Source organism: Anabrus simplex, chromosome 2 (genome assembly GCF_040414725.1).
Source record: "Anabrus simplex isolate iqAnaSimp1 chromosome 2, ASM4041472v1, whole genome shotgun sequence".
NCBI lineage: Eukaryota > Metazoa > Arthropoda > Insecta > Orthoptera > Tettigoniidae > Anabrus > Anabrus simplex.
The window spans coordinates 1,191,720,442-1,192,846,045 of NC_090266.1; the positions used below are offsets into that span (position 1 = coordinate 1,191,720,442).

General features: G+C 40.3%; 1 protein-coding gene across 1 annotated transcript; it reads left to right on the forward strand.

Annotated features, from left to right (window-relative positions):
• Nucleotides 1-91,846: 91,846 nt before the first annotated feature.
• Nucleotides 91,847-859,404, forward strand: LOC136863829 (beta-alanine transporter-like). Its single transcript, XM_068226105.1, has 12 exons — nucleotides 91,847-91,910; nucleotides 92,098-92,235; nucleotides 130,316-130,407; nucleotides 146,837-146,940; nucleotides 211,072-211,226; nucleotides 726,403-726,571; nucleotides 762,589-762,715; nucleotides 817,451-817,569; nucleotides 829,902-830,116; nucleotides 844,894-845,072; nucleotides 858,930-859,108; nucleotides 859,338-859,404. Exons 1-12 carry the CDS (start codon nucleotides 91,847-91,849, stop codon nucleotides 859,402-859,404), a joined length of 1,608 nt encoding a protein of 535 aa, XP_068082206.1.
• The last annotated feature ends 266,200 nt before the right edge of the window (nucleotides 859,405-1,125,604 follow it).

The window sequence follows — 1,125,604 nt, forward strand, 5'->3', positions numbered from 1 at the left end:
AGCTTGGCTGTTTGCAACACCACCATGATGATTTCCTTTTACATTGAGCAGATGTTCAAAATATTTCCTCCACCTCTCCAGTGATTCCCTGGGATCTATTATGAGTTCACCTGAATTACTCAAAACACTGTTCATTTCCTTTTTCCCCTCCCTCCCTAAGATTCTTTATTACTGTCCAGAAAGGTTTCCCTGCTGCTTGACCTAGCCTTTCCAGGTTATTACCAAAATCTTCCCATGACTTCTTTTTGGATTCAACAACTATTTGTTTCGCTCTGTTTCTTTCGTCTACGTACAAAGCCCTGCCTGCCTCAGCCCTTGTTTGGAGCCATTTCTGATAAGCCTTCTTTTTACGTTTACAGGCTGCTCTCACTTCATCATTCCACCAAGATGTTCGCCTTATCCCATCTTTACACACAGCTGTTCCTAGGCATTCCCTTGCTGCTTCTACTACAGCATCCCTGTATGCCACCCATTCACTTTCTATATCCTGAACCTGCTTACTGTCTACTGTTCGAAACTTCTCACTAATCATGTCCATGTACTTCTGTCTAATTTCCTCGTCCTGGAGATTTTCTACCCTTATTCGTTTGCAGATAGATTTCACTTTCTCTACCATAGGCCTAGAGATACTTAGTTCACTACAGATCAGATAGTGGTCTGTATCGTCGAAAAATCCGCGAAAAACTCGTACATTCCTAACAGATTTCCTGAATTCAAAGTCTGTTAAGATATAGTCTATTATGGATCTGGTACCCCTAGCCTCCCATGTGTAGCGGTGAATAGTCTTATGCTTGAAGAATGTATTTGTAACAGCTAAACCCATACTAGCACAGAAGTCCAGCAAACGCTTCCCATTCCCATTAGCTTCCGTATCTTCCCCTCGTTTACTAATCACCCTTTCGTATCCTTCAATTCTATTCCCAACTCTCGCATTGAAATCGCCCATTAGCACTATTCTATCCTTGCTGTTGACCCTGACCTCGTTGTCACTCAATGCTTCATAAAACTTGTCAACTTCATCATCATCTGCACCCTCACATGGTGAATACACGGACACAATTCTTGTCCTAATTCCTCCCACTGACAAATCTACCCACATCATTCGCTCATTTACGTGCCTAACAGAAACTATGTTGCGTGCAATGGTATTCCTGATAAAGAGCCCTACCCCAGACTCTGCCCTTCCCTTTTTAACACCCGTCAAGTACAGTTTATAATCTCCTATCTCTTCCTCATTATCTCCCCTTACGCGAATCACTTACTCCTAGCACATCCAGATGCATCCTCTTTGCTGACTCAGCCAGTTCTACTTTCTTTCTTACATAAGCCCCATTAATATTGAGAGCTCCCCATCGAATTCCATTTCGTTCGCCAAGTTGTTTCCAAGGAGTCCCTCGCCTGTCAAATGGGAGTGGGACTCAATTACTCCCATAGGTCCGAGGCTTGCTTAAAGTGTTCTGAGCTCGGTAAATTCATGAAGCAGGATGCTGCCCTACTTGCACATAGTCCAAGTGAGGATCTCTCCTCTAACGGGTTATGGACCACCGGTGAATTGTATAGTCCTAGCCGCCTGAGCACAAGGAGGGCCACGACTCAGAATATGTCCGAGATGCCCACTCCCATTCCATAGCAACTGGTATCCCGACTCTCAGGACCACTTACTAGGCCACTCAGCCGTTGCCCATGGTTCACGAACTAGAGCGTGACTACAGTAACCCGCAAACATGAACCAAAATATTATTATTATTTTTCGATTTCACTTCACTATCTTCTTCTCCTTCTACTTCCTCCTCATCTTTCTCCATTTATTTGAGCTCGGTACAACTTGTCAATTAAGCCCATTTTTACGGCGGGATGCTTTTCCTCACGCCAACCCTATGTGGAGGTTTGTCCACCACTGCATGATTTTGTGGCGGTGGGTAGTGTGATCGTCGTACGCATGTAAATATGTGTATTAATTCTTGAATTCTCAATTCCTTCTACGATTCACCCTGGAAAACATTACATTTTAATAGTGCCAGGAAATCAGTTATCATTTATGTACCGGCGGTACACCTGCCTCGCGCATTTAAATTAAGCCCCTTGGAGAATGCCATCTGAAATATACAGATTGCAACAACTAGTACAGTAGGTATGAACATTTCTCAACGGATGTCGCTACAATAAACTTATGCTATGCCCTCTGGTGTGAAGATGAACGATTACAATTCTACAGTTATATTTTATGTTAAGGTTTCCTAAAATGAATTGTTTATACTTTGTTTTCTGTGTGCTAAAGTTGCAAAACTTCAAACTCTTCCCGCCAACTTAAGATGTTGGCCAATGAAATACAGTGGACGCCTTTCATTATAATCACGGATAATATTATCAACCGTATTATATAATCACTTTTATGAAGTCCCGTACGGAAAAGTATTAAAACATTGAAAATCTTCCGTTTATTGTGATCGTGAATTCGGTTTATGTTATATTATTTTGTTTTCAAGGATTTCGTTCTCAAGTACTCGACTATTATCGCGCCTTATCTGAACACACTTACTTCTTCAAATATGGAAATGTTAAAGGCTGTAAAACCTCCAAGGAACGAATAGGAGTTTTATGTTGTGCGAGTATGTCTGGTGAAAAGAAAGAACTTTTAGTGATTGGTAAAATTAAGAACCCACGTTGCTTTAAAGGCATCAGTAAGTTTCCAGTGAACTATCATTACAACTCTAATGCATGGATGACTGCCCTGATTTTCAAAGAATGGCTTCTGAAGTGGGATAATAGGCTGGGCTGTAAAATTGTTTTGCTGGTTGACAACTGTGCAGCACACATTGTGAATTGTGAGCTCAAGAACATCAATGTGGTTTCCTTACCGGCGAATACGACTTCATTAATTCAACCGTGCGATCAAGGAATCATTCGCACCATGAAACCGTATTATCGCCATGGAATGCGCACAAGAATTTTAGAAAACATAGAGGACTCACATAAAACTAGTGCCAATGCCCTTGTCAAAACAACCAGCCTTCTCGTTGCCCTGCATCTTCTAGCCTTGCCATGGGATAATGTACAATAAGGAACTGTTTCCGGTCTGGGGGATTTTAAGGAGAGTTACCGGAAGTAGACGAGGATGTCGAACTTTGTCCAACAGGAAGATGAATTTCAGGAATGGATGAACATTGATGAGGGCATCATTACGGATGCGAAACAAACAAAGACGACAAAGGTGAGGCAGTTACTTCCGCAGAATTAGATATGAGATAGCGATGCTGATGATTACGATGTTGCCGAAACTTCCCGAACACCAACGAATTCTGAAATGAGACAGACGCTAGATATTAATGGACTTTTGAGAGACAACCAGAAGCAAACAACGATTAGAGACTATTTTACATAGTTGAAAACAGTTAACGGTATTGAAGTGCTGTGTACCGGTATCTGTTTCATTGTAGTGCATGTGTAGGCTACCCATCATTTTTTTATTTTTCGGTTACTGTTATCAGCCGGTTAATGTTATCAAATTATCTGCGTCCCAGAGTGATCATAATAAGCGGCGTCCACTGTAATTTGTACATTTCTTTTTCGGACAATCAAAACTTTCTTGTATTTATTTGATTATCCAATGTAAATTGGGGGTGTGACAGGGCCTTACCCCAGAGTTTTCTGGAACCTTCCCCTCTACTACAAAAGCTGGCACTTTTCGGGCCAGGTTGTCTTTGTAATCGCTCCAGTACAGCCTAGTGTGTGTTCGTAACGGAGGCGAGGGCGCGGTCCAGAATACTTCCGTTAACTGACTGCCTCCTACACAAAACAATCCCTTTTGAAATGAGCCCACAGTGGTACGCAAAATTGCACATTCATATCCATGGGGCATATATGATATGTCACAGCACGGTTGCGGCAGATATTGCCAAACTTAAAGAAAAATTAGGATTTCCCTTTTGTATACCGGTATTTCGGGAGAAAGATATTGAAGAGGCTCTGTCCACAATCACTGAAAGTACCACCGAGCTAGAGTCTTTTGTTATAGGTCCCGCAACAAGAGCTTGCCGAAACTCAAACGTGCGCAGAGACCAATATCTGTTGGCGAAGTTTAAGCTCATTGCGGGGCTCCTGTGTGTCGCCCGAATGCTGATTACCGGGCTCATTGTTACTCAACCGCTCACTGAGAAGCACAGTGTACAGCTCTCTATCAAGCATGTATTGAAAAGAAGCAAGAAGCGTGTGCTTGAATTATTAATATTTTATTTATGTTTCGTAGCTGAAAGTGAATTTGTTGTAGTATAATATTCAGTGTACGTAGCGATGCCCCCGTTTCGTTCTAAATTAGGGAGTGCTAAAACTTTACACAGTCGAACTAGAGAAGTTATTTATAATGTGTATAAATTCATGAAAAACGAAACCTACCCCACTGGAAACTTATGTGCTATTCAAAAGAAAGTGGCCGAAGCAACGGGTGTGTCGGAAAGGTCCGTACGGAATGTAATACGAGACGCAAAGAAGATCGAAAGGGGTGAAGGGGATTCATGTTCAACGCCTGGAAAGTGAAGACCGAAGTCTGTCAAGAAGTGTGAATTAGACGATTTTGAGAAATGCGCGGTCAGGCGCACGATTCACAATTTTCACAATACCGAAGGCGAGAGACCAACGCTTGAAAAGATCCGTAAGAAACTGGTTGAGGATATACAGTTTAAAGGTTGCGTAAGAACACTAATCAAGATAGTTTGAGGCCTAGGTTTTCGATGGAGGCAGACAGAAAACATGCGTGGAATACTTATGGAGAAGCCTGACATAAGGCTCTTACGTGTGCAGTACATACAAAGCATAAAGTGGTACCGACAAGAGGGTGGTCTGACATGCCACAGAAATCGTGTTCGCGTGTCATAGGTTCGCCAACTCAGCTATAGGGTAATGTGTCCTGGCTCAGGTTATAACTACAATAAGGCATTACATACACGCTGAGATTTCACTCGAACGCTGGTCACAGTTCAGCTAGCCAGACCGCCAGGGCAGACGGTTCATTAACAACTGCTGGCAGTAAGGTGATTTAGCGAAGTGAGGGGGGCGTGCAGTGCTACTACCGAGCCCACCCGAACACTGCCGATGTTCTGCGCAGCTTTCTTTGGCAAGCTCTTCTTGCGGGACCTATAGCTTTCTTGAAGTAAGTGACCCGTATACTAACCAACTTAAGTGTGTTCAAAGCAAGATTACTCAATTTCTACAATAGTGCTAGGGACCTATTGTCTCTGAAAGTAAAGGATGAGCATTCTAAGGAAGCTATAATTTATTGGAAAATCTTTCTGACATGTCTAATAGGGTTAGTCAATTGTTGTCAGGGGCTGCTACTTCTAAAAGTGACAGTATTTCAACTGTAAACTTGACTGTGGAAGAGGACGCTAGTAGATCTTCTGAGAAGAGGAAGTCTGCAGTCGCTCAGCATACGTCTGCCCCATCGGAACCTGTGTCTGAGCATTTCAAACAACTTCTAAACTGCTTTATCAGTAATGCAGTGTTTGAACCCTCTCAGTCTCCATTGCAGTCCGTTGTTATTTCGCCAGGTTTTAGAAGCTTGCCCCTCCCCTTAGCCAGGTTGCTAAGGGAATATCCAAATTTTCGATTAATTCAACTAATGAGGTAATTTCATTTCTAGGTTTCCTAGTTGAATTTCAAGATCATGCCTTAGTATTTGCTCTCTCTCACTCGCAAATTCTCCAAATAATTTAACCCTATTAAGTTGGCTTCCCCTCGGACAAAATCGTAAAAGCCATAGGTGATAGATCTTCGATAGAAGACTTCCATGCACACCTCTTGGCTAACTTTATCCCGGCTAGAGCTATGTCATATTTAATACAGAAGTACTATTTCCGAGTACAGATGTTGGACGAGAATTTGGCCGATTTTTCAAGGCATACAATTCTATTCTACGGTATTCGCTTTCCATTTTTCCGGAGACAAAATTGTGCAACCAAGGAATTTCTGGATCATATAGGTCGTATTTATGTTTTGCTTCTCGACTTCAAACCTTCTCTGAACTTGAGGCAAGGGCAGTGTCAGCCGAGGGAGTGAAGTACCTTACGAGTCGCCAGGGAGCCCCTTCTGTCATCTAACAGTTCTCGGCCACCACCTCGCCGAAACTTCCCTCCGAGCAAGTGTTATGCGTGCAGATCGACAGAACACCTTCGTAATAAGTGTCCCTTGGTAAAACTTAGCGGAACTAGGAACGGAACATGCCCACCTGAAGGTTGTCTTAAATGCGGGTTTTTCCCCATCTAGCCAAAAACTGCACTTCACTTAACAGCACACCTTCCTGTTCAACTTCTTGTGCTGCCTTAACTAACTTAGGCGATTGGAAGTGACTAGCGTCATCGGCTGAGACACCATCATTTCCGAGGCTCAGCTCACGTTAAATCAGGCACCAAACTCTTCGAGGAAGATACCCTCTCTTATTAATCATTTGCACGCCATAGCGAAAGCCTTAGAATCGCTTCTGAGACCCCAGGTTTTGTGCCATATCTTAAAATGTAGGTAAATAACGAACCTGTCACAGCTCTATTAGCTCCAGGAAGCGTTCGTTCCATTATTGAGAGGAATGGTACTCTAAATTGAAAGCCTGCTGTAAATTTCCAGAAATTACTTTGTCTCCTATGAAATGCGTTTCGGCAAATTCTTCACCGCTAGTGTAAATCGTCCACATTCAAATTTGATAGTAACGTTAATATTCTTCTTTTGAAATGTAATTCTATGTCGTTAGATCTTAGGCATCTTCCTGGGGCCAGGCTAAAAATATTCGAAGGTTGTGTCAGTTTGTTCCGGATGTATTTTTGGAAAACTTTGGTGCCACTGATCTGATTGATGAATAAGATTGAAGTAACGGATCAATTCGTGTAATATTTCCTCCATATAGGCTATCTCCATCTAAAATGGAGCAGTAGTGTTCAAGAGAGCTTCAAGCTCAACCTAGAAAATTGTTATCTGATTATTTTAGACCTCTCTAAAAGTGTTTTTTAAGTTTACGAGCTAACTTTCGTAACCAATGTTAATCACTTGTAAAAGTATTAAGGTTTGAAAAGAAGAAAAGGGGAAAGGTTAAGAAAAGAAATAAAACTGCTAATTTTAAAGTTTTAATTCAATAATTCGATCTTTGTATATTCACCCATTCATGCCCGCCATGCCATGGCACCATTCTCCTTTCGGATCTTCAGGCTGCTCAATTTGAAACTTACAGGAATGTCATTGTATGATGTAAGTAGAGGGTGCATGCCTGTTTTTTGAACTGTAAAATGTTAGTGTATTCTTGAAATAACAGAGTTATGATGCATTCATTTACATCCACGGATTGAAATGGCGTATGGCTTTCAGTGCCCGGAATGTCCAAGGACATGTTCGGTTCGTCAGGTGCAGGTCTTTCTATTTGACGCCCTTAGGCGACTGCGCGTCATGGTGAGGATAAAATGGTGGTTAAAATGCCCCACCCTGCCAGTAATTGAACCCGGGATCCCTGTGACCAAAGGCCAGCACGTTAACCATTTAGCCATGGAGCGGGACATTCACGCATTTATTTACATTCGCAAAAATTACGACTCGTCTTGTGTCAAAGGTTTTCGTAGAAGGCAATATCAACAAAGATGATCTGTCCATAAACCAATCTGCCTTTACTGATATTAAGTCGTGAAAAAGAACTTGTGTCAGAGAATAATTTCCTTGAAAGCAGTAACATTTAAGCAGGAATGAGTTGGAACTCACTGCGTAATACCTGCTATTTTCTAGATAGGTGTTATGTCACTTCGCCATTATGCGGTAAATTCACCTTTTTAAAACTCCTGATGCACATAGCTCTCTCTTGCTCTTTCTCTCTCTCTCATTCTGTGTGTGCGCGCGCGCACGTGTGTGTGTTTGTGTGTGTGTGTGCGTGCGTGACGTTATTGGAAATTAATTGGAAATTCATTAGCATTTCCATGCTTATAGTTGTTGCAGTCAACGTCATCATTGCAGCTGTATTTAGTCACTTGTTTGGAATAGTTGTGAGCCAATTGGTTCCTGCTATGTTGAACATGCAAAATTCTGTTACTATGAGGAAATAAAACTCCTGTGGCTCAATATCAGAAATTAAATATTTTTCGTTTGTAATTGTGGAGTGGGGGCGGGGGGATACCCGAGTGGCATATTCATTGTCTTCTCGACCCCGGCCAATGTATGTGGGATTCTGAAGTAATATTCACGTCTCTGTGGATTAGTTACCACGTGAAATTGGAAGTCCCGAAACTACGCTCACACGATATCAATAATCAGGTAAAACTACAAGATTGTTTGCTTGCATCGATTATTAATGTATGTATTCCATGGTTTTTCTCCAGAAAAATGCTACCTCCAATTTATTGGAGTTACGCACATCACTAATGGTATCATATAAACCATATTACAAGACATAACACTCATAGTCTTTTCTTAATACACTGCAAAAAGGTAAATCGTCAAAGTGGAACATACTTAGTTCATGAAAGTGGAAGGATTATAAATTTAACTACTGCAATCATTTTATAGCAACACGGGTGCCATTTACTTGAATAGAAAACAAATACAGTACTTGGATTAGTTGCAGCTTCCTGTCTTCATAGTCCAAGGATGAATGAGGCTGACATTCTATATGACCTGATAAGTAGTGGAGCAGTGACAGTTCAACGGCGGGCCAATCAGAGGCTGCGGAGCACGTCACGTGAAACTGACGTCATATCGCGGGAAATTTGAATTTTGGCCTGAAATTAGAATTTTAGCGGGAGATTTGAATTTCGGCGGGAGATTTTAATTTGGCGCGAAATTTGAATTTGTAAACGAAGCCACTTGCTGTTTTGACAGCCACGTGCTTTTTGACAGCTGACAACCGGCCATGCTTAAACAGCAACGCATCGCTAAATTCAGTGCTGCCATGTTTACGGCACTAAATCTCATAGTTGCCACCTTAGCCACGTGGTGGCTGGCAATTTGAAAAATTCCAAGTGCACTTGTTTGTAAACAAAGCCACGTGCTTTTTCACAGCTGTCATCCGCCATCTTTAAATAACAACGCATCGCTTACCTTAGTGCTGCCATCTTTACGGCACTAAACCTCACGGCTACCAACTTTGGCATGTGGTGGCGGGCAATTTGAAATTTCACGTGCTTTTTGACAGCGGCTATCTTTAAACAAAGACACGTGCTCTTGTTTGTAAACAACGCCGCATGCTTTTTTGACACCTGCCATCTTTAAACAACAGACGATCGCTAACCTCAGTGCTGCTACCTTGACGGCACTAAACGTCATCCTTAGGCATGTGCTAGTGCGCAATTTGAAATTCCACGTGCTCTTCAAAGCCACGTGCTTTTAGACAGCGGCCATCCTTAAAAAACAGACGATCGCAAACTTCAGTCCTGGCAGGGCAAAATCTACATAGCTACTACCTTAGGCACGTGGTAGCGGGCAATTTGAAAAATTCCGTCGGCTGTCGGCGGCTATCTGTAAACAACAATACTTCAGTGCATTCGAACGCCTAAGAGAGAGAACCTAACTTCAGATCTACTATCTTGAAGGGAATATCCTTAGTTTTACGACAAGATGCCCTTCCCGACGTTAATTACACAAGATGGCAGCTGCTAGCTTAGAGGCTACTACACAAGATGGCGGCTATACATAGGCTGTTATAACTTCCTCCTCCTCCTTCGCCTCCTCCGACGCCTCCTCTGCCTCTGTCAGGGCGTAGCTCTATCGAACAAGTTTAAACATGCATCGCGAAGGCAAGAGTGTGCACGTGCTTTTAACCTGCAGCGATGGCGTCATCATAGTTGTGCATATTTAGACTTGATCATATTCTTACGAAGCTGCTGTTACGCCACACTCTTGGCTGTAAACAATGCCACGTGCTCTTGTTTGTAAACAAACCCACGTGCTTTATGACAGCTGCCATCTTTGCGGCACTAAACCTCATAGTTGCCACCTTAGGCATGTTGTGGCGGGCAATTTGAAAATTTCCACCTGCGTTTTTGACAGCGGCCATCTTTAAATCAAGCCACGTGATCTTGTATGTAAACAAGACTACGTGCTCTTTAAAGCCACGTGCTTTTTTGACAGCTCTCAGCGGTCATCATTAAACAACAAAACTTAAGTGCATTCCCGACGTCTAAGAGAGCGAGCCTAACCTCAGATCTACTATCCTTAAAGGAGGCTATCTTTAGTTTTACGACATGATGTCTTTCATAACGCTAATTACACAAGATGGCAGCTGCTAGCTTAGAGGCTACTACATAAAATGACGGCTATACATAGGCTGTTATGAAAAATGCTAGCTTAGAGGCTACTGCACAAGATGGTTGCTATATATATGCTGTTATGACCTCCTTCTCCTCCTCCTCCTCCTCCTCGTCCTCCTCCTCTGCCTCCTCTGTCAAAGCATTTCTCTATCGAACAAGTTTAAACATGCATTACTGTAACGACGCAAAGGCAAGAGTGGGCACGTGCTGTTATTCTGTTTTAACCCGCAGCGATGACGTCATCATAGTTGTACATGTTTAGACTTGCTGCTGTTAAGAACATCTATATGTTCTATCTCACAAAGTTCTTGTCCGCGTGTGTTTGGAGAAAAGGAGTGATGTATATGTGTATATCAGTGTTCTGCTCGATAACTCGTGTTGTGATGTATTTGCAATTACTAAGCGTGTTAGCTGTGCGGTATGTCCGTTTCCGTAGATTCATTTTTTTGCCAGTTGTTTTACGTCGCACCGACATAGATAGGTCTTACGGTGACGATGGGACAGGAAAGGGCTAAGAGTGGGAAGGAAGCGGCCGTGGACTTAATTAAGGTACAGCCCCAGCCCGTAGATTCTGATTTTATACTTTGTAAATTATCGTTTACCGAGCGAGTTAGCTACACAGTATGTGTTTCTACGGTTTTTGATATATTCGTAAGCAAATGATAGAAGATGTCGCACTAGGCAAATCATTTTAAGTTGTACGTTTGGTATATTCATATTATAGTTTACCGAGCGAGTTGGCTACGCAGTATGGCTTTTCTGTAGTTTTTTTATTTTCACACAAGACAAATGATAGAAGGCAAATCATTTGATGTTGTACGTTTGATATATTCATAATATCGTTTACCGAGCGAGTTGGCTACGCAGTATGGTTTTTGTTCCATGCTTTTTGATTTTAGCACAAGACTAATGATAGAAGGTAAATAATTGAAGTTGTACGTTTGATATATTCCTATTATCGCTTACCGAGCTAGTTGGCTACGCAGTATGGTTTTTCTGTACTTTTTTATTTTCGCACAAGACAAATTATAGAACAATACGTTTGATATTAATTGTTCAAGTATGTGACCTAAGATTTAAACCTATTTACAAAATGTATCTCCCTGAACAGTGTTCTGTTGTTCGATTCTAGTTTTTTCCACCTACACAAGTAACTCTCGCAATGTAGTAAACATGTTCTCAACACTTGTTGTAGGTAACGACACGGATTATAGTATACGATTCTAGTCTTAAACACTTATTTTGTGTTCTCAACACTTGTTGTAGGTAACGACATGCGATTCTAGTCATAATATGTTCTGAACACAGCAATAGATGCTCTTAACAGCAGCTTCGTAAGTATGTGATCAAGTCTAAACATGTACAACTATGATGACGTCATCGCTGCAGGTTAGAAAGGGAATAATATCACGTGCACACCCTTGCCTTCGCGTCGTTACAGTAAGAGGAGGCGGTGGAGGAGGAGGCTGAGGTGGAGGAGGACGTCGTAACAGCCTACGTATAGCCACCATCTTGTGTAGTAGCCTCTAAGCTAGCAGCTGCCACCTTGTGTAATTAGCGTCGGGAAGGGCATCTTGTCGTAAAACTAAGGTCAGTCCCTTCAAGATAGTAGATCTGAGGTTAGGTTCGCTCTCTTAGGCGTCGCGAATGCACTGAAGTTACGTTGTTTAAAGATAGCTGCTGACAGCTGACGGAATTTTTCAAATTGCCCGCTACCACGTGCCTAAGGTAGTAGACATGTATATTTTGCCCTGAAAGCACTCAAGTTTGCGCTCGTCTGTTTTTAAAGATGGCCGCTGTCGAAAAAGGACGTGGCTTTGAAGAGCACGTGAAATTTCAAATTCGCCCACCACCAAATGGCAAAGGTATGAAGTTTAGTGCCGTAAAGATAACAGCAATAACAGCACGATGCTCAGTTATTTACGGATGGCAGCTGTCAAAAAAGCACGTGGTATTTTTCACATTGACCGCTACTACGTGCACATAAGTTTTAGTGCCGTAAAGATAGCAGCACGATGCTTTGTTGATTAAATATGACAGCATGACAGCTGTCAAAAACGCACGTGGAATTTCAAGTTGCCCGCCACCACGTGCCTAAGGTAGCATTCGTGATAATTTAGCCACTGGCAGCATGATGTGCTATTTTTAAAGATGGCCGCTGTCAAAAAAGCACGTGGCTTTGAAGAGCACGTGGAATTTCAAACTGACCGCTACCACATGCCTAAGGATGAGGTTTAGTGCCGTCAGGATAGCAGCATTGAGGTTAGCGATCATCTGTTGTTTAAAGATACCAGCTGTCAAAAAAGCGTGTGGCTTTGTTTACAAACAAGTGCACGTGGCTTTGCTTAAAGATAGCCGCTGTCCAAACGCACGTGAAATTTCAAATTGCCTGCCACCACATGCCAAAGGTAGTAGTCGTGAGGTTTAGTGCCGTAAAGTTGGCGGCACTGAGGTTAGCGATGCGTTGTTGTTTGAAGATGGCGGATGACAGCTGTCAAAAAGCACGTGGCTTTGTTTACAAACAAAGAGCACGTGGAATATTTCAAATTGTCCGCCACCACGTGGCCAAGCAGGCATCAAAGATTTGGTAATGAGGCAAAGTCTCTCACAGTGCATTGGCCTGCCGGTGGCTACGATTAGCCTACGCGGTGGCCTCTACGGTATGCACTAGCCATGCGTCTTGGTAGGTGTGTTAGGTACCAACTGATGAGCCCAGCCTAGCACACGAGGGCGAAACGCTGGCAACCAGGAATGAATTAGCTGGAAAATTTTTAATGTCCGATAAAGGACCATTTATATTGATATTAAGGAAAAGTGTAAAAAAGTATAAATTACAAGAAATGTCGTATTGCCGCTTTATACCTGGCATGCTAAGCTGGAGTGCGAGAGTCTCAAGGGTGGACCGATCGCTGTCTGGCTTCACTTAATTTGAAGGCAGGGAAGAGACAAAGACTAGCGACAATAATACAAAAAGATTTAAACAACAGGTTTTTGACATTTATTAACAACTAGCACTTAATAGCAATTAACAAAATTAACATTAAATAAATCATGATGGCAAATCAAAATTAATTCTTCTCAGTCAGTTCCTTCAGATACAGCATTTAATTCCTCCGATCCCTTTGGAAGTCAAAATATGCTGCAAATATACAAATTTATTAGCCTACTTATGGCTCAACGAAACAAAAATATTATATGGGGATGACTTCCTCTTAGTAATGCCATAACTATTTACAAGTTGAAAAGAAAACAAATCTCAATAAGCTGTCTGACCCATAACTGTTCTTAAGCAGTTAAATTATCAGATCCATTCCTGTCAACATTCATTACTTTAAATGAAAATTTAACTTCTTGAGTAACTAAAATAAATTATGGCGTCAAGATTTTACATCAAAAAATATTAATCATGTTGTTCTAATTGTGGATAATCTTATATTACAACGTCTCATTTCTCAAACGTGAGATCCATTTAACTGGACTATAAAAAATTAATCGGAAAACATTACTTAAATATGTCTCTAGCAGACTTATTTCCATCAAATTGTACTCATACAATAATTATTTCTACGAAACTCCCTTTAATATTTGATTGAACAACACGTGAAATTAATCTTTAACATCTGACGCCTTGAGAAAATTAACATTATAAGCCTTAAAATAACAGTGAACCTTGTCCAGACACACGAAATAATCCTTTCTTATTAATTGGTGTCTGATACTTTGATCTTATCTCTACTTTATTTTAAAATAAATTTACTAAAGATTTAACTTTCAATAAGTCAGATCAACTCAATATACGGTGCTGATAACCTGGGTCCAACATGATGAACACGTGGCCGGGTCAAAACCACATTTGAAAAAATATCACAAGTCACTGAAATTGCTACAACTCACACACGCAGCATTCATACAAAGACACACGAGAATTATTTACATTATTTACAACGATTTATAGGCTTTGAATTTTATATTTTGATTTTTACAACTGGCACATGAAATATCACGATGACGATATCTGTTATAAAATCCATTTACGACTCTCAGAAATGTGATGAAATCTCAGTGATCACTTAGTCAAAGATGATAAAAATTTCATAACGTTGGTCGTAATAGCATCAGCGGTTGATATCTGGAAGAATTGTCGTCTACAGAAACGCACATAGTACAGGTCAAACATTAGCATTCGCATTCATGGTTCATGAATCACGACATTATTACTTAACTCTATATTTATGAATTAACACGTGCTCCACACTTGAAGAAATTACGTTTTACCACACACGTACTCTTCAAATAAAATTCAATAAATGAATTCAATAATTCAATAAACACAGTAAACGATCCGTCGGAATTCTGCCATATTCCAGGCTCATATTCACCCTAATTGAGCATACATTAACATCTTACAACAAGATCAAGCAATATTTAAACTCATGACCCTTATTCATTCATTTACCCAAGGTGAAATTATTATATTATTATTATTATTATTATTATTATTATTATTATTATTATTATTATTATTATTATTATTATTATTATTATTATTATTATTATTATTAGATGTGCTAGATATTAAATTTACGTAAGCCAGAACTCGACAATAAGCCAAATTACACTAACACGCCTTAAATCCAACTAGAAGGAAATTTACATTGAAATCCGGCGTAACAAACATGCTGTAAATCTACCCCACATGGCTTCCACATTGAAAATATTTTCAAAATCAAATTATTAGTTCTCGATGAGGAGAATGATTTTTAAATAACACTGGACTACTAAATGGGACATTTAGAGTAATCGTAGAAGACACACGCAGATCCTAGCTACTCTAATATAATCCAATAATCACTCACACGCAACGTGACATCACTACTATTTCCCATGCGAAAGAAGGATGAAAATATTCACTACTACTACAAATCTAGAAAAAATACTACCACTAATGAATAAGTAAGCATTATTTATACAAAGACGAACAGATAAACATTAGAAAAGGGTACTTAAATGTATGATGAAACTGGATCTCTGCCGATGATCTGGAATTACTGGATCACATGCTGTTGGTTATCTGCTTCTGTCGTTATCTCCCCATGTTAGATGTCGCCTACATTTTAATACACCATCGCAGCAGTGAAGTCCAATGCAGAAATATTGTAGGTCTCCTCTTCAGAACGTTGAAACATCTTGACGAACTCCATTAACCACGTGGTGATCCTCTTCTTTCTTCTAGTTCAGTGGAGGCTGAAACTGACAAAAATTTTAGAAGATATTCCGCACACAATTACGTCGAGTTTTAGAGATGAATAACACGTAACGTAGCCTGCGAAAATCTGCCAGACTCGTTGACTAATATACTATAAGAAGATAGTTGATTTGTACTGCCGCCGAGTAGAAATATTGTCGAGTCCAGTGACAGAGCAAGTACGTAAAGTGCGAATAATTCAGAGTAAAGGCGAGAATAATAATAATAATAATAATAATCGTGTGGCCTCAGCTACCGTGTGCAGACACTTCAAGTTGACGCCATCTGGCTGTCTGCTCGTCAATTTCGACGTTCTGTTTTTACTCTAGGCCCGCTAGATGGCAGACCGAGTAAACCGAAACTCTCTTGGTCGTCTATGGCTTAGATTTAACCCTTAGCCCTCCTTTTTTTCGGAGATTCCTGCCTCTCCAGCTCCATTTAAGAATCTGCTTGCAGAGGGATAAGAGAGAGCACAAACAAATTGACAGCATATTTATAAAAATCAACTAAAACAAACACAAAATAAATATTATGCATGTACAATGCAGTATTCAGGTGCAATGTTCAGCATTTTCAAACCTGAAATCACCTCAGACAGTCACTTTTTGTCTCTAATAGTGCATTGTGTGTAACATCATCCCAAAACACACGCCGGGATGTAATCCAGGGTTTTTTCCACAAGTATTGTTGAAAAACACAGTCTCACGTGGTAATTCAGGCTTGCTGTTCATTGCCATATTTAGGATTACGTCTAAAAATTCTTTGATTTCAGGAAGAATAACATCCATCCACGAACTCCTAACAGACTGACGTGTGAGGGGCGTAACCTTTTGAATGTTTGCCCTAGCATACCGGTTAGTCTCGCGCAAAATGTCCGGCAATAACTCGACAGTCATGAATAATTGGAAAAAGTCAAGTTCACTCAACCTTGCGGTGTTTTATAACCCGACGTACCTGTGAATGGGCTTTTGAAGTCCAAGTCAGTGTCACGGTATTTTCTCCAGCCATCAGTAGATGTACCAGCACTGTCATTTAGCATAATTTTCTCATTATCGGTATATTCATCACTCAACTTACCAAATCAACCTCGTTCTGCAATATATTCCTCACCACTTAACTGAAAATCAATCTCGCTATCACTGAAATTAACGTCACTTTAACCTAAAACTACGGCTATATCTTTCTCATGCTGCTCGAACGACGTCATGTTGCTAAGCAACTTCTGTTTACAAACTCATATGGTCTTCAAAGAATGTGCACAAAGCCTGATTTTAAAGAGATTATAGCTATGCATGGCTTCAAAATGTCGTTGAAGTATAGCAGTAGCTTAGTGTACCTGTAATTCATGCACGCATAACCCGACAAAGAATTATATAGGAAAAAAAACCATGTCGGGCAATGCCCGACATAGGACCTATGCGGGATATTATCGTTGTCGGGCATGGCCCGCCGCGTGAGTGCTAAGGGTTAATGAATTTTGTCGGGTAAACACCAAATGTGTCACCAGAGATCCTTTACATGCCGACATCGTACGACATGGAGTGTCGAATGGACTTTTTTCCGCCCTTCAAAAATCCGACTACCTCTGCAGGGTTTGAACCCGCTATCTTGGGATCCGGAGGCCGACACTCTACCACTAATCCACAGAGGCAGGTGTAAAAGCAAGAGTAAAAATAATAGAGCGTTTCTTCTAATAATAATAATTTTCGTGTGGCTATTTTTAGCCGAGCGCAGCTCTTGTAAGGCAGACCCTCCGATGAGGGTGGGCGCCATCTGCCATGTATAGGTAACTGCGTGTTATTGTGGTGGAGGATTGTGTTATGTGTGGTGTGTGAGTTGCAAGGATGTTGGGGACAGCACAAACACCAGCCCCCGGGCCACTGGAATTAACCAATGAAGATTAAAATCCCGACCCGGCCGGGAATCGAACCCTGGACCCTCTGAACCGAAGGCCAGCACGCTGACTATTCAGCCAGCGAGTCGGACAGCGTTTCTTCTGAAAACTTGGGTATTTAAGCATTTCTCAAGGAGGGTGTGTCACCACATTGGCTCGTAATTGGCCGTCGTCTTACACCTGACAGGCTATTACAATTCTCGAAGGTACTCTCATTTGAAGACCTTGGCATGCTCAATTTGCATCGGGATGACCTTGGACGTTCCCAGTGGGTCATGTGACACAGCTGACCGGTCGATATAAAATCAATACTTTGCTCCCGGCCGGTGAGAATTGCTTCCGTACATGCGAGCACGTCTCTATAATCCAGGACTGTAAATTTATCACCCGTGCTAATGAAATACTAGCCTCTTATTTGAGTACACAATAAATGTTTATTGTAGGCCAAATTTGAAGGGGACAGTATATAAGGAAATCCTTCAATAAATATTTACCCCAGTGACCGTCATATCTAGACGGGTTTCAGCTAGTTACCTTCCATTTCTTTTAAGGAATTAGAAACCTATCTCTCCCGTCTGTAGTTCGCTTGTCATAAACGTTTCGTAAAAGCCAAAAGGAACATCACGTTGTATTTACGAGAAATGCGGTCCGACTTCATGGCTAAATGGTTAGCGTGCTAGCCTTTGGTCACAAGGATCCCGGTTTCGATTCCCGGAGGGTCGGGATGTTTAACCATCATTAGTTAATTTCGCTGGCACGGGGGCTGGGTGTATGTAACGTCTTCATCATCGTTTCATACTCATCACGACGCGCAGGTCGCCTACGGGTGTCAAATCAAAAGACCTGTATCTGGTAAGCCGAAATGTCCTCGGACACTTCCGGCACTAACAGCCATACGCCATTATACGAGAAATGCTTGTATCGTACAGTACCAGGTGATCACAAGGAAACAGTTTGCGCCAGGAAACATCCTCTGATACGGCAAGCAAAGTGTTCGATCTCAGTTCCTAGAAATCCAAGTTGAAGTACACTGACTGACAGAGCAAATGCAACACCAAGAAGGAGTGTTCAGAACTTTATGCCAATTGCAGGGTAGACTGACGTCACTGAGGTATGCTCATGATGTGAAATGCGCCGCTGTGTTGCGCACGTAGCGAACGATAAATGGGACACGGCGTTGGCGAATGGCCCACTTCTTACCGTGATTTCTCAGCCGACAGTCATTGTAGAACGTGTTGTCGTGTGCCACAGGACACGTGGATAGCTAAGAATGCCAGGCCGCCATCAACGGAGGCATTTCCAGCAGACAGGCGACTTTACGAGGGGTATGGTGATCGGCCTGAGAAGGGCAGGTTGGTCGCTTCGTCAAATCGCAGCCGATACCCATAGGGATGTGTCCACGGTGCAGCGCCTGTGGCGAAGATGGTTGGCGCAGGGACATGTGGCACGTGCGAGGGGTCCAGGCGCAGCCCGAGTGACGTCAGCACGCGAGGATCGGCGCATCCGCCGCCAAGCGGTGGCAGCCCCGCACGCCACGTCAACCGCCATTCTTCAGCATGTGCAAGACACCCTGGCTGTTCCAATATCGACCAGAACAATTTCCCGTCGATTGGTTGAAGGAGGCCTGCACTCCCGGCGTCCGCTCAGAAGACTACCATTGACTCCACAGCAGAGACGTGCACGCCTGGCATGGTGCCGGGCTAGAGCGACTTGGATGAGGGAATGGCGGAACGTCGTGTTCTCCGATGAGTCACGCTTCTGTTCTGTCAGTGATAGTCACCGCAGACGAGTGTGGCGTCGGCGTGGAGAAAGGTCAAATCCGGCAGTAACTGTGGAGCGCCCTACCGCTAGACAACGCGGCATCATGGTTTGGGGCGCTATTGCGTATGATTCCACGTCACCTCTAGTGCGTATTCAAGGCACGTTAAATGCCCACCGCTACGTGCAGCATGTGCTGCGACCGGTGGCACTCCCGTACCTTCAGGGGCTGCCCAATGCTCTGTTTCAGCAGGATAATGCCCGCCCACACACTGCTCGCATCTCCCAACAGGCTCTACGAGGTGTACAGATGCTTCCGTGGCCAGCGTACTCTCCGGATCTCTCACCAATCGAACACGTGTGGGATCTCATTGGACGCCGTTTGCAAACTCTGCCCCAGCCTCGTACGGACGACCAACTGTGGCAAATGGTTGACAGAGAATGGAGAACCATCCCTCAGGACACCATCCGCACTCTTATTGACTCTGTACCTCGACGTGTTTCTGCGTGCATCGCCGCTCGCGGTGGTCCTACATCCTACTGAGTCGATGCCGTGCGCATTGTGTAACCTGCATATCGGTTTGAAATAAACATCAATTATTCTTCCGTGCCGACTCTGTTTTTTCCCCAACTTTCATCCCTTTCGAACCACTCCTCCTTTGTGTTGCATTTGCTCTGTCAGTCAGTGTATTATTGATATCTCAAAAATAATTGTCTGATGTATGAATTAATTACATATCTGATGCAATATTACGAACTTCTGCGAAGTGTCAGGAATTATATTTCCATTTACGAAAACGAAGTTGGTGTCCATTATTAATAATCCCACGGTAAAATGTAGCAATATGTATTAAGATCCCATTTATACGATGAAAAGCAGGGGGGCTCGACTTAACTTGCAGGTGGGCCGAAGGTTAGATTTCTAAACGAACCTCGGGTCACATTATTCTCTACCCCCTCCCTTTTTCTTCTGGTTCTTCCCTGTTTTGCTATTTGCTTTACGTCGCACCGACACAGGTAGGTCTTAATGCGACGATGGGTTAGGAAAGTTCTAGGAGTGGGAAGGAAGCAGGCATGGCCTTCATTAAGGTACAGCCAAGGCATTTGCCTGATGTGAAAATAGGAAACCACGGAAAATCATCTTTAGGGCTGCCAACAGTGAGATTCGAACCCACTATCTCCCGGATGCAAGCTCACAACCACGTGCACCTAACCGCAAGGCCAACTCGCCCGGTCGTTCTTCCCTGACACACAAATATATCCACACACCCAGGTACCCCTTCTTCAGTCACCAACCAATTAACCTCCCACATGGCGGTTCGACAATAATAACCTGACATGCAATACAAAAGAAATTTAGAAAAGTATACAATACTCTGTAACTTGGAATAAATAAACTTACCAATTAATGAGAGGTCTGCGCCTCACGGCACTGCACGGCACACTGTTCACTTTTCTATGTTTGGAAAGTGACATTTTCGTTCAGAAATAAATTAAGACGACTTTAAATATCAATAGATCGTAAGAACGTTACTTCACACTAAAGCAGTAAACCACAATGAACCTCCCAAAGCACTTTGCGGGTGTAAACTGGCCATTTCCTGTGGATGTCCCAAGATAACTGTACCAAGAAAATCCCTCGTGGAATGCAGCAGGTCTTTCACTTTTCGGGGAAGTCTGTAGCTGTAATTCCAAGAATCGAATGGATAAAATCTAATCCTTACCTAATTTTAAGGTGGGAGTAATTTATGCTGCAACTTAGAAATTTCCTACAGCCCAGTGAAAGAAACATCACGTCAAGAAGAAAACAATGAAAAATTCAGATAGTTTTCTTATGTTCTATCTCCTTTCTCCGTGAAGTAGAACAAAATTCTTACAACGTGTTTCGATATGTACAAAAATAAACTTTAACTTGAGCACATTATAAAAACTTGGTCAGGGAGGGTATAAAATGCCTTCACGGGCCTCATCTTGGGCACCCCTGCGTTAAGGAATATGAAAACAGAATGTATATATAAGCAATGGATTAGAAGTTATTTCGGTGTAGTATCTTGGGTGTATAACCCAGCATATTATCTAAGTAAGCACTTCCCCACCAGCCCTAAAGAATATCAGTTTCCTGGAGGGACACGTCTTATCTCCCACATATTTCGGAAAATTTAATATTATATTGCTGCTGATGGGAAATTACGAGTGCCTGTGTGTGCTCTCTCGCTGCCTGACACGTTCACACTGGCCGGCATGTTCATCACCCATCAGCATATATAATGCAGTGCATTGAACAGCTGTAGCCTCCACGAAGTAATCACCTCCACAATGCATTGCGGCCGATAATGCATCGTTTAGTGATGTGTGTCACGCGCATGAATGCTTTCAGCAATATCTGATATGGTCAGCACAGTATTTTATTCTGTTACAGCTATACAGAACCTGGTTTATGGGTTCAGATTCACATATGCTTATTGAGCTCATATTTATGATTTCATTAAACCCAGTAGTGCTCGCCTTCGAACACAGCTTTGAATGAGCGTGAGCCGTGCGGTTAGGAGCGCGCAGCTGTGAGCTTGCATCCGGGAGATAGTGGGTTCCAACCCCACTCTCGGCAGCCATGAAGATGGATTTCCATGGTTTCCCATTTTCACACACGGCAAATGCTGGGCTCTACCTTAATTAAGGCAACGGCCGCTTCCTTCCCACTCCTAGGCCTTTCCTATCCCATCGTCGCCATTAGACCTATCTGTGTTGGTGCGACGCAAAGCATATTGTAAGAAGAAACATGAGAGTGAAGTTTCAGGAATCACAGCTGGCAATTTTCAGATGTGTTCGTATTTATGACAAATTTAGTTGCAGATTTACCTAATCATAGCGTTCAACTTCTCTAATATTGTGACGTACGTCAAAGGCATCAAGTCAGTTAACAAGGAATCAACCCTTAACACAATGTCGGTAAATTTACTGCCATGTAAGAGAACCCTTGCGGGAAAAAATATCGGCACATTGGCAACTATGAAGACAATAAAAGTAGGTTTCTTGTTAGCGGTTTAACGTCGCACTAACACTTCGAAGGTTTACGGCGACGCAAGGTTGGGAAACAGCTAGGATAGGGAAAATAGCGTCCTTGGCCTTAATTAAGGTCCAGCCCCAGCATTTGCCGGGTGTAAAAATGGGAAACGATGGAAAACCACCTTCAGGACTGCCGATGGTGGGATTCGAACCTCCCCAATGCAAGCTCACAGCTCCGTGCTCAAAACATTTTGGTAGAGCTGTTTGAAGGTATCAAAGCCATGAAAAAGCGTGTAAGAAAGAAAGAAAGAAAGAATGAAAGAAGGAAAGAAGAGTGATGGGAAGGAAGGAAGGAAGGAAGGAAGGAAGGAAGGAAGGAAGGAAGGAAGTGGTTCATACAAAACTAGAATGTAAAAAGTCACAAAAGATAAGTGTAATTTTGCACCGCATACTACGAATATCTCAACCACTATTCATCAAATTATAGGAAGAAATTTTCAGAAAAAAGTGAAGTGGTATTCAAGTCACAAAAATACACAGCGGATTGGTTTTCTCGTCAAAACGTAGAACATTTAGAAACATGACCGCTATTTCTAATGAGGCATATGGTGAAAGGATACACTCAGCCTTCTAGAGAAATGAGTTCTAGCTTTATTCCTGAGGGGAAAAGGGGTCTTTCACTTAGATGATCATTCTATTCTCACGCTTTGCCTTGTGTCAACATGGAAGTGACTTCCTTTGGTTTCATATAATTGTTAATGGAACTGTTTAAATGTACAAAGACACACACACACAAACGGATGGCGTGAAGGCGAGGGAGAGAGAGGTAGTGAACGTAAACTTTGCTCTTCAGTGAATCAATTTCTAATCATATTTGTTGTTGATCTTAATTTGTGTCGAGATGACGGTGACAAACGTCGTCATTGTTGTTGTTTTGTTGTTGACGATAACGGTGATGATTATGACAATCACCACTGCTTCCCGGGTTCAAATACGAATCAAACCTTATTATTGCCAATAGGTTTTTGAAATGGAAAGTTGCGTCTGTGTAGTTGAACTCCCGCCGTTCAGTCGGCACGTCCACTTGAAGGAATTGAATTTGTTCACATGCCTCTTTTATCTATATCCACTGCGTCATAACTAGGTCTCGGAATTTTAGAAGACCTTTTTTTTCGAGTGTCCGGAAACGAGACCCAGCATAATATATGTTAATTCTGGGTCATTGTTGGCCAGAAAAGGGTGGGTTTTACTTGTCCTTTTTTGCCTTTTTCTACGCTTTTGTATTATTGTTCCTTTTTGAGCCCTTTTTGAGTTTTAATGCCTTTTTTGCAACTTCGCTTTCTTCGACTACTTTTTACTGCACATTTCCCATTCGAATCATCATTAATTCATCCGTTACCTCTTAAACATCTTTTTTCTAGTGAATCCATATATTTGAACCATATCTGACAAATGATAAGGTGAAATGAAAATTAAATTAAATGAAATGAATAAATGAAACTAGTGCTTGAAAATAAGAGGGGTACCTATCAGATTATGTGCAAGATAAAGACATGGACCAAAGTATTCATACCCCTAGCCATCCAATACAAAATGCTTTATTGCTGGATCAGTACGGAGTACAGGTCAAAATTACACACCCAAAAGTATACCTTGTACAACAGTGGTCATTGCAAAGCACAAAATAAACTGGAAATAAATAACAGTACATAACAATGCAAGAAATGCGTACTCCATGACACTATTTGTCTGGACATAAGTATTCATACCTTACGTGTAAAAATGGAGTTTGAACGAGTAAACAGAAACCTGTGTTGTTCCGCGGCATTAGTTGTGTAGTAGATGCAGAAAGAGACGGACTGATCAGCTGGTCATAGACGGTACTAGCCCAATGGTAGGAAAACTAGGTAAACGTCTGTTGAAGAGAGATAATTTATTCTACGCCTTCACCACCAAGGAAAATCGTATTCCGAGATCGGAAACATCATTGGAAGAAGTAAACCAACTGTGCAAAGCATCATATAAAGATTAAAAGAACAGGATGTTCTTACAAGCAAGAAAAGAAGTGGACGTCCGAAGAAACTGACCACACAAGAAGAAAGGTTCATAGTAACCACAATTAAAAACCAACCACACACTACATCTTCGGCAAGAGCATCGCAGCTGGCAGAATATTTCTATCATGCAGTGTCACACAAAACAGTAAGGATGGTCCTTCATCGTGCTGGGTATCGATCTAGGGTCCCAAGAAAGAAACCGCACATAACGAAAGTGAATCGACGGAGGAGACTACAATTTGCAAAAGAATATGTGACGAAAGATAATACGTTTTGTTCGACAATGATGTTTACAGATGAGAGTAAATTCAATATTTTCCGAAGTGATGGACGCATTTTAGTGTGTAGACGCCCTAACACAGAGCTCGATGAGCAGCACCTCGGTTACCACTACGAAGCACGGCGGGGTTGGGGTTATGGTATGGGGCTAAACGGCCGCTTCAGATGTCGGGGAGTTGGTATTTGTGGACAGATTTCAATATTTGAACATCCTGAAAGAAAACGTTCGCAAAAGCGCCGAAGAGCTTAGGATTGCTAATGAGTTTTACTTCCAACACGACAATGATCCCAAACATACGGCGGAAATTGTTCGTTTGTGGGTACTCTACAACACGCCGCACATACTAAAAACCTCCCCAATCGCCGGATACCAACTCCATCGAACATCTATGGAGTGAATTGGAGTCCAGACTAAGAAAACAGGTAAACCACACTTGGAACAGTTACTACAACAAGAATGGGAGAACATTTCATCTGAACTAACACGGAAACTGGTGTTCTCAATGCCCAGCAGATTTAAAGAATAGTTGGTAATATCTGTTTCTTCATTGAATTGTGAACTCTTACGGAATACGGTATGAATACTTATGTCCAGATAAGTAGTGTCATTGAGTACGAATTTGTTGCTTTGTTATGTACTGTTATTACCGGGCGAGTTGGCCGTGCGCGTAGAGGCGTGCGGCTGTGAGCTTGCATCCGGGAGATAGTAGGTTCGAATCCCACTATCGGCAGCCCTGAAGATGGTTTTCCGTGGTTTCCCATTTTCATACCAGGCAAATGCTTGGGCTGTACCTCACTTAACGCCACGGCCGCTTCCTTCCCACTCCTAACCCTTTCCTGCTCCATAGTCGCCATAAGACCAATCTGTGTCGGTGCGACGTAAAGCAACTAGCAAAAAAAAAAGGACTGTTATTTACTTCCAGTTTATTTTGTGCGTTTTAATGTACACTGCTGTACAAGGTAAAAGTTTGGGTTTGTAATTTTGACCTGTACTCCGTATTGGTCCAGAAATAAAGCATTTTGTTTTGGATGGGTTGGGGTATGAATACTTTTGTCCATGTCTGTAAGTGAAATATTTAAAGGAAAAAAAAAAATTGATGCGAGTATTTTTGAAAAGGAAGATGTCAATTGCTTCAAATATGAACCCTTAATACCAGTTCATGTGGAGAGAATTTTCTCAGTGTTTCGTAACGTGCTGTCTGAAAGCCGACGATCCTTCATACTTAAGAATCTGGAGATGATTATTGTGATGTATTGCAAAGCCACGTGAGGTAAGGTTTCCGAATTCCAATTTCTGTAACCCTACTCTGGTTAAGCCAAATATGATTTCATTTATACTAATTTAAAGTTCTTTCTCCTGGATTCATTCTAGGTGGGAAAAAATCATAAATTTTTAAAGTGCTTTTTTAACAAATATGCAATTCCTTTTTGAATTGTTAATCTAAAAATTGATGTCTGAAAGAAGAACTATTGCATTTCACTCATACATTTTTGCACTGTATGTTGTATACCACCTGAAGTTTGTCCGGCTCATTGGCTGAATAGTCAGCGTTGAGGCCTTCGGTTCAGAGGGTCCCGGGTTCGATTCTCGGGCGGGTCGGGGATTTTAATCGTGTTTGATTAATTCTTCTGGGTTGGGAACTGAGTGTTTGTGTTTGTTCCAACACTTTCCTCTTCATATTCAGACAAAACACTACACTACCAACCACCAAATAAACACGCAATGGTGTTTACATCCTTCCATATAAGGTTGGCGTCAGGAAAGGCATCCGGCCGTAAAACAGGGCCAAATCCACATGTGCGACACAGTTTGCACCTGTGACTCCACAGGTGTAAGAAAAACGGTAAAAGAAGAAAAATAAGAAGAAAAGAAGAAGAAGAAGAAGATTTCTTCTTTAAATGTATCATTAAAGCTAAACTTACGAATGAATTTCGATCACCCTTTACGTCCTTTTTAGCAGTTTGAGGTCCTATTTTTTTATATTTTTAGGTCATTCGTAGGTCTTTTTTAGCCTATTTATACGTCTTCCACTTCCGAGCCCTAGTCACAACCAACATCGTTTCCCTAAGCAAGCAAGCTTGAAATTTTATGTGAATGCTCATATCAAGGCTATAACCGCGTACGTACCGATTTACGAAGCACAAGAACCACACAGACGCCACTGTTCATTTCAAAAACCCATTGGCAATAATAGGTTTGATTGGTATTTGAATCCGGGAAGCCAGAGACGTTCGGATGTTAAGGAAACGTTATTGTTTTCTTCCTGTCTGGTGTTTTCGCTGAGCATAAGTATTATTATTAGTAGTAGTATTAACAAATACATCGCAATTGGCAATGATCTCTTACAGTAGTTAAATCATAATTACCCAACAACAACAACAATCACAACAAAAGTACAGCAAGCAATTCCATGGAAAGAAAATATTGCAAGAAACACTACTAGTTTAACATTCTAAATCCAACATCATTATATACAAATTAAGTATTTCCGGAGTTTAACACTACGGTTTACGACACTATAGGTTGAGCTTAACGCTCGCAGGTAGCAGAAGGAAGTGACGATCAAGTAAGTATAGTTGCCATCTCATAAGCATTGAAACGAGGAGGTTGATTATTACTGCTCCTATGTTGGAAGAATTTTCTTCTTTCCTTCTTTTTCGTACAAAACTATATTTTTCGTGATAATATCGCTTTTCCGTAATAATTTACCCTTTGACCGTAATGCCGTCAATAATTACGGACAATCCGTAATACAGTAGTCTTTAAGACAGTGATACAGCTGACATAAGGATACCTAAAGAAACTGTAGTACAAGTACATCTTTCTTTATTTATTTATTGGTTTTACAGATTTCTCCTTCCAGCTTACAATGGAAGAAATATATAACAAAGAAAGCATAAAAAGGTATATAAATGTCAAGCCCGGATTGAATCAGCGTGTCTGGTCATCCAACTCTAGTCACGACCTAGAACAACGCATCACCCCGTCCTTAAATAATATTTCACTGATTGTCGACAAGGCTGAATGCTCCCAGTCTTGACCCACCTCACTGTCATGCGCAGGTCTCTCTCCTTAATTAAGACCGTCCGCTGATTGAACCCACCTCTCTTCCGTATGCTTGCTGAGCCTCAGTGCCCTATATACCTCGCTTAATCTTACCTTATTTACCCGGAACCCAAAATACCAAACAACACAGAACAAAACATGACAAATACCCTGCACTCACTCCCCAATTTGCCAGGAACCCAACGCCCTCACACACCCCTTATACACTGTATTGACCACGAACACAAAATAGCTAACAACAACACAAAACAAAACATGTCAAACCCCTACACACACTAGTATTAAACACAATTTAATCATTGCACTAATACAACTGCTGTACTCACACACGATAACTCTTCTCGGTGTCCAAGTGTCTCTTTACACATTAATCACTTCAGTATCCACTTCTTTTTCTATATACATAATTTCATCACTGCACTTGGATACCAACTTAAATTACCTACCTTTTTCCAATCCTCTACCACCCATCCAATAATTTTCTGTTAATTACCATTCCCACTGTCTCTCACTCAATATTTTCCTACTCACACTTTGCGTCTCCTTACGTCGTGATAATAAATTCTAATCTTCCCTCACTTCACCACACAGTATACATTGCGTAGTGTCCTTTTTCCTTATCCAACCCATGTTCTTGTATAAACTCAATATCCACCATAATAAACCTCTTCTCGCAGATCTGTCTACATTACTAATACTTACCCTCGTCACTTGGCTTATCATATTAACTATACTTAGGGTCGCACTCCTCCCACGTTCCTCCATCTGATTTTGCATTTGAATATCCTTTACCTTCTTTATAATACTCCAAAACTCTCTTCCCCTTTTATCCCAATCCTCCTACCATATGTACCCTAGTCCAGCCTTTCAACATTCATTTTAACCTGCACCAACCAGCTCTCCCTATACATACTTTTAAGCTGTTGGTGATAAGCAGCTTGTAGCAATAGGCCCCCTTCTCCTCTCTTTAATCTCATCCAGTAACTCAGTACTCTCTTCACAATTTCCACTTCCATATACTCCCCACAAATTACTGTTGCCCCAGCGTTAGCTGTGCACTGGGGAAGCCGCATCAACGTCTTACTAAATTTTCTAGTTATCTGATTTAGAGTATCCCTTTCTTTCTCCAAATTCCACAATTCAGCCCCGTTGAGTACTCTGCTTAGCACCAATGTGCTGTACACAATCCGTTGTATGTTATAATTTATTCCCGGGAATTTGTTCTCTAAAATCTTGACAACTGAAAGTGTTAAATTAAGAAATTGCGTTAAAGAGTTCGGGGAGAAATGCTTCCCTAAGGAAGGAAAAATTATCTTCTGCAAAGTGTGGAGAGTTAAAGTGATATTAAGCGTCATAATGTCCAGCAATATTGTAACGGATCAAACACTCGATATAGATAATTATAAACAATTGCACGCTGGACGCCAGGCTTCGAAATTAAATGTAATTTGAAACAGAATTTAGATCTAAAAAAAATACTAAACTTAATTTAATGATACTATCCCGGTCGTGAGGTATAAGGATACTGGGCATTAAATACCATGTGGAAAAACATAGGGAACCTACTAAAAAGTCAATTATTTAACGATGTAAAAAGAAAAAAGTTTTATTTAAAAAAGATGAAATTACGTAAAAACCGAGTTTTATATCAAAATTAAAAATTACTGACTGTGTTTACAATTCAATACTACATTCGTGGAAGTTCTCTAAAAGCCCGTGGACTACCTGAGAATGGAGACTCAAGAAAGCAGGATGCAGAATGCAGAATACAGAATGAAGAAGAATCTCGAATCAGAATCAGAATGATCTCTACCACGCTGTGTAGATCTATATAAATCCTCTTCATATTCCCACTTCCTCCCTTGGTGTCACATGACATCTCGTTCCAATGAGAGCCGATAGACGTCACTACCCTGTCGATATATAGATGAAGTGTCTGTCCTTGACAGAAAAAGCCCTCCTGATAGGAGCACGTGATATGGGGTAATTTTGCGTCCCAACAACGAAATTATGTATCTTCCTCTTGCTGTTGCGTACGTTTCCAAGTACTGTACCTTCCAAAATTAACCTTCCTGGACTATTGCGAGACACCAAGTAGCCTGTTAGCGCAAGACCTGTCTTGACATTACCACGGAATATTCTAATATATTACAATTAAAAATTATATCTCGTTCTTAAGTACAATTACATAAATGATGATGATGGACGTTAATAATGAATAAAATTACATATGATACATATATATACACAATTAATTCGGGTGGGCAATCAAATTATGTAAATGTCGTGGCGACCACGATTATTACAGTATAGTGACACTGCTGGATATAAAAATGCTGAGATGAATGGGGAATATGAGGTATGACTTTTTCCTTATATTTTATTTCAATTACATATTTTGTGCGACTGTCGGCGCATTCTTAATTCCTATAACTAATACGAATTTCATTGATTTGCAGGAGCAGCGGTGTGGTCTCTCTCACCATTGTGAAAGACTGCAGAATTAATTAAAATATATTCGGTACTGATCCGGTCTTAGTGACTGATCATGAAACTTCATTGTGATGATGATGATGATGATGATGATGATGATAGAGGCTAGTGGAATTAACTTACAAGAACTAGCAAGGAAATTGATTGTAACAGTGCAGTGAAATGAAATGGCGTATGGCTTTTAGTGCCGGGAGTGTCCAAGGACAAGTTTGGCTCGCTAGATGCAGACCTTTTGATTTGACGAACTTAAGCGACCTGCGCGTCGTGATGAGGATGCAATTATGATGAAGACGACGCATACACCCAGCCCCCGTGCCAGCGAAATTAGCCAATTATGGTTAAAATTACAGACCCTGCCGGGAATCGAACCCAGGACCACTGCAACCAAAGGCCAGCACACTAACCATTTAACCATGGAGCTGGACAATAGTGCAGTAAAATTGTATAATGAATATATCTTTAATATAACCGAACAAGTGGAAAAATCATTCTTTGGAAGTACATAACATTTTCTGTCATATTTTCCATTTTGGGGGCATATTTAGCTATCCTAGGAGCATATTTGCCTGCACATTTGGGCGATTGTTTGGTTGTAAACATCCTGACCCTAGTTATTACGATATTCTCTATATAAGTTATCAAAATATACCGCACTCCTTTGTGACTGTTCAGCTTCTAGTTTTGTACCAACTCTTTCCTAATTTAATTTCCTTCTTTACTTCTTTCACTCGCCAACTTCACAGTCCGGTGCATTCACACGCATTGTAATTAATCTTGTAATATTTTGTTTCTCTTGATCATAAACTGTTTGACCTCCTACCCTCCTCTCTCCTTCTCCATTCACATGTTGTATGGTCTCAATATCGGTTCCAGACTTTTAACTACCGGGCCAATAATCTTCCAGTTAAGTGCCGTACATCAGTACGTACGCCTTCACCAAAGCAACTGTGCGCCGAAGTTCCCGAGAACGCGAGAACCTAGACTTATTCCATGAAAAGAAGCCTCGACTTGAAGTAGGCTTTAATTTAGCGGCTGTCAAATTATTACTACTTACCCGATGACAGCGAGGAAAAGGCATATTAATCCTAAAAGTGAACTTAAAAGTGAACTTAATGTCTCGAGAAAAATGTTGACTCGTATGTTTCAAAACATATGAAATGCATTTTACAAGAGAGATCTTACCTGGCAACGAGTAAACTTATTCCCCTGAGCTCGTAAAGCTCTTCTTACAAGAAAATACATCTTCAAGACATTAAACAGTAAATTTACTGCTCACATTAAAGTGACAGAATATGGGGTTCGAAATGCTGAATAAATAGCTTGAGCTTATAAATTGAAAAGGGCGTGAAGATTTAAGATGTGCTTTAATAAAACGTTATAACATTCATATATACTGTTGAAACGTCTGCCCACCGACAGTTACGAAATGGATTTAAAATATGGCGTAATAAGGAAAATCTTGATCTTAAAGTAAATTACTTTCTGCTACTCACCAGTTAGACTTCTTACGGACGCAAGACCTTTCAGTAAAAATGAATAATAATAATAATAATAATAATAATAATAATAATAATAATAATAATAATAATGTTTCTTAAGTGCTGGTGTATAGTGGAGGAAATAAACACTTGAAAATTCTCTTGGCTTGAGGTTCCAAGAAATGACAGTTCTAGGAATATAGATAGTTCAAGAAGTTGTTACTGCAATAACTTCTTACTTTGGTCGATATACTACAGGCGGTGCCATTGATCATGTTTCGGCATGAACACTTGTATGGTTAAAGGTAATAATAATTTTATTGGTTTTACATCCCACTGACAACTTTAACGTTCTTCGGAGACGCCGAGGTGCCGGAATACTTCCCGCAGAAGTTTTTTCGTGCTCTTAAATCTACCGACACGAGACTGGCGTATTTGAACACCTTCAAGTCCCACCGGACTGTGCCAGAATCGAACCTGCGAACTTGGAGCCAGGAGGCCAGCGCTCTACCGTCTGAGATAGTCAGCCCGATGTTTAGTAAAAATATGTGGCAATTTCAAGTATCTGTACAGTCCTGAAGATTAATTCGTCGCTGTTTTGGCGGAAGGTCATATCTCCCAATGCTCTCCCTATCCATTATTTTCCTTAAGACTGGTCACGCCTGCCAGCCTCATATAGATATTTAGTCGATCAGAACAATATTTGTTCTGCTCATTTTCCTGTGGTTGCGTGTAAAGGAAAATGAACCTTAATTTACTTAAGGTTCATTATCCTTTACACATTAGCATACGAAAATAAACACAACGAAAATTGTTCTGCTGGACTGCACATCCACATGTGGCTGGGAGGCATGACCAGTCTTCAGGAAAATAATGGATAGGAAGAGCATTGTTGGATATGACATTTTGCCCGAACAACGACGAATTTATCTTTCCCGCATAATCATCGAGTTTCAGCCACATCGTTTTTTTTAAACCACACTGGAAATAGATATTATATATTTCATTTTAAAATGAATGCTACAAGATACTCAAATATTTTTCGTATCGAATCAACACATAGGGGCAAACATTTAGTCTCAGACATCTGTGGATTAATTTTCTAAAAACTGAAGTCTTGTTTCTTAACATCCTTCTTGAAGTTTCTGCCGTGTTTTACATAAGGAAAGATTACTAAGATGTATGGAAGTTTGGAACTCAATTTTAATTAAATGTTACTTGGTTTCGTGTGGTGTTTTAAAATATTCTTGTAATACAGCTCTGTACTTTACTTTTAAAACTATGGTCACAATTCGTTCAGACGTTCTGAAGTTTCTTAACTGATACTACTCGAGAAGAAGAGTTAGTGAAGCTAAATGAGCGGTAACTGATGATATCTGGTGTAAATCTAAGAGGCACTGAGGAGAACCACTAACTGTACAAACTGTTCACGTACAAAGTTTCACGTGTTTATCTCGATGTGAGTTTAAGGTACAAAATATGACGAAATGGAGGCAAGAATCATATTCATGGAAGTCATGGAGATTAAAGTGCTGATCTTGTGGTGTGTGGATTATTAAAGTAATGTTAGAACATAATTACCCAACAACAACAACAAGTAAGAGTGACATACAGACACGTAATTAGGGAATTTTAATCGTATATCCTGAAAACTATGTTACAGAGAAGAATATACAGTTGTGTGTGACTGGGGTGAGATATTATTTATCCACGTTAGTCGATAAGCTTGTTAAATTGTTTACCGATTTAGGAATAGAAATGTACATCATTTGGAGTTTTGAAGTTGAAATCCGGCACTAAAAGGGTAATATCCTGAGTGTAATTACTCGAGTGGTTTTCTAAACACTCTGTGCAAATGCTGTGACAGAACATTATTTCAAGTTCTGGAACATCCATCCCAAACCAAAGCCCAACACAAGTATATCAAACTGATGACCACTTGTGTTTGAAGGCCGAACGTTAATCAAAGAGTAAATAAATTGATGGTCTCTGTAAAGGGAGTATAATTTTTTTATAGTCATGGTATGTTAAAAGGCCTTTACCGTAGTTTTGCCTAGTTAGTTAATATATGTAATATGTTTGGCTTTTCAGTCTATCCGCCCGTGGTAAATTTTCAAACTAATTTGAAAATTTAAAATCACTTGATTAGTAAAAGTAAAATATAAAATTAATCACATCACATCACCACTCACACAATTGTTTGGAACTGTGTCTCATAATGAAGAATGAATAACTCAACTTTGTATATAAGCTTTTACTCCTACAGCCGTCATGAAAACTAGCATTCGAGAAAAATATATTCTAACTTGAAGGCTATATTCTCATGTGAGACGACTCCTTTTTAGTAGCTGGAATATCTAGAGGTATATTACGTAGTAAATTCCTGGTTAGATGGAAGAGAAGGCCTGAAGGCCTTAATCTTGCCAGGTAAAATAAAACATTACTAAACTACTAAACTAAACTAATCAGTAATTTCCTTTCTAGACATGCAAGTCAATATTAAAACATACATTACAATATAGATATGACAAAACATAATTTTCGTTACTAATCTTTCCCAGGCAGTTTCCCAGGTTAACGTAAAAATGTAATGATCCCTGGTCGGAATACTATATTTTGTCCAAGAATTTTTCTAAACATGAAATTGTGATCAACAGTAGTATAATACAGGGATTCGGGCGCCACCTCCACCTCCGGGCTCCCAGGGGCCTCCTCCACCTCCTCCTCCCGGGGGGGCCTTCCCAGGGGCCTCCTTCACCTCAGCCAGGGGCCTCTTCCAGTGCTGCCAATTTAATCTTACTGGCGCGAAATTTGAATTGGTAAACAAAGCCACGTGCGTTTTGACAGACAAGAACGCATAGCTAACCCCACCGCTGCCATCTTGACGGGCCTAAACCTCAGTACTACGAACTTAACCTCACTAGCGCGAGATTTGAATCGGTAAACAAATCCACGTGCTTTTTTGACAGCCACGTGCTTTTTGACAGACAACAACGTATCGCAAACCTCAGTACTGCCCGAATCCCTGTATTATACTACTATCAACATTTCCCACTATATTTAAAGGAAATGATTGAGAGAAGAATGTAAGCTCATCTCTTAAATTAACGTAAATGAAAAATGTGGCCTGGAAGATAGTTATTACACTTTTCCAACTTAAACCTCACCCTGTGCCTTAGTTACTTTACATGCTATACGTTCCTTCTTAACATTATCTGTCATTGTTTCAGATTGTAGGGCCTACGCGTGACATCTGTGCATTAGGGCGGGAAGTAAGAGATGTGCAAAGGGAGCATGGTATTTCTGCGCCTGTCGTTCCTCAGAGGCAGACTGTTTTGTTAATAATCAAATCATTCGTGCTTTTCCATGGTCAGTGCAGGTAGCAGAAATGATGAAAGCAGCGTTTCGTGAAGTATCTTTAATTCCACTACTGAGAGTAACTTAATTCGAAGGCAGTTGTACCTTGAACGGCGGAATTTAAGCATACAAAGTTAGATGTTTCAAAGATGGCGGGTTCATTCCTGGTTGAGACCGATGGCATTTAAAGGTGTTTAAATGCGACGTTGGTGGACCTCCTGTGAAACAATGTTCGACAACCTGCCCTCTTTAAAAACTAGAGCAATTGAATTCAATAAATTATTATTATTAAAAATGCTAATGTACATACCATTTTAATGATTGCTTCTGGGCACTTATTTTGCTTTGGAAATGAGGCCACTACAGCGAGCAACATTACGATGCTCGAATGATTGAACTGCCTACCTTAATATGCTGGCGAGCCAACGTTTATATTATATTCATATATATAGCATGATTTCATTTGTTCATCTAACGAGCTAATTTGACCTTTGCATAAAAGCTTTAAAATACCATTCATAACAAATATGTTTTGGATAATGACATTAAAATTTTGCCAGAAATTACAGTGGCATAGTTGTGGGGAGAGGAATGAGACCTGAAATTCCTAAGAAGCAACCTCGGGCTACGGAATATTCATTTTTATATTCCTTCTCTTGATGTCGATATAGCACCCTAACTGCTTTATCATTGAACACTGTTGTTCCAAGATATTCCCTTTCCCTCTCTTGTTATTTCTGTTATCCTGGGGCTGATAACTGTCTATTATTTGGAACTTTTCACTGATCTCGTCCCTTTCCTCATCCTGAAACTTCTCCAAATTCTTGCATCTGCATTCACTCACTCACTCACTCACTCATTCACTTTGAGGCTTATTCATGCTTATATTTAATAATCATTACTATTAATACTTGCATTTCATACTCCAAAATATATTTGTGATGAATGCTATTTTAAAAATTTGTAACTTATGCAAAGGTCAAAGTAGGCTAGTTACATGATCATGATCGGAGGGTAAAGTTAGCATTCAAAGGGACAACTTGGGACAAATATTCGTGTATAAGAAGAAGAAGAATGTGGGTTGATATAAGTTATCAAGGGAAATGTTCAATACATTTCCAGGTTTTTTGAAACCACTTAAGATTTTCTTAGGTAGACAATTGATAGGGAATCTGCCACTTGCGTGACAGCCCTAAAAAGCAGATCAGTGATTGATTGATTGATTGATTTATTGATTGATTGATTGATTGATTGATTGATTGATTGATTGATTGATTGATTGATTGATTGATTGATTGATTGATTGATTGATTGATTGATTGATTGATTGATTGATTGATTGATTGATTGATTGATTGATTGATTGATTGATTGATTGATTGATCCCTCTGGGGGTTTATTAGCCTAGTGGCTTAGCGCTTAGCTGTTGACTTTCTACCCGGATGGCTGAACTTCGAATCACGGTCAATATGCCGGATTGTAATTTTCACCTGAAAACTCACGTGGCATCAGGAAGCACGTCCAGCCTTAAACTGTTGCCCAAAACCACACTCAGTCTTTTGCTATTTGCTATTTGCTTTACGTTGCACCGACACTGGTAGGTCTAATGGCGTCGATAGGAGAGGAAAGGTTTAGGAATGAGAGGAAAGAGGCCGTAGCCTTAATTACGGTACAGCACCAGCATTAGTCTGGTGTGAAAATAGGAGACCACGGAAGACCATCTTCAGGGCTGCCGACAGTGGGGTTCGAACCCACTATTTCCCGGATGCAAGCTCACAGCTGCGCGTCCCTAACCGCACGGCCAACTCACTCATTCTAGTTAGCTCCAGTGACCCCAGAATTACCTGGTATAAACAGAAGAAAGTTTTGTCCGGTCCCTTCGATGAATGGTCAGTGATCTGGCCTTCGGTTCAGAGGGCCCCAGTTTCGGTTCCCGGCTGAGCTAGGAATTTTAACCGTGTCAGGTTAATTCCTATAGCTCGGGCGCAGGTTGTTTGTCTTAAAATGCACCTTCATTCACATAGAGCACACCACACACAAAACACCACAGAAACACGAAATAGTGAATACATCCCCCCACTTAAGTTTAGCGTCAGGAAAGGCATCCGGCCGCAAAAGTAGGCTAAATCCACATAAAGTACAGACCTTAGAAATTGGGAAAAGCCAATGCTCAGTACCCTGTATACTGGATTGTGCTCGTAATCGTCGAAATACCATGAATAACTACTTACACATTATTTACAAATTTTCTGAATTGAACAAAATCCTCCCAAGTGTTGAATAGTCTTATGCTAGGATGATTAATGTATACCTGCTATTTTTTTTATTTTCAGAGAATTATGGTTAGCTTCTCCAATTTTTGAGAATTTCTACTGTTTTTCTTCCCACATTCACCAATTACTATAACATATTATTCCTTACTACTTTTATTTCTTGAACTGAAATCATTTATTTACACTATATTGTCCCTGCTGTTAACCCTCACGTATAAATCATTCATTGCTTCATAAAACTCGTCTACGTAACCTAATTTCCTGCAGATAGGGAATACAATGAGATTGCCTTAGTCCTAATCTCTACAACTACTGAATATAGCCATATCACACGTTCATTTCTTGTCTAAATGTAACTGTTGCATACTACAGGTTCCCGATGAGCAATCCCTCCTAACACACTTCAACTAAAACTGTTAACAAACTTTTTTCCAACACTGCCCTCTTCCCACTGTTCTCCCATTAAATAAATATTGCAAATTCTAACACAACTAGTCGCAGCTTCTCTTCCACAATTCCACATAACCCCTAGTGACATTCATTACCAGTTCGTTTGCTCATATGAAGTCATTGGTATGCCAAATGGAAGTAGAACTCCGGCCATTGTTTGCCAAAATGCATTCCGAGTCAGCATAGTACGTAGGTCGAGTCATAAGTCATGGCAACTTTTCTTTTTCTCGCGAACAGGAGACAACACGGAAAATCTAAGATATGCATTTGGAAACGTACGGTATGTACTGGCGTATGATGCCACTAGATGGTGTATGTAAACAACAGAGTGGGTCTAAGCATGCCCCCAAGTTCAGTGTGTGAGTGAGAGCGTCACAAAATGGAAGTCAGCAAGCAGGAGCAACGATCGCATATTAAAATAGCAGTTCTCCGCGGTAGAAATGCACGCCAATGCCATGCAGAGCTGCGGGAAGCATTAGGTGAGCATGCCATGCCTTATGGAACAGTGGAGAGGTGGGTGGAGACGTTCAAACTGGGTAGAGTGTTAACTGCTGAGTTGCCTCGCCCAGGCCGTCCAGTGTCCATGGACAAAGATGTACGGAAAATGGTGATCGATAAGTGTTTACATGAGGACAGGCGCTGTACTATAGCGAAATTGCAAGAACGTACAGCAATACCAGCGGCGGGGATAGGAGGTTCTTCCACGCCCGCCTTATTCGCCTGATCTGAGCCCATGAAACTATGACCTAATCCCAAAAGTCAAGAAGCCATTACGTAGACAACGGTTTGCTAACAAAGAGGACACAGTAACAGCATTTCGGAGAGAGGTGTCACACGTTAGCGATATACATGCAGCGAATGGAATTCGGCGCCTGCCCCACCACTGGCAACGCACAGTGGAAACCTTGGGTGATTATTTTGAAGGTCTGTAACCAGTGGGGACCTGTCCTAGGTACGTAGTCTTGTGTATTTGCTGTCTATACCGTAATAAAACAATATTTACCAATGGCCTGTGTTCTGTCACTTTCCTACGAGAATCTTCTGAAGTCAGAATTTGTCTTTAGGCACTATGCGTACGTACATGCCCTGTATTTCCAAATGCATATCTTAGATTTTCAGTGTTTTCTCCTGTTCGCGAGAAAAAATAGTTGCCATGACTTATGACTTGACCCTCGTATATGTTAGTGAGGCAGGGTGATAGAATCACTTGAATCACAGATACCTCCTTGGATTTCACTTCAACCCTCAACACGTGGAGATCATAGATTGAAAGGGAAAAAACGAGACTGCAGGAACCCGCGATAATAATAATAATAATAATAATAATAATAATAATAATAATAATAATAATAATAATAATAATAATAATAATAATAATAATAATAATAATTCGCTTTACGTTGCACCGACACAGATAGGCCTTATGGCGATGATGGGATATGAACGTGTTAGGATCGGGAAAGATGCGAACCAGAGCCTTAACTAACGTAAAGGCTCAGCATTTGCCTGGTGGGAAAATGGGAAACTACGGAAAACCTTCTTCAGGGTTGACGATAGTGGGGCTCCCACCCACTATTTCCTGAATGCAAACTGACAGCTACGTGACCCAAACCACGTAACCACTCGTTTGATAATAATAATAATCTATATACAAAATGATTTGTTTTGACTGACTGACTGACTGACTGACTGACTGACTGACTGACTGACTGACTGACCGATTCATCATCGCCGAGCCAAAACTACTGGACATAAAGAAATGAAATTTTGGGGATATATTCATATTAAGATGTAGGTGCTCGCTAAGAGAGGATCCTTGGATATTCCGTCGCTAAGGGGGTGAAAGGGGGGTGAAATTTTAAAATGAGTGTATCTATATCTCAAAACTGTAAAAGTTCACAGATGTAAAAATTGGCATTTAGAATCTTCTTTAAAAATAGGGGAACATGTATTTTTTTTGTTTTCAGAAAATCCCAATAGGAGGGGTGAAAAAGGTTGAAAAAGGGGTTGAATGCCTTTACTCAGGATACAGGTACTTATATCCCAGAAACTGAAGATATTACAGGCCTGAAAATTGGTACTTTTGATCTCTTTTTAAAATAAAGAAACATGTATTTTTTTGTTTTAGGAAAATCCAATTAATCGGAGGGTGAAGAGGGGGTGAATTTTTAAAATGAGTGCATCTATACCTCAAAACTTTTGAAGTTTACAAACGTAAAATTTGGTATTTACAATCTTCATTAAAAATAGAGAAACACGTATTTTTTTTTGTTTTCGGAAAATCCCAATCGGAGGGGTGAAAAGGGATGAAAAATGGGTTGAATGCCTTTAATGAGGATACTTATATCTCAGAAACTGAAGATATTACAGACCTGAAAATTGGTGTTTGGGATCTCCTTTAAAAATAAAGAAACAAGTATTGTTTTGTTTTGTTTTTGGAAAATTCAATGAATAGGGGGGGGGGGGTGAATTTTTAAAATGAGTGTATCTATATCTCAAAAATTTTAAAGTTTATACATGTAAAAATTGGTATTTAGAGTCTCCCTTAAAAATAAAGAAACACTAATTTCTTCGGAAAATCCCAATAGGAAGGGTGAAATAAGGTGACAAAGGGGTTGAATATCTTTAATGAGGCTCCTTATATTTCAGAACCTGAAGATAATACAGACCTGAAAATTGGTGTTTGGGATCTCCTTTAAAAATAAAGACATATGTATTTTAGGTTTTTGGAAAATCCAATTAATGGGGGGGTGAAAAGCGGATGAATTTTTAAAATGAGTATCCATATCTCAAAACTTTTCAAGTTTATACATGTAAAAATTGGTATTTAGAATTTTCTTTGAAAATAAAGAAACATGTGTTTTTTGTTTTCGGAAAAACCCAATAGGAAGGGTAGAAAAGTGTGAAAAAGGGGTTGAATGCCTTTAATGAGCCTACTTATATTTCAGAACCTGAATATATTACAGACCTGAAAATTGGTATTTGGGATCTACTTTAAAAATAAAGAAACAGGTATTTCTTCGTTTTTGGAAAATCCAAATAATGGGGGAGGGGAGTGAAAAGGGGGGTAAATTTTAAAAATGAGTGTGTCTACATCTTAAAACTTTAAAAGTCTGCAGATGTAAAAATGGTATTTAGAATCTCCTTTAAAAATAAAGGAACGTGTATTTTTTTGTTTTCAGTAAATCCCAATAGGAGGGGTATAAAGGGGTGAATAAAAGGTTGAATGCCTTTAATGAGGATACCTACATCTCAGAAAATTAAAATATTACATAACTGAAAATTTGTATATGGGATCTCCTTTAAGAAATAAAGAAAGACGTAATTTTTTTGTTTTTGGAAAATCCAATTAATGGTAGTTAAACAGGAGTGACAAATTGGGGTGAATTTTTTGAAATACTATATCTACAGAATATCTGAGAAACGTTAAATGTTACAGACGTAAAAAGTGGGTATTTTGAATCTCCTGTAAATGTAAAGAAACATAGGGGATTTGTTTTTGGAAACTCCACTTAAGGGGAACTAAAAGGGGGTGAAATTTTAAAATGAGAATTTCTACAGAATATATTAAAAAATTAACATGTTACAGAAGTGAAAAATGGTATTTTTTATCTCTATTAAAAATAAAGAAACGTGTATTTTTAGTTTTCGGAAATACCACTTGGGTGGAGGAGGAGGGGGTAAACGTGACTGAAAATGGTGTTGAATTCTTTCAATTAGGCTATTGATATCTCAAAAATGAAGATGGTTCAGACGTGAAATTGGATATTTGGAATCTGCTTTAAAAATAAAGAAACACAATTCTCGGAAAATCCATTAAAGTGGTGGAGGGGGGAGAATTGAAAAATTTATTGACTTAATTGTATGAGAATACATACATCTAATAAAAACTAAAGTTGTTACAGACGTGAAAATTGGTATTTGGATCTCCTTTAAAAACAAAAAAAGACGCGTTTTGGGGGAAAACCATGTTGGGGAGCGGGAGTGAAAAGGAATTGAATTCCTTTCATTAGGACACATAAATCAAAAACTGAAGAAGTTAGAGTCGTGATAATTGGTATTTAAAAGATCCTTTACTATTAAAGAAACAAGTATTCTTTGCCGGAAAATTCACTTAGGGGGAAGGGAGGATTAGTGTGAAAGGAAGTGAAAAAAGTGCATTATTTTTATGGGGATACTTATATCTCAAAGCTGAAGGTAATAGACGTGAACATTGGTGTTTGGAATCTCCTTTAAACATAAAGAAACACGCTTGCTTTTAATTTTTTTTGGGGGGGGGAGGTAAATAAACTTAACGGCGGTGGGGTTTAAAACGAGGTGAGACCAATTGATTTTTCTGTTCATAATGTACTTATAAGGATCCTCCGTTGCTCAGGCGGCAGCGCGCCAGCCTCTCACAGCTGGGTTCCGTGGATCAAATCCCGGTCACTCCATGTGACATTCGTGTTGGACAAAACGGAGGCGGGACAGGTTTTTCTCCGGATACTCCAGTTTTCCCTGTCATCATTCATTCCAGCAACACTGTCCGATATTTCATTTCATATGTCATTCATCGATCATTGCCTCAGAGGAGTGCGACAGGCTTCGGCAGCCGGCACAATTCCTATTGTCGCCGCTAGATGAGGCTTTATTCATTCCATTCCTGACCCTGTCGAATGACTGGAAACAGGCTGTAGATTGTCCATGTACTTATTCTGATCATGAACCGATCATTTTTAATCTTTCCTGGGTTCGTTTTCAACAGCCATCTTTTCCTTCCGAGAAACGTTCTTAGACTACAGTAGATTCTCCTGGCATATAAATAAAAATGTAAACACATTTGAAATAAACGATAGGAATGAGATTGACCGTCCAATTCTTCACCTCTATAATAAGGTCAATAATGCACGGAAGTATGTCATTCGTATCGCCAGAAATCCCGCACACTTGCCTACGCGCGACAATGGTGCTGGTCACTTTGTCAGCAAATGTAATTTACCGCCAAGTAGCGGTCTTGCATCTTGCTGTGGGGTCCATATTAACAATAATAATAATAATAATAATAATAATAATAATAATAATAATAATAATAATAATAATAATAATAATAATAATAATAATAATAATAATAATAATAACACTGTTCTGGACCGTCGTCAAATGTGCGGACCGCGCTGAAAACAGGTCCTGGACGGGTAATTACTAAAAATGCCGTCTGGCGGCGGGTTCAGTACCGCCAAGGCACCCAAGAAGACACCACGCCGGATCACTTGAAGGATTTCATCCATATTAAAAATGCTTACAGGAAAAGATGGCAAAGATTTAGGGACCCAACTGACCGGGTGGAATACCTGGACCTAATCTGGGAAGTACGAAATCGATTGCTGGAAAGAAAGATTGAAAATGGGAGGAAACTTGCCGTAATCTATTAGAAAACGAGTCAAATAGCGAATTTTGGCGGATTCTCGCAGGAAACGAGTCGTATCGCGAATTTCGGCTGATTATATATCTAAAACAATAAGCATTCAATTATATTCAGTATAATACCGTAGCGAAGCACGGGTATCTTGCTAGTTATTTATTTAGCGTATGATGAATACAATATTATTTACAATATATACAACTACCATCTCAAGTTCATAACTAAAGTTCCATGTCAAAATTTAATAGCCAGAGAAGAGCTTCGTTTGAGACACAGTTTAAGTCCTCTATAGAGCCTCTGTAACTACGGAAAGGACACTCAAATGCAAGGTGTTCCACTGTCTGTTCCCCTTGTCCGCAGTCACATTGTGGTGATGTCTTCCATCCCCATTTGAAGAGAGTGGCTCCACATCTACCTTGGCCGGTCCTAATTCGATTTAGCATCCTCCACTGCCGTCTGGGAAGAGAAAAACCATCTGGGCACTTGCATGGGTTCTCAATGATGTGGTGATGTGGTAATGAGGATTGCTGTTGCCATTGTTCTTTCCAGGCGTCCGATACATTAAAGGAGGTGTCCTGTAATTTCATTGCAGTACGCCAAGAAGGGTGTCTGGATTTCAGTCGTTTAGCTGGGGAAGCTGCTATGTCAGAATGAACAGGGAGGTGAGGATTGTTTTCAATTTTCTTCCACAAGTTAAGCAGTGACTGTGATCTTCTTAGGGATGGAGGTGGTATGTGGCTTAGGGTGGGAAGCCAGTGTGTGTTAGTTGGTCGGATGCATCCTGTAATGATACGCATTGCTTGGTTCAGCTGGGTGTCTAGTAATCCAGTGTGAGCACTGTTAAGCCAGGTAGAGCAGCAATATTCAGCGATGGAATAAGAGAGTGCAAGAGCAGTGGATCTCAGGACTTGAGCATTAGCACCCCAGGATCTTGCTAGTAATCTACATATATAAAATAACTTGTCCTGACTGACGGATTCATCATCGCCAAACCAAAACTACCGGAAATAAAGAAATGGAACTTTGTGGATACATTCATATTAACATGTAGGTGCTCGCTAAGGGAGGATTTTTGGATATTCCGTCGCCAAGGGGGTAAAAAGGGGGGTGAATTTTTAAAATGAGGATAACTATATCTCAAAAACTCAAAAGTTTACAGACGTAAAAATTGGCACTTTGAATCCCTTTTAAAAAAAGAAACAAGTATTTTTTTTCGGAAAATCTTATTAGGGGGGATGAAAAAGGGGGAAAAGCGGTTGAACACCTATTATGAGGAGACTGATATCTCAAAAACTGAAGGTGTTACAGACATGAAAATCGGTATTTGGCATCTCCTTTGAAAATTAAGAAACACGTATTTTTGTGTTTTAGGATAATCCGATGAAAAAGGGGTGAACAGGAGTGACAAACGGGGTGAAATTATAAAAAACTATAGGCCTATCTGCAAGTTTTTTCAGACACGTAATATATTACAGATTTGAAAAGTAGTATTTGGAATTTCCTGAAAAATTAAAGAAATATAAATATAATTTTGGGAAAATTCACTTAAGGGGAACTGAAGAAGGGAGTGAATTTTGAAAATAAGCGTATCTATAGTACATCTCAAAAACTTAACATGTTGCGGACGTGAAAATTGGTATTTGGAATCTCCGTTAAAAATAAGGAAACACGCATTCTTTGGTTTTAGGGAAAACTCTTAAGCGGGGGTGGGGGGGGGTTGAAAGAATCGAAAAATTAGTTGAATTATTTGTATGAGAATGTATCTACATACACCAAAAATCTAAGGATGTTACAAACGTGAAAACTGGTATTTGGAATCTCCTTTAAAAATGAAGAAACACGCATTGGGAGGGGAATCAACTTGGTAGGGGGGGGGGGATGAAAACGGTGATGAATTACTTTTACGAGCATACATACATCTCAAAAACGGAAGATGTTACAGTCATGATAATTGATATTTGGAATCTCTTTTAAAGAAACTCGTACTGTTTGTTTTTGGAAAATTCACTGGAGTGGGGAGTGTGAAAGGAAGTAAAAATTGAATTCTTTTTCTGGAGAAAGTTATACCTCAAATCTGAAGGTTACAGACGTGGAAATTGGTATTTGTAATCACCTTTAAAAATAAAGAAACATGCATTTTTGGGTGGGGAGAAACCAACTTAATGGAAGAGGTGGAGTGAAAAAGGAGTTGAATTCTTTTCATGAGGATACTTATATCTCAAAAACTTAAGATGTTACAGACATGAAAAGTTTGTGTTTGGAATCTTCTTTCAAAATAAAGAAACACGTAATCATTCGTCTTTGGAAAATCCACTTAAGGGGGATGAATTAATTGAAAAATTGGTTAATACTGTGTATGAGGATACTTATATCTCAATAATTAAAGATGTTATCGACGTGAAAATTAATATTTGGAATCTCCTTTAAAAATAAAGAAACACGCATTTGGGGGGGGGGGGGTATCAACTCAGGGCTGGCGGTGAAAAAGGAGTTTAATCCTTTTTATAAGGATACCTATATCTCAAAACTGAAGATGTTACAGTCGTAATAATGGGCATTTGGAAGCTCCTATATAAATAAAGAAACAAGTCTTTTTGCTTTTCGTAAAATTCACTTAAGGGGGGAGGGTGAAAGGAAGTGAAAATTTTAATTCTTTTTATGGAGAAACTTATATCTCCAAAACTTACGTTTACACACGTGAAAATTTGTATTTGGAATCACCTTAAAAATAAATAAACACGCAATTTTTGGAGGTGGGGAATCAGCTTAACGGGCTGGGGTGAAAAAGTAGTTGAATTATTTTTATGATGGTACTTATATCTCAGAAACTGAAGATGTTAGAGGCATGAACATTTCTATTTGGAATCTTCTTTCAAAGAAAAGAAACACGTGTTCTTTTGTCTTCGAAAACTTCACTTAAGGGGGATGAATTAATTGAAAAATTAGTTGAATCTTTGTGTGAGGATACTTATATCTCAAAAAATAAAGATGTTAAAGACGTGAAAATTGGTATTTGGAATCCCCTTTAAAAATAAACACGCACTTTTGGGGAGGTGTGAATCAACTTAACGGGTAGGAAGGGAGGTTGAAAAGAAGTTGACTTACTTTTATGAGGATATTTATATCTCAAAAACTGAAGATGTTACAGTCGTGAAAATTAGTATTTGGAATCTCCTTTAAAAATAAATAAACACAAATTTGTTTTTCTGAAAAACTGACGAAGGGGTGTGGGGTTGAAAATAAGTAAGTAATGAGTTTAAATATGTTTATGAGGATACTTTAGCTTAAAAACTGAAGCTGTTAAAGACGTGAAAGTTGGTATTTTGAATTTCCTTTCAAAATACAGAAACACGTATTCATGTTTTTCGGAACGTCCACGTAAGGCGGTAGATGGGTGGAAAGAAGTCAAGAAGAAGAAGAAGAACAAGAAGTTGAATTATTCCTATGAGTATACATTTATCTCAAGAACTGACGGTGTTACAGACGTACAGACATGAGAAATAGTATTTGGAATCTCCTTTAAAAATAATGCAACAGGTACTTTTTTGATTTTCGGAAAATCCAGTTACGGGGCTGAAAAGAATTGGAAATGCGGGTGTTTTTCTAATGAGTACCGGTATATCTACATTACATGTCAAAAACTTATCATATTAGAGACAAGAAACTTGGAATTTGGGAAGTCCTTTAAAAACACAGGAACATGTACCATTTTGTTTTCGGAGAAGGCACTTAACGGGGGGTGAAAAGTATTTGAATATTTTTTATGAGGATACTTATATCTTAAAAACTGAAGATGTAACAGACATGAAAACTGGTACTTGGAAACTCCTTTAAAAATAAAGGAACGTGTAATTTTGTTTTCGGAAAATACACTTAGATGAGGGTGGGGTTGCAGGAAGCACTGATCAAGGGGTTGAATTCCTTTTATTGGGATACTTATGTATATCTCAAAAAGTGAAGATGTAACAGATGTGGGAATAGGTATTTAGAATCTCCTTTAAAAGTAAAGAAACATGTATTAATTTTTCGACTTGAGAGAAGACTGTTGTATACAAAGAATTTCTGCGGTAAATGAAACTCAATTTTCGGTGAGTTTTTTTTATACTTTAGGAATTTTCAGATAAAGTCTTAGTACAATGCCGAGGAACTATTACTTTGATCAAATTACGAAATCGAGGCGAGCGAAGCCGCGGGTAATTGCTAGTATATATATTACAATTTGCTTTACGACGCACCAACATAGATAGGTGGTCTGACGACGATGGAAGAGGAAAGGTCCAGGAGTGGAAAGGAAGCGGCTGTGGTCTTAATTAAGGTACGGCTCGAAACCATCTTCCGAGCTGCCGACTGTGGGGTTCGAACGCAGTATCTCACGAATGCACGCAGCCACTCGCTCGGGGTTGAAGTATCTGCCGCCAGGTGGGTACCGTACTACTGCTTCACATAGTTCACATTTATCGATTCTCCTCGTAATATTCTGGCTGGTGTTCAAGGGACTTAACTTCATGATTTTAAGCCCCAGTCGAGCGTTTAATGGCAGCTGCTCACCTTAACTCCCTTTAAATTGACATAGAAGCCATCTGTATATACCTGTGTGTGTGTGTGTGTGTGTGTGTGTGTGTGTGTGTGTGTGTGTGTGTGTGTGTGTGTGTGTTATTTTGATCTATAATTACGTTGGGATTCACCATAAACAGCAGAATATATGTTGGTGTCTGAGAGTAATGGGTTGTGTTCTTAAAACTTCGTTCTAGTTTTTACCAGTAACTGATTTCTGTATTATTCTTTCCTTCTTTCATTCCTTCTTTCTTTCTTTCTTTTCCCTTTTTACCTTAAAACGTTTACCCTCCATGGATCCCACCTTTACCGTGTCAAGGGCAGTTTCCTAGAGGGTGAGACTTTGGGTCGGTGGGATACAACTGGGTAGGCGGCCTCACCTGCTATGTTGAACAGGAGCCTTGTGTGGGGGATGGGAAGATAGGAAGGGGTAGACAAGGAAGAGGAAAGGAAGCGGCAATTGTCGCGAGGAGAAAGAGGAAACCACGGAAAACCACTTCGAGGATGGCTGAGGTGGAAATCGATCACCTCTCTATTAAGTTGATCTCCCGAGGCTGAGTGGACCCTGTTCCACCCCTCGTATCACTTTTGAAATTTCGTGGCCGAGTCGGGAATCGAACACGGGCCTCTTGGAGGTGGCAGCTAATCACACCAACCACTACACCACAGAGGTGGACGGATATCTATTTATTATATGGAAAATCACTTACAACCATACTTTAAGTGTTTCTCGGTTCGACAGTACGATGATTGGCATCTTCCGCTAAAATTTTCTAATTATTGAATATTTATTGTGTGTTATCTTCATTATACGCACATCAAAGAGATTGGATCACCTCGGACCAAAGAGTTCCTGGCTCTTTAGTAAGAAAACGAAAGAGAGACATACTCAAGTACCATATCAGCGTTACTTATTACCCAACAAAACAACAAATGAGAGTCGCTACAACAATACAGCTTTGCTTTTTCAATTTGAGTTACTGAGAACAGCACACACCAGTACTTTTGCTACAGAGTAACATTTCACCATGCATGCCTGAATTCGTCTTAGCATTCCGCCCACTAGTTCGTCAAGGTAATGTTAATCGAAATTGCCCCAGTCCTCAATGGTGAAGATTTGGCGTAGATATCGCAGAGTGGTTGCTGTGTCGTGACATCTATAAACAGCCTTCTTTAATTCATCCCAGGCATGTTCGGTAGGGTTCATGTCCGGGTGACATGGCAGCCGCGTTTGTCCAGCGATATTGTAATCAGTAATTACGAATGAAGTCATTGATGAGAATCTCACGTTGGATGCGCGCATTATCGTCCATTAAAACAAATTGTCTTCCTAAATGCTGGCCATACGGTGTCAGTATGTCTCGGAGTATGCCATTCCTGTATCGTGCAGTCGTGGTATAGCCCTCGATGACTAGGAGTGGTGTACGGTGGCTCCACATAATGCCGCCCCAAAACATGAGGAAATCACCATCTTGCTGAACGTGCTGGACATTGTGTCTAAGACGTGGGACATGACCACATTGACTGCAAACACGTTGCCGACAATCGTCAGGAACAAGGATTTTGCGACACTCATTGATGTAAAGGACCTTTCACCAGTTCTGAGTAGGTTATTCAGCATAATTTTGTGCCTACATCTTCCGCGCCCCTTGATGTCTAGGATTGAGAACTAGGCCTCGCCATGAGAATCGAAAGTGAACTTGTGCCACGTGCAACCTGTTTCTCATAGTTTGAGTTGAAACGCGATGACCTGTGGCTGCCCGAAGATCATCATTCATCATGGTTGAATTAGGTTCAATGTTCCCCAAAGCTGAAAGTCGAATGTAACGGTCATCGACTGCAGTCGAAGCCCTTGGACGACCTGCCCTCCGGTACCGTTCCAATGTTCGAACCACATCATTTTGATTACGGTTCAGACGTTGAGCAAAAGCCCCTATTGCCCTTCCTTCTTGGCGTAATGTGATTATACCTACACGTTCACATGTCGTGCCGTCCTATATGCTCATTATACCACCACACCAGTATTCTTACCGACCCGCACAGGGCAGGCCAAGATAGCAACACAGTTAAATGCCACACAGGGATGATGCAAAATATTTTAGATGTGTATGAAAAGTTTTAGGAAAATCACAAAATCTACAGGAGATTTAAGGTATTATGATCTTCACTATACGATAACCTTGTTCATTATGGAAGAAAGAAGGTTGCTTCGAAAATATGATTTATCTAATTTAGCACTTGTGCGGTAACTGAAAATAAATTACTGTATCTTATGTAAATTATAGGCATTGCATAAAGAAGGATAAATAATTTGAAATGAATAAAATGCAAGAAGAATTAAGGCCTCAAAATGCTTAGATTCGACCAGTGATTGAAACGAAGAACACTTGCTGAAGGACACTAATTCAATTGGGCAGTTTCAAGTTACGAGGGTAGTAATAACTATAACCTTGTGATAAGTTCGGTTTAAGATGATCTGGAGTTACTAACACACATAATCGAAAATAAAATTTAAGAATTGACTGGAATTTAAGAGGTGTATTATGATTAGGAGTCGAATTCACTTGTTAAAAAGTATAGTGGAAGATTTCCTACCTCTAAAGGCAATCAAACCGAGCGAGTTGGCCGTACGGTTAGCGGCGCGCAGCTGTGAGCTTGCGTTCGGGAGATAGTGGGTTCGAATCCCACCACCGGCAGCCCTGAATGTGGTTTTCCACGGTTTCCAATTTTCACCTTAATTAAGGCCATGGCCACTACTTTCCCAATCATAGCCCTTTCTCATCCTACCGTCACCGAAAACCTTCGGTGTGTTAGGGTGACATTAAACAAGTAGCAAAGAAAAGTAATCACCAAAATGTTAAGACATTTATCCCATTTTTGGAAAATCTCGCGGGCTGTCCACGGAACCAGATCTCTACGCTGTCACACACGTCGTCGTTCGATGCAGAGCCATGCCCACGAATATCTTTCGTCAGCTCCCCAAAGATGTAAAAATCGCATGGTGAGAGGTCTGGGCTCTAGGGAGGTTGTTGAAGAGTTTCTCACTCAAATCTATTCAGCTTTCCCCTCACAGAGATGGCAGTGTGGGGGCGGGCGGTACAGGTCCCTGGCGTTTTACGTCGGAAGGTGTATAAAAGTTATATAAAACTGTAAAAATGCTTCAGAAGTCGTGGGAATCGGTCTATTATATTGAAATAGCTTAAGTAATTTGTAAGTAACAGAAAAATACCGCCTGCTTGAATAGCTCAGATGGTAGAACAGGGGCCTTTTGAGCTCAAATTGGCAGGTTCGATCCTGGCTCAGTCTACTGGTATTCGAAGGTGCTCAAATACGTCCGCCTCGTGTTGGTATATCTGCTGGCACGTAAAAGAGATTCTGCGGGATAACATTCCGGCACCTCGGCATCTCCAAAAATCGTAAATTTTTTAGAAAGACGTAAAACCTATAGCATTATTATTAAGACAAAACACAATTTCTTCGCGTATTTGTCCATATTAGTTTCGCGATAAGATAATTAGACTCAAACATTTGTTTTTAACAGCAAAGTGCTCCAGAAGTCTGTTACGTATAACAGGTAAGTAAGTCCTTCTAAAACTGGAGCTATGCATTGTGTTTGTACAGCAAGTAAATAAGTTTCAGGAATATACCACAAATTTTTCAATTTTCTCAAAATCATACTGAACCCATGACCTATGGGTCATATGAAATCAGAGTCCTAAAATTACCACATGAGGCCCCATATGAACCGCAATGAGGAGCTTCAAATACATTTTTTTATCTCGCAGAAACGGCATGAGGCAAGTGAGTAGTAGCTCTCTTTCTTACGCTAAGAAAAATGACGTCACCCATACATGTCAATGGTGTATGGATACAACAAATTATTGGTTTAATAAATATATTCATTAAAAGGAATTAGCAGCGAAACTAACATAATAATTGTCCTGTAATTGGTTTTAGTCCTTAGTAATACAGACTTTAGATTGCTAAACGGTTTCCGAGGGAAAATTGGCAAAAGACGCGCTGGTCTGTTCAACCTAGTCACGTCAGCAAAATTAGTGCCTATGAAAGGAAGTCACTTAACCAGTCAATTTTTACGAGAAAATGTTAAATGTTCATAAACAATATCACTACTAATTTAGCAAGTACTGGATTACCATAAAACCTGCCTTAAATACATTTCCACAAGGTGGAAAAATATATGTAAATATTCTTGGCGGCGAAAAGAATATGCCTAAGACTATAAAGACTATAAAAATGGCTAAGCTATCTTGAAATCCCCTGCATTATGTCAATTGACCTCGAGGAGGAACCTCGTACCGTTGTATAATTTTATCGGCGATTGTTAGTCTAAGTCCAACAGAGAACATAGATTTTCGCTGATGTGGCTGGAGTATCATCTCCAAGTGGAGATAGTTTTCTTTTATGTAGCGTGCATTTAATAAACAGACGATAATTCGTATGCCGCAGTCTTAGAGGTGAACGTTTTTATATACCGTAAATAATATCGTGTTGAAAAATATTGCCTGTTCGGACGGTATAAAAACAGTCGTGTTCAATCCGTGAAAATACCATGTGAAGGGTATTTTTTATGTGCCATTAATTCCAGGTGAAGTAAAGTATAAATAAAATGACCCGTAAAGCTAAATGTGTAGAAATGGCTAAGTAAAATTCGTAGAGTTGCTGGTGAATTAACGCGATGGCAGCTGACCTACGTCCCAGGGTATGTGGTTTATCACCATTAAAACATGTTTTATTTGTTTCATGATGTCACTGTTTTATTTGTACGTGTATTTGTGACGCAGTTTGGTCACCCATTTATTTTCGTGTCAGAAAATATGACGACAGGTCCTTTGTTTTAAATGCTTGATTAAAGTTAGGAAATTTTCGAAAAAACCGTGTGAAGTGTTCTAAAAATAAACATTTGATTGTGGTGAAACGATATAATATCTAATGTAGGTTGTCGTTTCCGTGCGTTTATTTCCTGTATGTTGTGGTGTCAAGTTAGGATATTTAATCTGTCGTAATTTTTTTCTATTCGAAAATTATGACGAAAGTTGTGTAAAAATACGTGGTTACCATTTTCAGTCGAGTGAAGGCACGCTGTCATGTTGAGCCATGTAAAATTTTTATTAAGGAAGGTTACGGAGCGAGATCGATAAATATCTGTTACAGGGATTGCTACTTGTATGCCCGTTTAAACTGTGTATAACTGGCGATAATAAACAGTAAAATTTAGTCACTCATTTTTGTAAGTCCAGTTCAGAAATACGAGGTCACGTTATGCGAAGATGATTCATTGTCCGAGTGTTCTATGTGTACAACGTAGTGGATACTGAGAGTTATATACCATTTTAATGTCGTCGAGATTTTTGTTGTGTTTGAGAGTTGTGAGTTGAGGTAAGATTTGTGAATCAGGTTGTTGGAAGCCTGTAAATGATCTCGAGACATTCTCTTGAAATCCGTGGAATTTATTTGTGTAATGTTTTGAGATGGGAAGAGGATCGGATTCCACGTAAAATTGTAGGTTCGCGATATACACTGACTGACAGAGCAAATGCAACACCAAGAAGGAGTGGTCAGAACTTTATGCCAATTGCAGGGTAGATTGACGTCACTGAGGTATGCTCATGATGTGAAATGCGCCGCTGTGCTGTGCACGTAGCGAACGATAAATGGGACACGGCGTTGGCGAATGGCCCACTTGTACCGTGATTTCTAAGCCGACAGTCATTGTAGAACGTGTTGTCGTGTGCCACAGGACACGTGTATAGCTAAGAATGCCAGGCCGCCGTCAACGGAGGCATTTCCAGCAGAGAGACGACTTTACGAGGGGTATGGTGATCGGGCTGAGAAGGGCAGGTTGGTCGCTTCGTCAAATCGCAGCCGATACCCATAGGGATGTGTCCACGGTGCAGCGCCTGTGGCGAAGATGGTTAGCGCAGGGACATGTGGCACGTGCGAGGGGTCCAGGCGCAGCCCGAGTGACGTCAGCACGCGAGGATCGGCGCATCCGCCGCCAAGCGGTGGCAGCCCCGCACGCCACGTCAACCGCCATTCTTCAGCATGTGCAAGACACCCTGGCTGTTCCAATATCGACCAGAACAATTTCCCGTCGATTGGTTGAAGGAGGCCTGCACTCCCGGCGTCCGCTCAGAAGACTACAATTGACTCCACAGCATAGACGTGCACGCCTGGCATGGTGCCGGGCTAGAGAGACTTGGATGAGGGAATGGCGGAACGTCGTGTTCTCCGATGAGTCACGCTTCTATTCTGTCAGTGATAGTCACCGCAGCCGAGTGTGGCGTCGGCGTGGAGAAAGGTCAAATCCGGCAGTAACTGTGGAGCGCCCTACCGCTAGACAACGCGGCATCATGGTTTGGGGCGCTATTGCGTATGATTCCACGTCACCTCTAGTGCGTATTCAAGGCACGTTAAATGCCCACCGCTACGTGCAGCATGTGCTGCGGCCGGTGGCACTCCCGTACCTTCAGGGGCTGCCCAATGCTAAGTTTCAGCAGGACAATGCCCGCCCACACACTGCTCGCATCTCCCAACAGGCTCTACGAGGTGTACAGATGCTTCCGTGGCCAGCGTACTCTCCGGATCTCTCACCAATCGAACACGTGTGGGATCTCATTGGACGCCGTTTGCAAACTCTGCCCCAGCCTCGTACGGACGACCAACTGTGGCAAATGGTTGACAGAGAATGGAGAACCATCCCTCAGGACACCATCCGCACTCTTATTGACTCTGTACCTCGACGTGTTTCTGCGTGCATCGCCGCTCGCGGTGGTCCTACATCCTACTGAGTCGATGCCGTGCGCATTGTGTAACCTGCATATCGGTTTGAAATAAACATCAATTATTCTTCCGTGCCGACTCTGTTTTTTCCCCAACTTTCATCCCTTTCGAACCACTCCTCCTTGGTGTTGCATTTGCTCTGTCAGTCAGTGTATATGAATATTGAGTGACATCTTAAAGTAAATCCCTGCGCATACTCTGTTTGGATCAGGAATGTCGCATCTTGTAATTTGTCAGCGACACTGCAAATTTCATGTCTTTAAAGACCAGTTAAAACGTGAGTAGCCATATGGTTCCTATCAAGCGAAGTCGAGGGGAACTCGTTCCGCTAGAAACAGCTGTAGTCAGGGTAGATCGCCACTTGGAAGATAACGGTAACTTGCATGTCTTTGATTGAGATGAATGTGATTAAAATCAGATTGTATTCATTAGAATGGAGCTCGTAACTTTGAAAAAAACTAATTGGAAATGTTATCATTGAGTAATATGATTGGAATTAGATTGCATTCTTGAATATTATCTTGTTTAACCGAGATCTGAACGCATATTTGAAGTGACGGAAGTGAGAGAACAATGAGCGAATTTAACCACTTCCAGGGATGTCCAAAATAGAGAACTGGTGGTTGTTATTGATTTTATTTTTGAGGGTTGTACAAAGCTTTATTTTAAATGTCATGATGTGATGCGACATGTTGTTGGCTTATTTTGCGTTAAGTTGTATTTGTGCAGATTTGAGTACTTAATAAGTAGAGTTGTCCAAGCAACTGTTAATAATTGCTAATGTTAAATTAAATTTATGGTGTGACGTCATGAAATAAATAAATAATACTGGAAAATAAAAGTCTTACTTTTTCCAACATCCACGAACCGAGTGACGATGAACGATGTAATCAAATTACGTCAGTAAATTTAAGTAGGGACTTGTTATAGAAACTATTCGTCCGGGTGGATAGAATTTGTTGTTAATTAGGATTTATAAAAACCATTTCAATTTATTAAATTATTAAATTCTGTGAAACCGTATTTGAGAAATAACTTAAAACCAAGTGATTAACTTGAAAATGTATTCTGGAAATCTTAGTTTATTTTGCTGGGAAAATTCTTTTGTTAACGTAACGATTAAGGGGACATGTCCGAATGTAAAGGATTTTACTGCCACTAGTGGTGAGCGTTGTTGTTGTTGTTGTATCGTTTGACTTTGATTGATTGAGCATTAAATGTGCTGGGATTATTAAAGTGGAAACCTTGGTCATCAACAACTGTAACTTAATTGTGTTTAGCCTTCAGCTTAGAAATTTGGTTGGTCTTGGGATCATCAACCTCAGTGACTTAGATTAAGGCCATCTGCCATTATAGCATCATTTTCCTTGAGGTCATCATCCACAATGACTTTAACGTAAATTGCAACGTTAGATGTCGGACCATGACATTGTCGCAGGTCACACCGATTCAATTTAAAAGTGCATGCTGTTCAACCACTGTGTGGTACATACTTATTGGACTGCCTTAATTATACCAGGAATCCAGAGTTCGTGTTACGAGGGCTGGATCATCACGAATCATTATGATGGTACACAGAGTCTCGCAGGGAAGCCGATTTTAGAATTTCCAGACTTTCTTTACTTCATTCTTAACTTAAGACAGTGGTTTCTAGTAAGAATGCTCATCAGGCAGTTGAGTTAAAGTCTCTCAAACCATTATATCTCTCCTCTGTGTTGTAATTATCATTGTTGATTGTGTTTATCGAACAAGCTGGAGTTCGAGTTATAATGGTTTTCTTTATCTTAAATTACGCATTAAAATAATTTCTTGAATAAACCTCGATTTTCATAGACTTTATTTCTCATTTCGTAGATAGATTAAAATTACTGAAAACCGCCTATTACTTTAGCAAGTGATGAAGAACCCGTAGAGGACCCAAGAGACAGATCTCATGCCGATTGCTAATAGATAAGGAAGTTAGGTATCCTTTAAAGACCTTAAATGGTTCAATATTAAAGTCACTTGGTTCTCTTTAGCGTAAGAACATCCATATATTCCCGTACGGAAAACTGGGCAATGGGAAGTAGAATTCACGTTTTAGCCGGTCCACTTACTATTGAATTATAGAAAAGCTCTTGGGTAAAATGGTCCACGGTGGATTGATTTTAATAAGACTTCTCATATCATTGAATGAGTCCGTGTTACAGAGCGCTGATGACGTCAAGTAGCTTCCTCTGTGGATTACGTGGTGGCTGGAGATTGTAACTTCAGCTGAAGCTAACCATTAGAGTCAAAAGTCACGGTCCTGCTACAAAGACATCTTGTTCGAAATTCTGAACGCGTGTTGCTTCTACTCCACTTGAGAGGGTTTTGGTATTATGATACTGTAGTTGCCACGCTCGTTTAATATTGATCATATCTCTCTTCGCTGTTTCCTGCTATAATCCTATTGCAGCTCCCTTGAGAGGCATATCAATTATTCTCATTTAGAACGTCCAACTTGCTTGCAATATGGTTCAAATTGATGTCAAGTTTACTTTAAGTAACTGCTGAAGTTTTAATAACAATAATAATAATAATAATAATAATAATAATAATAATAATAATAATAATAATAATATCCAGCTCCTTGAATGAATGACCAGTAAGCTGGCCTTCGGTTCATCTTGCTTCGGATCGATCATTTTAACTGCGTATTGTTGGTTTCTCTGCCTTAGGGACTGCGGGTTTGTGTTCCTAACACATTCCCTTTCATCTCCACACTACCAACCACAATGGAAACATGCAATAGTGAATATATCCCCTCGCATAGAGTTGGGGTCAGGAAGGGGATCTGGCCGTAAAACAGGGCCAAATATCCATCAAAGTTTCAACCTGAATAAAGGTGAAATATTTTAGGATTATTGTTGCTGCTGTAGTCCACGATGTTTTGGGGTGTTGTGCGCCGTTCTTGGTTAGTCAGGGCCCGAAATTTTACTATCATTATGGTAGGCTCTTTAAAGGCTTTGACGGCAACTCACCATCCCAGGACGTGGTACAACGACCCGAAGCACCACGACCGACAGCATCAGCCCTGGCCGTGAAACTCAAAGAAACGTGTTGATTCATTTTCTTCTACCACTTTCTCCACATTAAAAGTGCACCAAAGATCATGAAGTGGAGTGTCATGAATTTTTTTTGGAATCTCACGTGACCAATACCGGCCATTTTGCCAATTCACACGTCCATGCATATAAAAACCCTCTAATCAGGAATCAGCACTAACTCATGATTGAATTCACCACCATTGATAGACTGAAGGAAACAATTACAATAGTGTTTTATTGTTAATTGATCTCTTGGGCTTAAACCTTCCACTTTCGTAAGATTGTTAGCTTAAATTTCAGTTTTCTTGCCACCCACCATGAAGAAGAAAAAGAAGTCTCAGATTGATGAGCCATTGTTCTTAATGATTTTTCTCGAGAATCACTCAAGTCTTTCACAAAAACCCTGAAATACCTTTTCCTTTCGTCTGTTAAAACAATTTGTTGTTTACCTTTTATTTTGTTTGGCACTAAACACGCAGTTTTCAATATACACACAATTTTCTCAATTCCGTACTGCGTTAGTAATCGTGATCCAGGAAATTGTTCGCGGAATTCTCTTCTCGTTCTCCCAGCAGATTCTACAGCACACGAATATACGCTGTATAACACTAATTCATAAGCCATGAAACGCACTAAACCGATCAGTTAGAAGCAATCACGCTGTACGCTGTACGGAAGCTTATCGCAAACTAGCTGTGACCATGACATACTGGGTGAGCTATATGTGTCAGGCAGCTATTGCAACGTCCACTACCGAGCGAGTTAGCCGTGCGGTTAGAGTCGCATAGCTGTGATCTTGCATTCATAGCAAATACTGGGGATGTACCTTAGTTAAGGCCATGGGCGCTTCCTTCCCATCCCTTTCCTATTCTTGCGTCGCCTAAAACTTTCAAAGTGTTAATGTGACGTTAAACCACAAGCAAAAATATATAAGTCATCATCCACTCGCCCAGACATAGCACGGTGAATAACCAGCAACTCGACAGAGTCTCATACTATATAATTGCATGTCCTACGGGCAGTGATATTTGTCGAACTGAATTATTTAGTTTAATATCGAAATGAATCCATACTTGAGTAAAGGTTACTTACGGTACAAGAGCCGAATGGGAGGTTTTATGTATGGTTTGATATGTTACGTATGAGTATAAAGACGAATACGCGAAGCACATTCATCCTTGTAACGCACGATATTCTATATTATACTAAGTTGGAGTTGATTTATTTTTATTTACATAATAGTAATATGGACGCGTTATACTCAGTTCACGGTCCTCCATTCAAAACATTCGACACCATTCATGAAAGATTCACTTTCGATCACGAATTATTTGTTACCAAATTAGAAAATATTGATTTGTTTACGAAGAAATCTTTATCAGTGCAACACAATGAAATATGTTTTGATTTTTCCCTTACCACTGGACATTTTTACCAAATTAGAAAATGTTGCTTTGTTTAGGAAGAAATCATTGTCAGTGAAACACAATTAATACGTTTTTTAATTTTCCCCTTGGTATTGTTACCAAAGTAATGGATGTAGGCTTGTTTCAGAAGAAGACATTGTTAGCTTAACACAATTAATAAATTTCTTTATTTTTCGTTTAACACTAGATATTTCTACCAACTTAGTAAATGCTGGCTGGTTAAAAACACAATAAAGTAAGTCACCACCAATGAAATAACTGTTGTTCATTCACCTTGGACAAGCGGGAGATATCGCCACGTGATTCGAAGTCGTCGTACACCTAGCACGAAAACCGTACGTTTACGGACATCAGTTCTTGTTCAAAACTTTCTTTACGTTGTCCGCACTACGAGACCAAGGAGTTACCGAGCTCAATAGCTGCAGTCGCTTAAGTGCGGCCAGTATCCAGTATTCGGGAGATAGTGTGTTCGAACCCCTCGGTCAGCAGCCCTGAAGATGGTTGTCTGTGGTTTCCCATTTTCACGCCAGGCAAATGCTGTAGCTTAATTAAGGCCACGAATGCTTCCTTCCCATTCCTAGCCCTTTCCTATCCCATCGTCGCCATAAGACCTACCTGTGTAGGTGCGACGTAATGCAAATTGTAAAGACTTAGGAGTTTGTGATGGGAATTTCCGAATACGCTGTAGCCTATATTTTAAGCCCAAAGAGCAAAAAAAACAAGGTAATAAAGAAGCTAGTGTATCAGCCGTCCTTCACTTCTTCCTCAATCGCGGTGTTGAGGTTGGTTATTGATTCTCTTGTTAGACATTCTTATTAAATGTATAAATCATCCAAGCACTTCTCCACCCCATCCACTCCTTCCATACGATGGTGCAGCTGTGAGAGGATTTCAAATAATCTGTGGCTGTTATTTCCATATGAAACTGCAGAACGCACTAATATATTCCGAACGTCAGTGAAAAGTTGTAACATCGTCTGCCAGTTGTTGAAGTATGAGCCCTCTCTGAGAGTAGGCCTATATTCTATCATCTCCTTGCGAATATGAAAAGGCTTGTCCTACCAGAGAAAGTTTATAATTTCATGATTTCAATATTGTGGTTAGATAAGTGTGTGGTCATCAGTCCCGTGTACTCAATAAGGCTAAAAGTCGATCAGGTACCAAGCTGAATAGTTCCAACCGTGGAAGCACTGGCCATCCGAACTCAAGTTGACGGTTTCAATCCCATCCTAGTCCAGTGGTATCTCTCCCGAACCAATGGCGCTAGATCCCTGATGAGCCTTGTCCTACCGAGCGACCACTGCTTATTCCGAAGGCCTGCAGATTACGAGGTGGCTCGCGGTCAGCGCAACGAATCTTTTCGCCTGTTATTCTTGGTTTTATAGACTGGAACCGCTATCTTACCGTCCGATTGCTCCTCAGTATTTTTCTCACGCAGGTTGAGCGGACAGACCCAATTAAAGATCTTTGACCTGTCCAGAAACTGAACGTGGATCCGCCGGGTGAGAGACATGCTGGGTACTGCGGAAGCGGCTTCGATGGTATTTGAATGTACTCAAATAGCCAACCTCGTGACGTTAGATTTACCAGAAACTAAAATAAATCTTATAGGAATAAATTCCGGTACCTCTGCTTCTCCGAAAGGCAAAAACAGCAGTGGATGGAGCGTAAAACTGTTATTTTTATTAATTATTATTATTTACTACAATATTTGTTTTACGTCGCGGACCGACAGGTCTTATAATGATGATGGAATACGACAGGGCTAGGACTGAGGAGGAAGCGAACGTGGCCTCAATTATGGTACAAGCCCAGCATTTGCATTTGCCTGGTGTGAAAGTGGGCAACCAGGGAAAATCCTCTTTAGGGCTCCGGAGAGTGGGATTCAAGCCCACTATCTTCCGAATGAAAGCTCACAGCTTATTATTAGTATTATTGTTGTTATCATTATTACTAAGCATGCAAGCAAGTTTATACATTTATGATCCTGTTATATCGTGATACTAGCCACGAAGCCCGCAATTTAACGTGGAAACCCTAGGATCGTAAATTTTATCCTTGTGCTTATGCGCAAGGACCCGTCGTCAGTGGAGCAGTCGGTAAGACATTGACCGTTCAGGCTCAAACCTGACTGAAGTTGATGCCTTTTAGAGGAATTTAAATATAAAACAACACCTTCGTATCGTTGGCTACCGGCACGTCAAGGAACTGCTGTAGGAAACGTTCGACACTCGGACGTGTCAAAACCTCCAGCAACTGAAACTGGTTGTATCTGTGTGACGTAAATCAAACTGAAAAAATTAAAATACTGTCACCTAGAACTACAAGATTTTTATTGTAATTGTTTCTAACGTCATACACTGACTAGGCCTACACTCTTCAGGTATTATTCTCTTCTTTTTGGAGAATTATAAAGGTATGCTTATGTTGAATCCGCAATCCAAAAGCTGGTTGGATCCATAACAGCTCTACCATTAGGCTTCACTAAACAAAAAATATTATTTTAAAACGTAGACTTTCACGATCACTAATTTACGTTATAATAATTTGGGATATTTGGTCGCGTAATGCAATAATCTGCTGACGCATTTCGATCATGCGACCAGGATCGTCTTCAGGGCATTAACAAAGCATGTAATGGCAACTGTCACTTCCGTAGCAACCAGACTCAAGATAGAGAGACACTGTTAGAAATATTATTCTTTCCGTGGCCTGTTGATTGGAGGATCGAAACGCGTCAACAGATTATTACATTACGCGACATAATATCCCCAAAATATTATAATGTATATTTTTTTACAATTTGTTTTACGCCACACCGACATAGAGAGGCCTGTGGTGACGATGGGATGAGAAAGGCCTATGAGTGTGCAGAAAGCAGCCGTGGCCTTAATTAAGGTACAGTGCTGGAATTTCCCTGGTGTGAAAATAGGAAATCGCAGAAAACCATCTTTAGATTAGGAAATGGGGGGTGGAGTTCCTTGATTTCTTCACCCCCCTCTTAGGTGCAGTTCATATCGATCTGCCACGCAGACTGAAACCCATATACCAACCGACCTACGAGTGATACCTTTACACCGTTCATCACAGGGACTGTCGCCACAAGAAATGGTGTAGCTAGCTTTGCACATACCGCAAGCACTTGCATGATGTCAAAGCCAAGGAAGGATGAGACTGAGATAGATTAATGAAAATAACAAACTTCCTGTCACCCACACCAGAAGTATTTCGCTTTAAGTACCATACCTCAACGCGGAGTTTGGCAAATAATAATAATAATAATAATAATAATAATAATAATAATAATAATAATAATAATAATAACCGTCATACACAGGATATCTGTTTCTCAAATGGATGCATTAATTATAGTTCTCAAATATAGTGGTCACATGAAATCTAGTGCTTACTCAACTGTATCTACGGCTTTTGTTTCAGTGAGAAGTATCTTTGCTGTTATTCTCCAGAGGTAACAATCAATTACCTGCTTTGTACTTAAATTTCTTCTGGCGACGCTCCTTGTATTTCAGCGAGTTAAACATCACAGGAAAGTGATTGTGCCAAATGAAAAAAAGAAAACAGAGGAAAGATTTTCAACTTATTTAATAATGCAAACTGCATATGAGTTGATCAAACACAGTATGTTTGTCCGTTAGTCCTGTTTCGTGATACGGAGTCGGGGTTAGGTTGAGATGAATTTATATGGCTAATCATTTTTCTTTTTTTGCTATTTGTTTTACGTCGCACCGATGCAGATACGTCTTATGGCGACGATGGGATAGGAAAGGCCTAGGAAGGGGAAGGAAGCAGCCTTGACCTTAATTAAGGTACAGCCCAGCATTTGCCTGGTATGAAAATGGGAAACCTCGGAAAACCATCTTCAGGGCTGCCAACAGTGGGGCTCGAACCCACTATCTCCCGATTACTGCATACTGGCCGCACTTAAGTGACTGCAGCTATCGAGCTCGGTATGTGTCTTACTTTCATGGCCAGATGCCCATTCTGATGCCCACCTCAGTTGAGGAGCTAATGAAGACGAAATGAATTAGGCTATCGTAAATGAAACTGGGTAAGGGAGTGGAAAGAATCGGCTGTCCCCTATGGATATCGACTTTCGCAAAATTTTCCTAGAAGTGAAAATGAGAAACTACGGAAAACCATTCTCAGGATAGCCGACGATGGGGTTCGAACCGAAGTGTCTCCCGAATGCAGAGATTGGCTCCATAGTCGTAGCGCGTTTGTATGTCATGCCACTCCACTTGGTCGATCCAGCATTACTTACGTTTCTTTTATAATAATAATAATAATAATAATAATAATAATAATAATAATAATAATAATAATAATAATAATGCCTCCGTGGCACATGCGGCAACATGCCGGCCTTCCACCGCTCGATACCGTGGTTCAAATCCCGGTCACTCCATGTGAGATTTGGGGTGGAGAAAGCGGAGGCAGGACCGGTTTTTCTCCGTGTACTCCGGTTTTCCCTGCCATCTTTCATTCCAGCAACACTCTCCAATATCATATCATATCATCTGTCAGTCATTAATCGGTACACAAGTGGAGTACGACAGGCTCCGGCAGCTGGCACAATTCCTAACCTCGCCGCTAGATTGCAGCTTCATTCATTCCATTCCTCACACGGTCAAATGACTGGAAACAGTCTGTGGATTTTAATTTAATAATAATAATAATAATAATAATAATAATAATAATAATAATGAAAGTTAAAATTGGGTCTTGTTGTTGGATATTATCACGGTATTCGCTGCGAACTGAAATGGGAAATCACTTGTAATAGCTGTGATAGCCGAGTGGCTTCTCACGAAGACGTAAAACTAATTAGTAGGACACAATATTATTATTATTATTATTATTATTATTATTATTATTATTATTATTATTATTGTACCGGGTGGTACACCTCCACGCCGCTAATTCAAACATTGCGCCAGTTGAAACTCCTCTAATGGAGGAAGTCTGAACTTTATCTACAGTGTTAATTCTCAAGTTTCTCAGAAGATGTCCCTACTTGTAAATTTTGAAGTTTCTGAACTGGGTCGTTTTCGATGTATTTTTGTTTTGCCTGTAGTAAGAAGTGTGGACATTCTCTTCCAGATGGCACTACGGAAGGACTACAATTATGCACCCTAGTGCGAAGTGAAAGAACTGTGTTTTTGGATAAATTTTGAATTCATAAGTTTGTTCTTTGTTAAATTTCTTTCAGTTATTGTTTAAGTTGGCAATATTAACCCTTTCTTTCCGCCAGTTTTGAATTCGACCAATAAGGAATTTCTGTAATTAATTTTCCACCAATAATGTATTTCTTCTTCATCTAGTGTAGGGGTTTTTGTTGTTAGCCAATAAAATGATTGTGGGCGGGTGTTCTCATTCCTAAAACGCCTCGAACTTTCCGCGAGGGTATATAAACTGCTGATTTTCGGGTCTCCGGGCCACTTCAGTAACATCTATCAGTGTGTAAAGTACGTAGCATGGGGCGGGAAGCGCCTCTTTCTTCGGGCAGCAGTTCAACCACCAGGTAATGGCCGTTTAATAACTTCTTTTCTTGCTAGCTCAGCAGTTTAACTCTCGGGGCAGGTCCGAAGCCTTTTACCATGTAACTTTCCCCTAAAATGTAAAGACACTTGGTATCAATTCTATCTTTTTAAACTACATATTGGGATAGAGAGTGCTTAACCCTCTCGAGCTCCCACTCATATTGCATTGAGGTGAACTTATTTTCACAACCGTTTCTTACTTAACGTAATGTAAATTGTCTCCTTCTATAAGTCACTTCTTTATTATGGGATTAGCCCTTGCATTAGAGGCCTAGCGCCAAGTAGGTTTTAAATAAAGTGTAGCAGGAGTGCTAGTTACGCCTCTGCTCAAGTTTGTATTTCGAGGCCTGGTAATTTTCCTGTTTATTTACTAAATTGGCCTCAGTAGGTTGGGTACTTTTACCCCTGTGTATATGTCCTTGGAGGACAGCTTGAACGTGGAGTTTGGTGTGGCCTTTGATAGGCTGGAAATTTGAGAGCTGGTTGCTCTTCCAAAAATTTTTGATTTCTGTGTGCCTCGAGGAGGCTTTACTGTGTAGTTGGGAGCAAGCGCTCCTGGGCATGATTGGGGTCTTCTGCCCCTTTGTTGAATCTTGTATTTGGGTAAAGTTGGGCTAATTGCTCAAGAATTGTGAGTCCGGGGCTCGAAGCCCAAATTCTGTAAAAACTGTAATTGTACATTCTTAAATTGTTTATATTCAACTGTGTTTCTGTTATTCTTGTTATTTCTTGATCTTGATAAGAAAATATAACCTTGTTAAATTTTATCTTAACTTTAATTTCGTATTTTGAGACCTGTTCACCCCCGCACCTTCTTTCACCTCTGCACATCCACAAAACTCCGTAACAATTATTATTATTATTATTACTTTCTGTGCATGAAAATACCACTACTACTACTACTACTACTACTACTACTAAACGTTTTCATTCCTCCCCTGAAGGGGGAGGCGGGCCTCTTAGACGGTGACGCCGTCTCTCAGGCCGGGAGATTTGTTACGGTGAAGGAGATGCACGGAGAAGGTGAGGGGGTGGGCGGCCGTGGCCTATACTACGAACTGTCCCGGCTTTCACCTTAGTGCAGGAGAATAGAAAACCACGGAAAACCATTCACAGGATAGCCGACGGGTGGGACCATGCGTGAAGTCCGGCACTGTCCCCCAGGCCCGTAGAGGCGTAGAGCCACGGTAGAGCCGTGGCCAACTTGCGTCTACTCGGTTGGCCGGTCAGAGTACAGAGCATATGGGACAACAACCCACTCTGCATCTACCGACCGAAAATACCACTTTTTTAAAAATTCAAATAGTTGTTTCATTCTCCCCGTGAGGGGAGCGGGCCACCAGTCCAACTTTTTTTTTGCTAGGGGCTTTACGTCGCACCGACACAGATAGGTCTTATGGCGACGATGGGATAGGAAAGGCCTAGGAGTTGGAAGCGGCCGTGGCCTTAATTAAGGTACAGCCCCAGCATTTGTCTGGTGTGAAAATGGGAAACCACGGAAAACCATTTTCAGGGCTGCCGATAGTGGGATTCGAACCTACTATCTCCCGGATGCAAGCTCACAGCCGCGCGCCTCTATGCGCACGGCCAACTCGCCCGGTACCAGTCCAACAAAGGGACTCTTTGGCCGATTACATGTACAATAATTTGTTATGAAATGTTTTATATGGGTGTGTGCTAATAGCACACGTTTTACGAAAGTTAAAGAAAAAAGTCTTCTTTTGTAGAACACATCAGCAGAAATGAAAGTCTGTTTCTTGAAGTACGAAGCACTACAAACGTAACATAAGAACCGTGAACATTGTTTTCTTGGAGTGAAAGAATATGGAATGAAATAAAATGATAAACAAGATCGGAATTTAAATGTACAAGCAATGACAATATTATTAACCAATTCTTGTCCAAGTGAAAAAGCCAAGTCGTCATGAGTTCTGAGAGGTCACACATACACTGAACACAAATGTAATCAGAGATGGCGGTGGTATCGCCATTAATCCCACTAAATGTGTAAGGTGGCAATGGAAAAATATCCGGAATAAGAACCTCAGTCAGAATTGTGCGATCTGCAGTGGTCCATAACTTTATGTGCGTTTAGCTTTAGCTGTGAGCTGAGGTCGGTGTTGGGAAGAGGTGTTTGATAAGAGGTGTTGGTTGGTTTGTAAGGATGGCGGTGGCGAGAGGAGAAAGGCTAATTGCTTCTAAAGGTTCAGATGAGCTGCGGGAAACAGCATTCTGTAACTAGCGAAGACGAATAGAATGTAGATGGGAAAGGATTTTTGGGAATGTATAAAGGTTATTTACTACTTCGAGTCTAGTTTCTGGTCAGAGGTGATAAGCCTGTCGGAGGGCGTGACGGTCTAGTTTTAATATGTCGAGGTATTGGAGATGGGAGGCGGAGATCCAGGATAAGGAGGCGTACGTGTTAAACAGGTCGAACAAAAGCTTTGTACGTATTCATAATTTGTGTTGCTTTTGACCCCAGGTTTGACCTAACAATCAGGGGAGGAGGTGAAACCTGCGCGATGCCTTTTTGTAAATCTGGTCAAGATGTATATTCCATTTTAAATTATTTTGAAAACTGATGCCTAGGTAGGTAACAGTGGTGGTTTCGGTAAGGGGTTGATCATGTAAGTATAGGTGAATTTGGTTACTAGGACGGCATCTACGTTTATGATTGCGGAAAATTATAAATTATGTTTTGCTTACATTGATTTCGATGTGCCAAAGATTCAGCCATTGTTCGAGCTCATTTAAGTAGATTTGTAATCGGGATTGCGGGGATCGGTTATTAGTTCCTAGAGCCAGTATTGCTATGTCGTCAGCAAATTGATATAATCTGAGTGGGGGAAGGGGTTGGGGAATATCGATACAAAACAAGATATACAAAAGCGGTGGCAAAGGAATACCTTGTAGGACTCCTGATTTAATAGGAAAAGTGTAGGATAATGTATTATGGATATTGATTTGGGCTGTGTGGGATTTAAGAAAGTTGGCGAGGAAACGGATGATCGTCATAGGTAGCGGGAGGTGACGAAGTTTAAATATCAGTCCGTCTATCCATACCTTGTCAAAGGCTTTCTCAACGTCTAGACTGATAAGGGCCCCGTGGTTTTAGGGAGGTAAATATTTTGTGAGGGATGCAGAGATATGAAAGAGGTGATCATGTGTGGAGTGCTGAGGACGGAAACCGGCTTGCGATTGAGGTATTAGATGGAGGAAGTTGAGATAGGAATATATACGTCGTGCGAGGATGGTTTCTAAGATTTTAGAATACACTATTAGAAGGCTGATAGGACGATATGTATTTAGGAAGAATGGTAGTTTTTTAGGTTTTAAAAATAACAAAATATGAGCATGTCCCCAATGGGCAGGAAAGAATCCAGTATGGAGAATGATAGTATATACTGCACTTAGGAGGTGTAGGAGGGGATGTGGAGCTTCTTTGATGTGTCGGTAAGTAATCTGATCTAGACCGGGGGCAGTGTTCTTTTTGGTCCTGAGTACGTCTTTTATGTCTTGTACTGTAATAGGAGCATTTAGGGGATGTTGGGAATCAGGGGCGGAAGGAGGTTCAAAGCTAGGTCGCAGAGGAGGTTGAGTAATATCCGCATATTCGGTTATTACAGCGTGGTCAAGATGGTATAAATGGGGATCGGAAGACGGTGAGAAAATTACTCTATAATGATCTGCAAAACTGTCGGCCTTTACTTTAGGATCACTGGGTGCGGGTTTGTTATGTATTATTGAATAATGGGAGTAGGATTTCTTTATGTGTGTCAGTTGTTTTAATTTGGTCCAATATTTGCGAGTATCGGTCGTGTTGGATAATTCATTACAAGTATTTGCCCAGGCTTTTCTTTTCATAGCCTTGATGAATGTACGAGCATGTCTAAGGGTAGTTCTATGTTCGCGGAGGGTATTTGGGTCACGGGTGCGGAGGTATGCCTTGTAAAGGTCATGGGAATATTTTAATAGCTGGAGTGTTTTAGGTGGGAGGGGAGGTTTGGAGGGTTAGGAGGTGTGGCAAGGAATATGGAGTGGGTCGGCAGTAATTAGTGCGAATTCTAATGTCTTAATTACGTCATGTAATTCATGCGGTGATGTAGGTGGGTCAGTATTGCGTATTATTTCTGTTATTGTTTGCCTATATGCTACCCAATCGGTTCGATTATACTGTCTGACTGGTGGAGGACGTCGGGTTGGTATGGATTGGTTAGGACATTTGTGACGTTTAATAGGGCAGGAACATGGTCACTGCCGATTGAAGGTAGCATAGTGATGTCACAGTTCGTTGCTAGGTTAGGGGTGAGGATTAGAATGTCAGGGGTTGTTAGTGATATAGGGCGGGTGGGGGAGGGGAAGGGTAAGTCAACACCCCGGATATCATGTAATAGTTGGTCGTAGATGGTTTGTTGTTGCTGCGTATATGACGTAATGTTAAAATCTGCGATAATAATGTACGTACTGTATTTACGATCGATGTATTCCACAAATTTGGTTGGTGGGGAAGAACCTGGAGGTATATAAATTATTGCTAGAGCTATTATTTGATTTCCAATCGTGATTTCTATAATTAAGTTTTCAGATGGATATTCATTTAGATAATGATAATGTTGTTGTGAGGGAATAGATTGATGAATACTAATAGCTACCCCTCCGCGGCGTCTGGTGGAGCGGTAGAAATTATGGTTTTTAAATTTTGGACTTTGTTTCCTTGTTAAAAACATTTCATTAAAAATGATGATATCCGGTTTGTGTTGGTCTATCTGCATATCCAGCAGCGGGCGCTTGGCTCTCAATTATCGTAATAAATTTTCATTTACTACAATAGTGGAGTAGGATCAAGGGGAAAGAATGCACAGTGCATTCTTGTCCCAAAGAACGTTGCGTCCAAGTGAGTCTGGAAGATCAATCACGCCGCTAACTGGACCTGATACAGATTATTAGGACGTTGGAAGGGGAGAACATTCTGGAGCACCATAGTGATGAATCGCAGAATGTTCTCGGCGGAGGGAGGGGGAAGAGTGGAAGAGGAAGGCGGGGTATGGAGGTCAATGGGAGTGATAGGTAGCACGGTTTCTGGTTGAGTGGGGGATGGTTGAGGTTTACCCTTGCATTTAACTGGAAATGTTGCATGAGCTTCGCCGCAATTGCTGCATTTGGGTGATCCCTTATTCATGCAGGCATGTGAGGCGTGTTGACCACTACAAATCGCACATACCTGATCGAGAAAGCACGGTGCAGTAGTAGGAGGATCGTAGGATTGACAGCGATCGCAGCGCCTGCGCTGTGGTGGAGATGAGCGGGAGGCCTCCACACGATGTCGCTTCGCGTAGATCAGTACACCATCCCTCAGTAGATGGTCCAATGTTGCAGTATCCCGGGACAGGATACGCATCAGCGAGGTCGGTCCGTTGGCATTCCGGACACGAATGACCCGGAAGATTTGATGTCCCTGCTGCTGGAGTAGGGCAGCGACCTCGTCCTCAGTGTAACTGACATCGACCCCGTATGCCACCACTGACAAGGTGTGGGCTAGACGCGACGGTGGATGGTTTCGCCGTGGTTGTTGAGTCAGGTTCCGTCCTGCAGCGTGCTTTCCAAAATGCGCCAGTCCTATGGAGTTGACTAGGACTGTGTAGAATGGTCTATTAGTTTTGATATTGTAGCCGTCTTTGCTCCACTGAATTTCTAGATAGTATTCATGTATGGCGTTGGGCAGAAACTTGGTGACAATATGCTAGATTGCTTTCGGATGGTTGATGTCCGGGTTCAGGTACCTCAACTTCACTATGTAGAATGGGGCAGGTAGAACGGTATTTTTTGCTGGGCCACTGCGCTGTCGTACTTGGTAGGGCAGTGCAGGATTTTTTGCTGCCTCTGCATAGCTTCTAATATTTGATGGCATGAATCCTGGAGACTGGTTCCCAGGTGGTAAATGGAACGGTGCCATAATATCACTCTCTTTGATGTTTAGAAGTGATATGCCGCTTGGAGATGCTTCAGGATTGGCTGACAGTGTTGTATAGATACTGCCAGTCGATACACGGTACCTGTCATCCTCAGGAGCAATGGCGAGCTTCTTGCGATGAGTGGGACTCGGAGAATCGTTGGATTCCAGACTCCTTGCTTGTTTTACTGTTTCCTCGTCCATCACGGTTTGTTGTCCTGGTGGTGGTGGTGGGGTAGTACTTCCGGACGCCATGAATATTGCTTTACGCGCAGGTGGTAAATTTTCGACGGATGGTGCCCTTTGTTGATCTGCAGCTGATATACAGGTGTCGCCGTTCGTAGCTGTTGCCATACAGTACACAAGTAGCTGGAATGTGAAAATACCACTGGGACGAGCTCGTAAAATAACTATTTGTCCAGCAATAAGGAAAGCAGTGATAACAGCTTCATGTCCTATCCCTCGTTGAATTCATGGATCACGGGCTATATAAAAGCAATTATAGAGCATAAATTACTAATTCACCTATTTTGACTTCCTCATCTGCGGAATTATGTTAGTGTATAATAACAGATTTTTAACACGTAATGTATATTTTAATTCACAGGATAAAAAGACGATTCGTGTACTTACAGGCATTAAACATTTCGGGCATTTACAACAGTAAAAAGGGGCTGCCTGACCGAGGCGGTAAAGGCGTGCTCGGTTCACCCGGAAGAACGTGGGTTCGATTCCCTGTCAGCAAGTCGTAAAATTTAAGAAACGATATTTCCACATCCGGAGGTGCAAATGGCCCTGAGGTTCACTCAGTCTACACCAAAAATGAGTACCAGGTTCATTCCTGGGAGCAAAGGCGGCCGGGCGTAGAGCTAACCACTCTACCCCAACCAGAGCCGAGGTTACGGATGGTGGAAGCCTTTACCTTCCACCCCTCCAGGGGCCTTCATGGTCTGCACGGAGATGACTTTGATTTGCTTTTTACATCAGTAAAAAAAGAGCTATGAATTGTTTAATTCACATCAGTAAATTATTTCTGAGTGAAGTAAATTTTACGGAAAACTGCATTGTGTTCTAGGAGGGATGCCACCATTTAACTGTTTAACACTTTTAAAAAAAATTAATCATTCATTAAAGCTTAGCAGCTGACGATTCAGTTAAAACGCCAGTCATGCTGGTATATCATGGGATGTTTTGCCTTTCAAACGTTCCATCCCATTCTCTTTGAGTGTGTGTGGGATAACACTGTCGGAATTAGGTTTCACGCCTGACGACTCGCGACCTAAAATGAAGCTGTGAATCTTTTATCTCCGGAAATACAGTGGATAGAGGGACGGAATTCTAAAATTGAAATTACTCTCTAGACCCAGTAATTATGGCATTATTCTGACGTGTATTGCACAATTCACTTACCGCGTGTTCGTCAAGATCACTACATTAAATGCACTTTAGCTGTGGATGAGGTGTATGATAGAAAAAAGAATGCAACCGTACATCCTACTTTGGATATCGTGGCAGAAGTTAAAACATGAAGTTGATTTTTTTATGCGGAGATTAGATCGTGTTTCAATTCACCGGGCAAATATTCCAATCATAGATCTTATTCTGTCCCTCTCTTTTGTATTATTATACAATGTATTGTCCCCGACTAGGTCTGCCGGTGAACAAGAGCTCAGTTCACAGGACCGCTGACTTAAAAAAAATATGAAAGTGGCAGAATTGACATAAGGTTCGGAAAATAAGAATGTTTAAAATATAGAGAACATATCACACTTTTATTCAATGAAAATAAAATATTAGCTATCCTGACATCTATGATAATGGAAATGATCGCTACTTTACGTTAATTACTATTGCTCTTGATGTGACAAATAAAAGGTACAAACAAATGGGATGGTACACGTAACATAATTTCCCTACCATTCTAACTGAATGTTTGAATATAACATTGCTTTTCTTCGTTTCAAAACATCCATTTAGTAATTTAAAGACGAGTTATTTTTTAAAAATGATGTCTTGCGTAGTATTCCTCGAACAATCTGGAAAAATGCATTAATTTCAATAAAGTGTATAATAAAAATATCCAAGGTAAATTAATTAATTTTACTACCTAGACACAATCTGAATGAAATACTGTTCATAAAAAATCGTGTTAACATTGAAATGAAAATTTGAATTTGCCTTCGTTTTCTACAAGTTAATTCGAGACGTCGAGTATATCTGTTCACGTCTTCCCACTTATCTCCTCGTGAGAACTAATAACAAAACTTATTACCGCTTGGTCATTAAATGAACAAAAATTTAGCATTATAACCCTACGGAAAACCAATAAATAAGGAAAATATATCCTCAACGTGGAAATCCCGTCCACACAACGAATTAACATCATCAAAGTGTCACGTATCACCACAACACAAATACATAGAAAATAACTGTCTTACCACTAGAAAATCTCTAAATCTACTACTAGCTACTGAAATATATCAAAGAAAGAAATAACTACAATATTTACACATCATCATCGGGTGGTAATCAATCTCGCCACTCTTCCATTAACTTTTTCCTACATGTAAAAAAGATAAAGTCTCCACGTGAGTACGAAGTAAGACATCGAAAAGTGAGCATGCCTGATTTCGAAATGTAACAGTATTAGAATATTCAATTGAGGATCTATTCTCCCGACCTAAGGTCTTCCAGTAAACTTACACATACCGTAAACTTAGAATTTCTGACTTTCATGAGTACTATTAGGATACTATCCTGCATTATGCAGAACATTGATCAACATGGACTTGTCCTTATCATAAGAAGACATTATTATGTTAACTACACCTCGTAAAATCTCGAAGATTCCATATTTCCATTATATCATGATCAACGTCATGTATAAAATACCACTACATTAACATGTGAAAATTCCAATTTCACAAAGACTCATATCGTACGTACAAATTCCTCATAAATTACACGTACAGTACAACATCATAACCACGACCCTAACTCATCGTAACCCATTATCACTCATGTGTAGTCATGAAAATAATAAGGACCTGTCATCGTCCCAAAACAAGTCATATCATTAAATTTGCCTCGATGATTAACTAATCCATTAGTTATCAGTTATCACATACCATAGTGCATGTACTCTAAATAAATTCATACACTCGATTCGGAATTAATATCCTGATGACCTGCTATCGTAAATATAAGGTACGAGTAAAAGTCCAATTTCCATGAAAACGTTAAAAATATTGGAAAAAATATCACCTCGATAAATTCATCGGACACAGATTAACTCACTATCATAATGAAATTCGTACAATAAGAAAGGATGGTTCCGATAACACATGGATTACTTCAACTGATCCATCATCATCAAACTCGTCAACACGTGGTCATGAATCAAGCAAGAATGCTAATTAAACTACAAGTCATATCATACCTCTAGAAATAACCAGTGAAATGTCGTAAAAATAAATCAACTAGATATTATAGGACAAATCTAAGGAAAGATGAAGAGTAGAAATAAAGAGCTACGTAGAACAGATATAAATAAGACGTAGTCGACTTAACTTATTTAGTTGTCTTCACATCTCGAAGTCCGGGTCCTCAGTCACCCATTCTAAGGTGAAAGTCCCTGCATTTCGCCGCTGCCGACGCTGGTCATGGGCTTAGAACTCCATGATGAAATACGTGGAGTCCATGGTCCGAAGTTCCATCTTCTGGCGATGATAACGTAGAGGTCCTCTTCCACGTTTACACTCGTGAGGTTGCTGAAACTTGTACCAAATGTGTTAAAAGATATCCTGAGCAGACATGTAATTTAGGATGAAAAGAACACGTACTTCAAAATTTTTATCTGCTACTTCAACGTCTGTTTACTGCACTAACTAAAGTCGTAGATTTGCATAATTGTAGAAGGGCCGCACACAGAAATGAGTCCACTATCCCTGATGATAGTATTCCACTGAAGTTCTGCGTTGAAATCCGCTAGCGAAGTACACGAAGTGACTGTAAATAGTAGACCAGGAACATGTCAGCATGTGAGAGCTTGTACTCTTATGACTTGCTTTAAATATCGTGCGTGGCACTCGTGGTCGGAAGTGAAGTCAACTCAAGTACTGAATTCTTCTGGAGTTTGATTACATAATTTCACCTTCATTTCTAGCCGAAATACCGTTGAAATCGAGTGAAAATTCAGTTATTAATTTTTATAGATCGCACGTGATATTATTAACACGGTTCAGTCAAATATGATCCATGTATATCACGCCACCAAAGATATTATAAATATTTCATTTATTACAAATCGATGTAACTGCAGATGAACACACTCTGGTTATTTTTATCTCTCGTTCGCTTTTATTTTTATTACTTTTTGTCAGTCAGCCAGCTACCCCCTTCAAGTCAGAAACTGGTTCTCTATCACCTGGCCAAGGCCACACGCGCAGTTGCCGACAAAGCGAACCCCAGTAGCACACTGACCCATATTCAGTCAGCCGAGACCTGTGTACGGTCACAGTATGTTTAAATTTTATTGGATTTGATTTTGATATCTCTGCAAGCACAAACTTAATATAGTTTCTTTTGTAGAATGCTCAGCCCGGAGGCTGGTTTGGACCTCAACAGCTCAGCCAACAACCTTTATGTGGCCCAAGTGTCACTGAAGAGCCATCGTATGGAGATGAGGCGTGGAGTAGCTTCCCGTTGATTTACTCACTGAGCCAGAAGTTGCTATTACATCACAGTCTGCCAAGCCCACTTAAATGCCAGCATTAACTACCCTACGAGCTACATTTCCACACTGTTCATAACAGGGACTGGCTGCGCAAGGAATGGCATTAGTAACATCACTCATACCTCGGTCACTTTCATGTCGTCGAAGCCGAGGATTCTAGCCTAGACCAGAAGACATAGAGCACTGTAAACACTAGATCTTTCCAGCAAAGGCATAAAGCTTAATTTAAATCAATTTTATGTTTAAAGTTTAATTTAACATTATAATAATATTGTACAGCCTCCGTAGCTCAGGCGGCAGCACGCCGGCCTCTCACCGTTGGCTTCCGTGGCTGAAATCCCGGACACTCCATGTGAAATTTGTGCTGCACAAAGCGGAAGTGGGACAGGTTTTTCCTCGGGTACTCCGGTTTACCTTGTCATCTTTCATTCCAGCAACACTTTCCAGTATAATTTCATTGCATCTGTCAGTCATTCATCATTGACCCAGAGGAGTGCGACGACCAAGCTCGATAGCTGTAGTCGCTTAGGTGCGGCCAGTATCTAGTTATCGGGAGATAGGGGGTTCGAGCCCCACTGTCGGCAGCCCTGAAGATGGCTTTCCGTGGTTTCCCATTTTTACACCAGGCAAATGCCGGGGCTGTACCTTAATTAAGGCCACGGCCGATTCCTTCCAATTCCTAGGCCTTTCTTATCCCATCGTCGCCATAAGACCTATCTGTGTCGGTGCGACGTAAAGCAAATAGCAAAAATAAAATAAAAAGAGGAGTGCGACATTCTTCGGCAGCCGGCACAATTTGTATCCTCGCCGTTAGATGGGGCTTCAATCATTTCATTTCTGACCGAGTGAAATGACTGGAAACAGGTCGTGGATTTTCAACAATTTAGTCAGCGTGTTCATAAACCTGTATATTATTATATGAAGACGCTACATAAAGGGGTTTACAGCCTCAGTGGCGTGTAAATTTTCAATAAATTCAAATACAATTTAATTTAAATATTATCTCTCTCTCTCTCTCTCTCTCTATCTCTCTCTCTCTCCCTCTCTCTCTCTCCTCTTACTTACGGGCCTCACACTTGTAAGGTAAGAAGTCCGCCTCCGCAGAGTAACGCTTAGTACTATTAGTTGCCGTCCTCGGTAGTCCGATTTCGATTACCGGTACTGCCAGAGATTTAAGCATGGGAGAGGGGCTGATACGAGGTTAAAATGGTACATGCAGCTCACCTCCATTCCGGGTGGGCTTCAAAAGAGCGGCACCACCTTAGGACGAGGACACGAGTTTATCTTACTTATAAGAACATAGGTTCATTTCCTCTTCGTGCATTCGAGGAAGTTAGAAGCGGGATTTCTATTTCTTAAGAGGCACATAGCGCACTGATTCACTCACAACAGTTCTATACCAGGTTAATTCCTGAGGAGAAATATGTCTGGGCAGAGAGGTAACATCTGTACCTCATACGAACCCATGATACGGATAGTAGAAACCTGCCATCCTTCCAGAAGCATTTATGGCTTTGATTTGCTTTGTTTTTTCATACATACAGTGTGTACGTCTGTACTTCGAGTTCTCATCCCGAAGGCTGGTTGGATACCCAATCTGTCTACCATTAGCTGTCGTAGATAGCCAGTCCTATTGTAAAGACCAAGGACGAGACTTCTTCTTGCTATTTATTTTATGTCACACCGACACAGGCAGACCATTATGGCGACGACGAGATAGGTTGGTGCCACGACCGGAAAGGAAGGACCGTGGTCTTAATTATGGTAATTTGCCTTATGTGAAAGTGTAAATCCAGGAAAAAACGTTTTCAGAGCTGCCGACAGTGTGGTTTGTATTAATCACCTCCCGAATTAATAATAATAATAATAATAATAATAATAATAATAATAATAATAATAGACCAATAACCGAGCTCGATAGCTGCAGTCGCTTACGTGCGGCCAGTATCCAGTATTTGGGAAATAGTAGGTTCGAACCCCACTGTTGGCAGATATGAATAAGGTTTCTCCTTCTGTACCTTAATTAAGGGCAGGGCCGCTTCGTTCCCATTCGTAGCCTCTTCCTGTCTCATCGTCGCCTTAAGACCTATCTGTGTCGGTGCGACGTAAAGAAACTTTTAAAAAGTATATAAATATAAATAATAACAATAATACTTAGCTATTTTATATTTGCGTTACGTCCGCCTGAATACTTCTACGGTTTTCGGAGACACCGATGTGCCGGAAATTTTTCCGCACGAGTTCGTTTACGTGCCAGTAAATACAGCGACACGAAGCTGATGTATTTCAGCACGTTCGAGTGCTACTGCACTGAGCCGGAATTGAACCCGCCAACTTGAATTCTGAAGGGCAGCACTCTGCCGACTGAGCTATTCAGGCCAGTAGTCTATATTTGTATGTCTAGGGCAGTGGTTTCCGCACTGGCGGGGCGGGTGAAGGAGGTAAGCAGACAGCCGCAGACCATTTAGAAGAAAAAAGAAGCATGTAACGTGATAAAGTTATATACGAGAACTAGCAAGATACCCGTGCTTCGCTACGGTAATATACTGAAATTTATAATTGAATTCTTATCGTTTTATATACAACCCGCCGATATTCGTGATCTGACTCGTTTACTGAGAGGTTACGGCAACGTTCCTCCCATTTTTCAATCTTTCCTTCCAGCAATCGATTTCGTATTTCCCGGGCTAGGTCCAGGTATTCCACTCGGTCAGTTGGGTTCCTAAATCTTAGCCATGCTTTCCTATAAGCATTTTTAATGTGGATCAAATCCTTGAGGATATCCGGCGTGGTGTCCTCTTAGGTGCCTTGGCGGTACTAAACCGGCGGCCGGACAGCAATCGTAGTCATTACCCGTCCAGGACCCGTTTCCAGCACGGTCCGCACATGTTGACGTCGGTCCAGGATATTATTATTATTATTATTATTATTATTATTATTATTATTATTATTTTTAGGGTGGTTGAAATTAATTGAATTTAGGCATTATTATTATTATTATTATTATTATTATTATTATTATTATTATTACTATATTATTATTATTATTGATGTTCAGGACCCCACAGCAATATGCAAGACCGCTACTTGGCGGTAAAATACATCTGCTGCCATTGTCATTGCTAACAATGTGACCAGCACCATTGTTGCGCGTAGGCAAGTGTGCGGAATTTCTGGCGATACGAATGATATACCTCCGTGTATTATTGACCTTATTATGGAGGTGAACAATTTGACGGCCAATCTCATTCCTATCGTTTATTTCAAATGTGTTTACATTTTTATTTATATGCCAGGAGAATCTACTCTAATCTAAGAACGTTCTCCGAAGGAAAATATGGCTGTTGAAAAAGAACCCAGGAAAGATTAAAAATGATCGGTTTATGATCAGAATAAGTACATCGCAAGTCTACAGCCTGTTTCCTATCATTCGACAGGATCAGTGATGGAATGAATAAAGCCCCATCTAGCGGCGACAATAGGAATTGTGCCGGCTGCCGAAGCTCCCCTCTGGGGCAATGATCGATGAGTGACAAATGAAATGAAATATTGGACAGTGTTGCTGGAATGAATGATGACAGGGAAAGCCGGAGTATCCGGAGAAAAACCTGTCCCGCCTCCATTTTGTCCAGCACGAATATCACATGGAGTGACCGGGATTTGAAACACGGAACCCAGCTGTGAGAGGCCAGCGCGCTGCCGACTGAGCAACGGAGGCTCCTTATAAGTACATTACGAACAGTAAAATCAATTGGTCTCACCTCCTTTTATACCCCACCGCCGTTAAGTTTATTTACCCCCACCCTCCAAAAAATGAAAAGAAGGCGTGTTTCTTTATGTTTAAAGGAGATTCCAAATACCAATGTTCACGTTTATTACCATCAGTTTTGAGATATAAGTATCCCCTTAAAAAAATTCACGTTTTTAACTTCCTTCCACACCCCCCCTCCCTCACAAAGTGATATTAAAGCAAAAAATACTTGTTCCATTAATAGTAAAGGATCTTCTAAATACCAATTATCACCACTCTAACCTCTTCAGTTTTTGATTTATGTGTCCTCATGAAAGGAATTCAACTCCTTTTCACTCCCGCCCCCACCCCTTAAGATTGTTTCCCCCCAAAACGCGCTTTTCTTTGTTTTTAAAGGAGATCAAAATACCAATTTTCACGTCTGTAACAACTTTAGTTTTTATTAGATGTATGTATTCTCATACAATTAAGTCGATTAATTTTTTCTATCCTTTAACACTCCAAATCCCCTTCATTGGATTTTCCGAGAATACGTGTTTGTTTACTTTTAAAGCAGATTCCAAAAATAAAATTTCACGTGTGTAACATCTTCATTTTTGAGATATCAGTAGCCTAATTAAAAGAATTCAACACCATTTTCAGTCACTTTTACCCCCCACCCCCCACTACCCAAGTTGTATTTCCGAAAACTAAAAATACACTTTTCTTTATTTTTAATAGGATAAAAAATGACCATTTTTCACTTCTGTACATGTTAAGTTTTTTGAGATATACTGTAGAAATTCTCATTTTAAAATTTCACCCCATTTTCGTTCCCCTTAAGTGGAGTTTCCAAAGACAAATCACCTATGTTTCTTTACACTTACAGGAGATTCCAAATACCCACTATTTACGTCTGTAACATTTTACGCTTCTCAGATATTCTGTAGATATAGTCTTTCAAAAAATTCACCCCAATTTGCCACTCCTGTTTAACCGCCATTAATTGAATTTTCCAAAAGCAAAAATATACGTGTTTCTATATTTTTAAAGGAGATCCCATTTACAAATTTTCAGTTCTGTAATATCTTCAGTTTCTGGGATATATGTATCCTCATTAAAGGCATTCAACCCATTATTCACCCTTTTACACCCCTCCTATTGGGATTTAGAGAAAACAAAGAAATACGTGTTCGTTTATTTTTAAGGGAGATTCTAAACACCAATTTTTACATCTGTAAACGTTTAAAGTTTTAAGATGTAGACACACTCATTTTAAAAATTCGCCCCCCCCTTTTCACCCCCCATGATTTGGATTTTCCAAAAACGAAAAAATACCTGTTTCTTTATTTTTAAAGTAGATCCCAAATACAAATTTTCAGGTCTCTAATATTTTCAGGTTCTGAAATATAAGTAGCCTCATTAAAGGCATTCAACCTATTTTTCACCCTTTTTCACCCTTCCTATTAGGATTTTCCAAAAACAAAAAAGTACGTGTTTCTTTATTTTTAAAGGAGATTTCTAAATACCAAATTTTACATCCATAAACTTTAAACGTTTTGAGATATAGATAGAGTCATTTTTAAAATTTCATCCCCCTTTTCACCCCCCATTGTTTGGATTTTCCCAAAACGAAAAAATACCTGTTTTTTATTTTTAAAGTAGATCCCAAATACCAATTTTCAGGTCTGTAATATATTCAGTTTCTAAGATATAAGTATTCTCTTTAAAGGCATTCAACCCATTTTTCACCCCTTTTCACCCCTCCTATTGGGATTTTCCGAAAACAAAAAAATACGTGTTCCTTTATTTTTAATGAAGATTCTAAATACCAATTTTTACATCTCTAAACTTTAAAACTTTTGAGATATAGACGCACTCATTTTAAAAATTCACCCCCCTTTTAACCCTCGCATTAATTGGATTTTCCAAAAACAAAAAAAAAATATGTGTTTCTTTATTTTTGAAAGCGATCAAAAGTACCAATTTTGAGGTCTGTAATATCTTCAGTTTCTGAGATATATGTGTTATCTTTAAAGGCATTCAACACATTTTTCACCCCTTTTCACCCCTCCTATTGGGATTTTCCGAAAACAAAAAAAATACGTGCTCCTTTATTTTAATGAAGATTCTAAATACTAATTTTTACATCTCTAAACTTTAAAACTTTTGAGATATAGATGCACTCATTTTAAAAATTCACCCCCCTTTTCACCCTCGCATTAATTGGATTTTTCCAAAACAAAAAAATATGTGTTTCTTTATTTTTCACAGCGATCAAAAGTACCAATTTTGAGGTCTGTAATATCTTCAGTCTCTGAGATATAAGTAGCGTATCCGGATTAAAGGCATTCAACCCCTTTTTCACCCTTTTTCACCCCTCCTATTGGGATTGTCTGAAAACAAAAAAATACTTGTTTCCTTATTTTTAAAGAAGATTCTAAATACCAATTTTCACATCTGTAAACTTTTAAAGTTTTGAGATATAGACACACTCATTTTAAAATTTCACCCCCCTTTTCACCCCCTTAGCGACGGAATTTCCAAAAATCCTCTCTTAGCGAGCACCTACATCTTAATATGAATATATCCCCAAAATTTCATTTCTTTATGCCCAGTACTTTTGGCTCGGCGATGATGAATCAGTCAGTCAGTCAGTCAGTCAGTCAGTCAGTCAGGACAAGCTACTTTATATATATAGATAGATTACTGTAATATACAGGGTTATTTGAAGGGGAAAAAAAGCAGATTTCAAGTACGTATTTCAACCAAATTGTAAAAGATAGACGAAGGTTGAATGTTTTCTGGTTCTTGAGGGTGCATGCAAAAGAAACAAGACATCAGCGCAGCGTGTGGATACAGGGAACTGCGCGGCAGACAAGCCGCATAGTTTACGAGTACCTTAAGCTCATTCTTGAGCGCTGTTTAAAGTGGTAATGGACCCTTAGCTCTGGACTAAGTGGCTAATGGTGGGGCGTTTCATACTGTCCTACAGTCGTACCTTAGTTTCGACTTGCATTTTGTGCAGTGCTGATAGTAACTTTTATTTTCGAGCGAGTTCGCCGTGCGGTTAGGGGCGCGCAGCTGTGAGCTTGCATTCGGGACATTGTGGGTTCACACCCCACTGTCGGCAGACCTGAAGATGGTTTTCCGTGGTTTCTCATTTTCACACCATGCAAATACCGGGGCTGTACCTTAATTAAGGCCACGACCGCTACGTTCCCATCCCTAGCCCTCTCCTATCCCATGGCCGCCATAAAACCTATCTGTGCCCGTACTACGTAAAAGAGATTGTAAAAAATAATCTTCAGTATTTTAGTTTGTATAAAAATGTGTCCTAAAGAAAATAGTATAATGGATATTATATCAATTCACGTTTACTGAAATAGGCGTTGCCCAACTGACACAATGTGTTGTGTGAAATAACGTCCTCCGCGACCCGTACGTCTGGAACGAAATTTAACGACAGCTCACTCAGTGCTGGAGAACGAACCTAAAGAGATATTTATTCGTAATATAAACTTTTAAAGTAGTATGAAACTGGACTCTACTGAGGACTTCAAGCAGGTGAATGAAAAATTTAAGTAAAGCATCGTTTGAAATTTATCTTCTAATAGCAAAAGACAAGAAACACCACACTACTGTTGACACGCTAACCAAACCTTAAAAGCAACTAGAATTATCCTTGGATAGGAAATTCAGAGAAAAATGGTCAAATTATCTCTTTCAGATAACAGTGTGAAGATTAGAATCGACAAAACGCCTCTAAGTTTGAAGGAACTGCTACTTAAAAATGACTCATGTCTGTCTGTTTGTTTGTTTGTTTGTTTGTTTGTTTGTTTGTTTGTTTGTTTGTTTGTTTGTTTGTTTGTTTGTTTGTTTTTGTTGTTTTTTCTTCACCTTGCTGTGTGACAATTCTACAGACATAGTTCAGCAGAGTCAGTTGATAGTATAATACCAATTTTTGGACGAGAAAATGTACGGGAAGAGGTATTGTTTTTTCTAAAATCTGGGAACTACATCATAAGGTTCAGATGTGTTTTCTGCAAGTAATGACATTTTAGTCCGCCTCTGTGGTGTAGTGGTTAGCGTGATTAGCTGCCACCCCCCGGAGGCCCGGGTTCGACTCCCGGCTCTGCCATGAAATTTGGAAAATGGTACGAGGGATGGAACGGGGTCTACTCAGCCTCCGGAGGTCAACTGAGTAGATATGGATTCGTCTACCACCTCAGCCATCCTCGAAATTGTTTTCCGTTGTCTTCTATTTCTCCTCCAGGCAAATGCCGGGATGGTACCTAACTTAAGGTCACGGCCGCTTCCTTCCCTCTTCCTTGTCTATCCCTTCCAATCTTCAACCTTCCGAACCCCATCCCCCCACAAGGCCCCTGTTCAACGTAGCAGGAGAGGCTGCCTGGGCGAAGTACTGGTCCTCCTCCCCTCTTGTACCCGACCCAAAGTCTCACGCTCCGCGACACTGCCCTTGCGGCGATAAAGGGGGGATCCCTTGCTGAGTCCGAGGGGGAAAAAAACCCTGGAGTGTAAACAGATTAAGAAAGAAAGAAAGATTTTTTTAAATTTGTTTCACGTCACACCGATACGGATAGGTCTTATGACGACGATGGGATAGGAAAGGCCTGGGAGTGGGAAGGAAGCGGCCGTGGCCTTAACCAAGGTACAGCCCCAGCATTTGCCTGGTATGAAAATGGGAAATCACGGAAAACCATCTTCAAGGCTGCCGACAGTGTGGTTTGAAGCAACAATTAATCATAATAATCATGTTACTGTTTTTACGATACACTAACTACCTTTGAGGGTTTTCCGAGATGCCGAAGTGCCCGAATTTCGTCCCGCAGGAGTTCTTTCACGTGCCAGTAAATGTACCGAGACGACGATGCCGTATTTAAGCACCTTCAAAATACAAGTGGACTGAGAGAAGGTCGAACCTACCATGTTGGGGTCAGAAGGCCAGCGCCTCAACCGTCTGAGGTCCTCAGCCCGTCAGTTTGAAAAAAATGTAACTAAGTTACAATTTGCTTTACGTCGAACCGACACGGACAGGTCTTATGGCGACAACGGGAGAGGAATATGCTAGGACTGGGAAGGAAGCGAACGTGGCCTAAATAACGTACGGCCCTAGCATGTGTCTGGCCTGAAATGGGAAACCACGGAAAACCATATTCAAGGCTGCCGATAGTGGGATTCGAACCCATCATCTCCCGAATGCAAACTCAGTTACATGACCCTAACCGCACGGCTAACTTTCTCGGTTCATGTTTGTGTAAATTACTACTGCAGTACCGGTATTTTTAACTTTTAAACCCTCTCATATTTTACAATCTACAGCACTACATTATTTAAAAAATGTAAGTGTTTTCTGGAAAAAATTGTAATAGCTATACGGGTAGTCGGGGCGGGGTGGCGTGGAAGTTATAGAACTTACAAGAGGAAGGTGTGAGGTGGGAAAGTGTGATAACTACTGTTGTAGGGATACTTCAGGGAAATTTAGCTGATACTACATACTACTGAATACCTGGTTAAACCAAAATTATAACGATACTATCCTGTCGACTAGAAATTGATGGGGTTTACACTCTAAGCCCAAATCACTTGAACGTCAAAATTCCCTATGACTACATAGGCTATTGAACTATAGTCACGGAGGCAAAACCCCGGCTCCTTTACCAAGTGGTGTGTGTTTCAGTGAGTCGTCAACATGCGGCATATGGCTACGTGGCTGACTGCTCAGCTTTTTGATCTTCGTTCATACCGGTCCCGGGTTCGATTCGTTGGCGTGCCGTAGAATTTTAATCTTGAACGGTTAAATCCTTTAGTTCGGGGACTAGGTGTTTGTGATGTCTCAAACATTTCTGCATCTCACACACAACACTACCCTCCACCACATTACCATATGGTTTACTTCACCCAGCATACGCCGTCCACCCGCGTTGGAGTGTATTATTATTTTTATTTTTATTATTAACCCAGATGTGAGAGGCCGGAGCACTGCCACCTGAGTCACGGAGGCTAATTGGTATAATCATCATCATCATCATCATCATCATCATCATCTTTCTGTCTTGTATTCTTTCTTTTTTTTCTTAATCTGTTTACCATCTAGGGTTGTTTTTCCCTCGGGCATAGCGAGGGATATCATCTCTACCGACTCAACGGCAGTGTCCGGAGCGTGAGACATTGGGTCGGGGATACAGCTGGAGAGGAGGACCAGTACCTCGCCTAGGTAGCCTCACCTGTTATGTTGAACAGGGGCCTTGTGGTGGCAATGGAAGATAGAAAGCGGCCGTGGCCTTAAGTTAGGTACCATCCCGGCATTTCCCTGGAGGAGAAGTGGGAAACAACGGAAAACCACTTCCAGTGTGGCTGAGGTGAAAATCGAACCCCCTCTACTCCGTTGACCTCCCGAGGCTGAGTTGACTTCATTCCAGCCCTCGTAGCACTTTTCAGATTTCGTGACAGAGTCGGGAATCGAACCTCGTCCTCCGGGGGTTGGCAGCTAATCTCACTAACCACTACACCACAGAGGCGGATCATCATCTTCATATGGCAAAATATTAAAAATAATGACAGTCTTGTAAGATGCAAACTTACGAATTATTAAATATCCTAGCAGTACATGGCGTGTTATTCCGAAACAATGCATCACCGTAGGTAGCCGAAGAAGCTTTTGGAAAGATTTACATAGCAACCTTGTGCAATAAAGTCGCTATTAGTTGGTTTTTCACAGCTAATTTACCGCAAGAGCAGCTTTAGTTTTAAATTATAGCAGTTTTGCAGAATACCGGAAAATAGGATCATCCTAACTACATGCAAAGTCAAAATTTATAGCTGGCAGTAGTTAACTGTATGGAAACCTCCCTTGCAATTGAACAGTTCTGCACTAGAGTTGGGTATCCTGCAAGAATTATGGTATTTCACAACCGACAAGCAAACACGGTAAAGCGCGTGTCTGTGTAGACCGCGCTGGTCTGAGGGAGACACGGCGCGGGTGATTCATCACTCCGCGCTCCACTTAATGGTCAGAGCATTGGGTTTGGACTCCACAACTTGTATGGGAAGCTTTAGGTGCCACTCTTAATGTTTTCCATCGTTAGTTTGATCCGATCTCAGTTGTGATCAAAGCATGCAATTAGAGATAGGAAAAAAGGCAACACCAAGTGCTCTCGTGTATTAGTGAGCAAGTGACGAATAACACTACTGTGGACTGGAAGGGTCAATTGTCAAGTGTACAGTTTCATTAAATTAATTGAGCCGGGAATTCAATTACTCTTATTGTATATCGCGAACGAAATAATAAAATTTCCCACATTCACTTATGTTTCTAGTTCTAAAATTAACAGCAATTAAAATTGGAGGTTCTAAATAATTTTATAATGCAGCCTTCATTAAGTTCAGCGAAATGTGTTTAATTGCTTTGTATTGAGCTTCATCTATAGAGCTCGTGCATTTTGTGTATTCAGCTCTTTCTACACATTTAAATAAAGAAAAGTGTGTTAAAATTATAAAACTCGAATAAGCTGAGGCAATTTATTGTAAAGGTCTGCTGATGTGTACAGATTTACTCAAACCAGTAATGTGCTACGTAAATCCAGGAAATCCCCAAAATGCAACCAGTTCAATAAAGTATTCGATAAAAAAAGAATGGCGTATGGCTTTTAGTGCCGAGAGTGTCTGAGGACAAGTTCGGCTCGCCAGATGCAGGTCTTTTCATTTGACTCCCGTAGGCGACCTGAGCGTCGTGATGAGGATGAAATTATGATGAAGACGACACATACACCCAGTCCCCGTGCCAGTGAAATTAACCAATGATGGTTAAAATTCCCGACCCTGCCGGGAATCGAACCCGGGACCCGTGTGACCAAAGGCCAGCAACAGTTCATCACTACCAACGCACTTGTTTAGTTATTGCTGTTTTGCGGTGATATTATTAGGACTTACATTTCCCGTGATTATTATTATTATTATTATTATTATTATTATTATTATTATTATTATTATTATTATTAACAAATACATCGCAAATGGGAAATATCCCGGTGGCAATGGTCACTTACAGTAGTGTGATAATAAAGTAAACGTAAATACCCAACAACAACTAACAACAAGAGTACAACAAAGAATTCATGGAAATAAAATATTACAAGAAATACTACTAGTTTAACATTCTAAATCCAGTATCATCACAAACAAATTCACACGAAACTTAAGTATTTCCAGTGCTTAACATTACGGCTTTCAATACTGCAGGTTGAGCTTACTACTAGCTTAAAATTATAAGTGATAATAAAGTGAAGTTAAACCATAATTACCCTACAAAAACAACAACAACAGCAAGAGTAGAACAAGCAATTCCATGGAAAGAAAATATGACAAGAAACACTACTAGTTTAACCTTCTAAATCCAGTATAATCATATACAAATTCACACACAACTTAAGTATTTCCAGTGCTTAACACTGCGGCTTAGAATACTATAGGTTGATCTTACTACTAGAAATAGTCTTTAGAACTAGAGAAATTAGCTCAGTGTGCCAAAATAGCTTACTGCTACCCATGTATTTGTTCATGTTGACATTTATATGGTTACGAATATAGCACTGACAGTATTATTAGACTAATTTAGTCGAGGATGGCCTAATTAAAATACACACATGCACAATTAGACTTGAAAATGAATGATAATATTTCAATAATTAGCGGTTATTTACAGAAGTCGCTTGTCTTCACCGTGTATCTCTGGCCTGGCAGTCTTCACCTGAAATGGCTGATCCTTCCGTAATCTTGATTAACAGGTCTCACCGAGCTCGATAGTTGCAGTCGCTTAAGTGCGGCCAGTATCCAGTATTCGGGAGATAGTAGGTTCGAACCCCACTGTCGGCAGCCCTGAAAATGGTTTTCCGTGGTTTACCATTTTCACACCAGGCAAATGCTGGTTCTGTACCTTAATTAAGGCCACGGCCGCTTCCTTCCCACTCCTAGTCCTTTCCTGTCCCATCGTCGCCGTAAGACCTATCTGTGTCGGCGCGACGTAAAACAACTAGCAAAAAAAAGGAAAGGTCTCACCTTTCACTTCGTTTCGCACGCACCACCGTCACTTCATATGGCAGCACCATGCAGACAGGTTTGAAATCACGTCTGTTGATTATCACAAAGCACTTGGCTTGACTACAGACAAGAACAATAGCTCGCAGAGCCGACTCAAGTGGCTGCTCCCTCCACACACTAAACTAGTCAGCATGTGTTACATGACAAGATAACAGCACAACTCAACTACGACCACCCTGCTTTTATAAACCTAGCGATAAAGTTGATGTATCTTTGGGGTAAAGCCAAAATAAAAACTTTCCAAGTTTCTTCTTCCAGAAACTCCAAGGAGTCACTAGACGAAAAGCACAATGGAAGCAATTGCTGTCACATGCCCTCTACCCAGCTAGGAGCTTCCCAGTCTTACTCAGCATGCAATCTTTTTTTTAAATTATCATTTTGTCTATATTTTAAATTATAACTTCTCGGATTAGGCATGCGAAAGTCGAAAGTGAGTTCGGTTAAATTTTTGCCTGACAGTCTGTCTGTCTGTCTGTCTGCCTGTCTGTCTGTCTGTCTGTCTGTCTGTCTGTGTGTTGCGACATCAAGGGAAAACAGAAACAGAAGTTTCCGGAACTCGCTATTTAAGTACAGAGTTGTGCACTAAGTTACACATCATTTGATTAGTAGGCAGTGTCGTGGCGGTAGGCATATAGTCTAAAGGGGGCTAAAAGTGGGTACATAATAAAAGTTGTGTGAAATATGTTTTTTTTCTTATGTTCCATGCGTTTTACCGTATGTGAGGAATAACAAACCATTGTTATATTTTTCACAAACTTTCTGTTAACTCCGGAAATAATAGTTCTATCCAAATGGTGTACATGAGGTCCAGGATGACCTGACGCAACCGCGTGCTGCCCCTTCGCTATGTTCTCTCGCTGTGGCTGTGACGATGTAGCCTAATAACGCATGCGATATCCGGCTGCTCGGATGAATGGTCAGCGAAATCGCCTTCAGTCCAGAATGCCCAGGGTTCCATTCCCGGACGGGTCATCAATTTTAACCTTAAACGGGTAATGTCCCTGGCTCGGTGACTGGGTGTTTGTTATGTCCCTGCAACTCATACACCACACACAACAATATCCTCTACTACAACAACCTGCAGTTTCCCCATACACGGCAGATGCCGCCCACCTTGTCGGAGAGTCTGTGTTGCAAGAGCTACACCAGGCTTGACCCAAGAAATTATTATTAACGCACGCGCTGGTTTGCTGACCTTACCTTTTTAATAATTGTTCAACGGCTTTAGGTCCTGTTGGCCGAATAGCCAACTACGCACCAGGTTACACAAGCTATGTCAGAACATTGAACATAAGTTAGTTCACTTTACAAACGTAGCGAATGATTGAAATAAAATAGATTAAAGAATGGTTGATGGACCACGCGCAGTTTTATTCACTTGAAGAGCTGAAAATTTGTAATAGGAGCTATTCATTTCATTCACAGAGTATATTATTTTGAGTGGTTAGTAATTTAGTATACTTGGTATCATATTCGAAAGTTAATATATCAGATTTATATATTATTATGGCTTGGTAAACTTTTTCCTGTCTTGAAACTAATACGCACCGATTGTCTATCAGGTGTTGTAGGTGTAACTGCTGAAGTCATTACCGCAATGTAGTGTATTGGACTCGTGAATAATAATAGCAATATTGTTTTTACGTCCAACTAACTATTCTCCGACGGTTTTTGGAGACGTCGGAGTACCGGAATTTTGTCCCACAGAAGTTATTTTACCTGCCAATAAATCTACCGGCACGAGGCTGACGTATTTGAACACCTTCAAATACCACCAGACTGAGCCAGGTTCGAACCTGCCAAGTTGGGGTAAGAAAGCCAGCCAGCACCTCAACCGTCTGAGGCTTGTTGGACTCGATAGAATGAGACACCGAAAAACCGAAGAACACATGATTTAGCTCGCCCAATACTAGTGGTCGTCTCGTGACGCCAATTCTAAACAGATGACTTGTGAAATATCCGTGGTTAAATCGCATGCGTATGAGTGAGGCGGTAAATCTTCTGCTTGTGTTCCATTTAGAGAGCCATGGTGTTTCAGGCGGATGTGGTTGAATTATAGCATTCTGATGTCCTCGGTGCTGGTTTGTGTTGATGCACAAGTCTGTAGTAATCGTTGTTTAGCCTGTGGTATATACTCAGGAGACCGTATGACAATATGCAAACGTATTCCATTATGGTCAGTTTCAGTCTTTCTTTCTTCATCTGTTTACCCTCCAGGGTTGGTTTTTCACTCGGATGCGGCGAGGTATCCCACCTCCACCGCCTCAAGGGCAGTGTCCTGGAGCATGAGACTTTGAGTCGGGGGACTAAACTGGGGAGAAGGACCAGTACCTCGCTCAGGTGGCCTCACCTCCTATATTGAACAGGGGCCTTGTGGGGGGACGCGAAGATTGGAAGCGATAGAGAATGAAATAGGAAGGCCGCGGCCGTCACCTTAAGTTAGGTACAATCCCGGCATTCGCCTAGAAGAAAAGTAAGAAACCATGGAAAACCACTTGCAGGACGGCTGAGGTGGAAATCTAACCCCCTCTACTCGGTTGACCCCGAGGCTGAGTGGACCCCGTTTCTGCCCTCGTACCACTTTTCAAATTTCATGGCAGAGGCTAGAATTGAACCCGGGACTCCGGGGGGTGGGAGCTAATCAAGCTAACCACTACACCACAGAGGCGGACGCTAATTGATTTACATGTCCAATATTGTTGATTGCCATATGTGTTCGGATCCACAAAAAGTGAACACTTGTTCATATGATGTTTTGAGGTCAATAAGTTTACAGTTGATGTTGATCTGATGAATACTTTATATTGATCGGTGCTGTGTGGTAGAGAATTCATGCTTGCAAGATAGAAATTCTACTGTTCGAAAAGTAATTACAGGAGAGATACTTCGAAGAATTTCCATCTTAGAAACCTTCTGAGATGTCCGTTGTAAACCTGTTGGTAACTATCAAGCCGTTAAACAATGCAACAATGGACTGGAAAATTCGCCTGAATTAAACATTCTTATGGCGCTCTTTATTTACTTACTTTTTTTTTTATCAAGCTCCAGCCAAATTTCTAAGGGAACTGAAGGGGAGTAAAACTAAAGTAGGTCATGTTTATCCAAAGTTGCGTTACACATTGATTTTCCTCAAACAACTGTTGTTGATATCGCTAAATTTCTAGAATCAAAGAAGTGTTAGGTGTCGTACTAAATGCATATTTTTTTACAATTAGCCTTACGTCGCACCGACACAGGTAGGATGAGATAGGAAAGGGCAAGGAGTTGGAAGGAAGCAGCCGTGTTCTTAACTAAGGTACAATCCCGGCAGTTGCCTGGTGTGAAAACGGGAAACCACTGAAAACCATCTTCAGAGCTGCTGACAGTAGGGTTCGAAACCACTATCTTCCACTATTTAACCACACGGCAAAATGAAAAGAAGACAGTTTTATTTTGTTGTATTATTTTCTTGAAGGCTTTTTTTTCAATTTCTGAATATTCTTTCTATGTCTCATAAAATATGGCATCCAGACATTCCCTCCTCCTCTTTCCCACACATTCGCCCTCTCCCTCCTTCGGGGCTCGATCTCAGCCCTGCCAGCTCGGGCCTACCCTGGGCCGAGCACGGTGTTGCTCTCTTGCAATGGCCTGATGTGTGACAGAATTATAGAAAAGCTAATTTCTATTCTGTTATGTCCGATACATTTGCACCATGGGAGCTATAATTCACGAAATTGTTATTGCTGAGACCATAAACGGCTAGCATCGCGACGTGGAAATATTGTTCAGACGTAAAGGCCTGTATTAGCTATGTGAATAAACAGGCAGCTCAGCTGAGTTCGATTCCCTGTCAGGTAATCGAAAAATGCAAAAATGAGATAAAACTTCTGAATAGGCCGGTATGGCACTGGGGTCCAGACAGCCTACAACAGAAATGAGTACCAGCTTAATTCCTCGGGTGAAAGGTGAGCGGGCATAGAGCCGACCACCCTACACCGCTAAGTGATGAAGCCTTTACCTTCAATTCGTCCAAGGACCTCCATAAGCTATACGGAGAAAGATTTGGACTGTTGCCTGTGCGTAACTCTCGTACCTTGGGATTGCAGTAGGCGACATAGAACTTTGAATAAAGGATTATATTGTATTTTCCAGGCAAATACAAGGAAACATTCGGCGGAAAACTACCTCCAGTGTACTCAGCAATTAGACGAATTGATGATGATGATGATGATGATGATGATGATGATGATGATGATGATGATGATGATACTGGTGTTACATCCTATGACGGTATTTGGAGACGCTGAAGTGCCGGAAGTTTGCCCCGCAGGAGTTCTTTGACGTGCCACCAAATATACCGATACGAGGCTGGAATATTTAACCAAACCAAACCAAACCTAACCTCATGGCGCAACAGCCCCGAAGGGCCATGGCCTGCAGAGTATGAGGGGTCGTGTGGTCAGCACGATGAATCCCCTCGACCGTTATTCTTGACTTTCTAGAGCGGGGCCGGCATCTCACCGCCAGTCAAATAGCTCCTCAATTGTAAACACGCAGGCTGAGTGGGCCTCGAACCAGCCCTCAGATCCAGGTAAGAAAAGCTTACATGGCCGGGAATCGAAACCGGGGCCTCTGGGTAAGAGGCAAGCACGCTACCCCTTCACCGTGGAGCCGGCTTCTGGCGTATGTAAGTACCATCAAATATCACCGGATTGAACTGGAATGGAACCCGCCAAGTTTAGTTCAGGAGGCCAGAACTCTACCGTTTGAACCTCTCAACCCATTGATTCGAATATAAACTTCCCCCAAACTTAAAAGTATCGCTCGTTTCAAGAGGTAGACGATGAACCTTTAGCTTGGGCACGCTGACGGTTTACATTGTAATCCCTTGTGACTTGTGGCCAGAAGATAAACACTTCTCCATCACGCCACCCCTTGTGGATTTACTGCACACATATTTCAATTAGAGTGCTCTCGGTAGCTGCAGAAATACGTGCAACAATCTGACGTCTGTTGAACAAGACTAGAGTTACCGTTAACCAGACCACATTATGATAATTATGCATGGTTCGAGCCTACATAAATTAGTTTGCTGTTAGAACGCAATGTTCAGGAGTAGATTGATGAGATTTGACAATAGAACAGGAACAATCAACATGTTATTGCATAGTCCAATGAATTAGCTCCTGGATGTATATTAGGTCTGCTGAGCGATCCATGCGCTAGCAACAACTGCTTAGCTGTTGTCTGTTAAACACATTGCAATATGTGAACAGGTTACCGAGAAAATTGCCGGTAATGTAATAGGAAACAAACGAGTGAGTTAGAAATTATGTGAACTTATTAGATAAAAACGCCTCATGTCGACCCCAGTGGCACAGTCGGTGAGTAATATTGTTCTTGTGTTGAACAGGTAGGGGTTCAATTATTATTATTATTATTATTATTATTATTATTATTATTATTATTATTATTATTATTATTATTAGTAGTAGTAGTAGTAGTAGTAGTAGTAGTAGTAGTATGATTATTACGTCCCCTAAGTACATTTTGGCGGTTTTCGCAGACGCCAAGGTTCCAGAATTTCGTCCCGCAGGAGTTCTTTTACTTGCCAGTAAATCTACCGGCACTAGGTTTAGGTATTTGAACATCTTCGAATACCACTGGATTGATCCAGGATCTAACCTGCCTAATTGGGGCCACTTCAACCGTCTGAGCTACTCAGCCCAGTTATTATTATTATTATTATTATTATTATTATTATTATTATTATTATTATTATTACTATTGTATTCACGCCCACTGACTACTATTTACAGTTTTCGAAGACGCCGAAGTGGCATCAATTTTTCCCGCAGGAATCTAACGTAGTATATTTACCGACACGAGGCTGACATGCATAATTTGAATATCTTTAAGTATATACTGAGTGAAGTGAGACCCTTTAAGTGGAAAAGAGCTGTAAATCCACTACCACAGTTCTCTCTCGTTTAAGGACTCCTAAATGGCTGTCAGTTCTATCCCTACACTGTTACGATTGTCATATAACATCTTACTACAATGCCGCTGAGTGATTGAAACTCAGGGATAGACGATCATACTCAGCTTCTTGCTTACTGCTGAGAATTCTCATATCTAATGCTCCCCCATATTTGACCAAGTCCATTCTTCAGGTGAGTCAAGTGCATGATCTGGACAATAGGTTTACTGCTAACACCCTTCAGGTTCGAGAGCATCGTATGGTAAAGTCCAGTAAGTCGTTTGTTGTCACTACCTCTCTTAAACTACGTGAAATACAGCAGATTAGTGTCACGTCGGTAGATGCAGAGTGGGTCTCGGCCCTCAAGTGGCCACGGCTGGTCCGTGGTCCAACAGCTCTGCACTCTGAACGACCAACCAAGCAGAGGAGGGGTGGCCGCAGCTTTACCTTGGATATACGCCTCTGCATTCGGGAGACGGGACAGGGCTGGTCTTCATTGCTGGCCCCAACCGTCGGCTGTCCTGAGAATGGTTTTCCGTGGTCTTCCATTCTCCTGCGCTAAGGCGAATGCCAGAACAGTTACTAGTATGGCCATTGCAACCAACGCCCTCACCTTCTCCTAGCATCTCCTTCACCGTAACAAATCTCCTGGCCTGAGAGACGGCGTCACCGTCTAAGAGGCCCGCCTCTCCGTTCAGGGGAGGAAAGAAAACATTTTAGTAGGAGTAGTAGTGTCAAAACTCAGAAAAACGTTCTTAAATACCACCATGTAAGTGAATTTTCACCAAATTAATTAAATATTACGAAATATCATTATTTCCTAGACACATTTAGCTCTATTCTTAATTCATCATCGGCATTTTTTTTGCTAGCGGTTTTACGTCGCACCGATACCCATGGGTCTTACGGCGACGGTGGGATAGGGAAGATCTAGGAGTTGGAAGGAAGCTGCCGTAGCCTTAATTAAGGTACAGACCCAGCATTTGCATGGCGTGAAAATGGGGAAACCACGGAAAACCATCTTCAGGGCTTCCGACAGTGGGATTCGAACCGACTATCTCCCAGATGCCAGCTCGCAGCCGCGTTCCCCTAGCCTCACGACCAACTCGCCCGGTCATCATCGGCATTAAAATGTGCCTTGTTAGTATAGTCTATGTTTCCGAAAGGGTAAAAGTAATATTGTAATCTCCTAGACATTTAGTTTTTAATTTTTTAATTCTCAGTAGGAAAATGTATTTTATGCTCTACTTATTAGATACATTTTACATACATTGGCAATTAGTTACAGCTAAATAAATATATTTTTCTCTCTTAATGGATGCAGAATTTTTATATTTTTCTCTGTGCTAGCCAGAAAAAATGTAGCTTTCACTATGGACTTAGTCTCTTGGTATAGGTGTTAGTAATGATATTCAGAGCAAAAGTAGTGTGTTTGATTGCTGTAAAATGCGTTACCCATAGGGATAATGGTGCTACAATAGCACTTTCCACCTTATTGAGGAAAGCAATGGCGAACTCCTTCACTCGTCACTTTGACTAGTACAACTCGGTATGGTGAAACCATCCGCTTTGGCGGTTTCTAGCATACCTTTCGGTGGTGCGATCGTAAGTCTCTAACTAGTTACTGGGTGAATAGTTTAATTACAAATTACCATTGTTCACACAGCAAATTTCGTGGTATAATGACCAGAAGCCCAAAGCATAGGCCGAAAGTATTTTGGAGGGGGTTGTCGCAAAAGATAGTGTTTGCTCGCAGATATGAAAGGTAGCCGGGGGGCAAAGACACGTCTCGGTTTAGAATGCTGTGCAGGACTTGTGAACTGTGACTAGATCAATCCGCTGCAGATATCTGCAGTGTCTAGCAATGCGGAGCAGGGAGGGAGTGCAGTGATATCTTCCTGACGCAGGAGTATCATCAAGGGCATGAGATTCTTTGACAATATTGCCGAAGTCTGGGCTAGAAAGAGAGAGAATTAAGTCTCTATAACCAGAGCGTCTCTGTGAATCAAGTCACGTACAGTATTCGGACTGATGGGCGGCTACATGCAACAGAATAATTCAAGCACGGAGAACTAATTTTCTGAGAGAAGTCTTGCTATTTTCAGTTCTACACATCGTGCACAAGAATGCAATAGGTACGGTAAAGTACGAAAAGGAGATGTAATATATTTTTCTTAAGGAATAACTGAAAAGTAGGTTGATTAACATCAAATCTCAACAAGCCTTTAACCCTGTCTCAGTTGTTTTCTTTTTCTTTCCGAAGAATTCCACAATAAATCCTAATGAATACTTAGACATGCCCTAATTTGGTTTAGGAGTTGGTGGCATTGTATGAGAGTGAAACGTTCACAATAACTAACTCATAAGGAAACAGAATATAAGCTTTTGAAATGTGGTGTAACAGAAAATGTCTAGAGGGAAGTTTCAACACGAAGGAAGAGATACTGAATCGAATTAGTGAAAAGAGAACGATTCGGAGAAATTTGACCAAACGAAGAGAGAGAATAATAAGACTAGTGGTGGGCCCTCGATACTTTAGATACCTCGATACTCACGATACTTGCATCGTATCGACATTGAACGATACTTCAGAAAATTTGCTCGATACTTTTTCGATACTTCGGTGGTAAATATGCAATTTTTATTTCATTTTAAAATCTCTAAATATTATTGCGGCAAGTAGAACATTTTGAAGTGGACGCAATGACAGTAGAGACGAAGACGGAGATACGGTCAGGAAGACCCTTCCTTCAATTCCTGCTTATTCAGCGCAAACCCAAATATCTAATTACCATACCGTACCAACTGTATTCTATTCCGTTCAATATGAGTGAGGTGTGAAACTATTTTCACCCCATTGGATGATCGCGCCATTTGTCGCATTTGTAAGAAGAGTTTTTTGCGTGGTGAAAAATCTCACAACACTAGTAATCTAAAAGACATGTCACTTCAGTGCACAAAATTGCTTTTTCAGAACATCATAATAAAAAGTTCTGCGGAAGTGGAAATTTAACTTCTGATGAACTAATAGTAGATGAGCCTGTGGCTCTTCTTTCACGGTCATTAACGACATTGGCATCACCATCAACATCATTCTCTCAACAGTGTCAACCTACACTCCATTTATGGACGAGAAATCTGCATTTAAACCAGGTGATAGACGGTCGAATACAATTACCAGAAAAGTCGCTACAACGGTGTGCGAAGATGATCAACCGTTCAGCATTGTTTAGGATGAAGGATTTAAGGAGTTGATCAAGAATCCTGAACCTAGATATGCTATGCCTTCTCGTAAGCAAATATCTAATCAAATAATTCCATAACTTTACGACGAAATGGAAAGAGGAGTAAGAAAAGAGCTCCAAAATGCAAACAGCGTAGCTGTTACGACGTATATGTGGATATCAACAGCCTGCGACGATTGAGTGCGTAATTGCAACTTCTGGCTCGGTGAGGAAAGAAACGGGAAACTACCTCACTCCTCATTTCCCTAGTACGCCTCTTCAGTGATGCTTAGGCCATCTATGACAGCTGATGGCAGAGCTGTTGAAGATCCAACCAGCCTTAGGGCTGAAGACTGAACATACATACCGTTCATTTTGTGGAACTGAACTATCTTAAACATATATGCATTGAAGTGATACCATTTGAAGAAGTGAGCCACACTGGGGAAAATATAGCCAATTTTTTAAAGAAAATTTTAGAAACTTGGAGTTTAATTGACAAATTAACGATCGTGATTCATGATAACGGTCGCAATGCTGTAAATGCTATCAAGGTAGGAAACATTACCCACCTGTCGTGTTTAGCTCATACATTCGAACTTGTTTTGAAGCATGGAATTTTCACTTCAAAAAATATTGAAAGTCTCATTTCGTCATGCAGGAAACTAGTTGGGAGTTTCGAACACTCCTCAAAATCCACTAAGATTCTCAAAGCGGCACATAACCATCTTTCCTTACCACAACACCGTTTGATTCACGATGAACCTACGTGATGGAATACAACTCTACATATGCTAAGAAGACTCCTTCAGCAAAAGAGAGCCATAGTTTTTGCAACTTCTGATCTCTCCTTGCCAGTGAATCTTACAGTATCGTAGTAGGATCTTGTTAATATATTGGCTGACTAATTAAATATTTTCGATCAAGCAACACTCAACGTAAGTTCATCTACACTGTCAGTGTCCGAAGTACCGAGCTCGATAGCTGCAGTCGCTTAAGTGTGGCCAGTATCCAGTAATCGGGAGATAGTGGGTTCGAACCCCACTGTCGGCAGCCCTGAAGATGGTTTTCTGTGGTTTCCCATTTTCACACCAGGCAAATGCTGGGGCTGTACCTTAATTAAGGCTACGGCCGCTTCCTTCCCACTCCTAGACCTTCCCCGTCCCATCGTGGCCATAAGACGTATCTGTGTCGGTGTGACGTAAAGCAACTAGCAGGAAAAAGTGTTCGAAGTGATACCCAGTGTGAACAGTGTTATTTCTGAATTGGAAAAGCCGTCAGACTGTAGATCAGGAATTGCGACTGTTCGACAGTCATTGCTGGGTGAAATTAATGTGAGGTCTAAATCCATTGAAGAAAATAAAATATGTTATATTGCAACGCTGTTGGATACCTGCTTAAAAGGTCGAATTTTTCACAGCCCCAGTGCTCTCAGTTGTGCTAAAGACCGAGTGGACCTCGTTAACCAAGAAGAATATTCTGCATCCAAAAGTGATGAGGTAAACTTTATTTTTAATTTTTTTTTTCAGATTTTCGGGTACTTATGTAGGGATAGTCGTGTAATACTGACATACTCGCAAAAATAGATCAGTTCATAAAATTTTCTTTATTTTTTCTAGATGTCGCCTACTGCAAAGCCCGAGAAATTTTTAGGAATGTGGTACATTTACAGTAATATTCTATTATGCAACAAAATAATCGTGTGCCAGATATACTGCCAGTTAACAGTTTCCAAGAAGAAATCACTGCATATCTCAACGACGTTTTGTCACCTCCTCCTTCTAGTTCACTGGATTACTGGAAAACAAATTCAAAATTTTAAAAACTAAAAAAAAAATTTGCCGCTAAATATTTGTGTATTCCCCCTGCAAATTTTTTTCTGAAAGAATATTTAGCACAGCAGGACTCGTGTGACAGGAAAAAAGGAGACTTGACCCTGAAAAAATGAGGATGCTAGTATTTTTGAACAAACACTTATAGGAGTGGACTGTTTCAAAAACACATTTTGCTTTGAAATATCTAATGTACAGTTTAAACTAAGTACACTGACGGTGTTAAATTTGTCTCATTGGGCCTAAATATGTGCACCTAATTAATTTCATTGGCATTACACAGTTCTCCCAACATTCTATCTTGTATTGAAAGTAGAAGTAGAAATAACGGTATAGAGTATCGAAGTATTCGGTATCGTGGAAAATATCATGTTTTGGTATCGAATATCGAAGAAAACTGGCATTCACCCATCCGTAGATGGCAAATCTTAAAGACACCCGGAACTTTTTCAGTTAATGTGTGAGAAAAGTGTAGGTGGTAATAACTGTAGGGACAGACCAAGGCATGAATATGACAAACCGATTATAGTAGATGTAGTGCACCTTACTGCGTGTCTGTAATGCACCTTTTTTGCTAATTGTTTACGTCGCACCGACACAGATATGTCTTTTGGCGACGATGGGATAGGAAAGGCCTAGGAAGTGTAAGGAAACGGCCGTGGCCTTAATTAAGGTTCAGCCCCGGCATTTGTCTGGTGTGAAAATGGGAAACCATAGAAAACCATCTTCAGGGCTGCCGACAGTGGGGCTCGAACCCACTATCTCCCGATTACAGGATACTGGCCGTACTTAAGCGACTGCAGCTATCGAGCTCGGTGTAATGCACCTGGCGTGGACCATCCAAATAGGTCCTTGAAATCTACTCTATCGAATATCAATAATCGTGGACAGGGTCGGAAGGTACATCAATTACGAATGAGAACTATATTTTATCAGTGAAAATAAAAATTTATTTCACTAAGGCAAAATGAACAAACCCAGAAAATACTAACATGAATTTTACAAAATTTATGCAAGCAAGGAAACAACGGGGTCTCACGCCTCTGTCAAATGATTCTTACAGATGGTTGGAACTTTGAATACGTTATTTCACGGAGAGGAACATTCAGATAAGTTTCATCATTAATTTGGTCCATAGTCCATTCTACGCATCTATTTTATGTAAGATATAAAATAATTTCGCACCGAATTAACGCTATCCCGAAACTTACACAGGTTCAAAAACATTACACACATATAAACGCATGGAAATGAGACCGAACCCACGTACCCTCAAAAGCACTGAATGTTCGCCATGATCGCGGTCACAGCAATAATCTGACTGAAACCACAACCATTTGCACGTAAGGTGCACACAATTAAAAAAAAACGGAAACAAGGAAATACACTGCACCAGAAGTACACATAGAAATATAGCACATGGCATACGAGTAATATTCAGGAGCCTGGAATAAAATACAGGGAAATACAGTGGAGCTCCTTCACAAGAGCTCTCTGGGAATTGAATTCCCGTTCTGGAGTTTCGTTCTTCAGGTATGCTGGATCTTCATTATTCTGCTGACCGCTGTAGCCATGCGGCGAAAGTATTCGTATTTCGTTCACCTTCTGTTTACATCAGCTGTGGAACTATCCTACGACGTTATATTCAACAGGGCTGACCCAGTAACATATTTCTTCTTACCACTCAGCTGGGAGGGGGGAGCGCGGCTTATAATTCTCTCGTTTTCATCTGCGAGCCTTGAAATTATCTGAGCTCTCCTATCTGGCACGTGGTGAACAGTACAAAATCTTCTCACTGTTTTCTTCGCGCTGGGTCGGTTGATGCAGAATGGTTCTCGGCCCATAAGTGGCCACGTCTGGTCCATAGTCCAACAGCTCTGCATTCTGACCGGCCAACTGAGCAGAGGAGGGTTGACCGTGGCTCTACGCCTCTGCTTTCGGGAGACGGGATCGGACTGGTCCTCACGGCTGGCCCCAACCGACGGCTGTCCTGAGAAAGTTTTTCCGTGGTTTTCCACTTTCCTGCACTATGGCGAATGCCAGGACAGTTCGTAGTATAGGCCACAGCCACCAACCCCCTCACTTCTCCGAGCATCTTCATCGTAACAAATCCCTCGGCCTGAGAAACGGTGTCACCGTCTAAGAGGCCCGCCTCCCCCTTCAGGGGAGGAATGAAAACATCTCAGTAGTAGTCCTCGCGCTGCATTGATTCCCGTGGGAATTACAATAAAAAATATTCACGGGCATGGGCCTTCCGTAATTAACAGCACAGTTCACATTCATAACATTATCTCTTCCTCTGTCCATTACATATCTCTATAATTGCCTGCCTTTTCTTCGCTTATCTGTTTCACATAATTGCGCTCTGCAGGCTATAATTCACAACCTCAGCATATCCCCGCTTATTCATGGATAGTGTCTATAAATCCGCCCGGCCTTCTGCCCTGTCTTAAGAGGACTATTAGTTACACAAAAAATTGTAAAGACCCCCGTGGTTTAAGTTTAGAATTCTGCACCTAACAAAGATCAGCAAGCAGAAAGTGTACGCTTACGCCCCTAGTACCTGAAATCCTATGCAATATTAACTCTAATGGATGTCTCCTGTCTCCCCGTCTCCTGGTTCGACGCTAACGTGGTTCAGAATGATTCCGCTTGCAATGATGACCCCTCCAACGCCATGCTGCCCTTCGCCGTCGCCTTCCCGTGCGGCGTCAGGGTCCGCGCCCGTTCCTATTAGCGGGGACGGTTTCCGCTCTGATATTTTAAAGACCATATCCCCACTCGTCGCTCAGGGAAATCACCGTTTATTAAGACGCGATCCACTGTGTTCTGACCTCTTTTCTCTTAACAGTCAGTCGTAACTTCGCACTTTCTCTTAGATCGCTGAATTACACTATATTATAATCAGATATTACTCAATAATTCCATCTTAGTGAATTCTCCCCTTCATTTTGTCCAAATCTGCCTTGTGGGCTGGATATCAATCGATTTATTTCTAGCGCCATGACTTTTTCGCATTAATTTATGTTCGATTTCGCGAAAAGGAAACAATTTTGCGAGTTATTTCGCTTTAATCCTTACCTAAAGTTACACATAAAAAGTTTAATTCGTGAGATTTGTGAATTATTTCTCTGAAAGATAGATAAATAAGGAGAAGCAATATTGATAATCATTCATTATTCCTTACGTTATCTTGATTAGAACTATAATACAGACCTAATCAAGATTACATAACAAATCACCCTTTACCCTATATTGCCATGGCTTTCGCCCTATATAACCATACCATTAAGTGATTTTATAGAATATTAATGCGAGGAGATACTTCTGTCGAAATGAGAAATCCTTGTTCGGACTTATGTTTCCCTTCACACACGCGATATTGGAATACAATTTCAGTTATTTATCCATGAATTTCGCTACATGTTTGCAATTATAGCAAAATAAGGAAATTTCGCTTTAAACTGGTCTTGTCGCTTTAATTCAATGTAATTCGCGAAAGTAAAATCACTCATGTCTTATCCAGTATCATATGATTGGTTAGAAATTTCAAAATCGCTTCAACATATTTTGTAGCATTTTTCGTTAATGCAAAAAAGTCACACCTCTATATATGTCTCTTCTCGAGTGGTACGAGTACCCCCTAATAAGTCCACTAAACGTGGGTTCTTAAAATTCTTGCCCCCTTTCGTTTGCGAATGGTCTTTCTCCGTCATAATGTGCCGCGTGATGCTCCGCGCTGCACCTTCGAAACCGACTCTCTCCTCCCTGTGGGCTCTCGCTTCATGGGCGGCCTGGCGATTGTAGTCTGCACCCCAAATGTGCTGCAAATGGTTCCTGGGATTGCTGCCTGGTGGGGTAACTACATGTAGTTACGTAGAAATGAGAAGGTTAGCACAAGATTGCGTGGCGCTGAGGGATGCATCGAACCAGTCTACGGATTGATGAACCGAATAACACATCGTAAATTTAAGCATAAGTAGTATCATTATACACATTATTCCAAGTGTTATAACAATACATATTTTTACATGTCAATTTAAAGTAAATCGCACGACGAATGAAACATCAAATTATTTTAAAAATATTTCGTAGCGCCGGGCTGAGTGGCTAAGATGGTAGAGCGCTGCCTTTCGGAGCCTAAGCTGGTGGGTTCGATCCTGACTCAGTATAGAAGTATTTGAAGGTGCTCAAATACATCCTTTTCGTGCTAGAAGATTTACCGGCACGTAGAGGAACTCCTACAAGACGGTCTCTGATGACCGTAAAGATAGTGGGACCTAAAACCAACAGCATCATCAATTTCACACAGAGCGAGTTGGTTGCGCGGTACATATCATGAATATGTAAGTTTACGTTCGGGAGATGGTGAGTTCGAAATCCACTATGGAGAGCCCTGTAGATTGTTTCTCTGGTTTTCTAGTTTTCACACCAGGCTGCAACTTAATTAAGGTCATGGCCACTACCTTTCCAGTTCCACTATTTTCCTATCTCTGCGATGTTGAAAAGTGGCCTGTATTTTTCCGACGTAAAGCCAGTACCAGAAGAAGAACAATACTTCGTCTGGTTAAAATCTCAGACTTCGTGATTAAGATAGTTCCTGAAATGTATTCGCAATGCAAGAACTCCGTTATATTTATTTAAGTACCGTATTGACTTATTGGCTCAGGCTATGAAGCGTGCTGTCAGTCCTCAGCCGAGAAATCCTTGGACTGCTCAGGAATAAAACACGGGGTCTCCAGGCAGAAGGCTGCCACGCTACCCCTACTTCATACGCTACATCATTATTATTATTATTATTATTATTATTATTATGTCCTTCCAATTGTCATAGATTTTCTGAGACGGCAAAGAGTTGTATTTTTATCTCACAAGAATTATTCAGTGCACCAGGAGCCCACAACACGGAGTTGCAACATTTAAGCATCCTAAATATTGTACGGGCCTTAACTAGGCTCGAAACCGAAATCTAGTGAAGAGTAGGAAGACAACTAACCGAGTATACCTCTGTGGTCAATGTTATGTACTCATAAATACCTAAATTGTTTCGAGCGTTAACGACTAGACTCCATTCCATTAACTGAAGAATTGGCTTATCCTGAACTTCGTTGAATTCTCTTCCTTTCCTGTATCCTGTTGAAATGCGCAGTGTGAGTAGTAAACAGATATTCCATTGCAGTGTGACACTAGCCGTGTAAGAATGTAGACCTCGTCTGTTACAAAATCCTGAATTTATAAGAGAGTGACAATACTGTTCTAAGGGTTGAAAATTTAAAATAGTATTCTGAAAATTACAAATAATAGTAATAATAATGATCATAATACATATTGGAAGTTGTTTTCCGTGGTTTCCCAATTTCCCTCCAGGTAAATTTCGGGATGGTACCTAACTTAAGGCCACGGCCGCTTCCTTCCCTTCTCCTTGTCTATCCCTTCAAAACTTCCCATCCCGCCACAAGTCATAGACGGCAAGGCCGCCTGGGCGAGGTACAGGTCATCCTCCCCAGTTGTATCCCACGACCCAGAGTCTGAAGCTCCAATACACTGACCTTGAGGCGGTAGAGGCGGAATCCCTCGCTGAGTCCGAGGGAAAAACCAACCCTGGAGGGTAAACAGATGGAGAAGAAGAAGATAATACATATTGGTTAGTACAACATTATTGTGGTTTCTTTTAAGGTTTTTATTTTACACGTGCGAGGTATATCTAGAAAAAGCTGATAATATACGAGATACGAAATTAAATAATTAATAGCCGAGTGCAGCCCTTGTAAGCCACACCCTCCGATGAGGGTGGAGGGCATCTACCACGTGTAGGTAACTGCGTGTTATTGTGGTGGAGGATAGTGCTATGTGTGGTGTGTGAGTTGCAGGGATGTTGGGAACAGCTCAAACACCAGCCCCCGGGCCAATGGAATTAACCAATGAAGGTTAAATTCCCCGACCAGGCCTGGAATCGAACCCGGGACCCTCTGAACCAATATGCTGACCATTTTTTCTAGGGGCTTTACGACGCACCGACACAGATAGGTCTTATGGCGACGATTGGATAGGAATGGCCTAGGAGTTGCAAGGAAGTGGCCGCGGGCTTAATTAAGGTACAGCCCCAGTATTTGCCTGGTGTGAACATGGGAAACCACGGAAAACCATCTTCAGGGCTGCCGACAGTGGGATTCGAACCCACTATCTCCCGCATGGGAGCTCACAGCCGCGCATCTCTACGCGCACGGCCAACTCGCCCGGTACTGACCATTCAGCCAACGAGTCGGACGAGATACGAAATGGGGATGCTAGTACATTTTAAGCTGTTCCAACGGATATTTCGTTACGTGATCTTCAGAGAACTATTCGGAGGCTTTGTATAGCCACAACAAAGTAACAAAACAACAGATACGAAGTCTCCATTCATAGGCGTCAACAATCGCGAGATATCATGAAAATACGAACAATATATACTGTCGAAAGAAAGGAGAGTGCCAACAAATTCGAAGATGCTGGAACATTCGAGGCGTGAGGCAAGCTGATAGCAATGAAGTCAGTGGACACTTGACGTATGACTACGAGCTTCAGTGATAGATCAGCCGGCGAAGAAGGAAGGTGGTGAGCACCGCTGGTGTTCAACATGATGTGGTGCACAGAAAGTACGACGATAATTGGCGGACATGGTGAGTCCATTACACTGGTATTGCCCAGTTTTATATCGAGATGCCCTTCTTGACGCCAACCCATTGTGGGGAGGGATGTGTTCACTGTTGTATATTTCTGTGGTGATTGGTAGCCTGGGATGTTGTGTGCAGCCTATATTTATATAGGTGAATCAAGACAAACTCAAACACAAATACTCCTTTTCTGAGCCAGAGAAATTAGCCACATGGATTTAAAATCCGTGACCCGGTCCGAAATCGAACGCAGGGGCCTATGAACCGGAAGCCAGTACGCTGATCGAGCAGCCAGAGACGGTCGGTGTGACGTAAAGCAAATAGCAAAAAGAAATTGAAAAAATATAACATTCTGCTTTACGTCGCACCGACACAGGTAGGTCTTATGGAGACGATGGAATAAGAAAGGGGTAGGAGTGGGAAGGAAGCGGCCGTGGCCTTAATTAAAGTACAGCCCCACCATTTGCCTGGTGTGAAAATGGGAAACCAAGGAAAACCATATTTGGGGCTGCCGACACTGGGGTTCGAACCCAATATTTCCCGAATGCAAGCTAATAGCTACGTGACCGAAACAGTACAGCCACTTGCTCGGTAAAAAAAACATGTATTAAGTCAATGTACTGTAACGTTTTGGGGGAAATATAGCGGGTGGGTCACCAGCACCAGTAACCCACCTGTCTGCCTCTGTGGTGTAGTGGTTAGTGTGATTTGCTGCCACCCCCGGAGGCCCGGGGTTCGATTCCCGGCTCTGCAACGAAATTTGAAAAAAGAATGGTACGAGGGCTGGAACGGGGTTCACTCAGCCACGGGAGGTCAACTGAGTAGAGGTGGGTTAGATTGCCATCTCACACGTCCTGGAAGTGTTTTTCTGTGCTTTCCCACTTCTCCTCCAGGCAAATGCCGGGATGGTACCTAACTTAAGGCCTCGGCCGCTTCCTTCCCTCTTCCTTGTCTATCCCTACCAATCTTCCCATCCCCCCGCAAGGCCCCTTGTTCAGCATAGCAGGTGAGGCCGCCCGGGCGGGGTACTGGTCATTCTCCCAGTTGTATCCCCGACCCAATGTCTCACGCTCCAGGACACTGTTCTTGAGGTGCTAGAGGCGGGATCCCTCGCTGAGTCCGTGGGAAAAACCGACCGTGGAGGGTGATCAAGAAAGAAAGAAAGAAAAAAGAAAGTAACCCAACTAACGCGTATATCATAGTCTTTCGAAAAACATCAGTACTACTTTTTTATGGCTTTAGTACTACCATAGCGTTTGTATAATGCTTGCGAATATGGTAGAAATAACTTTCTTTCTTGTGGCTTTATGTCGCACCGACACAGATAGGTCTTATGACGTCGATGGGATAGGAAAGGTCTAGGAGTTAGAAGGAAGGGGTTGTGGCCTTACTTAAGGTACAGCCCCAGCATTTGCCTGGTGTGAAAATGGGAAACCGCGGAAAACCATCTTCAGGGCTGCCGACAGTGGGATTCAAACCCACTCTCTCCTGGATGCAAGCTCTCAGTCGCGCGCCTCTAACCGCACGGCCAACTCGTCCGGTTAGAAATCATTAGCGGCAGTGTCATTTCTATTACTTAACCTATGATGTATGTGGAAAACGATCACAGCTGCGAATAACACTATCTCACGTTTGAACAGGTAGGGTCTATAACAGGGATGGCGAACCTTTTCCGACTAGTGTGCCATTTTAAGTCTGGTTTATTATTGTCAACCATCTACTGTGCCAATCGTTATTTTCGTTTGTAATTGCTACAACCACCACCACCACCATCACCACCACCGACTTCCATCCCTAGTTCCAAATGATGTTTCATAATATGTTATTACTTATACATATATACATTGTAAAATAATACATTTGATTGCAGGTTTCATGGTCGTATTTTACCAATACCGCAAAAATAATAAGTAGCCATGTTGGGTTCATAACTTGTCTTCAATAACACACGAGAGGCACTTAGATCTGAACCAAAATGGTTTCTAACTGTTGACTTCACAAAGTTCATTGTAGAAAACAGCTGCTCGCAGGCGTATGATGCCCCAAACAAAGAAAGTAGCGCTGTAGCCAGTTTCTTCATGGCCGAAAACATTTCGGGAGGCTGTTTCACTGTTCATGTAGCCTATTAAATTCTCCGGCTTCTGGGGAGAGCATTCACCATCAACTGCATACTCGATATTCACCAATGCTTCACCAAGTTGTACGAATTTATTCACCCATGTACTGCTCTCTTGAATTTCAGTCAACTCTATTTCTAAACCGTCAATGTCTAACCACTCAAAAAATTGACCTTAATATCACTCATTTCTGCAATTTGAGGTTTTGAAACAAAGTGCGATAGTTTCCCTAACTCTCGAAATTGGGATAATCTCTTGGCAACTATTTGCTTTACAAATTTCAAAACAATAAACAGTAACACACTAAGAATAATAACGCGATGCTGGCAATAGTCTAGTTACCTTGGGCTCGTCGGCCGCATCTGACATTCCTCACTTGACTTCCGTACCTATCAGTCATGCAGTGTTGCCATAATGCACGTCCGAATGGAACTAGAATTTACATTTTCGGTATTTATTTCTTAAACCTAAAACAATACGACTATGCGATGAACGAGATATGAATAGTCTATGGTACAAGACGTACAATAAAACGCCAATGCGTGCATGTGGTGTGCCACCGAAATCGTGTTCGCGTGTCACCTAGCGACACGCGTGGCATAGGTTCGCCATCCCTGGTCTATAAGGACTACAACGTGCTAGCCATGCACGTCACTGCAGATGCATCAGCCAAGCTGTGTGGTAGTACGTTCGAAATACAGGCTGGTACACTTCTTTATTTTTTTTCAATTAACGCCATTTACAGTGACAGTAATATGGCAGCATATCATCCGGTTCCAAAGAGTGAATTTTTATTTGGTCCTGAAAAGGACCGTTTTCATCCGATGTTACGTAACCAGGTTGGACTATGACGCGATGATCTGTAGGTAGGACACAGGATACAATCCCTATTCAGAGAAACAAGTGTTCGAAATGCTGACCACTTTACAGTGTTCATTTAACTTTTTACCATTACGGTGCACGTGGCATACATTTTAGTTCGACCGTACTTTCTCCATAAATTAGCAACAATTCAACGTACTCTTCAGAGTAATACCTCGCGAGGAAATAAACAATTGCTGTGATGTGACCTGGTAGGTGTAGATTGTTGTTTGTGTGCGTTGGGTTCGATAGGTTGTGGATTCGAATCCCATGCTGACCGTCCTGAGAACGGTTTTCCTCGGTATTCCATTTTCACCACCAGACAAATGCCGGGACAGTACCGCAATAGAAGACCAAGGCTGATTTCCTTTCCAAGCCTTTCCCCACCCATCCTTGGGGAAAATATGCCAAATCAGAGCGTACCCCTTAAAACAATAGTAAAAAGTATTGATTATTATTGTATCCCCGCTAAAACGGGCCTCCTCTGTCGTGCAAAAAATTTGGCTTATGCTAGATTCGAACCAAAACGCTGCCGATACTCGCACATGTTCTGTTCTACCCCTTAACCGATTCAGCCACGAAATCAACGTACATAATGCGTCCTACAGGTTTAGTACTTAAGTACGGCCGTTACACCTCGAAAGTTAACGTACGTGTCAGTTTTCAATGAAAGTTTACAGTGTTCATTTATCTTCTTTACGACACAGAGCACGTGAGAGAACCTATTAATTATCGTATTTTGGGTGCCTGTGTTATTTCAAGGCGCAATAAACCACATGCTTGCAGAATAGTCCTTAGTATTTGGCACGGATTTGTGCATAGTAGCTTTTCCTTCGCTAGGTCCATGGATCAATTTACAGTGATGACACACAGGTAGAGGAGAGCCTTATTGACCATAAGGAAAAATTTCAAGTTATTTTGTGTTCATAAAATTAAATTATAAGGATCTTTTGGTTATACGCGTTATTTGGGTTGCCGGTAGAGGATTTGATCCCGGGATCCCGACCGCTTTTCAATCCCGTAGATTTCGGGATTACGTTTTTGGATCCCGGGATTTTCGGGATTGACATCATTTTAAAAATTAGCAAAATAGACTGCGTGAAGCGAAACTCTCAGTGCGTTACTTATGCGTCTTTTCGGTGTGTAAATGCCTGTTCTCGTTTAGCGCATGAGTTCATCCCCTTTGTGCGTGAAAGTCTGACCACAATTGCGTGCATTGGTACATTACCTCTCCCGTGTGAGTGAGAAGAGTGAGTGCCTTTTTGAAATTTAGCGTCAAAAAGGCGCTTATAGCTTTGAATAATCCAGTGCAGTTGGAAGAGTCCGATTTCGAGCTCATCGATGAACTCATTAAAGTCTTGGCTCCAGTCAAATTAAATGTAGAAGCACTATGTCGCACTGATGCGTATTTATTCACAACTTGTGCTGCCCTAAAGTTTCTTTTTAAGCAGTTAAATGACAATAGCTCCGAGTTGGCTTCTAAATTCAAGATACATTTATAAAAGCGCATGAAAGATCGCCGAAGAAATGAGTTTAGTGGCGTATTATGCTACCTCCAAAATCCTCAGGGACAATGTGGCGTTGGCGTTGGATGATGAAATAAAGCGTACATTTTCAACTCTGAGCAAAGTCCTGATAAAAAACACATTGTTTCTTTAATTGAGGGACTTAATGGTAAAAAAAGACGAAGAGGAAGAACAAAATATGCAAGTCGAGCCTACAAATACAGAAAAAAGTGATTTGACGCTCAAAGAAAATCTTCAGCTGGAAATAGAAAACAGCATGAAAATTATGTCTCCTGAAGCCTTAAATGAAAATGAATTTTCCAGAATTGTTAAGAAAGAAGTGAACCTATACGAGTCTTCAAATTCTACTCGGAGCTATAACCTAGAGCAGGCTTGTAAGTATTTACTAACGATTCCTCCAACTTCCACCGAACCTGAACGCGCTTTCTCAGCAACTGCATATATGTGCAACAAATTGAGAAGCAGGTTTGGTGATGAGACACTGGACGCGTTGTTATTTCTCAGATCATATTTTTGCATTTCAAACTAGAATGTTGCTCTTAAATTAATTTTCTTTATATTTACGAGAAATGTGAAATGTGACTGGTTAATGTTATTTTTAAATACTTCTTGCTAAGAAACTTTCTACCTACTTATTATGTTGTTACATGAAAGTCGTCTATTTAGTCTATGTTCAGAGAGATTGTTGTTGATTTCTAAACTTTATGTGCATAGTTTGTTACATAAGGGTCTTTTAACTTTATGTAAGTTTAAAGAGATCGCACTGATTCTTGGAAAAAGAATAATTTTAACATAGAGACTGAGTGATTTTAAATCTGGTTAGTCTGACTCTAAGTCTGATTAGTTAGGGTGATTAGATTAGCTAGATGTATTCCGTAAAATATGTTTATTTTGTCTAAATTTCGATTTTATGATTAAACAGCTGATTTCTGTGAGAATATCTTGTTTTTTATTTGTAACTTTCAATCCCGGGATAATCCTAGGATCCCGGGACTGACCAAGTGTAATCCCGAAATCCCGGGATTAGAAATAAGGGCCGGGATCGAATTCCCTAGTTGCCGGTCTCCGAGAAAGTAAGGGGCTGGTGAACTACTTGGCATATAGGCTATTTATTGAGAATTGCTGTTCCTCGTTTAGAACGAAACAAGTTTTGAATGAAACATTTATTCACGTAGCACATAGTTTCACAGATATAGAAAAAGTAAGAATTGAGATAGATAAAAGTAATACTCCCTGGAGAGCTATTTGAATTTGAATTTGAATTTATTGATCATGATTTACATGCCACTGAGACTGAAAAGCCCCTTTATGCAGCGTCTTCTTATAATACAATGCAGATTTATGAAAACGGTAACTACATTTTTATAATATTAAAGTATTAAACTAAACAAGAAACTTAAAAAAAAATGAAAATACAGATACCACATCCAGTAAGGTTAAGACATACATTATATAATAAGTAAGAAAGTAAATCATATATATGATATCAGTATTTCGGAAACGAAAGACATCAATAGTATGCAACAACATATTTTAACGAGCAATACCTCCCACGGGACAAAACTCCGGCACCTTGGCCTCTCCGAATAGCGCAAAAGTAGTTTATGGGATGTAAAACCAATAAAATTATTACTAAAAGTTGTTTCGTTCCTTGATTTTCTTGGAAGTGTGTCTTACGTTTACCTGAATTGTTACTTTTCCAATAATCGGAAACTACGCGCAGCGTGAAAAAAGAATAGGCCAATGCTTCATTCAAACGATATTCCGTTGTTGAAAAGAAATACATACGATTTATTTTTTAAAAGTCCATTTATTTCAATTCACCAAGCCAATGTCCTCCAAATAAAACATACATAATGTTGTTTGAAATAATATGTACAGAATTGTTTTTATGCGCCGTTCTTAAAAAATTTCGCATCATCAACTTAAATGATGCATTCAGTATTATACAATGCATTTATATGTTAAAAACGAATATTTCTGAGCGTTCACTGTTTTTGCCAGTGAGTGTATTAGTTTGATATTTGAGACTCCGTTGCCACATATCCTTTACACACTAGCCTATATCATTGTGAAAGTTAAGTCAGAATTAGAAGTGTGTACATTTCTGGATTTGCTTATGACTTTGGTTAGGTTTACGTGTTTCTCCTATGTGGATGAGTAATCGATACTCCTTGCGTTTCCCAACTCATCCATTTATTCCTGTCATTTTATTTGCTTCTTCGTATAACAAATGATCATCTTGTCGACAATTGACGCGGGATAACCATGCTCATTGACGTCATATTTGGGCGTGTGTGTATTACTTCACTGGATACTAACGTCCGCCTGCACAAAAATGTTATATAATCATGACTTCTAAATTACAGTTTCCTTAAGAAAACCGTGAATCACTTAAAAGTAATACCTCCCATTTATAACTGACATCATTGCTATCAGGTTGCCGCACGCCTCGAAAGTTCCAGCATCTTCGAATATATTTGTGTGCTTCGTGTGGCATAATCTGCAGTCGTTCATCACTCCTCTCCGACTTTGCTATATACAGGTTTTAGGGATATACGTGTAAACATTAAGCTAGTCGGCAAAGAAAAATACATCTCACAATATATGCTATGTACTTTTTACCTTGTCCTATTAGTTTGCCCATAACTGAGCCAAATATTTCAGGACCTAATGTGTTTCGAACGGCCGTAGCAGGATACGTCGGTTATGTCATTCTGTCCACGCGTAGCGGAAGTACAGTAGCAGAGTATAGGGCTTGTTGAACCTGTTTCATATCGCAGGCCAACACATGTTGTTGTGCACTTCCCCTAAAGGCTTGGCAAGTAGGTGAGGTTGATTCACGTGAGAGGCCACTTCCTCTACACGAAAACCGGTCTGGGTACTCTGTGTGAAAAGTACACAGAATCCTTATAGTGACGTCGAAGATCCGTACCAGCACATACATGCGAATCCAGTGTTGTGTAGTTGTGTGTTATTTATAAGACGTCAGTGGCATTACGCAGTGATCCAAGCTGACATAATGAAAGGAAATAGTTAATAAGTAAATGAAAAATGGGCGCAACATTTCTGTGCTGTTATTGCGACAGTCTACGATGAATTTCTGACAATAGACAATGCGAGTTGTCTATGCTTATTCATAACATTTTCAGGTCAATGAAAGGACGGTGGACACTGAAAGAAAATGCTATAAGTATTCAGTGAGATAGTTATTAATGAGACAAAGTTCAAAAACCGTAGTTGCATCCATGCGTGAACATTGCTCGAAGGAAAAAGAGAGCTATTGTGGAATTGCCGCCGGGCATTTCTAATAGAAGGCTTATTCTTCTTTTTCCTAATCTTTTTACCCTCCAGGGTTGGTTTTTCCTCGGACTCAGCGAGGGATCCCACCTCTATGACCTGTCTAAACCATTTGATAGGGTGGATCATGAGAGACTACTGGCAAAAATGAGTGCAATTGGACTAGACAAAAAAGTGACTGAATGGGTTGCTATATTTCTAGAAAATAGATCTCAGAGAATTAGAGTAGGTGAAGCTTTATCTGACCCTGTAATAATTAAGAGGGGAATTCCTCTAGGCAGTAATATCGGACTTTTATGTTTTCTTGTATATATAAATGATATGAGTAAAGGAGTGGAATCAGAGGTAAGGATTTTTGCGGATGATGTTATTCTCTATAAAGTAATAGATAAGTTACAAGATTCTGAGCAACTGCAACGTGACCTCGAAAATGTTGTGAGATGGACAGCAGGTAATGGTATGTTGATAAACGGGGTTAAAAGTCAGGTTGTGAGTTTCACAAATAGGAAAAGTCCTCTCAGTTTTAATTACTGCGTTGATGGGGGTGAAAGTTCCTTTTGGGGATCATTGTAAGTATCTAGGTGTTATTATAAGGAAAGATCTTCATTGGGGTAATGACATAAATGGGATTGTAAATAAAGGGTACAGATCTCTGCACATGGCTATGAGGGTGTTTAGTGGTTGTAGTAAAGATGCAAAGGATAGAGCATATAAGTTTCTGGTAAGACCCCAACTAGTGTATGGTTGCAGTGTATGGGACCCTCACCAGAATTACCTGATTCAGGAACTGGAAAAAATCCAAAGAAAAGCAACTCGATTTGTTCTGGGTGATTTCCGACAAAAGAGCGTAACAAAAATGTTGCAAAGTTTGGGTTGGGAAGAATTGAGAGAAAGAAGAAGAGCTGCTCGACTAAGTGCTATGTTTCCAGCTGTAAGCGGAGAGATGGCGTGGAATGACGTTTGTAGACGAATGAGTTTGAGTGGCGTTTATAAAAGTAGGAAAGATCACAATATGAAGATAAAGTTGGAATCCAAGAGGACAAACTGGGGCAAATATTCATTTATAGGAAGGAGATTTAGGGACTGGAAAAAGTTACCGAGGGAGATGTTCAATCAATTTCCAATTTCTTTGAAATCATTTAGGAAAAGGCTAGGAAAATAGCAGATAGGGAATCTGCTACCTGGGCGACTGCCTTAAATGCAGATCAGTATTGATTGATTGAAGGGCAGTGTCCTGGAACGTGAGACATTGGGGCGGAGATACAACTGGGGAGAATAACGTGTACCTCGCCCAGGTGGCCTCACCGGCTATGCTGAACAGGGGGCTTGCGGGGGATAGGGAGATTGGAAGGGATAGAAAGGGAAGAGGGAAAGAAGCGGCCGTGGCCTTAAGTTAGGTACCATCACGACATTTGCCTGGAGAAGTGGCAAACTACGGGAAACCACTTTCAGGATTGCTGAGGTGGGAATCGAACCACCTCTCCTCATTTGTCCTCCCGAGGCTTAGTGGACCCAGTTCCAGCCCTCGTACCACTTTTCAAATTTCGTGGCAGTGCTGGGAATCGAACCCGGGCCTCCGGGGATGGCAGCTAATCAGACTAACCACTATACCACAGAGGCGGACAGAAGGCTAATTACTTGACAGTAAGTGCCGATAGGTAAAATGATGACTGTAATGGACATGTTTAATTAAAACTTCCGTAATAATAATGTTACTACTACTACTACTAATAATAATAATAATAATAATGTCCTTACGTTCCACTAACTAATTTTCACGTTTTTCGGAGACGCTGAAGTGCCAGAATTTTGTACCGCAGTATTCTTTTAAATGCAAGTAAATCTACTTACACGAGACTGCCTTATTTGAGCACCTTCAAATACCACCGAACTGAGCTGCCATCGATCCTGCCAAGGTGGGATCAGAAGACCAGCGCTCTATCGTCCGAACTACTCAGACCGGCATTAGAGCTTAGAGTAAGTTGGTCGTGCGGTTAGGGGCGCGCAGCTGTGAGCTTGCATTCTGCTGATAGAGGGTTCGAAAGCCACTGTCGGCAGCCTGGAAGATGGTTTTTCCGTAGTTTACCATTTTCACATCAGGGAAATGCTGGGACTGTGCCTTTATTAAGACCTCGAACACTTGCTTCCCACTTGTATCCCTTTCTCTCCCATCGTCGCCGTAAGATCTGTTTGTTTCGGTGCGACATAAAACAATTTGCAATTACATGTTTCGGTAATTTCTGAGACATATCTGCAATTATAATATTAATAATAATTCCGACTTGTTAAAAGTTCACTATTTTCTTTAGTGTTTTCTGAGGGATTGCGAGCTACGAAGTTTGAGTGGGGCGATTATCTTTTATTTTCATAATAGTAATAATAGACTAACAGAGTTATTATAATAATATTGCTAGTAGCTTTTAGATGGATGAAAGCTGACAGCCGCACGCTCCTAGTCGCACGGCCAACTCCCACAATAATAATAATAATAATAATAATAATAATAATAATAATAATAATAATAATAATAATAATATTTACGTGCCAATGGATACGCGCGGTGTCGGAATTTTGCCTACAGGTCTTCTTTAACGTCTTTAATTTACCATGAAACATGTTCTTTTCATTTTGAAGCGCGAAAGGGAGGTACGTTTATTTTATTTATTTTTATAACAAGTCCCTTATTGGTGTGAAGCAAAACGTTCTATGTGCTTTGGCAATTCAATTACGATACTACTCACTTGGAAATCCTATCCCATGCATTCTTTCCTTGACGTAAGAAATTTTATTTACGTACACATCAACACGGCGTGTTTCTGCATACGGCGAGTTGGGCTCCCAAAAATCCATGATATTGAAATCACACTGTGGGAGATTATTCCGCGTAAGCAGTTCGACAAAAGCACTAGACCTGTCACGTGCCGGTTTGGTTGTCTGCTGTTCCTAGCGGCGGGGATGTGGTTGGACGGGTTCCCGCCTCCTACATGAAACCGGACTAGAGGTTTGAGCTGTCTGTCTGACCTTGACCTGAATAACAGCTGTCAGAGATGCGAATTATCGTCCGTACTAGTACGCGAGTTACTTCGTAGCAGCAGTATCAGTAGTAGTAGTAGCAGTAGTAGTATTTGAATAAGGCCAATGTATGAATACCACGAATACCATGATATGCTGCTAGTGTATCGTGTGGCAGAACCAGCAAAGATACTTGCTGTACCGCAGAGTATTCGCGATACAGGTTGTGTTATATCACGCTTTGAAAAGCGAGGGCTGAACGGCCACATGTAATCCTAGACGCGGAAGAAGACTTCCTGACAATAGTAAACGATGATCCCGGGCGCCGTATGTGTAGTATAACACGTGGCGTTGGTGTACCAACTTTGACCATACGTAGGACCCTGCATGAAGAGCGAGTGCATCCTAACAACATTCAACGGGTGCAGTGTCTTTCACAGCTGATTACCATTTTTTTACGAGTTGATGTACGTCGCCACGACACAGATAGATCTTACGGCGACGACGGGATAGGAAAATGCTAGGATCGTGAAGAAGCAACCGTGGACTGAATTAAGGAACAGCCCCAGCATTTGCCTGGTGTGAACATGGCAAACCACGGAAAACCATCTTTAGGGCTAACGAGAGAGGGGTTCGAACCCATTATATCCCACTCATAGGCTGTGGAACATCCCCATTCCAGCACCGGTTCTCAATACCTGAATGGGTGCTGTAGGAGGTCGGTAACGTGGACTAATCATCTTTTTATTAATGTTACCTTGCTCCTGTAGATACAGTACGTTACTGGAGCTTTCAGAGGACGTGTCGCTTCGACTACGCAGAACCACGTGGATTTTACACGATAGAAAGCAAAGCAAAGTCATCTCCATACAGGCCATGAAGGCCCGTGGAGGGGTGGAAGGTAAAGGTTTCCACCATTCGTACCCTCGGCATGTCATGGGGTAGAGTGGTTAGCTTTACGCCTGGCCGCCTTTGCCCCCAGGAATTAACTTTGTACTCATTTTTGGTGTAGGCTGAGTGAATCTCAGGGCCATATGCACCTCCGGAACTGGAAATCTGGGTTCGTAAATTTTGCAACTTCCTGACGGGGATTCGAACCCACGTCCTTCCTGGAGAAAACAGCAATCGTTATCATCATCATCATTATTATCACTTATAAAGTTTAAATAAAATGATTGTTTTATATTCATCACTACTGAAATAGGAACGATAAGTTAACATTTAACTTAAGAAGGTTGCCTAGAGTGTTTTGTTAATTTACAAAAGAAAGTTTAAAATTTCTTTTAGTGTAAGGCAATCTGTATATTTTTGTTTTCTAAACTGTTGTACCGTAATGTTTAACATAGGTACATTTTTTCGTACACGGGCGTTTTCGTGTACGTTCGTAAATCCTTGCTTTTCTATTCGAGATATTCTTATTACCGTCCACCTGGACCGTCGGCCTGGCGTTCAGGTTAATAGCTACATGTCTCTAACCTGTAGCCTTGTTTATGGTTCTTAGATTTGTTGATGTGTATGTTTATACACAATACGAGATTACAGCCGACTCATCACCAGGAGCTTGAACTGGTTCTCGTCTTAGGCATAGTAATCTGTAGTCAACTACTGCGACCGATGTTGCCTCACGTGACGTACATCTCATCTTGTTTCCTCTTAAACCACGCAGATTTTACTATGTTCATTCACGTATTTCAACTTTTAATGACCTGGTAATAATAATAATAATAATAATAATAATAATAATAATAATAATTGATTTACGTCCCACTAACTACTTTTACGGTTTTCGGAGGCGCGGAGGTGCCGGAATTTAGTTCCACAGGAGTTCTTTTGACACGAGACTGATGTATTTGAGCACCTTCAAATACCACCGGACTGGGCCAGGTTGGAACCTGCAAAGTTGGAGTCAGAAGGCCGACACCTCAACCGTCTGAGCCACTCAGCCCGGAAGGAGGCACGAAATGTAGGTACGTTTAATTTATTTAGTTGTATAACATGTCCGTTATTCTTTTGAAACTAAACGTTCGATGTGTTTCGATAATTCAATTCCGATGCTACTCATTTGGACGTCCTATCCCATGACTGCTTTCGTTGGCGTAAGGAACTGCCCTCTTTCTTCTACCTTTACGCAATGCACAACGTGGATCGTACCGTATTTCACGACCCGGCGCGCCTATCCCAACCAATAATTATATCACACGCTCGTACAAGTCCCGCACCGATACAGGTTTACAGGTCATTTCCATACTCACTAGACCACGGGGCTGATGACCACAGACATCCGAATCCCTTAAAGGACGTAACAGCAAATGAACCAGTATTAACGCTGAGAATTCGATATATCTCCAGGGTCCGAAACCGATGACCAGAGTTGTCTGAAGCCCCTAAGACGGAAACTAAATACTACCAACAGCAAAACCAGTCTAGCGAGAACGTAACGTAACATGGTATACACTACTGTGGTAGCCGCCTTCAGCTGTTATCGTAGTTCAGTTGCTCTTAAATATACTGTAAAACCAGTTTGACAAGTATGTTACTTAACATCTCGTGCATTGCATAGTAGCGTTCAGCTGTTACAGTAGTACATTTGCTCGTGAACATAAACAGAAACCAGTTTGGCATGGATGGCGCGTGACTCGCCTGTTATCAAAGATAAGCTATTCATTCAAAAGAACAAGGCATACTACCTATTCTAAAAATATCGTACCTCTTTGCTCTCGAAAACAACTTCCGAGGATTACTAAAAGTCACATCGTTCTCCATTGCTAGAAGAAATATCTGCAGGTATACCCCTAACACGCTGTATATTGCCTCATACGGCCTTCTCATCGAGACACGTTTCGACTGTTGGGGGAGAGAGACGCTGAGAGAAGATCGTCTTGATCATATTGCTCTAGATTTCTAATCTAGTCCATGACTTCTCCATGCCTGCATGCATATTGAAGTAGAGTAACTTAAACTTATATTTTTAGATTCTGATGTCTAAACTTATCGAGTGTTTGAACTCGATCTCTGAATCGATAATTTAGCCGATGGATTCTTAATTCATGTAACTTATTATGCTCTTCCAATTTTGTGGCTTTTGAGAAACTGGACATAATTTTGTTCAATGCTTCAGAAATCTTGTACCTCAAGGCTGTTTGTATAAATTTACTGTGAAGAAAGGTTGTTTCGTTAAAGATTGTAGACTGTTCATCCTTCGTATTTGTGGGCTGTTTTTTTAGTATTCTCTTAATCAGACTTCGTCCGCTCTGTGTTTTATAGTTAGACTATGCCATCGAATTGGACTCATAAATATCATTTGAGAATGTTGTGGAGTCTCTATGCCTCTATGTCATTTTAACGTAGCAGTGTCCTCTTTTATTGTCCATCTGTGTTTCCTTAAAATGTTGCATTCTCTATCTTCTTCAAACTTGGTTGGAAAAGATCATTTCTATGCATTTCAGTCTGTACTTGACGAAATCTCACTCAAATGATATGTAATCATTGGAATGCTGTCATGCTTTATCTGAAATTTTGTAAACGTTTTCCTATCGTTTGTCACGGTTAAAAAATGCAACGTCCTGTACCTTTTCTTGTGTCTCAATACATCTATTTGTTAAACTGATTTTCTTTGATATTCTGGGAAACACTCTTCTATCTGTAACATCCATGGTTTTCCTCTGTTGCCTAGCGTTTGGTTGTTGTGTTGTTATTATGCTTCTTCTTTAACTTTAAACTACAGTTAAAATAAAAAACAGTAATGAAAGCCCTCACGGAGAATAGTAGCGGAGTGGGTTATCAAGTTTACCCATTTTATTTCTGTAAATTTTATGCTGGTTATTACAGCTCTTTACGATCACAGTTGACACGCGAATTCATGATTAAGATCAAAGTTGCACCTATTATAAATTCATCAGTCGAAATTCATGTAGTTTGAACCGAATGGAGAAAATTTTGCAGGACGAAAATTTGAAGCCACACGGAAACGAAGTAAGGCGTTTCCTAGCGGGCTCAGCTTTTCTCCAATATCCTAACTGAGCACAAAACTTCAGAAACTTCTTTTGACACGCTGATAAATAATGGCATTTTGCTTCAATATGACTATAAATAGCTGGAACGAGGGGAAGCTCCCACAAGAACAGCTTGTTGAAGAAGATGAAGTAGGGTGCAGATGCGTGCAGCCTAAAGTATATTTGTCATACGATAATCCCAAGACATTTTCTGTTTCTATAAACTTGAGATGCGCCAACACGACCGTCTTCGGCCCCTACACCCACCTCCCTCCAACATCCCCACACTTCTTTACTTGTCGTTATTCTTGGTCCTCACGTCCCATCTGTTGCACAAAGAGACTCGATAAGTAGCAAGAGTTTGTGGATGTAGTTTTCTGCTGCAGTGAGTTCTCCCAGGCTATATTCTATTTGTTATATATTTTCTTTCCAATACTTCATATCTCACGGGTTGGAGAGTGTTTTTCACTGAGGGAACGTTTCCGTACGAGTATCTGGAAAGAAATGAAAAACTTTCTTCAGAAACTCGTGAGAACTTGCACGTTTTCTTTGTTAATACATTGCTGGGGCAGTCGATAACTTAGAAAGTACTCTTTCAGTATTATTGTCACATTTCTTCAGCTGATAATGCATTAAACGGGCGAGATGGCCGTGCTGAGAGGGGCGCGCAGCTGTGAGCTCGCATCCGGAAGATAGTGGGTTCGAACCCCACTTTTGGCAACCCTGAAGATGGTTTTCTGTGGTTTCCCATTTTCACACCAGGCAAATGCTGGGGATTTACCTTAATTAAGGCCACGGCCGCTTCCTTCCCATTCCTAGGCCTTTCCTGTACCATCGTCGCCATAAGACCTATCTGTGTCGGTGCGACGTAAATCAAATAGCAAGAAAAAAAGATAATACGTTAGTATCATTCAGGTACAATACAATATAATCAAGAATTGAATTGAATCAGAAAGCTCTTCCATGTGGTGATGAAGTAGGTTATATTGTTCCGTTTCGTGAAGAAATGGCCAGATCCGTTCCATTTCCCAAGAAAACGTTTGTGCAGTTCCATTTAATATTAAAAAATTTTCATCAAAATTCTTCGAATTCGCTTACATACTTAACACATTTTACTGGTGGACATGGTAAATTTACAGGTTACTGTATTTTCAACGATTTAAAAACAATCACCAGAGGGATACCTTTGTAAGTGTCAATCAAAACAAACAGTAGATCATATTTTTCATTGTCCACTACATGCTATCAAAACGAACCATGTGTTAGGACACCTGAGCTACTGCAATGTAAAATTTTCCCCGCCCGTTTCTTATATATTCAGCTTTTAAGTGTTTCATAGATAATGTTTTCGACTCATTGTAATATCCTTTGCAATTTTTTATTCTACTACGTAATGCATTAATAACATGTAATACTGTATTCTTATAAACTATATCCTAAACATACTTCAGGTAAAGTAGGGCTGCCTTCCTTGAATAATAATAATAATAATAATAATAATAATAATAATAATAATACGTGTAATAAAACACAGCTGCAAAGGCGGGCCTCCAGATCTCCTTTGAGAAGGCGAAATTCATTACAAACATCAAACTGGCGCCAGGTGAGCTAGAAGGGACACTTGGAAAAGTCAAGCGGGTTGAAAAATTTAAGTATCTTAGTGAATGGATAGAACCTAACATGTCCGAAAAGGAAGCCTTTGCATCACGCATGAATAATATTGAAATGGCTTACCATCTGACTAAAAATGTCTATAGCAAACGATCTATATCTCTGAATGTCAAAATCAAACTCTATTGCACTGTCATCCGGCCAGAGGATCTATATGCAGCGGAATGTCTCGCCATGAACAAAAAAGGCATGATGGAGAAATTGGAGGCCAAGGAAAGGAAGATTTTGAAGAAAATCCTAGGTCAAGTCAAGGACAACGGCGAGTTTAGGAGACGGCACAACCAGGAGTTGTACTCGCATGTGGAGAAAATGGGAAGTTCCCTACATGATCTGTCAGTCCATAGGCTCTAGCTGGTGGCTTATTTACAGTGGTAAAGAATCATTTTTAAAGTGGCCATTCTAGTTATATCCCTGGCCCAGTTCAAAATTAAGTTTAACCTGTTGGTTATTCAAGAAACAGTTACATTCTTCTATACACGTAGGAAATAATTCCAAAACAAGAGAGCCTATGGAGGGAATCTCAAGAAAGGAAAGAAATAATGTAAGAGTAATAATAATGTTATTTGCTTTACGTCCCACTAACTACTTTTTAAGGTCTTCGGAGACGCCGAGGTGCCGGAATTTAGTCCCGCAGGAGTTCTTTTACGTGCCAGTAAATCTACCGACACGGGGCTGTCGTATTTGAGCACCTTCAAATACCACCGGACTGAGCCAGGATCGAACCTGCCAAGTTGGGGTTAGAAGGCCAGCGCCTTAACCGTCTGAGCCACTCAGCCCGGCTAACGTAAGAGTAAAGTATGGAAAATATTTGTCTGAGAGTTAAAATAATGCGAGAATGCTGTATGTTTTGATTTCAGAAACGATGAATGAAGAGCTGTTCCGCTTTGTGAATACTTACTCTTGAACCTCTGAATACAATATTACTAGAAGCGTGATTTCTTCGCATTAACGAAAAATGTGACAAAATATAATTTGAAGCGATTCTGATATATCTTAATGAATTACCTGATTCTTTTGCAAAAATTAGCAATTCCGTTTCCGCGAATTAAAGCGACAAGGCCAGTTTAAGGCGAAATTTACTTATTTTGGGATATGTGCGAAACTGCAACGAGCTTGAAATGATATTGGAATATCAATTGTATGTGAAGAGAATGGAAACAATAAGTATTTCTCGATTCGACAGATACCTTTAAGTTTTAATAGTTTAGGAAATTCCTATGGTATGACCATATGGGATGAAAGTGTCATGTATTGCGTTATCTTGGTTAGCGCATTATTACTATAGTCCCAATAAAAATTATATAAGGAATAATGAACCGGGCGAGTTGGCCGTGCGGTTAGGAGCGCGCAGCTGTGGCCTTGCATCCGTGAGATAGTAGGTTCGAACTTCACTGTCGGCAGCCGTGAAGACGGTTTTCCGTAATTTCCCATTTTCACACCAGGCAAATGCTAGGGCTGTACCTTAATTAAGGCCACAGCCATTTACTTCCAACTCCTAGGCTTTTCCTATCCCATCGTCGTCATGAGACCTATCTGTATCGGTGCGACGAAAAGCCAATATTGTAGGAATAATGAATGAAGAAGCCTTTTTCGTGGACAATCGAGAATTTCTTCTGATGACTCAGAGCACAGTTCTCTGCGAACCGTAAAGAATTTCACCTTATTTTCTTGACACGGCATAAACCCAAAAGCCATACATTATCATGTCTATAAGTACGGACCGTGAAAGCATCAATGGCAAGATTATCTATACTGTTTCTATTTATATATCTCTTTCACACAAATAATTCAGAAATCGCATTAACGAGACTTTTTATGAATAATTGTAGAAATTGATTATAGCGAAATTCAAGCGATGGTTCAAGCCCTATTTCGCGAAATAACACTAAAAGTAATCCTCTCCACCAAATGGAACATGAATTACTGCGAAAAAGGTATGGCTCTAAATATACAGTAACTTAACACTGCGCTACAGGTGGTATTTGTCAACTAATCCCTCACCTGGCGTAAAGCAGTATAGAGTTGCAACAACAATATATGGGTTGCATTGTAGAACTAGAGTTGGATGTCCATATTTTAGATAGTTCTGTTTTCCTTTGTAAAGACTCTGTATTCACACCAATTTTACCGATTACGAATATGATTTATTATAAAGTAATGAATATACTCAGTTTTCTGTTGTAAACGTCAATGAAAACTTAACAATGGTGGTGATAAATTCTTCTATTGAAATTTATACAAACTTGTGCCAATTACAATGGTAAAACTGTAGTATCCCATTATGTATAGTGTTCCGGAATGTGAGAATTAGAATGGTTAACCATAGTATTGCATAATGTTGTAGTATATTTAGTATCTACAGAAATAAATGAGTGATGAAGTGTAGGGATGTTTAAATGTAGATGTAAAAGTGACAATAGACTTGAGTTAATTAGGCATTTCCAGGCACACTAGGAACTTGAAAAACATGTCACCAGAGAACAGCGAACCTCTTATACCCAAGAGCTCTAAAAAATTTGAAAATTCCCAACGCTCCGAGACGGGGGGATGCGCGGTTCGAAATAATTCTAAACTTAGAGTTAGGAGCAAAACAGCTCAAACTCGGAAACTTATTTTCCCAAGCGATGACATACAGTTTCTTGAAAAGAGAAGTTACTTTTTAATATCAAACCCAGAGAACAGTTTTGCAATTTTTTCAATATATTGAGATAATCTATAGCCTACTAATAAATGGCAGTCGAAAGGTGTAGTGGGTAGTGTGATTAGCTGCCACCCTCGGAGGCCCGGTTTCGATTCCCGACTCTGCCAAAACAATTTTAAAAGTGGTTCGAGGACTGGAACGGTACCCATTGAGCCTCTGGAGATCAACTGAGTAGAGGTGGGTTCGATTCCCACCGTAGCCATCCTGGAAGTGGTTTTCCGTGGTTTCCTACTTCTCCACCAGGCAAATGTCGGGATGGTACCTAACTTAAGGCCATGGTCGCTTCCTTCCCTCTTCTTTGTCTATCCCGTCCAATCTTCCCATCCCCCCGAAAGGCCCCTGTTGAGCATAGCAGGTGTGGCTGCCTAGGCGAGGTACTGGTCATCCTCTTTAGTTGTACCCCCCGATCCAGAGTCTGAAGCTCCAGGACACTGCCCTTGAGGCGGTAGAGTTGCGATCCCTCGCTGAGTCCGAGGGAAAAGCCTACCCTGGTTGTAAACAGATAAAGAAGGAGAAGAAATGAGAATATACAACGATATTTAGCCACCCCTTCCAATGTAGTGTTATGCAACCCACAATATTCCTTCCGTCCTGAAAACATCCGCCCTGCCGGTATGCTCATACAACACAACTGGATATCTTGGTATTTACCGCATCACCATGACAGGACGCCGTGTTATTATAGTCGTATTAAACGCTGGAAGACATGCGTGTGCCTTCTAGATATATTAACCTGACACGCCGGCGAAACACTAAATTGTTATTGTGACCGCAGTAAACCTAACACATACTGTAAGCTGCGCAGTGTGCCCTGCGGAACACTAGTGTTGTTGGTAAAGGCGTGGAGGAACGAGCTTGCATGTCGGGTTGGAGGTTCGAGTCCGGGCCGAGGATTACAAATTTTTGAAATATTTGTTTAATACTTACCGCATGCATTGTAAGTTCAATAACCGCTTTCATGCAAATTGCGTGTGAATGAATGTGTTTGTGGCCCTAAATAGGGACGATTGGTTAGCAGGCTGGACGCACACTGACCGAATATAATAGAAACAGAACTGCCCTGACAATGTTTTATCGCAGAAAATGTTCGATGTGATGAACGTTTTGGTTTATGCATATTCGGGTCCGGTGTCCGATAGATCGTTTTTCGCGCTGAAGCATTCCAGGTGTAATTGCTCGGCAGGCGTCCACGATGAGACGCCAGATCTGGTCGCGGTTTTCCGGCGCATGAGTGTAAACGACGTTCTTCAAATGTCCCCACAAGAAGAAGTCTAACGGCGTTAAATCCTGTGCTCTGGCGAGCCAAGGAGCAGGGCCTCCTCGTCCTTTCCACTTCCCTTGCAACTCCTCGTTCAGATGGTTACGAACGGGCAAAGTATAATCTAGTGGAGCTTCAATCTGTTGCAACCACATCGTCAAACCATCGTGTATGAGAACATCCTCCAGCAGCAGTGGGAGTTCCTGACGCAGAAAGTGCAGGTAGCGCGGACCCATCCAATGGCCCTCAAAGAAATAAGGTCCAATCAGGCGATCCTCCAAGATTCCACACCAAACATTCACTACCCATCGTACTTGATGGTCCGCCTGTCGCACTCAGTGAGGATTGTCCGGACTTCAATAGTGCATGTTGAGGCTATTGATGTTCCAATTATTGTGGAAGCGCGATTCGTCCGAGAACAAGATATGCGATACGAATGCTGCATCATTGTCCAGCCTTCGTAATAGCCACCGACAGAACTCCATCCGAGCTTCGAAGTCGCACCCATGGAGCTCTTGGTGTAGCTCAAGATGGTATGAGTGATATGTTCATGCAGTATTCGCCAGACGGACGGTTGGCTGGTGTTCACCTGTCGTGCAGTCACCCTTGTACTGATGTGTGGATTATTACGAGCTGCCTCCAGAACGACCTCTCCTGTTTCACCCTATGTAACTGGCCTATCGCTGACTGGTGGCTGGTTGGAAATCACGCCTGTTGTCCTTAGGCGTCTTTCAACACGGCGGAATGTCGCAGCAACCAGGTGTCGCCTGTTGGGATACCGTTCCTGGTACAGATGTAGTGCCTTGCACGCGTTTAGATTTTCTTCACCATAAATGAGGAGCATGTCAACGTATTCCTCTGTGGAAAACATGCCGAATGACAGCAGTGATTACAGTACATTCAGGCCGTAACCACCGGAGTATGCGCAGGGCACAAGATAAATAACAGCGTCATTCCACGGTGTGAATGTGGCAAACGTGGGCGCGTGTTTACGTATTCAAACATCGTACCGATGCAAAAATATTTTAACGAGCAGGATTCGAATCACCGCTGGCACATTCCGACGATTTGTAGGTGAATGCCTAACCACATCCGCTACGCTACACTGCTGGAAACCTGCTGCTAGTACGATGAGAGCAGAGGATATTCGCCATCCGGTTCGGTGTTTAAGGCATTAATTACTGCACTGCTCTTTCTTTCATTTTTTCTTAATCTGCTCACCCTCCAGGTTTGGTTTTTCCTTCGGACTCGGCGAGGGATCCCACCTCTACCGCCTAAAGGGCAGTGTCCTGGAGCGCGAGACATTGGGTCGGGGGATACAACTGGAGAGGATGACCAGTACTTCGCCCAGGTGGCCTCACCTGCTATGCTGAACAGGGGCCGTGGTGGGGGATGGGAAGATTGAAAGGGATAGACAAGGAAGAGGGAAGGAAGCGGCCGTCGCCTTAAGTTAGGTACAATCCCGGCATTTTCCTGGAGGAGAAGTGGAAAACAACGGAAAACCACTTCCAGGATGGCTCAGGTGGGAATGGAACCCACCTCTACTCAGCTGACCTCCCGAGGCTGAGTGGACCCCGTTCCAGCCCTTGTACCACTTTTCAAATTTCGTGGCAGAGCCGGGAATCGAACCCGGGCCTCCGAGGGTGGAAGCTAATCACTCTAACCACTACACCACAGAGGCGGACTACTGCATTGTTACCAGGTTTCATGCAGTGATTCCCCTCTTCGTTAAACCCGGTCACGAGGCATGACACATTAACGTACTCGTATTTACATGTTAAAAGGAAGTTGCTAGATGATTTCAAGGCGTCATGTTTTGCGAACGGATAATATGTCATTTCGCTAGGGTTCAGAATCGTGTTCAAAATGTGCACACTGAACATTAGTACCATGCAGTATGCCTGCAGGGGAATGGCACCCCTAAAACCACGTGCACGTTAGTTGGTCTGCAGCAAACGATATTGGAAGGGGCTGCTGAATCACACTGTATGTTCAAATGTAAATAGACATAAATTAATGAGGCACTTCCAGGGAACTGGAAACTTCAAATTGAGCTGGGAAAGGAGTGGGGGGGGGTGTCAAAATTATGGTTCAGCAGCAAAATACCACGAATACGCAAACATAAGCATTAATTCATCCGGTTGAAAACTCTTGTTTTTCGTAAGGTGTACAATACATTGAAATCGTATGCTTAGTAATAAAACCTTTGTATTCACTCGTAAAGCAAATCAAATGTTAAATATCTCTGTAGGAGTAAAATAATAATCTATATACTGTACTTAATGTACTCACCTTACTGAATGTATTCATATCATGACCCTTTAACGTGAAGTACGCGATGGACCTGGTCCGTCTGCTTTAAAAAATCACGATCTCTTCCTTCTAGAATCTTCTTTCATCGCTCAACTGTAGTCTTCAAACTTATTGCGATTTGTACGTGTAGCGAATTGCACGACCGTGGCTTGCACGATATTGTCAGTATTTTCTCCAAAGTTTGTGTGTTAATAGTCCGATCTTCTTCTTCTTTCTTAATCTGCTTACTCTTCAGGGTTGGTTTTTCCCTCGGACTAAGCGAGGGATCCCACCCCTACCACCTCAAGAGCAGTGTCCTGGAATGTGAGACATTGGGTTGGGGATACAACTGGGGAGGATGACCAGTACCTCGCTCAGGCTGCCTCACCTGCTGTGCTGAACTTGTGAGGGAAGAGAAGATTGGAGGGGATATACAAGGTAGAGGGAAGGAGGCAGCCATGGTTTTAAGTTAGGTACCATCCCGGCATTTGCCTGGAGGAGAAGTTGGAAACCACGGAAAACCACTTCCAGGATGGCTAAGGTGACAATCGAACCCACCTCTACTCAGTTGACCTCCCGAGGCTGAGTGGACACCGTTCCAGCCCTCGTACCATTTTTTAAACTTCGTGGCAGAGCCGGAATCGAACCCGGGCCTCTAGGGGTGGCAACTAATCACGATGACCACTACACCACAGACAAGAAATAATCCATACTGACTGTTGGTAGTACTCCTGTTTCCATGATAGAAGATTCGATCCTGTCTGCGGTCTGAGACATTCGAGGGCGTTTAAATGCTACAACCACGTGTCGTTGGTTTTGGACGTGCTAAAGAGCTCCTTCTGGGCAAAATTACGACAGATCCATCATCTGATAGGATCAGTAGCAATTCAAGGGATATTGAATATTATTATTGTTATTCTTATTATTTTACGTCCCACTAAATACTTTAGACACTTTTCGGGAGACGCTGGGGTGCCGAAATGTTGTCCCGCAGCAGTTCTTTTACGTGCCAGTAAATCTACCGACACGAGGCTGACATATATGTGAATCTTCAAATACCACCGGACTAAGCCAGGATCAAAACTGCCAAGTTGGGATCAGAAGGCCAGCGCCTGAACCGTCTGAGCCACTCAGCCTGACATTATTACTGCTGTTGTTGTAACACACCTTGAGGTAAAAATCAACTTCTGTTAACCTCTAAAAAGGGGTTTTAGGCATATAATCATAGACAGAGGTAAAGGGGGATCGGAGCATTAAAATGAGAATAGGCATCACAAAAGGAAACAGGTCGATAAACCATGGTCCTTTCCTTCGTGATAGGGTGTTTAGATTACGCAGCGTTCGGGGAGAGTTTGAGATTCAGCTATGTCGGAGAGGACTCAGACGAGAAAGGAGGGAGTAAAGTGGAGCGGAAGCTTAGAATGAAAGAAGAAATGTGGTAGGAGAAAAGAAGGGGGGAAGGAAAGGGGGATTAAGGGAAAGGAGGAAGGGAGGGATGAAAGGAAATATGGGTTGACGGAAGAAAGGAAGAAATAAAGGAAGGAGGAAGTGAGGGAGGAAGGGAGGAAGGACGGAACGAAATAACGAAGGAAGGAAGTAATTTGAAGAGTTTTAAAAAATACGATAAGTCTTACATAAGCATGACATTCTCGAAACTATGATTGATGGTTTATAATGGAAAGCCGCCTGTTAGAAGTAATTTGAAGCAGTTTGTAAGGCTAGTTTCTTGTTTTTCAAAGGAAATATCTCCTCGTACACACTACTGTGCAAAGAATGTAATGAATGTGTTGTTCGTCTACCAACAGAGATGTGCTCATTACTAGAGAAATTATTAGAAATTATAGTACAAGGTTAAATTCATAAGTCTTAAGAAATGATTAAACCACGAAGCCATCTGTGAATTCCCTGGAACATGAACTTTCTCCGGAAAAACTCATCTCCCCCGCAGGCTTCTTTGTGTGTACCATGAAGTTGTCGAGTTCCGTGTTGTGGTCTGACCGCGAACTCTACACCAAGTTCGTACGAGCTACCTGGCTGCTGGTAAACCTTCCTCAAGCTGACTAATATTGAAGGAGCCATTAGCGGGATGTTTCTGAAATATAATGTTAGCTAATGGAATAGACTTGCTGTTTCCTATATTGTATCATTGAATTAAGTAGAAAATATAAATTTGGTTTAAAAATAACATTGGTTTCATCAGCTGACAAATTCATCAGTACTCAAACGATATGCAAACGTGAGACAAATATCACAAAGGAAAACAGGTCAATAAGCTGGGCTGCTGGTCTTTGTGTTAGCTTGTTAGATTACCCAACTTTCGGGCTGAGTTTGATTTTCAGCTCTGCCAGAGAGGATTTAAATCGTGGTATATGAGTTTAGTAAGGGGAAGGGCGTAGGATTCATTGAATTAGATTTACGAATGGCATTGTAGTCGTAGTTAACCCAGAGAAATCAATATGAAAATTTTGCTTCACTAATTATTCAATTTCCTGACTCGATAAAGGCTAATATTAACATAAATAAGACAAAAGCACTGTTAGGTAGTAAAAATGCCGAAGCATTGAACGCAAACCTTATAATTATTGAAATTCAAGAATAAAACAAACAAAGCAGAACTCGTACCTTGGTAGCGACATTACAGAGGATAACAGAGAAACCCACTAAATAAAAGATGTTTCTTGGCAACGAAAGCGTTTACAAATAAAAGGACCTTTTTGGCCAGCAGGTTCATGAACATAGAAATGAGAAAATGGTCAAAACCTACTGTATGTGTTGAACACCTTGGTGTATGTTAGTAAAAACTGGACCGAGCTCGATAGCTGCAGTCGCTTAAGTGCCATCAGTATCCAGTAATCGGGAGATAGTGGGTTCGAACCCCACTGTCGGCAGTCCTGAAGATGGTTTCCCGTGGTTTCCCAATTTCACACCAGGCAAATGCTGGGGATGTACCTTAATTAAGGCCACGGCCGCTTCCATCCCATTCCTAGGCCTTTCCTATCCCATCGTTGCCATAAGACCTATCTATGTCGGTGCGACGTAAAGCAAATAGCAAAAAAAAAAATGTTGACGTTGGAGAAAAGGAACGATATTCAAATGGAAGCAGCAGAGTTGTGGGTATGGACAAGGATGACATGTACTAACTAAACAGAGAGAAAAAATTGGACAGAAAGATCAATGAAGACCATACTCTGCTAAGTAGAGCTGAGGGAGGTATATTCGTGATACAGGTAATTTCGTGATAAATCTTTCAATGAGTATCATGAACATCCCTACTGAAGAATAAGCATGTCTGCTTTACTAGTATTTCCCTCATTTCCCAACAGGTGTCTGCATTGGTCTTTCTTGCTTGTACTAGTCTGCATTTTATGTCCTCCCTACTTCTGCCATCATTAGTTATTTTACAACCGAAGTATCAGTATGCATCTACTTCCTTTGAAAATTCATATTCTAATGTAATATTTCCTGCATCATAAGACTTTGTTCCACTGCACTCCATTACCATTGTTTTGGACTTATTTTTTTCCTCTCGTACTCCTTCACCAAGACTCTGTCCATACCATTCAGCAATCTCTCTAGATCCTCTGCAGACTACGATAAAATAACAGTATCATCAGCGAGTCTCAGAGATTACATTTACTCTCCTTGGATTGTGATTACCTTTGCATTCTCCTCTTTGAATACCTTTCCCGCCTATATAACCGCTGAAAATGAAAGGGGATAAACTGCAGCCTTGCCACACAACTTTTTTTGATTCCTGCTTCGTTTTCAAAGCTCTCGATTGCTATCACTGCAGACTGGCTTTGTACGGATAATTCTTCTTTCTTGGTATCTGAGCCAGATGTCCTTTAATATCTCAAATAGCTTGGTCCAATCAACATGATCGAAAGCTTTTTCTAGATCTAAGAACGCTATGCACCTGACCTCTCCTTGTTAATTCGATCCCCTAAGATGAGCCGTAGAGTCAGGATTGCTTCACGTGTTCATACATTTCTTCTGAAGCCAAAATGATCTTATTCCAACTCAGTTTCAACTTGTTCTTCCATTCTTATATAAATAATGTGTTAAAGTTTCGCAAGCGTGGATTAGTATTATAATTATTCATCGTTTCACATTTTCACAGCAGGCAAATGCTGGGGCTGTAGATTCATTAAGACCATAGTCACTTCCTTCCCACTCCTAGCCCCTTCCCATTCTTGTGTCATCGAAAACCTCCAATGTGTTAGCGTGTCGTTAAACCACTAGCAAAAATGTATTATTATTATTATTATTATTATTATTATTATTATTATTATTATTATTATTATTATTATTATTATTATTATTATTATTATTACGATATCCGATGTAACATTCGAGGTACCCCCGTTTCACGTGACTGGTGAAATTTGACTTACTTGAAGGTTATGGACTTTTTTATACGGTGGTTGATTCAAAAGTCATGCCAACCATTTTCTGCTTTTTAACAAATCTGCCATTACTGAGAATATAATAGATATGTTTGGAAGTGTTTAAAACGTATTTTGTGATGTTGGCACCAGGTGATGCATGGTGGAACTAGTCTGGTGTGATCGCACATCATGGATAATTAACACATAATCCACGGGACATTTCAACTCTTCCCGGACGAAAATTCAAATCTGCCTAATTCTATGTTCTCACTAATAGTTCGTTCTGTCATCAAATTCAACTCAATTGGCTACAAGATATCTATATGATCCCAAAACAATTCACAAACGGCATTCATTACCTGTATTTATTCTAAACATTACCTTTGAATATCCTGACTTGTTTCAAAGTCTACTCTCTCTCCCATTTTAAGGAGTAAAATACAGAAGTAAATCGTAATAAGTCGGCCTCTGTGGTATAGTGGTTAGTGTGATTAGCTGCAACTCCCGGAGGCCCGGGTTTGAATCCGGGCTCTGCCACGAAATTTGAAAAATAGTACGAGGGCTGAAACGGGGTCCACTCAGCCTCGGGAGGTCAACTGAGTAGAGGTGGGTTAGACTGTCCCCTTAACCATCCTGGAAGTGGTTTTCTGTGGTTTCCAACTTCTCCTCCAGGCAAATACCGGGATGGTACCTAACTTAAAACCATGGCTGCCTCCTTCCCTCTTCCGTGTCTATCCCCTCCAATCTGCTCTTCCCTTACAAGTTCAGCACAGCAGGTGAGGCAGCCTGGGCGAGGTACTGGTCATCCTCCCCAGTTTTATCCTCCAACCCAATGTCTCACATTCCAGGACACTGCCCTTGAGGCGGTAGGGGTGGGATCCCTTGCTTAGTCCGAGGGAAAAACCAACCCTGGAGAGTAAGCAGATTAAGAAAGAAGAAGAAGATCGGACTCTTAACACACAAACTTTGGAGAAACTACTGACAATGTCGTGCAAGCCACGGTCGTGCAATTCGCTACACGTACAAATCGCAATAAGTTTGACGACAAAAGTTGAGCGATGAAAGAAGATTTTAGAAGGAATAGATCGTGATTGTGCTTGGGTGACTGCCTTAATCTTGTATTGCTGTATGGTAGTGTGCATGTGAATTCTCTATTTCTTGTAATATTGGATCATAATTTTAAAAGGGGAAAATTTTCTGTTAGGTAAAGTTCCTTCCCTTATCCTCCATTTGTTTATTCTTATGCTCTTGGGCACTTCCCTGCGTATGTCCCTTCCTCCCGGTGTAATTGATGTTCTTCGGGTGTTACGTTCTATCTTATTGATTCTGTTAAGTGTTTTCTTCGTCTTGTTTTGGACGCTTGCATCTTCTCCTCTTGGTAATTTCTTAAGCCAATGGTATACTCTAGTGCCAGCCTTATTTATGATGTGAGCAGTATAACTTAGATTTTATTATTTTAAGTAATTATCACTCACCAATATTGCATTTTTCCTCCCCCCTAAACGCGCTTGTTTTTTCTATTATATATTGAGGCCCATTTGGCTGCAATAGAAACAATCTTGATGGTGCGTTTCTTTATTACCAACCCGATGATTAGTAAAAAAAAAGTTTTAAAGTTTGGAATTGTATTGTAAGAAGTGTTAAGTGGTCAATCCTGAACTGTAGTGGACTTAAATAACTGATATTTAATGGTCCTTTGAAACTCTCTTATAATCAAGAGTGTGTTAGGTGACTGAAGTCGGCAAGCGAAAAATATTTGTTCAAGTTATGTGAAAAATTTCAAAACTTCAAACTCCAGATGAATTTGGGGCATGGTAAAGGTTATGTGTTCTACTATGAAAAGGTATGTGAAAAGTAAATCTAAAGAGAAGTTAGTGTAAAACATGTAGGAAAATTGAAGCCTGAACTCATTCTGAAATGTGGATTCCAAAAGGAAAACAGTGTTGCAGCACAGTGTAAGTTTAAAGGTAACTGTTAACTTCGGGACCTTGAACTAAGTCTTCTATTAACTTCATTGTGTGATTGGTGGTGAATTATGAACGTTGCCGATTTAGGAATGCCTTCACTTCTGCATACAATGGGTATCTGAAGTTGGACTCGGTACCAGTGATTGTTATTTATTGTGGACTGGAACACCAAAAAATTAGCTTAATTTTAAACACTGGACTACCTCAAATTTGTGACGTATGGAAATATGAAAAGCTAAGGGGGGGAGGCAGAAACCGAGGTTTTGTATTAGTCTCCTCTCCACCTACGTTTCCGCATGGGCTGTTACGGCGTAGAAATTTGTGTCAATTATTCTACAACCTAAACTGTGTTCTCACAATTACTTCTTATGCTTCGCCTAGTTATGTTTAATTCTTGTAACTCTTATAAGCCCTGGTTGTTACTGCCACCTTAGGGCAGTAGTGGCAACTATCCGCTGCTCTCCCCCTTTGTCTTGCTCTGTCCAATCAACGTTTTGAGTCGGCCATTTTGAAATACTCTCGACCCCAGAGAGGAATGAAAGCGAAGTCTCGCTCTCGCTGAGGTCCCATCATGGAGAGAAGACGCTTCTGTATTTGTCGCCGCGTTATGTACTGGAGTAGCGGCATGGACTACGGATAATAGTATATGAGGTGGAGGGTTGTGCTCCACACCCTCAGGAGGTCCTTTTTTCATCCTCTCAAAGAAGATTTGTGTCTTTCCTTAAAATTCTTGAAACCTTCGTCTGGTAAACTAGCATGGCTAGGCCATGTTTGAAACTTTTCCACTGCTGGAGCAACCAAACTGTAAGTCTACATCTTTATTTACATTGCTATTTTCATCGGCGGTGAATTACTTCAGGAATTTCTTCGAAGAAACCCTTTTATCATAAAATAAGTGGTGTGCACCGTAAAATTATGATAAACATTCTTGTGAAAATTTTATGAACACTTTGTAATACTATGATCGGGTTAAAATTGTTTTAGTTTACCTTTATTTAAACACGTACTGTTTAACGTTTACATTATGGGATTTAGTGTGTTTTGGGGCAAAATTGTAAAGAAAAAGAATATAGGACATTGTTTTGGTTATTATTATTATTATTATTATTACCAACTTTTGCTGTTCTTCTGTTTCTAAATTATGTTTGTTTTAAAAACTGGGTTATTACATGGGAGTTCCAGTAAGGATTATCATGGTGGTTTTTCTTTCGTGCCAAATTTGTATCTCGTTCCTTAAATTTATTCCTTTTGTTTATCATTTTGGTTGTGGCGTGTGTTTGGGGATGGCCTGTTGTTTATTTTGCCTCCATTTTCGTACCATTGTTGGTCCCCCTACGGGATTAGTTCTCGCCATGTATAACAATTCGTTATGGTATCCTTGGTGATGATGATTGTTTTTTGGAGAGATGATGTGCATGATTTGATATGGTGGACAGCCCCTTGTGATATTGCTCCGTGGTTTTGATGTAGCCCGTGTTGGGTGTGATTGATTACTTTTTTCTGGAGCTCATTTACGCTCATTTCCTTTATTTTCCCCTGGTTATGTTGTGGGGTTTTTCCTTTCCTTATGGGTATCCATATCTTGCCGACCAGCGGTTTTTAATTTAATTTCGTTTATTTAATTTATTCTGTTCAACTTTATATTAATTGAACTTTTACTGTGGATTTAATTATGGTTAATTTAATTTAATTTGATGTTATTGTATGATAGTCTGATTCCTACTTCATTTTCAACGGATTTTAGTTCAGTTAAACTATATTTTATCCTGTCATGCAAATCTTCGAGGATAATCTGTAATTCTTGAACTGTTAATTCACCTTTCAGTTTGTAAATTATATTTTCTTGGATAAAGCATAAGATTTGTCTTATTTCTGCTCAAAACTATTTGATACACTGACAGGTTGGTAACTTGATCCACCGGTTTGTTGTTGTTTTCTACCACCTGGAGGTAAGTTTTAATCTGTTCCTATTTTTCTTTTTTTCTGGGTGTGTAGTGGTGTGTGACTCTTGCACTGGGCCTTCACTATGGGTGGTGCAGTAGTACTGCCGATCAGCTGGGTTGGTATGAGTTACGTAGCAGTGCCATACAGCACTCAATATTTACAGAAGAACAAAGGAAAATGAGCAAGCTATCGGCCTGAATCTTGAACCGTTATTTATACAGAGCATAACGAAGCAAAATACACGTACATAATGTAATGCCACCAACCTGATTTTTATAAATGATGGCATTTCTTCAAGGCATGGTTGCCCGCCAAGCACTCAACTAGATGCTTACCACACAATTTTTACGCACAAGACACACGTCTCACATAATCTTCTTACAAACATTTCATAAATATATTTTAGCTTACATTCTACACACTGATTTTCTTACATTTATTACCTGCAACATAAATTTCTACTTGTTCTCAGATTTTACACTGATATAACAACATATAAATTAAAAACAAAATTACACAGAATTATTTACAACTTCACTCGTCTTCCGATAATATTCACACCATCCCGCTCAGATTTATCAAGCAAAAGAAATTACTTTCGTTCACGTGCTGAGATATGCCGTTTACTACCACTGCTTCGCTGCGGTCAACAATCGCTGAATTATTGTTATTATCAATTGAATACTTATTTCATTTCACATCCAACAATTTCTTACCATACTTCGTCTAGGCTGGTATTAATCCTTAATACGACCAATCTTGAGTTATTCAACACGTTACACACGTAGATAATTGGCCAAGACAAAACACAGGTTTTAACTTATAAAAAATCGATTGTAGAATGCTTGACTATCACTCCGCAACCGTAGCATATGAAATTAGTTTTGACGCGAGAAAAATGTGTAACTGTTACACCGCATTAGCTACCTCTGTTAACCCATGGATCTAATATTTATAATTGGTAAGAAGAGGCTATTGATGCCGATGAAATGGGGAACCCAATTTTGATGTCAGAATTTGACAGAGTTTTGAGAGACCTGCATAGGAAGAAGGCACCTGGAATTGATGACATTCCCCCTGAATTACTGACTGCCTTAGGAGAAACCAGCATGGTGAGGTTTTGAAGATAGTGTGTAAAATGTATGAGACAGGAGAAGTGTCATCCGATTTTCTGCAGAATGTTGTTATACCTATTCCCAAGAAGGCCGGTGCTGACAAGTGTGAAAACTACCGCACCATTAGTTTAGTATCTCACGCCTGCAAAATTTTAACACGTATTATTTAGAGAAAAATGGAGAGATAAGTTGAAACTGAGTTGGGAGAAGATCAATTTGGCTTCAGAAGTAACGAAGGAACACGTGAAGCAATCCTGACTTTTCGTCTGATCTTAGAGGATCGAATTAAGAAGGACAAGCCCACATACATGACGTTCGTAGATCTTGAAAAGGCATTCGATAATGTTGATTGGACCAAGCTGTTTGAGATTCTGAAGGGGATCGGGCTCAGATACCGAGAACGAAGTATAATCTACAATCTGTGCAAAAATCAGTCTGCAGTGACAAGAATCGGGGGCTTTGAAAATGAAGCAGCAATCCAGAATGGAGTGAGGCAAGGTTGAAGTTTGAACCCCCTACTTTTGGATGTTTATATACAACAGTCAGTAAAGGAAACCAAAGAGGAATTCGGGAAGGGAATCACAATCCAAGGAGAGGAAATCAGAACCGTGATATTTGCTAATGATATTGTTATTATATTTAAAACTGCGGAAGATCTGGAGAAACTGCTGAATGGTATGGACAGAGTATTGGGTAAGGAGTATATATTGAAAATAAACAAGTCCAAAACAAAAGTAATGAGGTGCAGTTGAACGAAGTCGCAAGACGCAGGAAATTAAATTAGGAAGTGAAGTCTTAAAGGAAGTAGATGAATATTGTTACTTGGGTAGTAAAGTAACTAACGATGGCAGAAGTAAGGAGGAAATAAAATGCAAACTAGCACAAGCAAAGAAAGCCTCTCTTAAGAAGAGAAATTTCCTCACTTCGAACATTGATATAGGAATTAGAAAGAGGTTTTTGAAGACTTTCGTCTGGAGTGTGGCATTGTATGGAAGTGAAACATGGACGATAACTACCCCAGAAAGAAACAAATGGAATAGAAGCTTTCGGAATGTGGTTTTACAGAAGAATGCTGAAGGTGAGATGGATAGATCGAATCACGAATGAAGAGACACTGAATCGAATTGGTGAGAGGAGATCGATAAGGTTAAATTTGACGGGAAGAAGAGATAGACTAGTAGGACACATTTTAAGACACACAGGACTTGTGCAGTTGGTTTTTGAAGGAAGTGTAGATGGTAAGAACGGTAGGGGTAGACCAGTATGAATATGAAAAGCAGATTAGAGCAGATGTAGGATGCAGCAGTTACGTAGAAATGAAAAGGTTAGTACAGGATAGGGTGGCATGGACAGATGCATCAAACCAGTCTATGGACTGATGACTCAAACAACACATCTATACTATTCACAATAATTGGGGCATCACGAACTTCCTGGTCCCATAATTTTAATTTACTTCTAATATGTTTTCAGTGCTAAAGCGCGGGTTGAATAAATCATTTCTCCCACTCCTGACAGACATAAACACATGGCGTTCTCTGATCAAAACTTTCCCACGGAATCACTGAATCTTACTGACTTGTGCCTGAAGGTAAAGACTAATTTCTTAATTACTTAGAAATTATTAGGTATTCCACCTTGCCAACTGAAGTTTCAATTGCGGCCTGAATCGTCATCGAAATTTGAAAATGACCACGGATGACGGGTATTCTCGAGTCCTTCCGAATATTCTCCCCTAGGATCTTGCAAATCTGGATTAATTTTCTGCCCAAGGAGACTGTAATCCTTTCTTAAAGCTCTCATCTGGTGGCCATTAATTATGAAGAAGACACGGGGTGTTCCTCAAGTGATGATACAAAAATGGATGTGGTGTTTCTAACGACTTAGCTCTCGGCTATGGTGGCTAGTAGGTTTAGGGGTCCCTTAGATGACTGTGAATGATGGGTTCAATACATAACATTACAAGTTCTGTGAATTGAAACTTACCTGGTGAGAAGTCCGTTACTATGTCACTCCACACCTGTTACAGACGAGCGTTATCGGTACTCGATTCTCACCATTCGAACCGCTGTTAATAAGAGTGCGATTCTTGAAATGGAAAATCACTTCTTTGTGATTCAGATTCTATCTGAGACTGGATGTCCCAGGGATTTTATCGCGATAGCAGCATTCGGGTAAAACTAAAATTTGTTTTGCTTTTGTTTTTGGCTTTTAGATTGGAATAGAACAGTCCATTACCCTAGTTTCTAATCTCCAGAAACTGAGGAGAGAGTATTAGTTTATTGTAACCCAAATTATTTTGGTTCATGTATCTTAAATGATCCTTATTATAGTTATTTATATCTATCAATTAATTAAATATTATAATTAGAACTAATCGTAAGAAGTGCTCCATCCTTAAGTCCAGAATTGAAATCCCTGGACTGGGCGCACATCGAACCCAGGGCCTCTGCTTCCCATGCACCATTTGGCTCTCATATTGATATTCAGCAACACAAATGAACGTTATGTGAATTAAAATTTGTGTAGTGAGAAGCGAGTGAAAATTTCGCTCAAATATCAGACCATAGCTGCTGTAACCGTGTGATATATTCACTGCCTTCTCAACAGTAAAACCACGTCCAATGCATGTGCGAATTTTGGAACGGTAGGTCACATCCTGTAGGTGTGAATTCAACGCAAAATTGGAGATACCAACACATGAAATGGTAGATTTACCTGCACAGAGTTTTTGGCATCACGACCTCTCCAAAATCTATATAGTGACCCTCTTGGTCGGTAAAGCCAATACTTTCTTCTTACTTTTTGCCTTTTCCCAAATTATTTGGGGTTTGTACATGATGTAGAATTTTTTACAATTTGTTTCACGTCGTACCGACACAGATAGGTCTTATGGCGACGATTGGACTGGAAAGGGCAAGGAGAGGAAAGGAAGCGGCCGTGGCTTTAATTAAGGTACAGCTTCAGCATTTGCCTGGTGTGAAAATGGGAAACCAAGGAAAACCATCTTCAGGGCTGCCGACAGTGGGGTTCGAACCCACTATCTCCCGAATACTGGATACTGGCCGCACTTCGGCGACTGCAGCTATCGAGCTCGGTATATGATGTATAGCCCCAGTCTTACGGCCGGCTGCCCTTCCTGACGCCAACCCTATGTAGAGGGATGCATTCAGTATTGCATGTTTCTATAGTGGTTGTTTGTTGTATGCATATGAAGAGAAGTGCATTAAGGCAAACACAAACACCCAGCCCCCGAGCCAGAGGAATTAACCATACACAGTAAAAACCCTCGGCCCGGCTGGGAATTGAACCCACGACCCTCTGAACCAAAAGAAAGTACGTTTATCAATCAGCCAAGGAACCGCACACATTAATACCAATAACATTGTCATAAATCTATATAAGGTAATTTTTTTTTAATTCGTTAGGGCCATCTATGGACCACGGTGCTTGTGTTTTAGCTGTTTCTTGAAGTCATCGTCGTTGTTTGCCACAATTGGTGTTCTTAGCGGCTGGTTTGGCAGCTGTTTTCTTGTTGGTACCTCGAGCTTTCCTGATGGCCCAGTAGTCCTTCATTTTCCGGCTAAATTCAATCTTACGTTCCTCAGACCATTTCCTGGTCTCGTCTTTTGGTCTGTGGGTAACTTCTGTGAGGGATGTTACAAAGGATTTAGTTTTAAGAGTTGTATGATAGTTACTCCGATCAGCTATGTCGTTTTGATTTATGTGGAGTTCCGAAAGGTCCTTCTCCACTTGCTTCATCCACACGAACCCAGTAGCTTTGCCCTTGTTAGCAGCCTTGAAGATCCTATGAGATAATCTATTTGAGTCCATTCTGGATAGGTGTCCGTAAAAAGCCAGTCGCCTTCTTCTGATGGCATCTATGAGATTTTCTTGGTGTTTATATAGCTCACGATTTGGTTGATACCATCGGCTTCCATCTGGTAAAATTCTTGGTCCCACTATCCGTCTCAGGAACTTTCTTTCTTGTACCTCGAGGGCTCTTAGTGGGGTCTTCTTAGTTAAATATAGACACTCTGCTGCATAGAGGACTGACGGTCTGATTACTGCATTGTAGTGTCTTAGTTTGACATTCAACGACAGATTTTTTGAAGCATACAGCTTTCTACAGGCATGGTAAGCCTTATCTAGTTTGAGTCTCCTGTGTTCAAGAGCCATTGTTTCACTGAGGTCCTCTGAGAACCATTCCCCAAGGTACTTTACACTTTTGACTCTCTTGATGTAGATATTATCACTGACTCTCATCTTTCCAGGGGCATCTTTGATGTTAGTAACAAACTCGGTCTTTCCTATGTTGATCAAAAGACCCGTTTTAGCCGCTATTGAGTGCAGTGTTTGGAGCTGAGTAGTAGCCTCCTGTATGTCATTTGCCAATAAAGTCAGATCGTCTGCAAAGGCTAGGCATGGTATCCTCAGGTTGTCTGCTTTAATACCCATCCGTAATCCAGTGTTCTCTGGAAGGAATCTCATCCACTCTCTAATTATCTTTTCCAGAACGCAGTTAAATAATATACATGAGATGCCATCTCCTTGTCTCACCCCTGTTTTAATGGCGAAACTCTCCGAGAGTTGTCCTCTAAACTTTACTCTGGCTGTGGTATTGTGCAAGGTTGCTTGCACCAGCCTGTTGATCTTGTCGTTAAGTCCTAGTTCTCTTAATGTATTGTAAAGAGTAATTCTATCTACTGAGTCGTATGCTTTCTGGAAGTCGACAAATATAGCTACCCATTGTCGAGCTCTTGATTTGCTGTATTGAAGGATGGTCTTCAGATTTTGTATCTGCTCGGTACAGGACCTCGATGCTCTGAACCCTGCTTGATATTCTCCTAACTCTTTATCCAACTGTCTTGTGACATGGCGTTCCAGAATCTTGGAAAATATCTTATAGGTAACAGCAAGGAGTGATATTCCTCTGTAGTTACTGGGATCTGTTTTGCTTCCCTTCTTGTGGATTGGATGGATAATGGCTGACGTCCAATCATCTGGGAGCCTCTCACTAGTCCATATGTCCAGAATTACTTTATGTATGCTCCTGAAGGTGTGTTCTCCGGCATGTTTTAGCATTTCTGCTACTATCCCGTCTTCTCCAGAAGCTTTATTGTTCTTGAGTAATTTAATTACATCTCTGACTTCTTCATACGTTGGAGGAGGGATAAACTCAGTATTGGGGTTAGTTGGTTCTGTAACTTGGAGACGTTCAATAGGTTCTTCTGCATTTAAGAGTATAAGGTAATTTATGTAAATAAAACCAAATATTATAGAGCGAATACTAGAGAAATATGAAGTGAATTGTAAGGTGGTTAGAATTCTTTCTCACCGGCCGAGTTGGCAGTGCGGTTAGGGGCGCGCGGCTGTGAGCGTGCATCCGGGAGATAGTGGGTTCGAATCCAACTGTCAGCAGCCCTGAAGAGGGTTTTCCCTGGTTTCCTATTTTCACACCAGGCAAATGCTGGGGCTGCACCTTAATTAAGGCCACGGCCGCTTCCTTTCAACTCATAGGCTTTTCCTATCCCATCGTCGCCATAAGACCTATCTGTGTCGGTGCGACGTAAAGTCACTAGTAAAAAAATATTCTTTCTATCATCTGCTCTACGCTCACAGATGAGGAAGAGAAAGGGCTATGTCTTATTGTGGAGACAAAAACACTTTGTTTCAACCGGCACGTCCTTAAGTCATACATTCCACTGAAAGCATAAAATTAATCACTGAGAAGAATGTCACTGTAAATCCATTGCGACAAGCTCCCGAGGGGATTAGCTGCTAGGTAACTAGAATAATACTAAAAGACCCCTCAGGCTGTATCCTCTGGGTATGTAATCTGTCATGTAAGGTATTTTTATTTCCAAAGTAAATGATACACTTTGTTACGGTGTTAAGGAGCCAACTACTTCAAATTTCTATTAATTTAATTTTTGTGTTTCTTATTAAAACCTGTTGCACACGGCGGAGAAACTGGAATCAAAGTTATACACAAGAGTTTCAGCTATTCCTAAAGCCAGTGGCGCTAATGACTTTTCGGATTGTCGGTTCATCATTTCACTCTCAAGTAGGATCTCAATCGTTCAGTCAATGCATGATTTACACACTCGTCAGTTCAGTCTGTCCAGAACCCAGTACAACATTTAAGTGAACGCTAATTTGGATAAACAGCGAAACAAGAAGCCGATTAAGACATATCTATACATATAACTTAAATACTGATGAAGTAATAAGTGATTATGATACCCAGTATGTACAGCTGCCATGTCCGTTATCATCCACTAGTAACTCATTTTCTTCCTTTCAGTGTGTTTATTAGGTTATTGAAAATGCCTTAATTTCATATTAATCAACTCCATTGAGAATAATAATAGTAATAATAATAATGGTCATCACAGAAATGACGTGTAACCAAGGGCTCATAATTGTAGCACGTACATATATTTCAATAACTTTTACGATGTCTATTTATTTTAGAAAGTTACATTATTCAAATGAAACATTTCATATTGAAATTAACAAAACAAAGCTAGAATAGAATTAGAATTAGAATTAGAATTAGAATTAGAATTAGAATATCAATGATGTCAGGATCCTAGTACAAATTGTTTGCGAATTATCGTAGTCTGAAAATTGTAAATGGCGGCAGTTGTCTGCTCAATGTGTCAGCATTCATCTAAGAAAAAAGTGAACTAACGAATTGTTTAGATTCTGAGAAAGAAAAACATTTTTGGTCTTTAGAGGTTGTGTTCAAAATGACGACTACCAGCTTCAATACAAGCTTCCAGTCTTCCATGTAAGGATTGATGCATGTATTTAATCAGAACTTTTAGCGCAGCCAACAGTAATACGTCGTTTGTTATCATGCAGTGTCCTCGGTATGTCCTTGTAAATAGTGTCTTTTAGCTTTCCCGGGAAAATGTCTAAAGGGGTAAAATCTGGTGAAGGTACTGGTCCCCTTAGTCCAATGAGCGATTTGGAAACAATCGGTGAAGACAAGCTGTAGTACGCCGTGCACTGTGCGCTGGGCATCCATCATGCTGATACCACATGTTCCTCCTAGTCTACAGTGAAACTTCTAACATCTGTGGAAGTTTATCTGTAAGGAGGCTGAGATACGTTTCAGAGTCAAGTGTTCCTTCTATGAAAAGAAGGGCCTATGAACTCATGTTTCACTATTCCACACCACACTTTTAAATTCCATGGATGCTGCCGTTCCAGCTCACGAAGCCAATAGGGATTGCTTACAGACCAATAGTGCATGTTCCGGAGGTTTACTTGGCCATGATTTAAATGTTGCTTCATCACTAAACAAGATGCATGATAATCTGGGGCATCTTGTCTTGTACAAATGTTAACACGATTTTCAGAACCGCTTCCATGCAGTTCTTGATGGTGAGAGACATGATACAGATGGAACCTACGACTGTGGAGAACGCGTAGTACACTTGCCTGACACATGCCACTTCCTCTTGCGTTTGCACAGGAGCTAAGGGGCGGTTCTACAGCAAGAGCAGCTAGAACATTAATTTCATCCTCTTCTCCAGGCATTCATTTTTTTCTGTTAATTTTTGTAGGTGTTACACTTCCAGCTTCAGGTAATTGATTGAAGAGGTTCACAAATAATAGTGGGCTGACGTTTATTGCATTCCGCGCACAGAGCACAAGAACGAACAGCATTTTTCCTAAATTCACCATACACCAGTAACTTGCGGGCTTTTTCAGCATTGGTAAACACAGCCTTCCACCACGTCCTACTTCTTGAACTATCACAAAGTAACTGACAATGAAGTTGCAATGCAATTGTGTACTGCAAAGGAAACAAACATTAGAATATCATACCCTATTGACTAAGCAGCCAGCCCCGTGGTGTAGGGGTAGCGTGACTGCCTCTTACCTGGCGGCCCCGGGTTCGATTCCCGGACAGGCATTTTTACCTGCATGTGAGGGCTGGTTCGAGGTCAATTCAGCCTACGTGAATACAATTGAGGAGCTATCTGATGGTGGGATGTCGGTCTCTGTCTAGAAAACCAAGAATAACGGCCGAGAGGATTCGTCGTTCTGACCACATGACACCTAGTAATCTGCAGGCCTTTGGTCTGAGCAGCGGTCGCTTGGTAGGCCATTACTCTTCGTAACTGTTGCGCCATGGTTTTATTTTCTTAACCAAGCAGTTGAATGTAGAATACAACTGTTTGTATTTACAAACTACGATAGATCGTGAACTACATGTATTAGAATTCTGAACAAAATAGCATCGCCATTCTAATTTACACAATTTTACACAATGCAAATAGGCGTTGTTCCACATATTCTAATAATTATTAAAATCTGTGGTTGAGCTACAATTATGAGCCCTTGGCTACGCTTCAATTCTGTGAAAACAGCACAACAATAACACATTCCATTTCAGAAAGATGTGGGACGCAATTGTTAGGTTATTAAAACGCTGTATATAGAGTGAATTTCATTAGGTGCAATACTTTTCCCCACTGCTCAACGTCCTTGGTGACCAAATCTTACTCATTAATTTGACGGTGCGCTTTTTCTCATTCATTCTGCCGAGACATATTTGTTGTCGGCTTACAGCTAGCTAAAAGTCAAAATAGTGGTATGGCCTTCCCCATAAACCTGCTCTTTCTAGCCAGCAGAAGAACTCAAAATGTATCCTACTTGTAACCTATAATTTAACTGCTAAAAATGGTTTCCGCAATCGTAACTCTTCATTATACTTTAAAGTGCACGGGAAAGATTTCATCATGCTTGTTTTAGGATGTTGATATTGAAGTGTAACAAATGGTAGAAAATTAACATAGGTCAAGTGTCTGACGTCATAGATTTGAAATGTATTTAAAATTGTATCCTCCCTCCTTTATTCCTTTTCTCTTTAAGATCAACGCTAAACACACTGACTAAACTAGTCCCCTGTTTCACACTCAGCTGTCACGTTTCTGCCACTATAGATTTTCCCCCCTATCTCTTCAACCATGAATATGTTGACATTAGCGTCGTGAACTCCAAACCTTGTAGTAAAATGTAACATTTCTTCTTTCAGTGGGACATGGTATGCGACAAGGACTTCTATGCGACGCTGGCGCTAGTCCTTCTTGGTGTTGGGGGCCTTATTGGAAATTATATTTTCGGCTACCTTCAGGATTCGTAAGTACTACATTTAAATATTCTGAAGCTTTAATACTGAAGTAATGTAAATTTCGTGGTGTACTTATCGATGTTCCATGGAGCAGCTGTGCATTTTTGTGTCTTTATGTTGATTGTGGTGCTTATGGTGAATTTACCCTTCGATAAATGCAGAAATTGTGTGAAGAAAATAGCGAGAAGTTTGGCAATAATAAGTGAAATACATGCCGAACGATACTGAACACTTTTGGTCGTCACATTCCTCCAATTAGTTCCACAGCGCATGCGGGAATGATCATCGGAGACAATCAATGTCTACGTCATAAAATCAAAATAGAATCAGCAGGAAGCTACTACCGTCAGCCATCTTGTTCAGCTATGAGTCAGTTTTCATCATCATCCCGACTCCAACGACTTAACCGGAATCATTCTACGAAGGAATGGAAGCGGAGCAGGCTAAATTGAACAGACGACGAATAGAGACGCCTACCTCAGCCCAGACAAAGGACGTAAGAAATCGTATGCCGAAGTTTCACCTCGGATCCAGATACACACTCCAGCCAGCTATGTACGTAAGAAAAAATAGGACAGTCCACCATCAGCCCTGGGAATTTCACAGCTGAGAAGTAGACTCAACGTCTTATCGTCTTGCTGGCCAATAACCAACCCCAGTGTACACGCCACAAAGCGTACGCAGTTATGCATATGCAGCACGAAACCCAGCACTTCCGGTACAGGTCCTAAATAGCAGTGTAGTCACAAGTTCCACATCATCCTCTCACCCCATTCAACCGGCATTCTATATCGTCAAACTGACACATGTCGACCTATCCAAGACAAACACAAGAGCCATTTAGCCTATTAGCTGATCACCCGTTACACGCCTAATCTTTCAGACTACAAGATGAAAATCAAAAAATCCAGAGAAGAGTTTAATATCAAAACATGTAAACCCTTCCACAACCCTTCTACAACCATTTTACTTTGAACACTGGGGCACATCAAGTGAGGTTTCACTTTCAAACAAGAAACCCAGCAGCGCCCGTCCAGGTGGCCGGAGCCTCCCTCTAGACCAGGGCCTCTCAAACGCCCAAAATCTCACGCGTGCAGAGCGAGGCGCAAGAGCTCCGTGCACTGTGCATCGGTGCCGCTCGGTGCCGCTCGGTATGGCTCGGATCAACGCCTCGTCTCTGGGCTACTCGGCTATGCTCGGCTCTACTCGGCTATACTCGGCTCAACTCAGCCCGGATTTGGAGCGCTACGGCGCAAGTGGGGGAGAGGGAGACAGGGGGAGCGAGTGAGACAGGCGTGAGGAAAGAGAGAGTTAGCGCTATTGCTCCAAATCGAGGAGTGGGGGTCTGCACTCTGATCAACCAAGCCAAGTCGTCTTTTGCACCGTGCACAGTGCATGCACCACGCGCATGCACCCTGAGAGGCCCTGCTCTAGACCAACGCTAGTTCTCGCTGCCGTCTCCTATGCTATTGACAGTGACTACACATACTACGAAGTTACCGCCGAGCTGCAGTTGACACCTGATCTACCGAGTAATCCGGATCCGTAACGCCCAAGGATCTACCAGCTTTGTCAAGGATACCGTCGCGAGACGCCGCGACGCTGGACGCTCATCTCAGGGATGGTGTCAAGGCTTATGCCCGATGGCACAGGGTGGAGTCTTCGCACTGCAAGTGGTACGACCAGCTGCCTGGTATTGCATGCGTGAAGGCAGGGGTATGTGCCATCTGTTCTAGCCAGGAGCATCCTACCAGCCCTTGTTCTAGTAAATCCAACCCCAAAGGAACTATAATCAAGCACATCCGGCTTTCAGCTACAGTTGTAAAGCCAAAACCAGCTCCCGAAATATCAAACCGGAAGCAGTCACTTCCATCAACTCTCAAGACTTCTCCACCCCAACCTCTCACCCTTCCTTACCATCACCTGGTTTTCATAATATCATTCGATTTATGATGATGGTTCTCCATATCGTCTCCCCCCCCCCCACCTCCATTCACCTTTCCCACATCCTATCCCACATTCCATTAGCGGCCCCGTCAATGCCTAACACGCACGTAGATATAGCCTATTCGGGGAACAATATGCATTTTGCATTTCCCCCTGAACACATTCCACTTCATGCGTTAGTGTAATGAAATTATACAACAAGATCAATAAATGCAAACTGGCCGCTTCTTAGAACCTCTCTCTCTCTCTTCATGCATACCGGAATGTTTTTATACTAAATGAGACTTTTCCGATACCACCCACAGTTCAGTTTTCAACTTTTTTTGAGCCATTGATGGTAGGGGCGGTGTAGCAGTTTGTGTCCGAAGGGATCTCACAGTAATTCACCATTATTTCCCTCCTTTCATTAACAGTTTTAGTGAATACCCCATATTAGAAATTCTTACCTCGCGTAAAGCAGTACGAACGCTCCTTATTTACTTTCCATAGAACCCATCCCATCAGATTTTATGAATTTCTTCGATTCCAAATTCAATTATTATATAGTTTTAGCAGACATTAATATTAACTTCCCTTTCCCGTTCCACACCCTACCATTGCATAACTCCACTCCTGGTACCTCATCCTATCTTCCTCCCTAGCCAATTCTCCAGCTATTCAAAAGCTTGCGTCTGTTGGTAGTGACCACATTCCTGAACTTGTAACTCTTTCAGGAATCCTTCCCCATAAATTTCACCCACATCATTGACCCCCGCCTACCATACGCTTTTCACATTCTACGTGGAATAATTACCGAAAAACGATGATTAACCTACTGCAAAACTCATCTTCACCTACCTCAAACCATAATCTCCTTATTTTCATTACGGAAATAGAACAAACTATTGACGAACTAAACACTATTTATACCTTCATGCTATACGGTATATTGGTTTTTACCCCGAACACTGGGGTAAAGACAACATTCTCCTCCTTCTCAAATCTAATAAATGACTATCTGAACTTCGGTCATATCGCCACATCATTTTAGCGATCTTCTCCAGAAGGAATCCTAGAAGGAATATTCAGTTAAAAATGATCCGCTTTTCTCAGCGCCCTACGATTCCTACCCCAATCCCAAATAGGCTTCATTTCCCATCATGCAACCCAAAATCACTTATTCGACATCTCAGCATCCCTTAAATCATACCCTCATCTCAGAAGAACCGCTGTCTTCGTATGCCTGGATGTCAACAAGGCGTAAGATCTTTGTTTCTATCTGGCACCCGGGACTCTTCTGCCAACTCTGGCATATCATCCGCCTTGATAGCAAGTTCCTGAGACACCGAACAGCCCGAATAACAATACATGGAACACCTTCTTAAACAATCCATATTAAATAAGGCCTGCTACAGGTCTCCCGAATTTCACCTTTCTTATATATCGTATTCATGTAAGATATTCCTCACCCTGAACCACCACTAATATTATACCAAGATGCTGATGACCTGGCCATTCTCGCCCTCACCCCCACCCCCACTGCTACCATTCTAACTAAAAAGCCCAAACCTCCTCAGAAACACTCGAAACCTGGTAACATTCTTGGTATATAAATGTCAACCCCTTTAAAACTTAATTTACCTAGTGAGGTAGCCGTTCATTTAGGGGCCCGCATCTGTGAGCTTGTATTCGGGAGAAGGTTTTCCCGTGGTTTCCAATTTTCACACCAGGAAAATGCTGGGGCTGTACCATAAGGCCACGGCCGCTTCTTTCCCACTCCTAGCCCCTTCCTGTCCCATCGTCGTCATAAGTGCTGTCTGTGTCGGTGCGACGTAAAGCAAATTGTAGAGTAATGTAACCTAATGTGGAAACACCATATTAACTCGAAACCGACTTTCAACCTATTAGGTCGTGTTACGTGTTGAAGAGATGTTAGGTACAGAACAAAAATGGCCAATCAGACACCAGTGGGATCCAAACGCACAACCTCCCGATTTCGCGTCGATTGCTCTACCAATTGAGCTATTGTGGCCTAGGCCATCTTTGTTCTGTTGGAAAGGATCTAAGCTACAGGTCTGGTACTACTACCATCACACTGTAGAGTGCGTTTAAGTTGCCCGTTTGAGGGCCAAGTCAATGAATATTGAATTTTCACGACCGCGTTGTAATCGAAACTGACTTTCAACCTGAAAGTTTAAAAGGTTTCGTCAGATAGTTTCAGTATCTCTTTGTTAATGATCCGGTCTACCCATCTCATCTTCAACATTCTTCTATAACTGCTGATTTCAAAAACGTCTAAATTTTATCCTTCTGCGCTAGCTATTATGCTTTGCTTCACTTCGGTACAATAACACACTCCACAAAGAATTCTTCAAAAAGAATTTTCTAATAATTTACGCATCTGTCCACCTCTGCAGCGTAACGGTTAGATGTAACTTCAAAGCTTTCCAGTCTGTCAAACACACAAATTCAACATAAATATTACACTACTGTATAGAGTGAACACACTATTAAACAAGGAATAACATGTTTAATTCTTAAAGAATCATCACATTCCAATAAGTCACACTCATCATTTGTAAATATTTATGTTCATTTCTGTCCAAACACCTAAGAATTTGAAATTTCGAACTTAACTTAATGAAGTCCTGCTTTGTCTCTACTCCAGCATACAATGCGAGACGTGTGAAGACCCGTTGCTCTTTCATTGGCTCGAATTCAACCGGCTGCCAGTCCACTGACCCTCTATTACGCCACGCCCCCCCACACACTAGTCAGGCTAATGACAAGCTGCACTTCCCCTTCAGGTGATTTGCTACTAGTGTTCCTTTGGTATTACCATTGTTATTGCTATCATGATTATTCTTCGTACTATGATTTTTTAAAAATATGCCGGTGTTCCTTAATAAGCATATAATTGTCTGCCTATTGTACCGATAATTTTTATTATTATTATTTATTATTATTATTATTAAATTACATAGTTCTTGTAAGATAGTATTATTTGCAGCGATAAACTTGTTTAATAGTGTGGGGTTCATTTACATTTACAGGTAGGCCTATGTTATATTGTAACATTTATACTACCGAGCTCGATAGCTGCAATCGCTTAAGTGCGGCCAGTATCCAGTATTCGGGAGATAGTGGGTTCAAACCCCACTGTCGGCAGTCCTGAAGATGGTTTTCCGTGGTTCCCCATTTTCACACCAGGCAAATGATTGGGGTGTACCTTAATTAAGGGCACGGCCTCTTTCTTCCCACTCCTAGCCGTTTCCTGTCCCACCGTCGCCATAAGACCTATCTGTGTCGGTGCGACGTAAAGCAAGTTTTAAGTATATATACTGAACTTGTGTGTTTGAGAGATGGAAAAGATTTTAAGTTACATTTAGCTCAATCGACACTGGAAAGTTTGGCTTCGTTCTTAACAAAGTAAAGGTTAGAGTTAATAGGTGGCGTCCTTGGAAGCCCGGGGTCGATTCCCGGCAACTGCCAGAGATTTAATGATGGCAAGAGAACTGGCATGTGGTTGAATAGTACACGAAGCTCATCTTCAATGGGGTGTGCCTAAAGAGAGCTGCGCCGTCTCGCCACGAGGACACGAGGTTTATAATATACATAACTATATATAGTTGCTCAAAAGAAAAAAATGAGTGCATATTTCTCGCATTCAATATTTTATAATTTTAATTACCCTCAAAATATAATTCACGTCCCATGGAGATACAAACCCTGCGGATAACTGCAATAAACTCTATATCTAAAGGTTCAGATCTTTCTGAGAAAAGTGTACCTGCGAGGAACTAATACAATACCTTCTTATAGCGACTGTACACAAAAAGAGAAATTACTGAACGAAGTAAAGAAAGAAAAACACCGATATAAGTAGCTATAAGAAGCGGTTTAATGTGGATACACACTACTTTTCGCTGATATATTTTCTTTCCTTAGCCTCTTCATATTTACTGCCATACTTCATTTCTTATCAATATCGGAGGATATAAGTCGCGTTTATTGGTTACCTTCTAACATTCCAGCCTTCCGCGTAAAGTTTTGATATTCTCGCAACATATACCTTCTTCTGCTGTAAGCTGCTGAAAAGTTCATATATCTCCTGAGCCGTCCTACCACTTCCACTTTAATCATAACCACATATCATGAAATCGCTCAATAAAGTCTCTCCTGTAATACGCAACGCTGCTCCTACGGTGGCCTAAGTTGAGAAATATTCACTATCCTCATAGCAGGAGCTCCAAACGAGTGACGGGATAGGTATCCTGGGACGTTGTGTCTACAAGCAGGGACTCGTGTGTATGTTTAACAAGTGTTGATTCCTTATGAGCGCCTTCTTACCAACTTAGCTACGTCGAGAAACTACCTGCGGCTCTATATGTTTATATTTTACGAGTGCCGTGAGGCTGAACTGCAATTGACCCCACTCGAGAGGAAGAAGATGACGTAGCCTATATTGTATTTATGAAGATGCAAGCTCACGGTTAACTGGTTAAAACTTCTGCGACACAATACTTTAATACAAAACTGGTTTCCAGCACAGTTGGTATTATCAAAAATCCAGGAATCAGCTACTCATTTTTGGAAGAATCACTGTATGCCTTTTGGGGTAGCCGTAATGGTCGTTTTTGGAGAAAATGGAAAAATATTTAGATTTTGTTTTGAAGAGAAGTCAAACATATATATTTTAAAATCATTTTTATTTGGTCTCGTTAGACAATAGCTTTGATTTTGATTTTATGGTTGTGGTTTAATTTAGTTTACTTTTCGCTTATGGTAGCGAATAGAGAATAAGCTGCAGTGAGATTTTCATATATATTCTTCTTCTTCTTCTATCGAATGTGCCTTTCTACTTTTTTCTGCTGCCCTCTTCATTTCTCGGCGATTCTGCACCTGGTGACTTACAATATATCTTCTATCATTTTTACATGGTCTCCCGTTTCCTCTCTTATCAACAACTTTCCTTTCAAACATGTTTGTTATAAAGCTATTGTGCCTGAACAAGTGACCAAGAAATTTCGTTTTCCCATACGTCTTATAAAACTTCTTCATTACTTTTTCTTTCTGTCTTAGCTAGTTTTTGTAAGTCTTCTCCACAATCACACTGCTATTGTATCTAATCAAGACAGTCTAGCTTCCACAAACATATAACAAGACATACGTCCTGTAACAGATTTTATAGTAGCGTTTTTCTCAAACGACTGAATTCCATGTGAAACATTAAAATTCACTCCTTCGCACCCCTATTTTTGAAGATTATGTTACCTCTTATAAAGTTCTTACGGAGAAAAAGTCGTATTGTTTCATGATCCACAAAACATCTCTAAAATTCGCTAACAAAGGTAGACGACACCTCAGTCCTTTACGGTACTTATTAGTGGCCCGGTCGATTAGACACTGTACTTCCATTCCAAAGCTAGTGGGCTGGGTTCGATCCTCACTGAGGTTCATGACATTTGGGGATGTTTAACTGTGTCGATGACTTCTTACGAAAATTCTGACACTCTGACGTCTCTTGAAATCGATGGCAATTGAAGCTGTGCTAAACACCTATTATTATTATTATTATTATTATTATTATTATTATTATTATTATTATTATTATTATTATTATTATTATTATTATTATTATTATTATTATTATTATTATATGCTTTATGTCCCACCAAAACCATTTACGGTTTAAGGAGACGCCGAGGTGCCAGAATTCAGTCCCGCAAGAGTTATTTTGCGGGCCAGTAAATGTACCGACACGAGGCTGACGTATTTGAGCACCTTCAAATACCACCGGACTGAGTCAGAACCGAACTTGCCAACTTGGGGTCACAAGGCCAGCGCCTCAACCGTCTGAGTCACTCATCCCGGCTTATTATTACTATTAAATATTACCTACATTTTTGGGATGATTTTACACCACTACTCCACCAAAAAGAGAATTAAATGGGTTTAGTTCACGGCAAAGAAATTTTTCCGTGTTAACTGGGATTTTTTGAGTGTATAATTTAAGTACCTATGTCTTGGATGTCTCTACGGAGAAGAATGTAGTCTACCGTTGTGGTATAGGTAAACATTATGGCTTCCCCCGTATATGGCCCGAGTTCGCTTCCTGGCTCTACCGTAAATTTAAGGCCAGTGTATGCCACGTGAACAGGGTACACTCAGCCTCAGGGAATATCACTGAGCACAAGTAAAGGAAAAACACGCCCCTGTGTTTTTTTTCGACAAAATGGTAGGTACCATGGCTAGAGTAATTCTTTCAGCAAAAAGTTTGCTTGCCTACTTTCATACTAGCTACAGTACAGAAGCTCGCCCCACTCTACACCATTCTAGTAGTGGTAGCTTAAAAATATGTTTTCGGAGATAACTCAAGAACTCATGAAGATATTTTGTATTCCCACTACCATTTTGGTACACTGTTTTTTTTAGAAATGCAAATGTAAAGTGTTACGCAGTTTTTACTCGTCATTATATACACTAGTTTCATTTCACACTTTCTCATGAATCATTTCATAATTAACCCAGTGAGTTGGCCGTGCAGTTAGGGTCGCGCAGCTGTGAGCTTGCACTCGGAAGATAGTGAGATTGAACCCCACTATCAGCAGCCCTGAAGATGGTTTTCTGTGCTTTCCTATTTTCACACAAGGCAAATGCTGGGGCTCTTACCTTAATTAAAGCCACGGCCACTTCCCATCTCACTCCTAGTCCTTTCGTATCCCATCGTCGCCATAAGACCTATTTGTTGTATAGAAGGCTGTATGTCCGATACATTGTGCAGTTTTAAAAAGCAGAAAATTCAAGAATGAAAATAAGCAGACTTCAGAAGAATGATGAATTGAATTTCGTGTGGCTATTTCTAGCCGAGCGCAGCCCTTGTACGGCACACCCTCCGATAAGGGTGGGCGGCATCTCCCATGCGTAGGTAACTGCGTGTTACTGTGGTGGATGATAGTGTTATGGGTGGTGTGTGCGTTGCAGGGATGTTGGAGACGGCATAAACACCCAGCTCTCGGACCATTGGAATTAACCAATAAAGCTTAAAATACCCGACCAGGCCGGGAATCGATCCCGGGACCCTCTGAACCGAAAGCCTGTACTGTGACCATTCAGCCAAAGAGTCGGGCAGAAGAATGATTAACTTCTATAAGGTAAAATACCCATAATCACTACGAAATATTTGACTGGTAATAAATTAGTAATTAGTAAATTCTTTCACAGCCGAATTTCTTTCCATAAGTAAAAAGTAATTGTGTATATACATGGCCTCGAAAGGACGAAAAATGAGCACTAATCTGTCAAAAACAATTTCAAAGGATATTGGCATGTATAGCTTTTCCATGTTTGTGTACAGATTACATTGAAAATCGCTGTTGCGAATTTTCACCCACTTGCGACTCGATCCATAAATAGTGCGTGGAATTTTATTTCATTTTAGGTTTTTTGTAGCCGTGGAACAATACGTATATAACTAACCCTTTGACATACGATTATTTCCCTTGAAGAGGCACTGGGAATACGATTATTTATTTCCATGATAAGATGTTATTTTAACACCCAAAATCATTTGACTTGCGTTACACATTCCTACCGTTTCACGAAAATCATTTAGTACCGTATTATGTAATATTTCAGTCCCTTGACGATACTAAGAGGGAATAATTCGTATTCGAATCCCGAGAACCAATTTTTACTCTTTCGTTTTATGTAGACATCTAAACGCCTAAATTGCTCAATGCATGATCAGTTCTTTCTTAGCCGCGATGTTCTCTACTATCAAGAAGAAATTGGAAAATTATTTCTCTCCATTGTAACACATCTCTCTTACTAAAGAATTATTATTAATTTCCGAAAATCGTTAAAAATATCACTTCTCTCACGTTATGAGACATTTTTATTAACTTATTTCACAATTTTTCCCGTAATTTAAGCATCTGAAGTAAAACTATTATTGGTCTTTTATTTGCGTTTGCGTTAAGCGTTGCACTGTATATATATATATATATATATATATGACCAGATTTCACAGCGTGAACGCTTTCTTATTACTCGCAACACGTTCGGGGTATTTCATGTGATACTGGACAGCAAAGAATGAAATTTTGAAATAATATCTTAGAAGAAAATAAAGTAGGTGGTGATACTAATTTCTACTCAATATTGACTTTTTCTGTACAACAGTCTTCATTATAATGTTTAATATAGTACATTTTTCGCATAGTCAACGTAATACAGGAATTTAATGATTCATTTTTACAGGATCTTCATTTCGGGAGATAGTGGGTTCGAACCCCACTGTCGGCAGCTCTGAAAATAGTTTTCTGTGGTTTCCCATTTTCACACCAGGCAAATGCTGGGGCTGTACCTTAATTAAGACCACTGCCGCTTCCTTCCCACTCCTAGTCCTTCCTGTCCCATCGTCGCCATAAGACCTATCTGTGTCGGTGCGACGTAAAGCAACTAGCAAGCATTTCGGGAGATAGTGGGTTCTGAAGATGTTTTCCCGTGGTTTCCCTTTTTCATACCAGGTAAATGCAGGGATTGTACCTCAATTAATGCCACGGCCACTTCCTTTCCATTCCTAGCCGTTTCCTATCCCTACGTCGCCGTAAGATCTACCAATGTTGGTGCAACGTAAAGCAGATCGTAGAAATGAACGTCTCCAATTTCTTACTGTTACAAAGATCTACAAAGGGTGTAACAGTAAAGAAGGCCAAACTTTTAGGACACATTTCTCACACGTAGAGGAAGAAAATATGTTATATGATCATGAGTCCGAAAACGTTTTATTTCCATGTTAGAACTTTCTACAGCTCCACATAGTACATTAATCATGGTGAATATATAGGAACAGAAAGTACCAGCGTTCCACCTGAAACTCTCTCGTACATAAGCTGTTAAAAATTCCCTATTCAGAGAAAGTCAAACAAATATAATTAATACCAGACTCAGCTCGAGGTATTCTAACCGCTAAACCATGCTCGGAAGTTGAGAGCCTCTGGTACCCCTTTTAGTAGTAAATTGGAAAATTAGTATTCCTTCACCCTCCGACCTATATTACATCACTCCACCGAGAGCCGAAAGTTAAAAAAGGCATCTAGTTAGGAGGATAGAACCTCGAATTAGGCCAATACGCGAAAATCCCTAGCACAGCCCACGTCGGCTTAGTTCCATAAGAGCCCACGTATACGCGAAAGCCCCCTGCAGTAGCCATTTTGCCTCGGAGGGTCTTAGCACTATGAAGTTGCACACGGCCGCCATCTTGCGCATTAGTCCCTAGGCCGTCTCCTCAAGTCCTATGTATACCGCCTATCCAACCATGGGCTAGCTTTCTCCATAAGAGCCCATGTATAGCTGCCATCTTGCACAGGAGCTTCCGCATCAGTTCCCAGGAGTTAGTCCCATAAGAGCCCGTTTGTAGCCGCCATCTTGCGCATTAGCCCCTGTGCCAGCTCCGTTCCTTTTTCCCTACTGGCATGCTTCTTATTTATCGTGAATGTAAAATAAATGAGACGTCATGGTTGAAGTTATACGCGTTACGTATCCGTTGTGAGAGCGTCCATCACAAACTACCCTTCGGAGATTGTGTAGCAAATTGTTATCTGACGGAAACTGGATGCCTCGTAAGAGAAACAGAAACAACAGTTGAATCAACGACATTATACGTTCTGGCGGTAGCTGCGCGCAATCCACCGATGAACACAAGGGACATTTCGAGAGGCACAGGAGTAATCCTGCCAAGTGTCGTTCGTATTTTGCAGCGGCGAAAGCACCATCCGTACCACATATCACTTCACCGGCAACTCCAAGACCATGATTATGAAAGCAGTGTGGTATTCTGTTGATCTTTTCTTGTGCAAGTACGAGACAATAGACACTTCCCCCAGCGAGTTCTTTTCACGGACGAAGCCACGTTCAGCAAACATGGCAACGTAAACCTGAGGAACATGCACTACTGGGCTACGGAGAACCCGCGCTGGCTGAGGCTGGTGGAACACCAGAGGCAGTGGAGTTCTAATGTGTGGTGTGAGATACTGGGGGAGTTTGTGATCGGTCCATACTACATCGAAGGTGCATTAACAGGTCACAGATACGCATATTTCTTGAGGACGTACTACCTGCTCTCCTCGAAGAAGTCGACTCGACATACGTGCATATGGTTTCTGCGCGACGAATGTCCTGCTTACTACGCACTCGTTGCTAGAAGAGCCCTTAACAAGTCTTTCCCCGACCGGTGGGTTGGGCGTGGAGGAACAATTAGGTGGCCACCACCTTCGCCCTATCTGACTCTTGTAGATTTTTGCACTGAGATACAATAAAGGACAAAGTCAATCAACAAGCCCCGACGACTCCAGATGACCTAAAGCACCACATCATTGCAGCATGCCGTATGATATCCTGGGAACACTTCAGTCCGTGCATGCATCCCTCACCAAAAGATTGCAGATGTGCTTTGCGGTTGATGGTGATGCTAAACTAGTGACTTCAACTCGAATCACCTGTAAGTAAACGGGAACGTGCAAAACAAACATCACCTTTCCATTTCCAGGAGCAATAGTACTATACGAACACATTTCTGGAGCCTTTCCTATTTATGACCACTGAAAATGTACGTGTTCACAGTACGTGTTCAAAATTCACCTGGAGCGATGGCCAAATTGGGTCGGTATTGGCATACCGAGCAAATGAGGATGTCAAAATATATCGCAATAATCATTTAAAATGAATCCTTTCACAGAAACTGTATTCCCTACTTCAGAATGAATGTATTGTCCACAGCTCACAAATTGTAAAACGTGAGTTGTATACAGTAGATTGCCCTCCGTTTTTCTGCTTTGCATGGCCCTTCTCATTCTTATCTTTGTATTTCATGCGACCCAACTCTTCTCGTTTTCCTTCTCAACATATTTTATTGTTACGAACGACTGGTAAACTCCATGTTCCACCCTCACCAGACCCTCAAAAATGATTGAGAGCATGGTATTTTATCTCTTTCAGCACACCTGAGCTTCTGTTAAACCATCTCACTCGATTTATTCGAACATGGTGTGTTTTGTTTCAGAACATGTAAACCAAGCGTGGTAGTTTAACGCAAGTGTGGATGTGCCTGGAAGAGACTACCATACACTCAACGACGTTTTGAGTGACTGCACATTTCCCTGCGTGATGCTACTGTTGAAACGAGGCAGAATGAAGCAATGTTAATAAAAATACCTAAACTTTTCGTCTGAACAGTGGTGTATGCGAGGATACCAACATTAAGTTATTCCCAACTCGACCATTGCGTGTTGCGAACGTACATCAATCTTACATGTTTTATTTAAGGAGGAACAAATAGACCAACACTAATTTTGCCCGTTAAATTTCCATCCATTCTTTCCAATGACCATGCCATTCATTGGATTTTGAAGTTGTTGATTTCGTCTCGTGTACTATGTACTCGTGAGAAGGACAATAAAACACATAAATTATTACAATTTCGCTGTGTTATCTGGTCTGTTTCTGATTCAAGGGCCATGAAAGGAAAGCTTTGTAACTCCGAAATTATATAGGCCTATATCACATTGTTTTCTCCGCCCCCCCCCCCTAGAGATAATGGCGAGTTATATTTATCAACAAGGCGTGAGTCAAGTACGAGAACTACGGGCCCGACATCAAGCCAAGTGGCGCATCTCTTTCTGTCTAATGGTTACACTTTAGAAACCCTTTAATGTCTCCAAAAGTACTCGTCGGGTTTGTAAAATAATCACATCTATGAATTTGTGGCTCGATTCGTAATTATTATGTTGGCTGAAATTAGTATAGTCCCATTTAAAGAAACAAGTTGCCACCGGTTTCTCGGTAATTACGTATGTGATAGAGAGGAATAGTAATATACATTATTATATAAGCCCCTTAATTAATTTAAGGATTTGAAATCAGAATGCCTATATCTTTAACGGATCAGACGATATTTGAGGTGAACAGCTTAGACGAATCACACTGTATAGTTCTAAAATATGGTATATTTTCCTATTTAATTATTAAATATTTGTATGTACTAAATAAATATTTACATGTACTAAATAAACTTGGGCATTCGGTGAGTGTTATGCACCTTATCAGCTTATGCAATTTTCTGCAACCTGTAATGTATTTTAGCGTATCTGACTGAACATTTATGGAAAAATGTTGTTTCTATAATTATACGTTATATTGAGAGAGAAGTAGGCTTAGAGTTTTTCTCATGCCGAGTCTTCTCTTCCAACATGAAATGAGAAGCAGTTACCAGTGACTAGCTGGTGAAGGGACCCATAATCTGAGGAAAATACTGAGAAATCTTTGACTTCAGCAATTTTACTGATTGTTCAGAATGTGGATTCAATTTGGTTTAAGGAGAAATAATCTGATTTCCCAACAAAACTCTCCTTATTAAACTACAAAGGTTGAAATATTGGTTAACTCCCTCAGACAGTAAATTTGAGAAAAATATAAAATGTATGCAGTGGTTTATTAACTTTCAGTCTTCCTTTAGTACAATATTGACAAAAAACGTCGCATTCCAATCCCCATCGTATTATTCTTTTCGTTGCTGATGCAGTCCCATACACATTACGTCGTTTCTGTATGTTTCTTCCAAAATCCACTACAACTAATGATCGAACTTTGAGGAAGTATTGAACAAAGGTTTTCTTTAAGAATACAGCGCATAGGAAAAGATCCACATTTATCATTCACCATTTCCTTCATTAGTAAGTTCATACTAACTGTATTACGCATTGCTTTTAATGCCTGCATATTACTTCAGATTTACTAATTAACTTCATAACCTCACAGTTCTGTTTACTTAGGCAGCCCAAATTTAAAAAAATTACAAATGCTTCATAGGATGAGTCAGAAGATTCTGCGTTTAAACTCTGTCAGCATGTACCACACATCTTGATTTTCAGTAATAATAATAATAATAATAATAATAATAATAATAATAATAATAATAATAATAATTATTATTATTATTATTATTATTATTAAAGCCAGGATTTTTTTATGCAGTAACGGGTTAGATTGCAAACTAATTTGGTTAGTAGGAAGTGTCGGCCACCCGCTCTTCCATAACGTAGCAAGAGTAACGTAAATTATAGGGGTTCTAATGGGCCGTACCCCTCATGGTATTGCAAACCCCAAAGCACAATCGTTGCGAAGGTAGACTATACTTGCTACTCGCTTCAGTAAGTTTGCATTCTAACCTATTAATGCATAAAAATCCGGGCTCTAATAATAATAATATTAATATATATTATAATTAATTATATTATTAATATTATTATTTTAGTGGCTTTAAGTCCCACTGACTACTTTTACGGTTTTTGGAGATGCTGAGGTGACGGAATTTAGACCCGCAGGTAATTTTTTACTTGCCAGTAAATCTGCCTACACGAGGCTGACGTATTTGATCACCTTCAAATACCACCAGGACTGAGCCAGGATCGAACCTCCCAAGTTGGGGTCAGAAGGCCAGCGCCTCAACCGTCTGAGCCATTCAGACCGCCTCTTGATTTTCATCAATGCATTTGCTGTACGACCACCTTTGTTAAACAAATTATTTCTATCATACGAAGTTAGCTGACGAATGTGGCTGAATGATTAGCGTGCAGGCCTTTGCTCATCAGGGCCCGGGTTCGATTCCCGGCAGGGTGGGGAATTTTAACCATCATTGGTTAATTTCAATGGCATGGTGGCTGGGTGTATGTGTCGTCTTCATCATCATTTCAACCTCATCACGACGCGCAGGTCTCCTACGGGAGTCAATTCAAAAGACCTGCACCTGGCGAGCCGAACATGTCCTCGGACACGCCCGGCACTAAAAGCCATACGCCATTTCATTTCAGTTGACGAATATTGTAACTGTAGTATTTGAGAATTGAAATCCTGTTTTTTTGTAACATTAATTAAACATGTCCATCCACGTGTAAATGCATGTGGTGATTAAAGTAATAAATTAATTGTGGGCAAATAAGCGCTTTTATGAGAAACTAAAATTCGATCTCATGACCCTCGCACACGTAAGAACCAAAACGATGGGTAAGCAAACCCATGTTAGGGAGCCTAAAATGAGTAATTGAATTAAGATGAATAATCACTGTCAGAATAAACTGCAAAGGAATGAAGGAGGCAGTGGGTACGAGAAAGACTAAGGGAGATGGAATATATTTACAGTAGTTGAGATCAAAAGGTGTGGAGAAAGAAAGGAAGAAAGCAATTATGAATAAAAGAAATGCTCTTCCTAAACTGTGCGTAATGTACGTTTCTCCTTTGGAGTCACCCGCACTCCTGTGAGAGTTTGCTTTGGCCTTACAAAGCAAAGTTCGACCTTATAAAGTGTGTTTACTCTTGGGTAAGCCCAGAATATTAGCAGCTGAAGACGGTCATCTTCGGTCAAATTATCTCTTGATTTAGAAATTTACTAGCGATTTTAAACCATGTTTTTTTGATATTTCTTCTCCCGAAATACACCATACAAAGTTGCACAAACATATTACAATACACAGCTAAGAATGACCACCCTTTGGATATTTGAGGTTCACCCTCGGTTCCAACTCGTAACTTTAATTACAAGTTACATTTCATCAAACAAGTTACGTATATATATTTAAAATTGTAATTCCCTTTAACATCGAAATTAATACAATGAAGGTACACTAAAATATTTTCGTAGAATTTAAGGTATCACAATTCTTTTAATGAGATGAAATTTGAGTATCCTTTACCAATTCTGTGTGTAGATACGGATCAATACCACGCAACCTGTGTAAATGTCAGCATTAGAAGTGAGGGGCTGTGCATATTCGAATAAACTGGTGGAAGCTCAGCAACAGGTTCTCTACTTGCTGACTCGCTGAAACTCAATTACTGCTGTCACGAATGTTTCTTTTCCACAAAGAGAATGTTTCTACTCTGAAAATAAAACGAATATTATAGTTTTAACTTAATTAATTTAATAGCGCTCAGAGCTACAAATAAAAATACTGAAATACATCAGACTTAGAATATTTGTACTTCTTCAGAAATGCAGTATATTATAGTAAATGAATATGAAACTTGGTAGAAGGGAATACTATTGTAAATAATTTACAATTAGAAGTTAGAGTGTATTTACTTCCACAGATTGAATATTTCAATGCGATTATCTGACTACATTTTGTAGGATGTTGAAAAAATAATTTGCTGCTTAATAATACCCATAGAGGCTCAGGGCGAAATTTGAGGCATAGATTCAATTATGCATTATCTTATTTTAAAGAAGTATACTAATGTCACATATTACACATACACAGTGTTCTAAACAGCAAGTGTTTTTATATCTAAAATGTAATCTGTGATAGTTGGGGTAAAAGAATTATTTCGGTGACAAAAGTTCAAACTTTCATTTTCCCTACAATCTTATTATTTCTAGCATGATACCCGTGCTTTGAGACGGTTTTAAATTGAAAGTTATTCTTCAAAGTTTAACAATTACAATTTGTTTTACGTCGCACCGACAGAGATTAGTGGTACGGAGACGATGGGATAGGAAAGGGCTGGGAATGGGAAGGAAGTGGCCGTGGAATTAATTAGCGTACAGCCCCAGCATTTGCCAGGTGTGAAAATGGGAAACCGCGGAAAACCATCTTCAGGGCCCCGAAAACACTATCTCCCGGATCGAAGCCCACAGGTGCGCGCCCCTAACCACACTCCAACTTGCCCGGTCAAAGTTTTACATTTTTGAGAGTCTACTGCCGGCTGAGCCTGTAAAATACACCCTCAGTTCATACGTCAAATGGTTTTGGGGGAATGATTGCTATTTTCCTACATAACACGCATTTGAACCCCGAAAAGAAGAAATGGAATCCTTCTAAACCCTATCTTTCGCTTTACGTCGCACCAGCACAGATAGGTCTTATGGCGACGTTCGGATAGGACAGGGCTAGGACTGGGAAGGAAGCGGCAATGGCCTTAATTAAGGTACAGCCGCAGCATTTGACTGGTGTGAAAATGGGAAACCACGGAAATTCAGGTCTGCCGACAGTGGGGTTCAAACCCACTATCTTCCGGATGCAGGCTCACAACTGTGCGCCCCTGAGCCACGGTCAACTCGCCCGGTATGCTTTTTAGGCGGTGAATCTTTTAAATTTATTTCTCAACATCTAGGACATAGAAGACCTCACTTCACGTAAAATTTTAAGATCATACCTGAAACGGCTTCGAAGGAATGGATAATGTGTTTCTGAGAGTCAACCACCATCTAAACCCCTTACGGGTGTGACGTACCCACTCTCGCACCACGGATGTACGACAATATGTGACGGGCCGGGTCACCTTTATTTTAATATAAATAAATACACACTGCTTTACTTTGGGCGCCAGCCTTCAAACTTATGGCTTGAAGACGATAGTTGATAATAATAATAATAATAATAATAATTCGAAGAAGAACAAGAAGAAGTAATGAGACACAGAATACTCCCAGACGTGGGGTGACAGAACACTAAAATTAAGTACACACTAACTTGGAAATGGAGGGTCATTAAAAGAAATAACCTATTAAAATAATTATTTATTACGATGAAAAACTCGAAGGCGTATTTGCGAACTCTGAACTTACGGAAACAAAATAAAAACTGAGTATTTACGAACTCCGAACTGACGGAAACAAAAGAAAAACTCAGTGAAACAAAATTTAATAAAATAAACTGTTACGCGGAGACTTGCAGTAACTTACGCCATTAGCTCACCATTTGTAGATTCTGTTATCTGGACACGTTCGATGTAGCAGCTGATGTTTGATGGACCTTTCGTACAGGCATCGTCATCTTTTGTTGTAGGTACCAGTCTTATTTACTATTCGTGCATAGCCCACTAACTGGACAATGACTTTTCTGACTTTAACACTGCCTGTAATTCTCCTTACATAATGTTGTAATGAGCCCTAATTTCAATATTAAGACCACCTAGGGTTACGTTCATAGAGAGAATACACTTGTATTCTCCCGTATTACAGAACTGTGGCGTAACTAAATGCATAACACAATTTCTCTTGTCCTATATAATTGAAAACCGGTCCATCGTTGACTTTAACTCTCGTCATAGAGATAACCAGGCCTCAGTGAGAGTAATTTTGAGTAGTGCTCTACACAGATGCGATGTGAACAAAGTTAAGATCTTCAGCAGATAAAATCTTCTGCGATGTCAAGACGTACAGCCCTCCTCCGATGTAATGATATGCTCTCCGGCTCTTGTCGTTGATGTACATAGGCTCCAAAACCTCCCACCATTTGCCATATCACATGGTCCAGTAACATATGATGTTCTATCCCTTCTCCTATCCGTCGCTGTATTCCATCCTCTTGTTCTATAACGTTCATTCGCATAGTTTGAAATTTCGCGGGCAATCAAAGCGTCATGTAGCGAACTCCGAAAAGTAGGAGTTAACAAGTTGTAACTGTCTCTTCAGAATATGGAAGGGATAAGGAATCTTGCAAGCTTGATGCCGTAGTTTTCCTGCAAATGGGCTAAAATTAGTATGGTGTGTCCGGTCGCCGGACCTCGGTCTACTGGAAATTTACTGCAAGTTATTAATACGTGTGATGTTGTATTATTTTACTCCTGAATTACATCGTTCAGAACACGTTATTGCCGTGATACAAAGAAATGAGATGACAATGTGAAATGGATGACAAAAACCTATATATAAACATAATAATTTCGCATGACCTTGTAACTGTTCTACCCCTCATCGAAACACTTGGGGAGATGAAAGTTATCACCTTGGGACCCATGAATATCAAATAAACTATTTGTGGCTTGCCCGCAAATTGCCACGCAAATAGAAACAATTATCATTCCATGGTTTCCCATTTCTCTATGTGATGTTTGGGCGCCAGGGTTACAGTTTTAAACAAAACTGTAAACCTTAATTTATTTACTAGCATAGAGACTTACACTTAAAACACAGGGGTAGGATTTTAAATAATTAACCATTAAGTATCGCTTAAGAAAGAAAATTAACGCAATATAAAATACCAATGAATTTATTATAGAAAAAAGAAGAGATGAATCGGAAAAGTTCCTTAAAGCGTGGAGGAATTTATAATTTACTTTACTGAATTTACTATTGCTTGCTTTATCTAATTGAAGCTCACCAATTGCAGCTTCCGTTGAAGTCATCTGGTTTCCGTGGTTACTCGTTCTCTTCTTCTCGATGTAGAATTTGCTGCATGGACATCCTTCCTTCCTTCTCTGATGTAGTATGGGCTATCTGGACTAACACTCCCTAATTGCCTAGTCTTTAAATTAGATATTGGCCCTATACTTGTAAAAACTGATCAGCGTTGATCGTGAGAGGAGAAAATTCAGAGATATGTATTTTTCCATATTAGTAGAAATCTCAATCCAACTGAGCTATACTATTTATACGGTACAGACTTATACCAAGTTCCATGGACTTGAACTAAACATAGTTCTTCGTCCAGAAGATTTACCGAATATAACACAAGCCGTAAGCTTGTTTCGTCTCACGCAGATCCGATAACATTACCGCAGCTGAGTACTGTATCGAAGCGACAACACATTGTACAAAAATAACTATGTCGCGGAGCGACCACGCACTGTTTCAAAAATCAAATAACGTCGTTCAAAGTAGATGTTCACAGTAGAAGTAGTAGTGATGGAGTATCCGTAAGTATCTCGCTCCGCACTTGATAATATCACCGGGCTCCCCCACTCTTGGTAGCAGCTCAATCTCAGATCTCTATATAACGAAACATCTGATTCGTAGATCGCATTATCATCTCCCCTTCTCTTCTTTCTTGTCGAGTCCAGTAGGCGTGGCAATGATGTACTCTGCTGGTATGAAAGCCTCGCGCGCGGGTCGCTGTTTACTGCCTTCGCCAAACCCATGAGTCACGCAAAATCCCCAGCTTTAAGAATAACTTTCCGTATACACAAATATGAGATGAAATGAAAACAACTATGTCTCAACATATTGACCGTATTTACAACATAATGAATTATTATCCTACATAATATAATAATTTAAATAATAAAACGATGTTATCATATATACAATATGATTTCAAAAGGCCTTGATTACAAATGATTGACGTTGAATGAATATGTTATTACGAATAATTGCCGATGGCGGATAAACTTGATATCAAATGATATCGCGTAAAATGATATTATTTTAAATTAGTAGGGCTGGAGAAGCCTGGACTGTTACATACGCCCTCCTGTTATTTACAGATATAACATATATGAAAATAACACACTACACCAAAACGGCTGATATAAACATCATTACATCTTACAAACACTTAATAAAAATCATACATAACCAAATCTTGTATCTCACTGTAGAGTGTCTGTTTCAACGATACCAGATAACATTAGTAATAATTCCTGCCAATTTTTCTTGCGAAAGTTTGGCAGCAACACTTATAATATTTACAACATAACAACAGGTAAATAACTCTATCTTTGCACTTCACCATCAAAGTGTTCGGCAGTTCCAGGTTATCATAATATATACACCACACACACACGTAATCACACGTGGCTTACCTCCCTTAGATGGCCGCAAGCAATTTCTTGTTTTCATTGCCAACAAAAAGTATATACTTAGAAAATTATTGCATTAATTTCCTTCTGCAGTTTCAAAACAAAATCCCAAGTTACTCATGGCTTCTACAATGGTGTCAGGTCTAGGTTCACAACCTATACATGAATTCACGTTTTCCAACTCAAGTACATTTAATGTTGTCAAAACAACATCTGGGAGACATTACACTTAATTCGCAGAAATATATCGTCTCAGAGAGCGAATATTATAAGTGCCCAACATGACACGATTACCATCTTTCAATCTGTATGCACAAGGACCAACCCGACAATGAATCTGGAATGGACCCTGATACAACAAAAAGAATTTCTTCGTCACTTTCTCTTCACTGGACGGGAGCATGGGAACACGTAAGAGAACAGAATCTCCCACCTGAAATTCGTCTAACACCTGACGTTTCTGCTGTCTGCTACGCTTCTCAGCCGCTTTAATCAAATTCTCTCTCGCTAATCTGACATATATCTGAGAGTCCCGCTGAGGTTCCTGTGTAATACCTAGTATTTTTGTCAGCTCATTCCTTGGATTGCTGCCAAAATGAACCTCTAATGGGGTGAATTTCGTACTATCATGCTGAACCATGTTAATCCATTTCTCAATCAACGCTAAAGAACCAACCCACGCAGTGTGCTTGTCATGAACTAAAGATCGAAACATCCTACCTAATTATTTCATCGTGCGTTCACACATCTTCCCTTGTGGGTTCCTAATTGAGGAAAAAACATGTGTGATACCTAACTCTGTCATCACAGCCTTCCACTTCTCCAAGGTAAATTGAGATCCACTATCAGATAATAACCTCCTAGGCGTACCTAATTCCTGAACACAGTTGTCACTAATAATCTTACTACAACTAAGACCTGTCGCTTTTCTCAATAAAAGATTGACACACTGACTACTCGAAACTTCAATAATACCATCCTCTAACATAGCTTCAATTTGATTGTCTACTGCTTTAGCATCTTATGTGGTATCGGATATCTCGGTCCAGCGAATATACTTTTATCCAGCACTGAAAATGAGTGTTCATACACATGTGTTTTGCCAGGTTTCGATGAAAATACTTCCTTGTGTTCTCTCAACACTTACAACAATCGGTCCCTCTGACCTTCTTCCAAATTGCTACTATCTACCGCTTCTCTCAAAGCAACATCGTGGTTCTCCTCTAACCACACTTCACATAACTTAAAATCCTCTCTCTCTTCTTCATCTTTTGAAACCTCATTAACACACCACATGTTACAAACCTCCACTTTCGTCTGAACTTCGGCATCCCACGTGACTTTAACATCCTCATTATCCCACATAAAATATACTATCGCCTCATTGTAATCTAGCCGAGCTGAGTATAAACTTAGCCAGTCAGATCCCAAGATAACATCAAATATAAGATTCGGAATAACAAGACAGATCTGAATTTTCGACTTCCCGTTAATACAAATAGGTATGGCAAATTGTTTACATATTTGCTTGGATCTTTTACCTACAGCAGTGACGATATATGTGGATTTCACAGGCATTTCTTCAATCTCCATATTCTCCTTCTTTCTGTCCTCATACCACTTCGAACTTACACATGATCTTTGACTGCCTGAATCCAATAAAGCCTGATACTGCGCCCTCCATATAACGATCGTAACAACGGGGTTCTCACTTTTACTACCAATATCGACTTGATCCATTTCCACCTCCCTTAATAACTCATCTCCAACATTGAGATCATAATCCATGTGCGTCATTACACAATTTCTCGCAACATGTACTGAAGACTGATAATCTGATCTCTCATTACCGTCTACTGTCAGTTTAAATTACTTTGTCTCCTTGTATCCTGATTTCGGCTTGTACCTTCCTCTACATTGCGTTCCCTCTGAATATTCCTATTTTGCTGGTGTGACTGATTACCTACAGGTTGTTGTCTCGGTTGAAACTGACCACGGTGATTGTGTTCTTGTCTTCTGGGTGGTGTCTGATAGTTTGTGTGCTCTCGTGTACTATTATTATTTCCTAACGCATCGAAACTTGCTAGCAATCTTTTCATTCCCTGAATAGACTCTATCTGTTGCACACAGCTAGCTTCGCGGATTTTGTTGGGAAAATGTGTGAGTAATAATTTCACAATATCTCTCTCCGCTGACATCCCATCTACGTTTTTACAAATCATAACGTGGGCTAAAAAATATTCGGTCATAGAAACTCCTTCGTGTGGCCTAAATTTCCCAAAGACAATGCGTTCTCTTTCCCTGCTTTGAATAGTTTCACTCCAAAATTTTTCCGTGAAATATTTCTGGAATTCCACCATACTGGTCATGCTGCTCTTATACACCGCAAACCATGATTTCGTTTCCCCAATAAAAGCTTTACCAATTATTTATCACGCTTCTTCCCATTCAATGATTCCTTCTTCTATTCGCTTTTCAAACCATTTCTTAACAGTGTTTAAAAAATCTAAAGGGTTTGTCTGCCTCCCATTAAATTTAGGTAGTTCAGTTTCATATATGAAATTTGTACCATGGCACTGACTTTCTATATTACCTTGCTTTTCTCTGATTTCTTTACGTATTTGTCCCCTCCGACCTAGCAATACGTTCATTTATCCTTTTCTATCTAGTTTCTACGTCACTCGAAAATTTTCATTACATATTTTGGCATTAATCTCTACCTTACCACACAGATCATTGTATTGTTGTTGTACTTGTTCTCTAACTTTACTAACTTCTCCTACTCGTTCCTGAATTTTAAATTAATTCCTGTGATCTGCTGGTCTACTTCGTTCCTCACTTTAAAATTTTATTTCTCTATCAGTTCCAAGACTTCGCTTCTATGTTCAGTTAACTTTCTTTCTACCACTTTCTCATGTTGGCTATGTCTCATCTCCTGTTCCGCTAACTGATTCTCAAAACGTTTCTGCTGCTCTAGTGATTTATCCAATCTATGATTTAAAGCATCAATCCTAGCATTAACTTCTCTGCTAATTTCGGTTTTAGTCTGTTCTATTTCTCTGCTAATATCGATTTTAGTCTGTTCTATTTGTCTGCTAATTTCGGTTTTCGTTCTCTCTACTTCCTTCTTAATTTCATCTATCCCTTTCGTTTGCTCTAATATCCCTTGCATCATCACGAACAGTTGTTGAATATTCTTATCACTATTCGTATTACTTTCTTTCTCGCCCTCCATCCTAGCTACATCAGATTCTGTGCTATTTTCCATGCTCCCACCACACTCTACCGTTTTATCTACTTCAATGCTTTCATCTACAACATTCATAGAATTCAGCGTCTCGCTTCCCTTTACTAAGTTTCCGCTACTTAATTTCATGTCCTTTTTACCTTGTGCAGCCATGATTCCCCCAAAATCACACATACAAATTATATGGACACTCACTTAACCCCCACAAACACAGATTCTACTTTTACTGCTTTCTTTCCACGAATACTTAATGGTTTTCGAGCTCCACGTTGCTGCGACAAATGTAACTGTTCTACCCCTCATCAAAACACTTGGGGAGATGAACGTTGTCACCTTGGGACACATGAATTTCAAATAAACTATTTGTGGCTTGCCCGCAAATTCCCAAGCAAATAGAAACAATTATCATTCCATGGTTTCCCATTTCTCTATGTGATGTTTGGGCGCCAGGGTTACAGTTTTAAACAAAACTGTAAACCTTAATTTATTTACTAGCATAGAGACTTACACTTAAATCACAGGGGTAGGATTTTAAATAATTAACCATTAAGTATCGCTTAAGAAAGAAAATTAACGCAATATAAAATACCAATGAATTTATTATAGAAAAAAGAAGAGATGAATCGGAAAAGTTCCTTAAAGCGTGGAGGAATTTATAATTTACTTTACTGAATTTACTATTGCTTGCTTTATCTAATTGAAGCTCACCAATTGCAGCTTCCGTTGAAGTCATCTGGTTTCCGTGGTTACTCGTTCTCTTCTTCTCGATGTAGAATTTGCTGCATGGACATCCTTCCTTCCTTCTCTGATGTAGTATGGGCTATCTGGACTAACACTCCCTAATTGCCTAGTCTTTAAATTAGACATTGGCCCTATACTTGTAAAAACTGATCAGCGTTGATCGTGAGAGGAGAAAATTCAGAGATATGAATTTTTCCATATTAGTAGAAATCTCAATCCAACTGAGCTATACTATTTATACGGTACAGACTTATACCAAATTCCGTAGACTTGAACTAAACATAGTTCTTCGTCCAGAAGATTTACCGAATATAACACAAGCCGTAAGCTTGTTTCGTCTCACGCAGATCCGATAACATTACCGCAGCTGAGTACTGTATCGAAGCGACAACACATTGTACAAAAATAACTATGTCGCGGAGCGACCACACACTGTTTCAAAAATCAAATAACGTCGTTCAAAGTAGATGTTCACAGTAGAAGTAGTAGTGATGGAGTATCCGTAAGTATCTCGCTCCGCACTTGATAATATCACCGGGCTCCCCCACTCTTGGTAGCAGCTCAATCTCAGATCTCTATATAACGAAACATCTGATTCGTAGATCGCATTATCATCTCCCCTTCTCTTCTTTCTTGTCGAGTCCAGTAGGCGTGGCGATGATGTACTCTGCTGGTATGCAAGCCTCGCACGCGGGTCGCTGTTTACTGCCTTCGCCAAATCCATGAGTCACGCAAAATCTCCAGCTTTAAGAATAACTTTCCGTATACACAAATATGAGATGAAATGAAAACAACTACGTCTCAACATATTGACCGTATTTACAACATAATGAATTCCTATCCTACATAATATAATAACTTAAATAATAAAACGATGTTATCATATATACAATATGATTCCAAAAGGCCTTGATCACAAATGATTGACGTTGAATGAATATGTTATTACGAATAATTGCCGATGGCGGATAAACTTGATATCAAATGATATCGCGTAAAATGATATTATTTTAAATTAGTAGGGCTGGAGAAGCCTGGACGGTTACAACCTATCACAAATTAAATATATACATCTTTCCAATTAATTACACAGTTAGATAATTTAACAGACGCAGTAATGTTCAAAACATCACACGGGAGAAGTATGTTTGCGTATATGATATTTCACACCTAGGACATAAACGAAGAACCTTCTCGTAAAATTACAAATGTGTCCGTCAAACTGATTTGGAAGGATGAATAATTTTGTTTGCGGATATAACCCCATTTAACACCTTAAGGGTGGAATGTTTAAAATATTTCCTATTTCACACCTAGGATTTAAAATATGTAGTGCTATTTGGAATCTTGTCTTCGTACCGGTACGTTGAAGGATTTCGGAGGTAGGAATGAATATATCTGTTTTTGGATCTCAACTCCTATTCAACTCTTTGAGGGGTTAAATTTGTTTCAAACTTGTTATATAACACATTGGATGCGATTTGAAATTTTAACTTCTTAATGCAAACGCTTTCATAGAAGTGAATATTTTGTCATCATTCCTCATCCCCCAGTCAAAACAAGTTAGGGGTGTATTGTTTGAAGACCTCTTATGATTTAAAACTAAGGCAAAGAGTTTAGTGTATAGAGACGGCAGCACTGAGCTGTGACAAACATCGTCATAATGGCTCCTTTATTATTTAGGCTTATCATGAGTTTTAAGCTCTGTAAAGTGATTATTGATTTGAGAGTTTTAAAGCTTTAAATTAGACATTCAACGTCCGCAAGAATACATAGGTACCATTGATGGTATACAGTGTGAAAAAATGTTCCTCCAGTTGTGTATCAAGTTCAGGATTATTTTAATTAAACCCCTGAGTTTTAAAAATAACATTTTTGGCAATAAAGAAACGGAGTCGGAAATTTGTTCTGGTACCTTGTCTATTGCGAAGACTTAGTTTTCCAACATCAACCACTTCTACATGATCCCAATCCCTATACGTGAAATATATTAAATTGTATCTTATTTGTTTTTTACATAAGTCGTCAGCCCCCAGCCAGTACCTCTTAGAGGTGTATTGTTTTAAGACGTTCTCCTATTTTGAAATCTAATACATATAGGAACAACCATCATTCGAAATTTTAACCGCATTGGTAAAACGGTTTCAGAGAAATGAATAGTATGTCATCAGAGTTCACCCCCAATCAAAACTCCTTAAAGGTGTGTTGGTTTATGACCATTTCTCAGTTAAAATGTAGGAGGAATCATCATGTGAAGTTTCAACCTCGCATGTCAAACGGTTTTAGAGAAATGAATAGTTATGTCATTGTTTTTGGGTTTTAACCCCCATTTAACTCTCAAGGACTGATATTTTTAAACTTGCCTTATTTAACATAAGCACATAAGGAAACAATCATTGAATGCAATTTCAGCTTTGTCTCGTCATTGGTTTCGGAGGAATGATTATTTTGGTTTTTAGGGTTTTACCCCCGTTTTATCCCCTCAGGGGTGGAAATTCTTTGAAACCCTTGCTTAGTAGGTGCCTATTGCCTTTTATATGTATAGATATATACCAAATTTCACGTCTGTAACATCTTCAGTTTTACAGATATAAGTGAAAATGAAAACCTACAACCTGTTTTCCAGTCTTTGACCAGGTCAGGGATGTAATGAATGAATCATATATAGGCTCTTATTACGATGGGGTCGCCACTCCCAAAGTGATCTATATTAATGAGTGATAGATGGTATGAAATGAGAATGGAGAGTGTTGCTGGAATGAAATATGACAGGGAAAACCGGAGTACCCAGAGAAAAACGTGTCCCGCCTCCGCTTTGTCCAGCACAAATCTCACATGGAGTGGCCGGGATTTGAACCACGGTATCCAGCGGTGAGAGGCCGACGCGCTGCCGCCTGAGCCACGGAGGCTCCCCACAGATATAAGTATCCTCATAAAAATATTGAACTCCTCCTTCACCTCCTTTCAATCCTCCACCCTACCCCACCCCCAAGTGGATTTCTAGAGAACTGAAAGATATGTGTTTATTTTTAAATGAGATTACAAATACCAGTTTTCACGTCCGTCAAATCTTCGCTTTTTGAGAGATAAGTATCCTCATAAAAATAATTCAATCTATTCCACACCTCTTCCCATTAAATCCCTTATATGGATTTTCCGAAAACAACAAATACATGTTCCTTTATTCTTAAAGGATATTCCAAATACCAATTTTTACGTATCTAAACTGTCATGTTATTGAGATATAGACATACTCATTTAAAGAATGCACCCCCCTATTCATCCCCTTAGCGAAGGAATATCCTGAAATCCTCTGTTAATGAGCACTTGCATTGTAATATAAACGAATCCACAAAATTTAATTTCTTTATGGCCAGTAGTTTTGACTCGGCGATTATGAATCAGTCAGTCAGTCAGTCAGTCAGTCAGTCAGTCAGTCAGTCAGTCAGTCAGTCAGTCAGTCAGTCAGTCAGTCAGTCAGTCAGTCAGTCAGTCAGTCAGTCAGTCAGTCAGTCAGTCAGTCAGTCAGTCAGTCAGTCAGTCAGTCAGTCAGTCAGTCAGTCAGTCAGTCAGTCAGTCAGTCAGTCAGTCAGTCAGTCAGTCAGTCAGTCAGTCAGTCAGTCAGTCAGTCAGTCAGTCAGTCAGTCAGTCAGTCAGTCAGTCAGTCAGTCAGTCAGTCAGTCAGTCAGTCAGTCAGTCAGTCAGTCAGTCAGTCAGTCAGTCAGTCAGTCAGTCAGTCAGTCAGTCAGTCAGTCAGTCAGTCAGTCAGTCAGTCAGTCAGTCAGTCAGTCAGTCAGTCAGTCAGTCAGTCAGTCAGTCAGTCAGTCAGTCAGTCAGTCAGTCAGTCAGTCAGTCAGTCAGTCAGTCAGTCAGTCAGTCAGTCAGTCAGTCAGTCAGTCAGTCAGTCAGTCAGTCAGTCAGTCAGTCAGTCAGTCAGTCAGTCAGTCAGTCAGTCAGTCAGTCAGTCAGTCAGTCAGTCAGTCAGTCAGTCAGTCAGTCAGTCAGTCAGTCAGTCAGTCAGTCAGTCAGTCAGTCAGTCAGTCAGTCAGTCAGTCAGTCAGTCAGTCAGTCAGTCAGTCAGTCAGTCAGTCAGTCAGTCAGTCAGTCAGTCAGTCAGTCAGTCAGTCAGTCAGTCAGTCAGTCAGTCAGTCAGTCAGTCAGTCAGTCAGTCAGTCAGTCAGTCAGTCAGTCAGTCAGTAGAGGATTCCAGAGACGAGCAGACCGTGCGTAAAATCCATTATATTAAATATGAGGTCGTTCTGGCGAGGTATAGGAAAAGAGTAACTCCTTAGCCTCCCTTAACACAGCGGTAATTAAGCTGCAGGCGGTGGAAGGGGGAAATGTATGTGTTGTCTGTCAGGAAGGCTACGTCTATTTGTGTACATTACGAGTTTAGTGGTGACAATGACCTCGCGACATACTGCCAAAATCTGTAAAAATTAGATGGTGAAATTTCGTCCTTATAATAAATCTGAAACTTTTATAATAGGTGCTTATTTTATTCAAAATGTACATTTGTCTTATAATTCTTCTGAAATATCGTTGCTTTCTCAACATTCAGAAAAAGGAATAACATGAAAATCTTATGCTATTGATTTATAACAAGAGAACTGCAAAATATGTCATTGTCTCCTTCTCCCCACCATCTGGTGAACATAGTCCTTTTTACTATGCGAGCTGAACATTCTTGGCGCCCTTTTTGTAAACATTCTCGGTCCTAAAAGAGGGGTTAAAATGTAATCGGTACCTTGAAAGCACGAAAAAATTACGAAACCAAAAGCGATATTAATCAAAACAATATTAACTTGGAAAAAATGCGTAACAAAATCAAAATATATATATAGGAATTAAAAATTTACTTTGAAATAGTATAATTAATTACAAACACTGCCTTGGAAATTCACGCGAAATTTACAAAATATAATTTGTTAGTTGCGAACAACATAACTGGAATTCATACGAGTTATTTGCAATGTTCTTGAAAATATCTCCTTACAATTAACCCTAAGTGACAATTACAACACAGTCAAGCGTAATTTACACAAGATATTTTAAATTGTTTGTCCAACCCATGTCCCGTTTCTCTAAGGGGTCGGGTATGAGGTGAGATGTACTTGTTCTGGCGGGTTTTCATGACCGGATGCTCTTGCCGACGTCAACCTCATCAGAGGAGTTAATGAGTTCAATTGAATGACGTGTTTTATGATAGTAGGAAGGGAGAAGGTGAAACTCGGTGCCGATACATAGCCTACTCCTATCGAATAGCACCAAGGGGTCTGCTGAAGGCTTAACGTCTCCATCCGACGGACGAATCACCATCAACAGCGTCATATGTCCTCACTCCATACGAGCACTGCGGAGAGGTTTGGAATTAAATCCAGGCTTTTTGCACGTAATCTATTGGTTAGAAATTGTATACCACCACCTCCCCAACACTGCCGGCTACCCACGGTGTCAGACCGTTTAGACTTCAACGCCTTAACGATCATGGCTACCAGGCGGACATAAGATACTCAAAATATAACTACAAATATTGAATTTAGTTTAGTTTTACTGAAGTTTAGAAATTTATACAAATCTATCACATATAACATACCAGTAAAATGTATTGATATGCTCATAGAAGTTCAAGAACAAATCAGTCAAACTCAGTGTACCACCATTGCGGGGTAATATAATGCCCCGCTACCTTTACAGTGTGTAAGCAAAATGATTTTTGTATAGGAGGAATCCTCTCTACTCAGCCCTAGCTGTGACTATGGGATGTTTTAACAAGCGAATTCTCTCGAGAGCGCCACAACTGCGTTAAACAAGTCTTTGAAGAACTCGTTTGTTTGAGAGAAATTTCCTCTTCTCTCGGCGTTAGCGGAACTTGTTCCTTAGAACACCGGAGACGTCTATTGCGTTGTGCTACGTACTTCTTAGAGTTGTGAGAAATTTTATTTCATTAAACATCTGCCGCGATCTCAGTACATAGCAGCGTGCCCATTCATTCCGCCACCGGTTAATGAACCATTATATCATGATCGAGGAATATAATGTTGTGACGAGTCTTTATATAACGTGGGAATACAGACAAGCTCAAGCAACCGCCGTGAACGATTATCGAGTGTCGGTTAAGAATTAGTGGAGTCTGTAAACTGTCATATAATTTAGAAAACGTGCTGTCATATAACCGATAATAAAATGAAATGGTTAAATTATTATGTAGCATGTAGCAAAAATTGAGGTGACGATATTTTAAGGGACTGGTTTATATAGGGACGGTTATTGATAAGTTATAAGCCCAGAACGTCCAGCGACATTTTTACTCTCCGAGACCTAAGCAGCTGTATGGGAGTCACGTGCATAGTTCCCATTGCAACACCGTATTTTCACACTAAGATCATTTTAAGTACGAGTCGGCTCGATGGGGACACGGTGCATTTGTTCAGCAATTTCCTGGTGAAGTACCACCTTCATGAGCACGGATTCACGTAATTGTAAATAAATTTGAATCTACTGGCTCAGTGCTCAATAAAAACCATGCGCACACACGAACAGTTTTAACAGACTAAAAGCTAGATGACATTGGTGCGAATTTTGAACGGTCACCGAATGAAACACTCACAAAATGAACACAAGTAGGGGTTTCGGTTTCTTCTGCACATAGAGCTACAAAAGTGTTACACATCAAACCGTATAGGTTTGCACGGACCCATTGTTCAAAATCTGCTGATCCAGCCTCAAGAGTGAGATATTTTGAGTGGTATCTTGCATCATTGAATGGTCGTTTATTCGACCACAGCTTGTGCTCTTTTCGGCTGAGGCCTGGTTTCATCTTAATGGTCGTATGAACAGTCATAACTCTCGCTACACACGTGAAGAAAATCCTAATGGTGTTTATGAAGTCCCTTATTATGAAGAATGACACTTTCGGCATCGTTTATAAGATTTCATATAAGATTGCATGCACGCTTAAAACACGGTGGCTGCGCGCGACGTAGGTTGGGCTGAGGCAGCTGCTGTAGCGCAGAGTACAAACATCATGCGCTCGGTCTGGGTTTATAAGAAAGTCCCTGTACTTGATTATGAAAATACCTCAACCAAATGTTGGGGTTTGATGGATCTCGTGGGCATACAGCAAACGTTTATAGTGCATTTTAAGCATATTTATACTTTGGCGCATATTTTTGCATATTGTGTCGTATTTACCTTCTTTTTATTCCCGACTAGTAAGCATCCTTTAACGGGAAAGGTGACAAATTCCAAGTCAACTTTGACCAGCCTTGTAAGTTTGCAAAGAAAGGCAATGTCGGATGTATGTATTTGTGGAGTTCCTAGTGCATCATTGTCGCTCGGGTTACCGTCTTGTGATACCTATGAACTTACATCGGTCAAGAAGTGAAGCGAAGATTCCGAACGGTAAACGTGTTAAGAAACACTCATGTAACAGTGGCATTCAGGATACACCCACCTTACAAACGATGGAAGTGTTGATTTTACAGACATGTAACAGCAGGTATGTAAGCCTAATTAATTCTTCATTAATGCTTTAATATTTCTTTCCTGTTGCTCGTTGCAGATTAAAATGCTGTTCATAAAACTTAACCATATCTGTAAAAATTCTAGAGAAAAGAATAGCGCCAAATACAGTAATTCAATGTTACACCTGGAAGTTTCACTTCTTCTGCTTTGCTATTTGCTATTAATTGCTTTACGTCGCTCCGACACTTACAGGTTTTTTGGCAACGATGAGATAGTACAAGGCTAGGATTGGGCAGGAAGTGACCGTGTCCTCAATTCACGTGCAGCCCCCCAGCCTTTGGTTGGAGTGAAAATAGGAAACAATGGAAAACCCTCTTCAGGGCTGCCAACATTGAGTTTCAACCCACTATGTCCCGAACGCAGAACTCACGTAGAACTCGGTTTCTAGTGCTAGTTTAAGAGCACATTTGCATGAATATCTGAAGTACTTTTAGTGCATATAATTCTCAGTACTAGTAAGCATCCTGTAACTGGAAAGGTGACAAATTTTTGCTCAGCAACAGGGCAAATGCTTAGATAGTGACATCGCCAAAGGTCAGGACCGCTTTTTCCCACCAGTAGTGACATTCAGTGACACTTGCTATGGAAGGAATTTACTCATGCCTCAAGTGGAGCTGATGGCAGTGACACCTTAAACCGATAAAGGTCTGTCATATCCCTCGCGCTGGTTGGAACATCACGTAGCTTTATCAAAGATTATACAGTTATAGGTAAACTCCACAAGCCCAAGGTGGCGCTGTAATGAGCTATATTAGGCAAAATGAGCAGTAATTTAGTTTGGCAATATTTGTCTCTCTCAGCCAGAAAGAGCTATTGCAGCAACACTTACCCTATGAGTAACATCGTCCTTAAAACTCTGTACCCATTTATGTAGAGTGGAGTCCTCTTTCCTAATCACATTTATTAAATGTTGTTATAAAGGTTGTGCGTTGATAAATTATACCGGATGAATCAGCCGCCCTTATTTCTTCGGGTTTATGCAACGCTCAGTTTACACTCGAACGTGAAAACCTTTCCCTTGTCGTCTGATAAATTATTGTGCAGATACACGGCTTGAAATACATGCACAGTATTCATTTCTGACAAACCAGGAATAACAAGTTTAAAATGAATGATCACATAGAATGAGTGTAAAATGAACTCTCCGTGCCGATCAAACATTGGGTTGACACTGAAATGTTGCAATATAAGTATTTTGTGTTATGACGTGAGTTTACTGAGATATAAAAGTGAGATGCAACAAAAAGGAAGGAATGAACTTTAGAAACAAAATATTAAATTTACGCATAAATTACAGGAAATTAAAATGACATTAGAATTATTTGCGTAAGTTTTGTACCATTGTGTTCGTTATATCCTAACGTATTATTTAAATAGAGGGTATCGTGGTTGAAGCTAGAGCAGATAACAGGTAGGCAATTTGAAAAAAGCGCTGAATTTTAAATAGTCCTGGAATCAAGGATTATATTAAGCAGGCTAAACTGTACATTTATGCATTTTGAGAAGGAACACAGTGAAAATATGATATACGTATCCACCAAAGGAGCAGGACGTTTGAGTTTTTCTAACACGTAGAGAGAGTACCATTGCAATGTGTGACTTCTTTGTCGGAGATTCATCTGAAAATTGTCCACTGAAGTATTTTTATTTACTAATCTGCAGGCCTTCGGGCTGAGCAGCGGTCGCTTGGTAGGCCAAGGCCCTTCAAGGGCTGTAGTGCCATGGGGTTTGGGTTAAAATATAAGCCGAGACTTCACCTGAATGTCACTTTAGGTGCAGTCTAATATTTATAAATATTATGTGTATCATTATTTAAAGTTGAAGTTCCAGATTGCACGAAATTTAGGTAAGTTATAACATGTTCCATTTACTGTGGATTACAAGAACGCTTGTAATTGTATGTGACTCTTGATATCGTAGCCATACACAATGGAACTCCGGTCTTACCAGGAATCCGAACCACAGGGACGTATTTCCTGATCTAAAAAATTTCGCATGCATTGGTTGGGATTCGAAACCCGGTCGCTTTACTGAGGAGCCAATGACTGTGCCATTCGGCTATCACGCCATAATTAGTTCTTTGTATTACAGCTCAGGAATGCTGGTTGCGTATCGGTTAATTTCCCAGCACCTAACAGAACTCCTCCGGGACTAAATTCCGGCATCTGGGCGTCTCCGGAAACCGTAAAAATAGTTAGTGGGACGTAAAGCAAATAACATTATTAAAAGTAGTATGTGAGATATAAAGTCAAACCCATTATAACATAGACACTGCGTTGTTTAGAAGATACTTCCCTAGTTAAAGGGCGTAATACATACATACATCATCATTAAAAACTTGTATTTCTTTCAGCGTTCAGTCTGCAAGTCTCTGTGACTTTACTGAACACCTCCACAATTCTCTATCTGTAACTATTCTGTGGCCTTCTTTAGTTCCATACTTATTATCTTTAATCATTAGAAACGGTATCTAATCATCGTCGTCTTGGTTCCCCTCCACTTCTCTTACCTTCCATGACCGAGTCCATTATTCTCCTAGGTAACCTATCCTCCTCCCTTCCTCGCATGACCCTAACACCGAATCCGGTTTATTCGTACCGCTTCATCCATCGAGTTTAGTCTAAACTTAGCCGTTATATCTTCGTTACGAGTACCCTCCTGCCACTATTCCCACCTATTTCTACCAACGATTATTCTCGCTACGTTCGTGTCTGTTGCTTCTAACTTGTGAGTGAGGTATCCTGAGTCCATCCAGCTTTCATTCCCGTACAGCAAAGAAAAGCCCGGTGTAAAGGTGGTCTTGACGGGGAGCTGAGTTCTTTCTGAGAGCTCATCGCATTAACTTTGCTGCATCTTGATTCAGCCCCACTATACCACCATCCTGGGATAACACACATCCTAATTACTTAAAAAGGTCTACCTGTTACCAGCTTGAATTCAATTCTCTAAGGTTACTTCCCTATTGAAATCTCTTTGGTCGCAGAAATGCTCATTTTCATATCATACCCGCTGAAGAATGGGTGCCAAAAGCCTGGATTCATTTCTCAACCTCTCCACAGCCTTCATATGGAGTGACGGTATAAGACGCTGTTGATGGTGATGGGTCCTGCCATGTCACCACTCCAAACATACAATATATCATCGTGAACTGTCTAGTGAAATAACTTCACACCAAACTGCTTAGGCTAAACTCACATTCTAATACGATTTATTTTTCACACCCCCAAAGTTTCCAGTCAGCGACGTTTCGTCTCGTAAATATACATAATAGAATTCAATGTACAATAATTAAGTATTATCTTGACATTGTCAAAATGTACTTTGTTCGTGAGGTCGGCTATCACAAAATGCACTTCACTGGTATCAAATAAAATTGTCACCTAGACATAACTGCCATTACCTACAAAAGAAAAAGCAAAGCAAAGCAAAGCAAAGTCACCTCCGTACAGGCCATGAAGGCCCTTGGAGGATTGGAAGGTAAAGGATTTCACCATTGTTAACCTCGGCACGTGATGGGGTAGAGTGGTTAGCTCTACGCCTGGCCGCCTTTGCCCCCAGGAATTAACCTGGTACTCATTTTGGTGTAGGCTGAGTGAACCTCAGGGCCATATGCACCTCCGGAAGTGGAAATCTCTTTTCTTAAATTTTACGACTTCCTAACGGGGATGCGAACCCACGTCCTTCCGGGCGAACCGAGCACGCCTTTACCGCCTCGGCCATACAGCCCCTGACATTACCTACGGTCTTACATAAAATAATAATCATGGGAAAATGTCAACTTGTACAACGCACCCACTTGGATTTGACAACCCTTACATTCCTCAATTGTTCTGGATTGCTACTGGACATCGTTCCTCTTCTAAAGACTGTCTCGGAAATATTATGCATCAACCTATACACCATGTCACAAGAACTCCTCTCCGTCGAACTACAAGGCCTCTTATTCTCGGCGTCCTGCTTATTCTACATCACTCATAAAATACAGGCTTACTCTGCCTTTAACATATTCCTAATTATTCTCATATTTCACTTCCATAACAATCCATTTTCTTCTTGCTTGAAACTTTTTAAGTACAAGCGATCCCATGACCAAACAACTTTATAATGATCTCACAATTAACTACTAGAAATTTTTCCGGACCTCATGAGCAAAATAAAATGCCGTGATTTTCTATATCACAAATACACTGTGTCACAAAATTTAAATTTTTCAAAATTACAAACTTTATCGTACTTCACTGGATTTCGATATAAACGGCAAATCTCGCTTACCAAACTCCTGAACACATTATTTTTATCATCTCAATTTTTATCCTGACGTGATTATTATTATTATTATTATTATTATTATTAATATTATTATTATTATTATTATTATTATTATTATTATTGGATACGTTGTTATTTGACTTTATCACACACATAACGGTTATTTTATCGTGTTCATCATTCCTGAACATTATTTCATTGATTTTCATTGCAATATTTAACTTCACTGTAAAAAAATATTTTAACACAGTTCTACATCTTGCGCTGACATAAATAACAGACAATAGGATAACAAGACACATCTTCGTCATCGTAACATACTTAATCCACACACGCCACATATACAACGCGATGTTATGATTTATTAATTAATTCATTTAAAGTTACAAGCATTTACATCTCTAACTACAAAAACATAATATTTGAATTATACAGACCTGTAATTGCGCCGCTTGGCGTGGCATTATCTTGGCTTCATCTGGCGCCAGCCATCCCTGGACTTAGCCCCTCATAATTGCAGGACACATTCTTCGCTTAAATACACTGATTCTGCACCCGTCTTTTAGCAACACACATTGATCTCCTTTATGAAATTTAAGAATAAATGTTATTCTCTACACATATATAACAATTAAAACGCCCAGCCTCGTGTCGAAAATTCAACTGATGCAGTTCGTGGAAATTTCCAACTCCTTTCCTCCAGGTGTTCCACAGATGCGAATGACAGTGAGACAAAAGCTTATCTCTGCCAGACTACAACAGTCCTCCCTTGCCGATTACCAAAATAACCTTGTCCGCAATAATTCACAAGAGCTATCTATGAATCTGCTGTCTCCCTACGCAGAAGTTCAGGAATCCTACAATTATTTAACTTATGATCCCCCCCCCCGACCGGGACGGATGTCTTAAATACAATGTCTCAATGTCTAAGTTGTCTTCGCTCACCATTACCACTTGGTAAAACATTCATCCCTCAAGCCAACTGGCTTTAGAGATTCTCGAAGTCTATTTCGCATACTTTAAGTCCTGTTCTTAATTTCACGCGATGTAGGTTCACCCTCTTGGACAATTAAATGATGGCTGACTCTCCTACTTGAGGAAGGGGTATTTATGCATTCTCTAGGGACGCTTTGCGTGGAGTTATCTGCTGCTGTGCAATCATTCCATTTGATGACTGCTGGACCGATTTCTTTGAAATTTGCACCAGAGATTCCACCTAATTTTCCAGTCACGATGGTGTTGTTCGCTGATTTTCCTGTTTCTTTAACGGGCGTAATTAATTAATTTCGTACAGGATGGTTCCCACGCATTTTGACCGTGTGTCCTTGTCAAATATTTTCCCAAACTCTTAATTACTTATTTCTTTGTTAATGACAGTGACGAAATTTCTCACAATGAGAGGTATTAGCCAGAATTTCATTATTAATTATCCAAGGTCTTCCGAAATGTTCCGACCTCGTTCGATGTTTTAGTGGGTTGCCTCACGCTCTGAGGTGGCATGCCGCGGAACGCGAGGTGAACTTGCAATAAAAATATGGATGCACTCCATGTTGTAGTTAAAATTTCAGCAAGGTAGAATTATGGGCTCAGTATACTTGTTGGAATATTTCTGAACCGCTAAGCCACAGAGATTTTAACTAATTTTTTGTTGTATGGATTGTCCTTCATGAAGATGTACTGCAGTTTTATTGCATTTAATTTATTAAACATCAAACTTATAACATAGAAATACCCTTGGAATGACAGGCTCTCATAGGAATGTAAAGTAAACTCGTGTCCTCGTCCCGAGGTGGCCTAGCTATTTCATAAACACACCCCCGATGGAGGTGAGCTGCATGTACCCAACGATTACGACCTTTCGTAGCTTTCAGACGCACAACTCTTGCTTCGGCAGTTTTAACGCATCATCTCCCATACGTCACCAGCTCCCATGCTGCCATACTAGTTAATGAGACATACTTCAAGTGGATGCTGAATATTGCTCTGGTCTGTGCAAGAGATAGTTACAAAAATGCTGTACACGTGAAGATATTGCTAGTGGCCAAAACCATAAATGTACTCATGTGAAATCAATATCCGTAACAACATAATTTTCAGTTCTTTTAAACTGAATATTAACTTGGTCTTGTTCATTACTCGACTTAAGGGGACAGTCTGGAGATGAAAATCGACATTTTGGTAATTTTGGCGAAAACAATTTTATGGCTGAAATTGAAAGAATTGAGTTTCTTCTTTCTTGTCACGAAGTCACTCCGTTGAAATCAATTTATCACTTTAATGATGCTTTGTTTGCCAGTCTGCACACAGCATAAATAGGCGTTGAGTCTGCTTTGGATCTATTTTCCCCACCAATTATCATTTTACATATTATTCCCATTTTCTCCCATAATATTCTGCATAATGTAACAAAATGTGTATGGCATATGTATCACAGCTATATTAGGAAGCCTGTGTATGGAATTTATGATTGCAGAATTTTTCAAGTAGTAGGGATCTTCAAATCCATACTTTCAGAGCATAAAAATTACATAAATTTTAGTACAATAAAAATTATGTACAGAAAAATCAATACACAGTGCTTTTTAATGAAATATTATCTACCTAACATTTTACATCTCAGTGAAATTTCATGGAAAATGAAATTAAGAATTTCAAATTATATTTTCGAATTTTTGGAAACTTAAGTGTATATGAAATAAATGTTCGTGATATCCCTACTTTTATTTAGGTGACATTCCCACAAAGCTTCATGAAAATCCTTGTATTATGTAAAAATACATGCGAATCTCCAGATTATCCTCTAAATACAGGAGTTCGCCTGTCACATCCCGATATTTTGTGTCAGAATATAATTTGTGGTTATAATCTGTTTTTGTTTTCTTCAAGTTTCTTCAGTCATCATTATTTCAAAAATAACTTTTTGAGGAATCTCAAGATATTCCACGGTATTTGTAAGTCCCTTGATTCAAGGCAATGTCTACCATCGTTCAAAATAAATAAATCCGTATTTATAAGCAAGCGTGGTGAGACTCACTAGACAATAGAAACAGAAATGCAGTGTTTGAATAGCTTGATTCAATTTCACTTTTAATTTGTTATGTTCTACCTTAGTTTACATTTCTATAATAACTTTATGTATCTCCAGGCAATCCCGTTGATATTAAGCAACCTCCGGACTATATTACATTATGTTGCATACACTTTGCTGTATTTTTGTAATTCTTACTATGGGAGTTGTGTTTTGCACAGTGGTTTTCCACTCAGACAGGCGAGGTTTGAAGTTTGGCAGATGTTCGGGTTGAATTTGTCCCAGAAATATCACGTGTCATCAGGCAGGGCATTCAGCTCTATAATTTTAGGCAAAACCCATTATGTATCGAGTGGATGGATTGTGCGGTACGGGTTGTGTAGCTGTCCATTCTTGGGGTAATGGGTTTGAGCTCCATCATCGGCATCCATGAAGAAGATTTTCCATATTTACCCGTTTTCACCCCAGATAAATGCATGGCCGGTTCCTTCCTAGTCTTAACTAGTTTCTACGCCATCATCACCGTAAACCTATGAGATGACAAACGTAAAACCACTAAAAAAAGGAAAAACGAAGTCAGCCACGGTGGCTCTAGCGACCCCGGAAATAACTGGGACAAGCTGAGAACATTTCTTATTTCTTACACTGCTTACACTTCAGTAATTAATTAATTAAATGAAACATTAACTTGTTCTTGTGAGTTACTAGACTTAATACCAGAGTGTCCCTAGTGTTTGCGATGGTTATTTTCAAATAACATTGGTGGTTAAAACTTGGTCTTTCTTCTGGTCTTGCATTTACCGTATGATCATGTCGATGAGGATGATGAAAATGAAAGCTTAGATACCATTTGAAAGTCTTTCATTGCCGCACACTCGAATTATTTAACTAATTCATTACTTGTATTTGAATTCTGTCCATCCCCGCGGTATAGGGGGCAACGAGTCCGCCTGTCACCCGGCGGCCCCGGGTTCAATTTTCGGCCGGTTCAGAGGTTTTTAATTGTAAATGATGAATATCCCTGGCCTGGAGACTGGGTGTTTGTGTCGTCCTTAAAGTTCCTTTCCTCACATTCAACACTCTACACTTCCGCAATTACAATTACACGCAGGGTTCATATCATATGGTGCAAGTAGTGGCAAATGATCTGTATAGGTCGACGCCACAAACAAATATCATTTTCGAAAGAAAAGTGCATTTAAAGATAATGCACTTGTAGGTCTATTTTGGTAATTTATAGACTACTATTAAATGGAAGTCGATATGTAGGGGTCTATAGAGGTGGATTTAAAAATGAAAATAGGTGCCAATTACTGATTCGCTTGCAGGCACGCTACAGTCTTGAAATTTAAAACATAAAATGTTCTTTATCCCGAGTGTTATAACAAACATATATCACACTATTATGTCATCTTCTTTCTGGCATCAATCCCTATTTAGTGGGTTTGGCACGAGATATGATCTGGTCAAGTCTTATGGTCAGACGCCCCTCCAGACACCAACTCTGAAGGGATGTGTTAGCTATTGCGTTCACCTGAAATAATACAAACATAAAATAAACTCATATGAGATACATAATATATGTAGATATTTCTGTGGTTTTACTTCGGCGTCCGACTGTTCGACTGAATGGTTAGCAGAGCGAACTTCGGTTCAGAGAATCCCTGGTTCAATTCCTGATTGGTCCGGAAATTTAAGTCACGTCTGTATAATTCCTCTGGCTCGGGGACTGGTTTTACGTTTCACGGCTCAGGCAGGTCTTGTGGCGACAGTGGGATAGCAGAGGGCTAGGACTGGCAAGGAAGCGACCTTAGTTACGGCACAGCCTGGTATGAAAATGGTAAGCCAGGAAAAGCCATGTTCAGGGCTGCCGACGCTGGAATTCCAAACCACTATCTCCCGAGCGCAAGCTCACAGCTACGTGACCCAAACCGCATACCCACTTGCTCGTGGTATTCGTATTAACACGCTCCACTTCAGATAAACCCAACACAACACACTACATTACCAACCGCCCCCAGAAACATACAATAGTAAATACATCATTCCACATAGGGTTGCGTCAGGAAGAGCATCCTGCCGTCAAACATTGCCGAATCTACATGTGCGGCGCAATTTTTACCCACCACCCTATCAAAGAGTGGAAAAGTGGCAGAAGAACGAGTTAATATATTTTAAATTAAAGAACGCGATGAACCTGATTCACTTGTTCACTCCTATTGTTATTTAACACGGTTCAACTTATTTAGTAATATGCATTCACGTTGAGATTCTCTCTTAAAATTCACTGTGGATAGTTTTTGTACCGAAGTGCTCAGGTTGTCCTAGTAAACCAAGCAAGTTTTAACAAGAATAAGGAGTAAAATAAAAACTATAATGGATAACTACTTATTTCTTTCAGTTTGTAGACATGATGTACGGTTTTTGGGATCATACCGTGTCATGAAACACAAGGTGAACTTCTTTACGTTTCGCGGAGAAATTTGCTCTTTTGTCTTCAGGAGGTACACGAGGAAGACGTCTCCAGCTTGTTCAGCTTGATTGCAGATTGCGAAGTTTGTAATCTGTCATACCAAAAAGTGAGTGTCTTACTGTGGATTCATATCCTTGTTTGAGCATCGTAAGTTTCACATCTATTTACGACATCAACACCGTAATGTACACTGACTGACAGAGCAAATGCAACACCAACAAGGAGTGGTTCGAAAGGGATGCAAGTTGGGGAAAAAAACAGAGACGGCACGGACGAATAATTGATGTTTATTTCAAACCGATATGCAGGTTATACAATGCGCACGGCATCGACTCAGTAGGATGTAGGACCACCGCGAGCGGCGATGCACGCAGAAACACGTCGAGGTACGGAGTCAATAAGAGTGCGGATGGTGTCCTGAGGGATGGTTCTCCATTCTCTGTCAACCATTTGCCACAGTTGGTCGTCCGTACGAGGCTGGGGCAGAGTTTGCAAACGGCGTCCAATGAGATCCCACACGTGTTCGATTGGTGAGAGATCCGGAGAGTACGCTGGCCACGGAAGCATCTGTACACCTCGTAGAGCCTGTTGGGAGATGCGAGCAGTGTGTGGGCGGGCATTGTCCTGCTGAAACAGAGCATTGGGCAGCCCCTGAAGGTACGGGAGTGCCACCGGCCGCAGCACATGCTGCACGTAGCGGTGGGCATTTAACGTGCCTTGAATACGCACTAGAGGTGACGTGGAATCATACGCAATAGCACCCCAAACCATGATGCCGCGTTGTCTAGCGGTAGGGCGCTCCACAGTTACTGCCGGATTTGACCTTTCTCCACGCCGACGCCACACTCGTCTGCGGTGACTATCACTGACAGAACAGAAGCGTGACTCATCGGAGAACGCGACGTTCCGCCATTCCCTCATCCAAGTCGCTCTAGCCCGGCACCATGCCAGGCGTGCACGTCTATGCTGTGGAGTCAATGGTAGTCTTCTGAGCGGACGCCGGGAGTGCAGGCCTCCTTCAACCAATCGACGGGAAATTGTTCTGGTCGATATTGGAACAGCCAGGGTGTCTTGCACATGCTGAAGAATGGCGGTTGACGTGGCGTGCGGGGCTGCCACCGCTTGGCGGCGGATGCGCCGATCCTCGCGTGCTGACGTCACTCGGGCTGCGCCTGGACCCCTCGCACGTGCCACATGTCCCTGCGCCAACCATCTTCGCCACAGGCGCTGCACCGTGGACACATCCCTATGGGTATCGGCTGCGATTTGACGAAGCGACCAACCTGTCCTTCTCAGCCCGATCACCATACCCCTCGTAAAGTCGTCTGTCTGCTGGAAATGCCTCCGTTGACGGCGGCCTGGCATTCTTAGCTATACACGTGTCCTGTGGCACACGACAACACGTTCTACAATGACTGTCGGCTGAGAAATCACGGTACGAAGTGGGCCATTCGCCAACGCCGTGTCCCATTTATCGTTCGCTACGTGCGCAGCACAGCGGCGCATTTCACATCATGAGCATACCTCAGTGACGTCAGTCTACCCTGCAATTGGCATAAAGTTCTGACCACTCCTTCTTGGTGTTGCATTTGCTCTGTCAGTCAGTGTATATTATTTCTGCATGTGAATGATTTGAGTACTAATGCAGTAATGAAATGGCGTAGTGCCAGGAGTGTCCGAGGACATGTTCGGCTCTCCAGGTGCAAGTCTTTTTGATTTGACACCCGCAGGCGACCTGCGCGTCGTGATGAGGATAGAATGATGATGAAGACGACAAATAAACCGAGCCCCCGTGCCAGAGAAATCTACCAATGATGCTTAAAATTAACAACCCTGTCGGGAATCGAACTCGGGACCCCTGTGAACATAGGCCATCACGTTTACCATTTAGCCATGGAGTCGGACACTAACAGAGTGAAGACCGGTTATAACGACTCCGAAGGGACCGCCAGTAAACGGACGTTAAGGGCGATAGTCGCACAAACCAGTATTTTATAATTATTGCTAAAAATGTCATATCTGGAAGTTTTAGGCAGCATACTTACATGGTTAATTATTAGAATGAAGTTAAAACGGAAAAATAAATAAGTGAAATAAGTACTGCATTTACAATACAGTATTTGTGGAGTGGGCAGCCCCGTGGTGTAGGGGTAGCGTGCCTGCCTCTTACCCGGAGGCCCCGGGTTCGATTTCCGGCCAGGTGAGGGATTTTTAGGACTGGTTCGAGGTCCACTCACCCTACGTGATCACAACTGAGGAGCTATCTGACGTGATATGGTGGCCCCGGTCTAGAAAGCCAAGAATAACGGCCGATATGATCCGTCACGCTGACCACACGACACCTCATAAAATCGCAGACCTTCGGACTGAGCAGCGATCGCATAGGGGCTATTGTGCCATGGGTTTTAGTTTGGTGTTTGTGGAGTGGGACTCAGAGGAATTTTTCTACTAATGCTATATTTATTTTTTTGGCTAAGAGCTTTACGTCGCACCGACACGCATAGGTCTTACAGCGACGATGGGATAGGAAAGGCCTAGGATTTGGAAGGAAGCGACCGTGGCCTTAATTAAGGTACAGCCCCAGCATTTGCCTGGTGTGAAAATGGGAAACCACGGAAAACCATCTTCAGGGCTGCCGATAGTAGGATTCGAACCTACTATCTCCCGGATGCAAGCTCACAGCCGCGCGCCTCTATGCGCACGGCCAACTCGCCCGGTTTTCTAGAAATGATTACACAGTACGTACAGCAATAATATGTCAGTAAAATAATAAGTGAAGCAACAAGCGGCAACAGTCTGAATGGATCAAGAAATACGTCGCACTCGATCTTCCAAATCGTAGAAATCGTTGAGTGTAGTACAACCAATTCCTTCACGACGCTGAAGTTCGTTTCTCCATTTTCTAATCGCCATATTATGTGTGACCTTTCTTCAATATTAAACACTTTCTCTTTCTTTTGTGGCATCTTCACAGCGATGCTTGCCTCGACTATTTAACAGACTGACATTTGAAATCTGCAATCTACTAAAAACAAGAGTTTGAAAATTAGCTTTATACTGTTGTAAGCAATCCCCAAACTAGTAATGAACAAAAATTAACATTGGACGTTATAGCCCATACATTTCTCCTAAAATGTGATAAAAGTACGTCGACCGGGCGAGTTGGTCGTGCGCGTAGAGGCGCGCGGCTGTGAAGCTTGCATCCGGGAGATAGTAGGTTCGAATCCCACTATCGGCAGCCCTGCAAATGGTTTTCCGTGGTTTCCCATTTTCACACCAGGCAAATGCTGGGGCTGTACCTTAATTAAGGCCACGGCCGCTTCCTTCCAACTCCTAGGCCTTTCCTATCCCATCGTCGCCATAAGACCTATCTATGTCGGTGCGACGTAAAGCCCATAGCAAAAAAAAAGTACGTCGTTTTACATTATATGTGATAATAAGTGATGCCGTACTATGCGAGTTTTAAATACGGTGTTTATATAGGATTCAGGCGGGAGCGATAGGTTTCGCCGCTATATCCAATATGACGTTAAAAGCGATTTCGCTATAGACGGTTTCGACTGAATATCCTCATAAGATTTAAAACTTCCTTGGTCATCCTGCTATTTTCTAATTACGTGCGCAGTTCCTCTAATTACGTGGGACTAATAAAATTCGATTTTTACGAGTTGAAGATTATCATTATTGTGTTATTTTTCACTGTATTTAAGTCTTGCGTTTACAGTGTAATGATAATAACAATAATAATAATGTGATGACGACGACGATGATAATGATGATGTATGAAAGTAAAACCTCACTTACCGTTAGGAAGTTTTTCAAAGAATTAAACGCTATTTTCAATCGTAGAAAGCAAGATGAAGCGAAAAATGGATGTAGGTGTATAATTATACTGCGCATGGAACCTGCGACATCTACTATACAAGAACCTTGACATAATGTAATAGTTGTAAATTCGAGTGGCTATTGTTAGCCTGGTTCCTCCCTCGTAAGGCAGACCTTCCGGCGAGGGTGAATGGCATCTGTTGTGTATGGGAAACTGTATGTAACGGTGGTGTGTGTAGTGTATGGGTTTCAGGGATGTTGAGAAAAGCACAAACATCCATTCTCCGTAAAAAGGGAATTAACGATTTATGATTAAAACCCCCAGGCTGGCCGGGAATCGAACCCAAGACCACTGCGCTGCGCATTCAGTCAAGTAGCCGGACACCTCGACATGGGAAGTGAAAATTAGAAATAATTATTCCATGATGATCACTGTGAAGAGAAGGCACCATAAAATGACGATGATGAGAAAGAAGAAGAAGAAGAAGAAGAAGAAAGTCCCTTCTGTTGCTGAAGTGTGGGAATTTTTCTCACAGCAATTCTTAACGTGCCACGAATCATCGACACCTTGTCGCCACATTCCAACACCCTGAAATTGACCAACTCAGTTGGGATTAGACCTGCTATGCTAGGAGCAGAAGGGCAATGACTGTGTTCGGCAAGATTTATGAAGTGATTCTTTATTTTCTTCATGTAGTGCTTCCATCTCTGAATAAAGAATAGTAATAGTATGAGAGTTTTAGTTGTTTAATATAACGGACTTTAGGTGTCGTCGTCAAAAGATGCTTGTAATTATGCGTATAAAGTATGTCTGATAATTGTGCGGCCTAGTTTAATTTGAAGCTCCCAATGTTTAACCAAATACTTATAGGGTGTAGAAAACCTAAGCTCTTACGTACAGTATGCTTGTTAACCAGTGTGGTTGTGATGATGTATCTCTACTTAACCTCTGGATGGTATTAGAGTAGAAGTAGTGTGGAATTCACCTGGAGTTGAAGAAGAGCACCACAGCAAACAACTTGAAGGGGTGCGAGATTCTTCCTTATGTCTTGCTTAATTATATTATTGAATTTGAGTGCAACCCTTCAAAACTCACATATAAATCTGAAATTCCAGGACACTTCGTAGAATCGAACTCCGAAAAGCCAGGAGAAAAGCTACTTCTAGTAACTCCTAGTACCATTTTAAGAGCACTGGTTATCTTAGGAAGAATTTGTTAACCCTGTTTAAATATGTGAAATGACCTAACCATCTGCTATCTAAAATCTCCGTTTTATGAGAGCGAGAAGGACGGGGATAGAGTTAATTTTCATGTTTGATGAATGTTATTGAACATGTAATTACTTATTGATGGCTCACGGATAGAGATGAATTATTCGGCGAAAGTTACTCGCATAAAGGAAAAGTCAATTTTCACTTGCATTCAAACCTATTGAATTAAGTTTAAATTATTCATTCCTTTATTGGATGTGTTGAATTATTCAGGTTTATTTATAACGCGAGAGGGTGGTTCATCCTTTCATTAGTGGTGAATGCAGTGAAATACAGTTTGACATTTTGGTATGGTACTAGCTGCTGTTTTTAACAACATTATGAGAAGTCACGTGCGACCCTGGAGGAGACAAAAGTGTTTTGTGAAAACTGGAAAAATGTTCGCACGTTTTCACAGGTGGAAACTAGAATTATAACTAAGCCCGTGATACAAAGATAGAGTTTCATAATATGTAGATTAAGGACAAAACTTAACTGTATATTTAGGTTGAGGTTAACTTCCTTAAACCTGCTTAACGTTCCATTGACAGAGGGCGGTTGGAAGTGACATTGTTAAAGGAGAGGGGCTGAGCTGAGACGGCAGAGGCCGTGGTATTCACCTGATGTCAAAACTGGAAATTACACTCTCATGGCCACTGACTGTGGGACTCGAGCTCACTATCTCCCGAATGCAAGGTTGTAGCAACAGGACCCGCACCATGTAACCAACTTAGGCTACCCGCGCCCTAAGCGACCACGACAGCAGCCAGAGTCGCCACGGCAGCAGTCGCGTGCTGAGCGACTGCTGCTGCCTGGCCGCCACGTTGGTCGCTATCATCAGTAGCACACAGGCGACCAGCTGGCTGCGACGACCGGCTGTTTGTGTTATAAATGGGGCTCTGAAGTTGAGGATCTATCATTTTCCTAAAAAAAACTAAAATATCTTTTTTTAAAGGCATTAAGACTGGCAAAATAGACGTAAAAAGGCGATCCTGAATCATTCATAGTTTTAGTATTAATTCGACATGTAATGATGAAATGTAATGTTTTAAAATGCAATGTTCTAGTGGTATGCAACATACAGTGCACAAAAATATGTGAGTGAAATACTTTATTTCGGTATTTTTTGGGTTTAACCGTGTTGTTGTTTTCTGAACATTGCGTACAGTTTGCCGAAGTTTCAAATACATTGCAGTATTCTTTGTCAAGGCGACTGAAATACCCCTACTCGTTCCGACGTAATCAGTCTCCCTGGCAACAATCACACTATGAGAGTGGTTCCTGACCTTGGTCTTATACAGGGTGTTAGGTGTATACGTGCAGATATTTATTGTAGCAATAGAGAACGATGTGACGAACCACTATATATCAAACTTTTAGTAATCCTCGGAAGTTTTTTTCGAGAGCAAAGAGGTACGATGTTTTTAGAACAGGTAGTATGTCTTGTTCTTGTGAATGAATGGCTTTCCTTTGATAACAGGCAAGTCACGCGCCATCCCTGCCAAACTGGTTTCTGTTCTGTTTATGTTTAAGAGCAAATGTGCTACTGTGACAGCTGAGCGCTCCCTATTCAATGCCACGAGATGTTACGTAATATACTTGCCAAACTGGTTTTATGTTTACGAGCAACTGACCTACGGTAACAGCTGAAGGCTACCAGTCTACAACATGTTACGTTACATTATCGCCAGACTGGTTTGTAGTTGTTAGTATTTAGTTTCCGTCTTAGGGGTTTCAGACAACACTAGTTATCGGTTTCGGACCCTGGAGATGTATTGAATTCTCAGCGTTAATACTGGTTCATTTGCTGTTACGTCCTTTAGGGGATAGGGATATCTGTGGTCGTCAGCCCTGTGGTCTAGTGAGTATGGAAATGACCTGAAAACCTGTGTCGGTGCGCGACCTGTACGAGCGTGTGATATAATTATTGGTTGGGATACGCACGCCGGAACGTGAAATGCGGTACGATCCCCGTTGTGCACTGCGTAAAGGTAGAAGAAGGAAGACAGTCCCTTGCGCCAACGAACAAATGCATGGCATAGGATATCCATATGAGTAGAATCAGAATTGAATTATCGAAGCACATCGAACGTTTTGTTTCAAATGAAAAATGGACATATTATACAACGAAGTAAATTAAACGTACCTACATTTCGTGCTTCCTGCCTGGTTGAGTGGCTAAAACGGTTGAGGTGCCAGCCTTTTGACTCCAACTTCACATGTTCGAACCTGGCCCCGTGCAGTGGTATTTGAAGGTACTCAAATACGTCAGCCTCGTGTCGGTATATTTACTGGTACGCCGAGCTCGATAGCTGTAGTCGCTTAAGTGCTACCAGTATCCAGTATTCGAGAGATACTGGGTTCGTACCCCACTGTCGGTAGCCCTGAAGATGATTTTCCGTGGTTTCCCATTTTCACACGAGGCAAATGCTGGGGCTGTACCTTAATTAAGGCCATGGTTGCTTCCTTCCCACTCCTAACCCTTACCTGCCCCGTCATCGCTATAATACCTATCTGTGTCGGTGCGACGTAAAGCAACTTGTCATTCGAGCCAAGACACCACTGTGGTTCAGAATATCCTCTGGTGCTTAAACATACGTTCACGGAGGTCATCCGAAGTGGTTACCTCAGTTCGGTATACTTTGTTTCTCATGTCCCCCCAGGCATAACAATCCACTGGAATAAGGGCTGGCCAATTGATAGTTCCACATCGTCCTGTCTACCGTTGAGGAAATGTCTGCACCATCGTGTAAAATCCACGTGGTTCGGCGTAGTCGAAGCGACACGTCCTCTGAAAGCTCCAGTAACGTACTGTATCTACTGTACAGGAGCAAGATAACATTAATAAAAATATGTAACCGACCTCCAACTACACCCATCCTGATATTAATTAGAACCGGTGCTGGAAACTGCCTTGTCCTATTGAATGGGGATATTCCACAGCTCATGAGTGGGATATAGTGGGTTCCAACCCCTCTGTCGGCAGCCCTAAAGGTGGTTTACCGTGGTTTTCCATGTTCACACCAGGCAAATGCTGGGGCTGTAACGTCATGAATGCCACGATCGCTTCCTTTCCGATACTAGCCCTTTCCCGTCCCATCGTCACCATAAGGAAAGCTACACCGATCAAATTTATGCAAGTAAGGTGATTGGTACCGGTCTGAGTGTCTGAGACCGTTGAGGTCCTTATCTTCCGACCTCCAACTTGGCAGGTTCAATCTTGGCTCAGTCTGATGATATTTGATGGGGCACACATACGTCAGTCTCGTGTCGTAGAAATACTGGCACGTAAATGAACTCCTGCGATATGAAATTTCGTCACCTCAGCGTCTCAGAAAACGGTATAAATAGTATGTGGGACGTAAAGCAAAATAACGCTAATAAAAAGACGATTGGTCAAAGAGACAGACTTCCCACTGCATCCATCCAGATATTAATTGAGAGCCGGTGCTAGAGGTTGCCTTGGCATACTAAATATTAAACACTCCTTCTATAAAAATTGCCTCATGTGTCACTAATACACTTGACAGAAATTCTGGATTGAGTGCTTGATCAATTAACCAGTGGCAGAAATCCACTCTTAAATCATCACCGAGCTTGATAGTAGCAGTCGCTAAAGTTCGAACAGTATCCAATATTCGGGATGTACTGGCTTCGAATCCCTCTGTCGGCAGCTTTAAAGATGATTTTCCGTGGTTTTTCATGTTCACACCAGGCAAATGCTAGGGCTGTACCTTAATTAAGACCACGGTTGCTTCCTTCCCGATCCTAGTCCTTAGTTATATCTGTCGCCATAAAACCTATCTGTGTCGGTGCGACGCACCGATACAGATAGGTCTTATAGGACGATGGGATAGCAAAGGCCTAGGAGTTGGAAGGAGGCGGCCGTGGCCTTAATTAAGGTACAGCCCTAGCATTTGCCTGGTGTGAAAATGGGAAACCACGGAAAACCATCTTCTGGGCTGCCGACAGTGGGATTCGAACCCATTATCTCCGGGATGCAAGCTCTCAGCCATGCGTCTCTAACCGCACGGCCAACTCGCCCGGTAATAATAATAATAATAATAATAATAATAATAATAATAATAATAATAATAATAATAATAATTTTTGCTGCCGGGCAGAGTGGCTCAGACGGTTGAGGCGCTGGCCTTCTGACCCCAACTTGGCAGGCTCGATCTTGGCTCAGTCCGATGGTATTCGAAGATGCTCAAATAAGTCAGCCTCGTGTCGGTAGAGTTACTGGCGCGTAAAAAGAACTCCTGCGGGACTAAATTACAGCACCTTAGCGCCCCCAGAAACAGTAAGAGTAGTTAGTGGGACGTAAAGAAAATAACATTATCGGTATTATTATTAACAAGTCATTAGGAGCTGAAAGGCAGGGAAGAAAATAGTAAAATATGCGTGGCGTAGGAGGAAACAAGATGAAATGTACTTCACCCGTGCCTACATCGCTCGCAGTAGTTTACTACAGGATAGTATGCGTAAGACCAGAACCAGGTCTCTTTGCGATGAGTCAGGTGTATCTTCGTATTGTGGTTAGCGCTAGAGGACAAAGTGTGACAAACAGGTTTTGTGTATAAACGTCAAACATGCACATCAACAGACACACACACGCAATGTACCCAAACCAGTACAGTGTAGAATGAAGAACTGCCATGCTGTGTTCAAGGTCAATATCTAGCGTTTTAACAAGCACGTCTTCCGTGTGTTGTGTTCAGCTTGCGCCACGTACAAAGCAATCGCGAACTGAAACTCTAGATTTATAATTTTTGTTACCGGTACTTCAATTTTTCTGGTCGGATTTATGAGAATATCGAACAATCGAGACTCAAAATACTACATCGATTGAAAACTGAACTCCCAACTCAATACGCTGCAGAAATGGTGTAACATCTGACATACCAATGTGAAACACGTAGCAATTGTTCAAGTGACCTCCCTGGACTACTCTGCAGGCTTCACTTCTCCGTACCCGGCGAGTTGGCCATGCGGTTAGGAGCGCACAGCTGTGAGCTCGCATCCGGGAGATTGGGGCTTCGAACCCCAATGTCGGCAGCCCTGAAGATGGTTTTCCGTGGTTTCCCAAGTTCACACCAGGCATTGCGGGGCTTGAACCTTAATTAAGGCCACGACCACTTTCTTACCATTCCTAGGCCTTTCTTGTCCTATTGTCGCCATAAGGCCTCTCTGTGTTGGTGCGACGTAAAGCAACTAACAAAAGAAAATCACTTCTCCGAATCCAGTCTTCCGTAATATCCATTGGAGATCTGGCGGGCCAATTGATGGGTCCATGTAGTCCTATTCGCCATAGACCAAAGGACTGATCCAAATGATCACGCAGTAAGCGGCTTATATCAGGTGGTGGACCATCGTGTAAAAACCACATGTTTCGGCGTAGTCGAAACGGAGCGTCCTCTGAAAGCTCTAATAACGTACCTACGAGGAACTCCAGGTAAGATACCCCTATGAACTGTGCAGGTAAGATGATGATAATAATGTCATTGGCTTTACGTCCCACTAACTACTTTTCACGGTTTTCGGAGACGCGGATTTGCAGGAATTTAGTACCATAGGAGTTCTTCACGTACCAGTAAATCTACTGACACAAGGCTGACGTATTTGAGCACCTTGTCAAGACTGGACTCAGAAGGCCAGTGCCTCAACCGTCAGAGCCACTCAGCCCGGCAAGATGATTGGTGCAGCACTGCGTAAAGTGCTGGCCTTCTGAACCCAACTTGGGAGGCTTGGTCTTGGCTCAGTCCGGTGGTATTTGAAGGTGCTCAAATACGTCAGTCTCGTGTCTGTAGATTTATTTGCATTAAAAAATACTGCGATAAAAAAATTCTGGCATTTCAGCGTCTCCGAAAACCGTGAAAATTAGTTAGTGGAACGTAAAGATATTATTATTATTATTAATATTATTATTATTAGTAGTAGTAGTAATATTATTTTTACGGAAGTTCTTATCAAACGGGTCCATTACAGTCATCATTTTACCTATCGGTACTTACTGTTCAGTAATAAGCCTTCCGTCCGCCTCTGTGGTGCAGTGGTTAGTGTGATTAGCTGCCACCCCCGAAGCTCGGGTTCGATTTCCAGCTCTGACAAGAAATTTGAAAAGTGGTACGAGGGCTGGAACGGGGTCCACTTAGCCTCGGGAGGTCAAATGAGTAGAGGTGGTCCGATTCCCACCTCAGCCATCCTGAAAGTTGTTTCCCGTAGTTCCCCCTTCTCCAGGCAAATGCCGGGATGGTACCTAACTTAAGGCCACGGCCGCTTCCTTCCCTCTTCCTTGTCTATCCTTTCCAATCTTCCCATACCCCCGCAAGGCCCCTGTTCAGCATAGCAGGTGAGGCCGCCTGGGTAAGGTACTGGTCATTCTCCCCAGTTGTATCCCCGATCCAATGTCTCACGCTCCAGGACACTACCCTTGAGGCGGTAGAGGTGGGATCCCTTGCTGAGTCCCATGAAAAACCAACCCTGGAGGGTAAACAGATTAGGAAAAAGAAGAATAAGCCTTCTATTAGAAATGCCCGGCGGCAATTCCACAGTAGGTCTTCTTCCTTCGAGCAATGTTCACGGTGGATGCAACTACGGTTTTTGAAATTTGTCTCATTAACAACAATTTCACTGAATACTTATAGCCTTTTCTTTCAGTGTCCACCGTCCTTTCAATGACCTAAAAACTTTATGAATAAGCATAGACAGCCCGCATTGTCTATTGTCAGAAATTCATCGTAGACTGTCGCAATAACAGCACAGAAATGTTGCGCCCATATTTCATTTACTTATTAACCATTTCCTTTCATTTTGTCAGCTTGGATCACTGAGTAATGCCATTGACGTCTTAAAAATCGCACACAAATACACAACACTTGATTCGCACGTATGTGCTTGTACGGATCTTCGACGTCACTGTAAGGATTCTGTGTACTTTTCACACAGAGTACCCTACACCGGTTTTCGAGTACAGCAAGTGACCTGGCACGTGAGTCATCCTCTTCTACTTGCCAAGCCTTTAGGGGAAGTGCACAACAACATGTGTTGGCCTGCGATAAGAAACAGGTTCAACAAGCCCTATACTCGGCTATTGTACTTCCGCTACGCGTGGACAGAATGACATCACCGGCGTATCCTGCTACGGCCGTTCAAAACACATTAGGTCCTGAAATATTTGGCTCAGTTATGGGCAAACTAATAGGACAAGGTAAAAAGTACATAGCATATATTATGAGATGTATTTTTCTTAGCCGACTAGCTTAATATCTGCACGTATACACCTAACACCCTGTATATCCTACCCTTTCTAGCTGACGTTAGCCCTCTAGATGTCTCGTGAGAATTTATTAAAAATACACACCCAAGTGTTGAAATCACAAGCAAACGGGCCTTCGCGATCTCACACACACTAAGTACAGGGGCTGTTGGCCAAGATGTTCAAACCACTTATATTGAAACAATGTCGAAAGCGATAACAACAACACTCTTCCATCTCTACCGTGTACAAGACGGCTCATGACTTCAGATACGGATACGGCTCCTATCATTTTGAGTTTAAGTGGAGTCTGTGACAGTAATTTTAATTTGAAACAAGCGCACATTCAAATTAGATTTAGACTTTACTTTGGCTCCTCGTCTCAAGAGATAATTAAAGTCTGCACGTCAGATTCAGTTTAGCGTCAAGGAATGGACCAGGGAATCAGTTCCCTTTGCTATACCCGTCATTTACTAAAAGCAGTGTCTACGTGTAACACTGTATCATAGCCTTTCAGTTTATTCCTACCGCAGGAGAAGGGATTAAATTAACTTGAGGAAATCAGCAGAGCACGTGGGGTGCTGAGACGGGAGATGGCCTAAGTAAACACTACAGATATTCGATATGGACATTTATTAACGTCCGATGGAGACCTGATGAGATGTAGGATGGAAGTTCATGTACAGTTTGAATTTTTCTCCAAAGTGGTTTTTATTTTAAGTATACCGGGCGAGTTGGCTGTGCGATTAGGGGTGCGCAGCTGTGAGCTTGCATCCGGGAGATAGTTTGAACCTCACTGTCGGAATCCCAGAAATGGTTTTTCCGTGGTTTCCCATTTTCACACCGGGAAAATACTGGGACTGTACCTTAATTATGGCCACGGCTGCTTCCTCCCACTCCTAGGCATCGCCACAATTAGACCTATCTGTATCGGTGCAACGTGAAGCAAATTGTAGATATTAAAATAAGTATTGCAGCAATTCCTTTTGGTTCGACAGTACCACTTCGTCCTCGGTTCAATTTTGCGTTGAAGACGTGCCTTTCTACCGTTTCCTTCTATACTTCTTCTGTCATGATTCAGCAATAACAAATAATACGATTTCCTTTAGATTATGTTTTTTACCTGAACGGTACGAGGATATCCTTGGTCTGCTTTCCATTTACCTTTCTTTCCTCGGCTAGCCAACGGCCGTAGCCGTGTTGAAACACCGGATCCCTTGAGATCCCCGAAGTTAAGCACCATTGGGCGTGGTCAAGATTTGGATGGGTTGCCACGCGCTGTTGGTGGGGGGTAAGGGAATGCAGGAGCGGAAAGCAACTGGCCACTCTACCGCACGTAAACTCCGGCTCAGGCACACATCAGCGGAGGTTCGGACCTGCCTTCGGGCAGAATACACCCTTACCTTACCTTTGGCTATAAGTCTTCCATCTTGTCGTTAATAAGCTATTCACAGAATATTGCGTTTAATTCTAAGAATTATGATAATTATTTACTCGATTCAAAAGCAATAACGTACAATGCTCTAAAGAAATGTTACAATACTGAAAATGAAACTACACACCCTGTTTCCAGTCATTCGACTGGGACGGAAATGGGATGAAGGAAGCCCCAATGTGGCGGCGAATATAGGAAATGTGCCGGATTCCGAAGCCTGTTGCACTCCTCTGGGGAATGATTGACAGAAGAAATGAAAAGATATTGGAGAGTGTTGCTGGAATGAAAGACGACAGAGAAAACCGGAGTATCCGGAGAAAAACCTGTCCCGCCTCCGCTGTTTACAGCACAAATCTCACATAGTGAGTGACTGGGATGTGAACCACGGAAGTCAGCGGTGAGATGCTAGAGTGCTGCCGCCTGGGCCACGGAGTATCATGTTACAATATTATAAAATGAAAATTGAAAAAGAAATTAAAATACCTCAGATTAGACTATCTGCGCCTAGAAATGGACCACTTACCTTGCACAATAACAGCCTACCATTAACTCTTGCATTGTGCAAGAGCATGGGCACAGTTCACAGGTACGCTGGTGTAACATTGTCTGTCTCTCTCCACAATCGCAGAGATCTGAACTTAAAAGAACTCTACACCTCCCGACACCACACTGAAGTCTGTTGGGAATTATGATATGAGATATTTGGATCATGTAGTTATGCATGCATTCATGAGATGAGTGGTTCAAATCCTCCTCCCTCACCACCACAATCAAAACCACCACCACCTCCACCACCAACAGCAAACTGCTGACAGCTCTATACCGGGAATGCACCTTATTTTAACGCCACGTCCAATATCCTCCTAGTCCTAGCCCTTTATTATTCAAGTGTCACCGTAAACCTATCTGTTATGCGACGTTAAATTTATAAGCATAGATTTCCAAATATATTAATTATTTTTGTGTTGGTGAATAAGCTTACTGTTCAAGGAGAACAACATGAATACGATGAGGGAGATGAAAATACAACAATAATGCAATGAGATAGGATGAATTCAATCTATTTTCTTATTTAATTAGAAACGAGTCCGCCTCTGTGGTGTAGTGGTTAGTGTAATTAGCTGCCACCCCCGGAGGCCCGGGTTCGATTTCCGGCTCTGCCACGAAATTTGAACAGTGGTACGAGGGCTGGAACGGGGTCCACTCAGCCGCGGGAGGTCAACTGAGTAGAAGTGGGTACGATTCCCACCTCAGCCATCCTGGAAGTGGTTTTCCGTGGTTTCCCACTTCTGTTCCAGGCAAATGCCGGGATGGTACCTAACTTAAGGCCACGGCCTCCTCCCCTCTTCCTTGCCTATCCTTTCCAATTTTCCCATCCCCCACCAAGGCTCCTATTCAGCGTAGCAGGTGAGGCTGCCTGGGCGAGGTATTGGTCATTCTCCCCAGTTTTATCCCACGACCCGACGTCTCACGCTCCAGGACACTGCCCCTGAGGCGGTAGAGGTGGGATCCCTCGCTGAGTCCGAAGGAAAAACCAAAACGAGGGATCAGTATTGCAATTTGACTAACGCACTACTCAAAAAGGTAACAGCTGCAGAGGTTGGTCAAGACTGACTCGTGATTACATTTTTTCTATTCGTTTGACGCCTCACCGACATGGATATTCTAGGTCGTATGGCGACGATGCTATAGCACAGGGCTATGTTTGTGAAGAAAGCGACCGTAGCCTTAATTACGGTACAACCTTATCATTTGCCTGGTATGAAAATGAGAAATCACGGGAAACCATCTTCAGAGATGTCAACATTAGGGTTCGAACCCACTATCTCCCGAATGCAGGCTCACAGCTACGTGATTCAAACTGCGTAGCAAACTCGTTCGGTAATCCACTAATCACTGACCTTTAAGAACACCCTGGCTGGAAAACTCCGCCTGTTCCCCTATAGCATTCCTTCCCACTGAACTTCTGCAAGTGTGAGGAATATGAAGAAGAATGGACACTGAATCACAAACAATACCTCTCACAAAATTTGCCGCCTCTGCAACTCTGAGACTGTCTTGCGAGTTGAGTAATAGGAGAGTTATCGTGTCTACTAGAAGTACGGGCACCACTGAGCCCCGCGTTCTAGAGGAAGCGTGCCTACCTCTCACCCGGAGACCCCGGGTTCGATTCCCGGCTAAGTCAGGGAGTTTTACTTGGACGTGAGGGCTGGTTTTGAGGCCAACTCAGCCTGAGGACCTATCTGGCGCTGAGACTGTGGCACTGGTAAAACAAGAATAACAGCCAAGGAGATTCATCGCGCTGGCCACGCTTCACCTCTTAATCTGCAGGTCTTCGGGCTGAGGAACGGTCGCTTGGTATGTCAGTGCCTATCTGGGCTGTAGTGCTATGGGGTTTGTTGTTTGTTTGGACCAGTGGCTTGATGTTATTGCTTAATTGATGAGATTTAGGACACGGAGGTGAACAGCCTCATGTAGACGTATTTTATTCTTCTGAAATTTATTTCATAACGTGCGTTTAGTTGTGGTGCCTCTGCGCTGTGTGTATCTGTAACTATTTGAAGACCTGATTGGGAAGCTAATGACTGTGACCTGTATATTATTAGTCATGCTGGTGTAATGGTTAACCACATGAAAATTGTCGAGAACTGCAATTTTCACCCTCTTTCCTTGTCGGTTGTACATCCACAATTCTATGCACTTTCCCCTAGACCCACAAATCCCGTAATACATATTGCCTATGAACAATCTTGGCCTGCTAAGACGACTGCTGCCCAGCCATATACCCTTCAATATTGCAGTTTCAGTTCGTCAGTCGTCCGACTCGTTGGCTGAACGGTCAGCGTACTGGCCTTCGGTTCAGAGGGTCCCGGGTTCGATTCCCGGCCGGGTCGGGGATTTTAATCTTAATTGGTTAATTCCAATGACACGGGGGCTGGGTGTATGTGTTGTCTTCATCATCATTTCATCCTCATCACGACGCGCAGGTCGCCTACGGGAGTCAAATAGAAGACCTACACCTGGCGAGCCGAACCCTTCCTGGGATATCCCGGCACTGAAAGTCATACGACATTTCATTTCAGTTCGTCAGTCGTATTGCTTAGCTTCCGTGCCTTTCCACGTTGCCTGTCAACTCTTCAGTCGGTTCCACGAGTTGAGTGACATTCGTTCCAGCACCCACGCACAATTAGTTCAGGATTAGCACTCTGGGATGAGCCGTGACCATGGCTACCAATAAGAGATAGACATGGCACATAGTGTTCTCACGTGGTCACCCTTCCAAGTACTGACCATGCCCTATGTAGCTTAACTGCTGAAATCCAATGACAACTCCGAGTGAATAAGCTGTCAGCTTGCTTTCACGTGCTAGTGGGTTGGAACCTCATTGTCGGCAGCCATGAAGGTGGTTTTACATGGTTTCTCATTTCCACGCCACATTTATTTCTAGCTATAACTTAATTAAAGTGGAGGCCTCTTTCATCCCACTTCTAGCCCTCTTTTTGTCCCATCGTCGCTATAAGACCTGCCTGTGTCGGTGCGACAGAAAAAAGGAAAAAGCTATCCTTAATTCGTGACACTACCAGAAATTGAACCAGAACCAACTGGGTGGCATGAAACTATGCTTATCACTAGACTACGTTGACGATTTTCTATATGTATGATTTAGTAATGTACTTTTAGAATAGTTTGTCTGCAAGATTAATTACCTTCAGTATCTCATAAAAAAAGATTTCGTGTGGGAGAAGCTTTCTTCAGCGTAACATATTAGGTTTATTTCTGGCTTCAAGTTTTAAAGCTGCATTTTTATACAGTATTAACTTTTCTAGAGAGCCTCCGTTACTCAGGCGGCAGCTCGCCGTACTCTCACCGCTGGGTTCCGTGGTTCAAATCCCAGTCACTCCATGTGAGATTTGTGCTGGACAAAGCGGAGGCGGGACAGATCTTCCTCCGGGCACTCCGGTTTTCCCTGTCATCTTACGTTCCACCGACACTCTCCAATATCATTTCATTTTATCTGTTAGTCATTAATCATTATCCCAGAGGAGTGCGACAGACTTCGGCAGCGGGCATACTTCTTATCCTCGCAGCTAAATGGGGGCTTCATTCTTTCCATTCTTGACCCGTTCGAATGACTGGAAGCAAGGCATGGATTTTCATTAACTTTTATAGTAAACTGAAAATTTGTACCCTCGTCCTGAGGTGTTGGAGCAGTTTTCAAGCACTGTCCCAATGAAGGTGATCTGCTTGTAACTTAAATTTAGCCACACACGAGCCCTCATGTCAATCTTACATTTCTGACAATACCAGGGACCGAACTGGGCCCTCCGAGTAATGCAACTAACAGCACTAACCATTAAACTACGGAGGTGGAAAAATTTCAAGTGTATAATAATAATAATAGTAATAATAATAATAATAATAATAATAATAATAATAATAATAATAATAATAATAATAATAATAATGATAATAAAACCCAAAACCACAATTCCCTGGTTTAGAAATACCAAAGAAGACCTGCAAATGCTACATATCTCAGCTGAAGACGCCCTTAACAGAGATCTCTTCCGCAAGAAAATATTGACGAACGGGCTAAACCGAGACGAGCAACCGAAGAGAAGACACGGTGCCCCTTGGACAGAGGAGCGTAAGCAGGTCCACTCACAAAGAATGAGGGAAATTTGGGCTCTAAAGAAGGCCAAGTTCAGTGTCAAATGCAACAAGACTTAACGTGGTCCTTGATGGCCCCAGCGAATTATATAATAATAATAATAATAATAATAATAATAATAATAATAATAATAATAATAATAATAATAATAATAATAATATGTTTTATTTACACTGACTGACAGAGCAAATGCAACACCAAGAAGGAGTGGTCAGAACTTTATGCCAATTGCAGGGTAGACTGACGTCACTGAGGTATGCTCATGATGTGAAATGCGCCGCTGTGCTGCGCACGTAGCGAACGATAAATGGGACACGGCGTTGGCGAATGGCCCACTTCGTACCGTGATTTCTCAGCCGACAGTCATTGTAGAACGTGTTGTCGTGTGCCACAGGACACGTGTATAGCTAAGAATGCCAGGCCGCCGTCAACGGAGGCATTTCCAGCAGACAGACAACTTTACGAGGGGTATGGTGATCGGGCTGAGAAGGGCAGGTTGGTCGCTTCGTCAAATCGCAGCCGATACCCATAGAGATGTGTCCACGGTGCAGCGCCTGTGGCGAAGATGGTTGGCGCAGGGACATGTGGCACGTGCGAGGGGTCCAGGCGCAGCCCGAGTGACGTCAGCACGCTAGGATTGGCGCATCCGCCGCCAAGCGGTGGCAGCCCCGCACGCCACGTCAACCGCCATTCTTCAGCATGTGCAAGACACCCTGGCTGTTCCAATATCGACCAGAACAATTTCCCGTCGATTGGTTGAAGGAGGCCTGCACTCCCGGCGCCCGCTCAGAAGACTACCATTGACTCCACAGCATAGACGTGCACGCCTGGCATGGTGCCGGGCTAGAGCGACTTGGATGAGGGAACGGCGGAACGTCGTGTTCTCCGATGAGTCACGCTTCTGTTCTGTCAGTGATAGTCACCGCAGACGAGTGTGGCGTCGGCGTGGAGAAAGGTCAAATCCGGCAGTAACTGTGGAGCGCCCTACCGCTAGACAACACGGCATCATGGTTTGGGGCGCTATTGCGTATGATTCCACGTCACCTCTAGTGCGTATTCAAGGCACGTTAAATGCCCACCGCTACGTGCAGCATGTGCTGCGGCCGGTGGCACTCCCGTACCTTCAGGGGCTGCCCAATGCTCTGTTTCAGCAGGATAATGCCCGCCCACACACTGCTCGCATATCCCAACAGGCTCTACGAGGTGTACAGATGCTTCCGTGGCCAGCGTACTCTCCGGATCTCTCACCAATCGAACACGTGTGGGATCTCATTGGACGCCGTTTGCAAACTCTGCCCCAGCCTCGTACGGACGACCAACTGTGGCAAATGGTTCACAGAGAATGGAGAACCATCCCTCAGGACACCATCCGCACTCTTATTGACTCTGTACCTCGACGTGTTTCTGCGTGCATCGCCGCTCGCGGTGGTCCTACATCCTACTGAGTCGATGCCGTGCGCATTGTGTAACCTGCATATCGGTTTGAAATAAACATCAATTATTCGTCCGTGCCGTCTCTGTTTTTTTCCCAACCTTCATCCCTTTCGAACCACTCCTTCTTGGTATTGTATTTGCTCTGTCAGTCAGTGTATTCCGGCAAAATTAGGGTTGTACTCACTTTCTCACAGTTAACGAGTCTTAACCTAGAACGCTGTTAATAATAACTACTGATGACAATAATATGAAAACAATATTAACAATAATAACAGCAGTAGTTTTAATAAGATGATGATACTTGTTGTTTTAAGGGGCCTAACATCGACGGTCATCGGCCGCAGTTTTAATAAAAATAATCACACTTAGTGATATTAAGGAGGAATCATATCATACATAAAAACAAATCATATCAACTATATAATACACATCGTACGTAGAGTACAATAAAAATATGTGAATAATGAGTACTAGAATACTATTTAAATGAAAGTTCCAAAAATAGAATATATACGTGTCAAGAATATACCGAGATATCGTCTTCAACTGAGAGGTGAAGAGGAGGATTAGTAAGAAGAAGAAGAAGAAGAATAAGAAGAAGCAGAAGATCTGTGAAAGGAAGGGGGAAATAATTATGAAGATGAAGTAGGAGGAGGTATTTTCAGATCAAAACATGATGATTCATGCATGTTTATCTAGTATTTCGACACAGGCATGTTTAAAAACTGAGCTGCTGGACATGTTTCTGACTTCCACTGGTAAGAGATTCCATTGTCGGGCTGCGGTATAGGTGAATGATTTTGTGCAGATTGTTGTTGTGTGTACAGGAAGGGATAAATACATGGTGCGGCAGGATAGGGTAATTTCGTAAAATAAACAAATATTCATTTTCAGTATGTCAACCAAAAGTTATCAGTAGCATACTCTCCGTCTCCATGGCTGAGTGATCAGCGCCTTGGTCTTCGATTCTCCGTGCCCCGGGTTCAATTTTCAGCAAGGTCGAGAGACTTAGGCCTGAGAGTGTTTCTGCTTTCTTCAACTAACACGCCACACTTCATTCCACCACACGAGCATGTAGTTAGCTCACGTGAGCTACACCAGGCTAGCCACACGAAATTATTATTATTATTATTATTATTATTATTATTATTATTATGATTATTATTATTATTATTGGCTCACTATTTACCACTTGTATCTGTGCAAGGGGACTAACTAGTCTGGGCGGTAAATAGCTGCTTCACTCACACAGAAGTGGATTTTTCACAAAGAAGTCACGACCGCCATTGCTGTAGAAACAGAGGTTTCGTTTCTAAATCCTTCACTTCCAGACGCCTTCACACCTCACTTTGTGCTGTGATAAAGTCTATTGACACTATTTTCTTCTCACTTCTCTATGTACTGCACACAGATTGTTTTCCTTGAAACATGTTAACAACGAGAGAATTTTTCACACATAATTTGCATTCTTTCAGTATCGGCCGTCGTCCAGCTTTCTTCATATACCTCTTCATTGAATGCTTCTTCGGCATCGCAACGGCCTTCGCTCATGACTTCGTCACATGGACTGTCTTCCGCTTTGGCGTTGGATTCACCGTTCCTGCAATTTTGGGCACTCCTTACGTCCTGGGTGAGTTCTTAAATTACTTTTTTTCGCTTATTATCGTAATACATGTATGATTGGTGAGATGTGTTGAATTGTGAGTTCATTACATTATAATGGCTGACTATTTGAATGTGAAATATCCTATGGTAAGGCCTCGTTAACGGAGTGCTAATGAACTCTCCATTTGGTACATTCATTGCACTGCAGAAGCCATAATTTACATATTTCGTTCAATACTTCGTTAAATCAGTAATTCCACACGTTCTTGATGAGTTGCTGACGACAAAGTGGTGTCATTAAAATGTGTGTAAAACATACAGAACGTGTTGGAGTTGAATTCAAAATTTGTTTAATGCTAAATTAATTGTATTTACTTAATCATCAAAACGTTGTTTGGATGGATTACATTCCACAACATTGTGGCGGAACAAGTGAAATCAAAACTCAGCATACAACGTTACAATTAAATGGATAACTGGATATGTGATTCTGATGGGAGAATTACGTGTTCTCCTTTAAAATGCATCTGTCGGTTCTTGACCAGTCATGATCAAGTTTCATAACACTCGTCATCAAGAGCAACAGCCGCTATTGTATCCTTCGTTAACGGAAAAATCACGTCACATGTATCTGATTCTAGTTTTAAAACTGGCGAAGGGTGTATGTCAATAAGCAATCCGTGTTGAGACAACAATCCAAGCATATTTTATTCATGGCCTTTCTGTAGTAACGCCAATGACAAACTCTTGGAAGAAGCAGCTGGACTGAACTTTACTTTTATATTTGACTGGGTTTTCTTTTATTTTCTTACATTTTACAACACTTAATTCCTTATAATGTATAACCATACAATTTCCTCTGATTAACACTAACGTTTAATACTTTAAAGAAAGTAAATTCGTAGACTACACTGACTTAGCAAATGTGATGGGATAGTCACCTAATAGCGTACGGGGCCTCCTCTGGTTCTGCGAGCTGCAGTGAGATGCCGTGGAAGTGAGTCGACAAGTCTCTGGTAGTCCTTTGGACGCAGCTGACACCAAATCATTTGCAGAGCGGTCGCCAATGCTGGTCTGTTCGTGGGTGCAGGATCCATGGCACGGGGCCTGCGTTCCAGGACATCCCAGATATGCTCGATAGAGTTCAAATCGGGGCTCCTGGGTGGCCATGGCAGTCGTTGGACCTCCGCTGCATGTTCCTGGAACCATTACCGGGTGACGTGGGAGTGATGTGGCGGCGCATTATCATCTTGAAACACCGCAGAACCGTCTGGGCGCTGGAAGGCCAAAAATGGGTGGAGATGGTCTCCGAGCAGCTCAACATACCGCGTACCATTCAAAGTCTCTTCCAGAACAACTAGGGGGCCCATTCCATATACCAGGAAAATGCACCCCAGACCATAACAGAGACACCAGCGCCCTGGACCACACCTCCCAGGCAGGCGGGATCCATCGCTTCATGTAGTCTGTGCCATACACGGTGCCTCCCATCGGCATGGTGCAGCTGAAATCGTTCTTCGTCCGACCATATCACGTTACGCCATTGTTCCAGTGTCCATCCCTGGTGACTGGCGACAAATGCGCGTCGTCGTGCCCGATGACGTTTGGTTAACAGTGGCACCCGTATGCGGCGCCGGCTCCCATACCCCATAGAACCCATGTTCCTGAGGATTATCCACTGGAAGACGTGTCTAGCACGGCCTGCGTTGAATTGAGCCGTGATTTGTTGCACGGTTGCCCGTCTGTCACTATTGACAATCCGTCTCAGATGTCGCCGGTCACGGTCATCGAGGGTGGCTGGACGGCCGGTCGTTCGTCTGTTGTAGATGGTGACACCCGCATTCAACCATTCACGATACACCCTGGACACGGTTGATCGTGTGAAGCCGAATTCCGCACCACTTCTGAAATCGCACTTCCCATCCGTCGGGCACCGACCATCATACCTCGTTCGAACGATGTCAGCTCACGACGACGTTCCATGTTACACCTGTCACATGCACAACCACTGCTCACAAGGTCTCCTATACAACTGCCGCTGGCACAGGGGGTATGTGGTGCGCAGACAACACACCTGCGCATCAGTGCTCCGCTATCCCATGACATTTGCTCAGTCAGTGTACATTTTAAATTTATTATGTGCCCTATTATTATTATTATTATTATTATTATTATTATTATTATTATTATTATTATTATTATTATTATTATTTTGCTAGTTGCTTTACGTCGCACCGACACAGATAGGTCTTATGGCGACGGTGGGACAGGAAAGGGCTAGGAGTGGGAAGGAAGCGGCCGTGGCTTTAATTAAGATACAGCCCCAGCATTTGCCTGGTGTGAAAATGGGAAACCACGGAAAACCATTTTCAGGGCTGCCGACAGTGGGATTCGAACATACTATCTCCCGAATACTGGATACTGGTCGCACTTAAACGACTGCAGCTATCGAGTTCGGTATTATTATTATTATTATTATTATTATTATTATTATTATTATTATTATTATTATTATTATTATTATTATTATTATTATACCTAATATAATCGCGCTAACCTTAATAGATTCGAGCCAGAATATCAGTAATACCATGAACGTGAAACCTTGTATATGGTACATTAGAATTAATAAAGAAAGAGAGGTGTTTTAAGAATAATGCCTGAAGTAAGAGAAGAACATCCAAAGGAAACTGAATATGATGACGCTAGCATTTTCATTTATTTATTTTATTCAATAACAATCTTATTTTTCATAAGAAGCGTAGCATTGTCTACATTGATCAAGAAGAATTATTGTACTGTTAATAGATTGGGCAAACTTCCAGCTCCACTCACGAAAATTACATTATAGCGGATTTGCCAAAAGAAGAAGGCCAGTAAACGCACTTTTTCAATTCAATAAGCCCTAGCACCCTGTACCATAAGCAAAAGGCCGTCAACAAGATTACTGAGCTGAATGGGACCGATCGCGACGAAATTACTGAGAGAGGAAGTCGGGTCGACAACAGGTCTACTGAACAGAAACACTAAAATAAATGTTCGAAGCAACGCGGCGGAATAGCAATCCATGTATTATGGATTAAAAGTCATGTTGTCATTTTTAATAATGAAATGGTGGATGAGTAACAAAGGAAGGGACATTGCAAGGCACGCTTCAAGGAATAAAATTACCGTACACAGACTTCCACCGAACAGTGGCAAATGAAGTATACAAAGAGTGGACAAATGTGTGGACTGTCCCCGAACGTACGAAATGAAAACATTAAGCAGGCATTCAATCTATCATCTCACATAAACAACGGTTTCGTTCTTTATCACTTAACCATAGACATATCACTTCCATCATTAGGATGACGCTCGGATATGCATGTCATCCAAGCTATTTACACAGAATTAATGTTATTGAATCGCCCATATGTCCCTCAGAACCCGATGAGTTTGCAGATCTGAATCACCCAATATTGGCTTGTCGAAAATACTCGAACAACAAGAAAATGTGTACCAAGCGCTCACTAAATTGAACCTACTCTTACCTTCTTCAGTTCCCTGCTTTTTAGGTTCTGATTCCAAATATACTGTTATATAGTTCATTTTTAATCGGGGCTAACCACAACTTGTGAACTGTTCAACTTATTAGTCTTGTCTAAATCTTCCTTAATCACTCAATCATCACCACCTCCCTTCGCTGTGGCCAGCCTTCCAGTAGAGAAACTCGCCATGACAGGTCTCATGGCGCGACGTGATGGAACCCCACCTTCTCCTTAATGTTTCAACATAGCTGGCAGCATGGTCCTTCGGACCGAATCCCAAATAAATATAAAAAATATGTAAACCCACTCCTCTTTCCCGCGCCTTAGTACATCTCGCCCGGCGATAAAACTCGCAGTTTCGTTAATTGTCACATAAAAACATTTACGGGAGGCAGATAATGAAAAGTTTCCTTTACTCTACCTTTAACATTACGCATTACATCTTTTGTCTTAATATTAACGGAGATATTCGTGAATTATTTGCTTTCTGTGTGTTCAGACCTTGCTCTTACCGCCTTGACAGCCCATTTGCTCAATGTAGAGCAAATTACCTTATAATTCAATTCATCCTTTCCTACTAAACTGAAGTTTTAAATACCGAGCTCGATAGCTGCAGCCGCTTAAATGCGGCCAGTACCCAGTATTCGGGAGATAGTAGGTTCGAACCCCACTGTCGGCAGCCCTGAAAATCGTTTTCCGTGGTTTCCCATTTTCACACCAGGCAAATGCTGGGACTGTACCTTAATTAAGGCCACGGCCGCTTCCTTCCCACTCCTAGCCCTTTCCTGTCCCATCGTCGCCGTAAGACCTATCTGTGTCGGTGCGACGTAAAACAACCAGCAAAAAGATGAAGTTTTAAGTAAAAACTTATTAATATTTGTTGGAAAAGTAAACAGGCAATATGTTGCGGCATAGAGGTTAAGGCAATTTAATTTACTAAAATCACTTTGATTGGAGATAAGATCTTTATCAGAAGCTATGAACTGTTTCTGAAATGATCGATAAAGGAAGCATGGGGAAAACATATGCTCGTCCCCTACAGGCCTTTCAGGCGCGCTTATTCTTAATTTCATTAAATGTGAGCACCTTATTGGACATATCCACTGCATCTGATAATTTTTTCCATTCACTCAGAAGTGAGTCTTAAAACTCCTGTCTGTAAATAAAGCATTGTTTGGCCAAGTTGGAATATTTCAACTGAACTCTATTTTGCAGCATCACAGTATCTCCGGACACTTTTCATACTATCTAGCAATGAAGTACTTCACTATTACTTTCTGTACGTGTATGTTCTTCTGAAAAGTAACCTCCATTTGTATAATGGCGCACAATTTACTTCCCCTGGCCGTCCGTTCTGTTTGCTCGGCACTTGGGGCTCATTTACTTCTCGTCGACTTGCCCTCATTAACCCCTGATTCTCGCCGAGGCATTTCCATCTCTTTCTGCTTAATGATTTCAGATACAACGGCAGCCAGACATATGAAAATAATGAGCGAGAATTTCTTAAATCAGGTTATGTTCAGAAATCATAACGAAATAGCGTTGCTGTGTCAGTTAGATAGGTTTGGATAAAATTCTAGAAGTACTGCTTGATTATCTGATAGATGATTGATTGATTGATTGATTGATTGATTGATTGATTGATTGATTGATTGATTGATTGATTGATTGATTGATTGATTGATTGATTGATTGATTGATTGATTGATTGATTGATTGATTGATTGATTGATTGATTGATTGATTGATTGATTGATTGATTGATTGATTGATTGATTGATTGATTGATTGATTGATTGATTGATTGATTGCATCACCCCCCAGAAAGGAGCAATGTTGTGCCCGGTTCGTTTCCTTATCTTAATAAAAATGTTCGCCTTTTTTTATTAATGGATGCAGTATTCTTTTCATCCGTCTCTCATGCCTAGTTTACACGATGCCAGGTAATAAGATAGTTTGCTAAAAGGTTTGTTTTGTCACCTATTCAATACATATAAATTTTACAATTTAGGAATTTATTATTGATTCCACTTGAGACATGTTTCGCCCTTCATTGAAGGCATCATCATTCAAATTATCTCCTCAAGGCAAAAATCAGGTACCTGGTTAGTAGTTGACATGCACAAATTAATACATATTATTAATACACATTACAAAAATTAAGTATGAGAAACAGCTGTAGAATAGAGGAGCCGTAGTGGCACGCCATTTTCGTGCCGATGTGCGCTGAGTTCTGGCGTGTTGTTGAAAGTTTTATTGTATGAAGTGGAAGTTATCTGATGTGTCGCTGAAAGGTAATTGTTGATGAATATTGGTGCACTATGAAGGAGGCTATGTATGACATATGACGAGCACTACACCCTTTCTGCCCTGATTGTTATAATGTAAATATTTTTAAAAACCTTATTCTCAACTGTTCACTTGGACAATGTAAATACTGCATAGTTACCAACCATTGACATTAATTTTTGGTTACAAACATTGACGCCGGGCACTACACCCTTTCTCCCTTGATTGTTATAATGTAAATATTTTTTTAAACTTTATATTTTCCTATGATTGCGTCAACTGTTCTCCAGAGCACCACTGCCGAACTCTACTATTTTAATTTTACGCTTGGTGCTGACTTCTTATTCTATAAACCTATATGTTCAACCATTACTATTGTACAGCTGTTTCTCATACTTAAATTTTGTAATGTGTATTAATAATATGTATTAATTTGTGCATGTCAACTACTAACCAGGTACCTGATTTTTGCCTTGAGGAGATAATTTGACTGATGATGCCCTCAATGAAGGGCGAAACATGTCTCAAGTGGAATCAATAATAAATTCCTAAATTGTAAAATTTATATGTATTGAATAGGTGACAAAACAAACCTTTTAGCATCCTACATTCAGTATCTTCAATACGGATAACAATGATTTTTATAATAAGATAGTTGTCAGAAGACAGTTGACTGGCTTGCAGTTATTGGCTACGTGTGAACACTTCGATCCAGTGGTCTAGACAATTGGTCTCACAATTGCCCAGGCAATCAATTGTCTCCAGGAGTAGACTGAGGACAATCAACTGGGCCCAACTGCAACCCCCACCACCCGGAGCTCAGTATGTCGGGACAGTTGGCACCGTGTGAACGTGACAGGTCAGTGACTATATATTTATATTGTGCCAGTTCGCTTGTGTCAACCGAGAGGTGCAGTCGTCTGCGTGGTGTTCATAAATTAAATATTTTAATTTTTTACTTATTTGTAAGCTATTCGCATAATTATGGCTCAAAAGTAGGGTGACGAAACTAACGTAAAATTCATTGAGCTGTATAGGGAACGATGATGTTCGTGGGACCAGCATGAAGACCTGTATAGAGATAAAAATGCTCGTCAAGCGGTGCTTGCTGAGATTAGCGATAAAATTAATATTCAAGGAGTCGGTGTGATTGAGGTCAAAAGCTTGCGTGACTCAGTAATGAATTCCCGGCACATATCACTGAAAAATATATTTAATTCCTCACGGGATACTACAGACGTTGCGCACTCAGCCATTCCTCGTCATCTACTGACGTGGCAATAGCTTCATCGTATGAACGGGTTCTCGTTCAACTGAACTGGCCAGCGATTGTCCCGCAACAACTAGAGGACAACTGTCGCTAACAATTGTCTCATCAACTGGCATCGTGTAAACTAGGCATACAATCAATCAATCAATCAATCAATCAATCAATCAATCAATCAATCAATCAATCAATCAATCAATCAATCAATCAATCAATCAATCAATCAATCAATCAATCAATCAATCAATCAATCAATCAATCAATCAATCAATCAATCAATCAATCAATCAATCAATCAATCAATCAATCAATCAGTACTGATCTGCATTTAGGGCAGTTGCCCAGGTGGCAGATTCCCTATCTGTTGTTTCCCTAGCTCTTTCTTAAATGATTTCAAAGAAATTGGAAATTTATTGAACATCTCCCTTGGTAAGTTATTTCAATCCCTAACTCCCCTTCCTATAAATGAATATTTGCCCCAATATTTTCCTCTTGAATTCCAACTTTATCTTCATATTGTGATCGTTCCTAATTTTAAAGACGCCATTCAAACTTACTCGTCTACAAATTTCATTCAACGCCATCGCTACGCTGACAGCTGGGAACATACCACTTAGTCAAGCAGCTCGTCTTCTTTCTCCCAATTCTTCCCAGCCCAAACTTTGCAACATTTTTGTAACGCTACTCTTTTGTCGGAAATCATCCAGTACAAATCGAGCTGCTTTTCTTTGGATTTTTTTTCCAGGTCTTGAATCAAGTAAACCTGGTGAGGGTCCCATACACTGGAACTATACTCTAGTTGTGGTCTTACAGAGACTTACATGCTCTCTTTTTTACATCCTTACTACAACCCCTGAACACCCTCATAGCCATGTGCAGAGGCCAGAGCTAAATGTAGTTTCCACTGAAGTGTCAGCTGTGACAGTATGGATACTGTTGAGGTACAAGTGATAACAGCCGAAGCACGACTTGAGCATCTCATTGTTATCGTAGGGTCAGGAGTCCTGCAACAGCTCAGTCAGGAAAGGACTGGTAAACTCTCTCACTCCTCATCTTGCCGAGTAAGCCTCTATAGCGTTGCCATTGACTTTCATGGTTTCCCTATAACCGCGTAGCATTACGCGATGCTGTTTGAGGACCCAACCATTCCCATGACTTAAGACACAATAAAATGTGACCAGAGAAGCATACAAATTGATTAAAACAAACGCTGAGAAGCTAAGTTCTGTGACTTACAAGAAATTGTGAGACAATGATACTGAGCTACGCAGTTATATCTCTATAGTTCGATACAAGATTTTGGAGCAGTCATTCTGATTATCACTGTCCTGGATAGTTTTACCAAGACGTAAATTCTGCATGTTGTGTTGTGGGGTTGTGAGATCTGGAGTGTCCGGAAGCCAGATTACAATAACCTCCAATTGCTAAAAGGGAAGTTCTGCGAAAGATTTTTGGATCGATAAATGATCCGATGGCCAAACAGAGGCAGTAACATTAAAACGGTGAGCTGGATCAAATGAATTAAGATCCAAAGTAGTAAGCCGCATAAGAAGAAAACGCCTTGTGTGGGTAGGGCATGTCACAGGAATAGATATACGTAGATGGTCTGTGAAGCTGATGGAAGCGGCCACTGGGCAGATCGAAGAAAGGTGTAGAAGCATTGGGAACGACTGGAGGTATAGAGCAAGGGACAGGGCACAGTGCAGAATATAAACCTTGTAGCTGGACATAGTGAATAGAGCATGATCGCGGTGATGATAGGAAGATGTGTTTTATGTTCACGTCTGTAGAAGGGTAGCACTATACAGCGATCATACTTTGGTGGAGGTATCCGCATTGTAAATTCCCACCCAGATTTTTCCGGTGCGATTCCCGGTTCTGCTACGAATTTTGTACCGGTTTCAGGGGCTGAAATACGTGGCAATGAGTCTCAGGTAGGACAGTATGGTTGAGAAAAAAAGTTGGTTCAAAATCCTGCTCTCCGTTGTTTCCAACTTCATCATCAAGCAAATGTCGAGAAGATATCCAACATACAAGTCATGGTTCCTTTTTCAGTTCCTAGCTCCACTTAATTCCAAGCGTATCTAGAAACACACTCTATGAGACAAACATTTCACACACTAAACACACCGGATTATTGATGAAGGTGTCACAAGTAACTTGCAAGAAACTACAAGAACAGACAGAACATCTGGACCGGGCGTAGAGGCTGTGAGCTTGCATCCGGGAGAATCCCACTGTCGGCAGCTCTGAAGATGGTTTTCCGTGTTTTCCCATTTTCACACGGCCGCTTCATTCCAACTCCTAGGCCTTTCCTATCCCATCATCGCCATAAGACCTATCTGTGTCGGTGCGACGTAAAGCTCGTAAAAAAAGAAAAAGAACACCTGGAAGGCAGCTTACTGCACTGTCTGTTAAACCAAACAAGTGATGAATTTTCATGCAATCAGATACTTTAAGTAAGTACTGGCCTCTTCAATGAAATAAGAAATACACTGACTGACAGTGACAATGCAACACCAAGGAGGAGTGGTTCGAAAGGGATGAAAGTTGGGGAAAAAACAGAGACGGCACGGACGAATAATTGATGTTTATTTCAAACCGATATGCAGGTTACACAATGCGCACGGCATCGACTCAGTAGGATGTAGGACCACCGCGAGCGGCGATGCACGCAGAAACACGTCGAGGTACAGAGTCAATAAGAGTGCGGATGGTGTCCTAAGGGATGGTTCTCCATTCTCTGTGAACCATTTGCCACAGTTGGTCGTCCGTACGAGGCTGGGGCAGAGTTTGCAAACGGCGTCCAATGAGATCCCACACGTGTTCGATTGGTGAGAGATCCGGAGAGTACGCTGGCCACGGAAGCATCTGTACACCTCGTAGAGCCTGTTGGGAGATGCGAGCAGTGTGTGGGCGGGCATTATCCTGCTGAAACAGAGCATTGGGCAGCCCCTGAAGGTACGGGAATGCCACCGGCCGCAGCACATGCTGCACGTAGCGGTGGGCATTTAACGTGCCTTGAATACGCACTAGAGGTGACGTGGAATCATACGCAATAGCGCCCCAAACCATGATGCCGCGTTGTCTAGCGGTAGGGCGCTCCACAGTTACTGCCGGATTTGACCTTTCTCCACGCCGACGCCACACTCGTCTGCGGTGACTATCACTGACAGAACAGAAGCGTGACTCATCGGAGAACACGACGTTCCGCCATTCCCTCATCCAAGTCGCTCTAGCCCGGCACCATGCCAGGCGTGCACGTCTATGCTGTGGAGTCAATGGTGGTCTTCTGAGCGGGCGCCGGGAGTGCAGGCCTCCTTCAACCAATCGACGGGAAATTGTTCTGGTCGATATTGGAACAGCCAGGGTGTCTTGCACATGCTGAAGAATGGCGGTTGACGTGGCGTGCGGGGCTGCCACCGCTTGGCGGCGGATGCGCCGATCCTCGCGTGCTGACGTCACTCGGGCTGCGCCTGGACCCCTCGCACGTGCCACATGTCCCTGCGCCAACCATCTTCGCCACAGGCGCTGCACCGTGGACACATCCCTATGGGTATCGGCTGCGATTTGACGAAGCGACCAACCTGCCCTTCTCAGCCCGATCACCATACCCCTCGTAAAGTCGTCTGTCTGCTGGAAATGCCTCCGTTGACGGCGGCCTGGCATTCTTAGCTATACACGTGCCCTGTGGCACACGACAACACGTTCTACAATGACTGTCGGCTGAGAAATCACGGTACGAAGTGGGCCATTCGTCAACGCCGTGTCCCATTTATCGTTCGCTACGTGCGCAGCACAGCGGCGCATTTCACATCATGAGCATACCTCAGTGACGTCAGTCTACCCTGCAATTGGCATAAAGTTCTGACCACTCCTTCTTGGTGTTGCATTTGCTCTGTCAGTCAGTGTATGACATTTAATCTCGTGATCATTAAACACGGTATCTTCGGTTTTGGGTTTAGCCCGAATCATCCATATAAAAATCCCATATATTCTACCCGAGATTCGAACTGCAACAGCTATGGTGACACAGAGCAAGTGGCTGTGCGGTTCAGATCACATAACTAACATTTTGAATTTGGGAGATTGTGTGTTCAAACCCCACTGTCGGCAGCCCTGGTTTTCCGTGTTTTCCAATTCTCACACAAGCGCTTTCCTGTCCCATCGTCGCCATAAGACCTATCTGTGTCGGTGCGACGTAAAGCAGGTTGTAAACTAAAAAAAAGCTGTGGTAACAAGCAAATTGCTTCACTCTGCTTCACCCTCCCTTATCTCGCAGTATGAAACATGTAATGGAATACTCCACGAGAGCTATTCCCATCTGGTCAGTGATACGGCTCTGGATTATTTTACTTATGTCTTGCCTTTATAGCCTCTGAGTGAAGAATGTGTTTTATGGTGATCGTAACTTAAATCCGAGAGGAATGATGAGCTGTGCGTTTTGAGGCGTTTCCGAAATGGCGGTTTCATCGTCCACATCATGTTTTACCCTGTAGTGTAGTAAAGTGCAAAATGGCTTCTCGTAAAGGACAGGATCTCATCGCATGATGCAATAACTTGGTCGTCATTGCACATTATATTTCTTAATAAATGGTTTTGGTTTCTCCACGGCACTCACTGGATATTCCTTGTAGCAGAGAGACGTGAAATGTATACATTTACAAGAATGGTGATATTTGAGTTTAAAATGACTAGTGTGTGGTAAAATGATGGAATCCTAAAGATTTCTCGTGTATTTGGTATGTGAAATGACAATATGGAATAGCTTCTTTTATATTGTGTAGGTTGTTCTCTGTTCAAAAAAGGTAAAAGTAATCAAACACTGCTGAACATATCGAAATTATTCTAAGACAGGAAACTTCTTGTACCAAGCCGACTGTGATTCAAGAAAGGCATGTTGAATTTCTTCAATAGAAAGTCAGTCCCATTGATTCGAATTCAGCATAAAATTGGAGGTTCCTTGGCTATGATCATCGCATTAGATGTCACGTTGAACTATTCATTTGATAGATTTACATGGTCATCCTTTCAATTTTCTATCACACAGATTTTCCGTGGACAGCCTCTTAACAGATCTATCGTCTGGCATTCTTTCTACATTCCTCAATGGCTTTCCATGGTTTCCCATTTTAACACCAGGCAAGTTCTGAGGCTGTACCTTAATTAAGGCCACGGTCGCTTCCTACCCACTCCTAGCCCTTTCCTATCTCTATCTGTGTCGGTTTGACGAAAAGCAGATTGTAAACAAATAATTTACATCTCTCGAACTCTTAACATGTTACTTTTCATTTCAGACATGATACTAGGGTACTTACAACATTTATGCAATACTGCATTCTTTAAAATTCTCCCCATGATTTATATATGAAGGGTCAGTGGGAAAAAGCTGTCCAGTCAACACCTTGTCGAGACATACTCGGGATCTGACCAAGCCTAATCCAGTTTTCTACATAAGACTTTATAACATTTTAATCGGAAGAAAATGGAAATTGCAACACCCAGCAGGAGTGGTGCTATATTGCTGCAATTGAATATGCAGGACGAGTGTTTGGTTGTGCCCATTCAACTAAGTAAGAGGCATATACCCCACTTGTTGGGAGTGGTTACAACTACCTTGATTCTTCAGCACACTGTGGTGTTTACAGCGAGGTAAACTTGTCTACACGTTCGAGTCGTTGTTCGCATATACAGTAGGCAGCCACTGCGTATTCCGGTGATGAGTTCGTGGATATGATAATACCTACGGAGAAGCATGGCGTAATGAGAGGTAAGCATGACGCTTACACCAACAATGATTTCCTGGACGAAGACTACCGCCTGCAGATAGGTTACGAAGGGTTAAAAGACGCCTGCTTGAAACGATGTCCGTTGGAAAGGAACCACCTGTTCGGAATGCTCCTCTGATGACTGGTGATAACGAGGAAGCTGTCCATAATGCAACTGAGAACAGCCCATATACCAGCCATTTTGAGCACTCACTTAATAATTAGGGGGCGGATGTTGTTGACCCAAAAATAACTGAAATACCTTGTCCTAATCATCACAGTTCCGTATTGTGTGCTTTCAATTATCTTGGAAACACAAGATTCACAGTTATAAATCTTTTCCTTACATTTTCTTAGTCTGCAAATATTGTTAGTCAGTTTGCCTGGTCGTGAAAGATATCTAAAATGTCTTCAAAATCATGCTTCTTAGAAGCTGAAATAATGACCGGTCATCCAAAGTCGGCAAAAATGAAAAAGAACGCAAAATAAAAATGTATTATCTTTTGTTATAAGCCAACGGCCGTAGCCGTATTGAAACACCGGATCCCGTGAGATCTCCGAAGTTAAGCAACATTGGGCGTGGTCAGGAGTTGAATGGGTTGTCACGCGCTGTTGGTGGGGGTAAGGGAATGGAGGAGCGGAAAGGAACTGGCCACCCTACCGCACGTAAACTCCGGCTCAGGAATACCTCTGCGGAGGTTCGGAGCTGCCTTCGGGCAGAACAACCCTTACCTTACTTTGTTCTATCGCAGAATGAATTTCTATACTACACAGATCAAGTCCTAATGCAAAGGAAAAAAATTGACATTTCAACAACATACGCCCACTATTAATAGTGACGTGTAGCCTCCGGAGAGGACTGGTGTAGGTCTTCCAAGTTGACGCCTTAAAAGTGACCTGCGAGACTGCGGAAATGAGGTCCTATCCTTGATAAATTCTAATGCTGAAGACCGCACACACACACACACACACACACAGCCCTCTAACCATCTTAATTAACCAATGAAGGTTACAATGCCCGACCCGGCCGCTAATCGAAGCCGGTACCCTTTGGACCAAAGGCCAGCATCATTCAGCCATGGAGCCGGATTCTTCGTTACTGATCTGCTTAATGTGGGTCAAGGAATCGGGGGTTGATCCACAACCCCGTCGCGCCTCCTGCTCTATGAACTTATTCCAATATGAACAGCCACTCTAAGGTCTACTTAACGTGCAAATATAGCAGAGTACGTCGGATATTAGATGTCATTATACAGTCATTACTGCTGGTTCTCATTAGTGCAGCTCACATGGGTATGATAAATGCATAAACATATTCTGCCTGCACCAGATTGGAACCTTCGAACACAAAAAACAGTGTTGACCGCAAACATTGCAGTCGCGGAGAAGTCCGTTGCAGTTGTCCAGCTAGTTTCTGACCAAGGTGGAGCGTTCCCTTTACACGCGTTGTGAGATTCTGCACGATCATTCAAGATTATCTGCTTATTGTTCGTTTGCCAGCAGGGAATGCAAGTACTACAAGCCATGCGCCTACACAAGAATGTATTACCGGACGACAGGGGAGACGTTTTCACGTGAGCTTATAACCTGTGGGTGACAATACTCCGAAGAAAGAGGAGCGGTTGATTCTTCCGAAATACACATAACTCTTTAAACTCGTTTAAGTCAACACGTTTACCTGTGTTTACACCGGTGTTTTTTATTAATTACTACCACCAGAATATCTTGATGATCACAGGGAGACAATAATAATAATAATAATAATAATAATAATAATAATAATAATAATAATAATAATAATGTTATTTGCTTTACGTCCCACTAACTACTTTTAGGGTCTTCGGAGACGCCGAGGTACCGGAATTTAGTCCCTCAGGAGTTCTTTTAGGTGCCAGTAAATCTACCGACACGAGGCTGTCGTATTTGAGCACCTTCAAATACCACCGGACTGAGCCAGGATCGAACCTGCCAAGTTGGGGTTTGAAGGTCAGCACCTTAACCGTCTGAGCCACTCAGCCCGGCCCGGGAGACATGTTGCAAATTAATGACTATTCACTTTGGTGGTCATTAACTCGTACTGACGATTTCACGTACTCTCATGCATCAGTCACATAGCTACTAGATCTGCCACGTCACTTTGGTTGAAGGGAGTCGTCATAAGAAGCGGAAACGGAAACAAGGGTGTGTTCCGAAATTCTACGGTGCAAATATGCCAACTAACTACAGTGCTTTTGCCACCGTTTTTTTTTACGTCGCACCGACACAGATAGGTCTTATGGCCTCGATGGGACAGAAAAGGGCTAAGAGTGGGAAGGAAGCGGATAGAACTTTACTAAACGATGTAGTTGTCCGACCCCGCGGTGTAGGGGTAAACGCGTCCGCCTGTCAGCCGGCGGCCCCGGGATCGATTCCCGGCTACGTCAGGGGTTTTCAATTGTAAATTATTAATATCCCTGGCCTGGGGACTGGGTTTTGCTCACAATGAACACTTTACACTTCCGCCATTTCCATATATACGCAGGTTTACAGCATATGGTGCAAGTTAGGGGCAAAAGATCTTAGGTCGACGCCCCGAATAAACAGCGTTAAAAATCATGTAGTTACTTGGCAACTTACACTTTAAAAGGACCAAAATACACTGCGATAGATCCAGATTTTTAAACATATTCAGATTGAAATCTTTCCACTTAAGTGCCTCGTTATGCAGATGACACGGGACAAAGTACACCTAGATCAGTGAAGCTCCACACAAAGGGGTTTTATGCACACTCTCACGTCTATACATACAGTGCGAACACACATCATAAAAACTGAGATTCATATTGCTACCAAATATTTATGATGTGGCTGTACATGTGGTATAATTTAAATACAGCCTTGGCGTAAGAGAGAAGGAATTAAATAAATATGTAAAACGGATTGTGATCGTAACTCAAGCGACAGCCATGTGTTCGGCTCATATGTCAAGTCTCGCACCACCGTTTATAGTAGAAAGATGTATTCATAACATGTGCGAATCTCAACTCATCGATATTCTACACGATGTTGTGATTAGGGCATTGAAAAAATAATTCACGTAGAAATACATTTTTCACCCAGTTTGAACTGTAACATGGTAGACTATGTACATTGAACTGTACATTATATACCGGTTACCAATGTTCAAATGCATTAAACCCAAACTCCATGGCACTACAGCCCTTTAAGGGCCATGGCCTACCAAGCGATCGCTGCTCAGCCCGAAGGCTTACAGATTGCGAGGTGTCGTGTGGTCAGCACGACGAATCCTGTTGGCCGTTATTCTTGGCTTTCTAGATCAGGAAATGCATATAAGATACTCATAATCAAAGTGACTGAATACCCCTGTCCAATCAGAAGGAACCACTTCCCTGTGGTAACTAAATATCGTCCGAGGCAACGGTTCCGAAAATCCTTGCACGCTATTGGCGACAACCTCTGTTTACTTTGGTGCTGAATAGAACTTTATTTTCAAGTTCTGATACGCATTTCAACAATGTGATCATTGATACAGATTTTTCAGTCACACTAGCCTTTGTTGTATTGCTGCATAATTGTACAAAATAGCCACAATTCAACAGTTCGTTTTATGTTATTATTACTTTTTCACAATTCTGCTTTACGTCGTACCGGCACAGATAGGTCTTATGGCGACGATGAGATAGGAAAGGGTTAGGAGTGGGAAGGAGGCAGCCGTGGCATTAATTAAAGTACAGCCCCTGCATTTGCCTGGTGTGAAAATGGAAAACCACGGAACACCATCTTCAGGGCTGTCGACAGTGGGGTTCGAACCCACTATCTCCCGGATGCAATCTCACAGCTGCGCGCCCCTAACCACACGGCCAACTCGCCCGGTATATTATTAATAAGAATGGACGTGAAAGTGGATATGTTCTTAAAGAAATGTACTATTTCTGCCCGCAACAGCTTCTGTTAAGATGCGACGAATTCGAAATCTGGCAAATATTTTGAAAGTGTTTTACAGTGTAGCTTCTTGGTGAGGTGATAGACCACAGTATCTGATATGCTTTGAAATACTTCCAGTAGAGGGTATGGAACCTTCAAAAATCATCGGGCATCTTACTACCCAATTGTATTCTATATCGTCGTTGCGCATAGAAAGTCCGCTATGTGGTAATATTTCAGCTTATAACTCTGACCAGAAAGGTTCTGTCATCTAAGGTCAGTATGCATGAACTATCTCAACGAATTTTCGTCCCAAGTGATACATGTGCTGCGGGACAGTATTTCATCCTTTAACATTGCCACATTACGGTATTTCTATTTTTGCTAGGGGCTCTACGTCGCACCGACATAGATACGTCTTATGGCGACGATGGGATAGGAATGGCCTAGGAGTTGGAAGGAAGCGGCCGTGGCCTTAATTAAGGTACAGCCCCAGCATTTGCCTGGTGTGAAAATGGGAAACCACGGAAAACCATCTTCAGGGCTGCCGACAGTGGGATTCGAACCCCCTACCTGCCGGATGCAAGCTCACAGCCGCGCGTCTCTACGCGCATGGCCAACTCGCCCGGTTTACGGTATTTCGAGGCGCAATGACGATATATTCATTCTTTTTGCTAGTGGTTTTAACGTCGCTGTAACGCAAGTATGGGAAACGGATAGGATGGGATCATGTGGTATAGAAGCAGATTCTTACCAGAACGGAAATTCATCTAAGTGCTTAGAATATTTCGGAACAAGCGGTTCAAGATAAGTTTCTAAACTACGGACGTATTTCCAAGGAAATCCGATGTAAGATAGAAGGAATTCCCGTTAAGTAGAAAAATGAAATGGCGTATGGCTTTTTGTGCCGGGAGTGTCCGAGGACAAGTTCGGCTCACCAGATGCAGGTCTTCTGATTTGACTCCCGTAGGTGACCTGCGCGTCGTGATGAGGATGAAATGATGATGAAGACGACACATACACCCAGCCCCCGTGCCAGCGAAATTAACCAATTAAGGTTAAAATTCCCGACCCTGCCGGGAATCAAACCCGGGACCCCTGTGACCAAAGGCCAGCACGCTAACTATTTAGCCATGGAGTCGGACCCGTCAAGTAGTATAATAGTAGAAAGAATTTTTTTGTCAGAGAGCACTGTAATTTCATTCCAGTTGCTCAGAGCGTACCAGGAAGTTTGCCACAACACCACTGCAATTCACTGAATTTAATTAAGCGCTCATATTTAATTAGTTATAATAAAATGTGTCGTTGTATTATCAGTGTATTATAATATCTACCGTGTGATATCTATCCCATCCACACGCGTGCTTTACAACATTTAATTGAAATATGCATGTAACCTCCATCATCGTAAATGGAAATTATTTTATCTAAGTTTTTCTACTCCAGCAAGTACTTATAGCACACCCTTGTCGTAATGAACAAATCAGATCTAAACTTAAGAGAAGAATACAATAAATCTGTGAAAAATATATATTTTTTGCTATTGACTTTACGTCGCACCGGCACAGATAAATTTTACGGCGACGATGGGACAGGAAAGGTGTAGGACTGGGAAGGAATCGGCCGTGGCCTTAATTAAGGTACAGAGCCAGCATTTGCCTGGTGTGAAAATGGGAAACCACAGAAAACCATCTTCAGGGCTGCCAACAGTGCGGTTCGAACCCACTATCTCCCGAATACTGGATACTGGCCGCACATAAGCGACTGCAGCTATCGAGCTCGGTGCAAAATAAATGATTTCTTCAGAATACTGTTATCAGCACTAACGACAGACCCGGTTATAGATTAATAATAATACTAATAATAATAATTCGCGAGACGTGATAGACTAGTGACCTCGTCGCTAGTTGGTCAGCAATGGGGCATGTTTCGAATTATGGATGATGCATGTGGAATTTCTTGAAATGAAAGGACATGTTCCTGTAGTTCAGAGTCACGTGAAGCTAGAATGTTTGTTGGTTTTTATCACAAAATCAATAGTCATGAAACGCTTCAAGCATATTTTGGTTCTTAAATAAGAAGAGCAGCTACCTAATTACTTAAGGTATATTACACTGGCGGCAAAGAGTATCCAAAAACCATGAAATAAGGAATGCAGAATACGGAAATTTTTGCAATATATTCTTCGAATTAACGTATTTAATTGATTAAAGGTACAAGACTACAGGTTAATATCCGCGCGAGAAAAGCCATCGCAAATGTGCCATGCTGGTCCATTAATCATCATCATCATCATCATCTGTTTACGCTCCAGGTTCGGTTTTTCCCTCGGACTTAGCGAGGGACCCCACCTCTACCGCCTCAAGGGCAGTGTCCTGGAGCTTCAGACTCTTGGTCGGGGATACAACTGGGGAGTATGACCAGTACCTCGCCCAGGCGGCCTCACCTGCTATGTTGAACAGGGGCCTTGTGGAGGGATGGGAAGATTGGAAGGGATAGGCAAGGAAGAGGGAAGGAAGCGGCCGTGGCCTTAAGTTAGGTACCATCCCGGCATTCGCCTGGATGAGAAGTGGAAAACCACGAAAAACCACTTCCAGGATGGCTGAGGTGGGAATCGAACCCACCTCTACTCAGTTGACCTCCCGAGACTGAGTGGACCCCGTTCAGCCCTCGTACCATTTTTCAAAATTTCGTGGCAGAGCCGGGAATCGAACCAGGGCCTCCGGGGGTGGCAGCTAATCTCGCTAACCACTACACCACAGAGGCGGACTGGTCCATTAATAACCAGTGTAATCGCCTGACTGTTGAATGCATGCACTGTGTCGTACAGGTGCCGGATGTCAGCTTGTGGGATGGAGTTCCATGCCTGTTGCACTTGGTCGGTCAACACAGAGACGGTTAGTGCCGGTTGTTGATAACGCTGGAGTTTTCATCCAAGTATGTACAATATGTGCTCGATTCGGGACGGGTCGGGGCACCGAGTAGGCCAAGACAACATGTCGACACTCTGTATAGCACTTTGGGTTACAATAGCGGCATGGGGGCGTGCATTATCCTGTTGAAAAACACTCCCGGGAATGCTGTTCATGAATGGCAGCACAACAGGTCGAATCACCAGACGGACGTACACATCTGCAGTTAGGGTGCGTGGGATAACCACGAGAGTGCTCCTGCTGTCATAGGAAATTGCTCCCTAGACCAGAACTCCCAGTGTAGGTCCCGTGTGTCGACGCCACAGGCAGATGGAATGCAGGCGCTCACCTGGCCTCCTTCTAACCAACTTATGGCAATCACTGGCACCATGACAGAACCGGCTTTCATCGGAAAACACAACGGATCTTCACTCCATCCTGTAATGAGCTCTCGCTTGAAACCACTGAAGTCGCAGACGGCGGTGGTTTGGGCTAAGTGGAATGCACGCGCAGGACGTCTGGCTTGGAGCTGTCCTTCACGTAACCGAGTTCGAATAGTTCGTTGCATCACTGTGGTAAACCGGAGTACCCGGAGGGAAACCTGCTCAGCCTTCGCTTTGTACAGCACAAATCCCTCATGGAATGACCGGGATTTGACCACGGAACCCAGCGGTGAGAGGCCAGTGTGCTGTCGCCTGAACATGGAGGCTCTAAAATGCAGAATATGAAATCTAAAATTAGTCCTAGTTTTGTTAACTATTTAAATTATCAGTTATATCTTGGTTGTATCTTTGTACCTTTGAACAATAATTATGTAACAATGACAGCACATTATATCGAATTTATGAAAATTAATTTTCATTGAACAACACACCTTATACCTCTATTCCATTGAAGCAAGCGTAAATAAAGCTGATACTCAAGAAATTAGTTTCTTTGATTTCGGCCATTTGTGGACCACGTAAAATAAATTCCTCATGTTTTTGTCTCAGCCCTTTATTTTCGGCCTCTCTAGTACTTCATCATTTCACTGTGTTCTTTTCTTCTTTCGTCCGTCCTGAGAGTTGCACGTTTTTTGTATTTTTCCTGAAAACCCCCTAATTTTGTAATCCTATTGATAACTATAAGCCTCTCTAGCATTTCTGCTTTCGTAATCCCCATTTCTGCAAAATCTTCTATCACTTCGATGAACCAACGTATTCTTTTTTTGTCAAAATGGTGAAATACAGTTTTGTCAGTCTTTTCCTGAGGCAATTATGATCTTCCAGTTTGGCTACAAATTTGCTTGTTACTTCTTCTCATCCACGTACCTCCAACATCCAGCCGTAAACCAGGGCCACATCTACATATGTGACACAGTTCGCACCCGCGACCCCACAGGGTTGGGAAAGAGCGGTAAAATTATTATTATTATTATTATTATTATTATTATTATTATTATTATTATTATTATTATTATTATTATTATCATCGCAAATGAAGGGAAAGATAACTCCGACATCTTCTTTAACATATTACTATTATGTTATCAGATAGACGTTTACCCGCCGTACGGTTAGGGGCCCGCAGCTGTGAGCTTGCATCCGGGAGGTAGTGGGTTCGAATCACACTTTGCGCAGCCCTGAAGATGGTTTACTGAGGTTTCCCATTTTCACACCAGGCAAATGCTTGGACTGTACCTTGATTAAGGCAACGGCCGCTTTCTTGCACCTCCTGTCCCTTTCCTATACCATCGTCACCATAGGACCCATCTGTGTCGGTGCGATGTAAAACCACTAGCAAGAAAGACTTTCACCCGGAAGTTTAACTTAACTATTAATTACTGCAATCGCCATCTTTCCTTACAAATATACTATTCAAGATGACTTGAACGAGGCTAACACAGAGGATCAAATTAATACAGTCGAAACTTAGTATAGCAAGGCAAATGCTTACGCTTACAACGCAATTCTTAAGTTCCTTCCTCTGTTAGCTCTTTTTCTTTTATATGAATCTCGTAAAAAAATTTGAAATATTTTGTATTATGGTGAAAATGCAATACTGTTTTTGAGTAACCCTTCTGCTATCAATTTATCAGTATATTATGCCAGGTTCTTATCTCGGCGAATATATGTAGGATTTTGGAAACACGAAGTCACGTTCCTGCGATTCGGATTCCATGAAAAACTTACGTTCCGTGGCGATCACAGTCACATAAAGATATATACTTGCTTTGCACAGTGTTTTGTTTTCAGGATAAGAAAGTTTACAGAAGAGGAGATAAAATGTACATAATGCTACTACCAGTTTTGAATTAGCTCTCAGGTAAGGTGTATTCTGCCCGAAGGCTGGTCTGAAACTCCGCAGAAGTGTGCCTGAGCCGGAGTTTGCGTACGGTAGGGTGGCCAGTTCCTTTCCGCTCCTCCATTCACGTACTCCCCCTCCCCGCCAACAGCGCGTGGCAATCCATCCAAATGTTGACCACGCCCAATGTTGCTTAACTTCGGAGATCTCACGGCATCCGGAGTTTCAACACGGCTACGGCCATAGGCAATTAGCTCTCAGGCAGTTACTAAATGTATTGAGTAAAAATATCGTTCGATTTTTTAAAAAGGAGGATAAATTGGAAGAGAGCAGAAGAACGAAGAGCTAAACAAATGATATGCAAGCCCACGAAGGAAGGAATCAATTCGTAAGGGTTTATAACAGTGCATTCTACAGGTAGCAGTTACTTACGTAGTACAGTCATTATATTCTGAGACTTGACGCCCGGAGGATAGGCACCCGCACGACTCTGTATGTTGCACACAATGCCGCATTACACGGCGTACACCTGCACAGAACCACATCCACCCTCAAAATAGTCTCCGTTGGCCGTTATGCACGTTTGCCAACGTTGGTATAGCTGCTGGAAGCATCACTGAAAGGAAACACCATGTAACGTCTCCAGTTATTATCCGGTTGAGAAACGTCGGATCATCGTCAGCACTACTGATGAGGTCACCAAAAATCGTCATGCAGTCATCACGTTGCTCTTGCGACAGAATTCGTGGGACACTGTGCTGGGTAACACGAGATATGTTGAGGTCATCCGTCAGAATTTTGTGGCAAGTACCATGGCTGACCCCTATTGCTGCTGCGAGACCGTCTACCGATTGGGAACGGTTAGCACGCAGCAACGTTTCAACTTCTTGGATCTTGCGTTCTGTTGGAACTGTTTGTGGCCGACCAGTGCGCACATCATCTTCCAAACTGTCCCACCCTTGCACAAAACGTCGGTGCCACCTAAACACAACACTGCAACGCAACGCGTCCTCACCGTAAACCTGCTGCATCATTTCAAACGTTTCGACAGAAGTTTTGCCTAATTTCTGGCAGAACTTGATGTTTCCCCGTAGCTCAGACTGTGACATTCAAATCACCGTCACAACAACAACTGTACGTCTGCTTCCAGTGCATGCACTCAACTGTCTCTTGCAGGGACGAGAGAGTAACTGACATGGTACCGTACCACGCCGCCACGTATACGCTATAGTGCACCACAGCGCCATCATGCGGTAAGTCTCAGAACTTAATGACTGTACTAGTATGCTATTTCTACATTTTGGCGTGAATACTGTTTACATTCTTACAAATAATGGGCCAAAGTCATTTTTAAATGGCTGCACAGTAATATTCCTACCATTAAGATAGTCGTTAGCCGTAATTTTATTAGGCCATACTCTGCAAAAATGCGGTCATTTCTTCTTCTTATTCTTCTTATTCTTCTGTTTACACTCCAGGGTCGGTTTCTCCCTCGGACTCAGCGAGGGATCCCACCTCTACCGCCTCAAGGACAGTGTCGCGGAGCTTCAGACTCTGGGTCGGGGGATACAACTGGGGAGGATGACCAGTACGTCGCTCAGGCGGCCTCACCTGCTATGCTGAACAGGGGCCTTGCGGGGGGATGGGAAGATGGGAAGGGATAGACAAGGAAGAGGGAAGGAAGCGGCCGTGGCCTTAAGTTAGTTACCAACCCGACATTTGCCTGGAGGAGAAGTGGGATACCACCGAAAACCACTTCCAGGATGGCTGAGCTGGGAATCGAACCCACCCCTACTCAGTTCACTTCCCGAGGCTGAGTGGGCCCCGTTCCACTCTTCGTACCACTTTTCAAATTTCGTGGCTGAGCCGGGAATCGAACCCGGGCCTCCGTGGCAACTCATCACACTAACCACTACACCACAGAGGCGGACAGATACGGTCTTTTAATGAGTTAAATATGACTGATAAGTCAGGCGACGAATAGGATTAGGAATAAGCGTTAGCATTAATACAAAGTAACTATTAAGATATTGTTTCCTAAACATTTAAATATTTTGCATAATTTCACATTGTCCAAAACATTCTCTGCTATTGGTGAGAAGCTGTAAATACTTGCAATTTATTATTCATGTCCATTCATTCACAGATACTTCTTCTTCTTTTCTTCTTCTTATTAATCTGTTTACCCTCCAGGGTTGGCTTTTCACTCGGACTCAGCGAGGGATCCCACCTCTACCGCCTCAAGGGCAGTGTCCTGGAGCATGAGACATTGGGTCGGAGGATACAACTGTGGAGATTGACCAGTACCTCGCCCAGGCGGCCTCACCTGCTATGCTGAACAGGAGCCTTGCTGGGGATGGGAAGATTGGAAGGGATAGACAGGGAAGAGGGAATGAAGCGGCCATGGCCTTAAGTTAGGTACCATCGCGACATTTTCCTGGAGGAGAAGTGGGAAACCACGGAAAAGCACTTCCAGGATGGCTGAGGTGGGAATCGAAATCACCTCTACTCATATGACCTCCCCTTCCAGCCCTCGTACCACTTTTCAAACTTCGTGGCAGAGCCGGGAATCGAACCCGGGCCTCCGGGGGGTGGCAGCTAATCGCACTAACGACTACATCACTGAGGCGGACCACAGATACTTCACAGGATAATATCAGCTGTCTGGGCTTAACCACAGTGACCCCATAAACAGCCTGGGAAAGCAAATTATTTAAGTTCCTTGCGATCATTTGAAAGACTAGTCCAAAAATATTAAAGCCAACACAAACTTCTTCATTCAAAATTAATTCGCAGTAGGCATCTGAGGAAGACATCCATTGTGTTCCTAGCTACTAACATAATTAGAAATACAATAACTTTACTATGTAATGGGAACATCAAGTAGTTCAAATGTACCCGTACAACCATCACAATTCTAAAGCCTCCATTGAGAACTTTCTCTGATTTTATAAGTTATAGATATCATCACAAATGTCTAACTACTGTTTCCCTTTTATTAGGGCTATAAATAATGCTGTGTCTATATTCCAAAACACAAACCATTAGAGATGTTTACTTTAATGGTCTCTAAAGTACAATTTCATGTTCCTGTTGCCAGTGTGTCCGTAATTGATTTCTGGATTATTACGTCTGTTTCCCCTGGCAAACGTTCACCGATGAGGTGGGGAAGAGTGTATCTCAATATAATAAAACATTTACAATACGAAAAGCAAAGTCATTCATTTCGTTTATTCACTTAAAAAACTTCAAAAAAGTTTTCTAAATATCCCTGTGGAGCGTAAGCCAATTCAAAAGCTCCTCTTTAAGGAAAAAATAAGTGTTGGATGTCTCTGCTCAATTTTTCTTCTTCAAACTGTAAGCATGTCCGCCTCTGTGGTGCAGTGGTTAGTGCGATTAGCTGCGACAAGCGGAAGCCCGGGTTCGATTCCCGGCTCTGCCACGAAGTTTGAAAAGTGGTACGAGGGCTGGAACGGGGTCCACTCAGCCTCGGGAGATCAACTGAGTAGAGGTGGGTTCGATTCCCACCTGATCCATCCTGGAAGTGGTTTTCCGTGGTTTCCCACTTCTCCTCCAGGCAAATGCCGGGATGGTACCTAACTTAAGGCCACGGCCGCTTCCTTCCCTCTTTCTTGTATATCCCTTCCAATCATCCCATCCCCCACCAATGCCCTTGTTCAGCATAGCAGGTGAGGCCGCCTGGACGAGGTACTGGTCATCCTCCCCTGTTGTATCCCCAGACAAAATGTCTCCCGCTCCAGGACACTGCCCTTGAGGCGGTAGAGGTGGGATCCCTCGCTGAGTACGAGGCAAAGGCAACCATGGAGGGTAACCAGATTACGAAGGAGAAGAATAAGAATAAGAAGAAAACTGTAAGCATTCAAATGGACGTTAAACAAACGCATCTCTTCCAAATTCCCGTAAATAGTACCAGTTAAGTTAAACCAGAACGTGTTCTACAGACTGCTTATACGCTCATCTGAGAATGAAAAATTATTTTAATAATATGTCGTTTACAATTTCAATGTCTTTAAATTTGGAAACTCCTAGTAAAGGTTGTGTCGTTAACATGCTACTTGGCAAGTGAATTGAAGTAAGAAATTATAATTTTTTTCAAATATAACCTTCGACTTAGAGAACTTCGTGAAATCTTTATCGGAATGTACGACTAGATTGTGAGAATCGCATTAAAATTCCTTCATCGCTGCGTGCGGCAGAACAGGTTTCATGAATAGACTGGTGCGTCAAACGTAAATCGTTACCTACATGAAGTTCTTTTCTGATACGTTCTATTCTAGTCTGAAGATTACTAGGATTATACGTAATTTCATGAACCAAGACACCTATTCATATTCAAGATCCAGATGATTTTTTATCTTCCAAGTAATACTCGCGAAGTACCTAACTGGTCATCATCATCATCATCTGTTTACCCTTCAGGTTCGGTTTTTCCCTCGGACTCAGCGAGGGATCTCACCTCTACCGCCTCAAGGGCAGTGTCCTGGAGCTTCAGACTCTTGGTCGGGGATACAACTGGGGAGAATGACCAGTACCTCGCCCAGGCGGCCTCACCTGCTATGCTGAACACGGGCCTTGTGGAGGGATGGGAAGATCGGATGGGATAGGCAAGGAAGAGGGAAGGAAGCGGCCGTGGCCTTAAGTTAGGTACCATCCCGGCATTCGCCTGGAGGAGAAGTGGGAAACCACGGAAAACCACTTCCAGGATGGCTGAGGTGGGAATCGAACCCACCTCTACTCAGTTGACCTCCCGAGGCTGAGTGGACCCCGTTCCAGCCCTCATACCACTTTTCAAATTTCGTGGCAGAGCCGGGAATCGAACCCGGACCTCCGGGGGTGGCAGCTAATCACGCTAACCACTACACCACAGAGGCGGTACCTAACTGGTAATGGTATAAAATCAAACACCATGGAACGTTCAGGTGCAAAAATGCTTATTGTAGCAATGTTTGCAGTTCATAGCGGTAATTATGCATGTTTATGAGCCTAAGTGGATATTGGTATAATAATTAGTACGGCAGAAAACTCAGCTATGAATAATGATTTTTCTACTGTAGGGACTGATGACCTAGATGTTAGGTATATTTAAACAACAATCATCATCATCATCATCATCATCATCATCATCACATTCTCCTCGCATACTTAGCCTGCCCCGTGGTGTAGGGTTAGCGTGCCTGCCTCTTACCCGGAAGTCCCGGGTTCGATTCCCGGCCATGTCAGAGATTTTTACCTGGACCCTGTAGTGCCATGGGGTTTGGTTTTTTCGCACACATACTTACACGTGTTTTTGGATCTTAATTTAGAAATCTGTTAAGAACAAATTTAAACGACAGTAAGCAGTTGGGAGTTGAGCAACTCGAATCTTCAGGATCCCAGAGTACATTGTCAGGAACATCAAAGGCACATTCAACTGGAAATATATCTTTCTTCCAGGCATGTATAATCACGTTATTGAACATGGGGACACTGAACTGATCGTGGATAAGCGTATAAAGGCTAATGACAGCGTTACGATTCTCGAGGTCACTGTCGATGTTGTCGGGCAAACCTCGCTCACAAAAAAAGTTTTAGTGAAATTCCTCCATTGACGAAAACAGTTTACATTCGAAGGTTGGACAAGGGAGGTTGCACCAGGTGAAATGGTTGCAACCTGTATGTCTTTATACGGAATGCGAACATATTTTGTTGAAGAAGTGAAAATGAACGAGCCAATACGGGCAGCTAAAACTTCATTGCTATCATCTAATGAATTATGTATCCCTACTTACAAGAGATGAGACAAATACCCGCCAAGCACTTCACGAATGTCCCTTGTTAGACACTATCCATATACATGCGCACATACTGTTGTATGTATGTTGGGTATTCAGCCCGAAGGCTGGTTTGATCCTCTGCAGCTCCGCCAACAGCTGTCATAAATAGCCTAGGCGTCACTGAAGAGGCGTACTATGGAAATGAGGAGTGAGGGAGTTTCCCGTTGCTTTCCTCACCGAGCCAGCCGCTGCTATTACATATCAGTCTGCCAAGCCCACTGAAATGCATGCACCAACCGACCCTATGAGCGATATCTTTATACCATTCATAACAGGGACTGGCTGCATAAGCAATGGTATTACTAGCATCACACATACCTCAGTCACTTTCATATTGTCAAAGCCAAGGATGAGACTGAGACAGGTCAATGAAAGTAACAAATTTGATATAGCCCATACCAGAAGACATAGTGCACTGCAAACACTACATCTCGCCAGCAAAGGCATGCGCACATACTAAGATACGGAATTTATTTTTTCTCATTCATCTTCTTCTTCTTTGGGTGCCTTCTCCATCAATAAATGCTGACTACATTCATGGCGAATGTAATTAAATCTCCTGTTGTTCTAAACAGTGTTCCTGAATCTATTCCTCAGTCTCGTACTTTTCTCCGATAAGGGTGACTTCTTCGACCCCGGCCACGTAGGCCCTCGATTTTACCTTGCAATATAAGCGTCAGGTGATGGTACATGTCGTTCCTCGTAACATGTCCTAAGTAGGCTGTCTTCCTATTCTCGATCATGCTAACTAGCTCCCTTTCCTTCCTCATACGCTTCAGTTCCACTGCAATGAAGATATGATTTGTCCACAAAATCAGCCAGAATCCCTCGGAAAATTCCACATCTCGAAGGCTTCCAATCATGGTGTTGTTCTTGTTTCAGAGATACCGAATACGTAGATATTCCTAGCCCCTAAAATGTAAACAAAATTGGCTAATTTCAAACATTCTGCGTGGTGTCAGAGTACATTTTTCAATAAGCCTCGGGAAGCTAAATTACGTTTTAGCCCAGAGGTGGTAATTTCAAGGTTGCAGCGTTCTTTTGTCAGTCCTAAACTACATGCTCTCTCACTGTTCCGATGAAAGGACTTTAGTTTTACCCTTTCATCACCGGTCCAAATCCCTCTTTGAATGCGGGCCTGAAGTAACAGCAGCTTTTGAACTTTCCCACTCCAGTAGGCTCTGGATCAAGCTTTGTCCCGCAGCACCCTTTGGTTCATTAATTATATTACTTGCAGTGTTCAGTGATCACACACAGAACACAGACTAAGCCACTGTACTTTTCCCGATAGCCTATAGAACACGTAATTCTGCTCAGCGGTTGACATTATACAAATGGATAGTGAGACATGAAATAGGGAGAGTTCCTATTACATCTCATTGGGCTGGAAGCCAATCCTTTAATCGGTAAGAAATGTTACTGTTGCTTTTCTGCTGTACAGAAACCTCAGTGTACCTTTCTAAATAATTGGCACCCATTCGTTAAATTAATTAATATAGTGAAGAGATCAATATTAAGTAAATCATATAGGAGTTCGATTTGATTACCTTGGAATATAATTATTTCTTTTTGTGTATGTTTATATGATTTACTGTTTATTTACCTGTCTTAAGCAGTGGTGAAATTGGACTCTTACACTGAACCACATTACAGTAATGTATCTTTCTTTTCCTGCCGCTTTTCCCACACCTGTGGGGTCGCGGGTGCGAACTGTGTCGCACATGTAGATTTGGCCCTGTTTTTACGGCCGGATGCCCTTCCTGACGCCGACCCTCTATGGAGGGATGTAAGCACTATTGCGTGTTTCTGTGGTGGTTGGTAGTGTAGTTTGTTGTCTGAATATGATGAGGAGAGTGTTGGGACGGACATATACACCCAGTCCCCGAGCCAGAAGAATCGAACCCGGGACCCTCTGAACCGAAGGCCAGTACGCTGACCATTCAGCCAACGAGTCGGACACATTACAATAATGTATATGAATGTTTAATACTCAGCTCAGAGATTGGTTGGATCATCTGTAACTTCACCATCGGCCGTTATAGCCAGCCTAGGCTCCACTAAGGGGGCGTACTAGGGAATTTTTTTTTGCTAGGGGCTTTACGTCGCACCGACACAGATAGGTCTTATGGCGACGATGGGATGGGAAAGGACAAGGAGTTGGAAGGAAGCGGCCGTGGCCTTAATTAAGGTACAGCCCCAGCATTTGCCTGGTGTGAAAATGGGAAACCACGGAAAACCATTTTCAGGGGTGCCGATAGTGGGATTCGAACCTACTATCTCCCGGATGCAAGCTCACAGCCGCGCACCTCTACGCGCACGGCCAACTGGCCCGGTACTAGGGAAATGAGGTGTGAAGTAGTTGCCGTTCGTTTTTCTCACTGAACCGGAAGGTGCTAACACATATAAGCCAGACAAATCCACTGTAATGCGTATACCCTATTAGTTACAGTTTCACACCATTCACAGCTAAAACTGTCTGCATAAGGGATAGTTTTACTAGTATTTCTCTTAAGTCAATCACTTTCATGTTGTCAAAAACCAAGGATGAGACTGAGACAGGTCAATGAAAGTAATAAATTTGTTGTAGCCCACACCAGAGGATATTTTTGGGCTTATAATAAATATAAAATATTCAATATTAAGAGACGTCATTTGAATGATATCACAACTCGGGAACTGTTCTGAAGACTTCAAGGAGACTAAAGAATTCATGTCACGAATGTATGGTAATAGCATTAGCTGCTTAAACATTGGCGACCAAGGTGAAATTCCATCTGTTGTCTTGGTGTTGGAACGTAATGCTGTGGTTTGAAGCAACTCTGTCGGGGATTTTTAAAATTAGAAACCTGCTCCTAGAATGAAGTATGTATATCGTAACAATTTATTAAAACAATACCATTTCATTCCCTTTGTTAAATACTTTCTGCTTGGGAGATGATAATAATAATAATAATAATAATAATAATAATAATAATAATAATAATAATAATAATAATAATAATAATAATAATAATAATAATAATATCGTTTTTCGTCCCACTAACTTCTTCTTCGGTTTTAGGAGACGTCGATGTGCTGGAATTTTATAGTACAGGAGTTCTACCGACATGTGTATTTGAGCATCACCGGACTGAGTCAGGATCAAACCGTCAACGTGAAATTAGGAAGCCAGCGCTCTACTAGCTAAGTTATTCATTCAGGCGGCTAGGAAGTTATTAGACTTGTCGAACATAGGTCTGTGTTCATTTATGAACCAAGGTGATTTGACATGCTTCATTTATAAGTTTACATTCGACCTTTATCCTCTTGAACTTCTGTTTCAGAACTCTCTTCTAGCCTTCGGTACTCTGGTGTCAGTTCTATGATAAAATACTCGTTCGGTGAAGGGTTGACGAAAATATCCTGGTATAAAAACTTAGGCACTGTTCCAGTGAGTATCAAAAATCCAACGGGAAATGGGGATGACGACAATGCTAAGAATAAGGAGATCACTATCAGATAACTTTCAAATCAAACATATTAACATCCTACTGCCATTCATTGATTAATCTTTCACCTGTGATTTCCTACATAACCAGTGTTTGTTTACGTATGCACTGACGCCCTCAGTTCCTCTGTTTAAGTAAGAGGACTAATTTGATTTGAAGATCAGGTTAGTATGCTGTCTTTAAATTGTATGTTTGGAACTGAGTTACATAATTTTGGCTCCCTCAATAAAAATGATCGATTAAAGTAAGTTGACATTATAAGAAGAATAGTATGGGTGGTAACAAATCGTGTATTATGCTAGTGAAGGGGTAAAATGTAATTATAAATTTAGATAACAGGTAATCTTAGTTGAGAATCGGAACATCATGAAGATTTCTTAGTTGTTCAAATTTTAGGAGGGAAAGTAGCATGTAGTACGATGTGAAATGTATGTGATAGCGTAAACAACTGTCCATTGTATCTTTATAATTTCCCCATTAGTTTCAACAATGGTTACAGCATGACATTTGAAGAACTAAAATATTATAAGCCTGATTTTTCATATCTAGCGGTAGTTCTTGATGCCATTTCGGCTGATGGAGTGAGGCATATACCCTTAAAAAGTGAGGTTCACATTCCAATTTAGATTCTAGTTTATAATCACACCTATATTAGTTACTGAACTTTCGAACGGTATTTAGGTAGTTTAATATAATGAGGGGGAGTTATCAGAGAACCTCAACGTAGCACACAGGCCAGCATATACAGCGCTTATTGGAGAAAGTGAAGAAAAAGCAGAAGCTCCTATGACATTGCGGCCATGTACACAAATGAATGGAAGGAATCAAGCTTCGAGTTAGGCATGTCTTCACAAGGACTACCGTTCATGGTTTCCGTTGCAGAATCTGCGATCAAAGGGGATATCATCAACAACCAGTAGTCTATTGTACGACAAGCGCTTCAAGCGGTATCTCACACTCGTCTGCCCAAAAAGGAATAAATTAATAGCTTCCTATGCAAATGATATATATTTTCTATAATGTCATTCTCGTATTTACAGAGCGTGTGTTTAATAAATCTTATTAATATAACGACTGGGTGGATATTCATATTCTTTATCATGTTTATTAATTTGGATTGTTCTACTATAACGGCTTTAATTCTGAATGAATTTATTTAAACGAATTTTTCAAGAGCAAATGATGAAATATTCTGTAAGTTTGCAATAATTCGGTCTGTTGGTAAGTAAATATATATCATTTACATATTATAGTATATTAGATAAAGTAGCAATATTGCGGATATTATTCAGGCAATCATGTCTGAACGTGATGTCAATGAGCATAGCTTTTATCCTGCCTGAGCACATGTGTTCGTATGTGATGACGTTCTCGAAGAATGCCAGAGTTAGGGCTATGACGAAACTGCCAGTAAACTGCCAATCTCTCTGAGGAAAATAATTCGACAAATATTGAACAATCATGCCGAAATAGAGTTCTTAGCTACTATCTGCGTGTGACGAGAATTCACGTCAGCTTGTGGGTACGGCACGACAAACAGATACTACACTGAAAGCTACAAACATTAGTCGTGGGGACTGTGCGAGTTCTCTGAAACATATTCATGTTTATTAAGCAGTACATACGGTAAATGTGTAACAAAAGCACAACTGAGCTGCCACTTTGAAACTTTACAACAGCACCTAAGTTCACAAGAGTCATCGCGGGCGGAACAGATGTTTATTGTCAGGCCTTGAGACTTGAGACAGGAGCATGCGCGTCAGCACTCCTCACCCCGCATCGTTGCGACTTCTCGTCAGATGAGCGTGGTAGTCAGTGTCTTGTTTGGATATCTGAAACGAAACCCACCCGCTCATTCTATCAGATGTTGTCAAATACCGAATCCGGGCCGACTTCAGGCAGTTTGATCTGGGGCCGATAACTGTCGCCAACGTGCGAATTCTCTACCTGGTTATTATTACAGCAATGGTGGATTGTTTTTGTTTCGCGATATTGGCTTTCTTGGCGGTATATCATGACATAAACTTGCCCTGCATTTTATTAAAAGTTTGATGGTGAATTCATGTGATGCGTTACGGATTAGAATTAATTATTGGACAGGTTTTTCAGCATGAGTATCATGTTGGCAAAGTGAGGAATAAGGGGTCAGAATTCGAAAATTATTGGTCTGCTTCTAGGCGTAGTTCATGTGATAAAATACCCTCGCACAACCTTCAAGCAATATATTGCTGATGTGGCCACTATCCTTTGCATGGTGAGACGATCACTGCTTGGACAGTGCAGAGAGGGAGAGAAGGGCGCTCTCACGGTAGATACCCCTTGTGAATGTTATACCAAACTGCCTTCTATAGGGCCGAAGTCAACTCACTTTCCGACTGGAGGGTACAGTTTCTGCACCCAAAATGAGATCTGTATTATTTCATGCCGGAAAATGATTACATGCATAATATTGCACCCGCCCACCTCCTGAGTCCCAGACTAGCATTTATCTCAGGGGTGATCAGTTCGAAAACGAATAAAAAAAAATTTTATATCAAAAAATATATATATCGGCGCATCAAATGAACACAGGGATGAACGGGGCATGAAAATTTAAGGTTACGGGGGACGACTCATTCATGGATACAAAATTCTGACTCCACAATAGGACTGGGAAGTGACAACTTAAATTCCATGGGCATACTGGACTAACTACAATGAAAAGATATGGAAGCTGTTTCCTATTGAAATTGCAATGAGGAGCAATTTATTCACTTATTTTGCATACTACACATGATGACAAATTTACATTGGGACACTTTTAATCCTGAAAAATAAATGACATAATATTTGGATTTTACCTCACTACTCTGGTAGTGTAAAACATCTGGTGAATTCGTCCCAATTGGTTACTGGGGATCGAATTCACATCCGTATGATTGGACGTTTCACCGCTGGAGATCTTCTTTCGGCGACGAAGGCACGACAGTAACTTTTTACTGTCGTCTCCTCGTTCCGTTTGGACATGAGACACTTCCGGTATGTACATTCTGGTGAGCCGGACACCCACCGTAGAAAATGTTATCGCCTTGAAAAAACGGGAATTTATAATACGGACAAACTCTAGCCTATTATTTCCAGATTCACAAACACACCAGGTAGAGTTCATTAACTCAAAAGCTACTTTAATATTTACACTTGTCAATACGACAAGACGTACGGAAAGGTTCATTACTCTGCTCTGACCCTGCAAACATGTGCCGTCCGTGGGTTATTTACGGATCTACCGCTATCTCCCCGTGAAAACCCAACATGTGGTTCGGAGCAGTTCGACACAGGATGACTGTCCCTAGCATATCCTCCTATTATTATTAGATAATATCATTACCATTCTTTATCTGATCATTATTATATACTTTGACTACCATCAATTAATTTTATTATTATCATTAATTTCAATTATAATCCGGTATTTGATTATTATCATTTGTCATCCGGGATGATTATATGCCAACCCTTGCCGACGTTTCAAACGAAGGTTAGTTCTTACTCCTAATTTATCCGCACAATATAATGATCAGCTTCCTCATAAATATTTTTATTATTATTATTATTATTATATTTATTATTATTATTAATAGTGGAAATCGTGATTATCGTAACCCGTAATCAACCTCGCTATAATACTTCAACTTCTCGCTCTTTTTATTTTCATAAAAAAAATAAGTTTTAAAAAAAAGTACCTTCATTGGTTATTCTTTTTCTCCTTCTTCAATATTTTATTTATTATTATTATTAGTTAAAAATCTCAAATCTTTCATTTCATCTCCCAACATCATTATTATGTCCAAAATGTAAAAAAAATTATTCTTCAAAAAAAATACTTTTCTTAATATTTATTATTATTATTATTATTAATATTATTATTATTTTAAAAAAAACTTAATTTCGCCTGTTACACGGTAGTTCACTCTTAATATGTTTAACGCATAACCCCTTTTACAATTCCGATTTATCTTGGCACTAAGCACTCGATTTAAGACAAGATTCACTTGGAGTATGATTATTGTTATTATTATTATTAAAAATGGAAAGATGATATTTTAATAACCACTCTTTAGAATTTAGTCACATATGTTAAATCCCGTTATGAACCACTAAGATCTGCTTTATATCGGTCGGGACAACATGGTATTCGGGACCGTACCTTCAACTTCGTACTGCCGTTAATTTTATATGGGGACACCTGTCCTCCCAAGACACCTCTCACAACCTATGGCACATCGCGGCTGGGCAAATACCTCCAATGCCGGCGATTGCTAAACTATTCCTTCAAATTTGAAGTCCATTTCCTTTCATCGGAACTCTTCAAACATTTAATTCATAAAATAATCCTCGGTGCGTGGATTCTACCACTAATAACACCGGCATATGCATTTATATCATCTTAGGCCTTGAGATTCATCTATTTCATCATTACAAACAATACGGCTCAATTTATTTCACGCCGGATATTCGTCCCTCATGACTTCCAACTCTAAATATGGGCTCAAATCATTCTGGGCTTTTAACGTATCGTGACCATTCTAATTCACGTGCCTATATCGCTTTTAAACAAAATTTTAATGGTTAAATTAAAGTCCAAAAACGTAAAATTAAACTGATTACGCGAATGAAAGTCTTTAACGCTACATGTCATCTCCACATTGATTATTATATTTGCACTGGCTAACTCACGAAGCACTGTCATTATTATTATTATTTTAACTTGCACACGCCCAAATATTATTATTATTATTATTTTACTTTCCTTTGTCGACTCACAAACATGATTATTATTAGTATTTTTATGACCTTCCGTACGCAACACAAATCTTCCATACTCTGGCTCTTTCATAATCTGGCTGTCTAATAGAAATTATTCCTAATTAAAATACAAATGATCACCGCAGTGAATGAAATTCAAATAAATGGGTTAGCACAAAAAAAGAATTTAACACTTGAAATGAACTTAATTCAAAGTATTATAAACAGCATGCATTAATTGAAAGAAATATATCCCATATTTACATTATATACAACAAACAAATGCTCAAATTAATTAATCTAACCCATTATTACGTTAATATAAATTAGTTCGTCCGTCTAACAAAAAAATAAAATCATGGACTCGGGAAGCGGACCATGTTAAGTAACCATAATTAATTTACACTGAACCCCGTTTAGTCGCGATAACATCCCCTAAATATCAAAATTGTGTACTCATTCCTGTGTAGAATTCCATTGTCTCTTAGCGGAGGAGATATAGGCTTTACGGCCCCATGGTGATTTACTCGTTCATCATGTCGCACAATACAAATTTTACACAATAAAACACTTCTGGGTGCCTACCCATGATTAATACCTTATTACACTATTCACACAAAACTGACACTGTATTTATTTAATATTCCAATATATCTGTATTTCTCATATCAAAATCAAATCATGAAACTAGGGGCTATCTCATCAGGGTACAATATAAAGGAAACCTTTTAAAAAATATACGACCTACACATTTGTGTGATCTTGGTCATTACTGTTTTCTTTCAATTTCTTTCCCATTATGATGGATTAATATTAACTGTAATTACACAAAATTTTAACAATTAAATTACTAGTATTCCTTACGTTCTTCAGTTCTAAGAATAACATTACATTTTACTCGATTTCATGAGATTTTATAAAAATGAAAATTTCTGAAACAGTTTGTATCTCTTGATAGGGACAGAGAGGCTACACATCAGCATTTCACAACTAAGCGCTCTACTTCCTTGGCGATTATTGTCGCATTAAGTACGCATTAAATAGTTGATATAGATAGAGAGAACCCTACACAGACGCGTGGTGCAGGTTTGAACTGTCTGGCGGGAAATATGAAGCCAGAAGTTCGTATGTATATATATGTGTGGCCAGGTCCACAAAGGCGTAAGTTGGTTGAAGGGAGGTAGATTCGTGATGCAGGTATTTTCATGATAAACTTTTAATAAGAATCATGTGTCCACTACAGTGATGAAGACCAACTCAAGTAGGTACGTCTGTTGAGAAATCAGGGACCTAGTAGTAATGTTGAAATGCTTAGTCTGCAATAGAAAAATTCCTTTACCGAGCTCGATAGCTGCTGTCGCTTAAGTACGGCCAGTATCCAGTATTCGGAAGATAGTGAGTTCGAACCCCACTGTCGGCAGCCCTGAAGATGCTTTTCGGTGGTTTCCCATTTTCACACCAGGCAAATGATGGGGATGTACCTTAATTAAAGCCACGGACGTTTCCTTCCCACTCCTAGCCCTCTCCTGTCCCATTGTCGCCATAAGACCTATCTGTGTCGGTTTGACGTAAAGCAACTAGAAAAAAAGGAATTCCTTTATACTTATTCAAAGATTTATCACGAACTTACCTGTATCACGAATACACCTTTCTTTACCGTGCTTAGGTGTTTCCGAGTCCATGTAACAAACATCGCCCTCGTAGATACAAATTGATCCACCATCTGAAAGTAGACTCCGAATTCCGGGATATATTCTCAATCAAAACGGCAAAGGCTGTAGTTTAGAATACTGTCATTCCACAGCCTGGTTATTCTGAATAAAATATTCCTTGTAGTGTATTATACATACAACTAATATTTGTCCCCGACCAATTTCTGTGACCAAAAGTAGTATTCTGCAAGTATTACACTTTCCTCTCTTCCATTTCTCCCGAGGAAAATATCTGTTAATAGTAAGAAAGCACTAAGAATATTAATGAGAAGAATTTCCCATTTAGGTTGTACTTTAGGTCACTAATTTAAGTCTCATCAGCACCCGTTTCAAATGAGTAAATCCCGATTCTGATAATTAGTTCTTTATGAGTTCCTACCCAGATACATCAGGAAAGAAACCAGGAAGAAGACGACGCATAGGGAAAATAGTATTTTAGTTAAAGCAAGTCCTCAATTAAGCTAATAAATGAGAACAACAATGTTCCAAATGTCCATAACCTAAACAATGATTACTAGAGGACTCATTTGCTACAAATGTGCCACTGTTCAGTAATCGAACGGGATTTGTAAATCTCAAAGAAAAATGCTGAAATGTCGACAAGTCGGTCTAATATCTAACTGTCTTCAGAAATGAGGAGAATTTCCCAGATGAATGCCTCCCAGTCCTTGAAATGTTGCAGGTAACTTAGAGGTTACTATTTTCAATAAAATTTTCAGTCCGGCTCTCTGGATAAATGATCAGGGTCTTGGCTTCCGGTCCTCGGGGCCCCTGGTTTGTTTCATAGGTTGGTCGAGAATTTAAATCTTATGTGGTTAATTCAGTTGGCTCAGAGAATGGGTGTTTGTGCTGTCCCCAACATTCCTGAAAATCATATACCATGCGTAACTCTATCACACAGATTCCTATACACAGCAGACGCCGCTCACCCTCGTCGCAGTGTCTGCTTTACAAAGGCTGCACTAGGCTAGCAAGTGCCATACGAAATTGTTATTATTATTATTATTATTATTATTATTATTATTATTATTATTATTATTATTATTATTATTATTATTATTATTATCGTAAATTGTCAAACAAATATAAATCTGGAATACCAAACAGGAGGTGGAAACTCATTCGTCGTTGACATAGACCACCGTTGTGGAGTGCTGATGAAGTGGTTATGTATCTACGTCTTGGTGACATGAATATTGTCTAATGGGACTGATATGCTTCCTTTAATAAGCAGTTATATCAGCTGGACCAATATCGTCACACACTTTTTTAGTTCTAAGAATAAGAAATTACCGTAGAGATGACGACGATTTTAGCCTAACACGAGCATTGGTGTATTCACACCATAATTTCTTGAATAAGGCACATTCGAATTGTGCAGTTGCATCCCTAAAGCTTCAGACGTAACCCCTATAGATCGTATACGGGTTGGGTGGACTACAGCATCTGTAAAAAGACCTGGCCTAATTCTTCAACACGTTCACAGGATGCTCTGTGCGACGTTTTATTGAACGCTTGTAAGAAGGTCGCGCGTGACTTCAGAAAGCTCATCGAAGCAAGACCCATTGGATTCCACTAGTGGTTGAAACAGACACGTTCTCTCTGCCAAGTCTGAAAACATCTTCTAGTGTTAATTCAGAAGTTTTACGGCGGACTATAAAAACCGTAATAAAAATACGTGTGATATTACAAATAAATTCCACGGGTAAATTGGTTGTCGAACCTGAAAACTTCAAAACTGTGTCTTTTCTACCGTTGACCTGTAACTTACAAGGCAAGGCGGGATAAATGCTAGTGTAGCGACAGAAACGACTTTGGGTTACCTTTAAACAGGTTTTTGACCAATCAGATATCTTTTGCATGTAGAGCGGTAGTAATCTCCTTCTCCGACACGCGTCTTCTACACATGCCAACAGTCATAGGTTCTGTTGTGACATTTAACTCTGCGCGTTTTACGTGCGTATTTGTGAACCAAAATACCCACGTCTTCGGGAAATACTACAAGTGCGGTGCAGAACGATTATTTTGAATGCAACACTGTACTGTACCAGGACCTAGAGGAAATGTTCGAAAGGAAAAACAACATACTAGTACCTTAAATAAGCACTCTCAAACGTAAGAATGTCGCTATCGGTTTGGAGCAGCAGCTTGATGCAAAGAGGCTGCGTAAGCGTTACTCATAATACAAAGTGGGCTGGTAGTTAGTGCTTTAAACATCCAGGCTTTTCTTCTAAATCATATTAAGTTCACAGTTAGTCTAGTAAAGTAATAATACTGATGACAACTGTGTCCGCCAATTTGCTTACTTCATAATCAATTTCCAGAAAGTGCTTCGAATGTAACCTTTACATTTTCTAGTCTTCAAGTTCTCTTTCATTCCTGTTTTTTTCCTCCTTGTCTGAGATCGGCACTAGTATGGCCAAAGCCTAGTTTTAACTCTATGTGGATGTATGTATTCACTATTTCGTGTTTCTGTACTGGTTGGGAATGTGATGTGTTGTGCATAAATGAAGAACTATATTAAGACGATCACGAACACCCAGCCCATGAGACAGAGGAATTAACGGGACGTTGTTAAAATGCCCGCCCCGGCCAGGAATCGAATCCGAGACCCTCAAAACCGAAGATTCACAGCTTTATCCATCGACTTTTTTCCTAAATTAGCTTTCACTTCCTCATTCCAAATAACCTTCTGCAATTGTTCCTAACTCTTGTTATCAGCAATCATGGTCTCTACTCCATGCCTGTTGCTTCAAACATACAGGATATCGTAAGTCCACCCAGATTTCACTCCCGTACAGTAACGTCGGTCTGAAAACAGACCGATGCATAGATCACTTCATCCGAAACGCACTTCGTTCTTAGAGAATACCGTTGATTGCAACTGCGAACTCACTGCATTAGCCTTTCTGCAGCTTGAATCAGTTTCACTTTATATGCTACCATCCTAGGAAAATATACATCGTAAATTCTTGACACCTTCCACCTTCTTCCAGTTTTATATTCCCGACCTGACATTCAGTCTTCTTACTGCTTTCGATGTGTCTGAGAAATAGCCCTTGCAGTACCACATACCTAGAACGGTAGTGAAGAGGGCTGCATCGTTTGCAGGTCTGAGATTATTATTATTATTATTATTATTATTATTATTATTATTATTATTATTATTATTATTATTATTTACCACAAATCATACAGAATGTGCATCCACACATTGTGAAAAAGAAGCAAACCCCATGTACATTAAATGCTTCAAGGGCTGAGAACTGAACATACATAGCCTACATACAGACCCAGTAAGGTAATATTTACTATAATTACATTATTCTCCTGTTTACACTCGTACAGTAATTCATTCGTTCGGTAACACACTCAGTTCCACTCCCCTTTATGTACACAAAAAGGTTTTTCATATTTTTTCGTGTTTCGTAAACTGCGTCAGAGGCAAAGCTTTTATTTCAGGCGATAGTCCATTGCAGAGTCGTAAGGATCGGCTGTAGTAACTAGACTGGTACGATGAGGTACGAGAAAATGGAGGGATAAGAGTAACTCATCTGCGAACAGGGCAAAATTATAAAGAAAAGCTGTGAAAGATTGGTCAAGGTATGAAAGTAAATGGAGTCGTCATAAACAGTATTAGGTATGCAGATGACATCCTAATTATATGCAACATCATTGAAGGTCTTCAAGGATTGCGGAGTAGAATTCATCGCAGTGGATTAAGATATGGTCCAAACATCAATACCCCCCCCAAATCCCATGGCACTATATCCCTTGAAGGGCCTTGGCCTACCAAGCGACCGTTGCTCAGCTCAAAGTCCTGCAGATTACGAGGTATCGTGTGGTCTGTACGACGAATCCTCTCGGCCGTTATTCTTGGCTTTCTAGACCGGAAAACATCAATACCACAAAAACCAAATTCATGGTATTTCGTAGAAACAATAACGATGGAGTCTCCATTTCATTAAAAATCAAAACATTGAACGAGTAAGTCACTTTACGTACCTTGGGAGCACCATAACAGACAATCTGGATCCTGAAAAAGAAATCGTACGCCGTATTGAAATTTCCACATCATATTTTCAAAAGATGTGATGATAATCTAAACCTCAAATTCTGGCAAAAGATTTTTGAGACGTTACGACTTGTCAACACTGCTTTATGTAGTAGATACCTGGTCTGTGAAAGCGTCCTCTATGAACATATTGGAGACCTTTGAAATGCGGTTACATAGGCGAATGCTCAAAGTACCCTAGACAGGTTATATTACCAATGTTGAAGAGTGAAGGACAGCTGGCACTGATTGTGGGCTGTGAAACATCATCAAAGACAGGAAAGCAGCTTATTGAGGCCATGTTCTACGAGGTAGAAATTACGAGCTTCTGCACCTTATATTACAAAGAAGGATATAAGGCAAGACAGGAGGTGGTAGACCATCGATGTCATGGCTCCAAAACATCGAAGACTGGACTTGCATCATCAACACCGAACAACTCCGATCAACTCTTTAAGTTAGGTAAAGAAGGGTGTGTGTTCTCCAGGGTGATCGCCAACGTCCAGTAACCGAATATGGCTCTTGAAGAAGGAAAAAAGAAGAAGAAGTGAACTTATTAAAATTGTTTGCTTTACTGTTATATGGTTAACTGATCTCGATTCGCATGCGGCAAATTGCTTGTTAGTTTGAACTTCGCACTAACACATCGATAGGAAGGATAGGAAATTGATAGTATCGGGATGGCAGCAGCCGTATGCATAATTAAGGTACAGCCCCATAGTAAAAACACGACGCGCCGGAGTAGGTCATGTCTGGTCACCGCGTAAAATCGAGTATGAAAGATCCGGCCCAGTCTATTTACGTTGAAAACTTTCTGTCTGTGGCAAATCTGTCCCTTCAGGTAATTCCTTTGTTTGCCGTAGAATCGTACCACCACTAGCATCAACGTACTCATGCGGTATGATTTTTTCCTATTTAATTCCTATTATGAGTAAAAATGGTTTTGTACCTATTATACACTAGCCATAAATTAATATAATTATTTTTAACATGGTGATAATAGTGAGGACCTTATTTAAATAATTCAGAAGAAGAATGGATCCCACCGGTTATAACATTAATTTTACAGTATGGAATTAAGATTGGCAAATCCCTATGCAAAAAATTCAGTTTGTTGATTAAGAACCAATACGACGTAATGCATCCGCTCACCTTCTGAGTCCCAGACTTCTTCACCTTCTTCCCTTTCTACCTGTGGATTCATAATGGTATCCTCAACACCTTCCTCGTGCCTAAATCTAACAGAGTTATCTCCCATGTCGATTAGAGCGTGGTAAATGAAATATCGTATGGCTTTTAGTGCCGGGATATCCCAGGACGGGTTCGGCTCGCCAGATGCAGGTCTTTCTATTTGACTGCTGTAGGCGACCTGCGCGTCGTGATGAGAATGCAGTGATGATGAAGACAACACATACACCCATCCCCTGTGCCGTAGGAATTAACCAATTAAGGTTAAAGTCCCCGACCCAGCCGGGAATCGAACCCGGACCCTCTGAACCGATGGCCAGTACGCTGACCGTTCAGCCAACGAGTACAGCGTGGTATTCAGTCATGATGTCAGCCCCTATGATCAGGTTGTAATTTATTTTATTCATGATAATGAAGGAATGTGCGTGCGAAAGTAGATTGGCCGAGTTCTATATCCAACAAGGCCTGATTTTTGCCCACGAAGGATTTATCCGGGATAGTCCCACGAATTTTGACGTTAGAAACCGGAATGATAGGAATATTTAAATTTGATTGCAGTTCGTTTATCAGGATTTGAAAAACTACTGATCCGCTCGTTCCAGTGTCAATGAGTGAGCGTATTCTTAAGTGAGTGATCCTAGTGTAAATCACCGGTAAGCGCTTCACTTCTTTACAACTCCGGGATTCAGGGTCATTGATCAATTCATCGGAAGTCACGATCAATGCATCGACTTCCGCGATGGTCCAAATATCGGTTAAAAATTGACGTTTTTAGCCCCAAGCACTCGTTCTGAATCGAACGTATGTGCATTCGGTTTCGAATTCCCACCATCATTCCTTGCCTGTTGCAGTGGCAAGCTTTCTACTCCGTCAAATTCCTCTTAACGGCTTCGATTCTGGATGGCATCCTTCCATCTCCTCTTGTTTAATTCAGCGAGGTACTGCCGGGTTTCTTGGTGCCGATCCTCCATATCTCTAAGGGATTCCTCCGTGTAAGGCCTCCGGTTATTCTGATTCCTTCCGTGGTATTGCTGAGTTTCGCTTCTTCCTCTTCGATATCCTTGGTATCCCCTTCGCCTCGGAATTTATCACGATTGGTTGGCCGGTTGCCTTCCGCAAATCCTCCTCGGTTATTCCATTGTCGAGGTCTCCATCTTTGGTCATACAATCTCTTGGGCTATGGATCGGTACTCGTTCCCTGACTTCTCGTACTTATGGTTCTGGTTTCCGTCTCCCTTTCGACGTTATTGATCTGTTGCTCTCTCTGTCTGGGTTGCCTTTGGTTAAAGTGATATATGGTCTGATCTAACTGGCGCAACAGAGCTTCCGCTTGTACTGCCGTCCGAATATTCGATGCAAACATCATGCGCTGGACCTCAAATGGCAACTGCTTCCCAATAGCGCTAATGAGTTCTGTCTCACTGACCGGATTGTCTAGTTCGTGCATCCTGTGAAACTGGACCACGAAATACTCTGAATATTTAGTTGGGGATGATGTTGAATAACGTCTGGAGTACAACTCCAACCTCAGATTCTGTTGTTCTTCGATATTCCAAAATTTCTGCTAAAACGCTTGTCGGAATCCCATGAAATCCTCGAATGTGTATAAGAAGGCGCTGAGCCACATTGCAGGTGCTCCGTCCAAAAACTTCTCTACAGTTCGTACTTGCCGCTCCGCCGGAATCTTATTCTCACTAATATAATTAGTGATCTCGCGGATGAATCCTTTCGGGGTTGTGTGTCCTCGGGCGTCGAACCCAGGTGGTTTGTCGTCTGACATTTAATGACGTGGACCACAGATGTCGGAAGGGCATTTGATAAGGATGGCGATCCGTCTCCTACCTCAAACTTAAGTCCTGTCTATCAGCTTGTGACATGCCTTCATTTTTGTGAATTCCCTGATTATCTAGGGTATCGAACTCTCGGTATTGGAGATGGAAGTCCTGAACTGACCCTGGCTGCTCTAACCTGGCCTTGACCTGTTCCAGATCTTTTCTAATTTCCTCCAGCTTTTCGGTTTGACTGTCTGACATCGGCTTGGTCACTGAATTCTGCCCCGTATGAGCCTTAAATTGTTCCACTATCCTGATCTCCGTATCAACGATCACCTGGCTTTGTTCTGTCAACCCTTCAGTTTTCCGGAACAGTGCTATGTTTGCCTCCTCACACTGTGTGATTCTCCGGCTACGGTCTTCCGAATTCGTCTTTATATCCTCAATTTCATTCCTTGAACCAGCTACCAGTACTAGGGTACGCACAGTTTCTCCCCGTAACTCGTCAATTCCCTTTTCGTGCCTATCCAGAGTACTCGCCGTCTGTGCGCCTTTGCTTTCCATGTGGCTTCGAACGATGTCGTTTTCCTTACGACATTCGCCCCTCACCTCTTCGATGTGTGCCTTCAAGTCCTCGCGGTCCACCAACGTCTGAGCTGCAAGCTCCTGTATACTGGCCGTTAGTTTCTCCTTAATTTCGTTACTTTCTGTTAACGCCTCATCCCTGAACCGATCAACCTTTTCATTGACACTAATGATACATGAGTCGATATGCCCTTTCAATTCGTCCTTAGCGAAATGACATGCCCCCTGGACTTGGGCCATTTGGTTCCATAATTCCTGTCCCAGTGAGATACTGGCGGCATGAACTTCAGCTATTTGTTCCGTGAGTTTTATTTTACGAAATTCACACGCGGCCTGTACCATATCGACTTTATTTTCTAGAGAAACACTAGCGGCCTATATTTGTTCCGTAAGTTCCTGTCTATTAGTATCAATTTTACGCTCTAGCGAAACAATAGTGGCCTGCACTATAGATGTAAGTTCCTGTTTAGTAGAAACACTAGTGACGTGCATTTGTTCCGTATTTAAAGCCAAAGCTCGCATTGTCTTACAACGTGATAGCTTTCACCTCTCACTGTCCGTCTAACTGTTCATCTTGGGGACGCTCCCTATCTTCGTTTGACATTATATCAAATGAGAAAAGAGGGCCGATCAGCCACTCCTCCTATCGCACACAATTACGACAATTGTGGGTCTAGGCCCCATCATACGGTTATATCCTCGTTAATATTTTCTAAAATTTTAGATTTCCAACCTCAAAACCAAAACAACATTTTTCACTTCCACATAGCGTATTACATGAATAATATATTTCAAATTTGCATGTTAATTGACCTCACATGCTTATTATGCCTGAAATTCATATCATCAATCACCCCAGACTATGACAACAGCAACAATCGATAATACAACGATGAGAAACTTGAAGTCTCTTGTCTTGAAATAATTTAAATTTAACTTACACAGTTCCATTATCTTTTTATTAATACTTGAATTTGGTGTTCAGTCACATTTTTACCAAATCCAGTATTCCTAATAAATTTTGCCTACATAAAGTTCGTGCCCATGGATAGTTACATTAATGTGGAGTCTCATTATATCATAATAAAGTTTAATTTCATAGAAAGGGGGAATTATTAAATTAATGAGCCTTTACAGCTATGAACTACTATTGTATAATTATCAAGTCTAGCCCCGTTCGAAACTAACCTTAATCCAACATGAATTACTACTTTACCCATATAATATAAATCCATGATTTAGCTTAACCGTGATGCGGTCAATAATTAATTTAATATCCCGATTGGGTTTACATATAAGTCAATCAACTGGGCCTACCTATGATGCAATCCGCCACTTAGTTGGGCGCTCATGATGTGTTTGCCAAAACAATAATGCCCCACGATTTGTTTTAGCTATGATGCGTCTACAATAGAGCCCCACGATTGGGTCTAGCCATGATGCACCCGCTCACCTTCTGAGTCCCAGACTAGCCTTTATCTCAGGGGTGATCAGTTCGTAAGAGATGCCAAAAATTTAATCAATAAGAATATAGGCGCACAAATAAACACAGGGATGAACGGGGCATGCAAATTAAAGTAAGGGGGACGGCTCATTCATAGATACTAATTAGAGGACTCCACAATAGGACTGGGAAGTGTCAACTTAAATTCCATGGGCATACTGGACTAACTACAATACAAAGATATGAAAACTGTTTTCCTATTGAATTTGAAATAAGGAGCAATTCATTAACTTAATTTGCAAACTGCAAGTGATGACAATTATTACACTTAGAAATTTCCATCCCGAAAAAGAATACATAAATTTGGGTTCACCTCACTACGCTGGTAGTGTGAATAATGTTTGGTGAATTCGCCCCATTGGTCACTGGGGATCGAATCCACGTCCTATGAGTGGACATTTCACAGCTGGAAATTTTCTTTCGGAGACGTGGGCATGAGAGTAAACTATTTACCGTCATCTCCACGTTCCGTTGGATATGAGTCACTACCGGGTATTTACATTCTAGTAGGCCGGATTCCCACTGTGGAAATGTTATCATATCTAAAACGGGAAATAATTGTACGGACGAACTCCAGCCTACATAACCAGATTTACAAACATGACAGAGGTAGCTCATCAACTCAAAGCTTATCTTAATATTTACATTTGTCAATACGACAACAATATACGGAAAGGATACTTATTATGCCGTGTTTCCTCGTAATTAATCCGCACAAATTAAAGATCAATTTTATAATAAATTATTATTATTATTATTATTATTATTATTATTATTATTATTATTATTATTATTACTATACCGGGAGGTACACCCAAACGCCGCGCATTCAAATTCAGCGCCTAAATGAACTCCATTGGTAAAACAGTGAAACTGAAAATACCCCAACGTAGAATTTTACTCCGATGATGTCACCGCAGAAATATGATGGAATTTTGTTACTATGAAGTTTCTAAAAAAACTCAATGAATTTCTACTAGTTTTGTTTGCTATGCATCAAGAAGTGTGGACATTCTTCTACAGATGGCACTACTAGAAACTATGGTCACGCACCGTGGTGCAAGGTGTAAGAACTTATCATTTAAAGAAGTTTTGTGTTTCTAGTTTTTTAAGAGATTGATGTTCATTTATATTTGGGTTGACAATATTTCCCTTTGACTTCCGCCAGTTTTGAATCTAGCCAATCCCTAATTTCTGTAATTAATTTTCCACCTATCACAGGTTTCTTGTTCGATTTTGAGTGTTACTTTTTGAATTGACCATTTAAATTGAGAGGGTGTGGCAGGTGTAGTCTTGAATAATCTAGAATCTTCCCTGAGGGTTTATATACTGCGGTTTTTCACGTTTCTTGGCCAATTGATCGTCATCTCACTGAGTGTGTGTGTCAAAGCGGTAGGCGGGCGGCCTCTTTCATCGATCAACAGAACATCTACAAGGTAATGGCTACATAAATTTATTTTTTCTTGATACCTCCGCAGTTTAACCCGAGGGAAATGTCCGAATCGTTTACTATGTAACCTACCTTTCTAAAATGTAACTTTGTCCGGCTAATGTAAAAGGTTTCATTAAATCTTTGACTGTAAAACGGGGATAGAGAGTGATGTACCCTCTCGAGCTCCCCTTCATCTTGATTTGAGGTGACTACGTTTTGTAACTGTGTTTCATTCTGTAATATGGTAAAGAAATTTCTATACGAGTTACCTCCGTATTTTGGGAATAGCCCCTGTTTCATCGGCTTAGAGCCCCTTAGGTTGTTTTAGTGTTCATATCCAGGAGTGCAAGTATACGCCTCAATTCAGTTTGTGTTTCGGTCAATTTACTTAACCTATTGTTTCCCGCAAAGGCCCTGTAGGTTGGGAATAAGATACCCCTGTTTCAAATGTTACGTGCTCCCTAAATCATGGTTACTATGTTCATCTTACCTTCTGCATACTTCGCCGTCGTGCTGCCGTAAACATTCCTACTGGACAAATTGTGCTCCGTCTGCTCACCTGCCTCACCAGCGACTGCGTGCTGTCTCGCCTTCCTCGCCGACTCTTGATTACGTCACCTGTTTTTCGTATATTCCAGATTACGCTTCGCTCCGCTATATAACTCGCCGCTGCCTTTCCATCGGCGGTCAGGTATTCATTGTGCATGTAAAGCAGTGGGAGCAGGAACTCTTTCGCACGGCTGGCCCGTGGCGATTTTAAACATTCTATTCTACCTCACATCATATCATCTTTGTGCAGCGTGAGCAGACTTGTAATTTATGATATCTTAATACTTTCGATTTTCTTCACTCCTTGGCCCTTTTTTGGAACTTTGGCCAATTCTGGGCACTTCATGTCGCTTGTTAAACAAATTCTTCAGGCTTGGTCAGAATCTTGTGTAAAAGGACCTGTGCTTCGACGAACTCTGCCATTGACACGGAAATTTGTGTACGCCCTGTGTGTGCGTGATTTTATTAATACGAAAATAGACACAGCAGCCTGGTTCTTTTACCCTCTCTCCCCCTCGCCATTCCCTTTAATCCTGCATTCTTTTCCCACTCCTTACGTATTTTTTCCTGTTCCGTTGACTTCCTTTCTATTTTCACAAATTTTACGTCGTTCTTAATTGTAACAGTGGCCTATACTCTTTGTTAATTTTCTCTCACATGATGTATAATTATGGTGCTTTTTCTTTTTTAATGTAAAAATATTGTTGTTAGATCCCTTTGGTATTGTCCATAAGATATGCTATTTCCAGTCATTCCATAATGTGTTTCCCCAGATGTACATATTATGTCTTTTTAATAGGGTTATAATTAGGTCTATTCATAGTCTGATCATCGTCCTTTTAAATTCCCTTTCTGTTGCAAACATAATTTAGAGAATTCTTGTTACAATCTAAAAATCTACTTTTCCTTGTGGAGTTCCATGTAAACTTTCTAATTCTTGTTTACGCACCTAAACGTTGTAATTACTGTTATATTTTGTTTCATATTTATCAAAGGTGTTCTTGATTGTAAGAGTATTTCCTCCTGGTGGTCTTGTAATACATCTTGTGATTTAAACCTTGTTGTTTGGGCTGTTTTTGCTATCCCTGCTTCCTCTCCCCTTTTTCTTTTATGCACTTACCACGGTATACCTCCTGGGTAAAGGTCCAGCAAATGATCTCTGCGCTATTCTGCTGACACCTTGGAATTTATTTTGATTGCTCTACTTGCGAGTACTGTGTATGTGCTGCGAAAGACTTGGCTGGTGTTTTCATTTGCGCGTGACCTTGGGCTTATTGCTTTGGCTTCTAGACATACACAGACTCATAACTTGGATTTTTTGCATTTTGTATTATCTCATCTATCTACAGATATTATCAATTTTCGTGAACGTATACGTTTAAAAGCATAAAATAGACCCTAACAAATGGTAGCGGAATATTTTCGTTTTTACTTGTCTTAGTATACTCATTCTGTCCCTCTTCTCTTTTGTTCATTTTTTTATTTTTCTTTATCTTCAAAGATGGCATGTTTTTCTGATAATTTTCCGTTAGGAGAAGATTCTACTCCATTATCTTCCCCATTACCCCATAATTTATCTTTGCCTAACCCTCCTGTTCGTGACTAAATTTCCTTTTCTAGTTCTTCTTCCCCTTCCGTTTACCCATCATCTACCAGTTATACACCTGACATATTAACCGAAGATGTAAAACCTTCTTTTCAACAGTATCCTATGGCTCCGTCTCCAGCTGGCTATTCTACTCCTCCCGTACCTCAACATGCTTCAGTTGACAGCTCAATCAATATATACAGATTATTAAGCAATCATTACTTCAAACTCCTCAATTACAGGCAACAGACCCTCGTAGCCTAACCATCTGGCTTTTTTCGGTTCGAAAATTTTTAAACATTAAGGTCGCTTCTTTTCCGCAATTAATTGGCTTCTTATCCGCTAAGACTACTGGTTTTTTCAACCTTCTGGTTAGATATTATGTCCAATTTTTCTAATTGGTATGAATGAAGGCATGCCATACATAATTTTTTTTTACCCCTTGAAGTTCGATATAAGCTGAGTTCCGAGTTCATTCGACGTCATCAATTGCCTACTGAACCAGCACATGATTACCTAGATTCAATCATCACCTATAGTGATATTCTGAATATTGCTTATAATACTTCGGAATTAATTTCCAATCTAAAATTCTATGCCGCTCCGTCATTCCGTCAGCTATTTAATGTACTTAATCCTCCTGTTTCCCTTTTCCTAGCTCATCAACATGCCATTAATTCTTTAGGTGATCATTCTTATTATGCTTCTGTTCCACCACCAGTAATTCATTCTACTTCGTTACCTCCATCATTGCCTCTCACTTCCGTTCCTACAGTTCATGCCCCTGTGGTTTGTTTTCGTTGGAAGGAACCTGGCCACATTGCAAAATATTGTAGCACTCAGCCTTCGGGAAACGCCTTTCACCCACGTCGTTAGGCAGTAGACGTTTACTTGGGGAAAACCTGCCTTCCGTTTGTCAGGTATCTCAACCTTACTCCTCAATACATGCTTCCGAATTTTCGACTGATTGTGCCTCATTTTTACCTCGCACCTCCCACGTTCTTGTAACTGTAAACAATGTTTTTGCTGACAGGAGGGAAATGGTATTGATCAGTCTGCTGTCAAACATTTTTTCTCTCCATTTGTGTTTCCTTGTTATAAAGTTCGCCCAGGCATGACACCCCCCCCCCTTTTTGTTATATTAGCTTATTTTTGCTCCTGTTTTTCTCTTCTCTGCTCACCCTGCCCTGCTCCCACTGCTCAATTCACTCATGCCTGATCCCCCCCCTTCTAAATTTATTTTTCTCTGCTGGCATTTGCTTTCTTTTCTTTACATGCGGAAACATTAATTGTTAATATCACTTTATTCTTCAAAATGTCTTAGTGTCTTAGTATGCACAAAAAATTGCAATAATTTTCCAGGCCACTTAAAATTTTTACTATTTTCATTGTATACGATCCGGATTGTTCCTTCTTCGCACCATTTTCCCCTCCCTTTTTCTTCTTTCCATTTATCCTCTTACCCCCCTCGTTTTTCTCTTTTATTTTCTTCATGCTGCTTATATTTTTTCCTCTGTTTCCGTATCTGGTGTTATCAACTGCATTCTTCTGCGTGTTCCTGAGATGGCGCCTCTCCGGGACATCGTGGGACCTTCGTCACATTTCTTCTCCATCTACGTCTCGCCGCAGCTCCGTCACCAATCCTTCGGATTCTTCTGTGTGGTGGGAGTATGTTACGTGCTCCCTAAACCATGGCTACTATGTTCATCTTACCTTCTGCATACTTCGCCGTCGTGCTGCCGTAAACATTCCTACTGGACAAATTATGCTCCGTCTGCTCACCCGCCTCACCAGCGACTGCGTGCTGTCTCGCCTTCCTCGCCGGCTCTTGATTACGTCACCTGTTTTTCGTATATTCCAGATTACGCTTCGCTCCGCTATATAACTCGCCGCTGCCTTTCCATCGGCGGTCAGGTATTCATTGTGCATGTAAAGCAGTGGGAGCAGGAACTCTTTCGCACGGCTGGCCCGTGGCGATTTTAACCATTCTATTCTACGTCACATCATATCATCTTTGTGCAGCGTGAGCAGACTTGTAATTTATGATATCTTAATACCTTCGATTTTCTTCACTCCTTGGCCCTTTTTTGGAACTTTGGCCAATTCTGGGCACTTCATGTCGCTTGTTAAACAAATTCTTCAGACTTGGCCGGAATCTTGTGTAAAAGGACCTGTGCTTCGACGAACTCTGCCATTGACACGGAAATTTGTGTACGCACTGTGTGTGCGTGATTTTATTAATACGGAAATAGACACAGCAGCCTGGTTCTTTTAACCTCTCTCACCCTCGCCATTACCTTTAATCCTGCAGTCTTTTCCCCTTCCTTGCGTATGTTTTTCCTGTTCCGTTGACTTCCTTTCTATTTTCACAAATTTTACGTCGTTCTTAATTGTAATAGTGGCCTATATTCTCTGTTAATTTTCTCTCACATGGTGTATAATTATGGTGCTTTTTCTCTTTTAATGTAAAAATATTGTTGTTAGATCCCTTTGGTATTGTCCATAAGATATGCTATTTCCAGTCATTCCAGAAAGTGTTTCCCCAGATGTACATATTATGTCTTGTTAATAGGGTTATAATTAGGTCTATTCATAGTCTGATCATTGTCCTTTTAAATTCTTTTTCTGTTGCCAACATAATTTAGAGAATTCTTGTTACAATCTAAAAATCTACTTTTCCTTGTGGAGTTCCATGTAAACTTTCTAATTCTTGTTTACGCACCTCAACGTTGTAATTACTGTTATATTTTGTTTCATATTTATCAAAGGTGTTCTTGATTGTAAAAATCGTTCCTTCTGGTGGTCTTGTAATACATCTTGTGATTTAAACCTTGTTGTTTGGGCTGTTTTTGCTATTCCTGCTTCCCTTCCCCTTTTTCTTTTATGCACTTACCACGGTATACCTCCTGGGTAAAGGTCCAGCAAATGATATCTGCGCTATTCTGCTGACACATTGGAATTTATTTTGATCGCTCTACTTGCGAGTACTGTGTATGTGCTGCGAAAGACTTGGCTGGTGTTTTCATTTGCGCGTGACCTTGGGCTTAGTGCTTTGGCTTCTGGACATACACAGACTCATAACTTGGATTTTTTGCATTTTGTATTATCTCATCTATCTACAGATATTACCAATTTTCGTGAACGTATACGTTTAAAAGCATAAAATAGACCCTAACACAAATTGTAAGTTGGGCCATGGAAGGCCAGAGAGTGTACGATTTTTGATATTGCCTCGAGGAGGCTGAAAGGAAATGGAGAGCCGGTTAGCTCTTTATCAAATTTTGTAACTGTAAAGTGCGCCTCTAGGAGGCTTGATATTGTGTTTTAGGGAGCAAGTTCTCTTGAATTAGGGGACTTCTGTCCCTCATTAAATAATACCTCTTCCTCTTGAAAAATTGTTGAACTAGGGGCTTAAAGCCCAAAGGGTTAAGCTTCTAAATCTTGGAATTTTCCCAATCTCGTTTAATGATTGCCATTTGTACCTATAATATTGTTATGAAAAATTGTTAAGTTTGAAGTTCTAAAAGATATATAACCTTTATTAAAGTTTTAAATCTATTCTTGACATCGTAGTTAGACCCATTCACCACAGCACCTTCTTTAACCTCTTTCTGTCCACGGGTATCCAGTAACAATTATTATTATTATTATTATTATTATTATTATTATTATTATTATTATTACATTATTATTATTATTATTAGAGATTATCATATTCGTAACACTAAATCATCATCCATTAAATATTTTAATTTCCTTTCATCATTATTATTATTATTATTATTCTCAGAAATAATATGTCAAGTTCTTCTTCTTCTTCTGTTTCATCAACTTATTAATGTTATTATGATTATTATTATTATTATTATTATTATTATTATTATTATTATTTTCATCAGTGGAGATTATCATTATCGTATCACTTTTTCATCAATGACTTAATATTTTAATTTTATTTCACCATTTTTATTATTCTCATAAATAATCTAATAAATTCTTCCTATTGTTCCTCTTCAAATTATTATTATTATGATAACTTAATTTCACATGTTACACTGCCGTTAACTATTTTTATGTTTAATGCATAAGCTTTTACGATTTCGGTCTGGTTTGGCACTAAGCAATCAATTAAAACAAGATTTACTTGGATTATTACTATTATTAATTTGAAAGTTTTATAATTTAATTTTCAATCTTTAGAATTTAGTCACATATGTTAAATCCCAATATGAACCACCAAGATCCGATTTACATCGGTCGGGACACAACGGTATTCGGAGCCGCAACCTTCATTTTCGTACTGCCATTAATTTTATGGGAACACCATGTCCTCATAAGTCAAATTTCAAATCCCGATGGCAACTCGCAACTGGGAAAAATACACCCAATACCTGCGATTGTTAAATTATTCCTTCCTTTTCATTTGAAGTCCATTTATTCCACTGGAACTCTTCCAACATTTAATTCACTAATTAATCCTCGGTGCGTGGACCGGAATCGGCATATTATATCGTCTTAGTCCTCGAGATGAATCTGTTTCTTCATCAACATCAGTAGGGCACAATTTTTATCTCATAACGGACTTTTTGTCCCACACGAATTCCAACATCAAAAATGGGCTCAAACCACTCTGGGCTTTCAACATACCGTGACCATCCTATACATGTGCCTCTATCGCTCCTAAACAAATATTTATGATTATTATAGATTCCAAAAATGTTAAAGCAACAATTTATGTTAAAATCAAATTAACTGCCCGAATTAAAGTGTTTTACGCCACATGGTATCTCCACATTGATTATTACTTTCACCAGCGAACTCACAAAGCATTATTATTATTTTCATACTTGAACTTGCGAACCTACCAGGCATTATTATTATTTCTCCTGACCTTCCGTACGCAAACACATAATTACACACCCTGGCACTTTCATATATCTGGATGTCTGGTAACAAATCTGCATAACTAAGGTGCAAATAATCACCGCAGTGATTGAGAAATCAAAATAAACTGGGTTAAGCATAAAAGAAAAACCTGACACTTGAAATGAACTTCAATCAAAGTATTTACAAACAGCATGCATTAATTGAACGATAAAACCCATATTTATATTATATACAACAAACAAATAATCAATTAATTAGTCTAACCCGTAATCATTATTACTTTAAAGTGAATTAGTTCGTTCGTCTATCTTAAATAAAATCAGGTATTCGGGAAGCGATCCATGCGTTACGTTAAGTAACCATGATTAATTTACACTTCTCCCCGTCTTATCGCGATAAAATCCCCATATATATAAATTTTGTGTACTCATTCCTGTGTAGAATTCCATTGTTTCGTGGCGGTTGAGAAGCTTCGTGGCTTCATATTTGTTTACTCGTGCATCTTGCCGCACTTTATAACATTAACATAAAAACACTCCTGGGCGATTACCCATTATTAACACCCTAATTATGAATTTACAAAGATTTATACAACAAAACACTTATAGGTGCCTAAAGACCTATTACACTTTCACAGTTCTTTTCTTCACTTGTACCCATACCACAAGCCGTGACACTTTACGACGATGTGTCGTTTTATTCGAGCCGGTGCGTACCGCGGTGGTCGACCGGCACTTCCTAGGCCGCCTAGTGCTCGCCACGCTCCTATAGTTCCCTGCTCCAGATAATCGTTTCACCTTCTATCTTGAAACTTACTAATTCATGCTCCGCACGCTGCCTTCATATAGCACTATCAGCTTTCTGTTAATCATTTATTTTCAATCACATGAAACCTTTATAAATGTATTAACTTCAGCATCCAGTCATACTGATTATTAACACTCGGTACTATGAATAATCTCACTGTTCGTCTTCGTTTTCATAACGACTCACGTACTTTCAGCTCTAACAGACTTAGAATGCGTCCCGAGGTACTGACTTGCAGTGTAAACGTGTCAGAATATCAGACTATTTCACACTGTCGCAAACAAATTGACGCAAACAACTGTTGCAAACAAACTGTCCTTGTGAGGTTCCACTCCCTAGTATTTATGGACGATGTGGTTTCCCGCGTGGGTCATTCGCGGTCACTCCCGAGGGAGGGGGTTGGATAACCTAAATCGGCACTTGCACGTTGATTTGGATCTCTTAATTTATCCCACTTAATAAACTGGCGGTAAACATTCACGTGTCATATTCTGATCTCATATCGTTCGGAGATCACGAAGATATTACTTGATTTCTGTCTTCCAATTTACGCGCGCTTAGTTGGCGTCCATGCTAGTGTGATCTTTCTGACCAATAGCATACAGCGTGGGTCTATTCCTAGAATTCAACATTTTAATTCATCAAACTTACAATTAATCAACATGGGGATGATATCTAAAAAAATCCCATCTGTTCAATTCGGTGGTTGGAATATTTTAATTATTATTGTCTGGGAAGATAACTGGAGTTCGTATTGTATTCTGTTATGTTGGTGCATCTGTGAGCCCTCTAGAAATTTTATCATTGGCTGAAACTGCAGCGGTTAGTTTAAATATCTCCCCTCGACCACTGGACAACAATATGCCAGGAGGCACGGGAACCTTTATTGCGACATTTTCTCCGTATTGGTGACGTATGTGTTGCAACCTTGTTCAGGAATAAACGCTCCATCACTTCCTTGTAGCAATCAGCACTGTTGTCATGAGTGCTCGATTTAATCCTCTTAATTTTCGACATGGAAATACATCACCCATTATTACAAGCTTAAATCTCTTGGTGCCAGCTAGTTGCAGCACGTCTGACAATGTTGAAATCTCTTTCCGTCCACACAAGACTGACAGTGTGTATATTTCAATATTCTCATATGCCTGAATTTATTTAATAATAGCAAATCATGAAGTCTCTGGTCGATCTCACCCGTTCGTCTTCCATGCATAAAAACTGCATCGCAATAATAATAATAATAATAATAATAATAATAATAATAATAATAATAATAATAATAATAATAATAATAATAATAATAATTTGTCCATGTTAGTTACTTGATGCTGAACCCCTCTATTTGGCTGTATTCTGTTAGCTACGCTGTGCTGTTTCATAAACGATGGTATACTCAGGGGCAAGAACGGCCCGCTATAAAATGTTTGACCAAGTACAGCCGTCGCATCATGTTCGCTGAACGGTCGAAGTCTAAGTTTTTGCAGGCATTTAGTTGCGAAGCAGCCATTATTCACACAGTGACAACCGCTACTCATTGTTGTCCTACAACTGACGTGAAGAGAGGACTGACTGACCTCGGAGCTCTGGGGATGAACAGCTATGGGCGCAGACGTTTGGCTAAACGAGAGCGGAAACCCCTAGCGGCCATTCCTAACAGCACTGCCTTTAGTTACCTACACTCACATTGCAGATAAAATGCTGGAAATTTAGAACTTTTCTTGTTTCTGAATTACGTCTACAGCTCATATGAGCGTGTTACGGAGTAGTTCTTGGATTCCCGTATATTATTTTTTCTCTTTCTTTCTTTCTTTCTTTCTTTCTTTCTTTCTTAATCTGTTTACCGTGCAGGGTTGGATTTTCCCTCGGACTTAGCGGAGCATCCCACCTCTACCGCCTCAAGCATGGTGTCCTGGAGCGTGATACTTTCGTTCGATGGATACAAGTGCGAAGGAGGACCAGTACCTCGCCCAGGCAGCCTCACCTGCTACGATGAAAAGGAGCCTTGTGGGGGATGGGAAGATCGGAAATGATAGACAAGGAAGATGGAAGGAAGCAGCCTTGGCCTTATGTTAGGTACCATCCCGGCATTTACCTGGAGGAAAATTGGGAAGACATGGAAAACCACTTCGAAGATGACTGAGTTGAGAATCGAAACCCTCTACTCAGTTGACCTCGCAAGGCTGAGTGAACCCTATTACAGCCCTCGCATTACTTTTCAAATTCCATGGCAGAGCCGGGAATCAAACCCGGGCCTGCAGGTGTGGCAGCTAATCACACTAACCACTTCGTCACAGAGGCGGACGTTCAGTATATAGGTATTTTTGATCAAAACTCTCCGCTAACTCTTTCTTCACCGGGCGAGTTGGCCGTGCGGTTAGAGGCGCGTGGCTGTGAGCTTGCATCCGGGACATAGTGGGTTCGAATCCCACTGTCGGCAGCCCTGAAGATGGTTTTCCGTAGTTTCTCATTTACACGCCAGGCAAATGCTGGGGCTGTACCTTAGTTAAGGCCACGGCCGCTTCCTTCCCACTCCTAGGCCTTTCCTATCCCGTCGTCGCCAGAAGACATATCTGTGTTGGTGCGACGTAAAGCCAAAGCAAAGGAAAAAACGCTTTTTGCCCTTGTTGATATGAGATTTAAACTACAACTATGACTCATTAAACAGTACATTTTCTACCGAGCTCGATAGCTGCAGTCACTTAAGTGCGACCAGTATCCAGTATTCGCGAGATAGTGGGTTCAAACCTCTCTGTCGGTAGCCCTGAAGATGGTTTTCCGTGGTTCCCCAATTTCAGAACAGGAAAATGCCGGGGCTGTACCTTAAATAAGGCCACAGCCGCTTCCTTCCAACTCCTAGCCCTTTCCTATCCCGTTGTCGCTACGAGACATATGTGTCGGTGCGACGTAAGAAAAGCTGTAAAAAATACTTTTAAGCAGAGTCCGGAATGGAGAATTTCCGCAGAGTTACAGCAAAGTGTCCATGATAAAAAGTTGAATTTCAGAAGACGAAAAATAAGGGTATGGGAAGCCAGCAGAGGCGACAGCTGAAAGACGAATGAATAAAGCATAAGAAACTCAATAGCATCGTAATTCCATCTCCCTTGCTTTGAAAGACGCGAAATAGCTCGACTTGATTGTATGCTATTTGGACTTCAAACACTGGGTTTTGAAAGGTAATGATGAGGCGCATTGTGGCCTCTTCAGAGCTTCGGTAGTGGCGCTGAGAAGTTATCTCCTAACCCATTCACAGAACGTACTTTAAAACGGCTAAAATCTGATAATATAAGCGTATATGGACATCTGAAACATTAGTCGAGTAAACCGCTTTCAAACGATGCATCGAGCGGAGTAGTAAGGAATACATTTTTGAAGTTAACTGGAACAAAACGTTTATTTGAGAAAATTCTCTTTTCTACTTTTTCCAACCCTGTTGGAGAAGCACCTGCGATTTATTTCACGAACATCTAGACCTGACCAAGTTTTACGGCCGGATGGCCTTCCTCACGCCATTCCTATGTAGCGGGACGTATTGAACTATTGTATGTTTTTGTGGTGGTTTATACAATGCAGTGTCAGTGAAGAGGTACGTAGATTGACAAAGACAAATACCCCGTTCGCGAGCCAGGAAAATTAACCAGACGCAACTAAAAATTGAACCCAGAACCCTCTGAACCAAAGGCCACTACACTGGCATTTCAGTTTGTGAGTCGGACAGATAACTCTGTCCACAATGACGAGAGTTTTTTTTTTTTTTGCTAGGGGCTTTACGTCGCACCGACACAGATAGGTCTTATGGCGACGATGGGATAGGAAAGGCCTAGGAGTTGGAAGGAAGCGGCCGTGGCCTTAATTAAGGTACAGCCCCAGCATTTGCCTGGTGTGAAAATGGGAAACCACGGAAAACCATCTTCAGGGCTGCCGATAGTGGGATTCGAACCTACTATCTCCCGGATGCAAGCTCACAGCCGCGCGCCTCTACGCGCACGGCCAACTCGCCCGGTGACAAGAGCTTCACAGATCCCGATATCTGTTACTCCTCAATAATTATAAATAAGAAGACCCTCTCTCATACATTTGTAGCGTTTTTAATGCTTTGCAGAATATTTGAAGACCTCCCCAGAACAGAGATTTAACCTGCTAATCAGTAATTATTCAGGAGAGAAGAAAATTATATTTGGGGTTTATTTCATGGTATAGTGGTTTCCCATTTTCACACCAGGCAAATGCTGGGGCTGTACCTTAATTAAGGCCACGGCCGCTTCTGTCCCACTCCTAGGCCTTTCCTGTCCCATCGTCGTCATAAGACCTATCTGTGTCGGTGCGACGTAAAGCAAGTAGCAAAAAAAAAGAATTTCATGGTATACACTACTTGAACCAATTGTAAATGCAAGTGTATAAATGAGTTAATCTATTAAAAACAATATTTTATTGTTATAACTTAAGGTTTTATTTTAAAAATAATGTATGAATTGAAAGTGATACAGTGCTAATGATCTGAAAGTATGTCTTACTTTTGTATATAACAGAAGGTAAATCCTGTACATGCACTTGGAACAAACATGATAATAAATAATGTTATTGTAATAATAAAAATAACAACAATAGTCCGACTTCTTGGCTGAATGGTCAGCGTTGAGGCCTTCGGTTCAGAGGGTCCCGGGATCGATTCCCGGCCGGGTCGGGGAATTTAATCGCGTCTGATTAATTCTTGTGGCTCGGGGACTGGGTGTTTGTGTTTGTCCCAACACTTTCCTCTTCATAGTCATACAGCATACAACACTAACAACCACCACAGAAAACATTCCTCCATATAGGGTTGGCGTCAGGGTGGGCATCCGGCCGTAAAACACGGCCAGATCCACATGTGCGACACAATTTGCATCCACGATACCACAAGTGTGGGAAAAAGTGGTAGAAAAAGAAGTAAAGAAACAAAGAATAAAAATAACAATAACAAAAACAAGTCAAGAAAATATTTCAAAGTATAGATGTGATTTCGTCTACGGCCTTCTAGAAATGATCTATTACACCTGATAATGAACCAACACAAGCACTGTCTGATGTTCCATCCTTACACCACGGAGGACAAAGATCTGCTGGCTGCAAACCAGCTTGAAGTCCAAATGTAAGACATAAGATGACACCGCAGCCTATAGGCGTGATGATACACCCTATTTTTACTGAAATCTCATTTTCAGAACTTTGTTGCTTACATCTTTATTCCGGGGAGGTATTTATTTGCAATTGAATAAAGTGGATTCAAGAAGACAGCTCTCCATTTCACATATATTGAAACACCAAATTTGACATACCATTTCTTTTCACAGCATCATGCGTCCTAATCGTATTGCATGTCCACCGATTCACACATAATGCAAACTCTACTCTTGTTTAAGGAAACATCCTTCTTCATGGAGTATTACCCAAAAGTAACGACAGTAACATAGCTGTTACTAATAGAATCTACCTCTCTTCTTCTTAACCAGAAATCTGCAGAACTATCTTCGTTGCACCTGCGTAAACCGCTATGTCAAACATTCCTACTTTGCCTCTCCGAAAATCGTAACAGTAGTTAGTGGGACGTAAAGCAAATAACATTATTAAACTTTGGCTGGTAAGGATCAATATTGTGCGACGATGCTCAAAAAATTCTTGTCCTTAGTGAGATATGCGTTGCGGGTCAGTATTTCTCCAATACATTGCGGTCACATGGCGGTTATTACAGGCGCAACGACGCTCTGTAATACCACATATTGTGTTTCTGGTTTGTTGGCTGTCACAGTGAAGTCGCAGGGAGGTTTGAGTTCAAGTTCTGATGTGGCCAATTTTCAGCTCCTTAGTCGTAGAATAAGGACCAATTTAAGACAAGGTATCCTCTAAATCCATCGAAGCACTACGTCGTTGTGGAAACAAAACCTCGTATGTCACGATGTTCTTCCTATCCAGTATTTTCCTTAAGAATGGTCACGCCTCTCACATATTAATATGCAGTCTATCAGAACAATTTCCAACGTGTTCATTTTTCTATGTATGTGTGTAAATGAAAATGAACTTCATCGTACTGTAGAAATGTATGTTTGCGTGGCGAATTAACGTACTCCTAAGGTATACTGTATTTAAGGTTCATTTTCTTTACATCTTGCCATAGGAAAATGAACGCAACCAAAATTGTTCTGATGGACAACATATTCGTATGTGGCTGGGAGGCGTGACAAGTCTTAAGAAAAATATTGGATATAGGAAAAGCATTGTGACATAGGGGGTATTGTTTGTTTCTTCACCGACGATTATACTTTTTCTGACATTAGTCTTGTGAACTCTCTGACAAGGGAATTGTCATAGCCAGAAATCGAAGCTGGAAGCATACGAGGTCCGACTCTAACGCAGTGCAACTGGACATCTCTGCCTCACTGGTGAGCTAGCTCACTGTTTCCTGCTCATTACTCCACTGGTGCCTGGCTCAGGGCATGGGCTGTACAATCCACCCTAGCAACTAGTATCAGTTTCCTAATGCTCACATACGTAATTCAGGTATTTTATTTTGGGGCCGAATAGTGTAAACAGGCAGATAATTGGTCTTCACGTAGCACATCGGCTATGTCACCAAAGTTTCGTGATATGTATCGGCGTGAAGCGTGTTTCGCTTCCCTTCTGAGTATCGTGAATTGGATTGTTGTTTAATCTAGTCCTTATCCAGCAATGCCACCAATGATTGCCAATTCTACATTAAAAGAGCCGAATATCACTCACCCATATGTTCACCATCCTAAAATAATCAGTTACCTTTTAAAGAAGCGCACAGAAGAAGACGTAGAAAAGGGAGAGTAAGCAGATGAGATTGGGAAGGCAGAAATTCGATTATACGGAGTGTTTAGAACCGCTCAGGTCACTATGAAAAATATATATTTTAAGTGTCCGTTCTTGATGTCTAAAAAGAAGATTAATTTCGATAAATGCCATTTACTGGCCTTCTGAAAACATGACAAGTCTACGTCTGTTATGGTAAACTCAAAGACCACCAGAACGTATTCAGTACAAGCGTGAACGTTCATGGCAGATGACGTAACACAATTGCAGTTACATACCGTATACCGTAGGCCTGCTTCAGCAATGTGTGCATGACGTAATTATTCACTCCTACAGTATAATGCATTTAAGGCTCATTTTTCTGTACATATCAGCATATGAAAATGAACCTCCGTACGTGGCTGAGAGGCGTGATCTGTCTTAAGGAAGAGAATGGTCAGGAAAAGCATGCTCAGAAGCTCGGATTTTCACGCCTGTTACGGAATTAAGCTAGCATTAATTAAATTGGGACTATGATTTGTATTCATTCTCATGTAGACTCTTTACAGCCAGCGAATAATGTGTCAATAAATCCAATATCTCTCTCTACCACACGCAAGTGTCGAGCCAAGCATGAGGACATTTCAATTGCTGGGGACATTTTCTAACATAAAAATACGTAAAGGACTAATTCTTTTACTTTGCTGGCAGTCCTGAAGTGTTACTTATTCATTTGCACTGAACTCATGCAATAGTTTTACAATTCAATCAAGACAAAGAATTTAACAAGTATATGGATAATTAATTATGCGGGAATACATAACAAGAACATGCTCACTTTCTTCTACTGAAGTTGTGTTACCATCATAAGCTCCCCAATCAAAATACTATCTCTGACAAAAAATACAGGAATTAGTGTTCCGGGCCACAGATTACGTCTTGATACTAACATGATATGGCAATAAGTAAAAAACCTTTACCATAAGCCTTGAGTAGTTTCCTTGAGAGTTTGTGCGCTTCAGTTAAGTTCAAATATGGCGCCAAAAGGCTCGCAAGTCAGATGTGATCGAGAGCCCGCAAATGTCCATCTTATGTCGGCATGCCCATGGACACAATGCGAATTATGTGACGCATTCTTTAGGGCAGAATATCCGCAGGGTATAAAAGGAATGGTATACTTCACCAACAGCTACACATATGCGTCGCAACAGTGCAAGTAGGTAGGTTCTCAGTGACAGAGTCGTCGCCTTGTAGTCGTAAGTGGGACTCAATCCCGATAAACCTTAGCCCGGACGGTCAATGTACGTCCATTCCTAAGAATTTCTGAAAGATTATGAAGAAGGAAACGGTATACGCTGGAGATACGGTATAGAGTCCTACAGAAGTTACATGTCAGAGCACATTTCATAAAACAGCATGTTTGAAATGGACTCGGTGGCAACAAACATTTACTATGGAGGACTGAAAACGTGTAACACGGTCCGATGAATCTTGATTTCGTTTGTACCCTATCGATGTTAGATTACCGTTGCATTGTTCAAGTTATTAAACATCTTCCATTTGTCAAATGTCCCCTGATAACAATGTACTTATTCATCATAACCGAGCGAGTTGGCTTCGTGGTACAGGTCATGTAGCTGTAAGATCGCGTTTGGAAAAAGATGGACTCGAACCACACCGTAGGCAGGCCTGAGGATGGTTCTCCATAGCTCCCATTTTCATACCAGGAAAATGCTACGTCTGTACCTTAATTAATGCCACGGTCACTTACTTTCCGGGCCTACCCTTTCCTATCTCATCGTCATGGAAACCCTTCCTGAATTAGTGTGACGTTAAACAATAACAAAAAAATTCATTGAAATCATTTCTTATTTTCCCCAGTATCTTGACATATGACTTTCAGTTTGCTCTGAAATGATGCTATTCAGTATCGACTAGTTAAAAGTCAGAGTTTGAATCCTTTCAGACAATCGAGCACTATTTATTATTTATATGGAAATTTAAGGCATAAAAGCAAAAACAAAAACTTGTTAATGACGTTTAATACTCACAATGGCACGTTTAGTTAATCAAATGGACTTTGTGATTCTTTAAATTATATGAAATAAAAATAATGCGATGCGATGCGATGCGATGCGATGCGATGCGATGCGATGCCTATTCTTGTATATTATACATTGTGCTTGACCGACGGGACACACTTTTTCACTTTGCCATTTTTGACACCAAAAATTCATATTACTCTTCATTCCGGCCTAAGGTTGCTAGTTTATTACCGAGAGCGTTCATGGTTTGCTGCAACATTTTGTTGAATCTGTTAGATACCCTGTATGTAATGTTCCTAGTCCACAAAATTTCGTTTTAAAAATTATTATCTGAAATGATTATTATCGAGAATTCATGTTCTATTTCGACATAAATTACATTAAATATTTTACCCTTAATGTAAAGCAGATGGAACTCAAAGCTTAGCGTTAGTGATACTTATTTTGCTGTAGATAAGACAATAGCGTACGATATAGTTGAATGCCCTGAGTATTCATATTTCGCGAATTCAAATTCTTCCATATCCAATGTATTGTGTTAAGTACGAAGAAATGTACTTCAGTAAGTTCTACCACACAACTACTGGAATAGTATGAAGGTATAGCATTATTGTTAATGATAATGACTACAGTAATCCACTTTCACACCTTCCCACACGTTCTCACATCTTTCTGTTCTATTTCCTTTCCTGGAAAGAAAATCACCCTTTCTACTGTACAACTTTACGGTAAATTCTGCTAAATATAAGAGTGATAACCAAAGTTCTTCTGAGCTAATAATACAAAAATCGGAAGCTACTTCTAAATCTTTGACTATATATTAAGACAAATATTTCGCTTCACCCTGCATATTGTATATACCGGGTGGTTCTCAAGCCCTTGGCGATTCCGATTCATTATGGGTACCTCGAATGAACCATTAAAACAAGAGCAGTTACGGAGGTGCACACACAGACTATGAGCAGGTATTGTACAGGCTAGAAACTGTGCGCTCCATACCATATGCCACCATACCAATGGCCCTTTTCAGCGCCAAATAATCAAATCAGTCCGTGGAAACTATTAAGTATGCCACTGTCTGTAAAAAAAAGAAACACTTGCGTGGGATTCGCACCATCGAGCACCGTCCACTATCACATCTCCCACCGTGCCCCTGCCAAGTGAGCAATTACGAGGTTTGACGTGCAGCGCGCAGTTTCTAGCCGATACAATACCTGATCTGTGCGTGCACCTCCTGTTGCAAGGTACATATTCTTCGTATCTGTGTTCGTTTTACGGGTTCATTCGGCTTATTAACAATGAATTAATAGTAGCGCTCACGATCCCTACTAGTTTTCAGCCCGCATCTCGTTATGTAATGACGGTTTAGGAGATGGATCGATGTATTTCAGAAACGTAGTAAACACGGTGGGATACATAAAACTAAAGCGCAAGGTGCTGGTGAACCGTTGGGTATACCAAACGAAACATTAATTTAGATTTTATTCATCAGCCAGCCCGCATATACCGCTCATCTACTCACCAAACACTCTGCTATAGAACTCTCCTTGAAAGCAATTAAACTTCTATTCTTTTTTTTTTCAGATTAGCTACTCGATATAATCACCTTATAATCCTCTGCGTCCGCCTCTGTGGTGTAGTGGTTAGCGTGATTAGCTGCCACCCCCGGAGGCCCGGGTTCGATTCCCGGCTCTGCCACGAAATTTGAAAAGTGGTACGAGGGCTGGAACGGGGTCCACTCAGCCTCGGGAGGTCAACTGAGTAGAGGTGGGTTCGATTCCCACCTCAGCCATCCTGGAAGTGGTTTTCCGTGGTTTCCCACTTCTCCTCCAGGCGACTGCCGGGATGGTACCTAACTTAAGGCCACGGCCGCTTCCTTCCCTCTTCCTTACCTATCCCTTCCAATCTTCCCATCCCTCCACAAGGCCCCTGTTCAGCATAGCAGGTGAGGCCGCCTGGGCGAGGTACTGGTCATACTCCCCAGTTGTATCCCCCGACCAAGAGCCTGAAGCTCCAGGACACTGCCCTTGAGGCGGTAGAGGTGGGATCCCTTGCTAAGTCCGAGGGAAAAACCGAACCTGGAGGGTAAACAAATGATGATGATGATAATCCTCTGCCCCTTTTTGTCCATATGTCCCTTTAATCGGTCATCCTTTCACTTGCATTTGCTTCATCCTTATTTCTTCGTCTCGCGTATAAAAGCAACCAAACTATTGAATGTGCAACATTCCTTGTTCGTCATGAAGTGAGCAAATTCCTGGGGTAGATAATGATGTTACTTGCTTCACGTCCAACTAACTAATTTTACTGTTTTCGGAGACACAGAGCTGCCGGAATTTAGTTTCACTGTAGTTCTTTTACGTACCAGTAAATCTAACTACTCGAGGATGAAGTATTTGAGCATTTTCAGATACCGCCGGACTGAGCCAGGTTCGAACCTGCCAATTTCGGATCAAAAGGCCAGCGCCTCAACCGTCTGAGCCACTCACCCAGGCTCCTAGAGTAGAGAAGTACTAGCTGATAAAAACCAAAACCAAATCCCATGGCGCAAGAGCCCCGAAGGGCCATGTCCTACCAAGCGACCGCTATTCATCCCGAAGGCCTGCAGATTACGAGATGTCGTGTGGTCAGCACGACGATTTCTCTCTGCCGTTATTCTTGGTTTTCTAGACCGGGGCCACTATCTCACCATGCGATAGCTCCTCAATTATAATCACATTGGATGAGTGGACCTAGAACCTGCCCTCAAGTCTAGATAAAAATTCCTGACCTGGCCGGGAATCAAACCCGGGGCTCCGGGTAAGAGGCAGGCACGCTACCCCTTCATCGCGGGGCCGGAATACTAGTTGATAACCAGTTTAAAATTATGGACAGGGATGTAATGTGTGACAGAATGATACTGTGTTATAAGTGGTGTGTATGGCTAGCCTTAAGAAGACCTACTGGAAGGATGGCAAAGTATCGATTGCAAGTACGCAATACTCTGAAGACAGTAAGCATATAGGTATTTCAATGCACTATAAAAGTTTCTTCTAGTAGAGCAGTGACAGTATTTAGTAAATAGCTACGCCTGATGTAATTGCTGTGCAGACTGTATTCACCACAGGGATGAGAGGAAATTAGTGGGCTTCTTAGGGCTACTGTGAAATAGTTACTGTACCTTTCTGAAAGTTGGATTTAAATGGGGATCGGTAGTTTTCAGGATCATTATCCGTTACAAAAACACTCATCTTCCTTATTTTAACTTCACAAACCGTGTTAATTCCGTGGACACACTAAGAAAAGAAACACATCTCAAAACTGAATGCACATACGGATCAATAATATTTAAATTCATTTTCCTTCGACAACAACTTTTAGCTTTCTAATTCAAAAATATCTTGAGCATTATTAAATTCGCAGACACTCCAAAGAGGGAACACTTTTCTGAAAACTGAATTCTAATCAATATCGGTAGCGTTCAGAATCATTATGCTTTGGTGGTGGTATTACTAGTTTTTAAGAGAAAATATAGTTAGGCATCTGTCTTCTCATTTTCCTTTGACAACAATCTGTAGCTTCCTAATTTTAATTTCATGAACATTGTTAAATACATAGACACTCCAAAGCGGGGAAACCTTCACGAAAATTGGATTCACATGGGGAAAGACATCTTTTAGAATCATTATCCATTATTGCAGCATATTAAATTTAAAACTGTAATAACACCCTAACGGGAGGACAGTAATCGATAACGTTTCACTGAAGAAATCCGTAGGAACTTGCAGTGAAGTCCTAGTTACCGACGACTAGGTTGTGTGTAATTCATGGTTTGTTAAACAGCCAATGAATTATCCGCAATACGCCAACTGCCATTACCGTTCCTATCTAAACAGTTGTTCAAGAAGCAAGAAGTTGGAAAGCTTTTCAAGAGAAGAGTTCTATGCGACTGAATATTTAGGATAAACTCAGCACGTTCTCAACTTCTGTACAGTGGCAATTTCCGCCGATGTGCTCGCACCTTGAAACCTGGAACACTCAATCGGTGTCAAATATTGATTTAGGAATCAGTTGGTGAAAGAGGGTGGAATACTCCACTAATTCTCTGTAGTAAATATACTGTTCCGTATTGTAATCGAGGTGACAAATATTCATTGCTGGCTTAGTGGTGTTCCGGATATTCCCCTTTCAGAACACTTCACAGTACAATCACCAGGCCGTTATGGAAACTTTGTAGACGAAAGCAATTTGAATGTTCCTTCCCCTGCCTCAGCAACGTTTCGCTTCTTAGGACGTAATTCCCATTATCTCCCCAGTCTCCAGTCATTACTTTACCCTTTACTTTTCTCATTCCCTAATTATTTGCTTCGTTATCGTGTATTATCTTCTTTCCCACTTTATGATTTTCTTCCTTAATATAGTATTTCCTTTTAATTTTCCCGGGATCTTAGCACTCCGTAATCTTATTCCTCTAGAGAGTCTTATCTTCTGCTAAAATTGAACTTCATACCATAACATTAACTAATTACCCTTCAAAATGTCATCTGCAATTCTGTCTTCAAACTTTCGTTCATTATCATAATTTTTTACTGAAGTAATTTCAAGTTTCTGTTCTCTGATACTGAACTTCTGCGTTAGCACTTCTACAGTATTTTGCCTTTTTCATTTAGACGTTACAGTAGTACAGACATTTTAGAGACGACTATATAATACTATAATAATACTGAGGACATGGGGCAGTTTGGTACCGTCACTTTAAGTTACCGCGGTGTGATAGTTGAGTGGTATCGACACTAGCTCCTCGCCATGGTGGATGTTGTCGAAATCTCAGCCAATTCATGTGGGATTTATCTTCACACACACACACGCACGCACACACACACACACACACACACACACAGACAGACAGACTAAACACGAAAATGTACGCATATTTTACTCTATAATTAGAGCCTGCACTGCTGCTTTAAAAACCTTGTCCTTGCTGAACGTGCTTCTATTCTGGGTACATTCTTACTAAATAGGAACATCGAGCAAGTTAGCTATGCGGTTAAGGGCGCGCAGCTGTGTGCTTGCATTCGGGAGGTAGTGGGTTGGAACCCCACTGATGTCAGCCTTAAAGATGGTTATCCGTGGTTTCCGATTTTTACGCCAAACAAATGCTGGGGCCATGGTCGCTTCCATACCACTCCTAGCCCTTCTCTATCCCATCGTTGTCATAAGACCTGTCTGTGTCGATGCAACGTAAAGCAACTCGTAAAAAAAGGAATAAAGTGATTATCATATCTTTCTGTATTTACTGTGTGTGTGTGTGTGTGTGTGTGTGTGTGTGTGTGTGTGTGTGTGTGTGTGTGTGTGTGTGTGTGTTTTACTTCACTATAACAATAATATTATAATAATATAATATAATATTTATTTCTCAAAGGACTCTCATGTCTATGTATAATTAATATAATGTCCGGCTCCATGGCTAAATGGTTAGAGTGCCGGCCTTTGACCACAGGGGTCCCGGGTTCGATTCCCGACAGGGTCGGGAATTTCATCCTTAATTGGTTAATTTCGCCGGCATATCCCCTCCGTGGTAATCCCACGAATTAGTTTCCGATCCGTGGTTGTTATATGGCAACGTAAAAACGAAGTTATTAACCTTCCGAAATCACTTATACTTACATACTAATTACTTGGTGGGATGTATTCGTAGCTGTGTCATTCTAATGTTATTAGTTTTACGTTCGACTAGCTTCTATTGTAATTTCGGGAGACAGCAAGGTACCAGATTATTGTCCCACAGGAATTCTTTAACTGTCCAGTGACCCGACCAAAGTGACGTGTTAGAGCTCTATCTGAGTGACCCAAGATCGAACCCGTCAACTTGAGCTCAGAAAAACAGCTGTTTACCGTCTGAGCTGTTCACCTCTGTGTGTTCCTGTGGTGGTTGGTAGTGTGAATGTGAATAAAGTATGTATTTGGACAAAAAACCTCCCCGAACAAGAGGAATTAACCATGCTTGGTTAAAATCCTCGAACCCCTGCACCGAAGGTGGCGACGCTGACAATTGACATCCCCATCGTGGTAATCCCACGAATTAGTTTCCGATCCGTGGTGGTCTGGCTCCTTTCCTGAACACTCAGCGTACTAGCGTTCGGTTCAGAGGTAGCATTTGATTCCCGGCCGGAAGGGTCTTAACCGCGTACGATTACAGAAGAATGCTGAAGGTGGGATGTGGAGATCTAATCACGAATGAAGAAATACTGAGTCGAATTCGATCGACTTGTCTGAATTTTACCAGAAAACGAAATAGAATGACATATCTTAAGGCACCCAGGACTTATTCAGCTGTTTTTAACGGAAGTGTAGGCGGAAAAAACTGTAGCGTAGAACAAGATACGAATATGACAAGCAGATTAGAGCAGGTGTAAGATGTAGTAGTTAAGTAGAAATGAAAAGTTTAGCACAGGATACGGTGGCATGGAGAGCTGCATCAAGCCACTCTATGAACCAACGACCCAAACAACAACAACAACAATTAAATCCTCTGGCTCGGGAACGGGGTATTTGGGTCTTTTATAATACACATCCCTCAATCTACATACAACACATCATATTACCAACTACCACACAACAGGGGCGTAGTCATGTGGGGCTCACTGGGGATTAGACCCCCCCCCCTCGCGTGGAAATCGTACAAAATGAAAATAAACTTAAACACGATAAACAATAAACTAAATAGACATTCAGCGACACAATTGTAGAACCAGCAAATCTGTTGAGTATATTTTCTAAGCACCCTGGAAAGTTGGAATTTAGATTGTATACTGAACATAGCACTCACTGCAAAAACTATTGATCTTGATCGCATTGTTATTGTTCTGTATTTTAAAGTAAGATTTTGTAATGTACTGAAGTCTAAATATCAACATAATTAACTTGTATCAGAGTCCTTATAAGGACAAGTCTTTCATGCGCGCACCATATACGCACAAGTGCCTTAATTGCGGACTATCATCAAACTTCTTTTTTGCTAGTGGGTTTACGTCGCACCGACACGGATAGGTCTTATGGCGACGATGGGATAGAAAAGGCCTAGGAGTTGGAAGGAAGAAGCCTTGGTGTTAATTAAGGTACAGCCCCAACATTTGCCTGGTGTGAAAATGAAAAACCACGGAAAACCATCTTCAGGGCTGCCGACAGTGGGATTCGAACCCACTATCTCCCGGATGTAAGCTCACAGCCGCGCGCCCCTAACCACACGGCCAACTCGCCCGGTATCATGATATTATACCGCTCTGAATACATCCCTCCGCATAATGTTGGCATCAGGAGGGGCAGTCGGCACAAATCTGGCCAAAATCCATATCCAATACTGACTCAAGCAATTGAGATGGTCAAGAAGAAGAATTTTTCGCTTCATTCATATAATTAAAAAGAGGAAGTGTCGTAGACTTCACGTACAAATATCTAACGTAATATCACTTGTATTAGTCATACTTTTCTCCGTTTAGCTCGACCAACATAATAAATCTTCCAGTGCACAATGAACAACCTACGTAATTACCGTATACCATATTGGTTGCTGCAAGCTCGTTCCACGTTTTCATTGATGCAAGCGGAACAGTTATTTACTGTAATACTCCTTTAAATCAATTACTGAACAATGTTGCTGGACAAAAATATTCATGCATGAGAATACAATCGGATATTTGTTACCATAATTAAGAGGAACGGATGAAAGTAATTTGTTAATATGCAAATGATAAAAGCGTGTTGGAAGAGGGTTTGCTACAGTAACCAGCTCAACCCATTTAGTAAGTCCTTTAAAGAGCATGAGGGGTTAACAAAGGATCGAGGAGTAGAATCTTCTACCAATAAATCGTCCACAGTATTGGTTCAGCCGCGTAAAACTTAATGGAATTTTGTTTCCATTCAATAAATGTTTGATATAGCACTGGTTGTGAGAATCCCCATTAGTGTGCTCACAACGTTGTATCACCGTAGGGCTGATAAAATGGAAATCACAAAAATGAAGTTCAGTGAAAAGCAAGGTTTTAGGAAAAGAATATTTAAAGAGATATTTAAAAAAGTAGGATGCCATCTGTAACTTGAATATGGAAAATTGAAAATGATGTTCAATGTTCACTGTAGAAATGTACCTTATCTATCCAGGAGAAAAGCGGTATTTTTCTTTCCCACTCCAGTCTCCCCCTATTAATTCATTTTACAGTTTAATGTCGGCGTCTCCCAAACCCGAAATAGTAGAATGTGGGACGTAAAATTAATAACATTCTTATTACTGTTCAACGTCACACAGGCATAGATAACTTTTCTAGAAACCATATTCAGGGTTGTCGATAGTGGATATTATACCAATCATATACTGAATTCAAGCTTACAGCTAAAGAACACGCAGGCCTACCGCACAACCAACATGTTCAGTTTTCTCACGAATAAAGGAAACTGGATTTTGTCTACTAAAGAGCCTGAGCGATGTTTTCCTGCAAAAGTATTCAAATTTCTCACAATCATTACAATTGTAATAAAGCCATCTACTCTGTAGTCATGAATATGTAAGGAGTAGCACTGATTCTTCTACAGCTACTTGCCGTCTCATAAATAAGATATCAGTTATATTATTATTATAAAGTGAGCTGGTAGTTTACGTGACTGTTGATATCGTGATCATTGCGGTGGAACCTACTGCTTTGCGTGGAATCCGAACCACAGTGATGTGAATTTTCATTTTTAAAATCCCACATTCGTTGGCCGGGATTTGAACCGTGGTCGTGACGTTTAGGGTAGAAAAGGGAGGCTTTCCTGGATGAAGTTGCAAATATGTACTCGTGGGTTCGATTCGCCGTCAGAAAGTCAGCTTATTTTAATCCGTAACTTCCATTTCTCCTGTCACATGGCCATGGCGTTCCCTTAACGTACACCAGAAATGAGTAGTATGTTCTTTCCTGCGGTGAAGGCGGCCGGGCATAGAGCGAAATGCTGTATTTCATGTAGTGCTTAAGGTTATGTAATGTGGATGCCTTTGCCTTCCCCTTCTTCAAGGTCTTCCCTGGCTTTAAGGACTTCGGCTGTTGGGATGTGAAACGTTTAGAGCTGTTGAGGTAGCGCCTGTGGCCCTATTTAAGGTACAACCCTACAATTTGGCCGTTGGGAAAATAGAAACATTGAAAAATCATCTTCAGACCACGGTGGGGTTCGAACACACTATTTATCGATTTCAGAATATCAGTTACACGACCCCTATAAACGAGTTCTTCGGTGGGTTATATTATTATTATTATTATTATTATTATTATTATTATTATTATTATTATTATTATTATTATTATTATTATTATTAATTGACAACTAATCCTGCACTAACAGGTTAGTACTGGTAGTCGTTTGCGCATACAATAACCTTGTCTCTTTCTTACGGTAAAGAACGCAATAAATCAGCAACCTTGAAACCCTGAATAGATGGAGGAAGGAGCGATTCAGGTTGATACCTCTGTTTTTAGACAAGTCGCGCTAGAACAGGGATGTCGTAATCCGTTTGGTTGAAGTGTTTTATTTCCTGAATGGCCTCGTGGTCAATGGAGCTTCACTTTTCTCGCAGTCGACTGGTCAGTACTGATAGAGACGCTAAAGTTAATCAGCTGCAAGAACGAAACCTCCACTTGAGAGAACATCTCGCAGCAACTCGGTTCCATAATCAGAAAAATGAGAATCTATTTCGAGTTAAATATTCTTAACATAATTTCGAAAATATTTTAAAACATACCTACAGTACGATGGGTATAATTCAACATATCGTCGTAGAAGAATCCAAAACTCGTATCTCACAATGCTGTTCCTAACCATTATTTTGCTTAAGACTTTTTTTGCTAGGGGCTTTACGTCGCACCGACACAGATAGGTCTTATGGCGACGATGGGATAGGAAAGGCCTAGGAGTAGGAAGGAAGCGGCCGTGGCCTTAATTAAGGTACAGCCCCAGCATTTGCCTGGTGTGAAAATGGGAAACCACGGAAAACCATCTTCAGGGCTGCCGATAGTGGGATTCGAACCTACTATCTCCCGGATGCAAGCTCACAGCCGCGCGCCTCTACGCGCACGGCCAACTCACCCGGTTTGCTTAAGACTAGTCACCTCCCGGCCACATAATGATACGCAGTCCATCAGAACAATTTTCGTTGTGTTTATCTTCGTATGCCGGCTCCGCAGTGTAGGGGTAGCGTGCCTGCCTCTTACCGGAACACCTGAGTTCGATTCCCGGCCAGGTCAGGGATTTTTACTTGAATATGAGGGCTGGTTCGAGGTCCACTCAGTCTACATGATCACAACTGAAGAGCTGCCTGACGGTGAGATAGCGGCCCCGGTCTAGAAAGCCAAGAACAACCGCCGAGAGGATTCGTCGTGCTGAGTACACGACATCTCATAATCTGCAGACCTTCGAGCTGAGCAGCGTCCGGTTGATAGAGCGTGGTTTTCGGAGCTATTGCGCCATGGAGTTTGGTTTCATTTTCGTGTGCTAATTGGTAAAGGAAAATGAACCGCACCGTACTCTAGGAATGTATGTTTGCGAGACGTATTTACTCACTCCTACAGTATACTGTTTTGTATGGCGATATTGCTCCACGTACTGTACCAATTATTAATTTTATTACTTTATAACCCTACAGATTGATCTATCTCATTATAGCTATAACTAGAAGGTACCTGTACATTCTTTTCCGTAAAATAAGTGAAAAAATTACTAACATTGTTTCCAGCACGAAATAGAAAGTAGTGCGTGAAAGCTCTAAATATTGAATCTGCTCTTGTTCAGCGAGAACAGAGCCAAGTGGAAACTCGTGATTTATGTGTTCTCATCTCCTTTCCATTTCCCAGGCCCCCACTTTTCGCTCAAATGTCCGCATGTGAATACTATAAGTGGAAGATCTCTGTCGTCTAATCGTCGAAGTGCTAGGAGCCGGCCACTCATTTGTCAATGGAATTAAAACGTACGGATAATATACATTGAACAAAAGATTGAGAAATTTTTGGGAAGGGAGCCTAAATGCAAAGTGACATCGTCACACAAGGCAGCTGTGGTTCGAATCGAGGCCAAATTATGTAGTTCGGATTACTGGTTAATCTGTGGAGGACCTGTGGCTGCGATCGCGATATCACCTATCACGTCAAACTGTAAGTTCGATTTTAATCAAATACATGGAAAATGTTATTAGTAAATAATAATGTTATTGCGTTTTACGTCCCTCCAACTACTTTTTCGGTTTTCGGTGATGCAGAGGGGCCTGCAGGAGTTCGTTTACGTGCCAGTAAATCTACAAACACGACGCTGACGTACTTGAGCACTTTCAAATACCACCGGACTGAGCCGGGATCGAACCTGCCAAGTTGGAGTCAGAAGGCCAGCGCTCTATCGTTACAGCCACTCAGCCCGGCGGAAATGTTACTGTATTTCACAGCGATTGTTTCTGCTTCATTTTGGCGTAAACAGACCCTGGTTCTTACTGCGTGTGCTAATCCTATCTGATAGGCTATTTCGTTGCATCTGCAATGGTATATCGTATGTAATTTATATAGAGGTTTGGATATTTAGCTGTTGCACCCCTATCCAGTGTTTACATGAGTTTGAAAGAAAGGACAGTTGAAAATTATCTAAAAATTAACGACATTGTGATTCTAAGCCATCTACCTCCGATTCCACCTGTTCTCTTTGTTTAAATGTATTTAACACCACTCCAGATCCCGTAGGTTTTCAACAATGTGATCAGGCTAAGACTGATAAAACTGTGTCCGTGGATTTGATTAAGATAAAACCTGGTGTGAAAATGCAAAACCACGGAAAGCAATCTTCTGGATCGCCAGCGGTGAGGTTCGATAATTAAAGGCCGACCGAGATTGCTAAGAGTCACATTGTTTTGCCCCTTTAAAACAACAGACAATAATCACCCTCAACCGAGGGCCGGACATTACTCCAGTGTAACGTGAACATTCAAGCCACATGTCTGTGTTGTACGAGCTACCAAATTTTCCGTTAAGCGGATCGACAAAATTTATCGGTTTCCTAAGTCTCTAATAGTGTGTGATTCAAAGTGTTCACGTGATATCCCGCCTATTTTTTTTTACTATTCTTAACGGGTAATACCCCAGAAGAAAAGTCGAACAAATTTTGAAAGTATTATACCGAATATATCCACTTCAAGCATATGTGTATTCTAACCTCTTCCACGAAACCACGTTATTATCACAAATTGGTGACTAAATATATCCTCCGCGCTGTGGCGCTTCCAAAAGCTTTCCTAATGATTTTAAATTTACTTAAATGGAAACAGAAAGAATGAGTTGTCCATATTTGCTCGATTTTGATTTACCGCCACTTCACTGCAGCTGTGCATAGCAGGCATGCGTTAGCGTGCCATGTGGTGCATTTTTGACATCATATTCGTATTCAGCGACCGCGTAAACATTTATATAGATACTTCACGGGTTTCTGTTCATTTTTTCAATATTTCATCCACCATTTTGAATTCACAGTCAGAGACCCAACAAACTTTCAGATACACGACTTTTAGTTTTCTATGTACTGTATACTACTACAGTCAAAACGTTCGCGGACTGGCGCGTACAGTGTAGGCAACACATTGTACACCTGAAAAGGTATAAAAATGAAGATCCACAGCCTGTTTCCAGTCATTCGACCGGGTCAGGAATGGAATGAATAAAGCCCCAATCTAGCGGTGAGGGTACGAATTGTGCCGGCTGCCGAAGCCTCTCTCACTCCTGTGGGGCAATGATAAATGACTGACAGATGAAATGAAATGTTAATGGAGAGTGTTGTTGGAATGAAATATGACAGGGAAAAACCGGAGTACCCGGAGAAAAACCTGTCCTTCCTCCGCTTTGTGCAGCACAAATCTCACATGGAGTGACCGGGATTTGAACCACGGTATCCAGCAGTGAGAGGTCGGCGCGCTGCCGCCTGCGTGACGGAGGCTTTTGTACACCTATGCTCTACAGTCAATATGTTCGCGGACTGGCGCTAACAGTTCAAAGATCTCATATTCTTTTAACCTCCCTTTTCGCGACTACTTCCCGTCGTGGTGATCCGGGCGATTTCGACTTCATCACCTCAAACGTTTCACTAATGTATTTTCCTACTTTCTGGCAGAACTTGAAATTTGACCGTTCCTCAAACTATAACATTCTCAAATTTCGCCGCTGACATTCACAACAGATACCGTATGTTCTCCTTATAATGTATGCACACAACTGCCTCCTTTTGTGAATAGGGCAGAAGTGTCACGGCAACATCCTGCGATGTAAACTCTCTGCTGTAGTGCACCTCAGCGACACTAGACGGTCAGTTCACGAACCTACTGGCTCTACTAGATACATCTTCATATCGTTACACAACAGTGAGTCACACAGGGTGAACCCGCAAACAACTGAAACTCTCGACCTTCTCAACTGTTCTATCTTACGCTGTTCTATCTCGAATCAGCCTCAGACCCGAGCATAGATCCATGATTTGGGTGGGGATCGAACCTGGCACCTCCGGGAAAAAAGGCAGGCTCGCTATCCCTGAGCCGTAGGGCCAACCTAGCCCCATAAAATTGTCTTAAGTTTCTGGCGGGATCGGGAAATGAATCGGTGAAAACCGGACAGGGACCTCTTCACCACCGTGGTGACATTGTCAGGAAGAGGAGTGGGTCAAACTAAATATTTCTTGGCCATCATAAGCTGTGGTTTCGCATTTTAACTCCGGACATGGTCCACGGTTGCTTCCCTCTCAACACTTGCCGCAAATTCTTAAAACACGTGCGTTGAACGAGATCGCAGTGTCACAGCTTATCAGATGGGCTTCTCACACGAGGCTGCTAATCACAGGATTGGAAACATTTTTCAAGTAGCAACATCAGTAATATCAGACACAGACTGTCAAAGACCTGTTCTTGTGTTGAAATGTTAGCGACATCTAACATGTAACAGCAAACTGCTCAATCTGTCGCCGAAATCAGACATCTGGAGTACAAACTCCAAATCGGCTTGCGGCTAACTCGCTCCCATGTTGAGTTAAGAAGCTAGCTGAGGATTATTCACAGAGTAATACATGTTCTATCTTTGGTTTACAAGAAGGAAACTTTTCATATTCCAGCTTGCCTACAACATGACCTTCTGACCTATGTTTAACTTCTTTAAGTGTAACAGTACCTTTGCTACTGTGAACAAAATCTTTACAGAGCTAGAGTTTTTTTTTTTTTTTTTTTTACTTTCATTGACTTGTTCCAGTCTCATCCTTGGCTTTGACGATATGAAAGTGACTGTGGTATGAGCGATGCTAGTAATACTATTCCTTATTCAGCAAGTCCCTGTTATAAATGGGGTGAAATTGTCGCTCGTAGTGTTGGTTGGCTTGGCTGGCTGTTATGTAATAAAACTTCTGGCTTGGTGATGAAAGCAACGGGAAAGTACCTTATTCCTCACTTCCCTAGTGTGCCTCTTTAATGACGCCTATACCATCTATGACTGATGATGATGATGATGATGATGATTGTTGTTTAAAGGGGACAAATATCTAAGTAATCGGCCCCTAACATCTATGACTGCTGACGGCAGAGATATTGAGGAACAAATCAGCCTTCGGACTGAAACAACAACAACAACAACAACATCAATGGCCCTCTCCATTAAAAATACTGGTCGTGGCGACTGGGTGAAGCATGTAGTGCTAGGCAACAAGCTTTGATCTCTCTTTTTTCAATTTAGTAACTCTATTAGTCATACTTCTTGTTTCTATAGACGACAGAGGATCATCCAATTATCGAATAAGGATTGTTTTTTCTACCAGGATTTCACATTTTTTAAATTTATCAAATTTTTGTTTTGGATTAGACTGATCTCAGGTAGCACTCCATGTCATTCGTCTTGTATTAATTACTTCATTCCAACATAACGGCACCGTCCTGCATCTTCTCTTATCTGTTTGATATATTCATGAATTCGACCATTCTCACCCCTACACTTCCTTTAAAAGACCAACTGGACCAACAGTTTTGAGTGCCTTATGATGTATCCAGTCAGGATAAGCAGCAATCCATTCTGGATAGTTTCTATGTCCATGTCTATCCCCTAGTCCCGTTTCCTGATTCGAGGTCGGGGGTGAGGTAAGATGAAATTATAAGAAAAGTTTTTACGGGTGGGTGCCCTTCATGCCGCCAAACTCAGTTGAGGAGCTAATGAAGAGGAAATTGGTTTTTGTTTTCGCTCTTTCTTATTAAGGAAGCCAGGTTTTCAGTCGACCTGTTGTTAACGTAACTTTGACGGCTTTCAATCTGTTTAAAACACTAATTGTAGTACATATAACACTACAACATACCTGTTAAAACTACACACTATTATAAAAAGAATTACATGTTTCGCTGTACAAGAGCATCTTTAAATTCTATCAAATCACTTAAATCATGTGCATATGTGTACAATACTATTTAGGTTGCGTAAACTTGTCAATATTTCAGATTTCGTGATATTATCAACAAGTAATAACAAATAATGATTGCAGTAGTAGTATTCAACTGTCACCTTATTACCTTGTAGAAATATTTTATATTGTTTCCTTTGTTTAATACTGTGTATTTTTAACAGGTATGTTTTAGTGTTATAATTAGTGTTTTCAACAGACTGAAAAGCCTTAATGCTACGTTCACAGTTAATAATTCTCTAAGTAGACGATATTTTCTTTGAACCGAGCTCGATAGCTGCAGTCGCTTAAGTGCGGCCAGTATCCAGTATTCGGGAAATAGTAGGTTCGAACCCTACTGTCGTCAGCCCTGAAAATGGTTTTCCGTGGTTTCCCATTTTCACACCAGGCAAATGGTGGGGCTGTACCTTAATTAAGGCCACGGCCGCTTCCTTCCCACTCCTAGCCCTTTCCTGTCCCATCGTCGCCGTAAGACCTATCTGTGTCGGTGCGACGTAAAACAACTAGCAAAAATTTTTTTTTCTTGAAGTAGATGAGTTAATGTGATATACTACCCATTTCCCGTCCTTAGCGCCCGAAAGCGCCCGACTGTTCACTTTGCCTTCCCGTCCTTAGCGCCCGAAAGCGTCCGGCTGCATTATCTGCACACTTCTGCGATATATGCGATAGTTTTTTTAAATTTTGTTCGGCAGTTAAGTGTTTATGAACATGCAGTAAGATCTACAAGGTTTAGGATATGAAAGAAGAGCGATAATCTGTCTTGACGTCGCCTAGGAAACGGTCTTGAACTTCCGCGAGCGCGGTTCAGCTGTTTCGTTCGTAAACGTGGCGGGATTGAATACTGTCGATGTTGAAACTGAGCTGAATGTAGGCGAAGAAAGAGGCATAAAATCATTGAGTAGGGGTGTAGGTGAATTTTAAAGAGAGAATAACGTATCAACGAAGAGAATTTTAGTGATAACAGTGATATAAGTGAAAACAAATATCGAGAATTCGGACCTGATGGCGATGCCGCGGTAGTTCAGGTAACACAAATATTTCGTATCGTTACTCCGAATGATTGTAAGCCTCCGTGGCTCAGACGGCAGCGCGTCGGCCTCTCACCGCTGGATACCGTGGTTCAAATCCCGGTCACTCCATGTGAGATTTGTGCTGGACAAAGCGGAGGCGGGACAGGTTTTTCTCCGGGTACTCCGGTTTTCCCTGTCATCATTCATTCCAGCAACACACTCCATTCTCATTTCATAGCATCTATCAGTCATTCATAAATCACTTTGGGAGTGGCGACCCCATCGTACTAATAGCCTAGATATGATTCATTCATTGTATCCCTGACCCGGACAATGACTGGAAAACAGGTTGTAGATTTTCATTTTTTCACTCCGAATGATTATATGGATGATGTCGAATCTGTCCATAATTTCGAAAGAGTATTACTAGAAATACAGTATTTTTACATATGTTAGGAGACAAACTATTCAGTGAGATAGCCACTTGCATATATCAAGGCAGCTTTCAAACAGGCACATCCTGGTAACATAGTTACGGAATGTGAAGACACTTGCTCAGGGGAAATAGAAGCTGATATACAGTATATGGGCATCATTCCACTTCCAGAATCACGTGGTTATCGGTTTAGATTCGCAACGAATTTATTGTCGATTACAACCATTAGGGGGATGGAGTTTTGAACTAACGACCGTATAACTCAATAAATAGAGAAATGGATGTGATGGTGTGTTTTCTAATATCATTGAAAATTTGAATACATTCGGTTTTTATTATATTTTGTGCCGGCCCCATGGTGTAGGTGTAGCGTGCCTGCCTCTTACCCGGAGGCCCCGGGTTCGATTCCCGGCCAGGTCAGGGATTTTTACCTAGACCTGAGGGCTGGTTCGAGGTCCACTCAGCCTACGTGATTAGAATTGAGGAGCTATCTGACGGTGATATGGCGGCCCCGGTCTAGAAAGCCAAGAATAACGGCCAAGAGGATTCGTCGTGCTGACCACACGACACCTCGTAATCTGCAGGCCTTCGGGCTGAGCAGCGGTCGCTTGGTAGGCCAAGGCCCTTCAAGGGCTGTATTGCGATGGGGTTTGGTTTGGTTTTATTATATTATATTTAACTTTTTCTGAAACAATGTGCTCTGCTTCAATTTTTACTAAATAATAGGTTGAAATCTGGGGATAAGCAGAATGAAAATGTCCGCAGGAAAGGGCTACTCACGTAATGAGTTAACAGATGCACACACGTTATACACAAGTCATTTTAAGGGTTGAGAGTGGTGGCGTGTTTCATTAGGTACCGTTCCACTTTTCAGTAAGCCGAACATGATATCCAGGGATACAGCCAACCAGAAACCAATGGGAGAAAAGACCAAGAAGAGAAAGTGGACTGGACTCGCCCTGTAACAAGATGATTGATAAATAGGTTCTGGATGGCTTCGACAGTGCTGGAGAAGACGTGGCAGACCTCAGATGGCATGGAGGAGATTCCTAGACCGGAATTAGCAGCCGCGAACAAGACTTAGCGAGAGGCAAAAGGGAAAGTAAAGAACTAAGTGTGATGACAGCACTTCGGGGATGTCCTATGTTCAAGTGAGTAGTAAGGGATTAATGAATGTTCTAGGATCGTGTACTGACACGGCAGTTGATAGCCTATAATACTTAAATATATCATTTGACATTCAGCGCCAACCCAGGGAATTACGTGCATTTTATTATAATAATATTATCGGTTTCTTACGCCCCACTAACTACTATTACGGAGATTCAGAGGTGCCGGATTTTTTCCCCGCAGGAGTTCTTTTACGTGCAAGTAAATCTGCCGACAAGAGGCTGACGTATTTGAGCATCTTCAAATACCATCGGACTGAGCCAAGATCGAACCTGACAAGTTAGGGTCAGAAGGCCAGTGCTCTACCGTCCGAGCTTCCCAGCCCGGCCATACACGGTAATAATAATAATAATAATAATAATAATAATAATAATAATAATAATAATAATAATAATAATTACACAGTGCAGTGATCCAGCCACTCAGCTCGCAATACGTGTGTCCCGGGTTAGAATCCCAGCGATTTTATGTGGTATTTTTGAAAGAACGTAAATGTAGTGACGAAGGGAATTGCATCTGGCCATAACCCAATATCCGCCTGATTTTTCTGGAATATAAACTGTTTCCTAGGTTTCTTAAAGTACACTAATAACACATTTTGAATAACTATCATGTCTCATGAGACCCAAATGGGATTCATACCAAGTACCCAAATGCAAGAGAAAATTATTTGTAAATTCAAAATTCTATTGGATAAACCTAGAGGTGGACTATTCTTTCTTTTCCGCAAGAGTGCATGACCTATAAAACACTTTTTGATGTGTTCTGAAGGCATGAAAAAATGCCAAATATAATCAAAATTCGAAATCTATACTTAATTGCAATATTAATGTGAAACAGTCTTTTAAAAAATTATAGTGTATTAGAGAATGGAGAACGATGCTACCACCGGGGCTGGACTGAAGCTTGGGTACAAGACAGACAACCTCATTGTCCCGTGCCTAGCCTTTGCCGATGACCTCATTCTACTGGCAAACAATATAGAGGAGGCTACCTACAACTTACAGAGTCTTTACTGTATAGCGGTTAAGACTGGTCTGAAAATCAGCATCCAGATGACTGAATTTATGACCAATATCAAGGAGGCCCCTTCTACAATTCGTCTCACAGACGCTACTATACGAAAAGTACCTGCAGTTAAGTACTTGGGAGAATGGATCTCTGCGAATCAGAGCGAGAACCCAGCCATAGATGCCAGATATACCAAGTTTGAAAGGGCTTATCACTCGTGTGGTAGTATCTATTCATCTAAGTGCCTCTCCAAGAACCTCAAACTCAGACACTACAACTCGGTAGTCAAACCATCTGTTCTGTATGCTTCCCAGTGCCTTGTAATGGCTAGGAAGGGCCCACTCAGAAAAATGGAGTTAAAAGAGAGGAAGATCCTGAGGAGGATATTAGGACCAATCAGAGAGGAAGGAGGCGCTTACAGAATCCGCCATATTGATGAACTGTATGAACACCAGGAGGACATCGTCACGTCTATAAGGAAAAGGCGCCTGACCTTTTATGGACACTTGGCCCGTCTGGATTCCAAAAGACTCACCAACAGGATATTCACAGTAACATGAAGAGGCAAGGCTTCTAAGAACAAATGGATCACGTCAGTTAAGTCAGATATGGAACAACTAGATATCCCACTGGGACAAACTCATGACCGACTACTGTTCCGTCAAGCCATCCGACACGGAGTTTTCCCAACGTCCCTTACAAGTAAGAAGACTACAGGAACTAAGTGGACAGAGGAGAGAAAGCTGGCTCATAGTCAGCAAATGAAGGAGTATTGGAAGGAGAAGAAGAAGAAAGCAACAACTTTACTCAAGAGTAGATACGAGCCCCGTGGTCCTCAGTAGGCCTAAACGACAAAGAAGAAGAAGAAGAAGAAGAAGATGATGAAGAAGAAGTGTAACGTGGAATGTATGCCCCCCTCATGGAGTGCATATTAATTTCAAACACCCAGAGTTTGCCCGAGAAACTCTGCAGTGTATTTAGGATCCTGCCAATAGTGCAGTTGTTTCAATAAATGCATTTTAATTGGAACTGATCGGAGGATATGACTGAAGGAACAAAGTGATCAAGCATGTTATTTTTAAGATGTTCTCCATCAGTGTCACTCATTCGTGAGCACGACTTGGGTTATTATAGTGTATTCTCATTTCACTATTCCGAATTTCTGTATATATAAAAATTTGTTTCACCCAGCGAGTTCGCCGTGTGATTATGGGCGCACTGCTGTGAGCTTTAATTCGGGAGATAGTGGGTTCGAACCCCACCGTCGGCAGCCCCGAAGATGGTTTTCTGTGGTTTCCCATTCCCACACCAGGCAAACGCTCGGTCTGTACCTTAATTAAGGCCACGAACGCTTCCTTCCCACTCCTCGCCTTTTCCTATTCAATCGTCGCATAAAGCAGAATATAAAGAAAATTCCTCTTTTTGGCATCTATCAATTTAAAATACCTGTACAATTTGATTACACATAATGTACTTTAATTTTTGCCTGTAGGTCTATCCAAATGCTATTTTAAGTTCACATTAATATTATCAAGAGACATTCCCCAGGCCTAACAATCACTTCATGGATAGGCTTGAAGAAGTTGTGGACACTAATAGAAATAACAAACCGACACTGCCAATCTAAGGACTGCCTCAAAATGTATGCAGAAAAAGGAAATTTCCAAATGGAGGTCATGCCAGTTAATGGACACAACCCCCGGCCAAGTCTTCAAACTGAGTCTGGATGCTCCACCGTCCTAACGTGAACGTAAGAAGGTGACCATGAGATATATTATTATTATTATTATTATAATTATTATTATTATTATTATTAATAATAATAGTAATAATAATCCTTGGCTGAATGGTCAGCGTACTTGTCTGCGATTCAGAAGACTCGGGCCGGGTTCGACTCCCGCCCGGGCTGAGGATTTTAACTGCATATAGTTTATTCCTCTTATTTGGGGATTGGGTGTTCGTGCTTGACTCAACACACTTCTCTTCGTATAAACGCAACACACCACACGACTAATTACCACAAGAGCACACAGTAAGGAATACATCCCGTCACACATACATGGCGTCAGGAAGAGCATCCGGCCATAAAAGCGTGCCAAATCCGTATGAAGTGCCGGCCTCAATACCTTGGAAAAAAGCAGGATGAAGAAGAAGATTATTATTATTATTATTATTATTATTATTATTATTATTATTATTATTATTATTATTATTATTATTATTATTATTATTATTATTATTATTATTATCATCATCATCATCGAGTTAAAGACTTTCGTCGTTTCGCCTCGAAGTACCACTATGTGACGTTGTCGGGAGAAATACTGACCCACAGTACATTTATCACTTAGAACGAAAATTCGGTGATATATCCTAGTTCCTGCAACACTGAACATTAGATAACCGAACATTTCTGGTCAGAGTTCTAGGCTGAAATATAATCACAGTGATTTTTCTAGGCGCAACGCCGCCTTACTCTTCTTAGACACTAAGAATACACAGATTTATCGATTTTACCTCCTGGATTTTCCTATCAATAGATTAAATTAGGACGAGATGAAAGATCATATCTCTCATTTTGTAATAAATTAACTGAATGGAGAATTAGCTGATGATATGCGGTAATTTCATTATACGGTAAGTGCGTCAAAGTTTTGTTGCCCTGCACCATCAGTAGCAAAGCCATGCGTCAGAACGTGACGTGGCCACCATTCAGGTCGAAATGAATGCATTAGCTGTGTCTTACTGGTCACTGTGACACATACCGTCCTCCATTCAGCTGGGTGTAACTCTCATGTCTACACAAATATACAGTAAATGCAGACCCTATTCTACGCTTTCATGATGAGAAACCCTTAATTTCCTAACACGAGTCGTTAATGAATAATATTCTCAATACCACCAACAGGATTGAATATTGAAAATACATTTTTTCAATAAAATACCAACGTCAACACCACAGTACCCGTGAGACTCTCGATGACTCGATAGCTTTCAACCTATTCCCGAAAAAATTTTAATTTTACCGTACTGGTGATAAACAATTGCGTAGCGTGTATCCCCCAAAAGCAATGTGCTTGTGCGTGAATATCTGAATGAATTTGTTATATGTTCAACGAGATGAAGTTCGTGAATAACTTTCTGCCCATCTATGCTGTACCTTTCATGTATTTTAAATATGTCCCTACAGAAATACACTTCATTTACGTTGAGTTCCTGTGTTACAGAAATTATTTTATACGCAATTAATCTTCTTCCTTTTTTCTCCGCCACTTTTCCCACACGCCAGTGGCGTCGAACTGTGTCGCACATACGACGGTGCTCCTATTTTGCGGCCAGATGCCCTTCCTGACGCCAGCCCTATATGGAGGGATGTATTCACAGTTGCGTGTTCATGTAGTGTAGTTTGTTGTGTGTACATAAAGAGGAAACAAAGACAAATACCCACTCCCCGAGTCAGAAGAATTAGCCAGACAGGTTTAAATTCCCCGACCCATACGGGATACTGAACTGTAACACCCTCTGAACTGGAGGCATCAACGCTGATCATTCAGCGAAGGAGCCAGACGTTTAAGGCAAAAGTATACATGGAAATTTGCTCTCGAAGTTTAAATCACTACGGAATATTAAGGGTTTCATTAAGAAAACCAGCGCGCTATAGCCCTGATGGTCCTTCGCCTGCGAAGTGTCCGCTGTTCAGCCTGAAGGTCTGCAGATTATACGGTGACGCGTGATTAGTGCGGCCATTATTCTTGGTTTTCTAGACCGTAATGCCAACGGCCGTAGCCGTGTTGAAACACCGGATCTCGTGAGATCTCCGAAGTTAAGCAACATTGGACGTGGTCGGGAGTTGGATGGGTTGCCACGCGCTGTTGGTGGGGGGTAAGGGAATGGAGGAGCGGAAAGGAACTGGCCACCCTACCGCACGTAAACTCCGGCTCAGGAACACCTCTGCGGAGGTTCGGACCTGCCTTCGGGCAGAATAACCCTTACCTTATTTAGACCGTAATCGCTATCTCACCGTCAGATAGTTACTCAGTTGTAATCACGTAGGCTGAGTGGACGTCAGGTCCATATAAAAGTTCCTGACCTAGGGTCTCGGGGTGAGAGGTAGGCACGCTACTCATAGACCGCGGGCCGGCTAATGGTTTTATACTATCAGAAATGTTATGGATTTTCATAAAGTCTACCTCCGTGACACAGTCGGGCAGTCGGTGTCCTACTGTTTCCAAAATAGCAGCTTCTATCCTAATTGACCACAGTGACCTCTGAGGACGTTTAAATGCGACAACACCATGCGATTTACTTCCAAATCCTACATTAGATAACTCTTGCGTCACAAAATTCTGACATTCCGGCGTCTTGTATGATCTGTAGCAAGAGTAGTTAAAGAAGTATTACAATAGTTTAGTATGTTGTAAATACTTGGAAGAAACAATTAAAATCTAAGCAACAAAGCGTGTTATGGAACGTAAAATACATCTTTAGGAAATAATGTACAATATATTTTTTATTCTTTGATGCAAAGGAAACTGAAGGGCAGTGACCTCAAACCTTCAAAATTTCATCAATAAATAAAGAGTATTTTCTCACCAAGCCCAAAAAAGCCACTAAATTTCCTTCCTGCTCAAACGTCGAATGTGAGAATAAAATAAATTTATATTGAAGTGTTGCAAACAATAAAGGCTGCGCTTGCTAACTATCCATATTTTTCTATTTGCGTTAGCAATAATAGAAACTTTAGAATTTAACCGAGATGGATCACATGTCTTTGATCATCTATATAATTTTGGAAAGGATCGACGATACATTCTAATTTCCTAATTCATCCCAAGTCTACGTGGATGACATTTGAATTATGCCAAAGAGGACTAAAGTGTAATTTTAAAAGTGAGGGTAATGTGATGAATATTTTATGGAGAGTTATAATATTACACAATTTCTACACAAGAAAGTGTTTAGAAATTTCCAGTAAATCCCATTGGTGATCTGATGTTGTTTAGATTAAAATAAAATGCTTCGATTATCTAATCTTTAGAGTTGCAAGTCGTGATATACCGTAATTAAAGCAAATCAATGTAAGAGTGACTGGTGATCGTAGCCACGGGGCCCCTGAACCACAGGGATGTCACTTTACATTTCATACACCCCGCATTGCATTGTCGTGGATGCGAACTGCAGCCACCAATGTGAGAAATCAGTGACATCATTTAAAATGAGACGCTTGCGTGTTCTTAAATAACAATGATACAGTACCAAATTGAGGTGAAGTTATACACCCCATTTCTCCGATATTTTCGAAATGCTGAAGTAAATAAAATTGTTCATAATCTGCATTAGGCAGCACTGACAGAATTGAAAAAAAAAAGGATTGACCTGGACAAAATTGAAAAGTGAAAGTACTGTATTTAAAAAAGCAATACTGGTACCTCCTCAAAACCACTCTTCATTTGGACCGTAGCAGTCTTAAGAAGCTGAAGGTAACACACCCATAAACTTGTAAGAGATGCCAAGTCATAATCTGGAAATTACTGAGCGAGCTGGCTATGTGGTTCACGTCACGTAGCTGATAGTGGTTCGAGTGGTTCGAACCACTCTGTTGGCAGCACTGAAGATGATTTCCCATGGTTTCCGAATTTCACACCAAGCAAATGCTAAGGCTGAAACTTAATTAACTCCACGACCGCTTCTTTCTCAGTCCTAGTCCTTTCCTCTCCAATCGTTGCCAAAGACCTGATTGAGTCCTTGCGACGTTAAACAAATGTAAACATAACTTGGAAATTTACTAGATTACTCGAGGGCTGACTTAAACTCTTCCAAAAAATGAATTAATAACGTTTTTTATGGTTGCTAAACATAAAGAGCGATGCGTGCACATTGCACAGGTGGTAACCAGTAACTGAATATGGAGTATTTCTAAATAACATAATACATTCCATCTATATCGTTTGTGTAGTGGAGAGAAATTATGTTTTTGGAATGACCTGGACAAATCTTCAAACAATGTAGAAAAAAGTTCTTATGAATGTACAACAGAAATGCCTAGTTTTGAATATTTATTATGTATTGCTTCTTCGAAAGGTTTTTTCTATGTACTCACAAAGGAGAACTTCTAACATATTTAAAATCAGGTCAAAGTTTCCTTTGAGGTTTCCGTGATTAGTGTTATCTGTGATTGAGGTCCGACTCGTTGGCTGAACGGTCAGCGTACTGGCCTTCGGTTCATAGGGTCCCGGGTTCGATTCCCGGACAGGTCGGGGATTTGAACCTTAATTGGTTAATTCCAATGGCACGGGGGCTGGGTGTATGTGTTGTGTTCATCATCATTTCATCCTCATCACGACGCGCAGGTTGCCTACGGGCGTCAAATAGAAAGACCTGCACCTGGCTAGCCGAACCCGTCCTGGGATATCCCGGCACTAAAAGCCATACGACTTTTTACTTCTGTGCTTGAGCGGGATAAATTGGAGTAGTGGTTATCAATTAGACCACGTAGCATTGATATGGTATTTCTTAAGAAAGCAGGAAATGAGTATTTTGAATTGTCTTTTCAAAATAATGGCAAGATATCTCAAAACAGATCTTACTCGAGAATGTAGGGTGTGTCCAAATATTCTCTCACGGAGACTGGTATGTTTTTAACCATACGCAATTATTGCTATGTTTTTCCCTGTGTTTCTCACTTAGGAGGTGAAAGACAAAGCGCAAAATTGACATGATTGACGTCAATCAATTAGGCAGAAGAATTTATGTCCGTATGATCTCGTTATTGACCTGTTTCCCGTAGTCAAACAACAAGTCTGACAGGCTAAACCTGTTGGTGAACTTCAATCATTCAAACCCTGATATATTTTCAGAAAGAACCTCGATTCTAATTATGTATCGACGCAATAATCTCTGCTGCCACTAAAAGAGTGCAAACATATTTGGAATCCGGCGAGTCCACAAAGCTACCTAATTGAACAGTGTCGAGTTGTAATCAGGAAGAGAGTACACAAACACAGTCAGTCAATTAAATCGCACATAATATGCGGTCAGCGTGTGGGTTAATGTCAAAGGATTAAATTTAGAGCAACAGCTCGCATCCATAACACCTTTCATTCTACTCGTATAGAAAATTTGAAATCTGGTCATAGGGTACAATAATTGCGAGCCTTGAAGACTTATCGACTTGTTATGGACTACGAAGCACGATAGAAAGTATCCTTTCTTAGCGAATGCTGTGAAATTTCGGCAGTTAAATGTAATGCGGACAAAATAGAATCATGGTGTTATTTATTTCACATAACAGGAAGCAAGCTTTTAATTTTACAAGACTCTTGATATCGTGATTATAGCCACGGGACGTAAAATGTTAACAGAACTCAAGGACATGATTTATCATTCCAAAATTTTCACATGTGGGTCTCGAACTGCAGCCATCTCGGTTAGAAACAAGTGATATTTTCACTCGGCTGTTATTTCACTATCCATAGTATAAGCCTGGAACTGGGTAGATAATCTTCTGTGAACTTCCATTCGGGAGACAGCAGGTTCGAACTCCAGTGTCGACAGCCCTGAAAATAGTTTTCCATGGTTTCCCATTTTCAGGCAAATACTGGAACTGTACCTTAATTAATGTCACGTCCGCTTCCTTCCCACTCCTAACCTTTTCCTATCCCATCATCGCCATAAGACCTATCTGTGTCGGTGCGACGTAAAGCCATTTGTTAAGAATCATCAATGACTCCACCAACAACTTACAGGAATAATGTTCTACTCATTAATTCTTGAGATGTTTGTAAAGCAACTGTTTCAGTAATGTTCCTGTTAAACCAATAGCTACCGGGCGAGTTGGCCGTGCGCGTAGAGGCGCGCGGCTGTGAGCTTGCATCCGGGAGATAGTAGGTTCGAATCCCACTATCGGCAGCCCTGAAGATGGTTTTCCGTGGTTTCCCATTTTCACACCAGGCAAATGCTGGGGCTGTACCTTACTTAAGGCCACGGCCGCTTCCTTCCAACTCCTAGGCCTTTCCTATCCCATCGTCGCCGTAAGACCTATCCGTGTCGGTGCGACGTAAAGCCCCTAGCAAAAAAAAAAATAGCTTTCTTTCTTAATCCGTTTACCCTACAGGATTGGATTTTCCCTCCGACTCAGCGAGGGATCCCATCTCTACCGCCTCAAGGACAGTGTCCTGGAGCGTGTGACTTTGGGTTGGGGATTACAACTGGAGAGGAAGACCAGTACCTCGTCAAGGCGGCCTCACCTGCTATGCTGAACAGGGGTCTTGGAGGGGGGGGATCCGAAATGATATACAAGGGAGAGGGTAGGACGCGGCCGTGGCCTTAAGTTAGGTACCATCCGGTCATTTTCCTGGAGGAGAAGTGGGAAACCACGAAACACCACTTCGAAGATGAGTGAGGTGGGAATTGATCCACTCCTCCCTCTACTCAATTGACCTCCCGGGGCTGATTGGACTCCGTTCCAGTCCTCATACCACTTTCTAAATTTCATGGCAGAGCTGGGAATCGAATCCAGGCCTCCGGGGCTGGCAGCTAATCACACTGACCACTACACCACAGGGGTGGACTAAACCTTTAGCTACAGTATAAAAATAAATATTGTTGTATGTCCATCTCATCTTCTGGACTAACAGAGACAAACGAAAGATCAATTTCATCAACACAACTATGGTGGCAGAAATTAAAAAGGCAACACTGCAAAGGAATGATGACAGATATAGAGAGCAGTCGTGATAATAAAGTTACACATTATATTCCAATATAGGTGTTATATATATATTTGTATTTGTATTACAAAGAGTCAGGCTTATAACCCAAGACATGGTGTTAGTATCGCGTGATGTTATACTCCGCACGGCCTTACTTCTAAATTGAAGTTTCGCAAAACAAATGAGCATCGCATTCCCTCTGTTGCCAGCGCGCTACGCCTGCGAGAACAGCTGATGCAATATGACTGCGTTAAACAGCCCTTTTAAATTGTAATACAGTACTCAGAAAAACTAATGAATATGGATTGAAAACAAATTCACAAGTACTACACTTTCTAACAATATCTGGCACTGAAAGATAATATATTATTAACAATAAAAGAGAATGAGGAAATAACACATCACTAACGGCTAATGGCTGGCACAGAAAGGAGGTTATGGCCTACAAAGACAGCACTCTACTTGTCTCAGAGTCATTGGAACCCTCCAACAATATGAAAAACACACTAAATATTGAAGGAAAATGCTAAAGATCGCGAACCGTACCGAATACCATACACGTTGAGCGAGATAGGTTAACCACGTGGCGAATGTAAATATTAGAGTTGGCAACTAGGTTTCGAGATCGTGCTCTGCCGATATAAATCGATATGAATGGCAGCTTGGGATTGGTTGGATGTCTATGCTTCAGCGCATAACCACCAGACAGAGCCAAAATCTGCTAAAACGTCAATTTAGAAGTAGAGCCGTACGGACTATATGTACAATATGTGTTAATTATGTTGTGCATAGTTTCAAAGAGGTGTCACCTCGTTGTCGACAGTACTGTAGGCATTTTATGCAGCGGACAACCGTAAGCAGAAGACCACTCATAGGTTCATATCTATTCGACGTTTTACGATGTTTCATACTGCGAATCCAGCTGCAAATAAATACGGTCCGATTTCTTGAGAGACTTTGTCTTGCTATCGTAGAAATCGCCGATCCATTTTTCCTAACGTCTAACCCCTGTATTTTAGCAGTTCACCTATACGGCCAGTCTGATACTCGCAACCCCAGCTGGAATGTAAACACGTGTTCGTAGTACTTCTATGTGATATACAACAGTGCTCCGTACGTACGCAACGATATCTCACACGACACATAATTTCACTGGTGCTGTATGGCCCCCAGAACGTTACAGCGCAAGCAAGTTTCCACCATTGTTCAGTGAAACTCAGAACAATTATGACCTTTCTGAGATGTAATAACAGTTAAACAGAGCAATCCCTACTTCCCCATTTTCCTTCATTCAAGAGCACGGCCGCTTCCAGCCCACTTGTAAGCCTTTCCTATGCTATCGTCGCCATAAGACCTGTCTGTGTTAGTGCGACGTAAAGCCAACCTTAAAAAAGATACAGTCAAAATCTAATTTGCCTATGAGATCAACACTCATCTCCACCATCATCGCCTGACCAGGGAATTTTTTTCTTTGCTATTTCTTTTACGTCGCACCGACACAGATATGTCTTATGGCGACGATGGGATAGGAAAGGCCTAGGAATGGGAAGGAAGCGGCCGTGGCCTTAATTAAGGTACAGCCCCAGCATTTGCCTGGTGTGAAAATGGGAAACCACGGAAAACCATCTTCAGGGCTGCTGACAGTGGGGCTCGAACCCACAATCTCCCGATTACTGGATACTGGCCGCACTTAAGCGACTACAGCTATCGAGCTCGGTGACCAGGGAATAAATATAATGATTGCTAATACCATGTGTAAAATAACTGTACTCCAACTAAGTTCTGTATACATTTCTTGTGACGGCTGTATAGAAGTAGATATTCAAATAAGTTTTGAAGAAATAAATGAAAACTGTTTTGAGTTACCTTACGCAGATTTTATATTTCTGTTTTCTTACGACTTGTTTTACGTCGCACGGACGCAGATAGGTCTTGTGGCGACGATGGGATAGGAAAGGCCTAGGAGTTGGAAGGAAGCGGCCGTGGCCTTAATTAATGTACAGTCCCAGCATTTTACTGGTGTGAAAATGGGAAACCACGGAAAAACATCTTCAGGGCTGCTCACAGTGGGGATCGAACCCACTATCTCTCGCATGTAAGGTATATTTCTTTACAATTTGCTTTATGTCGCACCGACACAGATAGGTATTACGGCGATGATAAGAATAGAATGGCTAGGAGTGGGAAGGAAGCAACCGTGGCCTTAACTAGGATGAAACCCCAGGAATTGCCTGGTGTGAAAGTGGGAAACCACGAAAAATCATCTTCTGCCTTGCGGACATTGAGGTTAGAACCCACTATCTCCCGAATGCAAGCTGATAGCTACGTGACCCAAATTGCACATCCATTTACTCGGTAGATTGTATATTCCTAGTATTCCTACAAATATGTGCGGAATGAACTATGAACTTTGATCTTATTTCACTTGAATGCTTGTCAACACAAATTAAGCGCTTTCTTTTTGACGCTTCATGCCGCAAGCTTTTACTCGTTATGTTCTAAAAATTAGTTTCTTATATACTATAATTTTATCAACAGTGCATAAGTGTTGTCCAAAAATTCACCAAAATCTTTTCATCATTCTTCATTTCACATTGTTAACAGAAAACTATTTTATGATACCAACCTATATGACTTGGAGGTGATTCATGACGTACTTAGACAAGCTTAGAACTATCCACCGAACAAAGCTAATCGTTACAGTGAAGGCTAGTGGGTGGCAATTGAGCTGCCTATTCTGAGCCCCCAATCAATAAAATTGTAATATTGATGACCACTAAAATAGAATACGTTGGTTGTAAGAAAGTAAAACTCTATCGGATTTCAGTAAATTGATACCTAGATCAAAATACTACCGCCTGCTGATAACAATTTCTCTAAACGAGTGGACGTTTAGGTGATTAGTGCTTATTTATTATTGGTGAGGTCACACCTGTATTGTTACATTACATCTTAGTAATAAATAATTCAGGGCCGCAAAGACGTGTATGGCTTATGTGATATGAGAGGTTCAGTGGGTCTCCTTAAATACAAGGGACGCAGCTGCGTGCAACACTAAACACACGCTTGTGGTCTAGCTACACACTGTGGTCGAATTACTGCTCCAATCTATATTTATGAACCCTGCCGTGCTCTTTACCTCTGTTTCAATTTCCACGTATCAAGCCGATTTACTCGCTGGCTTACTGCAGCCAGGAACGGGATGGCAGTGAAACGAGTTTTATTTGTCGTCTTTAATGATCATGCTTTCCCAGTGAATACTACGCATGTTGATACAGATCGAATGTTTATGTAATTTCTTAGTGAACCGTTTCCATCCCAAGGAAGAGAATGGCATACACAATTCATGGTGTTCATTCAGATACCAGAGGGAAAATTTCGAGGAGCCAAACTTGTTTCCTGAATTGAAGTTAACAATTAATTGCGTTCGGGGAGATTTAAATAAATGAATAAGCTAAAGGTATTACATGAATGGACTCAAAGTAACCTGGTCGACCTCCAATGAAAGTGGAAACTTCCTGACACCACATTCCTTACTTTGCATGGTGAGCAGGGAGAATAACTCGTCATCGAATTTAGCTTAAATTTTAACTTAGAACAAATAAATAGTTTATACAATGTTTTCTTTAAATCCTAATTTTTAATTTTAAACTTTTAATTTAATTTACAAATAAATCTGTACATGATAGTTTACAATCTTGTATTTTAAATATCGTCGCTGCCTGGACAAAACCTCCTATGTGAAATATTTTAGCTTGGAACTTTGGCGTGTAAGTTTCTGTCATCTAAGGTGCAATATTGGTGTGAATGTGGTCAAGGCATTCTCGCTCTTCATAATGTATGTGCTGCGGGTCAGGAAAAATATTATCACATAGAAGGTTTTGTCCCGGGAACGACGATATGTTGCTTTTATTACTTTATGGTGGCATTCATTTGATTAGATATCAGTTTATCAGTTCGTTGTATATTATACGTAGATTTTGATCACTAGTTTATCCTCCTTTATACCATAAGTCTTTGATTATCAGCCATGACTATTTTTCTTTCATTTCAGTTCTTAACATAGTCATTCGGTACATTTTATATCATTCATTTCATTTCCTATCATCAGAGGTCAATAGCCTCAACGTTTGGCCCCTGAAACGACAATCATCGTCATTAATTAATCTAGGTTTTAAGAAACTCATCCCGAAGTTGTACTTGAAAACATGAATTGCAGTAAAATATTTATCATGCATGCTCAGCTTAATTTCGCTCATAGTGTGAAAATTAAATTATATTCGTCACTTAAGTGCTTCATTTCAACAACAAAAACAACGTAATATGAGACGGAACCACTGAAACATTTTTGAAGTATATTGGATTCTATTTGAGAGCCTCCGTGTCTCATGCGGCAGCAGCGGGTCTCTCACCACTGAGTTCCGTGGTTCAAATCCCGGTCACTTCATGTGAGAATTGTGCTGGACAAAGCGGAGGAGGGACACGAATTTTTCCGGGTACTCCTGTTTTCCCCGTCATCTTTCATTCCAGCGACACTCTCCAATATCATTTCATCTGTACCGAGTTCGATAGCTGCAGTCGCTTAAGTGCGGCCAGTATCCAGTTTTCGGGGGATAGTGACGGCTGAATACTACTGCACTCACAATTTCACAAGAAATAAATTTCATAATTAATCGGTATTGTCAGCCTCAACAAGACAGAAGGTCTTGATGATTGAGTGACTCCACCTTTATAATACAGTATCAGATTATTCCTTTTCTAGTTTATTTAATAAAGGGACATGTTTCGTCTCTTCCTTGTGAGACATCTTCAGCCTAAAATATTATATAAATACATGATATTCCTAACACTAAAAACAATGGCACATCCTTAAAATGTTAAAGATTCAAGACCGCTCAATCTGTCACATGTAAACACAGTTCTAAAACAGTTCATGTTTTTAAAAATTGTCTTCAGACTAATTACTATATGGTGAAGGTCTCATTGAGTTTGAATACTCACAAATAAAATTAATATGATGAACACAGCGTTCTCAAATCGTTATTAAATTTTGAAATTAAGTCGATGTCGTTTCAAGTTGGAAGCTTGAATACGTACACTGACTGACAGAGCAAATGCAACACCAAGAAGGAGTGGTCAGAACTTTATGCCAATTGCAGGGTAGACTGACGTCACTGAGGTATGCTCATGATGTGAAATGCGCCGCTGTGCTGCGCACGTAGCGAACGATAAATGGGACACGGCGTTGGCGAATGGGCCACTTCGTACCGTGATTTCTCAGCCGACAGTCATTGTAGAACGTGTTGTCGTGTGCCACAGGACACGTGTATAGCTAAGAATGCCAGGCCGCCGTCAACGGAGGCATTTCCAGCAGACAGACGACTTTACGAGGGGTATGGTGATCGGGCTGAGAAGGGCAGGTTGGTCGCTTCGTCAAATCGCAGCCGATACCCATAGGGATGTGTCCACGGTGCAGCGCCTGTGGCGAAGATGGTTGGCGCAGGGACATGTGGCACGTGCGAGGGGTCCAGGCGCAGCCCGAGTGACATCAGCACGCGAGGATCGGCGCATCCACCGCCAAGCGGTGGCAGCCCCGCACGCCACGTCAACCGCCATTCTTCAGCATGTGCAAGACACCCTGGCTGTTCCAATATCGACCAGAACAATTTCCCGTCGATTGATTGAAGGAGGCCTGCACTCCCGGCGTCCGCTCAGAAGACTACCATTGACTCCACAGCATAGACGTGCACGCCTTGCATGGTGCCGGGCTAGAGCGACTTGGATGAGGGAATGGCGGAACGTCGTGTTCTCCGATGAGTCACGCTTCTGTTCTGTCAGTGATAGTCACCGCAGACGAGTGTGGCGTCGGCGTGGAGAAAGGTCAAATCCGGCAGTAACTGTGGAGCGCCCTACCGCTAGACAACGCGGCATCATGGTTTGGGGCGCTATTGCGTATGATTCCACGTCACCTCTGGTGCGTATTCAAGGCACGTTAAATGCCCACCGCTACGTGCAGCATGTGCTGCGGCCGGTGGCACTCCCGTACCTTCAGGGGCTGCCCAATGCTCTGTTTCAGCAGGATAATGCCCGCCCACACACTGCTCGCATCTCCCAACAGGCTCTACGAGGTGTACAGATGCTTCCGTGGCCAGCGTACTCTCCGGATCTCTCACCAATCGAACACGTGTGGGATCTCATTGGACGCCGTTTGCAAACTCTGCCCCAGCCTCGTACGGACGACCAACTGTGGCAAATGATTGACAGAGAATGGAGAACCATCCCTCAGGACACCATCCGCACTCTCATTGACTCTGTACCTCGTCGTGTTTCTGCGTGCATCGCCGCTCGCGGTGGTCATACATCCTACTGAGTCGATGCCGTGCGCATTGTGTAACCTGCATATCGGTTTGAAATAAACATCAATTATTCGTCCGTGCCGTCTCTGTTTTTCCCCAACTTTCATCCCTTTCGAACCACTCCTCCTTGGTGTTGCATTGTCACTGTCAGTCAGTGTATATGTCTGGTTAAACAGGGCTTCATTTTTAGGTGGAATTAATCAATATGTTGGATTATGTAGCCGGACAATTTGTGCTGTCTACATATTAAAGGTGTATGAAAGATTTACTTCGCCCTGTTTATCTCTCTCTCTTGAGCGCACGAATTGTCCGAATATGTCATTGCTTTATAGTGTTAAGAATAGCATTTATTTATAGTAATATTTAGGCTGAAGATGTCTTACAAGAAGGAGACTGAACATGTCCATTTTTAAAATAAAGTAAAAAAGGAATAACATTATACTGTATTGTAAAGGTCATTAAGACCTTCTGTCTTGTACAGTCATTATTTGTTATTACTTGTTCATAACATCATTAACTTTCAATCATAGGGACAAAAGATCCACATGGGTTGACGCCCTGAACAAATAGCTGAACAATACTTTCAATCATTGACAAGTTTACGCAACGTTAACCATATTGTATATATCTACACAAGATTTAAGATGATTTGATAGAATCTGAAGATGTTCTTGTAGAACGAAACTTGTCATTCTTTGTTTAATAACGTGTATTTTTTACAGGTGTGTTGTAGTGATATGTGCTTTATAATTAGTGTTTTCAACAGACTGAAAACCCTTAAAGACGTTAACTATGTAGGCTAGAAAACACGGCTTCCTTCTTAACAACAACAACAACAACAACAACAACAACATTCACTGTGGACTCGAGGTTGAAATTTTAGCACTATCAGCAGTCATTCTCGTCGTGATTTTCCGGAAATATTTGATAAAATTCAGTAAAGATAGCTCTTCCGAGATTCCGAAGGGCATTAGAATCACGTGAATAGAAACGCACGTACAAATATTAAAACCTGATTCATTTCATCTTCATTAGCTCCTCAAATGAGGTTGGCGACAGGAAGGGCACCCAGCCGTAAAAACTTGCCTTGTAATTTCATCTCACCTCATCCCCGACCCCGAATCAGGAAACGGGACTAAGGAAATAGACATGGACATAGACACTATCCAGAATGGACTGCTACTTATCATCCTGACTGGATACATCATAAGACACTCAAGACTATTTGTCCAGTTGGTATTTTAAGGAAGTGTAAAAGATGAGAATGGGCTGTCGACGTTGGGATTCGAATCCACTATCTCTCGAATATAAGCTCACAGTTCGGTGAATGGACAAAGTCGTACAAGGATAATTAACTGGTGAGAAAAGTTATAGGCTGATCCAATCAGTGAAAATATGAATACTTATTTAATAATTAACTGAATGGTCGAAGCTAAAGGATGTGAATTGATTTCGATTGGGATACAACCGGTAGGTATTTAAGGTTCGAGATTCAACGACAAATATCACAGATTACAGCATGACATGGTATGGAATTATTTTCTGGCCAGGTGGATAGAATTATTGACGTCACTTTGAACATAGAGGATTATGGCTGTGCTTAGTTTGCCGACATACAGTAGAATAACTCGCTGAAAGGGATGACACTCTATAAAGGTAAATCTATGTAATGTGAAATATATTGATTCTATCATGTACAATGCTGCTTTATTACGGGAGAATCAACAAGTTGTGGACTTGCTACGCTCTTTTCTGCATTTCTCACTCAATTTCGAAAACATGATTTCATAAATATGTACAGAACATCAACAACTACAGAGGAATATCTTTGCTACCCGTGACTTACAAAATTCTATCACTTGCCATCCTGGAGCGTTTGGAAGCACAAGTCGAACATCAAATAGGTGAATACCAAGGAGGGTTCAGAAAAGGTCGCTCAACAGCTGAACAGATCCAAAATCTCAAAACGATCATCAGATATTGTACACTAAGGTCCAAGCAGTATGTGTCTGTCTTTGTGGACTTTAAGAAAGCGTACGACTCCATTGACCGGGAAGTCCTGCTAAACATCTTAAATGAATTTGGAGTTGATTTGAAACTGCTGGCATTAATTAGAGCCACCCTGACCGATACAAAATCCAAGGTGAAGTTCCACGGATGTCTCTCGCATTCCTTTGATATCAAAACAGGAGTCCGACAAAGTGATGGGCTATCGCCGATACTCTTCAACTGTGTTCTTGAAAAGATCATCAGAACCTGGCGGGTGAGATTACAGGAAACCAACTACAGTCCATTGAGAATAGGAACCAAATCCAAGGGGATCGCAACAGACTGCTTAGCATTTGCCGATGATATTGCTGTTCTCTCAAACGACATAGAAACCGCTAGAGCTCAAGTTTAAATTTTAAAGGAAATTGCTGAACAAACTGGTTTGCAGATATCGTTTGAGAAAACAGAAGTAATGACTAACATCAAAGAGGCTCCATCAAAACTCCATACAAAATACGGGGACATCACCCGAGTAGTCAAATTCAAATACCTGGGTGAGATCATCATAAAAAATGGACTGGACAAAGAAGCACTTCAGGAGCGAGTACGCAAACTGGAAATAGCCTACCAAACAACCCGCACAATCTACAACAAAAAATGCCTTTCCGAAAACACCAAGATACGTCACTATGAAACAGTTCTGAAGCCAGTAGTTCTATATGCAGCCGAAACCCTGTCTCTAAATGCCAAGAAAGGACTCCTTGAAGAACTGGAGAAAAGAGAACGCCAAATTGTGAGAGGAATCTTGGGATCAAAGTACAAAAATGGAATCCATCAAAAGAGATCCAACAAGGAAGTCTACAGCAAAATAGAGAAAATTACCGACACAATCAGAAAAATACGGGCACGATTTTACGGTCATCTGAAAAGAATGGACGGAAGAAAGTTAACTAAAGAAATCTTTCACTTTTTTGATTCAAACCCCAAAACTACAATTACCTGGTTTAGAAATACCAAAGAAGACCTGCAAATGCTACATATCTCAGCTGAAGACGCCCTTAACAGAGATCTCTTCCGCAAGAAAATATTGACGAACGGGCTAAACCGAGACGAGCAACCGAAGAGAAGACACGGTGCCCCTTGGACAGAGGAGCGTAAGCAGGCCCACTCACAAAGAATGAGGGAAATTTAGGCTCTAAAGAAGGCCAAGTTCAGTGTCAAATGCAACAAGACTTAACGTGGTCCTTGATGGCCCCAGCGAATTATATATAATATGTACAGAGAAATTTGTATAAGATACTAAATTTGCAGTGCTGTTTAGTCCGACCCCTCGAGTGAATGGCCAGCGTAGAATGCTTCTGTTCGAAGAGTCCCAGGAACTATCCGCGACCAGGCTGGAGATTATAATGGCGTCTTGAACCCTTGACTTACCATTCCATCGTTGGTCGGCCACAGCTGCTGCAGTAGAGCAATATTGAACTCTTAAATCTTGGGGTCGTTGCGGGAATAATTCGGTCACGATCATAACCAAACGATGGGGTTCAGAAGAGAGCCTAACTACTTGAAATGAGGAGCAAGTATGTGCTTACTAACTTTTATTGAATCAATTAACTGCACAACAAATTATTTATATAAATCGTTGATCAAAAAATCATTAAATGTTTCAAACGCAGTCACATTGCATGGCGTTATTTTTATTGATTACAATATTGAAAAATTTGCTTCGGAGAAAAGTAGAAATATCACAGATTAGTGGATAGAGAAACTGAAAAAGTGAAAAGAAAACTTGAAAATCGGGCACCTATTGATCCAAACGATAACTGAGAATTAATCCACACGATCCGTGGAAAAGCTGACCTTCAACAAATAGAGTTCCAGATTTACTCTTAAGTTATCCACCAGTCAAATATCCTTTCGGATACGGAAACACCCGCCATATGGACCTTTAATCGAACCAAATTGACTATCAGTTGCTTTGGATAGGTTGCGAGATATTATTGGAAAACATGGTGTTCACTACAAGTTAACAGCAGCATTCACAATTGAAAACATAATTCCACCATGTATTGTTATTTCATGACACCCTTAAGTTATAAAATAATCCCGATGCTGAAACGTGCATCACCCAAACAGCTGTTCAGAAGGAACCAACAACAACACGATCCGAGAGGATCCTACGTTACGTCGTTCTGAAGGAACAAAACTGCGAAATGCAGGAAACACTTATTCATCACGCATTTAGAAGATATACCAAACACTCAAGTTAAATAAAAAGTGGTAAATCACTTGAAAAATATTATTGTAAAAACCAAATTTCAGGTTATAAGTGGTTACGTTACGCTTAATAACATTACAACTCCACATGGTAAAATAAAATAAAACACAGAATTCTTTCCTTTATAACAATGACTACGATCACAGATCCATCTACTTATTGTTTGTTCCAACACACTACCTACAAAGTTATCAATTGACCACACTCAACTACGTATGCAAATGAACGACAAAAATTGAAAACAAAATATATTACCGGCTGACGAATCGAACCCACATTCGTAACTCAAGTCTCACCTATTTTTAAGTGTCAACACGCACACTAGCAAAGCACCCGGACGCCAGAACTACAAAACAATTAAGTCCGTAAAATAAAATACTGAAGTTCATTGAACTCAAACATGCGGGGCGCTCTGCAATAATATTTCAATCACAGTTAGCTCAGAACCCAATATTGGACAACCCTCAAGTTCAGGCCATTAGTGGTTCCATAATCTCAGGTAAACACCTTCCAGCTGGTAAAGGGCTGCGCGCAAACATGGCATCAATATTACTTAGCTAACACTATTCGCATTGCATACACTACTGCAGACACTACCATCGCTCAACCCACTTCGCTAAAACATCTAATCTAAGACTTGAGTATATACAGCTGACATCCCAGACCTATCGTCGTTACCGAGCTCGATGGCTGCAGTCGCTTAAGTGCGGCCAGTATCCAGTATTCGGGAGATAGTAGGTTCGAACCCCACTGTCGGCAGCCCTGAAGATGGTTTTCCCTGGTTTCCCATTTTCACACCAGGCAAATGCTTGCGCTGTACCTTAATTAAGACAACGGCCTCTTCCTTCCCAGTCCTAGCCCTTTCCTGTCCCATCGTCGCCATAAGACATATCTGTGTCGGTGCGACGTAAAGCCAATAGCAAAAAAAAGACCTATCGTCGGGCCTACCTAATGTCTGCACGCCCTAACATTAACCTCTATGTACACGCACACCTTCCTAAACCTATCGCTGAGCGTGAACTAGGACGTCTCATCATCAGTATACTCGTAGGATAACATGTGACGTCCTTAATCTATTGTCGAGCGGAAACTGGGTCGTATAAGCTTCCTCTAGCATATCAGGCGAAATCGTAACTTCAAACACACTCTTATATATTTCAGCTGTAAACCTTGTCGAAAATAATAGCACACAATGAAACGAATCTTGCCACAGAATGAACGCAAGTCGGTAAATGCAACTAAGTCCCTTTCTTGTTAATAAAACGTGAAATTGAAAATAAATAACGCGTGGCAAGCAGTCCACAACTCAAACACGATCTCGGCATGCGCAATGAAGTTTGGAGAAATAATAATGACTTCCAACACACGTCTAACATTATGTGAATATCGCCAAAAACAGTAATCATCACCACCGCCAAAATCCACGCTGTAATTTTAGGGTGAAGCCCTCAAATCGCCTACCATCTCATTATTCCAAATATCCATATCCATGACTATCCAGTGAAGCGAAATCCACAGAATCTACACAGCCAAACTATCGCTTTAATAACGTCCAATATCTCTTCCCACAATGTTTCCGATTTAATGATAAATTATCGTCTCGTAATTTATGAAAATTTCTGAGGGGAAATTTTGTCGTTACAGTCAAATAACACCAACCGTGTATTCGGAATGCTTTTCTACCCTTGAGGTCATATTACTAATATTCATTATACTGACTTTACGTAACTTGTCACTTGGTCTTTAACTACCACAAGCTACAATCTTCACCAGAAATTGTTTTTCACGTGGGATCTTAACCTGAAATCTTACTATGCATCACACAGTACTCATCTCGAACCAACCTTCGGTTAGCCGTTCCGGATTGTTAGCGGAATATACTACAGCCTGCCACATACAGCCTGCCTCAAAAATTCTTCGCTATCAGCAAATATAGCCTGTCTCAAAAATTCATTCTCATCGCCTTTTCACGGCGGCATCGCATGAAATACAGGCTTCCTCTGCCTTCAACATCTATACAACTCTTATCTCAACATTTATAAATTCTTCGCCATCAATCCCTTTTCTTATATTTCAAGACTTTTCAAACCTGAATCCTCTCATGACAAACAACTTTTATAAAAAATCGTTTTCATTTTTATTTTTACTACAACTTTCGGACCTCAGGAATACAACAACACACCGTGATTTCCCATATCACCGACATACACGATGTCACAAAGTTTAACTTCCCAGGAATAAAACATAACTTTTTCAGATTTTCCTGGATTTCGAGACACACGCAAACCTTATTGAACATAACTGTTAAATCCACTTTAACATAGAAAACTTTTTATCCCGCGGTAAACATTACTGTTGTTATTATTATTATTATTATTATTATTATTATTATTATTATTATTATTATTATTATTATTAATATTATTATTATTATTATTATTATTATTATTATTATTATTTATGCCAAAAAATGAATTCAAACGATATATTTTAAAATTAAGACATTCATCACGACTACATGGTCGTTATCACCTTCCTAATTTTACTCAATTTGGATAATATCTCAAAGAATATTAACACAATATTAAAACTGCGCATTTTATAGTTTCTCGACGTGAATTTTACAGCCCTGAAGAGTTTTACACGACGACCATAAATGGAATACCTTCGCCTGATTATTAAATATCAAACCGACACACGCAATGAAAATTGGTTGGGACAAACAATATTCTAACTACAACATTGATACAAAGATATTTTCAGACCTGCAGTCGTAGACATCATCCTGGATTCTGGCTGCATTTCAGCCGGCAGGCTTTGTGCCTAGCCCTCCACGGTTACATTGGACATAATCTTCTTATATATATATATATAACTTAAATTACACAACAATTTACACTCGGGGTCGATTGACACCGCAAACAGCGCACTTTCAACACGTTTAACAGGCGACGAGCACTCTTCTCAAATGGCAACGGCCACTGTTTTCCCAAGATTCTGCTTTCGTTCACCCAACTAAGGGCCAGGTGTTCCAAACAGATAAGAAACCAGACCTCGCGGCCAACCTCCAGACTTCTCTTTGACAAATATTAGACGCACACCATGAATACAGAGAGAAACTCAACTACGTATTTAACCAAATCTCTAAACCTTCAAAGTTACCATCAGCGGCAGCTCAGAAAAATTTCTATCATCTTCTACTTTAATATTACATTTGAACCATAGACACGCAAATGTAACAATTTACTTGGAGAACAAATCTCCGCACTTTCCTGCTGACGAGTGACGTGAGCTTCGCCGTTCCAACAACCAGATAGTGTAAAATAGACGGAGGGGGATTTCTTTTATACCCTCTGGGAGGACGCTACCCTTTCCACGAGGCTTGGTGGTGCAATATCCTAATTCCACATCCCTTTGACCAAATTTCTTGAAATTTGTTCCATAACTTCGGACAGACTCACGATTCATTACGGTGTTTAATTCATATTTTTCCAATACTCGCAACGGGCGAAATGAATTATTTCAGCCCTGGAGTTTCGCGGCAATTTTCGTCATCCATCGGCCTTGGCACGTGTCGCTAGTTCAAGAGCCGGACGCAAACTCTTCTCTAGGCTTAACTGCATTTATATTTACCCTGGGGAATCTATCTTCACATATGGTTTAAGAATAATTTAGATTCCTTATTCCTGGATTTACCATGTCGCCAAAATCTCTCGTTATGAAGAATTTCTTGAATTTGATAAATTGTTCAATATTTGAAGTCCACCGAAGTGTCCCGGTATTTCACGAGCTCCCGGCTTGCTCGTCACGGAGAGTTCGTTCCCACGAGCGAGAGCCAGACTCTTGAAATAAAAACATGGCTGCACTCAAATAGTAGTTTGTAGCTAAAATATATATTGGGAATAAAAAATAATTTTCTCATTGTCGAATTATGGGTTGAGTCTGGTTAATTCCTATGACTCGGGGACTGGGTATTTTCGTTTAGTCCGTTTAGTCCAACACATTCCTCTTCATATTCACACAGCACATCACACATCCAACCATCACAGATATACTCTATAGCAGGGCTGGCCACAACGAGGCTCGCGAGCCGCATGCGGCTCTTGAGTCAGTCTTGAGTGGCTCTTGACACCAACCTTAGAGTTAAATTAAATGTTATAATTAATGGAATCTAACGACATCTCGCGGCTGGCGTCAGTCAGTAGCAGTGATGTGCGGCTTAACGTTATTAGCGCTGTAGGTCAGTGGTAAGACATCGGAGGTAAAGATAGTTCCGGCGCCTTCCATTTGATAGTGCTTTGAGCGGGAGAGTGTGTCAGTGAGCCAGTGTCGTGAGGTGAAGCCAGTCGCGTTCAAATATAGGCAGTCGTGTGCTGTGCTGAAGAAATCAATGGCAGATTTAATGATTTGAGATCATTCCTAGAAAATCATTTTTCTATTGATGTTGTGAGCGATGGTAGTCCTGCTTCATCACCAATAACAAAGGATTGTAGAGTTGGAGCTACAAGAACTGCAAGAGAACGAAGGATTAAAAGGACTCAAACGAAGTGGCATCTCTACCATAGAATTTTGGAAGAATGTTCCAGAAGAAAAATACACACTAACAAAACAGTGTGCCAAAAGACTAATCCCAATCTTTGGGACTAATTATGTGTGTGAATCACTGTACTCAACGATTAAATTCATTAAATCTACATATCGATCTGAACGAACTGATGAACATTTAAGTGAAATTGTGCGAACTGCGCTTACCGATTATCAGCCAGATTTCAAAAAACTAACAGCAAAAATGAACACTCAGAAAAAGCAATTCTCAAAAGTAAAATCTCATTCCTTGTTGTGTACCTGAAAAAATAATGTTCTGTGTAGTGTAAAAAATAAATGTTCCTTCATTTGTTATAAAATGAAAAACGTGTGTTCATTTTATAAACCATTTTCTAAACATGCTCCCAATTTGTTGTCTCCTAAATTTGCGGCTCCCAGAAGTAACGTTAGTGGCCACCCCTGCTCTATAGTGTGTACATCCCTGCATATAGGGATGGCGTCAGAAAGGGCATCCTCCTGTAAAACAGGTCCAAATCGAAGGAATCGGCCGTGACATTGGCCTTAAGTTAGGTACCATCCCGGCATTTGCCTGGAGGAGAATTGGATGGCTGAGGTGGGAATCGAACCCACCTCTACTCAGTTGACCTCCCGAGGCTGAGTGGACCCCGTTCCAGACCTCGTACCGATTTTCAAATTTCGTGGCAGAGCCGGGAATCGAACCCGGGCCTCTGGGGGTGGCAGCTAATTACACTAACCACTGCATCACAGAGGCGGACTCACACAGATTCAAACAACAAAATTTGGCTGAAGATATTTGGTGATGAAGCATATGGATACCCGTGGAATCCGACACATTCAATACAGTATGTTAAGCCAGCACATTAAAACATCACGTGAAATGTTTGTACTATTGGACGGCTTCTGGATAGCCTTCTGCAGTGTAAAAAGTACAGAGGAGTGCAGTGAAAACATGTTTCAAGGGATTTTAATGCACTACATTCTTGATCAGAATTAATAGATTTCTGTTAGTTAAAGACCTTACCGAGTGCGGTGGCTGTGCGGTTAGGCTCGCGTAGCAGTGAGCTTACATTCTGGAGATGGTGGGTTCGAATCCCGCCGTCGCCAGACCTGCAGATGGTTTCCCCGTGTTTTCCCATTTTCACACCAAGCAAATGGTGGGGCTATATTTTCCTTAAAACCACGGTCACTACCTTCCTAATCCTAGCCTTTACCCAACCTTACGTCGCCGAAAACCGTCAATGTGTTGGTGCGAGGTTAAACCAAATCTGTGCAAGTAGAACCAATATCTGTACACAGTAAAACAAACAGTATAATCGTATTTTTCTTTAAGGGTATGGGGTATATTTACAAAATGTCTTCTGGAGGACATTCGTATCTCCTGTTACATCGTAGCTCACTGACAGGTGGGCTACTGCTAGAAAATTAGAAGTTTTACGTGACTGTTGATATCATGGCCACAAGTTGAGCTGGCCGTGCGGTGAGGGGTGCGCAGATGTGAGCTTGCATCCGGGAGATAGTAGGTTCGAATTCCACTGTCGCCAGCCTGAAGATGATTTTCTGTAGTTTCCAATTTTTACACCAGGCATATGCTGGGGCTGTGCCTTAACCAAGGCGACAGTCGCTTCCTTCCCATTCCTAGGACTTTCCTATCCCATCGTCCCCATAAGACCTATCTGTGTCAGCGCGATGTAAAGCAAATAAACAAAGGTACCGTGGTCATAGCAAGGGGCCTCCGGTTTTAAGTGGAATACGAACTATGCAGAGGTGATCCTTCATTCCAAAAATCCCACATGTATTGGAGCTACTTCTGCAATGCACATGAAGAATTATAAATGTTGATTTTATGAAAGTGACCTGCCCGTAAGTAGAAGGAATGGTAATGTGAAAAGTGCATCTTATCTACTGTACATACAAGATGTATTTTTGTCATTTGCAGAGACTGAATATGGGAAATACTTCGATCCGATACCTTTTGGTGCTGAAGCCGGACTCAAACCAATTTTATGGATACAGTTTTATCAATTTAGCCCGAGAGAACGCTTTTATCCTGTTGTAGCACAGGACAATTACCGAAAATCTTCGATGTAATATTTCTAATGTATAAAATTCTATACTGTCAGGGCAAAGGGAACTGTTTAGAATATATCGTCGTTGTGCCTGAGAAAAACGCTATATGAAATATTTCAGTTCAGAACATTGTCTTGTGTGAAAACTGGAAATCACAGAAAATCATCTTCAGGGCTGCCAACAGTGGGGTTCGAACCCACTATCTCCCGAATGCAAGCTGATAGGTACGTGATACAAACCGCGCGGCCGCTTGCTCGGTTAATCACATTTCATATGCCTAGATGGCCCAAAGAATATGTAATGTATCGATCATCCCAGTTTAGTGAAAGAGGAAGCTCACTGTGCGTTAACGGCAGCATTTAAGCTTTAAACAAATTCTGGGCAATATCACGTCTATAAAATAGCTCTTCACGCTCCTCGGAAGATATTGTTCCTGTCAACAGGAGGAACTACTGAACAGAAATTTACATTTTATACCCATAATATTACAACGGGCCCACCTCTGTGGTGTAGTGGTTAGTGTGATTAGCTGCCACCCCAGGAGGCTCGGATTCGATTCCCGGCACTACCACAATATTTGGAAAGTGGTACGAGGACTGGAATTGATTAGAGGGTTTTTCGATTTCCAGCTCAGCCATCCATGAAGTGGTTTTCCGTGGTTTCCCACTTCTCCTCCAGGAAAGTTCCTAACTTAAGGCCACACCCGATTCCTTCCTTCTTTCTTGCATATATCTTCGAATCTTCCCATCCCCAATAAGATCCCAGTTTAACATACCAGATCAAGCATCCTGTGCGAGGTACTCTTCATCCTTCCTAGTTGTATCTCTGACCAAATGTCTCATGCTCTAAGACACTGTTCTTGCAATCCCTCACTGAGTCGGGGTGGGCGGACAAACCATGGAGGGTAAACGGATGAAATAAATAATAAATAACATTACAAGAGACTAAGTGTAGTAGTAGAAAGAACAAGGACGGATGAAGAGTGCACAGTTCACCTCCAAAAAACCTTTTCAATCCAGCTGGGCCTTAACTTAGATGTTTGCTTTGAAACATTCTATGCTAAGAGTAAATTTGAAAAACAGAAGCATTTGAGGAGCACAGTGCCAACGGTAATTTTTCCACACTTGAGTTTGTTGTGGTATCTTGTAGATTTTCATGTGTTCCTTCATGTTGTGAAGTCAAACTGTGTCAAGCTGTGTCTTTTCCTAGCGTAAGTGAGGCTTTAAAAAGTAACTGTCATTTCAAATCGCCTTTTATTCTTCGAAACGACCAGAGCAAACGGTGTTACGTCGGCGGACATATTTGGTTACTTTGGATACAATGGAAGTTCGACAATACTGGAGATCTGTTGCCTTATGATGATGGAACGAGGTCTAAGTGCTAAAGGCCAGGCTGAGTAGCTCAGACGTTAGAACGCTGGCTTTCTGACCCCCAACTTGGCAGGTTCGATGCTGGCTCGGTCCGGTGGTTTTTGAAGGTGCTCAAATACGTCAGCCTCATGTCGGTAGATTTACCAACACGTTAAAGAACTCCTACGGGACACAATTCCGGCACCTCGTCGTCTCCGAAAATCAAAAGAATATATTTAGTGGGACATATACATAAAATTATTATTATTGTTATTATTATTATTATTATTATTATTATTATTATTATTATTATTATTATTTACAGTGCTATACATAAAAACCGTCATCTTATACATATTATTTATCAACAATGTACAATATTTATTTCTTCGGAAAAAAGGATATTGAGAGCGTTATGTAACCAGCCGAAATTATTCCACTGCTAAGGGTTAAAGAGTATATTTCCGTTAATTTATAATGCCTAAAATAAATTGTATTAGTTTCCGCGATAATCAACTCTCTTTCTCTTTTTCTTAATCTGCTTACCCTCCAGGGTTGGACTCAGCGAGGGATCCCACCTCTGCCGCCTCATCGGCAGTGTCCTGGAGCGTGAGACATTGGGTCGGGGGTTACAACTGGGGAGGATGACTAGTACCTCGCCCAGGCTGCCTCAACTGCTATGCTGAACAGGGGCCTTAGTGGTGGATGGGAAGATTGGAAGGGATAGACAAGGAAGAGGGAATGAAGCGGCTGTAGCCTTAAATTAGGTACCATCCCGGCATTTGCCTGAAGGAGATGTGGGAGACCACGGAAAACCACTTCCAGGATGGCTGAGGTGGGAATCGAGCTAACCTCTGCTCAGTTGACCTCCCGAAGCTGAGTGGATCCCGTTCAAGCCCGCGAAACACATTTCAAATTTCGTGGCAGAGCTCGGAAGCGAACCCGGGCCTCCGAGGGTGGCAGCTAATCATTCTAAGCACTACACCGCAGAGGCGGACCTCTTTTTGTCTCCATAATTTTATTCCTTCGGTTTCATTTCTGATGATGCTGACCATTGCTTCTGCTGTTTTATGGGAACAAAACAAAGGTCATGGGGTCTAATTACGTTCCTCAGTCCACGAGCATTTATGAGTTAAAAGAGTAAAAATTGATCGACCTCAACTAGCCTGTGCAGTAATATTAATTTGACGCCGTCTAGGCTGCGTGAGCGTCAATTTTGATGTTAAAAATTACTCCACCAAATGGCAGAGAAAAGCGAATCTCCTGTGACCTATCAGCGGCTGAGTTTTAAGTACTTTTCCGGGTTAACACCTAGTATGTCACCAGAGGTCTTTTACATGCCCATATCATACGACACGTAGCATCTACTACGTCTGCCGAGTTTAAAAATACGATCTTGACACTCATAGGCCAACACTCTACCACAGAATCGCAGCGAGAGCTTCTAGATTAAGAACCAATAACTCTGGAAACGTACGTAGAAAGTAAAGCCGATCCCTAATGGTGACGAACAAGCTGTGACTGGTCCCACGCCTCAACAGTTAATGAGAGGAAATCTCATATACACGCTTTTACTCCCTGAGAGGACTTGGCCGTCACTACTTTACACGAGAGATAAAATATTTGAAAAAACACTTCTCTCGCTCATGTTTATGCATATGACTTTCTGATTTTAAATGTGGTTAAGTGAACTCCACATATTCATAACAAAGAAATGTATATGGGCCTCCGTCCCTATGACAATTCATGATTTTTTTATGGAACATATAAGGTTAGTGAAATGTAACCGAGTAAACCTTTCCTACAACCGAATTCGTCCAACCCACTGACCTCAGAATGGCCTGCCTTTTCATGTTACATCTACAGTGATGATTTTTTCGCTTTAACAATAAAAACGACAACAAATAATTTGAAGCGACACTGAGATTTAATTAATCATTTTGTTCTGGTGAAGAAAATAATGATTTTATTGTTGCGAATTACGGCTAATTAAAGCGACAAGTCCAGTTAATAATAATAATAATAATAATAATAATAATAATAAAAATAATAATAATGTTATTTGCTTTAAGTCCTACTAACTACTTTTACGGTTTCCGAAGACGCCGAATTGCCATAATTTAGTCCCGCAGGAGTTCTTTTACGTGCCAGTAAATCTACTGACACGAGGCTGACGTATTTGAGAACCTTCAAATACCACCGGACTGAGCTAGGATCGAACCTGCCAAGTTAGGGTCAGAAGGCCAGCGCCTCAACCATCTGAGTCACTCAACCCGGCTCTGGGCTAATTTAAAGCGAAACGTAGTTATCTTGCGATGAGTGTGAGACCTTAATGAAATTCATGAAAAATAACGAGCTTGAAACTGTATTCCACTATCAGGTGTGTGAAGAGAAATGGGAGACAGTATAATGATTTCTCAATTCGACAGAAATAACTGTAATGTTATAGTAATCGCTTAATTGTATGGCCAAGGGTAATTATTATATAATATTATTAGGACTTAATAAAGGAATCTACCTTAAGTAAGAAGCGATATATTACAATCAGTTTCGACCTGGTCTTAAATGATCGCATCCTTAAAAAAAAAAACCAAACCCCATGGCACTACAGCCCTTGAAGGGCCTTGGCCTACCAAGCGACCGCTGCTCAGTCCCAAGGCCTGCAGATTACGAGGTGCCGTTACGACGAATCCTCTCGGCCGTTATTCTTGGCTTTCTAGACCGGGGCCGCCATCTCACCGTCAGATGGCTCCTCAATTCTAATCACGTAGGCTGAGTGGACCTCGAACCAGCCCTCAGGTCTAGGTAAAAATCCCTGACCTGGCCGGGAATCGAACCCGGGGCCTCCGGGTAAGAGGCAGGGACGCTACCCCTACACCACGGGGCCGGCGATCGCATCCTTATTTATTAATATTATTTCTACTCATATATCAGTCCTTCGCATAAATCGATCAAGAAAGCTAAGAATAACGGCCGAGAGGATTCGTCGTGCAGGCCTTCGGGTTGAGCAGTGGTAGCTTGGTAGGCCATGGCCCTTCGTGGCTGTTGTGCCATGGAGTTTGGTTCTTCTCATAAATAATTCACAAATTAAATTAATGAAACTTCTCATGAGTAATTTTAGAAAATCAATAAAGCGAAATTGAAGCGATGAGGGAACTCGTCTTTCGAGAAATAACGTTAAAATGCGTTTCCCTTTCGCGAAATCGTGCATAAATTAATGCGAAAATCTCATGCTTCTAGTTATGTCCTTCCTTGACTTGTGAGATTGTTTCAAAGACTGTTCTTGGGATTCCTCACCGAGTCCATGAAGGGGGCGGGGGGGGGGGGGGGTGGACAAACCCTGGAGGGTAAACGGATGGAATAAATAATAAATAACATTACAAGAGACTAAGTGTAGTAGCAGAAAGAACAAAGACGGGCGAAGAGAGCACAGTTCACTTACAAAAAACTTTTCATTCCAGCTGGGCCTTCATTGAGATGTTTACTTTGAAACATGCTATCCTAAGAGTGAATGTGAAGAACAGAAGCATTTGAGGAGCTCTACGCCAACCGTAATTTACCCACCCTTGAGTTTGAGTTTGATGTGGTTTTTTGTGGGTTTTCATGTGCTCCTTTATCTAGTGAAATCAAACTTTGTCGAGCTGTATGTTTGCTTAGCGTACATGAGGCTTGAAAAGTAGCTGTCATTTCAAATACTTTTTTTATCCTTCGAAATGACCGGAACAAACCGTGTTAGGTCGGCGGACATATTCCCGATATTGTCCAGGTATGAACATTGGGAGCTTCAGAAATTCACCCTCATTTCCACTGACAGTGGGATTCAACCCCACATTCTCCCGAATACAAGACTTCAGCTACCCAATTTGTAAATAGTAGCCAACTCAGTCGGTACCGTAGATCTAGCAGCACGTTAAGGAATCCGTTTTCTAGGCACTCCGGTTCCCGTGAGATCTCCGAAGTTAAGCAACATTGGGCGTGGTCAAAAGTTGGATGGGTTGCCACGCGCTGTTGGCGGGGGGGGGGGGAGGGTAAGGGAATGGAGGAGCGGAAAGGAACTGGCCACCCTACCGCAAGTAAACTCCGCCTCAGGAACACCTCTGTGGAGGTTCGGACCTGCCTTCGGGCAGAATAACCCTTACCTTATCTTACCCATCGTCACTAACAATCTATAGGAAATCAATTTGTACAGAACATGGATTATTATAGATATAATTAAACATTATTTAAATCCTTTAAATATGATACTAGGATATAAATTAAAGCTGCCATTTTATCACCCTAGAGAGGAATTCCATGTTATAAAAACAGCTTGTTCCAGAACAGATTTGATACCAGTTGACTTGAATATTGGTATGTGCAAGTATAACTTATTCAGTATGAAATCTGTGATTATTTAAAGCGCTTTGACCACCAGTAAATATGGATAGATGGGTTAATATGACTATACGAGGATATTTATTCAAAATCAATCAAAATTTAAATATATATGTGAGTGAAAGTTGAAATCGCATGTGATATTGCCTAGGTCTGTTCCTGGTAAGAAACTGTGTTTCCAGCACAAAATGTTATCTAGTATGGACAAGAACATAATTATGTGTTAACGTTCATCGGGATATCTCGGTCTCATTCTTGACTTTGACGATATGAAGATGACTGAGTAATGCTATTCCTTGCGTGAAAGTGGCACTCACTACCTCACTCACTTAAGCGTATACAAACATGTTATTAGTTTTACATCCCACTAATTACTTTCACTGTTTTCGGAGTCAACGGGGTGCCATAATTTTGCCCCGCGGGAGTTCCTTTACCTTGCGATAAAACTATCGACAGGAGGCTGACGTGCTTCAGCACCTTCAAATTCCACCGTACCAGGACTCAGAAGGGCAGTGGTCTACTGTTGGGGTCACTAAGTCCAGCTAACTGTATACTGTACACTAAAACAATATTTTCAGACAATTTATCCCAGTGACTGGTTACACGAAACAATATAATTACAAACTTCACTCAATCCTTGGTCTCATTTTATTGTCAAAGCCAAAGATGAGATTGAAAGAGATTAATGAAAGTAATAAACTTTCTCTTTTTTTTTGCTGGGGGCTTTACGTCGCACCGACACAGATAGGTCTTATGGCGACGATGGGATAGGAAAGGCTTAGGAGTTGGAAGGAAGCGGCCGTGGCCTTAATTAAGGTACAGCCCCAGCATTTGCCTGGTGTGAAAATGGGAAACCACGGAAAACCATTTTCAGGGCTGCCGATAGTGGGATTCGAACCTACTATCTCCCGGATGCAAGCTCACGCGCACGGCCAACTCGCCCGGTAAAAACTTTCTCTAGGGGCTGGTAATCGTGTTGTTCTTTCTCTTAAAACAAAAATTGCCACCTTCATCAACCTTGTTCTAGCAGAATTAGAAGATATGGCACACTATTAACAATACATCCCACCAGAGAACGATCTGGTTAACATTGGTGCTTTATTTTTAGCCCTTAAAAGCAAAGCATTGCATAGGCCTATATGCGAAGAAGAATATACTTGCCTGTTGTATTTGCTGTATCATTTTTACAAGTGTCCATTTACTTCTGCCTTGCAGAAGAAATCGCTAGAGGTCTCAAGTGTATTAAAAATGAACAATCTTTTATGATTTCTCTTGCTAATAATCTGGAGTGGTATAAACTTTAAACAGTTAAGGTAAAAGAAATAAAATATTGTTTACCTGGGAGAATTAATTAGCAAGGACATCCCTAAGATTGCGGTCTGGTAGTAGCTGCAGAAATCGTACAGATTTGTACATACCGATGCGTGAAAGATCCTAAATTCTTAACATTTTGACTGATCCAAGTAAATAAAACTATATTAATTTTGACAAATATTTTAAAATATTTTTCTGGTAACAATCTATTCTTTTTGGAATGAAAAAACATCATATTGAAAAGAAATACTAAATTGCGCATTTAAGGGCTAATAACCGCTATGGAATTCCACTAGGTAAGAATCAAGAACATAGAAAATACATTTCAAATGATTTATGAATGAATCCTCGTAGTAGTATTAGTAGTAGTAGTAGTAGTAGTAGTAGTAGTAGTAGTAATCATGTTCGCGGCTAGTCCAGAGAATTTAATTTTCTGTACTTGAATCTGGCGCTGGCGTAACACAGCCTGACAAGGCCAACTGAAGAGCCGTTGATACGAGAGGCAGTGGAACCAGTCAAAAAGGACAAACTGTAGGCCTGAGGATGTCTTAACGCTCTCCACATGTCATTCCAGTAACTACAGGCCATCCGGATGGGCAAGCTAAGGCCCCAGTAATAGTAGTAGTAAGGTAATGGTTTTCATCAAGGACTTGGGCTTGGGAATGTGGCCGCATTTCCAGCTGTCTCGCGTTCGATTTCCAGCTCTTTTTTGAATTGAAAACTATTTAGAGTGACTGTGTCACGGTGTTCTCGGCATCAGGAAACAAAACTGAGGAAGAAGTGGATTTAATCCCTCATTCTCAGATATTCTAGAAATAGTTTCCCGTAGATATTTTTCACTACAGTTCCACACAAACGCTGAGAAGGTACCTAATGAAAATATCTTGGTCGATACCTTCCCAGTCCCAGTCCCAATTAATCATAACAATATAGATATTTAAAGCCTCTCATGTTAGTCATCACAAAGGAAAATAGTACATATAGCTATTGATCCCTGTATCCGAAGTATGAACCCCCTGTGGATGCAGATGTCTTACCTATCGTAAGAAGCAACTAGAAAGGGCTACCAAGGGATGATGGATTTTGAACCATGGGCTGTGATTAGTACCATCGTGCGAGGAACACAATCGGTCGACTTTACATGCGATTAGTATCACTATGTGGGGAACACGATGGGTCTGTGATATCATCGTGGGTGGATCACTATGGGTTTACATTACCCGATACTGGTACCACTATATGCGAAATAACATGAGTTAACGTTGCTTGTGATTAGTACCACTATGTGAGAAACACCACGGGTCTAGACGTTGCCTGTGATTAGTACCACTATGTGAGAAACACCACGGGTCTAGGCGTTGCCTGTGATTAGTACCACTATGTGAGAAACACCACGGGTCTAGGCGTTGCCTGTGATTAGTACCACTATATGAGAAACACCACGGGTCTAGGCGTTGCCTGTGATTAGTACCACTATATGAGAAACACCACGGGTCTAGACTACTGTGATTAGCGCCACTATGTGAGGAACACCATAAGTCTACGTTACTCGTGATTAGTACCGCTAGACTAGGAGCACCAAGGTTCTACCTTACCAGCGATTAGTACCATTATAAAGGGCCGGTAACCTGGATTTTGGGACCCTTTAAACAACAAGCATCATCGATTTAGGATTTTTTTTCAACTTGCTTTACGTCGCACTGACACAGATGTGTCTTACGACGACGATCGGACAGGAAAGGCCTAGGAGAGGGAAGGAAGCGATCGTGGCCTTAATTAAGCATTTGCCTGGTGTGAACATGGAAAAACCATCTTCAGGACTGTCGGCAGTGGGGTTCGAACACACTATCTCCCGAATGCAAGCTCACAGTTGCGCGCCCCTAACCGATCGGCCAACTCACCCGGTATTTAGGAATTTGCTTTGGAAGCAGTCCCTTGTTCAGTTTATACCATTGTTTGAAGTTAGTTTCTGGGAAGGTGGGGGCATTGCGGGTCGGATCTACTGATTGTTTTAAGTTCATAATCGTTGTTCATCATCCTTTCCTTAATTCTAGTCACTGGATGGAATTTGCAATAGTGGGAGTTGGATCCGCTGCTTATTTTAAATTCATATTCATTCATTTATGCTTTATCATCATGTTTTGAATTTTGGTCAATGGATGAATTTGGAATTTTAATTGTCATATTTCGTCTCATCTCGTACCATTACGGGCGGATGACCTATATTTTAGGCCCCTTTAAATAAGAAGCATCATCATCATCATCATTATCATCATCCAAAGCATGAATCTGCAATAAGAGCAGTAGTAGGAAGAACAAGATGATGAGTATTTTCTTTCTTTCTTTCTTTCTTTCTTTCTTTCTTTCTTTCTTTCTTTCTTGCCAGGCTGAGTACTCAGAAGAAAGAGCTCAGTCTAGTGGTATTTGACGGTGCTCAATCACGCTATTTTTTTGCTGTTTGCTTTACGTCGCACCGACACAGATATGTCTTATGGCGACGATGGGATCGGAAAGGCCTAGGAACTGGAAGGAAGCGGCCGTGGCCTTAATTAAGATACAGCCCCGGCATTTGCCTGATGTAAAAATGGTAAACCAGGGAAAACCATCTTCAGGGCTGCCGACAGTGGGGCTCGAACCCTCTATCTCCCGATTACTGGATACTGGCCGCACTTAAGCGACTGCAGCTATCGAGCTCGGTTCTCTATCAAGCCAGTTGCTCATCAGCAGATTTGTGGGCACGTAAAGGAAATTCTGCGAGACAATATTGCGGCACCTCGGCGTCTCCGAAAATCGTTAAAGTAGTTAGTGGGACGTAAACACCAACAACGTTACTGGCCTTCCTTCCTTCCTTCCTTCCTTCCTTCCTTCCTTCCTTCCTTCCTTCCCGTTCTTGTTTCTTTATTTATTTATTTATTTATTTATTTATTTATTCGTATGTATCTGTGTGTTTCATTGTTTGTTTATTTACATAAAAACAGTTACCTTGACTGAATACAACAACTGTGTTACAGTTACGATCGCGATACCTGGCTACACGCTATAGGTCATATGGCTATAAGCTTGCATTCGGAGGTTCGTGGGTTCGAGCCTGAACGTCGGCAGAATTGAAGATGGTTCTCCGTGCTTTCCCGTTTTTACTCGGGTAATACTGGGGCTACATGTTAATGATACGGCCTATACCTTCCCATTTCTGGCACCTTTTCCCTTCAGTGTCACTTGTAATTTGAGAAGTTAGCATTACGTTCACCAAAAATATTGCTGTATTACAACAACGAATGACATCAACAGCAAACAAAACGTTTACGGTAAAGAATTAAACGGCAACAACAACGAAAGTTCATAATAAGCACAACAACGAGTAATACAACAAAAATGAATTAACGAGCAAAATGAGATAAGATAAAGTAAACTGTGAAAGATGGTTATGACTCTTCGAATTTCTATATTATGGAACCTCCAAGAATGGTCAAATGAGAGTTACGATGTTGAGCCCCTTACTAAACAAATAGATGGCGAACTTTGTGAACAAGGAGAGAAGAGACGTTGGAGTTTATGGAGGTAGATTTGGCTCCTCATTTGTACTCGTGGCAGACGTTACTAAGAGGCCGTGTACTTGTGTTGTGATCTTAATTACGTTGATGGCTTGAGTCCGATTGCCAACTCCTCACTTGTATTTCCGACTGGGAGGGAATTAGCTCAGTTCATTAAAGGCTCAGTTTGCTTGCAGAAGTGAAGGCTGTTTATCAAAGCGTTAGGCTACCAGACCGCGCTGCAAATAACGAGACCCAGTACGCTAGATGAGAGTAATGTTTGCAGGCAAATGACATTGATTATATCTCTAGCCTTCCGGTTATATAAAGGTTATATAAACTCTTTGTTTTAAAATGCCTTTCATACTTAGTATTGGGTTCTGACAATCATATGATTTTGTTATAATTACTCCTTAGAAAATCAAGGTATTTCACTGAAAATATGGAAAGGACGTGAGTTTTAAATCTGGGATGGGAAGATTCCAACGAGTTATTTTTTCAGGAATAGCTGCATTTTCGTGAATTGGTGAATTGTTACGATAAACAATTCCTTAATGAGCTATGATTATTACAAAATGTACAAAAATGTTGGTTGTATAATTGTTCATTTGATTTATAACTGAGAGAAATCAGTTCTCTTACCCGCATTTCAAAGGTTTTAGGCCTCTATCTATTTTTCGGGCCGGGATGAGTGGCTCAGAGGGTTGAGGCGCTGGCCTTCTGACGCCAACTAGGCAGGTTCAAACCTGGCTCAGTCCGGTGGTATTTGAAGGTGCTTAAATACGTCAGCTTCGTGTCGGTAGATTTACTGGTACATAAAAGAACTCCTGCGGGACTACATTTTGGCACTTCGGCGTCTCGAAAACCATAAAAGTAGGTTTTTTGCTAGGGGTTTTCCGTCGCACCGACACAGATAGGTCTTAGGGCGACGATGGGATAGGAAAGGCCTAGGAGTTGGAAGGAAGCGGCCGTGGCCTTAATTAAGGTACAGTCCCAGCATTTGCCTGGTGTGAAAATGGGAAACCACGGAAAACCATTTTCAGGGCTGCCGATAGTGGGATTCGAACCTACTATCTCCCGGATGCAAGCTCACAGAAGCACGCCTCTACGTCCACTGCCAACTCGCCCAGTATAAAAGTAGTTAGCGGGACGTAAAAACCAATTACATTATTATCTATTTTTCAGCAAACATCCATAACATTCCGCAGGAAAAAATACACAGTTCGAACTTGAATAAAAACATTTCCTACACTACTAATTCCTTATTTATTCGGCTCCTTGGTTGAATGGTCAGCTTACTGGCCTTCGGTTCAGAGGGTTCTCGGTTTGACTCTCATGGGGGGTCTGGTATTATAAATGCGTATGACTGATTCCTCAGACTTTGGGCTGTGGTGCTTGTGTTCGTCGTGATGCACCGACCACCTCAGAAACACGGGATGGTCATTCAACCATAAAACTGGGCTAAATCCACCTTAAGAGCCAGCCCCAATAAATTTGGGAACAGGCCAAGAACTAATTTCTCATTAAGTGAAAATCACGGCCAACAAACTAATACGTACCAACCACCATTTTCAAATTAAAATTGTTTGATCTGATGGATTTAGAATTTAGTTATCAACATACAGAATTCCAAAGACTTGATGTTGTTTATTACATAATTTCTTGAAGGGAGTTGGCACATTCTGTGTCATCAGTATTAACACTGTACAGTTCTGCCCCTGGGCCTCCGAAAACTCGGCACTTAAATGTGTGGATTTGTGTTTGATGTGTTATTAAGTTCACTGAACTGGAACTAAGTAATTTTTATGCCTTGAATAAAATGTATTACTTCCTATTGCTTAAACCCATTTTCAAAAGAACCAATGTAAGTGTTTTCTATGTACAAACCGTCATTGTCGGAATAATATAGTCGTGTTCATGTGGTTTTTTCTGAGGACGCGTTGCAAAATCTTCGTGAAACGTGAATAATTCGTATTCACACTGCAATAACCCAAAATATTATCATGCCCCGCCCGCGAAAGCATCAAACATTTTTGATTTAAATGTATTTCTGCCAATAAGATAAAGAATACTATTTACAATAAAAATGCATTGTAATATATGTTACTTGGAGAAAAAGTCTGTAATTCAGACAACGACATTGATTATACTGCGATTTTACTTGAGTGGATTTACGTAATTTATTGTTTTCAGAACTTAATTCAGAACTTAATAACAATATTATACTGTATGTTCAGTACAGTGTCATATACAAGTACATATTATAGCCTATTAAAAATATTAAATGCCAGATAGAAGTAATTCGTTGAGAATACTTAATTGTTAATCAAATAGAAAACACTAGGCAGTCATACTTGTATGACAGTTCTACCATAGTGAAATGTGAAGCTTTCTCTACAATTTATGGGAAACTTGGCTTAGGACATGGAGAGATTTCAAACTGATCTGCGCGAAAAATGGAAGTTGTTCTATAACTGTGTAACATCAGAGACTTGTTAAAAAATCGTCTTTATTACCAAATGATGGGCTAAATTTACCTCGAAATTGTTGATTAGTTTGTAGTATAAAATCTAGAAATGTCTTCGTTTTCTACTTTTAAGATTGCGACTCCCCTTAAATCACTTCTTATACATTGGTCCTGGTTTCTGATGCAGTAGTAGTACCAAAGGAGTTGGCTGTGCAGTTCGGGTCGCGCAGCTGTGAGCTTTCATTCGGGAGAAAGAGGGTTCAAACCCCATTGTCGGCAGCCCTGAAGATTGTTCTTCGTGGTTTACTATTTTCACACCAGGAAAATGCTGGGGCTTTACCTTAATTAAGGCGATGGACGCTTCCTTCCCCCTCCTAGCTCTTCCCTGCCCCACCGTTGCCATAATACCTATCTGTGTCGGTGCGATGTAAAGCAAAGTGTACGTATTTTAAATGATGCAGTAGTAAATAGTATTACAGTTGAAAATCGTAATAATTTACGAATTTATTTTCAAGTTTATATTATTAGTTCTCTTTTGTAGCTTACACAGTCACGTCTTTGTAAAAGTAATATTGAAAGTACGTCGTGCACTCCATGTATTTTTATGTATTTTTAAGTTTCATTTCATGAAACCTTTCGTCAAAACGAATTAGGCCTATGGGAACGTTAGGAGGTAGACTTTAAAACAGAAGAGGGAGGAAGATACGCTGGGTGACTGATTAACTGTTTATACATAGGTAACTTAAAGAGAGTACATGGCCTACTGAGTTGAATTATCAAAAGTCAGTAACTTAAACTAACTCGTACTCGAAACACATCGAAGCGTTGTCATTTTTGCATTTACGGATGAAATGAAACTCTGATGCTGGTTAAAAACCAATATTATGCTCTGAAAATAAATAGGTGAAAATATGTACACTTCGTGATACAATAACGGATGGACTGAAAATGTCTATGTCCCCGAAATTGGGGTGCACTTCATCATAGATATTCCTTGGCTAAATAATACACAGACGTTTATCTACATAGTGCATTTTCATACATAGCGTTCACTACGAATAGGAAATGCGCAATTATAATATCTCTGTTTTCACACCAGACAAATGCTGGGGCTGTACGTTAATTAAGACCACGTCCACTTCCTTCCCATTCCTAGGCCTTTCCTGTCCCATCGTCGCAATAGGACCTATCTGTGTCGGTCCGACGTAAAGCAACTAGCAAAAATTATATCTCTGAAAGGTGTATGGAACAAGTGTACGTTGTAAACTAAAGCAAGAAGTATTTGATTTTGAAAGACCATAGCATGGGATGAGGTATCAAAGTTTGAACATGTATCTTCCATGAAAGGGTTTTGAGTCAGGTAGTTTACTTTCAAACGCATTTGTAGAACAGGTAGCAATTGAAAAAGAAATCATGGGAATGTACACGTTAATACAAAAAGAATTCTTTAATTTCACTTCATGGTAGAGACAAACGGAGGTTACGAAATCTTCTTACTGTGGTGATAGCAATAATTTCGTTACATCACAGTGGTGCTCGAAACTTAACATCGACAGTGTAGTGAGAAGTGTAATAGCAGATGTTCGTGTTCTCACGCTGACTTAAGTAGCTTACCTGTCAGACAAGAGAATGCCATATCACTCTAGTCATGAGTAGTACTTTCTAAGGTGCATTGATGTCCATTCTTGGATCTTTACAAGTATTTGTACAAAGCTTACACTGTGATAGCATAAGGATTATTTTAACTAATTAAATATTCCTTAAGACAAAATATACAGTAATATTATGAACTCTTATAAACAGCAACCAGACTTCTCTTCTATCGTTGCGTAACATAATGAACATTCTGCACGCTCTAGAGAGATGAAAAATGAGGCGTCCCGAACGATTATCGCTCTCTCTGTCAGAGAAAAACCGGCTTAGTGTCATATACTAATTGGTCTCCACGTTGAGAATAGGGCTGAATTTCATTTTTGTGAAAATATATTATTTATGGCGTAAGAAATAGCATGCTATATGAATATATGCATAGGACTATCAATATATATAAAATAACATGCCCTGACTAACTGACTGACTGACTGATTGACGGACTGACTCATTATCGCCGAGACGAAACTACTTGACGTAAAGAAATCAAACTTTGGGAATGCATTTATATGCCAGTATAGGTGCGCACTAAGGGAAAATTTTTGGATATTCTGTCGCTAAGAGGTTGAAAAAGAGAGGGGTTAAATGTTTAAATGAATATAGTTATATATCAAAACCTTAGCAGTTTACAGGCGTAAAGACTGGTATTATAAATCTCCTTTGAAAATAAAGAAACCCGTATTTCTTTTTGTTTTCGGAAAATCAGCTTCGGGGGAGGGGGGCGTGCAAAGAAGTGGGAAAGTGGTTGAATTCTTTTTATGAGGATACTTATATCTCAAAAACAAAATATGTCACAGACATGAAATTGCTTTTTAAAATCTCCATTAAAAATAAGGTCACGTATTTTTGTTTTCGGAAAAACCACTTAAGGGAGGGTGAAAAGAAATTAAAAGTGGGTGAATTTTTAAAGTGAGTATATCTACAGTATATCTCGAAACCTTAATATGTTTCTGCTGCAATACATTGGTGTTTGGAATCACCTTTTAAAATAAAGGAGCACGTATTTTTGGTTTTCGGAAAATCTACTTAACGGGGGGTGGGTGAAAAGAAGTGAAAAGAGGGTGAATTATTGAAATTAATATTTATACAGTATATCTAAAACATTTAACACGTTACAGACTTCAGATTGGTATTTGAAATCTCTTTTAAAAATAAACACGCATTTTTTGTTTTCGGAAAACCCGTTTAAGCGGAAAGTGAAATGAACTGAAAAAGTGGTGAGTTCTTACACTTACGCTCCAAAAATGAGGATGTTACAGACGTGAAAGTTGGGATTTGGAATCTCCTTTAAAAATAAAGAAACCTGTATTTTCTTGTTTTCGGAAAATCCACTTAATGGGGAGGGGAAACGAACTGAAAAAGAGGTCGAATTATTATTTCAGAAGATACTTATATCTCAAAAACTGAAGATGTCACAGAAATGAATGTTGGTATTTGGAATCTCTTTTAACAATTGAGAACACGTATTTGTTTTCGAAAATCCACTTAATGGGGCGAAAAGAAGTGAAAATTGGTTTTAATTATTTTTATGAGGATACTTATATCTCAAAAACTGAAGATGTTACAGACGTGAGCATTAGTACTGTAATTTCTATTACAAGTAAAGAAATGTGTATTTGGATTTTTTGGGGGAAATTCCACTTAAAGGTTGGGGTGGGGTGGCAGGAGTGAAAAGGAATAAAATAGGTGTTTAATTCCTTTTATGAGGATACTTACACCTCAAAGATTGAAAAGGTTACAGACGTGAAAAATGGTATTTGGAAACTCTTTTTAAATAAAGGAATCCACTTAACGGGGATGAAAAGGCATGAAAAGAAGGTTGGTTGAATTATTTTAATTATGAGAATCCCGACTTATATCTCAAAAAGTGAAGATGTTAGACACATGAAAATTGGCATTTTGAATCTCCTTTAAAAATAAAGTAATACGTGTTTCACCATTTTCAGAAAATCCATTGAATGGGGTTGAAAAGTAGTGAAAAATCGGTAGATATTTTTATGACGATACCGATACGTATATCTCTAAAACCGGAGATGTTACACTGCGGGTGTTTGGTTCTTAATGGATCTCCCGTCCTGAACTCATTCCTGAGGGAGGCCTTACCAATGTTCTGTGAGCTGTAGTACGTTTACTCTAAATCAACACCTGAAATAGCTATGACAAAGTGTGGAGAGTCGATGGATCAACTGAGCGCAATTCAGAAGACCGCTTGAAACCGTCAATGGTAGGACTGACCAGACCGTCACCAGATCAGGACGCATGGTTCGTCTTCTTGCAAGTTTCCTTGAAATTCGCGCGAAAATTGTACACATGTGTGATATGAGTAGGGCCCGGATGTTTATGCAGTAATAGGTTAGAATGCAAACTTCCTGAAGCGAGTAACAAGTATAGTCTACCTTCACAACGACTATGCTACGGGGTTTGCATAAACAATAGGGGTACGGCCCATCAAAACCCCTGTAATTTATGTTACTCTTGCTACATTATGGAAGAACGGGTGGCCGACACTTCCTACTAACCAAATTAGTTTGCAATCTAAGCGGTTACTGCATAAAAATCCGGGCCCTAGACTATGAGTAAAGAACCGGAATAACAGAAAATGTTATTTGTGGATGACGTTATACTGTATAGATGGAGTAGTATATAAGTTACAGGGTTGTGAACGACTACAAAAAACTCGGGAATGTTGTGAGATGGACAGCAGACGAAAGGTATGTTGGTAAACGTCAGGTTGTAAGCTTCACGTAGAGAAAAAGTCCTCCCAGTTTCAATTATTGTGCTGATGGGGTGATAGTACCTCTTTAGGATCACTGTAAGTGCCTAGCTGTTAATCTACGGAATGACCTTCACTGGTGTAATCACATTAACGAGGTTGTAAAGGAATGATAGAGAAATCTTCACATGGTTATTAAGGTATTTAGGGACTGTAGTAAGGATGTAAAGGAGAAGGCATATAGGCCTCTGGTAAGATCCGAATTAGAATGTGATTACCGTGTAAGGCACCCACACCAGGACCACTTGATACGAGTACTGGAAGGGATCCAGAGGAAAGCAGCATGATTTGTTCTGGGTGATTTCTAACAAGAGAGTAGTATTACGAAAATGTTGCCAACTTTGGGCTAGGATGACTCTGGAGCAAGGAGACGAGCTGCTCGACTAGGTGGTATGTTCCGAGCTGTCAGTGGTGAGATGGCGTGGAATGACATTGGTAGATAAATAAGCGTGAGTGGAGAATTTAAAAGTAGGAAAGTTCAAAATATTAAGATAAAGTTGGAATTCAAGCGGACGAATTGGGACAAATATTCATTTATAGGGCGAGGAGTAAGGGATTATAATAACTTATGAGGGGAAATGATCGAAACATTTCCAAGCTCTTTGGAAATATGCAAGAAAATACTAGGTGAACAATTGATAGTAAACCTGCCACCAGAGCGACAGTCCTAAATTTAGATCATTGGTGACTGACTGATTACCTGAAATAATATATGGTTTCCTCATCACTTTCTGCCATAGTTATTGGGCGCAATGGGACTGATGTATATGTTCGGAGAGTACAGCTCAATATTCAATTATTATCGGAGCTGTTTGTTAGATATGTGTTCTGCAAAACGTCACTTAAACGGGCGTTAACTTCAAAATTTAAGTTTGCACGCTCCGTACAGTTACTAATGTGTGTTGTTTCCTTTCTATATAATTATCGTTTCTCCTGATCACTGTAGTGACAGTTATGGATGAAACCGAATTATTTTCAGTAAGATATTTGCTTCTTAATTGTAGCTATTTGAAATGCTACACTAGCGCCATCTCTGCGATGCTATTTACGTTCACCGAATCAATGTTTACTTGGACTGAACTGTGAAAATATTTTACTTAATAAAGAAATAAAATCTTGGGGATACGTTTACATTACAGTGTCGGAGCTCACTAAGGGAAGATTTTGGATATTCCGTCGATAAGGGGGTGAAAACGGGGGTTAATTTTTAAAACTAGTATATATATAGTTTATATCAAAAACTTATCAGTTTAAAGGCATGAAATTTGGTGTTTGGAATCTTCTTTAAAAAGATACACGTCTTTTTTATATTCAGAAAATCCACTTAAGGGGGGTAAAAATAAATGAGAAGTGGGTTAAACCTTTTTTATGAAGATACCTAGATCTAAAAAACGGAATATGTTACAGACGTGAACATTGGTACTTCGAATCTCCTTTAAAAATAAAGGCAAACGTATTTTTTTGTTTTCGGAAAATCCATTTAAAGGGGGTAAAAAGGACCGAAAAATATGTTGAATTATTTTTATGAGAATGTATCTTAAAAACTGTAGATGTTACAGGCGTGAAAATTGCTAATTGGAACCTCGTTTAAAAATAAAGAAAATACTTTTATTTTAGGAAAATCCGCTTAAGGGGGCGGAAAGAATTAAAAAATTCCGTACATTTTTAAAATGAGTACATCTAAAGTATATCTCTAAAACTTAACATGTATCAGATGAAAATTTTGGTATTTGTAATCTCGTTTAAAAATAAGGAAACACGTATTGTTTGTTTTCGGAAAATCCAAATGGGGGTGGGGTGGTGGAAAGAAATAAAGAAGGATTTGAATTATTTTTATGAGGATACTTATATCTCAAAAACTCAAGATGTTACGGGCGTTAAAATTTCGTACTTGGAATCTCCTTTAAAAATAAAGAAACACGTATGTAAAAGGCAATACCACGGACGTGGTTTACGAAGATGTTCTGGGGTAAATGAGTCTCAAATTTTCGATTAGTTTTTATACTTGAGGGATTTTCAGATAATGTGTTAATGCAGTATCGAGGAAAGGTTACGATTATCAAATTACGAAATCCACGCGAGCGAAGCCGTGGGTAACAGCAAGTTTACAGCAACACATCCTATCCATTCTATGGCTGTGGATGAAGGAAATCGGAGCGATTTCCCTGATTTTCTCTTCTATTACATTCAAATATTCGTACAATGTAGTAAACTGACTGTGCGGGAGCACCACAGTCGCATTAGTGAGAAGGAATTTTACCCCATTTAAAGAGTGATTCAGCACAGATTCTGTGGTTAGTCCGAATCCAGTTGAATACAGTCCACGTGCTCCTTGGCTGGTTAAAACCGGGTAAAGGGCTGTTTCCAATGAAATCATTCCAAACTTGAAGATTAATGTTGGTACTCCATTCATTTATTTCTCCATTGGATATTCGACTCAAAATGGTTTCATGAGGGAGTCCTAGCTTTCTTGATCGGTAGATGTCTGGATTTTAGCCAGTTCCTGTTCAGACCAGGGATGTCACAATGAGTAAAAAGAGCCGAGTTAATCAGGATCTACTTATACTCCGTCCAATTTACAAACGCAGAGTATTCATTAAAATAGAATTCATTGATCACTTTGATTAGGACATTAATGTCCACCGGAATAAAATCGGAGATGCTTCATAATTAATATGTGCAGTAGAATCCCGGTAATACGAACTATTTAGGATTGTGTGTGTTCGGATTCGTAAATGTTTGGATTATCTCAAAAATTCTTTAATAGCGTACATAGAATGCAGTATACTGCTACAGCTACCGTGTAAACAGCCACAGGGTAACACCGTATTCCTAACGGGAATTACCAATTCTTCTAGTTGTTACAGTGTTTTGATACAAATATGAAAATTACCTAACTTAAGCGGGAAATACAGTTTTGGTAAGCAGTGCATTACAAAGTAGAGTAATAACTTTTTAATTCAATGAAGGGTGATTTTTAAGTACACTACAGAAAACAGCATGCAGTTGCTTACTATATTGACATTACTATTTTATCGCTTGAAAATTATTTTGAAATGCGGTATGCTAGAATTTAATTGAACATATTGTTCTGTATTTGGATTCTCTTCCCCTAAATGCTGATTTAAAATAGTTTTAAGGTAAGATCAGAGGCCAAAGTTTCAAAATATTAAAAAAAATTGCATTATATAATTATTTGGATTTTTTTGAATATTTTGGTATACTATTTATCATAAAAATCTAATTATGAATATTTTATACAGAGTTTTTAAAATTATGTGACATGACTGCAAATATGGCCTCTGGGCATCACACTGGAAAACTGTTCATCTACAGAATATTATTCGATCTAGAAGGCTGTGGTTTGGATTATTTCTTTGTGGATTTTTCTGCTATTTATTCCTTGGAGTTCTAGTGATTGTCCTTTGTTTATCTTCAATCTGGAAGCACGACTTCGTCAACTGAAAAGCAAACAGCGCGACACGAAATTATCTGATGGCAAAAGCATAAAAAATGCTGGTAGGCTTACCGATAAGGTAATAGATGAATTCCAGGAGTACTATGGAAAAGCTATCAGAGAAAATACCCATGATTTGGAATCAATGAAAAGGGCTGTATGGGCAACCTACTTCCATAGGTTGTCTACAGATAAGAACCCAGTTCACCACCTGTGCCCACCTGCACCAAACACATGGTGTAAGTACATAAAAGCACAGGCAGCTGGCACATTGAACGAGTTCCAGCATAATCACTCCCAAAGACTTTAATATTACTTATCTAGACTCACAGAGCGCGCCGATGCTATGCGGAATATTGAACACTTTCGCGCATCGCCATGTTGCGGGCGCTTCAGCTTCGAATGGATGACTAGCACGTTGTAATGTTTACAGACCCTTGCATGTTTTCGATTTCATTTGAATCATGCCTGTTAGTGGATCTATTTTAGTATTATATGTAACGGAGTGTTAATATATTGTCAAATATTTTCAAGGAATGTGGGAACTGATATATTACAGTAGTTTCGGCAATATTAGGCCTAAAGTTAGGCCTTACCTGTAGAATGGAAAGATATTGACGAGGGTGAATTCGTGCGCAGCCTTCATTTGTACAGGTTGCTATCGGAAGGGATCTGGTATTTCTTTTCACATGTGAGTAGAAATAGAACTGTTATAAAATAACTTTAATTTACCATAATCGAGAACTAAACAGGTTATAGGGTGATTGATTCAGAGAACGCATGGACATGACATTTAGAATATTTAGGCTGCTTCTTCTTTTTTTATGAACCCATAATTCTACGGTGAGAAAAATTTTTATTTTTCCCAAATATTTATTTGGTATTCAGAAACTACTGTATGTTTGAGGGCAGCCATTTTTGCGCTCCCAAGAGCCCGATGTTGCGTGGGAAGGTTCCCGCAAGGCGAGCTCGTGGATTGCCGGGACACTTCGGTGGAACTCGAGTGCCCGACAATTTTCTAAATTAATGAATTCTGCACAACGAGGGATTTTGACAAGATAGTAAAGGAAGAAATAAATAAGCAAAATTATTCATATACCCTCTGTGGAGGTAGTGACACCAGGGAAAATTTTAGATGCAGTTAAGCCCAAGTGTGTGTTAGCGTGAGAACAGCGAGCTAGTTACACGTGCCAAGGTCGTGGGCAGAAGAAAAACGCGCGAAACGCACGGGCAGAAACAATTTATTTCTCATGTTGTGAGTGTAGAAAAATTATAAAATTAACACCTAACATAAGTGCAAGTCTGTCCGGAGTTCTGGGACAAGTCTTATCAAAATCGGTTTATTAGAAGCAAATTTGGCAGATTACACCACCGAGACTCATAGAGGGGATAGCGTCCTTCCGGAAATTATAAAAGAAACCCCCCACCGTAGATTTTTCAGTGTCGATCTGGAACTTGAAGCCGCGGGAGCTCGTGCCCGTCGTCATTAGAATTTCGCGCCAGATTGACCGACAATAATCAAATACATGTTCGTGGCTAAAGTCCATATATTTAGTAAGAAGAAAAGTGAATTGGAGAAGCTGTGAACGTTTGCAGACGAACTGGGAAGGTGTAGGCTGGTTGAAAAATACACAGCAGATTTTATTTTTATCATTTCCTGTACTCTTGTAAGTGAAGAAGGTCTGGGGGAAGCGATTCAAAATAGTTCGACTCCCTTATCGGCCGAACACCTGTTCTTGTTGAAACAACGGGGAGAGAAACCACTCTGGGAGACGCATCAGACAGTTATAGCCGACTGCAGAACGAGGGAAGTTCGTGGTGCAAGTTACAAAGAAAGTGCATTATTTATGGTAATTTTTAATCTCGTGTGTGTGTGTGAAGGGTAGTGTTTGGATGAGTGAGTTTTTAAATATGAAAATGTTATCTGTGAAAATGAGGGGCTAAGTGCGAGGTTGCTGGAGATGATGTAATCAGAATGCTGAGAATGTCACCAATGTGCAGGTCTGTCTATTTTACATTATGTTGTAGTTAGTTAGTTAGTTACTGTCTGTCCTAACCAAATTTTCCAGATGATTGTCGGGTGATATGCGTAATTATCAGGCGAAAGGCGTTGTAAATTTTGGTCAGCGTGTGAAAATTTTCAGTGTGTAAATTTCATGTCTAGAACGGTAAAATGCGACGCTTAAAATTTTGTGTTGAGATGAGATATCATTCAAAGTGCGGATTTGTGAACGTTATAAGTGTCAATTTTGTCGTGGCGAATATTGTAATTTCAGGTGTCAGTTGCATTCAGAAATGTTGGTCAATAATAATAATAATAATAATAATAATAATAATAATAATAATAATAATAATAATAATGTTTACCGCGGGATAAGGAAATTCCTCTCTGTTAAATTACATTTAACCAGTTATTTTTACAAGGATCGTAGGCATATTTAGATAATGTCAAGAAAATTTGTTAGAGTCACAGTCATTAATGGGAAGAAAATTTTGAGACATCGTGTATACTTGAATTGCGAAAGGTCGATGTGTGCTCTTGGATTTTTGAGGTTCGAAAGTCGTAATTATAGTAAAGTCAGAGATGTGCTTAATAATGGTTGTCGTTTTCACCAGGGGATCGATGTATGAAAAAGGGTCTCGAAGGAAAAGGGATTGAAAGCGATGGATTTATATGTACGTGGAGATGAGAGAGAAGTGTTACCGCTGAAATAAAGCGATGAGAAAGAGTGTTGAGACATTTTTGTAGAGGAAGTATTTAGGAACAGGCTGTGTGAAACAGGCTGTATTGTTTTCCGCAATCAATCCGAACTTGAGACGACTATGATGTGAAGCATTGTAAATTGATAGAACGATTCCAAGTGAAAACGACTCTAGTAAAATGTAAAGGTCTGGGTAGTAAACATCCAGTGATTTTTGTTAAGATAAGGTACGGCCTCACGGATTGAAGAGCAATTTTGACACACGGTTGGGTTATATTTAATTTGTTCATTGGAGAGGTCATGGATAAGATGGTTGGAATTGATGATAGGCGATCTGCGAATTTCGAATGTGACGGTGATGATTATTATTTTGAAGGCATCCACTAAAAGGGAAACGTGTGTTGGGAATTTTCATTGGCAGCCCTGACACTTCAGTGCACAGGCTGAGATTGTGTTCGAGGTGGAGAATCGTTCGTCACGTCTATTTATTTTTGAGTTCACATATTATGATGAGGTAGACACTTGTTGTATTTTTTTTTTTTCTCGAGAGGTAGGCACTTACCGTGTTTCGACTTGCATTCTTTTGATAAGAGACGTAGTTCCGTCGTGCGTATTTTTTGTCTGACCAGATTCAGTGTTACTGTTGGAGGTTTGTTGGAAATTGCATTTCGCCTGATATGTTAAGGGAGGCGTATTACGACCCACTTTGACGCCCGACGATAGATTTAGGACGTCACGTGTTTATTCTTGGAGTCATTGATGATGAGACGTCCTAGGTCACGCCCGACGATAGGATTTGGAAGGCATCATGTATATACTGATTAGGTTTAGGGTGTACAGATTTCAAGTGAGCCCGACGATAGGTCTGGGATGGTAGCTGTACACGCTCAAGTCTCGGTTTAGATGTTCTCTTTTGTTTGTTCTTTTGTGGAAGTGGCCTGGGGGAAGGTAGCAGTTACAGTACGATATGATTTATTGTAGAGGGTCTATGCGAAGCTCTCATTGAGATAACGGGACTGTTGTTGATAAACGAGGGCTGTCCAAGTGTGGGACATCGACCCGATCTAGATTAAATATTTTTACTGTGTTTCTTCGTGCGTGTTAGGCTGTATGACTTTGAGATGTTAATTTATTTTTACGAACTTCATTGTTTCTCGTTTTAACGTCCGTTTTCGTTTGATGGTGTGCATATTGACACTCAGTGTTTTAGAATGAGACTTGAGTTGCGAATGCGGTTTCGATTCGTCAGCCAGTGATTTTATTTTATTTTAATCTTGTCATAGTTTCATTCTGATTCATAGTTAACGTAAGTAAGTAATCACTTTCCAGTAGCGTGTTGGGACAGACAGTAAATAGAGAGATCTGTACTGGTAGCATTGTTGTCAAGGGAAAGAATTCCTTAAATTTGTAGTAAATTTTAGCGTGGACTGGTAAATTTATTAAGCATAATAAATCCATTTCTAACCTGAAAATCGGTTCAATAATAATATTTTTAAGTGACTTTTCACTTTTTGATTAACTTCAGTGTTTGGCATTTCTTCTAAATGCATGATTAGTAAGTGTTTCCTGCATTTCGCAGTTTTGTTCCTTTAGAACGACTTAACGTAAGATCCTCCCGGATCATGTGGTTGTTGGTTCCTTCCGAACAGTTGTTTGGGTGATGCACAGTTAGCATCGGGATTAACGTATCACTTAAGGGTGTCATGAATGACAAATACATGGTGGAATTTTAGGTCAATTGTGAATGATGCTGTTAACTTGTAGTGAACACCATGCTTTCCCATAATATTTCGCAACCTATCCAAAGCAACTGATAGTCAGTTTGGTTCGATTAAGGGTCCATTCGGCGGATGTTTCCGTATCCGTGAAGGGTATTTGACTGGTGGATAACCTTAATTAAGAGAAAATCAGGCGTTCTACTTGTTGAAAGTCAGATTTTCCACGGATCGTGTGGATTAACTCTCAGTTCTCGTTTGGAATGATAGGTGCCCGGTTTTCAGGTCTTTCTTTTTTTCAGTTTTTCAGTTTCGCTGTCCACTAACATATTAGCTTCTCCGAAGCAACTCTTCGACATTAGAAGAAACGAAGTGACGTTATGTAATGTGACTGTATTTGGAACTTTTCAAAAATCAATAATAAAATCTTTTTTTATATTTTTGTGGCAAGAATGCATATTAAATTAACGATGTTATCGTGCTCTTTCAGTTTAATAAAAGTTAGTAAGCACATTTTTGCTCCTCATTTCAAGTAGTTAGGCTTTCTTCTGAACCCCATCGTTTGGTTAAGATCGTGACCGAATTTATTCCCGCAACGACCCAAGATTTAAGAGTTCTAAATTGTTCTACTATAGCAGCCGTGGCCGACCAACGATGGAATGGTAAGTTCAAGGGTTCAGTAGAAGTGTCGCGCCAACTGTGGGGCTTAAGTCACGATAAGGAGGATGATAATATTCCACGTTGGAGGACAGTAGAAGTGGCTTCCAACGTGGTGGCTTCAGTCACTTAAGACAGGGCCTAAGTACATCGAGAGAAGAACTACAAGTTAAGTTGGTTGACATCAGTGAAACGATGACCAATTGTAGGATTGTTATACGTTGGTGGATCAGTAGAAGTGGCGCCATCAACTTTGGGGCCTTAATGTCACGATAACGATGAGGAGCCCAAAGTCACGATAACGATATGATGTCACGATAACGATAATGAAATTATATACTGAAAATAAATGTTAGGAAAATATAAAATAATGTTGAGGCCTAAGCCACATTACAAATAATACAAGCGGGTGAGAACTATGGCTGAGCCACAGTTAAACGAATTATGCCCAATGAGAGTGCTAGATATTAACACGTTTAATGAGGAGCGTAACTACTTGGTAGATAATAATAATAATAACAGTCACAATGCATTTTAGGAAACCAGTACTTAAAGCTTTATTGAAGCTTATGTCATGTTGCCAATATAAGTTTTGGAAGTGGTAATGCTGAATTACATTCAAAGTTTATGCGCTAACATGTTCTTTATTTACTTAATTTACGGAAGCGAAACTATTTGGGATATTTATCCAGAGTAACTTATTAACTTCAGAATTTCCTTTTCATTAAACAATCTTGTGATACCAGCCATGTAAACAAAAACTTTATAAGACAACTGTTGGAATGTTGTCAGTTTCGGTATTAAATTATAACAGCGTTTGTATGTGAAAACGCAGTAAATAGTGAATTCTTCCCTTAGTAGTTTGGAGTATTCTGGTTGCATCGACAGCCAGCGTACTCATTATTGTATTCTTTGTGGTATTGTGAGATGGAAGGTCAGGTGACCGTGGATCTGCTAAGGCAGATGATGGAGGACATGAAAGTTCATAATGAGAGTTTGAGAGAGGACATGAAAGTTCGTGATGAGAACTTGAATAGTAAGATAGATAGTTTGGATAGTAAGTTGAGAGAGGACATGAAAGTCCAGAATGAGAATTTGAGTAGTAAGATGGAGGATACGAAAGGGCAAATGTTAGAAAGTTTTGATAGCAAGATGGAGGACGCGAAAGTCCAGAGGGAGAATTTGAAAGAGGACATGAAGGCTCATAATGAAAGTTTGGATGGTAAGATTGAGGAGTTGCAGTCGAGTTTGAAAGACACTAGGGAGAAGGTACAGTCTAGTTTGAAAGACACTAGGAGTAGTATGGATGCTTTTCGAGCCAGTTTGAAAAAAAGTCATGACGATTTAAAGAGTGGGATAGATGAGTTGAAGGTTAGCCTGAAAGATAATTTTAACGGTTTGAAGAGTATTGTGGGTGAGTTACGAAATGTTTGTAAGAGAAATAATAATGGGTCAAAGGTAGGCTCAGAAGAAATGACCGATAGACACGTGAAAGTTGAGAATCAGATTCCAGAGACTGAGATTGGTGGTCCAGAATTCAAAGAGGGAGCAGTGGAAGTAGAAAAGGATTTAGGTGACGATGAACGGGTCATGACCGTCCACACCAAAGAGTCCGAGGATGTCGATAGTAATTGTGAACAGGATTCAAGAGTGAATACCTTAGCCCAGGAGCAGACGGACGAGAAGGTCAAACTCAAGGAGAGTGAAGTTAGTAATGAGATCAGTACAGCGGACAGGCAATCAAAGATGGTTGGAAATCTGAGTCAAGCTATGGAGGGTTATAATCTAGACCTTGGTAGTCAATTGAAAGTTGAAAAGGACGCAAAGGCTACAGGCCAGAATGTGTACGTTGAGGCGAGAAAATCTCAAAACTTAAGGATCGCGAACGTCTTTAATATGAATGGGAGATATCAGGACCAGTTGTGCCAATTGAAGGAAGACCCGCACCTAACTGTAAAGGAATTCTTTGAGGATCTAATGGAAGATGTCCTGGAGGCCAAGATATCTGAAGAACGTAGATGGAGGACAGCTGATGGATACGTCGAGAAAGCGCCATTATTGTGGGTAGACGTTACAGCCCGTCAACATTGTTTCTTTGATAAAGGAAAGATATGCCGGAGAGCCCTTTCAGTGAAATGCAGATAGCAGGTGTAGAGAGAGAGAGAGAGGCAGGCGGCAGAGACCATCGAATGACGCACATAACATCAGTAACATCAAGAAACAGACTCCGAGCAACCCCCAATTCAATGATGATGCAGCCAACTTAAAAGTTTATCATAGAGCCGAAGAAAGAATTCCACTACAGGATGACGCAGCCTTGCCAGCTGGGGAAATGGTCACCGAAGAAGAAGAAGAAGAAGTACAACCCGTAAATATGATCGTCACGTCGAGAGGAAGACAGGTCGAGGCACAACTCCAAGGACAGGCAAGCAGCGGGAGTAAAGAAGAGAAAGACGCTGAATGTTTACAATGTTCATTCTTAAGAGAAGACTTTGTTGATGACATCTGTAACGCAATCCTATTGTTGGAAGAAGAAAACAGGGAAATACGTGAAAGTAACAGAGCCCTACGTCAAGAGTGAGATCGGCTGGGAAATTTTACGTAGAATCATGGTTCATCTGTATCAAAATTCCCATGTACACTTTAGAATTTTGAAGGAATATATCTGTTTAAATATTTCCCCTTTCTGGGTAAACATTTCGTTGTTGTAGGTGGATTATGAACCCATAATTCTACGGTGAGAAAAATTTTTATTTTTCCCAAATATTTATTTGGTATTCAGAAACTACTGTATGTTTGAGGGCAGCCATTTTTGCGCTCCCAAGAGCCCGATGTTGCGTGGGAAGGTTCCCGCAAGGCGAGCTCGTGGATTGCCGGGACACTTCGGTGGAACTCGAGTGCCCGACAATTTTCTAAATTAATGAATTCTGCACAACGAGGGATTTTGACAAGATAGTAAAGGAAGAAATAAATAAGCAAAATTATTCATATACCCTCTGTGGAGGTAGTGACACCAGGGAAAATTTTAGATGCAGTTAAGCCCAAGTGTGTGTTAGCGTGAGAACAGCGAGCTAGTTACACGTGCCAAGGTCGTGGGCAGAAGAAAAACGCGCGAAACGCACGGGCAGAAACAATTTATTTCTCATGTTGTGAGTGTAGAAAAATTATAAAATTAACACCTAACATAAGTGCAAGTCTGTCCGGAGTTCTGGGACAAGTCTTATCAAAATCGGTTTATTAGAAGCAAATTTGGCAGATTACACCACCGAGACTCATAGAGGGGATAGCGTCCTTCCGGAAATTATAAAAGAAACCCCCCACCGTAGATTTTTCAGTGTCGATCTGGAACTTGAAGCCGCGGGAGCTCGTGCCCGTCGTCATTAGAATTTCGCGCCAGATTGACCGACAATAATCAAATACATGTTCGTGGCTAAAGTCCATATATTTAGTAAGAAGAAAAGTGAATTGGAGAAGCTGTGAACGTTTGCAGACGAACTGGGAAGGTGTAGGCTGGTTGAAAAATACACAGCAGATTTTATTTTTATCATTTCCTGTACTCTTGTAAGTGAAGAAGGTCTGGGGGAAGCGATTCAAAATAGTTCGACTCCCTTATCGGCCGAACACCTGTTCTTGTTGAAACAACGGGGAGAGAAACCACTCTGGGAGACGCATCAGACAGTTATAGCCGACTGCAGAACGAGGGAAGTTCGTGGTGCAAGTTACAAAGAAAGTGCATTATTTATGGTAATTTTTAATCTCGTGTGTGTGTGTGAAGGGTAGTGTTTGGATGAGTGAGTTTTTAAATATGAAAATGTTATCTGTGAAAATGAGGGGCTAAGTGCGAGGTTGCTGGAGATGATGTAATCAGAATGCTGAGAATGTCACCAATGTGCAGGTCTGTCTATTTTACATTATGTTGTAGTTAGTTAGTTAGTTACTGTCTGTCCTAACCAAATTTTCCAGATGATTGTCGGGTGATATGCGTAATTATCAGGCGAAAGGCGTTGTAAATTTTGGTCAGCGTGTGAAAATTTTCAGTGTGTAAATTTCATGTCTAGAACGGTAAAATGCGACGCTTAAAATTTTGTGTTGAGATGAGATATCATTCAAAGTGCGGATTTGTGAACGTTATAAGTGTCAATTTTGTCGTGGCGAATATTGTAATTTCAGGTGTCAGTTGCATTCAGAAATGTTGGTCAATAATAATAATAATAATAATAATAATAATAATAATAATAATAATAATAATAATAATGTTTACCGCGGGATAAGGAAATTCCTCTCTGTTAAATTACATTTAACCAGTTATTTTTACAAGGATCGTAGGCATATTTAGATAATGTCAAGAAAATTTGTTAGAGTCACAGTCATTAATGGGAAGAAAATTTTGAGACATCGTGTATACTTGAATTGCGAAAGGTCGATGTGTGCTCTTGGATTTTTGAGGTTCGAAAGTCGTAATTATAGTAAAGTCAGAGATGTGCTTAATAATGGTTGTCGTTTTCACCAGGGGATCGATGTATGAAAAAGGGTCTCGAAGGAAAAGGGATTGAAAGCGATGGATTTATATGTACGTGGAGATGAGAGAGAAGTGTTACCGCTGAAATAAAGCGATGAGAAAGAGTGTTGAGACATTTTTGTAGAGGAAGTATTTAGGAACAGGCTGTGTGAAACAGGCTGTATTGTTTTCCGCAATCAATCCGAACTTGAGACGACTATGATGTGAAGCATTGTAAATTGATAGAACGATTCCAAGTGAAAACGACTCTAGTAAAATGTAAAGGTCTGGGTAGTAAACATCCAGTGATTTTTGTTAAGATAAGGTACGGCCTCACGGATTGAAGAGCAATTTTGACACACGGTTGGGTTATATTTAATTTGTTCATTGGAGAGGTCATGGATAAGATGGTTGGAATTGATGATAGGCGATCTGCGAATTTCGAATGTGACGGTGATGATTATTATTTTGAAGGCATCCACTAAAAGGGAAACGTGTGTTGGGAATTTTCATTGGCAGCCCTGACACTTCAGTGCACAGGCTGAGATTGTGTTCGAGGTGGAGAATCGTTCGTCACGTCTATTTATTTTTGAGTTCACATATTATGATGAGGTAGACACTTGTTGTATTTTTTTTTTTTTTTCTCGAGAGGTAGGCACTTACCGTGTTTCGACTTGCATTCTTTTGATAAGAGACGTAGTTCCGTCGTGCGTATTTTTTGTCTGACCAGATTCAGTGTTACTGTTGGAGGTTTGTTGGAAATTGCATTTCGCCTGATATGTTAAGGGAGGCGTATTACGACCCACTTTGACGCCCGACGATAGATTTAGGACGTCACGTGTTTATTCTTGGAGTCATTGATGATGAGACGTCCTAGGTCACGCCCGACGATAGGATTTGGAAGGCATCATGTATATACTGATTAGGTTTAGGGTGTACAGATTTCAAGTGAGCCCGACGATAGGTCTGGGATGGTAGCTGTACACGCTCAAGTCTCGGTTTAGATGTTCTCTTTTGTTTGTTCTTTTGTGGAAGTGGCCTGGGGGAAGGTAGCAGTTACAGTACGATATGATTTATTGTAGAGGGTCTATGCGAAGCTCTCATTGAGATAACGGGACTGTTGTTGATAAACGAGGGCTGTCCAAGTGTGGGACATCGACCCGATCTAGATTAAATATTTTTACTGTGTTTCTTCGTGCGTGTTAGGCTGTATGACTTTGAGATGTTAATTTATTTTTACGAACTTCATTGTTTCTCGTTTTAACGTCCGTTTTCGTTTGATGGTGTGCATATTGACACTCAGTGTTTTAGAATGAGACTTGAGTTGCGAATGCGGTTTCGATTCGTCAGCCAGTGATTTTATTTTATTTTAATCTTGTCATAGTTTCATTCTGATTCATAGTTAACGTAAGTAAGTAATCACTTTCCAGTAGCGTGTTGGGACAGACAGTAAATAGAGAGATCTGTACTGGTAGCATTGTTGTCAAGGGAAAGAATTCCTTAAATTTGTAGTAAATTTTAGCGTGGACTGGTAAATTTATTAAGCATAATAAATCCATTTCTAACCTGAAAATCGGTTCAATAATAATATTTTTAAGTGACTTTTCACTTTTTGATTAACTTCAGTGTTTGGCATTTCTTCTAAATGCATGATTAGTAAGTGTTTCCTGCATTTCGCAGTTTTGTTCCTTTAGAACGACTTAACGTAAGATCCTCCCGGATCATGTGGTTGTTGGTTCCTTCCGAACAGTTGTTTGGGTGATGCACAGTTAGCATCGGGATTAACGTATCACTTAAGGGTGTCATGAATGACAAATACATGGTGGAATTTTAGGTCAATTGTGAATGATGCTGTTAACTTGTAGTGAACACCATGCTTTCCCATAATATTTCGCAACCTATCCAAAGCAACTGATAGTCAGTTTGGTTCGATTAAGGGTCCATTCGGCGGATGTTTCCGTATCCGTGAAGGGTATTTGACTGGTGGATAACCTTAATTAAGAGAAAATCAGGCGTTCTACTTGTTGAAAGTCAGATTTTCCACGGATCGTGTGGATTAACTCTCAGTTCTCGTTTGGAATGATAGGTGCCCGGTTTTCAGGTCTTTCTTTTTTTCAGTTTTTCAGTTTCGCTGTCCACTAACATATTAGCTTCTCCGAAGCAACTCTTCGACATTAGAAGAAACGAAGTGACGTTATGTAATGTGACTGTATTTGGAACTTTTCAAAAATCAATAATAAAATCTTTTTTTATATTTTTGTGGCAAGAATGCATATTAAATTAACGATGTTATCGTGCTCTTTCAGTTTAATAAAAGTTAGTAAGCACATTTTTGCTCCTCATTTCAAGTAGTTAGGCTTTCTTCTGAACCCCATCGTTTGGTTAAGATCGTGACCGAATTTATTCCCGCAACGACCCAAGATTTAAGAGTTCTAAATTGTTCTACTATAGCAGCCGTGGCCGACCAACGATGGAATGGTAAGTTCAAGGGTTCAGTATGCTAGAATTTAATTGAACATATTGTTCTGTATTTGGATTCTCTTCCCCTAAATGCTGATTTAAAATAGTTTTAAGGTAAGATCAGAGGCCAAAGTTTCAAAATATTAAAAAAAAATTGCATTATATAATTATTTGGATTTTTTTGAATATTTTGGTATACTATTTATCATAAAAATCTAATTATGAATATTTTATACAGAGTTTTTAAAATTATGTGACATGACTGCAAATATGGCCTCTGGGCATCACACTGGAAAACTGTTCATCTACAGAATATTATTCGATCTAGAAGGCTGTGGTTTGGATTATTTCTTTGTGGATTTTTCTGCTATTTATTCCTTGGAGTTCTAGTGATTGTCCTTTGTTTATCTTCAATCTGGAAGCACGACTTCGTCAACTGAAAAGCAAACAGCGCGACACGAAATTATCTGATGGCAAAAGCATAAAAAATGCTGGTAGGCTTACCGATAAGGTAATAGATGAATTCCAGGAGTACTATGGAAAAGCTATCAGAGAAAATACCCATGATTTGGAATCAATGAAAAGGGCTGTATGGGCAACCTACTTCCATAGGTTGTCTACAGATAAGAACCCAGTTCACCACCTGTGCCCACCTGCACCAAACACATGGTGTAAGTACATAAAAGCACAGGCAGCTGGCACATTGAACGAGTTCCAGCATAATCACTCCCAAAGACTTTAATATTACTTATCTAGACTCACAGAGCGCGCCGATGCTATGCGGAATATTGAACACTTTCGCGCATCGCCATGTTGCGGGCGCTTCAGCTTCGAATGGATGACTAGCACGTTGTAATGTTTACAGACCCTTGCATGTTTTCGATTTCATTTGAATCATGCCTGTTAGTGGATCTATTTTAGTATTATATGTAACGGAGTGTTAATATATTGTCAAATATTTTCAAGGAATGTGGGAACTGATATATTACAGTAGTTTCGGCAATATTAGGCCTAAAGTTAGGCCTTACCTGTAGAATGGAAAGATATTGACGAGGGTGAATTCGTGCGCAGCCTTCATTTGTACAGGTTGCTATCGGAAGGGATCTGGTATTTCTTTTCACATGTGAGTAGAAATAGAACTGTTATAAAATAACTTTAATTTACCATAATCGAGAACTAAACAGGTTATAGGGTGATTGATTCAGAGAACGCATGGACATGACATTTAGAATATTTAGGCTGCTTCTTCTTTTTTGTTTGCCTTTTCCCAATTCATCGGAGATAATTGCTTAGAACTAAACAGCTGTTCTGAAAAAGGCTACATATTTTTCACATAAACTGCGTTGCGGTATTGAAAATTTGATAAACCTGGGCCTAGAATCCGTAAGATATGATTGATACAACTTGATAAAACCTTTTAATATTAGGGTAAGGTATTGCTTCAAATTATCAGTTATCTAAAAAATGATTTATTAGTATCGTGTGTCTTCATTTCTCCAATTTTTCCCATTTGCTTTATAATAAAAGAATACAATTGTTAATACGCTATTCCAGTAAGATCTGACAATATAAAGTCTAAATAAAGCTCATTACAGTCTTGTCAATCCTAGTCTGCAGTAGAAAACGCTAATCAAAATAACTGTTCACTATGATATTAATCTTTTTGTTTGCAAGTGCTTTACTTTCAGTTTCACCTATTTCCATTCTGGTGTAAATCATGGTGCTCATATTAGAGAAAAATTAGAACGCACTTTCAATTTTTATGTGCTCAGATAATGTTAATTCGGAATGAGTTTGTAAAAGCAGTATTATTCAAGCAGATAATATTATAAGGAGGGTTTTACATCTTAAATGATACCATTCTTACTTAAGCCTAACCGGGCAAGTTGGCCATTCGGTTAAGACCGCACAGCTGTGAGCTTGCATCCGGGATAAAGTGGGTTCGAACCCCACTGTCGGCAGCCCTGAAGATGGTTTCCCGTGGTTTCCCATTTTCACACCAGGCAAATGCTGCGGCTGACTTTAATTAAGGCCACGGGCTCTTCCTTCTCATTCCTAAGGCTTTCCTATCCCATCGTCGCGACAAGACCTATCTGTATCGGTACGACGTAAAGCAAATTGGTAAAAATAAAACTTAACCCTAAACCACGCAGAGAAACTCAAACTAACCCTATACATTCATTTCATTTTAAGAAATACACAACAGAAGACTAGCACCAGTGTAACAAATATCAGGCAGCATTTACCTAAATCCAAATCACACAATAATGATACAGTAACTTAACTTCTGCTCATCCAGTTACGTTATTTCATATCCAAACCAAACCAAATCCCATGGCACAAAAGGCCCGAAAGGCCATGGCCTACCAAGGGACCGCTGCTCAGCCTGAAGGCCTACAGATTACGAGGTGTCATGTGGTCAGCACGGCGAATCCTTTCGGCCGATATCTCACCGTCAGATATCTCCGTAATTGTAATCACGTAGGCTGAGCGAACCTTGAACCAGCACTCATATCCAGGTACAAATCTCTGACCTGGCCGTGGATTGAACCCGGGGCCTCCGGGTAAGAAGTAGACACGCTACCCCTACACCGCAGAGCCGGCATTTCATATTCAGAAAATGATAAAACATGTATCTGATTGTTTTAGAATGATTTCTGCAGTCATGTACTTTTTAAACAATGTATTCAGAGAATTGAGTAAAATTTGCGGTAGGCCTAATGACTTACCAGAGAGGAATCGTAAGCTATGTTACCTTTCATAGAAAGATTTTATTTCACAGGTTTCCTTTTTTGTTGATATTGAAGATTATTATTATCGGTACAGGAGTTCATAAATATTTGTGTTCTGCAGTCTGCTGAGAGACAGGCAATTTTTATCTCACGATATGTAATCATACTTAAGTTGTAGACTGCTCTTGGAACATGTCTTCTTATTTTCAATAAAGCTAAATTGTAGAGTCTACGTTTCTCAAGAGACAGATTGTTACGTGATCCTCGTCCTTTGAGTCTGGCCTTCTTGCGATATGTACAATATTCGAACAAATTAGTTACAAACATGACCCTTATACAGTATTAAAGTGAGCGACGTGATAATTTTCGAGGTACTGCTAGTGTATTTTCATAGTAGTGTATTTTTCAGTCTTCTTATTGTCTTTTTAATTCTTTTTGGTGCGCCATCTATGGGCTATCCAAAGGATTTGTGTAGATTGTTCCGTTTTTATAGAGAAATATATTTTAATATTACCACAGTCTTCATACTATGTATACTTATTGCGTGTGTACACGGTAGTCGGTGTAGGCTGTCATTAATTTTGTAGGGTAGATGTTTTCATGAGTGCGAAATTTAAGTTAAAGCTCGTATTACATACGATCTCCGCGTCAAGCTGAGGAGCGCCCGCAACATGGCGGTACGCGCATGGACATGTCTTCCCCAGTCACACGCTACTGCGCAGCCAGCGGTGTGGGGCCTTGATCACTCCATTCCTGAAACAGTAATGGAGGCAGTGAAACCAGTTTTCAGAGATTTAGCACCCCCTAATGTACTAAAAAAGTGTCTTCATGGGCGGACACAGAATGTCAACGAGGCATTCAACAATATTATCTGGTCTCGAATACCAAAAAAAAATAACTTTGTTGGCATAAAAACATTGAGGCTGGGTGTATCAGATGCTGTAATCACCTTCAATGATGGCAATAAGGGTAAGATCAAGGTCCTCCATAAGCTGGGAGTGAAGATAGGACGTAACACGGAAAGAGCCCTGCTGCACCTTGACAAATTACGAGCGCGCAAAGCTGAAATTGCGGCTGAACAAATGACTAAGGTGGCAAGAAAGAAGAGCAGAAGGAATAAATTAGGTATCAGGGATGAAGAAGAAGGCTCAGACTATGAAGCAGGATGCTATTAGCAGTAGACCATCAACAAACAATAGAAATGTTGACATCATGAAACTTTAACTCAGTTTTTCTCAGTTTAGTTTTTCCCACACATTTGTCCCATTTTCTCAGAAATGAGACACAACAGAAATATAATTTCTACACATAATATTTAATATAAGGTACTTCATATGTAGATCTACACTCAGCTGTATTTCAGCGGTAGAACTCATTTTATGACGAGAAATATATAAATATTTTCTTAAAAATAATAACTATTTTTTTCCTAATCATCTGATCTGCTTGAATCTAGATCAGTACACTGTCAAAGGTTCTATGTAAAACTGATGAAAATTACAGCTTTATATCTTGAATTGTTCTTGAGATAATGGGTCACCAATGTAGAATATTTAACATTGTCGGTATAGGGCACTTAATCTTACCTTAATTACTGTATTAGGACCAACTCCTTCTGAACATTGCAAGTGGGATTTTAATTTTGCTTACTTTGTCAGGTATTCTATTCGGATTATCCGATATTTCGATTTACTGGGGTTTTATCGTAAATAAAATGATTATTTTGTCGGTAAAATTCGAATTTTTGCCTCATACTTCATATTTTTCCCGAATTAGGTGTGCAAAGTTCGAAGATAGATTGCGTTAAATTTTTGTTTGTTTGTTTGTTTGTTTGTTTGTTTGTTTGTTTGTTTGTTTGTTTGTTTGTTTGTTTGTTTGTTTGTTTGTTTGTTTGTTTGTTTGTTTGTCACGGGAAGACGACTTTACAGTATTTCTCAAATCTCGATATGTAGGTTCAGTGATAGTCAGGGTGTGGACTAGTAGTAATATTAAGGGGATGAAGGCAGGAACAGGAAACTTAAACATTTCTTCGTTAATATTAGCTGCATGGAAGAATTATACACAACAAAGTTTGTGCAAGGTATGATTTCCAATGTTTCATGCGATTTTGCTGCACGGGTAATATCTATATATAGTGGATTCGAACCCCACTGTCGGCAGCCCTGAGATGGTTTTCCGTGGTTTGCCAATTTCACACCAGGCTGTACCTTAATTAAGACCACGATTACTTCCCTTCCACTCTTACGCCTTTCACATCCCATCGTCGCCATAAGACCTATCTGTGTCCGTACGACGTATAACAACTTGGAAAAAGGTATATATATTCTTCTCCTACCGCTTTTCCACATCTGTGTTGCACGTGTGGATTTGGCCCTGATTTACAGCCTGATGCCCTTCCAGACGCCAACCCTGTTAAGAAGTGTGTAATCACTATTGCGTGTTTCTGTGGTGGTTGGCAGTGTGATACGTTGTCTGAATATGAAGAGGAGAGTTTTGGGACCAACACAAAAATCCAGTTCCTGAGCCAGAAGAGTAAATCAAACGTGATTAAAAACTCCTACCCGGCCGGGAATCAAACCCGGGACACTCTGAACCGAAGGCCTCAACGCTGAACATTCAGCCAAGGAGTCGTACAAAAAGCGAACGTGACAATTGTGGAAAATATATGTTTCAGATTTTTATGTTTGATACATATTTACCGAACTAGCTACAATACAGGAGATGTTCGAGATTTTTTGTTTCGTTTCTGAGTCCGTCAACGGCAAGCGTCGCTGACGTGAAAATGTTCCTCAATCATCATGGTAACGATCTAGCTTGCGTTGGCAGTGGTTATTGTTCTTGTTCTTATAAGCCGAAGCACCGCGTGATCATTATACCCTATTGATCAGAAAGAGAATGAAGATGACTACCAAAATGAGAAGAGAACCGTGAAAGAACGATTACTCGAACATTGGGGGGAACATAATCATAAATGGTGGGGGTGGATGCCTAGGCAGTGTTTGCTTTAATGTCACTGAGCCGGAAGAAAGTAAAATGTAATGGCGTACAATGTTAAAGTCCCTACAACTTATCAATAATAACAATACACTGGCTACTGTTGCTGAGGCGTGTACTGTCTCTTCTGCTGCCACTCATCTCCGCTGGACGACATTACTGTTGCAGTTATACAAAAACTAACCTGTCAACGATGAGCCCGATGGCTGATATTTAATCAAATAACAAATTTCCTTATCCAGACCTAGACCTCGAAGACCTGGCCATTGCCCTCAACTCAGTCATAGGCTACCGAGCAGCAGTTTACATGCGGTAGGGTGGCCAATTCCTTTCTGCTCCTTCTCTAGCCATAAGAACGTCGGCCACCCATCCAATTAGTGACCACGCTCATTCTTCTTTAACTCCAGAAGACTCACGGGATCCGGTGTTTAAATATGGCCGCGCCACCAGCGACTAATATACAGGGTTATTCACCTACCATGCTACACGGAAATAACTTCTAAACCATTAAAGATATCGGCATTCTGTTTTCATATTCGTAAATGGTACCCAGGGTCTTGTAAAATAACGTACTACTTAATCTCATGGGAGTGATTAATAACCGAGATATTGATACTAACTCCACATTTTTAATGGAATGGCACAAATCCATACAGCTGACCTAAAAGTTCAACTGCGTACAAGTACAAATATGTAAGTATTTTCAAAATTGGCCGAGTACTTTTTGAGATATAAATAAGAACAGCATGCGCCGTTTTGCATGCCGCATCAGACGGCGTGAAGTCGGGCAAGGACATATTGACGCGCAAGAAGTTTCCTGTGAGTGAGTTAGCCACAGATCGGATACCAGGCCTGTATTGTAAACATAATGTGATGTACCGTAACATACCCTGGGAGTGCAACGTTATTGTATGACTGGCAAACACACAACGGGGAAGGGAGATTAAAGTTGTTCTGCTTTGTTTTGTTTTGTTTTGTTTCGACATCCATGTGTAATAGGTTGCGCTTAGTTTAGCGTCTTTTCCCACGGATGGGAATGATTTGGAAAGGATGTCGGCTGTGGCCAATCCCAAAGGTACCTATCCGGCATTTGCCTGGTGTTGATCATGGGACACCATGAAAATCACTTTCAGGTTGGGCAAGGCAGGACTCGAACCTGCGCTCTTCCGAATGCACGCTACTACAGTCGCGCTTGAGCTCCGCGGAGATGAAGGCGTGTAAAATAAGTAAATATTAGTGTTGCTGCCATCTCACCACGATCAGCTCTGAACATCCCACATAATAGGTCGAGCTGTTTGTCCCCTAATGTCTAACCTATCCCAACCAAAATAATCCAGCATTGGTAACACTGCTCCTTCGCCTGAAACAACCCAGAACAAAACGAGGTGCACTTTGTACTACACACCCCCAAGCAAACGGGGCTACATGACCACTCTGTCAAAGCCCCGGAAATGAAATACAACAAACAGCCACTCTTCTCTGCAGCCTGTCGAGTTTCTTAATCACGTGTAGCGGCTAGCATTCGTAGCGGTCGCCGCGGTGGTCCGGGTTCAATTGCCGGCTCTGATAAGCAATTCAATTCTGAATGGAGGGCTGGAACTGGGTACACTTAGCCTCGTGAGGCAAAACGCAGAAGAGGTGGGTTCAGTACCCATCTCCGCTATCGTGGAAGTATTTCTGTGGTTTCCCACCGCTTCTCCAGGCAAATGTCGGGATGGTTCCTTACTTACGACAACTGCCGCCTCCTTTCCAATTCCTCACCTGAATGACAAATACAGTAAACTACTACAGACACCACAATAACAAAGGTTATCAGACACATTCTAACAGACATGCACACACACACACAAGCAAGCACATGGGGCTACACGACCACGATGTCCAAGCTCCGGAAATGAAATAACAATAACAACAACTAATCTCTGTACCCCTTCGAGTGTCTTAATCACGTACGTCTGGAGAGGAACCCGAACAACAAGATGCATTACTGGAAGTGTGACCGTATAATGTAACGTGCTCCCCTACGTCATGATGTCTACCTTCTCAACTGCTCTACTTCTGCTCTTACCTCTGCATGTGTTCCGTTCGCTCACTCAGCCCGCTGTGTGCTTCACAACTGCTCGCCCTCCGTCCCCTCCCCTCTGCCGCTGCTTGTCTACGTCACCTTGCGCTCTGGTACTTTCTGGACGCTACTTTTACGATATAAAAGGCTCGCTCTGGCCTCGAACGGGAGTCGGACTTTTTGCAACGAACTGTGTGGAGGAAGGAGTCCATCATTCGCATATACGGCTGGTCCGTATGCGAAGTTTTACTTTGTCTGCAACTCAAAATCTGAACTTACGACCGCTGGCTGGGTGAGTGATATAAATCTCTTTCTACTTCTCAATTCTCGAAAACTATTTGCTTTCTTTAATATGCACTTCCGGCTGAAAATGTGACTCTACTCTTGTGGTGGCTAAAACACAACATTATAGACCTGTATGTTCATTCTCAAGTTTATGTTTGAATTTTCCAAATTTTTTTCTCCATCTAAACATTGGTAACTAACTTGGTGAACAGACGCGAGAACTGACGGTCGTATCTGTGACATTCTTGGAACTCTCTTCTACACCTGGTTTTTGGGAGTGAGCTTACTACTTTTCTAAATTTATTCGCAGGCTGTACCTCTTTCTTTCCCTTCGCCAGCCCTTGGGCATAGTTTTCTCCTCCTTTATTATTCCTTTTATCCTATTCTCGGGGGTTTGCATATTGTACATTGGCCTTTGTAAATTTTAGAATTCCTATTCGATATAGTGTGGTGTACATTGATAGGGAACTTGGTATTTAATTCTAGTCAATCCTTTTTTTGTATCGGATTCCCATATATATTGTGGCGTACCAGCCTAGCATTGATAATTTTCTTTCTTTTCCGCTTCAAACTGCTGCCTAGTCTTATGGCGTTACAATTCCTATTTCGATTGTATACTACTGAATATAGTCGCCTGTTCAATTAATAATTGTAACCTTGTTCTTGTGATCATTTTTGTTGTTTCTATATACATGTGCATTGTGAAAATTTAAATGATTGTATCTTCCTGATTACTGTCCCTCCCTAATTTAAAACTCCTTGTCAACTTGTACATACCACGTATACTTCTTGAATGATCTCAGCGTAACGCTTCTTTGCAAACTCTGCTTATTCGCTACGATTTCATTCTGAATACTTATTTTAATGGAGAGGTGGTTAAAAGCTGGCCACGCATTTTGTGAAGGTGTCCATCGTTTTCATTGAATACCTTACCTCGCTTCGCCCATGTTTGCTTGCGCTACCACACTGGTCAGACTAGTGTCTTAATTTTACTGTCGACCTTTCTGAGCCACTTGCTTTTTTTATACTTGCTTATTTAAACTATTCTATTTATCTACGATCATTAACATTACTTTTATTCGTCACGTCCATCCTTTTACTACCACCTTCCACTACCTACCACACCACAAAATATTTAAAAGTATTTGCCTAAACGTCACAATAAGCATTACTGTTCTGAAGCAGACTTAGTGTTTGAAAATGTGGATGTTGTCATGCAATCGTAGTGTGAATGACGCACGTCCTGCTTTTCTAGGAGGAGCTCTTCCGGTGTTTTGTGTTATGTTTATTTCTCAACTCATACAGTAGTATGTACTGTACACTAAAACCAGTGACAATTATAGCTTTCGTTATATTCCTTTCAAGGCAAAGTACTCATTTTATTCCTTTTAAACATATCAACCCTCCCTGTCCCGTCATGTGTTCGCCTGTCATACACACTTTGCAAACCTGTCATATGTGTACGAGCTGCTTACATCCCTGGTATCCATTCTGCGGCTGAACTCACTCCCAGGAAACTGCTTGCGCGTCAATATGTCCTTGCCCGACTTCACGCCGTCTGATGCGGCCTGCAATACCGCGCATCCTATTCTTATTTATATCTCAAAAAGTACTTATCCGATTTTAAAAATATCCACATATTTGAACTTGTACGCAGTTAAACTTTTAGGCCAGCTGTATGAATTTGTACCGTTCCATTTAAAAATGTGGAGTTAATATCAATATCTCGGGTATTAATCACCCCATGATACTAAGTAGCACAATATTCTACAAGACCTGGGTACCATTTACGAATATGAAAACAGAATGTCGATATCTTTAATGGTTTAGAATTTATTTCCGTGTAACATGTTAGGTGAATAACCCTGTATAGGCATACTGTAAATAAATAAATGAACATAGGCAAGAACAAAATAAATATGGACAATCCAAAATGTGAAGTACGATGATGCCCATCTTCTTCCTGGATTTTTTCCGAGCGTTATTGGTGTCGGCACTTGATATCAGTTTTGTTTCAGTTTTACAGCCGGGTGCCCTTTTTGATGCCAACTTTAAGTAGAGGGATGTAGGTATTCACTATTGCGTGTTACTGTGGTGTGTTGTAAGTAGATGTACAGCTGGTTCTGCTAATTATTGTTTTAAGAGGAAGTACAAATAGGCAATCCTCCACTCCGAACACTGAGCAGAAGGAAAATGGGAGAAGTCCTACACTTCGAATAATGAAGGTATTCGCGGAAGAAAGCCAAGAGCGACGAGGGGCGTGAAGATGTAAGATTTCCTACGCCTCGCAAACCTAATTCCCTTCGGGATGAAAAAGAACGAGATTTGACCACATGAGGTCGCATAGGAAAAATGAAAGTGAGGAGCCCGGCGCAAGTAAGTGGAACAGGCAACTAATCTGGAAAAATACATGCAATCAATGGCGAGTGTCGGTATACACCTACCTAAATGAGATAATCCCTATTGGTGAAAACTGAAAAGACATGAGCAGCTAGTGGATGACAGATGCTCTCTATGTGATTCTGCAGACACTTTAGTTCATCGGATTACTACATGCCTAAATGCTGCTGTAATATGGAAATGGACGTTGAAAGTTATCAAAAAACAGGGTACAGAGTCTGATACTTCTCTCCAACAAGAGATTCTGCTATTTGACGTTCCACAACGATTGAACAAGAAAAGGAATGCAGTCCTATGGTTTCTAACAGCTGCCATTCATTATAACCTTTCTGGCTATAAGCAACCAATGCTCCTCACACTCACTGGCTTTCTGGATCATATGAGGAAGGAACGATGGAGACTTTTCCGACATCGACAGCCTGTTGCGGCCTTTGGTCGCCATCTATATCACTTTTGATCTTCATCAACATAATGGTTGTCCTGCAGTCGTGGTTCATTTGTTTCAGTGGCTAACTAGGATGCTACAGACTTAGAAAGTCACATCAGTGAGGGAACATTCCAGATACAAGGTGACCAAATTTCTCAGAAAAAGTGTCCTTTTTGCCACCGAACTGAATGGCATACTTGTAATTATAAGTGTTTTAGATGTGAAGTGTACGTTTTTGTTTCCAAAGTATTTGGTTGAAATTATGTTTTAAATATCTAATCCTATTATATAAAAAGTGCAGTTGTTAAAGAAATAGACATTGTCAATCAATCAATACTGATCTGCATTTAGGGCAGTCGCCCAGGTGGCAGATTCCCTATCAGTTGCTTTCCTAGCCTTTTCCGAAATGATTTCAAAGAAATTGGAAATTTATTGAACATCTCCCTTGGTAAGTTATTCCAATCCCTAACTCCCCTTCCTATAAATGAATATTTGCCCCAGTTTGTCCTCTTGAATTCCAACTTTATCTTCATATTGTGATCTTTCCTACATTTATAAACGCCATTCAAACTTATTCGTCTACTAATGTCATTCCACGCCATCTCTCCGCTGACAGCTCGGAACATACCACTTAGTCGAGCAGCTCTTCTTCTTTCTCTCAATTCTTCCCAACCCAAACATTGCAACATTTTTGTAACGCTACTCTTTTGTCGGAAATCACCCAGGACAAATCGAGCTGCTTTTCTTTGGATTTTTTCCAGTTCTTGAATCAGGTAATCCTGGTGAGGGTCCCATACACTGGAACCATACTCTAGTTGGGGTCTTACCAGAGACTTATATGCACTCTCCTTTACATCCTTACTACAACCCCTAAACACCCTCATAACCATGTGCAGAGATCGGTACCCTTTACTTACAATCCCATTTATGTGATTACCCCAGTGAAGATCTTTCCTTATATTAACACCTAGATACTTACAATGATCCCCAAAAGGAACTTTCACCCCATCAACGCATTAATTAAAACTGAGAGGACTTTTCCTATTTGTGAAACTCACAACCTGACTTTTAGCCCCGTTTATCAACATACCATTGCCTGCTGTCCATCTCACAACATTTTCGAGGTCACGTTGCAGTTGCTCAGAATCTTGTAACTTATTTATCACTCTATAGAGAATAACATCATCCGCAAAAGGCCTTACCTCCGATTCCACTCCTTTACTCATATCATTTATATATATAAGAAAACATAAAGGTCCGATAACACTGCCCTGAGGAACTCCCCTCTCCACTATTACAGGGTCAGACAAAGCTTCACCTACTCTAACTCTATGAGATCTATTTTCTAGAAATATAGCAACCCATTCAGTCACTCTTTTGTCTAGTCCAATTGCACTCATTTTTGCCAGTAGTCTCCCATGATCCACCCTATCAAATGCTTTAGACATGTCAATAGCGATACAGTCCATTTGACCTCCAGAATCCAAGATATCTGCTATATCTTGCTGGAATCCTACAAGTTGAGCTTCAGTGAGTTTCTTGTTTTTTATTATTGTTGTTATTTTCCTTTAATACGATATTACCTTTTTGTACATTATATTCATAGTGGTTTATTATTATTGTTTCTATTATTACTATCTCTATTTTTGCTCTTAACTTGTATTATTCTAATTTCCTCACCAGGTACATTATTGTATTTGTAGTTGTTTGTTGTTACTTATTCGTATTATCATGTTATTTTCTAATTTGTATGTTGTAGATTGTAAATAAAGTGTTTTTTAAAAGTAAGTGAACCAATGCCAGACTCGGCTAGGAGAACCGTAGTCGCTAACCCACGCTCCCAATGTTCGGTCACCTCTTACGACAGACAGGTGGGTTATCGCGGATGTATTCTAATATTCTCACCCACAGGGAGTTGTGATAGGATAGAATCACCATCGCCATAGTGTGGGGGCGGGGGGTAGCGTGTCACCTCGTACCCGGAGATCCTGCGTTCGTCCACCGATTTTAGTCTCGAACTGGAGACTGGAGCAATATTCACTCAGCCTCACGAATTCAACCGAGAAGCTGTCTGGTATGAGTGGCAAGGGACCCGATGAAGAAAGTCTCGGACTATACTGTAGACTGAATTAAATCAACAATTTTCCTTTATTTTCTTTTATTTTTATAGTTTGATTTACGTCGCACCGACACGGGTAGGTCTTTTGGCAACGATGGGATAGGAAAGGTCTAGGAATGGGAAGGAAGTGGCCGTGGCCTTAATTAACGTACAGTCCCAGCATTTGCCTGGCGTGAAAATGGGGAAACTACGGAAAACCATCTTCAGGGCTGCCAACAGTGGGATTAGAACCCACAATCTCCCGGTTGCCCCTAACCGCACGGCTTGTTCGTCCAGTCAACATTTTCTGACCCCGGAACTATCTACCTACAGTGGACTAGAAACAACTCATACATTCGTCTTACCAAATACTTATGCATTCGGGAAGACGTGCTGCGCCGGTGCATCCGTGAAACGTTTCCCAAATCTGGAGCCTTGGCTGAATTATCAGTGTCCTCGCCTTTGATTATGAGGGCCCTGGGTTCGATTCCTGACCGGATCAGGGGTTTCAGCTACTTGTGGTTAATTTCTTCTCGGGGAATGGGTGTTTGTGTTCTTATAACTGACTTGTCTTCATCTACAACCAAAATTTCACTTTGCTGACAACCGTAGAAACAGGCAATAGTCAAAATATATCCCTTTACATAGGGTTGGCGTCAGGAAGGACATCCAGCCGGAAAACTGTGCCAAATCTGCGTCAAGTGTCGACCCTAATAAACCTTCGAAGAAGAAGAAGAAGAAGAAGAAGAAGAAGACTGAAATATTTCCCTGCCAATTGAGAGGGACTCTGATGATCATCGTTTTGAGCGTTCCTTCTGTTCATTTCATTTCAAAATGAGAAAGCGGTGAACATTTTTGAACATTTGATTTCTTCATAAATGAGTTATAATTCTAAGGGATAGGATACTCAAATACTTATAATTCACCATGTAACGACCCTTGAAAATTGAATTTTATTATTCTGGTTTATTAAAAAGGTATTATCTTTGTCATAAATAAATAGCTATAGATAATTGTTTAATTGACTTTTCGTACAGTGTAATGGTGAACATTAACTTCATACGATGAATCATTAATATTTTCTCTCATTTCTAAGCAAATTTACTGAAATTTACTGAATTTACTGTGTACAACAAGCACATTCACTTTCTAAACCTGAAAGTAGATAAACTTCAGTACTGAATTTATTTTGAATTTTGTCAACCTACTTAAGAATCTTCTGCGAAGAAGTACAGAGAGGATCAGGGAGGCGTCATTAGTCGCAATTAATTACTGCTTTGATGATCAGTTTATACATTTCGTCACATCCTGCACTATGAAATCGGCAGTCGAATATCTCTCTGGAGTTGAGTCCGACATACAAGTGGTTAAATGTTCTGAATGATTTTAGAATAATAGTTATTGTTTACGTCCCACTAACTACAGCTTTATTGTTTTCGGTGACGCCGATGTACCGGCACCGAAATTTTGTCCCGCAGGAGTTCCTATTACGTACCAGTAGATCTAGCGACACGAGGCTGACGTATTTGAGCATGTTCAAATACCACCGGACTACGCCAGGATCGACCCTGCCAAGTTGGGTTCAGAAGACCAGAGCTCTAGCATCCGAACTACTCAGTCCGGGCAAACATTAAAAACATAATCTTTTCAGAATAATTATATTGGGGCGGCTCTTAACTGGTACAGAGGATCTGAAAGTGACATGCATGTTGTGACAATAGAATGAGAACAACATGCAGTCCTGACTCCCCTTACCGAGGTACGAGTACTGTGTCGCTTGCCTCGGAGACTCAACCATGGCCATGAGTCAACAAGGTGGGACAGTAATGAGTACTGTTTGATACGGTCACAGAACACATGGAAAAACTTACCAATACCACAAATTAGCATAATGAGTCCTGTGGTGGCCATATCGCCGCAGTTGATCGGAGACGCGTCCACTGGAGCGCGGACTATTGTGATTGATGGACGCGTGTTTCTGCTGGTGACGGGTGTCAGAGGATAATGTTACCACTGTCAATTAGATAAATGTCGACCTTTCAGTGATCACTCGTGCATCCCACATAAGTTACCTAAGCTGAAATTGACTGATTGCTATGACATCTATTACCGTCTGCTTCATTTCCTACGTGCTATAACTTTAAGCAGGAGACTTACTTTCTTTTTCCAGTTTCAAATACATATTACATTCTTTATTAATAATAGAAATGTTAAAGTGTCTTAACAAAACCAAGAAACATTCATAAATGTACAAACTTCCTTACCTGACCATTCTGTGCTTAATACATTTTATAGTTCCTCCCCTTACAGTAGCTTATTTCTGCGGCCAGTTTTTCCATTGTCAATACCTTTTGTTGCCGTCAAACTGTACACTGCAGAAGCTACATTGTCAACCTACATTTTTATGTTTTGGATATTTTAAGGTAAGCCTACCTTAGTTTGTGGTACAAGGTATATGGAATCTGTACTTACTATACGTAGCGAAAGCTTACGATCTTTTTCTGTTGCTTTGTAAGCTGAGAATGACTTTCAGTAAAGCCGAAGCTTAAGTTCATGAATACGAGTAATTTGTGTTAAAATCTACATCTCAGACTTATAATAACATGACATTAAAAAGTTGTTTTCTTTTTTTGCTTTACGTCGCACCGACACAGATAGGTCTTATGGCGACGATGGGATAGGAAAAGCCTAGGAATGGGATGGAAGCGGCCGTGGCCTTAATTAAGGTACAGCCCCATCATTTGCCTGGTGTGAAAATGGGAAACCACGGAAAACCATATTCAGGGCTGTCGACAGTGAGGTTCGAACCCGCTATCTCCCGATTACTGGATACTGGCCGCACTTAAGCGACTGCAGCTATCGAGCTCGGTTTAAAAAGTTTTATGGACATAATGAAGCATATAGGTATAGCGATAGTTGCGCTGTATAATTGCAGAAATATTGTAAATAAACATGTCCGTAAAAAAACTCTTTCCTGGAAATTCTACTTTCATTTATATAAACGGTTTTTCGTCGGCCGCAATAGTAACTGCCTCTGTAACTATGTTCGTGAGGTAGGACCAGGGTTCGAATCCAAATTCGGTATTGTTTACTTTATTATCGAACTTTATTATCAATATTTTATTATCAATACTATGTCTTCTAAGATATATTATTCAATTAATTTTCGAAATTACTACTAGAGTACCTAAAACATATTCATCGAATAAGCTGGTTGCGCGGTATGGGTCGTTTATCTGCAAGACGTCATTCCCGAGATGGTGGGGGATGAATAGTGTTTAGCGAAAAATCCAGATTTCATCTGGATACGAATGATGTCAAATATCAATGTGGAGACAGCCTGGGCAACGCAGAAATCCGAGGTTAATTTCGGAGCGTCACACCCCAAAATTGGATGGTATTCTGGTCTAGGATACCGTCGTCTATGAATTTTCTTCCGTTTACTGCAGAAGATGGAGTGGCAGGTCAAGAAATTCCGCAAATGTATGTGCTTCCTTTCCTAGGACAGATTCTCATGTTACAACAAGATAATGCCCGCCCTCATACAGCGCGAGTGACTAAAATTACTTCGTCGTGTTGCTCTTCCTCAGCTGACACTCTCCTGCCGCCCTTTGGGCATGCCTGGTACTACAAGGGAAAGTAACTTCGACCAGTTTCAAATACAAGTGATTTGGTGCATTAGTTGCAATAGCTGATGCACCGTTTTCCTCCGGCATGAATCAGACGTATGTATGGCTCCATACCCGGCCGTATCACCGCATGTGTCTATCTTATTAACTCGCTTATGATACACAGCACCGGTATGTAAAATGTTAATGTTGCTTCTCCAACGTTGAGCTAACTTTAACACGATAATGATATAACATGTTCTTTAAAAGGGGCGGTGCATTTATATATTAGCAATTTCTTCTTCCTTCTTGCCACGTCCGTTATCTGGGATCGGCTCTTCTAATAAAATAACACCACGTCCTACGCTGCTAGATTGTCTTACCTGAGAAGCCACTGCATTCACAGGTTAACATTTACTCCTCTTCTTCGTCGCCTTCCTGGCCTTATCCCAATTACTGGGATTGACACTACGTGTGAATTAAGGCCAGTTTTACGGCTGGATGCTTTTCCCGATGTCAACTGTTTGACGAGGGTTATCTGCACTATTCAGTGGTTCTTTAGTGGTTGGTGGTGTGATATGCTGTATGTTAAGTGTAAATGAAGGTGTAAAGTAGGGGGCCCATATTTCATGCCCTTAGCAGATTTGGACTGTAAAAATTCAGGAATACTATGGACAATGCTAGAAATTGGTATATATATTTCTGAATATATTATCCACTTAAGGGCAAGTTACTATGAAACTGTTATAGCGTAAGGTAGTCAATATTTGACATAAACATAAACACTACGAAAAGTAAACTAAAAAAATATGTTCGTAATTTCGTCCCCCACCAAATTTCTGAAAAGTACAATTAATTTTAGTGTGTTTTTCCTTTCCAACCTTACCAAACACTTTCTCTCTAATGAATTACTTGAAATCCATTTATGAAAAATGTTTTCTTGGTATTCGTTTTTAACACACCGTAGTCTTTCAGCGTCGCACGTGGGATGTTAAACGCTTTACTTGCACGTTTGTAACCCGTTACCTTGTCCCTCACTGCCTAATAGCGATTTTCATAGCCTCCTTATCCACTGCTTGCGTTTTCCCATCTGAAAATAATAATAATAACAATAATAATAATAATAATAAACTTCATAAATAACAAATAAAATGAAGGGGGAAATTACGAACATTCCCTGTTTTATTATAATGGCCGCTACAGTAACTCACGCCAACCACTTCAGTGTAGCAATTACACGCCAGAAACTACACCACATGACTGAAGTACAATCCAGTATTTCATACACATACCAGTACTCACTCTAGGAATAACAGGCTCTTAATTTGAATGCTGCACTAACTCAGCTCAACATGAAATATGATGCCTCCTAGTACACGGAAACTAAACGTGGTGCGCACAACGAACTCTCACAACAAGACAACGAAATGAGGCTACGCGTGTATCCGCGGCATTAGATACAAACCGTCCAAAGTGGAAATCCTAGGGGGACGAATTTAGGTGCGGAGACTGTAATTTGGTCCCCCTACCTTATATTAAGATGAATTCAAACACACAATCCTCGAGCACGAAGAATTAAAGAGAAATGATTAAAATACTCGGCTCAGCCGTAAATCGACCCTGGTAGCCTCTAAACCGAGCAATTACGCTTACCATTCGGAGAAGGAGAGAGACAACATACCATCTTCTCTTAAATGTGTGTTAAGTACGAATCATTGCTGCTCTTGAATTGCATTCGAAATCTATATATATAAAGTAGCTTGTCCTGACTGACTGACTGATTCATCATCGCCGAGCCAAAACTACTGGACATAAAGAAATGAAATTTTGGAGATATATTCATATTAAGATGTAGGTGCTCGCTAAGAGAGGATTTTTGGATATTCCGTCGCTAAGGGGGTGAAAAGGGGGGTGAAATTTTAAAATGAGTGTGTCTATATCTCAAAACTTTAAAAGTTTACAGATGTGAAAATTGGTATTTAGAATCTTCTTTAAAAATAAGGAAACACGTATTTTTTTGTTTTGAGACAATCCCAATAGGAGGGGCACAAAAGGGTGGAAAAGGGGTTGAATGCCTTTAATCGGGATACCGGTACTTATATCTCAGAAACTGAAGATATTACAGACATGAAAATTGGTACTTTTGATCTCTTTTAAAAATAAAGAAACACGTATTTTTTTGTTTGGGGGAAATCCAATTAATGGGAGGGTGAAAAGGGGGTGAATTTTTAAAATGGGTGCATCTATATCTCAAAACTCTTAAAGTTTACAGATGTAAAAATTGGTACTTAGAATCTTCATTAAAAACAAAGAAACACGTATTTTTTTGTTTTCGGAAAATCCCAATAGGAGGGGTGAAAAGGGGTGAAAACGTGGTTGAATGACTTTCATGAGGATACTTATATCTCAGAAACTGAAGATATTACAGACCTGAAAATTGGTGTTTAGGATCTCCTTTAAAAATAAAGAAATATATATTTTTTGTTTTTGGAAAATCCAATTAATGGGGGGTGAAAAAGGGGGTGAATTTTTAAAATGAGTCTATCTATATCTCAAAACTTTTAAAGTTTAAAGATGTAAAAATTGGCATTTAGTATCTCCTTTAAAAATAAAGAAACACGTATTTTTTTGTTTTCGGAAAATCCCAATTGGAAGGGTGGAAAAGGGTGAAAAAGCGGTTGAATGCCGTTAATGAGGCTACTTATATTTCAGAACCTGAAGATATTACAGACCTGAAAATTGGTATTTGGGATTTACTTTAAAAATAAAGAAACAGGTATTTTTTTGATTTTGGAAAATCCAAATAATGGAGGGTGAAAAGGGGGGTGAATTTTTAAAATGAGTGTGTCTACGTCTTAAAACTTTAAAAGTTTACAGATGTAAAAAAATGGTATTTAGAATCTTCTTTAAAAATACAAGAACACGTATTTTTTGCTTTCTTTAAATCCCAATAGGAGGGGTGTAAATGGGTGAATAATGGGATGAATGCCTTTAATGAGGATACATATATCTCAGAAACTGAAAATATTACGGAACTGAAAATTTGTATATGGGAGCTCCTTTAAAAATAAGGAAACACGTATTTTTTTGTTTTTGGAAAATCCAATTAATGGGGGTTAAACAGGAGTGACAAACTGGGGTGAAATTTTTGAAAGACTATATCTACAGAATATCTGAGAAACGTAAAATGTTATAGACGTAAAAAGTGGGTATTTGGAATCTCCTGTAAATGTAAAGAAAGATAGGTGATTTGTTTTCGGAAACTCCACGTAAGGGGAAATAAAAAGGGGTGAAATTTTAAAAAGCGAATTTCTACAGTATATCTCAAAAACTTAACATGTTACAGAAGTGAAAAATGGTATTTTTATCTCTATTAAAAATAAAGAAACGTGTATTTTCAGCTTTCGGAAATACCACTTGGGTGGAAGGGGGGGGGGGTAAAAGTGACTGAAAATGGTGTTGAATTCTTTTAATTAGGCTACTGATATCTCAAAAATGAAGATATTACAGACGTGAAATCTGCTTTGGAATCTGCTTTAAAAGTAAAGAAACACGTATTCTCGGAAAATCCAATGAAGGGGGGGTGGGGGTGGGGTGAAAGAATTGAAAAATTAATTGAATTAATTGTATGAGAATACATACATCTAATAGAAACTAAAGTTGTTACGGACGTGAAAATTGGTATTTGAAACTCCTTAAACAAAGAAAAACGCGTTTGGGGGGCGGGAGTGAAAAGGAGTTGAATTCCTTTCATGAAGACACATAAATCAAAAACTGAAGAATTACTATTACTATTTAGAAGATCCTTTACTATTAAGGAAACAAGTATATTTTGCCGGAAAATTCACTTACGGGGTCGGGGGGAGGGGAGTGTGAAAGGAAGTGAAAATAAAGTGAATTATTTTTATGGGGATACTTATATCTCAAAACTGAATGTAACAGGTGTGAACATTGGTGTTAGGAATATCTTTTAAACATAAAGGAACACGTCTTCTATTTTTTTTTGGGGGGGGGGCGTAAATAAACTTAACGGCGGTGGGGTGTAAAAGGAGGTGAGATCAATTGATTTTACTGTTCATAATGTACTTAAGGAGCCTCCGTTGCTCAGGCGGCAGCGCGCCGGCCTCTCGCAGCTGGGTTCCGTGGTTCAAATCCCGGTCACTCCATGTGACATTCGTGCTGGACAAAACGGAGGCGGGACAGGTTTTTCTCCGGATACTTCGATTTTCTCTCTCATCATTCATTCCAGCAACACTGTCCAATATTTCATTTCATTTGTCATTCAACGATCATTGCCCCAGAGGTGTGCTTCGGCAGCCGGCACAATTCCTATTGTCGCTGCTAGATGGGGCTTTATTCATTCCATTCCTGACCCTGTCGAATGACTGGAAACAGGCTATATAGTTTCGATGTACTTATTCTGATCATAAACCGATCATTTTTAATCTTTCCTGGGCTGGTTTTCAACAGCCATCTTTTCCTTCGGAGAACGTTCTTAGATTACAGTAGATCCTCCTGGCATGTAAATAAAAATTTAAACACATTTGAAATAAACGATAGGAATGAGATGGACCGTCAAATTGTTCACCTCTATTATAAGGTCAACAATGCACGGAAGTATGTCATTGGTATCGCCAGAAATCCCGCACACTTGCCTACGCGCGACGATGGTGCTGGTCACATTGTAACAATGACACTGGCAGCAGATGTAATTTACCGCCAAGTAGCGATCTTGCAGCTTGCTGTGGGGTTCAGAACATCTTTTAATAATAATAATAATAATAATAATAATAATAATAATAATAATAATAATAATAATAATAATAATAATAATAATAATAACAATAATAATGTTCTGGACCGTTGTCAAATGTGCGGACCCCCCTGGAAAATGGTCCTGGACGGGTAATGACTAAGAATGCAGTCCGGCCGCGGGTTCAGTACCGCCAAGGCACCTAAGACGACACCACGCCGGATCTCCTGAAGGATTTGATCCATATTAAAAACGCTTATAGGAAAAGATGGCAAAGATTTAGGGACCCAACTGACGGGGTGGAATATCTGGACCTAGCCCGGGAAGTACGAAATCGATTGCTGGAAAGAAAGATTGAAAGATGTGAGGAAACATACCGTAATCTATTAGAAGACGACTCAGATCGCGAATTTTGGCGGATTCTCGCAGAAAACGAGTCAGATCGCGAATTTCGGCGGATTATATATCTAAAACAATTAGCATTCAATTATAAATTTCAGTATAATAACGTAGCGAAGCACGGGTATCTTGCTAGTCTATCTATATATATAAAATAACTTGTCCTGACTGACTGACTGACTGACTGATTCATCATCGCCGAGCCAAAACTACTGGACATAAAGAAATGAAATTTTGGGGATATATTGATATTAAGATGTAGGTGCTCGCTAAGAGAGGATTTTCGGATATTCCTTCGCTAAGGGGGTGAAAAGGGGGGATGAAATTTTAAAATGAGTGTTTCTATATCTCAAAACTTAAAAAGTTTACAGATGTAAAAATTGGTATTTAGAATCTTCTTTAAAAATAAGGAAACACGTATTTTTTTGTTTTCAGAAAATCCCAATAGGAGGGGTGAAAAAGGGTGAAAATGGGGAAAAATGGGTTGAATGCCTTTACTCAGGATACCGGTACTTATATCTCAGAAACTGAAGATATTACAGGCCTGAAAATTGGTACTTTTGATCTCTTTTAAAAATAAAGAAACACGTATTTTTTTTTGTTTTTGGAAAATCCAATTAATGGGAGGGTGAAAATGGGGTGATTTTTAGAATGAGTGAATCTATATCTCCAAACTTTTACAGTTTGCAGATGTAAAAATTGGTATTTACAATCTCCATTAAAAATAAAGAAACACGTATTTTTTTGTTTTCGGAAAATCGCAATAGGAGTGAAAAGGGGTGAAAAAGGGGTTGAATGCCTTTAATGATGCTACTTATATCTCAGAAACTGAAGATATTACAGACCTGAAAATTGGTGTTTGGGATCTCCTTTAAAAATAAAGAAACACATATTTTTTTTGTTTCTGGAAAATCCAATTAAGGGAGGGTGAAAAGGGGTAATATTTTAAAGTGAGTGTATCTATAACTCAAAACTTTTAAAGGTTATAGATGTGAAAATTGGTATTTAGAATCTCCTTTAAAATTAAAGAAACATGTATATTTTGTTTTCGGAAAATCCTAATAGGAAGGGTGGAAAAGTTTGAAAAAGGGGTCCAATGCCTTTCATGAGTCTACTTATATTTCAGAACCTGAAGATATTACAGACCTGAAAGTTGGTGTTTGGGATCTCCTTTAAAAATAAAGAAACACGTATTTTTGTGTTTTTGGAAAATCCAGTTAATGGGGAGGGGGTGAAAAGGGTGTGATTTTTAAAAATGAGTGTATCTATATCTCAAAACTTTTAAAGTTTATAGATGTAAAAATTGGTATTTCGAATCTTCATTAAAAATAAAGAGAGATGTATTCTTTTGTTTTCGGAAAATCCCAATAGGAAGGGTGTAAAAGTGTGAATAATGGGTTGAATGCCTTTAATGAGGCTACTTATATTTCAGAACCTGAAGATATTACAGACCAGAAATTTGGTATTTGGGATCTATTTAAAAGTAAAGGAACACGTATTTTTTCGTTTATGGAAAATCCATATATTGGGGATGAAAGGGGGGGGTGAATTTTTTAAAATGAGTATGTCTACATCTTAAAACTTTAAAATTTACAGTTGTAAAAATTGGTAGTTAGAATCTCCTTTAAAATAAAGGAACACGTATTTTTTTGTTTCCTGTAAATCCAAATAGGAGGGGTGTAAAAGGGTGAAAAATGGGTTGAATGCCTTTAATGAGGATACATATATCTCAGAAACGAAAGATATTACAGAACTGAAAATTTGTATAGGGGATCTCCTTTAAAAATAAAGAAACACGTATTTTTTTTTAGTTTTTGGAAAATCCAATTAATGGCGGTTAAACAGGAGTGACAAATTGGGGTGAATTTTTTGAAAGACGATATCTACAGAATATCTTGGAAACGTAAAATGTTACAGGCGTAAAACGTGGGTGTTTGGAATCTCCTGTAAATGTAAAGAAACATAGGTGATTTGTTTTTGGAAACTCCACTTAACGGGAACTAAAAAGGGGTGAAATTTTAAAATGAGAATTTTTACAGTATATCTAAAAAAACTTAACATGTTACAGAAGTGAAAAATGGTATTTTTTTATCTCTATTAAACATAAATAAACGTGTAATTTTTAGTTTTCGGAAATACCACTCGGGAGGAAGGGGGTAAAAGTGACTGAAAATGGTGTTGAATTCTTTTAATTAGGCTATTGATATCTCAAAAATGAAGATGTTACAGACTGACAGACGTGAAATTTGATATTTGCAATCTGCTTTAAAAGTAAAGAAACACGTATACTCGGAAAATCCAATGAAGGGGGGGGGGGTGAAAGAATTGAAAAATGAATTGACTTAATTGTATGAGAATACATACATCTAATAAAAACTAAAGTTGTTACAGACGTGAAAATTCGTATTTGGATCTCCTTTAAAACAAAGGAAAACGCGTTTGGGGGGGGTGGGGGGGGAAACCATCTTGGAGAGCGAGAGTGTAAAGGAGTTGAATTCCTTTCATGAGGACACATAAATCAAAAACTGAAGAAGTTAGAGTCGTGATAATTGGAATTTAGAAGATCGTTTACTATTAAAGAAACAAGTATATTTGGCAGGAAAATTCACTTGGGGGGGGGGGGTATTGTGAAATGAAGTGAAAAAAGTAAATTATTTTTATGGGGATACTTATATCTCAAAACTGAAGGTAATAGACGTGAACATTGGTGTTTGGTTTGATTTTTTTTTGGGGGGGGGGGGGTATGGCGGTAAATAAACTTAACGGCGATGGGGTGTAGAAGGAGGCGAGACCAATTGATTTTACTGTCCTTAATGTACTTCTAGGGATCCTTCGTTGCTCCGGCGGCAGTGCGCCGGCCTCTCACAGCTGGGTTCCGTGGTTCAAATCCCGGTCACTCCATGTGACATTCGTGCTGGACAAAACGGGGGCGGGTCAGGATTTTCTCCGGATACTCCGGTTTTCCCTGTCATCAGCCATTCCAGCAACATATAATAATAATAATAATAATAATAATAATAATAATAATAATAATAATAATAATAATAATAATAATAATAATAATAATAAAGTTCCGGACCGTCGTCAAATGTGCGGACCGCGCTAGAAACGGCTCCTGGACGGGTAATGACTAAGAATGCATTCCGACCGCGGGTTCAGTGCCGCCAAGGCACCCAATAAGACACCACGCCGGATCTCCTGAAGGATTTTATCCATATTAAAAATGATTATAGGAAAAGATGGCAAAGATTTACGGACCCAACTGACCGGGAGGAATACCTGAGCCGAGCCCGGGAAGTACAAAATCGATTGCTGGAAAGTAAGATTGAAAAAATGGTAGGAAACGTGCCGTAATCTAATAAAAAACGAGTCAGATCGGGAATTTTGGTGGATTCTCGCAGAAAACGAGTTAGATCGCGAATTTCAGCGGATTATATATCTAAAACAATAAGCATTCAATTATAAATTTCAGTATAATACCGTAGCGAAGCACGGGTATCTTGCTAGTCTATATATATAAAGTAGCTTGTCCTGACTGACTGACTGATTCATCATCGCCGAGCCAAAACTACTGGACATAAAGAAATGAAATTTTGGGGATATATTCATATTAAGATGTAGGTGCTCGCTAAGAGAGGGTTTTTGGATATTCCGTCGCTAAGGGGGTGAAAAAGGGGGGTGAAATTTTAAAATGAGTGTGTCTATATCTCAAAACTTTAAAAGTTTACAGATGTAAAAATTGGTATTTAGAATCTTCTTTAAAAATAAGGAAACACGTATTTTTTTGTTTTCAGAAAATCCCAATAGGAGGGGTGAAAAAGGGTTAAAAAGGGGTTGAATGCCTTTAATCAGGATACCGGTACCTATATCTCAGAAACTGAAGATATTACAGACCTCAAAATTGGTACTTATGATCTCTTTCAAAAATAAAGAAACACATATTTTTTTGTTTTTGGAAAATCCAATTAATGCGAGGGTGAAAAGGGGGGTGAATTTTTAAAATGAGTGCATCTATATCTCAAAAGTTTTAAAGTTTAGAGATGTAAAAATTGGTATTTAGAATCTTCATTAATAATAAAGGAACACGTATTTTTTTTTATTTTCGGAAAATCCCAATAAGAGGGGAGAAAAGGGGTGAAAAAGGGGTAGAATGCCTTTAAAGAGAATACTTATATCTTAGAAACTGAAGATATTACAGACCTGAAAATTGCTATTTGGGATCTCCTTTAAAAATAAAGAAACGCGTATTTTTTTGTTTTTAGAAAATCCAATTAATGGTCGGGGGTAAAAGGGGGATGATTTTTTAATATGAGTGTATCTATAACTCAAAACTTTTAAAGTTTATAGATGTAAACATTGGTATTTAGAATGTCCTTTAAAAATAAAGAAACACGTATTTTTTGTTTTTGGAAAATCCAATTAATCGGAGGGTGAAAAGGGGGTGAATTTTTAAAATGAGTGAATTTATATCTCCAAACTTTTAAAGTTTGCAGATGTAAAAATTGGTATTTGGAATCTTCATTAAAAATAAAGAAACACGTATTTTTTGTTTTCGGAAAATCGCAATAGGAGGAGATAAAAAGCGGTTGAATCCTTTAATGAGGCTACTTATATCTCAGAAACTGAAGATATTACAGATCTGAAAATTGGTGTTTGGGATCTCTTTTAAAAATAAAGAAACACGTATTTTTTGTTTTTCGAAAATCCAATTAATGGGGGGTGAAAAGGGGATGATTTTTTAAAATGAGTGTATCTATATCTCAAAACTTTATAGTTTATAGACGTAAAAATTGGTATTTAGAATCTCCTTTAAAAATAAAGAAACATGTATTCTTTTGTTTTCGGAAAATCCCAATAGGAAGGGTGTAAAAGGGTGAGTAATGGGTTGAATGCCTTTTTTTTTTTTTTTGCTAGGGGCTTTACGTCGCTCCGACACAGATAGGTCTTATGGCGACGATGGGATAGGAAAGGCCTAGGAGTTGGAAGGAAGCGGCCGTGGCCTTAATTAAGGTACAGCCCCAGCATTTGCCTGGTGTGAAAATGGGAAACCACGGTAAACCATCTTCAGGGCTGCCAATAGTGGGATTCGAACCTACTATCTCCCGGATGCTTGAATGCCTTTAATAAGGATACATATATCTCAGAAACGAAAGATATTACAGAACTGAAAATTTGTATATGGGATCTCCTTTAAAAATAAAGAAACACGTATTTTTTAGATTTGGAAAATCCAATTAATGGCGGTTAAACAGGAGTGACAAAATGGGGTGAATTTTTTGAAAGACTATATCTACAGAATATCTTGGAAACGTAAAATGTTACAGACGTAAAATTTGGGTGTTTGGAATCTCCTGTAAATGTAAAGAAACATAGGTGATTTGTTTTGGGAAACTCCACTTAAGGGGAACTCAAAAGGGGTGAAATTTTAAAATGAGAATTTTTACAGTATCTCTCAAAAAACTTAACATGTTACAGAAGTGAAAAATGGTATTTTTATCTCTATTAAGCATAAAGAAACGTGTATTTTTAGTTTTCGGAAATACCACTTGGGTGGATCGGGTGGGGGTGGGGGTAAAAGTGACTGAAAATGGTGTTGAATTCTTTTAATTAGGCTACTGATATCTCAAATATGAAGATGTTACAGACGTGAAATTTGATATTTGGAATCTGCTTTAAAAGTAAAGAAACACGTATTGTCGGAAAATCCAATGAAGGAGGGGGGAGGTGAAAGAATTGAAAAATTAATTGACTTAATTGTATGAGAATACATACATCTAATAAAAACTAAAGTTGTTACAGACGTGATAATTCGTATTTGGATCTCCTTTAAAAACAAAGAAAAACGCGTTTGGGGGGGGGACCATCTTGGAGGGCGGGAGTGTAAAGGAGTTGAATTCCTTTAATGAGGACACATAAATCAAAAACTGAAGAATTTTGAGTCGTGATAATTGGTATTTAGAAGATCCTTTACTATTAAAGAAACAAGTATTTTTTGCGGGAAAATTCACTTGGGGAGGGGGGGAGTAGTGTGAAATGAAGTGCAAAAAGAAAATTATTTTTATGGGGATACTTAATATCTCAAAGCTGAAGGTAATAGGCGTGAACATTGGTGTTTGGAATCTCCCTTAAACATAAAGAAACAAGCCTTCTTTTAATTTTTCGTGGGGGGGGGGGGAGGTGGCGGTAAATAAACTTAACGGCGGTGGGGTGTAGAAGGAGATGAGACCAATTGATTTAACTGTTATTAATGTACTTATAAGGATCCTCCGTTGCTCAGACGCAAGCGTGCCGGCCTCTCACAGCTGGGTTCCGTGGTTCAAATCCCGTTCGCTCCATGTGTCATTCGTGCTGGACAAAACGGAGGCGGGGCAGGTTTTTCTCCGGATACTCCGGTTTTCCCTGTCATCAGCCATTCCAGCAACACATAATAATAATAATAATAATAATAATAATGTTCCGGACCGTCGTCAAATGTGCGGACCGCGCTGGAAACGGCTCCTGGACGGGTAATGACTAAGAATGCAGCCTAGCCGCGGGTTCAGTGCCGCCAAGGTACCCAATATGACACCACGCTGGATCTCCTGAAGGATTTTATCCATATTAAAAACGATTATAGGAAAAGATGGCACAGATTAACGGACCCAACTGACCGGAAGGAATACCTGAGCCTAACCCGGGAAGTACGGAATCGATTGCTGAAAAGGAAGATTGAAAAATGGGAGGAAACGTGCCGTAAAATAAGAGAAAACGAGTCAGATCGGGAATTTTGGTGGATTCTCGCCGAAAACGAGTCAGATCGCGAATTTCGGAGGATTATATATCTAAAACAATAAGCATTCAATTATAAATTTCAGTATAATACCGTAGCGAAGCACGGGTATCTTGCTAGTATTATATAAAATAACTTGTCCTCTTGCCCTAACTGACTGATTCATCATGGCCGAGCCAAAACTACTGGACATAAATAAATGAAATTTTGGGGATACATTCATATAAATATGTAGGTGCTCGCTAAGAAAGGATTTTTGGATATTCCGTCGCTAAGGGGGTGAAAAGGGGGGTGACATTTTAAAATGAGTGTATCTATATCACAAAACTTTAAAAGTTTACAGATGTAAAAATTGGTATTTAGAATCTTCTTTAAAAATAAGGAAACACGTATTTTTTTTTTGTTTTCGGAAAATCCCAATAGGAGGGGTGAAAAGGGTGAAAAGGGGTTGATTGACTTTAATGGGGATACTTATATCTCAGAAACTGAAGATATTACAGACCTAAAAATTTGTATTTGGGGTCTCTATTAAAAATAAAGAACACGTATTTTTTTGTTTTTGTAAAATCAAATTAATAGGAGGATGAAAAGGGGGTTAATTTTTAAAATGAGTGTATCTATCTCAAAACTTTGAAAGTGTACAGATGTAAAAATTGGTATTTAGAATCTACTTTAAAAATAAAGAAACACGTATCTTTTTGTTTTCGGAAAATCCCAATAGGAGGGGTGATAAGAGGTGAAAAAGTGGTTGAATGCCTTTAATGAGGATACTTATATCTCAGAAACTGAAGATATTTCAGACCTGAAAATTGGTATTTAGGATCCCCTTTAAAAATAAAATAACATGTATTCTTTGTTTTTGGAAGATCCAATTAATGAGGGGGGGAGTGAAAAGGGGGGTGAATTTTTAAAATGAGTGTATATATCTCTAAATCCTTAAAGTGTACAGATGTAAAACTTGGTATGTAGAATCCCCTTTGAAAATATAGAAACCCATATTTTTTGTTTTGGGAAAATCCCAATAGGAGGGGTAAAAAAGGGTGAAAAAAGGGTTGAATGCATTAAATGAGGATACTTATATCTCAGAAACAGAAAATATTACAGACCTGAAAATTGGTATTTGGGATCGCCTTTGAAAATAAAGAAACACGTATTTTTTGTTTTTGGAAAATCCAATTAATAGGTGTTAAACAGGAGTGACAAATTGGGGTGAATTTTTAGAGAGACAATATCTACAGTATATCTCAGAAACGTAAAATATGGTATTTGGAATCTCCTGTAAAAGTAAAGAAACATAGGTGATTTGTTTTTCGAAACTCCATTTAAGGGGAACTAAAAAGGGGGTGAAATTTTAAAATGAGTAATTCTACAGTATATCTCAAAACCATAACATGTTGTCGAAGTGAAAAATAGTATTTTTTATCTCTATTAAAAATAAAGACATGCATTTTTTGTTTTCTGGAAAACCACTTGGGTGGAGGGGTAATAGCGACTGAAAATGGAGTTGAATTCTTTTAATTAGGATACTGATATTTCAAAAGCTGACGATGATACGGACGTGAAATTTGGTACTTGGAATCTTCTTTATAAATAAAGGAATACGTATTTTTTGTTTGCGAAATTCAATCTAAATGGGGGAGTGAAATTGAAAAATTATTTGAATTATGTGTATGAGGATACTATTATCTCAAAAACTAAAGATTTTGCAGACGTGAAAATTGGTATTTGGAATCTGCTTTAAAATGAAAGGAACACGCATTCACGGAAAATCCAATTAAGGGGGAGGAGGTGAAAGAATTGAAAAGTTAGCTGAATTAATTGTATGAGGATACTTACATCTAATAAAAACTAAAGTTGTTACAGACTTGATAATTGGTATTTGGATCTCCTTTAAAAACAAAGGAAAAAGCGTGTTGGGGGGAAATCATTTTGGGGGAGCGGGCGTGAAAGAGAATTGAATTCCTTTTATGAGGACACATATCTCAAAAACTGAAAATTTTAGAGTCGTGATAATTGGTATTTAGAAGATTCTTTAGTATTAAAGAAGCAAGTATTTTAGCGGGAAATTAACTTAAGGGGGAGTGTGAAAGGAAGTGAAAAAAGTGAATTCTTTTTATGGGGATACTTATATCTCTGAATTGAAGGTATTCGGAATCTCCTTTAAGCATAAGGTAACACGCCTTTTTTGTGGGGGGGGGGGGGGGGTAGGTGTAAATCAACTTAACGGCGGTGGGGTGAAAAAGGAGTTGAGACCAATTGATTTTACTGTTCATAATGTACTTATTCTGTTCATAAACTGATCATTTTTAATCTTTCCTGGGTTCGTTTTCAAGAACCATATTTTCCTTTGCAGAACATAGTTAGATTACAGTAGATTCTCCTGGCATATAAATAAAAATTTAAACCCATATGAAATAAACGATAGGAATGATATTCACCGTGCAATTGTTCACCTCTATAATAAGGTCAATAATGCACGGAAGTATATCATTCGTGTCGCCAGAAATCTCGCGTACTTCCCTGCTCGCGACGATGGTGCTGGTCACATTGTCAGCAATGACAATGGCAGCAGATGTAATTTACCGCCAAGTAGCGGTCTTGCATCTTGCTGTGGGTTCCAAATTATCAATAATAATAATAATAATAATAATTAATAATAATAATAATAATAATAATAATAATAATAATGTTCTGGACAGTCGTCAAAATGTGCGGACCGCGCTGGAAACGGGTCCTGGCCGGGCAATTACTAAAATTGCAGTCCGGCCGCGGGTTCAGTACCCCCAAGGCACCCAAGACGACACCACGCCAGCTCTCCTCAAGGATTTGATCCATATTAAAAATGCTTATTGGAAAAGATGGCAAAGATTTAGGGACCCAACTGACCGGATGGAATACTTGGACCTAGCCCGGGAAGTACGAAATCGATTGCTGGAAGAAAGATTGCAAAATGGGAGGAACGTTGCCGTAATCTCTCAGAATACGAGTCAGATTGAAAACGAGTTAGATCACGAATTTCGGCGGATTATATATAAAACGTTAAGCATTCAATTATAAATTTCATTATAATACCGTAGGGAAGCACGGGTATCTTGCTAGTTTATAATATGTAGATTTTGCTAATTGTGTATGCGTGGCCATTGCCACCTGTCTCCTGGCTAAGAGTTTAACACGACCGGAGAGAACTTTTATCCCTGTGTCTGTTTGATTCAAAGAACTCGAGAGTACGGTTTTATTATGTTCCAAGTAGAAAATGTAGGTTTGTCTCTTGGAAATGAAACACTAATACCAATTGGAATCTGCTACCTGTCAGCGTATGATCCATAATAAGCCAAGAGCAAGACTTCAAGAACTCATTAAATCTAAACTATATTTTACTCGAAGAGGACAATATTTGCTTGCAACTTGCTTATTGTCTGGCTCCATCGCTGAATGGTTAGTGTCCTGGCCTTTGTTGCAGGGGGTCCCTGCTTCTACTACTGGCTGGGTCGTGGATTTTAACCTTCATTGGTTAACTTAAATGGTTCGTATGCTAAATGCGATCGCGTCTTAATCCTCACAGAGGTGCAGGTCGCTTATACGGCATCAATTCGAAAGACGTGCACCAGGCGTCTTCGGAGGCCGCACGCCATTACATTACTTCCTCGTTAACCCTACTATAGGGGATATTTTCACATTAAGCAGACGAATCTAAATGGAAATTTAGGTGTGAGTCTTCATTCCCTGTTAATTAGTATAATATACATGATATAAAGATGTAGAAATAACGTATGTATTCCATTTGAAGGGAGCAAGGTGTTGTACTCATTGCAGTACAATGTACATTATACCAGCTGTCTGTTCGGAGCTCCACCAGTATGTACTCTACACATATTGTTTCCACATCGCTAAAGTAAGTTTTGACAGGAATTTATGTGGGTGCGTTGGAAGCACCGCAGTTTGAAATGGTATACAGAAGAGGAGAAGGTCTATGTTAGTTATTGTTTATGACAGCCTTTCTAAAAATTAGTGCCAATAGCACGTTCTTTTCTTCGTAAGTTCTCAATTTTGGTAATATCAGAGCTAATGACTTATTTGTGTGCTTTAAGTTACAATATTATTCAGTCCACAGTATGTTTTGTTGTAATGGATATCGTTACCATCAGTGCCATAGAGGGTGGTCGGAAACAACGTGAGCGGGGTATCTGAGCGTTGGTGATATTGATAAGTAATTTTTGCCGGGCTGAGTGGCTCAGACTGTTGAGGCGCTGGACTTCTGACCCCAACTTGGCAGGTTCGATCCTGGCTCAGTCCGGTGCTCAAATACGTCAGCTTCTTGTCGGTAGATTTACTCGCACGTAAAAGAACTCCTGCGGGACTAAATTCCGGCACCTCGGCGTCTCTCCGAAAACCGTAAAAGTAGTTAGTGGGACGTAAATCAGATAACATTATTATTATTATTGATGAGTAATTTGAAAAGAATTACGTCGATATCTCACGCCGGTGTCATTTTATCAGCTACTGAAGTTAGCCAATCAGATCCCTTCGCGGGCGCCTTCAGATGGGCTTTGTGAGTCAATGTTGCTAAATATGCACGTGGCTTATGACCGGCTTGAGAACACGAATGGGAGAAATAAACTTCTCCAGGGGAGATAATTGAACAAGGACATCCCGGCTCGGCCCATAGCAAGCAAGCTACGGGGGCATTGGCTGAAACCCACGGTGTGTTAGTGTTTGATTGTCATTTCTCGGCATGACTCTCAAGCCTATATACTCGGTTCACGTTGCTTCCGATATATAGCGGGGAATTAATCGTTACAAAAGTAAACGATCCGTTTTCTCATAATACCACCGTTCTGTATCATTCGATATTCATAATCACCACCTGAATAATTTCCATCCAACCTGCAATCAGTAACGTTGGTAAGTGCTAGAGAGGACAGGGCCAAACCTAACTTCACCACTTGTAAGGACATAAATAAATAAATAAATAAATAAATAAATAAATAAATAAATAAATAAATAAATAAATAAATAAATAATACTCTTTATGTCCCGAGCGGAGAAAACACGTGCTAATTTTACACTGTAATTTTTGCTACAAACCAGACCCACCTTTTCATAAATGGAATGGCTCCATGGTTAGGGTGCTGGCCTTTAGTCCAAGTGTTCCCCGGGTTGCATTCCTGGACCGGTCGGGGATTTTTTCCTTAATTTGTTAATTGCGATGTTTTGGGGCTGGAGTTGTGTGCCGTCTTCTGCATTTGAATTCATCTTACATAGGTCCACATTCTCACAGACGCGCAGGTCACCTAAAATGCGTCAAGGCCTCTCCGGAGGGCACACACTATTATTATTATTATTATTATTATTATTATTATTATTATTATTATCGAACGAGTTATTTGTGCGGTTGGGGGCACGCAGCTGTGAGCTTGCATTTGGGAGATCGTGAGTTCGAACTCACTATAGGCAGCCCTGAAGACGGTTTTCCGTGGTCTCCCATTTTCACACCAGACAAATATTGGGGCTGTACCTTAATTAAGTACATGGTCGCTTCCTTCCCACTTCTAGTCCTTACCTATCCCATCGCCGCCATAAGACCTATCTATATCGGTGCAAAGTAAATCAACTTGTTAAATATTATTATTATTATTATTATTATTCAGTTCCCATCATCACAGGAAACCTGTATAAGTCAGTGTGAGATTAAACAAAAGACTCATATGCTACTGACCTCAGCCGGTAATGAACCCGCCATTATCGTGGAAAGTGAAGACCAATTGCTAACTGATTGTGCATACTAAAATCGGCCCTCTAAGAAATAAATTCGTGCTATAATACTGCGGGGGAGTTCCAGGGTCATGAGCACCTTAAATTCTTGTGTGTAAACCACCATAGCTAAGTACACCCTAATCGATCCTCATCTACTGAAAGTACATAATACTATTCCCTCTACAGCACGATTGCTTCCTATGTGTATTTCGGGTCTCTCATAGGGAAGGGCACTCCGCTATGACCGGATTAACAGATATGCAGCACTTCCCATCAGCACTGAGCTTATCTTATAATGTCAACAGTTATCAGAGCATCTGTGTCATCCGTCACTATCTCGTGCGTAACGTCATTGACTCGAGCGGGATGCGATAACAGTGTTGCATTCCAACAGACCCACTTGATGAATACTGAACTGCGAGCAGGTACTCTCCCTTGCTGCGGCAGTGAGTCTCCCCAGCAACCACAGCTTATCTTCTGTTTGTAAGGTCATCAGCCCACAGGCTGGTTGAATCCTCGAAAAGTACCACAAGCGTTTATTCGGTGCGAAAATGAGGCGTACTAAGCAAGATGAGGAGTTAGGTAGTTTGCCGTTGCTTTCGTCACTGGTCCAGAAACGACTATTGCAACACTAGTGATTCTAACAGCAACACCTTTCATAACAGTCAGATACACCAGCTGTGCTCTGAATGTCATTACTCAGCACAACACATACCACAGCAACCTCCATATTATCACAGCCATGGATGAGACTGGGACTTCGGTGGAAGCTACACTTCGCTCTGGCCTAGGGCATATGCCAAGAGACTGCATACTGTATCCAAGAAATGGCACTCACAAAGTGAATCAGTGAAAATCCACAGCCTGTTTCTATTTTCAACCGGGTTTTGAATAGAGCGAATGAAGCCCCCATCTTGCGGCGAGGCTTTAATCGTGCTGGCTGCCGAAGCCTGTCGCACTCCCCTGGGTTCGTGCCCCCGTAATACCACTTAGAATATGAATATCTAGAATGGTTCTGATAATACTTGAGTTAGACTTTGTTATTGACCCTAATAGCCCTGTCTTTTGCTCTGTTCTGCTGTCTAACCAATGTCCATGCACCATTCATTTTAACTCATGTCAATTATTCCTTCCGCCATGCTTCCTCCACTTTCTATAAATGTCATCCAGTTCACTTCTATATAAGCTAAGAGATCAGTGATTCCTTTATCGTGGAAACCTCGTCTACAGTATAAGTAAAACTAGCAAAATAGTTCAGTTTCCTTTGACTTCTATATGAAATAGGAAATCTGTAGCTCTAAAGTTAAAAACATTAAGCACTTTAGGCTTTGTCAATCGTGAAATTAGCAGCGTTTCGCCCCAGTGTTGCAGTGGGCTCATCAGTTGGAATGCTGCACTCTTCCAAGACGCTGGCGTTAGTGCGCCGTTGAGACACCACTGCAAGCCTCTTATGTAGGACAGTGCAGTGACTCTAAAGTTGTTTATTGCTTTTAGCCTGATAAAACTGAGAAACAGAAGTTTCCAGTATATGTCAGTGAGATGAACCTCTTTTACTGTGATACGAATTTTAATTTTCAGTATACAATATCCATTCAATTATCAGGAAAATGTGCGCGGTATTCATCCTACCGACTCTAAAAGTACGTTCCATTATATTTACCTGCTGTGTAGACAGTCACTCTAAAAAATCCCTGGCGCAACAGACCATTAAGGACTTTGTCCTGCCAAGAAACTGCTGCCCATCCAGATGGCCTGCAGATATTGGAGCTTCACGTGGTCTTTGTAACTACAACCTCAACCTGATGCAGGCTGGTCCGCTGACGCTCGTGTCAGTCAGGTCCTCATTTGGTATCACGAGGCCCGTTCCAGTCCACAGTCCGGACTTAAAATGCTGGAACTGGCTGGGAATCGAGTTCGAGGCCTCCATGTAAGAGGCATGCACGCTACCCCTGTAGCACGCGGCTTGCCTCTAAGTCCCTCTTCTACATGTAAGTGGCAGCATTTACTAGTGGTTTTCGTCAGCATATCAATGATAAATGTCCACAAATATTTCATTGGAAAAATATAAAAATGAATATTGATTAAATTGTCAGAGGCAAGAAGGTAAGCTAGACATATACGGCGTTGATTTTACTTGGCATTTGGCGAGGGCGTGATAGCTGTAAGGCATTTTTCACTGGCTTCTCACCACGGTGGACGCAGTTCGAATTCCGACCAATGCACGTGGGATTATTAAAATGAAAAATCAAGCCCCTGTGGCTCGTATTCCAAATAAAGCTGGAGCTCCCCTGGCAATGATCACGAAAGCAACGTTCACTTGGAACTACAAGTTTGCATGATTTTGCTCTCGATTGGTATTTGACGTCATCAAGGGCCAAGGTTTTCGTCTCGATGATCCGTGTCAAGGATTGATTGGTAGTCTGGAAATCTTATTCTCGATCATCTTAGAAATAGACTATTGTGGCTTGTCGCTTCGCTGGTATCTCACGTGCTGTAGAATGTAGCATTTCGTGTGAACCACTATTGGCTATCTATGATCACGTAATATTTTCATGAAATGACACAGTTCATTTTCGAGCTAAGGGAAATTTACATTTTTCAGCCCCGGAAAGAAACTTTTTCTTGACTCGTACGTATTTTCAAGAGGAACTTCCCGTTTTCACCAGCAGTGTACGATGAACTCCTGTGGCGCGATTAGCGTGTTACTCCGCGATTTCAGTCATTCGAAATGTGCCGTAAAACTTGAACGCTTCTCTACCGGTATGAATAGGTAATATTAGTAAAAAACCGAGCAAGTTGGCCTGGTGGTTTGGGTCACGTAGCTATGAGCTTGCATTCGGGAGATGGTGGGTTCGAACACCACTGGCAGCAACACTGAATATGATTTCGAGGTTTTCTACTTTCACACCGGGCAAATTCTAGGGCTGTGCCTTAATTAAGGCAACGGTCGCTTCCTTCTCAATCTTATCCCTTTCCTATCCCATCGTCGCTAAAAGCCATGCCTGTGTCAGAGCGATGTTAATCAAATAACAGAAAACAAGAAAGTACGATAAACACTGTTAAAAGCTTAGCCATCCGAGTTGCTTAATATATTACTAACATCTGTCAGATAACTTGGCAACGTTTCTTTTGAGCCGATATCTCCCTGCATGCGTTAGGCCTACTTACAAGGAAGTTAGCACAACTTGCGATCGCAATTGCAAAACTTTCTTAAAACTTAAGTGTTTTACATGTACATTACAAATATGCGCACAATATTTGCCATCGACAATTACACTGCACTTTACAATCATGCGCATGTTCAGGCACCGAGTTGTTGGTAGCCCTTGGCAAAAGATTACGGGGATGAGCATGTCCACAGAGTATAAAGTGCCGAAAACAGAGTTGCTGATCACAGTAGGAATACTTCATGAATGCTTGTCTTCCGAGTCACATGGTTTTTGAACATCAAAATAACGTTCGGGTGGTGATTGAAACCTCTCTGGTCTGAAGTCATCATATCCAGCTACAGTCCAGGAGTACCGAACGAAGTCAGCGAAGACTGGAGAACAGAACCGATTGTGTAGAATGCACACCAGCAACGAAATGGAATCCCTCGACGATGGTGCGAACTGATAGTCGGGGGATAATGTGATCTTCAATCCGCTTCAGCACCGCCTTGAAATGTTGGAAGAATGGCACATCAAGTCGCTGAATGTAAGGTGTGCATCCAGGAGGGATGCTCATGACTCTATTTTGAGGTCGGATAGCAACGATATGCGTTCTGTCACGATATGTCCCGAGGGAATCAACCAGAAGAAGAGACTCCTGTGCTGCATATGGTAAGTAGACATCTTGAAAGAATTGCGTCATGATTTGTTTCGTGATTAGGCCGGACTTTGAAGCAACTTGAACCAGATTTTGTGGTTTCAGCATGTGTTGCGCTACTCGCATTCCAAACTGACCATTAGGTTCCTGGTAAATTAACAGCAACGTTGGAAATACATATCCACTTGCTGAAGTAACAAGTTGGATGACGTAAGAATTTGTTGCGTGATCACTCCGCACCGAACTTCTTACCGACTTCTCTCCCTTGTAATGCAGAGTTTGCGATGAGTGAAATTCTTTTCGTACTCCACTATGATCGGTATTATAAATCTGTATTTGTTCCATGGTATTCATTAAGGACATTACCTCTTTGCGAAACTCGTCACGTTGTTCCTTCACGTCACCATCTGTATTCCAGGCTTTAGTCGTTACACATTTTGTTATTGCCCGTGAACCAAGAAGGTGTGTCTGCTTAAACCGTGCAACCCATCCATGGGTAGATCCAGTGAATCGAGTCAGTCCTATTTCTCGAGCCTTTTCTAAACCCCAAGCACGTATATCCCAGTCGTGAACATTAGAGCCTAGAGCAGTTCTCAGCACCCTGAATTTTTCCGCTACATAATCGTCAAGCAGGGGAAGTTTTGAACGCTGGCCTAGCTCCCCTTTTTTCTACTACGCTACGTAAATATCGTAGATGATGTACGTCTTGCACCATACGATATCGTTTCTGTACTGTATTAAAGCTTAATCGTTTGGTTTTCCCGGAATCTTGGATTGAAACTATCTCCTTTGCCTTTTCAAAAGATACAGCATCACACCTCTTCCTCTCCGGTGGGCTTGGCAGATACGCGGACGACTGGCTTCCAACACTTTTTATTAATGACTCTTCCTCACAGTCAAGTTCTGGATCGTCCATAATATTTTCACAATCGGATAAGTCTTCCTCTGCGTATTCATATTCTTCAATATAGTATATTGTATTTTCTTGATGTATATTATCACCATCGTTTGCCACTGTTTCGTCTATCACATTGACCATGAATGCAACTGCATTTATCTCACTTACTGTAATTTCTTTGGATCTTCGTTTGTGTTTGTAATGGCGACAATTATGCTCACTATATTGCCAGGATTCATTATCACACGATTACGGTGACAGTGACTCGCTACGAAATTGGAAACACCACAAACAGAAGGAATTTCATGAACGGTGTAAGCAGATACAACACAGACGGAGGTCCCTATTATACTAGCTTCCTTGCTCTTATGCGGAATGTCTGTCTGGTTCCCCTAGATGTCACATCGACGACTGTGTCGGCTGACCTTGGTCACGGCGCGGCATGTGTCGACCATAACATACACGTAAAATAACTAAAGTAGCTGGAGAAAACATTTACGGTGTCTAAAGTTACTAAATCCACGATATCATGTTAGACATGGACTACTTTGAGCGGAATAGCGAATCTTCGTAACTTACGGTGTACTTGGCGATGGCACTTAATTTATACAGTGTTGTAATCAGCACCTCAAACATATTCATACAAACCATAAATCACCTGCAATTGCGATCGCAAGTTGTGCTAACTCCCTTGTTAGGGCGAACACTATTTCTCTTCCTTTTTTCACATATCATCGTTTAAGAGTCTTTCATTCTTAATCCGTTTACCCTCCAGGGTTGGTTTTCCCCTTGGATTCAGCGAAGGATCCCACCTCTACCGCTTCAAGGGCAGTAGCGTGGAACGTCAGATTTTGGGTCGGGGATGGAACTGGGGAGGAGCGCCAGTACCTCGCCCAGGCGGCCTCACATTCTATACTGAAAAGGGGCCTTGTGGGTGGATAGGAAGATTGGGATAGACAAGGAAGAGGGCAGGAGGCAATAATAGTAATGTTATTGTCCTTACGTCCCACTAACTATTTTTGACGGGTTTCGGAGGTGTCGAGGTGGCGGAATTTTGTCCCGCAGGAGTTCTTTTACGTGCCAGTAAATATACCGACACGAGGCTGACGTATTTGAGCACCTTCAAATACCACCGGACTGAGCCAGGGTCGAACCTGCCAAGTTGGGGTCATAAGGCCAGAGCCTCAACCGTCTGATCCACTCAGACCGGCAGGGAAGGGAGCGGCCGTGGCCTTATGTTAGGTACCATCCCGACATTTGCCTGGAGTAGAAGTGGGAAATCACGTAAAACCACTTCGAGGATGGCTGATGTGGAAACCGAGCTGTCCTCTAGTCTGTTGAACTCCCGAGGTTGAGCGGACCCCGTTCCAGCCGTAGTACCAATTTTCAAATTTCGTGGCAGAGCCGGGAATCGAACCCGGGACTCTGGGAGTGGCAGAAAATCACACTAACCAGTACACCACAGAGACGGACCTTTTAATAATACAAATAAAATTTCAAACATCAGCTCAATACAGAATGACAAAGCTACTCCCACTCATCAACAGATGTTCATGTAGAGAGGCAGTGCAGACAACCACTGGGCAGCTACCGCTAGACATTTTTCCTTATCATCCTTTGGCACAAGTGAAACATGCCTTAGTTCGTATTTCGTTCAAAAGTTGCACAAATTGACTATTTTAATCTGTTTCAGAAATGCAACACCATAATGTTAAGAGTCAGGTGAATATTAAGAAAAAATAAATGATAGGTTATTTTTATCTATTAATTTCGAACAGTAGAACACGATTTGTCCGTGATGTAGTGGTTAGCGTGATTAGCTGCCACCCCCGGAGGGCCGGGTTCAATTCCCGGCTCTGCCACGAAAATTTGAAAAGTGGTAGGAGGGCTGGAACGGGGTCCTTCAGCCTCGGGAGGGGTTCGATTCCCACCTCATCCATCCTCGAAATGGTTTTAGTGGTTTCCCACTTCTCCTGCAACCAAATGCAGGGATGATACCTAATTTAAGGCCACGACCTCTACCTTCCCTCTTCCTTGTACATCCCTTCCTATCTTCCCATCACCACACCTCACAAGGCCCTCGTTAAGCATAGCAGGTGAGGCCACAAGGGCGAGGAACTGGTCCCTCTCTCCAGTTGTATCCCCCTGACCCGAAATCTCACGCTTCAGGACATTGCCCTTGAAGCGGTAGAGGTGGGATCCCTCGCTGATTCCGAGGGAAAAACCAACCCATGTACGGTAACGGATTAAGAAAGAAGGAAAGAAAGAAAGAAAGAAAGAAAGAAAAAGAGCGATTTTCTCATTTCCTTGGGGATCGCAGAGTGTAAAGGCATTATGATGGGATTATTCCAAAAATGCTAATGTGACACACATCACTCACTTTTGATAACAGGAACATATTGCAGAAGAAAAAACTCTTGCACTAAAAATAGACTGAATGAAACAGATTGATAATCATTGCGATGTCGAACAAGGGATAGTTCGAAAAATAAATAAATAAATAAATAAATAAATAAATAAATAAATAAATAAATAAATAAATAAATAAATAAATAAATAAATAACCTGGAGTATGTATATATTATACTTGACAAGGAAAAGCTCTTCAATTACAGCAGTATAGTCGTAATTGGGACAGCAATCTGGATGCAGCCCTAGTGTCTGTTTCTTACCGATACATCTCAGATGTAATCTCACACGCAATCTTCTTCCCCTTTGCTCTTGAAAGCTCCTATCGGTGACTTACTTTCTTTTCTTCTGTTCTCGAACAAAAGTTGGCTCTTTGTTCGTCGCTTGTCGGCCTCCCGACCCAGTCAAGTATATTAGTGACATGGGACATTTGCTGGCTTTGCAGGTCAAGTCGTCCCCTCTCAGACTAGCCCAAGTGATTTCTTTATAGTTGGTCTGTTTGAAAAAAGAGCCACTTTATTTCAACAGACTGAAAGTATCCGCTGCAAACAGAGCACGCGAGAAGGGATCAGGGAGCGGGAAAAGGGCGTCAAATACAGGATTTATGAGAGACAACGTCCAGGAAATGCTCTAACGTGTACATTATATGATTATATTAGAGACAATAGACAACATCGAGTGATGCTTGCTAGACTATGCCCAATAAATACAGAGTGGTCGGAAACAACGCCTTCTTCTTCTTCTTCTTCTTCTTCTTCTTCTTCGGCTTTTCCCATACCTGTGGGGTCGCACATGTGGAGTTGGCCCTGTTTTACGGCCGGATGCCCTTCCTGACGCCAACCTTGTATGGAAGAATGTAATGACTATTTTGTGTTTCTGTGGTGGTTAGTAATGTAGTGTGTTGTCTGAATATGAAGAGGAAAGTGTTGGGACAAACACAAATACCCAGTCCCTGAGCCAGAGGAAGTTATCAAACACGATGAAATGAAATGGCGTATGGCTTTTAGTGCCGGGAGTGTCCGACGACATGTTCGGCTCGCCAGGTACAGGTCTTTTGATTTGACGCCCTTAGGTAAGCTGCGCGTCAAGGATGAGGATGAAATGATAATGAAGACGACGCATACACCCAGTCCCCATACCAGAGAAATTAACCAATAAAAATCCACAGCCTGTTTCCAGTCATTCGACCGGGTCAGGAATGGAACGAATGAAGCCCCATCTAGCAGCGAGGATAGGAATTGTGCCGGCTGCCGAAGCCTGTCGCACTCCTCTGGTGCAATGATTAATGAATGACAGATGAAATGAAATGATATTGGAGAGTGTTGCCGGAATGAAATATAACAGGGCAAACAGGAGTACCCGGAGAAAAACCTATCCCGCCTCCGTTTTGTCCAGCACAAATCTCACATGGAGTGACCGGAATTTGAACCACGGAACCCAGCGGTGAGAGGCTGGCGCGCTGCCACCTGAGCCACGGAAGCTCAGAAATTAAACAATAATGGTTAAAATACCCGATCCCGCCGGGAAACGAACCCGGGACCCTTTGAACCGAAGGTCTCAACGCTGACCATCCAGCCAATGAGTCGGACAACGTGAACCGGATATATGAGCGTTAGAGGTTTGCTCATACTGAAAAATAGTTTGATAAACATATGTCGCGCCGTTGTCTACTGAGCTTCGCGGACGAGGTGGTGTTGCTAAATGTGTGTGTGGCTTAAGACTGGCTCGAGGACACCAGTCAAATAGCAATTCTTTGCCCAGGGAGGAATTCAAACACGGACCTCCCAGCTAACAGGATCGCCCCATAGCAAGTGCGCTACCGCCTCAAACCCACGGTGTGTTTTTGTCTGATGCTGATTTCCTGGCAACCGAGCGAGTTGGTCGTGCGGTAAGAGGCGCGCAGCTGTGAGCTTGCATCCGGGAGATAGTGGTTCGAGCCTCACTCTCGGCAGCCCTGAAGATGATTTTCGTTCTTTCCCATTTCCACACGAAGAATATGCTAGGGATGTACAGTAAGTAAGGCCACGGCTGCTTCCTTTCCACTCCTAGCCCTTTCCTGTCCCATCGCCCCCATTGAGACCTGTATGTATCAGTGCGACGTAAAGCAATTGTAGAATATAGTTTATAGGCCTACTTAAGGTGGGGCGGGATGGAACGGAATGGCATATCATTACCTCTTAAGATACCTTCGATCCATGCCACTACTTCATACTACCGTCAATACCATCCCAGAACATTTTAACGCAATGTATTCGTTTCAAAATTTATCTTGGAATTTATTTTATATCGGTAAATGTTTAGTAGTCAGCAGAGAAATTAAGAACGTGCTCACAGTAGTCTGACTCTTTGGCTGAATGGTCAGCATTGACCCCTTCAGTTCAAAGGGTCTCGGGTTCGATTCCCTGTCGGGTCGGGATTTTAATCGCGTTTGATTAATTCTCTTGGCCTGGGAACTGGGTGTTTGTGTTTGTTCCAACACTTTCCTCTTCATATTCAGACAACACACTACACTAGCATCCACCACAGATAAACGCAATAGTGATTACTTCCTTCCATATACGGTTGGTGTCAGGAAGGTCATCCGGCCGTAAAACAGGGCTAAATCCACGTGTGCTACACAGTTCGCGCCCGTGATCCCACATGTTCGGGAAAATCGGTAGAAGATTTCATGCTCACAGCAAATCTGTTTCTAAATGACAATCTGTGGTGAACGTACTATTATGGGCGTATCGGCCACGCTAACGCTTGGTGAACGAGGATTAATTGGCGACTGAGGGCTATGGTTCGACATTAAGGCTGTTTTTATGCTGGATAAAGTTCTGTAGTTCATCTGGATTTGTTAAGTTACATCCATAAACATGTCTAAGAATTAATCGCCTGCATATGCTTCTTTACTGCGAAATCAGCGGGTTATATGTTTACAGTTATAACAGAACTAAATTTAAAATGTAACATTCCCTATCGTATCAAAATAAATAATTCTGTATCGAACATTTAGTATCTTTCCTGCAGCAGTTTGATTCAGAGAAAGAAGACATAATTAAGTCATACTATTTGATCTAAAACATTTTGTAAATGTAGTAGTATTAACGTAAAACAAAACATATCGGCAAAAGTGTCAAAATTTAGTTAATAATAATAATAATAATAATAATAATAATATATATATATTATATATTTTATTGGTAAGGGTTATTCTGCCCGAAGGCAGGTCCGAACCTCCGTAGAGGTGCTCCTGAGCCGGAGTTTACATGCGGGTGGCCAGTTCCTTTCCGCTCCTCCATTCCCCTACCCCCCGCCAACAGCGCGTGGCAACCCATCCAACTCTTGACCACGCCCAATGTTGCTTAACTTCGGAGATCTCACGGGATCCGGTGTTTCAACACGGCTACGGCCGTTGGCCGTGTTTTATTATTATTATTGTTAATAGAAGCTTCCGTGGCTAAGGCACCTGCTCGCCGGCCTATCACCGCTGGGTTCTGTGGTTCTAATTCCCTGCCACTCCATGTAAGATTTGTGCTGGTCAAAGCGGAGGCGGGATAGGTTTTTCTCCGGGTACTCCGATTTTTCCCTTTCATCTTTCATTCCAGCAACACTCTTCAATATCATTTCATCTGTCAGTCATTAATCATTGCCCCAGAGGAGTGCGACAGAATTCGGCAGCCTGCACAATTCCTATCCTCGCCGCTAGATGGGGCTTCATTCATTCCATTTCTGACCCGGTCGAATGGCTGGAAACAGACTGTGAATTTTCAATAATAATAATAATAATAATAATAATAATAATAATAATAATAATAATAATAATATGCTATCGCCGAAGTGTATTATTGACAGTAGTGTAATACATCATTTTCTTGATGATACTGCACCTTTACCACAATCCAGCGAACATTTAATGTTAATTACGGGTTTATGGTCGTGTAAAGAAATATTCAATCTCAGTTAATACTCTAGTTCCAAAATAATTAAATTTTCCGCAATTTCCATAAATTTCCATCAAGAGTAGGTCTATAAAAAAATTTCCACTGCCATCAGTATTAAAATACACAAATTATAAAATCAGTCTCCATAAATACCTGCCCCTGGCCATGTGATTGTCTAGAAATTGAAGCCTCATTTGCAAATGTTTCGATTGTCTCAAGATGAATCGAGCCCCTTTCCTTTCAAGTAAACCGAGCTCGCTATCTCGGCTAGGCAACCCCTGTAGCATGTTACCACACTCAGGTAATTTCCTGACAATACCTCCCTCGAATGATCCCAAATATATTTGGATGATATGTTAAAGGAGAAGGTAACACAAATTTCATATTACTGAGTGTCTGTCAAGAAGAACAAGAGAACATGTTATGGGCCCTTTAGGCCCCTATAGCTTCATTGCCATTACGGAATCGTTGAATCTTGGAAATGTGTGACTGATTACCCACTGTGTCGCGCAAGATGGTGTGAGGGAGAGCTACAGGCATTCCAATCCATTACCTCACGATAATATACGGCTCCTTTTGCTTTTGTCGTGCGGAGACAAACAGAAATATCGGCTTGATTTACAGAGACGTAGAGACGGATATACATTCCCTGGGCTGAGACAATGAAATGCCAGTTGCTTTCGGAAGCCTGTGTTGCGCCCGAATGGATAACGAGCGCGCTAAAAAAGATGAAATATCGATTATAGCATCTTTAGATAGACATCTCATAACTGATGACATTCATTGTTTACAAGTTGCCGGTAGCCATTCGACAGATTTGGAATTTTTAATAAAATGAAAAAGGAGATGACGGTTCGTAATTTACTGCCTGGAGGCGGTATGTTCCGTTCCTGAATGAGATTTGTTTTTAAAGTAACTCATCATGTAGAAATATACTCGTATTACTGTGACGTTTTTATTTTAAGAGTGCAGAATTATTGAAATGCCTAAACCCTCCACCCGTGAATTTTATGAAGATTTCCTCTTATTCTCAGTTATACGATATTTCCCTAGGTGATGCACAGAATATTTCATAATTCACTCGCTTCAACCACAAGGCAGGGTGCGGGGAGGATTAGGAAGTACTGTACACTTGACGTGGCTATTAAATCTTCATTCCGGAGGCCGGTTGGATCCTGAAATAACAGGATCAAAAGTTATACTGTTATAAGGAAACCACCACAAAAACTGATGGCAGCGCTATAATGAGGCGTACAAAGCATGATGAGGAATGATGTAGTTCACCATTGCTTTCCTCACTTGACCAGAAAGTGTTGAAATGAAATGGCGTATGGCTTTTTGTGCCGGGAGTGTCCGAGGACAAGTTCACCAGAAAGTGTTGTTGAGGCACGACTGTCACCTTTCATAACATCCAAACGCATCTACGTGAGGCATGTCAAGTCAAGCGCACGCCAGCCGTGCTGCGTGTAGTGTGTCTTTACTCCCGTGCGGTCTCGGTTGACACACGCTGACTCGAGCGGTGAAATTCAACGGAGATGCGTTAGGGGTGCACAGTATTCCTTCCTTCATTGTGAACAAAGCGCACTACCTCTGAATGACAGCTGTCCTTCCCCAACATCATTAATAAGGCACCGTAAGTTGTTCATTTACATAAATAATAATAATAAACACATTATTGATATGTACAAAGAAAATAGGATTGTAGGCTACATAAATACTACACACATCAACCAAATATTGAACGAAGAATCAAATTTTGACATGTTCAAGGTACATTTCAAAGAAATAAATTAAGAGTATTCTCGTTGACAAAACAAAGATCGCGAACATGAAGGAGAAGCTAAGTGCTTAACGTGTGAAAGGTATATCGTCTGTAAAATGTTAGGCGTCATTATCAGAAAGTTTACAAGTCATCTCCTTTTTCAATTTATTAAAAATTTCAAACCTGTTGAACGGCTACCGGCAACTTGTAAACCTGCTGATAATGACGCCAAAGATTAAACATTAAACTTATAAATATTCCGGTGTGCATTTGGCTGTATCCTGGGCATCGTTGTATCGCTTCCTCTGAAAGGAAAATGTTACCTAAAAACGACCCATTGATGTTCACCGATTGCCTCAGCCCTGCTAACGTTTGCTGGCAATAAATCGGTCATGTTAAGCGAGATGGTTCTGGCAGACACTATTTTCGTTACTGCATTGAGATGTATGTCTGTTAGCCGAGACCGGAACCGAGATTTGTTGATCTTCATCCTGGAAAATAACTGTTCGTATCTGTAAGTACTTCCAAAAATTGACAGGATTTCTGCCGTAAACTTTCGGAGTTGTGGGAAGCGTAATGGGACAAAGTGTTCGGTAAAAGTCAATAATTTCCCATTGTTTTCTTACATCAGCAGCTCGTCACGTATTAACTCCAATTGTAAATTCTGGGGTGCGTCATCTGGCTGAACACTAAACGGTACGGAAAAGAGCTGCAACTTTCCTTTCACAATATAAAGGTCCTCAAACCTCCTGTCTTGTACTGATGTGCTTGATACTGCTGATACTGAGGCGATTAGTACCACCATGTGTGGTACACGATGGATCTACGTCACCTAGGAGTAGTACCCTCATGTGAGGAACACCACGAGTCTGGGCGTTGCCTGTGTCCCAACCTTGCGGGGGGCGGACACTCGGCTGCCCATGCGAGAAAAGGTACCGTACGCTGCGCTGGAATGTGTCGGTTTCCCTGTGTTCAGAATGGGTCTGATTTACTTATGAGTAGTACCACTATATGAAGAAAACCACGGGTCTACGTTGCCTCTGATTAGTACCACTATGTGAGGAATACCAGGGGTTTGTTTGTTCCCGGGATTAGTACCACTATGTGAGGAACACCATGTGTCTGCCTTGCCTGAGGATAGTACCATTATGTGTGGAGCACCATAGGTCTGTGTTGCCTGTGGGTGATACCATAATGTGTGATTCGCGGTGGATTTACATTGCCTATGATTAGTACCACCAGGTAAGAGGCACCAAGAGTATACGTGGTCAGTGATATTGTTCCACCATGTGAGGAACACCATGGGTCTGTGTTGCCTACGAGTGGTGCCATGATGTGAGGAACACTGTGGGTCTGTGTTGCGAACGATTGGTGCCATTATGCGTGACATTCCATGGGTCTGCATTACCTGTGATTAGTACCACCATGCGAGGAACGCCAATTACTTGTGATTAGTACCACAATAGGACGAACAACATGATTCCGCATTGCCAGTGATATAACAAGCATCATCTCAGAAAGGAAGCCATTGTGAATTGGATTCACCGATTGTTTTGGTCAAATTTTCATCATTATTCGTTTGATATTCTAGTCAGTGGATACCTTTCCTTTCATTTCTTTCTTTCTTTCTTTCTTAATCTGTTTACCCACCAGGATTGCTTTTTCCCTTTGGACTCAGCGACGGATCCCACCTCTACCACCTCAAGGACAGTGTCCCAAAGAGTGAGACTTTGGGTCAGGGTATACAACTGAGGAGTAGGGCCAGTATCAGTACATCGCCCAGGTGACCAGACCTCCAATGCTGAACAGGGGCCTTGTAGGGGACGAGAAGATTGGAAGGGATAGACAAGGAAGAGGGAAGGAAGCGGCCCTGGCCTTAAGTTAGGTACCAATCCGGTATTTACCTTGAGGAGACGTGGGAAACCACGGAAAACCACTTCGAGGATGGCTGAGGAGGGAACCGAAACCCCTCCACTCAGTTGACCTCACGAGGCTGATTGGACCCCGTTCCAACCGTCGTACCACCTTTCAAATTTCTTGTTAGAGCTGGGAATCGAACCCAGGCCTCCGAGACTAGCAGCTAATCACACTAACCACTGCACCACAGAGGCGAACACTGTGAATCTACAAAGAGATTGAAATTATCTGTCCTAAATAAAATCTAAATTACTATTTCAGTGTCAGTTATTGAGAAGAATCATCGGTATAATTAGCTTTAGACTTAAGTTGCCTGAAGTTAGCTGAAATAATATTCTCCAGACATCGGGGTTGGTACCTAACTTAAGGCCACGGCCGCTTCCTTCCCTCTTCCTTGTCCATCCCTTCCAATCTTCCCATCCCCCGCAAGGCCCCTGTTCAACATAGCAGGTGAGGCCGCCTGGGCGAGGTACTGGTCATTCTCCCCAGTTGTATTCCCCGACCCAGAGTCTGAAGCTCCAGGACACTGCCCTTGAGGCGGTAGAGGTAGGATCCCTCGCTGAGTCCGAGGGAAAAGCCGACCGTGGAGTGTAAGCAGATTAAGAAAGAAAGAAAGAAAGAAAGAAAGATTCACAGTAATACGAAACGAGGAATACCAAGTAATATTCTTCTTCTTCTTCTTCCTCTTTTTCTTCTACCGCTTCTCTCACATCTGTTGCGTCGCGGGTGCGCACTGTGTCGCACATGTGGATTTGGCCCTGTTTTATGGCCGCATGCTCTTCCTGGCGCCAACCCTATGTGGAAGAATTTAATCTCTATTGAGTGCTTCTGTGGTGGTTGGTAGTGTAGTGTGTTGTCTAAATATGAAGAGGAGAGTGTAGGAACAACCACAAACACCCAGTCCCCGAGCCAGAGGAATTAATCACACGCGATTAAAATGCCGGCCGGCGGAAATCGAACCCATAACCCCTCTGGTCCGAAGGCCTCAGCGCTGATCATTCAACCAAGGAGCCGGACAGGAATTACAAGAAATATTTCATAGTAATTTGCTTTCCCTCGCATCGACATAGATAGGTCTTATAGAGACGATGGGATAGGAAAGGGCTAGAAGCGGGAAAGAAGCAGCCATGGCGTTAATAAAGGTACAGCCCAGGCATTTTCCTGGTGTGAAAATCGGAAACCACAGAAAACCATCTTCAGGGCTGCCAACAGTGGTCGAACCCACTATCTCCAGAATCGAAGCTCACAGCTGCGTGACCGTAACCGCACCGATAACTCGCTCGCTTCCAAGAAATGAAGCAGCGATTCAATGCACAGCACTTTAGATTTCCAAATGAATAGGCTGAGGCTCGATTCTCAGTTGTGGGAGTGATTTACAAAACTGCTCTCCATTTTCATGGAGTTTCGTAGTCCATTTACTCACCAATCTAAATGCATAGGGGGAGTACTTCTCCCATTAATGGATTCCTTTGAGAGTAAGATGCGGTCTGCGGCTCCTGCAACGAAGTTGTGCATGAATAGACCCTAACACCCTTTCCCCCTGCCCACACGTCTACGTCTGTTAATATTGATATCTATGGCCCTTTATCTTAGTGCAAGGGGTAGTGGTCTATTATTTTTATTCTACTTATTTCTGTTATTGAATAACTTAAATTTATTCTGTTCATATATATTTTAGAGATATCTTACCATCATAGTAGTAATTTTATTGTCGAGCCTCTTGGCTGAATGGTCGGCGTAGTAACCTTCTTTGCAGAGGAGCTCCAGTTCGACTCCCGCGTCTGAAAAATAATTCTGATTCGGGGACTGGGTTTGTGTTCGTTTTCATGTACCCACAATACACGACATTACCTATCACTATAGAAACACTCAGTAGTTAGAAGTGGTGCTATTTCGCAGTAATAATATTATGAGGAAAGCTTATAAAGGCTTGTACTTTTTGTTTCCATTTTTAATTACTTGTAAACCATTTTTCAATGAGTTTAGAAGACGCAATAAAATCTGAAATTCACTCAAAACGAGAAATTTATACGAAAATGCCATATACAGTAAGTACGGAACCGCTGATTTCTGAAAATTTTATGTATTTTTATTTTTTATTTTTTGTTTTCTTCGTCTGGAACTTAAACAGAGGAGTTTATACCCCCTTCGACTGCCTGTGAAATTCTGTTTGTTGTTGGGATCAAGTACCCAGAGTTTGCCCAAGTAAACTTCGGAATGTAGATGTTGAAAGATGTTTCCTAAATAGACATTTATTGTAAGTGAGAGGAAAACACGAATGACTGAACAAAATGTTCTGGTGTGTTCTAAGATTTTCTTAAACAGCGTCACTCATTCATCGATATTATTTCAGGTAATTTTGTATATTTTCTTTTTAATATTCTGATTTTGCATCAATATCAGTGTATTCTTCTGCCATGTTATGCTTTAGCCTGTATAAATTTAAATTAAACGTACAATTTCACCCTATTTAGTGTATTTTTGTTTTACTATTAGATCTATACAAATGTAGTTTTTAATTCCACATCATGAATATTAAGATCTTATTTGTCAAAAGTATCTCAAGTTCTATGCTTTTCTTGAAAACACAAAATTAAATATGTATAAATGCTACAAAATGCTAAGTGTACAAATCGAAGTATTAAATTTCTGATCTCAAAAGAACAACAAAAATCCTCTCCCAGCAGTAGTGAATACATCCCTCCACACAGAGTTGGAGTCAGTAAGGCCATCTGGTCGGAAAATTCAGCCAACCTTTAAAGTATTTGGAAAGAACACCAAGAAGAAAATGAAGATAGCAGCAATGTCATTAGTACCTGGCTGAGCTGACTCACTCCGTTCGATATGCCCGTTAAGCCCCATAATTTTCCGATTCGTGGTTTGGATCCATGTATAATACTTGACCCTTAACCAAGAACCTCAGGTGGACCTCCTTAGAACTATTTATGTCGCGTCGTTGTCTGTACAAATACATATACATTTCATGATATTTATTTGCGGCCTTACAACCAACAGAATTACAGTTATATAGACAATTAATTGTCATAGTTATGATCATTACTATTGCACTTTCATCTGCTTATCCCAGGGTTTACGATGCTCATTTTGAGATTTTTAAAATTTGATTTACATCACACAGACAGGTGCTTTGGCGACGATGAAATAGGAAAGGGCTAACAGTGGGGAAGGACGTGGCCGTGGCCTTAATTAAAGTATAGCCCTAGGGTTTTCCTGGTGTGAAGATGAGGAACCACCGAAAACCATCTTGAGGGCTACCGACAGTGGGGTTCCAACCCAATGTCTCCCGAATGCGAGCTCACAGCTGCACAACCCTAACAGCATGGCCTACTCACTCCGTCATTTTCAGTTCAGGTCGGGGTTTAAGATCAAATGCATTTTCTGATGATACATGATTTTTCATATAGTACAAATCTGTCCCGAGGATCGACCAGGGACTGAACCTAGGCCGTTTGGATGGAAAGCCGGCAGCTAAGCTACTGTGTTAATCTTTTAAGTATAGGTTTAAGTGTGTGTTCATATCGTGATTACAATCACCGGACCTCCAGTTTTATTATGGATCCGAACCACATTCACAAACTTTCCATTTGGAAAAGAAAACCACTCATATCGACCGCGATTCAAACCGAGGCCGAACCTAGGCCGTTTGGATGGAAAGCCGGCAGCTAAGCTACTGTGTTAATCTTTTAAGTATAGGTTTAAGTGTGTGTTCATATCGTGATTACAATCACCGGACCTCCAGTTTTATTATGGATCCGAACCACATTCACAAACTTTCCATTTGGAAAAGAAAACCACTCATATCGACCGCGATTCAAACCGAGGCCACCTTGGTGAGAAGCCATTGGTGTTGACGGTCGGCTCTCACGCCACGACCATAATACTGGAAGTCATATTATTATTATTATTATTATTATTATTATTATTATTATTATTATTATTATTATTATTATTGAGTTATGTACGTTTCCTCGCCTGCTACTTGTCTTAATGACACTGGAATTCCGTGCATGGGCATCTTGATTTCAGAAGACGAGTGTCTGGACGGGCAGCTGGTGGCTACTCTATGTTGTCAGCCAACAAAAATATCACATATAACTTACTTCAGACTATTCGTACAACACCATGTACAGTGGTTGGTAATACTTCGCATTCCCCGGGCGAGTTGGCCGTGCGGTTAGGGGCGCGCAGCTGTGAGCTTCCATCCGGGAGATAGTGGGTTCGAACACCAATGTCGGCAGCCCTGAGGATGTTTTCCCGTGTTTCCCCATTTTCACATCGGGCAAATGCTGGGGCTGTACCTTAATTAAGGCCACGTCCGATTCCTTCCAACTTCTTGGCCTGTGTCGCTGTGACGTAAAGCAAGTTGCTTTTCATACTTCGCATTCAATGAGGAATGCCTAGGTACTAAAGGTAATAAATGAGATATGGTAGATTACTTTATGTTCAAACCGCCTCCACCCTCAGAACTTATTTCTGGTCGTGACTGAAAATCTTCAGGGTCATGTGACTGTACAGAAGTAGAATTATCAAGTTTTTTTTGGGGGGGGGGGGTATTTTGCTTTACGTCGCATCGACAAAGGCAGGTCTTATGGCGACGATGGGACAGGAAAAACCTAGGAATGTGAATGAAGCGGCCGTGGCCTTAATTAACGTACATCCCCAGCATTTGCCTAGTGTGAAAATGGGAAACCATGGAAAACCATCTTTAGGGCTGCCGACAGTGGGGTTCAAACCCACTATCTCCCGGATGCGATCTCACAGCTGCGCGCTCCTAACCGCAGGGCCAACTTGCCCGGTGAATTATCAAGTTTTACAACATTCTGATGGCGAGTCGAACCCACATTCATTCGGGTGAATCAGCCACGCCTATATAGCCTGGGATATGTAGCCGCTGGTTGTGGAATAAGTAAATTATATTGTACAGTGGGACCTGTGAGTAAAAGGTCGGAATCTATAAAACAGCGAAATTTTGTCTTTTTCTCTCCGCGAACAAATTCTGTCAATTTAACGAACGCCGTAATATATAAACTTCCCACGATGGCACGCTTCAAATGGGTGCCATCGATTTTTAGACAGACATGGCTGCCTCCCACCCCAACCACCTGCGGTGCTTTCAATGAGTTAAATCAATGTGGCATCATTACGTGTCCCAGAGAACAAAAACTACAGAATATGTTGGTGATTGTTGTTATCGCTACATCTAGTGTTGTAGCTTTTCATGCAGGGAGCGTGGTTGTGATCTGTACTCAGTTAAAAAGCTCGTCCTTGCTACATCACTATAGAGATTAGTACGTTGAGTATTCATCCCGAAGGCTGGTTTAATCCTCAACAGCTCCGCCATCAGCATTTATATAAGGCCCAGGCGTCACTGTAGAACCTTACTAGGGAAATGAGGAGTGAAGTAGTTTCCCGTTGCTTTCCTCACCCGGACAGAAGTTGCTATTACATATCAGTCTGCCATGCCCACTGAAATGCATGCACCAGCCGATCCTAAGAGCGATATTTCACACCATGTATAACAGGGACTGGCTGTATAGGGAACAGTATTTCTAACATCACTCATACCTCAGTCACTTTCATGTCGTCAAAGCCAAGGATTAGACTGATACAGATCAATGAAAGCAACAAATTTAATCTAGCCCATACCAGAAGACAGAGTGAGTTGTAAATACCAGGTCTCGCCAGCAAAGGCATGTAGAGATTACAAAGTTTAATATTTTGAAACTACAGTCGAAATCGGTTATAATGTCCCCGAATGGACTGCCAATCAAGGTCGTTATGGATGATAGTCACACAAACAGTTTTTAATTTCCTTCCTAAAAATGTCATATCTGCAAGTTTTCGGCTTCACACTTATATCATTAGTTAAAATACACTGAAGGAAATGGAAATTGCAACACCGAGAAAGAGTGGTGCTACATTGTTGCAATTGAACATGCAGGACGAGTGTTCGGTTCTGATTCGATTATTACACCTTCAGGTCCCTCTGACCGCAAGTTTGGACAACAATCAATACAGGATGTGCCCACCACGAGCTGCAATACATTGATGAATTCGTCGAGGCATGAAGTCAATAAGGCCCTGGATCGCTTCCTGAGGAATTGTGGCCCATGCTTGCTGCACTGCACGGGTCAGTTGTTCCAGAGTTGTGGGTAGCTGAGGACGGTTGGCCAGTTGTCGACCCATCATGTCCCACACATGCTCAATAGGACTGAGGTCTGGGGATCTGGCGGACCATTCTAAGGTTGTGATGTCGTAGAGAGCTTCTCTGGAGATGCGTGCAGTGAAAACCCGGGTACTGTCCTGCTGAAACATCCCATTAGCAATGTTCGCCATCTTAGGGACAACCACTGGATTGAGTACCCTATCAACGTACTGTCGAGCAGTCATAGTATCCTCAACAAGCACTAATTGTGATTTCACATTAAAGCCAATAGCTCCCCAGACCATAATGCTTGCTGTTGGCCCTGTGTGTCTCTTGACAATAAGATCTGGGCGGCCCCTCTCCCCGGTACGTCGGCGCACACGATTCCGGCGATCACTGCGGGCAAGACAGAAGCGCGATTCATCACTAAAGACGACCCCATGCCATTCGTCGACCCACGTCGATCTTCCTCGACACCAGGCCAGCCTTACACATCGCTGTTGTGGGGTCAATGGAACACCTTCTGCAGGGACACGGGCTCGTAAGCCAGCTGCACGCAGGCGATTACCAAGTGTTTGTTGTGTAACGTGGGGTGCCACAGCTACTCGAATTTGCGCTGCTGTTGTATGGGGTTCCATCCGGGCCATCCGAATGATGCAGCGATCCTCTCTCACAATTGTCTGTCGCGCTGGGCCTGTGCCAGGTCTACGAGTGTGGGTACCTTCATTTGACCACTGCTACCATACACGTTGTACCGTAGATGCCTGTCGGCCAACACGTGCAGCGACAGCCCTTAGCGATAATCCAGCCTCACACAGCCCTATTATCCGAGCCCTCTCAAACGGCGACAGTTGTTGATAGCGTGCTGTTCTCTGTCGTCGAGGCATGTTTGACGGGGAACACTTCACTGCACAGACTGCAAGTCAACTACGCTACACCAGAATCCGTATACTGGAGTTGATTCCTCCGCGACCAATCACGTGGAGAGACCTGTAGCAACAATCCAGTGGGTCTGAAACTTTGATCGTTTACATACCTACATGCCATCGTTCCATATCTTGAAAATCAACACAAACGACCAATGCCTTCATGGTGTTGCAATTTCCATTTTCTTAAGTGTAATCAAGGTAAAACTTCAAAAACGTAACTGAATTAAGTAAGTACTGTGCTTACAGCACGGTACAGTATTTGTGGAATAGGACTGCTAGAAATTTAATTGGCTTTCGCTTGAAGAATAGGCCCATTGGTCGGCATATTATTTGTTCTTTGCTGCTTATACCATCTACATAAAGCTTCATCAATATCTTCGTGCTCAGATGACCTGCCTCGCTTGAGTTTTTAAGAATTTTCTTCGAAAGGAGACTTATTTTCTGTCTGTCCTTCCAAACTGTAGACATCGTTAAGTCTGATACACACAATTCCATCACGATGCTGACATTTGTTTTCCAATGGCCAATTTATGTGTGACTGTTCTTAATTATTAAACGCTTTCCTTTCCTTTTGCGTCATCTTCACAGCTATGCCTGCATTGACTATTTAACATATTGATTTGAAATCTACAATAATAAGCGTTACATTGTTGTCAGCAATCTTCAAATATGTAACAAACAAAGAAAACATACCGAGCTCGATAGCTACAGTCGCTTAAGTGCGGCCAGTATCCAGTATTCGGGAGATAGTAGGTTCGAACGCCACTGTCGGCAGCCCTGAAAATGGTTTTCCGTGATTTCCCATTTTCACTCCAGGCAAATGCTGGGTCTGTACCTTAATTAAAGCCACGGCCGCTTCCTTCCCATTCCTAGTCCTTTCCTGCCCCATCGTCACCATAAGACCTATCTGTGTCGGTGCGACGTAAAGCAACTAGCAAAAAAGAAAAGAAATCATTGAACGTTATAGCCGATACATTCATCCGGAGAAAAAGAAAACATTGAACGTTATAGCCGATACATTTATCCGAAAATGTGATTAAACTACATCGTTTTATACTATATGTCGTAACACGAGATTTGAAATACAATGTATGTAGAGGATTTAAACGGGACCGTTACATTTCGCCGTTATATCCAGAACGTCGTTACAAGCGATGTCGCTATAAATGGTTTCGACTATATTTTATGATACTGTTAAATTTTTTGTTACATTTATTTTCTTTAATGAAATATGTCGTCTCATGCAGAGGCAGCCTTGCGACAAAGGATACTTCTTACATAGTGAAACCTGTTACAATAAATTCGGTGAACTACAGTCGATCCAGCAACGCTGGCGACACGCAACGCTGCACCTGCGTAGCACCAGGTTTTGACCACATGCTCCGAACGTTGTTCATTTGAGCATCGTGTGTCTGGCGTGTAAGATCTGTTTGACACAGTGCGTGTTAAGTGCGTAGGTTCTGAACTGCGAACAGGAACATGGACGACCAAAAGATCAATGTACCGTTTTGTTTTAAGCTTGGCAAGACAAGACACCGAAAGAAACACATGCGATGCTGGTACGTGTTTATGAATATCAAGCACTGTCCTTGAAGTGTGTGTACGAGTGGTTCACCCGTTTTCGAGGAGGCCGGGAAAGTGTTTTTCTACAACCCCCGTAGCGGAATACCGGCGACCGCCGTCAGTGACGAAAACATTGAGAAGGTGAGGAAATTAATCACGAACAATCGGCGATTAACTGTGCGCATGATAGCGGATGAACTGCAGATTAACCGTGAATCCATGCGACAAATCGTTACTCAGAAGTTAGGGAAGAGGAAAACGTGTTCTCGTCTTGTGCCACATCACTTGACTGACGATCAGAAGCAGGCACGTTTAGAGGCTTCACAGGATTTCGTCGAAACGGCGGATGCGACACCAAATTTCTTGAACTGTATTGTCACTGAGGATGAAACCTGGTGTCTCAGTTCATGGCAAGAAAGGATGTGGAGCAACTTGCCCATACTTGCCGGATCTCAATCCTCCAGACTACTACTTATTCCCACGACTCAAACTCGCTTTAAAAGGAAAGAGATTTGACGATATTCCTGACATCCAACGGAATATGACGAAGCTTTTGAACACCATTCCGAAGGAAGCCTTCTTACAAAGTTTCCAGGACATGAATCGCCGATCTCAGCAGTGCATAGTTATGGGAGGGGACCATTTCGAAGGACAGTAAGGTCACTGTCGTGCATTGTCCATCTATGGTGATAGGATAGGACTATTCACCGAACTTTATTGTCACAGGTTGTATAAATCTTCAAGTACCCAATTCTTCGTATTAATAATTCAAGAAATAATTTTTATTCATCTCACCACTTGTCCAACAATTTACGAATTATACACAACACTTTTCATTCTACTCTCCAGAGGAGTACCAATTTCCTTGTCTGGTTATTTTAATATCAAATATACCCTTTCCTATTCGCCATTGAAATGCTCGAGAAAATTGGTATGCATCACATCACATTAATCTGTATCCAGTGATGGAAAATGTACAAAATAAAAGTAATTGGGATGAATTACAGTTACCTGAGAAATGTGTTAATCAGTTACAATTACTAATTAATTTTTCATTAAGAAAGGACCTAGCTCACCGAAGGCTGTTAGGTAGTATTGCACAAAATTTGTTTTGTTAATCTCTTTAAAAGTAATTTTACATTGCACATATTCGATTTAAATTAAGAGTTTTTCCGTTCTCGAATCTCTAAAAAGAATTCAGTATACTTAACTCAACCCTAGCTCAAGTTCCTGACAGTCTCGTAAGGTGCATTGTAATAGCGAGGGCTGCCCTAGAGAACTTTCCATTCGAAGAATTTGGGGTGAAGGCCCGGGTGAGAAAATAGTGGACGTATCACTGTCTTGCACGCACATTATTTGGGCTATGAAAGGGTTTTATTTTCTCTTCAAGGGTGTGGAGAATTAGCCCATAACCTCTCCTTGGAGCGAAGTAGAAAAAATCTCTCTATTTCACTTCCTGCTTCTGACTCTGAAAGGTCTAACCGCTTTAGGGGAGATTGGCCTCTCCCACGCCCTTTAATACGTACTTAGAAATTGTTCAAAGCTTGTTGAAGTTAGGATTTTATACAAAACCAACAAGATATCCGTGCTTCACTACGGTATTATACTGAAACTTATAATTGAATGCTTAATTTTTTATATATAATCCGTCAAATTTCACGATCTGACGGCAAGATTTTTCAATCTTCCTTTCCAGCAATCGATTTCGTACTTCCCGGGCTAGCTGCAGGTCTTCCGCCCCGTCAGATGGCTCCCGAAATCTTTTCCATCTTTTCCTATAAGCATTTTATATATGGATCAAATCCTTGATGAGATCCGACGTGGTGTCGTCTTGGGTGCCTTGGCAGTACTAAACCCGCGGCCGGACGGCATTCGTAGTCATTACCCGTCCAAGACCCGTTTTCAGCGCAGTCCGCGCATTTTGACGACGCTCCAGAACATTATTATTATTATTATTATTATTATTATTATTATTATTATTATTATTATTATTATTATTATTGTTACGGGGTTACCCTTGGATCAGCAGAGATGAAATAAGGTACCGGGATGAATGGGTCTAACTACAAATTCAAAGTTAATTTAAAATTTTAACAAAGGTTATATTTTCTTGAAACAACAAAATTTAAACAACTTAGTGAAATAACAATGACCCAACAATTTAGAAACAAGATTTAGAAAGATCCAAGACTTCAGAATTTTAACACTTTTGGGCTTCAAGCCCATAGTTTTACAATTTTGAGCCCCTATCTCAACTTTACAAAGAATATACATTTACCCAAAGGCAGAAATCCCCTAATACATGGAGCACTTGCTCCCAATATTCAATATCAAGCCTCCCAAGGCATTCTTGCAATACTAGTTGACGTGCTCTCAGTGTCCCCAGCCTACTCAAGGCAACACAATGTGAAAATCCAATAATCACTGGCCTTACAAGGCACTATTTATAAATAGCCATCTTGTTACGGAGAGGTACCTAGTACCCAACCTACGGGGCCTTAGTGAAAAAGAACAGGTTCAATAAACGGCCCGAGTACAACTGGAGTGGAGTCGGAGATTGAGCTCCAAAAAAAAAAAAAAAAAAAATTTATATATATATATAAAGACCTACAGAGCACTTGGCCAAGGAAACAGGGGCTAATCCCAATCTACTGAGGTAGCGCGCATGGAGATAACTTTAATACATAGCAGAAACGAATGCGATACCTCAAACCAAGATGAAGGGAAGCTCGAGAGGGTATATCACTCTCTTACCCAGATTACAGTTAAGATTTATAAAATTTTACATGAGCCGAAATGAGATTTACATTTTAGAAGGTTTGTTACATAGTTAAGGTTTCGAACATTTCCCTCGGGTTAAACTGCAGAACTAGCAAGAAATAAAGATGTCAAACGGCCATTGCCTTGCTGAAGAACTGTTGCGTGAAGAAAGAGGCGCCTCCCGTCCCCTGCGTTACACACACACTTAGTTAGATGTTGATCAAATGGCCAGGAGACGTGAAAATCCGCAGTTTATAAACCCTCGGGGAACGTTCGAGACCTTTCATGAATAATCAAGAGACCGAGCGAGTTGGCAATGCGCCTAGAGGCGCGTGGCTGTGGGCTTGCGTTCGGGAGATAGTAGGGTCGAATCCCACTATCGGCAGCCCTGAAAATGGTTTTCCGTGGTTTCCCATTTTCTCACCAGGAAAATGCTGGGGCTATACCTTAATTAAGGCCACGTCCGCTTCCTTCCAACTCCTAGGCCTTTCCTATCCCATCGTCGCCATAAGACCTATCTGTGTCGGTGCCCCTAGCATAAGAAAAAAAGGAATAATCAAGACACACCCACAGGGTTTTATTGGTTAAAATCAAAAGTTACACTCAAAATCGAAGAAGTAATATGGGATTGGTTGAAAATTAATTACAGAAATTCTTGATTGGCTAAATTCAAAACTGGTGGAAAGAAAGGATAAATATTGTCAACCCAAAAGTGAATGAACGAAATTTAGAAAAGATAAAACTTATGAATACAAAGTTTCTTCAAACAGGTTCCTTCACTTCGCACCAGGGTGCATGATCAAAGTTTGTTAGTAGTGACGTCTATGAGAGAATGTTCAAACTTCCTGATGAATGGAAAACAAAAACAAGTAGAAATTCACACAGTTCACAATAACAAATTTTAGTGGTGCCATCTTCAGAGAAAATTTATAAGTTAGTCCAGTTTCAAGTTCACGGTTTCTCCTGTCGAGGAGTTCTTTAAGGCACAAGACTTAAATGTGCGGCGTAGAGGTGTACCTCCCGATACAATTTATTATTATTATTATTATTAACGTTCTGGATCCCGCAGCAAGATGCAAGACCGCTACTTGGCGGTAAATTACATCTGCTGCCATTGTCATTGCTGACAGTGTGACCAGCACCATTGTCGCGCATAGGCAAGTGCGCGGGATTTCTGGCGATTTGTTGATTTACACCCCCACCCCCAAAAAAAGGCATGTTTCTTTATGTTTAGAGGAGATTCCAAATACCAATGTTCACGCCTGTTACCTTCAGTTTTGAGATATAAGTATCTCTATAAAAAGAATTCACTTTTTTCACTTCCTTTCACACTCCCGGCGCCGCCCCCCCCCCCCTGTTAAGAGAAATTTCCGAAAAAATACTTGCTTCTTTATTTGTAAAGGATCTTCTAAATACCAATTATCACGGCTGTAACATCTTCAGTTTTTGAGATATATGTCATAAAAAGAATTCAACTACTTTTCACCCCCGTCCCCAAGATGGTTTTCTCCCGAATTGCATTTTTCTTTGTTTTTAAAGAAGATCCAAATACTAATTTTCACGTCTGTAACAACTTCAATTTTTATTAGATATAAGTATCCTCATACAATTCATTCAATTAACTTTTCAATTCTCTCGCCCTCCCCCCCCCCCCTTCATTGGATTTTACAAAATCAAAGGAATACGTGTTTGTTTACTTTTAAAGCAGATTCCAAATACCAATTTTCACGTCTGTAACATCTATAGTTTTTGAGATATCAGTATCATAATAACAATAATTCAACCGCATTTTCAGTCATTTTACCCCCCCCCCCCACCTAAGTAGTTTTTCCGAAAGCAAAAAAAACACATGTTTCTTTATTTTTAATAGAGATGAAAAATACTATTTTCACCTCAGTAACATGTTAAGTTTTTGAGATATACTGTAAAAATCCTCATTTTAAAATTTCACCCCCTTTTTAATTCCCCTTAAGTGGATTTTCCGAAAACAAATCACCTGTGTTTCTTTACTTTTACAGGAAATTCCAAATGCCAGTTCTAAGTCTGTAACATTTTACGTTTCTAAGATATACTGTAGATAGATTCTTTCTAAAAATTCACCCCATTTTACACTCCTGTTTAACCCCCATTAATTGGATCTTCCAAAAAAAAAAAAAAAATACGTGTTCCTTTTTTTCGTAAGGAGTTTCTAAATACTCATTTTCAGATCTGTAATATCTTCAGTTTCTGAGATATAAGTATCCTCATTAAAGGCATTGAACCCCGTTACTGAACCATGTTACTGAAGTGAAAAATAGTATTTTTTCATCTCTACTAAAAATAAAGAAACGAGTATTTTTTGTTTTCTGAAAAACCACTTGGGTGGAGTAGTAAAAGTGACTGAAAATGGGGTTGAATTCTTTTAATTAGGATATAGATATCTCAAAAGCTGAAGATGTTACAGACGTGAAATTTGGTATTTGGAATCTCCTTCAAAAATAAAGGAATACGTATTTTTTGTTTTCAAAAGTCCATCTAAATGGGGGAGTGAAATTGAAAAATTATTTGAAATATTTGTAGGAGGATACTATTATCTCAAAAAACGAAAGATTTTGTAGACGTGAAAATTGGTATTTGGAATCTGCTTTAAAATTTACGAAACACTTATTCTCGGAAAATCCAATGAAAGCGGGGGAAGGAGGTGAAGGAATTGACAAATTAATTGAATTAATTGTATGAGGATTCTTACGTCTAATAAAAACTATAGATGCTACAGAGGTGAAAATTGGTATTTAAATCTCCTTTAAAAACAAAGAAAAAAGCGTTTGTGGGGTAAATCATCTTGGGGGCGGGGCTGAGAAGGAGTTGAATTCATTTTATGAGGACACATATCTCAAAAACTGAAGATGTTAGAGTCGTGATCATTGGTATTTACAAGATCCTTTACTATTAAAGAAGTAAGTATTTTTAACGGGAAATTCACTTAAGGGGAGAGTGTGAAAGGAAGTGAAAAAAGTGAATTATTTTTATGGGGATAATTATATCTCAGAACTGAAGGTAATAGGCGTGAGCATTGGTATCTGGAATCTCCTTTATACGTGAGGAAACACGCCCTCTTTCTTTTTGAGGGGAGGGTAAATGAAATTAACGCTGGTTGGGGGAAAATAAGTTGAGACCAATTGATTTTACGGTTCATAATGTACTTATTCTGATCATAAACTGAACATGTTTTATCTTTCTGGGTTCGTTTTCAGGAATCATCTTTTCCTTTGGAGAACATAAAGTTAGATTTCAGTAGATTCTCCTGGCATATAAATAAAAATATAAACACATTTGAAATAAACGATAGGAATGATTTTTAATGTGCAATTGTTCACCTCTATAATAAGGTCAATAATACACGGAGTTATATTATTCGTGTCGCCAGAAATCACGCGCAATTGCGTACGCGCGATTATGGTCACATTGTCAGCAATGACAATGGCAGCAGATGTAATTTACCGCCAAGTAGCGATCTTGCATTTTGCTGCGGGGTCAATAATAATAATAATAATAATAATAATAATAATAATAATAATAATAATAATAATAATAATCCTCTGGACCGTCGTCAAAATGTCACCGCGCTGGAAACGTATCCTGGCCCGGTAGTGCGTAGGAATGCAGTCCGCCCGCGGGTTCAGTACCGCCAAGGCACCCAAGACGACACCACGCCGGATCTCCTTAGGGATTTGATCCATATTAAAAATACTTATAGGAGAAGATGGCAAAGATTTAGGGACCCAACTGACCGGGCGGAATGCCTGGACTTAGCCAGGGAAGTACGAAATCGATTGCTGGAAAGAAAGATTGAAAAATGGGAGGAACTTTTCCGTAATCTCTCAGAAAACGAGTCAAATCGCGAATTTTGGCAGATTCTCTCGGGAAAAGCGAATTAGATCGCGCATTTCAGTGGATTATATATAAAACGTTAAGCATCCAATTATAAGTTTCTGTATAATACCGTAGCGAAGCACGGGTATCTTGCTAGTAATGAATAAATTCCACCCGTAAGGTTGGCAACAGTAGAGGGATCCGGCCGTAGAACTGTGCTGAATGCACATGTAGTGCCGAGCCTAAACAGTTGGGAAAAGGCAAAGGCGAAGGTAAAGAAGAAATCGAGCAACCTACCAGCCACGGAATGTATTCATTTATTACTGTCTCCTAAAAGTACATTCCGCATATGCACTATTACTTCAGAAAATCATGATGTTTCATTCTTCATCATCAATATCATCATCATGTCAGCCACTCCTGAAAAGGAATTAACTTGGCTTATCCATTGCATTATTTATTCCATCACATCGTATTATTTGAAGCTGAATTCCTATTTATCGGCAATTTGTATTAAAGGTAAGTATTTTCATGATTATTTCAGCTGATAACTTTATAAACTCGCATGCATGTATTTGAAAACAGAACTTACATGCAACACATGTCAAGCTGACTGGATTTTTATCCGCTTTACTTTTATCACCATTTCTCTTGTAGACTATTGTAGTTCCTCCATGCGAAAAGTACTCAAATATTTCAGACAAGGCACTATGTCCCAACCTACTGCCTCTAATATATCCTCAGAAATCTTATCAATCCCAGCTGCTTTTTTAGCTGTCACCTTTTGTTGTCATTTTATAAATGTCTTTACTCTCATAGGTAGATATCAGTACCACGCCGGTGTTAGCTAACTGTATCCAACTACCTTTACACACTATTGATGAATACATCTGCCTACTGTACTACGTACACTCCGCTTGTTCATGAAGTTATGGATCCTGCGTGTCAGCAAGGTTGAATCCAGGTGGGAGGTGAGTCAGTTCTGGTCTTGGCGGCGTTCTCATGGTGGCAATTAGGCCCCATAGTCCGGCTGCAGGGAGCACTGATAGGTGCACGTTATGTGGATATTCTTTCAGACAATCTCCATCGCTTTCTGGCCCTAGAGGACCCTGATGGAGATGCCATGTCACTGCTCTGTTGTGGCACGCAGGTGGTTGGAGGAGGATTCCAGTGAATTTATGACCATGGATTGGCCCTCCAGATCCCCCGATCCTAATCCAGTCGAGCATTTACATGATGCTGTCGATGCTAGTGTACGCTCCATGAACCCCGCACCAACTTAACAAGATCAGTTGTGGGTATCAGTCAAGATGCATGGGTCCAGATCCCTCCAGAACGATTCCAACACCTTGTAAAGTTGATGCCTCACCGCATTGCTGCCGCTCGCGGAGGAGCAACTCGTTATTAACGTCACATAGAGTGTCTTCCTATGAATTTTGGCCACTCTGTGTACATCACAAGCAAAAAGTATATTTCGATTAATGCTTTGGCTGAAGAGTCGATTCTATTATTCTGTATTTAGTGAAATAAGCAAGGTTACCAATCATTATCGTCATGCTATGTATGTTAATGATGAAGAAAAGGCTCCTTAAGAAAAATGTAAATAAATAATGTTATCTATTTTTCGTCCCACTAATTACTTGCACGATTTTAGAAAACCCTGGGTATAGGAATTTTGTCCCGTTGGAGTTCTTTAACGTTCCAGAATTTGCCGACACGAAGCTGGCGTATTTGAGAACCTTTAAGTACCACCGGACTGAGCCAGGATCGAACGTGCCAAGGCTGGTGCTCTACCGTCTGAGCTACTCAGTCCGACAGGAAAAAACATATGTGGAAAATGAAGATAAATATAAATTTATAAGTAAAAATCCACGTATTCAGTAGCACAGAACAGCGTAACAGCAGAGGGTTCCTGACAAGTGAATGCATTGTTATTTATAACTTGAGTTGTATTATTCGCGCCCCATTTCACTGTTACAACTACTGTAATATAGCGGGTGAGTCTTACTTGTGATATATTTTTAACTAGCTGTTGAACATGTCGTTGAAAGTCAATTTTTTGGCAATCGTTGCAGTAATGCTATCTGACGGAGATGAGTGACAGCAGAATAGGAAATGCCAATTAATAACAGTTAACCGGTGTAATGCTATTGTTAATTTTTTAGGGGCTTCGTATACTGGGGAGTGTTGAAACGTATATTTTGACCAGTGTTATTGCGGTGGTTGTATTAGTGCGTATTATGTCCCTTAGTATTAGGGCTGATTCGGGAAGGTTGACACGGATTGGAAATAAAGTATAATTCTAGAATTATCCTGAACACTGTGGAATACCTCGGGGGGGGGGGGGGAAACCACATTTAGTATAGCTACCTAATTAATTAATAGGTTATTCTTTTCAGTGTGGATAAAAGTATCAGTCTGAATCATTGGCTGAATGGAAAGCGTACTGGCCATCAGATGTTCAAGTACCTCGGCTTCGTGTCGGTACGTATCGACGGCCTAATTCTAACATCACGTATCTGACAATGCTGTTCCCATCCATTATTTTCCTTAAGACTGTTCACGCCTCCTACCCACATGTGGATATGCAGTCCCATAGAACAATTTTCGTTGTGCTCATTTTCCTATGCTGCAGTGTAAAGGGAAGTGAACCTTAAATACATTACTTTGTAGAAGTGCGTAAATACGTCATGCACACACATTCGAACAAAACGGAACGGTAAGGTTCATTTTCCTTTACACATGCGTGCTGCACCAAATAAAATTGGCAGCGATGTGGAAATAAGGAAGGTGCGGGCTTCAAGACCGAAGGCTGAATACCAGTGACGGGCAAGGAGAGCCATAACGCAGTCAGCGAAAACCGAGTCGTTGTAATGCTAAACATTTATTACAATAATAAGTGCGCACAAATAAAGTCCGTATTCATTTGGGGGACCTGCCCTCCAACAATTCAAATATTACAACTCTCAATTCTCAATTCTTAACAAACTCCTTTTAGTGACAACATGTTGAATTGAAAGAAACCCCGTTAACACATTAACTTTTACAGAAGCAAACCCTCTTATTATTCTATTTACTGAGGCTCTTAGCCTCTATTAACAAGAGAACAAATACGTTACATTCTCAATATAAGGCAACTCCCTCCCTAAGCCTAACGTTGGTTGGTAAGCTTTTCTACCTCTACGCTCGCGGCTAGATGACCAAGCTGCTTGCTCGCTCCAAGCGAACTGAAGGAAGTTTTCTACGAGCACCGTGCCATCCCTCGGCAGAGGCGAGGAGGGGCAAGGTGGAGAGAGAACACGACAAGTGCGCAAGTCGGAGGAAGGCTTGCCAACACAATTTGGAGGGTGCCACCAGGGCGGAAATAATTTCACATTTCCCTGGGGCCATAAGGGAACGGGACAACATTGTACTTTATTAAGATAGGAAGAAAAAACACACATGTTACAAAGATATAATATATGCAGATCGATCTGTATGAATTGTAAATTTAAAAGTTCATGACGAAGGAGAGTTCCTCTTGGTACAGACCTCCCTCCCTAAGTTTCCAACCAGGTTGGAAAAAGTCATTCTTCTTTTACTTTGGACACCACAAGAGCTCTTGATAAAAGGTTCTTTTTTCCAAACAAATAAATAACAGTTTGCTTAAGCAATTAAAAACACTTGGAGAAAGAGTCTTTGCTTAGGATATACCAACAACTGGCCTAACATTCCATTAGGTAAACACCTTTTAGCTTGACGAAAGGCAATAAAAGCCAGTCCGTGAAAATCCATATTTCAAGATGCACATCTCGAAGATTAGAATAAGTTGAAGGAGAATAGCCGGGCGAGCTACCGGCTTGCAAGTCCAAGTGAGGACGAAACTGGCATGGCTCGAAATGAATGACGAATGCCGAACACACGGCAACCAGGCACACCAAGATGCAATAAGCCAGATGGACGATGCGTGCCAGAACTGGCGGCGAATGCTAGCCAGCGCCAAACATACAACATGCAGAAAAACGGCCCGGAAGGACGGCCGATGGAGTCAGCGCATGCCAAAACACGCCCACATGAGGGGCCCTTCTCACGGAGCGACGGCGAAGATGGAACCTCCATAATGCTGAAACATACAAGATTAAGGCCAGCAGTTTTGTCTTCATAAGAGCCGATAAGATGTAAGAGTCAAGGAGAAGGAAGACAATCCCGGGTCAGCGCGCCAGGCGTGGAGGTAGGAGGCTAGGTAGGGCTGCAGGAGGGCTCACATACCAAATTTAAAAACTCTTACAGACTAAGTAAAATACAACTCCCTATAAAATACAGAAGTTAGCAAAACAACAGGGGAACAAACCCCGCAAACATGAACACCAGACGTATCGGTTCTCGCCAACCAATTAAGGCAAAAACTTCATTGAGCAGATTGAAGCTGAGAAAGATGAACACGAAAAACTCCCTCGGTCACGGGGTCTCTCACCAACAGGGTGAACGGGGTAAGAAAATCAATAATCCGGAAAGGACCACGGAACCTAGGTGCCAACTTCCCAGAGGGAACAAAATTCTTAATGAATACCTCATCCCCGACAGCCAGGCTGGTAGGCTGACGCCCCTTATCGTAGCGCTCCTTCTTCCTCTGGTAGGAGACCTGAAGATTCTCTTTAGCTTTCTTCCAGTTCGCGCGAATATTAAGAGGATCCACCCTCTCAGGCAACAAATCATCAATATGCCACAAATTGGAAAGCGGCGAGTTCGGAAGAAACGAAAACATGAGAGAGAAAGGGGAAAACTGGTGCGCCTCATGCACCGCAGTATTAAAAGCATAAGCCAGCCACGGCAAGGTGGTGTCCCACCTCTGAACATCGTGGTGATGGAAAGCAATGAGGGCCGAGCGTAAATTCCTATTAACTCTCTCCGCGTACGAAGGCTGGGGGTAGTAAGGGGAAGTCGTGACGTGAGTAATCGACAGGCTAAAACAGAAGTTCTTAAATAGATTAGACGTAAAGGCTTTAGCATTGTCTGAAACCAAATACTGGCTAGGACCAAATGATGAAAATATGGTTTTTAAACATCTAATGGTTGTTTCAGCGTTGGCCATCCTCGTTGGAAATAACCATGTAAAACGAGTGAAGCCATCCACGCAGACCAATATAAACCTATTTGATTCAGATTTCGATCGCGGGAGAGGTCCTACGAAATCAATATATAGACGTTGCATAGGACGGGTAGCTTGGGTAGAGGATAGCAACCCAATCCGAGAATTAACACATGGCTTACTAATCCTACAAATCTTACAAGCCTTAACAAGTTCGCGAACGTCTCCGTCCATTCCCTTCCAGATGAAATTTTCTCTGATCTTCTCCCTTGTTTTAAATACTCCCTGATGACCTGCGAGGGGAGTTTCATGAAAATACTTAAAGATCATAGGGACCAACACAGATGGAATTACAACCTTCATCTTACGATCATGACGGGAGGGGCAACAAAGAACTCTGTTCCTCAATACATACGGATCGACAATTTTCCCATCCTTCAAGTCTTGGACGATAGGAGCCAAGAGCGGATCTTCCAATTGAAATTTACCTATATCGTGATACAAGAGAGGGGTATCAGATAAAATCGCTCCAACCAAAGGATTGCTAGAGAGGACTCAGAAGGACCTGGTTCGTCATCAAGAATAGGTTGTTCAGAAAACATCCTGCTGAGAGTATCCGCTACAACGTTCTCAGAGCCCCGAATATGACGGACGTTGAATTGAAAGGCGGAAATTCTAATGGCCCAACGAGCCAAGCGACCAGTTTTCCGTGGTTTCCCAAGCACCCAACTTAACGCCTGGTTGTCAGTTTCAAGCTCAAACTTAACATGCTCTAGGTACACACGAAAGCGTTCTAGAGCAAAAAGAACAGCCAAACCTTCAAGCTCGTACACGGAGTACTTAGCTTCTAAAGGGGTAAGAGCTCGTGAAGCATAAGCAATGGGGCGTCTCCCTAACTCAGATTCCTGGAGCAAAACGGCTGCGACAGCTGACGAAGAAGCGTCGGTTTGCACTATGAAGACCTTAGTGAAATCCGGCATAGCTAACACCGGAGCGTTAGAAATGGCCAGCTTGAGATCGTCAAAAGCAGCCTGCTGAGAAGCTCCCCACTGAAACCTTACTCCCTTACGCCGGAGTGCATTAAGAGGGGCCGCACGACTGGCAAAATTCGGGACGAATTTTCGGAAGAAGTTAACCATTCCGACAAAGCGGGACACACCTTTCACATCCTGCGGAGGAAGAAAATCCTGAATGGCCTGAGTGCGGGAGTGATCGACCGAGACACCGTTAGAGGATACAATATGCCCCAAAAAGGACATCTGAGGTTTGGCGAACGAGACCTTGGACAATTTGACTGTCAAGCCAGCCTTACTCAGGCGTGACAATACTTCATCGAGGTGCTGGAGATGATCCTCGAACGTCTCCGAATACAAAACTACGTCATCAAGATAGTGATAAAGGAAATCAAATTTAATGTCGGAAAACAACTGATCAAGGAGTCTCGTGAGAACGGCGGCGCCTGTCGAGATCACAAAAGGCAGCCGGCAAAATTCATAAAGGTTCCAGTCCGTCGCGAAGGCCGTCAGATGACGAGACTCCTCCGCGAGCGGAATCTGGTAATAAGCTTGATTGAGGTCCAGGACAGTGAAGTACCTCGCTCTCTTGAACCATGAAAAACACGTATGTAAATCCGGGAGCGGGACAGACTGCAAGACCACTTTACGATTAAGAGCCCTGTAATCCAAAACAGGCCTATAACCACCCTGGGGCTTGGGCACCAGGAAAATGGGGGAAGAGTAAGCCGAAGTAGAGGGCCGGATGATCCCTTCCTCAAGCATGTTGTTAATGATCTCCTTTAATGCCTGCATCTTAGGAGGAGATAAACGGTAGGGCGGAAATCTGACAGGGACCGAATCCGTGACCTCTATTTTATACTCTAAGATATTCGTCATCCCCAATTTCTCAGTAAACACATCCGGGTAGGCCTCGCACAACTTCCTAATACGCTGCGCCTCATCCTCAGTCAAGTGGCTAAGATCTGACACCACTTCGTCCTGAGGCGGCGATACAGACGACGCTGAAGCAGAATTACTAATGTGCAAAGGTATTTTATTCATTGGTGAAAACTTAAACCAACATGAACGCTCCTGAATATCTAAGACTAAACCAGAATGTTCGAAAAAATTTGAACCAAGAATGACAGGATACGGTAAATTACTCGCAACATACAAGGAAAATTTCCAAGTAAAATTGGAAAGACGAATTTTACATTTTACCAGTCCCAGGACTTCAATTCTGGAAGAATTGGCTGATACAAACGAATGCAAAACCGGAGATAAATGAGGAAATTTACAGACAGCTTTATGTAAAGCAAACCATCTTTCACTAATAAATGACACCACACTACCAGAATCAAGAAGGGCCGAAACGGGCTCATTGTTTATTTCGACCTCAACCAACGGACTCAAACCTTTAATTTCCGTAGATATCTCTAAACAGCCCACGGGGCAAATAGGAGCCGGTTCACCAAACGAACAAGATGTTTGATTAATAACAGGGGAAGGCGAGGCGGTACCATTGTCCTGCACCACCTCCCGCTGTAGTCAAGAGCTATTTGAATGGGTGGTACAATGTCGCGCAAGATGACCTGCGACCCCGCACCGAAAGCATACAATATTACTGGTTCTGGGCGGAACCTCTACCCTAGAACCAGCACTAGCACCCTGACTGTTGTTACGAGACCGAGAGGGGCATTTATTACGCAAATGATTAGAAGCACCACAATTATAACACTTTCTTAATAAGTTAGGCTTACGAACCACCACAGACTCCCTGTCATTAGAACCAACCGGGGGCAAGCTAGCAATACGAAGTGAGTCCGCATGGCGAACACCTTCAGCCGATACCACTATCGCTTCGAGCTCCGCAAAACTGTGAGGTTGAGCAGCAAAACAAAGACAGGAGCGGTATAACGGGGAAATGCCCTCTACGATCGTGAGAACGATCTCCTCTTCTGTATAATGTAACGCAAACACCCTAGCGTAAAATTTAACATCAGCAACATATTCTGTTAAAGGCTCGTCCGAGCGTTGAACCCTGAAATAAAATTTCAGCACTAGAGAGCTGAGAGCCCTAGCCGGAATAAAATGAGTAAGCAAATAAGCATGAAACTGCTGAAGTGACAACTGATCAGAAATAGCACTAACTATTTTATTGGAAAGCACCCCTGTAGTATACGGATAAAGAATTTGCAATATTTGAACGTGAGTTAGCCCGAACACAAGAGCATGATCCTGAAATTCCACAAAAAATCGCAAAAAGGTAACTACATCATCGGCAGAATTTACCGAATAACGAGGAACGTTTTTCAACATACTACTTAACGGGTGAGGGATACTAGAAAAGGGCAAATTCACAGAAGGCGAAATCGATTGCTGAACTGGAAGATTAGCCTGGGGGAGAATCCTAGGTAAAGAACCTTGCTGCGATTCCAGCAAGCCTTGCACACCATCCAACTCAGGATTACCAATAACCTTATTGGGTTCCTCGTCAACCCGATTAACAGAAGGAGTGACAGGTTTAGATTTAATGGAGAGTGCGGCCAACCAAGCCTCAACCTTTCCTAAAAGTTGGACCGCCTTGTCCTTCAAAGCTCCAATTTGACTTACTAGTTCCTCCTTTAATTCTAAGGAGAGTAAATCTTCCGTCCGATAAACATAATGGGTTAGACGCCCTTGGACTCGTTTTAACTGATGGAGAGACGCTACATCGTTCTCTAAAAAGTCCATAATTGAGGATATTTCAGTCAAATTGGCCTGAATAAGGGACGCCACACTCGCAGCCTCACCGTCAGAGAGCTTGGGTACCACAACAATTTTATCTAAATTAGTTCGTAATAATAACTCATCCGCTTTAACTGTCCCTTTAGACTCTACATTACGAATTGACAGTTCGTATAACAACTCTTCTTTTCTAAGAGACCCAGGATATGCCACGTCTCGAGTAGCCATGGTAAAGATATCGCCGGCCACCAAGCTGAACGAGAAACACCGTAACCGAAAGAGAGAGAGAGACCACGCACACTCAAAATTGCCCGAAAGAACTGGTAGGAGCACAAATAAACGCTCTGCTACCAGACTGCTGCACCAAATAAAATTGGCAGCGATGTGGAAATAAGGAAGGTGCGGGCTTCAAGACCGAAGGCTGAATACCAGTGACGGGCAAGGAGAGCCATAACGCAGTCAGCGAAAACCGAGTCGTTGTAATGCTAAACATTTATTACAATAATAAGTGCGCACAAATAAAGTCCGTATTCATTTGGGGGACCTGCCCTCCAACAATTCAAATATTACAACTCTCAATTCTCAATTCTTAACAAACTCCTTTTAGTGACAACATGTTGAATTGAAAGAAACCCCGTTAACACATTAACTTTTACAGAAGCAAACCCTCTTATTATTCTATTTACTGAGGCTCTTAGCCTCTATTAACAAGAGAACAAATACGTTACATTCTCAATATAAGGCAACTCCCTCCCTAAGCCTAACGTTGGTTGGTAAGCTTTCCTACCTCCACGCTCGCGGCTAGATGACCAAGCTGCTTGCTCGCTCCAAGCGAACTGAAGGAAGTTTTCTGCGAGCACCGTGCCATCCCTCGGCAGAGGCGAGGAGGGGCAAGGTGGAGAGAGAACACGACAAGTGAGCAGGTCGGAGGAAGGCTTGCCAACACAATTTGGAGGGTGCCACCAGGGCGGAAATAATTTCACATTTCCCTGGGGCCATAAGGGAACGGGACAACATTGTACTTTATTAAGATAGGAAGAAAAAACACACATGTTACAAAGATATAATATATGCAGATCGATCTGTATGAATTGTAAATTTAAAAGTTCATGACGAAGGAGAGTTCCTCTTGGTACAATGCGCATATGAATATGAACACAACGAGAATTGATGGACTGCATATTCATATTGTACCGGTTACGACCTGCACATGCCGTATTTTTTGATGATTAATTGTATTCAATCATCACGCAAGATATTCAGAGCGAACTTGGTTTGTTTACGTTCGGAGGAACGAGCAGGCGAGCCGGAGACAGCTGTGTGTGTGACGTAGCTGCAGGGGCAGGATAGACTACCCGCCTGACGCGCCACGTGTAGCCTGCCTAATCTGGTATGTTCTGGATATGAACGTCACACCTTCGCGAATATTCGATTGAAAAAATTCAGAACTTCTCTAATAATTATCTCAGTGACTTGAGCGATACGTCACTTTGAAGAGCATAACATAAACGTTTCAAATTGTGAATCTCAAGGAAATCCGTCGAGGGATTCGTGAGATAACCGGCCTCAAGTGATCACGTTATATGATGACGTAGGAGCCCCCAAACCGAATATAAGGAGAGCTCACTTTACCAAGATCAGACAGTCATAGCTGAGTGTTCAGCCTGACTCTCCACGCTGCAGTGTTCGTCGAAGTGCTGACAGAGGCTATCTTCGAATATTTAAAGTCTTCATGTGGGACTTAAACTCTGACAGTCGTGTAGGACTTATCAATTGTGCGCGTGTGAACTCTGATGTTATTCAAAGTCTTTGTAATGGACATTGAGTCTATCAGTCAAGTTGAACTTGTAATTTTTGCGAGTGATGAAGAACAAATTATTCAAAGTCTTTATTTGAACTTATAAATTTTGTGTGTGTGGGAACTCTGATTATGACAAGTCATGTATTGACTTAAGTGAAAACAGTCCAGTTGAACTTATGTTCCGTGCGCTTGTAGAAACTTCTGAATATAACTTACTTTCTTTCTTGTAGAACTGAGTTCATTATCACGTTGCCTGTGTGAAACTTAATCTTCGAACCAATATTAATTTAAATGTGACACTACTGCAATATTCTAGGAACGGTAATATTTTTTCTTTACATTTCAGTCAGCATAATTTCTATAATAGACACGAGTATTTATGAAAATGTTCGAACTTTCCCATGAATGTTACCTACTGCAAATGATCACCATGATAAAAGTATAATCCTGTGCTGCAACACAGGTGTTTCACTGTGAATTCAAACTGTGTTTTTTTATCCAATTCAAATAGAACTGTGTATTATTCTTCTGAACAGTGTGGAAATTATTTGTGTGTGACTGACAGCAGTATATTTGATAAACTCTCTAACAGTTACCTATTTTATTCAATGTCAAGTGCGCCTAACAACGAACTGTGCTTTTCATTTCAACCTTATTTCTTCGTCAAAGTGTTTAGTATTATTGCATGACTGACAGCAGTGTATCTGATAAAATCTAGAGCAGGCATACATTTCTTTCAATGTCAAGTGCTAATTTATTTTGTGGAAAATCACCACGAACTGTGCCAAGTGCGTGAACAATTCTCGGTTTCATTATTTCTATTCATGAACTGTGCTTTATTTTCTTCCAGTTTCGATGCTAATCGCATCTACATCTTTCGTGAACTTTTAAATTCTATCTACAAGATTAAGGGTGAATTCGACGGCATATCCCAACCATATTAAATGAAACAGTGCTGTTAAACCAAAGTGTCGGGGAACTGTGTAATACTGGACACTCGTTTAAGTTATGTGACGAGTGATTACCCCGCAACATCGTCGGAGAACGTCGGAGAACGTCGTAGAACGTCGGAGATCGTCCAGAACATCGAAAGTTCGAGACTCACTCATATCCAACCAACCTGGGTGTTCCAGCCTTATCTCAACGAAGTATTGGCAACTTCCAGAACGTGTTCCAGCCCCGTTCAGCCTGGTGAACTGGGAGCGCGGATCATCAAAAGGCGATGTTGAAGACAGCGACTATCAACAGTAAGGTGATGTGCACTTTGAAATGCATTTCCTGAATAAAAAACTATTATTCAAACTAATTAAATTTTTTCTTGTAGATAGAACCCTGCCTCCTGTACCAAGCCCTAGCTAGTAACCACCCAGTATTGCCCTGAGGACTATTTCATGCTAACTTTCAAGTTAAATCATAAAGTCGGGCTCTTTTACTGGTACAATATGTGGCTTGTAAACGTGACCGGTCTTAAGAAAAATAATGGATTGGAAGAACATTGTCATATACGTGGTACTAGAACTAGGTCGTCGATATACTGGGACGTAAAATAACTCCTGTGGTACAAAACTCCATGATATTTCTGAAAACTGTAAATTAGTTAGTGGGTAATAAAACCAGAAACATTATTGTTTACGCAGCCATAAAAGTGTGCCAAATCCACGCGACATGCTGGTCCCAGTAAATAGGGGGAATGGTCTCGAAGAAGAAGCATGTAGAAATGTTTTCCGCAGATGTATCAGTAATGGTTCGTCCTAGCGGGGAACAAAGCAAACAAAAGTTGTTCAACATTTTCTACAACAATTTTTGTTGTAAATACCTTTTCCGAAAAATTGGTTGCTTTGTATATGTGCAAATTATAGATCATAACTGGACCGAACCGAGCAACAACATAAGAAGTGCCCTAGCTCGGCTGGCAATTCATGGATTCCATCATAAGAAGTGCACAAGGAACCTTGTTCAAAATGTTCATGTAAACTCAGCGACAGTCACTGCGAACAGCATCCCTTCACAAGCTGCTCAACAAAATGACGTCTTTGTTGGACTATAGAAAAGAAAACGAAAAATTAGGGCCTAAATCATTTTATACACATGTGTGTGCTGTACGTGAATAAATAAAAATATATAGTATGTGGCACGGACACTAAGAAGTCCATTCTAATCCGCTCTCTGAATATACTATTAATTATTTGCTATAGTTCCCTTCTCAACCAATACCAACTTTAATACCGGAAAATTCGGCATGCTACTTACATAAACAGAAAACACAAAACCGTAAGTAAAATATATCATTAGGTTATACGTTACATCACATCTGTGGGTGAATCGTAACAGTACCTAAAAGACGACATTACATGGCCATATAGATATGAGATGATCTGGCTCTGATTTCAAAATGCAGGCACTTTAACTTGCCTTCTGCCTATCCAAGACTGGCGGAAGAGGAATGTTTTTATTTCCGTTCATTGAACACTGCTAAGTTTGTCCTTCTTTTTCAACATTAGATTATAATAAATTAAATTTTTGTGTCCACCAGGAACCATAATGAATGGGAGGTGCGGAAGCTATTATTTCTGCAGCGCGTTAGAGAAGCAAGTCCATCCATCACACTGTGACGTATAGTGAGTTATGGGCGAAGTAAGCTATCAATCTTCAGGGGTTTTGATTTCACTGCCTCCACGTCTTCATTTGTAGGCACAGTACTGTTTCTGTTCAGAGGTGGAGATACACAAATGAGTATGTGAATATTTTTTAAGAATCAGTGTGAAAAGTTTAGATCGGTTTCGCAGCATAGCATGAGAGTCCATTCTCAACTGGTAGATTAACCCTTTGTATGCACATGGGGTTTATCCGAATCTCAGCAACGTTTGATATCTACATCATTCATGAAAGAATCTCAAGATTGGCAGATGACGTTTCACGTAAATACATATTTAGCTGCTTGCGTCATTACCTTCCCCACATGCAACTGTCAATTTCAGTTGGTGCTAATATTTAACGAGGACATACTATGTACTGAATGTGCCGAGTAGATTTCTGAAGTAGAACTTATATTCTGAAGTAGAATCATTGATAAGTTTCGATTTATGACGTAATTGTTTGGAATAATTTCTATTGTTTTGTAAGCTAAATTCCACTTTGAATTTTTTAAACAATGCAGATGATGCGTTCTTCTAAAATGTGAATATTTTCTGTTTTTCTGGCATACAAATTTTGTTCCTACGAATACTTAAAATGAAGGTAAAATACACGAGCACATTTTAATTAGGTATCTTCGCTGCAAAATACATATATATAATACAATGAAATTTTTAGAAGCTTGTAATAATAATGTTATTTCTTTACTACCCCTAACTTTATTTTATGGGTTTCGGAGACACCTATGTGCGGGAATTGTGCCAGTAAATCTACCAGTACGAGTCTGACGTATTTGAGTACTTTCATATACGGTACCATCGGAATAGACCACGTTCGTATTAGGAGATGAGTTTCAATTCTAAACATTTTTGAAATGGAGTGGATTTGATAGTGCTCATGAGTTTGATTTTAAGTGATCTGAGATTTTTGGCTTCGTAATTTGCCTGACTGGTCGAATAATTTGTTAAGAAGGAAGCCATACTTTTCCAATGTGGACAATTTTAATGAAGGGACTTAATAAAACTTCTGAAATATTGAAATCGATTTAAGGAAATTGACCCCGTGTCCAATCCTGTTTTTTTAATATGTTGTTAAGTCAGGATCAAATATGTGTTTCCGGTTTTTGATCCTATTTATATAATGAATTTACAAATTATTCATTAATTCCACTATTAATGAGAGGCAAACTCTTTTGAATTTTAGATATTTTAATTTACTATATAACAGTAGAACTAATAATCATTGTTAATGAACAAGTCCAATTTAATTTCTCTGCTGTTGACGCCAGTTGAATTATTTGCTTTCACAATCAATACAATCAACATGAAGTGATGGAACATAATTATTGTGGCTTCGTTTCTATTTTATATGAAAATTAGAAATCGCTCAGTTCTTTTTCAAAATATTGGTTTCTCTTTCTGTAATTTGTGATATGTCACTGAGTTATCGAAAAAGAAATCTTCACTTTCGACAGTCAGCTGAACAAGGAATCATGAACTACATCTCACGAACTCCAACAATCCAGCAAACCAGCCGAATCTCCTGGCCGGAGAGAAGGCATCACCTTCCATTTGGCCCGCCCCTCCCCTTCCTATAAATTATCGCAGTGTTTCCAAGCTGGTGTCAAACTGCAGAGCTAAATTCAGTGCTATGAAAAAGAGACTACAAACCATAGAGGAGTGTGGCAGGGCTGCAGTCACACTCCGGGTGTTTCAGTGTTTATATGTTTATACGGGCGATAAAGAAAATCGAAGAGAAATTTGGGAAAGGAATCACAGTTCAAGGAGAAGGTAAAATTCTGAGATTCGTCGATAATGTTCTTATTTTATACGAGTCTTCAGACGATTTGGGAAAACTGCTGAATGGTATGGAGAGAGTCTTACAAAAGGAATAAAAGATGAAAGTAAATAAATATAGCGCAAAAGAGCAGTCAAATTTAAGTCAGGTTATGGGAAAAATTTTCAGAATAGAAAATTAAATCTTTAATGAAGTGGAGAAGTATTGTTACATGAATTGTGCAGACAATTACAAGCAAGAAAGGCTTTCGTTATGAATACAAATGTTCTCATTTCAAACGTACATATGTAAATTGAAAAACGTTTCGAATGTATTGTGCATAGCATCCAATACATGAAGGTGAAACAAAGGTAATAACTAGCACAAGAGGAAAGAGAAAAGAATATTTTGAAATGGGTTATTACGGGAGATCTGAAACTGAAGTAGATAGATCGGATCACAAATTAATGTTACATATACCAGTTGATATGAGGAGAAAATTGTGCGAAATTTGACCCGAAGAAGTGATAGATTGATAGGTCAAAACTTTGATTGATTGATTGATTGATTGATTGATTGATTGATTGATTGATTGATTGATTGATTGATTGATTGATTGATTGATTGATTGATTGATTGATTGATTGATTGATTCATTCATTCATTCATTCATTCATTCATTCATTCATTCATTCATTTTAAAGTGTGAAAATTTCTTGGTACCAATCACACACCTTGATATACCGAAAACACATGTTTTTAAGGGAAGAATGGTGGGGGTGGTGCAAGAAGGGCAGGGGCTGACGAGCAGGTTAGAATAGATGTAGTCTACGGTAGAATACGCCGAAGTGAAAAAGATTAACGCAGGGTACTATGGCAGGGAAAGCTGTATCAAAACCAGTTTAAGAATTACCGAGAGAGTTGCCCGTGTGGGTACGGTCGCGCACCTGTGAGCTTGCACTCAGAAGACAGTGGGTTCGAACCCCACTGTCTGCAGCCCTGAAGATGGTTTTCGTAATTTCCCATTTTCACTCCAGGCAAATGCTGGGACTGTATCTTAATTAAGTCCGCGGCCTCTTCCTTCCCAACTCTAGCCCTTTCCTATCCCATACGACTTATCTGTGTCGGTGCGACGTAATACAAATAAAAAAGAATTTATGGACTGATGGCCCCTCCCACCATGTGGATCGTCATTTGGTTATATGAAACCGAAGAAACGCCATATTGTGTGTGTGTGTGGGGGGGGTGTAATTAGCTCTGTGCCTTACCTGCTGGCTTCCCACCCGGAAGACTGAGGTTCGAATCTCGGTCGATTCCGGGTTGGAACGTTCATTTCAAAAATCACGTGATGTCAGGAAGAGCACCAGGCCATATATCCCCAACCAAAACCAAAATCAGTCTGGGTGGCTGCAGTGGCAACAGGAATAAATACTGCAAAAATTAGAGGGGGAAGATTCCATCAGTGTTGAGCCGTTCGATTTAGTGTGCCCCTTGTTCAATTCCCTGCCGGATCGGAGATTTTAACCGCGTCTCATTAATTCTTCTGGCTCGGGAACTGGGTGTTTGTGTTTTTCCGGCACTCTCCACTTCATATTCAGACAATACATCCACTACTAACCACCATAAAAGCACGCAATATTGATCTCATCCATCCACGTACGTTTGGTGTCAGGAAGGTCACCCGGCCGTAAAACAATGCCAATCCATACCAGCGTCGCAGTTTGTAACCACGTCCCCATAGGTGTGGGGGGAGAATAATACTAATCATAATGGCGTAAGGCCTCCGGAGAGGCCTGGTGCGGGTTCTTTTCTCGTAGACGGCCTATTATGTGACCTGCATGTCTATGAAGATGAGGGCCCTACCTAGGATGATTTTAATACTGAAATACGCCACATACACCCAGCCCCGAAGCGATTGGAATTAACCAATTATTTATAAAGTCCCCGACCAGGCCGGGAATCGAACCCGGGACCCACTGGACCAAAGGCCAGCACGCTAACCATTTAGCCACGGAGCCGGACTGGAGGACAAGCGGCAGAAGAACAAACGAAGTGTGGACAGCTATGGAGTTTTCCATTGTACTCTCCCCCAGTTAGAAACAAGCTTCCTGCCGAGATCACACACAACAGTTTAATCTCTGTATACCCCAATTGCACACTGTGGACCGTGCTTTCAATGTGTTAGTGCCTCCTTTCAGCGATGCGCATCGCGGAGTGGCGTCGTTCTACTGCATCATAAAATATTTAACGGTCGTTGCAGGGCCAATGTACGGGAGAGAGTGCTTGGTAGTTTAGTCCTGGAAAAGAATTCCCTCAGAGGTGATAATCGTGTACTCATTTAGATAAGAATGGTTTGTTTTTCGCCTGGATGTAGCGCTAAATTATAACTATAGAACTTGCCTGTTCTCTGTCGGATGTCTTTCGTGTACGCAATGATTTGAATACGGAAAAGTGCTCATAACCGATGGCTGGTTGAATGTTTGTATTAAGCTTTTCAGGGCCAAGAATACTAACTGAAGAAGTATTTTGCTCTCATTTTAATTAGATAGAGCTTGACGCACAGAGAAACATTGTTGATTATCCTCGGTAGAAGCCAACGGCTTGTTACAAACTCAAATGGAATGTCATATGATTCTTAAATATCTTTATCAGTTCAAAGTATTCTTCACGGTAGCTGGCTCTGTGGATCAGTGGTACAGTGTCAGCCTCCGGATCCCAAGATCAAACCCGACAGAGGAAGTCGGATGTTCGTTGCAAACCACCACTGTCGACAAGCAGGTTATAGCAATCGCCTGGTCGGACAGATGGAAGTTTAACCATGATATTCCTTATGTGGAATGACACATAAATTGTATCAGAATCTTTTTCCATTCAGTAAGTCATTTTATTCCCCTTGGAATAACTTTTGGAATCACAGTTTGTATCAAGATCGTTTTTAATCAAAGTTTCTTCTTTCTTTTTGTTAAGAATAAAATCACACTCTTTAGTGCCGACTCACTTGATGTAACTGTAAAGCTTTCCAGTCTATCGAAAATCATAATGATAACACATTTAACATCATAACGTACCCGGATATTCTGCATTAGTACTTTCGACGCACAGATAAGTTGCATTATCGACAACTACATCTTCCGTGTACCTAGTATGAGTACAAGATGTTTCCTTGCCTTTTCTTTAAACTTTCAGAAACTACGAAAAGGTAAGCTCGAATATTATTGAATGTCAAGGAGTAAAATTAGTCTATATCCGTGCTTATTGGATACAGTAGAAACAATGAAAACCAGGAAAGTAACTTGGGGAAAGTTACGGTGACCACTGTCGAAGGTATATAGTCGCTGCTGTGGCAAAAGCGAGAATGTGACAATGCTCTTCCCAGCCATTATTTCCCCTAAGACTTGTCACGGCTGATACGCACTCCATCAGGACAATTTTCGTTGAGTTCGTTTCCCTATGCGCGCGTGTAAAGGAAAATTAACTTTAAATACATCACACTCTAGGAGTGGGTAAATATGTCATGCAAATATATATTCCTATAGTAGGCCCACGGTACAGTAAGGCTCATTTTCTTTTATATACCCGCTTAGGAAAATGAACACAACGAGAATTGTTCTGATGGACTGGGAGGCGTGACTAGTCTTGAGGAAAATAATAGATAGGAAGAGCATTGCCTTTCCTATCTTCTGTATTATTTTCTGGTCTTTTCTCCAGCTTTTCTGTCTTTAAGTGATTTTTGACTAGTATATGCAAATAAGTTCATAAAAACTGATGTAGAACTACTTGTTGAGCCAAACCCATTATCATATATAGACTACGTCAATAAAAGATGATTTGTTTATTTTTATTTCTCCATGTTTTCCTTTCCTCTTCACACAATTTACGGGACTCTTTGAACGGATAGCCAGTCCCCGTGTTCAGTTATACTACCTCATTGAGCCCTCCTCGGTACCATTCACATTATCCGCTTCTCACAGCGAGTGACATATTCATGGAACCAGTTCCTTTCATGTAAATAATTTTCACCATTCTTGTAATACATTTTACGCACTATAGTATCGAGAAATATATTCATACACTGACTGACAGAGCAAATGCAACACCAAGAAGGAGTGGTCAGAACTTTATGCCAATTGCAGGGTAGACTGACGTCACTGAGGTATGCTCATGATGTGAAATGCGCCGCTGTGCTGCGCACGTAGCGAACGATAAATGGGACACGGCGTTGGCGAATGGCCCACTTCGTACCGTGATTTCTCAGCCGACAGTCATTGTAGAACGTGTTGTCGTGTGCCACAGGACACGTGTATAGCTAAGAATGCCAGGCCGCCGTCAACGGAGGCATTTCCAGCAGACAGACGACTTTACGAGGGGTATGGTGATCGGGCTGAGAAGGGCAGGTTAGTCGCTTCGTCAAATCGCAGCCGATACCCATAGGGATGTATCCACGGTGCAGCGCCTGTGGCGAAGATGCTTGGCGCAGGGACATGTGGCACGTGCGAGGGGTCCAGGCGCAGCCCGAGTGACGTCAGCACGCGAGGATTGGCGCATCCACCGCCAAGCGGTGGCAGCCCCGCACGCCACGTCAACCGCCATTCTTCAGCATGTGCAAGACACCCTGGCTGTTCCAATATCGACCAGAACAATTTCCCGTCGATTGGTTGAAGGAGGCCTGCACTCCCGGCGTCCGCTCAGAAGACTACCATTGACTCCACAGCATAGACGTGCACGCCTGGCATAGTGCCGGGCTAGAGCGACTTGGATGAGGGAATGGCGGAACGTCGTGTTCTCCGATGAGTCACGCTTCTGTTCTATCAGTGATAGTCACCGCAGACGAGTGTGGCGTCGGCGTGGAGAAAGGTCAAATCCGGCAGTAACTTTGGAGCGCCCTACCGCTAGTGCGTATTCAAGGCACGTTAAATGCCCACCGCTACGTGCAGCATGTGCTGCAGCCGGTGGCACTCCCGTACCTTCAGGGGCTGCCCAATGCTCTGTTTCAGCAGGATAATGCCCGCCCACACACTGATCGCATCTCCCAACAGGCTCTACGAGGTGTACGGATGCTTCCGTGGCCAGCGTACTCTCCGGATCTCTCACCAATCGAACACGTGTGGGATCTCATTGGACGCCGTTTGCAAACTCTGCCCCAGCCTCGTACGGACGACCAACTGTGGCAAATGGTTGACAGAGAATGGAGAACCATCCCTCAAGACACCATCCGCACTCTTATTGACTCTGTACCTCGACGTGTTTCTGCGTGCATCGCCGCTCGCGGTGGTCCTACATCCTACTGAGTCGATGCCGTGCGCATTGTGTAATCTGCATATCGGTTTGAAATAAACATCAATTATTCGTCCGTGCCGTCTCTGTTTTTTCCCCAACTTTCATCCCTTTCGAACCACTCCTTCTTGGTGTTGCATTTGCTCTGTCAGTCAGTGTATTTATTAATGCATTGTTGCACATTGTCAAAGGCAGAGTGGCACAGACGATTGAGGCACTGGCCTTCTGACCCCAACTTAGCTCGTTCGATCCTGACTCAGTCCGGTGGTATTGGAAGGTGCACAAATACGTCACCCTCGTGTCGGTAGATTTACTGGCACGTAACAGAACTCCTGTGGGACAAAATTCTGGTACCTAGGCGTCCCGAAAACCGTCAAAAAGTAGTTAGTGGGATGAAAAGTTATTATTGTTATTATTATTATTATTATCATTATTATTATTATTATTATTATTATTATTATTAAACGCAGTCGTAAGTCTGTAAGATGGAAACAAAAATATTGTTTGTATTTATATTATAACTCAGGTATTCTCGGATATATTTGCAGCTTTCAGCGCAGCACCTGAAACTTCCCGGCCAGCACATGGACGATCGTCTAAAACTTCGGCGGCCGAACCTACACTATAAATCCGATTCTGGGCCACACATGAGCGTCTCGCATACCTATCGGAATATGACTCCAGCCACATGACCCGGTTTTCAGCAATGCACTCTATAGCATTCTTGGGTGCCAATAGGCAGAAATGCTCCCAATAGGGCCGATATTAGTCCCGTAGTGGCCTAAGCACTGTTGTGTACTGTACATCAGATGTCTGTTTTCTGTTGAAATACTTTTACCAGCATGCCTAATCATAGGGAATAATTTTGATACACTTACCTAGGCATCGCCCAAAATATTTCCGACATGCAGATGTCAGTCCTTGGTTTAGAGTGGAACACATGTCCTTTGTAAGTTCGAGTTCGCAGAGTTTATAAGAAATAAAAGAGAAGTCAACAGACTAGTGTACTGGCTGTGATTAATTGTGTCTGTCTTCTTTAGTACCTTCGAGTGTGCTTATTTGCAATACGTTGGACTAGGATTGGGAAAGGAGTGACATTTTCTCATGAAAGATATAAACATTTAACCAAAGCTGAAGTGAAGGCAGCTATGGTGAACCAAATGAAAACTACCTGACGATATTTGAGCCATCCCGTTCCCTGAGTCTATGAATTTTCACCACACTGACTAGCCGAATGTGTTTATAACATCTGAATATCGTCCATCATATATAGGGCACACAATGAATATTGATGAAAGACAGTGTCATGATTTTGATGACTCCGCTGCAACAAAAATTTCTTCCATGCGATCCTTCACATTCTTTACAAGAAACTGATAATTTTTAAATTCTGTTCACGTGAACACGCGTTATGTTACAATATAGAAAAAGCTGATTTCTAAACTTTCGGTTTCTGTTCCTTATCAAATGGTAGTGAAGAAGTATATTGCATTGTATAACTGGTTTATATTAGAAGAGGAGATCGTTGTCGAAATCAGCGTGCAGTAGTTTAAAGAAACCTGAATAATTGTTAGGAGCAATAAGCGAATGATTCAATCTTCTTATTATTCAACACACATGCATTTATACTGTATCATCCATTTACTGCATGCGCATTTATCCCAGGAACAAACGCTCATCGTTGCCAGGCGTTGTTGCTAGGATTGTTCAAAGTAAATATTATTCATTTAATTTTGTTTTTAGCCTAAGACTAAGGTATTATATTGAGTTATGTTCAGTACATCAGTACCTACATATAATTTACAATTTCTACCCAAAAGATCCGCCGCTTTCTCTGCAACATATATGTATTTCTAACCTCACTTAACTTCCGTTTACAGCAGCAATCTTAATAGATTTAGAGTGTGACAGTTAAATGTTACTTAGTAAAAAAGATGGAAGTATTGAAAATTGATGGGTAAAATACAAGGATACTGCATTAGAAACAAGAAGAAAATTTCTTAGACAAATTACAAATTGCATGTAATAATGAAAAAAGCTTACATCCAAGTAGAATGATTTAGTCAACGCAACTTTTGAACGTAACAACTTGGCACATCAAAGAGGACTACAAACGAAAAAAGCTCTAGATGCGGGATATTATACAGGTCAAAGGAAGGGAATTAAAAAACCATGTGTTATTATTATTTTAATACCTGCTCATTACAACATTCTTGTGACGAGTTAGGTTACAATATTCAATTGAATGGGAGCTAGGATCAAAAATCATAGTGGTTGATAAAATGGGGATAATGTTAAATAATCTACAGGGCCATAAAGCAGAAGGAAAACGCAAAATTTGATCAGAAATAAGGAAGTACATTATCTTTCATAGAACAATAGAATCGGTAGTGGTGGTGGTGGTGGTGGTGGTGGTGGGAAGAGGGGAGGGGAGCGTGTTGGTGTCTTAAGGCGAAGAACAACTGGGGCTAAAATCCTTTTTTTTTTTTTTTTTGGACATCACGACGGGAGAGGAAAGGGCTAGGAGTGGGAAGGAAGCGACCGTGGCCTTAATTAAGGTACAGTCCCAGCATTTGCCTCTTGTTAAAATGGGAAACCACCGGGCGAGTTGGCCCTGCGGTTAAGGATCGCGCAGCTGTGAGCTTGCGTCCGGAAGATAGTGGGTTCGAACCCCACTGTCGGCAGACCTGAAGATGATTTTCCATGGTTTCCCATTGTCACAATAAGACCTATCTGAGTCTGTGTGACGTAAGGCAACTTGTAAAAAAAAATTACGAGAGACCGAAGAACTTAACAATTACAGATTAGAAAAGGAGAGTGGCTACTGGAAGACGGTACGACAGATGAAATTCTCTGAACTTTCACCGAGAGCAATTGTAAGTTAATTTCATGTTTGTCAACGTATAATTTTCATTTGTAGGTTACCTAGAGGACGATATTAGGGAGTATTGTACCTAATGAAAGTTATTCCAAGCAATCGAGGGCGTTTATGATAAGACAGATTGCAGTGAGAGTTGATGATTGATTACGTTCTTGGTTCATACTGGTTAAAAAGGCCTGACAAATTGTTAACCCCTGCTCTTTGTAGTTTACGTGAACAATTTACTGAAAGACATAAAATGCGCCAATATGTGAAATCCATCTGTTTGAGCGGCTCTCGTCATGGGTTATACGTGCTACAGGTTCTGGTGTGGATCAATGTTTCTTTGACTTTCTTTTTTTCAATTTGCTTTACTTAGGACAGATGCAGATAGTCCGTATGACGAGACGATGGGATGGGAAAACGCTAGAAAGCGGCCGTGCCCTTAATTTAGGGAGAGCCCCAGCATTCGCCTGGTGTGGAAATGGGAAACCACGGAAAAATATCTCCAAGGTTGCCAACAGTTGAGTTCGAACCCATTATCTCCCGAATACAAGCTCAAAGCTGGGCGGCCCTAACCGTACGGCCACTTCCTCGGCTGATCAAAAACTGTAGCCTATATCTTTCTACCGTACACTTATTTTATTTCATGTGGCTTATAACACTTTTTGTGTTGTCTGAATGGTGAAGAGAAGTTACCTCCTCGCTTTGCTTCTGTGATTAACATTCAGCAACAACGCAGGAGGCTGTGAGGAGTAAATTATCTCACATCTGGATACGTAATGTTCGTAATTGTGTTTATGGCGAACCTAGGTCTCATAAACGTCGCGGACAGGAGGATTCAATGTACTCCACACGAGATAAGAACTGCTTGATCGGCACTGTGCCAGCTCGGGTTACACTCAAAGGTATTGAAACACGTAAATAAGAACAGATTCGGTTAAAACTAGCAATGACTAAACATAAAGTACTCTCACCAATGTTAAAAGAATTAAAGCCTTGCGGTTACTGCCAAAATAATTTAAGAACTGTTCCTTAGAGGGTAGTAAGTAGCAGTCTTCTTCTTCTTCTTCTTCTTCCTCCTCTTCTTCTTCTTCTTCTTCTTCTTCTTCTTCTTCTTCTTCGTAATCTGTTTACCCTCCAGGGTTGGCTTTTCTCTCGGACTCAGCGAGGGATCCAACCTCCACCGCCTCAAGGGCAGTGTCCTGGAGTGTGAGACATTGGGTCGGGGGATACAACTGGGGAGAATGACCAGTACCTCGCCCAGGCGGCCTCACCTGCTATGCTGAACAGAGGCCTTGGTGGGGGATGGGAAGTTTGGGAGGGATAGACAAGGAGAAGGGAAGGAAGCGACCGTGGCTTTAAGTTAGATACCATCCCGGCATTTGCCTGGAGGAGAAGTGGGAAACCACGGAAAGCCACTTCCAGGATGGCTGAGATGAGAATCGAACCCACCTCTACTCAGTTGACCTCCCGAGGCTGAGAGGACCCCATCCAGCCTTTCGGCGTTCAGTCTACAAGCATCTGTAAGTGTCCTCGTTTAGTTCTATGCCTCTTACCTCTATATCGTCCGGCTCCATGGCTAAATGGTAGGCCTGCTGACCTTTGGTCACAGGGGTCCCGGGTTCGATTCCCGGCAGGGTCGGGAATTTTAACCCTAATTGGTTAATTTTGCTGGCACGGGGGCTGGGTGTATGTGTCGTCTTCATCATTATTTCATCCTCATTCCGACGCGCAGGTCGCCTACGGGTGTCAAATCAAAAGACCTTGATCTGGCGAGCCGAACATGTCCTCGGACACTCACGGCACTAAAAGCCATACGCCATTTCATTTCATTTCATTTCACCTCTATATCGTTAGAAACTGAGTCCAACCATCGTCGTCTTGGCCTCCCTCTACGTAGGTGACTAGGAAGCCATCATTGAGATCAGTCTTAGATTTCAGTACTAATTACACGGAAATACTGAATAATACTTTTTATGCTTATCACAAAGAACTATTCGAGAATATTTCATTCTTGATGCTCGTTGGACACTGTGCTAGTTATTATGAGTTAAGCCTCACTAGCAGGCTTGCACGACGTGGTAAACGAAGGCGGACAGTTAGTCTACACGTAGCCTACTTCATAACCGAGATGCTCATTTACATAATTGACGCTTAGTCCTATTTGTTCACAGTATCTTGGCTGCTAGCCCATTACTCCATGAATTGTAAGTATCCTTCCACTTGCAACATGGTTAAGAAGGTTACTGAAGTATTCAGCTGGGAGGCCCATACTGCCTTCTCTACTTGGTGAGGTGGTTAATAATTCCTACACATTCTCCTTAAGAGGGACGTTTTCCACTCTGTGACCAATAAGCAGGAAGTCCATGTGCTCGGGTCTGCCTGGCCTGGCCGAGGCTGTAAAGGCGTGCTCCGTTTACTCGGACGGACAGGGGATCGATTTCCCATCAGGGAGACGAAATATTTAAGAAACGAGATTTCCACTTCCGGAGGTTTATGTGGTCCCGAGGTTCACTCAGCCTACACCAAAATGAGTACCAGGTTAATTCCTAGGGGTAAAGGCGACCGGGCGTACACCTAACCACTCTACACCACAAAGTACCGAGGTTACGGATAGTGGAAGTCTTTACCCTCCCCCCCTCCAAGGGCCTTCATGGTCTGTACGGAGATAACCTTGCTTTGCATTTTTACTTTTATTCTGCGGTTCCTCCGTCTTCCTGAAGGCAGAATCTGAAGTAGAGTAGTTCGAATCTTGAAGCAAATTATCCAGAGTGGTGTTAATGTTACTTCATGGACAGGGGCTCGAAACAGCTTGGTTAACAGTCTCGCATACTTTTTATCAATTGTACTACTGTCTTTCAACATGGGTAGCCTTAAGGGTTCTGTATATTCTCGTACAACACTTCTAAGGTAATCGTAAATGTAGTAACTAAATATACAAGAAATACGTCTGTAAAATGTCGCTTGCGAGCTAGCACTCAGACGGTGAAATAAAATTTGAATAATTGATCTCTTAAGGGATACTAGTGACGATGTCATTTTTGAGACTCGTAAGTAGCCCGTGGTCGTGTCAAAAACTTCTGGAATTATTTTTCTTATTTTTTTTACAAGTTGCTTTACATCGCACCGAAACAGACAGGCCTTATGGCGATGATGGGGTAGGAAAGGGCTAGGAGTGGGAGGGAAGAGACCATGACGTTAATTAAGGTACAGACCCAGACTACACGTATAATCGGCCTCCTTACTGGTGCGGTTTGCATTCGGGAGATGCTGGGTTCGAAACCCACTGTCGGCAGCTCTGAAGATGGTTATCCGTAGTTTTCCATTTTCACACCAGGAAAATGCTGGGACTATATCTTAATTAAGACCATGATCACTTCCCAGTCCTATCCCTTTCTTGTAACATCGTCGCCATGAGACCTATCTGTGTCGGTGCTACATAAGCAGATTGTAAAGAGGAAAGTTACCGAAGCTTCTCGAAGTATTCTACAGTATTACTTTTTTAAATTTAGTCTTCTATGAAAATTTCGGGTTGGCATAAGTAATTTAATGAAATCGTTGTTCAATACTAGAGATCTCTTAGGGAGTTCCACTTCTACTATGTTGAAATTTTAGATTTCGAATTTCGCAAACTATCTCCGAATCAGTAATCCTCTAACAGAATATTTTCCATACCCTTCAGAGCTGTTTTTGCAATTATCTACATTTCTGCAGTTCTTGTAGAAGGATATCACTATCGCCAAAACATTCCTCAACCATATTCCAAACTTAATAAGAACACGTAGCTTCCATTTGTCATGATTGAGCTTAACTGACGAGGGATGCTTAGTGACTCGACGAACCCTGTGAAACATTATTTTTGTCTGAGGAGATTTCTGAACCTTATATTCCTTGCAGTCACTTACCCATAACGCCAGTGCGAAACTGTAAACACTAAATCTTATCAGAGATAAAACTGGGATTAATGTCCCATTAAAATACACCTGAAATACTAGCTGACATCATTGAGCACAACAAGTCAGCTCCAGATTAACTGAGCTACACAGTCAGTTTTTTGAAGCATTTACTAAATAACACATGGCAAATGAAAATAAGACCACACACAGCACTATCCAAAATCTTTCTTTGTTCAGATGGGTGCGTTGACCGTTTCCAACAGGTAAGATACATGCGAAGTAATTAAAACATTCTAACAGGTGATACACCTGGTTGCAAATTGTTCTGTTAGGCAAATGGTCATATAGGTACCATACTTGGGACAGGACCCTTACCTGCGGTATCTAGCTACTTTTCGTTCTAAATTGTTGTCTACCTTTACCATTGTTTACATTTAACTGGAAGCATGGTTAGCCGCAAGGAAGATGTTTCAGTGAGGTTATAAAATGGATAAAAGTTTAGGCCTATTTTAACTGCTTTTGTGTTGAAATTTAGAGTTTTGAAATTCCTACAAAAAAGGTGTTTTCATGTCAGTTTACCTGTAACACTCACTACTCCTTGTGTAGCTCTTAGAATTTGCAGGCCTCTCATATGTAATGACTACTTTTTAATTTTTAAATATCGTATTTAGTTGTTTGTTTTTTCGATATATTCTTTAAAATGTCTATAATGGTTCCTCTGTTGCGACAGTGTCCCGATTTACGTTTACATTTGTAGTAACGTAAATTTTAGGTTAAGCCTACAGTTTAACGTGGAATTGAACAATGGAAGTGACCGGCCACAAAACCCTGTTGAAATAATGACTTTGTTATAGTTGAATTTGTTTATGATAAGCCAAGGAAAAGGAACACAAAAAAGACATTTATAGAAAGAGTAATAAACAAAAGAAATGTCTAAAAAGTTAGTTTAATGCGGAACTACATTTTTATTTTTCCTAAAGCATAGGATGTTGTTGATCTAATTCCACTGGAAAGAATTAAAAGGGTCCTGAAACCAGCGTCTGAATTCAGGAGTAGGTACACTCTTGTTCAGTTCTTTCTTATTGGTTTTTCGCTCCTTGATATTTGCTTGGAAGCTCCCATTGTTATTAAACATACACAAACCATTTTTGTGCGTGAACAAAGGTTTTTTAAAATGCTATTTATTCGGGGCGTCGACCTAGAAAGATCTTTTGCCCCTACTTTGCACCATATGTTATGAACGTGCGTGTATTTGGAAATTGCGGAAGTGTACAGTGTTGAATGTGAGGAAAGGAACATTAAGGACGACACAAACACCCAGCCCCCAGGCCAGGGATATTAACCATTTACAGGCAGACGCGTTACCCCCTACACCGTGGGGCCGGACTGAACAAAGGTTAGTTTGTTGTGTAATGTGTTTTATGTAAACAATTGTATATTTTGTAACGTCCCAAGTTAGGTTATACCCACCCAAATATGGTCTAGAAGTAAAAACGAACAGTTTCCCAATATAGGAAAGATATATCCTAACTCGAGAAAAGGACATTTTTTATGTTATTAAATATAAATCGAGATAGATAATGTTTAATTCATGTTACAAATAGTGCTAAGGGAGTTCAGTATACCATGCTCGATAGCTGCAGTCGCTTAAGTGCGGCCAGTATCCAGTATTCGGGAGATAGTGGGTTCGAACCCCCATTGTTTCCCATTTTCACACCAGGCAAATGCTGGGGCTGTACACTAATTAACGCCACGGCCGCTTCCTTCCTATTACTAGCCCTTTCCTGTCCCTTTTCTCTTCCATTCTCTCTATATTTACTAAAATTATGTATTAATGTGTAGCCCGCTGGACTTGGTGATATTCTTGTTTCATGATACGTAACTGAATTTGATATACACAATTTAAACTTGTAACGTATTTCTTTATCTAAAACTGAGGGGAGTAATTGCTAGTAAGAAACTCTGCATTATTTACTTTTTGCGTAAAACAGTTTTATTTTCTTACGAACTCTTGGAAAACCTCATTACAAAGCTCTCTTTTACCGCGTACGGCATCGAAAATTAACCTGCATCCACGGTAAAGCAGACAATGCTGTTATAATTTTCCCCCTAAAGGCTGTCTCCATTGCAACTCTAATGAGGTGTAATATTGCTCTGTAGTTGATATACCTTAGCGCATCATATCAAATTACATGTCACACAGATTCAGCACGTATATATCGACCAGCTCCGCACCTCGTACCACCTGTTGCTCCCTGAAGACTTCATATCTTTGGCTGTTCAGGAAGAAATGTTCTTGAACTCAGTTGTTACTGACAAGACCGCTGAGAAACTCCCACGTTGTCAATCAATCAGTCACAATTGAACTGCGATAAGGGCTGTCATCCAGGTGGTAGATTCCGTGTCAATTGTTACCTAGTCCTTTCTTAAGTGATTTCCAAAATGTTGGAAATTTATCGAAAATATCCCATTCCTCATTTATTTATTTCAGTTATGTATTTGTATGTTTATTTGTTTATTCCTTTATTTCATTCCTATAAAGGAATATTTCACCCAATTTGTCCCCTTATATTCCACCTTCATATTATAGTCATTCCTACTTTCAAAACTCCATTGAAGCTTATTCGTCCACTAATGCCATTCTCAAATGCTGGGGCCGTATCTTAATTCATGCCAAGTTCGCTAGCCATTTCCTATACCGCCGTCACCATAAGACCTATCTGTGTCGATGCGACGTACAAAATAGAAAAACAGAAAAAGTTCGCAATATTTTTGTAACGTTGTACCTACCTGTTTGTCGGAAATCAACCAGAACAAAACGTGCTGCTTTCCTTTGGATCTTGTTCCGTTCTCGAATCAAATATTCCTGGGTGGCATGCTCGATATAGGCATGCTCTTCAGCAAATATTGACGGGGAAGTGTTATAGTTGTCTGCTCTTAGCATGACAATGGATGGAGGGTCTAGGGGTCCGTTTAAAATTCTGTACCCTGGACGATCTGACAGCACTGTCTAGGTCGTGTATTCGAATTCCGTCAACGACTGTCCTTCATTTCCCATTTTCATATGGGCCGATGACCTATATATTAGTCCCCTTTCAACAACATTCATCAACAATCACAACCAATTTCACGCCATACACATTCCGGGGCTGTACCTTTACTTGAGACCATTGTCCGTCGCAGTCCTTTTGAATATTAGTGTCATTGAAGAGAACTAATCTACTTGATTTTAGTACTAAGTTAACAGCTAGCAAGGGACCTTGCATCTTTTTCTTCTTCTTGGCTTCTTCCCAGTCTTCAGGGGTTGGCACTAATTTGGATTAAGCTCTGTTTTACGACTGGATTCGTATCCTGACACCAACCCTGTGTCAAGGGGTGCGTTCACCACCGTACTATGTGTATCTGTGGTATTTGGCAGTGTGACGAGCTGTGTGTATGTCAGATGAAGAAGTGCATTAAGACGAGTGAAAAACACCCAGTCCAAAAGCCAGGGGAGTTAGACGTGACAAAAATCCCTGACCAGGAATGAAATTGAACATGGAGACCTATAGTCTGAAGACCACTTCGTCAGTAATTCAGTGAAGGTGTCAGACTGAAAAATACCTGTATCTATAAGGATACTATTAGTTAATGGTTCGGTTTAGAACATCTAATTGAACAGTATTATGTAATATATTAGCTACTTCCAAACTCCGATAAGTATTAATGATATAATATTAATTCCACTGGCTGAATCCTAGCAACACTGACTGAGAACTTGAAAAATAATTTGAAATGCTTTCAGTATAATACTTCACATTACATCGCAAACAATATTATCGTGTTTAATGAAATGATGTAGTTCGTATTAACGAATATCCTTAAACGGAATATTCCAGCAGACTAATTTCAGGCTTTTGTATCGATTGGGCACATACAATTACACTTTAAACAACATTTAGTTTCTAGTGAGAGCCTAAACGTCGTTTTCCGTTGGCACTGGATGTTCGCATGATGAGCAGTCTATGTTTGGATTGACACTACCTACACATTACCAAAGCGAAAATGAAAGTATCTTCCGAAACACAAGAGGAAAAGTACCTGAGAACTGTTAGGTGACACACCCCATACACACATAAGCATTAATTTAATGTTTAATATAAGTAATTTAGATCAGTGACTTGATTAATTAAATTGCTACTAATGAAATTACATCTGCAATGATTGTGGAAAACCTGATAACTAAAAATGAACTTTCTAACCATTATTTTCCTTAAGACTGGTCACGCCTCTCAGCCACGTACGCATATGCAGTTCAACAGAACAATTTTCCTTGTGTTCACATTCCTAAGCCTATGTGTACAGAAAAATGAACCTTACATGCATTATACTGTAGAAGGGAATCATGCATACATTTCTGGAGCAGGTCTATGCTACAAGGTATGTAAGGTTCATTTTTCTGTACACATAAGCTTATGAAAATATACACAACGACAATTGTTCTGATGGACTGCATATCCGTACATGACTGAGAGGTGTGATCAACCTTAAGGAAAATAATGGTTAGGAAGTGCATTGTCAGTTACTCGTTTTTTTTTAAATCGTAACACCGGGCGAGTTGGCCGTGCGCGTTGAGGCGCGCGGCTGTGAGCTTGCATCCGGGAGATAGTAGGTTCGAATCCCACTATCGGCAGCCCTGAAGATGGTTTTCCGTGGTTTCCCATTTTCACACCAGGCAAATGCTGGGGCTGTACCTTAATTAAGGCCACGGCCGCTTCCTTCCAACTCCTAGGCCTTTCCTATCCCATCGTCGCCATAAGACCTATCTGTGTCGGTGCGACGTAAAGCCCCTAGCAAAAAAAAAAAGAATTGTTACAGATATTGCCTCCCAATTTTTATATTATTTGTATTATGATAAGGTGCATTATACTGGATAACATTACTCATTATGATACTTTTTGTTTTATTTCCTACTTTTTACGGTTGGCGGTGACGTCGGAGGGTCGCAATGTTGTCCTGCACGAGTTCATTTATATGCCGGTAAATCCACTGACACTAGGCTCATTATTATTTGACACAGTTTTGTATGTATTTCGTGTTGATATGGGATAAGAAAATAATGATCTCATTCGATCTCCTGTGACAAACATAGTTACGAAGGAAAGCTGCGTGATAAAAAAGTGAGTGAAAAGAACTTTAAAAGTATCAAAATATGGGGGGGGGGCATAAGCTGAAGGTGACTGTCGTAATAGTGGAGGAAATGGATACCGAAGGTCCTAATAATGAAGTTAGGAATTAATGAATGCCGGGCTGAGTAGCTCAGATGGAAGAGTGCTGGCTTTCTGAGTCCAAGGTGGCAAGTTCAACCACGGCTCAGTCCGGTCACACTTGAGGTGCTCAAATACGCCAGACCTCGTGTTGGTATATTTGTCGGCCCATACATGAACTGCAGAACAAAACTTTGACATCTCTGCATTTATGAAAACTTTAAAAGTAGTTAGTAACATTATTCGCTTATTCATTTAGGAATGACCGCATTTCATGAAACTGTGCGCGTGAACTGGCTTCGGTGGTGAGGTGCGTGAGATGAATGGAGAACAGTAAATTTGGTCATGGCAAGTAACACGGACATGAGGAAACGTAACGGACGATGGTTAGACTAAGTTCCTAACGATTACCAGATAAGAGGCGTAGAAGTAGGTGAGGCCAGAATAAAATAAAGGGTTACAGACGAACTTATTTAATTCACAGATGTTTGCAGATACAAAATTGAAAGGAATAACAGCTTAATATAATAATCTGAAGATACGTGTATATAAATTTCAGATAGGTATATTCTTGTATGCAAAAATTAAATTCAAAGATAAATCCTTCTGTTCCACAGAATTCAAGAAGTTTATGTTCTTTATAATATGCAAATAAGACTTTTGATGTACTCGCGTACTTCTCATGATTGGTGTTACTTAAATGCAAAGCAAAGTTAATATTCCTTCATACGAATAGATTTGTAAAAATTCAGATCTTCTTTACTTTCATCTATATGCTTCGTTGAAATACGACTGCATCAATCCAAGTTCCTCGTCAACTGATGATTGTTTCAACAGGCAAAGGAAGAGCTATCATTTCTTAATACATCAGAATGTATGCGGTCTTGCGACAATCTTTTCAAGATGGCCCATGGCTACATTTATATTTTCGCTGTTTCCTTAAGTAAATAGCCATTCAGTGAGAGGAATTTGTGAAGCAAATATGTTAGAAAACAAAGCTTTCACCATTTTAATCACTATTTCATTACTGTGCAGCAACACTAAATGAGCTTACCCCTTCTATAGGCTGCAAAATTCCTGAAACCTTCACTGTATTGCAAATAACCAAAGATAAGATATTTTGACTGTTTAAAATCTACGGAGAGAGCACAGGTCAGTTATTAATATTGCATTAAAACTATTAATAAATTGGGAGCTATCAAGAAAAATTAGTGTGCTATTACTTAGAGACTTCTTAATTAACACAGATAATTTTTTTTATGAAAGTCAAGAAAGTATAAATATGTCCATACAAAGTAAAATTTATAGCAATCTTCAACAAATAATAAAAGTATACAATAAGCTTCATATAAATGATGCTCAGTCTGTTTGACAATGTATTTTTCTTATTACTGCTGACGTGACAAATATGGCGAGGCTGGCACTTCCGCTGTTAAATTTAAATTTTCTTATTCACAGCGTAATATACAGATAATCAATCACGGTTTCTTCGTTAGTAAATACGATATCCTTCGATCTTAGGCCTAGTATTGGTCCAGATAGGAAGAACTTTGTCCAGTCTCCTTTGTGCATTTCTCCTAAAATTCCTTGAATATAGCACACACTACATCGATGCACAGCTTTATAATCCCTTCAGGAACTTGTTCGTCCATGAAGAATCGGTTACGTGAAAATTTGGTTCATAATAAAGGTAAAAGAATCCCCAACCTTGCGAAATTTTTCCTATCTTAGTATTGCAATGTTCGTAAGAATTTCTCTTTTCTTTTCCTACTAGTTTATCGGCGAATATTTTGACGACGCAAGGAAAGGGCTAGGATTTGGATGGTAGCACCCATGGCCTAAATTAATGTTCAGTCCCAGACTTTTAGAGATGTGGAAACTGGAAACCACGGAAAACCATCTTCAAGGCTGCTGACTGTCGGATTCGAAACCATAATCTCCCGAATACGAACTCAGGGTTATGCGACTCTAATCGTGCGGCCAACTCACTCGGCAATTGATTAATAACTGTTGTTTTATTTCCCGAGATAACTGATTTGATCCTCGATGAGATTGATGGCATTTGAGAGTGCTTAAATGTAACAAGTCCTTGTCGTTGACTTCTATACCTTACAGAACACCTGCGGGACAAAATTCTGAAAATCAAATGTCTTATAAAATTCATAAGAATTGAAGGGATATTAACACTTATTATTATTGATGATGATGGGAACGTTTGTAATGCACCATCTTCTCGAATCTCCTTTCAGCCACACAACAAGCTTCTTTCCTGATCTCCTACTCCAAACAATTTCCAAGAGTGAAGGTGTCCGAGCTAAATATATAATTGCCTGTAGAATTACACTTTTTTACTACTAGCAAAATTGTGTTAACCAACATTTCTTTGAGGAGGAGTTACTCAAACAAAGCAGTAACGAATACTCAGGAGACAAAGCAGGCTAAATAATTTGTGATTTTGGGACGTCCAGCATTTTGTCTGGAGCAATGTCAGAAAACTATTTACAAAGTGCAACATGATAAGAGAAAAATATATGCACTTTAGGTTAAATAGGCCTACGTTATTTGAGAAATATATTTAACTAGCAAGATACCCGTGCGTCGCTACGGTATTATACTGAAATTTATATTGAATGCTTACTGTTTTATATATAATCCGCCGAAATTCGTGATCTGACTGGTTTTCTGAGAGATTACGGCAAAATTCCTCACATTCTTCAATCTTTCTTTTCAGCAACCGATTTCGTACTTCCCGAGGTAGGTCCAAGTATTCCACGCGGTCAGTTCAGTCCCTAAATCTTTGCCATCTTTTCCTATAAGCATTTTTAGTATGGACCAAATCCTGAAGGAGATCCGGCGTGGTGTCGTCTTGGGTGCCTTGGCGGTACTAAACCCGCGGCTTAACTGTATTCGTAGTCAATACCAGGCCAACACCCGTTTCCAGCGCGGTCCGCACAATTTGACGACGGTCCAGAACATTATTATTATTATTATTATTAGTAGTAGTAGTAGTAGTAGTAGTAGTAGATATTCTGGACCCCGCAGCAAGATGCAAGACCGCTACTTGGCGGTAAATTACATCTGCTACCATTGTCATTGTTGACAATGTGACCAGCACCATTGTCGCGCGTAGACAAGTGTCCGGGATTTCTGGCGATACGAATGACATACTTCCGTTCATTATTGACCTTATTATAGAGGTGAATAATTTGACGGTCAATCTCATTCCTATCGTTTATTTCAAATGTGTTTAAATTTTTATTTATATGCCAGGAGAGTGTACTGTAATCTAAGAATGTTCTCCGAAGGAAAAGATGGCTGCAGAAATCGAACACAAGAAAGATTAAAAATGATCGATTTATGATCAGAATAACTACATTGGAAACCTAAAGCCTGTTTCCAGTCATTCGATAGGGTCAGGAATGGAATGAATAAAGCCCCATCTAGCGGCGAAAATAGGAATTGTGCCGGCTGCCGAAGCACTCCTCTGGGGCAATGATCGATGAATGACAAATGAAATTAAATATTGGACAGTGTTGCTGGAATGAATGATGACAGGGAAAACCGGAGTATCCGGAGAAAAACCTGTCCCGCCTCTGATTTATCCAGCACGAATATCACATGGAGTGATCGGCATTTGAACCACGGAACCCAGCTGTGAGAGGCCGGCGCGCTGCCGAGTGAGCAACGGAGGCTCCTTGTAAGTACATTATGAACAGTAAAATCAATTGGTCTCACCTCCTTTTACACACCACCGCCGTTAAGTTTATTTACACCCCCCCAAAGAAAAATTAAAAGAAGGCGGGTTTCTTTATGTTCAAAGGAGATTCCAAACACCAATGTTCACGTCTATTACCTTCAGTTTTGAGATATAAGTATCCCCATAAAAATAATTCACCTTTGTTCACTTCCTTTCACCCCCTCCACCCCCAAGGTGAATTTTCCGGCAAAAAATACCTGTTTCTTTAATAGGAAATGATCTTCTAAATACCAATTATCACGACTCTTAACTTCTTCAGTTTTTGATTTGTGTGTCCTCATGAAAGGAATTCAACTCGTTTTCACTCCCGCCGCCCAAGATGGTTTCCCCTTCAAAACGCGGTTTTCTTTGTTTTAAAGGAGAACCAAATACCAATTTTCACGTCTGTAACAACTTTAGATTTTATTAGATGTATGTATTCTCATACAATTAAGTCAATTAATTTTTCAATTCTTTCACCCCCGCCCCCCCCCCTACTTCATTGGATTTTTGGAAAATACGTGTTTCTTTACTTTTAAAGCAGATTCCAAATACCAAATTTCACGTCTGTAACATCTTCATTTTTGAGATATCAGTAGCCTAATTAAAAGAAATCGACGCCATTTTCAGTCAATTTAATTCCCCCCTCCACCCACGTGGTATTTCCGAAAACTAAAAATACACGTTTCTTGATTTTTAATAGAGATAAAAAAATACAATTTTTCACTTCTGTAACATGTTAAGTTTTTTGATATTTTCTGTAGAAATTCTCATTTTAAAATTTCACCCCTTTTGGTTTCCTCTTAAGGGGAGTTTCCAAACACAAATCACCTATGTTTCTTTACATTTACAGGAAATTACAAATACCCACTTTTTACGTCTGTAACATTTTACCTTTCTCAGATATTCTGTAGATCTAGTCTTTCAAAAAATTCACCCCAATTTGTCACTCCAGTTTAACCGCCATTAATTGGATTTTAAAAAAACAAAAAATACGTGTTTCTTTATTTTTAGAGGAGTTCCCATATACAAATTTTCAGTTCTGTAATAATTTCAGTTTCTGAGATATATGTATCCTCATAAAGGGATTCAACCCTTTTACACCCCTCCTATTGGGATTTACAGAAAACAAAAAATACGTGTTGCTTTATTTTTAAAGGATATTCTAAATACCAATTTTTACATCTATACACTTTAAAGGTTATGAGATATAGATGCACTCATTTTAAAAATTCATCCCTTTTTCACCCCCCCCCCCCAATTCATTGGATTTTACAAAAACAAAAAATACGTGTTTCTTCATTTTTAAAGGAGATCCCAAACAGCAATTTTCAGGTTCTGAAATATAAATAGCCTCATTAATGTCTTTCAACCCATTTTCACCGTTTTCCACCCTTCCTATTGGAATTTTCCGAAAACAATAAATGAGTGTTTCTTTATTTTTTAAGGAGATCCTAAATACCAATTTTTACATCTATACACTTTAAAGGTTATGAGATATAGATGCATTCATTTTCAAAATTCACCCCCCTTTTCACCCCATTAATTGGATTTTCCAAAAAACGAAAAAATACGTGTTTCTTTATTTTTAGAAGAGATCAAAAGTACCAATTTTCAGGTCTGTAATATCTTCAGTTTCTGAGATATAAGTATCCTCATTAAAGGCATTCAATCCATTTTTCACCCCTTTTCACCCCTCCTATTGGGATTTTCCGAAAAGAAAAAAATACGTGTTTCTTTATTTTTAATGAAGACTCTAAATACCTACTTTTACATCTGTACACATTAAAAGTTTTGAGATATAGATGCACTCATTTTAAAAATTCACCCCCCTTTTCACCCTCTCATTAATTGGATATTCCAAAAACAAAAAAATACGTGTTTCTTTATTTTGAAAAGAGATCAAAAGTACCAATGTTCAAGTCTGTAATGTCTTCAGTTTCTGAGATATAATTACCGGTATTCTGATTAAAGGCATTCAACCCTTTTTTCACCGTTTTTCACCCCTCCTATTGGGATTTTTTGAAAACAAAAAAATACGTGTTTCCTTATTTTTGAAGAAGTTTCTAAATACCAACTTTTACTTCTGTAATATTTAAAGTTTAGAGATATAGATACACTCATTTTAAAATTTCAACCCCCTTTTCACCCCCTTAGCGACGGAATATCCAAAAATCCTCTCTTAGCGAGCACCTACATCTTAATATGAACACATCCCCAAAATTTCATTTCTTTATGTCCAGTAGTTTTGGCTCGGCGATGATGAATCAGTCAGTCAGTCAGTCAGTCAGGCAGTCAGTCAGTCAGTCAGGACAAGTTACTTTATATATATAGACTAGCAAGATACCCGTGCTTCGCTACGGTATTATACTGAAGTTTATAATTGAATATTGCTTTTGATGTATAATCAGCCGAAATTCGCGATCTGAATCGTTTTCTGCGAGAATCCGCCAAAATTCGCGATCTGACTCGTTTTCTAATAGATTACGGCAAGTTTCCTCCCATTTTTCAATCTTTCTTTCCAGCAATCGATTTCGTACTTCCCGGGCTAGGTCCAGGTATTCCACCCGGTCAGTTGGGTCCCTAAATCTTTGCCATCTTTTCCTATAAGCATTTTTAATATGGATCAAATCCTTGAGGAGATCCGGCGTGGTGTCTTCTTGGTTGCCTTGGCGGTACTGAACCCTCGGCCGGACTGCATTCTTAGTCATTACCCGTCCAGGACCCGTTTCCACCGCGGTCCGCACATTTGACGACGGTCCAGAACATTATTATTATTATTATTATTATTATTATTATTATTATTATTATTATTATTATTATTATTATTATTATTATTATATGTTCTGGACCCCACATCAAGATGCAAGAACGCTACTTGGCGGTAAATTACAGTACATCTGCTGTTGAGAATGTGACCAGCACCATTGTCGCGCGTAGGCAAGTGTGCGGGATTTCTGGCGATACGAATGACATACTTCCCTGCATTATTGACCTTATTATAGAGGTGAACAATTTGACGGTCAATCTCATTCCTATGGTTTATTTCAAATGTGTTTAAATTTTTATTTCTATGGCAGGAGAAACTGCTGTAATCTAAGAACGTTCTCCGAAGGAAAAGATGGCTGTTGAAAACGAACCCAGGAAAGATTAAAAAAGATCGGTTTATGATCAGATTAAGTACATCGTAAATATACAGACTGCTTCCAGTCATTCGACAGTGTCAGGAATGGAATGAATAAAGCACCATCTAGCGGCGACAGTAGGAATTGTGCCGGCTGCCGAAGCACTCCTCTGGGGCAATGATCGATGAATGACAAATGAAATTAAATATTGGACAGTGTTGCTGGAGTGAATGATGACAGGAAAAACCGAAGTATCCGGAGAAAAACCTGCCCCGCCTCCGTTTTGTCCAGCACGAATGTCACATGGAGTGACCGGGATTTGAACCACGGAACCCAGCTGTGAGAGGCCGGCGCCCTGCTGCCTTAGCAACGGAGGCTCCTTATAAGTACATTATGAACAGCAAAATCAATTGGTCTCACCTCCTTTTACACCCCACCGCCGTTAAGTTTATTTACCCCCCACCCCCAAACAAAAATTAAAATAAGGCGTGTTTCTTTATGTTTAAAGGAAATTCAAAACCCAAATGTTCACGTCTATTACCTTCAGTTTTGAGATATAAGTATCCCCATAAAAATAATTCACTTTTTTTTCACTTCATTTCACACTCCCCCCCCCCCCCAAGTGAATTTTCCGGCAAAAAATACTTGTTTTTTTAAATAGTAAAGGATCTTCTAAATAGCAATTAGCACAACTCTAACTTCTTCAGTTTTTGATTTATGTGTCCTCATGAAAGGAATTGAACTCCTTTCCACTCCTGCCCCCCAAGATGGTTTCCCCCACAAAACGCGTTTTCCTTCGTTTTTAAAGGGGATCAAAATACCAATTTTCACGTCTGTAACAACTTTAGTTTTTATTAGATGTATGTATTCTCATAAAATTAAGTCAATTAATTTTTGAATCCTTTCACCCCTCCCCCCCCCCTTCATTGGATTTTCCGAGAATAAGCGTTTCTTTATTTTTAAAGGAGATCCCATATACAAATTTTCAGTTCTGTAATATATTCAGTTTCTGAGATATATGTATCCTCATTAAAGACATTCAACCCACTATTCACCCTTTTACACCCCTCCTATTGGGATTTACAGGAAACGAAAAAATGCGTGTTCCTTTATTTTTAAAGGATATTCTAAATACCACTTTTTACATCTGTAAACTGTTAAAGTTTTAAGATATAGACACACTCATTTTAAAAATTCACCCCCTTTTTATCCCCCCCGCCTGTTATTTGGATTTTCCAAAAAACGAAAAAATTCGTGTTTCCTTATTTTAAAAGTGGATCCCCAATACCAATTTTCAGGTCCGTAATATCTTCAGGTTCTGAAATATAAGTAGCCTCATTAAAGGCATTCAACCCCTTTTTCACACTTTTCCACCCTTCCTATCGGGATTTTGCGAAAACAAAAAAATACGTGTTCCTTTATTTTTAAAGGAGATTCTAAATACCATATTTTACATCTATAAACTTTAAAAGTTTTGAGATACAGATAAGTTACACTCATTTTAAAAATTCACCCCCCTTTCATCCCTCCCCATTAATTGGATTTTCCAAAAACGAAAAAATTACGTGTTTAAAATTACGTGTTTCCTTATTTTTGAAGGAGATCCCAAACATCAATTTTCAGGTCTGTAATATCCTCAATTTCTGAGATATAAGTACCGGTATCCTGATTAAAGGCATTCAAACACTTTTTCACCCTTTTTCACCCCTCCTAATGGGATTTTCCGAAAACAAAAAAATACATGATTCGTTATTTTTAATGAAGATTCTAAATACCAATTTTTACATCTGTAAACTTTCAAAGTTTTAAGATATAGATGCACTGATTTTAAAAATTCACCCCCCTTTTCACCCTCTCATTAATTGGATTTTCCAAAAACAAAAAATACGTGTTTCTTAATTTTTAATAGAGATCAAAAGTACCAATTTTCAGGTCTGTAATATCTTGAGTTTCTGAGATATAAGTACCGGTATCTTGATTAAAGGCATTCAACCAATTTTTCACCATTTTTCACCCCTCCTATTGGGATTTTCCGAAAACAAAAAATATGTGTTTCCTTTTTTTAAAAAAAGAATCTAAATACCAATTTTTTCATCTGTAAACTTTTAAAGTTTTGAGATATAGATACACTCATTTTAAAATTCACCCCCCTTTTTCACCCCCTTAGCGACGGAATATCCAAAAATCCTCTCTTAGCGAGCACCTACATCTTAATATGAATATATTCCCAATGTTTCATTTCTTTATGCCCAGTAGTTTTGGCTCGGCGATGATGAATCAGTCAGTCAGGACAAGTTATTTTATATATATAGACTAGCAAGATACCCGTGCTTCGCTACGGTATTATACTGAAATTTATAATTGAATGCTTATTGTTTTAGATATATAATGCGCCTAAATTTGTGATCTGACTCGTTTTCGGCGAGAATCCACCAAAATTCCCGATCTGACTCGTTTTCTATTAGATTACGGCGTGTCTCCTCCCATTTTTCAATCTTCCTTTCCAGCAATCGATTTTGAACTTCCCGGGCTAGGCTCAGGTATTCCTCCCGGTCAGTTGGGTCCGTAAATCTTTGCCATCTTTTCCTATAATCATTTTTAATATGGATAAAATCCTTCAGAAGATACGGCGTGGTGTCATATTGGGTGCCTTGGCGGCACTGAACACGCGGCCGGACTGCATTCTTAGTCATTAGCCGTCCAGGAGCCGTTTCCAGCGCGTCAGCACATTTGACGGCGGTCCGGAACATTATTATTATTATTATTATTATTATTATTATTATTATTATTATTATTATTATTATTATTATTAATATTATTATTATTACTATTATGTGTAGCTGGAATGGTTGATGACAGGGAAAACCGGAGTATCCGGAGAAAAACCTGTCCCGCCTCCGTTTTGTCCAGCACGAATGTCACATGGAGTGACTGGGATTTGTACCACGGAACCCAGCTGTGAGAGGCCGGCGCGCTGCCGCCTGAGCCACGGAGGATCCTTATAAGTACATTAATAACAGTAAAATCAATTGGTCTCACCTCCTTCTACACCCCACCGCCGTTAAGTTTATTTACCGCACCCCCCCCCAAAAAAAATTAAAAGAAGGCTTGTTTCTTTATGTTTAAGTAAGATTCCAAACACCAATGTTCACGTCTATTACCTTTAGTTTTGAGGTATAAGTATCCCCATAAAAGTAATTTACTTTTTTCATTTCATTTCACACTACTTCCCCCCCCCCCCACCTAAATGAACTTTCCCGCAAAAATACTTGTTTCTTTAATAGTAAAGGATCTTCTAAATACCAATTATCACGACTCTAAATTCCTCAGTTTTTTATTTATGTGTCCTCATGAAAGGAAATCGACTCCTTTACACTCCCGCCCTCCAAGATGGTTTCCCGCCCAAAACGCGTTTTTCTTTGTTTCTAAAGGAGATCCAAATACGAATTTTCACGTCTGTAACAACTTTAGTTTTTATTAGATGTATGTATTCTCATACAATTAAGCCAATTAATTTTTCAATTCTTTCATCTCCCCCCCCCCCCCCGCTTCATTGGATTTTAAGAGAATACGTGTTTCATTACCTTTAAAGCAGATTGAAAATATCAAATTTCACGTCTGTAACATCTTCATTTTTGATATATCAGTAGCCTAAATAAAAGAATTCAACACCATTTTCAGTCACTTTTACCGCCCCCCCCCCCTCCGCCAAAGTGATATTTCCGAAAACTAAAAATACACGTTTCTTTATGTTTAATAGAGATAAAAAATACCATTTTTCACTTCTGTAACATGTTAAGTTTTTTTAGATATACTGTAAAAATTCTCATTTTAAAATTTCACCCCTTTTGAGTTCCCCTTAAGTGGAGTTTCCAAAAACAAATCACCTATGTTTCTTTACATTTACAGGAGATTCCAAACACCCACTTTTTACGTCTGTAACATTTTACGTTTCCAAGATATTCTGTAGATATAGTCTTTCAAAAAATTCACCCCAATTTGTCACTCCTGTTTAACCGCCATTAATTGGATTTTCCAAAAACTAAAAAATACGTGTTTCTTTATTTTTAAAGGAGATCCCATATACAAATTTTCAGTTCTGTAATATCTTTCTTTTCTGACATATATGTATCCTCATTAAAGGCATTCAACCCATTTTTCACCCTTTTACACCCCTCATATTGGGATTTACAGGAAACAAAAAAAATACGAGTTCCTTTATTTTAGAGGAGATTCCAACTACCAATTTTTACATCTGTAAATTTTGAAGTTTTAAGATGTAGACACACTCATTTTAAAAAATTCACCCCCCCTTTTCACCCCCCAATACTTGGATTTTCCAAAAACGAAAAAATACGTGTTTCTTTACTTTTAAAGTAGATTACAAATACCAATTTCAAGGTCTGTAATATCTTCAGGTTCTGAAATATAAGTAGCCTCGTTAAAGGCATTCAACCAATTATTCACCCTTTTACACCCTTCTTATTGGGATTTTCCGAAAACAAAAGAATACATGTTTCTTTATTTTTAAAGGAGATTCTAAATACCAATTTTTACATCTATAAACTTTAAATGTTTTGAGATATAGATACACAAATTTTTAAAAATCACCCCCTTTTCACCTCCCCCCACAAATAATTGGATTTTCCAAAAACAAAAAAATACGTGTTTCTTTTTAAAGGAGATCCCAAACACCAATTTTCATGTCTGTAATATCTTCAGGTTCTGAAATATAAGTAGACTCATGAAAGGCATTCGACCCCTTCTTCAACCTTTTCCACCCTTCCTATTAGGATTTTCCGAAAACAAAATATACGTGTTTCTTTATTTTTAAAATAGATTCTAAATACCAATTTTCACATCTATAACGTTTAAAAGTTTTGAGATATAGATACACTCATTTTAAAATATTACCCCCTTTTCCCCCCTCCCGTAATTGGATTTTCCAGAAACAAAAAAAAATACGTGTTTCTTTATTTTTAAAGGAGATCACAAACACCGATTTTCAGGTCTGTAATATCTTCAGTTTCTGAGATATAAGTAGCCTCATTAAGGGCATTCAACCATTTTTCCACCCCTTTTCACTCCTATTGCGATTTTCCGAAAACAAAAAAATACGTGTTTCTTTATTTTTAATGAAGATTCTAAATACCAGTTTTTACATCTGCAAACTTTAAAAGTTTGGAGATATAGATTCACTCATTTTAAAAATTCACCCCCTTTTCACCCTCCCATTAATTGGCTTTTGCAAAAACAAAAAAATACGTGTTCCTTTATTTTTAAAAGAGATCAAAAGTACCAATTTTCAGGTCTGTAATTTCTTCAGTTTCTGAGATATAAGTACCGGTATCCTGATTAAAGGCATTCAACCCCTTTTTCACCCCTTTTCACCGCTCCTATTGGGATTTTCTGAAATCTAAAAAATACGTGTTTCCTTATTTTCAAAGAAGATTCTAAATACCAATTTTTACATTTGTAAACTTTTAAAGTTTTGAGATATAGGTGCACTCATTTTAAAAAATCACCCCCCCTTTTCACCCCCTTGGCAACGGAATATCCAAAAATCCTCTCTTAGCGAGCACCTACATCTTAATATGAATGTATCCCCAAAATTTCATTTCATTATGTCCAGTAGTTTTGGCTCGGCGATGATGAATCAGTCAGTCAGTCAGTCAGGACAAGCTATTTTATATATATAGATATACTAGCAAGATACCCGTGCTTCGCTACGGTAATATACTGAAATTTATAATTGAATGCTTATCGTTTTATATACAACCCGCCGATATTCGTGATCTGACTCGTTTACTGAGAGATTACGGCAACGTTCCTCCCATTTTTCAATCTTTCCTTCCAGCAATCGATTTCGTATTTCCCGGGCTAGGTCCAGGTATTCCACCCGGTCAGTTGGGTTCCTAAATCTTAGCCATGCTTTCCTATAACCATTTTTAATGTGGATCAAATCCTTGAGGAGATCCGGGGTGGTGTCCTCTTAGGTGCCTTGGCGGTCCTAAACCGGCGGCCGGACAGCAATCGTAGTCATTACCCGTCCAGGACCCGTTTCCAGCACGGTCCGCACATGTTGACGACGGTCCAGGATATTATTATTATTATTATTATTATTATTATTATTATTATTATTAGGGTGGTTGAAATTAATTGAATTTAGGCATTATTATTATTATTATTATTATTATTATTATTATTATTATTATTATTATTATTATTATTATTATTATTATTATTATTATTATTATTATTATTGATGTTCTGCACCCCACAGCAATATGCAAGACCGCTACTTGGCGGTAAAATACATCTGCTGCCATTGTCATTGCTAACAATGTGACCAGCACCATTGTTGCGCGTAGGCAAGTGTGCGGAATTTCTGGCGATACGAATGACATACCTCCGTGTATTATTGACCTTATTATAGAGGTGAACAATTTGACGGCCAATCTCATTCCTATCGTTTATTTCAAATGTGTTTAAATTTTTATTTATATGCCAGGAGAATCTACTCTAATCTAAGAACGTTCTCCGAAGGAAAATATGGCTGTTGAAAAAGAACCCAGGAAAGATTAAAAATGATCGGTTTATGATCAGAATAAGTACATCGCAAGTGTACAGCCTGTTTCCTATCATTCGACAGGATCAGTGATGGAATGAATAAAGCCCCATCTAGCGGCGACAATAGGAATTGTGCCGGCTGCCGAAGCTCCCCTCTGGGGCAATGATCGATGAGTGACAAATGAAATGAAATATTGGACAGTGTTGCTGGAATGAATGATGACAGGGAAAGCCGGAATATCCGGAGAAAAACCTGTCCCGCCTCCATTTTGTCCAGCACGAATGTCACATGGAGTGACCGGGATTTGAAACACGGAACCCAGCTGTGAGAGGCCGGCGCGCTGCCGACTGAGCAACGGAGGCTCCTTATAAGTACATTACGAACAGTAAAATCAATTGGTCTCACCTCCTTTTATACCCCACCGCCGTTAAGTTTATTTACCCCCACCCTCCAAAAAATTAAAAGAAGGCGTGTTTCTTTATGTTTAAAGGAGATTCCAAATACCATTGTTCACGTTTATTACCTTCAGTTTTGAGATATAAGTATCCCCTTAAAAATAATTCACGTTTTTAACTTCCTTCCACACTCCCCCCCCCCCACCCCTCCCTCACAAAGTGATATTAAAGCAAAAAATACTTGTTCCTTTAATAGTTAAGGATCTTCTAAATACCAATTATCACCACTCTAACCTCTTCAGTTTTTGATTTATGTGTCCTCATGAAAGGAATTCAACTCCTTTTCACTCCCGCCCCCCCCCCCTTAAGATTGTTTCCCTCCCAAAACGCGCTTTTCTTTGTTTTTAAAGGAGATCAAAATACCAATTTTCACGTCTGTAACAACTTTAGTTTTTGTTAGATGTATGTATTCTCATACAATTAAGTCAATTAATTTTTTCTATCCTTTAACACTCCAAATCCCCTTCATTGGATTTTCCGAGAATACGTGTTTGTTTACTTTTAAAGCAGATTCCAAAAATAAAATTTCACGTGTGTAACATCTTCATTTTTGAGATATCAGTAGCCTAATTAAAAGAATTCAACATCATTTTCAGTCACTTTTACCCCCCACCCCCCACTACCCAAGTTGTATTTCCGAAAACTAAAAAAACACTTTTCTTTATTTTTAATAGGATAGAAAATGACCATTTTTCACTTCTGTACATGTTAAGTTTTTTGAGATATACTGTAGAAATTCTCATTTTAAAATTTCACCCCATTTTAGTTCCCCTTAAGTGGAGTTTCCAAAGACAAATCACCTATGTTTCTTTACACTTACAGGAGATTCCAAATACCCACTATTTACGTCTGTAACATTTTACGCTTCTCAGATATTCTGTAGATATAGTCTTTCAAAAAATTCACCCCAATTTGCCACTCCTGTTTAACCGCCATTAATTGAATTTTCCAAAAGCAAAAATATACGTGTTTCTATGTTTTTAAAGGAGATCCCATTTACAAATTTTCAGTTCTGTAATATCTTCAGTTTCTGGGATATATGTATCCTCATTAAAGGCATTCAACCCATTATTCACCCTTTTACACCCCTCCTATTGGGATTTAGAGAAAACAAAGAAATACGTGTTCCTTTATTTTTAAGGGAGATTCTAAACACCAATTTTTACATCTGTAAACGTTTAAAGATGTAGACACACTCATTTTAAAAATTCGCCCCCCTTTTCACCCCCCATTATTTGGATTTTCCAAAAACGAAAAAATACCTGTTTCTTTATTTTTAAAGTAGATCCCAAATACCAATTTTCAGGTCTCTAATATCTTCAGGTTCTGAAATATAAGTAGCCTCATTAAAGGCATTCAACCTATTTTTCACCCTTTTTCACCCTTCCTATTAGGATTTTCCGAAAACAAAAGAGTACGTGTTTCTTTATTTTTAAAGGAGATTTCTAAATACCAAATTTTACATCCATAAACTTTAAAATTTTGAGATATAGATAGTCATTTTAAAAATTTCATCCCCCTTTTCACCCCCCATTGTTTGGATTTTCCAAAAACGAAAAAATACCTGTTTCTTTATTTTTAAAGTAGATCCCAAATACCAATTTTCAGGTCTGTAATATATTCAGTTTCTAAGATATAAGTATTCTCTTTAAAGGCATTCAACCCATTTTTCACCCCTTTTCACCCCTCCTATTGGGATTTTCCGAAAACAAAAAAATACGTGTTCCTTTATTTTTAATGAAGATTCTAAATACCAATTTTTACATCTCTAAACTTTAAAACTTTTGAGATATAGATGCACTCATTTCAAAAATTCACCCCCCTTTTAACCCTCGCATTAATTGGATTTTCCAAAAACATAAAAGTATGTGTTTCTTTATTTTTGAAAGCGATCAAAAGTACCAATTTTGAGGTCTGTAATATCTTCAGTTTCTGAGATATATGTATTATCTTTAAAGGCATTCAACACATTTTTCACCCCTTTTCACCCCTCCTATTGGGATTTTCCGAAAACAAAAAAATACGTGTTCCTTTATTTTTAATGAAGATTCTAAATACTAATTTTTACATCTCTAAACTTTAAAACTTTTGAGATATAGATGCACTCATTTTAAAATTCACCCCCCCTTTCACCCTCGCATTAATTGGATTTTTCAAAAACAAAAAAATATGTGTTTCTTTATTTTTCACAGCGATCAAAAGTACCAATTTTGAGGTCTGTAATATCTTCACTCTCTGAGATATAAGTAGCGTATCCGGATTAAAGGCATTCAACCCCTTTTTCACCCTTTTTCACCCTTTTTCACCCCTCCTATTGGGATTGTCTGAAAACAAAAAAATACGTGTTTCCTTATTTTTAAAGAAGATTCTAAATACCAGTTTTCACATCTGTAAACTTTTAAAGTTTTGAGATATAGACACACTCATTTTAAAATTTCACCCCCCTTTTCACCCCCTTAGCGACGGAATTTCCAAAAATCCTCTCTTAGCGAGCACCTACATCTTAATATGAATATATCCCCAAAATTTCATTTCTTTATGTCCAGTAGTTTTGGCTCGGCGATGATGAATCAGTCAGTCAGTCAGTCAGTCAGTCAGTCAGTCAGGACAAGCTACTTTATATATATAGATATGTAATACAACAAATAAGGCGTCAATAAACTCGCAAAGAATGGAACATTTACTTTTAAAACGCAAATTTGTCTCCGTAAAGGCCATGAAGGCCCTTGAATGAGCGAAAGGTAAAGGTTTTCACTATCGGCAACCTCGGCACTAGCGAGGGGACTGCTTGGTAGGACGAGACAAATATATATATAATTTCGTGTGGCTATTTCTAGCCGAGTGCAGCCCTTGTAAGGCAGACCCTCCGATGAGGGTGGGCGGCATCTGCCATGTGTGGGTAACTGCGTGTTATTGTGGTGGAGGATAGTGTTATATGTGGTGTGTGAGTTACGGGGATGTTGGGGACAGCACGAACACCCAGCCCCCGGGCCATTGGAATTAACCAATGAAGGTTAAAATCCCCGACCCGCCGGGAATCGAACCCGGGACCCTCTGAACCGAAGGCCAGTAGGCTGACCATTCAGCCAACGAGTCGGATGAGGAGACAAATAGCAATGCATCTTGGTACGATGACCAATTTAGACTGCACACCAGCTGTTGTTATTCACGTTGTCCACAGTATGACAAAATGAGTGATTCTGAAGAAGAATCCTGCACTTCCCTCGTCCATGTTAACATATTTTTTATTTATTTTCTTTATATTTTATTTTAGAATTTGCTTAACGTCACACCGACACAGATAGGTCTTATGACGACGATGGGTTAGGAAAGGGCTAGGAATGGGAATGATGTGACCGTGACCTTAGTTATGATACAGCCCCAGAATTTTCCTGGTGTAAAACTGGGATACCACTGAAAACCATCTTCAGGGGTGACAACAATGAGATTCGAACCCAGTATCTCCCGAATGCAAGCTAAAATCTACGTGACCCAAACTCGCAGCCATTGTCACGGTCCCTTGATAATAAAGGGCTATATCAATAGGATGTTTGTTTTAGATGACCCAGAATTTATACTGCGTTATATTTCAGCCTCCATTTTAAACGATGCGAAAGTACTAACAGCCTAATACTTTGATATGTTCATATAGTAAAATAGATTTGTTGAGCGTGAAATTCTGTTCGTGTTGTCAAAATCCCCTTTACGCTATAAAGGTTTGTATGGCACTTTAAAATAGAGCTATTGGTATGCAATAGAGCATCGATTATCCGTATATCGATCAACCGAAACATCGGTTAACCGAAAGCATTGCAGTCGGAAAATTCAAACTTGCGAGCCAAGTACTGTACAAGTTCCGCTAGTTGTTGTGCCCTACACAATGGCGACTAAATGTAAACGCGTTGTTCTCAGTGTTTCTGACAGTGTTAAAAATAATAGATTAGTTTAAGGAAGGTGCTAGTGGATCAGTATACAGTTTCTTAATGGCGATAGTCAATAACTAAAATAGAGTCGGAAATGCAACCGCATCGGACATTAAAAATAACAGTGATGCCATAGCAAAATTTACGAGTGTACTTGACAATGAAGATGGAAGTTTGCCACCCAGTGGGGAAGCTTTTCACTGCCTTGAGACGGCTATGAAGTCGATAGAATTGCAAAATGCATGTGATGCAATTCACTTGCTGTCTTTAAAATGATTGTGAGATTTATGGGCAATAAAAAGAAACCCAGTCACAGTTCTGAAGCAAAAGAAAATGTTGGACTTCTTTTCGTACACTGTAGACCTATTTTAATGTGTTACTTTATGTAACGCTATTTTACGACGTGTTATACAAAACATGTGACCTGTTGTGCGGAAAGGGACTTAAGTAGAATTTTTAATATTTGAGATTTTTGTTGTTCGAAAATTGGTACGAGATTCTGAGCACTTTAAAATAAAGTTCATGCTTCTAGAGCAATACTTCAGAAGATATTAATTATGACTGTTGCTATTAAGCAAACTGTATTTCGAGAAAAATGCAATTAAAGTTTTCATTAAATTTCTAACGAATTTTACAAAATTTCCATGACATCGAATGGCGAAGCCTCGAACTGCTGCGTAACTGAGTTCGTTAAGAAGTCCCATAGGTAGTGCAAGAAGTCAAAACATGGAAATACAATTTTTACACCACAGACACTTTTGTTAAGCTCTGTTGTAAAATTTCCATTGCCCACTTTGGGCCCCTTTCCGCGCAACGGGTCACATGTATGCAATTTTGAGTTTGACATATATTTTTAGTAAAAGATTGGTTACCGAAAAATAATTTACGCGAACCTCCCCAGTTCCCATTTTTCGGCAATCAACTGTATTTCTGCAGTGCATACATCATAATCAGCTAACTACTCCAATCACCCAGCTATTTTTCTGCAATTGCAATAATTATAAAGTACCGTTCTTTTTAAGGCAAAATATGTATTACAGTTAAATTTAGTATAAGTTAATTTATATATCTCCGAAATTTCGTTGAAATCTGTCTGGTTAGTAAATTTAGTATAAAATTCATCCTTCTCCCAAGTTCCATCGAAATTTGTCTGGTTAGTAAATTTAATGTATGTTAATTAATCTTTCTCCGAAGTTCCATTGAAATCTGTCTGGTTAGTAAATTTAATATACGGTATGTTAATTCATCATTCTCCCAAGTTTCGTTGAAAACTCGTCCGGTTCACCACAAATAGAGTAGTTGCCTTGGAAGTTTGAGAGAGTGATTAAATCTATGCCCGACTATATTTATCCCGATTAATTGATCTGGTACGCATTTCTTGTGTAGGTAGGTCCATATTCATCTCCAGAATTGGAAGTCGCGTTTCTAAATATTATTCGTCTCCCTGACGGGGAGTCGAAAACGCGTTCTTTACTGTGAACTGCACTCTCCTTTATCGCCTCGGCTAGTCAGCCTCACAACATTCTCATTTGCTGACATTTAATATTATAATTATTTTATGTACATATTATATTCTTCATCAATATACAAAAATGAATAAGAAACAAGTGATACCAAGCGAGCAGTCTTCGCGATCGTTTCACGTTGCTCTATGCTTGCATTTGGGAAATAGTAGGCTCAAACCACACTGCCACACTGTCGGAAGCCCTGAAGGTGGTTTTCTGTGGTTCCCCGCTTTCACCCAAGGCAAATGCTGTACCTTAATTAAGGCCACGGTCGCTTCCTTCCCGGTCCTACCGCTCTCCTATCACATCGTTGCCATAAAACCTGTCTGCGCCGGTGCGGCTTAAAACAAAACAAAACTAAAACAAAATACAAGCAATGAACACACCATTTCACCTCTTCTGTCATTCGCTATACAAGAGCCTATGCGGTCCCTAAGTACAATCCTCACGTCGATAGCTCGTTTCTTCCACTCTTATAAAGTTCGCTCAATGTCCGTATGTTCAACTGCGCTATTCTACTTGCAGATATGGTAATTTTCCCTTTCCAGCCCGTTTTATACCCCGTGTGATCTATCCTCGACCGGATATTAGATAATTAATAGGTTATGAATTCATATAGGTTAATATAACAAGATATTGCCATTGTAGATAACAACACTTAACATTGTGACAGTCAGTTTAGTGCTTTGGATGAGATCAAATAACAGGAAACCAATGGAAGTGAAATCATCAATGTAAAAACAGATTCCAACGTCATCAATATACCTATCAATCACACGAAAAATACACAAGTAGCAGCTTCCCATTCACAGAAATTTTAAAAAATGATTTGAAGCTAAAAATCAAAATGTGAAAATTAAAGTATCAGTTTGATCTGTAAAGAATGTTCGTAACTACTTCTAGCACTGCTACTGGATGAAGAGAACTTGTGGTTTTAAAAGACTGGTCGATACCATGATCATAGCCATGTGATTTGGTTGTATCTGGAGCACTCGCCAACGTTTCATAACTGTTTTAGCCTACATTACTGTGGGTTTTTCAATCTCGAACACAATGAAGGATAAATGCGTACAATTGATTTAGAACATCAATCATTTAACCCTGAGTAGACAAACCATTACTTTTTAAGTTGTTTAACGACAAAATAGTGTGCCTTGTTTTCCGGGAATCTATCGCTGTGGTGAAAGAGTAAAATCTGGGACGTCATATTGAAACAAAACATCCTAATCTTGGCAAGTTGTATGCAACTAAAAAGGGAATAACGCAGCAAAGTTATTGAAAATTCTTAGTGGTGAGCAAGAAACCTTAAATAAGTGATCTGCAAACGAGGCACAACTGTAAGCTTAAATACATCACAAGAAATTGTTTGGTCCAGCAAATAATTTACTGAGGGAAAGTCGATAAAGAGTGTGTGATGATTTCCATTTCCGAAATGTGTCCTGAAAAAGAAAGGTACATTTGAAAATATCAGTTTGTCTCGTATGACTGTTCAGCGCTGGGTGGTTGATATTGGCGAGGATCTTAAAGATAACCTCCAAACATCGACTAGAGAATTTATCTATTATTCGCTTGCTATTGATAAAAATACTGATGTGAAAAATACAGCACAGCTTTTAATCTATGCTCGAGGCGTTAATAAAAATTTTGAGGTGATAGAGGAGCTTGAAGACTAGCTTTCAAAGAAAGGAAGAAAAACAAGGAAGGAGTTTGCACAAAATATCAAGATGTGTGTGTAACAGAAAACTGCCTTTAAAAATCAAACATTTAGTATCAGTTTGTACTGACAGTTCCCCACCTATTCGTGGTATGAATATTGGTACTATAACGAAAAAAATTCGACTCCCCGAATAAATAGCATTAAAAAATAACAATAAAATTATTAAACCGTATTTTGGTAAACCATTGACAAAATTCCACTGCCATATTCATCAGCAGATATTATGTTCAAAACTTCTGGGTTTTGATCATGTTATGGAAGTAGTAGTTGCTTTGGTCAACTATATTGGACCTCGGGGTTTGAAGCACAGAATGTTTCAGGCGTTTCTAGAAGAAAGTGAAACCGAGTATAGGATCTACCGCAGCACAATGATGTACGTTGGTTGAGCCGCTGAAAAGTTTTATCGCACTTTGTCGCTCTAAAACACGAAGTAGTGGAATTTCTGGAAACTAAAGGAGATCTAAGGAAATACGCTGACATTATGAATAAAGAACGGAATCAAAATCTATTTTTCTTGTGACATTTTGGGTCACTTGGATATTCCTAATTTACAGTTTCAAGGAAAAGAATAATAAATTTGTTCTTTATTTAATTTCCTATATAAAGGCATTCAAAATGAAATTGTATTTGTTTGAAATGCTGATAGGTATTTGACACATTTTTCGGGGCCGATGACCTTTGATGTTTCACCCCTTTAAACAACAAGCATCATCATCATTTGACACATTTCATAACTTGCGGACAGAGTATTCCATCGGAATACCATTCAATGGTCGGTGGATTATAATAAACACGTACTATTATTAGTAAAGTGAGTCGTTTCAGAAAAGAATGGCATTGTGTAAGGAAGACGAAGTCAGCAATAAAGTGATGTAGGATCCATTTTCTGTCGAGGCAGGAAATCTGCCTGTCGAACGCCAGATGGAAATGATTGAACTCCAGTGTTCTGAAAACTATCGGGTCAAGGACTAGGAGAGTTAATTACAAGTGTTATTCTATTTTGGAGCACGATAAATTTAAAAGGTTTTTGGATACTACATTTTTTTTTGCTAGTTGCTTTACGTCGCACCGACACAGATAGGTCTTATGGCGACGATGGGACAGGAAATGGCTAGGAGTGGGAAGGAAGCGGCCGTGGCCTTAATTAAGGTACAGCCCCAGCATTTGCCTGGTGTGAAAATGGGAAACCACGGAAAACCATTTTCAGGGCTGCCGATAGTGGGGTTCGAACCTACTATCTCCCGAATACTGGATACTGGCCGCAATTAAGCGACTGCAGCTATCGAGTTCGGTTTGGATACTACTTACCGGGTATTTTGTATGTTTGGGAGCACAAAGAGTTGTGAACAAACATTTTCCATCATGAACTTCAACAAGAACAAATAGCGTTCATCTTTGTATTTACTATTTTAAATTTCGCTGCAGTGGATTATGTGTGATTCAAGGTAAAAATTGTTGTGACCCTCGGTTGGAAGGTAAAAGTTGAATTTGCCCTTCAGAGATAATCAAATTGTGCAGATATGGAAGGCCATCGCATCATCCACTCATACAGACAGGGAATAACCGGCAACTCGACTGAGCCTCGCACGGTACAACTACTACTTGGGGAGTCACGTGAAAAAAGCTTATCTACTCAACGATTTATTTAACGTGACCTGCAGACTGGTGTGGCATTAATGTTATAGATGACTTAATTATTTAATTAATTAGTCCGCCTCTGTGGTGTAGTGGTTAGTATGATTAGCTGCCACCCCCGGATGCCCGAGTTCGATTCCCGGCTCTGCCACGAAATTTGAAAAGTTGTACGAGGGCTGAAACGGAGTCCACTCAGCCTCGGGAGTTCAATTGAGTAGAGGTGGGTTCGATTCCCACCTCAGCCATCCTGGAAGTGGTTTTCCGTGGTTTCCCGCTACTCCTCCAGGCAAATGCCGGGATGGTACCTAACTTAAGGCCACGGCCGCTTCCTTCCCTCTTCCTTGTCTATCCCTTCAAATCTTCCCATTCCCCCGCAAGGCCCCTGTTCTGCATAGCAGGTGAGGCCGTCTGGGCGAGGTACTGGTTCATCCTCCCAGTTGTATCCCCCGACCCAGAGTCTGAAGCTCCAGGACACTGTCCTTGAGGCGGTGGGGGTGGGATCCCTTGCTGAGTCCGAGGGGAAAACCGACCCTGGAGGATAAACAGATAAAGAAGAAGACGATTTTAATTAATTAATCAATTACTACTTTACGTTTATGAGAAACGGGGTGAAAGAAATATTTGTTTGATTACCAAATTAATGATAGTTTCTGGAAAACAAATGTCACGAATTAATTATAAAGAAGCCCAAAGCTGTAAAAGAATCATATCATTTTCAATTATTGAGCATTCGAATTTTGCAAGTAATGAAAATTCAGCGAACAGGATTAGCCTATAGAATGCATAAAGAAAAATATGGTGGGTTTACAAGCAAAACATACTCAAAAATATCACCTTCGTAAAAGAGAGGCACATATCTTTTATAACGACGTGATTTGACTTAATATGAACTTGGTGTATTTTACCTATTCAGTTTTCACTGCATACAGAATTTAGAGCACTTAAAACAAAGTTTATGAGACTTCTGATGCCCGCAAGGGACTCAATAATACAAATAAGTAAAAAATAGCAATAAACGTTAACAGGAACAACATACGATCCAGTTAAGTCAATACTCATATCACAATAAAATAAAACAATAACATCTCGTTAAACACACTAAGTCATGTAATGTACCGGGCGGTACAGCTGCCCCTATTCACTCAGTTTTATGCAACTCGCAGATTATAGCCTAACCTAAAAATATTGACCTTGGTTACTCACAGCATTGTTTGGTCTTTCTACGCTTTCTATAGTTCGTATTTTCGTGCCAACGAAATCATTATTATTGATAAAATACCGCATGATTGTGAAGAATCGTTAAAATTATGTATCACACAAACGTCATGTACTGAGAATATCATGGCTCAATCAGTAGAAGTAGTATTGACATAACAGCAGATAAGGGCAGGTCATGATAGCCGAGCGTGCTGAAAGGTAGAGAAAGAAACCAGTGCTCCTAAGCTGGAGGTTCCAGTCCGATGTAGGAAGAATACTTTTATTTCGTTGTCAATTTTCGTCTGAGTCGCGTGGTTGCTAGTGGCTTTACGTCGCATCGACACAGATAGGTCTTATGGCGACGATGGGATAGGAAAGGCCAAGGAGTTGGAAGGAATCGGCCGTGGCATTAATTAAGGTACAGCCCCAGCATTTGCCTGGTGTGTAGGGCCTAAATGGGAAACCACAGACAACCATCTTCAGGGCTGCCGACAGTGGGATTCAAACCCATTTTCTCCCGGATGCAAGCTCACAGCCGCGCGCCCCTATCCACACGGCCAAGTCGCCCGGTAGTCGCGTAGTTGAAGACAAACCTAAACATGATCGGTTCTCATATTGCAGGTACCCTGCTACGTGTGTTTTTAAGTATCTCTTTTCCAGTATTCGGGAGATAGTAGGTTCGAAACCCACTGTCGGCAGCCCTGAAAATGGTTTTCCGTGGTTTCCCATTTTCACACCAGGCAAATGCTGGGGCTGTACCTTAATTAAGGCCACGGCCGATTCCTTCCTACTCCCTGCCCTTCCCTGTCCCATCGTCGCCATAAGACCTATCTCTGTCGGCGCGACGTAAAGCAACTAGCAAAAAAAGTATCTCTTAAAAGAGTTCTTTGCAATAAAATAATAATGCTATTTGCTTTACGTCCCACTAACTTCTCTTTTACGGTTTTCTGAGACGCCGAGGTGCCAGAATTTTGTCCCGCAGGAGTTCTTTTACGTGCCAGTAAATCTACCGACACGAGGCTGGCGTATTTGAGCACCTTCAAATACCACCGGACTGAACCAGGATCGAACCTGCCAAGTTGGGGTCAGAAGGCCAGCGCCTCAACCGTCTGAGCCACTCAGCCCGGCTTTTGCAATAAAGTAAGCTATTACCGACAGAGGTAAATTCGATTACTGAAGCAAAAGTTTAAAATGATCACCTCCTTCGTTAATGCAAAACGGAACACCGTGGCGGACAGACATTCTTGCTTGCTGCAACGTATGTGGTGGAACCTGCGTGTAAGTTTCAGTGACGAGCCGCCGTAAAGGATTCGAGCTTTCTGGCTCCTGTTCATAGACTCTTTCCTTTAAATAACCCCAGAGGAAAAATCTAGAGGAGTAAGCCGGACATGTGACAGGACCCCCTCGTCCAACCCAACATCCAGGATATGTCCTGTGCTATGTCCTATACTGCCAACGACCGGAGAGCAGGAGCTCCATCGTGCTTGAACCGTATCATAAGGGACACATACTCCAATAAGAGCGGGAGGAATTCACGAAGAAACTGTAGACAGCTTCACCCCTTGAGGTTTCCTTCGAAGAAATCGAGCTCCACTCATCTAATGAGGATTTTCAAGGCTCCAGTAATGGAAGTTGTGACGTTTAACAGTCCCGTTGTTGTGAATGCTGGATCCATCACTAGAGAGAATGCCCATTAAGAAATCCGCATCAGCTTCAACACTTTGCAGTATCCATTGCGAAAATTCTATCCGTTTTTGAAGTCACCTCCGTGAAGTTCCTGCTTTAGTTGTTGATGGTAGGGGTGGAATTTGTGTCGGTGCAATATGCAAAATGCGGATACATAACTGATATTCAGTTCATTTCCAATGGCCCCTAAGCTTGTATGCGGACTGTACGTAGTTGGATTTTAAACAGCTTCTTCGTTATCACCAGACGTTACTGGAGCCTCCAGAACGGGGGGAAATGTATTATAGGACCCTGTTTCTCGCAACCGTCTTTCAACATTTCGAAATGTACATGCAGATAGCAGCCTTCGTCCAAGAAATCTTTCTTCATACGAGCGTCTGGCTTCCCGTGAATTCTGCCTTGCTTTCCCACAAAGTAGTACCATGTTTACATCATATTCCCGTGAATACATAATGTTTGCATTTGCACTAATCGTATAGTAGACGTTCGCACCTTGCTGGAAATATTACGATGTGCTCTTTCATGTGCCCTGTGTATGAAGTACAGAACGCTGTTAGTCGTTCTTCGAGTCGAACGTGCACAGTTGCTTGGTTGAATGCATGTGTAATAATGTTGACAATAAGTGCAGTGCACCTCATTCGTTGTAGCCATTTGCCTCGTGAAAGTCCGCATTTTAATATTCCTTTCCTATGTGTGCTTTGTTTGTAAATGTGAAAAATGACTTTTGAGACTTACGGAAGTTAAACAGTAATTACGAATCCCTTTAGGAGTATAAGATAATAAAATAATAGAAACGCTCGCTACTATATTATACCTCTGATTCCTTAGCAAAAATCAGATCTTCACTGCGATTAGTACCATGTAGCCTCTCTCGTAACTCTATACTAATGGAATAATCTAGTCTGTCACTTCGAAACTGATCTTGTATATTACAAGTTCTGAACTCGAATTTGCACATAGGTTTATCTCTCTGTAAACGCCACAGTGTGCTACAGAATCATGTCTCTCTTAAGCTCAGATAGTTGCAACCCATCCCTACGCGTAGAGTGTGTACCTATTACTTGGTTGAATGAGTCCAGTATAATGTTTCAGGTGATATTCTCAATGTATTTTTGCGTAGTCGGTGCTTACGTGGCGATATTTATTATGCCCGTTTATTATAACGTCCCTCGAAGAATATCTGAGACTTCAGAAAAGATAATTCTTCGTAGAGGATGCCTAGGTGAGTACTAAATTAAAATTGAAAAATGAATGACTCAGTAAGGGTTTGAACTCTCACTGCTCCAAGTAGCTATTCCAGGTACATCTTCCTCTTCTTTATCTATTTACCCTCCAGGGTCGTTTTTTCCCTCGGACTCAGCGAGGGATCCCACCTCTACCGCCTCGAGGGCAGTGTGCTGGAACTTCAGACTCTGGGTTGGGGGATACAACTGGGGTGGATGACAGTACCTCCTCCAGGCGGCCCCACCTGCTATGCTGAACAGGGGCCTTGCGGGGGAATGGGAAGATTGGAAGGGATATACACTGACTGACAGAGCAAATGCAACACCAAGGAGGAGTGGTTCGAAAGGGATGAAAGTTGGGGAAAAAACAGAGACGGCACGGACGAATAATTGATGTTTATTTCAAACCGATATGTAGGTTACACAATGCGCACGGCATCGACTCAGTAGGATGTAGGACCACCGCGAGCGGCGATGCACGCAGGAACACGTCGAGGTACAGAGTCAATAAGAGTGCGGATGGTGTCCTGAGGGATGGTTCTCCATTCTCTGTCAACCATTTGCCACAGTTGGTCGTCCGTACGAGGCTGGGGCAGAGTTTGCAAACGGCGTCCAATGAGATCCCACACGTGTTCGATTGGTGAGAGATCCGGAGAGTACGCTGGCCACGGAAGCATCTGTACACCTCGTAGAGCCTGTTGGGAGATGCGAGCAGTGTGTGGGCGGGCATTATCCTGCTGAAACAGAGCATTGGGCAGCCCCTGAAGGTACGGGAGTGCCACCGGCCGCAGCACATGCTGCACGTAGCGGTGGGCATTTAACGTGCCTTGAATACGCACTAGAGGTGACGTGGAATCATACGCAATAGCGCCCCAAACCATGATGCCGCGTTGTCTAGCGGTAGGGCGCTCCACAGTTACTGCCGGATTTGACCTTTCTCCACGCCGACGCCACACTCGTCTGCGGTGACTATCACTGACAGAACAGAAGCGTGACTCATCGGAGAACACGACGTTCCGCCATTCCCTCATCCAAGTCGCTCTAGCCCGGCACCATGCCAGGCGTGCACGTCTATGCTGTGGAGTCAATGGTAGTCTTCTGAGCGGACGCCGGGAGTGCAGGCCTCCTTCAACCAATCGTCGGGAAATTGTTCTGGTCGATATTGGAACAGCCAGGGTGTCTTGCACATGCTGAAGAATGGCGGTTGACGTGGCGTGCGGGGCTGCCACCGCTTGGCGGCGGATGCGCTGATCCTCGCGTGCTGACGTCACTCGGGCTGCGCCTGGACCCCTCGCACGTGCCACATGTCCCTGCGCCAACCATCTTCGCCACAGGCGCTGCACCGTGGACACATCCCTATGGGTATCGGCTGCGATTTGACGAAGCGACCAACCTGCCCTTCTCAGCCCGATCACCATACCCCTCGTAAAGTCGTCTGTCTGCTGGAAATGCCTCCGTTGACGGCGGCCTGGCATTCATAGCTATACACGTGTCCTGTGGCACACGACAACACGTTCTACAATGACTGTCGGCTGAGAAATCACTGTACGAAGTGGGCCATTCGCCAACGCCGTGTCCCATTTATCGTTCGCTACGTGCGCAGCACAGCGGCACATTTCACATCATGAGCATACCTCAGTGACGTCAGTCTACCCTGCAATTGGCATAAAGTTCTGACCACTCCTTCTTGGTGTTGCATTTGCTCTGTCAGTCAGTGTACAAGGAAGAGGGAAGAAAGTGGCCGTGGCCTTAAGTTAGGTACCGTCCCTGCATTTGCCTGGAGGAGAAGTGGGAAACCACGGAAAACCACTTCCAGGACGGCTGAGGTGGAATCGAACATACCTCTACTCAGTTGACCTCCCGAGGCTGAGTGGACCCCGTTCCAGCCCTAGTACCACTTTTCAAATTTCGTGGCAGAACCGGTAATCGAACCCGCGCCTTCGGGGGTGGCAGCTAATCACGCTAACCACTACACCACAGAGGTGGACATCCAGGTACATCTGCCATGCGTAATTCCGCACAGTTTCTCCCAACGTGAACGTTTACCCCGTATAAATATGTATTCACGAGGAGAGCGAAAGTTCTCGCTTCAAAACGTTACTAATGTGGTACAGCCTTATGGCCGTATTTTGGGCCGTGAATGAACGCTCCAACGGTAGTAATTACACGGCGTAAGCTATCATGTCTGCTGTACAGCATTTGAATGCCATACATTATAAAATTCTGTGAAACACACGATTATATCAATTTCGATGTGACGAGACTATACAAAGTGGCGAAGAATTGACATGTCCGTACTTGGACCTAACCTATCGCGTTTTATATGATACCGTGACTGCCCTTTTCTATCCAAATTCTCTACCGACAGCTATAGGAGTGGCTATGGTTTGTATAGTACAATAACATTTCGTATAAATGACTGGAATATTGGACTGCGCTCTACGTGAAATGGTACAGTGATTTTGAGATGGGCCTCACTTACTGCTGCTTGTACCGTTTTTCCATTGTGCCGAGAAGTCTATATCGGGCTGACTGCACACGAAATTCCTGTAAGATGTTGCGCAAGACGCACTAAGTGACATTTAATTTCTAGCTCTCTCCAGTCTTACCAAGAAAATTAAAATTAGGAAATTCAATAACCAAAAATGACCCCGTACGACATAATGGTTATCGCCGTGAACAAGAAAACGCATGGGGTTGTTTGAAAATGTCAAAAAAATTGACTTAGTGTTACACATAACATGAAAGTGGAAGAAATTCATATCAGAACCAATGTGGTCTGCATACATTTCATACCACTGTGTCTACTGCCAAATATATTAAAAAGGCTGTTGGTCGTCATCTCTGTTGAACACAGAGCATTGTTCATTGAGTTTCTCTATCATAAATACACCATCAGTGATGTGACTTGTTTGGTGGTTGAGATGCTGGATAATCCTATTGTAATTACAAGCTGTCACCTTCTGCACATTTCGCAACTCTGTTTTCAACATCGATTTCCCGCTACCTGTCCAAGCGATACAACTGCTATTATTAGTACTTCTTCTCTCTTATTATCCGTCCTCAACAAGGACATGTGACGTTGCGTTCACGTCATGCGCACCTGACATCTCGTCTCTGGCTAGCATACATATGCATAAGCCTTTCGGATATCACACCGTCAACTCTTCCCGGTATTCTAATTTTAATTTTACTGCAACTCTCCCATATCAAAAAAGGAATATATTTTCACCATTCAGTCCGCCGACCTTAGCAACACAGACGGTTAGTCGTTGCACTTCTGTTCCCAAGATCGTGGACTCGATCCTGCATTTCCGGATGTTTAAATGTGACAATTCCGTGTCGTTAGTTTCCGGCACGTTAAAGAACTCCTGCCGGACCGACACCACTGAATCTCTTATACTCTACAGCAAATGAAGGTGCGTTAATCGATTATTATTATTATTAGGGCTATTATTATTATTATTATTATTGTTATTATTATTATTATTATTATTCTGACTCATTGGCTGAATGGTCAGCGTTGAGGCCTTTGGTTCAGAGGGTCCCGGGTTCGATTCGCGACCGGATCGGGTATTTTAATCGCGTCGGGGGACTGGTTGTTTGTCTTTGTCCTAACACTTCCCTCTTCATATTCAGGCAATACACCTCACTACCAGCCACCACAGAAATACGCAGTAGTGATTACATTCCTCCATATAGGTTTGGCGTCAGGAAGGGAATCCGGTCGTATAACAGGGACAAATCCACGTACGTGTACGTGTGTGTGACACAGTTCGCACCCGTGACCCTGCAGATGTTGGAAAAGCGGTAGAAGAAGATTATTATTATTATTATTATTATTATTATTATTATTATTATTATTATTATTATTATTATTATTATTATTATTGAGATGATGATGATGATGATGATGATGATGATGATGATGATGCTTGTTGTTTTAAGGGGCCTAACATCAAAGGTCATCGGCCCCTAATGGTACGAAATGAAAGAACAAAAATTGCAAAGGCATCCACTGACCAAAATAAAAATAAAATATGGCATGAAGAATGAATAGATGGACAGGAACTCAACAAAACACAAAACAAACAGACAAAAACCAGTGGATCGGACTCAATACAGATCGAAAATAACATTATTACCGACCAAGGAACCACTTATAAAGCACAATGATGCTTGGTGTCTAAAGGGGGTGCAAAATCCACGTCTAAGGCCCCACAGAATGGTACATGTCGCGAGTAAAATAGAACCATGGTATGTGTCATGTTGGGGTATTAATCAGAAGTAGCGAAGACTCACGGTGTTCCACACAAGATGGTACTACGCACAAGTTTTGCAATACGTACAAGTAACGCAGACCTATGGTGTGTCTCACACAATGGCCCAACTCAGAGTCAACACAAACCGAGAAGGTTCCCCACCTAGGTGTACTAAACACGGGCGCCGGTATTCCCGTGGTGTTCCTCACATAGTGGGTACTAATCACAGGCAACGCAGACCCACGGTGCTGCTCATATAGTGGTACAACTCACAGGCTACGCCCAGACCCGCGGTGTTGCACACATGGGTACGACGCACGGGTACTGGAATCCACCAGGCCAGGCTTTAACTTCTACTAATCACAAACCTATTTCGTACCGAATTTAGTGGTACTACTCGCAAGTACAGGCAACCTATGGTGTTCCCCGCGTGATGGTACGATTCAAAATTAGTTTCATGGTTCTAATTCAGTCAGCCCTTGGTCGCCCCTTTTAGTCGCCTCTTACGACAGGCAGGGGATACCGCGGGTGTATTCTACATGTGCGTCCCCCACCCGCAGGGGGTATATTATTATTATTATTATTATTATTATTATTATTATTATTATTATTATTATTATTATTATTGTCATTATTATTATTATTATTATTATTATTGCCATTATTATTATTATTACTATTATTATTATTATTATTATTATTATTATTATTATTATTATTATTATTATTATTATTATTATTATTATTATTATTATTATTATTATTAGCAACAGCAGCAGCAGCAGCTAACGGTTTACCCGAATCTCCGATATCACTTTCTCGGAGATAGTTCTATCCAGTAACCCGTTCTAACCTATCTTATTGTTCACTACGCTCAATGCTGTTGACCTCTGAAAATTTCCTTACATGAAATGTATTAACATAGCTATTCCGATGGATACTATTGCATTTAATTTCTTCACCCACAACCTCTATATGAGTTACTGAAAGTAAGTGATCTCTCACCATTATTCTGTCCTTATGTTTAATTATTACCTATTTTTTTTCTAAAATCTAGAAGGTATGACAGCCGAGTGATATCATGGAAACTCGAGAAACGTTATATGCGTCGCAGTGGGCAACCGATCTTCAAAATATTTGTTTGACATGCTTATCCTAGTGATTGATAAAGCAGCCCAATGTCAAAATTTTGACTGTAATAATGCATGTAAGATTTTAGAATTGTAAAGTCAGATCGGATTCGTCGCGCAACTAGAGGTCACATGATCACGATATGAACAGTCACGTACAACTGCAAGCTTACTTGTTTCAATCCACTGAGATGATCACGGTAAAACATGCTGCTCAAACAACCCGTAGGATAATAATATTTGTCCTACAAGTCATTACCAGCGATGAAATGTAGAAGTAATCATCACGTTCGATATGGACAGTTGTGATTGTAAAGAAACGGAAAAATTAATATTTAATTCAAAATAAAGTTGTTTCCGTCGTCTCTTTAATCTCCCTCTTAATTATTCGTCATTATATTTGCCGTGAATGGATAGAAAAATATAGAAATCGTAAGGAGGAATTTCAATACTACATTTGACTATGGTAAGCAAATGTGTAAATAAATGTCAGAACCATAAGGAGTATTATGCAGTGGCTAGCGGAGATATGTACCTCTACTTGTATACATGTTTACCTTTTGTGTGTATACCAATTTATAAGTGACACTGCATTGTCCTACAAAGGAAGTTTGCAGTGGTGTCTGAACGGCGCACTAGCCGCTAGCGTCTAGAAATTGTATGGCAACCCAACTGATGAGCCCACTGCCACATCGCTCTGTGGCGAAACGCTGGCAATTTCACGATTTAAAAAGGCTAAAAAGCTTTAATATTTTAACATTCGCAATCTGTGAAATTAAATTATGATTCCCTCCTGAGAACTTAATTTTTGATATAGAATAAATTTCTCCCTTTCACTTAGCTGTCTCGATCTCAGCTCTTGCTTTGACGATATGAAAAGGACTGAAGTTTGAACTATACTAGTAACGTCATTTCTTACGCAGCCAGTCTCTACTTGAATTGATATGGACATGTCACTCACTTTGGAGTGACGGGTGGGCTGCCTATGTTAACTAACGGTAAACTGTTGAGGATCCCACCAACCTTCAGGCTGAGGACTCAACAGACATGACCAGTGAGATGACTTTTATCAAGACATCTATATGTACACGTATCAGTAGCCTATAAATATACACGTAGTTTCTTCCGAAAATCAATCCTATTAGCTTCTCCTAATAAATGCGGTATTAAATAGAGAAAAGTAGAACCTCTTCAAATAAATACTTTCATACAGTGAGAGACCTGTAATGCCTTCAGATCTCGTAAATTTAGAGAGTGTGCTGAGCGGGTTGACCGCGTGATTCGGAAGATGGTGTATTCGAGCCCCACTCTGGATAACTCTGAGGATGGTTTTCTGTGATTTCTTTTCTTGCACCGGTCTGTATCTTAATATATAAGGCCACGGTCGCTTCCATTCCAATCGTATTCCATCGCTGTAGTAAGGCCAGTCTGAGTCGATACGACGTAAAACCAGTAGCAAAGATCAATAAATAAATAAATAAATAAATAAATAAATAAATAAATAAATAAATAAATAGTACGGATATGTTTTACGTGCTTTGCGTTGCACCGACACAGATAGGTCTTATGGTGACGATGGGATAGGAAAGGGCAAGGAGTGGGAAGGAAGCGACCATAGCATCAATCAAGGCACAGTGTTTGCCTTGTGCGAAAATGGGAACCCACAGAAGACCATCTTCAGGGTTGCCAACAGTGGGGTTCGAACAGTAGGGAGATTGAACTCATTAGAATTAGCACAAATGTTTGTTTTAAATATAATTAAGCAAACGAGAGAACGCCTCATTTGACGCATGCCAACGGTCATTGCTACTAATCGCTTCCACGAGAGACTAATATCGTACATTCATTGTTTGTATATATACATCAGGGAAGGAAATTTCTGAAAGAGCTTGAAAACATCCTGTTCACACTCATTACTGGAGGCCACGAGAAATTTAAGGAAGTAGGGCTTATATTATACGAGCTGTGTAACAAAGAGTAGAGCCTTCAAGCCACCTGTAGAATGTACTGTAAATATTATGGCAAGAAGTATTGTCTCAGGTTGTCATTGTTTGGAACACAAGTTCATCCAAGTAATTAACTTAGGAAGTTATTTATAAGTGAACCTTATTCTTATTCTTATTCTTATTCTTATTATTATTATTATTATTATTATTATTATTATTATTATTATTATTCTACATACGGAATATTACAATAAAACCGAGCGGACTGTGCCGCGAAGCCGTAAACTTACATTCGGTAGATGGTGGGTTAAATCATTTCCCACGGTTTCCCATTTCCAAACGAGGCAAAAGCTGGGGCAATACCTTAATTAGGACCGCGGCCACTTCCTTTACAGTCCAAGCCGTTTCCTATCCCATCGTCGTCAAAAATCTCTTTGAGTTAGTGCGAAGTTGAATCGCTAGGAGATCAATGCCGTGTTAAAATAATATTGGAAGCTATCATCATAATTTAAGTCTACACATTATCGTATATGGGTTAATTTATAACAATAAAAGTATTGTTTATTTTCCTTTTTGTTTTCGAATTGCGCTTGATTGACGTCTTTCACATCCACCTTTCCACAAAGACGAAGAATTATCTTTTAAATATCTTGTTTCTAAAAGGAGAGCAATTTCTTCTTATTCTCCCTGGCCTTTTACGGTTTATTGGGGTCAGCACTTGCAATGGGTTCGGCTCATTTTGACGCCCCGAAGCCCTTCCTGAAGCTAACAAACAAATAGTCAATCAGTCGCCCAGGTGGCAGATCCCTTATCTGTTGTTTTTCTTAAATAATTTCAAAGAATTTGGACATTTATTGAACACCTCCCTTGGTAAATTATTCCAATCCATAACTCCTCTTCCTGTAAACGAATATTTGCCCAAGTTGTCCTCTTGAATTCCAACTTTATTTCCATTTTATGATCTTTTCTATTTTTAATAACACCACACACACTTATTCGTCTACTGTAGTAAGCTTATAATATGGAGGGGTGTTTTCAATATTGCGTGTCTTTGTGGTGGTTAGAAGTGTGGTGAGTTGTGTGTATATGAAGAAAAATGTGTTTATACGAACACAAACACCCAGTCCCCGAACCGGAGGAATTAACTGTACGCTGTAAAAATCCTCGGCCCCACCGGTAATCGAACACAAGACCCCCGGCCATTGAGTCAAGGAGCCGGACGGAGAGCACACTGCTAGTTTAAACAGAAATTCAGTGTTCTACAACAAAATAGTTGTAGGGTACGTTGATTACTTGTCCATGCTTTTTAATGAGTTTGGCATTTCCGTCCTTATCTGTAGGCTAGATTTCTGACCTTCGCTATTGTTGTTTCATGAAATCTTCAAAACACCGTTATCAACAGTTATGTGAATGTCGTGTCTCTACTGTTGTATGTATTTGTGATTAATTGGATCGAAAATGTGAAGGAAGCAGGCACAATCAGTTAGTCACATTTGATTTTGCCAATTGCGTGCGAGGGGGATAAAATATATGTACGGTCACCTGTCACAAGAGGTGGTTCAACGAGGAACCCCAAAGGGCTATACAACTTGGGAGCGTGAATTGGTGACCACTGGGCCCAAGGCTGAGTTTATCATTGCTCCCCCTTACTTTCAACATTACTATTGAGCCTCTCTTGGTCAAATCTTGCTCTCCTCCTACCCCGTCAGTATAAGGTTTATGAGCCCTAATAATCACCACCATCACCCGATGCAATTTCGAATTCGCCAGGAGTTCATGTGAAAAATCCTCTATTAGGGTGCATGAAAGATCCACTCAGTTATGTTCCCCGTGGTTGAGTATGCAGTATTCCAGGCCACAGAGTCGAAAACCGTTCCCACATCAAATGACGGGAAGTTATCATTTTAAGACCGAGATCACACGTCAAACCTCTCCGAATGAAAGGGCGTAATATCCGAGTGGCTTCGTCACTTGCTTCACAAGATGGCGGCCATTGTTGAAATTTGGACCAATGCACGCGAGATATTTGAAATTAATAGTCTCGTACATTCGATTCAGATTTCTCGCAAAACTGGAGGTCGCGTGGTTGTGATATCAACAGTCACCTAAAACTACAAGCTTGCTTGCTTTGCCTCTTACCGGATCCCCATCCTTTCCGGTTCACAAGTAATGTAAACTTCTGTAAATTATGCTGTATGCACAAAGAAAAGTGTATGTTAAGAGTCTTTCCCTTTAACGGGCATACCACACTTCCCACGAGTACCTGCAGGGTTCTCATGAATTTTTGAGAATTGTTTCCCACAAAATGTTCATAGTGTGGGTTATTGTAGCCACGTCCTAGTTCGTGAACGGCTGAGTGGCCTAGTAAGTGGTCCCGAGAGTCGGGATACCATTTGTTATGGAATGGGAGTGGGCATCTTAGACATGTTCTGAATCATGGCCCTCGTTTTATTCAGGCGGCTAGGGCTGTGAAATCCACCGGTGCTCCCTAACCCGTTAGAGGAGAGATCCTAACTTGGACTATGTGTAAGTAAGAGTATCATCCTGCTTCACAGAATTTTCATCGAGCACGCTCAGACGTTTTTTAATCAAGCGTCGGACCTATGGGAGTAACGGAGTCCCACTTCCACTTGACAGGCGAGGGAATCCTTGGAAACAACCTCGCGAACGAAATGGAATTCGATGGGGAGCTATCAGTATTAATAGGGATTAGGGAAGAAAGAAAGTAGAACTGGCTGAGTAAGCAAAGAGGATGCATCTGGATGTGCTAGGAGTACTTGCTATTTGGGTAAGCAGAGATGAGAAAGAGATAGGAGATAATAAATTGTACTTGACGGGTGTTAAAAAGGGAAGGGCAGGGTGTGGGGTAGGGCTGTTCATCAGGAATACTATTGCACATAACAGAGTTTCTGTTAGGCACGTAAATTAGCGAATGATGTTGGTAGATTTGGCAGTTGGAGGAATAGGGACGAGAATTGTCTCAGTGTATCCATCATGTGAGGGTACAGATGAGGATGAAGTTGACAAGTTTTATGAAGCATTGAGTGACACCTTAGTCAGGGTCAACAGCAAGGACAGAATTTCAATGCGAGAGTTGGAAACAGAACTGAAGGGTACGACAGGGTGATTGGTAAATGTGCTGAAGATATGGAAGCTAATAGGAATGGGAAGCGTTTGCTGGACGTCTGTGCTAGTGTGGGATTAGCATTTACAAATATATTCTTCAAGCATAAGACTATTCACTGCTACACATGGGAGGGTAGGAGCATCAGATCCATAATAGACTATATCATAACCAACTTTGAATTCAGAAAATATGTCAGGAATGTGAGGGTATTCCGGGTATTTTTTGTGATATAGACCAATATCTGTTGTGTAGTGAACTAAGTATCTCTAGGCCTAGGATAGAGAAAGTGAAATCGGTCTGTCGACGGATAAGGGTAGAAAATCTCCAGAACGAGGAAGTTAGAAGTGCATGGATATAATTAGTGAAAAGTTCCAAACAGTGGACAGTAAGCACGTTCGAGGTATAGAAAACGAATGGGTGGCATACAGGAATGCTGTAGTAGAAACAGCAAAGGAATGCCTAGGAACAACTGTGTGTAAAGATGGGGAAAAGTGAACATCTTGGTGGATTGATGAAGTGAGAGCAGCTTGTAAACGTAAGAAGGCTTATCAGAAATGGCTCCAAACAATGGCTTATTCAAACAGAGAATTGTACGTAGATGAAAGAAACAGAGCGAAACAGATAGTTGTTGAATCCAAAAAGAAGTCGTGGGAAGATTTTGGTAATAATCTGGAAAGGGTCGGTCATGCAGCAAGGAAACCTTTCTGGACAGTAATGAAGAATCTTAGGAAGGGAGGCAAAAACGAAATGAACAGTGTTTTCCGTAATTCAGATGGACTCATAATAGATCCCAGGGAATTATTAGACAGGTGGAGCAAATATTTTGAAAAATCTTTTCAACGTAGGAAATCTTCCTGGTGATGTCACGAACAATCCAGCCCATGAGGAGGAGGTAATTGATGTTGGTGAAATTTCGCTTGAGGAAGTGGAAAAGCTGGTAAAGAAACTCCATTGTCAGAAAGCTGCTGGAATAGATCAAATTGGACTTGAAATTGTGAAGTATAATGGAAAGGCAGGGATAAAATGGCTTCATACAGTAATAAGATTAGCGAGTAATGGTAAGATACCTTCAGATTGGTCGAAAGCAGTAATTGCACCTGTCTATAAGTAAGGGAACAGAAAGGATTGCAACAACTATCGAGGTATCTCATTGATTAGTATTCCATGCAAAGTATTCACTGGCATCATGGAAGGGAGGGTGCGATGAGTGGTTGAGAGGAAGTTGCATGAAAACCAGTGTGGTTTCACACCATAGAGGGGATGTTAGGATCAGATTTTCAGTTTGCGCCAGGTAATTGAAAACATGCCATGATAGGAATAGACAGTTATGTTTATGTTTCGTAAATCTAGAGAAAGCATATGACAAGGTATCGAGGGGAAAGGTGTTCGACATACTGGGGGACTATAGGATTAAGGGTCGATTATTAAAATCAATCAAAGGCATTTATGTTGACAATAGGGCTGCAGTGAGAACAGATGGCAGAATTAGTTCTTGGTTCAGGGTACTTACAGGGGTTAGGCAAGGCTGTAATCTTTCACCTTTGTTGTTCTTAGTTTGCATGGATCATCTGCTTAAAGGTATAAAGTGGCAGGGAGGGAATCAGTTAGTTGGAAATGTAGTAAGCAGTCTGGCCTATGCTGACGACCTGGTCTTAATGGCAGAATGTGCCGAAAGCTTGTAGTCTAATATGTTGGAACTTGAAAACAAGTGCAGTGAGTATGGTATGGAAATCAGCCTTTCGAAGACGAAATTGATGTCAGTATGTTAGAAATCCAAGAGAACTGAATGTCAGATTGGGAATACAAAGCTGGAACAGGTAGCTAATTAGTATGTACTCTCCCAGGATGGTAATATAGTGAGATTGAATAAAAATGCAGTAAATTTAATGCAGTGAACTCGCAGTTGCGATCAACAGTATTCTCTAGGAAGGAAGTGAGCTAGAAGTAACAGACATGAAAGTAGCGAGAATGATAGCTAGTACAAACAGGTGGGGACAATGGAAGGAGGGTACTCGGAATGAGGAAGTAAAAGCTGACGTAGGAATTAACTCGATTGATGGAGCTGTATCCATAAACAAGCTTCGGTGGTGGTATCATGTGAGGCGAATGGAGCAGGATAGGTTACCTAGGAAATAAATGCACTCTGTTACGTAGGGTAAATGGGGTTAGACTAAGTTTCCAATGATTTAGGTAAAAATAAGAGGTGTAGAACTTTTTTGTAAGTTGCTTTACGTCGCACCGACACAGATAGGTCTTATGGCGACGTTGGGAGAGGAAAGGGCTAGGAGTTGGAAGGAAGCTTCCTTGGCCCTAATTAAGGTACAGCCCCAGCATTTTCTTGGTGTGAAAATTGGGAAACCACGGAAAACCATCTTCAGGGCTGCCGATAGTGGGGTTCGAACCCACTATCTCCCGAATACCGGATACTGGCCGCACTTAAGCGACTGCAGCTATCGATCTCCGTGGATTTAGAACTAAATGAGGCTACGGAACTAGTTAGGCCTACAAGTAGAAAATTTTGGCGGCGATTAATAAATTCACAGAGACTTGCAGACTGAACGCTGAAAGACATAACATTCTATAATGAAGATGAATGATGTATGTTTCCCACAATTCACCAATTACACGACTAGAATGCTTTGGCTGACCTGAAATGGCGTCAGCGTTTTTGATTGTCTAACTGAGAAGGTAAGGGCGTTCTTGGTTCAAGTGGATCCTCATCAGGATACTTCCTCTTAAAACAGCAATCACCACTACCACCTCCACCACCTCATCAGGATGTCGAAAAATTCAGAAACAAGACTTCCTCCTAGAGTGATGCATTGCCCTGATGGCATTCTCTCTGACTACGATTAACATTTGAAGTACATTAATCCTTCATGGCCAAAATGTCCAGACATAGAGGCAACCGCTCTATCCTACTTACTGTTGAGTTTGTGATTTGAATCCTTTACAGTTTTCTCCTCCAGTGGGATCCGTGTACTGTAGCAGTAATAGCATTTTTAGCTTTGTGCAGATGGATTTAAATTAAAATCGCATAAAATTATACTAATTTTACTACTATTTCGATAGTAACAAATTATCACGTTGTAATTTTACCGTGTAGGAACACTTGTCCTCAGCAACTGAGTTCCGGTACAGTAACATTTCATATCCTGCGTTCATAAGTAGCCTATTGTACACTTCTAGCCATGCAGTTGAAAACGCTCTGGTGAAGTTAAAATTGGCCGGCGCCGTGGTGTAGGGGTAGCGTGCGTGCCTCTTGCCCGCAGGCCCCGGGTTCGATTCCCGGCCAGGTCAGGGATTTTTACCTGGACCTGTGGTTTGGTTCTAGGTCCACTCAACCTATGTGATCAGAATTGAGGAGCTATCTGACGGTGAGATAGCGTCCCCGGTCTAGAACGCCAAGAATAACGGCCGAGAGGATTGGTCGTGCTGACCACACGACACCTCGTAATCTGCAGGCCTTCTGGCTGAGCAGCGGTCGCTTGGTAGGCAAAGGCACTTCAAGGGCTGTAGTGCCATTGGGGGGGAAGTTAAAATTGTTGTGAAGATATAAAAAATCTGTGTAATTTTATCAATACTTCATAGTGGACGTGAACATCGATGAATATATATATTTAAAATATTATTTAACAAGGTTTCTTTGAACAATGCGAAATAAGTCCTGCTGCTATTAATGATTATCTGGAATATCCCCCCCTCTCCCAGTTATTCTTCACACTTCTCTTTCTTCTGCTCAATTTTCCACAGGCTGCTGTGCTTGCAGGTTCGTTGTGTTTCCTACATATGGACATGACCGAGTTTTATGACTGGCGGTCATTCCTGTGTGCCAACCCTTGATGGAGAGATCCATTTAACTATCACCAGTACGTGTTTGTTTGGTGATTGGTATGTAGTGTTTATTAAGACAAAGTAAATATCTAGCCTATGAGCCAGGGAAATTAATGAGACGGAGCTAACGTCCCCGACAGACCAGGAATCGAATCCGAGACCCTCAGAATCGAAGGCCATTCAGTCAACGAGCCGAGCGTATCGTTTTAACACTCACTGCAGGAAAAGGATAAGGTATCTAGTTTCTTATTAGGCACGCAGAGTTTCCCCTCTCGATGCTAGGCCTAAATAATTATCGTAATGCAGACTGCCACTGCACACTGTTTCACGGTAAAAAATTAATTAACCATTTAATAATTAATGAACCTATTAATAATTGATTTGTTTAATGTTAGGTACCTTGTTTGAATGCTCAGTGTAGTGGCCTTCTGTTCATAGGGTTCCAGATTCGATTTCCGGTGGGGTCGGTGATTTTAACTGCAACGGGTTAATTCCTCTGACACAGGGACTAAATGTTGTCCCAGTACACTCCACTTCATATTCACAAAACACTAAAGAAACGCGCAATAATTAATATATCGTTCCACATGAGGTTGGAGTCAAGAAGGGCATTCGGCCGTAAAATATGGCCAATCGACTTGTCCGAAACAGTTTGCACCTTCGACCCCACCAGAGTGAGGGAAAATCGGTGGAAGAAGAATTGTATTTATTTGATATCCCATTCAATTCTAAGAGACGCCGAGTGGTCGGAATTTTGACCCACATGAGTTTCTTTCAACGTGCTGGAAGCCAACAACACTGAGTTGTTATATTTAAACATCCTCAAATACCTCTGATATCATCTAGGATCGAGCCTACTATCGTGGTAACAAATGAACAGTTATACGTGTGAGATCAGCTCTAAATTAAACTCTATTAAACAATTCTAGGTAAGATAAGTCAACCTTTTTCTCAACCCCTCCACATGTTTCCGTTCAACAGCATAGTTCTGTGTGTATCACTTACCACTTCGTTACTTTTAGTTTTAATACCTTGGCACTGAATAATAGCGAAAATCAAGTATTGCTCCACGTCATTTTTGATAGTTGGATTGGTTGCCAAGCTTTCGGAGATTTCATTCTGAGACTCTGTAGCAATGGATAGGTCTGAAAGTTTACGGATGTCAAACTTAATTCCTTCTGGATACACTTGAACGATGCAGAAGCAATTTACGGTGGAAAGAGAATCTGAGACTGCAGATCAAAAGTATGTCATCTGCCCAGCAGTCATAAATATTTCTTGCTGTCTTGGTGATCAGAACGTCTTTCTTAATCACATTACCGGGTGATGACGTAGTCCAGAAAATGCCAATGCTTAGAGCGTGGGTGCATCCACGTTGTCTTCAAACGCTTAGGCAGCCGAACCTGAGTATTGCTGGCAAACAGTTCATGCTCAGCACATAGGCCGGGAAGCAATAACTCATTGATGTTGTATTGTCCAATACCATGTTTGCCCATCACATCTTCCCCACGGCCGATTATCACTCGCAATTCTGGCATTGAAATCACCAAGCAATAACGGTTTTTCCTTAGGTGGTACCTACTTTACCGCGCGAGTTGGCCGTGCAGTTAGGAACGCGCAGCTGTGAACTCGCTTCCGGGAGATAGTGGGTTCGAACCCCACTGTCGGCAGCCCTGAAGATGGTTTTCCGTGGTTTCCCATTTTCACACCAGGCAAATGATGGGGCTGTACCTTAATTAAGGCCACGGCCGCTTCCTTCCCATTCCTAGGCCTTTCCTGTCCCATCGTCGCCATAAGACCTATCTGTGTCGGTGCGACGTAAAGCAACTAGCAAAAAGAATGTACCTACTTTATAAATGAGTGTACCCAGCTGGTGAAAAAACTCGTTCTCAACAGCATATAGAGTAGGGGTATATGAGGGGATGAGAGTGATGAAAATATCTCTTGCGAGTCGTATAAGTTACGGAAGGAGAATCATAAGCTGTTCACTGACTGCTGTGGGAGTGAGCTGGAGGGTACTTACCAGTTGTGTCTTTACAGCAAGCCTAAAACCATGTATACAAGTCTCACCTCCCTTCCCTTCCCTTCCCTTCCCTTCCCTTCCCTTCCCTTCCCTTCCCTTCCCTTCCCTTCCCTTCCCTTCCCTTCCCTTCCCTTCCCTTCCCTTCCCTTCCAAAAGATGGTAAACCCTGATTTAAACTCCTAAACTCCACAATGCTCTTCCATCACAAGACAATCTGGTTTCACTCAATGTGGCAACATCGATGTGTAATCTAGCGAGCTCGTGAGTCTGTCATTGTTACTTATATAGAGGAGTGTTCTGCTATTCCACGTTCCAGTTGAAATTGATCAGATTTCTGACCGTAAGCGTGATGACCCGGTCGGCCAGGCAAAAAGTGTGACTACCGATATTTAGCCCACATTTTCAAAGCCCTTCCCCATGTGGGATGGGATCGGTACTCCTAAATAGGCCTGCTCAGACATAGAAGCAGGACAAATTTCCTGAAAAGTCACAGATCTCAGAAAGACGACCATCACACATCTGCCACCAACGTGCAGTTCAAGACTATAAGCACCCACTTTCACCAGAAACCTGCTTCCTTACTCCATCGCCATTGGACTTCAAACAGTGAGGGAGGATAGAAGGAAAAAGTGCCACCGGCGTGAATTTGTTTAAGGTGGATCCCAACTTGCCGGTAAGAAAGCCACACGATGTGATCCCAGAGCCAAATCCTGCGATGCACATGAAATAAGACATACAGGGTTGAACACTGTGGCTGCAACGGACTGCCGCAGACTCAAAATATAGTTGAGATGCGCCCTGGCACCTGGAGATAAAGCGAGATACCAAATAGATTATATTATGGTAAAGGAAAGATACCGTAACCAAGTCAAACAATGCAAAAGCTATCCAGGGGCTGATGTAGCGAGTGACCACAACCTAGTATTGTTAAAATCTGATTTAAGACTAAGAAAGAAGAGAAAAGACGCGAAAAAATATTACAGATATAATGTGAGGAAACTAAAACAAGACAGAATCAAGGAAAACTACCAAACACTGGTAAAACAGAACGTCGCAGAAATACCCAATGGCACAATAAATGAGAAATGGACGGGCCTTAAACACTCTATCATAGAAGCTGCACATCAGGCAATAGGGAAAACGACGAAACAAGCACGAGAACCATGGGTTACAGATTATGTGCTTGAACTCATAGAGGAAAGGAGGAAATTTAAAAACTCAAAGTGTGAAGAAGGAATCGCAAACTATAAAAGACTCCGAAACCTAGTCAACAGAGAAGCAAAGAAGGCTAAGGAAGAATATATAATGAGACAATGCAAAGAAATAGAAGAAAGAATGGAGAAAGGAAACATGGAAACTGCTTATGAACTGATTAAGAAACAATTCAGGACAGTCAATGGCCGTAGTAACAGCATATTAGCTGAAAATGGGAAACTGTTGTCTGAGAGCAAAGAAGTGGGAGAAAGATGGAAGCGATACATAGAAACATTATATGAAGATCCTACTGACATAAATGAACTTGAAAATGAAGACAACATAACAAGTGACCAAATGGGACCCTCTTTAACAAAAGCAGAATACCTCAAGGCTGTGAAAGAATTGAAACCTAATAAAGCGCCAGGATGCGATGAAATAACTGGAGAAATGATACAGAGACTAGATGATGAAACACACGGCTATATTTTTAAACTGATCACGGAAATATATGAAACCGGAGAAATTCCAGAAGATTTTAAAAAGTCTCTCATTATCCCTATACCAAAGAAACCTGGAACTCTAAAATGTGAAGAACATCGCACCTTGAGTCTGTTGTCGCACATGTCAAAAATATTGACAAGAATAATATATAACCGAATAAGCAATAAAATTGAACCACACTTGGCTGAAGATCAGTTTGGATTTAGGCGGAATAGAGGCACACGAGAAGCTATTCTAACACTACGACAGGTTATAGACAAAATGCTAGACGTAAGGAAACCTTTGTTTATTGCATTCGTGGATTTAGAAAAAGCTTTTGATAATGTGAACTGGAATATGTTAATGAAGATTATGACTAGTGTTGGTTTAGATTTTAGAGATAGACGAATAGTATACGAACTCTATAACAACCAAAGAGGCATCATAAACATAAATGGTGAAGTACGGGAAGCTTATATAAAGAAAGGAGTACGACAGGGATGTAATTTGTCACCAGTGCTGTTCAACCTGTATATTGAGAAAGGAATTGAAGAATGCAAAGAGGAAATGGAAGGGATAAAGATAAATGGAGTAGAAATCAAAATGATACGATTTGCTGATGACATAGCTGTCATAGAGGAGAACGAAGAGAAACTACAAAGTGCATTAATAAGAATGAATACGATATTGAGAGATAAGTATAACATGAAAATTAATACAAAAAAGACCGAAATTATGGTATGCAACCGCCAGCATATTGCAGTCGACATCAGAATTAGTGATATACCACTAAGGCAAGTAAATGCTTTTACCTACTTAGGAAGTAAAATCACTCCAGATGGAAAAAGTTCAGTTGACATAAAGAGCAGAATTTCCCAAGCAAAAATTGCTTTTTACAAGAAAAGGATACTACTTACATCAAGGAATTTAAATGTGGAGACCAAGAAGAGTTTTATTAAGTGCTATGTCTGGAGTGTGGCCTTGTATGGTTCAGAAACGTGGACTATTAGTGCACGTGATAAGAAACGTTTGGAAGCATTTGAGATGTGGTGCTGGAGGAGGATGGAAAAGATCTCATGGACAGAAAAACTCACCAATGAAGAAGTTCTTCGACGAATAAGTGAAAAAAGAACCTTTTTAGCAACAATAAGAAAAAGAAGAGACCAGTTAATTGGCCATCTCTATAGGCACAATGGATTTATAGTTAATGTCATAGAAGGAAAGATTCAAGGTAAAAGAGGAAGAGGAAGACCCAGACTGCAATATGCAAGACAGATCAGAGATGACGTAGGAACAGGCTCATATGTGGAAATGAAGAGATTAGCGGATTACAGAGAAGAGTGGAGAAGACGAATTGCTGCCAACCAATCTTAGGATTGAGAATTAAGAGAAGCGCCCTCACAGCCAGTCCATCATGCGTGACCTCCTCCACCTCCACGACCATTGGGAACTGAATAGTAACCGTTCCTCCTCCGTCCGTTTTTCCGTTGGGCCAAAAAAGAGCTTGATGGCTTCCAAAACAATTTTCTCCACTGAGGGTGCCATCGCCCCACCTAAAGGGGCTTATCCTCCCGAAGTCGTTGGCCCCCGTAGGGAGTCGGGTTACTTACCACCGCCCAACACCCGACGTTGAGTCACTGGCAGTATGGTGAACTCCATTACCCAAGCACAAAAGCCCCGAAGGGCCATGGTCTACCAAGTGACCGCTGCTCAGCCCAAAGGCCTACAGAATACGAGGTGTCGTGTGGTCAGCACGACGGATCTTCCCGGCCGTTATTCTTGGGTTTCTAGACCGGGCTACTCCATTACCACAGTGGGAAAACCCGAACAGCTATTGCCGGTCTGAATGTACCGTATGTCTAAACAACTGGAAATATAGACTGCGAGGGGATATTTCTGTGTATTACTGTTAAATGGCTTTTACATTTCTATTTCTCTTTTATACCAAGAAGTCGTTCAGTTATCAATAACATGCAGTTCTCTTAGCTCTCATTATTGTCCGATCCTGGCAATGTGCCATCCACAGGGCCTCAAATGTCCAGTGTATTAAGTGAAGGTTGGTAATGAGTGGGGATGAGAATTATAGGCACTAAAAGCCGTTAAAATAGGCAGGCATACAGGCTCTTAAAATAGCCAAAATAATCATGTTTCGTCGCCATAAGACCTATCTGTGTCGGTGCGACGTAAAGCCCCTAGCAAAAAAAAAATCATGTAATTAGGCACTAACGTGTAAAATAGGCAACAAAATAGGCATGAAAAATTACTTACAATTTACTAACACACTCAATTACTAGAAAATAAATTTACAACAAGCATCTTTTCAATGTTTTCCGGTAACAATCTTGTTCTCCTGTCATGCAAAAAGTTTTTGCTTGCTTGTTGTTTAAAGGGCCTAACATATAAGGTCATAGGCCCCCAAAAAACTTTTTGTACTGAGAGAAAGATCTCTCAACATCACATGAAGTGATCGGACAAAACTTCAATGAAGCTCTGGTCTTAGTTCCATTGTTTCTTCTATCTCACCTCGTAGGACTGGATTCCGCTGCAGGACTCTATCGAACTTTTCCCTGACAGCAGCTATCTTCCCAGAGGTTCGGTCAAAACGTCCCCTAAATGACCACACCAGGGGCATGCTACTCTTCTCCAACTCGGTGATTGCTCCCGGCAGCTTATTGAAGTTTGCCTTCAGGAATGCCAAATTGGATGGAAACGATGGGCAGGACAAGGCTTTCTTAGTTTCTCTTATGAAGACAGCATCCTCTCCATCCATGGCTTGAATGACCTGCAGGCAATGTGCATCTGTCAGGGCAGTGAAATAAAATCCTCAAAATTCAAACAGTAGTGTATCCACATCTCATTCACAGAGAAGACTGAAACATAGGTTGAACCTAACTTGGTGTTTACTGCTATAAAATGACTTGCTAAACTTACCGATAAGTACGATGGCTGCAGGTAGCGTTGAGGGATATATTATTACTTTCCTCCCTTATTTCTTTAAAAATTCTTTGAATGTTGGATGCTCCAGTTTGTGCAGGAGATATTAGCTCCTACCAATGCAGTGCGTAGGTCTGAAGAAAATTGTTGTTGGTCGCTGTTCGAAGTGGACTGGTAGAAAGGCTGCGTTGATGCAGCTTTCTGTACTCGTGTCAGATGTATCACAGTATTTCTAAGTTGATCTGTATACTATTTGTTTCATATTTGATCGGAAAAATAATAAAATTGATGTACAAAACTTTAAAGTAGGAACAATGAAATTCGTAATTTACATGGAAATATATCCTCAAAGATTTTTCAGTTATAATTTGGCAGTATCTTGTCGAGTTCACCGGGTGAAGAAAATAATAAAAATGACATAAAACGATACCTGAGTAGCGTAGACGAGATATTCTTCATTTATGCTTGCCAGGGACCCACCAAGGTACCCTTAGCACTAACCTTACTTATATAGAAGTATTAAAACGGAGGCACTAGCCTATAAATCTCAGATTTGTGAACATTTTTTTTCTTGCTATTCGCCGACTTTGGTCATCCAGATCAGCTGTCATGAAGACTACTTTCTGTTGCCTGCAATAGTTCCTGCATCATGTGTGTCCAGAAGGCTGCCACCGCGTAATTTGAAATTGTCGTGGCATGTGCCCATAACCTTACTTTTTTGCCACAGTTTAGCAAGACTCTAGGGGATGATAGAGGCTTGTTGACCGCTTCGCAGCCCTAACCTGGGAGCTTACGCCCCTCAGGCTCTCTTTGCTTGTCCCCCAGCACAATGGTAACTAACCGGACCTCACCAATCCAGACAAACGGTCTTTTCACTGCCTGATCTTGTAAAGACCGTCTTAGCAGCCTTGTAAAACACGCTATGACATCGTCCAAGCCGTGTCATGTTGTATGTCTTGCCTCTGTGACATCGTCCTAGCCGCGTCACATTGGATCTACAACCTACGTTTCGTGAAGGCTTAGCGGAAGCGTAATAGATCTCACTAGAGCCTACACATAAGTCTGATGAAAGTAACTCTTGATCTTTAAAGGTATTTTTGAAAAATGCATAATAGCTGTAAATCTCTATTTTCTCAGGAAATGTATCACAGTTCAAAATACCGATTTCTAATTTTCATCCACTCTGCGACAGGAGACCATCGCGGTTCTAACTCCTCGCCTGGTAATTAAATTATTATTTACATTTTAGCAATATAAATTATTGAAAGTTCACGACTAATATAGCATTGTAACAAAACAACTTGTCACAATACATAAATTAATAGGCCTATAAATGCTACAATGAAATGCGATCGCAGTTCTCAATCACATAAAAAGGTAAAAGGAACAAACGAACATCTCCTTACAGCAAGCTTGACAGAAGACTACCCCTCCATCCGTAGAGAAACTGTGACTCCCGTGTGATCCACTGCTTCAGCCAGTAGAATTTCGCGTTTTTTTTTCTTTGCGCATTGCCGTAGACACACTTCTTCTTCTTCACACTAAATCACAACACGTTCTGACGATAAAGCGTACGCGTACAGCAGTTCGCTTCGATAGGGAGGTAGCGGGTATAGGTTGTGCAACATAGTTCGACGTTGATTGGTTCTCTCATATGTCTTAGAAGGTTGGAGGGGTTGAAGACTTCGAGGTCAAATTGTTCCTTTTTTTCTACTGTAGAAATTTTCCAAGCACTACTTCTGGTGACTTCCGAGAATTCCCGTTGTAGTTCGTGGAGTAAACAGATATTGAGAAAAAATGGCTTCTTTCAAATACAGTCAAATGCCATCAAATAGGCAATTATACTCCAAATAGGTACAATACGCACTTACAGGCGCAATAAAACAAAATAAATCTAGCTAAAAAAACCCTAAAACGGAATATTATCTCAAAAGCGTAGGTTTCTGAACATAGGAATATAATAGGCAAATAGGCAAATTCCTATCTCTAGTAATGAGTCACCTTACACCCTCTTTAACGGGGCTGACAATGAATAACTCAGACGTTAGAGCACACATTCACGGAAGTGGTCGCGTGCAGTGCGGGAAACAGTAGCGAAGCCAGGATCGACGGGAGGTGCCGGGCTGAAGGGGTTTATAGTTACAACATAATGAAGGGTGTGTGTGTGGTGCGTGCATGCATAAGTGTTATAATAAGGACACTATTGAATTATGTTGATATTCAGATTGCAATACATTAAAATACAGAACAAGAACGATATGGTCAAGGTGAACAGTTTTATAGCGAATGATATGTTCAGGTTACAAAGTAAAATCCAACTTTTGAGACTTCTAAGAAAATAGATTTAAGAGATCTGCATTTTTTTACAATTATGTCTCGGTGAATACTCAAAAGACCCACTGAGTCGACTTTCACGTGTTTATTGTCAGTTTTTGTATATTTTCTTTTGTAAAATTCCCATGGGGAGGGGGAGGGTTTGTAACCACGGGTACAGCCCGATTTAAAGGTGCTCAAATAAGCCAGACTCATATACATAGATTTAGCAGCACGTTAAAGAACTCCTCCGGGACACAATTCAGGGATCTCATCGTCTCTGAAAACCACGAACAAAGTTCGTAGGACGATGAAATAATAGCAAAAATGCCCCTTTAGTTTCGTGAGTAAAACGAATATTGTCATCTGCCTACGTCATAAAATATACGAGGATTGATGCATATGCCATTGCAACTATTGTTTTTTCTCGGACGAATGCGGGAACTGCCAGACAAATGAAAAGATATATACGGAAGTAGAGAATGCAAGGTGGTGTCGAAAATACGAATAATGCTGAGTAGGCTTACCAGGTGTAGGATATAAAGCTAGGAATCTCTCAGCCACATAATGTTTAATCTCATTTCACAGTAATCCCTCAGAGGACTGGATAGCAAATGCGCAAAACCGTGAAAGAAATTCCGCAAAAATTAATTTTCATTACCCCAAAAGATTTCTCCCTCCAAGCACTGTCGGGGATGCCTTCGTAGAGATCCATAGTATTGCTCCCAGTCACAATCAGTAAAAAACATTATTTTCTAGACTATGTACTTGAAAACTATATAAGTGAAAATGCTAAATTTCCCCTAAATTTATGGGCCAGTATACTAACAGATGAAATCAGAACTAGAAATGGTGCGAAGTCGTTTCATTGGCATTTAAAACAACCATTTTACAAATCCTATCCTTCTATCCACGAGTGAAACTTATCTGTGCCTTAACACAGTGCATTATAAAAGAAATAGACTTGAGCGTGAAAATCATCGTGTTGCTACTGAATGGTGGGACAAATATCAACGTGGTGTATTACCGATATACCGAGCTCGATAGCTGCAGTCGCTTAAGTGCGGCCAGTATCCAGTATTCGGGAGATAGTAGGTTCGAACCCCACTGTCGGCAGCCCTGAAGATGGTTTACTGTGGTTTCCCATTTCCACACCAGGCAAATGCTGGGGCTGTACCTTAATTAAGGTCACGGCCGCTTCCTTCCCACTCCTAGCCCCTCCCTGTCCCATCGTCGCCATAAGATCTATCTGTGTCGGTGCGACGTAAAGCAACTAGCAAAAAAATATATTACCGTTATTGGAGTACCTATGTAAAAAGAATTGCACATCGGTTCCCACTCTAGGACTGTTGTATTCTTTATATTTGCTTTCTAATATGCCGGCCCCGCGGTGTAGGGGTAGGGTGCCTGCCTCTTAGCCGGAAGCCCCGGGTTCAATTCCCGGCCAGGTAAGGAATTTTTACCTGCATCTGAGGGCTGGTTCGAGGACCACTCAGCCTGCATGATTACATTTGAGGAGCTGTCTGACGGTGAGATAGCAGCCCCGGTCTAGAAAGCCAGGAATAACGGCCGAGAGGGTCCGTCGTGCTGACCTCACGACACCTAATAATCTGTAGGCCTTCTGGCTGGGCAGTGGTTGCTTGGTAGTCTATGGCCTTTCGGGGCTGTTGTTCCATGGGGTTTGGTTTTGGATTTCTAATATTTTGCAGTAAAGATATTGAACCCTTTAGGTCCATATAGAGGGATACCTACCTTTCTTACCTATCAGCAAAGCTCATGAGATCTGTCTCTTGGGTCGTATCGGGTTCTTCGTCACTTGCTGAGGTAAAGGTAGGGTTCAGTAATTCTAATCTATCTACTGGAATGAAAGGTCTGTTTAAAAGATTCCTATTTATTCAGGAAAATTCTGAAGCATTCTGATATGTCAATGGTATCATAGAAGTCAATTGTGTCCACTGGACACCACAATCATTTTTACATAAACGTCAGAACACTGGTGTGAGACTTTAACGTAACTGCCTGACGGGCATTTATACTAGAAACCATTGTCTCAATTATTAATCATTTAGGAAAGGAAAGTCTGGAAATCCTTAAATTCGGCTTCCATGTGAGACCACATGTACCATCATAGTGATTCGTTATGGTCCAGCCTTCGTAACACGAACTCTGGACTCTGGGTATAATTAAGGCAGTCCAATTGGTGTGTGCCACACTGTGGTTCTACGGCATGGACCCTTAATTGAATCGATGTGACCTGCGTCTATGTCATGGACCGACATCTAATCTTCTAAGTTACTTTAAAGTCATGGTGGATGATGACCGTAAGGAAAATGATGCTACAATGGCATATGGCCCTAATCTAAGTCACTGAGGTTGATGACCCCCTGACCATCCAAGTTTCTAGGCTGAAGGCTAAACACAATTAAGTTACATCGGTTGATGACCAAAGTTCCACTTTACTATCCCCAGCACATTCACTGCTCAATCAATCAAAGTTCAATAATTACAACAATAGCAATGCTCACAAACTTTGTGGCAGTAAAATCCATTTCCTTCGGATATGTCCCCTTACTCGTTACTTTATTTTTTTAATATTCCCCAGGAAACAAACTAAACTTTCCAGAATGCATCTCCAAGTTATACGCTTGATTAAAGTTATTTCAAAATGCGGTTTCACTGAATTTAATAATTAAATAAATTTAAATGATTTATCGAAATGTTAAAGAACAGTAAATTTGATCTCCGCGGACTCTGGTTTCTTCACAAATTCCTACGCAGCTGTGATGTGAATTCAATATCGTGATGTTTGTCTGGCTGGAAAAGAATTGTTGCATAATTCATGTCCAGTTATATATCTTGTCTTCTGATCGCACACTTTTAAAATCTAATATAGCCCTAACCGTTATTAACATTTGGATATCCTACTAATCTACGTACAAACCAAACAACTCGCCATATAATTACGATGTCATATCTCGTCATTACCATTTATGAATTTTGCACACCCCTCACAGACAAACCGATCATCACAACCATCGCTCTATATTTTGGACAACCCTGACTTTGGTTATTCTGTTCCTTATACTCAAAGTTCGTGATTTCAAATGTTCATTACGTCCCCAATTACAGTATTTCACAATACTCAGATCATTACCGGCTATGAATTTCAACTAAATCCAGCATTTTAACGTTTTCCCTGGCCGAGAATACCAGTACAATCTTAATTCCACGCCTGTCCCGTTATATCCCCGCTGTTTCCCCCTATCAGCTGAGGCCTCTCACCCCCAAGTTCGCTTGACAGTGATGTGAAACACCCGGTTCGTTCTACCTGACTGACTTCTCAAAATGCTCCCTTTTAAACTCCGCCGACATAATTAAACAAATACGATATTCTAACCAACAAAATGCACAGATTATGCTTCAAGATGCCCACACTAATTATACGCGTCGCGAATTAACACTGCTATGGATTTCTATGTATTTCTTTCCATTTCCAACATTATAAAATATTCCTCGGGCTATCATGTCCCGGCTTCAATGACAGGACTCTAACCTGATTCGCACATCTGATCTCAACTCATATAAAACATTCCTCGGGCTTCCATGTCCCGGCTTCAATGACAGGTCCAACCTGATTCACAAATCTCATATCAACAAAACTAACCTCTGTTTCCCAGCTCCACAATTATCATCGACAAAGAACTGGAATAAAATCCTCACTAGAAATCTCGACGTCTAATATCGCACAATGCATTAATCATGAATAAATTCGCATAAAGGATATCGTATTTAATAACTTGATTTTTACGAGAAAATGACTGAAACATTCTACTAGATCTTTTTATTGTCAGTTAGACACAGTTTAAAATGGGCATAGAAAAACGTTTCTCTCCGTGACCAAATTCATCACCCTAGGTTCTCACCCGACAGCGCGTTTCCACTCGATTGAACATGAGTAACCATGGATTATTATTATTAACGTCAAATTGCAGACAGGAAAAATCTACGTCGAATGAACATCTTAATTTGACATCACAAAATATAGGCAGTACACTCACACGGATGACGATCTACATTGGACGTGATATCACTTCGGAACCCTATTCAATAACTTTTTACAACATTATACGGCACTCGCAAGACTTCAAAATTTTATCCAAGTGGAAAATAAAACAAATGACTCTTTTAGTCGTACTCTCACATTTACAAAACTTAGTAGGGGTGACCACTGCGTCGTATATCCCCATTCAAATACACCTTTAGAGATCACGAGACAAGATATAAGAGGTAGTAAGATGGAAAGTCACCTACCTCATGTAGTCACGCCAGTGTTCGTCATAGGGCTCACCTGCGACCCTGGCATTTTATTTAGCCAATTTTACATTCATGGCTTTACAAACCATAATGTTTCTTCAGGTTTCCTGGAATAAAGCATAAAAAAAGAAAATACCCTTCACTTGTTTGCTGAGCGCACACGATGGACTATAATTATTCCCGCACACGAATTACTTAATCACATTAGAATTTATTCAGTACTTTGACCGTCCTATCTGGTACAATTATTTCACTCAAGAAAACTATCTCCTCATGGAGACAAGACCTAGCCACACTGGCTGAAATCTGCAGTTGAACTCAGTCTACTTTCGTTGTTTGATTTCGCAGAGCAGCTCAACAATTTTTCGTCCGCTTTGTATCACAAATGCCGGAGAAGGAGACTTCGTCATGGCGTCCTTTCATATTTATAGCAGTTACCCCCTCTCTTCGGATCTCTCCCTTTGCCGCCAAGAAAATTTCTATAAATTTTCTGACTTACCTAAACTGTAATTTCAAGAGTTTTGAAAGTGACTACATGCTTGCTACATTTCTGGCGGTAGTGTTCATGGACATTTAAAATTTTTACGGGTTCGATTTGCGAGATGATTGACCCCCTTTGATAGGCACTATATTTTTTTGACTTGGCTTGATTCACGCCATGTACACGCGCTTTGAAGTAGTTCACAAAAATGACTTGAGATTCTTCCGCCGTTGACACGTGTGGCTGACGTCACGTACCCCAGAGCGTGGGACCGAAGGTAATCACCCCCTCGTCACGTGTCAAATCCATGCTATCAAGAATCCAACTTTTACAGTTTTATAGCACTTGATATGGTCAGGTTAAATCTAAAATCCAACTTTAGAGACTTCTTAGAAAATAGATTCAAGAGATGTTGGTTTTTCTATTATGTCTATGTGAATGTTCAAAAGAACCGACCGACTGAGTCGACTTTCACTTGTTTATTGTAAGTTTCTGTTTATTTTCTTTTGTAAAATTTCCATGAGGAGGGGGAGGGGTTTTAACCGTGGCTACAACCCTGATTTGTAGGTGCTCAAATACGTCAGCCTCATATCGATAGATTTAGCAGCCCGTTAAGGAACTCCTCCGGGGCACAATTCAGGGATCTCATTGTCTCTGAAAACCACGAACGAAGTTGAGGCTCGCGGTAATGGATAAAGGAAGTTTTGTGGTAAAGCAATGCTGTGTTGTGGACATGCAATCCGCCGCCTCAGAGTAGTCTCCTAAATCGTCCACTACACGTTGCCAAAATACGAAAGACTTCGGATACCAGTTGCCTCACCATGTGTGAATTTTTCAGTCTCATGATTCACAGCGTTAGCAGTGTCTTCTCGAGTCCCAGACCGTCTCCCACGCAATAATTATTTCACTTTGGAAATGAGGTCAAAATCGTGCGGAGAGAGGTCCGATGAGTACGGCGGGTGTTCCAGTACTTCCCACCCCCAGCGCTGAATTTGCCTCATCACATCCATTCTGCACGGGGCCTGATTCTTTGCTGCAGCCCCATCGCCCTGTACGTAGTAGGCTACATGTCCAACGCACCACCATCTCATGCCACGCCCATGTATTATGAGTGTTACGCTCTCCAGACACATGATCACCGTCCAAATGTGAGAAAGAAGTAGTTTCCGTGACTTATGCTCCAACCTCGTATTAACTATTATGTGACAAGAATATCAGTGTGAGTACTATGGTTATCGCAACATAAATGACTACTTGTTCGGCGAGAAGTTTTGCAGGGGAAAATATTTTGTGGTAAGGTAGGGGTGCCTAAATTCCGTACCCGCACCTAATTTCGTCTCCCCAGGGTTTTCCGAGTTTGCACGGTTGGTACCTAATATTTAGCCGCGCGCACACGCGTAGCCTCATCCCGTTGTCTTGTTGTGACAGATGGTTGTGTGCACCACGTTTAGCTTCCGTATACAAAGAGGATTCATTTTTCATGTTGAGCTGAGTTAGTGCAGCATTCAAATTAAGAGCCTGGAATTCTTAGAGTGAACACTGATATGTGCATTAAATTTTAGACTGCTTTCATTCGTGTGGTGTAATTCCTGGCATGTCATCGCTACAGAGAGGTAGTGTTGGCGGCAGTTACTGTGGCGGCCGTTATGATAAATCAGGGAATGTTCGTAATTTCGTCCCCGTTCATTATATTTGTCATTTATGAAGTTTATCATTATTTTTAGATGGGAAAGCTCGAACAGTGGGATAAGGAGGGTATGAAAAAGGCAGTGAGGGACAAGATAATGGGTTACAAACTTGCAAGTAAAGCATTTAACATCCCACGAGCAACGCTGAAAGACTGTGTTAAAAAGAATACCAAGAAAACATTTTTCATAAAATGGCCTTCAAGTAGTTCATTATAGGGAAAGTGTTTGCTAAGGTTATAAAGGATAATGTATTAAATTAATTGTACTTTTCATAAATTGGGCCAACGGCCGTAGCCGTGTTGAAACACCGGATCTCGTGAGATCTCCGAAGTTAAGCAACATTGGGCGTGGTTAAGATTTGGATGGGTTACCACGCGCTGTTGGTGGGGGGGGGGGGTAAGGGACTGGAGGAGCGGAAAGGAACTGGCCACTCTACCGTACGTAAACTCCGGCTCAGGCACACCTCTGCGGAGGTTCGGACCTGCCTTCGGGCAGAATACACCATTAACTTACCTTACCTCATAAATTGGGGGAACGAAATTACGAACACATTTTTTGTAGTTTAGTTTTGTAGTGTTTATGTTTATGTCAGTCCGCCTCTGTGGTGTAGTGGTTAGCGTGATTAGCTGCCACCCCCGGAGGCCCGGGTTCGATTCCCGGCTCTGCCACGAAATTTGAAAAGTGGTACGAGGGCTGGAACGGGGTCCACTCAGCCTCGGGAGGTCAACTGAGTAGAGGTGGGTTCGATTCCCACCTCAGCCATCCTGGAAGTGGTTTTCCGTGGTTTCCCACTTCTCCTCCAGGCGAATGCCGGGATGGTACCTAACTTAAGGCCACGGCCGCTTCCTTCCCTCTTCCTTGCCTATCCCTTCCATTCTTCCCATCCCTCCACAAGGCCCCTGTTCAGCTTAGCAGGTGAGGCCGCCTGGGCGAGGTACTGGTCATACTCCCCAGTTGTATCCCCCGACCAAGAGTCTGAAGCTCCAGGACACTGCCCTTGAGGCGGTAGAGGTGGGATCCCTCGCTAAGTCCGAGGGAAAAACCGAACCTGGAGGGTAAACAGATGATGATGATGATGATGATGTTTATGTCAAATATTGACTGCCTTACGTTATAACAGTTTCACTGTAACTTGCTCGTAAGTGGAGAATATATACAATTTCTAGCCTTGTCCGTAATATTCGTGAATTTCTACAAATCCAAATTTGCTAAAGGGACGAAATATGAGTCCCCTTCCTTACACCTTAATGCTTCTGTCGCACTAGTTCGTCCGTTGTTCGGTAGCACTATTGACTGATTTTACCCTTAACAAACCTCCATGAAGTGTTAACAGGGAAGGTCAGGTCAGGGAGACCTGTGCTTCCTTCTCCACCTGCCTGGAAAACAGTTCATTAGGCCATTCTCAAACACTGATAGTAAAATGTATAGGGGTTCCGTCTTGTTGAGGGACTGCAGTCGGAAGTCATTTGAGAAACATAATATGACCAAGATTTTTTCGACCACTGACCATTAACTGCTGATGTGGACGCTGGTGAAACGCTCGCACTGCACTTCTTCCAGTATTCTGTTACTACCGTGATCATAATCCATTACGTTCACAGTTCCTGCAATCGCAACATTGTATATTAGGCTAAGGACAATCTCTATTTCTTGAATGAAATGAAGGAGAATACATGCCGGTATTTTCCGGATCGCTTCCATATGATTCCGATAATTAATAGTCACAGGCATACATACTTCGACATTGGTTCTGTTCATAACTCTCAGCAGCTGGATCGGCAGATACCATAATCTAGAAAGAAATGTTAATATTAAAAATAATACCACTGGTTTTATGTCTCATTCACTACATATTTACGGTTTTCGGAGACACCGAGTTTTGACCCGCAGGAGTTCCTTTACGTGCCAGTAAATCTACCGACTCGGGGCTGAAGTATTTTAGCACCTTCAGGTATCAGAGGACTGAACCACCGCCTGAGCTATTCAGCCCGGCAATCTTGCAGCAAGACGGAGTCCCTTTGTGTAAACTTTAAATGGAGATATGTGTGCAAAATGGACTAATTCTCACTTTCCTAAAATGGAGAAAAGTGAAGATTTGGGAATGTCTCAGAAATGGATCCTGGCAGCAACTATTCACTTTCATTTTCACTATACATTTTCTATTTCCATCCCTTACTGAAGTAAGTTATACAAACCAAAATTATTTATTAGAATGGATCAACGAGCATTTAACAAAGAATGAAATGAAAATGTAATGATTAATTTATGGTTTGTTAATTACCTTGGAACATACACCATGGCCATTCTGGATAGCAGATCCTTTAACACAATGAAAAATACATAAGTGAAATACAATAATTTCCAAGGAAATGCTAATTCTGAGAATTTTATTAATTAAATGAACGATTATCTACCATACCATAAGTTACTTCCATGCAGTGGAAAATGCACATTAATGGCTTCCTTGCTGCAATTTAAAGAAGTTTCAATAACTATCACCCATGTTAAAATGGCATTTTAACATAAAACGTTGGCTGCATGTACTAAGTTACTTTCTCAATGAGTAGGGCCATTTTTGTGCTCGACAAAACCACCTACGCAGACACGCAAGAAATCCACCTTATTAGCATCCAAGAGCTTCCCTGGTAATAGATAAACTGTTAAGAGTTAGTAGTCACTTCAGCCTTGAGAACGCAACAAGTAATCTCGACGTAGCTGTGACTTACATTTGTGAGATGATGGGTTTGAATCCCAAGTCGGCAGCCATTAATATGGTTTCCCAATTTCACACCAGGCAAATGCTGGAGGTTTATCTTAATTAAGTTCAAGGAAGCTTCCATCCCAATCTTAGCCCTTTCCCATCCTTGCGCTGTCGTAAAACCTTCGATGAAAAATGAAATGTGGTATGGCTTTTAGTGCCAGGATACCCCAGGACGGCTTCGGCTCGCCAGGTGCAGGTCTTTCTATTTGACTCCCGTAGGCGATTTGCGCGTCGTGATGAGGATGAAATGATGAAGAAGGCAACACATACACTCAGCCCCCGTGCCATTAACCAAGTAAGTTTAAAATCCCCGACCCGGCCGGGAATCGAACCCGGGACCCTTTAAACCGAAGCCCAGTACGCTGACCGTTCAGCCAACGAGTCGGACGTAAAACCTTCGATGTGTTAGCGCGACGTCAAACCACTAGCAAAGAAAAAATCTAATCTCGAAATTTTCAATTATGAGGGTTAAGCCACTTTCGTGCTCATGTTTTCAATTACTGTTAGAGTAATAAATTAGTTTTTCCTGCCTTTCCCTAATGTGATAAAATCTCTGACGAATATTGGATCTATAAGAATTAGTCGCTGGCATTGGATTTAAACGCCGATATCTGAAATTACCAATGCGGCCAATGAAATAATGGCTGGTTGGTCACATCATAATTTATTAAGACATGAAATGGGAGCCCATAAAAGAACGAGTTATAAAATGTATGTGACAGAGACTGGGAGTGATTTGAACATTTAATCTTCTTGTATACGGAAACCGCATTAATGTAACTGACGAAATTTTTGAAAGTTGTTTAATTTAGATAACATGTTCGGTAGTAGATGGGATACCGATACCATCCGCGAGTTTCACTACACTAAGATCATATCTTCTCGTTGTATAAATGAAATGAGAAATACGTTATTGCACTTCCTTTTCTAGTTCGAAGTGATAATTAACGAAATGTAAAAGGATTCTTGACTTTAAATTGAGAACATCCTCCCTCTCGCTTGCCATTGTTTGGCTATCGTCTATTCAACGTCTGTCTGAATCAACCGAAGGGAGAACGCATTGTCAGAAACTCTGAGTACTATCAGATCTCTGGCGTGAAAAACAAACAAATTAACAACTTTGTCAGCTTAGCTTATTCGATGTCTGCCTTTCTGATAGCGCTACTCCTCAGCTGATGTGATTTTGTACCACAGACATAAAGAAGATACGAAGGACTGCAGTTTTCATTTTGTGATTTAAACAATTATTATTATTATTATTATTATTATTATTATTATTATTATTATTATTATTATTAATATTGTCCGACTCATTGACTGAATGATCAGCGTTGAGGCCTTCGGTTCAGAGGGTCCCGGGTTCGATTCTCGGCTGGGTTGGGGATTTTAATCACGTCTGATTAATTCTTCTGACCCGGTTACTGGGTGTCTGTGTTTGTCCCAACACTTTCCTCTTCATATTCAGACAAGATTCTATACTACCAACCACCACAGAAACACGAAATAGTGATTACATTCCTCCATATAGGGTTGGTGTCAGAAAGGGCATCGGGGCTTAAAACAGGTCCAAATCCACATGTGAGACTCAGTTCGCACCCGCAACCCCGCATGTGTGGGAAAAGCTGTAGAATGATTATTATTATTATTATTATTATTATTATTATTATTATTATTATTATTATTATTATTTATGCCTTTACAAGTGGGGAAGTTAAGGCTCTTGGCTCTCTCTTATACTAAACTACATTCTTCGCTATAGACTAAATTGCCTATTGTTACAAATGAATAAGATGATGATTATGGCAATTATGATGATGATGAGGAGGAGGAGGAGGAGGAGGAGGAGGAGGAGGAGGAGGAGGAGGAGGAGGAGGAAGATGTTTCAGCATACAGTTTGCAGTGAAGTGAAGAAAAAAGGTGAGGGGTGTATAACATATTTCCTAAATTATGTTAGTAACTAGCTGACAGCTGTTAACAATGATGCTTTTAACAATAATTTTAAAATAAATACGTTATAGCATAGTATGCATCATTGGTTCTGGAGTCAGGTAGGAAACTAATGATCTGCGTGACATAGTGCGTTTTAATGCAAGTATGAATGTATGTAAATACTTAACTGCTGTCATTCATTCACACATTCAATCATGCATTCATGTAACCTGGCTACGCACTTAAGAGCAAATCCCGGCAAGATCTTTTAAAAGAGGCTAATGTTGTGCTGCTCGTTACTCTGAACGGGAGAGAATTCCAAAGCGTAACACCAAACCCAGGGAATAAGCGGTTATTCACTGAGTGGAGAAGAGGTAAGTACAATCTGAGGTAAAAAAAAACGGCGGTGTTGGAAAATGCGTGTAGCAATGTGTAAAATATCTCATTTGATTAAGTTTTATCCAGCCGAGTTTCTCGAAATAATTCGGTGACATGGCTGGTAGACATTAATGTAAAAATAACACGGATTCAAGAGTTCATCTCAGTCTTCTGTTTCTTTGTTTGTTCCACGGTAGCGTCAACTAATACAAAATTACTACAGTTCAGTAGGGTAGGACGAGCGTCTGAGATTGTTATTTTCATAGTATGTGGAAGAATCGATTGGTGAATTCTGAGTGGGTAAGGTGAAGCATATACTTTCCTGTATCAGTTATTTGTTCATTCCAGTCTAAGGTTTCATTTATAATAACCCCAACGTTTTTCACAGATTTTGCTATGGTATTACCACACTCTTGATCACGAATGGGGGTGAAAGCCTTTTAGTATAGCTCTTGCCTGTCCTGTGTTATACCTTGCATCTTACTTCGAACAATTAAAAGAATGTTTTCGTAAGCATAAACGTTGATTAGGTTTATATTGGTATTTATTTGTTGAATGGCGGTATCAGATCTTGAATATCGAAGTTACTATAGATTTGTAGGTCATCTACATAGAGGTGGTGGGTGCAGTCGTGTAAATGATCAGGAATACCATTAATGTAATGAATAAAGAGCAGAGGTCCAAGTAAGGAACCCTGTGGCACGCCTGTAATTTTAGTCTTCCACTCCGGTGTTTTATCGTCTAACACAAAACGTTGTTGTCTGTTAATGAGGTATGGGGAGAACAGTCGTACTGCAGTGGAACTGAGATGATCTCCTTGCAACTTAGCTATTAAGATGCCATTATCAACAGTGTCAAATGCGCTGCTGAAGTCTAGGAGAGTTGGAAGTGTCAATATTTCTCCCGTCCAAGGCTTTTTTGATTTCGGCCGTAATTATGACTAGGGCTGTCGCAGTGCTGTGCCCTTTCCTAAAACCGGATTGAAAGGAAGCAAGGAGTGAATTATTTTCCAAACCCTGTGCCAGTTGCCTATGTTATAGTTTTTCTAGGACTTTAGAGAAACTTGGAAGCATGGATACCGGGCGAAAATCTGATACGGATTTTGCAGCAGACTTCTTTGGAATGAAAAAGATAAGGTCTGTTATGGTACCACCTTACCTGCTTGAAGTCAGAGCGCTACAGAGCGAGTCTTCGGGAACACCACGCATTTGTGATTTTATTTTCTGTTTGCATTATTTTTGTTACCTGTAACTTATCGAAACTTACTTCGATTTATTTATCTTTAGTTCAAAATATACACGAGTGCCATCTTTACGCTTCCTAGTAAAAATCAGTGCAACGATTTTACTTTTCTTCATAGAGACCATTCGTTGTGTATTTCTTGGTAATATTTGTTGTAGTTGATGATGGAGATGATTATGGTGATGATGATGATTATGATGATTATGATTTAAGGAGTCAAACATCGAGGTCATTGTCCCCTTGATAACAGCTGCTGGATCTGTTCTTTGTCTAGGGTTGCGATAGCCGAGTGGCATAGTCACTGGCTTCTCACAAATGCAACCGCGGTTCGAATTTCGCCCAGTGCATGTGGGATTCTCTAAATGAAAAGTCACATCCCTATGGTTGGGATTCCATTTAAGACACAATAAAAAAGACGTAGAACTGGAGATCCCCCGGCTAAGACTACAAAATAAACTTTACCATTAAACAATACCTTTGCATTTATTATTTGTTTTCTTATTTCTACTACCACCTGGAAGAGCTCCTTGGAAATGCAAAATGTAACTCTAACCGATGCCACGACGGCGTATTACCGTTAACAATATTACTACGTGAACATTTCATCGCGAATATAATTAGTCTTTCAGGTTTTTTCGAAAAATATTCCAATTTTTTGTCATTAATAACAGGGCATACTTATATTTCCTGATGAAAGATACCAGGTTTCTCACTTATCATTAGGTTCCTCTCTTGGTCATGAAATTAAACTTAGGTCCACATATAGCAATTATGTTACTGATAGGTGATGTGCCTACTAAGCAGTTATCTTCCCTTTAATATGTGCTGAAAACATCGGATGAAATCTATAATTTCAAAACTTGCAAAACGTACAAATCAGCAGAGAACTAATTTCTGTAATTAAGTTTACAAAACCTGGCAACTTTATTAGCAATCGCTAATCGGTCAGTATAGCCTATGTCCGGTATGGATATGACTATGTTTTCCTTATAACGTATTATTTAAAAAAATCCACCTCCATATAGGGCATGAATGCCTTTGGACGAGTGGAAGATTAAGGCCTCCTCTATCTGTAACCTCGGCACTAAATGGGATAGAATAATTAGCTCTATATATCAGGCAATCTTTTCTCGCACTAATTAACCTGATAATTATTATTGGGTAGGCTGTGTGAACCTCAGGCTTACTTACCGCTGCAGAAGTGAAAAATATCATATTACATTTTTCGACTTCTCGATGGGGAATATAACATTCCTATTAGGCTCGTAAATTCTTTGGAATTATTACAGCAGGGATAAAAATGGTTACCTCAATTGTACTTAGTAAGTACACACCTGGAGTGGTTTTTTTTTTCGAATTACTTCCAGAAACGTCTTTATGAAAGGCGAATGTTGTTGCTTGACAAAGTCATGGACTAATGAAACATATCGTCTAGGGGGTAAATAATAAATGGGATTGATAGCCGAGTCTCCTCTACCCTAGCACGACTGTGGTTTGAAAACCGGTCAGTACCAGTGAGGTTTTCGGAATGGAAAGTTACGTCCCAGTAGTTCCTATTTCTCGTTAAACTATAGCTTCAGTAGCTAATGAGTTTAGATTAACGTCAAGTAAAGGTTCAGACTTGATTCTTTACTTATTTTTAGGAATAATAAACGTTGAGTTGTGAATAAAGGAATCTCTTAACATCCTGATGCAAAATATTATCAATTCCAACTAATGTGCAAATTTAAAATTAATGCTGTAAAAGTCTAAAAATTGTATTTTGGATAAGTGTAAGAGAGGGCCAAGAGTAACTTCGCCTATTTATGAAGACATGACTAAATAAATAAATAAATAAATAAATAAATAAATAAATAAATAAATAAATAAATAAATAAATAAATAAATAAATAAATAAATAAGTAAATAAATAAATAAATAAATAAATAAATAAATAAATAAATAAATAAATAATGATTCAAAGAGCAGTGCTAGGGTCTGATAACCATATTGCTCTGTCGTTTAATGTAACAATCACCTCTGTACTAGGACAGTGTCAGCAAAATGTATGATAATGAATTAATGTACGTATAACAAGCTACATTGGTGTGTCACTGCATTAGTAAGTCGAATTGAATGTTTATAGGTAACGTATTAACACGCATTTAAATTTAATTTAAATTTAAAAATCATAGTGAATACACCTCTCTGTATAAGGTTGCCACAAGGAAAGCAACTAGAAATGTTTTCACGCGTTTAGAGGTTCCTGACTGTATTGAACAAATTCATATTGGGAAGGTAATTGAACTATTACGGCGCCCTGTTTACATAACAAAGGACTCCACTGTCATCCCGAGATTTCTTATTTGCATGTCAACATACGGAGTAGTCGATTGATAATAAACATAAATTAATATGTAAAAGTTAATTTTATGTATTTTCCGTGAGTTGTTTCAATATTTTTTTAATTGACCAAATTTAAACTTAAATTCAATTGAAATTTTAATTTGTCTGGTCGGGACTCGAAGTAGTATTTATAATTAAAGAGAATCAGTGATCTCTTAAAACGGTGTTAAAAGGTTAACACGAGCAACCTGCAAGTGAATTGGTCTACACTAAGTTAGAACGTTAATTAATTCATTTACTCGCTTTTCTACATCATTTTTAATCTAATTTCGAAACCCGTTCTTGGCCTAATCTACAGCGTCGTCATCTCACCTGTTTGATCGAAGCCACTACCTTGTGTGTCAACATCACCCGAGAAACGCACGAAAATTGACCACAGTTGGAAGCAGCCTAGACTGTCCACTCGTCAGTGACCGCAGGAGACCCTGTAACTGAGTTCCCAAGGTCTGTCACAAAGACTCCATAATAAGTTCAACTTCCTGCATCCGGGTGATAGTGAGTTCGAGCCCCACTGTCGGCAGCCCTGAAGATGGTATTCCGTGGTTTTCCATTTTCACATCAGGCTTTACTTTAAGGCCACGCCCGCTTCCTTCCCAGTCCTAGGCCTACCCCATCGTCGTCATAAGACCTATCTATGTCGGTGTGATGTAAAACAAATTGTAAAAAGAAAGAACCAATAGGCCTACCTCGTACCTCTCAATTTTCTTCCTGTCCATGACTTTCCTTAAGCCTGGTGCCTCCTCCCATCTAAATATGGATATGCAGTCCATCAGAACAACGTTCATTGTATTCATCTTCTTATGCAAAGTTGTAAAGGAAAATGGACGTTAAATACAACACACACTACGAGTGCGCATTACACATCCCGAGTAAGTCATATATTTCGGTTGTTTACATGTTTGCAGTAACCTACTAAGGTCAATCCTTTCTATCCTTCGGCACTAACAAGATAAGTCATTTCGTCATAATATTGAATAAATGGCCAAATTTTACTTCCAGATCTCAAGAATAGAAAACAGTCCCCGGTAAGAACCGGATAAGTTGCCTTATCTTGTTAATATTCTGAGTATTGTTAATAAAAGTGGCTTCAAACAGATAAGTCAGTTTGTCATATGTGTAATATATTTTCTGTGATTATTGTTGGCGTGGATATTATCATCTTTTCAAAGAATTATTGGCAATGAATTTACCCAGCTGACTCTGTTAAAGGGATGTATTAAATCTCACAAGCTAACAACACACAAACGTGACTCATACGCTTTGATTTTTAGTGGTCAACATAAGAAAATACTGCCTGGTCAATTTCAAGTAAGTTTTCATTCACGATCCAAAGGATATTTTTTGAATTAAACAAAAATCCTGCCGCCTCTGTGGTGTAGTGGTTAGCGTGATTAGCTGCCAGCCCCGGAGGCTCGGATTCGATTCCCGGCTCTGCCACGAAATTTGAAAAGTAGTACGAGGGCTGGAAGGGGGTCCACTCAGCCTCGGGAGGTCAAGTGAGTAGAGATGGGTTCGATTCCCACCTCAGCAATTCTCGAAGTGGTTTTCCGTGGTTTCCCAATTCTCCTCCAGGCAAAACCGGGATGGTACCTAATTTAAGGCCACGAATGCTTCCTTCCCTCTTCCTTGCCTGTCCCTTCCAATCTTCCCATCCGTCCACAAGACCGCTGTTCAGCATAGCAGGTAAGGCCACGTGGGCAAGGTACTGGTCCTACTTCCCAGATGTATCCCCCGACCCAAAGTCTCACGCTCCGGGACATTGCCTTTGAGGCGGTAGAGGTGGGATCCCTCGCTGAGTCCCAGGGGTAAAATGACCATGGAGAGTAAAAAGGTTACGAATGAAAGAAAGAAAAAAGAAAGAAAACAAAATCCAACCAAAAGCATTTTTTGAAAAAAGCTGTTTTATATAACGGAGAATGGTTTGACAACATTTGGTGAACCGATGATTGCGTATTGTTAATAAACAAATAAAATTTTTTTTTTACTTATCTTGTTATTCTCTGGGATGAGTGATATGTCAAGCAAACATACATCCCTAGAGTACGGTACGGTAAGGTTCACTTTCCTTTACTCACATGCACTGGAAGATGAACACAACGAAAATTGTTCTGATGGTCTGTATATACATATGCGGCTGGGAACCTTGACTATTCTTAATGAAAATAATGGAAAAGAAGAGCATTGTGACATACGACGTTTTGATTCTTCAACGACGATATAGAATTTATTATAAATCTGAAATACGTATACATATTATTTGGTATAATCTCCACTGTTAGTCATACTAAGTACAAAGAATAGAAAATACAAGCATCATGAATGATTTACAAGTGAAATACACCATCGTTTATCTGCGTACAATTTACTTAATATGATGTTCACTAATACGGGATTTTCGTGGTTTACAGAGGCGCAAGGAGCGTGAGGGGTGAATGGGCGGACAAGGACTTAACTAGAGCATAATTTAATACAACGAATTTTGAATTTTTATTTCTTTCCTTTTTTTAATTTAAAATTTGATAAATATAAAATATGAAAGAAAAATAACAACCTTATATCGAGCTAGTCAGCTCCAACAACAATGACTTAAGGTCCAAAAATCAGGTACAAAACCTGACAGAATTACAAATGTTAATATACACAGGAAAGACCTGGATATCTCTTGGCAGTTACAAGATCTTCAAGAGCACGATTTACTCCTATCCTTCACACTACAAGGGAGTCTGCCCTCCATCTGTATCATAGTACAGCCTCACAGGGGCATCAGTTTTTAATAGCGCACTTACAACCCATCGGTTGTCCTTATTTAAAGTATTTACATAAGGTAGCCTCAACGTGGGCTTATCTATTGCTCAACAGTTTATAACTTTCTGTTTCTCAAGGGAACTTCACACCAGAAACAATTAACAAATAAACAGGGGCATGAGAGCCCATACTAAATGGCCTTAATGTAAAAAGAAAAGGTTGGTTGAAACCGGCCATAAACAAAATGCAAGGACGTGAAACACCTTCACTCGCTCAAGAAATACTTAAAACCCTAAGTGGGTTTATGGCCCAACGAAGCAGAGGCTAAGGCTATTCTACACCAGGGTGACTAAATGAGAAACATTAAATACCCAAAGAGTGTTAAGAATTTTAGGGTCTTAGAAACTTCAGTAACCCGATACCAAGTTGAGTGAGAATCAACAGAGGGTAATCACTCTTTGTTCCCTTTTATGTATGTTCAGTCCGTCAGCGATGCCGCTGGTGGGATCCTCTACAGCTCTGCCATCAGCTGTCACAGATGGCCTAGGCGTCACTGAAGAGGCGTACTAGAGAAATGAGGAGTGAGGTAGTTTCCCGTTGCTTTCCTCACCGATCCAGAGTTGTTATGAGCAACATTTTCACACCATTCATAGCAGGGACTGGCTGCATAAGGATTGGCATTACTAGCATCGCTCATACCTCAGTCACTTTCATATTGTCAAAGCCAAGGATAAGACAGAGACAGATCTATGAAAGTAACAAAATTGCTCTAGCCTATACCACAAGACACAGTGCACTGTAAACACTAGGTTCTGCCAGCAAAGGCATTTGTTCCCTTACATTACATAATTCCCACTAGAGAATAGAACAGAGTCCTCAGACTGGCCGAAATTTCTACATTTAAACCAGCAAATTTAGAAATTTACATGAAATAAAAGATGTTGAAACCTTCCCCTCAAGCTATCTGCAGGATTTATCATATGCTTATAAAATTCGGCCATTACCTTTGCTTTCTAGCCCTTCCGAACGCCACCCGCGGCCTCCGCTTTGGTTAGAACACGCCGCACTCAATAAATTGGAGCAAGAAGAAGAAAATACGGCCCTAAAGCGCCCAGCTTTTATATTATTTTTGAGGGAAAGATTCCAGAACATTTTACTGTTAGGCTCAATTATTGTACACATTCCCAATTTTAATTGGCTAGAAGAAACATTTACACAATTCTGATAGGTTGATTGATATTGGAGAAGGAACCAGCAGAAGTGTTGACAACTTTGATATATTAACAAAACAATCTTCAAAAACTAAGGTTAGCCAATGGTAAAAATCATTTTTCTCTTAAGAATTAATTATTGTTGATCCCGCCAGAGGGGGCACTTAGACCGATGGTAGAGACATCTAACAGTTGAAAACCAAACTATCTTGTACTTCATTAGTTCAAGGTAGATCATCTAGATGGCCTTATAGAAAACGCGCAGTTTAACTGACTGGAGAACGTGAACCCCCGGTACATTTCGAAGTCAACTCAGCCTACGTGATTACAATTGTGGAGCTATCTGACGGTGAGATGGCAGCCCCGGTCTAGAAAGCCAAAAATAACGGCCTAGAGAATCCGCCGTGCTGACCACACGACACCTCGTAATCTGCAGGCCTTCGAGCTGAACAGCGGTCACTTGGTAGGCCATGGCCCTTCAGGGCTGTCAGGCAGGCCATGGTTCCTTTTTTTCTTCTTCCTTAGAACCTTCTCGTTACTGCTTGGTCTCCCTTTTATTTCAAATCAACTTTTCCACTCTTTCCCGGACCTGTTGATGTGCTAGCTGTTATTTATTTATTTATTTATTTATTTATTTATTTATTTATTTATTTACGTCGCTCCGACATAGATGGGTCCTTTGAAGACGATGGGCTAGGAGTGATAAGGAAGTGGCCGTGGTCTTAATTAAGGTGCAGCACCAGCATTCACCTGGTATGGAAATGGAAAACCACGTAAAACCAACTTCATAGCTGTCGACAGCGGGTCTCGAACTCGCTATCTCCCGAGTGCAAGCCGATAGCTTCGTGACTCAAACCGCGCAGGCACTCTCTCCGTCAGCTTTAAATGTATAATTTCCTTTATTGTTCATCGTGCAGGCTATACAATAGCCAGTTGTTTACAACTGCTACCGCGAGACACAAGTATACGTGTTACATGTACCACTTCTTAGATCATATATCAGCCTTATACAACTCCAAAAGCATGTCATCTTTATCAACTCCTCCGTGAACAAATTGCCATCACTAAATTGTCTTCACTAAAATAATGTATCATTGGACATATTTTCTAAATCCAAATATCATATTGTAACACAGCATCTCCAGTTCACCCCATTACCCCATGCGCTAGTGATGCATGGGATGCCTAATCACTTGTTCACAAAGGAGCGCTACAACGTGCTGTATTTTGGATGTGAAACAAATAGCAGTCATTTTACTACACACATTCTGTAAGAGGGTGCATTTTAAAAAACGCCATGGACGCAGAAAAGAAAATTTAATAACGTGTTAATTTATACATGTGCCGACAATACACTCTATAAAAAGTTGTGTGTATGAAATAAAATATAATACTTATTATTATAATGAGTATTGAATTTTTACGACCGCATTGTAATTGAAACCGACTTTCAACTTATTAGGTCGTGTTACGTACATTTAGTACGTGTTGGAGAGATGTTAAGTACAAAACAAAAATGGCCAACCAGACACCAGTGGGATCCGAACCCACAACCTCCCGATTTCGCGTCGGTTGCTCTACCAAGAGTCCGCCTCTGTGGTGTAGTGGTTAGCGTGATTAGCTGCCACTCCCGGAGGCCCGGGTTCGATTCCCGGCTCTGCCACGAAATTTGAAAAGTGGTACGAGGGCTGGAACGGGGTCCACTCAGCCTCGGGAGGTCAACTGAGTAGAGGTGGGTTCGATTCCCACCTCAGCCATCCTGGAAGTGGTTTTCCGTGGTTTCCCACTTCTCCTCCAGGCGAATGCCGGGATGGTACCTAACTTAAGGCCACGGCCGCTTCCTTCCCTCTTCCTTGCCTATCCCTTCCAATCTTCCCATCCCTCCACAAGGCCCCTGTTCAGCATAGCAGGTGAGGCCGCCTGGGCGAGGTACTGGTCATACTCCCTAGTTGTATCCCCCGACCAAGAGTCTGAAGCTCCAGGACACTGCCCTTGAGGCGGTAGAGGTGGGATCCCTCGCTGCGTCCGCGGGAAAAACCGAACCTGGAGGGTAAACAGATGATGATGATGATGCTCTACCAAGTACTCAGAATATATATACTCAAAAGTATGTCCCTGATGGTGCAAGCAGTGCCGAACACGTCTCGCAGTGTCTACATGGACACGTCTGAACATTTCAGGTGTCACTGCAGCACATGCATCACGAAATCGTTGTTGTAATTGTTCAGCATTTTCTGGCTGCTGTACCATATTCTAGCCTCGTACTATGTGGTCGAAAACGAGGCTTACAAATTCAAGTGGAGCTTTAGCAGGGTAGCGCTGAGGAACATACTGCGAGCAACCGTCCGGCTGTTATCTGTTCACATTCTGACGTAACCAGCTTTCCGGCAATAGTGCTCCTGCGAACATCAGTTAGTAGATACCCAATTCATCACTAATGCATGCGGGACATTTATAAGTAAGTACGGCGCTTGCGGACCCCTGGTAAATATACAAGTTTTCTTAGTTGTATTGTGCTCTATAGATAGCACGGCAAATCAGTTTCATACTCAGCACTGATGGCTAATATTTTAATCTTGAGGTAGACTTAAGTAGAGAATGTAGGCAATTTTAATCTGCGGAGTGTGTACGGTCTTACTACGTACTGCAGAACTTCAGTTCAGATCATGGCATTCTTACCTCGTTTGCAGAATGAGACAGCAAAAAGCGCTTCTTTCTCAATAATTTCCATTATATGGTGTGTAAGTTTTGTTAAAAACTTTAATTTATTTAGTAATATTTTTTCTAACCATCATCGATATATTCCAGATAGTGTAAATCCGTCCGCTTCTGTGGTGTAGTGGTTAGTGTGATTAGCTGCCACACCCGGAGGCCCGGGTTCGATTCCAGGCTCTGCCACGAAATTTGAAAAGTGGTACGAGGGCTGGAACGGGGTCCACTCAGCCTCGGGAGGTCAACTGAGTAGAGATGGGTTTGATTCCCACCTCAACCGTCCTGGAAGTGGTTTTCCGTGGTTTCCCAATTCTCCTCCAGGCAAATGCCGGGATGGTACCTAACTTAAGGTCACGGCCGCTTCCTTCCCTATTCCTGGCCTGTCCTTTCCATTCTTCCCATCCCTCAACAACGGCCCCTGTTCAGCATAGCAGGTGAGGCCGCCTGGGCGAGGTCCTGGCCATTCTCCCCAGTTGTATCCCCAGCCCAAAGTCTCAAGCTCCAGGACACTGCCCTTATGGCGGTAGAAGTGGGATCCCTCGCTGAGTCCGAGGGGAAAAACTGACCTTGGAGGGTAAGCAGATTAAGAAAGGAAGAGTGTAAATCCGAACTGCAAATTCATTTGAATTAGGATGCTATTTTCAGTGATACTCTATGTGTTACATATACATTTTAACAACTTAGACATTCTTATTTGCCGCAAAGGAGTTTCACGATAATTTCATTGACATCGTAGTCACTTATTCCATGATTTTAATTCCATAAGTAATTCAAAGCCAACCAAACTAAACATACGGTAGGGACCAGGGGCTTTCGGGGCCTTCTTGGATGTCGTTCAGTTAATACCTGTTTAATGGACAACACTTGTAATACTTTTTGACCAGGCAGCTCTTTTATTATACTCGGTTCAGTGAACCCCATTTCAGATATTGAAACCAGTCGTGCAGAGTTACAGCCAAAGATGCCTCGGAAAGCGAATTTTAATCCTGGCGTAAGAAATGGAACGCGATCTCTTGAATACAACAGGAAGAGGAAGATCTTTCGAATTCCCTTCTTGGACCATCCTAGAAGAGCTTTTTCATGATTTCCCACGCCAATTCAGGGGGGAAATTTGGTTGAAACCGAACCTATGGGTTACGATCGTTTCCTCCTCTATCAACAACTTCTTGACTGCACCCCCGTGCACAAGCATAAAAATGAAACATTAGCATGCTGTACACATTTCCTAAAATATTTATCATATTAATCACTCTAGTTGTTCACGACAATACCATATAATTCAATACGTTAATACTAATGGCTACTAAATAGGCCTTTGGTTCAGACGTTCCTGGGTTCGAAGATTGTAATTGCATCTGGTTTACTCCTCTGCTTCGGAAGCTGGGAGTTTGCGTTTGTTCCGATACACTCCTCCTCCTATGTATACAGCACACTACAGTACTTACCACAGGAGAAACATGTATTAGTGAATTCATTCTTCCATATGGGGTTAGAGTAAGGAAGGCCATCCGGCCATAAAATTGGGCCGAATTCCACACCTAGTACTTAACCCTATGAAGATGGTAAAATTCCACGACTGGGCGAGTTGGCCGTGCGGTTAGGGGCGCGCGGCTGTGAGCTTGCATCCGGGAGATAGTAGGTTCGAATCCCACTGTCGGCAGCCCTGAAGATGTTTTTCCATGGTTTCCCATTTTCACACCAGGAAAATGCTGGGACTGTACCTTAATTAAGGCCACGGCCGCTTCCTTCCAACTCCTAGGCCTTTCCTATCCCACCGCGCCATAAGACCTATCTGTGCCGGTGCGACGTAAAGCTATTAGCAAAAAAAAGTCCACGAAGAAGAGGAAGAAGATGAAGAATTACTAATGTGTGCTAAAAAGCGTTTCCTCACATCACTTTCAATTATCTCATGTTACAGTTTTTATACCGCCTCGCTGTGGAACTGACGAATTAGGGAACATTTACAGAACTATGAATACAACGAATAATGCCAGGATTACTGAAAGGTTAGACTGTTGCTAACTTTTTACGGATGCAGTTTTTGTGCATCTGTCTCTTGGCAGTGACCGCAAGAAAAAAACAATATCTACTAAAGTCTCAGTCCCATCAGTACTGGTGGAATACTTTGGAAGCTGCTGAAGTGTGAGTAATGACATTTAGAGCATGTCTGATGTGTCCACCGAGCGAGTTGGCCGTGTGGTTAGGGCGCGCAGTTGTAAGCCTGGATCCGAGAGATAGTGAGTTCGAATCCCACTGTCGGTAGCCATGAAGTTGGTCTTCCGCGGTTTCCGATTTTAACACTAGGCTGTACCGTAATTAAGGACACGGCTGGTTCCTTCCCACTCCTAGGCCCTTCCTGTCCCATCGTCGCCATAAGACCTATCTGTGTCGGTGCGACGTAAAGCAAATTGTAAGTATATATAATGCGTCCGAATACTATTTTTTTTTTTGTTTGCTAGTTGCTTTACGTCGCACCGACACAGATAGGTCTTATGGCGACGATGGGACAGGGAAGGGCCTAGGAGTGGGAAGGAAGCGGCCGTGGCCTTGATTAAGGTACAGCCCCAGCATTTGCCTGGTGTGAAAATGGGAAATCACGGAAAACCATTTTCAGGGCTGCCGACAGTGGGATTCGAACCTACTATCACCCGAATACAGGATACTGGCCGCACTTAAGCGACTGCAGCTATCGAGCTCGGCCCGCATACTATTAAAGGTATTACTCAACGTGTCAGCTCATCCTGACTTAGTGAGAAAAGCAACAGCAACTTACACCCCTCTCAGTGACTGAAGACCTGGATTTTAAGCCCCTTAAAACAAGATGATCAAAACATTAGGCTCCTATAAGGAAACTTTAATTTATGGCAATGTATCGCTGAAATTTGGTGAAAAAGCTGCAAAAACTCCATTTTTTGTTTTTCTACTGCGTTCCTATCTTGTATTTTCTTGATGTTTTGTTTTATCTAAATATCAGCAATTCAGAACCCTTAGCGGCCATTTAAATGACCCTCGCAAGTGGGCGTTGCCTCACAATGTCACTATTCTCATAAATATCTTAAGTTTTGTTTTTCGTAGATACACCAAGGAAATGAAGGTAGCAACATGAACACTATACTGTCTCCACAGGTAGTACGTAAAATAATACCTTTGTGTCAGAGACATGCTTCAAATGAGGTTTTAGAGCACTGCACAGTAGGTGAAACACAGAATGCCAATGAATCATTGCATAGTGTAATTTGGCTAAGAGCCCGAAGGAAGTGTGTGTCAAAGAAAAAACTGGAGATTGCTGTAACATCAGCGATTGCTGAATTCCACATGGGTTGTGAAGCAAGTAAGAAACTAAAAGCTAGTGTTAGGGGTGTTAAGTTAGCAGCTCAGGACAGAAAATGAGTGTAATGAGGGACAAGCGTAGACTTGACCACACCGGAATGTCTGGAGGACAAGGGTTCAAAACAGACTGAAGGAAACTAAAACTCTCAAAAACTGCTAGCGAAATCAGGAATAAGGCAGCAGAGGGTCCAACATATGGTGCTGAGTAGTTTTAATTCAATTGCGTTTATTCAGGTACTGGACTATTGTTCATCTCTAAAATTTCAATCTAATTTTTCTCAGATTTTTCCACCACTTTCCTTTTCTTTCTTTCTTTCTTTCTTTCTTTCTTTCTTTCTTTCTTTCTTTATTTCTTTATTTCTTTCGTTCTTAATCTGTTTACCCTCCAATGTTCGGTGTTCCCTCGGACTCAGCGAGGGATCCCACCTCTACCACCTCAAGGGCAGTGTCTTGGAGCTTCGGACTTTGGGTCGGGGGATACAACTGGGCAGGATGACCAGTACCTCGCCCAGGTGGCCTCACCTGCTATGCTGAACAGGAGCCTTATGGGTAGATAGACCAGGTAGAAAGAAGGAAGGAAGTGGCCGTGGCCTTAATTTAGGTACCATCCCGACATTTGCCTAGAGAAGAAGTGGGAAACCACGGAAAACTACTTCCAGGATGGCTGAGGTGGGAATCGAAAAGACCTCTACTCAGTTGCCCTCCCGAGGCTGAAAGGAGCTCCTTACAGCCCTCACACCACTTTTAAAATTTCGCGGTAGAGCCGGGAATCGAACCCATGCCTCCTGGGGTGGCAGCTAATCGCGCTAACCACTAGACCACAGAGGCGGCTCCAGCACTTTTCAAGATTCAAAATGCTCCTCGTGCCGGAATTTTCAACCAATCTATTTGAAACTCTTAGGATAGTTTCATATATACGAGAATAATAAACTGATATGCAAATTTTACAAGATATGCCGTAGTTCAAGAGAAATTGGCTTTTCTCAACATGATCATCATAAAATATGTCCGACTCGTTGGCTGAATGGTTAGCGTACTGGCCTTCGGTTCAGGGGGTCCCGGGTTCGATTCCCGGCCGGGTCGGAGATTTTAACCTTCATTCGTTAACTCCAGTGACTCGGGGGCTGGGTGTTTGTGCTGTCCTCAACATCCCTGCAACTCACACACCACACATAACACTATCCTCCACCACAGTAACACGCAGTTACCTACAAATGGCAGATGCCGCCCACCCTCATCGGAGGGTCTGCCTTACAAGGGCTGCACTCGGCTAGAAATAGCCACACGAAATTATTATTATCATAAAATATAAAAATTGATTTATGCCTATGTGAAATAATTTTAGTGAAATAAAATTTTGTCAAAACTCACAGATAGCTTATTTCATATTATTTAAAACATATAAAATTTTCAGCCAGATCTGCTGAGACGTTTGGCCTGAGAAGCATTTTATAATTACATCAAGTTTTAAAAATTTTGTTAAATTTTTTAATGTCTCAAATGTTATTGATAGAAATTTGAAACTTTGTATGATATACCATATAGATACTGACATAAAATTATCAAAATTTTAAGATGAAAGGATGAAAATTGTTGATTTTAGTATTTTCACAGTTGCATTGCCTTATTGCTTCCGATTGGAATTACAAGCTTCCTTGTGGGAACTTGAAGCCTAGCAGGGTATATATAGCAAGTGGAGAAATATATCTTCCCTTGTACCTTGGCACTGCATTGATCTTATCACAGGGCAGCTCGCAGTAGTTTCAGAGCGGTGTACTAGTCGGCCTGTGTCTTGGAGAGGAACGGTTTGCAACTGATAAGCCCGAGCCACACTGGTGCTGTATGGTTGAATAACGTGATTTTATTTAAGAATCATGATCATTTTTCATCTTGTTTAGTGTCCGGCTCCATGGATAAATGGTTATCGTTCTGGCCTTTGGTCCAGAGGGTCCCGGGTTCAATTCACGGCCGGGTCGGAGATTTTAAACTTTGGCTCGGGGACTGGGTGTTTATGCTATCCCCAACATCCCTGCAACTCACACACCTCACATAACACTATCCTCCACCAAAATAACTAGCAGTTACCTACACATGGCAGATGCCCCCACCCTCATCGGAGGGTCTGCCTTACATGGGCTGCACCCGGCTAGACATAGCCACACGAAGTTATTATTATTATCATCTTGTCTAGTATGTCTTATTATAGTGCCACGATCGGTTTTGTGTGGCTTTCTTGTAACTGCATAAACCTTACATCGAACCAGCTTCCGTGGTGATGACTTGAGAGACCCGGCTCCATGGCTGAATGGTTAGCGTGCTAACCTTTGGCCCAGGGGTGGTTCGTTACCCGGGTGGGTTGGGGATTTTAACCTTTAATAGTTAATTCCAGCGGCTCGGGGGCTGGGCGTGTTTTCAGTCTGCAGCATTAGAATTCATCACTGATAGGGCCTCATCCCCACAGATATGCAGGTCGCCTGTACGGCTTCAACTCGAAAGTCCTGCACTAGGCCTCTTTGGTGGCCACACGCCATTGTTATTATACTTGATAGACATGAAATTAATTGCGAAGTCTCACTTTACTAACGATGGGGTATGAAGCATGCCGAAACAAGCCATTAGAAGCCATTAGAAGCAATCAGATATTCAGAGCAACGCATACTGTTTTATAAACAACGCTGCTGAAATGTTGAGCTTCTTCTCTCAAGATTCGTAAAGCTGTACCGTTACTCGAAACATACTGTGTGTTGTAAAATGTCATTGTAAATGAGAGACATCGTTGAAAGGTTGCTCATCCCATTCACACAGACTGGCTTGGAAGTTTCTCGCGCAAGGTGATTTCGCCAGTCGTTAACACGTTGGGTGCCATCTGTTTTCTTTTATTTTGCTATGTGGACCTTTACTTTTACCCTCTGCAAGAGGACACTCGTGTCCATCGTGGCTTAGCAAAAAATCCAAAAAATAGTCAGCGGTCTCCGATGTGGCGCTCAACGTGTTAAAGTTGTTAGAAGTTTTATCTCCTAACAGAACTAAAACGAACTCGCGGTCCTTAGACCCGGTTATTCAACTTCAGTTAACATTTAGCGGCATGTTAAAATATCTGTGTCGGTGCGACGTAAAGCCCCTAGCAAAAAAAAAAATATTTTAACAGTCAACTTAACCATATTAGCATTTAATCAACATTGGTTAAGACTAACAATCTGTCGAACTCTCAGTTAACTTAACTGCCCAGGTTCAAGCAGTTAAATTCTCTGTTAGCTCAAAATATAGCAGTTGCATAAGAAGCAGAACATCATGTATCCTGGATATTTGGAATATGATAGGCCTTTTCCAGAAAGATTCAGACACAAAATATATGATTTTCATAGAGTTGTTTCAGTTGCTTGATCACACGTTGGCTAACGAAGTATGCATATTGAATTCACTACAAATTTTCGGTCAAGTGTCACTTTTATCTTTGAGCACGGATCCATTAGTTTGCTTGCTTTCTATAATTGATATTGAACCCTTTGGTCCACTCTGAAGGATACCTACCTTCCTTACCTATCAGCAAAATTTCGTGAGATCTGTCTCTTGGGTAGTTTCTGGTTCTTCGTCACTTGCTGAGGTAAAAGGTAGGGTTCAGTAATCCTAACCTATCTACTCAAATGAAAGGTCTATTCATAAAATATTTGTATTTTATTTAGGAAAAATTTACTGAAGGAAGTAATAATTTGAAATCCATGTATAATTCGGACTCTATCTTGTCCACTTAACACCACAATCATTTTACACAGAGGGGCCGAACGCTGGTTTGAGCCTTTGACTTAACTGCCTGATGGGCATCCTTACTAGAAACCATTGTCTCACTTATTAAATAAAGAAAGGAAAGTCTGGAAATCTTTAAATTCGGCTTCCATGTGAGACTACATGTCTCATCATAATGATTCTTGACGGTCCAGCCCTCGTAGCACGAACTCTGGACTCTGGGTATAATTAAGGCAGTCCAATCGGTGTGTGCCACACAGTGGTTGTACGGCATGGACCCTTAATTGAATCGATGTGACCTGCGACTATGTCATGGACCAACCTCTAAACTTCTAAGTTATTTTAAAGTCATTGTGGATGATGACCGCAAGGAAAATGATGCTACAGTGGCATATGGCCCTAATCTAAGTCACTGAGGTTGATGACCCCATGACCATCCAAGTTTCTAAGCTGAAGGCTAAACACAATTAAGTTACATCGGTTGATGGCCAAGTTTTCATTTTACTAACCCCGGCACATTTACTGCTCAATCAATTAAAGTCAAATAATGCAACAACAACAACGCTCAAAATACTTTGTGGCAGGAAAATCCATTACCTTCGGATATGTCCCCTTAATCGTTACGTTAACATTTAAATATTCCCAGAAAAATAAACTAAGATTTCCAGAATGCATCTCCAAGTTATTCGCTTGCTTTAAAGTTATTTCACAAATACGGTTCCACTGAATATAATAATTAAATAAATTAATAATGATTTAATGAAATCTTAATGAACAAAAATTCTATCTCCACGGACGAATGGTTTCTTTCACATGTCCCTACTCAAATCCTGACGCAGTTATATTCAGTTCATATTTATTGTTTATCATCTATTGTTATTGTGCAGCTGGAAAAAAATTGCATAATTTATTTCCAATGTTACATCTTGTTTCATGACATCACACTTTAATCTAACCTAATCCTAACCATTATTAATAATTGGATAACCCTAATAAATACGTACAATACAAAAGTAACTTGCCGTATAATGTAAGCCGATTACGATGTCATATCTTGTCATAACATTTCATAAAGTTTGTGCCCCCTCACAAACAAAACAATCATCACTACCACCACACTATATTTTGGACAACCCTGAAATTGACTAACCTCGCTCATTATACTCTACCTTTATGGTTTGAGATATACATTACGATCTCCATTAAACAAATTCACAGTACCGTATCTAATAACCTACAAGTTATTTCCGGATGAAAATTTCAACTACCTTCCGCAATAATGATCTCCGTCGCCAAGAATGCAGTCTCGTTTCAATACGTAACACTCTACACAACTTCCGTTATACATTTTAACACCTTTTTATTACTGTATTAACTTTTTACAATAAACATATATAATGTACACAAAAAGCTGATGACATACACCTTCTGAAGTTCATTGTCCCAGTTCCTTAATGCTAAACAAATTTTTTCAAACACTGATCACATTTTAACGTTGGTTGTTTTTGTCGGTTCCTTAAGTAGTCCATGGCACATTAACACCTTATACTGATCTAATAATAAAAATATTCAAACACTGTTATGCCATGACTTAAAACTGATATAATAATGAACCAAAACCTGTTGACATCTTCTGATTGCACTTATACTTCTTTCCATCTTTCCATCCGTATGTATTGCTGAAACGATCGTAAGTTCAGTTGTCTGGGTTTCCGTCGGTGTTCCATAATGAGGTGAATGGTTTCTGCAGTGAGCCATAGAACTGCGTTATTGACCGTGGCCGGGAGGAAAGCATATTCTATGTTGAGAAGTCGATATTCTAAGATGGGATGTGGAGTCATGTGAAGTATGTTGCATATTTTTGCGAAAGACCATGCCCATATGTCCGCACTTACACAATACAGGATGTATTAATGTATCTATTTGTTGACCAAGTTCACAGATATTGGAGTCAGATCGTCCATGCCGAAATATCTTTTTTTTGGTATAGTTTCATTTATTGTTAAGTATAAAGTTGTTTTCCACTGAAGAGGAATCCATTTATTAGCAATATTATTCCATATTAGTTTCCAGTGTCGCGAAAGATTCTTTGCCTGTATTGGAGGTGGTTTAATATTCTGGTTCATTATACGGTTATAGATGCATTTTGTTGTTACAACTGAAGTTGGATCTGTTAAAGTTCTCGTAAGGTTATCTACAAAGCTCAAAACTCGTTTGAAATACAGTGGCAAATTATGATGGGAAGTGAGAAAGGCCACGCTTCGGATAATATTATTAAAAAACGCCTTAGCATAATCGTCATCAGGTCTGCACTCACAATTAATAATATTCCGCGCGATAAGTGCGGTAGATTTAGCTTCTGCAGAAACTAGTCCTAACCCTCCACACTTAATGCTTTGGTACAATTGTGTTTTGGCTATCTTGTAGTAGTGTCCTCTCCATAGGTAATACCCTATAACTAGATCCATTTTCTTGACTATTATAGGTGGTGGAGGTAAAATCTGTACGACGTACCACAGTTTACTTAATGCAAAAAGGTGTTAACTGTCCAGACTTTTTGACATATATAGAGGTTTCGAAGGTGTTGAGCAAATAGGACAGCACGAACTGTATTGAGCAATTTTCTCCAGTTGTCATATATCATCTGAGTGAAATTCGCAGAAAATGTAATTCCGAGGATTTTATGTGTTTCGGCAGAGGGAATACAGTGATCTTGTGTCGGCCAGGGCCCAAATGGTAGTATGGCAGATTTGTGTGGATTAATTTATGCTCCAGAATGATGTTGATAGTCGTCGGTGACCAATCTTAAGTCTTCAAGCTGTTTGGGCTGTGGCAAGATAACAATGATGTCGTCCGCATAGACACGGGCTTGTAAGGACGTTGCACCTAGTTGTATTCCTGGGAGCTTCAGAGTTAATTGTCTAATGAATGGTTCCACACTGATGGCGAAAAGAACTGCAGAGAGTGGACAACCTTGTCGAATCGATATGTGAATGTTGATTGTTTTGGAGAGAAAGCCATTAATTTGTAATCTAGATGTTGCATTGTTGTATAAGTTTCGTAGTGTTGTGATTATCCTGTCGGGGAAAGCAAATCTTCGGAGGACAGACCATAGATGAGAATGTCTAACACGGTCAAAAGCTTGTTGAAAGTATATACTGCCCCCATCATGCCGGGCTCAGCTCGCCGGAGAGCGAGGGTCTCAGAGGTGGACCGTTCGCTATCGGCTGTGCAGAAATTTTTAAAGGCAGGGATAGATGAAGGACTAGCGACAAATGAAAGGAGACTAAAATAGGTTTACACATTTATTAAAACTGACACTCTTTTAAATAAAACAATTAAATTCACAAAATCTGGGTTTGATTCTTGAAAATATCTTCTCCTCGTGCTATCATTTATGAGGGATCACGCTCAAATTAAAGTTCAACGACTGTTCGTTTCTGTAATAATAAATATAGGAATCATTAATTTACTGAAAAATTGATTGAAAAACAAAATAATATCTGATATCATTCTCCTATAATGATAATAAAATTGTTTAAATTAAAATATCCCATCTGGATTTCGCTTATTTTTACAAGAAAATGATTATTTTCTCTTCCTTATTTAAATTATTGACAATTATTTAATTCATCCATTTATGGTTAGCAAGTCTTCCTTAGACTTTCCCTTCAACAATTACTTCATTTTTATAATTATTAATTGAATAAACGTCTTGTAATAAATTTTTACTTGAACTTATATCAACCTAAATTTTACTCAATTTTATGCAGAAAGTGATTGTACAATAACTAATAATTAAATCTCGTGACATCAGTCCACGGACGTTGCCTTCTCTTATTCACTTTAACTTAGTGAATTAGGCCCTAGTCTACCTTAAATTACAATAAAATCTTCTAAAGATTCAAAATTGATCCAATCACTGACACGCGAAATAATACAAATCGGACAAAAATTTGACGCACATAGTGGAGAATATCGTCACAAAATCATACAAGAAATATTCAAAAAACACAGAATAGGATCAAATCACACCTCACACATTCACACATGGGTACACGGCATTATTTTAATACTATTTACACGAACACTAACCCATTATTATTAAATTTAGGATTTACTGCAAATTAGGGAAATCATTCTCTAGATGACACTATCACGCACATCCTAGGTATCAATTTAGAATGTGATGGAATTAAGGTTATCACTTATACGTAGAAATTAACTATACAACGATGTTCAAGGAATATTTTAAACAGAAATCATCCCAATTAAGCAAGTAGAATAACTACAACATAGGTCAAAATATTAGAATACGCGCTTACGGTACATGAGTTGCGGCATTTATTTTTATTCACCTATAATGTCGTGGCTCTCGATTACTCTGCACTGAAGTTCGAAGAAATCATGTCCAGTGACACATCTCTTCCCAAAATTGACTCTAATGGATGCATAAATTATTACTCAAAATATAATGCCCATCTGCAAGTCATACTCAAATTTATAGCGCAGAAAACATACATATAATTCGTCATTACTCCGTCCGGAGAATTGCCATGTCCCAGGCTTACTTTACATAAAGTGAGCACACGATAATACTTTCCAAGAATAACTAACATTAAACCCATGACCTTATTAAATCATTTTAGCCCGTAATTAGGTTTAATTATTTTTACCCATTATTATTATTATTATTATTATATTCCTGACCGTGCATAATCTCACTCGCCAAGCTGTCGTATGAAGTTACTCGGATGACTCTAAACAAACTCGAACCCACAAACATGTCGTACAATCGTAGAATGAAATTCTACACTAAGAAAAACACTAGAACACTGTCCTAATTTGTCTCAATTAATTTTCAAATTATTTCAAAACCAATCAAAATTAACGCGGGGTTCATTTATTTTTTTATCTCTCCTGCCTTCTAAATTCTTAGGACAGTTGAGGTCTCTCTCGATGACATACACTCATTTCTAACTAATAGAACAAATACACACTCATTCCAGAGCACTAACTACCTCTCACCAAAGAAAGAAGAATGAAAAGTCTAACTACTGCAAAACTAACAGAAATCTAAATGAATAAGGTAAGGCTACGTTTACAAACATTTTACAAAGATAGAAAGAAATTGAATTCTTAAAGAATACTCATGTGGCTGGTGTGAACTGGATTTTGGCTGATGACCTAGCACGTGGTCACATCACCTTCCATCGAACAAAGTCTCGCCCATGTCCGACGCCTTACATGCTTAGTGACTCATGGAGGAGCTGAAGATACACAGGAACTTGTAGTATTCTTCGCGGAACTGGATAACCATCTTGCAGTGAACTCGAACCATGGACCTTCCTTCTTCCAAGTTCTCGTAGAAAGCTGAAACTAACAAAAGTCTTAGCAATAGCCCAGGATACACACACGATGCTTTATAATTTGGATGTAGACACTTATCTTAGGATAACCCTAAATAAAATCGTAGCTAAATTTTCCGAGTGTCTGAATTGCTGTTTATACAGTCCTCGATGCCTTCTCTAACGTAGTCTTCCAGTGAAGCAAACTACGTCCAGTCTCTTCCGTAGCTGCAGTCAGAGTAATGCTCAAATTTAGCGTCCCGAAGTACAAAAGCCTCTATAAAACTTTCCTCTGGAATTACCATTAATTTCCTATCCTAAGACGTAGGTGTGTCCCTTAATTACATCTAATTGGTGGATTTGTTGCATTCCTGTGAAGATTGTCATTTTTATTGGCTGCTCCAGTTTCACGTCACTTGACTTTCCATTTATTGATCGATTGAGATCAGGCTGCTCGCCGGGTCACGTGGTACGCACACATGTGTTTGAAGGCCACATAACAGGAATTTCACCCTGCTTCCTCGTTCTCTTGGTAGGTCGGGAAAAACCGGTTCGCAAGTGGCTGGCTCGCACTAGCACGGAAGTACAGAATCTCACCCTCTTGGCGATTAAATAATGTTCCAACACGCTGATGAAATAAATAATTTTCCTTTTACTAAATTATTACCACTTTTGAAGGGGACAATACTGACGACTGCGGTAGAGCTGTTGGGTTGAGAGGACATGTGCAGCACAAAATTACGTAGAGTTGAGAGTCCATGTATGATATTGGAGGTATTCAACACATTATGTTGCTCGGACCCCAAGATATGAGGCAAGGTGAGTCGTATGCGTCTGGCAAGAATTTTTGCAAACAACTTGTAATCTGTATTAATTAGTGTCAGCGGACGGCAATCCGACAAGGATTTGGGTGATTTAATCTTAGGTACTAACACCATTATTCCTTCAGCGAAATTGTTCATCTGTGCTTCACTTGTGAATAGTTCTCGAAAAAGTAACAGTAAGTCATCCTATATGCATTGCCAATAGGATTTGTAAAATTCGAAAGACAGACCATCAGCGCCGGGTGATTTTTAACAACATGCGTCGTTGATATCTTGTAACAGTTCATCTTGGTGTATGCCGCTCTCTAGTTGCTGGGCGTCATCTATTGATAGTTGTTTCTGTATAGGTTGCAAAAAGATTTGGACTGTTGTGTTTTGTTGAGGCGAGTCCTGAGCAAAAGCTAATTCAAAATGATTGATTTCCATTTGAATAATATTGTTAGTTCCGGTAATGGACCCCCCTGTGATTTGTAGTTTTGAGATAAATTTCTTCATATTTCTACCCTTCTCCTTAGCAATATGATATAACGACGTCCTTTCGTCTTCTTCTAAGGAAAGAATACGTGTGCGTGCCTGTACACCTTGTATATCATGTTCTTTCAGCTGACAGAGTATATGTTTAATTTCTGTTAATTTATGCTGCACGTTATATCCATGCCGTTGCGCGCGACTGTAGTCGTGTAAGGCTTGTTCGTAGAATTGCTGTGTGTGTCTTCGTTCCAGAGCTTTATGAAAGGACAAATTTCGGAAGAAAGGTCGTATAGCCGCGTGAATCCACAAGAGGAGTTGTGAGGAATAATGCCGTTTCCTGTCGACTAATTGTTCCCACAGCGTAGGAAAATTTTCTTTAGTATCTGGAGTCTTTAAAAGGTTATTGTTCAACTTCCAATATCCTCTTCCTATCACTGGAACATGCATGTCAACACGTAACTGAAGGAGTACTGTTTGATGGTCAGAGAAAGGAACTGGTATGACGGATATTCTGTGCGTAATTGTGGACATTGAATGAGAGAGATAAACTCTGTCTAGTCGAGATGCTGAATTTTGGCGGAAAAATGTGAATTCAACATAATTCCCGTGATTCATTTTCCAAGCATCTCTTAAACGGAGCTGCTGGACTAGTTCTGAGAGCACTACCGAGTTGTTAATGTTGGGTCCGGTTTGATCCTTCGAGTGGAGAACGCAGTTGAAATCACTGCAAGTACAATATTGGTTCCTCGCGTGAGATGAATATTGAGGTCTTCGAGAAAAAACTTTTCTCGTTCTAATCGGTTTTGCGCTCCTGATGGACTATATATATTAATGAGTATGATGTTTTCATAACGAGCGGAGAGCACTCTACCGTTTGGATGTGCAACAAAGTCATGAATGTCAAGACCAGGTCTATATACAATAGCTGTTCCTCGTGTATCCTCTCCTAAGTATTCATATGGGCTTAATATATCTAAATTGTAGGTACACACTTCTTGGAGAAATAAAATATCAATGTCATTGTCTCTAATAAACTTCTTAATGAGTGCCCACATCGTGATACTCAAAATGCCACAGATGTTTGCCGTAGCAACAGTACGCAGAATCATCTCTGGAAAGTAGGTGTCACATGTGCTCTGTGCATGGGTAAGGTCAGGATGACATGGTGAATCGGTCTTCGTGGAGTGCTGGTGCTTAAACACAATGGCCAGGAGACTAAAATGTGTGAACAAGCTGTAGATCCGAAACATAGTGCGACCGTGATGAGTTGAAAGGAGATTATTCTGTAAATTGGCAACTAAGAGCTGTATCCAGTTCTTCAATGACCGATCTTCTCTTTACGCTGCAATGTTTGCGTGTCCTTGGTCGAATGGATTTTGGTGGAACTAGATTTATTTCGATTCCCGGAAGCTGGGTTTCCCTTAAACAACCGCGCGTCTTTACGACTAACTTGTTGCGATTGGCATTTACGTGTTTTGGTTGTTAGAGAGCTATCGGAATCTTCTGATGTATCAGCTGGTGTATCGATCGTGGGGTGTTAACTTCCTCCGCCAATTTAATTTTCTTGTGTGTGACGTGCTCTTTACTTAACTGGACAATAGTGTCAATATTATCGGGATCAACCTGTATTGTGGACTGATCTACTTTCAGTTGTGTTGTTGGTTGCTCTGTAACCTCCATGTGTTGGTCTTTAGTGTGTTGTGTTACGTGGCTTAGAGCCGGCTCTGATGTGGTGAGCGTGTGCATATCATCTGTTGACACATGAACAGCTGTTTCGCTCTCAGGGTCAAGTTGTTCCCCAGCAGGTAAGGTGTTCACAACAGGTTGCGGTTGGGAGTCCAGTGTGGCGAGGTCATCTGTGGTAGACCGGTTTACGAGGGGAGGAAAGGCTCCACTCGTCAAGTGTAAGTCAGATTGGAGAGTGGTGGCTGTTGTTGTGGGTACATAGGGGCGAAATAGTGTGGCAAGTGATGTCGGCTGTCTCAAAACATTGCCCGCACGGCGGGGACAGTCAATACGCAGGTGATCCGAGGCGTTGCATATAGCACAGGTTTTTTCTTTCCCCTCATATGTGACTTGTCCCCTGTACCCCTCTATGGTTACGAAGGAAGGAATTTGCTGTTTTAACTGAATTTTTATTTGTCGGGTATCATTAGGGACTGGGAGACGGTAGAGCTGAGACCACGATTCATCATAAATGTCTTTAACATGACTGTATTTCGTGAAATAATTCCTGACTTTTTCGTTCGGCAATTCCGGAGGAATATTAAACAGACGAACTCTAGTCGCCTCAATTTCAGCTGCTTCAATAACTACCGGTACTGTCTCTCCGCAAAAAAGTTTGAGTGTGCAATCTGTTTCAAATTTATGTTATATTCTCTCCATAACGGTTGATGAAATTACCTTTATGTATACTGCATTAGCCGGGGCATCCAGTTGGAGAGCTGCTAGCTGGTCGATGTTTACCTGCAGTGTTTCTGAAACCGAGGTGTGTATTTCCGCTGCTGTTGGCCTTGTATAATTCCTCTGGAAACTGCATTTCAGCGCATATTTACGAATGCTTTGTATGATTACTTTCAAACTGAACAATTACTAACTCAAAAAACACTAACCACAGAGAATATTATCAAGACTTGTTGGTAAAAGTGCACTTACCACTGCGGTGTTCTTGTTGTACGTAAGACAAAACTGGCACGTCTAACTCGCTCCGCTCTCTGCGGACAACTGAGATACTAAACTGTCCCCTATCGATCAGCTGGCGACATTGAAACACACACGACCCTCGCTCTGTCTGTCAGTTTCGACATGAAACACATGTCTATCGTCATACATGACTGCCTCTAAGAATGAACCCCTTTGACTTCGCAAAATAGAACAAAATACGATATTCTGACCAAACAAATATGCACATAGATTTACTTTTAAATGTCCTACAATGATTGTACACGTCGCAAATTAATACCGGGGTGGATTCTCGCACTCCACTTTCCATCCCAAACATATACAATCTTCCTCGGGCTCACACCAAAGTTCCCGGGTTCACAACAGGCTTCCAATAACCTGATTCGCAAATCCTATCTCAACTCATACGACAAATCTAACCTCTTGTCTCAAATTCGAGGGACTCTCACTAACAAAAGAACTGGAAATAAAATACTTAGAATCCACGACGCATAATCACGCACAAATACTTAAAAATGAACAACTTCGCATAAGATGATCTCGTGTTTTAAAACTGGATTTTCACAAAAATGACTGAGATATTTTACTGTTATTATTGTCACTCAGACACGGTTTAAACGGACATAGAATACGTTACAACTAATAATTTTACGTCGAAAAAACATCTTAATTTGAAATCACAAAATATAGGCAATAAATTCACGGAAATGACGATCTACTTTGGACGTGATATCACTTCGAAACCCTCATTAATAACTTTTTACAACATTGCACGGCGCTCGCAATACTTTAAAAATGTATCCAAGCAGATATTAAACAAATGACCTTTCGTCATATTTCTGACATTCGCCAAATTATATGGGTGACCAACTGCGTCATAATTACCCATTTCAAATACATATAAGTTTGACATCATAAAACAAGGTATAGTAGGCGGTAAGATGGCATGCCACCTACCTTATTTTACGTCAGCGTTCATCTTTGGGCTCACCTGGGACCCTCTGTCATTTACTTAGCCATTTTAACACTTCTGGCTGTACATAGCATTTTTCTTCCTGTTTCCTGGAAATAAAGCAAAAAAAAAAGAAATGCCCTTCACTTGTCGTTTTTGTTGATCGCACTCGACTGCTTATATTTATTACTCGCACACAAATTACTTTCTTTACCACACAAAAATGTATGAATACTTCTTCGGTATCTTAACCGTCCTTTTTATACAATTACTTCTGCTCAAAGAAAAACTATCTCCACATGGAGTCAAGACCCCAGCCACATCGGCTAAAATCTGTTGGTTGGACTTAATCTACTTCTTGTCGATCGATTTACAGAACAGTTCAACCCTCTGTCTCCAGCCTCAACGATACAAATGCAAGGGTTTCATCATGGCGTCCCTTCTTATTTATAGACAGTACCCCTTCTCTCCTGACATTTTCCCTTTGCCGCCAAGAAAATTTGTGTAACTTTTTCGACTTAAATGAACTGTATTTAAAAGAGTTTTTGATGTAACCACATACTTTCTACGTTGCTAGCTGTATTGTTCCTGAACCTTTAAAATTTATTCTTATTAAGTTAACTGGTTAAATGACCTCATTTGATAGGCACTATTTTTTGTCGACTTAGCGTGGGTAAACTGAAATAATCCACAGAGATGGCTTAGCAGTCTCAAATCCGTCTTACTAAAGACCAAGTGTCTTATAGATAAATACAGGACCCTCATTATATTGCGTTCACCACTAACTCTTTCATTTAAATATGTTTATTCAGCATAAACTTTCTTCTGTATCCTTCCACTGTCGACACGTGCGGATGACGTCACGTATCATAGCGTGGGAAGGATGGTAGCCCCCTCCTTGCCACGTGTCACTTCCGTGATATCAAGAAATGTTCAAGCTCCTCATCACAATTGACATGGGGCCTCGTGTAGTAACTTCCATACTTAAAATTCTTAGGGCACAAAGGTCATGGGTTCAATATATACTTGGAAATAATTTCCAAAATAAGATAAATCCGAACCACGCATTCCTTTGTCGGCTTTTTTCATATTTGTTTATACAGCAACAAAAAATTCACTGTCAAGACGAAAAATTCTAATGTTGACTTCGCGCGCATTGGGTTACAACTGTGTTCAAACATAAGCGCATAGGAGCGTGCTAAAAAACTGCATGGTTCTGCCGCTGCCTTGTAGATTCTCACTGACTGTGACTCTTATGAGTGTTCACACCATGTTAGATAACAGTTTCCAGGAAATGTTTGGATAAACGCAAGAATCTGAACATGCTGCTAAATTTGTAACGCTGTGTTAACAAACGGTACGTTAGTGTTCTTTAACTGAGATTGAATAGTCTGGGCCTTAATCTGTTACGTTTTAGGTGCAATCTAACCCGTAAGTTACGTTCAATTACTCTGGTGTTTTTTCTAGATTACCAAGTAGAGATACCACCGTGTTTTCTCAGTACGTAACTTTTGTTTGAAGGAGACAAACTTGGGTGAGAGTCAATCGTGATAGCGATGTCACCGGCACATAGGGAGTGCTTCTGATCTGCGGCCGGAGATGGGCGCAAGGAGTCCCATTTCCGCTCCAGAGGAGAGAGACAGTGAGGAGATGATACGGAGTAGGAGATATTTTAAAATGAAAGTGGTTTTCTATTTAGTTAAACATCGAAACGCCTGTGCTGTCTTCTTCATATCGATTCACAGTAGTGCGACACACCTGCGGCGAGGACAAATAAATCCAATTTCACATAGGACAGTACCGTTTAACATGGACCATCAGCAATTCTGATTATATTTGCAATATGATACACACTTGTATTTCTATTTACAACTCAGCAAAGAGAGTTGATGTATTCACGCTTCACGCTTGAAATATTGCTTCTTATTAAGAGATGCAATAGAAATGAGACTCAAACTCTCTTGTATTTCTACCAATATTTATTCACCCATTGACTAATGGAGGTCTTCCAAATAATTACTGAGGCTTTGTCCTTCTATTACGAAGATAGCGGGTTTGATCCTTTATGAAATTGGTGACATTTGAGGATATTTAAATGCGGCGAATTTGTGAGATTAGCTTTCGGCACCTTAAAGGATTCCAGATTAATTAGAAGAGTCCTACTCGATTTCTCATCAAGTTTAAAATAAATAAATAAATAAATAAATAAATAAATAAATAAATTAGTAATAATAATGTTATTCGTTTCACGTTACTCTAACTACTTTAAAGTTTATGGAGACGCTTCGGTGCCGGAAGTTTGCTCCGCAAGAGTTCTTTTTAAGTGCCGATAAATCTACCAACACGAGGCAGGCGTATTTGAACACCTTCAGAACCATCGGACTGAGCTAGGATCCAACCCGAAAACGTGGACCCAGAAGTTCAGCAGTCTACCATCAGAGCGATTAAGCCCACCTACGAGTGGTAGAGAAAGTTTTCAACGACGCAAGAATGGGAAAGAAGCTGCCGTGACCTTTGAGTGTGAAAATGGCAAGTTGCTTTACGTCGCACAGACACAGATAGGTCTTATGGCGACGATGGGACAGGAAGGAGCTACGAGTGGGAATGAAGCGGCCGTGGTCTTAATTCAGGTACAGCCCCAGTATTTGCCTGGTGTGAAAATTGGAAACCACGCAACACCATCTTCAGGGCTGCTGACAGTGGGATTGAAACTCATCATATACCGATGAGGCTCATCGGTACGTGACGTCCAACCGCGTAGCCAACTTGCTTATTATTATTATTATTATTATTATTATTATTATTATTATTATTATTATTATTATTATTATTATTATTATTATTATTATTACTTAAATATCTTTGGTCTACGATTACTGACTATGGTCAAATAATTGAAGAAATGAACACGAACTTTATAGCTTCGTAGACGTATTGACGAATTACGACAGGCTTCAACTGCGATCGCTTGGTGATAAACACCTGAAATTATTATTATTATTATTATTATTATTATTATTATTATTATTATTATTATTATTATTATTATTATTATTATTATTATTATTATTATTATTTATTTTCCACTAATTGTAGTTACAATTTAGGGATGGTGAATGGAGAAAGGGCATAGCCCCACATACACAAAAGTGCCTCCATCACCACTTAAAATTATAATATACAAATATACAATTACATTCTACATGGTGTTCTTATATACAGTTACCGTATTTACATAGGCATATTTACATAATACTCACAAGACCTGTTCAACATTCAAGTCATTCGACACACCCACCCACCCACCCACACACACACACACACACACACACACACACACACAGAGTATCTCTCTCTCTCTCTCTCTCTAGAAACCCCACATATATTTTAGCTAGGCCGGCTCACTCATACCCATTTACCATCTCAATCACTCGGGACCCCATAACTTTCATCCATCCTCCCACTCATACTGAACATTCTCACAGTAGATAAATTATGTTTTGTACAGAGGGTTTCGTTATATATACATCCTTTTTACGTCTTTACAAAATTGTTCTGCAGGTAGTTCTTTCATCTGCGGTGGGAGTTCATTCCACAACCGAGCAGAACGACTAAAGAAGCCACTTTGATATGATGCTGTTCTTGCAAACGGAGGGAAAAGGGACACACCTCGACCTCTTTGAGCGGAACGATAGTTCAGCTGTAAGCGGTTGAAAGGGTTTATATGAATGTTACCTGCGAGGGATTTTCTCAGGAAAGTAATATCTATTTGTTTACAGAGGGATGTTGTGGAGGGCAGTGACCTGGCTGTATTTAAATGACCGTGTTTCTGCACGGCGTTGAACTCTCTCTAGTTTCGTCATGTTCTCCACTGTAGTAGGGTGCCAGGAAGGAAGCCCGTACAACAGTATTGGCCGTACTAATGACAAATAGGCTGTCTGAACGGCTTTCTTCCTGGCTCCCAGTAGAGATCTGCGGATGAATCCCAGGACTCTGTATGCTTTGCACCTTATTTCCTCAACATGCTTATTCCATTTTAAATTGCTGCAGCTTGCTGCAGATGTGAATGCCAAGCAATTTTATTGAGGTACAAGGCATCAGGTTTTTACCACACAGTGAAATTTCGTGTTTTAACTGTGATCTTGCTCTAGTAAAGCGGATATATTTACATTTCTGTACATTTATACACATTCTATTTATTTTGCACCACAGAACCACGTTATCGAGATCTGACTGTAACTTATTTACGTCGTTCTCATTGCGAATGGCTCTGTAAATGATGGTGTCATCAGCGTACTGTGCCATAGAAGACGATACACAACCTGCAGATCCAGCGTAAATATTGTGTACAGCAGCGGCCCTATCACACTACCTTGGATGATATGTCCCACTGTTGTTCATTCTCGTGCACTTTGCGGTTCTAAACGCTATCCAACTACGGAAGAGGCAAGACATCTACTGAGCGTCGTAGAGCCAAATATGTTCATATGATCTGAAGGCACCCGTATCTTGTCTTTCCAACGTATACATAAGGGAAAGATTTGATGTTATGCTGATCCGGGAGATAATTCTTAACAAAATATGTATCATCTTATGCTTTAATGTGCCGGCTCCGTAGTCTAGATGTAGCGTGCCTGCCTCTCAGATGGAGACCCCGGGTTCCATTTCCGGCCAAGCCAAGGATTTATACAGCACCCAAATGTCCTTAATTAGCAAAATGTAGATAAACCACCGCTCATTTTAACTACGACGTATTCCTGACATAAGCTGATTTCAGTAATTGACGTGTTGGAAGTTTTCTCAGCATTAGGTAACATAATTAAGTAGATAAAGGAATTAACACGACTCCACTCTCGAACACCCTTTATAAGACTGTCCGCTTCAGCTCTAAGCAAATACAGGGTGATTTTTCCACTGTGTACAGGAGAGGATACGGAACAGAAAAGGTATAATGAACGTATGTCCGGAAATGCATGGTTTGTTTGTTCGAGACCATTTATTCAATCATCCTTTGTTAGAGAGACGGCGGTCAAGTACGCGCTGTAACATGCAGCCACAGTTACAGTATGTGTTGAAAATGGTTTCCATGTGCCTCCACGCATGCGTGTAGCATGTTCTGTCTCACACGTTCACATCGGGCAGGCTGCATCCGAACATTGTCAAAGGCAGCATGAATACGCTGCTCCATCTGGGATGGGCTCTGCATACACGATAGTTTTGAGATGGCCCCATAACCATAAATCGCACGGGTTGAGATCTGGTGAACGAGCAGGCCATGCAACAGGATCCATTGACCAGGGAAGACACGATTGAGATTCGTCCGGACGTTCATGGTGAAGTGGGCTGGTGCACCATCATGCAGCAGCCACATAATCCTGCGAATCATCAATGCTACGTCTTCCACCAGGGGAGGCAAAGTCACCCGCAAGGAACGCCGATAGTTCCGGCCTGTTAGGAGACGTTGAAGGAAGATTGGTCCCAAAATTCTGTCACCAATTATCCCGGCCCATACATTCCGGCTGAGCCGCTGCTATTCGCTGGCACCAAACCATGCGGGTTCTGTGAACAATCCCACAGTGGACTGTCATGAAAGTTGAAGATACCACTCCGCGTAAAGGGGGCCTCATCTGTGAATAGGATGGATGCCACAAATCCCGGAATCGGGGTTGCCTGGTGAATGAACCAGTGACAAAACCGCTCCCGATGTGGAAATTCTGTTGCCAGTTGGCCCTGCACACGCTGTAAGTGATAAGGGTAGTAACAATTGTCATGGAGAATGTTCCACACGGTCGTATGGCTTACTCTGTACTGGCGGGCCAACTGCCTGGTACTGACACGGCGGTCGCCTTCCACAGTGTTAATCATATTTTCCTCCACGTCTGGTGTCCTTCATGATTTCCTGCTTCCTTAAACGACCCTGTTTCAGACAAACGACGGAACACTGTTGCAAAAATTGAATGCTGTTGGTGTTGTCGGAGGGGATAGGTCTCCCGATACAACCGTGCTACCCGCCGCCCGTTGCCATTTGCCTTTCCGTAAGTAAAGACCATGACGGCAAGCTCTCGAGTCGAATACGGACCCATTGTGTACAACGCTGTAACATATCCACTATCCGGTGAATAAGCACGGGAAATGACTCGGACACAACGGTACCAATGGCTATGGCAGGAGAGGGCGCTGGGGCATGACGTATATGGGGAGCAGTACCACCCTCTAGGAGGAAACCACGCATACTCTAACTGTGGCGGCATGGTACAGCGCGTATTGGCCTGTAGTCTCAGTAACAAAGAATGATTGAATACATGGTCCCTAGTATGGACGCCATGCATTTCCGGACATACGTTCATTAGACCATTTTTGTTCCGTATGCACTCCGCGATCAACCCCTAGAGTTTGTACATGGTGGAAGAAATCACCTGTATTATGATGTTATCCAGCCTTCAAATCCCAAAACAGCCACTAAAATAGTGCAGGTTGTAAGCCAGGTTGCACATGTGTAAAATGTATAGGGCTGTCTAACAAGATATTTCAGCCCTCCTTCAAATAAAGCAATAACAACAACGATGTGTTACAGCTCTGGGCAAGTTATTTCTAGCACAGTATTTGTTTTTCCCCGCCTTATCCCAACTGCTTGAGGTTGGCTCTAAATGTGAACTAAGCCCAGTTTTGCGGCCTGACGCCAACCTAAGTGGAGGCATTTATTCACTATTGCTTACAGCATACCTGCGGTGCTTTCTGGTGTGTAGATAAATGAAGGTGTGTACACTCAGCTTCGGCATAAAGGGGATTAACCAGGCGCAGTTAAATTCCCCGGCCGGCCAAGGAATGAAACCCAGGATCCCTGAAACAAAGGCCAAAACGCTGACCATTCAGCTGAGGAGCCGGACCTCCAGCACAGTATTTATAGAAATGAAATGATATTTGTATCTGTACCATTCGCGGTGTAGGGGTAGCGTGCCTGACACTTACTCGGAGGCCTTCGGATCGATTCCCGGCCAGATCAGGGATTTTTACCTGTATCTCAGGGCTGGTTCGACGTCCAGTCAGCCTACATGATTACAGTTGAGAAGCTGAAATAGTGCCCCGGTCTAGGAAGCCAAGAATAACGGCCGAGAGGACTCGTCGTGCTGACCACGTGACACCTCGTAATCTGCAGGCCTTTTTCTGAGTATCCGTCGCTTGGTAAACCATGGCCTTTCGGGGCTGTTGCGTCATGGGGTCTGGTTTGGTAATTGTACGCTTAAAATTTGCGTCTCATACTCTGACTTTTTCCTCAGATTAGGTAAACAGAAGTCGAAAGTCTTAATTAGTTCAGTTTGTTTGGGAAGACTTTAAGAGGAAGTGCTTTAACAGAATTTCTCGACACTTGGTATTTAAGTACAGAGATAGGCGGATTGTGCACGAAGCTCTGCTGGCATATTATTTGATTAGTATACAGTGAGGTAATAATATTATTATTAGCCGTATGCGAAAAACGGTACATAATAAAAGTTATGCAAACTATAATAATTTTGCATGTTTTACGTCCCATTCGCTTTTACCACACGAAAAATAATGACGGAGATATTCGCGGTTATAGTATTTTGCACATACTTTCTGATAACTCCGCAAATAATCGTTCTATCTGAAATCTATACGTTACATGACAAGCATTGTAGAAACTCCCATTTCCAAACTTTTATGCCTTATAAGTTTATACTGTACGAGTTAAGGTAACAGACAAACTCGCAAATATAAGATTTTTCAGTTGGCAGTGCATCGGCCTCACACCACTGGATTCCGTGGTTCAAATCCCGGCCACTCCATGTAAGATTAGTGCAGGACAAAGCAGAGGCGGGAAAGGTTTTCTCCGGGTACCCCGGTTTTCCATGTCATCCAGCAACACTCTCCAATATAATTTCATTACATCTCTCAGGCATTAATCACGGCCCCAGAGGAGTGCAACAGGCTTCATTCATTCCATTCCCGACCCAGTCGAATGACTGGAGACTGGCTAAATATTGCTAAGTCCATCAACGGTCAGCACCGCTGATGCGGAAATCATTTTCAGTAGTCGTGGTAAAGAACTAACTGGCGATTATTATTATTATGATTATTATTATTATTATTATTATTATTATTATTATTATTATTATTATTATTATTTTGTAAGTTGCAAAAGCGCGTACTCATTATTAGCTCCTATTTATTAGGAACACAATGAAAATGGCTATCGAAATGAGGAGAGAAAGTGAATGATTATTCGAAGAATGAGAGGGAAAAGGAGTAATTAATGTGTCCTAATATCACGAAGGTGGAAGAAAATAAAATGTCATGGCCTACAATGCCTTAAGTATCTGAAACTAGGCTTCATAACTTCTAAGCTTGCGACCAAACATCTCATTGAAACTTCCTTCAACAATAACTTTATACTGACTAACAATACTTTTGTTAACTGGAGTGTGGTCCATCTCTACTTATGTCACTCATCTCCGCCAAAACTAACCGTTGAGCGACGGACACATAACAGTTAGTCTTTAATAAAATATAAATGTAAGCACATGAGGTAGACTATAACAGACAACATTTTGAAATATTAAGTCTTTCGGAATATAATGACATGTATGATTCTGAACCGCTAGCCTGGCTCAGTGTCTTCGGTAGTAAAGCGGTAGCCTTTTGAGCCAAAGTTAATAGCCCTACTGTAGGTTCGATCACGTAATCAGTTCGGGAGTTATTTGAAGGTCATCAAATACGGCTGCCTTGTGTTGACAGGTTTACCGACACGTAAAAGAACACCTGAGGGACAGAATACCGCTAAGTTGGCGTGTCTGAAAAACCGTAAATGATTTTATTATTATTATTATTATTATTATTATTATTATTATTATTATTATTATTATTATTATTATCAGTAGTAGTAGTAGTAGCAGTAGTAGTAGTAGTAGTAGTTGTTGTTGTTGTAGTTGTTGTTTAAAAGGGCCTAATATATGGGTTATAGGCCATATTATTATTATTATTATTTTCTGAATCTCTACAGGTAACAGGGATCAATATGCTTAACGGCACGTTGCAAAAAGTTGTCAGTGGGTGTATATAGAGTATGTGCTTTCTAATTTCACCCTCAGCCAACTCAATTTACAAACCAAATTTAATAATGTTTTTCCCTCACCCAATAATAAATGAATGTTACGCATGTGATGGAGATATGTCACGTCTGTACTTTTCTATTACCGTCCGTCATGTTTCGTTCTCCTTGATCCCTCATTTCCAGTGGCTTCTGCTTATGTAGTTAGTATTCATGAAATATGGGACTCATCAAACTCACATTGTGTGCGTACCGCAGAAAGTTCTATTTTTGTGAAGCCCGTGGGACTTCCACACATGAACAGCTTGTGTAACTACATGAGTGACGTCAAAGCTTCAAGTACGTGTGCCTGTTGTGGACAGATTTGTCTTCCAATGACTGTGGAAAAGGATTTGTTTAGTAAAATGTTTTAACATTTGAAAATATTAACAATTACATTATAAGTAATACCAGTACATTATACGCTGCGCGCCGGCCTCTCACCACTGGGTTCCATGGTTCGGATCCCGGTCACTCATTGTGAGCCTTCCGCTGGACAAAGCGGAGGCTGGACAGGTTTTTCTCCGGGTACTCCTGATTTCCCTGTCGTCTTTCATTCCAGCAACGCTCTCCAATATCATTTCCTTTCATCTGTCGATCATTAATCATTGCCCCAGAGCAGTGCGACAGGCTTCGGCAGCCGGCACAATTCCTATCCTCGCCGCTAGGTGGGGGCTTCATTCATTCTATTCCTGACCCGGTTAAATGACTGGAAACAGGCTTTGAATTTACAGTTACGCAATCCTCTAATACAAAAACCTAAAAAACTATAATGTTGTATGTTAAATGAGTAGGCCCTAACCATTAAATTAAAGATCATGGACAACCCTTAGTCATCAGTCTGAGAAACTGTGGTGTATAGTGTATTTATTTATTTATTTATTTATTTATTTATTTATTTATTTATTTATTTATTTATTTATTTATTTATTTATTTATTTATTTATTTATTTGGATCTCCCATTCCACTACATTTTTGCATGAAGAGTTACTCGCAGGATGACTGATGTCTATGCCGGAATTCGCTAGGGCTGTGAACCACGTCACAGCTATATGCGCAGAGTACCGATGTTTCGAATACATTGCAGTACCATCGTCGAGGCTACTGAAATGACCTCAACTCGACCTGAACCTCCCAGGCAGCTGAATATCTGCAATGGGTGTACAATTTGAATATCACCGGGTGCGTTGGACGTGCGGTTAGGGGCGCGCAGCTGTGAGTTGCATCCTGGAGATAGCGGTTCCGAATCCCGCTGTCGGCAGTCCTGAAGATGGTTTTCCGTGGTTTCCCATTTACACAGCAGGCAAATGCTGGAGCTGTACCATGATTAAGGCCACGGCCGCTTCCTACTCATTCCTAGCCCTTTCCTCTCCCATCGTCGCTATAAGACCTATCTCTGTCGGTGCGACGTAAAGCAACTTGATAAAAAAAATATGTCGGATAATTTTCCTTTCATGTTTTTCAATTTCTATAATGTGAGAGTGAGCTCTAATTATTATCATTATTATTATTGTTACTCGTGCAAGGAGTATTTTATCGCTTGGATTTAGTATATTTCAGATATGCATTGAGGACGCATTACACACAAAGGGGACATGATTGATCTTCACTAGCTTCTCGACAAGGTACCGGTACTAATTCCTCCCAGTGTTCATGTAATTTTTGGTAAACAATTTCACAGCCTTGTGATTCGGATTCCACGTAAAACGAATTGTTCCGCTTTGTATATGACAAGATTAAGAAACGCGTGGGACTGCAAGTTTAGGGGCTGATAACCTAGATGCTAGGCCCCATTAAACAACAAGCATCATCATAATCATCCAGGCTGCAAGCTTGCTTTGCAATTTTACACAACCGACACACTTGTCTTAAATTTCATTTGCTGCTCTATTAAACTTGGAACCACCGAATGATTTCTAGGTGCGTATCGGGTCGCGCAGCTCTGAGCAAGCATTCAGAAGAGAGTGGGTTCGAACTCCGCTGTCGGCAGCTCTGATGATGGTTTTCCGTTCGTTTCCCATTTTCACATCAGGCAAATGCTGAAGGCCACGGTCGCTCCCTTCCCACTCCTAGTCATTTCCTCTCCCATCGTAGAGTTAAGACCTACCTGTGTCGGTGCGACGTGAAACAAATTTAAAAAATCTTGGAATTAAAATATACTTCCACCTGCGATACGAAAACACCGCTATATGACATCGTATTCCATTGTCCTTATTTTTCACTTCTAGGTAATATGCGAATAAATTCTGCACATTTTTATCGTTTATACGCTGTAGAGCTTTGTGTTGTAACCAAGGTTGAGATTTACAAAACACAACTTTATTATTCGCTTCAAATGCAAAATACACTATTTACACAAATAAAAATGAAATTTAACTTGAAGCAAATGAATTAGGAATCTTGAGAAAGAGTCTACCTTTTGTACACTATATACAAGTTTACAGTATTTACATCCACTTCTATCTAGAAAAGATAGTCCTTGTGATAAGAAAAGTCGATAGTCGAAAACTATCAGAAGTACTGACATAAATGTTTTGGAAAGTCCTTCCTTGTTGAGTTCATAAAGGCAAGTTCAATGTTGGAAGAATTCTTACTTCGCGAAACCAAGGGAGCTTGCATTAATTAGGGAAATATAACGGTATGTAATAGTATGACTGGATATGGGCAGCGGAAGAGGAGCGGTGACCAGAGGTGAGACCTCGTACTGCCAGAAATTCAGTCCATCTGGTCGAAGCACATTTTCAAGAGGAGTAGCCTCCGTGCTCGACGTAGGGTGTATTCTGGAGCTGGACACCGGGGCAAGTGGGCCTCTGGACAGGCTGGGAGTTCCTCTTTATAGTACACACACGACTGTTCAGGCACGCGCACTGAGGGCTGCGCGTCGAGGCTAGAAGAATGACACTTGGCGCGCGTGTAGCTGGCTGGCGGAGCGAGAAGGGAGCGCCGGACATACAACACTTTGTACAGTGAGTACGGTAATAGGATTACAGGAAATTAGGCAGTCAAAATAATGAGATACATCGGGTTTATCGCCGTCTGGGCTCCTAAAATGAAATTACTTTCTTTATCTTGAGGAGTTGATCTCTGAACGACAGAGGGGGCGGGGGGTTGCAGCGACGAACTTAATACACTTCCAAGAACATTGCAAAACAGTGATGTCTCCCAGTAATTGAAGATAATTTCGTCGAATCTTCTGATACTACCCGAAGGAGCTTCCTCAAACAAATAAATGCACTAGTAAGAATTTTTGCTTGTGATCATATCCACTGACTCTCTATCTAGTAATCCTATTCCAAGCTAACCATTTTTACCTATACGTAACTACATATATCACAATTCCAGTCTGTGTATCACATTGACACTGACATTCCAAACGTCATGGGATAGGGGTCCAGTATCGTGTAGGCCGTCCTGTAGCTCAGCCAATTGCAGCAGCTCGTCGTAGCACCATTTCCACGGGTGGAAGAAACACCTGCGGAGATATTCTTACCTATTTCGTTTGGGTGGCGACTCACATGATCATTATATTACGTTTGCTTAAAAAAGTTATTTTGTCGGTAATCCGCGGATTTTTTGTCACATGTGCAATTGACCCGCTTTTGTGCAAGAGTATTATGGCTACCCTATTTTCATTATATTGCTAATCAATAGGGGCTAGTGAGTATGTGCTTATAAAAAGAATCACAACATCCATCACAACTGTCAGTTAACTGGCTAACATGACGATTGTACAATATTTTTAGGTGGAGGGTCGTGGATATGGATGAACCCCACCATCACGCTCCATGAGCGCTCAACAGAGTTCATGTAAGGCGAACGACGTGGCTACAGCAGTCGTTGAAACTCACCAGAGCGCTCCTCGAACAAATCCTGGACAACTTGGGCCCGATGACACGGTAGATTGTCCTACTGGAATATCTCATCGTTATAGGGGCACGTGAAGTTTCTGAAGGGTTGCAACTGGTCACCAAGCAGTTCAACATAGCAGTCAGTAGTCAACGACCAGTCCAGGTGGATCAGCGGATCAAACCCATGCCATGTGAACACACCCCACACAATTATGTTTATTGTTATTGCTATTTTCTTTACGTCTCACCGACACAGAGATGTCTTATGGCAACGATGGGATAGGAAAGGCCTAGGAATGGGAAGGAAGCGGCCGTAGCCCTAAGGTACAGCCCCAGCATTTGCCTGGTGTGAAAATGGGAAACCACGGAAAACCATCTTCAGGGCTGCCGACAGTGGGGTTCGAATCCACTATCTCCCGATTACTGGATACTGGCCGCACTTAAGTGACTGCAGCTATCGAGCTCGGTACACAGTTATGGAGCTACCACCAGCCTGTATGATACGTTGTTGGCAACTGGCTTCATGGGGCTTCCGCCATATCCGACCCCTACCATCTTCTCGAAACAACTGGAACAGAGACTCATCTGACCGGTGGCGTGCCAGATTCGACCGTGCCGCATGCGACCCGTGCCACTAACGACCTCATAATCTGTAACCGTGCCGTGTGCGACCAACGTTGACAAGCAAATTGTCATTTGATAAGTTGTGTCATCACCCAAGATAAGGTAAGCTAAATCAGAACCAGAAAAAGTTATAAAAATGGCCAAAAATTGAGAACACTGCTTACGGAGTGGGGAATGAAATAGTCCTTGTTCTGTTCAACTACTAAACCGCAAACTGTGCACAACATTAATGTGCACTGAATTAGTCATCGGGAAAACCAACCTATATAGCTCTTTACGGAGAACAATTCGAACGATTGCATGAAAGGCTCACAAATAATAATGAATGAGTACATTTCTTTACGAAAATTAAGGACAAAATCCTAAAAATTTGGGGGAAATGTACAATCAGGTGACCTTCTACCGAATAACACAAGTTCGGTTACATTTTAACAAATTATTTGTTTCACAGTTAACTGATCTATAATTACATCTCTTGGCGATCATCAGGATCAGTCCCTGGATTTTCGGGAAACAGATATGGCAGAGCAGCGTCTTCCTCAGTTACTTTTCAGGAACTTTACTGTGAAGTACCAGTACGAAATGCAATGTCATTTCAGTAAGTCCTATAAGCAGCTAATGTCCCTACTTTACATAACACCGGACGAGTTGGCCGTGCGGTTAGGAGCGCGCAGCTGTGAACTCGAATCCGGGAGGTATTGAGATCGAATCCCACTGTCGGCAGCCCTGAAGATGGTTTTCCGTTGTTTCCCATTTTCTCACCAGGAAAATGCTGGGGCTGTAGGGCCTACCTTAATTAAGGCCACGGCCGCTTCCTTCCTACTCCTAACCCTTTCCTATCCCATCGTCGCCTTAATACCTGTCTGTGTCGGTGTGACGTAATGCCACTAGCAAAACAATGATCCTAATTCTCTGAGATTATTTACGACTTAGGCCTACTTACTTATCGTATCCTATTAGTACCGGGAGTGTCCGAGGACGTGTTCGGCTTGCCTGGTGCAGGTCTTTCTACCTGACTCCCATGGGCGGCCTGCGCGTCTGTATGTGGGATTATGATAAAGAGGTAGGGAGAGATGAAACCCGGTGTCGGCACGTAGCCTACTCCTCTCGAATATTACCAAGGCGTCTGCTCAATGCTTTACGTCGCCATCCGACGGACGAATCACCATCAACAGCATCATATCCCCTCACTCCATTTCAACACTGTGAAGAGGTTTGCATAATGAACAGTAAAATCAATTGATGACAAGTCCTTTTTCACCCCACCGCCGTTAAATTGATTTACCCCCCCCCCCCCCCACCGAAGAAAAGAAGGCGTGTTCCTTTATGTTTAAAGGAAATTCGAAATACCAATGTTCACGCCTGTTACCTTCAGTTTTGAGATATAAGTATCCCCATAAAAAGAACTAATTTAATTTTCACTTCCTTTCACCTCCCTCCCCACCTTAAGTGAATTTTACGGAAGAGGTTAGAGTCGTCTTCATCATCATTTCATCCTCATCATGACGCAAGATTCTCAGAACCAAGTGCAGTAATGAATAGCCACATGTTTATCTTCAATGTAGCACAGTTTTAAATCTGTAGGTTAAAGTACTTTGAATCAAAGCGTCCCTAAAAAGGGGGAAATTGACATTGTTTTTGCATAACTGTGTACAAAACGAAGCAATTAAAAAATTAACCGTAATCTTAAACAGAATTTAAACAAATATTTTTTCACTTCAATATCTTTTCGAGTGTGATTTTAGAGATTGTAATGATGTTCGTTCAAGAACGAAACACGACATTCTATTTTTTATTGTTTCTTTTTCAGATAGTTTCTAAGTGTCTTTATTCATAAATTAGTTTCGACGAACTGACGAACCTAGCAGTTGTACAGTAAATCGTCAGGAGAGGTGGATAATATGTGAGACTCTTAAGGGCTATCCAACATTACTATTGGTCTACGTTATTGCGGCTCACGTGGGATTGAAATAAATACAATGTGAAATACATAAATATGAAATTAAATAAATAAATAAATAAATAAATAAATAAATAAATAAATAATTTTTTTAAAATATGAAATAAATGCAAAATGAAATAAATAATGTTCCCAGTACTGGGTTTGAAATTCTGAACAAAAAAGGCAGCGTTGGTCATTAAGCACCGTGGCCATGGAGAAGTCTCTTGCAATTTTTCTTACACATATTGTAACACCGTAGTAGTCTATCAACTCAGTATCTGATCGTTCCTTTTATATGCGCAGCACCGTTCTAGGAGTCAATTCATTATTACCTCCTCAATGGTGGTTTGACAGTGCAGCATCGTGTCGGTAGATTTGATTTGTTTAAAGGTGCCTAACATCTAAGTCATCGGCCCCAAAGGTAGATTTACTGGCACGTAAAAGACCTCCTGCGGGACAAAATTCCGACACCTCGGCGTCTCCGAAAACAGTAAGAAGTAGTTAGTGAAACGTAAAGCCATTAACATTAATTTATACTGGTATTTCAAGCCATTCATCTACACAAAAACCTTACGGGGTAGATGTTTTCACGTTAGGTTATACATTTTGGAGTGCATAAATACTAAGAAATAGGTGCAGATATTCCAACCTGTATTTCTCTTACACATCACCAATATTTCTCGTTAAATTTTCTACTGATTTAAAGGTGTGATAGCCGAGTGATATCGCTGCTGACTACGCATATTTTCTTCCCGGTGCAACTGGAATTTCTGAAATGAAAAGTCACGTCCCTGTGACTCGGATTCTAAGTAAATCTAAAAATCCCTTGGCTGTAATCACGATATCATTTGTATTTTTATTAGTAAGTGTATCGTCCAGGTTTCGTTTCTCACCCGGACTCCGCGAGAGATCACACCTCGAACGTACAAGGGCAGTGTCCTAGAGCGTGAGACATTTGGTCGGGGATGGGGCTGGGGAGGAGGACCAGTACCTCACCCAGTTGGCCTCCATGCTATGCTGAACAAGGACCTTGTGAGGGATGGAAAGATTCGAAGGGATAGACAAGGAAGAGGGAAGGAAGCGGCCGTGTCCTTAAGTTAAATACCATCCCGGCAGCTGCTTGGAGAAAAAGTGCGGAAACCACGGAAATCCACTTCGAGGGTGGCTGAGGTGGAAATCGAATCCCCTCTACTCACGTAAATAAGTTCAATATGAAATTTATAAATATGAAATGATATAAATATGTACATGTTCCAGTCCTCGTACCACTTTTAAAAATTCGTGACAAGGCCGAGAACTGAACCCGGGCCTCCGGGCGTGGTAGCTAATCACATTAACCCCTACACCACAGAGGTGGACCATCTCATAAAAATTACTAGCTTGTTCGTTCCTTTGTTTATTTTATCATTACACGAATGTGAGGTCCAGTCTAATATTTTTAAATTCATCACGTATAATCAAAATAAACCCATATTTAGCCTTCATGTAAAGCATACCCTCGTATCTTGAGAGCATGAAGTGATGCATCTCCAGGGCGATATCGACCTCCCCTCACAAGGCGACGAAGAATGATTTAAAATTTCCTGTACTGTTGGGCAGAAAGCCTCACCGGAGATAGGGTTACCAAAATAAAGTTAGCCTACTGTCTGATGGAGTTTGTAAACGTGAAAGTGTGCCTACGGCTTGACACGATAGAGCTCTTACAGCTTATCCTCAGGTGAAAGAGCAATCCAACACTGCCATTAGCGCAGTGTAAGGGATCGTTAAGCAATCCGTCGTGAAGACCCTAGTACAAACAGTAGTTTTCCATACAACGGATGATGCTTTATCCGTATACTTTGATTAATGATACATAATTTATTCTCTCGTATCATGTAACTAAGCAATGTTGACACACATACAGTAATAACGGGACTAAAATGATGAAGTGTATAGTGAACCCATTAAAATTGAGATTATTCTTTTATTTTTTTTTCACTTTTAGTCTCAAACATATTTCTATGACAGCAAACGCAGAGACAAAAACAAAATTGAGAGCCACATAAGAAATAAATCAGTCACGAGTGAAAAAAATATTAGGATAGCTAATTGAATGTACAAAGGCTCACAGAGAAGAAAATTTCACAACCACAGAATCCATGTGTTGAAAATGTCATAAGAATATTGTGCAAAAATATTCATTAAAATTTCTACTAGCGGCTTAATATCCTTGTAAAGGAGTTACTAATTACTTCATTTAATGGGTCCTAGCAATTTTTCCCTGGGATTAAATAAGAGGACTGTTTCATTGTATAATTGTTATTTCGAGTAATTTTTCTAACGAAACACAATTTTTAAAATATGTTTTTTTAAATGTATTTCCACGAACCTGCTACGCAGGCGTAGCGGGGTAAGATGTGATACTCCCACGTGGCGCGTCCCAGGTGGCGGATAGGGGGTCCTAATCGGCTTGCCGGCGGACTTGAGGGAAATACAATACCTCTCGCGGACCACACACACTACCCCCTGCGGGTGGGGGACGCACATGTAGAATACACCCGCGGTATCCCCTGCCTGTTTTAAGAGGCGACTACAAGGGGCGACCAAGGGATGACTGAATTAGAACCATGAAACTACTCTTGATTCGTACCATCATGCGGGGAACACCATGGGTTGCATGTATTTGCGAGTAGTATCACTAAATTGGTACGAAATAGGTTTGTGATTAGTTGCAGTAAAAAGCCTGGCCTGGTGGATTCCAGTACCCGTGCGTTGTACCTGTGTGGGCAACACCGCGGGTCTGGGCGTAGCCTGTGAGTTGTACCGCTATATGAGCGGCACCGTGGGTCAGCGTTGCCTGTGATTGGTGCCCACTATGTGAGGAACACCACGGGAATACCGGCGCCCGTGATTAGTACACCTAGGTGAGGAACCTTACTGGTTTGCGTTGGCTATGAGTGGCGCTATTGTGTGAGAAACACCATAGGTCTGCGTTCCCTGTACGAATTGCAATACTTGTGAGTAGTACCATCTTGTGTGGACCACCGTGAGTCTTCGCTACTTTTGATCAGTACCCCAAAATGACAAATACCATGGTTCTACTTTACTCGCGACATGCACCATTCTGTGGGGCCTTACACGTGAATTTAGCACCCCTTCAGACATCAAGCATCATTGTGCTTTATAAATGGTCCCTTGGTCAGTAATACTCTAATTAACTACCTTATTTTTGAGTCTGATGCACTGTTTTTGTTTGTTTGTTTGTTTGTTTGTTTTTTGTTGTAGGGTTCATGTCCATCCATTCATTCTTCATGACATTTTTTATTTCATTTTGGTCAGTGGATGAATTTGAATTTTTTGTTATTTCATTTCGTACCATTAGGGGCCGATGACCTCGATGTTAGGCCCTTTAAACAACAAGCATAATCATCATCAAAAATATATTTGATGCACTTTCTTAACTCTGAATTCCTCTGGCATAACAAAACAAACACGTATATCATACATGTGAATGGCATTGTACTATAATGAAAACAGCATCTGTATTATACACTGTGCATATATCATTTTCGATATCGATGAAAGATTCATGGGGATGCTCTAAGCTATTGCAGTAGTGACTGTAATAAAACTGAATGGAAAATACTGTATAATGTGAATATGATAAAACGCTGCAATAATTCTTGCAGTACCTGGTAAGCATTTTGTTCGTAGTTTGTGGTTTGAAGACAACAAATCATAATAATTTTATTTGTTTTACGTCTCACCAACTACTTCTACGGTTTTCGGAGACGCCGAGGTGCTGGATTTTAGTCCCGCAGAAGTTATTTTATGTGCCAGTAAATGTACTGACACGAGGCTGACGTATTTGAGCCCCTTCAAATACCACCGGACTGAGCCAAGATCGAACCTGTCAAGTTGGGGTCAGAAGGCCAACGCCTCAACCGTCTGAGCCACTCAGCCCGAAAAAGACAGTAAAGAATTTTGGAAGCAATACAGATTCGTATACTTTAATCGTTGAATTTTAACACAATATTTAATGAGTAACATGGGCATTGATTTCCATCATTTTCCATAGTGCTGTCCGTTGCGTATAGAGACGGATGAGATGCTACCACAGGGCAATCCCTATATGAGAAACCGAAGAATAAGCAATTAAAGCCTTTAGATCCGTCTGATATACGCACGTCATGAGCAGTCGTATTTTGTAGTCCATCCTTAAGAACAACATGCCACGTCAGAGGGAGTGACATAAAACTCTGGCATCGAACGTAATGTCAAATCTTCATAGGAATAGTAATGCATGGATAGATTCGTACACGTTCTTGCGTTGTTTTCCTGCACATTCAAATTACTGGGTACCTTTATAGTATTGCAAACTGGATTTCAGTTAGCCTTCGTGGTGTACAAGAGAGCCAGAAAATGCGGTAATCTTTGTTTCAAGACGTGAGCAATTGTATTTAATGAGTGTACTGAATATTATGTAGCCTCTGTAGTAGTATAATTGGATGGTTCGGCCGCCTCCTCCTCCTCCCGCCGCCTCCTCCGCCTCCTCCTCCGCCGCCGCCTCCGCCTCCGCCATCCCGCGGGAAATTTGAATTTTGGCGGGAAATTTGAATTTTGGCGCGAGATTTGAATTTGTAAACAATGCCACGTGCTTTTTGACAGCTGTCATCGACAACAACGCATCGCTAACCTCACTGCTGCCATCTTGACGGGCCTAAACCTCACTAGTGCCAACTTAACCTAACTAGCGCGAGGTAAACAAAGCCACGTGTTTTTTGACAGCCACGTGCTTTTTGACAGACAACAACGCATCGCTAACCTCAGTACTGCCATCTTGACGGACCTAAACCTCAGTAGTGCCAACTTAACCTCACTAGCATGAGGTAAACAAAGCCACGTGCTTTTTGACAGCCACGTGCTTTTCAACAGATTTGTAAACAAAGCCACGTGCTTTTTGACAGACAACAACGCATCGCTAACCTCAGTACTGCCATCTTGACGGGCCTAAACCTTAGTGATACCAACTTAACCTCACTAGCATGAGGTAAACAAAGCCACGTGTTTTTTGACAGCTACGTGCCTTTTTGACAGCTGTCATCCGCCATCTTTAATCCAGAGAGCACCGTGCTGCCCCCTTTATCGTAGTAGATGTAAATTCATCACCTGTCATCGGCAGTGCCGCCATCTTGACGGGTCTAAACCTTAGTGCTACCAACTTAACCTCACTAGCGCGAGATAAACAAATCCACGTGCAGCTGTCATCCACCATCTTTGAGCATCGTGCTGCCCTCTTTAGCTACTTACCTTTGAAATGTGGTACGTCACAGCTGTCATCCGCCATCTTGCATCCGAAACCTCAGTGCTGCACTCTATGTGGTGACGGCAAATTCCACGTTCTCTTGTTTGGAAACAAAGCCACGTGCAGCTGTCATCCGCCATCTTTAATCACCGTGCTGCCCTCTTTAGCTACTTACCTTTGACAGTTGTCATCCGCCATCTTGCATCGCAAACCTCAGTGCTGCGCTCTATGTAGTGGCGGCAAATTCTACGTGCTCTTGTTTGGAAACAAATTCACGTGCTATTTTTCTGACAGCTGTCATCCGCCATCTTTAATCCATAGAGCACCGTGCTGCCCTCTTTAGCTACTTACCTTTGAAATATGGTACGTCACAGCTGTCATCCGCCATCTTTAATCCAGAGAGAACAGTGCTGCAATCTATGTGGTGGCGGCAAATTCCACGTGCTTTACAAATCAACATGCTTTTTTGACAGCTGTCAACCGCCATCTTTAATCACCGTGCTGCCATCTATGTGGTGGCGGTAAATTCCACATGCTTTACAAACTTATATGCTTTTCTGACAGCTGTCATCCGCCATCTTTAATCTAGAGAGAACAGTGCTGCCCTCTATGTGGTGGCGGTAAATTCCACGTGCTCTTGTTTGGTAAACATAGCCACGTGCTTTTTTGACAGCTGTCATCCGCCATCTTTGAGCACCGTGCTGCGGGCAATTTCATCACCTATCACCCGCCTTTTTGACAGCCGTCATCCACCATCTTTAATCAACAGAGCACAGTGCTGCACTCTATGTGGTGGCGGCAATTTGAAAAAATCTATGTGCTCTTGTTGGGAAACAAAGCCACGTGCTTTTTTGACAGCTGTCATCCGCCATCTTTAACCAACAGAGCACTATGCTGCGGGCAATTTCGTCAGCTGTCATCCGCCATCTTTAATCCAGAGAGAACAGTGCTGCACTCTATGTGGTGGCGGTAAATTCTATGCGCTTTACAAACCTATGCGCTTTTCTGACAGCTGTCATCCGCCATCTTTGAGAACAGTGCCACCCTCTATGTGGTGACGGCAAATTCCACGTGCTCTACAAAGCCATGTGCAGCTGTCATCCGCCATCTTTAATCACCGTGCTGCCGGGTGACGGCAAATTCCACGTGCTCTTGTTTTTAGAAACAAAGCCATGTGCTTTTTTGACAGCTGTCATCTGCCATCTTGCATCACAAACCTCGGTGCTACACTCTATGTGGTGGCGGCAAATTCTACGTGCTTTACAAACCTATATGCTTTTCTGACAGCTGTCATCTGCCATCTTTAAGCTGTAAATCCCCGATTCTCGTGTTAGAAGTTGTAAAACAGATTCTTAATCCGAGTTGTCAGGAAGGGCAACCGGTCGAAACAATAGTGTATGACGTGAGAGGCTAGATACTGCCAGTTTTGCATCAGGAAGGGCGACTAGTCTTAAAACAAATTCTTGTGATTTAAAAATCTTACTTTTGCGTCAGGAAGGGCATCCGGCCGTAAAACAATAGTTCGTGATTTAAAATCTAAGAAGTGCATCCAGCTGTAAATCCCCGATTCCCCGTGTTAGACGTTGTAAAACAGATTCTTAATCCGAGTTGCCAGGAAGGGGCAACCGGTTGAAAACTATAGTGTATGAGGTTAGATACTGCTAGTTTTGCATCAGGAAGGATAACTCAACAAATTCATGCGATTTAAACACATTTTTATTCCCAAGAGAATCGAACCCGAGACTACCGGGTGAGAGGCATGCATACTGTAGGCTATAGATTTGTTCTACAGTCCTTGAAGCATCGGCACAGTCATTCTGAGCGAGTTGTGTGGAATGCGTGTGTTAGCTGAAATTGTACACGTATCTTCCGGCTCGACCTTGAACGAGGACACTGCGTGCTTGTAACTCGCGAACGTCTTCTTAGCTGAGTACCATTCAAGCTCTTAAAACACAGTACTAATTAAGGTTGTAAAATATTCTGAAATAGTCCTCCTCTGTAGTGCAGTAGTTAGCTGCTACCCTCGGAGGTCCGAGTTCGATTCCTGGCTCTGCCACGGAATGTGTAGCATTTAGCCTATGTAAGTTCCTAACGTAAAATATCATGATTGTACGGAGAGGTTAAAACACACACAGTGCCTACTCCTATCGAAAGAACCTGCACGTTACCGGCATGTAGGCTTCTCCTGGTGAAGGAGCTTGCACATAGTTTAACGCCTCCTATCAACAGCCCTTACTTAATGCTGGCTTTCTTGCACACCCCGCCTCACACCATAGTTTTACGACCGGCTGCCCTTCCTGACTAGGATTTTAAATCGCAGTATACGTGATAAATTTGTTGTAGCGGGTTTTATAACTAGATATCCCGGTACCGACACATAGCCTACTCCCGCTGAAGAAGCCTGCACAAGGCTTATTGCCTCCATCCGACAAATGAATCACCGTCAAGTCTTGTACTCAAAAAATCATTTTCGAAGGAGTCTCCACAAGGTTTAACGTCCCCATCAACAGCCCTTACTTAATGCTGGCTTTCTTGCACACCCCGCCTCACGCCATAGTTTTACGACCGGCTGCCCTTCCTGACTAGGATTTTAAATCGCAGTATACGTGATAAATTTGTTGTAGCGGGTTTTATAACTAGATATCCCGGTACCGACACATAGCCTACTCCCGCTGAAGAAGCCTGCACAAGGCTTATTGCCTCCATCCGACAAATGAATCACCGTCAAGTCTTGTACTCAAAAAATCATTTTCGAGGGAGTCTGCACAAGGTTTAACGTCCCCATCAACAGCCCTTACTTATAGCTAGCTTTTTTGCACACCCCGCCTCACACCATAGCTTTATACGGCCGGTTGCCCTTCCTGACTAGGATTTTAAATCGATATCCCGACATAGCCTACTCCTACCGAAGAAGCCAGCTTAACACCTCCATCCAACAAATGAATCACCCTCAAACACTCTTCAATCATTCTCGCTACTTCGGAAGATAGCGGGTTCGAACTGGAAGCCGTAAATGTTAGGCGAGGGACCTGCGCGATCGTCATTGCATGATCTAGCCGGATGCCCTTCCCGACGGTATAAGTTGCTAGGATTTGAATCGCGTACCCCGACTAGAAGAAGCCTGCACATAGCTTAACGCCTCCATCCGACGAATGAATCACCCTCAACACTCTCCAATCATTCTCGCTACTTCGGGGATAGCGGGTTCGAACTAGAAGCCGTAAATGCTAGGCGAGGGGGCCTGCGCGATCGTCATTACATGATCTAGCTTTAGCTCAATACCTACAGGTAAGGAATACCACGTATGTACCCTCGAGAAGTCGAGGATCACACGCTAACTTTCCAAGGCTCGAACTCTTAAATTCTGACACCTCGGCATCAACAGGAGGTTCGAATACGTCAGCCTGCAGGTGGGAGCTCTTGTTGCATTCGTTCCGACTGTACCCGCAGTTTGTCAGCGATTTTTTCACATCCGCTTGGTAACAAGCAGAATATTTAGCCGCTGCAGTCTGCGCGAAGTGCTTACAGTTCTCTGTATGCGTTTATTACGTACACACACATCTCCCGTCTGCTGTGAATATTATTCTTCAGCCTTTATCTTAAGGTAAGGTAGAACTGTTAGTTACTTTTTTTATTTGCAAAGCAACTTCTACGCTAGACATCTACATTCATATATGTTTATTCTCTTTTAGGTACCGTTCGAAAGTACACAATTTTATTCATCCGAATAACAGTCTGCAGCACGTGCATTTTTTTTAAAGGTATGTTTTCGAACTTTGAGTTGTAAAGATAATTAGGTTAGATGATGCATCCTACACTACATTCATATATGTTTCTTCTTTTTCTTAGGTACGACCAGAATATTATTATTCGAGTTTCAGGCTTGAACGCACGCATTTTATACATCCGAGTAACAGTTTGCAGCGCGAAGATTTTAAGGTATGTCTGACTTCTATTCGTTGAAACTTGGTTTCTTCTAAAACATCGTAACTTTAGTCTATTGATAAATAGTTGTTCTCTTTAATCCTCACGCGGGGTACGTACATAGCTATGTCTGCCCTCAACAGGTTGAAACTTGGTTTCTTCTAAAACATCATAACTTTAAGCAATTGATAAATAGTTGTTCTCTCCAACCCGCATACTATAGACGTGGTATAATTTCAAACACGTACACATAGCTATGTCTGACCTCAACGGGTTGAAACTTGGTTTCTTCTAAAACATCATAACTTTAGTCTATTGATAAATAGTTGTTCTCTTCAACCCGCATACTATAGACGTGGTATAATTTCAAACACGTACACATAGCTATGTCTGACCTCAACGGGTTGATACTTGGTTTCTTCTAAAACATCATAACTTTAGTCTATTGATAAATAGTTGTTCTCTTTAATCCTCGTGCTATAGACGTGGTATAATTTCAAACACGCGCACACATAGCTATGTCTGCCCTCAACAGGCTGAAACTTGGTTTCTTCTGTAACTTTAGAGTATTGATAAATAGTTGTTCTCTTTAATCCTCACGCTATAGACGTGGTATAATTTCAAACACGTGTACATAGCTATGTCTACCCTCAACGGGCTGAAACTTGGTTTCTTCCGAACATCGTAACTTTAGTCTATTGATAAATAGTTGTTCTTGCATACTATAGACGAGGTATAGCTATGTCTGCCCTCAACGGGCTGAAACTTGGTTTCTTCCGTAACTTTAGAGTATTGATAAATAGTTGTTCTCTTTAATCCTCACGCTATAGACGTGGTATAATTTCAAACACGCACACATAGCTATGTCTGACCTCAACGGGTTGAAACTTGGTTTCTTCCGAACATCGTAACTTTAGTCTATTGATAAATAGTTGTTCTCTTCAATCCTCATACTATAGACGTGGATTTTCTTTAATCTGCATGCCATAGAAGAGGATAATCTTATAATTTCAAACTCACAGCAATGTCTGACCTGTACAGATTCAAACTTGGTTTCTTCTGAACATCGTAAGTTTAGTCTATTGGTAAATAGTTATTCTCTTCAATCCTCATGCCATAGAAGAGGTTAATCTTATAATTTCAAACTTACAGCAATGTCTAACCTCTATAGGTTAGAACTTGGTTTCTTCCGAACACCGTAACTTTAGTCTATTGATAGAATAGTTATTTTCTTTAATCTGCATGCCATAGAAGGGGATAATCTTATAATTTCAAACTCACAGCAATGTCTGACCTGTACAGATTCAAACTTGGTTTCTTCTGAACATCGTAAGTTTAGTCTATTGGTAAATAGTTATTCTCTTCAATCCTCATGCCATAGAAGAGGTTAATCTTATAATTTCAAACTTACAGCAATGTCTAACCTCTATAGGTTAGAACTTGGTTTCTTCCGAACACCGTAACTTTAGTCTATTGATAGAATAGTTATTTTCTTTAATCTGCATGCCATAGAAGGGGATAATCTTATAATTTCAAACTCACAGCAATGTCTAACCTGTACAGGTTCAAACTTGGTTTCTTCTGAACATCGTAACTTTAGTCTATTGGTAAATAGTTATTCTCTTCAATCTTTCATGCTGTAGAAGAGGTTAATCTTATAGTTTCAAACTCACAGCAATGTCTAACCTGTACAGGTTCAAACTTGGTTTCTTCCGAACATAGCAACTTTAGTCTATTGATAAATAGTTGTTCTCTTTCAATCTCTCATGCTGTAGATGAGGTTAATCTTATAATTTCAAACTCACAGCAATGTCTGACCTGTACAGGTCCAAACTTGGTTTCTTCTGAACATCGTAACTTTAGTCTATTGGTAAATAGTTATTCTCTTCAATCCTCACGCTATAGAAGAGGTTAATCTTATAATTTCAAACTTACAGCAATGTCTAACCTCTATAGGTTGGAACTTGGTTTCTTCCGAACACCGTAACTTTAGTCTATTGATAAATAGTTATTTTCTTTAATCTGCATGCCATAGAAGAGGTTAATCTTATAATTTCAATCTTACAGCAATGTCTAATCTCTATAGGTTGAAACTTGGTTTCTCCTGAACGTCGTAACATTAGTCTAATGATAAATAGTTGTTCTCTTCAATCTTTCATGCTGTAGAAGAGGTTAATCTTATAGTTTCAAACTCACAGCAATGTCTAACCTGTACAGGTTCAAACTTGGTTTCTTCCGAACATAGCAACTTTAGTCTATTGATAAATAGTTGTTCTCTTTCAATCTTTCATGCTGTAGATGAGGTTAATCTTATAATTTCAAACTCACAGCAATGTCTGACCTGTACAGGTTCAAACTTGGTTTCTTCCGAACATAGCAACTTTAGTCTATAGATAAATAGTTATTCTCTTCAATCTTTCATGCTGTAGAAGAGGTTAATCTTATAATTTCAAACTCACAGCCATGTCTGACCTCTATAGGTTGAAACTTGCTTTCTTCCGAACATAGCAACTTTAGTCTATAGATAAATAGTTATTCTCTTCAATCTTTCATGCTGTAGAAGAGGTTAATCTTATAATGTCAAACTCACAGCCATGTCTGACCTCTATAGGTTGAAACTTGCTTTCTTCCGAACATCGTAACTCTAGGCTAGCACACTTACCCTTTTATATCCTATTATTACTATGTGTGATGCAAGTGCTAACGCTACATTTATATATTTATTCTTTTTGGAAAAACCATGGAGAAGATTAACCAGCTAGGTCATATTTCAACTCCAACTACCAAGCCGTTAACAAGTCTACCGCTAAATGAGCAATTTAAAGTAATTTCACTACGAAGATTAAAAACGAAATTTGGAGAAAGGATTTTATGTGTCTGCGAAGACTTTCAAGTTTTTTTACCTAATAGATTTAGCGTGCTAACTGATTTAGAAATAGAAGAACTAAATCAACGTTCTATTTTCATTATATATCACGGCATAGAGAACAAATCTTGTGTTATTAGTTTTACTGATGCGTAAAAGCATGTACATACAAGAATTACATCGAGAAAGCAAAAGTATGCAAACATCACTACAAGTAAAATCATTCATGATAAAACTAGTACATACAAGATGTGAATAAATACTGTAGAATTGGCATATTCTTTTATTTTAGATTAGGTATTACCTTCTCCTCCTACTCCTTCCTCTCGAAGAAGAATAAGAGCAAGAAAGAAGATGTTGATTAAATTCGTAAGTATGTTATCGTCTAGCACAGTAAGTATGTTGAGAAGAGATTTTTTTCCTAAACTATGCTTGATTCTAGTCTTGTAATATAGTGTACTACAACATCGCACTATAGTATGTGTATATATGTTTTTTGAACAGTGGTATGTATTCAAGTCTAAACTTGCACACTCTCGCTTTGCGATGCATGTTCGATAAAGATGTACCTTGACAGAGTAAGTAAAGGTAAAGGAAGTTATACACATCAATTAATGTTCTGATCACATGTTAAGGTTAACGACATCGAGTGCAGTGTTCGATTCTAGTCTTGATCACTTATCTAGTGTTTTGAGCACATCAATTAATGTTCTGACTACATGTTAAGGTTAACAACATCGAGTGCAATGTTCGATTCTAGTCTTGCTATGTTTTAATCTCATTTCATATTCTAATCACATGTTGAAGTTAACAACATCGAGTGCAGTGTTTGATTCTAGTCTTGTTATGTTTTACAATCTTGTTTTTTGCAATGCATGTTCGATAGAGGTGTACCTTGAAAGAGTAGGAAGAGTTCGATTCTAGTCCTGCTATGTTTGAACCTGATTTAATGTTCTAATCACATGTTGAAGTTAACATCAAGTGCGGTGTTCGATTCTAGTCTTGTTATGTTTTACAATCTTGCTTTTGCAATGCACGTTCGATAGAGATGTACCTTCACTGAGCAGGAAGAGCAGCTCAGTAAGTATGTTGAGAAGAGAATTTTTTGTTTTTCTAAACAGTGCTTGATTCTAGTCTCGCAATGCTGTGTTCTGCAACATCGAACACTAGTATGCAGTTCAAGTTGTAATAAGTTTTGAACAGTAGTATGTGTGTGTTCAAGTCTAAACATGTGTCACTGCGGGTATGCGAGCGGATAACAGCCGACGAAATTGCCCCGCATCAGGCAGCACGGTGCTCTGTTCATTAAAAGATGGCAGATGACAGCTAACGAAATTGCCTGCATGATAGCAGCATAGTGCTCTGTTGGTTAAAGATGGCAGATGACACCTGTCAAAAAGCACATGGCTTTGCTTCCAAACAAGAGCACGTGGAATTTACCGCCACAACAAAGAGGGCAGCACTGTACTCTGTTGCTTAAAGATGGCGGATGATGGCTGTCAAAAAAGCACGTGAGTTTGTTTCCAAACAAGAGCGCGTAAAATTTTTCACCACCACATTTCAAAGGTATCTAGCTAAAGAGGGTAGCACGGTGCTCAAAGATGGCGGATGATAGCTAACAGAACTTTTCAAATTGCCCGCTACTACGTGCTTAAGGTAGTAGCCATAAAGAGGGCAGCACGGTGTTCTGCGGATTAAAGATGACGAAATTACCCGCATGATAGCAGCATGGTGCTCTGTTGATTAAAGATGGCGGATGACAGCTGTCAAAAAAAGCATATGGCTTTGTTTCCAAACAAGAGCACGTAGAATTTGCTGTCACCACATTTCAAACTAAAGATTGCAGCACTGTTCTCGCCACCGGGGCAGCACTGTTCTCTCTGGATTAAAAGCTTTGTTTCCAAACAAGAGCACGTAGAATTTGCCGCCACCACATAGAGTGTAGCACCGAGGTTTGTGATGCAAGATGGCGGATGACAGCTGTCAAAAAAGCACATGGCTTTGTTTCTAAAAACAAGAGCACGTGGAATTTGCCGTCACCCGGCAGCACGGTGATTAAAGATGGCGGATGACAGCTGCACATGGCTTTGTAGAGCACGTGGAATTTGCCGTCACCACATAGAGGGTGGCACTGTTCTCAAAGATGGCGGATGACAGCTGTCAGAAAAGCGCATAGGTTTGTAAAGCGCATAGAATTTACCGCCACCACATAGAGTGCAGCACTGTTCTCTCTGGATTAAAGATGGCGGATGACAGCTGACGAAATTGCCCGCAGCATAGTGCTCTGTTGGTTAAAGATGGCGGATGACAGCTGTCAAAAAAGCACGTGGCTTTGTTTCCCAACAAGAGCACATAGATTTTTTCAAATTGCCGCCACCACATAGAGTGCAGCACTGTGCTCTGTTGATTAAAGATGGTGGATGACGGCTGTCAAAAAGGCGGGTGATAGGTGATGAAATTGCCCGCAGCACGGTGCTCAAAGATGGCGGATGACAGCTGTCAAAAAAGCACGTGGCTATGTTTACCAAACAAGAGCACGTGGAATTTACCGCCACCACATAGAGGGCAGCACTGTTCTCTCTAGATTAAAGACGGCGGATGACAGCTGTCAGAAAAGCATATAAGTTTGTAAAGCATGTGGAATTTACCGCCACCACATAGATGGCAGCACGGTGATTAAAGATGGCGGTTGACAGCTGTCAAAAAAGCATGTTGATTTGTAAAGCACGTGGAATTTGCCGCCACCACATAGATTGCAGCACTGTTCTCTCTGGATTAAAGATGGCGGATGACAGCTGTGACGTACCATATTTCAAAGGTAAGTAGCTAAAGAGGGCAGCACGGTGCTCTATGGATTAAAGATGGCGGATGACAGCTGTCAGAAAAATAGCACGTGAATTTGTTTCCAAACAAGAGCACGTAGAATTTGCCGCCACTACATAGAGCGCAGCACTGAGGTTTGCGATGCAAGATGGCGGATGACAACTGTCAAAGGTAAGTAGCTAAAGAGGGCAGCACGGTGATTAAAGATGGCGGATGACAGCTGCACGTGGCTTTGTTTCCAAACAAGAGAACGTGGAATTTGCCGTCACCACATAGAGTGCAGCACTGAGGTTTCGGATGCAAGATGGCGGATGACAGCTGTGACGTACCACATTTCAAAGGTAAGTAGCTAAAGAGGGCAGCACGATGCTCAAAGATGGTGGATGACAGCTGCACGTGGATTTGTTTATCTCGCGCTAGTGAGGTTAAGTTGGTAGCACTAAGGTTTAGACCCGTCAAGATGGCGGCACTGCCGATGACAGGTGATGAATTTACATCTACTACGATAAAGAGGGCAGCACGGTGCTCTCTGGATTAAAGATGGCGGATGACAGCTGTCAAAAAGGCACGTAGCTGTCAAAAAACACGTGGCTTTGTTTACCTCATGCTAGTGAGGTTAAGTTGGTATCACTAAGGTTTAGGCCCGTCAAGATGGCAGTACTGAGGTTAGCGATGCGTTGTTGTCTGTCAAAAAGCACGTGGCTTTGTTTACAAATCTGTTGAAAAGCACGTGGCTGTCAAAAAGCACGTGGCTTTGTTTACCTCATGCTAGTGAGGTTAAGTTGGCACTACTGAGGTTTAGGTCCGTCAAGATGGCAGTACTGAGGTTAGCGATGCGTTGTTGTCTGTCAAAAAGCACGTGGCTGTCAAAAAACACGTGGCTTTGTTTACCTCGCGCTAGTTAGGTTAAGTTGGCACTAGTGAGGTTTAGGCCCGTCAAGATGGCAGCAGTGAGGTTAGCGATGCGTTGTTGTCGATGACAGCTGTCAAAAAGCACGTGGCATTGTTTACAAATTCAAATCTCGCGCCAAAATTCAAATTTCCCGCCAAAATTCAAATTTCCCGCGGGCGGCGGCGGAGGCGGAGGCGGCGGCGGAGGAGGAGGCGGAGGAGGCGGCGGGAGGAGGAGGAGGCGGCCGAACCATCCAATTATACTACTCTCTGTGACTCAGGCGGCAGCGCGCCGGCCTCTCACCGCTGGGTTCCGTTGTTCAAATCTCGGCCACTCCATGTGAGATTTGCGCTGGACAAAGCGGAGTACTGTGGTTTTCCCTGTCATCTTTCATTCCAGCAACACTATCCAATATCATTTCATTTCATCTGCCATTTATTAATCGTTGCCCCGGAGGGGTGCAACAGGCTTCGGTAGCCGGCACGATTCCTGTCCTCGCCGTTACATGGGGGCTTCAGCCATTCCATTCCTGACCCGGTCGAATGACTGGAAACAGGCTGTGGATTTTCACTGAATATTATGAAATCACGAAGGCTGTTATATTTTAATAACGATGTATAACATGAGCAAAGTAAATGATGTCATGCTATGTTGTACTTAATCAGGAGTCTTTCTCAGGTAAATCGAAGATAAAAGTACTACTACCTATTTAATGTCTTATATGGGGCATGATGGCTGAGTGGGATAGTTACTGCTAGGTACATCAGATGTCATGGTCGGGGTTCGGGATTTTATCGCACATAAGTTCCTTACGTGCTTGTTGCCAGCGACAAGAAGATGATTCATTGCAATACCTTCAAATGTCTTTAAAACTTGAAATATCAGACTCATCCGAAATTGAACTAGCTCTCTTGGAGAGAGAATGGTAAAGACTAACCAATTGCTCAGAAACATTCGGCCATAAAATTATCGCCAGCTAATTATTAGAGGATCCCAGAAAGCAACAAATGAGCTATCTTTTCAATGGAAACGTTACTGACATGTTACACGCACCCCCAATAAATTGATGTGCGGTACAAATAGCGAAGTCGATTCATCAAACGGATTTTGTTCATTTTCAACCCTGAAAATATCTCTTCGTTACGTAGAGATGGAACCAAATAAAACGTAGCACTTATGCAATTATGAAAAGCATCCTCTATATGTTTGTTTGTATAACTATTTGAAAATACACCAGCTATGTACTGTCATCCATGTTTAAAGCTTTGCTGAGAGTTTCATTTTTGACTTGATTTGCAAATTGATCCGATATATAACATTTCACTTCTTGGCACTTAAGTTTAGTTCACTGCATTCCGTTATGTTCCTCCTAAGTTTTCCTTAGTTTAGTTTAATATAATTTAGTGTCTGTGTATTGTTGTGTATCCTACCATTTTGTCCCCACATTCAGTGTGCATGTTTTAACTCTATTTTGCCCAGTAGTAATTTTGATTCGAATAAAGAAAGAAATTTCCTCTTCAATCATAAATGGCTGATCACACCTTATGTCAGTGACGTTTCATTGTTATTACCGTAGAACAGGGCCACTCGGGATGCACGCACCGGTACATTGCGCGGCGCAAGGTGCATAAGACGATTTCGCAAGGTTGACCAGAGTGCAGACTCCCGATATTGAGCAATAGCACTGTCTCTCTCTTTCCCTACGTTAGTCTCACTCACTCTGCAGCGCTCCACCTTCCGAGCCGAGCTTAGCCGAGTCACCCCGAGACAAAACGCTAGTCCGAACCGAGCCGAGTCGGACCGTTGCACGACGTACAGAGCCTCTGCGCCTCGTTTCGCACATGTTTGGGCGTTTGAGAGGCCCTGCCTTAGAGGGAGAAAAGATAGTTATTGAGATCATTTTGCCTCCAAGTATGTTGCCTGTTAAACCCTAAACTCAAAAATAATTCCTCCATCGTGGCTTGAATCTAAACTGACAGATTATATTTGTGGGACTGACGAAATATATTCACATTATTCTCTCAAGAATCGTAATTCGCCGTTCGCATATTAAAAACTTTCTCCAGATTCTTTTACACTTAACTTATGCCGTTGTTAGTACTTCATCTTATTCTTCGGTGTTTGGTCTGAATTGTAGCCTGCTCATTAGCTGTATATACCTGTGACAGGATTTTTCGGCCGTTATTTGACTGATATTGTTCTAATATGCATGTTATGAACCGCTATTCCTTGGTATGTGTAGTGGTTTCCCATTGCCTTCTGCACCCTATATCACTGACCATATTATTGAATGGCCATCCCGTATATATTATTTTTCCAAATGCAAGAATCTGCTCTGAACTCTACCCGCTCATCCACCCACCAAAGAATCTGGTAGCACGTAATGGGTATCAATATAACTAAGAAAAGTTATCCATCTCTGATAGTGGTATGTATCATAAAGTATACTTCTAAGAATTTTAACAAAGGAAATTAATACTAAAATGTTCACAACAATCGATGTGGGCATATTTCTTTATAGAAAATAATCCTCGAAACTGGTCGTCACCAGTATAATAGGAACCATGTAAACAAATATACTCACGTATATTTTAAGGCTAATATGCCTAAACACAGCAAAAACGTAAGATATCAAACATACAGGCCTAGACATACAAAATAAATCGTGCAGTATAAAATCCCAGGTACTATACGTGGATTGACCCCAGTTTTACGGCCGGATGGCTTTTCTCTCACGAACCTTGTGTTGTGGGATGTATTCAGTATTATGTGCCTCTGTGGTTCTTTGCAATGAGATGTGGTGTATGTAAATGAAGATTTATATTATACAAACATCACCCATCCCCGAGCCCAGAGGAATTAACGAGACGCCGCTAAAATCTTTCGCCCAACCGGGATCGATACCGGGACCGTCTGAACCAAAGGTTCAGCCAAATAGCCGGACTCATTTACTTCTCTCCACTTTCTTTAGAATTTTCTTTACGTCGCACCGACACACATAGGTCTTAATGCGACGATAGGACAGGAAAGGGCTAGGTGCGGGAAGGAAGCGACCGTGGCCTTAATTAAGGCACAGCCCCAGTATTTGCCTGGTGTGAAAATGGGAAGTCACGGAAAACTATCTTCAGGGATACCGACATTGGGATTCGAACACACAATCTCCCGAATGCAAGCTCACAGCTACGTGCCCCAAACCACGGGGCCACTCACTCGGTCATTTATTTCTACAATAGATCAGTATTAATTTCAAATGCGATGTGACGTTCGAAACTGTGGGCCACGGAAATAGATAAAGTGGAGCTGGTCGTATCGCTTGATGTTTTACCACACTCTGCCCTTAGGCGTGACCAGTTCATTTATTGCCTCACTAAAAGAGGGTTTTAAAAACGTTAATTTGTGAATTATTTTTCAATTGACAAATTTAATACCACGCATCTCTTTTATATAAAACCAGTTAAAACGCATGTTTTACCTCTGACATCACCTGTGGAAACGTTAGTGTCGGTAGCCTATTTAGGTAAACAGTTGTGTGGACACGAATGTTCTTCCGCTCCGTTTCCCAAGACGAAGGCTCAATCTCGGCTGAGGTAGATGGCATTTGAGGATGATTAAATGTGACGAGTCGGAATTGTTTAGCTTCTGGTACTTCAATGAGTTCCTCTGGAACTAACGTTCGGCACAGCGGCGTCTATTGAGACTGTTATTAGTTAGAGCGGGTGTAATCATTGATGATATTATTGTTAAAAGTAACACAATGTTACATACATACATACATACATATATACATACTTACATACATAGCCAACGGCCGTAGCCGTGCTGAAACACCGGATCCCGTGAGATCTCCCAAGTGAAGCGACATTGGGCGTGGTCAAGATTTTGGATGGGTTGCCACGCGCTGTTGTGTGTGTGTGGGGGGGGGGGGGTAAGGGAATGGAGGAGCGGAAAGGAACTGACCACACTACCGCACGTAAACTCCGGCTCAAGCGCACCTCTGGTGAGGTTCGGACCTGCCTTCTAGCAGAATACACCCTTACCTTACCTTACATACATACATACATCTTCATTAGAGACTGCTATGCCTTTCAGCGTTCAGTTGCCAGGTCTATGTGAATTTACTAAACACCTCCACAATCCTCCATTTGTACCTAGCTCTGCAGTCTCATTTAGTTCCATATCTCTTATCTTCATTAGAACCTGAGTCTAACAATCGTTATCTTAGTTTCCCTCAACTTCTCTTACCCTCCATGACCAAGTCCATTATTCTCGTAGGTAACCTCTCTTCTACCATTTGCCTCACATGACCGCACCACCAAAACCGCTTTATGCTTACTGCTTCATTCATGGAGTTAATTCCTAAATTAGCGTGTATCCCCTCATTCCGAGAACACTCCCGCCATTGTTCCCAGCGATCATTCTTGCTACTTTTTGATTTGATTTATTGATAAATAGCGTTCCAGAGAGCAAGAGCTATGTCGAGAAGAATAATACATAGAAAATCACAACAATGGCGGATTATGGTCTAAATTTGAAAAAGTAATAATAATGGTGTTACATATGCGTTGACTATCAATACTATCTTAATAAAGATGAGTACATTAAGTAAGAGGATTATTATCAAAGTAACAATATAGGAGGAACAACTATTCCGACTTTTACGGTGACTTTGGAAATGGAAAATATAAGAAAAATAACTGTTACACTTTTAGAGTGCTTAAGAGTTACTTCTTAAGCTTTTTACGAAACGGCACGGTTTTAGAAATGATTGCTTTATTGTCAGATATTAGTAAGTGTTGTACTCCCTTAGTGCCAAACTTTATTGTATAATTTTGAAAAACGTATAATTGATTTTTTGCTTTGTTTTATATGAATGGATGTCAGAGAGTTTGGAAATTCAGAGTTGGTGAACATTTTAATATGTAAGACTTTATAAATAACAAGTGATGCATTTAATGAGATTATTTGATTAAGTGGTAATATTGGTTTCAGAGTACATTTTATTTCGAGAATATATTTGATGGAATCCATACATAAATCTGATAACCCTGTTTTGTAAGAACTCCTTGTATTCAAGTTATTTTGGGTTGCTTTACCCCAAAGGAAACACAAGTAAGAAAGCATGTCTGTTACTTCTAACTTACGAATAAGATATCTTGATTTCTCCCAACTCCCACTGCAGTACAACAAAGTTGGTCTGAAAACAGGCCGGTGTACAGATAGTTTCGTCTGGGGACTGACATCTTTCTTACAGAATACTGCTGATCGAAACTGCAAGTTCGCTGCGTTAGATTTGCTGCTTCTTGATTCAATCTCACTTACTGCACTACCATCCTAGGAGAATGAAAATCCACAGCCTGTTTCCAGTCATTCCACCGGGTCAGGAGCCCCCATCTAGCGGCGAGGATAGAAAATGTGCCGGCTGCCGAAGCCTGTCGCACTCCTGTGGGGCAATGATTAATAAATGACAGATGAAATGAAATGATACTGGAGAGTGTTGCTGGAATGAAATAGTACAGGGAAATCCGGAGTCCCCGGAGAAAACCCTGTCCCTTCTCCGTTTTGTCCAGCACGAATATCACATGGAGTGACCGGGATTTGGACCACGGAACCCAGCGGTGAGAGGCCGGCTCACTGCCACCTGAGCCACGGAGGCTTTATCCTAGGAGATTACACATCCTAAATACTTGAAATTGTCTACCTGTTCCAGTTTTGTATTCAGTATCTGACATTCAGTTCTCTTAGGTTTCTTCCCTGCCGAAATCACTTTATGTACTGCTAATGAATTTCAGAGGTGCTGAGTGTCGAAATGTTAACTGGAAGTAGATTTCTTCCCCACCCTGTAATACAACCCTAAAATCACACTATAAACCAAAACCAAACCAAACCCCATGGCACTACAGCCCTTGAAGGGCCTTGGCCTACCAAGCGACCGCTGCTCAGCCCGAAGACCTGCAGAGTACGAGGTGTCGTGTGGTGAGCACGACGAATCCTCTCGGCCGTTATTCTTGGCTTTCTACACCGGGGCCGCTATCTCACCGTCAGATAGCTCCTCAATTCTAATCACGTAGGCTGAGTAGACCTCGAACCAGCCCTCAGGTCTAGGTAAAAATCCCTGACCTGGCCGGGAATCGAACCCGGGGCCTCCGGGTGAGAGGCAGGCACGCTACCCCTACACCACGGGACCGGCAAAATCACACTATACCGTACCAAAATAGACCTCGTAGTCTTAGATTTTAGTCACGTAACGAGTTGAATCACCTCACTTGACCCTCGAGCTTTTATAATAATGGTACAACTTTCGTAAAGAAACAAACTTTTACACTTATAAATCTCAAGAACACCAGGTGTGCCACAAGTTTTACACGTGGTGTCCAAAAGTACACCTGAACCATGTACGTGCTGGACAATATTGTGAATGTGAGAGTGGCCGGCCCTATGCTATAATAATAATGGCATATGGCCTCCGGAGAGGCCTGGTGCAGGTCTTTCTGTTTTTAGTAGACGGCCTACTAGGCGACCTGCATGTCTGTGAAGATGACGGCCCTACCTAGGATGATTTCTAATGTTGAATACGCCACACGCATCCATCCCCCGAGCCATTGGAATTAACCAATTAAGGTTAAAATCCCCGACCCGACCGGGAATCGAACCCGGAACCCTCTGTATCGAAGGCCTGTACGCTGACCATTCAGCCCTATGCTAAGGCGTTGACTTCGGAACTGGACTTGCGCTACGCCAGACCTGTCCAGATTTCACGCACCAGGACCAAAATTCCGGTGCATCTATGCGGCAACACACTCTACAACCCATTTTCCTTAGCATCACAGGTAAAGCCATAGTGAGAAAGACATTCCGAGTGCATTTTGAGGAAGTCTCGTATTTATAAATGTATTTCTTTCACTTGTTAAATTTTTGCACTAAATATTATAGCTTAAAATTACACACGTCCGCCTCTGTGGTGTAGTGGTTAGCGTGATTAGCTGCCACCCCCGGAGGTCCGGGTTCGATTCCCGGCTCTGCCACGGAAATTTGAAAAGTGGTACGAGGGCTGGAACGGGGTCCACTCAGCCTCGGGAGGTCAACTGAGTAGAGGTGGGTTCGATTCCCACCTCAGCCATCCTGGAAGTGGTTTTCCGTGGTTTCCCCCTTCTCCTCCAGGCGAATGCCGGGATGGTACCTAACTTAAGGCCACGGCCGCTTCCTTCCTTCTTCCTTGTCTATCCCTTCCAATCTTCCCATCCCTCCACAAGGCCCCTGTTCAGCATAGCAGGTGAGGCCGCCTGGGCGAGGTACTGGTCATTCTCCCCAGTTGTATCCCCCGACCAAGAGTCTGGAGCTCCAGGACACTGCCCTTGAGGCGGTAGAGGTGGGATCCCTCGCTGAGTCCGAGGGAAAAGCCGATCCTGGAGGGTAAACAGATGATGATGATGATGATGAAAATTACACACAAAGTAGCATTTGAGTTTTTTAATACTAGTATTTATATAGTGGACACAGCTTAGAAATAGTGCATCATTTACACGATACTTCGTAGCCGAACCCAGGACACGCAGCTACAGTACTTCTTTGCTGTAAGGTAGGCAACCCCTCCTGCAGGGACGATTTTTAATTGCTTTCACGACAAAGCGACGCATTCGCCGGAGAGGGTTGCGTTTGATATGATATATACTAGTGTTTGATCGGTACTTACCACATACAAAGGACATTTATTCTTACCAAAATGATTATAGGGGCCTAATGTAAACTATAGAAATGCCGTAAAAATAGTCAAATTAAATTTCAAACTTTGCAAACATTATAGGATGTTTGTGTCGATGTCCCATACGTCTTTCATATTTTGTGCAATTTTTCAACCTCGGGTTTCGCAGAGATTCACGTATACTCTACCCGCATGTTCGATCCTTCTGTTAGATATCGATAGCAGTGTGAAAATTGGCACGAATGTTTTTCTGATGAAGGGCAGTATATGACGTGTCCGACGTGATTTGGGGGGCACTTTTCCCTATCTTACCGGGTTGCAGCCTTTGTTTCATGCATACATGAAATTAACTGATTGCTGTTGGCGATTATTTGACTGTGAAAGGTAAATTTTTGACTAAAGAGTACATTTCGCCCTGTCTATGATTTGCGATTTTATAAATGATGGAACTGTCTTCAAATTCATCATAAATATTCCTTCGATGTGCAAAATTAACTGTGAAGGATATAACTGCTCGTCTATAGTAAGTTTATTGGAGAAAACTTATATTTTACCATTTTTTACTTCCACGATGGTCATAGAAATGACCAGAACTTGTAAGCCTGCACAGAAAATGAATTGTATAGATTTTGGTGACTTTCAGTGCAGAAAAGATATTAAAATAAAACTGAGAATTTCCATTTGTATCCCCGCGGTGTTGTGGTCGTTATTTCAAATTTGCAGACTTAATAGTATTGACGACATGAGCATGATGGGGTACTCATTATTACGGAAAATATATTTTACATGTCGAGAAGCAAATGGCCGCACACCTCTCAGACATATGTATGTATACCTTTTGGTGGTACTAAACAGCTTCGGCCATAACTTAACAGGCCTGTTTATCGAAGAGACCCAAAAGACAACTTTATGACAAAAGGCAACTAATATTCCAGATTATCGGTTCTTTTTAATTCTCAGGAGTTGCATAGACCTAGTAAGTGGCTGCAAGGTTTCGGCCACATACTTATCAGTTTACATTCGGGAGATAGTAGGTTCGAACCCCACTGTCGGCAGCCCTGAAGATGGTTTTTCGTTGTTTCCCATTTACACACCAGGCACATACTGAGGCTGTACCTTAATTAGGGCCACGGTCGCTTCCTGTCCACCCCTAGCCCATCGTTGTCAAAAGACCCATCTGTGCTGGTGCGACGAAAAACCAAAGTGTAAAAAATAAATTTAAAAAATTGCATAGAGAAAGTGGCAATGCCCAGTCAATATTTAGGGACGTTTTAGAGCCATTCGGCGATGATGAGGGTACTCTTGAAGACTGATGATTCTTCGTAGATAGTATAACGTCTATACTATCCAGAAATCAAGTAGCTACGTTTATAATGACATTAGGCCTATGCAGAGGTGGCTACGCACCAGCGGCATCCGGTCGAAATGTGACAGGGAGGTATCAGGACTGATATTTACAAGTGCACAGCACGGAAGGCACGCATTTTCGTTCTCTTACTAATATATAACTTTAGTAAATTCTAGTCGATGTATTTAGATTCAACACTATTCTCTGTTGCCCAGATATCTAAGTACCTACGTGTCAATATAAGGAATGGTCTTCATTGGGGGTAAAGGCATTAACAAGGCAGTAAAGGAAGGATACATACCTCTTCACGTGGTTATGAGAGTAATTTGTGGTTGTAGTAAGGATGTAAAGAAGAGGGCGTATAAGCCTCTGGTAAGACCCCAACTAGAGTATGGTTCCAGTGTATAGGACCATTAACAGGCTGCTACGAGTACTAGAAAAGGTCCAAAGGTAAACAGCACGATTTGTTCTTAATGTTTTCCGACAAAAGAGTAGTGGTACAAATGTCTTGCAAATTTAGGGCTGGGAAGACTTGGGAGTAAGGAAACGAGCTTCTCGACTAAGCAGCGTGTTCTGAGCTGTCAGTGGAAGGATGGCGTGGAATGATGTTAATAGACGAATAAGCTTTAAAAAATGGAGCTTTCAAAAGTGGGAATGACAATATTATGAAGATAAATTTGGCATTCAAGAGGACAGATTGGGGTAAATATTTATTTATGGGGCGAGGAATAAGGGAGTGGAATAATTTTGCAGTTCTTTGCAATCTGCCACCTGGGCAACTGTCCTAAATGCAGATCATTTTATCTTTGACTATAGATCTTCTGGGATTGTGGTTTGTGTTGTAGGGTTCTGTTATTGAAATATGCGTTGTCCATGTGTCTTCTGATCATGCCCTTTTCTATAATCTCATTTGTCTACTTCACCCAGTTCTCCTTTGTTTCGCGATACTTTATTGTGATATGATCTCTAATGTCATTGTACCCTTCCTTTATCTTTTACTATTCTCTCCTTATTCCTTACACGAATAAGGTTTATGATTTCCCTCCCAGCACTTTTCAGCAGCCTCAGTTATATCATTCCTTATTTCCTCCCATTTCGCACTGTCATGAAGAGTTTTCATTTTGTATGCCTTCTTCATGCCAGTGTTCTTTAAACTTTGCCTGTTCTATTTATGGTGAATCGATTTCATATTCGTCTTTAGCTTAACATCGCACTTCGCTAGTACAAGGTTTTGGTCGCTGGTCACATCAGGTTCTGGATAGCTGCGAGTGGATTCAATCTGCATTTGATATGGCTGTCTAACTAATATATAATCAATCTGATATTGTGCATTATCTCCAGGTGATTTCCAGGTGTACCTTTTTCGGACAGGTACTTCAAATAATGTGTTTGTTATAACCATGTCATGTTGTTCACAAAATTCTAAAAGTCTCTGACCTCCTTTGTGCATGTTTCCGTAGTCCGAATTTACCAGCATATTTGAAGCTGCTGTGTGAACCAACAGAGGCATTGAAATCGCCCATTATGACCACAATATCTTTATTTCCTATGATCTCTAACAAGTTTTCCATGTTCTAGTAGATTACCTCTATGTCTTCGTCGGAAAAGTTTTTATGTTGGGCAGTACACCTGAATGATCACTAGATCAACTGAGTGGCTTTCGCTTTGATCATCATCAGTCACTTACCTGATATGGGTTGATCACATGATTGGACTATTTTCTTCGCAAGATAATAGCGACTACATTCATTCCCGTCTTTTCGCTTACACTGAGAATTATTCGAAATCCGTCTGATCAGAAGTCCCCGTTTCCTGATCACTTTGTTTCACATATTCCTAAAATATCTAGTGCTGCTTCATGCATTGCGATTTTGATTTTTTCTGGCTTTTCCATTCTTAGCAACGTGTTACACCGGGTCCCTAAACTGATCTTATTACACATTTCCCTGCGAGGATTTCGTTTGACAACGACCTGAGAGGCCTTGTAGCCAACCCCTATCATGCCAGATCTTGCGTTCTTCGGGACCATGGTCAGCATTTACCGTTTCGCTCGAGCTTCCATCCACGACTGCGAAGATAAAATCCACGATCCGGCCGGGAATTGAACCTGGGGCCCTGTGGACGGAAGACCAGTACTCTAACTATTCAGTCAAGGAGTCGCACTCGTTACTTCTAACATTTAGTGGGCTATTAACACTGGAAATACTCTAACTCAACACTTGCTAACCTTGCCCTTTGCTACATACCAAGTTACAATATTACAGTTATAAATGCTACCCATACAGTACATTATACAGCGTATTTCAGTGATTACTATCCAAGCCCAGACACGGCAGACATGGACTATTTTGCCATTAATATTTTTTTCACGGATTTTTCAAGGTTTTCAGCTTCACTGGGACTATGGTCTATTTTTCCATTAATTACTTTTGCACGGATTTTTCAAGGTATTCGGCTTCGCTGGGACTATGGACTGTCTTTCCATTAATTACTATTGCACGGATTTTTCAAGGTTTTCGGCTACTGTGGGATATGTAAGTACTAGGAAGGGACCTGCCATGGCCTTAACTAAGGCACATCTCCAACATTTGCCTGGGGATTGGGATCGGGGGTGGGGGGAACTTTTTTTTGGCTATTATCTTTACGTCGCACCGACACAGATATGTCTTATGGCGAAGATGGGACAGGAAAGGGGAAGGAAGCGGCCGTGGCCTTAATTAAGGTACAGCTCCAGCATTTGCCTGGTGTAAAAATGGTAAACCACGGAAAACCATCTTCAGGGCTGCCGACAGTGGGGTTCGAACCTACTATCTCCCGAATACTGGATACTGGCCGCACTTAAGCGACTGCATCATCGAGCTCGGAAGGGGGAGGGGGCGGGACTCTATCTGGGACCAAGGACTATGAAGTTCCGAATAAAAGCTTACAGAAACACTTCTAAAACCACGTACTTGGAAGACGTAGTTATCACCATGTACACGCGTTTCGTCCTCATCCATCAGCATCTAACTTAAAAATAGTTTTTTTTAAATGCCCATTTACAGAAAGAGATGTGTAATTCTTGAGTTATTCTTAAATTTGTTAAGAAATTTTTCACATTTAAATGTTTAAACGTGTCCCTCTGCTAGAATACTTTTACTAAGAAAGCATTTCTCTTCTCTCCTTAACTCCACCATGCATCTCCAACTACATCACCCCACCTCGCCCTCTTCTAACTTTACACCCCAGATACGGCCTTCATTAAATTTCGTGAGTCGTATTTCTCATTTTCTAAAGCAAACTCCTTTAGACAATGACAGAATACGTTTGAATTTAATGAACTTACTCTTGTCTCTCAGTACATTCCATTCACGTTGAAATATTAGCTTAGGATTAGTTTTAATTATCACGTAAGAGAAATGTAAACTACAATAGAATTCCCCGTAGATTTTTTAAAATTATCTGGAAACTATGTACACTGACTGACAGAGCAAATGCAACACCAAGGAGGAGTGGTTCGAAAGGGATGAAAGTTGGGGAAAAAACAGAGAGGGCACGGACGAATAATTGATGTTTATTTCAAACCGATATGCAGGTTACACAATGCGCACGGCATCGACTCAGTAGGATGTAGGACCACCGCGAGCGGCGATGCACGCAGAAACACGTCGAGGTACAGAGTCAATAAGAGTGCGGATGGTGTCCTGAGGGATGGTTCTCCATTCTCTGTCAACCATTTGCCACAGTTGGTCGTCCGTACGAGGCTGGGGCAGAGTTTGCAAACGGCGTCCAATGAGATCCCACACGTGTTCGATTGGTGAGAGATCCGGAGAGTACGCTGGCCACGGAAGCATCTGTACACCTCGTAGAGCCTGTTGGAAGATGCGAGCAGTGTGTGGGCGGGCATTATCCTGCTGAAACAGAGCATTGGGTAGCCCCTGAAGGTACGGGAGTGCCACCGGCCGCAGCACATGCTGCACGTAGCGGTGGGCATTTAACGTGCCTTGAATACGCACTAGAGGTGACGTGGAATCATACGCAATAGCGCCCCAAACCATGATGCCGCGTTGTCTAGCGGTAGGGCGCTCCACAGTTACTGCCGGATTTGACCTTTCTCCACGCCGACGCCACACTCGTCTGCGGTGACTATCACTGACAGAACAGAAGCGTGACTCATCGGAGAACACGACGTTCCGCCATTCCCTCATCCAAGTCGCTCTAGCCCGGCACCATGCCAGGCGTGCACGTCTATGCTGTGGAGTCAATGGTAGTCTTCTGAGCGGACGCCGGGAGTGCAGGCCTCCTTCAACCAATCGACGGGAAATTGTTCTGGTCGATATTGGAACAGCCAGGGTGTCTTGCACATGCTGAAGAATGGCGGTTGACGTGGCGTGCGGGGCTGCCACCGCTTGGCGGCGGATGCGCCGATCCTCGCGTGCTGACGTCACTCGGGCTGCGCCTGGACCCCTCGCACGTGCCACATGTCCCTGCGCCAACCATCTTCGCCACAGGCGCTGCACCGTGGACACATCCCTATGGGTATCGGCTGCGATTTGACGAAGCGACCAACCTGCCCTTCTCAGCCCGATCACCATACCCCTCGTAAAGTCGTCTGTCTGCTGGAAATGCCTCCGTTGACGGCGGCCTGGCATTCTTAGCTATACACGTGTCCTGTGGCACACGACAACACATTCTACAATGACTGTCGGCTGAGAAATCACGGTACGAAGTGGGCCATTCGCCAACGCCGTGTCCCATTTATCGTTCGCTACGTGCGCAGCGCAGCGGCGCATTTCACATCATGAGCATACCTCAGTGACGTCAGTCTACCCTGCAATGGGCATAAAGTTCTGACCACTCCTTCTTGGTGTTGCATTTGCTCTGTCAGTCAGTGTATTTCGCTTATAATCACCTCTAAAATGAACTCAGTTCTGACACATAAGTACCTAGTTTAATTCCTTGTTATATTAGATCCATAAAATTTGATACTCTGAAATTGTGTTCGTATTCTTGTAATATTTCAATTGAATTAATATTAACAAATTGCTTATCAAAATTACTGTATAATGACATTTTTAGCAAACTTCGCCTGGCTGAGTGCTTCAGATGGTTCAAGATGGCAGGTTCGATCCTGGTCCGATGGTATCTTAAAATGCTTTTTTTTGAATACAATATCTCGGCTTATAAAAGAACTCTCGTCAGACAAATGTTGCGGCACCTCAAGTCCTTCGAAAACCGTGGAAGTAGTAAGTGAAACGTAAAATCAATAATCATCCATTAGTATTCCACTGCCACTTTTTTCACATCATGGTGGGGCCACGGGTGAGACCTGTCGACTTGACCGTGTTTTAGGACTGGACGCTCTTCCTGGCACCAACCCTATGTGGTGGGATGTATTCACTATTGCATGTTTCTGTGGTGGTTGGCAGTGTGGTGTGATGTACTGTGCTGATTGTATACGAAGATATGCCAACTGAGACCTCCGGTCCCGGAAAAATTAACTAGACTTGGCTAAAATCCCTGAAACGGACGGGAATCTCACTCAGGATTCTCTAACCCGAAGGCCACAATACTGACCATCCATGCACGGAGATAGACTAATGACATTATTCAGTATATTTAACCTTGTGTAAGCCTTGTAATCTATGAGGAACCGTTACGCTAACCACGTGGTTTTTGTTTTATATGTGGAAGTCAAGGAAGGCCTCTCTTAAGAAAATAAATTTGGTCCTTCAAACATTGATATAGGAATTAGGAAGATGTATCTGAAGACTTTCGTCTGGTGCGTGGTATTTTATGGAAGTGAAACTTGGACAATAACTAGCTCAGAAAGAAAGAGAATAGAAGCTTTTGAAATATGGTGTTACAGAAGAATGCTTAAGGTGAAATGGACAGATCGAATTACGAATGGAGAGGTACTGAATCGAATTGGTGAGAGGAGATCGATTTGGCTAAATTTGACAAGAATAAGAAATAGAATGATAGGACACATCTTAAGACACTCAGGATGTATTCAGTTGGTTTTTGAGGGAAGTGCAGGAGGTAATAACGGTAGGGGTAGACCAAGGTATGAATATGACTAGAAGATTAGAGCAGATGTGAGATGCAGCAGTTATGCAGAAACGAAAATATTAGCACAACAACAACAACAACAACAACAACAACAACCTGTGGTAATTAATAATATGCATCTTATCGTAATCACTTTGAGTATAATAATAATAATATCCTAGTGTTCTTTAAGACTCAGTACTTCATTCTTATCTCTCGTACACATAATAGTTTCCTTTTATTTTGTGTAGTCCTATTGGCACTAATTGTGTTCTGTCTGTGCTGCTACATTAAGGAAAAACTTCCGTAACCATGGAATTCCGCCTTCTTTTTGTGAAAGGAGACATCTAAATTCAGATTTACTTAGCTTCAGGGAACTTCATGAATATTTTACGACACACTCTCTCCAGCAGAGTATTTGGTTAACGTATGAGAAACGCACTGGGTTGCATTCATTTACCCTGTATTCATGTCCTACTTCTGGAATACGAGATATTTGTGAAATAGAGCATTTTCTTTTCCCCCCACAACAGGATAACTCTAAATTCTCATCATCAATGACGTCTGGACTGTTATATCGGAGTAGGTTAAAAATGATGTACCATTGTACTTATAACCACTTCTTTCATATTAAAGCCCAGCTCGGCAGCAATGCATTGTCTTTGCCTCCGACAAGGAATGGCTCCCATTCTTAAGAATGTCTACTTTCATCGAGGCTATAATTAAATGCTTGAGAAACTACCAGCTTTTTGCGCCTTTTGATGTGAAATTCGTTCTACAAAGGTCTAGTTGCGTGTAACGTGGAGCTTTTACGAGCATATAAAGGGACGTTTTGATATAATGAAGCAGACTTGCTCGTCTTCCAATAGACAAGTACTGAATCTCAGTATGCTGTCATTTAACGTGGTGTATATCGATACGGCAAATGAACTGGAAAAAAACTTAAAATGTAAATTTAATATTCTAAAATATAGGTCGTATATGATCTCAAAGCCAGTCGCGTGGTGCAGAGGTAGTAGGCCTGCTTCTTATCCAGAGGCCCGGGTTCAATTCACGGCCAGTCTAGGTACTTTAATTATAGAGTGCGGGTTGAACGAGGTTCACTTAGCCTCGTGAGGAGCTGTCAGATACGACAGGGAGCCGACTCAGTTAAGGAAGCCAAGGAATTAGGCTAAAGATGATATCACGCTGTCCACGTGACACCCCAAGAACTGTCTTCCTGGCCTTTTCCCATTTTATTGGGATTGTTGCTCAAAATTATGAATAATATTAGTCTAAAAATACTCGTGGCACATGCAGCCTATTTTTTAGATCTAGACTTCCCAAACCCGATGGCCTGCATTCAGTGGAGTACCCAGTGGTTAGCGTGACAACGTTCTCGGCCGTCTTACTCGGATTTCCTGGCCGGTTCTGCTTGCTCTTATATCAACATCTTTTCGACTTTTCTCACGAGGGTAAGGAAGCCCAGTTTCAGCCCAAGCTTCAAAATTAATAACCCTTAACTGGCCTTGAACACAGGTCCTCTTCGTAGGAGGTAGGCACATTTCCTTGATGATGATATTAATCGAAGAAACCTGGCTGAAGTCGGTAGGATTTGAGGTGTTATCTCTATATTGTTGGCTTCCAGTAAGTATATTCAAAAGGCGGACGAAGTCACTCAGACGGGTGAGGCGCTTGCTTTCTGACCCCAACTTGGCAGGTTCGATCCTGGCTCAGTCCGGTGGTATTTGAAGGTGCTCAAATACTTCAGCGTAATGTCGATAGGTTTACTGGCTCAGTCCGGTGTATTTGAAGGTGCTCAAATACGTCAGCCTCGTGTTGGTTGGTTTACTGGTACGTAAAAGAACTCCTGAGGGACAAAATTCCGGCACCTTGGGGTTTCCAAAAACCGTCAAATAGTAGTTAGTGGGGCGTAAAAACAATAACATTATTATCATTAGTACATTAAGGAATACCTGTGGGACAGATTCCTATCCTTCTGAGTCTACTGAAAACTATTGCTATTACCCGGATAAAGTACACTGTGCCTTCTGGTCTGTGTTAGATTAAACCAATGACTATCCTGGGCTTTGAAAGTATAAGAGTAGCAAAGTTTAAGAGCATGTTAGTAACGCCATTCATTCTCAGCCAGACCCTGTGTTGAATAATGTGAACGTGTCTCTCATAGATTCACTTACCTCCCGAGGCTGAGTGGACCACGTTCCAGTCCTCGTACCACTTTTCAAATTTCGTAGCAGAGCCGGGAATCGAACCCGGGCCTCCGGGGGTGGCAGCTAATCACACTAACCACTACACCACAGAGGCGGACATTATTACACTGACTGACAGAGCAAATGCAACACCAAGAAGGAGTGGTCAGAACTTTATGCCAATTGCAGGGTAGACTGACGTCACTGAGGTATGCTCATGATGTGAAATGCGCCGCTGTGCTGCGCACGTAGCGAACGATAAATGGGACACGGCGATGGCGAATGGCCCACTTCGTACCGTGATTTCTCAGCCGACAGTCATTGTAGAACGTGTTGTCGTGTGCCACAGGACACGTGTATAGCTAAGAATGCCAGGCCGCCGTCAACGGAGGCATTTCCAGCAGACAGACGACTTTACGAGGGGTATGGTGATCGGGCTGAGAAGGGCAGGTTGGTCGCTTCGTCAAATCGCAGCCGATACCCATAGGGATGTGTCCACGGTGCAGCGCCTGTGGCGAAGATGGTTGGCGCAGGGACATGTGGCACGTGCGAGGGGTCCAGGCGCAGCCCGAGTGACGTCAGCACGCGAGGATCGGCGCATCCGCCGCCAAGCGGTGGCAGCCCCGCACGCCACGTCAACCGCCATTCTTCAGCATGTGCAAGACACCCTGGCTGTTCCAATATCGACCAGAACAATTTCCCGTCGATTGGTTGAAGGAGGCCTGCACTCCCGGCGTCCGCTCAGAAGACTACCATTGACTCCACAGCATAGACGTGCACGCCTGGCATGGTGCCGGGCTAGAGCGACTTGGATGAGGGAATGGCGGAACGTCGTGTTCTCCGATGAGTCACGCTTCTGTTCTGTCAGTGATAGTCACCGCAGACGAGTGTGGCGTCGGCGTGGAGAAAGGTCAAATCCGGCAGTAACTGTGGAGCGCCCTACCGCTAGACAACGCGGCATCATGGTTTGGGGCGCTATTGCGTATGATTCCACGTCACCTCTAGTGCGTATTCAAGGCACGTTAAATGCCCACCGCTACGTGCAGCATGTGCTGCGGCCGGTGGCACTCCCGTACCTTCAGGGGCTGCCCAATGCTCTGTTTCAGCAGGATAATGCCCGCCCACACACTGCTCGCATCTCCCAACAGGCTCTACGAGGTGTACAAATGCTTCCGTGGCCAGCGTACTCTCCGGATCTCTCACCAATCGAACACGTGTGGGATCTCATTGGACGCCGTTTGCAAACTCTGCCCCAGCCTCGTACGGACGACCAACTGTGGCAAATGGTTGACAGAGAATGGAGAACCATCCCTCAGGACACCATCCGCACTCTTATTGACTCTGTACCTCGACGTGTTTCTGCGTGCATCGCCGCTCGCGGTGGTCCTACATCCTACTGAGTCGATGCCGTGCGCATTGTGTAACCTGCATATCGGTTTGAAATAAACATCAATTATTCGTCCGTGCCGTCTCTGTTTTTCCCCAACTTTCATCCCTTTCGAACCACTCCTTCTTGGTGTTGCATTTGCTCTGTCAGTCAGTGTATTATTATTATTATTATTATTATTATTATTATTATTATTATTATTATTATTATTATTATTATTATTATTATTAATGCTTTACTGCATTTTCCCTCACTCCGGTAGGATACCAAGTTTGAGCTGTGTGGCACATATTATGGACTTGGCCTTGTTTCACGGACGGGTGCCCTTCCTTCCCCTGAGCAGGGGTGTATTGACTATCGTGTTGTTGGTAGGGTGATCTGTTATAGGACCTATGTGTATATGAAGGAGTGTGTACAGGGACAAACACAAACACCCAGTCTTCGAGTCAGAGGAATAAACCAAAAGTGGCTTAAATTTCCGATCTGACCAGGAATCGGACCCGGGACCCCTCTGAACCGAAGGCCTCAACGCTGACCAATCTGTCAAGGAGTCGGACAGTAATGAATATTACTACTATTGTGGGGGCGTGATTAGCTCAGTGACTTTACTACTGGCTTCCCATCCGAAAGGCTGAGGTTCGAATCTCGGTCAGTCCTGGGCGAGATTTTCATGTCCAGAACCACGTGGCGTAAGGAAGGGCAATCCGGTCTTAAAACCCCGGCCAAAAGCAAGATGAGCCTGGGTGGCTCTAGTGACTCCTGAAATAACTGGGGCCGGGCTGAGTGGCTCAGACGGTTGAGGCGTTGGTATTCTGACTTCAACTAGGCAGTTTCGAGCGTAGCTCAGTACGGTGGTGTTTGAAGGTGCTCAAATACGTCAGCTTCGTGTCGGTAGATTTTTGGCACGTAAAAGAACTCCTGCTGGACAAAATTCCCGCGCCTCGGCGTCTCCGAAAACCGTAATAGTTGTTAGTAAGACGTAAGGAAAATATTATTATTTTTATGAAAAAATAACTGGGATAAGGTGAAGAAAGTTTATTATTATTATTATTATTATTATTATTATTATTATTATTATTATTATTATTACAAACGTCATTCAGCCTATTTGGGTCTAGAAGCTAACGGTAAGGATTTATCACATATGTGAACACCCTCAAACCTCACCATCTTCATCCGGAATTGAACCTTCTTTCTTAGGTACGGAAGGTCCATGTAGAACTAAGGTAGTAAAGCCTACTTTCAACAGGTCATGCAGACCCTTGAAGATGTACGAGGTAAAAGCTTCCATCAATCGTAATCTTGGAAGTAAGTAAAATAGAGTAAAACAAGCAAAGTCATCTCCGTACAGGCCATGAAGGTCCTTGGAGGGGTGAAAAGTAAAGGCTTCCATTATCCGCAACCTCGGCACTTGATGGTTATCTCTACGCCCGGCCGCCTTTGCCCCCAGGAATTAACTTGGTGCTAATTTTTGGTGTAGGCTGAGTGAACCACACGGCCATCTTAAATTTAACAACTGCCTGACGGGGTTTCGATCCCACGTCTTTCCGGACGAACCGAGCACGCCTTTACCGCCTCGACCAGGCAGCCCCTAAGTAAAATAGTTTCCTAGTTAACTCTATGTTAGGCCACCATCGCTTACAGGAATTAACCTGGTACTCATTTCTTTAAACAGGCTGAATAAGCCTCAGTACCATTTGCTTAAAAGAATTAACTTCCTGACAGGGAATAGAACAGGTACTTTGAAGCGAACCGAGGATGTCTTATTGCCCTGGCTAGGCAGACGTGACAACTGAGATAGGCAGTATATAATGTATGTATATATGTATATCTTCATAGTTAAGAACTTTTCCTGAGGAATTAAATAGAAAAATTCCAGCTTATAATAATAATAATAATAATAATAATAATAATAATAATAATAATAATAATAATAATACAGTTAAATAGTTTTGGGAACATAAAAGAAATAACGTCATTATTACCATTAATAATAATTTCGTGTGTGGCCCTCATATGTCAGACCCTCCGACGAGGGTGGGGGCATTTGCCGTGTAAGTGGAAACTGTGTTGTGTTGTGGTGTATGAGTTGCGGGGATATTAGGGACAGAATGAACACCCAGTTCCCAAGCCACAAGATTTAAATATTGAAATATCTATCGTGACCGGTTATTGAACTCAGGGCCCTCTGAACCGAAAGCCCCTATGCTAACCATTCAGCCAAGGAGCCGGACAATTTCTAGCTGCGTTGAGTAGAGGGAACTGTATTAGTGAATTACAAATGCGCTGCTGATCCCTCAGAGACATAATGTAATTACTTAATAATACAGTACTTTTGCATCCATCTTTTGGCACAGGCCAGAGCAATGTGTAGCTTCCACTGAAGTCTCAGTCTCATCCATGGCTGTGACAATATGGAAGCTGCTGGGGTGTTGGTGGTGCTGAGTGCGTCTGAGTGTTTTTTTTTTTTTTTGCTAGGGGCTTTACGTCGCACCTACACAGATAGGTCTTATGGCGACGATGGGATAGGAAAGGCCTAGGAGTTGGAAGGAAGCAGCCGTGGCCTTAATTAAGGTACAGCCCCAGCATTTGCCTGGTGTGAAAATGGGAAACCACGGAAAACCATCTTCAGGGCTGCCGATAGTGGGATTCGAACCTACTATCTCCCGGATGCAAGCTCACAGCCGCGCGCCTCTACACGCACGGCCAACTCGCCCGGTGCGTCTGAGTGTCATGAAAGGTGTTACTCATAGGATTAGTTGTGCTACAACAGCACTGTCTAGCCCAGTGAGGAAAGCAATGGCAAACTTCCTCACTCCTCATCTTGCCTAGTACGCCTCATTTGGTCCCTGCCATTGATTTTTCTGTTTTCCCTATAACTGCATAGCCTTTGGTGGTGCTATTTGAGGACCCAACCAGCCTCTGGGCTGATGACCTAACAGACAGACAGACAGACAGACAGACAAGAAAATAAAATTATATACATTGAGTGCGCTTTGCTGTGGCATGGGGAGACAGCTACCCCTAATCCCCGTTAATATTTTTCAGTACAAGTAATCTGTTGGCCATACTGTAAAATACACGTGGAATATTTCTCTAAAAACCATGTAACTGCATCGCGGCAGATTTAAAAATCGTGTGGACACATAGCGTGCACTCCAAGTTTACAAAACATGTTAGTGAGGTAGCTGTCGGATATTACTCGCCCTGTTATATTTCCTCTCTGTAGCTTTATATTGTTTTATGTTGATAAAACCTTTTCAGTTGAGTTTGTGAAATCGATAGAAGCGGTTAAAAAAGGAGCAAAATATGAAATGGAGCGTTCAAAGCAGAAATGGATTCCAGAGCCGTCGTGCGGGACAAATATGCAGATATCTCCCATTTCTGATTTCCACTCATGAAAAGAAGGTGCGGGACAGCTGTTCTTATCAAAGATACATTTATAAACAACTTATCAGTGGACGCCAAACAGCAGTGCACAAGTTTCGTTGACATGCGTTTAATTACCGTTGGTCTTTCTGTTATTGTTCGCACTGTGCTTTATTAAAAAATGCATTCCTCTATTCCGTTGATAAATGAAGGAACGAATGATATATATCGTCGGTAGAATTCTATACAGTATATTTTACACTGCCCTACAGCGCTATTCTAGATACTCTAACAAACCCACTGGATAATTTTTATGATATATACATATATTGTACCGGGAACGCCGCTACGAGAGAAGTCCGAAGTACGTTTATTGAACTTCGCGCGAGGTGGAAGGTATGCAACCCGCCGAACTCAATGACGTACGCAGCGAGTGACGTGGCCGCCGTAAGCCATACGCGACCATATATGGTAATGTTCCAGCTTACCCTCAAAAGTACATTTTGCGCTACTTTATCGCTATTTCGATACTGCCATCATAAAAACCATTACTATGGACGCCATCTGTCAAGATTTCAGGGAAATCCACCGAATACTTTAGGAGATATAAGGGTAAATAATACCCGGGTTCTAGACACTTCCACGCGAACGGGTATAAAAGGAAGACCACCCGACCTACGAATTCAGTATCTGTCACTCCGCCGTCTCTGTGACACGGGTGACAGGAGGAGTATTGTGTGTGTCGAACTTCTAGTTGACAGTCTTCGAAATCCAAGTATTGGAACTTCGGTATTTTCTCTAAGTGTTGTGTCGGGACTTTATCATATTCTTGAAGTGCCTGATTGGGACTTTGTTATTTTCTGCGAGCATCGTGTTGGAACTTTGTCATATTGACACATTTGAACTTTGTTATTTTTCGTGTGTCGTGATTGGACTTTAATATTTTCTTAAAGTGCCATATAGGAACTTCGTTATTTTTCTGAAGCGTCTCATTGGAACTTAGTTATTTTCGCCAAGTGTCACGGTAAGACTTTATTATTTTCTTAAGGTGACATACTGGAACTTTGTCACCGGAACATTCTTTTCTTCGAGTGTCGTGTTGGGACTTCAATATTTTGACACATCGGAAGTTTGTTATTTCTACACATTGGAACTTTTTTTTGAAGTGCCACATAGGGACTTAGTTATCCGACGACGATTGAAAGGACTTTGAATTTTCACGAGTGTTGTGTACCACATTGAATTTACGTTTCGAACTTATTCGAACTTGTATTTTGTGAATCAATTTCTGGAACATTGAAATTTTCCGAGCGTGTAGGATGAACTTGTGCCCTACCAACATAAACTTTCGTGTGAAGTTATGACTTGTTTTCCCAAGTGCCTCATTGAATTTACGTCTTGTAAAAACTGTGAAACTTAGGGGACGTTCAACATTACGTTAATTGTGAAATATGCAATACTTTCCAAGTGCTGCACTGGGACTTGTGTTTTGATTCTTATTCTCATTAAAGACTGTGACAATTCAGAATACGCATGTCGCGTTCCCAGAAAGCCTAGAACTTTCCAGTAGTTTGAGTGAATCCATAATTTATGAAGTCAGACTTTTTCTTACAAATATCATTTTCTTTAATGGCTATTCACTTCGCCTATTGACGGAACAAGACAGTTTCCGAGTGCTATTTATTCAGTTCATTGCCAATGTGTTTTAAATCTTCAGAAACTATGCATTAAGAACTGCGGTGACTATAATCCTCTAGAACATTCCAATTTACAGTAAGCTTGCGTTATGAACTTGCATTTCTACCGGCACAAGGTTAAAATCATCTTGTTCTTCGAGTGATTATTCCAGAACGTGTTGATTTAATGTCCAGAGTGCAGTAACCATAATTAAAAGGTCATATCTGTTCAGACAGTGCCATGAATGTGTGGAGTGCCGTGCGGAAAACTCAAGTGTTAATTACGTCTCAAATCGAACCCAGGAACGTGTGCCAATCTTCGAGACATTCCAGAACGTCGAGACATTCCAGAACCTCGAGACATTTCAGAACTCTTCATCCGAACAGGTGTGGTCCCTGCCCAGGCGATGTCCAGCGCCATCCCAGGACTCGGAGGTACCAACCAGCCACGACACTTCTTCCATGCTGCTGTACGAAGGTGATATGAACTTGCTTTTGATGATCAATAAACTCAATTTATCAAAAGAATCTCTAAAATTGATAACTATACCCCTCTCTGTACCAACTCCAATGATAAAGCCACTCGCTAGGATAAGATCCATGCTCGTTAATATAATATCAAGCGCCTTAAGGATATGAACACTTTTTTACGGGTACAATATATATCCTGAGAACAGTTACAGGAACAAAATATTGAAAATGTTCAAAACTCTTTGTTCCTCGGAATTAAGGTTTGTGTTTTACTTTTGCTCTGTAACAGAATGCACTAACGCTGTCGTTGAAAATGAACCCAATCCTGAAATGATGCAATTTTTTCCGACCAAATACGTGTTGTGTTTTTTAAAAGTGTTCACCTCTGGTTACATTGTCATTTTCGTCATCAAGAACATCAATATGAAACAATATAAAAAGAACAATACAGAAAACTTTTCAATGCACAGTTCCGTAGAATCAAGTTTTTATGTACATTTTATTCTAACTTTAAAGGGTGCATGTCCATATTCAGTCCAAGCAGCACTTATCACATCTTAATTATACTCTTATATTTTAATACTACACAATTGCAAACATTTTATTAGTCTTACTAGAATTTTTAAGTGTTTTACATTCAGAATCAAGGGAAATGTTGTTGGAAATAGAACTTCCAAACATACTAATGTATTCACGAATTGAATCCTTGGTCCAGAATAATAAGCACCTTGGAATATAGTGCGATTCAAGTCGCCAGTTCCTGGGGATTGACACTGGCTGTGAAGAACTGACCACTCCTATGCGGAAAAGGTGTGCCGGAAATGTTCCGTGGTTAAACAGCATACGAATTATAGATGCTTTCGACTTTCGGCTGTAACGAAGATCCGTAAACCGTGGTCGTTGAGGGATGCTGGGTTGAATTACAGCATGGTCACGTCCTGTCCGTCTAATTGATATTTCCCATCTGATTGCCAATATCGGTATGCTTTTTGTAGAACGAGGGAATCAAAGTCCGTATGTGGCAGTGGAGGCATGTTGCCAAGTCCATCGTGAACATCAGGTTTTGGCAGTTCGTCAGCTTTCTCGTTGCCAAAATTGTCAGGATGTCCCTTGATCCAGAGAAATGCTACTTGGTGACCTGTAAATTTAAGTAATGCCGATTATATAACATAGACAAGTGCCTGAGCATTCCATTGAGGATTTTGGAGAACAATTTTCGAATCGGTTATAATGAATGCAGACCGGAATTTCCCGCGCCAACAAATCCTAAGAGCTTCTCTGATAGCAAGAATCTCAGCTCTGTAAAGGTTTGCCTAACTTGGTAAGGAGAACATGCATTTTTCTTCAGTTTGCAGACAACAGTACGCAGATTCCACGGCGTCCCCATATTTAGAGCCATAGGGAAGTTGTGCAATTAACTAAGCCCCATATCTGGGGGAAGATGCTACGGTTTGGTAGTTGGCTGCTGATTAGTATATAGGTAAATTACTCACAGAACAGTTGCACTGATACTGAATACTTGACCGTAGTGGGACGTAGAATGTAGAATATATACCAGTTCTTTGTAACACTGCAGAAGGAGGGGTGGTTTGTAGCGAGCTCTTCTGATGTGATGTGGTGTAATAGCATCCAGTCTCTGGAGTGCAGTCAGTGATGCAAAGAGTGGGATAGGATTACTCACTAAACAGCTGCTTGTAAAAAGACAGAAAAAAGTAGTCCCCACCTCCACCACTACTTAAACTTTGTTAAGTTACAAAAGTTTCTTTTTGCTAGTGGTTTTACGTCGCACCGACACAGATAGGTCTTATGGCAACGATGGGATAGGACAGGCCTAGGAGTTGAAGGAAGCGGCCGTGGCCTTAATTAAGGTACAGCCCCAGGATTTGCCTGGTGTGAAAATGTGAAACCTCGTAAAACCGTCTTCAGGGCAACCGACAGTGGGATTCGAACCCACTACCTTCTGGATGCAAGCTCACAGCCGGTCGCCCCTAACCGCACGGCCAACTCCCCCGGTTTACAAAAGTATAATTCGAAATATATTTCAACGTGAACTTATCTAATAGTCCAAGATCATTGATGTCCTTTCTAACACTTCGATAAAACGCACAGAGTTAAGACGCTACGTACGCGATGGTTACTATGCGAACAGAAAATAATCGTTCCTTTGTTGACAATGTGAGTGGCCACACAGAGTTCCGTACGCTATGTCCGTTCTATTCGCTACGTGGGCAGCGTCGCGAAGTGTATGGTTTTCGGCTATATTTTTAAAACATCGCGCTGGATGGGGATGCGTACTGACCTACATAGCTGCGCGCCTATGCCTGGTCAGTCATTTTCCACTCTACTTAAAAAGTGTTATTACCTCTCATTCAGCGCAGTATTCGCTTATTTAAAAAATACTCTTTAAATGATGCTTTAAGTTTAAATTCTTCATTACATAACTGCTTTATCAAATGATGAAATTCGCCAAATTTTGCTCTCTGTAAGTTGACTCCATGCACCCACTTCCTGTTACGCTTACGTACAGAAAGTAAAAACAGCTCATCACACACCAGCAGCCAACATCTCGGCCTAGAATGCGCAGTCTCGGCTCTGTGGCCACGTGGGTTCATACGTAGCGTGCATAATGAACATCGCGTAGTGTTCTGTGTGACCTCAGCTTAAGAAGTACGAGTAGAAACAGATGCATGATATTTTTTCACAGTCCCTGTTTGTTGTAATAATTCATTTGGTATCTCATATGGCAACATTGTTTCTTCTCAGCCCTGCCAGTATCGATAAAACCAAACTCAACAGGTACTGCACTCAGTGTTGCCAACACGGTGGTTTTATCACTAAATCTACTTTATTTTACTCTTCATCCTTTGTTGAAAATACATGGTACAGGAGGAGGTGCTAAATAAGTTTTAAATTTTCGTCGCACACATTATTTTTAGAGACATTATCAGAATATTTAAAAAGAAGAGATGATTTTTCATGAAATTTTAAAGATTTCATTTAGATGACAATTCTTGTATGTTAATATATAACTTATGTGATAGCGTATTCTTGATATATTTTTCTATCAAGTCCGCAGATTATTTGGTGGATTTCTTGATCTCCGATGAAGAGAATGAACCTGGTTTTCGAAAGATGCACGGCATTTGAATGAATATGGATTAAATAGCTTTAAATGGCGGATATATAACAATACCAGTGATTTTTCAGTGTTATTGGATATAAGTCAATAAGGACCAAAAATAAACCAAAAATTATTAAAATAATATATTAGCAGAATATAGTTTTTAGGTCTGCCGCTAAATAAATTGGTACTAGTACGTAGGATATTTAGATATAAAAGAGTTGGTTGTGAAAGCTCTAGCACTTAGTTCTTTTGACTTTGCAAGCACTCCAATATTGTTTGAAGTTATCAATGTTATTTTCTATTTACCAGGTGTATGCATAAGTCTTTTCCGGCTTCACTAAGAGATAGAGCCAGCGAACAGTACGCAGCATATGCATTTCACACATACGTCAGCTTGTTCGTCTGACTTTAACCTACTAACACACACAAGTTGAGTCCGTCAAACACTAGCGTTTTGGTTGTATACTTCAGTGATCATGTCGACGTTTATGCCTGAAAAGAACATTTGCGACACGCATTGCTTTTATTATTTAATCAAAATAAAAACGTTCTGGAGAGTCATCGTTTGCTGGTAGGAACATATGGTGAACATGCTCCATCGATTAGAACATGTGATACATGGTTTCGACAGTTTAAACGTGGTGATTTGTGTCTTGTGGGACCGGAGCGGTATTGTGTATTATGAACTCTTGAAGCCCGGTGAAGCCATTAATGGACAACGCTATCGCCAACAAATGATTAATTTAAATCACGCATTGATCGAAAGACGACCGGAATGGGCCAGAAGACATGGCAGAGTGATTTTGTTACAGGACAATGCGCCATCTCACGCAGCAAAACCAGTGAGAGTTACTTTGAAATCGCTCGGATGGGACATCCTTCCGCACCCGCCGTACTTCCCCGACCTGGCGCCATCTGAATATCACCTCTTCGCATCAATGGGGCACGCGCTCGCAGAGCAGCACTTCAGCAATTTCGAGGAAGTTGAAAAATGGCTTGAAGAATGGTTTTCCACAAAAAAAAAAAAACAAGCAGTTTCTCCGGCATGGTATTCATAACTTACCTGAAAGATTGACGAAGTGTGTAGAAGCTGATGTCCACTATTTTGAATAAACAAAAAATGAATTTCCCTTGAAAATTACGTGTTTTCTTTACGACAAAAACCGGCAAAAACTAATGCATATTCATACACCTGGCGATATAAACTACTGATGAAAAGAATATTCCACTTTCTGTCGTCGCGGAAAAAGACTCTCGTTTTTCACAGTGACAAATGCTTGAATAACTTTGGTGATTATGTCGAAGAATAAAGGTGCGAAGCCGAAATAAAGCAACTTTCTTATCATTATGCCCAGATATTAACTCTCAGCACGTGATTCATCTAGAATTCGTCCAGCTCCACGGCTAAATGAGGAGTGTCTGTCCGATAGGTGCTATTTCCACCTTATGAAAGTTGGGGGGAAAGCTCTGGAACGTACACATGATCGGGTTCGATAGAAGATTTGAGGAATTACATCTTCCTGGCCAGGATTGCTCATGGAAATCGATAATATTCAACTACTATAATGCACGTGAACGAAATACTGATTTACTTTTTGGAAGTGGAAATAGCACCTTGCGAATAAACACTCCTCAAAGGGTTAGCCTTGGTCCAAGGGCTCCCGGGTTCGATTTCCGCTATGAACGGGGATTTGTATGTCATTGCTAAGTTCCTCTGGCTCAGAGGCTGGGTATTTATTTTGTCTTCAACATAAGAATTCAGCTTACGTAGGGCCACATCACGCAGATCGTCTTCAGGGTGTCAACTCGAAAGGCCTGCACCAGGCCTCTCCGGAGGCCATACTCCATTGTCATCCAGAATTTAAGTTCTTTTACAGTGTTCAAACTTATAAATACACAGGGTGTTCCAAAATATGTAGGAAGTACTCATGGGGGGGGGGTGGATATTTTCTAGGTAGTAGCACACTCTGAAACAACACAAAACATCTCCATGAACACACCCCCTACGGTCGATAGTATATGAGTTAGACTCTACCAACTTTATGGGGAAGTATTAGTTTTAGCCCAACTTGGCACATTCCACATCGAGTAGCTGTCACTATGTTAGTGTACCAGCAGGGATACTACATTATAATACAAGAAGTTCTTAAAAGTCCACCATGCACCCAAAAACGCCACCTCCTTGATTGTCGGACACATTCGACAACTCCACAACCTTTTTCCACACTTCGGCGAAGTATTGCAATGTCCGTAACGGCATGTGTCGACTCCAGACTTAATCGTAAATACGAGCTATTCCCCAGCATTTCAACTAATAACTACAGTAAAACATGCGTAAGTTGAACGATCGGACGCAGGGCACATATTCATAGGGAATTTTGTGTCCTTCGGGGTGTACTATCACCCAAACAACCCCCACCCCACTATTATTTCCCACTTGTTTGGGAATACTCTGTATACGAGCTTCTAGTTAGCATTAGCTCGCATCGCAGGTTACTACCGACGTACTGTAGAAGGAGAAAAAATCGTCTTAGAGAATTCGAGGAAGAATTAGCAAAGTTCAAAGGGAGCATTTTCATGTTGTGCTATTTAGCTAATGTGCAAGAGCCTCTAACACCAGCAGTGTATTATTCTTGTTCCTGTTTCCATTATATCGTAGCAAAAGTCAGGCCAGTGTTGTCGGGATAGCGTGTCAACCTATGACCTTGGTGTTTTCAATTCTGATTCCCAACTTGTTCAAAGATTTCAATCCTGGTCTGAAGGGTGAACGAGTGTTCACTGAACCTCATAATGGGTGTAAATGAACAGTTGATGGCCTATGGGTGAAGAGAGAACTGTTAAAAGATCCAACCAGGAAGGTCATAAGCTAACAACTTGACACTTGAGTATCTGTAGGCGGCGGGCCATTCAGGCCCAAGTTCCATAATAAATTGTATGGGCCTCAAGCTTAAATATTTTGGTGGTACTAAAATTGTGGCCATCAGCTGCTTATTTGTAACGGGGTGAGTGCTGTTAATATGGCGCCTGATTTTCTGCGGGGCACAGTAGGCATTATTTAGAGACTCAGTTGAAGAATTACGTCCTAAGCTGTAAAATAGGGAATTCTCTAAACACTTCCAAAATGTGAGAGTCGTGAAACCTCGTGAAGAGTCATTCCTTGATTGTTGCTGCATATCTATACCAAGGTCGGTGCCTCAGCCAGTGAAGCAGATGGCCATGACATGTGTGTTGAAAAAATACATTTAAAAGTAACTGGGAGGAACTAGGTTTGAATTATGAGTGTACTTTTCACCATGTCAGGAGAGGTATTCCCTAACGCCACTTGTTAATTCACCGAGCTCGATAGCTGCAGTCGCTTAAGTGTGGCCAGTATCCAGTATTCGGGAGATAGTAGGTTCGAACCCCACTGTCGGCAGCCTTGAAAATGGTTTTCCGTGGTTTCCCATTTTCACACCAGGCAAATGCTGGGGCTGTACCTTAATTAAGGCCACGGCCGCTTCCTTCCCACTCGTAGCCCTTTCCTGTCCCATCGTCGCCGTAAGACCTGTCTGTGTCGGTGCGACGTAAAACAACTAGCAAAAAAAAAACTTGTTAATTCAAAAATGAAAATGAAAATCCACAGCCTGTTTCCAGTCATTCAACCTCCTAGCGGCGATGATAGGAATTATGCCGGCTGCCGAAGCCTGTCGCATTCCTCTGGGGCAATGATTAGTGAATGAGAAATGCAATGAAATAATATTGGAGAGTGTTGCTGGAATGAAAGATGACAAGGAAAACCGGAGTACCCAGAGAAAAACCTGTCCCGCCTCCACGTTGTCCAGCACAAATCTCACGTGGAGTGACCGGGATTTGAAGCACGGAACCCAGCGGAGAGAGGCCGGCGCGCTGCCGCCTGAGCCACGGACGCTTCCACTTGTTAATTCCTGAATTAAATTTTGGTAGGAAGAAGTACAATTGCCTGGAATCGGACCCGGGGGCCTCTGAACCGAAGAGCACTATGCTGACCATTCAGCCAAGAAGCCGAACATAATAATAATAATAATAATAATAATATAATACGAGGGCGAGTCAAGAAGTATCTGCAATTTTGCTCTAATTGTCTTTAGGTTGGTTCAATTGCATTCTGTGCTCACCAGTCGCTAGATGGAAGCGTTTTCTATGTCTGTGGTAGGTTTAAGCGTTATCAGATCAGTACAGTTTGCGCTAATGAGAGGTAAAGATGGCCGCGCCACTCTGTTTGTACCAAGGTAGAACAGCGTTTCGTAATCCACTTTGTGGCCGGAGGGTGTTCCAGGAGCGGTAATTCATAGATGATTTTCAGCACAATACGGGGACACTTTTGGGATATAACATGCACTCACGTAAACAAATCCCATTTCAGATTAAAGGAAGAGTTTTAGATAAGTTTTAATTTCGGTATGAATTATTTATTTAAATATTATATATAGTTAACATTTAAATATATTGTTTAAGTCGCATTTACTTCTTGAGTGTTTACCAGTGGATTGAACAGCTCAAAAGGGGTCGCACGAGCGTGAAGGATGAGCAAAGGTACGGCTCTCCATCTGCAGCCGTAATTGATGCCAATATTGAACAAGTGCATGATATGGTCCAGAATACCAGACGAGTGACTGTTGATGACGTGGCAAACCATATACACATTAGCCATGTTCTGCATATGAAATCATGCATAACAGGCTTAACTTTCACAAAGTCTGTTCGAGATGGGTTCCAAAACAACTCAATGAAGAGCAGAAGCTGAGAATCTGTCTGCACCTACTGGACCATCATGCTAACGGAGGTGAAATGTTTCTGAAACGGATCATCACTGGAGATGAAACATGGGTTCACCACTTCGACATGGAATGGAAGCATCCGCTGTGGCAAAACATTGTCCCCGTATTGTGCTGAAAATCATCTATGAATTACCGCTCCTGGAACACCCTCCGGCCACAAAGTGGAGTACGAAACGCTGTTCTACCTTGGTACAAACAGAGTGGCGCGGCCATCTTTACCTCGCATTAGCGCAAACTGTACTGATCTGATAACGCTTAAACCTACCACAGACATAGAAAACGCTTCCATCTAGCGACTGGTGAGCACAGAATGCAATTGAACCAACCTAAAGACAATTAGAGCAAAATTGCAGACACTTCTTGACTCGCCCTCGTATTATATTATTATTATTATTATTATTATTATTATTATTATTATTATTATTATTATTATTATTATTATTATGTTCGGCTCCTTGGCTGAATGGTCAGCATAGTGCTCTTCGGTTCAGAGGCCACCGGGTCCGATTCCAGGCAAATCGGAGATTTTTACCTTAAAGTGTTAATTCCCTTGGCTCGGGGGCTGGGTTTTTGCATTGTCCCCAATATCCCTACAACTCACACACACCACACAACACTATCCTCCACCAAAATAACACGCAGTTTCCTATACTCGACAGATGATTTCCACCTCATCGGAGGGTCTGCCTTACAAAGGCTGCATCAGGCTAGAATTACTGTAGCTACACGATATTATTATTGTTATTAATATTATTATTATTATTATTATTATTATTATTATTATTATTATTATTATTATTATTATTATTATTATTATTATTAGGGTATATTTCGAATTAACTATGGGGGTTTATCAACGTCACGGGATGACTCTCCTTGTCCTACGTTAAAATAAACGTTGGGCATTCAGTGTCTTGACATAAAAAGAGGTACAATTTTGCGGGACACCGGAACCTGATATTATGACCATTTTGTACAAATCAAATTTTACTTCAGTCACTGGGATTAAAACTCCGGCCAGCTTTGTAAGAACAAAGAAAGCGCAGTAAGCTGCTTATACTGTAAGCCACCGCCGCGTACTCTTTAAGCCATCTGAGAGTATCTCTTCCTTTAAGAGCGGAAAGTAATCTTCCACATAAGTTATCCGTCTTTCAACTTTTGTTTTCTCTCTAGAAATTACACTTTATGGAGCTTTAAATTAGTATTTGGAAAAGTTAGCGGAATGGGCAGTAGTGTTTGAGCACGTCGTTCCACTCTAAGGAACCCGTATTTATGAAACATTGGTGAGTATCAAATTCCGCATGGCCCCGGAAAATCTATGCAGTCTGCTCGATCCTCTACTATATTATTTTATCTGTCAAACTACTATAAGGACGCTGCATCCTGGAGTTTGCGTATCCCCGACGTTATTCTCGTCCTCACGTGGGGCTAGTTTGATCTCTTACCATAGAGACAAATTTGATATAAGTGTGTTCATTTCCATGATCCCTCGCTCCATTAACAGCCGATGCTGTAAAAACATTGCCGCAAGTTGCTTGATAATGATGATGCTTGTTGTTTTAAGGGGCCTAACATCGAAGGTCATCGGCCCCATTGCCGCAAGTACCATAACAATAAACGATTCCGTTTTTTCAGGCACCCAGGAGGGAATATAAGTGGAAACATACCACATCCCCGTGGTACGATGTGTGGTGCAGAAGCTCTTTCTGGCGTTCGTTTTAAACGGGCTTTGTTTGCAATTCCTTTGCGGAACCACAGTCAATGGTAGCTTGATGTACTACAACGACAGATAAGAGTGTGTTTGATCTGATGGCACCATGGGCGTGATAACCAAGTAATATCGTCACTGGCTTCTTACCAGCGCGGTCGCGATTCGAATCCCGTCCAATACATGTGGAATTTTTGAACTGAATATTGACGTAGTGTGGTTCATATTCCAAGTACAATTGGTGTTCCTGTGGCTGTGGTCATGATATTGAGAACCATGTAAAACCTTATTCACACTACCTTCAACCGCGATTACTTTAGACCAGTTGACATTTAACTTCGACTGGCGTCAGCAACGTTTGCAACAACACTGACTTAAGTACCTAGAAAGTGGCTGCGTGCTTGCATTCGGGAGATAGTGGGTTCCAACCCCACTGTCGGCAGCCATGAAGGTGATTTTCCTTGGTTTTCTATTTTCACACCAGGGGTTGTACCCTAATTAAGGCCACAGTCGCTCCCTTCACATTCCTAGCCCTTTCTTATCCCACCTTCGCCACAAGGCCTATCTATGTCGGTGTGAAGAAAAAGCAAATTGAACAAAAATTGGCCAGAGTTTCCAGGCATGCTTCAGGCAACTTGGCTTACTTGAAGATAAAACTTGCAACCAGATGGTCGAGACTTTAGAATCTCCAACACTTAGCTTTTTTGACTGATGTTTTGTCTGTCGTCGTATAGACGGTGCTAGTACCAACTGATATGTTAAAAATCTATTTTCTTTGCTAGTTGTTTTATGTCGCACCGACACAGATAGGTCTTACGGCGACGATGGGACAGGAAAGGCCTAGGAGTGGGAAGGAAGCGGCCGTGGCCTTAATTAAGGTACAGCCCCAGCATTTGCCTGGTATGAAAATGGGAAACCACGAAAAACCATTTTCGGGGCTGCCGACAGTGGGGTTCGAACCTACTATCTCCCGAAAACTGGATACTGGCCGCACTTAAGCGACTGCAGCTATCGAGCTCGGTATGTTAAAAAAAATCAATGACCGAGCAATAAACCACGTTGTTTGTGTCACGTAGCTGTCAGCTTCCAATCGGGAGATAGCGGATTCCATTCCCCCACTGTTGGCACCCCTGAATATGGTTATCCTTGGTTTCCCATTTTCACACCAGGAAAATCCTAGGGCTGTACCTTAATTAACTCTACGGTCACTCCCTTCCCTTTTCTATCCCATCGTCGCCATAGGACCTGTCTTCGTTGGTCTGACGTAAGGCCAATGTTCATCATTGTGTTGCGGTCGGTATGTCCTTACAGCCGCATGGGTTTTTGTAAACTGTGCTCGATGGTAAACAGAAAGGGGAATGGTAAATTGGTCACCAAATTCAATGAGATGTAGGGGAGTTTTGGGGAACCAGTCTCATTATTATAAAAGAGAAAAGTTCACGTAATTGCACACTAGAAGAAATCGTGTCTAAAACAAATATTAATAGATCCGATGCAGTCATTGTTAAGTACTGTGCTTTGGCTGAATCATCTGCGCAGTTGCCTTTGGTCCATAGGTCTCCGAATTCGATTCTCGACCAGCCGAGGATTTTTACCGCATGTGGCTAATTCTTCTGGGTCTGGGGGCTAGATGTCTGTGATCACCTTCATTCTCATTTTCATTTACACATCACAATACTAATCACCACAAAAACTCGCAATAGTGAATACATCCTTCCATATAGAGTTGGCATCAGAAAGGGCATCCAGCCGTAAAACTGGGCTTACTTCTCGTTGGTGATGACCCCAGATAATTGTGGAAATCGAACCTGGTACCCTTGTGACCAAAGACCAGCACGTTAACCATTTAGCCATGGATCCGGAAAGAATGAGAAATAGAAGACAAATATGCAGTTGCTGTTTGAGTGAAAAAAATATAAAGGCTCAATCATTGCAGAGTCCATAGCTCTTTTCTTCTTTCCCTTCTTCAGTTCATTCAGAAAAATACATTTCTCGATCACGAATTCGTTGGTGAGAATTCAAATTGTTTAATTTAATTCATACAGAGCAACCGAACGGAGTGGCCACGCGAATTAACACGCGACGGCTATGGAGCCCAGCTCTGTATTCGGGAAGATTCAAACCCCACCGTAGGCTGTCCTGAGAATAGTTTCCTGTGGTTTCCCGGGCAAATGCCGAGGCAGTTCCTATTCACAGGCGACAGCCGATTCCTTCCGTCTCCTTACCCAGTTTCATTCACCATCATTCATTTCATCTTCATTACCTCCTCAACTGAGGTTGGCGTCAGGAAGAGCATCTGGCAGTAAAAAATAGCCATGCAAATTAATCTTGTCTCATTCTCTACACCGCAGAAAGAAACGGTAACAAGAGGTAGAGAAACGAAGATAATAATAGCACGGCACAGATGATCATAATAGCATTCTCAAACCTGCACTCAAAGATATATTGTCTATTAACCTACGTAGACTGTAGAAAAAATACTAGTTACTTCATGATATCTCTTTGACTGATACCAATTAAGCTTTTGTTTATAAATAGATCTGGCGTAAACGCCGCTTTCATGATAATGCTAATGGTTTTACGTCCCATTAAGTACTTTTACGGTTTTCGGATACGCCGAGGTGTCGTAATTATGACCCATGGGAATTATTTTACGTGCCAGTAAAGCCACCGATACAGGCTGGCTTATTTGAGTACCTACGAATACCACCGGATTGAATTGGGATCGAACCCCCAGCTTAAACTCAGAAGACCAACACTGTACTCTCTGAGTTACTCAGTCCGGCACGTTGCTTTTAACTTGATGTGTTCTACATACTCAGCATCTGCTAAAGAAAGCCCTCAGGCCATTCTATCATACCATCCTCTGTTCGATCAGCAACTCTCTCCCATATTTTGCCTCTCTCAAACTGTCCATGGCCACCAGATTTCTGGTTTAGGCAAACTTTATAATCTGTCTCCCACTAGATGCATTTTCCTCGGAATGGTTTTCGTTGTACCTCAGAGGAATAGCTGCGGACAGTCCAATATTGACAGAACTATTCGCAAGTCTTCTTGTGAAAACATGTGATGTGTGGACTTCCCTACTTCACTCAGATTGTTTGTAGTTACTGCTACAATTTGTGAAGTTGCAAATTGGTAATGTTGGGCAGTAAATGAGAGACCGTGTGAAGTATGAAGAACAGAATTTGTCTCGTAATGGATGTAGTGTGAGATTGATCAGTAATTTCCAGAGGAAATTAATGCGATGGTGCTTTTTGTTGCTAGTTGCTTTACGTCGCGCCGACACAGATAGGTCTTATTGCGACGATGGGACAAGAAAGGGCTAGGAGTGGGAAGGAAGCGGCCGTGGCCTTAATTAAGGTACAGCCCCAACATTTTCCTGGTGTGAAAATGGGAAACCACGGAAAACCATTTTCAGGGCTGCCGATAGTGGGGTTCGAACCTACTATCTCTCGAATACTGGATACTGGCCGCACTTAAGCGACTGCAACTATCGAGCTCGGTACGACGGTGCTTTATACATAAACTTTAATTGCATACAGTAAGATAATAAAGAGACGTATAAAATAACGTGTTGTCATCTCGGTGACAAATATTAATTATTTTTGTACTATTATATGTTTAGAAGAAATTAAAACAACAATTCTTTCCATCTCAGTACTTATGTTATTTTATTATTAAAAATATTGCACGCTTTTAAAATTGCATGTTATTATTGTCTATTTAAATAAAAATGCACTCAATTAAAACCTACGGTACGTTTTTCTTGCCTGAGTATGCAGCACTGTTTTCTATACAGAGTGATCCACTAGCCCCTTAAATTTATTAAGACAACAGTGCAAATCCATAAGGTCGATATTAATCTGCTTGCTACTTTCATTACAGCAACACTCACACACCACGCATAACACTATCCTCCACCACAATAACACGCAGTTACCTACACATGGCAGATGCCGCCCACCCTCATTGGAGGGTCTGCCTTACAAGGGCTGCACTCGGCTAGAAATAGCCACACGAAATTATTATTATTACAGCAACGACGTGTTCTATGGAAACTTAAGCTGGATTAACTTGATGCTTTAATTGTATTAATGGTTTACTATTAAACTGTTAGGGGGAGCGCCTGTCTTTGAACCCATCATTATAGAGAAGACAAAATAATTGTACGAGAAAATTGAACCAGGACGGTTGATTATTCGATTTCAAGACTCGCCATGCTGTACGAAAATTAGATGTGACCGACGAAAAAAATCATCGGACCATAAAGCAGCTGCAGAATATGTTCATAAGTGATTTGTGTGCATCTTATACGGTATATAACATACTTCGTTTATATCATATGTTACGAAACTGATGATGAAGTGACGTTCTAATATCCGTAAAATCGCGATAAACGACAATCCCCCGATCCCGATTGTGCGTAATAATTCAACTTTTACCGTATATGCATTATTCCCGCCAAGATAAAAGGACCATTTTACGAACTTACTGTTTATTGCGTGTTGTTTTGTTACGGGCACCGCTAATACTATTACGTCGGTAGGTTGTGCAAAGTGATATGTTCTGACAGAACCTAAAAACGAACGTTGTAAAATATAAATCAGAGGTATGACAAGGAAATGAAATGTCGAAGTGAAAGGAGCATGCGTAAGTAGCGCGCTTTCTGCAAGCAAGCAGTGTGTTTATTAGGGACCGGATTTTTTAAATGTAATATCAAAGTGTGAAATATGTACGTAATATTCATAAAATAAATAGTAGTAGTATTACACTGACTTAGTCATGGGATAGTCACCTAATAGCGTGTGGGGCCACCTCTGGCCTTGCGAACTGCAGTCAGACGCCGTGGAAGTGAGTCGACAAGTCCCTAGTAGTCCTCTGGACGCAGCTGACACCAAATCATTTTCAGAGTGGCTGCCAATGCTGGTCTGTTCGTGGGTGCAGGATCCATGGCACGGAGCCTGCGTTCCAGGACATTCAAGATATGCTCGATAGGGTTCATATCGGGGCTCCTGGGTGGCCATGGCAGTCGTTGGACCTCCGCTGCATGTTCCTGGAACCATTCCCGGGCGACGTGGGAGCGATGTGGCGGCGCGTTATCATCTTTAAACACCGCAGAACCGTCTGGGCTCTGAAAGGCCAAAAATGGGTGGAGATGGTCTCCGAGCAGCTCAACATACCGAGTACCATTCAAAGTCTCTTCCAGAACAACTAGAGGGCCCATTCCATACCAGGAAAATGCACCACAGACCATAACAGAGACACCAGCGCCCTGGACCACATCTTCGAAGCAGACGGGATCCATCGCTTCATGTGGTCTGCGCTATACACGGTGCCTCCCATCGGAATGGTGCAGTTGAAATCGTGATTCGTCCGACCATATCACGTTACGCCATTCATCCAGTGTCCATCCCTGGTGACTGACGACAAATGCGCGTCGTTGTGCCCGATGACGTTGGATTAACAGTGGCACCCGTGTGCGGCGCTGGGTCCCATACTCCATAGAACCCATGTTCCTACGGATTGTCCACTGGGAGACGTGTCTAGCACGGCCTGTGTTGAATTGAGTCGTGATTTGTTGCACGGTTGCCCGTCTGTCACTATTTACAATCCGTCTCAGATGTCGCCAGTCACGGTCATCGATGGTGGCTGGACGGCCGGTCGTTCGTCTGTTGTGGACGGTGACACCCGCATTCAACCATTCACGATACACCCTGGACACGGCTGATCGTGTGAAGCCGAATTCCCGCACCACTTCCGAAATCGCATTTCCCATCCATCGGGCACCCACCACCATACACCGTTCGAACGGTGTCAGCTCACAACGACGTTCCATATTACACCTGTCACATGCACAGCCACTGCTCACAAGGTCTCCTGTACAACTGCCGCTGGCACAGGGGGCGTGTGGTGCTCAGACAACACACCTGCGCATCCGTGCTCCGCTATCTCATGACATTTGCTCAGTCAGTGTAATGCATTGGATTTACAAAAGTGTTCGTGAATTCCTTTCATTATGACTTGCGGATAAGGTACCAGACAATGCATTGTTTTAAATACCTGCATATTTTACGACAAAGTTATCGTTGTTGCTTTAGATAATATGCATACTGTACTGTTCTCTAATTTTGACAGTAAGTACCGTAAATGTACTTATTAAATAAGCAAATTAAAGGCATAGTTAAACATTTTAAAACATATTATGCACTGTATATCCCTTCTCTACGGGGTCCGGGATGAAGTGAGATCAATCTTCGTAGCGAGTTTTACAGCCGGTTGCCCTTCCTGTAGTCAGGCTTATTAGAGGAGTTAATGAGATGAAACAAATGACGTGATATACGATAGGAAGAGAGAGGGTGACACGCTGTGCGGGCACATAGCCTACTCCCGTCGAAAAGCATTAAGGGGCCTGCTCAAAGCTTACTGTGTCCATCCGAAGGTCGAATCACCATCAACAACGTCATATGCTCTCACTCCATATGAGCACTGCGGAGAGGTTTTAAAATTGAATCCAGGCTTTTGGCACGCAATTTAGTGATTAGTAATTGTACACCACCACCTCTTCTCCTACGCTGACGGCCACCAATCTGTTGGTGAACATTTTTTCGACGAACGGGACTCGAACCGGCTTACCACGGTGCCAGGTCATAAGTAGACATGACGCCTTATCGTTCATGGCCACCAGGCGGGCCGCATTGTAATTCATGGAGTATTTTACATAATTTATTTTTGTAGCTAATTTCCTGTTGCCGTCATGTCTTGAAAATTAATGAAATAAGCCTTACTAAATAAAGTTGTTTATATGTACGAGTCCTCCTCTTTGGCTGAATGGTCAGCGTTGAGGCCTTCAGTTCAAAAGGTCTGGGGTTCGATTCCCGGTCGGGTCAGAGATTTTAATCGCGTTGTATTAATTCTCCCGACTCAGGGTCTGGGTGTTTGTGATTTTACCAAAACATTGATCTTCATATTCAGACACCACACTGACGGACAACCAAATAAACACACAATAATGATTACATCCCTCCATACAGGTTTGGCGTCAGGAGGGACATCTGGCCGTACAACAATGCCAAATCCACATGTGCGATACAGTTCGCACCCGCGAACCCACAGATGTTGGAAAAGCGGTACAAAAAGAAGAAGAAGAAGATTGTTTATATGTAAAACAATATTACATTTTTCACATAGTATGTAAGATATGAAGACCGTAACAAGGGAATCGTTGAAAATAATTGTTTGGTGTATCAGCCGAGTAGTGTTTCTCAGTAAGGTGGTCATGGTTCAAATTTCGGCCAGTTATTGAAATGAGGTGCCATATCCCCGTGGTTTAGAATTGCTATAAAACTGGAGACCATATAACAATGATCACGATGTCAACAGTAACTTAAAATTAAAGGCTTTCTCTTTTATAAATAATAGTAATAATAATAATAATAATAATAATGTTATTGATTATACGTTCCACTAAGTACTTTTACGGTTTTCAGAGAAGCAGGCGTGCCGAAATTTTGTCCCACAGGAGTTCTTTAACATGCCAGTAAATCATTAAATCTACCGACATGAGGCTGACGTATTTGATCACCTTCAAATACCACTGGACGAACCTGGCAAGTTAGGCTCAGACGGCCAGCGCTCTACCGTCTGAGCTACTCAGCCCGGCGTTTTAAATCATTATGAAGTGAATTCCTGATGCGTTTATTAGTAAACAAATTCTTGTGATATATTCTTTGGTTTTCTTGACATTTCTGCATGGATTATATGATTAATTGACCAAAGGGTTTAACTATCGTAAATAACTCGTGGTGCGAAGTATCCTGAAACTTGACTGAATATTAATTAAGAAATGGGGATGGGATTCTGATATAAGATGGCAAATGATATGTCAAATTGATTTTAACTGCTTTATGTCCTATACTTTTCCGTACTCAAATGCTCGGCGATGTTTTCTTCAAAAATCCTGCATGAATTGCCCGATTTTCAACACATGGTCGCCTTGGTGAGAATCCAGTTACAAGGCCACTCGCCTCGTCCCTTACGTGAAGGGACATCGATATAATGTATAACTCACCCTTCTTTATGTGCTCTTCAAGAAAAGTGTAACTAGTTTCACGGAAAGGATAACTCTCAATTATATAAAAAATAATTTAATAATCCAGTTTTAAATTTTTAAACTGGAAAAGTACCGTTTGTTTTTCTTTAATTTGTTTTCTCACAGCTCTCATGAACTCTTCAATATTTTCTCTTTCCCCATTACTTTCGTGCAGCCTACTCGACTAGTCTTCTTTCCGTCCGCCTCATCTGAGCCAGACTTGTTGGTCATAAACAAGCATCAACTCTGCGATCCAGCCATTTTGAGCCGGCTATTTACAATACGCTCGAGATTGGGAAGTAAAAATGTCGGTTTAAGTTACTCTAGTCTTAGCAATAAGATTCTATTTATGCTGGTCGTTTATCAGTACGTAATAGGAACGTACAATATTTATAAAGACTATTAGCGAACAGAAGAAAACTCGCTATTTTATTGAGATAATACGTAAAACTAATTATATATCCGCTCTAAACAAACAACAAAGTTTGGATGCCTATGATTTTGTGGGGTAGGCTATGTGGTAAAATGTAATGAAATATTAGGGTCAAAGATTGGAAGAGGTTCTCCAGTACTTGAAGTATGTAACGATCCCAGAACTTTGGTGATAGGACCGGGCGAGTTGGCCGTGCGGTTAGGGGGCGGGCATCTGTGAGCTTCCATCCGGGGGATAGTGGGTTCGAACCCCATTGTCGGCAGCCCTGAAGATGGTTCTCCATGGTTTCCCATTTCACACTAGGAAAATGCTGGGGCTGTACCTTGATTACGGTCACGGCCGCTTTCTTCCACTTCCTAGCCCTTTCCTATCCCGTCGTCACCGTGAGACATATCTGTGTCGGTGCGACGTAAAGCAAATAATAATAATAATAAAAACTTTGGTGATAGATGTGGAAAACACTCGTTATAACACGCTGACCATGAGATGTCTGGAATCTCGAATCTCTGAATAGATAAGCTTAGCTGGCCTATCGTAAAATATGAATTAGCTCGGTTGACTCCAGATATGAACCTGAGTTAAAGACTAAATGAAATCCTTAATGTATACTAATGTGACCACCTCCTTGCATTTCAAGTACGAAACACTTAGGAACGAGGGGTAATAGTTACTAAAAAGTAAAATGTTCACGCTATACAACTTGTCTTTATGCTAAATTTTTTTTTTTGCTATGGGCTTTACGTCGCACCGACACAGATAGGTCTTATGGCGACGATGGGATAGGAAAGGCCTAGGAGTTGGAAGGAAGCGGCCGTGGCCTTAATTAAGGTACAGCCCCAGCATTTGCCTGGTATGAAAATGGGAAACCACGGAAAACCATCTTCAGGGCTGCCGATAGTGGGATTCGAACCTACTATCTCCCGGATGCAAGCTCACAGCCACGCGCCTCTACGCGCACGGCCAACTCGCCCGGTATTAAAAAAAAAATTGAGAAAGTTGGTCACTTTTACAGATTCAAATATTTCAGATATACGTACTTATTAGGGTCCTCTACACAGTGAATTCTCTCCAAAATATTGCTATTTCGACTGAGTTAAATGTATAATTCAGGGGAATCACACTCGGAATTTTACTGAAATCATTAAACAATTGATATTCAATAAGTACAGCTGGTTTTCCCCTGAGACAGACATCAATTTAAGAACAGTATACCGAGCGAGTTGCCTACGTGGTTCAAGGAGCATAGCGGTTAGTCTGCATTCGGGAGATGGTGGGTTCGACTCCACTGTCAGCAGCCCTGAGAAATGATTGTCCATGGTTTCCCATTTTTACACCAGGCAAATGCTGTTCCTTGATTAAGGCCACGGTCGCTTCCTTCACAGTCCTAGCCCTGACCTCTCCAATCGTCGCCATAGTACCTTTCTGAGTTGGTCCGACGTACAACAGAATAGCAAAAAAAAAACAAGAGTTTTCAGCTGTAAGAGTATTCGCGTGGTTTAAGTGCTCGGACACAACCTTCACAGAAAATCCTTAGCACCCTCTATGATCAATGTTAGAGTACCAGCCTCGGGATCCCTAGTTCAAGGGCTAAAATTCTATAGAACTAGCCGGCATAGCACGAGGACGGACTCGATTCAGAATATGTCCAAAATGCCTATTTATGTTCCATCGTAACTGGTATCCATACCATAAGGACTTCTCATCCGTTGCCTGTAGTTCATGACTGGGCGTGACTTCAGAATCCCACATCATCCTGTAACTTACATCCATATCTATTCTTATTCGAAATCATGTCATCTTAATAATGTTAATGTTTTTACGTCTCACTAACTACTTTTGAAGGGTTTCGGAGACGCCGAGTTGACGGAATTTTGACCGGCAGGAGTTCTTTTACATGTCAGTAAATCTACAGGTACGACACCTACGTATTTCAGCACCTTTAAATACCGCCGGACTGAGCCATGATCGATCCTGCCAAGTTGTGATCAGAAGGCCAGCGCCTCAACCGCCTGAGACCCTTTTATATTTGTGCTGCCCCTTGACATTTTGTATACCCAGAAAGAAAACAGTCCTATTGATTTCTGCAGTTAGAACTAAGCACAGCGAATTATTTCCTAATTGTTGAACTTCATAGACTATGAACTGCCTAGGCGGATCTGTGAAACAATAAAGAAAGAAAAAGATAATGTCTACCTTTTCAATACTATATATTACGTGAAAATTTTACATTTTTGTTAAATCATCAAGTTTTTTGTACATCTGGTACCGGCACAATTTTTGCTACAAGTAGAATTAATTTCCTTTAACTAGTCATTCTTTTAATTAGTAATACTAAGGTGTACACCCTATAGAAAAACAACAATTTTTATCTCACTGACAATCAGCTTGTATATATAAATATCATTTTAGCTTTATCATGTATATTTCTCGAACTATTATTGTGATATTGCTATGGGAGTCATGATTAATGTATTTTGTCTTTATGTAATTGTTCTTGGCTGATGATGACATGGAATCTTGTCGAAATCGGTATCAGATGTACAAAAAACCTGTTGATTTAACAAAAATGAAAAATTTTCACGTAATATATAGTATTGAAAAGGTGGACATTATCTTTTTCTTTCTTTATTGTGAATCTGGATTCAATACGGAACCTGAAGAATGAAATTCTTAATGTTAAATAAAGGATCTGTGAAAGCCAGTGGCGTATACTGTAGGCTACCAAGGCTATCGGCGAAGCCCAAAACTCAAATGTGAACGATGGAAATCTAAAGTACATTATAATGCAAGCATCTGGCATTTTTTTCCACTTACAAAACTTGAAAGGCAATAAGGAGAAACGTCGCACGTATTTCTGAGTGCAAGGCATCGGAAACTGACATTGCAGCACACGCTCTGCGTCCCTCTCCCCTCAATGCACCTCCCGCGGCTTGCTGCTGAATGTGATGCGGGGACCGGGGGATAGGTGTGCAAGGCTTCGCTCCGTTAGTTCGCCACTGCTAACGAACAACCAAGCGTTCCCCATCGTATATACTTCCTCACTTCACACTTCTGAATTAATTATACAGATAACAGAACGCCTTTTACTTCTACATCCCTGTAGGAAGACACTGCAAAGCTGCTGTTAAAGGAGTAATATAGTTTTATTTTCATATACATAGATCTGCTAAAATGAAATGCAAATCTTTCAGGTTTAGTGCTCTCTTTTGTTGGTTGGAATCGAACCCGCAATCATGGGTCGGACGCCACCACTGACCTCCGTAGGAAGCTAATAAACCGGTGAACCATGGGTACAACCGCTGGTAATGCTGTATTATTCAAAATTGCAATTGAATAATAATAACAATAATAATAATAATAATAATAATAATAATAATAATAATAATAATAATAATAATGGTGCTTGGCATCTGTATAGGCTTGGTGGTGATCTAATGAGGACGAAAATTAAGGGCGAAGACGTCATAAACACTCAGTCCCCAAGCCAGGGGAATTAACAGTACGAGGGGATTGATTCTGAGAATTGAACCGGGGCCATCGGAGCATAGGCAGGCATTCCATCCATTAGCGACAAAGCTAAGGACTTTATTTTGCTAAACCTTAGGCTACCGTCTCCACTGATCAAATGTTGAGGACTGACAGTAGCTGTGGCCAGTTTTTGAAACAGCCTTAACAACAGCACGAGGTTACGTCCAACTCCTCCAAGGACCCTCATGGCCTGTACGGAGACAGATTTGCTTTGTATTGGCAATGATTAGTGTTGTTTTCCACGTCCATAGTGTAACGGTTAACGTTATTAGCTGCCGCCCTCGGGGACCCGGGTTTGATTCCCCGTACTGCTGAAAATGAGAGATTGGCAGGAGAGACGGTAATGTGGCTAAATAGGTATATGCAGCTCACTTCTGCCGGGGGTGTGCCTGAAAAGAGCTTTACAGCCTCGGGACGAGGACACGAATTTACTTTCTCCGGCTCCATGACTAAATGGTTAGTGTGCTGGCCTTTGGTCCAAGGGGAACCGCGTTTTAATCCCGGCCAGGACGGAGATTTTAACCTTCATTGGTTAATTCCAATGGCTTGGGAATTGGGTATGTGTGCCGTCTTCAGCATTAGGGCCCCATCCTCCCAGACGCACGGGTCACTGATTAGGTGTCAACTCAAAGGACCTCCACCAGGCCTCTCCAGAGGCCATACGCCATTATTATTAATGTTTGTTAGTCATAATTCCTATTCCCTTGATTCAATTCACTTGTCATGCTTCAATTGTGTCTTTAATTTCAGTTTCGAAATAGGATTACTCTTCAAATACAGCTTGTTATTCTGTTCTCATCTATCATTCAAGGAATTAAGTATTACATAGAAAGTGATCTCGTTACATAGAAAAACTACGTTATTGTCAAATCAGTACCTAGTTTACGTAAATTTTATTACTTAGGCTCGTAACAGGAAAATTTACTCCTCGGGGTGAAATAAGTTTCCTTCTTCGATTCGTACCCTCTGCTGATTCATCAGATGATATACCTGGGTTTCAAAGTCATTCAAAAATGGTTTCAATTTAGATGTTTCCCCCCACTCCCCCACATGGCCAGTTATCCTCTCTTTAAACATCATTCATTACCAGGCCCTGGATTTTCATGACATGTCGTCTTTTAACTGGTACATCTTACATACTTACTAGATCCTTATCATGAATCCCTAATTATAGAAATGCGTCGTTTTCTGCAATTTTTATTTTAAGTCGTTTTTATTTTGCTCCGTTATTTAGTCATTTTCAGCTATTCGTTATATTAATATCTTGCTTGAAAGTCATTTTTCTTTGTTCTGCATTATTATTTACGTTGGTTAGTCAACATATTGAATACCATCCGAGCTTGCATTAAACATCAAAAGCTTCAGTAGCCTACTCAGTTCGAAAACTATGAAGTAAAGTAACTATGTGCTTTGGAAATCCACATCCCTGGAGAGTGACGAGACATTGTTTCAAATCTGGATGGATTTGTGATGATTGGAGATGGTATCATCACTTGCAGATACAGGATAAAATTTTAATCAGATTGTTTAAATGCAAAGTACTAACATACACGTACAGTACGTGCTTCTTAGCTTCGTTTCACACAGTTCCAATTTTATTAATTGAAGTGTTAGAATTCGAAAGGAAAAGCCTTCTAACGCTGTCCATTGTGGATATTTATTTTTCAGATACTTCTCTGAGAAATTTACGAAGTAAAAAAGGACCGGAAACAAGTGGGTCGCGACAAATGCGTGTTATTCAGAACATCAGTGGATTTCAGGGACTGCATAACATCCTAATAATGACAACGTATAGATGCTCATTTACTTTCCTTGTACGAACTGCATTTAGAAAAGAACTGATATAGTATTTTCTCAGGTGTTTCTTAATATAATTTTTTTACAAGCGAATGGACCACTAAAGATCACGCTACAACTTCATTTCTTTCTCTTCGTGTGGAATTTTCTCTGTGTCCCATACTCCCTCACGCGTTCGCAGGTCTGCTTCCGTTCTTCATCTGTCCAGGCTCTTCCGGTCTTCTTAGTTCTTCCTGCGGCTCGAACGCCTTCCAAATTTTTCAGTGTGTTCCTAAACGTATTCCTTTCTAACAGATGGTCTTCCAAGATGCTTAACCTCTCCATACCTTCTTTTTTTCCTTAATCCATGCTGTAGTGGTCTTCTTTCTCCAGAAGTAATCTAATTATTATTATTATTATTATTATTATTATATGACACTTATTAATCGTACCCTCTCAATTACGAGTTGAAGGTAATGTGAACAGTGTACATATTTACTATTTGAGTGAATATACAGGGTAGTCGGAAACAACTTGAACCGGGTATATACGCGTTTGAGGGTTGGTCATACTGATAAATAATTTGAAAATAATAATTCGATATGCCGCGCCATTGTCGCTTTATCAGCTGCCGAAGTCAGCCAATCAGATCGCTTCGCAGGCAAATTCAAATGGACTTTGCGAGCTGGTGTTGTTAAATCACCACATGGCCTAAGACCGGCTTGAGAGCACCAACGGAAGAAATAGAAACTTCACCCGGGAGGGATTGAAATATGGACCTCCGAGGTGACAGGATCGCCCCATAGCAAGTGCGCTATGGTGAAACTCACGGTGCGTTTGTGTTTGATGCTGATTTCTCGGTGTGGCTCTTAAGCCACGAGCACATTTAGCAACACCAACTCGCAAAGCCCGGTTTGAATTCGCCCGCGAAGCGGTCTGATTGGCTAACCTCAAATGCTGATAAGATGACAACGGCGGGAGATATCAAATGAATTTTAGCAAATTATTTATCAGTATGGCCAACGTTCTAACTCTCAATTACCCGGTTTACGTTGTTTCCGGCCAGCCAGTATATATTGAACCCGATGACAGACCGATACGGTTACAATATTTTCCTTCAAATATTTGGATCTTTTTTCGATATTTATTAGATTTTCCGAATCCAGGCCCTATTCGATATTGATCCTCCACAAATTAATCCATTTCTCAAAAGTTGCTCCCGAAACCAAACTTTCAGAGAGTCGAGACTCCGTATCAAACAAACTCCCGCTCCAACCTGTTACAAAAATACCCTGTATGTAGCCTTCCAGTGTGCTTTCAATGTCCTCTATTAATTTTATCGAAAAAGAAGCAATTGCAGTTTTAACACAGAGCATTAGGGAACGACCAATGTTTAGACATAGTAATATGAACATAGAACATTAAAACCTTTTTTCTCTCCCATTAGAGTTTTACCAGTTTCAACAAACCAGCCTCAGCCATAAAACCGATACATCGGCTATATCACTTGAATTGAACATTTTTCATTAGGCAAACAGCTCTCTGTGAAACGAAGAATGGTGTCGAGTTAAATGAATATTAGTACCGGCCTTTGGTCTAACTGGGCACTATCGGGATTACTTTGACTACAGTATACACTGGGGGTGACAAGCAATATTATTTGAAACTCAAAGAAGGACAAACATTTCAAAGAGGAAAATAGACTAGTCTGGTCAATTCGAAGTCAGGCCAATCATCTGTCAAAATATCCGTTTAAGTCACTCGTTTGATTTTAGAACAATTGTTGCCAGCCCTCTCTTTTTCTGTGCATATAGGGTGACTTAAAACAACGCAAACAACGCTTAGTATGTTGCAAAGAACGGCAAACTGGCCGTATTTCATGAGGGGAGTCGTGCCCGGAAAGGCATCGTTTGGGTGCTATGGGGCATTAACACTTCAGATATGGTGATGGGCGTCAAGAAACCTCCACCAACTGAACAAAAGCATTATATTGTACATTAAATACAGAAGAGGTTCGAACTGTCGATTTCCAACTTGATACCATTTTATTTATTTGTTTACAATTTGCTTTACATTGCACTAACACAGATGGGTCTTAGTGTGACGATGCGATAGGAAAGGGGCTAGGAGTGGGTAGGAAGCGAACCGTGGTCTTAAGAGGTACAGCCCACGAACCTGCAGGGGAAGAGGTGATACTCCCACGTGGCGTGTCCCAGGGGGCGGATAGTGGAGTCCTAACCGGCTTGCGGCGGACTTGAGGGAAATAAATTACCTCTCGCGGACCAAACACACACCCCCTATGTGTGGGGGAAGCAGACGATTAATACACCCACGGTATCACCTGCCTGTCGTGAGAGTCGACTAAAAGGGGCGACAAAGGGCTGATTATATTAGAACTATGAAACTACTTTTGATTAGTGCCATCACGCGCGGAACACCATGGGCTCGCTTTTACTTGCGAGTAGTACCACTCTGTTAGGTACTGAGTAGTTTTGTGATTCGAAGCACTCAAGCGGGGTTCAGTATGGGTTTCCAGTACCCGTGAGTCGTACCCATGTGAGCAACACCACGGGTCTGGGCGTTGCCTGTGAGTTGTACCACTATATGAGCGACACCGTGGATCTGCGTTGCCAGTGATTAGTACCCACTACGTGAGTAACACTACGGGAATGCCGGGGCCGCGTGATTAGTACACCTATGTGAGGAACCTCATCGGTTTGCGTTGGCTATGAGTGGCGCCATTGTGTGAGAAACACCATAGGTCTGCGTTATCTTTACGACGTACAATACTTGTGAGTAGTACCTTAATGTTTGGAACACCGTGAGTTTACGCTACCTTTTATTAGTACCGCAGCTTGAGAAATATCATAGTTCTCCTTTACTACCGATAAGTGCCATTATGCGGGATCGTTGACATAGATATTGACCCATTCAGACAAGCATCATAGATTCAGGATTGGGTTTTGGAAGCAGTCTCTTGGTCAGTAACATTTTTTCTGGGAATGCGAGGCATTGCGCGTCTTATCCACTGCTTGTTTTAAATTCATATTCATCACTTCATTCCTCACCATCACGTTTTGAATTCGGGTCAGTGGATGAATTTTTTACTTTTAAATTGTAATCCCATTTCGTCTCATTTCGTACCATAGGGGGCCGATGACCTAGATGTTAGACCCCTCTAAACAACAAGCATCATCATCAAGAGGTACAGCCTGTCGTGGTTCAAGCTTGATTGCAGAGCTTGTATAGGCAGAGTGATGCCAAAAGTTTGGTGCACAGGGACAAAGACGCGTCGCTGTGTGCTTAGTATTTCAGTCACAGTGTGGGTTTCTACGAAACGTCCTCCTCTGCTAACACAGGAGCCCCGAACACCTAGAGGCATAAAATTTTCGCATTAATTTCTGTTCGATTTCACGAAAAGGAAACCAATTTTCGGGTTATTTCGCGAATTACGACTGACTCTATCGCTTTCATTTCGCTTTAATCCTTTCCTAAAGTTATTGATAAAAGGATTAATACGTGAGATTTGTGAATTATTTATGTGAAAGGTAGATAAATAAAGAGAAGCAATATTGATAATAATTCATTACTACTTACGTAATCTTGATTATAACTATAATATATCCATAATCGTCCTAATCAAGATTACGTAATAAATTACCTCTTCACCCTACATGGCCATAGCTTTCACCTTATATGGCCATACCAATCATTGATTTTATAGAATATTGATACGAAGAGATACTTCTGTCGAAATGAGTAATTCTTATTCTGTCTTCTGTTTCCTTTCACACATGTGATATTCAAATACAATTTCAAGATTATTATTTTCCATGAATTTCTATGAATTTTCACACTTATCGCAAAATAAGGAAATTTCGCTTTAAACTGGCCTTTTCGATTTAATTCGCGAAAACTAAATCACTAATTTCTTAACCAGAACCATATGATTCGCTAAGATATTTCAAAATCGCTTCAAAATATTTTTGTCGCGTTTATCGTTAATGCTAAAATTCATGCCTCTAAGTCCATACCCTTGACAGAATCGCAAGAAAAAAAGTCGAGGGGTGTAAGACATTGACGTCCCACTGTGCCCAAACCACACAATTCCGTACATGGTCCCCGCTTCAAGAGTGATGAGTTTGTCGTCCTGTACAACATACAAATCGTTGTCGGTATTATTTTCAATCATCCCGCATGCAGTGGTTTAGGTGAATGCCGTTAAGAACGCTGAATCCATACTAGCAGACATAACAATGGGGAAAGCGGTTCGTGTAAGTCTAAAGCGGAGGTGGCTCACTCTGTAGAATAGGTTACGCTCTGTCACTAAGTATCACAAAACGTAAAAAATTGAAAGCTGAAATCTTCATAATGCGAACACTAGGCGGCTACATCCGCTTATAATAATCAACAAAACATTTGATACCGGGTGAACTGGCCGTGTGGGTAAGCTGTGGACTTGCATTTGGGAGATAGTGGGTTCGAATCTCATCGTCAGCAATCCTGAGGATAGTTTTCCGTGGTTCCCATTTTCACTCCAGGTTATATATTAAATATATTTTTTTGGCTAGTTGCTTTACGTCGCACCGACACAGATAGGTCTCACGGCGACGATGGGATAGGAAAGGCCTAGGAGTTGGAAGGAAGCGGCCGTGGCCTTAATTAAGGTACAGCCCCAGCATTTGCCTGGTGCGAAAATAGGAAACCACGGAAAACCATCTTCAGGGCTGCCAACAGTGGGATTCGAACCTACTATCTCCCGGATGCAAGCTCACAGCCGCGCGCTCCTAACCGCATGGCCAACTCGCCCGGTATTAAATAATTAAGGCCACGGCCGCTTCCTTCCCAATCCTAACCCTTTCCCACCCTTACTTCGCTGAAAACCTTCGATGTGTTAGTGCGAGGTTAAAACACTAGCACAAAGCAAACTTTTGATTATTTCTACATTGTTCAAAAAATTAATTCGAACCTACTCTTGCTTACTTCTTACTCAAATCTACTTAAACTTATTTTAGAAGGCTGCCGTTAAGAAATCTGTGTTTACGGAAACATGAAATAGGACATTTGCACATTTAAAAAATGTTTTTCAGAAACAGTTGGCTTTAGGAAAACCGATAGGGAATCTACTCAGTTTATTCTGAATTCTTGTATCATGGACTGGACATTTGCTAGTCAAAGCCGTAAGGATGTGAGAGATTCACTTAAAAGGAGGTGGTTCCGTATCGATATTCCGCTATGTGATGGACAAATTCAGAAATGTGTTTACCACTTCTTGTGGGATAACCTCAAAAGAAATGAGCACGGTTGTTTTTTTCCTGGAGACAAAGGTGACCGGAGATGAAACTTTTTTTTTGCTAGTGGCTTTACGTCGCACCGACACAGATAGGTCTTATTGCGACGATAGGATAGGAAAAGCCTAGGAGCTGGAAGGAAGTGGCCGTGGCCTTAATTAAGGTACAGCCCCAGCATTTGACTGGTGTGAAAATGGGAAACCACAGAAAACCATCTTCAGGGCTGCCGACAGTGGGATTCGAACCCACTATCTCCCGGATGGAAGCTCACAGCCGCGTGCCTCTAACCGCACGGCCAACTCGCCCGGTGGACATGAAACAGATCACTGCAATTCATTTATGGTCGGCAAGAAGTACAGAGGTAACCTTGGACTTTACATAACAAGCCCGAACAAACAAAACAAACACCATGGTACTACAGACCTGATGAGCCTCGGCCTAGCAAGCAACCACTACTCAGCCCAGAGACCTTCAGATTACGAGGGAACGCGTGATCAATGCGATGAATCCTCTCTGTCATTAATCTTGGCTTTCTAGACCAAGGCCACTACCTCACCGTCAGACAGCTCCTCAGATTGAATAACAATGTATCAAATGTGGTATCATTAACGAAGTCACCCGTACATAGCACTAATATCTTAACCAAAATGTGTGACCTGTGAATCATGTGATGGTGCACCGTCGAATAATTTTAGTTACAATACCTGAACCAATAATCATGAAATATAAAAATATTGTTTTAAGAATTGTTTTATAATCCTACCGAATGAAAACCGGAAGCTCTGCATATCGCGTTAAACGTCTTATGATAGGATAGATAGTGTCTACATGCTAGGTAGTGAAATAATATTACAGCAAATGCAAAGAGGACATCATGTACAATCCAAGTTTTGTCCGGGAAAGACTGTAATAAATATTGAACTTAAGCAGAACAGAGCAGTGGATAACGTGATATCAAATGTGGAATCATTAAAGACGTCACCAGCAAACAGGCAAAACCATTTAATGTAAATTTAATTTTTTTTAAAGATAGCTGGAGGATGATAAGCAGGGCTAGGGATTAATACACCAAAAATAAGACTATGGGTCAAATGCTGCTTCATTTACGTCGCACCGATACAGATAGGTCTTATGGCGACGACGGGACAGGAAAGGAAGGGGCCGTGGCCTTAATTAAGGTACAGCCCCAGCATTTGCCTCGTGTGAAAATGGGAAACCACGGAAAACCATCTTCAGGGCTGCCGACAGTGGGGTTCGACGCCACTATCTCCAGGAAGCGAGCTCACAGCTGTGCGCCCCTAACCGCACGGCCAACTCGCCCGGTATGGTTTAAATGGCATTCGGAGTATCGGTGACGTGGAATGGAGGAGGGGCGTATGACACAGTACCGTCAAGTTATCATTAAAGTGTTGACATTTCCTTCCACTCACTCTCCTCCGCTATGCGTGCCATCATCATGAACTAGTCCGACTCGTTGGCTGAATGGTCAGCGTACTGGCCTTCGGTTCAGAGGGTCCCGGGTTCGATTCCCGGCCGGGTCGGGGATTTTAACCTTCATTGGTTAATTCCAATGGCCCGGGGGCTGGGTGTTTGTGTTGTCCCCAACATCCCTGCAACTCGCACACCACACATAACACTACCCTCCACCACAATAACACGCAGTTACCTACACATGGCAGATGCCACCCCCCCTCATCGGAGGGTCTGCCTTACAAGGGCTGCACCCGGCTAGAAATAGCCACACGAAATTATATATTATATCATGAACTGGTTTTATTCCTTACCTGTAAAAGGTAAGGTGGGCCTCACAAAGAGTAATGCCCTCCCTCTACCTAGCTTATACTGTTGACGTGCTTGTCGTGCACTTGAATGTTCCCCTAGCCCTGATGACAACAAACTTACCCTTAGACTAAGAAGAGAAAATATAACGTCGTCATTAGTGTGTTCTGCGATCATAAGCTCCTTTTTGTTGTGCCGGGCTGAGTGGCTCAGACGATTAAGGCGCTGGCCTTCTAACCCCAACTTGGCAGGTTCGATCCTGGCTCAGTCCGGTGGTATTTGAAAGTGCTCAAATACGACAGCCTCGGGTCGGCAGATTTACTGGCACGTAAAAGAACTCCTGCGGGACTAAATTCCGGCACCTCGGCGTCTCCGAAGACCGTAAAAGTAGTTAGTGGGACGTAAAGCAAATAACATTATTATCCTTTTTGTTGTAGCATTAGATATACATAGCGGTTGCACTGATACGCAGGTGGTTTCCGAATTTTGTCTTCTCGTACTGAAAACTGCCGACTTGTTCCTCTTTCTTGGCTTCTACTAATTCTTTTTAATCTAGAATAGCAATTTATTACACCACTCATACAGATTTAATAATAATAACACTGTTATTTGTACCGTTTCCCCATTTTCGCACCAGACAAATGCTGGGGCTGTACATTAATTAAGTCAACGGCCGCTTCCTTCCCATTCCTAGGCCTTTCCTGTCCCATCGTCGCCGTAAAACCTATCTGTGTCGGTACGACGTAAATCAAATAGCAAAAATATATTATTGGTTTTACGTCCCACTAACTACTTTTGACGGTCTTCGGAGATGCCGAGGATTATATCCCGCATGAGTTCTTTTACGCTCCAGTAAATCAACTGACAGGTGGCTGACGTATTTCAGCACCTTCAAATACCATCGGACTGAGCCAGGACCGAACCTGCCAAGTTGTGTTCAGAAGGCCAGCGCCTCAACAATCTGAACCACAAAGCCCGACCCATCCAGATTTCAAACCCTAGTTATATTAACGATTTCGAACAGGACGATATCATCTGTAAACAGACTTGAATGAGACTACAGCTTCGCAGAATCATGGACATAAATTAGAATGTGTAGTGATCCGAAAATACTTATTTGAGGTGCTCATCTGATGCATAATTAATGACGCTGAGAATTCTTCTTCTACTTACTGCCTTACAACCTAATGGGATCACTTAAATTGGCTTCACAAGTTACTCAGATATACTAGTACGTCTGTTATTGAAATAATGTGTTAGTTTTCATTTCAAGAAATGTGGACAATCCTCTGCAAGAAATTGTTGTTTTATAATAATGTACTCCATTATTCTTAAGGAGTATACGAAATAATCTTGATGTATCACAGTACGGTACCCTCCATGCATGACCATTTATTTCTGGAAGGCTGTTTCTTTCTGACACATGTTCATTGGCGACACGCCAAGTTAGTGTAGTTCCCATTACTTTCAAGTCATATATGTCTTACAAGCACTGCACTTCAGGAAATGCTTTTGCAAGCTATAAAAGTTACTTAACGTTTATTTTATGGAGAACACACTTCACCAAAGCCTGAGTATATCACAATAAAAGTTTTCATGTATAATATACACATTACTTCTTCATTATGACCCAATGGAGTGTTTTATGTAATTTTAACTTCCACTTATGTTTAAATTTTCGTGCCTTCATGCTGATTCATTTCGTATGAAAGTTTTCTCACGTATTGACAGAGTTCAATACATTTTACTACCGTCATTAAATAGTTTTCAATCTGTATCTTAGTAGAAATTACAATTATTAAATGAATCTTTAAATCAATGAAGGTTTGATCAACCAACACCTCTATGCCATAAATCTTAGTTCAGGTTTAATTGACCCTTACTATTCTATTCCGTTTACCCAATACCTTCATTAGCACATACTTTACATAGTAAAACTTAAGGAACTCCATTCAAAGGCATGAGAAGAGAGAGAATATATTGAGACTAGCTCCAACTTCTTCATTTACTTACTATATTAATAACGCATGCTTGTATAGCTACATTGTAATAAGTAAAAAGGACCTCACTCACAGAAAGCCAGGCAACCTCTACGGTCTTTCATGGCGAAGATATACTTCTGTTTTTCTGTGTTCCCATCCACACCAGTTCTATGTTGCTGAACACGATATGGCCCGCATCGGTATTTACATTTCACAAAGCACGTTCTTTGAAGATTTTAATAAAATAATATTATTCCTTATCATCCTTTTAATTGCAACACTTTCGAAGGATTTGGCCATGGCGTACTTGTAGCGTAGCTGGAAGCTTGCATTTAGAAGACAGTGGACACAAAATCGTTACCGAATCTGAAGATACTTTTCCATCTAAATTACGGCAAAGGCTGCTGCTTTCCAAGACTAAATCCTTTCCAAGTTCATCTTCGCCTGAAACATATCTTAATTAGTACAGTGTAAAAACCGCTAAAAATGCAAAAAGATTTTAAAGAACGCTGGAATGCACGAAATTTATTTTAGCTTCTGGAAGCCAGCGACGGGGAGTCTCGCATTCTCATAACAAAATTCGCCGACCTTATCACAAATTAAACCCATTATCTTAGGAAGGACAATGAGTAACTGACTGTGTCATTGAGTTCGGCATTTAAGACGACCTTTCGTTCATTTATTTAGTAGTTTTGATGTCGTTTATTAAGGATTACATGATATGTGATATCACGTCCAGAATGGAAAGATATTTCAGTGCAGATACAGTAAATGGAATGAGCTAAGACTGGGAAGGAAATGGCCCTTTCCTTAACTGAAGTACACACGTTCCATGTTCCTGGTGTGAAAGTGGAGAAATCACAGGGCTACCGAATGCAAGTCTACAGCTATACTTCCTTTCACAGGAGATTAATCCTGATGTAAAGAAATAGGCCTTTGCACGTGGACGTAGACATAGTTCACTGGAAAAGCAACCGTCGCACTCACTCGACTGTATGCGAGCTCGAAGAAAAGTAGTACGTCGCATTAATGTTATATTTTTTTATATTTACAGAGTTTGGGAGAGTACGTAATCAAATCAAAATATGGTTATCAAAATCATATATTCCGGTGTATATATATATGCTTGTTCATAAACTAGTGATTAAATAACGAGAAATGAAGGCACAAGGCTTGGTGTAATACAGGAAGTCTTATCGTAGTAGGGGAAAGTCCCAAGCTTTACAGCGTCGAGATAAGGTGTTGCATCTTGCAGTTGTCAGGGAGTCAGTATTCATAGTGAGAGAAATCAAATACAGTAGAGACAATACACGACACTTACGGATTTCGCCTTGCTAAAATGGGAGACAATTCGACGGTGGCGCTCCTAGTGACTTGACCTGAACAAATCGCGCTAAATTCAAATATCAATGGAAATGTATATACGGAAATGGATAAATAAATTACATCTAGAAAGAAAGTGGTATTGAGATATTAACTTCGAAATTGCTAAAGCAATTCTGGATAAATGAATGAAGAATTATTTAAAAGGTTATTATTCAAATACTGAAATTAGACATATAAACAAGGTGTGAAATGGACTGCTGTGAAATGGCTTGATCTTTCATTTATGCATTACTTTTTTAGCTTTAGCATACCTGCCTGAAATCTTACGGTTGGATTTGTCTTTTTTCCACATTTAAAAACATTGTATCATCACATTAAGACATTTGTCAATAAAAATATCGACACATTCCTTACACATATGATGCAATGTATTAACATTTAATAGCTGGACAATTTTCCTCTTAACATGAAGCCTACTAACAGAAAGAAAATCTATAAAATCCCGGCTTTAATCTGAGAAGAAAGATAAAAGAAAGAAAAGTTTGAAAATGTTGTTGATAGTGATGCTTTGAGGAATATTTACGTACAATTAGAGTAAAAATGTAACATACCCTTGGCTGTATAGTCGAGGATTTTTAAAGTCGCTGGCCTGGAAATGATCTGAACAGATCTTATAATTCTTATACAAGCGTAACGTCGCTTCTTTCTTGTACACTTTATCCAAATCGCTTCTGTGACATTTCAAAACCCACAGATCACACCTACAACAACACATCGGTATTGTAGGTTAACTGCTGCACTATACAATAAAATACATACATACATTACATACATTATCATTATAGACTGTTATGCCTTTCAGCGTTCAGTCTGCAAGCCTCTGTGAATTTACTAAACGTCGCCACAATCCTCGATTTGCAACTAGTGTTGTGGCCTCATTTAGTTCTATACTTCTTATCTTTAAATCGTTAGAAACCGAGTCTAACCATCGTCGTCTTGGTCTACCTCTACTTCTCTTACCCTCCATAGCAGAGTCCATGATTCTCCTAGGTAACCTATCCTCCTCCATTCGCCTCACATGACCCCACCACCGAAGCCGGTTTATGCGTACAGCTTCATCCATCAAGTTCATTCCTAAATTAGCCTTTATTTCCACATTCCGAGTACCTTCCTGCCATTGTTCCCACCTGTCTGTACCAGCAATCATTCTTGCTAATTTCATGTCTGTTACTTCTAACTTATGAATAAAATATCCTGAGTCCACCCAGCTTTCGCTCCCGTAAAGCAAAGTTGGTCTGCAAACAGACCGATGTAAAAATAGTTTCGTCTGGGAGCTGACTTCCTTCTTACATAATACAGTCGATCGCAGCTACGAGCTCACTGCATTAGCTTTACGGCACCTTGATTCAATCTCACTTACTATATTACCATCCTGGGAGAATACACAACATAAATACTTGAAATTATCGACCTGTTCTAGCTTTGTATCACCAATCTGACATTCAATTCTGTTGAATTTCTTACCTACTGACATCAATTTTGTCTTCGAGAGACTAATTTTCATACCATACTCATTGCACCTATTTTCAAGTTCCACGATATTAGACTGCAGGCTTTCGGCACAATCTGCCATTAAGACCAAGTCGTCAGCATAGGCCAGATTGCTTACTACATTTCCACCTAATTGAATCCCTCCCTGCCATTTTATACCTTACAGCAGATGATCCATGTAAACTACAAACAGCAAAGGTGAAAGATTACAGCCTTGTCTAACCCCTGTAAGTACCCTGAACCAAGAACTCATTCTGCCATCAATTCTCACTGAAGCCCAATTGTCAACATAAATGCCTTTGATGATTTTAATAATCTGCCTTTAATTCCATAGTCCCCCAGTATGGTGAACATCTTTTCCCTCGGTACACTGTCATATGCTTTCTCTAGATCTACGAAACATAAACACTACTGCTTATTCTTCTCGTAGCATTTTTCAATTACCTGGCGCATACTGAAAATCTGATCCTGACAGCCTCTCTGTGGTCTGAAACCACACTGGTTTTCATCCAACTTCCTTTCAACGACTGATCGCACCCTCCCTTCCAATATGCCAGTGAATACTTTGCCTGGTTTACTAATCAGTGAGATACCTCGATAGTTGTTGCAATCCTTCCTGTTCCCTTGCTTATAGATAGGGGCAATTACTGCTTTTGCCCAATCTGAAGGTACCTTACCAACACTCCACGCTAATTTTACTACTCTATGAAGCCATTTCATCCCTGCCTTCCCACTATACTTCACCATTTCAGGTCTAATTTCATCTATTCCTGCTGCCTTATGACAATGGAGTTTATTTACCATCCTTTCCACTTCCTCAAGCATAATTTCACCAACATAATTTTCCTCCTCCCCTTGAGCTTCGCTGTTCACAACACCACCAGGATGATTTTCTTTTACATTGAGAAGAAGTTCAAAATATTCCCTCCACCTTTCCAGTGATTCCCTGGGATCTATTATGAGTTCACCTGAATTACTCAAAACACTGTTCATTTCCTTTTTCCCTCCCTTCCTAAGATTCTTTATTACTGTCCAGAAAGGTTTCCCTGCTGCTTGACCTAGCCTTTCCAGGTTGTTACCAAAATCTTCCCATGACTTCTTTTGGATTCAACAATTATTTGTTTCGCTCTGTTTCTTTCATCTACATACAACTCCCTACCTGCCTCGGCCCTTGTTTGGAGCCATTTCTTATAAGCCTTCTTTTTACGTTTACAAGCTGCTTTCACTTCATCATTCCACCAAGATGTTCGCCTTTTCCCATCTTTACACACAGTTGTTCCAAGACATTCCCTGACTGTTTCTACTACAGCATCCCTGCATGCCACCCATTCACTTTCTATATCCTGAACCTGCTTACTGTCTACTGTTCGAAACTTCTCACTAATCATATCCATGTTCTTCCGTCTAATTTCCTCGTCCTGGAGATTTTCTACCCTTATTCGTTTGCAGACAGATTTCACTTTCTCTACCTTAGGCCTAGAGATACTTAGTTCACTACAGATCACATAGTGGTCTGTATCATCGAAAAATCCCCAGAAAACTCGTACATTCCTAACAGATTTCCTGAATTCGAAGTCTGTTAAGATATAGTCTATTATGGATCTGGTACCCCTAGCCTCCCATGTGTAGCGGTGAACAGCCTTATGCTTGAAGAATGTATTCGTAACAGCTAAACCCATACTAGCACAGAAGTCCAGCAAACGCTTCCCATTCCCGTTAGCTTCCATATCTTCTCCACATTTACCAATCACCCTTTCGTATCCTTCAGTTCTATTCCCAACTCTCGCATTGAAATCGCCCATTAGCACTATTCTATCCTTGCTGCTTACCCTGACTACGATGTCACTCAATGCTTCATAAAACTTGTCAACTTCATCCTCATCTGCACCCTCACATGGTGAATACACGGACACAATTCTAGTCCTAATTCCTCCAACTGACAAATCTACCCACATCATTCGCTCATTTACGTGCCTAACAGAAACTATGTTCCGTGCAATGGTATTCCTGATAAAGAGCCCTACCCCAAACTCTGCCCTTCCCTTTCTAACACCCGTCAAGTACACTTTATAATCTCCTATCTCTTCCTCGTTATCTCCCCTTACCCGAATATCACTTACTCCTAGCACATCCAGATGCATCCTCTTTGCTGACTCAGCCAGTTCTACCTTCTTTCTTCCATAAGCCCCATTAATATTGATAGGTCCCCATCGAATTCCATTTCGTTCGCCAAGTTGTTTCCAAGGAGTCCCTCGCCTGTCAAATGGGAGTGGGACTCCGTTACTCCCATAGGTCCGAGGCTTGCTTAAAATGTTCTGAGCTCGGTCGATTCATGAAGCAGGATGCTGCCCTACTTGCACATAGTCCAAGTGAGGATCTCACCTCTAACGGGTTATGGACCACCGGTGGATTGTATAGTCCTAGCCGCCTGAGCACAAGGAGGGCCAGGACTCAGAATATGTCCGAGATGCCCACTCCAATTCCATAGCAACTGGTATCCCGACTCTCAGGACCACTTACTAGGCCACTCAGCCGTTGCTCATGGTTCACGAACTAGGACATGACTACAGTAAGCCACAAACATGAACCATTACAATAAAATATGCGTATTATATTTTAAGCCCGTTAAAACATGGGTCGAGCAGGTCAGAAGATTATGAAGTACTATAAAAATCTCTGTCACTGGAAGAATATTGTATATGCAAACACAATATTACTTACATGTTCTTGTCACGAGGGAACCTGAAGTACGACCGCGCATTTTCTCTACTTCGTAATTACTGCAGCCAAACACAGCACATACCTTTCCCCTCATGTTGAGAGGAGATATCAAGGAATGACACACGCTACTATTTAATTATGTCAACTCACTGAAAACGCATAAATAACACCAAAAACCTCACACAAAAATACACGTGCTCTTATGACAGAATCAGTACCGTTCAGGTCTATCCGCTGGAGTGAGCTCCAATAGCTGTCCCTCGATATCTCGCTCAGTGTCGCGTATTGTCTCTACTGTATGAAGCAAGAGATAGGACCATCGCGTGTAGTGAAGCACGAAAGAGGAAACCCGTTCAGAAGTGACCATAGGAATGGAACGTGTTCAATGAAGTAAGTGAACAGAATCCATGTTTAGTCGTTTATTCAGAAGTTCAGTTCTTCACACTGTTGTCGTATGCGATGCGTAGAACTGTACGTCCGAACACGAGACGTTGACGGGGTGGAGGTCAGTACTACACGCTCAGCAAACCACAACTCTTCCTTTGGCGGGGGCGTAGAAATACCATCTTTACATCAGGATTAAACTCTCGTGAAAATAATTATACACAATGCATACCAAGCAGCCAAGTCGATTATTATTATTATTATTATTATTATTATTATTATTATCATATGTCTGGCTCCTTGAATGAATGGTCAGCGTTGTGGCCTTCGGTTCAGAGGGTCCTGAGTCCGATTTTCGGCCGAGTCAGAAATTTTATTCTTAAATGATTAATTCCCTTAGCTTGGGAACTAAGGTTTATGCTATTCCGAACATACCTGCTACTCACACACCACACACAACCCTATCTCCACCACAACACGGCAGATGCCGCCCATCCTTGTCAGTGGATTTGCCTTACAGGGCCTGCACCACGTCAGCAACAGCCACACAAAATGAGCATTATTATTATTATTATTATTATTATTATTATTATTAATATTATGATTAATATTATTATTATCGTTGTAATTATAGGCTGACATAATTACTCAAATGAAGTAAGCTTGTAGTTTTACACGACAGTTGATACTCTGATCATAGCCACCGGGATCTCCAGTTTTTTTACAGAGAATCCGAACCACGGGAAAGTGATTATTCATTTCAAAGGTTCCATCTGAATTACATTGGCCAGAATTCCAACCGCCACTCAGTTTTCACGCCGTTGTGAGGATAACATTTAGCTTGATCCTTACATTTAACCTTCCATTAATAGATTATTTCATCAGTTGGAATACCGATTGTCGAGCTTTAATGCGGTTCAGTCGTCAGTAGAAGAGTGATCCGTTTAATAACTAAAATCCTCGACTCACGAGGATGGGGATAGTGGCTATACATCACGGATGGGTAGCCTTCATATTTACGTAGATAAGGGAGACGGAAGGGAATTTCTGTCGAAGTCGAGTGGTTAGATATTAATGTCCAACAACGAAGATTTAGAATAATAAATAATCTGAGATACCTACTCTACTCCGTTCTACATTGAATCATTTTAAAAGCTCCAGCGTATTGTTACGTTATTCTCGGCTTGCAGTACCTACATTCTGTTTACATTCATGCCAACAGACCGGATTACGTCGGAGGTCGGTTTCAAACAGCTGCTCTCTGGAACTAGCACTCCCATGAAATCATTAACTGTTCACTCCTCGGTTTCCCATTTGCAGCACACCTTCCTACCCTGGATTATTTATAAACGCTCATCACATGCAGGAATGCTAAAAACTATCAGCAAAAGAAATGAATTTTATTATTATTATTATTATTATTATTATTATTATTATTATTATTATTATTATTATTATTATTATTATTATTGAGCCTCCGTGGCTCAGGCGGCAGCGCGTCGGCCTCTCACCACTGGATACCGTGGTTCAAATCCCGGTGACTCCATGTGAGATTTGTGCTGGACAAAGCGGAGGTGGGACAGGTTTTTCTCCGGGTACTCCGGTTTTCCCTGTCATCTTTCATTCCAGCAACACTCTCCATTCTCATTTCATAGCATCTATCAGTCATTATAAATCACTTTGGGAGTGGCGACCCCATCGTACTAACAGCCTATATCTGATTCATTCATTACATGCCTGACCAGGTCAATGACTGGAAAACAGGTTGTAGGTTTTTATTATTATTATTATTATTATTATTATTATTATTATTATTATTATTATTATTACTAACTGTACCCTTTTATTTGGAACGTCCTATATAATGTGAAGACATACTCATCAAATTGTGCTAGGAAATCGGCATTCTAATTACTACCATGTCATACTCAATTACGAGTTTCAGAACTTCGAATAATAATCTAATATTTTGCTTTGTTTTCAGCTGTAGCCTATATCAATCAATCCATCAATCAATCAATCAATCAATCAATCAATCAATCAATCAATCGCCAATGATCTGCATTTAGTGCTGACACCCAGGTGGCGTCGTCACGTAGTTTCCCGGTTATACAAGACCATTACCCTCGTCAATTGAGTACTGATGTAAAAAAATGGATCTTCATAAATCTCCCGGAGTCCTAATTAGGCCATCTGTCACAACGTTAATAGGTCAAAGCAGAGTCCAGGGGAGTTACAATGCCTCATCCTGCCGAGGTTAAAAATATTTGCCGGGCCTTGTGGTTCAGGCGGAAATGGCTCTGGCAGGTTCGATCCCAGCTCACGCCGGTGGCACAGGAAAGTACTCGGGTACGCCAGCCAAATACAGTAGAGACAATACACGAAACTTACGGATTTCGCCTTGCTAAAATGGGAGACAATTCGACGGTGGCGCTCCTAGTGACTTGACCTGAAAAAATCGCGCTAAATTCAAATATCAATGGAAATGTATATACGAAAATGGATAAATAAATTACGTCTAGAAATACAGTGGTATTGAGATATTAACTTCGAAGTTGCTAAAGCAATTCTGGATAAATGAATGAAGAATTATTTAAAAGGTTATTATTCAAAGACTGAAATTAGACATATAAACAAGGTGTGAAATGGACTGCTGTGAAATGGCTTGATCTTTCATTTATGCATTACTTTTTTAGCTTTAGCATACCTGCCTGAAATCTTACGGTTGGATTTGTCTTTTTTCCTCATTTAAAAACAATGTATCATCACATTAAGACATTTGTCAATAAAAATATCGGCACATTCCTTACACATATGATGCAATGAATTAACATTTAATAGCTGGACAATTTTCCTCTTAACATGAAGCCTACTAACAGAAAGAAAATCTATAAAATCCCGGCTTTAATCTGAGAAGAGAGATAAAAGAAAGAAAAGTTTGAAAATGTTGTCGATAGTGATGCTTTGAGGAATATTTACGTACAATTAGAGTAAAAATGTAACATACCCTTGGCTGTATAGTCGAGGATTTTTAAAGTCGCTGGCCTGGAAATGATCTGAACAGATCTTATAATTCTTATACAAGCGTAACGTCCCTTCTTTCTTTCTTGTACACTTTATCCAAATCGCTTCTGTGACATTTCAAAACCCACAGATCACACCTACAACAACACATCGGTATTGAAGGTTAACTGCTGTACTATACAATAAAATATGCGTATTATATTTTAAGCCCGTTAAAACATGGGTCGAGCAGGTCAGAAGATTATGAAGTACTATAAAAATCTCTGTCACTGGAAGAATATATATGCAAACACAATATTACTTACATGTTCTTGTCACGAGGGAACCTGAAGAACGAGCGCGCATTTTTCTCTACTTCGTAATTACTGCAGCCAAACACAGCACATACCTTTCCCCTCATGTTGAGAGGAGATATCAAGGAATGACACACGCTACTATTTAATTATGTCAACTCACTGAAAACGCATAAATAACACCAAAAACTTCACACATAAATACACGTGCTCTTATGACAGAATCAGTACCGATCAGGTCTATCCGCTAGAGTGAGCTCCAATACCTGTCCCTCGATATCTCGCCCAGTGTCGTGTATTGTCTCTACTGTATTTGCGCCAGCCTCGTGTTGGTCGATTTATCGCCACATAAAGGAAGAGTGCGGCAGAAAATTTTGACATCTCGGCGTCTCCGAAAACTTTAAGAGTAGTTAGTAGGACGTAAAACCAATAAAATATTATTGGCCAATGTATACCCCTGTGCCTTCATCATCAGTAGAAGGAACTGATATCTGTATTTAGCATCTCTTGTAATCTCATTGAAAAGAATTAATAATAATAATAATAATAATAATAATACCGGGCGAGTTGGCCGCAGCTATGAGCTTGCATCCGGGAGATAGTGGGTTCGAACCCCACCGTCGGCAGCTCTGAAGATGGTTTTCCGTGGTTTTCCATTTTCACACCAGATAAATGCTGGGGCTGCACCTTAATTAAGGCCACGGTCGCTTCTTTGCCACTCCTAGACCTTTCCTGTGCCATCATCGCCATAATATCTATCTGTGTCAGTACGACGTAAAGTCAGTTGCAAAATAATAATAATAATAATAATAATAATAATAATAATAATAATAATAATAATAATAATAATAATAATAATAATAATGACTGCCTCTGTGGTGCAGTGGTTAGTGTGATTAGCTGCGTTGGGAAGGGCATCTGGCCGTAAAACAGGGCCAAATCAACCTGCCACAAACACATTCATTCACACACAATTTGCATAAAAGCGGGTATTGAACTTACAATGCGTGCGGTACGTATTAAGCAAAGGTTCGTACCACACTGTCCGCAGCCCTGAAGATGGTTTTCCGTGGTTTCCCATTTTCACACTAGGAAAATGCTGGGGCTGTACCTTAATTAAGGCCACGGCTGCTTCCTTCACAGACTTAGCCTTTTCCTGTCCCATCGTCGCCATAAGGCCTATCTGTGTCGGTGCAACGTAAAGCCTATAGTAAAAAAGTATTAAACAAATATTTCAAAATTTGTTATTTTCGCCCCGGACTCGAACTTCCCCCCTGACATGCAAGCCCGGTCTCCCACGCCTTTACCAACTGAACTACGGTTCCGCACGGCAGAGTGGGCACCTTGTAGCACGTATTTTGTTTGCTGTGGTCACATATCAATTTCGTGTTAGGTTCATATGATTTAGAAGGTACACGCATGTCTTCCAGTGTTTGATACGAGTATAACATTACGGCGTCCTATCATGGTGAAGCAGTAAATATCCGGGTGTGCTGTCTGGGCATATCGGCAGGTCAGATGTTTTCAGGACGGAAAAATATTGTGAGTTGCATAAAACTACACTGGAAGGGGCGGATGAATCACGCTATATATACGCGAGACGATGTAATAAATTGTAAGCCTATCTCAAAGTATTCCTTGTCAATACACAGTGTCCAATACATAGGTTGCTTAGACAATAAACTTACGTAGTTCTATTGTGTTAGGAAGTCACAAGTAGTGCTTATGAAATTTTGTGGTGAATGCTATCATTTAAAGCAGGCCCTCTCAAGCGCCCAAAATCTCACGCGTGCAGACAGCAGCGCAGAGTTCCTGTGCACAGTGCAACGGTCCCGCTCGGCTCGGCTCGTACCAACGCTTCGTCTCTGGGCTACTCGGCTAAGCTCGGCTCAACTCGGCTCGCATTTGGAGTGATACGGAGCAAGTGAGGAAGAGGGAGACAGGGGGAGCAAGCGAGACAGGCGAGGGGAAAGAGAGAGACAGCGCCATTGCTCCAAATCGAGGAGTGGGGGTCTGCACTCTGGTCAACCAAGTGAAGTCGTCTTTTGCATCGTGCACAGTGCATGCACCCTGAGAGGCCCTGATTTAAACTCACCCTGAAAGCGCAGAAGTGCTTCATTTTATTGGCAATGTGTAGAAAACCTCCGTGAATTACTTAGCCAAAACGTGCTTTACTCGCGGACTTCTCAGCCGATCACTTTTGTGTCCAGAAGTGTGCATACATTGTCACTGGTGCAGAGGATAATTACTTATAGGATATTTGATGATGATCCAAACTATATTTAGAGCATTTGTAGATGAAGGAAACGAAGTTGATACATTTTATGTTCATAAAATTAAAGTAATAAATAATGACACGCAAATTCCTGACCCAAAATTATTTAATTGGTAGTGAAAGGGATATAGTTATTTAGCTCAAATGAGTTTTTTTTATACTCAGACACACATAAAATGGCTTTTGCCAGTAGCGATGGATTGTATTACTCTCAAGATATTTCTTTGTTGAGTTACTATCAAGTATTTGTTGTTTAACACGGAGGTGAGAACCAACACCATCTTGTTTCCAGTAAAGCTCTGTGTTTTTGCTCCTCCCCCACTTCGTTATCAGGGTGTTCCATATTCATGCCTCCTTCAAGCCCATTATTCACCTTTAAAACTCGCCGGCCTGTTATTAGTTCTGCTATAATACCACCAGTCCTTGAGCGCTTTAAAGTGAATCTACCTATTAGCGAAGCACCCTTTATTTAATAAAGCATTAAAGAATATATAATTCCGGAAATATGAAAACTTTACAAAGCTCCTCACGTGCGGGACAAGTATTCTGTGTACGTATCTATATAAATTCATATCTATACCCTGCAATGACCTGGAGACCAAGTATAATCATGGAAGATAAGCTCCAGATACTTTACAAACCCGTCATGTAACAAAATGAGGCCATGTCCAGTGGTAAGATTTTTAATTTTAATCATTGCATGCTATAGAGTTTTTCTCTGTTACGGTGGTATTCCGTTCGATGCATCGTAAATTGGCAAAAATTATACTGACTTAGCAAATGTCATGGGATAGTCACCTAATAGCGTATGGGGCCTCCTCTGGCCCTGCGAACTGCAGTGAGACGCCGTGGAAGTGAGTCGACAAGTCCCCGGTAGTCCTCTGGACGCAAGTGATACCAAATCGTTTGCAGAGCGGCCGCCAATGCTGGCCTGTTCGTGGGTGCAGGATCCATGGCACGGAGCCTGCGTTCCAGGACATCCTAGATATGCTCGATAGGATTCCTATCGGCGCTCCTGGGGGGCAATGGCAGTCGTTGGACCTCCGCTGCATGTTCCTGGAACCATTCCCTGGCGACGTGGGAGCGATGTGGCGGCGCGTTATCATCCTGAAACACCGCAGAACCGTCTGGGCGCTGGAAGGCCAAAAATGGGTGGAGACGGTCTCCGAGCAGCTCAACATACCGCGTACCATTCAAAGTCTCTTCCAGAACAACTAGGCGGCCCTTTTCATACCAGGAAAATGCACCCCAGACTGTAACAGACACACCAGCGCCCTGGACCACACTTTCGAGGCAGGCGGATCCATCGCTTCATGTGGTCTGCGCCATACACGGTGCCTCCCATCGGCATGGTGCAGTTGAAATCGTGATTCGTCCGACCATTTCACGTTACGCCATTGTTCCAGTCTCCATCCCTGGTGACTGGCGACAAATTCGCGTCGTTGTGCCCGATGACGTTGGGTTAACAGTGGCACCCGTGTGCGGCGACGGCTCCCATACTCCATAGAACACATGTTCCTAAGGATTGTCCACTGGGTGACGTGTCTAGCACGGCCTGTGTTGAATTGAGCCGTGATTTGTTGCACGGTTGCCCGTCTGTCACTATTTACAATCCGTCTCAGATGTCGCCAGTCACGGTCATCGATGGTGGCTGGACGGCGGATCGTTCGTCTGTTGTGGACGGTGACACCCGCATTCAGCCATTCACGATACACCCTGGATACGGTTGATCGTGTGAAGCCGAATTCCCGCACCACTTCCGAAATCGCACTTCCCATCCGTCGGGCACCGATCACCATGCCCCGTTCAAACGGTGTCAGGTCAAGACAACGTTCCGTGTTACACCTGTCACATGCACGGCCACTGCTCACAAGGTCTCCTATACAACTGTCGCTGGCACAGGGGACGTGTGGTGCGCAGACAACACACCTGCGCATCAGTGCTCCGCTATCCCATGACATTTGCTCAGTCAGTGTATATCCTAATATTATCTAACTTAATGCAAGTAAATCTAATATAATCCAAAATAATTTCATCTAATCTAACGTTATTATGGACTTGGCCTTACAATAAATGGATCCAAAGTATACACAGTGCTGTGTCATAATATGCTTCATGGTGTGGGTTACTGTAGTCACCCGTCCTAGTTCGTGATACATGGGCAACGGCTGAGTGGCCTAGTAAGTGGTCCTCAGAGTCGGGATACCAGTTGCTACGGAATGGGAGTGGGCATCTCGGACATATTCTGAGTCATGGCCCTCCTTGTGCTCAGGCTCTACCATCTACTGGCGGTCCCTAACCCGTTAGAGGAGAGACCCTCGCTTGGACTATGTGTAAGTAGTGTAGCATCCTGCTTCATGAACATTTTATGCAAGCCTCGGACATATGGGAGTAACGGAGTCCCACTCCCATTTGACAGGCGAGGGACTCCTTGGAATCAACTTGGCAAACGAAATGGAATTTGATGGGGAGCTATCAATATTAATGGAGCTTATGGAAGAAAGAATGTAGAAGTGGCTGAGTCAGCAAAGGGGATGCATCTGGATGTGGTAGGAGCATGTGATATTCGGGTAAGGGAAGATAACGAGGAAGAGATAGATTATAAAGCGTACTTGACGGGTGTTAGAAAAGGAAGAGCCGAGTCCGGGATAGGACTGTTCATCAAGAATACTATTGCACGCAATATAGTTTCTGTTAGGCCCGTAAACGAATGAATGATGTGGGCACATTTGGCAGTTGGAGGAATTAAGACCATAATTATTGTCTCAGTGTATTCATCATGTGAGGGTTAAGATGCTGATGAAATTGACAAGTTTTATGAAAATAGAACTGAAGTATACGAAAGGGTAATTGGTAAATGTGGGGAAAATATGTAATCTAATAGTAATGGAAAGCGTCTGCTGGACATCTGTTCTAGTACGGGTTTAGCAGTTACAAATACATTCTTCAAGAATAAGGCTATTCACCGCTACATAGAGGAGGGTAGGTGTACAAGATCCGTAATAGACGATATCTTCACCGACTTCGAATTCATGAAGTCTGTTAGGAATGTACGGGGTTTTCCGGGATTTTTCGATGAAACAGTCCAATATCTGTGATTTGTAGTGAACTAAGTATATCTAGGCCTAGGATAAAGAAACTGAAATCGATCTGCAAACGAATATTAAGGGTAGAAAATGTCCAGAACGAGGAAATTAGACGGAAGTACACGGATATAATTGGTGAGAAGTTCCGAACAGTGGACAGTAAACAGGTTCAGGATATAGAAACAGAATGGGTGGCATACAGGGATGCTGCAGTAGCAACAGCAAAGGAATGCCTGGGAACAACCGTGTGTAAAGATGGGAAAAACCGAACATCTTGGTGGAATGATGAAGTGACAGCAGCTTTTAAACGTAAAAGGAAGGCTTATCAGAAATAGCTCCAAATAAGTGCTGATGCAGACAGGGAACTGTACATTGATAAAAGAAACAGAGCGAAACAAATAGTTGTTAAATCGTAAAAAAAGTCGTGGTAAGATTTTGGTAATAACCTGGAAAGGCTAGGTCAAGCAGCAGGGAAACCTTTCTGGACAGTAATAAAGGAGGGAAAAGGGAAATGAAGAAAGTTTTGGTTAATCGAGGTGAACTCATAATAGATCCCAGGGAATCACTGGGCAGGTGGAGTGAATATTTTGAAAATTTTCTCAACGTTAAAATAAATCTTCCTGGTGGAGTCGCGAACAACGGACCTCATGGGAAGGAGGAAATTGATGTTGGTGAAATTACGTTTGACGGTAAATAAGCTTCATTGTCAAAAAGCAGCAGAAATAGGTGAAATTACACCTGAAATGGTTAAGTGTAGTGGGAAGGCAGGGAAGAAATGGTTTCGTACGATAATAAGATTGCATGGAGTGTTGGTAAAGTATCTTCAGATTGGACAAAAGCATCATGCACCTATCTATAAGCAAGGGAACTACCGGGAAAATTGGCCATGCGCGTAGAGCCGCGCGGCTGTGAGCTTGCATCCGGGAGATAGTAGTTCGAATCCCACTGTCGGTAGCCCTGAAGATGGTTTTCCGTGCTTTCCCATTTTCACACCAGGCAAATGCTGGGGCTGTACCTTAATTAAGGGCACGGCCGCTTCCTTCCAACTCCTAGGCTTTTCCTACCCCATCGTCGCCATAAGACCTATCTGTGTCGGTGCGATGAAAATCCCCTAGCAAAATAAGCAAGGGAACTGGAAGGATTGCAACAACTATCGAGGTATCACGTTGATTAGTATACCAGGCAGAGTATTCACTGGCATCTTGGAAGGGAGGATGCGATCAGTGGTTGAGAGGTAGTCGGATGAAAACCAGTGTGGTTTCAGACCACCAGAGGGGCTGTCGAGATCAGATTTTCAGTATGCGCCAGGTAACTGAAAAATGAAACGAGAGGAATAGATAGTTGTGTTTGTTTCGTAGATCTAGAGAGAGCATATCGTCCCTGCTCTGGCAAACTAACGAATCTGCAAATTGTCAAAAGGTTAGGAGAGCTGAAAGAAGTTCTGATTACTCATGTCAAATCAATGTTTATATTTAATTATTGGTTATATGTGTTAGGCATACAGAACCAGCTGCAGATGTGAGACTTTGTCAGAGGGTAGACAATATATAAATAACAAAATCTAGACCAGAACTTCAGAACTACAGATTCCTTAGTTTGTCAGTTTCGCTAGTTTGCCAGAGTGGGGACGATATGGCAGAGTACCGAGGGAAAAAGATGTTCACCATACTGGGAGTCTATGGGATCAAGGGTAGATTATTAAACTCAATCAAAGGCATTTATATTGACAATTGGGCTGCAGTGAGAATTGATGGTAGATTGAGTTCTTGGTTCAGGGTACTTACAAGGGTTAGACAAGGCTAATATTTCACCTTTGTTATTCGCAGTTTACATAGATCATCTGCTGAAAGGTATAAAGTGGCAGGGAGGGATTCATTTAGGTGGAAATGTAGAAATCAATCTGGCCTATGCTGACAGCCTTGGTCTTAATGGTAGATTGTGCCGAAAGCTTGCAGTCCAATATCTTGGAACTTGAAAATAGGTGCATTGAGTTTGGTATGAATATTTGCCTTTCGAAGACTAAATTGATGTCAGTAGGTAAGAAATTCAACAGAACTGAATGTCAGATTGGTGATACAAAGCTGGAACAGGTAGATAATTTCAAGTATTTAGGATATGTGTTCTCCCAGGATGGTAATGTAGTTAGCGAGATTGAATCAAGGTGTAGTAACCTCGCGGTTGCGTTTAACAGTATTCTGTAAGAAGGAAGTCAGCTCTCGGACGAAACAAGCTTTACATCCGTCCGTTTTCAGACCAACTTTGCTTTACGGGAGCGAAGCTCGGTGGACTCAGGATATCTTATTCTTAAGTTAGAAGTAACAGACATGAAAGTAGTGAGAATGATTGCTTGTACAAAGAGGTGAGAACAATGGCAGGAGGGTACTCGTAATGAGGAGATAAATGCTAAGTTATGAATGAATTCGATGGATGAAGCTGTACGCATAAACCGGCTTCGGTGGTGGGTTCATGTCAGGCGAATGGAGGAGGATAGGTTACCTAGGAGATTAATGGACTCTGTTATGGAGGGTAAGAGAAGTAGAGGGAGACCAAGACGACGATGGTTTGATTCAGTTTCTAACGATTTAAAAATAAGAGGTATAGAACTAAATGAGGCCACAACACTGTTTGCAAATAGAGGAACGTGGCGACGTTTAGTAAATTCACAGAGGCTTGCAGACTGAACGCTGAAAGGCATAACCGTCTATAATGGCCATGTATGTATGTGTGTATGTGCCGTGAATTATTTTCAGATTATTCTCAGCTTGGTGATTAATTTAAGTGCATCATCCTTATGTTTGTGTTTTAATTATGAACATTATTTTTCGGATAGGAATTGTTATAAATAATGAGAATTATGTGATGCTTTACCCAGATAGCACTGTTACCCCCGCCATGAATAGAGGATTAGATTACTGTAAAGTGGGGAATTCTGACGGACGGACGTATTGTTATAGGTAATGAAAACTCTGAATGTTTCCCCACATTATCACATTTACCCCTTGCCCTAAGGGGTGGTGGGTTATTGTAAAGTGATGAATTCTGATGATCCATCCGTCCATCCGTTCGTCTGTCCCTCCCTCCTTCCCGCCATCTGTCCGTCCGTCCGTGCATCCATCCGTCCGTACGCCCGCCCGCCAGAATTTACCGCTTTACAGCAACCTTCCCATCGCTTCATGGTGGAAATTAAAGTTGCAATTTACTTGGCGAGTTGACCATGCGGTTTGAGGCGTGCATTTGTGAGCTTGCATCCGAGAGATAGTGTGTTCGAACCCCACTGTCGTCAGCCCTGAATATGGTTTTCCGTGGTTTCCCATTTTCACACCAGGCAAATGATAGGGCTGTACCTTAATTAAGGCTACGGCCACTTCCTGTTCACTCCTAGGCCTTTCCTATCCCACTGTTGCCATAACACCTATCTGTGTCGGTGCAACGTACAGCAAATTGTAAAAAAGGGGACCTTCTATGTAAAATAGCACACAGTTTTCGTTATTTATAACAATACGTCTCGGAAGAATTATATTCTTGTTTTAACCACAAACCTAAGCATAATTTTAAATGAGATCACGGCTACCATTGACTAAGAAAATATTATGTGTATTCAGTGTCTTAAAAGTAATAATTTGGATCCAGTTATTGTAAGATCAATTCCTCCATTCATCCGCCCGTCCAGCGTTCTCATGATTAGTGTAGAATAGGCTGTCTCGTTCCGCAAGCACGCTTACTGCTCCCATCTTCGTTGACTTTTTCACAAGCCCTGCTAGCAGACTCGAGTCCGGTAGGTGACTCAAGCGATAATTTGACAGCCATGTTTTTATTTAATTCAGTCCGTTATCACCTAATGTTTCAAGGTCAGCTGTTTTAATTGTATGTAATACGAGTGCCATATAGCAATAAGTACGTCTTCCTTAACTTTAAATTATGTGTGTTGGGATGTAGGACGTATGTGGTTATTCACTCATTTGGTAGTAATCTGCAATACCTGTAAAGCTTTACACAGTCTCATGAAAACAAAGAGATGTCCCGAAAGTGCCCGCATAAAATACAGAATTTCCCGAAGGATACTTTAATTGGACAGAAATGGGTGCAGTGTACTAGAAGTGAGGGGGAGTACTATCGCCATGTGCTCAAAACACTATACCGAGAATGTCTATGAGAGGGGCCTAAGAACAGACTAAAAAAGTAAACTAAAACGTAAAAACAAGTGATGAAGCCAGAATGTTCAAGAGAGTTGGGGAAATGCTTAGCATAATTTCATTGAAAATAAAATAATATTCTTCAGTGAGAGATAAGGAAAATTAAGTGGACAGATGTAGCATTTTCCTATCATCAAACGTTCATACTTATATGTAAAAGTAAAATGAGCATTCCTTTTCCAGGGCGTCTTCACTACAAATGTGGGCTTTCTCAGTGGACGTGAACCAAGAAATCCTCCAGAAATGTTTCGTATGTTTTACTGTTGGTGGCTCATCACTGCCGGTCTAGAATCCCAAGAATAACGGCTGAGAGGACCACACGACAGCTCGTAATCTGCGAGCCTACGGGCTTGTATTGTGCCATGGCTCCTTCTGGGCTGTTGCGCCATAGGGGTTGGTTTTGGTTTGGCTCGTCACTACGCAGTAAAGGGAAAAACTGCTTTCGTTTCTTCTTTTATACGAGTAGTGTAGTGGAATATCATTATCAAGAAGATGAAGTTATCGACCCACATTTACCGTATATCTGGAAGTAAAAAATGGTTCAGGGACTTTTCGCTTAGTGTTTGTGTCGATTTAATGTGACAATGTGCTGTCACATTTGAAATGCTACAACTGTAGCGAGGGAAATATCGTTTACAGGAAATGTAATTTAGGAACTTAACAATAAACATTCATAAAAATAATGAGAAGTGGTGAAAACTTTCATGCAACGAATAATATTCATACGAATCAAAAATGTCAATATTCTGTAGTCAGCTGGGCAGAGTTACACGAGAGGTCTGGAATGTGCAGGTGCTCATGAACAAACAATGAATCTGTAACTCTTCTCCCAGTTTGCCGTAGTGAAATCCCTGCCCTGTATAATACACAGATAAATATGGTGAGGCTACATCACGGTGATAAATCCCTTATTTCTAGAGGAAATAGAAAGGAATCCATGCTGCTCTTATTTTTCCTGAAAACAGGGTATTTCGTAACATTGAGAGTGTATAGAAAGTATGTCAAGAGGATTTAAAAATTGGCATGTGTTAGCTTCGCCTGAGCGTTCTTCAAGTGGAAACAAAGGAGCAATTCTCTTGCTCGATAACAATGGAATCATTTATGAAAAGTATCGATACCGTAACGGAGACGTGTCGATTTAATGTGAAAATGTGCTGTCAATTTTGAAATGCTGCAACTGTAGCAAGGGAAATACCGTTTAAAGGAAATTCACATACGGAATGCAGCTCTGAGTTTCGATTCTACAGATAGGGAACCACCTTCGATGTGCTTTATTTTTCATTTAAATTTATGAAGAAATGATACAATAGAGTTAACACATTTTCAAATTGAAAATTGAGAGTTACTTACAATTTTAGGTAGGTAACACTGGGAATTATGTTTTATAATCAGACTTCATCCAGGTTGATCAGTGAAATTTTCCATCCCTTGAAAAGTATCAACGTGTTTGTATTAATGTCATTATATGTTTTACTAAGCTGAACATACATGGGAATGATATCACGATCTGAAAATTATTATGATATCAGGCTATTGCTTCTGACTGAAATTTTCTATAAAATTCTGGTCACCATTTTTCTTGCAAAACATGTACTGTAGCCTGGCCTTAGAAAATTGTGCAGATAGGTTAGTTATATAAAACCTTGAATAGAAATACTTTCTCTATTCGGCAATTATTTGGACTACATTAGCTCATACTATACCTGTAACTAAATTCAAGAGACTTGTAAAATATGCAAATATCCCTGTGTTCAAACTTCCGTCACTTTGTGTGCTTGCTTCTCACTGCGGTGACGTACTTTATCTTCGTTGTGTGCAATGAGCCTCACATCCCTCTACTGGGATAATGTAGAACAATAGCTGTATGAATGGCACTTCCACCTTGTTAGACTCGAGCTCGCAGCGTAACTCAGGTCTTGGAGAAACTGTGGAGCCTCGACAGAATTGTAAGGAAAATATAGTTAACATAGCGAACGGACTTGGAGGGGAGGAAGAAATATAGTGCAAGGTTAGAGGGCATTCAGTGTATTGTGCACGAGTTTTTTCTCGAGTCGTTTACGGAGAGAACGGTAGTACATCCTGAAATAACTGTTACTGCGCAAATTTTGTGTTGGACAAATAATCGAATACAATCAAAAGTAGCAAGTGGACTCGAACAAATGAGGGGAATATGGGACTGAAGATACTCAGACAATGGAGCATGTTTTCCAACGATTTGACCCTTTTACAGAAAAACCATTAAATGGTTTTCTGTAGTTTCCCATTTTCACATGGGTCAAATGCTGGGGCTGTACCACGGCCACTACCTTCCCAATCCTAGCCCTTTTCCATCCTTGCGTCACCGAAAATCGTCCATGTCTGAGTGCGAATTGTAAACTACCAGTCAACTACTCTTAACCTACTAACAGGTTGCACAGAAGAGGTTTAGCCAGGGTTGACTTCTGGTAAAAAAGTCAAAATTACAATTGTGTACAATGCTTCAGTTGAGTAGTTGCTGGTGGTGTTTCTACTTGAATATCTAAGGAAGTAACGACATACTGATCAATAGTCCCATGTGCTTACTATGCCAATGAATAATGTCTAGTAATTTGTTTCACTTTGGAGTCTATTCTATGGTCTGATTTAGAATTTATTGAAGCCGGTATTGGGAATGAAGCGGGTGTGTCTTTCAGGAAGGTACTACCAAGGGTTGAACTGAGAAAATCAGTCGAAACTATTTCAGGGATGGCCATATATGTGATTCTAGCTCATCTGACCGCCTGGTACATTATGTCTTGAGCTTTACCGTTCTACACTCCTCTGCCCGGTTTATACAGGGTGTATCCGTGATGATGTTACAAACATTCAGGGCTGATGGAGGACGGCAAACGTTTGAGACAAAAGTTCTTTATAAATAATTAATCTTTTCGATAATTTCTTCTTCCTCCCCGCCTAAATACAGCAGTGTACGCAGTGGTGCTCAGAGATGAACTACCCACGTTCCTGGAACACATCCCACTTGCCCTTCGTCAACGGATGTGGTTTCAACATGATGGAGCTCAACCTCATTTTGGACTGAGGGTTCGTGAACACTTGGATCCGACATTTCCTGCAAAAAACATAGGAAGGGGAGGTCCTGTTTCGTGGCCGGCTCGTTCATCTGACCTCACCCCACTTGATTTCTTCTTTTGGGGGCCATGTGAAAAGCCTTGTGTATGATACACTAGTTGAGACTGAAGAGGCTCTCTTGGCAGGAATTCTCGTTGCCTGCGACGCTGCTCAAACCACACCGGGGATATTCGAACGGTTACGACAGAACTGTGTGCGATGATGTCATGCCTGCATTGACGCAGGGGGATGCCATATCGAACATTTGTTGTAAATGGTGCAGCTTATGAAACTTGTGGAGGTAAACGAACTTAAATGAGTAGAACTTTGCTTGACTTTTGACTCGATTGTTTTCGGAATATGGTTCCTTATTTCAAAGTCATCCATTTGCCGTCCTCCATCATCCATGAAAGTGTTTTAACATCATCACGGATACACCCTGTATATTTCAATTAATTATTTGAAGATAATTATTAATATGGATGTTATTCGCCAGTAGGAGGTCGTTGAGGATAGCTATGAGTCACGACCTATTAATAAGCGTATCGTTGCTACGCCTACGAAAACCGCTATGTGAAATATTTCAGCTTAGAACTGTGGACGGTATGGTTCAGTCAATTAAGGTGCAATATTCTGCTGGCAGCCCTGAAGATGGCTTTTCTTGGTTTCCCATTTTCACACCAGGCAAATGCTGGGGCTGTACCTTAATTAAGTCCACGGCCGCATCCTTCCAACTCCTAGCCTTTTCCTGTCCTATCGTCGCCATAAGACCTATCTGTGTCGGTGCGACGTACAGCCACTAGCAAAAAAAAAATTTCAAAGAATTTCCGCTCATAGTTTATGTGTTGCGGGTCAGTATTTCTCCCAAAAATTACCACATACCGGTTTTCGCACGCGTGACGACGATATGGTGTGTTTTGTCCAATTTAGTGGGGACGCCTATGGTTAAATGTGCCACTCCATTGGACATAGAGAGAGTATAATGTAATTTTAAGAATAAAGACCAACAAGTTAATTGTAACGGTGGCTAAATGGGAACGTGATAGGGAGTTATAAATATTGTGCGATTTTAGTTCATGTGGAGAACGATACAGAGAAATGAGTAATTTGATTAGCAATAACGATCATATGGTAACATTTAAAGCGTCTGACAACAAAGAAGACTTCCTATCTCCAACAGTGGAAGCACTACAGTGGATTGATAAGCTGGACATTCAGATATAAGAGATAACACTAATGCCTGAAGTGAATCAATGTTTTTTGTTATTGTGTATATGTTGTATATTATGTATATAATTTCCTTGCCATACGCTAATAATAATAATAATAATAATAATAATAATAATAATAATAACAAAGAAACCGAATATGTAAACTTTGTACCCCAGCGAGATTGAAGGAGGCACAGTACCTGAGTAACCTCCAATGAACGCTACAAGTTTGAATGCGTGCAGTTGGAAATACTGATTTGTCCCTGAAGAAATTATCATGCATTAAAAACAGGCACACTTCTGAGTTTAGGTGGATTAAACCGTTATCGGTATTCTACCCATTGGTTTTAGTACTGAATGGTGAGTCCATCACCAGAAATCACCCTTGGGCCGATGACCTAGATGTTAGACCCCTTTAAAAAACAAGCAACCAGAAATCACCTATAACCGAACAAACCTTGAAATCAGAATATACGTAGTACAGTCATTAAGTTCTGAGACCTGACGCCTGGAGGATAGGCACACACACGACTCTGTATGTTGCACACGATGCCGCATTACACGGCGTACACCAACACAGAACCACATCCACCCTCGAAATAGTCGCCGTTGGCCGTTAACCACTTAAACAGATCCATATCCACACTCAAAATAGTCGCTGTTAGCCGTTATGCACGTTGCCAACGTTGGTATAGCTGCTGGAAGCAACGCTGAAAGGAGTTGGCAGGAAGGTCCCGTATGGCTTCTCTTGTGGCCGTCATGACCTCTTAGGAACACTGAAATCTGCGCCCACGTTGGAGTGGTTTCAGGAGGGGAAAGAGAAAAAATTTCGCATGGTGCGAGATCAGATGAGTACGGAGGGTGGGGCAAAACTATCACCTGTTGCCCTGCAAATTCCTCTTGGACAAGGACAGAGTGATGTGCAGGGGCATTGTCGTGTAGCAACAGCCAATTCTTTGGACGCCAAAGCCCAGGTCGCTTACGGCGAATTGCTTCGCGTAAACGGCCAAGGATTTCCTTGTAGCAGGTTTTGTTTACCGTTGCACCGTCTGGGAGGATTTCCATGTGAACGATTCCATTTGAATGAAAAATCAGTTCACCGGGCGAGTAGACCGTGCGTTTAGGGACGCGCGGCTGTGAGCTTGCATCCGGGAGATATTGAGTTAGAATCCCACTGTCGGCAGCCCTGTAGATGGTTTTCCGTTGTTTCCAATTTTCACAACAGGAAAATTCTGGGGCTGTACCTTAATTAAGGCCACGACCGCTTCCTTCTAACTCCTAGGCTTTTCCTCTCACATCGTCGCCATAAGACCTATATGTGTCGATGCGACGTAAAACCACTAGCAAAAAACAGTTACAACATCACCCTGCCTTTGACCCGTCTTGTTGTGGTTTTCCTTGTAGTGGTCTTTTCCAGGTGGCGGATTGTCGTTTCAATTGCGGATCGTAAAGAAAACGCCTTGTTTCGTCTCCAGTTATTATTGGGTTGAGAAACGTCGGATCATCGTCAGCACTACTGATGAAGTCACCACAAATCGTCATGCGATCATCACGTTGGTCTTGCGACAGGATTCGTGGTACACTGTGCTGGGTAACACGAGACATTTTGATGTCATCCGTCAGAATTTTGTGGCAAGTACCATGGATGACGCTTATTGCTGCTGCGAGTTCGTCTACCGATTGGGAGCAGTTAGCACGCACCAACGTTGCAACTTCTTTGACCATGTGTTCCGTTCGAACTGTTTGTGGCTGACCAGTAGGCACATCATCTTCCAAACTGCCCCGTCCTTGCAAAGAACGTCGGTGCCACCTAAACACAACACTGCGACTCAGTGCGTCCTCACCGTAAACCTGCTGCATCATTTCAAACGTTTTGGCAGCGGTTTTGCCTAATTTCTGGCAGAACTTGATGTTTACCCGTTGCTCAAACTGTGACATGTCAAGGTCCGACTGGCGAATTCAAATCACCTTCACAACAACGACCATACGTCTGCTTCCAGTGCATGCACTCAACTGTCTCTTACAGGGACGAGAGACGAACTGACATGGGGTACCATTCCACATAGTGCACCACAGCGCCATCATGCGGTCACACTCGGAACTTAATGACTATACTACGTACAATCAATCGCAAAAAAACTTGGCCCGCAAAGAAATATTTAATTTTATACCTTCTCTAAACACGAGGATATTCGTAAACTGCGGATAGTCGGTGAACGAAGAGATAATAATTGAAATCTTACCACATCCGCTGTATGTTCCTTCTGTTTCAAACAAGAGGACTTTGAAAAACGTCGTCTTCTGCGAGGGCTAGTTTGTGTGCAGTTGAGATTACCTCACTTAGTACTGAAATACACTGCCTGAAACAAAATGAAACTTCACGTGTTGTGAGGGTAGCGCAGAAACGCGATTCATCGCTGAACACAATGCGACGCCACGAACCTACTACGCTGGCGTAGCAGGTGGGTGAGTTGATACTCCCACGTGGCGCGTCCCAGGTGGAGTTTAGGGGGGTCCTAACCGGCTTGTCGGCGGACTTGAGCGAAATAAAATAGCTCTCGCGAACCAAACACATAACCCCCTGTGGGTGGGAGACGGACACGAAGAATACACCCACGGTATCTCCTGCCTGTCGTAAGAGGCGACTAAGAGGGGCGACCAAGGGATGATTGTATAAGAATCATGAAACTACTTGTGATTAGAACCACCACGCAGGAACACCATGGGTCGCTTTTACTTGCGCGTAGTACCACTATATTAGGTGCCAAAGAAGTTTGTGATTCGTAGCAATAGAGTGCGTTGCCGGCTTGTACAGTACCTGTGATTAGTACCACTTTAGGAGCGACACCATGGTTCTGGCTTGCTTATGATTAGTACCCACTATATGAGGAACACCACGGGATAGTGCGGGTCCCTGTGGTTAGTACACGTATGTGATGAACGCCATAGGTTTGCGTTGCCTGTAAATGGCGCCGCAATGAGCGAAACACCATAGATCTGTGTTACATGTGCGAATATAATTACCTGTGAGTAGTACCATACTGTGTGGAATGCCGCGAGTCTACGCTACTTTTGATTAGTACCGCAATATGACAAATAGCATGGTTCTACTTTCCTAGCGATAAATATCATTATGAGGGGCCGATGACTTGGATTTTGGACCCCTCTAGACTAAAACCACCGTTGATTCAGTATTATGCTATAGACGCAGTCTCTTGGTCAATAATACTATTGTTTCCAATCCGTTTCTGTGAATGTGAGACATTGCGGGTCGGATCCACCGATTGTTTTAAATTCATATCCATTCATTCATTCTTCGTAATCACGTTTTGAATTCTGGTCAGTGACGGATTTTGGACTTTTATTTTTTCATTCCATTTCGTCTCATTTCGTATCATTAGGGACCGAAGACCTAGATGTTAGTCCCCTTTAAAAAACAAGCATCATCATCATCATCATCACAATGCGACGCCATTCATCAGCAGGCCATGCTACCCAGTCACGGCACCTCTCCAAGCTCAGTCGTTTGTGTTTTGGTGTTAACGGCAGCCTGCGCATGGGACGGCAATCCCCCAGTCCGGCTGCTCCGACGAATGGTGCGGGGTGGCACAGAATGTTTCAGGGAGTCCATTACTTGTTCTCGGATGGCAGGCACAGAGTGAAGGGGTTACGACGTACTTGATGCGCAATACGATGATCCTCCCTTGTGGTGGCAAGATCTGGTCGACCGGAATCTTGACGGCGATTATGCCTGCCCTCAGGTTCCTATGCAGCCCAACATCGGGCCACTGTCACATCTTAATGCCCCAAAAATCTGCATACTGCATGATTCGACCAGCCGGCCCAATGGAGACACAAAATGAGGCCCCTTTCAAACTCTGTCAGGTGCTGATAACGCTGTCTCACACGAGTACGTGGCATCTCCGTGTCCTTCACACAGTGATCACTCAACGTCTGACAACAAACCAGGCCTTGTAACATCACTAAACTCGAACAACACTAATGCACTCTGGTGGTCGTTCTACCTGTCACAGAGAACTGAAAATCTGTAACTCAACCACGCAGCCACTCGCTCGGCTTTTTTAAAACTCTGCATGAATCATGGGAAACACACAGCAACAGAACGTACCAACAAAATACATGAAACTCTTACACGAAATGCCTGTTTACTGTGCGTCAGAGGAGGGAAGAGAAGGGAGGGGTAGTGTAAAGTGGGAGACAGAGGCAATGTGCAATGCACCACACATCCTGAACAGAGTCCGAAATTCATTACTACACCGTTGTGAACTCTGCATCGAAGTAGCAGGGGGCATATTGAACATCTCCTGTAACCAAACCATTGGGCGCATTATTTCCTTCGTTCAGTATTTCATTCCATGTACAATGTTGTGAGTGAAGGAATACACAAGCATGGAGTGGTAGAGCTGCATCTTCGATCATGCAAAATCATAAAGAACGTTACTGCGACCAACTGACGAGAGGAGAAACGATCTTGTGCACACTTTGACTGACGAATGTGTCTTAATTACAGTGTGTTATTGTGCTGTGTGTGCAGTTACGGCTGTTTAATGAATGGACTGTGGATATTGCCTGTAGGAGACAAGGATAATCATCTGCGAGTCGAACGAGGAAAGTTGTGCATACGCGCGGGGCATTATCTCTGTTTCCATCATACACCCCACTTCCCCTCCGTCCTCTTCTCTTCCCTGAAGCATGTACTGTGATCTAGCAAATACGGCGAGTTCGTCAACTTGAATCACGCGCCCGGAAGAAAAAAGCAACCACGTTTTCTCGAAAAGAAGCACTTTCTCCGCCAATTCGTCTGCACCAACGTTCTTAGCATAATATAAAAAGCATCCCTGATTTGTTTTGTAGGAATGATACACCCTGTTACTATAGCTGTTTTCTTCTTAAACCTAGCTCCGATTAATCTTTAAACAGTACCGGACACGGAGCTACTGATACGAACGACATATTCCGCTTTGAACAACAACAACAACAACCGCCACCACCAAGTAACGATATTATTTCAGAGACGATAAAAATGCTGTGCAGAAGCCACAAAGAAATTCATTATTCTGTGTCAATGACACTTACCCAGATGTATTTCTGTGAATTAGACCATTCTACTCTCTAATATTTTAACAACCCGATAAAGCCATATGTCACGTAAATTACACCATTACGGTCTGATAACGAACTGTGATGGGGCAATATGTCAAACATTAAATTGAGTCAACTTCACATCATTTTATTATGACTGTCAAAAATCCTTGTCGTGGAAATAACTAACTCGCAATATCCGAATGACGTGTTCGTTAAACCGGGCCGTGGAGAATTGAATTGTAGTCGTCTGGTATTCAGTTTGAAGTATAAGAACACTAAAGAGCAAGATATTATTCTCAACTTATTCATTGCATTTCGACTTTAAGATAAGGTTTTAGTGGACATAAATTATCAAAATATTGTAAGATATATAAAAAATATTTTAACTCATTTCCAGACAAGAATAAATATCTAAACATAGGATGGTAAGTGAACAAGTATGTTTCCATAATATTGTTTAATAATAATAATGTTATCTGCTTTACGTCCCACTAACTACTTTTTTAAGGTCTTCGGAGACGCCGAGGTGCCGGAATTTAGTCCCGCAGGAGTTCTTTTACGTGGCAGTAAATCTACCGATACGGGGCTGTCGTATTTGAACACCTTCAAATACCACCGGACTGAGCCAGGATCGAACCTGCCAAGTTGGGGTTAGAAGGCCAGCGCCTTAACCGTCTGAGCCACTCAGCCCGGCATAATGTTGTTTAGGTGAATAAATAAAGGCATGTGAAGATAAGCTCCATTATTTTGCAATACAATCATGATAGTTGTTCAAGCATTTGTCATAGGGTAAAATTAATGTCTGCTTTCCTTTACGACAGAAGGAGGCATCCTGTTAATTGAACACCTTTAAAAGATTTCGTACGCAGGTACAATACTTTTGTGGATGTTGACAGGTTCCATCTTTTTGTCTGCAGAAAACTGAAAAATGTGTGTACTCCTCCTATGAATACTCGCTCAGTAACGTCACCAATCTCCAAGAGTTGGACAGCAGCGTTCGGGAACGAATTAGTTCTCGGGAACTACGTCACTCCCAAGAAATTTGAAGTGATTACTCGTCTCTCGAGAACTGTTTCGCGAACTGGAGGTGCATACCAAAGGACATCACGAATGAAGTGTACAGATTGCTTACGGAATTACTTCGCGAAGCTATAGTGGCAAGAAACATCAGGAAAGACAACGCGTCTCAGCTCGCTCATGAACTATATGAAATAATACACTGGCGGAAAGAAGTATCCGAACACCATGAAATAAGGAATGCAGAATACGGAAATGTTGGCATTTTGTCGAGGTAACATATTTAATTGATTAAAGGTAAAAGACTACAGGTTAATTACCGCGGGAGAAAAGCCATCGCAAGTGTGCCATGCTGGTCCATTAATAACCGGTGTAATCGCCTGACTGTTGAATGCAGGCATGCAAACGGGCATGCATTGTGTCGTACAGATGCCGGATGTCAGTTTGTGGGATGGAGTTCCATGCCTGTTGCACTTGGTCGGTCAATACAGGGACAGTTAATGCCGATTGTAGATGACGCTGGAGTTTTCGTCCAATGATGTCCCATACGTGCTCGATTGGGAACAGACCGAGTGATCGAGCAGGCGAAGGCAACATGTCGACACTCTGTAGAGCACGTTCAGTTACAACACGGGCATGGGGGCGTGCAATATCCTGTTGGAAAACACCCGCGGGAATGCTGTTCATGAATGGCAGCACAACAGGTCAAATCACAAAACAGACGGACACATGTGCATTCAGGGTGCTTGGGATAACCACGAGAGGGCTCCTGCTGTCATAGGAAATTGCACCCCAGACCAGAACTCCCGGTGTAGGTCCAGTGTGTCGACGCCGCAGACAGGTGAAATGCAGGCGCTCACTTGGCCTCCTCCTAAGCAACACACGACCATCACTGGCACCGAGGCAGAACCGGCTTTCATCGGAAAACACAACGGACCTTCACCCCATCCTCTAATGAGCTCTCGCTTGAAACCAGTGAAGTCGCAGACGGCGGTGGTTTGGGGTAAGTGGAATGCATGCCGCAGGACGTCTGGGTCGGATCTGTCCTTCACGTAACCGAGTTCGAATAGTTCGTTGCGTCACTGTGGTGCTAACTGCCGCTCGAATTGCTGCTGCATACACAGTCCGCTGCGCCACAGCCATAGGGCGGTCCTCCCTTTCGGTGATGCTACGGGAAAGTCCGGAGCCCGGTCTTCTTGAGAGCGTACCTTCTCGCGACCACTGTTACCAGCCCTGCAGTGTCTTCCTACAAGGTAGTAGAAGTAAACGGGAGTGAAATACCAGCACTCTGTTATCTATATAATTAAGTCAGAAATAAGAGGTGGGGTAGTATATGCGATGAGTAACGCATGGTTGATAGCAGTGGCGTTCTGACGGACCGAAGCCTAGAACATCTATCCCCCTGGTCCCCGCTCGTATCTGATATACAGCAGCAAGCCCTCGTACCACTTTCCAAATTTAATGGTTTCTCTGTAAAAGGGTCAAATCTTTGGAAAACATTCTCCATTGTCTGAGTGTCTTCAGTCCCATATTTCCCTCATTTGTTCGAGTCCACTTACTACTTTTGATTGTATTCGATGATTTGTCCACTACAAAATTTGCGCAGTAACAGTTATTTCAGGATGTACTGCCGTGATGTATTGTAGTTTTCTAATATTTATATGTTTTATGTTCCTGTTTTTAGGAATGTAGCCTAAATTGTTGGTTGTAATATTTATTGTAATAATGTTGTGTTAGGTCACCAAACAAGCTATCAACTGAGATAATTTCCTATCAGCAGTTTACGGCCAGATCCCATACAGTTTTATTTCGGTTCCTCTCGCGTACCTATATGTTATTATTTAATATGAACCTCCACACTTTTGTAATCATTATATTACTTTGTTCATGCTCAGGTACCCTAAATTATGTCTACCATATACAGTAGTCTCCCGGTCTCGAAAGCCCAGAACAACGGCCAAGAGAATGCGTCGTTATGACCACACGGCCCCTTGTAATCTGCAGGCCTTCGGCTGAGCAGCGGTCGCTGGGCAGGCCAAAGCCCTTTCTAGGGCGTTAAGTGCCGTGGGGTTTTATTTTTTGGTTTTGGTTTGGTATGTACAGTAGTCTGTTTCTAAGTCCATTGCAACTGTTATGAACCTCGAATTCTTATAGATGGAAAAATAAATATCGTACCATTATACCACAGTTCGCAGGTTATATCTGTTAATTACATGTAGTCCGTGGCAAATAAAACTAATAGTTACAGCTTATGTGTTCTTAAATACATTTTTAAAATCCTAAACTCTCCTCTATGCAACATGGAAATGCTGTAGGAATCGCCCACATTGAGTTCCAAAATGGCGGCTCCATAAGTAACATTCGTGTCCAGACCTGTGTATATAGACATTGACCGACGCGTGCACCTGCGCACAATCTATCAGTGGGACTACAAACTGGCGGATATATAAGTTGGAGGGAGTTCCGTTCCTTTGTTTCTGAGCAATGAAATAGGGAAAGTACTTCTCGACTGGCCCTCGTTTTTGTATGCAGATCATTAGTAGCCCTACCGCATTTTCTCTACTTGTCACTTGTACGTTTTCTGTAAACTCATCTTTATCTAGACTACGAATAGTTCTATTTTAATAAAATAGTGTTCATTAAACTAGTGAAGTTCACTTTGATGTTCATGGTGCAATGCAAACAGTACCAGTCAGGTAGAGTAGTTCGCCATTGGTGTATGCGTTAGTTGACAAACTCTTGAGCACTGAGTCCTTGAAATATTAGGGATATAATTTTAAACTCCAATTTCCATCATGTTCAAAATTTGCACGTAAGACTAAGTGATATGAAGAATATTCAATAACCTACTTTAATACTATCATCGAAAATATGCTATAGAAAAATTACAATTCAAATGCTTCTTATATTATCTGAGAAATATTATTTGAGTATGAAGTGATTAGACAAAGAAATATGTGGGTAAAAAGTTAATGCCTGATTAGTAAGAGATTAGCATAAAATTCCTTCGGCGATTCAGTTACGGATATACTAGCTGGGGAGACAAATCTCGCTCCATATGACCTTCTATTGAAGAAAGTAACGTTCTGCACAGTGAGATCGAAGAACAGCCACTTGGCAGCATCTTTGATCTATTGATACGCCTTCGGAGCTTCCAGAGTCACAGTTACTACACATCTCCACCAACTCAGCATAGTGTACAGTAGCAGAGAGTTTGTCCACACGAACTATTAGGCAGTATCATGTGACTGATAAGGCAGGCATGAGGTAGTTTTTAGAAAGCAACTATGGTGGAAGGAAAACGGTAAATAAAAATGTAAGCAGAATATGGGATGGGTTTAAAGCAATTGTTGAGGGATGTGAACACAGGTTTGTACCTTTAAAGGTGGTAAGGAATGGTAAAGACCCACTTTATTACAACAGAGAAAAAAAGAGACTGAGAAGGAAGTGCAGGTTGGAATGAAATATAGTTAGAAATGTCTGTGGAAATAAGGAGAAATTTCAGGAACTTACTAGGAAATTGAATATAGCAAAGAAGGCAGCTAAGGATAACATGATGGCAAGCATAATTGGCAGTCATACACATTTTAGTGAAAAATGGAAGGGTATGAATAGGTACATTAAGGCAGAAACAGGTTCCAAGAAGGACATTCCAGGAATCATTAATGAACAAGGGGAGCGTATATGTGAGGATCTTCAAAGGGCAGAAGTATTCAGTCAACAGCATGTAAAGATTGTTGGTTACAAGGATAATGTCCATATAGAGGAGGTGACTAATACTAAAGAAGTATTTACTAAAGAAGAATTTACCTATGATAACAATGAAATTTACAATAAGATACAAAGTTAAAAACTAGAAAAGCGGCTGGGTATATACTAAAGACAATGTTTTGGGATATAGTACCACATCTGAAGTACTTATATGATTATTGTTTGCATGAAGGAGCTATACCAAATGAATGGAGAGTTGCTATAGTAGCCCCTGTGTATAAAGGAGAGGGTAATAGACACAAAGCTGAAAATTACAGGCCAGTCAGTTTGACATGCATTGCATGTAATCTTTGGGAAAGTATTCTTTCTGATTATATTAGACATGTTTGCGAAATTAATAACTGGCTCGATAGAAGGCAGTTCGGGTTTAGGAAAGGTTATTCCAATGTAGCTCAACGTGTAGGATTCCGGCAAGATATAGCAGATATCTTGGATTCAGGTGGTCAAATGGACTGTATAGTGATTGACCTGTCTAAGGCATTTGATAGGGTGGATTATGGGAGACTACTCGCAAAAAGGAATGCAGCTGGACTAGACAAAAGAGTGACCGAATGGGCTGCTATATTTCTTGAAAATAAATCTCAGAGAATTGGAGTAGGCGAAGCTTTATCTCGCCCTGCAATAATTAAGAGGGGAATTCCTCAAGGCAGTATTATTGGACCTTTATGTTTTCTTATATAGGCCTATATAATCTAGCTTATGTACCCGGGCTTCGCTACGGAATTCTACATTGTATACAGAATTCTAGGTTAGATAGTGCATACGTTGTGAGAAAGATTTTATTAAATTGCATACCTCTTACCGTTCCCTTAGAAATGCGACGGGGAAGACACCAAACGTCTTTCTCATATGAAGATTGGGTTAGGGAATTTTCATTGTAATGGTAGGCCCTCTTGCCTACCATCAGTCACAATCAAGTTGTGGAGTTTTCATTATAATGGCAGACAGTCACTCTCCACCTGCCTTTTAACATCCTCAGATAGACTATATTAGTGGCTTTCACAACTGAAATGAACACAGGCCATTACAGTGACACCAGTAGCAATGGCGCGACTAAAAGCAATGCTTTCATACGAAATACTCGAGCAAATGAAAAATCACAGATTTCTTCACTTTTAACGAACAGTACTACGCTGCCGATCTAACAGTCCAAAGTTCCAGAGCTGGAATGACCAAGCCGCAGACAGCCTTGAACCGTAAACACCCTTTATCTTTTTTCGGCTGGTGGGTGGAGGGGTCGAATAGAGGAGAGTCCTAGGGCAAAAGCTATGCCCTTTTACTAATGTGTTTCCTAGGAGTACCCGATGGGACGGAAAATCTCAATTCAGTACACTGGCAGCAAATTTTTCCTCCAAACCAGTGGAGAAACTCCATCTTCACTGCTAATTTGGAATAAAATGAATGTAGAATTTAATAAAAGTGAAAAGGAAGAAGCTTTTCTTGGCAAACGGCTCTTTTCAGGGTTGAATTTTGAGTTATTTAGTGAATTGTGGTGCTATAATTTGGAATAGGCCTAAATTGTAATTCTAGAACAGGTCATACTACTACTACTACTACTACTACTAAGTGAGCTTCTCCCTTAAGTGTGCACACTGCTTATTCAAAACAGGTCATCAGAGTAGGGATCGAATAGCTCGAATACTATGTTGAACCAGAGTGTTACGTATCAGCAATATCAGAAAATGTATGCTAAAGAAGAAAGTTTTCTACCTCCCCAGCTATTTCCCGCCAATATTCAGGTAGGCTGTTATAATCGGTACGCAGTAGTAATCCCATGTATCGGAGTTGAGTGGCAGCATAAGAGACAAAGAACATCACAACAAGCAATGGTCAATGTAGCGTTATTGTTGATCAATGTTATGCGCTTTTGATATTGTAGGCCGTCATATTTAGTTTTCTTCCGACTCTGTGTTCCGCGGCCTTTAACGAAGCCATATTGGTTTGATAAGACAGCAGTGATACTTCGTAGGTGTGCGTCAGTCACTCACTCCAAGATTTTCTTTGTGAGCCATACGAGACGAATTGGGTGGCAGTTGGCGCAGATAGTAACATCACCCTTGCCATTCCAGATTGGCACGGTGATACTAGTCTTCCAGATGGACGGTATCTCATTGTCTTCAATAATTTGTTAGAAGAATTCAGCCCCATATTGTCCCATCTTCTTTCTTTATCTCAAAATAATTTATCAAAATCCTCTTGTTCGTCTTCTATACCATTCAGGTGATCGCTTTAAGGCTCAGTGCGAAATTGAGAAGTTGTGGTATTCGTCCATTAGCTTAAAATATGTGCAGTGGGTTGTAACAAGTCATATTCAAACTTGGTAGAAATCATTAGCACTGCATACTTCCTTTGTGCTCCACATCAGTTAGGAGAACTAGAAAATATTTTTGCGGCCAGTCAATGGGTAGGATCGATCCGAACTAGTAATTTCCGAATAAGCAATGACCTTTCACATCTTATTTCACTCGGTATCATTTTATATTACGATACCGAACGGAAAGTCAATTTGTTTTATCTGGAGATATTCGGCATAATAATCGAAAGTGGCTTAGCGAATATAACGTTTGAATAAGTTAACTATTCACTATTTTTGCTTTATAATGGATCTAAGCAAATTTAGAGTTTTGTGTATGCAGAGTTCAGACTTCAGGTGACAGGTAGTCATTTAAAGGTCCACTTGAAATATTGAATATTGAAGCCAGAATGATATAACGTGCCCTTTTTATTTATGAATAGTAGACTACATGCATCACAAACAGTGATATGTGTGACATCTGAGGCACTACATTAAAATACTGCGACAGTATATTTGTATTTGTTCTCTTGGAATTAAACCTGAGAAGTTATTGACGGCGTGTTGGACGCTACTGTAAATGCAACGATAGACTGTATTACATCGTAAGAAACAGTGAAACACAATTGTTCTTATTCTTAGCTTTCTCGTAATTTATTGGGATCAGCAACTGATTTTGATTTGGTCCAGTTTTACGGTGAGATGGTCATCCTGACTCCAGCCACATGAGGAGGAGTATCTTATTATTGCATTTTTCTGTGGCGTTTGTTAGTGCGGTGTGTTGTATTTAAATTAAGAAAAGTGTATTAAGATGAATGAAAATACCCAGTCCCCGAGTTAGCGGAATTAACCATCCACGGTTAAATTCCCCGGCTCGATGAGCCAGCGCGCTGACCATTCAGCTAATGATCCGGACTAAATAGCGAAACACAATTATGTACCGTAATAATTAATCCTAACATCATATATAACCTGTTGTTGGTTTGCTTAATTTTATTTAAAATCTGGTATGGAATTAATGTAATTACCCTTCTTCCTACCTTCCTTCCTTCCTTCCTTCCTTCCTTCGTATCTTATTATTTCCCTTTTACGTATTTTATTTATTCATCATCGTCATCTGTTTACCCTCCAGGTTCGGTTTTTCCCTCGGACTTAGCGAGGGATCCCACCTCTACCGCCTCAAGGGCAGTGTCCTGGAGCTTCAGACTCTTGGTCGGGGGATACAACTCAGTACCTCGCCCAGGCGGCCTCACCTGCTATGCTGAACAGGGGCCTCGTGGAGGGATGGGAAGATTGGAAGGGATAGGCAAGGAAGAGGGAAGGAAGCGGCCGTGGCCTTAAGTTAGGTACCATCCCGGCATTCGCCTGGAGGAGAAGTGGGAAACCATGGAAAACCACTTCCAGGATGGCTGAGGTGGGAATCGAACCCGCCTCTACTCAGTTGACTTCCCGAGGCTGAGTTGACCCCGTTCCAGCCCTCGTACCACTTTTCAAATTTCGTGGCAGAGCCGGGAATCGAACCCGGGCCTCCGGGGGTGGCAGCTAATCACGCTAACCACTACACCACAGAGGCGGACTATTTTATTTATTTATTTATTTATTTATTTATTTATTTATTTATTTATTTATTTATTTATTTATTTATTTATTTATTTATTTATTTATTTATTTATTTATTTATTTATCTTTGTCAAATCTCGCACTAAGTACCAGTCCTATATCCGATTTGTGCATTGCCCACTAATTGGATGACGACTTTCCTGACCTGAACACTCCCTATAATACTCATTACAGAGTGTGGTAATCACCCCTAATTTCAATATCAAAACCACCTTTCTCCTAAGTCTTTTCAGCTCAAACTTTGCAGCATTTTTACAACGCTACTATTTTATCGTAAATCACACAGAACAAAACGAGCTGCTTTTCTTTGGGTTTCTCCACTTCTCGAATCAAGCAATCCTGGCGAGGCTCCCATACAATATATCCTTATATTGACACCTAGGTACTTAAAGTGATCCCCGTAAGGAAATGTCACCCATCAACGCAGTAATTGAAACTGAGAGGACTTTTCCTATTAGTGAAACTCATAACCTGACTTGTAACCCAATTTCACCATCATATCATTGCCTGATATCCGTCTCAGACCATATTCGAGGAACTTTTGTAGTTGCTCATAATCGTGTAACTTATTTATTACTCTGTACAGAATAACACAATCCGCAAAATGCTTTATCTCTGATTCCACTTCTTTACTCATATCATTTATATATATAACAAGACATAAAGGATCGTCGCCATAAGACCTATCTGTGTCGGTGCGACGTAAAGCAAATAGCAATAAAAAGGAGAAAATGTAAAGGTTCAATAATACTGCCTTGAGGGATTCCTCTCTTAATGATTACAGGGTCAGATACAGCTTCACCTACACTAATTCTCTGAGTTCTATTTTCTGGAAATGTAGCCACCCATTCAGTCACATTTTTGTCTAGTGCAATTGCACTCATTTTGTCCAGTAGTCTCCCATGATACACCCTTTAAAATGCCTTTGATATGTCAATTGCGATACAGTCCAATTGACCTCCTGAATCCAAGATATCTGCTATATCCAGCTGGAATCCTACAATTTGAGCTTCAGTGGAATAAACCAAAACCAAACCGCATGGCGCAACAGCCCCGAAGGGCCTTCGCCTACCAAGTGACAGCTTCTCAGCCCGAAGGCCTGCAGAGTATGAGGTGTCGTGTGGTCAGCACGACGTTATTCATGGCTCCCTAGAGAGGGCCGCGATCTCACTTTTCCTAAACCCGAACTGCCTTCTCTCGAGCCAGCTATTAATTTCGCAAACATGTTGATTATAATTAGAAATAATGCTTTCCCAAAGATTCCATGCAACACATGTCAAATTGACTGGCCTGTAATTTTTAGCTTTATGACTATCATCCTTTCATTTATAAACAGGGGCTACAATAGCAACATTCCATTCATTTGGTATAGCTCCTTCATGCAAACAGTAACAAAATAAGTACTTCAGATTTGGTACTATACCCCAACCCATTGTCTTTAGTACATCCCCAGAAATCTTATCACTTCCAGGTGCTTTTCTGTATTTCAACTTTAGTATCTTATTGTAAATGTTTGTTATTATAAGTATATTTCAATGCGTTCTCTATCTGGACATTTTCCTTGTAGCTTTATCGTTCAGCACCTGCTAGTTTGTGGGTGTGTTGACAAATTGTTGGGATGTCTGATTATCGACATTTGCTTCTGCTTCAAACTGGATAGAAGGTTTACGGAGATCTACCATACGTTGAAGGTAGTTTATGGCGATTCGCCGAGACCGAGGGAAGCGTAGCGGGTTAGGTCGAACGTGAAAGTGTTATTGACGGTACATTCTTACATCAACGGTGTTATACGCCGTGAATTATTACCTGAGGGTTAGGCGGAGAACCGCTGGTATTATATCGAAATCTTAAGACATGTGAGATAAAATATCTGAAGAAAATATCCAAACGTGTGGTGAGGCAACTTTTGGAGTCTTCTCCCAGACAACACGCCAGCGCATTAATAGTCGTTGATTCTTGGATTTTTAACGAATACGAAGACAGTTTAATTTCCCCACTCACCCAGCTCTGCTGAACTATCCCCAAAGTTAAATCCAACCTGGAAGAATGACGATTTCAGTCAACTAAAGAGATCAAGGCGGAAGTGCGTGCGAACCCAGTAAATTGCGTACCAGTACTACTTTCGTAACTGGAAATGGAGTTGGGAGGGTTGCACTTTATTTCGAAGGAGACAAACTAACTAGGCTGTAAGTTCTCTAAGAAGTTGTTTCCAAAGTTCGGTTATTTAAAAAAAATCCAAGTAGATGAGTCAAAACCTTTAAATGTTTACGTGCCACGTGAATTTGCTGGGTATATTACACTACTGAGTGAACCCCGCGTACTCAGCGCCAGTATCAAACAAGTATTTTTGAGTAGCCTACTTATTTAAATGTGCCAATCCTTTAACCAAACAATCCAACTTAGCAATGTTTATCTCAATTTTCATATGAACAACACCTAATTATCATTAACAGCTTATTTAAATGGGCCATATATTCATCAATTATTGGGAACTAGCTGTCCTCACTGGAATCAAAGCTGCCATAATTGGAATTTGTGTTGCACCTCAAATGTCAAACGCATATATGGGAATTGATGATATACTGTGTGAATCCCATTATTCATATCCAGAAGGACAAGATGTAGCCTATGATTGAGCTTCAACATATTGTCATGAAATCGTTAAATAACTGTAGGAATCCGTGAGAAAGTTATACTGTAGACATATATTTCTTAGTGTGGTTACATTTCCTTCATTTTCTTCACTCTCTCCAAGAACACCACTCTTCACGTTGCCTACGTTCCACGTCTTTTGAATAAAGCGAGAGGGAGAAGAAATTCTGGTTGGCATACTGATAAGTCGGTATAGCATAGAGACTACCTTGAATGTGTTTCGTCACGTAGGCGAATCTCTCTCTCTCTGGTTGAGTCACGAGTGCAAACTGTGCCTAGCATGTTAACTTAGTCTTGTTTTACACTAACCAGTTGTGGAGGGTTGTGCATAAGTACTGGTTGGTGGTGTGGTTTTTTGTGTATATGAATGGGATGTATTGAGGAAAACACAAACACCAAGTCCCCGAACCAGAGGAATTAACCGTACATAGTTAAAATCCCCAATCTGACCGTTAGTCGAACCACAGGCCCTACGAACTTAGACTTTTCAGCCAAAGATTCGAACTTTTCTCAGCAATATTAATAAATATATACCTATGAAATAGCATTGGTGATCATCATAAATTTAAATGTCGAAGTGAATGAAATTCACCTTAGATATACACAAGCTATATAAGAAATAATACGCACGATACCGCCAGGAATTAGAAATTTTTGCAGATATGGAATATGAGAATTACAAAGTACAAAATATACAGGTTAGACTGTATGTAGTGACTTAAGAGAAATTTACTTGAGGATATCTCGTCAAATGGTCGGATAGTTGAAATACAGCCCATTTTCCTCCAAGGCATAATAAACATGTCATCAAAGAGACCTTACGGGCGCATGTGGAGGGAAATGAAATGAATGGTCGCCTGTCAAAGCTCCTGTCGTCCTAAGTATGGTATGGACTGAGTAACGGTGGAGGATGGAAGTCAAACCATCGGATTTGTGGCGGGTTCATCAAAGGAGTCTCACATTTCAATACCCTACCTACAGAGGAAGTAGTTGATTGACAAACATGCAAGTCAAAATTATTAGTACAGTTTACTAGGTTCTTGTATTTAACACCTTGAGATACATTACATTTACTGTAAGTAACCTATCGTAAATAGGGCTGTCATACCTTAGGGTGACTGAGCGAGTTGGTCACGTAGCTGTTTGCCTACATTCGGGGGATAGCCAGTCCTATTCCCAGTGTCGGCAGCCTTGAAGATTGTTTTCCGTGGTTTCCTATTTTCAAGCAAGGCAAATTCCGGGGCTCAACCTTAATTAGAGCCACGGTTATTTCCTTCCCAGTCCTAGCCCTTTCCTATCCATCATCGTCATAAGATCTGTCTCTATCATTGCGACGTAAAACAAAGGACAAAGAAAACTTTATGTGAATAATTCGAAGAAAACTCCGTCCACGGATCAGTGACAGAGTGTCGATCTCTGAATCCCAAGATTGCGGATTCAAACGCGGCAGAGGTAATCGAATTTTTGAATGGTGCAAATGTCCAATAAGTACTCTATATCGTACGATACTGGCATGTAAAAATCTCTAGTACTATATTTTGTGTTTTTCCAACAAAGTTAAATAAAACACTTTGTTATACTTTCATGTACAGTACAGTATATGGCTTTTTATTATTATTATGTACGGCTCCATGGCTAAATGGTTAGCGTGCTGGCCTTTGGTCACAGGGGTCCCGGGTTCGATTCTCGAGAGGGTCGGGAATTTTAACCATAATTTGTTAATTCCGCTGGCACGGGGGCTGGGTGTACGTGTTGTCTTCATCACCATTTCATCATCATCATCACGACGTGCAGGTCACCTAAGGGAGTCAAATCAAAAGACCTGCATCTGGCAAGCCGAACTTGTCCTCGGACACTCCCGGCGCTAAAAGCCATTCGCTATATTATTATTATTATTATTATTATTATTATTATTATTATTATTATTATTATTATTATTATTATTATTATTATTGAGAGATAAATAAATCAGATCAAATTATACAGTTACGAGGTTTCGCTTGTATAGTTCATGTTATCCCTCACATTGAAAGTGTTAACAATAGATAGATCTTGCTTGAGACCTAAATTGTTAACTATCAAAACTACAAAGTGCAATTGAGAACAGGTTGTGTAGTTAATGTACAGAGTCAGTTAGTCATAAGACTAAAAAACATTGAAATAGTGCGCTAGTATGACATTGAAAAGCTGTATTATAAACCAGTTTCATGTCTAGCTGAACCAACGCTTTAAGGGCACACATGTCTATGTTCTCCATCGTATATCGCTAGAAATCGCTGAAGAATTGTATGTGCACTGTGAGAGTACTTTAAAATGTTAATAATAACTCATTTAACCGAGCAAGTAGTTGTGCATCTTGGGTCACATGGCTATCAGCTTCATTCGGGAGATAATGGGTTAGGACGCCCACTGTCGGCAGCCCTGAAGATAGTTGCCCATGGTTTCCCATGGTTTCCCGCGGTTTCCCACTTTCACACTAGACAAATGCAGGGGCAGCACCTTAATTAAGGCCATGGCCGCTTCCTTCCCACTCCTAGCCCCTTCCTGTCCCATCGTCGCCATAAGACCTATCTGTGTCGGTGTTATGTAAAGCAAATTGTAAAACGAAATTTAAAAAAACAACGTTTACTTCTATAGGCTACCTGAAAGACATGATTGCATAGAAAATTCGTGTCCTATGCTCACCTTTCCTTAGTGTATACAATATTTTAAACTGTTTACCTGACGGATTACTCGTTTAGTGCACGGCATATCTCGTGGATTTACAAATGCGGACCATGTTAAATAAATCATATATTATGGAAGGACCTCGATGCTAACGCAGCTTATACTGAAGCACCAACCAGTGTGTGGTAAATCAATTATATATAAAATAATTTTGACATATAAGTAACATATTTTAAAAATAATGGCCCTCGTCTCAGGTTTAACGGTGAGAGGAACTGAATTTCTAAAAAAAATTATGCGGAAGTTTTTAGTCTTTTACTAATGTTGATATCATGATCATAGACATGGGACCTATATTTTTACGTGGAATAAAAACTAAAGGAAAGTCATTTGCATTTCACATTTCAATGCATTCTACATGCATTGGCCTGGAGTCGAACCATGGCTTCCTTGCCGAGAAGACAGTGACAATAATACCACTAAGCTAACGCACGCTCTCCTGTAAATAAAAGTAGTCTATAGCCGGAGTGTTGCATTGGAAATTTCAACAGTAGGAACAGGAAATTCGATCGTTTGTTGTTGAGCAGCAGCAGACTTGAATGTAAACTTTGTCTTAAATATGAGTGACGTCGAAAGTTTTCTTTGGATATTACTGGATTTCAATGAATAAGGTTTAATTATTGTATTTTACATGACTGAGCTTGAATGTCCTTCCTCCGTATATATACATTACATACTATGCGCTCGTCATTATCATGATAGGGGCTTACTAAACCCTAGTACAAATTACAATAGTATATGAGATAGCCAAACCTAAAGATGGGAACATGAGACTCTAACTTAGGAAATATGGAAGAAAAGAATGAATTGCGCACAACTACCGTATACATTTGTTGTATGCCTTACATGAGTGACTAAAACTAAAATCCGTTCCAGTATTTGTAGCTAGTCTTAGACTCCTAGTAGGGATTGAATCACCAGGACCATGCCACTCGTCTAACAATACAGGTGATCACATCATCCTCATCTGTTATTTGTTTTATTCACCTGGTTAGTGATTAGGCTTATACACTAGAGCCCTTCTCGAGCGTGAGCAAGGAGTCAGTTTGTTGGCTAGTAGCCTACACCGCTAGGTGGAGTGAGTGTGTGAGGCTTTTTCGCCCGTCAGCGAACTTGGTAATTTCATGTTAAGAAAGCAGTATTGCTCTCATGGCAGCAAGGCTGCCAGATCGAGCGGCTCTGCTCAACAATATCACGGCGCATAAATTGGTGAAACTCACTATTTAATTTCAAGGTAAAAGGACGAAGAAATTAAGCTAAAATTTATTTTTAGGAACTTAAGGGGACGAGGTTTTTAGAGGAGGCTAATTTTGTTTCTCGCAACAATACGGCAAAACGGCGGCACATACACTTGTGACACTCGGTATTAAATTTCAAGATAAAAAGAGGAAGAAATTAAGTTGCAATTTATTTTTATGAAATCTAGGGAACAGGGATTTTAGAGGGGGCATATTTAGATTTTTATAGCAACAAGGGTAAACTAATGCACATACAAAACCTCAATATTTGAGTTCAAGGCTAATTGGGGAGAAAATAGGCAACAGATAATTTTTATAGGCTCGAGTATAGGGGATGCAATTAATTGCATTTAATAAGTTTTCCCAGGCAATGCCGGATACTAATTTGCCGTCGTATCGCCCCACGGAAAGAACAGTAAACATTAAATGCACTTATGAAAAATGGGGTAAAAGTAAAATAGGCTTAAGAAACACAGCTAAATAACACACCAAGCACAGATAACAATCATAGTGAATTTCTGCATCAGTGAAAGTCTTGTGATGTATCGCTGCACACTACAGCATACAAATCGTCAGTAACAACTGCTGTACAGTACAAGAATATTATAACACACACAAATAAATAGATGACTTCTTTTCAACAGAGATAAGCTACCGGCGATTCACAGCGTAACGGGTTAATTATCAGTCAATCATCAATCAACATTGATCTGCATTTCGGGCAGTCACCCAGGTGGCAGATTCCCTGTCTGTTGTTTTCCTAGTCTTTTCTTAAATGATTGCAAAGAATATGGAAATTTATTGAACATCTCCCTTGGTAAAGTATTCCAATCTCTGACTCCCCTACCTAGAAACGAAAATTTGCCCCAATTTGTTCCCTTGAATTCCAACTTTATCTTCATATTGTGATCTGTCTTACTTTTAAAAACACTACTCAAACTTATTCGTCTACTAATGTCATTCCACGCCATCTAGCTCGGAACATACCACTTAGTCGAGCAGTTCGTCTCCTTTCTCCCAAGTTTTCCCAGTCCGAACGTTACAATATTTTCGTAACGCTACTCTTTTGTTGGAAATCACCCAGAACAAATCGAGCTGCTTTTCTTTGGATTTTTCCAGTTCTCGAATCAAGTAATCCTGGTGAGGGTCCCATACACTGTAACCATACTCTAGTTGGGGCCCCACCAGAGACTTATATGCCCTCTCCTTTATATCCTTACTGCAACCCTTAAATACCCTCATAATCATGTGCAGAGATCTGTGTACTTTATTTACAACCCCATTAAGCGTTCCATGTACTCAGAGCAACTCGGAGGCAACAAAGCGAGGGCTGTCTCCGCCATTGTGCTACTTCTCTGCGAAAGTACTTACGAAATACAGAATGTTAAGTAGTTATTTTAATAACTCATAAGCAAAAAATTACCTCATCATTTTTCTTTCTTTCATAATACCTTATAAAGTACAATATAATATTCCTTAATCACGAGGAATTATGGGTGTCCAAGAGGGGGTGTATACTCTCCTTGTAGGTCCACAAGAGCAAAACTGTTTCCTTAACATTGAATGATTGATGCTCTTGACGAGCAAGGAACACTCGTTGTGATACTTGCTTTGTCAACATGGAACGGGAAACTAAAGAGGTGGTAAAGAATGAACTTGAAGCGCTCCCGTCCATAACTCGGCTTATCCACCATAAGCGTTTTTGCAGGAAAAGCGAAACACGTGCAGTTTTGTAATATAGGTCTCACGTATTTAATTTCGTTACAATGCATTCAAGTCTAAGGCCAGACTATCGTTTTATTGAGGAATTATAAATAGAACCAGTAGAACATCAATAAATTAAATTTGTATTTTGGATAAGACGACATTGGACCATCCAGTGAGAAAATCAAATATTTCATAATGCACTACTTGATTAGAAAAAAGATAAGAGAAAAGTAGTCATTATAATGTTATAAGAACACTTGTCTCCTATCAGTTTAATGATATTCGCTAATAAATTAAACACTCCAATGGATTTATTACATCCTTACGATCGATACACAGTACTCGGAGAAAAATATTCCCTCATAGGCTACACTGCACTCACAATGGAACCAAATTCAACAATAAAACATCACTTAGTTGTTTTTGATCATGTTAATAACGCATTTCACTCTCAAATCTGATCCCTCCTCTTGAGATCTATCACAAAGGACTTCTGTTTCTTCATCAAGATTGTTTACCTCTACGTCCAGGCGGGTGAAATTTGCGAGATAACAAGTGGCTCGACCTTCAAGTCCTTCGATTTTGCTAATACTGTAACCTATGTAATACTAAACAATAATGTTATTGGTTTTACGTCCCTCTAACTACTTTCACGGTTTTTGAAGACGTTGAGGTGCTGAAATTTTGTCCCGCAGGAGTTCTTCAACGTGCCGGTAAATCTACCGACACGAGGCTAAAGTACTTGGGCAGATTTAAATACCACAGGACTGAGCGGAGATCGAACCCACCAAATTGAACTCAGAAGGCCAGCGCTTTACCACCTGAGCTACTCAGCCCTAACCCATTGTGCCTATGGATTTGTATATTCAGCGTTCTGATGGGAAACTCTAGATAGAAGAAACTATTTAAATCATTAACTAATGAAGAAAAATTAAAATAATTCAAAACGGGACAATAAAATTGTCCCCAGCAGAAACATATTAGTAAAGTTTCACTGTCTTTTAAGATGGAAATTCTCAACTAAAATATTAGGATATATCATTCATAGCCCCCTCTCTCGTTTCTCCTTAGTTTTTCTCCAGGAATAACGATCAGGCTTCGTTCTTCAACCTGGACCTTCCGCAACAGGAGTAATATTCTCCATCATTCTAATACACTGTTTATTACAAGAAAAAAGTTATCTATTTAATTTTCATTGATTCAGTGCCTGTAATACGAAGATGGCACCGAGTATAAATTATAAGAAATAGAAACAAAAATCAGAACAGTCGTAAATGTCATGGCCAATTTTATCGCTTTCTAATAGCATTGTCCTTGCGAGCATACAGTAGTTCGCTCGTCAATACAGTTTCAAGTGCTCTCCGCTCGGGGGGAAACCCCTCGAGTCCAGGAATTTCGAACGAGTAAGAGCGAGTGAAAGACATACATTGAAGTGCTCTGTTATACACAGGTGTAAAACGAAATCCCAACACCCAGGAGACATAAATTTAGGGGAATTCAGTTTAAGGTAAACAATTGTCTAGGTAACATATTTATTTGATTAAAGCTTCCAGGTCACAGGTTCAAGTATACGCGAGAAGCCATGTGACATGTTGGTACATTAATAACTGCTATATTCGCCACAATTTTAAATATAGGCATGCATACGTGCATGCATTGTGTCGTGCAAGTGCCATTTGTCATCTTGTTGCACTTCGTCAGTCAAATCAGCAACGAACGATTAATACTGGTATTGGATGACACTGGATACGCCGTCCCATATGTGCTCAACGGATGAAAGGTCTGGTGAACTCGCAGGCCGAAACAACTGGTCACTCTGTAGAGCACGTTGGGTGACAGCAGCGGTATGAGAACGAGCGTTGTCCTGTTGGAAAAAACCTGAATACTGTGAATGAATGGCAGCACAACCAGCTGAATCACCAGTCTAACGTACAAATCCGCTCTCAAGGTTCTTGGGATAACGACGAGAGTGTTCTGCTGTCAAAGGAAATCTCCCCCCAGACCATAACACATGGTGTAGGTCCAGTGTGTCGACGCCACAGACAGCTTGGTTACAAGCGCTCACCTGGCCTCCTCCTCACCAACCTACGGCCATCACTAGCACCATGGCAGAAACGGCTCTCGTCTGAGAACACAACAGACCTCCACTCCGCCTCCAATGAGCTACAGCTTGACACCACTGAAGTCGCAGATGGTAGTGATTCGGAGTTAGTGGCATGAATGTTACACCATGTCTGGCTCGGAGCTGTCCCTCAAGTAATCGATTTCTTACAGTTCGCTTTATCACTCTGGTGCCAACTGAAGTTCTAATGGCGGCTGCAGATTAGTACGATCCACCAGAGCCATGCGGCGAATACGGTGGTCTTCCCCATCTGTAGTGGCCTGTATGTGGCCGGACCCCGATCTTCCTGATACAGTGCCTTCCTACGAGTATTGTTGCCAACACCGATGCACTGTGGATACATCCCTGCCTAGTCTCTCTACAATATCACGGAAAGACCTTCCACCTTCTGGTAGCCCTATTACACGGCCTCATTCAGTCTCAGTAAGCTGCTGATCCTGCCTTCTTCCTCTCCTTGAAGGCATGTTTGACTCACACTTACCTCACAACGTTAACACCGGACGATGAATAACGCCCACGAAGGGTTCAATGCGTGTTTAACGCAAACTTGCTTTGCAAGGTCATAATGGCACTACTAGCACAACTCTTTGTTTATTAAGACGCAAATTTGAATAGGCGTCATCTTTCAGATGAGCAAACACGCCCTCCGAGTTTTGTTTTATCTATCACAACTCCTCCTTGGTGTTGAAACTTCATTTTCCGCCAGTATGAATTGAATGCAATGAGTAGTAGAACTATCTTTTTATCAATGTCGACTGAAGTCAATCCGGTTGTATGTGAACTGATATAAATCGTTGCTTTCATGCAGCCACATAGACATACAGTACCTACTCACTCTGCATTTGTGGTAAACAGAAATTATTTCTACCTTCTTATTATAAGGAAATAAACATACTGTATGATACATGTATAACCCAATTAATGAATGGGGAGGGGGTGATAAGCACAGTGGCATAGCACCTGACCCTGCTCATGGCTACTCAGTTTCAAATCCCAACTGTGAGGAGCAGTTTCACTGGAAACGTTACATGATGTCAAGGATATTCTGCCACAAGCTCTCGGTGAGAACCCAGTATTGTCCAGGATGTATTCAGCTTATTATTATTATTATTATTATTATTATTATTATTATTATTATTATTATTATTATTATTATTATTATTATTATTATTATCAGACTCCTTGGCTGAATGGTCAGCGTTGAGGCTTCAGTTCAGAGGGTCACGGTTTTTATTTTCGGCCGCGTCGGGGATTTTGATCGCATCTGATTAATTCTTCTGGCTCGGGGAATTGGTAGGCCTATTTGTATTTGTCCCAACACTATTTTCAAGTAGACTCTGTAGTTAAGTATTTGGTGGATATTGGGACGGAAAGTACACAATCAGTGGAAAGCAGTGTACTGGTACAATTGTATGAGTGCTGTTTTCATGAGACGAAAATGGAGAGGTTGATTAAAGCCTTTTAAACAAAGCTGAAGGGGAATGCTTAAGAAGGATGAACCAGGACTGATAAGTCAGTGAAATAGTAGTTCCACCAACGTTTTTGGGCCTCCAATCTTACCCATTTCACGTGTGTTCCTGGAAATCGAAAATCACGTTTCCTATGGCTCATACAAAATATATAAAGCTATATCCCGCGGCTTACAACCACAATATCAATCGTCCCGTGGAACTCCCAAGAGAGAACAATTCTACATTAGTCATTGGCTCTCGATTTTACGAAATGTGAATTAGTGAGAGCAACGATATATTCTGAACTGTTTCAAGAGAATCACAAAGAGACCCTTTTGAAAAGTAGTCAGCTGTAAATTCAAGGAATCAAAATAGTAATTACATTAAAGTGGAGCAGAAATGTGTTAAAATGTTCAAGTGAAGGACTAGTCGTTCACTATTCTACTGTGTTACCAGACAGAGAGACAAGAGGCGTACATTTCTAAAGATACGTTTACTCGTTCATTAAAAGATTTCTATGCAGCCGTCGTTGGCGAAGTTTGTGAATCGATAAGAGGCTAGGTTACAGCAGGCGGGATTCTCATCAAGGATTCGTGCTTTCCGTTACCTGCAATGAAACAACAGACGAGAGGGTATCTGAAAGAATACATTTTTCAGCAAGTTTTTCGCCGCAGATTCAACCATTCTTCACAATGTTCTGCATTTGGGGCGAAGCAGTATAAGAAAAAAACTCTAATCTGCAGTTACATCGCATCTAAATATTCATTTGGCGCATACAAATGTGTTCTCTCTCCGATAATCGTACCAATAAGCATTTGAAATGTCTTCAACGGTGAAATAGCACGTAGGAATTAAATACTACGTGGGTTAGCCATAATTTATTGAGATCTGCATTTGTACTGAACAGTGTGATGACGCCAACAGAAAATTACTGCGTCGGAAGTTGAGTACACTCTCCCAGAAAACTCCACACTGTTACAAACGATCCGGAAGCTTGTGAATGGCAACAGTAAACCATTCTTTCGATATAGATTGAACACTGTCGTGAACAACACTTTCAAGCTCCTGAGATGTTGAACATTTCTCGATCGCGGGAAATTTTCTTCATTTAACTTTAGAGCGTAGCTGGACGGGACCAGATCAGGTAAAGTTGCTGGATGCCGGGAAACATAACATTATCATGGAGCACCAGGACATGGTGTACCTGTTTTCATCAGCCTCCTGTGAGCATGTGCAGTATCCTCCTTCCAAGGTAAAAATGACGTTTGTCTTTTACCATGATGATTACATTCCATTCTGCACGAGATCATACACTCAAGTGATTAGAGCCTTTTAAACGAAGTTGAAATGTGAATGCTTAAGTAGGATGAACCAGGAGTGATAAGTCAGTGAAATAGTAGTTAGATTCCCATCAAGGCTTTTGCGCCTCCAATCGTACCCATTGCACGTGTGTTTCTGGAAATCGAAAATCATGTTCCTAAGGTTCATGTAAAATATATAACCCTATATCCCGTGGCATACAATCACAATATCAGCCGTCCCGTGAAACTCCAAGGAGGGAATCATTCTGCATTATCCCCTGGCCAAATGTGATTTAGGAGGAGCAGAAATATGTTCTGAACTGCTTCAAGGAGCCACAAAGAGATCCATGTGAAATGTAGGGAAATTTTCTCGTCCGTAGTGGACACGCCGACTAGGCTTGCTATCTATTAGCAATGAGTGGAAGGAAATATATGGAATCCTTCAGTCTTTTATACCACCTAAAACCTTGATGTGGGTTGTAGAGTTGCGCTGTTGGATCGCCATCGAAATATTCCATTTCTCGTCACACAACTCTGTCCCTAGAGTTGCACTGATGATTCACGCTGTGTGTAGCTGCCCATTTGCTCTAGTCCGTTGCATGCAACAAAATATTTTCGATATTCACTGAAAAAAAAGAGTTTGGAGTGATAAATTCCGTCAACCATGGTTAGAAAAGGCAGTGCGTTAATAAGAAATGCGATGCTCGTACCTCCACGGACAGATTCTTCTTTGTTGGAAATCATCATCACGAACCCTTCACCACACTGCCACGCCAGCTCTTCTCCAACAGGTTGAAAAGAAAAGCAATGGATGAATTCGGTGAGAGATCTTCGAAACTGATTGGTAAGAATATACAGTTGAACCTGCTTTATACGTAACTTTGTTCTACGTAATTCGTATTTGTACGTAATTTCCTTTACGTCCCGGCAAAATGTAATTTAAAAGCGTGTTAACTAAACCCTATTTACACGCAATCCGTTTATACGTAATTCGCTGTTATACGTATTAAGTGTCAGTGAAATACAATTGAGTTTTGCTTAATTGTAAAGAGCACGTGCTTTTTAAAAGAAACTACTGTATTTACGAAGTTTCCTCTTTGTCGGAGTAGGCGGAAGTAGAGCGGTCGGGTTTCGGTGCTAAAACAGAACCCCGAGAGTTTCGCCGAGTGACATTGTTGACCCTTACATACTGGCGGGTTAAAAAAGGCGAACCGAGCGAGTTCCCTTCGCTCCTCCTCTACCTTCGTCGTTTCTGACCTTCACAATGCCGCCAAAGATTAAGATACATTACAAGCAAGGTGAGCGGTTTCGGTGCTGAAACAAAAGAAAATACAGTAAATTTGTTTGAATAAGAGAACTTCTTTCGTAGGAACAACGGAGAAGTAAAATGTCCATGGTGCCGGTATCTGGTGTTTACTTTTGAACAGTAGTTTTGTCATTCAATTGCTTTTGTTTAGCCATGGAAAACAGAAAAAGGAAAAGTTATACGAGAAGTGGACTCTAATCTACACAAAACAAAAATTGAAATTGCTTCAGATATAGGGATTGCTTATACCACGCTATGTACAGTCATCAGTAAAAGAAACGCTATTTTGGATGAGTTCTTAAAACTGATTTCAAAATCAGCAAAGCGCAGCCGTCAGCAAGAAGGAAGGTACGTATATTTGGAGAAAGCACTTTTCGCATGGTTCCAGCAAATGCGGGCTGCAGCTCTGCCAATTAGTGGCGACATGCTGAAGGCAAAGGCGATAGATTTAGCTAAAATGATGAGTATCACTGCTGATTTTAAGGCTTCATCAGGATGGTTGCAAGAATTTAAAGATCGTCATGGAATCATAGGGAGAACAATTTGCGGTGACTCAAAAGCTGTGGACGACATCACGGTGCAACACTGAAAAGAAGAGGTACTGCCGGGTATCGTAAGCAATTATCAGCCTCCAAACATCTACAACTGCGATGAGACCGGCCTATTCTACAATCTCTTTCCTAACAAAAATTAGCTGAAAAAGGTGACTCATGCCATGGAGGGAAGACAAGTTAAATTCGTGCAACAGTATAATTCTCGCCACCAATGCTGATGGATCTGACAAACTTCCTTCACTTGTGATATGAAAATAGAAGAATCCGAGGTGTTTTAACGGTGCGAAAACAAAACCCACGGAATATCAATCCAACAGAAATTCTTGGATGGCTATGCTTCTAATGGGACAGTGGTTGAAAAACTGGACATTAAAAATGAAAAAGAAACAGAAGAAGATCCTTCTTCTTATGGTTAGATGTGCAGCACATCCACCTCAAATCGTTCTGGAGAATGTCCGAGTGGAATTATTCCCTTCTAACTGTACCAGTGTTCTACAACCGCTTGATTTGGGCACCATTGCAAATTTCAAAGTGCATTATAGAAAAATCCTGGTTCAACATTTAATAACACTGAGTGATGCAGGAAAGGAACCTCTCTCCATTAATTTGCTACAAGCCATGAACTTTATTTTGGCTGCCTGGAAGCAGGTGTCATCCTCCACAATCAATAACTGTTTCCGCAAAGCTGGTGTTTTACTAGAAGAGGCTGCCTCTAATGATGATTATGGGGACGAAGTTTTGTCTGGCAATGAGCTAACGCTACCGTAGGGTGTAGAATTCGATACTTCTGTGCATTTCGATGAGAATCCGGCTGTATGTGGAAACTACCGGACGAAGAGATTATTGCTGATATATGTCAACAACGCGGTGGTGATGGACCAGCTACAAGCAATAGTGACATTGGAGATGGAGATAACGACCTGAATCTTGAAACACCTGAACTGAGTGAAGTGTTACATGCAATCGATGTGTGTAGACGTTACATCAGTGCGAAAATTTGTATTGAAAATGCTTTGAATTCATTACTAAGTTTGCAAAAGTAGGTTTATACTCTTAATGCAAGCAAAAATGAAACAAGCCAAAATATCTGATTTCTTTATGGCTGGACCAAGTTCAAAATAATATTTTCTGTCTTAATGTATTTACTATTTGCAAGGATTTATACATATAGGTCTATTCCATTGTTTTCAGTAAATATGTGGTGTGTTGCGAGAGTCTGATTTCTGAGTAATTCTGAGTTACATGTAGATTTTCTCTACGTATAAGTCAGGTTCAACTGTATTACAAACGCCATTAATGATCTCCGAAACCGTAACCAATATTATCCTGGGCAGCATACAATTAAATGTTTTAATCAAAAAGAAGAACCTACCTCCCCTATCTACTGGGTACTTACAAGGATATGTCTGATAAAATTAAACCATTGTGCCAGATGACCGGAAGACGGCTTGATCCAGTAAAAATTTTAGTTGATTTTGAGATAGTTGAGATATAGCAGGTAATTTCATTCTTTATTATTATTATTTTTTTTATTATTATTATTATTATTATTATTATTTTGGAACCACTCTCTGTCTAGATGAGAAGCAACTAGCTGGGTCACTCGGCTACCAGGAACATTTTTCGATGTCACTCTTTTTACAACTAGCTTTTCTTAACGAATATATTTATGAAAATGAAGTCGTTGAATATTTTGATTATCTAAATTCTTCAAGTAGGCTAGTATTTCTTCCAATATTAGTGTGATAGTGTACGTACAAATACCGTTCTGTCATCTCAGAATGTCTGTTTTCCGTCAGTAATCCAATTAACTGCTCTGTGACATCCTTGCTCAATGAATTTTCCGATGTTAACATCATTCACTCACCCACTAGAACATGGAATGATCAAATATGATTCATCCGCCTGGGATTATTGTCTCTGGGGTAAATTACAAAATGCCGTCTACAAGACGAACTCGCACACATACAAGAACTGGAATATACACTGATTGACAGAGCAAATGCAACACCAAGAAGGAGTGGTTCGAAAGGGATGAAAGTTGGGGAAAAAACAGAGACGGCACGGACGAATAATTGATGTTTATTTCAAACCGATATGCAGATTACACAATGCGCACGGCATCGACTCAGTAGGATGTAGGACCACCGCGAGCGGCGATGCACGCAGAAACACGTCGAGGTACAGAGTCAATAAGAGTGCGGATGGTGTCCTGAGGGATGGTTCTCCATTCTCTGTCAACCATTTGCCACAGTTGGTCGTCCGTACGAGGCTGGGGCAGAGTTTGCAAACGGCGTCCAATGAGATCCCACACGTGTTCGATTGGTGAGAGATTCGGAGAGTACGCTGGCCACGGAAGCATCTGTACACCTCGTAGAGCCTGTTGGGAGATGCGAGCAGTGTGTGGGCAGGCATTATCCTGCTGAAACAGAGCATTGGGCAGCCTCTGAAGGTACGGGAGTGCCACCGGCCGCAGCACATGCTGCACGTAGCGGTGGGCATTTAACGTGCCTTGAATACGAACTAGAGGTGACGTGGAATCATACGCAATAGCGCCCCAAACCATGATGCCGCGTTGTCTAGCGGTAGGGCGCTCCACAGTTACTGCCGGATTTGACCTTTCTCCACGCCGACGCCACACTCGTCTGCGGTGACTATCACTGACAGAACAGAAGCGTGACTCATCGGAGAACACGACGTTCCGCCATTCCCTCATCCAAGTCGCTCTAGCCCGGCACCATGCCAGGCGTGCACGTCTATGCTGTGGAGTCAATGGTAGTCTTCTGAGCGGACGCCGGGAGTGCAGGCCTCCTTCAACCAATCGACGGGAAATTGTTCTGGTCGATATTGGAACAGCCAGGGTGTCTTGCACATGCTGAAGAATGGCGGTTGACGTGGCGTGCGGGGCTGCCACCGCTTGGCGGCGGATGCGCCGATCCTCGCGTGCTGACGTCACTCGGGCTGCGCCTGGAACCCTCGCACGTGCCACATGTCCCTGCGCCAACCATCTTCGCCACAGGCGCTGCACCGTGGACACATCCCTATGGGTATCGGCTGCGATTTGACGAAGCGACCAACCTGCCCTTCTCAGCCCGATCACCATACTCCTCGTAAAGTCGTCTGTCTGCTGGAAATTCCTCCGTTGACGGCGGCCTGGCATTCTTAGCTATACACGTGTCCTGTGGCACACGACAACACGTTCTACAATGACTGTCGGCTGAGAAATCACGGTACGAAGTGGGCCATTCGCCAACGCCGTGTCCCATTTATCGTTCGCTACGTGCGCAGCACAGCGGCGCATTTCACATCATGAGCATACCTCAGTGACGTCAGTCTACCCTGCAATTGTCATAAAGTTGTGACCACTCCGTCTTGGTGTTGCATTTTCTCTGTCAGTCAGTGTAATATCGTCCCTGTTCTGCCAAAACGGCGAATATGACAATGCTCCTCCTATCCATTATTTCCCTTAAGACTGGTCACGCCTTCCAGCCACATATGGATATGCATTCCATCAGAACAATTTTCGTTGAGTTCATTTTTCTATGCGCGTGTGTAAAGGAAAATGAACCTTAAATACATCACACTCTGGGAGTGGGTAAATGCCATGCAAACATACATTCCTTCAGTATCGTACAGTAAAGTTCATTTTCCTTTACACATGCGCATAGGAAACTGAACTCAACGAAAATTGTTCATATGGACAGCGTATCAATATATGGCTTCAAGGCGTGACCAGTCTTAACGAATATAATGCATAGGAAGAGCATCGTAACATTCGCCGTTTTGGCAGAACAAGGGCGATATTCTAAAGGAAATCGCTGGGATTCCTGAATGTGAAATACGGTACAGCGAATTGTGAACAATTTCCTAAAGAGGTGCCAAAAGTATGTGGAGAATGAAGGCTGGAAAGTTTCAAAACCTCCTTTCTTAATTTGAGAAGTAATGTACTGCTGTATGGTTTAACCTCCCGCTGCTGACCTCGACCAGCACGCGGCATGCACGCGCACTCGCCCATAGCAAATACGCCGAGCGCCTCACAGTGTGAAATATTCCCTATCTAACTGGACAAACATCTCTTTCAACTTCTTGATTTGGGCCCAAATGTGTACTGACCTATGCTCTTGACTGCACAAGGAATGTTGGGATGCTAGACTTTAACGTCTTCGCAGCTATTTGTTATGACTAGAGAGCATAAACAAATCTGTACCTCGCCGTCGCTCTTCAGACGGCCTTGTTATCAGACCTGCATGTGGTACCAAATGTATGTGGAAGGCATAGAAATTAATAATGCGGGTATGTAGTTTTGCATCAGGTAAAAATCAATACTGTTGACAGTAGTTCGACCCCTCTAAAGCGGAATACATTTAAAGACTTAACGCAAGGTAATTCTTGGCGAGTTGGCCGTGCGGATAGGGACGCGCAGCTGTGAGGTTGCATCCGGGAGATAGTGGGTTTGAATCCTACTGTCGGCAGCTCTGAAGATGGTTTTCCGTGGTTTCCCACTTTCACGCCAGCCAAATGCTGGGGCTGTACCTTTATGAAGGCCACGGCCGCTTCCTTCCCATTCCTAGCCCTTTCCTATCCCATCGTCGCCATTAGACCTGTCTGTGTCAGTGCGACGTAGGTAGGTAAGGGTTATTCTGCCCGAAGGCAGGTCCGAACCGCCGCAGAGGTGTTCCTGAGCCGGAGTTTACGTGCGGTAGGGTGGCCAGTTCCTTTCCGCTCCTCCATTCCCTTACTCCCCACCAACAGCGCGTGGCAACCCATCCAACTCCTGACCACGCCCAATGTTGCTTAACATCGGAGATCTCACGGGATCCGGTGTTTCAACACGGCCGCGGCCGTTGGTAGTGCGACGTAAAGCCACTAGAAAAAATTATTGTCGTAACGCTAAATTCAAATTGAGTTATCTTATAGAAAATGACTCCATTCGACCCAGTTAAAACAATATATGACTGTTCCCGCGAACTTGTGAACTTCATTCATTCATTTCATGCGTTAATTTTTGCGCTTATTTGCCCTAAGAAGTGAAATTAATGTATTTTAATAATAATAATGTTATTTGTTTTACGTCCCACTAACTACTCTTTTACGGTTTTCGGAGACGCCGAAGTGCCGGAATTTAGTCCCGCAGGAGTTCTTTTACGTGCCAGTAAATCTACCGACACGAGGCTGACGTATTTGAGCACCTTCAAATACCACCGGACTGAGCCAGGATCGAACCTGCCAAGTTGGGGTCAGAAGGCCAGCGCCTTAACCGTCTGAGCCACTCAGCCCGGTTTAATGTATTTTAGAGGCGCCGCACAATCTATCTAGGCGGCATGTTCAAGTATGGCCAAACTAAGATGAAATTTTGGGATATTTAGTACACTACTTAAAAATACAAAATACACTCATGTTCATAAAAACCAGAACACGTTGAAATACTAGAGGTAGGAAGTTCATATTCGCAGGACATATACATTATTATGTTATGAAGAAATGATTAACATTTGAAACATGTCGGCCCTCAGGTTCAAGGTCCACATCGATATATCGGCGCACCACCACCGACTGGTTAAATGTGCCTGCGGCTCTCGTTGTAGTTATAAATCGAAGGTAATGGATCAGCGTGACTTGAACAGACGTGCAGGATGTCTTGCAAACGCATGCGAGAACTGCACCGTCAAATGAGTGAGTTTGAAATAGGGCGCATTATTGGCATGAGAGAACGTGATGCATCCACCAAGGAAATTGCTACTCGTATGGGACGAAGTGTGTCGGCAGTGCAACGGGTGTATACAGAATGGTTCACAGAAGGACGTACAACACGACGAGATGGATCTGGTCTACCACCCAGATCACACCCCCCACCCCTACCCCCGAGAAGATCGACACCGAATGGCATTGCAGGACAGACCTGCGTCCTCCTCGGCTCTGACGCAACAGTGGGACAGTGTAACACATCTTACACTCTCAGGAGTGGCAGTCCGTCGCCGTTAATTACGGTCTGGGTTACCGACGCGTTGTCCACTTCTTCGCATACCTTTGACTAATATGCATAAAAATGCTAGAGTGCAATGGTGCATGGAACGACGCCACTGAGGACAGGAATGGCAGCAGACAGTGTTTTCGGACGAATCCAGGTTCTGTTTGTTTGAAAATGATGGACGCATTTTGGTTCGCCTCAGACAGGGGGAGAGGCATCAAATTGACTGCATTCATACAATAAACTCAAGGCCTTGTGGTGTGGGGTACTATTGGGTACAACCACAAATCGCAGTTGGTGCGTGTCCAGGGCGCTGTGACCAATCTGACCTAGGTGAATGACGTCCTGCGACCCGTAGCCTTTCGGCACGACACTCCAGACGCCATATTTCAGCAGGACAATGCACGACAACATATTGCTGCACGAACACGTGCCTTCTTGTTGTCACAGGATGTCAGACTGTTGCCCTGCCCCCCCCCCCCCCCCGATGATTGAACTTGTCGCCAATCGAAAATGTGTGGGATATGGTGAAACGATGGGTGCGGCAATGTGACCCAAAGCCAACCACCAAAGATGAACTGTTGAACCAGGTGAATGCAGCATGGATGACTATACCCCAGGACGCCATTCACGCATAATACGCGCCGATGCCATCACGCATGGAACAAGTTATCAGTGCCCATGGAGGTCCCAGTGCCTACTAGGCAACACGACACATGCTGAACCTAGGTGACCAAAATGCTAATCGTTTCTGAAGAACATACTAATAAACATGTCCTGTGAATATGAACTTCCTATCTCTAGTCTTTCAAGGTGTTTCGTTTATATGAACATGGGTGTATTTAAGGTGATCTGGAGCAGAAACTTCAAAAAAAACATTTAGGGTCTTTTAGGCGGAAGTTCTCCAGTGACGGACAAATTATCACAGGAACTGTGACAGGTTATTAGAAAGGAATTCTGAATGGCTGAGAGCAAATTTCACTTTTGCCGCACGATATATGCTATTTTGAGGCTACAGTTTAAAGGGAAGTTGTAACTGGACCAAGGAGGGGACGTCCAAGAACATTATTTAGTGAGAGCAGTGCTAAAAGTAAAAGAAGGAAAATGTAATCAGTGCTACAAAACACCAGTGCGGATGGCGTTTCTTTCGCGGCAGAATCTTACTTACGAGCTGCAGGAAAGAGAGGTGATGCGGAAATTTTAAGGCGATTATATCAGCGTCTCCACAGAGAATGATAAACATTAAGAAATTGAGGGAATCGGGTTCTTCATAAAATGCTGCCCAAAATAGCGATAAAGTGGAACCGGCAATTTTATTGATGCCAGACTGACTGACTTCATCAGCATAAACTTGTTCGGTCTCAGGCCAAAGTTAGAAACTGCAATATTTAACCACATTAAACGACGAAATTAAAAATCAAACAAATTGTGTTTTTGTCGACAGAAGCAATTATAGTTTATATACATTCGGGCCCGGTGACCAATAGATCATCTTTTACGCTGAAGCATTACAGGTGTAATTGCTCGGCAGGAGTCCGTGATGAGTTGCCGGAGCTGGTCGGAGTTTTCCGGAGCTTGAATGTAAACAATGTTCTTCAACTGTCCCCACAAGAAGTCTAACGGCGTTAAATCCGGTGATCTGGCGAGCCAAGAAGCAGGGCTTACTCGTGCTATCCATTTCCCCAGCAGTTCCTCGTTCAGATGGCTACGAACGGCCAAAGTCGAATTGGTGGAACTCCAGCCTGTTGCAACAACATCGTCAAACGATCGTGCACGTTCACATCCTCCAGCAGCAGTAGGAGTTCGTAACGCAGGAAGTGCAGGTAGTGTGGGCCCGTCCAATGGCCCTCAAAGAAATAAGGTCCAATCCGGCGATCCCCCAAAGATTCCACACCAAACATTCACTACCCATCGTACTTAATGGGCCGCCTGTCGCACCCAGTGAGGATTGTCCGAACTCCAATAGTGCATGTTTGTGATTGACGTTCCCATTATTGTGGAAGCGCGATTTGCACGAGAACAAGATATGCGGTACGAATGCTGCATCATTGTCCAGCCTGCCTAATAGCCACCGACAGAACTCCATTCGAGCTTCTTGGTGTAGCTCAAAATGGTATGGGTGAAATTTATGTTCATGCAATATTCACCAGGCGAACGGGTGGCTGGTGTTCACCTGTCGTGCAGTCGCCCTTGTACTGATGTGTGGATTATTACGAGCTGCCTCTAGAACGGCCTCTTCTGTTTCACCCGATGTAACGGTCCTATCGCGGATTGGTGGGTTGTGGTAAATCACGCCTGTTGTGCTTAGGCGTCTTTCCACACGGCGGAATGTCGTAGCAGCCGGGTGTCGCCCGTTGGAATACCGTTACTGGTACAGACGTAGTGCCTCGCATGCGTTTTGTCTTGCTTCCCCATAAATGAGGAGCATGTCAGCGTGTTCCTCTGTAGAAAACGTGCCGAATGACAGCAGAAATGAGAGTACATTCAGGTCCTAACCAGCGGAGTATGAGCATAGCACGAGATGAATAACAGCGCCATTCTACTGTTGGATTGTGGTAAACGTGGGCCTGTGTTTACGTACTGAAACATCATACCGATGCAAAAATATTTCGAATCATGCAGGATTCGAACCGTCGCTGGCATCTTCCGTCGATTGCTAGGCGAACGCCTTACCACATCTGCTACGCTACGTTGCTGGAAACAGGCTGGTAGTACGACGGGAGCAGCGTACATACGCCATCCGTTTCGGTGTTTAAGACATTGATTACTGCACTGTTACCTAGTTTTATGCATTGATTTCCCTCTTCATTACACCCGGTCACGAGGCACGACACATCAAGATCGTTAAGTGGTAAAAGGACGCTGTAAAGTGCGGTCAGTGTCCAGTATTCTGGAGATAGTGGGTTCGAACCTCACTGTCGGCAGCCCTGAAGAAGGTTTTCCGTGGTTTCCCATTTTCACACCATGCAAATGCTGGGGCTGTATCTTAATTAAGGCCACGGCCGCATTCTTCTCACTCCTAGCCCTTTCCTGTCCCATCGTCGCCATAAGACCTATCTGCGTCGGTGCGACGTAAAGCAACTAGCAAAAAAAGGCGTCATGTTTTGCGAACGGATGATATAACATTTCGCTAGGGCTCAGAATCGTGTGCAAAATGTGCTCACTGAACATTAGTACCATACAGTACGCCTGCACGGAAATAGTGCCCCTATAACCATGTGAATGTTAGTTGGGCTGCAAAAAAACGATAGTGGAAGGGACTGCTGAATCTCACTGTACATCTGAGAATTTCATCATCCCTTGACCAAGCGCTGCTCCGGTACCATACTTGAAAAAGTTTCCGCCTTGATAGCTCACGCGGCGCCACTGAAATAATTTGATTTATCTTATTAAGGTAAATGAGGGCAAAAATTAATGCATATGTCAAACATTTTAAAGTTCACGCGTACAGTCGTATATGTCTATGATATTGTCAAATGGATTCATGTTTATAACTCTATTTAAAGTCAGCGTTACGAAAATAATTACCTTACCTTTACGTCTTAAAATGGAATCTTCTTTACGGGGCCCAGTCTATTGTGGACAGCATTGATTTTCACCCTATACAAAACTGCATACCTGTATTATTAATTTCCATGCCTTTCACGAACAAAGATCGCTCGTTTAGTATTATTTGCAGGCAGGTGTGTAACGAATGTTAGACGGGCCCATCTGCAAAAATTAAAATTCGGGCCCCCTCAAATAAAATGTAAAACCTATCAATGAAACCAAACTCCATGCTGAGACAGCCCCGAAGGGCCGTGACCCACCAAGTGACCGCAAACTTATGAATAACTAATACAAATTCAATCACAGCAGGAAGAAGAAATGGAAAGTATGTCAATTTGTGTAATCAAAGGGGTTATTCGTTATAGTAAAATTCCAAAGAAAGATGTTTAATGGATCTTATAATTGCATGCAAGTTTAGAGTCGATGCCGTCCTGGTTGGAACATCGAAATGTCATCAACGCATCAATAACAACACAGGAAAATTAAAATCACCAATCTCAGTTCGCTAACAGGCTTATAGGACGTGTGTGCTTGGGACGATGGGTCTCTGATAAGCCTTCCAATAATAGTATGAACTCATGTTCCGCATGTGTGAATGAATCATGTACTCGAATGCTATTTGGCCTACTTAGGAAATGCACGGATTAATATATTGCATCACGCGCCCACACGATTACGCGGCACATGAGCGAGTGCAACAGGCTTCGGCAGCCGGCACATTTCCTATTCTCGCCGCTAGGTGCGGACTTCATTCATTCGATTTCTGATGCAGTCGAATCACTGGAAAGAGGCTGAGGATGTCCATTTTTCAACACTGCTCAAGTTATTTCACATGAAGTATCTGTTGTGATCACTTTAAGTAAGGGAACCTGTAACGTGCTCTGGAAATAAGGACTACATAAAGTACAGACAAGGATATATATTTACCTGTCCGTCACATTCTTTCGTGTAGAGTATGTCAATTACACACGCTGATTACTTACTTAGGGAGAGTGGTTAGAGATGGGGGTGGGCCGATGACCTAGATGTTAGGCGCCTTTAAACAACAAGCAAGCAGAGATAGTGGAGGTACGTAGGTCTGCTTTGGTGAGGGATTTTCTTGCATAAACATGTCAACTGCTAATTAAAGCGTCCGGTCGTCAAACCTTGATTCAATGTGACAGGCAAACATCAACAGCAACCCGCACAGACATGGAAGTTGAATATTCATAAAAGAGAATGTGCGGCGGCAATATAATGGAATATCTCAACTCATATTTTGAGTTATCTTTGAATAAGGAAAGACACCATGCACATGTTGATATACTGAATGAACAGCTTAGTGACTTTCTGCGATCGTTTATCGGTGGAGTTCACTCTCTCCAAACTTATTAGCGACGCAATTTCCACCTCATTTTTAGTAATTTCTTTCTTTCGAAGAGTCAGGAAATGTCTTCTTGCTCACCCTCTTCCTGCAACTAATTGGGACTTCGATTTTTGTTCATTAAGACGCAGAAAAGAGTAGTGTTGATTCCAGGTAACCTGAAGCTGAATATGAGTGAATGATGGAGATATACTGTAGTTCTGCTGAAAAGCATCGAAACATGGCAGTAACAGAGTCGAGAATCTGTAACAATGAAGAAATCACGAATTCGTCAATATTCTATATAATAAATAAATAAATAAATAAATAAATAAAATATTCTTCTCTCTCCATCACGGATGTCCGTCAACTGAGGAGGGAGTATTTGTTCATTTTATTTTTTAAAAATAATAAGTTCTTTATTAATAAAATAGAGATAATGAAAACAAGAAAATATTATAAAACTTAATTAAAGTATAATACAGTCGAATCTTTTTATTGCGATATCGCTTGTAACGACGTTTTGGATATAACGACGAAATTTAAAGGTTCCGTCTAAATCCTATATAAATATTGTATTTAAAAAATCGCTTAGTACGAAATCGCTAATTACTACATAGCCTATTATTACGATATATCGTATCGGGCTGGGAAGACTTGGGAGAAAGGAAACGAGCTGCTCGACTAAGTAGTATGTTCCCAGCTGTAAGTTGAGAGATGGAGTTTAATGACATTAGTAAACGAATTAGTTTGAGTGGTGTCTTTAAAAGTAGGAAAGATCACAACATGAAAATAAAGTTGGAGTTCAGGAGGACAAATTGGGGCAAATATTCGTTTGTAGGAAGGGGAGTTAGGAATGGGAATAATTTACCAAGGGTGATGCTCAATAAATTTCCAATTTCTTAACAGTCATTTAAGAAAAGGCTAGGAAAACAACAGATATGCCACCTGGGCGACTGCCCTAAATGCAGATCAGGATTGATTGATTGATTGATCGATTGATTGATTGATTGATTGATTGATTGATTGATTGATTGATTGATTGATTGATTGATTGATTGATTGATTGATTGATTGATTGATTGATTGATTGATTGATTGATTGATTGATTGATTGATTGATTGATTGATTGATTGATTGATTGATTGATTGATTGATTGATTGATTGATTGATAGAAAACGACGTATCTTTACCACATTTTCTGAGAAACGTATCAGCTATAACGTCGAATGTTGATTTTGTTCGTTACGTATTTGGGAATTGCTGACAACAATGTAAAGCTTATTTTCAAACTCTTCTTTTCAGTAGATAGTAGATTTCACCTGCCTTTGCTGGCAGGACCTAGTGTTTACAGTGCACTATGTCTTCTGGTATGGGCTAGAGCAATTTTGTTACTTTCATAGATCTGTCTCTGTCTTATCCTTGGCTTTGACATTATGAAAGTGACTGAGGTATGAGCGATGCTAGTAATGCCATTCCTTGTGCAGCCAGTCCCTGTTATGAATGGTGTGAAAACGTTGCTCAAAGTGTCGGTTGGTGTATGCATTTCAGTGGGCTTGGCATACTGATATGTAATGGCAACCTCTGGCTCAGTGAGGAAAGCAACGGGAAACTACCTCACTCCGCATTTCCCTAGTACGCCTCTTCAGTGATGCCTAGGCCATCTATGACAGCTGATGGCAGAGCTGTTGAGGATCCAGCCAGCTTTAGGGCTGAAGACTGAACATACACAGTAGATTTCAAATCGGTCTGTCTGTTAAATAGTCAAGGCAAGCATCGCTGTGAAGATGTCGCATAAGCAACGGAAAGTTTGAAAAGAATTCCTGCGGGACAGAATTACGGCATATCGGCACCTCCGAAAAGTGTAAAGGTAGACACTATGACTTTAAAATCTAGAAAACATCACACGAAGTATATGTATGATTAAATATAAGTAATTAGCATATTGAAGAAAAATCACCCACAAGATGGCAATTAGAAACTGAGAAACAAACGTGGGCATCGCAGAGGTGTGAGGTATATCGCACTCAACGATTTGTACGATTTGATAGGACAAAGAGAACATCTCGTTTATTGGATCGTGTGGGACAATGTTGATCAGTTCACATTGTTGATACTTCTTTCCTCGGTTATTATTGTATATTTTGCTGGCATATTATTGCTGTACGTACTGTGCACAAATACTGTATTGCAAATACAGGACTTTTTTCACATACGGTATGTTTTTGGAGTTTTAACTTTATTCTGTTAATTAACCGTATAAGTGTGCAGCCTAGAACTATGACTCTTTATCATCATCATCATCTGTTTACCCTCCAGGTTCGGTTTTCCCTCGGACTTAGCGAGGGATCCCACCTCTACCGCCTCAAGGGCAGTGTCCTGGAGCTTCAGACCCTTGGTCGGGGGATACAACTGGGGAGTATGACCAGTACCTCGCCCAGGCGGCCTCACCTGCTATGCTGAACAGGGGCCTTGTAGAGGGATGGGAAGATTGGAAGGGATAGGCAATGAAGAGGGAAGGAAGCGGCCGTGGCCTTAAGTTAGGTACCATCCCGGCTTTCGCCTGGAGGAGAATTGGGAAACCAAGGAAAACCACTTCCAGGATGGCTGAGGTGGGAATCGAACCCACCTCTACTCAGTTGACCTCCCGAGGCTGAGTGGACCCCGTTCCAGCCCACGTACCACTTTTCAAATTTCGTGCCAGAGCCGGGAATCGAACCCGGGCCTCCGGGGGTGGCAGCTAATCACGCTAACCACTACACCACAGAGGCGGACGATATGACACTTTAAAGCAACAAAAATGAAAGACCTGTTTGTGCGACTATCGCCTATAATGGCCGTTAATTGGCGGTCCCTTCGGAGTCGTTATAACCGGTTTCGGCTATATATACATCGTCCCTTAACCCGCCAGTGGTCGCTAAGATGAAAGTAACGCGAGTGGCCGCGCGATGAGAAAAATGCTCACAGTATGATATGACGTGTTTACCTAATAAATACCAACCGATTCCAGGCGTAAATGTATAAACACATTAAATGAACATAAGAATAAATCTCAAATGGTTATAAAGAACACTAAAAATTACAAATTAAATTGCAAGTAATAATAAATCTCTAATTGTCATAACTGTATCTGGAAAAATCAATTCCCAACTTTCTAAAATACTGTGTGCATCTTTCGCAATGCCCTTTACACAAGGAGGATAAGTCACAATATTTTCACCACAAGTACGTGAGCGTGAATTTCTTCTTGGTGGACATCTGCCCCACTTTGTCACCTTATCTTCCACTATATAAACATTGTCACTAAACATGAAATTCTCGTTTACCTCCAATATACAGACATGGACAAAAGTATTCATACCCCTACCAATCCAATACAAAATGCTTTATTGCTGGACCAATACGGAGTACAGATCAAAATTACAAAACCAAACATATACCTTGTGCAGCAGTGTACATTAAAAAGCACAAAATAAACTGGAATTAAATAACAGTACATAACAAAGCAACAAATTCGTACTCCATGGCACTACTTGTCTGGACATAAGTATTCATACCGTATCCCAGAAGTGTTCACAACTCAATAAAGAAACAGATATTACCAACACGATCAGTAGCGCGTTTCTTTGCCTTTCCTGTATTGTATTTCTTTTAACCCGCTGGGTATTGAGAACACCAGTTTCCGTGTTAGTTCAGATGAAATGTTCTCCCATTCTTGTTGTAGTAACTGTTTCAAGTGTGCTCTACTTCTTATGTGGAGTTTTCTTAGTCTGGGCTCCAATTCTCTCCATAGATGTTCGATGGGGTTGGTATCCGGCGATTGGGGAGGTGTTTTTAGTGTCTGCGGCGTGTTGTAAAGTACCCACAAACGAACAATTTCCGCCGTATGTTTGGGGTCATTGTCGTGTTGGAAGTAAAACTCATTGGAAATCCCAAGCTTTTCGGCGCTTTTGCGAAATTTTCTATCAGGATGTTCAGATATTGAAATCTGTTCATGGTCTCCCCGATAAATACCAACTCCCCAACACCTGAAGCGGCCATTGAGCCCCACACCATAACCTCACCCCCGCCGTGTTTCACAGTGGTAACGAGGTTCTGCTCACTGAGCTCTGTGTTGGGGCGTCTCCACACTAAAATGCGTCCATCACTTCGGAAAATATTAAATTTTTTCTCATATGTAAACATCACTGTCGAAAAAAACGCATTATCTTTCGCCACATGTTCCTTTGCAAATTGTAGTCTCTTCCGTCGATTCACTTTCGTTATGAGCGGTTTCTTTCTTGGGACCCTAGATCGATACCCAGAGAGTGAAGGACCCTCCTTACTGTTTTGTGTGACACACCATGATGGAAATATTCTGACAGCTGCGATACTATTGCCGAAGATTTAGTGTGTGGTTGTTTTTTAATTGTGGTTACTATGAACATTTCTTCTCGAGCGGTCAGTTTCTTTGGACGTCCATTTCTTTTCTTGCTTATAAGAACATCCTCTCCTTTTAATCTTTGTATGATGCTTTGCACAGTTGGTTTACTTCTTCCAATGATGTTTCCAATCTCGGAATACGATTTTGCTTCGTGATGAAGGCGGAGAATAAGTCGTCTCCCTTCAACAGACGTTTCCCTAGTTTTCCTCGCCATTGGACTAGTACCGTCTCTGACCAGCTTATCAGTGCGTCTCTGTCTGCATCTACTACACAACTAATGCCACGGAACAACACAGGTTTCTGTTTACTCGTTCAAACCCCATTTTTACACGTTAGGTATGAATACTTATGTCCAGACGAGTAGTGCATGGAGTACGCATTTGTTACTTTGTTATGTGCTGTTATTTATTTCCAGTTTATTTTGTACTTTCTAATGACCACTGTTGTACAAGGTATACGTTTGCGTTTGCAATTTTGACCTGTACTCAGTATTGGTCCAGTAATAAAGCATTTTGTGTTGGATGGGTAGGGGTATGAATACTTTTGTCCATGTCTGTATGTTGTTCGCCAGCTATAGATTTTTATCCAGGTACGGTACCATTAACACGTTCTTCTGGCTTGGACTGTTCAGTATCCGTAGTAGGTTCACTGTGTTCCCTTTCACAGTCCGAGTGACTGTTTTCGCCCTCGAGTTGATCACTACGTATTTTATCAAACCAAGCTAAAATGCCACGAACTGAAGCCATCGTCACGCACTAATTACACAACACATGAATACAATAAGTTGCAAAGAACTGTTTCAACGATGAAACAACATACAACAATAGCAAAACTATTACACACACAGAAATTAGCGCAAACGTGACGGTCGCTGATAATTCCTCCCTTAATGACCCTTCTCAATGTCACAGATGTGCGTTTAAATGCATCCGGCCTTCTATCGAAACTGCAGTGCGAAGGTACACCAGGGCTCAAGTTCGAAACTACACGCTGTTTAAAAGAGCAGATGATTTTCAATGACCATGAGCATTTTGCTCAGAAAGAATACAGCGTGTGTGACAATGCTGTACCTGTCCAATATTTCCCTTAAGTCTAGTGACGTCTCCGGGCCACATATGGTTATGCAGTCCATCAGAACAATTTTCGTTGAGTTCATTTTCCTATGCAGTTATGTAAAGCAAAATGAACCTTAAATACACCATACTCTAGGAGGGGGTTATATCATGCAAACATACATTTCTACAGTATGGTGCATATCAATATGTGGCTAGGAGGCGTGACCAGTCTTAAGGAACATAATGGATAGGAACAGCATTGTCAGATACGCGGTGTTCTTTCTTAAGGGACGATGTATATACCCTATATCTCATTCATACTTCTTGGAAATATCTTGATATTTAATCGTACATATGCTTTCTGTGGGATTTTCTAGATTTTAAAGTCATAGTGTCTGCCTTTACATTCTTCGGAGATGCCGATGAGCCGTAGTTCTGTCCCGCAGGAGTTATTTTACGTCCCGTAAATATGCCAACAAGAGGCTGGCGTATTTGAGCACTTTCCAGTATCACCGAACGGTGCCAATATCGGACCCGCCAAATTGGACTTCTAATGTGAAACCACCTATACAGCAGTCATCAATGTTAGCTATGTTTTCATAAAGACTGCATTGGGAAATGTGGTATAGTCTGTACTCTTGTCAAAATATCTCTGTAAAATAGCTTCCTATGTGTATTTATATACTTAATTAGTATAAAGTCTGCGAAAAATTACCCCTTAGACTTTATAACGTGCTACCACACCACTCGCCTTCTGCGTGGATCAATCCCTGTTACAGTATATCCTCGAAGTATATATTCACTTTACTTCGCTATTAACTGATTGGTTTACCAAAGGAATATCCAGTCTTTTTCTGTTTGGTTTTATCCACTGCATATTGATTTAAGACACGCATTCGTTTCATTCAACAAGCAGATTACAGCCCGGGTTGTGGTCATTGAAGCAGTCTGCCATTGAGAGAGTTGCTCCTAACCGGAGTTCACTATCACTATATTAAAGCAAGGTACTCTAGCAGTACGAAATCTGGCTAGAGGACCAGCTAATCGATGAGAGGGATGAAATACATGGAAAGAATTTTACTGCGGAACTTGAAATTGGAGAGCAGGTGTATAAAATGGACCAATAATCCAATATCTTCCCTGTAGAAACTGGCGGAAGCTGGAAGCTGCTGCCGTTATAGAACGTCTCGTAAAACATTTACACGTTGACACAAGTACCTCGCAGTAATTGTTATATCAGCACTTTGCTATTCTGATCAAGCATCACAACGGACATTTAAGATGATCAATATAGTTGAAATTATTCCTTTCTACCATCTTATCCTATATACATTTTGTAACTGAATAGTAGATTTTACAGCATCTATGACTTTTAATACAAAGTTGAGCCAGAGTGAATACACATACATATATGTTTCTTTCTTCACGTCGCACCGACTGCAGAGAAAATGGGATAGGACAGGGCTAGGATTAGAGAGCAAGCAACCGTGGCCCTAATTAAGGTACAGCCCTCGAATTTTCCTCGTGTGAAAATACGAAACTACTGAAAACCATCTTCAAGGTTGCCAACAGTGTGGTTCGAACCCATTATCTTCCGAATGCAAGCTCACAGCCACGTGATGCAGACCAAATAGCCAACTCATTCGGACATACCTGGTTTAAATACTTATAATTTGAAGTTTAAATGATTCGTTTGCTCATATTTGTGGTGAATAGCAACTAACTTGCAGTCGTGTAGAGTGACCTAGTCTCATTTCATCATCATAAGTCGTTGGACTCATTGTTGAGCGTCGTGACACCATGAACTAAGCGTCGCCAGCTGAAGAGGTAAACCAGATTTCTTCTTGTTTGGGTCTATCCATCTATTCGCTTCATTGATTATTTCTTTCTAGGTTTTCTCCATCTGTTCTCACAATATGTACAAAGAACTGGAGGATGTTTTGGTTGACACGGGAAGAAAGGCAAAGACGCTTGGAGTCATGAATGTTTTTGAAAATGGAGGTATTAATTTTTTTCGGTCCATTTTATCCGTAGCATTCTGCACCCACACCAAAGCTCCAATGCATCAATACGTAGCTTGTCTCTGGCCTTGAGAGTCCATGTTTCATAACCGTATAAGAAGAAAGGAAACAGGAGTGTTTTAACACGACGGATCTTTGTATTGCTTGTGATCGGCCTGTTCTGCCAGATCTTGGTGAGCTTCTCCACAGCCACTCGTCCTAGCGTGTTCCGTCTCATCTCATCTTCACACATGCCCGTGTCACAGACGATTGAAACGCATGTAAAGCTGCGAAAAAGCTTGCTGATGATGCTTGTTGTTTTAAGGAGCCTAACATCGAAGGTCATCGGCCCGCTGCGAAAAAGAAAGTTCCTGAGGAGATATGGCTTAGAATGTCTTACAATGCTGAACGTTCATTCAGTCAATAACTCATCATAAAGAAACTGTACTGAGGACTCGAGTGGGTCACTCTACCTTATACTTTATCGTCCCTTGAATATTTTAATTCTAAACAAGTGTTTGAGGCTAGACATGAGGGATCCACAAGAAAGGAAAGTCCACGAATGGATCAGGATAAGATGGTTAGTAAAAGTTGCAAAATACGGAGCAAAAGACCGAAATGAAGTCAGGCACACTGAGCGAGTTTGCAAGGTTGGATCACGTGGCTGTGAGCTTGCATTGAGGAGATGGCGAATTCGAACCCCACTGTCGGCAGCCCTGAAGATGGTTTTCCGAGATTTCCCATTTTCACACCAAGCAAATACTGGGGTTATGCCGTAATTAAGGTCACGGCCGCTTTCCTGCCACTCCGAGCCCTTTCCTATCCCATCTTCGCCAAAGACCTGAGGCCGTGCGACGTTAAAACACTAGAAGAAACTACATTGTCGGCTGTCTACAAGTCACAGCCGTTTAATAGAGATAAGAGTGTGAACTATTCTCAGTGATTATATGCAACTTCGTACGATGTCAGAAGGATCGTGCACCAACAAAGGCGAGAAATACAGTAGATACCTCTGCAGAGCCGAATTTGACGGTGGTTATGTAATTCTAAAAGTGTCGGATGCGTTTTATGTTTCGTGAAACGCTCATTACCTCGGTTTCAAAGCAACGTCGATGATCCCTGAAAATTGGATATGTATATTATAGCCGTGCATGACAGCATACGTCTTCATTAATTAAGGAATGCTGAGAGAATTTTTAATCGTCAAATGCGTGAGAAGTGACATCACAGATACGGAGTAGCTATATTGTAACATTAATTACTTAACGTTGCCCTTGCTTTAACAAGCAAACAAAGAAACGAGAAATTGTCGTAAGGAATTTTTAGTCGCTTGGAGAAGGCTTCTCTTCATATGAGCCTCATTTCTGCGAGCATCAATCGAATTGAGAGCGCATCAATTTTACTTACCACACTTACCCCTTAGCGATATTTTTTTCAAGATTAAGGGAAGGGTGCGGAGATCAATACTTGAAGAAATCACGTCAGTACATTTGCAGTTCATGAACTCTCCTGTGATCAAGTTCTTAAAAAGCTTCTCTATACTTCAACGTAGATGGAATTATAGTCTTCAAATGCATGTCATTGACTAAGGTTCTTCACTTGACTGATTGAAACATGAGGGTAGTTCCCAAACTTACTTTAGGCGCAGGGATGGCAAACCTTTTCCGACTAGCGTGTCAAGTAAGGTTTTACTGTCTAGTGTGCCACCAGTTATTTTCCTTTAAAATCATCACGAAATCCCATCATTTCACTTCATTTATGTATTAGATTGCATTACATATACATTTATTCGTCTGAATGTTCATGATTTTATTTTGCAAACATCATTGAAAATTACATTTCAAAAAATAGGTAAATTTTAAGACTAAGATCGATTGAATCGATAGTATGATAGGTCGATATGAATTTTCAAAACCGTCCTTTCCGTGTAGGAGTTCAAGGTAGTTCCTGTGATGTACCTTGATTTTTCTCACTCATGTTCAAGCTCAACCTATATTTGTAAAACATGGCCGTAGAGTCCGACTCGTTGGCTGAACGGTCAGCGTACTGGCCTTCGCTTCAGAGGTCCCGGGTTCGATTCCCGGCCGGGTCGGGGATTTTAACCTTAATTGGTTAATTCCAATGGCACGGGGGCTGGGTGTATGTGTCGTCTTCATCATTTCATCCTCATCACGACGCGCAGGTCGCCTACGGGTGTCAAATAGAAAGATCTGCACCTGGCGAGCCGAACCCGTCCTGGGATATCCCGGCACTAAAAGCCATACGACATTTACATTTAATGGCCGTAGAATTAATTGTGTCATACTTAATGTTAAAATATGCTGAGTTGGTAGATTTATTACATGTTAAAAATATTAAAATATGTTAGTATGTTGCGCGGCGTGCCACGGAAGTCGTGTTTGCGCGTCACCACCTGGCACGCGTGTCATGGGTTCGCCATCCCTGTTTTAGGGCCTTAGGCTTAGGAGCACGAATATTATTTACGATCTACCTTTGAAGTGTTCCATATTGAGACAGTAGTGAAATATACTTACCATGTGTATGATCATTATGGTGTCGTTCATATTTACCAAATCCTCTGCAGACAAAAGCAATTCAGACGTGCTTACTGCAGATATATGCTAAGAAGTAGTACATGTTCTGCTTCATTCGTCAAATGACGTGATACCTCTCTTACTGTTGTAAAGTACGCGAAATGTTTGGTGATATTTTGTTTTGCGGGTTTGAAGAGTAAGGTGGGAGCTACCCCGGTTCCGGTAATACTGCCGAGTTCAAGGTTGTTCCTGTGATGTACTTTGATTTTCCTCACTCATGTTCAAGCTTAACCTATATTTTGACTTTGCTGTGTAAATAACAACAGTATTTAAAGTGTTGCAATTATACCGCGAGATGTCCCACGGCGATGCATAATGGTTTCATATTTTTTTGTGTCAGAGGTTGCCAATACGAATCTCGAAGATAACCGAGGTCTACCGATTCATCACTAGGGAGCCAAAGTACCACTAAAACTTTCGCGTACTGTACTATTTGCGCCTGAATCACAGAGACCCATGTTTCAGTAGGGCTCAGTGTGGCAAAAATTTCCGGTACATGCAGATGCCTTACAACGGCAACATAACGTGAGTTTTTGAACAGTTAGATCTATTGGAGAGGTGCCTAGCAGTATACGTCCTCGAGAGGCTGCATAGCCCATGAAGAGAATTGTTGCACTTACTGGATATGAAGCGTTGGTAGTGATTTGATGTCAGGAACGATTGCCAGTTTCATATTATAATGCTCGTAGACCAGGAGCTCTAAAGCAGCAACGCATTGTAAAGGCAGAAGTCGTGGAATTCGCAGGGAACTTCAGAGCTAATTTGATACCAGAAGTGTCCACATGAACTTCGGGAATCGTTTACTCGCAACAGGACATGTATACGTCTTGCCAGACGTCCATTCATGCCACAACACCGCGAAAAGATTTCTTGGGGGCGTGTAATCGTACTTGCTAGCGTTTATGATGAGAACAGTCCGAGTTCTTGGAATCATGGTATGGGGTGTCTATGTGTTACAATTGCCGGTACCTAGCGAGTTGACTGCGCAGTTTTGTTCACGTAACTTGCATTCGGGAGATGGTGTATTCCAATCCTACGGCCAGTACTCTTGAGGCTGCTTTTCCCTGGTTTCCCATTTTCACACCTGGGTTGTACCGTAATGAAGGCCACGGTCACTTCCTTCCAAATTCTAGCCTTGTCCTATACCAGCATCTCTATAAGACCGTTGGTACGACGTAAAACAAATAGCAGAGGACAATTGTTAGTCGTCTGTGGTGTTTGTGATGAGAATATTGGCCAGCACCAGGTACTGTAACATTCTTGCAACACGTCTGTATGTAAGCGGTGCTGCTCAGTATGCTGTATTAGACGTTCGACAACTTCCCTGAACGATACAAACTACTGTTTTGACTGTGAGGACTTCAAGTAACACAGGTTTGGTGCCAGGAAGTAGAAGACCTCCAAAGAACAATTAAATGCTAAAATTAAAATGACCAGTATCACATAAATAGTGAACCTCAGGACATATACAATAATTCGGGGAAATTTACCATTGATTGTGATTAGAAACCGTGTCGGTTTAATGCTGAACTGTTCTCCTAGCTAAAATACCATGAGTATCCTTTACCACTATTTATATGAGTAAAAAATTCGACATAAAATTGTCAGATGGGATGGAATTTATCATATTTAAGTACATTCAATTAAATACCGAGACACTACATAAATGTAAATAAATATCCACGGATTATAACATTTCTTCTTCTTATTGTTGACGGCTGGCATAGGGACGTTCCAATGATAATCGGTTCCTCTAAAGAATAGGTCAGTTTAAAAATGGAGCTATAGTGCACGTGTGCAATTAAATATACATGTACATACTTGCACCATACAGGAATCATACATTAAATGCAATGGAGATATTTTGTTATAGGGTTCGTTATTTAACTTTATTTCTTGGGAAGCAAGTTCTTAAAACTTTAGATCAAGGTTATAGCACAAAATACTTTCGACCACAATCTATGTCACCACTGTGATGTTAAGGATAGAGTTTAAACTTCCCTGTATCCTACTTAATCCAAATTAGTGTCCCTAATCTATGATGAATTTGAGAATTATTGTTCCTTCTCATCAACATTGTCTTGTTTTTTCTCCAAATAGATCCTGCTCCCCGATCGTTCAGTCGACCCATTTGCTCCTCTCTCTGATGAAATGAAATGTTTGACTTTTAGTGCCGTGATATCCCAGGACGGGTTCGGCTCGCCAGGTGCAGGTCTTTCTATTTGACTCCTGTAGGCGACCTGCGCGTCGTGATGAGGATGAAATTATGATGAAGACAACACATACACCCAGACCCCGGGCCATTGGAATCAACCAATTAAGGTTAAAATCTCCGACCCGGCCGTAAATCGAACCCGGGACTCTCTGAACAGAAGGCCAGTACGCTGACCGTTCAGCCAACGAGTCGGGCCTCTCTTTGATCATTTCCCTAAATAGCAAAGTCATTAGCAATACCACTGTAGTCATTCTTGTATTTCCTTATGCTGCTTCTTTTGCTGTCGTCAAAATATCAACTACTCCTGTCTTAAACGTTAGAGGCGATAGTATACTTTCTTGTCATAATTCAGTACCTCTTGTCTCCCAAATATCTGCTCTGGAGACGCTGTCGTAGGTCGTGATCTTCGATGTTCTTATGGTTGAGCTCTAGATCGACGACGTATTAGTATGGGTTACACTTTGAGGATATTCTTATCCCTCACCCATCCAGCTTAACAAATCTCTATTTATGCACATTCAATATTATAGGATGATTTATCCCCTACGTTCCTCACGCAAGGCCTGCGCATAAAGCCAGTGGTGTACGTGGTGCCATTTTCTTATTTTACGATGTGCTGCGCTAAGCAACGGTGATCCAGTGTGTGTAGTTATAATACATAGATATGCAGGTCCACTGTTCATCTTAATGGGCCTTGGGATTCAACGATTAGATATCACTAGCAGAGCATAGCAATTGCACACTTGGGACTGTGTTGCTGTGAATTTATCGGAAACGTCTGTTCTGAACAGTAATAGGATACCGGTTTTCAAACCGAACAAGAGAAATACTACATATCGCACCTTGGGAAGAAGGGGGCCACAAGTGGAAAAATGATACTTCTGAGATAATTGCAATATAAGAATGTAAAAATTTATTTTAAAATATACGAAATATGCCAGAGTAAAGTGTAGCTTTCACCGAAGTCCCAGTCTCATCCATGGCTGTGGCAATATGGAAGCTGCTGGGGTATGGGTGGTGCTGATTATTGACATTCAGAGCACGACTAGTGCCTCTGAGTGTTATGAAAGGTGTTGCTCATAGGGTCAGTCGTGCTGCAATAGCACTTTCTGACCCAGTGAGGAAAGCAATGGCAAACTACCTCACTCCTCGTCTTGCCTAGTACGCCTCATTTTGGTGCTACCATTGGTTTTTGCGGTTTCCTTATAACCGCATAACCTTTAGTGGTGCTATTTGAGGATCCAACCAGCCTCTGGGCTGATGACCTAACAGACACACATAGGCCTAGTATATAAATATACAAAAGTATAAAAATATATTAAAAACTGAATTTACTAGAACTATTAAAATCTTACATTGCAATTATCTGAGAAGTACTATTTTGCACTTGTGGCCCTCTTCTTCCCAAGGTGCGATATTGTCTCAAAAGTCGATGAAAGACTAGAAAGTCTGAAAATTAGTAACTGTTTACAGGACTTCATGGCAAAATACAGTATTATAGATGCAAACGAATTAAATGTTTCCGTTTACATTAGTATATTTCTATTCTGTATTTTAGTTTCGTTCTCTTCTTTACCCGCTCATGTCAATGACCAAAATAACTTTCATAGAACATATCTGAATTCCTCATTTAGTGCCTCCAGAGGTTCATTATGATTTCACGAGTGCTGAAATATATTTTTATTAAGCCACAATCTTTATGCTGGCCTTGACTGTATACCAACATGTCTCTCTATTCGCTATGGTGTGAAGTCAGGTCGATGAACGTCACTTTAAGATAGTTGCGATCAATTGGTATTCGTACAGAGAGATCTTACACCTTACTTTTATCTGATACAAAATTAACCAATATTTATACGAGTAAGGAACGGGATACCACAACGGGAACTTCCCATAATATTCCTCTTGCAACAGTGGCAGTGAACGGTGCTCTTTAATGCCCTCTGTTACGGAGTTATCCGTGGTAGTTAGAGGTGAAAGAAGGTGCTGGGATGGATAGGTCTCAATCTACGAAATTGAAGTTAATTTAAAATTTAACAAGGTTATATTTTCTTTTTAAGATCAAGAAATAACAAATATAACAGGTACTCAGTAGCCTAGCAACAAATCGAGCATGTACAATTACAATGTTACAGGATTTGGACTCCGAGAGCCAGACACATAATTCTTGAGCAATTAGCCCAACTTTAGCCAGATACCAGGTTTGACAAAGGGGCAGAAAACCCCAATCATGCCCAGGAGCTCTTGCTCCCAATTACACAGTAAAGCCTCCTCGAGGCACGCAGAAACATTTTTTTTGGGGGGGAAGAGCAACCCGCTCTCAAAGTTCCAGCCTATCAAAGGCCACACCAAACTCCACCTTCAAGTTGAACTCCAAGCACATGAAAACAGGGGTAAAAATACCCAACCTACTTAGGCCTACTCAATAAAGAAACAGGACAATTACATGGCCTCCCAAATACCAACTTGAGAGGAGGCGTCCTTGCACTCCTAATACACTTTATTTAAAACCTATTTGGCACTAGGCCGCATATGCAAGGACTAATCCCATACTAAAGAGGTGATACGATAGGAAAACTTATTACATTACGAAACGAAGAAAAATGGTTGAGAAAACGTAGTCACCTCAGAAACAATATGAAAGGGAGTTCGAGAGGGTTAGGCACTCTCTATCCCAATTTGTAGTTTATTCTATGACGAAATCGAAATGCTTCTCTCGAATCCGACCCTCCGCTGCTTCCATGGATCTCATAGGTACATACATACATTTTTAATTATAGACTTGTATGCCTTTCACTGTTCAATCAGCAAGGTTCAGTGAATGGACTAAGTATCTCCATCATCACCTCTTCCTTACTAGGGCTAATTCTAACCTCTTTTCTGTTACGGAATATTACTTAAAATAACATTTTCAATTATCATTTAAACTTTAAACCAGAAATATATAAAAGTAAGTTTATTTCAGAGAAAATGTTAATTCAGTGAAAAAATAATAGTCTGTGTTTAATTTTCCTTCGCCCACTATCAGATCTATGAATGTAGCTGGAATTTCGGAATTTTATTCTGAAAAAGAAATTGCTTAATATGGTAATAAATCTATTACCACTGTTCACTCTCAATTGTCAACTTAGTAAGCTGGTATTGATTCTACAACTTTCATTTCAGAAATCGAACACACGGTTATGCAGTCGTTCTTCTGAAATAAGAGCATACCTATACTCTACTGTTGATAGAACCAGAAGAAAAACAATTTCTTACACTTTAATATGTAGCTCGTTCTGTGGATGAGTGGTAGAGTGTTAGGTTCAAACCCTGCGGAGGCAATCGGAGTTTTAAAAGGGGAAATAAAGATCGGTGGGCACTCCAAGACGATATCGGCATGTAAAAGGTGTCTGGGGATACGTATGGTGTTTATCCAAAAAGAATAATAATAATCAGCAATAGGTCGTCTTACTGGTAAAGAAAAACAAAACGTCGAAACTGACACGCAGGTGGCCCAAGTGGTGCCAAATCAAAATATTTGCTTGCGGTATTATTATTATTATTATTATTATTATTATTATTATTATTATTATTATGTTATATGTCTTATGTCCATTAATATCAAGGATATTAAATAAACCTTCATGTAGAATCTCTTCGATGAACCATTTCAGGTACACGAATCACTGAACGACGCCTATAAGAACTCTTTCAAATTTCATCACATGGCACGGTAGCGCGGTCTGTGTTGCTGCAGTGTGATGCGACAATTCAAATGGACAGTGAGAGTATGTATGTTAATCATAGGGCTCCAATTGGAACAGCGAGTCAATTGCGGTGTCCCAAAATGAGAGATGTTATATTCGTTACTTTCCATCAGCAAATTGTACAGATTTCGACATTTTCGATTATGCTTCTTTTGTAGCGTAAAAATCCCCATCGTTGCTAGCTGAACACAGCTCCAGGGTATGAACTGGAATTATTGGAGAATAGTGTGGATCACTTCGTTCAACAACTACTGTAGTGAAATCAGTAACGATGGTTCTTTAAATGTGACAGTGTTTATGAGATATTTATAAAATCAGCAGTCAATATTCCAATATGAAAGCCAGTTGTGATTCTACGGGCGTTGTAATAGCTTCCCAGACAGAAAATCCGAGGTTCGACACCTGTTGCTTGAAAGACCCTAAGTACTGTTTCTCTCTGACAAGGTCTACTCAAACAACTATCCAAATGAGTAACCGAGGGACATGAACAGAAAATTTCCTCTGCGGTAATAACCAATCGAGGTACAGTGCTGACCACTAAGCTCTCATATCCTACTTATGAGACTGACATTCAATACAATAGGTACTTCATCTGCTCACTATGTCTGCTTTTCTTCTCCTCGTACAATTTCGAGCCTGTTTTCTTTCCCTCCCGACGTTGGAATCCTTCTATTTTTAACACCCTGCAACGCGCTTCCCGAAGGTACTGTAGCTCATGCTAGATGGTGCAACCGGGAGCGGCCCCGCCAAATTAATAACCAATGACTGCACAAGAGTTACCTTTCGATTTATGTAAACCAATCAAATTTAAATGTTTAATTGGACGTTTGTTAGGAAAGCTCCCGAAGCTTGTATCTTGTGCAAGTCTCAGGAAATTCGGCAGGTGCAGTACAGGGTGGCCAACAAATTTAGACGATAAAATTTAATACAATTTTAAATGATTCAAAATTTACTTGGACTAAGTCAAATATATCCGTGGTGCAGGGGTAGCGTGCCTGCCTCTTACCCGGAGGCCCCGGGTTCGATTCCCGGCCAGGTCAGGGATTTTTACCTGGACCTGAGGGCTGGTTCGAGGTCCACTCAGCCTACGTGATTAGAATTGAGGAGCTATCTGACGGTGAGATAGCGGCCCCGGTCTAGAAAGCCAAGAATAACGGCCGACAGGATTCGTCGTGTTGAGCACACGACACCTCGTAATCTGCAGGCCTTCAGGCTGAGCAGCGGTCGCTTGGTAGGCCAAGGCCCTTCAAGGGCTGTAGTGCCATGGGATTTGGTTTGGTTTTGGTTTAGGTCAAATATATATATGCTCTCGTAGCACACGTCACAGAATGGAAGGAGAAAACTATAGCATGGTCAGGCAGGGAAAGGAAAGCTAGGGTAAAAACTAAATGAATCTTCTAACTTCTTGCGTTAATATGGTAATATCAATGTCTGGAAGGGAGTTACCGAGCGTTGGTAGTCGGTGAAGGATGGAGCGCTTCTACAAGGCAAGCGAGAAACGTGAAGCAAGTAGTGGTTACGTGTTGAGCGGGAGGGAACATGGATTGGGAAATAGGTCAGTAACATATTGCATTTAGTATAGACGTTCTTTATCTTATGTAGATAATACAGGTCGGAGAACTGTCGACTGTTTCTCAGGTCGAGTACGTGAGTCGGATTAACACGTCTAATATGATCAAGTGCCTTACGAGCTTTAACAATAGAAAACAAGGAATTAAAACACTGTTCAATTTACAAACTTAAGTTGTGGCAAATGAGGACGAAATAGGCGAAGACAAATCTAACAAGGGAAGAACATATGACAAAAAGTATAATTTTAAACCACCAGAATCTTTAGTTTTTTAAATCTGTAAAGAACGCCAAGGCTACGGATGACGTGGTTTTTTTTAATATGGAGAGAGAAGGTGAGTTTACTATAATGTCTTCTTCTTTTCCTACCACATATCCCACACCTGTGGGATTGCGGATGCGAACTGCATCGCACATGTGGATTTGGCCCTGTTTTACGGTCGGATGTCCTTCCTGACGCCAACCCTATATGGAGGGATGTAATAGTGTGGTATGTTGTCTGAATATGAAGAGAAGAGTGTTGGGGCGGACACAAACACCCAGTCCTCGAGCCAGAAGAATTAATCAGGAGCGATTCAAATCGCCGACCCAGCCGGGAATCGAACCCGGGACCCTCTGAACCGAAGGCCAGTACGCTGACCATTCAGCCAACGAGTCGGACTGAGTTTACTATAACGTATAATACCTAAACTTCTTACCTTAGAAGCCATTCCTGAGCATTTTCTTGAATTTTATAAAATGTATCTATCACGGATTCCAGTAACGAAAAAACAGAGTTAAGCCTTTTTTTTCAGTATTAGGAGACAGTTTTCATTCTCAGAACCAATCAACACACGAGCTTACAACATTCTGAAATTCGGTATTATCATCAGGACTGTGCATTTGTCTCAAAATCTTGAGGTCATCAGCGGACAGGAGAAGAGAACAAGAGGAATCTTGAGTACACAGATTTATGTCGTCCATATAGAGTACAAAGAGAACAGATCCAAGAATACTACCTTGGGATACCTCTGATAATACAGGAGGCCAGGTCGATGTAAATACCTGGAACACCACTCTGTATTGCCTATTCGACAGGAAGCCAGGTCGATACAGTTCCCGGGAACACCACTCGCTATTGCCTATTCGACACGAAGCCAGGTCGATACAGATCCAGTGAATACCAATTGCTATTGCCAATTGGACAGGAAGCCAGGTCGATACAGATCCCGGGAACACCACGCTCTATTGCCTATTCGACACGAAGCCAGGTCGATAACGATCCGGCGAGCACCACTTGTTTATTTATTTATTTATTTATTTATTTATTTATTCCTGGCTTACATTTGTGGCGAAGTTAGGGCTCACGGCCCTCTCTTACACTTAACCACTATAAACAATAAAATTTAAAAATGTAAACATAAAAGTAAGACATAGAAATTCTAAAAGGACATATACTACGGACAGATAATTCTAAGACTAAGTTAGGCCTACATATCAGTACAGCAATTTGTGTGACAATACTAATACTAATAATAATAATAATAATAAATAGAAGAAAACCCATTCACACAACAAACACACATGATTCACACAACTCAGTTTTATGTTTCCAGGAAAAACTTTCGGCAGGCAGAATTGAATTTCTGAGAGGAAGTAAGGTGCCGAATGTCCATTGGGAGTGTATTCCAGAGTCTCGATGCAGTAACTAAAAAGGAATGATTATAGGAATTCGTTCGACTTAGTGGAATTTCAAGTAGGGAACCAGAACGGGTACTAATTTCGTGGAATGAGGAAAGGAAACGAAAATTAGAAGAGAGGTAAGTAGGAGTGTTCGTCGAGAGTACTTGGTAAACAAGTGTCATTAGGTGAAAATTCCTTCGTTCATTTATGCGTAGCCATCCGAATGTTTTGAAATATGGTGTGACATAAGCGTCATGTCGCAGTTGGAAGGCATATCGTATGCATGAGTTTTGTGCTCGCTGAAGTCTCAAAGTTTGTTCAGCATTTAGATTGACTAGTACCGTATCACAGTAGTCTAGAATTGGGAATAGTACTGCTTGGATTAATTTTAATTTAAGTTTTTGAGGAAAAGTATCCTTCTGGCGTTTCAGGGGATATAGAGCTGCATGAACCTTTCTACATACATTTGTTACATGTTCATTCCAGGTCAGATTCTCATTGATGGAGATTCCAAGATTAGTTACATTTTTAAGGTACGGTACAGCAACGTCATTGATTATGATTAGAGGAGGATTGATATTGCTTATTACATGTAATAATTTAGAGTTTCCTATGATAATACTTTGTGTTTACAAGGATTTAGGATTAAGTGGTTGTTTTTAGCATAGGCGGTAAGCCTTTCAATATCCGAATTAATATGCTGAACTGTTTCATGTAAATTGTTTGTAGTGGTGTGTTTGTATATCTGCAGATCATCAGCATATAAGTGGTAGTTGCAATACTGAAGTGTGGAAGATATGTCATTAATATGCAAGAGGAAGAGTAAGGGTCCTAGAACAGACCCTTGAGGGACACCGGATGATTTTACAGCCCATTGGGATCTTTGATTGTTTACCACAACGCACTGGCGACAATTTGTAAGGTACGACTTAAAAAAATTTAGGGCTATCTGGCCGATATGCAGAGAGCGTAGCTTGGATAGTAGTATGTCTATATTTACCGTGTCGAACGCACTACTAAAGTCAAGGATTGTCAGTATCGTCACCTGTCGTTTGTCCATAGCTAGTCTTATGTCATCTGTTACCCGAAGAAGTGCAGTCGTAGTACTGTGTCCCTTTCTGAAGCCAGATTGCAATGGGTTCAAAAGAGAATGTCTGGTTAAGAATTCTACTAGCTGCTCGTGTACAACTCGTTCAAGAACTTTCGAGAGAGGGGGAAGAATCGAAATAAACCGGTAATGAGATGGCGCATTTGCAGTGGTACCGGTATGCTTTAATATTGGGGTTACTGGAGCACCCTTCCATGCAGTTGGAAACGTCCCTGTGGTGAGACAGTGGTTTACAATGTGGGTAATAATTGGTAGGACCGCGCCAATAATGTTTTTATAAAGCCTATTGGGATGCTATCTGCTCCTTTAGCTTGTGACTTAACTGATTTCAAAATACGCTTTACATCATTTACACTAACAGGGTGAAAAGAGAAATTATGTTCGTTTTCTGTAGGGTCACTGTTTCTTTTATTTACATTGATATGATTTTGAGGTTGAGATTCATTTATTGGGTTAGTTACGAAGTGAGAGTTAAGTGTATCGAGAGATATAGTTGGCACATGTGGCTCTTTGCATTTTCCAACTCCCATAGCTCGAAGTTCGTTCCAGGTTTCACGTGCATTTAAGGTCCTTGTTACATTTTTAATGTGATTAAATTTGCTATTGCGAATTAATTGCTTTGTTCTGTTACGTAAAAGCCGATACTGTTCAAAATCTAGTTCATTATTTGTTTCCTTGTATCGGCAAAACATTGCGTCACGGCGAGCCATTGTTGCTTTTATATCGCTTGTTAACCAAGGTGCAGGCGAGCGAATGACTCTGGCTTGCCTAACTGGAGCATACTTGTCATATAGTCCTATGAGTAAGGAGTTAAATCTTGTCAATTTCATGTCTGTGTCATGCAACTGCTTTATATCTTCCCAAGGTAAAGTGTACGCATCGTTTTGGAGTTGTTGTAGATCGATATTTTTCAGATCCCTGTAACTAATGTATTTAGCTTTGTATTTTGGTACACGTAGAGAGTAGCACAGGTAAATTAAGTCATGAGTTGAGATGCCAGGTACAGGAAATTGACCATACTTACGAACTTTATGCTGGTTATTTGTAATCAGGAGGTCAATTCCAGTATGGCTTGTATATCTAAGTGTATGAACATGATTAGTTGCGTCTAGTGGTAAGATCGTCATGTCGATGGAGGTAAATAGATTGCTGATTCGGCCTGATTTGCCAGTCGAGGCTAAGATATTTGAGTTAAAGTCACCAAGAAGTAGTATATGCTCGTAGGTTGGTACTAGTTTCAGAAGATCAGATTCAAGGTCAGAGATGTCAGTAACATTCGGTGGTTTATAGACAACTCCTATCAATACTTGCTATTGTCTATTGGACAGGAAGCCAGGTCGATACAGATCCCGGGAACACCACTTGCTATTGCCTATTCGACACGAAGCCAGGCCGATACAGATCCGGTGAACACCACTTGCTATTGCCTATTGGACAGGAAGCCAGGTCGATACAGATCCTGGGAACACCACTCGCTATTGCCTGTCGAACAGGAAGCCAGGTCTATACAGATCCTGGGAACACCATTCACTATAACCTATTGGACACGAAGCCAGGTCGATAGAGATCCGGCGAACACCACTCGCTATACCCTATTGGACAGGAAATGAAATGTGGTATGGATTTTAGTGCCGGGAGTGTCCGAGGACAAGTCCACTCGCCAGGTGCAGGTCTTTTGATTTGACTCCCGTAGGCGACCTGTGCGTCGCGATGAGGATGAATTGATGATGAAGATGACACCTACATCCAGCCCCAGTGCCAGCGAAATTTACCGATAATATTGGACAGGAAACTCTGTGTTAAAGAGAGAACGGAGTCCTGTACTGTATGTTAAATTTGGTAGCAAGCTTATGAAGGAGGAGAAAATGGTTCACAGAGTCAAATACTTCGGCCAGGTCGACATAGATTACATTCACTTGGGATTTACACGCTACCACGGCGATTATGTGCTTGTTTAGAACACTTAGATTGAAGATTTTCCAGGGACGAAGCCGTGCTGTTCTTCAGAAAGATTCCCTACATTAGCTTGTAAGAAAGAGAATGGCAATGGATAATTCTCTCCAAGACAGAGAAGAGTATGAGAACAATTGACTTTGGCCGATATGAAGAAATGTTGTGTTTACTGCCAATTTGGAAGATATGTGTGACATCATCTCTTCCTCAGGACTCGGAAAATGCTCCAGACGCCATACACCAATTGAGTATTACTGAGAGATTGAGGGGTGATTTTTAGGAATATTATATAAGACCTATATTAAAACGTCTTTTTCGATTATCCCACTGGGTAGCATTATATTTATTTACTGCTTAGGCGTGAATGTCGAAAATAAAATGCAAAATATCCAATAGAGTTAACAGTATAAAAGAAAACTTATGATATCTAAGATGAAAAATATGTTATTAAACATTAATTACGTGCTTCAAAATTATTCATTCGTTTTTATAAGTTTCATTCAAACAAATTAATACTGTATTATTCATGATATTCTCAGTTAATAAAGATACGCCGAAAAGCATGGTTTTCATCTAATGACATATAACTTAGAAGTTCATATCATTTGTGCAGAAGTCTTTGTGCACCCGGCTTATACTTGGGAGACAATTGATTAAAATCACGAAGAAGTTTTGGTTTAACATCAGAGAACCTTCTGATACTTTTGTGGAAGAAAATAGAAAATAGGCTTGAACGATATAGAAAATATTCCCTACAAATAAAGTTTACCAGACAGGATGGAATGTTAAATTAAGAGAAGATATCAAGCATCCTCAAGACCGCGGAGAAAAATGTTGCAATTGATAAAGGAAACCCAAGGTTTCTAAGTAAGGTACTTGGGAGGCGCCATGTACTTCCGGTAGCTCACTCCATTGTTTACAACTGCCGCATTAAACTTGGAACATTGAATGGCTCCGTTACAAACGCTTTGGAGCAATCCAATTGCTTGTAGCAGGTTATAAACTTCTATGGCCGTATTACAAAAGCGTAATAGTGTAGTAAATTTGCATTAATGACAACGAAGACAATAGCAGCGTGGATACGCATCTCGTGATGTAACCACTCAAAGGCTCACTAGCACCAATTTGAAGAGGAAATGTGAACACTTGTAGCGCTAAGGACGAGGCTTCGAACAATACCTTAATATTGTGTATCTGTTCTACCGCCATGCAGTCTACTCAGGTTAGAATCCAAGCTGGAAAAAGAGTATATCCGATAACCTTCGTTGTTGTGACGTGTTCTACAGGGTGATTCAAAAGGTTGCACAGAAATGGAATTATCCCATAGAGGGATCGACAGTGGTGACTCCTGAATTTTAGATACAGTACGCTATGTAGTATGAAGCTATGGAGAGAGGTAATTAGTAGTAGCCAGGCCTGTAATATATACCCAAGAATGAAATCGCCTTCTACCGCTTTACCAACATCTGTGGGGTCACGGGTGCGAACTGTATCGCAGTGTGGATTTGGCCCTGTTTTATGACCGGATGCCCAACCTGACGCCAATCCTAAATGGACGGATGTAATAACTATTGCGTGTTTCTCTAGTGGTTTATAGTGCAGTGTGTTGTCTGAATATGAAGAGGAAAGTGTTGGCACAAACACAAATCCCAGTCCCTGAGCCAGAAGAGTAAATCAGATGCGATTTAAGTACCCTACCCGGCCGGGAATCGAACCTGGAACAACCTGAACCGAAGGCCTCAACGCTGACCATTCGGCCAAGGAGTCAGACATACCCGAAAATGAAATAAATAAATAAATAAATAAATAAATAAATAAATAAATAAATAAATAAATAAATAAATAAATAAATAAATAAATAAATAAATAATTAATTAATTAATTAATTAATTAATACACGTGTACGTAAATGCTTATATATGTGAACTCACAAACTCTTTTAAAAGACAAAAAAGTTTTACTGCTATTTTACGAAACTGAATGAGATTGGATGACTATTATATAGGTCGACCTTTCGAAATTAGTTCCCCGTTCTCCTAGGTTGCTTAGAAAAAGAAAAGATGTTTCATTAATTTCTCAATTTTACAGTTAAAAGGCACATTTTCCTGATTTTCACTACATTTTGATGTACAGTATTTTTATTACAAGCCATTTTTACCACACTAAACCACACGAAATGTGAAGAGTGTCAGATAAAAAGGTGGTATTTCCACTTCAAAAACTGTTTTAGTATTTTGTTCACATGCATTTCAGTAGTTAAATATTATCGAATACCATGAGCACTCCAGACCAAGAAGATGTAATTAACTAAAAGTAGTGCCATACCCAATCATGGCTATGTTCCATGTGTCTTCTATTATACGTTTCCTTGAGTACTTTCTCAACTTTCTCGTGGTGGAAATAGCGCCTCATATATGAATTTTCCTTCAGGCACACTCCCTTACAAACTGATTTTTAGAAAAACATCGGACGTGCTGTCACATCCTTACTGCCCGCGTATAAACGAAAGCAATTTCCAGCTCGCTCCCACCTTTCTCACGAATCGATCTAGTCCAACCCAAAGAGTTCCTTTGTAAAATCCATAGGTTTTGGTGACGATGGGACAGGAAAAGTCTACTGCTGAAAATAATGCTTCTCTAGCCTTCAATGAGATATAGCCTCAGCATTCACCTGGTGTGAAAATGGAACACCGCCGAAATTCATTTTTGGGGTTGCTGATGGTGGGATTCGACTTTCTGATCTCCCGAATACGAGCCTACACCTACACAGCCCGAACCGAGCAACCACTTCGCTCATTCCATGATGACTTCTGAGGGAGTACTGTAAAAGGTAAAAGATCCAACATACCCGTTGGTAGTAAGTGGAACAGAGTGATTTCCTCTAAGCACAGCTATCTTTGCCGCAGCAGGGATCAAACTGGCGCTTAGATCCTTTGAAGACTAACTCCCCGCGGCTAAAAAATAACCATGGCGCAAGAGCCCCGAAGGGCCATGGCCTACCAAGTGACCGCTGCTCAGTCCGACGGCCTGCAGATTACAAGCTGTCGTGTGGTCAGCACGACAAATCCTCTCGGCCTCGCGGCTAAAAGTGAGTAAAGAATGATCTTTTAATACAAAATTGTGCCTGTTTTGTCACCCGCCAAAACGATTTATCTCCAAAACTGCGCATTTGTTTCCGACAGATATTTGAATTACAACATATTTAAAGACTTGACAACTACAACGTCGCCAAATAAACAATCACGTGTAACTGACAGTTTTAGCAAGCAATTCAACACGTGACATTAAAGGCATTTCGAAAACAGGCATTATTTTGAAAACAGCCAGAAGACATTACTTGAAATAATAAACACATTCAGTTCTTACGGTCTCCCTGTTTTCTGAACCAGAAGATCTTGTGTTGTGGCACTTTATTCCCGTATTCGCCATCAGAGTGTAAATATGGAGTTTCAATGAAGTGATTTAAGTATAGTGGAATTGAACAGTATGCGCACTTAAAACGAGCATAATTTTGACTTTCCAAATTTTCCCTGGTCTATCCGCACTGCAATAGTCCTACGTACATCAAAAACCAGAATGATCACACTACCAAATGACGATACAGTACAATCAATACCGTAACCGGATTTTTGCCACCCGTATGTTAACTTAGGTTTGTAACTAGGTGCACCAAGTTGTCTGTATGACAAGAGTGAAGTCTGATGATGAAATATCAATCATGTAACGAGACCTGTGCTTTGTCTATATGCAATTGTACAAACGTCTGGCATAGACTTTGTGCTGCCTAAAAAATTATACAACAAGAGGTTGGCGGTATGTGCTTGTCTATGACGGTAGTATCTTCACCGTAATATCCTTGTTGGGAAAATGTCAGATATTCCTTATGTCCTGACAATGAATCACAAAGCAACAGACCTCTCTCATCCAAATGTTCACCGAGGATTGATTGTAGAAAACTATCCATGTCCTCTTTGGTCATTTTCCCACTTTTACTCCCTTCAACGTGAATACTTACCGGACCCGTTGCTGCGATTTGCCTTTGCCCTGCGTTTCTTCAAAACAAATTTATAGTTGTTTAGGTAATCTACCATTCATGGATACAGGTTTACTGATGGTGGGGTTCGAACTTCCTATCTCCCGAATAGAAGCCTACAGCTACAGAGCCCGAACCGTGCAACGACCTCGCTCACTCCAGGATGACTTCTGAGGGAGTACTGTCGAAAGTAAAGGATCCAACATACGTAACGTTGGTAGTAAGTGGGACGGAGTGATGTGCTTTACGCTCCAACAGGTCGCAACACACCAACTGATGATCTTCCCCACTATGTGATTATGTTGAAGAAGACAATAGTTCGTAACAAAATTATCTTAGTCACTATTTCCGTACACATTCCATAACAGTGCTTTCATCTTTAATAAACATGGCCGCGTCTTCCACAAATTTTTGTGTCATTTGCCAAATTATAAGGTCTTCTTGAATCTCTTTTCAGGCCATGTACCTGGACGAAATAGTATCTTCATCTCTGCAGTCATTGACGGAATGCAAAGAAAGTTTAAAATTCTCCATACCACTCTTCTATCAGCTTCAAGTGCCCATGCCTGAAAGTACTAATAGTGGACTTCCGATTCATAGGCCCTTGCTCTGTCAAATTGCGCTATTAGCGACTCTTTTATAGCCTTCAGTTTTATGTTTTGTTTCCGTTGAAGTGGCCTGGTTTTCGCTATTTACGTATCACATAAATAACTCGTCGTTCGATTTTAGAGGAATGCACCTATAGTGGTTATTTAGTTTCCTGCATCAACTGTAACCGCGAATGTAATAATTTTCATAATATTTTCTAATATTACGTCATTTTACATGATCACACTGTATCTCAATACTTTTGTGGGTGATGTTTCATACACGCCTTAGCTTGAAAGTCTTTTTGCTGGAAATGAAGATTCACTGTCACAAATGTAGGTTCTTCTCCGCCGCCATGCTCACAATCGCTATTCCTGTCCAATGTTTTGGTTTATTTCTGTTAGGTTCCAACATCATTTTTGAATTATAGTGTAACGTAACATGCATGTGTACTGCTCGTGCTCATTCAGGTAGGCTATATGTTCGACGTACGTTTTCCTTCCGGCATCTTAGCAACTTTCACAGGATGAATGGATCATTAAATTAAAAACAGTTTTGTCTGAATTTTAATGAAAATGAAGTCAGCATAATAGCTTCACTTCTTCAAACCTTTATAAGCAGTATGAGCTAGACTTTCTTGTGCCCGGTAGTTAAAATAAAATCACGTCCTCGACCAGAGGTGGTGCAACTCTTTGCAGGCATAATTTTAATTAAAATACTTTTTTCAGGTATTATCTGTTGTTAAAAGTTTTATTTTTAGTTATTTTTCTAATTGTATTTATCCTAAATTAGTTTCGTCACCCTGAAGTACGTCACAGTTATAGACGAACATGAGGAAACATACACACGAGGTGCCTACTGAATGTTAACGAGGCCCGGCTTGAAACCACGTAACTCTGGCTTTCTCACTCTCTCATAATGTATACCTGAAGTCTGGTGACTTTGTAAAATTGAATAATAGTGGATCATTATGTGTATAAAACTCATGGAATGCGTTGATATTCTCAATTTATAAGCACGAAGACGGCGATCGTCTCATTAGATTCTAGAACGTGCACTTGCATTAACGAGACTGTGAACGTTTTTATAGTCTGTCTGCAGTTAGAGTCCACCCAAGATTGTTGTAATCTTTTAATGGACTCTTGACGATGCTGTCAGTTATATAACGTAGAGCAAGACAGAAAATGCAAAGCCATGGAACTTGTTACCTATCAACGTAAACCCACCTACATTCTGTTGAAGAACATGATCTTCGAGTACTCACAAAAATACAACTTTGTTATTAATTTATTTATTTTTGTTTTTTTGCTAGTGGTTTAACGCCGGCCACACGGTGCAGGAGTAGCGCGCCTGCCTCATACCCGGAGGCCCTGGGATCGATTTCCGGCAATGTCAGGGATTATTACCTGGATCTGAGGGCTGGTTTGAGGTCTCCTTAGCCTACATGATTACAATCTGACGGTGAGATGGCTACCCCGATCTAGGAAGCCAAGAATGACGGTCAAGAGAATTCGTCGTGCTGACCACACGACATCTCATAATCTCCAGGTCTTCGGGCTGAGCAGCGGCCGCTTGGTAGTCCATGGCCCTCCTGGTCTCTTGAGCCATGGGGTTTGGTCTTTGGCCATTGCTTCAACTTCGCACCATTACATCCATAAAAAGTTTTCGGTGACGCAATGATAAATGACGTTATTTAAGATGAGGTGTGGAAATGTGAAACCATGGAGAACCATTTTCAGAGCTGCGGACAGTGGGATTAGAAGACCATGGTTTTTGTTAATTTCTCTATGCGGCTAGGGACATCTTCAGCCAATAACTCCACATTTACCGAGCGAATTGACCGTGGGGTTAGGGTCGCGCAGCTGAGAGCTTACACTAGAGAGATAATCGGTTCGAACCATGCTGTCGGCAGCACTGAAGATGGTTTCTGGAGTTTCACATTTTTACACCAGGCCAATGCTGGGGCGTAACCCTCCCGAATTTCCAAATTGAGGTAATGTGCGAATCATGTAGTTAACACTGGTACGCACATTCTGGTAAATTAGTGTAACCCTCAACACCTAGCTTAATCGTGCAGTTTTACAGTCGTAATGTGTGTGTAAACATTAGAACACCAGTGTTGCCAACCTAATTAACTTGAAGTGTCGGGGTATCCTCACTGTCACGTTCTTTTGTCAAGTCAGTATATCGAAAGAGTGTAGCGATGAGTACCTGCCTGGAATATACAAAGGCAGTGCCTAGGCAAGACGTACCAGCAAAAATCAGTGCAATGGTTGTAGTAATTGGCTTCATAGCAAGTGTGTGAATCATAAGGAAGCGGATGTGGAGTATATGTTGTCACAGGGTCAGGTATGGAGGTGTAAACAGTGTTCTGGCAAGAGGCGTGCGAGTTTACATAGTCATGCGGTAGTAATGCCATCTGTTGGTGATATTTATAAACTACTGCTAACTATGCAAGAGAAGCTGGACAGTGTAAGCAAATACAGTAGAGACAATACGCGACACTCAGCGAGATGTCGAGGGACAGCTATTACAGCTCTCTCTAGCGGATTGACCTGAGAACTACTGATTCTGTCATAAGAGCACGTGTATTTGTGTGTGAAGTTTTTGGTGTTATTTATGCGTTTTCAGTAAGTTGACATATTTAAATAGTAGCGTGTGTCATTCCTTTATATCTCCTCTCAACATGAGGGGAAAGGTACTTGCTGTGTTTGGCTGCAGTAACTATGAACTAGAGAAGAATGCGCGGTCTTTCTTCCGTTTCCCTCGTGACAAGAAAATGTAGGTAATATTGTGTTTGCATATATATTCTTCCAGTGACAAAGAGATTTTAATATTACTTCATAATCTTCTGACTTGCTCGACCCATATTTTAACTGGCTTAAAGTATAATATGCACATTTTATTGTATAGTGCAGCACTTAACCTTCAATACCAATGTGTTGTTGTAGGTGTGAACTGTGGGTTTGATTTAATTCAGGAAAATACATATGCATATGAGTGTGGCTGGTTGTGTTCCAAGTTACCCCATTTGGAATGCCGTAATGCGTTGTCAAGCACTGAAGATAATATGGGTGATTTAAGAAATGTACATATTTTTTTGAAACAATATAATGAAGTAAATTTGCTTTACCCTAATATAATGGCAAGTATTGCTTATAGGGAAAGTTTGAATGTTTTTGAGGCTAAATTTACAGATTTTCTTTCTGCTAATAGGCTTCAAGTTAAAAGGAAAATTGTCCAGCTCTTAAATGTAAATTCATTGAATCATGTGTGTAAGGAATGTGCCGATATTTTTGTTGACAAGTGTTTTAATATGATGATACAATGCTTTTAAATGACAAAAAAGAAAAATCTAGCCGTGAACGTTCAGGCAGGAATTCTAAAGCTAAAAATGTAATGCATAAATGGAAGATCAAGCCCTTTTACAGCAGTCCATTTCACATCTTGATTATATGTGTAATTTCAGTCTTTAAGTAATAACCTGTTAAATAATTCTTCATTAATTTATTCAGAATTGCTTTAGCAACTTTGAAGTTAATATCTTAGTAATACTTTCTTTCTAGACGTAATTTATTTATCCATTTCCGTACATATATTTCCATTGACATTAGAATGTAGCGCGAATTTTCTGTTCAAGCCACTAGGAGCACCACTTGCGACTTGTCTCCCATTTTAACAAGGCTAAATCCGGAAGTGTCGCGTATTGTCTCTACTGTATTTGGTGTAAGCAAGTCTACTACTGACATCGAGCGACAACGAGGCAATTCAATTAATGTTTGTCATGAGAGACTGGATGAAAACAGTAAACTTGCTAGTAAACAACAGGAAATAATAGACAGGCAGCAAACTATTATAGACAATTTGGTCACCAAAAATAGGCGATTGACGAACATCGTTAACTATCTTGCCATGAGGTGTGATGACCTTGAACAATATTCAAGCCTAACACTGTCGAAATATTTGGAGTTCCCAGGTCTCCTAATGAGGATGTTGTGCAGACTTTCAATATAGGCAAGGCTTTAGACTTAGATTTGAAGGAGGACATGATTGATGCTTGTCATCGATTGAAAAAGATCTATAATCGTCCAACTTCTAATTATAGTTAAATTTGTTCGAAGGACCCATAAGGAACAATTACTCGCCAGGCGCAAGGTCAAGCGAACCCTGTCCACAACTCAGCTCGGCGTGTCAACTCCCAATCCGATCTATATCAGTCACATGCCCCAACTAGAAGTGTTTCATTTACGAAGGTGAAGCAGTTGCAACGTGAAAAGGACCATAAATACCTCTGGGTTGGTAGAAGTGGAAAGATCATGATCAGGAAGGTAGACGGAAGTCCTATACATGTTATCAGTAATAATGAGGGCCTGAGTAAGCTGTGATCTCCGTGCATTTTCACATATATTTATTTAATTTTTCTTTGAAATTATTGAAATATTTGTGTGTAAATATTTCCTCCTTTTTCTAGTATTTATAATCTTCTGTTGATATTTGATGATGTCTGGGAATGAATTAACCATTTATTATCAAAATATCCGTGGCCTAAGAACAATAACTGCTGTACTTCTTACAAATCTTATATGTAGTGATTATGATGTAATTGTACTGACAGAAAGTTTTTTGGGTCAGGATATCATGGATAGTGAATTCTGCGATGATCGCTATGTAGTGCTCAGAAATGACAGGGATCTGTTTTTGTTTGTGAAGACTAGAAGTGGTGGAGTTTTAGTACCTGTCAAAAAAGCGGTACAAAGCCAAACTGTATTCTAAATATAACGATCAACGGTGTGAGTCAATAACTCTTTACATGCAGGGTCATACTCGTAAGTTATTCATAAATGCTGTGTACATTACTCCCTCTTCTAAACTTTCTGTATATGAAGGATACTTCAATTACGTTGAAAACATAGAGGATCTTATAACATCTGACTGCCTTATTGTCGCTGATTTCAAAATACCTGAAGTTATTAATGCCAGTTATATATTTAATTAAGGATCAATGACCAGTCGTCGTTTATTTCAGTTCATCTCATATCTTGGATTACCATCACGTATCAATATTCAAAATTGTAATTTCAGGACATTAGATTTAGTATTAGGTAATATTCAAGTTGAACTGATGCATGACGAATTCACGTTAGTACCTGAAGACTTACATCACCGTGCACTTTGTTTAGTTTTATCACCCATCAGAAAATTCCATTGCCTTCGAGAATTAATCGCGAATATTTTAGCTTTGAAAAGGCTGTTCTTTGCGGCTCTATGGTAACATACGAGAATTCGACTGGAGTTTATTTTATTCCTTCAAAAATATTGATCTTGCTGCTGATTTCTTTTATAAGTTGCTGTACAAATGTATCGAGAATGCGTTCCAAAGCAGAAAGTCATTCGAAAATCCAAATATCCAGTTTGGTTCACGCTTGTTATTATTCAGTCCATAAAAATAAAGAAGGAATGTGCTATAAAAAGGAAATTTTCTAAGTATTACGATAAGAGATTTAGACATATTCATTCGGAACTGAAGATGAAATTACATGTGGATTATCGTCGCTGCCTGGACAAAACCTCCTATGTGAAATATTTTAGCTTAGAACTTTGGCCGATAAAGTTCTGTCATCTAAGGTGCAATATTGTGTGCCTATTACATATTGCATATTGTCAAGGCATTCTCGCTCTTCATAATGTATGTGCTGCGGGTCAGTATATCTCCAAAAATATTATCACGTAGAAGGTTTTATCCCGGCAACGACTTTATGCTGTTTACATTCATAATTTAGAAAATGGAGTTAAAAATAGCATTAGTCAGTTTTGGACATATCTTGAAAGTAATCAGGAGTCAAGTTCATGTGAAAACTCATTTCCCCTGAATGAAAATTGTTATACACCTGGAAACATTGCAGATGGATTTGCCGAGAATTTCCATCGGTGATGTCAACAGGCATTTTACTTAAAACGTGGAACATCTTTCTTTGAATGAAGATTCTGTTCTTCCCAGAGTGAATATCACTCACATAACGGTAAATGAAGTAAGAACACTTATTAGTAAAACGTTAAAAACTAAGAAATCCAGTCGACCTGATGGCATTCCACCATACATAACCAAGGGCTGTGCTGCCATACCGGTTGCTCAATTAACCTTCATGTTCTGTCTTTCTTTAAAGACATCCTGCTTCCCGGAAAAGTCCGACTCTTTGGCTGAATGGTCAGCGTACTGGCTTTTGGTTCAGATGGCCCCGGGTTTGATCCTGGTTGGGTCGGGGATTTTAACCTTAATTGGTTAATTTCAATGGCTCGGGGGCTGGGTGTGTGTGTCGTATTCAACATTAGAAATCAACCTAGTTAGGGCCCCTCATCTTCACAGACATGCAGGTCGCCTAATAGGCCGTCTACTAGAAAAAAACCTGCACCAGGCCTCTCCGGAGGCCATACGACATCATTATTATTCCCGGAAAAGTGGAAAATGGCAAAAAGTACTCCAATCATAAAGGGAGGGAACTCAGAGCTGATAGCAAACTATCGCCCTGTTTCAGTAATTAATACTATAGCAAACGTATACAAGCACATACTGTATTCTAGGATTTACGACCATACTAAGATTGAGCTATCACAATGTCAGTATGGTTTTTTGCCCGGCAGACCTGTCATTACTAACTCGGTGGGTTTTTACTCAAAAGATTTACAATGCATTAGGCACGAATAGAAGAACCCATGTAATATACGTGGATCTAGAAAAGGCCTTTGATAAGATGGACCATACATTTTTTTGACAAAGCTGGATCAGTTTGGAGTTTCTAAACTATTACTTCAACTATTAAGTTCCTATTTAAAATATGGGCATCAATATGTCTGTTTCAAAAGTGAAATTTCACATAATTTTGTTAGTTCTTCTGGTGAGCCACAAGGGTCAAATCTTGGGCATCTACTGTTTCTCATTATGCTTCATTTGCCTGGAATGATTCGTTCCCCTGATTGTTTCTTGTTTGCTGACGACTAAAGTTATATGAGACCATATATAAATGCAGTGACATTAATGATTTGCAACAGGATATGAATAATACTATATTATGGTGCGTTACCAATAAATTATTCCTAAATGTTAAGAAATGAAAAGTTCTGTTATTTACCAGGAAAAAGAAATATATAAATCCAACATATACTGATGAAACAAAACTTGAAATTGTGACGTCTATTACTGATCAGGAATTATTTTCGATAGGAAATTAGCTTTTAATAGCCATATCGCAAAAGTAATGAATCTATCTAACAAGATGCTTGGTATTATTATTAGAAATTCCAAATGATTTACTCAACCGGAAGTAATTGTTAAGTTGTATATAAGTTTAGTACGAAGCAAGTTAGAATATTCATCGGTAATCTGGGACCCCCTTTATAAAGACCAAACATGTCACATTGAGACTGCACAAAATAAATTTATGACATATTTGTATCATAAAACTTTCAAAGTATTTCGTCCGTTTGAAATTTCAACCCAGTATTTAGGAAATGTGTTCAATTTCATGTCTTTGAAATAGAGAACATTAATTTCGTTACAGATATTGAGGAAAATGTTGAATGGAAAAATTGACTCTCAAGAATTGCTTACCTTCATCCCATTTCATGTACCACAAGTAACATCACAACAGCAAGTACTATTTCACATCCCCAGATCTAGAAGCGTTCATCACTCTAATTCACTACTAGTTAAAACATTATCGTTTCATAATTCATTTAGTGGACAAGTTGATTTAATTGTTGGCGGTAGATTGTTGAATAAGCAAAAAAGGCTATTTTTACTAAACCATAATAATTATTAAATTCTTTTTTCTGGAAAGCTAGGTACTCATAAGTTTCTGGTTTTTTCTTTTGGTTCTTTTTCCTAACTCGTTCAGTAATTTTCTATGGCTGATGTATAGCCTATATTGTTATGATTTTCTTTTGTAGTAATAGTTTCAAACTGTGTTCTATTTATTAGTTTTCTTCTTTTCCTTCTTCTTGCTGTTATTGTTACTATTGTTACTATTTTTTGTTTTTTGTTTGATGTATTGCAAGTTTAAATCCCATACGTCATGAAGGAGCGTAATTGGGCTCAGCCTGTGTACCTTCGTACTATCAAATAAATAAATAAATAAATAAATAAATAAATAAATAAATAAATAAATAAATAAATAAATAAATAAATAAATAAATAAATAAATAAATACGTACATACATACATAAATAAATATATAAATGAATGAGTATTACATTTTTAACGTCTCTTCACCACTGTCGAATATAAGAGACGTAGTATTGCAAATTTTAGCAAATGTCCACTCTTATTGACTTTGTCTGGATAACATCGCACGAACTGGTAATCACCTAACCAAAAACTCTATGCAGCTAGTGATTATAAAGTTTCTGATGATGATTAATAGAATATTGATTTTTTCCTCACAGCACGTCATTCATTCATTCCTTCCCCCTGGGTAATCCCGCTCAAATGATGTTTTTTAGTTTCCTTGGGATATCGCTTATGTCCTTCAGTGTGTCACCCGGTTTGAAGCTCACATGTTTGTGCCTGGATTCGTTGACGCACAATAGTTGCTGATGCATAGTACCAAGAAAAATTGATTATATTGTTTCTTCTCGTTCCAGCAATTGAGTTGGTGGGACCTTCACGTCGAACCATTTGCACCATTCTTACCAACATCGCTTACAGCCTGGGGCTTGTCATTCTGGCGGGAGTTGTATTCCTGGTCCGCGACTGGCGGCAACTCGCCCTAGCTACTTCCATACCCTTCCTTTCATTCTTCTTGTACTGGTGGTAAGTTGAGCTCGCAATATTATTTATTACAAAGTGTTTTACAAATTATCAATGTTTCTTTTCCACATTTCACAACTTCCTTCAAGACCGCTGTCAATGAATATATTTATTTTTATTACAATTGATTTTAAGTTGCACAGATAGGCAAGCAGTTGGAAGGAAGCGACGACCGTGACCTTAATCAAGGTACAACCCCAGCATTTACCTGGTGCGAAAATGGGAAACCTCGGATAACCATCTTCATGGCTGCCGACAGCGGGGTTCGAACCTACCATCTCCTAAATGCAAGATCACAGCTACGTAACCTATCACTGAATGTTAAACCACCTGTAAATTTTCTGAAGAAAAAGAGAACTCGTGTAGAAATGAATTAACATTGAAATTTGTACAACTCTCCCTTTGCTATGGCCTTTTGTAATGATGTAATTCATGCCTTACTCTTAATATAGAATACATTCGCCCGATACATATTGTAATAATAATGTTATTTGCTTTACGTCCCACTAACTACTTTTACGGTTTTTCGGAGACGCCGAGGTGCCGGAATTTAGTTCCGCAGGAGTTCTTTTACGTGCCAGTAAATCTACCGAAACGAGGCTGACGTATTTAAGCACCTTCAGATACCACCGGACTGAGCCAGGGTCCAACCTGCCAAGTTGGGGTCAGAAGGCCAGCCACTCAGCCCGGCAATACACATTTGGCAGAAAACTTACGTTAACTATGTTAGGAAAGTGACAAGTAGTGTTTAGCGCAATACGTAGTTTGTTATAATTTAAGCTCCTTCTACAACCATAATAATGTGCGTGCTCGTTATAAAGACCTCTCAACCGGGCAAGTTGGCCGTGCGGTTAGGGATGCGCAGTTGTGAGCTCGCACCCGGGAGATAGTGGGTTCGACCCCCACTTTCGGCAGCCCTGAAGATGGTTTTCCGTGGTTTCCTATTTCCACACCAGGCAAATGCTGGGGCTGTACCTTAATTAAGGCCACGGCCGCTTCCCTTCCCATTCCTAGGCCTTTCCTGCCCCATCGTCGCCATAAGAACTGTCTGTGTCGGTGCGACGTAAAGCAAATAGCAAAAAAGACCTCTCAAGCCTAAGAACAATGAATATCACAAGAGAGACTAACAATTGAAGCTCGGAAAAAAGCCGTCGAGAAACAATTAATTCGAACATTATCATTATGATTATTTGCTTTGGGCAATCCTATGATTTTGTAATAAAATAATTCAAATACCGTATGTAGAAGAACGTCATTCGCTAACATATCGATGGTATAGAGGCCAACTGGCGTTAGTCACAATAACCAAATTTTTCAGCGGAGATAAAAAACAATTTGCACCTCACTTTCTTAATCGTTGTTTATTTTAATTCTATAATGTATCTAAGATTGTAGTCTAGTGGAATATACGGTGTGGGATCATGCAGTTTCTTGAAATTAATTCTTTAACGTGAAATTTGAGAGTTATTCCATCTGACTGGGACTAAAACAACTTCAATGTTAGTTACAACAATGTACATTCTGGGTTACAGTGAAAATGAGAACCCTACAACCTGTTTTCCAGTCATTGACCGGGTCAGGAATGAAATGAATGAATCATATATAGACTATTAGTACGATGGGGTCGCCACTCCCAAAGTGATTTTTATTAATGACTGACAGATGCTATGAAATGAGAAAGGAGAGTGTTGCTGGAATGAAAGATGACAGGGAAAACCGGAGTACCCGGAGAAAAACCTGTCCCGCCTGCGCTTTGTCCAGCACAAATCTCACATGGAGTGACCGGGATTTGAACCACGGTATCCAGCGGTAAGAGGCCGACGCGCTGCCGTCTGAGCCACGGAGGCTCCTCTGGGTTACAGTAATTGAAATAAATAATAATACCAGAGATAAGTTGTTTATTGTGTGAAAGAATGATCATTAAGTGTAAGAAAGCTTATAAAACACAAATTTCTATCCTGATTAATTTAAATAAATTACCCGAACTGAAGTAACACTCAGATTCACAACGAAACTGAATTAGCATCGTATACGAATAAGTATTTGTATATCGTATGACAAAAATACTATTACTGAATTATGTAGTTCATTTTAGTGACACACTCATCAAAACAAAGACCAACACTGTGTTATACCAGCGGGCTGGCGCGGGCTGGCGCAGATATAGTGGCTCAGTACCACCGACTGGGAATTAAAAGTGTATGTGGGGGGGGGGGGGTATAAAAACTGAAAAACCTATAAAATGGTAATTTTTTTATGCTCTCTGAGCGAATTTGTATAGAGAGGTAAAGGTTGATAGTTTACCAACGTAAGTGCGGTAATAATAATTTCTTGAGATTTTTATTGAATACTATGAAATAAAACTTTCACCAAAAGAACAAAATTACACATGTATTCCAATTGAAGAGAAGTACGACGTGAATTTACGTACAATAAAAAATTCATTTAGTATTTGACTACACAATACGAAACTAACAGACACTTTTTGAGACTGCAAGACTGACGAATGCGCGTGGAAAGCGGGTAAATAGTACATCAGTTCCCATAACCTTGGTAAAATAACAATAATAATTTCATTGCTTTTACGACCCAGTAATTACTTCTTGACGATTTTCGGAGACGCCAAGGTGCTGGAATTTTGTCTCTCAGGAGTAAATCTGTCGACAAGAGGCTGACGTATTTGAGCATCTTCAAATACCACTGGACCGAGCTAGAATTGAACCTGCCCAGTTGGAGTCAAAAGGTCAGCGTCTCAACCGTCTTAGCCACTCAGCCCGGTGAAATAAATAAATAAATAAATAAATAAATAAATAAATAAATAAATAAATAAATAAATAAATAAATAAATAAATAAATAAATAAATAAATGTATATTAAACCAGTAAAATATAGCCCGTACTAACTTGTTATTTCAAAAGAGCATGAATTAAAGTTCTCAAGGCGCTCCCTAGGCAAAAATAGCTAGGGCTTGGTACAGAGTGATGATGTACTTTGAACTCTTGGTTTATTCAAAATTTTGGCAAGTCTGAAATTCATATCACCTTGGTAGAGTGAACCGCCATCTCCCGAATAGTCTTCCAGAATGGTTCTCCAGTTAACTCGTACTCCAGGATCCTCTCGTCACCATGGAATTAGACTCGTGCTCCCAAGTCCTCTCGCCACCATGGAATCGAACCCGTACCTCGTATCTGAAGGTCTCGAATTTCTCGGAGGTCTACGGCGATCTTGATGCTAGGTAATCGCTCGTGGTTTAGCTTTATACGAATGTCCACAGTCGTACAGACCCCCGATACGTTCAGAATGACTTGTCACCAAAATTTGCAAAGTACTGCCTTTAATTTATATAGGCAGACAACACGTTGTTTGGAATATGCCAATAAACTTCACTCGACGCTTGCAGATATAAATTAATGAATGTTACTTCAAAATGTTAACGTTGAAAATGCGGATAACATTGATTAAAGAAACGGAAATGTTAAGCAAAAAATGAAATACTTGAATGATAGAACACAGTCTATGGTTATCTACCACTGAAAAACGATGAAACTAAACACAGTTCACTTGCTGTTTACTGTCTGTGGTTACATGCCACAACGTAAAAATAATTCTGTCGCGCTTGACACACAAAAAAGAGCTATTAAAGTGTTTATCTCTACGACACTGCTAATAGCCATGAAATAGATAATAACTAGTCAGTCACTCTTAGCACAGTGAGTCTCATAAAATAACAAAGTCACAGAAAAAATTGGAAGCAATTATATACAATTATGTGCAGAAAGCAGTTCGAATCCAGTTAAGATTAACACCGTAATGGATTAATTAATAATGCTATTTGCTTTACGTCGCACCGACATAGATAGGTCTTTTGGCGACGATGGGATAGGAAAGGGCTAGGAGTGGGAAGGAAGCGGCCGTGGCCTTAATTAAGGTACAGCCCCGGCATTTGCCTGGTGTGAAAATGGGAAACCACGGAAAACCATTTTCAAGGCTGCCGACAGTGGTATTCGACCCACTATCTCCCGTATACTGGACACTGGCCGCACTTAACCGTAATGGATTATCAGTTTAAGTCGCTTGTTTTTATTAATAGGGTTGGCAGAGTCTATCGTCTCAAAGTTTATCACTAGTTAAGGAGCACTTTAACTGTTGAATGGCAAGAAATATTTAAACACTTGTGTTATAACGATGAGATATCTCAAACACTTTCAAATATCACAGTTATCCCACTATCGGCAGCCCTGAAAATGGTTTTCCGTGGTTTCCCATTTTCACACCAGGCAAATGCTGGGGCTGTACCTTAATTAAGGCCACGGCCGCTTCCTTCCAACTCCTAGGCATTTCCTATCCCATCGTCACCTTAAGACCTATCTGTGTCGGTGCGACGTAAAGCCCCTAGCAGTTACTGAAATATTTAATACCGTAATGTTCTAACACTTGCACAGAAACGAAATAAGTTAAATGCTTCACTTGGTTTTTGATCGAAGTTCCACAGTTCGAGAGTTACACTAAGTTCAATTCTCGGCGTGATAATTTACAAGTCGCGTTTTGCAATCACCACGTCGTAACTTGTCTTTACTTTCCGACGGAGAGAATAACACAGGGTCTGACCAGGCAGAGCCCTTGCCGAAGAATGTTTGTCTATAGCAATCCTTTATACTGTCAAGGCCTAAACGTCATATGATAACGCGATTAATTCAAAGAGATTTACTCGAAAAACCCTCGATGGGATTTCTTGAAATTTGACAACAGAGACTTCTTGTGATTGGCTACAGAATGGCATATCTCCCAAGACGACACGCCCATTATTAAAAACGTTTTGTAAATTTCTGAATCGAAAATTCTCGAATGCATGACTCATGGATTCCGAATGCATCCAGTTCTCGCCACGAGGTAGATTGACGTGTTGGGCTGGCAAGACTGCCTTGCTCCTGCATCTACGTCACGCACAGCTCGCTGCCTAGTCCTGGCAGATGTAAACACAGCGAAGTTGGAGTTCTCGACCCGCGTGATAATTATACGACATTGCTCTTAATAAATACGACATGTACCGTGCGTTCCTGGTACGATATACACACCTGCTGCCGTTCCTCACAGCACATACAAAGTCGCCACTACTTGCTCTGGTGCTATACAAATCGATTAACCGTAACGAATGACATTTTGAACGTATTCCCGCTAATAATTGTGTTAATAATAAAAGAAAATAAAGGAAAGATTTAGCTGATAAGACAACAGGGCTTGTACACATTTGTTTTTTTAAATCGTATAATTCCTAGTTTCAGCTGGCTAAAATTGAATAAAAATATATTTTTTCTCCACAAAGTAGGGGGCGACTGTCCTCTCCCACCCCCCTAATTGCCGCTACTGTAGTGGCTTACGCCAGTTGACTGGTAGAACCTACTGTTTTTTTTGTTTGTTTGTTTTTTTTTGCTAGGGGCTTTACGTCGCACCGACACAGATAGGTCTTATGGCGACGATGGGATAGGAAAGGCCTAGGAGTTGGAAGGAAGCGGCCGTGGCCTTAATTAAGGTACAGCCCCAGCATTTGCCTGGTGTGAAAATGGGAAGAACCTACTGTTAACTGTGGGTTAGGACTAGTTAGTTACGCCAAGTGCCTTATCTGACCTTGCCATGTGTGGTGTTACACCATCAACTTTCTTATTTTTTACGTTGAAGGAAGGTGTTGAGGGTTACGCCAGTTTCCTAGAATGTGCGTTTACTGTATTTGATTCACACATAACATCAATTTCGAAATTCGGGAGGGTTACGCCAATTGGCCTGTACACCATCGATATTTATGGGAGTCATCTGAAGCCAAATCATCTTCAGGATCGGAGGCAACATTCACATTGACAATCATGCCAACCACTATTTCCATGATGGAGATCGATCTATATGAGACACAACGAAACTCTTTATCTTAATAGTCGATACACTTACGCCCGTGTAAACTCTGGCTCTTTTTAGCGGCTGATTCTGAGATAACAACAATGTTTTGTTCTCCTTCTCCCTCTAGCAGCATGCTACAATAGCCTATTTGCAATTATCTTCCTCTCGTTACTACAGAATACGTGGTGACCTTCCTTAGAAGGAGTTCTATGGACTTCTGAATACCCAAGAACACCCTGTGCCATTTCAGTGACAGTCCATCGCAGTCAATAAAAGCGAAATACTTTTGAGAGTATCGTACTCGGTCACCAAGCAAGCAATACGCACCAAATGTTGTGGGAGAGGGATTGTCAGCACTGCCGTTGAGCTGTGCCTGAGCGATCCATTAGGAGTTGCACCAAGAGCAGAACTATGGAGCGGAGGGCTATTAGAAACATACGCGCACCTTGTTTGCCGAGGTGAAGATAAACCCACGTGTATTAATTAGCTAAGAAATCTATTTGATTAAATGTACTGTATTTTCCTTTCAATCGTACTTGTACAGAAGGACTTTGAATTTCCGCACAATCATTTTTTGGTTTCAGGAAGTGCATATACAATCTCTCAATTTTCTGACAGAAATCTACCGTAGATCACATTCAAAGTAAGTAAGCTTGTGGTTTTACGTGACAGTTGATTTTATGATCATAACCACGTGACGTCCAGTTTTACGTTTGAACCCAACCACAGTTATATACATTTTTCATTTAAAAGTCCTACGAACATTGGCCGGGATTTGAAGTGTGGTCTCTTGGGGGGAAGAGCACTTGGAAACCGCCCCCACCCCCTCCCTAGGTAATTACTCCGTCCGGGATGCTTTGCACTGCCTTCGCTAGCGAGAAGTAGTGTTTACAGTGCACTATGTCTTCTAGTATTTGTTACTTCCATTAACCTGCCTGAGTCTCATACTTGGCTTTGACAACATGAGAATGACTGAAGTATGAGCGATGCTAGGACTGCCATTCCTTATGCAAACAGTCCATTATGAATTGTATGAAAATGTCGCTCATAGGGTTGGTTGGTGCGTACATGCCAGTGAAAGTGGCAGACTAATGTGTAATAGCAACTTCTAGTTCGGTGAGGAAAGCAACGGGGAATTAACTCACTCTTCATTTCCGTACCATGCCTCTTCAGGAGATACCTAGGCCATCTATGTTAGCTGAAGGTGGAATTGTTGAGGATGAAATCAGCATTCGAGTTGAATAGGCCTACTTGACCCTTCGGTTCACTCAAGCGATAACAGAAAGCAGTACCATAGGTTAATTCCTGGGAAAGAAAAAGGGACCGTGCATAGAGTTAGCCATTCTACCCCACATAAGTGTTGACGTTAGAATTAACAGTGGTAGCCTTTACCTTCCATTCCTTCATTATTATTACAAAACCAACGTCCTTTCACGGCTAGAAAATTCCACCTCCGAAGCTGTCTAAAATGTTTCCTGGTTTAAAGAAATTCATTGTAGAGTCTGGGAATCGAATATGGGGACACCTCCTTCACAAACTAGAAGCATTTCCCCTTCACTATTGCCGACTGCAGAATGAGAGGTCGTACGTATTTGTATTTATTTATTTATTTATTTATTTATTTATTTATTTATTTATTTATTTATTTATTTTATTTATTTATTTATTTATTTATTTATGGAAACAGGCTGTGAATTTTCATTTTCGTTTTCATTTTATTTATTTATTTATTTATTTATTTATTTATTTATTTATTTATTTATTTACTTATTTATTTATTTATTCACGAAGCACAATATACAACTACACTGAGAAAATTTCACTTGTACTGACAACAGACTTATTAAACTTTCACGACAAAATGTAACAAACATAACAAAAGATAACAAGATCAGGTACACAACCTACTAATAACAACTGTCCAAGTCGAATACCATGAGAATGTGAATGTTCATAGCCAAGTCGTCATGGGTCAAGATGGCGTTATAACCACTTCACATCAACTTATCGTTAAGAGACTATTTACATCCCTCTCGAATATGCTTTTATCTGATGTTTTATCAAGTTCTTGTCTCCTATTAATAGTGATAAAGAGAGAAAGGGAGGCGGATTAGGAAAGAACGTTGAAGTATTGAGTGCTGAGTGTGGAGAATATGGAGGAGCTTTGATTCTGGTGGAGCGGGAAGAAACACTGAGAGAGGTGTGAGACAAGATGTTCAGAGCGGCAATGCCCATTTAAGATCCAGTGGAGGAAACTCAGGTCAGCTACCTGTCGCCTGATGTGCAGCGGTGACACATTTATTGCCCTTAATACCTGCTGAGTAGACAGATTTCTGAGTGTGGGGTTTCTGTTCCTTACAACTGCAGCATAGAAGGACACTGCTCTATCCAACTGGTTAATATTGGAGGGGGAGGCTGCTGTCCAAGTCGGAGAGCAGTAGTTCAAGAGAGGTTGAATGATCACGAGGAAGAAGTAACGAAGAGCAATGGGGTCAGAAATGTCTGTGAAGTGGTAGAGAATGCCTAGTAATTTCATAGACTCTGTTGTATGTATTTCTACGTAGTTCTTGAATAGTAATCTTGTATCGAATATTACACTTAAGTCACGCTACGGTGATGGGCTTGTCGAGTAGGTAATATGATGTCGGTAGGGGAGGTCATGTGGCTGCACTTTTGTGGATTGAGAATAAGTTTCCAAGTACGGCACCAGCTCAATAGTATATTAAGTAAGGACTGTAGAAGAGCTGCATCTGCTAGATTCCTTATCTCCACCTATGTCTCCGTTCGTGATATGCACGCTTGCTTGAACACAGAATCACAGTTTCGGAATTGCTTGAAAACGTGAGGATCTGCATGACTTCAAATCGCACAGGAGCAAGAAATACAAATGGTATATAATAATAATGTCCGCCTCTGTGGTGTAGTGGTTAGCGTGATTAGCTGCCACCCCCGGAGGCCCGGGTTCGATTCCCGGCTCTGCCACGAAATTTGAAAAGTGGTACGAGGGCTGGAACGGGGTCCACTCAGCCTCGGGAGGTCAACTGAGTAGAGGTGAGTTCGATTCCCACCTCAGCCATCCTCGAAGTGGTTTTCCGTGGTTTCCCACTTCTCCTCCAGGCGAATGCCGGGATGATACCTAACTTAAGGCCACGGCCGCTTCCTTCCCTCTTCCTTGCCTGTCCCTTCCAATCTTCCCATCCCTCCACAAGGCCCCTGTTCAGCATAGCAGGTGAGGCCGCCTGGGCGAGGTACTGGTCATACTCCCCAGTTGTATCCCCCGACCAAGAGTCTGAAGCTCCAGGACACTGCCCTTGAGGCGATAGAGGTGGGATCCCTCGCTGCTAAGTCCGAGGGAAAAACCGAACCTGGAGGGTAAACAGATGATGATGATGATGATATAATAATAATAATAATAATAATAATAATTTTCCGGAGATTCTTTGCAACGCAGAGGTGAAAGAAGGTGCGGGCTTGAAAGGGTGGATATAGAAATATGGAAGATTAATTTAAAACTTTACATTTTTGTGATTATATTTCTTCCTTTGATCTTTTGTTACTTTTCAAATTTTAAACATTACACTTTGCCAAGTAAATAACAAGTAATCAGGTACAAGGTCTACCTCGTGAGCTTGAGTACCATTGAAGAACAACACTATTGCTCCCTTCAATACATACTCAAGGAGACCGAGCTCCCAAGTTTACACCAATAGGACGGGCGTCTTTGCTCTACACAATTACTTCCTAGGAGACTATCCTCCAAAATTACAAGTTCCAGGCCTATAAAGGCACCTACCTACATTTAACAAAACCAAACAGTAGATACTGTCTTAATCGCTAAACAGTCTGGTTTACCAAGACACAAAATGAAAACAATAGACGTTGACTTTAACAATGGTTATAAGTACCCATTCTACGTGGCCTTAGAAAATAAAACGTTAAAGTTACTGGCCGAAAATAAAAATATTTGGAGGAGAACTCTTGCACTCCATTGGAATTCACCAGAACATCATTAAAACCCTTTGTGGGCTTATGGCCCGAAGTTACAGAGGCTTAGCCTATACTAGGGAGGTGACTTGATGGAGAGAAAGTATAAATTTACAAAATTAAGAGATATATTTTAAAGGTTACAAAATTGTAGTCACCTGAATATCAAGTCGAAAGGGAATACAAGAGGGTACCACTCTTTATTTCCTGAGTTCTTTAGACTATTTTGAGAATTAGCATTGAGACAAATAAGAAGGAATTTTAAACCTTCCTCTTGAGCTAGCTTTCAAAGACTATTACATGGTTAAACGCAGTCTGCCATTACCTTGAGCTGGTGGACCTCCCGGCAATGGACGAGGCAGCCCTTTCCCCTGTCTCCGCTACGAACACACACTAAACCTCTTTACTGGAGCGATCACAAAGACAGTATGGCCGGAACGGTCCCAAATTTAAGAGCGTAGAGGAGGGCTCCAGATTTCTCTGGGCCGAAACCCTGACACACCCCCAATCTTTATTGGACAATCAAATAAATATCAAGAACTCTGATTGGGTATTTAAATAAATGTACAAAACTTCTTATTGGCTGAAATATTAAGTTGGTGGGAAGAGATAGAAGTGTTGATAACTTTAAAACACCAAAAAACTATAAACAATTCAATTTAGGAAACCTTGACACACAAAATTACTTTGAAAATTAATTGTTCATCCTCACCCCAGAGAGCGCACGTAAGTTGATAGTAGCAATATCTGTCGATTAATGTTTAAGCGATTTCCGAAATGAGTTACAGAGTTTCTGTTATAGATGGCCTTCTAAAAGGCGTTGTGGCGGGTGTACCTCCGGTACAATAATAATATTGATTTTACATCCTACTAACTACATTTATGGTTTTCGAAGACGTCGAGGTGCCGGAATTTTGTCCCGCAGGAGTTTCTTCACATGCCAGTAAATCCATTGACAATAGTATGACGTATTTGAGTAGGCCTACCTTCAAATACCACCGGACTAAGCCAGGATGGAACATGCCTGCATGTGCTCAGAAGGCCAGCGCTCTACCGTCTGAGCTACTCATCCCGGCTGGACAAAATTTTCCATCATACCGCGCAGGTGAACTAGACGTACAGGGGTGTTTGCAACGATATCAGTATCGTAATAATTTCTCAAGCTGTCGTCGATCCTCTCGTAGAGGCTTCCAACATCTTCTCCTATAAATTCTCTTCGCAGCATATTCTGTAGGTATTTCAATAATCCTGCATGTGTTGGAAAGCGTTAACGTGCCGTTTTACGTGATATAATCCGCATTCCTTCCCGCTCAACTCAATAATGGTGTCGTCTGTCAAACCTCAGATAAACTCCACTGTTTCCTATACACACCGTAGTTAAAATGTCCTTTCTAAGTATCGTTCCTTTGGTATTCATATTCATTGATGTTACCGTTGTTGTTGTTGTTGTTGTTGTTGTTGTTGTTGTTGTTGTTAATAAACGTGAACATTTGAATCTACCAAGCAGTACTTTGTAAGTTGAATTGTAATTAATTATACATACAACAATACATACATTACAAGCTTTCATTTCCCTCCCACCGAGCTCGATAGCTGCAGTCGCTTAAGTGCGGCCAGTATCCAGTATTCGGGAGATAGTAGGTTCGAACCCCACTGACGGCAGCCCTGAAAATGGTTTTCCGTGGTTTCCCATTTTCACACCAGACAAATGCTGGGGCTGTACCTTAATTAAGGCCACGGCCGCTTCCTTCCCACTCCTAGCCCTTCCTTGTCCCATCGTCGCCATAAGACCTATCTGTGTCGGTGCGACGTAAAGCAACTAGGAAAAAAATAGCTAGCATTTCCCTCCCTGAAGGGGTGGGGTGGGCGACCTAGTAGGTTATGCCTACTCACTGGCCAGGGTACAACAATCATAATGGCAATAACAATAATATTGTTGTAGTGCGGAGTGGCCGCGCGTGTTAACGCGCTACGGCTAGGGAACCAAGCTCTGTATTCCGAATACGAGTGGGTTCAAACCCCACCGTCGGCCACCTTCTTGCCTACTTTCATTCGCCATCATTAATTTGATCTTTATTAGCTCCTCAACTGAGGTTTTCATCATGAAAGGCGTTCAGCCATAAAAACATGACATATAAATTCACCTCATCTATCCCCGACCCGTATCAAGAAAAGGGACTAATCAAACAAATTGATTCTTGATAGATTTTTTCAGTTTCAATTCAATTCAATTAATTTATAATTTATAACTCTTAGGCCTAAGTTCTTCAGTCTGCCGAAACTAATTTTGAATAAATACACTTATAAACTGATAGCCTCCGTAGCGTCCGCTTCTGTGGTGTAGTGGTTAGTGTGATTAGCTGCCACCCCCGGAGGCCCGAGTTCGATTCCCGGCTCTGCCATGAAATTTCAAAAGTGGTACGAGGGCTGGAACGGGGTCCACTCAACCTCGGCAGGTCAACTGAGTAGAGGTGGGTTCGACTCCCACCTCAGCCATCCTCGAATTGGTTTTCCGTGGTTTCCCACTTCTCCTCCAGGCAAATGCCGGGGTGGTACTTAACTTAAGGCCACGGCCGCTTCCTTTCCTCTTCCTTGTCTCTCCCTTCCTAACTTCCCATCCCCCACCAAGGCCCCTGTTCAGCATAGCAGGTGAGGCCGCCTGGGCAAGGTACTGGTCATACTCCCCAGTTGTATCCCCCGACCCAAAGTCTCACGCTCCAGGACACTGCCCTTGAGGCGGTAGAGGTGTGATCCCTCGCTGACTCCGAGGGAAAACCAACCCTGGAGGGTAAACAGGTAAGGAAAGGAAGAAAGCCTTCGTAGCTCAAGCGGCAGCGCGCTGGCCACTTTCTGCTGGATTCTGTGGTTCAAATCTCGGTCACTCAATGTGAGATTTGTGCTGGACAAAGCGGAGGTGGACAGGTTTTTCTCCGGGTAGTCCGGTTTTCCCTGTCATCTTACATTCCAAGCGACACACTCTAATATTATTTCATTTCATTTGTCAGTCAGTAATCATTGGCCCAGAGGAGTACGACAGGCTTCAGCAGCTCACACAACTCCTACCATCACCGTTAGATGGGGGCTTCACTGATTACATACCTGACTCGGTCGAATGACTGGAATCAGTCTATAGATTTGTTCGCATTTATAAACTACCCGAAAAAGAAAACATATGGTAAACAGGATTACAACTGAAAAAGGAACAACTTTGTCCGCCTCTGTGGTGTAGTGGTAAATGTGATTAGCTGCCACTCCCGGAGGCCCGGGTTCGATTCCCGGCTCTGTCACGAAATGTCAAAAGTGGTACGAGGGCTGGAACCGGATCCACTCAGCCTCGGGAGGTCAACTGAGTAGAGGTGGGTTCGATTCCCACCTCAGCCATCCTGGAAGTGGTTTTCTGTGGTTTCCCACTTCTCCTCCAGGCAAATGCCGGGATTTTACCTAACTTAAGGCCACGGCCGCTTCCTTCCCTCTTCCTTATTCCTTCCAATCTTGCCATCCCCCCGCAAGACCCCTGTTCAGCATAGCAGGTGAGGCCGCCTGAGCGAGGTACTGGTCATCCTCCCCAGTTGTATCTCCCGACCCAGAGTCTGAAGCTCCAGGACACTGCCCTTCATGCGGTAGAGTTGGGATCCCTCGCTGAATCCGAGGGAAAAACCGACCCTGGAGGGTAAACAGAAGAAGAAGAAGAAAATAACTTAATTAGAATGACATGTTTCGTTCTTGAAAGGACATCATCAGATTCTGCCAAATCACACTCAAAAATATTTAGAAATGTATGTTTATTTCTGTTTAAATCCTTAAAAAGTTGAAAATTAGAACATATAGAAGTGAGGACATCATTTAGGTAAGTTCAAGTTTTTAAGGATTTAAACGCGAATAGTCATAAATGTGTATACATTTCTAAGTATTTTTGAGCGCCGGGCTGACTGGCTCGGGCGGTTGAGGCGCTGGCCTTCTGACCCCATCTTGGCAGGTTCGGCTCTGGCTCAGTCCGGTGGTATTTGAAGGTGCTCCAATACGACAGCCTCGTGTCAGTAGATTTACTGGCACGTTAAAGTACCCCTGTGGGACTAAATTCCGGCATATGGGCGTCTCCTAAAACAGTTAAAGTAGTAAGCCAATAACATTATTATTATATATTTTTCAGTGTGTTTTGATAGTCTGATGATATTTTTGAGACATGCCGTTATATTTTCGTTAAGTTGGTGCTTTTTCAGGTATAATTCTGTTATCACATGTTTTCTCTTCGAGGTGGTTTAAACATTTTATTCAAAATTAGTTTCGGCATACTGAAGACATTAAGAGTTTAACAGAGAAAGTTATATCCTAGTCAAGTGCTTAAACACTAACTCCTCGCAGGTAATAGAACATAAAGTGTTAATGCAACATACAAACAAACAAACTTGTGTGCATGTAGCCCTTTGAGGGTTCAGGGCTGACAAGAGGGCTCCTGCTCAGGGTATACTGAAGTGCCAACTGGTTAGCGTAACGATTTTATCATCTGAATTGCTTGGCTTTCATGACCGATTTGGCTATATCCCTTATCGCACACCACCTCAGTTCTTCTCACGGCTGCTCGGCACCTCCGAAAATCGTAAAGAATAGTTATTATTATTATTATTATTATTATTATTATTATTATTATTATTATTATTATTATTATTATTATTATTATTATTATTATTATTGTTGTACAATTTGTTTTACGTCTCACCGACACAGATAGGTCTTATGGCGACGATGGGATAGCAAAGGGTTAGGAGTAGAAAGGAAGCAGCCGTGGCTTTAAGGTACAGACAAGCTTTGGCTGGTATAAAAATAGGAAACCACGCAAAACCTTCTTCAGCGCTGCCGACAGTGGGGCTCGAACCCTCTATATCCTGGATGCAAGCTCACAGCTGCGTGCCCCTAACCGCACGGCCAACTCGCCCGATATTATTTTTATTATTATTATTAAACAATGAAAATATGGCTTCAACGACACCAGAAAGCTTAGGACAAATAGAAGTAATTAATTTGGATTTATAGACGTAAGGAAAGAGCGCTACTGTTAAAACGGCAGCTTCGGTCCATCTATTGTGAAGCAAATTAAATAAAACCAGTGAAGCTTTTTGTTTTACACGATCATTGACATCGTGATCATAGCTACGGAACAACCAGTTTTAGGTGTAATTTGAGCTATGGCGACTAGCCATTTCATTTTTAAAAACTCGCATGCATTTCAAGGAACTTGGTGCCACCTTGGTGAAAAAGCAGTGACGATGTCATAAAAATAGACTATTAATAATAAGAAGACCGGGCGAGTTGGCCGTGCGCGTAGAGGCGCGCGGCTGTGAGCTCGCATCCGGGAGATAGTAGGTTCGAATCCCACTATCGGCAGCCCTGAAGATGGTTTTCCGTGGTTTCCCATTTTCACACCAGGCAAATGCTGGGGCTGTACCTCAATTAAGGCCACGGCCGCTTCCTTCCAACTCCTAGGCCTTTCCTATACCATCGTCGCCATAAGACCTATCTGTGTCGGTGCAACGTAAAGCCCATAGCAAAAATAATAATAATAAGAAGAAGAAGAATAAGATTGCTACAGTCGAACCTCGATATCTCGAACCTCCATGACTCGAATTTTCAGTATCTCGAAGTAACTTAAATTTCCCGGCCGTTTGTCCTATTCTTCACGTGTATATTTGCTCTATTACTCGAAATTCGATACACAAAATTCTCGATTTCTCGAAGCAAACATTTCCTCCCTTGAGGAAAAAAATACTCTGTAACTCGTATTGTGTACAACATGAACTGTGCAATACGGCCTCTGTGAGGAACAGTTAACAAGTAAAGAAAGGGTTACAGTGATGCTGGGAGCTAATATGACGGGAACCGAAAAACAAAAACTTCTAATGATCGGAAAATCGGTGAAGCCTCGCTATTTCTCGGGTGTGAATTAATTACCGGTCACGTACGAAAGCAACCCCCCGAAGTCGCAGATGATAAGCTCCATCTCGGCTGCGTGGTATTGATGAGAAGTTTGAACGTGAAGGAAGGAAAGGTTAACAGTAACAAACAGAAGAGACTAACGGGTTTTTTCCAAAAGTTTTAACCGAGGTATGATTCTTGTTTCACTACTGTATGTACTGTATCCCGTCTTCTAAACAGTTACTATAATAAGGGTTATAATTGAATCGATTATTTCAGAAAGCAGTCAAGTGCCAAAAAATGAAAAAATGAGTTAATGGCAGAATATGTTACTAAGAGGGTATACGCACATTTTGGTACTGAAACAAGTCGAGAAACGTCCTCCTATAATGGTCAGGCATTACATTGAATTTCGTATTTAGTTCAGAAACCAGTTAAGTGACACCGGTTGGCTGGTACATTTTGTGATGTGCCGCACCTTTACGGTTGGCGCTTCTGTTCTGAATTGTTATTGTTGTGTTTCTGGAATCGCATATTCGCAGTTTTGTGAACAACTGATTCAAAAAGAGTTTCATTTGTTTAGTGCAGTGTTTTTATAATCGTAGTGATATATCTCAAAGTTCAGAAGACGAACCTGTATCTAAAAACAAACGAGGAGTGGTAGACAAACGATCTCACACGCATAATAATATTCGAATGCAAGGGTAAAAGGAGAAGGTTAAATTTCTTACTCGGGCAAGGAAGTACCTGGATTGAACCCTACATTATTCTTTGTTATTGTTTGTTTTAGTTACCTATCAATAAGATACGTGACCCACATGCCTTAAAACCTTGCCTGATGGAATATGAATATTTTTATGAGAGCATTTTACAATGGCCTACTACAGAGACAGAATGTGCTGTGGAGTTTGTTTATGAGCATTGATTACCTCCTGTCATGATAAGCAGACATTGCTGATTTTATCCTTTTAATTATTATACTTGTATCAGCAATGCAGTCTAAACCTATTAAAATATTTTCTATTTACACAAATGTGGGATTTTTGACAAAATCCTTTCAAAATTCAAGAATTATCCCATAAAAATATGTTTACAACACTCGTTTATTTCAGAAACCAGTTAAGTGGAAAATTTTCCGGGTTTTTTTGCAGCAAAGTTAATAAGCACAAAATATTTTCCTTAGATAAAAAGTATTAAGAGACATAATACTTTCAAGCTAAAATATTAAAACCCCTACCATAACATTTTGTCTGACGCTAGACAGTTTCTTTCATTTTCCCAAAAATGATAGACTTGGCGTTTGACTGGTTTCTGAAATAATCGATGAAATTCAAGTGATGCCATAAAATAGTTTGTATATTTTAATGAAAAAAATTAAAACCTACAACTTGTTTTCCAGTCATTGACCGGGTCAGGGATGTAATGAATGAAACTTATATAGGCTGTTATTGCAATGGGGTCGCCACTCCCAAGGTGATTTATTCATGAGTGATAAATGCTATGAAATGAGAATGGAGAGTGTTGCTGGAATGAAAGATGACAGGGAAAATAGGAGTACCCGGAGAAAAACCTGTCACGCCTCCGCTTTGTCCAGCACAAATCTCACATGGAGTGACCGGGATTTGAACCACGGCATCCAGCGGTGAGAGGCCGACGCGCTGCCGTCTGAGCCACGGAGGCTCCTTGTATATTTTAAATACTGTTAAAAATAATGTATTCAGCATAAGACCGTAGATACATGTGATTCAATTGTGTTTTATGCATGCTCAAAAACGGTATTCTCTAAATCTCAAAAATTCGATAACTCGAAATAAGGTTTAGCTCCCGAGGTGATTCGAGATATCGAGTCTCCATTGCATTTGTTTTGTAACGTCCAACTAGCTACTTTTACGGTTTTCGGAGATGCCGAGGTGCCGAAATGTTGTCCTGCAGGTGTTCTTTTTCAAGCCAGTGACGATGTCACTCGGCTATTTCGGTCCTGCACTTGAAACCATTTTGTTTAAAAATGTGCGTGTATGTTATTTTTAAGCTCTGCGATATTTCCTACTTCACTGTCGAAGAGGAGTAATACACGTTCAGGGACATGGGACTTTATCACTGCGAGAGTCTTTGTAGAAGTTACGATGTAAACGCTCCCGCTAATCAAGGGCACAAGTACGCTCAAAGCGGTGGGACTTGTTATGTGAACAGAGTTCGGTTTGAACTTAACTTTAAACTTTATGAATAGAGGCTCCTATTACTCCTCGCTTCCGTGAGCGAAGAAGTAGCAGATGCTCCCACAAGTACACGTATCAGTGTCTGGAGCTGTTCCAAGCAAAAGATACGTGTTAGAAACGCTCATGCATTTCGTACAATTGAAACTTAGAAAGAGGGAAGTTAAAGAAAATATTGATTTATGAAAGAGATAACACAAATTTTGTTTCTTTGCTTTTTTCTTGTCCGTGTTTAACAGAGTGGGGCTCATTTTTCATGTACGTGTTTAAAGTACTGTACCGTACCCAGGGGTAAATACCCTCTAGGACGATGCCTCCATTCCTGTATGAACATCCAACTAACTCAGGGTTCGGCAGAGAGTGGGTTGGTTGTCGATTGGGTCAGGATAAAAGTCGAAGTTCTACTCAAAATATAAGTAAATGACAGGATAATGTAGGTATAACACGAATGAGAAACAATCATATGGGGTAAGATGGATTTATTTATAAATACTCCCAAATCATTCTACTTGAAAGTTAAATATCAAAATGGCATCATAAAATTCAAAAATAAAAGAAAACTGGACATTACAACTTCAATTATATGAGAAACAAAATTGAAATAAAGTATCAAGCACAACATGAATACTTGTATACTTTCAAACTGATCATCTTCTTATTAGTCCATGGTTCAAGAAATATGTGATCATACGTGTACGCATACACTGATATGTAGTTAATTCAATACTATTCGCTTCGCATGGAGTTACACACTTATGCATCACAACGATACGGTTATGAAGTTAATTAATTCGAGAGTCGCCAAACTACTACTGTTAAAGAAAGTTACAATAAAAGAAAAGTTACGATGAAAAGAAAAACTAAGACGCTATGGGACCTTATATGAGTTATGCAAAACACTAGGGGCATTTCCTACGCTATATGTACAACAAATCAAACAAGCAACACTAAACACTTCTATTTACATTGGATAATGAGAAAAGGTCTTACGTGCTACACAGATTCTACGTGAATCGCGGTTCACCACAAAGGATCTAGACAGAACTCGATTGACCATCAATAAAATTTAGCACTCGGGCTGTTCCCCATTAAAACAACGAGACAAGGTATTCAAACAACATATAACAATATACAACATCATCCTGAAAGGGAAAAACATATAAATATCCATCAATATCTTGTAGAAAGCAATGGGCAACATTGCCTCCTGCTGCTGCATTTGAGCTCTCAACAGCGCGGTCATCCGTCATATATTTCCGGGTAGGCTCCGAGCTGAAAGGAATGTTGAACTCAACACTGTGCTAAAGTTTGGATTCAGTCTCCCAAGACTGTCACAAGGAAATAACATCTCACTCGCACGGTCAAATAAAAACACAGCCAACTTATCAGCTTGCAATGAGATAACGTCTGTCACCGTCTTTACGGAAAGTCACGTATAATCCTTCCTTCCTTATAGCATGCTTTTACCATTTAATACACATCAGACTCATTAGTCTGGAATTAATTCCGTCAATTCTGATATCAATATACACTCAGAAGACAATTGGCAGGTACATCTCCACTGCACAATATTCTCTCGCAGATCAGGCCTACAAGCGGCCTACACTATAATTCAGCATGCACTCTTATATCTCATATCACTTATGAATCACATTGGCCTTCTACACTATGAGACCCGGTTCATTTCCCGTGCAAGTCATTGGGTAAACAGTTTCCAACTTAGTTTTAAAGATCCTATTCTTACAACGCTGTTATGCAGCTACTTCGGACAGCTCCTGTAATACATGCGTCATGCAATTAGCTATATCTGTGTCTCTAAATAACCGAAATAAAATGACAAAGTAAGTATTTTAACTCTGAATTTAGATGAATTTGTCAATCTAATTCCCCTAGCATATATTCATAAAGAAAAATCGGAATATCCTACACTAAATTAAGCATGTATGAATAAACAACAACTAATCCTAACAAATCCCTCATTATCCCAACTATCCAGTCGTAAATCAGAATGAAGATGAAAAGTACATGCATTATTCTCATATCCTTATTTACAACACCATTAAATTGAATCAAACACATGCCGTCAGGCTTACTTTAATAAAAATCCTATCTAAACTGCCCTAGTGTCTTATCATAATTCATATAACATGGAATAATAAATACATGCGTCTTAACTTAGTCTGGCAACTCTCGGGATACATGGTAGCAGTTTACATCCCTGCTGTATGAGGAAATTACACCATGATGATCACAGTTTCAACACGTGGAGAAGCACTTCCTTCTTCCATATGCGCAGCCATCTTCTTCCTGAAAAGTTATTTACACTGGAACACAAAACCTAGGGATGAAAATCTCTTCACCGCTCAATGCAATACGTGCCGATCAACCCTTATTGACCAAATCAGCCAAACACACTAACTCCTCAATAATTATAACTCCAATTTAAAGGGTATACACAGTTTGATAGCGGCACGCGGTACGCTACGATACTTCCTCATGAACACGACCGACACGAATGTGTGATACAATAACACGTGTCTCCTGCACTTGTTACACTGCGGCTAATGATCACCGTCTATGTTGGAATTACACTGTGCAATAATCTAATCTGCAGTTTCCTCTGGAACAATTATATCTTCCAGCTACACGACTGAAACACTTGTTCGAAATAATATACTATTACTGATATAACACTTCTGCACTGTCTAAGCAGTCCGATCAAAATACACTTCCACACTCTCCAAACAATCATATCAGAGTCATGTCTACCGTCTCCAAGTGATTCTAACAGAGTGACGCTCTTCCGAGCTTGGGTTACTGAGGAAGCTTCCGTAACGCCGTTGCAATTCTGGGGTTCCCGGTTGTCTAAACCAACCACCTATCGGAAAGCTTGCTATGTCTGATGACACAATATAAATTGCAATACATCCGTGAAACACAGCTCAAATAATCGCAAATCTTTTCCTCTAATTATAATATCATATTTCTGAATTTATATCACTTCTACATCTGTGGAAAACCAACGAATGACAGAAATTAACATGAGCTACTGTACACGTTTGCCAGCCTGGAACTGAGACTTGGCGCGACGTCGACTCCATGGTTGCCGATTCCTTACATTCTTATTGGCTGAAAATAATGCTTATTCAGCATCTAGTGCACGTGCCGAATCTTGCCCACGCTTGGTTACGCCAACCTATTCTCACGGTCAGAAGGAAGTGTTAAGCAACGTCCAGCGACATGATATCTCCATAGACATCCGGTCTCAGCTATCTGGGATTCAATACTTTACCATTTATGACTGTAACTTGTATGAATAAAATTTATATATATTTTGTCCAATAATACTCTAAATATTTCATATGGGCCGGCAGGATACGGTTCAGTAGTGTTTTCAAAACCATGATAATCTATTGGCTTAACATTTTTTAAATATATCCACATTAATTTGAGAAATTTGCTCACTCAGAAGCGGCCGTCACCTTGAATACCACTTTTCACAGGTTAAGTGAAATATTACGAGGAATTGGATATCTAATACATCCCCTACTTTCATTGTGTCAACTGTTCCTTTATCCAACTTTACATGAACAGATTTCTAACACAACACAATGGTGTTGATTTTGTTGATATAATTGCATTTAATATAAAAGCAAACTTTATCATACGTATCTTGTTCTTAATATGTTTCTAGATACTTGATCTTACTGAGTTCAGCTGTATGATTCTTGTCCTGTCAAATGCATTTCGAAGTGAACTTGATTTCGATGTAACGTAGATGTCAACATGGATTCTTTATTAAAACTGCACTGGAGACTGAACTCTGTTGTTGTTCCCATCTCGTGATTGAAGCAGCATTTTACTTTCATTTGTCCATTGACACTGGCTTCGATCAAGTATACGTTTCACTCATGCCTCGTCTCATTTTAAACTATGGATGGTGATGAGTAATGACATTCAGGTCTCGGCCAATATCTGTGAATGCTGTTAAAGATGCCATGCATAACGTCAGTTGAGTTAAAAGTCCACTTCCTACCTAAGTGATGGAAGTAATAAAAAGGTCCGGTGATGAAAACCTAGCACTACCGGGCGAGTTGGCCGTGCGGTTAGGGTCGCGCAGCTGTGAGCTTGTCTTCGGGAGATAGTTGGTTCGAATCCCACTGTCGCCAGTCCTAAAGGTGGTTTCCAGGGTTTCCCATTCTCACACTAGGCAAATACTGGAACTATACCTTAATTAAGGTCACGATCGCTTCCATCCTACTCCTACCCAATCGTCATCGTAAGATCTACCCGTTTTGTTTCGACGTAAAGCAATTTCTAAAAATCCAAAATGTATTATAACATGAAAGAATGCGATGAAATTCTAAAATATATTACTTCACTATATTCAGTATTCTTTTCCCTCTTAATTTTAAGACCAAAATATGTTTAGCTAGTATAACTGTAAGGATAAGAGTTGAGTAGTTAGAAAATTTAATAAGCAGGAAAAATTATACAGTCCGCCTCTGTGGTGTAGTGGTTAGTGTGATTAACTGCCACCTCAGGAGGCCTGGGTTCGAGTCCTGGCTCTGCCACGAAATTTGAGAAGTGGTACAACGACTGGAACGGGGTCCACTCAGCCTCAGGAGACCAAATGAGTGGAGGGGTTTCGTTTCCCACCTCAGCAATCTTCGAAGTGGCTTTCCACTTCCACTTTCCACTTTTCTCCGGGCAAATTACGAGATGGTACCTAACTTGAAGCCACGGCCGATTCCTTCTCTCTTCCTTGCCTCTCCCTTCCAATATTCCCATACCCACAAGGCCCCTCTTCAGCAAAGCAGGTGAGGCCACCTGGGCGAGATACTGGCCACTCTCCCCAGTTGTATCCCCGACCAAATATCTAACGCTTCAGTACACTGCCCTTGAGGCGGTAGAGGTGAAATCCGTCGCGGAGTCCGGGGGAAAACCAACCCTGGAAGTTAAACAGATAATGAAATAAAATTAAGGATGTTATATATTGTTAATCATGAATATACTACTTATTTCAGATATGTTTATTTAAAATGTTGAATATTTTAAATACAGTAAGCATCGTATACGTTAAAAAATAATTAATTAGGTTCATACTGAAAATATTTTGTTTGCGATCAGTTAAGTTTTAATGCCTCTACGTAATATACCGTGCGTTTATTTAAACTCTTATTTTGGTATTTTTGTTCTTATTGAAGAAAACACATAAATTTAGTTTTCAAGGGACAATTTCAAAACCACTGCTGATTGAATTTTATATGGCCTTATTTAGTTCCATACTTCTTGTTTAATTAGTAACTGTCTAAACAATCGTCGTCAAGATCTCCCTCTACTTCTCTTACCCTCCATGGCCGGGTCCATTATTCTCGCCACTCGCCTCACACGACCCCACCACCGAAGCCGTTTTTTTTACGTACCTCTTCATCCATAGAGTTCATTCCAAACATAGCATGTATCTCATCATTACGTGTACCCTCCGGCCATTGTTCCCACTCGTTTTCAATGGCGATCATTCTCGCTACTTTCATGTCAGTTGCTTCTAACTTATGAATAAGATACAGTGGCGGTCAAAATAATAGAGCCACCTCTATTGACGAGATGAAGAACTAGGATATCTATTAGTTCGCAAAATCTCCACGAGTGCCGTGTTGTCAGTCCCTTTTAGACGATATCAGGGAAGACGTCGCTGCTGTCTGTAGTCGTGCGAAAGGAAGCGTTTGAGCTAGACGTTCGAAAAGAAGCATAAAGGTAAGAATCTTATGGGTCAAAATAATAGAGCCGTTATACAGAAGTCCCGTTCAAATTGATTTTTTGCAGTTGTTTTGTGGGCTAGCGATATTATTTGTCTACAAACCTCCACTCAATATTATTTTGTATGTAAACTGACGTTTGGTTTTGTTTACATTCTTCTAGATGGGCAGAGCAGAGCATACAAGTGATGATGGTCGTATAGTAATGTTCCGGATGTTCAAAAGTGGGATATCCATGAATCAAATAGCCAAAGATTTACACGTTTCGCGAAAACGAGTCCAGAACGCCATTAGACTGGCAAAACAAACAAAGCCGCAGGTGGGGAACAGGGGGCGACCTCGTGTAACTACTCCTCGCGTAGACAGACTCATCACTAGGGAAGTAAAGAAACCTATTTTTGTCACCACCACGACTGAAAGCCATTTTGTTTAGCGATAAAAATGATGTTCAACCATCAACTTCAACGATTCAAAGACGACTGAGATCCGAAAAATTGAACGGGCGCATTGCGAGGCAGGAGCCACATGTTTCAAAAGCTAATGTTCGGAAAAGGTTGGCCTTCGCCCGGAGAAATGAACACAAACCCAATATTTGGTGGAGGAACATCCTTTGGTCCAATGAATCCAAGTATAATACGTTTGCCTCAGACGGAAAAGTCTATGTGCGCCGCCCACCAAACCAGGAATTTAATCCCAAGTACACTTTAAAAACTGTGAAATACGGTGGCGGAAGTGTTACGGTATGGGGATGTTTTTCATGGTATGGCCTTGGTCCAATACACCGTATCAACGGCATAATGAACGCAGAAATGTACAACGACATCTTAGCAAATGTGATGCTGCCTTATGCTGAAGAGGAAATGCCGCTGAAATGGAAATTTCAGCACGATAACGATCCAAAGCATACTGCAAGGATCATAAGGCAGTTTTTTCAATATCACCATATCGAAGTATTAGAGTGGCCACCTCAATCCCCTGACGCATCATCCATCGAGAACTTATGGGAGATCGTAGACAATAGAATTGACCGCTCAAAAGCTACGTCTTTAGATAAACTTTGGGAAGAAATCCAGAGAGCCTTGTATGCGATCAGCAGCGACGAATGCAGGCGTTTAGTCGACTCTATGGGTAAGAGGTGCAGGGAAATCCTCAAAAATAAGGGTTACACCACGAAGTACTAATGCACTCCTATGCAAAAACGACTGTTCCTGTAAATTTCATAAGACTTAGATCAAGTACAAAATATTTGTGTCAATTGGCTCTATTTTTTTTGACCCTGTGGTCTGGTATTATTTTGAATATTATTGATTAGTTTCAGTAGTGTTATCTATATAACTGACTGTGGTACAATGTGACTCTGTTGTAATGGTTCCTGTACAACGTAAAATTATGTTTCCATCATAGTACAAACATGTCTAGTAATAAATTTGCACTTTATTCTAAACCTTTGCCAGGTGGCTCTATTATTTTGACCACCACTGTACATGAAGTTAATGAAGCACTGAGTGATATAGTAGTCAGAGCCAACAACGAGTACATGGAGTACAACAAAATTTGTCTGAAAACAGACCAGTGTAAAGGTAGTTTCATCCGTGAGCTGACTTCTTTCTTACTGTGTGTTCATTACATTAACTTTGCTGCATCTTTATTCAACCTCACTATACCACCCTCCTGGGAGAAAACGCAACCTAAATATGTGAAATGGTCTGCGTATTCCGGTTTTGTATTCCCAACTTGGCATTCAGTTCTTTTAGGTCCAGTCTTGGAAAAGCAATTTTCATATCTTACTCACAGAGCCATTTTCATGTTCCAATGTATTAGATTGCAAGCTTTCAGCACCTGCCACTAAAAAAGTCGTCGGCGAACTGCTTACTACATTTCCACCGAACTGCATCCCCCCTCTACCACTTTGTAGCTTTCAGTAGATGATCTACGTAAACTATGAGAAACAAAGGTGAGGGATTATAGCCTTGTCCAGCCCCTGTAGGTATTTCGAACCAAAATCTCATTCTACTATCAATTCTCATTGTAACCCAGCTGTCTAAATAAATGTTATGATTGCTTTAAAGAACCTACCTTCAATCTCATAAGCCCTCTGCACGGCTAACATATTTCCCCTCTGTATTCTGTCATATGCCTTCTCTTTATCTATGAAACATGAACATAACTGTCTATTCCTCTCCATGTTCTTCTGTCCAGTTTCCTCATCCTGGAGATTTTCTACTCTTATTCGTCTACAGATATATTTCACTTTCTTTTTAGAGGTACTTAGCTCACTACAGATCAGATAAGGGTCTCTTTCCTCGAAAGATCACAGGAATACCCGCACTTTCCTGACACAGTCCGTTATGTATCTGGTTCCCCTACCCTCCCATGTGTAACGGTGAGCAGCCTTATGTTTGAAGAATCTATTTGTAACTGCTAATCCTAATACTAGCACCAGAAGTCCAGTAAAAGGTTCCCATTCCCACAAGCATCCACATCTTTCCACCAGTTTCCCTTCAATTATATTTCCAATTCTCACATTGAAATCGCCCATTAGCACTATCCTATCCCTGTTCTTGGCTCTGACTACTGTGTCACTAAGTGCTTCATATACTTCAACCTCATCTGCACACTCACATGGTGAACAGACTGAGACAATACAATTTTCGTCGTAATCCCTCCAACTGGTAAATCTACCCACACCATTCACTAATTTACGCGCCTAACAGACATTGTTTCGTGCAATAGTACTCCTGATTAATAATCCTACCGTATAGTAGGCCCTACTTCACACTTCTCTTTTTATAAACATGTCGAGAACACTTTATAAACTCTTATCTCTTCCTTGTTATCTCTCTTTACTTGATTATTATTAACTCCCAACACATGCAGGCGCATCCTCCCTTCTGACTTAGCTCAGTTGTACTTTATTCTTCCATAAGCCCCATTAATATTGATGGCTCCATTTCGGTCGCCAATTTATTTCCAAGGAATCCCTCGCATGTCAGGTGGAAGAGGGACTGCATTTAAATTATGTTGTAAACTATGGCGCGTAAATTGTATACAGCACGTGTGGAAGCTTACACCACGTAATTAAACGGTTAGAGCTTTCAATGAAGACTTAAAACCGGACCACAACGCTGTAACACATAAACAACTTTTTGAAGTGAGAACCTCGGTCTCCTGATGAATACGTAATTATAGTACTTTAACCTGCACTCTTCAGGTAGTTAAGATGAACTATGCATGGTGTTCGCGTATACGCGAAAATATTTAACTTCCTGTCCACTACTCCAAATTGTTAATTGTTTATATTCCCTATTTTGGGTTGATTAATGCCACAGTACCTTTCTATTTGACGACTTCTCTTGCCTCAACTTTATTCTTTCATTTTATTCTATTTTACTTATATATTTTTTTGCGTCTACATTTTAGCATAGCAATTAACGTACTGAATAGCCTTCTTGCTTATTCTGTTCTCGACCTTTCTATGATTTGAATTTGAAAGCCTCTTCGTGAGGTAAATCTAGAAAAGGCTCCTAAGAAGTAAGAGGTAGAATCATCAGTCATTAGTTCCAAATGTATGGCCCCAGTAACCATACACAAAAAGAATAACATAGGATTCACCCAAGACTTTTTATTTATAACTTGGGGATTTGACTAAATAGGAAAAGGGATCAGCGTAATAAATTTCCATAGGAGCGAAAGGTCGTTGAACACTTGATCGGAAGGTAGGAAATTTTCCCATAATTTGAGAAGCAGGTTGAGGTTTGGAGCGAATGCAACGTACACATTTACGAACTAAGGAGTTAACTTCGTGAATTATATTGATGATCTAATAATGTTCACGAATTATACCAAGCAAGCTGCGAACACATGTGTGAAGATTTGGTAATGATATTGACGAATTATCAATGCAGTAACGTGATGTTTAGTGGGAAGAATAATAGGATGTTCCTTTCTTCTGGATAATTCGAAGAAGACAGCTTGCCTCCTACCCTTAAGAGACCACTGGAGTCAATAAAGGGTGATAAGGCTATCAATTTACTTCTCCTGGGCAAATAGATTCTCTTACTCAAAAAGTTTTTTTGCTATTTTGCTTCACGTCGCACCGACACAGATAGGTCTTATGGTGACGATGGGACAGGAAAGGCCTAGGAATGGGAAGGAAGCGGCCGTGGCCTTAATTAAGGTACAGCCCCAGCATTTGCCTGGTGTGAAAATAGGAAACCACGGAAAACCATCTTCAGGGTTGGCGACAGTGCGGTTCGAATCCACTATATCCCGGATGCGAGCTCACAGCTGCGCGCTTCTAACCGCACGGCCAACTCGCCCGGTCAAAAAGTTTAATTCTTCCGAAAAAACGTATTGCTGTGTTGCTAGATTCAATTCTGCATTAGACAAATGAACAGCTGGAATACGTGGTTGATCTAAGGAAAAATACTTCCACATCTTAAATACCTGGCGTCTCAGAACAGTGAAAGTTCAAATTCTCCTGCAGTCATGACTTTTTTTATCTTCATTCTGTTTTCGGGTAGGCAACATTTGGGAAGATTTGGCATTCCTGAAGTCTCAGATATCCTGATAACGACCTTATGATAAATAAATTAGACATAATAAATATCGACTACGGACAAAGGTATTGTGTATACCATCGTCACTATATGCTTGACTGTTTAATACGTATGCCATTCATTGGTAATGGTTACACCCGTCGGGGCTTAAGCGGGCCATGTTTAAATACGCTGTGGTCGTTCCAACAAGGCAAATCTTTCTAAACTGTATTTTAACTGATAGTGGTTTAACGTCTAAACACTCGAGTCATACTTCTTGTACAGGCAACCACTATGTGTAAGATGATGATTATGTGAATTATTTTATTATTATTAATTTAAGCCCACCAGTGAGCGCTTATGACTAGTTCGTTTTGGATGCTCACTTTCGCATCTTGCGTCCTGCTATAAGATATTTCCTTGCTTTCCTGTGAAAGAGGTTTGCGTGATTTAAGAACATTTGGAAGAGGAGACCACGATTTTACCATTTTACAAAATTTAGGGAGGTCTGAGACATCAGTATCGGAAATCCCAGTGGAAGTTTATTTCGTTACTTCATTGAGCCACATGCTTCCAGTCTTGTAGCTTTCGATGATTGAGAAGATCTTCTTCTTAAGCCTGTCGTTGTCCATTCTCATACGGTGCCCTTAAAACTTCAGCCGCCTACGTTGCATGCTAGTGTTAGCCGTTTACAACTGTTGGTACAGTTCAGAGTTCGCTTTCAGTCGGTACGTTCCATCCAGAACCACTCATCGCCCATGAATTTTCCAGAGGACCTATTCCAGATCTTCAATGATGCCATTCCTGTTCATCAGTAACGTCTACGCAGCATACAAGAACTGGGATCTGACAATGGTTTTATAATGGCATGTTTTGGTGTTCTTCGAAATGCACTGCCTTTTGTAACGGTTTTGCGACAGTTGGTATGCTGCGTTGAGTTTGGCACATTTGTCTAAGATGGAAGTTCCGTTTCTACCACTAGGGTGAACCCATTGGCCAAGATACCGGAATCTGTTGACTTTTACAATCTTATGCTCGTCAATTATTGTATTACTCTACGAAGAAGCAAGATGTAATGCGTGAGGAGCATGGCACTTGTACCAAAGACGATTTTCTGTGCGAAGGCTACCTGCTTCCGAATACGTTTGAAAGGGAAGAAAGACAGCTGACTGAAACTAAGTTCTTTCAAAATGACCTGTTTTTTTGCTAGTTGTTTTACGTCGCACCGACACAGATAGGTCTTACGACGACGATGGGACAGGAAAGGGCTAGGAGTGAGAAGGAATCGGCCGTGGCCTTAATTAATTTACAGCCCCAGCATTTGCCTGGTGTGAAAATGGGAAACCACGGAAAACCATTTTCAGGGCGGCCGACAGTGGGGTTCGAACCTACTATCTCCCGAATACTGGATACTGGTCGCACTTAAGCGACTGCAGCTATCGAGCTCGGTGATGACCTGTTTGGAATGCGTCAGGGAAGTCTGATGATAACAAAAAACAAAAAAAGAAAAAAAGGTGTGCATAATGTACTTCAGAACAACCCACACACCAGCTACTGAGCCACATCAGATTGAAATAATGCGTAAACATATTCTGCCAGCACCGAGTTTGAACCTTCGAACGTACGACACAACATTGGCCGTTATCGACCGTGGCCAGGGGGAAGTGTTTTGCAGCTCTCATACCTAACATTTCTATGTGAACTCAGTTTCTGATCAATACGGAGAGTCCCCTTTTATGGTTTTATGCATTCATTCATTACACCTTCTTATTGCTGGTTTGTCAGCAACGAATAGATGTATTACGAGCCATGCACGTACAGAGGAATATATTACCGGACGATAGAGTAAATGATTTCACGTTGGGTTGCAGAAATCTGAAGAAATAGGGGCGACTGAGCCGCACGTGCGTCACGAACGAAGTGTGGTGATGGGTAAGATTGGTCCTTGTAAGAGAATGATGAGAAAATGCCGTAAATGTAATCACTTCCCCTCGATTGGTGTGAATTTTCCCTCCACGGGGTGTTACGTGTGAAATAATGCAGTGGTCAGGTAGCTAATATCATCAAGTCCAGTTTCGTAGCTGTCCGTAAAGAGACCGATCGTAAGTTAATGAGTCACAGTATAAGCATAACATCATTTGTCCTTCCTAGGTGACTCCCCAATCATAGATGATGCCAGATGACCCAGTGGAAAGTGTCCACTGTTATGCGAATACAACACACCAGTACATAATTATCATCATTCGCAGCACAACATAGCAAGTAAATGGCCCTTATAAATTTAATTATTACCTGACTTTCTAACTTCTTGTCCCAGAACGTGTAAAGGAAATAATATCAGAACAAGCACGGAAATCACGGATGGTTATACTGTGTTAGGATAGGGTTGAAAAGTTCGATCTTTAAATGCACTACCTCCTCTCCGAAAGGGGCTTAGCTGACGTTTCTTGGCAATCCACACTTCAAACCCCAGCGAACCCAGTAGCGAATCCATCTATCCATCCGTCCGTTCATCCGTTAGTCCGTCCGTCCATGACTGGCGTCAGGAAGGCCATTCAGTGGTAAAACCAGATAAACAATACCCACATGAAGTGCCGACCCAAATAAATTAGGGAAAGGTCAGAAAGAAGAAGAACGGGTGATTGTATCCGTCAAGACACCAACTCACTTATCCAGCGTACATATCTATTTCTGAATCTCAGCATATGTTTGACCTCCAATATCGCTCAATATCAACCCCGCGTGATAATTTATGAGAAGTTATACAGGACAACTGGATAAACCATTCCCTCAATACCTTCACTGAATGCAGTATTACACACAGCCAAGCTGGCCATTTCACCTCACTACTGCCGTCATTTCTTCTGAATCACCACCCCGTTGAAAAGTTGCTGTACAGTATACAAATGGGAAACGAGCAGGCCGTTGTGATGATAGTTCTATTCATTTATTCTGTTTAATTTTTCAGTGTGACTTTAAGTAAAATTAGTGCAACGCCAGTGTGCACGAATTGTAGGTAATTTACTTGGGAGAAATAATTCACCTGTATCAGACATTTGGCGATCCGTAGCTGTAGGTTGATAACATTCACTCATTCATTCACTACTCATTCCACATTTATTATTCATTCAATCATTTATTTAATTCAAAAGAAGGGCTCTCTCCCCAGTTACTGGTTATCCGTACTGGGTGGGATGAGTCTTCTCCCCTATCATGCATGCATGAATATTCATATACCCATTCATAAATCCATCCATACATGTTTCCTCAATGCAGTTAGGGAATCAGTAATTAATTCATTTATTCATACATTAATGTAGATAAAATCGTAGGCGTGGCCCTTGCATGTGGAATGGTGATCCGCCTGTGCAAGGAGGCACTAATTTAGGCAGGGAATCATAGCAAATTAATTAATGCATTCATTCATATATCATATAACCGAAGTAGGACGGGATAGGACGGGCCTATCCCAATCGAATATGTAGAGTGACCTAAATGCAACAGAGAAAGAAGAATAGGGAGGGGGGCACATGGGGAGCGGGATTTCCGCTTACGTGTGCCTTGCAGAAATTAGGGAATGGTGAGGAATTAGTGTTTGACAGCTATTAGATTAGGTGGGGTCTTCCGTTTGGGCCTCAAGAGAAAGGGCCGGGTGTGTTATTCCTGGGAAGGTGGCTCCTTTTCTCACCAGGGGTGGATAACACGACCGGGCAGTAGTTATGCATAATCCCATCCATGCATTTATTCTACGAACCGAATGCTCTCTCCTCAGTTGGTGGCTATCCGTGACTGGGAGAGAAGCGTTCATTCATTTATCCATGCATGTATGACAATTTATTTCAGTCATGGAATCATTCATTTTAAAAAACTCATTCAGGCATTTATATACACATATGTATAGTGTCTGTGAAAATGGAGGAGGACTCTTTATGACAAATAAATACAAGGAATTGTATCAGACATTTGTAAAGAAACAAGAGATGCAGTAGTAGATACTATTTTACAGAGTTGAAATATCACGCGTGAAACCACAGACTTCAAAGGCATTTACAACACAAAGGAGGAACACGGATATTAAATCCACAAGATAAGAAGTTGCTTGTTGCGGAAATTGATTTTTGAAGTAGTTCTTTAGGCAGACGGGTGAAATAACATCATTAAAAATGCAATAGATATGAAGCGAATGTTCCAGAGGTAATGTATGAAAATGTCGTTACGGTAGCTTGTGTGTATAAAAGTGCTTGCGATTGATCTCGCTAGAAAAGTTTAAAACATGAAAGGGAGGTAAAGAAAACAGCAAGATGATTACTGTAGACTGAACACATAAGAACACAGCTATCAATTTACTTATTATCTATGCAGCAAAGGCGGACCCTGTCTGAATCGAAATTAGAATCTGGGTGGAAGAATTTGATGTGACGGAAATATCATTAATCAAATAGAGAAGTGTATAATAATGAGCAGAAATACAGTCTGGGTAGTCGGTAAATTGCAACATTTTCGATTCCAAGTGGTCCTAAGAGTTGCGCACATTGTAAATTACAACAGTCTATTGTAGGTCCGTCCCATAATTAACAGAATAACTCCTAACAGATCAATGTAGCACGTTATATATCATGTCACGTAAGTAAGAGTAGAACTTACGACAAATTGCTGTAGCTCTCTACAATGTAGTCTTCATCCTTCAATAAAGGAAAAAGCAACCTTCATCGATAGATGTAGGCGTCCGACTCGTTGGCTGAATGGTAAGCGTACTGGCCTTCGGTTCAGAGGGTCCCGGGTTCGATTTCCGGCCGGGTCGGGGATTTTAATCGCTTCCGATTAATTCTTCTGAGTCGGGGACTGGTTGTATGTGTCCGTCCCAACACAACATATCACACTACCAACCACCACAGAAACACGCAATAGTGATTACATCCCTCCATGTAGGGTTGGCGTCAGGAAGGGCATCCGGCCGTAAAATAGGGCCAAATCCCCATGCGCGACCCAGCTCGCACCCGCGACCACACAGGTGTGGGAAAAATCGGTAGTAAAAGAAGAATAAGAATAAGAAGAAGAAGAAGAAGAAGAAGAAGAAGAAGAAGAAGAAGAAGAAGAAGAAGAAGAAGAATATCGATAGACGTAGGCTACACCATACTCGTAGTTATAAATTTGCATAACTTTCAGTACTCAGTCTTTAATGCCCTGTGATTTAAACACCACCACAAGCTTTTATTTGCAACACGTGCCCGAACCCATACTCATTCATACCTCTCGCTCTCAAACTGTCAAACTCCTTTCAGGCTATATCCCCCCCCCCCCCCATCACGTGAGCTAATTAATGTGTAAAGTTCTGTAATATTAATATACACCATGTGAGCTTGTTATGTCGCACGAACATATCGAATGTTTTTATGGACCCCGTTATGTAAACTGATGAGTGAGAGCCGTGGTGATCACCCGCTCTACCTTTAAGTCATTTACTTCTGATTTTTATAAATGTACTGGCCTTTTAGTTCCATGCAGCGTTTCACTTCAGTTTACATATTTCACTCATCCCAGGGAAAAGCAAGATAATTCAAAACATTAAAATATTCAGGGGAGGCATTTGTTTTGTCTTTGAGCAATACGAAATTACTGATATTCAACAAATCTACCGTATTCGAACACTTTGAGCTTCTGATCCCGCCTGTCGTTTGGCATCTATCTGCTCAGTATGTAAGTTTACACATTCCGAGCTTCGAAAAAGTGTGCCCAGACTTATACACGTATTACTCAATCCTACCCACATATTGCAGGCAGTGGTCTCAAAGGTCTCAGGGGAGTTGGAATTCCGTACCTCACCAATATTAAAATGTCCCACTTTCTGTCCCTGCATCTATGAAACGTGTCCAGCTGGTACTTTGAAGTATTTGCGGTAGATCCGTCGGCACCTACTCTATCTCTACTGCGGCCAGCCACTTAGTGCCGAGGTTACTGACAGTGAAAACTTTTACCTTCTACCCCTCTATGAGCCTTCTGAGACTTGTACGGAGATGACCTTGCTTGCTCCTCTGATATCTTCACTGAATCAAATTAAGTGACTGATGACCTCCTTTTACATATAACCTTTTTGAGGTGAACAAAGAATATTTAAATGCGTACAAATCGTATAGACCTAGTGAAATGTTTTTGTTCATGATTTAGGTTCAGTGACTCATTTTAATTGTCATTTATAACTGATCAAACTTCTAATATATTTCCATTTGTAGTTTGTAATTTGCACGTATTCACTTGAAAATATCAAATGCCAGAAACTACAAAGTCATTCGTTGTGAATAACTATTCAACAAAGCACTGAATTACTAAAAAAGAAATACCGCAATCAGAATGGCTATATTTATTATGGCATTGCTACTGATGTAAGGAATGTATTAATTCCTTGCTTATTGGTTTGGATAATGAAGAGGTTTGAATAGAAGCTTTTGAGAAACGGGGAAAATATTGACCCATGCATTCATAATTTCCCAAAAAAGGCTTCTAGGTTGAGTCTCTTGCAAACGATACACCAATTTAATCTTTTTGTATAACGACAGGAACGTGCTAGGCGTGGGAAGGAAGCGGTCATGGCCGTAAACTGCATTAGGCGCTTCCTAAGAGTAGCATCAATGCTCGCGTCGTATCTGAGGGATACATAAACTCAGTCCATCTACACAACCCCTATATAATTTCTGGAAGATAGAAACCAACACAAAATGCACTTTAAGGTTTATTTCCAACATATCCATTGAAATGTTGAGATAGGACATTGGCATATTTAAAACAATTAAACTAATTATACGATTGTTTTTTTCACAGTCTTCAGGATTCTGAGATCGTAATGTTACTGATTAGTCGAACAACTCACTGAATACAGTTTTACAAATCATCTTCATTTTCAATTTCAAAAGATCTCGAACTGCAAGCACTAGAACAAATAATAATGAGCTAATTCACAGGAAATCAACCACATTAGAGATATACATGAATACTTTGCACATTTACTCGCTTCGTATCTGTGGGATAAAAGTAGTAGCAACTCGTGACATTTGTATTGCAGTGTATTGCATTTGTATTGGATGTAACCACTTCCGAGACAGAAAGCTAGGAGGAGAGATGGGTTTCTAGCCTCAAGCAAGCTAAAGTTATACCAAATAATCACCACCGTATATCTCACAGATAACAGGGGACTAATGCAGTGTTAATCAAGGTACAGCCTCAGCAATTGCCTGGTGTGAAAATGGGAAACGACGGAAAAACATCTTCAGGGCTGCCGGCAGTGGGGTTCGAACCCAACATCTCCCGAATACAAGCTCACAGTTGCGTGCCCCCAACGGCACAGCCAACTCTTTCGGTCCAACCGATTTAATCAGGAAACTCTCAATTATTATGCAGAATATAAATCTAATGATGTGAACAATTATTCCTCCTTACGGTTCCAGCTCCCCTTAATATGTGAAGGGAAAGGATTCTTAATCAAAGAGAATGATTGTTTTGATAATGTATCGGCAAAACTCAAATTTTAATATTTAGAAGAAGAACAGCCTGTACATCACTGCGGGGAAGTTCCAGTCGCGAAAAATTTCCTTTTGTGGTATTTATTTAAAGATACGAGTACATATTAGAGCTTCATTGTGTCCATTGTCACATGTAACTCAAGAATTATCGACAGACGAACATCCTATAGGAAACGTGGAGCTAATTTTTCATTAGTGTTGTGTTCATTGCAGGGTTCTGCCTGAATCACCCCGCTGGCTCTTGGCTCGCGGTCGATTCGAGGAGGCAGAAACTATCCTGAAGAAGATGGCACGAGTAAACGGCAAGAGTTTACCGGCCAACTACATGGTACAGCTTAAGGTAAACTTACACACTATGGCTTTAAGAATACGTCTTCTGTTATAAGAGATATATTATCAATGTTACACCCCAGAAATATCCACTTTTAATCCCTCTTTGAGAAATGCTACAACTGAAAATTACTACCGTAGCGAAAAGCTAATTTCAATCAAGTCTCTTGACGAACGTATTATCTATATTCTTTCCAGTAATGGTTAAATAGGAAACTGAATGGGAGATTAAATCATTGACCTTTCAACAGACCACATTTAATTAAAAATATTATTTTTTAGAGCAGTAAAATTACTATTGCTTTTCAATAAAGATACTATTTCGTCTAAATTTACATTAGAAATACAGTGTCCATTTCAATAACGATTATGTGGCGTCTTAGGATGAAAACTTCAACAGCTTGAAGTGAGAAGAACACGGTACAAACAGTTTTAAGTGGAAAATGACTGAATATTTGTAGCGTTCACCAAGATCAACGAAAGAGAAAGAAGAGCGTACTTCATACGGCATCCCACACGGAGAAGTACTGCGGGAGGAACATACCTAGAAGATGTCACAAATTTAAAAATCAATCTAAATGGTTAAGAGTTATGAATAGTTAATATCGGGAAAACACTTGCACACGTACTTACTGTTACATTTCTCAACCAAGTAAGAATAAGTAATCAAGAAGTACCCGGAATCGTTTTCACAAGTGCCTGTACAATCCAGCCGTTCAAGTCAGCGATTCATCTCTGATTCTGTCTTATAGTATTTCGAATTACGTCTTTCACAGAATGCTCTGCTGAATATCTCCATATATAATTTAATGTTGTTATTTAGTGCTGAATTTCATTAGGTATTGATTATTAAAACTGAGAAAGAGTGATGCTGATTTCTCTACTGATTTCAGCGTCAAATCAGTTACCTTTTTGAAGCACTTTTAACCGTATCCTCAACTACTGACTCCCGACAGACGAACACAAAACTTTGAGCGTCCTCTCCAACCATCTAAGGTTAATTGATAATGAAGTGAGTGATGATTGTTGTTACAAGGGACAAAAGTATAGGACTGTCAGGGATTCTAAATGAAGTCAAGAAACTTACACAAGCCTATGTGAGAAAATCATTCAATGCTATCTGGTTTATGTCGCGCCAGTACAGAATGCTTTTAAGCAAGGTGGAGAGAGGAAAGGGCTATAAATAAATAAATTAAATAAATAAATAAATAAATAAATAAATAAATAGTTCAATCATATCCATAAGATAGGTGAATAGAACTACTTACGCTCCTATTTACGAAAGGCATTAACTATGGAAATGAATACTTGTTTTCAAGTCTTGTGCCTAAAATCATAATTTATAATTAAGTGCCTGTGGGGTTCGTGATAGAGTTTGTAATTTAGTAAGCGAAGATAGCGTATTAGCGCATTTGCCACTTCATCTTTGGTAGCTAATTAAAAACGTGTATGCAGCGTAAATTAGCTAATATTTCAACCCTTTTTCTAATATAGTTTAATTAAAGCTACTGTGACAACTGCAAACGTCGACCTCATAAAATGTAAGCCAAGGGAAACCGAGTAGGGCAGATTTATATTAAACCACATTGAAACTTTATCTTTTGTAAAAAGTATTTCCGCTCGTGAATAGTAGAGAGTTGCACATTCGTTAGTTTCCGATGAGGCAACGCCTTATTTGGCTAGAACGAAGCTTCATCCGGAAAATATCAGTCTTATAGAAGTATAGAATTTCACATTTCAGCCTGTTAGAGGGGATTTGATGACAACCTGCTTCAATAACAAAAGTTAACTGCCTTTGCTGCACTCTAGCGGGTGATCTGTTAACTGTTTCCCACACAGTGGCAGTATTTCTTGCTTCATCCGCTAGCTCTAAGCGCTGTGGTCCATCTCCGACGAATTCTGTTTCAACGACTTCTTTCCTATCATTCACGATTTAATCGTTCATCATTGAGTAGAAGTTAAATATTCCTTGTTTTTCACATTCCTCCCAAGGAGCTGCTAGTCTCTTATATACAGTATTAGTTCTAGATTTTTCGAAAACAGCAAATATTGTATATTGGTTTAACTGTATATTGTCAGACTCGTTGGCTGAATGGTCAGCGTACTGGCCTTCTGTTCAGAGGGTCCCGGGTTCGATTCCCGGCCGGGTCGTGGATTTTAACATTACTTGGTTAAATCCAATGACTCGGGGCTGGGTGTTTGTGCTGTCCCCAACATCCCTGCAACTCACACACCACACATAACGCTATCCTCCACCACAATAACACGCAGTTACCTACCCATGGCAGATGCCGCCCACCCTTATCGGAGGATCTGCCTTGCAAGGGCTGCACCTTGCAAGTAGAAAGTAACTTTTTGAATTGAAAAGAAATACAGTAACTAAAATTCCAAAATGAAAGTACAGTAATACATTTATAAGTTTCCTGGACATGTTAAAAATGTATTTACTGTATATGATCATCTCGATTTCTTTCAATATTCCGTGCTTTGAAGACGGATGATTATTCTCCGTACAGATCCTGCTCAGTGTCATATTTATTTTATGTTATATTACTTTATTTTGAACATTGCCTTTTACACAGATTATCCTCAAAAACAAAATTCAGCTCATACAGTGTGTAAATAGAGCAGGAATAAAAACACAAATGAACGAATGATTAGAGGGAGAAAATAAAATAAATAACAAAGTAAATAAGACATTGCCCGGAAGACAAAATATGTACATAAAAGCAATTTTAATTTCTAGATTATAATTCAACCACTAAAGTATTATTATCCGTAACGGAAGTTATATTCCACTCTAGTACAAAATTAGGCATCATGCAGTTGATCTCTGATGAGACGTATACACAGAACTGTGTAAGTTACGTAAAATACATACTGTATATTTCACATGAAAACAATCACTATGATTGGAAGGCTTCTGTTTGAGACCAAGAAATATGTAATCACGTTTTGTACCAAATCAAGGAACACTGTAATCATAGATCAACGTTTTGTTGTTATTTTACGTACTGCATGTCGTGGTATAATATGAATGTCGGTATATATGTAAAAAAATGTATAACACTGAACTCACTATAAAGTCGATTTATTTATTTATTTATTTATTTATTTATTTATTTATTTATTTATTTAGCAATACATTACATTTAAAATATTACTTTTAAAAAATGGCATCCATTGATACAATATCTATCTACAATATCTAAATAGTAGTTGATAATACAACGTACTCTAAGTATTATTTCAGAATTGATTTCATTTATTGGGTCCTTACAATAAACATATTTACCGAAATATAGTATCAATTAACAAAAATTAGCACAATCGGAAATATCATAATGTGGTATCATATTCATACGGTGAAATAAGAACTATTGAATGTTCTTGAGGGTGTGATATATTAGGTTCTTACTTATTTGATATTTGTTGAAGTAAATATGGAAGTTGTCCATCGATTATCTTGGTACTCAGAAATGTGTAAGTTACATAACATTTATACTGTATATTGCAGTGTCTAGTTGATTATTTAAACAATGTTCAACTTTCTGTTCAAAAAGAGAAAGGAAATGTGGTTCTTGAGGTTTTGGACATTTCCGCTTCATTCTCCTAATTTGTATAGGATTATATTATACAGTGTTCAGGTGCCTTTATTCCACACTTATAATAGGAATAATAGGGCCTAGTTTGATTTAATCCTTATTAGTCACAATGCTTTCAAAAATCCAAGATCCGAAATCTGCATGGCAACAAATTCCACTCTAAACACCCGGCTAATTATTTTTGTCTTTCAAGCGTAATATTAAAACTTCTAATAGCTATGCATATTGTAGTGGAGCGTCAGCGTGGAAGTACAAGGAATTAACACTCCTGTAAAGCATCTTCAGTCTGCAATCGAGGAACTGCATATGTTGAGAGCGTTTCCAGATACATTGCTGTTCAAATTAAAGGACGAGATGGATAAAGTAACATAACATGTTAACTACTGGGTGGAAATGAATGAAAGTGCGGGAGCATGTTGCCGGAGGTCTGCCAAACGTACACAGGAATCTAGTGTGAGTTCAGCGCGCCTATAGTGCCAAATGAGTCTGGCCCCGCATCACGAGGCGGCTGAAGGAACGGGACAAGATAGTGTATGTCAGTCAGCAAACTGTTACGGTGCACTGTTGTGGTGTTCTTTAAACATGGCTCGGGGACATCATTTGGATGACTTCACATGGGGAAGAATCATCCGGAAACTGGAAGAAGGACCAAGCGCGACGAGTATAGCCCATGAGTTTGGTATTTCTCACAGCATTATTTCACGTGCATGGCGAGAGTTCCGAACCATAGGCTCTGCTGCCCGAAGGAGAGGAGGTGATTGACCACGGTCAACTACAGCAGCAGATGACCGCTACATTGTGTAACAGGCAAGAAGGGACCCACGTCAAACAGCGCGTGCATTTGCAACCACATTGAACAGCAATGCAAGGCGCGCAATCTTACGCTCCATGGTGGCACGGAGACTACATGGAGCTGGTCTGTTTGCCTAACGACCATGACTTTGTGTTCCGTTGACACCCTCACATCGACGGCACCGTTTGCGATGGTGCCAAGAGCATCAGGACTGAACTGGACTGACAAGGATTGGGGTCACGTGCTCTACTCAGATGACAGCAGATGCAGTCCCAGACGTGCCGTCATCTGGTGAGGGATGGGAAAAAGTAATGCACTCAGGAACATTGTCGAAGATCGGTTTTTTTGGTCAAACTGTTATTGTGTTGGGAGGCATAACGTTGCATTGGCGTACTGACCTCCAAATATTTGAACGCGGTAAGCTCACTGGTCAACGTTATTGTAACATTGTATTCCTTCCCCATGTGGGTCTTTTCAGGGGTGCATTCGGTCCTGACTTCATCTTTATTACTGACAATGCGGGACCGCATCAAACAGCGCAGCATGAAGAGCTCCTGGAACAAGGGATATACGGCTAACTGTCTGACCTGCCCGTTTCCCCGACATAAACCCCAACGAGGACGTGGGGAATGCATTGGGGAGACGTATTGCGGCACGTCCACATGCACCAACGACCACCAACCAATTGTCAACCGTGCTGGTGAAGGAATGGCACGCCCTACCACAAGGACTCCTTACCAACCATGTGGCCATCATGGGAGAACGTTGCAGAGCATGCATCACTGTTCGTGGTGATCAAACACCCTCTTAAGAGCCATGTCCCTCCTTTTGTAATGTCCTCAAGATATGTTATTTGGTAGTGACACAGCATGCGAACGTTTCTTTCGTCCTTAAGTTTTACAAGGCAGTGGATTTTTCAATCTCTGTTTCAGAATTCCGTGGTAAGATATTCCACCCTAATTTGTAAAGTCTGGTTGATTGATTTACCTTTGTAATGAGCACCACGCATCAGCTGGTCTTTGCCACCAAAGAGAAACTGCCAGTGTAATGAGCAACGGGAATCGATTAGCTCTTACCAGCATCAGGAAATGTTCAGTGTAATGAGCAACACATATCAGTTAGACTTTACCAGCAAAGAGAAATCACCAGTGCAATAAACATAAAGAGATAATTAACCTCGAGAATCCTAGGAAGATTGTCAGCAACAAGCATCACTTAACTGTTACCAACATAGGAAAACTTTTAGTGCAACGAGCAACATGCATCAATAGACTTAACCACCAGAGAGAAAATGCCGGTGTAATGAACAAAACGCACCAATTAAACTATACCAAACTGGGAAGATTGTCAGTGTAATGGGCAACAGGCATCAATTAATCTTTACCACCATGGGCAGTTTGTCTGTCTGTCTGTCTGTCTGTCTGTCTGTCTGTCTGTCTGTCTGTCTGTCTGTCTGTCTGTCTGTCTGTCTGTCTGTCTGTCTGTCTGTCTGTCTGTCTGTCTGTCTGTCTGTCTGTCTGTCATTGTCAGTGTAACGATCAACACACATCAGTAAGTATTTAGCATTTGGGAGATGGTGGGTTCGAACCCCACTATCGGCAGCCCTCAAGATTGTTTTCCGTGTTTACTTATTTTCACACCAGTTTGTACCTTAATTGAGTCTTATCCAGTCCATGATCCATCGTCATCAAAAGATTCAACCGAGTCAGTACCAGGTTAAAATACTTGCAAAAAGAGCACTCGGCATTATAAAGAAATTGTGAATGTAATGAACTACATACCACAATTATATTTTACCATCACAGAGATAATACTAGTGTAATACGCATTGCACAGTAATACATAAGCTTTACTATCGTGGGAAAATTGCCTATGGAAGAAATATCTCCAACAACCATCATCAATTAGACTAATTAATAGAGAATTTACGGGAAATGAAATTGAATACTGCTTGTATTCAGTCTAATTGGTGACTTCTATTTTAAGTGAGACCGTGTTATAGTATCCTAATTGGAAAATGAGCAATATAACATTGCAGCAGCTCTGCGCTTCTACCATCGTTCATTTTGGAAATGAATTGATAATGTACCGCAGTATGAAGCTGGATCGATCAGTATGAGTAGATATAAGATTCACTTTGTTGAAATGTAGGTATAATTATGAGGGAAGGCGTCCGCGACATGTCCATAGGATTGCTCACTCTCCGAAAATATATACTGCTGTTTGTAGAAAGTGAAACACCAAGACTGAGAGCTGTGATCACAATGCAATTTATTCCAAATATTAGGGACATGACAAGACACAAATGTTTACAATTACAGAACTGTACATGTACGGTGACCGTGGAAATTCAGTACGGCGTAGCGCCACAATGCGCTGCAATCAGAGCCGCTAGACGTCATGGCACGGAATCAAAGAGCACCTGAATATGCTGCTAGGGAATACTCTGCCACGCGGTTTGTAGGCGCGTCCATAAATCATCAACAGTGGCTGCAGGAGGACCTGAACGAACAAGGTGCTGACCGACCATATCCCTGACATGTTCAATGGGTGACATATCCGTCGAATGGGCAGGCCACGGAAGCAGTGGTATCCGTCGTTCTTCGAAGAAGGCTTGCACATTCCTCACCACATGCGGCCGGGCATTGTCCTGCTGGAATATGGCGTCTGGAACGGCCTGAAGGAGGGGCAATGCCTCGGGCTGTCAAACCTCCCTGATGTAGCGGTAGCTGTTCAGATTGCCCTCAAGACGTAGGAGGCGAGATCGCATGTTATAGGCAATTGCGCCCCAAACCATCACACTTGGCGTTTGTCCGCTGTGCCGCTCAACAATACAGTCTGCCTGATAGCATTCACCACGGCGGCGTCTAACGCGTATGCGACCATCACTATACGACACGTTGAAGCGGGACTCGTCCGAAAACACTACATTTTGCCACTCAGCACGCCAGTGTCGGTGTTCACGTGCCCATTGCAGTTTATGGCGTTGGTCGTTGCTGGTCAATGGAAGCCGGCGCAATGGCATGCGTGCCACCAGTCCGGCCCTCAGAAGACGGCATCGAACCGTCGATGCAGACATCCCCACACCCGTTGCAGTGCTTCAACATCGAGCCAACACCGTGGACAAAGCTGTTCTGTCCGTTACGGCCAAGCGGACAAGATGGCGGTCATCTCGCGCTGTGGTCACATTGTGTCGTCCAGTAGTCTGTCGGCGTTGTGTACGGCCCTCTTCTCTCCACTGGTTCCAAATACGCCTCACTGTTGAAGCAGCGTATCCTGTACGAGCCGCAATATCACAGTAGGACAGACCCATCTCCCGGAGCCCTATCATTCTTCCCCTTCGAACGCACTCACATGCTGATATTCCCTTCTGTGATGTCGGCGAGACATAGTGACACTTAGATACACGTTTCAACACTGCCCTGACCGGTCACACACAGAAGGGCACTGCTGGGCCTCCGTGCACGCCATCTCTCCGCAATTTTAAACACTTATTATGGTTCCGCTGTTCTACACGTCCTCTGATTTTGGCGTGTTTCAGACCATTGCTTCTGAGTGTTTCACTTTCTACAAACAGCAGTGTACATGCACATGCGTCATCCTCCTTGCAGTGAACAATAAATACACAATGTTCGGGTACACTTCAGCTTTCCGAAAGAGAAATACCTGCTTAAATACAGCGAAATACTTTACAGTCTGCCGGTTTGAGTAGTTCAGATACTAGAGTCCATGATGCCTCAGTCCGGTGGTATTTAAAGGTGCCCTTATCAAGGTTCGGAGGGATTAGTAGGATTCTTCACACTTGGTATATAGTAACCGAGTGGCATTTTCACTAGTTTCTCGCCTAGGTACCCATATATCGAGTCCTGGCCAATGCAAGGGGAGTTTTAGAAATATTACTAGCCGAAGTACCCGTCGCTGACAGGGTAATTACTTAGCATGTGCATGATTATATTTTTTGTCCACCCCTCATGTAGTTTCCCAGATTCTGAAGCGCATAAGTGAACATGCCTCTTACTGTCAGTGGCTTGTCGTGACGTACTCGCTTCCTTGCTCTCTGTGGCCCTTTGCAGTTTAATATTGTTGTGTATTATTGCTGATCTAGTTTTTATCTCTTTCTCGCGGTATAAAAGGAAGCCAAATATCGGGTTCCGATACTGTAGGCCTTCACATCTGGTTCTCTTTTGACTGTGATATTAGGGCATCCAGGAGCCTCGGTGGCTCAGACGGCAGCGCGTCGGCCTCTCACCGCTGGATACCGTGGTTCAAATCCCGGTCACTCAATGTGAGATTTGTGCTGGACAAAGTGGGGGCGGGACAATTTGTCTCCGGGTACTCCTGTTTTCCCTGTCATCCTTCATTCCAGCAACAATCTCCATTCTCATTTCGTAGCATCTATCATTCATTAACAAATCACTTTGGGAGTGGTGACCCCATCGTACTTACAGCCTATATCTGCTTTATTCATTACATCCCTGACCCGGTCAATGACAGGAAAACTGGTTGTAGGTTTTTCATTTTCATTAGGGCATCCAGTGTAAAGGGAGTCCTTCTTCCTCGTTTCATTACGTTCCTTCAAGTCTTTCCTCATTTCGATAGTCATATAGCATCTGCAAACTTTCTAACTCCCCAGCAACTTTCCGCCAATATTCAGGCATACTGTTTTACTCGGGACGACCGGGCTCGATAGCTGCAGTCGCTTCAGTGCAGCCAGTGTCAGTATTCTGGAGATAGTGGGTTCGAACTCGACTGTTGATAGTCCTGAAGATGATTTTCCGTTGTTTGCCCTTTCTCACACCAGGAAAATGATCGGACTGGACCTTTATTAAGGCTACGGCAACTTCTTTCCCACTCCCAGCCTTTCCATCGTCGCCATAAGACCTATTCGTATCGGTGCGACGTAAAGCAACTTGTAAAAAAAAATTACATGGGACGCAACAGTAACCCCATCTATTGGAGATGAGTGGCAGCGGAAGAGTCAAAATACATCATAGCAATGGTCAATATAATGTTATTGTTGACTAGTTTTATGAGCTTTCGATATAGTAGGCCTTCACATTTAGTTTTCTTCCGACTCTGTAATATTAGGGCACTTAATGTAAAGGGAGTCCTTCCTTATTTCATGAATCCCTCTTCTAATATTCTTCAAGCAATCGTGCCTTTACGATTTTTTCCCATTTTTTTAATAATCTTCACAATTTCCCTTATCGATATAGACCGATGACCGCGTGGTTTTACACCCTAAGACAATCATGACAAAAACTATCGCAAGTTAACACGATTGAACCATATTTCCATGTTAGCAATGCTCTGCGTTGATATGGACTAGGCCCTAAGTAATTCGTGAATTCTGTTAGGTTTATCATAGTCGGTACGGTAAAACTGTTTAAGACGTAAATGATCGGAAAATGTATTATCTGTAACTTGTGTTTTGTAGTATATCTCTATAGGACCAAAAACATAGGTAATTAAAAATTAAATTTTAGGCGCCTTTCCCCAAACTACCATTAAATTTCATTCAGCGTGAACAAACTTATTTGTAACTTGCATTGTAGTGCCTAATTCTCTGACCTTTCATACCGATTTTCATTAAATTCTGTTCGCCCTTTTCTCGTGGTTCGGCGCTAATATGGAATTAGCAACAGAAATCGAAATTCATTAATATCTCTGTTATCGTAGCTGGTACGGTAAAAATGTATAATACATAAATATTCGGAAATTTAATTTTATATAACTTTAGTTATTTAGTATTTATCAGTAGGACCACTAACAACTCAGATATTTGAGAATTAAACTGTTGGCCTTCCCACTAAACTGCCATTTCACTCAGCGTGAATAAAATTATTTATAGCCTAAATTGTTGAGCCTCATCCTCCGACATTACATACGGATTTTCATTAAATTATCTTAAGCCATTTTCTCGTGATGTGCCTACATACATAGACAAACAGAAATGACAGACAATTAAAAAGTGCATATCGTCGCTGCGGGACAAAACCTCCTATGTGAAATAATTTTAGCTTAGAACGTTGGCTGGTATCTAAGGTTCTGTCATCTAAGGTGCAATATCGTGCGCATATTGTCAAGGCATTCTCGCTCTTCACAATGTATGTGCTGCGGGTCAGTATATCTCCAAAACATATTATCACATGGGAGGTTTTGTCCGGGCAACGACGATATACTTCTTGCTGTGAACATGACTGATACAGAAAAACCATTCTTTTCTTAAATTCTGAGCAATGTACATACAAAAATCTTATTTCATATATCCATTATTATTATTATTATTATTATTATTATTATTTATAGGGACAATATTAACAGTCACGTAAAATTACATGTATGTTATCTTTTTACTTCACTGCTATGTTGGGGTTCTTACGTCGTATTATCATTATTACGAGCTGACACGTTTGAGCCCCAGAACAAATATCGTCTTCAGAGCAATAATATCACTGACATTTGTCACTCCATAGTACAGAGACTCAAGTCATGCTGATAAATAATTTGAAACAAATAATTCGATATTTCGCACCATTGTCGTATTATCAGTTGTTCAAGTTAGCCAATCAGATCGCTTCGCGGGCGAATTCAAATGGGCTTTGCGAGGCGGTGTTGCCAAATCTGTGCGTGGCTTAAGACCGGCATGAAAGCATCAGTCTAAGAATAAAACTTCGCCAGGGGAGGGATTTGAATAAAAACCTCGGAGCTGGCAGCATCCCGCCAAAGCAAGTGCGCTACGGTGACATTGGCTGAAAGCACGGTGTGTTTGGGTTTGATGATGATTCCTCGGCGTGGTTCTCAAGCCGTTCTTAAGTCATATTCATACGCTGTACTTGTTTGTAAAATAGATTTGTAGAGCGTGAAAAAAATGAAATGAAATGGCATATAGCTTTTAGTGCCGGTAGTGTCCGAGGACAAGTTCGGCTCGCCATGTGCAGGTCTTTTCATTTGACGCCCGTAGGCGACCTTCGCGTCGTGATGAGGATGAAATGATGATGAAGAGGATACATACACATAGCCCCCATGGCAGCAAAATTAACCAATGATGGTTAAATTTCCGGACACTGTCGGGAATCGAACCTGGGACCCCTGTGACTAAAGGCCAACGCGCTAACCATTTAGCCATAGAGCCGGACTGTAGAACGTGCAATTCTGCCCGTATTGTCAGAATCTCATTTTCTGTGCAAATTATGTTATGGAACTTTAAAATATAACTATCGCTATATTTCTACAGTGCATCGTCTTCATCAGCTAACTGTTCCGAGCCACTGAATTATTTTTCAGCAATTAATCATGACTGCTTACCATAGTTAAGTCTCCAACATCTTTCTCCTTTACTCTGGAGTCCTTGGAGTAAACTATAAATAACACTACCGTTGAGTTTACGGCAAAAAAATTTTTATCACCCTTAAATTTAGAATATGTTAAGTTATCATTGACACAAGTTTCCTTGGAGTATTTACGTCCCTTGTCAGTCACTGCCATACCGCCAAGTCCAAGGCTGAGATGAACGAAAGTAACATATTTTGTTTTAATACACACCAGGGGACCTAGTGAACGGTAACTAAATGTCTCACCAGAAATAGATATAAGCTACAAACACAAAAATAATCTTTCAAATTCGCTTTCTGAACGTGGAATTTCTGAACGGGCAATTCACTTCTTGTTACTCTAAGTCCATTTTGCCCCAAACAGTTTGCAGGGAAAGATTTTGTGCATGTAGTCTACGCAAGGTGGAAAGTCGTCGCCGTAAGTGGGGGATTCTCAAACCGAGTTTACGGATGACTCGTAAAGAAGCAATGAAGTCGCCAAATGACCATGTTACCAACTTAGGAAAGGTGTATTACCATCGTCTATGACACTTAAATTAAACATCGCAGATTTACAAATGCAAATGAAGTTTTTAATTATTAAGGAGAGATGATGGCAGAAAACTTTGAAAGAAATTAAACAGTGTCGTTAAACGGAAGTTATAGATTTTGAGTACATAAGTTATTCCTAAAATTTCATTTCTGAAATGAAATTATTAATGAGTTCATTAATCTAAAATTCGAGGTCTTGCAGGTGTCAAACAAATGTTATTCCTTATGCTCAGTATTCACATAAACTTTGACAAGTGCTCTAGTATTGATCATATTCAAGATGGATGCAATATATTCGATTGACGTGCTTCGATCCATGTAATGGGAGGCAGTGCTGATTTCCTGGCGTCCGATGTTAAGTTTGTTTCGGGATGTTTGGTAGGCTTATGCATTTCCCGTGAAAATAGTGACATATTCCTCAGTTTACCAATCGTAAGACTGAATTGGAAGTTAGGAAGTTCAGGACTGGAAAGCGTTCAAGAATGTGGAACAAAATTGCGGGATTCAGAACAATTGATTTGTTAAAAGGAATTAGGTCAGCTTGCTAGTGCAATGCTTGTAGGGAGGGAAGTTTGGAATACCTACCATAAATGTAAATCTTCGTCTTCTTCATGGTCCTCTGAATTTTTCTCGTCAATCCTCTTCTCCGTCCTTGTCTTTGTGCATTTTACCGCTTTCATTACATAAGTACTTTTTATTTCGAGAACTATTCACAGGATTCGTTAATAGAACTGGACACCTACACTGTAAAAGGTTATAAATATTTCACTAGAAATATATCTATTATCATAGTGTCATTAGAGTCCTACGAAATGGAATTTTTATGCCAAAAATATAATACTAATTCTGAAAACATATATATGATCAAAACATAAGGAAGTCCTTCATTCCAATTTGAGGTCTTATGTCATAAATCATGTATACAAATGCAAAATTTCGCTGCTCCATTTCAAATATTACAAATGCTATGAGAGTTTCAAAATGTCACTGTTGTTCAGCAATCGTCTTCCTATGCAGACTAATTCGCAGCACATTAAGAGAATGACAACCTTCATGAGTTCAAATTTAACCTGCGTTGCAGCTCATGGAGACTAACATTTCGGAGTGAAGTAGCTAATTGCTGCAGAGAGAGATTGATGACAAAACTGGAGAACAGCTTTGTTGGTTCCTTCCCATCAAAGTGAGCTTCAGTTAACCAAAGTTTGTGACATCTGGACAGCTGTAGGCGTGGCGCCATCTCCTGCTCGTACACACAAGAGTGTGCGTTGCGAGGACTCTGGTGGTTTCGCTGTAAAAGTTTCTGTTTCTAATAAGATAATACGTTTTCTAGAATAAAATAGCCATCTTATACAACCCACTCTCAAATAATTACTGGGAGTATTGGATAAATTTCAGTTAGTGTGTAAACTTTCTAACATCGAGAGTAATAAATATTTACTGCTGAGGTTCACATATTATTGAATGTAATGAAAGTTGAATAAATCAATAATAAGAAGAAGAATTATAAATGTTACTTGTTTTACGTCACTTATTTCGTAAAATTTTGAGAAACGCCATGGTGTTCGATTTTTTTCCGCATGATTTCCTTCGCGTTCCAGAAACCAAAGGCACGGAGTTACCGCTTTTAAACACCTTCAAATGCCATCGACCTCAAGTGGGAACGAACCCACTGTGTAGTGAATAGGTCAATAACTGCGTCACTGCGATTCGACATAATAATAATAATAATAATGTTCGTGATATTGACTTTTAAGAGACGGACGTCGTAGTGTCAAAATTCTGTCCTGAAATAAGGTCCTTTAATGTGAATAGAAAGAAATGATACATGGAGTTGTTTCATTCAAATGAAGACCACATATGTACAATACTGCGAAGTAAACTCCTCTCCTTAGGAAGAAAAGCAAAGCAGGAGAAATCCATTTCTATACATGCCTTTGAGAAGTGGAAGGTAACGGATTCCACTATCTGTAACCTCGGCTCCAAGTGAAATAGAATTAACTTGGTACTCATGTTGTGTAGTAGTGTTGCCAAGGGCCCTAAAACGCAATTAACAAGTAAAAGTTTAATTTTTCTGTATTCAACTCTTTGAACTTTTCCAAAATAGCTCCTCCTTTGCACATTTCTGTCAGTTGGTCCTCGTCAAGTCTGAAGCACTAGCATATTGTGCCATTTCACTGTCACGTAAAGTTCCGTCCGTAGTAAGAACAAAGATGGAGTCTAAACTTCCGAATACTAAATATCAAAACGTCTGGCGATACCGCAAGCTAAGGTGACAACATTTACATCAGGCGCTTGTGAAAGGATTAAGATACAGGAGGCAGTGCAAAAAGAACGAAAGGAGAAGATTGTTACGGACAATTATTGAAAAAAGAAACAAATTGGAAGAGAGCTACTTTTCAACTGAATCATATACGGAAAGAAACATCGTTTACTAAATAAAGAGGGTATCAAGAAGAGATTCATCCAGCGGAAATAAGGAGTGGATTTTACTGATAGCTGCACTGCAGATCATTAATAGAAGATTTTTTATTTCGCTCCACGAAATTTAAATACGTGGAAATCCAAGTACAATGCTACGACAGGCTTACGTCACCACAACCTTTGCTGACGTATTACTTGATATCGTCAAACCTAAAGAATTAAAGAAGTGGGATTTCAATAGTAAACTCTAGAAAGAATATCCGAACATAATCTGTTTGTTTCGAACGTCATATTCAATCATTACCCCAGAGTTCTAGTTGTCGATGAAATCAACTCTTTCAAGGAGACAATCTTTCACTATAAGCAGATAATAACACAGCTTTTCCTATGATGATAAAGTTAATTAAAATTATATGTTATTCGGTTTCAACTAGTCCAGAAATGAGCAAGATGTTCTAAGAAGATGAAGGGCTAGACTGCCCAAGTGAACGCCGTCAGGTGATATTGCCTGCCGCAAGATGACCAAGCCCAGAGGAGACGTATTCGAGCCTTCCCAGTTTACATAGGGAAATGAAAGGAGGCGTGTCCATATGTTCTGTCACCTGGACATAACCGACTACAGGAATTGCGGAATTTCAGATAGGTCTTTCTTTTAAACTAATGTATTAATGATTGATGTTCTTTTCTTTGTTCATTAAAAAGTTTACCGAGTTATTCAGTGTATAAATAATGAGACGAGTAAATAGTGGATTATGAACTAGGTTAGAGCTGATCAGGTAATCTTCATATTCTAAATGTCAAATCCCTAGATAGGTGGTCAGTCAGTGATAAAAACCTACGCTTGAAATATGATCCTTTTAATGTGAGAAAAGTTGATTGCGCTAACGTGTTGGTAAATGGTGTACCATGTCAAGAGTAAACTCAGGTATGTGTGTGCGATGGTTATAATCAAAGAATGTCAAATTAGACAATCCGTAGGAAATACTTGCCAGATGAATATGTGTGTATACAATAATTTAGGGTTATGACAGAATCGAGGTCATAATGTTGTGAATAAGTCCACAAGCCATGGTAGAAATAACAGATACTTCGTGAGAGTGAGGAATAAAATATATTAGGTAAATGAAATGTGTTACATGTTTAACGAGAAGTATAGTAGTTAATTAAAGAGATGTTGATATGAGATTGGTGATTAAGAATGGTGATAGTTATTGTTTCGTTGTGAATGCGATCATGGTTATGTAGTGGTGGACTTAATTGTTTCCAAGTTGAGTTTTATGGAATGGTAATGAGTTCGTTGTGTTTCCTTTGATTATTTCGTTAGTGAGCAAGCATAAATAGGGTAATATATAATCGGAGTGACGCCTGTTGGTTAACCAGTATACCTGAAAGTACCAATAATTTCACGGTTAGGAGGATGAAGTCGAGCATGTTCATACCACCACAGATATTTTTCAATTCTGAATTTATTCTCAAGCAAAAGGAATGTAGTATACTTCCTAGGCAAAATCCCATATCACTGATGACTGACTGTAGGTGCATGAGTTATCACCATGTGACAGAATTTTCACACAAAGTAGACCACACTAGCCAATGCGTTTCAGATGGAACTAAGATAGTATCCACTAGAGAATATGATGAAATTGCACTAGTTCTCATTTAGAGTAACCAGTATACTCAGGTTAAGAGTAGAATTTAAGCTTACAGGTACTATGTTGAATCATTTATTGAACGTATACATTGATTTAAAAAGAGGACTTATCAGTATTCACGCAGCAAAATAAAGAAACATGAACATTCATACCTCTTAAGATCCAGTACTTGTTATAATACTAGGAAAGGATTTTCCCGAATCAATATGAGTGTGTATCTGTATCACTATGAACTGAGAGAGAAAAGAATTACCATATTTAAGTAGGCCAATATAGTCTCGATCTAAAAAAGAACAATTAATCCGAAGGCTTCAAAATGTAATATAGGAGGATTATGATTCCAATTTTTAAGATTTGGTTCTAAACATGAAAGTGCGTCCTGCATATTTAAAAACCACCCTCAGTCTACAGCTTTATATACAGTGTATTATAATGTAAATATTATTTCTCGTTAGATGCTTCTGGCTTTATTTTAACTTAGTATTTCCAATCTAATATTTTCAATTTAATATTTTTAATCTAGTACTTCCTTTTTAATCTAATATTTTGAACCCAACATTTCTAACCTTATACTCCTAATTTAGCATTTCTGAGCTAAAGGCTTAGTAATATTTAATTTGATAATTTACCTTACGTACCTTAATGATCTTTCGTTGAATTTCATTCCTGACTTTAGTCAATTTTTCGACCAATCAAGGCTCTAGCACTTGATATATATTACAGATACAATATTCTTGTTGAGGAGTATTTTAACTCAAATGATCATTCTATTACTAGGCACTACTGAGGTCGGACATATTGAGCACTAGCGTGCTTATGGTGAACTTCACCAACTTCTTAGTCCGATACTGACATTTCTTATTGCTCCTTTCATACCAAAAAAAGAAAACAAAGGTATTCTAAGCCAAATAGTGGTAATGGAGGATTTTAATGGACTATTTAGGAATTACAACAAACATTCCGATAGGAGATATATTATATTTTAGGAATTCAAGGCTAATCCCGTCGAGTATGAATATAATACATAGATGAAGCCTGCAAAGTCCTTAATTAGAGTCTAAGGGAGAATAATTCAATGTCCAATACTTGGAATGAAAGGAAGGCATAATAAATATGGTATGTGAAACATGAATTCGTCTTTCAATGTGTATCATGGTATAGCGACCTAGTTTTTAAGTGTGTATGTCGTAACAACTTGATAGTTATAAGGAATTCTAGCCAGTAACGTGTAGGAGACGTCCTTCGACGTGGTTTAGGGATTCCTTAGGTTCAATATGACGTGTTTTTCTCAACATTCGGAACTCATAGCCCGGGTAGATGATTATGTTAACCGTTACGATCGCCAGTTAAGCTAGCTTGGATCTTATGTGTCCTCTCCTGGACGCAGGGACGGCGCAATATGAGAAAATTTTCCTGAATATATATATATATATATATATATATATACTTGCTATTTGTTTTACGTCGCACCGACACAGATAGGTCTTTTGGCGACAATGGGATAGGACATTTCTAGGAATGGGAAGGAAGCGGCCGTGGCCTTAATTAAGGTACAGCCCCAGCATGTGCCTGGTGTAAAAATGGGAAACCACGGAAAACCATCTTCAGGGCTGCCGACAGTGAGGTTCGAACCCACTATCTTCCGGATGCAAGCTCACAGCTGCGCGGCCCTAACTGCACGGCCAACTCGCCCAGTTCCTGAATATTAGCGTACTACCATGTATGACGAATCGTTGAATGATGTGCATGGTAATAAAGTATGGAAATCAACAGTTAAGTTGGAGGAATATGAAGGATCTTGTAAAATCCAGCCGGCAGCCCACTACAGACACCACTTATACGAAAGGGAATATTATCGACACAAAATTAGACTGGATTTCTACTTGTGATTTCTCTTCCAGTCTTCACACTACCTGGATGACTCGTCCATCAATGTTGACATTTCATTATCACCACTACTCCAGTGCCAGCGAGCTTGAGACAATCCCCCATGGCACTACAGCCCTTGAAGGGACTTGGCCTACCACGCGACCGCTGCTCAGCCCGAAGGCCTGCAGATTACGAGGTGTCGTGTGGTCAGCACGACGAATCCTCTCGGCCGTTATTCTTGGCTTTCTAGAGCGGGGAGCTTGAGACATAGTGTAGTGATGAAGAGAGTTGGTTTGCTACTGAAATACACATGCCCTTAAGTCAGAAGTTGTACAAGTTAGATTCATTTGAATGTAGTTGGTACTCTGAGCAAATAGTGTACACGAAGAATACTATATTTTCGCATTTATTAATAAGGACCATGTGAAGTTAATTCAAAAAAATTCGTGGTCATGAAGTAATTCGTTGCAATAAGTAGGAAAGTGAAGAAGACGTAGGCGCTGTTAACGAGTTGGAACAGCCCAGCAGCCTGTAGGATGAGTGTTCGTTTTTGCTTGCCAGCATGTACGACATAGCGAGATATGGATTTTATTTTCTACAACAACCCACCGTCATCGCCAGACTCAAACCTGCAATTCCGAGCGTAAGAAGCAATGCCAGTAATTATGTTCATGATAATATATAATGGCGTGTGGTCTCCGATGAGGCCTGGTGTAGGTCTTTCTTGTTGACGCCGTGTAGGCGACCTGCGCGTCTGTGAGGATGAGGCCCTACCTGCCATGGATTCTAATGATTCTGTTAAATTTCGTGTGGTTATTGCTAACCAGTGCGACAGGCTTCGGCAGCCGGCAAAATTCCTATCCTCGCCGCTAGATGGGGTGGCCCGGTCAAATAACTGGAAAAATCCTGTGGATTATTACTGCGAGTCTAGTGCAGCCCTTGTGAAGCAGATCCTCTGACAAGGGTGGGCAGCATCTGCTGTGTATGGGGAACTTTATGTGATTACCTCATACAAGATCTTTCCTGACATTAGCATCTTCAGTAGATACTTACAGTGATCCCGATAAGGAATTTACATCCCATCAATGAAGTAATTAAAACGGAGAGGACTCTTTCTACTGTATTTCTGAATCTCTCATCCTGACTTTTCACCACGTTTTCCATCATACCATTGCCTGCAGTCCATCTCATAACGTTGTCGAGGTATTTTTGCCGTCGCACACAATCTTGTAACTTATTTATTAATCTATAAAATATAACAGTGGTTATCAAACTGCGGTACGCGAACCCCTAGGGATACGCCTGAGACTTTTAGTGAGGTACGCGAACAGCCTTCATAGAAAAAGTAAAGAAGATATTAAATATGGGTGTTAATAAGAAAGAAACTTAAATATGTATATGTGAAGCCACGCTTCGCTTGAAAGTTTCACCTGGGACATGACAAAACAGAAAACTGTGTCACGCCATGCAGGTACACCCGTCCCATAGAAATGTTGATGGTTCACAATGTCTGAATTCCAGAATTAGGATCGAAAATTGTTCATCCTTATTTATTAATCAGATACTGAGGCTAAAATCTAGCGTTTTGTGAAACTATCATTCAAACAGGCTACCCCGTGTTACTTAATTACCATTGTATTATACTTGATACAGACACAAACTCTTAAACTTCTTGCGATGTGTTATAAAAATGCATTTAATTTCACAATCCCATCTCATTTACGGCGTGCATTTAAAATACTGGTTTATAATCAATTAAAAATGCCTTAATAATTAGCAAGATACTCATAATTTTAAAATGTCATTTAGGGATTTGTTCGTGAAGGAACACTGAACTTTTAGCCATGAAATGTCATATGGCTTTTAGTGCCGCAATATCACAAGACGGGTTAGGCTCGCCAGGTGCAGGTCTTTCTAACTGACGCCTGTAGGCGACCTGCGCGTCGTGATGAGGATGAAATGATGATGAAGACAACACATACACCCAGCACACGTGCCATTGGAATTAACCAGTTAAGGTTAAAATCCACGACCCGGCCGAGAATCGAACCCGGGACCCTCTGAACCGAAGGCCAGTACGCTGACCGTTCAGCCAACGAGTCGGACACTTTTAGCCATGAGTGAGGGGTACAGTTTCAAAACAGTTTGGGAACCTCTGCTGTATAACATCAGTAGCAAAATGCCTTATCTCTGATTCTAGTTCTTTACTCTTGTCATCTATATATATAAAAGAACTTGTCCTGACTGACTGATTCATCATCGCCGAGCCAAAACTACTAGACATAAAGGAACGCAATTTTGGAAATACGTTCATGTTACAAAGTAGGTTCTCGCTAAGGGAGGATTTTTGGATATTCCGTCGCTAAGGGGGTGAAAAGGGGAGTGACGTTTAAAATGAGTATATCTATATCTCGAAAACTGAACAGTTTAAAGACATGAAATTTGGTATTTGGAATCTCCTTTAAAAATAAAGAAACACATATTTTTTGTTTTAGGAAAATCCCATTGAGGGGGGTGAAAAAGGGGGAAAATTGGTTGAACACCTTTTATAAGGAGACATATCTCAAAAACTGATGATGTTACAGACATGAAAATTGGTATTTCGAATCTCCTTTACAAATAAACAAACACGTATATTTTTGTTTTTGGAAAATCCAATTAATGGGGGTTAAACAGGAGTGACAAATGGGGTGAAATTTTAGACATTTTAAAAATTAGTGTATCTACATCTCAAAACTTTAAAAGCTTACAGATGTAAAAAAAAGTATTTAGAATCTCCTTAAAAAATAAATATACACGTACTTTTTTGTTGCTAAAGGGGTGAAAATGGGGGGGGGGTTAATTTTTTAAATGAAGATATCTACATCTCAAAAACTTAAAAGTTTTCAGACGTAAAACTTCGTATTTGGAATCTCCTTTAAAAATAAGGAAACACGTGTTTTTTGTTTTCGCAAAATCCCATTAAGGGGGGTGAAAAGGGGGGAAATTGGTTGAATACCTTTTATAAGGATACTTATATCACACAAACTGAAGATATTACACACATCAAAATTGGTAATTGGAATCTCCTTTAAAAATAAAGAAGCACGTATTTCTTTCTTTTTGAAAAATCCAATGAATAGGAGGTGAACGGGAGTGACAAACGGGGTGGAATTTTAAAAAAATTATATCTAGGCCTACAATGTATCTCAGACACTTAACATGTCACAGAATTGAAAACTGGCACTTGGAATCTCCTGTAAAAGTAAAGAGACATAAATATTTTTTTCGGAAAATCCACTTAAGAGGAACAAGAAAGGGGGTGAATTTTTAGAATTAGCGTATCTACAGTATATCTTGAAACCTTAACATGTTACAGAAGTGAAAATTGGTACTTTTAATCGCTTTCAAAAAAAAGAAACACGTATTTTTTGTTTTCGAAAAAACACCTGGGGGGGGGGTAGAAACGATTGAATAGTAGGTTGAATTCTTTGTATTTGGATACTGATATCTCAAAAACTGGAGACGTTACAGACGTAAAAATTGGTGATTGGAATCTCATAAAGAAATTCATATTTTTTTGTTTTCGGAAAATCCGCTTAAGCGGGATGAAAAAATTGAAAATTTAGTTAGATTATTTGTATGGGTCTACATATATCTCAAAAACTATAGATGTTGCAGACATGAAAATTGGTGTTTGGATTCCCATTTAGAAGTAGAGTAACACATATTCCTTTGATTTCTGAAAACCCAATTAAGGGGGTGAAAGAAATGAAAAATGTATTGAATTATCTGTCTGAGGATACTTATATATTATGAAAACTTAAGTTGATTCAGACGTGAAAATTGGTGTTTGGAATCTCCTTTAAAATAAAGTAACACGCATTTTGGGGGTAATCAACTTAACGGGGGGTGGGGTGAAAAAGGAGTTCAATTCTTTTTGTGAGGATACTTATATCTAAAAACACACGTTAGAGACGTGAAAATTGGTATTTGGAATCATCTTTAAAAATAAAGAAACACGTCTTCTTTTGTTTTCGGAAATCCACTTACGGGGGGAAAGAATTGAAATAATCGTTGAATTATTTCTATGAGGATATTTATATCTCTAAAAGATAAGGATGTTACAGACGTGAAAATTGGTATTTGGAATCTCCTTTAAAAAACACGTATTTTTTGTTTTCGGGAAATCGACTTGGGGGAGGGGTGAAAATAAGTAAAGAAGGAGTTGAATTCTGTTTAAGAGGATACTTATATCTCAGAAACTGAAGATTTTACATACGTGAAAGTTGATATTTTGAATCTCCTTTAAAAACAGAAACACATTTTTTGTTTCTGTAAAGTCCTCTTTAAGGGAGAGGGGGTGGAAAAGAGAGACAAATAAGTTGAATTCATTTTATGAGGATACTTATATCTCAAAAACTGAAGATTTAACAGACGTGAAATTTTGTACTGTATTTTGAATCTCCTTTAAAAATAAAGAAACACGCACTTTTTTGTTTTCGGAAAATCCACTTAAGGAGTTGAACAGAATTGAGAAAGTGTGTGATTTTGAAAATGAGTACCGGTATATAGACATGAAACTTGGTATTTGGAAAGTCCTTTAAAAATACAGTAACACGTACTTTTTGTTTTCGGAAAAGGCACTTAACGAGGGGGGGTGAAAAGAAGTGAAAAAAGAAGTGAATATTTTTTAACGAGGATGCTTATATCTCACAAACTGATGATGTCACAGACGCGAACATTAGTATTTGATCTCCTTTAAAAGTAAAATGGGAAGGACTGATAAAGCGGTTAAATCCTTTTTATGGGGATTCTTACAGCCTATCTCAAAAAATGAAAATGTTACAAAGTGGAGATAGATATTTGGAATCTACTTTAAATAGAACATTTATTTTTTCGATCTGAGAGAGGACTGTCTCTCATATGTACAGTTCTGTGTGCATGATCATCTTAGCCCCAAAAGGCAATAACACAAACGTGGTTTACAAGGCGTTTCCGGGGTAAATGAAATTCAATTTGTCGGTGAATGTTTATACTTTAGGGATTTTCAGATAATGTTTAGTAAAGTACCGAGTAACGATTACTTTTATTATTTTACGAAATCCACGCGAGCGAAGCCGCAGGTAATTGCTAGTTTTATACATAAAGACAATAATACGGCCTTGACAAATTCCCCTGTTAATGATTACATGCTCAGATAATCAGATAAAGAAGAAGATTCGGATTGCCGTAGTGTTCAACTGTGGAATGAACTAATAACATACTAGTAGATGGCAGATAACTACAGCATATAGTTTGAGGGTAAAGATTCTCACTCGATGTTGCCATATACGGCATTCTCTCCGCCCTAAGGCAATCTCATACAAGCAGGCTAATGCAAGATTAGTAAAGGAGGAGATGTCACTCACTGCAGTAGATTTGTTCTCCTATAACGAGTGTGTCTCCAAGTTAAATGAACTAACTCTGTTCTGCTTCTCTTTGTCTCTCTTCACTTCGCTAATAACCAGCCGATTTCCTCCTCGTGACGAGAAACCTACAAGATTTTGCTTTTATGAAATACTGAATCGCTAAAAGGAAAAGAAAAATATCGTTTTAGGAAAAGGCTTTCAAATTTTAAAAGAGTTGTCATTTTCTACATGATAACGATGAGAAAATATATGAGAGAAAATATAGTTAATGTTCATGGAAGATCTACAAATGTTGCTGTGAAGAACGTGCGAAAGTTATTCTTCAGAGCGATTTTTTTTCAGGCATCCAGTCTAAATGATTTGTATGTGCACAGAAGACCATGGGTTCGATTACTTGCCGGGTTGGAAGTTTTAACTGCGTGTAGTTAATTTCTCTACCTTAGGGGCTGAGCATTTGTGTTCGTCCTAATACGCTTCCCTTCATACACAAACAACACATCACATTATCAACGGTGTCTTTCCGTTAGATACGGATCTTAAAGTGATCATTAATAAGTGTCCCATTAATGACGAACTATAAACACTCATAGTCCTGAGTTTCCCGTTAGCGATGGAATGTTCATTAATTGTGACAGGTCCTTGGAAAACCCATGCTCGAGGATGGAGTACACATTTGGTTTGATAACTCATAATTCTGGGTCTAACTTTGGTTCCGTCATTTCATCATTTTAAATAAGAGAGGTAACCCTTGCCTTATACCGCGTGGTACAGCTGCCCCTATTCACACAGTTTTATGCAACTCCTCAGATTATTGTCTAACCTATAAATATTGACCTTGGCATACTCACAGTAATGTCTGGTCTTACTACGCTTTCTATAATTCGCTTATTCGTGTCAACGAAATCAGCATTAATGATAAAATACCAAATGATGGTAAAGAGTAGTGAATACTCTGTATCAGAGAAACGTCATGTACAGAGAATATGTTGGCTGACTGACTAGAAGTGATATTGACATAACGTCGGTAAATGACAACTCGTAACCGCCAAGCGTGCTAACAGTTAGAGGAGAAAGCCGGTGCTCGTTAGTCGGAGGTTCCAGTCCAATGTAGGACGAATATTTTTATTTCGTTGTTAATGTTCGTGTGAGTCGCGCTCTTGGATACAAATCTAAATCATGATCTGTTCTCACATTGCAAGAACTCTGCTATGTTTTTTAAATAGCCCTTAAAGGAGCTATTTGCAATAAAGTAAGCTATTACCGACAGAGGTGCAACAGGCTTGTGTATGGCCATTCGTTTAATGAAGCAGATGTTCAAAATACCACATACTTCGTTAATGTAAATCTGAGCACGGTGGAGAAGAGACATTCTTGTTCGCTGCATCATGTCATGTGTGGTGGAACCTGCCTGCAGGCTTCAGTGATCCTCCGTAAATGATTCGGGCTCTACGGCTCCTGTCCATAGACTATTTCCCTTAAATAACCACAGAGGAGGGAATCTAGTGGAATAAGTTCAGGTGATCTGGCCGGCCATGTGACAGGAACACCTCGTCCAAACCATCGTCCAGGATATGTCGTATGCAACTGGTTCCGTACTTCCAACGACCAATGTGGAGGACCTCCATCCCGCTGGAACCACATCCTTAACCTTGTCATAAGGGGCACATCCTCCGAAAAGAGCAGGATGCATTCCCGAATAAACTGTAGATAGCGTCATTCCGTGATTTTTCCTTCAAAGGAATATCGTCCAGTTATCTTGTCACTTATCCCGCACAACACCTTGACGCATCATTGTATCTTAAATCGAGCTCCTCTTACCCATTGAGGATTTTCACCACTCCAGTAACGAAAGTAGTGACGATTAACAGTTCCGTTGTAGTGAAATCTGGATTCGTCACTAATGTCCGTTAAGAAATCCTCATCACTTTCAACTCTTTGCAATATCCATTGCGAAAATTCTATCCGTTTTTGAAAGCCATCTCCGAGAAGTTGCTGGTGTAGTTGTTAATGTCAGAGGTGCAATTTATGGCGGTACAATATGTGCAGTACAGATACATGACTGATGTATAGTTAATTTCCAATGGCCGTTGAGCTTATATGTGGTTTGTACGCAATTGCGTTTTGAACAGGTTCCTCGCTACTTCCAGACGTCACTGAAGCATCCCGAACGGGAGGTAATGTATAAAATAACCCCGTTGAATGCAACCATCGTTCAACACTTCGAAATATATCTGCAGTTGGCAGCCTTCGTCCAGGAAATCGTTCTTCATACATTCGTCTGGCTTCCCATGAATTCTGCCTTACTTCCCCCATAAAGTAGTACCATATTCACATAATAATCCCGTGAACACACGATGTTTGCTTTTGCGCTAACCGTACAGTAGGTGTTAGCACTTTTCTGCAAATATTACGAAGTGATTCTTCATGTGCCCTACGTATGAGTCCAGATCGCTGTTAGTAGGTTTTCGAGTCGAACGTGCGAAGTTGCTTGGTTTAATGGGTGTGTCATAATGTTGACAATAAGTGCAGTGCGGTTCATTCGTTGTAGCCGTTTGCCATGTGAAAGTCACATGGTATTATTCCTTTCTTACGTATGCTGTCTTTGTAAAGGTGAAAAATTACTTTTGAGACTTAAGGAAGTTAAACCTTAATTACGAATGCCTTTACGAGTATAATATAAAATACACTTAAGAAGTTTGTAAATAGATTCCAAATCTGAATCTCTGGAAAAGACCAAATGCTGGCTGCGATTAGTACCACGTAGCCACTCCAGGCGGCAGAGCGTAGGTCTCGTAACTCCATACTAATGGAATAACCTAGACCAGGGATGGCAAACCTTTGTCGACTAGCGTGTCAATTAAGGTCTTGGCTATTACTTTTTACTGTCCAGTGTGCCACTAGTTATTTTTCTTTGAAATCATCATGAAACCCATCATCTGACTTAATTTGGGTATTATATTGCATTACGAACAAAATCCATTCGACAGAATGTTTCATGACTTTGTGCAAACATCACTTCTTTTGCTACCGCTTTTTCACACACTTGTGGGGTCAGGGGTGCGAACTGCGTCGCACATGTGGATTTGGTCCTACTTTAAGGGCCGGATGTCCTTCCTGGCGCCAACTCTATATGGAGAGATGTAATCACCATCGCGTGTTTGGTTGGTAGTGTAGTGTGTTGTCTGAATATGATGAGAAGAGTGTTTGGACGGACACATACACCCAGTCCGAGTCAGAATAATTAATCAGAAACGATTAAAAAACCCAATTCGGCCGGGAATCGAACCCGGGACCTTCTGAACCGAAGGCCAGTATGCTGACCATTCAGCCAATGAGTCGCACTTGAGCAAACATCACTGAAAATTACATTTTCTTAACCGATAAATTTTAATAAGGTATATTTTTATTGTTTAACCTAATAAAATGTGTACAAAATATGGCCATAAAATTAATCGTAACGCTATGTTGGTAGATTTTAGACCTATTTATTGCATGTTAAAAACATTAAAACATGTTAGTATGTTGTCTGACGTGCCACTGAAGTTGTGTTCGCGTGTCAACTAGTGGCACGCGTGTCATAGGTTCGCCATCCCTGATCTAGACTATTGCTTCGAAACTGATCTTGTATATTACAATTTTTGAACTCGAATGTGCAGACAGGTTTACCCTGCTGCAAACACCGCAGTGTGCTAAAGAATCATGTCTTTCGTATGCCCAGGTAGCTGCAACAACTCCCTAAGCAGTTAAATGAGTCCAGCAGAATGTTTCACGTGCATTTGTCTGTAGTCGGTGCTTACGTGGCGATATTTATAATGTCTATTTATTATAAATTCCTTACAAAAATATCTAAGACTTCAGAAAAGTCAAGTCTTCGTAAAGGATACCTAGGCGATTACGAGATGAAAATTAAAAAAGGCGTGACTCATTCAAAGTTTGAACCCTCGCTGCTCCAAGTAGCCTACTCAGGCACATCTACCATGCATAATTCCGCGCAGCTACTTCCAGCGTGAATGTTCAACTCTGATACCTCTGTATTCCCGAAGAGAGCGAAAGTTCTCGCTTCGAAAAGTTGCTGATGTGTTACAGCACGGCCTCTCAAACGCCCGAAATCTCACGCCTGCAAACTGCGGCGCAGAGTTCCTGTGCACAGTGCATCGGTCCCACTCGGCTCGGCTCGACCAACGCTTCGTCTCTGGGCTACTCGGCTAAGCTCGGCTCAACTCGGCTCGGATTTGGAGCGCTACGGAGCAAGTGAGGAAGAGGGAGACAGGGGGAGCGAGCGAGACAGACGTCTGGAAAGAGAGAGAGCGCGCTATTGGGGGTCTGCACTCTGGTCAACCAAGCGAAGTCGTCTTTTGCACTGTGCACAGTGCATGCACCCTGAGAAGCACTGTGTTACAGCCTTATGGCCCGGTTTTATGCCTTTATTGAACTCTCTAATGGTAGTAATTACACGGCGTAAGCTATCACATGTCCGCCTCTGTGGTGTAGTGGATAGTAGGGATGGGACAAATGGTTACTTCTCAGTATCATGTTCCTGTGTATCCGTTACACTGTAGTTTAAGTTTGAACTATTATCATATAAAAGTAACATAATACAAGTTGCAAGTCAACTTTTGGAAGGAACATCCCTTATACCTGTTGTCTCTTATAGCCCCTAAGCGCACCTTAGTAATTACTTATAAATAGCAATACTGTATCTTCATCTCGCTTACTTCTCTCCCACTGCCCCTTTCACCAACTCGTCACTCACATTCTTAACTATTCCTAGAAAAATGCTTGCAATGACCCATTTTCATTCCGAAAACCAATACCTTGAAACTTTCATGTATGTATGTATGTATGTATGTATGTATGTATGTATGTATGTATGTATGTATGTATGTATGTATGTATGCATGTATGAAAAGCGCCGTGACTGCTATGTGCATTCGTAGATGTCCAAGGATCTGTAGTTAAACAGACACTAGGACCAGACTTTATAAAATATGTTGATCAACGAATGCCATATACACTTCAGTTGCCGCCTGAATGGGTCATGAGGTAATAACCTACCAGGCAAGACGTAAGCAGAGTTTAATCCAGTACTTTTTTGTTATTTGTTTTTTTTACGTTGCACCGACACAGACTGATCTTACAGTGTCGATGGGATAGGATAAGACAGGACTAGGACGGAAGCAACCGTTGCTTTAACTGAGGAACAGTTCCAGCATTTGCTTGATGTGGAAATGGGAAACCACCGAAAACCATCTTAAGGACTGCCGGCAGTGGGGTTCGAATCCACCATCTCCCGAATACAAGCTAACAGCTACGTAACATAAACCGTGTAGCCGACTCGCTCTGTAAATCCAGTATAAAAGGCCCCAAAATCGTATTTCTTCATATACAGAAGGTTGTGGATATTTGGTAAACAACAGTGTAAGTGGCTTGCCCAGTGTCGGTTTTTTTTCTATATATATATATCACTCCTCTTTTGTTCTGGTCAAAATTATGATAGCAGCTTTTGCTGCACTGCCTCACAGGTTGCAGTCGATGACGAAATTTCAGGACGCACAGATTAACGTGGTTGGACTTGCGATACCTTTTCAGGACCTAATATTTGAGTACCGTGCACATTATCAGAACTATATGAACCGGTAGAATTTTTAATTTAAAAAATATATTATTATTATTATTATTATTATTATTATTATTATTATTATTATTATTATTATTATTATTATTATTATTATTATTATTGGGTACCTTATTTCAACGCATTTCTAAGAAACCGTTTTCCTGTAATTGAGTTTTTGTCCACATAAATCGCATCGGATCTAATATTACATCCACTCCACTCCAGAACACGGAGTGAAACTCGAAATGCAAGATGGAAAGACCACGCTTAATTGTTCCGAGGAACTAAGCTACTGTATTTATTACCACCAGTAAGCCTAATACAAAGCACTAAAGAATATACACTGACTGACAGAGCAAATGCAACACCAAGAAGGAGTGGTTCGAAAGGGATGAAAGTTGGGGAAAAAACAGAGACGGCACGGACGAATAATTGATGTTTATTTCAAACCGATATGCAGGTTACACAATGCGCACGGCATCGACTCAGTAGGATGTAGGACCACCGCGAGCGGCGATGCATGCAGAAACACGTCGAGGTACAGAGTCAATAAGAGTGCGGATGGTGTCCTGAGGGATGGTTCTCCATTCTCTGTCAACCATTTGCCACAGTTGGTCGTCCGTACGAGGCTGGGGCAGAGTTTGCAAACGGCGTCCAATGAGATCCCACACGTGTTCGATTGGTGAGAGATCCGGAGGGTACGCTGGCCACGGAAGCATCTGTACACCTCGTAGAGCCTGTTGGGAGATGCGAGCAGTGTGTGGGCGGGCATTATCCTGCTGAAACAGAGCATTGGGCAGCCCCTGAAGGTACGGGAGTGCCACCGGCCGCAGCACATGCTGCACGTAGCGGTGGGCATTTAACGTGCCTTGAATACGCACTAGAGGTGACGTGGAATCATACGCAATAGCGCCCCAAAACATGATGCCGCGTTGTCTAGCGGTAGGGCGCTCCACAGTTACTGCCGGATTTGACCTTTCTCCACGCCGACGCCACACTCGTCTGCGGTGACTATCACTGACAGAACAGAAGCGTGACTCATCGGAGAACACGACGTTCCGCCATTCCCTCATCCAAGTAGCTCTAGTCCGGCACCATGCCAGGCGTGCACGTCTATGCTGTGGAGTCAATGGTAGTCTTCTTAGCGGACGCCGGGAGTGCAGGCCTCCTTCAACCAATCGACGGGAAATTGTTCTGGTCGATATTGGAACAGCCAGGGTGTCTTGCACATGCTGAAGAATGGCGGTTGACGTGGCGTGCGGGGCTGCCGCCGCTTGGCGGCGGATGCGCCGATCCTCGCGTGCTGACGTCACTCGGGCTGCGCCTGGACCCCTCGCACGTGCCACACGTCCCTGCGCCAACCATCATCGCCACAGGCGCTGCACCGTGGACACATCCCTATGGGTATCGGCTGCGATTTGACGAAGCGACCAACCTGCCCTTCTCAGCCCGATCACCATACCCCTCGTAAAGTCGTCTGTCTGCTGGAAATGCCTCCGTTGACGGCGGCCTGGCATTCTTAGCTATACACGTGTCCTGTGGCACACGACAACACGTTCTACAATGACTGTCGGCTGGGAAATCACGGTACGAAGTGGGCCATTCGCCAACGCCGTGTCCCATTTATCGTTCGCTACGTGCGCAGCACAGCGGCGCATTTCACATCATGAGCATACCTCAGTGACGTCAGTCTACCCTGCAATTGGCATAAAGTTCTGACCAATCCTTCTTGGTGTTGCATTTGCTCTGTCAGTCAGTGTATGTAACCTACCAGCAAGTAACAGAATAGGAATATCAGTATTGCCAGTAAACTGTTACGAAAGTATCGCTCGCACCTCCGCACGAGTGCACGCTTAAAGGGAGCTACTATGCTTCCTAATACCCGTTAGCCAATCAGAAACTCCCTACCCTTCCCTTGGTTTCGTTGAGACAGTTACTTTAGTATTAGGGTCTCCGGAGGAACATAATATTTCTGGAACAGCTTACTGTTATGGATTAGGATACAGTATCATGTTACAATATGGAACTCCCATCTCTAGTGGTTAGTGTGATTAGATGCCAACCCCCGGAGGCCCGGGTTCGATTCCCGGCTCTGCCACGAAATTTGAAAAGTGGTACGAGGGCTGGAACGGGGTCCACTCAGCCTCGGGAGGTCAACTGAGTAGAGGTGGGTTCGATTCCCACCTCAGCCATCCTGAAAGTGGTTTTCGGGGTTTCCCACTTCTCCTCCAGGCAAATTCCGGGATGGTACCTAACTTAAGGCCACGGCCGCTTCCTTCCCTGTTCCTTGTCTATCCCTTCTAATCTTCCCATTCTCCGCCAATGCTCCTGTTCAGCATAGCAAGTGAGGCCACCTGGGCGAGGTACTGATCATCCTCCCCAGTTGTATCCTCCGACCCAATGTCTCACGCTCCAGGACACTGCCCTTGAGGCGGTAGAGGTGTGATCCCCCGCTGAGTCCGAGGGAAAAATCAACCATGGAGGGTAAACAGATTAAGAAAGAAAGAAGCTATCACATCTGCTGTACAGCATTTGCATGCCACAGATTATAAACTACTGTGAAAAACACGGTTCTATCAATTACGATGTGACGAGACTCTACGAAATGGCGGTGAATTGACATGTCTGTAACTGGTCCTAACCTATCACGTTTTCTTTGATACCGTAACTGCCGTTTTCTATCAAAATAAAATGGCCTCTTGGACCAATCGGGTGCGCAATTCTTTACCGACCGATGTAGGAGTGGCTATGATTTGTACAGTACAGTAATATTTCTTAAAAATGACTACCGGTATAGTATTGGACTTTGCTCTACTTAAAATGGTACAGTGTTTTAGAGATGGGCCTCAATTACTGCCTCTTGTACTGTTTTTGCATTATGCTGGGAAATCTATATCGGGCTAACTGCACATAAAATTGCTGCAAGATGTTGCGTAAGATAGGACTGAGATACATTTAATTCCTAGCAGGTTGCATATTGTACCAGGAAAGCCTATCTCCTGGCCCATATCAATCGAAAGAAACGTTATTCCAGCATAAAATATCCGTCCGACGTACGAACATTTAAATAAAGGAATGTTCCAGCAGGTACCAGACTTCACGAGTGCACTAGGCGAAGTCAAGTGACGTCACCTGTCGCTCGAAGCTCACCTCCCCTTGAGATATTTCTCGAAAAGAATTTTCTTTTCGCAAGTTTTTCAACGCCTTAACCAATTTCAACGGGACAAACGCCGAATCGTAGCGGACGTCATAAAAGTTAATCCCTGTGAATTTCGAATTAATCCATCCTATGGTTGTTGAGTTATAATAATTTAAAGTCTAAGAGAATTATACACTCACGGTCATATGGCCAAGAGAAACCACCCCTCCCAGCGCCAGCATATTATGTCAAGGCTAACAAGCAGAGCAGGGCAGTACAAGGACGAGTACACGGATGTGTCGTACAGTATGTTCGCGCAGTCACGGTGAAAGTACTTGCCGTCGCGTTTCCGGAACACGAAGTTATATCGCCGACGAAATTATAAAAGACGTCGCACTGTATTTAGTACATCGCGTCGCGACTACGGTCTAATTCTAAAGACATTTGAGAATATAATACGAGTGAACTTATTGAAGTGCAAATACCAAATATTTAACGTTCACAGAATATATCATTACGTGTAGACTTAGTTTACTTCACATGATATTGAACTTCTACAGAAACTAATGTGTAGAATCACCAGAACTCATTTCTTTCCAAGTATTGAACTGTATTTCTTAATTCACGCCATATTAGTATACGACTTACAGTAGTAATCTGGGTGAATACTAAGAACTTTTTCTGATGTAATATGACGTTATAATAACAAGATAATCAGAAAATAATCCTTAATGACCGTGTTCAAAGACTGTGATTTTAGACTATGATTTGCCTTTTCAAGTGTGAACTGTGTAATTATGGACGTTTCAGTAACGACTTTAAATAGTATTTCATACAGGAAGGACTGTGATTATTCATTTAACGTCTTAAAGTTCAATTACGCCATAAACTGTGTTCAACAGTAAATGACAGTGTCAGTGATAACTACTCGCACTAAGTGAATTTTCCGTGTGCGAAAAATCACCTTAACGAGCTGCAATTCTACACGATCCAGTTCCAGCTATCATCACCTCATCGGGGACGTCAACATGGTGTGTTAAGGGAACATCGCCGACCCTGATTCTCCACGGAACATTCCAGATGTCCATCCTTCAACACTGGTAGCAACATTTCTTTCATTAAGTGAGTAGTAAAAAACTGACTAAAATTTTCTCATTAATTTTGAACAGTGGAAACTTCAGTGCCGCGTGTGAACAAATATTTCAGAGTTCTCATAGTTTCTCAGAAATTATTAATTTAATTTCAAATTTCATTTTCATATCTCATAGAAAGAATTTAGGCTTTTCAAGTGTGCTATACATCAAGGTTTACAAACTGAAAAACTGAAAACTTTAAACAGAAATTTAATTTCTCATGTCAATTTGCAATTACAAGTGTGTGCTCATATTTAGAAAGACTTTAGGTGGAAATCTAATACCTCGTCTTCTCACATATGAAAGACTTTGGAATCAGTGATATTCATTTAATTTTCATGAATAGAATTCAGGAAGATTTCGTTCAAACTTTTAATTTCAATGCCAGATTTGAGTCCAATAATCATATTGCAGGGTGAAGAATTAATAAATTGTTAAGGAAGAAAATGTTTAACCATCTATTATTCGCTCTGCGAGTCTATCCTACTCTGTATCGACTCCAAAACCAAGTTCCACTCCCTGAGGTCCTACTCATGCCCTTTCCCCAAAACTTTTCTTGGTACAATATGTTCGGGAAAAAATAGGGGCAGCTGTACCACCCGGTATATAGGCGACTAAGGGTAACAAAGGTAGTGATGACCGTGGGCCTTATGACCCTCTGTCGTTAGGATTTGGTCTAGCAAACGTGTGCGAATCCTTACGACAGGCCCACCACAAGTAATAACTGACTTGCTAACGGAAAAAAGGGAGACACAGTTCTGGTTAGCGCTAACAAATAGCCTTTCCATATTTTTCTTAAATTTTGTAGTATCAAATAAGCATTTCATTCTTAGATCTCTTTAGTAACTTGCATCAAATATTACACACAGATATTCTATAAACTTTAATCGCTTAGACTCTCCTTCATTAAAGTTTCAGGTTGCGTGTTACGTAAGCAGGCGGTGGCATTCCTTTGTACGCTACTGGCAATGTGACTCAACTGTCAAAACTAGTTCTTTCTTTCGTCCATCGCTAATGAGAATTTGTCGGTAATGGCACCGTCGCGTCAATAAGAACACTGTACCCTACCAACCATCCCAGAAATACGCACCGTATATTTCTGCACGTAGGCTTGGCGTCAGGAAGGCGATCCGGTCGTATAACTAGATCAGATTTACATATGATACACAGTTTGCACCTGCGACCTACTAAGGAGCAGGAAAAGCTTCAGAAGTAGAAAATTCTAAATGATTTAAACACTTTTTCTCATGCACTTCGCGATTTCTAATACCTATGTCCGGCTCCATGGCTAAATGGTTAGCGTACTGGCCTTAGGCCACAGGGGTCCCGGGTTCGATTCCCGGCAGGGTCGGGAATTTTAACCATCATTGGTTAATTTCTCTGGCACGGGGGCTGGGTGTGTGTGTTGTCTTCATCATCATTTCATCCTCATCACGACGCGCAGGTCGCCTACGGGAGTCAAATTGAAAGACCTGCACCTGGCGAGCCGAACATGTCCTCGGACACTCCCGGCACTAAAATCCATACGCCATTTCATTTTTCTAATACCTATAGTAGCTTAATGAAAAAATGAGCACATGGTAAACTATTGGACGTTCCTCACATTTAATGTTTTGTCAGACCTAATTTGAATTATTATCAAAACATGACTCACCTCCGATATAGGGAAACCCTGCGGATACCAACAACAAACATTGTATCATAGGTTCGCGTGTTTCCGTGAAAAGTGTACCTGCGAAGAACGTATACAATGCCACGCGTTCATTCGTTCTTGAACGACTGTGCTTGATCTTTAAAGGCTAGTACACACCAAGCGACAAAGTTGTGGAACACGTGTATCGTGACAAGTCCCAGGGATGTCCTGCGACATTTTTTCCGTGTTTGGGACTGTCGCGATACAAAAGTTGCACAACATGATGTAGTCTGGACGTGTCGCGAGGCAAAGTCCCTGGACACGCTGATGCAAGTGTGCAGATAGCCGCCACGTGTTGGTGTTGTGTTTCGTGTTCTGTTGTTTTGCGATGGAAACTACTCTAAAAATCATTGAGGATTTACACACCCTCCCTTGTCTTTGGGATGTTATGTCTACCGAGTATAAAAACAGAGACAAAAGTAAGGAAGCAATGGAATCTCTGGCTAAAAAGTTCACTATGTTCATTCACGAGATGAAGAAAAAGATTCACAGCATTAAAAGCACATAACGCAATTTCTTGCGCCATTTCGCGCCGATTCATGTGGTGCAACTGGTTCTATAGGTGTGGACGCGGGACAGTGTCTCGCAACTGTCCACATACAATGTCCCTCGACTTTGTCGCTAGGTATGTACTAGCCTTAACAATTATGTCGACCATTGGCCACCGTTATGGTCTAGTTTCCAGCTGTTTTGTATGGGTTCGATTTTCACCTCCATCAAAAATGTAGTTTTACGATGTATTGCGTAGAATGTCTACGAGGATTAAAGATATGCGGGCATTAAGATGGAGTTACCTGAACCAATTAATGTTGTACATGTGGTACAGTAGCTGTCAGCATGTAGAATTTTACAATCTGCTTTACGTCGCACCGACACAGATAAGTCTTATGGCGACAATGGGATATGAAAGGGCTAGGAAGGGAAGGAAGCGGCCGTGGCCTGAATTAATGTACAGCCCCAGCAATTGCCTGGTGTGAAAAGGGGAAACCACGGAAAATCATCTTCGGGGTTCGAACCCACTATCTCCCGAATGCAATCCACTTCCTCGGCAGCATTGAGAATAGTAGATATTGACGTATGGGAAGAGTCCTTTCATTTCACACTAAGCCGAAGTTTGTACGTAATTCGATTCGCATTAGACTATTTGCGAATAGAATAAGATTCGTGTGAACTGAGCAACATATATAAAGAATTTTCTTTTTATCTTTTCCCAATTATATGGGTTAGGCACTTAATTCGATTAAGTCTAGTTGTACGTCAGAATGCCCTTCCTGACGCCAACTCTATGTAGAGGGATTGTATCACTGTTACTTGTATGTGTGATTTGTAGTAGTGTAATACAGTATGTTGTATGTAAATGAAGACCTGTATTAAGATTACCACAAACACCCAATCCCCGAACTAGATGGAGAAACGCGGTAAAATATCAGACCCGGCCGGGAATCAAACCCAGGTTCTCCTGAAATGAATGTCATTACGCTGCCCATCCATCACTGTTTACCCTGCCTAAAAGTACATTTAATGCTGGCGATACCGGTTTGTTCTCAAAGAACAAGGAGTGAACGCTGCGACGGACTCCGCTTTGTAGTATTCCATCATACCGTAATTAACGTACCATTTTATTTTTTTTAAGTTTATTTTTGCTAGCTTACTTTTTCAGGTTCCTTGTTTCCTGGCATTCTCCTTTCTTATTCTATGTACTAACTTTCTGAATACTCGGTAGCTGCTGCTCTCTCTTTAACTGCCTGGGTAAAGTTAATTTTCTTAACGAAATAATTAAATATATTCAGTATTCTAACGCGTTCTTTACTATGCAGTTTGACCAGACGCTTTCTAGGCTTTTGTACTCATAATTTATATAATAAAATGGAATAAATATAAAATTTAATCAATTTCTAAACCACACAAGAACCACATCACTTCACAGTTGAACTTAAAACCACAACTGATATTCTAACATAGAGCTCTGATGAAACATTTCCTCTTTCCCTTCCCTTCGTTCCCTTCCTTGCCTTATATATGCTATGGATTTACGGTGTGACGCTCGAGTTTCTCCCTACTATAAACAATTATCTTGGCTACGACTAGACGACAGACGTAAACTACATTCATCTACTCTTGTGTACCAGGAGCTTTCTGAAGACATCCCTGCTTACGTCCCAAGAAATTTTCGTCACCTTAGTTCTTTACATCTCCATGATACTCAGTGTCCCTCCTAGAAATACCTGTCCACGAACCTACGACACTGGCCTAGCAGGGAGAGAGGTGATTCTCCCACGTGGCGCGTCCCAGGTGGCGGATAGGGAGGTTGCAATCGGCTTGCCGGCGGACCAAGCACACAACCCCCTGTGGATGGGGCACGCAGACGAAGAATATACCCACGGTATCCCCTGCCTGTCGTAAGAGGCGACTAAAAAGTGCGACCTACGTAATTAGTACCATCACGCGCGGAAGACCATGGGTCTTCTTTACATGCAAGTAGTACCACTATGTTAGGTACACAATAGGTTTGTGATTAGTAGCAACAGAGTGTGAATCAGGATGGGTTTTACAGTACCCGTCATTAGTACCACTACATACGGAACACTACGGGCTTACGTTGCCTGTAATTAGTACCATGCGAGAAACACCACGAGTCTGGGCGTAGCCTGTGATTAGTACCACTGTATAAGCGACACCGTAGGTCTGCCTATGATTAGTACCCACTATGTGAGGAACACCATGGGATAGTACGAGTCCCTATGATTAGTACACCTATGTGAGGAACACCATGCGATAGTACGAGTCCCTATGATTAGTACACCTATGTGAGGAACACCATAGGTTTGCGTTGCCTGCAAGTGGCGCCGCAATGAGAGAAACACCGTAGGTCAGCGTTACATGTGCGTATTACATTACCTGCGAGTAGTACCATAATGTGTGGAATACCGCGAGTATACGCTACTTTTGATTAGTACCGCAACATGACAAATACCATGGTTCTACTTTCCTAGCGATAAGTACCATTATGAGCGGCCGTTGACCTGGATTTTGGACCCCTTTAGACAACAAGCATCATCGATTCAGGATTGTGCTTTGGGAATAATCCGTTATTCAGTAATATTATTGTTTTACTATAGTTTCTGAGAATGTGGAGCATTGCGGATCGGATCCACTGATTGTTTTAAATTCATATCCATCCATTCGTTCTTCGTCATCACGATTTAAATTCTGGTCAGTGGATGATTTTAGACTTTTAAGTTGTCATTACATTTCGTACCATTAGGGGGCCGATGACCTAAATTTTAGGCCCCTTTAAACAACAAGCATCATCATCATAGCAGAAATACCTGTCCACCAAACAACCGCATACCATCGAACAGTCATCGCCTCGGAATGGTTGAATGCTCTCCCAAAAGACATTGAGGATGATGCATCAAAAAGTATAGTCCTATTTAAAACCTCTTACCAGCAATTCCTCGTTAAGTACTTCCAGAAAGGTACCTGTATGAGTGGAACGAGTGACTGTGTGTAAACAAGATGTTATGAGATTATTGTACAGTTAATGAAAATATCTCATCAATACGAATAACTCAAATTAAGTTTAAAGACCTTTTTTCTGAATTAATGAGTTTCTGATTTAAAAGTGTGCCAACGATGAATTTAAATTAAAACATCAGTATCTACCAATTAGAAGTAAACACAGTCAATAGTAATTACAGTATTTAATTTAGATATAGTACTGCAAGAATCAGTTACATTTTATTTCATATTTTTATTTGTAAATTACTAAGTTAAAATATGTAAACTTTCTTTTTGTTTTTAGTTGGGCTATAATTTATTTTTTCTAAGTTTATGCTAGTTTTTGTTAGTATTATTATTTGTATTATTGCAGTAGTTTTAATTTTATATTCCATTGTAACTAACAGATATCACACATCTTGAATGTGCTCAAATTTTTACATATTGATTGTATTTCGTATGTCCATTGCATACAGCCCCTTAAAGTGAGCCCGGCTCGTTGGGGCCTTTCATAAATAAATAAATAAATAAATAAATAAATAAATAAATAAATAAATAAATAAAAATAGGAATTAGTGTTTTTACTTTTGCTTTTCTGAGTTGTTGTATTGAAGTTAGTATTTTTCAAATCTGTATTATGTAGGCAGTTCCTTTTTGTGTGTGTTATTTATATTTATTTCAGGTTTGTCAGTTTCATGGTGTTAATAAATAATAATAATAATAATAAGTGTGTGGTTACGTGTAAGAAAGGGCCAGGAGCCTTAACTTCCCCACAGACACTTGACTTAATTCCTTAAACTCCTGTTGAGGAGCATACGGCCGAGACAAGGTTTCGCCATCTAATTCTATGTTATGCCATGTGTTTCAGCTTTCCCCACGTATACCCAAGCTGCTCACTCTATATCTCTACTGATCTCCTCTTAGGTCTTCCTCTCTCCCTCCGCCCCTGGTGATTCCAGCTTGTTTTGCTGTCATCAGATCTACGAACTGCCACTTTCTTTTCTTAATCTGCTGTTCAATTGGTAATTGGTGCGTTCTCTTCCATAGTTCCTTTTTTGATTCCATTTCTGACCAGTATACCCCTAACATGTCACTAAGACATTTGTTCCCAAATGTCTGAATCTTCCTTGTAAAATATTTGGTCACTTTCCAGGTTTCGCACGCATAAAGCAGCACAGACTTAACATTGCTATTGAAGATCCGCAGTTTTGTTCCCATACTGAGTTCTTTAGACCTCCATATGAGACGGAGTGTTGCGAACACACCCTTATCTTTGTTCAAACGGCTGGTCACATCATCTGCCCCTCCGTTCACCGTTACAATGCTTCCTAGGGGCAAAAGCTATAGTATGACAATTGCCGACTATAATACACACTGCTATACGTGAGTTTGGAAGCGAAAACCTTTCTGAAGATCTATGGTAATATTGCACGTATCACTTCCTGGCAAAGTGCTATTTATAGCACTGTCTTTCATTAATTCATACATGTTTTCCACTTTTCGGTGGTGCACCTCAAGTTTAGTTTTTTTTTTAAATTTACATTTTGGCATTTGGTCCGTAAGACCATGCTGCCAGCTCTGTACATTTAGAAAACAGGAAAGTCAACAACAAGTCTTTACAACATGGGACCGTTCATGTCATTGTGACTAATTGGTGATGGAAAGCCACGGTACGGGAACTTTGGTTGGATGAGAACAGTTTAACTACAGACTACAGAACAAACGTATCACAGTGTTAAATTGGCTTCACTTAAAAATTTGGCTATTGCTTGATATATACGGATGTCATAGCTGCTGAACAACGACGAAACGGAGGTGGGAAGTGGAACTTTCAGATGTATAAGCGTTTGATATAAATTGGTCACTTGTGGTTTGTATCTAGTGCATCCTAAAATTGTATGGTTGAGGTCTGCTTCTTGAGTGGGGTCAGAGGGACAATTTGAGGAGTCTATGACTTTGAGTCTGAACAGATGACTGGGGTAAGATGCATGTCCAAGTCGCATTCTGATAATTGATGTCATATGGCGGCGAGTAAGAGATAGTAGACTGAACCATGGTTTCTGTGGGATATGTCTCTGGATAGCGGCGTAATGCCTTGCCTTTGATGCGTTGAGTTGTTGCCCAGTAATTTGACCATTCTTTGTAAGCCTGTTTCTTGATGTGGCTTTGCAAGTCCGTGTATGGTAGGCGTAGTGCTTGGAACTGGCCTTCTGTAATGCTCTGCTTTGCCAATTGGTCTACGGTATCATTGTGTATAATTCCAGTGTGACCTTTGATCCACATAAGATGAACTTCTTTTCCGTTTTCCTTAGCTTGGTATATGCAACTTAGGATGTCCATGATGTATTTATTCGAACGCGTGTTCCTGCCTGATTATTCTAGTTTTTGAAGTGCACTCTTGGAGTCCGTGAGAATTAATATACGGCTGAAGTGCTGGACGCCGTACGTGATGGCTGATTTAATGGCAAGTATTTCAGATGTGAATATTGAAGCTTCGGGGGGAAGTGAGAACATTTTGCCAGTGTTGAGTGCAGGGCAGTAGTACGCATATCCAACTCCTTCATTGGTCTTAGACCCATCTGTGTATATTTGAGTATAACTGCCCCAATATGCATCGATAAAATTTGTTACTTTTTCGTTGATACTGGTATTGCAGATTATATAATCTGGAAGATGATATGTGGATGGTTGAAATACTGAAAGTTCATACCTCTGTCGAAATACTGGAAGCGCTGTATCTTGAAGAGTAAGAGGTATGATGTGCTGCAATTTCTTGATACTTTTGACCAATAGAGGTGTCCGTAGTCTTCTGTTTGTTCCTCTGTCACACAGTGGAAGGAGGCGGCGCAGTTTAGATGTTTAGGGTTTAGCAGTTTAGGGTGGATAGTTATGGACGAGCGTTGCAGAAGAAAGTTGTTGGCAAGCAGATCTCGTCTTATCTGCAGGGGCATTTCTTTAGCCTCTACCAGTAGTGCGTTAGTAGGACTTGAGTTCATGGCTCCGAGACATATTCTGAGTGCGCGGAACTGCAGGACATCTAGTTTTCGAAGAACATACTGCGGTGCGTTGCCGAAAAAGATGCAGCCATAATCTAGTACAGATCGGATTAACGATCTATATAATAGTAATAGGACAGATGGGTCAGCTCCCCACCATACTCGACATAATGCTCTGATTATGTTTAACGTTCGGCCCACTTTAGTTGCCAGGTACTCGACGTGGGTTCTCCATGTAAGTTTACTATCGAGGTATAAGCCCAGTAGCTTGGCTGAAGTCCGTAAAGGGAAGGAGTATGGCCCAAGATGTACAGATGGTGATATTGAGTGGAATTGCTTTCGAGTGAAGACAATAATAGAGGATTTTGTTGGGGATAAATTAAGACCCGTTTGAAATGTCCAGGCGTGGAGTTTCCTTGCAGCGTCATCTAGCCATAAACATGTTAACCAAAGAGACTGCGATGATGCGTAGATACATACGTCGTCTGCATACTGAAGAACTTTGACTGTTTGTTTAAACATGTGATCGAGATCTGCAGTGTAGATGGCATACAGTAAAGGACTCAGTATAGCACCCTGAGGGAGTCCTTTTGTTACTAGTCTGGGCCCATACAAGGTGTTATCTTGAGTTCGAATATAGATTGTCCGCCGGAAAAATAAGTTATATATACCGCGCACGTATATTTCGGGAAGACCAAGGTCATGTAGCTTTTCAGAAAGTACTTGTATACTAACGCTGTCATATGCCCCAGATATATCGAGAAATATGACGGTAAGGTAACCATGGTTTAGAAATGTATGTTCAATGTCCGTAGTCAGAATGCTAAGATGGTCGTAAGTAGAACGACTTTTCCGGAACCCATATTGAGATCGAGGCAATAAATTGTGAAACTCTAACCACCACTCCAGTCTTAGTTTCAACAGCCGTTCAAAAGTTTTAGCTATGCATGAAGATAGAGCGATGGGTCTGTAAGAAGCAGCGTCGTTAGGATCTTTACCTTGTTTTAAAATTGGGACAATAATCTGCGTCGTCCAGTCGTCGGGAAAATTGGTTTCATTCCAAATATATGTGAAAAGTAAGAGCAATATTTTCTTGGCATTGCGAGATAAGTTAGAAAGCATGCAGTAATGTATATGGTCATATCCAGGCGCAGAGTTAGCAGTAGTTTTTAAAACTTGTTCTAATTCATGTAGCGTGAAAGGTGATGTGAGAACATCTTGCGTAGGACGGGAAAGTTCGAACGGTGGACGTTGTTTTGGAGGAAGTGAGGTCGTAGGTGGAGCAATAAGATCTGAAAACTCTTCTGCCCAACATTTAAGTGCTTTAGCGGTTGGCGTTTTTTTCCTTCATTTTGTTAACCATCGACCATATTTGCGATAGTGGTGTATCCTTGGTCAGTTTTTCACAATAAGATCGCCAGCTATTCTTCTTTACCCTTTTCAGAAAGCGTTTCTTGTAATTGAGGAAATTTTCCATTGCAGTTGCTCGCTTTAACTTGCTGAGGGCCTGATTTCTCTTAGCTATCTGTCGACTGCATTCGGAATTCCACCATGGAGCAGGGAATCTTTTTGAGATGTTGGTTTGTTTTCGTTCAGGAATGGATATGGCGGCAGCTAAATTAATGGTGTGTACGAAGGCGTTGTATTTATCAAGCGTGGTTTTTGATGTAACACAGAGTGTATATTTGCGTCTATCACCCTTCTGTATTTGACCCAGTCAGCGTTTTGAACGCTCCATTTAATAGTGGGTTTGACCGGTGAAGAACGAAATGGTAAAACAGGCGAAATGATGATAGCATAATGATTAGAACCCATTGGATACGGCAAGATTTTCCAATGAAAATCAGATGAGATATTAGAAGAACAAATGGTTAGGTCGACAGCGGAGAGACGTTGTCCCGGTACTGGTAACAGGGTAGCCGATCCATCGTTTAACACAAATAAATTGAACTCATCCACTATTTGTAAGACAGCATCACCATATGTATCATTTATCTCGCAACCCCACGTTGTGCTATGTGCGTTATAATCACCACAAAAGAGAAAAGGTGGCTCTATCTGTTGCGTAAGCCGATACCATTCTTGAAGTTGAATTTTTGTTCGTGGTGGGCTATATAATGAGACCAATGTAATATCTTGGTTGTTAATGCGAACTCTTGCGGCAACGGTCTGAAAACTTGCAATCTGCGAGTGATCAATAACTGCTTCTACGTATGGAATTGCATTCTTTATTAATATTGCTACCCCTCCATATCCGTCTTCTCGGTCCTGTCGGATGACATGATAGCCAGGAATGGTTAGATTAGAATCGTTCCTAAGCCAGGTTTCACTCAAGGTGGCGAAATCAATACCTTCAGTGTATAAAACTCTTCGTAAGGTCTCTTTATTCGCAAGTACGGAACGTGCGTTCCATTGGAGTATTTTATTCATTACCTGAAGTAAATATACTTGCGATCATGTTATGTATTATAGCCGGGTTAAAGGTCTCGGGCGTTGTAGATTGAGCTTGAGTAAGGAGGAGCATGATAAGGTTAAATATCTTTCCGATCAAATGCTCATAATTTTGGGAGGCGGTTGGCATGATGTTATGTGGTTGGGGGGGATAGGGGTTGTGGGAAATTGGTGTTACAGGCAAATGTGGGGGAATATACTGACGTTGTTGAATCGATGGATAATTTGGTTGCGGTGTAGATGGGGGAGGAAGTCTCTGGGGCCATTGCAATTGCTGTGGTATGCGAGGATGCACTCTCATCGGCGTTTGTTGTCTTTGAGGAGGCATTATTTGTTGTTGATGGTATTGTGAGGTTAACGACGTGTTGGTCAAGTTGTTTACTGGCTGAGAAACCTGTTCTGGATACCGAGGCTGCATGTTAGCCGGCGGGATATCCGTGCGTGGTAGATGTGGCTGAAAGTCCGCTGGGGACGGGACCGCTGATTGTGAGAGAGGAGGGAATTCTTCCCTGCTTTGCCAATTGAAAGACGGGGCCAGTACAGCAGTAGAATAATTTCTGTTATGGTACATTTTGATTGCTACATCTTGAGATACATTATTCTGAGCCATAAGGTATTTGATTTCGGACCATTCCTTGTACTCGGGACACTCCCTATCCGTGGCTAAGTGTGGACCGTGGCAATACATGCATGTTGGTGGTGCAGTGTCAGTACAAGTTCTTACGTCACGGGGTCCCGCACACCTACTGCAGCGTTGATGTCCTCTGCATTGAGATAATGAATGGTTATATCTTAAACATCGGTGACATTGCATCACTGGAAAGATGTAAGGTTGAACTTCGCACCGTGTTCCTAGGATATAAATATGTTGAGGTAGGTGTTGGGCACGAAATGTTATGAGGCAGACTGGAATTGGTCGCGTGTCTCCATTGGGAAGCTTCTTTGTAAATCGTTTCACTTGGGAAATGGGAATAGCACTCTGAATTTCCTTTAGAATTTCATCTTCACTAAATGTCGTGTCTACATTTCTGATAATCCCGAGCCTGTGCACAACACTGCTGGGAATATAGACATCAAGGTGTTTTTCCTTCAAAAAGTTTGATTCAACTAGCTTGTTTGCTGCTATTCCGGATACGGTCTCGATACGAAGTCTATTCTTACCAGAAGGTTTAATGTCCAGAACTTGTTGACGGGGAATTATATTTTCACTAAAGATCAATCGTCCTATTGACATCGGATGTAAGTTCCCTATATTATCCTTAGTCCCTTCAACAACAAGGAACGTTCCGTTATCAGTATTATTGTACCTATTATTTTGACTGAGACGGGATGACGACGGTGGACCCTTAGTAGAAGTTGATGGGGCAACTAATGGGGTATTAACAGAAAGTTGGTTTGATGCATTTGTGTCATTAGTTGTGTCGGAAGAGTCATTTTCATTATCAGTATCCATGTCTATTAACTGTTCCGTATGTAAGTTGGGATCGGCACGAAAACGCTTAGTTTTAGGGTCTAAATAGTCCTTGATATTATAACTATTATGACTATGTGCACCTGTACTTGATCCTCGTTCTGTTGATAAGTTGCCGGTGCTGACGTTGCTCTCTTCATGATGTCGAGTACGTAAAGTGTGATGTTGCTCCACTGGGAGGGCTGGTTGCTGTTGATCTTGAAGACCTGATTGCACATTAAGAGGATTTATTCGTAAAGGTGTTGTAGCTGGATCTGAATAACAAGTCTGTAGGGCAGAATTAATGATCTGCCCCGTATCGGGCGGATCATTCATAGTCCAGTTGAGAATGTTAGCTGCAGTTCAAGAGCGACAAATATCCTACACGAACACTGAAAGCTGTACGACGGAAATACCAGGCTATGGATGAGTCACACGTAGCGAGCACGAAAGCGACTGCACTCCACCAAGGTTGCGAACGTACTGAAGTTTAGTTTAGTTTTGACTTCTTTTCATGTCTGTACGTTTAGACTTTATTTTGATGGAGTCGAAAATTTTACATGTGTCTATTCTTATTGTCTGAAAGGAAAGTTTACGAAAATCCTTCGTAAGAACAGATCAGTAAAATGTGTGCGTGAGGTTGGTATGGGGATGCTTACTCTTAAATGCTTGAGAAAGCCTGTTCATTTTCAAGTCTGGACTCAAATACTCTTTTTCTGACCTAACTTGGGTATAAAGGCTTTGATACCTTGGAAAGCTATTGATATGTTCTTTTACCACACTTCTGTCCGACTCGTTGGCTGAATGGTCAGCGTACTGGCCTTCCGCTGAGAGGGTCCCGGGTTCGATTCCCGGCCGGGTCGGGGATTTTAACCTTCATTGGTTAATTCCAATGGCCCGGGGGCTGGGTGTTTGTGCTGTCTCCAACATCCCTGCAACTCGCACACCACACATAACACTATCCTTCACCACAATAACACGCAGTTACCTACATATGTCAGATGCCGCCCACCCTCATCGGAGGGTCTGCCTTTCAAGGGCTGCACTCGGCTAGAAATAGCCACACGAAATTAAACCACACTTCTGTCATGAAGAATATATTTAAATTTCCTGACCCCCAACACGCTTGTCTTTGTACGTTGAAAGGCCATCTTTCTTCTTCCTTACGAGTGTGGTAATATTTTGGGGACTAATGTCAAATAGTTGCATTAATGAATTTTTACATACTTTCTTCAGACGTCCCTGTCCATCCAGTAGAGTAAACCGTATGGCGCACTGCCTCTGTATTCTCATTACATGTACCATGTCGGCGTCTGTGCACAGGTAGCACTTCCTAATTCCCATCAAATATGACCCTTGCTCATTTTTTCCTAGCTTGTAGAACTTGCATTTTGAACTCCGTCACATCCCTACACTCGTTCTTACATTTACGGGACACCTGAAATGCAAAATATCGGTATATGATCTACAACAGCCTGTAACGATGGTAAAATAGTGAAATATAATCAATAACGAATTTCATACTAACTTCATTTGGTGATGGACATTTGGTAGGTATCACTTTTCCTGTGTTTCACAGTGCTGTAAGCATTTTCCTGTATTCTAGCTCCACTTTCCACTATTCTTCTACGTATCCGTACACTTACTGTTATTTCCGAAGGCTTTCTCTTCCATTTTAATTCCACACATTGAAAAGCATGTACTGTATTGACTAAGATTGTCTCTAAATAATGAATCCAGCTATAATGGTGGCCAGCACATACATCATACAGGTATACAAGAGGCCGTGCACACAGAGGCAGCACCATCTACTAGAGGGCTTATGACCTACAAGGAAAGCGCACTTTGACATACATCTCTTTGCTGTGCATTGGCGCTTTCACATAGTTCATGCACCTAGAAAAATCCCTTTTTTACACTTTCTAGTACTTACATCACTTTGCCCCACAACTCTTCAATTCTTTTGAGAAATTTTTAGGTTTAATTTCACAAATTTGTTTACTGCCTTAAGTTATATTTCGTTTATTTTTAAAATCATTAATCTTTGTGTATTTTGTATTCTTTGTCTTCGAGCAGCCTCAAGATGGATTAAGATATTAAAATGAGATATATACAGTAGTACAGTATTTACATGCTGTGTAACATTATGTTCGTTTCATAAAAAAAAATCTCCAGATTCTAATTTACTATGTATGTATGTTCAGTCTTCATCCCTAAGGCTGGTTGGATCCTCAACAGCTCCGCCATCAGGGTAGGCATTACTTAAGAGGCCTACTAGGGAAATGAAGAGCGAGGTAGTTTTCCGTTACTTTCCTCACCGAACCAGAAGTTGCAATTACATATCAGTCTGCCAAGCCCACAGAAATGCATGCACCAGCCGAACCTATGAGCAACATTTTCACACCATTCATAACAGGAACTGGCTGCATAAGGAATGACATTACACGCATCGCTCATACCTTGGTCAGCTTCATACTGTCAAAGCCAAGGGTAAGACAGAGACAGATCTATGAAAGTAACAAAATTGCCCTAGCCCATAGCAGAAGACATAGTGCACTGTAAACACTAGGTCCTCCCAGCAAAGGCATAATACATGAATATAAATAACAACACAGTAAGTAAAAAATGTCGGTTAATCTTGCAAACAAGGGAAAACCCTAAAACGGGAGTGGTTCCTAGCAATTCCAGTTTAAACATGTCTTACTATAATAATAATTAGGAGAACAAGAAGATGAAGAAGAAGAAGAAGAAGAATAAGAAGAAGGAAAGGATAAGAAGTACGAATTCGTTCTATAAACTCTTCCCTTGGAAATATTATGAACTGGGACGTATGAAACGTCCAACTTTTGACATCACTGTGACCTCTTTTAGGTGGAGATTTCATATACGACAGTTGTACGTGTGACGGAAGAGCTGAACGGTAGATCACAGATGTTTGGGTATAGTGCACTGGGGCGCTTCTAGTGGAGTTCGGATTGTGTGTAGATTGGGGAATATAGTTTAAGATTATGTCTTGCGCTACACATCTTGGTTTTGTCAATATGTTGCTATCTTGAATGCTCATATGGAGACCGGAAAGCCGACCTTTAAGTAGTTTCAGAACATAATCGCGTCAAAATGTATGAACAGAATGTTAGACTCAAATTGTGGGCAGCATTACAGTTGATACGAAATTGTACCATCAGTAAGAAAGCTTTAAAGTCATGTTCTGAACAGTGTAGGGAAAGCTTTGTCGTGTTCATGATGTCAAGAAGAATTGTTAACAATGGAAGTTGCTCGATGACTGTGAGTGAATCAAAGCGTTACGGTTCGAACATCGTATTGTTTCAGAACAACAGGTAGTGTAGAATGACTTAATGCACACTGCCTGTCCTCGTTCTACAAACGCAGTCGATGATTGCTACACACACTACTGCCTCGGAGAAACCCCAAACTGCATGCTACAGAACTCATTTCACCGATCATGGTGGCTACAGTACGCCACGGATCCAATTTTAATCTCATGAACAGGTTACATACTATCAACTGACATTCCCGACAGCCATGGTGAGGTCAAGCCCTTACACCTCGACATCATGCAGCCTGGTACATGTTAGTAAGAAATCATACTGAATGGACCTTACACCTCGACATCATGCAGCCTGGTACATATTAGTAAGAAATCATACTGAATGGACCTTACACTTCGACATCATGCAGCCTGGTACATGTTAGTAAGAAATCATACTGAATGGACCTTACACTTCGACATCATGCAGCCTGGTACATATTAGTAAGAAATCATACTGAATGGACCTTACACTTCGACATCATGCAGCCTGGTACATATTAGTAAGAAATCACACTGAATGGACCTTACACTTCGACATCATGCAGCCTGGTACATGTTAGTAAGAAATCATACTGAATGGACCTTACACTTCGACATCATGCAGCCTGGTACATGTTAGTAAGAAATCAGACTGAATGGACCTTACACTTCGACATCATGCAGCCTGGTACATGTTAGTAAGAAATCATACTGAATGGACCTTACACTTCGACATCATGCAGCCTGGTACATGTTAGTAAGAAATCATACTGAATGGACCTTACACTTCGACATCATGCAGCCTGGTACATGTTAGTAAGAAATCATACTGAATGGACCTTACACCTCGACATCATGCAGCCTGGTACATGTTAGTAAGAAATCATACTGAATGGACCTTACACTTCGACATCATGCAGCCTGATACATATTAGTAAGAAATCATACTGAATGGACTGTTCTGAATTGGCGTGGAGAGCTATTTACCGAAGGACGTTGCATACGCTTGGACTCAGACGATCATAAGTAACGTGTTCAGAGAGTACCGGGTAGAGAGAGTGAAATGCATTTATTTCTGCCTCCCCCATTTGGAGGTTGCCAAAAAGAAAGTTGCTCGATGACTGTGAGTGAATCAAAGCGTTACGGTTCGAACATCGTATTGTTTCAGAACAACAGGTAGTGTAGAATGACTTAATGCACACTGCCTGTCCTCGTTCTACAAACGCAGTCGATGATTGCTACACACACTACTGCCTCGGAGAAATCAGACTGAATGGACCTTACACTTCGACATCATGCAGCCTGGTACATGTTAGTAAGAAATCATACTGAATGGACCTTACACTTCGACATCATGCAGCCTGGTACATGTTAGTAAGAAATCATACTGAATGGACCTTACACTTCGACATCATGCAGCCTGGTACATGTTAGTAAGAAATCATACTGAATGGACCTTACACCTCATGAAAATTTGATTAATAACTACAAGGGTCGTTTATAATATGTTCATAAATAAGTATACTACATTAAAGCCTACTTAATACAGTAATTAAAACTATGTATCAGTCAATAATTTTGAAATCGATGAGGGATTCCTCATAGGACAAAGACGTAGGTGAGAGTATAGATGATTTTTGACTATTGTTAACGATACTTTCAGAGCTGCTAACTCAATGTCGTTAATAAACTGGTCAATGATCACGATATCAACAAACATGTACAACTACAAACTTACTTGTTTCCTTTTTCCTTCAGACCTTGTGAGGGATGTCCTAACCAACTATATATTCCGCAAAACGTACGCAGAATCACCAGTAATGATTGGATAAATTGGATGGATATACTTGTGGACGGGATGCCAAGACGAATTCTAGCATACATCTAAGCAATGGGACGTGCTCCTCAATGTTAATGCAGTCAAGATTGATCCAACTGTGAAACCTAGTGTGTTATATAGTGCAGAAATATTTTTGTTTGGCTTTTTTGAGTGAATGCCGTAACACTGGGCAATAACCTCATAGAACTATATTAAACAACAGATACATCTTACACGTGCCTTGCAGTTTATTAAGAAGTTTTATTTTTGCACTTTCATAGACTGTATTACACTAACAGAATATTGGAAGAATGAGAGTTTTGACCGAGTTTTTTCTTAGTAGACAGCTCGTTTGGAATTGCTCAATGCATATAACGTGAAAAAGGCTCACCTACAGACAGATATTGATGGGAATTTCAAACATAGGCTATGCTTCGTGTCGATGGCCATCCTTACTCCTCGTGGCCCTCGGAATTCCCCACGCTCATTGCTGAAATAATATTCCTGACTTAGTACAAGTCCAGCGGCATTTTGAACATTTCACGGTAGCCAGTTATAGATTTACAAGAGTAGAGACACTTTAGTGTCATGATATGTAAAAGTGTATTTCTGTATCAAATCCCTTTGATTCCTTGAACAACGGAAATTACGTACGTGTAACTATGGCTTGTGCAAAGACCGTCAAGGACATTCTGAGCCAGCTCACGACTTTTTTAAGATAAAACAGCACTTTACCGACTATATATTTCAGCCTTTGTTGAGTCTTGTAATTCGTATGCTACAATCGGAGTGAAACAAGAACTGAAACAAAGAATATTTAACTTTGAGCCTACGTACCTTCGTAGTCATCGTATGAAGTATCCTGAAGTATCAAATTCAAGAGTAAAAAATCAATGTAACTCTGCAGTTCATCGAGAAAGAGATAAGGAACGTAACACATTAATATTATGAACATGTTTAAAATACATAGAGTATATCATTAACATAGGTTCCTTAAGTTAAAGCACATGTGTCCTCACAGAAGACCAGTTAGATGAAGTAGGAACGTGATGATAAAAATTAATCTCGCATACCTCTACACGAAAGATTCAAAAACAAGTTAATAATTCTCAGAGCATTTGAACAGTATTTAGTAGCATACGAAATTCATAATGAAAAAGTATGCACATGTTTTCCTCTTCGCAAAGACTTGGTTGTACTGCATTTTTATATACGCATCAATTCGTAAAGAGCCTACACTGAGACTCCGAGGAAAGGGCTGTGTGAATGGTAATTCTATGGACATCGAACAAACGTGTTCGATGAGAGAATTATGTTACTATTTATGGTCGACTTGGTCCATAGACCTAACACCCTATCCTTTTCACCTGTTGAGAAGTTTGAAGGATGAAGTGTACTAATCAAACCTCGTGTGTGTATATAAAGAATGCCAACATTGTCAACAAACTGAATATGGGTGAGGATTGAAATAAACTTTAATAAAGTAAATTGTTGGTAGATATTGTTTCAATAATTGCTGATATGCTTTATGTCCTTGATTCTACTCCTAACTCTGTGTGCCTTCTTAGGTCTCCGTAGTGTGTGTGCCGGGTGGGGCTACCACGTCGCTTGTCTTGCTGTTATCATAGTTGGCACTATAAAATCTGAGTTGGTCTGGGAGACAAAAATACCTTCGACTCATAAATGATTCAGATTGATATTCTCACATGTTTACCATTGTCTTCAAATATAAAGAATATACAAATCAATATGAATGAAATTAGTAATTTAACCGAGAGTTTTGAAGAACTGCTGTGGGGAAATTGAACTGCACATACTGAAATCTAGGCAATGGCTCCTCTCAAAAGTTTTTCAGAACTACCATCTCCCCCTCCTCCTCCTCCTCCTTCTACTACTATTACTACTACTACTACTCGTTTGTTTGTTTTATCCCATGTATAATTTTCCGTTGAATTCTTTGATAAGTAGTGAATATGATCTAATAATCTAGCCACCAAGCAAGTGACCTCTACCTTCCACTTGTATTGAATTCTTTCGGAGCTAGATTCTTCTATATTAACGATAGGTATAACTACGAAATACCTCTGAGAATAAATCCATCACATTCACTCTTAGAACTATCATTGAAGATTGTGATTTCATTAGTCTTCGATGATCATACTATCCTAAAACATGGAGTCTACAGTTTTATGCGAAATACAAAGCAATAGTACGTGAATCAGCAATTCAAAAGTCTCACGTGCGTTGAATCGACTTCTAATCTTAGTTATAATCCTATGAGAAACAGATAATGACGTCCACGAATTCTCGTAAGCAAATGAACCATCGTTAGTGAACTGTAACCGACACTACTGGCTGAACAGTAATCATCTGAGTGCAATAACTAGTCTTACTATGATACCTATGATGCATTATACGCCACCAGCCTTCTTGTAGAGCCTTTCGGTATTTCCTGGAAGGGATTAGTGAGTCAGACCGGTGAGCTCTCAGCCGGCCTCTAGGGCACAGCTGGCCTTTTCTTGCATTGTGCTTTCGTCTGGTTTCCTCGTGGGCCTTTTGGAACGGGGAATGAGAACCTTTCCTCACTGGCCGCACCGGGAAGATTCTAATACTCCATCATCAAGATATAAAAAAGAGGCTTGCCGTGAAAAAGCAGTTCAGTAGCTGGATCATGACGGTGTAGTGCTGGTTGTCGTCAGCGTCCCACCGGAGTCAGAGTGTAATCGTGTGCTGAAGGCAGTACTGTGTGGAGTACTGCATGTGTACCGACGTTGAGTGAGTAGTTGGACCAGTAGTGCTGGTTGCCGTCAATGTCACGCAGGAGATAGAGTATCATCGTGTACTGAGTGGAGTATTATGTGTGTACTGCCTTTGAGTACTCTGTGTGTACTGCCTTGGAGTACATCAGTGTGTACTACCGTGGACTGTGTGGAACAGTTGGTGTGAGTGGAATGGTGCAGTTACGTTGTTGTGAGAAATACTGTACTGCTGGTTAGCACTGTTGAGCTCTTGCTGTTTAGTTGTCAGTGTTAAGTAGTTCACTAAGTGGAACGGCCACGCGAATTGTCGGTGTTGACTGTGTGAGTGGTGGACTATCTCTGTAGTCGATCCAATGAACAGCCATCGTGTGTTATGGTTGTCATCAGCCCTGTGTTCAAACATTTCTGCGTTCAGCTGTTGAGTGAGGCGACTTGGTGTGCGGAGCGGAAGTGAAAGGTGGAGCCTGCCAATAAGGATTATAGCCTCTACAGGTAAGGAGTGCCCATCTGAAGTCCAGCTGTGGGAGACTGATAAAGAGATAGCAATTAGTGGAGCGTGGTCATCCACTTCCGGATTTACCTGGCCACAAATATACTGATTCTTCACCATCGTCCTATGTGAATTAGGTTGAAATTGTGCCTAATTTCTATTGTTAATTCAAAATTAAAATACGCTACTGTCGGAGAAAGGTCATGCAGAAAATGATATGTTTCATGGTACAATTATTTCAACCAATGAAACAGTGTAAATTATTTGGGTGCTAGACTAATTTATGAGAATTTTAGTCGCACGTTCAAGAAATTGAAGGAAAATCATTTCGAAGTAATACATGAGTATTTCCTTTTTTCCAGGGGAAATATGCGCTAAATTGTTTCTTAATTAAGGCATTGTTCATCATTATCGTTACTTATCTGGTATAAAAGCTTTGATTCGAAATCTTAAACTCATTTAAGTATATAAGACAAGATTCTGTACACTTCAGTAAAACTCTCCGTATCCCCGTATGAGATTAGTTAAACGTTTCGTTATATGTAAAGTTTTTGGTTTTCTGTGAACAAAAGTATTATAATAGAGATCGTCAAGAAGAGAAGTGTCCCGGAGGTTCATTACTGAGAAGTCAAAACTCTGACCTAGCCAGCGGCATATTGTACACTATAGTATACAACGCAGATGCAATGAAAACACGTGTTTGTACATGATATAAGAACATGTTTATGACTTGGTAACTAAAATAAGGATAACTAACTTGAAAGGAGAAAAGACGCTTGTGTTTTGTTGCAGCGCAAGTACCAGGTGGAGCGTTACGTTCAACAGAAAGAGAAGCGTCGCCACTACGGCGTCATGGATCTATTCCGGACCCCCAACCTTCGCCGCAAGACCCTTATCATTACGTTCATATGGTAAGTAAATTCAAGCATTAATTATCATTTCGTCTAAGAACTGCAATTCCCACACTTGCCATTATATCAAAGTAGAACGCTAAGACAGTGATTGGACGTTAAAAACAGTCACATGATTCACTGTTGCACATTCAAATAATTCCTAAATCAAATATAAAGGAAGATCATCAGCTTAGGTTACGTCAAAATACTTTTTGAAAGGTACTAAGGTTACATAGGAGGAGTACTAAAATCATAATTTGTCTCACTTATTCATAACATTGCCAATTCACAATTCATTGTCAAGCTTACGCAAAGTAAACAATATTATACACATAGTGATTCGATTGAAACTGAGGATGTTCATGCATAACGAAACATGGCATTATGTATTAGTGTATGTTATTTTACAGATATGTTATTGTATCATGTGTGTTACAATTCATGTCTTCGACAGACTGGAAAGATTTAAGGCTACATTAACTGAATCGACATTAATTTAACAAATATCTAAACCTGGTAAGTGAACATTTATTATTGGCAAAATATCTCAGGTTCATCGAAAGAAGTTCCTTTAGGTTATTCAGCCATTGTAGGGTCACTGAACCAACTTTGGCTTATGTTGGTTTTCCTGGAGGTTTAAGGCCTCTGATGCCGTATACACTACCATACAAGAAATTGAAGCACCCAGAAGAAATTGTCGGATGTCAATGTAACTTCGTACACGTACGTACCATCGGCGTGTATGTAAATGATCAGAGTTGCAATTCTCTGTGACAAGTAGAACAGCCACCAGAGTGTATTAGTGATGTTCGTATTCAGCATTGTTACCACGCCTAGTAGGGTATATAAGGGGGCGTAAAGAGCGTCAACTGCACAAAGGTACGTCACGGACTTCCTGCGTCCTCATGTGTTACATCTCATACGACAGTACCGTGGTGGAATTTTTCAACAGGACAATGCTCGTCCACACACGGCACGTGTCTCTATGAACTGTCTGTGTGATGTTGAGGTACTCCCGTAGCTAGCAAGATCCCCAGATCTGTCCACCATGCTAGCTCGGTCGTCAACTCCGTCCCAGGACCAGGATATCAAGGACCATTTGAAATAGTTGTGGACCAACTATCCTCAGGTGAGGGTACAATTGTTTTATGATACCCTTCCCATCCGAATCAGTGCATACATCCAGGCCGGACGGGGTGCAACGTCATACTGATAAGTGGGATCTTACTGCCAAGTTATTTGTAAATTTGACTCGATTTTGTAATCATTGAAATAATATCACATGCCCTCTCAACACGTGAAGTTTAATTTGGTTTCCTCCTCCCCCATGTTGGTGCTTCAATTGTTTTTGTCAGGCAGTGTATTTGCTTCAGGTGATCATTATACCCTGGATTCGCAGAGAAGAAAACCTCGACCATCCTCATGAAGAGTCATCAGTCATCAGACAAGCCAGAGCGCTAATTACGTGCTCGCTTGTTCCATCAAATTCTCATTAAATAACTCTCGGATGAATGACGTGATTTCTCATATTGAAACTGTGTGTGTTTCTACGTCTCTACGCAGTGCTCAAGAGACAACATTGTCCACACACACGCAATCCTATCAGCTTGATTCAATGAATAAGAAATGAATTCGTTCCTATGTTAATTTCTTCGTGCCTCTGAACTGTTTAAATATTTATCTAACAACAATTTTGAAAATCGCAATTCAGCGTCCTTTTCTATGTGTATCTTCATGAATTGGTGTTGATGAGCAATCACAAGAAGTTACAGCACTTGATTTAAATAAGTCACAACTGTTAAATTCGTATATACATCCTCCGGTAGACGGATAACTGTCATATGCATATATTAGGAGCAAATGTTCTTTATTTTCGAGAATTTGCGTAGAATGCCTAGCAAGAATTAATGTTTGTCTCCAGACCTAACACCCTGCCATTCTACCTATTAAGGAGTTCGAATGATGAAATGTAGAAATCAAAACTCCACCCACTGGAAGAATTACAGAACATTACTGAACAGGAAATACTCTGTTATATTCTAACAGTGTCTCAACGAATGATGAATAAATATCAGTTGCCACTGCTTATGATTAAACATTTTATTTTAATTTGAAATATTTCATTTAACTCCGCATTAATACGACAGTTTTAAAGTTGGATATTTCAACATTAGTTTTCAAAACCTATATGATAAAAGTAAGCTCCAATGCGTACGAACGCAATACATATAAATCAGAAATACCCATATTTTAATATTTATAGGTCGTGCTGTTACTTGGCTTAAACCTGAAGTTGTTCTATCATAGCTACATTCAATGTTATTTATATTTAGTTCATTGGACAAACATCAATACATATTATAGACATGATACTGTATAGTCTTTTGGGCTTATGCTGTGTCAAGAAAATAAGGTGAAATTCTTTACGTTTCGCAGAGAACAGTGCTCTGCGTCTTCAGGAGAAATCTCGACTGTCCACGAGAAAGGCTTCTTCTTGTCTTAAACAATTTAAAAAGCCTATAAGTATATGAGAGCCTCCGTGGATAAGGCGGCAGCGCGCCGGCCTCTCACCGCTGGGTTCCGTGGTTCAAATCCCGGTCACTCCATGTGAGATTTGCGCTGGACAAAGCGGAGGTAGGATAGGTTTTTCTCCGGATACTCCGGTTTTCCCTGTCATATTTCATTCCAGCAAAACTCTCCAATATCATTTCATCCGTCATTCATTAATCATTGCCCCAGAGGAGTGCGACAGGCTTCGGCAGCCGGCACAATTCTCATCCTCGCCGCTAGATGGGGGCTTCATTCATTCCATTCCTGACCCGGTCGAATGACTGGAAACAGGCTGTGGATTTTCATATAAGTATATAAGTATGTAAGTATATAAGTATGTGCCGTAAAGCACCAATGGCAACATCAATAAACATTGATAGAGGAGTCTACTTCCGATTTCTTACTCTGTATTTTGACCAGTTTATTCTCTATGGGCATGTTAAAATTCGTATACTATCTGGAATGCATCTAAATTACATAACTAATGCCAAACGAAAATGACATTTATGAATGTGCCTGTCAACAATTACATTTTATCATTCTTCATCAGTCATCAGTCAGAAGAAAGTCAGACACAAGTTTAAACTAGGATGACTTGTTGAAGTCATCAGTCCATATAGTGGCCTCAAGCATCTCTCTATCACAATGCCTAAGGAAATCTTTACATTTCCCCAACAAACAGAACTTATAATCGAAGCAACTAAATCAGGAAATTGTGAACATCCTCCGCAGATTTTGCCTCTGAGATAAGTCCTATCAAACTGACACCCAGCGTCTCAAGGTGGGTATTTGTTGAAATTGTCCGGAGAAAGTTAAGGTATATGTCTTGAATATTCTGTACAGTCAAAGTGAGAGAAGAGTTTCTAAAACTGAAGTTGTTTAATAAGAAGAAAAGTAAATCTACAAGCTTTTAAACACCTATACTTTCTTGGAAATTTCAGAATCCTGATGAGCCTTCATTTTATCACTCCTGAATTAAGTGGAATTTCGTGAAATTCATGAAAGTAGACCTAAATTAAAGAAAACAACTCGAGTAAACATACATTTTTCATGAACTGAAACCGATGTATTTTAAGTGTATAATATTATCTAAAGCTAGAGTAGTGTATTCCCGTACTTGATTAGGTTTATGAGTTATGTGCAACTTGCGTTCGCATTTTAAGTACATATGCAGAATAATTTTTCATTGCTGCTCCCTATGGGTCAAATAAAATAAAACAAATTTTCAGTTGGGAGCTCGTGACAATGTTCAGCATTAATTTCAGTGAGTGATCAATTTGAACAATATAAGAACAGTCGTTAAACAAAATAGATCACAGAAGTAATACAAAAATGATTGTTTAAATAACTGTAAAGAAACTCAAACGAAAGTCCCAAGGTGTGTGGAAGATAAAGTAAATGATAAGAGGTGGGATGAGAAAGAAATATTAGACGATGTACACTACAACCATGTATTATAAGCGGCAAAATGATTACATTTATTGGCAAGCAAATCATATTCATACCCAAGGAAATGAAGTCTATGGTATTTATAAAAGAATAACTAGTCTCATATTTATTTAGATATATGTACAGTAAGTTTACAGATAATGTGTACATTACTTGAGGACAGCTCCAACGCGGGTGCCCCGTACAGAGTAATAGGTAGCTGTCTGCTTTAGAACTTTAAACTTAGAAGGTATTCTACTGCCACGGGAAGAAAAATATGCCAGGTCTTCGGCAGTGACGTAGTGAATGAGCGTGCAAATCACTAAGAGAATGGCTACTACAAATAATTGACAACGAAGCTTTCAAGGAGGGTTCTGAGGACGATAACGGCCTAACATGTTAAGTACCCGGAGATGAATTCAGTGTCAGTGTATAAATGATGCAACACCACCTCACTCAACTTGAGAAACGGTATGAGGCAGTACGAAGGGTCCCGAATGAGTTGAGTGCGCCCCAGAAGGCGATATGTCTATATTTCATTTCTGTGTTGACAGGAAAGAATTCCGTTCAAGACAGACTTCTCCCCGGCACCACATGAATCTATTGCGAAACATCTAAAACAACTACTATAACATCGAAGTAAGGTTAGGTGGACTACTCGTGCTATTGTGCATCATGAGTTCCCGTCAACTGATCAGACAATCAATGCAACTGTGACCTACGGAAACTGATACTTGTTGAGAAACCCGAAAACTGTCGTATCATCCCTTGTGATTCACAAAGCTGTCGTTTTGTTACTGAATGCTATTTGCTTTACGTCGCACCGACACAGATAGGTCTTATGGCGACGATGTGATATGGAAGGCCTAGGAATGGGAAGGAAGCGGCCGTGGCCTTAATTAAGGTACAGCCCCAGCATTTGCCTGGTGTGAAAATGGGAAACCACGGAAAACCATTTTCAGGGCTGCCGACAGTGGGGTTCGAACCCACTATCTCCCGAATACCGAATACTGGATACTGGCCGCACTTAAGCGACTGCAGCTATCGAGCACGGTGTTACAGAATGAAGCGAAACCACACGTAGCTAGGTTACCCATGCCACTATCATCGGCCTTGACTGGGAACGACTTATGTATCCGATCTATTGTCTTGACGCTGTCCCTTCCGATTACCATGTGTTTCTTTCGACAGCCAACCATCTTCAAGAATGGTAGTTTCGAACACTGGACGAAGTGACAGAGGCACTGAGCAACTCCTTGGGCTCACGTACAGCAGATTTCTAAAACAGTGCGATCCTTGATCTTCCAGATTGTTGGAGGCATTATTGATGCTGGTGTCCTAAAGTTTTGAACTGTTAGTAGAGTTTTAATTGCCCATTGAAACGTTGAAGAACTCCTTTCAAGAATTTGAAAGTCAGTCTTTTTACTATTGCAGCATCACCGTTATAAAAAGTCAATTATATTTAGGTTTATTCCATTATAACATGTTTCAATATGGGTATATAATGCAAACTCAAAGGAAAAGAAGAAATTTTGAGAATGTAGAATAGTTCTCCTATTATATTACGTCACTGGTAGCATCGATGAAAAATATATAAGCAACGTCAAGTTTGTGTCTGTTAATTAAATATTAACAACTATTACAAATTCCATCAATTTTTCAGTGGTAGAAGTGTGGTTATTAATGTAAATAAACTTTAAATGTGTGATTGTATGTACTATAGAACATTTAGTAATCTTGTAGGATCACGTATCTCCATCTAAATTTGACTAGACAATGACTTTCATCGTTCGAATAGCCGGAAAATCATATCTATGACTTAGTCTGGAACAAGACAAGTCTGTTTCCAATCCAAAATATTACAAGGATGTCAACTTATCCCGCGCTATAGCATCACGTTGAAATTCTGCTGTTACCAAGCGAGTTAGCGGTGCGCTTAAGGTCGCACAGCTCAGAGCTTGCATTCGGAAGATAGTGGGTTCGAATCCTACCGTACCGAGCTCGATAGCTGCAGTCGCTTAAGTGCGGCCAGTATCCAGTATTCGGGAGATAGTAGGTTCGAACCCCACTGTCGGCAGCCCTGAAAATGGTTTTCCGTGGTTTCCCATTTTCACACCAGGCAAATGCTGGGGCTGTACCTTAATTAAGGCCACGGCCGCTTCCTTCCCACTCCCTGCCCTTCCCTGTCCCATCGTCGCCATAAGACCTATCTGTGTCGGCGCGACGTAAAGCAACTAGCAAAAAAAAAAAGAATCCTACCGTCGGCAGCCATGAGTATGGTATTTCGTGGTAAATTTTCACACCAGGAAAATGCTGGGTCTGTACCTTAATTAAGGCCATGGCCGCTACATTCCCCTTCCCATCACTCCGTCGCTAAAAACATTCGATGTGTTAGTGCGACGGTAACCATGTAGCAAAAAAATATTAAATCTGCTATTAAAATGTATCGCAGTGAGGAAACGTCAAACTGAGAATAATTCGCCATGAGGTATGAATATTGGATGTCAACTTCAAATGAACACGCTGTTCCCCCTGTACGTACATCTTGAACTTCCACGAAATATACACTACGTGTAATTGGAGATAGCTGTTCAAGAAATTGGAGAATATATGCGTAAAGTATGGAAGAGAGACAATGGAAACTTGGAGTTCACGACGTGTGCGCTTCGCGATTTCTTTTCCTTGAGAGATAATTCTATTCAAAGTTCCAATAAGCGGTGGGAGAGACATCCCTTTAGGAAGCAACTCACGTTCTTCTATCAAAGCATCATGAAAACAAAATCCTTTCTGAACTAGTTTTCCAGAATGCTAAAACATAGTTGGCTTCATCATTGATATTATTCTAAAAGAATACCAAAATTCAGATTTTTCTTTGTAGTTCTGCTTGGCCTTGTATTATCTGTTCCACGTTTTTACTATTTAAAGGATGTATGGGAATTCAATGTTTACGAGCTTTGCTGAATCAACATGAAGCTTCGAACATATTATGTTGACATATAATAACATACATATTAATTTGTGGTTATTTCTGCTACTAAATGAGTATTTATTTTAAGTAGGGGCTGTACCTTAATTAAGGCCACGGCCGCTTCGTTCCCACTCCTAGCCCCTTCCTCCCTCATCGTCGCCATAAGACCTATCCGTGTCGGTGCGACGTAAAGCAAATAACAATACTTTAAGTAACTATCCTGGAGTAGAAGCCCAATATTTAATGTACTCTAGATTAATAACAACCTCAATAACAGCAACAGACTTTTTCGAAGTTACAACCTATGGAATTAAATAGTCCTGATTCTGCTATAAGATTATGCCTGCTATCAAGCACAACACTTGGAGAATAGGTGGCACAGTGATAGGAGTTGAGATAAAGACACATCCTACATTCGCACAAATACACACATAAGAAGAGTGGGCAGGCAAAGAATGACTACACTTTGTAGAGCCTCTGCAAATTCCATCAAGAGCTGCTCACTTCATGTGAAGAGTACAACATAAACCACGAATACTCTGTGAAAAATACAAGGGTATATTTTATTGAGGATATCGTGTCGCTAAGGGGCTACTTTATGATGTGAATCGTATAACGAAGGGGTCCTGAAAACTTCTTTGTTTTGTTTTGTTTATTACCGAAGTCATTGAACATGACTGGTTGTCTATAATCTTGTTACTTGCAGGAAAAAGGAAGTCAGCGAAAGGTGGCGATCTCCTCTGTCGTAAAGAGAAACACTATTTTCTTTCCGTCTGTTGGCTATATGAGCTACACCACGTTCGTGGGCTTGAGGTCTTTCTTTCTACCTTCTAAAGCAAAGCAATGTCATCTCCGTACAGACCATGAAGGCCCTGGGAGTGGTGGAAGGTAAAGGTTTCCACTATTTGTAACCTGGGCACTTGATGGGGTAGAATGGTTAGCTCTACGCCCGGCCGCCTTTGCCCCCAGGAATTAACCTGGTACTCAGGGCCATATGCACCTTCGGAAGTGTAAATCTCATTTCTTAAATTTTACGACTTCCTGGCGGGGATTCGAACCCACGTCCTTCCGGGCGAACCGAGTACGCCTTTACTGCCTCGGCCAGGCATCCCCTATTTCTACCTTCTACATTCATCAAAATTGTTCAGGGTTGGCGTTGGCATATTTCTGTAATTGTAACAGGACTAGAGAGCTAATTTCGGTGTAATTCTATGTATAGCCACTGAACTTTCGGCATTTATCCTAGGTGTAATTTTTGTTCAGATTTTTGCACACATTTACCATGAAAATGCTGTGATATTACAATAAGAAGTTCGCTGAAAAACCTTTAATATTTAATGCCTTTACTTTCATTTACGAAAAATTGTCACAGTAGCTTAGCATACCGTATTCTACCGTATAAAGTTAATTTCGGCATTATTGAAAGAATGGGGTTATGATTAAAAGGGAAAATAATCAGTGTCCTACAAGAGCGTCATGTTGTCTCCTCTAATATTACATCACAGTGTTGAAATACGAGGAGTGATCAAGTGAAACCCGCCCAGGTGATATAAACCAGTACTATGAAATTACAGAGTAAAACATAAGTGCTTAATGAAAAAACATGCTGTTTAATAAAACGCTCAACTGCTTCCTGAACCATTCGAGCTCCACAGCCTTGAATTAATAATCGCTGTGGAAGCGTTTTTCCTTCAGAAATTTCTTTAGAGGCCCAAACAAATGGGTCATAAGGCGGCGGATCATACCTGTCACTAAGCTGGCTGTGTGGCTGTCTTGATTCAAAATTATGATAAATATAACCGACAATGAATGTTTTCTTAAGAAGGAAGCCATACTCTCCAGTGTTGACTTAGTCACATGTAAGTTAAAAGCTTTTCAGTCTGCAAACACACAAGTTTAATACAATATATAACACTATAACATACTTGTAAAAAATACACACTATTAAAAAAAGAGTGATATGTTTCATTCTACAAGAACATCCTCGGATTCTAACGTAAGCAATTTTGCACATACGAGTATTTACGCATTATTTAAAGTGATTGGATAAAACCTGAGGATGTTCTTGTAGAACGAAACATATTATTCTTTGTTTAATAGTGTGTACTTTTTACAGATATGTTGTAGTGTTATACAGGGTGTCCTTTAAGAAGATCCCAATATTTGTAGAGGAGGCAGCATGCAACAAACGAAGGAAAAAAGGTCCCATAAACACGGGTCGCAAACCCCATATCTTTGGAGTTATGGTCCGGGACATCTATCATCAATGATCACCATGTCGTTGATCTATTCTTCACAACATGTGCTCGATGTGAAAAGGTGCTTCCATCCTACGTCGCATGGAATCATGCAATCGTTAGAACACCCCTAGCTCTTTCCAGATTGCATCACAAACATCGAACACGCTTTCTTGTAGTGTATCCACATAATTTGTTGGGTACCACATACACCATGGTCTTTGCTTCTCCCCGAAGTCAAAAATCTGAAGGGTCAGGCGAACGGGCAGGCCAAGGCATTAGCCCGCCCTGAACAATCCATTGCTCATGGAAGACCCTTGTTAGGTATCGCCTAGCCCTACGATGAAAATGGGCCGGCGCCGTATCATAATGAGACCATGATATAACAAGCTAGTAGGTTTGCGACCAATGTCTTTTTTTACAAGTTGCTTTATGTCGCACCGACACAGATAGGTCTTACGGCGACGATGGGAGAGGAAAGGCCTAGGAATGGGAAGGAAGCAGCCGTGGCCTTAATTGAGGTACAGCTCCAGCATTTTCCTGGTGTGAAAATGAGAAACCACTGAAAACCATCTTCAGGGCTTTCGACAGTGGGGTTTTAACTCACTATCTCCCGAATACTGGATACTGGCCGCACTTAAGCGACTGCAGCTATCGAGCTCGGTGCTACCAATGTTTGTGTAGGAACGTATTTCCGTCTTTCGATGCATACGACCCTCCGTAAATTAATGGAACATAGTGATCATTGATAGTAGTGGTAAAGGACCATAACTCCGAAAATATTGGGTTTGCGATCAATGTCTATCCTTACTTTGTTGCGTGCTGCATCCTGCATTAATACTGGAACGTTTTTCAAGGACTCCCTTTATATTCTATTGAACTTGTGTGTTTGACAGACTGAAAAGTTTTAAGTTACGTTAATGAATGTAGAAGAAATAATTTTCCGTGCTTGTGGGGCGTGATCTAATTGGGCTCCTCACCGAGGACTGCAGCCATCAGTCCACTTCTGACTAGCGGAGAAAATGTCGGGCAAAGTCTGCGGTGAAACACACGGAGCTAGAAGCCCAATTAGACGCTGGATGTGAAATCACAATCTGTTATAGTAATCTGTTATAATCCAATTTTGGCCATGTTGCACCAAATACACTATAGAGAATACGCGACACTTTGCGAGATATCGCAAGACATTGATTGCCAGCGCACCTATCGGGACGCCTTGAAATTGAGTATAGTAATATACAATACACTATGAATTATTCCGAAAGTGTCAGATTCCAAGTCGTCTTTAATTAAAAAGTGGATACAAGAGTTTCGCCATCTCATATCGGATGTAAAATTATATTCTATGACGTTTGCAGCTAAGAGGAGAGTGAAACTTTTTTTTATATCTACCCCTAACAAGTTATTATCAATTTAGCAAAATAAGCATTGTATTTTAATGGATTCCTATTAAAATACGTAAAATTGAAGGTGCCCAAAATATATTAGGACTTATTTGAGAGTCTATTTCAGGCAGCTAAAAAAAAAATAATTTAAGCACCTAAAATTCCGAGGTCTAGTTATCATTATTGCAAGTTTCCGTGGTGGTTGGAAGTGTAATGTGTTATATGAATATGAAGAGAAACGTGTTGGAACAAACACAAACACCTTTTCTCCGAGCAAGAAGAATTAATTACACTCGATTAAAATCCCCGATCTGGCCGGGAATCGAATCCGAGATCTTCTGAACCGAAGGCCTTAACGCTGACCATTCAGCCAAGGACTCGGAAAGAACGAAATAATTATTGAGTTTCATTATTTCTATCAGTATTAACATTCAACTTTCGTAGTAGAACAAAGCAAAAATCGTTATTTAGGTTAAATATTTCTATCAGTTTTAACACGCATGTTTTATAGTGTCAATCTTGTCGCCTGATGTCTAAGGTCGGGCCGCCAGGTGCGCCACTGTCAACGTGTCTCTCATTTCAGTACGGGAGAATAAGAAAGTGTCCAGCATTGTCTATAGTGTATTTGGTTGCACCGTCATATAGGCTAGATCTACTTATCAGTACGGCGGAGTAAACTCATCATTATGGAATTCAGACGTTTCTCACGAACAGCAGTGCACCATTCCTCGGTTCGATTTTACACCATCTGGAGAAAATACAACCTTCAGAGAGTTATTCAACCAAGAAAGTGCTGAAGCTGTGCCTTAATTGAGCCTACGGCGGTTTCGTTCCCACTCCTAGCCCCTTCCTATTCCATCGTCGCCATAGGACCTATCTGTGTCGGTACGCCGTAAAACAGCTCATAAAGAGAGTTACTCAACACATTCTCACTAGGACCACCCTTATTTATTCGGACTAATTGTGTGTGAAATTTGAATATTGGTATCTTAGAGTTGAAACTTGCACGATCTGTTGAACAATTACTTTCTTGCTCCGCGTTGGACGATGTAGTTGTTCAATGTACATACTGTGCATAGAACCAATGACAATATCCTATCCTGACAAATAATTAATTAAAATCGATTTTACGTAGATTGAAGACCACAACCCAACGGTGCGGTATTATTTAATAAAAAATCTTTATTTAATTTTCCTCACTGGAATAGTTACAAGTCTTCACCGCTTTTTCCACAGCTGTGGGGTGGGTCGCGGATGTTAGCTATGCCGCACATGTGGATTTGGGCTTGTCTAACAGCCGGATGTTCCTCCTGACGCCAACCCTATATGGAGGGATGTAATCACTATTGCGTGTGTCTGTAGTGTGGTGTGTTGTCTGTATGTGAAGAGGAGAGTGCTGGGGTAAACACCCAGTCCCCAAGCCAGAAGAGTTAATCGCAACCGATTAAAATCTCCGAATCGGCCGAGAATCGAAACCAGAACACTCTGAAATGAAAGCCTCAACGCTGCCCATTCAGCTAAGGAATCGGGTAGAATAGTTACAAGAGTGTGAAAGTTATTTCCAGCACTTCCAGTTTTCAAAATTAGTATGGCCAAAAACGGAAATGTTTTCATTGAAGACCTGTATATACATTTTAGATGAATGATGTGACTGTTTCTTCTCTATATTCGAGCACTCGCGATCCCATTGGACCAACAGATTAGATAAAACTTCTCTGACTTTGAAGGAATTCTTAAAGTTAATTATTTACAATTTCTTTCTGAAGTTCACTGTTGTTGCAGGTTTACGAATACAAGTGTGTATGTGGGACTGTCTTACTACGCGCCTGCTCTTGGAGGTGATGAGTTCCTCAACTTCTTCTTGGCCGGAGCAGTGGAGCTCCCAACCTATATATTCCTGTGGCCTGCTATGGAGTGGTGGGGAAGACGATGGACATTGTGCCTGAGTATGATTGTGGGTGGTGCTGCTTGCCTAGCTACAGTTCTCGTCCAACACGGTAAGATCTCAAGAGCCTCAGTTGAAAATTTCCTGTATTACTAATGTGTTAAGAGGGCTGCCTAGTTGGGGCAGTAAAGGCGTGCTTGGTTTGCCTGGATGAACAAAGGGTTTGATGCCCCAAAAGAGTCCAGAAATGTTGAAATGAAACAATGAGAGGCCTTTATTTTCCCGGTAGTGATAACGTCGCATTAATACATAGAAGGATTTTCGACGACGCAAGGATGGGGAAGAGCTAGGACTGGGAATGTAGCGGCCGTGACAATAATTAATTAATTAATTAATTAATTAATGTTATGGAAGCGTTTGCCAATTAGAAATTTCTGGACATGCACGAACAAACTGAAGCCACAAGGAGGCAGATCAGGTCATTCATTAATTTGACTGTGTTTCTGTCTTGTCTCAAACCCATGATTGCACATGAATACACATGGTTGCACAGGTTTAGTGTGCAGTGGGAGACTTGCAGTTTCGGCAGAATTTGGAGACCGATACTCCCTGCCAGGCATAGATACACACATACGTTATTATTATAGACCGTTCTGCCTTTCAGTGTTCAGTCTGCAAGCCTCTGTGAATTTACTAAACGTCGCCCCAATCCTCTATTTGCAACTAGTGCTGTGGCCTCATTTAGTTATATCCTCTTATCTTTAAAGCGTTAGAAACTGAGTCTAACTATCGGCATCTTGGTTTCCCTCTACTTCTCTTACCCTCCATAACAGAGTCCATTATATTCCTGGGTAACCTATCCTTCTCCATTCGCCTCACATGACCCAACACCGAAGGCGGTTTATGCGTACAGCTTTATCCATCGAGTTCACTCCTAAATTAGCCTTTATCTCCTCATTCCGAGTACCATCCTGCCATTGTTCCCACCTGTTTGTACCAGCAATCATTCTTGCTACTTTCATGTCTGTTACTTCTAACTTATGAATAAGATATCCTGAGTCCACCCAGCTTTCCCTCCCGTAAAGCAAAGTTGGTCTGAAAACAGACATAGTTTCGTACGGGAGCTGACTTCTTTCTTACAGAACACTGTTGATCGCAACTGCGAGCTCACTACATTAGCTTTACTACACCTTGATTCAATCTCACTTACTATATTACTATCCTACGAGAACACACAAACATAAATACTTAAAATTAGCTACCTGTTCCAGCTTTGTATCACCAATCTGACATTCAATTCTGTCGAATTTCTTAGCTACTGACATCAATTTAGTCTTCGAAAGGCTAATTTTCATACCGTACTCATTGCACCTATTTTCAAGTTCCAAGATATTAGACTGCAGGCTTTCGGCACAATCTGCCATTAAGACAAAATCGTCAGCATAGGCCAAACTGCTTACTATATTTCCACCTGCCTGAATCCCTCCCTGCCACTTTATACCATTCAGCAGATGATCCATGTAAACTACGAACAGCAAAGGTGAAAGTTTAGAGTTCTGTCTAACCCTTGTAATTGCCCTGAACCAAGAACTCATTCTACCATCAATTCTTACTGCAGCCCTATTGTCAACATACAGGGTGGCGCACGAAATGTCATACACTGGAAATTGTTTATAGAAAATGTAGTATACAACATATTGAATTCAAAATGGCGTTACAACATTCACTGACATGTGCATGGTTAGTCCGTGCGCAGGACATGTTCAATATGTCCACCTTCTCGGTATTACAACAGCTTCGAGATGAACCTGCATGTTCGCGATCACCCTACGACACAAGTCCTCACTCAACCCTCGGAAAGAAGTCACAATGGCCGCTTGCAATTGCTGTACATTTTCTGGTTTATGGCGGTAGATCGTCTCCTTCAAATATCTCCACAGGGAGAAGTCGCAGGAATTCAGATTGGGGCTATGTGGTGGCCAGATTGAGCCACTCTGAAAACACTCGGGATATCGATGGGATATCACAAGGGGCCCGAAATTTTCATTCAGGAAGAACATTTGTCATTTTGTATGGAAACACGTCAAGGTCAGACTGCGGTATTCTCTGAATTGACCGAGGACAGATGCCCAGCTGAACACATGCAGTTCTGGTGGAGTTGGAGGGGCTCCGATCCACAGCCGCTCTCACAGCAACAGCATTCTCCGGTGAGCTGACCGGCTTGAGGCGGGCCGTTTTCTCTCGAGTATGTTGCCTTCTGTTTCAAATTGCTTGGCCAGTCTGTATACCGTCTGCTGGCAAGGAGCCCACCGAGTACGGAAATGAACACGAAACATTTCCTGGGTCCGAGCTACACTCTTGTTTCAGCATGAAACAACACTATCTTCACCTTCTGTTCACGCGACAATCTCCCCTCGTCCGCCATGCTGTATAACTGGCAGCCGGTACGCATGCGCGAGATGTGGTACTGCCTGTCGGATCACGCATGAAATAAGGTTTCTGTTCACGAAAGGACCTGATTGTGAGCCCAGGTTTACATATTTTATAAAACATTTCCGATGTATGACATTTCGTGCGCCACCCTGTAAATGTCTTTGATTGATTTTTAAAATCTACACTTAATTCCATAGTCCCCCAGTATGGCGAACATCTTCTCTCTCGGTACCCTGTCATATACTTTCTCTAGATCTATGAAACATAAACATAACTGTCTATTCATCTCGTAACATTTTTCAATTACCTGGCGCACACTGAAAATCTGATTCTGACAGCCCTTCTGTGGTCTGAAACCGCACTGGTTTTCATCCAACTTCCTCTCAACCACAGATCGCATCCTCCCTTCCAAGATGCCAGTGAATACTTTGCCTAGTATGCTAATCTAAGAGATACCTCGACAGTTGTTGCAATCCTTCCTGTTCCCTTGCTTATAGATAGGTGTAATTACTGTTTTTGTCCAATCTGAAGGTACCTTACCAACACTCCATGCTAATTTTACTAGTCTATGAAGCCATTTCATCCCTGCCTTCCCACTGTACGTCACCATTTCAGGACTAATTTCATCTATTTCTGCTGCTTTATGAAGATGGAGTTTATTTACCATCCTTTCCACTCTCAGGAGTGTAATGTCACCAACATCATTTTCCTCATCCCCATGAGCTTGGTTGTTCGCGACACCACACGTTGATAAGATTTTCAAAACATTCCCTCCACCTGTCCAGTGATTCCCTGGGATCTATTGTGAGTTCACCTCGCTTTTTCCCTCCCTTCCTAAGATTCTTTATTACTATCGAGAAAGGTTTCCCTGCTGCTTGACCTAGCCTTTCCAGGTTATTACCAAAATCTTCCCACGGCTTATATTTGGATTCAACAACTATTTCTTTCATTCTGTTTTTTTTTACATCTACATGCAATTCCCTGTCTGCATCGGCCCTAACCTATTCGTGTCTATAATTCCAACTCTAGGTATATCGTCTTGACTAGTGTTACTGCAGTGTCGCTGAAACGTGGACAGTTTTAAAATACCCGCAGGGCTTAATATCCCGAAAAGTCGGAGCTTGTCGACTGGCATCGTCCCTAGTGTGTGAGTGAAGAGATACTTGCGATATTACAGTTACAAATGGAATGAGCGGCTGACTGTTTTGTAGCTTTGGATGTGGGGTTCTCAGCAACTTCCTTGCCTCGAATATATAGTGCATGTGTAGCTTCATCAGGCGAACATTCGTGGTGGAATGAATTTATTTCCCTACCTAATATATCAAATGTTCTCTAAAATATTAAATAAAGGAAAGGCGTATACATTTAAGCTAAAGCCCTTTGACAATTCATGCAGGGGAAGTTGCTAGTTCGGCTGACACTCAAAAGCCCACGAAGTGCACTGCTTTACCTCCATTAAGCCGTTTATCATCAGTGAATACGTTATATTTATCCTCATCCTGGCAAAACTCGAAACTGAATATAAATTATTATGTTTACACGGGATCATAAAATTCACTGAATTATTATTTCCTATTCTCTAAACTCGTGACTTGTACATTACAACACCAATAACGTGAGATTTTAAAGAGATGAGAGAGAAACTGAAATGTTAACACAACTTCAACATTTGTAGTCATGCGCAGAACACAAACTAGCCAAGCTTTGGTACAGGTTATGGAATCCCTCTTAATCCAGAGGATGTATGAGAAGCTAAGCCATGCATTCCTGTGGAAACGAGGTGTTGCGGGTTCTGGAGATTAGACTGGAGTATAATGTATCCCCTCTATATTATAGTAGTTACAAGTTAAACCGCCTACCATCCGGAACTTAAAAGCGAAACTGTACTTGTCACCATTTTCACGAAACCGCTCCGAGAATGCAATTTGCTGAATTGAAATGTTTACAGTCCGCCTCTGTGGTGTAGTGGTTAGCGTGATTAGCTGCCACCCCCGGAGGTCCGGGTTCGATTCCCGGCTCTGCCACGAAATTTGAAATGTGGTACGAGGGCTGGAACGGGGTCCACTCAGCCTCGGGAGGTCAACTGAGTAGAGGTGGGTTCGATTCCCACCTCAGCCATCCTGGAAGTGGTTTTCCGTGGTTTCCCACTTCTCCTCCAGGCAAATGCCGGGATGGTACCTAACTTAAGGCCACGGCCGCTTCCTTCCCTCTTCCTTGTCTATCCCATCCAATCTTCCCATCCCTCCACAAGGCCCCTGTTCAACATAGCAGGTGAGGCCGCCTGGGCGAGGTACTGGTCATTCTCCACAGTTGTATCCCCGACCCAAAATCTGAATCTCCAGGACACTGCCCTTGAGGCGGTAGAGGTGGGATCCCTCGCTGAGTCCGAGGGAAAAACCGACCCTGGAGGGTAAACAGATTACGAACGAACGAACGAACGAACGAAGTGTTTACATTAACAGAGTATCAGTAGGGAAATGTGTTCTGAAATAAATTCAGAGTAAAAATGGAGTGAACAGAGGTGGTAGTCCTTGGGAAGCACTCGAGCTGTACGCTGTTTTCATACGCACTGAAGGGATCTTAAGTACCCAAAAGCAGAGCAAAGTCATCTCAGTACCAGGCCATGAAGGCCCTTGGAGGGCTGGAATTAACCTGGTAATCATTTTTGGTGTAGGATGAGTGAACCTCATGTGCACCTCCGGAAGTGGAAATCTCGTTTCTTAAATTTTACAACTTCTTGACGGGGATTCGAACCCACGTCCTTCCGGGCGAACCGAGCACGCCTTTACCACCTCAGCCAGGCAGCCCGTATCACAGGTACCTATTGTATTGCAAATGAAATCAAATATTCGTTGAGGTGAAGTAGAAAATCACTCCGGCGACTCGAATCCAAAGTCTCCAAATATCTAATAGAGTGTGGCAGTCTCTACGCTAGAGACGAACTCGCCAGTGAAATATCTTTACAACCCAGTAATCATTCTTAGCATTTTGAAGAGACTACCTGTACAGAATATCTACCTCCAAAGTACACATTGCATAATTGTATTTCTATTCTTGTAATTTCGTTGTAGATGCCCCACAGCGATTCTAACGGTGTATGTATTTGAAATTGAAGGAGATGATTGGGAAGGAAGCAGTGATTGGTCTAATTTAAGGGTATCACTTTAGCAGCTTCATACAGTTAAAATGGGAAACCCCGAGAAACCTTCCTATCTTCCCTAAACTACGACAGTGACCCATTAAAGCCCAGTGTCTCGTTTTCAAAGTGTCTTAAATCTATTTAAAAAATAATATAACGGCCTCAATTGACAAATTTATTACTGAATCGTATAAAGTTTTGATGTTATTTTCTGTTATAAATGTGTTTATCAGCAATAAACATGGTATTTGTAGTAATTTTTTCATCATCAACTCAACAACGATTTGTGTCTTTACTGTATCCTGCTACATCTTCCATACATCCAGCTTCAGAAATTCACTTGTATTCGCGTGTATGTTCATGAAAAAAAAAAATGATTGTCCTTTCTAATCTGAATAAAGAAAATCCACAGCCTGTGTCCAGTAAATCGAACGGATCACGAATGGAATGAATGAAGCCCCCTTCTGGCGGCGAACACAGCAAATGTGCCGGCTGTCGAAGCCTGTCGCACTCCCCTGGGGCATTGATTGATTACTGACAGATGAAATGAAATTATATTGGAGAGTGTTTCTGGAATGAAATATGACAGGGAAAACCGGAGTACCCGGAGAAAAACTTGTGCTACCTTCGCTTTGACCAGCACACATCTCCCATGGAGTGACCGGGATTTGAACCACGGAACCCAGCGGTGAGAGGCCGGTGCGCTGCTGCCTGAGCCACGGAGGCTACTAATCCGAATATTAACATCCTTAAAACATCCCTTTTCCATTCTTGCGTCGCCGAAAGCCTTATATGTGCGACGTTAACTACCAAAAGAACATTGACCGTTTGCTTCACAGGCCGAATACCTCAAGACAGGGACCCTTCCCGCAGTTACACTGGTTGGTTTCCAGCAGTTAGGGCCGGTACTACGTCTGTCAGATAAACTACCAGGTACGTAGGCTACAGTTTTACAGACTAGAAGTTAAATATTTTCTTGCGTGCTATCAACGAATTTTAACGACGGTATTTTTATGCCGAAGATGTCATATTTGTATTGCATTGGTAATAAGGTTACTGAAAATATAGTGAAGTTTAGTGCATTGGTGTACGTGTTCCCTGATGTTTAGCGCTATTCCCTTTGAAATTGTATTACTAGAGTCCAATATCAGACTCTTATTAAGCTGTAATATGGAAGTTCAGGGCAAAAAGAAAATTAGGGTTGAAATCTGCACATACGAAGAAATGTTAAAATTAATTAACTATGTAACGAAACTCAGAAATTGTGGTAGAAAATAAAAAGACTGAAAATGTAACCTGCACACGAAAGTTAAGATTCGAGTTATGTATCTTATCAAATAATTCCTTCCAAACGGTACAATTTTGTTTCTTGACTAATACTATTTACGAGGATGCGCGACACGGCGAGTGTAAAGTTTATATTCGTAATTAATGCCACTGTATGCAGCGTATCATCACTAATTTTATTATTAATTCAATGTTGCTAATTTAATAAGTAGTAATTTCCCTTTTTTTAGACAATGTTAGAATAGCAACTGGCAAGCATTTATTTCACTGTAGTATACGTCCTCATTCCACGGACCAATCATCCTGAACTATGTCGTAAACCTTCACTCCATATGTGTCCGACTCGTTGGATGAATGTTCAGCGTATTGGCCTTAGGCTCAGAGGGTCCCGGGTTCGATTCCCGGCCGGGTCGAGTATTTTAACCTTCGTAGGTTAATTCCATTGCACCGGGGGCTGGGCGTTTGTGCTGTCCCCAACATCCCTGCAACTCACACACCACACATAACACTATCCTCCACCACAATAACACATGGCCGATGCCACCCACCCTCATCGGAGGGTCTGCATTACAAGGGCTGCGCCTTTATTATAATTATTACTCCATATGTGCGTCGCGGATAGATTTGGAATAGAACACAAGTTTTTGACACATACTCTAATGGTTAGGAAATGTGTACTAATACCCCTAGTACCCTAAAACAAAATTTCTGACTTTTGGGACTCGAACCCACAAATAACTACGTGGCAGCATCAAACGGCATTGCCATAACGACTACGGCTACCTAGGAAACTTGCCATTGAACTGCTTGGGTGCAACTCACATCGCCAGTAGCAACAACATGCTAGCTTCGGAAATCTTAAAAAATTCTGTAATAGCTGGACAGGAAGATGATATATTTTATAAATATATTACATTATAAAAACTTATTTTTTGTATGACATCATGCAGATGTAGGTTCATCTTGATGTGTAGCCAACTTGATTCTTAAAGTAGCGTCCCCGATAGGAGCAAAGTCCCAGATAAGAGCGTTAACTGCCTCTCCGTCCGCCTCTGTGGTGTAGTGGTTAGTGTGATTAGCTGCCACCCCCGGAGGTCCGGGTTCGATTCCCGGCTCTGCCACGAAATTTGAAAAGTGGTACGAGGGCTGGGACGGGGTCCACCCAACCTCGGAAGGTCAACTGAGTAGAGGTGGGTTCGATTCCCACCTGATCCATCCTGGAAGTAGTTTTCCGTGGTTTCCCACTTTTCCTTCAGGATAATGCCGTGATGGTACCTAACTTAAGGCCACGGCCGCATCCTTCCCTCTTCCTTGTCTATCCCTTCTAATCTTCCCATCCCCCGCAAGGCCCCTGTTCAGCATAGCAGGTGAGGCCGCCTGGGCGAGGTACTGGTCATCCTCCCCAGTTGTACCCCCGATCCAGAGTCTGAAGCTCCAGGACACTGCCCTTGAGGCGGTAGAAGTGGGATCCCTCGCTGAGTCCGAGGGATAAACCAACCCTGGAGAGTAAGCAGATTAAGAAAGAAAGAAAGAAGGAACTGCCTCTCCAACTTCGGCATAGCTAAACTCGAGAATATTCTCCCAGATTGCACACAAACGCAAGTCGTAGTACGAGTTTTCAACCGAACTTCCAGATAAATGTGCGCCGTGCAAACTGCCACATAAATTTAAACCGCACTTTTGTCTGGACGTATCGGCCCCACGGTGTAGGGTTAGCGTGTCTGCCTCTTACCCGGGGGCCCCAGGTTCGATTCCTGGTCAGATCAGGGATTTTTACCTGCATCTGAAGGTTGGTTCGAGGTCCACTCAGCTTACGTGATTACAACTGAGGAGCTAGTTGACGGTGAGATAGCGGCCCCGGTCTAAAATGCGAATAATAAAGGCCGAGAGGATCCGTCGTGCTGACACACGACACCTTATAATCTGTAGGCCTTCGGGTTGGGGAGCGGTCACTTGGTGGACAGTGATAAGGAAAGGATGACATGCAGCAAGTATTTCACGAATGGTTATGTGACTAGCGACAAAGCAAGAATTGACGAACTACAACGGGAATTAAATAAAGCACATCTCATTATTGCAGAGCTACAAAAGAAAGTGTATGTGAGAAATGTAAGCACTCATTCATCTATTGAAAATCTGAAACCTGTAAATTGTGTGATACTAGGCGATTCTATCGTGCGGCATATAGGATAGGAAAATAGGTCATTGAAAGTGACGTGCATGTCGAGAATACTAGCGAAACAGTTGAACATGAACATAGAGGACGAATGTGGCGGAATTGAGCAAGTAGTAATTCTCCAAGTAGGAACTAATGACGTAAAAAGGCAACGGACTGAATATATAACGGGGGACATTTATGATCTAGTGAACTCAACTAAGAAAAAGTTCCCGAAGGCAAATGTAATTAGTGGTATAATAAGGAGACAGATGTATCTTGAAAGAAGATAGGCCGATTGAACGAAACGCTTCAGTGGGTTGCCGAAAGTTCCGGATCACTATTTGTAGACGGCAACAGTTGGATCGATGACAGGGACTTCAGCAGGGATGGACTTCGTCTGCACCAGTGGCTGTTCAAGCAGTACGAGAGTTTCGCCTCCAGAGCAACAAAAACATCAAATCAAAGAGAGTGCGAACCGCCTCCACCCTAAATGACGAGGCCCAGTGTATTAGAACATACTGATGGCAGCATTCAGGAGAACATATATGAAGACTAGTATAGTCGTGACTTTAACTCCTATAGCAAAATCATTATAAGTAAATTGATTTCACAAATAACATACTTTAAAACACCATGTATAGTAATTTAGGGATATCTCGACACGCTAAGCAAAAACCTGTAGTTTTGATCATGCTTTATTTGTAAAATATTTCAATTATTTACCAGGTGATTTTGTACACAGTTAGTTTATGTTTTCTATTATTTATAGAAAAAATAACATTTCATAACCTGTTAAATTATCAAATAAATAAAGGATGCAATAATGTCCACTTCTCCCGCACTTAGGGAGAACCTGACACTAGGTAGAACCTCCGAATAGTTACGCAACTATTGTACACAGTGGGTACATATAAACTGCCCATCGTTTCCATTTTCCACACACATCTCGTGGAACCATTTCCTGCATTCCCCACTACATTGGACCCATGCCTCATTACGGTTGTCGTCACATACTGCGCAGTAATTCTCAGACCAAAGAAGTCTGCTTGAGAAACTAGCTTCCCCGTTGCGCACGCCGAGTTCTCGTTGTTGTCCTTCGATTTGAAGGATTCTTTTCATTTTCGCGTTTCCTATTCTTTAAATTTTCCCGATAATCCTGTGAAATCACCGTGGCGGATGGAGGGGAAGCAACACATCCCTATTCCTACAGCTTATGCCTTATCAAGCACATCCGGATCTTTGCAGTGCGTTGAGTGTCCGTCGATTATGAACCGAACCTTGCCCTGAAGTTTGTAACGGTTTAGGTGATCAAGGAATAATGATTCGGACATTTTAACAACTGAGCCACTGGGCATTCCTTTTGAGTGTATCTTTGCCTTACCCCTTTCATTATAACAAAGAGTGGGATAGCATATTCAATAGCATTACCACACACCATTACTGTTACCGTAGATCCTTTTTCTGCCGTGGTGCCGTGAAACACGTTTTTCTTTCCTTTGTCACTAATAATCTTCCCTGCCTTAAATATGAGCTGAACACCAGTTTCATTGACATTCAAGATATTACTAGGCTCTTGAAAAACCCAGTCATATCCAACCATTGCCTTTTGGTTTTTAAATATGCTTCTTAACACCATTCCCCTGAGTGAACCTAAAAGCCAGTTCGCGTAAGTCGGTCACTGTTCGCCCAAACCCTTTAGAATCGAGATGAAACAGGTGGTTGACTAACTGGTCCTCCATAGCTTTGTCAAATGTTGCTCCTTATTCCAGTTTTCTATTGGTAGATATACCAGATAGTATACCTGAGTGTATTCCTTGGAATACTGAAATACTTCGCAACTGTTGCTAAAGTAGTTCCATTTTCTTTCACGTCCTTAATAGCAGCAGCAATATCTTCTGCATTCCATCGTCCAAGCAGACCTTTGTACACATATTTCCGTAGCATCCTCCACCTATAACCATTTGGATGCAAAACTATTAATACGAAACTTCTACTTTATCATCAGTCTCCAACCTTCGTAATTTGAGTTTAATTTATCACTACAAACATTATTATAAAAATATCGCATTACAAAAATATGATACATATCCCAATACACTACATTGTCATCATTTATTACTCCTACTAAACTGTAGAATTAACGCACCATTAAACCATGTCCCCAAAAATGTATCCCGGTTTAGAGATTCAGGAAGATCTCGACAGTGTCGAGATCTCTCAGCTTGTCGTGTCTAGATCTCCCCGAGTTTCATTGGCAGGCAAGAGGTCGCAACACTTACCAAGCTGAAGGTTTGGCGATTTGGAAATGACGTCACCGCTTCTCCGAAACTTGCTTAGTGCGCCTAACCTAAAATATTATCTTAAAAGTATCGCATATCTACCTATTTCGTTACACAACCTACTCATCATATTATAGCAAGTTACTTTTAAATCATATATCACTTACTTACTCACCTTCAATTGTTCATATGCCTTGTATTTATAGTGATAATCTTCCGCTAACAGGATGACTATGAGCACAAAACTATACGGCTCCTTTAAATGTAGTTGCAAGTTTGGCCTGTGCAGTACTGTGGTTACCAGAGGCGCTAAGCTTAAAAGTGTCCAGTTCTCCCTCATGTCGGGATCTCCCTAAGTTACTTTATGGTTGCAATTTGACTGATCAAGGTTGTATAGATCTATAGTTCACTATTGGCATCTGAAAATGTGGGCACTAGAAGAATCTACAGTTGTTGGCCTGGACAATATCAGAGTTTCGTTTACATTTATCAACAATCTTGAGGTGAATATGGCATTTTATCCAGGCATATGACTACATTCATTACACATTAGGACACAGACGATAATAGTGTACATCAAAAGACACAAGAGTTTGTAGAGGAAGTGAACAGATTCATAACAGAGGATAATGTAGACAAAGAACATCAATCAATAAATGATCCGCATTTAAGGCTGTTGCCCAGGTGGCAGATTCCCTATCAGTTGTTCACATAGCCTTTTCTTAAATGTTTTCGAACAACTTGGAAATGTATTTAACATCTCCCTTGATAAGTTATTCCAATCCCTAACTCCCCTTCCTATAAATGAATATTTGCCCAAATTTGTCCTCTTGAAATATAAATTTATCTTCATCTTATGAACTTTCCTACACTTAAGAGCTCCACTCTAGCTTATTTGTCCACTAATATCATTCCACGCCCTCTCTCCACCGAAAGCTTGGAACATACTACTTAATCGAGCATTTCGCCTCCTTACTCCCAAGTCATCCCAGCCCGGAGTAAGCATCGCTTTCATAACACAACTCCTTTGTCAGAAATCATCCAGAACAAATCGCACTGGTTTCCTTTGAATCTTTTCCATGGGGCCCTTGAATGAGCATTCTAAGGCTGTAGTTAACTATAACATTTGGTTTGCACTCAAAAAGTACTGATCAAAATATAAATACTTGTGTGGAGGACTACCCTGGGCAGACTTGCTGCGTTCGTTTCCAGCCATGCCCGTATCAAGTAGTTCTGGTATGGCTCCCATATCTTGGAACCACATTCTGATTGGAGTCTCAGCAAAGATTTACATGCCCTCACCTTTATATCATTACTACAACCCCTAAATATTGTCATTACCATGTGAAGAGTTCTGTAAGCTTCCTTTACAACATCATTAATGTGATAAAGCCAATGAAGACAATCCCTTATATTAACACCTATATGAAGTACTATAACCTCATCAAGACAGTAAATAAATCTGAGAGGACTTTTCCTCTTTGTGAAACCTATATCCTGACTTTTGTCCCGTTTGCCATCATATCATTGTCTGCTGCCCATCTCACAAGATTGTCCAGGTCTGTTTGTAGATGCTCACAAACGTGTATTTTATTTACTACACTATACAATACAACACCATCCTCAAATATCCTTATCTGTGATTGCAAGTCATTACTCATACCATTTATGTATATAACAAAGCATAAAGGTACGATAATGCTGCCATATGTGATCCATCTCTTAATCATTACCGGACCGGATTACATTTCACTGACTTTAGTGCTCTGAGGTTTAGTTTCTGGAAATTTAGCCATTTATTCAACCACTCTTATATCTAGTCCAATAGCCTCCAAATTCATCAGTAATCTACCATGATTACCCTATCAAAAGCCTTGGAAAGTTCAAAAACCATACAGTCCATTTGACTCCTGAATCTAAAATAGCTGCTACATATTTCTGGAATCATACAAGTTGAGTCTTATCGGAATATCCTTTCCTAAAACCAAACTGCCTTCCATCAAACCAATTAGTAAATTTGCAAACGTATCGAATATAATCAGAAAGAACATTTCCCAGGGCTTATTGGCTTGTATTTATCTGCTTTTCCCTTGTTCACTGAGGCTACTCTTGCAACTCCCCATTCATTCAATATCGTTCCTTCACGCAAAGAGTAATCAGATAAGTCTTTCAGATATAGCACTATATCCTGACCCACTGTCTTTAGAATATCCCCAGGAATGTTATCTATCCCAACTGCTTTTCCAGCTTTCAACTTTTGTATCATTTTGTAAATGTTTTATTATCATATCATTTCAGACAGTGACCAAAGTCAATTTCATTATGAAATTACTTCAAGTTTAAGACTGTCTCATAGAGGATAGAGAACTACAACTTGTGTGTTGGTGTCTGTATATAGCTCTGCATACAGTTATAGACTTGATGTGGCTTTATCAATGAGTGGCAGAGTAGCAAGCAAGATTTATATCTGCTTTCAAGACACACAAAGCACTTTCAGCATAAATATTTCAGAAGCAGCTTGTCCACATAACTTTCATATGAAGGCAAACAAAAGTGGAAAAATGATGAAAGAGCCCATGAAACGTTTTATAACTTCAGTCTTTTGTCAATATCTCAGTGAAAAGAGCCTATTGCTATCTGATTTCTGGTCAGATAATACAGATTGTAGGCCTACCCTTTTAGATGCTGTTTTCCTAACAAAGAAGTTATACTTAAGATATTACCACCAAAAACAATAAATTACTGTCAGCCTGTTGATATATACTACTTTTGGCGATATACGAATATAACTAGAAGGAATTCTGATTTTGTAAGGCTACATTGTGAAAAACCACAAATGATGCTACTCGATAGGCATTTCATCATTAGAATTCACTCAGCTTTTTGCACCAAAATACGTACAAGCCTACGTTGCAATATGTTCAGCAAAAGATAGGTTATGACATTGACATAACCATATCTTTGTTTTAAAATATAATTAGTGTGACTTCTGATACTGGACTGCTTGAAAGCGAACACAATGTTGAGTGTAACAATGTGTCTTTTTAATGCGATGTGCATATTGTTCTTTTCCACTGTGCTTTAACTACTTCACTGAAATCCCACATCTGCACTTCGAAAACTAATAGCAGCAATATCAAGTCAGTAGAACAAATGTGTTGTATGTATCGCAATTACTTTAAGCAGAGGGTTTGTGCACTGCTAATGGAAAATGTGATAATATACTCTCGGCATTGAATTATGTCTTTTTTCTCATATTATATTGATATGTTTCTTTGTGTTATCTAAGTTTCTCTCATAGGACTTTAATAGGTGATTATTCAGTTGTCAATTGAGTTAGAATGAACCGTTTTGCATGGGAATGAATCACACTATTATTATTGTGATGAATAATCAATATTCTAACCACGCTTTGGCGTAGTTCAGAGCATTTGAGGTCAAAAGTATTCCTTGCTGGCAAAATGATTGTCTTTACTATTGATAGTCAAGCTTATAGTAGGCCTACATGCGTTTCCTTGCCCTCCAATATATCTAGCATAAGATGAAACACTAAAGCTTGGTGTCTTATTCTGTATTTGACTTTCCTGTTCCAGATGCTACTGTCACGCTTGTTCTCTACTGCGTGGGGAAAATGGGTATATCGTGCTCTTTCGTAGTTTTACCCCTACTAGCTTCTGAATTGTATCCAACTGTAGTTCGAGGTTTGGGTATGAGCACGAGTTCTGTGGTAGGAATGCTAGGACCTGTCTTCATTCCCCTGGTGAATTATCTGGTGAGTATCTGTAACTACCCTACATCTCTATGTAACCATAACCTATTCAGAAACACAAAACATTAGCTAACAGAAGAAAGATAATTATTTCGTTTTAATGATGTAGATGTTCTATTTTAAGGGTTTTGTTCTTTGTTCTATTTTGATTTAATGATGTAGATGTTCTATTATAAGGGTTTTGTTCTTTGTTCACCTATCAGAATAGCCTACTGAAGACAGTAACACACATTAACTGCATTCCTATATTTGTACACACTCATTATTACCTGGAATGTCCGGCTCCATTTATAAATGGTTAGCGTGCTGGCCTTTGGTCACAGGGGTCCCGGGTTCGATTCCCGGCAGGGTCGGGAATTTTAACCAACATTGGTTAACTTCTCTGGCATGGGGCTGGGTGTGTGTGTTGTATTCATCATCATTTCATCCTCATCACGACGCGTAGGTCGAGTACGGGCGTCAAATCCAAAGACCTGCACCTGGCGAGCCGAACATGTCCTTGGACACTCCCGGCACTAAAAGCCATACACTATTTCATTACCTGGAATATTTTGTGAACGAACAAATATGACTGGCTGACTTCTCTAACAGGTCAGCACGATTTTTCGTGTAGAAACAATATATTTTCTTAATATTTTATGAAATCTTGTATTAATTCGAAAAGGATAGTCATTTGCATGGAAAGTGTATTAAAATTAAATTGAAAGGATATACTGGATACTACATTAATCACAGGGGCGAAGCGTCATGGGAGAAAGGGTAGACAGCGTATACCCTTCATATCTTGCACATGAAATATTCTCTAGTTAATTCAATTAGGTTTTTAGAACATCAATCATTCCCACATTCATGACATTATTGTATTCCCCGCTTTACTTATTTTTGTATCACTTCGGCAGTATGTAAAGATTGTTGGTTACAAGGATAATGTCCAGATAGAGGAGGTGACTTATACTAAAGAAGTATTCAACTTTACCTATGACAGCAATGACAATTATAGTGAGATACAAAAGTTGAAAACTAGAAAAGCAGCTGGAATTGATAAGGTTTCGGGATATACTAAAGACAATGGGTTGGGCAGCCCCTGTATATAAAGGAAAGAGTGATAGGCATAAAGCTGAAAATGACAGGCCAGTCAGTTTGACAACATTGTATGTAAGCTTTGGGAAAGCATTCTTTCTGATTATATAAGACATGTTTGCAAAATTAATAAATGGTTTGACAGAAGGCAGTTTGGGTTTATAAAATGTTATTCCACAGAAGCCCAACTTGTAGGATTCCAGCAAGATATAGCAGATATCCTGGATTCAGGAGGTCAATTGGACCGTATTGCGATTGACTTATCTAAGGCATTTGATAGGGTAGATCATGGGAGACTACTGGCTCAAATGAGTGCAATTGGACTTGACAAAAGAGTAACTGAATGGGTGGCTCTGTTTCTAGAAAATAGAATATAGAACTCACAGAATTAGAGTAGGTGAAGCTTTATCTGTCCCTGTAAAAATTAAGAGGGGAATTCCTCAAGGCAGAGACCTTTATGTTTTCTTATATACATATATCAATGATATGTGTAAAGAAGTGGAATCAGAGATAAGGCTTTTTGCAGATGATGTTATTCTGTACAGAGTAATAAATAAGTTACAAGATTGTGAGCAACTGCAAAATGACCTCGATAATGTTGTGAGATGGACAGTAGGCAATGGTATGATGATAAACGGGGATAAAAGTCAGGTTGTGAGTTTCACAAATAGGAAAAGTCCTCTCAGTTTTAATTACTGCGTTGATGGGGTGAAAGTTCCCTTTGGGGATCATTGTAAATACCTAGGTATAAATATAAGGAAAGATCTTCATTGGGGAAATCACATAAATATGACTGTAAATAAAGGGTACAGATCTCTGCACATGGTTATGAGAGTATTTAGGGGTTGTAGTAAGGATGCAAAATAGAGAGAGGATATTTGTCTCTGGTGAGACCTCAACTTGAGTATGGTTCCAGTGTATGGGACCCTTACCAGGATTACTTGATTCAGGAACTGGAAAAAATCCAAAGAAAAGCAGCTCGATTTGTTCTGGGCGATTTCCGACAAAAGAGTAGCGTTACAAAAATGTTACAAAGTTTGGGCTGGGAAGAGTTGGGAGAAAGGAGACGAGCTGCTCGACTAAGTGGTGTAGGCTGCTGGGGCATGACGAATTTCCTGAGCCAATCTTCGCCCCCCCCCCCCCCCAAGGCTGGCTAATAGTCGTTTCCCTGACTAGTGTATTTCTCGGCCGTCGTGACGTCAGATGGAAGCTCCCGTCTTCAGCGGTTTTCGTACCTCGGGCTTATATGGCCCTTAGTACCGCAATGTATCAGTTCCAACCGAACCCGTCCTGGGATCTCCCGGCACTAAAAGCCATACGCCATTTCATTTAAAATTCCAACAAGTGACAGGTCTTCGATGTAACCGATGGTTCGAGCGTTGTTCCGTTGTCTCGTTCGCTGGTTTCCCCTTGGCTTCATAGAACCATCCCACGGCTTCAAGGAAATCGGTCAGGGACTTACCGTCCTGCTACAGCGGAGTTTTGACCACTTCCAGGCGGCGCACCCTAGTTTGTAGTCTCGATGCCTGCTTTGCGGCCTCGAACTCCAACACGTGGCCGAGGGCATCTCCTTGGGTCGTGTGGTGGGTGAGGCGAAGGGCCTGTTGAGTATCTGGGTCGCGTAATTCATCTATGAAGGTCTGCCTACCCTGCTGTTCACAGAACTCTTCTGGTGCTGAAGGATGAGCCAGGCGAACGACATCTGTCTCGAATTCTTGGAGTGCGCCCGTACTCTTCTGAGTCCTGGTTCGAAGCTGGGTCTGGTACGCCAGTTGTAGGTGGTGATCTCAGTAACGGGCGTCTATATGGGCTACTAGCGTAGTGTGGTTGTTCTGAGCGCCTTTTCGTAATGCCTGTAGTACATTGACGGCTTCCCCACTCAGAGCCACGACCAAGGCTGTAGCTTTGTCCCCTTCTCTCCAGTGATTAGCGGAATAGGCCGCCTCCATGCTACCTTCCCGTCGAACGTTGGTGGCGTCACCTTGGTTGAACTCGGTACTGCAGACGATGACCCATCAACACAGGTTCCGTCTCATAGATTATTGCTTAGACGGGCGAATTCTCGCTTTAGTTCCTGGATATAGCGTTGAATTTTTCATCGACCATAGCTATTTTATCGTCAACCGTTCCATATTTTCCTCAATTTCCTCCTCAATTTCCTGCTGGACCATGCTCATCTTGTCTTCAATTTCGTTTTTTCCTTTAGTTATTTCTGCCTGCAGAATATCCTTTATCTCGTGGTGGCCCTGCTCGATTAGTTCCTTTACTTTTTCTACCTTCTCCTGGCCTTCCTCCATCATCATTTTCTGGCATTCTTTCGTCTTTTTTTGCCCGTCTCTCATCTCCTTTCGATTAACCTCCTTCTTCTCCACGTTTTCTTGATTTTCTTCCATCTTCTCATCCATCTTCTTTTGATTTTGTTCCATCTTCTCTTCCATCTTCTTTTGATTTTCTTCCGTCTTCTTTTGATTTTCTTCCATCTTTTCCTCCACTTCTTCATCATCATATCGAAGAGCGCATTTAACTGTGCCTCCATTTTCGTGTGGCCTCCGGTCTCAACTGGCATGCAGTAATTAACAAAAGAGGAAAAACATTTGTATGAGTGTGTATTCACTGTACACCGACGTTCTGGAATGTTCCCGATGGCGGTCGAAACCTGCAGTATCTGGTCCGCTGATTACAATGATGTATCACACATAAGGTCTATTCTAACTTCTGACACCACTTTGTTACAAATAAAACTCCATCTCTTTCATTACTCTAATTTATTTCGGTATGACCTAATTAATGCACACACACATTTAAACACACAAAATTCTAACCAGGTATGAATGGCCACACTTACTAATTACAAGTCTATCCACAAGTCCCTCTTCTTTATGGCATCGCAGGTGGTCCGGCCCGTTGTTACCTGCGGACGGCTAATCCTTACTTTCACTACCCCAAGTCCAATCAACTCATACAGCTGCTGTGTGTAGACAATTGGATTTGAACACAGTGCCACTGGCTACACAAAACACGATGACTGTTCGTTGATTCTACTCCACAGATAGTCCAGTAATTCACAGAGTCACATGCAGTGAACAACTAAACAGCTCAACAGTATTCAACAGCAGGACGATACTCACAACAGCGGACATTAACACAGGTACATTTACCTTCACACTCGCGATAGCGGCTTCCCTCGCTGAGCCTCAGTTCACAGAAATACACGAACACACAGTAGAGTCTTCCGTTCAATCGTCTCCACCTACTCACTGGTCTCTCCGACTCCACAACCACGGCTCGTTCGCAGGGGCTTTGTATTAATACCTCGATGTGGGGTCACTAGAACATTCACGGTTCGGCTGGAGATCGAACTTTCCCATCGTATCTTCCAGAAATGGCATGGAGAAACTAGATGAAGGGAACAATAGAGAAAGGACCATCGCATGTCCTCGGGTGGGCTGGGAAGTTCCCCGAGCTGTCTTAGTCGTGCCCTTTCAGGTAATACCGAAGTGACTGCGACAAGCATGATGGTGGCTTGAGCACGTAACTAGAAATTAAATATATTCCTGTAAACTAAGATAATGTTCCTTTCGGCACAGTTACGTTTTTTGTGATGGAATGTACATTTTTCCTTGCCAAATTAGAGACTAGGCACAAATATATGAATAATTTTCACATTATTATCAAAAGTACTTCCGGAGATATCACGTTATTTCTGGAGGACACGGTCAATGTAGGTGTGTGTCTGTCAAACACACAGTACAGTGCTCTTCCGAAGGTTATTGGTCTCTCCCACGGTAGTCGAAGTTATTGATGCTAGTATACTATGGTTAATAAAGTTCTGGTACTGTAGATGCAGTCATGTACTGTAACAAGATGAAAATGGACATGATTTTTCTCTTCAGTGAGGGTCATAGAAACGCAGCAAGAACAGTGATACTGTTCTGTACCGCAACTGATGAAGGAAAGCAAAGTCTGCATTCTGGCTGCTGTAGCAAACAACCCACGACAGATTGTGCATGGTTCAGGAATAAATCGTTATAGCGTTTATCCCACTTTGCGCCATCATAAATGTCTTCCGTGGTACTTGTCACTGAATCAAGAGCTGGATAAAATTACTTTGGCTCCCATATTGGATTCACCCTCTGCATGTGGAGGACGCACATGTAGAACACACCCGCGGTATCCCCTGCCTGTCTTAAGAGGTGACTAAAAGGGGCGACCAAGGGATGATCAAATTAGAACCATGAGACTACTTGTAATTAGTACCATCACGCAGGAAACACCATGGGTCGCATGTACTTGCGCGTAGTACCAGTATGTTAGGTACGCAATAGGTTTGTGATTAGTAGGGACAGTGTGTGAATCAGGATGAGGGTCTTACAGTACCTGAGATTCGTACCCCTATATGAGCAACACCATGGGATGAGCGACACCATGGTTCTGCCTTGCCTATTAGTTCCCACTATGTGAGGAATACCACGGGGTAGTTCGGGTCCCTGTGATTAGTCCACTTACGTGAGGAACGCTATAGGTTTGCGTTGCCTTTATAGGTTAGCGTTGCCTGAAAATAGCGCCGCAATATGCGAAACACCATAATCCTGTGTTACATGTGCGCATTACACTACCTGTGAATAGTACCATAATGTGTGGAATACCGCGAGTCTACGCTACTTTTCATTAGTACCACCAAATGACAAATAGCATGGTTCTACTTTCCTGGCGATAAGTACCATTATGAGGGGCCGATGACCTGGATTTTGGACCCGTTTCGACTACAAGCATAATCATTTCAGCATCGTACTATAGAAGCAGTCCCTTGGTCAGTAATACTATTGTTTTGTGCCAGCTTCTGTGCATGTGAGGCACTGTGGGTCTGTTTCACTGATCGTTTTAAATTCATATCCATCCATCCATTCATTCTTCGTCCTCACGCTTTGCATTCTGGTCAGTGGAGTATTTTGGACTTTTATTTTGTCATCATATTTCGTCTCATTTCGTACCATTATGGGCCGATGACCAAGATGTTAGGCCCCTTTAAACAACAAGCAACATCATCATCATCATAATATTGGATTCTGCCACTTTACTCTCAGCAGTAATTGCAGGAATTTAATTCATTCCCTTGGATTATTTTATTTACGGATGAAGCTACATTCTCAAAAAATGGAAATGTGAATTTATGGAATAATCACTACAGTCCATAGAACACTCAAAATCGCATGATCATCAACGGGAGTGGAGAATGAACATTTTGTTTGGTATCACTGACGACAGAATCATAGAACCATATTTCCCCCAGGAGCAATAAACGGAGCACAATTAGCTTAACTTCTTCTAAACATTCTATCTTGTCTTCTCGAGAATGTAGGGTTAGAAAACCGTGTGTCACTGTGTTTCAACATAATACACTGGCGGAAAAGAATATTCAAACACCATGAAATAAGGAATGTAGAATGTGGAAATTTTGGCAATATATTTGCCGAAATAACATATTTAATTGATTAAAGGTGCAAGACTACATGATAATATCCGTGCTAGAAAGGAATCATAAATGTGCCTTGCTTGTCCATTAATAATCGGTGTAATCGCCTGACTGTTAAATAAAGGCATGCATGCATGCATTATGTCGTACAGGTGCCGGATGTCAGCTTGTGGGATGGAGTTCCATGCCTGTTGCACTTGGTCAGTCAAAACAGGGACGGCAAATGCTGGTTGTGGATGACGCTGGAGTTGTCGTTCAATGATGTCCCATATGTGCTCAACTGAGGACAGATCGGGGGAATCGAGCAGGCCAGGGCAACATTTTGACACTCTGTGGGAGTACGTTGGAATACAACAGCGGCTTGGGGCCGTGCATTATCCTGTTAGAGAACACCCCCGGGAATGCCGTTCACGAATGGCAGCACAACAGATCTTATCACCAGACAGACGTACACATCTGCAGTCAGGGTGCGTGGGATAACACGAGAGTACTTCTGCTGGCATAGGCAATTTCTCCCCAGACCAAAATTCTCTCGGCGTATGTCCAGTGTGTCGACGCCGCAGACAGGTGGAATGTAGGCGCTCATCAGGCCTTCTTCTAACCAACACACGGCCATTACTTGTACCAAGACCGAGCTCGATAGCAGCAGTCGCTTAAGTGCGGCCAGTATCCAGTAATCGGCAGATAGTGGGTTCGAGCCCCACTGTCGGCAGCCCTGAAGACGGTTTTCCGTGGTTTCCCACTTTTCACACCAGGCAAATGCTGGGGCTGTGCCTTAATTAAGGTCACGGCCGCTTCCTTCCAATTCCTAGGCCTTTCCTATCCCATCGTCGCCGTAAGACCTATCTGTGTCGGTGCGACGTAAAGCAAATTGCAAGTAGCAAACTTGTACCAAGGCAGAACCGCCTTTCGTTGGAAAAACCAACGGACTTCCAAACCATCTTCCAATGAGCTCTCGCTTGACACCACTAAAGTCGCAGACGGCGGTGGTTTGCGGTAAGTGGAATGCACGCCGCAGGGCGTATGGCTCAGAGCTGTCCTTCAAGTAACCGATTTCAAACAGTTTGTTGCGTCACTGTGGTGCCAACTGCCGCTCGAATTGCTGCTGCAGACGCAGTCCGCTGCGCCACAGTCGTAAGCCGAATACTGCGGTCCTCCCTCTTGGTGATGCTACGGGACGTCCGGAACCGGTCTTCTTGCGAGTGTATCTTCTCGCGACCACTGCTGCCAGCGCGCATGCACAGTGGAGACATTCCTGCCAAGTCGTTCTGCAATGGCGCGAAAGGAAAATCCACCTTAACTTAGCCCTAATATACGGCCTAGTTCAACCGCATTTAGCTGTTGATACTGGCCTCTTCGTCGACGTAAAGGCATTCTTGACCCACTCACAGTCATTCCATGCCATCTCACAGGTAACTAATTCTCTCGCACAGTAGAGCCGGTTTTTAAAGCAAACCTGATGTGCAATGTAAAGAGGCCGCTACTAGCGCCACGCTAATGCAATTTGCGGGAAATTTGAATCAACGTCGTCGTTCAGATGTATGAAGACGCCTATCAATGTTCGTTAATCTAGCACAACCCCTTCTTGGTGTTTGGATATTATTTCTGCAAGTGTAGTTGCTCCACCCACATAACGCATCTGAATAGAGTGGTACAAAAAGGCGTAACGCTATTAGACTTCCTTCTCCGGAGGCATTGAGAGACAGGGAACATCACAAAGCCCCAACAGCCATAGAAGATGTGCAACAGCATGTGTCTGCTGCTGGTATGAAAACGTGGGGATACACTACAATCCGTGCAACCGCTCCCTTGTTGAACGTCTCCACAAGAACACAGAGGAAATTGGAGAACATTTTGTATATCATCTTAAGTGATGGTCTGGATTTCCAGTGGTTATTCCTTTGCAAAAGGATACATGAACGTATTAATGCTTGTCCCAATGGTAAAGTCTCCTAATGTTGAGGTAATTTTGGAATGAACATTACAATACGATTTTTATTTTGATATGGACGCATTGATTATTTTTCACCGAATTCACAATACATTTTATAATATTATTAGAGCATACTACTGTAACTGTTATAGCGTTTAAGTGTTTTACATGTAAGGCATAGAATTTACATGTAATTGTGGAAAAGGAAAGCTCTACTACATCATATATTTTCAGCTGATTATACAAAACCAGTTTCAGTTTCTTTGGTGCCTAAACGTGGCTTCATGTCACACGTTCATATGCATCACTTAAGTGATGAAGTGCACCGACACTTACGTCTCTAATATCTATGGAAGCAGTAGTATAGGAACTAATAAAACTTCTGTTGTCCATAACTTTTTACCTACCATTATCACTTATTATAACGCCTTCGTTTATTCGGACCATTTGTTGGTAAATGACAGGGTGGCATTAAATCGTGGTCAGTATTTTGAAACAGTAAGTTGAATTACTTGCTCATCTACGAAGTGATATACTGTATAGGGAATTTCTTGAATTGTATTAATCAACATTTAATTTTAAAATGTCTGTCTTTTGCATTAGAACAGTCCTTTGACAGATACTACATCCTCCAATACTGCCTCTGGTTATGGCTTTACCTCACAACAATGAAAAATACTTGAATTGTTCTGCTGACAAACAGAAGGATACTGTACTTTATAAGCATATACCGTACTTATCACACATAAAATAGTTTGTTTAGTCCTTATAGAAATGTGTGCGCACAGGACAGACAGACGGGACTGAGGTATAAAACATGTCACGCTCTTTATCCTCAAATTACTTTGTCCAGGCTCCCAAACTGTTTTCGGAAACAGTCCGTTATGTTAAGCCTCACGGAAGTTCCCATCTATGGCAAGAGGTTTAAATCCACGGCATATGTCACTCAAGATAATGAGCTACGTGTAGTGAGGGTTGGTGGCACAATCAACCTGCTCGCATTCCTAAAGGAAAGAGCCAGGTTTCTATTCAATGGAAAATATTCCGGGTTTACACCGATAATTTTAAACCAGCGGATGGTGGTATATCGAGCATATTTATAACATTGTGAGGCACTTCTGTACCTGTGCCACCAATGGCGCGAGGCAGTAGGCAGGTGTGCCGTTATATCAAGGTAGTTACTATAATATTTCCATAAGGAATATCTGTTCTTTGCTTGTCATGGCCGAAAACTGTGGGTGGCGGTGTATAGAGGGTTGACTGTAGTTCTTATTTTAGCAAAGGAAAATATTATGCACATTTCATTTTTTAAGTATAATTTTGTGCTGAAAGGAATATTTCATAGGTTTAATAGTGTGTTTTTTATACTTTCAGTTTATAAGACGAAACTCAGAAAAACCTATGATATCAGTTCTCTATCTCGGAAGTGTTTCAAGTCACAAAATTTGGTGAAACAAGGTATAGAGCGTGCAACTTAATTATACCGACAAAAAGTTCAAGGATGTCCTTCGTGTTATGTAAAGAATGAAGGTACAATCCGACAGGCGGAAAAAATTTTACGTTTCCAAAAAATGAGGTTACTTTTTTTTTACTTCCGGGTACAAAATTCAAATTGATGAACTCGCCGTATTTACTGTGCCAAAACTTAATCCGCTGTGTTTCAGTGAAAGGAAGGGTTGAGAAGGGAGGGTAAGGTGGATGTTAGACAGGGACAGAGATTATGCTCCAGCGTAAGTATCCTCGTTCGACTTGCGCAGTGTGAATGTACCAACTATTAGAAATGTCTTGATCCTAGCGTCCTGCTTTACCACTTCATTTCTTAATTTTTCCATCCTAGTCTTCTGGATAGCGGACCTTACCAACTTCATATTCGATACCTGCAGTTTCGATCACTCTTCATGAAGGTCCTTGTTTCGATAGTGTAGATCCGATATGATGTAGGTGTTCAAGCATTCCTAATTTTTCTTTTTGTCCACACTTTTCCACTGGTGATCTGTTAGTTTGATGCTTGCTGGTCAGCTATCTCTACTCACCACAATTACTACTGTCTTAATTTTGTTGAACCTGAGTTTGAACTCCTGAAACATGTCCTTTTACCTATTGAACCCTACCTGCACTTCCTATTCTGCTCCTCCCCAAATCATAATGTCATCACTCAATCTTTCCTACTGAGTTTGTAAGCCAAAATTGACCGAAAACAGAAATTCAGGTTTTTACCCTACAAGTTACCCTATTCCTAGGAGCACATGGTGATATTTTTTTTTCGTGTACGGGCATTTTTAAATGTCCTATCGGGGCATTTAAGTAACGCAAGCACATCCCGTAGAAAGGCCACGCCCTCTACCTTGATGAATACCTTCGAAATTTCAATGTATTTCATATTTCCGCTGTTGAATTCCCGCCTCTTCCTGGAGTACTGCTATGTACTGCCATCAGTAGACAGTTTCCATAGTTATATGCACAGAGAAACATTAGAAATAGTAAAAATTAGAATCTTTTTCACGTGACAATTTTTTACATAAATGATGTGCTTATTTTCATGTTTATTATATACTGAAGACTAATTACTGTTGATATTTCGGGTATTATTAGTTTTAAAAAATGTTTATTTATCATTGAGTATTGGTTGTCTTGGAAATCTAATAGGAAGTATGTGGCGATGTTTATATTCATTCGTGTGTTGATGTGTTTGTTCAACTCGTGGTGCTTCTAAGTGACAGCGAAGGGCGAAACATCACAGAGTCATGCTAAAATGCATGTTAAGTTGACCCCTAAGTTGGTGGAAAAACTAATGCCCTTGCATTCGAGACTGGTAAATGATGGACTCTTGGAGAAGTGTGCATGGTGCAAGACTCAGAACATAAATGAGAGCTTACACTTTGGCAAAAGTGCCCTAAGCAAACTTTTGTTTCTAAATTCCTGCACTACTCCTGGTCGTAAATTTTGATGAGTGCCCTTCTCCAACTTATATGGTTGGTGCAGTCCTTGTACAACATCTGGACTTCCCTTACAAGTCTTTCAGGCAGATTCCTTTTCTATAACAACTGCCAGATCTTCTCTCTTGCAACACTGTTGTGTGCCCTTCCAATATCCAGGAATATCTAATGACTGATATAAATAAATAAATAAATAAATAAATAAATAAATAAATAAATAAATAAATAAATAAATAAATAAATACAAATTTGTCATGAGTTTACTCTAATAATAAGAATAATAATGATAAATATATGAATAATAAAAATAAGGCAAAGGAGAAGAAGAAGAAGAAGGAGACTTTTATTAATAAGACTGTGGGTTACAAAATCAAATATGATGCCCATTATTTTAGAGTGCATGTTTATTGAATACGTGATAGGAACTAGTTCAATACAATGAAACCATGTGGACAAGACAAGTGAGTGGTGCAAACTGAACTTAACATAAGATGACTGCTCATAAGCAAAGAGAAAACACCAGAGTACTAGGTGGCGACATTAGATGGCAGCTTGATTTTAGTCAAAATATACACCTCCTTTCAAAGTGATGATCACGCAGATAGTTTACTTCTTGAGAGAGAGGTTGCTCAAGCACATTCAGTGCTTGACTCTGAGCAATCCTTTTATGAGCATGTCCACTGGCATCTCTTCTGTCGCAACATTCTTTTGGTTGATTTCCTCTGCAGACAGAGCTTCCCTCACAAGTTGATGACGCACATAAATATGATAGTGCGTGCGTGGAACATAGGATTCTCAGCCAATTTCTGTGCCCCTTGATTGTCAATGTGGAGATTGACAGCTGGCAGTAGACTTTTACTAATCGCCTTGGACAGTTGTCACAAGTATATTGCATCCTTGGGAGCATCATTGACAGGAAGCAGGGAACAGAATATTGTTATTACTAAAAGTGTACTGAAATAATATTTCACGTTGTTCATGATTGAGTTTCAACCCAATTTTGTACAGTACTTTTCCAGATGATGTCAAACTTCTTGAAGTTTTAAACAATCAAACAGACAATCAACATTTAAAAAATTCAATCATCAGCAAACAAAAGCAATTCTGAATTCTGAAATAGATTTTATTATAAATTATGTAGAGAGTAGAAAATAAGGGAGAAATATAAGATGCTTGAGGAACTGCAGTGGTGGAAGAGTTAGGCTCTGAAAAATTATTCCTTGTTTTAATGGATCTGTAGGTAATTTTTAAAATATGAATCAAACCAGGAGATGAGAGGCCCATTAATTCAGAACCTGTTAGTTTTTGCAGCAGGATACTGTGGTCAAGAACATCAAAAGCTTGTGAGAAGTATATATAAATGCAGTGTTTCTTCTTTTGGAATAGTTCTCAGAAGCATTCATTGTGAATTCCTGTAGAGCATGTTCCAAGTTCAAGTGTGAAATTTTTTTGCATTTCTGCAATATTTGATTGTCATTCCTTACAAGCTAATTCAGTAAACAAATACTGTAAATTTATACTCTCAGTTTTAAGTTTGCTTGCAATCATTTCACCTATTCTAAGGAGCAAATCTGTTTATCTCTTTAATGCTCATATCTTGTATCAAGGCATCACTATCATTTGGGAAACAAGACAGATGATATAATGCTATCAATATCATCAAAACTTCCCAGAAGGCATGGGTGTTGTGAGTTACAACATACTAATGGTTCTGTACTCCACGACCTATATTTTCTCAAACTTGGAAATGAATCTTAAAACATTTATGGCGAGTGATGAATGATATTTAAAATTCAGGAAAATTTCTAAACGGACCAGACTTTTTCCTTTTGTTAAAATTGGGATTGTACTTTCCAAAGTGTTAATTATGAAATCAGCACACAACTCTGTATTCCCCATGATCTATTGAAGAACATGATATCTGCTGTGTGGTCTCCAATAATGGAATAATTGAATACATGACATCAGATCCACAAGAACCTGGAACAATGCAACTTGATAGAAGGAACCTAATGCAAGACTGGACCAAATCAGATGAATGTGACAATGAACATATTTTCCAGAACATTTTAATTATGTTGTTCTAATATGCTTTTAATGACCTATCTTTATTTTTAAATATTACCCTGAAAGTACTGTTTATATGATGTTTTAACATTCTGTTGTTGTAACTGACTCTACTAGTGAATCAGTAAAATTAAAGCTTTGTATATAAATTAAGGCCATTGAATATATTTTTATGGAAATATCTAAAAACTTGTTTTTATCCCTTACCCTTCTTAGGTAGTATAATCATTTACGTCTTGACAGCACAATATTCCTCATTCATACACAACATCACATGTCCCTGAAATGTATGATGAAGATGAATGTTTCAAATAACAATCATGAAGTTTTCATTGGCAGATTTGCTCAAATGATAAATTCTTTCCTTCTAGGGTGAAGAGATTTTGGTTTTACCTTTGTTGATTATGGGTACACTGCTTTTGGCTGGTGGTATCTGCTCATTACTTTTACCTGAAACATTGCACCACCATTTACCACAGACCTTGGAAGATGGAGAGGAGTTCGGTCATGACTGGGGTTGGAGAGACTGGATAGCATGCTGCCCTCCAAGGTGAGAAATGAACATTGATTTAAAAGAACCAATAAATGTTAACTTGTCTCAGTTAATATCGTACTAAACATATTAACCACAAATAATGCTAAAAGGTGTTGTGATTTGAATTACAGTTACGATAATTTCAGTTGGCTTTCAAGTAAACATCTGCACTCAGTAGGTACTACTTGTTTCTGGTTCCTGAAATTGCAACAGAAATTATGAAAAAAATTGTGTCAACTTTCAGCACAACAGGAATGTCACCTTGTAACAAGTTTCAACCCCTTCACTCCCCATTCTTAAAACAACAGTAGTGTTTTGTCACAGTCATTTCTCTAGCTTAAATAGCCACAGATTTTGATGTAAGTCAATTTATTTCTGAAGACATGCAGTACATTTAGAGTGGTTTCTCAAGCATCAACACTATTTGCAAAACTAAATTCATGGGTCACAATGGACAAAACAGTTACTATAAATGGAAAGGTGGAGTTGTGTCAAGGGTACAATATTGAGCATTCAATGAAATAGAAGTCAGAACAGCATACATGTAGTGCTTTACATATAAAAATCAAAATAGTACATTTATCCAAAAGCAGGTACTCCTTAATCAAATGAAACCACCTTCAAATACTGGATGTGAATTTTTCAAAAAAATTGTTCGTGCTGTCAAAGCTGTGAACATTCTGTGGTACAAGTTTCAGATTCCCAAGCATCAGTCATTCCTAGAAAATGACTGTGGTCAACAAATTCCTGTGATTTGACACTTAGAAAGAAATATCTTGATTTATTTTATTAAAATAGCCTGAAAAAGCCGCATGTTAAGATAGACATTTTTGAGAATTTGATGGCCGCCAATGAAACACTGGACATGAGTGGATGCTACATTGCCTATCTCATCTTCGGAAAAAATTGACCTGGGGGAACCCACAAATCTGTTCTGATCACCTCTTAATTTCTGGAATGTATCAGTCATGAAACTGTAGCATGGTTTCTAAATGCTGGTTTTGAACTGCTCTGGCCTGAGGATGTTGAAGAGAAAAAGGTGCTTGTATTATATTCTGAGGCTGCAATACACATGTTAAAAGTGGCTACTGCCAAAAGGATATGCTGTCCTGATATAATCCATTTCACCTGCCTAGCTCACAGACATCAATGAATTACCGATAACATGCTAGGTAACTCTCCTGAAGTCAATGAGTTTGTTTCACCAGTTAATTTTTTAACTAAAGCTCTACAGCATTTGCGGAGATACAAAAACTGATTACCAAAACCCTCTATTTTTATTACATAAATATGTACATATTTCATACATGGTTATTACATAGGTCATCAGGTATACAATGTACTAAATCTAGGATTGCTCTATTAGCAATCAGTCATTCTTTGGTGACAGTAAATCCTTTTGCTCTAACATCACTAGTCCCCTGAACAGTCGAGACACATTTCATTCTGAATTCGATCAATTCCTTTTTTCATTTGCAGCACTCGCTAATTCTTCTCTGAAATTCATCTTGTCCTGTTGGTAGGGCAAAATTTTTATGTTGGCATAATTTGGTTCACTGATGTGCCCGCTGATCACCCCTTCGTCCTCTACCGTTTGCAATAAACAAACACTAGCTCCACTTCGTCCAAGTCCAATCTTATTTTGAATAAGTAATACAAATTGTTACTTGTATGTTCTTTCCCAAATTGGTCATCAATGATCTGCATCTGGGCTGTTGGAGAGGTGCAAAGTTCCCTGTCAGTTGTTTACCTAGACTTTTCTTAAATTTTTCCGAGAACTTAGATATTTATTGAACATTTACCTTGATAAATTTTCTCCAATCCCTTAAATGAATATTTGCCCCAGTGTATCATCTTGAATTTCCACTTTCCTTCATATTATGATCTTTCTTACTAATAAAAACTCCACCCAGGCTTATTCATCTACTAATGGCATTCCATGCCATCTCTCCCATGCAGTGGCGAAGCGTGAACTTAGTAAGGGGGTAGACAGAGATTATTTTGTTTAAACTGTTTTAATCATATTATTATATGGAATTTTGTTTTCGACGCATACCTCTGTATTCAGTATTATATTAATGACTGAAAATAAGGCAAACCCTCTAACAACCTATAACCTTACGTGCACTTGCTTTATTTTTAAATATAGACAAAATAGGCCGCGGGAGCTGTCAAATAACAACATACTTTTAGAATAAAAATAGCAATATATTTCATTGTTATGTAGATTTAATAAGAGAAATAAGAAATAAATAGTTGTTCGTACAAGTCACAAACAATATTCTTGTAAATGAGTTTAATCCGCCTGTCCTTCATTTCGGCAAAATATTTCTATTACTCTCGTCTTGAAGTCAGGCGTCTTGCTAAGATTCCACAGAAATTTCTTCTCTATAGCTAGAGTTCCCAAGTTAGACAGTCTCTGGTTGGTCATCCAATTCCTTAAATACGTTTCAATTCATCTGAATGCACTCATAGCGCGTTCACTAGAAATTGACTTTATCGGAATATACAGCATCATGTTAAGCAATTTTTTCCGTATGCGTACTCTGGAGTACCTTATTAAGACTGGAAGCCAATAGTTATTGGGGTTATAATACCGCAACTAATATTGGCGGGCAAGAAAATGCACGTACTTGAAGGGTTTTGATGCTGTCATTCATTTATTAGGTGTAAGTTTACTATACTTCGTATTTAAATATTAAATTAATTTTTAGACGTGTATTATAATAAAGTAAATTCAGATTAATAGCATTCAGAGCATGTCTAAGATGGTAGCCAATAAGAGCACCTTTATAAGAAAGATCCAAATACTAGCCAATGAGACCAAGAAGAGACGCTGGTAAGTCTGTCTACTGGGCGGAGACATCTCGCTATAGGAAAGTCATAGTTCAACAGTCAGCACCTACAGATAGCGTTAGTGTTGCTCTATCTGAAAGCTTTGAAAATCAAAGGGAAAATACACAGAATGGACAGGGTCTACTTTCGCCTGCGTGTTTCGTGTAACTAACACGAGCTTTAGCATTGCCGAAGTGAGACGAAAATAAGTAAAGCGGGGAATACAATAATGTCACGAATCTGGAAATATTTTGTTCTAAAAAGTAATTGAATTAACTAGACAATATTTCTTTCACAAAATGTTAAGTGTACACGCTGTCTACCCTGTCTCCCCTGACGCTTCGCCCCTGCTCCCATGGCAGCTCAGATCATACCACTTAGTCAAACAGCTCATCTCCTTACTCCCAAATCTTCCCAGCTCAAAGTTTGCAACATTTTTGTAACATTACTCTTTTGTCAGAAATTACCAAAAACAAATCATCCTGCTTTCCTTTGGATTTTTTCCAGTTCTTATATCAAGTACTCATGGTGAGGGTCCTGTACATTGAAAGAATACCTACTCGAGGCCTTAACAGAGAATTATGCCCTATCCTTTATATCCTTACTACATTCCCTAAAAAACTCACAAACAAGTAAAGAAGTCTGTAACCTTTCTTTACATCTCCTCGTGTTGGAGCTGGTAAAATGGCACAAAAATGAAAAATGAATGCATTTCTAATGGAAGGAAGGTAAATATTTAACAACTCCAGTAACTTAAGATATTCACATTTATGGAGAATAATTGATCAAAATGTCCAATATGATGATCAAGGAGACAAATTAAAGGACAAAATTTAAAATTCCATTTACTAGAGTATGTAGCCTATTGGCAATTAAATATTTACAAAATTCAGTTCTTACAACAAATGAATTTTTGTTTAGCCATTACATTTCTTGTCCTTTTCGTATTTTTCATTCAAATAACACTGAATATGCACATTCAAACATTTGGCAACAAAATTATTGGCACATTCCGTGCAGATGCAGTTAATAGAATTAACATTTACATATAAATAATAGTTTTCAATTTTGTCACCAAAGCATTCCTTCGTGAAATGACCTGCTAAGCTCTGCGTAATTTTAGTGTGAGTAATTTCATGTTGACTTCACTTTTATCTTTAGATTGTCTGGCATCACAGAGAACATCAGCTTATTCAGTAACAAGATTGTCTGTTGTTGGTTCCTCCACACTTTCCTCATCATCTCATTTCCCCTTTCGACCTGATGGTGTAATATTTGTATCATTTGTGATGTTTTACGATGGCACAGATCCAGGTTTTAACCTAAAAATAATAGACATATTGAACGTTAATTCCAAATGCATTTCACTTAGGCGTAGGGATGTGGCGACCCCATCGCCCAGTGGGCAACCACTTCAATCAGCCTCCCGAGTATTGGCGGGTAAACCATAAACTTAACTGACATGAGGAAATGCGTGTCAGGCACTGACTATCTAGTGCATAACAAAGTATCAACGCGAAGATCCATGGTAGGCCTAGCAAGCCAGTGGTAGCTTCTTCGAATTGCTTTCAACAATCAAACGAGCCTCGGACGGAGATCGAAAATAATACCGAAATTGACAAAGTCTTCGAGCAGATCTGGCAGGTATAACGGCCATTATGGCTCCGATGAAAGACAGATTATGTCCAAAGAACAATGTAAGAATTGGGACTATGAATATTTTGACCCTGACTGGAAAAAACTGAAGAACTTATCGATATGACGAAGAGGAAAATCTATCCATATTGGGAATGAGTGAAACAAAATGGAGAAAGGCAAGTAGCAAGATTCTCAGAGATCGCTACAAATTAGTAGCCTATGGAGTGGACGTGAGGAAGAGGCCAGAAATGGTGTAGCTTTCCTGATAACGAAAAACATGGACGCCATTACCGAAGTGTCCTATAAGAATGATAGGATCATTCAATTATCTTTGCAGCTGGAGTCCACAAATTACACGCTAGTGCAGGTATATGCACCACAGGTTGAATGTAGTGCTCAAGAGAAGGAACAATTCTGTCTAGATCTAGAAGATATAATTGATGAAGAAAATATCATCATTGGGGACTTAAATGCACAAGTTGGGACAGACAGACTTGGTTATGAGGAAATCATTGGACCACATGGGTTTGGAAACAGAAATGCAGAAGGCGAACAAGTGCTTGATTTGTGCAGAAGAAATGGATTCATCATCAAAACTACCTTCTTCCAAAAACAAGACAGCCACAACATAACAAGATATAGCTGGGATGGAAAACATAAGTATCTCATCGACTATATCATCACTAACAAAGGAGGAGGGAAATATGCAACGGATGTCAAAGTTATTCCCAGTGAGAGTATGGACAGTGATCATAGATTATTGATTGCAGACCTAAATCATGTGGCTAACACAACCACGAAGTAAAGCAAAAGAAAACGTAAAGTGAAGACTTGGAAATTAGAAGAAGCCAAGCTGAATGAAGAATAGATAGAAGAATAGTAGGATACAGTGACCCTTACCAAAAGGGGAAATGAATACAGTAGAAGAAGAATGGAAAATGTTTAAGGATACTTTGGTGGGTGAAGCTAAAAACCTGCCTGGAGTAACAGGGTCGACCATGAAAGAAAAAGAGACACCTTGGTGGAATGACAGTCAGATTGGCTATAAAAGAGAGAAATTGGGCAAAATAGATGCTAGACAAAGAAAAGCAAAGAGATGCACAAGATCCAGGTGGCCAAGAAATAACAAAACTACAGGAGCTCTACAGGGCAAAAATATTACAGCTAAGAGGATAGTAAGAGAAGAGAAAGAAAAAAATGGAATGAGTTTGTGGAAAAGTTGGAAGAGGACAGCAGAGGAAACAAGAAACTTCATTACAGAGTAATTAAAAACAAGCGAAATAACCTAGAAGACATCAAGGTAATAGAGCAGGACAGTGGATCAGTAGTACGAGAGGAAGATGGAAACAGGAGAGAATTCAAGAACTTCTTTGACAAGCTCCTGAATGGAGAGGCATCAAATGTAATTCAAAACAGAGAAGAATTTGGAGAAAGTGAAGAACCCAGTAAAAATATGGAGCCGCCAATCGCATGGCTGGAGACAGAGAAGAGCCTTAAAAGTATGATGAAAGGGAAAGCTGCAGGAATATATGAGTTAAGTTTGGAAATGTTAAGAGCAGGAGGAACCCCAGCAATCCAGTGGCTATAGAGACTCCTAAATGTAGTATGGCATAAAAATACCATCCCAGAAGACTGGAAGAATGGTATAATTGTACCTATATTCAAGAAAGGTAGCAGACGGAATTGTACCAACTACCGTGGCATCACTCTACTCTTTCATGGACTAAACATTCCTGGAAAAAATATAGAAAATAGACTACGAGAAATTGTAGAACCACTTTTAGAAGAGGAACAATATGGCTTTAGGCTTGGAAGATCAACAACAGATCTTATATTCGCTGTCAGGATGCTGATGGAAAAACACTGGAAAAAAAGAGAAGCCTTTATATCTTCTGTTCATTGACATCGAAAAGGCTTATGACAGCATAAAGAGGGAGCTTAATTGGGAGTGCCTGAGAAAGCTCGAAGTTCGAGACAGTCTCATTTCAAAAGTTAAGGTGCTTTACGAGATAACCAGAAGCTGTGTACAAGTCGGTTCTGGACTGTCAGACTGGTTTGAGACAAAAATGGGAGTACAACAAGGTAGTGCTTTGTCGCCCCTATTATTTATCATTGTAATGGATACCATATTAAAGGCACTAAAAGAAAAGGGACAACAAGACTTAAAAGCATTTGCATTTGCAGATGATGTAGTAATTTGGGGTAACTCAGAGAATGATGTAGAAGAGAGACTGCAGGGGTGGAGTCAGGAGTTTGAGAGATATGGATTAAACATCAACAAGGCTAAAACGGTGGTGTTGAAGGTACAGAAGAGTGACAATCAGCCAGAAATCATGCTAAATAGCACTAAGCTGGACAGTGTCACAGAATTTAAGTACTTGTGTATTATAATGTCCAACTTAGCTAAATATGAAGTAAACAGGCGAATCAGCAAAGCAATACATTTTTACCTCCAAGTAATGGGATAAACAAGTACCATTCAAAACCAAGATGACACTGTATAAATCATACTACACCCCCATATTCACATACAGCCTGGAAACCGCTACATTAACAAGAAAGGACAACTCGAAACTCCAAGCAGCAGAAATGAAGTTCCTACGCACAATGATCCAGAAGACCAGGAGGGATAAAATCAGGTATGAAAAGGTCAGAGAAAACGTAGGACTAGAAGACTCCTTATTCCAGAAGATCCAAAAGGCAAGACTGAAGTGGTTTGGTCATGTGAAAGAATGAGTGCCAACACGTCTGCAAGAAAGGAGTATGAAAGATAAATCAGGGAAAAGAGACCAGTGGGCAGACCTAGAGAAAAATGGACAGACTTAGTGAAGAAGGATGTAGAGGAGAGAGGTTAGGATTGGGAGCGGATTGTGAACGAAGAATGGTTCATGGACAGAACAAAATGGAAGGGGCTCCTATACCACACCTAGGAAACTAGAGTTGGTCAACGATGATGATGATGATGATGATGATGATGATGATGATTGCATTTCACTTACCCATGACTGAACTGTCGTGGATTTCTAAAATCAGAAATTCGAAAATGATCCGAACATATCCTGTACCGGTACGGTACGGTTATCCACCTGTTCAATACTATTTACAATGTGTTATCATTAAAATATCACATTGTATTATTCCATTTGATGGGTACCGGTTTCGGCATTATATAATGCCACCATCAGCCCAAAATTTAAGCAAGCAAGGACACTTAATAAAACACATATATATGTACATAGATAGCTAGCAATGGTAGCCGCGTTACATCATAAAACATTTCACCACATAATGTCTCTAAAAACACATTAAAATTCTGAAATTCTGGAATTCTAGATTTAAGATAAGAGTTTTTTGTATGTACAATTCAGTATGTTCTTATCACCCAATAATGTTGATTAATGATTTCTATGTATAGAGCTGCAAGTTATGTAAGAACTTCATTTTTTCTTTTTTACCATCTATATAGTTAAATGACGATTATTCTATTGCTCTTGAACACCATATAGAGTCCTTGAGAACGTTCTAACGTGTAAGGTTACATCCTATATACATAATTATCACATTTTAGAGTATTACTGTACAGTATAAAATAGAGAAGACCATTGTACATTCAATGTAAATAAAAATAGTTCCTCTTGGTAAAACTCAGATAGCCATTGTAAACTGGTCAGGTGTTTAGAGCAGGTGGACAGCTTGTTCTTAGTGTAATTGTTGTTGGAATCTTACTGATATGCCTTAACTTGATGAGTCATATAATAATAGAGGCTAAAATTTCAGTAATATCTTCAAATATAGGTGGGTTGACGCCGAAGGTTGACTTTTTTATGAAAAAAATGTTTTAAATGTTCAAACGTAACCTTAGAGGATCTTAATTCAACCGGACCTAAAAGAAAATAATACCTGTGTAAGGATAACATGCACGGATCAAGAAGGGTGTTAGGCGATTTTTTGAAAAGAAAGAACAGAAGCTCACCTCAAGCACCACACTATCAACGAAAGGTTAAAACAGGACTGGCAGGCACCACTGCAGAGCGATGTGTCAGACAACAAGCTGCATGCATCAACGGGGAAACGAGGCGTGCCTTGTAGGGCGAAGGGGAGGTGAGGAGACCTGAACAGGAGAGTAGGGGTCGGTAGGGCGTGGATTCCGGTACGGATAATACGCCAGCGTGTTGCGAACTGTTTTGTGTATTGGTTGATCTTTTGGAATTTTAAGCTTGCCAATTACTGAAATGAAAAAATCAAATAAAATAGTAGGTTTTTCAGTAAGTTCATTAAGATTAAAATTTGGGTTGTAACACTGGTCCAAAAGAATGAAGAATTGCTCTGTTAGATCTAAAAGAGGCCCCTTGTTCAATATTTCAACGATGTCCAAATCGTTGTTAATGCCGTAAAAGTTATGTTTGTATTCGTGCGTATGCTGCCCTATTGCTGAAAATCTTTTGTATTTAATGGCGTTCATATGTCCGTTGTATCTGACTTTAAAAGATCTACCAGTTTGCCCTATGTAGACACTGAAACAATCATTACAGTGGAATCTGTACACTCCTGATTTATCGAAAGGATTGGGGCAGTTGACCCGGCTAGAATTATGGAATGTATCAAGGTTTGTTGTTAGTTTTGAAGGCGATTTTTGTGTTTTTTTTAGAATATATTGGTAACACGGTAAATATCCGGGTTAAATGTGAAGGGTGCAAATGCTACTGGTTTCATTTTTTCTTTCTGTAAATTGATCTTGGGTCGATGCTTAAACTTACGTATTATGCGTTCTATGAAACCATGATTAAAACCATTGTGTATTGCAATGTTACGTATAATATTAAGTTCTTTGTTCAGTTCTGCTTTTGACATAGGAACATTATAGGCACGATGCACTAAACTATTATAAGTAGCCCGCTTATGGCAGGAGGGGTGTAGGGATTCTTGTTGTATGGTTAAAGCTGTATGCGTTGGTTTTCTATCGATTTTATATTTAAAAGCAAACGGGAGTCTGGTGATAGTTAGGTCTAAGAAATTGAGGGTATTATTAATTTCAGACTCTATTGTGAACTTAATGTTAGCGTCAATGTCATTGAGATGTGCTAGGGTGGTAGCTGCATCGGTGTCACGTTGATCCATGATAATAAACGTATCATCTACAAACCTAGACCATAAGACTATATTGTTAAACTTCTTGTCTTTTTCTATTTTAGTGTACTCTAAGTGATCAATGTATATGTTGGCCAGAATGCCTGATGCCGGCGAACCCATGTCCAATCCGTCCTATTTGTATATTATCTTATCGAATATGAAATAATTGTTACTAGTTATTAGTTTCATTATAGGCATGAAATCCGCTATTTCAAGTTGGCTGAGCTGACTATGAGAACGTAAGTTTTTTAAATAATGGGTGTAACTTCTTCTGGTTTGATATTTGCGTACATGTTGGTAATGTCAAAGGAATGTATAGTATGGTATGGTTGCAATTTAAATTTGTCTAGCCGTTGATTTATTCAAGAGTGTTTTTGACTGATTTGTTCGCCTTGAAAGTGTAGTGCTTGCTCAAACACTGTTGGATGAATCGACCTATTCTGTAAAGTGGACTAGGTCTGAAATTTTTTTATCGGGCGCATAGGAATTCCGTCTTTATGAATCTTAGGTTGCGCTTTAACTGTTGGCAGGCCAGGGTTCATATTAATCAATTAATTCTTTTCACTATCCGGTAGTAGAAAATTTGTGTTTTCAAGTACCTGTTTTAATTGTCTTTGAATGATTTGGGTAGGATCTTTGTCCACAACTGTGAAAGATTTATCTGTGAAGAATTTTTTTGTTCTTTCGATATAGTCTGCTTGGTCCATTACGATAGTAGCATTCCCTTTATCTGCTTTCGTGATAACGGTTTCTGAATTTCTGATTTTATCTTTAAGCTGAAGAATTTTTTTCTGTTTGGAAGTTGTGTAGAAGATAAAAGGTGTGTCGGTGTGCTGAAAAAGTTGTTTGTTTTTTAGCCTCGTGTCTGGTTTCGTCTTGAATATCGATGGGCAATTTATTCTACTAACGGATAGTTAAAAGAATAAATTGATTAATATGAACCCTGGCCTGCCAACGGTTAAAGCGCAACCTAAGATTCATAAAGTCGGAATTCCTGTACGCCCGATAATAAATTTCAGACCTAGTCCACTTTACAAAACAGCTCGATTCATCCAACAGTTTTTGAGCAAGCACTACACTTTCAAGGCGAACAAATCAGTCAAAAACACTCTTGAATAAATCAACGGCTAGACAAATTTAAGTTGCAACCATACCATACTATACATTCCTTTGACATTACCAACATGTATGCAAATATCAAACCAGAAAAAATTACACCCATTATTTTAAAAAAACTTACGTTCTCATAGTCAGCTCAACCAACTTGAAATAGCGGATTTCATGCCTATAATGAAACTATTAACTAGTAACAATTATTTCATATTCGATAAGATAATATACAAATAAGACGGATTGGACATGGGTTCGCCGGCATCAGGCATTCTGGCCAACATATACATTGATCACTTAGAGTACACTAAAATAGAAAAAGACAAGAAGTTTAACAATATAGTCTTATGGTCTAAGTTTGTAGATGATACGTTTATTATCATGGATCAACGTGACACCGATGCAGCTACCACCCTAGAACATCTCAATAACATTGACGCTAACATTAAGTTCACAATAGAGTCTGAAATTAATAATACCCTCAATTTCTTAGACCTAACTATCACCAGACTCCCGCTTGCTTTTAAATATAAAATCTATAGAAAACCAACGCATACAGCTTTAACCATACAACAAGAATCCCTACACCCCTCTCGCCATAAGCGGGCTACTTATAATAGTTTAGTGCATCGTGCCTATAATATTCCTATGTCAAAAGCAGAACTGAACAAAGAACTTAATATTATACGTAACATTGCAATACACAATGGTTTTAATCATGGTTTCATAGAACGCATAATACGTAAGTTTAAGCATCGACCCAAGATCAATTTACAGAAAGAAAAAATGAAACCAGTAGCATTTGCACCCTTCACATTTAACCCGGATATTTACCGTGTTACCAATATATTCTAAAAGAAAAACACAAAAATCGCCTTCAAAACTAACAATAAACCTTGATACATTCCATAATTCTAGCCGGGTCAACTGCCCCAATCCTTTCGATAAATCAGGAGTGTACAGATTCCACTGTAATGATTGTTTCAGTGTCTACATAGGACAAACTGGTAGATCTTTTAAAGTCAGATACAACGAACATATAAAAGCCATTAAATACAAAAGATTTTCAGCAATAGGGCAGCATACGCACGAATATAAACATAACTTTTACGGCATAAACAACGATTTGGACATCTTTGAAATATTGAACAAGGGGCCTCTTTTAGATCTAACAGTGCAATTCTTCATTATTTCGGACCAGTATTACAACCCAAATTTAATCTGAATTAACTTACTGAAAAACCTACTATTTTATTTGATTTATTCATTTCAGTAATTGGCAAGCTTAAAATTCCAAAAGATCAACCAATACACAAAACAGTTCGCAACACGCTGGCGTATTATCCGTACCGGAATCCACGCCCTACCGACCCCTACTCTCCTGTTCAGGTCTCCTCTCCTCCCCTTCCCCCTACAAGGCACGGCCCGTTTCCCCGTTGATGCATGCAGCTTGTTGTCTGACACATCGCTCGGCAGTGGTGCCCGCCAGTCCTGTTTTAACCTTTTGTTGATAGTGTGGTACTTGAGGTGAGTTTCTGTTCTTTTTTAAAAAAATTCGCCTAACACTCTTCTTGATCCGTGTACGTTATCCTTACACAGGTATTATTTTCTTTTAGGTCCGGTTGAATTAAGATCCTCTAAGGTTACGTTTGAACATTTAAAACATTGTGTTTCATAAAAAAGTCAACCTTCGGCGTCAACCCAATTATATTTGAAGATATTACTGAAATTTTAGCCTCTATTATTATATGACTCATCAAGTTAAGACATATCAGTAGATTCCAACAACAATTACACTAAGAACAAGCTCTCCACTTGCTCTAAACATCTGACCAGTTTACAATGGCTATCTGAGTTTTACCAAGAGGAACTATTTTTATTTACATTGAATGTACAATGGTCTTCTCTATTTTATACTGTACAGTAATACTCTAAAATGTGATAATTATGTATTTAGGATTTAACCTTACACGTTAGAACGTTCTCAAGGACTCTATATGGTGTTCAAGAGCAATAGAATAATCGTCATTTAACTATATAGATGGTAAAAAGAGAAAAAATGAAGATCTTACATAACTTATAGCTCTATACATAGAAATCATTAATCAACATTATTGGGTGATAAGATCATACTGAATTGTACATACAAAAAACTCTTATCTTAAATCTAGAATTCCACAATTTCAGAATTTTAATGTGTTTTTAGAGACATTATGTGGTCAAATGTTTTATGATGTTACGCGACTACCGTTACTAGCTATCTATGTACATATATATGTGTTTTATTAAGTGTCCTTGCTTGCTTAAATCTTGGGATGATGATGGCATTATATAATGCCGAAACCGGTACCCACCAAATGGAATAATAAAATGTGATATTTTAATGATAACACATTGTAAGTAGTATTGAACAGGTGGATAACCTTACCTCTGTTTTTCATTGTAAATCTTTTTTCAATACGGACCATTATGAAGTTTTTGACCTTTAATATGTTATTGGTGTGTTAGATGTCTTAGAAGGGGTGGAGTGGGCCCATTATCTTCTATTGCTGTGGCTGAACAATACGTGATTCGACGTGGGGTATGTTTGTATTGGTCTGGGTCGTACCGTCCAATGCTCCTGATTAAGGGATTGTTTCAGTTGCCCCACACCATGGCGTACATTCGCAGCTTTCGCTTTCTAAAATGATGTCTTATAGAGCGATTGTTTGTTCGAGAGCGTAGGTTCCTTATTGCCGGTCCGTAAGGAAGTTTCGCCGCTGCCCGTAGGCATTTGTTCTGTGTGTATTCAAGTCTACCAAGGTTAGTTTTAGCCCTATATCCACATTCTGGGGCAGCATACATGATGATTGGCTTAATTAGGGCTTTATACATGTTGACTACTACCTTAGTGTTTATGAAGGATTTGCTGTTCAGTAGGGGGCTCAGTTTGACGAGTCTTATGTGTACTTTTCGCCTTATGTCTCTGACGTGATTTAGCATCGTTAACATTTTGTCTAGGATTACCCCTAGATATTAAGCTCTTTCATGCCATTCTATTTGCTTGTTAAATAGTGTCAGTGGTTTGATATTGGCAGGTTTGTGTGTGCGTCTGTTTTTACGTGGTAACATCACTGCTTGGCAGTTCTCTACGTTGACTTTGATTTGCCATTTAGTGAGCCACTCTTCTAGTGTGCGCAGCGTTAACTGGAGCCTCATTCGGTTACATAGGGGCTGAGGGTGCTGGATTCATATTGCAGTATCGTCCGCATAGAGGTACGTGGTAGCAAGCTCCGCTCTGTTCCTATCATTGGTATATAGAGCAGACAGGATCGGGCCTACTAATGAGCCGCAGATTACCAAGACTCGAATTTGCAAGACTCTAATATGTATGTTTGTATATATATTGCGCATGTCCCAGGGTCGGCAGAGTGCTGAATATAAAATTTAAGTTCACAAATAAGTATTTGGATGGAAATCTTTCGGATGAGGAACTTCGGGAATCAAACCCGGGCATCGAAGCCCCATCCTCCATACTTTCAACTGACACAACGGCTACGCTCAAGAGCATACGGGTCAAAAGTACTGTTCATAAGAGAAGTGGACACTTAATCTAATTATATTGAAAGTAGGGTGTTATAGCAAGAGGAATACGTTACATTACTAAGTAATAAGAATGGAGTTTTCCCAATTCAAAACATAATTTTAATAAACTGATAGAGTCACATGAAAATATCTATACATACCTGCAGAAATTTTCTCACGGCACTGGAGTGTGTATCGTAGAGATAGGATAGGAAGGGTGGGAGGCGGAGTGTTCATTCTGGAGAAAGAAGAATTTGTAAGCTACGAAAAAGTTAAAGATGAGACACATGAAATTCTAGGTGTAAGGCTCATTTCTAAAGATAATAGGCAACTTGATATATTTGGAGTGTACACATCGGGAAAGGGTAGCACTGACGCGGATTCGGAATTATTTGATAGGATAGTCAGCTATGTGGGAAACGACATGGAAAGAAATGTGATTGTAGCGGGAGATCTGAATTTGCCAGATGTCAATTGGGAAGGAAATGCGAACGACAGGAAGCATGACCAACAAATGGCAAATAAGTTAATATGGGAAGGACAGCTGATTCAGAAAGTGATGGAACCAACCAGAGTGAAAAATATCCTGGATGTCGTGCTGATAAAACCAGATGAGCTCTATAGGGAAACTGAAGTAATAGACGGTATTAGTGATCATGAAGCTGTTTTTGTGGTAGTTAAAAATAAATGTGATAGAAAGGAAGGTCTTAAAAGTAGGACTGTTAGGCAGTACCATATGGCTGATAAAGCAGGCATGAGGCAGTTTCTAAAAAGTAACTATGATCGGTGGAAAACGGTAAATATAAATGTAAACAGACTCTGGGATGGGTTTAAAGAAATTGTTGAGGAATGCGAAAACAGGTTTGTACCATTAAGGGTGGTAAGGAATCGTAAAGACCCACCTTATTATAATAGAGAAATAAAGATACTAAGAAGGAGGTGCAGACTGGAAAGAAATAGAGTTAGAAATGGCTGTGGAAGTAAGGAGAAATTGAAGGAACTTACTAGAAAATTGAATCTAGCAAAGAAGGCAGCTAAGGATAATATGATGGCAAACATAATTGGCAGTCATACGAATTTTAGTGAAAAATGGAAGGGTATGTATAGGTATTTTAAGGCAGAAACAGGTTCCAAGAAGGACATTCCAGGAATAATTAATGAACAAGGGGAGTGTGTATGTGAGGATCTTCAAAAGGCAGAAGTATTCAGTCAGCAGTATGTAAAGATTGTTGGTTACAAGGATAATGTCGTGATAGAGGAGGAGACTAAGGCCAAAGAAGTAATAAAATTTACATATGATAACAATGACATTTACAATAAGATACAAAAGTTAAAAACTAGAAAAGCGACTGGAATTGATCAGATTTCTGGGGATATACTAAATACAATGGGTTGGGATATAGTACCATATCTGAAGTACTTATTTGATTATTGTTTGGTCGGAGGAGCTATACCAGATGAATGGAGAGTTGCTATAGGTGCCCCTGTGTATAAAAGAAAGGGTGATAGACATAAAGCTGAAAATTACAGGCCAGTAAGTTTGACATGCATTGTATGTAAGCTTTGGGAAGGCATTCTTTCTGATTATATTAGACATGTTTGCGAAATTAATAAGTGGTTCGATAGAAGGCAATTCGGTTTTAGGAAAGGTTATTCCACTGAAGGTCAACTTGTAGGATTCCAGCAAGATATAGCAGATCTCTTGGATTCTGGAGGTCAAATGGACTGTATCGCGATTGACCTGTCTAAAGCATTTGATAGTTTGGATCACGGGAGACTACTGGCAAAAATGAGTGCAATTGGACTAGACAAAAGAGTGACTGAATGGGTTGCTATATTTCTAGAAAATAGATCTCAGAGAATTAGAGTAGGTGAAGCTTTATCTAACCCTGTAATAATTAAGAGGGGAATTCCTCAAGGCAGTATTATCGGACCTTTATGTTTTCTTATATATATAAATGATATGAGTAAAGGAGTGGAATCAGAGGTAAGGCTTTTTGCGGATGATGTTATTCTCTATAGAGTGATAAATAAGTTACAAGATTGTGAGCAACTGCAACGTGACCTCGAAAATGTTGTGAGATGGACAGCAGGCAATGGTATGTTGATAAACGGGGTTAAAAGTCAGGTTGTGAGTTTTACAAGTAGGAAAAGTCCTCTCAGTTTTAATTACTGCCTTGATGGGGTGAAAGTTCCTTTTGGGGATCATTGTAAGTATCTAGGTGTTAATATAAGGAAAGATCTTCATTGGGGTAATCACATAAATGGGATTGTAAATAAAGGGTACAGATCTCTGCACATGGTTATGAGGGTGTTTAGGGGTTGTAGTAAGGATGTAAAGGAGAGGGCATATAAGTCTCTAGTAAGACCCCAACTAGAGTATGGTTCCAGTGTATGGGACCCTCACCAGGATTACTTGATTCAAGAACTGGAAAAAATCCAAAGAAAAGCAGCTCGATGTGTTCTGGGTGATTTCCGACAAAAGAGTAGCGTTACAAAAATGTTGCAATGTTTGGGTTGGGAAGAATTGAGAGAAAGAAGAAGAGCTGCTCGACTAAGTGGTATGTTCCAGGCTGTCAGCGGAGAGATGGCGTGGAATGACATTAGTAGACGAATAAGTTTGAATGGCGTTTATAAAAATAGGAAAGATCACAATATGAAGATAAAGTTGGAATTCAAGAGGACAAACTGGGGCAAATATTCATTTATAGGAAGGGGAGTTAGGGATTGGAATAACTTACCAAGAGAGATGTTCAATAAATTTCCAATTTCTTTGAAATCATTTAGGAAAAGGCTAGGAAAACAACAAATAGGGAATCTGCCACCTGGGCGACTGCCCTAAATGGAGATCAGTATTGATTGATGCCATATTATTGCCTACGTAACGCAAAAATTAATTATATGGGAAATGCCGTTAATATCTTTTGTCAGTCTTTATCACTTCTGAATCTCATTCTGGCATACCCAAATCAACTTATTAACACTGCACATATACATTTCACTTCTTAATAAGTAGGGATCTGTCCCTTTATCTCAATATCGGTACCCACGAGTATCAAATATATTATTACATTATAACACAAGATTGTATGAAAAGGATGGCATTCTCGTGAGAAAAACAATATTATGTTACAGTGTCGTAATAATAGGACATTTCATGAAATGCAGTTCTGTATATTTACCCAATCATGAAAATCATGTCGTCGGTTTAAAGTCTACTTTATCACAGTAATTATATATCACACTATCGCATATATACGCATTTCTCCGGGGCAATACATTATTCTAATATTTTACAAAGCGGACACATGACGCTGGCATCTTGTTAATCACCGTAAGTTACCATAAATCACCATACACTGATATAATACATAAACATAAACACATGTAAATATGATTCACTCATCTTTAAATCATCAACACAGGATATAATCCACACTCTTTAATGCCTTCTGAAACTGTGACCCCTTTTCAGGTTTCCTGGCGCCGATCCAAGGACATTAATACCAATCGGGTATCGAAGCACGTTATATTGACTTCGAGGTGCTACCTGAAACTCCCCACTACGGTCTTATTTAACTACAACATTTGGAGGATTACTTCACCTATCGGATCATGAAATGTACTGCGTTGATGGCAACACATTATTGACACGCGCATATTCATTACAGTGTGAAAACGAGGGAAACACCTTATGTTTTTTGAGCATTTGACAAACCTAACAGGACCAGTCACTTTCGACCTGGTGTTGCCCCCTCTTGTCATTTATCCTGAAGGCCACAAATCTCTCTCTAAGAACAGCCTGTCTCAGTCAGCTGAGCGAAATACTTTCACTCGCAGCCAGACATAAATTCGTAATTCTTAGTTCCATGATCTCTTATTCTCCAGTCAAATAATCATTTATGGATACCTTCAAATATCATTTTATCTCAATGTTTCAACCATATTCAGTATCGGTTCAATTCATCATCATCATTATTATTATTATTATTATTATTATTATTATTATTATTATTATTATTATTATTATTATTATTATTATTATTATTATTATTAATCTGTCATCTTAAACATTTTAATAATAATAATAATAATGTTATTTGCTTTACGTCCCACTAACTACTTTTACGGTCTTCGGAGACGCCGAGGTGCCGGAATTTAGTCCCGCAGGAGTTCTTTTACGTGCCAGTAAATCTACTGACACGGGGCTGTCGTATTTGAGCACCTTCAAATACCACCGGACTGAGCCAGGATCGAACCTGCCAAGTTGGGGTTAGAAAGCCAGCGCCTTAACCGTCTGAACCACTCAGCCCGGCCTTAAACATTTTCAGATACACTGTTTCACCCTTCATTTTCACACACAAGTACCTGAAATCCACGTTATTTACACATTGAGAAGATCCTAAATCAACAGGTATTAACTCATCATACCGCTCACTCGCGTAACTATCTAGGTCATTGTTCGCACCTCGAGTCATTTCTCCTGTTTTTAGTTGTCAGCATTCTTAAGACTAGAAATGGAGGTAACTGTATGCATGCATTAAATTGTGAAGCCCCGAATGATCTACGTTTGAAAAATTGAGAAGACCCATCTCAGCTGATTAAACTTGGAATGGATTATGAAGTCCGCTGAATTATCTAACTCCACCCTTACGAATGCTTCACTCAAACAACACGAACTATAGGGCCGTACATACTACTTCATGCGAAAATCCACGGAACAACTTTGTGGTTAACCCATAATCACAGAAGACAAAAGGAAAGAATCAAACTGATAAAGAAACTTGAAACACGCATATTGCATCACCTACACGTTATCACACATCAAAATGCATACTGAAAAATCTTACTTACAAAGTTTAATTTTTACATATTAATGCGACCGAATATGTCGTAGAATGACCCGGAAAACGGCATATATATCTCGTTGAGCATCATGACATGTCTCTTAGCATGGTGTTGAACGGTTACAATACAGTATATAAGGTACATACATAAACCGCTCTGGGTTAGATTTATCTCCTTTCTTCTTGTAGAATGGGCGGATCACTCCCTCTTGCCAAGATTTCGGAAACTCCCCTCCCTCAAATATTCCGTTAAATAGTGTCACCATACTTTCTAGAATATCCTTATTCTGCGCCACCTGCTTCCAAAATTCGTTAGTGATGCCCGAAATCGCTCCTGATTTGCCTTTCTTGGCTTTCCCTAAGACCTCTCTTATTTCTTCTACCGATATTTCCTTGTCTAATACAGGCACAGTACACTCCAGCCCTACCGTTATTCCGTTTTCATTTATTCTCGGTCTCCACCTATCTTCAACCTCTAATAGTTTCTTATAGTGCTCCACCCAGATAGCCTGACTTATTTCAGTCTGCCCGGAAGCTTCCGCATTCCACAAATCCTCCTAATTGTACTCCATACTTTCCTACTATCATTCTATTTTGCATTGCTATTTAATTCAACAACTATCAACTCCTGCCATTCGGACTTAGTTGTATACAGTAATTCCCTGTATTCTCTTCTCAAGTTACAAAATTCCATCCTATGGTTTTCTCCCCCATGCTTCCTATATGCCTTCAATGCTTTCAGTACTTCATACTTTTATGCATGCATTCGTCATTGTACCAACATTTTCCTATTATGTTCTGCCCCTCCTTTATCCTCATCTTCTCCCCTGCCATCTTTATAGTTTTTCTATTGTTTTAACTGTTGTACTCGTGTGGTTAATCTCGATCATTGAATCTATTCCAGCTTTCACTATCTGGCCTATTTCTCCCTCATACTAATCCATAAACTCCTTCTTTAGCTCCTCTCTCCACCTGTATTTAGTAACTAACGTTTCTTTGAATTTTATCGTATTGCTTGTTAACGCCCTCCCCTGTCTATCTTTTACTCTGACAATAATTGGTACATTATGTGACTCACCCCATTCCTTAACCTTCATGCATTTAATCACAGGCAACGCATTCCTAGAGCATAGCGCCAAGTCTATGCTACTACCTCCTGTTTCCGTTATGTATGTCAGGTTCCCTAATTCGTCGCCATGCCACCATCTTGAGAACCAGGATATTCCGGGGCTCATTTTTGCTGACGACATCCTTCTGCTCACTTTGACACCCAGTAGTATGCAGGGTAGTATAAATGTAGTGATAAATTACTGTAAAGAGTGGAATTTCAAAATGAATGCACAGAAAAGCAAGGTAATGGTGTGCAAAAAGGGATATAAATTGTCAAAAAATGAAAAATGGTGGTTGGGCGAGACGAGGTTAGAAGTTGTCAAGAAAGTGGAATACTTGGGTTTGATATTAAGTGGAAATGGGAAATGGACAGAGCAAATAAAAAGATCGAAACTAAAAGGTATGAGTGCACTGTCAGCCATTAACATACTGGAGAAGAAGATGCCCAACACAGACTACAGAGTGTATAAAAATGTATAAAAATCTAGAGTGTTGTACGGAGCGGAAATTTGGGGAGTTGAAGGGAGGGTTGATTCACTTGATACAATTACGAGTAGATTTGGTAAAATAATTATGGGTCTACCCAGTTGTACAGCTAACTGTGGAGTGAGAATGATGTGCAAAGATATAAGTCTGCAAGTGGATATTATTAAAAGGATAATAAGGTATTGGTTGAGAATGAAGCTGCGAGAAGAGGCGAAGTATTACAGACAGCATATCAACACCAAATGAAACATCAGAACCAAGGATACTGGGTGAATGGGATAGGGAACATTTTGGAAACGATAGGAATGGAATATTACTGGAAAAGAGACTGTATAGAGAAGATGATAATGTGTAAAAAAAAAATAGTTCTAAATATTAAGGATATTGAAAAGCAATGTATTGATGCACAATGTAGAAGTAAGAGGTCATTAGAAGAATTTAGTAATGTAAGTAGGAGAATGAGGATAAATGTAGAGATTATAACAAAAAAGGGAATGAGGGGTATAATATGGTGGTTGATGGGGATACATAAAAATAAAGCATACAGACAAAACAGAGAGGAAAATAAATGTTTACTATGTTCTAAAGAAATGGGATGGGCACACCTGATACAAGATTGTTCAATGACAAAGCAAATTCGAGAGAAATTTATAGATGAGGAGGATGTAAAGAAAATTGAGAACGAAAATCAGTTGTATACAATTGTAAAGTTATTGAACAGAGAGTGGATGCACCCGGGGAGAATTGCAAAATTATTTAACATTATTAGGGGAATGTGGAGCAGGAAACTGAGGGAAGGAAAGGATGTGATACATGTCAGCTAGGAACTGAATTGTACCTAAGGTATCCTAGACAATATAACTCCGTTGAAGTCTAGAGCCATTAGGTACATAGGCTTAAGGTATAGTATGGAACTACCTTGTTGCAGTAGTTCTATTAATCTGCCGTATTGCCGATTACTTTTCAAAATGCCATCTATTAACGTAACTCCAACATTCAGTTTACATTATTCTTACTCTGTTCATTCTCTAATCATGTTTTATATTAATATTCATCGAATGTACCAGTTATTAACACAATTCTCGATAGTTATCTCAAGTTACTCCTTCTAATTTTGTATACTGCATGTATCACAAATTATGAAACGGTTACAATAAATAATACCCTCTCCCTAATCTATGGTATTCGAGATTAAGGGAGACGGGTATCTTTGACTTTGACTTTGAACATAAACCGCTCTGCAAAACTATACTCGGTGGAAATGAATGAAAAATGTTTAACATGTTGCCAGAGGTCTCCCACGTGTGCATAGAAACCTGGCTTGTGGTCAGCGTGACTATAGCCCCAGATGGGTCTGGCCCCTCAAAAAGAGGCAGCTGAAGGAACGGGACAAGACAGCGTGAGTCAATCAGCAAGCTTTTACGGTGTACTGTGATGACGTTATTTATTATAACATGGCCCGGAGATAACATTTGGATGACTTCACATGGGGAAGAATAATCGAGAAACTGAAAGAAAAGTGTAATGAGTGTAGCCCAGGAGTTTGGTATTTCTCACAACATTGTTCACGTGCATGGAGAGCATTCCGAACCAGAGACACTGCTGCCCGTAGGGCAGATGACCACTATATTGTGCAACTGGTAAGAAGACACTCACGTCAAACAGCGGGTGCATTTACAACCACATTTAACAGAACTGCAAGGTACCTAATTTCACGATCTACAGTGGCACGGTGACTGGATGGGTGGGGTCTGTTCACCGGATGACCACAATGTTGTGCTCAGTTGACACCTGCACATCGTTGGCACTGTTTGCGATGATGCCAGCATTATCAGTTCTGGACCGACGAGGTCTGGGGTCGCGTGTTCTTCTCGCATGAGAGCATATCGAGTCTAAGTAGTGATTCTAGATGTACCCTTATCTGGCAAGAGGTGGGAACACGTACCGTAATGCACCCAGGAACATTGTCGATCATGATCATTTTGGTGGTCCAAGTGTTATGGTGTGGGGAGGCACAATGTTGCATCGGCGTACCGACCTCCAATTCTTTGAACGGGGAACATTTACCGGTCAACGTTATTGTGACAGTGTACTCCTTCCCCATGTGCGTCTTCTCAGGGGTGCATTCGGCCCTAACTTAATTTTTATGGATGACAATGCACGACGGCATCGAACAGCGCGAGTGGAGAAGCTCTTGGAACGAGAGGATATTCGGCAAATGTACTGGCCTGCACGTTCCCCCGACTTAAATCTTATCGAGGACGTGAGGGACATGTTGGCAGACGTATTGCAGCACGTCCACATGCACCACCGACCATCCAGCAGTTGTCAACCGCGCTGGTGGAGGAATGGAACGTCTACCCAAAGAACACCTTACCAATCTTGTGGCCAGCATGGGAACATGTTGCAAAGCATGCATTGCTGTCAATGGTGATCAGTTACCCTTTTAAGAACCATGTCTCTTCTCTTATGATATCCAGGGGAGCATGCTAAGTCTTGATGACTTACATTTAATTTATTCTTTCTGTATAGAAGTATCATTTCTGTTCATCTCATTCCATATTCCTTTCAGTTGCCTACCATACCATATTGTAGCAGTTCTTCCTATGTATGGTTGAAGTTTCATTGAGCTATGTTACTTGGCAGTGAAACAAGATGCAAAAGTTACGTTCGTCCAAAAGTTTTGCACAGCAAAGTAGGTAAAAGTCCAATAATACTGCCCTGTAGGACCCCCTCTTAATCATTACAGGATTAGGTAATGCTTCACCTACTCTAATTTCCTGAGTTCTGTATTCCAGAAATTTAGCCACCCATTCAACAACTCATTTGTTTAGTCCAAGAGCTCTCATTTATATTAATAGACTTCTATGATTTACCCTATAAAAATGTTTGATATAGCATTAGCAATACAGTCAAATATCTGCTGTAATCTTGCTCTAATCCTATAAGTTGAGCCTTACAGGAATAACATTTCCTAATCTCAAACCATCTCCTGTCAAACCAGTTAGTAATTTTTCAAACATATCTAACATAATCAGAAATAATGCTTACAAATGACACCATCAAGGCAACTGGCACTGGGCGAGTTGGCCATCCGGTTAGGGGCGTGCAGCTGTGAGCTTGCATCTGGGAGATAGTGGGTTCGAACCCACTGTTGGCAGCCCTGAAGATGGTTTTCTGTGGTTTGAGTGGATTCAAACCTCACTGTTGGCCTTCCTGAAGATGGTTTTCTGTGGTTTCCCATTTTCACACCAGACAAGGCCACGGCCACTTCCTTCCCACTCCTAGACCTTTCCTATCCCATCGTTGCTGTAAGACCCAACTGTGTCGGTGCGACATAAATCAAATTGTAAAAAAGGTAACTAGCCTGTAATTATCCACCTTATGTTTATCATCCTTTCCCTTGTGCACTGGACTACAACTGCAACTGTACATTCATTTGAAATTGCTCCTTCAGATATGGCACTATATCCCAACCCAGTGACTGTAGTATAACACCTGAAATCCTACCTATCCCAGCCACTTTTCTAGCTTTCATCTTTTCTTTTTATAAATGTCTGCATTATCATAGGTAAATTTTAGTAATTCACCAGTATTAGTCACATTCTTAGCAGGTCATTATCTCTGTATCAAATTATCTCCATATACTGCTGACTGAATACCGTATCTTCTTAAGTTTTCACATATTCACTCCCCTTGTTCGTTAACGTTCCTGGACCCTATTTCCTGCTTAATACATATCCTTTCATTGCTCTCTAAAATTTGTATGGCTGCCAATTATGTTTGCATTCATGTTACCATTAGCTGACATTTTTGCTAAATTCAATTTCTTGGTAGGTTCCTCCAATCTCTCCTTACTTCCACAACCATTCTTAAATCTATTTTTCCTAACCTCCTATTCCTTCTTAATGTCTTTATTTTCCTGTTATAATATATATACTGTGTACAGGTATACTGTTTGGTGTAAGAGCCCTAATTACAGTTCCTACTTACATATCTATCTTATATATAATTACCACTTTTAAATGTGTATACCTGTTTTCACTTGCCTTTGCTGGCAAGATGTAGTGTTTACAGTGCACTATGTCTTCTGGTATGGGCTAGAATAAATTTGTTACTTTCATTGACTTGTCTCAGTCTCATCCTTAGCCTTGACAATATGAAAGTGGCTGAGGTATGAGTGATGCAGCCAGTCCCTGTTATGAATGTTGTGAAAATGTCGCTCATAGGGTCGGTTGGTGCACGCATTTCAGTGGGCTTGGCAGACTGATATGCAGTGGCAACTTCTGGCTCAATGAGGAAAGCAACAGGAAACTGCCTCACTCCTCATTTCCCTAGTATGCCTCTTCAGTGACACCTAGGCCATCTATGACAGCTAATGGTGGACCTGTTGAGGATCCAACCAGCCTTTAGGCTGATTACTTAACATACATACACCTGTTTTCACTCTCCTCAAAAATTGCTTTAAATCCATCCCATGGGATGTTTGCTGTTCTCTGTGATGATTTATTTCATAGGCAGGGCCTGGTCTTATCCAATATGTGTGTAGTCCTTATTTTATCTACTATTTTTCTAAAATATGCTATTAATTAACACAAAAGATGCTCCTTAATGTCAACTTCAATCTGTTCTATTAGGAAGATGATGTCCACATTTTTTCTGTGCACAATTGTGCAGAAAAATTAATTGCATCAATAAATGATCTGACCTCCCTATTTCTGATACCAAGTATGTAGCGGTTGTTATTTTATGCCTGGAAATAAACTTGGATAAAAATTACCACTAGAACAAACAATACAAGTAATTCAATTATGCTGAATAACTTAGTTCCCAACTCTGATATTATGTTCATTTATGTATGTATTTACCTATGTACACTGGTATGTCTTTAGTCATAGAATAATATTATATAACAGGTGCTACCACCACTAATAGGCAAGTTGGCCATGTGGTTAGGGGCACTCAGTGATAAGCTTACATCCAGAAGAGAGTGTGTTCAAACCTTGCTGTCAGGAGCCCTAAAGATGGTTTTATGTGGATTACCATTTTTGCACCAGGCAAATGCTGGGGCTTTACCTTAATTAAGGCCATGGCCACTTCCTTCCCACTCCTTGGCCTTTCCTATCCAATTGTTACCAAAGGACCTATTTGTGTTAGTGCAATGTAAAGTAGGTTGTAACAAAACAAAAAAATGCTACCACCCCAGAACAATTGCAGAGAGTTTAAACCTGTTTAAACTGTGAGAAGGTGATTTTATAATTCAGGTAGAACGTTGACCAGCTGCTTGTGGCAAGACGGTGTAAGTTATCTCAGTTAAAATAGGACAATTTAGTGAATACCAGACACTTCAAACACTTAATTTCTCAAGGACTTATAAACTTCAAGTTTTTCTCACAACAATGAGATATTCAAACAATGTTTTGTACTGTTCTGTTGAACTGAGGTTGTACAGGACTGATTTTGGATGAGAGTTCTAACAAGTGAAATGATCACCATTTTCACTAAGCGTAACCTAAAATCTATAGGGTGTGATGGAGAATTCCAATGCCACACGAAACTCTGCCTCTTCAAGTACTAAGGAACTGAAGAAAGTTGAAGAAGGTTCATTTCCCTCAAGAAATCTTCTGTACAATCATGAAATCTAAGCCCCCATCAATATGCTGCAATTTTTTATACAGTACTTGATTACTTTATATGAGAACTGGAAAAGATCCAAAGGAAAGCAGCACAATTCATTCTAATGATTTCTGACAAAAGAGTAGTGTTATAAAAGTATTACTAACTTTGGGCTGGTAATACTTGGGAGTAAAGAGACAGGCTAATCAATGAAGCCATTATGTTCCAAACTTGTCATAAATATTATCAATTTCATTTCTGTACCGTATTGATAGTTAAACAGTCCACAATTGTGGGTTTAGGGGTCTCCACCTAATCAATACTTTTATGGTGTTAATTATAGATATTTACATTTAAAAGTACATTGTGAGTGCAGGACTAGTTTCGATCCTCTGTTGGGATCATCTTCAGCTGCCAAATGTATCATGAACATGAATATATCAAGATAACAATACATTAAATTAAAAATATTTCACTAGGCCTATTTAAGATATGTACAGTTCTAAATTATGATGGTAATAATACATGTTAACGTTCTCATCATGTATCTGAGTTTGTTCAAGATTCACATTAGCTTTCCTTTTAACAATTCCAGTATCTGTCACATCACTAACATATTCAAAAGACGTAATCTAAGAATAGCCTTCAAAACTTCACATAACAATTCAAACCTTTTTCACAAATCTGTCAATAAAAGTAATAACAAATAGAACTGATCAGGCATCTGTAGATTGGAAAGTGTCAACTGTGAAGCAAAGTATGTTTGACAAACAGGTAGGAGTTTTAATATCCAGTATGCTGAACATAAAACACAACCATTTCTCCTCTATGGGACAATGCATGGTTGACTCCAAACATAATTTTTCCAATATCCAAGGCAACATGAAAATTCTGAAAACACAATCCAAAGCTACCATGCTCAACATTATTGAAGTATATTACATACAATTGGATAAATATGTCAACCTGAACCACAATCTGAATGAAATCACAGGGAAAAGCAAACATGCTTTAAGTCACTACCATTACCCTAATCAAAAACCATTATTTGAAGGACATCATTAAACAACAGCAGAAACACATACACAGAACTCCTCAAGACCCACCTTCAAGACACACCTCCTCCCCTCTACTCTAACCCTCCAAATTTCACCTCTAACCCTCCCACCCTACAGTCCCAACAATAGCCCTTGCCTAACGAGGAGCAATACACAGATCACATCCAATGTAGACACAAGCAACCCAGTCAGGAAGCAAGAGAGTAAGACACACAATAAACTCTAGTACAGATTTTGTAGACATTCTCTAATACTACATTTTTTCATTTTAGATATCACAAATATTGCACAAACAGATGTCAACAGCCCACAAATAAATTAATCCAACTTATTTAAGAAATGTTCTCTCCTAACTACAAATGCAATACTCATAAGACGACAAGGACTTTCATACAAATGTGCATCCGTTCTTTTAAAATGGAACAATTTCATCCCCCTTTCTGCTCATTATGACAGTATCACTAATTTTAAATTCATCCTATCACAGACTGTTTAAACATCTGACCAATTTGAGTACATTTCACTGACACACCACTCTCTTACAGTTTTCTCACCAAATGATGACAAATCTTTACAACACAATCTATGCATGAGAATTTTAAATCAACCAGTAGATAAGATTGTGACAATTAATCTTAAATGATCTCAGATAAATAATGACTCACAAAACACATTCAACAGGGTCACAAGCAACCAGCTCAGGACATAAAGTGTAAGTCACACAATTAACTCTAACACTTCTTACAAATTTCATAGTTATCCTCTAACAGTATAAATTTCGTTTTTCATTCTGGATATCCTATGTTACACGATCAAATGTCAACAGTTCAGAACTAGTTAAATTATACCAACTTATTTAAGGGACGTTCTCTCCTAACCACGAATGCAATACTCATAAGAAGACAAGACGTCAGTAGATGGCAAGAATTTCCATACCTTTGTAGATTGGTTTTTAGAGAAGAACCATTTCAGCCATTTTACTAAATGTGACAGCATCACTGATTTGAATTCATGGTTCATGGTGACAAGTGCTTTTATGATTCTTAACATTTAGACTCAGATCTGTGCATGTGAATTTTGAATCAACAATGCTCCATGTAAACTACTGCAACTAGTATGTGGAGGTGTGAAAGTGAATCTTGAATGAACTCACATATGTGATGAGGAGATTAACATGTATTATTATCACCATGATTTAGAACTGTACATATCTTAAATAGTGTAATATTTAAATGAAATATATTGTTATCTTGATATATTTATGTTCATGATACATTTAGCAGCTAATGATGATCACAGCAGAGGATTGAAACTAGTCCTGCATTCATAATGTACTTTTAAAAATAAATACATATAATTAAAACTAAAAAAGTATCAATTAGGTGGAGAACCCCAAACCTACAATTGTGAAATATTCCAAGCTGTGCATGGAGAAATGGAATGGAATGATGTTAATAGACAAATAAGCTGGAGTGGATCTTTTAAACGTAGAAAAGATATAATATGAGGATAAAAGTGGTATTGAAAAGGACAAGTAGAGAACAATATTAAATTATAGGTAGAAGAATTAGGGATTGGAATAATTATTCAAGGGAAATGTTCAAAACATTTCCAAGTTCTTTGAAATCATTTAAGAAAAGACTAGAAAAACAACTGATGGGGAATATGCTACATGCATGACAGCAATTAAGGCTGATCAGTGATGACTGGTTGATTGATTCTCTGTGTTAGACAGGGTTCTACAACTTTGTTATTATATAGGTGTTCCCTGATGCATGGTTTGTCATTCTATACATGTGTGTGGATGTGTTTTTTCAAGCATAAGTGACTTAGGCATTTGCATGTTACAGAGTTGGAGATGTCTCACCAGAGGAAAAGCCAGTCTCTGTCGAGTCACCTCTGAGAAGGTAAGTTTCATTTAAAAGTTACTAAATAAATTAGTGTAAAACCTCAAAAAATGATGTGATATTTTTTTTAAATTTGTCCTTTCCTGACCTTCCCAATCACCTGGGTTCAGCACTAATGTGGATTAAGCCCAGTTTTACAACTGGGTATCTTTGATGCCAACCCTATATGAAGGGATAAATTTGCTATTAAATATTTCTATGGTGGTTGGTAAAGTGTTGGATGTAGATGTGCCTTAAGATGATTGAAAATGCCCAGTCCCCAAACCAGACAAGTTAATTACTCAAATCCTTGACCTGGCAAGGCAGCACTGAAACTGGGGCCTGTAAACCAAATGCCAGAACACTGACCATTCAGCCAAGGAACCAAGCAATAAATTGATAAAATAATCAAGAAATATTAATAATAACAAGTATAATATTAATCTATACATTTAAAACACTAGGCTGTTTTCTATTACCGTGTGTTTAAGAGAATGGCTGAAATTATTGATATAGTACAACATTCCAATGAATCTCTTGTCCTTTAGATATGCAGTGTCCCTTAAAGCATTAAAAATTTCTTGCTATAATTTTTTAAATTATAAAAGAAAAATGTATCATTCTGAATGGCCAAAGTGCTTGCCAGTACTTCTAGGCTACCTGCTAGTCCACTGCCAGCCATGTGCGTGATTGAAATTCTACAGGTGGCACATGCATGCATCATCTGGTATGATGTCTCCTCACTGTAGTCTACATAACTGAGCTGTCAGTTGTGGACTCGTGCTTTGTCGAGAATATTTAACGTACTGTTTTGGGTTCGCTTAGCTTATTGGTGATAGTCCCAATGGCAGCTGGAATTGTGTACGTGCAACGTGTAAATATATATCGTTATCACTTACTTTTATTACTTGAAAGAATCTACTACTTCCCAGACAATCTGGGCTGCCAAAAGCATGAAGTGCTATGTGAAACAAAATAATATAAAGCTAAAACATTAAATTAATCACACAACAATGACTCTTAGGTTACAAAATATTTCATAAAAGCTGAACGAGTGGCTGTGCAGTTTGGGTCACATAGCTGTCAACTTGCATTTGGGAGAGTGGATTCGTGTCTCACTGTCAGCAGCTCTGAAGGTGGTTTTCTGTGGTCCTGTTTTCACACTAGGCAAATGCCGGGCACAGTATCTTAATTCAGGTCATGGTCACTACCTTCCCACTGCTAGCCATTTCCTATCCCTTCACTGCCATCATCTGTCTCAGTGCAACATAAAAACAAATTGCAAAACAAAAAGTCATAAAATATCATTCATTGTCATAATAAGCACATCTACAAAAATTCACTTCACATATAATTAACAGGTAATACAAATCCTGAAAGTAAACATTAAAACAAGTACCCAGGCAGCACAGGGACAAATTTTATATCAAGACACCTTATCTGACCTATTTATAAAGAATGCTGCGGAGTAGCACAGGTCCCGTAGACATAATAATCTTAGTGGTTTTATATACCACTGAAAATGTTCACAGTTTCTGAAGACATTGTAGTGCCAGGAGTGAGAACAAGCCAGTAAATCTCCTGATATGGGACTGGCACATTTATGCACCTTCAAATACCAAGACTAAATTGGGATCTAAATCACCAACTTGGGTTCAGAAAACCAGTGCCCTACCATCTGACCAATCTAGCCTAGCAAGCAAAGAAGACACTGCAAGGGGTCTAGTAGTCATTTTTTTTTTTGCTAGGGGCTTTACGTCGCACCGACACAGATAGGTCTTATGGCGACGATGGGATAGGAAAGGCCTAGGAGTTGGAAGGAAGCGGCCGTGGCCTTAATTAAGGTACAGCCCCAGCATTTGCCTCTCAACATACAGTATTTGAAGTAATGTATCATACATGTCTATTATGCATATATACACACATATACCTGACTTACTGTTTGTGGCAAAGAAATAGCAATATATGTAACACGTGCAACAACAGCAATAGCAACTTATTATTTGCTCAGAAAACTGAAAAGAGATGGAAGCACTGGCTGTACTTTCACATTGTCTACATCAGGAGACTATTAATGGACCCCTTGCCTGGGTACCGGTGAAGGCAGAGAAGGACTTTGGTAGGTTGGATCTTGTGGAGGTGGTGGCACTTCTATTTCAGGCAATTCAGGATATACTGCCTTGTGGGATGAAAAGGTATCTTCAAAGTCTAGAGGAGGAGTCCCCAACAGAAGACTGGCAGGTCAGTTGGCCCGGGAGGCAGCCTCTCCAACCAGCTAGCTCAGTAGAGCTAGTCACCCACCTAGGCAAAATTTATTATTCCAAGACAAAATAGAATGAAATCCTGGTGGTTAAACAAGAACAGACCTGGCAAGAAAAAGAAAATTATTTTAAATAAGTGGAACATAACATCACTCACAGGAAAGGAGTGTGAAATAGTAGAAGTAATGAAGAAGTACAACTTAAGAGTGAGATTAAAAAGGAGGAATGTGGTGAGCAACTGCTAAATGACAACAATTGCCTTTTTTTGTTCTGCTGTTGAGTAATGTGGCAGAGTGAAGAACAGAACTTGGCATTATAATGGAAGGAAGGTACAGAGATAGTCACTAGCTTGGAGCTTGTAAATTCCAGAATCATTAAAATAAACATAGAACTCGAAGAGACTGAATCTCTTATTCCATCAATGCAGGATGCAGAACAGTTTGAAATGGAACAATTTTAATCAGAACTTCAAGAAACAATGGACAGATCAAAAATTCAAGTTGAAAATGTGTTTTTTTTTCTACATAAGGATGTCAGCCAGATCACCTATAAGTCGGAAAGTAGAGGGGTCAAGATTACGGTTAATAACTGTATGTACCGCAGGACCGAGAGATACATGATTAAAAATTTTAAGAGTGTACAGAATTAGTGAGCTGAAAATGAATGCAGACTCCTCATCATGAAACTTATACTCCACTTCTTAAGATTATGGATGGAAATTCCTTATGAGAGAATTAAATTTGTGAAGCTGAGAGAAGTAGAAAAGATATCAGAAATATGTGCTTGAAGAATTAAAGATCGACAGAATGGAAGGACTCATACAGGAGCAAATAGAACTTTGGTGGAAAATATTGAAAGAGACACTATTAGCCAATGTTAGGAAAGTATATGGGACCCAGATTATAAGAACTTACAATAAGCAAACAAGGTGGTGAAATGATGTGATGCATAAAATTAAACTGAAGGAAGCTGCTTGTGAGAAATGGGTAACAGAAAAAAAAAAAAATCTGGAACCTGGCAGCACTGCGCAGAAAGGAAATAATTTGAAGTGTGTACTAATACAAGCAAAAGAGAAATCAAGGGAAGATTTTGAACAGAAATTCCAGGAAAACTAATTAATCAAAGAAATTTCTGGTAGACAGTTAAATGTTTACAAGGAGAATATGGGAAGAAAGTAAGGAGCATTGATGATGATACAGGGAGAATAGTTATGGAGAGAGTATGAGTATGTTAAGATGATTCAACAGCAATATTCAGGGCAGAATAAGGAGAAAAAAGAAGAGAATGAAGAATGTATAGAGATAGCATGGCATACTGAAGTGAGGATGGCCATTAAAAAAGATAGATTTTGGGAGGCAGTAGGAACAGATGAAATTGCACCATAAATTATAAAAATGGAAGATGTCATAGTTGCCCAAGGGGTATGCCAAATTTGCAAGGGTGCATGGCAAGATACTGGGAAATTAATACAATAGCTCCAATCATAAGAAAGCTAGTAAAACACCCTGCATAAACTGCAAAGCAGTATACCTGTCCTCAATAGTCTTCAAGTTCTACACTAGTATTCTTGCATGGAAACTCAAGAGATAAAGCAGAGGGTAATGTAGGAAAATAAACCACCTTCAAGAAGAACTGCCAAACTCAAGACATCATTTTTACCTTTCATCAAGTCATGGATAATTTTCTCAGAGAAAGTAAAACAATAATTGCAAGAAGTTTTCCACACCATGCCAAGGCATCATCTGTGGAGAGCACTGCTGACAGGTGGAATATCTGTAGTACTTCTGAATAGAATCAAAAGTTTCTACAGGAATATACCCTGAATAGTCAGACTGGCTGGTGAGCTCTCCCAAGAGTTCCCAATAGAAAACATTGTCAAACAGGAAGACAGCTGCAGACCTCTTGTCTTTATTGTCCTGTTTGATTTGACCAGATACTGGTACTCAAAGATAGTAAAAGGGGGGACAGTGTGATGCTTGGTGGGAAAATTTGAGATTAGGCCAGCGTACATACAGTGACTTGTGTATACTGATAGTCTTTATTGTAGGAAATTAGGGATATCTGTAGCTGGCAGTGGTCAAGTTGGTAAACACCATTAGAGATCATGGATTTGGGCTAAGTGTAGAGAAGAGTAAGGTGCTGATAGTATCAAAACATCAGCCACATAAAAAACTAGATATCCAGTGGGATGGAAAGAGTTTTGAACAACTTACCAGATTTGAATACCTTGGAAAAGTAACCACTTCAGTTGGAAAATCAGGTGCAGAAGTGAACTGCCATGCCAGGAGGCAAGTCAGCTTAGTTGAACAATAATTGGAAAGAAGCAGATCAAAAAAGATACAAAGGTGAGAATTTATAAAACCATCTTCAGCCAATACTATTATATGCCACTGAGTATCTGACCCTTTTGGAGAACGAAACAGCCAACTAGAGGATAGTGAAAAGAAGTACTTGAGGAGAAAATGGGCAAGCAAGGAGGAACAGTGTCAGGAACACCACCATATGAACTTTGTTCCGACAGGTATCTGTAACTGAGACAGTCCAGAAGAGGATGTTTTGCAGGATGGGAGATTAAAGGAAACCAAAGGCAGTGATGGTGGCACAACTGGAGAGAAGGTGAGGGGAGAACTTCCAAGGCTGGAGTGGGAGGAATATGCAGAGAGGGTTGTGGCTAGTTGAGGAAATGCATTACCAAAGATATGTCACGCCACACAGGATGGGAAAGCATATGCAAGATGGCTGAAAGACTCGGACATCTAACAGCAATAGGAGTTTTGAGAAAGAAGAAGAATTATATTTGTCAGTGTTTATACATTATAGCCAGTCAATAAAAAGATTCCTCCATGGTCATCATTTCAAAACTGTGTAATTCTTCCAATGAAGCAATATCAATGTAAATCCATTATATGCATTTGATTAAAACAACTGGAATGAGCTTTTCAATGTTAGAGGAGCTAATGGCAATGGATTATCAATGATAAATAGAGAGACATCATTGTATTATTATACATAAAAACCTTGTACATCTACAAGTCCTGTTGTAAAACTGAGAACACTGTCAACAAAGAAAAATGTGGATAATTACTGCAAATTCACTCTCTACGTATGTTTGGAAACCACAACAGCTTGAAATGGAAAAGAACTGTCACCTGTCAATTCCCTTAGCTCTGCATCAGGATGATGATGTGCATTTATGCCATGAAGAACTGTAATTTCCACTTCTGACTGCTGTTTATTTTGTTTGCATCCATCTTGGAGCACAGCCTGTAGCACACTAACATTTTTGCGTGTTGTTAACTGGTCACCATTGCATGCAGACGCCATCAGGTATTCAGTAGAATGTTAAGCAGATTTTCAAATATATATACTGGAATTACCATGTTCCTGCATGTTCAAAAGATATAAAGATCACAGCCTCAGACCCAGCAGAGGATGTTAGACTTTTCCCTGTCTTTCAGAATTCTATCTGATACCTACTCCATGTCATACAATGTTGGCAGGTAAAGGATTCCTAGTGGAACATTTGGTGTTTACCCAACAAAATTAATTGAAATTCAGTCATAGATCACCCAAGAGAGATCTGGTTTACTCTGCCACCTGATAGAGTAAGATGGGGAGCTGAATTTCTTTTTTTCTTTTGATGTCGCACTGACACAGATAGTTCTTTTGGCAACAATGGGATATGAAAGGTAAAGAGTGGGAAGGAAGTGGCCGTGGCCTTAATTAAAGTACAGTTCTAGCATTTACCTGATGTGAAAATGGGAAACCAGGCAAAAACCATCTTCAGGGCAGCTAACAGTAGGGTTTGAACCCACTATCTCCTGACAGCAGGCTCACAGCTGCATGCCTCTAACATTGAAATTGATGCTCAGGCAGCCTAGATGGCATCAGATCAAAGTGGCTGCCCATAGTAGCTGAGGCCACATGATTAATATGTTTTTACTTATTATTATTATTAGTAAAAATGTAATTGATACAAAAATCCCCTAAAATTGAAATATAATTCACTTGACTATTTACTGCTTCTTCTTGTTTTGCCACATCAATTTACATACCTACACAATTTTTCACCTTAGATATGATGTAACTTTTCAATGGCAATGATAGGACTGAAGCAGGTATAGCTTGAAAAAGAATTCCTCAGTCCTGCCACTGTCGTTAAAAATGTCACATCATAACATAACAAAATATCTGTCAGTGTAGATATAATACAGTGATGCAGTCAACACTGGAAGATGTATTAGGGAGTAATGTGTCTGGCCACGTAAGCTTACAAATGAAGACTCTCTTCTTTTAGACCACTCCAGTACTTCGATAAGACAACTTTGCACATTATATTCTTGACTGTGTAATCATAATGCCATTATGTGACTTGTAGTTACATAAGCAAGTTAAAGAGTATAGTTATGAGCATGATTTCGATAGTCAAAATTTTTCAACTGATGCTGCTATTCTTCTTTTCATAGTATGAGAGAAAACCTCAAATTTTGAAAAACACCTTATACAACACTATTCATCAATTGTTAATAACTGTCAAACATATCCACTAAATGATGAGACGAAACACTACATCCTCCATTCCAACAGTTTATGCTGAGCTGAGTGGCTCAGATGTTTCATGCAATGGCCTTCTGACCCCAACTTGGCAGGTTCGATCCTGCCTCAGTCTGGTGGTATTTGAAGGTGCTCAAATACGTCAGTCTTGTGTTTGTAGATTTACTGGCATGTAAAATAACTCCTGTGGGACAAAATTCTGGCACCTCAGCATCTCTGAAAACCATAAAAGTAGTTAGTAGGACATAAAGCAAATAACATGATTATTATTCCAACAGTTTATGCTGTATCCGGTTGACCAACAGGAAGATTGGAAATGTGGTGCTTTTTTTAGGAGGATGAAAATCTTTTGGAAGGTTAAGATCTTTAATTTTAAAGTCCTTGAGATGGTAAACTAGTATGTTTAGAACACATCAGTCACAAGTGGTCCTGGTGAGAACGTGCAATGTGCCATTCTGCACTTATACGGACAGTAGCAAGAGGGTTCAATGAAGGATAGACACCATGTGAACAACTGATATACAAATTCATCAGACAAATAGGGAATGAGATAGAAACAGACATTTATGCAGCAGTGAAGGTAACTGCAAAAGACCACCAAATAAGGAGGAATTTCATGGCAACTAACAAGTCTGGTGACTGATTACTTATGATGATGGTTATGATGATGACAACAACAATGATGATGATTGAAATGGTGTTAGGTGTTGCTGAAAAGAGCATATGTGTTGCAAATATAAACAACAGATTTTAAAGAACCATTGTGATTTTCTTAAAGGTTCTAATTCTGTAGTGAGAGGCCAGCTACAATTACCTATTTTATTTATGTAGTTTTAAATATCATTAGTTGAAGAGGAGAGCTCTATTTGTCCAGAAAACTCACACTCTTTCAAGACTATCATTTAGATAAAATAAGTTTCTCTCCACCACATCACCACATTCTGGTGCTTCCAAACCTGCACTGATATTCCATCTCCATCTGCTAAATGAGTGGATCCACATAAACTGATTACAGCTCAGGTCTAGCAACTAGATGATATTTTCGAACAACTTCTCAAAATATCCTCTATGGGGACAAGTGAAAAGGTTTATTATTAGAATAGCGTTAGACTGGTTCAAAATATTCAGTGCTGGAAATACTTAATTTGAACACAAACTTTGCTCAGGACAACCATTATTAGATAAAATAAGATTTTGTCCACCACATCACCACAACTGACGCTCCAGACATGCTGAAGTTGCCATCTGATCTGGTCACAAACATTCTCAATGGGCGAGAGGTCTGGAAAACTTGCTGGGCAAGAAAACATGTTGGCATCACGAAGACTTGCCAGAGATACCCATATTACTGCATGAGCCCGGATGTTATTCTCCTGGAAAATGGGGTTGTTGTGCTGTGCAAGGATGGGAAGCACTCATGACTGCAGAACTTTCTGGGTGTATTGCTGGACCATCAGACTTCTTTCAAGGACTACTAGTGGGGAGCAGGAATCGTAGGAAATGACATCACATCTCTTGTTAGGGCAGTGCGCAAATCTACGTTGAAGCATGAATCACTGCGCTGGCCAGGATGTCTCCAAACTCAGATTTGGTCTTAGTCTATACTCAGACAAAACTGTGACTTGTCACCAGTCCAAAAGCTGCAGTGCTGCTCATTTCTGTGAGTAGTTCAAACATGCTTTGCGATGTTAAGGTCTTTATGTTAGTCATCATAAAGGACACTGCAACAACGGATCCTGCTTACTAGCAATCTGGATGTGGTTTTGTTGGACACAGGTATTCCCCCAGTTGCCATGACATGTTTCTGGATGGTGCATAGCAACACCTGTGGAGTGCTTACAACCTGTCGCATGATAAAAAAATTTATGATACTTCTAGTGAAGTCAACCTGAGCTCTGTGGTTCACACTGCTACTAAGGATTTATTCAGTGTCTTGCATCTATGAATGATGAACATGTACATCCCTTAATGGTACTTCCACACAAGCAATCCGCATGAAATGCAAATAGAACTCATTTCAGTCCTTGACAATACCTTTGGTGTACTACCATGATTTGTTCTCATAGTGAACAATTATTTTTCGAATCATTGTACTGGGTATATACCCATTAGATTACTTGACTGATTCCTGTCTATATGTGAATACCTTCAGTTTAATAAAGCATTGTATCCTATATCTGCATCTAAATGTCATTTATATTTTCCAAACAAGTGTCTTGTAAATAAATTGAGGCAGTGAGTGAAAGAGTGGTCTATTCCAGAGTTAGATGGAACTGAGGCATTTTGTGCTTTGTGTTTGCCTTTGTAAAGTGAAAAATGTTCCTGTTAATATATATTATTGTTTACCATCTCACAGAATGCATATCAGTCTCTCTAGGAAAATTACTTACAGTATGTAATTCCATCATTTAATCAGCTACTTAGGCCCTTGTCACCTGCAAACAAACAAAATAATCTTGCATTGCAATTGATTCATCTCCTTTGTAATTTTAGCTCCTTTTCTTTTTGTTACAAAGTTTTCTTTCCTCCAACTAATTATGATAGGCCTATCATGTGAAGAAAAGCATCATCCCATCTTTCTGCCCTTCTATCAGTTTTCCCATCAGTCTAATACAGTACTTAACAAAAAATCACCTTAATTACCTGGTTACTATACATCTTTTGCTCCTTCACAAAAGGTATTTAGATCTTCCTCGACATCCTCAGCTGTACTCTAGTAATCTGGCTGGAGCAAATGGTAATTCTGCAGTACATACAGTAGAAGAGACATCAAATCCTTGTATTTAGCTTTATTAATTTGTCTTCCTGTAGCACAGGAATTTTTCAACGTAGATTCTTCTTCAATTTTCATTAATTATTTTATTTGAGTAAATGCCACTGCATTCTTGCTGACTTGTAAGTTCAAATAAAAAAATAAATAAATAAAAATTTTTTGCACGATAGTTACCCGTGTTATAGAACACACAGAATATTTAATCATTTTCAGTTTTTGTAAGTACGTGGTATTTACACCAGCTCACATTAGTTGCAGTTGATTTCATACTGCATTCACATCCAACACCTTGCTGCTTTGCAGGACCTAACTTATTTGTTTCATCTTGAGATTCTATGCATTTAAGCTCCTTTCCTTTTCTATATATCGTCATTTATATTTCTTTTTTCGTAACTACTCATTATCACTTCTCCTTCACCATCTATCGTGTTGTATACAACTAACACATACCGGTATTTGAGAACAGGCACATCTATTAGCCAGTTTGTATAGCCAACAGGCAGTGAACATCATGAATGCTTTTATCTATTTGGCATAACTCACTGTCTCACAGCTTAAACGTGAGATGAGTAATTCACATAAAGTAAGTGTTTGATATCATGCACGCTGGAAGATGAATTTATGCCTTACATGACGGTACAGCTAACTCAAATTTACCAAATTCTTGGCATAGCCCAGTCTCACACTCAATGCCATAATTGTTAAATGTGTTGTAATGATGACTTGTTTTTCCTACAGTTTAATCCAGCATCATAAAAAGGAGAAACTGCCCAGTACAGAGCCTTTCATTCCTCATGAAACTGATATTCCACTGGCAAATATAGAAGTGCCTCCAGCTGTGGAAGTCATCTCAGATATCGCTGTCTCAGAAAATCTAGCAGAAGAAACTATGAGAATTACTGTGGTTTGATAATATCTAGGGGTTTGGAGGTACGTAATTAATAGCTGTAGTTTTCCTAATTTCTACCAAAAAAAAAAAAAAATACATGATGCTAAAGTGAATATTTCCTAATACTACAGAAACCAAATTAATGTTATCTTCTATCATCAATAGTGAGGGGGGGAAAACCACCTTTCCACAACAAGAGAGCTTCTTCATCCAAACATTTTAAGAGAAAGAGAATAGTAATAAGAAAGAAGTTATTCCTCAGATGTACTAACACTTTGTGACATGTTACTACACAAACTCATTGTCATCTTCTTAATTTAGGACCATGCAACATAGAGATTACTAGCTCTTGAATACTAACTGCTTGTATGTAATGTGTCTGAAATAATGTGTTGTTTCTGGTATCATTTCTGATGCAAACTTATGTAATTAATTTACCAGTAAGCTAAGTATGAGAAGTAAGCAGTCGTGGTCCATATGAAGACCTCTATCCTAGCATTTACCTGAATATAGAATTAGAAAACAGAGAATATATTTCATTGTCAATGTTCGCTAACGGTGGGATTCAAATCCACCTGTCTCACAATTCCTTGATGTGGCTGCATTTGTGAGAGATTAAACACAGATAGTTAGCCTAGTAAGTAAGGATTCATATATTATGTCCTGTTACAGTAGTGAACAGTTTTATTCTAAGTGCCTCACTTTTGGTTTGATTTGATGCACTTAATGTACCATGTGGGCAATAATTTGCCATATCACTAAATAATAATACTGTATTTCTTATGAATGAGTAAAGTAGACATAATGAAACATTTTGTATCACTCTGCATGTCCATGTGTCTTGCTGGCTCTCTTTACGTCAATATAAACAAAAATGAAAATAAACGGATGTAGATATATGAAAATGTTTGAGATGCTTTAATAAAAATACATAATCATTGCTGTAAAATATATTTGCTATGAATATTATAAAGTATGCATACTTTCATGACATTTCATTATTTCGTTAATCCAAACTTGTGAGAGTTTCGACTCCCTGTAGATCGGACAATTTGCTCTCACATGCATCGCTAGAATCCTCTCCTAAATTGATCACCATTTTTTCAACTATGGTATCCATGGCACTTCAAGGTTCAATATCTTTTCCTCTTCATACACCACATGCTGAACTTAGGAATGCCATTGATCAGCTGTTAAATCAAAATATCAAGATGTTTACGCATGTCACAAAGTTTGAAAGTGGTGTTAAGGCTGCCAGACCCATGGTGTAGGGGTAGCATGCTTGCCACTTACCCGGAGGCCCTGGGTTTGATTCCCAGCAAGGTCAGGGATTTTTGGTAGGCCAAGCCCCTGAGGGCTGGTTCGAGGTCCACTCAGCCTACGTGATTAGAACTGAGGAGCTATCTGACGGTGAGATAGTGGCAGTGGTCTAGAAAGCAAAGAATAACGGCCGAGAGGATTCATTGTGCTGACCACATGACACCTCATAAACTGCAGGCCTTCAGCCTGAGCAGCAGTAGCTTGGTAGGCCAAGGCACTTCAAAGGCTTTAGTGCCGTAGGGTTTGATTTGGTTAAGGCTGGAAACATAATGTTTGATCTGGCTCCACACCATCTCTCCTAAATTGATCACCATTTTTTCAACTATGGTATCCATGGCACTGCAAGGTTCACAGTGATATGTGTGCAGCCTGAGTACACTGTGGCCCGCTTGTTCAGCTAAGCCATCTATTATGTATTTCTCGAACCGAGGCCTGTGAGTCTTCACCAATTCCAGTAATTTTGTTTTAACAAGTCCTTTATCGCATGTTGCATTTTTACTTCTCCGCCAGGAAATTACTTCAGCATTCTTCCAGGATTTGTTTGGGATCTGTTCTAACTTCACACTGTGTTAAGGAGCATTGTCTAACCCTCCATAAAACTGTCATCACTTCCAATGTGTAACACTATCAGTTGCTTAGTTCTCCTTGTTGGATTTTTTAGCCCTGTGCTTAAACACAAACGAAATTCCTGTTTCTTTGACTTTACGGTGGTGTCCCGCCATGTCTTTGTTGTCCTGTGTCCTTCATTAATCCATGTCTGATCCAAATAGTAACATTTCTGCCCCTGTTTAAATTCTCTTATCATGTGGAATTAACAACTATGCCACAATGTAATATCATCTCTATCCAGTACACTTTTTTATTTTTTTTATTTCTTTTTTCAATTTCTAGAAATGCACTCCAAATCTATTTCTTCAATAGCATGTGCAGGAAGGATTTTTTTTTAATCTGGGCGGTTCAGAATCAGAATTTACAGCCGATAACACTTTGTTAATTGTAGGGGTTCATTGTTTTAAAAGAAATATGTGTACGTTCCCCTGTATAGCAGATGAACATATTCATCGCACTCCACATCCAAAACACTTCTAACACATGGCCTATTTTGCTAGGTATGATAACACAGCTGGTACTAGAAAATTCTTTCCACGCACTGTAAATACTCGAAACAGACACACTGGTGAATTCTGATGTTAATTTCCCAATATCGTCAATTGAACTGTTGGAATATGTTTCCATAAACTTATTAAATGTGTTTAAGACAATAGTCTTCTTTCCACTTTTCAGAAGATTCCCTCACTTATGCTTTAAAACACCGGCTATTAAAGTGAGCTGACTCAAGGTCATACAATTGCGCACGTGGCTTTCCTTGAGGCTGACAGTTACCAATACCAGTTAAATAGAGATTTCGGTGAGCAGATACTGGTTATTTAAGTTATTGATCAGAAGCTTAGAACAATAATATAATTTTCAATTGATAAAATTATTTCGCATTCAGTGTGTTATACTATAAACTTCAAATTTTCAGAAACAACTCATATTTTTAAATTTAGATATGGATTATTTGCTGGGCAAACAAAGATGGAAGAAAGTGGGAAACAGTCAAAGTCACGCGGTTTTGTTTATGCTTATTTTATTTTCTAGTCGGAAAGAGTTCAGTGTATCTGTATAGCCTCCTCGATTCTTGAAATATGAACTAATACAGCTCTATGTCATATGTGGTCTCCGTTGCAACATTTACTAATGCCAAGTAGGTGATACCCTCTTTCAGTTCGGGAGATGTGTTGTGGTGATTTAAGGTGCAGAGAAGGTGGGAGGGGAGCAGCCTTTGCCTAAATGCAAATCCCCTGAATTCGCCTCAGTGAGGAGAATGGAAAACCACAGCAAACCATTCTCAGGACAGCCAATGGTGGGACCAGTGCAACAAATCCCATTTACACAGGTGTAAAGCCATAGTAAAGCCGTGGCCACTATTAGTGGAAGCTATTCTGCTCAGTGTATCATTCCAATCAATAAGTCATCAGTTACTATTTGTCTGCATTTAGGGCTGTTGCCCATGTGTCAGATTTCCTATCAATTGTTTAGCTGACCTTTTCATTAGTGATTTCAAAGAATGTGGTAATATAATTAAAATTTCCCTTGACAAATTTGCTAATGAATTTGTTTGTTAATTGTGGTGAATGCTTCTTCCAGTGCCCTCCACCTCTTACCATTGATGTAGTAGCAGTGCGATAACACATGTTCCTTGATGATACCCCGAAACGAGTTGTCTGGGAGAAAGTGGATTGCAGATTGATGTAATTGGTGCTGGTAATGTCCATGAACCGCAGTCAGTCCTTGGCCTGGAAAATTTTCATTCAAAATTTTTTGCACCGACAATGTGAAGTGTGCTGGAGTCCCATCATGTTGCTGCCAAAAATCATTCACCAGGCCTTTGTTGGTTAGCTGTGATATTAGTCATATCTCCAGCATTCTTCAATAAGTTGCAGTATTAACAGGCCTATGAAAAAAGTAAGGACCAAACTGGGTGGTTGCTGCCACACCCTTCAACAACATAACGTGGTGAATTCTGTTCCAGTTCAGTTATAAAATGGGGACTTCATTTTCTCCAGTAAACCAAATTTCTGTGTTGACATTGTTCTGAATCTTACAATAGGACTTGCAAATTCCCAAGATTTGTGTATATAATAAAACAATGATTTCTCTTTACTTACCGTATATTTTAATAACCCCTTTCCATTAGCTCATCTCTCTGGGCCCAGACTTGTTCTAGCATTGACAAACAAATTTCAGTGGCCTTCAAATGCATATAGTGGATTTACATTGGTGTTGCTTCATTGGAAGGTATAACACAGTTATGAAATGACCATTTTAGGAGAATTTTTTATTAACTGGCTGCAGTGTATAAAAGATATATCAATAATGATACTAACAAATATCTTTCTTCATTCTTGAAACTGCTTGTGGTGTCAGGTTTTGTAGTTTTTCAGCCATCTTGCATATGCACTTCCGCATCTAGCCACTATCCTCTCTGCATATTCCTCCCACTCCAGCCTTGGAAGTCCTCTTCCTCATCTTCTCTCTGGCTGCACCCTCACATGTTGCCAAGCATTATATCTTTCATCTACTCTACGGTCTGTTTTAAGAAAAACTGAGCCAAGAAGGAATGTACACTTTGCCCAATCAAGTAGTGTTGCTTTTGTGGAAGGAGTATTTTTAAAACATTCCTGAAATGCACTCATAATACAGCCCATTGTTTGACCCGTATGCAGTCTCCCATGCACCAATACACTTGCCTCTTATTGCTCTTCAACTGACTAACTGCTTGTATCTGCCATAATACCTACAACTAATAGTGTGTGGCCTCAGAAGGGGCCTGGTGCAAGTCCTTCTAGTTGATTGCATGGAGGCGACCTGCACATGTATGAGAATGGGGTCCTACACATGATGAATGCTAATGATGAAGACGGCACACACAACCAGACCCAAACCAGAGAATTGTGGATACATTTTGTTGTCGGGCTGTTGCTTGTTTCCAAGTACTGTGAGCCAAACTCTGTTTATGCACAGTCCTTCTCCCTTGCAACTTAAGTTTTCATCTGTCTCCAAGTGTAGAGCACCACATCTGCCTTGACCAGTCCTGATTTAGTTTAATGTATTCTACTGACGTATATGTAAATGGAATCCAGCTGTTTATATGGTTGGATCATCAATGATATAGTGGTTGTTTTCCTTCTAGTAACCTTTCTATGCTTTAGAGGTGATAAGACAGTCAGAAAGTGGGTGGGTAATGTGCCGTGTGGCATAATAGTTGTCTGAGATTGAAATATAAGACTTGCATGTTGCATACAGTTGTACAATATGTCATAAGCATATACATGTAATAACAAAGTATGATCTATATTACTGTCTGTCCAAAATAGAAAAAATGTGATATATAAAATTGAAGAAACATCCATTGTCATTGAGATTAACTCACTTCTCCTGATATGTTTGTGCTGGCCCCACAATCTACCTACTAGGAGGACCGAGCTCGATAGCTGCAGTCGCTTAAGTGTGGCCAGTGTCCAGTATTCGGGAGATAGTAGGTTCGAACCCCACTGTCGGCAGCCCTGAAAATGGTTTTCCGTGGTTTCCCATTTTCACACCAGGCAAACACTGGGGCTGTACCTTAATTAAGGCCACGGCCACTTCCTTCCCACTCCTAGCCCTTCCCTGTCCCAGCGTCACCATAAGACCTATCTGTGTCGGTGCGACGTAGAGCAACTAGCAAAAACAACCTACTAGGAGGCCCCAGATGCAATTCCCAGACATGTCAGAGACTTTTACCTCTACCTCAGGATTGGTTTAAAGTCAACTCAGCCTACGTGAGAACAATTCAGGAGCTACCTAATGGTAACATGGCGATCCTGGTCTAAGAAGCCAAGATTAAGAGCTGAGAGGTTCTGTCATGCTGACCATGCACCACCTCATAAACTGCAGGCCTTCATGTCAAACAGTGGTCATTTGGCAGGCTGAGGACCATCAGGGCTGTAGTGCCATGGGAGATTTTCATAAATTTATCCTTGCTTTTTTCGACAGCACAATGTACACTCCGTAGAAATATGTCCTATAAGAAAATATTCTCTCTCACTTAAATGGTGCATATCTATTTTCTTTCAAACAATATGTGAAGTTCTACATCCAGTTTGTTAAACTGTCTTTTTTTCCTATTTCTTAAACATTGATCACATGTTTTAACATGTTAACAAGTGAACCATAAGTGATACTGATTTAGTGCCTGTGATTTGTGCTGAGTAGCATATTGACATTGTATAGTAATGTATTCTTCCTGTTTTCACTATGATTTTCAGAGTTATCCTGAGTGTAGTTGTTTCTAGATTCCTTGCTGAAGCAAATTCTTAGAATAAGACTTTATTTGATATCACTTTCTTATATACAAACCCTAAGGCACACATTTCTACAGATAATACAAGGACCCAGTTTCTTAGACAGTTTTGCCTACACACACATGCATGAATTGATGATATCCTTAGTCCATAATATACATCAACAAAATATTAAAATTATAGTGTAATTTAACATAGTTCATGGATGTAAAATACAGTTTTCCTATCTCTTTACATTTTTTCATAATCCTAGGTCCTTTGTTTAACTAAAAATATTCAGAGTGTAACTTTCTTACCAGTCACATGTGTATTACTCTCAAAAAAATAAGGAAAAACTGATTTCTAAAAGCTGTTTCACACATGAGAAATTAAGATATAAAAATTATAGGCCTACTATAAACCTCTCTTCATTACAAGACTGAAGGCAATGCTCAACAATAATCATTGTCCATTATTCATTAATGAACTACTACTGCTCCAGGTCTTCTGGGCATCTCATATCTGTGTATCAAAGCATTAGGTAAAGTCTTTGTAGCTTTATACAACATATTTTTATGTTCTCATTCAGTGTAATATTTAATTTTAATAAAGACTTCATTATCATAGGCATCATATGTCAATGTAGACAATTTTCTTGACATGCACGGCTTGTCTAAGAAATGTTAACAAAACTTATTGACCTCCTTCCCTACTTGCCCAACTTTTAAAGGTTTCATCATATTAAGCTTGTTTGTGTGCATACATATTTTAAATGAATGCATATTCTGAAACATATTCTTCTCTTTTTGACTTTCAGATTATCAGAGAAGAAGTTGATTTAGAAGAAGACGCTCAAAAACATTTCAAGTACCAGTTCTTCTCTTCATAGCAAGATCTCTCATTTTAAAGCATGATATTAATGCTAAAAACATCCTTTTCCAAGTGCCTTGTTATAAAAATTCAATAAAATCTCTAGAAAAGGGACCAAAAGCAATGAAACTGAAATGGCAGCTGAGATCGTCAATCGTAACCCCTTCAGACCTTAAGAAAAGAGAGCTAAAGAATCAGGGAATTTAAATTCAAGAAAAATCTTATGATAAAGTATATTTTCAGCATCAAACAGTGCTTGAATAGGCCTATGCAATTTTCAGAATCATTCAGTGAATACTGATAACTTCAGTTTTTGTGCAAAAGAAACTTTTGAGCTTTCTTTGCGTATTATTGAGATAAGACATAATACTGATAATCTCCAGTATTTCATAAAGGATTTTAAATGTTTGCCTAATTTAGTACCTTTCTATATGTTTGTTATGAATATTTGTAACTCATCATTGGTCACCATGTCTAGCATTGTGTGCTTCGTCACACATGAGCATTCTGTCACATCTGAGGTCTACAAGATTGGTCAGGTACAGCCATTATCTGACTAAACTATTGCAAATGCAATGGCGTATTTAAATGTTCATAAGGGATGTTGTTTTTTAGGGTCTTCTGTCCACAGACTGGTTTGATGCACAGTATCATACAATGCAGCCAGTCTGTGGGCACTGCACACAATCCCACCCTACTAATAATTGCTCAAATATCCAGTCACCACCTCACTGCAAAACTTGCAGTCAGGCCCACCACACACATTTCCATCTCTGCAAAGCCTGTCCTCACAAATAGACAAGGGAATTATAAGGTCCACCTATTCAATACTGAAAAAAATTATGTGATAGATTCTACTAGTCTGTTAAAACTTCACATTTCATTTATTTAGTCATATGCAACTGGTTTCGACAAAAATTGTATGCTTAATTAGAAAAATGAGGGCTTCATTGAGACATGTGAGAATGATCAATGACATACAATTGTCGTCGAAACCGGTCCCATATGACTAAATAAATGAAATGTGAAGATTTAACAGATTTGTAGTATCTATCACATAATTTTCTTCAGTATTGAATAGGTGGACCTTATAATTCCCTTGTCTATTTGTGAATCTCGATTCAATATGGAACCAATAATGAAGTTTTTGACTTTAAATAAAAGCCTGTCCTCCCACTCCCAAAAATTGCCTAGATCTAGTTGTCCCATTCAAAACAGTCAACCCTCTAACCACTCTCATAAACACCATCTTCTCTCCACCCTCAATAAAGGATATCGAGAGGTTCTTCATCTTATCCCTCCTCTGTATTTCCCCTTATCACCTTCAATTATCCTCACCCATATACTGGCAGCAGCAAACCTAACCTTAAAACTCTACTTCCAGCCAACACACTCCAGCCTACACATTTATTTCAAATTCCACTGCCTAGAAATCCTTGTTTATGTATGGATAGTTGGCCCAACCAAATCAAATCCTCTCCTCCTATATCTATCACCTTCCTCAGCATCCAGTCCTTATCCAAAAATTGCCTTCACCTCTTGACTCTCATCCAGTAATACCTATTCCACTCCATTCTCCTAAAGAAGACTACGCTCCATCCTCACTAATCCACCCACATATGCGGTTATACCCTCCATCGAGCTTCTCATCCTCTCGATATAGGTATTGGGGTTACAGCCATTAATGTATGTCCAAACCTCTCTACCGGAATCTGCATCCCTCTCATCTTCTCACTCCTTTTCTGAATCTATCACTGCCACTATGTACTTTATTTCCTGAATCCTGCACTACACCACCATCTACTCCCTTATCATAACTCCACTACTCATAGAATGCATGATCTACCTTCATACCACTTTCTGTCATGTCATATTTCTAGCAGATCTCAACCACAATAGCCACTCACCTAACTTGATCCAACACCTCTACACTGCCCGGCTCCATGGCTAAATGGTTAGCATGCTGACCTTTGGTCACAGGGGGCCCGGGTTTGATTCCTGGTAGCGTCAGGAATTTTAACCATAACTGATTAATTTCGCTGGCATGGGGGCTGTGTGTGTGTGTGTGTGTGTGTGTGCGCGCGCGCGCGCGCGCGCGTGCGTGCGTGTGTGTGTGTGTGTGTCTATGTGTGTGTGTCTCTCTCTTGTTCATCATCATTTCATCATCATTTCATCATCACAACACACAGTTTGCCTATGAGTATCAATTCAAAAGATCTCCACCTGGCAAGCCAAACTTGTCCTCGGACACTCCTGGCACTAAAAGCCATACACCATTTCATTTTACCTCTATGCTTTCCTCAACTGTCTTGACTTGTCCCTTATGCTCTTGCTATGTCCCTCCTACCCTCCCAGCCAAAGCACATACTATACTATCATTTCCCTCAACACCCTAATCTATATCCTTAAGATTTCCTACCTTCGTAGTACCGGCAGTGATCATCTTCCCATCCTACTCCAAATACTCTGATTCCCCTCATTTAAATCTACCTCCTCCACGTCTAATACCTAACTTCACAAAAGCCAATTGGTCAGGCTACCTTGAACACATCACCAAATCCCTCTCACAATCCCTACAACTCTCACTGATGCCCAATCCATTAACACCCTGTCCAACTTCATTCAAACCACAATAACTAATGCCTCAGAAGCTCACATCCCCACCTCATTCAATATGCTCTCCAAATCTCTCCTTCCACCGAAGTTCCTTCACCTCCAGAAACCCTCCCAGTCTTACCTGTCCGAGTGCTTCCAACACGTGACCCCAAATTCACTCGTCTCCAATGTCAGATCATGCGAACTGTTTCCAACTACCTGAAAGCTTGCTGGCAGCTAATGTAGTCGAAAAGATAAACAACCCACAATTCCCTACATGGCTCACCTTTCCAATTCAGGTGCAAGCTCTCCTTCTTCCTCGGAAAACACAGCACCCATTCCTGCCCTGTTATCCTCAATGGACCATCTCCATCATAAACCAGGAAAAGTTGGAGATATTCTCCTTCCACTTCTGTATGTGCTTCACTCCTCCCCTTCCAATAACACTGTTTACCAAAATATCCTTTCTTCCCATACCTTCAACCTGCCCCTACTCATATCCCACATTCTCAACACCCCTACAACCACTACCAAAATTACCAGCACACTAGCTCACACCTTAGCCACTGCTCCTGGTTCCGACCAAATCCGGTACTATCAAATCCTTCAGGCCCTAATTGAACTTTTTACACTCCTGGCATTCCTGTATATATTCATCCTTATTTCAGGTGTCTCTCCTGCCTCCTTGCTGGAGATCCATAATGCTCCTTTTCCTTAAATCCACAAAAGAGCCCTCACACCCTAATTCATAACATACCGTCTGCCTTATCACAATCCTTGCCAAAATCCTCAATAAAATCCTCATCTGTTGGTTTTACCCCATCTGAATTCCTTTCAATTACTACCCTCATCAAAATGTAGATTTCTTCCTTGTCTTTCCAACTTCGTATGGCACCCCTCCCTAATTTCAAGCTCCACTACTTCACCCTCCCAGCATCCTGCATCTGGTTCTTTGCTGCCTATCTCACCAACTGTACCACCTGTATATCTCTCAACGGCTATCTATCACAAACATTTCCCTTGTCAGTACAAGTACTCCGCAAAGTACCAGTGTTTCACATCACTAGCTACCTTCTCTGTGCCAGAGGGCCTCTTTGGAAAATTGTTCAGGGCAGCAATGTGGCCGGTTTTCTTCTTTTTTTTATTTTATTTAGATTATCTCGTTTGTTCAATCAAGTCCCTCATGATGTGTAATTTAGCGCACATATCATTTGTACTTCATGAGTGCTGCCAGTCAAACGACACAGCTTAAGCACCAGATGCATTGGTATGGAGAAGCCCTAATGACACCTGATGAATGAAAAGATAGATCATTTTGCACATTGACAAATAACTCATGGGGGAAAACAATGCATTTGAGTGAAATCAAGGCTTAGCTGAGAGGGAAGCTCCACTGCTTCAGCTGACTAGCAACCTTGCCTGTGCAAGAGAGCCTCCTTTGAAACATGTGGGCTGCAATGCAGTCCTTTTTGAGATCATTGTTGTTCAATTGGCTTCCTCATGAGGTAGAATTAAGCACACATATAATTTGTACTTCATCTGTGCTGCCAGTCATACAACACAGCTCAGGTACCAGGTAAACTGGTATGGAGAAGCTCCAATGACACTGACAATGCAGGGTAGAGGTACAAGCATTGGCTCTTTGGGATTCTTGATTTGAAGGCCATACAGAGATTTGAAGTAAGCTTTTTATTTTAAATCCTTTCCATCTCTAGATAGTGCGCTTATAGGAGTGATGGTGAAATCAACATTGTTGTTATTATAGTCAGTCAGTAGGGTTGTTCTCACAGTGCACTTCTGATATAAGTCCTGAAAATGAGCCAGATGCTTTTCAGCAATACTCTCCAAAACATCGCGAGGTTATCTTGATTCATCATCTTGTGATTAATCTAGGTACACAATACAATATTGTCTTCATGTTGTCGGATTGAGATCACGTATCCTGGCCATAATTCAAGATCGTAGTTGGTTACTGGCACATTTGTTTTTTTTTTTATCAAGATAAATACTTTCAAGCAACACCTCATGAAGATATTACAGAAGTGACATTAGTAGTATTCTCCAGCTCCCACACTGCTAGCTGCATTGTGACAACAATCATGTCATCTCCTTCTCTTCAATATACTATCATCATTGAATCCTTCAAAATCTTGTGTGCAGTAAAAGAAGAATGCTATCAAAGATATAGGCACCTATAGATTTTCGTGGATTCTCATAAGTTTCTGTTTCATTGAATTGAGGTTTTCTTCTGGAGCAAAGTTCTCACTGTACTGATAAAGCTGAAATGATGCAACAAAATTGAGCCTGAAATAATTTGATGTTAGATCAATGGCCTTTCAATAGCGGTGCTTTATCCCCCTTAACTTTCAAGCAACTTCGAAGGTTCATCTTCATTACTCCTGCCTGCAATTTAACAACATGTACGGTATATCACTAATACCACCTCGTACCTGAACCTCTTTACTTGGTAGCTGCTGCTGCTGATGCTTCTGCTTCTGCTTCTACTTGCTTTGATATAAATATTATTTTGAATAAAGTAATCCAGTTATAGGTTAAGATCAGGATAGACTATGTTTCTATTGACTTCTTGAAAAATTATATCTGTAAAACGTATTTCTTAAATACAAACATAACTTACCCACATCCATGAATATGAAAGGGATGTCAGATTTAAACCAGATGTGAGCTCTTAGAGGATACATAACACTGATGACAGATTGTCTATTTGAAAATTAAGCTACTTTATGGATATTTGTTAAACTATTTGAAAAAATATATTTTCAAACTATTTATATATGTATGCTTACTGGAAAATTTCCTTCATATGAAAATCCTGAAATGAGCAATGCTGTTTTCATCTGTGGTGAATTAGAATAAAGGCTAAATTTGACTGAGAAGGAAAATTAATACCAAATCAAAGCAGTCTTTGTTTTTCAAGGAAATCTGCATTTTTAAGTAATGCTTACATAAATTTAGTATTCTGGATCACTAGCTTGTAGATAAAATCTTAAGGATGTGAGAAGCGTCATTTCAAATCATATTAAGTGAATATAATATGTTTTGAACCATTCACCTTGCTGTATATAATACGATGTGATCCAAATCGTGTTTTTCAGCAGTATATTCGAACAGCATTAAAGAGTACATCGTAATTGTCAATAAACCACATCAAAGTGTATTGTGTCATCGAGTTAATTTAATGTGTTTTGAAATTACGCTCCTCATTTGGTATCATATGTATAAAGAGAAAACCATGAATTATAATTTACTCCTACTAATCATCTTAATAATTTACCTCAGTCAAAATATTAACAATTGTTTTACAACAAAGTAGTTGCAATATCTAGGCTTAAACAACCGTGAATAAAGGCTGAGTTTTTGCCTATGTGAATTACAAATTTACCTCCTAGAAGCATCATGGTTGGTAAAATAGATGCATCATGGCAATGTGTCAACAGCTGCTGATATTTGACTTCGAACCCCACTGTCCGCAGCCCTGAAGATCATTTCCCGTAGGTTACCATTTTCACCAAAGGCAAATGCCGGGGTTGTACCATAATTAAGGCCATGGTCATTTCAATCCCATTCTTAGCCCTTTCCTGCCCCATTTTCACCATAAGACCTACCTGTGTCAATGCAGTGTAAATCAAATTGTAAAAAATAATTTATTGGTCTTTTGTTTAGAAAGAAACTTTTCCCATGAGGAAGTAGTTTCAGACTTTGAGTGAATGTAACATAAATTCCTATGAAAACCATTACAAATTTCACAAATATGGTAATCATGTACATTCCTTTCTATATTCCTTGTCATCATCTCAGTAGTTCCTAAAGAATGTTTGTATAATTTTCTATGTACCGGTAATAGATAATAAACTTCTGGTGATCTGGATTACAAAGGAAAGATTTATTATTTATTGAACAGATACCATATGCATTGATATGTTCCCTGACCTTAAGTTTAAGTATACCGTAATTTTGTGTTTTACAGTATATAATATGAGTTGTTATTTGAAAGCATATCTTTATGTAACAGATTCTCTTGGATAAAAAATAATTACCTGTTTGTGAACCAAAATATATTCGCAGATATGTGTTCTTCTGTATGTTTCTATGGTCTGAAGGGGAAAAGTAATTCATACAGAATTTTTACAAAGTTTATGAAATATGTATTTGTTTGAGACTTATTGTTAACATTATTACACGTGTACTTCCTGAATATGAGGTGAAGTGTAAACTGTGTATTCTTGTGTTCTGTTCCTCCTTTGTTAATGATGGCTCTTAGTGAAGCATTATACTATAGGGACTTTGAAATATATTTGTAATTTAGGGAATATACTATGTTCCTAACAAGTAATTATATGAATACTATAAGTTGTAATTGGTATTGATTGATTAAATGCTCAAAATATTATGAATATTTATCTCATCAATTGATTATGTCAGTGACATATCACTCCCAGAAATTACTCCTCACTGCAAAACATAGATCTCGTAAGTCTTACAGATTAAAGGGTTGATATTTCCTTTCTTGGCAATTTTTCTTATCAGGTATAGAAGACTTACAACACATTTGTGATACTGTTATGAACCATATAACAGATTTCTAAAAGAACATGATTACATTGAAACACTACTAGTGCTTATTTTAAATGTAATTTTCGGAAGTTCTGCTGATACAAGATTAAGTTTTAGAAATGTTTACAAAAGAAAAATAATTTCTGCTCATGAAAACATTTATTATCAAAATTACATACATTCAGAGAAGTGTGGAATATACAATAACTAAAAAAAACATGTATATGGTATTGTATAAGTCTCTTATCAAAAGTTTTCATTAAAAAGAATTTTTAAGCCAAATCACAATAAATACTGAAGAAAGTGTCAATATTAGCCTTCCTGCTTAAGAAATAAATGACCGTGTGATATTTTATGTTGCTTACTTTTAATATTTTATCAAACTTAATTTCAATTATTAACAAAATATAATTCACCTCACAAGTAGTTACAAACACTGTAGGCACCCACAACAAACATTATATGTATAGGTTCACTGGTTTATGAGAAAAGTGTGCCTATGGTGAACTTACAAAATACCATACATTAATTTCTTTTCAGCTACTTTACATCCATACTCTTCTGAATGTACATGATATGAATACTTGAATTGGACAAATGCAAAATAAAATTCACATATGCAGAGTACTACTAGTCCTTCTGTATTTAAGTTACAATCAATTACTTATTTTTCAATTTATTTATTTCTTACTGGTACTTTAAAACTTTCTCCCTGGAAGAGTAAAGTGTTAACCAGGAACTAGGTTAAGGCAGATGTTGAGGAAAGTAGAAGAGGGAGGAGAAAAAGGAGAAGGTGGTAGTGTTTCGCATTGGCACCAACATTGTAGGGCAAGCAGGTATAAGTACCAAAATCGTTGGGGATGTATGAGATCTGGTAAATGCAGCACGGGTGAAGTTTATGTAAGCAGAGGTTGTTGTCGGTGGAATAGTGTGTAGGAGGGATACTGACTGGAAGGTAGTTGGGGATTTAAATGAGACTATGGAGTGTGTATGTGGGAAAATGGGAGTGAGATTTCTAGATCCAAATGGTTAGGTAGGAGATAGGGATCTGTGCTCAGATGGCCTTCACTTAAACCACAGTGGTACATATAAGTTAAAGAATTTCTTTAGAAGGGTTATAGGGGGGTACATTCAGGGACGTGGTTGTCTAGGGAGTGGTGATTGAGGTACATGGATATGGAAGTCAAGTAGGAATGACATAAAAATGTTAGTATTGAACTGTAGAAGTGTTGTAAAGAAAAGAATAGAATTAAGTAATTTAATAGATATTTGTATACTTATAAGATATTGTAATAGGAGTTGAATCATGGCTGAGAAATGATATAATGGATGCAGAAATATTCTCATGGAACTGAAGTCTGTATCGTAGAGGTCAGATAAAAATGGTAGGAGAGGGAGTATTCATTCTGGTGATAGAAAAATTTGTAAGCCAAAAGAGAAGTTAAAGATGACAAACATGAAATTCTAGGTGTAAGGATTATATCTAAAGATAATAGGCAACTTGATGTCTTTAGAGTGTACAGATCATGAAAGGATAGCACTGACACTGATTCATAAACACTTGTTCCGATAATCAGCTATATGGGAAACTAAGAAAAGGAACGTGATAGTAGTGGGTGATCTCAATTTACCAAACGTCAATTGGGAAGGTAATGTGAACAAAAGGAAGTATGACCAACAAATGGCTAATAACTTAATATGGGAAGGGCAGCTGATTCAGAAAGTGATGGAACCAACTAGAGGGAAGAATATTCTGGACGTGGTGCTGGTAAAATCAGATGAGCTCTATAGAAAAACCGAAGTAATAGATGGTATAAGTGATCACGAAGCTGTTTTTGTCGTAGTCAAAAATAAATGTGATAGAAAGGCTGTATGGCTGATAAAACAGGCATGAGGGAGTTTTAAAAAGGTAACTATGATGGTGGAAAATGGTAAATAAAAATGTAAACGGATTCTGGGGTGGGTTTAAAGCAATTCTTGAGGAATGTGAAAACAGGTTTGTACCTTTAATGGTGGTAAGGAGAGGTAAAAATCCACTATATTATAACAGAGAATAAAGAGACCAAGAAGGAGGGGCAGGTTGGAAATAAATAGAGTTAGAAAATGGCTGTGAAAGTAAGGAGAAATTGAAGGAACTTACTAGGAAATTGACTCTAGCGAAGAAGTCAGCTACTACTGGGCAAGTTGGCCATGTGGTTAGCAGTGTGCGGCTGTGAGCTTGCATCCGGGAGATAATGGGTTCAAATCCCACTGTCGGCAGCTCTGAAGATGGTTTTCTGTGGGTTCCCAATTTCATACCAGGCAAATGCTGGGGCTGTACCTTAATTAAGTCCACAGCCACTTCTTTCCAACTCCTAGGCCTTTCCTATCCCATCATCACCATAAGACCTATCTGTGTCGGTGCGATGTAAAGCAACTAGCAAAAAAAAAAGTCAGCTAAGGATAACTTGATGGCAAACATAATTGGCAGTCATACAAATTCTAGTAAAAAATGGAAAGGTATGTATAGGTACTTTAAGGCAGAAACAGGTTCCAAGAAGGACATTCCGAGAATCATTAATAAACAAGGGGAGTGTGTATGCAAAGATCTTTAAAAAATGAGAAGTATTCAGTCAGCAGTATGTAAAGATGTTTGGTTACAAGGATAATGTCCAGATAGAGGAGGTGACTAACACTAAAGAAGTATTAAGCTTTACCTATGATATCAACGACATTAACAGTAGGTTACAAAATTTGAAAACTAGAAAAGCACCTGGAACTAACAAGGTTTCATGGAATATAATAAAGACAATGGGTTGGGATATATTACCATATCTGAAATACTGGTACTTATTTGATTATTGTTTGCATGAAGGAGCTGTACCAAATGAATGGAGAGTTGCTATAGTAGCCCCTATGTAAAGCTGAAAATTACAGACCAGTCAGTTTGACATGCATTGTATGTAAGCTTTGGGAGAACATTCTTTCTGATTATATTAGACATGATTGCAAAATTAATGACTTGTTTGGTAGAAGACACTTCAGGTTTTGGAAAGCTTATTCCACTGAAGCTCAACTTATAGGATTCCAGCAAGATATAGCAGATATTCTGGATTAAGGAAGTCAAATGGACTGTATCACAATCTAACTATCAAAGGCATTTGATAGGGTAGATAATGGGAGACTACTGGCAAAAATGAGTGCAATTGGACTAGACAAAAGAGTGACTGAATTGGTTGCTATATTTCTAGAAAAAAGAACTGAGAGACTTAGAGTAGGTGGATCTTTTATCTGGCCCTGTAATAATTAAGAGGGGAATTCCTCAAGGCAGTATTATTGGAACTTCATGTTTTCTTATTTATATAAATTATGTGAGTAAAGAAATGGAATCAGAGATAAGGCTTTTTGCAGATGATGTTTTTATGTACAGGGGAATAAATAAGTTACAAGATTGTGAGCAACTGCAAAATGAACTCGATAATGTTGTAAGATGGATAATAGGCAATGATAATATGATAAATGGGGTTAAAAGTCAGGTTATGAGTTTCACAAATAGGAAAATTTCTCTATGTTTTAATTACTGCATTGATGGGGTGAAAGTTCCTTTTGGGGATCATTGTAAGTACCTAGGAGTTAATATAAGGGAAGATCTTCAATGGGGAAATCACATATATTTGATAGTAAATAAAGGGTACAGATATCTGCTCATGGTTATGAAGGTATTTAGTGGTTGTAGTAAGGATGTAATGGAGAGGGCCTATAAGTCTCTGGTAAGACCCAAACTAGAGTATGGTTCCAGTGTATGGGAACCTCACAAGGATTACTTGATTCAAGAACTGGAAAAAATCCTAAGAAAAGCAGCTCGATTTGTTCTGGGTGTTTTCCGTCAAAAGAGTAGCGTTGCAGTGTTGCAAAGTTTGGGCTGGGAGGACTTGGGAGAAAGGAGGGAAGCTACTTGACTATGCAGTATGTTCCGAGCTGTCAGTGGAGAGATGGCGTGGAATAACATCAGTAGACGAATAAGATTTAGCAGTATCTTTAAAAGTAGGAAAAATCATAATATGAAATTTAGGCTTGAATTCAAGAGGAAAAATTGGGACAAATATTCATTTGTAGGAAGGGGAGTTGGGGATTGTAATAAATTACCAAGGGAGATGTTTAATAAATTTCCCATTTCTTTTCTATCATTTTAGAAAATGCTAGGAAAACAACAGAGGGAATCTGCCACCTGGTCGACTGCCCTAAATGTAGATCAGTAGTGACTGACTGATTGAACAAACACCTAATTTCACTGTATTTCTAAATTAACATTTTTCCTGTAATAACATATAGATAGATAGATAGATAGATAGATAGATAGATAGATAGATAGATAGATAGATAGATGTAGATATCATCTTTTCTGTAATTCACACAATCATATCCTCCATATTCCACAGTTTAACCTTCAAATACAGGTGTCTTTTACTTACTTTCAGCAACTTGAAGATGTTACATCCTCTGTTCCTTAGATGATTAATTCACACCATAAACCAACTTCATTCTTAACCCCACTCTGTTTCTTTTATTTTCCTGCATGTGAGGCTGATGATTTATAAGGAGGCAGCAAAGTACAGCCCGTGGTTCAGATCTGGCCTGCCACTTTTTTATGACCCGCAAGCTAAGAAAAGTATTTTACAGTACATTTCCATTACAAGTAATGAAAATCATTTTGGTCCATATTGAAAGTATCATAAGGGCCTATAATGTATATAAGAAAATATTTAGGTGGAAAAATAATAAAAATGTTCTTATATACATTATAGTAAATTTGCATGTACTTAAAAATTGTAAAGTGCGATTATATTTCATTGAACACAAAACAAATATGAAATGAACACCTATGGAGCTGTATTGGAACTTTCCTACATGTTTCAATACATATTGTGTACAGTTAGTTCCATGGTCTAATGGGCCAGCTTTGAATTGAGGAGTTGTGAGGAAGTGTGTAGCACTATGAAACATTCCCAGATTTTTCAATATGTATTGTCTGTGGCTGGTTCCACATACATTACAGCAGGCTTTGAGTTGAGGAGTTGCAAGAAAGACCATGTATGGTGCTACAGAATATTTCTATGTTTTCTAATACATATTGTCTAATGGCTGTCTTTAACTTGCGGAGCTGTGAGAAGGACTGTGGGTGGAGCTCCTATATCTTCCCATTCGCACGTTGTTTCATGGCTTTTACTGTGATGACATGCAGTTATAATTAGGCAGTGTTACCGGTACTATGTGTGTTGCTGTTCTACAATATATTAATACCAGTGCATATTCATCATGTCACTGTCAAAACTACAAAAGAAGAGAGAGGTGGACTTCGAGCGTCGTGCTTTTAAGACAGAGTGGAGTGAGAATTTTGTTACTAAATTAGATAGCAGAACATTGTGTTTATTCAGCAATGATACTATAGCTGTACTAAAAAAATGCAATACCGGTATACATTAGCATTATGAGACCAAGCATTCAAATTGATTACCGTATTGACTTACATTCAATTTGTATGAAACACTTTTCTGCCTTGTCAATACCTTACACTTTATTATAATTTTCTACCGTACATGTTTCAAGAGCTACTGCTCTCTTCTTCAGTGGTGCAAAACCATCAGCCAAAATCCTTGGACTTGATACATTTGTACAACACAGTCATCAACAAAACAAATTATAGATAAATCTTTAAATCATCAAAATGTTTCTTTTGTGTCTAAACTGTTCACGTAACACTTACTATGCAATTTAGTAAAAATTTTAAAAATAGATTAATTTTCAAATCATAAAATGAATTAAAACCTATTAAGTTAGTAATTAGACCAAGCATTTATCCCAATGTTCCCAACTCACAGCGAAGAACGATCAGAAAAATTAGAAATTTTAAAAAGAAGTATTTCATTATAGCACAGTTTCTTCACAAAAATGAAAAGTCAAAATGAGGTTGTAGTTAAAGTAAGTTGAGTAGCTCATTTGTTAGTCAAGGAAGGAAAACTGTTTACTGATGGCGAGTTAATTAAGTCATGTTTATTTTAGCAGCTGAAGAAATATTTAAATATGAAGCTATATTGAAATATTCCAACAATTTTCGATATGTATTGTGTACAAATTTTTTAAATAATACTATCACCTTTTCTGAGCAAAACTTACTTAAAATGTTGAGGACATTGGGAACAACATCAGTAACCAATTGATTTACAAGGCACATGATTTTGATTGGTATTCCTTGGTTCTTGATGAGCCAACAGACATTATTAGTAACAGACAGTATTGGTAACCAATACTGCTAAGCTGCTACTGTTTATTCGAGGAGTCAATGCTGACTTCAAAGTGACTGAAGAATTAACTGTTATGTATAATCTGCGTGGAATAACTGCAATTGAAAACGTTTTCAAGGAAGTTGAGAAAATGCTAACGAAGTACAATCTGAAAGGGAATCAGCTAAAATGTATCACAACTGGTGATGGTAAAAATATGTGTGGAACAGGCAAAGGCTTAGGTGGAAATGAAAATGCAAGGTGTTCAAGGCCTGTAGTTGTTCACTGTATTATTTACCATCAGGAAATCTGTGGGAAATATCTGAATGTATCATGTGTTTTTGAACGAGTTGTGTCAATGGTGAACTCCATTCATTCTTGAGGACTAAATCATCATTAGTACCGTGAGTTTGTCAGAAGTGAAGCAGAATATCCTGACTGGCCGTACCATAAAACATTTTGATGGATCAGCAGTGGTAGAGGTTTTATTAACATTTTCCAAATGCAGAACAGAGAATGAAGTTTTTCTCACTGAGGAAAACCTACCCTCAACCACTATTACCAGAAACTGAATTGCTGAATTGCTTTCGAATTTTGCTTTTTCTGCTGATGTCATAGGGTTTCATAATGGATTCAACTTGAAACTACTGGGCACAACAGTGCTAATATGCGACATTTACTACAGTAAAGTCATTATGAATACATTTATCCTTGATTGAGTCATAATTCATGTGAACATGTTTATGCGTTTCCTATGCTGTCCAAAATTTAAAGAAGAAATGACGTCTCCACTCCCACACACATTTGCAGGCCATATATTTTCTGAGCTCAGACAAGAGTTCCAGCAAAAATGTTTTGGATCTTAATGCTATTGCAGAGGACCTTTCCATATTTTAAAATTCATTTGACTGTACAATTGAGGAACTTCCACCTAACCTTCAATTGGAAGTGATTAATCTGCACCAAGCCAGTGGCTGGGTGGTTTGAGTCATGTAGCTGTCAGCTTGCATTTAGGAGATAGTGGGTTCGAACCCACTGTCTGCAGATCTGATGATGGTTTTCTGCAGTTTTCCATTTTCACACTAGAAAATTTTGGGGCTGTACCTCAATTATGGCTATGGTTATTGCTTTCTCACTCTAGTCATTCTCTGTCCCATCATCACCATAAGACCTATCTGTGTCAGAATGGCATAAAGCAAACTGAAAATGGGTTTATTTGCAGTTTACCATGCCTATGACAGACTCATGTAGACAGTTCCTCAAGAGACTAGCTGCATTATGCCACTACACCCTGTCATGATGTGCTAAAAAAACAAATTTCAGGAGAAGAACCTAACTGATTTCTGTACGTGCCCATGAAAAGACATTTACAAAGATGAAATATGTAAAATCTCAACACAAATCAGCATTAACAGGTGAACATTTGCAATGAATTTTGATGCTGGGGAGTACTAACGACCTCCATTTTGGTGAAATGTCATCTCAAAAAAAAAAAAAAAAAAAACTATGTACAATCTTACTACTAAAGATGTGTGTCAAACAATATTATAGTTTGCTTAGTTACATTTTTATCAGTAAATTTATGAAAACTTGTTTTTCTTGTTATTTTAATTAGACTTACTCAAAAAAATTACTCAACTTTGCCTTTTGGCCCACAGAGTGTACAATATCGCATATTTGCTCTTTATAAAACATGGTTGCAGACCCTTGACTTTGTTTGATCCCTTTAAACAACAACAATAATTATCATCTGGCCCCCTTGCTCACCAAAATAATTAATTTTTCATTGCAAACAGGAGTAATACTAGATAAATGTAAAATTGCAAGAGTGGTACCAGTTCTTAAGCAAGGAACACAATGTGACCCCAGTAATTACAGGCCACTATGTATAGTATCTTCACTAGCAAAAGTACTTGAAGTAGTAATAAAAAAACAAGTCCTGAATTTCCTAACAAAAACACATTTCTTCTTCAAATTTCAGTATGGCTTCCTACCCAAACATAGTACACTTTCAGTTGCTTTTGACATAGTGTCCCTGATACAGAATGCATTAGATAGTAATAAAATAGCAGCTGCAATTTTCATCACCTTGCAAAGGCATTTGACACAGTTAACCAGCAAATGCAGGAATTAGAGGAATAGCCTTTGAGTGGTTTAAAAATTACTTAACTGATAGGAAGCAATATGTTAATATCAATGAAACTAAAGGGCCCATCTACAATGTTAAACATGGTGTCCCACAAGGGTCAGTGCTGGGACCATTACTGTTTTTAATATTTATTAATGATATAGGTTATCTTGAGTTTACTGGTAAGATATTCCTGTTTGCAGATGATATATTTATATTTTATGACAGCAGTTGTGAACAAACGATTATGGAGTATATGCAAAAAGATCTGGACATACTAACATCATGGCTGAACAATAACCTAGTTATAAGCACCTCAAAAACAAAATACATGATATTTCATAAATCAACACAAATTATCAATACCTGTAATGTAGTAAAAATCGGCAATGAGCCCATTGAAAGAGTAAAGCAGTTTTCATATTTAGGCCTGGCTTTAGACGATAACTTAAGTTGGAATGAGCATATCTTAAATGTAAGGAAAAAAATTATTCGTGTAATTGGAGTACTAAAAAGATTGAAAGACTACAGAATAAACAACCAACACTTAAGAAACATATATACCTCCCTCATACATACACACCTTATGTACATGAATATAATATGGGGAAATTGTACACAGGAAGCTATAAAGGGACTAGAAGTACTCCGAAAGAGAGCTTTAAAAATTATGTATGGATATGATTTTCTAAAACCATCTGTGGAAGTTTTTCAGGAAACAAACATATTACCAGTACAATGCCAGATTAAATACTCTTAAGCTTTTTCAGGTATAAAAATAATATGATTTCTGTTAATACAGAACTACGATACAGCAAGGACATTCACACCCATAACACAAGATCAACAAACCAGTTTTACAAAGATTCCACTAACACTACCAAATATGGTGTTAAAAGCATTTCTTATTCAGCAAGCACAGCCTTTAACAATTGACCTCCCAAATTAAAACAAATCAATAAGTTTTACAGATTTAAGAAAGGAGTACGCAGGTACTTCCTCGAACAGTATGTTGGAGAATAAATCGATAACCACTGTGTACCTATTTTTCCACCTAAGTTTAGTTTATTTTTAATATCTTCTTTTTCCATGTAAAATAATGATATTATTGATGTAAATCAATAATTGTAAATATTCCTTGTTATATATGTAGGCCTATGCCTTATCTGTTAAATGAAACTTAAAGCTGCCAAGCTGTGATTATAAAGGGCAGTCCCTCCTTGAGCCACTAGCTCACTGGGACATTCTATAACCAATAAATAAATAAATCATTTCCCTACATGTACCCAATTCCTTATGTTAGTAAGGCACTTGATATGAGGCCTTCATTTTCACAAAGGACCTTTTTCAGGAACAAAACAGTCAACAGTTCATACTGTCCAATAATAATTAACTTTGCTGCCGGTTTTCAAACTTATCTTATACAGGTAGGTAGAAAAAAATTCCATTGGCTTGTCACGATGATATAAATTTATTCTGCCTCTTTTGTATAATTTCCCTGTCACTTTGTAGTCAGGTGTTTGTATTGCCATGAAAATGTTTATGTACCAGTTGGCTGTGTTATGTTTCATAAAACCATATAAAAGGTGAAATTACAGGTTCATTTTCTTTGGTTTATTAAACTAAACTAGAATGCTAGTCAATGGAAAAATTACTTCGTCCATAACATTTAAGCATTAACTCAGAACTGAGTACCTAATGCTTAAAAGGAATGGAACCACTGGTAAAGCATCTTCAAGAACTTTGTTTGGCATTTCAAATAAGTGGCGCTTACAAATTATGCATTTTTTATTTTAAAAATTTCACCTACCATTTATGACTGTATCAGTGAAGCAAACAACTTATGATGCCTTTAGTGTCATTTTAGTATTCTCTACAAGCCCGTCATTGAGATATTCACCCTACATAAATTGGCAAGTAGGAAGCAGCTACCTGGCAAAACTATGTCGAGATGTATAGAATCTCTAAAGCTGAGCAAGGATTGTAATTTTGAAACTGTATTGTCAGAAGTGAACAGAGATGATTGTATTCACAATGCACATATTGCCGGCCTTCTCGACTCAAACATTCATCGGAGGTTATTAGAGAGTCCACTTCACTATCGAGGAGGCTTAAGAGTTGGCACTGGAAAAATTCATTCAATACCAAGTTCCTACTTAATCAATGCTGTTCCTCTAGTTCATTTCACCAAATCTATGATAGTCATCCATGTCACTCTGCAGGTTGTGAAGTATCAGGTGAGTTTATTGCTGCTACAGGAAATAAATACTACTTCTGTGAACATAATTTTCACAACAGGCCACTTGCTATGTCTGCTCCAAAGTCGGTCATTATTCAAAGGTGTGTCAGATTTAAAAATGTTCAAGCTCCACATAATCTATTGTGGTTCGCCACTGCATTGTTTGTCTAAAGCTATAATACCCATCCGTTTGAATGGAATGAATGCCAATGCCTTTGTTGATACTGGTAGTTCAACATGTTTTATTTTCAAAAAGCCACTCCAAAAGCTCAAAGTATCTATTTCTGCCAGTGGTTTGCTGTCACCATGGCTTTATTTAAGCTTAGCTCCTCAGTAAAAGGTGCCTGCTCTGTAGAGAAAAAATTTGAAAATCATACTTATAAAGGTGTTGAACTTAACATTTTGACAGCCCTTTGCTCTTGCATCATTTTACGACATAATATCCTTGGCATCTGTCCATCTGTAGAGATTATGTTTGGGGATTAACAGTAGCTAAGGTCAAACCTGTTTGACTTGTCCGAACTAAACCTCCAGACTGTAAGCCAATTACCATACCATCGAATCTCGATGCCACACAGCAAATGATCTCAAATTAATTGAACAAGTTCCAGCTTTTGAATGAGGATGTTATAGAAGAAAGCTTTTCTCTATGGCATGCTCAGGTAGTCACCCAATCAGGAAGTGGCCAGCGTCTTATATTAGTTAACTATTCTTGAACAATATACCCGTATACCGAGTTAGATGCTTACCCACTCCCACATATTGAGAATTGAATTGAATTGAAAAAGGCCTATTATCACTCCTGCATCTGTGAGGAGTATCGCCCTTACACAGCTTTTGAAACATGCAGTAAACTTGGCAGTACAAACAAATTCTATTTGGCCCTAAAAATAAAGTATCTTGCTTTCAAAGGGCAATAGATACAACCATCAAAATTGAAGGACTTACTGGAGATGCTGCCTCCCTATATGATGTTATTGTGAAAATGAAAACCTACAACCTGTTTTCCAGTCTTTGACTGGGTCAGGGATGTAATGAATGAATCATATATAGGCTGTTATTACGATGGGGTCGCCACTCCCAAAGTGATTCATATTAATAAGTGATAGATGCTATGAAATGAGAATGGAGAGTGTTGCTGGAATGAAAGATGACAGGGAAAACCGGAGTACCCGGAGAAAAACCTGTCCCGCCTCCACTTTGTCCAGCACAAATCTCACATGCAGTGACCGGGATTTGAACCACGGTATCCAGCGGTGAGAGGCTGACGCGCTGCCTTTCTGAGCCACGGAGGCTCCCGATGTTATTGTATGTGGCATAAATAAGGAATAACATAGATTTGAACCTGAAGAAATTCTTGAAAGCCATTGAAAAATATGAACTTACCTTAAATGAGAAGAAGAGTGTTTATTCAGTCAAAACATATCCAGTTATGTAAATTGCTCAGACCCCAATTGATTGACACCTTTACAGATCTCCCACTTATCGCACTGCTTGACTTTGAAGAGCAATGCCATGTTCGCTCTTTTTGCCAACTTCATCCCAAGATTCTCCCACAAAATACATAACTTTTCCAGTCGTCATGTTCTGTAAATTGCAAAGCTATTGCAGTATTTAAAGCCCCAATAGATGGTGTGGAAAATCTACTGAGTTCAGCTATAGATGATAAAGCTATATTCACTCTGCAGACCTATGTTTGAGAACACGCCATTGAACCAAACCCGTCCCAAAATGAATCGCCGTTGCTTTCTTCTCTCACAAACTCAATGAATCTGAGCAATGACACCCATCCATGCAGAAAAAAGCACAGGCTGTCATAGAATATGTGAAAAAAATGTAGACATTACTTCATAAGAAGACAGATGTTATTGGCCTTCTTGTTCAATAATAGGCATCTTGGTGATTAGAAGAATAAGAAAATACTGCACTGTAGACTGGAATGTTTATGCTTTGATTATGAATTAGTCTACAGAACAGGACAACCAGTGGCGTATGCTGGTATCAAGACGTGGGCTACCACTAGACTTAGGTTACCCCTTTTCGATAGTTGGTTTAGGGAACATCAAGCCTTAAGCATTTTGAGCTGCAGCCAACAGCCAACGGAGTTGCCCGCTGTGTTGTCAAGGCTGCTTCACAAGCTATTGCCCTGGCCTCTGCCACCGTCAATACTCAACACCTGATCAATCGAGTTGGTAGCCTAAGGTTTAGCAAACTGAAGTCCAGCTTTGAGGCTAAATGAATAGAATGCTTTGTCTTTGGTCCGACGGCCCCGGTTCAATTTTCAGAATCAACCCCCTCATAGTGTTAATTCCCCTGACTTGGGAACTGGGTGTTTATGGCGCCTTCGCCATTCATTTTATCCTTATTAGCTCACCACCAAGCCTATGTAGATGCCATGCACCATTATTATTATTATTATTATTATTATTATTATTATTATTATTATTATTATTATTATTATTATTATTATTAACATCATAATCGTTAAATGACAATGTTGAATTTTACAGCAGTCGTGTCCATCGTTCAATGGTTAATTATCTTCCTCGGAAGATCAGTGGTGGTGTCCGACCCATGATCACGGGTTCGATTCCAACCAACAAAAGAGAACACTAAACCTGAAAGATTGCGTTTCATTTTAGCAGATCTACCAATAAAAAGAAAACTATATTACTCCTAAACCAGTGTCTTCCTACAAGGATGTAGAAGTAAACAGGAGTGAAATACCAGCACTCCGTCATCTATCTTATTTAAGGCAGAAGGATGAGGTAGGAAGTATATACGATGAGTAACGCATGGTGATATTTAGCAGTGACGATCTGACGGACCGAAGCCTAGCACAGCTATCCTCCGCCGGTCCCCGTGCCTGTAGGCAGACAGCAGCAAGCCGCGTGAGGCGAGTCGACGGGAAGGGACGAGAGTCTGGGCTGCAATATCAGTCTCCGAAGCCTTGTTCTCAGAAATATGTGCGACATGTTTTCTCTTTGCTTTCAAGTTGTGCAAATGGAACAATGTGTCAGATGCTTACTATATAACGTGCTTTAGATTTCCATCGCTCGCATTTGAGGTTTAGGCTTCACTGATAGCCTTGGTAGCCCTCAGCATACGCCACTGAGGACAACATAACAAAGCTGCAGATGCAATCTCCAGAGTGTGTTTGGCTGCTCAGTGTTGAGATAAACTGAGGATCCTAAATGAAGCTTTATGCCACCTTGGTATAACGAGGCTGAATCACTTGACTAAGTCGAAGAAATTGTCTTATTCACTGGCAGATGTAAAGGAGGACATATCAGCTTATAATTTTGATCTGAATTTATGCCAAGACTCAAGAGGCATGAGGGTAATCTCGACAAAGCTACTCATCCCTTTGAGCCCATCCATATAAATTTCAAGGAACCTGTACCATCCAAACTTAGAAACCATTATGCCCTCATACTATTTGCTGAAAATTGCAGAATTCCCTTTGCCTTTCCTTGCCATACATTACCTCTTCCACTGTTATTTCTAAACTTACTCAACTTTTCTCCATTTATGGATTACCTTTATATCTTTGCTCCAGTCAAGGCACTGCATTCATGTTCCAAATTATTAAAGACATTCCCCATGACTATCTGTGTAGCTACTAGCAGGAAAACTCTATGATCCAAACGGCAATGGTCAGGCAGAAAATTATATTAGAGTCGTGTGGGAAGCAGTAGATCTCACCTTGAAGTCAAGAGGAATGGATATGCTACTGTGGGAAGAGCAATACTCCTATGGAAACATGTCAGGCAAACGAAGTCTGGGCCATTTGTGGGAGAAGTCACACTTCTTAAAGAGCAGTATGTTAACAAGCAATATCAAGATGGAAGGGAGAGTATTGTTTTAAACAGGAACCTGTCACCATTGCCTTCTCCAGGAGGCAATACTGAAATATGTGAAGAAGATGACAGAGGAGCAATAGATGAATAAAATTGTCATGGAAGTCCAGAGCATCACCACTCCCCTGCCTCATCACCAGGATATTAAGTTTCGGGCATTAACTCTTCCACTGTTATTTCTAAACTTAGGCGACTTTTCTCCATTTTTGGATTACCTTCATATGTTCGCTCCAGTTGAGGCATTGTATTAATGTCACAAGTATTATACAACTATCAGTGTGCCTATTAACTCTGTACAATCCAAAATCTCCAGAATCATGGAGGTCAGATGAAAGGGGTACAACTGCCTCCCCCACTTCTAACCAACAACCAAAATGGAGCACAATAACACATCGCTATCCTGTCTACCTCAAGGACTGTTATTTACTTTTACTTAAAACTATTTTCTATTTCCCTGCATGTCCCCAATTCCTCATCTTGGTAAATGAGGCTTCCATCTTCACAAGGAACCTAATTCAGGAGCAAAACTTTCTGAACAGTTTAAAATATCCACTAATAATTTACATTGCTACCTATTTCAAACTCATCTTATACTTGTAGATACAATGAAAATACCAGTGGCATCTCATAATCTTAAAATTGACTGTTTTTTCATTTTTTGAATACTTCAGTCATGTGCTAAATAAAAGTTCATAATGATGTACAGTTGAATAGCTAGAAACTGATGTCTCCAAAACATGTTCCTTTTCTTTATGGGGTTGAATATGAAGTGAGATGAAGCTTCATGATGAGTTTTTACAACCAGATGCTCTTCCTTATCCCAACTTCATCAGATGACTTAATGAGATGAAATGAATAACATGAATAATTTCCATTCTGATATGGCACATTATTCATGCAAGTCAAGAGTGCAAATGCTGGCTTTCTTCTAACACAATGATTTTAGCCTTCATGGTACAGCAATTTGGTGTGGCGTTTCGTCCAGGGCTACTCAGAGATGGATTCACCAGTGGTGGGTGTCAGGCGACATTAGATACTGTATTAGGAAAAGATAGGGTAAAATCAAGTTCTAGCTCATAGCCTACTCCTGTCGAAGAGAACAAGGCGTCTACTCAAGACTTCTCCATCCAATTGATGAATAACCACCAAATGCACCATATGCCATCGCTCCACATGAAGACTAATTGAATCCAGGCTCTTGACATGCAATCAAGAATTGTGTACCACCACATCTCCTACCCTACCAGCCAACATTCTGATGGTAAACATTTTTTTGACCTACAGAACTTGAACTGGCTAGCTACAGTGTCAGACAATATAGACTTGATGCCATAATGATCGTGGCCACCAGGCAGGCTGGAAAAATAAAAAACTGATGCATAAAATATTTTGAAGTCCTGTAATGGGTATCATCATTCTCAGATGAGCCAGTACAGCTACAACAAAAAGAGATGCAACTTGCTTATTGCAAAAGGACATGTTCTTGATGAAATTCAACATTTAATACCAAAAGAAACCATCCAAATATCAGAATAACATACAGAAATACAATGGAATGGAGGTAAACTGACATAATGATTAAATAATTATTTAAAGTGAGGGATATGCCTGGCAAGTGAAGCTCAATGTGAAGTTATTCATGGTGTGTCAGTGTTAGTTTGAGGCAAAAGTCCTTGGTAGTCAACATAGAGAACCGGGATTAAAATGCTGGTATTGGCAATTTGTTTTTACTGCATACTATTAATATGTTGTGTAACTGCACCATATTAACAGTTCTAGCATTTCCACTTCAAATACTTTCAGCAAGTGCGTAGTTTATTTTCACTGGCCCCTTGACAGAGTGTTATAGAGGTATAAATATGCTATGTGTCATGCTGAGCAAGGAATAGCCTTATGATTTTTTTTTTTGCTAGTTGCTTTACGTCGCACTGACACGGATAGGTCTTATGGCGAAGACCTTAGGATATGAAGCGAGTTCATGGTGAGTGTTAATTAGCTCCAAGGAAGCCTGGTGACATGTTACAGTGAGAACCAGAGTTAGAGCCTATTCTACACATCACTTTTCTTTTAGTTTCAGATTGTTGCGTTAATGAAATACATGTATGCTTCTATTCATGTGAAATCCAACATTGTGCTTTTAGTTATGTTAGTCCTGAAAAGGACTCTCTTGGATGTGACTTGACATCTTATCCAGTATCCATCAGCTTGAACAATTTGTCAAAGCTGATGTGGCATTGATTCAAAAAGCTTCCTGAAGTATTCCCCGTCGAAGGCTGTCTCCTCCCATGTGTCCAACATAACAACTCACAAAGCAACATGCAAACACAAGGGGAAAGTTTTTCTTTATATGGTATTTCCACCTTGCTTATACATGTTCATCATGGTCCAAGTCTGGAGATCAAGGGACCCAAATGAGCAGTTCAATGCAGTCCTGCTCAGAGAACCAGCAGCAAACACGACCGCTCGTGTGGATTGGGGAGTTGCCTTGCATGAACTGTATTACTTCACTTGAATAGCACCCTCTCATACTCAAAACCATAATATTCTGCAGAATGTCCTAATATTGGTCCAATATGAGATGGTCATCTATCCGAAGAATATTCTGCAGAATGTCCCCATATTGGTCCAATGTGAAATGGTCATCTATCCGAAGAAGCACTCCAGCCCCTCCAGACAATACCCACCACCAACACGACATTGATATGCACCCACCGCTTGTACATACAGCTATATAACTTTTGTCACATTGGGCTCCCCATGTGCTGTAAACATGAACCAGCCCGACTTCCACCGAACTGAAAGAAGTCTCGTCAGACAAGATGACGTGATCCCACTTACGATTTACATTCCGTCTCTGCAAAGGCGCACCAATTGACCATTGGTTCATTGGAGAGAGACTCATTGGCGGCAGCTTTTCTGCAATAGAATTCAAATTCTCGTTATCATTTAGGTACTGTGTATCTATATCCAGAAATTTTGGATTCCTGCATGAGATCCACCTATATTAAGAATGGGTTCTCCTGTGATGTTTCAACTAACCAGTTGTTTTCCTCCCTTGGAGCCTTAAACCTGTGCCCAGTAGATGCCTAATGTCGCCTGACACCCACCACTGGTGAATACATCTCTGAGTTACCCTGGATGAAACACCACACCAAACTGCTGTATCACGAATGCTAAAATCATTGTGTTGGAAGAAAGCTAGTATTTGCACTCTTGACTTGCATAAATAATGTGCCATATCAGAATGGGATGAAAAATTTAGCATTGAAATTAGATTGCAAAATCTTGTTGTGCTCGTTACCTGATGTAATCACGGTGTATTCATTTGGGTACCAGTACAAAAGAAATGTTCATACTGGAATTCGAACCTTAGCTGTTATGATAGACATTAATCTGTAGCTTACCACTGACCCACTGCATTACGTGGTGGCATGCCACATGTTCATAATTTTATAGATCTGTTTGCAAGTGCATATCAAGAAGCGGAGATAGGAGAAGGAGAGAACAAAGGGGTTAGAGTGAGAGCAACTGACAGAACGTGTCTGATCTACGGGCCATGCTGCAAATCTGTATATCACTGTACATAAAATTACATTAGCATTACCTGAAACAAAATATGGCAAACTTATTCTTCCATCAGTGAACTTCTAAAAGACTTTGTTTTTGAAATTTTCAATACCGGTAGTAGTTTTCTATTCTATGGGATGCACGAATTTAGCCTGTTTTCTTCCATTCTGTGTCATTAGCACCCTCCTTTGGTCTACTATAAAAATTCCAGATTCTTCTAATTCTTCTTCTTCTATTTGTTTACCCAGACCCTGTTGGGCTCCAAGTGAAACTGTGTCAATCAAGTCCACTTGGCAATGTTTTACAGCCTGTTGCCCTCACTGATGCCAACTCTATGTAGAGAGATATGTTTACCATTCTGTGTTTCTGTGGTGGTTGGTAGTGTGATGTTTTGTGTGTGTTTGAAAGTGTTGGAACAAACACAAACTCCCAGTCCCAAGTCAAAGGAATTAACCACATACATTCAAAATCCCTGACCTTGCCAGAAATTGAACCCAGGAACCTGTGGTCCAAAGCCCTCGGCACATGCCATTCAACCAAGGAACCAGGCCTATTTCAGATTGAGCTCTTGCAACTAAATATCTTCACCATTTATGAGAAATGTTTTTGATGTGATGTTACAGAACACATGCGTTATGCAGATTGGCCCATTAATTAATGTGCATTAGTAGCAAGAGCAAGGATAGAAATTTCTTACAAAATTTTGAACTGAATGCTGGGTCATCAAATTGTCTTTCAGATTGTATAACACTGATGTCTGTGGAACAGCTTGAAATCACTATAGCAGACAAATCATTTAAATGCACAAACTATGAAAGTGCCCTACCACTTTTGAAACATGCCTTACAATTTAAGGTGTGTGGTCTTGTATTTCTATAGACTAAGCAAAACATTATTGATGACCTCCCTTTACACATTATATATACATGTTTATTGGGGAGCACAATGGCCAAAGATTTTTGTCGCAGGCTTCTGACCAAGGCAGCAGTTACTCGAATCCCAGTCAATGCATATGGAACTTTTGAAATGAAAAATTACGTTCCTGCTGTTCAGACTCAAGTAAAACTGGAAGTTCTATGTTTAGAATGTCAACAGTCACATAAAAACCACATTTTCCTTCCTGTACATTTCTGTGTCTCCTGGTCGATTATTCAAGCAGCTATATATACTGTATCTCTGCTATCTCACTGCTTAACAAGTCTTCTGATTCATTACAGCCCTGTTAAACAATTCCAAAGTTTGTCTCTTTTTTCTTTTGTTTTTAAAAAGTTTATTAGGATGGGCTATAGTTGTTCTGTATACCTCAACACTCTGTGATGGTACATCCAACTTGGAATATAAATTAGTTTATATGAGTTTTTAAATGAAGAAAAGCCAAGTTTATGTGCAACAATTATTTCTGAACAATATTTCAGATTGCTTGCACCATTAATAGGGCAGAAGCATCACTACCAACAACAGGCAATTAAATCCAAACAGTGATTTTTTAGATCCTTCCTAGCTGTGAGTCTTGGTTTTTCATTGAATTAATCAAAATTGTAACTATTTTCTGTCGTTCTATCGTACAGGCTGTATCAGAACTATATCAACAAAATAATCAAGGATGCTTTTTGTGTTCTGTTAAGAAAGATGGTGCAATCAGATTGGAGGAGAAAATTTTTCTTTTCGAGAAAATGAGGTTACACGTTTACTAAAGGGTGTGGGATTCAAAGTGACGAATATGCCACATTTGCTATGCCAGAGCACAAGCCACTGCCATGCTTCTGATAGGAGAGGGGGCCGGGGAGAGGAGGTGAAGTGGGTTGCACGATGGAGACAGAGATAATGATCCATACATTCAGCTCACACAGAATTGCCCTTGTCTCTTAAAGGCAATATCCACCTCTTGTATATCAAAGAGCCATAACTGCATGCACAGTACAAGAACACACTTTATTATTATTAAGTAGCATATGACATTAAAAATAAAAAAACAATCACAAATTAAATATACAATACACCATGTAGGTTACAATTTCAACATCAAGCTCTGCAAATAGTCTATACAATAAGGATTTGGGTCAAGAAAGTCTTTTGGGCTACCCTGATAAGCACTCAGGGGCACTGTTCCACTATATGATGAACTGCTTGCTTAGGGGCACTGCAGCTACATTCCGAGGAAGGAAGTTTTCCCCATTTATAGAGGAAGTCAGTGCACTTTCCATGGCCTGTCCTGGTACGGTTGAGGGTTGCCCAGGTAGGTCAAATCCTTTTGGTATTCTTGTAATACAAGGGAAGTTCTGATACTCAGCTGGAGCCATAGAAGTCCATTCTTGAATCCAATCCTGCTGCAGGCTGAATTCGTCAACCAGGATTTTGGCAGTCCTTATTGGTGGATTTCTGGACCGAAGTCTGTTGTTCAAGGCGTTGGGTATATCTCCATGGACTGGCAGATTGGAATTCCTTGAAAGCTTCTAGTACTCATGCAACAAGGCATTCTTTCTCCATAGGTGAGGTGCAGGAATATGACTCAGAACTGGTAGCCAAGAAGTGGAAGTAGATTTTATGGTTCCCGATATAATGTGCAAAGTATGATTTAGCTGTGTCTCAACCAGTTTTGTGTAACAGCTGTTCAACCAGACTGGAGAGCAATATTCTACAGTTGAGAAGACAAGGGCAAGAGCTGAAGTTCTTAAGGTAGAAGCAGAAGAACCCCAGGTGGTGCCACACAGTTTGTGGATGATATTGTTCCATGACCGGAGTTTAGCTTTTGTCATCTTCAGATGTTCCTTGAAGGACAGTATTCTGTCAAGAGTTACTCCGAGGTATTTTGGGTGTTTGTTGTGAGGAAGTCTAGTGTTCTGGAATTTGACATTAAGTTCACAGTGGGCCAGTTTGTTGTTGAGATGGAAACATGAGACTTCAGTTTTACTCAAACTTGGCCTAAGTATCCACTTACAAAAGTACTGATCTAAGGTGGCTGTCAGTGTATCTTTGGTGTTCTCCATAGATTGGCCCTGTGTTGCAAATGCCCAGTCATCCGCATAACCAAATGCTATAGAGGCTGTTTTCGGTAAGTCTGATATATATAAGTTAAACAGCGGAGGTGCTAGTACCTATCCTTGAGAAAGACCGTTATTAAGGAGCCTTTCCTTACTTGTATTATTTCCCAAAATTACATGAAACCTTCTATCTATAAGCATGTTTTCAATGAGCTTAGCGATTTTCTTGCAAGGTATTACTCGAAGCAGTTTGTAGATGAGTCCTTGTCTCCATACTGTATCGTATGCTGCAGTAAGGTCCACAAACACAACTGAGGTTTTTAGTTGATTTTTTAAAACCAGCTTCAATATGTGTAGTCAGAGGAAGAACCTGGTCTGTGCAAATTCGATTTGGGCAAAAGCCCACTTGTTCAATGGATAGCCTACTGAGCCTATTCTGCTGTAAAGAAGTCTCTCCAGTAATTTGTAAACCACACTCAGAAGTGCAATTGCAATATGAATGATAATATTATAAACATATCTGTAAAAATATACACTGTAAAAGTACACACTATTATACAAAGAATGACATGCTTCTTTCTACAAGAACATCCTCAGATTCTATCAAATCACTTAAAACAGTATTGTTTATGTTGCCTAAACTTGTCGATGATAGAGAGTTTAGTGATACTATGAACCAGTAATGACAAAAAATAAATTTATAAGTATTAATATAATGAAAAACTTCTATACTTATCTAGACTGCTGATGTTAAGTCCATTATCACCAAATACTTTTTCAGGACATTGGTCACGTAGAGCCAAATGGAAAGTTTTGGGTATAGCACACTGCTCGTGAAGAGGGGAGGGAGAGCGTGGGAGCAGTGTGCTATACCCAAAAACTTTCCATTTTCCTCTACATGACCACAGTCCTGAAATAGTGTTTGGTGGCAACAGACCTGGCATCAGCAGTCTAGATAAGTACAAAAGTTTTTCATTACATTAATATTTGTAAATTTATTTTTATTGTCATTACTGGTTCATGATATCACTAAACTCTCTACCATTGACAAGTTTACACAATGTAAACAACACTGTATATATATAAGCATGTTTTAAGGGATCTGATAGAATCTGAGGATGTTCTTGTAGACCAAAACATGTCATTCTTTGTATAATAGTGTGCATGTTTTTAGTGTATATTTTTAAAGAAATGTTTATAGTGTTATAATTTATTTTGTAATTGCAGTGTTTTTGACGGCCTGAAAAGTTCTTATTACATTTTATGTTGACCTATCTAAGACAATTGATAAGGTAACTCATGAGAGACTACTGCCAAAAATGAACGCAATTGGACTAGAAGAAAGAGTGACTGATTGGGTGGCTATATTTGCAAAAAATTGAACTCAGAGAATTAGAGAAGGTGAAGCAATATCTAATCCTGTAATCATTAAGTGGGAATTCCAAAAGGCAGTATAAGTGGACCATTATATTTTCTTATAGATATATAAATGATTTGAGTAAAAAAAATGAAATCAAAGATAATACTTTTTAAAGTTGATGTTATACCATATAGAGTTATAAATAAGTTACAAGATTGTGAGCAACTACAAAAAGACCTGAACTACATTGTGAGAAGCACAGCATGTTGTGTGTTTCACTAACAGGAAAGTCCTCTCCATTTTCATTACTGCATTGATGGGGTGAAATTTCCTTATGGGGATCTTTTTAAGTACTAGGAGTTAATATTAAGAAAGATCTTAATTGGGGTAATCGCATAAACAGGGCTGTAAATAATGGTACAGGTATCTGCACATGGTTATGAGGGTTGTTATGGGATGTAGTGAGGATGAAAAAAGGAGTACATAGAAGTCTCCAGTAAGAACCCAACTACCAACTGCATCTCACGGGAAGTCAGAGGAGCTTGTATTTACGGCATGAGTAACATACTACACTCAGCTACAAATGTTAGTCATGATAAGGAGTGCGAACTTTCTGAAAGATTGGCGTGTTCATTCTTGAACTGTTCATTATGCAGTACTTACAGTAAATGTGTAACAAAAGCACAATTGCACTACCAAGTTTGAATCTTTATAGCAGCACCTTATTTCAGAAGGATCACCAAGGAGGGAACCAATGTTTATCGTAAGTCCTTGAGACTTGAGAATGGTGCATGCCTATCAACCATGCTAACCCTTGCCATCCTTTACTCCGCATGCACGTGACTTCTTTTCAGACAACCACAGTAAAGTATGGTTGCATTGTATGGGACTTCACCAGGATTAATTATCCAGAATTGACAAAAAAATATCCAAAAAAAAAGCAGTTCAATTTGTTCTGGTTGATCTTTAAGCAGAAAAAGTACTGATATAAATATCATCCTCCTCCGGCAAACTAACAAATCTACAAATAGTCAAAAAATTAGGAGCTGAAAGAAGTTGCGATTACCCATGTCAAATCAATTTTTATATTTAATGATTGGTTTTATGTGTTAGCCATACACAATGAGCTACAGATGTAATAAAATACAGACCAAAACATCATTATTCATCACTTTCGCAAGTTTGCCATAGTGGGGACGATATGTTGAAGAGTTCAGGCAGGGAAGCTTGGGAGAAAGGAGACAAGCTGCCTGACTAAGTGGTATGTGATATAGATGATGATTGCCACAGGGAACCTGTAATATTTGTCCTGAATGAGTAAATGAGTATGCCAGTAGCTCCAAATAGCCCACGCAGTGGCCTCCATGGTATGCACTTTGAATGCCTTCTCGTAGGTGTGCTATTTACCAACTGATGAGCCCAATTTAGCACACTGGGGCAAAACGATGGCAACCAGGAATGAGTTAGCTGGAAAATTTAAAATGTCCAATAATGGACCAACTATATTGGTATTATAAATTTGCTCATTCAGGTCAAATGTTTCAGGTTCCCTATGGGAATCAACACATATATAATCTTCTGATAGCCAGGCAGGCATCAATTTTTGAAAATGAGAAAATTTCTCTCATAGTTCAATAGCACTGTGCGTGGCTCCAAGTAGTCTATGCAGTGGCCGCCGTGGTATGCACTAGCCATGTGTCTTGGTGGGTGTGCTATTTACCAATTGATGAGCCCAATTTAGCACACTGGGGTGAAACACTGGCAACCAGGAATGAGTTAGATGGAAAATTTATAATGTCCAGTAACGGACCAATTATATTGGTATTATAAATTTACTCATTCAGGACAAATATTTCATGTTCCTTATGGGAATCAACATCTATATCATCTGATGGCCAGCAGGCATCAATATTTGGTAATGAAACAAAGTCTCTCATAGTGCATTGGCACTGCCAGTGGCCACAAGTAGCCTACGCGGTGGCCTCCACGGTATGCATTAGCCATGCATCTTGGTGGGTATACTAAGTACCAACTGATGAGCCCAACTTAGCACACGGGGGTGAAACACTGGCAACCAGGAATGACTTAATGGAAAAATTTTAATGTCCAATAATGGACCATTTTTATTGGTATTATTATCTTTACTACAACCCCTAAATACTCTCATAACCCAGTGAAGATTAATTATTCTGTAACCTAGCTTTACAAACACTCAATAATGTGATTTCCAATGGAGATCATTCCTTATTTAAATGCCTAGATAATTACAGTTATAGCCATGAGGATGTATCATCTCATCAACATAGGAATTAAAACTGAGAGGATGTTTCATCAATCAATCATCAATCAATATTGATCTGCATTTAGGGCAGTCGTCCAGGTGGCAGATTCCCTATCTGTTGTTTTCCTAGCCTTTTCCTAAATGATTTGAGAAATTGGAAATTTATTGAGCATTTCCCTTGGTAAATTATTCCAATCGCTAACTCCCCTTCCTTTAAATGAATATTTGCCTTAGTTTGTCCTCTTGAATTCCAACTTTATCTTCATATTGTGATCTTTCCCACTTTTATAAACACCACCCAAACTTATTCGTCTACAAATGTCATTCCATGCCATCTCTCCGCTGACAGCTCAGAACATACGACTTACATGTTATAATTCTCATGTTTAGGTCCATATGGAAATGTACAATGAATTCAAATAAATATTAACGTTTATTTATGTTTAGGTATTAAAGAGGTGGAATAAATAAACTTTAATATTTATTTGACTTCGACATACGACTTAGTCGAGCAGCTCTTCTTCTTTCTCTCAATTCTTCCCAGCCCAAACTTTGCAATATTTTTGTAATGCTACTCTTTTGTCGGAAATCACCCAGAACAAATCGAGCTGCTTTTCTTTGGATTTTTTCCAGTTCTTGAATCAGGTAATCCTGGTGAGGGTCCCATACACTGGAACCATACTCTAGTTGGGGTCTTACCAGAGACATATATGCCCTATCCTTTACATCCTTACTACAACCCCTAAACACCCTCATAACCATGTGCAGAGATCTGTACCCTTTATTTACAATCCCATTTATGTGATTACCCCAATGAAGATCTTTCCTTATATTAACACCTAGATACTTACAATGATCCCCAAAAGGAACTTTCACCCCATCAATGCAGTCATTAAAAATGAGAGGACTTTTCCTATTTGTGAAACTCACAACCTGACTTTTAACCCTGTTTATCAACATACCATTGCCTGCTGTCCATCCCACAACATTATCGACGTCACATTGCAGTTGCTCACAATCTTGTAATTTATTTATTACTCTATAGAGAATAACATCATCCACAAAAGGCCTTACCTCTGATTCCACTCCTTTACTCATATCATTTGTATATATAAGAGAACATAAAGATCCGATAATACTGCCTTGAAGAATTCCCCTCTTAATTTTTATAGGGTCAGATAAAGCTTCGCCTACTCTAATTCTCTGAGATCTATTTTCTAGAAATATAGCAACCCATTCAGTCACTCTTTTGTCTAGTCCAATTGCACTCATTTTTGCCAGTAGTCTCCCATGATCCACCCAATCAAATGCTTTAGACAGGTTAATCCAGATACAGTCCATTTGACCTCCTGAATCCGAGATATATATGCAATATCTTGTGTGAATCCTACAAGTTGAGCTTCAGTGGAATAACCTTTCCTAAAACCGAACTGCCTTCTATCGAACCAGTTATTATTTCTACAAACATGTCTAATCTAATCAGAAAGAATGCCTTCCCAAAGCTTACATACAATGCATGTCAAACTTACTGGCCTGTAATTTTCAGCTTTATGTCTATCACCCTTTCCTTTATACACAGGGGCTACTATAGCAACTCTCCATTCATCTGGTATAGCTCCTCCGACCAAACAATAATCAAATAAGTACTTCAGATACGGTACCATATCCCAACCCATTGTCTTTAGTATATCCCCAGATATCTCATCAATTCCAGATGCTTTTCTAGTTTTCAACTTTTGTATCTTATTGTAAATGTCATTGTTATCATATGTAAATTTTATTACTTCTTTGGCCTTAGTCTCCTCCTCTATCTCGACATTATCCTTGTAACCAACAATCTTTACATACTGCTGACTGAAAACTTCTGCCTTTTGAAAATCCTCACATATACACTACCCTTGTTCATTAATTATTCCTGGAATGTCCTCCTTGGAGCCTGTTTCTGCCTTAAAATACCTATACATACACTTCCATTTTTCACTAAAATTTGTATGACTGCCAATTATGCTGCCATCATGTTATCCTTTTTTTTTTTTTTTTTTTTTTTTTTGCTAGTTGCTTTACGTCGCACCGACACAGATAGGTCTTATGGCGACGATGGGACAGGAAAGGCCTAGGAGTTGGAAGGAAGCGGCCGTGGCCTTAATTAAGGTACAGCCCCAGCATTTGCCTGGTGTGAAAATGGGAAACCACGGAAAACCATCTTCAGGGCTGCCGACCGTGGGGCTCGAACCCACGATCTCCCGGATGCAAGCTCACAGCCGCGCGCCTCTACGCACACGGCCAACTTGCCCGGTCATGTTATCCTTAGCTGACTTCTTTGCTAGATTCAATTTCCTAGTAAGTTCCTTCAATTTCTCATCTCCTTCTTAGTCTCTTTATTTCTCTATTATAATAAGGTGGGTCTTTACCATTCCCTACCACCCTTAAAGGTACAAACCTGTTTTCGCATTCCTCAACAATTTCTTTAGCCCATTCCAGAGTATGTTTACATTTTTTTTTTACTTTTTTCCACTGATCATAGTTACTTTTTAGAAACTGCCTCATGAATGCTTTATCAGCCATATGGTACTGCCTAATAGTCCCACTTTTAAGACCTTCCTTTCTATCACATTTCTTTTTAACTACCACAAAAACAGCTTCATGATCACTAATACCATCTATTACTTCAGTTTCTCTATAGAGCTCATCTGGTTTTATCAGCACCACATCCAGGATATTTTTCCCTCTAGTTTGTTCTTTCACTTTCTGAATCAGCTGTCCTTTCCATATTAACTTATTTGCCATTTGTTGGTCATGCTTCCTGTCATTCACATTTCCTTCCCAATTGACATCTGGTAAATTCAGATCTCCCGCTACAATCACATTTCTTTCCATGTCGTTTCCTACATAGCTGATTATCTTATCAAATAATTCTGAATCCATGTCAGTGCTACCCTTTCCCAGTCTGTACACTCCAAATATATCAAGTTGCCTATTATCTTTAGAAATGAGCCTTACACCTAGAATTTCATGTGTCTCATCTTTAACTTTTTCGTAGCTTACAAATTCTTCTTTCACTAGAATGAATACTCCCCCTCACACCATTCCTATCCTATCTCTACGATACACACTCCAGATCTGTGAGAAAATTTCTGCATCCATTATATCATTTCTCAGCCATGATTCAACTCCTATTACAATATCTGGTGAATATATATCTATTAAATTACTTAATTCTATTCCTTTCTTTACAATACTTCTACAGTTCAACACTAACAATTTTATGTCATCCCTACTTGATTTCCAGTTCCCTGTTCCCTTAAAACCACTCCCTAGGCCACCCCATTTCCCTGAATGTACCTCCCTATTACCCTTCCAAACAAATTTTCTAACTTATACATACCAGTGCGGTTTATGTGAAGGCCATCTGAGCACAGATCTCTATCTCCTACCCACGCATTAGGATCTAGAAATTTCACTCCTAGTTTCCCACATACCCACTCCATAGTCTCATTTAAATCCCCAATCACCCTCCAGTCAGTATCCCTCCTACACAGTATTCCACTAATAACAATCTCCGCTTTCTTAAACTTCAACCGTGCTGCATTTACCAGATCCCACACATCTCCAACTATGTTGGTACTTATATCAGCTTGCTTTCGTTGTTAGTACCAATGTGAAACACTACTGCCTTCTCCTTCCCCTCCTCGCTCTCTTCTACTTTCCTCAACATGTGCCTCAACCTAATTCCTGGATAACATTCTACCCTGGTTCCCTTTCCTCCACACACTTTCCCACGTGTCTAACGACGGAATCCCCCATGTCCAGTGCCTCAAACCTACCCACCTCATTTGATCCCCTCCCCTCCTGGTCAGCTCTATCTTTCCTGATAGCTGCAGAAGCTACTTCCTCCTCACTTTTCTCCTTCCCATGACCCTGTTCCACCTGTCTTTTCCTATCCTCTACTCTACATTTCCCTTTCCTACCTTTTCCCTTCCTCCTACTTTCACACATCTCAGCAACAGTTCCCTGTCCCTCATCTTCCCTATGTTGTTCTACCTGGAGTGACTCGTACCGATTTCGCACAGACACCTGTCCTGAATTCTGGTCCTGAATAGAGCCCTTAGCCTGCAACCTCCTTCCCCTTAGAACATTAGACCACCTGTCTTCTAACTCTGCCCTTTCCTTCCCCTCCCTCTTGTACACCTACTGTCACCTGTACATGGTTTGAGGGAATCCTATCTTCCTTCCTGTCTTCTATGAGAATCCTAATTATTTCCCTCAAACTCTCCAACTCTTCCCTCATACCCCTCAATGCCTCGCCACACCCATAGTTCATACACTCGCGCTCCTTAGCCATTCTTTACAGAAAAAAATGAAAAAAATAAAATAACTTAATTGCAAAAAGATAAATGAATGGAGGGATATATTGTCTGAGATAATACTCAAAGATCACACAACAATAAGGTAATTAATATACGACTACACTACAATACTACTTAGTCGAACTACATTTTTGATCCTACAACCCCTAACAGGATAAAAATTGCTGTTAATTACTGAATATCGAAAGGAATACATAAGAACTACACAATTCCAAACTTCAATTAAGCCTATCCTATTTACAACAACAGAATTTTAGTAAGAGTTTCTATGGATACCTCTACTACACCAGTACTACACAAATATTTTACAATAATAAAATAAGCACACTAAATTCTAATAGGATATTACTCATATATTATTGTACAGTACACTAGGTGAAATTTATAACTTGACTTTCCATCCTGTTTACCATCATACCATTGCCTGCTGTCCATCACACAGCATTGTCTAGGTCTATTTTGTGGTTTCTCACAATAACCTAATCTAACTAACCCTAGGGCACTAAAGCCCTGAAGAGCCTTGGCCTACCAAGTGACCGCTGCTCAACAGGAAGGCCTGCAGATTATGAGGTGTCATGTGGTCAGCACAATGAATCCTCTCAGCAATTTTTCCTGGCTTTCTAGGTCAGGGCCAATATTTCACCATCGGATAGCTCCTCAATTGTAATAACGTAGGCTGAGTGAACCCCAAACCATCCCTGAGATCCAGGTAAAAATTCCTTACCTGGCCAGGAATTGAACCCAGGGCCTCCGGGTAAGAGGCAGGCATGCTACACTTACACCACGGGGCTGGCAGTTTCTCACAATGCTGTAACTTATTTACCACTCTATACAGTAAAACATCACTCACAAAAGACATATGTGATTAAAATTCCAACAATACTGCTTTGTAGGACCCTCTCTTAATTATTACAACATCGGTTAAGTCTTCACCTACTCTGATATTCTGATTTCTCTAATCTATATATTTACCCAGACCTTCAATAAATATTTTATTTAGTTCAATAGCTCTTATTTTCATTAGTAGTCTTCCAGGACTTTGGATAGGTCAATAGTAATACAGACATTTTTGACCTTCTGAATCTAAAATACCAGTGCCTGCTACATCTTGCTTCAATCCTAAATGTATAGCCTCACAAGAATAACCTTTCCTAAACCTGAACTGCCTACTGTCGAACCAGTAAGTAATTTTGTATTCATATATAATATAATTGGAAATAATGCTTTCCTGTACTCTCCCACTGATCCACAAAGGCAGCTGCTCAAGTGGAAAGTGCACAGCAGCAGACTCTGCAAATAAGTGGGGTAAATGCTAATATGCAGAAGAGGAAGAAGAAGGAAATAATGTTAGCCTAATATTTTCAAAGGACACATGTCAATCCAACTGGCCTGTAATTATCCACTTCGTGTACATCACCCTTTTCTTTTTACACTTGATCTATTATAGTAACTCTCCGTTCATTTGATAGTGCTTCTTCATGCAAACAGTGATCACATAAGTATTTCTGTTTGGACACTATATCCCAAAACATTGCTTTAGTTCATCTTCAGAAATCTTATCTATCCCAGCTGCTTATGTAGGTTTCAAGTTTTCTAACTCTTTGTAAATGTTTTTATTACTTGTTGCTTGCTTTTTGTTAAAATGGACCTAAGAAAAATGTCTTTATTAACATATGTAAATTTCAGTAATCTGCCAATATTGGTCATCTCCTCTACCCGGGTATTATACTTATATCCAACTATCTTCACAAACTGCTGATGAATACTTCTGCCATCTGAAAATCATCATAATTATGTACACTACACTCTTATTCAGTAAAGATATCTGGAATGTTATTCCTGGAATTTGTTTCTGTCTTAAAGTATCAATACATATGCATCCATTGTTCTCTAAAATCCATATTGTTGTGAATTATGTTTTCATTCACGTCATCTTTAGCTAACTTTTTTGCTAAATTCAATTTCCTTGTATGTTCCTTCATATTCCCCTTTCTACAACAACTATCCCTAACTCCATTTCTTTCTCACTTGCTCCTCCACATTAATCAATTTTCCTGCTATAATATAATGGATCCTTAAAATTTCTTTAAAGGTACATATCTATGTTCATAATCCTCAATAATTGCTTTAAAAAATTTCCACAAGCTGGTTACTGTTCTCTGTGATGACTTTTAGCACATATTTCATATGTGTGTGGTCCTTATTTTGTCTACTGAATATCTAGAATACCCTGTTCATTAATACAAAAGATGCTCCCTGACTTAAACTTCACTCATTTCTGTTACGAAGATGTACACATTCTTTTTTATACACAACTTTTTTAATAGGTTAGGGAAAATTACAAGTCCATTATTGGGTGTAAGAACCTTAGTTAGTATTCCCACTTAGAATGAAGAACAGAGGCCTCTTAGTCATAAGTTCCTTGTAAACTAGAAGGAAAGAAAATGAGTTTCACTTCGACCTCTATTTCTGATGCCAAGGTATGTAACAGTTGCTATTTTACATCTAGAATTAAATTATGGATAAAAGGAACCTCTAAAGCAGCCAGTAAAACATATACATGTGTGTGTATATTGACAGGTCTTAAGTCTTGGATTAACATTGTATTGTGTAATTGGTACTACTATTCCTAAACAATTGCAGGTTGTTTAAAACTGTTTAAGTTGTGAGGAGGTGATCTTATTATTCAGGCAGTACATCAACTAGCTGCTCACGGCAAGGTGGTATGAGTTATCTCAGTTCACGCAGGATGTTTAGTGGATATAAAACACTTCAGGCACTCAATTTCTCATGGACTTATCGACTTTAAATTTCATGACAACAGTAGCAAATTGAAACAACGTGTTATACCATCCTATTGAATGGAGGTTGTACTGAACTAATTTTGGACGACAGTTCTAACAAGTTAAGTGACCACCATTTTGGGCAAGCTTAACCTAAAATCAATAGCGCTTAATGGAGAGTTCCTTTGCGGCATAAAACTCTGCTCCTTCAAGTACTAGGGATCCGATGAAAGCTGAAAAGGTTTATTTCCCTCACAAAATCATCTCTATATTCACAAAATCCATACCCTCATCAAGTTCTTTGAATTGTCAATACTTTATTACTTGATGTGAGAAATGGAAAAAATCCAAAGGAAAGCAGCACAATTTTCTCAGATTTATTTCTTACATGTGGGTAGTGATATGAAGATGTTGCAAAGTTTGATCTGACAAGACTTTGTAGTAATGAAATGAGCTCAACTAAACTGTATGTTCTGAGCTGTCGGTGCAGAGAGGGCATGGAATGATAATAGTAAGATATGAATAATCCTGAGTGGAGCTTTTGAAGCTAGCAAGAATCATAATATGGAAATAAATTTGGGAAGGAAGAGGACAAATTGGGGCAAATATTCATTTATAGGAAGAGGAATTAGTGATTGGGAGAAATTTTCAAGGAAATATTTGAAAAATGTCAAAGTTCTTTGAAATCATTTAAGAAAAGAGTAGGCAAACAATTGATAAGGAATTTGCCACCTGGGTGATAGCCCTAAAGGGTGATCAGTAATGATTGTCTGATTGATTCTATGCACTAATATATAGGTGTTCCCTGGCTCATGGTATGTCACTTTACACATGTGTATAAGTGTGTTCTTTCAGACATAAAAGGTTTAGGCATTTGCATTTTACAGAGTCAGAGATGTCTCCCCAGAGGAAAAGCCATTCTCATTTGAGTCACCTTATAAAAAATTACTGAATTAGTTAGTGTAAAATCTGAAAAGAAGATGAGATATCGATTTTGAAAATATTGTCCGTTCCTGGGATTTTCCCATTCATCTGAGTTCAGCACTATTGTGGATTATGCCCAGTTATATGATTTGGTGCAATTCTTGATGCCAACCCTATGTGGAGGGAGGTATTTACTACTGGATGTTTCTGTGGTGGTTGGTAGAGTGATAAGTATAAAGACAATCGCAAACACTCAGTTGTCACACCATGGGAATTAACTATATGCAACAAAAAATTTTGGCCCTGCAGGATGTTGAACACAAGGCCCTGTAAACCGAAGGCCAGTATAGTGACCATTCAGCCAAGGAGCTGGACAAGACAGTGATAAAATAATAAAGAGATATTAATAACGACAACAACATCAACAATAATAATGTTATTGGTTTCAGGCACCACTGAAAACTGTCATCATTTATGTAGACACTGAGGTGGCAGAATTTTACCCTGCAGAATTGAGAACAAGCCAGTAAATCTACTGAAATGTTGGCAGCATATTTATGCACTTTCAAATGCTGTCAGACTAAATTGGGATCTAACTCACCAACTTCAGCTCAAAAAGCCAGTGCACTAACATCTGAGCCATCCACCCAAGTAAGCGAAGAAGATTCTGCTTGGGGTATAGTGGCCATTAGATCAAAGAAAGGTAATTCATAACATACAGTACCTAAACACTCATGTATCACACGTAACTATTAAGCATACATACACACGTACATAAATACATCATCATTATACACAGTTATGTTTTCAGCATTCAGTCTGCAAGCCACTGTGAATTTAGTAAACATTGCCACAATCTTCTATCAGCAACTAGTGCTGTGGCCACGTCAAGTTCTGTACCTCTTATCTTTGAATCATTAGAAACTGAGTCTAACCATCATCGTCTTGGTTTCCCCCTACTTCTCTTACCCTCCATAAGACAGTCAATTATTCTCCTAGGTAACTTATCATCCTTCATTTGACTCATACTACCCCACCACTGAAGCCTGTTTATGCGCACAGATTCATCCATCAAGTTTATTCCAGACATAGCCTTCATCTCCTCATTCTGAGTAGCCTCCTACCATTGTTCCCACCAGTTTGTAACAGCAATCATCCTCAAAAATTTCATGTCTGTTATTTCCAAAGTAACTTACGAATAAGATATCCTGAGTCCACCCAGCTTTTGCTCCCATAAAGCAAAGTTGGTCTACAGACAGTCCAGTGTAAAGATAGTTTCGTTCGGGAGCTGAATTCCTTCTTACAGAATACCATTGAATGGAACTGTGAGTTCACTGCATCAGCTTTACTGCACCTTGATTCATTCTCACATACAATATTACCATACTGGGAGAATACACATCCTAATTACTTGAAATTATCTACTTGTTCCAGCTTTGTATCACTGATCTAACATTCAACTCTGTTGAATTTCTTACCTACTAACATCAGTTTAGTCTTGGAAAGATTACAACCTTGTCTAATCCCTGTAAATACCCTGAACCAAGAACTCATTCTTTGTCAACATAAATACCCTTGACTGATTTTAATAATCTACCCTTAATCCCATATTCCCCTAGTATGGCGAAAATCCTTTCCCTCGGTATCCTGTCATATGCTTTCTCTAGATCTACGAAACATAAACACAACTGTCTATTCCTTTCGTAGTATTTTTCAATTCCCTGGCGCAAACTGAAAATCTGGTCCTGACAGCCCCTCTGTGTTCTGAAACCATCCTGGTTTTCATCCAACTTTCTCTCAGCCATTGACTGCAGCCTCCCTTCCAAGATGCCAGTCAATGCTTTGCATGGTATACTAATCAGTGAGATACCTTGACAGTTGTTGCAATCCTCACTGTTCCCTTGCTTATAGAAAGGTGCAATTACTGCTTTTGTCCAATCTGAAGGTACCTTGCCAACATTCCATGCTAATCTTATTACTCAATGAAACCATTTTATCCCTGCCTTCCCACTATACTTTGCCACTTCAGGCTTAATTTCATCTATTCCTGCTACTTTATGACAATGGAGTTTACTTACCACCTTCACCACTTCCTCAAGCGTAATTTCACCACTATCATTTTCCTCCTATCCATGATCTTGGCTGTTCACAACACCACCAGGAAGATTTCCTTTGATGTTGAGAAGATTTTCAAAATGTTCCCTCCACCTGTCCAGTGATTCCCTGGGATCTATTATGAGTTCACCTGAATTACCCAAAAACCCTGTTCATTTTTTCCCCTACCTTTCTAAGGTTCTTTTTACTGTCCAGGATGGTTTCCCTTGTGCTTGACCTAGTCTTCCTAGGTTTTTACCAAAATCTTCCCATAACTTCTTTTTCAATTCAACAACTATTTGTTTTGCTCTGTTTCTTTCATCTATGTACAATTTCCTGTCTGCATCAGCCCTTGTTTGGAGCCATTTCTGATAAGCCTTCTTTTTACGTTTAGAAGCTCTTCTCACTTCATTATTCCACCAAGATATTTAATTTTCCCATTTTTATGCGCAGTTGTTCCTACTCATCCCCTTGCTGTTTCTACTACAGCATCACTGTATGTCACCCATTCCATATCTATATCCTAAACCTGCTTACTGTCCACTGTTCATAACTTCTCAATGAACATATCCATGTATTTCTGCCTAATTTCCCTCAGCCTGGAGATTTTCTACCCTTATTCGTTTGCAGACAGATTTCACTTACTCTATCCTAAACCTAGTGATACTTAGTTCACTACAGATCAGATAGTGGTCTCTATCATTGAAATATCATTGGAAAACCTGTACAATCCTAACAGATTTCCTGATTTTGAAGTCGTTTAAGATATAGCCTATTATGGATCTGGTTCCCCTGTCCCCCTAAGTGTAGTGGTGAATAGCCTTATGCTTGAAGAATGCATTTGTACCTGCTAAGCCCATACTAGCACAGAAGTCCAACAAATGCTTCCCATTCCTATTAGCTTCCATATCTTCCCCACATTTACCAATCACTCTTTCATATCCTTCAGTTCTATTTCCAACTTTCACATTGGAATTGACCATTAGCACTATCCTATCCTTGCTGTTGACCCTGATTACAATGTTACTCAATGCTTCATAAAATATGTCAACAAATTCATCCTCATCTGCACCCTCACGTGGTGAATACTGTGACCGTATGCAGGTCTCGGTTGAGTGAATATGGGCCTGTGTGTCACTGGGCTAGTTTTGTCGGCATGATGCATGTGTCCTTGAGTCATGTGGTGACCTGTTTCTAGCATGAAGGGGGAGCTTAGCTACTCGAGAAATAAAAATAAAAATAAAAGTGGACGAGAGATGAAAATAGCGAGAATATGTTCGTCTGCAGTCACACTGAATTTATAGCAAAAGAAACATTTATAATATCTTTGATGGCATGATATGCGTAAGTAAGAAAGTGTACAAGAATGATATTAACTGGACAGTTTTAAATGATATCACGTGTGAATGGTAATAATTATTAACTGAATTTTTATTTAATTTCAATGATATTTTGGCAGAAATTAGGTGAAGTTATTTAATGAAACCAATAAAAATTTAGTACTTGTATTGACTTTACTTCCTACAACAAGTTCAGCGCGATGGCACTTAAAGTGAGTCATATGTATACAAGCTCACACATACTTGCTATTCACTCATGTCTGTCACTTCGTTCGCTTCGCCAGCTTTATTTCATCGTAGAACGTCAGTGGGATACTGTCAACGACAGGGACATTGGGCTCATTTCCTATGCTCAACTCTTATTTCAGACTGTGCAAGCATACGACTCTAATTAGTGTAACCAACAGACGTTGAAAACATCAGATAACTCATAAATGTACGTGTCATTTCATCATAATTTGCAGAATTGTGCGCAGGATTTGTCTTAATTCATTTGGTACAAGTTTCAGCAACCATCAGAGAGTGTAAACGTGGAAGAGGACCTCTACATTGTCATCACCAGAGGATGGAAGTTCGTGCCAGAGACTACACACATTCCATCATGAGTTTCTAAGCCTATAGACCGATGTCAACGACGCAGAAATGCAAGGATTTCAGCCTTAGAATGTGTGATTGTGGACCCCAGGAGTTCGACATGAAGACAACAAAATAAGTTTAGTCGACAACGTCTTATTGATATCTGTTCTCTGTAGCTCTTTATTTATATTATTATTTTTTCTTTGGATTGGTCTTATAGTCTATAGCTGATTTCAATTTCATAATATTTCATTGATTATTTCCTTATATGTGAGATAGGACTTGAAACTTACTTCGTATACTTGTTTGATTCCTAACCACGTGTTGTTGAGTTCAGAAATGACTGATCAGTTGAAGTTATCCATGTGTTATCAGAACCATCCTTTCTTATTGTACGAATTTCATTATTATAGTGAGTTAATCTGAGTCAGATGAATTTATCAGGGTAATATTTTCCCAATATTTTTTACATCTCTATGGTAAATTGAACTTATATTCGTGCCTCGTGGTAATGATAGCATGTCATCAGGATATAATTCCTAATCGAGATTATGGATTTATTTAGAGTACATGCACTGTGACATATGATTATTAATGGGTTATTTAGTCATCGAGACAAATTTAATGGGAATAAGACTTGTTTTGGGACGATAACAGGTCCTTATAATTTTTCTGACTACACATTGCATAATAAGTGGTTATGATGAGCAGTAGTCATCATTATGATGTTGTTACTGTACATGGAATTTATGTGGAATTTAGTACAGGTGATGTGAGTCTTTGTGATAGTGAATTTGTTGCAATCCACTGAATCCCAAATCATTACAATGAACATAGACCTCAAAGGGGCTGTATCTCTTATTCCTCCAGTGCAGGATGCAGAATAGTTTGAAATGGAACTATTTCACCAAAACTTAAAAACAAGGAACAGAATGAAAATTTAACCTTCATGTGCTGGTCATGGGAGACTGCAAATCCTGGGTTGAAAACAAAATCGTTCATGGATATGGCAATAGGCCTACATGGTGCAGAGCCTGTTATCAAGAGTTTGAAGATAAAATGATTTAGTTTTGTATAGACAATTACCTCATGCTAGGGAGGAATACCTACTTTCCAGATAAGAATATCCATCAGATCACCTTCGAGTCAGAAATATATATAACCAGCTTCCGCCAACTCTACTAAATGACACTGAGAGTCTGACCCCCTTGGAGAATGTGACAGCCAACTACAGGGAAGCAAAATGAGGTACTTGGGAAGAGCAGTTGGGCAAACAAGGATGGACTGTGATGGGAACACCACCATTCAAATACCGATCCAACAGGAATCTGTAACTGGTATGGGCGTGTATGTAAGATGGGAAACATAAGGCAGTGATGGAGGTACAACCAGAGAGGACACGAGGAAAAGGACATCATTGCTCTACTATGGGAGGAATATGCAAAGGGGCTAGTGGCTAATTGAGGAAAAGCTTTGCCAAAGATATGTCACCTTATTCAGGATGGGAAAGCGTAATATGCAAGGTGGTTGAAGGACTCCAAAACTTAATAATATCCAAGGGGGCTTGGAGGCACTTCCATGTATGAAGGCCTTGCCCTTTCTCCATCTACCAACAATCAATAAATCACTACTGATCTGCATTTAGGGCAGTTGCTGTTGTTTTCCTAGCCTTTCCTTGAATGATTTCAAAGAAATTGGAAATTTATTGAACTAAAGAAGGCCCCAAGGAGACCCCGAACTTGGGTAGGCAACCACAGAGCACTTAGACGAATCCTGGCATTGCTTCCACTTACTTGTGCCAGACTCCTCAATTCCATCTAATCGATCCGATCTACCTCGGTCGCCTCCTGTTCTTCTCTGACCCCGAATGTATTGCATATGGAGGTCTAGGGAGTCTTATTTACAAGCCCTTCGTGGCCCTGATTTTTGTTAGGCTGATACCTTCATTTTTTGTAGTGTCAGCCCCCTTCAATTTTTTCTCTCTGATTACTAATATATTACTAGTTGTTCTTCCTCTTAAAACAATAATCACCACCACCACCACCACAAGCACTCTTATCATAGACATAAATGATTGGAAACTGCGTTCTCTATAACTTTTGTTATGTAGTACTTTTCAATAGGTCCAATAACAGATAATTAAAAATGAAAAATTAGGCTCCTTCCCGTTAACTACCATACCATCCAGGGTGAATAAAATTATCTTGTAATGGCTCATTCCCCAATGTAAAATACCGTTTTTCATTAAATTATGTTCAGCCATTTCCTCATGATACGCGTACATACATACAGACAGAAACGACGGAAAATTAAAAAGTGTATTTTCTTGTTAGTGTGGACATGGCGTCCTATCTGGAATCAGCATAATCAATTTAGCATAGAAAGAAAACCAATTGGAAGAAAACCAACAGTTTGGTAACCAGGCAACCGGTGTTCATCTTCTGTGTATACTAAGTCTTCATAATCTTCTTCCCCTATGTTATTACAGTATGACAGATCTCTGCTACTACCTCTAAATTGTTTTCATTCCTCCCCTGAAGTGGGAGGCGGGCCTCTTAGATGGTGATGCCATCTCTCAGGCAAGGAGATTTGTGGTGCGAGAGGTTTAGTGGCCATGATCTATACTAGGAACTGTCCCGGCATTTGCCTTAGTGCAGGCAAAAGGAAAACCATTCTCAGGACAGCCAATGTTAGGGGAACAAACAGCCTCTTACCGTATCCTGACTGCAGGGGTATAGAACCACAGTAGAGCCATTGCTCAGTTGGCCAGTCTTAGTGCAGTGCTGTTGCACCACACATCAGCCTGCTCTGCAACCACTAACACAGATCTGCCTTTGATATAAAATAGGTACAAATGGCACTGTGTGTGATGTGACTTTCCACTGTCTTCGACTGGCCTTTCATCTAGGTCACAGCAAAGCCCCTTGCACACTGTAATGTTGTGGAAGGTAGCAGCATATTGTTCATAATATTGTACGTAAATAAGCGACTAATTCCTAGGATGTAGAACTTAATAGGTGGAGCTACCTTGTGATGTGTCATGGGAATGTTTTGTGCTTGATCAGCTGTCTTATTGTTGTAGATATGGCATGATGCTACACATTTCTTTCAATTTATTGGAACTCCTTCCCTGTGGATGGACTGCAAGTATGCATTATTTGTACCTCCACCATGTTCATAGTTCGAGCTTTTCCATCTAGCAGAGAAATTCGTTATATCTTACTGTCACATGAAATAAAATATTTTTAAGTACTGTAAATAGTGCAGAACAATAAGTACAAGGAATAAAGACTATTTTGTAGCTTGACATTGTTTATCATCTAAATGCAAATGATTGATTGAATGATGTGTTATGTATTGGTGCAATATGTAGGAACGCAGTATGTGTTATCATGCCTTGGTTTCTTCAAACACTACTCTGCCAGAGACTTGCCATCATCTAGAAGATACAAAAGAATTAAGTTATAAATCTCAATATTTCTCAGTGTGTGGCCCAAGCTGCCTCACTTGACAGACTGAATTATGTATCATATACGGTAGTAAGTTCCTTAGTGCGATGTTTGACTGCAAAAAAAAGGGGGGAAAAAAAGTACTGCGTTGTAACTTTTCAGTTCCAGTCTTTCATTCATAAATGAATAATTTTGTATTTTGGGTTATATTGTATTATTTTCTTTCTGATGAATATTAATTGATGATTAACACTACTGAATGTAATTTAATGAAATTAAGATATACTGTCCGATATCGAAAGCCCAGAATAACGGCCGAGAGGAAGCGTCGTGCTGACCACATGGCCACTTGTAAACTGCAGGCCTTCGGGCTGAGCAGTGGTCGCTGGGCAGGCCAAAGCCCTTTCAAGGGCATAAGTGCTGTAGGTGGAAGATATACTATGATCACTACAATTTTGTGGAAATTTCTACACAATTTTATACCTGCAATACTGTGCAGAGTATGTGGAATATAGCTCCATATATCAAAAGATCATGTTTTATTTAAATTTTCCTTTGAATCCTACAAAATCCCTCCTTAGAATATGAGTTTCCTTTAATTAATTTGGTTACTGTGTATGGCTTTCTTTCTTACATTGTATGTATATTTCTTTTCCTGTGTAAGTTGCATATCATGATACTATTTACTGTTGAGGTTGGCTTATAGGGTTAAAGAAGACTGATGTATGAGGTGATGTTAGTGTCTATTTCTGTCATAGTTCATAATCTGAAATAAAGATTGCCAATCCCACTCACCTTCTGGTCACTTCTTCCTTCCTTCCTTCCTTCCTTCCTTCCTTCCTTCCTTCCTTCCTGACTTTGTGATTTTGTGACTTAGCTTCTGTTTATTCAGCATAAAAAATAATAAATCAGCACATGCCAGTCACTCCCTTCATGGATTTGTGAGATAGTAAATATAAAATAAATATAATAAAGAAGCATAGGCAGGTCACTGCCTTCCTTCATGGCTTTGAGAGTTAGGAAATATATAATAATAATAATAATAATAATAATAATAATAATAATAATAATAATAATAATAATAATAATAATAATAATAAAGCAGCACAGGCAGGTCACTCCCTTCTTTCATGACTTTGTGAATTAGTAAAAATAAAATTATAATAAAGCAACACAGGCTGGTAAGCTCCTTTTCTCCAGCACAAATAATAATAATAATAATAATAATAATAATAATAATAATAATAATAATAATAATAATAATAATAATAATAATAATAATAATAATAATAATAATAACAATGCAGCAGGGCCAAACTCCAGGTGTACCATTGTTCAGAATGAAGTATTTCAGAATAAGGTATGAGCATGAAAGAATAAAGTAATGAGTATCTTTAATAATGGAGAGAGGGAGGGAGGGAGGGAGGGTGACAACCTGGGGACCCAGGGGCTAAAAGATTTATTCTCGCCTGCCCGGTAATTTTTGTTCAGACATCAGCCCAGCAGAGGCACTAGTGTGCGATTCCCGGCAGTCATTCTGGCAATCATTGTGTACGGAAGTGAAAAATAACATTTAGTTTCCTCTCTCACCCATTCTCTTTGGTCATGGTATTTTTTCATGACTTGCGAGATTTATGAATTGCCACTGCCGTATTGTGAAAAACAAGAGCATTACATGTTTGGGTATAAGTAAAACATATTTTCCTTTTCTCTAGGGCTGTAGATTTGTTTGTGTAATACCAGATAAGTATAATTGTGGCATGTTCGTATAATGTATTTAATAACATACTAGGTGTGAGGTGATGAATGCAGCGTTTTATTAATACAGTCTTACTTAAATACATACAACATCATTGTAGACAGTTATGCCTCTCAGCGTTCAGTCTGCAAGCTTCTGTGATTTTTCTAAATGTCACCACAATCCTCTATTTGCAACTAGCGCTGTGGCTACACTTAGTTCTATTCCTCTTATCTTTAAACCATTAGAAACTGAGTCTAACCATCATCATCTTGGTCTCCTTCTACTTCTCTTACCCTCCATCACAGAGTCCATTATTCCCCTAGGTAGCTGATCCTCCTCCATTCGCCTCACATGACCCCACCACCAAAGCCAGTTTAAGCATACAGCTTCGTCCATTGAGTTCATTCCTAGCTTAGCTTCTTGCCATTGTTCCAACCTGTTTTTACCAGCAACCATTGTCGCTACTTTCATGTCTGTTAATTCACACTTGAATAAGATATTCTGAGTCCACCCAGCTTTTGCTCCTGTAAAGCAAAGTTGGTCTGAAAACAGACCAATGTAAAGATGGTTTCATCCGGGAGCAGACTTCCTTCTTACAGAATCCTGTTGATCATAACTGCGAGCTAACTGTATTAGTTTTACTATACCGTGGTTCAATCTCACTTACTATAATACCATCCTCAATGAACACACAATATAAATACCTAAAATTATCTGCCTATTCCAGCTTTGTATCACCAATCAGACATTCAATTCTGTTGAAGTTCTTACCTACTGACATCAATTTAGTTTTCGAAAGGCTAATTTTCGTACCATACTCATTGCACCTATTTTCAAATTTCAAGATATTAGACTGTAGGCTTTCGGCACAATCTGCCATTAAGACCAAGTCGTCAGCACAGGCCAGACAGCTTATTACATTTCCACCTAACTGAATCCATCCCTGCCACTTTATACCTTTCAGCAGATGATCCATGTAAACTACAAACAGCAAAGGTGCAAGATTATAACCTTGTCTAATCCCTGAACAAAGAAGTCATTCTACCATCAATTCTCGCTGCAGCCTAACTGTCTACATAAGTGCCTTTGATTGATTTTATTAATCTACCCTTAATCCATAGTCGTCCAATATGGCAAACAACTTTTCCCTCAGTACCCTGTCATATGCTTTCTCTAGATCTGCAAAACATAAACACAACTGTTTAATTCTCTCGTAACATTTTTCAATTATCTGGCTCATTACTGAAAATCTGATCCTGACAGCCTCTCTGTGGTCTGAAAACACACTGTTTTTCATCCAACTTCCTCTCAACCACTGATCACAGCTTCCCTTCCAAGATGCCAGTGAATACTTTGCCTGGTACACTAATCAGTGAGATACCTCGATAGTTGCAATCCTTCCTGTTCCCTTGCTTATAGATAGGTGCAATTACTCCTTTTGTCCAATCTGGAGGTACCTTACAAGCACTCCATGTTACTCTTACTACTCTATGAAGGCATTTCATCCCAGCCTTCCCACTTTACTTCACCATTTCAGGTCTAATTTCATCTATTCCTGCTGATTTTTGACAATGGAGTTTTTTGCCATCCTTTCCACTTCACCAACATAATTTTCCTCCTCCCCATGAGCTTGGTTGTTTGCAACACCACTGGGAAGATTTCTTTTAAGTTGAGAAGATTTTCAAAATATTCCCTCCACCTCTCCCGTGATTCCCTGGGATTTATTATGAGTTTACCTGAATTACTCAAAACACTGTTCATTTCCTTTTTCCCTCCCTTAATAAGATTCTTTTTTACTGTTCAGTAAGGTTTTCCCACTGCCTGTCCTAGCCTTTCCAGGTTATTACCTAAATTTTCCAACAACTCCTTTTTGGATTCAACAACTCTTTGCTTTGCTCTTTCTTTTTTCATCTACGTACAATTCCCTGTCTGCAACAGCCTTTGTTTGGAGCCATTTCTGTTAAGCCTTATATTTACATTTACAAGCTGCTCTCACTTCATCATTTTACCACAATATTCGCTTTCTCCCATCTTTACACATAGTTGTTCCTAGGCATTCCCTTCCTATTTATATTACAGCATCCCTGTATGCCACCCATTATCTTCCTATGTTCTGAACCTGCTTACTGTCCACTGTTTGAAACTTCTCACTAATCATATTCATGTACTTCTGTCCAATTTCCTCATCCTGAAGATTTTCTATCCTTATTCGTTTGCAGACCGATTTCACTTTCTCTACCCTAGGCCTAGAGATACTTAGTTCACTACAGATCAAATAGAGGTCCGTTTCATCAAAAAATCCAGAAAAAATTCCACACATTCCAAACAGACTTCCTGAATTCGAAGTCAGTTACGATATAGTCCCTTATGGTTCTGGTACTCCTAGCCTCCCATGTGTAGCGGTGAATAGCCTTATGCTTGAAAATGTATTTGTAACTGCTAAACCCACACTAGCACAGAAGTCCAGCACATGCTTCCCATTCCCATTAGCTTCCATATCATCCCCAAATTTACCAATAACCCTTTTGTATCCTTCAGTTCTATTTCCAACTCTTACATTGAAATCACCCATTAAAACTATCCTGTCCTTGCTGTTGACCCTGACTATGATGTCACCTAATGCTTCATAAAACTTGTCAACTTCATCCTCATCTGCACCCTCACATGGTGAATACACTAAGATAATTCTTGTCCTAATTCCTCCAACTGCCAAAACTATCCACATCATTTGCTCATTTACATGCCTAACAGAAACTATGTTGTGTGCAATAGTATTCCTGATAAACAGCCCTCTGCCCTTCCCTTTTTAACACCCGTCAAGTACACATTATATTGTCCTATCTCTTCTTAACAGAATATCACTTACTCCTAGCACATCCAGATGCCTCCTCTTTGCTGACTCAGTGAGTTCTACTTTCTTTCTTCCATAAGCCTTGTGAATATTGATAGCTCTCCATCGGATTCCATTTCGTTCACCAAGTTGATTCCAAGGAGTCCCTCGCCTGTCTAAATGGGAGTGGGACTCCATTACTCCCATAGGTCCAAGGCTCGCTAAAAATGTTCTGAACTCGGTATATTCATGAAACAGGATGCTACCCTACTTGAACATAGTCCAAGTGAGGATCTCTCCTTTATTGGGTCAGGGACCATCTGTGAATTGTATATTCCTAGCCGCCTGAGCACAAGGAGGGCCATGACTCAGAATATGTCTGAGATGCCCACTTCCATTCCACAACAACTGGTATCCCCACTCTCAGGACCACTTACAAGGCCAATCAGCCATTGCCCATGGTTCATGAGCAAGGATGTGACTACAGTAACCCACAGCATATACCATTAATCCAGCCTTATTTTGTCCAATTTGTATGTATAGAACTCAGTTAGGATATATAAAAAGCAAGAAAAATCTGCAAGAGCCGCTCTGGAGATGAATGCGACATAACCTACTCTATAAAGTTTGTTTCAGTTGAAATAGAAGGAAATTTTGTTGTGGTATCAACAAAACCTAACTTAATCTTGTCGTATCATGACTTTTGTACGATTTGAAGATATAGCCTATGTGTATTCTTATTGTCCTATGGCATATGATTGATTGATTGATTGATTGATTGATTGATTGATTGATTGATTGATTGATTGATTGATTGATTGATTGATTGATTGATTGATTGATTGATTGATTGATTGATTGATTGATTGATTGATTGATTGATTGATTGATTGATTGATTGATTGATTGATTGATTGATTGATTGATTGATTGCCTTCTGATCATGATTTCCTTTGGTCCATGGTACCATCTTTTAAAAAATACTTTAGACGTATAAATTATTTTGAGTACATAACAGCTTGTTAATAAATCCTAACAAAACTCAGGCTATTATATTTGGTACCAAAATAAACCTCAACTTGTTAAAAAGTAGACATGTACCCCCAATTATTTTAAATAACATTGTCGTGCCCTATTGTACGTCAGTAAGAAACTTAGGTGTTATAATGACTGAGACCCTCAACTGGACTGAACAAGTGACAAATACATGCCGTAAAGTGCAGAAATCCCTTTTTCCTCTCAAACGCTACTCTACTATATTTCCAAAAAATCTTAAAATACAACTGGTAAAATCCCTAATCTTACCAATTCTAGACTACTGCGACACTGTACTTACGGACATATCTCAAGACAGTAACAAGATGCTTGAACGGAGTTTGAACACCTGTATTCGATTCATATTTAAGCTGCGATATGGTTCTCACATTTCACCTTATTACAGGGAGTTGTCATGGCTTCGTGTTCATGAGCGTCGCAGTCTCCACATGTTGTCTCTTCTGCATGGAGTTCTAAACACAGGTGTACCGAATTATCTCTCTTCAAAATTTAATTACCTCTCCTCCTATCATAACCACGATACACGATCTGGCTCCTGTTTAACAATATCTCTCAGTCACTCCAGGACCTACAACCGCTCCTTTGTAGTCACTGCCGCGAGGCTGTGGAATACCCTACCTGCTACCATTAGGGATTTGCGTTCTCGTAGGAGATTTAAGATGGATTGCCGAAATCACTTTCTGAATACCTCTAGCTGACTTTTCGATGTGTGTAGTATGAATGAGTGCGTGAATGAGCATATATTCATAATAATTAGAAATATATTTGCCAGTTATAGGTTTTTTTCTGTGTTTCCGTCTCTTATTATCACTAGTGTTAGTTTTATATTTATTATCATGTACACTTAGATTGTAGTGTTGTACATTCTATAGTAGTTTTTTATTACAATCTCCAAATTTTCTATTAGTACCATATTATTTTAAAAGATCTGTTGCATTTAAATATTATATGTACGTTAATCATTTTAAATATTGTGGTTAAGTGTAAGAGAGGGCCTTGAGCCCTAACTTCGCCACGAATAAAGACGAATTACTTACTTACTTACTTACTTACTTACTTACTTACTTACTTACATCAGAGACATCAGTGCAGAGTTCCCTTCTTTATATCTAAGGAGTGTACTGCCTATGAACACAAATACTTGCAGTGTGATGCATGAAATTCATTGAAAATTATGTCCATTGCCTTCAAATAGAAGAAGAAGAAGAAGAAGAGATAAAGAATTTTAACTCTATTTACTATTCTGACAAATGAATTATTAGTTACTGGAATAGTATATTAGAATATATTGTTTAGATTTCCACCCTCTAGAGTCCATTTTGCTAGTTAAATTACTTATTCTTTATTTTAGTTAAAGAATATTCTCATATCCATCCCATCCCAACTCTCCAAAATATTAAAATTAAATTCCTCATTTGGCATGTATTATAGTACAATTACATGAGAACAAAAATTTCAAATACTTTACAACCAGACAGAAAAGTAATTTTCATCTTAACAATCAAAGCAACTGGGTATAGTTTTCCTTAGAAAATAGTAGAAAGTTAACAATGGGTATTTGAACCAATATCACTCTTCAGCTTAAAGGTTTCAAGTCTCAGTCAATTTTTGGTATACTGGTGACAACATGGGTTGAATCATGGTCAAAAATATTAAACAAGTTGTTCCATATAGGGCTAATACTTCCTACCTCCCAAACAGGCACGTAAGTGGGCATAAGCACAGGACATGGTAGTGTAAAGGAATCAACAAAATATGATTCATTTATTGTAGGATGAACTCAGTGAGGTGTTGGATCACCCATAGCATAAAGAAACGCTGCAATATGGTTGGGTATGAAGGCACACAAATGTTGGATGTGCTCCTGAGAAAAATCCTACCACAGCCGATGCAACTGATCCTTCAAGCCTGCCGTAGTTCCTGCCGACTGATGTTGCCATTTGATCCAGGTCTCAAACATTAGTTACTTGAATAGTATAGTAGATTATATTGTATAGTTTTCTTCCTGTAGAGACTGGAAAACTAGCTGGCCTAGGAAACATGTTGACATCTTAAAGTTTGGCCAGAGTTACCATACTTACGGCATGAGGTCAGATATTATTCTACTAGAAAAGGGGGTAGTGCAGGGAAACCAGGAAGGGAAACACACATGATCTCAGAATTTTCTGGGCATATACAGGGCCATTAGGTATTTTTCAAACATCATTAGGGTGGTGTGCAATTTTACATTGAAGCATATATTGCTGTCAATTCAGTGGTTCCCTATATTCAGACAGAGCTGTGATTTGGCACCAGTGCACAAACTGCAGTGCTCCCCATTTCTGTAAGAAGTACCAATGTGTTTGGCAATGCTCAGGTCTTAACAGTAGTTGTCATACGTGACAGTGCAACTACAGCTCCTGCACTGCTTGCCATCTTTATAAGGTACCTGTGTGCAAAGGCGTACCCTCCAGTGGCCAGGACACATTTCTGAATGGGGGACAGCGACACTGCTGTAGTGATTACATAGTAGTTTATCAGTCTTCATGAGCATTCTACTGGAGTCAACCTGAGCCTTCTTGATTGGTATATACCCTCATGTTCACACTGGGTCCAACATCAATGCACAGTGTAGACAGAACACATAAAGTGGCCAGCAATGCACTGAAACATCTAACCTAACTTTCTTAGTCTTCGTTCTGTTGCTCACACATCTGCTAAGGACTTATTCAGTGTATTGAATCTATGATGGAGAACGTGTACATACCTTAGTGATACTTCTCCACAAGCAATCAGCATTAAGTACCAATAGGACACATTTCAGTCCATGACATTTCCTACATTGTACTGGCATGATTTGTTCGTAGTGCACAATTATATTTCAAATGAGCATATACACCTATTAGATTCCTTGAATTATACTTCTGTATGTGTGAATACCTTGAGTTTAAAAAAGCAATATAACCTACATCAACACGGATATATAATATATATTTCTCAAACCAATGACATGTGAACAAAATGTTAAAATAAATGTTTTGTAATGATGACTTGTTTTTCCTTCAGAGTAATTCAGCATCACAGAAGGGAGGAATTTAGAAAATCTTAGAAGGTTAAAAAGGATCAAATATGGCTCAGTGTCATTGTGGAATAATTCAAGTCCACCTGACTCAAAATTACCTACTTTGTACTGCTGTATTTGTGAGAGGTTCAACATAGATAACTAGTCTGGTAAGTATGAATTCATACATTATACCCAGTTACAGTAGTGAAGAGTAGTCCCTCACTTTAGGTTTGATTTGATGCATTTATTATACCATGTTGGTGGGAAGATAAGGTAATAATACATTCTTATTTTTCCTTATATATCTTGCACATCTATAGGGATCCTTATTGCTTGAAGCACCAAATAATATGCCTCTGTGCCCTATGTGATACCTGTTTCTACATTTACTAACACCTTAATGAGTTATGGTGGGCATGCTATTGGGTGATGTCCTCTTTCAGACCAGGAGAACCTAGGAGATTTGAGGTGCAGAGCAGATAGAGAGGGGAGAAGATGTTTTCTATAAAAAGAAATGCCCTCGCACCCACCTTTCTGAAGAGTATGGAAAACCACAGCAAACCATTCTCACAACAGCCTATGGTGGGACTAGTCTGCCAAATCCCAAATGCAGAGCTGTAAATTCACAGTAAAGCTGTGGCCACTGGTACCAGACACTGATCTGCTCAGGGTAGCATTTTAATCAATAAGTCATCACTCATCATTTATCTGCATTTAGGGTTATTACCCATGTGCCAGATTTTATATCAGTTGTTTAACTAACCCCTTCTTAAATGATTTTTGAAAGAACTTGGAAATTTAATTAACAAGGTTGTTTGGTAATTGCAGTGAAGTTCTCTTCCACAGAACTTCATAAGTCATCATTGGTGTAGTAGAAGTGTGATAATAAATGTTTTTTGACGATACCCTGGGTATGGTAAAATCTGGATTGCACAGTGGCCACATCATTGGTGCTGGTGATGGTGATGTCCGTGAACATCGGTCAATCCAGTGGGCTGGAAAATATTTGTTCAAACATTTTTGCATGGACAAGGTGAAGTGTGCTGTTGCCACATAATGTTGCAACCACACATCATTTACTAGCCCTCTGTCTGTCAGCTGTTGTGTGAATCACATCTGCAACATTCTTGAATAAGTTTCATTATTGACAGGCTCATCAAAAAGTAAGGACCAAACTGGCTAGTTGCTGTCATACCTCTTCACAAGTGGTGAATTATGCTCCAGTTCAATCATAAAAGGGGATTTTCTTATCCCCAGTACATCACATTTCTGCTTTGACAGTGTTCTGAAACTCACAACAGGACTTGGAAATGCCAAAGATTTGTTTGCATGATAAAACAATGATTTCTTTTTATTTACCTTTCAATAACCCCTTGCCATTAACTCTTGTACCTTGACCCATTATTGTGCTAGCATTGGAGAACATACTTCAGTGGCCTTCAAATTCATGTAGTGGATTTACATTGTTGTTGATTCATTGAAAGATATAAAACAGTTATGAAATGACCATTCTAGGAGAAATGTTTGTCAACTGACAACAATGTATGGAAGGTTTATCTATTATGATACTGACAAATATTCCCCTTCTTCCTCTTTCTCCAAAATACCTATGTTGTTAGTTATAGGAATCATTCAGCCAATTTGCATAAGCTTTTCTATCCTGAGTGAGGCAACATTTCTCTGGTAATGTTTTTCCTCATCTAGCCACTACCTTCTCAGCATATTCCTCCAACACCAGCCTTGGAGTTTCTCTTCCTTGCCTTCCCTCTGGTTGAGATTCAACATAGTACAAAGCACGATACCTTTCCTCTAATCCATGGCCTGCCTTTAACTAAGCCTAGGAAGAATGCATATTTCATGGAAGAGTCTCTGTACTCAGCTCCAAATAATTCATACCTTTGTGGGAAAGTGTAATTCATCAGTACACTGCACTGGTGCTGTATTCTCCAGCCCACAGAAAAGAAGAGTATTCAGACTTATGGTAAAAATTATGAAAGCCAATTTACATTCATGTTCTCCATATAACTCTTTGAGCTTTCTCCTGAGATGTTGAACATCCTGCTGGAATGCATAAATCTAATGACCCTCATCAAGTCCATTTCTACACAAAATTATTTGCTGTGGCAGTCGGTGCTCATAGCTGTTAAACTAGCTAAGATCACTGTCGATGTTGATAATCAAGTTGCTACTCATTACGACTCCTGTGCTTAGCTTACAGCTGAGAAGTATTGACTCGTTTCTTTGTTAATGTTACCCTCAAGAGCACCAATAGCAACTCCACATATTTTGTCATAATGAAATACATCAAATCCCACAATCATCAGTCCAGAGAGAGGAATAACTAAGATTCAATAGCATACCACACATTTTTGCTTAATGATATACATGAAATACCACCAATGTCAGACTGCGGAGAGGAATGACTAACTTCCAATAATGACAGAACAAATTTTGGCTTACATGAAATCCCACTGCCATCTGCCCAGAGAGAGGAATTACTAAGCTCCATGGTGCACCACCAGTCTTGCAGCAGCAGATCTGGATGCCTGTCTTGATTAAAATGGACTTCAATTTCTTGCATTGTAGTTTCTTAGTAGCAATTAGGAGGTAAATTCCTCAATGCCTCCTTTCTTCATAACACTCTATTTGTCTGTGTTGTGTGTCTGTAAATGAGTATCCTGAGGAGTTTCTGGCCAATAAATAAGAAGAGCTTATGCTCATACTGTACTGGTTCTGGTACATGGACTTTAGCTCTCCAATTATAATAGAGATATTTCAAGTTGTAGGTGGCTTATTGTAGCTGTCCTGGCTCTAGATGAGCATTGTTGCTGTCCACTTTGTAGGCTGTTGGACTCACTGTTTGCTGGTGTACAGCCGGGCTGAAAGGTTAAAGGTCATACCTTTCTGAGAACTTGGTTACTTCATCAGCATATTGCACTGGTGGTGGATTCTCCACTCCATAAGAGAAGGATTCAGATATGCAGTAACAATGATGCAAGCTCATTTACATTCATGTACTTTACATATCTCTTTTGAGCTTTCTCCTGAGATTTTGAACATCCTGATGAAAAACACAGGCCACATGATGCTCACCAAGTCCTTCTTTGTGGATTAATATTTGCTACGGGACGTATTGGTCATAATATTTATAATGTCAAAGATTTTTGAAAATATTAGTAGATCATTACCCACTACCACTCCACGAGTTGCTTGCTGCTGACATGTATTGACTTACAACTTTTTTAATGGTAGACCCAAGAGCACCCAAACATAATTTACACATGTTTTCTTCATGATATGAAACAAATCCCAGTACCATCAGTCCAGAGTGAGGAATAATTAGGATCCAAAAGGACTCCACACATTTTGGCTTAGTGATATACATCATATCCCACCACCATCAGTCCAGACAGGGGAATGACTAAGCTCCATGGTGCACTTCCAGTCATGCATAACAGATACATACCTAAATTGATAGCAATGGAATTCAAATCCTTCCCTTGTAGATTCTTTCTTAGTACCGTTAATATGAAGTTCCTAATTCCACACATACTCTCTTCTTCATAACACTGAATTTTAATGTGCAGCATGTCTGAAATTGGGTATTTTGTGTAGGTTCTGTCCGACCAGAAATAGGAACGTATGCTCATACTGTCCTGGTTGTGGTACATGGACTGTTGCACTCCAGTTATAATAGAGGTGTTTCAAACTTCACATGAGTTCTATGAGCTGATGTGGCTCTAGACGAATGTTGTCACTGATCAAGTTGCAGGGTGAGGGACTCGCTGTTCTCTGGTGTACAGACAGACTCAATGGTTGAAAGTCATACCTTTGTGAAAATGAGTTTATTTCATTAGCGTACTGTACAGGTACTGGATTCTCCAGCCTATCTACATATATTTGAAGTAACTTGTCCTGACTGACTGACTGATTCATCATCGCCGAGCCAAAACTACTGGATGTAAAGAAATGAAATTTTGGGGATACATTCATATTAAGATGTAGGTGCTTGGTAAGAGAGGATTTTTGGATATTCTTTAGCTAAGGGGGTGAAAAGGGGGATGAAATTTTAAAATGAGTGTATCTATATCTCAAAACTTTAAAAGTTTACAGATATAAAAATTGGTATTTAGAATCTTCTCTGAAAATAAGGAAACACGTATTATTTGTTTTCAGAAAATCCCAATAGAAGGGGTGAAAAAGGGTGAAAAAGGGTGAAAAGGGAGTTGAATGCCTCTAATCAGGATACCGGTACTAATATCTCAGAAACTGAACATATTACAGACCTGAAAATTTGCACTTTTGATCTCTTTTAAAAATAAAGAAACACGTATCTTTTTTTGTTTTTGGAAAATCCAATTAATGGGAGGGTGAAAAGGGGGGTGAATTTTTAAAATGAGTGTATCTATATCTCAAAACTTTGAAAGTTTACAGATGTACAAACTGGTATTTAGAATCTTCATTAAAAATAAAGAAACACGTACTTTTTTTTTTTTTCGGAAAATCCCAATTGGAGGGGTGAAAAGGGGTGAAAATGGGGTTGAATGCCTTTAATGAGGATACTTATATCTCAGAAACTGAAGATATTACAGACCCGAAAATTTGTGTTTGGGATCTCCTTTAAAAATAAAGAAACACGTGTTTTTTTTGTTTGGAAAATCCAATTAATGGTGAGTGAATGTTTAAAATGAGTGTATCTATATCTCAAAACTTTTAAAGTTTATAGATGTAAAAATTGGTATTTACAATCTCCTTTAAAAATAAACACAAATTTTTTGCTTTTGGAAGATCCCAATAGGTAGGGTGGAAAAGGGTGAAAAAGGGGTTGAATGCCTTTAATGAGGCTACTTATATTTCAGAACCTGAAGATATTACAGACCTGAAAATTGGTATTTGGGATCTACTTTAAAAATAAAGAAACAGGTATTTTTTTTTCATGTTTGGAAAATCGAAATATGGGGGGGGGGGGAAGGGGGGTGAATTTTTAAGATGATTGTATCTACATCTTAAAACTTGAAAAGTTTACAGATGTAAAAATTGGTATTTAGAATCTCCTTTAAAAATAAAGAAACAGGTATTTTTTGTTTTGGGAAAATCCCAATAGGAGGGGTGAAAAAGGGGTTGAATGCCTTTAATGAGGATACTTATATCTCAGAAACTGAAGATATTACAGACCTGAAAATAGGTATTTGGGATCTCTTTTAAAAATAAAGGAACATTTTTTTTTTTTTTTTTTTTTTTTGCTTTTGGAAAATCCAAATTGTGGAGATGAAAAGGGGGTGGAATTTTAAAATGACTGTATCTATATCTCAAAACTTTAAAAGTTTGCACATGTCAAAATTGATATTTAGAATCACCTTTAAAAATAAAGGAACACGTATTTTTTTGTTTTCTGTAAATCCTCTTAGGAGGGGTGTACAAGGGTGAATAATGGGTTGAATGCCCTTAATGAGGATACATATAACTCAGAAACTGAAGACATTACAGAACTGAAAATTTGTATATGGGATCTCCTTTAAAAATTAAGAAACACGTATTTTTTGTTTTTGGAAAATCCAATTAATTGCGTTTAAACAGGAGTGACAAATTGGGGTGAATTTTTTGAAAGACTATATCTACAGAATACCTGAGAAACGTAAAATGTTACAGACGTAATAAGTGGTATTGGAAATCTTCTGTAAATGTAAAGAAACATAGGTGATTTGTTTTTGGAAACTCCACTTAAGGGGAACTAAAAGGGGGGTGAAATTTTTAATGAGAATTTCTAGAGTAAATCTCAAAAAACTTAAAATGTTACAGAAGTGAAAAATGGTATTTTTTATCTCTATTAAAAATCAAGAAACGTGTATTTTTAGTTTTCCGAAATACCACTTGGGTGGAGAGGGGTAAAAGTGACTGAAAATGGTATTGAATTCTTTTAATTAGGCTACTGATATCACAAAAATGAAGATGTTACGGACGTGAAATTTGATATTTGGAATCTGCTTTAAAAGTAAAGAAACACGTATTCTCGGAAAATCCAATGAAGTGTGGGGGGAGGTGTAAGAATTGAAAAATTAATTGTCTTAATTGTATGAGAATACTTACATCCAATAAAAACTAAAGTTGATACAGGCGTGAAAATTGGTATTTGGATCTCCTTTAAAAACAAAGAAAAACGCGTTTGGGGGGGGGGGGAATAATCTTGGGCGGCGGGAGAGAAAAGGAGTTGAATTCCTATCATGAGTACACATAAAACAAAAACTGAAGAAGTTAGAGTCGTTATAATTGGTATTTAGAAGATCCTTTACTATTAAATAAACAAGTATTTTTGCCGGAAAATTAAGGTGGGGGAGGAGTGTGAAAGGAAGTGAAACAAAAGTGAATTATTTTTATGAGGATACTTATATCTCAAAACTGAAGGTAATAGCCGTGATCGTGAACATTGATGTTTTTGAATCTCCTTTAAACATAAATAAACACGCCTTCTTTTAATTATTTGTTGGGGGGGGGGGAGTAAATAAACTTAACGGTGGTGAGGTGTAAAAGGAGGTGAGACCAATTGACTTTACTGTTCATAATGTACTTATAAGGAGCCTCCGTTGCTCAGGCGGCAGCGCGCCGGCCTCTCACAGCCGGGTTCCGTGGTACAAATCCCGGTCACTCCATGTGACATTCGTGCTGGACAAAACGAGGCGGGACAGATTTTTCTCCGGATACTCCGGTTTTCCCTGTCATCATTCATTCCAGCAACACTGTCCAATATAATTTCATTTCATTTGTCATTCATTATCCATTGCCCCTGAGGAGTGCGACAGGCTTCGGCAGCTGGCACAATTCCTATTGTCGCCGCTAGATGGGGCTTTATTCATTCCATTCCTGACCCTATCGAATGACTGGAAACAGGCTGTAGATTTTCGATGTACTTATTCCGATCATAAGCCGACCATTTTTAATCATTTCTGGGTTCGTTTTCAAGAGCCATCTTTTTCTTCGGAGAATGTTCTTAGATTACAATAGATTCTCCTTGAATCCAAATAAAAATTTAAACACCTTTGAAATAAACGATAGGAATGAGAATGACCGTCCAATTGTTCTCCTCTATAATAAGGTCTTAATGCTCGGAAGTATGTCATTCGTATCGCCAGAAATCCCGCACACTTGCCTACGCGCGACAATGGTGCTGGTCATACTGTCATCAATGACAATGGCAGCAGATATAATTTACTGCCAAGTAGCAGTCTTGCATCTTGCTGCGAGGTCCAGAATAATAATAATAATAATAATAATAATAATAATAATAATAATAATAATAATAATAATAATAATAATACCTAAATTCAACTAATTTCACCCACCATAATAATAATAGGCCTAATAATAATAATAATAATAATAATAATAATAATAATAATAATAATAATAATAATAATAATAAAAATGTTCTGGACCGTCGTCAAAATGTGCGGACCGCGCTGGAAGCGTTTCCTGGCCGGGTAATGACTACGATTGCTGTCCGGCCGCGGGTTCAGTACCGCTAAGGGACCCAAGACGGCACCACCCCGGATCTCTTCAAGGATTTGATCCATATTAAAATGATTATAAGAAAGGATGACAAAGATTTAGGAACCCAACTGTCCGGGTGAAATACTGGACCTAGCCCGGGAAGTACGAAATCGATTGCTGGAAAGAAAGATTGAATAATTGGGAGGAACCTTGCCGTAATCTCTCAGAAAACGAGTCAGATCGAGAATTTTGGCGGATTCTCTCAGAAAACGAGTTAGATCGCGAATTTCGGCGGATTATATTTAAAACGTTAAGCATTCAATTATTAATTTCATTATAATACCGTAGCGAAGCACGGGTATCTCGCTAGTAGAAAATAAGTGAATTCTGATATTCGTTACAATGTTTTAAGTCAGATTACATTTATGTTTTTCATATACCTTTTTTTAGCTTTCTCCTGAGAATGTCAACATCCGGGTATTAAACATAGGCCATACCATCCTTATCAAGTCCATCTCTGTGTAATATAATTTGCTGTGGCACTCAGTGGTCATAGCTCTTGTACTGACAAAGACTTATGGCGATACTGGCAGTCAACTCTTGTGCATGAGTAGCCTACAGCTCAGATGTTTTGTCTTGCACCTGTGTTCATGATAGCCTCAAAAGCACCAATTATGACTCATCACATCTTATCTTAATGATATACATTAAATCCCACCATGATCAGTCCAAAGGGAGGTATAACAAAGCTCCGTGGTTGGGATCACCAATCATGTTTAACATCTGCATGGCTATCTTGTCTGTAATGGCCTTCAATTTCTTGCCTCATAGGTTCATTGTTAGTACCAGTTAAGTAAACATTCTGAATCCACACATTCCTTTCTTCATTATACTGTATTTGTCTGTGTACCCTGCCTGTAAATGAATACCTCATGGAGGTTCTGGCCAACCAAGAAGACTTTAAGTTCATACTGGTGGTTCTGTTACATGGCATGTTGCACGTCTGTTACAATAGAGGAGTGTCAGATTTTAGGTGGATTTTTGTAGCTGATCTGGCTCAAGCCGAACATTATCACTGAACATATAGTAGGCTGTGGGACTCACTGTTCCACTGTATAGAGATGGACTCAACCATTAAAAGTCGCAGCTTTCTTTGTATGTGATTACTTGATCAGCATACTGCGTTGGTGCTGGATACTCAATCCTATAACAAAGAAGAGTAGTCCAATGTTTTTTAAAAACTAGAAATTAACAATGGCTATTTGAAGCACCATCCCTCTTCAGCTTAAAGGTTTCAAGTCTTAGCCAATTTTTGGTATACTGATGACAACATGGGTTGAATCATGGTCAAAAATATTAAACAAGTTGTTTTGTAGAATACTTCCTACCTCCCAAACAGGCACATAAGTGGGAATAAGCACAGGACATGATAGTGTAAAGAAATCATCAAAATATCAATCATTTATTCTAGGATACATTCAGTACAGTGTTGGACCAACCATAGCACAAAAGCACGCAGCAATACAGTTGGATATGATGGCACACAGATATTGGATGTACTCCTGAGAAAAATTCTACCACAGCTGGTGCTACTGTTCCTTCAAACCTGCTACAGCTGCTGCTGACAGATGTTGCCAATTGATCTGGTCTCAAAAACAGTAGTTACTTGAGTAGTGTAGTAGATTATATTGTTTAGTTTTCGGCCTGTAGAGTCTGGAAAACATGCTGGCCTAGAAAACATGTTGACATCTTGAAGTCAGGTCAGTGATACCATACTTACTGCATGAGGTCAGATCTTATTCTACCGGAAATTGGGATAATTGAGGTGAACCAGGAATGGAAACATAAATGATCTCAGAATTTTCTGGGCTCATTGCGGGGTCATCAGGCTTCTTTCATTCACCACCAGTGGGAGCAGGAATCTTAGGAAATTGCATCCCAAACCACGACACCACTTGTTAGGGTGGTGTGCAGTTCTACAATGAAGCAACACATATTGGTGCCAATTCAGTGGTTGTCTATATTCAGACAGAACTGTGGTTTGCCACCTGTCCACAAACTGCAGTGCTGCTCATTTCTGTAAGAAGTACCAATGTGTTTGGCAATGCTCAGGTCTTAACATAAGTTGTAATAAGTGTCAGTGCAACAACAACTCCTGCTCTGCTAGCCATCTTTATATGGTACCTGTAGGCATAGGTGTACTCCCCAGTGGCCATGACACACTACTGAATGGTGCACAACAACACCAGTGTAGTGATTACATGGTAGTTTACCAGTCTTCATGAGCATTCTTGATGGGTGTATACCCTTACATTCCCACTGGGCCCAACATCAATGCACAGTGTAGACAGAACACTTAAAGTGGCCAGCAATGCATTGAAACATCTCACCTAACTTTCTTATTCTTCGCTCTGTGGCTGGCAAATCTACTAAGAAATTATTCAGTGTCTTGCATCAATTATGAGGAACATGTACACCCCTTGGCGATACTTCTCCACAAGCAATCAGCATTATGTACCAATAGGACACATTTCGGTCCATGACAATTCCTTCATTGTACTAGCATGATTTATTCATAGTGCACAATTATTCTTCAAATGAGTGTATATACCTATTAGATTCCTTGAATTATTCTTGTGTATATGTGTATACCTTAAGTTTAATAAAGCAATATATATCCTGTATCAGCATGGATATATAATATACCCTTCTCAAACCAATGACATATAAACAAAATGTTAAAATAAATGTCTTGTAATGATGAATTGTTTTCCCTGAAGAGTAATTCAGCATCACAGAAGGGAGGAACTGAGAAAATCTCACAAGATTAAAAAGTGTCAGGTAGGTACGTCTCAATGTCACTGTGGAATAATTCAACACCAACTGTCTAAAAATTACTCAGTATGGCTACATTTGTGTTCGACATAGATAGCTAGCTTGGTCAATATGAATTCTTACATTATCCTCTGTTACAGTAAGGTAAGGGTAAGGATGTATTCTGCCCAGAAGCAGGTCTGAACCTCTGCAGAGGTGTTACTTTCCACTCCTCCATTCCCTTACCCCCACAAACAGCACATGGCAACCCATCCAAATCTCGACCACGCACAATGTTGCTTAACTTTGGAGATCTCACGAGATTTGGCGTTTCAACATGGCTACAGCCGTTGGCTCTGTTACAGTAGTGAAGAGTAGTGCCTCACATTGGGTTTGATTTGATGCATTTATTATGTCTCATTGGTGAGAATGTAATGTACCCATGGATAATAAAATATTATTATCTTTCCTTATATATTTTGTGTATCTGCATGGGCTCCTTGTTGCTTCAAACACAAATTAATTTTACTTGGACCCAATTTTGTGCTAGCATTGAGAAACATATTTCAGTGGCCTTCAAACGCATGTAGTGGATTTACATTGTTGTTGCATCATTGAAAGATATAAAACAGTTATGAAATAACTATCATAGCAGAAATGTTTGTCTACTGGCAACAATGTATTGGAAGGTTCATCTATTATGATACTAGCAAATATTCCCCTTCTTCTTTCTCTTTAATTATCTTTCGATAACCCCTTGCCATTAGCTCTTGTACTTGGACCCAATTTTTTGGTAGCATTGTGAAACATATTAAAGTGGCCTTCAAGTGTATTTAGTTGATTTACATTGTGTTATCTGTTGCAACATTTACTAACACCCTAATGAGGTATGATGGGCCTCCTATTTGGTGATGCCCTCTTTCACGCCAAGAGAAGCTGGAAGATTCAAGGTGCACAGAAGGTAGAGAAGGGAGCAGATTTTGCCTATAAAAGGAATGCCCTGGCAGCCACCTTACTGAGAAGAATGGGAAATCACAGCAAACCATTCTCATGACAGCCCTTTTTGGGACTAGTCTACCAAATCCTGAAACCAGGGCTGTAAGGCCACAGTAAAGCCATGGCCACTGTTAGCCAAAACTGCCCTGCTCAGTGTAGCATTTAATCAATAATTCATCGGTCATGACTTATCTACATTTAGGGCTATTACCCATGTGCCAGATTTTATATCAGTTTTTACCTAACCTCTTCATAAGTGATTTTTTAAAGAACTTGGAGATTTAATGAACAAGGTTGTTTGTTAATGGTAGTGAAGTCCTCTTCCACAGCACTCAGTAAGTTATCGTCAGTATAATAGCAGTGTGATAACAAATGTTTCTTGATGATACCCTGAAATAAGTTGTCTGGGATGGTAAGATCTGGATTGTACAGTGACCAAATCATTTGTGCTGGTGATGCCCATGAACTGCGGTCAGTCCAGTTGCCTGGAAAATGTTCATTCAAAGTTTTTGTATGGACAAGGTAAAGTGTGCTGGTGCCACATCATGTTGCAGCCACACATCATTTACTAGGCCTTTGTCTGTCAGCTGTGGTGTGAGTCTTATCTGTAACTTTCTTGAATAAGTTGCTGTACAAATGAGCTGATCAAAAAAGTAAGGACCAAACAATATAATACATGGTGGATTATGCTCCAGGATATTCTTTTCCCCAATACATCACATTTCTGTTTTGACAGTGTTCTGAATCTCACAACAGGGCTTGCAAATGCCAAGGTTTGTTTGCATCAAAAAACAATGATTTCTTTTTATTTACCTTTCAATAATCCCTTGCCATTAGTTCTTGTACTTGAACCCAATTTTGTGCTAGCATTGAGAAACATATTCCAGTGGTCTTCACATGAATGTAGTGGATTTACATTCTTGTTCCTTCATTGAAAGGTATAAAACAGTTATGAAATCACCATCATGGGAGAAATGTTTGTCAACTGGCAACAATGTATGGAGGAAGGTTCACCTGTTATGATACTAACAAATATTCCCCTTATTCTTCTTTCACAAAAATACTTATTCAAATCAGTCAGCCAATCTGCATATGCTTTTCTATTCTGAGTGAGGCAACATAGCTCTGGTAATGCTTTTCCTCATCCAGCCACCAACCTTTCTGCATATTCCTTCCGCACCACCCTTGGAAGTCCTTTCCCTTGTCTTCCCTCTGGTTGAGATTCCACATGGTACAAAGCATCATACCTTTCTTCCAATCCACTGCCTGTCTATAAATAAGCCTAGAAGGAATATACCTTTTTGGGATGGGTCTCTTTAAACAGCTCTTAAAAAATCATACCTTTGTGGAAATGTGTAATTCATCAGTACACTGCACTGGTGCTGTATTCTCCAGCCCATAGAAAAGAAGATTATTCAGATGTATGGTAAAAATGATGTAGGCTAGTTTACATTCATGTTCTCCTGACATATTGCACATCCTGCTGGAATGCATAAATCATATGACCCTCATTAAGTCCATTTCTATACAAAAATAATTGCTGTGGCATTCGGTGCTCACAGCTGGCAAAGAGCATTGTTGATGTTGATAGTCAATTTGCTACTCATTACGACTCCTGTGCTTATGTAACCTACAGCTGAGAAGTATTGACTTGCTTCTTTGTTAATGGTACCCTCAAGAGCACCGAGAGCAACCCCACATATTTTGTCTTAACCCTCAAACCAGTAGTTGAAATAGCTTTCACCAGTGGGTATACACCACACATTTGCAGTACCTGATGTATGTCATTCTGACAGATGTATTATTCACAGAATATGCACATATAATACACAGAAACATTCAGCATGAACTGGACTATTTGAAAAGTGGTTTGCATTTATCCTCAATGTAATATGTTTGTAAATTTTTTGCCCCTTTAAATGCCCCCTCAAAAAATTAAATTTTTTAAAATTACACATCAAATATAAATGACTAACAAGTTTTTCTGAAACTTTAAAAAAAATACTCTGTGTAGAGGAATTAATTCTAATGATAGGCATTCAAATTTTAAGTGAATAGTTTTAATACTTTAGGAATTATTCAATAAAAAGTACATTAGTTTACAGAGCAGTGGGTGTTCATAACCTACCTCAGGTGGCACAACACTTATCCATTCTGCTGCAGTGGGCCTTGAATTTACAGATGCATCTAATTCTATTACAATATTTTAATCATTTAAATCCAAAAATGTTGCCATTGTGTGTGCATAACACACAGTAAACAATGAAAGCAAGTCACAACAAAATCAACACGTGTTTCAAAGCTGTGCAAATTGCAACCTTCATTTGTTCCAAAGGTATCACACATAAATGGATGTATTTAACACTGAAACATTCCACATTCAAGGAGAAAACATGCCTGATGAATGCTGCCATCTAACAGAAATATTCACAAATTCTTCCAGCTGTATTTACTGGTAAAGTAGACCTGACGATCTATCATCAGAGGCAGTTGAGATAGGCGCACACTTGCCAATCTTTGGACATCTACCATCATCAGTCTGGAGAGGGGAATTACTAAGCTCCAATCATGACTGAACACATTTTGGGTTAATTATATACATCAAATCACACAACCATCTGTTCAGAGAGACGAATAAGTAAGCTTCAACAGGACTCCACACATTTCGACTTAATGATATATACGAAATATCACCAACATCAGACTGGAGAGAGGAATAACTAAGCTCTGTGGTGCACCACTGGTCTTGCAGCAGCACATCTGCATTCCTGTCTTGAATAAATTGGACATTAATTTCTTGCCTTGTATTTTCTTAGTGAGTACCAGTTAAAAGGCAAATTCCTGAAACCACGCAGCCTTCTTTCTTCATAACGCTGTATTTGTCTGTGCAGTGTATCTTTAAATGAATATCCTGTGGAGGTTCTGGCCAACAAATAAGAAGACCTTATGCTCATACTGTATTGGTTCTAGTAAGTGGACTTTTGCTATCCAGTTATTATACAGGGGTGTCAAATTGTAGGTGGCCTTTTGGTACTGTTCTGAATCTAAACAAACATTGTTGCTGATCACTTTGTAGGCTGTGGGACATGCTGTTTCAGGTGAGCCGGGCTCAACAGTTGAAGGTCGTACATTTCTTAGAACTTGATTACCTTATCAGCAAAATGCTCTGTAAGTGGATTCTCCAGCTCATAAAGGAAATATTCAGACATTTGGTAACAATGATGCCAGCCAGTTTACATTTATGTCAATCAATCAATACCGATCTGCATTTAGGGCAGTCGCCCAGGTGGCAGATTCCCTGTCTGTTGCTTTCCTAGCCTTTTCCTAAATGATTTCAAAGAAATTGGAAATTTATTGAACATCTCCCTTGGTAAGTTATTCCAATCCCTAACTCCCCTTCCTATAAATGAATATTTGCCCCAGTTTGTCCTCTTGAATTCCAACTTTATCTTCATATTGTGATCTTTCCTACTTTTATAAACGCCATTCAAACTTATTCATCTACTAATGTCATTCCACGCCATGTAGTTCATATATCTCTTTTGAGCTTTCTGCTGAGATTTTCAACATCCTGATGGAAAACACAGGCCACATGATGCTTACCAAGAGTCCTTCTTAATGGAATAATGTTTGCTGTGGGACTCACTGGTCATCGTTGTTGTACTGTCAAAGTGCTTTGAAAACATTAGAAGTAGATCATTACCCAGTACCATGCCTATGCACGAGTAAATTGCAGCTGAGGAATATTGACATGCAGGTTTTTAATGGTACCCTCAAGAGCACCCATATATTATCTTAGTGATATAAATCAAATCCCAGTACCATCAGTCCAGAGAGAAGAATAACTAGGATCCAACAGGACTCCACACATTTTGGCTTAATGATATACATCATATCCCACCACCATCAGTCCAGAAAGGGGGATGACTAAGGTCCAATAGTAACTGAACACAGTTTGGCTTAATGATGGTCATCAACCCACCAACATCATTCCAGACAGGGGAATGACTAGGCTCCATGGTGCACCTCCATTCATGCAGAACAGATGGATGCCTAACTTGATAGTAATGGAATTCAAATTCTTCCCTTGTATTTTCTCTTTAGTACAAATAAGAGAAAATTCCTAATTCTACACATACTCTTTTCTATATAATGCTTAATTTTAATGTGCAGCATGTCTAAAATTGGGTATTTTGTGGAGGTTCTGTCAGACCAAGGATGTGAGTGTATGTGCATACTGTCCTGATTCTGGTACATGGACTGTTGCACTCCAGTTATAATAGAGGTGTTTCAAATTTTACACGAGTTCTTTGAGCTGATTGGACTCTAGATGATTATTGCCACTGATCAAGTGTAGGGTGAGGGACTCGCTGTTCTCTGGTATACAGACAGGCTCTACAGTTGAAAGTTATACCTTTGTGGAAATGTGTTTATTTCATCAGCATACTGTACAGGTGCTGGATTCACCAGACTTTCGAAAATAAGTGAATTCCAATATTCGTCACAATGTTGTAAGTCAGTTTACATTTATGTTCTTCATGTAACTCTTTATAGCTTTCTTCTGGTAATTTCTACATTCGTTGTCCAAGACAGATTCCCAATTCCATCCTCTTCTCTCCATGTCTTCCCTCAGTTGGTCCATCCACCTTCTTCTTGGTCTTCCAGCTGGACTTCTACCTGTTATTCTCTTTTCTAAATAAGCACATGGTAACCTTGTGCTATTCATTCATTTAACATGCCCAAATCATTTAAGTCTAGATGACCTAAGTCTTTCCTCCATTGATTCATTTAGATCTAGATTAGATCGGATCTCATCATTTTTCACATGATCAAGTCGGGTCTTTTGGAGGGCAGTTCTAAGAAATTTCATTTCACAGGCTTGAATCCCACTACAATCCTTTGATGTTAGTGTGCAGGTTTCCAGGGAATATGTAAGGATGGGAATGAAATATGACTCGTACAGGGTCATTTTTGTTCTTTGTGGGACCTTCTCATCCCATAGTAGGTGTCTAACGTTACTGTAAAAGTTAGAGCCTTTGGTTACTCTGTTTGTTATTTCTATCTCAGCTCTGTTATTATTAGCCATTATGCTTCCTAAATAACTGAATTTGTGTACTACTTCAACCTGGTGTTCCTGTATTTTTATGTTGCATTCTGTAATATGTCTGCTGATTTTCAATGCTACGGTACTGTTTTTGATGGGTTCAATTTCATTCCATAATCATCAAACTTCTTACACCATGCATTCAGATTATTTTGCACTCCCTTCTCTGTTTCATCCCATATTGCCACATCGTCTGCAAACATCAGAGCCTGAAGATCTTTATAACCTTTTCCTTTTAATTCCTTTAAAATGGTATCCATAACTGCTATGAATAGAAGAGGTGATAAGGCACTTCTCTGTTGTACTCCTTTGGTTGTATTGAACCATTCAAAGTGACCATCTCCAATTTTGACACAGCTTTTACTATAGTATATAGCATTTGGATCTTCCTAATAAGGTACTCCGGTACACCAAGTTTTCTAAGACTTTTCCAAATAGTTGATCTAGCAACATTATCACAATAATTAGATCTTTTCCTCTTTCCCAGTGTTTCTCTGCCAACATCCTCAAAGCCAATATCAGATCTGTTGTGCTTCTTCCAGTCCTAAAGCCATGTTGTTCCTCTTCTAAGATAGGCTCTAGTATATCCCTTACTCTGGTTTCAATAATCTTCTCCATAATTTTAAGGCCGTGTGATAAGAGGGTAATGCCTCTGTAATTTTCACTTTTCCTTCTACTCCCTTTCTTAAAGATAGGAACTATCACCACTTTTGTCCAATCTTCAGGTATTTCGTTATCTTTCCATATTGTTCTGAGAACTCTATACAGCCACTGTATTCCTGGTGGACCAGCAGCTTTAATCATGTCAGCTGTAATTTCATCAGCTTCCGCTGACTTACCACTTCTCATCCTATGGAGTGCTTGCTCTATTTCTGTCCATGTAATTGGGATATCTTCCTCTATTGTTTTCTGTCCTACATCCTCAACAGAGGTCTCTTTAGGGCCATTTATGAGCTTGTCAAAACACTGCCCCATTGTATCCATGATATCCTCCATTTTGCGAACTATATTCCCATCTGCTGTCTCCAGAGCTGTAATTGCTTTTTTATCTGATCTTTTACGTTTTACTATTCCATATATCATTTTCATATTCCCTTTACTGTCTTTTTCCAGTTTAGTTGTAAATTCTTTCCAACTTTTCTCGTTTTCTTCCCATACAATTCTCATGACTTCCAACTTTCTGTATCTATGTTCCTTGATCATCTCTTCCAATTTTTTGTTGTCTATTTGGATGCTGTTGATTCTTCTGTCAGACTTAGCCACATCAAGAACTTTTTTGGCTTTATTCATTTTCATTATGGCTTCTTTCACTTTATTATTCCACCATTCTCTCTCACTCTTCTGCTTGTTCTTCCAGATATTTTATCTGCGCTACCAACCAGACTTGCCTTAAAATCATTCCATTCTTCATTACCTTTCTTTGTGTCTGTTATTGGTATTTTAGCTCTGATTTCCTCTTGAAACTGCTGTTTGACTTACACATCTATCAATTTCCAGTCTTTAATTTGTGGTTTTTTCTTCTTGTTTACTTAAATAATAGGTTTGGTGACTCTTAGGTCTGCAATGAGGAGTCTATGGTCACTATCAAGGCTCTCACTAGGTATCACTTTTACATCATGCACCTTTTCTCCACTTGACCTATCTGTGATGATAAGGTCTATCACTGATCTATACTGACCATCCCAGCTGTATCATGTTACCTTGTGTCTATCCCGTTTCTGAAACCACGAGTTTCTCACCATAAGTTAGTTTTGTGTACATAGATCAAGCAGAAGTTTACCCCCCTCATTTCTATTACCAAATCCATATGGACCAATAATGCCTTCATAACCTGATCTATCAGTTTCTACCTGGGCATTAAAATCCCCAATTATCATTATGTTCTCTTCTTCAATGATGTCCTCTAGTTTTTTCTAGGAAGCTTGCTTTTTGGTTATCGCTACAACCCTGCTGGGGAGCATAAACTTGGATTACAGTTTTAGTTTCTCCATTTAGGCATATTTTAGCTTTGATTAATCTCTCGTTGATGAAGGAGAGATCTGTTACACTATCAGTGTCTTTGTGGAGTATAAAACCAACTCCATTCCTCACCACTGCAGGATTACCACTCCAGTATAATTTATATCCATCCTCTAACATTCTTGTGTTTCAACCTTTCCATTTGGTTTCACTTAGCCCTAGGATGTGAATATGTCTACAGTTCATTAAATCCGTGATTTTGTTGCATTTTCCTGTTAGAATCATAATGTTGAAGGTTCCAATCCGAAGCTTGTTTCTATGATCGGTTCTTCTTGTGCATCTTGAATGAACATAAGACATGATGTCGTCATTAGATCCAAGAGTACTTGAAGTATTGTTGACATTCAGAATATGTTTATTTCCAAGGCTCGTTTTTGTTTTGAAAGCAACTGCATTGTACTCCTGTACTGACTTGCTAGGCCTAACGTACTAGAGGATTTTCTTTCAGGGTGGTCTCCCTTAGCCTTTGGCAGTCCCCTGCCTCACTGCAACCAGCCTTCTAAGGGAAAACTACTCTGCTCACAGTTATTGGTTTTCCCTTCGTTTGCCTGGTTTGGTATCGGCCGCCAGACCCTCGGCCAGACAGCCGCAGGTAGTACCATCTACTGTCGCATATGTTAGCAGAATATATTCTGACCTGACTACTCAAATTCATTTCTATTAAATAATATTTGCTGTGACAGATTGTGCTCATGGCTGTTGAACTGGCAAAGAGCTTTGACAATGTTGATAGTGAAGTTGCTACTTATTATGACTCCTGCGCTCATGTAGCCTACAGGTGAGAAGTATTGACTTGCATCTTTCTTGATGATAATGTCAAAAGAACCAATAGTGACTCAACATATTCCTGCTTAGCAATGACCATGTAATCCCACCATCATCAGTTGAGAGATGAGAATGGAGCATAGAGAACATTGTTCACTTTGATAAAGATGGACTAAGGAGTTAAAGGTCATAAATTTCTGAGAATGTGAGTATACAATCAGCATACTGCTCTGCAGCTTGATTCTTCAGTCCATAAACGAGATGAGTATCAAGATGTTTGGCAACAACGATGTAAGCCAGTTTATGTTCATTTCTTTCCATATATATCTCTTCAGCTTTCCCCTAAGAATTTCTAGCACCTGCTTGAAAACATAGGCCACAATGCACTCAACATATTCATCACTATAGAAAAATATTACACTTTACAATCAGTGGCCATAGCTGTTGTACTGGCAAAATATATATATCTGTCTTCCAACTTTCTCCTGAGAATTTTTGTAACATACTTTCATACAAAGGCAATGTGGCCCTCATCATCTACATGTACATACAAAATTATTTGCTCTGGCAATCAGAGGTCATAGTAGTTATACAGGCAAAGAGCATTGACACTTTTACTAGTCTAGTGCCTCCAAATTTACACACCTGTTCTTGAGAAGCCTACAGCTGAGAAGAATTGACTGCATCTGTGTCGATGGTAGCGTCAAAGGCACCAATAATGACTTGGCACATTCTTGCTTAATGATAAACACTTAAACCCACCATTATCAGTCCAGAGAAGAGAAAGGAGTATGGGAAACATTGTTCACATATATAGAGATGTACTAAAGAGATAAAGGTTATAACTTGAAAATCAATATTTCATCACCATATGGCTCTGGTGTTTGATTCTTCAGCCCATGATTGAGATGAGTATTCATATGATTGGTAACAATGATGTAAGCCAGTTTACATTCATGTTCTCTATATTACTCCACCAGATTCCTCTTGAAAATATCTACATACCGGTACTGCTTTAACACTTATACCATATGGAACTGAACATGTCCAGAAATATTGTTGAGTTGTTAAGTGGCCATTGCTGTTGTACTAAAGAAGACATTTTACACTATTGCTAGTCATGTTCCACCCCTATGTACATACCTGTTTATGAATAGCCTACAGCTCAGAAGGACTCATTTGCATCTTTGTTGATGGTGGCCCAAAAAGAACCAAAATTGACTCAAAACATCCTTGCTTATTGATAAGCAAGTAAACCCACCATCATCCGTCCACAGAAGATAATTGTGTATGGGAAACATTATTCACTTCTATAGACATGGATTAAGAATTGAAAGGTCATAATTTACTGAGAATTTTAATATACTATGAGCATACTTCTCTGGTGTTTGATTCTTCAGCCCATAAATGAGATGAGTATCTTATTCAATTTATGGATAAGAATGATGTAAGCTAGTTTACATTCATGTTGTCCATATACATGGTCCAACATTCTACTGAGAACTTCTACATCATGCCTTCGTATATAGGTCACATGGCCCTCACAATCTACATTTACATACAAAAATATTTGCTGTGGCGATAATCCCTGCTTCATGATAACCACATAATCCCACCATCATCCATCATCATCCATCCACAAAAGATTGTGAGCAACTGCAAAATGACCTTGATAAAGTCATGAGATGGACACTAGGCAATTGTATGGTAATAAATGGGGTTAAAAGTCAGGTTGTGAGTTTCACAAATAGGAAAAGTCCTCTCAGTTTTAATTACTGCATTGATGGGGTGAAAGTTCCCTTTAGGGATCATTGTAAATACCTAGGTATTAATATAAGTAAAGATCTTCATTGGGATAATCACAGAAATATGATTGTAAATAAAGGGTACAGATCTCTGCAAATGGTTATCAGGGTATTTAGGGGTTGTAGTAAGGATTTAAAGGAGAGGGCATATAAGTCTCTGGTAAGACCCCAAGTAGAGCATGGTTCCAGTGTATGGGACCCTCAGCAGGATTACTTGATTCAAGAATTGGAAAAAATCAAAAGAAAAGTAGCTCGATTTGTTCTGGGCGATTTCCGACAAAAGAGTAGCGTTACAAAAATGTTGAATGGTTTGGGCTGGGAAGACTTGGGAGAAAGAAAACGAGCTGCTCAACTAAGTGGTATGTTGCAAGAGACTTTCCTCATTTTTCCATATTGAAAGTCTATTAAAAAAAGAATAGGTGGATACAAAAGTTTTATTGTTTCTTTTCTAAGTGGTATGTTCCTAGCTGTCAGTGGAGAGATGGCATGTGAGGACATCAGTGGACGAATAAGTTTGCATGGTGTCATTAAAAGTAGGATAGATCACAATATGAAGATAAAGTTGGAATTCAAGAGGACAAATTGGGGCAAATATTCATTTTTAGAAAGGGGAGTTAGGTATTGGAATAACTTACCAAGGGATATGTTCAATAAATTTCCAGTTTCTTTGAAATCATTTAAGAAAAGGCTAGGAAAACAACAGATACGGAATGTGCCACCTGGGCGACTGCTCTAAATGCAGATCAGTAGTGATTGATTTGAGTGATTGATTTAGAGGAGGTGAATTGTGTATGGGAAACATTATTCACCTCTATAGACAGGGATTAAACAGTGAAAGGTCACAACCTTCTGAGAATACAAATATGCCATCAGCATACTGCTTTGGTGTTTGATTCTTCAGCACATAAATGAGATGAGTATACAGATGATTCTTAAATATGATGTAAGCCAGTTTACATTCTTGTACTCTATATTGATCTACTAGATTCCTCCTGAGAATTTCTATGTTCTGCTTTAACACTTGTACAATATGGCTCTCAACATGTCGATCTCTATACAGAAATGTTTGTTGAGACATTAAGTGGCCATTACTCTTATGCTAAAGAAGAGTTTAGACACTGTTGCTAGTCATGTGCCTCCCAATGTACACACCTATTTAAGAGTAGCCTGCAGCTGAGAACTATTGCTTGCATCTTTGTTGATATGAGCATGAAAAGCACCAAAAGCCTAATGTTAACCATATAAACCCTCTATCATCAGTCCAGTGGGGAGAATGGAGTATGGAAAATATTGTTCACTTTTATAGAGATGAACCAATCAGTTAAAGGTCGCACGTTCTGAGAATGTGGATATTTCATCAGTATACTGCACCGCAGCTTGATGCTTCAGCCCATAGAAGAGATGAGTATTCAGATGTTTGGTAACAATAATGTAAGTTAGTTTACAGTCATGTTGACCATATACATGGTTGAACTTTCTCCTGAGAACTTCTACATCATGCTTTCATACATAGGCCATATGGCCCTCACAATCTACATTTACGTAAAAAAGTATTCACTGTTTCGGTCATCCCTGATTAATGATTACCATGTAAAACCACCATCATCCATTCTGAGAAGAGAATGAAGTATGGGAAACAATATTCTCTTTTATAGACATGGATTAAACAGTGAAAGGTCATAACTTTCTTAGAATGGGAATATGCCATCAGCGTACTGCACTGGTGTTTGAATCTTCAGCCCATAAATGAGTTGAGTATTCAGATGATTGTTAACAATGGTGTTAGCCAGTTTACATTTATGTTCTCTACATTGATCTACCAGATTCCTCTTGAGAATTTCTCCATTCTGCTTTAACACTTATACTAAATAAGAGTTTTGACCCCATTGCTAGCCATGTGCCTCCCCACGTATACATCCCCATGCATCTTTGTGATGGTAGCATCAAAAGCACCAGTAAAGACTCAACACATCCTTGCTTCCAACTTCCTCCTCAGAATTTCTTCATCATGCTCTCGTACAAAGGCCATAATGCCCTCACGAAGTAATTTTACATACAAAAACAAAAATTGCTGTGGCGATCAGTGCCAACAGCAGTTATATCGACAACAAGCATTGACACTTTCATTAGTGACGTGCCTCCCCACTAACACAACACTTTATGAGCAGCCTAGAGCTGAGAAGGATCCACTTGCATCTTTGTTGATGGTAGCCTGAAGAGCACCAATGATGACTCAACACATCCTTGCTTAATGATAACCATGTAAATCCAACATCATCAGTCCTGTGAAGAGAATGGCATATGAGAAATGTTATTCACTTCTATAGACACGGATTAATCAGTGAGAAGTTTTAAATTTCTGAGAATGTGAATATGCTATCAGCATACTGCTTTGGTGTTTGATTCTTCAGCCCATAAATGAGAAGAGTATTCAGATGATTGATAACTATGATGTAAACCAGTTTACATTCATGTTCTCTATATTGCTCAACCAGATCCCTCCTTAGAATTTCTACATTCTGCTTTAACACTTAAATAATATGACACCCAACATGCCAATCTGTATACAGAAATATTTGTTGAGGCGTTAAGTGGCCATTGCTGCTGTACTAAAGAAGAGTTTGACACTATTGCTAGTCATGTGCCTCCCAATGTACATGCCTATTTATGAGTAGCCTACAGCTTAGAACTATTGTCTTGCATCTTTGTTGATGGTAGCATGAAAAGCACCAATAAAGACTCAACATATCCTGCTTAATGATAACCACGTAAACCCACCTTCATCAGACCAGAGAGGAGAATGGAGTTTGGAAGACATTGTTCACTTTTCTAGAGATGAACCAAACACTTAAGTGTCACACATTATGAGAATGTGTATATTTCATCATAATACTGCACCGTCGCTGGATTCTTCATCCCAAAGAAGGGATGAGTATTCAGATATTTGGTAGCAATGATGTAAGCTAGTTAACATTCATCTTCTCCATATAAATGGTCGAACTTTCTACTGAGAACTTCTATATGATGCTTTCATTCATAGGCCGCATGGTGCTCATGATCTACTTGTACATACAAAAATAATTGCTGTGGCAGTCAGTGTCCATAGCAGTTAGAGCGGCAATGAACATTGACACTTTTACTAACCAAGTGCCTCCCTACTTACACACCTGTTTATGGGTAGCCTACAGCTGAGAAGGATTCACTTGCATCTTCGTTGATGGTAGCCCAAAAATCACCAATAATGATTCAACACATCCATTCTTAATGCTATTGGCTATTTGCTTTACGTCGCACCGACACAGATATGTCTTATGGCAATGATGGGATAGGAAAGACCTAGGAATTGGAAGGAAGCGGCCGTGGCCTTAATTAAGGTACAGCCCCGGCATTTGCCCAGTGTGAAAATGGGAAACCACGGAAAACCATCTTCAGGGCTGCCGACAGTGGGGCTCGAACCCACTATCTCCCGATTACTGGATACTGGCCGCACTTAAGCGACTGCAGCTATCGAGCTCGGTCATTCTTAATGATAATCAAGTAAAACCATCATCATCCATCCACAGAAGAGTATGGAATATGGGAAACATTATTCACTTCAATAGACACTGATTAAGAAGTGAAAGGTCATAATTTCCTGAGAATCTTCGTCATTGGCTGTAGCTCGATCCGAGTATATACAACTTCTTCCTGCATACATTGACCAGTTCAACTCAGTTTATGGATGTGTTTAGGATGACTAAACAGACCACTCCTGGCATAAAACATATGCCCACACAAATCATACTGGATGAATGCAGGAGTGCAAGGCTGTAACTGACAGAGTTTTCTTGATTGTCACTTGGCCTCTTGATGTCTGCGGCGTTCTCTTTCAAACAAGTTGACAACGGTGGATGTAGTGTTCTGCCACAGTGAGTGCTCCACAGCACATTCTTCCCCTGTTTGTATATCTATACCAGTTGTCTTCATGATGTGTTTCAGCTGGTCCTTAAAATGTTTAAGAGGGGCTCCATGAGGTCTACTGCCGGAGCAAAGTTCACCATAAAGAATTTGGCGAGGAAGCCATGTATCACCCATGAGGTGAACTTGGCCTAACCATCTAAGTTGTTGAGCAATGACTGTTTCCTCAGTGCTATTTAGCTGCACTTTGTCGAGAACTGCCATGTTAGTCACATAGTCCTACAACCTAATATTCAAGATGAATTCCATTTTCTGTTGCTAGAAACGCTCATGTTCTTTGATATCACGGTGATAGAGTGTCCAAGTTTCACAGCCATACAGCAGCGTGGAAATGACAACAGCTTTGTTCACCATGAGTTTGGTAAGCAGTTTTAGGTCATTATACATGAAGACTCTGGGCATTAACCGTCAGAATGCTGCATGAGCAGGCCCAATTCTTTTATCATTGCCTTGTTCACATGTACACAGTTTAGACAAGATGATTCCAAGATATGAAAAGTGATCAACCTGTTCCAGCGTTTGTGTCTGAGATGGAAATACTGAAGTCAGGAAGTGTTAATCCTGGGGGAGGTTGTGCAAGTACCTTCATTTTCTTCACATTAAGAGCAAGACCAAAGAGATCACATGCAGTTGACTGACTGTTGCAGTTCTGCAGGTGTTAGAGCAGGAGATGATGTGTCATCAGCATAATGCAGTTTTGTTACCCGGGTGACAAGAGTACGTCAGCCAGTATGGCAGCCATGTACAGTGCAAAGAGTCTAGGAGCAAGCACACAGCCTTGTTTCAATCCATGAGTAATTGGGAACGAATTTGATACTTAGTTACCATGAAGAACCTGTCCAGACATGCCATCATGAAGAGCTTGAACCAATTCCACATAATGTTCAGGACATCCAAAATGTCTTAATACTTTCCACATAGCAGAGCTTGGTACTAAAATTTAAAAATAAAAACCTACAACCGGTTTCCCAGTCATTGATCGGGTCAGGGATGTAATGAATCATATATAGGGTATTAGTACGATGGGGTTGCCACTCCCAAAGTGATTTACTAATGACTGATAGATGGTATGAAATGTGAATGGAGAGTGTTGCTGGAATGAAAGATGACAGGGAAAACCGGAGTACCCGGAGAAAAACCTCTCCTGCCTCCGCTTTGTCCAGCACAAATCTCACATGGAGTGACCGGGATTTGAACCAAGGTATTGTACCAGGAAAAGTTTTTGGGTAAAGGGCATGAGTAGGACCTCAGGGAGTGGAACTTGGTTTTGGAGCCGATACAGAGTAGGATAGACTCGCAGAGCGAATAATAGATGGTTAAAAAAAATTTCAAAACAATTTATTAATTCTTCACCCTGCAATATGATTATTGGACTCAAATCTGGCATTGAAATTAAAAGTTTGAACGTTATCTTCCTGAATTCTGTTCATGAAAATGGAATAAATATCACTGATTTCAAAGTCTTTCATATGTGAGAATATGAGGTAATGAATTTCCACCTAAAGTCTTTCTAAACCTAAGCACACACTTGTAATTGTAAGTTGATATGAGAAATTAAATTTCTGTTAAAAGTTTTCAGTTTTCAGTTTGTAAACCTTGATATATAGCACACTTGAAAAGCCTAAAGTCTTTCTGTGCGATATAAAAATGAAATTTGAAATTAAATTAATCACTTCTGAGAAATTATGAGAACTTTGAAATATTTGTTCACACGCGGCACTGAAGTTTCCACTGTTCAAAATTAATGAAAAAAAATTTTAGTCAGTTTGTTACTACTCACTTACTGAAAGAAATGTTGCTACAAAATGTCGAAGGATGGACATCTGGAATGTTCCGTGGAGAATCAGGATCGGCGATGTTCCCTTAACACACCATGTTGACGTTCCCGATGAGGTGATGACGGCTGGAACTGGATCATGTAGAATTGCAGCTTGTTAGGGTGATTTTTCGCACACGAAAAATTCACTTAGTGCGAGTAGTTATCACTGACACTGTCATTTACTGTTGAACACTATTTATGGCGTATGAATTTCAAGACATTAAATGAAGAATCACAGTCATTCCTGTATGAAATACTATTTAAAGTCGTTACTGAAACGTTCATAATTACACAGTTCACATTTGAAAAGGCAAATCATAGTCGATAATCACAGTCTTTGAACACAGTCATTAAGTCACTAAGGATTATTTTCTGCTTATCTTGTTATTATAACGTCATATTACCTCAGAAAAAGTTCTTAGTTTTCACTCAAATTACTACTGTAAGTCGTATACTGATGTGGCGTAAATAAAGAAATACAGTTCAATACTCGAAAAGAAATGAGTTCTGGTGATTCTACACATTAGTTTCTGTAGAAGTTCAATATCATTTGAAGTAACCTAAGTCTACACGTAATGACATATGCTGTGAACGTTAAATATTTGATATTTGCACTTCAATAAGTTCACTCGTATTATATTCTTAAATGTCTTTAGGATTAGACTGTAGTCGCGACGCGATGTACTAAATACAGTGCGACGTCTTTTATAATTCTGTCGGCGATATAACTTCGCGTTCCGGAAATGCGACGGCAAGTACTTTCACCGTGACTGCGCGAACATACTGTACGCGGGTCGGTCTCTCCTCTGTCTCACTCACACACATCTGTATACTCGTCCTTGTACTGGCCTGCTTGCTGGCTAACCTTGACATATATAGATACCAGCGCTGGGAGGGGTAGCATCTCTTGGCCATGTGACCGTGAGTGCGTAATTTCGTTGAGACTTTAAATTATTATAACTCAACAACCATGGGATGAATTAATTCGAAATTCACAGGGATTAACTTTTATGACGTCCGCTACGATTCAGCGTTTGTCCCGTTGAAATTGGTTAAGGCGTTGAAAAGCTGGCAAAAGAAAATTATTTTCGAGAAATATCTCTTGGGGAGGTGAGCTTCGAACGACAGGTGACGTCACTTGACTCCGCCTAGTGCACTCGTGGGGTCTGGCACATGCTGGAACATTCTTTACATAGATGTTCGTACGTCGGTCGGATCTTTTATGCTGGAATATCGTTTCTTTCGATTGATATGGACCAGGACCTAGGCTTTCCTGGTACAGTATCCAGCGGTGAGAGGCCAACACGCTGCCATCTGAGCCACGGAGGCTCCTTGGTATTGAATCAAAGGCTTTTTCCAGATCATAGAAAACTAAATACAGAGGCTGATGTTGTTCTCTGAATTTTTCCTGGAGTTTTCTAGCATAGAAGATCATATCTGTTGTGCCTCTGGAGGTTTGGAAACCACATTGAGACTCAGGCAAAATCTTCTCTGAGATAACTCGGAGCAGGTTTAAGAGAATTCTTATGAGAATTTAACCTGCAATTGACAAAAGCGATATACCATGTTAATTCCCACATACACTACGATCGCCTTTTCTGAAGATAGTGATGATGGTAGCATTCTTCAAGTCATCAGGTACTTCTTGAGTTTCCCAAATCAAGAGGATGAGTGTGAAAAGTCTAGTCTTCAAGGGTATACCTCCATTTTGTATCAGTTCGAGAGGAATGTTATCAGAACCAGGAGCTTTCTTGGTTTTAGTTGATTGAGTGCTTTGGTGAAATCTCTGTATGTAAGTGGAACTGCAATCCATGGTTGTTAGGGCTGCTGAGGGACATTATGAAGAAAGTCCTCAGAAACCTTGGAGACACAATTTAGAAGTGAAGAGAAATGTTCCTTCCAATGCTCTAAAATTTCTCCATTGTCAGTTAAAATGATGGAATTTCCAGCAGTTTTCGATGATCCTTATGAATATCGAATTGGACCGCATATCTCCTTTATGCCAGCATAGAAGTTTTGCAGGTCACGGGCATCAGATTGTCTTGCAGTTCTTCAGCTTTTTCTTGCTACCAGTTATTCTTAATTTCCCTAATTTCGGCCTGAAATTTTCCTCTAAGTACCAAGAAATATGATTTCTTCACATTGGAAGATGGATCTTGAAGATAGGATAGGTGGGCTTCCTGTTTGGCATTGATCAGGCATTTAATTTCTTCATTATTTTCATCAAACCAGTCCTGTCTTTTTTTCCTCACAAAAGGAATTTTTTCGTCAGCTGACTCAGTGATGACCTTCTGAAGCATGGCCCATTCCTGATTTGTACTATAACTGCTGACTGGATGACTAGAAAATTTGTTTGAGATTGCATTTCTGTAATCTGTAGCAATAGATCTAATTTGAAGTTTAGAAGTATCGAATTGCTTTCTGAGCAGATTGTGGATGGACCTTTCTGGTTTGAGACAGATTGAGATTCTCAACTGGCAAAAAAGGAGCTTATAATCTGTCCAGCAGTCATCTACGTTTTATTGCAGTCCTTGTAACAAGGACATCTTTTTTATCACATTGCCTGGTGATGATATAATCAAGGATGTGTCAGTTCTTTGAGCTAGGATGCATCCAAGTGGTCTTGTAGTGATTAGGCAGGCAGAACCGAGCATTAGGAATGAAGAGTTCATGTTCAGCACATAAACCAATGAGCAGTAGACCATTGCCATTCCAGTTGCCAAGTGTATGTTTTCCCATCACATTGCCCCATAATTGGTGATCATTACCAAATCTGGCATTGAAATTGCCAAGTATAAGTGTTTGTCTCTTGGTGGCACTTTAGTGATGGCAGTGTTCAGCTGGTTGTAGAATTGGTCTTTAGCTTCTACATCAGTATCCAAGATGGGAGCATGTGCAGAGATGAATGTCATAGATTTGGCTCCAGAGAGTGGGATTCAGAGAGTAATAATTCCTTCACTGACTGTGGTTGGAGTTAGCTGATAATCATTCACTAATGTGGTCTTCACAGTGGATCCCACACCATAAATGCAGTGTTCTCCCTCATCTTTTCCCCTCCAGAAGATTGTGTGGCCTGATCTTAACTCTGTAAGTCTACCTTTGTTCGGCAGTCTGGTTTCGCATGAGGCAGCAGTATCAATGTTCATTCATCCAAGCTCATGGGTGACAAGCACTGTTCTTCTCTCAGGTCTGTTATCATCTTTCAAATCAAGTAGCGTTTGAACATTCAAAGTTCCTATAATCAAAGTTTCGGTAATCTTCGTTTTTCGACCACATAAGGGGTGACCCGCTGGGTGTGACCTCCCAGCCGGCTGAGAGTGCGACTAATGATGTTTAGCCCACATTTTCTAGGACCTTCCCCATTCAGGGTAGGCAGTGGTGATCCTAAATAAGACTGCCCAAACACAGATCCAGGACCGAATTCCTGAGGAGTCACGGGGTCTGAGAAAGACGACCATCGCACATCTGCTGGCAATGTGCAGGTCCGAACTAGAGGCTTCCAGTTTCACCCGAAAACCTGCCTCCACCATCCTTATCCCATTGCCATTGGACATGAGTTGAAGGGTGTGACAGCAGGAAAAAGTGCCACAAGCGGGATTTTGTTTAATGTGGATTGCAGCTTGCAAGGAAGTGACCCATACACTATGATCTCAGAACTATACACTGCGGCACAAATGAAATGCGACATGCAGGTTCTAGTACCACGACTGAAATGGACTGCCGCAGACTTGAAATACCATTGACTTGTGCCTCCACAGCCAGTCCATCTGGCATGACCTACTCCGCCCCCAGACTGATGAGAACCACAAAATGGAGGTTCCTCCAACCGTTTTACCGTTGGGCCATAAACACAGATGATGGGTTCTAATGTCATTTCCTATACTGAGGGGACCATCACCCACCCAAAGGTGCTCATCCGCCTGAAGCCGTCGAGGGGTCTAGTTATTTACCACTGCTCGATACTCAGCGTTAGCTGTTTCTACAGCTGGTTGCCAAGCCAGCTAACCCTCCTATTTCCCATTCTGGACTTTGGACCGGACAATGGTGGAGTTTCTCTTTCATCTGAGAATGTTAATATGCCATCATCATACTTCTCTGGTGTACGTTTCTTCAGCTTTAAATGAGATGAGTATTCAGATCATTGGTAACAATGATGTATGCCAGTTTACTTTCATGCTCTATATATTGCTCTACCAGATTCCTCCTGAGAATTTCTACATTCTGCTTTAATTCTTACACCATATAGCACTCAACATGTCAATCCTTATACAGAAATATTAATTGAGGTGTTAAGTGGCCATTGATGTTGTACTAAAGAAGAGCTTTCACACTATTGCTTGTCATGTGGCATGCCCTGTACACACCTGTTTCTGAGTAGCCTAGAGCTGAGAACTATTGACTTGCATTTTTGTTGATGGTAGCATCAAAAGCACCAATAAAGACTCAACATATGCTTGCTTAATGATAACCATGTAAAACTGTCATCATCAGTCCTGAGAGGAGAATATAGTATGTGAAATATTGTTCACTTGTATAGGGAAGAACCAAACAGTTAAAGGACACACGTTCTGAGAATGCATTTATTTCATCAGTATACTGCACTACTGCTGATTCTTCAGCCCATAGAAGAGATTAATATACAGATATTTGGTAACAATGATGTAAGCTGTTTTACATTCATGTTCTCGATATACATCTTCCTACTGAGAATTTTTTTATCATTCTTTCGCACGAACGCCATATGGCCCTGACGATCTACATGTATATAAAAAATATTTGCTATGGCGGTCAGTGTCCATAGCAGTAATACCAGCAATGGGCATTGACACTTTCACTAGTCAAGTGCTTCCCCATTTACACACCTGTTTATGGGTAGCCTACAGCTGAGAAGGATTCACTTGTCTCTGTGTTAATCCTGTAAAGCACCAATAAGGACTCAGCACATCCTTGCTTAATGATAATCATATAAACTCACCATCATCCATCCAGAGAAGAGAATGGAGTATGGGAAACATTATTCACTTCTATAGACATGGATTAAACAGTGAAAGGTCATAATTTTCTGAGAATGTGAATATGCCATCAGCATACAGCTTTGGTGTTTGAATTTTTTGCCCATAAATGAGATGTGTATTGTAAGAATTGGTAACAATGATGTAAGACAGTTTACATTCATGTTCACTATATTGCTCTAACAGATCCCTCCTGATATTTTCTCCATTCTGCTTTAACATTTATACCATAATTATAGCCCTTAATATCTCGATCTCTATGCAGAAATATTTGTTGATGCATTAAGTGACCATTGCTGTTGGACTAAAGAAGAGTTTTGATTCTGTTGCTAGTCATGTGCCCCCCCCCCCCCCATGTAGACACCTGCTTATGAGTAACCTACAGCTGAGAAATACTGACTTACATCTTTGTGATGGTAGCATCAAAAACACCTATATAGACTTAACACATCCTTGCTTAATGACGACCATGTAAACCCAACATCATTAGTCCTGTGAAGAGAAGGGAGTATCGTAAAATTGGGTGAATAGGATCACTTTCACGAGGAACATTAACCTACCAACAGAAAGAATACAGAATTATTCTCCTTTTTTGTTTCAGTACATGAGTCCTACTATGTTTTATAACTTTATCCACAAATAATCTAAAATTCCTTCATATTTCCTTGATTTTAACCAATTTGTTAAGTGATGCTATTCACCCCTTGACTGGGGTCAATAGGATCAGGCATATTAATCTGAAAGTTATTCGATTCACATCAAACTGGGGTCAATGGGATTGGTTATTTGATAGTTAAAACACATAAATACATTTTCTATTATAGTTTCATGTTCTGAAATAACTAAAACAAAACTGGTTAGGGTAAAAAAAAGCATTGTTTTCAAAGTAAAAATTATCTGTGAAAATTGTAGCAGGAATAGTGCCTTCATAAATAAAATAATAGCAAAAAATGCTATTTATAGTACATAGTTCAAATGTATTGTAATGTGTATGTAATGGCAACAGCATATATGAAGGAGAAACATTTGTTTTTGTTTTATCAAGGAATGACATTCTATGAAAGCAGAGTCTGAGAGTGCACATTGAATTTCAATTGGCCCCTTCTCATTATATGTGGATTGTCCAGTTTTCCCATTACCTGAGTATAGGAAAATTCACATGTCCGGCATAATCTCGAGTAACCTTCGGCCTCACAAAACTGGCCACAAATCGATCCTTCTCTTTCTTCTCTAGAACTTGACCAATAAAAGAGTGACTCATACTGGAACTAGTGCCTGGTTTACTGGTCAGAAAGGATACCAGTAGTCAGTCCCCATTTTCAACTTCATCAGCAGGAACTTGTATTATGTTATTAGCATTCCCTTCTGAATTCTGTTCATGCAAACGAGGTTCAGAAATATCACTGTTAGCTGCCGGAACATCCACTTCACATTGAGATTCACTCACGTTGGGATTTGAGGATGAGTCACTCTCACCTACAAGTCACGCTTTTGTCTGGAGCAACATCCAGCTTCTTCTTTTGCTTCCGCACTACGTTCTCTTCATATCGCATGCCGGGTGCTCATTACAAAAGCCTTGAAAGAATCGTCCAACACTTCTCTGACGTGATCAGGATCATTTACCCCATCATTAAGTGGCAACACTTGTAAACTCTTCCCCAAACTGCTTACTTGCAGCTCTTATGCTAACACCTTTCTTATTAATTGCATCCTTAGCCAATTGTATGGTCTCAGGATCATGGTTCTTGTAAGCCCTTGCATATGGATCTCGTTTGTAAGTTCTTGGCATGGTGATCCTATTCACTCCAAACAAGCGTACAAAAATTACAAAGCGAGGTTAACCTAAATTCCAGAAACTCTAATAGACGCACAATATTGCCTATTTCACACATGATTCTGGAATATATTTTGAATACAAAATACCAACTGTGATTTCGGGGAATCTAATAGCTTCTGAGATTCAGACAAAGTTATTTCATTCCCATATATTGTCACAGTGACACAAATGGCGGGAAAATGTGCAGGTGTCACGACAGGCAACCCCCACACATGAAATTTACTGGATTCCAAGGAGAAAATAACATATAATTGCATAAACATGGAAATCTTTAAAAAGAAAGTCGTTTACTCCTTGAAAAGTGATGGCAATAACTTTATCACTTTATGATCCTATTCACCCCATTTTACGGTATGTGAAACATTATTCACTTCTATAGACATGGATTAAAGAGTGAAAGGTTACAACTTTCCAAGAATATGAATATGTCATCAGCATACTGCTTTGGTGTTTGATTCTTCAGCTCATAAATGAGAAGAATATTCAGATGTTTGAGAGCAATGATGTAAGCCAGTTTACATTCATGTTTTTTATATTGCTCAATCAAATCACTCCTGAGGATTTCTACATTCCGCTTTAATACATAAACCATATGGCACCCAACATGTCTATCTGTATACAGAAATATTTGTTAAGGAGTTAAGTGGCCACTGCTGTTGTACTAAAGAAGAGCCTTGACACTATTGCTAGTCATGTGTCTCCAATGTACATACCGGTACCTGTTTATGAGTAGCCTATAGCTGGGAACAATTAACTTGCATCTTTGTTGATGGTACGGTACCATGAAAAGCACCAATAAAGACTGAACATTTCCTTGCTTAATGATAACCATGTAAACCCACCATAATCCGTCCAGAGATGAGAATGGAATATGAGAAACATTATTCACTTCTATAGACTCGGATTAAACAGTGAAAGGTTACAACTTTCTGAGAATGTGAATATTTCATCAGCATACTGCTCTGGTGTTTGATTCTTCAGCCTATAAATGAGATGAGTAATCAGATCATTGGTAACAATTATGTAAGCCAGTATGCATTCATGTTCTCCATATACATCTTCCAACTTTCTCCTGAGAATTTGTTCATCATGCTTTCGTATACAGGCCATATGGCCCTCATGATCTACATGTACATACAAAAATATTTGTTGTGGCAATCAGTGTTCATAGCAGTTATACCAGCAATGAGTTTTGACACTTTTACTAGTCAAGTGTCTCCCCAATTACACAACTGTTTATCAGTAGCCTATAGCTGAGAAAGACTGGCTTGCATCTATGTTGATGGTAGCCACAAAAGCTCCAATAATGACCCAAAACATCCATGCTTAATGATAACCATGTAAACCCCCATCATCAGTCCAGAGAGGATAATGTAGTATGGGAAAGATTGTTCACTTTTATAGAGATGAACCAAACAGTTAAAGGAAACAAGTTTTGAGAAAGTGTATATTTCATCAGTATACTGAACCACCGCTTGATTCTTCAACTCATAGTAGAGATGAGCATTCTGATATTTCGTAACAATGAGGTAAGCTAGCTTATATTCACGTTCTCCATATACATGGTCCAAATTTCTCCTGAGAACATCTACAACACGCTTTAATACATAGGCCGTATAGCCATCACGATCTACATGTACATACAAAAATATTTGCTGTGGTGATCATCCTTGCTTAACTGAAGTGGGGGGGGGGGGGGGCAGGTTCTTGGAAGTCGCAAGGACGTCATTCTACATGGTTGACTGATATGGCTTAGCTGTGTTGATACTGCTACACGGCTGAAAGAAGCAGTAAACAACAGACGTAACTAACTCGCGAAGTACTTGCAGCACTCCCTGTATGAATGAATGATGTACTGATGATAGCCTCCTCGCGGATAATATAGTCCCCCATTCGGATCTCTCTGGGTGAGAACTGCGCGATAGGGGGGCAATGATCAAGAAGTTGGATACCACCACTATCATCACCACCACCACCACCACCACCACCACTGATGTGCATTTAGGGCAGTCGTCCAGATGGCAGATTCCCAATCTGTTGTTTACCTGGTCTTTTCTTAAATAATTGCAAAGAATTTGGAAATTATTGAACACCTCACTTGGTAAGTAATTCCAATACCTAACTCCCCTTCCTATAAAAGAATATTTGCCCCAATTTGTCCTCTTGAGTTCCAGTTTTATCTCCATATTGTGATCTCTTCCTACTTTTTTAACTGCCACTCAAACTTATTCACATTCTAAATCTTAATCTAAATCTAGCCTTCAGAATCCCTTAAGGGCAATGGCCTCCTGCTAAGCAGGGCTTCGCTCGGATAAACTCGTTAGGTGAGCAGTCCTAAAGAGCGTGAAAGCATCATGTGGTGCACTTTTCTTGCCTGTTAGTGACACATACATTTCTAACCTATGCATCTTGTCTGTTATGTATTCTTATTCATATATCCAAGCACATAAAAAATGTTAATTTACATTGACTTTAGTAGATGAATAAGTTTGCTAGTGGCTTTACGTCGCACCGACACAGATAGGTCTTATGACGACGATGGGATAGGAAAGGCCTAGGAGTTGGAAGGAAGCGGCCGTGGCCTTAATTAAAGTACAGCCTCAGCATTTGCCTAGTGTGAAAATGGGAAACCACGGAAAACCATCTTCAGGGCTGCCGACAGTGGGATTCGAACCCACTATCTCCCGGATGCAAGCTCACAGCCGCTAAATTCGGCAAAGAGGAAGAGAAGCGATTCAAGCACAGAGACGTCTAACAAGAGCTCTTCAAACTTCGTTGCAGAAAATGGTAAGCGTTATATAAGGTTTGAAGTATTACACACTAAGTAATATACGGTACTTTCTGGGGACAATTGTACTGTTAATGTGAAGGTACAAAACAGAATAATATGCTGTCATAGATTCCATTACGAGTCGTTTTATGGTAGTAGTATAAAATCGTGTCAATATACTGTTATTCTTATTCATATTGTTCATTACGCAAGTAGGGCCTATTTAGTTGTTTCGGTTTTAGAGTTATAGCAAACTAATGTCAGGTTCTCTCTCTTTCTCTTTCCAGTCGATTCTGGAGGTAGGCCTAATAGCCTACTCGTAACAACGAACCGTGTGACGTTGGTTGTCAAGTTGATATGTTGGATGACAGCAGCATAGGAAATCTAAAGAGAACAAATGAAAGACTTCGTGTTGCGCTATTCAGAATGAAGAAGAAAAATTACACCGATCAAGTAAACAGCTTGAAGGTTGTAATACGTAACTCAATTTATGTTGTTTTTTTTTTTTTTTTTTTTTGCTAGTTGCTTTACGTCGCACAGACACAGATAGGTCTTACGGCGACGATGGGACAGGAAAGGGCTAGGAGTGGGAAGGAAGCGACCGTGGCCTTAATTAAAGTACAGCCCCAGCATTTGCCTGGTGTGAAAATGGGAAACCACGGAAAACCATTTTCAGGCCTGCCGACAGTGGGGTTCGAACCTACTATCTCCCGAATACTGGATACTGGCCGCACTTAAGCGACTGCAGCTATCGAGCTCGGTACGCAACTCAAACCACTGAACATTACCGTATGAAGAAAGCTGCAAATGAGGGCGTTGAAATGGCCATTTATCTTCAAGATGAAGTGAATAACTTTCAGAAACTGCTCTCAGTATGGTCTGAAGAAGCTATACGGCATTGTATTTGCTGGCGGATTGCTTCTCCGAAGGATTACAAGTATGGGCGGAGATCAAACGTTCTTCACGTAGTATATCAGGCAGGTATCTAGGGATGGTGAAGTGTGGACCTGGTATTTCACCACTAATAAAGGAAAGACTGCAAGCAGAAGCAACTGATTTTAATGATGTGGAGAACGTTTGCTCCCTTACTTACGATGAAATAGCAATTAAAGAGCGGCTGCTGTATAATAAAGAAGAGGACAGATTCTGTGGACTGGTCGAAGCAGAGGGAGTCTATAACGAAGAGATTGGAACAAACCCTCAACTCGCCAACAAATTGCTGTGCTTTGTGATTCATGGGTTGACGAAGAAATTTACAATAATTCCAGGTGCCTGCTTCATGGTGAAGGCATTACGAGGACATGAGCTTTTCCTCCTGGTTCACCAGGTTTTGAAAGCTGTCGAAGAGTGTGGTTTCTCTGTTATTCGTCTTGTGATGGACAATCATAGAACGAATGCTTCAATGTTTAAGAAATTTGGTGATGGAGAATTAAAGTCGTGTGTAGTTCATTCATGAACGCCATGCGGCAACTATATTTGTCTATCGATTATTGTTATATTATTAAAAACATGAGATCTCAGTTTCTTGAGAATGATATGGCAGATAAAGACGGCATTATCACTGCATCTTTCTTACAGGAGCTGTATCGTCTTCAGAAGCATTTCGTAGTGAAACCGGTCTGGAATTTAACGAGGAAGCACGTCGAACCAAGTTTCTTTGAAGAGATGAATGTACTCTATGCTGTGCAAGTGTTCTCACCGCCAGTCACAGCAATTTTGCAGTTCATAATGGAAAATTCACCACGCCTAACGGCAAGAGTTGATTTTCCGGAGGCTGGACCTACCATGCGATTTACGAAATCTGTGTATACATTCTTCAGTGTCCAATACACCAGCGATAAAAACACAACATTTGAGGACAAAATGATGTTCTTTTCTCCAGGAGACGAGGGTCTCCAGTGACTGAAAGACGATTTCTGTCAATATCTTGAAGAGATACAAGAAGCGTCCAAAGTTCTCAATAAAAAGGGACTTACCAAAGAAACACATCAAGCTATTATTTTCACTGCTTTGTCCACTTCTTCGTGCATTGTTCATCTTCTACAGAATGGATTTTTTTTTTATTTGCTGACACGAGCTTTTTCAGGAGATCCAGTTGAAGCCATGTTCAGTGCTATAAGAATGGGAGAAGGATGCAATGACATGACTGACTCCAGGGCTGCTCAGAATTCCATAGAGAGAATTCTGAAATGCGGTATTTTAATGTCCACCGATGGCGCTAACGTTATCCACAACAAAATTCAAAATTTTTTGCCTCAGTATCCTCTCCCGGACTTGACGAAACAAAACCAGTGTTGCTCCTGAGTACGGCATGCACTTGATTTACTGCCCTCTGAGTCAGTGTGTGTCACTTTGGAAAATGATTTCCAGGCATTAGTGTGTGGTTGTTTAATGCGTGTAATCGAAGAAAAAACAGAATGCAGCACGTGTTTGAACAACGTTTCCACCTCAGTTAATGCATCCACATTGATGAACTTAATCAGACAGTCGGACAGAGAAGGCCTAATTATGGGGCTACAGAAATTTGTTGAGGCGGGTCTACCGCACTGCAAGAAATCTGCAAGTCTGCTCCAGACTATAAAAAACTATGTTCTACCGTCTTTGTTCCAGTGTAACATTTTAAAGTGCTTTAGTAACAATAAACACCAGGAACTTGTGTCAGAACTGTGGTGGCCAAATTAGTGAAACTTCTACTTAGTAATGTAGAGAAGTACCATACAGACAAAGTTTCCAGGTTTGTTCGTCGAAACCTCTTTCTCGAAAAGTCGTGAAGCTATAACTCTCTAGAGCACCACCTTATACGTAAAATTATTTCATTTTTCTGTTACTTTCAGATTTTAAATTTTGCTTGTATGCTTATCTAGCTGTATTCACGCGATAACTGGGGCCGTCTAGTGCTGCCATCTGGCACAGATTGTTTGTAAGTCGTGTTACACGTTTGAATATGGAATGAGCAGGCAGTATAAGCAGCCATCGGATGCAGATCGAACAGGCAGTGCTATATGAAAGTGAAGAGCCTAACACAATCGGTTAAAATGCAGGACTCAGCTAAAGGCCCCGAGTTTATAAACCCACACTCCCAAGTTTAGAGCTCTTTGGGCCTCTTTTAATCGCCTTTTACGACAGGCAGGGGATACCGTGGGGTTAAGACAGGCAGGGGATACCGTGGGGTTTCTCTACTGCCACCATCCACAACGGGATACACATTTCAAAAGTGGTAAGTAAGTCCAACCCAAAAATTCTTACGAAATATGGACGGTGCTTATTGGATTCCGAAATACTAGCACAATAACAATGGAGATAATACAGTATACTGTACTACATATTATAAGCCAAACTTAGAATCATAGCTGTGAAATGTTATTCCAGGAATATTTTTGGTTTTTCGAATCTTGCAACCGTACGCACAACACGACATAATAATAGCCATAACACCAACTTAATATTAGTACCGTATCTCTTTTACGTTTTATTGTGTCATACAGTGTTCACGTCTGAAAATTCCCGCAATTACAATTTGTGTTGACCGTATTCACTTCAGTGAGCTGTGATGGGTTTGACTGTTACAAAATAATAGGCTCTCTAGCGCTTACATACGGCCACGCCCATTATGAAGAGCACTGTCCTTAGGCTTCACTCTCAGAGCTCCAAGGCATCTCCCTGTATTATTTATTCCTTGACCAGATTTTGTTTATTTACTTAGCTACGCCAAATTAGAGCGGCATAAAAGAAATTAATCTGTGGAGTACGGTGTGTATTAAGTTAAGGTTATTAATTATATTATTATATATTAAGGTTATTTATCGCATAAATTAATCCATGCGGTATCGTCCATCTCTTGATCGAAATTCATATTTGTTCATCATTTCAGGAGTTCGAGAGAATAGGTGGTCACGTTAAGAGAAAAAATTCAACTACAAAGCGAATTAACAAATCGACGTAGGTAAAACATAAACAAGAAATTCCGCAGTAAGCTTGGATTTCTTAAAAGGTAAGTAAGATTTGAAAACATTCTCCGTATTTTCAACTTAACTGCCGTATGTACGATCACTTCCTATTCAATCAATGAATCAATACTTATCTGCATAGTTTTCCTAGCCTCTTCTTAAATGATTTCAATGACATTGGAAATTTATTGAACATCTCCCTCGGTAAGTTACTGTAGTCCCTAACTCCCCTTCCTATAGGGCCTAAATGAATATTTGCCCCAATTTGTCCTCTTGTATTCCAACTTTATCTTCATATTGTGATCTTTCCTACTTTTAAAGACGCCACTCGAACTTATTCGTCTACTAATGTCATTCCACGCCATTTCTCCGCTGACAGCTCGGAACATACCACTCAGTCGAGCAGCTCGTTTCCTTTCTCCCAGTTCTTCCCAGCCCAAACTTTGCAATATTTTTTGACAAGATACCAGTCCTTGAATCTATATCGCAAGTAATGATATGAAGATCAGTAACTCTGCAGACCTGTGCAACTCCAGTAAATGAATTGCTCTAGTTCTTGACTGTTTTATTGAACACTACTATCGTTAACAAAATTCCGCCATGAGGACAACTAACATCGAACATTGACTAACAGTAAACAATGAAAGACAACTTCGGTCATGAAATGTTGCAAAATACAATTAGTGTTCTAAGATTTCGTGTTAAATCTTTCCGCATTATTTATGGACCTTAGCAACCATTTAATTTTAGAAAGATGTCACTTTTTGAAATCCAGTGATCGAATTCTGTTGGGGATTTAGGAAAGGCGATCAGAGACGTACATGTTAGGTCCAGTACACTTTACAAAGAAGAAAGAACTATGTCCGGTCTCTCTCGGGTAATACGAAGTTGAAAGATACCGTACGATCGACATTGAAGAAAAATGGCTTAAGTTACCGGGGAACCGATTAAAAACATAAATCTTGTACTTCCTAGTCCTCTCAGTGTGTGTGTTCATACACCACTTCTTACCAAACGAAATATCATGCATGTTTCATAGGAAAATAACACTACCGGTAGGCTACTTACTTCCTTTTAAATTGTGCAGAATATTGGAGAAGTATTACGGCTGTACAATGTACATTACTTCACATTAAAATAACATCCTCGATATGGGAAAAATCCATGGGTAAAATCGAAATTCAATGTGCCACAAAGTAACACTTTTGTTAATATTCCCTGAAAGAAAATTTTATGCAATTTCATTAGATAATAACCATACTACTTTCATATTATATTGACCATCAGCAGCATATTTGTCTCACTCATATCAACGATTACTTTTGTGGAAAATGTGATAAATACAGAGTAAACACAAAAAGGAGATTGACCTTGTACTTTTGTGTTTTGTTCCTGTTTCTCCTCTTCCCACACAGACCTCCAATTTTCCTGTTTTTCTATATATGACTTCATTGACACCATTGTTCCTTTCCATTAGTTATATTGGGTTCTTCTCCTCTTGTCTGTTGGTCCTATGTTCCTAGTACATTTTACCACCATTTTTACTCTTCCCTTTTCCTGTGTTCATCTGACTTTCTTCTTATTGTATACTCTTCACATCAAGATTGAAGTGTTGAAGGAGCAGGAGAACAGAAAAGAGCTCATTGAGGACTGAGAAGGAATGGGATTGATGAGGCAAAATGCAATCAATTTTAATTATTTATTTACTTCACACATTGCACATCCCAATTATCTAAATTATCCCTACAAGGATCAAGGTTTGGTTGTTACACAGAGGACCATGGGAGAGCTTCTGAGGCCCATTCTAAAAAATATGTCGTAATTGTGGATTATACTGAAATAAAATATGAAATAAAGTATCTTGAATAATTTTAAGGGAAACTTCAGTATAAAATATTAAATTGAAATTAAATTCACCAAAATATTAATTACAAACACCAATCAAACAGAGACATGTTTTTAGTCAGTGTCAGTATTATTTCCAGGCTCAGATTGTAAACAGACTACAGTTTTCATGCTATGTTTGCCACAAACATGTATCAAACACTTTACACAAACAACTTTGTACTTTCCTAATTTATCACTCTTAATTTTTTTGCCACAATTTGGACACAGCAGTAGCATCTTCCTCACATGATATCACTTGGTGGAGTTGCCATAACGTTTGCTACACTTTCCAGATTCCTGCCCAATATATCCTCCATAGCACTAATTAATCTTTTATTGATCAATCAATCAATCATTCAATACTGATCTGCATTTAGGGCAGTCGCCCAGGTGGCAGATTCCCTATCTGTTGTTTTCCTAGTCTTTTCCTAAATGATTTCAAAGAAATTGGAAATTTATTGAACATCTCCCTTGGTAAATTATTCCAATCCCTAACTCCCCTTTCTATAAATGAATATTTGCCCCAGTTTGTCCTCTTGAATTCCAACTTTATCTTCATATTGTGATCTTTCGTATACTTTTATAAACGCCACTCAAACTTATTTGTCTACTAATGTCATTCCACACCATCTCTCCGCTGACAGCTCGGAACATACCACTAAGTCGAGCAGCTCTCCTTCTTTCCCTCAGTTCTACCCAGCCCAAACTTTGCAACATTTTTGTAATGCTACTCTTGTTGGAAATCACACAGAACAAATCGAGCTGCTTTTCTTTGGATTTTTTCCAGTTCTTGAATCAGGTAATCCTGGTGAGGGTCCCATACACTGCAACCATACTCTAGTTGGGGCCTTACCAGAGACTTATATGCCCTCTCCTTTACATCCTTACTACAACCCCTAAACACCCTCACAACCATGTGCAGAGATCTGTACCCTTTATTTACAATCCCATTTATGTGATTACCCCAATGAAGATCTTTCCTTATATTAACACCTGGATACTTACAATGATCCCCAAAAGAACTTTCACCCCATCAATGCAGTAATTAAAACTGAGAGGGCTTTTCCTATTTGTGAAACTCACAACCTGACTTTTAACCCCATTTTTCACCATACCATTGCCTGCTGTCCATCTCACAAGTTTTCAAGGTCACGTTGCAGTTGCTCACAATCTTGTAACTTATTTATTACTCTCTAGAGAATAATATTATTTGCAAAAAGCCTTACTTCTGATTCCACTCCTTTACTCATATCATTTATATATATAAGAAAACATAAATTTCCGATAATACTGCATTGAGGAATTCCCCTCTTAATTATTACAGGGTCAGATAAAGTTTCGCCTACTCTAATTCTCTGAGATCTATTTTCTAGAAATATAGCAACCCATTTAGTCACTCTCTTGTCTAGTCCAATTGCACTCATTTTTGCCAGTAGTCTCCCATGATCCACCCTATCAAATGCTTTAGACAGGTCAATCGCGATACAGTCCATTTGACCTCCTGAATCCAAGATATCTGGTATATCTTGCTGGAATCCTACAAGTTGAGCTTCAGTGGAATAACCTTTCCCAAAACCAAACTGCCTTCTATCGAACCAGTTATTAATTTCACAAACATGTCTAATATAATCAGAATGCCTTCCCCAAGCTTACATACAATGCATGTCAAACTTACTGGCCTGTAATTTTCAGCTTTATGTCTATCACCCTTTCCTCTATACACAGGGGCTACTATAGTAACTCTCCATTCATGTGGTATAGCTCCTCCAACCAAACAATAATCAAATACGTACTTCAGTTATGGTACTGTATCCCAACCCATTGTCTTTAGTATATCCCCACAAATCTTATCAATTCCAGCTGCTTTTCTAGTTTTCAACTTTTATATCTTATTGTAAATGTCATTGATATCATATGTAAATTTTAATACTTCTTCAGCCTTAGTCTCCTCCTCTATCTGGACATTATCCTTGTAACCAACAATCTTTACATACTGCTGACTGAATATTTCTGCCTTTTGAAGAACCTCACATACACACTCCCCTTGTTCATTAATTATTCCTGGAATGTCCTTCTTGGAACCTGTTTCTGCCTTAAAATGCCTATTCATACCCTTCCATTTTTCACTAAAAATTTTATGACTGCCAATTATGCTTGATATCATGTTATCCTTAGCTGCCTTTGCTAGATTCAATTTCCCAGTAAGTTCCTTCAATTTCTCCTTACTTCCACAGCCATTTCTAACTCTATTTCCTTCCAGTCTGCACCTCCTTCTTAGTCTCTTTATTTCTCTATGCCTGTAAGGTTCTTTGCTCATTCTCCTATCTGAGGTTTTATTACATTCAGTGACAGTTGTCAAAAAATTGAAGCCTCTGGTTAGGATGTTTCTCTTTCGATTGTGGGAAGTTCAAAATGAACAGTGTGAAGATGTTTATGCACACAATGTCAATTATTGTGAAGAAAATAGACAGCAGCCATCTTCTTGTTCCTCATTTTGTGGAATTGACCCTAGCCATTTGGTCAATTGTGTCAAACCTTCCATTGAAACTGTTGTAAAATAAGACCATATCAGGCTTGCATTTCTCATTATCACTTACACCTTCTTCTGGTTGTTGGGATGAAAGCATGATGAGATTACGTTTAGGTTTTTCCCTCTCAATGTAGGAAATAATTGTCACTGGTGGACTGTTAGAATCACAGTCAATGAATGAAGTGGTCTATTTTCTGCATGCTTCAGTTCCTCAGGTATATGCTTCCGATTTGCCTGTGAGGTTCCTACTAAAATAAGGTAAATGTCATTCCATAATGTCTCAGCAAGTTCTGCAAATGTGTAGTACCTGTCTGTTGTCACATTTCTACCAGATTTTTTAATAGGCTCTATAAGCCTAGTGACCTATGACATAGCACCTGTTTCAATTCTGGGTTCATTTTCTTTTTCCCCTGTACTCTTCCATCTTCAGAATGTACCTTGTTTCTGCATCACCCAACATTCTCATTAAAATTCCTTACCACACTTGTAATTCATAAAAACTTTAAATGGACATCTCCCCTGAAAAAGAGACTACATTTCTTCAATGGTTACATTCACTCCAGGGAAATAAAATTTTGGCATCAATGCATTCACCTTCTCAAATTGTCCTTGTAGAGCTGTGAATTTGTCGGTGGCTCTACCTTCTTCCCTTGTTGATCTATCATCAGATCTAAGTAGTTTCATGATTTCTTTGAATCTACAGTACTATGGCTCATGGTACCAAAATAAACCGGGCAGCCATACCATGTAGACCACATATGGTAATCGACCTTATTATCTTTGTTAAGCCCATCATAATAAGAAGCCCTATATAAGCTAACAATTCCTTCTCAGTAACTGATGACTAATTTCTGATGACAGCCTCTTCATTAGTATGCCTTAGAATAATGTATATTATTCTTGGAGTAAAATATTTATCAAATAATTCTTTAGCACAAATTGCTCTACCATCTCTTCTTAGACCTGGTCTTTCTCTAACTATATTTCTCACTCGTTCCATAGTAGCACATCCAGGGTTCTCTATATAATACCCTCCACCTCTCCTCTTTTCTACTTTTACATAAATACCAAGGGCCACTAGAGTGACGGGACACAGTTTTATGACTTGACTCTTGGGAAACAAAAGTAGACAGGTTCTCGTAACTGTCATAATCAGATGTAATTTATTCCACATTGTCTTCATTTTCACTTTCTTCATCACGAGGATAAGAAATATTTAGCTGCTAATCTTTCTCCTCTCATAACATTCTGTTTATTTATTTGTCACTAAATTTATGCTGACTCATGTTGATTCACATCACCAAATGATCAATGTGTAAACAGACTATTTTATCTGTGACATTGCAAGCATACTCAAAACTGAAGTATAACCAGTCACCTTGCTTCGATAATTTAATTGTTGTTTTTAATGATTTCATTTCCATTGTTGTGCATTATTTCCATTAACTCTGCATTATCGGAGCCTACATGATAAAGGCAGACGTGAAAATCCATAGTGTTCATAAGTAGACAAATTGGCCCTCATTTGGAACAGGCCCATAACAGCTTTGATTAAGAAAAATGATTTAAAATAAGCTGGTTTATTATGATGGGTGGTTAAATTATGACTCAGATAACAACATAATTTATTCTCAATAATTTAAAACAATACATCCCAATACAAAAAGCAAGGCTGGTCATTGTAGGGTTAAGATCATGTTCTAGAGTGCTGAAAGAAGTTTTGCACAGTAAACGAACATGGGACAGACCAGGTACTATTTTCCTACATGTCAGAAAATAGTTGGCAGCAACACTAAAGCCCTCTTAATGTTCAGTCTGGGCCAATTTATGGTGTACCACATGTTGTTAAAAAATGTCTAACTTCAGGGCCTTTTTATCCTCAAATTATTCTTTTCTTCAAACTACACATTATATACTACCAACCTCCATTACTTTACTTCTACATTTTAAATACCATTCTTGCCGATGGCTTGTTGAACATAACCTTACATTGCGGGGCAAAATGGTCTCTGGTCTTTGTACCCTGGTTTCTTTCTGTCCCACAGTTCACTTGTCAGCCATACGATTCCTCAAAACCTGTACAGTTGTGGCCTTACTCATGTTTATAATGTGACACCAGTAGCCTAATTAGTGCAGTCTTCTACCTTCAAATACAATGTGGTTTGATTTTAATTCTTACTGTTAATGCAGATTGTCAGAAATTACTCAAGAGAGACAGACAGCAAAAATGGTCTGTGGAGAGTAAGGAACTGGCAATACCCATAGTAATCCAGAAAGAAATAGGGCTAAGAAAATCAATACAATAATTTCAAGTTTCCCAAACTACACTAGAGTGAAATTTGAAGGGAAAAGTCAAAGATGACAAATGATAAACACTGCACAGACAAGTGAGCAGGTAAATTTCAAACAATGTTTACTGCACAACAAGAGTAAGAACTTATGGACTGCATCAAAATGATTATTTTTTTGTTTGACCCTTAATAATTGCCCTCCTCTGGCATACCAATTGGCTCAAAGAAACCACACTGAAAATCAATTTAACTAAATTAAACAACTGGCAAGTGTAGACTAGATGCAAGTTTTTCCTGGCAAGACATTTAAAATAAATACTTCAACAAGCTGAGGCAACTTCTGATGTCCATGCAAGGACCAAACTTTCAGAAGCATTTTGATGTCCTCTATGAATGGTGTGAGAAACACAATATGAGAGTTGATAGCATTTTAACTGTTATGAGACTGAGATAACAGTAAGCCCTAAAGAAGACTTAACTTTAGCTGCTCTGAAAGGAAAAGTGCAAGTTGGTGTCTTAATGTCTTCTGGAAAGGGAGAAACAGTTACAGCAGAGATATGTTTTTCTGCCACTGGTGCCTACATCTGTTCATAAGTTAGCAAACAGGAAATTGTCCTGATTTTAAATGGCCACTCTATTCACACTAAGAGTATGCAGGCTATTGACTGTGCAAGAGAAAATATTTAATGTTACTGTGCCTTCTCTCTCAGGCATTACATCATTTACAACCACTTGATGTGGCTTTCATGTGACCTCTCTGTCTATACTACAAGCAGGAGACAAAAAAATGATGGAGGATAGATACAGGCAAGGCCATCACCATTTCACAAGTAGCATCATTGTTTGGCTCTGTGTTTGTTACATCTGCAACAATGAAAACCCTCTTACCTGATTCAGATCAACTTTTATTTGGCCACCTGACATGAACTTTTTTGCAGATGTTGACTTCATACCACCAGCCCCAAGTGATAAGCCTCACCCTATTAATTACAAGTAGGCACATCAGTTCAAGCTATTGATTATATATCATTTAATGAAAATTCATTGCTGTCTGTTAAAGTAGAGATTTGTTCAGCAGATAAACCATCATATGATTTATGACTTCAATATTGATTTGACTAACCAATTATCATTGCCCCTTAAATTCTCTCAAGAGCATTTCTTTTTGGAGTGCCTCTACATGTCCTGTCAGTTCCAAAAGTACCAACTCAGGAGAAGAAGAAGAAGAAATTATTTTTGTACAAAACAGAACTGGAACTGTTGATGAAAGTTTCAGAAACAATTACTGAGAAGCAGACAGGAAAAGCTTAGATGGACATGAACCTGATCCCTACCATGTGAGAAATCAATGGGCAAGAAGAAAGCTGCAAAAAAAAAAAAAAAAAAAAATAGAACTGAAGACAAAAGGGTGATTACTAAATGTGGGGAAGATATGGAAGTTAATAGGAATGGGAAGCATTTGCTGGACCTTTGTGCTGGTATGGAATTAGCAGTTACAAATACATTCTTCAAGCATAAGAATATCCACAGCTACACATGGGAGGATAGGGGCACCAGATCAATCACAGACTAAATCTTAACCAAGTTGGAATTCAGGAAATCTGTTAGGAATGGGCAGGATTTCCAGGAAGTTTTCAATAATACTACGCACTATCTGATCTGTAGTGAACTAAATATCTCTAGGCCTAGGATAGAGAAAATGAAATCTGTCTGCAGATGAATAAGGGTAGATAATCTCCAGGATGAGGAAATTACACAGAAGTACATGGATATGAATAGGGAAAAGTTCCAAACAATGGTGAGTAAGTAGGTTCAGGATATTGAAAGAGAATGGGGGCCATGCATGGATGCTGCAGTAGAAAAAGGCAAGGAAATGCCTAGGAATAGCTGTGTGTAAAGAAGGGAGAAAGCCATTATCTTGGTGGAATGATAAAGTAAGGGCAGCATACCAGAAATGGCTCCAAACAAGGTCTGATGCAGACAGAGAATTTTACATAGATGAAAGAATCAGGGCAAAACTTATAGTTGTTGATTCCAAGCGGAAGTCATGGGAACATTTTGGTAAAAACCTGGAAGGGTAAGGTCAAGCAGTTGGGAAACCATTCTGGCCAATAATAAAGAATCTTAGGAAGGAAGGGATGGAAAAAAGAAAGGTATAGTGTTATGGATAAATAAAGTGAACTCTCAATTGCTTCCAGGGAATCACAGAACAGGTGGAAGGAATATTTTTAAAATCTTGTCAATGTAAATAGAATTCAACCTGGTGATATTGCTAACATCCAAACTCATTAGGTGGAGGACAATGATCTTCGTGAAATTTTGCTTGAGGATGTGGAAAAGATGGAAAATAAACTTACCGAGCTTGATAGCTGCAGTCGCTTAAGTGAGGCCAGTATACAGTATTTGGGAGATAGTGGGTTCGAACCCCACTGTTGGCAGCCCTGAAGATGGTTTTCCATGATTTCCCATTTTCACACCAGGCAAATGCTGGGGCTGTACCTTAATTAAGGCCGTGGCCACTTCCTTCCCACTTGTAGCCCCTCCCTGGCCCATCATCGCCATAAGACCTATCTGTGTGGTGTGACGTAAAGCATCTAGCAAAAAAAAAAATTAAAATAAAAAAACTTCATTATCATATAGTAGCAGGAATAGTTGAAATTACACCTGTAATTGTGAAATATTGAAGGAGGGTAAAGGTGAGATGTCTTCATAAAGTAATAAGATTAGTAAAGTACCTTCTGATTGGACAAAAGCAGTAATAGAACCTATCTATAAGCAAGGGAACAGAAAGGACTGCAACAACTATTGAGGTATCTCATTGATCAGTATACAAGGCAAGGTATTCAATGGTATCTTAGAAGTGAGGATTCAACCAATGGTTGAGAGTAAGTTGGATGAAAACCAGTGTAGTCTCAGACCAGTGAAGGGCTGTCAGGATCCGATTTTCAGTATGCACCAGGCTACTAAAGAATGCTTCGAGCGACAGTTATGCTTGTGTTTCTTAGACCTAGACAAGGCAGCATGTCCCCAGTCCAATTTCCATATGGTAGAACGACCTCTCGCTTTGGATCTTTAGTTCCAAAACCATGAGAGCTCAATTGTGGACACATGATTTTTTTATGACAGAGTACCGAGAGAAAATTTGTTTGCATTACTAACGGAATATGGGATTAAAGGTAGATTACTAAAAGCAATCAAAGGCATTTATCTTAACAGTTGAGCTGCGGTGAGAAGTGATGGTAGAATGAGTTCTTGATTCAAATTACTTCCACGGGTTATGCAAGGCTGTAATCTTTCACCTTTGATGTTCATAGTTTACATGGATCTCCTGCTGACATATTTAAAGTGGCAGGGAGGGATTCAGTAAGGTGAAAAAGTAGTAAGCACTCTGGTCTATGATGAAGACTTGGCTCAATAGCAGACTGTGCCAAATACTTGCAGTCTAATACCTTGGCACTTGAAAATGGGTGTAATGAGTATGATATTAAAATTAGCCTCTCCAAGACTAAATTGATGTTAGTGGGTAAGATATCCAAGAGAACTGAATGTGAAGTTGAGGTTCAAATCTGAAAGTGGTAGATAATTTTTAGTATTTAGGATGAGTGTTCTCCCAGATTAGTAGTACTGTAAGTGAGATAGAATCAAGGTACAGTAAAGGTAATGCAATGTGCTTGGAGTTGCAATGAACAGTATTCTGTAAGAAGGAAGTCTGCACACAGGTGAAACTATTTTTACATTGTTCTGTTTTCAGACCAACTCTGCTTTCTGGGAGTGCAAGCTGGTTGGGTTAAGGATATCTTACTCATAAATAAAAAGTAACAGACATGAAAGTAATGAGAATGATTACTGGTACAAACAGGTGGGACCAATGGCAGGAGGGTTACTCAGAATGAAGTGATAAAGGATCAGTTAGAAATTAACTCCATGATGAGCTGTACGAATATACTGACTTTGGTGGTGGTGTCAGGAGAGGCAAATTGAGGAGGATAATGGACTCTTTTATGGAGGGAAACAGAAGTAGATGGATACTAAGATGATGTTGGATTAGACTCAGTTTCTACCAATTTAAGGATAAAAGATATGGAACTAAACAAGCAACAGAACTAGTTGGAAATAGACGATTATGACAGTGGTTAGTATATGTATGGAGGCTAGTAGACTGAAGGCTGAAGGGCATAACAGTCTATAATGAAGATGTATGATATATATATGCATGTAATTGATGATTATGATGCTTTAGATTGACATAAACTTAAGAAAACCACATAAATATGAGGAAAGTTGAACATTTTCTGCATTGAATCCATTCTACTCCAATGCTTGGGGCAGAATGTTATACAGTGAATATTATTTTCTGTCAATTTTTCTTAGAGTACTGGTAGTCAGGTTATTTAAAGCTTCAGCCCAGCCAATTTTAAAGACCCTTTCCTCAGGATTCTACCCTCTACACTGAGGAACAAAAGATATTTATCACCCCTATACACTTTGAAAAAAAGTGAAAATTCATATATACCTGCAGAAGGAATACAAGTATGATTTGATGGTGTGATGTCTGGTGTCACATGCTTCAGTGTGCAGAGGGAAACCACACTTGCTGCAGTACCACCATGCATTATATACTTTTTCTTCTTGAGACACACCCTTCACCCTCTTTTTGGGTAGGGGTTAGTTTTTGGTGGTGGTAATTTGAAGAAAACATGTTCATTCTTTTTCTATCCAGATATGATGGGGGATCTTTAACTGGCACTCTTCCTGGAATGGCCAGGTGAACTGAATCTACCAAAGTGAACGGTAGTACGTAACGATGTGTCAGAGAGAGCTCAGTAGGCTATTCTGGATAGGGTCGGAGCTGAGAATGGGACAGGGTTAGGATGACAGTGTTTCGAAACAGTCTGCAAGAGCAGTCAATTGGTATTTTTTTCCTGGGTGTTTATATTTCTTGGATTAAATAAAAATCTGGACAGAAATTAAAAAAATGCATTCTTCAGCCACTTACAGGTTTACCTAATGAAAGGATTTCGAGCAAGGAATTGGTCTGCTGTGTTACTTGGGTGCATATGCTGATTGTAATCTGCTATGGAAATTAGTTTGATGTTTATCACCACACATCTGCATTAGGGGCTATCACCCAGGTGGCAGATTCTCTATCAGTTGTTTACCTAGCTTTTCTTTAAACTTTTTCAAAGAACTTTGATATTTAGTGAACATTTCCCTGTCCTCATCTTATAAATGAATATTTGCCCCAATTTCTTCTTTTCAAATCCAAATTTGTCTTCATACAATGATCTTTTCTACTTTAAAATTTTCCAATTAAACGTATTCCCCTGCTAATATCAAATGACACCAACTTACAGCTTAGACAAGCAGCTCATCTCCTTTGTCACAAGTCTTCCCGGTCCAAACTTTGCAATATTTCCACAATGTTACTCTTTTGTCAAATATCACCCAGAACCAGAAGAGCTGCTTTTCTTTGGATTGTTTCCAGTTCTCGAACTGAGTAATCCTGGTGAAGGTCCCACACAGGAACCATACTCTAGTTTAGGCCTTACCAAAGACTTATATGTTTTCCCTTTTACATCCTTACTGCAACCCCTAAATACCCTCATAATTATGTGCAGAGGTCTGTACCCTGTATTTACAATCCTGGTTAAGTATTTACCCCAATTAGTATCTTTCCTTTATATTAACACTGAGGTACTTACAGTGATCCCACAAGGAATTTTCAACCTATCAATGCAGTAACTAAAACTGAGAAGACTTTTCCTATTAGTGAAACTCACAACCTGGCTCTTAAGTCCATTTGTTGTCATACCATTGCCTGCTGTCCATCTCACAATATTATCAAGATCTAATACTCCCTTGGAAATCATTTCTGCTTTAATTTGGCTGTACATACCTTTCCATTTTTTCACTAAAATTTGAATGACTACCAAATATGCTTGCCATCATGTTATCCTTAGTTGACTTCTTTGCCAGATTCAATTTCCTACTAAGTTCCTTCATTTCTTACTCAGTTTCTTTCCATCCAGTACCTCCTTCATAGTCTCGGTACTTCTCTGTTATAGCGGGTCTTTGCCTTTCCTTATCACCTTTAAAGGTGGGTACGTACCTTTTTTTACATTCCTCAATAATTGCTTTAAACTCATCCCAGAGTCTGTTTATATTTTTAATTTCTGTTTCCACCAATCGTAATTATTTTTTTAAACTCCCTCATCCCTGACTTATCATCCATATGGTACTGCCAAATAGCCATAATATTACAGCCTTCCTTTCTATTAAATTCATTTTTAACTATGATAAAGTTAGCTTCATGATCACTAATAAGACTTTGTTACTTCAGTTTTTCTATACAGCTCATCTGGTTTTACCTGCAATACATCCAGAATATTCTTCCAAATAGTAGGTTCCATCACTTTCTGATTCACCTGTCTTTCTTAGATTAACTTATTTGCCATTTGTTTGTCATGTTTCCTGTCATTTGCATTACCTTCCTTATCAACAATTGGTAAATTGTGTTCACCCACTAAAACATGTTCCATTCCATATCATTTCCCAAATAGCTAATTATCTTATCAAATAATTCCAAATTGGCATCTGCACCACCCTTTCCAAGTCTGTACAATCCCAAAACTTTAAGCTGCCTATTATATTCGGAGATGAGCCTTACACCTAGAATTTCATATTCGTCATCTCTAACATTTTGTAGCTTATAAATTCTTCTTTCACCATTCCTATCCTATCCTATCTCTGCGATAAACACTCCAGTTCTCCACTTCTGGTTTAACTCTTGTTTCAATATCTGGCAAGTATATATCAAGTAACATATTGGCTGCTGGAGCAGTACATTGTACCGCTGAGTGAGTTTCTCGTAAGACTACAGGAGTATAAAGTACCTCTGACAGATTTTGATAGACAACTTTCCCCGCCAGGCCGATGGACCGCTGAGCTATTGACTTCGCTATGCTAACATACTGCTATGGCCTTGCAGCAAATCTTGGCATGCTTGTTTTTCCAAATTATAATTTTCAATATTCGTATCTCCTTTTATTAGCAATATGTGTGTAATTTTCCAACCTCTTTCGTCATGCTTTTTGATGTGCAGGTTTAGCTAACTTGCAAGTTCGGTATTTGGGTGATAATGTGTTTCTGTTTTTGTTAATGGTTTTCTGAGGTCTCCCATTATCACACCATGCTTATGCTTACCTTACCAGTATGTCATACCAATTTCTCTGAGCAGACTCCTGAGGCTTAACACAAAATATTGAACATAAACATGAGCATATTTGCATTTTCAGAAATTATCAATCAATATTTGGCAAGGAGCAAATAATAAATAATTTATAGGATTACATGTTCAAAAAAATATAGATTTATCAGCAAAAGTTTAATATAGAAAGTAATAAATCACACATTTTACAATATCTACAATACATGAGTTGATGAAGGCTTTGAGGTTCTTGAGAATGTTTGCTGCAGGGCAGGTGAAACATAGCACCATCACTACACAACCATATTGTAGAACAATGAGTGCCATAGGATTGTAGTGTTAAGCACAAGTAAATGATCACAGCACACTGCGTTGGCTAAAATGAGTACTATAAATAATGCAAGCTTCTAGTATCGCTACATTGTACTGCTCTGGCCATTAAGCCAAAACCATAAAGTGAACTTTTCCATGGGGCCATGACAGTACCTCAGCGTGCAAGGAATTTTTATTGTATGTAGTATGTATATTGAAATCTTAAGTGAAATATAATTTTGAATATTGTTTTACTTCTGATTTACTATATGCACAGTAGAAACACAGCTTCTGCCACCAGGACTATCCTACCTATGTGTCTTGGCAGTCAACATGTTAAATTACTTAATTCTATTCCTTTCTTTATTATACTGTTTAACACTAACGTTTTTTTATGTCGTACCTACATGATTTCCTCATCCTTGTACCCTTACCATTGCTTCCTAGTCCACACCATGTCCCTGAATATATCTCCCTATAACACCTCTGAACAAACTTTTAAGTGACTTCAACCATTTTAGCGGAATGCAGGTGGCTCCATAAAAAAATGGTTTGCATGCTGGCCTTTAGTCACAGGTGTCGCAGGTTCGACTCCCAGCAGGGTCGGCAATTTTAACCATCACTTTTTAACCTTGCTGGCAGAGGGGCTGGGCGTATGTGTTGTCTTCATCACCATTTCATCCTCATCAGGATGCACAGATCACCTACAGGTGTCAAATCAAAAGCCCTCTGCCTGGTGAGCAGAACATGTCCTCGGTCACTCCTGGCACTAAGAGCAATATGCCATTTCATTTTCAGTTGAATGCATGGATGAAATTATGGTGATTATTTTTGCGTCCATCCAAGAGACAAGAAGAATTACCAGATCACATTTTATGACATTTCTACCCATTTAGAGGAAATTTATTGGTCCATAATCATCTCTGGTACTCTCTTGTTTGTCCAATGGTCACATGAACCAAAATATTTTTTTCACAGTGCTTTTGGAAGTCCAACAATATTATAGTAGTTCTCCGTGTAAAGAAAATATCCCCGACCTTAAGTTGGACTAAGAAGTTCAAGGATAGTAGGTTAAAGCCATTCCACTTACATCATAAATCAACAATTTTCAATTCAAAATAATTCATACATATAAGAAATCATGTATGTCCACTAATACTGCTCTGTCCAGCAAGAAACCCCTCAATTAGTACAGGATCTGGTAACATTTCACCTACTCTAATTCTCTGAGTTTTTCCTAGAAATATAGCCACCTATTCATCCATTATTTTGTCTTGTCCAATTGCCCTGATTTTTGTCAGTAATCTCACCTGATCTACCCTGTCAAATGCCTTAAATTGGTCAATAGCAATACAGCCCATTTTACCTCCTGAATCTAAAATATCTGCTATATCTTGCTGGAATCATACAAGTTGAACTCCACTTGAATAAATTTCTCTACACCTGAACTGATTTCTAAAAAACCAGTTAGTAATGTCATAAACGTGTCTAACATAATTAGAAAGAATGTTTTCCCAGAGCTTACAAGCAACTCATGTCAGGTTGACTGGCCTGTATTACCAGCTTTATATTTGTCCCCTTTCCCTTGTACACTGGGGCTTCTATTGCAAATCTCCATTCATTTGCTATGGCTCCTTCATGCAAGCAGTCAACAAATAAGTATTTCATATGTATCTGTATGTTCAGTCTTCAGCAATACGGCTGGTTGGGTCCTCAACAGCTCCACCATCAGCTGTCATACATGGCCTAGGCATCACTGATGAAGCATACTAGGGAAATGAGGAGTGAGGCAGTTTCCCGTTACTTTCTTCACTGATCCAGAAGTTGCTATTGCGTATCAGTCTGCCAAGCCAACTGAAATGCATGCACCAACTGACCCTATGAGCAACATTTTCACATCATTCATAGCAGGGACTGGCTGCAGAAGGAATGGCATTACTAGCATTGCTCATACCTCAGTCACTTTCATATTGTCAGTGCCAAGGATATGGCACTATATTCCAACCCATAGTCTGCAATATATTCCAGGAAATCTTATCAATCTCAGCTGCTTTTGTATCTTCCAAATTTTGTATTTTTTTGTAAATGTCTTTATAATCATTGGTAAATTTCAGTAATAAGCCAGCGTTAACTGCCTCCTCTATATGGACATTATCTCTATATCCAACTACCTTTACATACTGCTGATTGAATACTTCTGCCTTCTGTAAGTGCTCCCCTTGTTCATTAATGATCCCTGGAATGTTCTTCCTGTAACCTGTTTCTGCCTTAAGGTATCTAAATAGGGCCTATATATTCTTCTATTACTCCCAGAAATTCATATAACTGCCAAGTACGTTTGCCATTATGTTATCATTAGTTGATTTTTTCACTAAATTCAATTTCACAGTAGGCTCCGTCAAACTCTCCTTACTCCCACAACTATTTGTAACTATATTCTTTTCAATATGCACCTCTTTCTTAATCTCTTTATTTACCAGTTATAATGGATCCTTACAACTTTTAAAGTCCAGCTTCATGACTAAAGGTTTAGCGTGTTGGCATTTGGTCCAGAGAGTCCCGGGTTCAATTCCTGGATGGGTCGGGATTTTAACCTTAATTGGTTAATTCCAGTGGTTCTCTGGCCCTTGCTGTCTGTGACATATTCAGCATTAGAAATCATCCTAGGTAGGGCCCTCTTCTTCACAGACATGCAGGTTGCCTAATAGGTCATCTACAAGAAAAAGACCTGAATAAGGCCTCTCCGGAGGCCATACGCCATTATTATTACTAATTTTAAGGTACATATATGTTTTCACACTCCTCAGCATTTGGTTTAAATACACCTCATAGGCATATTACATTTTTATCTACCATTTTCCATTGATCATAATTGCTTAGTGGAGGTGCATGTTCCAATATCATAGATTAAGATCGGTATTCAGTATTGACTGAACATCACTACCTTTATTTTACTAGGTACTTTGAGGTTCCGTTGTCCGCCTCTGTGGTTAAGTGGTTAGCATGATTAGCTGCCACCCCGCGGAGGTCCGGGTTTGATTCCCTGCTCTGCCACGAAATTTGAAAAGTGGTATGAAGGCTGAAACGGGGTCCACTCAGCCTCGGGAGGTCAACTGAGTAGAGGTGTGTTCGATTCCCATCTCAGCCATCCTGGAAGTAGTTTTCCATGGTTTCCCAATTCTCCTCAGGCAAATGCCGGGATGATACCTAACTTAAGGCCACAGCTGCTTGCTTCCCTCTTCCTAGCCTGTCCCATTCAATCTTCCCATCCCTCCACAAGGCCCCTGTTCAGCATAGCAGGTGAGGCCACCTGGGCAAGGTACTGGTCATTTTCACCAGTTTCATCCCCCAACCCAAAGTCTGAAGTTCCAGGACACTGCCCTTGAGGCGGTAGAGGTGGGATCCCTCGCTGAGTCCAAGGGTAAAACCGACCCTGGACGGTAAACAGATTAAGAAGAAGACTTTGAGGTTCCAAAGGAGGGTTCTTACTTGCCAGTAAAAGTGAGAGCCCCTCTGTGCTCTATTTACCATGTTCTTTGTGGCTAGTGTGTACCATGATATTGCACTGCCAAAGTAAGCAAAGTTTTCCACAGATTACAGAAGATGATTTCCATGCATAATGATTGCTAGTCATTCCCCTCTATTTGTTGCACTACTGTTTTAGCTTCATGTACCTTATGATTGAATTCCTGGAAATCAACCTTCCATTCACTGAGTCTCAACTGCATCCCAGTTTTTCTGATTCTGTTTCTTCATATGATGGTAATAGACTATAATCAGAATAGTGCACTACTGTGCTGAACTCTACTTTCGGTCTGGAATTGAAATTAATGTACATTACCAATTTGCATACCATTGGCACAGTGCTCATGCAGCCTATGAACTTGACTCACCAGTCCCTCCAGTACATTTTTCTTTCTTATGAATTCCCAGACCTTGTCTACTGCAAATGCTGTCATAAACTTTGTCAATATGCAGGAAAACCCTGCACAAATCTTGGCCTTTCTCCCAATACTCCTCCATTAACATTCAGATGTCCTCGGACAATTCCAGCACTAAAAGCCACACGTCATTTCATTTCAACATTCAGATGCTGAAGATTCAGCCTGTTGTGTACCTATTAGAGCTGAAACCATACTATTTCTCTTCTAACTGTGGCTGAAAGGTAACTCACAGTCTATTCTCTAAGATTATCTTGAGTATCTTTAGCCCATGAGAAAGGAGAGTTATTCTGCAGCAGCTGGAGCATTTTTGGCAATTTCCTTACTTAAACAAGAATATAGTGATACTCTTGCTCCAATCTGCATATATTTTGTCATCCTTCCACTCTGCATCAAGCACAATGTATAGCCTCTGTAAACACTGGACTCCTGCTGCTTTAATCAAGTTGGTGTTCACTTTATCAATTTCTGGGGATTACCCTTAAGGCATCTTCTTAAGTGCAGCTCTTGCTTCTGCTCATACAATGGGAGGTTCTTCTGTGCAGGCTTCAGCAGGCAGTTCTCTTGCTCTCTGATCTGCTCCTGACTAATTCAATAGGTGATCAAAATTATTCCTCAGAACCTCACTGATATTCCCATCTTTTCTGGCCAGTTTTCCTTTGGGATCTGGGATCCTCAATTACCATAACAGTTTCAACTTCATTTCTTTTGCTTTTGATCACTCTAAATAACAGTTTCATGTTGCCTGTGCTGTCTTCTACCTGTTTTTGAGTAAAGTTCTCCCAGCACATTATTTTCTCCTCTTTGACTACTCCTTTAACTGTGTTAGTTATCCTGGTAAACTTGTTTGGGGTTTTGGATCTTCTTCTCATCTGTTATCTGTTCTGGCTTGGATTTATCTCTATCTTGTCCTTTTTGATCTGTGTTCCTTTCCTTTATTGAGGAGCACACTTATTTGTTCCACCAGTGTACATGTGGTTACGTTACTCTCTGACATGTCTTCCCACATACCTTAATTGCTTCCTTTATCAAGGTTTTTTTAAATCTGTCCCTATTTACCTCACTACTCTTTACTTCTTTTGCAAGTACTTGTCCTCTTATACGGTGCTGAAAATTGGTTCTGTTTCCAATCCTTTGTAGTTCCTACACTTTTATCCTTGGTACATTAATATATTTCTGTTCTGCTATTGGTGTGGGTTACTGTAGTCACATCCTAGTTTGTGAACCATGGGCAACAGCTGAGTGGCCTAGTAAGTTGTCCTAAAAGTTGTGATATCAGTTGCTATGGAATGGGAGTGGGCATCTTGGACATATTCTGAGTCATGTCCCAGCTTGTGCTCAAGCAGCTGGGACTACACAATCCACCAGTGGTTCCTAATCTGTTAGAGGAGAGATCCTCACTTGGACTATGTCTAACTAGGATAACTTTCTGCTTCACAGAATTTTCATTGATCATGCTCAGAATATTTTAAGCAAGCCTCAGACCTATAGGAGTAATGGAGTTCCACTTCCATTTGAGAGGTGAGAGACTTGGCAAATGAAATGGAATTTGATGGGGAGCTGTCAATATTAATGGGGATTATGGAAGGAAGAAAGTAGAACTGGCTGAGTCAGCAAAGTCACAAATACTATTGCACACAACATAGTTGCTGTTTGGCATGTGAATGAGTGAATGATATAGGTAGATTCGGCATTTGGGGAATTAGGACGAGAGTTATCTCAGTGTGGGTACAGATGAGGTTGAAGTTGGCAAGTTATATGAATCAGTCAGTCACATCATTGTCGGGGTCAACAGCAAGGATATGATAGTGCTAATAGGCGATTTCAATGTGAGAGTTGGAAATAGAACTGAAGGATACAAAAGGGTGATCGGTAAATGTGGGGAATGTATGGAAGCTGATATGAATGGGAAGCATTTGCTTGAGTTCTATGCTACAGCAGTATGGGTTTAGCACTTATGAATATATTCTTCAAGCATAACGTATTCGCCGCTGCACATGGAAGTGTCAGGGCACGAGATCCATAATACAATATGTCTTAACAGACTTTGAATTCAGGAAATCTGTTAGGAATGTTCGGGTTTTTTGGGGAATGTTCAGTGATACAGACTCCTACCTGATCTGTAGAGAAATAAGTATCTCTAGGCCCAGGATAGAGAAAGTGAAATCTTTATGCAGACGAATAAGGGTAGCAAAACTCCAGATGAGGAACGGAGGCAGAAGTACATGGATATGATTAGCGAAACATTCCAAACAATGGACAGTAGGCAGGTTCAGGATATAGAAAGAGAATGGGTGGCATACATGGGGGCTACAGTAGAAACAGCAGGGAGAGTGCATAGAAACAACTGTATGTAAACATAGGGAAATGCAAACATCTTGATGGAATGATTAAGTGAGAGCAGCTTGTAAATGTAAGAAATAAAGCATATCAGATATGGCTCCAAACAAGGTCTGATGTAGACAAGAGATTGTATGTAGATGATAAAAAACAGAGCAAAACAAACAGTTGTTGAATCCAAAAAGAAGTCATGGGAAGATTTTGGTAATAACCTGGAAAGTCTTATCAGGGACTGTAATAATGAATCTGAGAAAGGGAGTGGAAAAAGGAAATTAATTGGGTTTTTGGTAATACAGGTGAATCAAAATTGATCCCAGAGAATAAATGCACAGGTGGAATGTATATTTTTAAAATGTTCATAGCGTAAAAGGAAATTTTTCTTGTGGCGTCATGAACAACTGAGCTCATGTAGAGAAGTACAATAGTGTTGGTGAAAATATACTTGATGAAGTGGAAAGGATGGTAAACAAACTCCAGTATCATGAAGCAGCAGAAATAAATGGAATTACACCTGAAATAGTGCAATATAGTGGAAAGGCAGGGATGAAATTGCTTCATGGAATAATAAGATAGCATAGTGTGTTTGTAAGGTACCTTTGGATGGGATAAAAGCAGTAATTGCACCTATCTATAAGCAAGGGAGCAAGGGATCAGGCAGGATTGCAACAACTATTGAGGTATCTCATTGATTATATACCAGCCGAAGTATTCACTGGTATACTCGAAGGTGATGATGATGATGATGATGATTGTTGTTTAAGGGGGCCTAACTTCTAATATCATTGGCCCTATCTTGGAAGGGAGGGTGCTATCAGTTGTTAGTAAGTATCAGAGGAATGGACAGTTATGTTAATGTTTGTTAGTCTGGAGAAAGCATATGACAGTCTAGAGAGGGAAAAGATGTTCACCATACTAGGGGATTATGGCATTAGGGGTAGATTACTAAAATAAATCAAATGCATTTATTTTGACAATTGGGCTGCATTGAGTATTGCTGGTAGAATGAGTTCTTGGTTCAGAGTACTTGCAGGAGTTAGAAAAGGCTGTAATCTTTCACCTTTGTTCTTTGCAGTTTACATGGATCACCTGCTGAAAGGTATTAAGTGGCAGGAAGGGATTCAGTTAGGTAGAAATGTAGTAAGCAGTCTGACCTATGCAGACAACTTGGTCTTAATGTCAGATTGTGCCAAAATCCTGCAATGTAATATCTTGGAACTTCTAAATAAGTGCAATGCATATTGAATGAAACTTAGCCTTTCGAAGACTAAATTGATGCCAGCAGGTAAAAAATCCTAGAGAACTGAATGTCAGATTGGTGATACAAAGCTGGAACAGGTAGATAATTTCAACTATTTAGGATGTGTGCTCTCCCAGGATAGCAGTAGAGTAAGTGTGATTGAATTAAGGTACAGAGCCCGCAGTTGCGATCACAGTATTCTGTATGAAGGAAGTCAGCTCCTGAATTTTAAAAAAATCTTTCCATCGGTCTGTTCTCAGCCCAACTTTGCTTTACAGGAGTGAGAGATGAATGGACTCAGGATATCTTATTGATGAGTTAAAATTAACAGACATGATTATAGCAGGAATGATACTTCTTCTTCTCTTCTTCTGCCTGATAGTTTCTGCTTATGCAGGTTGTTCACAGAGCCTCTTCCAATCTTTTTCTTCCCACATTCTATCATTCATTGCTGTCTGCCATGGTAGTCCTCTCCGATTTGCGTCATTCTCCACCTGATCCCTCCATCTTGTTCGTGGTCTTCCAATTGGTCTTCTTCCAGATTCTGTCCATTCCAGAGCTCTTCTTGGTAATCTTTCTTATCTGATTCTTTTGACGTGGCCAAACCATTTCAGCATATTTATCTCCATACACTCTTTTAGAGGGTTGATCTGTAGCATGTTTTGTATGGTTTCATTTCTTATCTTGTCCCTCCTTTTTTACCCAAGACCCCTCACAGAAGACACATCTCTGTCACTTGTAAACTACTCAGATCTTTTTTGTCCAAGTCCAACATCTGATCCATAGGTCAATACTGGCAAATAATATGATTTTTGCATTGATAGGTACATTCCAATTGCTAATTATGTCTGATACACAGCAATAAACTTTTGAGCAATTTCCTATCCTATTCAAAATTTCTTCCTTGATGTTTCCTTTCCCAGTTAGCTTACTTCATAGGTATTTAAAAATATTTACTTCTATAAGAATTTTTCCATTGCACCTAACATCCTTCATATTTCTGTTTTCTGTACTGATTTTCATTACCTCACTTTTTGTTAAACTTATTTCCATGCCTGCTTCTTCAGTTTCCCTCTGTCAAGTGTTTAGTTGTTCTTCCAATTTTTGTTCATTTTCTTCCCATATCATTACATCATCTGCATATGCTATGACTTTCATATCATTTGCTGTTGACCCCTGGAGAACTTTCCTCATATTGTCCTAATACCCGAGGTCTCACAAACAGGCTTCTCATAAATCCATCAAATTCGCAAGCTATCATTGTCGGTTCCCAGGAGCTCCTACACAAGATCAACGATTTGATCATTTCTCTTTTACAAATAAATAATAGCACAATCCCATAAGTAAAACAGTGAGAAATCTAGGAGTGACTATGACTGAAACTCTAAACTGGACAGAACATATCAAAAACGTAGGTCAGAAGGTGTTTGCTACTCTACACCCACTGATATTAAATAAAGACATTATACAACTAAATATGCAGCAAAGACTAACACAGACCCTAATTCTTCCTATCCTTGACTACTGTGATGTAATCTTGGTAGATGCTACTAAAGAACAAACTAGGAAACTGCAGCATATTATGAATTGTTGCCTTAGATTCATTTTTAACCTAAGGTATGATGTGCATATTACTCCTTACTCTCAAGCACTGAACTGGTTAAAGAGACATGAATATCATATACTTGGCTTAATACACAAACTTCTGCATAGTAACTCCCCCCAGTATATTTTGTCTAAACTTCACTTCCTCTCTTCCTTCCATAACCGTAACACTCGCTCAGGCTTCACTCTAGCAATTCCTCTTCACCATTCTTCTGTGTATAATAATTCTTTTATTGTAACTGGTTCCAGGCTTTGGAATTCCCTGCCAGTAAGTGTCAGGGGCATTGACTCTTTCTTCAAATTTAAAATAACTTGCTGAGACTTCCTGTTGAGAATTAAAGATTGAAGTGTGTATATGTGCATGTGCTTGGTAATTGAAAAATTAAAAATGGTTCTGTTAATTTCATATAATGTAAACTTAAGGGTAGTTGATAAGTGTGTAAATTGTAAGTGAGTGTGTAAGTGTCTGTGTGAGAGAGAAAAGAGGACAGAATTAACAAGCTAATAAGCTAATAAGCTGCATATTATATGGGTGTGTATCCTAAGCTTAATTAGGAAATAGTATAAGTAGTATAATTATAATTAGTAAAATTAATATAATTTGTAATAGGTAGCCTCAATATTATTTGTTGTATTGTGGTTGAGTGTAAGAGTGGGCCGGGTGCCCTATCTTCACCACATGAAAGAAGCCATAATAAATGAATAAATGATTGCTGGTACAAATAGTTGGGCACATTGATGGGAGGGTACTCAGAATGAGGAGATAAATGCTAAGATATTTATGAACTCAATAGATGGAGCTGTATGCATAAACCAGCTTCAGCAGTGGGTTCATGTGAGGCGAATGGAGGATGGTAGTTTACACAGGACAGTAATGGACTCTGTTAGGAGGGTAGTCAGAATAGAGGGAGACCAAGACGACGATGTTTAGACTCAGTTTCTAATGATTTAAAGAACTGAGTGAGGCCACAGTACCAGTTACAAATAGAGGATCATGGTGGCATTTAGTAAATTCTCAGAGGCTTGCAGACTGAACAGTGAAAGGCATAACAGTCTATAATGGAGATGAATCTATGTATGATGTGTGTACTAAAAATTAGTGGTTGCTGTTGAGGTTCTTATTTGGAATCACCTTGACATCAGTCACTAGTCTACTACTTTCTTTATCTGAAACGACATAGTAAATGGCCATCTTGATCCATCCATCCCAGCTGTTTTGTGGTAATCTTCTGACTTAGTGTTTTTTGAACGAAATATTTTTTACTACCAAACAGTTTCTTATATAGAAATCTAAGATAAGCTCGCATTCTGAATTCCTTCTCCCATGGCCATGTGGTCCTATCACCTTTTCATAGCCAATTCCATCTGTCCCAAGCTGAGAAGCTTATTTCCAAAAGGTACCAAATCCCAACAAATAAAAAGAATCAAAATTGGGACACTGATGGGAAACGTACATTGATAGGAAGCTCCATAATATGAAAGAAATTGTCAAAACAAACCAAATGTAAAGCATGGGGTTGAAAATCATGTTTGATGCCAGTAAGCACTAAATCAAAAGGGAAAAATTTGCCCAAAATATAACATATACATGCAGTCTATGAGGATCCATTTCAGGTACACATGACCTGCAACAACACAACACTTCATATCATTTACAATTTTGTGTTCGATTACTTATATATTATTTAACTAATCTGTGCCTTCACTGCAAATAACTTAATTTCGATCAATGCATATTTAAGTACAGTCAGTATTTTGATGATTGCTTTGAAGTGTATGCCCTTCAGATGGAAGAATTTATAGTTTCACTGTCAAAAGGTACCAAACCCATCCTGTTTCTATGAATAATTCTTGAAATGTGAAAGTTTTGACAGACATACATTTTTAATCCTCTTATGGATATACTGCACCTTAAAACCATCTAAGTCTTTTGGCAATATCAATCCCACTCTACTTCTCATCTTTCTGTTGTTATCATTCCAATAGACTCCCTCAACTCCTTCTTCCCTTTACCTTTCTATGTAACTTCCCTTTGTCCTAGAATTGATGTTCTACTTCCGTCCATGTTGTCTCCTAACTCTTCACGTTGATTACATACATACATACATACATACATACATACATACATCATCATTATAGACTGTTATGCCTTTCAGCATTCAGTCTGCAAGCCTCTGTGAATTTATTGAATGTTGCCACAATCCTCTGTTTGCAACTAGTGCTGTGGCTCCATTTTTTTCTACACCTCTTATCCTTAAATTGCTATAAACTGAGTCTAACCATTGTCGCCTTCATCTCCCTCTACTCCTCTTACCCTCAATAACAGAGTCCATCAATCTCCTAGGTAACATATCCTCCTCCATTCATCTCACATGACCCCACCACCGAAGCTGGTTTATGCGTACAGCTTCATCCATTGAGTTAATTCCTAACTTAGCCTTTATCTCCTCATTCCAAGTACCCTCCTGCCATTGTTCCCACTTGTTTGTACCAGCAATCATTCTCGCTACATTTATGTCGGTCACTTCTAACTTATGAATAAGATATCCTGAGTCCATCCAGCTTTCGCTCCTGTAAAGCAAAGTTGGTCTGAAAAGAGACCGATGTAAAGATTTTCGTCTGGGAGCCAACTTCCTTCTTAGAGAACACTGTTGATTGCAACTGTGAGCTCACTGCATTAGCTTTACTGCACATTGATTCAATCTCACTTACATTATTACCATCCTGGGAGAACACACAACCTAAATACTTAAAAATATCTACCCATCCCAGCTTTGTATCACTAATCTGACATTCAATTCTGTTGAATTTCTTACCTACTGACATCAATTTAGTCTTTGAGAGGCTAATTTTCATACCATACTCATTGCACCTATTTTCAAGTCCCAAGATATTAGACTGCAGGTTTTCGGCACAATTTGCCATTAAGACCAAGTCGCCAACATAGGCCAGACTGCTTACTACATTTCCAACTAATTGAATCCCTCCCTGCCACTTTATACCTTTCAGCGGATGATCCATGTAAACTACAAACAGCAAAGGGGAAATATTAGAACTTTGTCTAAGCCCTGTAAGTACCCTGAACCAAGAATTCCTTCTACCATCAATTCTCACGGCAGCCGTATTGTCAACACAAATACCTTTGATGGATTTTAACAATCTATACTTAATTCCACAGTCCCCCAGTATGGCGAACATCTTTCGCTCGGTACCCTGTCAAATGTTTTCCCTACCAAACATAAACACAACTATCTATTCCTTTCGTAGCATTTTTCAATTCCCTGGTGCATACTGAAAATCTGGTCCTGACAGCCCCTCTGTGGTCTGAAACCATCCTGGTTTTCATCCAACTTCCTCTCAAACATTCACTGCAGCCTCCCTTCCATGATGCCAGTCAATACCTTGCCTGGTATACTGATCGTGTGATACCTTGATAGTTGTTGCAATCCTCCCTGTTCCCTTGCTTATAGATAGGTGCAATTACTGCTTTTGTCCAATCTGAAGATACCTTACCAACACTCCATGCTAATCTTATTACTCAATGAAACCATTTTATCCCTGCCTTCCCCGTATACTTTGCCACGTCAGGCCTAATTTCATCTATTCTGTTACTTTATGACAATGGAGTTTATTTACCACCTTTACCACTTCCTCAAGCATAATTTCACCACCATCATTTTCCTCCTCCCCCTGATCTTGGTTGTTTGCGACACCACCAGCATGATTTCCCTCAATGTTGAGAAGATTTTTAAAATGTTCCCTCCACCTGTCCAGTTATTCCCTGGGATCTATTATGAGTTCACCTGAATTACCCAAAACACTGTTCGTTTCCTATTCTCCTCCCTTCCTAAGATTCTTTATTACTGTCCAGAAAGGTTTCCCTGCTGACTGACTAGCCTTCCCAGGTTATTACCAAAATCTTCCCATGACTTTTTTAAGATTAAACAACTATTTGTTCCACTTAGTTTCCTTCATCTACGTACAATTCCCTGTCTGCATCGGCCCTTGTTTGGAGCCATTTCTAATGAGCCTTCCTTTTATGTTTACATGCTGCTCTCACTTCATCATTTCACCAAGATGTTCACTTTTTCCTGTCTTTACACACAGTCGTTCCTAGGCATTCCCATGCTGTATCTACTGCAGCATCCCTGTATTGCACCCATTCTCTTTCTATATCCTGAACCTGCTTACTGTCCACTGTTTGAAACTTCACACTAATCATATCCATGTACTTCTGTCCAATTTCCTTGTCCTGGAGATTTTCTACCTTTATTGGCTTGTGGATAGATTTCACTTCCTCTACCCTAGGCCTAGAGATACTTAATACACTGCAGATCAGATAGTGGTCTGTATCATCGCAAAAATCCCTGAAAAACCCGTACATTCCTAAGAGACTTCCTGAATTCGAAGTTGGTTAAGATATAGTCTATTATGGACCTTGTACCTCTAGCCTCCTATGTGTAGTGGTGAATAGCCTTATGTTTAAAGAATGTATTTGTAACTGCTAAACCCATACTAGCACAAAATTCCAGCAAACGCCTCCCATTCCCATTAGCTTCCATATATTCCCCACATTTACCAATCACCTTTTTGTATCCTTCAGTTCTATTTCCAACTCTCGCATAGAAATTGCCCATTAGCACCATCCTATCCTTCCTGTCGACTCTGACTATGATGTCACTCAAGGCTTTATATAAAACTTATCAATTTCATCCTCATTTGCACCCTCACATGGTGGATAAACTGAGACAATTCTCATCCTAATTCTTCCAACTGCCAAATCTACCCACATCATTCACTCATTTATGTTACTAACAGAAACTGTGTTGCGTGCAATAGTATTCCTGATAAACAGCCCTACCCCAGACTGTGCCCTTCCCTTTTTAACACCCATCAAGTACATATGGTGGATAAACTGAGACAATTCTCATCCTAATTCTTCCAACTGCCAAATCTACCCACATCATTCACTCATTTATGTGACTAACAGAAACTGTGTTGCGTGCAATAGTATTCCTGATAAACAGCCCTACCCCAGACTGTGCCCTTCCCTTTTTAACACCCATCAAGTACATTTTATAATCTCCTACCTCCTCTTTGTTACCTTCCCTTACCCAAATATCACTTACTCCTAGTACATCCAGGTGCATCCTCTTTGCTGACTCAGCTAGTTCTACTTTCTTCCATAAGCCCCATTAATATTGACAGCTCCCCATCGAATTCCATTTTGTTCGCCAAGTTATTTCCAAGGAGTACCTTGCCTGTCAAATGAGAGTGGGACTCCGTTACTCCCATAGGTTCGAGGCTTGCTTAAAATGTTCTGAGCTCGGCAAATTCATGAAGCAGGATGTAACACTACTTACACATAGTCCAAGTTAGGATCTCTCCTCTAACAGGTTAGGGACCATGGTAGATTGTATAGTCCTGAGCACAAGGAGATGCCCATTCCATAGCAACCGGTATCCCAACTCTCAGGACCACTTACCAGACCACACAGCTGTTGCCCATGGTTCACAAACTTGGACATGATTACAGTAACCCACACCATGAACCATGTTAAATTGTGTGGTCTTCTTCTGGTTGTTGCACACTTGCAAAGCCTGTCCCATGCTCACCATAATTCAATACATTCATTTCATATGAACTTGACACTTGAAAGTACAACCAACCTCTTCAAGCAACCATTCCATCATCTAAAGTGATCTTTTTTTGGGATTGTAAATCACTGAAGACTTACTGAAAAGTTTTCTAAAATTGACCTGTTTTTATATAGCCTGTTAACATCATTTGCATAGTTGCTACTGTCCCTAAAATGCAAAAACATGGTAATATTTCAAACCTGTTCCTGGATCTGTCCAGTTTATTTTTAGATCCAGCTTGTGAATAATTCCAGTTACTAACATCAAACCAATAAACTGATTAATTTTGGTCACAGTTGCAGGTTTCCAAGTATGATTTATTGAATATTTAGAGAATGGAAGTAGTGTGCTACTGGTTACCTGTTGTGCCTATAAGTTAATTTACCCATAACATACTAAAAAACTGTCGCTAATAAAAATATTTCTGAAAGATATTGTCTTTACTGTTTGGAACCTCCATATTTAATCCTATATTTCCCAAAACCTAGCATAGAAGGGTCACTAGCTCAGTGAGGTGTCAGTTAGAGGAGCACTGTTTGGCATTTTCTCTATTTCTGCACACAGCAGTTTCAATCTAGCATTAGCTACATGATTTGCTGCCACTGAGAGAAAGGGCCAATCAAGCCATAGTGGTCAGTCGTCACAGAGTAAATGATGTTGTCAGCATATTTAACCAATGTGAACTGTGTAGAAGATGCATGGTATGAGCTGAAGAAAGCAACTGCTCACTGTTCTAACCCTTCTGCTAATATTCAGCATTTTATTGAGGCTGCTATTCAAATGTGGATTAATCTGCCTCAAAATAAATTGGGTTCTTTGGTTCTGAGTGTACCTTGAAGTGTTCAAGCATGACTCAGGGCACAAGGTGACTAGATACCGCACTGACCTGCCACACAGTAAAGAATAATCTTGTGTTCAAAATCCCATTCTTGGTTGTGTTATGTTTCTGTTGCCTTCACAAGGTTGACTGATTGTTTTTTCCTTTGTGTATACCCTTTGTTATGTATAATGTACATTCACAGCAAAATAAAGAATGCTCTAAACCAGAATATGCAAATATTCTTTGAGCACTGTATTTGAAGGTGACAGTGGAAGAATATCTGGAGATTGTCTTAGTCTTTTTGTGATTTCTTTCAATTTCTCCCTCTTTCCACATTGATCTCTCATTGTGTCTGTCTTATTATGTATTACTTTTGATGCTCCATCTTTCTATGTATGGCTTGATCTTCCCTTGTTTGTTTCAGTTACTTACATGGACTCATTGATTTTTTGTTTCCCTTCTGCATTTTCCTGTGTTTCTTGTTTTTTATTATCTGTGATCTTTGTCTTTCTTACTCTTCTCTTTCCTTGCACTTCCCATATCAAGTCCAAAGATACCCCAAAGTGGTCCCTCTGTAAGTGCTGAAGCCCACCCTCTAAATGAAGTTGTGAAGCAGAAATGAGCTCATAGGGTCTGAGAGGAAATGGATATGGAACAACTGAGGTTGATGAGAAGAAAGCAAATCTGTATGAAGATGGCTGTGCATGAAGATGTGAAAACTGTTCTTGTCCTTTTGTGGTCTGCTTGTATTTCTCCATCTCCTCACACAGTCCTGTATATGTGTTTGTCCCATTATGTGTTCCCTTCTATGCTCATATCTTTATTTAAATGTTTGACCTGATTTTCATTTTTTTGCTCCTCTAATGTACTCAGACAGTATATTTAGATGATTGTATAGTATTGGTCTAGGACCAGCAGAAAATGGCCATGATCTCAAAATACAGCCTTAGTATTTGCCTCTTGTGAAAATAGGATCCATGGAAAACCATTGTAGCATTATAAACTAGTGGGAGTGGTGTAATTATTGCTATCCTTGACTTTAGTATGTGTGGAAATAAAATAAAAAACATTATCAGCTAACTATACCCCATATCCTGCAGGTCGGCAATTGGCTGTACATTGTCAACTGTAGTGCATTTGAAATCTAGATTGCACCCAAATTGTAATATAATGGCAGGCAATCACTTCGACATTGGACTTTTATGGTACATTATTGTTTACAAACTTGGTTTTGGTTAGCTCCGCCGCTTGATTTTCAACTGTTTATGTAGTGCACTCTTGCATTAGCCGCAAGAACCGAGTTGTCATAATGTGACTCACCTATGGTCAAGATGCCAGTCGAGTTGGCTCCTTTTTACGATGGGCTGTAGGGGTGCGTGTATATCTTTGAACCACCCCAGCATGATTAGTCAGTTCTTCTTAATTCTTCAAATTTTTGTGGTGGGTGATAGTTTCAACTATTTGAGGCAAAATGACTTTTAATTTATATTCTGTGTGATCGTTGCTTCTTCTGCTGTGCATGCCTGTTCCAAAGGCATTACTGCGATTTTCAACAGTAAGTTATATGAAGGATTTACTTTATGCATCATCATCATCATCACCTTGGTAAGTCAAATCCTGCATAAACTATCTCTTCATCTGTGGATTTCCTAGTGCATCACTATGTTGAAGCTTCCTTGTTGAGCTAATCAAAATGTAGGACTGGTGTGAAATATTATTTCTGTATTTCACCTGGAAGTACCATTTACATTTGAACACTGTAATTTGTTATGACGTGAACATTTTTGTTCTGGAAATTATTCACCGGCATGAAGTTCAAAGTGTCCATTCAAATTATCTCCAATTTAATTAGGTGAAATTTGTTACTTGAACTGAGTAATCCTCGAATAACTGGAAATACTGTTGTAATTGTCAGCACGTGATTTTTGATTACCTGCTACCTAGCGGGGCTCATTATAACTTATCTTGAAGAGTTGGATACTGTTTAGTTAAATTTCTCACCTGTGTATAAACTGAAGATACAGTTTTGTTTTTGAAATCAAGTGGTCTGTTTATAAGGTTGACCACCTAGGAGTGTCATGATGTTTAAGCGACATTACTTTCTAATAGTTGGTTTGTAAATGTAATGACTTTTGACTATTTGACTATTTTGACTATTTGATTTATTTGCCTTGATTTGATTTTCATAAAATTTTACTATTATTATTATTATTATTATTATTATTATTATTATTATTATTATTATTATTATTATTATTATTATTATCTATTTATGGTCATTATTTCCATTTTGTGGATTCTGCTTCTGAAGCTGTCCACAGTTTATTGCATTGTTGTGGGATGCTCCCTTCTTTTGTTGATTAGATAACGGAGTCTGCTTCATTATGCGTTGTTGTTGCTGTTACTTGTTGGAAGTGATTACTCAATGTGACAGAAATGCATTTACCTTGTTTACATTGATTTTAAAATTTTATTGCTGTTTTTGAGGTTTAAATCAATATTTTTTTATAAACATGGGGTCTTCTCTTTGCAAGTCTGCATTAACTTATCATTACTTCTTTTAATGTCAGCATTCCAGTGGTGTTAGTTAATTGGTTGCTACCTTAAAAATGCTTCTGTGTTCACTAATGTATCTTTATAAACTAAGTTATAATTATGTGTGGTTGTTTGGCCTGTTGGCTACTTAATATTTTTTTATTTGGCAATATACAAATACTTGGTAAGTTGTGTAACTAAATGCTGATAAGTTAATTGGATAAATTTAGGGATGGCCATACCCAGAAATAGTGCACACAATTAATAAATTTTGAGAGTACACATAAATCTAATTCTTTCCAAAACGGAGCTCAGAAGGCAATATAATCACCATGTTGCATTTAAATTACAACTTGCTCTTTTGAATTTTAAACCTTCTTAAAACCCTGTTCATTCCATTTTGTCTGAAGACATTTAGGTTGAACACTAGAACAGCTGAGAATCTCACATTCCTAGAACAGCAGTAAGGGGCCATTTTGACACTTCATAAGAAATGCTTGGAAATGTTCAAAATAGAACAAAATAAGAGAGGTATTTTCTTCTATTGTGTTTCCACAAATGTATATTACACGCAAAGACCTGACATTAGTGTATGGACCATTTTATATTACTCATGAGAACATGAATAATCACAAACTACTGCACTGTGCTTCTGTTTCTCTTAGGAATTTTTCACAAAATTAAAGAATTTAATACCTTTCGTTAGTCAGTTGTCCACGTTGCAACAATTACACATTTTCAGAAATACTTTGAGAAATAAAAAACACCGTAAACACATTTTGCTCACACAACTCTACTTTTAATGCAGATTTGCCACACACTATTTTGAGACACTTGCTGCAGGCATCACTAGATTTTTTGTCTTTACACAGACCAACTCGGCACTTCTTCTGCTTTTTAGATGGACACAGTCCTACTGCCTCCTCTTGTCGTTGTTGTTGTCGCCCTTGTTCGTCCCGCACTGTTATTTTACTTGCCAGCTGGAGAATTAACTTCTTCCGCTTTATCTTCCTACCCATTACTTGCTTGTAAATGACCCAAGCATTGACAACTAGTAGGTCTAGGATATTGTCAAAGACATGCATTGTCCACCTCCTGCATGCAGACTTGGGGGTTTATTCACGAGATGCTATTTTGACCACATCTTCTCCGTCCAGCCCGTGTTCTTGAGTTCTTTCTGAGCGTTTGATTCTGTGTATCGTTTCATTAGATGAAGCATCGATATATGAAAGAGGAGACAAAAGGCACTAATGACAGAGTCATCAACTCTGTGGTAAGCAATTGTGGTAGGACCTCCCCGCTCTTTCAGAATGTTCAATGCAGCCTGCCTTCCAGATGAAGAGCCCAAATCCAAGACCTTCCACTCGGTTTCATCTTGGGTGACCATCTTTGCTGATGAAACATGTAACCAAGACAGACATTTGAGGCAAGTTCATAGGAAAATTAGCTCTTTCGATATCTCCTGCAGATAATTCATCCTCTGTCTCATTATGATCTTCGCTTGTGTGAAGCAAGAAGTCATCATCTGAATCAGATACTCCACTTTCAGACTCAACATCTGAATTTTCTAGCATATGGGGCACATTGTCAGTAGAAAGAAAACGGTAACACGACATCTCTGCAAGAAGAACACTTTCTAAATGATGAGATGAATACAATAATCCCGCAAACTGGAACAGTCATCTGACAGTAAGAGTTCAACAATACTAAAAATCCAGGCTGGATACATACTGTTGTCTGACTATGCAAACTGCTGCATTGTAATAAGGAATTGTGCAGGTGTCAAAATGACCCCTACCGCTGTCCAGGGTATGTCATATCAAAAACCTGTGAAATTATAAATGTTTTGCTGGGTGCGATACATCACCATATACGGGACAAAAACGATGAAAAGTCAAGATATCTGAAGAGAAATGATACAAGAACGTGCACATTATTAAAGAAAAATTGAAGGCCAGTGTCATTTTGACCACTTCCACTGTTCTAGTGTTAATGATAATGCATTTGAGTAGTTTTTTAAAAAACTTGGGAAAAGGTATTTAATTTCTTTTGTCAATTTTGAATTCAACTTGAATTGTTTGTCCACCCACCCTTTTTTTCCTTTTCTTAATTTATATTAAATTTGGTCCTTAAAAGTGATGGTGAGTTGTTATTGTAGTTGTATTGCACTATCCTTTTTCTTTGATCCACCTTCTGTTATGGTCCTGGACCCTTGGTTGGCCTAGATTTCATGGCTTCCCAGTCTGTGTCTTGTGTTTTGATTGAGGCCTACTCTAATTAGTTGGCATGATTTCATACTGGGTTGGCCTCTAGTCTCCCTTGTGTTTGTGTTATCAAACAAAGACATGGGTTGCGGTATCATGCCATCAGTTGTTTGATCGTCTTGGTGATTGGTTGTTAGTATGCCACACCATCTGTGAATAATGGGGTTGGAACTCATCATTTCCAAAATGCAAACTTACAACTCGCTTGGTCTACTGTGTTTCAATTATTATCCATTATAAATATATAAGTACTTACCATTCTTAAGAAAAATGAATAGATACTTATGAAAGTGCAGTAGTTTATCAGGGAAAGTAATTTAAGAAAGGACAAGAGATTTTATTGCAATTTAGTTTATACTTTAACCCAATAGAACTGACATTACAACTTTTGACAGTCAACAGTTTGGAAAACAGAGCACAGGTAGTAACTCTCAGTAAAGTAAAATTGGGAACTCATGCCCTTCTACTTCTTGAAGTAGTGCATCTATCTTCAAGTTCAAGTAGATATCTTCAGTAACGCCCATGGTGATGAGCTGCAATTACCAGTTAAATCACATAAGAGCCCTCCTTTGAACATTAAATCACTCTCAGTACCAGGAGTTGAACCCAGATCTTGGGGGATGGCACTTAATAGTGCTACCTAATACACTAAAGAGGTGGACTCTCAGTTAATGTACAGTAAATCCATGACTAAACAGTCAATAAATAACATAGAATTGCTGAGAATCAAATATATTTTAAGGTAGTAGGAGAAAAATTAAGGACTAGGAACAAATTAAATTCAAAACTGAAGGAAGAAACTTGTTGAGCACAAGCACAAACTTCAAATATTACAGTCCTTTACACTGTTACACTAATCTCCAGTGTGTTGTATACTAATCTCATGGCAAAGTGCATATGCAAGGCAAATGGATTTCTAACATGGTGATGAGCTGCAATTACCAGTTTAATCACATAAGAGCCCTCCATCGAACATTAAATCACTCTCAGTACCAGGAGTTGAACCCAGATCTTGGGGGATGGCACTTAATAGTGCTAACTATTACACTAAGGAGGTGGACTCTCAGTAAATGTACAGTAAATCCATGACTAAACAGTCAACAAATAACTAGAATTGCTGAGAATCAAATATATTTTAAGGTAGTAGGAGAAAAATTAAGGACTAGGAACAAATTAAATTCAAAACTGAAGGAAGAAACTTGTTGAGCACAAGCACAAACTTCAAATATTACAGTCCTTTACACTGTTACACTAATCTCCAGTGTGTTGTATACTAATCTCATGGTAAAGTGCATATGCAAGACAAATGGATTTCCAACAACTTAACAAAAATATGGCATAATTTGTATGCCTTAAGATCTATCCACATCACAATACTTTGAACTCTAAGCAGCATAACTCCATCATAATTCTGATGACAGCAATAAGGTTTCATGAGAAGAAGAATACTCATTAGAATGGTTCAATGTTCTGTCAATATATTACTACTAAGAAAATAGAGCATAATTCCCAGTTTATTAAAAGGTAATAGAGTCCCCCATTTTGATCTCCAAGTAGGGACTACAGGAAAGAGGGCAGTCATAAGGAAGATACATACTGACATTCCGCGAGGTGGAGCATGGAATGTTAAAATTATGAATCATTGTGGCAGGTTAGAGAATCTGCAAAGGAAAATGGATAAACAAAAGTTAGATATAGTTGGTATAGGTGAAGAATGTTGGCAGGAAAAGCAGGATATTTGGTCAGGTGGCTACAGAATTCACAACAATAAATATAAAAGGGGAAATGCAGGAGTTGGTTTAACAATGAATATGAAAATAGGGTAGCGAATAAGCTACTACGAGCGTCATAGTGAATGAAATATTGTTGCCAACATAGTCACCAAGCCAATGCCCACAGCAATAGTGCAGGTCTATATGCCTACTAGTTCAAAGAATGATGAAAATATTTTTAAAAATATATGAAGAGGTAGAAGATTTAATACAATATATAAAAGGTGTCAATTAGTGTTAATAATCAAATTGTGATGGGAGACTGGAATGCAGTGGTAAGCCAAAGAAGAGAATGTAATGCAGTAGGACAATTCATTCAGATTAGGACAAAGGCATGAAAAAAGAAATCAGCTGGTGGAATTCTGCAGAGATCATAATTTAGTCCTTGCTAATGCTTAGTTCAAACACCACAAATGATGGCTGTTTGTGTGGATGAGATCTAGAGACATTGGAAGTTATCAAATGGACTTCATTATGATACAGATGCAAATTGTTGGTCATGACATACCACCTGAATGTGAAGAAATTGAAAGAAGTAAGGAATGCAAGGACATGGGATCTAGAGAAGTTGAAAGAAAAGAGCGTGAGGGGTTGTTTCAAGGAACATGCTGCACAAGGACTTAATGAAAAGGCTGGAGGAAACACAGTGGAGGAAGAATGGACAGTCATGAAGAATGGTATCATTAAGGCTGCTGAAGAAAGGTCAGGAAGAAAGGAAAGATCAACTAAGGATAACTCAGGAGAAACTAGACCTGATTCATGATGATGCAAAGAATGCATGAATGTAAAAAAATGAGGAGAGCAAAAACAAATACAGGAGATTAAAGAATGAAGCAGATAGAAAGTGCAGGTCAGCTAAGGAGGAATGGCTGAAAGGGAAGTGCAAGAATATTGAAGGTTGTGTGATCCCAGGAAAGGTAGGTACTGCATACAGGGATGTCAAGGAAACCTTTGGAGGAAGGAAAACTAGGTGTATGAATCATAAGAGCTAAGATAGAAAAACAATTCTAGGGAAAGAAGACAAGGCATAAAGATGGCAAGAACATATCCAACAGTTGTATGAAGGTGAAGAAGTAGATGATAGGGATCTGGAACGAGAAGAGACTGTTGATGCTGATGAAATGGGATCAGTTTTGAGGTCAGAATTTGACTGAGCTTTGAGAGACCTAATTAGGAAAAAGGAACTGGCAGTTGATGATATACCTTCAGAACTACTGACTGCCTTAGAAGAAACCAGCATGGTGAAGTTATTCCCTTTAATGTGTAAGATAATTTACACAGGAGAAGTGTCATTTCATTTATGGCAGAATGTTGTATCCCATAAATGCTGGTACTGACAAGTGTGAAAACTACTGCACCTTTATTTTAGTATCTTATGCCTTCAAAATTTTGAACACATTATATTTACAGAAGAACAGGAAAAACAAGTTGAAACCTTGCTGGGAGAAGATCAATTTGGCTTCAGAAGAAACGTAGGGACACATGAAGCAATCCTGACTTTATGCCTGATCTTTGTGGACTGAATAAGAAGGATAACCCCACATATGTGGCATTTGTGGATCTAGAAAAGGCATTCTACAATGCTGATTAAGAGAAAGCTATACAGTTCAAAATGAATTAGGGGACCCTGTTTTGTAACGTCTAGCATGTGAACATTAATTTGGTAGATGGGGTTCCAATGATCGTACAGCATACCTTGAGAACTTAGCTACTCAGGGAATGTCAAATTGAAGTTATACTACATCTGTTGGTATAGCCTTGCATTAAACTGTAAGGTGACCCATCAAAACAAAGTGAATAGCAGTGTGTCCATGTGTCATTGTGAGGTACACAGACTATGGCAGTCATTTGAGCATCTTGTACATAAACCAGCACATCCCATGAGACATCTTAACAAGGTTCTAGTCGCAAGGGCCATCACTTTGATTCAGGGAGGATGGACTTTCTGTCGTGTTGCTTTTGATCTCAGCCTCTCTCTCAGTTATTCAATGCATGTGGAATCACTACAATGAGACAGGTCAGTTCACAAGGAGGGTTGGACAAGGTCATGGATGCACGACAACCCCATAGGATGACCAATATCTGAACATGTGTCTGTTGTGGCATCGTTCAACAACTGCCAGAGAACTGCAACAAGACCTCAGGAGGGTCACTGACGTCATGGTGTATGACCAAACAGAAAGGAACAGTTTAAGTGAAGTGTCCTTATGACACAGATGTCCTATTCGAGTGCCTGTTCGAGGCAGCAACATCATGCATCTCGCCTTCTGTTTGCCCATACCCATTTCAACTGGCAACTTCACCAATAGAGACCTGTGTTGTTCACAGACCAGTCCAGATTTCCCCTGACACAGTGCGATGGACGTCAACATGTATGGAGATGCCGTGGTGAGCACTACATGCCAAATGTTGTCCAGGAAGGCGACCGATTTGAACAAGGTTCTATGATGATGTGGGGTGGCATCAGTATTGATGGCTGTATGGATCTTGTTGTTGTCCGCGGTAACCTTACCACTGTGGGGTTCATTGAGCAGCTACTACTACAGCATGTGTTGGTTGTTGCATACAGTGTTGGCCCTGAATTTGTACTCATGCACGACAATGCCAGGGCTCATGTAGTGCACATAACCAGAGCTGTCTTGCGAGAACTGGACATTCAAGAGATGGAATGGCCAGCAGTGAGTCCCGATGTTAATCCCATTGAGCATGTGTGGGACAAGCTTGACAGAAGTGTTCGTGAGTGTCCCGTTCCACCACAGACTCTCCGAGACCTCGAACAGGCTCTCATTGAAGAATGGGACCTGATACCGCAACGTGACCTCCGTTGATTTATACGGACCATGCCACGTACGTACTAAGCTGGGATAAATGCTCATGGAGGACATACACCATACTGAAGCTCACCAACTGTAATAAAAATCCACCCTGGAGGCCTGTTATCACTTTGTTTTTGCCCCCATTTGGACATTTCCATTTGTGTTCTGAAAATGATCATGAACCCATCGATGTTCTTTTGTATACTTCAACGGTAAAGAATAAATGTTTAGTAGGTAATACACATGGGTGTGAGGTATTGTTTTGTGGATCATGCCATATATTCAAAAACATGTCCCCCTAATATTTTTGAACTGTGTATATGAGATTCTGAAGGTGATCAGCATTGTATACCCGGAAGGAAGAATTATCCACAATCTGTAAAAAACTCGGTCTGCTGTTATAAGGATCAAGGGCTGTGGAAAAGAGGCAGCAATCAATGAAGGAGTGAGGCAGTCTGTCCCCCTCCTTTTCAACAATGGTTATATAGAATAGGCAATTAATGAAATCGAAGCAAAATTTGGAAAGGGAATCAAAATCCAGGGAGATGAAATCAAAACCCTGAGGTTTGCCAATGTTATTGTTATTACCAGGTGAGTTGGCCATGCATGCATTTAGGGCTGCACAATTGTGAGCTTGCATCTGGGAGATAGTGGGTTCAAACCCCACTCTTTGCAGCCCTGATGATGATTTTTCTGTAGTTTCCCATTTTCACACCAGGTAAATGCTGGAGTTGTACCTTACTTAAGGCCATAGCTGCTTATTTCCCACTCCTAGGCTTTTTCCATCCCTTTGTCATTGTAAGACCTATCTGTTTCAGTGAAACATAAAGCAAATTACAATAAAAACACATATTGTTATTTTATCTAAGTCTGCAGAATATCTGGAGAAACTGCTGAGTAATATGGCCAGGGTCTTGGGGAAGGATTACAAGATGAAAATAAATAAGTCCAACACAAAAGTAATAGAATGCAGTTAACAAAGTTAGGTGATGCAGGAAACATTAGATAAGGAAATGTCTTGAAGGAAGTCTACTACTGTTACTTGGGTTGTAAAATAGCTAACCATAAGAGAAGTAAGGAGGACATAAAATGTGGATTAGCACAAGCAAGGAGGGTTTTCTTAAGAAAAGAAATTTCCTCACTTTGAACATGTTGATATAGGAATTAGAAATATGTTTTTGAAGACTTTCATCTGGAACATGGCACTGTATGGAAGTGAAACATGGATGATAACCAGCTCAGAAAGGAAGAGAATAGAAGGTTTGGAAAAGAGGTGTTGTAGATGAATGCTGAAGGTGAGATGAGTAAATTGAATCACAAATGAGGAGATAGTGGATTGAATTGGTGAGAGGAGAATGATTTTGTAAAATTTTATGAGAAGAAGAAATAGAAAGATGGGACACATCTTAAGACACCCAGGACTTGTTCTGTTAATTTTTCAGGGATGTGCATGTGGTAAGCATGGTAGGGGTGGGCCAAGATATTAGAGCATATGTAGTACCTAGTAGTTATATAGAAATGAATAGATTAGCACAGGATAGGGTGGCATTGAGAGATGCATCAAACCAGTCAATGACTGATGACACCGACAATTACATTATACTCCAGTTCATAAGAATATTCTAACTCGCCAACTTCCATTGACCAGGAACATTAAATATTGAAATGATATAAAAGGAGAAATGGAAGGTGATCATAATTTTAAGCATTACCCTTAACAATAGCATGTGTAACTGGGAATTCAATTCCTGTGCATAATTTTATGTTAATTACAGTAAGTTAAGAACAGTCAAAGTTCATCCTGAAACATACAAGAAAGAAAAATAGAAGCTTTTGAAATGGGGTGTTATAGAAGAATGCCTAATGTGAGATACGTAGATGAAGTCACAAGTGAAGAGATATTGAATGATTGGCAACATTGGACAAGAAAAAGAGTGAGAATGATAGGACACATCTTAAGACATCCAGGGCTAGTTAAATTCATTTTTGAGAGAGGTGTAATCAGTAGACCAAGGTATTAGAGAATATGTAGTATGCAGTACTTAACATAGAAATGTAAAGGATACTCTAAGCATCCCTTATTTTGAAAGACTTTTGAAAATCTGTCACATTCCAATGTGTTATTGAAACTATAGTGCAGGCAGTAGTCTTTATCATCAAACAATACAAAAAAGAGAATGTTCAATATAATTAGAGTGACAAAGTGAACTGTCACCAGAAATGATTGGGTAAATTCTCTGATATCAAAGTCTAACCATTGTTCAGATTTAAATATTTCTTGAATATTATCTGTGTAATTTGTGAGTAATTGTAGATCTCTTTAAGCTGAATAGATAACAGAGATGAGGTTAAAGTTTGTGTCTAAAATTTACTGGCTTGATTTACTAACACTCACAATTAATGTGCACATTACTGCAGAGAAATTTATGTAATGTGAGTGAACTGAATTGGGATATTTTTACACAATTGGCATTGACACAGATTAACCTTAGATGGATTTCAATTACAGGAACAATCAAACTACACAGGGCTTGATAAAGGCTAGGGATCATCTTTCTTCTCAGCTGGTAAAAGGGTGTATAACTGTAGCAGAAAGAAAACTAGACGGTAGTCTGGAATTCTTCTACGTCTTTTCCCACAACATGTGGGGTCGTGGGTATGAACTATGTCACACATGTGGATTTGGCCCTGTTCGACTGATGGATGCCCTTCGTGTTGCCAAACCTATATGGAGGGATGTACAAACTATTGCATATTTCTGTGCTGGTTGGTATTGTGGCATGTTCTGAATACTAAGAGGAGAGTGTTGGGGCAAACACAAACAATGAGTCCCTGAGCCAGAAGATGTAATCATATGTGATTAAAATCCTTGACCTGGCCGGGAATTGAACCTGGGAACCTCTGAACTGGAGGCCTCAGTGATGACCATTCAACCACAGTGTCCAACAGTCTGTAACATTAGAAAAAAATTCAGTGCTATCTGAGCTCATGTAACAATAAAAAATTTAGCTGAAGGCAATCTCTAGGCTGAAACAGAAGTAGACAGTTAAACAAGGAAGCAATTAGTTCCTGTTAAATAGTGTCACATAAAATAAACCTTATGTTGGAGATTAGTTGAAATATTTCATGTGGGTAATTATGTTTGGAAATGGGGAAGTTGGTAGGACTGAAGCACCTAGGTCCCATATGAAATGGAAGTGCCAGGAAGTGCTATTTTCCAACTTAAGAATCATTGTGCCAACACTTACAAACATGTGTGCACCTGGTGGAAGTCGGAGATGAAGTACAATACCCTGAGTGGATGAGTACATAGAAAGATCAAATAGTAGAATCCCCCATTTCCTTCAGTAGGTACTGGCAACGGACCAGTGCCGGATAACTGATCTTGCCACTTAAATGATATTTCCAATGGACTACCTTAAGAATGTGTTGTTATTATATACAGCACACTATTTAAAAGGTCTCAGATGATCAATATAGGCATATTGCAGAACTTCCTGGACTTATAAATAGTATTTGAATGATATAAAGTATTTCATTATGTAACTGTCTAATTAAATGTAACAGACCCACGGATAATGAAATACATAATAACTCTAAACATTACAATGTATACAAATAAGTAAAGGAATGGTGAAAATGAATCTTTAGTACAGCCAATGTAACTGATAAAATCACAACAAAAACTTACAACAAAATACCTTGGTATGACAAAGCTAATTTTCCTGGAAGATAAGCACCCAGACTGTGGCATGGTGGCAAAGTTTCAATCTTTTGCATACCTCTTTCTGATGATTTAAGAAATAGTTTTGAATACAGTGCAACTAACAAGTATAAACAAACAAATAAAAGTTGTCAGTCCTGCTACTGCTTCTTTCCATGATACTTGTGTTGTCATCTGTGATGTGACTTGTCCTTCCACTTCATCCTGCTATTAACTTGATTTACCAGTGACATGATCAATTATTTCATCATAATAAAGAAAGAGTATGGTGGAAGTAGAGTTTTTGATAACCAATCTTTTGCCAACTTCCCTCCCATCAGTTTGAAGCTGCTTCAATTGTAACATATCGATTATTTCTGATATCACATCCCTTTCCAGCAGCAATGGGAAGCCCATAATATATTCTATCTCACTCTCATTCTCCTTGAAGGTGACTATGGGCCATATTAAATGCCAGAGTTATGCAATATTTTTGGTTCAATGTCCCTTCATGTGACCATATGAGAAATACCATACAATACATCCTTTACTCTGAAAGACTTTTGAAAATCTGTCACAAACCCTACAGAGTTGCCAAATTTTGGAATGAAAAGGGACCAATGGTTCACTTTCAAGTTCTGGATAATTCTTTGGTCCATAGGCTGCAGAAGACTCTTAACATTGAGAGGAAGAAACATGATATGAATATTCTCACAGAAGTTTTCTCCAGGAGAATGAACATGACTGTTGTCTAGTAATAAATACACAGCATATAGATGATATGCCTTTCTCAGACAAATGTGATTTGAGCTTGAAAAACATTTCCCAAAACCATGCTGTGAATAGATTTACATCCATCCATTCCGAAACTGGTAATCCACAGAGACGCTTGTGACATTTTTGAAACATTGTGGATTTTCAGAAATTCCCTATCATTGCTGGCTTCAGACAAACCGACAGAGTCACACAGTTTTTTTTTTTTTTTTTTTTTACCTGTGAGCCATGTTTTATTTTCACATATGAGATTTGTTGTCAGAATACACCTCTATTGTAATCCTGCTTCATCAGCATGATTATTTTATTTCAAACTAAGACATTCAACATTTGATATTTTTTTGAAAAATTTCTACAAATTCACTAGCAGAGACTTCATGGCCATTTGCCATTTGCCTGAAACATCTAATTTATGGATAGGCCTATAATATCTGTTTGAAATGTTCAATACAGCCAATAGAATAAACACATTCACCTGAAATATCCAATTTTTAATGAAATTCCCTAGGTTGCATTTTCTCGAAGTTTTGGTCCTGAAATTAAAAAAAAAAAAAATCCAATCTCTTAAGTGAAAACTACTCATGGAACACATGATCCATTTCTTCACAGTGAGACTAGTGAAGAGATTTATGATTTTCAACTGCTTTTGATAAGTCTAAATTAACTACAAAGCTTTGAAGCTTGCTTTCTAACATTGTACAATGTTGTATATCACACATGAATTATTTCCATAAATGTGTTCTACTAACTCCTTCTTCCATCATATCTAGTTATCCAGCTTTTGCTCAGGCACCAGAATATTTCTTTTACACTTCATGGCTTCTTCTTGCTGCAATTCCACATGTTGATGAAGGACTGTATGCACCAAGTCTATACTAAGTCTACTGCTGAAGTACTGACAATGAACCACACTTAAGCTGAACTGTTGGCTGCTGAATGGCATGAGCATTTATATTAACATTGATAAGAGCTATTAAACCTGCAAACATTGTCACGATGGAGTTTCTCAGAATTCTCAAGCCCCACCCCTTGAGTAAAAGTGCCATTGTTTTGGTATTGCCAGTTACCTGAATGCTGGATTTGAGATATTGTATTATCATATTTCTGCAAGTATTTCAACCACCTGTACTTTCATATCATTATGCATACATTGCTGGATTATATGTCCAGAAATCAGGTATGTGTGTTTAAATAACCCACCGGTTACTTCTTCTGCAGTTTGCAGTGGTGTAACAAATATAGTGATTGGTCAGTCATGGTAGATTGATGTTCAACAAAAATCCTGTTCATATAGAATAATCTTCATTCTTTCTGTAATGTAATGGTTTCTGATCTTGATCGCATATATACAATATACATCCTCACAGACGTACTCATGTTGCTAAAATATCGCAGAGTAAAACTGTGGAGTGAAAGAAATTACCTTAATTTTTGCTAGACCTTTCAATGGTGTGTCACTCAGGTTAAACCGCTATTCTGGCCTCGTTAAGACTTTAAAACTGACCTTGGATCAATATACCCTCAAAATTCCAGAGCAGGCTCATTGAGACTATGGTATCGTAAACAAATGCACATTTTCCTCTGAAGCAGATGTGACCAGATATGTTGATATTCACATTCTGGAAGTACTATTATTTATCAGTACTGATGCTTATTCATGTTTTGAATCATTCTGCTGCTTCTTTCCACAGCGGAGAATCTTTGCAATATCCAGTCAAGAATGTTGTCAGGGTCAGTACCAACATACATCATCTTGGTGTATCTGCACTAGCAATGTCTACAAAATTTGTTTGTTCCCTAGCATTTCTGAGTCACTGTCAATGGCAGACTTTTTCCTTACATTGACAACTTCATTCAGTCCAGCTTACAAATGATACTGAAGTTATGATTGTCTGTCTGATACTCCTATGTGAGACAGCATGACATGGCAGCCTCCTTTTTACAATTTCTGACAACAATTCCTTGCAACATCTTGGGAAATCTTCTGAAAATAATGCCTATTTATTTACACCTGAAAGAGAAGAGCAACAGAACAACAGACATCCTTGTACATTTATACTAGTGCTACCTCAGGTAAACTAGTATGAAATGAAGGTAAAATATGTGACATTATCAATATCCATTGATTTTTATGACACAAAGTGATCATAACCAAATGCAAGTAAAAGGTAACTTGCAGTTTATCTGACTAACTCTGCAGAAATTACACATGACAATTGGAACTTTACATAGGAAATGGGATCAGTCCTTTGCTCAATACAGCTCATGCTTAATTACATTACAAAATACTTCCAAGTCATGGTAGACCTACTGTATGGAGTTGACTACTCTTAAATCACCTGGCTATCACTGCAGATTATGCAGTCAAGTAATATCACTTCAAACTTACATAAACTGCTTGTGAAGCAGATGCATTGATTCTCTACCTTTCTGCTACAGAATACTGTGTTTCAGTCTGGCCAGGTAGTGCTTTCATGAGCGAGGTTAGTATAGAATAGCATATTCTGCACACAGTTAAGCTTTCAGAATTATATTTATATGATGGTTATTCTCAACCCACTACCTTATATTGGTTCTGCAACATCTACCCTGTCTATTAAATATTCACTCTATTTCTTCTACAAATCTTACGCATCCATCATCAGTGTCCTGTAGGTATTGTGTATACAGGAGACACATAAAAGCAGCACAATGCATAGGCTACAAGTAAATGGAATGCATCTTACTATTGAAAGACCCCATCAAATGTATGGAAGTGTCATGTTTCTCCATCCAGATATCCAAATCCTATTTCCAGCATTAACAGATAAAAACAACATCAAATTTCTCATTGTAGAATGTGATTGCTGGACTATTATATCCTTACACAAAACTTCTGGAGCTGAATTCACAGCCAAGAAACCATCCAATTTTTCAAATCAGCATATGCAGATAGTGATTGGTGATTTCAGTTGCCATACCAGGACATGGGTCTATGATATATGATACCATATAATTATATTTATTTGATGGATATTTTACATCCACTACATTACATTGTCTCTTCTCCATCGACAATGTTTATTATTTCTTGTACAAAATTATGCATCCAAGATCAGTGATGTATATTGCACATACAGGACACACATAAAAGCAGCAAAATGCATAGGCCAATAGTAAATGGAATGTGCACCTATTATTAACCTCTAACCCCAGTCCTATTGTTTCAGTTAAACTATTATAATTACAATATATGCCTATCTGGCTTACTGTATAATTGCATAATATTTATCTTGTGGGGTAAAATCTCTCTTCTGTTAGTGTGTAGGTGGAAAAACACCCAAGTATGTATCATGTAATTATTTTTAACTCCAACTCTGTTGTTCTACTTAACCTGTTATAATTAGGACAAGCCTAAGTGCAACAGAGAATAAGTGCAGTGTAATTATTATATAATTATTTGCCTGCTATATTCATCTGTTATCCTCGTGTATGGTAACCCTTAAAATATTTCAGCATTTAACCAACAGCAGTTTACATTTCTGTTAGAGCATAGTAGGATAAAACAGTAACAATCTGGTCTATATATTTAGCTTTGTTGTGTAATCCTTCAACAGTTCTTCTGAATTTCAACCTTTAATGGAAATTTTCATTTCTGTTTGCACGTAGTAGGCCTAATAACCTTTTGTAATTAGATTATGTCTGAATGCAGTTTATTTAGTGTAGTGTAATTATTTTATTAAAAATTAGTGTACTTATTTTATTGTAGCAAAACATTTGCATAGTAAGGGAAATTTGTATATTACGGGAAATGTATCTGTAGGAATTTGGCTCTTACTAAATTTCTATTGTTGAAATTCCTTTTTTTTTCAAATAGCATTATGTCACACCAACACAGATAGGTCTTATTGTGACAATGGGACAGGAAATGCTTGGAGTGGAAAGGAAGTGGCCGTGGCCTTAATTACGGTACAGCCCTTGCAATTGCCTGGAATGAAAATGGGAAACCTCATGAAACTATCTTCAGGGCTGCCGACAGTGGGGTTCAAACCCACTATCTCCCGAATGCAAGCTCACAGCTTTTTGCCCCTAACTGCATGGCCAACTTGCTCAGTTTGTTGAAATTCAGATAGGCTTAACTACAGTTGTGAATTGTAGCATAACTATTCCTATTTGACAGTACTGTGCTTGCCTTTTCTGTTTGCAAGTTACAATAATAATAATAATAATAATAATAATAATAATAATAATAATAATAATAATAATAATAATAATAATAATAATAATAATAATAATTTGTCCATAACTATATATATAATGTATTTGTACATTTCTATAGTTTGCCTCTTATTCCTAGTATTTCATAATCATGATACATTTAACTAGTATAATTGTATTCTAGTTATTCTAACAGTTTATTTCCTGATATTACCATCGTGAAATGTTTGTGTAGTATACATTATTTCCTTTGTCTGACATATATACCTACTTCTATTCATAGAATATGCCATTTTACTTTTGCTGATATTTCCATATTATTTCACATTTCTTTGAAGAGATAAAAGAATGGCTGAGAGAGGCAGGTGTAAGGACTCTATGTGTGTGTTTGAAGTAAGGAGGATGATGGAAGAGACATCAAATTTGAGGGATGTAATTAGAATTATAACAGAAGACAGGAATGAATCAACCAATATACAGGATAAAGTAGGGAGGATGTTTCTTTTTTTTTTTTTTTTTGTCTTTTTTGTTTACAAGTTGCTTTACGTCGCACCATCACAGATAGGTCTTATGGTGACGATGGGAGAGGAAAGGAATAGGAGTGGGAGGAAACTAGGCATGGCCTTAATTAATGTGCAGCCCCAGCACTTGCCTGGTGTGAAAATGGAAAACCACAGAAAACCTTCTTCAGGGCTGTCGACAGTGGGGTTCGAACTCACGAGCTCCCGAATGATGGATACTGGCCGCACTTAAAGCACTGCCGCTATCGTGATCTGTAGGTAAGGAGGGAAGAGGGAAGGGAAGGAAAGAGAGATGTTGTGGAAGACAGGTGGGGTAATGTCTTAAGGCCAATTACATTCAAGTGTTTTCGACAGGGAGTAGGCCCAGGAGAGGTATCAGTGAGGAATCGGTATAAGTCACTGCAGGTAGATCAGCATAAGGAAGATGGAGGTCAGGGGTGTGTTGCAGAAGAGGGGCAGAGCAAGAGGAAAGGGATCAGTAGGAAAAGGAAACATAGAGTAGAGAATAGGAAGAGGGAAGTGGAACAGGGTAGTAATAGGGAGAATAGGGAGGAGGAAGTGAGTTCTGCAGGCATCAGGAAAGTTAAGGGAGACCAGAAGTGGAGAGGATCTAATGAGTGTGGAGTTAGGGCTCTGGTCATGGGTGACTCAAGTGTCAGGTATGTGGGGCAAGTAGGTGGGTAGAGTGTTATCCAGGAATTAAGTTAAGGCAGATCTTGAAGAAAACAAAAGGATGGAAGGAGGGAGAGGAGAAGATGGTCATTCTCCACCTCGGTACCAATAATGTAAGGCAAGCAGGAATAGGTACTAACACAGTTTGGAATGTTTGGTATCTGGTTACAGCTGCATGGAAGAAGTTTAAGGAAGCAGAGATTGATATCAGTGTGATACCCTGTGATACTGAGTGGAGGATGATTGGGGATTTCAATGAGACTATGAATAGGTACATGGGAAAATGGGAACATGATTTGTAAATCCTAACGCGTGGGTAGAAGATAGGGATCTATGCTCAGGTGGCCTTCAACTTAACCGCAATGGTACATATAAGTTAGGAGGTTTGTTTAGAAGAGTTATAGGGAGTTACATTCAGGTAAACAGGGTGGCCATGGAGCAGTGATGACAGTATAGGAAGCATGAAGTCAAGTAAGAATGATATAAAATTGTTAGTGTTAAACTATAAAGAATTGTTAAGAAAGTAATAGAATTAAGTCCTTTGATAGATAGGTAGATATATACCAGATAATGTAATGGGGGTTGGGGGGGAAAGAAGAATGTGTAATCTATGAAAAAGTTAAGGATGTGGAATACAAAATTCTAGGTGTAAGACTCATCTCTAAAGACAATAGGTAACTTGACGTGTTTGGGGTGTACAGACCTGGCAAGGCTGGAGCTGATGCTGATGCAGAATTATTTGATAAGATAATGATCTATGTGGGGAATGACACAGAAAGGAACATTATTGTAGCCGGTATCTGAACTTGCCAAATGTTAACTGGGAAGGGAATGTGAATGACAGACAGCATGACCAGCAAATGTTGAATAAGTTATTATGGGAAGGTCAACTAGGTAAAAACGTGATACAACTAACCAGAGGGGAAATTTTCTACATGTGGTGCTGATAAAATCAGGTGAGCTCTATAGGGAAAATGAAGTCACAGATGGTATAAGAGATCATGAAACAGTCTTTGTCAGAGTTAGAAAAAAATGTCTTACAAAGGACTCGCATAAAAGTTGGACTATTAGGCAATACCATTTGGCTGATAGGAAGGGAATGGGGAAAGGTTTTAACAAAGCAATTATGATCAGTTGAAAATGGTAAATAAAAATGTAAACAGCCTCTGGGCTGTGTTTAAAACAATTGTTGAGGAGTGTGAAAACAGGTGTGTACCTTTAAAAGTGGTAAAAAAGGACCCTTTATAATAGAACAGGGAAATAATGAGATTAAGAAGGAAGTTCATATTAGAAATAGACCTAGGAATGGTTGCATGAGTGAGGAGAGATTGAAAGAGCTCACTAGCAAATTCAATTCAGTGAAAAATCTGCTAAGGATAACATGATGGCAGCCATATGAATTTTCAGGAGCAATGGAAGGATATGTATAGATACTTTAAGGCAGAAACAGGTTCCAGGAAGGACATTCCAGGGATCATTAATGAACAAGGTGAGTGTATGTGCAATGACTTACAGAAGGCAGAAGTATTCAGTCTGCAATACGTAAAGGTAGTTGGATATAAAGGTAATGTCCTGATAGAAGACGTGACTAATACTGGTGAAATACTGAAATTTACCTATGATAATAAAGACATTTACATATACAAAAGTTGAAAGCTAGAAAGGCAGCTGGGATTGATAAGATTTCTGGGGATATATTAAATGCTATGCGTTAGGATAGGGTGCCATATCTGAAATATTTATTTGATTACTGTTTGCATGGAGGAGCGGTAAAAACTTAATTGAGAGTCGGAATAGTAAGCCCAGGGTACAATACAATACAATGCAACCATAGCAAACACTCGAAAACGAGTCGGTTGGTCTTCCAATCCTCCACTTCATCTGTGAGTCCGTATGTGACTGAACAGCTCAATACGGGAAGCACAGACTTTTCCGCAGAGATGGCAGATAGTCCCAGTTGGAGCAGCCATTTTCTCCTTTCTTGTTCTTTTTTCCTTCATTCGTTGCCTCTTATCGCTCGCTATTCGCTTACGGTTTTCTTCGAAAAGTAGTGTGCCGGAATGAATTAAATACCTCCGGGATGAGTATTTGAGGGCTAAGATCCCAGTTGTTGACATTAACGTGGCACATTTTCATGTTAGCCTTAATTACATCCTTAAATAGCTTCCTCTGACCCACCAAACAACGTTTACCCGCTGTTAACTCAGTGTAAAACACTTGCATGGGAATGTGATTGTCGGGCATGCATATTACATGCACTGTCCATCGTAGCTGACATCTTAAAACCATGGCTTCTATACTGGTGGTCTGTGCCTCTTCAAGTACGCTGACATTCGTGCGCCTGTCTTGCCGGGTTATATGCAAAATTCTCCTTAAATATCGCTGGTGATATTGTTCCAACTATTTAATATGCCGCCTATGGGATGTTCAGGATTCAGATTAGTAAGCTGGGAACTACAACTGAATTGTATACGAGGATCTTTGTTGCAACATTGAAATCATAATTGTTAAATACTCTGGATCGTAGTTTGGCAAAGGATGCTCCAGCACGGTTGATACTAAATTGGATTTCCGAATCTATATTTGCGCTTGATGGGAGGGTGCTGCCAAGGTAAGAGAAGGAGTTTAATTCTTGAATGCTCACTCCGTCGATGAAGACATTGATCTCTCTATCTCTAGGGGCTGGTTGATAGAGAATATGTGTCTTACTGGCATTCAGTTTGAGACCAATCTTCCTGTATGCAGTTGAATGGGCATTCAGGATTAACACTAGTCCTTCTTCAGACTGAGCTACAACTGCATCATCATCAGCATTATGTAACTCGACTAATGTTGTAGAAAGTGAACGAGTCTTCGCCCTTAGACGGCTCGAATTAAACAGTTTCCCATCCAGTCTATAATTTATCTGTATTCCTGGAGGAAGATTGTCCTTAACTAGCTGCATAACAGCGGCTATATATTGAGAACAAAGTGGGGGTGGGGGAAATCACACAGCCTTGCATTAACACCGGTACTGATACGAAATGGCTCTCCAACAGAGTTGGTACCGATAACAGCTGCAATCATATCAGTATAGGACAGTTTCAAGATTGAAAAAAAAATTCTGTAGAAAACCACAGAGTCCTAAAATCTCCCAAAAAGTATCACGGTTTACACAATGTAATGCCTTAGTGTGATCAATGAAGGCAATATAAAGAGGTCCATTTTATTCTCTGCATTTCTCCCTAAGCTGACGAGCTGTGAATATCATATCCGTGGTTCCTCTAGAAGGCTTTAGTCCGCACTGGCTCTCTGGTAGAACTTCCCCCAATAAGGGTAGTATACGATTTGCCAAAATTCGAGCAATAAGCTTTCCCAAGGAAGACAGTAATGATACTCCCCGATAGTTATTACAGTCTGTTCGATCACCTTTTTAAAATATTGGAACTATAAGACTCTCTCTGAAATCGAGCGGCATTTCTTCATTGTTCCAAATTATAACAATCAGTTCATGAAAGTGTCTTATGAGTTCCTCATCACTTTCTATGAGAGTTTCCGCAGGTATAACACCAAGACCGGTAGCCTTGTGTCGCCTTGCTTGATTAATAGCACGCTTAACTTCATCCAGTGTTTGTAGGGAGCCAATTTTTTCTTTGATGTGTGCTTGTTTTATTGAGTCATACACCTGTTCATCAACATCTGTTTCCTGATTCAGGAGTCCTTCATAATGCTCTTTCGATCTCTTCATGATGGGGAACTGATCTTTTATAAGTGTACTCCTATCACTGGACCAGAGTGGATTTCTACCAAAGATGGTGGGACCATAAACTGCTTTCGTGGCTTGGAAGAATTGTTGTGAATCTTTGTTTGCTATATATTGCAGCTATATTGCTTTGGCTGTCCACTATGCATTCTTGAGCACACGGGTTCTTCTTCGGACATTTGTTTCGGCATGACAAAAGGCTTCTTTCTTTACACTTCATACGTTTTCGCCACGCTTGCACGCTCTGATATCAATGCTTCAATCTGTTCATCATTCTCATCAAACCAATCTTGATGTTTCCTGTTCTTATAACCCATCGTTTCTTTGCAAGCATCCCGAATATTGGTCTTCAGGCTCTCTCAGTGTTGTGTTACATCCTGATGATACTCCTCCGACAGTGTCTGATGAAGCAATTTTCTGTATTATGAGGCTTATTCTGAAATCCCCATTTTTGAGTTATCAAAAGTGTGTTTGCAGCTCTTCCGTTGTTTTCTCCTATGAGGGGATGGTGACAAATTCATAACTGATCTGATGAATCGGTGATCTGTACAACAGTCATCCGTTCCTGTCATTGCTTTGGTGATTAAAACGTCGCGAAGGTCTTTCTTGCAGACAATTATATAATCGATGAGGCGCCAGTGCTTCGATCTAGGATGCTGCCATGAAGTTTTGAAGCAATTCTTTTGGCGAAATATGGTGTTCGTAATTGTTTAATAATGTTCAGCACATGTTGAAAGGTGTCGAATACCATTAGAGTTTTCACTGCCAATTCCATCCTTGCCAATGGCATCATTTTTTACGAAGTAGTCCTTGCTCACTCTGGCATTAAACTCGCCTAGTAGATTATTTTGTCTTGTTGATTAATGTTTAACAGTATGCCACCCAGATCTGAACAAAATAATTATTTGATGTCATCAGCAGAATATAGTGTGGGGGCATATGCGCTGATCACCGTGGCATGTTGATTGTCGTTTAACTGAAGTCTTAATGTCATAAGGCGTTCAGTATGTCCAGTGGGAAGTTCTGATAATTCCTTGAGAAGAGTATTCTTGACAGCAAAGCCTACTCCGTGTAATCGGTGCTCACTGGTAGCTTTCCCTTTCCAAAAGAAGCTGTAACCTGCACCTTGGTCATTCAACTGACCTTCGTCAGCAAGACGGGTTTCCTGGAGTGCTGCTATGCCAATGCTATATCTTCTTAATTCTCTACCCTCTATAGCTGTTCTCCTTTCGGGTCTCTCAGTTGCGGGGTCATCATTGAGTGTTCTCACATTCCATGTTGCAAAATGTAATTTATTTGTTCGACCACATAAAAGTGATACCATCGAATTCAGCTATTCGATCGGTAATATTAGTGGCTGACTATGTTTAGGGCACCATTTCTAGGCCCTTGACCATGTGAGGTGAGTAGAGTGGATCCTAAAGCGGACTGCTCAGACGTAGATGCAGCAACCGAATTGCTCTACAGCCACATCCCTAAGCAAGACGACCGATCACACATCTACCGCCTACATGCCAAGTTATCACTAAAGGCTTCCAAACATCACAATCCTGCCGCCGTCCCAAATTCTTAATGGCAGCAGGACTTTTGGTAGAAGACATACCTTGTTGGAAGACTGCTGCGTGTGAATTCTTTTAGAGTGAGAGTGTTGCTGCACATCAACAAACTAGGAAATATGTTCAATGGCAAGCAGATGCAGGACGGTTGAAGGATTCCTAATCATTGAAGCCTTCACCCGCCATTCCAGTCGAGTAAGGACACCCTGTCCGAACGATTGGAAGGACTTTCTGTGCAGTTGACCACATGCGGTTATCCGCCTTTAAGGAAGTTTCCCAACCCCAATGGCAGGAGGGTGCACTAACCACTACCAGCTCTTGAGCAGCACCTTCACAGCCAGTCGGCCGGCATGACGGTATGATGGCATGATAAATGTACGAGGGAAATGGTGACAGACATAAAACAAATAATTAGAGGCCAGTCAGCTTGACATGTGTTATTTGTATGCTCGGGAAAAGCATTCTTTCTGATTATATTAGACACATGTGTGAAATTAGTAACTGGTTTGATGGAAGGCAGTTCGGATTTAGAAAAAGTTCTTCCAGTGAAGCTCAACTTGTTGGATTCCAACAACATACAGTAGATATCTTAGATTCAGAAGGTCGAGTGGACAGTATCGCTATTGAACTATCTAAGGCTTTCGATAGGGTAGGTCATGGGAGATAACAGACGAAATGAGGGCTACTGAACTAGAAAAATAGTGGTTGAATGGGTGGCAACATTTCAAGAAAGGCGAACTCAGAGAATTAGAGTACATGAAGCATTGTCTGATCCTGTAATGATTAAGTGGAGGGGTCACACAGGGCAGTATCATTGGATCTTAATAATTATATATAAACTAGCTGTTACCGGCGATTTCGCTCGCGTGAAATTCGTAATTTTGAGAAAAGAAATCGTTCCTCGGTACTTCATCAAGACAATATTTGAAAATTCCTCAAGTATAAAACTTACCAAAAAATTGAGTTTTATGTACCCCAGAACCTCATAAAAAGAATTCAGCTCATTTTCGGTCCTTTCCCTTCTCCTGTAAATGCTTTTTCCAAAAACAGAAACATACGTTTTTCTTTATTTTTAAAGAAGATTCCAAATAACAATTTTTAGGTTTGCAACATGTTAAGTTTTTGAGATATCCTCATGTTAACAATTCATCCACTTTTTCACTTCTTTTCAACCCCCTAAATGGATTTTCCAAAAAAAATGAAATGCATGTTTCTTCATTTCTAAAGGAGACTCCACGAACTAATTTTCATGTCTGTAACATCTTCATTTCTTGAGATATAAGTATCCTCATAAAAAGGATTCAACCAGCTTTTCACTTATTTTTACCCCAGGTAAGTGTATTTTCCAAAAACAAAAATGTTTTTTATTTTAATGAAGATTCCAAATACCAATTTTTACATCTGTAACATGTTTTGCTTTTGAGATATACTCATTTTAAAAATGCACCACACTTTCACCTTTTTTCATACCCCCTTTAGTGGATTTTTCAAAAATGAGAAGGTGAATGTTTCTTTATGTTAACTTTTTGAGATATAGTTATTTCGAAAACGCACTCCCTTTTTCTCTTCTTTTCAATCCCTTAATTCGATTTTCCAAAAAATTCTTTATTTTTAAAAAGTTTCCATGTACCAATTTTCACGTCTGTAACACAATAATAACTTTCAATCCCTTAATTGGATTTTCCAAAAAATATTTATTTTTAAAAAGTTTCCATGTACCAATTTTCACGTCTGTAACAGAATAATAACGTATCCTATGATGACGTCTGTAACATGTTCGGTTTTTGAGATATAGGAATTCTCATAAAAAGGATTCAACCTGTTTTTCTCTTAGTTTTACCACTTGGAAATGGATTTTCCAAAAACCAAATAAACATGTGTTTATTGTTAAAGGAGACGGCAAGTACCAGTCTTCACACCTTTAAACTGTTACGTTTTAGAGGTATAGATTTAAGCATGTTTAGAATTAACTCCCTTTCAGAGGGTCCCGGGTTCGATTCCCGGCCGGGTCGGGGATTTTAACCTTAATTGGTTAATTCCAATGGTTCGGGGGCTGGGTGTGTGTGGCGTATTCAACATTAGAAATAATCCTAGTAGGGCCCTCACCTTCACAGACATGCAGGTCGCCTAATAGGCCGTCTACTAGAAAAAGACCTGCACCAGGCCTCTCCGGAGGCCATACGCCATTAATTAAAAAACCCCGTTAGTAACGGAATATCCACAACTCCCTGCTTAGTGAGCACCTTCTTTATGCCCAGTACTTTTGGCTTGGCAGTGATGACTCATTGAGTGAGTGAGTGAATGAGTGAATGAGTGAGTGAGTCAGTCAGTCAGGACATGTTATTTTATATACATAGATGAATAGAATAGAATTATTTCTTTTTCACCTACAGAGTGTTCCAGTTACAGATGATTGATAGAAAATTAAATAAAAAATTAAGTGATACATGATATGATTTTTTTTTTGCTAGTTGCTTTACGTCGCACCGACACAGATAGGTTTTATGGCTACGATGGGATAGGAAAGGCCTAGGAGTTGGAAGGAAACGGCCGTGGCCTTAGTTAATGTACAGCTCCAACATTTGCCTGGTGTGAAAATGGGAAACCACGGAAAACCACATTCAGGGCTGCCGATAGTGGGATTCGAACCCACTATCTCCCGGATGCAAGTTCACAGCCGCGTGCCCCCAACCGCACAGCCAACTCGCCCGGTAATGATTTGTTGTAGTTTGAGTCATCAATCCATCAATTTGTTTGATGCATCTTCCAATAACACCCTATCCTGTGCTATGCTTTTCATTTATATGTAACTGCTACCTCTGCTCTAATTTGCTTTTCATTTTCATATCTTGGTCTACCACTACCATTCTTACTGTCTACACTTTGCTTAAAAACCAACTGAACAAGTCCTGGGTGTCTTAAGATGTGTTCTATCATTCTATCTCTTCTTCTCATCAAATTTACCAAATCTATCTCCTCTTAACAATTGCATTCAGTACTTCTTCATTCGTAATTCGATCTATTCATCACAACTTCAGCATTCTTCTATAGAACCACATTTCAAAAGTTTATATCTCTTTTCTTCTGAGCTAGTTATTGTCCATGTTTCACTTCCATACAATGCCACCCTTCTAATGTCTATAATATCAATGTTCAAAGTGAGCAGTTTCGTTTATTAGGAAAGGCTTTCCTTGCTTGTACAATCTACACTGGATGTACTCCTTATTTCTACCATCATTAGTTATTTTACTAAGATAGTAACAATATTCATCTGCTTCCTTTAATATTTCCTGCATAATCCGACTTTGTTCAACTTCAATCCATTACTTTTGTTTTAGAATTATTTAATTTCATCTTGTACTCCCTCTCCAAGTCTCTGATCACACGATTCAGCAATTTCTGGAGATATTCGGCAGTCTCACATAAAATAATAATTTATTTTGCAAATTTCAGGGTTTTAATTTCCTCTCCTTGGATTGTGATCCCCTTTCCAAATTCCTCTTTCATTTCTTTTACTGCCTGTTCTAGATAAACTCTGAAAAGGATAGGGGACAAACTGCAGCCTTATCTCATTGCATTCTGGGTTGCTGCTTCTTTTCCAAAGCCCTTGATTCTTATAACTGCAGAATGATTTTGGACATATTGCATATAATTCTCCATTTGTGGTATCTTATCCTGATCTCCTACAGAATCTCAAATAGCTTGGTCCAATCAGCATTACTGAATGCCTTTTCTAAATCCACAAACGTCATGTACATGGCCTTGTGCTTCTATATTCGATTCTTTAAGAGCAGATGAAAAGTCAGGATAGCTTTGTGTGTCACTACATTTCTCCTGAAGACAAATTTATCTTCCCCTAACTCAGTTTCAACTGGTCTTTCCATTCTTCTGTGAATAATATGTGTTAAAATTATGCAGGTTTGAGATACTAAACTAATGGTGAGGTAGATTTCACACTTGTCAGCACTGTTTTTCTGGTAATGAACTTAAAATTGCTTGTGTTGGATGGTGGTAAGTCAGCAGGAGCTGATAAAGTTACAGCTGACATGATTGAAACTGCTGGTCCACCAGGAATACAGTGGCTGTATAGAGTTCTAAGAACAATATGGAAGGATAAAGAAATAACTGAAGACTGGACAAAAGGGATGATAGTTCCTATCTTTAAGAAAGGGAGTAGAAGGAAAAGTGAAAATTACAGAGGTATTACCCCTATCACATGGCCTTAAAATTATGGAGAAGATCATTGAAGCCAAAGTAAGGGATATAATAGAGCCTATCTTAAAAGAGGAATAACATGGCTTTAGGGCTGGAAGAAGCACAACAGATCTGATGTTTGCTCAGAGGATATTGGCAGAGAAACGCTGGAAAAGACCTAATTATTGTGTTTATAGGCATTGGAAAGGCATATGATAATGTTCTTATATCAACTATTTGGAAAAGTCTTAGAAAACATTGTGTTCCAGAGTACCTTACTAGGACGATCCAAATGCTATATACTAATTGCAAAAGCTGTATTAGTATTGGAGATGGTCACTCTGAATGGTTCAATATAACCAAAGGAGTACAACAGGGAAGTGTCTCATCACCTCTTCTATTCATAGCAGTTATGGATATCATTTTAAGGGAACTAAAAGGAAAAATTAATAATTTTCTTCAGTCCCTGGTGTTTGCAGATGATGTGACAATATGGGATGAAGTGGAGGAGGGAGTGCAGAATAATCTGAATGCATGGTGTAATAATTTTGATGATTATGGAATGAAATTTAACCCATTAAAAACAGTAGCATTGAAAATCAGCAGACATCTTGGAAAATGCAACATAAAACTACAGGACCACCAAGTTAAAGGAGTACACAAATTCAGATATGTAGGAAGCGTAATGGCTAGTAATAATAGATAAAAACATGTGGAATCCTCAAACTTGTTCAGCCATTAATCCTGGTGACAAAATAATGACTGAGATAACCCCACCCCCACCCCAAACAACACCAGAGGCTCATTCCTGTTAATGAGAAAGAAATCCACACCTAACACATATACTATGTCAAAATGTAATTAATGAGCTCTGAAATATTACATAGGTGTCCTCCTGGCAATATACAAATACTTGATCTTCTACCTTATCTACATAATTCACCTGATTTGGATACCAGAATTTCTTTATGATGAAGATATTAAATTACAAGAAATCAAATTGCAGTGTGAATCAATGATATTTTTTGAAGCCTTCCCTCTATTGTGCAAGTATAACAAAACAAATTTCTAAATACATAAGCAGATATTTTGAAGTTACCTCCAGGATATAAACGGCAAAACTTATTGTTAGACAAGGATATCTACTGAATACCATACTTTGTTGAAGACTCTCTCCTATAACTAAGGAGTAACTAACCTACATTCAATATGGCTATCTCAAGTATATTCTATCTCATTTAATGATTCTCCCAACAGGATGCAAAGAAATTGAAAACAAATCACTTTAGTTCAAAATACACCACAAATTATGAAAGTAATGGAGAAAGATCCCCTGTGAAAAAATGGAAGATGATACTAATTGCCCACCAACAAATAATGTTAAAACATACACAAGCACTATGACACACCAAAATCTAAATAAAATTAAAGTAGCTCAGTGCAATTGTTTTGGATGTAGCCAGTTTGCTGTGAATTGAGACTCATTATGCTTTCCTCAACAGGATATAAATTAATTGGAAACGATATGCTTCATACCTAATGTTGTGAGTAATAAAATCCATTCAGGTTGGTATCAATTGAAAGTAAGGACCAAACCGAAGTAATAGATGGTATTAGTGATCAGGGAGCTGATTTTGTCATAGTTAAAAATAAAGGAAGGTCTTAAAAGTAGGACTATTATGTAGTACTACACCCTTCCGGGCCTCGAATGGATGACCCACGCATAAGAATGCCTCCACGTAACGGGATAAACACCTACGGATGAGATTGGATTGAAGAGCGGGTCGAATTGCTTAACGAGCTTCGAACCGCTCCCCTTCCTACTTTCTGTGCTTGCCCGGCAGCCTGAGCACTTGGGGAGTGGTACATTCGAAAGAAAGAAGAAAAACAAATACTTAAGATGGAGATTTATGTATATAATATGAAAGTAGGATCTCTGGGTTCAAATGCCTACTGGATACTGCTTAGCACTGCTACAAATGACAAGAATCATAAAATAGGGGTTACGAATACTAATTTATTCAAATATGACATATTAAAGAAATTGACACAGCTCTATACAATGAACTCTCCGCATATGGGAGGAAAAGAAAATAATGACCACTTTAAAATATGAATCTCCCATGGGCGTCGTCTGCATAACGGTGTGATTGAGGTTTTGCGATTGCTATCGTTCATCTTTCCTCATTAGTTCAGACCGTTCATGACATTTTTATATTATTCTGTCGATCACACCGTGAGATGATCTGATGTCCCTACTCACATATTACTTCCTGTTCTTAGCACGAAAATAACCGGGGCCTACGCTACATAATTACCATATTAAAAGAAACATTTTCATGATACACAAACACACATACCATTTAGCTAAAACCCGGACTCCCTCATCTGTCACCAAGACCAGTCAACGCTGAGCAAAGGTTCTGTTTGAACTCAAAAAATATATATGCACATTAATTCTACACATACACAGATATATATATACACTTCATGCGTAACGGAGAGCCATTCCTAGAAAGAAACAGCATGGTTATCACTATCTCCGGGCCTAGGCGCAAGCTTGGGGCAGCTCGCTCAAGGGCGCCATCATAATCCAGGGTCCAACTGGCCGACTCCCGACCGAGAGGTACTGTGGATTTCAGGAAATCCCTAGGCTAGCTACAGTCTCATATCACCGGATATCTGGGGGAGATCCCTACTCATTCATTAAATACCTTCTAAATCAGCGTGATAATATCATTATATAAGTATTCTTCGCTAAGCCATTTAAACCAAACAGAAGAGCACGGTGACGACCCAGAGCCCCAAGTCTTAATACAATAGTACAGCGGGATCCCTCTGTCAGGAGGGCGAGGGCCAGACACTCACACACAAAAAAAGAAGGGCGGCCATTCACTTCGCACGACCACTTCTCATTCCTTGGCCACGCCAGATTCTTCTCTCCCTCACACGTCCACCCTTCTCATCTCGGGGACATATATCCATGGCCCACTTCATTTGTTTATTCATATTATCGTGGAATTCCCATGAAATACTCTTTTATTCTCTCCCTTCTCATTATTACCGCTGAACGCCGACTGTGGGCACGATCACTTCTAACTCATCTCATCGTAAATTCCTCGGGCATTCGGCCCTCTCACTACGTCTCATATCGCGTATCTTCTTCCCTTGGGCATAGGGCTGTCATGACTCCTCAGTCCACTTTTCCATACTCCTCGCTCCTATCACAGGAAATATACCTATATTTAAATCTTCTGACCAAGGATTAGGGACTCCTGCCTCTGGGTCTCACCCCGGCTATAGACAAAAAAACACTCCAAACCATTCTGGCCAATTAATCAAACATCACGGGAGACTTGCACATGGTCCCTCACACCTACCTAAAGAACACAGCATATACCACGTGGGACAGTAACTACCAACATTTTGACATGGTTTTCCCTGCTCGCCAGCATTATTGTTCCAGCCACCCCTAAGGGGAACTCAAATATTCTCCTAACCTTGTTCCCATATTTGCTAGGACATTCTACATATTACTAAAAATATAACCCTCACGATAAGCTAATCATTAAGAAAGAAAAAAATGAGTCGTCCGGGAATTTAGCTCCCTTGAATTTACTTCGACATTATAAAGATCAATAAAATTTCCATATCAGGACATGCATTATCTTACAACATTTTGATATTTACAAAAGAAAGCTAATCCTATCCCCGGTTACATTATCATGCTTAAGAAATTAGATTTGGACATCACTCATCTGTTTGGTGGCCGTTGTTTCTCCTTCCACGGGAGACCCATGGTGGAGTTTAGTGCTGCATGACCCCGCGGTTGGTGGCGGGCGTGCAGTCCTTCATCCCTGGTCCATACAAGTCCGACATCCTGGGGAACTCGTTCACAGCTGAAATCTTACAGTAATCCAAAATGGGTAACACTTCACCACTCGTCACACGGCCTCTATTTCCAGAGTTTACACCACGAATAAGCCGGTCTTTCAAATCACGGCGGGCGCGTTCACAGCAGGGATCGGGTGGCTCACGAGACTCGAGCACCCTGATTCAGAGTAACACTTTGGGTGATACCAAATTATGAATTTCACTGACTCATTAAAGCCGGCACCGTCCCAGCCGTATTCCGCTACTCGTTTGTAAATTATGCTCGCGGATTAACTAGTTTGACACGCAGCACAGAGACAATTCACCTAGGCTCGTTTGGCCTCCCGTTACACTTCCCAAAGACTTTGTACTTCACAGCGGCGATGGACACAATAACACTCTTAGTAAGCGGTCAATGGTTTCGGACTGTAAAACTGGAGCACCGCGGGACACAGTGTCCCTTTCTCAACGACCCGCAAAGAACTGTCTTCTGCGATGGCCAGCCCGGCCTATATTATTTCCCCCGCCGGAAGCCTGGGGGCGTAAACGTTCACGGTTCATTAAGAACAAGAGCTCCTTTCATACCAAGAATTGAAGACATTTAAATAGTGCATCTTGTGGCCCTCTATCTCCTTTTTCATTTGAGCAAGGCGTGCTGGACCTACGATCGGCAGTTTTTATGCAATTTGCTTCCCGCCTTTGATTAATTCATAGCGTCCCTTGGGGGGTGGAGTCATCTTTTGAGCGCGACTCTTAGCTTGGGTGACGCTCTTGTATTCACATATGTTAGCGATATGTTACTTCTGGACAGCTGGTGACCTCATTTCTTCCCCTGAATAAATTATTACATATTTTTAGTCTGGGAAACGCAGAAAATTCAGCCCTATTCATTGGTGTGTCTCACATAATTTTCCTATGTCTGGATCAAAATATCATCCCATTTTTACGCGCCAAAATCCGACGTTGGCACCCGTGACACGTGCATAAAAAACCGGAAGTTCCTTATGTTAGTTTGGCACTCTGGGAAGCTAAGCCACACCTCGGGGTGTATCTGACTACTCCAGCATCGCCTCCACTTCTAGCTCTCTCTGCAAGTTGAGAGGGTATTTCCGCGGGGGCTTGGCTCATGCTCTGTCTTCCTTTTGTTTTGCAGGCGCTCTTTCGCGGGTTCCATTGTGGCCGGACGCCGCTCGATCCCCATCGCCCATACTGCTACCAATGACGCGACCTTTAGGAGTGATTTTAACGAAGTAGAAAGGCACCTATAATTCCAATGAGCTGTACAGGACACTGTACGGTTTCATTCTCCCCCTGCTTCATCAAAGAAGAATCACGAACTCGGGATTTTTCTTTCCCTTTCAACTGTCTCGGAAAGTAGTCACTGGTGATGTTCGCGTAACTTGTAGACCTTCTCGGTCTACTCTGTGTTCTCCAGTTGTATCTGGTGGCACAGATTGATTAAAGCGTTCCTAAGACCGGTCCTCTCAGAGCATTCTGGACAATCTTCACAGGCTGATGCCTCGGACTCGCTCCCTTCTTCCAAAACAATGTGATTCACGGCATCATCTTCTTCATCGGCTTCCATTTCTTCCATTGGATCTGGGTTGTCCTCGTCATCCTCGGCTTCTCCTGGTTCATCTTCCTCCGGACCTTCTTCCGGGTGTTGTCCTGGGGCATGGTAAAATTTGGTTACCCGCAGCGTTGTAAGTGGTCTCTGTTCTTCCGTCCATTGACTGTACTTCGCAGGCATTATTCTCTAGGTTCCGATGAAGGGTTCTGTAAACTATGGTAATAATTCCTCGCTGTCATACTCTTCTCGGCTTATGCCTGGGCATCTTGCACCGTTGTCTTCACACAAGTTCAGTTTTACTCTTCCTGGGCTCCCGCTGATTCCAACTTGGTCTCATCTGATGCATAATTAATAATATATTCGCGACCCCTTTAAAATATGTGGCGAAAAATAATTTGCCTACAATTATGGTGACATTTATTTACATAATATACAGTTCCTCGTGCGACCACAATTCGCTATCGCTCCTGTAGATCCTCTCTTCGCCCTCCGGGATCGTAATCTGAGACGTGGGGGTCTAATTGGATGCCCCTGCCTCTGCATTCCTTAGGATGAGGTTCACAACTCTTCCCTTCTTTCTTCTTTCCTGTGCTAACTTTCCCGTAGCTACACCGGTCCTCCTTCTTCCGAGCTCTGTTATTACGTAAGGTACGCTGCACGGGTCGCGATCTTATGGTTCTTCCGTAGCGTCGCTCCTCTCTTCCTAACTGCAATTTCCTCCGTCTAGTGAACCATCCGTACTTGTAGCGGTATCGTCTTTTGCGTCGACCTAATACATTCTTCTTCCTTCTTCTGGGCTGAGATACCCAGTTCGATTCTCCAGCTGGTTGAGACTGTTTGTTCTCCATCACCTGTTCACTTAGCTCCATACGAGAATTAGCGCTCGTACTTACGTCTCCCATTACATTTACATTGGCGACCTTTCTTTCATTATAAGCTAGGGATACGCCTGTCGCCTCTTGTCCACTCACAATGGCCTGGGTACTTAAAGGTAGCTCGCCCCCTTCTTTCAGCTCTGCTCCCAGGTGACCCAATGCCTTCCTTTCTTCTTTGGAGTTCACTACCTGCTCCCAGCAGTTTGTGTCCCCCTGTTCCACGGCTACCGCTATGTCCATTAGCGAGTCACACTCCCCGGCTCCATTCCTTGACCTTTCCATCTCGAACTTCTTTCCGCCATCTGGGTTCGCATCTCTTTCCACCAAGTCTTCTGGTTTGAGTTCGATATCTGCCTGATGTACACGTGACTCCATATCTTCTAGTCCTGAGTTCGACTCCACAGTACCTCCAACTGTCGCTTCTATGTCCTTAGCCGTTCTCGCTGTTCCTGCTCTTACCAATTCAGTTTCTACTTCTTCTCTCGACTCCAGATGGCTTATCGCGACGTCATCTATTATCTCCATTATCTCTTCCACTCTTGAGTACACTCCGCCAGCCATGTCACTCATCCCCGAGCCTGGTGGTGGCCGTATGTCAGTTTCATCTACCTCGACGTCACCCTGGGTTTCGGATGCGTCTATTTCGGTATCCCTTTTAGTGGCCACCTCTACTCTGTTGTTCCCTTCTCCTTTCACTATATGATCTGTAGAAACTTTACAGATCCGTCCGACTCCCATTTCTTCGGTCATCTCCTTCCGTAGCTTCTCGACCTCATCGTACATCTGCGTCTGGACCTCCTTGAATTTGGTTGTCGCAGTATCCTGCACTTGGGCTATGCTGTCGCTGAGTTCATTCACCACTTTGTTGAGGGACTCCGTCGTCCGTGTCCTTAGTTCTCGGACTTCCGCCTTGCCCTCCTGCATGTCTCTTGCAACGTCCTCTACGCGGGTGCTCACCTTCTCCATCTCTTCTTCGCACGCGCTTACCCTGGTGTCCGTCACGTCGATCCTATTTGTCACCCTAATCTCCACTTGCTTTAATTGCTGGATGACGTCCTCTGACTTCCCCTCTAACGCCTCCGTCATCTTCGCCTCCAATCTCGCGGGGTTCTCGTCGCTACGTTCACGTCCTAATCTCAATTCCTCTGCGAGCTCGTCTAACGAAGCCTTATTCGTAGCCGCCTGAGCCTGGCAAAGCTCTGCCTGCGTGTCTAATTGTTCTTTCAAAAGTTCCCCCTGCTTCTCGAACTGCGCCTTAACGTCTGCCGCCTGCTTGTCTAGCTGCGCTTTAACGTCTGTTGCCTGCTTGCCTAATTGTTCTTCGAAATGTTCCTTTAAGCCTTCCTCGTGTTCTGCCAATAATTGGCACATCATTTCCCTCATGACCTCCATGTCCATATTAAATTCAATTTTGGAGAAAGCGGATCTCCCGTGGGCAGAATATTGACCACCGGTGATCGACAGAAAGCATAGATACATTCAATTTTTTTTTTAAATATAAATTTCAGCGTGACCTACCTTTACTCGAAATTCCAACAAATCAATCCAAACTGAGCCTGCAAACGGCTTATGTCACGCCCCCTACCATATTAACGTCAGCATTCATGGTATAGGAAATTTCATCATATCACTCGACAATAATAATAACAAAAATAATACTGATTCTACGTTAGCCCTTTTAACCTGGAATAAGTTTTCCAGTCTCGCGCGCGGCCTACCGTGGGCTCGATTTTACGTATGCCGGAAATATGGCATACCCCAGTCACAAATGGATGTTATCACCTTGAGATTGATAAGATGACGTTAGCAGACAATTACCCGTCTCAAACTGGCAACATCGCATCCGTCACGGCACAAAAATTAGAGCCTGGGTTGAGGTACGTTGCTCTCATCCGCGGCGTCTAAAGCCCTCTCGAAAAAATATTTATATCTGCCAAATGTTGTTACCTCAGCGCACAATCTTTGGCTGATACCCGTAACTGGCGAAATTTGAAGAATTCTGCCGGCCGTTTTAACCTCACACTGAGAGAACCATAACAATGTCTCCCAAAGAAATGACAACTTCGTAGTCTGTCCCGGTTATCCATTTTAATTTATGAGCGACACTCATGCGGATTTCCACTTAAACTGGACACATGCTTTTTCTGTTCTTGTCATTTTCCTATCCTATTGATTATTCACGTCGCTCCCTTTCATGGCTGATCTTGTGTGAGTTATCATCACGAGTTGTGACTTACGCACACCCGTACGATGACCATGACAGTCCTGCTGAGTATCACACAATCTGAACAACCCATGCAGTATCCAATCTATAATTATGAATCTTAGCACTTCGGACATGTGCTTAACGTCTCCATCCGTTCGGTTACGTGGCGGGTACTCCATTTCAAAAAACTGCCAACCCGTTCGATACCAAATGTAATCAGATTGTGGCACGAACCTGGCACTTTGACTCCATCATAGCACACTATCCTACCTGTGGGCGGCCTATCTCTTACTAAAAATGCTCCAGCGTAAACTATAAACAGTAGCCTGCCACGAAGGGCGCCAAGTATACACCCTTCCGGGCCTCGAATGGATAACCCACGCATAAGAATGCCTCAACGTAACGGGATAAACACCTACGGATGAGACTGGATTGAAGAGCGGGTCGAATTGCTTAACGAGCTTCGAACCGCTCCCCTTCCTACTTTCTGTGCTTGCCCGGCAGCCTGAGCACTTGGGGAGTGGTACGTTCGAAAGAAAGAAGAAAAACAAATACTTAAGATGGAGATTTATGTATATAATATGAAAGTAGGATCTCTGGGTTCAAATGCCTACTGGATACTGCTTAGCACTGCTACAAATGACAAGAATCATAAAATAGGGGTTACGAATACTAATTTATTCAAATATGACATATTAAAGAAATTGACACAGCTCTATACAATGAACTCTCCGTATATGGGAGGAAAAGAAAATAATGACCACTTTAAAATATGAATCGCCCATGGGCGTCGTCTGCATAACGGTGTGATTGAGGTTTAGCGATTGCTATCGTTCATCTTTCCTCATTAGTTCAGACCGTTCATGACATTTTTATATTATTCTGTCGATCACACCGTGAGATGATCTGATGTCCGTACTCACATACTACTTCCTGTTCTGAACACGAAAATAACCGGGGCCTACGCTACATAATTACCACATTAAAAGAAACATTTTCATGATACACAAACACACATACCATTTAGCTAAAACCCGGACTCCCTCATCTGTCACCAAGACCAGTCAACGCTGAACAAAGGTTCTGTTTGAACTCAAAAAAATATATATGCACATTAATTCTACACATACACAGATATATATACACTTCATGCGTAACGGAGAGCCATTCCTAGAAAGAAACAGCATGGTTATCACTGTCTCCGGCCCTAGGCGCAAGCTTGGGGCAGCTCGCTCAAGGGCGCCATCATAATCCAGGGTCCAACTGGCCGACTCCCGACCGAGAGGTACTGTGGATTTCAGGAAATCCCTAGGCTAGCTACAGTCTCATATCACCGGATATCTGGGGGAGATCCCTACTCATTCATTAAATACCTTCTAAATCAGCGTGATAATATCATTATATAAGTATTCTTCGCTAAGCCATTTAAACCAAACAGAAGAGCACGGTGACGACCCAGAGCCCCAAGTTTTAATACAATAGTACAGCGGGATCCCTCTGTCAGGAGGGCGAGGGCCAGACACTCACACACAAAAAAAGAAGGGCGGCCATTCACTTCGCACGACCACTTCTCATTCCTTGGCCACGCCAGATTCTTCTCTCCCTCACACGTCCACCCTTCTCATCTCGGGGACATATATCCATGGCCCACTTCATTTGTTTATTCATATTATCGTGGAATTCCCATGAAATACTCTTTTATTCTCTCCCTTCTCATTATTACCGCTGAACGCCGACTGTGGGCACGATCACTTCTAACTCATCTCATCGTAAATTCCTCGGGCATTCGGCCCTCTCACTACGTCTCATAATGCGTATCTTCTTCCCTTGGGCATAGGGCTGTCATGACTCCTCAGTCCACTTTTCCATACTCCTCGCTCCTACCACAGGAAATATACCTATATTTAAATCTTCTGACCAAAGATTAGGGACTCCTGCCTCTGGGTCTCACCCCGGCTATAGACAAAAAAACACTCCAAACCATTCTGGCCAATTAATCAAACATCACGGGAGACTTGCACATGGTCCCTCACACCTACCTAAAGAACACAGCATATACCTCTCCCGGTCGGGATTTCTTCTCTCTTGCTGTACATGCACTGATTATATGTGTAAGCTAGGCATGCATTGTCTGACTGACCCATGAGTTTCCCCGGCATATACGACAGCCACGTGGGACAGTAACTACCAACATTTTGACATGGTTTTCCCTGCTCGCCAGCATTATTGTTCCAGCCACCCCTAAGGGGAACTCAAATATTCTCCTAACCTTGTTCCCATATTTGCTAGGACATTCTACATATTACTAAAAATATAACCCTCACGATAAGCTAATCATTAAGAAAGAAAAAAATGAGTCGTCCGGGAATTTAGCTCCCTTGAATTTACTTCGACATTATAAAGATCAATAAAATTTCCATATCAGGACATGCATTATCTTACAACATTTTGATATTTACAAAAGAAAGCTAATCCTATCCCCGGTTACATTATCATGCTTAAGAAATTAGATTTGGACATCACTCATCTGTTTGGTGGCCGTTGTTTCTCCTTCCACGGGAGACCCATGGTGGAGTTTAGTGCTGCATGACCCCGCGGTTGGTGGCGGGCGTGCAGTCCTTCATCCCTGGTCCATACAAGTCCGACATCCTGGGGAACTCGTTCACAGCTGAAATCTTACAGTAATCCAAAATGGGTAACACTTCACCACTCGTCACACGGCCTCTATTTCCAGAGTTTACACCACGAATAAGCCGGTCTTTCAAATCACGGCGGGCGCGTTCACAGCAGGGATCGGGTGGCTCACGAGACTCGAGCACCCTGATTCAGAGTAACACTTTGGGTGATGCCAAATTATGAATTTCACTGACTCATTAAAGTCGGCACCGTCCCAGCCGTATTCCGCTACTCGTTTGTAAATTATGCTCGCGGATTAACTAGTTTGACACGCAGCACAGAGACAATTCACCTAGGCTCGTTTGGCCTCCCGTTACACTTCCCAAAGGCTTTGTACTTCACAGCGGCGATGGACACAATAACACTCTTAGTAAGCGGTCAATGGTTTCGGACTGTAAAACTGGAGCACCGCGGGACACAGTGTCCCTTTCTCAACGACCCGCAAAGAACTGTCTTCTGCGATGGCCAGCCCGGCCTATATTATTTCCCCCGCCGGAAGCCTGGGGGCGTAAACGTTCACGGTTCATTAAGAACAAGAGCTCCTTTCATACCAAGAATTGAAGACATTTAAATAGTGCATCTTGTGGCCCTCTATCTCCTTTTTCATTTGAGCAAGGCGTGCTGGACCTACGATCGGCAGTTTTTATGCAATTTGCTTCCCGCCTTTGATTAATTCATAGCGTCCCTTGGGGGGTGGAGTCATCTTTTGAGCGCGACTCTTAGCTTGGGTGACGCTCTTGTATTCACATGTGTTAGCGATATGTTACTTCTGGACAGCTGGTGACCTCATTTCTTCCCCTGAATAAATTATTACATATTTTTAGTCTGGGAAACGCAGAAAATTCAGCCCTATTCATTGGCGTGTCTCACATAATTTTCCTATGTCTGGATCAAAATATCATCCCATTTTTACGCGCCAAAATCCGACGTTGGCACCCGTGACACGTGCATAAAAAACCGGAAGTTCCTTATGTTAGTTTGGCACTCTGGGAAGCTAAGCCACACCTCGGGGTGTATCTGACTACTCCAGCATCGCCTCCTCTTCTTGCTCTCTCTGCAAGTTGAGAGGGTATTTCCGCGGGGGCTTGGCTCATGCCCTGTCTTCCCTTTGTTTTGCAGGCGCTCTTTCGCGTGTTCCATTGTGGCCGGACGCCGCTCGATCCCCATCGCCCATACTGCTACCAATGGCGCGACCTTTAGGAGTGATTTTATCGAAGTAGAAAGGCACCTATAATTCCAATGAGCTGTACAGGACACTGTACAGTTTCAGTACCATATGGCTGATAAAACAAGCACGAGGGACAGTAACTATGTTCGGTGGGAAACGTTAAATACAAATTTAAACAGGCTTGGGATGTGTTTAAAGCAATCATTGAGGAGTATGGAAACAGGTTTGTAGCTTAAAAGTGGTAGGAATGGTAAAGACTAACTATATTATAACAGAGAAGTAAAGAAACTAACAAGGAGGTGCAGGTTGGAAAGGAATAGAGTTAGAAATGGCTGCAGAAGTAAGGATAAATTGAAGAAACTTACCTGGAAATTGAATCTAGCAAGGAAGTCAGCTAAAGTTAACATGATGGAAAGCATAATTTGCAGTCATACATATTTTAGCAAAAAATGCAAAGGTATGTATAGGGACTTCAAGGCAGAGACAGGTTCTAAGAAGGACATTCCAGGAATCATTTATAAACAAGGGAAGTGTGTATGTGAGAATTATTATGTCAGCAGTATGTAAAGATTGTTGGTTACAATGACAATGTGCAGATAGAGAAGGGTGACTAATACTAACAAAGTAATAAAATTTACCTCTGATAACACCAATATTTACAATAAGATACAGAAGTTGAAAACTACAAGAGCAGCTGGAATTGGTTATATTTCTTGGGAAATACTAATGACAATGGTTTGGATATAGTTCCATATCTGAAGTACGTATTTGATTACTGTTTGCATGAAGGAGCTATATCAAATGAATGGAGAATTGCTATAGTATACCCTGTGTATAAAGGAAGGGGTGATGGACATAAAGCTGAAAATTACAGGCCAGTCTGTTTGACATACATTGCATGTAAGCTTTGGGAAAGCATTCTTTCTTATTATATTAGACACATTTGCTGGATTATTAACTTGTTATGGTTTAGAAAATTTATTCCACTTGTAGGATTCCAGCAAAATATAGCAGATAACTTGGATTCAGGAGATCAAATGAACTGTACAGTGATTGAACTGTTTGAGACATTTGGTAGGATGTAACATTAAAGACTACCGGAAAAAATGAGTGCAACTGGATTAGACAAAAAAGTGACTGAATGGGTGGCTATAATAGAACTCAGAGAATTGGAGTAGGTGAAGCTTTGTCTGAGCCTGTAAAAGAGGGGAATTCCTCAATGCATTATTATTGGAACTATATATTTTTTTACAAAGTAAATGATTTGAGTAAAGAAGTGGAATCATAGATAAGGCTTCTTTGTAGATGATGTCATTCTGTAGAGAGTACTAAGTAAGTTAAAAGATTGTGAGCAACTGCAAAATAACCATGATAGTGTAGTGAGATGGATGGTAATCAATGGTATCATGATAAGCATTTAAAAGTCAGGTTGTAAGATTCATACATAGGAAAAGTCCTCTCAGTTTTAATTACTGCATTGATGGGGGGAATGTTCCTTTTGGGGATCGTTGTTAGTACCTAGGTGTTAATATAGGAAAGATATTCATTGCGGTAATCACATACATATTTTGAGAACTACTTTCAGTGTTAGGCACAAATTCAACTAGAAACACAAAGAACATTATAAATTTACTACAGCAGCTTTAATTTATGTAGTCCATATTCCGAATGTAGTAAATACTTCCAAAGGGACTAGAGTTGAGGTTTTCTTTTACATGACCAAAAGAAACTGAAAAATGATTAGAGTAACTACAGAACCATCTTAGTTATGAAATTACTTGAAGGAGATTTTTACATGCCAAACATGAAGACAAATCTGAATTCAACTTATGCCTGCTAGGAAAATTATTGATTTAGAATCTGTACTTTGACATTGAAGATGACAACATGTGGCCTCTGTACATAAATCATTTTAATGTAGTTTAGTGCTATAATTTTCAACATGGCCACTACCAATGAATAAAGATTCATATCATGCTTTCCATAACAGGATCCAATTTAATTTGAAACATATCTTCGCTCCCAAATATTGTATCAAATTATCTTGAAGTTGCCATGTTATCCTAAGAAATATAAGAATACCCAATTAACTCTTAATATCTACAAAAGAAAATTACCTTTCACAGCCTCATTTATAACATAGAAGGCATTGATTATAGAGAAAATGTCCTAATCATGTTCTGAACAGGGAAGTTGCTGGAATATCTCCAATTGATCCTGTATTTAGCAGTAACATAATAAAAATACAATTTAACATAATAATGTTTATTGTACTTTTATTTAATGAAGGTTATTTCAAATCACTTTCATGTCTCATTTTGTTCTCTTTACAGGATTTAAAGGAACCATGGAGCGATACACAGATCGCTATGTAGCTAGGAGGGATTACATCAAAAGCCTCAGTTTTGCAAAGTTAGAGGGTGGAGATAAACACTATAGCGTGCGCGAGAAAATGTTAATATGTAAGGTTATTTATGAAATTGAAAGCGATGAAAATATGGAGTATATGCTGAGAGTTCTCCAACAGGTGAGACTGAGAATTATTTTAATTTGATGTTGCTTTTAGTGACTAGTTCAAATGTGTTTCATGTGCAGATACTATCACAACTTGAAGAGCACAACAAACATAAATCAGTCCCATGAATTTCAGTTCTATTATTTTCAATATGACTATAATTCTGTGAAATAAGACCTTATTTTTGCTTTTCCCAACAGCCGCTGCTTGAACATTTAGCAGATGAACATGGATTCATTTAGTAACGTGGTAAGTAACAAAATTACATAAAGGTGTTATCCTTTTGAAAAATATGAAGATGAACCTTACTGTTAATGTCACAACTGAGTGCATTTAGAGCTAGCACCCAGGTGGCAGATTTCCTATCAGTTTTTAACTGATTTCAAAGAAGCTGGAAATGTATCAAACATCATCCCAGTCCTTAATTGCTCCTCCTATAGATTATTATTTATTGCAATTAGTCCTCTTTAATCCCAACTTTATCTTCATATATGACACTTTCTACAAATAAAAGGTCCATATAAGCTGACTCATTAGCTAACGTCATTCCACAACATGTCTCTGTTGACAGCTCTGAACCCACAGCTTAGTCGAGAAGCTTATCTCCTTATTTCAAAGTCTTCCCAGCCCAAAGATTGTAACAATTTTGTAACACTACGTTTTGGTCAGAAATTATCCAGACCAAATTGTGCTGTTTCCTATGGAAATTTTCCAGATCTTGAATCAAGTACCGGTAATCATGGTAAGGGTGCCATACACAGGAATTGTACTCCCAATTTGGGTCTAACCGATGACTTATAAGCCCTTTCCTACACATCCTTTCTATATGAAGAGGTTAATTTGCAATCCTGTCAGTACAATTACCCCAATGAAGATCTTTCCTCATATTAACACCTGGGTATTTACAATCATCCCCAAGAGGCACCTCCATGAAATCAACATACAACCTGACTTTACACCCCATTTACCATCATACCATAGTCCACTGACCATATTAAAACATGGTCTAGGTCCCTTTGCAGTTGTTCACAATTCTCCATCTTACTATATGCTATAGAGTATAACATCATCTGCAATTAGCCTCATCTGTGATTCCAGTTCTTTACTCATATCACAGTTATAAAAAATGTAAAAGTCCACAAATACGACATTGCATAAACCCCATCTTTATCATTAGAGGATCAGATAAAATTTTACCTACTCAAACTTTGTGAAACTGTTTTCTAGATATTCATCCACAGTAGTCAGTCGTCTGCCATCACCAACCCTATCAAAAGTCCATATTACCTCTTGAAATTAAAATATCTGCTGTATATTTCTGGAATACAACACGTTGAGCCTAACTGGAACAACATTTCCTAAACCTGAACTCTTTCCATCAAACATTGTCCGTAATTTTGAAACATGCATAACATAAACAGTAGGGTTGCTTTCCCAGAACTCATATGCAATACATGTCAAGCTGACTGGCCTCTAATTATATGCTTTATGTTTACCACACTTTACTTTTCACACATGGGCTTCTATAGTAACTGTATTCAATTGGCATAACTCCTTCATGCAAGCAGTCACTAAATAAGTGCATTTTTGGGCCAATGACCTTAGACATTATGCCATTTTAAACAAGCATTATCATCAATAAGTGCTGCAACATGGCACTATATTCTGACCCACTGCCTTAAGTATATCCCCAGAAATCTAATAATTCCTGCTACCATTCTAGTTTTCAACATTTCTATCTTTTTGTAAATAAATATCCTTGTTATTATAAGTAAATTTCAGTACTTTGCTAGCATCAGTCTGTTGCTTTACCTGAACACTATCCTTATATCCAAATATGTTTACATACTGTTGACAAAATAAGTACTTCAGCCTTCTATAAATCCTGATGTACACACTCCCATTGTGCAGTAATGATTCCTACAATGTCCCTCCTGGAACTCATATCTGCCTCAAAGTAATTATACCCTTCCACTTTTTGCTAAAATTATAATGATTACCAATTATACTACTTGTAGCCAGAATATTGTCTTCAATTAACCTCTTTACTAAGGTCTGTCTCCTATAATGTTCATTTATCCTCTCCATATTTACACATCCATTCCTATCTCTAATTCTTTCTAACCACCACATCCTTCTTAACCTCCTTATTTCTGTTATTACAAAGTGGGTCTTAAACATACCTTGCCATGTTCAAATGTATGTACCTTTTTTCACACTCCTTTACAATTTCTTTAAACCCATCCCATAGGCTGTTTACACTTTTATTTACCATATTCTACCGATCATAATTACTTTCCAAAAAATCCTCTTCCACATATACTTAATTGACCTACTTATACAACTTTCCTTTCTATCACATTTCCTTCTGACTATGTAGCTGATCCCATTGCCTTCTGATTAAGATGTCATTTCCAGATTAACCTGTTTACGATTTGTTGATCAAGCTGTCTGTCATTTTAATTACCTTCCCTGTTGACACACTTGTAGTCATATGGCAAAAGCTGACATGTCCACTTTCGGCAAAAATGGTGTTTAACATGATATGACTTTACAGTCATATGTTATTTCAGCTGACAATATGTAGTATCTTTCTCTTTCATAGGTTATTAGACAAAGCTGTCAGTTGATGACATGTACAAATGATACTTTTTCTTATATGCCAAAAGGTGACATGTCACGTTTTGGCATGCTATTGGAAAATTATTTTGTATGTCTAAAACGGATATGTTCTTTCTGGTAAAAATGTGCAATTGGCATTATCTAGATCTAACAACAATGGCTAGTATGCTCTTCAGTGGTAGTTGGTTGTTGAGGAAGTGAACGGTCCAGTTTGTAGTTGTGCTACAATACAATACATTCGCAATCGTAGATCTGTTTATTTCCTGTTCTTAACGAACAATGGGTCAAATTAAAAGTACGGTACAGTGCAAAAGATAGTCGATATTGCTTTAGGTAATCAAGCACTTGAAACAAGTGAAGGTAGTTTCATGCGCTTGTTGCATTTTCTCATGTGGTTCGCAACTTTGTTCCAGATAGTGAAAAATGATCTGAATCTGAGAGTTTGGGATTGGATTACAATTCAGATGATTATAATCCTAGACATTCTGATTCAGAGTCGAGCGATGATGTAGGCCTACCAGAGAAAAATCTTAATGAAATCACCATCCTAGAGATAGCATTCCAACTGCTGCCCCAAGCCCTGCACCTCGGAATTTAGTCACAGATATTTCTACAAAAAATATTTCTGAACACAACAGTTCCAAGAAATGTGACTTCAGAAAAAAGTACCGATGAGTCCGAAAATGATAGGTAACTTCAGAAGAACATACTGAGCATTACACCATGAAAGTCACAAAGAGGAAAATGATGAAAATAAGGAAACGGTTAGGTTTACAGTACCAGTACACTACACCACAGGGAAGAGTGGTTCCTGCTAAGAACTTGAAACCCATTGTAGGAACACGTTTTTTTATTAAGTGCAGTGAGAAAATTATGGAAAACGGTCAGCAAAACATGTTCATGGAACTCTATGCTTTAGTTGAATCCAAAGTTCAAGATCAGTTCCTAATCGATAGTCTTGAAATAAAGGACAAAACAGGTTGTATGAAAGTTTCAGGAAACGACAAAAATCGTTAGTATTGCAACAGACTGATAAGAGCAAAATACTACTGTTCTTTATCTGCTGGTGGGAGTGGAGTGTTAAGTAGCTCAAGTGCAGAGACATTCATCATGAAATCATTTCTGTATGTGGTGAACGCCCAATTTCCCTCCCAGGTATTGTAAGGTGGTAAAAGCAATTTGACGCCGCACGCACGGGTCTCACGGATGAATATTGCGAAGGCAGGTCTGCAACGTCCAGTACCGTTGAAAATGTTGGCCGTGTGGATTTGATCATTAGAGAGAATCGGCGCATAACACTGCATGAAATTCCCAGCATGCTGAACATTTCGTCTTGCAATGTGTTCTCCATTGTTCACCAGTACCTTGGATTTCGTAAACTGTGTCGAAGATGAGTCTAACGTCCGCTCACCGATGTTCACAACGAACCACCTTTCCAATCGTCACTGGCATTTTTGGTATGATATTCTTTGGAGGGCAATTAATTTCTCTCGGGATCACTGGAGAAGAAACTTCACCCACGAAACAAATAAAACATCTATGGAACAGGTGCTTACCACACCACCACCACGAAAGAATGTCAAGATCAGACCTTCAGCAGGGAAGGTAATGGTGAAAGTGTTCTTTGACATGGAGGGTGTGGTGCAAATGAACTTTTTGCCGAAAGGCACGACAATCAATTCGGCTTCGTATTGTCAAACGTTGAAGCGGTTGCGTAAGGCAATTAGAGAAGAGTGGCTGGGAAAATTGAGTGCCTGTGTGATTTTGTTGCATGATAACGCAACACCTCACACGGCCCACCATACGTCCAAACTGCTGCAGCGATTCAAATGGGACGTACGGTAACATCGCGCATACAATATAAACTTACCGCCATGCGATTATCATGTGTTCGGTAAGATGAAAAAAGATCTCGGTGGGCGACGATTCCGAAATAATGAGGAGGTGAAAGCAGCTGTCTCCAGGTAGTTGCATTGCTCTGCGGAATCGAAAGGTTAGTTGACCGTTCCGAGAAATGCTTCAGTCTCTTGGGGACTGTGCAGAAAAGTGAACTAATATTGTATGTTGTCATAGCCATGTTGCCTAGGTGTAGGTGGTTTCATAAAAAGCCATAATTTGGAAGTGCATCTTATCTTTTGATTCGCCCTCGTACGTGAACATATCCCAATCACAACATGCTGTATTATTTATGTTAATTAATTTGATTGATATTATAGAGTGTTCCTTTTTACAATTAGTAATTGTTATCCGTTTTCGATCTTTTTGCTGGAAATGAAAGTAAAGATCACTTAAATATTGCTAATTAAAAATTTAAAAATTAAAATATATAAACTCAAAAGGATCGAAGGAATGAATTCTTTGACATTCGGATGACTACAGAAGTTCAGTTTTTTAAGATTCACAGTTTCCATATCAGTTATTATTGAATCTATTTCCTGCAATCTCTCTTTTTACCCACTACCCCGTACTCATGTTCTGGAATTATGAATTCATCCACACCTTATATCTCAACAATTTTAAAATATTCATCCTTCAGATATTTTGCCACATTATGCAGAACAAAAACATGCTGCTGGTGGTTATTTCTTCCTTGTCGGAAGCCTTATTTTATTTATCAAAATGGGAGATCGATGTTTTGACCTGGCCAAAGCATCTTTCAATCACAACGCCTTCGCTAGTCAAACAGCAGTTGTAGGCTATTTCTTTGTCCGAGTGTCTGTCATCACCCTGTAGATATCGAATTAGTCTATATGCGTGAATCATGCACAGAACCTGGCCAGGATTCATCAACACTGGTAAAAATTTCTTTACTATTGCAGGTAACCTAAACACTGAAGGTGTGTTGCCCTTTCTGTTTGATATATTTGTTCCCATGTGGATGAGTTCGTTGAATTTCAGTGTGGGTGCAACTCCAACTACGAAAGGAAACCCATATCACTAACGCCAATCGTTCATAGCCAGCTGCTGTTCAGCTGAAGTACATAGAAATGCTATTCATAAGTGTGCCTTTCTAACCACTTTATCTTGGACTTTAGAAAATGTCCACACCAATGTCCTCTGCCACTCTGCTTCGAAACCCTGGATCTTCTCATTCTCTGTAAGTTTGTTAGTTCGCCACCTCTAGTTTCAATGCTCTCAACCAAGAAAGGATCATCTAACCAATGAATATTTACTTCTTTAAATCTGTAGAGAGTTCTGTAATTTTCTGCAAATGAATCTCTCTGCTCCTTATATACTTCTGGACACCTCTGAATATTCACAAACACAGCCATCTCGAAAAAGCAACCTTACTCGTGAGGTCTGAGCAAGCTCCATTTTTCAATCGTACGATTTTTAAAGCAACCCGCACTTGCCGACTCCTAGTTCGGGAATGGAGTAAGGACTTAGAAGTACCTCACCTTTATCCACTGAAATTAGAGGTAGCTCTTCAAAATATGGAGGAAACATATTTTGTTCCACTTTATTCATAACACCCAATGATAATAGTGATAATGAGTAAAATGTATGAAATGGAGGTGAGAACTGAATAATATAATGTTTCAAAGGTTGATATACCATAATTACGTGTTGCTAATCAGAAATATTTTACATAATGTACCCTTTTCGTAGTATCAGTACATCAATAGATGCGAATAGTCCCGCAACATGACGTTGAAATGGAACACCTTGGATGAGACCTTCGACAAAGCCCGACGTCGAAAACCCATCTTCCCCTACTAGCGTAACAAGGCGCTAGCTAAGTCGATAGAATATACGGGTCGTAGTCTGTCCTTACTGGGCAGTAATCTAGTAATTTATAGTAGGGGAATCTTGATAATGAGAGGAATATTATCAAAGGAATTTGTTTTAAGGACAATTTAATTGTTAATAAAGCACACTTTAAAATATTTGTACAGATATGCCACTGCATCAACACACAAATAACAAACACTAACGTTTCTTGATGTTAGGATGTCTACACAATCTTATTTCTATAACCGCATCTGTTCAGAAATATGCAAAAAAATTGAGAAGGCGTCCCTATTTATTATTTAAACACTTATCACTTCACACGCATCCCTATATACACAAAAAAAATTGACGGAGCCATATCGTGTGTGTTTTGCATAACACAAGCTATTAATTTACATGACCAAATGACAAGCAGCATCGTTACCCTGTCAAGTTAAATGAGGTTTTGATCAAGTTATTTGTGAATACACTCTGAAGTATGCGAAGGTCGCCTCGTCCTATCCATTTTTTTAAAACCCTACACAACTATCTCATAAGTGAATAAATATGTACATAATTCAAATTCCATCGGGATGTTACTTCAGACTACTGTACAATTGACATCCAAACGACGTTGTTCCCCGTAACGATGCACTTTTAACGCACCAAGGACCCTTAGATTACATGATAAATCTCCTGAAAAGTAAACGACAAATAAATAAACACTTCACATTCATATGACAGTTCATGAACAGTGTGGTCCATCCTCACTAGGTAGCAGTGGTTATGACTTTCACTGCTACAGCCTGGCAACGATCCGGGTTCCTCTGACAGTGTGGGTGTGAATATCTCAGCTAAAAACCCTGAGCGGTAAGATTGATGCAAAGGGTGGTGGGAATTCTCTCATCTAAGATAACTGCAGGTCTACCCCAACGTTGTTATTCTACAAGTTTGTACAAGTAAAGCTGTCTTGGAGAAAGAATGCGAACTTGAACGAGCCCTTTAAAGCACAGCAACGGTAGTTTCTTCCTTTCTCTCGGGCATTCAGCCCTGTAATGAAATGGCCTTGCAGGTTAACGACCTTTCTGCCAGAATACAAACACTCCCTTCGAGTAACGGCATTTTCTCGGCCTGTCTTGCGATCAATACTTTCGCTGCCCATTCACTCTCATTTATTTCAATATGTCACTAATATAATTAATGCGAATCGGCTCTAATCTAGCCCTCTGTATATTCATCACACGGAATTACCCATCGCGTGAAGTATTCAAATCGCTGAGCAATATTCACTTTCTTAAATCACAGGCTCATCACAGTGTTCTACACAGAGTTCGCTTCTTACCCTCTCGATTCGGCCATACATGTAAAGTACAAAGGAAGCTTCTATCAACTGGAGACAAATATACATCTACACTCGCGATTTTAGTATTACTCATTTATAATCACACCCACTGTCATATCGTCTTCTTGGTGTTCATATATATATTACCCTTAATTTACATAGGCGGGTATCTCATTGAAGTGAAGCAGAAATAGAAATTTCAGGATGTTTCTGAAGACTCATACAGAATATAGCTGATGGTAAACTGAAGTGAATTTTACATGAATCTCAAGTCCCTTTACTCAATTACCCTGCTTCACATTTTATTTAACTAAGGGGCCTTAATCATAACATGCAATTATATCCCGCGCAAATGGAATAAAGGACGGCCATAGAAATCTATATACTCTTACTAGGTAACTATTTCATCCCTCTGAAATTGCAAGTCCTAATCTACAGTCTGCATCATTTGCATGCAAGTTATATATTTACAATGAAATGAAACTGCGACTCTCTAATAATTCAGAATGGTACTTAACACTTGTCTGGTACAGTCCAACATCTCTCCTCCAACGGGGACGGCATAGATCCTTAGCGGGACATCATGGCAGCGTCAATGGCATGGAGTCCGTAGTTTGATCGTAGATAGGTTGCTCTCATGGTGACTTGGATCACGTTCGTGCTGAGACGGTTTTCGAAGTCCACGATGCGTCGAATAGATGACCACCTGTGCACGTGGATATGCTCGTAAGGATGACGACGTCGCTGGTACATAACACAAATGAGGGGATTTTACTTAGTATAACTGTGTTAATTTGTGACACATTATACTGCTATACGATCAGATCAAACTCATGAACTCGAGTTCCCTGATCAAACGATGGTAATGTTGATACATCTCACCGCTGTCCCCCATTCGTCTCTCGAATCTACTACCAGCAATTAGGCCCTACGTGATAGACGATCTGAATTTCACTTCACTGGTTACCGGGCAATGCCATGACAAGTACGATTTCATCTTGGCCTATTTCACACTAGTTTCTCTAGGATATAGAGTTAAGTACTGCACTAGGGTTTTCTTAGATGATACCGCCCTTTCCGAATTCACTATCAGTGAGCCGCTTGTTCGTCTTTCAATTTACCATTTAATATTATACAGCTAACAAAGCTGCTCCACGATTTTACTGACATTGCTAAACTCGTATATTGAGTTCTACTGAGGCGTCACCTACTAGCGTTTAAGTTACACATTAATCGCTCCCAAGTACGAATACTTCCACACATTTACGTACAATTATATCGGTGTTGATGTTATGATTATTATCATTATTATGAAGCTTATAGACGCCAAAAATAGTTAATGAATTTATCACACTTTATAACAAAGACTTGTTGAAGAGTCACTCACAACATACACAACGTCACACTGTCATTGGAAATATCGAAGTACTGTGACTGTTCTGAAACGGTCACCTTTAATAGAGAAACCGTGTTAGACCTAGTGGAGGGAGCAAACTCCACCCCCTTATGAAGATTCACTCCACTAATCGGCACTTTTCACCATTAATTGTGATATCAAATTGAAGCTCGTTCACTCCAGTTTTCACTGATCGATTCTCATTACTGTCGCTTCGTGCGTTTTGACGTAATCTCCATGGTGTCGTTTGGCGGCTTCGTGTGGGAGGGGCTTGAACTTAGGAAGCTTGCGAATTTGCTTCCGCCATCCGTTTTCACCATCCGTAAAACACGTGTCGGAGTATTTGTTTATTGCGTACTTGGTTACATCTCCATTATATACAACAATTCTTGGCGTGATAAATCTGCATAAATTTAGCCAATTATTATGAGCTTTGACTCAAGCGTTACCTGATTTCTGCAATTAATTTTTCTGAGACATTTGAACAGTTTCGCGGGAAAAGAGCGAAGAAATGTTATTTTTCTTGGGTTGAATGAAGTGTTTGTGATCTACTTATCGGCTTGGCTAGTTTCTTCTCTCTCGCGCCTGACTGAGAGCGCTTTCGCCCGCAGGCTAAAATATGACTCGGCACAGACAGTACGCACCACTAGAGTTTGGCCCATGGAACGAACTGCGCTCGACTCGTATCCCGGGAAGGGTAAACGTGCGCTAACTTGGGCGCTAATTAAAGTAGAAGAGCGCGGAAAACTGCATATTTGAACGGTAGAATGCCTGATGATATGATGAACGATCCCAATTATTTCGAATTCAGATTATGTTATTTATTTTAAATTTTCCCCAGATATGTCAATTTTTCTTTGAATGCACCATGTTGCTCAAAACAATTCTATTATAGAACATACAAGAAATTTTCATTTCTTTCAGTATGAAAATTAGTGGGCGGATATGTCAGAAAATGGCATCTGAGAGGGATGAGAAGTGTAGTATGTCGAATTATGGCATGTAATTCATAAGGTCATGTAGGGCAAAATAATCAATAATTTGTGTTAAGAAGTGCCAGATTATATAGTCGGTTTATGTTTGTCTCATGTATATTCAATAAAATATGCAATTAAACCATATCTTTATTTATAGATCACTTACAAGCTTTAAATTAGCTCCCCTGAAGAAATATAAAGGGATATGTCAGCTTAGCCACATCACTACGGATTAGGTAAACTGAGCTCACCTGCTACAATCATGTTCCCTTCTCCATCATTCGACAAATAGCTGATTACCTTATCTTTAGAGATGGGTCTTAGAATTTTATGCTTTTCATCCATAACAATTTTGTAGCTTACAAATTCTTCTTTCACCAGTATGAATAATACCCTCCTAACGACTCTGTCCTGCATCTATGACAAACACTCCAGCTCCAAGAGAAAATTTCTTCATCTATAATATTACTTCTTAGCCATGGTTCAGCTCCTCCTATTATTAATATTAACATCATCCTTACATTGTAAATGTACAACTGAGAAAATGCCTCCATTCCCGCATTACGTATGCATGTTCAAATAAACAACACTAAATATTTTCAGATGTACTGTAGAGAACATTTTAATTTACATATTTACACTCCAAACGTACTTTTAAAATAATTATCTTAATTTATGCTATACATAGTGAATAACTAGATCCAGTCATCCACACCATCACTCATACCCCTTTTTGCACACACTTCATTAATTCATTCATAACCTCTTCCACACGTGCACGCATACGCATTCGCCTATATTCAACTGTATTTGCAAATATCATTCTTAAAATATTAATTCACACAAGTTATATTCATCACATACAGGTTTCTGTTTATATGTATATATTTTTTCTTAACTGTACAGAGGAAGTGAGGAAGAGAAAGTACTTTTATTTCTGATGGTAGGAAGTTCCACAGCCCAGCACTACATGCATAAAATCCACTCAGCACCTTCGCTCCCGTAGAGGAGTAAGGTCGTTTAAGCACACCGTCTTCTGTGGCCCATAGAGGAGTCAAGTCGTTCAACATTCGTTCATTATAGCGCACTCTGATATGCTTGTATTTTTGGAGACCAGGGGAGTTTCACCTAGAAGTTTCTTTTCTTTTTCCGATACATGACTCGAGTGTTCTCTTTTCTCGACAATGTACAATCCTCCCTTTGTGTTCTTTTACTACTCATTGTTTACAAGCCAATTTTGACGCTTCTCAAACTGATTCAAATTGCAAGTGACGGTGGTTGTATAGTATACAAAGCTTCAAACAAGTAAATTGTGTAGTAATGAGAAGGATTCCAGAATAAAAATTACGTTATATTTTGCACACTAACGATAGGTGCTGATATGATAGCTTCAGATAGTGAAAGTGAGTGTGATTATGTGCGCATTTGAAGCGCTGGAAAGGTAAATGGAAATCTGGGCAGGAGAATGACCGAGTTTCCTTCCTGTCGTCCATCGGCTCTAATATTTGACGAACGTACATGTGTAAATAAAAACATTGAGTATAACAATGTCACGAATTTAGTACTTTTTCAATAATGATTTCTTTAATTTATACTAATGCACAAGTGAGCAGTCAAGTAAGCGGCTTTTTAAAATTGGCTGGGCCGCAGCAGTGGCAAGTTGCTCAGACAGCTCGTAGCGAAGGTGTTGAATATGAGGTTGTTTTGGTGACGGGGTAGGGGAAAAGTGTAACTCTTTGTCCACTCTTAACAGAGTGGCAATTAAGCTGCAGGTGGTGGAGTGGAGAGAGATGTGTGTTATCTGTCAGGGATTTCCCAAGGAAGGCTACGTCTATTTGTTTATACAATGAGTTCCCTGGTGGCAATGACCTAGCTGTGTTTAGAACAATGTGTTCTTATTATTATATGTTGTACTCTGGGCTGGACACTATCTACTTTTCACATATATTCCATTGTCGGTGGGTGCCAGTACAGACTAGTATGGGCCACACCAGAAAAAAATGTATGTCATTCATAAAGCTTTACATCTTCCTCCGGAGAGACATACACGGACAAAACCTAGTGCTCTGCGTACCGTACACCTCTCTTCCTCCATACGCTTATTCCACTTTAGAACGATTATTATGTGAATACCAAGCAGTTTGTTGGAACTGGAAGGCATTAATTGGTTTCCACATAGAGTAGGCTGATTCTATAGTGGTTGTCTAGCTCTGCTTAGTTCTATATATTGACACTCCTATTTATTTAAACACATTTTATTTTCATCACATCCCAAAGCTGTATTATCCACATACAATTGGAATTGTACCATATCATCATGATTACCAAATTCTGTAAAGGGCTGTATTGTCGGTATATTGTGCTATGGACAAATTTATACAATCTTGTAAGTCGAAAGCTTAAATCCTGAGCAGCTGAGGCCCTATCATACTACTCTGAATTACTCCAGAAGTAATTGAGGTTTTGAACTGATTTGGCTCCCCCATTCAAAAACATTATATCCAAACAGCAAAAATGACATTAACAGCTTACCCTAAATTTCTAAGTTGTTAAATTTTAACAGAAGTCTCTGATGTGACACGTGTTCAAAAGCCTTGCTCCAATCCAAAGTGACACATTCTATTTATGAGACATCCATCTCCTCCAAAGAGAACTGCCAGTCATGAATGATTTTTGTTAAAAGTGTTGTGCAGGATTTTCCACGAAGAAGCTGTGTAGGTTTTAGTTCAATAGGTTTCCCTCTTTGTGAAAATCCAACATATATTCAACAACTAGACGTTCCATACATTTATAGACACTTGATGTAATCAAAACTGGGCATTAATCATCTACATATTCCTTTTCGCCACCTTTGAAAGCAGGGATTGCGTTTGCTTCTTTTCATTCTGTAGGCACTGTCCCAGTATTCATGGACTAGTTGAAGGGCATGCAAAGAGAAGGCAACAGGGCGGCTGCCCAGTTCTTCATATTCTTTCCGGCACTTGATCTGGCACTGTTGCGGCATCCGATCTTGTTTCCAGAAGGCTCTACTTCACTTAACCTGCTGCCAAGTATAGGTTTGGTTACAGAGAAGAGAAGGGAAGTTATCCTTGCATAGAACATTCTCCTCTTCAGTTTTAAATTTCCTATAGAATTTGTCTGGAATTTCTTGTGGTGTGGAAATTGCCGTTCAAATACCAATGGAGCTCTTAACGCCTTTACGTCTGAGAAAGACCCACAGTTCCTAGGAGTTCGTGTTAAGGCTGTGAATTCAAGAATTATGGGAATCTCTGACTGATATTTTAACCCTGTCCCTCGTCAGCCTGTACTTCTCCTACTCACTGTAGTTTGGGTTTCTTTTCCAATTTTGGAATAGGCAGTCCCTCCTTCAAAACTCGCATACTATTTCTTTATTGATCAATTGAGATTTCTGTTTGTTGGTTATATTTACTATTGGCATGGATCTGTCTACGTATTGGAAGAAAATTTTCTTCCAGTCTTGTCATATCTGGTTTATGTCTATACTGCCAATGACTTCTAAAGTAAGAACAGAGGGGCAGTTTAATAGTAGATTGGTTAGATCTTTCCAGTTTGTTCAGAAAAAATATAAGCTGTTCTGGTATGGAATTTAGGTGATGGTTTTATAAGGGTCACTGTTGCAAGAATTGGTTAACGAATACAAAATCTAGTAATAATATTAAGAGATTGGATGGATTGTGGTTTGTTACTAAGAAAATATATCAAGGGCTGAGCATGTTGCATGCATTTTACACATGGTTTCAAATACAAATTGATTAAGAAGTAAATCATAAAAAAGAGGAAGGAATCTATGGCCAAGGGAGGGGTTATTTGGAATAGGGGCAGCAATTCTGCACCACGTAATTTCTAGGTTGAAATAACTGACCGTAGAAATGGCATCATAATTTTGTTGTAAATGTTGAACACACTTGAGAGGGAGGATTATTTTTTCTTTCATCTCAGGGGACGATTTAGGGGCATGTTAATTTGATCTAATACGGAATTTGTATTGTTGCATGTCACTTCTTCACACAGTGCTTCTCCTGTTGTTTCCAGCTGATGAACTTGAGTTGGGTGACATTCTAGCTTGGGAGCAATTAGAACTCCATCTGCAGAGCCGTGGGACCGGTCCTCACAGAACAATATTTGGAGTCAGCTACTCGGGAAACACGAGTAAATTTTACTGAACAACCACACCTCATTGCCACATACGAAGGTCCGGTCAGGGCTTTCGAGCAACGCATGGATATTTTATAACCATCTACGACGCATAATACTGTATACGTTGAAGGCGAATAGTGTGGGATATTTATTTACATTTAGAATTATTCACCAAGTCGCTGGGCATTTCACTTGCATCTGTAAAGAACAAGATTGACAACCGTGGCATTTCACACTGCCAGCCAGGGATGCAGTAGTACCACAACGCACCGGAACAGAGTCTGAAACCTATCTGGAAAGGCGGAATATAGTCTGAAACTTAATCCCATTTAAATTGACCGAAGATTCTTTGTTTTAAATCTCCCACATTATTTCAAAGCCAGTAGTGAAATCTTTCATATCTAATCACTATGCCAACTGTATTTCTACTTACACTGCTTCATCAATCTCTGGAATGTGTGATATTAAATATTATTTCATACTTACAAACGTGGCAGAACCTTTTATTTTTCAATTAACAGAAAAAATTACTAGACATTTGCAGTAGTATTGTTTCCATATCGTTTCAATATTTTTTCTTCCTTTTTGTTTTATTGATTGGGTCCCGCTTGGGTCGGTCTTTGCTTCTGGAAGTCTTGATTCTTGATCAATCCTATGAAGTATACAGGAAGTTAACTTAAATATACGTCGAATGTTACTTTTATGAAGATGAAGAGAACCTTTAACAGTTATTTTAACAATTGGACAGACTGTGAGGAACCTGGAGCTAACCAAAAGAGAGTTAGTGATGATGGCCATGTGGTTAATGTTAGTGACATAAGTTTAGATGCCAGTACTAGTTCTAGCTAAGCAGCATCTGTAAGTGAAAGTTTGTCTTCATATACAAAATGCTGGAGCACTCAACAATCTGAAAACTTCTTCAATGCATAGTGATTGAAAATCAGAAAATTGGTTGTATGGTTGTTCAAAGGACTGAATTTTGGTTTGAGTGTTGAAAAAGTATTAGAACTCTATATTTCGAAAAGAATGGGCAAACGCTGAGATTAAATGTTATGGAAGCAAAAAAGCAGAACAGGGAAAATCACTGAGAAAGAACAATCTCAAAGTTAACCTTGCAGAGAAGCAGCATTGCAACGACAAATTGGTAAACTCAGTAAACAGAATGCCAATACCAAACAGGTACTTTTTACATCATTAATGCAGCAAAAAGGTGCATTTCATGTAACAAATACCCTGTTTTAATAGACCTACAGGTAGCCAATGGACTGGATATGGGTATTGGCCTCCAGAGTCATACATCAGCCATCAGCATAATTAATTGTATTGGTACGAAAATGTAAAAAATGATAGCATGCAAGGAAATAACTGCAGCTGATTCTAAATTGTCTGTTATTATAAATGAATCAAAATTATCGAAAATACTTTCAATAGCATATATCCCCCCATAGCACATGACACATGACCTAATCTGGTTAGTGCTACCAGAACATGGAATTCCAGAGCCCCTTGTTAAGTGGGTACAGTTGCTGTATGTAGAACCAAGTAGTTAACTTCAAGCTGCCGCAGAAGCATCCAGTGACTTCCGCATCACTTTAGGAGTCGACGAAAGCTCTGCCTTATCACCACTGCTGTTCATTCTTATGATGGGCATCATTATTTCAGACATGCACAAGCCAATACCATGGACACTTACGTAAAGTGTGGAGAATGATCTCAATCTCCAACACCAAACAGAAGAGTAGAACAACTGACTAGCGCAATACAGCATGCACCTCAACAAAATGAAGACAGAAGATGTGACATTAGACCCTCGAGAATTTTAACCATCCACGTTCATGGTGAAGATCTACTACGAGTAAAAACTGTAATTATCTTGGCTCCACGATCTCAGACAATGGCCGACTTACTGATGAAGACAACATAAAGGTACACGCACTCTGGCTGAAGTGGTGAATGACTGTGAGCATCATCTGTGACTGACAGATGAAGGGCCACCAGAAATCTAAGATCAACCGGACTGTTGCTCTCTACCACACTGAATGATGGCCAGCTATAAAGGAGGTAGAATGACGACTAGGCATCATGGAGACGAAGACGAAGATGCTTAAGTGGACAGCTGGCACCACTAGACTGGATTACAATTCAAACAAAGTTATTAGGAAACATAGTGGCATTGTACCGATCCAGAAAAATGCAGGATAGCCGTCTACACTGGTTTGGGCATGTGTTGCGTGTTGAGGACAATACATTGGCAAAGTCAGCGTATAAATTGGAAATCGGTGAAAAGAGGCACGAGGGACAACAAAGACAATGATGGACCGATATAGTGCCCAACAACCTGAAAGCTGTAAGTCTACATCCATACATGACTGGAGACCGAACTAAATGGAGACAACGGATCTACACAGGGTACCCTTCCATCAGGCGGGACAAATACTAAATAAGAACGAGATATCCTTTCATCTTTCAGTGGTAATGAACCAATAATGTTTTTCTTTAAATTGTTATAATTGGAGTCTGCTTCTGAGGATTATATTCTAGTGATTCTTCGAGTGAACTTTTGGCTGTTGGCTGTTCTCAAATTGCTGTTGTGAGCACGAATCAAAAGTAGTGCAACAATTGGCAAACAATGACACGTCATCTAGCTGCGTGCTGACACCAACTCATTGAGCCAGAGAGCAGTGGAGGCTGCTCTTCATTGAGTGTAACTGCGATAGAGCCACAGTTCAAGAAGTACCCAAGAATACAACAGTGGTGACCAGGCCAATACTTCATTGCACATAATTCAGCAAACACTGCTGTGCAGCAGGCTGCGGAGTCGAAGACCCAGTCATATCCCGATGTACACTGCATTCCAGCGACAGCAGTGTACGCGATGGACCCCAAATCTTTGACACTGGACTGTGGATGACTGGAGAGGGGCTGAATGGTCCATTGAATCCAGATTCTTTTATTCATCATATCGATGGCTGATCCTCTGTACACCTATTACCGTCGGAGGCAATGGCATCTGGTTGCACCACTGGGCAGAGGCATGCAGCTGGAGGAGGTGTGATGGTCAGGGAGATGTTTTCATGGGACACACTGTAGCCTATTACTACGGTACACCAATCCCCAAGAGTTGTATGGTATCTGGAAACCATGTATATTTGTTCATATCAACAGTACGGCCAGTTCCAACATGGCAATGCGCCAAGCCACAATGCCACGATTGTGGATGATTGGTTTCAGGAACACGTCCTTGAATTCGCTTCAATGTTGTTGCCCTCAAATAGCCAAATGAACAATAACGGTTCTACTTGGAGAAGCTACACCACCAACACCCCACAGTGTACGCCATATGGAATATTTATTGTTCTGTTTGTGATATGAGATACTCCAATATACCACCTGCCTATTCGATGAATTGATGCCTCGCCATGTGGGCATGGTTCTGCGGGCTAAAGGTAGATCTATACCACATTAGTTAGGTTGCCATAATGTAATAGCTCATCAGTGTATGAACAGCTAAAGTTCAGAAAGGACCACTATCATTGAAATCATATAATCATATGGCATAAGACACATGGATTTTATTTAAACTCTAAGTGTGCCACTGAAACGGTTATCTACCACTGATGAAAATGATCGTGAGCAATCCATGCATTTTTGTAATGGAATTCAGGGGTGTAGTAAAGAAAATTTCAAACACTACTGAATTGGAACTAAATAGGATTAACACAAATATGTTTCGAAATTGATTACGGAAAAAGGAGCTAAGGGAGCAATGATTACCTTATATTGGGTTCCCTGATCCATGTGGTTGTAGGAATGACCTCCAAGAGATAGACAGACCTAAGAAAGCAATGAGCGAACCGTGCCTGTCAAAGGTTTGTGGTTTTGGCACCTTCTAAATTCAACTTTTTCGTTGAAAGTGCCTACATTTTTCTCAAAATCTTTATTTCCTTCTTCCTGTCTGTCACCTCAAGTTTTTTAATCAGGCATTTCCTGTCCATCATTAATCATTCCGCAGTGTACGAGACCTTTGGTACTGCAGTAGTGCCTAAGCTTCGTACTCAAAAATACTGACCTTTTATTGCAGGTACTTTTACTTAGCGGATATGTCAATTCCATTTTGTTCATGCATGTTGTGGATACTTTTTTCTTGGATATATTTTATTCTGTTCACTACTTTGGATACTTAAACTTTTCTGCTTGCTTGATTTTTTCTTGTCCCAACATTAGAGCTCTTTTGGCTCCAGCTTGATATTCGTTATGAACTCTATTTTCTCAAAGAAGATCAGGAGCCTCACCTTCTCTGCTTGGGCCCTAAATTTATTAGTTTCCTTAGGCTGTGTCCAGAATAAATGGAAAGATCATCTGCAAATGCTAGACATTCAATTGTAAGGTTTAGAGATCTGTGACAAAGTCTGAACCCGATTTCGATTCATTTCTTAGTAATTTCCTTGCACTACTCAGGGGTGACTTCCTCAAGCACATTAGTTGAAGAGTAGGGGTGAAAGCCGAACTCCTTGTCCAAATCTTGAGTTGTTCATAAAAGCACCTGAAGTCTCATCCCAAAACTTCACTTTTAAAGGTGGAGTAAGTAAGTGTTTGATGGATAATCACTCTCATTTTGTTGTCTAGGGCAAATTGTTTTAGGATTTAGATTTCTTTTTTTTTCTATTTGCTTTACGTCGCACCGACACAGATAGGTCTTATGGCGACGATGGAATATTGAAGGCCTAGGAATTGGAAGGAAGCGGCCATGGCCTTAATTAAGGTACAACCCCTGCATTTGCATGGTGTGAAAATGGGAAACCACGGAAAACCATCTTCAGGGCTGCCGACAGTGGGGTCTCACCAGAAACTTATATGTCCTCTCCTTTATATCCTTACTACAATCTTTAAATACCCTCGCAACCATATGAAGGGATCTATATCCTTTCATTACAACCTTGTTAATGTGGCAGAATCAATCGTGTCATAGCTATCTTGAAGTCTACAAAGGTCACCACAAACTTCTTGTTCCTGAACTTCGGATAAGAAAGAATGGATTTCGGGTTTAAAATCTGCTCGGAATATGACCACTCTTTTCTGAATCCAGCTTGTTACGCTTCCAGTTATGGAACTAGTCGTTCCTCTGCCCTAGCCTGAAGAGCTTTCAAATTAATTTTATAGGTAATTGGAGGGGAGAGTTGCTGCAGTAGTTGTTCTAACACATCTTGCCATCTTTCTTATAAAGAGGATAAGTCAGGAAAGAAGTCCAGTCATTAGGAAGTTTCTCATTTTCTCAAATCTTGCAGAAAAATCCATCAGTGTATCCAGAATCCCCTCGCATGTATGATACCAAACTTTAGCAATTATAGTGCCCTTGCCTGGCACTTCGTTGTCCTTGAGTGACTGAATGATCTTTTTTATTTCTTCTCTCATGGGAGGAGATGGATCTGGGTGAAAGTGTATACTAACCTAAATAGGGAATTTGAACTTTGGAGACTCTCAGTTGAGTAGGACACAAAAGTATTTTGCCAGAATCTGGCAGTTGTCCTTAACATCATGAGCTACTTTCCAACCAGAGATTTTACGCTCTAAGCTTGGAGGGCTGTATTTGCTGAGATATTGTTTAAGGGTTCTGTCGAAGTTTAGTGTGTTGGTCCTCTAGAATTCTATCTGTGCTAGCAACAATTTGTCAAATGCACGATTTGTACTATGGATGATCTTGGCAGAGCATTTCCTGGCGTCCAAAAATTTGTTGTCTTATCTTCACTTATTTTGCGAGTTCCATCTCTACCAGGCAAGCTGCGATAGCCTTACCAGCTCATCGCATTCACTGTTCCACCACAAACATTCCCTTTATTTTAAAAGCGGGATTATCTCCTTACCTATTACTAACAGGGCCTCATTTTTACTTATTTAGCAAACAGTTGAACGCATTTGATTTTAGGACCAGGATGAATGCCTTACACAGCTCTATCTCTCTCCCTTTCTTTCTCTCTCCACTGGAGTTTGATCTCCAGTGAGCCAATTTCCAACAATGTTTTTCTATTTTCTTTCTTTGCCAAGCTGAGCATTGAAATCTCCAACGAGGATGATGGTGTGATTGTTCGGACCGTAGAGAAGGAGATATTCAAGTTCTTCCTAGAACCACATTAACGAGGTTGTAAAGAAAGGATACAGATCACTTCATGTGGTTGTGAGGGTATTTAAAGTTTGTAGTAAGGATGTACAGGAGAGGATATATAAGTCTCTGGTGAGACCCCTATTAGAGTACATTTTCAATTTATTGACCCACACCAGGATTACTTGATACGAGATCTGGAAAGGATCCAAAGAAAAGTCGCACAGTTTGTTCAGGCTGATTTCCGACAAAGAGTAGGAAACTTTAAGCTGGGAGAATTAGGAGTAAGGAGACGAGATGTCAGTGGAGAGATAGCGTGTCGTGACATTAGTAGACGAATAAGGTTGAGTGGAGCTTTTGAAGGTCGAAAAGGTCGTAATATGAAGATAAATTTGGAATTCAAGAGGGAAAATTGGGGCAAATATTAATGTACAGAAAGAGGAATTAGGGATTGGATTAATTTACCAAGGGAAATGTTTGATACATTTCCATGCTCTTTGAAATCACTTAGGAGAATACTAGGTAAATAACTGATAGGGAATCTGCCATCTGGGTAGCAGCCATAAATGCAGATCAATGATTGATTGATTGATTGATTGATTGATTGATTGATTGATTGATTGATTGATTGATTGATTGATTGATTGATTGATTGATTGATTGATTGATTGATTGATTGATTGATTGATTGATTGATTGATTGATTGATTGATTGATTGATTGATTGATTGATTGATTGATTGATTGATTGATTGATTGATTGATTGATTGATTGATTGATTGATTGATTGATTGATTGATTGATTGAAGTTTTGGATTATGGTGCATGTGCAGTGTTTTGCCTACTGCATGCCATTTGCCTCAACGTTTGGATTACCACGTTTTTCCTAGACGCTGTCCAGCAGTGGCGAATTAGCTTTCATTCCGGACTCTGATGGTGTACGGTAGGGCTCCCTGGGAGTGACGCCCTCTCTCAGGCCAGGAGATGTGTAGCGGTGATTTGAGTTGAGGTGAATGCGGGTGACGAGGGACTGTCCCTGCATTTACCTTATTGGGGAGAATAGGAAACCACGGGGAAGCGTCCTCAGCATGCCATAGTTTGGACCAACCCATCGCCTTCTGAATGCAGAGCTCCCTTGCGAACCTTTTCTGCTCGATGCAGACTAGCTACTGGTACTAAAATGTTTTCATTCCTTTCCTGAAGGGGGATGCAGGCCTGTTAGACGGTAACGCCGTCTCTCAGGCAGGGAGATTTGTGCCGGTGAGGGAGATGCTCGGAGAAGGTGAGTGGGTTGGCGGATGTAGCCTATACTAGGAACTTTCCCGGCATTTGCCTTAGTGCAGGAGTGGAAAACCACGGAAATCCATTCTCAGGACAGCCGACGATGGGGAAAAGCTGTTAGGTCCAGCCCTTTCCCGTCTTCCGAATACAGAGGCCTAGAGCCACGGTAGAGCCGTGGGCACCACTGCTCTGTTCGGTTGGCCGGTAAGAGTGCAGACCTGTCGGACCACGGACCAGCCGTGGTCACTTATGGGACGAGACCCACTCTGCATCTGCCAACCGACTGGCTGCTACTACTACTACTACTACTACTACTACTACTACTACTACTACTACTACTACTACTACTACTATAAAATGTTCATTCCTCCCCTGAAGGGCAGTCCGGTGGTATTTGAATGTGGCCAACTACATCAGCCAATGTCGGTAGATTTATTAACAAGTTAAAGAACATTCCAGTACCTCGGCGTCTGCAAAAACCGTAAAAGTAGTTAGTATGACGTAAAGTCAATAACACTACTGTTATTATTCTTAAAGTGTTTTATGAGGTTGAAAAAGAACATTCGTTCTAGCATTAACATTCATGTGTTCAGTATTTTGTTAAGGAAATGCTTAAGCCCATTTGACATTCACAGTTTCCCCAAAATCTCCTTTAGTTATCTCAGTAGTATTATGATCCATAATTTAGATCAGTTATCATTTGAAGTACTCTTTTCTATCCTATAGCCCAACTGCCCCTATATATGAATGATATGTAGAATACATCTGCGAAAAGATGGAATGATATTTTGTGTCTAAGTCATCTGCAATTACGAGTGCACATAGCTTCAAGCGGAATGGTAGTATGTATCTCATGACGCCATTCAGAAGATCGTTATTTATCTTGTTACACTGCTTCCGAAAGGGGTCAATAAGCTACTTAGGTCTCTTACTTAGAGGATAATCAAACAACCCGCACTCCTGTGTATCAAATTTCTAATATTTTTTGAAGTAATGGGTTATATAATAGTATCAGAACCATTCAATACCTTGTTTATGATGTGACGTTATTGGGTTCATTTGGTTCATAATATTATTATTTTAATGCCAAATTACATTACTGTTTCAGTTATTTTTTATCCTCTATCAAACAATTCTGCTTGTATTTCTGATGAATGAGGATCCAATAGCTATTTATACTTTAAGAAATTATTTCTTATATTTCAATTTCATTACAAGATTTCATGAATTTATAAAACATGAATTGCCATTGTGTTTATCCTAGCATAATATTTGAGTTGATACACTTTGTTTTACTATCGTTGTGCTTTTTTTTTCAGATCCCTGCATGTACAACCCATTCCTGGAAGTCACAATTGGGACTGTAGTTTAATTTAAATTTTAATTTATGAAATGGATGCTCCAAGATTTTTAGTGGTATATTGATGAAACTAATTCAATGAAAATATGTAACTTTAATTCATTTATAAAATAAAATGTCACTTAGACAAATTGATGAAAATCATTTTAATTCCGCTCTTATGACGGTTTTCATCAGACTAAACCTTTCCTACAACTCGAAACTGTCCCATGTAAGACCACATCTTACTTCGGTGTGAGCTCATATTATCTACACTATCGTAATGATGTGAGATGTGCATGAAACTCGGAAGCAGATGACAACCGTGCAAGACTGACTAAACTGTGCGTTTATTTGTACACTTGTTTAGAACATTGTTGTATATATTTATGCATGCTGAATGTAATAATAATAGAATGGCGTCAGCCACCAGATGCTAGTATATTAAGGTGACGCCAACTAGGCTGCCTGCATTCCAATTTCCATATACCGTTTTACTCCCCCAGATCGTAATAGTGAACCGAATGGGGTAAAAATTGAATCTCAATCAACAGAAGTTTATTATGAAGCATTGTATTAATGCCACTACTCGTGTAAAATTACTTCCTTTAATCAATTTTTCTCATTACATTTCATCCTCCATTTGAATATAATTTTAAAATAAGTATTAATGAAGAATAAAATGAATTGGAATTTAGGAAACAATGTAAGCGGAAGAAAATACCACTTTGAGCCATATACCACTCTACTATATTTGCGCATTTGAAGCGCTGGAAGGGTAAATGGAAATCTGGGCAGGAGGATGACCGAGTTTCCTTCCTGTCGTCCATCGGCTCTAATATTTGACGTACGTACAGGTATAAATAAAAACATTGAGGAAAACAATGTCACGAATTTTGTACTTTTTTCAATAATGATTTCTTTAATTTATACTAATTTCCATTCTTCTTTCACTGGGAGATGGTAGTGTTGTCAGGTTGAGTGTGAATGACTAGTAAAACCTATTAGTGTAGCTAGGATATGTGTGTGTCTCTGTGATTAATGTAAAGGTCCCATTTAACAGTCTAGCATTAATTAAATATCATTGTCCTCTACGATTACTCATAATTTGAATTTTGGAATATTTTCAATAAGGAAACAATGTGGGACAGATTCCCGGCATTCTTTTTGATGCCGAATTTCTACGTAAATTCCTTCTTGTTGGATTTATCACGTGTTAGAGTCATCTGGCTTATTGTCAAGCTTTGGATCACGTAATATCTCGCGCATATAATAATAATAAAAAGAAGAAGAAGAAGAATTTCACTTCGGTTGCTCGATTTTGTGTCGATGTTTATGTGTGCTCAATTGTAGTGGAGATGGGCCTGGAATATGGCAGAATCCTGATGGATCAATTAATGTAGGTGTTGAATGGTTGAAATCCATTTATTGAATTTTTATTGAGGAATATATGCGTGGTAAACGTATTTTCTTCAGTTGCTGAGCACGCGTTGATTTGAGAATGTAGAATGGAGTAATAATTAAGTCGTGACTCATGAGCCATAAACGTGAATGCTATATTTGACCCGTATTATGTGCGTGTCTGTAGATGACCAATTTTCCAGATATTTACTGCTAATGCTGTTGTAACCAACGTTGTGGAATTTACATCATCTTTGACCAAGTGACCACTGAAATTTCGTCACATATCCGAGAGTCGAAAGTAAAATATTTCTTTAGCCGATATCGTCATCACGAGAATTCGCATGTCCAAGGTTAAAAATCAAAATCATAATAATCAAGAACTACAGTTCGTTGTAAATAGTGTAAATAATTCGCGTGTGTCTTTGTGTGAATGTGCTACGTGTGTGTTGTAGTAATTTCTGTGACTGGCGATATATTTTCTTCTTTTGAAATGTGATTTTGACCTGGCCTTGTGTTTTGTCAGGTTGGGCCCAGGTTGCTAACACCGTTGTTCGAGATGATTCAATTTATTTGGAGTTTAACCTGTAGTAAATTTTATTTAAAAATTAAGTTGAGACAAGATTACAGTTTCAAACGCCAATGAATAAGGAAGGGTTATTTCAATTGTTTGGACAAAGGTTCATTGTGTTCTAAAGCTTAAAATCCAAGGCGTCAGAGGTTTAAGGTCAACTTTACGTGTTGTTCAAATGAATATTAGAGACATTTTGTGGGAATAATTAATGTCTGAATACAGTTTAATGGAAATGAGTCCGATAAAGGTATTCTGAAATGATGATTTTCTGAATAAGACTTATTGACTTAATTTAAATAATTTCATGTTTTATGAACAAGATAATATGACATAAAAGTATCTATGAGTAGAACAACGCGATTAATTATTTGTTTCTAGTGAACTTAGACGCCGTAATTTATTCAATTATTTGATCATTTAAATCTAATTTTGAAGTAATACATGTCGTCAGGGAGAGATCTGACAATTCAAAGGTTTAAAATCATTTGCGGAGCAAATAGCCTATTGAGATCTGCTCGTTCTCATGTTGTAAATAATTCAAGTATGACCAAAAGGAAATTTCTCCCAATGTAGAATTTTATTTTTGTATTTTGTCAAGCCAGGTGTGGGCTAATATTAATTTGTATATTTACAGAATTATTTAACGTCGAAATAGGATCAAAATTTTAAGAGCTGTATCTAGAGAGAGACCGACTGAGAAGATGTATTTTTTTGCCATCAAGATATTATTTTGTTATTTCCATTTAGTGCTAGTTGATAATAAATGTCAAAACCTGTTGTTTGATTCTTTTTGTATTATTGTCGTCAGTCCTTGTTTCTTTCCCTGTCCTCAAAATTAAGCAAAGCTTGACAGCGAACGGTCCACCCTTGAGACCCTCGCTCTCCGGCTGAGCATAAACGGTAAAGAGGGGACAATATATGGCTATTATCATTTGAACTCGTTCAACCAAATGGCTGGTTAGCACTCACTTTCAACCTTTAAGATGTTCTGTGCACCATCCTAGCACCAAAACCACGTGGCCAGGTATTTGGTTGCATATATTGATAAATGGCATCAAACATCGCAATGATCACTTGCTAAGTTTATTTCCCGTACATAAGTGTGCAAGTTCTTGTGTATCTCCTAGCGAGAGTTTTTTTATATCACACGCGCAACCAGAACAGGTTTCTAAACGATCAGTGGTAGAACCAACACCTCTTAGATAATAAGGCCTCACAACTGTTCCGCATGTCTACTGTGACGTCACTACCGGGAGGCAAGCTTGAACCTTCTCAGTGTTAAGAAAGCAATGAGTGTGGCCATGTGTCGGTGCAATTATGTAGAAGTGTTTTAATTATTTTAATTGTACCAGTTGCGAATCGTTGTGTACAATGGTGCTAAAGTGTTGTGTGCCCAACTGCAAGGGAAATTACGATAATGATAACAAAGTCCATGTGTTCAAGTTCCCGAAAGATGAGGTTATGCAGCAGAGATGGTTACGTGCAATTCCAAGACAAGGTTACAGAGTTACTAAATACTCGGTGGTGAGTAACTGTTACTTTTACATTCTCACATAATCATAATGCACATAGGCCTATTAGGTATTAAACTACACGCAACAACTGGTGATATGTAGGTATGTTTACTCTCGTAAGATATGAGGTTATGTTAGCTTACAATCAAGGGATACATTATTTTTATTACCCGAATTAGATTTATTATACACATTAAACTACATGCCTACATATGTAGGCCTAGTCACTCTGTAAATGCATGAAGTTGGCTCACAGTGGTATCTTATTTTATAGGTATGCCACAGACATTTCAAAGCCAGTGATGTCTTGTGGGAAGTAACTGCTACTGATTCAAAGACAGGAAAAACTTTAACTGCTCCTCTTCCAAGTCCACCACTGTCAGAGAATGCAGTCCCCTGTATCTTTCCCAACTGTCCATCATATTTATCTTCACATTCTACCAGTTCAAGAGAAGAACCGGACAAAAAGAGAAGTAGAATAGAGAGGGAATCAATAAACAGAGCAATTGAAGATAGTATCAACAGTCATGCCTCATACACAGACAGAATTTCAGTCCACAATCTAACACAACTGAAAAGTAAAATAAACATGTTGATGTTACCTGATGGTTGGTGTACTGTTGTGAAGGAAATGCAAGTAATTTTTCTGTACATGGATACATTAAAGCAACCACATTGCATAGTATATATAATAATTGAAGAGGACATGACCTCAAAAGTGTATTCTGAAGGGGTTTTATTGCAGTGTAAATTGTCTAATGTAGACAAAATTACCAACACAAATGAAGTACATTCTTTAGTTACAAAATTCCATAGGTACATTACAGGGAATGAGTGTAACAGTGTGCAGAAAGATACAACAAATAAGTTAATTCTAGGCCTAGTGGGTGAATGGATCACTGAGGAAGATGACCCCACGTTTAATTTAATAAAATCACAGTTAAAACTTTCCTTAGTTCCTAAACACAAAAGGGAGTATGATAATGATTTTCTTGTTATTTGTCCAATCTTCCAACTGATTTCTCCTCATGCTTACAAATTTATGAGACATAGAAGTAATTTAATTTTACAACATGTTAATACTTTGAAATGAGTATGTTCCAGTCTGAATTGTAGCCCAATATTAGAACAGAACCCTACATATTTTCTGGAATATATAAAACAGAAAGTTCAAGGTTTTAAACAGAATGACAAATTTGTAACATTGATGGTAGATGAAATTCACATTAAACCATACATGGACTTCAAGGGAGGGAACATTGTAGGCTCATGTGCTAACACTACCAATGTTGCTACATCAGCACATGTATTTATGATCCAGAGCATTTTATCATCAAAGAAGGAAGTAGTTCATATTCTCCCTGTGTCCAAGTTAACAGGTGATGATTTACACAGTATCATGTCAAAGGTTATTGTTGGTTTGGAATCTATGGGATTTTATGTTCTGGCTGTTGTGACTGATAATAATGCTCTCAACACCAAAGCAATGTCAAAATTTTCAAATCCACCTCAACTTAAAACTGAGTATTGTAATCCTGGAAATCCTAACAAGTCTCTTTTTTATCTCATTGACACTGTACATTTATTTAAATACATCAGAAATAATTGGCTCAACCAGAAAACTAATGGTTTGGAACTTGTGTATCCTGACTTTGATGATTTTTCTAAAGTTAAAGTTGCATCTTTCAAAGCTATAAGGGACTTGTTTGAGGCTGAAGGGAATGACCTTGTAAAGCATGGGTATGGTTTGACTGTCAAAGCTCTATAGCCTTCAAGTTTTGAAAGACAAAATGTGAAATATGTGTGTCAGTTGTTTAATGACAATATAGTCAATGCTTTACTAGTTGTAGGAGAAAAGCACAATTTAACATCATATGAGGGAACAGCTGAATTTGTAAAAGTAATCACTACCTGGTGGCAGATTGTTAATGTAAAGACCCCTTTCAAAGGTGTAAGACATAATGATAAATTTCAACAGCCTCTCACCAACAAACCTGGTGATGAACGGAAGGGTTTTTTAATGAAGTTTGTTCAGTGGTTAGATCACTGGGATAATCTAGGTCTGAAATGTGGCAAATTGTCTAGTCAAACGCATAGGGCTCTTACTCAAACAAATCGCTGCCTTATACAGCTAACAGAGTTTTGTTCTGAAGTACTGAAATGGTCATATTTTCTTCCTGGAAAGTTTCACACAGATGCATTAGAGGCACGATTTGGTGAACACAGGCAACTTGCAGGTGGCCAATACCATGTTTCTGTTAGACAGGTGTTTGAAATTGAGAAAAAAATAAGAATCTTGAATTCAATTGAACTGCCCATTTCTAATGGTAGGAAAATTGTTGTAAATGATACTGTTGATGAAGATATACTGTTAGATCATGATTATTGTTGTATGTCCGGCGCTCCCTTCTCGCTCCGCCAGCCAGCTACACGCGCGCCAAGTGTCATTCTTCTAGCCTCGACGCGCAGCCCTCAGTGCGCGTGCCTGAACAGTCGTGTGTGTACTATAAAGTGGAACTCCCAGCCTGTCCAGATGCCCACTTGCCCCGGTGTCCAGCTCCAGAATACACCCTACGTCGAGCACGGAGGCTACTCCTCTTGAAAATGTGCTTCGACCAGGTGGACTGAATTTCTGGCAGTACGAGGTCTCACCTCTGGTCACCGCTCCTCTTCCGCTGCCCATATCCAGTCATACTATTACATACCGTTATATTTCCCTAATTAATGCAAGCTCCCTTGGTTTCGCCAAGTAAGAATTCTTCCAACATTGAACTCGCCTTTATGAACTCAACAAGGAAGGACTTTCCAAAACATTTATGTCAGTACTTCTGATAGTTTTCGACTATCGACTTTTCATATCAAGGACTATCTTTTCGAGATAGAAGTGGATGTAAATACTGTAAACTTGTATATAGTGTACAAAAGATAGACTCTTTCTCAAGATTCCTAATTCATTTGCTTCAAGTTAAATTTCATTTTTATTTGTGTAAATAGTGTATTTTGCATTTGAAGCGAATAATAAAGTTGTGTTTTGTAAATCTCAACCTTGGTTACAACAATTATTGTGCAGTTTCCTCATTTCAAACATTTACAGGCGAGCTCAATGTAACAGACTCAGATCTTGACAGCACATCTGGTGCTGCAAGTGTTTTAACATACATAGCAGGTTATTGTTGTCATTCTCTTCTCAAGAAATTAAATTGTAATTACTGTGCAGATTTCTTAGTTTTGAAAGATGTTACTGTTAGAAATAGTCATCATAATGTTATTGACAGCCTCAATAGGGGCAATTTGAAATATCCTGTGGAAACAGCTGTACACTTAGTTACATACACATATGTCACCTTAAAATGATGTTGAGGCCAGAAAGTGAGAGAAAATTCCTTAGCTTAAATAACCATAAGAAGTATGTAAGTGATGTGACCCTGCAAATTGTTCTCTCAGCTGATGAATGTATAGACGACAGGAATGAATGTAGGGAGCACACTTCAGAATATTTGTATTACAACATTATTTGGAAGTGTACAACTATCCTAATAAATAACTACTGCAGGAACAAAACTAATGAATCCACAAAACATTGTACAAATTCAAGAAAGTCTGTTATTTTCTCAAAAAAGGTGTGTACAGTACTCATGTAATAGGCAAAAGTATCGAAGTCATTTTGCATTACTAGCATGCTTGATATATGATGATGTCTATCTTATTAACTTTAATGCCAATATGTTATAATGTGGACCTAGGCCTTCTTACAGACCAGGTGAATGTTATGCTCCTCTTCCTTAATATTATTAACTCAGTGTCTTTCTAAATTTTCCCAAAATGGAAGTTTGTAAATAAATGTGAAGTTAGTGTATCATATTTTTGTAGTACAGTCTACATGTTAGGCCTAAACTAATTTTATGTGTTCTCTTTTTATTTTAGAATCATTTACTGTCTATTCAGTGCCTATTTCAATTGAAATATGTTTGTGAATTTCAGTTCTGTGTCAGCCTGGAGTAAGTTAACATTGTAAATGCTGCCGTGATTTAAAACAGTGTGTTGTTTATCTTTAATGACAGAGTCTCTAAGATACGGTAATAACGTCAATATAATTCAATGTCCTCTAAAATTTAAACTTTATTTGTTGGTAAATAAGTTATTCCACAAGCTAAAAGTATTAAAATCATGTTTGTGTGTGACCATGCTTTGCGTTTCTTTGGATTGCGATCGCCTCCGTAGCGTGACGTCACAGCGCTGTTGTGAGGCCTTATTATCTAGAACACCAAAGCATCCTTGATCACACGGTCCAAAGAAGAAATTCCAACATAATAGGTCTTAACTTTAATACAGGTTATCGGATTTCCATTATAAGGGAGTGCCATTATCATAGTTTTCTTTTGAAATTAGTCCCAGTGGCACCAACAAAATTAACACAAAACTCAAAAGGAGGGAAGGAAGAAAAGGAAAGACGGTGGAAAGGGAGAGAGTCAGAATTGGTGAACACATCTCAGAAGTATAACAAGATCATTAACTAATTTTGAATATCAAATTTAAATCACTATTAACCGAATACAAACCTACAACATGACAGGCACGGCTCAACGAGACATTGACCCAGCAAGAACATGTTTCCCGACCAAGGCTTTACACTACAGCAAAATCAACGAAACCAAGATTAGAGTCAAAATTTTGAACAAAATAGGAACAGAACCACCAAGGAGAGAGCTTATTAATTGACAAAACCTTTCAAATTCACAACCCAAATCATTTAATAAAACATTTCTCTTAGTCTGCTGTAACGTCTTATATACATGACCTCACATAACCTAGCAACAAGAGTGAAGATCAAAACTAATTACATCAATAGGTCAACTACACGACAAATTACAAGGATTAAGAAAAGACTAAACCCATGTGTTAAGGATTACGGTTTTTCCAAGCAGGGGTAACTTTGGCAGAATCAGTTGGAGACCTCTAGATCTATCAGGTGTTGGGAACACGTTTAGTCTGTCATCGACAACCTATCTACCAAGCAACACCAAGCAAAGAATAACTCGAGAATGGAAAACAATTAATTCACAACACCACCATTAACACCAAGGACAGTACGGAATAAGAAGAATTTAGAGAAGAAACACAGGAGGGTAATCAATTCTGAAGTCATATTGCTAACCAACTTCACAGAAATACTTAAAATAATCATTCCACTATAGCACACCCATTTAAATTGGATGACCATCAGGAACATAAGGGAGCAATAAACCAACATCATACACTACCGGTTGTCCATAAGGACCTCGGCAGAACCCGGTCTAAAAATAAGTGACATCCGCAGATTCACACTGTCGCACACCAGCTAAACAGGTACCTCCTCCTATCACACAGGAGACCAGGTAAATAGAACATAAATGGCAGATAAAGGTGTAGGTCGATAGAATGCGCTCGACAACATAAGGAAGAAGGAGGTAACTCCACTAAAAGACCCCATAATCAAATATTAGGATGACTTCAGTACCGACTGGAAATTGCCAAATAATCCCATACTTATCCAGCAAAAACACAGGATGATAAGGTTTAAAATCACTAATATCAACAGATATTTAAAACTTCCACCGAGTAAAGTACCATAGACTGGTAGGTTAAATTTAAATGAGCTTTACAGTATCAAATTTAGATTAATGATGACATCAGAGCAACAGGTTATGCAGGTAAACACCAATTACTTTCATTAAGAACATATCATTCCATATGAGTTGCAGATACATACCAAATAAATAATTGCCATTTCCAGTAGGACACAAGAGTTCAATCACAAAGGTCCGTAACCACCCACCAAAGTGCCATAAAACCAACCGACCCTAAAAAACTTTCGAACACCACAGAATATGTGTTAGCCCATGAGGGGATAAAAGGATCATTTCTATCCACAAAAACATGCCTTTAACCAACCCAAATCAAACCCATGGTACCGCATTTCACCATCTCCAAACACAGGATCAGTAAACCAACCATTAAGGTCAAAAGAAGATAAACTTCTCAGGTCACGATTCCTTTCTTGTACTACATAACACAACATAACATCAACAAGTGGAAGAGGCTCACTTCCCACGTACCAATGCAATCCACAACTCATACGTGACAATGCAATATATGATTAGGTTATGAATTTTTAGAATAAATTTTCTAGTAAAATGATGATTACAGCACTGCACAGAACTAAATTCCCAAAGAGCACTTTAATACAGCAAGGAATGGCACCTCAACCAGCATTTACATTAAATAAACCGCAGAATTAAAATTTCAAGGTTGACAGGTTAGTATAATCTAATATCATACATACATGCATTATCATTATAGACCATTATGCCTTTCAGTGTTCACTCTGCAAGCCTCTGTGAATTTACTAAACGTCGCCACAATCCTCTATTTGCAACTAGTGCTGTGGCCTCATTTAGCCACACTAGAAAATTATTATTCGGATGAAACTTGTGATAGAATTTTTTCAGTATGTATACTCTACATCCAGATGATCAGAATAGTTAAGAGGTGGGCACCAAAATTAGTTTGAAACAGAGAAGACCATACAACTGTTAACGAAGGTGGAAACACCGTAAGGTCACAAGGTCCATGCACGAAGCAAGCAGGTAACCTTCTCCGACACCATATCGACAGAACCACACCACACAAACATTGCCCAGTTAACATGATACAGATAAAGTAATCTCAATCACTGTCCAGCATCCCTGGAGAGTCCAACAGAGCAAAAGTTTACCAAACCAAACGCCCTACATTTCATTTATGACCACTTTAATAATACGCATCCACGAATTGTTAATAGACCCACACAAGTCATGAAAGCAGTTTAAAATTAATGGAAATCAATCATGAAACAAGCACACGCTTCCTCACAACCAGCACAGGCATGCAATCACCACACAGCGACAGAATTACATCCTTAACGATAGGTCATAGAACGCAAATGATAACCAACTAGAGATAACTAATAAGCTGATTTCTTTTCCTTTTAAAAATCACCACAATTAGTAGTTTATGAAACTAAGCCAGAAATAATTTTAATAGAATAAATAAAAATTATAATGCCTGGAGAGTCCAACAGAGCAAAAGTTTACCAAACCAAACACCCTACATTTCATTTATGACCACTTTAACAATACGCATCTACGAATTGTTAATAATTTTGAAGAGACAGTCATAAGCATAAACGCGGAAGTAGATAAGCCATAATTTGGCAGCAGCAAGTTAATCAACACCAACCAAATAGGTTAAACAAGTACATAGCTACTCTACGAAACCATAAGAATGTAAATGAGAAGGTCACCGGCAGTGTAACAGTGGTAGTCAGTTCCGCATCACCAAATATATCACCCCATATTACCTACGTATATAAATTGGCACAAGATAGGTATGCGAAAGGTTAGGCAAGTTTTCGTGTCAAATTCACGTCACCAGAGAGAAGAGCAAAAGAAAACAACTCCCTAGTAGTTCAGTCCCGCACTACTGAAGCACCACGTCAGAAAATTCCAACAATAATAAGCCTGAGAACCAAAACAGTTACACCTAGACAGAAAACGTTATACGATGTCCCAGACCTTAGACAATTAATCACAGTAAAGTTTACCAAATGAACTTCCCACATCACCAGAGTAATGAAAATAAATGACATAATGGAAACAAAATTAATTCACTTACTGATACAGTAGTCCAGATATACAGGTCCGAACGAATACTCAAGACCTTTACCAAGGCACATCCACCGAAAGGAGAGTAGTGATATACCAGACATTAACCAGGTTTAATCTGGGACAGATGAACACGTCTAATACTCTTGGCGATGTGATCTCTCACCAACATGGACACTGGAGACAAGATTTGTAAAACAGTACAAGGGACTTGATATCTAGGGGCAAGCTTGGCTGAAAACTTATTGATCGCCTTAGTGACGGGGTAACAGTTCATGAAGACGTGATCACCAACCTTCAACTTAATGGGTTTTCTTCCTTTATTGTATCTCTTAATTACTTTCTCATATGATACAGCTAAATTCTTCTTAGCTTCATCCCAAGTTTCTGAACGTCATTATTCCTAGATAAATCAGGTAGATCTCCAATGTGAAGTACATTGGACATCGGAGAATATGGAGTGTAGCAAAACATGAGGGACATGGGAGTTTTACCGTGAGATTCATGAGACGCAGAATTGAAGGCATAAGCCAACCGGTGTAAGTAAGAGTTCCACTTGGTCCGATTGTCATGATGATACACAATCAAACCGCACTTCAGATTTCTGTTCATTCTCTCAGCATAGGATTGATTGGGATAATAGGGCGTAGTGGTGGGGTCTGAGATGCACAATTCAAACAGATTCTTCTTGAACAAAAGGCTAGTGAATGCACTGGCATTGTCAGAGAATAGGAACTTGGGTGGACCAAAAGATGCAAAATAGAATTTAGACAGTTGATAATGACTCGAGAATTGGTAGATCTAGTAAGAAAAATCCAACAGAAGCTAGAGAATGCATCAATAGCTACAAAAATATGAGTGTTTCCAAATGAAGGTGCAGGTAGAGGACCCACGTAGTCAATAAATAACCATTCCATTGGACGAGATGCTAGCGAAGATGACAGCAAACCAACCCTATAATTCCTGCAAGGTTTGCTAATAGCACAGGAATTACAATTTTTACCCTGTCTCTGATGTCTTGGTCCATTTGCTTCCAGAGGAAAAATTACTTAATCCTCAGTCTGGTTTTGAAAACAAAAAATTAGCATCCAGGGGAGAAGAGTGATAGACTTCAATATCATATGTACAAGAACCTTAGGGGCAACAATTTTGGGATTGCAGTGATTAAGGGGTTTCCGTCAGAGGACCCCTTTGGATAAAAATTAAGACTTGACCGAAATGCTAGAATTAATTTTATCTATAATTTTTCTCAGTTCTGGATCTAATTTTTGATGATCACTAAGTTCATGATACAATAAGGGAAGATCGGAAAGAATGGCAGCGGCACCAACAATACCAACCGCTTCGAGATTCTCAACTTCAGATTTTCCTTCAGCATCTTTATTACCTTCAAACATACGAATTAAGCTGTCAGCAATGACGTTTTCAGAACCCCTAATACGTTTTATATTGAAACTAAAGAAGATATTGGAAGAGCCCACCTACTGATCCTTCCTGTTCTCTTAAGACGATTCAACACCCATGACAGGGCTTGCTAATCAGTTTCAAAATCAAAACTCACATGCTCGATGGATGGCCGAAATTGTCAAGAGCGAACAACACAGTTAACGCTCCAATTTATAAACTGAATATTTGCCTTCTAAACTGGTTAAAACCCTGGATAAGTAGGCAAGAGGCCTACGCCCTTCATCATTCTCTTGGAGAAGAACTCCAGCAATAGGCTTCAGTTTGGATAATGAAACGCCTATTGAAATCAGGGATGCTAAAACAGGGGCATTCATGAGGGCAAGTTTTAGTGTATCAAATGCTTCCTTTTGAGGGCGACCCCAGGTGAATTTAACGTCCTTGCGTCTGAGATAATGAAGAGGAGCAGCGACCTCTGCGAAATTAGGAATGGATTTTCTGAAGAAGTTCACCATTCATACGAAACGGGAAACAACATTTACATCCCTAGGTGGTTTAAAATCCCTGATGGCCTGGGTTCTAGAATAGTCGATAGACACTCCATCAGACGAAACAACATGTCCAAGAAAGGACATCTTAGGCTTAGCAAACGCAACCTTTGACAAATTTTACAATGAGACCAGCACTCCTTAAAAGCTCCAGAACTTCACAAACATGACCAATATGTTCTTCAAAGGTGTTAGAGAAAATTACGAAATCATCCAAACAGTTGAAAACAAATTTAAATTTAATGTTTGAAGGAATTGAATTCAGCAACCGAGTTAGGATGACCGCACTACAAGATAGGCAAAAAGGCAACCTTAAAAATTCATACAGCTTCCAGTCTGTGATGAAGGCGTTTAAAGGTACAGATTCCTTAGACAGAGGCACCTGGTATTAAGCCTGGTTAAGGTCCAGTACCGTGAAGAACATCGCGCCAGAGATCCACCCAAAACAAGTGTGCAGATCAGGCAAAGGATAGGATTGCGGTACAATCTTACGGTTGAGAGCACTGTAATCGATTACTGCATTAATCCGCCAGAAGGTTTAGGTACAAGGAACATAGGTGAGGCATATGGGGAAGTTGAGTGCCTGACAACTCCATATTTCATTATTTGATCAATAATCTTCTTGAGCTCAAGCATGCGGGTAGGACAAAGGCGGTAATGAGAACATCGAACAGGCTGGTTATCAGACAATTCAATGTGATATTCTAAGACATTGGTTAGGCCCAATTTTCTGGTAAACACATCTGGAAATTGTTTGCACAAATCACGCTCTTGTTCAGATTCTGCATTTCTCAGATGAACAAGGTCTAAATTGTCAATATCACTAGACTCTACTGGGTTAAAGTTACCAAAATAAGAAACGTTAGAAATTTTCAAAGGAACATCAGCCAAATTATGTTTACAATTGTGGAAAAATATAAAGAAATAATTTCGACCTTGTATATCCAAAAGTAATTTGACTCGTGATAAGATGTCAATGCTCAAAATCATGTTACAAGAAATATTAGGAGTTACCTAACATTCAACCTTCCAGGTAAAATTACAATTCTCATTTTCACCTTTATAGATCCAAGAATTTTCATTTTCTCCTTACTAGCAGTAACACATGCAATTTCAACCTGCTGCAAATCAGGTAGTTTACAAGGGGACTTCATTTTATCATACCAATCTGTATCAATATAGACACAAACATTAGTATTACATTTTATAGAAGGGCAAGCATTTCTAAGATGCACTCCTGACCCACAATTGAAACATTTATTAATGTTCATCTTTTAGATGACTAAAGGGAACGGGACACACAGGACTGGTAGGGGGAAGATGGTGGATTGGTCTGGACGCGTCACCATGTTTTACATCTTCAGCAAAAGAGCAACCAGCTTCGAGCTCCGCGAAATTAGCTAGACACCTCGTCAACGACAAGACTTGTACGAGGGTTATATACCTTTTACGATTCTGACTACCACTCCTCCTTCAGGCACCGAAATTCTAAACGCTTTGCAATAAAATCTAAGGTTCAAGATATAGCTTAATATGTTCTCATGTAGGAGCTAGGTCCGAAAGCAATGTTGTGGGATGTGATTTTGGAGAGCTAGGAAAGGAATAAATTTTGACAGTACAAGTTCATCCAATTCATTTATTTTTAGATTCCTCGAAATGGCTTCCGAAATCTCTCTTTCCAAATTCCCTCACAATGGGAGAAAAGAGCTCGAAGTATACCCAAATAATCCACAGAATATACGCTACCAGACTCGGTTAACTCTAATAAGAATCTCAAGTATCTTATACTCTTCTCAATCGAGTTCACTGAAAAATTCTTGACCACATGGATACTCTCCCTTATGAGAAGGCGTAATATTCAACAGGGATAACAGGCTTTCTAAAATAGGAGAGGTAGCACAACAAGAACCTTGGTATTTGGGGAGAAACAACATGATTAGAGGAAACTTCAGAGGTAGGATTATAGCAGCTTCCTTTTACAATAATTGATATGTTTTTCCATATCTCTACTCGCCATCATTAAGTCTAGTTCAACAGAGATACTAGAGGCAATGGACAAAAGCTTTGTGCACTCCGAAATGAATTCAGGTTCATGATTCATAGATAACACTTCTTGGATACGTCGTAGGTAGTGATACACCCTAGCCTTAAGTCGGTATATTTGAGCCTTGGTGGGAGTTTGCCCGATGAACTCCTCTCTGATAATTTCAATTTCTGTAATAATATTCAGGGCCGATGACCATAGATGTTAGGCCTCTTTAAACAACAAGCATCATCAGCACGAATCATCAATAATATTCCAAGACTCACCAAAGTTGCACGGCTGGAGAAAAGAGAGGTTTATGGGCACCTGAGCCCTAGCAGATAGAAGTGCAGCACACCTGGCAACAGTGCTAGCTGCTTTAACACCACGAATAGATAACTCGTACATCAACTCCGCTTTCCTTTGTTGATGAGGGAGAATCACGGCACGCGACATAATTGTAATACATGAAATAATTAATCAAAGCATTAATCAAGAAAAAGGCACTTCCTTTTGCAGCAGTTTTAATATTGATTATTATTTATCTTTCTTTGAACCGCCAAATGACCAAAATCATACAGTGATCGTGTGAAATGGAGAAAATGCCATAAATATTCAGGTAGCTACGAGCACAATAAACCAGAGCTCTGCGAACACTAACTGCAACAGCCGCGCAATATTACCCAATATCGCCCTGACTGACCTGAACTTACGAGCAATAAGGCAGTGCAAGACGAGACAATGGAAGGGTTCATCACCACTTTCGCACAACAAATCAAGAGAAAGGAACAAGTTACTTACACATGCTGTGCAGGTGATATCAAACTCGTGGATGAACAAAATTCGCGGAATAAATTAACGGTGAATGCCTTGACATTATTGGAGTCTATATATTGCACCCATAATGCGATCTGGTCACAAGGGCACAATATTGACAAGGACCAAAAGATGCGAAAATAGTATTACGGCAAGAAATTGAAGACTGAGTGGTGGCCAGCGTAGTCGTAATTAGTCATGAAAATCTAGTGAAACCGTCTACTCACAAAAGAATGAATTTGTTTCCTTTCCCTTAGATTGAGGGAAGGGTCCGACGTAATCTATGCATAAGCGTTCCATAGGGCGGGATGCTTGGTGAGATGACAATAACCCTAGCTTAGTGGACAAGGTGGACTTTCTAAGCAAGCAAGATTTACAAGCATTAACCATTTCCCTGATTTCGCCGTCCATACACTTCCAGATGAACATTTCTCTAATTTTTTCTCTAGTCTTGAAGATGCCAAAATGCCCCCCCCCCAAATGGAGTCTAATGATAATACTTGAAGATCATGCACAAGAACAGCTGGAACTACAATTTTCATCTTTTGATCATGCCTCTAGGGGCAACACAGAACCCCATTCCTGAGAACATACTGGACAACATGTTCCCCAGCAGAAAGGGTTTCCATAATACGAGCCAGCGCTGGATCTTCCCGTTGATATTTTTCGATGTCACGGAGTAACATAGGGGCGTCAGTCAAAATAGCACCAACACAAGAAGGTATGGAAATAGGAGAAGAACCTTCCTCCTGCTCAATGGAATCAACGTCACCAGAAAATATGCAGCTTAACCTATCTGCGACCACATCTCTTATCACCGAAAGTGTAGCACATCAAACTGAAAAGCCGAAATACGGAGCCCAACGGGCGATACGTCCTGTACGATGGGGCCTAGCCAAAACCCATCTTATAGCCTGTTGTCGGTTTCTAACTCAAACTTAACATGCTCCAGATGCAGGCGGAATTTCTCCAAGGCGAACAGGAATGCAAGTCCTTCTAGCTCATAAATGGTATACACGGCTGCTTGTTTGAGCCAACAAGATCCTAGACGCATAAGCAATTGGACGCTTTCCTTGTTCAGTTCCTTGGTGAGGACAGCCCCAACCGCAGATGATAAGGCGTCTGTTTGAACGATGAACTTCTTAGAAAAATCTGGCATAGCTTAGACTGGGGCGTTACAGGGAGCTAACTTAAGGTCTTCGAATGCAGCTTGCTGCGATGGCCCCCATTCGAACTTGACACCTTTCCTACTAAGTAGGTTTAGGGGCGCCACCCTATTAGCGAAGTTGGGAATAAACTTCATGAAGAAATTCACCATGCCAATGAATCTAGCAATTCCTTTAACATCTTTAGGGACTTAAAGTCACGAATTGCCTGTGTTCTAGAATGGTCGATAGAAACTCCATCGGGCAACACAATAGCACTAAGAAGGACATAGAAGAATTAGCGAAATCTACTTTAGAAAATTTTACTCTCAACGAAGTAACCCAGCCTTACGAAAGCGGTTTAGGACTTCCTTAACCCTTCGCGGGCGGCGGTAATTCATGGCCACAGGCGACGAAAAAATTGAAAAATAAAAATGCATGGGAAATTTAAAAAATTAATTTAAAGGATGAAAATATATATAATTTTACTACATACCTTGCTTAAGAGTGGAAATCCAAATTTGAAATTGTCTAAAGACAAAATAAATATAGTCTCATCATTTTTTCAATGGAAGAATGGCACAAGAGACTCTCCATGATTTGAGCTGATAATGGTCAATTTTATGTACATGTTCTTTCTATGAATGTCTACCGTTAGTTCCATTTCCTGAAACGGGGTCAGGGATGAGGTGTGATGAATTTATATTTCGCGTTCATACTGCCGGATGCCCTTCCCAACGTCAACCTCAGTCGAGGCGCTAATGAAGATGAAATGAATGATGATGAATTAAATTGGGTATGGGAGTGAAAAAAGGGCACTGGCCTACGAAAAGGAGCTGTCCCGGCATTTGTTTGGGAGAAAAAATGGGAAATCACGGAAAATCATCTCCGGAAAACGGACGGCGGGGATCAAACTCGCGTGTTTCTCGAATGCAGAACATGCCTACTCCATTCGGTACCTATTAGTCCACTATTATGAAATATATATATACCAGAAAGATGTTTTAATGACGTTTTGTTTTCATGTTGTGTCTTTTGTTCGTCGAAAGTGGTAAAACTAGTCAAAGAATAGTCGCAAAATATGATCCGACAAACGGCACAAATAAATAAATAAATAATCTATAGAGTGTGTTTAAGTATCAAAGTTCGACGGTCACATTGGCCCTTCATCACTATTGCGAACGGAATTAATAATCCTAGTTTCGGGACTGTCATTACTTAAGTCAGATCTATTCTATCACTCTCATTGTCACTTGTGTGGTTGTCGCTCGCAGATGAGCTGGAGAAAGAATTTCTGACTTCAGAATCACATACACTAAAATCCGACACTTCGTCTGTATTAGCCAATATTGTCACTATATCGGTATCGCTAACTTGTTTTTGCGACGCCATTTCACCGGAAAAATGTGTAATATGTATGCGCACGAAAAAACTGCGTCACGCAAAGTGTGCGTTTCCCAACACTCACTACCAGGAAAAAAGTATTGCAAGATACTGAGGGAATTCCCTCACCAGTAGAGGTGAAGGAACAAATTCTGCCGTCTATGAGGATATCTGGGTGCTTTTTCGGCTAGTAAAGCCGCGAAATTCGAACGGAACATATATACAGTCTGATTCAGCAGCCCCTTCCAATATCGTTTGCTGCAGCCCAACTGACGTGCACATGGTTATAGGGGTGCTATTCCCCTGCAGGCGTACTGTATGGTACTAATGTTTAGTGAGCACATTTGGCACACGATTCTGAACCCTAACGAAGTATTTTATCATCCGTTCGAAAAACATGACGCCGTGAAATCATGTAGCAACTCCCTGTTACCATGTAACTATGTTAATGTGTAATGCCTCGTGACCGGGTGTGACGAAGAGGGGAATCAATGTATAAAACTAGGCAACAGTGCAGTAATTAATATCTTAAACACCGAACCGGATGGCGTATGTACTTTGCTCTCGTAGTACTACCAGCCGTTTTCTAACAGCGTAGCGTAGCGGATGTGGTTAGGCATTGTCGGGGTTTCTGTGTTTCTGTCGGAGCTTGTCGGAGTTTTCCGGCGCTTGAGTATCAACGATATTCTCCAAATGTCCCCACAAGAAGAAGTTGAACGGCGTTAAATCCGGTGATCTGGCGGGCCAAGAAACAGGGCCTCCTCGTCCTATCAATTTCCCTGGCAGTTCCTCGTTCAGATGGTTACGAACGGGCAAAGTCGAAATGATGGATCTCCATTCTGTTGCAACCACACCGTCAAACGATCGTGCACAGGCACATCCTCCAGCAGCAGTGGAAGATCCTGACGCAGAAAGTGCAGGTAGAGTGGGCCAATCCAATGGCACTCAAAGAAATAAGATCCAATCAGGCGATCCCCCAAGATTCCACACCAAACTTTCACAGGCAAACGTGGACCTGTGTTTAGGTATTCTGACATCATACCCATCCAAAAATATTTGAACGATGCAGGATTCGAAGAGCCGCTGGCACATTCCGTCGATGAGCGAGGGATCCTACCTCTACCGCCTCAAGGGCAGTGTCCTGGAGTATGAGATATTGGGTCGCGGGATACAACTGGGGAGGATGACCAGTACCTCGCCCAGGCGGCCTCACCTGCTATGCTGAACACGGGCCTCGCGGGGGATGGGAAGATTGGAAGGGATAGACAAGGGAGAGGGAAGGAAGCTGCCGTGGCCTTAAGTTAGGTACCATCCCGGCATATGCCTGGAGGAGAAGTGGGAAACCACGGAAAACCACTTCGAGGATGGATGAGGAGGGAATCGAACTCTCCTCTACTCAGCTGACCTCACGAGATTGAGTGTATCCCGTTCCAGCCCTCGTACCACTTTTCAAATTTCGTGGCAGAGCCGGGAATCGAACCCGGGCCTGGGCTGGTAGCTAATCACAACCAGTGTTTCTTTCAGCCTAAAAAGTTTGTAACACTATAATTTATAGGTCGCGCACTTCCCAGCGTGCATTGCTACACAACCGTTCAAAGAGCACATACACTCGACATAAGGATAGTTTCATCGTTTCCAACCGAGCTCGATAGCTGCAGTCGCTTAAGTGCGGCCAGTGTCCAGTATTCAGGAGATAGTGGGTTCGAACACCACTGTCGACAGCCCTGAAGATGGTTTTCCGTAGTTTCCCATTTTCAAACCTGGCAAATGTTGGGGCTGTACCTTAATTAAGGCCACGGCCGCTTCCTTCCCACTCCTAGTCCCTTCGTTCCTGTCCCATCGTCGCCGTAAGACCTATCTGTGTCGGTGCGACGTAAAGCAACTTGCTTGCATCGTTTCCACACTACATCATAACCAACAGTTTGAAATGACGTACACCCTAATTCATGCAGATTGATAATTTTACATGCGGATGGTAGAACAAAACATGTGGGGTTATGTCACGATACGTCTAATAAGGTTATTTGCTTGACGTCCCATTAACTACTTTTACGGTTTTCGGAGAACGATACGTCTGCTGTATGTATATTAATGAGAAAGCCTGTAAAAAGCAGCAGGAACAAGGTCAAATCACTAACGAGGAAACTCAAGCAAGAATCATGGGGTAGGTTAATAAACTCAATAGAAGATGATATCTATGGAAGGCAAGAGATGGTGTTAACGAAGATAACGAAGCACCTCAACAGTAATGAAAGAGAAACTGCCAATATAAATGTAATCGAAGAAGAATCAAAGATACAACACCACAAATAATTGTGACATAACGGAGAGTATGGAGAGAGTCAGGAAGATCAAGATATAGATGACGATGTTGAAGGAATTGACCTAATAGATATAGAAGAACTTAATACTCTTCTGAAATCCTTCAAAAATAGAAAAACACCAGGGTTAGACAATATAAATAACGAGTTGTTCAAATTTGGTAGGATCATTCTTACATTTAGATTGTTATGTTTAATTAATCTTTGTTGGAAAAGAAGAAATATACCCGAAGAATGGAGGAAGGCTAAAATAATATCACTTTTCAAGAAAGGAAATAGAAGTTCTTGCAGTAACTATCGAGGAACACGTTTGTTAAATGTCGACTATAAAATATAAGCTAAAATAATAAGCAATAGGCTTAAGACTATCGCACACAATCTCTTACTGGAAGAACATGTGGATTTAGAAAACGAAGATCCTGTAGATATAATATATTTAGCCTTAAACAGATACTGGAGAAGATAATTTACTTGGAATACTTATGTCGGTTTTGTCGACTATGAAAAAGCTTTTGATAGGGTAAATAGAGAACAGTTATGGATTATAATGGTAAAAAATTGGATATCCTAAACATCTTATTCAAGTTATCCAAAGTCTGTACAAAAGGACGAGAATTGTGTTAGATTTAGGTTTCAAACAAACGGTGTCAGGGATGCAGCCTCTCTCTAACACTATTCAGTATAAATATATAGATGAAGTAATCAGAAACTGGAAACGAACTGTGCACTCTGGAATAAAATTCAATACAGTCACATACATAAATACTATGCTATTTGCACATGCTCAATTTATCCTACAGGATGATGGAGATAAACTCCAGAAGTCAATATCCGTTAAACACCATTTGTAAAAGTTATAATCTTCGGCTATCCAGAACGAAAACCAAAGTTATATCATGGTAAGGGAAGTATCCTATCAGAGCGACAATAGTAATTGACAATTAACCAGTAGAACAAGACTCAAATTTGAAGCACCTTGGTTGTGAAATGTATTTTAATGATGATGACGAGGTGAAGAAGAAGCTTCATCTATTTCAACATATGTATGAGACAATTCGCAGAACACTGAAGGGAAAAGTAAGAGAAGACACTCAACGTAAATTCTATAAGACTATGGCTGTACCAACTTTGTTATATGGAAGTGAGACATGGGTGGATAAAACAAGCTATAGGAACAAAATACAATAATCTGAAATGAGATTCCTAAGATCAGTGAAAAGATACTCCGTAAAAGATAAAATACGAAATGAAGAGATGAGACAACAATTAAATATATTCTCAGTGAACGAAAGAATATTCCAAAACAGGTTAAATTGGAAAAACCACGTTTCGAGGATGGATAACAGCAAAATCCCAGAACTTGCCCTGGAATACCATCCTACGGATGAAGTGATATTGGTCGTCCTATGAAGAGATGGAATGAAATCTGAGGTCGGAACAGGCTATTAGCCTAATCCATGAAGAGGAAGTAAGAAGTAAGTACTGAAAATAAACAGAATAAAACCGTTATTCAGGCATAATATAGTATATGAATAAACCAGTTGCAAAACTGTAATAGACTTCGAGGAACACCAACAAAATTGTCATTTGTTGGGAAATATAGGTATATGATTCATTCTTTTTTAATAAAGTGGTAAAATATTATTTTCATCAAACTACGAAATCTCAGAAAACATCACTTTCGAAACTCGTGTTATTTACAAAAGACGTTTGGACATAACATGTTTTGCAACAGTATTTGTAATGCTGCATGCATTCTATGGCAAAATGATTTTATTACCCGCAGTTAAGAAAAATGCCATGTTTGTGAGTCAATAAATTAAAAGTGGCATAATATCCACTAGTATTTAAAGCCTATTCTCTTATCTTACGACCACACCGCTAAATCTGTTCTGTTTCGAGAAATTCCTGACAAGTTCTTCACAATACCAATATAATGGTCCGTTATTGGACATTATAAATTTTCCAGCTAACTCATTGGACATTAACGGACCATTATATTGGTATTATAAATTTACTCATTCGGGGTAAATAATTCAGATTCCCTCTATGGGAATCAACATCTATAAGTTCTTCACAGTTAACCAAATGACAACTGCACTTTACCGTAGCTTAAAGTCTACAGACTTAGGAAACTACCGTTCTATCAAGCTGGTCGCCGGTGGTTGCAGTGGCCAGAACAACAATAAAACAATCATTCGTATGCTTTGCAAGTTCCTGGCTGAAGATGCTTCTTTCTTAAGGGAAATCCCTTCCCTCACTGGTAGTCTACTGGTACGATAGCGCATAACATTTTAGAACGTTTCAGAATGCTTTTCGCTTCACCACTGTAGCTCTTGTTCTTCACTTCACCTCGTAGTGTACAATTTCCTCATGTTGTTCGTGTTATTATGAACTTCTTGCAGGGTTGAAGTGTCACCACTTTCCTTTAGTGTCTGAGATGCTGACTGTTTCCAGTCCATTACAGGGCCGCTCTCTGTCAGTGGAATCGCACGTGCATGGGATACAACGATTTAAACGTGATCGAGGTCAGTAAGAAGTGTTGTAACTCATATTTATTAATGTCAGTCTGAATTCGTACAAAAATTCTGTTTGATAAATGAATGCCCTACCACAAGAAACAACACAGTTATATTTTTATTGAAGGAGGAACATCGTCTCACTTTTTCAAATTTCCTACATATCCCTGCAACACAAATTCGCGGAATATCTCTTATTGATTACGATATTTTCAGTTAACCAGTTGCAAAACTCGTTATGTTCGCTGTTTTCTGAAAGTGACCTAAAACCACTGTTGTATGCAGCTCATCAAAATACACATTCCAGTAACGTAATACATGTACAAAGCCCGTTTAATGTATACGTTTAAAGGCGACGAATATTGGAACAGTTTCGTAACTCGTCATGTACTAGTGTAATGCAGCAAAGTACGTTATGGAAAAACTATGATATGAAGATAAGGCTAAAATTCAAAAGAACAAATTGGGGCAAATATTCGTTTATAAGGAGAGGAATAAGGGATTGTAATAGTTTACTAAGGGAGATGTTCGATAAATTAACAAGTTATTTTAAATAATTTAAGGAATGACTAGGTGAAACAACTGATAGGGAATCTGAAACCTGGGTGATAGCCCTTAATGCACATTAGATGATTCAATGGACAATTCAGCTGTACTTACGAATTTAATGCTGCATTCAGTAAAATATAAAACTGATAAGGTGATGTTACCATTACTCTAAGAAAATACATTCGCCAGATAGGCTTCTGATGGGTAGAATAACCATCCTTCACATAATATTATCACAATATAATTAAAGCAAGTCGTCATCTGCTAAAATCGTCTACATCTTGGAATTCAAAACGGGATACAAAGCTTACTCACTCATGGTGCTATGCTTTATTTATAAATTGTGACCCGTGTTGAGCATATTTCATTTACCGAGCAGATCGGCTGCGCTTTAAAGCTATGGGGCCATGCTCTGCGTTCAGGAGTCGAGTTGGTTCGAGACCCACGGTCTGCTGTCCTCAGAATGGTTTTCTGTGGTTTCCCACTTTCAATTCCGAGCAAATCGTAGGGCAGTTCCTAATTATAGGCCACAGCCTATTCCTTCCAAGTCCTTACCTAATTTCGTTTTCATGAGGTTGGCGCACTGATCTCTATACATGGATCACTGATGGCAGCTCTCCGCTGCAAGAGAAATTACGCCAAGTTGAGCTCGCGGTCCGCCATGTTGGCGTACCCACCCTAGAGCTCTCCTTATGAGTAAGCAATGATAATAATGATTCAATGGACAATTCAGCTGTCCTTACGAACTTAATGCTGCATTCAGTAAAATATAAAACTGATAAGGTGCTGTTACCGTTACTCTAAGAAAATATTTTCGCCAGATAGGCTTCTGACGGGCAGAATAACAATCCTTCACATTTTAAATTGCAATTAATGGCACATTGGAATAATTAAAAATATAGAGACATGTTCACTCAAAACATAAGGACATTGTGATCACTGACACGTCATTTCCGAGGTCAGTAAATCACCGGGATAGCAATAAAAATGAGTGTATAATAAAATAATAACTATTACAGACCTCTTTAATTAAATTCAGCTAGCAAAGCAATATTGATGGTCATCATATGTAACACCCCTTAAAAGAGACCCAAATACCACAAATACAGTAGTATAATGGAATAGCCTAAAACACCCACCACACTTTCCCTTATCCCACCACTCCAGTGTCTGAAACCTACAATTATTACTGATGTAAATAAGGTCTAGAACTCCTCCAGACTTCATTTTCTAAGATTTGTATAAGATCACGTCAATTATTTAATTAAAACAGTCAGATTAATGATGAAAAATGAATAAAAATGTAAGAAAATCATGACTTGCAGTAAGTGTTCACGAAAATTGAAAACAGTTGGCTGTGCATCACTTCTAAGGCGTAGTTTGTCCAGTTCTATCAAAACAGTCCTCCTCAAAGTGATCCGAGCAGAGAACAGCTGTTTTAGAAGCCGCCCAATTCTCCCACCTGATACTCCTAATCCATGATCTTAGAAGTTTGGGTCTCGAGAAAGGAAACCTACAAAAATTAATTGCCATTTTGCTCCCAGAATGTGCGAAATAAGATACAATAAACCTAAAACTCAAAACACTACCCTAAGGAGATTATTATATACAGTATAAAACTCACCGATGAAATTATTTCTCCTTCTGCTGATCGGTTCTGTTTGTACATCCATAAGCTGAACACCCCGTAGGATGTTTCTTCATTCAGATTTCACATAAACACATACACATTGAAATTGAATTTTGTAATTTACAAACATACTACAAGACAACGAACATAAATTCGTAAAATACACTACTATTTCCTTTGGAATAACACAGCACAGAACACCCGTGGAACTAGAATCAAGAGTTCTGGCGTCACTTAACTTAGCATAAACAAAGCAAGCGCGCTCCTCGTCGTCTACTGCACCGTGCGCTCGCTGCCATCTTCCTACGCCAGTCATCTTCTATTCGGCTTACTGCTACCCAAGCTACCAGCCACCCATGTATCGAGATCAGTGGGTTGGCGTCAGTAATGGGCATACGGCCGTAAAATCATGCCATTTAATTTCATCTCACCTCGTCCCAGACCGCGTATCATGAAATGGGATTAAGGTGTAGACGTATATTTAACAGAATTGCATTATCATATACAAGCCTTGCCTTTCATCATCCCATTAACCGTATCAACAAGTCCTGGATGTCTCAAAATATTTTCCCATCAACATAGGTCTATGTCTCCTTCTTGTCAACGTTCTCCAAGCTGTACATTTCTCGCTTTGTTCTTTCGTCATTTCCATGCTTATGACCTGCCTAACTCATTGGGCAATATTGATTTTGAGCCTCATTTCAAATATTTCTATGCAGTTGTTTTCTGAACCTGTTTCATATCCGAAAACACACAACACTCCGCATAATGTTCATGAAAATATTTTGCCCATGTTAATGATTCATATTTCGTGATGTACTATAAGTACCAAATATTTTTACCGTTCCAAACCATTCAAAATTATCATGGAATTGTCGCTGTTACTGAATTTTTAATACGCTACCCACCCTGTGACCAATTCCTTTAAAATCCTGCGAATAAAGTGCGGAACGCATCTAAATTCCCAGCAGACATGTTTGAATGGGTTAATGTACGGCAAGTGAGCAGCCGCAGGCTCTCAGGGCTGAGAGCCAGCCAGGAAGGAGAGAAATAACGAATGTGTGCAAAAGAGGTGGAGGATATAGAAAGAATTTAAGAATGATATAAACCAACCTTTAAAATAATACAAAAATTCAGTTCTCCATTTTTTCCATTTTTGACAACACAGATATTTCCTTAATTTCACCAACTTAGTGATTACCTCATCAGAATGAATGTGTAACCCTGCTTCCAAAAGCATATATAGCCAAGCATAATAACTATTTTGCATGCCAACGCGTGGATACGCGGAATCTCTTGATCTCTCGAATATTTAAATAAATATCTTTCACAATTGTGTTACACTGAGGCCTTATGAGTTTTCTTTGAAATCTAACTGGAGCCTGCTCAAAATTTACTGAAAAGGCCGTCATAAAAACGTTTCATTTAGGCAACATTTTTTTGATATTT

Coding starts and splice junctions, on each gene's coding strand:
- LOC136863829 (XM_068226105.1), top strand. CDS start 91,847: ATGGCACTGGGGTCCAGACAGCCTACAACAGAAATGAGTACCAGCTTA. Junction 130,408..146,836: donor TACGAGCTACCTGGCTGCTG/GTAAACCTTCCT, acceptor TTCTTCTTTCAG/TGGGACATGGTATGCGACAA. Junction 845,073..858,929: donor TTCCCCTGGTGAATTATCTG/GTGAGTATCTGT, acceptor CTTTCCTTCTAG/GGTGAAGAGATTTTGGTTTT.